The sequence below is a fragment of the Capricornis sumatraensis genome, chromosome 9 (assembly GCF_032405125.1).
Source record: "Capricornis sumatraensis isolate serow.1 chromosome 9, serow.2, whole genome shotgun sequence".
NCBI lineage: Eukaryota > Metazoa > Chordata > Mammalia > Artiodactyla > Bovidae > Capricornis > Capricornis sumatraensis.
In genome coordinates, this window is record NC_091077.1 from 105,809,077 (window position 1) to 106,962,509 (window position 1,153,433).

Below are 1,153,433 nucleotides of genomic sequence, written 5' to 3' on the forward strand. Positions count from 1 at the left end.
AGAGCCGGGCAGGCCTCGCGCCCCGGGACGCGGGCAGCGCCGGTGAGGCGCGCAGGGCGCGCGGCGCCGCGGCGCTTGGAGACTCGGCCTCGCGGGGCCGGGGGCCCGCTGGGGTCCCGTCTGCCTGACGCTCCAGTGGATTCGCTGCCTTAGTGGGAAGGCCTGATCCCAGGAAAGCAGCCAGGTTCGGCTCCCGAGCCTGCAGGCTCTCCCGAGTACTTATGAGCACAAGGAAAGGAAAGATCGCGTCTTTCCTCCGGCGCCCTCCGGTCCCCGCGCCCTGGATTTGCAGGCGCTTTCGAGCTCTTTGGAAGCGTCCACGCGCCCTCCAGTGGCGGGCCTGCGGTCTGCACCCAGTGGGGCTACTGCCCGCGGCCCGGCCGGGTTGAGGAGGACCGAGGCTCCAGGGCCACCAAGCATGCAGGTTGGAGAGGGAAGAGACAGTCCCCCTCGAGGTGGGGTCACCTGGGTGTCCCCGGCTTTCACCTAAACGTTGAGTCGTTTCTCAGTTACAGAATTATTTCCCATCTAACCCTGAAATTGTCCTGGAAAAGTAACTCGTCCCCTTGTGACTAGACACGAAATGCAACCTGTAATTGTAGTTTGCGCTGCAGACCACCCTAACAAACCAAGGGCCTTTCCACATTAAGAAATGTGTATCCAAAACCATCAACAGAAATTCTTCTCGACCATCTGTATGTTTCGCAGAATTCCAGCAGTGAGAAGTCAGAAAACTTAAGCTAGGGAACTAAAGGATAAGCTTTAATTTTTTTTTAATCAAATTTTCATTTAAAACGTTTTCTCCCCACCTCCGCTACCCACCGCCCACCCCACCCCCACCCGCCACCCCCCAGTTCTTCTGATGTTCAAGTTCTTGGCCTATTTTACGATAAGCTTGTTTCCTTTTTTTCTGTTGCAAGAAGGATGCATTTTACCCTGTCTTTCAGATAAGAGCTCTAATAGGTGTTCCTATGACTGAGGCAGTTTTGCAGGAAATATTCTGGACCCTTTTAAGGGACAGATGCATCTTTAGGAAGATGAGAATTCACGACTCCTATCTTGGGGAAAATGCTGAATCTCATAAGAGAGACTTTTTAGTCAGGGAAATATCAGGTATCAGGAGTTAGCAAGCTGGCTTCCTGTGGCAGCAAAGCCAAGAGAAGTAAAGAAAAGGGAATTCTATCCACTTATTTCCTATTTGAAACATACACTGTAAGCAAATGTGAATTATCAACATATCAAAAGAATATGGATGTCCTGATATTTTAAATATTTCCAATCTGTTTAAGTCTGTATGGTCCCATTTTATGCAGAAAAAGACATCCTACATTATGGTTTTCCTTAAAATGATTCAAGGAGTAGGAACAAAAGCCATCGGAATTTGCATCTGTTCAGAACACAATTCAAACGTCTATGGGAAATAATTCATAGACTTAAATGCCTCCTTCTGGGATTATATACCTAAGTAATTACTGATATTGAACTAAGTAAGCAGTAATATGATGGATGCATACATAGATGAAGTTTGAAGAGAGGTATTGTAAAATATACTTATCATTAGATAATGTGGCTTCGTCTCCTCGGGAAAATATTCAAGTGATTTGAATTTATACAAATCAGCATTACATAAAATAATTATGATTAGCTCAGTGTCACAGAGGCAATGACTCCAAAAGTTGGCCTTCACAACATAAGTCACCTTTTGCCAAGGTGCTAGTGTGTCAGAGAAAACAGCAAGAAACTAAAACAAACAGAATTAAAGCGCAGAGAGTGTTATAATGCTTTGAGTTCTCCAAGACTGAAACAGGGTTGTTGGGAGCTTAGAGCTGAAAAGTTGGTTCAGAATGGACTGTAGAAGTTTAGCTATATTCTAAATATATTTGGCTTTAAAGGTACAGGCAAACAGGCACACTGGTGTTTTGAAGGCAAATGACACTGAAGCAATCCTTCAAATTAAAATACAAATAGGGATTGATCTATTTATTCATTTATTTATTACATTTTGGCCAGGAAGTATCTAGATGGGTGTTCTAACCTTGGCTACAAATTAGAATTACCTTGGAAAGTTGTTTTTTTTTTTTTAAAGAACCATGTCAAGACCCAACTGCCTGTTTTAGTTGGTTAGGGGTGGGGATTTGGTTTCTGTAATTTTTAAAAGCTCCTCAGGGAATTCTAATCAGCATAGAAAATTGAGAATCACTGATCTAGGTAATTTATTTTTACCTTAACTATTTCAATATTTCAGGCAAAGAAAAAAAACTCCCTACTTAGAAGAAATGTCCAGGCAAACCTTCAAGGCAAGAACATAGACACTTCCAAGAACTGAATTTCATGATACTATCAAAATGAAGTGATACTGTAAAAATAATTTTCAGATGGCACAAAACAGAATACCATCTCCTAGATGTGACTGCAGGGCAAGCTTATTTTGAAATATGGATTAGTCTTCATTTTTAGACTAGTTTGGAGTTCTTTTCTGTATTAGCTGCCGCCAGATAGAAGTGGAAATCTACTGAGTCAAATGTCCGGACGAGTAATGAAACAAGCTGGTGAACCAAGCTCCACAGTTCACAGACTAAGCAACTCTTGTTGAAGATAGCAGTTAAATTAGAACTAATGCCCCGAAGAAATAATAAGGGAAATAAACACAAGAGCAAAGATTGAGAAGTAGTAACTAGACAAAAAGCTTTCCAGCAGGTGACTCACATAGTGTGATTTATGCTAACCCTGCTGTCTTCCTAGAACTTCCGAATTCATTCCAAAGAAACACAAGTTCCATCACCACACTGTCACTGTGCCATCCTGCGCCCAGACTGTTTGAAGTTATTTCGTGAAGCCTTCTCCCTTCTTGACCCTGTTTTATAACAGCTTTCTCAGAATCTTTAGAAAGAACTCTTCCCTAGCTTTGCTTTCCTTACAGACCTTAGGAAAGGCTCCTTTTCTGTTTCTGATGCAGTTGCGTTTCCTGGGTGTAGTCTAAAAGAGGGAGGAGAAACAGCCTCTCCTAAAGTACCGACTCTCTACCTTCAACCTGTGATCTTCAGCTTCCATCTTGAATTTGCTAGGATCCCTACAATTGCACTCATCTCACACACTGGTAAAGTAATGCTTAAAATTCTCCAAGCCAGGCTTCAGCAATACGTGAACCGTGAACTCCCTGATGTTCAAGCTGGTTTTAGAAAAGGCAGAGGAACCAGAGAACAAATTGCCCACATCTGCTAGGTCATCGAAAAAGAAAGAAAGTTCCAGAAAAACATCTATTTCTGCTTTTTTGACTATGCCAAAGACTTTGACTGTGTGGATCACAATAAACTGTGGAAAATTCTGAAAGAGATGGGCATACCAGACCACCTTACCTGACTCTTGAGAAACCTATATGCAGGTCAGGAAGCAACAGTTAGAACTGGACATGGAACAACAGACTGGTTCCAAATAGGAAAAGGAGTACATCAAGGCTGTATATTGTCACCCTGCTTATTTAACTTATATGCAGAGTACATCAAGAGAAACGCTGGGCTGGAAGAAGCACAAGCTGGAATCAAGATTGCCAGGAGAAATATCAATAACCTCAGATGTGCAGATGACACCACCCTTATGGCAGAAAGTGAAGAAGAACTAAAGAGCCTCTTGATGAAAGTGAAAGAGGAAGAGTGAAAAAGTTGGCTTAAAGCTCAACATTCAGAAAACGAAGATCATGGCATCCAGTCCCATCACTTCATGGGAAATAGATGTGAAAACAGTGTTAGACTTCATTTTGGGGGGCTCCAAAATCACTGCAGATGGTGATTGCAGCCATGAAATTAAGACACTTACTCCTTGGAAGAAAACTTTTGACCAACCTAGACAGCATATTAAAAAGCAGAGACATTACTTTGCCAACAAAGGTCCATCTAGTCAAGGCTATGGTTTTTCCAGTGGTCATGTATGGATGTGAGAGTTGGACTATAAAGAAAGCTGAGCGCTGAAGAATTGATGCTTTTGAACTGTGGTGTTGGAGAAGACTCTTGAGAGTCCCTTGGACTGCAAGGCGATCCAACCAGTCCATTCTGAAGGAGATCAGTCCTGGATGTTCATTGGAAGGACTGATGTTGAAGCTGAAACTCCAATACTTTGGCCACCTGATGCGAAGAGCTGACTCATTTGAAAAGACCCTGATGATGGGAAAGATTGAGGGCAGGAGGAAAAGGGGACAACAGAGGATGAGGTGGTTGGATGGCATCACTGACTCGATGGACGTGAGTTTGGGTAAACTCCGGGAGTTGGTGATGGACAGGGAGGCCTGGCGTGCTGCGGTTCATGGGGTCTCAAAGAGTCGGACACGACTGAGTGATTGAACTGAACTCCTCTTGAAGCCTGTGGATAATTTTACAAGTTACGGAAATATTCTTAAAGAGACATTTGTAGAATTTCTTATTTATTGACTACGTGTTGCTTTGTTCATTTTGAAACTTAGTTTAAGACCTACATAGTAAAATTTTAAGCATATAGAATTTTGAGCAGTCGTGATAAAAAGCCAAATGAAGCGATTAGTCACATATGTAAATATGCGTTATGTTTCTGTGTATTACAAATGTGTATATGCTTAGATATAATTCTGGTAGAAGCAAGCAACAACTGGTTGATTCAACCAATTTCCACATCATTTTTCATTACCCAGACTTCAGTATATATACCATAGAACTACGTGGCCAACGTTCAACTATAAAGCTGAAACTGGTAGGTGATGGTTTCCCCTAAGAAACGTTTGTGTTGCCCTTCACTATTGGAACATGTATGTGCCTTCACTGCTCTGTAGTCGCCCTCTTCAAATATTTAAATAAAAATCACCAAATAAAATCTATCTGCATTCTAAAACTCTAATCAATCAACCAACATAAGTGAACTATCCTAAAATGGTCTTTGTGAGTGATTAAACAGCATTACACTCCTTGCTTAAGAGAATTCAGATTGCCATGAATGCATATTACTTACTAAATAAGTAAATAACTGTATAATATATCTGTTCTATTACAATGGCAACATAGATACCTACAGCACGCTGCTGCTACTGCTGCTAAGTTGCTTCAGTCGTGTCTGACTCTGTGCGACCCCAGAGACAGCAGCCCACCAGACTTCCCCGTCCCTGGGATTCTCCAGGCAAGAACACTGGAGCAGGTTGCCATTTCCTTCTCCAAAGCATGAAAGTGAAAAGTGAAAGTGAAGTCGTTCAGTCATGTCTGACTCTTCGTGACCCCCTGGACTGCAGCCTACCGGGCTCCTCTATCCATGGGACTTTCCAAGCAAGAGTATTGGAGTGGGGTGCCGTTGCCTTCTCCCACCTACAGCATGCCCTTATTTAAATAAAAAGAACATATGTAGCCTTTTCAGAAATAAAGTTAACCTGTGCTTTTTTACTAAAATATATGCAAACTAATAATTAGGATACTTTTCTCCACCAGCTACATCTAATGTCACCCAAAAAGCATGTAAGCTGTGTGCTGTTGTATTTTTTTTACTTGTTTAGAGACTCCCCAAGGCAAGAACATCTTTTTTTTTTAATTTAATTGGTGCCATTATGTACATACACATTTATACACGTGTAGTATGTTTATGAGCATGTATATGGATAGGAAGAGACAGAACTTATTTTTCAATCAATTTTCCCCCAAGATTTCATCAACTTCTGTGAGAATTCTATTTATAGGCAAGCAGAGGATATAACCCTTAGTCAGTGGGCATGATTTCATGAAATAGAAAATGCTGCTTCTAAGCCCCTTTTTAACATTGGCTTTATGTTTTCTCCCTGGATCTAAACTGGCTAAGCAAAATAGAATTATGGCAAAGTAAGAAACTCTTTCCTCAACCATGTGTGTGTGTGTGTTTTTTGTTGTTGTTGTTGTTGTTTTTTACATAAAAGGCTCAGTTAGGGGATATTTTGAAGTGTAGATTTTTTTTTGGTAGTCATTTAAATAATTGTCTCAATTTTTTTTTTTTCCATTTCTCTTGGCCATGGTAGAGATGGTCTTTTAAAGTATATTATTTATTTTTTTTAGGAAAATTGTCCTCTTACTGCAGATTTATAACTCTAGTTGAGACTTCCAAAAATCTTATGCCAACACTGTAAATTTTACTGTGATGTCGTAAAGTTACAGTTAGGGCATAATTTTTTAAAGGCATTTCATTTTGTAGTTTGGAGTAATAGTTATAAAGCTGCTCTCTATAGAAACCACTGTAACTTGTGATTTTAGAACATCAGATAATAATGCAGAAGAATATTGGCCAAAATTTTTTAAATGAGAAATATTTTACTGAACTGACTCTTTCTAAACTGGGAGAGAAATGCGGTATACTAATTCAATAGGATTTATTGGTTCAGCTAGATTCTGAATTACTCTCCTTCCTTATGGATTAAGAGTGACTTTCTTAACCCTTTTCCTTGAAATCCATCAGGATCTTTTATGTGGACTGGCTAGTATTCTGCACACTTCTAATGCTTAATAAATATTATATTACAATATTAGCATAATAATAAATCATCTTAAAGTACTACATGGGCTATTAAGTGAGATCCTATTCAGTTGAGCCAAGACATCAAAAAGTTTTATTTTCTCTATACGCATACAAAGTAATTTAAAAACTCCCTTTCCATGAAATGTCCTTGCATTCATAAGATGTCCACATATTACAGAGTGAAGTGGTGAAGTGTGTGTCTCCCAGTTATGTATTTCATTTGTTCAATTCATTCTGGGGCCTGAATTTGCCATTTTAGTAAGAGGAAATTTAAAATCGGGCAGACAAAAATGGAAATAGCACCATTTGTCAAGTAAATGCCCTTTTCCCAGTGGCAATTCTGAACTCTTTATAAAGGATTTCCAAGCCAGCAGCTAGGTAGTGTCCCTTGCCATTAAGAAATCCTGCTTTGTCTGTGACCGGTTACGTCACACACACCTAGACCAACAACTGCGGAAAACATGGGGATTTTGTTTATGGTTACAGAAACAAGAAAGAAGTTAAAAATATCTTGTCAATACAGTCTCCTCCTAACTGGTTGCTGTGAGGGAGCTCCTAGTTGGAAACCGCCATCAAAGCTAAAAATAAAGATATTTCCTTTTCCAAAAGTATTGTTCAAATATTACGCATTGTATCTGCCAATATGTGACTCGAATAGGATAAAAATGATGCAGTAAATGACAGACAGCAGAAGGGCCCCAACTCTGTCTCCTTCACAGTCTGCCTTTGCAGTTAGCTCCTCATGTCAATGAAGACTCTTAATTTTTTTTCACCCCTTGAATCTGAGCTGACCTGGGACGTCCTTTGCCTGAAAGGCTGCTGTGCCAATTCTGAGACACATCTCAAGAGGTGCTTAAGCTTCCCCTCTAGGAACCCTGCCCAGTGGCCACCTGGACCAGCTGAAGCTAGCCTTCTGGTTGCTGGGAGACGTGTCGCTCATCCACCCCACTGGCCCTGGCAATTCCCAGATGCAGTGCTAACCAGCTGACTGGCAGTGGCCAACAGGTATTAAAATTTTTCAGTGGAGACTAGAAGAGCTTCACAGCTGAGCCCAGTCTAAACTGCCCACCCCCCAAAATCCTGTCCTCAATAAATGGTCCTTATTCTGAGCCACTAAATTTTGGGGTGGTTTGTTACACAGCAGCAGACAACAGATACATCCACTTCTTAAATTATCGAAAATAAAATTGAGGCTATTATTCAGCTCAAATAAATGGTATTCTTTGGCAGCTTGGATTTCCCTTACTGAGTCACTTGCTGCTAAGTCTGTAATTGGCACCACGGGTTTCTGAGTATCTCTACTGCAAGTGTTTGCTTTTGCTACTTTACAGCTTTCAGAAGGAGTCTTTTTCTCCTTCAATAAAAACTTTACATGGAGCCCTCAATGAACACAGTCAACTTTCAGGCCTTTCTGATCCTCTTAGGATAATGTCATTTGCTTAGACTGGCAAACCTGAAGAGGTGCTTTATCCAGAGGTGATTCTTCTTCTAAAGTGGTGTCCAGCCAGAGAAAAAAAAGAAAAAGGTGAAAAATCAAAGGAAGCTATGTTTAGCTTCGTCTCAAACGGCCACATCACTCACCACATTGATTTAACATCATGGCACCTCCATCTTTCAGCAGGAAGGGCTGGCGCAAGACAGCAGCTGCGGGGGCCCTGGAAGGGTCAACCTTAAATGACAACATCGCTGCTCTTGGCCGACAGCCGCGGTGGGACTCGGGGTGAACAGCTCTCTTCCGGTAGATGGAATAGATCTGTTTCAAGGAAGTGGATACAAAGTGGAGTTCAAAGAGATACAAAGTGGAATTTTATATCGGCAGCCTTATCTTCCTGTGAGTTAAAGGTTCTACCATTGGAGGAGGTTCTGTCCGCGTCTCTCTCCCCCATCCCTCTAAGCCCGGTTCCCAGCCCGGGTTTCTAGAGTGTGCCGCCTCGGCTGGGGGCGAATCCACGGCCTCAGAGTGGTCCCCGCCAGCGTGCATACTTTCCGCCTTTGCAGACACTGAACTGTGGCCACCCTTCCTTCTTCAGGCTGTCTTCCCGTTGATGTTTATTGCTCCGTATTTCCAGAGTTCTCTTGACTTTGTCTCCCGCTAGTTTCTTCTGCCTGCTTGACAGGGATTCACAGCCTGGAGGCAGGCACAGGGTATCTGTGGGATGACCGTCCACCCCGAAATACAGGTGTTTTTCTTTAGCCCTCTTCTCTTCCTTTACTGACAGGACCTTTAATAAACACATTCATATTCACAGCTTATCTCCTTTTGTGGATTCGGGTAAAGACCCCCATCAGTGCCCAAAGGAGAACTTCTCACTGACAGATTTGATGAGGCAGAGGATTCAGTATTCTGCCAAGGGATGAATACTCAACTTCTCCATCAGGCTGCCTCCTAACGGATCTCAGCTCCATCCAGTACTCAGTCCACTCTGCAGCTGGGGTCATCTGTTCCAGAGAGAAGTGTCACACTCAACCAGACCACAGCCTCCCATCAGTTCAGTTCAGTTCAGTCGTTCAGTCATGTCCGACTCTTTGTGACCCCACGGACTGCAGCACGCCAGGCCTCCCTGTCCATCACCAGCCCCTGGAGTTTACTCAAACTCATGTCCATTAAGTCGGTGATGCCATTCAACCATCTTATCCTCTGTCGTCCCCTTCTCCCGCCTTCAATCTTTCCCAGTATCAGGGTCTTTTCAAATGAGTCAGCTCTTCGCATCAGGTGGCCAAAGGATTGGAGTTTCAGCTTCATCATCAGTCCTTCCAATGAATACCCGGGACTGATCTCCTTTACGATGGACTGGTTGGATCTCCTTGCAGGCCAAGGGACTCTCAAGAGTCATCTCCAACAACACAGTTCAAAAACAACAAAGATAAAATTCTCGGCGTGGCCACCAAGCCGCACATGGACTGATTCTTGCCTTCCTCTTTGACCTGATCTTACAGAACCCCCCCAACACACTAACGCCTGTGACACTGACTGTCTCTCCTGTCCTCAGAGAAGCCCTGCATCCCTCTATGTCCAGGTTTTTGCTTATGCAGCCCCTCTACCTGAAACATTTAGAGTCTCACCTGCCGGACTGAATTCAACTTTCGAGGCTCAGCTGTGATGCCAGTTTCTAGGGGAAGCCTCTTCTGACTCCACAGAACAGAGCAGGACTCCGCTAACTCACCCAGGACACCGAGTTTGTCTTCATACTGCTTGTCCTCTGATTGAGACTCGTGTTTGTGTGGCCCTTCCGCGGTGTCTCCTTCTAGTTCAGTTATTCTTCATCACTCTCTGGAGTTTAGCGTTGCACACAGCAGGTATTCTACGAACATATACTCAGTAAGGGAAGGAAAACAGTGCCCTGGTACTTGACACTACATCTTCCCTTGTGTTTTCCAGGAGGAACCAGATCTCAGGGTTGCAAAAAGACAGTGGGGGTGAGAGGGAGAGACAGTTCAGTGCCTCACAAAGGCTGACCCCCTGCAGGAGGAAACGGCAACCCACTCCAGTGTTCTTGCCTGGGGGATCCCATCAACAGAGGAGCCTGGAGGGCTACAGTCCATGGGGTCACAAAGAGTCAGACACGACTGAAGCTACTGAACACAGCATCCGGTTCGCTGAAGAGTGATACAGGCCAAGCTAGAAGGTAACGTGGGGAGCGGAGGGCGATTTCTGGCCGGGGAGATTTCGGCTTAGGTGTCAGAGGACGAGTCTGGATGTGCTCAGAATCCAGGGCAGAACAGAGGAGCTGGAAGGCCCACAGGAGGACTTATATCAAAGACAGAGTCTGTTCTTGGTGAGTTCCTACTGTCATTAATTACATTATATTCACACTAGGTAAGTTCTACAGATCAGGATTTCAGAATAATTATATATTTTTGTATTTTTAGCTATAGTTTTTTCTTTTCTTGGTAGGATTTGACATTGAAGCCCAACAATGTACAGTTTGGGGCTGAAGAAGTGGTAACGGAAATACTGGTCCCAACCCCAGGATATCCGTTTTAGAAGCAATATGATACAAGAGAGGAGATCTTAGATATCATCACCCTTGTTCCTTGATGTCACAAGTCAAAAAGCAATTCCTCTGCAGCCAGAGGGCAAATTAGTTGCTGGCTCCTGTGTACATGAATTATGGCTTAAGGAATCACAAAAAAATTTGAGTTACTAACAAGTTACACTGAAAAAAATAAGAGAGGAAAGATGCATGAGCTTAGGGAAAGGGTTTTATAATATACCCCAGTCGACTCTGTGATAAATGGACATAATTAATCATAGACACCATTTTGGCAAATGATATTTTTAAATGATAGAGGCAATTATCTGTATAATTACATATGCACAAAATGCATTATTTTCTGCTTTCAACAGGCAGCCAACCCTACAGAAAAGGTAAAGAAGAGACTTATCTAATTTAGCATCCTAATTTTAAACTCAATCTAAAGAGGACATTTTTTTGGTAATTAGAGGAGGTTCAGAAAAGGAATGTAATAATGGTGACTTCTTGGTTTGCCTGCTATCCTGGTGAAACTATCCAGTTGCTATGTTTAAAGTCATACAATATGTCATATTCTCTTTTTTTAAGTAAGTATAAAATAATCTCCTAAATACCTTTCCAATAAATGGTCTGGAAATATATTGTAAAGCTTGTGAAAATGAAAGAATATTTGCTCCTCTCTACTAAGTTATTCTTTCTATTAAAATGAGAAAGAAAATTTCAGCAACTATAGTAAGCAATGGTAATTTTTTTTTTTTTTTCTTCTAACTTGATAGAATGAGTACATCCTCTCTCGGCTATTTCTTTACCCTGATGGTCTTATCTTACAAAGGCAGTGTGGTGTGGGGAAAGAGTTCTCTCTGGAGTCAGACAAACATAGCTTCAAATCTTGTTCAGCAATTCACTATGATGCTAACCTTGAGCAACTTACTAAACATTGCTAAGCTTCAACTGCTTTGTGCAAGTGAGTGTAATCACATCAATCTCATAAAATATGCTGTGAGCAGTGCAGGAGATAGTGTTTATCAAGTATCTGGTCTCCTGTCGGGGACTCAACACATGTTCAATACTGCAGGTATTATTCATGTTAAATCCTCCCCCTCCTTCAAGTTCTTTAACATCTTATCCATCGGAAATAAGTCACAAGGTCATTCCATCATTCACTCATTCTACCAATGTGTTATTGAGTGCCAGGCATACTTCCAAAATATCAGTATATAACTAAATGAGTCATTTTGGATGTGTTAATAAGTAAAGAAAGGATGGATTATTCAGAAAGTGGTTAGCAGTTTTGAACTCTAACTCAGATGGTCTACAGCTGTGTTGTCCATGCCATAGCCAATAGCCACATCTGACTCTTGAGCACTTGAAATGTGACAATTTTAAATAGACATATACTGAATACATAAAATATGCTCCAGATTTTGAAAACTCAGGACAAAGAGAAAAAGACTGCAAAATATCTCATTACAATTTTTTCATTTTGCTCACATGTTGAAATGATATTTTATAACTGTATTTATATTTATAAATGTTTATATTTATACTGTATAAGATATTAAATTCTTAAAATGAATTTTATCTTTCTTTTTACTTTTTTAGATATATGGCTATGGGGAAACTTTAAATTTCGTTGCTCACATTTGTGGCTACAATTATGTTTCCATTGGGCAGCACTTATCTAAATACTTAAATACAGTAAGAAAGGAGGAAAAGAGTGGAGGCGAGGAAGGGAGCTAAGGGGGAAGGAAAGAAGGAAGGAGATAAAAAGGATCTTCAAGAACTGAAAGATACAAGCCTTAAAAGATCAGAGAGTGGAGCAACCCTCCCTCCACATACACCAATGACGGAAAAGGTCTGGGAGCCTGAGATGCCGTGCTTCCAGCACCATGCCAGCCAGTTAGCAAATGCCAGTGTGTTCTGATCTCAAGTGGCCTCGGCCTGCGGGGCCTGGAAGCAAGGTTTCAGTTCGCAGCCAGAGATGAAAGTCAGGCTGAGGCATGGGAGTGCTGCACCCTAGCCACTCGCGCCGCAGGGACCAGTGGCAAGGCCCTGGTGCACCTGGCTGTGAGGAAATGCACTCCCGCGAAGACAGAAAGCAGTGAAACAAGGGGAGTGCGAAGGAGGGAGGAAGAGAACGTCTGGGTAGATCCACGGAGAGGCTCGCAGAGAGCCCTGCCCTTGTGCAGTCTGAATCACTTGAGCGGGGCGCTTCCTCCAGGTTTCCTTCTGCTGGGCGTCTTGCTTCGCCTGGCCCTGAGCTCACGTTTGCTGGATCTCAGGGTCCAGGTGTGCGCACGCATCTCTCCGACAAGACGGATTCTAGCGAAAGGGCCTCATGGTGAGCCGGCATCTCTTACTGAGAGGTGACACCCCCTCCCTTCGGACCTCTGAGACACAGCCTTTCTGCAGAGTCTGTTACGCCCAAGTCGCGAAATCTCCCAACGACCACCAGGGAGCCGATATCCGATGCAAAAGCAAGAGAGTTTTTATTACCAAGTTGGAGCTGGGGCTCCCACCGATACCGACGCAGCGCTATAGGGAGGGGCCCCGGGTCTTGGATTGCATTGCTTATATGGGGAGTATACATGGAAAAAAGGATTTCTAGGTAGGGGAACGTCTGATTGGTCACTTTCTTTCGAAGGGTTGTGTGTTGGTTCTTGATTGGTCCCTATTGTCTACGTAGACCACACGTTCCTGAGCGTTAAGTCAGATTTTGGTCTGGGGTCCGATTGGCGCGTGGGTGGTGGGGTGAGGTCAGGGGATTTCCAAAGGCTCTTGGATTTCCAAAGGCTCTTTTCCTGGAACCTTACAAAATGGAGTTTTTCTGTTAACAAAATGGAGTAGCTTAGATTCAAGTCTAGTAGGGAAGTCTCTCACTTCAAGAAGGAGAACTGTGTGGTCTCTGTTATCTGGGCAGGGTGCACTTCCTGTCTGGGTCCCTGTCTTGACTGCAGGGAAACCAGCCCTCCAGCCAGGGGCCCCCAGCTCCTGCCTCAGTAGTGTTCGCTTCATGATCACCTCCGCTATTTCAGGCCCCATGCTAGGTGCTACAGCTACAGTGATGGACGGAAGCCTCCCTTCTCTCCTGGAGTACTCAGTCCAAGGAGAATTAAGAGCAAGAAAATTTTTTGCAAGCTTTTACATTTTGTCTTTCATATTGTTGACCTTAAAGATACTATGTTCTAATTTTCTTTCAAAGAGTGTGGACACGCCTCTCCAAATCTGACCCTTATTAACGTGATTTCTGTTTTGTCCTTGTGAGAATGAACGGCAATGGTACATTGAACGGCAGTTTAGTTCCTTTGTCAAAACTGTCATTGGCTAGTATGTTGCAAAGTTGTTCAGTAACAGAAATTAATTTAGAAGCACTCATCTGGCATATATTTCTATATCATACATATCAGTTCAGTTCAGTTCAGTTCAGTTCAGTCGCTCAGTCGTGTCCGACTCTGCGACCCCATAGACTGCAGCACGCCAGGCCTCCCTGTCCATCACCAACTCCCGGGGCTTGCTCAAGATCATGTCCATGGAGTCGGTGATACCAGCCATCTCATCCTCTCTCGTTCCCTTCTCCTCCGGCCTTCAATCTTTCCCAGCATCAGGGTCTTTTCAAATGAGTCACTTCTTCGCATCAGGTGGCCAGAGTTTTGGAGTTTCAGCTTCAGCCTCAGTCCTTCCAATGAACACCCAGGACTGATCTCCTTTACGAGGGGCTGGTTGGATCATACGTATCATTCGCACACAAAATCATTCCTGGATCCTTCCACAGTATTTCGGACCACCTATGCAGTCACATACAATCCCGTTTCAATACAAATACGCAGAGCAAAGGCATTCATTCTGGAGCCATCATAGCTTCACCAGCTCCTTGCCTTCCCCACCCCAGGCTCTCAGAGGAAGGAGCCCGCAGCTCTGGCCGCGCCAGGCCTTTTGTTGTGCTGATTAGAATTGAGCTGAGCCACAAGATTTACATGTTAAAGGAAACAGAGCCCTGGCCCCAGAAACCTATCCTGGAAGGAGGAGGAGAGGAAAGGAAAGGCTTCCAGGAGCCAGAGCTGGGAAGCGGAATTTGGGGGAGCGAGGGGAGAGAGAGAGAGAAAGAAAGCAGTTACCATGGCGAGCCGTGCGAGATGCTGAGGTTTGAGATGAAATTGAAATGCTGAGCTATTGATACGGGATGAGGTTCTGAGAGAGCAGAAGTGAAGGCAGGATGAGCAGAGGCGAGAAGACCCCAGGAAGGCTTGCTGAAAGTTATGTGATCCCCTGGTGACTTCCGAGAGGCAGCAATGAGGATTTAAAACGCGTTCATTAATTCCTGCCTATCTGACTGGTGTTTCTACTGGCTTGGCAACTATTCACACTGGTGAGAGCAGCTGGGTTAAGTTAATTAAACAAGGAGGCCATTAGAGTGGATGGGGCTCTAATGCTTTGGCAGCCAGTAGGCAAACCTAAATCTAAGCCCGAAAATGCCTCCAACTTAGGAGTCAGAATGCTAAAGACACAGACCACAAACAGTCAACTCGGTTTTAAACCACGGCCGGTCCCCTGGGTCCTTCCTGAGCTCCTGTGGGCCTACCATTTCCGGTTTGGTGCTGCCCTATTGCAGATGGCTTTTTGCTCAATCTCTTAGAATTTTTTATTCTTAGAATAAGAATATCTTATTCTTAGATATTCAAAACTGAATATCTTTTAAGAGCTCCCCTTGTGGCTCAGCTGGTAGAGAATCTGTCCGCAATGCGGGAGACCTGGGTTCGATCCCTGGGTTGGGAAGGTCCCCTGGAGAAGGGAAAGGCTGCCCACTTCAGTATTCTGGCCTGGAGAATCCCAGGGACTGTGTGGTCCACGGGGTCGCAAAGAGTTGCCCGGCTCTCTCTGGGTTCCTGGTCGCACTGCAGGAGCTCCATCTGGAAGCGGAGGCTGTCCCGAGCCCTGTGCACACACAGCAACCACTGTGGCCGTCTCCAGCGCCCTCACCAGCAGATGCTCCAGAGACACGGCTTAAACAGAAAAGGTCCGGCACCCGACTGAATAAGCCTGACTGCACCGCTGGAGGAAGGTTTCAGGTACCGCCCCAGGCACGACTGCTCCGCCTTTCTGTGCATGAGCCCAGGAGCTAGGGCAGGCCTGGTTTACTGGTTTCCTGTTTGTCTGGTTTGGGTTTCTTAATAGTCAGTTGCCCGTGACAATAAATACACCTTCTGAGTTTGAATACACGGGTCCCTTGACCACAGCCGCCCCCTCCTGCTGCAGACTCCCTAGCTGCAGGGTCATCCCCCTGTCTCAGGGTCAGCACGGCGCAGTCCCCGGGGAGGGCGGACAGGGTAGGTTGTCTGGAAATCCGGGAGAAACCGCAGAGTTCTGGGCAAATGGCACAACAGAATCAACCAGAATCGTGTTTGGGCCCAGTCCAGGATAATCAAAACGGAATTCCTGGGCCTCTGTAATTTTTTTTTAATTCCTGGGTCATTCGGACAGTAGGTTAAGAGATGGGAAACCCTCTGCCTTTTCTCCTTGCCCAGCTCAAGTCTGAGTCTTTGCTTCCTACGTCTGATCCCAGAGATCGCAGGCGAGCCTGCAGGCCCCGACGGCTCGCTCAGCAGCCCCCGTGTGCCTCTGAGGGGCGGTTCTTTCCTTCATCCCTGACGACTGAGACCCGATGCCTTGGCTGGCTGGGCCCATCCTGGGTCAGGCTGGCATTTTGGGAAAATTACTAACAGCTCCTCTTTCTCTCTTAGAAGAGCTCCAGGTTTGGACGGTAAATTATATGGTCCCTCCACACATATCAAACGGGAAACCCACCCGCGCCCAGTGCAGTACGTTCCCGGGATTCTTTCCAGCAGCAGTTTCAATATTCCTTCACTCTCTTCCTTCCTCAGACGTCTTTCTTTCCACCCCTTTCTTCCTTCTTTTTCATCAGATAAGGCTTGCACAGCCCCAGACAGCCCACCTTCTCACTCCGTACCCACCCCACAGCCCTGGGAGCTTCCCCCTCACCTCCACTTGCAGAGAGTTCAGGAGGATGCTGCGGGGGAAAGACTGGATCCCGCCGGTTCCCGTTTGAGCGCCCACGGAGGCAAGTAGCCCGAAGCCCTGTGTTAGCCCGACGGGCCTGGCTTTCCCGCGGACCTCGGATCACTGGAAAGAAAGGTCTGTGGAGCAGTGTCCGACAGGACTTCTGCAGCTGACGAGGGGCTGTCACCCAAGTGTGGACCCCGGGCTCCTGCAGATGGGAGAGGAGCTGAGGGTTTTCCAGATTCGCCCACACCACGGACTTCCCACAGAGGAAAGCCCTGGCCTCCGCATCTTTCTCATCTGATCTCTCTCCTGAGGAGGCCCTGATCTCAGGGTCCTGATTCCCGCATCTGGCGCTCCGGCCTCTCTCCCGGGAAGGCCCTGATCTCAGGGTCCTGATTCCCGCATCTGGCGCTCCGGCCTCTCTCCGGGAAGGCCCTGATCTCAGGGTCCTGATTCCTGCATCTGGCGCTCCGGCCTCTCTCCCGGGAAGGCCCTGATCTTATTATCCGACTTTTCGTATCTGAGGCTCCTTCTGCTCTGGTACACAGATTGCTTTTTCCTCCACCTTTGTTGGTCCCCTGATTCCAGGACGTTATAATCCTCTCCACCCCCCTCCTCTTTGGCTGGTACTCACCTTGTGGGAGCTCCTCCTGGGTTTGGCTTCCCATTCTGATGCTTCCCCAAACACCCAGGCCAGGACTAGGCACTATCTCAAAGATGACGCAGAAGCCACGTCAACGGCTGAGAGCCCGACATGGCCACAGACGACACGGTGGTGTTTACTGCCTTCTCCCCAAAACAGGAGATTTCTCCACAGACGCTACAGAGCAGACGGAGCCCCTGATCTGTCTCGGTGTTGAGGCGTGATTCCTTCACGCCCCTCCCCACCATCCAGTCCCACCCCAGGCTCTCTGCTCTCCTCATCATATTCCCTGTGTGGACTGTGTTAGCTGCTCAGTCGTGTTCCACTCTTTGCGACCTCACGGACTGTAGCCCACCAGGCTCCTCTGTCCATGGGATTCTCCAGGCAAGAGTACTGGAGAATTGCCATTGCCTTCTCCAGGGGATCTTCCTGACCCAGGGATCGAACACTGGTCTCCTGCCTTGCAGGCAGATTCTTTACCGTCTGAGCTACAGGGAAGTCTCGTCATATTCCCTACCACCCTCCTACGATGCCTCAACTCTCCATCTCACCTTGCATATGAGTTGCTAAATTAGTTGGTGAATCAGCTTTTGGTTCATAAGCCGACTGCCAACAGTGACAGTTACGGAACTGAGTTGTCCCATAAGGGCGGGTGGTGCAGATTCAGATGGCCCCCGGGGGCAGAAGGCAGGGTGATGGGATGAAGCCGGCTGGGTGGGAACCGAGCATCTGGAGGCTGCCTGCCCTGGACAAAGGGTCTCACTGCTGTTCTTTCTCGGTGCAGGGCTGCCAGGAAGGGATGCCGCCTCCCAATGCTAGACCCTTCCAGCTTTCCAGAAAAACAGAGATACCTGGATCCTTATGAAAAATCTGCTACTTTGGGGGTGGAATATTAATGCCTGATTTTAAAACATTTAAATTTCATCCTTAAACAAAACTCGGTGTGAGTAGGATCTGGTTTTCTGGCTGCCAGTTGGCAGTGGCTTTTCCAGTGTATTCTCAGACAAATTTTTACATAATTTTAAACACATTTTCCAGATAGAAAAATCCTCTGAGGCAACCCAACGTCAAGGGGTGTGAAATGCTAAAGGATACCCTGGAAATCTACAGATGCTGCTGTTTATGCCTAAAAATGACAGTAGCAACAACAGAAATCCCTAGTAAGTGACAGATAGCCACTTAAGAAAATCTTTTACCGAAAGGAGATTTTAAGCATTCCGTAAGAGGTCCACTGTGCAAGCTTTTGTGCCTGAACACTTCATTTTTCATAAACAAAAAGCCTCTAATTGTCTTCCATTTTAAAATATCTTTGTCAGCGAAGATTCTGAGGAGGTAGTTAGAGGGGAAAATAAAAACACTCTGAAAGTTAGCAGGGACATCAGTTAATCTCTTATCCCTTATGGAGTTTACATTTTGAGTGACAACTAAGGTTATCTACTTTGCAAATACTGTAGCTTTATTTTTGAGCAAGGTGAGAGGAAAGCATATTATTTTCCTCCATTACTGGACATTATCTTTTTTAAAAGAAATCAGGATGTCATGCTCTAACACTTCAACAAATGCAATACTTTGAAATGCAAAGTATTTCAATGTGGGATGGCAAAATGGTTCAACTGAGTAAAATGCTAGAGGGGGGGTTTCTCAACCTCAGTATATGCAGCTGACATTTTGAGTCCGATTATCTTTTCGTGTGTGCGTGTGTGCGTTTGTGAGTGTGTGTGTAGGGTGTTGTCCTGTGCACTGTGGTCTGTTTAGCAGCACCTGTGACCTCTACCCACTAGATGCCAGCAGTACCCGCCCCAGCTCGTAAAAACCAAAAAGTATTTCCAGACACCACCAAATTTGCCCCTGATTAAGAACCATTGCTCAAGAGGAAATGTTGTACATCACAACTTGGATTCTGATTCTCTGAAAATCTTAAAATGGCATTTCACACAAAAGGGAAAATACTGGAAAAAGCATCACCACTGACTTCATCTAAGTCCTCCGGGCGCTTCAGTGGGGCTTGGGGAGAGAGGTCTTTGAGGTAAGAGCAGTGATTGCGCGCTGACGAGGAAGTTGCTGGGGGCGGGGGCAAGAGGGGTCAACCCTGGATGTGAAATCTGCTTTTCTTGACAACAATGCCGCGGCAAGCAGGAACAACGGAGACCTGTCAGGCCAGGCAGCGACATGTGGTAGATCCCCGACCACTCGTGGGGAACTCCAGCCTTCATCTGGCCAAGTGTGAGGCGAATTTTCAACATCTCAAAGAACAGGATGATACCAACCAGCTAGACATTTAATAGGAAAGCCTTTCTCCCCGCCCCCGCCCCCCGATTTTGGAAAGAAAACATTTTTCCAGAAAAACACGACAGGTTATAATAGTGGTTTGAAATCAGTAACTCTCGATTTTTTTTTTCTTTGTGGTTATGGAAGAAATCATCAATTCCGTTTCTCAATAGAACCTCATAAACACAACAGGCCAAATGCCAGAACAGAAATTAAATGGCTCTGTGAGCCTCAAGGGAAGACATACTTTAACCATGAAGTATTCACACGAAACCATGAGCACAGTACATGAAAGAGAATGAGCTAGAGAATGTGGGGTGTGCATTTGCTGTTTTTGACAGCACTGTTTATCAAAATAACTAACAATTTTCAAAGACAAGACTACTTAATGTTTACTCTATTGCTTTTCTGTCTGGGAGGAACTATAAAGAATAAGTTCACTAAGTTTTTGGTTGCGTTTTAGTTCATGTTTCACTACAGTTAGATGTTTCAAAACGGCACGCTCTGGTCTTTTCATAGTTTGTTACCTTAAAATATGAATGGCTAGGTACTGGTGGATACATATCACTCTGCGTCTGTCAAAACCTGTGGATGTGCAACACACAGAATGAGCACCAGTGTAAAGGATGGTTTAGCTAACGATCGTGTATCGGTATTGACTCATCGGTTGTATCACCTATATCGCACTAATGCAAGGTGTGAATACTAGGATGGAGTGGAGGGGGGTGGGCAGAGGGGGTGTGAGGGAACTCTGTATTTTCTGTGAACTGTCCCTGTACACTTTAAACTGCTATAAAGACAAGGTTTACTAAATTTGAAACTCTGTTTTGTAAATTTTATAATAAAAGCCCGGAGACAGTTAAAATTCTGTAAATGTCTTTTAAATAGGACTTTTGAGTATCGTTCTGCTACTTGCTTATTTACTGCTGGAAGATAATTGCTCAGGATGAAGTAGGGAAGAGAAAGGACTTCCTGCCTTGTTTGAGCGTGGCCACTGACCACTCTCATCCAAACTCCTGGCAAGTACTATCTCAGTGCTGTGAACAGTGGACCTCAAATTGCATTATATTTATGCATTCTCTTCTTGTCAGCGATTTCAGATGCCTTTACATTTTTCCCTCACGAAATAACTTTTGAAGTAAAATTCACTCACAATTGTTTATAATACATTCTCTGTGAGAGGCCAAATTTATTTCTAGTTAACAACATATAGTACTCGCTGGAAAAGCAGTAAGTTATGATGAATCAAAGAGCTTTTTGTTGGACTTTATCTATGCAACAGCAAACAAGCTGTTGTGTTGAAATATAGGAAATTTGTTTTCTCAGTGGCATTCTATTCACCCTGTCATAAAGACTATTGGTCCCAGTTTAATCTCTGCAACAGTGGGACATTTTTCAACACAGAAGCTTCTTGGATGGTTGTCAGAGATTCTCCAGGCTAATTAGACTGTCATCTGTCATGGGAAGACTCAGAGCAGAACTTTACACTAGAGGCTCTGAAGGGAAAGAGCAGTCTAAAGAAAGTCTTAAAAGGTCCTTTATTCAGAGGATACACATGTGGTTGAAAGGATAGAACCTACTTTTATGACCGCATTAAAAATACTTAGCGTAGCCAAGACTAAGTGCAATTGGATGTAAGAGAAAGCTAGTGCTGGAAAAGACTCCTGAGAGTCCCCTGGACAGCAGGGAGATCCAACCAGTCTGTCCTAAAGGAAATCAGTCCTGAATATTCATTGGAAGGACTGATGCTGAAGCGTCAGTACTCTGGCCACCTGATGTGAAGAGCCAACTCACTGGAAAAGACCCTGATGCTGGGAAAGATTGAGAGCAGGAGAAGGGGACGACAGAGGATTAGATGGTTGGATGGCATCACCGACTCAATGGACATGAGTTGACTTCGAGCAAACTCCGGGCAATAGAGAAGCCTGGCCTGCTGCAGTCCACAGGGTTAGAAAGAGTCAGACATGACTTAACTGCTGAACAACAGCAACAGTGCTGAAAAGTGCCAAATACTTAGAGTTGGGAGGAACAGAACAAAGTGCAAAACTCATGGGCTTTGGAGTCCTGCAGACGTGAGTTCTACTCCAGACTGTAGAATCCCAGACACGGTGCTTCACCTCTCTGGGTTTCAGCCTTGCATCTGTGGAGTGAAGAAAGGAGAGGTCACGTCGTCAAGAGCTAGGTTCAGGGTAAGAGTGCAGGAAGTGATGGTTTCCCCACTGCTGTCAAGCGTGGTGATGGCAAGAGCAGTAGCAGCCGGGCCTCCCCGGTGACTCTGGGGGTAAAGACTTCACTTGCAATGCCTGAGACCCGGGTTTGATCCCTGGGCAGGAAGATCTGGAGAAGGGAATGGCAGCCCACTCCAGAGTTCTTGTCTGGAGAACCCCACGGACAGAGGAGCCTGGTGGGTTGCAAAGTCCACGGGGTCGCAAAGAGTCCCACACGACTGACTTGACTAACACTTTCACTTAGTAGTAGCAGTAGTCATACATTCTGAAAAAGAGACTGTTTCCAAGAAGGTGAGATATCTCGGTGAAAAGCAGGGAGACTGGGTTTTGAGGTGAAAGTTCCTGTTTCCAAAGCAGGGGAAAGAACGAGGCACATTTTGGCTAAGACAGGGAAGTTCCCTTGGGAGATTCACGCGAAGTAAAATTAAGGCAGTGTAGTATCAGTTAGGGAGTAGTATCTGCAGATGTGGGGGAGACGGGCAGACGACAGAAAGACAGTGGGTTCAGGAGTCAGCGGACCTGGGCTCTAAATTAGGGTTTTACATTTAGAGTTCCAATTCCTCTGCTAACTAACTGAGTGACTCTGGGCAGGACAAGGCCTCTTTAGGACTTAAGTTGTTCACCTGTGAAATGGATTCATTGGGTTCAGAGGCTCACTCAAGACGGTGGCAAATAAGAGTCTAAGTCCTTTGGCGTGCAAGAGGCGTGATTAAAGCAGGAAAACAGTTGCTCGACACGCTCTTTCTTGAATTTGCTGGAGAAGAAAATAGAGGAGGATCAAGTCAGAGAAAGTTATGTTTACAAAATACTGTCACAGCAGGACGACGGGAAGGGAATTACGTCAGTTAACTTGGTGCAGGAATGGATACTAAGAGGCCCACGAGTTGGGACAATGGGAATAACACGGACATTACTGAAAGTGGGGGAAAGTAATTATTTGTAGAAGAAAAGGAACATGATAAGCTAATTTTTCAAAGAAGTTAAGTGTCAAGACCTGGCAGGAGATCGTTAATATTGACTAATGAGCAATAAATTAGATTTAGTGATTTGATATAAGTAGAATGGATTGTATTACACATTTTAATTACCACTTTATCATATTAAAGATTTCCTAAAAACTGACTATAAAATTCAGATAAGAGCATAAAGTTCCAAGGATAACCAAGACAAATTTGAAGAAGGAAATATGAAGGAAAGATTTGCCTCATTAGATACCATGAATTACTGCAGCGTACACTGTATCAACTAAAATAATGTGGTGTTAGGGGAAGGTCGACATAGCAGCGAGTGGAAAAGAAGCCAGGCCTGTCACTTAATGGAAATACCTAATCTTCCATAAGACCCCAGTGTAAGCAGAGGTGACCTTAAAAACCAGGAGGCATTGTAAGTAGCTTCACTGCCTATATGGAAAGCTGTATGATTAGGACCCTACCTCACATCATACTTCAAAAAAAAAAAATCCAAATGAATTAAAGACACAAATGTGAACACGCAACAAACTATGCCTTTTTATAATGAAAGGGGGAAGAAATTCTTAAACCAAGCTCAGCGAGCAAAATTTGTAAAGAAAAAGGTGGATGAATTTGACCACATTATTAGAGTGAGCATATAAATGACTGGTGAGAATACAGCCTTGGTGAGCAATCTGGTAGTATTCATAAAGAGGCATGTATTCTAGACTCAGAAACTCCAATTGCTGTGATAGACTTGGAAGAAACTTGAACATTTATACAACAGGAGACATTCTGCGTAGCCTATACAAGTGAAATACTGGAAGCAACATAAATGCATATCAATAGAAAAATGAATAAGTAAATAGTGATGGCATGTCCCATACCTATTACATTTGTTTAAACCATGATCTACCTGGACTGATACAGAAAGAATCTAAAACAAAGCACTGAGTGAAAGAAGCAAGACTGACACAGGATGTCAATTACGAACATTTTAAGAACTTACAAGAATAAGTAAGTAAAAATTGATAAAATATACGTTTAGTAAAAACACAGACAGTGGATGGGCAGGGTATATGCCTGCTTTGGGGTAGAAGCTATCTCAGAGAGCAACAGAGGGAAGTCACACCAGAAAGTGGGTTAGACCTTCTCTGAGTGTATGTACCTATGTTTATTTTTGAACGATAAAGAAAACCTGTTAGTATCTTAAAATTCTGAGTACTGGTAAGAATGTTTACTGTGTTACTCTTTATGCTTGTCTGCTTGCTTGAACTATCCCCAAATAAAGCACAGTGGGGCAATTTTTATCACTCATAATTTAAGCATTATCTATGTATTTGAATATTAAGGCATTGTAATTACTGTTTTGTAAGTGTTTGGAAATTTTACTTCAAGCTTTCAAAATGATTTTTTTGTTTGTTTTACTTCTCTGCTTATTCATCGAATAAAAATTACATGGGGAAAAAAAAAAAAAAAACCCTGCCATAAAACACTGATAGTTACATCAGCAAAGCATTCTTAACTTTTAACAAGATTTATTTTATGGCTCCACTTCAATTTTGATCAATTAAATGATCAGGGGCCACTACCAATTGAAAGGATTAGTGGGTTAATAAAATTCAGTTCACTAAAAGTTACTTTCCAGTGTGTTTCCAGCATAGAAGGGCTGCGTAAAATGAGGTCCACCTGTAAATTCCAAAGTGTAACTTGGGCTCTTGGGACCATGGACCCCTTTGATCTTGTCACAAATTGGCTCCTGGAAACCAGAAGGCCTCCTGGACTCGAGTCTCCAGGGATCTCACCCCTGCAGCATCTCAAAACAAATAAAATGACTGAGACAGATGCTGGACCCAGACAGAATGGCAACCATTTCACAAAATTAACCCCCAGATGATGTGAGCAGACAATTCTCCACACGTAATTATGGCTTTTGTTATTTTTCTCCCATGAAAGCTTTCTATTGCTTTGGCTTCAATGCAACAGATAGAGGTATTCAGCCTTGGCTGGCCATATTTCTGATCCAGATTTCAATAGATTATCCTGAATTGGCCTCCTGGAAGCATTTATGCTGACCGGTTTTGCAAACCTCTTTGTCAGCCCCTCACCCTTACCTGCTAATGCCCAGCTCTAATGGATGAAAGCAGGGGGTGATGATAATCACTGTCTGCCCTGCCCTGAGCGCATTGCCTGCGTCTGCAAAATAGACTGTCTGGAGGGGAGGAAAAAAAAGGAAATAAGGAGTGTAATTCAATGAATACTCAGGAACCGAGCTTGAGGGTTTCTTTTTCCGTTTAAAGGAGTAGTGATATCAGAAGCAGGATTATGAAAAAGAAAGAGTTAGTAAAAACAGGATCTTTGTGAATTAGAATAGCAAGGCCATTTCAAATTGAATTACACAGGATCATGGCAATTAGAATTGGGAAAGATCTCTCAGTCTTTCTCTGTCAAAGCATGATTACTCCCCACGGGATATTCTCCCGAGCTTAGTCCAGTCCAATTTTAAACGATTCAAGTGATGGGGCCTCCTTCCCTTCTCTTGGGATATCCCTTCACAGTCTGAAATAGCTAACAGCTAGGGAAGCCCCCGTGTATACATATGTCCTTTTTCCATTATTCTGGTTTGTACGTTCCTCATCCCCCTTAAAACTATTTGAATTTGAATTTTAAATGGGTACAACCTACATTTAAATGATTAAACCCAGCTGAGTCTGGGTCTTTTTGGACAGGCTGACTCTCTCTCTTTCACACATACACACAAGTACACCCACACACACACAACACTTGAGCTCATGACACACACACAATGTATTTATGGGAAGCAATTAATAAAGATCCTTATGTTTTATGTCATTCACTGATGAAACAATGTAAAAACTCAATAACCTACTGCTTTTCAACTGAGAGAGGGGCAACAAACTATAAACCTAAGTGCTACTTCAGTCTGTGAATAGTGTATTTATGGTGAAATGATACGCTCTTCCAAGATAGTGCTTACTATAGCTTATTCAGTAAGAAGGATACAGGTATGTAATATGGTGCTAATGCCATAAGTAAATTTATAGAAATCATCCTATTCAAACATTTTTTCATCCATCCAAACAATAGGGGACTCATACTTTCTATGTAGACGGGCTCATTCCAACATTAAATTTGGTTTGAGCTTTGAGTAAGTTGCAGGGCCTAGGGGAACAGCTTGGGGTGTTCAAGGTTAATGGAGGTTGCTTAAGGGTATTTAAATTTGATCAAGGATTTTATATGGCTTTCCATGTCCTTTCCAAAGAGCTGCCCTGAAGTATTTTTCGCACCTGTCAATCAGCCAACCAATATCCAATCAGTTAGGAAAATGAGTACCCTGGGAAAACAAGAAAAAAATAACTTGCGCTTTCTTTAAAGAGATGGAATCTACCGTTTCTGTGGGCACGATTTTTGATGTCATCAGTTCATGAAATTTTGAGCTGAAAAGAGTCTTAGAGCTAGGAATCTTTGAGCTAGAATCAGCTAGCTCAGTGATTATACGACCACGGTCTAAAAAAACTATAAAGGGTCTGTGCAGCAAATTAAACTTTTAATGTCAGTAGGGTGAGTTTTAACTATGTGGATTGAACGTGCTTTTACATCAAGCACCTCCATAAATCTTGTGAAAATTGCAAGAAAGAAGTTTAAAAGAACAGAGAATGTAAGAGAAGAGTAGCCACGGAGACATTCCTTGGCTGTGCAGACTGGTTTTGAAGATGAGAGCAAATATGGCAGTAACTGAACGATTTGACAGGAGGAAGCTGACAATAGCCAATATGTTAAGTATCAACATAAAAGTTCCACATAGTTTGATTCAGGAAACTCTCACAATGCTATAAAATTAAGTAGCATTGCTATCTCCATTTAACAGGTGATGCTTCTGATGTGATAGTTAGTTAGAGAGCTGTTAAGTGAATCTCACTCCCGCAGCTGTGAGAGGGAAATACCAGGGACGAGCAGGGCAAACTGCCCCACGCAACCCCCTCAGAAGCTCCGTGGGAGAAGGAGTGAGCAGGAGGCCTGAATGATGGGTGAAAGACCACTGAGAAAGTCCTTAGGCCACAAGCTCCCCTCTGTCATGTCAGATGAAAGGAGATGCTAAACATCCAAGTGGATCCGAAGACTGGAGGAGGCTTTGTGGCGGAAAAAGAGCTTCCTTGAAAAAATATTCACAATACCTGGCCTTACGGGTTCCCACAAAAAAGCCAGAGAGCCTACAAATCCCCACACAGTGATGCCTGTTTACCAGTTTCCCATGTAAGCAAAGTGCTTAAAATCAGATTTTACTGCCTCTTTCTTAATATCTGTTTCTATTGACTGCTTTATCTCTTACCAATAGGTTGCGTTTCCCTTGCTTTTTCTGCGTCTCATTTTTCACTGAATGTCAGTGTGTGGAGAAGACCAATGGAGATGGCTGAAAATTTCATCTGAATATCCATATTTTAAAAAAGAACCTTGACTTCTACCTTACCCCATACACAAAATTAATTAAATATGGATCCTAGACCCAAATATAAGATGATTAAGCTTTTAGAAGAAATCACAGGAAAATATCCTCAGGACCTTAAAGTAGCAGAGCTTTCTCAAAGAGCACAAACCACTCTGTCATAAAAGGGCAAACTGATACACTGGATTTCATCAAAATTAAGGAACTTGGTTCACAAAACGCAACATTAAGAAACTGAAAGATAAAGATACAGACAGAAAATGCAGTATAAATCTGTGCTACAGATAAATGACAAAATCCTTATGAGAGTATGCAGAGCATTCCTTGAAATAAACAAGAGACAAGACAACCCAACTCGAAAAAATTAACTGAAATACTTGATAACAAGCAACGCAAAAGAGTACATCCACATGTCCAATCATGTCTGACTCTTTGTGACCACATGGACTGTAGCCCACCAGGCTCTACTGTCCATGAAATTCTCTAGGCAAGAATACTGGAGTGGGTATGGGCTGCCATTCCCTTCTCCAGGGGATGTTCCCGATCCAGGGATCGAACCTAGGTCTCCTGCATTGCAGGCAGATTCTTTACTGTCTGAGCCACTAGCAAAGCCCCAAATGTCCAATAAGCATAGGAGAAAAAAACCTCAACCTCACTAGACATCAAGGATACATAATTTAAAATGACAGTGGGATATCACTGGTAAACTTCCAGAATGGCTAAAATTAAGAAGAGTGACTATATTAAATTTGGGTGAGACTTATGAGCAATTTAAACTCATATATTGCTAGTTTATGTGAGTATAAATTGATATAACCACTTGGGAGAGCTGCTTGGCAGTATGTGCTAAGTCTAAATACATAACTGTTGTACAAGTCAGCAATTCTAGTCCTAGATGAATACTCAAGAGAAATGAGTTTATATGTATACCAAAACATATGTAAAAAATATTAACAATAACTTCATATATAATAGCTTCAAGTTGGAAATAATCAAGATATCCCTCAGTGGGAAAATGGATGAAGAAAGTGTAGCATATTTAACGGTGGAATAGCAAGCACTCATTTTTTTTAAGTTTTAGACAAGAATGAACTACGGCTGTATGCAAGAACGTGGACAAATCTGCAAGGCAATATTTTAGTGAAAGGCAGGTGTAAAAACATATATACTATGCAATTCAATTCATATGAAGTTTAAGTACAGGCCATACATACATTTACGGCATTGAAGTTAGAATAGTCATCACCTCTCTGGGGGTCTTATCTGCAATGCTTATGATGTTATCTTGGCCGTCTGTTGGTTACTTGAGTTGTTACACATGTAAAAATTCATCACGTATATTTACTATCAGTGCACGTTACTGAATATACACTATTCTCAAGGAACAGTTTTAAAAGGCTAAAAACAAGGTCAGCTAGGATCACAACATATGTGAAGAAACCTTTAAAACAGAACCTTGGGCTTCCCTTGTGGCTCAGTGGTCAAGAACCTGCCTACAGTGTGGGAGACCTGGGTTCGATCCTTGGGTTGGGAAGATCCCCCAGAGAAGGGAATCTCCACTCCAGTATTCTGGCCTGGAGAATTCCATGGACTATATAGTCCATAGGGTCCCAAAGAGTGGGACATGACTGAGAGATTAAAAAAAAAAAGAAAGAAAGAAAGAAACAAAGCTATCATTTTTTCCAGAAAGCGAAAGGGACTTGCATACATTCATGAAATAGAAAGCAGAGGAGTTAGAACCATAAAACAGAAAACAGAAGGAAAGAACTAGGTTTCCTTGGTGGGGGGGAGGGGGGGTGGAGATAAAACGTAAAAATTCCATAGAAAATAAGTGGAAGAGATTATCTAGAAAGCAGAATAAAATGTTGGGAGATAGTCAATAGAAGTTACCAGGTTTTTAAACAATTTAGTTACTCCAGGCAAAAGTGCTCATCTCAGAACGTGACCTTCATGATTTCCGTCTGACCTTGGGACAGCCTGGAAATATTTTCCTGCAACAAGCTGCCCGGTGACTTCAACAGAGTATTTTTTATTTTTTTTGAAATTATATTAACTGGGCGTGGTCACAACGATTTCCTCAGCTGTGACTGGCAAATACAACATTTCGAAGACAATTGAGGAATCACATTCATTAATCTTTACTTCAGTCTGTTCGGGAGAGGAAACATTTCAAAACAATAGGTCTATATGAGAGGGGGAAAATAACAAATATGGTCCCAACAGCAACAAAATAATACGAGAGGTGGGAATAGTTGAACACTGTCCTTTTGCTATATCCCAGTTATCAGCTAACCCTGCATATTTATCCATGTGAGAGCAGTGTATGTTATCATTTCAAAATCATTTCTGCTTTTCTCTTCTCTTAAATAATGTACATTCTAGAAAATTTGGATAATACAGTGAAGACACCGAAAAATCAACGAGGACCCTTCTGCATACAGATAATCACTATTGACTGAGACTTAGTTTAAAATCCTTAAAAAAAATAAATAAATTAAATAAAATCCTTGTTGTCTTTCTTCTCTCTTACTATACCTATATATATATCAATAAATATATTGATATATCTTTATATATAAAAATAAAGCTTTATCATACAAACAAGACTGGACCATTAGTAAATGAAATAATACATTTGGGTGCCGCCGCAGCACACTGAACTCCAAAGCTCCGGCAGAGGGGCAAGCAAGGGCCCGCGGGCACCTGACAGGTCTGTACCTCGCAGAGGAGAAATAAACACTAGCTAAGAAGCCCGGAGGCAAAATGCCCTCATATGCATTCTTTGTGCAAACTTGCCGGGAGGAGCACAAGAAGAAGCATCCAGATGCTTCAGTCAGCCTCCCGGAGTCTTCTGAGAAGTGCTCAGAGAGGTGGAAGACAGTGTCTGCTAAAGAGAAGGGGAAATTCAAAGACGTGGCAAGGCAGACCAGGCCGGTTACAAAAGAGAAAGCAAAATGTATACCCCTGCTAAAGGGGGAACAGAAAAGAAGTTCAGGGATCCCAGTGCACCCAAGAGGCCTCCTTCAGCCTTTTTCCTTTGTTCTGAGCATCACCCAAAGAGCAAAGGAGAACATCCTGGCCTAAGCCATTGGTGGCGTTGCAAAGAAACGGGGAGAAATGTGGAGTAACACTGCTGCAGATGCTGAAGCTGAAACTCCAATACTTTGGCCACTGACTCATTGGAAAAGACCCTGATGCTGGGGCAGACTGAAGGCAGGAGGAGAAGGGGACGACAGAGGATGAGATGGTTGGATGGCTTCACCGACTCGATGGACAAGTTTGAGTAAACTCTGGGATCTGGTGATGGACAGGGAGGCCTGGCGTGCTGCGGTCTATGGGGTCACAGAGAGTCGGGCATGACTGAGTGGCTAAACTGATGCTGATACTGACAGATGACAAGCAGCCTTAAGAGAAGAAGGCTGCAGAGCTGAAGGAAAAGTACAAAAAGGATATTGCTGCGAACAGGGCTAAACAGAAACCTGATACAGGAAGAAAGGCAGGGGGAGGCGAGTGGGGGAGAGTCCTTGGGGCTGAAAAATGTCAGGAAGAGGACGAAGAGAAGGACGAGGGGGGCACCATGGGGAGGAAGAAGGCCAGAGGAAGAAGATGGTGAATACGTTGGTTCTGCGATTGCTTTTTTTCGTTGTCTATACAGCATTTATCCCCCATAATCAACTTTGGAAAGACTGATGCTAAAGCTGAAGCTCCAGTACTCTGGCCACCTCATGCGAAGAGCTGACTCATTGGAAAAGACCCTGATGCTGGGAGGGATTGGGGGCAGGAGGAGAAGGGGAGGACAGAGGATGAGATGGCTGGATGGCATCACGGACTCAATGGACGTGAGTTTGGGTAAACTTCAGGAGTTGATGATGAACAGGGAGGCCTGGCGTGCTGCGATTCATGGGGTTGCAAAGAGTCAGACACGACTGAGCGACTGAACTGAACTGAACTGAATCAACTCACTCCTTTTAAAGAAAAAAACTGATATGTAAGGCTGAGCCAAGATTTGTTTTTAAGCTGTACAGTGTCTTTGTGTGTGTAGTCAACACACTACCAAATGTGTCTTGAGATGGCCTTGTCCTTGAGATGGCCTTGTCCTTGTGGTGCTTCCCACAGCCAGTAACCTTGCCTGGTACAGTGTGCATGGAATTTAGAGCAGGCGCTTGGTGGTGTGCAGTGTGGATTAGTCACATACGGCGATGGTAGTTTTTTCGTCTTTGGTTGTCTCTGACGAAGCATATATGAATAATTTTTCTTCTGTTAATTGAATACCATCTGTAATCGAAGAAAAGAAAAAAGTTGCAGCTGTTTTGCTGCCATTCTGAATGCTTCTGAGTAAATACTATTTTTATTAAAAAATAATGATGTGGACATCTTCCTAAATATACAGTCACCTTTTATTAATAATATCTCACAATATGATGGTCCATGATTTATTTGCCATTATTGTATTGTTCGTCATTTAGTTTGTTTCAGTTTTAAAATATTACAAGTGATACAAATCATAATAATGATATAAAATATTTATACATTTTTATTTTTTTATTATTTTTAATATTTATACATTTTAAAGGAACCTAATTCTTATTGCCAAAATGCCTTGAGAAATGTTACCTAAATTTACATTTACACCAGACACAGCAGAAAGTGCCTGGTTCACTGAGCTTGAGCCAAATCCAGAAATTTTCATTTTTATAAAATCCTCAAAATTCAAATAGAAAAAATAAAAGGTAACATTGCTTTTTAAATCTGAATGTCTATGTTTCTAATATTATTGAACATCTCTTCATATGATTGCTGGCATTCTAATTTCCCTTTTTCCCCCAAGTTTTGATTGGGTTTTGCTTCTTTTTTCTTATTAAACTGTAAGAGCCTTAAGGCTGTCGCTGCCGGTTAGTCACTAAGCCATGTCCAACCCTCTGTGACCTGAAAGACTGTAGCCCGCCAGGCTCCTCAGTTCTTGGGATTTCCCAGGCAAGAAACCTGGAATGGGTTGCCATTTCCCTCTCCAGGGGATCTTCCCTACCCGGGGATCGAACCTGAGTCTCCGGCTTGGCAGGTGGATTCTTTCCCACTGAGCCACCTGGGAGGCCGTAAGAGCTTTAATAAGTCAAGGCTAAGACCAATAATTTTCAAATGCTTTCTTTCTCTTTTGCTGTTGTTTTTGTTTGGAAAAATACGCACATCAGTGTGAAGGAACATGTGTGATGGGACTGTAAGTAGAAGAACAGAGGGGTCGACAGTTCACGCTGCCTTAAGTGTGGACATAGTCAAAGACGGTGGCAGTAAGTCCAGAAGGAAGAGAAGGTCAGTAGCAAGTGGTTGTCATGGATAAGATGTATTTTCAGGAGTTTTCCATAGTATTTGTATTACATTAGTGGGAGGTTAACAGGATAAAGGCTCTCTCAAAATCTACAGGAAGTCAACTCTTTGGATGACAGAAATCTTTCTTTTGCAGAATGAGCAAGTCTTTTGGCTAAACATAGATAAAAGCTTTTGCTCAATATGGCATAATAACTCCAGTAGGCCCACAGCAGCCAAACTAAGTCTGTCTCAAAGTATCTTATTACAATAAAATCAAATTTAACCTCCTAAACCCAAGACACAAATCACTCACTTTTCTTTCAAACAATTTGTTAGTATATTATCATAAATGCTACCTGTCACAAGACTGATAGTTGTCAGTAGCTCAAAAATATGAATAAAATTGAAAATGAATCTGAATGTGGTAGCTATAATAGCATTTCATAGAGAGGTGATGATAATAAGAGGTTGTGGCAGACACGAAAAATTCTCAGGAATAGGGAAATCAAGAAAACGTTCTTCAAATTGAATAAGCTCCCAAATCAGTCTCACCAGACTTATATTCCCACCAAACTTAACAGTCAATAAAATACTTATTGGCCCATGGTAGTCTGTAGCAATGGCAAATTGGGTTTACCTTGTGAATTTTCATATTGCAAAGTTTGTATCAAGTTGCAGAGTGTAATTTCAAAATGACACAATCTGAGTTTATATTTCTTTCCAAATGATACTTGAAACTTTCATTAATATTTCTCCAACAATATAAAAAAATAGTCTCACCTGAATTTTAAGGTGCAATTTTAATCACTAACTAGGATCAATAAACACAATGTCTTTTAAAAGATCCAAGTCAATGTATTTCAGATAAAAGAAATTTCATTATATCTCTTTCACATTTTCTGGTTTGAAAAACAGTGTTGCATGCAATTGTTCTGACGGGGATCTCAAGGGTGTTAGGCTGAGTGAAAAAAGTCAATCTCAGAAGTTATATACTTTATGATTCTATTTATGCAGCCTCCAAACCATAGGCTTGGAGAGGAGATTAGGGGCTGTGGAGGGATGGGGGGTGGTGGGTGTGGCTAACAAAGGGCTAGCAGAAGGGAGTTTCTTTGTATCATATCTTGACTGTGGTAGAAGTTACATAAATCCATGCATGGGACGAAACTTCAAGAACTATACGCACTCACAGACCAATAAGTACGTGTAAAACCTGGTGAGATGGAACACAATCTGCAGTTGCTGAGCTAACATACACAGGCCAGTGTCTTGGTTTTGCTATTGTGCCACGGCTACGTCAGATGCCAGCTTTGGAGGAGATGGGGCGAAGGACTCACGGCACTCTGTGCGTGGAGTTTGCAACTGTCAGCGAATTTAACTGTTTAAAAAGTGTTTTCCGCTCATCCACGTGTTTAACCTTCTATAGACAATTGTCAGAGAGGAAGCGAATTAGAACTCTTAGCAGCCAAACTATGTATCACAAAAATTCATGCACTAACAGTAATTCATTGTACTCATCGGCAAATACCTCAGGTTCTCATTCAGTGCCTAACGGCTCTTACTTCACACACATTTCTGAGACACTCGGTAGCTTGTCTTTCACAGCTAGAACAGATACATTCATCCAATCGGTCAGCAGTCATCCATTCATTAATTTATGTTTATCCATTCATTATTTTGCTGATTATGCCACATAATGTGATAAGCATGATGTCCTGATGAATGATAATTTCTGCCCCCAAGAAACTTATGACTTAGATTGGTGATTTCCACACAGAGGGGTAGAGAGAAATGAAGAAATATGTATCAGAAAGTTACAAGCTTTCAAAATACATACTACCCCATCCCCCAAACTCAAACGTCCCTTAGGAAGACATCCTTCCACCTCCTAGAAAAGAGGGACGATGACAAAGGGGAAATGGGGAGAAGTGAACACAGATGGGACCAGATCAGGAAATACCTTGTAAGTAGGAGCTTTGGAATGTGTCCATATTGCAAGGGGGCACTATTGAAGGGTTTAGGCAAGGGGGTGAGGCAAACAATCATATTTATAGTATTTTTCAAGATTTCACAAACTTCAGTATGCAAGTCTGGAGGGTTGATGACTAGTTAAAGAGATGTTGCAGTAATTTTTATATGATTACTTAATGGCTGTGGGGATGAAGATAATCAGACACATTTTTGAACTCATTAGGAGGACTATTTGACAGGACTTGGTGAGCAGCTATTCCTCATATCCATAGAGATGGAAGCAGCCAGAGATGACCTATAAAGAAAGCTGAGTGCCTAAGAATTGATGCTTTTGAATTGTGATGTTGGAGAAGATTCTTGAGGGTCCCTTGGACTGCAAGGAGATCCAACCAGTCCATCCTAAAGGAGATCAATCCTGAATATTCATTGGAAGGACTGATGCTGAGGCTGAAACTCCAATACTTTGGCCACCTGATGCAAAGAACTGACTCCTTAGAAAAGACCCTGATGCTGGGAAAGATTGAAGGTGGGAGGAGAAGGGGATGACAGAGGATGAGACGGTTGGATGGCATCACCAACTCAATGAACATGAGTTTGGGTAAACTCCAGGACTTGGTGATGGACAGGGAGGCCTGGCGTGCTGCAGTCCATGGGGTCGCAAAGAGTTGGACACAACTGAGCGACTGAACTGAACTGAACTGAAAGATGACCCATTGCAGGGCGGAGAGGTTAATGACTGGAAGAGACATAGGCGGACTTCTAGGCTTTTGGTAATGTTTTGTTTCTTGACTTGGGGGCTAGTTAAATTGATATGTTTGAGCTTCCCAGGCGGCACAGCGGTAAAAGGTCCACATGCCAATGCAGGAGATGTAAGAGATGCAGGTTCCATCCCTGGGTCAGAAAGATCCCCTGGAGCAGGAAACGGCAACCTGCTCCAGAATTCCTGTCTGAAAAATTCCATGGATAGGAGCCTTGCAGGCTACAGTCCACGGGGTCGCAAAAAGACAGACATGACGAAGCAACTGAGCGTACAAATACACAAAACTGATATATTTACTCTGTGAAAACTCATCCAGCTTGTGCAGTTATGATCTGTGCACTTTTGTTTCCGCGTATGTCAAACTATGATCAAGATTTTTACATAAATTATGACATTGTAGCAAAAATGCACTGAAATGTATATGATTTGCATGTAAATGAAATGTATTCAATTGAGCATCACATAGGAAGAAAAAAAGATAAATTTAAAAAATTTCCTTGTTGTAGTATTGTCCTTAAAAGCAAATATATATTTGCAAATGAAAGAAAGTATTAGGCTCTGGGGCTGTCAACTGTCACATTCAACAGGCTAAAAAAAATTGGCAGCTTTGAAAGTACGTATTTCGTATTAGACCTATAAAGACTGACAAGAGTTTTCTTACTGACCTTTGATAAAGATGAACATGGCTTCTTTTAACATCATCTACAGACAATTCTAGATTTACCTATAAAAGTAGGTTCAGGGATTTTGTGTTTCTCATTAATGTAAGGAGCTTAGAAGATGCTGTTTCATCCTAACATCAAGTATAAAGGTGAACAAAACTGAAAAATTAACAATTCTTCCTAGGTCTGTCAGAGAAATGAGGTCATAGGTAAACTCGTGCCCCCCAAAATGGAGAGAGAGACAGGCAAGTTCAGAGACTCCCAACTTGCAGAAGACGGAATATCAGAAGAACCAGAACCCGGGTAAGAAAACCTAACTGAAGAATTGTTGGAGGCTCAGTGTGGACAAGTCTGAGAGTTAACAACTCCAAGTGGGCCCAGTCATGGAAGGTACAATTTTTTCATTGGTTGTACCTACCAGGTCTTCATATAGACTCTTAGAGAAAAATCTCTCATTGTGCTTCTGTCAAGGGGAGAGGAAAGGAAACCATTTTGAAATACAGCAGAACATTCTGTTTTTCTTAATATGGCCTTGCCCGAGTAGAAACTATTTCACCTGAGCCTAACCTGCTACGTTGTTATCAGAGCATAGCCTACCTGGGGGAAATGACATACCTAACTGCAGCCTCCTGTACCCATTCAGATTCATCAAAGAAAGGAAGAGGGGGGGGAGGGAGGGAGGGAGAGAGAGGTGCATTGGTGAAGTACACAGTCCAGAAACACAGGCTCACCAAAGGCTAAGATCTGATCATAAAACTACGAAATGCTTTTCTCCACCCTTGCCTTGCCACTACATTATTAAAGGCTTAATTACTGCAGTTCTGCTTCCCAGTACATCTTGGACAACATTCAAAAAAAATTACAAGGCATACTAAAAGACAAAAAAAAAAAATCAATTGGAAGAAACTGAACAAGTGTTAGAACCAGAGTCAGATATGGTGAGAATGTTAGAATTATCAGACAAGAATTTTTTTTTACAATTATGATTAATATGCTAAGGGATTTAATAGAAAGAGCAGACAACATATAAGAAGAGATAGATAATGTGATCAAAGAGAAATTCTAAGAAAGAATTTTTTAAATGCTAGAGATTAAAAATACTACAACAGAAATTAAGAATGCTTTCGATTGGCTCATCAGTAGGCTAGATGTGGCTGAGGAAAGAATCTCTGAGCTTGATGACATGACAATAGAAACTTCTAACACTGAAAATCAAACAGAAAAAAAAAACCTGAAAGAATTAGAATAAAATATCCACGGATTCTAGGAAAACTAAAAAATGCACAATATATGCACAAGATTATGAGAGGGAGAAGAAAAAGAAAAAGGGAAAGGAGATATGACTAAGACACCAAACCACAGGTCCCAGAAATCCAGAGAATGCTGAGAAGGATAGATACTGAAACACCCTACATCTATGCGTGTCATGCTGAAGCTTCAGAAAATTAAAGATGGAGAAAAAAATCTTGAAAGAAGCCAGAAAGGGGAATATGCCTAGCTGATAGAGGAGCAATTATAATAATTACATCCAAATTCTCAAAAATCATGAAGGCAAGAAGAATATTTAAGTAAAATATTTAAGGTTGAGAGAAAAAAATCCACCACCACAGAATTCCATACCCTGCTAAATTCTCTTTCAAACTGAAGAAGAAATAAAGACTTTCTCTGACAAACGAAAGTGAAAGAAAACTTTTGCCAGTAGACCTGCCTTATAAGGAATGTCAAAAGAAGCTCTTTGAAAGTCTTAGGATTTTTCTTCTAAAAGAACAAAAATTATATAGGTCAGAAATTTGGATCTATATAAAGAAAGAAAGAGTAAGTGAAACTAAAATAAAATAAAAAATTTTCTCATTCTTAATTGATCTAATAGATAATAGTTTATTCAAAACAATAATATATTTAGATGTACATAATAATACATAATTATGTATAACCATATGTGATCCATAATTATATTTATGTACGTATATGACTCTGTATGCTTATGTAAATCTGAAAAGAATGACAGCAATGAAGCAAGGGACAGGAGACAATGGGCAAGGAGATATCAGGAATATTTTTTGTTATAAGGCACGCACACTATGCATGGAGTAGTGCAGTGTTATTTGAAAGGATATTTGGATTAGTTGTCAGAATGTATTGTGAATTCTAGGATAACCACTGGATAAAGCTTTTGAAATATATAACTCATGTGCTAAGAATGGAGAGAAATGGAATTAAAGTGCCCAAGTAAAACCACAAAGGCAAGAAAATCCTGGAAAACAAAAATAGGAACAAAGAACAAAGGCAACAAAAAGAAACAGTAACAACAATAGCAGACATGGACCTACCTTATCAATAATTGAGCATCAATAGTCTAAAGACGCCAACTAAATGACAGAGGTTGTCAAGAGGGATCAAAAAGCGTTTCTCAGAAAACCCGCTTTCGGTATAAAGGCATGTATGCATCAAAACTAAACGAATGGAAAAAGATCAAAAGAAAGTGGGAGTATGTTTCAAATTTCAGATAGAGCCGATATCAAACAAGAAAAGTTACTGGGGATCAAAAGGGACACTGCAAAATAATACTTCAAAGAAGACAGAGCAACTCTAATGTATATATACCTAGTAACAAAGCTTTAAAATACCTGAGGCAAAACTGAGAGACCCACAAGGAGAGACAGATGAATCCACTATTATAGTTGGAGACTGTAATTTACTTTTGTCAGAAACAGATCCAACAGGCAGAACATCAGTGAGGATAGAGCTGGACTCAGCAGCACCACTGACGGCTGTAGACTAATGCATCCGACACCCAGTGTTGGCACACTCTCCTCAAGCTCCCATGAAACACCCACCGAAATACAACACATCCTGGGCCGCGAAACACACTCTGTGTGCTGTGCTTAGCCACTCCGTCGTGTCCGACTCTTTGTGACCCCATGGGCTGTAGCCCACCAGGCTCCTCTGTCCATGGGATTCTCCAGGCAAGAATACTGGAGTGGGCTGCCACGCCCTCCTCCAGGGTATCTTCCCAACCCAGGGATCGAACCCAGGTCTCTCACAATGCCGGCAGATTCTTTACCATCTGAGCCACCAGGGAAGCCGAAGAACACACTTTAACACATTTAAAAGAACAGAATCATATACTTTCTTCTCTCAACTACAGTGGACTCAAACTAGAAATCATTGACCAAAAGCTAACTGGAAAATCCCAAAGTATTTGGAGATTAAGCAACATACACCTAAATAATATCGAGCTCAAAGAAGAAGCCTCAAGATAATATTTTGAATGAAATGAAAATACAACCCATCAGTATTTTGGGGACGCAGCAAAAGCAGTGCTAAAAATGGAATCTATAGCATTGAATGCAGGGATTGGAAAACCAGAAAGACTCATAACCTATAATCTAAGCTTCAATCTTAGGGGACTAGAAAACAAAGCGCAAAATGATCCAGAGTAAGCAGAAGGAAATAAATGATAAAGATTAGAGCAATAATTAATGCGACTGAAAACAGGAAAGCAATAGATAAAATCACTAAGACCAAAAGCTAGTTCTTTAGAAGAGATAAGCCAAATTTACTAAGTCTCTATTGTGGCTCAAAGGTTAAAGCATCTGCCTCCAATGCGGGAGACTTGGGTTCGATCCCTGGGTCGGGAAGATCCCCTGGAGAAGAAAATGGCACCCACTCCAGTATTCTTGCCTAGAGAATCCCATGGACGGAGGAGCCTGGTTGGCTGCAGTCCACGGGGTCACAAAGAGTCGGACATGACTGAGTGACTTTACTTACTTACTACTCATGCTAACTAAAAAAAAAAAAAAAAACAGGGAGAGAGAGAGAGAAGACATGACTGATATCAGATGATGTTAGAAGTGAAAGTGGGGACACCATTATGAACATTAAAAGGATGATTTTAAAAAATCCTATGAACAACTCTACCCTACAAACTTGATAACCTCGATGAAATGATCCCCTTGTTTGAAATATACAATCTGCCAAAGCCTACACAAGGATAAATATACAATCTCAATAGGCCTATATCTATTAAAGAAATTGACTCAATAATTAATCTTCCAAAATAGAAATTATCAGAACTGGATGAATTTACTGGTGAGTTATACCAGATAGTTGTGCTTCCTTGGTAGCTTAGCTGGTAAAGAATCTGCCTGCAAAATAGGAGACCGTGATTTGATTCCTGGGTCAGAAGGTCCACTGCAGAATGGATTAAGCTACCCACTCCAGTATTCTTGGGCTTCCCTGGTGGCTCAGACAGTAAGGAATCCCCTGCAATGTGGGAGACCTGGGTTCAATTCCTGGATCTGGAAGATCCCCTGGAGAAGAGAATGGCTACCCACTCTAGTATTCTGGCCTAGAGAACGCCATGGACAGAGGAGCTTAGCAGGCTACAGTCCCTGCGGTCACAAAGGGTCAGACATGACTGAGCGACTTTCACTTACACCAGATACTTAAGGAAGAATGTACGCTGCTGCTGCTGCTGCTGCTACTGCTGCTGCTGCTGCTGTTTCTCTACAATTTCTTCCAGAAGAGAAAACCAGAAAAAATACTTCCTAACTTTTCTGAGAGACCAGCATTAGCCTGATAAAATCAGCCAAAGACATTATAAGAAAGCTATAGCTCAATATCTTTCAGGCATATAGATGCAAACATCCTCAACAAAACATTAGCAAATCAAATCCAACAATGTATTTAAAAAAATTATACACCATGATGAAGTGGGGTTTATACCAGAATGCAAGGTTGGTCAATATTTGACAATCAATTGAGGCAATCCATCAAATCCACAGGCTAAAGAAAGAAAGTCACACGATCATATTAATTGATGTAGAAAAAGCATTTGTCAAAATCCAACACATACAAATGACAAAATTTTTGGCAACTTAGGAATGGAGGGACCTTCCTCAACTTGGTAAAGAATATCTACAAAAACCCCCACAGCTAACATCATAGTTAATGGTGAGACACTGAGAGCTTTTTGACTACGATCAGGAACAATTCAAATTAAAACAAGGAGATAGTACTACCTACCTATCAGAATGGCCGGAATCTGGAACACAGACAACATCAAGGGTGTGAAGCAATAGGAACTCTTATCCATTGCTGGTGGGAATGCAAAATGGAACTGGCCCTGTGGAAGACAATCTGGGGGTTCTTACAAAACTAAACGTATTTCACCATATCTCCTTTGCTGCTGCGGCTGCTGCTAAGTCGCTTCAGTCGTGTCCAACTCTGTGCGACCCCATAGACGGCAGCCCACCAGGCTCCCCCGTCCCTGGGATTCTCCAGGCAAGAACACTGGAGTGGGGTGCCATTGCCTTCTCCAATGCATGAGAGTGAAAAGTGAAAGTGAAGTCGCTCAGTTGTGTCCAACTCTTAGCGACCCCATGGACTGCAGCCCACCAGGATCCTCCATCCATGGGATTTTCCAGGCAAGGGTACTGGAGTGGGGTGCGACTGCCTTCTCTGACCTCCTTTGCTAAGGAAAGCAATTGGTCTCCTTAGTGTTTACCCAAACGAACTGAAACCTTATATTCACACAAAAACCTGCACATGGACATTTGTAGCAGCTTTATTTAAAATTGTCAAAACCTTGAAGCATCCATGATGCCCTTCAGGAGGTGAATGGAAAAATAAGTGGTGGCACACCCAGATGATCAATATCATTCTGCACTAAAATGAAATGGGCTATCACGCCATAAAAAGACATGGAGGTAATGTAAAAGTCTATTACTGTGCAAAGGAAACCAATCTGAAAGGGTTACATACTGTATGATGCCAATTACATGACTGACATTCTGGAAAAGGCAAAACTTTCCCGGAAGTAAAGAGACTGAAAGATCAGTGGCTATAGAGGTTAGGAAGGAAGCAGGAATAAATAGGGCAAGCGTTGAGCCATTTTTAGGGCAGTGAAAGGTCTCTGTGTGATACCATAATGGACGCTTGTCCTTATACATTTGTCCAAACCCATAAAACAGACAACTCCAAGAGTGAATCCTAGTGTAAGCTATGGACTTCAGGTGATAATGACGTGTCGATGTAGCTTTACCAGTTGTAACAAATGTTCCACTCTGGGACAGGATGTTGACCATATCTGGGGAGGTTGTGATTCATAGGGGCAAGGGCCCAGTTGGAACTCTATCTGATGGTCAAGTTTGCTGTGAGCACAAAGCTGCTCTAAAAGGTAAAGTTTGCTAATTTTTTTTAAAAAAGTAGGTTCAGGATACTTATGCCAATTTTCTCACATATATTCAGAATTTCCTTTCACATGGAACTGTGAAAACTAGAGATGATTTTCAGTTCAGTTCAGTTCAGTCGCTCAGTCATGTCCTACTCTTTGCGACCCCATGAATTGCAGCACGCCAGGCCTCCCTGTCCATCACCATCTCCCGGAGTTCACTCAAATTCATCTCCATCGAGTCCGTGATGCCATCCAGCCATCTCATCCTCTGTCGTACCCTTCTCTTCCTGCCCCCAGTCCCTCCCAGCATCAGAGTCTTTTCCAATGAGTCAACTCTTCGCATGAGGTGGCCAAAGTACTGGAGTTTCAGCTTTAGCATCACTCCTTCTAAAGAACACCCAGGGCTGATCTCCTTTAGAATGGACTGGTTGGACCTCCTTGCAGTCCAAGGGACTCTCAAGAGTCTTCCCCAACACCACACTTCAAAACCATCAATTCTTCGGTGCTCAGCTTTCTTCGCAGTCCAACTCTCACATCCATACATGACTACTGGAAAAACCATAGCCTTGACTAGACGGACCTCAGTCGGCAAAGTAATGTCTCTGCTTTTGAATATGCTATCTAGGTTGGTCATAACTTTTCTTCCAAGGAGTAAGCGTCTTTTAATTTCATGGCTGCAGTCACCATCTGCAGTGATTTTGGAGCCCAAAATAATAAAGCCTGACACTGTTTCCACTGTTTCCCCATTGGGACCAGATGCCATGATCTTTGTTTTCTGAATGTTGAGCTTTAAGCCAACTTTTTCACTCTCCTCTTTCACTTTCATCAAGAGGATATTTAGTTCCTCGCCACTTTCTGCCATAAGGGTGGTGTCATCTGCACATCTGAGGTTATTGATATCTCTCCTGGCAATCTTGATTCCAGCTTGTGCTTCTTCCAGCCCAGTATTTCTCATGATATACTCTGCATATAAGTTAAATAAGCAAGGTGACAATATACAGCCTTGATGTACTCCTTTTCCTATTTGGAACCAGTCTGTTGTTCCATGTCCAGTTCTAACTGTTGCTTCCTGACCTGCATATAGGTTTCTCAAGAGTCAAGTCAGGTGGTCTGGTATGCCCATCTCTTTCAAAATTTTCCTGTTTATTGTGATCCACACAAAGGCTTTGGCATAGTCAATAAAGCAGAAATAGATGATTTTCTGGAACTCTCTTGCTTTTTCAGTGATCCAGTTGATGTTGGCAATTTGATCTCTGGTTCCTCTGCCTTTTCTAAAACGAGCTTGAACATCTGGAAGTTCACGTTTCACGTATTGCTGAAGTCTGGCTTGGAGATTTTTGAGCATTACTTTACTAGCGTGTGAGATGAGTGCAATTGTGCTGTAGTTTGAGCATTCTTTGGCATTGCCTTTCTTTGGGATTGGAATGAAAACTGACCTTTTCCAGTCCTGTGGCCACTGCTGAGATGATTTTACTCAATTGCTTTTAGAATCATCAACACCACTTAGGTCTCATTTTTTGAGCCTTGAGGCAAGGCTCCTTTTCATTGTGGAAATAAAGAAAAATTGTCCTTTTCTCATACTACTTGAGAGTATACTATAAAAGATCTCCATTTCATATTTTTATCTAATTCTTTATGATTTTTGGAATTTTATAGAGAAAAATATTTCATTAGCTCTCTTAAAAATAGCTTGTTGGTGTTTCTGCTGAGGCTCTACAAATATGCTAGTAATTTCTTTATTAAGCTCTTATTTAGGTTAGCATGAATATGAACACATATGTAATTTCACTTTAACTCTAATACATGTCATGTTTAGATTGGTTATATATTGAAAAAAATGGTTTTCAATGTGATTTTCTTTTATTACAGAGGAAGTCATTTACATACTAGAAGAAGAATGGAGCCAAATATAGGCTGCTGGGTATATTTTCTGATTATTTTCAGGTGGTAATGTTGGTGAAGAACTAGGCAATTTTTTTTAAAAAGCGTTCATCCCTGAGCAGATATCTTGCTGCCATCTAGTCTGTGCTATATTCATGTTTCATTCAGAGATCGTTTCATATGATGAAATAATTCTTTACTTTGGGAGATTATTGATAAGTTATGAATGAAAGATAATGTATTAGTCACTATGTGTGATTATAACTTTTTAAAAAATGTTACCAATAATATTTGGACGATGAACTCCATGAAGAATGAGGGGAAATCAATTCTCAGGACTTGGGGAGTTCTGAGAACCAGTGGGGAACATATTTAAAAAGACCTCCCAGGGTCTTGAAGGCAGAAAGTTTCTATAGACGCACTGAGAATTTTTTCACATATGATTTTTTTTTAAGTAACTCTCCAAATATTTATAGAAATGGCCATCTGATGTTTTAAGACTCCATTCTCTCCTGGAGAGTATTTCCTTCCTACCAAATTTACTGACCTTACTTCCAATTATTTCCAACCTCATTCTTCTCTCATTTTACTTAATCATCTACTCTCTGAAGAATTCCTATAAATGGCCCTAAATAGCTATGTTTTACTTTTCTCCAGGATTTCCAGGTACTCTTCTATGCATTATTCTCTTTTCTGACTCTGTAGGGATAATGAGCTCCATGCTTTGACTCACCTGCTCAGGCCTCTTGAGAGATGTCTGAACATCACCATGGTGATAGGGTACCATGCAAGGCCCTCCTGGGACAGGGACAGGGCTCGAGAGCTGGGGCCTATGTCTGGGAGAGTGACTAAGTTCTGTTAGTTGGGAGAGAATAAGAGATCGACAGAGGTACTTAAAGCTATATTCTGATGCTCATAGGCCTTGGAAATCCAATTTCACTATTTCAAGGAACTACATCTTGATTTAGCAACTTACTTCTCTCTCTTTGCAAATGCAAGGGCAGTCAAAATTCAGGCCCCAAAATGTTACTGTTATCCCTGTGTTAATAAACCTGAAAGGATGTGTGTGTAAGTGTGTTCTGTGTGTGCATGTGAGTGTCTGTGGTGGTTTAGTCACTAAGTTGTGTCTGACTCTTGAGATCCCATGCACTGTAGCCTGCCAGGCTCCTCTGTCCATGGGATTTTCCAGCCAGGAATACTGGAGTGGGTTGCCATTTTCTCCTCCAGGAGATCTTCCCAACCCAGGGATTGAACCAGGGTCTCCTGCATTGCAGGCAGATTCTTTACCGCCTGAGCCAGCAGAGAAGCCCTAGTGTGATACTATAGCGCTCTCAAAGAAGCTGAGCTAAACATTAGCTTCAGAGTCTTCTGTTTGTAGAGGTGGTTTGGGTGTAAATAGTGTTAGGGGAAATAATTATCAGCAACCTTGTTATATCAAAGCACCCCAACATAGGACAAATAATCCAGCCATTTCTTCACTGGCTGATATTAGATCTCTGTTGTTCAGAGATGTCCCCACAAATGCTGAACATCAGGGGAAACCTGCTTTCTTTCAGTTCAGTTCAGTCGCTCACTCGTGTCTGACTCTTTGCAACCCCATGATTCACAGCATGGCAGGCCTCCCTGTCCATCACCAAATCCTGGAGTTTACTCAAACTCATGTCCATCAAGTCGGTGATGCCATCCAGCCATCTCATCCTCTGTCGTCCCCTTCTTCTGTCCCCAATCCCTCCCAGCATCAGGGTCTTTTCCAATGAGTCAACTCTTCACATGAGGTGGCCAAAGTACTGGAGTTTCAGCTTTAGCATCAGTCCTTCCAAAGAACACCCAGGACTGGTCTCCTTTAGAATGGACTGGTTGGATCTCCTTTCAGTCCAAGGGACCCTCAAGAGTCTTCTCCAACACCACAGTTCAAAAGCATCAATTCTTCAGGGCACAGTTTTCTTCACAGTCCAACTTTCACATCCATACATGACCACTGGAAAAACCATAGCCTTGACTAGATGGACCTTTGTTGGCAAAGTAATGTTTTTGCTTTTTAATATGCTATCTAGGTTGGTCATAACTTTCCTGCCAAGGAGTAAGCGTCTTTTAATTGAGGCAATAATTAATGAAGCAGTAACCACTTCACAGCTGTGGGCTGCCATGTAGCAAAATAAAAAAAAAAAAAACCCCTCAGTATCTTCAATACAGATTTCAATCTAGGTTTTTCATCACAAACTTTCAGAAAGCAAAATTCTAAGCCACGTCTTTTCTAAAATGTCAAAGCCATCCCAGTAACGTTCTCAAATGGCCGCAGAAGTTCACAGCAGAAGGGGGAAATAAGAATCACGTATTGATCAAAGCCAAAAAAAAAAAAAAAAAAAAAAGAGAGAAAGAGAGAGAGAGAATCAGTGACTCAAAAGCCCAAGGTTAAAGAAAGATTTGAGGTTACAAAATGAATTTGAGTTTCAAAATGCACGAAGTAAAGAAATAAGAGACCATATAGGTAGTATTTTGTAATTCTGATTTCAAAGGTTTGGTGTGAGAGCTGAAATGCACACCCCTCTATGTAAGAGAAACATTACAACCCAGCATCCTACAGAATCTCCTCCTCCTTAATTGGTTCCAGGCACCTCACTCTCCAGCTGGACCCTCAGTTGTTGAGCGTGGTGCTGGGTACCACAAAGTTCCCTGCCCCTGGAACACGCCCTCCACAAATATTTAGGCATCAGGGATATTGAAGGATGATGACTGGGTTGAAATGCAATTTCCTTGAGTGCTAGAGCAGTGGTTCTCAAACTGGGGAGCGCATTGTTAAAACAGAGTTTGCTGGACCCACCTCTGGAGTTTTTGATTCCGTATGTCTAGGCTGGGAATGAAGAGCCTGCTAACAAGTTCCCTGGTGCTCATCTGGGGAGCACAGCTCGAGGGCTACTGTTCTAGATGAGTGGTTTCAACCATGGTGGCCCGTGACAATCACCTGGGGAGCTTTTGTTTTGTTTTGAAGTTCTTGATGCCCAGATTATTAACCAGACCAGTAACATCAGAATCTGTGGGGGTTGTGACTGCTGCTGCTGCTGTTGCTGCTAAGTCGCTTCAGTCGTGTCCAACTCTGTGCGATCCCATAGATGGCAGCCCACCAGGCTCCGCCATCCCTGGGATTCTCCAGGCAAGAACACTAGAGTGGATTGGCTTTTCCTTCTCCAACGCATGAAAGTGAAAAGTGAAAGTGAAGTTGCTCACCAGGCTCCTCTGTCCATGGGATTTTTCAGGCAAGAGTACTGGAGTGGGGTGCCATTGCTTTCTCCAGGGGGTTGTGACTAGGCTTTGGTATTTTTTAAAGCCCCTAGTAGATTCCAATGTACAGCTCGAACTGGGAAACACTGTCTGGCCTCACAGTGGTGCTGAGTCCAGGCTGTACGTTAGAGTAACTTGGGATGAAAAGTGAAAGTGAAAGTTGCTTAGTTGTGTCTGACTCTTTGTGACCCCAGGGACTATACAGTCCACAGAATTCTCCAGGCCAGAGTACTGGAGTGGGTAGCCATTCCCTTTTCCAGGGGATCTTCCCAACCCAGGGATCAAACCCAGGTCTCCCACAGTGCAGGTGGATTCTTTACCAACTGAGCTACAAGTCCAAGAATACTGGAGTGGATAGCCTATCCCTTCTCCAGCAGATGTTCCTGACCCAAGAATCGAACCGGGTTCTCCTGCATTACAGGTGGATTCTTTACCAACAGAGCTATCATGGAAGCCCTTGGGATAATGTTTTTAAAAATTAAGCTGTAGTTGACATGCTATAAAAATGAGCCCTTCAAAGTGTACAAGTCAATGGTTCTTATTTATTTACAAAGTTGTAAAACCATCATTAGTATCAAATTCTAGAACATTTACAGCAACATCTATGGAGATTTTTAAACAAAGTTCTGATACGTGGGTTCTACTCTCAGGGATTCTGATTTACCTGGTTTACTAGGTAAAGACATCAGTGTTTATATGAGTTCCTCAAGCAATTCTAATGCCCAGCCGGGGCTGATAACCACAGTTCCAGAGTCTGATCACAGATCTTCCAAGATGGTTTCATGAGTTAAGACCTTTTCGGAAGCTTTCACTGACCCAGGCAGGGATGTGTAAGCATTAATACAAAGCAACAAGCGCACACTTTCTGTCTAAGCTCCTGCTTGTCCAATGAATGTGGTCAGTCACAATAAAGGAGAAGCCTCATCTCCGATTTTTGGCTCCCAGAGCAGAGAGCTGGCGGCCTCTATCGGATGGACCTGGAGGTGACTCTAGTCGTGAGCCTGGCCCCACTGCCTGCAGCATTTCCCTGCAAACTGCAGCTCAGCTTTAGAGACTTCAAGAGCTTCTAAGGTCCAGTGGGCCCCCAGAAGGCCTCGGAGCTGCTAGTTACAAATTTGAATCTTTGCTTCTGTTGGTCTGATGCTGTGGCAGTGACGGGCTTCTGTTGATTAAAGCACACAGAAGTGGAGTTTGAGCCCTGGCCCCTGTGACTGCTATTGCCTGATGTGGGGTAAAAAAAAAAACAAAACCAGTTTCCTCATTTTGTAACAATTCTGCCTCCCAGAGAAATTTTCCATTATTAGGGAAATAGTGTATCGAGTGCATTCAGCTCTGCAGAGTTAATTCAGAGCTTTCACATGTGACCTGAATTCAGTGCCTGGCTCCAGTCCTTCTTGCTGACAGAGCTTGGGCAAATGTAAGCCTTCACAGTCTATAAAAGGGGAATCCAACAATAACAACAGCAATAACAAAAATAAAAACCCTGACTCACCTCGGATAATACTTTTACATATTTGTGTGAAGATCAAATGTATATATTTCATGTGTAGTTCACATGAAAATGTTTTATATACTATGGCATCACAGGATGTACCTAAATGGATGGACATATGAAAGGAAGAAACAATGTATAATTTCTAAATTAAGATGATTTCTTTCCTCTGTAAACAGTTTGAACTTTAGGACCTTAGGAACAAAAGGATACTCCCTCTACGGATCATTTCAAAGCACCTATCACCTGACATCGAGGTAATTAAACCTCATTTAAATGATTTAGGGAGAATGAAATCCTAAGAGGGCATCCCATGAGTAGTCTTTTTTTCACTTTTCCTGCCTCTATCTATTCTCACCTTTTTCAGAGTCATTGCCTATACAGAATTGAGTTAATTCTCCTCTTTAGCTCATAGCGTTTCGCTGGTCCATAGGAAGCCCCTCCTTTTAATCTATTCTCCTCCTTCATCTCCACCCTGATCCCATTTCCCAACCTCACATAGTCCCTACACTTGTGTTTGCAATGTGGATTCTTCCAGTCTCCCTTCTGTACAAGTGTGTATATGTGTATCTGGGGAAATGGTGTTTCTGCTAAGTCGCTTCAGTCGTGTCCGACTCTGTGTGATCCCATAGATGGAAGCCAACCAGGCTCCCCCATCCCTGGGATTCTCTAGGCAAGAACACTGGAGTGGGTTGCTATTTCCTTCTGCAATGCATGAAAGCGAAAAGTGAAAGTGAAGTCGCTCAGCCGTGTCTGACTCTTAATGACCCCATGGACTGCAGCCCACCAGGCTCCTCTGCCCATGGGATTTTCCAGGCAAGAGTACTGGAGTGGGGTGCCATTGCCTTCTCCGGAAATGGTGTTTAGTGTGCATGAAATTTTTGACATTTACACGACTGTTATTGTGCTATAAATTTCATGTTTCACTTAGCAGTACATTTTTATTTTATTTCATGTGGTAAGAATACTTGCATGAGATCTACCTTACCACGTTCAGTGTCCAATACATGATTGTTGCTCATCGGTGCAGTGTGTTTACAGCAGATCTCCAGAACGCATTCATCTTGCTTCTCTAGAAGTTTATGCCTGTTGATTAACAGCTCCCTACTTCCCTCTTCCTTCAGTCCCTGGAAACGACCATTCTACTCCTTGATTCCATAAATCTGAGATTCCTCACGCTATTGGAGCCCTGCAGTTCTTGTCTTCCTGTGACCGACACTTCACTTGGTGTGACGTCCTCAAGGGCCATCCCTGCTTCACATATTGCAGAATTTGCTCCTTGTTAAGGGCGGATTGTATGCATATGCCATTTCGAGGCTGTCTGTCCTACTCTCTGAGGATCTAATTCATTTATTTTGACTGCTGTGTATCATTCCATCTTAGGCAAGTACTCTATCATACTTACCTATTCCGCTAGAGAGGGAGACACGTTTCCCCCGACTCCCACTGCCCTAAATAATGGTGCATTCTCCCTCCCGCGTGTCCCCTCATGCATCATTGTGCCAGGAGTGGAGTCCCTGAATCACTGTACATACACGTACTTAGGGTCACAAAATCTCACCACATTGCAACCCAAACGATCACGCCAGATGCTGCTCCAACTTGGTTTGTTAGAGAGGTCGTATTTCCCCATATTCTTGCTAGCAGCTGAACAGTGCCTTGGACTCTGCCAATATGAATAGTATCAAGCTATATTTCCTGATGGGCTTTCCTGGGGGCTCAGATGGTAAAGAATCTGCCTGCAATACAGGAGATCGGGGTTCAGTCCCTGTGTCAGGAAGATCCCCTGGACAAGGGGATGGCTACCCACTCCAGTATTCTTGCTAGAAAATTCCATGGACAGAGGAGCCTGGTTGGCTACAGTCCATGCGGTTGCAAAGAGTCAGACACGACTGAGCGACTAACACTTTCCCTTTCATGTTTCCTGATTGTCTTAATTGACACTTCTCTGATGTGAATGAGATTGGTTATCTCTTTAAATGGTTTTTCATCATACGTTTTTAGTGAATTGACTATTCATACCCTTTGCCCATTTTTCTGTTGGGCTTCTGTCTTTCCTTGAAGACTTTTTGAATCCCTTATATATTCTGGAGTTAATATTTGCCTGTTATAGACGTTGTGAAGATCTTCCGGTGCGTGAGTTACTTTTTAATATTGTGCATAGTGTTCTTTGTTCAATAAAAACCTTAAATTATTCTGATATAGTCAAATTCCATCCTTACTCTGTTTAGGGATTTTACTTTGAGGCTCTATTTCAAAACATCCTTTTCTGCCCTGAGATCCCAAAGGTTCTCCAGCAGGGTCTGTTTCATAACTTTATTTTTACTTATCATTTGTTCTTTCCCCAGTTACATATTGTTTCAATTATTATAGTTTTAATTAATATCCACAATATTTCTTAATATCTTTTAGGTCAAGCTCTTTATTTGTGCTTCCTTTGCGAAATAGTCTTAGCTGCTTACGGGCTGGTATTTTTCCATTTAATCTTAGAAGCACTTTGCCTAGTTCTCCCAAAATATCCTGCTGGAACTTTTATTGAAATTGCATTAAATTTATAGATAAATTTGTAGAAATCTTTATCTCTGAGTTGTACAGATATCAATCCATTCACATGATGTGACTTCCCATTTATTTACGTCATTGCTCCTGTTTCAATAGGGTTTTAAAATTTCTCTATAAAGATCTTCATTAGATCAGTTCCTAGATAGTTTTTAGCTTTTGTGTTATTATAAATGATGTTTTATTTTCTACTGTATTTTCTAATTGGTTACTGCTGGTATAAGAGAATGTTATTTATCTTTGCTTAATATTTTATTTTTCAATGTTGTTGACCTCAAATTCCTTTATTACTTTTCATAGTTTATTAGTTCTCTTGTATTTTTCTGTAAATTATTATATAATCTACAAACAAGGGCAATTCTGTCTTCTCCCTTCCAATTTTATCCCACTTATTTCAACTGACTGTCTGATTGCATTGGCCAGAACCTACAGTACTATAGTGATTAGTAGCATTGGAAGAAATTAGCCATGGCTGCTTCCTGACCCAAGCATATTGTGGTTGTGAAACCCACAGGCATACTTTCTTGGTGTAGGTTTTTCTGTAAGGCTCTTATCTTTCTGGGGTGGGGGAAGGGAATGGGGCAGAACCTGGCTAAAAAGGAAATATATGAAAAGTCTTAGATGACACTTATTAAGCCAGGACTCATTATTCCAAAGGCTGGGTAATTATGGTAAAGATGCATTTGGAGTTTATACTTCAGTGATTACTGTAATCCAAAATGAGTCCCCTTCCTTTATTTTCTCCCTCTTCTCTCACGCCTTATAGCACTCTGGAGCCCCTCTGTCTTTAGACACCCCATGCTCTTTCTTGATATGTGTTCACTAGCTTTTCCCTCTTTTCCTCTCAGAGGTCTTCCTTTCCCACTTTATTATGTAGTTTACTTTTTTTTTTTTTTTCCCCTGGAGAAAACATAACCCTTTCTCTTTGGGAAGAGGAAAATAGACTATCCAAATGGCAAATGGATGCAGAAAGAGGGCTGTGAACACTCTCATTGCTGATTTTTATTCTTTCTGCTTATATGACTTGGCCCGTTGAGGCAGATCATTGGATCTTCAGGTGGAAATATTTGGGCACTTTAGTTCCTTTGGCTCTCTATCTCTACGCCCTGTAATTCTAACCACAATTTGTTTAATATGACATCTGCTTCCATCACCATTGTGACCTATTTATGCAGTGTAATATGGCTTTATTTATTTATGTAGGCAGCTCCATCACACTGCTGATTCATTTTGAAATTACAGTTCACTTAGCTTCTAGTGTTACCCAGTTATTTGTATAATCAGCTTTTGGATCTAATTCAAAGATTTTACATTTGTTCCTAAAATTCTATTTTGTCACTCTAGCTTATGAAGATTTTTAGAAATTGATTTCTGTTACCCAGCATACTATCTATTGCTCCAATCATCATGTCATCTGTGGAATTTGACAGGAAGGCCATCAGTGTGCTCATCCAAACCTTTGATAAATATGTCAAAAAAGGACAGGGCCAGGGAAGAACCCTGAGGCACACCACCGTAACATTTCCTTCAGGTTGACATGGAATTAGCATTCTTGGACATGACTCTTCAATTATTGATGAAGTCACCTGACTGTACTTGTATCTACCCCATATTTCTGCACATTATACACAAGGCTCTCCTGAGAAACACTGTCAGATTCCTTGCTGAAATACTCACACACTGTGTGCACAGCGTTTCCTCGACCTACCAGATTAGTAAATCCATGTATTATTCAGTTCTACTCCAGTTTCAAATGACAGAATTTCAATTCAAGCTAGAATACGCAGAAGAGATCATTTATCAGTTCGCCTAACTTGTATACCACGAAAGCACTGGCTCTCTCCCCGTGGCTCTGCCATGCGCAGCGCTAGCTCCGTTCGTCCCTTGGCTCCACACGCCTGGAATCAAGATGGCTACCGGGAACTAGGGGCTTTCCCCCAACAGTTTCTGTAATGCCCCGGAAGTGCATCTCAGCGTCTCTGACAGGATCATGAGCCCACCTCTAAGACAAACCGAAGAGATGGAAAGATCTGAGTAGCCAGCCTGGGTCACACACCTACTCTTGAAGCTGGAGCTGGACTCTGCTTCACCCAAATTACAGAACCTGAGAAAACGTCAAAGATAATGATGCTATCAGCTCTGAGAAGACCGAGCAGAGTGGGATGTGGGGGGTGGGAGGGGCCGTAAGAGCGGGGAGCTGTGTGTATTTATAACTGATCCATGTTGTTGCACAGCAGAAACTGATGCAACAGTGTAAAGCAGTTATACTCCAACTGAAAGAGGAATGTGAAAAAAGAGAATGCTATCAAAAGAGGAATGAATGGATATTTTCTATACCCGATAAAAATATCTTGGCCCTCAGTGTAGGCTCCAAAGTATCTTCTCAGGAGCCTCACAATGCAAGGATTACTCACATTATACCTACATTTATATAATCAGTTATTTTACACATATGTTCCCAGACACACATGGAATATATATATTCCATGGCTACAGGGAACTAGGGGCTTTCCCCCAACAGTTTCTGTAATGCCCCGGAAGTGCATCTCGGAAGTGATCTAGTTGGTTATATATATATATATATAACTATGTATGTATGTACGTATGTATATCCAACTGTTACACAGTTGGAAGCAATACCCTATTTGGATAAACAGAGTATCATTAGAAGTCTATTTCCATAGGGACGACTAATGAGTGCTCTCCATTCTGCAGCTGGCTGACTGACTTCAAACCCAGCCACCGCAGAAATCTGGGCAAGGGAGTGGCCACAGATGAGGGGTGTAGGTGTCGTGTATTTGTGGTGAGCTGTCTTAAAATGAAGAGCTCGTTTCTTGGCGCTGATTCATTTGGACGGCAACAGTAGTATGTGATCCAAAATACAGTGGTCTTTAAGCAACAGGAAATACCAGGGGTGAAAACTATAGGAAGGAGAAACTCTGCTTTGGCTTTAATATATCTGTTACAATTCGGGCTGAATGCCCTTTTCAGAGATGGCTTCTCGGAAGGCGCTTAATGATCTAGTCGGTTTTGTCACCAAGGTACTTTCTGTGTACTTAATTTTATTTGTTCCAACTGCATTCAAGTCCATGGAGAAGTCTCACTCACTTGTGCAGCTCTGCTAATGAGTCCAGTGGTGAGAAGTGGGGAAAATGCTGGGAGGGAACACTCTAAGGGGATGCTCTTGCCGGTGATAATCTTGGCAGCTTTGATTTCATGGAGTTGTTCTAGAGTCATTTATAACCAGACTCAAGGACTAAATAAGGGCAATTCAGGTCTGACTGCCTGATAAGAATAGCTTTCTCATTTCTATGCTGTTAGGCATTCTAGAAGGAAACCCAACAGCAACAAAGGCAAGATCCCACTGGTCCCCGCCCGCCACCCCCCACTTGACCACCCAAACAATGCAAGGCCCTGGCTAGGACGTAAACCCCTATACATTTGGGGTAGAGTCTGCTTCTTTCCTGTTCATGTTTTACAAATGTCCTGTCTTATGTGTTAGACGAACTTGATGTTATCAGAGCCAATATCTAGGCAGTAGAACCACCATACCTTTCTTATACTGAACGATAGATAGGCTGGCAGCAGAGAAATAGCAAGAGGCTTGTCAATTGTCAGGAATATATTAAGCTTTTCCTGAAGGTAGTAGATTTAAGAATGAAAGCAAAAATCTGTTGGGAATTTTGCTGCTATGCTGTGCATATTAGTACATGAGAGGACTGCCCTCAGAAAATGTGGGGAAACAGTGGATATCCTAGAAATCCAATAGAGAAGACACATAACTCCCATTTTTTGAGAATGAGAGCCAACCATGTAACTGTAGGAGTTTGGGGGAATCCTAGCACTTTCCAGACTGATCAATAACATTAAATGCTGCATAGAAGTCTGACAAAATGAAACTAGCAAGAACATATCAACGAACATGAAGAACCTGATCATTATCACTCCTAGGATGTAAAGAGCAACAAAACTGTAATGTATCTGAAGGTCTCACCATTAGAAAATAGGGCAGAATCTTAATTTCCTTCCCCACTTTCACAATAAGAAATCCAGTGCTCCAGGCACTATTGCATTAAATATTGATATGGAGTCACTGTATAGTAGGTTTTCCTTCTAAGAAATCAATAAATTCTTAATGAAGAATAGGGAGACAGAGCCCAACGTGAATGGATAATTCATTCAAATACAGTTGACTTTTGTCTTTAGAGTTATTCTTTTTTCCATATTACATAATAAATGATTTTCTTTGGAATTTAATTTTTCTGATGGTGACATGTATATATCTAATAAAACTTCCTGGATTCTAAATGGACATTCTTGGAAAGCTTTCACTTGGCTCAAATAAAAAGCTTGCAGGGAACTGCCTTAACACCTACATTTTATGTGGGGTCAAACAATCAATAGTGCCCACTAAGGATTAAAAAAAAAAAAGCGTGGTTGGCTGCATGGCTTCTGTTCCTGCTGCCTTCTGAACTCTTTGAGGCTATCAGCGTTCTCTGTGCTTCTAGGGAGAAGTGGAGAGAAGAGATTTCTGGAAGGAAGAGGGCGCTGAGATGTTCATCTGCATCAGAGCTACACAGTCACCGAGGTGCGCCATTGTCAAGGGTTCACTTCCATTCACTTTGGCTCAAAAGTTTTTCACTGAGCACTAAAGTACAAAGGTGTAATGACAGCCAGAGCTAGGGAAGGTATAGAAAGCACGATTCGAGGTACATATCATCTCCCACTTACTCAAAGCACATACACATGAGCTAAATAGTCAGGGTCAATGTGCAATGATAGTACTTACCAAGCTACACGCAGAGATGCTAAGTGGGGGAAGTTAATCTTTGAACTGAAGTGTAAAGAAAAGGACAAGGTCATCTTTGGGCTTTGCACTCACCTATGGTATCACTGAAACATCCTCCCAACTGAGATGTGCTGTTGGAGTTTTGCATGAAGAAATCCAATGGGGAATGCTCTTGGTAAGTTAAAAGGCTGTGTTTTCTGGAACTGAACATGTATTTTTCTGGAGATTTCAGCAGAGTGCTGCTCAGAGGATGGCCAAGGAGATGTTGCAGGCAACTTGCAGATGATCTCTAACCAGCTGACCCATAACTGGAGGGTAACCCAGGCCTTATTTTGCTGCCCCCCATAGAATCCCAGGGACAGAAGAGCCTGGCAAGATATAGTCTATAGGGTTGCAAAGAGTCGGACACGACTGAAGCCCATGCACACAGGCATTCCAAGATCACACCAGAATCTGGGAGCTTACGAGGGTCCCAGAAAAACAGGATCTAACTACTCCAGTCTGAAGATGCTGACCATTCTCATTTACTGAGTCCATGACAGCCCTCTGACATCTTGCGACTCTGCTGTTCTGAGACACAGTGGCATGAAGGAATCTCTGCAAAGGCTCTGAGCATGGTCTCACCCCCTGGGTAGGCCCTAAAGCCAAGGTGTGTGCGGTTGTGTTTTTGGTGGCGGGGGGGTGGGGGGTGGCAGAGGGGGCATCACCAGAAGGAACACCCCAGTTCTCTACGACCGCAAGCTCTAAGCCTGACTCCGAATCTGTAGGAATCCCTCTCTCTTCAACGGCTAACTTCAAAGTCTTTAGGGAACTCAGCTTTCAAGAAAGTGCCTTGCAAGATATCAGTTAATACAAATTTCCTTCCAAGGAAGAAGAGTGCTGAAAAGCTGGGCTGCCTTGTGGAATGGGGTAGGGAGAAACAGGTGATGAGATCTCTAATTAATGAATATTTCACAGTGCTTTCCTGCCACACCTGGGTATTTGGAATTTTTCTTATAGACAATGATGCTTTAAATGGTGAAATGAATCTTCTGAGAGCAGGGTGAATGATGGATGGAGAATGAAACACATTATTGGGAAACCAGTTAGAAGCATATTACCAAAACCTAGACCTGATGTGAAAGACCCTGGACCTTAGTGGTGGCGGCAGGACAGACATTAGAGGTCTATAGAGAAGGCTTTTATCACCGACTAGATACAGAAATTATATGAGAAGGGAGAGTCAAAGGCAAATGTGAGCTTTCAAGTCTCAGGGAGTGGGGAATATCGACGTGGAGAGAAAAGGAAGGGGAAACAGGGAACACGATGATGTGAATGTGTTACCAAGATAGTCAGCAATGTGAGATAAGCTGAGAAGTTGAAATTCTGGAAAAGGGGTAAGGGCTAGGGAAGAAAATTTGGGGCCCACTTGAAAAAGGTGATAGTTGGAAATCTGAGGAGGAATGAGAACTCTTAAAGAGAAGGAGAGGAGACCAAGACAAGGCGGGACCCTGGCGTTTACCGGTGTTTGGCGTGGGTAGCTAGAATCCAGAATTTGTCTCATGAAAAGGAAGATGCTCTCTTCAGAGCTCTGTCCCGGAAGCCTCAGGGTCTCGTCAGAGCCAATGAAAACTGCAAGTCTTAGAAAGGACAGGAAGAATGGCCAGGTCCTTTAGATTAAGCTAGAAACTAATGTTAAAAGACACTGGAAATTATCCCCTAATTAAAAATAAACAAATTTTAAACAGTTATCAGAGTAGATTTCTAGCATTTTTGTGAGAGAAGACTTAGTTATTTAGTGGGAAGACCAACAAGGAGTTCAGGAAAAACTCGGTGGTGAAAAAAAGGACACAGGAGTTACAGACCCATTTTCTTTATGAAGTCTGGCTGTGGAACTACGGTAAGAAATAGGGTGAAGTTAGAACACTCCCTAACATCATACACATAAATAAGCTCTAAATGGATTAAAGACAAATGTAAGGCTAGACACTCTAAAACTCTGAGAGAGAAACACAAGCAGAACACTCTGACATAAATCACAGCAAGATCTTTTTTGACCCACTTCCAGAGCAATGAAAATAAAAACAAAAATAAGCAAATGGGATCTACTTCAGTTCAGTTCAGTTCAGGCGCTCAGTCGTGTCCGACTCTTTGCGACCCCATGAATCGCAGCACGCCAGGCCTCCCTGTCCATCACCAGCTCCCGGGGTTCACTCAGACTCACGTCCATCGAGTCGGTGATGCCATCCAGCCATCTCATCCTCTGTCGTCCCATTCTTCTCCTGCCCCCAATCCCTCCCAGCATCAGAGTCTTTTCCAATGAGTCAACTCTTCACTTGAGGTGGCCAAAGTATTGGAGTTTTAGCTTCAAAGCATCTGCACAGCAAAGGAAACCGTAAACAAAACAAAAAGGTAACCCTCAGAAGGGGAGAAATATTTGCAAACAAAGCAATTGACAAGGGATTCATCTCCAAAATATACAAAGAGCTCATGCAGCTAAAAAAAAAAAAAAGAAGAAGGAGAAGAAATAAAGAAATCCAATCAAAACGTAGTCAGAAGATCTAAATATGCATTTCTCCAAAGAAGACATACAGATGGCTAAGAGGCACGTGAAAAAAGGCTCAACATCTGCAGTTGTTAGAAAAATGCAAATCAAAACTACACTGTGGCCATCATCATAAAATTTACAAACAATAAATTCTAGAGAGGGTCTGAAGAAAAGGGACCCCTCTTGCATCTTAAGGACAGTATGAAGGATCCTTCTAAACTTGAATGTAGAACTACCGTATGGTCCAGCAATCCCCCGCCTGGCCATACACCTGGAGAAAGCATAATTTGAAAAGATACATGCACCCCAACGTTCACTGCAGCACTATATACAATAGCCAGGACACGGAAGCCACCTAAACGTCCATCAACAGAGGAGAAAATAGAGAAGACGTGGTGCATACACGCAATGGAATGGCACTCAGGCATAAGAAGGAACACATTTGTGCCATTTGCAGAGACATGGATGGACCTGGAGACTGTCACACAGAGTGAAGTAAGAAAGAGGGAAACGAATACCATATATGAACAGGCATATGTGGAAACTAGAAAAATGGTACAGCTGAACCTATCTGCAAAGAATAAGTAGAGACGCAGACACAGAACAAATGTATGGACCACAAAGGGGGAAAGTTGGGTGGGATAAATTGGGATTTGGGGATTAACATGTACCCCCTACTATGTATAAATCAGAAAACTAATGAGAACCTACTATTTAGCACAAGCAACTATACTCATTGCTCTGTGGTGACCCAAATGGGAAGGAAATCCAAGAAAGAAGGGATCAGTTCAGTTCAGTCACTCCGTCGTGTCTGACTCTTTGTGACCCCATGAACGACAGCACGCCAGGCCTCCCTGTCCATCACCAACTCCCAGAGTCCACCCAAACCCAAGTCCATTGAGTCAGTGATGCCGTCCAACCATCTCATCCTCTGTCATCCCCTTTTCCTCCCGCCGTCAATCTTTCCCGGCATCAGGATCTTTTCCAATGAGTCAGCTTTTTGCATCAGGTGGCCAAAGTACTGGAGTTTCAGCCTCAGCATCAGTCCTTCCAGTGAACACCCAGGACTGATTTCCTTTAGGATGGACTGGTTGGATCTCCTTGCAGTCCAAGGGACTCTCAAGAGTCATCTCCAACACCACAGTTCAAAAGCATCAATTCTTAAGTACTCAGCTTTCTTCACAGTCCAACCCTCACATCCATGCATGACTATTGGAAAAACCATAGCCTTGACTAGACAGACCTTTGTTGACAAAGTAATGTCTCTACTTTTGAATATACTATCTAGGTTGGTCATAACTTTTCTTCCAAGGAGTAAGCGTCTTTTAATTTCATGGCTGCAATCACCATCTGCAGTGATTTTGGAGCTCCCCCCCCCCACCCCAAATAAAGCTAGCCACTGTTTCCACTGTTTCCCCATCTATTCCCCATGAAGTGATGGGACCGGATGCCATAATCTTAGTTTTCTGAATGTTGAGCTTTAAGCCAACTTTTTCACTCTCCTCCTTCACGAAGAGGCTCTTTAGTTCTTCACTTTCTGCCATAAGAGTGGTGTCCTCTACATATCTGAGGTTATTGATATTTCTCCCGGCAATCTTAATTCCAGCTTGTGCTTCCTCCAGCCCAGCTTTTCTCATGATGTACTCTGCAGAGAAGTTAAATATGCAAGGTGACAATATACAGCCTTGACATACTCCTTTTCCTATTTGGAACCTATATACAAATACCTGATTTACTTTGCAGCACAGGAGAAACAAACATACCACTGTAAAACAACTATACTCCAATAAAAAATTAAGGGGAAAAAAAGAAATAGGACAATAACTAGAGGGTGTTGGCTTAAAGCTCAACATTCCGAAAACTAAGATCATGGCATCTGGTCCCAGCATTTGATGGCAAATAGACGGGGAAACGGTGGAAATAGTGGCTAACTTTATTTGGGGGGGCTCCAATATCACTGCAGATGGTGATTGCAGCCATGAAATTAAAAGACACTTACTCTTTGGAAGGAAAGTTATGAGCAACCTAGATAGCATATTAAAAAGCAGAGACATTACTTTGTCAACAAAGGTCCGTCTAGTCAAGGCTATTGTTTTTCCAGTGGTCATGTATGGATGTGAGAGTTGGACTGTGAAGAAAGCTGAGTACTTAAGAATTGATGCTTTTGAACTGTGGTGTTGGAGATGACTCTTGAGAGTCCCTTGGACTGCAAGGAGATCCAACCAGTCCATCCTAAAGGAGATCAGTCCTGGGTGTTTATTGGAAGGACTGATGCTGAGGCTGAAACTCCAGTACTTTGGCCACCTGATGCAAAGAGCTGACTCATTGGAAAAGACCCTGATGCTGGGAAAGATTGAGGGCAGGAGGAGAAGGGGACAACAGAGGACGAAATGGTTGGACGGCATCACCAACTAAATGGACATGGGTTTGGGTGGACTCCGGGAGTTGGTGGTGGACAGGGAGGCCTGGCGTGCTGCAGTCCATGGGGTCACAAACAGTCAGGAATGACTGAGCGACTGAACTGAACTGAACTGTTGGAGAATAAGTGGAAGAATTGTTTCTTCTTTTCATGGACTTCAGGAGAATATCTTTTCTGAGGGGCAGAATTATCAGATGGATACTGTTTAAGGAAATCAACAGATTTTTATAACATTTTGTCATTTGTAGATAGTTATAGAGGAATTTGTTTGCCTAGATGATTTGGCTTAGGCTCTACCATGACTCAGCAAATGATTGAATGTCCGTTTTTGTGGCTTTCTGAAAGAGACATTCACCACCATGGCCCAGTCGGTGGATGACAGCGGGCTCTTTATTCTCTGCTGTCATCGTGGTCACTAAAGTTGACCACTCCTGCCCAGTGGCTGTCATTTCACTGCAGAAGATACAAGAAAGAGAGCAATAAGTTAGAAAGGAAATGTACATTTCAGTCCCACAGGGATCTGAAGGGCTGGATCTAGATGCATGCTCTTTTTCAGAATTTGAATCAGAAATAGGCAGAGATGGAGTCTTGGAGAACAGTGCCTCTGGCATAATGACTCACCATCGAAGGATTTCATTAGAGGGGAAAGGACATGTCCTTCAGCCAGTCAGAAGGAAATCCCGACTATCTGCTTATTCCACCAAATCCTGCAGAATTTAGCTGGAGCTGGTAAGAATCTGGGGGTGGAAACTTCGACACTGTAATGATTTCCTTGCCTAAATCCAATTTTTTCTAATTCAAGTCATGAAAACACATATTTTTAGGTGGATTAATAGACGTACACACATACAGAGGGCATATATATTATCTTCTCATAAACATTTACCTGTCAGTGTCTGTAACTTAGGGTGCCTTTAAATAAAATCTCAACTGAATTAACGTAAAATGTTCTCTATACAAGCTCCCAGAAGAAGATGAATCCTAAGAAGGACTACTTAAATTCATTCTAGAGAAAATGGAGAATAAATGAGAATACCAGGTAGAGTTAGAGGGTTATTTTGATGAACTGATTTCTATATAATGTGAAGGAAGATTAGAGCTCATAGGGTTCTGCATTTTAAAATAAATCACTGCATGGAGGCACAGGAAATATGACTAAGAATTTTGTTCTGACGGCTGGTTAACGCTTTCCACTCTTTAGACAATTGAAAATTTAGGAAGGAAAGCCCAGTTTCGGCCGTCCCTTTACCCATTCAACAAGAGCAAAAAAAAAAAAAAAAGGTATTGAGGGCATCCCCTGAACCAGGCACAAGGTTAGGCTTCAGGGCAAGATGGTGAACAATAAAGACCTTTCTGACTCCTGGAGCTGAGAGGCTGGCGGCGGAGGGGGAGGGCAGGAAACGATGCTGATGAATGTGTAATTACTGAGATAAGTGCTTTAGAAGACAGGACTGGAGCCCTCTGAAAAGCAAAGAACAAAGAACTGGGTGGGGTCGGGGGCAGTAGTGAGAGGGGGTGGGGGGGGACAGCAAGTCTTCCCTGAGAAAGGTCTGTTTGAGCTGAGATCTAAGGCACCAGGTTGAGTTAAAGCTAACCAAGGAATTGCGGGGTGAGGGGGGAGGGAGCCTCTGACACCCAGAGAAGAACCCGCGCAAAGGGGGACTGCCCCCCGCCAAACCCCCACCACGCACAACCCCTAGAGGGGCCTGGCGGTGCAGCTCCTAGTTAAGGATTTGGTCTTTATTCCAAGAGCAGTGGGAAGCCATTCAAGGGTTTTAAGCAGGTTGCTGACACGATCAGATGTGTGTTTTGAAAAGAACACTCTGGCGGCGGTGTTGAAAACAAATTGGAAAGACAGTTGTCTAAAAGCCATTGTTTCACAAAGTAAATTCTAAGGCTTGCAGCTGTCACGACTTTCCTGTGGTCACCTGACCCCACTCATATTTTTCAGCATCCCTGTGGACATTTGGAAGCTATTTGAGGTGGAGGCTTAAGAATTTCTTGATCCCAGATTACTACCCGATTATGTCAACGTTTGGGCTAGAAACACAACGCCTTTCTGTCTGCACAGAGTTTTGATGGGCATAACTAATCACCGTGCTTGCTTGTGATTGCACAAACAAGACCCCACAAACAAAACTTCTGCGTTTCACAGTCGGGCACGAGGTCACATTACCCTCCTCCTGGGTCTGCCTCTGTCCTTGCAGATGCCCATCATCTTTCCAGTCACCCTTCTGCGTTTTGACTCTCCACCTGGCTCACCCTGTCTCTGGCTCCCCTGGTTTCTCATCAGCCCCAGGCTCCCCAGAGAGTCGTTTCACCGGTCCCCTTGCTGAGGTGTGTGACTGAGGGCAGCAGGGAGAGGCTGGCAAGAGAAGGCTTGGGTACCAGGCAGGTTGCAGGCATCCTGTTTTGCAACTTCATTGTTGAAAGGCCTGATTGCAAAAGCCCGCTTCCCAAATTTCAACTCAGTTCAGTTCAGTCACTCAGTCGTGTCCGACTCTCTGTGACCCCATGAACCACAGCACGCCAGGCCTCCCGGTCCATCACCAACTCCCAGAGTTTACTCAAACTCATGTCCATTTCAACTGACCCGGACTAAAACCATGAGTGCACCAAGTACCCTCCCCAGACCCCTGTGCTTCCCCCAGGTTGAGGCGGGAGCAGCCCAGGACCCCGAGGAGGGGTGAGCTACAGTGTGGGGCTGGGGGAACCTGCTGAAGTTCCTGGAGGACAGGGAACAAGGCAGGTCCTGATGACCCCAGCCTGGAGAACCGACCTTTCACCACACCTGCTGTGAAATATTGCTGTCGAGCTAATGTGCTTAGGGAGCATCCGAAACCTACCCTCCACCATGTGAAAAACTCTCTTCAAGGGCAAGCGGCCATCACTTGGTGTTGGTAACATGGCTTTAATTGTTGCACCTTCCGTACATGAGCCTAAGTGGACTGCTCCCACCACTTTCACGAGCTTAAGCTAACGCTGGCCCCTGCCACCTCACAGAAGAGGAATCCATCCTCAACAAGGCGGCCCTTTAGTACTTCAGGGGTGTCGCTACATCTCCGCCATCCTCCCCATGCTAAAGCTCCCTGTTTCCTTGCGTGGGACCTGTTGGCCTGGCTGTACTTCTCTGAACTAGACAAGAGTTTGAAAAATACTCCTCTTGAGACATGTGATTGGCTGGTTAAACAAGCTGGGCTCGCTCAGCTTTATCCTTGTAACCATTCTTTTCCAAGCAGCTCTTTTTCCGTCTGCATGCAAAATTTGAAACAGACCCCTGTAGCTTTTCCACCATGAGAAAGATGATTAGTCCCTTTGTTTAGGCACGAAAAAATCTAAGAACTTGGTAACTCCAGTCCAACTCACCCTAGATTAGTCCACATTCCAAATACACATCCGGTTGAGGGCTTATCCCCTAGCCCTGCTCAGATCTGCCCCAGTCTGTGAAGCCTGGAGCTGGGGACAGTGTGGTTGCCTGTTTCAAATCTCTTCCCCTCGCCGGCTGCTGTTCCCAGCCCACGGGCTGGGCTGGGGGAGAGGAGACCAGGAGAACCTGGCCATCCAGTTAGACCTGCTGGTGTCCTCTGGGCCTAAGAGATGCGCGAAGTTGATTCTTCCTCTTATGTGGCACTTTTGCCTGTTCCTCTGAGATGCTCAGCTGATGACCTCTGAGCCGCTGCTTCTCAAACTGTGGTCCACAGATTGATGACATTATCACCACCTGGGAGCCAGTCGGAAGTCCACGTCTGGGGGCCCTTCTTTCCTAAGCAGTCAGAGTCTCTAGGAGTATGGCCCAGTGGTCTGTTTTAACAAGTCCTCCAGGTGTTTCAACTTCCCTGGTGGCTCAGACGGTAAAGCGTCTGCATGCAACGTGGGAGACCTGGGTTCAATCTCTGTATCAGGAAGATCCCCTGGAGACGGAAATGGCAACCCACTTCAGTGGGTTGGAGTGGAGAACCACTCTGTCCTGGAAAATCCCATGGACAGAGGAGCTTGGTAGGCTATACAGTCGATGGGGTTGCAAAAAGTCGGACACGACTGAGCGACTTCACTTTCACGAGGTGTTTCTGATGAAGGCTACAGTTTGAGCAATGCTGATCTAAACAACAGTTCCTCTTTTTCACTGGTCACTGACAACGTTTTCCATGCTCTGGGTGTTGGGGCACAACGCATCTGCACATCTGTGCTCTCCTGCTGCTGAGTCCACAAATAAATTCCCAGAAACTACCCTTTCTCTGCAGCTAAAGGCAACACACGTCCCTTCCAACATGTCTTCTCACTGCTGTACCCCTCAGGGATCCCTGCACCGAGATTGCCCATCTTAGATTTCCAGGGACATATAGATGGGATGTCTCTGTGTCCCAAACTTCAGGGGATAAGAGCCAAGCTAGTAAGGTGCTCTCTTGAAGCCTCCCTCTCTCAGCTTCAGGAACAGGCTATGCCCCTCTCCTTAACCTCCTTTGAGGTGGACCATGAGCTCATGCTGACCAAACTGCAGTTATGATCTGCTAGCACGGTCCATGAACGTGACCCAGCACACCCCGTTGGACATGGGAGGACTCCAGTCACTCTTGCACTGCTCTTCGAGTCCTTTGGAGTCTACTGCAAAAACCCAAGACAACAGTAGAGTTATATTTCATGTCTTTTTGGACAAGGCGACCAAAACTCAGTTCTGCGAGCGATCGGCCTTTGTTCTGCATGCTGCTGTTAGCAATGCAATCCAAGTCCACATCTGGCCAGTATATCCCAGCACTGGGATATATCATCAGCTTCCTTAAGTGATTTGCCCTCATGTTCCTCTTAAGTCATGTCTTCCCAAATTTATTCTTAGTTGGGTCCTTGGGTCAGTTTTAAAGCTGACTTAGGGTTCTCTTTGTGTTTACCATGGACAGGTGGCACTCCTAGCTTCTTGTATTCATACACTGCTGAGCTCATGGGACTTTCCAGACATTCACTGGCCTAATACCTAGACGATCTGTCCAACCGTGCTACATGCTCTTAGGTTAAATCATCGCTGCTGCCAGTACTCCTAGGAATTTTCCCTTCTTGTTGATCAGAAATAAGAATCAATTACTAGTTTCCTGATCAAATCCTCTACATCTGAGAGATGAAATCATCAACAAAACGAGTGAAGAACTTTTCAGATGTCCTGCTGTCATTACACTGAATATCCTACAGATGCTCATTCTGTGTATGCACGACTCACTTCTGCTAGCTTGCCACTCACTGCTGCTTAGCAACTGATCTCTTAACTGCTCTTTATTGCTTATCCATGGAGCTTACGCCAGCTCTTTTTTACCCCTTAAAATCTGGGCACCATTTATTTCCATTATTACTCATAGATGACTCCTCATCCATTTAACTAAAGAATTAATGTCATTCAATACGAACTCCCTCAACTTTCCCCCTTTTGATTGCAAAATCTCTCATAATTTCATTCTTTCACTTTCTCCCTGTTATTATCTCAGAAAACGTACCGCTTATGTTTGCTAAGATCATGCCTCCATCTTTGCCATCTTTTCTCATTCTCTTTGGGACTTTCCTTTCTTTCACCTCCTTAATACGTTTCTCTCCACTAGTCCCCTTTCATTAGCCAAGGGGAAGAAAAAGGTTTAGTCTCATATCCTACACACCAGTCAGCAAGAAAGCAGCCCTCGGCCCTCAAGCTGCCATCACGTCGTTTTCCTTTGCTTCACTCCTGTTGAGCCATCTCAGCTCACTTTTCTCCACTCTCCTGAGAACTTTCCAAAGTTGAGCAGTGATCTCCTAACCATCAAGTTCACAAGCTTCTTCTCATTTTTCTCCTTCTTGGAACCACAGACTTTACATGTTATATTCTGTACTCTTGACTCTCCGCTGGGCACATAAGTCCTTGATATAGATCAGTCTTGTCATATTGGCGTCAGCTTCCAGACTGATCTCTCTACTGAAAACTCTCTATTAATTGTACACTCTACTGCCAGAATGACCTTCAAAAAGGGGCGGGGGGATTTCAACTTTGCTAAAATATCTTAAATAATCTAGCCCCAACATCCATTTCCAGCCTGGGTGCCTGTTTCTTGACATACCAACAACCAAAGTGGATGACACAGAATGGAACTATTTCCCCCTTCTCCAAGCAGAAGGCGTTTATTTCTTCAGGCCTTTGATTGTGATGTTTTTCCACTTTGCAGTTCTCTTCCTTCCTAGTTCTTTATGTCACAGTGCTCCTTGTTCTCTGAAACCTCTCACAAATGCTACTGCTTCAAAGACTTCTACAAAGTCTTGCCCGATTCTATTAAATGAGTGACTTCTTTCTCCTCTCAACGTCTATAACCTTTCGGCATCCCTTATGCTATACATGCAAATACACAAATGTGAATAATTACTAACTTTAGAGAGCATCACGTCTTTCCAAAGTGGCTGCATCTTTCTCACACAAGGAAAACAATATAAACGACTCTATCTTTCTCGTCTTGCATTAGTTTAGACAAGACACACCACATGAGACCTGGGAAAACCACAATTTTCTTTAACGTTTTGCCTATAATTTGTAACACAACTGAAAATATTCCTGTAGACATGTTTCAAATTTTCCCCAGATGCCATAATCTCAGTCCTGTTTGGCAATGTCTTCATGACACCCGCTGAGCATCCATCCAGATGCTCAAAGAGGTTGGAGGACAGGGACTAAAATGATCAGCAATTTCGGAAACAGGCCCTAGGTGGAAGTGATTCACACACGAAGAAGAGGAAGGGGGGCAGGAGGCAAAGGAGCTGCACCACTCGGCTCAGGAAAGGTAGGGGCAGGAAGTCTTAGCTCTTAGTCTCTGAGTGTCTAAAAAAACTGTTACATGAGACATAGTGAGCGCCCATTCCACATTGCCACTCAGAGGAGGACAAACGCCTTGGGCTGCCGCACGAGAGATTACAAAGAGACAGTGGGATAAGTCTCTAAAGTTGATAAAATTGCGGGGTATGATAACATGTTGTCAAAAAAAGGGAGGAGAGACCTCGTTCCACACTGGGGTCAGGGTGAGGCCCTGGCTGAAAGAAAGGATACTGGAGATAAGGTTATTTATGGGGTTTTATTCTGATGAAGTCACCCATAGAGAGGAATGATTCTTTATCTCCCAGTATATGAGAAAGCCCTTTCAGAAAACGTAAGTTAGGACTATCCATCTATACTGAAGGAAGGAAGAGGCGTTCTGAGAAGGTGACAATGTGGGCAGATGCCATCACAGAAGTGAGGTTTGCTTTTCCTGGGTGGCCCACCTCCTAGCACCGTGACCCTGGAAAAGTTACTCGACGGCTCCGAGAATCAGTTTTCTCATCTCCAAAGTGGAGATAACGGCTTCTCCTCTGTCACAGAGGCATGAGGAATCTCTGAAGGGATGCTCAAGAAATGGTAAATGTGTATTATTTTATTAGATATGTGGCCCTTTCTAGGTACGATGTTAGGCATATTCCCAATCATTATCTGCTTTACAGAGCAATCATCCAAGTCCTATATAAAAGAGATGCTATGATGACTTTTCACCAGAGTTATGTTCTTTAATTAAAAATGAAAGCCCTAGGTATCAAAGACCAGCCTGCTGAGTTTCCTTACCTTTCCCGACTATGAGACATTTCCCTGATGTCTGCAGCACATCTTTGACGTCCGGGACAGAAGACCAATTTGCCTTTACCCCTACGTGGTTCCACCTGTCACCATTAGTATGTGATCTTTATAAAATTAAACTGAGAGGGCACCAACCTTTTTTCTCCATCCTCTCTACCAAAGCCATCAAGCTTACAAATATGGCATCTGTTTAATAAAATGAATGGATGCAAGAAAGAAAATTCCTGTATTTAACTTCACATGTTCAAAATGGTATTTATACCAACTAATGTATTCATGTTTGATCTAAGCTATAATGCATTTCTCACCATTTGATCAACTTGTGATAGAAGGTTTATTTGTAGCCAGTGGTTAATACACAAAGCATATTTCCCTCTGGGTCATTGCTTCTTTCTTCCTCTGCCATTTAGCTTCAGAAAAAGCCAATTTTCTCAAGGTTCCCTGGGTGTGAATCCTTTAACTCTTCTGTGTTTATATCAAGGGAAGAGATCAACATTCTGATCTTGCCAGTAGTTATTGTATATCAATATAGGCACCTGGTAAGGTTTCAATTCCCCATTTGACAGTCAGTTCAAAAGCACAGAATACTGAAGTTATCTATGTAGTTGTATTAGATTGTGTGTGTGTGTGTGTACACTTTCACACTTTCACTTGGATTCTCAGGAACAAAGAGTTCAGTATAAAGTGTTTTATATATAGCTCCATGCAAAAGTATACTAATGGCTGTCTCTACATTAATAGCGAAATCTAAAAATTCAAACTGCACGGTTGAATTTATGTGGCTGAGTCAGAAAGAGTCATCATAATTGGAATTCAGCAACATGTCTGGATGATGGGAATCAGTGGGGCATGGCAATCTTTACTTTGAGTTATACATAAAGATAGCTTAGGACTGGAATGAGGCATGCATGCTGTATAAAAGAATCCTTAGACACTATGAAAATAGTTCACCACTGTGAAGAGAAAAGGGGAAGGTTAAATTACTTTGGCTATAAAACTCCATGTAATGCAAAAACCAACTGAACCAACTTTGTTTTCCAGATGTCTTCAGCACTGCATTATTGCGGAAGCTGGAGGAGTATAGGAAGATGATTTCAGGGTGTGCCTGACACTTTGTTACAGAAACAACAGTAACGATGGGAAACATCTTAAATGATGCAAGGATGGGCAAAGGAAATACTATTGCACAGGTTTAATAAAATATCTTTTTATAGCAGATAACCTAAAATGTCTGGAGTAAGAACCATTCGAGTTCAAGCCCCAGCATCACCACTTAGCCTCCGCTGGTCTTTGAGAAAGTCCTTCACCTCACTGGGTTTTAGCTCCCTCATCTGTAAAGGCGGACCAGACAGGGCTGATGTGAAGTTTAAGTGAGCTATGAATGGAGCTCTTAGCATAGAGTTGGGGAGAGGAAGGACTCAGTAAGCTGCCAGCTCTAGTGTTGATAATGAGGTGAAATATAATGAAGAAGAGGAGGAGGAAAATGGAGAATGAAATCGGCCAGCTTCTCCATCTATAAACCCTTGTTAAAAGAGACTTCGCAGAGGAAGTGATTGTCTGATGGTGAAGTGTGAGAATCCTCTCCTTCTAAGGGTAAATGGTATCTTAGTGAAGGATTCAGGTGCAATCCTTTATCTGTCCTTGTGTGAGAATATTCATTGTAAAATTGAAATGGGGTTGTATGACTTTTGTCAGATGGAAAGAGGAATTTTTTTCACTTAGAATTAAGAACAAACCTTAAATAGGCTATTAAAAATTCTGTCCTTTGGCTAAATCCCTATATAGCTAAGAGTTTATGAAAGAGCCATTTCTTCACTCTTCCTAGTCTTCAGGGACAGTGGGGATGGAGTGCAGCACATCAAAAGTCAACATGCAATGAACAGGAGTTCTTGAAATTGATAAGCTGATCCGAATATTTATATGAAAATGCAAAAGACTTCAAATATTTGGAGCGATCTTGAACAGGAATAGCAAAGTTGGAGGATTTACATTACCTGATTTAAATATTCTGGAAAGCTGTGATAGTGAAGCCAGTGTGATAGTGGCATGAAGATTCACAGAGTAATGGAATTCACAGAGAGGGGATGCCCACTCAGGTGGTCATTTGACTTTTGGCCGAGGGGTCAAAGTAATCCAATAGGAAAAGGAAGTACTTATCCATAAATGGTACAGTAAATAAAAGGAAAAAAGTATCAATAAACTGGATATCCATAAGGAAGAAAACTGAACCTTGACCTCCACCTCACATTATGCATATATTAATAGACCTAAACCTGAAAGCTAACACCATAAGCTTTTAGAAGAAAACGTAAGAGAATATCTTCCTGATTTGGGATAGGCTAAGGGTTTCTTCTTTTCCCATTTGGAACCAGTCTGTTCCATGTCCAGTTCTAACTGCTGCTTCCTGACCTGCATACAGATTTCTCAAAGAGGCAGGTCAGGTGATCTGGTATTCCCATCTCTTTCAGAATTTTCCACAGTTTATTGTGATCCACACAGTCAAAGGCTTTGACATAGTCAATAAAGCAGAAATAGATGATTTTCTAGAACTCTCTTTCTTTTTCCATGATCCAGCGGATGTTGGCAATTTGATCTCTGTTTCCTCTGCCTTTTCTAAAACCAGCTTGAACATCAGGAAGTTCACGATTCACGTATTGCTGAAGCCTGGCTTGGAGAATTTTGAGCAATACTTTACTAGCACGTGCGATGAGTGCAATTGTGCGGTAGTTTGAGCATTCTTTGGCATTGCCTTTCTTTGGGATTGGAATGAAAACTGACCTTTTCCAGTCCTGTGGCCACTGCTGGGATCTCTTTGGAAGGAATGATGCTAAAGCTGAAACTCCAGTACTTTGGCCACCTCATGTAAAGAGGTGACTCATTGGAAAAGACTCTGATGCTGGGAGGGACTGGGGGCAGGAGGAGAAGGGGACGACAGAGGATGAGATGGCTGGATGGCATCACTGACTCAATGGACGTGAGTCTGCATGAACTCCGGGAGTTGGCGATGGACAGGGAGGCCTGGTGTGCTGCGATTCATGGAGATGCAAAGAGTCGGACACGACTGAGTGACTGAACTGAACTGAAGAGTTTCTTCTTATGTGATAGGACAAAAAAAGAGTAACAATCAAATTTTTTTTGATAAATTCAGTTCAGTTCAGTTCAGTTGCTCAGTCATGTCCAACTCTTAAGACTTCATTAAATGAAAAGTTCTTCTGTCATCAAAAGACACTTCCAAGAAAATAAACAAGCACACCAAAGACTGGGAGAAAATATTTGTAAAATATATATCTGACAAAAGACTGGTATCCATGATCTGAGGAAATTTTAAAATATAATATAAAGTCAAATTAGAAGTGGTCAAACAGGAGATGGCAAGAGTGAACACCGACATTCTAGGAATCAGCGAACTAAAATGGACTGAAATGGTTGAATTTAACTCAGATGACCATTATATCTACTACCATCACTTCATGGGAAATAGATGGGGAACAGTGGAAACAGTGTCAGACTTTATTTTGGGGGGCTCCAGAATCACTGCAGATGGTGACTGCAGCCATGAAATTAAAAGACACTTACTCCTTGGAAGGAAAGTTATGACCAACCTAGATAGTATATTCAAAAGCAGAGACATTACTTTGCCGACTAAGGTCCATCTAGTCAAGGCTATGGTTTTTCCAGCAGTCATGTATGGATGTAAGAGTTGGACTGTGAAGAAGGCTGAGCATCAAAGAATTGATGTGTTTGAACTGTGGTGTTGGAGAAGGATCTTGAGAGTCCCTTGGACTGCAAGGAGATCCAATCAGTCCATTCTGAAGGAGATCAACCCTGGGATTTCTTTGGAAGGAATGATGCTAAAGCTGAAACTCCAGTACTTTGGCCACCTCATGAGAAGAGTTGACTCATTGGAAAAGACTCTGATGCTGGGAGGGATTGGGGACAGGAGGAGAACGGGACGACCCAGGATGAGGTGGCTGGATGGCATCACTGACTCGATGGACGTGAGTCTGAGTGAACTCCGGGAGTTGGTGATGGACAGGGAGGCCTGGCGTGCTGCAATTCATGGGGTCGCAAAGAGTCAGACACGACTGAGCAACTGAACTGAATTGACTGAACTGATGGGCAGGAATCCCGTAGGAGAAATGGAGTAGCCATCATGGTCAACAAAAGAGTCTGGAATGCAGTACTTGGATGCAATCTCAAAAACGACAGAATGATCCCTGTTCATTTCCAAGGCAAACCATTCAATATCACAGTAATCCAAGCAAATGCCCCGACCAGTAATGCTGAAGAAGCTGAATTTGAAGAGCTCTATGAAAACCTACATGACCTTTTAGAACTAACACCCAAAAAACATGGCCTTTTCATTATAGGGGACAAGAATGCAAAAGTAGGAAGTCAAGAAACACCTGGAGTAACAGGCAAATTTGGCCTTGGAGTACAGAATGAAGCAGGGCAAAGGCTAATAGAGTTTTGCCAAGAGAACGCACTGGTCATAACAAACACCCTCTTCCAACAACACAAGAGAAGACTCTACACATGGACATCACCAGATGGTCAACACCGAAATCAGACTGATTATATTCTTTGGACCCAAAGATAGAGAAGCTCTATACAGTCAGCAAAAACAAGACCGGGAGCTGACTGTGGCTCAGATCATGAACTCCTTATTGCCAAATTCAGACTTCAATTGAAGAAAGTAAGGGAAACCAATAGACCATTCAGGTATGACCTAAATCAAATCCCTTATGATTATACAGTAGAAGTGAGAAATAGATTTAAGGGACTAGATCTGACAGATAGAGTGCCTGATGAACTATGGATGGAGGTTTGCGACATTGTACAGGAGACAGGGATCAAGACGATCCCCATGGAAAAGAAATGCAAAAAACCAAAATGACTGTCTACAGAGACCTTACAAATAGCTGTGAAAAGAAGAGAAGCAAAAAGCAAAGGAGAAAAGGAAAGACATAAGCATCTGAATGCAGAGTTCCAAAGAATAGCAAGAAGAGATAAGAAAGCCTTCTTCAGTGATCAATGCAAAGAAATAGAGGAAAACAACAGAATGGGAAAGACTAGAGATCTCTTCAAGAAAATTAGAGATAACAAGGGAACATTTCATGCAAAGATGGGCTCGATAAAGGACAGAAATGATATGGACCTAACAGAAGCAGAAGATATTAAGAAGAGGTGGCAAGAATACACAGGAGAACTGTACAAAAAAGAGCTTCCCAACCCAGATAGTCACAATGGTGTGATCACTCACCTAGAGCCAGACATCTTGGAATGTGAAGTCAAGTGGGCCTTAGAAAGCATTACTATGAACAAAGCTAGTGGAGGTGATGGAATTCCAGTGGAGCTATTTCAAATCCTGAAAGATGATGCTGTGAAAGTGCTGCACTCAATGTGCCAGCAAGTTTGGAAAACTCAGCAATGGCCATAGGACTGGAAAAGGTCAGTTTTCATTCCAGTTCCAAAGAAAGGCAATGCCAAAGAATGCTCAAATTACCACACAATTGCACTCATCTCACATGCTAGTAAAGTAATGCTCAAAATTCTCCAAGCCAGGCTTCAGCAATACATGAACCAAGAACTTCCTGATGTTCAAGCTGGTTTTAGAAAAGGCAGAGGAAACAGAGATCAAATTGCCAACATCTGCTGGGTCATAGAAAAAGCAAGAGAGTTCCAGAAAAACATCTATTTCTGTTTTATTGACTATGTCAAAGCCTTTGACTGTGTGGATCACAATAAACTATGGAAAATTCTGAAAGAGATGGGAATATCAGACCACCTGATCTGCCTCTTGAGAAACCTATATGCAGGTCAGGAAGCAACAGTTAGAACTGGACATGGAACAACAGATTAGTTCCAAATAGGAAAAGGAGTCCGTCAAGGCTGTATATTGTCACCTTGCTAATTAACTTATATGCAGGGTACATCATGAGAAATGCTGGGCTGGAAGAAGCACAAGCTGGAATCAAGATTGCCAGGAGAAATTTCAATAACCTCAGATATGCAGATGACACCACCCTTATGGCAGAAAGTGAAGAGGAACTCAAAAGCCTCTTGATGAAAGTGAAAGAGGAGAGTGAAAAGTTGGCTTAAAGCTCAACGTTCAGAAAATGAAGATCATGGCATCTGATCCCATCACTTCATGGGAAATAGATGTGGAAACAGTGTCAGACTTTATTTTGGGGGGCTCCAAAATCACTGCAGATGGTGATTGCAGCCATGAAATTAAAAGACGCTTACTCCTTGGAAAGAAAGTTATGACCAACCTCAGTTCAGTTCAGTCGCTCAGTCATGTCCAACTCTGCAACCCCATGAATCGCAGCACGCCAGGCTTCCCTGTCCAACACCAACTCCCAGAGTCTACTCAAACTCATGTCCATCACGTCAGTGATGCTATCCAGCCATCTCATCCTCTGTCATCCCCTTCTCCTCTCGACACCAATCCCTCCTAGCATCAGAGTCTTTTCCAATGAGTCAACTCTTCTCATGAGTTGACCAAAGTATTGGAGTTTCAGCTTTAGCATCACTCCTTCCAATGAACACCCAAGAACTGGTCTCCTTTAGCATGGACTGATTGGATCTCCTTGCAGTCCAAGGGACTCTCAAGAGCCTTCTCCAACATCACAGCTCAAAAGCATCAATTCTTTGGCACTCAGCTTTCTTCACAGTCCAACCCTCACATCCATACATGACCAAAGGAAAAACCATAGCATTGACTAATTGGACCTTTGTTGGCAAAGTAATGTCTCTTCTTTTGAATATGCTGTCTAGGTTGGTCATAACTTTTCTTCCAAGGAGTAAGCATCTTTTAATTTCATGGCTGCAGTCACCATCTGCAGTGATTTTGGAGCCCAAAAAAATAAAGTCTGACACTGTTTCTACATCTATTTCCCATGAAGTGATGGGACCAGATGCCATGATCTTCATTTTCTGAATGTTGAGCTTTAAGCCAATTTTTCACTCTCCTCTTTCACTTTCATCAAGAGGTTTTTGAGTTCCTCTTCACTTTCTGCCCTAAGGGTGGTATCATCTGCATATCTGAGGTTATTGAAATTTCTCCCGGCAATCTTGATTCCAGCTTGTGCTTCTTCCAGCCCAGTGTTTCTCATGATGTATCCTGCATATAAGTTAAATAAGAAGGGTGACAATATATAGCTTTGACCTATTCCTTTTCCTATTTAGAACCAGTCTGTTGTTCCATGTTCATTTCTAACTGTTGCTTCCTGACCTGAATATAGGTTTCTCAAGATGCAGGTCAGGTGGTCTGGAACCTAGATAGCATACTAAAAAGCAGAGACATTACTTTGCCAACAAAGGTCCATCTAGTCAAGGCTATGGTTTTTCCAGTGGTCATGTATGGATGTGAGAGCTGGACTGTGAACAAAGCTGAGCACTGAAGAATTTATGCTTTTGAACTATGCTTTTGGAGAAGACTCTTGAGAGTACTTTGGACTACAAGGAGATCCAACTAGCCCATTTTAAAGGAGATCAGCCCTGGGTATTCTTTGCAAGGACTGATGCTAAAGCTGAAACTCCAGTACTTTGGCCACTTCATGTGAAGAGTTGACTCATTGGAAAAGACCCTGATGTGGGGAGGGATTGGGGGTAGGAGGAGAAGGGGACGACAGAGGATGAGATGGCTGGATGGCATCACTGCCTCGATGGACAAGAGTTTGAGTAGACTCCGGGAGTTGGTGATGGACAGGGAGGCCTGGCATGCTGCGATTCATGGGGTTGCACAGAGTGGGTCACCACTAAGTGACTGAACTGAACTGAATATAAAGTCAAATAATTCAAAAATAAAGGGAGTAAAGGATTTGAAGCTGCTGTCCAAAAGAAGCTTTACGAATGGGCAATAAGGCCACAAGAAGATGCTTAAAAATAATCATCAAGGAAATGCAAATTAAAGCTACAATGAAATACCAGTCACATGTATTCATGAGGAAGGCTGAAATAAAAAGACTGATGACCTCAAAATCTGACAAGGATGTCGAGTGATTAGAACTTCAAAACATTATTGATAGGATTGTAAATATAGAACAGCTTAAAGCAGGTACAACCTACTTTATGACCCAGAAACTCCATTCCTAGGTATCTGAGTCAGTGAAAGTCACTCAGTTGTGTCCGATTCTTCACTCCTAAGGACTATACTGCCCATGGAATTCCCCAGGCCAGAACACTGGAGTGGGCAGCCTTTCCTTTCTCCAAGGGATCTTAAAGACCCCCTGGTGGTATTTACCCAAGATAAATTAAAAACATGTGTCTAAACATGCTTATACAGTAATGTTCATAGCAGATTTATTCATAATAGCTAAAACACTAGAAAAAGCCCATCAACAGGGTAATGTAGAAATAAACTCTGCTCTGTTTATACAATGAAATACTGCAATACAAAGGGGGAAAGTCAGACTGACTAGAGACAAAGGGGGAAAGTCAGACTGACTAGAGACAACAATATGAACAAATCTCAAAAACAATGCTGAGGAAAGAATCCTTACACAAAGATTCTACTTACAGAAATCTTAGAGAGGCAAAAATAATTTATGGTGGAAAATGTCAGAACAGTGAGTGCCTGAGGGGACAATAATTGTCTGGGAAGGGATACATGGGAAATTTCTGAAGTGTGCGTGATGCTCCATATTTGCATAGGGGTTTGGGTTATACAAGTGTCAAAACTCTGGAATCTTTCTTTAAGATTTGTGCATTTCATTACATATAAATATTACTTTAAATAAAATCAACACGATAAACAAATATTGAACTGTAGTTAATAATATGCATGTTGAGGGAAAGTGTACTGATGTTTGAACTGGCTTTGAAATACATCAAAACAAAAGATGGATTGATGGATACATTGAGGGATGGATAGATGGATTGTTAATGTAATAAATTAGGTGCAGTAAAATGTTAGTGGCACAGTCCAGGTGTGTACGTGGGTGTCCACCTTAGAATTCTTTCAACTTTTCTCGGTGCTTGAACATTTTTATAATAAAATATTAGAGAAAAACGTTAAGGCTGAATGGGTAGCCAAGACCCAGAGAAGTGAGTCTGGTCATCTCCTGCAGCGTGCAGAACAGAAGCGCAAGGAAGGTTTCAAGCAGGGTAGTTCTATGATCAGATTTACACTTTAGCATCATTCCTCTGCCGGAGGTCAACAGGAGCAGCCTCCAGCATTTTTGGCATCAGGGACTGACTTCATGGAAGACAATTTTTCCACGGACTGAGACGGGGGTGGAGATGATTTGCGGATGCTTCGAGCACGTTACATTTACTGAGCATCACCGCCTCAGCTCCGCCTCAGATCGTCAGGCATTAGATTCCCATGAGAAGTGTGCAAGAGACCCCTTGCATGTGCAGGCCACAGTAGAGTTTGCTCTCCTGTGAAAATCTAATCCTGCCGCTGACCTGACAGGAGGTGGGGCTCAGGTGGTAATACAAGCGGGGGGGAGCGGCCGCGAATACACATGACGCTCGGCTCCCTCGCCCACCACTTACCTCCTGCTGTGCAGCCCAGTCCCTAACAGGCCACAGGCCGGAGGCCGGGGTGCTGGGGACCCCTCGTGAACAGGGTGAATCGCAGGCAGAAGGAGAGGGACTAAGTTCCGTCTAGGAGACCAGTGAGAAAACTACTCCTGCTGCACACCTGAGAGGTCTGACAGGGTGACGTGAAAGGGAGAGTCGCTCAGGCTTTGCAACCACATGGCCTACCCAGCCCATGGAATTCTCCAGGCCTGAACACTGGAGTGGGTAGCCTTTCCCTCTCCAGGGGATCTTCCCAGCCCAGGGATCGAACCCGGGTCTCCCGCATGCAGGCGGATTCTCTACCAGCTGAGCCGCCAGGGAAGCCAGGTGAGGTCTATAGAATTGCCACAGGCGATGGTTAGCTAGCTGGGGAGGGGGCCGGAAGCAGTCCAAGATGGCGCCCCAGTGTCCCACGTTGCTCATAGAGGGAACGGCCCGACAGTCTCTGGCGGAAATGGAGACGAAGCAAATGAGGGGCTGGGGGCAGTGGGTGAGAAAAGATGCTTCATTCCACATCACACGTGCTGGCTTTGAGGTTTCGGTTCCCTTTGGTTCTCTGAGGTGATGGTGTCCAGGTGGCGCTAGTCGTAAGGGTCACAAGCTCAGAGTCTAGGCTGGAGATACGGATTGTGATATCATCGGCTGAATGATGAGAGTGTCCTTTTTGTTACAGGGGACTGGAATGCAAAGGTAGGAAGTCAAGAAACACCTGGAGTAACAGGCAAATTGCCTTGGAATGCGGAATGAAGCAGGGCAAAAACTAATAGAGTTTTGCCAAGAAAATGCATTGGTCATAGCAAACACCCTCTTCCAACAACACAAGAGAAGACTCTACACATGGACATCACCAGATGGTCAACACCAAAACCAGATTGATCACATTCTTTGCACCCAAAGATGGAGAAGCTCTATACAGTCAACAAAAACAAGACCAGGAGCTGACTGTGGCTCAGATCATGAACTCCTTATTGCCAAATTCAGACTTCAGTTGAAGAAAATAGGGAAAACCGCTGGACCATTCAGGTATGACCTAAATCAAATCCCTTATGATTATACAGTGGAAGTGAGAAATAGATTTAAGGGCCTAGATCTGATAGATAGAGTGCCTGATGAACTATGGATGGAGGTTCGTGACATTGTACAGGAGACAGGGATCAAGGCCATCCCTATGGAAAAGAAATGCAAAAAACCAAAATGGCTGTCTATGGAGGCCTTACAAATAGCTGTGAAAAGAAGAGAAGCAAAAAGCAAAGGAGAAAAGGAAAGATACAAGCATCTGAATGCAGAGTTCCAAAGAATAGCAAGAAGAGATAAGAAAGCCTTCTTCAGCGATCAATGCAAAGAAATAGAGGAAAACAACAGAATGGGAAAGACTAGAGATCTCTTCAAGAAAATTAGAGATAACAAGGGAACATTTCATGCAAAGATGGGCTCGATAAAGGACAGAAATGATATGGACCTAACAGAAGCAGAAGATATTAAGAGGTGGCAAGAATACACAGAAGAACTGTACAAAAAAGATCTTCATGATCCAGATAATCATGATGATGTGATCACTAATCTAGAGCCAGACATCTTGGAATGTGAAGTCAAGTGGGCCTTAGAAAGCATCACTACGAACAAAGCTAGTGGAGGTGATGGAATTCCAGTTGAGCTATTTCAACTCCTGAAAGATGATGCTGTGAAAGTGCTGCACTCAATATGCCAGCACATTTGGAAAACTCAGCAGTGGCCATAGGACTGGAAAAGGTCAGTTTTCATTCCAGTTCCAAAGAAAGGCAATGCCAAAGAATGCTCAAATTACCGCACAATTGCACTCATCTCACATGCTAGTAAAGTAATGCTCAAAATTCTCCAAGCCAGGCTTCAGCAATACATAAACTGTGAACTCCCTGATGTTCAAGCTCGTTTTAGAAAAGGCCGAGGAACCAGAGATCACATTGTCAACATCAACTGGATCATGGAAAAAGCAAGAGAGTTCCAGAAAAACATCTATTTCTGTTTTATTGACTATGTCAAAGCCTTTGACTGTGTGGATCACAATAAACCGTCGAAAATTCTGAAAGAAATGGGAATACCAGACCACCTAACCTGCCTCTTGAGAAAACTGTATGCAGGTCAGGAAGCAACAGTTAGAACTGGACGTGGAACAACAGACTGGATCCAAATAGGAAAAGGAGTCCGTCAAGGCTGTATATTGTCACCCTGCTTATTTAACTTCTATGCAGAGTACATCATGAGAAACGCTGGACTGGAAGAAGCACAAGCTGGAATCAAGATTGCCGGGAGAAATTTCAATAACCTCAGATATGCAGATGACACCACCCTTATGGCAGAAAGTGAAGAGGAACTCGAAAGCCTCTTGATGAAAGTGAAAGAGCACAGTGAAAAGTTGGCTTAAAGCTCAACGTTCAGAAAATGAAGATCATGGCATCCGATCCCATCACTTCATGAGAAATAGATGTGGAAACAGTGTCAGACTTTATTTTTTGGGGCTCCAAAATCACTGCAGATGGTGACTGCAGCCATGAAATTAAAAGATGCTTACTCCTTGGAAGAAAAGTTATGACCAACCTAGATAGTATATTAAAAAGCAGAGACATTACTTTGCCGACTAAGGTCCATCTAGTCAAGGCTATGGTTTTTCCTGTGGTCATGTATGGATGTGAGAGTTGGACTGTGAAGAAGGCTCTGAGCCTAAGAATTGATGCTTTTGAACTGTGGTGTTAAAGGAGACTCTTGAGAGTCCCTTGGACTGCAAGGAGATCCAACCAGTCCATTCTGAAGGAGCTCAACCCTGGGATTTCTTTGGAAGGAATGATGCTAAAGCTGAAACTCCAATACTTTGGCCACCTCATGCGAAGAGTTGACTCATTGGAAAAGACTCTGATGCTGGGAGGGATTGGGGGCAGGAGGAGAAGGGGACCATAGAGGATGAGATGGCTGGATGGCATCACAGACTCGATGGACGTGAGTCTGAGTGAACTCTGGGAGATGGTGATGAACTGGGAGGCCTGGCGTGCTGCGATTCATGGGGTTGCAAAGAGTCGGACATGACTGAGCGACTGAACTGAACTGAACTGACATTGTGCCAATGGATGAGAAGGTTCAGAGGGGAGAACGTAAGTGAACGAGGCCTGAGGGGCTTCCCTGGTGGCTCAGACAGTAAAGAATCCGTGGGCACTCCAGGAGACCTGGGTTCCATCCATGGGTGGGCAAGACTCCCTGGAGAAGGGAATGGCAGCCCACTCCGGTATCCTTGCCTGGAGAATTCCATGGACAGAGGAGCCTGGCGGGCCTCAGCCATGGGGTCACAAAGAGTCGGACACAACTGAGCGACTAACACTTTCATGTTTCAAGGAAGAGGAGCAAGCAGAGAAGGCCAAGGAGGAACACCGTGGAGCAATGTTTGTAGGTCTCAAAAGCACTGAGAGCAAACTTCATATAGAGAAGAAAACAAATAACTCTGTTCGGGCTTTGGGGATGAGAAGAGGAGGACGCAAGAAAGTTTTCACAAAGGAAATGTCAATGAAACAAGACTCTGAAGGGCAAATAGGAATCTTCCCATGCAAATAAAGGAGGTAAAACAGAGGCTGGAGGGACAAAACGAGAGGCCAGAAGCTTCAGGAAGTGCTCAGGGAGAATCAGGCCACGTATTTTTAACCCCAGCTTAGGGATTATGGTTTGGCTTTCTCACCAAATATCAGTGTGTTGGAATATAGTGTTGGGTTAGGGAAGGACGATTTCTATATTTCTACCCGATATAAACTGCTAGCTTTCAACTGTGGTGCACACCGCCATCCCCCGGACAGCTTGTTAAAACAGATTGCTGAGCCCCACCTCCAGAGTTTCTGATACAATAGGCATGGGTGGGCCTGGTGATTTGAATTTCTAATCAGATCCCAGGTGACGCCTGTGCTGCCGTTTCAGGGGCCACAGTTTGAGGGCCACTGAGGAGGCAGAGAAGCAGAGGTACCACACTAGCCCTCCCCCCCAGCCCCCCGGTCGGCTTCTTGGGCAGGCCTCGCCCGTCGGGGGGGAGCCACTTACACTGGGAATCACACAGTCTTCACATCCTTCTCCGTTTCTTGGTAGACAGGTCCTTCCTGTTTACTCTTCAACCTATACAAATTTGGGATAATTTCAAGGCTGGGTCCTTTTCAAGAAAGCAAACTCCGACTCACCCGAGTCCCAGGGCTGCCTCTGTCCGCACACCGTGGTGACACGCAAAAATGAAAAACCACTGCTGCGCCTCGCTCCACAGTCTCAGCGGCCTTGTGGAGCTGTTTTACACCAGTGAATCATTTTACCCTCCCGAGAAGCCAGCCCAGGTATTCCTGGAAGGTTGACTAAGCAAGCATGGAATGAGGATGACCTATCGAAGTCCCCACAGTAGATCCTGGTCTACTGGAGACCCTGGTGGTACCACGGCCTCTCCTAGAAACTGGTGACAGCTTTCCATGTAAAATGTAGCTCTTCCTCAGTTCTGTAACACTTCAACAACAGAATCTACTGCAAACGACCCAGATTAATCAGGAACTGTAGTTCCTCCTGGAGAAGGAAATGGGAATCCTCTCCAGTATTCCTGCCTGGAGAATCCCAGGGACGGTGGAGCCTGGTGGGCCACAATCCATGGGGTTGAAAAGAGTTGAACTGCGCACACACCGCAGTCTCCTGTCCTGGATTGTAGGGCTTTAGGGCCATTGAATTTAGGAGGCCTATCCCATGAGAAGGAGCTGCTTTGAACTCTCCTCCTTCCCCCTAAACCTTGAGATTGTGAGGGTCTTGGAGATGTCTGTGTGGCACCATGACGGGGGAACAGGGTAGTTGATGTGTCTACAAGGTGAGTGCCAATTTACTTCCCCAAGCCTCCCTGAGATGGATGGAGGTGAGTAGCTGGGCTGTTCCTGTGCCCACAAGAAGAGAACAGATGGGATGAACAAGGGCCTGAGGATCGAATTAGTTTGCAGCAAGAAGCACACAGCATGACCTGTGGGGCCCACGACAAAAAGGCTATGGTGAGCGGGAAACTCAGCTCATTAGATGATTGATCATAATCCAGAGAGGTTCTTACATTAGCTAAGAAAATTTAAATAGGGGGAATTACACATGGTGACAGAGAAAGGGCCAAACTAGAGTATACTTGTGAGCTACATCAGAGTTTTAGAAGGCATTCAAGTCAAGCAGGGCCAAAGACGTGATGAAGTGAGCCACTTCCAGGACATTCTGAGAGAGACATCATCACCAAAATACCAGGCTTCTACAATCTAACCCCTTCCTCCACCAGACTAGGGTCAGTTTATGATGAAGACATTAAAATGGGGAGAGAGGGTAGGATTCAGAGGATTAAAGGGCCATCTCTAACACAGTCTGAGATCTAACAGGAAAAAATAACGCAGCTGAGCCTCAAAAAGAGACAATACGGCGGGTGAGATGTTCAGTACTTAAAAGTCTGTCACGTGCCGGGGGATGAAGCGTGCGTGGATGGGTAGCTGTTACAGGAAAAAGATTTTCCAGCCGGACATATCATAAGGAACTTTCTAGAAAGTAGAACAGCCTGAGGACTTAGGATCCTGGAGTTTGGAGCAAAGCTGCTTAGGTCTGAAGGTCCTGAGGTAGCCTCAGACAAACGAGTTACCCTCTGGGTGCCTCAGTTCTCTCAGTTCTCGGGAAAGTGACGTCAAGAACAACATCTGTGGTAAGATTAAAGAGCTAATAGTTCCAAAATGCTTAGGCATTGTCTGGCACATACCAAGGGTTATAGTTGTTGAAGGTCCCCTGGAGCAGGAAATAGCAAGCCACTCCAGTACTCTCGCCTGGAAAATTCTACGGGTGGGAGAGCCTGGTGGGCCACAGTCCATGGGGTTGCAAAGGGTCGGACATGACTGAGCGACTTCACTTCACTTTTCACTTTCCTTCTTGTTACTGACAGAGGTATCGACAGAAGAACAGGCTTGAGCACTAGTGTGTCCCCTCAGGGGTTGTCTGAGCAGAGACGCACAGGTAGGTGGGAAATCAAGGAGAGAGGAAGTGGTGGCTGGAGGGCCGTGACACGGGTTGATGTTTTAAGTGCTAGGTGGACAGAGGATTTCAGAAGAACTACCACAGTTTACTTCTCCACAGTCTCTGTCTCCACTCACAATGGCATCATGACTGCTCTATTCTGAACGTTGCTTTTGCTTTAGTGAAAGCACCAAAGCTCACCGCCATGGATACTTCCACAATTTTACTATCTTTCAAACTGTCTATAGATGATACACGTTTTCACAAACTAATAACAGTCAACCCTGAGAAAAAGTGAGCATTTCGAATTAGGTGAGACACAGGAACACATTCATCCTTTCGTTCAGTGGTGTCAAGTCATTCATATGTCAGGCACTGGCCATATTTACATTAGCATTCATAAGCTACAGTACCTGGCCTTCAAGGAGTTTATGATTCAGTCACACTGGCCAGAAATAAGATACAAAAGCTTAAGAACCACTCTGTGAAATAAACCTAAGAGAAGTCTTTCAATACTGCGTGAGAATCTACAGTTTTGCAATTCTTGGCTTGGTTAGTAGCAGTAGCAAAAGTCCTGTGGATAAATATAGTACAGAGAACAGACAAAATCGAAACCGAAGAAATGCCGAAGAACAACACCCCCTCCTCTCCAGCAGCCTAGAATCAGCCTTGAGTTTGTATAACATGTTGAGCTGAAAGCACTGAGGGTCACTTTGCTTTTGAGAAGAAAAGCATGAGGGCAAGAAAGAGCAGTCCCTGTGTGATGAAGCAGAGAGATGACTTCTTCAGAAAGAAAGCAGAAAGTCTTTAAAGTAAAATATAGTCTAAAAGATGAAAATCTACCTGGCAAGGATAATAGCCAATGAGGTGTTAAATACATGCGTTAAATTCTGATTGGATGGGGTCGATAAACAGATGGCACAATAGATTGTCGAGAATCTTTATGAAAGCTACATATTGTAGTTTAGAAGCTGGATGAAAAAACTGTTGCTGAAGATAAATTTAACAAAGAATAGAGAATCTAAGAGAAACTATTTCAGCAAAAGAAGTTTAAGGTAAAACAAAAATTTCTCCTGAAATCATTTTCAGTAAAATGTTGATGGAGACTAAAGTCTTCCAGGAAGTCATTACGTAGCACTTAAGACACGTAAGTGTTCCAACTCTCCGAAGCCAGGTGGTATTCATTGTGGGTGTCCCAGGAGGACCCACATGTGAATGGCCATAGTATTGGTCAGGACATAAAATATAGCCTCAATGTTATGTTCTTACCTAAACATCAGGCTCCACTGGGAGGCTTTTTCTTGAATAAAGTTTTGAGAATTGGGTCCCATCATCTATTACTACAGAGGAATTATTCTGGAAATTAGAAAGGTGTCTTATCCTCAGGAGATACAAGAAATTTAAAAACCCTGAGCCTCTTAAATTCTAAAACACTTTCTTCAAAGATTAATTGAATCAATATGCCCGTATAATCGTGATATATTCTGAAGTAAAAAATAAAATCAATATTCAATTTAAATTCTTTCTGGGGAAGGACTACAAAATGGGGAGAAAAATAACCCAACATTACTTTCTAAAAGTGATTTATATTTTTCTGGGGTTTTTTGCCCTAAATTTTGTCTCATGAATATGTATCACATCCATAACCAGGAAAGATGGTTGAAACAAAGAACTATAATATACTAGTATTAAAACATTTCTTAAATTGTGGTAGCTCTACTCAAAAAGATTTAGGATAGCCAAAGCCAGGCATAATAAGAGTTAAGGCGACCACTCTGGATTAAGACTGCAGCGGAGAATGCAAGATGCATGGTCCAGTGCATGGCATGAAATTCAACAGTCTAACATTACTTTATTCTAGAATAGAGAAAAAACAATTAGAGACTTTTTGGAGCTATTTAAACACTCAGTGAAACCTAAGCAACTCCACATTTTCACCCATGTGCTAAGGGAAGAAAAGGGACATTGTATGAAGTTCATAAACAGAAAATTAGTAAGAACATGAATTAATTTTTTACTTTATATAGAGCTAAAACATAGAATATTGTGTTGAAGATATTAGTGGGGAAATTATGGAGGTATATATTTTATGATTGTCAATTATATTTGTCTCCACTAGTATAAAAATAGTATTCTATCAATCTCTCTTGTAGGTAATGTGGAGCTATTAAAAGTGATAAGGCATCAGTTGATTACCTACGAAAGAGGTTACATTTATTTTCTGTGCTCAGCAATATCACACATACCCATTGGTTATCATATAATGGGGTCAGTGGCCAACTTATTTTGGTATTAGCAGACACTAGCTACTAATGATACAGGATACCTGGTGAGCGGATGGGGCCAACAATTGATCATTTATGGGAGATCTTTACTTCTCTTACAAGATTTTTTTTTACTGGAAGCTCTTGGTCTTAGGAAGACTAGTTTGTTTCCAGGGAACTGAAAGCTCTGTGTAAAATAACCTCTATTATGCATGAGATACCATCTGTCTCCGGGTCAAAGAGATGATATACTGTGTTTCAGGACACTGGTTCCTCTCAGATTACGATAAAGTCAGATGCTTGGCTTCAAGTGATTGTCTGTACCAGTCTTATACCCCGAAGTTTCCCCGTGGCCTGATGTCAGGCAGCAGTCTGGAGGGCAGAAACTCTTCCTATGTGGCAACAATACTTCATTTTGACTGATGGCTGACATCCTCCTTAAGAGCAATTAGCACACTGAAAACTCCCAACAATTAACCTTGGCGGGAAAAGAATTGCGATTAATGTCTTTACCAGGGTCGAAGATTATCATTTCATTGTGCTCATACCCTTGGTAGTACATAGATTTTCTATTAATTTGCCGATCAGGTAAGGACTTCAGTCTCAGTGTACATATTTAAAATGTGTAGATGTTGATCCTCTAAAAAACACTATCCTGTGACACCTTTCCTAGAATTAAAATGCCTAAGCAGCCCTGCCGATCCAGTTCTTCCTTTGCAAATCTGACTTCTGAAAAACACACTTTCTCTTTGTAGTGCTGAAGCAAGTAGCCTTGAGCTGGAAGCAACAGTGAAGGTCAAACATGGGAGAAAATCCAAAATGAATCAGATACATTTCATTTTGCACAAGAATTTTCTATCACATTTACCTCTGTCGAAAAAATCAGCCTATCTTTCCAGTTTACTTTTTACCTGGAGTCAAAATTAGAGTTTGCAAATTGTAAACATAGGGAGGAAAGATAATTTTAGTGCACAGTTTTATCACCACCAACCCAGTGGTTCTGATAACCGAATCCCACATACTCTGAGAATGTCATGACTGCCTTACCGTGTGTGGAGAGCAGAGTGGAACAAGCCCATCTGCACCAAAGGTCAGAGAGAGAAGCCGAATGACCTGGGGAAGGACAGAGAGTGACCTGTTTGTGATTAAACGCTGAACAAGGTCACCTGAGTTAGGAGAGTCGGCAGAGTGAGAGCCAAGGGCGATGCGCCCCGGGGCACAGGCATACTTCCCGAGCTTCTTCAGCTCCCTTGCCCTGCACACCCGGATGACGCCAAGGTTGCTAACTGCTCTGAGCAGGGCATAAATGCTCTTTCCTCAGGGTAGTCATTAAAGCCGGGAGAAGGTGAGGATCTCCTTTCGGGATGCCAAGTTGCACTTCTGTTGATTCCGTCGTACTTAAGGGCAGAAATAGGCAAGGGGAGTTTGCCCTGGGTTCCAACACCTGTCATCATCCTTGCAGAACCTTTCAGCAGCTGAAGTCAATCAGGTTCTGGAAAGTGCTAAGCAACCATACCAACTGCTCCCAACTAACATTACCTCTGAATGTGCATGACCAGGCATATTTCAACGTGCTCTGCCAGGCCGTGTTAGTCATGTGAGCAGCGCGCAGCTCACTTTACTTGCTGACTCGCTTAAAAAGAGAAAATTAAATACATTTCTCCTAAGGATATTTTGTGGAATTTTTCCACATCATTAAATAAAACGTAGCCCTGGTTTTTAAAGGCATTTCCTGAGAGAAAACATTTCTTAACCTAAACTAACTGGACGATGTGAAACAGTTTGCCTTATATACCGTAATTTTTTTCCCCCCGATTACATGTAATGACCCTCCTATCATCCTGCAAAGCTTACCCGTATCATCGGATTGTTTCCTGGCTGTCCGAAAAAATTGACTGCAAACTTTTTAAAGCAGTTCTAGGGAGAACGGGCGGTTATTCAATTTTCTCCTCATAGTTACAAAAGGCTGAATGGTATCGGAGATGACATTTCTGAAATAATTAAGAAAAATAACGACGTGCTTTCTTCAGCTAGGTCCATGCTTCCCTCGCAGCTTTGGCATAACAAGCTATAACATCGGTTCCTTATTGTAGGAATAAGGAAGATAAGCTCAAATGTGACAGACAGCAAGAAGATGCTATAAAGCAGACGCTATAAAGAAGGACAGAATCAAATGGAAAGCTTTCTTGTTTGCCATCAGAATGCCTAGTTTCACTTTCTTCCTGAAGAAGGGACTGTACTTCCCTGGTGAGGGCTTAAATCCACTCAGAGTTTGCGTTTGCAACACTGTTTAATTACTTTGGATCCCCAGTGAGGTATATTACCACCCCTAACTCCATCAGTTCAAGGTTTCTGCATTGGGACTGAGGTGTGGTACATGATTTGAATTTCTTTTTTTTTTTTTTTAAACTTTCCATTGGAATAGCCACATGAGGTGTTCTGATTTTTTCAACAGACTCCCCTGGCCTCTTTGTCTGAGTCAGAAATTTTCTATTAAAAAGAAAGAAAGAAAAAAAAAAATGCTCCTTCCAAGAAGATACCACACATCGTCTGTTTAATCCCAGGAGTCTTCTCTCCAATTTGAAAGTCAACATCAGACAGAGAGGTAATGCTTTTTTGTTTTGTTTCAATCCGAACTCTCACAGTTGTTCAAATTGAATCAAGAAGCAAGAATTTCAAACTAAGTGGTGAGCTGAAATAAAATGGGGAGACGTTCATTCTACAAGGTTGTCTGGGAGAAGTGCTGAGTACACCCTGAGAGAAAAATAAAGCAGAGGGCAAGGTTTCCATAAGAGGTTGTGGCCGCACAATAATCCACAAAGCAGTGTGAAGGGAGAGCAGGCACAGACCTCCCGCAGCATAATCCGAGTTGCTGTAATGTGGCTTGGTGAAATATTTCAGCACTGGGGCTTTTGAAAGAACTCTTGTGAGTGAGACGCCTTCAGACATAAAAACAAAGTCGGGTTCCAAGAAGCTTTAGTGATTCTTGTCCCCAGCTGGCAACGCTGACCAATGTGCACGTGTGAGTGTGCACGCACACACATACACACACACGCAGGACAAGAGTGCTGTGTCTAAAGAGAAGCAAAGAACACTGTTCTCCTTGGGATACTGGATCAAATTCCCAGTCTCCTAACTAAGTTAGGACTTGGTCCCTGCTTTGGGCATTGCCTTGTGGCAGAGAGTAACCTCCTGCTCATTGCCATTCCCTGCAAAAATAAAACCTTCAAGAAGAAAAGAATGTCCTATTGTTGGAGGAGACTTATTCCTCCCGCTTCTCAAAGAGGAGGTATTTTTGGCATCTGGGAAGAGATTTGTGTCCAGAGGGGCTTCTTAGTTTTACAGCTGGGTCCACTCAAACCCGCCCAACAAGCCAGCATCACAGAGAGGAGCCCAGCCAAACACAGGCACTTCAATCACACTCGACTCACTTGGGTTCTGGTAAATGAAATAAAACCCCAAAGCTTGGCTTTTTAAAAAATTTTTCTTAGGGCAAAGTCCATTTAGAATTGATATAATCGCTTGCTATGGTTACATACGCCACATTTATTTTTAAATAGCTCCATGTCCCAAGGGCTTCTGACTTCCATGCACATGGCAGGTAGAAAGGCTGCAGGAAAATAATTCGCAACACAGTCCGCATGTTACCAGGTTCCGGAAAGGCACGTCTGGAGATGCACTCCTAAGTTGGGAAAGAACTGGGCTGCTTGGTAATTATGCCCTGCATTTTGGGTCCTTTAACTAAGGGAAGCTCAGCCAAAGATGAATGGGGGATGAAATCCATCCCGGGATCTGCTGGCCACGCTGACCGTCAGCTGCCTAGAGGAAGAGGCCTTTCTTTCCCACTCGGTAAATATGTCATCCTCCTGTGCATGGCGGGCCGTGTCTCGCCAGTCACCCACAGGTGGCTGGGGCCCTGATTAAGAAGCCCTGTGTCTGCTCTCCACTGCCTGGTGCGGGTGAGTCTGTTGGAGGCTGGCTCCTTGTGGTGGGCGGGGGGGGGGGGGGGGGGGGGGGGGGGGGCTCGGGACCACGGCCCCTGTCAAAAGGCGGCCCAGGGTGTGGACTGGCCCTGGGATGAGACTGCAAAATCTCCCAACTCTGGTGGCCCTGCTTCCTGGCAGAATAGTACTTTGTGCTTTTCCCACAGAAGGCGACCATGCCAGCCTAATGGCATCCAAGTCCTGTGCTTCCTTCTCTCCCCTATTCGTCCCTTGCCATCAGGAACTAGGGCTCACTCATCTTTGGATGCTATAAATAGAACCCAATGACAGGGAGGCCTGGCGTGCTGCAGTCCAGGGGATAGCAAAGAGTCAGACACAACTGAGCTTCTTCTGAACTGAACTGAGTCTCTTGAGTTAATATTTTGTTTAAACCAGAAACTGCAAGCTGGGGCCTGTACACCAACCTGGCTACTTGTGTATCATTCAACACAAAGTTTGTTGTTGTTTAGTCATTAAGTCACCTCTGACTCTTTTGCTATCCTATGGACCTTAGCCCGCCAGGCTCCTCTGTCCATGGGATTCTTCAGGCAAGAATCCTGGAGTGGGGTGCCATTTCCTCCTCCAGGGGATCTTCCTGACCCAGGAATCGAACCCAGGTCTCCTGCACTGGCAGATGGCTTCTTCACCACTGAGCCACCAGGAAAGTGCTGATACAAAGTTTAGCAAGTCATAAACTAGGCTTTATGTTTCACCTACATGCTTACATTTACAGACTGAGAGATCTCACGTTGGAATCTGCATTTCTGGTTTCTTTGGGAAAGCTGGGCGTCCTGGCGTCACCGGCTTTGCTTCGCCTCCCAACAGCGTTTGGCCGGAGAGGAGGAGCTGCCGTGCTTCTGTATCTGGGCTGTTCTCTAGGGTCGGGTCACCATGGCGCCTTCTCCCTTCCTGTGAGTTTTCTGCCTTGTTCTTCTAGGCGTATGGGTTAATTGAATAGAAGTCCTTTGGAATAATGGTCCGATAATCTCCCTTATATTCAGTCTCCAGATCCAGTGCTGTAGGGTGGAGTTTGTCAACGTGTTTTTCCCCTTCCTCATCATCCGTGGCAGATGACTTTCACGTGTACAACACACTCTCAAGGGTGCTGTCAGGGTTATTCTAGCTGTACCAAGACTGTGAGATGGCTGCTATAGCCTGGGAAACTCTCTTCTCAGAAAAAGAAAGCAAATACTTTGCAGGCTTCAGAAAAACTATTACCGGTAACAAATTTCTTGTGACATCTCACAACTGATCATGACACACCTGTATGAAGTGAGAGGGCAGTTGAGAATAGCTTTGAGCTGAAAAAGGAAAAGCATAAATAAGTTTAGAGAATTGTGTTTATAAAGCGTGATGGAAAAGAAGGCTTACAAGACCTCCAAGTAAATAATTTTAGGTCAGGGTAAATACTAGGTTTACTCACTTCAATTCAGCTTCCCACACATGTGTTTATGACCAGGGCCAGCCCACTACATGGGAGAAATTGGCAGCCACCTTCTTCTCACGATTGGGCTAGTAAGGAATCTGTACTGTTAGACTCATTTGTAGGATTTATGTAAAGACAGGGTATTGTCTCTAGGAGACTCTTGAAGGCAGAGGAGATCAGCAGATTCTGTCAGACGCTCTCCTAGAACGTGAATTAGGGTCGGCATCTTAGATGTGTGGTTTGTATTAAGAGAGTAGCAGGAAACCTCGATTTGCTTCAAGAGGGGGCGGGGAGGCTGAGTGCTCACCAGCAAGCAGGAGGGAAAGGCGCTCGGGTGTGGGTCAGGGGGCCAAGATGGGCAGGGAGCCCTGGGGTGCTGGGTGCTGACTTAGGGAAAGAGACCCAGGACATGAGCTTTTGAAAAAGAAGAACAGAGTAACGGTGAAATCCATGGGGACTACTCAGTTCAGAAGTCCTTTCCAAAGCTCTGCTGGTGACTCTGAAATTCACCAGTTCATTTAAGGCAAGCGTGATGGACTGCACTGAGCCAGTCTTCAGCCTGTGTGTGTGTGTGTGTGTGTGTGTGTGGAGGCGCAAGTGGAAAGTCAGATGCTGGTTCCGAATGTAGAACGTGGTTTGCGTCTTAATCACCAGTCTGGTTTTCAGGATTTATAATAGGGTGACTGGCGTTTTGCCCAAGAGCAATAGATTCTTAAGGTAAAGTATTGAAAGTCCGATGTTTCTAGGAATTAGACTGTTAACAGGACAGTAAATGGATCGGGGGATTTCAGTTTCTTCACTGGCTGGATTACGTACAGATGGGCCTGGGCAAATTAGGAGCCATCTATCGAGAATTAAGTATTTATTACGCTGCCCAGGCTCCAGTTTCTTCAGATTCGAAGATGAAGAATATTGAAAAAAAATGAAGAGGTCCCAGAAGCTTCTAAAAATGTGGTGTAGGCTAATGGTTTTCAGTCATAGCTCTTTAAAAATGCTTTACCACCTCTCAGAGGGACTTAAATTTCAGCTGTCTGAGGCTGGCTAATTGCTGAGGTAAAGTTAAAAGTTGTTCTGTGCCCAGAGAGGACTGGGGAATAAAAGCAGTGAACCGCAAAGCTGTGTCAGGAAAAGTTTACTTTCCATGGTCATTGAATTAACGGAAGAACAAGCCAGCCCTGGTGCACCTCTGCCTGCCTCCGCGGCACGCGGGGCCTCCCTGCCGCAGACGGGCAGACGCTGCTCAGACCCCCAACGCCTCTCCCACCAGAGGCGAGCTGCCAAAACCGAATGCTCCTTGACTAGAGGGGGGAAAATTGGAAATGCCTAATTCTCGCTTTCCACTCACTTGCTTGAGATGTGACAGTCGTGTCTCTGGGGCGTCCTTCTAGAGACACAAGGATAAGAAGTGGGGGCAGGGGCAGAAATCACAGCGCCTGCCTTTTCCTCCTCCTCTGTGGAGACGGAGAGAGCAGAATGACTTGCAGGTGGCCCCATCCGAAGCCAAGACGAATGAACGATTTGGGAAAGAGCGCTACCTATTTTTTTTTAATTGCAAAAAAAAAAAAAAGAAAAGAAAATGCTAATAGTTGCAGCTAGAAAATATGCCTGGGAGAATGGCCTTTATCATTTGCTTTTTGAAGTAGGGGTTGAGAAAGAGATGAAGCCAGGGAGAGAGGACCCAGAGGGCTGATCATGCGAACAGAGCGCTGTGGGCACCGGGACACAATTGGTACCCAAGGGAGAAACTTGCCTGTTCATTGCAGACTCGCTCGGCGATTCGGCGAGAGTCATTTACATGGTCTTCTAAATGGTATAGCCCTGTTTCATCTCCAGACAAGAGTGCGAGAGGTGTTTATAAAGATCCTAGCCTCTGTTTAGGGATGTCTAAATACATTCTGGTAATTAGCTTAACTTTGATCCAACGCAGCGCTTTTTCTCGGTAAAATAAATAAATCAGGGAAAGGTTCTGGAATACTCTCCCCTTTGAGACCCCTGCCATTAATATCAAGCTGAATTCTTTCAGTGCATATTGTTAAATCTGATTTTTTTTTAACCTCCAATCCGGTTTTCCTGTTAATAAAAAAAAATACCATGCGTGCATGCACAATCAGTTGTTCAGTCGTGTCTGATTCTTTGCGACCCCATGGACTGTAGCCTGCCAGGCTTCTCTGTGCATGGGACTTCCCAGGCAAGAAGACTGGAGTGGGTTGTCATTTCCTCCTCCAGGAGATCTTCCTGATGCAGGGATCAAACCCAGTCTCCTGTGTCTCCTGCATTGGTAGGCGTACTCTTTACCTCTGAGCCACATGGAAAGCCCAAGAAATAATATTAGCTATCTATTCCCTGGTGGTGCAGATGGCAGAGAATCTCCTGCAGGAGATCTGGGTTCAGTCCCTGGGTCTGGAAGATCCCCTGGAGAAGGGAATGGCACCCCACCGCAGTATTCTTGCCTGGAGAATCCCATGGAGAGAGGAGCCTGGTGGGCTACAGTTCACGGGGTCACAAAGTGTCGGACATGAGTGAGCGGCTTTCACTTCCATCTATTAATAAAAAGTTCAAAGTGAAAAACTTAGCTACTGCAGTCGCACTTCGAGATGTAGTGAGAAACTGCACGTCGGCTTCTCACTACATTGTTAGAAAGGTTTCGTCACACGGCACAAGCAATAAAGAGAAGAGTCGCAGCTTGGCTCCCAAGCTTCTGTAGCAACGAATGATTTTCGTACATTCCACTCCTTTCGCCATTCTTATGCATCCGTCTTCCCTGAAACCCAGAAGGGAGAGAGTGAGGCAGAATTCCCACTTAACTGAAAAGGATCACAGGCTAATATGTATCAGACATATTGTCACCCCCTCTTGTCCCTATTTCCTGGGATTTCCTAAGTTGTGTTGTCTGTGAAATGGGATGGTCCCACATCAGACCTGTAGGTATGAAAGGAAGTATATGATTCCTTTAATAAAGGGAGAAAGAGATTTATCTCATTGTTTCACATGAACGTTGAATTCCATTGATGAAGAGTATAGTCCCACATCTATACTAACAGCTGGTATCTTTTAAAGAAAGATTTCAGAACGCTACTTCAAATTATTTCACGGTAAGAGTTTCTAGATAATGCTCCTCTACAAAATAGACCTGACTCAAAAGGAATTAAAAAATATGGTTGAACAGAGAAAATTTACTTGTATCTCAACACCTAGAGATAATCACAATTGCCATTGTGAACTATTCCTTTTCAGACTTTTTGTATGGACTTAAGATGATGTTTTTATAAAATTGGGATCCTGCTGCCTATATAGTACTGTATGTTTTGACTTTTTGTTCCCAGTTAAATCCCTTCTCTCATGTGTGATTTTAAAATGACCATTAGCTTTTTGTAAATGAAAATTACACCTTTATACGGCAGAGAAAAAAATACACTGCAAAATGTGATGACGGAGAGGAAGACGCTTCCTCATTGCAGACCTCAGTCTTACTTCCTAGAGCGAAGTAAGCGTGGCCACCAGTTTCTCGCAGACATCAGCTTTTAGGCGCTGGGCTACTCTGTCTTTCTAAACTAGCATCACACTAAGGCATTGGACGAAACATCCCACAGAGTGTTAATCAATGAAAAATGGCAAGTTCCCACACCGTATTTCGAAGATGATATGAAATTAATTCCACTGTTAATGTCAACTGAATTATTTACATGATGGTGCAGGTGAGCAACTGAGGATTTGCAGGTAAGTGCAAAGAGCCCTGGAGAGTCTTATCCTGGTCAAAAGAGTGAGAGTACGGCATGAGAGATGCCGTACTCTTGTGTGGCATCCATGAGAAAGGCAAGGTACACGACACCGCAGCCCGCGGTTCTTCCCGGGCACCCTCCTGCAACCCCAAAGGTGCAAATCCAGCTGTGCACCTGGCCAGGAGAAGCAACTGAGTGGCTCCATGGGGAGGTGTGAGGAGCGCACAGGGACAGACGGGGACCATGGCGAAGAGGAAAAGATGTCTCAGGCTGTGAGGGGGACTGCCACTCAGACTGGGGCTTTGCGGAAAGGCAGCCTCAGGTGACCCTTTTGATTTTTTAATGAGAAATAAGAAACCTACCTGTTATGTGAATTTGCCCAATTTTTATGATTGGCAATTTGTTTTAAAAAAATAATAATAACTGCATGGGACTAACTAACCTTGCCGATTGGCTGCCTTAGAGTGCAGCCTTTTTTTTCTTCTGTAAAAGCTCCCTTGCGGAAGACACGGAGAAGGCAATGGCACCCCATTCCAGTACTCTTGCCTGGAAAATCCCATGGACGGAGGAGCCTGGTAGGCTGCAGTCCATGGGGTCGCTGAGAGTTGGACACGACTCAGTGACTTCACTTTCACTTTTCACTTTCATGCATTGGAGAAGGAAATGGCAACCCACTCCAGTGTTCTTGCCTGGAGAATCCCAGGGACGGGGGAGCCTGGTGGGCTGCCGTCTATGGGGTCGCACAGAGTCGGATACGACTGAAGTGACTTAGCAGCAGCAGCAGTGGAAGACAACTATTGCCTTAGCTTGACCCGCGAGCTGTGGCTTCTCTGCGCTCTAAATCAGATGGCCCCCAGCCCGCCTCTTTGCCAGCAGGAAGCCCGCCTGACGCAGCCGGCGGGCACAGACGCCGACATGACATCACAGCACAAAGGTAAGCACCCCCAGGGCAGGAGACAGGCAGGGCCTTGGAGCAGGCATGGACTGAGGACGCTGCCATTCTTGTCACAGACAGAAAGTGGCATTTTGACCTCCTGGTCATGCTACTGTGATAAAGTAACGGGACATCCAAGAGTGCAGGCTCGGATGGTGCCCCTTGCCCCAGAATGCGCCTGCTCTTTCTGCTGGAATGCCCCTTCCTTCAGGGGTAGCCAGGGCATGGTGGTAAGAGATCTGGAAATGGTCTAAATATCCTTCTTAAGAAATCCACTGAAGACAGCCTAAAAGCTTCTCCTCCATTCTCAAATGCTCTTTCTGAAACCCAGCCCAACTGCCTTTGTTTGTGTTAGTGTATTTGCTCTGAGTGAGTTTACTCTGTCACCTAAGAGGCAAAAGAAAGCAAATTCAATTTTCCATAAGCAGAATTGAAGCTTCGGGGCAGCACTGGTAGATGTCTGCACCAGGGGAATTTGAGACGTGCTTCGTAAAAATGACAAAAGGTTGTTAACAAGCGTCAACAAGCCAGTTTGGGAGCTGATGTCCCATAAAAATGATGGCTAGTTGGCACGGTATGGGTGCCATCATGGGCCCTGGTTCACAGCGGAGACCTCAGGCCCCAGCTCTATCAGGAGGCAGACATCAGTTCACTCAAAATGGCTCACAACTGATGCCCTTGCTATTCTCCTACCTAAAGCAGCGGCTCATTATTTGAATATTGAAACATGGAATCAAACAAACCTATCAATCTATTTCTCCCAGTTATTTGCATTTCAAATTAGTGAGGTCTTTTAAAATATTCATGCTCTTTGACTCGGTAACACCACTTGCAGGAATTTATTCCAAGGAAACAATTCTAAACAATAGCAAAAAATAGAAAACAAGTTAAATATTCAATAATAGGGGAACGGCTAAGTAAACCAGTTTATGATCACAGTGAAATGTTATATAACCACTACAATGATTATAACGACTATGCAATAACATTGAAAATACTTATGCTAAGATGTTGTCAGAAAGGCCAGATGCAAAATTCTGAACAAGCGTGATTATATATTACATAAACCAGTCAACTAGAGAGCAAAAAAAAAAAAAACCCTTTATACAGGAAATACAGGATTGGAAGGAAATCACTGCAAAGTTAAGAGTAGCACCGTCTGGGGTGATATCAGTTTTTCTCTTCCTCCATAATTTTCTGCATTTTCTTAAATGAGCACGTATTACTTGTATAATGAAAAAAGTGTACATTTAAAATGGGGCTTAGCCCTAACGCTTTGGAAAATGACAGCTAACACCAGAACGAAGCAACCTCTTCAAAAAAGTGGATCTCAGGTTGCCACGAGTGGGTGATAAAGGCTCATCCCGTGCAGTGATGGTCCAAAAGCCCTGCTTCTGAGCAGGGGAAGCAAACTCAGGCCTTTCCTTGGATAACTCTGCCAGCGCTGTGTGCAGAATAAAGTTCATCATTCCAAGGACGGTTTACAACCCAAAGCAGGAGATTTTCTTACATTTATCATCATCTCAGCAAAACCCTGTACATGGCGCTACCATCAGTGAGAAAGATTAACCGTATTAAAACCCAACCGCAGTATGATGTGAGGGATTTCCGTGGAAGCCGATTCAGAAGGCAGAATGAAGGCAACGTGAAGTGGAATTTCCTTTCCTCTTGTGACCCCTCCCCTCATAAATCTCTGCCCTTCAATTTCATCAAGCGAGCCTTTGTTCTGACATTCTGGGCAGGAAGTGTGGAGGGAACTGATCCGCTCTCCTAACACCTCTCGTGAGTTTTGAATATGCACGTGTTTGAATACATCAAACACATCTGCTTCTAGACAGTCCACGCCAAGTATCCTCACCATGAGTTACACCATGTGTAACTCATACTCCACGCCAGCCCCCTGCCTCTTGTCTCCCCTTCACGTAACAGCAGCGCACAGACACATGCTAGAGCTTTCCTAGCCTGATTCTTAAAATGCAGGGAAACAAATTTGTTACAGGAATCTGAAAAGCGCTATGTTGCTTTGTCCAAATAAGCATCAAAAGAGAAATACATCAAACTCAGCCAGTGAGAGGAGAGTTGGGAGCCGGAGCGGGTGGGGAGGAGAGAGACTTAGGCTGGAAATTCCATCGTGTGGTTTTCAAAGGCTTTTCTGAACTTTCTCTTTTCTATTATCACCTTACAAATAGCCTGTTGAGCCGAAGAGGATGCAGATATTTGTTCTGGCCTTCTTGCTACCTTCTTCTAGAAGATGGAGAAAAATGTGAAAGAGGATATTTCATTCCTCTTGGACACTTTTTGTTCTGTTTATTTGAAGGGGTGATAAAGACGCAAGTGAACAGGTAACAGCAAGCAGTGCTCCTGACGCCACATTGACTGACTTTTTCATCTTTTCTTGGTGTGTGTGGCTCAGGCTGCTAGAAGCGATGTGTTGATTGGTTGACAATTATTCCTAAGACCGGTCCACAGGGATGTGTATGAATTAAGCTTGTATGTTTAAGGATTAAGTTTGAAGTAGACAAAGTTTACATTAGCTTTCCCTAGTCATTATCATCTTTCCTTTCATTTGTACAAATTAAATACTGCATGCTTCCCCCTGGCCTCTTTCCTAATTTGCTTGGTTGTATCTGAAAAGTCTCCAAATTTGCTCCAGCTGATCCTCAAAGGGACAGAACGACTAGCCCTGAACTTCTCCAGCAAGGCTCCAAGTCTGGTTCTGAGAGTAATCTGGGCAGAACCACCTTCTGTCTTTGAGCATTAGTTTACTGATTTGAGTCTGTTCTCAAAACAAGGTTAATGGTACAGGGTGTAATTGAATGCAGTTCCTGAGATGTTTCGGTAAGCGTCATTTATGGCAAACCATATTCGGTTGGAAGTCCCGTCAGCAACGCTCCATGAGGGGTGTGAGGATGGGTGGCCTACCACTCGACGCCACCTCGCCAGTCCAGAGAGTCCTTCCCTTCCCTACCTGATTTTTGATTCACAAGGAGATCTGGCCTGTACCCTAGGGCTTCTTATTTCCTTTAAAACTCAGGAAAAGAAATAGGAGTTTATGAAAACGAGCTATAAAAGACCATCCATTCCTCAAAAGCCGGCTCTTGCCGCTCAGCTTTTCTCTTCGTCCGTCTTCACAGGGATCTGAAACATGACTCGAGTTCCCTAAGTCAGGAGGACACGTCTCTTTATTTCCCACGGGTTCCTCTGATCAGAGCATATATTTAACATAGCGATAGCTGGCAAGATTGAATGAACAACTCCGCACATGTTTCCATGCCTACACAGACTTCTCAGGAGAGGTGGAGATGCCCTCTGAAAGGGTGGGAGATGGGCACAGTGGTGTTAGGATTAACCAAAGAGTCTTCCCTGGTGGCTCAGACGGTAAAAGCATCTGCCTACCATGTGGGAGGTCGGGGTTCGATCCCTGGGTTGGGAAGATCCCCTGGAGAAGGCAATGGCACCCCACTCCAGTACTCTTGCCTGGAAAATCCCATGGATGGAGGAGCCTGGTGGGCTAGAGTCCATGGGGTCACAAAGAGTCGGAACACGACTGAGCGACTTCACTTTCACGAGTTCCTCCATGAGCTATTTCTCAATTTAAAAAATAAAAACAGAGCCCAGTAGCTATGGGGCTGTGTGCTAAGAACATTACGCATTATTTATTCCAACCTGAACGGCTCCAGGGCCTCTAGGAACCCTTGGTTTTTCCTCCTAGGCCTCTGCCCCCAGGAGGAACCCTGCTAGGGTGTCACTAACAGCCACCTCAAATCTTCACTGGTCTCAGGACCTGAGTGATTCCATGGACGTCCACCTCAAAAACTTGGACACGTCCTTTTATAGAGATATTGGACGGACCATCTCTCTGTGACTGTCTTAATGAAAATGGGATTCAGCTAGAATACACACACACACACACACACACACACACACACACGCACACAATGCCCTCCCCCCTTCACATACACAGCTTCTCTTGCTTCCAAACCCAATTGCGTTTACTTTTCTTTGATTTCCAGCCTGCCTTTTTGGGAGTGGAGAGCTACTTTGTTTGAGGCAAGTTTCAGTGAATGGGTCACCTGGCTGCCTTAATTCTGCATGGCGAACACACGCATGATAACAATTAACGAGAGGAAGGGTGTTGATGATAGCGTCTAGCATCCGATTTTCCACCCTTAAATTTTCCCTATATGTGCACGGATCCTATTACCTCTGGGAGAGCTCTTATTAATCTCAGTGTCAGAGCTGTTTCAACAAATCTACTGTAATAATGAAAAGTCATCTTATCACACTTTGCTCTCAGTAAATTTACCATTCTTTGATAAGGTTGCAAGCAACTGGGAAGTAATTGGTCTGTAGTTAGTGTGGCAACTGCTGAAGAGAGTCTGTGCTGGGGTTTCATCATTTATCTGCCCAGCACAGCGCATCCTGCACTGGAACTCTAAATTATTTAGCATTCCTTTCAAATACAAATGGTCTCAATAGGTTCTCCATTCTTTTCAGAACTTTCCGAAGAGGAGGCTAACATTTAAATGTGTGATTGTCTGTCACCAGGGCGGTGCTTACAGGGTCTGTGAGTGGAAGGGCATCATTGTTCACACATGACTTGCCCGCTGAAGCCAGCCAGCGCTATGAATGGCGAAGGACGGAGGCTCTTTGATCTCAACCAAACTTGCACCATTTATCTTTCAAATGCATGAAAGCTTTTGATAAATGTCAATTTGACAATTAAATTCTTCAAGGGCCACGCTACATCACCATCAGAGCGTCTGTTTTTGAGGGTTGGTCAGCCATGACGTCTTTCAGCGGACAGCAGCGAGCAGAAGTCAGAGGGGAAGCGACAGCTCTTAGGCCTTGCTCTCCCCCACGTGGTGTTTCTGTCTCTTGCTGAGTAAAAGGTCCCGAATCTTCTCCTTCAAGACAAGGCACAGCTCTGATGGCAGAGTATAAGGTCTGCCTCGCAACCCAAAGGGATTGTGTTCAGGGTCTATTCTCTGAAAGTTGGGGGGGAAGTGAAGGAAAGTCTTCTGGTCATTTGCCCTTTTTAATGCTCTATTTGCTATATACATATATATATACACACACACACTCTATTTGCTACATATATATACACACACAGTAAGGGAGTGAAGTCGCTCAGTCATGTCTGACTCTTTGCAACCCCGTAGACTGCAGCCCACCAGGCTCCTCTGTCCTTGGGATTCTCCAGGCAGGAATACTGGAGTGGGTTGCCATTTCCTTCTCCAGGAGATCTTCCTGACCCGGGGATTGAATCTGGGTCTCCCGCATTGCAGGCAGACGCTTTAATGTCCGAGCCACCAGGGCTGGTATGTATACACATACATGTATATATATTCATTTACATGTAGGTTACATATATAGGCTTTATGTATTTATATGTATAGATTGCTGTTCTCAAAGCTATCTATTTTCCATTGTGTTTTGCAAGAGACAAGGTAAGCCTGCCATTCTCAGAGGTCTCAGAGTTAGTCGAAGGAGCAGAGTAGAATGACTGAGTTAGGACTCTGGTTTCATGTAAAACCCAGTCCAATGATGAAAACCATTAAGTCAGAGAGTGCGGACTGTAGCTGCAGGGTGACAAGGATGGGGTAGATAAACAGGAGGCACGAGGGTGGGAGGTGAGATCTCACCTTCAAGGCCGCGACACTCTTCGGGGTACGGGAACTACAGAGTTACTTCATGCCTAAGCTTGGATCTTCCTAGGCATCTCTGAGAACTGAAATAGCCATCAGATCCTGAAGAGGGTCTGGCCTCTGCCTTCTCAGGGCTGATGTTCAAAAGCACTTCTCCTCTTTGCTCTTTTTGCTCCACGAAAACTCAACCCTTACTGGAAGAATGACGATTGTCATGTGACATTTTGAAATGTTTCACATGAAAGATTGTTTCGAACTCCATGGTTGCGAAGGAGTTTCTGAAGCACTGGCAAAGGAGGATGCTTTGGACGCAGCAGCAGTGCCTCTGTGATCACCTGTTAAGCTCTCCCCTCATCATAGGCAGTGCTGCCGTGGCCCGGCGTGGCCCTGCCACCCAGACATTTGGCACGGATATGATGCTATCTTTTGACAAAACTGACATTTCAGTATGATTGTGAAGAAGACTAAAGCTCCCAGATCAGTTGGCTGACCTGCTGAAAATACAGACATAAGATGCTGCTCTGATGTCTGCGTGGGACCTTTTCTCAAGGACAGAGGAGAATCGCTGTAATCCTTACTATCTCTAAGAAAAAAGTGAAAAAGAACCAACGGACTGAGTGTCTTGAGGGCATCTCACTGTTTCCAACACAGATTAATTTTTTGGATGGGCTATCATGCAGTATTGTCAATCAAACCCTCCTAGGATGGTAGCGTGCCATCCGCCCTCAGTACAGCCGGAGTCAGGAATGCTGAAAGTTAGCTATGAAAGAAATGGAGGTCATGTCCCCGACTTTCAAAATGTTTGCAGGCTCTAACTTTTTGTTAAGGACTGAGCATAACAATTACTCTGAGTTTGTGCCAACGGAGGATATTTGCCATGTGTAAGGTTATTTCATGATGGCAAAACTGAGGGTATAGATGGGAGGAAATGTTATTTTGGTTACTGTCATTTCAAAGTATCATTCTTAATAGCGCCCACAGCTCTAGATGAAATTTACCAAGTGGTCATTTAGCTCACCTGTGGCAGCCATGTAATATTTAAGCCTTTGTCCAGCTAAGCCTATTAACAGAAGGAACACACACGCTTGCAAGTAAAATCCTCTTTTCTGCTTTTCTTGTATTTTCTTCAACTGTATCTTATTGGGTACACTGAAGAGATCAGTAAATAAGTCAGCCTCTACTGATGGATAAACAATTATCTATTTCAAGTACTGATATGCAGATATTTTGTATTTCATAATGCATGTTTTTAAGAGAATGGCAACGTCCTTTGGAATGACACTGATGATGGAATATACTCCTAAAATTCCATTCTCTATGTAAATTATCTACTGAAATATCACTGAATGAATCAGGCACGTTAAACATGAAATCAGACAGAAAATTAATCTGCATTTGAAAATCTCGTCATTTTCCCCCTTACGGCACTTGCTAAGTATCGCATGCCATCTAGCATGCTCCCCTGCATCCCTGGATAAACTGCTTCCAGAGCTGTGCGGAGTTTGGCCTTTTCACTGACTTTTGATACTCACATGCTGTAGGGTGGACCTAGGCATAGCACTGTTAGGTGGGGTCTGAGGCAGAAGCACGCATACAGACCCGTATATCATGTCTAAATACTCGAGACTTATACATGACCTCTAAAGATGATACGTCACACATTCAAAGTAGCGCTTGGGACTTCCTGGTGGTCCAGTGGCTAAGACTCTGCGTTCCTAATCCGGGGGCCCCAGGTTCGATTGCTGGTCAGGGACCCAGGTCCCAGATGCTGCCACTAAGAGTTCACAGGCTGCAACGAGAAATCCTGTGTGTCACCACCAAGAGCTGGTGCAGCCAAATAAATAAAATATTTCAAAAAACTAGCACTCAATATGTTTCTTCTTCTACCTTGATAAATATATGTTCCTAGTAATGAAACTGAGCAATGCATTAAAAGAAGCAGAATTTTTATATGACTGAAAGTCACCAGAACATAAAAGATGACAGAATTCAGTTACTTTTGCACATATCTGGATGTTTTGTTGATGTGCGGCTGGTGTTTGGATGAATAATAAAATAAGACATATATAATTCATAAGTTATTATATATTTATCCCCTAAATTTTTTTCTTGCCTTCCTTTTAGCGAAATTATGTTTAGCAAATTATGTTTATTTGCTCTTAAAATTTTTATTTAGGTGAAATTCACATGAAATTTTACCATTTTAAAGTGAACCATCAGTGGCACTTACTTTGGTCACAGTGCTATGGAACCTACTTCCCAAATACTCTCATGACCTCAGAAGGAAACCCCAGACCCTTTAAGTACTCACTCTCCGTTTCTCACTCCCACAACCCCGGCAATCATGAATAAAATTATATTGTAAAGCTTAAAATCTTTTTTTCATAAATTTTTGTTCTACTGCCAAAAATCGTTGGAAGCATTAAATATAAAAAGAGGTGTCTGTGTGTGCGTGTGTGTGTCAGCTGCTCAGTCGTGTCTGACTCTGTGACCCCATGGAATGTTGCCCGCCAGGCTCCTCCATCCATGGGATTCTCCAGGCAAGAGTACTGGAGCGGGCTGCCATGCCTTCCTCTAGAGGATCTTCCCGACCCAGGGATTGAACCCGGGTCTCCCACCCTGCAGGTAGATTCTTTACCATCTGCACCACCAGGAAAGCCCAAATATGAAAGGTACTAGTCACCAAATATATGGAACTCAAATGCACTTTCATCAAAAACCTAAACCACTGGGTGAGAGGGACGGCGCGCTGCCCTGCACATGCTGGATCCGCCGGCCCCGTGGCTGCACCTGCCCCGCTGCACCTGTGACCTTGGAGGCAGACAGGACGCAGCTGTGTCCAGGCTCAGCGCTCAGAACAGTGGGCGCGAACGATGCTGCGTGGCTGGACACTGCCAAAACAAGCGCAGAGCAAACAAACAAAAACAGCTAAAGTCAAAAATTTATCGTTAATTTTCATCTATTTTTCCAAAAAGTGATTTCTCGTCTACATTAAAGTTATACATTAAAATTTTAAAGCAAAACATAATAAATTACAATTACTGAATACATAAATTTTTCATAAGTTTTCAAAACTAAAGTTGACTTTTAAATGAGCGTTTCAAAAGTTGTATTTTTTTTTGAAAAATAAAAACAATTTTAATGTGTAGTGTTCATTTACAGTATGATACCAACATATATACAAATTTAAAGTTAATATTATTTTATAGTGCAAAGGATTCCTCAGCTACTGTATGAAACTGTTGCAAATGTCATGCTAAGGTGTGGGTACCACCAGAACAATGAAAAGGGACATGACTGAAAAAAAACAAACAAACAAGGAAACTTCGTGCCAATGTTGTGCTGCTGAACCAGCATGAGGAGTGAGGGGATGTGTCCTGATTAGTAGTGTTTAAGTACTATTTAAGTAGTATTTAAGGCTACCAGTGACTTAAAACCTGGCTTGCAAAAATTCCTGCCTCTTAAACCATTGGCTCTTAGGAGCTGGCATGAGCAGGCTCCAGGACTCCACTACTTGTCACCTTGGGAGATGATATCGGTTAGGCAGGATTTGTAACATGTACGCTATCTGAGATCAGAACTTGAGAAGTGACTTAATTTGTCTTTTCTCATGCCCAAGCATCCTCCGTTCAGAGACCCCCACGCTCAGAAGCAGTCTCCCTCTGTGATGCAGAGGGAAGCTCCAGCCCCAGAGTTTCAGGACCTAGTTCCCTTTTGTTGCAAAGACAGAGGGCAAGAAATGCGGAAAAGCGTTTCTCTGGGGCCTCAATGGTGTTAATGAAAAGATGGATGTTCAGGGATTCTAGTCACTCTGTGCCAATGCTGAGCATCAGATTCAGAGAGAAGGAGGCTCCTGTGTATTATTTAATCAATTTTATGTGTTTGCAAAATTCAGAGTCCTTTAAGTTACAAAGCCCCAGGGTCCCTTAATTGATAAGTGAAACTGCTTATCAATCAGATCGACTGTACTAATTACGTTCGTTAGGTCTACCTCCTTTTTGAGGTTTTGACCTACTTGATTTGTTGCAAACTCAAGAGAATTAAAATCTCCCACGTCCAGGACTTCAATCTATTTTTCCTTATATATCCTTGTGGTTTTGATATGCATTTTTCTCATGGTTAATGATGTGCCACAGACGAAAAGGTGCCTTTTATATATCTCCTTTGGAAAAACGTCTCCTCAAATCCTTTGCCCATTTAAAATATCGGGTTATTTGTCTTTCTACTGTTGAATTGTGATACTTTTTATATATTCAAGCTTTTTATCACATATAAGATTTACAAATACTTTTCCTATGTTGTGGCTATCTTTTCACTTTATTGATAGTATCTTTTGAAGCACAAATTTTTTAATTTTAATGAAGTCCAATTTATCTAACTTATCTATATATTTTTCTTTGGTTGCTTGTCTCTGTGTCATACCTAAGAATCCACTGCCTAACCCATGGTCTAACCCTAACCCATGCCTAACCCAAGGTCATGAAGATCTACTCCAACGCTTGTTCCACATTTTATAGTTTTAGCTCTTATTTTTAGATCTCTGACCCATTTTTAAGTTAATTTTGTACACGGTGTAAAGAAGGAGTCCAACTTTATTCTTTTGCATATGGATATACAGTTGTCTCAGTATTGTTTGTTCAAAGGATTATTCTTTTACCCATTCAACATTCATGACACCCTTGTCAAAAATATTCTGGCAGTAGAGAAGAGTGTTTTGGATCTCAACTGTATTCCATGAGTTTATATGCCTATCCTTATGCCATTATCACACTGTCTTGATTACTACAGCACTATAGTAAATTTTGAAATTATGATGTAAATGTCCTCAAACTTTTTCTTACTGAAAATTGTGTTGGCCACTCTGGGTAACTTGCACTTTCATATGAAGTTTAGGATTGGCTTACCAATTTCTTCAATAAAGGCATCTGAAATTTTTATAAGAACCATACTGAATATGTAGATGAATTTGGGGATTATTGTCATTTTACTACTATATTCTTACTATATATTCACTACTGTATTAGGTTTCCTGATTCTTAAAGATGAGACATCATTCCATTGACTTAGGTCTTCAATTTTGTTCAACAATGTTTTGTAGTTTTCAGTGTCCAAAGAGCTTGCTCTTCTTTTGTTGAATTTACTGCTACTTTTTTTCTTTCAGGTGCTACTGGAAACAGACTTATTTTTTAAAATTTAATTTCAATTGTTCCTTGCTAGTATGTAAAAAATATAGTCGAATTCTATATCCTACAGTTTTGCTGATGTCATTTAGTAGTTCTAATAGTGTTGTGTGTGTGGGTGTATATTTGTATTCCTTAGGATTTTCTATATACAAGATCATATCATCTGCAAATAGAGATAATTTTACTTTCCATTTCCCAATCTTGATGCTAAAAGTTCTTTTTCTTGCTGAGGGTGAAAGAAGAGAATGAAAAGGCTGGCTTAAACCTCAACATTTAAAAAGCAAAGATCGTGGCATCTGGTTCCATCACTTCATGGCAAATTGATGGGGAAGAAGTGGAAACAGTGACAGATTTTATTTTCATGGGCTCCAAAATTACTGTGGTTGGTGACTGCAGGCATGAAATTAAAAGATACTTGCTCCTTGGAAGAAAAGCTATGACAAACCTCAGTTCAAATCAGTTCAGTCGCTCAGTCATGTCAGACTCTTTGCGACCCCATGAATCGCAGCATGCCAGGCCTCCCTGTCCGTCACCAACTCCCGGAGTTCACTCAAACTCATGTCCATCGAGTTGGTGATGCCATCCAGCCATCTCATCCTCTATCGTCCCCTTCTCCTCCTGCCCCCAATCCCTCCCAGCATCAGAGTCTTTTCCAATGAGTCAACTCTTCGCATGAGGTGGCCAAAGTATTGGAGTTTCAGCTTTAGCATCAGTCCTTCCAAAAACACCCAGCACTGATCTCCTTTAGAATAGACTGGTTGGATCTCCTTGCAGTCCAAGGGACTCTCAAGAATCTTCTCCAACACCACAGCTCAAAAGCATCAATTTTTCGGCACTCAGCTTTCTTCACAGTCCAACTCTCACATCCATACATGACCACGGAAAAACCATAGCCTTAACTAGATGGACCTTTGTTGGCAAAGCAATGTCTCTGCTTTTCAATATACTATCTAGGTTGGTCATAACTTTCCTTCCCAGGAGTAAACGTCTTAATTTCATGGCTGCAATCACCATCTGCAGTGATTTTGGAGCCCCCCAAAATAAAGTCTGACACTGTTTCCATTGTTTCCCTATCTATTTCCCATGAAGTGATGGGACCAGATGCCATGATCTTAGTTTTCTGAATGTTGAGCTTTAAGCCAACTTTTTCACTCCCCTCTTTCACTTTCATCAAGAGGCATTTTAGTTCCTCTTCACTTTCTGCCATAAGGGTGGTGTCATCTGCTATATATTCATTTTCATCTCAAAGTATTTTCTGATTTCCCTCATGAAATTTTTATTTGGCACTTTGCTTTGGAGTGGGGGTGGTTGTTGTTTTATTTCCATATATTTGGGAATTTCCAGAATTTCCTTGGTGTTGATTTCTAATCTAATTCCATTGTGGTTAGAGTATATATTTTATATGATAAGTCTTATTTTATGGTTTAACATATAGCATTGTTCAAGTCTTCTATTTTGCTCAAGTCTTCCATCTTCTGCTTAGGTGTTCTATCTTTTATTTAACATGAAGTATTTTAGTCCCCAATTATGGTTGACTTTTCTATTTCTCCCCTTGCTTTTGTGATTTTTTTTTTTACTTCTTGTATTTGAAGGCTTTGTTTCTGTGCAGAAGTTTCTTTAATTTTTAAGGATAAATATCTTTTTAACGATAAGTCCATATTTGGGTCTCAGTTTTCTCTGATACACAGTATGTCCATTCAATTTGTAGTATTAAATACACTTTTTAAATGATAAAAAATTTATTAAATTATATCATTAAATATTTTTCCATTATTTTGACTTCATAATTGTGTGGCCTCTAATTATGTGTACGTTGCATCTCCTTTGCCAGTGTCTGTCTGTGCCTACAATTTTTCTTTCCAAATATACTTAATTCTTAAAATGTCTGTTTCTTTCCCCCCCACATTACTGACTTGTATTCTCTTACTGACTTTTCTTCCTTAGAATCCTTCCAGTTCTGTTTTTACTTCTAGGACAGTTTTGATCTCTTCTAATTCTTTCCTTGGTTCTGCTGGCTTGTGTTTCATCTCTCCCGCTGGCTCATCTCTTCCTATTATTTTTATAATTCTATATTGTGATGTCCCTGGAGGTAATTTTTAATTCAAAAAATAATGGGGAAATATTTTGTAACTGTATTCATTTTCTCTATGGAAATACATCCTGTGGGTGAGAGTGTTATTTATCTGTGGTTTGTTTGTTGTTACCGTCATAACAAAATACCATAAACTAGGTGGCTTCCACCACAGAAATGTATTTCTTACAGTTCTGAGCCTGGAATTTCAAGATCAGGGTTTTTGGCAGATTCAATTTCTCTTAAAGCTTCCCTTCAAGCTTTGCCAATGACCTTGGCCTTCTCATGGTGCTCTTACATGGACTCTCCTCTGTATACACCCCTGGTGTCTCCTCTACCTCTTAAAAGGACAACAGTCCTATTGAGTAAGGACCCCTCCCTTCTGACCTCATTTAACCTTAACCACTTCTTTAAAGACCTGTCTCCAAATACAGCCACCTGGAGGCTTGGGGTTTCAACGTATGAACTCTGGGGAGGCAATTATAGTTCAGTCCATAATGGTCAATAACTTTTGTTTTTGTTTTAATTCCATTTTTAAAAAAATGGAATCTCTGTATTGATGCTGGGCCTATTCCTTATTTCTTTTTTTTAAATTTTTATACTTTACAATACTGTATTGGTTTTGCCATACATTGACATTAATCCACCACAGGTGTACATGAGTTCCCAACCCTGAACCTCCCTCCCACCACCCTCCCCATATCATCTCTCTGGGTCATCCCCGTGCACCAGCCCCAAGCATCCTGTATCCTGTATCCTGTATCAAACCTAGACTAATGATTCATTTCTTACATGATAATATACATGTTTCAATGCCATTCTCCCAAATCATCCCTCCCTCTCCCTCTCCCACAGAGTCCAAAAGTCTGTTCTTTATATCTGTGTCTCTTTTGCTGTCTCACATACAGGGTTATCATTACCATCTTTCTAAATTCCATATATATGTGTTAGTATACTGTATTGGTGTTTTTCTTTCTGGCTTACTTCACTCTGTATAATAGGCCCCAGTTTCATCCACCTCATTAGAACAGTTTCAAATGCATTCTTTTTAACGGCTGAGTAATACTCCATTGTGTATATGTACCACAGCTTTCTTATCCATTCTTCTGCTGATGGACATCTAGGTTGCTTCCATGTCCTGGCTATTATAAACAGTGCTGTGATGAACATTGGGGTACATGTGTCTCTTTCAATTCTGGTTTCCTTGGTGTGTATGCCCAGCAGTGGGATTGCTGAGTCATAAGGCAGTTCTATTTCCAGTTTTTTAAGGAATCTCCACACTGTTCTCCATAGTGGCTGTACTAGTTTGCATTCCCACCAACAGTGTAAGAGGGTTCCCTTTTCTCCACACCCTCTCCAGCATTTGCATTCCTTATTTCTTATCACTAAATGAGTTGAATTTTCCCATACCATCTATTTAATTTTATAGTTTCCTTTTTCTCTAAATCAAAATTGGCCCAGTAGAAGGCCACACAAAGCTGCCACCCATCATTCCAAACAAAGTATATATGGCTTGTCTGTTTCTGAATGCCTTTCACCTTTAGGACATGTATTTAAAAGTGAAGTATAATTTATATACAGTGAAATGCACTAATCTTAAGCGTTCAAGTTGATGAATTGACAACTGCTCATACCTTGTAACCCCCAGCCGTATCAAGTTATGGGACATTTCATCACACAGTAAAGTTTCTTACCTGTCAATCGATACCCCTTCCCACCTTCATTATCTTGCATGTCAAACGCTATTCTGATTTTTATCACTATAGTTTTGCCAGGCCTGTGATTTCATACAAATGGGATCACATATCATGTACTCTTTTGTATATGGCTTCTTTCACTCTGCAAAATTTGAGCTTAATTCCTGTTGTCGGGTGAAACAGCAGTGCATTCTTTTTCATTGATGAATAGGGTTTCAGTGTAAGATTATACCACGAGTTGTCTACCTATTTTCTTGTTGGTGGATGTTTGAGTTCTTCCTAGTCTCGATTGTTGTGCCTAAAACTGGTATGAAAATTCTTGTGCATGTATTTTAATAGAGAAATGTATTACTCTTGAGGAAATACCTGGGAGTGGAAAGCTGCGTCATCAACAGATGTATTTTTAACTTTATATATCAATCAAAGCTGTACAATTTTATATCTGAGCTGGAAATATATGAGAATTTCACATTCTCATCAATACTTCATCTTATGAAGTCATTTTAATTTCATCCATTTTCACAGGCTGTAGTGATGTGCTATACAACATTTTGTGAACACTTTAATCAATCGTATATCTTCCATTACAGAGGTTCCTTTATCCTTTGTAGTAAAAAAAAAAAAAAAAAGTTACTCCTGCCAAAGAGAAGTTCTGGCCTTTGCTTTTGTCTTCTGAAAGGTAATCTCTATCGTATCTCATTGGAGTATCTCTATTTAGGTCAGAGGCTGGTCACCAAAAGATTAACCACATGAATAGAGAGTAGGTGCTTTGGGTCACAGGGAGTCGATTAATCTTGTTGTTGCTGTTGTTCAGTCACTCGGTTGTGTCCAACTCTTTGCAACCCCATGGATGGCAGCACACCAAGCATCCCAGTCCTTCACTGTCTCCCAGTTTGCTCAGACTCATGTCTATCGAGTCAATAATGCCACCCAACCATCTCATCCTCTACTGTCCCCTTCTCTTGCCTTCAATCTTTCCCAGCATCAGGCTTTTTTCCAATGAGCTGGCTCTTCACATCAGGTGGCCAAATAATTGGAGTTTCAGCTTCAGCATCAGTCCTTCCCATGAATATTCAAGGTTGGTTTCCTTTAGGATTGACTCGTTTGAGCTCCTTGCAGTCCAAAGGACTCTCAAGAGTCTTCTCCAACACCACAGTTCAAAGGCATCAATTCTTTGGTGCCCAGCCTTTTTTATTGTCCAGCTCTCACATCTACACATGACTACTGGAAAAGCCAAAGCTTTGACCATACTGACCTTTGTAGGCAAAGTAATGTCTCTACTTTTTAATACACTATCTAGGGTTTGTCATTGCTTTCTTCCAAGAGCAAGCATGTTTTAATTATCATGGCTGCAGTTACTGTACACAGAGATTTGGAACCCAAGAAAATAAAAGTCTCTCACTGTTCCCATTGTTTCCAGATCTATTTGCCATGAAGTGATAGAGCTGGATGCCATGATCTTTGTTTTTTGAATGTTGAGTTTAAAGGCAACATTTTCAATCTCCTCTTTCACCTTTATCTTTAATTAAAGAGGCTCTTTAATTCCTCTTTGCTTTCTGCCATAAGGGTGGTGTTATCTACATATCTGAGGTTGTTGCTATTTCTCTTCACAATCTTGATTATCACTTGTGCTTCATCCAGCCCAGAATTTCACAAGATGTTCTCTGCATATAAGTTAAATAAACAAGGTGACCATATACAGCCTTGATGTTCTCTTTTCCCAATTTTGAACTAGTCTGTTGTTCCATGTCTAGTTCCAACTGTTCCTTCTTGTGTGGCATACAGGTTTCGCAGGAGATAGGTAAGGCGGTCTGATATCCCCAGCTCTTAATTTCCCAGTTAGTTGTAAAATTTACATAGCCAAAGGCTTTAGCATAGTCAGTGAAGCAGAAGTAGATGTTTTCTGGAATTCTCTAACTTTTTCTCTGACTCAAGGGATGTTAACAATTTGATTTCTGGTTCCTCTGCCTTTATAAATCCAGCTTGTACATCTGGAAGTTCTTGATTCACATACTGTTGAAGCCTAGCTTGAAGGATTTTGAGCTTTATTTTGTTAGCATGTGAAATGAGTGCAACTGTGCAATAGTTTGAACATTCTTTGGCATTGCCCTTCTTTGGGATTGGAATGAAAACTGAACTTTTCCAGTCCTGTGGCAACTGCTGAGTTTTCCAAATTTGCCAGCATATTGAGTACAGCACTTTAATAGTATCATCTTTTAGGATTTGAAATAGCTCAGCTAGAATTGCTTCCCTGTAAAGAATCCGCCTGCAATGCAGGAGACCCTGGTTCGATTCCTCGGTTGGGAAGGTCCCCTGGAGAAGGGAATGGCTACGCTCTCCAGTACTCTGGCCTGGGTAATTACCTGGACTATATAGTCCATGGGGTCGCAAAGAGTTGGAGCAGCTGAACGACTTTCACTTTCACTTTCTTTCAGCTTGAATGCCATCACCTCCACTAGCTTTGTTCATAGTAATGCTTCCTAAGGCCCACTTGATCACACAGTCCAGGATGTCTTGATCTAGGTGAGTGATTACACCCTCATGGCTATCTGGGTCATTAAGATCTTTTTTTGATAGTTCTGTGTATTCTTGCCACCTCTTCTTAACATCTTCTTCTGTTAGGTCCATACCATTTCTGTCTTTCATTGTGCCTGTCTTTGCATGAAATAGTCTCTTGGTATCTCTAATTTTCTTGAAGAAATCTCTAGTCTTTCCCATTCTATTGTTTTCCTCTATTTCTCTGCATTGTTCACTTTAAAAGGCTTTCTTACCTCTCATTGCTATTCTCTGGATTTCTGCATTCAGATGGGTATATCTTTCCTTTTTTCTTTTGCCTTTCATTTCTTTCCTTTTTTTCAATATTTGTAGGGCTTCCTCAGACAACCATTTTGCCTTTTTGCATTTCTTTTTCTTGGGGATGGTTTTAATCCCTGCCTCCTGTACAATGTTACAAACCACCATCCATAGTTCTTCAGGCACTCTATCAGATCTAGTCCCTTGAATCTATTTGTCACTTTCACTGTATAATCACAAGGGAATTGATTTAGGCCATACCTGAATGGTCTAGTGGTTTCCCCCACTTTCTTCAATTTAAGTCTGAATTTGGCAATAAGAAGCTCATGATCTGAGCCACAGTGAGCTCCCAGTCTTGTTTTTGCTGACTGCATAGAGCTTCTCCATCTTTGGCTGCAAAGAATGTAACCAATCTGATTTCAGTATTGACCATCTGGTGATGTCCATGTTTAGAGTCTTCTCTTGTGTTGTTGGAAGAGGGTGTTTGCTATGAGCAGTGTGTTCTCTTGGCCTCTGTTAACTTTTGCCCTGCTTCATTCTGTATTCCAAGGTCAAATTTGCCTGTTACTCCAGGTATCTCTTCACTTCCTACTTTTGCATTCCAGTCCCCTATGATGAAAAGGACATTTTTCTTTGGTGTTAGTTCTAGAAGGTCTTGTAGGTCTTCTTGGAGCCGTTCAGCTTCAGCTTCTTCAGCGTTACTGGTCGGGGCATGTGCTTAGTCGCTCAGGCATGTGAGACTCTTTGTGACCCCATGGACTGTAGCCCTTCAAGTGCCTCTGTCCATGGGGATTCTCCAGGCAAGAATACTGGATTGGACTGCCATGCCCTTCTCCAGGTGATCTCACCAGTCCAGGGATTGAACCCAAGTCCTTCGCACTGTAGGCAGATTCTTTACCAGCTGATCCACCAGGGAAGCCTAGACTTGGATTACTGTGATATTGAATGGTTTGCCCTGGAAACAAACCACGGCAGTTCTGTCATTTTTGAGATTGTACCCAAGCATTTCTGACTCTTTTGTTGACTATGAAGGGCTACTCCATTTCTTCTAAGGGATTCTTGCCCACAGTAGTAGATAAAATGGTCATGTGCATTAAATTCACCCATTCATGTCCATTTTAGTTCACGAATTCCTAAAATGTCTTTAGTCACTCTTGCCATCTCTTGTTTGACCACTTCCAATTTACCTTGATTCATGGAGCTGATATTTTAGGTTCCTATGCATTACTGTTCTTTATAGCATCAGACTTTCACCACCAGACACATCCACAACTGGGCATTGTTTTCACTTTGGCTCAGCCTCTTCATTCCTTCTTTAGCTATTTTTCTGCCCTTCTCCAGTAGTATCTGGAAACCTACCAACTTGGGGGCAGCAGTTCAGCTTTCAGTGTCATATCTTGTTGCTTTTTCATACTGTTCACGGGGTTCTGAAGATAAGAATGCTGAAGTGGTTTGCCATTCCCTTCTCCAGTGGGTCACGTTTTGTCAGAACTCTCCACCATGACCCGTCCGTCTTGGGTGGTCCTACACGGCATGGCTCATAGTTTCACTGAGTTAGGCAAAGTTGTGATCCATGTGATCTGCTTGCTTCGTCTTCTGTGATGGTGGTTTTCATTCTGTCTGCCCTCTGATCTATGAGGATGACCTAGAGGCTGAGATTCACTGAACAGGCAATCGATCGATCCTGCCACTGTAGTGAGTCCCCAGTCAACAGCATGGACCACAACGTTCAGACGAGCTTCCTAAGCTGGCAGTGGGCTTCCCAGATGGTGCAACGGTAAAGAATCTGCCTGTCAATGCAGGAGATGCAAGAGACACTGGTTGATCCTGGGTTGGGATGATCCCCTGGAGTAGGAAATGGCAACCCACTCTAGTATTCTTGCCTGGAAAACTCCATGGACAGAGGATCCTGATGGGCCACAGTCGATGGAGGTGCAAAAATTCAGACATGAACTGAACACACAAGTTGGCAATACTCTGTGTGAACTGCTACACGTCAGTGTTGGGAGGTGAAGCAGAAACTTCACATTTGGAACCCGAGCAGACTCTGTCCTCTGCCTCTTCCTCTGGCTGATTTTCTGAATTTCCCCTAATAAACTGTAGCCATGAATATAATAGCTTTCAGTGAGTTCTGTGAGTACTTCCAGAGAATTATTGAATCTGAAGGTAGTTTTGGAAACCCCTGATTGACCTTGAACTTGGTGTCAGAAGTGAGGGTGGTCTTTGGAGAATTCTGCCCTTAGGCCCTGTAATTCAGCAAATACTGGGCATGTCCCCTTTAACTGAACTTTCTTTGTTATTGAATTACAGATATTCTTTACATAATGTGAATACAAGCACTTGGCCAAATATATATATAAGGTAAATGTTTTCTCCTTGTGTGTGGAGTGCCTATTTACTTCTTTAGCAGTAACTTTCAACAAGCAGAAGTTTCAACTCTGAAGAAGTAAAATTCGTTATTGGCTTCTTATATAGTTACTGCTATCTATGTGCTAAGAAGCTTTTCCCATCGCTGGTGTCATAAAGATATTCTGTTTTCTCTAGAAGTTTTCTGCCCCTTATATGTATTTTAGAATTTGTTGATTATATCTGTCTCATATCTTCTCACTGAAAACGCTATTAACAAAAATTTCTTCATTTTCTGTTGTTTTTCTCGTCCAGAGCAAAGGGGAGACAATGCTGACCTGTGCTGCTCTGGTCATACCAGGAGTCTACACCAACGTAATCTGAATTTAGAAAACCAATCCCAATATCCCATTAATTTCATATACTTGGAATCTGTTGCATTACCAAAAGGCATGGATTTCTAGCTCATTTAAAAGTCAACTTTATTCCAAGAGACTGCAGCGCCAGCCCCACAAAAGCCAAGTACACGATATTGAAAGAACACCGCGCTCCGAGGAGGAGGAGCAGGCTGGCGACACGAGCTTTGGGGAGGGGCGTGGCGAGACGGGCCCCGGCACTCCGTGCAGACGCTGTCAGCCAGTGTTTGAGGAAAGGCGGACAATGGAAGAGACAGGGCAAATGAGACCACGACACAGTTTTCAATCAAAGTGCTTCTTTTTTTTTTTTTTTCTTAAAATAATATTTAGGAAATCTGTAATTCCTGTTTCTATTATAAACTTAAAACTCCCTCCCACAGCCCTGAGAACTTTTGCAGACGCTGGTCTGGGCCAGTTGAAGGAATGAGAACTACACGCTCTTTGCAAAGGAAAGAAATGTTTGGTTAACACAGTCTTAGGTAGGATTTGTATACTTAACTCCCCTATGGATGTGAGTGAAGCGAAGTGAAGTGAAAGTCGCTCAGTCGTGTCCGACTCTGCGACTCCACGGACTGGAACCCACCAGGCTCCTCTGTCCATGGAATTCTCCAGGCAAGAATACTGGGGTGGGTTGCCATTTCCTTCTCCACTATGGATGTGAGAGTTGGACTATAAAGAAAGCTGAGCACTGAAGAACTGATGCTTTTGAACTGTGGGGTTGGAGAAGACCTGAGAGTCCCTTGGACTACTAGGAGATACAACCAGTCCATCCTAAAGGAAATCAACCCTGAATATTCATTGGAAGGACTGATGTTGAAGCTGAAACTCCAATACTTTGGCCACCTGATGTGGAGAGCTGAAAAGACCCATTTGAAAAGACCCTGATGCTGGGAAAGACTGAAGGCAGGAGGAGAAGGGGACGACAGAGGATGACATGGTTGGATGGCATTACCGACTCAACGGACATGAGTTTGAGTAAACTCCTGGAGCTGGTGATGGACAGGGAGGCCTGCTGTGCCACAGTTCATGGGGTAGCAAAGAGTCAGACACGACTGAGCGACTGAACTGAACTGAACTGATACTCAACTCATAAATGCAAATATGTTGTCAAGCCCTACTTACCACTAGTAAAATGTGAATGGGCTCAGAATTTCAGTGTTGCAAGAGGTTAGGCGATAAGTTAGTAAGGAGAGTAAAAAGAAAGGGTATGACAGTGGGTTTAACTATTACTGAGCTTCCTAGCCTTAGTCGTGATGATGAGAGCTTACTCCTGCGACACTACAGTAGGGCGGCATTGCTGGGGGAAGCCTTTTACATGGACATTCTTGTTGAGGTACCAACAAAATGTGTACCTACATGCTGAATATAAATATGAATGTGTATTGTTTGTAAAATAAGCATGTGGTTTTCCCATTCATCATTTCCTATCTAATAATCCGGGGCAATGACAATGTCTATATAGTTACAACTAAGTAACTGTCAAATTTTACTTCTGTTTCCTTTCCAACTTTTTATGGTAATAGTGACTAGTTTAAGAAATTGAGATGTTATATGAGCTTTTTGGTCCTGCTTGTAAAACTTAAGACATTTAACTCATAGTCTTTATAAAACCATCCTCACCTTTCTAATATGACAGTTTGAAAAGTTGTTCCAATAGGATATAGTCTGGAGCTTGCCCTCTCGGAATGGCTCTGAAAGTGCTTTGCGACTTCCCTGTGTTTAGAAAGGTGAATGTAATTATTGCCATTTGCTATAAGACAGTAATTTCCTTTCACAAATGGCTGCTGAAATCACTACACCTATTCAACTGGTTCTTGCTAAAGTAAATTCATGAAAAAATGAAGCAGAACTCCTTGGAAAACAGAAAATGTTCTCTGTCTTTTCTCCGTTTCCACAAAATGACGAGAGCATTAATGAACTGACAAATGAGCAGAGTGCCAATTTCATCTGAGGACTTCACTACTTCAGAAATACAGGTGCAGATCACTATGTCTTTAGATTTATATTTCGAGATGAAATTTTAACACTGCAATACCCTTGATATATAATAAACTATAAATAATATTCAGCTATTATGTTCCATGCTGAAATTATCCTACCAATTCTTATCATTTATCATTCTTTTCTAACTAAAGAAATCTATAACTCTTAAACTGACAAGTTCTAACTCTTTCATTTACTTTGAGACTGTGATTCTAGCAGGATTAATAAATTCACTTCTTGTCTCAGTTCAGTGGCTATCTATAATCTCTATTTGACATATTTTAATCCCCTCCCTAATTTCAATAAAAAGGTTTTTTAGAAACAATAAAAACAAAATAAGTGTATTGTATTCGCATTCACTGATTATATTCTGTAAGGCCTGCCTATTAAAGCCACCAAGTCATTTGAACTTTTAATAGAATTGTATTCTGCTGGTGGTGCTTTCCCTCTAGGTAATTTTGTGATGCAAAAACCCTGTAGCAGCTTTTTCCAAAGTGTATTTCATAAAGTATTTGAGTCTTGCAGGATACTGTAGGTCTTGAGCCAAAATAAAGTGAAGCAGGATTTAACAGGACTGCAAGGAGATCCAACCAGTCCATCCTAAAGGAAATCAGTCCTGAATATTCATTGGAAGGACTGACGCTGAAGCTGGAACTCCAATACTTTGGCCACCTAATGCGAAGAACTGACTCATTTGAAAAGACCTTGATTCTGGGAAAGATTGAAGGTGGGAAAAGAAGGGGATGACAGAGGATGAGGTGGTTGGATGGCATCACCAACACAATGGACATGAGTTTGAGTAAACTCCTGGAGCTGGTGATAGATAGGGAGGTCTGGTGTGCTGCAGTCCATGGGGTCACAAAGAGTTGGACACAACTGAGCCACTGAACTGAACTGAACTGAAGGATTTAATTAGCAAGTATATTTGGGAAATTCTGAGTTAAGATAAGGGAAGTTGTTTTTATCTCTTTACTATAGAATTCTCAAGGATTTTGAAATGTACTGTGACTTTCTGAAAATTCCATGAATGTAAAACTTTTCTCAGATATTGGAAACCATGAAGTCTTTCAATGTATTTTTTAAAGATGAAAACAGGTTGTATCAGGTAAATATCCAAATTCCTTTTCTGTCAAGATAATGAAGTTAATCTTAAATCAATTAAAGAATAAAATTATGAAATACAATGTAGAATGTTATAGAGCCATTAGAAATAATTCTTTAAAATATTTTAATGGTATGGGGACACGTTAATGATATAACAATATTGAGTAAAAATAATATGTAACTGTAGAGAATTTGGCAATATCACTGAAAGCAATTGAAAATTACTGAAAATCACGAGATAATGAGTAGAAAATTACTGAAAGGAAATAAACACAGAGGGGAAAAGTGGCCATGGTTTTATGGCTTTATTTTCCTTGAAGTTTTCTATAAAGTTTACTTTTTAGATATTAATATGTGTTAAGTTCATAATATGAAGTTTCCCCTTCATTTAATTGTCTCCACTATCGTCAGCCCATCTTTATCTCTCTGTTTTGGCTGACTCTTTTCTTTCTGTCTACCTCCCATCAATCTTCTGCATCAGGAGTCAGCAGTTGGGATGCCGCCTGTTTTTGTCCATAACGTCCTATTGGAAGACGGTCAGGCCGACTTGTTTATATATTACCTGTGGCGGCTTTGCTCTATGGCAGAGCCAAGTAGTTTAGACAGAGACCAGATAGCTTGCAAAGCCTAAAACATTCACTCTGTCACCAGGCTAACACTAGAGAGGCAAACAGGCCCCCAGGGTGCACTCTCAGGAGAGGGGTGCTCCCTGCTGGGGCAGCGGTGGACCTGGATACGCGCATGACTGTCCTGCGCAGGAGCTGCCTGCGTGAGTCTGGGCCTCTGAGCAACACGCAGTGGAAGAGCTGGACAAGCCAGAGACCTGCTGGCGGCAAGGCCTGTGAAACGGAGGGGGAAGCAGCAGGAGGCGGTCTGTGAGGGGAGGGGAGAACTCAGACCAACGTGTAGGCCTGACCCCTGTGACAGGACAGAGCACAGGAGACCTGGGAGGGGAGCCTTTAGCACGGAGCTGTTCTGACCCAGCACGGACCCCGGTGGAGCCCAAGAGCGAGCCTGACAGCAGGGCCTGAACTAACCCCCACCTCGGCACGAGCATCCTGCTGGGTCCACAGGGGCCAATGCTGGAGGCTGTCCGCTGAACACACGCCTCACGGAAAGTTCCGAAGAAACATCTGAGCGTGCTTACAATACGTGCCCATGTACGATTTGAGGTGTGTGGTGAATGCTGTGGTTATTTTCTTCAAATTCTCACAGCCCTGATTTTAGGCTTGGGAAAGACTGATTCCATGTTGGACTAAGGCCGTCCGGGATAGGTCGTCCAAGGTCGCCGTGGTGCTCGGATGGCTCCGTCAGAATGAACTGGAGGCCTCTGATTCAGTGCGTAGGGTTTGCATCGGTCCTCTCTCCTTGAGTATGAACAAGGAAGCACATAACCCAGTGGTGGCCGGGTTAGTCAAGAAAGGTTTCAGCTAAAAGTATGCCAAACACCCCCACTGAAGCAGTTTGTTAGGGTTACAGAAGAAGAGGCCCAGAGAGGCAGGTGGCTGGCCTCTGGTGGATGGTTGTGCGTGAACGTCATCTCCGTGAATCTCTTGGCCTCCTGACTGCAGCAGCTCCATCCTCGCACAGCCACATTCGGCAGAAAGGGCGAGAGCGCACACGGCCGGGGCCCCTCTATGCACTGAGCATTGCCAACCTAGGATGCTCACCTCAGTCTTGATGTCCAGGGCTGCTGCTGGGGTTGGTAACGTAGTCATGGAAAGCCCCCATGCCTGACCATAGTTACTCAGGCTCCAACTCCCACCAAGGACAGACTGATGGAGGGTGGGCCAAGGTTTCCACCCTCAGTCACATCATTGACATAAGTTATGTGGGGTCACCCAAGGCCCCAGCTATGGAAAGTCACTCTTATCAAGCAGGATATTCTGAGGATTTAGACATTACTTCCCAGAAGCCAGAGAAGAGCCAATCCTTTCTTTGGAGGATGGAGGGTTTGAGCCACCCAGGCCTGCTAGTTAACCCTTTGCTGTATAACCAGATTACATTAAATGTGTAATATGTAATCTGCAACAGTTGTCTTGTGGCAGTCACTCAGTTCTGTCCTCATCCCCATCTTCACAGCCAAAAAATGGCATTTAGCCATTAAAGACTTAAGAGAATCTATCCAGTTTCAACTCATTGATTACTCAGAGATTAATACTCACTGTCCCTGGTCCCACAACTCATAGACATCAATAATTTGCTATATTTTGAAATCTCAGAAACAAGCACTTTTATAAGGGAAGATTCCTCAAAAACCACAGCAGTTATCATAGTAAGAAATGCCAGTGGTTTGGGATTAGACTTTAAGACAACACATCAGACTAGTTCCTTTTAAAATCAGATTATCTCTTTTCATTTTATTCAGAAATATGTAGACAAATCAAGATAGTTATTTTTCCATTTGTAGTTCTATGCCAGTATCTCAAAGATTTTTTCATTGCACACCTACCTCTAAAATAACTTTGACCCATCCCCTCCAATTTATGTGTTTTAATCATAAATTGCATGCACCTATACTGCAATAGAAAAACTAAAGAGGCTCTTGATGAAAGCAAAAGAGGAGAGTGAAAAAGCTGGCTTAAAGCTCAGCATTCAGAAAACTGAGGTCATGGCATCTGGTCCCAACACTTCATGGCAGATATGGGGAACCAGTGGAAACAGTGTCAGACTTTATTTTTCTGGGCTCCAAAATCACTGCAGATGGTGACTGCAGCCATGAAATTAAAAGACGCTTACTCCTTGGAAGGAAAGTTGTAACCAACCTAGACAACATATTAAAAATCAGAGACATTACTTTGCCAACAAAGGTCCATCTAGTCAAAGCTATGTTTTTTCCAGTTGTCATGTATGGATGTGAGAACTGGACTATAAAGAAAGCTGAGCACTGAAGTGTTGATGCTTTTGAACTGTGGTGCTGGAGAAGACTCTTGAGAGTCCCTTGGACTGCAAGGAGATCCAACCAGTCCGTCCTAAAGGAAATCAGTCCTGAATATTCACTGGAAGGATTGATGTTGAAGCTGAAACTCCAATACTTTGGCCACCTGATGCGAAGAGCTGACTCATTTGAAAAGACCCTGATGCTGGAAAAAATTGAGGAAAAGGGGCCAACAGAGGATAAGATGGTTGGATGGCATCACAGACTCAATGGACATGGGTTTGAGTAAATTCCAGGAGTTGGTGATGGACAGCGAGGCCTGGCATGCCACAGTCCATGGGGTCACGTAGAATTGGACATGACTGAGTGACTGAACTGAACTGATAATGCTATAGTAATATGATATATGTATGATAGCTTACACATACTCAACAGAAATCTTAAGAACATGAAACTGAAAAGTAAATGCAACTAGAAGCTCTAATACTGTCTTTCTTCCTTTATTTGCATGGATCATCTTGTGAAACCCTTGGGGTACATGCCTCCCGTGTGGATGTCTTTATTCTCCACATCAGAACCACAGCCTGATTCCTTTATGTCACATTGTCCTGGTCAGCCAGGACCTCTCTGAGGTCCTCACTTTAATATTATGTCAACACATTGAATTGTAAAGAGTTATCTTTGAAAAGATAGTAGGAGAAAGAATCTATATGTAGGATATAGTCCAAAGCAATGGAATGCTAAGCTGTGTGTCAAGGGAGTTAGGGATCCACGGCAAACAGATAATGGACTTCCTGGACCTGGAAGGGCCCACAGAAGAGGGAGAATGCGGCTGGCTTCTAAGATGGATGGAATTGGGTTGGAGGGTGGAGGCATAAAGTGATGAAGGCCTGGAGGGAGAATTAAATGTGATCAAAACCAGGGAGAATGTACGACCAGCCCAGTTGGAAGACCCAACCCAGGCCAGCCCTGGAGCTCTTGACCTTTCTCCCATTAGGCCACTAAAGTGATTCCATCCTGTTCCTTTCCTAGCTCTCGGGAGCTTCAGAGGCTGAAAACTGCCTCTCAGGTCTCATCTGCCAGGGTAACAGAGGACCGTCCACAGTCCTCACAGCCCCCTTCCTTGCGAGCCTCTTTCCTGAGCTCTGGAGCCTCTGGCTGGCTTTCAGGCCCATCCCCAAGTGGCCATCCATCCCAGGCCTTCTAGGGGTAGGACTAGGCTGTCGGTGACAGGAAGGGAATTTCAGCCAAGATCAGGACCTCCCCGTCTGGTAAGCAATTCACGTTTTCAAGTTAAAAATCCCGACAGCAAGCTGTGTGGTGTCTTGCGCTGTGTGCAGTGTTCATTTAAAACATGTGTGTGTTGGGCAGGGGCTACGGCTGAAATAAGATCCCGCTGGCATGTCAGCTCTGTCTGTCAGGCTCACTTGGGACCATGTCTTGAGGATGGTCCATCCCTCGAGAGCGGGTGTGGAGGGGAAGGTCACCGGGAAGAACGCGAGGATGGTGGGTGGGGTGGCAGGAAGTATGTTCACGGAGTCAAAAATTAACTGGCGTGGTGGTAACAGGAAGAAGGGAAGGAACAGATGTTGGGGGTAGACCAGTTGCCAGCTCTGAGGGACGGCCGGCCTTTCTGCCAGTGTTCCATTCAAGCTCCAGGGGAAATGGGCTCACTACCTCGAGGTCTGAATGGAACATCAGTCAGGGCTGTGGGGAGCAGGCTTGTGCCAAGGAGACGTCATCCCAGACCAGATTTGAGAGGCAGGGCAAGTATGGGCTCTGCCCTCTACAGACCCACCCCTTCCAGGCTTGCTAGCGTCTGGAGCATCTTTAGGAAAGCCAAACTTAAGGAGCCTGTGGTTTCCTCTTGGCCCCCACGCCGTGTGGCCCCTGACATGTTATGAGCCGCCGAACCTCCAGATGCAATCCAGGGTCGAAACAAGCCTTGGGCTGTGCTGGTTATTCTTCACAACACAAGGACCTGTGAGGCACCGAGGCGTCTACAGAGATGGGTTTCCAAGCATCGTTCTGCTCCTTCACTAAGTCAAGACAAAGAAACGCAGAGGGGACTTTCCCGGCAGTCAGCGGTTGAGACTCTGGGCTTTCCACTGCGGGGGTGCAGGTTCCACTCCTGGTCAGGGAAGTAAGATCCCACACACCGAGCAGCGTGGCCACAATCCGTTTTTAATAGTAATACTCATTAAAAAAGATACAGTGGTGTTCCCTCCCACTGTACTTTGTGCAAGCCCAAGGCTACCTACAGGAACTGTATCAGTGAGCAAAGCAAACACTCCTGCCCTCACGGAGCTTACCTTACGGTGGGAGAAGATAATCCGTAGACAATAGTCATGACAAATAAATTACACACAACGACAGAAGGGATGTGTGCTCTGGATGAAAAGAAAAAGGAAAGCAGAGTAAAGTGGAGTGCCACGGCTGGGGTGCATGACAATTTTAAACAGAGTAGTCACAGAAGTCTGCTTCATTAACGGGTATACAGGGGGCAGGGTGTTTAAGGCAGTGGGAACAGTCAGTGTAAAACTCCAGCAGTGGAGGTTCATGAGCAGGATGAGCAAAGGAGGGAACAGCAGGAAGTGAGGTCAGAGAGCAGGGCCAGAACACCGAGGATCTTAGAGACCTTTGCAGGGGCCTAAGGGACATGATCTGATGTATTCTGAAGAGCTCTTTCTGACTGCAGTGTTGAGATAACGGGCAGTTATAGACAGGCAGAGGGCTTAGGAGGTGAGCGCAGGGATGCAAGGGAGAGACGATGGTGGCTTGGACCACCGGAGGAAGGGCGGAAGAAGCAAGCGGATGCTAGACATGTTCTTTTGAGACTGTTCTCCTCTTAAGTTATATTTGAGAGTCCTAAAGTGTGAGCTGCTGCATGGCCTTCACTGCATGTGAGTGACTAACTCTATCTTGAATTTCCCAAACGTGCTTTTTCATAGAACACTCACTATGATGAATCTTGGAAAACGTAGTTTTAATGTCTAAGCCTCTGGGCAAATATGGGTAACTTAGCATCCACAGGCCATATGTGGTATAAAGCTTTTTTGTTTTTGTAAAAACTGAACTAGCTTTCTAAGAACAAGAGATGCACATAAAAATCTGAATTCCTAGTTAGCCTCACTTAAAAAGAAAAAATCATTTGGCAATACATTTTCTCGTGGTAACCATCAGCTGGAAGTGAGTAGATATTGGGTCCTCCGGTTCTCCCCAGTCCCCACGTTCGTATGTTGACACTATTTCCCTAGACCACACCTGCATTAGGGTTTAAGAAACGGCCCTAGTCCAGGGGGAGTCCTGAGCGGGAAGAGGAACCCCACTGTGGGTCCAGGCCACATAGGCCGTTCCACTAGGCCGTTACCCTCTGACTCTGGGGTGCTCACGCAGACAATGAAGTTTAAAGCTCTTTTGTCTAAATAACGCCCCTGCTCGTAGTTTCTCTACGGGCATGTCTGTCTCCCTCCCTCTGGTGCTCTGTCCTCTCTCAAGGGGTGGTCTGCTGAAGGACACCAGGCCTCCTCCAGCTTGTGAGGAAGACTGCGTCTCTCCTGTGGAGGGTCCCAGCTGGGCTTCCAGCACTCAGAACTGTGGACTGGGAGGCAGAGGCCACGTGCCCTAGGCTTCGGGGGGAAGACTGCGCTCTCTTGCATTGTGACTACCATTTTTTGCCTTTTCTTGCCTTCTGATGGGGAAGACCCGGAGGGCCGATACTAGGGAGAAGTTCCAGGTGACAGGCTTGAGCCACCAGCTTTGGCCCCACTCCCCCCAGCTCTCCAGGGCCAGGGACTCCAGGGACGCCTCTGGGCCAAATTCCTCTAGTCACGAAATGTGCATTTGTTAAGAGTTTCCCTTGTAAACCTGGAATGTCTATAAATCAATGGTCAAAGGCATGGTGCCCAGGGGCTCTGACCATCTCTTTCTACATAAGAGGTAAGAGGCCCTCCACTAAGAGTGCTTAGTCAAAGACAAATATTTCAAAAGGCCTTCTTTCTGCCACGAATCCTGAGGAAAGTGCCAGAAGGTCCACCTTACCCATTTTGAAAAACAACCTCAAGCACACACACTCCTCCAAGACCCCTACAAAATCACCCATACCCTTGATGAGGCTTGAAATTCCAACAGTCTCTCACTCCACAGTGAAAAATAAGGCTCAAAATGCAAGCTGCAGAAACACCATCCTCTGGTAGTGCTGGTCCTGTTAAGGGATTAGGGAAGCCTGGAGAATGCAGAGGTGATAAGAAACAGAATTCAGGAGCATTCACCCTTCATCACATAATGAGAATCAAGCAATATCTTGGTCTAGGCTAGACTCAGAGAAGGAAGCCTTTACAAAACTTTTACAGCTTCTCCTCGTCTTTTCCTAATTCCCATGCTCCCATCACCATGGCAACCCACATGCTACAAAGGCAGGTGAAGAGACTTGTGAATCTTATCTTAGCTCCTTGACCTTCAGGCCTCTTTAAGTTTTATTCTGTGCTTTTGAAGAGCGTAAGTTACCTAACTTGTACATTGCAGGGGAGAAGATTCCTATGGAGGATGTAAGAAATAGAACTTCTAAATGGTGAGCTGGAAATAGCAGGAGAGCCTTCACACTAATGACCGGCCACTCAAGGCTATTCTACCAAGCGAAGAAGGTGTCAGGCCCCTAACTGAGAATGGCTGTGGAGAGAGAACTATGGATAAAATGGCTATGACTCATCTAAGCTCACTCCAGTCTTGTTGGAATGTTAGACCTTCTTCTTATTAGAGTTCACCTTTGTATGCTTCACTTATTATTAGAGATAAGTAGAAGCATCTGGGGAAAGTGATAACATGTACGCACACATTTCTGTATACATCTATTCATCAGTGCACACACACATACACACGAACCCACACTCATTCTCGCTAAGGTGAAAATGGCTGACTCAAGGGCGTTCCTGAAGAATCCAGTTTTAAAGAGAGGAGAGAGAACACCAAACTAAGAGCAGAGGTGAACACAGCGGAGCAAAGAAAGTCAGCTCACTGGAAAAGTCAGAAGGGAATGAGTACAGACAGTGCCAGAGTATAACATTTAAGCAGTTTGTTTTAGATGCATGAATGACACCTGAGTCTGGAGTGCTATGGGGATGTGAGGTTGGAGGGATTGTCTTTGCTCTCCTAACGGGGTTGACACGGTGAACTTGATAGGGTTTTAAATGCTAATGCATGTCCTGATTCGGGGTGAAATAAAGAGTTCATATGCGTCTCAGCGTTAAATTATCCTTGGTATGAGGCAAGTCCGTTCAATGTGGTTCCCAGATGCCCCTTAACAAACTCTAATTGGGGCCAGGTGCTCAGGCACGGTCACCTCCCTGTACTCAGCTTGCCGGATGGCATGTCCATGTTGCTAAGCCCGCAGAAGCCACGGTCAACGCCTTATTGCTAACGGTAATTAGCGGCCCTGCCGAGGTCTGGCCCTGCATGGGTCTGGTGCTGTCTCCTGCATGGAGCCACATTTGTTGCTGCCCACAGCCAAAGAACTGGCTCTTTTTTTTTTTTTTTTCACTCGTTTGAAATCTGAAGAGGGATTTAGACCTCAGGATGCGAATGACAAAATGCACATTGTACCCTTGTAAATAGCTGGACCCCCTGAGATCCCAGTGTTCCCATCACTGACACAAGGACCCAACATGCCAACAAGGAGCAAGATTCTGCTTCATCAGAGAGCGATTCCCGCGGACGCCCTGCTGTTCTCAAATAATAGTGCCGAAACAGAGAAACAGGAAAATGAGATCAGCCATTCCGGAAATCAAAAAGAGATTGAGAACAGGGTGAGGAGGGGAAAGACAGCAAACATATGGAAGAGTTTTCAGTTATGGAGGAAGGAAGCCAAACACGGGGGGCATTATTTCAATTTTCTTCAGTTTTCAGCCGTAAGATTTGCCCAGGAAATACTTTATGCTAATTCTCTTTTCTTAAAAAGCTGAAAAATCAGAACTGGAGAGAAGTAATTGTGGCTTGCAACTGGTTTGGCTTTTTTCCTGTCCTTCAAAATAAATCTGCATTTTTTTTTCCTACCCAGGAGTTAACTAGTTCAAAGTCGATAAGTAGTGACGATTTCACTAAAATAATCAGAAAATATCTGCTATGCAGAAATTCTCATGAAGCTAAAGACTGCATGGGAGCGTTTTATGCAACACTGGATTCATTCACTTTTGAACATCCTGGACACATAGAAGATACTTTCTCTTAAGAAGAGCACTCTGGGTTTTTATTAATTTCCACAGTGCTTATTGGCCTAGTTTCACCTTTTTGTCAGTAGCATTCTCTGTAGAGAAGCAATTTAGCTGAGAACAATAAACCGACCAGAATTTAAAGCAACTTTTATTTTTATACACCTTACATGGTTTCTGATATTTCAATCAACATAGCCTAAAATTTTCATGGGGATAAATACCCCTTTGTACTATTTTTTGAACAAAAATGTTCATACTACCTTTCAAAAATTACGTTAATTAATATTCATAGCTATCAAGGTGAAAATTGTACTAGTTCTATTATGAAGTCATTTTAATCACTTAATAAACATAGAGTGTTGATTGCTACCTTGGAAAGCAAGACAAGCCAATCAAAATAACAGGGTGAAAATAATCTCAGGCAAACAGAACCCCTGGCTTCTTCATACACATGTTTAAGTTTGTGAATGTGTGTTTGTACATGCAAGGTACATTTTAGAGTAAGTTTTAACTCTCCCAAAATGTCCCTCTTGAAGCAAAGCAAGATTAAAGGTGAAAATTTGAGAAATTCAATCTTAGCAATAGCTCTGTCTTTGAGATGGTAATAGTACCACCTTTTGGAGAAGGCAATGGCACCCCACTCCAGTACTCTTGCCTGGAATATCACATGGATGGAGGAGCCTGGTAGGCTGCAGTCCATGGGGTTGCTAAGAGTCGGACACAACTGAGAGACTTCACTTTCACACATTGGCGAAGGAAATGGCAACCCATTCCAGTGTTCTTGCCTGGAGAATCCCAGGGACGGAGGAGCCTGGTGGGCTGCTGTCTATGGGGTCTCGCAGAGTCAGACATGACTGAAACGACTTAGCAGCAGCAGCAGTACCACCTTTATTAAAAATTATTTTTTATTGAAGGATAATTTCTTTATAGTATTTTGTTGTTTTTCTGTCAAACCTCAACATGAATCAGCCATAGGTATACATATAACCCCTCCCTTTAGAACCTCCCTCCCATCTCCCTCCCCCTCCCACCCCTCTAGGTTGATACAGAGCCCCTGTTTGAGTTTCCTGAGATATACAGCAAATTCCCGTTGGCTATCTGTTATACATATGGTAATGTAAAATCACTGGAGATGGTGACTGCAGCCATGAAATTAAAAGACGCTTACTCCTTGGAAGAAAAGTTATGACCAACCTAGATAGCATATTGAAAAGCAGAGACATTACTTTGCTAACAAAGGTCCATCTAGTCAAGGCTATGGTTTTTCCAGTGGTCAGGTATGGATGTGAGAGTTGGACTGTGAAGAAGGCTGAGCACCGAAGAATTGATGCTTTTGAACTGTGGTGTTGGAGAAGACTCTTGAGAGTCCCTTGGACTGCAAGGAGATCCAACCAGTCCATTCTGAAGGAGATTAGCCCTGGGATTTCTTTGGAAGGAATGATGCTAAAGCTGAAACTCCAGTACTTTGGCCACCTGGTGTGAAGAGTTGACTCATTGGAAAAGACTCTGATGCTGGGAGGGATTGGGGGCAGGAGGAGAAGGGGACGACAGAGGATGAGATAGCTGGATGGCATCACTGACTCGATGGACATGAGTCTGAGTGAACTCCGGGAGTTGGTGATGGACAGGGAGGCCTGGTGTGCTGCGATTCATGGGGTCGCAGAGTCGGACGTGACTAAGCGACTGAACTGAACTGAACTGAACTGAATATAAGTTTCCCTGTTACTCTTTCCATACATCTTACCCTCTCCTCCCCTCTCCCCATGCCCATGAGTCTATTCTCTATGTTTGTTTCTCCACTGTTGCCCTGTAAATAAATTCTTCAGCACCATTTTTCTAGATTCCATATATATGTTAGAATATGATATTTATCTTTCTCTTTCTGACTCAATTCTCTCTGTATAATAAGTTCTAGGTTCATCCACCTCATTAGAACTGACTCAAATGTGTTCCTTTTTATGGCTGAGTAATATTCCATTGTGTATATGTACCACAACTTCTTCATCCATTCATCTGTTGAAGGACATCTAGGTTGCTCCCATGTTCTATTGTAAATAGTGTTGCAGTGAACAATGGGATGCATGTGTATCTTTCAATTTTGGTTTCCTCAGGGTATGTGCCTAGGAGTGGGGTTGCTGGGTCATATGATGGTTTTATTCCTAGTTTTTTAAGGAATCTCCATACCATCTTCCAGAGTGGCCGTTCCAGTTTACACTCCCACCAACAGTGCAAGTCTTCCCTCTTCTCCACTCCCTTTCCAGCTTTTATTGTGTGTAGACTTTTTGATGATGGACATATGGCTTTTCCAGTGGTCATGTATGGATGAGAGTGAGAGTTGGACTGTGAAGAAGGCTGAGTGCCAAAGAATTGATGCTTTTGAACTGTGGTGTTGGAGAAGACTCTTGAGAGTCCCTTGGGCTGCAAGGAGATCCAACCAGTCCATCCTAAAGGAGATCAGTCCTGGGTGTTCATTGGAAGGACTGATACTGAAGCTAAAACTCCAATACTTTGGCCACCTCATGATGGGAGGGATTGGGGGCAGGAGGAGAAGGGGACAACAGAGGATGAGATGGCTGGATGGCATCACCAACTCGATGGACATGAGTCTGAGTGAACTCTGGGAGTTGGTGATGGACAGGGAGGCCTGGCGTGCTGCGGTTCACGGGGTTGCAAAGAGTCAGACACGACTGAGCGACTGAACTGAACTGAACTGATTCTGACTGGTGTGAGGTGATAGCTCATTGTAGTTTTGATTTGCATTTGTCTAGTAATAAGCAACGTTGAACATCTTTTCATGTGTTTGTTACCATCTGTATGTCTTCTTTGGAGAAATGTCTATTTAGGTCTTTTTCCCACTTTTTGATTGGGTTGTTTGTTTTGCTGGCATTTGAGTTGTATGTGCTGCTTGTATATTTTGGAAATTAATCCTTTATCACTTGTTTCATTTGCTATTATTTTCTCCCATTCTAAGGGTTGTCTTTTCACCTTGCTTATAGTTTCCTTTGCTGTGCAGATGCTTTTAAGTTTAATCAGGCTCCACTTGTTTGCTCTTGTTTTATTTCCATTACTCTAGGAGGTGGGTCATTGAGGATCTTGCTTTGATTTATGTCATCAACTGTTCTGGCTATGTTTTCCTCTAAGTGTTTTATAGTTTCTGGTCTTACATTTAGGTCTTTAATCCATTTTGAGTTTATCTATGTGTATGGTGTTAGGAACTGTTCTAATTTCATTCTTTTACATGTCCAGTTTGCCCAGCCCCATTTATTGAAAAGGCTGTCTTTGCCCCATTGATGATTCTTGCCTCCTTTGTCAAAAATAAGATACCCATAGGTGCATGGATTTATTTCTGGGCTTTCTATCTTGTTCCATTGGTCTATATTTCTGTTTTTGTGCCAGTACCATACTGTCTTAATGACTGTAGCTTTGTAGTCTAATCTGAAGTAAGGAACGTTGATTCCTCCAGCTCCATTCTTCTTTCTCAAGACTGCTTTGGCTATTCGGAGTCTTTTGTGTTTCCATATGAATTGTGAGATTTTTTTTCTAGTTCTGTGGAAAATGCCATTGGTAAATTTGATAGGGATTGCATTAAATCTGTAGATTGCCTTTGGTAGAATAGTCATTTTCACAATATTGATTCTTCCTACCCAGGGACATGGAATATCTCTCTGTCCATTTATGTCATCTTTGATTACTGTCTTATAATTTTCTGTGTACACTTCTTCTGTCTCCTTAGATAAGTTTATTCCTAGATATTTAATTCTTTCTGTTGCAGTGGTGAATGGGATTGATTCCTTAATTGCTCTTTCTGATTTTTCATTGTTAGTATATAAAAATGACAGTGATTTTTGTGTATTCATTTTGTATCCTGTAACTTTGCTAAATTCACTTATTATCTCCAGCAATTTTCTGATACTCTCTTTAGGGCTTTCTATGTACAGTATCACGTCATTTGCAAACAGTGAGAAATTTACTTCTTCTTTCCTGATCTGGATTCCTTTTATTTCTTTTTCTTTTCTGATTGCTGTAGCTAGGACTTCCAGAACTATGTTGATAAATAGTGGGGAAAGTGGACACCCTTGTCTTGTTCCTGATCTTAGGGGGAATGCTTTCAGTTTTTCACCATTGGGAGTAATGTTTGCTGTAGGCTTATCATATATGGCCTTTACTATGTTGAGGCAGGTTCTTTCTATGCCCATTTTTTTTTTCAAGAGTTTTAATCATAAATAGGTGCTGACTTTTGTCAAAGGCTTTTTCTGCATCTATTGAGATTATCATATGGTTTTTATCTTTCAATTTGTTAATATGGTATATCACATTGATTGATTTGTGTATGTTGAAGAATCCTTGCATCCCTGGAATAAACCCAATTTGATCATGGTGTATGAGCTTTTGGATGTGTTGCTGAATTCTGTTTGCTAAAATTCTATTGAGGATTTTTGCATCTATTTTCATCATTGATATTGGTCTGTAGTTTGTGTGTGTGTGTGTTTTCTTTGTTTGGTTTTAGTATCAGGGTGATGGTGGCATCGTAGAATGAGTTTGGAAGTATTCCTTCCTCTGCAAATTTTTGAAAGGGTTTTAGAAGGATAGGCATTAGCTCTTCTCAAAATGTTTGATAGAATTCTCCTGTGAAGCCATCTGGTCCTGGGCTTTTGTTTTTTGGGAGATATTTTTTATCACAGCTTCAATTTCAGTGCTTGTGATTGGATTGTTCATAATTTCTATTTCTTCCTGGTTCAGTCTTGGAAGATTGAACTTTTCTAAGAATCTGCCCAGTTCTTCCAGGTTACCTATTTTATTACCATATCAATTCAATTCAGTTCAGTTGCTCAGTCATGTCCGACTCTTTGTGACCCCATGAACCACAGCACGCCAGGACTCCCTGTCCATCACCAACTCCTGGAATTTACCCAAACCCATGTCCATTGAGTCAGTGATGCCATCCAACCATCTCATCCTCTGTCTTCCCCTTCTCCTCCTGCCCTCAGTCTTTCCCAGCAGTCAGCTATTTGCATGAGGTGGCCAAAGAATTGGAGTTTCAGCTTCAGCATCAGTCCTTCCAATGAACACCCAGGACTGATCTCCTTTAGGATGGACTGGTTGGAGCTCCTTGCAGTCCAAGGGACTCTCAAGAGTCTTCTCCAACACCACACTTCAAAACCATCAATTCTTCAGCACTCAGCTTTCTTTATAGTCCAACTCTCACATCCATACATGACTACTGGAAAAAAAAAAAAAAACATAGCTTTGACTAGACGGACCTTTGTTGGCAAAGTAATGTCTCTGCTTTTTAATATGCTGTCTAGGTTGCCATATGGTTGTTCATAATAGTCTCTCATAATCCTTTGTATTTCTGCATTGTCCATTGTAACCTCTCCTTATTTATTTCTAATTTTGTTGATCTGATTCTTTTCTCTTTTTTTCTTGATGAGTCTGGCTAAGTGTTTGTCAGTTTTGTTTAGCTTTCAAAGAACCAGCTTTTAGTTTTATTAACCTTTACTATTGTTTCTTTCATTTCTTCTTCATTTATTTTTGCTCGGCTCTTATGATTTCTTTCCTTCTACTAATTTTGGGGGGGTTCTTTCTTCTTCTTTTTCCAGTTGCTTTAGGTGTAAAGTTAGATTGTCTACTTGATGTTTTTCTTGTTTCTTGAGGTAGGATTGTATTACTATAAACTTCCCTCTTAGAACTGCTTTTGCTACATCCAATAGGTTTTGAGTTGTCATATTTTCATTGTCATTTGTTTCTAGAAATTTTTTTGATTTCCCTTTTGATTTCTTCAGTAACCTGTTGGCTATTTAGAAACGTGTTGTTTAATCTCTATGTGTTTGTGTTTATTACAGTTTTTTTTTCCTTGCAATTGATTTCTAGTCTCATAGCATTGTAGTTGGAGAAGATGCTTGATACAATTTCAATTTTCTTAAATTTACTGAGGGTTGATTTGTGACCCAAAACGTGGTCCATCCTGGAGAATGTCCCATGTGCACTTGAGAAGAAGATTTATTCTTCTCCATTTGGATGGAAGGTCCTGAAGATAGTACCACTTTTTAACGAAAAGCATTGCTTGGAAAAGAATTCCTTTAGCCTGGTCTTCATCTTAATATTCACACATTTAAATTAAGTATGTGTATTCCTTGTACACCTAACAGGACCACTAAAACCATCTCACTGTTTGCCACAAGCAAGAAGTAAATCTATCATTACCACAGGTAATAAGGAGAATTGACATATTCACTATCCCTTGGTGATGGAATCTGCTGTATTCCTACAATTCCTTGTTACTTCAGGGTGAATCCTTCCAGAAACTCAGCAGAGAGCCACACCCATCCTCATAACCAGCACCGAGGAAGCAGGCAATGGAGCCGTGGAGGCCCAAGTGTGGGTGGGGAAGAGCGTCTTTGAGGGAAACTGATGAGAAGTTGTGGCTGCTCTTGCCAAAGGGGACGAGTTGACAACGCTGGGTGTGCACGTCCCCCAGGAAATGCTGGACTGGAGCCCTGCCTCCCTTAGACTTTCGACAGTGCTCATTCTGTCTGCAGGGCTGCTCACAAATTGCCTGTCTCCCTCGCACATTACCTTCCTCACACCTGTAGGCATTTGAGTTGGTTCTGGCTTCCCTGGTGGCTCAATGGTAAAGCGTCTGCTTGCAATGCAGGAGACCTGGGCTTGATTCCTGGGTCAGGAAGATCCCCTGGGGAAGAGAATGGCAATCCACTCCAGTACTCTTGTCTGGGAAATCCCATGGACAAAGGAGCCTGGTAGGCTAAGTCCATGGGGTCACAAAGAGTTGGACACAACTGAGTGACTTCACTTTCACTTTCTGGCCTTCTGGAACATGTGACCCAATACTTTTCACCTGGTAAAATTCTACCTGGCATTAGGCACCCTCATCCAGGAGCGCCTGAATGAGGACTTCCAGTGTCTCCCCTAAAGATGATCCTAGGGTCCTTTCTCTGCCCATGGGGGCCTGCACCTTTCTCTGCCACTGCACTCTTCATGTTACCTTGCAATGACAGGTTAGTGTGATTCCCGCCCTACGCTCTACCAGGTCCTGGAAGGATACTAGAATAAACATTGCATATTTATTCCCCCAAGACATGAAAAGACAGACGATGAAATAGATTAAGAGCCATATTCCTTGTTCACTTAAGGAGGTCAAGAAGGGCTTCTTGGAGCAACTGACATTGAAAGTCCTTTGTGAAGGTTTCTGCAGGACAAATAAGGCAGAGGATATGGTCCCAAAAGGACGAGATAGAAACCAGATAAGCATTTAGGGGTTGGTGAGTCTGAGGCCACAGGGAGGACGGGCGAGCAGGGTCGAGGAGGCGGGCACTGTGATACATAAACACCAAGAGCCCTCTGGGCTGCAGTGACACGGCCAGTGCTGGACTGTGGTGACCCAGCAGGAGGAACCGGAGAGCAGAGACGGTGTAAAAAGGAGCGCTCGTTTGTCGAGTGTGCCGGACCAAAGTACACACTTTTTATCTATGGTTTCATTTTATCCTCACGGTCCAGTGAACAGGCTGCTAGGATTTTTTGTTGTAATTTCAGAGCGGAAAGCTTAGACATAGCTGGTTAAGTACATTGCCGAGCTCTCAATCTCTGTACCCCTAACATCTTGCCCAGTGTTTGTTGTATGCGTGTAGACATAATAAACAAATAAATGAGCAAACATGGCTGGCTGGCTCGAGTCGGTACTGAATCAGTACGGCCTAATACTCAGCTCATTTCTTGCCTTCCACCGGCTAGATGCTGTTCATCGGCAAGAACAGTCTCAGTGAAGGTTGGAAGTCAGGCTGCGGTGCTGAGAGCGGATGGGAGCTGGCTGGAGAGGAGGCAGTGAGCTCCAGGCAGCATTAGAGAAATCATTTCCAGGGAGACCAAACACCCTGATTGTCCTGGAAGTAAGGGGCTTTCTAGGAACAAGAAACTTCCAGTGGTAAAACCAGGACAGTCCCAGGCAAAGCAGGACTGTTACCTTTCCTAAGAGGGAAGAGTCGCATATTCCGAGCTAGAAGTCCCAGGAAACACACAGGAAAAGAAGCAACGCTGTAAGTGGGCGGTGAGTGAGGGTTAGTCACTTCAGTTGTGTCTGACTCTTGGTGACCCCATGGACTGCAGCCCGCCAGGCTCCTCTGTCCATGGGATTCTCCAGGCAAGAATACTGGAGTGGGTTGCCATGCCCTCCTGCAGGGAATCTTCCTGACTCAGTGATCGAACCTGTCTCCCTCATTGGAGGCAGAGTCTTTACTGTCTGAGCCACCGGGGAGGCCCTGCAAGTGGGCATAGGTGGTTCTAAAACCACCCGCAGGCACTGGCATGCCCTGGAGGGCTTATTGAAGCACAGAGTGCTATCTCTCACCCCCAGAGTTGCCAACTCGGTGGTGTGGGGTGGAAACACTGAGGATCTGCATTTCTATCAGGTCACGCTGCTGCTGCTGGTTTGAAATCACACTTTGAGAGGCCTCGTTTTCCAGTTTGCAAAGCTTTGCTGCAGCCCCAGCTCATTTGCTCCTTGTGATGACCTTACGGGTTGGGCTGGGATCCCTGAGAAGGTCAGAGGATGACTGCTGGTCTGTGGAGCTAGAAGGTCTCAGATCAGGGAAAATTAGAAATAAATGTCAGACCAGACACTGTCTTGGAGTCGAGTTCCTGGGGATTCCTGGGTACTTCCTTGTCATTACCCACGCTAATCTTCTAATACTGGATATATGCATGCACCTCCCAGAGAGCTTTTTTGTATAGTGGATGTTGTCCTGAAGTCCCAAAACTCAGGAAGTGGGTCTCTGAGAACTAGACAGAATCGTGACCCTTGCCTTTTCCTGCTTCGTACTGCGCATCACTTACCCTGTGATCCTAAGCAAAGGGTTTCTTTCGTTTTCATGGGTATGGCATTGACGTATAGTTGATTAAGAATGTCGTGTTAATTTCTGCTGTGCAGCGAAGAGGTTCAGTTACACATCTATAGGCATTCTTTTCCATTTAGCTCATTATAGGGTCTTGAATATAGTTCTTACTTCCCCAAAGTTCTCTTCCAGAAGCTACCCTGCTCTGGTGTTTATAGAGATGCCTTGCATTTAGGAGAGGAGCTATTCGTTTGTAGTTAACAATTTTCCAAAAGCACCCCAAAGTCTTTATCTGACAGTCCCTGGATAAAGCCCAGAGTTGCTGGCATCAGTTTTTATGCCTAACTATTGAAGATGGTAATATAAGCTACCAACTTTTACAATAGAGATCAGAGGAGGGAAAGCTTATTTTTATGTATTTTGATAGTTTACAAAGCGCTTTCATAGGTCATGTCTGACTTAGTCCATATAAAATCCGGGTATATTCCACATTTTACAGATGAAGAGGATAAAGTGATGTATCCTAGAGTTGACAGTTAAGAAGCAAGAGTTAGAAAACAGTTTCAGTTCTACTACTGTCTTTCTCTGCCAGTCATAAAGGCAGAAAGTCAAACCACCTGCATTCTTTCAACTGCACTTCAGGAAACATGCATAATTCTTTCATATGAACGTCAAGTCTGGGAAATATCCAGATCCTAGCCAGCCCTTCAAACCCGTACCCCCATAGAGAACACCCCCTTCTTTCCTACAGCTTGTCATGTATCACGAATTTCATACATATGTGTCTATTTTCTTCTATTAGATGGTAAGTCCCAGCGAACAGGGTCCTGCATTCCTCCCACTCTTCCGAAGACCCTGGAATGATGCTAAATACACAACAGGAGCTCAGTGAGCCTGTGCTGGATGTCCAGTGACAATTAAATAAGAGCCTGGCCTTCACACAGCTCTATAAGTACCAGACAGAGTGAGATGCGTTTCAGCTTCCTATTGCTGCTGTAACATATGACCACTAATCCAGCGACTTGAAACAACACAAATTTATTATCTTACAGTTATGGAGTCCAAAAGTTTGACATGTGCTTCCTGGGGCTGAAACCAAGGTGTTGGCAGGACATGCCTGCTGGAAGCTGTGGGAAAGAATCCTGAAAACAAACTAACAAACAAACAATCCTTTCCTGGCTTTTTCTGGTCTCTTGGGCCTACCTGTGTGCCTTGCCATCCAGTGACTTCCCTCCACCATTTTCAAAGCACCCTAGAGGGCTGGCTCCTCACCCTGCACCCCTCTGACCTCTCCTGCCTCCCTCTACCATTTTTGATGACCCTTGGTGACTAGCCAAGGCTATGGTTTTTCCAGTGGTCAGTTATGGATGTGAGAGTTGGACTGTGAAGAAAGCTGAGCACTGAAGAATTGATGCTTTTGAAGTGTGGTGTTGGAGAAGACTCTTGAGAGTCCCTTGGACTGCAAGGAGATCCAACCAGTCCATCCTAAAGGAGATCAGTCCTGAATATTCATTGGAAGGACTGATGTTGAAGCTGAAACTCCAATACTTTGGCCACCTAATGCAAAGAGCTGATGCTGGGAAAGATTGAAAGCAGGAGGAGAAGGGGATGACAGAGGATGAGATGGGTGGATGGCATCACTGACTTGATGGGCATGAGTTTGAGTAACTCTGGGAGTTGGTGATGGACAGGTGTTGGCCAGGGTTGCTGCAGTCCATGGGGTCGCAGAGAGTCAGATACGACCAAGAGACAGAACTGAACTGAACTGGTGACTAGCCATCGTAATTTCATCCTCACCTTAATGTCCCTCTGCAGTGTAACATAATAGTCACAGGGATGAGGCTGTAGAAACTCTTGGGAGGAGAAAGGGAGCGTAATTCTGGGACCACACAGAGAGAGGAAGAGAGTGAAAGATGTGCAAACACTGGTAAGATGCAGGTAAGCATAGCCCACTGAAAGCACCTGCTGCCCACTGCCTGCGGTCTGAGCGCTTACCTGCTCGGGAAGCAGAGGCAGAGAGATCATGCGACTTGCTTACCACCCGCACAAACGCCCGGCAAGGGGGCTGAGGTGAGGCTCGCTCAAGGGGGCCGAGGTGGTGCTCGCTCGTCACGCCCGTGCGCCCAGCCTCCCGGGCCATCTCAGCTCTGCTCCCCAGGCCCCACATGGCCTTGCGTTTCCCTTGCCCTCTTTCTTTCTGTGACTCTTGGCCTGGACCCTACTTAGCTGCATACAACGAGGGGTAGGGTAAAACGAGGCCTGGCAAAGCCCTCCAGCGGGTGGCTCTTAGGGGATTTGTTTTTCCTCTTATTTGTGTTGTTCAAGGAGACAGACGATAATTAAAATGTCAGAGCCCTTCATGCTTCCCTGATCAAGATAACTGCTTTACCACAGGTGATAGAAAGGCAAGGCAGAAAATGTCCGCGGTGGGGGAAGGAAGCTGCAGAGTCTGAGAAGGGGGCAAAGCTGGGGAGACTGAGCCCCCTGAGCTCACTGGCGGGGGGCTGATTGCTGCTCAGGCTGGGCACTGGGCTGAGCACTCACCCACGGGGTCTTCAGGGAGCTTCCTACCCCGGTCCTCTTCCCCCGACCCCCCACCCCCACCAGCTCAAAAGGAGGCAGCTCCCAGGAGATCCATCCAACAGCTTGCTAATTCCATCCAATCTCTCCAATTCGGTTAATTCCCAGTTTCAGTAACAGAGGCAGCAGCTGTCAAGCTCAGCAGCTGTGTTCTTTGTCTCCCTAGCTCTATCTCTCCCCTTCCTCTCTCCAAGTTAACCGAGTGGATCACATACAACCTTCCAGGGGAAAATGAGAATGAAAGTCTAGGATAAAGTGAGAGAAGGAGAAGCCTGTAGGTGCTTGAAAGTCACCTTGTCAGGTCATCTGGAGACAACAGAGAGAATTCTTTTCCAGCCTGAAGTCCCAGCATAACACGGAACCATCTCCCTGACACTCATGTACTCTCTGGAACAGTCAGTTCTTCCCAAATTTACTGTGACAGGGAAGTAGCTTTTTATATTCCAATACGTGGTGGGTGGGTGTTTGGCTCTACTATGCAGAACTAGGGAGCAAGCTGGCATACACATGTGACTCACCCCCAAGCGCAACAGTACCTGGGCTTCCCAACGTTCTCTCAAGAGACCCCATACAGGGACATCGTGACAATGACAAGCTGCTATAAAAAATTCCTATACACTCGCGACTTCCGTAGTTGTCGACTAAGCTGCCCTGTCCTGGCAGCATCGCTGAGAAAGTGGGATCTGCACTAGACGTTAAGCATGTGAGTTAGCCTGGGGAGTTTCTGGATGGAGTGTCTTTTAGGTAGAGGGAACAGCCAGAACAAAGGTGGGGGTGGGATGGCTAGAGTTGAAGGCATCAGGGGAGAACTTAAAAATGACCTGGCAGCTAAGGGAGAGTGGTAGGTCATGTTGGAGACTGTAGGTTTTTGAAAAATTTTGAATTTTGGGATTAAATGGTGTGTGTTGTAGGATTGTGAGCAAAGGACTGGCATGATCGAGCTGCAGTTTTGGGGGGTTGGGCAAGGCTAGATGCAGGGAGAGCAGTAGCTGCTATAATAATTCAGGCAAGAGATACTGAAGGCTCAGACCAGAGGGTCCACATTGAAGAGCTGAGGACAGAGGGTGGACAGGGTACAAGAGAAGGAGTGGAGCCAGGGAGGATGCCTCTGTTTTGGGCCTGAGTCACAGGAAAGATGGAGCTGCCATCCCTGGGTTGGGGAGGGCATCACACAAAGTAAAGCTGTTGGGGGAGAATCAGGACTTTAATTTCCAACACACTGAGACTGAAATACCTCAAAGACCTCCGAACGGAGATGAAGAGATGCCGCACAGCAGTTGGAGATCCGAGTCTGGAGTGTGGGAGACGCCTGGGCTAGAAATAGAAAGGGAGGAGTTGTCAGTATTTCAAGGCCCGGGGTTCAGTGAGATTTCCAATGGAGCACATTTAGAAAAGGTACTCCGAAATGAAGAGGTCAGGCAGAAGAGGGGTGGGTAAAGGAGGTGGGGGACAGAAACCCAGAGAGGGTGGTGATGTGAGACCCAAGGGAAGAAAGTCACTGAAGTGGGGCCCTGGGCAAACTGCCAAGCCTCACTTTCTGCATCTGCTAAATGGGACTTTTAATGCCTCCTTGAGGTTACTGTGAGGATTATAAGTGAGTTAATCCATTTAATAAACGTGTATTAAGCATAACTGCTATACTGGGGACGTGGATTTGAACTACATACGGCTCCCTGCCTCGAGTGGGAGGTTACCATTTGTAAAACACCCAGCAGGGCCTGACCCCAGAAGGTGCTCAGACAGGTAACATCACTGTTCGGGTAAGAATAGCAATTGCCTGTGTATGGCCTGTGTGGATTCATACTCTCTTCTGCTTCTTGAGACCAATTAAAATTACTTAGTGCTAATTAGTGAGTTTGGATAAGCAAGGGAATCTCTCCCTTCCCCACAACTCCAACCCTCTCCCTCTAATGCTCGGGTACTCCACAGAACATACGCACTTCTTTCTTGGTTGGGGAATAAGAAGGGGCCACTTCAGGAATTAGTAATTGGTCTTACCTGGGCAAAGCCAAGAGTCTTTGGGGCCCCAGGCCATCCCAGGGAGGCCAACGACCCAATCAGTCACACTGAGAACACAACTTAGCCCCAACCCCCACCTCCCAAGCCTCCATGGAGGTGAAATAAGGCAAAGGGAGGTTTCCAAAGGGGAAGAGAATCAAGGAAGGGGAGCCTGTGGCCTGGAGAGCAGGCCCATGGGAGGCTGGAGCACGTTCATCTCGTTGATGGCCCCCAGACGTGCGGCTTACGGATGCAACCCACCTTCTCATTTTCCCATGAGCCAAGCAGCGGCCTCCTTCCCCTGTTCACTGGGACTTTGCAGCAACCTCTCTTGCACGGGCTGGATCTGACTCCAGGGCTCCACGAGTCAGGTAGCCAAGGTGGCCGGAAGCCCCCGGAGCCCAGGAGGCCTCCCTGGGGATGGTCCCCATGGGCCGTGGGTTCCTGGCAGTGAGCTGGGACGCTCTCCCAGATGCCAGTCCCGTCCCCTGATGGCCCGGCCACCTGGCCTGCTGCAGAGGCAGGCTCCTGGGGCCGGCTGTTTTCTTTATGACTCTGGGTGACATTGCACAGGCGCTCCAGTTTCTCTCACAACTGCCTTTGTTTTGATCTACAAAAGTCTGCTGAGTTTCTTTCGGGCCTTGTCACGTTAACAAAAACAAATGTAATAATATGCACTTGAAAAGGCTCGCGTGTCTTGATATTTTAATAAGCTTTTGATTCTACAGGGACCTTGGAGGCTTTTAAAAGTTTAAAGTTAATAAAGAGAGAAAAAGAAAAAAATATATGAATTGTTTTTAATTATTATTATACAGGATTAACCAAGCCAGTTGTGTATAATTAGACGGTAGCTACCTTGCATCATAGAGGCAGTAAATAGGCCCACAGGGGGGCTTCCAGAAGGTTGAGATGTTTACAAGGTGCTGGAGATGTTTTCACCAAGCACATCATCCCCGTTGCAGTTGCTGTAGCTGTTATAATGGATGTGTTCATTACAACCAGGGACTAATATGCGTATCCATCATCTTTCGAGCACGTTGATTCTTCAGTGGGGGATGGCAGTGGAGAGGGTATGATATAATCTGGTGGTCAAATTATTAACAGAGCCCATTAGTATGCAGCTTCCTGTGTGGTTTTATTTTTGTTGCCATGGCCAAAAGGAATTTTAAGTTCAACAAACAATTGGCAAAGGAGTTATGATTAAGATATTGCTCGGACAGTGTGGTTAAAAAAAAAATAAAGAAAAGCTTCCAGCGCTGGAAGCCATGGGTCACGAGTCCCAGGGCTTTGTGATGAGCCACTCTGTGACTTTGGGGAATTCATTCCTTAACTTAGCATTTATGGAGTGCTGTCAGAGGTCAGGCATTGTCTTAGGTGCTGGGGGTGGGGTGGGATAAACGCATAAGAAACACTGGATCTTTCTTCCCAGGTTTTCTCAAACAAGCACATCCCTCAGTCACCTGGGAAGCTTTCAAAACATATTCACTGAGAACTACAGCCCAGAGTCGATAGAACTGGGTATGACCCTGGGCATACAAGTTTTTTAAGAAGTGTTTCAGGGATCCTGATGGTTGTTGATTGGAGCGGCAGAGATATGTAACTAAACAACAAACAGGAGTGCTTGGCTGATAGTATCTGTCCTAAACATCTGCCCTGGTCAGGTTCCCCGGGAAGCAGACTCTGCGAGGAGCAGCGTGGAGGGAGTTTACTGTGGAGTCATCTCGGGATGTGGCTTGGGGCAAGGCAGCTCTCTCCAGCCCGGGCTAGTTCCTGGCTTGAGGCAGAGGACAGTGGTCAGCCAGCGCCTCAGCCTGTACTCCCACTAGCTGGAGGAGTGAGGACCTCGGTCCTGGGTAGCAGAAGCATGCCATAGCAGCTAGCAGATGTTTCCTGCAGAGACAGACGCTGAGATGGAAACTGGGAAGTACTTCAGGAGATAAGAAGACACATCTTCTCTTATTAACCCATCACCAAAACTTACTCTTGACAATGGATTTTTAATTTTATTCACTTTTGATGTGAGAATGACCTGATGTGACGTCTTACCCCATAATCACCCTTGTTGATTAGGCTGAGCCAGCTGTCCCCTATGCTTTCCACAAAGCTCCTCATATGTCCCCTCCTAAATCTACACACTCAGATCAAGAAGGAAACAAAAGGAAAAGACAACCCACAGAATGGGAGAAAACATTTGCAAACCATGTGACCAACAAGGGATCAATCTTCAAAATTTACAAACAGCTCAAGTGCCTGTTGGTCAAAAGCAAATGCAATCAAAACATGAGTGGAAGATCTAAACAGACACTTCTCCAAAGAAGACATACAGATGCCAAAAGGCACATGAAAAGATGTTCAACGTTACTATTTATTAGAGAAATGCAAATCAAAATTAAAATGCAATATCACCTCACACCAGTCAGAAGTGGGCATCATCAAAAGGTCTACGAATAATAAATGTTGGAGAGGGTGTGGAGGAAAGGGAACCCTTCTGCCTGTTGGTGAGAATGTAAACTGGTGCAGTCACAACAGAGAACAGTATGGAAGTTCCTTAAAAAACTAAAAGTAGAACCACCATATGACCCAGCAATCCCACTCTTAGGCACATACCTGAGAAAACCATAATTTGCAAAGACAAATGCACCCCAATGTCCATTGCGGCAATATTTACAATAGCCAAGACATAGAAGCGACCTAAATGGCCATCAACAGATGAATGGAAAAAGGATGTGGTGCGTACATACAAGGACATAGTACTCAGCCACTGAAAATAAGGAAATAACGCCATTTGAAGCAACACGGATGAACCTAGAGATGATCATACTGAGTGAAGTTAGTCAGAGAAAGATAAATATCATATGATGTGACTTACATGTGGAGTATTTAAAAAATGATACAAATGAACTTATTTACAAACCAGAAATAGACTCACAGTCTTATAGAATGAACTTATGGTTACTGAGGGGAAGGGAGGGGAGAAGAGATAGATTGGAAGTTTGGGATTGACATGTACACACTACTATATTTAAAAGAGATGCTCGACAAGGACCTACTGTATAGCACAGGGACCTCTGCTCAATATTCTGTAATAACCTAAATGGGGAAAGAATTCAAAAAGAATAGATAAGTGTGTATGTGTAGCGATCACTTTGCTGTGCACTTGAACACAACACTCTTAATCAACTATACTCCAAAATAAAATTAAATTAAAAAGAGAAAGAGAAGGTATGCTTCCAGGGAGAAAAGAACTGACGTGGTGAGAGACATAAACGGCCTGAGGTCTCCTGCTGCACTTTAAACAAGCTTGCAAGGTTCCACTTACAGTTGTACTACTGCAAGTATTTAAAAGGTGGTCACTTTTTAATTCCCATGTGTCAAATTTTTTCTTGATTCCCCTACTCAAGAATGAGTTGCTGGACCTGTTTCACCCACTCAAGCAGGGAGTTTAAACCTGTGCTTCTCCATTCCAGCACTGAGAAACCAAAGGGTTAATTAAAATGACCTCTAAGACCTTCACTGATATATTCCTGGCACCCATGAGATGAGTCTCCATCCTAAATCTTGACTTAGGAATGCACCTGCTGCCTGCAAGCACATTCCCCCACAGCCTAGGTTAACTATACAATTGTCACAGTGGCCCCTTGGAGATGTAAAGTACAGCTCTGGGTCACCATCCACCTGATTCTACTCTGTAAGTTACCACATAATAAATGGATCCCCTGATTACAGGGAGCTGCCTGCCCCATTCTTTAGTCTCAAGGTACCTCCTCAGTGCAGTGGGCAAGTTTTGCTCCCTCTGTCCTCAGACCCCATGGAAAAGAGCAAAATTCAAAATGTGATGTTGTCTTTAACGGATGCTTATTGACTGTGCACCATCATAAAATCAAAAACCATAGTACATTGGAAACCATCTATAATTGCTTAAACTAAAATCTGGGTTAGATTTTCTGCAAATCACACGTGTACCAACTTGTGCTTGGGGAAAATAATTGTAATATGAAAATTAATAAATGATTTTAAAAGCACACAAAAAAATAAAATGACCTTTAAGATTTCTCTGGATTTAACCTTCTCTGATGATCCATGTATTTACCCTGGGCTGGGAAGACAAATTTTCCTCTCAGACAAGAGCAGGCAATACAAGGAGACCTCCAAGTAGAAGCCTGCTTTGCTAGAATTAAAGCTTTATAAAAAGTCTCTAAATAATAACATAGTTGGAAGATTTTTTTCCATGCAGCTTCTCCAGCGCTGTTTCTTCCTTGTACACTGTGGAGCAGGCAATTCAATAAGGGATTATACACAAGGGCAGGAGGGGGGGTGCAAATAGGAAGATTCTACGAAATGGGAAAAAATTGATTGAAACTAGGGTAAAAAGTCTCCTTCATTGCCTTGGTGGGCATTGTCCATTACACTTCATCCTCTTCCTCAAATCATGTTTACCCATGTTCCTAATGTAGTCAAACAATCTACTGTGTCAAATTTTTTAAAACTTTCTTCCATTTTAAGAGCCACGTCTCATCAAAGCTGCTCTATCTCTCAACATGTTCAAGAATATTTTAAACAACAAGAAATACTCCATGCAACCACACTGGGGCCTAGAGATCCCTGCTCTGGGCATCGAAAACTGTAAACCAGTTCACTGGGGCATAGTATGCCAATGCACACAGAGAGCTAGAAAAATACTTGGAACTTGAGGACCTAGACGGCAAGTTGGAAATGAATTTTCAATATACTCACTTGGCTTCTAGGCCTTTGAGCTTCAACCACAGGCCATTTTATTGGACAGATATATAAACAACTATTTGCATAAATATGTATTTGTATAAAATTTTCATAATTTCTTCCTCTGGAGCTGGAAGAAATGGGGCCATCAGGACAACCTGCCAGGCCTGGAACCAGACTACTGTGGGGGCCTGAAAGGGAAATTAGGAGGTGAAGTAGCTACCAAGATTTGGGGACCAAGAAAAGCGAATAATGGCAAAATGGCTAAAGAAAAGATAAAAGAAATACTTTGGAGCAGAAATGGCTAGGAGGAACGTTAAGGGTCTGCTTTTATCGTGCTGTGTAGGAGGAGGTAAAAATACTGAGAATCCAACAAGGCACACCCACCCCCCTGCTAGAGCTGTGAGAAGTAATAGACAGAATTTTTAAAATGAAATTTGAGACAGGCATTAGAGAGGAAACCGAATTTCCATGTTCCTGAGGGGGAAGGTGAACACACTCAGGGCATTTGAAAATTGAGGTTGAATTAAACTCTGGGAAATATTCTCTATTGTTGGCAACCAATCCATGCTGGCCCACTGGGATGGAGTACATCATCTAACAAGGCGTATTCATTTCTAATTTCTTTTAACTCCAAGGAAAATCCTTCCTGAATTCTCCACAAGTCTCAGCAGTGTTTACTAAGTGAAATAACTTGGTGCCCTCCACAGCCTTCACTAACTTACTATGCACTCGCTCCTCTGAATCAATAATAAACACATTAAATAACAGTGGTCCCCAAACGGACCCCTAAAGGCACCACACTATTAGCCTCCCTCCCCTCCGAGAGACTGGCCAGCGCTGTTTCCTGCAGCTTAGCGGGTCTTGTAAGAATCTCCAGTTTTTCCATTCTGGTTTCCTCGGGGTGTATGCCCAGCAGTGGGATTGCTGGGTCGCATGGCAGTTCTGTTTCCCGTTTTTTAAGGAATCTCCACACTGTTCTCCATAGAGGCTGTACCAGTTTGCATTCCCACCCTCAGTTTAGAAAAAAGAAAAGACTCTCCAGTCTTTGCTGCTGCTGGGCTGGGAGAAGAGTCCACCTCTGTTTTGCTCTTCCCTCTAAGGCCTCACGACAATCAGGCCTGGACACGGGGTGCAGGGCTGGGGCGGGGCGACACCAGCTGCTCTGATGGGAGGCCCTGGAGGTTGAGCAAAGGAGGAGAAGCAGGGAGAAAACTGTTCATTGCTCCGCTGGCACCTCAAGCCTGCGGCCATTTTCCATTCCCATTGAGAGATGTCAGCGTTCTCCCCCGCCGTCTGGCGGAGGCAGACATGACCAGGTGTCCCCACGCAGAGTGGGCTCTCACAGTTGGGCTGCGTGTGTGTCACGAAGCTAAATAGGGAGCCCGCGCGGTGCGCCGCCCCCCGGCTTCTGCCGGCCAGACACGGCGGCCCCATCTGGTGGGGGGGACAACAGCCGCCGAGCCGCTATCCTGCTCTCACCTCCGGACTCCGGCAGCGCCCCCAGAAGCCCCGATGGCCCGCCGCCGGGAGCCCCCTCCTTCTCCATCCTCCGCTGTGACCATCCGGAGGTGAGTGGTCCTGCTCACACCTCCTGACTCCAGCGGTCCCCTCCCAGACCCTCTGACGCCCTGCCGCTAGGAGCCCCTTCCCTTCCTTCTCCACCCTCCACACCCGACCCCTCTGCTCCGTCCACTGTAACCATCCAGAGGTGGGCTCGAGGGGAGAAGGGCTCGAGGGGCTGGGGGCTGGACGTGACCACAGGAGCAAGCGGTCACCAGCTAAAAGAGGGGACGGGAGGCCGGGAGACACCAGACTGCCCATGGTACCATGGGGCCAGATGGCTGACCCTGCAAAAAAATCTCAAAAATCATTCCTAAGTGAGTCAAACTGTTCTAAAGATCCGTGGGGCTTTTCTACACTTCCGTCTACACACGTACATAGATGGGAAGGGTTTGGGACGAGAGCATTATTGACCTCTACAAAGTGCCAAGAATGTATTCAGAGTTTAGACACGGCAAGGATTTAGGATAAGGAAAATATGTTACCAAATTAAAGATTTAGAGGCCACTCTTATCAGAAGGAGGTAATATAACAGAAGGTATTGTCTTCCTAAAAATCATCTTTAACAAAAGAAAAAGAAAACTCGGGCTTTACTTTACACAGTATTGGAGATACAGTAATGGTCAAAGAGAGTCAAGTCACTTTGCAGAAATTAATTGAGTGCCACTATATTCCTGGGCACAGGAATGCAAGGAGATATCTCCTGGCCTCCACTGGCTTTGGACTGCTGAGACAGCCGGACAAGGGGAGGGCTGGCAGAGGAGGTAGACCATCCAGCGGCCAATTCTGCTTTTGGTAAGGAGAGTTCACCAACCTGATGGACCTTGAGTTTGAACAAACTCCAGGAGTTGGTGATGGACAGGGAGGCCTGGCATGCTCAGCCCATGGGGTCACAAAGGGTCAGACATAACTGAGCGACAAAGGAGAGTTTGGGAAGTGTCCGGAGAGGACACAGTGCCGTCTAAGCTACAGAGACCAGGGCGTGTTCAGCAGGTCTGAGAAACAGCGAGTGGATCCGCTGAGGCATGGGGTTCCTGGTGGGGAGACTGGCTGACATGGACTGGGCCAGAAGACCATAAACGTGGAACAGTGAAGCCTTTGCACCAAGCATGTGGTAGCCGCAGGTTAATGCTGAATTTATAGCTCTCGACTGTCACGTGAAGAATCCTCCCACTCTCTGGTTCACCCTCACGTAGGCTAACCAGAATATTTACATCTCTCCTAGCTTAGATCTCCTATGGAGGAGTCATCCTTGCACCGTGGCCCCATCAGTATCAGTTCCCAGAACACCCCCACTTTCACTGGGAATGTATAGGCATGTCTACCCTGATGGACACTCCCTTCATAAAGTAGATAAAAGTTCTGGTCCAGCTAATGCTGGGCCAGGCCTCCCTCCTGGGTTCACACGCACAAGCCGTCACACTCTATGGAAAGCCCTCCCAGCCCTTCCTAATATACTAGCGCAGCTCCACGCACCTCCTCTCCACATCGCTGTTGATTGGAATCTGAGCAGAGACATTACTTTGCCAACAAACGTCCATCTAGTCAAGGCTATGGTTTTTCCAGTAGTCATGTATGGATGTCAGAGTTGGACTATAAAGAAAGCTGAGCGCCGAAGAATTGACGCTTTTGAACTGTGGTGTTGGAGAAGACTCTTGAGAGACCCTTGGACTGCAAGGAGATCCAACCAGTCAAAACTAAAGGAAATCAGTCCTGGATAATCATTGGAAGGACTGATGCTGATGCTCCAATACTTTGGCCACCTGATATGAAGAGCCAACTCACTTGAAAAGACCCTGATGCTGGGAAAGATTGAAGGCAGGAGGAGAAGGGGATGACAGAGGATGAAACGGTTGGATGGCATCACCGACTTGATAGACATGAGTCTGAGTGAACTCCGGGAGTTGGTGATGGACAGGGAGGCCTGGCATGCTGCAATTCATGGGGTCGCAAAGAGTCGGACACGACTGAGCCACTGAACTGAATGGAACTGTCCTTTCTCTTGGAGGACAGTGGGGTGGCTTCCCTCCCTGCTGAGCCTCCTACTTCCACGCCTGTCTGGCGCACCCTGTACATCAGGAAATCACTGTTTCTCAAAGTTTTAGAAGAGCTAGTGCTTACTGAGAACTTTGTGTTTAATCTTCCGCACCCGTCTGTAAAATCAATGGTATGCATTCATCCCCTCCTACAGATAAGTAAACGGAGAATCGAAAAGTTCATGATCTGTGAGTGGCAACCAGAGGCAGAGCAGGGGTCCGGACTCTGGCGCCTGGCTCCAGGCCCAGGCTGCACCAGCCTGCATGGGGCCTGGTGGCCGTAAAGGAAGACGCAGTGGCCCAAGAAGGCGAGGTGAGGAAGGTGGTGGACAAGGAGTGAGCAGGGTATGAAATCCTTCCTTCCCTTTAGGCTCGAGGGACCTGGGCTTCTGGCTTTACTCCCAGCTCCCGACTTTGGTCCGTGATAAGGCTGGACGTCCTGCAAGGTGGTGCCCGCCTCCCGACCACCCCCCGCAGCCCCACGCTGCCCACTTCAAGCTGCTGAGGCTTTCCCTGGGTGCCCCTCAGCACCAGGCCCCCACACAGGCTCCTCACTCTCGCCTCCAACCAGGGCCCTGTTGGGAGGAGCATCTCCACACAGGTGAGAGGCCAGGGGCAGAGGTCAAGGGTCGCACAGTTCTCAGGAAGTACAGGAGATGACTTGGAAACTGTCACCACCTGCTTGAGTCTTAAGTGTCCCGTAACTCCTCCTGAGCCTGGGGTTCAAAGGGCCCCCCAAAGTCTGAATCCTTCTCTGTTTCAAAGCCATTTCATTACCTTGAAGTCTTCATTTGATGCCAAGTGGACGTTTTGTCCTGTCCTGAAAGTCAAGCTGGCGTCCTCAGGGGGTTTTCTTAAATAGACTGGACACTGACCTGTGCTATGCGCTTTACACTGATCGTCTCATTTCGTCCTCACAGCAACCAACTAGGAGGTGCTAGTATCTCCCATTTACAGGCGCAGAAACCAAGGCTCAGAGGAACGAGGGCACTTAGTCACCAGGGAGTGGATGGTGGAGCTGGGATCAGAAGCCGGGTCTTTCTAAATGACCACCAGGGTACTATGGTTTAAGAGCCCATTATGGCTGCCAGGATAGTATAATGTTTTTCCATTTGGGGCTCTTGAAAACAAGATTTTTGAGCAAGTCAAGTCTATTACCCAAAATATCATAAGGAATCAATGTGAGGATTTCTTTCTTAATCAAAAGTTTGATTGTTTAATGACCTTTTCTCTAAAGAAAATGAGCTACCAGATGAAAAAACCCCATCTTGGTTTGCAGTCCTAATTCTAGCAGGCCTAATCTTTATCTTTATAGAGAAAAATGCAGGGGGAAAAGGGAGGGGGATGGGGCAACATTGTCTGAATGGTTTCATTTGGGGATTTTTTTTTTTAACAGTTTTTGTCTAAGAAATTAAATGTGACAAGAAATTAATCCACATTGTGATCTAATTATTTTTAGAATTACGAGGAAAATGTAAGGTGTCTCAACTGTTTAATTTTGAAAAGTGTCTGTGAAAATTAACTTTTATTACCTTTCATAAAGATTTTTAGTTTTTTTGCTGTTGTTAAATGGCATTTTCAACAGTCACTAATGTTGCTATTGCTGCCACGCAAGGTCACTAGCGTGTAAGGTAGAGTGTCTTACGAAGTCTGACTTTAAAGAACATGAGACATACGATGATCTGAGCTTGTCCAAATATAATTTATCAAATTTGTGAATCACAATGTGGGAGTGAATTAAAGGCCCAACCATTTTCTTGGCTTCCTTTATGTCTCTGAAGGGTCAGCTGTTAAGCAGGAAGGGACCCCAAACACGGGAACTTCCATGTGAGGTGTTCAAAGCACTGTTAATCTGAACTTTAAAAATTAAAGTAAGACCAACAAGAAAAGTGGTTAAAGGGGATGGAATTAATTAACATGGTTTAAAATATTTGGATTCAGAAAGAAATCAAAATGGTGACGTTTTAATAAGGAATGTTTTGGAGATGCTAAATCCCATCCATCTCTCACCAAATGTGTCCCCCGATTTCAGGATCCAGTGACCCAAATTCAGAAGACTGAAAATGGTCTTCAGGAGGATCCAGGAAGCACCAAACTCAAGAGTGTCCTCTGGGAGGGAACCGGCCTAAGCCATCTACTTTCAGGAAAAGTGGGAGAAGAAGTCACAAGTAAAGTTGAGAGGAAAGGAAAGGGGAGAACGGGGGGCCCCCGAAAGAGGGGCCCACGGTGGTGGTGGAGCCCTCAGTGCTGCAGGAAGGAGCTCCAGGGGTGGGGAAGCCGGGAGACGCTGCGCTTTCGTCAGTTGCCGGCTCTGGGGGCCCTGTCCTCATTTGCGACCCTAGATTCAGGGCTGGTGTCTGCGATCCCAGACGCTGGTCCTCCTGAGGACCTCCTGTAAGCCCCAGGGAAGCCCACATTCAGGTTTTTCGTCCTAGATTCTCAACGCAAACGGCAACCACATCCAAATGCCACACCGGCCAGTGGCTGAGCAGGGAGCTGGAGGGGCAGGACTCCACCTCGGAGTACAGGAGGATTCCATGAGTCCAAGCGCTTAGGTAAGAGGGGCGACAAATTAATTCACTTGTCAAATTCTTCCCTTCATAAAGTTCAGATGCAGTCGGTTTTTACACAACAAGGCACCATCTCCCAGCAGTGCCAGGTTTCCATTTACTTGTTTCTCTCCTTTCTCCAGCTGGAGACACCAAAGGTACTCACCCCCCAAGGTGGCATTCAGGGCAGCTACACATGGCTGCTGATGTGCACCGCCCTGGAATTTGTCTCTATGGGTCTCTGAGTCACGTGGGTGAAGTACGATACTGCTTCTTAGCATTGACAGCTGATGGACATTTAACAGAGCTGCGAATAGTTTTTTAACAAAAATATGTAACAAGACATATTTAAAAAAGTAAATAAAAATATAGCCTTTAAATGATGTACATTAAAAAAATTTTTAACTTTAAATAGAGTTTGGACATTTTAAAAGAAACAGATAGAAATACATAACAATAAAATTCACCACCTCACCCATTTTTAAGTGTACAATATAATAGTGCTGGGCTTCCCTGGGGCTCCGTGGTAAAGCATCTGCCAGCCAATGCAGGAGACCTGGGTTCGATCCCTGGGTCAGGAAGATCCCCTGGATAAGGAAATGGCAACCCACTCCAGTGTTCTTGCCTAGGGAATTCTATGGACAGAAAGCCTGGCGGCCTACAGTCCGTGGGGTTGCAAAGGAGCTGGACGTAACTGAAAAGCAGCACAGTAGTGCTGCTGCTGCTGCTGCTGAGTCGCTTCAGTCGTGTCCGACCCTGTGTAACCCCAGAGACGGCAGCCCACCAGGCTCCCCCGTCCCTGGGATTCTCCAGGCAAGAACACTAGAGTGGGTTGCCATTTCCTTCTCCAGTGCATGAAAGTGAAAAGCAAAAGTGAAGTCACTCAGTCGTGTCTGCCTCTTAGCGACCCCATGGACTGCAGCCCACCAGGCTCCTCCATCCATGGGATTCTCCAGGCAAGAGTACTGGAGTGGGGTGCCATCACTTCTTTGACAGTAGTACTGGCTACAAGCATCTTGTTGCAAGACAAATCTCTAGAAAATTTTCATCTTGCAAAGCTGAATCTCTGTATCCACTGGACGACAGTCCCCTTTGCCCTGTCCCCAGCCCCTGGCAACTACCATTCACCTTTCTGCTGGAGAAAATTTTATTTTAAAATATAATTTTAACTTCTTCATTTTTAAGCTTTACTTTCATTTATACTTTTACAAAAATACATTCAAACTGTATGTATTTTAATAAAATTATATCTTATTATTTTAATTCTTTAGACATTACTTACAAGAAAACACAAATTATATGAAAAATCTTGACTGGAACATTTAATTAGTGGTTCAGTGAAATGAAGGCAAATAACACATTTTATGGAATAAATTATGATTTTTATGAATTAGCTACATCTTATTTTTTATTCATTCAAATATCTCTAGCTCATCAACATAACACTCAAGACATATGCAATAACAATTAATTCAGTCAGTTTTGACATTTTGCCAACTTTAAGTCGTATAAAGGCTATAATTATACTCATGTTTTTCAGTTTTGTCTCTATGAAATATGTTTTTCAAGGAAGGAAAATAGAACATATTTTGTTTAACAGTTTATTAGCTTTAAATATTTAGACATATGGTATGTGGGCCTCTATTTGTACTCTTGTCTGTCCCCCCCAAATATAAGCCTGCTGGGTTGTAATTGCATGTCTAATTATCTGTCTTCACCACGTTCCCATAAATTTTGAAGGGGCTATTATTTGTTTTATCATTGTAACCCCAGTGTTTGGCATAAACCTGGTGTATAGCTGATCCTCCGAGAAATGTGTTGAATTACACTGAAGTCACTATTGATGACAACTAATTGAGCTATTGAGTGAGCCATTGTATTAAAAATTCACGTGGGTTCATACCAAGGGCTACAGGCAGCCAGTCTTGCTAAGGCCCCGATCCCATGTGTAATATAAAGCTACCTACTTTGCAAGGTTGTTGTGAAGATTAGGAGAGAGAATTCACATTAGCCCAGGTCTGGTGCCGGGTATCCACTCCATAAATGATGGCAATAATACAAGTAGCAGCTTTGTAATAGTAGTGCTCCTGGAAGAGGTGGTGGTGATAGTCATAATGATGGCAGTTGATGGGGAAACTCAGGAAAAAGGGTCTGTGAGCTCAGATGATCAGGAAGGTCCTCGTGAAGAAAAGCACCGAGGTATTAGAGTTGCTACTGCTAAGTCACTTCAGTCATGTCCAACCCTGTGCGACCCCATAGACGACAGCCCACCAGGCTACCCCATCCCTGGGATTCTCCAAGCAAGAACACTGGAGTGGGCTGCCATTTCCTTCTCCAGTGTATGAAAGTGAAAAAGTGAAAGTGAAGTTGCTCAGTCGTGTCCTACTCTTGGCAACCCCATGGACTGCAGCCCACCAGGCTCCTCCATCCATGGGAGCTGAGGGTACCTGAAAAAATTTGGTTTTGAAAAGATATGTCAAGGAGTCTAAGCTAGATTAAAAAAAAGAATTGAAGAAAGGTGAACTGGGGGAACGCATAGTGGATGAAAGCAGCAAGAGAGAGGAGAGGGTGGTAGAGCTGAGTGTTACAAGCCAGTGGAGCCGGCTTGCAGGGGAAGAAGGCTAGGGAGTCACATAGAAAGCAGTAACAGCAAGAAGCAAAGTGCACTGATTGTGAACCTTCTTGCAGCCTTGAGGCTTACTGGACGGGAAAGGTTTGAGTTACAGCATGAAAGAGCTTCAGGGGATGCAAAATATGGGGGAAAGACACAAGTTTCAATTAAGAGACTGAGCTAAAGAGAGTACACTGGTGAAAGATTATAGACCAGGTTTCCTGGATTATGGCAACTCTAGACAGCAGGGTGGAAGCGTGGACACTGTTGTGTTGAGGACTGGGTCAGGGGCCAGGAAGAAAACAGTGATGAAGCAGTTCAGCAGGATGCTGTAATTTAATAGCATATATATGTGATTATGATATAATATCGTCCAAGTCCTATCACTGAATCTCTATGAAGGTAGATAAGCGACCCAACTTTCCGTGTCCTTCTCTTCATTGCAAACATAAACTCAATAGCTAAATGGGTAAGGAATCTGCCTCCAATGCAGGAGACCTGGATTCGACCCCTGGGTCAGGAAGATCCTCTGGAGAAGGAAATGGCAACCCACTCCAGTATTCTTGCCTGGAGAATCCCATGGACAGAGGAGCCTGGCAGGCTGCAGTCCACAGAGTCACACAGAGTCAGACACCACTTAGCATCTAAACTACCACCTAACTTAACAGTTGACAGTGGGTTCTGACATCTTTGGACTTCCCTGGTGGCTCAGCCGGTAAAACGTCTGTCTACAATGTGAGAGACCTGGGTTCGATCCCTGGGTTGGGAAGATTCCCTGGAGAAGGAAATGGCAACCCACTTCGGTACTCTTGCCTTGAAAATCCCGTGGACCGATGAGCTTGGTGCAGGCTACTATCCATGGGGTCGCAAAGAGTCGGGCACAACTGAGCGACTTCACTTCACTTTCACTTATGTATCAATGAAAAATTAAAATTATATAAATATTTGGAGGCCTGGAAAAGTGAAACATATTTTAAAAATATAAGGTAGTGATTAGGATCCCCATGAAGTCAGACAGGGTTCTCGGTTCAAACATTCCAAAGAAAGTGAAGTCGCTCAGTCATGTCCGACTCTTTGTGACCCCGTGGACTATAGCCCCCCAGGCTCCTCTGTCCATGGGATTTTCCAGGCAAGGGTACTTGAGTGGGTTGCCATTTCCTTCTCATTCCAAATACACTAGTAAATACACAGAGACCGGTGGGAAGCCAGTGGGACAATGGCCTCAACTACCTGATGGATTTTTGTGAAACACAAGTGATCTAGAGCATCAGTCGTAACAATAACCTCGACCACTGGCATGTTATACGTCAAGCTGGATGAAGAGGTACGTGAAGAAAGAAGAGAGGAGACTAGGGGATAGAAGCAAGGCCAGGCATCTGGGTGGTTCCGCGAAGCCAAAGAATGGGGGTGATGGAGGAAAGCACTGCATAGGCATGGCTTCCACTGCCCTACCGGAGCCGCTCACCCCAGACTCTTGCCTGGAAAATCCCATGGAGAGAGGAGCCCCGTGGGATGCAGTGCCTGGGGTCCCAAGGAGTCGGACATGACTGAGCGACTTCACTTTCACTAGAGATACAGCTCCATCACAGGCCACAAACTCAGCAGTCTTGAGTGAGGAAACAGGATAATTTAACAAGACATGTTCAGTTCATTTCAGTTCAGTCACTCAGTTGTGTCTGACTCTTTTGACCCCATGGACTGCAGCAGGCCAGGCCTCTGTGTCCCTCACCAACTCCCAGAGTTTACTCAAACTCATGTCCATCAAGTCGGTGATGCCATCCAACCATCTCACCCTCTGGCGTCCCCTTCTCCTCCTGCCCTCGATCTTTCCCAGCATCAGGGCCTTTTCAAATGAGTCAGCTCTTCACATCAGGTGGCCAACGCATTGGAGTTGCAGCTTCAACATCAGTCCTTCCAATGATTATTCACAGATGATCTCCTTTAGGATGGACTAGTTGGAGCTCCTTGCAGTCCAAGGGACTCTCAAGAGTCTTCTCCAGCACCACAGTTCAAAAGCATCAATTCTTCAGTGTTCAGCTTTTTTTATAGTCCAACTCTCACATCCATACATGACTACTGGAAAAACCATAGCCAGACCTTTGTTGACACAGTAATGTCTCTGCTTTTTAATATGTTGTCTAGGTTGGTCAAAACTTTTCTTCCAAGGAGTAAGCATCTTGTTATTTCATGGCTACAATCACCATCTGCAGAGATTTTGGAGCCCTACCCCCCCAAAAAAAATCTGACACTGTTTCCACTATTTCTCCATCTATTTGCCATGAAGTGATGGGACTGGATGCCATGATCTTCGTTTTCTGAATGTTGAGCTTTAAGCCAACTTTTTTACTCTCCTCTTTCACTTTCATCAAGAGGCTCTTTAGTTCTTCTTCACTTTCTACCATAAGGGTGGTGTCATATGCATACCTAAGGTTATGGAAATTTCTCCCGGCAATCTTGATTCCAGCTTGTGCTTCCTCCAGCCCAGCATTTCTCATGATGTACTCTGCATAGAAGTTAAATAAGCAGGGTGACAATATACAGGCTTGACGGACTCCTTTTCCTATTTGGAACCAGTCTGTTGTTTCATGTCCAGTTCTAACTGTTGCTTCCTGACCTGCATACAGATTTCTCAAGAGGCAAGTCAGGCAGTCTGGTATTCCCATCTCTTTCAGTATTTTCCACAGTTTACTGTGATCCACACAGTCAAAGGCTTTGGCATAGTCAATAAAGCAGAAATAGATGTTTTTCTGGAACTCTCTTGCCTTTTCGATGATCCAGTTGATGTTGACAATGTGATCTCTGGTTCCTCTGCCTTTTCTAAAACCACCTGGAACATCTGGAAGTTCACGGTTCACGTATTGCTGAAGCCTGGCTTGGAGAATTTTGAGCATTACTTTACTAGCATGTGAGATGAGTGGAATTGTGTGGTAGTTTGAGCATTTTTTGGCATTGCCTTTCTTAGGGATTGGAATGAAAACTGACCTTTTCCAGTCCTGTGGCCACTGCTGAGTTTTCCAAACTTGCTGGCATAATTGAGTACAGTACTTTCACAGCATCATCTTTCAGGATTTGAAATAGCTCAATAGGAATTCCATCATCTCCACTAGCTTTGTTCATAGTGATGCTTTCTAAGGCCCACTTGACTTCACATTCCAGGATGTCTGGCTCTAGGTGAGTGATCACACCATCGTGATTATCCGGGTCATGAAGATCTTTTTTGTACAGTTTTTCTGTGTATTCTTGCCACCTCTTCTTAATATCTTCTGCTTCTGTTAGGTCCATACCATTTCTGTCCTTTATTAAGCCCATTTTCACATGAAATGTCCCCTTGGTATCTCTAATTTTCCTAAAGAGATCTCTAGTCTTTCCCGTTCTGTTGTTTCCCTCCATTTCTTTGCACTGATCGCTGAGGAAGGCTCTACCTCTCCTTGCTATTCTTTGGAACTCTGCATTCAGATGGGTACATCTTTCATTTTCTCCTTTGCTTTTGGTTTCTCTTCTTTTCACAGCTGTTTGTAAGGACTCCTCAGCCATTTTGGTTTTTTGCTTTTCTTTTCTTGGGGATGGTCTTGCTTCCTGTCTCCTGTACAATGTCATGAACCTCCATGCATAGTTCACCAGGCACTCTGTATCAGGTCTAGTCCCTTAAATCTATTTCTGACTTTCACTGTATAATTGTAAGCTATTTGATTTAGGTCATACCTGAATGGTCTAGTGGTTTTCCCTACTTTCTTCAATTTAAGTGTGAATTTGGCAATAAGGAGTTCATGATCTGAGCCACAGTCAGCTCCTGGTCTTGTTTTTGTTGACTGTATAGAGCTTCTCCATCTTTGGCTGCTAAGAATATAATCAATCTGATTTTGGTGTTGACCATCTGATGATGTCCATGTGTAGAGTCATCTCTTGTGTTGTTGGAAGAGGGTGTTTGCTATGACCCATGCATTTTTTTGGCAGAACTCTAGTGGCCTTTGCCCTGCTTCATTCTGTATTCCACGGCCAAATTTGCCTGTTACTCCAGGTATTTCTTGACTTCCTACTTTTGCATTCCAGTCCCCTATAATGAAAAGGACATCCTTTTTCGGTGTTAATTCTAGAAGGTCTTGTAGGTCTTCATAGCACCGTTCAACTTCAGCTTCTTCAGCATTATTGGTTGGGGCATAGACTTGGATTACTGTGATATTGAATGGTTTGCCTTGGAAATGAACAGAGATTATTCTATCATTTTTGAGACTGCATCCAAGTACTGCATTTTGTTGACTATGATGGCTACTCCATTTCTTCTAAGGGATTCTTGCCCACAGTAGTAGATATAATGGTCATGTGAGTTAAATTCATCCATTCCAGTACATTTTAGCTCACTGATTCCTAAAATGTTGACGTTCACTCTTGCCATCTCCTGTTTGACCACTTCCAATTTGCCTTAATTCATGGACCTGACATTCCAGGTTCCTATGCAATATTGCTCTTACAGCATCAGACCTTGCTTTCATCACCAGTCACATCCACAACTGGGTGTTGTCTTTGCTTTGGCTCCATCTCGTCATTCTTTCTGGAGGTATTTCTCCACTGATCTCCAGTAGCATATTGGGCACCTACTGACCTGGGGAGTTCCTCTTTCAGTGTCCTATCTTTTTGCCTTTTTATACTGTTCCTGGGGTTCTCAAGGCAGGAATACTGAAGTGGTTTGCCATTCCCTTCTCCAGTGGACTACATTTCATCACAGTTCCATCACAGTCCACAGACTCAGCAGTCTTGATTGAGGAAACAAAGGATAATTTGACAAGACATACATTAGCCTCGTGGAAGGCCCTGAGTCATATTCGGGCGGAACAGTGATACTGTTTTCCTGGTTTTAGCCGTATTTTTTCCCCAGAGCTTGGCTGTATAGTTTTCGTCATGCGTCTGCAGAAAGTTGTAATGCACTGTAGTCTCTCACGTGTTAATACATCACACTGAGTGTTGACAGGATGGGCATTTAATTATCTGGGGGGGTTGCTGTACTTTCTTTGCTTTGTGAGTAACAAACTGCATTCTGTAACAAAGTGTGAGGTACTTACAGCTTCTCTGAAACACCAGGGACTCTGCCTGAAGTCACACAGGGATTCAGCTCTTCACAGGTACCCCAAGAGGGTAAGTGAAGCAATTATCTGGAGATTTCAGGAAAATCACTGACTCATCTTAATTATCTGGATATAAGGAAAATCCAATTTCAACAAACTTTAAGGCACTGTCCTAATTACTTTGAATGTTGAATACTGTTTACGAGAAGTGACTCTTCATTTGGGCATTAAATCTCTGTTGTATAGGCTGTTATCGCTGTAATGGTGTCTGGGATAATTAGATTTAACCCGCTTGAATTATCCAGAAAATGGCCTTAAATTATCACTTCATTTTTGTAAAAGTATGTAATTCACCTTGAGTAGAGACAAGCAGAAAATACCCTTATCAGTAATGTACTTGGATTTGCAGACCATGAACTCCGCCACAGTCAAATTATAGTTCTTACAACACAGTTTATTCTGAGTTCACTGGAATAAAGGCAGCAGTGGGCTTTGGCTCCTTGTCCTAGTCAGTTTCGCATCCCAGGCTACTTCTGTAGATCAGCCTGCACATGATTTAGTTCAGCTGTTTCTGGGTATTGTCATTCCTTAGTCTGGCCTTTCATGTGGGCTAGTTATGTGAACTATTTCGTTTGCCAAGGTCATCACTCCCTGGCTGTGTTTAAGTAATACTCAACGTTCAAAAAACAAAGATCAAGGCATCCGGTCCCATCACTTCATGGCAAATAGATGGGGAAACAATGGAAACAGTGACAGACTTCATTTTCTTGGGCTCCAAAATCATTGCAGATGGTGACTGCAGCCATGAAATTAAAAGATGATTGCTCCTTGGAAGAAATGCTATGACCAACCTAGATAGCATATTAAAAAGCAGAGACATTACTTTGCCAACAAAGGTCTGTCTAGTCAAAGTTATGGTTTTTCCAGGAGTCATTTCCAACTCCATATAGAGTTGGACCATAAAGAAGGCTGAGTGCCAAAGAATTGATGTTTTTGAACTGTGGTGTTGGAGAAGACTCTTGAGAGTCCCTTGGACAGCAAGGAGATCCAACCAGTCCATCCTAAAGGAAATCAGTCCTGAATATTCATTGGAAGGACTGATGCTGAAGCTGAAGCTCCAGTACTTTGGCCATCTGATACGAAGAACTGACTCATTTGAAAAGACCCTGATGCTGGGAAAGATTGAAGGCGGGAGGAGATGGGGACAAAAGAGGATGAGGTGGTTGGATGGCATCACCAACTCAATAGACATGAGTCTGAGTAAACTCCAGGAGTTGGTGATGGACAGTGAGGCCTGGCATGCTGCAGTCCATGGGGTCACAAAGAGTCGGACACGACTGAGCGACTGAACTGAACAGGAGTGTATGAGGTCTTGTAACTGCATTTTAACACCATTATAAAGGCTTTAAGTGCTACAAAGCCGCAAGATGAACCCCATTAAGAAATGGAAGAGCAGCCTACCAAAGTATTAGCTGAAGGCCTAGCATGGTGTTTTCTCTACAGAGGAGGCATGAATGTTTCCTGAGTAAATGAGAACATGGTGTGACCCCTGTTAAAACACAGCTGCCAAAGAGCTATCTAAAAAGTTGCTTTATACACTATCCAACTTTCCTTTTCAACTTTAAATCTATATTTTCAACTAGTCAATTGACATCAGTACCTTAAGGCCCCACAGACAGCTCAAAACCAACATTCCAAAAGGTTGGCATTGGTTCAGTTCAGTTCAGTCACTCAGTCGTGTCCAGCTCTCTGTGACCGCATGGACCACAGCACGCCAGTCCTCCCTGTCCATCACCAACTTCCGGGGTTTACTCACACTCAAGTCCATTGAGTCGGTGATGCCATCCAACCATCTCATCCTCTGCCGTCCGCTTCTCCTCCTGCCCTGAATCTCGCCCAGCATCATGGCCTCTTCCAGTGAGTCACCTCGCACCAGGCGTTGGTAGGCAGCACTTACACTGGCTCCCACTGGCTCCCCTGGCGTGCGTGTCCTTGTGTAGACCCCCCCCCTCCTTCAGATGTGCTGAACTCAGTGACTCGCTTCTAACAGACGGAATCTAACCAAAATTCCGGGATGCTGACTGTGAGGTGCGGATCCTCAAAGACTCTGGCATTTGTCTTGCTCGCCCTCTCTGACTCCCTGAACCTCCCCATCTCTCGGTTGTTCACTGCCTCTCAGAGCCGGTGGAGAGCTTTGGGGAAAGCGAGCTTCTCTGCTCTGAGCAGCCCTGTGGAGAGGCCCATGGGGCAAGGACCTGATTTTTTGGCCAAGAACCAACAAGGACCTGCAGCCTGCCATAGCTGCCACATAATAAGCTTGGGAGCAGACTCTGGAGACCTTCCAAGAAGCACATAAGGGAGTTTAGACGTGGAGCCTCCTTCTGGCAGACCTTGAGGGGCCTGCAGCCTTGTGAGAGACCCTGAGTCAGGGACACCACGCGTAGCCGTGCCTGGTTCCTGACCTGTAAAATAAGATAATAAATGCTTATTGTCTTACACGGCTAAAGGGAAAGTGAAGTCGCTCAGTCGTGTCCGGCTCTTTATGACCCCATGGACTGTAGCCTGCCAGGCACCTCCGTCCATGGGATTCTCCAGGCAAGAGTACCGGGTGGGTTGCCATTCCCTTCTCCAGAGGATCTTCCTGACTCAGGGATCCAACCCCGGTCTCCCGCAATGCAGACAGACGCTTAGCCTCTGGGCCACCAGGGGAGCCTCACACTGCTAAGTTTTGGGGTAATCTGTTACACTGACTGGATAACACACAGTCAGTTCTGCGTTTCCTCAGGCACTCTAACAGTGAGATAAATGGCATTCTTGCTCCACACTTCACTTTTTTTCCACCATAAATCTAATCATAGTCATCTCACTAAACATGTTTTAAGGGCTGTTGTTGCTCCAAAAGAAAACTTCTAAAAATCTGGCAGAGAACACCCTGGGTCCTTTGTAATCTGGCATTTACCTGCAGCTTCTCAACCTGTTTCCTATCAGTGATCCAACTCCGAGATGTCTCTGCTCCAACTACACCAAATCCCTTGCAGTTCCCAAGCGCACTGCAGGCTGTCGCGGCCTTCCGTTCTGCCCTGGCTGTGCCCTCGGCCTGGTGTTCCCTCCCCACCTCACCCCTCGGCCTGCTGGAGAGCTCCTACCCGTCCTCCAGCCTCGGGCCCCAGCGTCCTCCTGTGCAAAGTGCTCTCTGTGCCAGGCGAAGCCCAGCACCCGCCCCTCCGCTTCCCACAGCGCTCTGCTCCCATGACCCCACTCTCTCTGAATGCGGCGCAGCTTCTCACACGCAGGAAACGTGTTACACAGAGAATAACCTTTAAAAACAAAGGATTGGGAGCCAAACTGACTGGGTTCCAAATCTTGTCCCTCTCTCTTTACTTAGCTGCAAGCCTTGGGCAAATTTCCTAACCTAACTCTCAATATCCTAATCTGTAAAATGAGGATAATAATGGGAACCATGTATCGGGTTGTTTCCTAGAATCTGCCCTCAATGCGGAAGACCTGGGTTCAGTCCCTGGGTTGGGAAGATTCCCCTGGAGAAGGAAATGGCAACCCACCCCAGTATTCTTGCCTGGAGAATCCCATGGACAGAGGAGCCTGGTGAGCTACAGTCCATGGGGTCACAAAGAGACGGACACGACTGAACGACTAATATTTTCACTGTCATAGTTAAGTGAGATAGTGAGATGTGCTGAGCATTCTGCCTCGTGGTTATAAGGGTTCAATTCACGTTGTTATTATTTGCCTCTCTAGCCCCGGAGACTGGCACAGAGTAAAATTTCAATTCATGCCTCATGATCCTTTGAAAACCCTTTGCACCTCTGCTGGGGCAAATGCTGGCAAAGACATAGAAGCTACAGTGGTAGAATTTCAGGCGTTGGACCCCTGGTTTGCCTCCTCCTAAGGTTGGCCCTGGATATTAATATGAAAACAGCTAATACATTAGCAGGTAGCAGAAAGAGCAGGGTTCATTTATTCACTGGGACCTATTTGTCAAGAGTCTGGAAATGAGAAGATATTCCCTATTAATGTGACAAAGTGATTATAGCTTGAAGATGAAGAAACCATTTCCTTTTCTGAGAGAAAAATTGCCAGGAAATCAATTTGAGAAGGCCCTGGTCTTTGACAAGCTCTTTTAAGCTGCAGGAGGCAGTAGAAAGGGCCTAGGCTGAGGCGGCTGGGGACCAGGTCAGCTCTGCGTTTACTGGTGCGTCTCAGGGCCTTTCCCGGCGGCTCAGAGGGTAAAGCGTCTGCCGGCGCTGCAGGAGACCCGGCTTTGATCCCTGAGTTGGGAAGATCCCCTGGAGAAGGAAATGGCAACCCACTCCGGTACTCTTGCCTGGAAAATCCCATGGATGGAGGAACCTGTAGGCTACAGTCTATGGTAGGTTACAAAGAGTCAGACACAAATGAGCGACTTCACTTTCCTGCTCTCACCCAGGGCAGGACACGCTCCTGCCATCTGCACGTTCTCACAAAGTCACACGAGGGAGGAGCAAATGGGAGCTTGTATGGGAAGACAGTATTTGAAAGTTTTAGAAAACAGAAATGCACGACATGTATATTTTTGTGGTTTCCTTTTAAATAAGAAATAGTCAAGCACATGTAAGGACAGCAATGGGAAATATAATTGATTCTGCTTATGTAAATGTGGTGTTTTTCTTACGTGCTTTCCAAAAATCTCAAAGGAAGTCATAAGACTAAAAGTCATTTTAAGGAACTTTTTTTTTGTAAATTGGAGTAAAAGTGATTTTTCTTTTTTGGAACTAACAACGACTTTCAAAAAAAAAAAAACCCTGAGGGATCCAATATTCAACACAAAGGAACTCAGTAGTAAGAGCCAGGAACTAGCTTCTTTAGGCAGTGCTCGAGTTCTCACAGGAGTCACTCGGTCAATAGGTCAGCTCCTAAATATTAAGGGCTCCATGTTTCTCAGGGGGGTCTATTTGGAATTTTCTCGTGGTTACTTATTTTGAAAGTGCCAACCTATCTGATCTCCTTCAAAACTATTGTAAATGAAAAATTTAAAACATCAAATGCAAAACATGGCTCTAGGTAAACTAAGTGAACATGGTTATCCTTAAAGAGCGATTCAGTCCAAGCGGAATAAAAAGACTGAAGGAAACTGGTTGCCACTCCACACGGTCTCCATATTAAACAGAGCGCCTCATATCCACCGGCTTCTCAGGTCGTCTCTCGGAGATGAAAACCACTCTTCACGATTTGAAACAGAAGGCAAATGGAAGTTTGCAATGCTAAGAACCCCCGCGGAAACGAGGCGAAATAAGACAAGGCCTTTAGACCTGTGAGAAAAATCAATCTGACGGAAAATTGACAAAGTTGTTTAACGTGAGGCGTGAGAGCCAAGGGCTGACCCCAGAGACCTCCACTGAGACACCCGTGAAGTTCCCGTCAGCTCCCTTAATCCATGCAATTACACAACAGCATCTCAAAGGGAGCCTTTAAAAAAAAAAACCAAACATCACTTTAAATTAACTTTTTTTGCCATTGTGCTTTAAATTCCAGTTTCTTTCTCTTCACTCTCTCCTCTATACTAAATTATTAAAATCACCAACTGCTCTACAATCAAAAATATTTCAGAAAGCAATGATGCCAAATTTGGATTGACTAAAGTGAAATCAGACAGAAGGAAAGATATTTTGAACATTTCCACGCTTGGTGCATTGTTTAAGGATATGGCAACAAGTAATTAAAATTGACTACTCGGCTTCTCCCCATGAAACCAGTGCTAAGCTCCGTGTTTGGCTCCATTACAACCTAATTCAGACCAGGGAGGCATCTTGAGTGGAATAAAACACATTAATATATTTATAACTAGACTGATTTTTTCTTCATCCATAAATTGTTCCTTTTTTTATATAAATTTAGAAGTCACGGTAAGACGATAAACTAAGTAATATTACTTGTTGGTTGGAAAGCCAAATTGGAAAGTCGGGAAAAAAAGACAAGGTGGATAGCCTTTTACGAATAGAGGAAGGAAGAGGTTCTTGATTGTTTTTAAAGAACAAATGTTACTCAAATGTTGCTTAAATGGACTTGCACACGTAGCAAGCCATGGCAATTCTGACCTGTATTCTTTCCATTCACCATCACCTATCCATATACACAGACACAAGAAAGCACATACAGCCTCCCAGAGGAAGCTCACACACAGGTCACAACCACACCTCCACCGCTGGCCTCCCTTCCTTCCGATGGGCCCGGCTTCACTGCCCTGTCCTATGCATCTGTCTCGTCAGTTTCACTCAGTTCAACAGCTGAGTTCAACCTACACTTACGCAGTTTTCTCTGTGCCAAGCACTGTGCTATGCGCTACAGATGCAAACATGTTCCCTCCTCTCAACAAGTATATGGAGTGGTGAGGCCCTTAAAGTCCTTCATAGAAGGGCCCTGAACTCCAGGCAGCAGGGAGCAGAATAAAATAAATGAATCCCAAAACTAACAAGTAGGCTTTGTTTTCTTTTTTTAGAAAGGTTGGGGGAGGGGTTGGTGGTACTCATGTTTTGACTGGAAATCACGTCACATTTTTTTTTCCTTTGAGAAAGAACATTCACGACAGTGGCAGCAGTTACATGGCTAGGCGTATGGATGCTTGTTTAACTCTCCAGTTCAGTTCAGTCGCTCAGTCGTGTCCGACTCTTTGTGACCCCATGAACCGCAGCACGCCAGGCCTCCCTGTGCATCAACAACTCTCAGAGTTTGCTCAAACCCATGTCCATTGAGTCAGTGATGCCATCCAACCATCTCATCCTCTGTCATCCCCTTCTCCTCCTGCTTTCAATCTTTCCCAGCATCAGGGTCTTTTCAAATGAGTCAGCCCTTTGCATCAGGTGGCCAAAGTACAGAAGTTTAAGCTTTAGCATCATTCCTTCCAATGAACACCCAGGACTGATCTCCTTTAGGATGGACTTGTTGGATCTCCTTGGAGTCCAAGGGACTCTCAAGAGTCTTCTCCAACAGTTTAACTCTTAGTGTTAATGTAACTTAGTCGAAATTCCTTTCAACTTAGTTGAAATTCCCTTCGATGCCAAAGAAAAGTACAATGAAAGGAAACTGCTACTGTAAATGTGGGCCATTTCAGATATGAGTTTTCTAGTTTTAAAGGAGTCTGTACTAACTTTCAGAGCCTAGAAACTACTTTCAAATATTACCTCGCTTGACCCCATGAGATCAGAGGCTTAATGATCTCAGTTACTATCAATTAGGAAACCAGGCTCGGTGGGGCCACGGGATGTTCCAAGGGTCACCTGGTTACGAAGCAGCGGCCCCAGCACTGAGCGCTTCCTGACGCAAGAGCTGGCGTTCTTTATTCCGGCTGAGTGTCTTTGGAGACCTCTGGGGTCATACAAGCTGTTGCACCAAGACGCTGAACGGTATTTAAGAATAGAAATAAAATATTCACCTAGAACTTCCAATGCTCCTGGTCCATTTGATTTCTTCCTTGTGACTCTGAGGAGTAAATATATACCTTGGGGAAGAGGGAAGAATGAATTTATCCTGAAGCCATTTTTCTGGCAGAGAATGAGCAACTGGTTAGCCACAGTTTACTTGGCTTACTAGTTAGTTTTGGGTTCCATTTCTAGATAATGACAATATTTAAAATTTTTTCCCCTTAAATTTTTAAGTTTGGCGATCAACATACTGATTTATTAGAAAAGAAAGAAAGGAGCTGCTGCTAAAATAAAAAGAAAATGTTTGTAAAGACGGTTTGGTCTTTGGACATGAGTTGCCCTAATTTTTATTTATTTCTTAGATGAAGGAATTTTTTTAAAATGTCAAGTCAGTTATCAAGGCATTAGCTGTACAAAGAATGCACATTTTATCAAGCATCTTACGCAAAAGGTAGATTCTTCAAGAAAATCAGACCTAAGTAGCTTTTCTACTTACGGGGACCCAAAGTGCCATAAAATGAGTGACACTTGGAAAAACTGATTTTAAAATTAGAATGTCTGAATTTCAGTCCTGTGCAGAAGATAAGGAAACGAAGCTGTTAGACCACATATTGCTAGGTTGAGTGTCAGAAGGAAATCTGTAGTGAGAAATGTCACATCGCCTGCTATTTTTGAGCCCACAATCCGTCTTCTGTGTGAAGACCTGCCCTCGCCCCCTCCGCCCGACTCCATTTTACTTAGAATACACACGCACTTGATTACTTTACCCTGCGATGGTGACATATTACTTTTACTCTGTGAGTAGAATGTTACACTTTCCCACATGTTACCAAGCTGCAAGCTTATGTGAGCTCTCGTGGGAAATTTGTGACGGTGTGAAGTGAACTCCTGTCACCACTCAATGGATTGCAAAAATAGTGTAGCTCTTGCTAAAGACCTGGATCATATCTTGAAAGATTGCACTGATCAAATCAATACCTTCAGCAAGATCTGTTGTAGCCAACCTCATTTCAATGTGTGAAATGGATATAGTGTGCTTAAGAACACAGAGTTGGCTATCTCTTTCCATTGTACTCCTTGGAGCTAATCCTTTGGAATGGATTTTTACAAGTATAAAAAACACCAGGTAAGTAAGCAGTAATATTGGCATTCTGTGACAGGAGGAGGTTTTGGAGTCTCACAGACCTAGATTCAAAGCCAAGCTCTGTTGCTAAGCAGACATGTCACGTGGGGGCAAGCTTCCTAACCCTTCTATGCCTTGGTTTCCTTCTTTGTAAAAGGGAGGTGATGATGTCTGCATCGCAGGCTTGAGAAGTCCTGAGCACAAAGCAGTTACCCCCTATAAGTCAATTTACTCTTTTCTCTTCCCTGGTAGGCACCGTTTTCCTTTTTTGCTTCATGAGTCACCCACTCCTCATCTCCATATTATCATACTCTCGAGTCTATCTGTACATGTCTAGGTGTTCATGCATGTGTAAGGATTTATGCCTTTATATTAACACCATTGAACACGGAGCCAAACAGGGATCTTCTTCCCCCACACTGCCTTTAGGGATTTCAAAGTGAGTTCCTTTTTATATGATTCAATGTAGGTGCTTTAAAATTTTTAGTAGCTGTTTTCATTTCTAAGTGGTACAATCAATTAAAAGAAATATTCCTTTTGAAAATGGGATTTCTGACACCAACAAATGTAAAAAGGACTTGTAACTAAAAGAGAAAGTCTAAATGAGTTCTATTTACTTGAAGAGTATCTGACAATATACTGAAAAAATGTAAAAAGGGTGTCTATTATAGATTTACTCACATACTAAAGAAAACATTGATTTCTACATGGGATGAATTTAGAGTCAAATAGAAATGGCATCTCTTCTGAAAGAGATGGGAATACCAGACCATCTAACCTGCCTCTTGAGAATTCTGTATGCAGGTCAGGAAGCAACAGTTAGAACTGGACATGGAACAACAGACTGGTTCCAAATAGGCAAAGGGAGTACGTCAAGGCTGTATATTGTCACCCTGCTTATTTAACTTCTATGCAGAGTACATCATGAGAAACGCTGGGCTGGAAGAAACACAAGCTGGAATCAAGATTGCAGGGAGAAATATCAATAACCTCAGATATGCAGATGACACCACCCTTATGGCAGAAAGTGAAAAGGAGCTAAAAAGCCTCTTGATGAAAGTGAAAGAGGAGAGTGAAAAAGTTGGCTTAAAGCTCAACATTCAGAAAACGAAGATCATGGCATCTGGTCCCATCACTTCATGGGAAATAGATGGGGAAACAGTAGAAACAGTGTCAGACTTTATTTTTGGGGGGCTCCAAAATCTCTGCAGATGGTGACTGCAGCCATGAAATTAAAAGATGCTTGCTCCTTGGAAGAAAAGTTATGACCAACCTAGATAGTGTATTCAAAAGCAGAGACATTACTTTGCTGACTAAGGTCCATCCAGTCAAGGCTATGGTTTTTCAGTGGTCATGTATGGATGTGAGAGTTGGACTGTGAAGAAGGCCGAGTGCCGAAGAATTGATGCTTTTGAACTGTGGTGTTGGAGAAGACTCTTGAGAGTCTGTTGGACTGCAAGGAGATCCAACCAGTCCATTCTGAAGGAGATCAACCCTGGGATTTCTTTGGAAGGAATGATGCTGAAGCTGAGGCTCCAGTACTTTGGTCACCTCGTGCGCGAAGAGTTGACTTATTGGAAAAGACTCTGATACTGGGAAAGATTGAGGGCAGGAGGAGAAGGGGACGACCGAGGATGAGATGGCTGGATGGCATCACTGACTCAATGGACGTGAGTCTGAGTGAACTCCGGGAGTTGGTGATGGACAGGGAGGCCTGGTGTGCTGTGATTCATGGGGTCGCAAAGAGTCGGACACGACTGAGCGACTGAATTGAACTGAGAAATGGCAACCCACTCCAGTGTTCTTGCCTGGAGAATCCCAGGGACGGGGGATCCTGGTGGGCTGCTGTCTATGGGGTCGCACAGAGTCAGACACCACCGCAGCGACTTAGCAGCAGCGCTAGAAGAGATGGTAGAGAAAAGAGAGATAAACACATTACTGAGGGCCCCAGGCTCCATTTCCATAGGAATTTTGTCCTCAGGATGCTTTCCCAGGAAGAAAAAGGGCAGGAAGGGAACAGGACAGATCCTGCCAGACAGGCTCCTGGTAACACGGCCTTAGGAAGTGTCCGCACTTCTTTGTTCAAGGCGGACCTCAGAACGCAAGTGTTCCAGAAAGCGGAGACGGACATCGGTGCGCCGAAAAGCAGCCATGTTGGAAACCCAGCGGCACCACTGTTTGCCCAGGGCCTCCATCCTGATGTGCCACGCGCCACCCTTTAGCAGGCAGGCGGCAAGGGCTGCTTCGGAGGGACCCTCTCGGGAGAGATTATTGTTTCCTAAGCTCTTTTATCCTTGTGGCAGAATATGCTTGGAATTTTCATCAACCCATCTTAATCACTTTCAGGGTCCGTGCTTCAAGGTGAGGCTGCTGCCATAGGATCAAAACTAAAATTGCCTTCCTGGCCTTTGTCATCCAAGAGCCGGGGCCCCTGGGTGTCCTGAGAGAGGAAGCCACCGAAAGCTTGAGCGCTGAGCATGTGCGTGGGAAAAGGCGGAAATGCAGTCTTGCGCACCCCGAGTCCTCACTCCCTGGGCTGGGGAAGACAAGCGATACCGGGAGGAGCCCTCGAGCGTGTGGGTCCCGGCCGCTCCTGGACAGGCGGGCCTTTGTCCGCGCCCCCTGGGCTGAGCGCTGTGGGAGGAGAGGAACCCGAGGCCCTCCCTGCGCCCTGAGACGGGAGCGCGGAGCCCCTTCCCCGGGGCTGAAAGGGCTGCAGTGACGCCGGGCCGCAGGGCAGGGCCGCCGACCGTCCCGCAGAGATTTCCCGGCTCGGGCGTGAAAAGAGCCCGCGACGCCTCGGACGCGGAGCGCGGCCCCGAGAGGCGGAGAGGGGCCGGCCTCGGGGTCCAGCTGCGCAGGAGCGGCCGGCGCGTGGACCACCGAGCGGACACCAGGGCGGCGCGGGCGGCGCGGACCAGGAGCGGCCCCGGTCACCGTGCCTCCGCGCGGGCCTCCGGGCGCTGGCCCCAGAGAGCAAGGCAGCTAGGAGCCTGGATGGACGGAGGGGGGTTTCCTCCACCCCGGCAGAGCCAGGACTTGACGCAAAATTAACCAGAGTTACGGGGAAATAGCAGGGGCTTCCCTGGTGGCTCAGAGAGTAAGGCGTCTGCCTGCAATGTGGGAGACGCGGGTTTGATCCCTGGGTCGGGAAGGTGCCCTGGAGAAGGAAATGGCCGCGCACTCCAGTACTCTTGCCTGGAGAATCCCACGGACAGAAGAGCCTGTAGGCTACAGTCTATGGGGTCGCAAAGAGTCGGACACGACTGAGCGACTTCACTTTCACAGAAAAATAAAGGATACCTGATCTGTGATGAGCAGCCTTATGGAAACCTAATTTAAAAACAGTCCCGAGGCGAGACTAGCTTAGCTGCTGAGACAGGCGAGCCCGCAGAAGAAGGGGCGGGACGCGCCGGGCGGAGGCGCATCCTCGGGCTCCCCGCCAGTCTCCTCTGGCTCGGGGTTGAGGCTGAGAGACGAGAAGGCCCGGCAGAGGGGTCGGAGGCCCTTCGTACCCGGCGTTGCGGTCAGTTCCTGAAGCAGAGCCGCTCTGGCAAAGTGCTCAGAAGTGAAGCGCAGTTCCCACACGTTCAGGAGCTTCGGTAAGCTCACGTTCCTCTCTCAGTTCCGAAGGCTCCTCTTACGTCTGAAGCTCGAGGTTTTTTCCAACTGTTCAAAAATGCCCTTGTTTGAAACGGGCACCAAGTTTCCCTTCCAAAGCAGCAGCGGTGGAGGATGGAGCCCCAGGCCGGACCAGCCTCGCTTGCCAGGTCCCGAGGGAGGCCTGGGCCTCCACGAGGCATCCTCCGAGCACAGCCAGGGGAGCCTGGGTCCAAAGAGGAGGCTGTGCTCATTGAAACACTGAACAGCGAAGCTGAAGAGAGTCCAGGTCACTAGGTCCCAATAACGCGGGCTTTCCTACACGACGGCCCGGGGGTCGGTCACTGGCGCTGGAGGAAGCTGACACACTAACCATCCGGATCCCAGCAAGGAAACAAGACTGGCTGAATTTTAAGCAAAAAACCTTGGAACGACAAAAACAAGTTAAGGGTGCTGGCCAAGGGCAAGTCAATAAATTAAAAAAGGGAAAGACAGGCTCTCTGGCGTGGCTGCCAGAGGTGGAGAAGGACTCCTTCGCATGTGCTGCGGGAGAGGCACTTCTTAATTTTTGCTTCTAAGCCCACCCTCTCCGGCTAACGGGAGCGCTCTGGGCCGGATGCCCGCTGCAGTCTGCAGGCTCGGGGAAATCACTCGTGCTGCCTCGGGGTTCCTCTCTCGAGTGTGGGGAGAAAGATGACAGGAGCATCTCCTGGGGTCTGCGGGGTCCCCTTAAGCCTGAGAGCGGGGCCGCAGAAGGTGCGATCTACCTGCTAATATTTCAGTGACACCTGGAGGGCCCCTTGCCCGCCTCCTCCAATTGCTGCCAGCTGCTCAGAACACTCCTAGATAAATCCAGCCTTTCTTGCCACTGTTGGATACAAAGAATTTCACAGTAAGGTGTAAATGACTGATAGCATATTCTTTCCCAAGGATGGGTTTTGATAAGAGGGAACTAAGAAAGAATTAGGAGCTATTATTGATGGCTGGAGGAGTGCCTTGGGGGAGGGAGGAAATACTGTGTTGGGGGAAATGATGAAAAACAGGAAAGGTGAGGTTGCCAAAAGCTGATCCCTTCATAATTTTCCAGGGGCCCTGTCTTACTCAGAAGCAATGAAATGGCTTAGCTGAGCCATGTGGAAGGGTCATTCAGAAGAATCTAGCAGTTGAGAGATCTAATATGTTCCACGTTATTAACATGGATGTAGGGAGAACTCCCACTGGGACATCCTACAGACACTTGGCCTGCTCCAGCTCTGGCTTTCTGGGCTACGCAGCCTCCGAGTGAAATACACTTCTACTCGCCTGAGCTCTGCCCAGGCGAGCTCACTGCAGTGCCCGGAAAGCAGCGTTCAGAAGCCATCAGAATACCCTTGGGCCTTTCACAAATGATGGACCCAAAGTGTTCTTGATCAAAAAGTCTTTTCATCATAAATATCCTAATTCTTCCTAAGTTATGAATTTGACATGACCTCAGTAGAAGTACTAACAGTTCTTTTCTGTGCCTAAACAAGCTGTTTTTAGAGGGCAGGTGGGCTAGAAACCAGCTCTAGTAGATACTAGAACATAATGAAAAGCCTCAATATTTAAAAGGTGTGCACTGCCGCATAAAAAGACAGACCCTTGGAAGAAAATGGAAATTATAGGAGAATAAAATACATATAGAATTTAGTATATGATAAAATGGACTTTTTCTGCTGGGTGTTGGGACAACACCCAGAGAAAATTGGACCCATACTTTACACTGTACAGCAAAATTAATGATTTAAACATGCAAAATGAAACCATAAAAGTACTACAAGGAAACATGGGAGAATTATAATCTTGGTATAGAAAAGGCCTTTTTAACTATGACTAAAAATTTAGAATCCATAAAAAAAGAGATTGATAAATTCAGCTACAAAAAGAAAAACAAAGATTTCTCCATGCAAAAGTAGAATCGGCAAAGAGAAAAAATAATTGCAACTCATATATAGACAAAGTGATAATTTCTCTATATAAAGAACTCCTAGAAAAGAAAAACAGGCTAACAAACCCAAAATAGAAAAATGAACAAATGACATGAGCTAACAGTTTGTAGAAAAAGAAACACAAAGGCAAAACATATATCAGGATTATCAGTGTCACTCATTACAAGAGAAACACAAACTGAAACTCTACTGAGATATTATTTTTCCCTTTGAGATTGACAAAAACCCAAAAGTAGGACAAAACATTCTGTTGGTGAGGCAGGAAAAGAGGCTCTCTCATTCGCTGCCAGTCAGAGTGCAAAATGGCAAATTCGGCGGTAGACAATTTGTCAGTAACCTTCGGAAAAGAATGCAGCTGCCAGACTTCAGCTTCCAGCCATGATGGAGTAAGAAAATCCAAATTTGCTCTCGCATCTCAAATAGCAACAGCAAGAGAAAGGAAGGAGCATCTGAAGCAAAAGCTTTTAGACCTTGGACCACAAGCAGCACAGGATAGTTCTGGTGGCTAATCTTACATGCCGACTTGACTGGGCCATACTGTGTGCAAATATTTGGCCAACCATTATTCTGGGTGTGCCTGTGAAGATGTTTCTGGATGAGATTAACATTTAACTTGATAAACTGAATCAGGCAGAGTTCACTCCCTAGTGGGGGAGGTGGGGGGTCATGGGGGGCGGTGCTCATCCTATCAGTTGAAGGTCTGAGAAAGTCCAACCCCGCTGTGAGTACGAGGGAATTCCTCCTTACTGACTGCCTGCAAGCTGTAACACTGGGTTGGTTTCTGTTTGTTTGTTTGTTGCCTGTTTTCAGACACAGACTGAAGCATTGGCTCTTCCTGGGTCTCAAGTCTGCCAGCCTTCAGACCAGAACTATACCACCCTGGTTCTCAGGCCTTTGGTCTTAAACCAAAACGACACTGTCGGCTCTCCTGGGTCTCTAGCTTGTCGACTAAGGATCTTGGGGCCTGTCAGCCTCCAGAATCACATGAACCAACTCCTTGCAGCAAATTTCTTACCCCTACTCTGTTAGTTTTCTTTCTTTCTGGAGAACCCTGACCAACACAGCAGTGAACACCGAGAGGAGAGAAGCAGACAAGGTGAGCCTGTGGTTGCTACAGTCGCCCGCCTGGAGGGAGTCAGATTCCTGCCCAGGGAGGAGAAAGAACCCACAGCCTTGCTAAGCTGAGGAGACAGCATTCAGGATTCTGAGAGGCCAGGAATTCACAGGACAATGCAGCAGAGAGGTGGGAGCTCACACAAAGCTCCGAGATCACTGGTCGCCACAGTGAGGACCCTTTGATCCATGAGCTGGTCTCAGTTCTGGGCTCTTGTGGTGGAAGCATCTTTCCGGATTGTGATTCTTGACTTTAAAAGACCCATTTTCTATACAACAGGGTCTCTCAACCCCAACCCTCTACTTCACTTGGTGCGTAATGAGTGAACGACTGTTAACTTGGTCCTGCTGGACTCAACGGAAGACGTGTTCATTTCTAGCATGCTGCCTTTCTAAGAGATTTCCAGAGGCTATTTGGACCACCTGCTGTTTTCATCTGCGGTAGGTTTCATCTCTGTGCAAAAGTGCAAATTGAAGGAAATGGCAAGAGTGCTGGGTTTGGTGTCAAGAGGCTTATTGTGGCTCTTACTCTGTCACCTGATCTCTCTGTTCCCATCTTTATACAAGGAAATCGCTCTTCTTCATGGTCTCTAAATCCCGTCGAGTTCTAGAAGTCTACGAAAATTTCTGATAACGCATCCCAGTCACAAAGAATTTACATTCGCTCCAAGACAAGGCGTAATTGCCCTAGTTCTAGAATACATAGTTATGCTATTTCATCTTACAATGAGATTTAATTAACTCTCCTTTCCCGCTGCCAGGAGCCTCAGTGGAATAATTGTCTTGGCGCCGCGCGCAGTCTCAGCGCCCTGATTGGACACTCCAGACACCCAACTTGCTCTCCCAGTGGCAGAAGAGCCTTGGAAGGCGGTAGTGCTTTATTCACTGTGGAAACGGACACCATGCTTGCCGTCCCCTTCCTCTCCTCCGCGGCCCCGGGAGAGCCGTGGTGCTAGTGCCGGCTACGTGCCACGACAAGGAGTTAGCCCCACGGATAAATTTTGTTCCTTCAGCTGCCTCGAGCAGGTGGAACGATCTCAAGCAAATGTGACAAGCTGGGCTCTTCCCTACAGCCTTGCTGAAATCACCAGTGGCCCTAGGCTCCAGGGCCACTGGGCGATATCTGACTTAACCACGGTTTTATTCATGTTTCAGCCAAAGCAGACCTTCGAACATCAGCCCAAGTCGTGTGGGCACTGAGTGCATTTGTGACCCTCCCTGGAGGCGGTTGGCTCCAAACCCTGGGAACGTGTTATATGAAAAAATAAATGCCTTTTTTTTTTAACCATCTGTGAATGAAAAACGTTCTTCATATGTTTAACTGTTTCAAACTGCCGTATGTCACACACACACACACACACACACACACACACACACACACACACGGCATACTTGCCGGGGGCTGGGATTGAGTTGGTACTAGAGATTTTGGGCCCCTCTTCCAACCCTCTGCTTTTCCTTTCAAGGAGGCTATAGGTAAAAAGCTTCCAGGCTTGTACCCACCCAGAAGCGGCTCACTTAAAGCCGTGGTGGGGTGCTGCGGCTGGCTTTTCTGGAGTTTCAGCCATCTGCTGCCGCCTCCCTCTCCCCTTGCAGCCGTTCACGTAAACTGCCCCCATGCTGCAGCAGAATCATAAACATCTGAGGGCTAAAACCACGGCGACGTAGGGTAATGCGCTTTATGGTGTTTTATTTTACAAGAGGGATGGATGGGTAGAGAAAGAGGGAAGAGACTAAAAGAACCTTCTAAATTCAACTGTCCCTCGTTAACTGAGCAAGAGGACTAATCAGTTTCTTTCAGAGACTTTGGCTGTTTGCTTGCTTGAATTAATTTTTCTGGAAGAACTAACAAGCCAGAGCTTTCCTAATTGTCTAAAATTCCTCAAGCATCGGTCCAAGCTGTTAGGGGATGAGGGCAGAAGCCCTCAGGCTACCCACCGCCGGTCTCATCCAATGATAGTGATTGAGGATCGATCAGTGAGCGAGGTCAGGGCCCATGGAAGACATGATTCTCTAAATCTAAAAGGAAACCCTCCATGAGGGACCTTTAAAATTGACTCACAGGTATTGCATTTGGCAGTAAGAGTCCTTTTATAGCAAGCAGTGGGTACTGATGTTTGCTTATCCAAATCAATCACCCTCCTGACTCACTGGCACAAATGTTTCTTTGCCCCAGAGGGCTGACACTGGATAGGGTGTCCATTCCACGTGGGTAGGGTTCCAAGGTAGTCATGATCATGTGGCCCAGTTCTGGACAAAGAGATACAGGAGACTTAGAACTTTTGTGGAAAGCTGAATGATACAGGCAACATTCACTAATATCTGGTTTTCCTTTACTTCTGAATACCTGGAATATTGTACCTCCCTGTCCCCTTGCAGTGAGGCAGGGCCATGGCCGATTTCTGGCTGATGGAATCAAAGAGGAAGTTATGGTGAACTCTAAGAGGAAGTCATTTCAGGCCAAAAGATTTAACAGCAGTCTCCTCTTTCCTTGCCACCACCAATTCCGAAATTCCTTTTAAAATGAGAACTTCAATCCGTCTGGGCCCATTAGACGAAGCCAGCAAATTTGCGTAAGACACAGAGCAGGAGCAAGCAATGTATTTTTATTGTTTTTAAGCCACTAAGGGTGGGAGGTTGTTACTGCCGTATAATTTACTCTATCATGACTGATATAGCTTTTCTTTCTCTGGAGAAACAGACAGAAGATGCAATAAGAAAGAGCTTCTTTTCCTACGCTGGAGACTATTTTGTAAGAAATGACACTGGATCAATTCATTTCAGAGAAGTGTGCCAACACATAAAAATCTCAAGGAGCGAGGCTCTTGACAACATCACTGAACCACAGCATAAACCTAGAAGTCACCAGGCCTCTAATGTGGAATAATAAACGTCTCATTTTGGTGCCACCTTCAATCAGATAATGTTATCTGTAGTCAAAAGCATCCTAACTGATACACTACAGAAGAGGTTATCCGCCTTTCTCCTTTCTGTATCATCTTTGTCTCCATCCATCCATCCATCCGTCTATATGACAAACAGATACATCATTTATTTTTGAGGCCACACTATAGCCATAGCAAACACAGTGAAAGACCCCCATGGTTTAAACCAAAGCCTTCCACACAGATTCTCTGGACGCTGGCTCCACAGCATCGCCCCGGGGATCACTGGCGCTGCTCTAACTGGGGGCCACCTCCAGGAGCCCGTAGAGATTCCTAAGGGATCCCTGGAGAGCTGGGTCATCTGAGCTATAGGGCCTCTTTTTTGGCTGCTTTTTTGGCTTTTTAAATGGACTCCGTCTACAGATATGTTTCCTGTATTATAAGCTCCCTTGCGGAGCACTCCCTAGTGACCTCAGGGGGCAACGCATCACTAACTGCCGTGAAAAAGAGACGGAGCCTGGGCAGAGCGGTGAGACAGACAAATCGACAGGCCCACTGAGTACGCTGTGCACTGCAGGCTGCCAGGTGCCCACCACACTCTCCTCTGGACCCTGGTCTGCCGACATCCTCTGTGCCCAGCACTGGGCCCGTCCTGCACGCCCCAACCTACTCCGCCAAGGATGGTCAAGGCCCTCAAAGGGCTTGGCTCTGCAGACACTGAGGCCCAGAGGTGGTTTAGAACTTTCCTTTCATCCCCCACTCGCCACACTGCATCCCTACATTCCCCACCTGTAACCAGCGCTTGTTCTAGGGCGGTCGGACCGTCCGTCTCCTGGAAGGTGGCCTCCCAGGTGTCATCACAGGGATTGGAAGGCGGCATTCATCTCTGTTCTTTCGTGTCTGGATCAAAGGTCCCTTCAGAGCTTGAAATGGAATGGGTTCTACAGAAGCCGACTTTGGGATATAAGATCTTTCTTTTTTTTTTTAGAGTGGAAGAGCTGTGAATAAAATGTAGAAGAAGGTGGAATTAGCAGAGGAAGAAGGGATGCTACGGGACCAGACCGACCAACCTCTGCCCACCCCGAGGACCGTGCTGGGCTAACGTGGCCAGGTCTCCATTCTGCCCCTCCTCGCCCAGTCACCCATGAGAGGGGCTCCAGGGAGACCGTTACCCTGAGCAAGGACCCCCGCAGCCGGGCAGACCCCAAGCGAGCTGCCCGCTGGAGCTGTGTCTTGCCGGGTGCCGGCGGGGTGGCCAGTCCCGCCCCAGAGGACAGCGGGCCGGCCCCTCTGGGGTCCACTGCCGCCCACCCTCGGCGCCTCTCAGAGCCCCTTCTGAGCATGAGCTTGGCAAGCAGCGCCTCCGGGCGCTCCATGAGCCCCTCGTGGAAAGGGGGAGCCGGGCGGGCTGCCCCGCCCCCCTGGGGCCATCCGAGCGAGGCACGTGCCTTCTGGGCTCCCAGCTCCTGCTGCTGCCCCTCCCCGCCCCTCCTGGGGACCAGCTCAGCTGACCCAGACCACGCTCTCCCAAGGCCGCCTCGGCCCCGACGGAGCTGCTGAATCTGTCCATCTGCCGTCACCACCGGCCGAGGAAGGAGAAAGGGGCACCCGTTTGGCCCCATGCACATACCTCGCGGGCCCCAGGGTGCCACAGAAACCCGCGCCGCCCTCCCCTTCACGGTGCAGCTCGGCTCCGTCTGCACCTGTCTTGTCCCTGGAAACAAAGATCCTACAAGTCCCGAGCAGCGACTGCAGTGCGAACTCACCGGGACTCCGCTGTGCCCCCCGAGGATGCCTGCCCCTGTGGGGTGACTCTGGGTCGTAGGGACGTAAAAGCAGAAGGTCCCCGGTGCGTCACAGGACCAGGGCGGGGGTCACGCCCACCTCCACCTGCTGGTCCCCAGACCCCGGTACACTTCCGTGAGAGCGGGGCCCCCTGGGGACACAGCGCCCACTGGGGACGCAGTGCCCACGAGAGGCCTTTGGTTCAGTGCGTGCGTTGTATCCTTCAGAGCAGCGGGGAAGGCGACACCGCCAACCAGGGTTCCCACGGTGATGCACCCACTCCTCACATCTTTGCTGGAAAGTGGGTCCCCTGATGGGGTCAATGTGATGTGGAATCCTATGCCCATGGGTGAAATGCTGCATGAGCCCCCTGGAGGGCAGGGCCCGCTATGCCCTGGAGTGGTGGGCAAGTCACACTTGGATCTGTTCTTACAGCAACAAACTGCCAGCCCTTCCAGAAGGAAGGAGGCTCAGAGTAAGGAGCTCCCCACCAAGTGACCAGCTCTTCCCTGGGGTGGTGGGGAAGTCACACTTGGGTCTGTTCCTATGACAACAGACTGCGACCCTTCCAGAGGGAAGAGGTTCAGTGTGAGGAGCTCCCCACCGGGTGAGCAGTGACCTCCTTCTGGACTGAGGCCGTGGGGGGCGCTCAGTGTCACTGTCGCTGGGCCCACCAGCAGAGGAAGCGGAAAGTCAGCCTTGGGAAGCGGGCTTCCAGCGCGTGGACTCTGTTGCTGTGGCCGCTGCGGCCAGGTGCCCACTCTGCCATCCCCGACGTGACTGATGCCCAAGGCTGGACGATGTCGGCGGGCCTGGTCATCCTGTCTGCTTGGCCGTTTGCTGCTTTCTGCAGCGGTGACTCTCTAGAGGCTTCCGCGTGGTGGTGTCGCTGGCTCATCGGCACGCCTCTTCCCCAGACTTTGCCTTACCAAACTTCCAACCTTTCTCCTACCGAGCAGCTAACCACAGAGCCAGGACGTGTGCTATGTCTGGCCCACATATATATTCTGGCATATGTGCTGACGAAGTAAGCGCAATAGCCCACAGCCCCCCAAAATATACATATATTCAAACCTAGGGTCATTTCTCTTTTTGTAGTTTGAAGACCAAAGACATCGGGAACGGCCCACAATCCCTTGGCACGGTCTCTCGAGCCCGCTCTCGAGCCTCTGCTGAGGCCGCCGGCCATTCTTGGCTTGAACCCGCATACTGAGCCAGGGCATCTGTGTACTGAACTCAGGCATTTCCCTGTTTTCAGCTGGTCACACAGGATGCCCTACACATGCACCAGCTAGCGCCGAGGCAGGGGATGTGGAAAGAGGGTGGGTGCTCTGGGCCCGGGCTACCTGCTCATGGGGCTGGCGTGTGTGCTGGGCCCTGCTCACGTCTCATCCCGGTGGATCATGTCCGTCTCACAATGAGGTGCTTCAGGGCTACCCAACCTTCTGATGCGGCAGGCCCGACAGGACCCAAACTCTGATGGAGAATGCAGGCTGCCCGCTGGCTTAGTATGACCGTCTGTTTACCCAGGGTTGTGGGATTTCCCAGGATGAAAGACTTTCAGTGTTAAAAGTGAAAACCTGGGAAGGTCTGGGGCAAACTGAGATGCTGTGTTCGCCGTCCTATCCCAGGCCAGGCACTCTGCCTCCAGGAGGGCCCCACTATTACGCCAGACTTGTATTTCAAAAGGTGTCTAATTCTCCCCTGAAGGTAGCATGGCTTTGTTCCAGAACCCCCGGAGCCGGCTTTGTGGTTCTCCCACAGGGACTTGCCATGACTCTGTGAGGAAATCCACCCCGACGTTCTGATTGCTTCTGTCAAGGTCCCAGGTTTCCCAGCCCGGGTGCTGACCTCGGGTTAACACACCTGTCTTGGTTGGTTCGTCTCCCCTGACTTGAAGGCCCGGCTTGGTCCTTGGCCGGCCGCACTCTCCAGCTAGAGATGATGAGCGGGTCATTGTGAGCGGGCAGAGGCCTCCAGCTTTCTTCTCTGACCGTCAGCCATCCTCGGGTGTTCCGCATCTTCCGTGGCCAGCCCCCCCGCAGGGCTGTGTCTTCCCAGCTGCTCCGTGCTTCCCATGCTGTTTCACTGGTACGCTCGCTGTCACAACACACCAGCCCGATTCACCACCGAGCAAAGTTCCAACAGGCCCGCCGCCTGGTGCTGGAAAACGGGTCTTTATTGCTGAGTAGGCAGTGATCGACGCAGCTCTAAAGCTCCATCTTACCCTCTCTGTCTCAGATGGCTGTCAGGACCCACTGTTGCAAGGCTGGTTCTTCAAGCTGAGACAGCTGGGGAGCGAGACGGCTGTTACCGATGAATGTAGCTAGAAGGGAACGGAGGAGAAGGCAGGACGGGCCCCACGTAGAAGCTGGCCTCGGATGCAGGCCTGAGGAAGTGCTGGCCAACCCAGTGAGGGGCTGTGCAGGGGGTATCGGCGACACGACCCAGCGCACTGGCCCTGCAGCAGTGATGGCCACGTGGCTTCTGTCGAAGGAGCCAACGCCAGCCGCCTGCCCGCTAACTGCACCCGCTCCCTGCAGCTGGGCGGGAGGGCCCTCCACGAAGGGGACTTTGCACAGCGCACCCCCACGCCTACCCCCGAGCTCTCCTCCAACAATCAGAGCCCCCAGAAGAGGGCGGTGGCCTTGCACAGGGCCCCAGGAAGGCATGGGCCCCAAGGTGCGCTGAGATTCCTGCTCAGGGGTCTGCAGAGTGAGCCCTCCAAGCTCCTGTCGTGGAAGAAGGGGGAAGAGGGCAGGGAGGACCTGAGGAATAACTGTGTGCCAGTTAGGAGGGAAAAGGAGAGAAAAGCGTCACACGAGGTGAGGAGAAGAAGAATGAAAGCTGGCCTCTCCCCAGATACGCTCATTCACTGTGTTTTCTTCCCCTTGGTTTCCAGTCTAAGATCCAGAAATATAGCCCCTGGACTGGGGATTTCCTTAAAGCGTGCTGGGAAAGAGCCAGACATGTTCGCATGGAGCGTTCTTCCAGGCTTCTGACAGAAATGTTCAATCAAACGGTGACTGCGCTTCTTTGTATTCGGGTGTCCAAATAGGGAAAGAGAGACCTCTTATCTTCTTCATAAACTCGAGTCCTAGGAATTCCACCCCTGGCCCCATTGCCCACACTCTCCTCAACCATCTGTGTTCACCCCACACTGACCATCTGCAGGGAACCGACCTAGGGCGTCCCGTTGTGGTGACCAGCTGTGCAAATGTACTGAGACCACTTTTTAGAGGTCTACAACCCTGCGTGTTTGAAAAGTTATGAGCAATTTAAAGTGCAAGTATTACTCTGAAAATGCTCCCTAATTAATAAATGTTCTACATTTTTATGTGGGAATGTTTAATATTTAATTTTTCAATAATTTTATCATTTATAATTTATTAAATTTATTTTGTGGCTTGTATTTATTAAAAATTGATATACTTCCTATTTCTTTTACTCCAGTGTTAGATTGTTTTTATGCAAAATGGAAAAAAAAAACAACCCTGGTTCTGTAAGTCATATGACTCTTCATTTTAAAGCCCCAGTTGCAGAGTGTTAAGGCTCCAATACCCTAGGCCTCCCTTCTGGTGTCTCTCCTGACACTTCCTCAATGCCGGTTGCATTTGTGGAGGTCAGGGGGTCAGGAGCCCTTTACGAGTCAGCTAAGATGTTCAGTTTTCTTCTGCAAGGAGACGGGAGTAGAGGTTACTATCGAGCCACATTTCGTGGTGTTGGAATGGTATGGACTTGGGGCTACAATGATCTACATGCCCCTAAAAACTCAGATGTCATGAATCTTCATGATGGGTCAAGGTGAGATTTCTGTCCCACAGGGTTGACACTGGGGGCGAGTTAGGTTTTTAGTCGGGTAATATGATGGCAGGACTGGAAGACGATACCGGCAGGAAAGAAACGGAAGTTGCGTCCGACTCTTTGTACCCTCATGGACTACAGCCTACCAGTCTCCTCTGTCCATGGGATTCTCCAGGCAAGAGTACTGGAGTGGGGTGCCATTTCCTTCTCCAGGGGATCTTCCCAACCCAGGGACTGAACCTGGGTCTCCCTCATCCCACGCAGACGCTTTAACCTCTGAGAGGCCAGGGAAGCCCGATATTAAGTGCCCCAGCCATTCAAAGCCAAATATTTTCAGAGAAACATGTCTGATGTCAGTGGTCTGGATTCTGCAAGTTTGCAGCCTCTGCAAGGGAATCCTTGAGACTTTGAACGGAAATCAGAATTATTGGGCCATATATCCTCATAGGCAGAGGGAGTGCCATTATTAAAAGACTCCTTTCCATACTGTGGATTTTAGGCAAGCTCAAGTTATGATAAAGTCAGGAGACCACATGTGCCTTAAGTGGGGGAGGCTACCAGGGTAAAATCGGCAAGCACACAGCAGGTCCAATTCACTCGGCGCTCACACCTTTATTGAGCATTTACTGTGTGAGAGGCCCATGAGGTCAGACGCACAGAGAAGCGCGAGGGCATTTGGTGATCACTGTCCACATGAACCGGAGAAGGTAATGGCACCCCACTCCAGTACTCTTGCCTGGAGAATCCCAGGGATGGCAGAGCCTGGTGGGCTGCTGTCTACGGGGTCGCACAGAGTCGGACACGACTGAAGCGACGTAGCAGCAGCAGCAGCAGCAGCAGCAGCAGCAGCAGCAGCAGAGTCCACTCAGAGAGGAGGAGAAAATGGCAGCCCACTCCAGTACTCTTGCCTGGAAAATCCCATGGACGGAGGATCCTGGGGGGCTACAGTCCACGGGGTCGAGAAGAGTCAGACGTGACTGAGCGACTAACACTACTACATGGCATCTGGTCCCATCACTTCATGGGAAATAGATGGGGAAACAGTGGAAACAGTGTCAGACTTTATTTTGGGGGGCTCCAAAATCACTGCAGATGGTGACTGCAGCCATGAAATTAAAAGATGCTTACTCCTTGGAAGAAAAGTTAAGACCAACCTAGATAGCATATTAAAAAGCAGAGACATTACTTTGCTGACTAAGGTCTGTCTAGTCAAGGCTATGGTTTTTCCTGTGGTCATGTATGGATGTGAGAGTTGGACTGTGAAGAAGGCTGAGCGCCGAAGAATTGATGCTTTTGAACTGTGGTGTTGGAGAAGCCTCTTGAGGGTCCCTTGGACTGCAAGGAGATCCAACCAGTCCATTCTGAAGGAGATCAGCCCTGGGATTTCTTTGGGAGGAATGATGCTAAAGCTGAAACTCCAGTACTTTGGCCACCTCATGCGAAGAGTTGACTCATTGGAAAAGACTCTGGTGCTGGGAGGGATTGGGGGCAGGAGGAGAAGGGGACAACCGAGGATGAGATGGCTGGATGGCATCACTGACTCGATGGATGTGAGTCTGAGTGAACTTTGGTGTTGGTGATGGACAGGGAGGCCTAGCGTGATGCGATTCATGGGGTCGCAAAGAGTTGGACACGACTGAGTGACTGAACTGAACTGAACTGAACTGAACTAGAGTTTGCTCAAACTCATGTCCACTGAGTCAGTGATGCCATCCAACCATCTCATTCTCTGTCATCCCCCTCTCTTCCTGCCTTCAATCTGTCCCAGCATCAGGGTCTTTTCCAGTGAATCGGCTCTTCTCATCAGGTGGCCAAAGTACTGGAGCTTAAGCATCAGTCCTTCCAATGAATAGCCAGGGTTGATCTCCTTTAGGATGGACTGGATGGATCTCCTTGCCATCCAAGGGACGCTCAAAAGTCTTTTCCAACACCACAGTTCCAAAGCATCAGTTTATTGGTGCTCAGCTTTCTTCATGGTCCAGCTCTCACATTCGTACGTGACTACTGGGGGCTCTGTAAGTCACCAAAATTCTACAACAAAAAGCCCATCAAGCAGGACTGTGAAGTGCTATGAGATGCTGGGTTTAAAAACATAATATAAAATCGTCAGTGTCTAAAGCTACCATTCATCACGTTTGACATTTTTTACGACAATTCTCGAATTCGTTTTCTCACTCCTGTTAGAACCAACAGCAGAGCCTACCTCTGTTCTGTCTTCATTTCCCCGCATGCCATACAGTACTTTGTTCACAGTACTCCCCTAGAAACGGGCCAAACGAGTTCCTGTTTATACCCAGACCATCTCTAGTTGTAAGTCCCAGGAGGGTGGGTTGGAAGCATTTTTCCATCGGTATTTTCCAAAGAGCCTAGATTTAGTGCTTCACATTGGATGGTATCAAATAAATGCTGGTTCAGTCAAAGAGGAGCCTCTGACGCCCAGCTCTTCCAGATCGCGGCCTCCCCGGTGCCCTTCTCCCAACCTGGCACTGCCGAGTCCCAGCTCCGTTAGTGCCAAGCACAGCTCGCTGCTGGAGCCTAGCTGCTGAGCGTCTGTGGCATTCTGATATAATGCATTAAAACATTTCCTCAGCCAAGTGTTTTACACAACATAAAATATTTTCCTATGCTAATGTTTCTTTTATTGAGTTTTTTACAAAAAAAAATTATCACACATTCTACAGATATTCAGCAACGCTTACTCAACTGAAACGCAAAATAAAATTACAGAAACACTAAATACAGACATCCTCTCAAATTATCCAGGAAGAACTGATTGCTGGTGAGAATAAACTACGTAGGCTGCTGCATGGCCACTGCCCCGGGCTCACTTTTCCCAGATGTCATGCTGGCCGGGCACTTTCCAGGTGGGTCCGCCCCACAGTCCCTGCTGACCTAGCAAACAGGACGCAGAGGCTGAACATCCTGGCTTTAAGTTCATGGAATAGGACTTACACTGTAGTGACAGGGGTCACAAAACAGCCAGATGCTACGTGTGGCACAGTCCAAGATGAAGGCCAGGGAGGAGGGAGCGTAGGCTCGGCAAGAGCTAGCGAGTTGGAGAGAAGTCCTTGTTGCCAGGGCAACATGGAAGCACCCCTGCCTGGGGAAAGACCATCGTCTGGGGAAAGGTGACTCAGAGATGTCAGAGGACAGCAGATGACAGAGGTCTGGGCGTGGAGATGAGCGGGTGGGGAGGACGCCAGGTGGAGAGAATGTCAGGAAGGAAATCAGGGACTGGCGGTCACGGGAAGGCACTTCCCTTCTGGGAAGTGAGACCACAGCTTGGGTCCCATGCTCTGGGAAGACTTAGAGGAACCGCCCAACACCAAAAAATGATGTCCTTTTCATCATAGGGGACTGGAATGCAAAAGTAGGAAGTCAGGAGATACCTGGAGTAACAGGCAAGCTTGGCCTTGGAGGACAGAATGAAGCAGGGCAAAGGCTAACAGAGTTTTGGGAGGAGAACCTGCTGGTTGTAGCAAACACCCTCTTCCAACAACACAAGGGAAGACTCTACACATGGGCATCACCAGATGGTCAACACTGAAATCAGACTGATTATATTCTTTGCAGCCGAAGGTGGAGAAGCTCTACACAGTCAGTGAAAAAAACAACAACTGGGAGCTGACTGTGGCTCAGATCATGAACTCCTTATTGCCAAATTCAGACTTAAATTGAATGTAGGGAAAACACTGGGCTTCCCAGGTGATGCTGGTGGTGAAAGAATCCGCCTGCCAGTGCAGGAGATGTAAGAGATTCAGGTTCAATCCCCGGGTCAGGAAGATCCCCTGGAGGAGGGCCTGGCAGCCCACTCCAGTATTCTTGCCTGGAGAATCCCATAGACAGAGGAGCCTGGCGGGCCACAGCCCATAGGGTCTCAAAGAGTTGGACATGACTGAGGGGACTCAGCACACAGGCAGGGAAAACATTAGGTCATTCAGATATGACTGAAATCAATCTCTTATGATTGTACAGTAGAAGTGACAAACAGATTCAGGGATTAGATCTGATAGACAGAGTGCCTGGAGAACTATGGACAGAGGTTCCTAACAGTGCACAAGAGGTGGTGACCAAAACCATCCAAAAGCAAAAGAAATGCAACAAGGCAAAATGGTGGTCTAAGGAGGCCTCACACACAGCTGAGAAAAGAAGAGAAACAGAAGGCAAAGGAGAAGGGGAAAAATAAGCCCATCTGCACACAGAGTTCCAGAGAACAGCGGGAAGAGGTGAGAAAGCCTTCTCAAGTGGACGATGCAAAGAAACAGAGGAAAACAACAGCATGGGAAAGTCTAGAGATCTCTCCAAGAAAATTAGAGAGACCAAGGGAACATTTCATGCAAAGATGGGCTCGATAAAGGACAGAAATGGTATGGACGTAACAGAAGCAGAAGACATTAAGAAGAGGTGGCAAGAATACACAGAAGAACTGTACAGAAAGATCTTAATGACCCAGATAACCATGATGGTGTGATAATTCACCTAGAGCCAGACATCCTGGAATGCAAAGTCAAGTGGGCCTTAGGAAATATCACTATGGACAAAGCTAATGGAGGTGATGGAATTCCAGTTGAGCCATTTCAAATCCTAAAGGATAATTCTGTTAAAGTGCTGCACTCAATATGCCAGCAAATTTGGGATAATCAGCAGCGGTCACAGGAATGAAAAAGGTCAGTTTTCATTCCAAGCCCAAAGAAAGGCAATGCCAAAGAATGTTCAAACTACTGCACAACCTCACTCATCTCACATGCTAGCAAAGTAATGCTCAAAATCCTTCAAGCCAGGCTTCAGCAATATGTGAACCAAGAACTTCCAGATTTCAAGCTGGGTTTAGAAAAGGCAGAAGAACCAGAGATCAAACTGCCAACATCCATTGGATCATCAAAAAAGAAAGAGTTCCAGAAAAACATCTACTTCTGCTTCATTGACTCTGCTAAGGCCTTTAACACAACAAACTGTGGGAAATTCCTAAAGAGATGGGAATACCAGACCCCCTTATATGCCTTCTGAGAAACCTGTGTGCAGGTCAAGAAGCAACAGTTGGAACTAGACATGGAACAATGGACTGGTTCCACACTGGGAAAGGAGCACATCAAGGCTGTATATTGTCACCCTGCTTATTTAACTTCTATGCAGAGTATATCATGAGAAACGCCAGGCTGGATGAAGCACAAGCTGGAATCAAGATTGCCAGGAGAAATATCAATAACCTCAGATATGCAGATGACACCACCCTAATGGCAAAAAGTGAAGAACTAAAGAGCCTCTTCTTGATGAAGGTGAAAGAGGAGAGTGAAAAAGTTGGCTTAAAACTCAACATTCAAAAAACTAACATCAAGGCCTCTGGTCCCATCACTTCATGGCAAATGATGGTGAAACAGTAGCTGACTTCATTTTGGGGGGGCTTCAAAATCACTGCAGACAGTGACTGCAGATATGAAATTAAAAGATGCCTGCTCCTTGGAAGGAAAGTTATAAGCAACCTAGACAGCATACTAAAAAGCAGAGACATTACTTTCCTGACAAAATTCTGTATAGTCAAAGGTTTGTTTTTTCCAGTGGTCGTGTATGGATGTGAGAGTTGGACCATAAAGAAGGCTGAGCGCTGAAGAATTGATGCTTTCAAACTGGTGTTGGAGAAGACTTTTGAGAGTCCCTTGGACTGCAAGGAGATCCAACCAGTCCATCCTAAAGGAAATCAGTCCTGAATATTCATTGGAAGGACTGATGTTGAAGCTGAGACTCCAATACTTTGGCCACCTGATGCGAAGAGCTGACTCATTGGAAAAGACCCTGAGGCTGGGAAAGATTGAGAGCAGGAGGAGAAGGGGACGACAGAGGAGGAGATGGTTGGATGGCATTACCAACTTGATGGACATGAGTTTGAGCAAGCTCTGGGAGATAGCAAAGGACAGGGAGGCCTGGCGGGCTGCAGTCTATGGGGTCACAGTCGGACATGACTGAGCGACTGGACAACAACAACAGCTGCCTGGAGCTCAGTCCTTACACTTCCATTTGTAACTCACATCACCCAGTTTCTCCCCTGTGAGTTAGAGGCAGGGGTCAAGGAGCCTCGATCCTGGCATCCAAGCCTATGCTCATTACTTCTGATCCTTGGAGTCACCCCCAAATTCATCAAAACTGAGTATTTTTACTCCTAATTGGCAGATGAGAAGAATAAGTACCAGGAAGTCTGAGCATCTTCAAAATGTTCTGCTTGGCAAGGAGGGGGAGGCCCTGGACTGGGGTTCGGGTCCCCTGGCCACTCACCCACAGGTTTCCTTCCTTGTTTCCTTTGAAAGAAAGTGAAAGTGAGAGTCGCTCAGTCGTGTCCGACTCTGTGACCCCGTGCACTATACAGTCCATGGGATTCTCCAGGCCAGAGCACTGGAGTGCGTAGCCTATCCCTTCTCCAGGGGATCTTCCCCCCAAGAACTGACCCAGGGTCTCCTGCATTGCAGGCAGATTCTTTACCGACTGAGCTATCAGGGGAGCGTTTGCTTCCTTTATCTCTGCTCAAATTTTACGGTCTTTGTGAGGATGTGCGTCATAGGTAGGCACTCCCTCACCCCTTTCCCTTCCCTTAGACTCATCACCAGCAGAAACGCCAGCACTTGCCTGCCTGTTTACTGATCTTGCCCCCTTCCCCCATCTCAATGTAAGCTCAGTGCAAGGAAGATATGTCTGTTACAATCATTGCTGTACCCTCCAAACCTCGAACCGTGCCTGGCGCATCACCCTTGCCTCATCCTGTGTGAAATGTCTGGACTTCTGAATGACCCAGGTATCTGGTTGGGATGCAGATCCCGACGCCCAGGGTAGCGCCTGTGATACCCCTATGGCTGATCGGGAGACCCCTCGCCAGGACATTCAGTTTCCCTTTAGCTCTGACGTGGAGGTGGGTAGAGCTGGCTGGAGGGAAAGGTAAGGGGAGGCCAGAATGGGCGGGTGGGAGGAGCAGAAAGGAACCTCTGATCGGGATTTCTCTAGCCTCAGTTATTCCCCTGATCTCACGTGCATCTGGAATGTGTGACACGCCCAAGCGGTACTTGAGAAGCAGGTTCTCCTCTAACCTCTATCCCAGAGCACTCCGATAAACCCCCAGCCCCCCAGCCCCCGGGCCTACCTGATGACCACACTAGGAGCTACGCTGCTGTTGAAAACCTGGTTCAATTCCTAAGCCTGCCTTAAAAACAGCCTGCGAGGCTGTAGCTGAAGGAACCATCACTCTCAAACAGGGCTTTTCTTTAGGGTCTGTTTGGCAAACACGTATGCGTCTTACTTAGAGGCAGGCCATGTCAGCAGTTTAATTTAAGGCATCAAATGAGAAGCAATCTGTCTGGTATAACCTTTTGCCGGTGAAATGAACAGCCTCTGAGCCAGCTCCCAGAGAACACTCTCATTATCCTGCTCGCCGTGACATGGGACATATTGTCTCTTTTCTTGACTTGACCTTAACACATCACTGATGCAAAACATATTTCTAGTTTGAAAAATAGTCATCTAGAAAATAAAAACCGTTTCATCAGCTCAGCCACAGTCCTGAGCCTCTGTGCTATTGAAAATAGGTTTTATTTGTTTGATTTGTGCCACTGATGGATTCTAGCCTTTTAAAAAATTAGGGAAATATTTGTGAGCAGAGAGGTGCCCTGCAAAAGAGTATGCTTTCCATTCAAAACCTGAAGTCAACAGACCAAGAACCACGGGAACATGGACTCTGATTCTGATCACCAAATGATCTCGGAAAATCAGGGCTAAAGGGACTTTTGTTTGGAAGTAAAAAAATCATGTTCAAATTAAATTAAAAATAGAATAAAACCTCCATAATTATGTAAAACGGTAAAAACGTGATCTGCACTGTAGAGTTCCAGTGGAATAGGGGAGGAAAATTAAGGATCGTTTAGTTTAGTGAGGGAGGGAAATGGCAACCTACTCCAGTGTTCTTGCCTGGAGAATCCCAGGGATGGGGGAGCCTGGTGGGCTGCCATCTATGGGGTCGCACAGAGTCGGACACGACTGAAGTGACTTAGCATAGCTTAGCTTAGCTTAGTTTAGCGAGACATTTTCAGAGATTAGGAAACTGTGCCCTGGAAAGGGAGGCTTGCCTAAAAATACGCAGCTACAGTGGGAAGAGGCAGGGCTAGAATTCAGGTCTGGTTTGCAGCCGATGCCCTCCCGTTTCACATACTTTCTTGATAAAAGTTCTAATACAACACAAATACTTGTACCGTTAATAACTGGCGCATTACTACACGGGCCTCCTGCATCCACGTCAGTGAGGATGAGCGTCAGCTACTACTAACAGCGGCTGGAGCAGGATGAAAGCTTGCATTTCCCTCATTTCATAGAGCCCTGCTGGAAGGCAGATCTGCTGTGGGGACTGAGCAGAGACTAGGGGCCACGCTCCCGGGGGATGCATGAACTCTCCTCCACCCGTCATTATCAACTCACGACCCAAGGCGGATGCGAAACCCCGCCTGTTGCGCCGACACCACGCGCTGGGAGGGGAGAAAAAGAGAACGAGGGGTGTTCTGCTGTCTCTTTGTCTCTTAAAGTGATGTCTACACCTTTCCTCCCAATAGTTTCTGCTTGCAGCAGAACTGATATTGCCACAGAGGAAACTGGGAAATGTGACTTTCCATCCAACTGAGTTTTCCTGAAGAGGGGTTCCCTGGTGGCTCGGATGGTAAAGAATCTGCCCGCCATGCCGGAGACCTGGGCTCGATCCCTGGGTTGGGGAGATCCCCTGGAGGAGGGCATGGCGGCCCACGCCAGTGTTCTGGCCTGGAGAACCCCATGGACGGAGGAGCCTGGTGGGCTACAGCCCATGGGGTCGCAGAGTCGGACACGACTGAGCGACTTTCATTTTCACTATTCCTGAAGAAGAAAGAGAATACGGGTATTAGAAGGCAACAAGCTGTCTCTGCAACTGTACAAAGCGTATACGTGGCACTGACGGCAATTCTCCAGTCTAAATTTGGCCTTTTTTAATATCAGTGCACAAGGAGTCGTGGGGCTGATAGCGGCACGGCAGTTTGTGTTGGATTAACCCTCCCACAGATAACAATTAAACTGTAGGGAAAAAACAGAAACATAAAACCTCTTCAAGTCACCGCAGAACAACCCAAAGTAGGCGGCTGTTAAAGGGACTCAGCCATTTAAAGAGGAGGCACGCTCTGCGCGAGACCGGCTTCGACACAGCTTTTCCCGGAGAAGACTCAGTCCGCGCGGCACCAGGGAGGCTAGAGGCCGCCTAGGTTCGAGCAGAAAGCTGCCGTCTCTAGAGCTAAGAGTCAGGGACGTGTCCCAGAGGTTGGTCTTTGAATGGGAAATCCCGGGAATGAAACAGATCGTCGGAATCTGCATATAAGCCGCCGTCGAGCCCGGGCTGACTCGCGTTCCACGCATGCGCGCGGGAGCCTGTTAAAGAGTTCCGCGAAGGCTGAAAAGATTGAAAGGATGTTTGAGTTCTGCCAGCACAGACAAGAAAGAGCTTAGAGTTTAAGTCCTTCCAAGTTAGAGGCACTTGACTGTTTGTTTTTTTAAATACTTGTCACCTCTCTTCTTCCTCTTGGTCTGGGGCTCACACTGCACTGCGTGTTAGGCCACCGGTGCTGCATGTCAGAGTCGTTTTCCTGTTTTTCTCCGCCCGGCCTTTTTGCCTCTCCATTTTCAGCTTAGACCATTTCTATTGCTATATATTCACATCCACTGACTCTTCTCCAACTCCATTTGCTCTTAAACCCATGTTCAATGGATTTGCTATTTCAGGTATTGTACTTTTCAGTTCCAGAATTTCCATTTTTTAAAAATACAATTTCTGTTTCTCTGTTGAGATTCCATATCTGGTTCACTCTTTATGACCTTTTTTTAAAATCACAATACGTGGGCATATTTATAATAGTTTCTTTAAAAAAAAAAGAGAGAGACTTTGTCTGCTCCAATATCTGGATCACATCAGGTCTATTTCAACTCGCTTATTTTTTTCTTGAGTATTGGTCAGATTTTCCTTTTGCCTTCACATATCTGTTAGATTTTGATTGGACACAAGACATTATAGACCATGTGTTGTAGAGATTCTGGCCTCTGTTATCTTCTCTGTTGATTTTTTTTTTACTTTGTTCCATTAGTTAAATTCTTGGGTAATGACCTTGAACTTATGGAGGCTTGGTTAGAGGGAAACATAAATCTCTTCATTAGAGAGAAAATATAAATCACCAAAAGCAGGACTGAAGAGGGGTAGCTTTATAGATCTTATAAACATTAAAAAGGTTACAGGGAATTATAAACAACAACTTCACACCAATATTCTAAAACTCAAGGGTAATGAAAAAACCCCTGTGTTGTCTCAACACAAAAATAATTTCACTGGAGAATTCTTTTAACCATTTAAGAAATAAACAATATGACTTTCACATCCTCTTTCAGAAAACAGAAGGACATTAAGAGGCTAGAATATAATGGAAGAAAGTAAATGAAAGAATCTATATGGTCATTACCAATCGGTTTCAAGAAATACCAAAAAATGTTCTTCAGGATGAAGAAAAATGATATTAGGAGAAACAACAGATATGACTGGATATTAAAATATTAAGAAAAACACTTGACAAAATTCAATATTCATTTGTAATAAACATTCTAAGCAAACTAAAAATAGAAATGAATCTTTTCAACCTTACTATTTGCACATACAAAACCGTATAACTAAGATAATTATCAAAGATGCAACAATTTCCCCTAAGATCAGGAAAAAGGAGGTCATCTCTCATGATGTGTATGTAATATTGTATTGGAGTTCATAAGCCAGTACAATAAATTAAGCAAAGGAAATAAAAGTTATAAAGATCAGAAAGAAACAGCATTGTTTTTATTACTGCAGATTTTTTTTATTAAAACAATCCCAGGGATCTGCAAGACAACTAATAAAAACTAAGAAGTGAATTTAGCAAGGCTGCTGGATACAAAGGCAATGTACAAAAATAAGTAGCACTTCTACATACTAGTAGCAAACAATCGAAAAGTGAAAAAACGCAGATGCCATTTATAACAACATCAAAGCATAGTATACACAGGGATAAATTTAAGGAAAGCAGTCAGGATCTTTACTCTGAAAGCAACTGTGAGTTGCTGAAAGTAATTACCAAAAACTGTAAAAATAGAGAAATGTTCCATGTTAGTGGGCTAGAAGATTCAACATTGTTAAGATATCAATTATCCTTAAATTTATCCAAATATTAAAGCAAAAGCCCATTTAAAGTTCTAATGGGTCCCCAAAATGGCTAAGTTGTTTGACAATATCAACAGCTGGTGAGGAGGTACAGTAATTCATTGACCCTTTCATTCACTGGTACTGGTAGCAGTGGGACATACACTGTAGAAACCAGTTTGAGAGTTTTCTTATAAGGACTATGTTTATAGCATATCCTGTGACTCAGCAATGCCACTCCTAGGCATTTACCCAAGAGATTCCACTCCTAGGAACATACCCCATAAAACAGTTACTAAAATATCTACAGCTCTTTATATACATTGGTCAAACAGGGCTTCCCTGGTGATTCAGTCAGTAAAGAATCCACCTGCAGTGCAGGAGACCCGGGTTCGAGTCCTGGCAGGGAAGATCCGCTGGTGGAGGAAATGGCAACCCAGTCCAGTGTTCTTGCCTGGGAAAGCCCATGGACAGAGGAGCCTGGTGGGCTGCAGTCCATGGGGTTGCAAGAGTTGGACACAACTTAGCCACTAAATCACCATATATTGGTCGAAAACGGGTAATATCCCAAGTGTCTATTAAAAGTAACACAGATAAATTGTGGCATATTCATACAATGGAATACTACTCAGCAACGACTGATACACCCAATAGGATAAGTCTCAAAAACAATCGTGCGAGGGAAAGACATTAGACACAAAGAATATGTGCTCTGTGATTCCACTTATAGGATATTCAATAACAGGCAGAAATAACCTGTGACAGAAACCAGAACAGTGACTGAGCTGGAGTGAGGTGACAGGGACAATTCCTAGGTGGTACACACACAGTATTTATACATGCACAAACACACGTATTTATATAGCTTGTTTTATATACATTGTACAGCTTGAGGTATTACAAAAGGCTACATATTTTTCAAAGTTACAAAGAACTGTAACTTAACACGTGCATTTTATTGTAGGGAAATTATATTTCAATTGAAAAAATATTACTTTTTAAAATATGAGTTCCCATCAGTAGGGTATGTTTTGGTCTAAGCAAGAACAGTGAAATCCCTCTTGTCAGCATGGCAAGGACAGCTAGCTGGTTACTTAATTTTAAAAGTTTATTAAGAATCATTTAAGTATATATATTTTTCAATATTTTATTTTTCATATAAAAGCACATATATATGCATTCATTTGCTAATCTTTTGATGTATAGACAAGACTGATTTTGTGTTCTACACTGTCATTCTTGAATAAACTATCTCTATAACACATCATCTATGATTTCTAGCTTCAATTTCTTTAAAAAAGAGTCAGAAATTAAATTCATTTTTGAAGCAAACTGAAATCCCTCAGGTCTTTATAATGTTTTCCACATTCTACACCTTGTGTGCCCTATAACTAGCCTGAAGGATTTTTCTTGTCCCTATCTTTTCATCTGAATTTTTTTGAAAGCATTCAACTTTGTTTTTATAGCAGAGTAGTGACAACTCTCTTTTTCCCCATTCTTATTTCATTGGTTTACATGGTATTTAATTACAGCATCACAATAACCATACAATTTTGCATTTAGGCAATGCTCATATGCCCATAATTTCTCATTTAAATCCAAGATAATGGCCTCCTTCCATAGAAAAGGATGCAGTAAAGTCATAGGACGATGAGGGACGAGAGTGACAGGGAGATGAAGGGAAAGAAAGCTCTGTCCTTTTAGTTTGTAAACCTCTTAAAGGGCCTCTCATCCCCTGGCCCACCTTGCTCAGCTTTTGCCCCCAGAGCTAAGATCCACAGTGAAACCATGGCAATCCTCTCAGGCCTTTCCTGTCTAGGTTCCTTCTTTTATCTGAAACGGGAAGGCAAACATTGGTTTAAAGGCCTTTACAACCACTGTTTGCTAAGTGGTCAATAAACAGATGAAACAGTACCCAGCTCCCTAATATTCTGGAGGGTGCAGACGGAACCGTAGTAAGACACGGCTGCAGGGCAGCTGGAAGCAAACAGGTGATCAGTCAGAACTTCCACACTCTGCTGGTGGAAATGGGAGTTCCTTCAGCAGTTTTGGGAAACGGTGTGGATTCACCCAATGAAATGGAAGATATGCAAGGCGTAGCAGTTCTTCTCCTAAGCACGTATCCTGTGTGCTTGTGTGCACTGTGATACCTGTACAAGGACATGTTTGGTTTGCGGTAGTAGAACAGCATTTCCACACAATGAAATGCATGGATCCTACGAGCACTATCATGTAAAAAAAGAAAGCTACAAAGCAATACACACCATGTGATTCTTTCATGTAAAGTTCAAAACCAAGCGAAACCAAGATACATTTTTAAGGATTCAAATAGGTGGTGTTTTTTTTTTATCAAAAAGCAGGTTTCCTGGAGTGCTCTTTATTAAACAATGACCCATCTTTAATACTTCCCCACGTTTGTTTCATTAATTTCTCACTCATTCTTTTAAGCTTCAGTGGTAGCTAGAAGACACTTTAAGACTACTCAGATGGCAAACCCTGAATCTCTTTTACCTCCTTTTTCACTGGCCACACACACATTTTCTTTTCTTTCTTTTCAGTGAACAAAAACAAAAGCAAGAAAATGATCTCTATAGAGGCCAGGAGAGTGATTTTATCTGGAAGGAGGGAAGTGTCTGGGCTTGGAAAGGGGAGTCTGGGATAGGGGCTTCTGGACTGCCAGCCTTGTTCTCTGTATTAAATGGCACTTGCTCTGTGATTTTAATAAACTGTATCAAACATACACACAGTGTGTGTTACCTGCTTTTCTCTGTTATATTCACAAGATATTTCAAAACACGGAGTGTCTTCTATAGTTTACTTAATTCTCTCTGCCTCCCCCCAATTCCATGTTAGGGGATCACTTTCAAATGTATCATTCATCCTTGGAGGCAATGAAGACTCTGATCACTAATATTGTTAGACTCTGGTTAGCTCCACAGATGAAGTGTAACTAGGAAGAAATGGGGGCAGTAACATTCAACAGCAGCCACAGGGAAAGAGAAAGGAAATAGACTAAATATCCATTAGGATACATTTGAGCAAATTCAGTCATCTATGTTATCTAATAACAAGGGGTGCCAGTAACTTAATTTTCACATTAAACCCTATTATTTCAGTATCTATGAGTGTGTTTCCAAGTATTTGCCTCTCTATATTCATCCATGGGCCCTGAATAGCAATCCATCTTTTGATTTGGAATCGAAGAAACACTAATACAAGCTTCATTGAAATCCAATTATCAAGATGTCTTTTTTTTTCCACTTAAGCCAATAAGCGAGTCAGTTGCAAGATGGTGCTTAAATTACAGTAGAATTATTTTCTAACAGAATCAAGCTTGCTGAGCTTTTACCATTCATTTTGGTCTTATTTATAAAAATTATCGTCAGTAGCCACCCAGGCCCACCAAAGCAGCATCTATTTTTTTTTTTTAAACAATGCTTTTAAAAAGCCCTTCAGTTCACTAGTTTTTCATTTTCCATTATGTTAATCACTAAAAACTCCAAGAAACAAAGAAGACTAAATAGGTTGCATTCAGTCGACATTGTCTCCTGCTGTATGGAGCATATTAGCACATGAGCACACACACAGCCACCCCACTGGAAAACTCCAGGTTATAGAAGGGAACTCAGGGGAGCGCCCACCAGCCCGATCTAGCCACGAATTCTCCTGCCACTTGATCTGATGCCAAACTGAGAAAAGTATAAGAAACACCCACCCAGCACACGGTGAATAGAAGAGCTGAAATAATCACACACTCTTTGGATGTTTCTCTCTTCTTGGGCTGAGGACAGTCATACAGAGTTTTATTAGCCAAGCAAAATCATAGGAAAGGAAATGCTCTTTATGAGATGATGTTAGTTTTCCAAAGTTTATTTCTTGGAGATAGAAGGTTGCATTTCAGGGGCTGAGGAAATAATACTGCTACATGTGTTTCTACTAAGTGTCTCAAGAAACGGGGGATGAATTTTAGTAAGCTTGATAGCCACACGGGAAACAGCCTAGTATTCAGCAGTGGTAGGATCGGTAAATAAATCGCGGTTTGTTCATGTAATCAAATGGATAGACTTTACCCTGACTGTTCTTTTCAGCTATAGATTTTCACATTATCAGACAAGCCTCTGTGTTACTATAAGGTTTCGATGCCAGATTTGACTGTGCCGTTGAAAGGGAAGCGAAAATAAAGGGGCCCCGTGCGCTACAGAGCAGCTCAGGGCTCCTGCGCGGGGAATGACGCCGCAGACCCGCCGCAGGAGTCCTCGCCGCGGCTTCCCTCCCACGTGGACGTAAGTTCCGGTGATGGGCCCGGAGAGTCAGGCAACGCTGCGCTCCCAGCGCAGGAGCGAAGACGGGTTGGACCAGCATCTTCTTCCGGTTCTGCCACCTGCTTAGACGGGGGTCCTGGTAAACTCCGCTTCACACAGAGCTAGCCTCACCCCCACCCAGGCAGGGGAGCTCGCATCTAGGGTTAGCAATTCTGGACCACCAGTCGACCGACTTACACAAGGTAGGAACTTTCTCTTAGCATCTGACAAAGTATTCGATACAGAGTAGCTTGCCACATAGGCACACATTGCGAAGCACCTTAACAAACAAGCGCTGGTGAATCCACTCTTCCACTTATGAAGCAGAACTTCGGATTCAGTGGAAGCCCTCCGTGTGGTCCCATGCCTGCCTGCCAAGTGCCACCAGCACTCTAAACCTTTGCAAGGATTCCCTTTTCCTTTTCCCGTTCTTATTGGTAAACTGTCTCCCTGAGCAGCGGCTGATTTAATTTTGTTGGCTTTCACTAGATTCTAGGATAGAACATACTTGGTTGTCCGCCTTCCTCTCAGGTTATTCTGCCTCAGTTTCCTTTGAAGGGTTTGCTTTCTCTTCCTGCCTTCCAAATTTTGGAGTAATCAAAAACACAGTCCTTAGACTTCATTTTCTATTTAAAGTAATGGATGATGACCAGAGATGATAATTTCAGACAGACTCAGGGTTTAAAATGCCATCTGTATACCACTCCTCGGAACGGAGCTCCTGTATCAAACTGCGTAACTCAATGTACTCATTTGGATGTCTAATAAGCATCTCAAAATTAACTTAACCTGAAATTAAGCCTTTGATATCCTTCCCTAAAATCTTTCTTTTCTTCTTCATAAACAAATGAAACACCATTATAATTTTAAACAATGCCACCCCTTTGTTCAATTTTTTTTTTCCTCTGCAAGATTAGATAGATATGTGGGAGAGCCTCATAATATGTCCCATGTGCCTTAACCTGTCAGCCATCCATATGGAAATTATCCACACGAAGGAAAACAAAGCATGGTTTTGTTTCAAGTTTTCTTTTACGTTACTCAGATCTACCTTTCAGTTTACGAATTCTCTCTATAGCTGAATCCTTTCTTCTAATGCCTTTCCATTTTAACATTCAATTATGTTTTCATTTCTAGAAATTTTATTTATTTTAAAAATATTTTTGTTCATCTTTTGGTAGTTTTTTTCTTATACATGTTATAAATAATTTTTAATATATTTGAATACTTCAAACATCTATGCTGAATTATGTATATTGATTTTGAAGCCTCTGAGGATGGGGGGGTCTCATCTTTTTTTCCCTGTGGACTTGCAGTAATGCTGGCTTATTCCTGCTATTCTCTGTGATTTAGAGAGTGAGTTCATGCTTGCTGGCATGCTATTTGTTGGTCGGGATGATTTCTGCCTGTTTCTCTTGGGCAATGGGAACGCCTGTAATGAATCCTTTAAAAATAGTTATAGGCAACACAAATGATGCAAATGCTGTCGATTCAGAGAAGCCCATGTGGATGGCAGCCAGTGACACCGATTCTCAGGAGACTCTTTCAAAAGACAACCTATAAATAGCCAAGGCTGAAAGTGGTGATTTTTCTTACTGTCTGCCTCTTCAACTTGTTTTTTCTTGTTTTATTTTCGTTCACTCTTTGTAAAAGGCTGCTGCCTTTCCTCTTGGTGCTCCCTCTAATTATCACATCTACTGCGCTCCACTGCTGTGGCTGATTTTTAAGAATAGCTTCTTGCTAGGCCATGAGCAATTTCAGGATGGGAATGAGTTTTATTTATTTTTAAAAGCCCGGTGCCTGACACATGTTTTTAACTCAATAAATTTATTTACTTTGAGAAAAAAAAAGAAGCTAAGTAAATGAATGTTTAGAAAATGGTATTTTAAACAAACCTATTATTTAAATCCTTGAGGTTTTCAATCTTATCTCAGTACTCACTGGCCAAATGAGAACCTCCTAAATTCAGTCTTGTTTATTATTCTGAGTTAGTTGAACCTCCATAAAGTCTATAGTGAAACACACAAGGGCACGGGCTGCTTCATGCCTCACACCCGACCAGCATCAGGGAGGCCATTTATTGTCTCTAAAAGAAAACAAAAGACACTGTGTTTTCTTTCTCTTTTATTGCAACCCATTGTAAGGTCAAAAGATTCACAGAAATATAGAAACTACAAACTGGATGAATTTCCTTTACCCACTCAAAAAGACATTAAAGACGAAAGACCAGACTTTTCCACTACAGCAATATATTTCATATAGACTTTATTCTGAAAATACTGTTGACATTTTGGAGAGGATAAAAAGCCCTGCATTAAACATGTTCACATATATTTATGACATTCTAAGCAAAAAAAGAAACTTTAGATTGCCCAGGAAAAAAATCATTTTAAGCCTTGTTTCAAAGTATCTAATGAGAACACATTCAACAACCATCACAGGATCATTCAAGGTGATGTTTTCTTGGTTGTTTTTGAGATTAGTGCTTTGAGGCTGGATATAGTATTTCTACAGATCCCTACAAATACACCAAAGCAGTTTTCCAGGTTATGATGCGTCCGGCTTTCTGGATTAGTCGACACCTTAAAGAATAAGTGCAAGTCGCCCACCCCACCCCCACCCCCCAGGCTAACGCATGTTATAGTGCTGTGCTTCAGATTCAAACAACGCAACATTAAAAAAAAATCAATTATACACTTTTGAAACCATTGGACAACCAAACTGTAACGCTCCCAAGATTATTACAACTTTGAACGGAAATGGCACCATCTATATCATTGCTGGCTCTCCCCTCTTTAACTATTTAAAATATAGTGTGACATATATAAAAATTAAACTTTGCTTATTCACTCAAGCTATCACTATACATGTCATCTTATAAATTAGTTTTGGATTTAAAAACCAGTTAAAATATTGTGACTTAAGATATTTTTCAGTGGTGGGGAAATGAATATGAAGACGATACCGTTGGATGTGTAAGAAGAATTACAATTTATTAATAGCAAACAGCTTTTTTTCTTACATAAATTTTATTCCCTTCAAATTAAATTAGTAACCCATTTAGTGATGGAAAAAATACTTTTGGTGTTTAGCGACTAGATTTTCCAAACTGACTGGAATTAAAAGCAAAAACATGCCACATCAGAAACATGTTGACATGATCAAAGGAAACAGTTGTTTACATAAAAAGAGTTATTATAAATAAGAGAATGGTACTTGAATGTAAAGCTATTTTTCACTTCTTACAGCTAGTATCATTTTAGCAACACTGGGACTTCTATAAAGTGAAATTCAAATCTGAGTATATCTGTTAAAGACCAAAAAAAAAAAAAAAAAAAAACAGTTATGTCCACATTGAGAAAGAATAAATAGCAAACTCACAAGTCAGGGTTTTGTATATCTAACTACTGTGAAAGATAATCACGCTTTAGCTTAAAAAGGCTCCCTGCTGTCTTGATTATAAATCAAGACTTAGGAAAGGTTATTATGAGCCTGAGTCCCTACTATGAATTAATTGTAAAGATGTGTGAAATCAAAACGTATATTCATTTACTAATAGGTATTGCCTAAACTGAAAGCTGGAGATCTTTAACTAAACAAAAAAATGCTTATTTCTGACAAGTGTAAACAGAATCTTAATGAAAAGATTTTCTAACTTTTCTTCTAAACTCATACATTAACCAGCAATAGATCTTTGCATAAGGACTAGTGAAAATATAACATGCACATCTCCAAAAAACCTGTTCTAAAGCCCAAAGCAAAGCAAAAAGAAAAAACAAATCAATAGAAAGATTGTCTAATTATAGCTCATTCATTAATCTTCTATTAATGTGACTAGCCCCGAATCTCAGAAATATACTTTCATAATTACCAAATTAACAAAAATAATTAAATGATCTGTAGTTTTTTTTGATAACTGCACACTATTAATTACATTGGTGACTTTAATGTGGATAATGCTAAGATTAGCTCCAAATATCATTAAAATATATCCAGACCAGTTACTACCCGTGAAATAAAAGCTAATAAAATGTTAACGTAAAACTCAAATACGTAGTACTCCAGAGAATTTGGCAGAATAGTGAATAATTAACTTTTATGAGCTGGCCAGCGGGGTTCAGATCGCTGACTCCACACGGAAACTTCACAGAAGGCCCTGCTCTCTCTAGTCCCTAAGCTGCCCACTGGACGGCAGGTGGGGAGCCCCGTCGGGGCAGGGCGCTAGGGGGAGTGGCAGGGGAGGGCGGGGCCTGGAGAAAGGCCTAGGGAGAAAGTGCGTGCATGCGTGTGTGTGCGCGCGCACGTGTGAGACAGGATGAGAACCAACACCCGTGGATGTGCTTGAAATCCTGAAAAGCGCTAGTTCTCAGGCTTCTAATTAGGGCCACGTCACTCCCTTCTGGTGACCATCCGCAGAACTGCACAATCCTTTCTCATCAAAAAAGAAGGCACTTGCCTTCATTTGGGGGCATCTCCACTGGCAGAAATTAGAAGCTCAAAATAATGGATCTTTTTTTTTTGATTCCGCAGTTAAAAAAAAAAAATTAGAGAAATAAACCTTTGAACTTAAAAACTAAAGGTCTGTGCCTGTCAAAATCTTTCATTTTTAAGACAAAAAAAGACCAGCTCACCTGGGAACAAATAGCAACTACGCGGACGCTGTATGCAAACGAGACGCGGACACACACGGGGCACACGCGGGGACACAGCACAGTCGCGCCTCGGCCGGGCTGCCCAGCCCAGCTCCGCACCCTAGGAGGAGGCGGCAGACACGCCGGGCGTCCAGCCCAGCTGGTAGGCCCTCTCCAGCGTCCTCTTGCAGTCCTGCAGGACAGTGCTGAAGGTGATGTGCGGGTACTGCTGCACCAGCTGCTCCACCGTCACCTCGTTGACCTGCCAGAGAACAAGAGCCACCGTCACACGTGGGCACCTCGACCCCCCCTCGTCCTTACAGCAGCACCAGCAAGTGTTTGCTGGGAAGACCTGCCCTAAGTATGACATTCTACCTGGTTGTAGGTAGTACTAAGTTCTGTGTAGTACTAAGCAGTACTAAGTTCTGTGTAGTACTAAGCAGTACTAAGTTCTGTGTAGTACTAAGTACTACTAAGTTCTACATAGTACTAAATTCTATGTAGTGAGAGTGAAAGTGAAGTCGCTCAGTCGTGGCTGACTCTTTGTGATCCCATGGACTGTAGTCTACCAGGCTTCTCTGTCCATGGGATTTTCCAGGCAAGAGTACTGGAGTGGATTGCCATTTCCTTCTCCAGGGGATCCTCCTGACCCAGGGATCGAACCCAGGTCTCCTGCATTGCAGGCAGATGCTTTACCCTCTGAGCCACCAGGGAATTTACATAGTACTAAGTTCTACGTAGTACTAAGTGCTATGTTCCCCCATGGGTTTTTTTTTTTTTTAAAGATGTAAGGTACCAGGAAGTTAGTGCTTTCTGGGAGCATAAATGAGCATGCTTGCCTAGGTCTGAACCATGTCCATTGAAGGGTGAGTGCCTGGGAGGGGAGGAAGCATGAGACGCTCTCACGCATCTCTGACTCTGCCACCCACCTGGCAGCTTTTTTAGGAGAGAACCATAGGCTGCTGGAGAGGACGCACGGGACTCCGGATAGGAGTGCTGGGCAAAATGTTCATTTTCCTTCCCCTTAAATGTTAAGGTGCTGGCAAACCTCAGGCCCCTTTATGGAAAAGGGCTGAAAATGTGGGGAATCAATCACTAAAATATACGTGGCTGGCAGGTCAGAGATGGCCCCAACAGACCTTAACCATCAAAGACACCACCTTGATTCTTGATTAGACAAGGCAATCAGACAGGCCTAATTAAAACTAACACCTTTTCAATTGCTGTGCTGTGAAGGGATTAATTTGTCAATTATTTTTAAGCTGATTGCAGTTCATATCACAAAAGTAGACAGCTTCCTTCATCCTTCAGATAAATAAATGATTAACCTAAGAACCGCAACTTTTAGGTTGCTTTATTTAAAATCTTTATCGAACACTTCGGCATTTCCAAATACAATAATGCTTCGTCTATATTGAATAAGCTGGTCTGCAAGAAGGTTCTGCTGAGACACATTTTTGTGCTTCCTCTTCACGTCTGTCCACTACTGAAAAAGATCAGGACCATCAGGAAAATCCTCCAACAATATCAGACCCTTGCAATCTGCTTTGAAAGCCAGCTTGGGAGTATGCTGACCGTGACATTAAGTCCTCTGCACTTTTCTGAAATAACATGGTTTTTTGTTAAACTATGTTACATGTAGTTTTTGTTAAATTCAGAGTTGATATTTCCACATTGCACTGATGAGGCTTATTTTTTTTGTCAGAATTTCTATTCAAGACTTTCTTGTATTGAAATCAATTGTCATTCCAAATTCAACCAAGCTATGCAGTTCAATCTTTTTGTGTTACAATGTATGACTTTTGTTTACAAAAACACGAAGAAAATAATTTTGAATAAAAAGAAAAACTGATATACAAATCAGAGTTGAGAATATCAACTGCTGACCTTAAAAGGATTTCTAAGCAACATAACATTTTTTAAAATTTAAATTCTACCTAAGTCTATCTTGAGTGAGTCTGCTTGAAACAGTAACTGACAAAGTCTTGCATCGCCTGGCTGTGCCTGTCTCTCCGGGACATTTCCGATATTATCCAGTCACCTGACCTAATGTCAAGTTACCAAGCTGTCCGAGTCCTTTCTGGCCTCAGGGCCTTTGCACCTGCCGCTCTCTTTATCTGGAATACTTTTAAACCCGCCTCCCCCTTCAGAACCCCCTTCCCACGGCTAGTCCTCCTCATCCTCAGCTCAGTGTCATTTCTCCAGGGAGCTTCGATCCTTGCTCTCAGCCTGCTTCCCTCCTCAAATCAGGCGAGGCTTCCAGGTCATTCTCTCTTCCAACACTGCCTACGTTTTCTTCATGGTACCTTCAAAAGTCAGTTTATAATTGCTTTGCTTAATGTCTGCTCCTGTTCCAATGTAAGATCCACAAGAACCATGATCCTTCTGTCATTCGTGAGCCAGACTCACTTCTTAGTGAATGAAGAAAACAATAACAAACTACAAACGGAAAACAGAAACCCAAGAGCAAAGCGCTGCCAGACACCAACACGCTACTGGCCAAGACCAGCAACCTCCCCAAGACCCGTCCTCAGCGCGGGGACTCGCTCCTTCAGAAGCTCCCTCGGCAAAGCGGCGTGGGGCACTCTTGCTCTGAGCCCACGCGGGCACCTGCAGGCCCATCGCTCCAGCACCCTCAGCCTGCACCGCAGTCACTTCTCCACTTCACTCTCTTCTACCTGAACCAAGTCTGGGCACCAGAGACTGCCTTTTCTCTTTGGTGAGACTATAGAGCTGTGCACAAAGCAGAGGAGAAACGTGGTGGCCATAGCTGACCTTGCAGTCAACCAGGCACAGGTCAGAGTCCTGGCTTCACTTCGAAATTCAGTTTCCTCAACTGCAAAAACAGGATAGAAGTATCGACATCACGGGATGCTACAAGGATAAAATAATATGCCTAGCACTGTGACTGTGGTGTTGGAGAAGACTCTTGAGAGTCCCTTGGACTACAAGGAGATCCAACCAGTCCATTCTAAAGGAGATCAGCCCTGGGATTTCTTTGGAAGGAATGATGCTAAAGCTGAAACTCCAGTACTTTGGCCACCTGGTGTGAAGAGTTGACTCATTGGAAAAGACCCTGATGCTGGGAGGGATTGGGGGCAGGAGGAGAAGGGAACGACCCAGGATGAGATGGCTGGATGGCATCACGGACTCGATGGACGTGAGTCTGAGTGAACTCCAGGAGATGGTGATGGACAGGGAGGCCTGGCGTGCTGCGATTCACGGGGTCTCAAAGAGTCGGACACGACTGAGCGACTGAACTGAACTGAACTGAACACTGTGACTGACATAAAAAAGTCCTCAAATGGTGGTTCCTATAGTAGAGTTGAGGCTCAATAAATGATCATTACTGAGTTGATTAATGCTATGGTAGGGTGACCAATTCTCTACAGTGATGTTCAATATTGTTCAACTTCTGAGATATTTCAGAAATAAACCTTGATAACTTAGCTATCACCGCAGGGTAAGAAGTAACCTTGATAAAACACTTCATATATAAGAATCTATCCTATCTTAAGGCTCTCTGGAGAAGGGTCCGAAACGTTCCTTAGTAACAGAGTCTGGGTTTGCAACAGCCGCTTTCAGGAAACCCTCCCTTTCCTTCACCTGATGTTGCCCCAGGCTGCAGGTGAGGTTACTTCTTCCCTGCTTCCACAAATAAACTTGGAAGGAGGCCGGTCTCACTCAGGAACAGCTGAAGTCACCTGGCCGAAGGATTTTCAGAAAATCTCCCTCAAATGGCAGAGAAAGTAGATGTGGCCCAATCACCAGCATTCAAGCAACAACTAGCTGAAAACAGATGAAAAGCGGAGGCAGAAGAGAAAACCTCTAAACCCACCAGAAAGACGGGCTTGTCTTCTGCAGTGCGTCTCCTCTGACCTGCACATAGGCCTCTACAAAGTTTCCCACCAAGGACTGACAGGCATTTCGTTTCGGAGGCCCAATTTTTATAAAGGTAAAGTATCACCATGTGATAGCTGCCATGAAGAGAGGTAAAATTCACCTTAAGCAAACTTGATACATGAAGATGCTGATTTATGAAGTACAGGAATTAGCTTCAGTTAGGGGTTAACTGTCGACTCTAGCAAAGACGCATGGTAGGGTTAATTCAGTCAGTCAGCTCTCTTAACATGTTTTTATATCCCTTGATTTACCGAAATTCTGTCTACCTTTTCTGTTGCATAAAGCAAGGCCCACCGATAGCTGAGAATACACAGTGGGCTAGATTTCTGGCTTTCATAGGTTGTGGGTTAAAAAAGGACAGTCATCTGGTTTTGTGTAGCTGTATAAAACATGCTACAGGTAATCCTCTGTGGATATAATGTGTCTTCTAGGCAGTCCGTTTGCTAACTGTGTTCTGTAAACTCTAGAAAATAAAGCAGTAGGGGAAATGCAAATACTCCATTTCAGAGCTTTGTTGGTAGAAGCTATTCAGGGGAAATACATGTGTTCCCACTAGGGAAGGTTCTATCTTTTACTTATAGTGTCTCCTGGCGATAAGGTGTGACACATTTTATACTGAAGCTATTTTCATTTACTCCTGTCAAGTATACACTATGCTCACCTCTTTGTATAGACTCCAAAAGCAGTTTGGTGCCTTAGAGAAAAAGTTGGGTGTAAGACACTGGGGCGGTCCAAATCATTTCAGCTCTCAGGCCTACACAGGCGTTTCTGCAGACACTTTGTCATGCACAGCTCCACTTGCTAGAATGAAAAGAACTATTCTCGTTCCAACTCATAAAATGTATGTAACATAAAAACGGAACAAGAAGATGAATTTAAAAAATTTTCCCATGATCCTTGGTCATCTGTTCTTAATTTCTTTTTTCTCTGCTGCAAACTATCAATGGCAATTTCTATATGACACATAAGATTTGAGAAATGCAGCGGATCTTCTTAAAGAAATACTCAGCAGTGTCATTTGGAGAAATTACTGTGATTAAGGGGGGGGGGAAGCATGTACTGCAGGGTTTTTTTTAAATATAAGAAAAATTGGATTTTATAGTTCTCTCCAAAGACTGTATAACCATAATTTACATTTTCAAAATTATTATAACTCTTTTTAAGGTAGTAGCAATTTGTCTGGTATTTTAATCTATTTTGAGTTAACATCTATTGGCACTTTTTGAAAATGTGAGGCAAATTGCTGTGCTAATTAAGGTAAATGATACCATGGTTTCATCCTATCGCTGCGGCTACAGGGTGAGGAGAGACTGGGCAGGGTTTCTGAGATTCAGTTTAACCTACTTACCTAAACCATCACCTGTTTCTTCACCTCCTTATAGACACTTTCCCAAGAAAATTCCAAAAAGTGTAAGATTAGGCCTAAATTATCTCTCCAATGATACCTATTGTTCAAAAACTACAATATCTGATGAAATCTGTTGAAGAAACCATTTATTTTAAGTTATTCTCATTTCCTCTTTGACTCATGTTATAAAATAGAATGTATTTCTTGTGTTGAGGGGAAATATTTGGCACCGGAGTATATTAAAACTACACTTAAGAATATAATGATTTACTTAAAATCATTTTTTTAATGGAGAAAGTTTCCCTGCAAAAAGTGAACATCAGTCCAAAGCACCCCGAGCAATGAACCTATCGCATCTTTCCTGGACCATAAGCTCCTTGACAGCGAGGAGTACCTTAGTCATCTCCGCGTTTTCAGGCCTACACATACCGCCTGGCACATTCCCATCCCATCAGAATATAAGCCCCTGCTTCTCCTCACTGCCAAGCCCCTCGCAGCGGGCGCGCGCCTGGCACATAGAGAGTACTCAGTGATAACTGGGTGGCTGAGTGTTGCTCCATGAGCGTGTACCGAGTAACCAGAGAAGCACCAAACGGTACTGCGTCAGAAACGGTGGCGACAAGCTCACCTTGCGCCCAGACTGCTCCGCTACAGTGGGGGCAGGCTCTAGAAGCTCGACAGTGCGGCAGCGCCAAACTCCTTTAACCCTTCGCAGTTCACACACAAGGTGATTCTTGGAGCTCGTCTCCTTTCTCTTCTTGCCATCTGACTCCACCGGGTACCTCCGTCCTGACACACCTTGCCCGGGCTTCCCAACGCTTTTGCACAGGAGACCACAGCGGCTCGCGATGGCGGTTCAGCATCACGAGCTGAGGCTTGCTGGGCCACATGGCCGCTGGGCGGTACTAAGGAAGTGCTGGGGCTATAGTGCGGCAGTCGCTCAGTCGTGTCTGACTCTTTGAGACCCCATGGACTGTAGCCTGCCAGGCTCCTCTGTCCATGGGATTCCCCAGGCAAGAACACTGGAGCGGGTTGCCATGCCCTCCTCCAGGGGATTTTCATGACCCTGGGATCCAACCCGGGTCTCCCACATTGCAGGCAGATTCTCCACCATGTAAGCCGCCAGGGAAGCCTTAGGCTATACTTCAGATGGACTGACGGCAGCCCTTCCTACTGGGGATGTGTGGCTCAGTACGCTGGGGAGACAGCGCTGAGAAGCAGGCTCGTGGCGCCTGGCCATGTGCAGGTTCCCAAAGCTTTGCAGAAACCCACGATTCACAAGCTTTCACACTCCAGTTCACAGCACCAGGGCCCCCTGCTCAGGGTAGCAGACCCAGGCGGGCCCCACAGAAGACTGCAATTTGGGGACATTTAAGGTTCCTTCTGAGGCCACAGTTGTCTGGTGGCAGGGGAACCATGGACAGAGTGTCTGACTCAGAGCAACGCTATTCCCACCTTCTACTTGCCTGGGCTTCAGCACCTCTGCACGCCGTCACTGTTACTTAAGGGGCTCTTTTTGGGGGGGTTGTTGGTGGTTGATTGGTTTCATTGTCACAGCCATATTTGGCATTTGTTGTCTCAACTGTCCACGATCCCCATCCTTTGTGGCCCCGGGGGCTGGCTTCATGGGAGACAGTGTCTCCACGGCCTGGGCGTGGGGGAAGGCTTCAGGACGGTTCAAGTGCGTTTACTCCGCACTTATTTCTCTTACTGTTACATCGGCTCCACCTCAGAGCATCAAGCGTTAGATCCTGGAAGTCGGGGAACTCTGAGCTACTACCACAGGTAGTACAGTCCCAAACAGGGAAAAATTCTCCCACTGAAACTGCCGCACGCACCCCATGGAGAAACACCGTACTCTTCCAGATTAGGTGCTCATGAGGTAGGATAGAAACTGAGGACGTTTTTTTCTTCATGGTTTATTTTGGCAAAATACTTGAAAATAATTTATTTTTCATCCTAATGAGCAATAAGGCAAAATGAAAGTACGTCCCCATCCTAGTAAGGATGGAGGAAAAATGTTCAGTGAGCATCTACCATTTTCCAAGCATCTAAGCATGAACACTGCTGGTTACAGATGAATCGCACCTCAGACAAAATCAGCATTTCACGTGGGGTCACAGCTGGTGAACGCAGCCAGGATCGCAATCCAGACCCGCAACGCAGGCACTCTGGGCCCCGGGCCACCCTGCCCTGTACGCCGTGTGGTGCACCAACTGTCTCACCAGGGCCTCACTGAGCACCCTCCTATGAAATGGTCATGGACGTTCATTTTCCAGGTAACACAGAATGACTGTGGGCTACTGTAACACGTTTCAAAGACCTTTATGACCTCTTCAAAACGGCTGCTCTGCATGTGAATTCTAACTGATCTCCTTCATTCTAACGGATCTCCTTAATTCTAACCGCTCTCCTCTGGCCTGCAGAAGATCCTGTTTGGAACTGTGGTTGTGTGAGACCCTGAGACATGGAGGAAGCATGATGAAGCCATAGGACTGCTGTGGGCCTTTGAGGAGGCCAGTGGCCATCCCACGCCATAACCCGGCGTTCTCTCCCTGCAGTCTCCTGTCCCTCTGGGTCCCAGAGGCAGACGGGCCAGCCTGGCAGGGACAGCCCCCCAACCCTCCTGAGCAGAGAGGATGGACAATGACAACAGGGAGAGCAAAGCCTGAGAAACACGTTCCGGGGCATGGAGAGGCGGCGGTGGGCAGAACTTCGCAGGCCCCGACCTCCACCAGGAGGACTGGAAAGGGCTTTCCAAAATCGGGGGTGTCTGAGTGGACTCCAGAAGGACACGGAGATATCAGCTTTGATGCTACACGCATGAAATACACACGTATTATTCAGGGGAGAAAGGACATGTGCTCAAGAGCGAGGAGAAAACAGCTCATCCGTCCTTCACTTTGTAAGGCAACGCTTCTCCAGCCCATCTCACAAACTCGGCAGGGTAACTGAAGCAGGTTCTTCTCTGCAACGGCACTGCTCTGAGCTTGGTGCAGTGGTGCGGGAGAAAATAGGTCCCCCCTCCCCGTTTCTGAAGGCTGAAGAGTAAGGAGCCCCCAGGGAGCCCGGGCAAGTGTGGCACAGCACAGGGGCCTCCTGCATCCTGACTCTGGCTCTCCCCCTCGGCTGGTCTGCCGTCCCGGCAGACTCCCCGGGCAGTGCCCCTCGCTGCTCACAGCCCCGTGGGCTGACTCCCGGCGGTCTGGGGGCAGCGTGTGGTCTCCCGGGCAGTCAGGAGCGGCTCGGCTCCTGGGACACGTGCTGGCTCTCCCTGTGGCCTGGCATTCGCCAAGTGCCAGCAGAAATCCTCGTGGGTGACGCAAATGCAAATGAGACCCAGTTGCTCTTTCGCCAAGTGCCCGCTGGCCCAAGATGGGCATGTACTCAAATGGATAAAGTAAGGGGGACGGGAATTTAGTAATCCTTCACATTTGCATGTCAATGAGATGAGTCATCTAAGCGCAGTGTGAAATGCTTTCCATAGGCCACTAAGGACAGAATGAGACAGCAGACCACACAGGGATTTTTCTCTTCAGGACCTGCACTGTCAACCACGTACACCGGCTCTCTGCAGGCTGGGTGGGTGTTTTCATGATTCTGTTTCCCTCCCTTTGCAGCAGGACACCCATGGCCCTGTCTGGGTGACTTGCCACATCCAGCCGATGCCACCTGTGACCAGGGCAGGGAGGTCTGGGACGCCAGGAATTGGACGCCACTTCTAAGGTCTCTCCCCTTGTCTGTTTCCCTGGGGCTGCAAGCTGAGCTTCCCCGCGGTCCAGCAGCTCAACAGGCAGGAAGAGGCTGCGGGAGGACCCGCAGTGAGGGGAGCGGCTGGGGAGGACCGCGGGAGGACTCTGAGCGTGAGCAGAAGGTGCCCGCGTCTGCAGGCAGTCACATGCCTTTCCACTCCGCTTCCTTTCTCAGCCAAACCAAGGTCTCTCTCCGCACCCCATGGTGACTCATACATAAAAAATATCAATCTGTGTTTCCTGACATGGGATGGATTCAACTGTGCCAATAATCCCCCCAAAAGAGAATTCATTTAAGAGGTCTCTGGACTTCAGCCTCAGCAGCCACCAAAGAATTCCAGGGACAGTTTTATCCCAGAAAATCTCATGCAGTTACTGAAACTAGGGGATAACTAAGAACATCCAGAATACCACACACAGCTTAGGCGATCTTGTTATATAACTCATAGCAGAGGCATGGCGGTGACTGTTAAACGAAAGTAATTAACATGAACATGTTCTGTCCATGGAGACTAAGGGGAAACAGGTGTTCTGCCTAGAAAAAACATTTCTCAGTGGATTTCCTACAAAGTCAAAATGTCTTGGGTTTAACTCACAAAAATTTTTAAGTTAAAAAAAGAAATTAAACTGTGTCTGCAACCAAGAATACAAACAAGACTTCAGTGGTTCCCAGTCCAACTGCTGATTAGAACCACCTGGGGAACCTTTGAAAAAAGTCTCAGTGGCCTGATCCTATCCCAGACTAAACGCATGCCAGTCTTGGAGGACTGGGACCCTGGCATAAGTATGTTTTAAAGCCCCTGGAAGGTTTCAGGGTGAAGCTCAGGTTGATTGACAAGATCCCAGAGACACAGAAGGTGGCCACCTGACCTTCCCAACATCTAACAGAGGGAAAGAGTCCCCTACACCCAGCTCACACAAGCACCCAGTGCTTTCTCAAGGACATGACTGAGTGTCTGATATAATTTTAAGGAGAAAATGACTATCTCATTGGAGTCTAAAAACCACCCGCTAAATATGTGCGGTTACAGGCCACCCTTAACACACTAGGCCTCATGCAAGAACCTCATGCTAAGAGCCCGAGGCCTTCGAGGATGTATTTTTTATATAGAGGTAAGAAATATTACTCTTGGGTGGCAAAAAAACTCATCTCAAAATCCCAAAGCATAGAGAGACAGACACCGAGGATGCGATGAGCCTGACAGAGGCAGAGGCTCACAGACGCAGTCAGCTTGGCCTGATGCAGTCTCTCCACCCAGAACCCGCGATGGTCGAAGTACTCGGCTCTGTCAGTATCACCACTGGCCTGGCTTCAGGCTGTCTCTTTCTCGGGAAATGTGGGTTGCCTGTCAACACTAGCGTTGCTTCTACTCACCGGCGAGAAAGCTACAAGGAATCTGGAAGAACGGGGATCACAGAAATGCCTGCAGCGCTAAGTGAGAACGGGGGCTCGCCGACCTGAAGCCTCTGATTAGAGACCAGGGTGACAGGCGTCCAGCAACTAGACCGTCAGAGAGAAAAATCAGCGACGTTTTCATTCCCTGTTCCACAGAGCGAGCCTCCACCCAGAAGGATGTTTCAAGCCAGGTGGAAACTTCAGGTGTAGTCTGGGATAGGATGTCCTGAGGCTGCAAACCCGGGGTACTGACCCATCCTGCAAGGCTGTACATCTTTCGTACAGATTTGCACGTGTGGCAGAGGTAACCAATCCTCACATGTGTGGGACGCCTGGATGGACAAAACCACTGGGGAAGACCTGGTGGCACCCCGAAAGACTACCTGAGGAGAGCTGGGTCCTAATAGGATAATTAATACACACTGTCACTGAGGGAGCAGCGAGTGTAACATATTTATGGGAACACATCTGTGTGTTTCTAAATTAGACTTGAGCAAGTTAAGCTGAAAAACACAATTGAGAGAGAAAATGCTCAGAACCTAAAATTATGTTTTCTTTTGTGCTTAATGGCTTTCTTGATTTCAATTTTATTTTCTAAAGCTTTAGAGCGATGGTAATCACTAGTGGACACCTGATTAAAAAAAAGAAATCTTTCTAAAACTGAATTTCCAGCAGGTAGAATTTACAGATTTGACCTGTTTCCTAAAATAACTCTATTAGCAGCAAAAATTTCTTCTGCATAAACAAGCGACAGTTTTGCCTTTCAGAAGAGAGGTTCTACATGAATTAGAGCAGTTCAGGGTTAGGCTCTGACAGGTGTGAGTCTCGTCACACCGCAGATGTCTGAACTCCATCCTTGACTGACCTGGGGCCCCGAGGCAGCACTCAGAGCCCCCCAGCTACAGGGAACTGGTTCTAAATCCAAGGTGTCATCTTTCTTACTCACTTATTTATTCCCTGAAAAGTGAACGTGAAATAGATACTTTTTTATTTTCTGTCAAATGATTGACAAGCAATGGGATCTAATGGTTTTCAAACTCGCTTTTGGTTGTATGATACTTCTGCAAACCAAAGTAGTAAATAAGTAAACAAATCAAATAGATAAGCCAAGCGGATAAAGCAGTCAAAGTGGGGTCACTGGGGCTGCTGTTAGGTGCCGGGACAGGCCCTCTGGCCTCCTAGCCACCCTGTCATCCCTAAGAGGCTCGCAGGCACCTCCTCGGGACCCTGGGGCCACACAGAGCGCAGGTGGGGACAACCCGCAAGCCACCTGTCCACTGTCCACTGCGTGTTCGTTTAGTATCTGTAACGCACCAGCCACTGAAGCAGGGCCTGGCTGTACAGCACAGGCTAGGACCCCACAGTCCTTACTTTCTTAGGAGGAGGGCGTCCTGGGGATGAGGATGCAAGAACCCACCACCACAGGTGAGGGCTCACACCCATGACTTTCTTCCGGAAAGGAACTTTACAGGCACTGACTCCCTTAATCCTCCCAACAGCCCTGAGATCGGTGCTCCTCTCATTCCCACTTCGCCGATAAGGGAGTGCAGGTGCAGAGAGGCTGCCTGGGAGGAGGCAGCAGGAGCCAGGGGCCTGGCGCCACGGGGGTGTAGCTGCTCGGGGATGGAGCGAGCTGCGGTCAGGAAGGCGGAAAGCGGAGTCGGTGAGATGGAAGTCGCTGTCGCCTGCAGCGTGGAAAGACCTGTCGGGGGTGGTGAAAAGTAACGGCAAGTGTTCACAGTCGGTCCTTTCCGGGAACTGAACCATCGAGGGCCAGAAAGACAAAACTGCAAGGACGGTTGCCGAAAGCCACGTGAGGCCAAAGCGAGGTTCTTCGCGCAGAAGAAACAGAACTTCTGGCACCCTGATGCCACTGTGCCTGCCCATTTGCTTGTCTGTCTTCCCCAGCGGGCTGCAGGCTCCATGGGCCAGGCACTCTGATCTCGTTCACTGTTTTTTTCTGACCTGTCCCCTGTTACAGTTACATAGTAAGGAGCTCAACAGATGCTTTTTGAATACACTGATAAAATATACAATAAACATTGGAGGCTGGGGAAGGAAACTGAGGCTTTCTCTTGAAAAACTACTTGCCAGACGTGGTAGCCCCTGGTAGCCTGGTGCTGAGTGGCTGGGTTTTGGGGGGCTGGCTGGGGGGCCCCCTTCCAGGGACCCGCAGAACCCCCAGTCTCCGGAGTGTTGGCAGGCGGCCCTCATTTCTACTTTGCGAAGTGAGATGCTTAGGAGTGCTGGGGTCAGAATTCCTGTAAGAACTCCCTGTTAACCTCTTCTATTTCTAAATCAGAAAAAACCAATATGACCCTCCAACCTTAACTCTCCTTATAATCACTTAGGGGCTTCCCTGGTGGCTCAGAGGTTAAAGCGTCTGCCTGCAATGCGGGAGACCTGAGTTCAATCCCTGGGTCGGGAAGATCCCCTAGAGAAGGAAATGGCTACCCACTCCAGTATTCTTGCCTGGAGAATCCCATGGCCTGAGGAGCCTGTTGGGCTATAGTCCACAGGGTCGCAAAGAGTCGGACACGACTGAGCGATTTCACTTTCACTTTCATAACTACTTAAGCCAAATCAGAGTTCCAAGGAGACTATTTACTGCAAAGCAATGATGCTTCAGGCAAACTCCAACATAACATTCTATTCACCCTGCAGCACGGCAGGCCTCCTCTTTCCTCCTTTAAAAAAACATTTCACCATGCATCAGTCCCACAAAAGGAGTGAGCAAGACACAAGCAGCTACTTGCACACCCCCTAAAAGGTTCCAGGGACACGCGGTCTTCCCTGAAGAAACACACCAGCGTGGAACTGACGGGCGGTCTGACTTGCCGAGCCCTTACTCTCTCTGTTCACAAGAAAGGACTTAGCCCTGCAGGTCTCGAGGTTTCGTCCTCCGTACGTTTGACCATCATTTAATGGGTCCTAACTAGCAGCAGCAGCAGCTATTCATAAAACAGATTAAAAAAAAAAAAAACTTGTTGTTTGAGTCTCAGGGGCCTAGGTTTTCTTTGTAAGATCTGAGCATGTGAATTTATATTCATGGCTAGAATATGTGAACGGGGCAGTTCACATCATGGTTAGATATCCGATTCCAGGGCAGCTATGTGCATACGTGAGTCAATAATGATAGCAGTCATGGTAGCTGACTCTGCGTGCTTACAGACTGCATGGCCTTAGGCTGAGTCCTTTATTGAAGTATCTCATCTAATCTCATGACCATCCTGTGGTGCAAACATGATCCCATTTTTCAGACGGTAAAACAGGCTTTTAGAGCTTAAGCTATCCGAAGCCCCACAGACAGGCAAGCAGAGTGAAGAATTTGGAAACGTAGAGGTCAGCCCCTAGCGCTCACCAGGGTGGCCCCTGTGTGAGGTGCCGCAGCAGGCTTTCCTGCTTTATTACTTAAACACTAGAAAGGCCTTCAGTGACTGCTCTGGAGAACTTCAGGCGAGGAGGGCTGAAAGAGGAGGAGATGGGGCCTTGGCTAAAATGAGGTGGAGAGATAACCTCTGAATTTCAGCTGATGTTTTTTTCCCTGTTTCAATTACCAGGGATAATCAGGAGAGGGCTGTAAAAATGTGTTTTAAAGTGCTCCTGTGCAGAAATCACTGGGAGAAACTGTTTTATCAGCAAAAGGAACAAGATGCTGATATTTCAAGCGAAGGACTCGAGTTTGGATTTTAGAGCCGCAACCAGACACAACTCTCCGATTTTCACATCCTCTCTTGGAGCACGTGGCCTGGCGGGCAGCTTGGGGAACGGATACGTCTCCCACGACCGCCCCATCTGATACCGTCAGACCGCTCACGCCTTGTCAGGGGAGCATTTTTGTTTTGTTTTCCTTGATAAGGCATACATTTGCGATCTTAAAATTCTGGCTACCGGCAACCTGGAGACAGCTGTGGACACACTGCAGGCAAGGGCAGCCCCTGCAGGTACACGCTTTGTTTCACGGCTGAACTGCTATCCAAACAGTCCTGGACACAGGGCCCCGCAAATTATTTTCCCCCTAAACTGATTTTTCCAGTTAGTTCTGTATGATAGTTACAGAGTTCTATATTATTTTCCCCGTAGGGCTTTCCTGCTCACGGCTCCTAAATAAGCTGCTGAAAACTCCATTTTCTACGCAGAAATCTTTAGGCTGTTGAGGCTTTCTCTTACCATAATTACTTTCTGAAAAAAAACCAACGCAGTGGTCAATTCCTCCTGAATATTTTTACATTACGTTGGGCACGCAAAACTTGGCCCTTGATATTTTAAGGTTGCAAAGCAGATTCCTGGCCTTAAGGAGCTGACTGGTCTCCCTTACTTTCTTTCTGCATTGACTGCTCATTGATTTGATTAAATCTCTCCACCATTTCAATGAGAGAAACCCTGTGTGAAAACAAGGATTTCTTATGACCTGAAGAAATCATCCCTTATTAAAAGAGATCATCTGTTTCGCTCCTCAACTAAGCACTTCAGGAATGAGGGCAGGTGAGGAGAAAGGTCTTGGCAGTGGCAGTTTGATGAGAAATGAATTAATTTGATTATTTCCATGGTGTGTGGATCAATAATAGTCGGCCTCCGCGGAGGCCCCTGGCCTCAAGGCAGCTGGATAATCAATAGGATCACAGAGGCAACTCTCCTCCCCCAGCAGTCTCTCTGATCTTTTTTTGGGCGGACTCTTCACGCCTGTGTAATTCTAATTTATGTCAACTAGAAATCAAAGAAATTCCAAGAGGCTTTGGTCAGAGGACATTGGGGTGGACCTTTCAGAATCTATTTACGTCTGCTCCTTAAGTCGGGTGGCCCCCATGGCCCTCCTGGCGCCCCTATGGGCCGAGGCAAGGCGGCTTCCCCACTGAAGGGCTGCTACCTGCTCTGGGCAGAGAGCACAGTGGGGTGAACGGGGGCTCCCCACCCCCATCAACGACTCCACAGACACGTGAGCACCAACAAGCATTTCCAGCCAAGCGCTTTGCCAAGAGTGGCTCCCTCAATAATGCTCTTTAATGCTACCCCAGACGCTGGCATTTTCAAATCAAATGAACAGTGTATAAAATTAGTTCTGCATGAAGTTACAGAAAAAGAAAAAAATATAGAAAGTGAAAGGGAGCTTTTAAAAGCTCCAGAATTTTTTCATCCAACTGCTTTTCACAAGGGTTTGGCATTTGAGAATTGCTACATTTATGATGTTATTCGCTGCTCATAATTCAGGCCCTCTGTCTCCAAACTTCTGTATTAACACACGTTGCAGAGGTTTCCACCGCGACATTTTATCACGGAGGTTTCCCAAACCAGCCGGCCTGCCTCTGGCGAGGTCTGTTTTCTCAGCCAACGCCACGCCACTGGGCTCCCTTGCTTTTCATCAGCCTTATTACCCCAAACATTTTTCATTAACCCTGAACACTGCATTTCCATTGGCCCTACAGCTTTCCCAGGAACTTTTTTTTTTTTTGGTCCTTCTTAGTTCTGTTCTCCATCTAAACTGCCATGTAAGAAGTGAGGAAAATACCATATTATTAGAAGAAACAGATCTGAATAGAATCTAGAATTCACTGAAGTTGTGAAAACGACTTCCATGACCAAAGCCACTGACTGTCTATAACTGCGGAAAGCAGAAAAAAACATATTGCTCTTATTAGAGAGTCCTGTTGGTTATACAAGTAGTTTTAACTAAATCACCAAATAAATGCGTGTTAAGTTGATAGGTGACTTCGGGTCAACTCTAATTCCCAAGGTCAAGTAAGCCTTTGAACAGTCTTTAAGAATATAAGCTCACCCCAGTTCATCAAAGCCGTCTCATACAGCGCTCTCTTCTCTGCGCTCTCACAATGCACTGAAGTTTAGGGGATTAAGTGGCGTCGGCTTCAAACCCAAAGTAATGCGTCTAACGTGCTTATCCATCCAGCAATCGGAGAGCTACTCACACAGGGGCTTCTTAATGCGCTTCCTAATTTTACCAGCACAAGGGGAACACTGCATTTGTCTAACGACTGGAGGACTGCGTCCTAGGAGTCACCCATTGCTGCCAGACAGATTTACTGCTGTTGAGCTTAGACGCTGTCTGATAATCTAAGTACATGCTGCTTTCATCTACAAAGGATACATTTTCTCATCTGTTCTTTATCTAATGAAAGCGTGAGGAAGAAAAACACCTTTTTCCCCCTACAACAGATAACAATGTATTTTGTTATTTAATTCTTCAAAAGCTCAAGTGAGGGGGCAAAAAAAGGAGACATTTTTAAAGTATAGCTTCCGAATCAAATATAAGTGGCCCCGAGTGAAAGAAAATAGAGTCGGGTTTCAGCATTTCGGAAAAGCCCAGGATCGCAGGGCACCGGCCCTGGGACGCATGGACGTGAGGAAGCCCGTCGACCGCAGGCCTGCCAGGGGGGCTCGCTGCGGAGGCCGGGGCGTCTCTCTGCCCACCCCCCCCCCTTTGGCTCTAGGTGGTATGCAGAGAGGGGACAGAGAACTCAACTGAAGAAGCCTCCAGGGGCTAGCAGCTTAGGTTAAGGTACATGGAGATGAGTGAGAGGCCCAAACGAACTTTCTTCCTGCTGTCTTTGCTGGCACAGAGGACCACACGGAGACGGACAGTGGCTCTTTGCCTCCTAAACAGAACTGCACTGTTTCCGGTTTTGGTTCTAATATCCTTTCCTTCATCGTTTTTCTTATTTCTTTCTTTTTGCTTTCCTGCCTATTTGAATTGTTTCATCTTTAACTCACCTTTGTTCCCCAATGCAAATCTTTCTTCAGCCTTATGCCTGGATCAGTAAGTTGATTCCAAATACACTACCCCTCAGAGGCATCAGTTTCCCTTCGTAGAGTGTGTTTAATGTGCAATTATTGATCTATTTAGGTAGAAATAAAAATCTTAAATTTAAGTGAGGGAAAAGTGAAATGGCAACATCTTTCAGTTCATGTCTTTCCTCTTTCTCAAGATTTCCTTTCAAAAATGGGATAGCAGACAATGCAATTTTTTCTCATTTGCAAATTGAAAAATCAAGACCCAGGTTAATATAATATTGTTGATGAAAAGAATGATTATTAACATTAAGCATTTTATATATAACAAGCATTACTCTAAGGGCTTGCCATATGTCCACTCGTGTAAATACAGCATTTCTACGAGACGGGTACAGTTATTATCCTCATTTTACGAATGAGGAGACGGAAGCACTCAAGAGGTCGACCTGTCCGAGCTGGCACAGCGAAGTGCGGAGCCCAGATCTGCGCCTCATCTCTGGCTCCAGAGTCCACGTCCTCAACCGCTACCTTCGGCTCTCGGCTACTCGCATACTCCTTGGATATGGAACCTGGAGATGGACAGTACAGCACACATGCGGAAGACGGAGCATTCACGCTGGGCTTCCATCCAGCTAAACCCACCAGCAGGCGCAGCTCCATCGATGAAGCGTCTGCCTGCAGTGCAGGAGACCTGGCTTCGATCCCTGGGTCGGGAAGATCCCCTGGAGAAGGAAATGACAACCCACTCCAGTACCCTTACCTGGGAAATCCCATGGACAGAGGAGCCTGGTGGGCTACCGTCCATGGGGCTGCAAAGAGCTGGGCACGACGGAGCGACTAACACTTACTGACTTAGTCAACCAGCAGGCTTTTAAGCACGAGGCTCTATGTGTGCTTTGGGTGTGGTTTGGAAACTTCTTCCGTCCGCACAGAACCTCCCGCGTTCGGCCCTGAACTGCCTTAAGCCTGAGGACACTGGCCGGCAGGGCTGGGCTGATGACAGCGGGCTGGACTGTGACAGCCCTACTTTGGACGAATTTGCATTTATGCAGAAAAGGATCCTTCCACTTACTGAAAATTGGCAAAATGCTAGTCAGCAAATACATCTGAAAGGATCTTCTTAACTAACTGGAGTACCAAATTCAGCTCCAAAGAGGGTGCTGATCTCAACAGGTCTAGAGTCTGGACGAGAAACACGGTGGCCTCCGCCAGAGGCTGTGGGCGCAGGGACCCGGCTGTGAATGGCTGTGGGCGCAGGGACCGGCTGTGAATGCTCACCTTTTCCTGCCCTTGCACAGGCAGTTTGTGTGCAGCGATTCCTTCAGGCAGAAGCCGGAGAGTTCTGCTGTCACTGTTCGGGGTTTCTAGAACACTCTGCCTGCTATGGACTCTTTCACTTGTTTTAAAAGGAATCATTTTGAAGTGACAGGGTTAGTAGCAGTGTAAAGTTAGTTAGTAGTGAAATTTAAGAGAGACTTGCCACCCCGGGCTCTCCGCTGTTGCTCAGTAATAAACTCAGTCAGCTTTCTAGGCTGGGCTGAGTATATAAAATCTCTCTAGTCATAACTAACTGGAAAGGTCTGGTATAAGTTGGGATTGTAAAACATCTGGAAAAAAGAACTAGGTCAATTAACAAAACTGACAAAGCGCACAGAGAATTTGGGCCATTCTTATTTGTCCCCAAATTTGCTACATTTAGAAAATGCATGTCCTTTGAGAGGCATATATATTTAGCTTCACTCTCTTTTGCTGCATTGTGCCTAATCACCAATCACAAAAAGCAGCACACGTGTATAAATTGTTACAGGCTGCCAACATTTTCAGAGCGAGTAGCTGAGGTGGGTCTTTTCCAAGGGAGCACCCCCTTCTCTGGAGATAGCCCCTGGGGTGGGCCCCGGGCACTGGCCACAGGCTTGAAGATCTGGGGTGCCACCCTGGATGGGGGGCATGGGGCCAGTGTCTGGTCCTTCTGAGCTCCGTTTTCTCCCCTTTGCAGCACAGACCATCTCCTAGATTTGTTACCAGGAAAACGTAAAAGAGACAAAGGGGAAAGTGCCTCTCCAATGCCTGGTTATCAGTGCAGCTTCTAATCATCTTTATTAAACGCAGCCTGACTTCTCAAACTCAGGCTCATGCCTCTGGCCAGCTCCACTGACCTTCGGTGGGGCCTCTGGGACCGCTTCTCGACATGTGTGAAAAGCAGCATCTGCAGTGTGGGGATTCCCACCTAATGCTGCCTCACTGGCCCTTTCTTGCCCCCCGAGGGCCAGAACACAAAGACGCTGAGCAGTGAGCACTTCAGACTGCGGCAGCATCATCTGGCAGCGGGCCTTCCAACTTACTGCTGCGGGAAACTTGGAACCCAAGAGGAATTTCACTGTTAAGCCACACACACTGCAGTGTGCCACACAAACATGTTTAATTGTGGTCCACGGACTTGCGGACAGGAAGCCAAAATCTAAGTTAAGTGTGTGTGTGACTGCTGTTTTCTTTCTGCATAAGCACAAGCATTCATTTTTAAACGGAGATATTCAAAAATCGTCTCAGATTAGTTTAGAAAACCAGGCAGCTTCCCATGCATACCTGTAATAACATAAGTACGTGCACGTGTACATATATACACCCAGGTAGCGAAGAAGAATCTAATATCAAGCTGTAAACGACACTGATACGTAGGAAAGAAGGTCGACAGGCAACTCACTTTATCACATCTCATCAGCCCCAAGTATCTTAAAGACTTGCTGCTCTGTGCAATCAGGGTGGCCCCTTGGTCCGTGATCTCTTTACACCAGCCAACGTCCACGGTCTCTATTGTCATGCTGTATCGCCCGATGGCTATCAGAGCTGCGAGGGGAGGCAGAGGAAGACAGGAAGCACACATGTCAGCAGCGGAAGGGATCTCTATCTTATTATGACTAGTTCTCTCATTTCCTCACTACATTTGTTCCTGGATGTTGTGTATAAACGAATGTTTTGTAAATGTAATCCAATTTAAAATGCTTTAGGAAAGCGTGCCCTATGACAGAGCCTTTCACAAAGTGAATAATCATTCCATAATTTCCCTTTTATTGGAACACAACCTTTTATCAGTTTTATTCATTACAAGGTTACCTGTACTTCCAAACATTCATATCTGTAGAGGGCATAAACTCAAATGAATTACGCATATAACATTACAGGAAACCCCCAAGGAGTAATTAAATTTTATCCAAGATAAATTTAATAATTTTAAAAAAGAAAAACCTTCGGAAACACCATTTTGAGGTGTGTTATTCTGCATATGAATTTCTTTACCAATTGGCACACTTTCCCCCCATCTGTTCATGATCTGTAAAATGTAAGAGTATATAACATCTTTCACATTAGTCCTTCTTGAGACAGCTGGGAATTAAGAGGACATTATACACAGAGTTGAATTTAGCTGGTGCTAGCATTTGTTATGGTGAATGTCCGCACCGTATCAAAAGTCTTCCTCTTATTGACACAGGGAATGAAGCCGGTCACACAAACACTACCCCTGCCCCTAGTCTGCTTGGCTGTTCAGCCCTGTACCTCTACTGACGCACAGAGGTTTATCCCACAATCTGTGATGTACACCACACATCACTGCAGGACTCCATAACCTGTCACCCCGTCAGAGCATCCAGTCGGTGAATGTGGCTCTTGGCTACAGGCTTCTAGTGAAACACACACACCTCTACGTTTGCAGCACAGCAAAACAGATTTCAATACCTCCAGCCAGACCACGTTTACAGTGCACTGGTGTGTAGAGGAAAACTCTGAACACGACGCCACAAATATTGAAAAAGAATGATAACTGTCTGCTAATTATTTCCTCCTTCTAAGACAGGATGAGCTGACTCCTGTGACATGGAAAGCAGACGATGTTCTCCCATTGACCAGAATGATAAGAGCAGAGGAAGTACTCGTGTAAATAAATGTTAACTCTTAAAGCTTGCAGGGAAAACACAGGGCAAAAACCTCTTTGCTAATTATCTCAGCAATTTTTTAAACTAGAAAACTCATGCCTATGTATTCAAGTATCAAAGCATTCCTAATGCGCCAGATATTTAAAGTTTATAAAAACAACAGTCATGATCCCAGTGTTTTCCAGTGAAAATGCTATTAATATGAGGGAAGAAAAAAAAAACCCCAGAAGTTCCTCAGGATATCAGTTCGCTGATGTCCTCAACTGTGCACATGCTATTCTGGCCTTTAGTTTTCCGAGGAGGCGGGACAGGGCAGGAGCGATCTGCCCAAGGTGTGCTGTGCCGTCAGAGTGATTTTTTCGTGTAGTATAAGCAGCCTCTCAGGTTAATCCTATCGGTGTTCCTGACCTAAGAAAACTGTTGCTATCTCTGGTAGTGTCATAAAATTCATCGGTTATGATATCCTCAGGCTCTCTTATGACAGAAGAATTAGAAGGCACGAAAGAAATCCTTTTCACTACGAAGTGCTCGAATTATGACCTCAAAAGAAGGAGCACCAGATGCAAGGTGACCCCACATGGGTGGACTGTGCATTTCCATCAGGGCTTGGGGCTGGAATGTGAAGGCTCTGCACTCTGCAGACGCCGGTCACTCAGATGATCAGCGGAGCTTCCCGAGGCCGTTTGATGGGCACACGGACAGTCACCAACTGCCGGTTCTGGGTGCTCAAGTCACTAGTGCATGGCAATCCCCTGTTCTCCCTTCTTTTTCGTCTAAATTAAAACACCATAGATAAGACAGCTGAAGATGCAATCAAGGTATTCAGTTTCTGTTTTGCCATAGTTCTGTTTACTGAGGTAAGAATTAAATTTTCCTTTTCCTTAACTCATTCACTGATGCGACAAAAAACCTTGGGAGCACACTAGAGCCCTTTCTCCAGCACTGACGGACGGCCCAGGTGCTGGGCACAGGGCTAGGAATTTCAGGCGTGTTTTCTCATTTAATCCTGACAGCAACTCCACAAAGCCTTATATTAGTTCCTTTTTAAACAGCAGGGAACTGGGTCGCAGAATGCCGGGAGAGCCTTCCTGTCATCTCAAGGTAGCAGGCTGGAGCCGGCAGCCTGCCCCGGGTGAACTCAGCGCCGGGAGCCCGGAACCCTGGGCCCGGAACCCTGGGCCCGGCCCTGGGGGGGCCCACAGGCTACAGGGCCAGCGTGGGGCGCCAGGGGGCACACAGGATCACAGAGCTCGGAGGGCTGGTCAGGAGGGCCCTCAGGAGGGGTGGGGCGTGGGGAGGGGGTTGGGTGGAAATGGGGAACAGCCAGGTAAACAGTCACAACACAGGGCTCACTCCCCAGTGCTTCCACCCCCAAACTTCTCACTTTTCAGATCTTGAGGCAAAGGTCAGCGTCTCAGAACCAATTGCTCCATCACTTTTTCGCTATTACTTGCTTGCTTACCTATGCACTTTTTTTTCTGTCGTTCCCTTTTCCCATTGGGATGACAGATCTACCCACTGCTGTATCCTCAGCGCCTAGCATGTGCCTGCTACCGAGTCAGTTCTTAAACATATTCGCTGAGCATACCAATGAGTGCAACGTGGCCGGCTCTGTTACAGAGACACGCCAAGGGACAGGGCAGCCCCTCAGTCTTCAGGGGACGAGAGGGGTCACGGGAGCCCTCAAGGAAGAGCTGAGCTAGGTCTTGAGGGATCTTGAGAAAGGATTCTCCAGAAAGACACAGGCGCGAGGGCTGGTATGGCAGGCTAAGGAAATAGTGCGTGGCAGGGCAGAGAGACATGAAGGGACAGGGGAGCTGCAGGCCACCCTACGAGGCTGAAATAAAAACAAGGACAAGGAAGTGGTGGACGGAGCCAAGAAACGTCCATTCAGTGATTAGGAGCATCGGGCCCAAGAGATACAAAGAGGAGCAGAAGCGGGCCGAGTCCTCGATGCTGCGAAGCCCACGTTCTAGGAGGAGACACAGATGGGAAGCGGACGAGAAGTATACGTGATCCCAAACTGCAGCCAGCGCTTTGAAGGAAATGGAATGATCACTGTCAGAGTGATGTCTAGGTGGCACCAGGGAGCCTTTCTGGTGAAGTTACTTTTAATCCCTCTAGTCACCCGAAAGTAGTCATGTATGGATGTGAGAGTTGGACTATAAAGATGAAGAATTGATGCTTCTGAACTGTGGTGTTGGAGAAGACTTCTGAGAGTCCCTCGGTCAGCAGGGAGATCCAACCAGTCCATCCTAAAGGAAATCAGTCCTGAGTGTTCACTGGAAGGACTGATGCTGAAGCTGAAACTCCAAAACTTTGGCCACCTGATGCGAAGAGCTGACTCATTGGAAAAGACCCTGAGGCTGGGAAAGATTGAGAGCAGGAGGAGAAGGGGACGACAGAGGAGGAGATGGTTGGATGGCATCACTGACACAATGGACACGAGTTTGAGCAAATTCTGGGAGATGGTGAAAGACAGGGAAACTTGGTGTGCTGCAGTCCATGGGGTCGCAAAGAGGCAGACACGACCGAGCAACTGAACAACAACAACAAATAGACCTACAAAAAAATTAGGCATGGTAGAGGTAAGAAAACTGAGGTTAGATACCTTTCCAAGGCCCCACGCCTGCTGCTGCTGCTAAGTCACTTCAGTCGTGTCCGACTCTGTGCGACCCCACAGACGGCAGCCCACCAGGCTCCCCCGTCCCTGGGATTCTCCAGGCAAGAACACTGCAGTGGGTTGCCACTGCCTTCTCCAACCCTATTAAGTGGCAAAACGAGGGTGCAAATGGAGATAGTCTGGCTCCGGAGCAAGGGCTCACTGTCACAGCAGCAGTGCCCAGCGTGGTGGAGGAGGCCGTGTATATTCAGAATATATTTCCCTTTACCACCATTCAGGACTGAAACGTTACAGCTCAGAGGTAGCCAAGTATTTGCCCTGTATCTGTAAAACAGGGTCCAAGAGAATCTTTAAATTCCAAAATATATACTGAGTGATTTACCTCTCTGTGAATACGTCCTATCTTTGGATATTTTTTTCATCCTCCATGAGCTGCTAAACCAGTATTGTGGTATGGTCTCAAACTCACTTGCGGCCTCACTGCTTAGTAGACGCTGACCTTAGAACAACACTGTAACTTTCCTGTGTCTCAGCTCCCTTACCTGCACAACAGGGAGGTTGACTATTTGTTCTGCCTACTTCACAGGCTTGGTCTGAGGTTCCAGTGAGAAAATACGTGTAAAGGGCTTTGCACTGCATAAATATGATGACTTATTAGATATTTTCCCACACCATTCTACAGTGGCCCAGTGGACTAAAAATGAAGACTTGAATGAGTTTTGAACCATGGAGAGCTCTGGGCAGATGACAGCATCATCTAAATGTGCCGTCACTATGTCGCTGCTGGAGCTCTCGAGTCCTCCTCTGCATCAGTGATCATGAACTCGCAGACTGCGCTGGGGAGGACAGCGTAAATGGAATGCACGATTGCTGCCTTTACTAGAGGCTGCTGACATATTACAGCGGTACTTATGAAGCCTTGGCAAAGGATTAATTATGCAAGACTAATTCCTTATCCCAAATGCAATTTTAATACGTTTTAACATGCTAAGTATAACTAATAAACTTGAATTTAAAAAAGTTACACATTCAAAGCTGTAATTCAGAAACATATGATGATCAAGGTAATACATGAACTCACTGAAAGGTGTTTCCATAGGCAAACAGAGTAACTGAATGAAATGAGCATGCATGTAGTCAATTTTGACAAAGGAACGCCCTTTCTAGGAATTTACCCTGAATCAGTTCAGCTCAGTCGCTCAGTCATGTCCGACTCTTTACGACCCCATGAACCACAGCACGCCAGGCCTCCCTGTCCATCACCAACTCCCGGAGTTCACCCAAACCCATGTCCATTGAGTCAGTGGTGCCATCCAGCCATCTCATCCTCGGTCGTCCCCTTCTCCTCCTGCCCTCAATCTTTCCCAGCATCAGGGTCTTTTCAAATGAGTCAGCTCTTCGCATCAGGTGGCCAAAGTATTGGAGTTTCAGCTTCAACATCAGTCCTTCCAATGAACATTCAGAACTGATCTCTTTAGGATGGATTGGTTGGATCTCCTTGCAGTCCAAGGGACTCTCAAGAGTCTTCTCCAACACCACAGTTCAAAAGCATCAAGTCTTCAGTGCTCAGCTTTCTTTATAGTCCAACTCTCACATCCATACATGACTACTGGAAAAACCATAGCCTTGACTAGACAGACCTTTGTTGACAAAGTAATGTCTCTGCTTTTTAATATGCTGTCTAGGTCAGATGGTCAAGCGTCTCTCTACAATGCAGGAGACCCGGGTTTGATCCTTGGGTTGGGAAGATCCCCTGGAGAAGGAAATGGCAATCCATTCCAGGACTATTGCCTGGAAAATCCCATGGACAGAGGAGCCTGGTAGGCTACAGCCCATGGGGTCACAAAGAGTCAGACACGACTGAGCGACTTTACTTTCTTTCACTTTCTAGGTTGGTCATTACTTTCCTTCCAATGATATATACTTCTAATTACACAAAATTATACATGTACAAGTTTATTCATTAAAGAATTGATTGTTGCAAAATAATGGAAACGGCATAATGCCCATACACAGGAGAGTGGTTAAACTATGCTACATCCTCACAATGGAACACCAGGCGGCCTTCAAAAAAGTTAAATGGGGGAAGACCACTGGAACTTTCAAGTCATTCAGTGAAAAAATTAAGTACAAAAGAGTTTCCATGATGTGCTACCACTATGCAAAGCATAACAGAATTAAGAACAGGAATCTGCTCTCTTGTATGACAGGAGTATGGGAAGGACACAGCAGAAACCACAGGGACTGTGTGCCTGTGGTGGGCTGGTGGGGAAGGGGAGAAAAGGACAGGCGATGAGGTGTGGGGTGGGGGGAGGAGGGGCGCACACTGCCTGGGACGTCTCTTTGGCTCTAGCTTTGACACCACCCTTATGGCAGAAAGTGAAGAGGAACCAAAGAGCCTCTTGATGAAAGTGAAAGAGGACAGTGAAAAGTTGGCTTAAAGCTCAACATTCAGAAAACGAAGACCATGGCATCCGGTTCTGTCACTTCATGGGAAATAGATGGGAAACAGTGGAAACAGTGTCAGACTTTAATTTTGGGGGGCTCCAAAATCACTGCAGATGGTGATTGCAGCCACGAAATTAAAAGACACTTACTCCTTGGAAGAAAAGCTATGACCAATCTAGACAGCATATTAAAAAGCAGAGACATTACTTTGCCGACTAAGGTCCGTCTAGTCAAGGCTATGGTTTTTCCAGTGGTCATGTATGGATGTGAGAGTTGGACTATAAAGAAAGCTGAGCGCCGAAGAATTGATGCTTCTGAACTGTGGTGTTGGAGAAGACTCTTGAGAGTCCCTTGGACTGCAAGGAGATCCAACCAGTCCATCCTCAAGGAAATTAGTCCTGAATATTCATTGGAAGGACTGATGCTGAAGCTGAAACTCCAATACTTTGGCCACCTGATATGAAGAGCTGACTCATTTGAAAAGACCCTGATACTGGGAAAGTTTGAATGTGGGAGGAGAAGGGGATGACAGAGGATGAGATGGTTGGATGGCATCACTGACTCAATGGACATGGGTTTGGGTGGACTCCGGGAGTTGGTGATGGACAGGGAGGCCTGGCGTGCTGCGGTTCATGGGGTCACAAAGAGTCGTACATGACTGAGCGACTGAACTGAACTGAATTTGACTCTCTAAGCCACAGTAATATTTTATATATCTCCCCAAATAAAGAAAATAAAACTAACCAGGATATTCTGCCCAAGCAGAACATCAACAGGAAGAAGTAAACCTGTTACAGATAAACGCCGTGACCAGGACCAGTCATACGGCCACGCTGAAGGGGATGAACGAAGAAGTCAGTCGCTTTGGAAACAAGACTGAATGCTGTAAAGTGAAAACCAAACAGAACTGTCAGAAAACTACTGCAGTCCAGTTAGGAAATCTATTTCTCGCTGTCAGAAAATTACTGCACTCTAGTTAGGAAATCTATTTCTCGCAGGGGTATGAGTTAGTGATTCAGTAACCACTTTATGCATAATCCAAGATTATAAATAATGAGAGCTAGTTTTTTCACTGTTAAAGAAGTCACCAATAAGAAAAGGGGGGAGGCTTAATGAACCTTGCGGTACTGAATTGGAATCAGGGATACGAGAATGAACTCATGGTTTTTTAGACACACATGATAGATAAATACATATAGAAATAACTAACAAATATGGTATAAGCACATGCATGCCTGGCTTAATATACACACATATATTTCCTAGCTTATTCTGCTGAGTGGAAATAGGACCAAGGACACCCCGGTAACAATGGTCTACAAGCACCCAGATCTAAATATCATTCTCCAGTAAATGGAATAAAAGGAATCAGTGTTTCTTAGAAAAATTCCAGACCTGGGACAGGTAAAATAGAAGCTGATTCTGCAGCACCTTGTGATTGTAGAAAAAAAGAAGTGCTTATGAAAGAGCGAGGGTATATCAAAAGGACAGAGGATTCAATCAGAAGGAGCTGCCAATGGCTGCAGCTAGAACAATTTGAGCAGCAAAATAAACAATGATAATACTGGATTATGATTATGGTTCAGAAAATTGAACAAGCATTCACAGCTTCATGTCGATACAAACAAACAGCCAAGGGAGGGCATGTTATAGAAGAGCTCCTACTAATAAACATATAAGGAATAAGGGAAATAAAAAAATGTTATCAGGTGAAGGCCGCGGTATTAATTATTGCAGGCAAGATATACCAATGGATGCTGAAATCAGTGAATGAAAGTTTCGAGGGGAAACATAATATTGGCATAGTGCTAAGGGTATCTGTGTGTGTTAGCTGCTCAGCTGTGTCCAACTCCACATGATCCCATGGACTGTAGCCTGCCAGGCTCCTCTGCCCATGGAATTCTCCAGGCAAGATTACTGGGATGGGTTGCCATTCCGTTCTCCAAGGGATCTTCCCCACCACCACCCAGGGATCGAACCCAGGTCTCCTGCACTGCAGGCGGATTCTTTACTGTCTGATCCACTAAGGAAGCCCACCAAAGGTATTTATCAACTATCAAGGGTTGTAACTTTATAGTGGAGAGACTTAGCAAGATACCTCCTTACCCAAATAATCAAAACTGACAACACTAGCAATAACATATACAGATATAAATGTATCATCTAATTATTTCCACAAATAATTATTCACCAAAATAAATAATTTCAATCTACTCATAAGAGAACACCACACCAACCCAAAGTGAGAAACATTCTATAAATGATTCACCAGTAGCCAACAGAAGGGTCAAGATAATGAAGTGTCAGATAAAGAAGTCTAAGAAAAGAATGAGGAACTGCCACAGACTGGAGGAGTATAAGGAGGCTTGACAACTAGGTATCAACACAACGTGACATCCTGGATTGAATCCTGGACCAGACATGGAAATCAAGGACAAATTTGGTAAAATTCAAATAAGATTTGTAGTTTAGTGAATCTTATCGTTTCAAGTTAATTTTCTTGTTTGATCACTGCACTATGGTTATATAAGCTGTCAACTTAGAGTTAGCTGGGAGAAGAATACATATGAACCCTTTACTATTTCTGCAACTTTTCTGTGATTCTAAAATTTATCTGAAAACGAAGAGAAAGAAAATGGATAAGCTAACAAGCGATATCAAGTGAATGAACTAAGTAGAGGACTAAAATTTTCTAAGTGAAAGCAGGTATTATTTTTACATTGAAAGATCTGATATATAAATGTCAGGACTAAAAATACACTTTTTCCTCATAGGAGAGAGATTAGTCATGCGAGTGCATTAACCAGTGACCTACATGTGCCATTTTGTCCTTTCCAGTTCTACCGTCTGCTGTGGATCTATGTACCTGTAATAAAATCGGAAGCAATGCCCCAGTGCTTGAAAGAATTAAGGTTAAAATTTAACAGTAGGATTAACATCTTTCATGTCATACTTGGATAAAAGCCATTTGCAAAGAAATTTCTTGGCACAGGTACAAAGAGACAAATATGAAAAGTGCTCTTCTTTGTGAAAGCCACAGTAGCTCCCAAAACAAGAGAGGCCTTTCTTGTTGTGTGACGGTCCCAGCGAAGGCTCTCTCTGCCCTGCAGGGCTGTGGCAGGGGCTCCTGGCCCCGGCGGTTCAGGAGACTCACAGGCGCCTAGGAAGAGGACAGACACCCGAGTCCCAGCCCTGGAGACTCTGACTCGGGAGCAGCTATAAAAGCTCCTGTGATCCCAACGTGCACTCACGGCTGAGAACCTCTGGAACAAAATAACCTACAACTCAGGCAAAGGCAGTCAACTGAAAACAGAACTCATCTTGAAGGATATAAACAACTTCTGTGTTCTGATATTTGAAAACAACTTTGTCTCTCCAACAGTCCCAACTCCTTGTACATAATCCAAAGCTTTAATCCCTTTGTTTCTAATGTATGGAGAAGGGAATGGCAACCCACTCCAGTATTCTTGCCTAGAGAATCCCATGGACGAAGGACCCGTGGTGGGCTACAGTCCAGGGGGGTCGCAAAGAGTCAGACACGACTGAGCGACTTCACTTTCACTTTCTTTCTAATGTAGAGCCTGTCTTCCACTTTCAAACATTATTCTGTTCCTCCCAGTATATGAAGCAAATCCAACAGCGACTACAGCCTATAACATTTTTGCCAGTTGTCCTTCTTTTGTTAAGTATTTTCCTTTACTTCATTGCACTTATATATATCTCTAATGCAGCACTTCTAAGAGTTGGTTTCACATGAGAATTATTTATCAACAAGCCTGTCTTCCCACTAGATGGTAAAGTCTTTATAGCAACGAAGGTGGAGAGTGTTTTCCTAGAACCCCTAAATCTGTGGAAACCAAGTGGCACTCAGTTTTCTTATAGTCTTAATATAATTTTTGGAAGTATAACCTGCAGGCAGAAAACTGCACCAGTCCTCAGGGAACGGCCTGATGAACTCTGACAAAGTTGCCACAGCTGTGCACCAGCATCTGGACTGAGATGCGCAGCAGGACCAGCACCCCTGCAGCACCCTCATGCCCAGCACCAGTCACTACTGTCCCCCAAAGGGATAGCCACAAGCTCGACTTCCAGTCGCCCAGACCAGTATTCTTACTTTTGAATGTCAACCACTCAACACACTTGTGCTGGCTTTTCAGCTGTCCACTATGTTCCTGAGATTCGTCTGTATTGCTGTGTGTACTGGAAGTCTGCTCGTTCTCAATGCTGAAAAGTCATGCACTCCAGTACAGATGGGCATCTGGGCTGTCTCTGCTTTTTGGCTATCAGGTACAGTGCTTCTGTGGACAAGAGCGTAGGTGTCTTTGTGGGAATATGTGTTCTCATTTCATTTGGGTAAATACCTGACAGTGGGATTAATGGGTCATATGGTTAAGTGTATGCTTAATTTCCTAAGAAACTGCCAAAGCATTTTCTAAAGTGGGTCTGCCGGATTACATCCCCACCAGGAACACGAATGCTCCAGTGAGCCCACAGCTGTGCCAACACTTGGTAGTATCTGTCTCTCTGATTACAGATGCTCCAGCGGCTCTGAAGAGGTGCCTCGCCGTGGGCTCCACTTTCATCTCCCTAAGGACTAATCGTGCTGTGTGCCTTTTCCGACACCACGCATTTCCAGAAAGCCCTAGTTCAGTGCCTCTATCCTTGCAATCACTCAGTAAGCTATAATAACTACTAAACTGCTGAAGAAGAAAAGCACATACATATTTTTTCTATTATTAGGCTATAGCAGAGAATAGTTTTCTAGACAACATATAATTTTCCATGTAATTTGAAGAAAACTCCCAGGAAAATAAACTTAATCTGTCCTCTGGAGACATGAAAAGTCTTAAAGTTTCTTAAAATATGAAAGCAAATTCAAGGGAAGAAATAAGGTCATGGAGAATTTTCTAAATGCTCATTTCCTTGTGAAAATTTCGAAGACTGTGGAGTACGCTTCACTTTAGGAACTCTACACCTCTAAAAATCAACTGAAAAATAAATCTTAAACAAAAATTGTCCGACAGCGGCGGGTAACATTAGAGTGGAAAATCTGCATTGTGCTGGAATTTTCAGGATGCTGCACACAGGGCATTTATTTTACGTGACTCTGCTTTACCGAGTTCCGAACAGCAATGCGAGAGAACTGTCTAACTCAGAAAGGGAGCGAGCTGGCTGTGGCCCTTGACCTTTCAGGGAAGAGGCTCTCCTGCCCTATACATCCTGAAACGGAAACGCAAGCATTATTTATAGGCTGTGCCTTCTTTCCTTCCTATGAGATAAACAAGCTAGTGGAAAAGTAAGAGTTCAAATGAAGGAGTTTTTAAAAATAAAGGTCTTTATATGCATCAGGAGCAAGAATAAATATTTCTCCCCTTTATCCCTTCTTGACTATTTTTATTTTAATGCAGAAAGACACAAATGTGATTGAGCAGGCAGAAACTACTTCTGAATGTGGGACTTTCAAAAGTGTAAGGAACAAGGGGCGCATTTAGAACCTGCCTTCACTGAACAGGAATCTGATCCACAACTCTGATTTCCAGTGGTGCTGTATTTGCTGGTAACTAACCCTTTGAGTGGAATGTTAGGTTCCCCTGACAATCTCCTTATTAAATTTAGAATTTGAGATGAGGAAGAGAAAAAAAAAACAAAAACACCTTACCACTCTAACATTTGTGGAGAACCTAAAGTCCCTGGTTCAATAATTCTTTTTTATTCCAGCCTGCATAAATACATATATTACTTATCAAAGAATTATGCATCCTTTTCAAAATCCTGACATTATATTAGATTTCCTCACTTTATAAGAAGCAAATTCTGGGCTTAAACATGTCCGTTCGTAGATATGGAAAAGTACAGTGGTGTCTCTGTCATCTCTCTTGGTTGGCCCCTTTCTGAACTGAATTTTCCAGACCACTGTAAAGACAGCATCAGTTTCAAGCAGGCATCGGCTACTAACACCTATCTGCCCTGGAGTACAGGAAAGTACGATGCGATTTCAGCAACTACCATTTAAGAAACACAGGCTAGTGACAGCAGAGGCGCTGCTGAGCCGCCCAGTCAGCACTGTGAAAGCGTCTTGACATTGAGCAGAAGGGAACCATAGGAAGAGAGAACAAGGAGGCATGTCAGCATTGTGCTCTTTCTTTCAGCAAACGCTAACTGAGCACCTACGAGGCACCAGGAATGTTTCAGGAGCTGGGGGTAAAGAGAGCAAATCCCTGCCCTTGTGAAGCTTGCATTATGAAAGTAAATAAATAATAAGCATATATGGGATTTTGAGCGGTAACAGTGCTTTGGAGAAAAATAAAGCAGGGACCAGGGGGTAGGAGTGCTCTGGTTTTAATTAGGACTAACAGGAAAGACCGCACAGAGAGAGTGGCATCTGAACAAAGATCTGAAGGAGAGGACATCAAGTCCTGCAGGCAGACGCCCGAGGGAAAGGCACTGCATAGGGAAAACCTCGTGCGGAGCCCATGAGGGAGGCAGGCTCCTGGCCCGCTCTAGAGTGAGCACAAGGGCAAGACGGTGACTAGTAGGCTTTAGACTGGGGAGCTGGCGGAAAAGGGGGCTGGGCAAAACCATCTTTTAGGCCCATGTAACGGCATTGGCTTTTACTCTAAATAAAGTGAGAATACCTTGGAGAATTTGTAGCAGAAGGCTGTTGTTATGAGCTGAAAAATTTTCAAAGGACGTCTCCAGCTTCTGGATGGAGAACAGACTGTATGGGGGCAAGAACAGAATCAGGCAGATGAATAAGCAGGCCATTGCAATTACCTAGATAGGAAGGGATGGTGGCCTGGCTCAGGGCGGCACAGGAGCAGAGGGAGAGGAGTCGAGCTGTGAGCCGATGTTAAGGAGAGGACCAACAGTACTTGCTGATGGGCTGGGTATGGAATGGGAGAAAGAGAACAGCCAGGAATGTCCAGAGAGAAGAGATCGCTGGGCGCACTGGGGTTTGAAAGAAACTCCCTGCGTGTGATTTTACACAGCTGCGCTAGGTGCCCTTGCTTTGGCAGGGATTTACTGGGCTTCGTCTACCGGATACAAATCCCACTGAGAGGAGCAAGGACCACCTTGCTTCTTATTCACATCATCATTATCGTGCACAGGGCCTTTACTTGTGAGGACTCAATAGATGTTCATTTAAATATATGCATTTTAGGCATCACAATCACAGGAACTTGGGGAAAACTTAGGAAAAGGTTTTGCTTGTATTCTCTGGGGTTCATGTTTTTCTTTTGTTCTAAAAATGTGCATTGAGTGATGACTGCAGGTATCTTTGGGGGAGGCTGTGGGTAACGTATTTTTCCTTAAATATTTGTTCATTTTCAGATGTTCAACATGAGGCATGTTTTACTTTCACAAAGGATTAACCACTTTTTATTTTTTCAGAGCTCTATTGGACAGATCATTCAATTCTACCAGAGTAAAGTGAAGAACCTGACATTCCCTATAATGTCATTTCTCACCCACTCAGCACTCCTTAAGGCAAACAAACACACTTACTGCGCCAAAATTCAATATCTAAAATCATGGGAAATCATGGGAAAAAAGCAAAAGGCTATTTGTAAACCAAGACGAAACACAGCTAGTTGAGTGCAGTGACCCCTCCCTGACTGGAACCAGTGCAGCTGTGACTCGGGGGCTGCTGTCCTGCGTGTGAACGAGTTTAGAAACCGCCAACAATTCCTGCCGATGGGCATTTCTGCTCCAAGAAGGGCAAAGGCAGTAAAACATGAAATTCAAAGTGTTTCAGCCTGAGAGTTCAGAGTGCAGTGCAGGGCTGGATTCAAACGTAGAGAACACTACACTTTCTCTACTCATTTTGTTTCCGAGGGAGAAGGCAGAGTCCCATCCCTGGGTCCTCTCTCTTGGGCCTTGAACAGGCACACAGGCGCGCATGCTCACGAGGACACACACGCACACACAGACGCAGACAGGCGAGCACACATCAATCCCCAGTGCTAGTCTACATGTGGCCCACCTCGAAGCTAGTGAAGTTGAGCTTCAGGGTCCGTTATCAACATGGACCTTTACCAGGACCCGGATCTTAGAAATGTGTCCACATGGTAAAGTATTTTTGTAAAATCTGTTAAAGCAAGATGCTTTGCATTCATCTTCTTAAAGAGAAACCCCAAACTGTATAAACTCCAGGCCCTGGAAAATCCTGACTTTCTTCCTGACCCATCGCTTCAGGGGTGGATACCAGGAAGCTGTATCTTTTCCTGCTTCTCTCTCTCTCTCTCTTTTTTTTTAATGTTACCAAGTGATTTTGATGCACAGCTAGGTTTGGAAATCACTGACAAAGTGCTACAGACTGATCAGTTGAATGAGTCTCTGACTTCTAGGTAGTATTTCTTTCTGGAGCTTTGCCACCATTGATTGGGACATAAACCATATAACAGTATGTAGTCTGGAAAAAGCTGACAACTGGCAACATTCGCTTCCACATTGCAATGATGAATCACATAACCCTCTGTGCCGAGTAATTAACTATCCATTTGTATGTCCTGGCTGTAGTGACAGAGTTCTTTTCAACGAGGAAGGAAGGGAATTTGGACATAACATTAACAGTTGTTAATACCAAGCAAATAGAGTAAATTGGATTTATTAAAAAGAGTATGTGTGTGGATTTTTTTCCCTAGGAGTTGATATAATTTGTCTAGCTTTCTAATTATAGCTAGGACAGAAAATGGCTGAACCCAGAGACCTCTCACGGTATCTAATAAACTTTTACTTACAGGGAGAACGTTTCTTGGGCTGGAGAATGACAAATAATTTACTAAGCTTTTCCTGAAAGATAGCTAAAGGTGTTTCACCTATATCTAGCTGATGAATTAGCTTTAGCTAATAATCAGTGTCATGAGACAGGGAAGAAGCAGCCTGTAATTACTTTGAAAGGAATGAAGGAACAGATCTGATAAAGAAACTAAATCAGCTAATTCCTCTAGAGGCATATTGAGTGAGAGAGAGGCTTACTTTTCTGCAAGCTTGAAGTGAGACAAAGATAGGGGGCACTGGTAACTGTATCTGCCCAGTGTCCCTTCATCCCCAGTTTCTGGAAGCGACCCTTCCATTGCCCTTCCCACGGGTGTACTTTGGAATCAAAGGTCCCCTCCCTTCTCCAGGGCATAAGTCCCAAACTTGACTGAACACACTCTCCAGCAGGGCTCTGCATTCTGCCTGCAAGGGAGATCATGCACCCTGGGGCAGCCTCCCTGAAGGGACACTGTTAGTCCCAGCCACTTAGCGGCCCACGTTCGCATCTTGCCAAGGCCATTTTGTCGAGTTCCGGTCTTTGGTTCTGGGAGTCAGCCCAGTTTCTTCCAGTACTGCCTTTGTGCTTTTCTTTTGTTTTCACTTAAAGTAGCCTCCGTTGGTTTCTGTTACCTGCAACCAAACGTTCTTAACGGACACAGAAAACCATGCACAGGATGGCTTTTCTACAATTACACAAAAAGCCCCCAAAGGGTTCTCAATAATAGCGCTCAGCCGAGTCACACCAGCAGATAATATGAATACGGCTCAGTTAATAAACATGTGTTTTCTTCTTAGATGTTACTGAAATATCTGTATATACTTTTGTAGCAGTCCAATCAAAATAACTTTATTTGGGTCCTTGATTTTTAAACAATGACTCTATTGAGTCATTAAAAGGGTACAACTTATCATAAAAGTTAAATCAATAAAGGAAAGTCCAAGAAAGCTTAAAAATTACCCCAAACCTCTCTATCCAGAAATACCACCACTATCTTTGGTAAGCATTCTCCCAACATCTTTTGCATATAGCCAGGCAAAATAAAAATAACTTCAGAAGTATATATTATTATATATGATTTTTTAAAGTAATTGGTTTTACTTGAATTTAATGAAAAGAAACTGAATTTAGATTAAAAGAATCATAGAAATTCAACTAAACATTACAATAAAAGACAGCAATTCTTTAAAAAGTTTACATAAATGAAAAAATTCTGAGCTATTTTAAAAATTCTACACTTTAATGTTAGACAGAATCTATTGACTCTTCTTGGAAAGATAAGAAAACTGGCAAATGTTTCCTCCTGTTTCTTCTTCCTCTCTTGTTAGGTATGTTATTATTTTTACATTGTCAGGTTTCAGCATTTCCATATGCTTTTATAGCCACAATTTTCATGGTTGTTTTGCTCTGGTTCTATATTAAATGGGTGAAATAATGAGCTTTTCTATGATTTTTTTTTTTATTCCTGAGATTTTTTTCTTAATTTAATTAATCTCCTGGGTGGTTCATTTCAGTTCAGTTTAGTCGCTAACTCGTGTCCAACTCTTTGCGACCCCATGAACCACATCACGCCAGGCCTCCCTGTCCATCACCAACTCCTGGAGTCCACCCAAACCCATGTCCATTGAGTCAGTGATGCCATCCAGCCATCTCATCCTTTGTCGTCCCCTTCTGCTCCTGCCCCCAATCCCTCCCAGCATCACAGTCTTTTCTAATGAGTCAACTCTTCGCATGAGGTGGCCAAAGTACTGGAGTTTCAGCTTCAACGTCAGTCCTTCCAATGAGCACCGAGGACTGATCTCCTTTAGGATGGACTGGTTGGATCTCCTTGCAGTCCAAGGGACTCTCAAGTCTTCTCCAACACCACAGTTCAAAAGCATCAATTCTTTGGCGCTCAGCTTTCTTTATTGTCCAGCTCTCACATCCATACATGACCACTGGAAAAACCATAGCCTTGACTAGACGGACCTTTGTTGGCAAAGTAATGTCTCTGCTTTTCAATATGCTATCTAGGTTCGTCATAACTTTTCTTCCAAGGAGTAAGCGTCTGTTAATTTCACGTCTGCAGTCACCATCTGCAGTGATTTTGGAGCCCAGAAAAATAAATTCAGCCACTGTTTCCACTGTTCCCCATCTATTTGCCATGAAGTGATGGGACTGGATGCCATGATCATAGTTTTCTGAATGTTCAGCTTTAAGTCAGCTTTTTCACTCTCCTCTTTCACGTTCATCAAGAGGCCCTTTAGTTCTCCTGGATGGTTAGGTAGCATCTTTAAGTAGTTTCGTTTTTTGTTTTTTCAAAGAAAGATTCATCATATATTCCTAAATTCTTGAATGCTTAAAAAAAACTATTACTCTTACATTTAAGGAACAACATGGCTAAGTATTCAATTTGGGGGTCATACTTATTTTTATGTTCAGAGCTTTCAAAGACAAGTGTTTCACTTCTGCTGTGGAGAAACCCAAGTGCAGCCTGATTCTTCCCCTTAATACGTGTCTTGCTTTTAATGTCTAGAAGTCACATGATTTATTTCTCAGGATCGATACTTCATCAGGGCATGTCGTGATTATTCTGTAGTGATTTATCTCCCTGGAACCCGTCAGATCCTTCCAACATTTCCGCAAAACCCTTCAGACACAAGATCCATGCGTCTCACTCTTGTTCTGTTGGCCTGACCTCCTTCCACCCCCACCTCCATCTTGCAAACAGTTTGCTCAAATACAATGATAGGCAAAGATCTGCTCCTTTCAAAACCTTCTTTGAAGGACTGGGACTGGTTATCTGGGGGAAACATGGGGAGGTGGGTCACGAGCTAGACCTGTCTGCAGCAACCCCTTGGGAGTTGGCACGTCCGGTAGAGTCACCACAAGTCTATGATCTCCTGTATCCATTCAGGTTTCTATGTTCAGGAAGCTCCGCATCACTAATAACAACCCTCTGGACCATTTCTGTGTTGCAGTGTGGAACTTCCCGCCTGTCTCCCCTGTGACTCATGCACTACACTTCTATCCACATGCCCATTCCAGGGCCAGCCAGATGAGAGAGACGCCTCACCCACCTAATTTCTGCTTTAGTGACCTCATCCTCAGTATTTCTGGAATGTGAAACTGGGGCTCTGATTGGCAGTCCCACCTCTAGGGACTTGGCGATTCACGGCTCTAACAGGAAAACTGCCGGATGTGCCTTTCTGAATAGGGATACCAATTTCATGTTAATCAGAAGTATTCCCCAAGATTTTTTTGTGTGTGGGGAAGATGAAGTTAAAGAGAGTTCGATAATACTGAGAAATAACAAGTCACATAGAGAACTGGTGAACTGCAGGTTAACTTGACCAATATTTGTTGTATGATCACTGCATGCAAAATGACAAAGAAAATAAAATACGAAAGAAAAAGGAAATCCTTGTTGTTTTGCTTTCAGTGTGGTTATGGAGAGTAAACAAAAGATAAGATACTTAAATTATCACAACTGTTTATATATGTTCAGTGCTGAGCCAAACAGTGGCAAAATAATTACCACCTACATGATGGTAATTAAGAGATTTGCTTTTAAAAGAACTGGAGCCACTCATTCCTGATCTACAGCACGAATCCTGTCTTCTTTCTCGAGTAACTTCTAGAATCTCCTTTCCATCCTGAGCAATGTAAACCTTCCCGGTGATGTGCCTTCAGGTAGACCTATTTTCATCCATGGCGCTGGGCATTTGGTGGGCCCATCAGTCTGGAAACTCGTCCTCTCCTTCCTTTCAGAGCAGTCAGTTCTTTTGCAAGGATGGAACTGCTTTTCTTATCTCTGAGAATAGTGCTTGAGGTTTCTGATGCTTTCTTTTGCTATTTGCATTGCCTCTGTTTCCTTTCAGCTTGATTTTTCTGGTTGTTTTCATCTCTCTTACGTCAGAAGCTTCTTTCAAATATCTGGTCACTTGCGGATCTTTGACCATATCACGAGGGCTTTCTAATTTCTCGGATGCTTCTAAGAGCTGCGACTTGCAGGGGTTCTGCAGGCTAACAGGCTCGTCTGCACTAGCTCGCCTGTCATGGAGCGCTTCTCTGAGCACCGAGGCTATGAGTCTCACTGCTTTAAGGCTGCTAGCACTCCTCCTTCTGATTTGCGTTTTCTAAAGATGCATCGCCATCTCTCATTCTCATATCCTTTCCGACTCTCTCTCTCTCAAAAAAAATAAATCCCTTTAATGTCACTTTAGCAAGATTTTAGGAGGAAGAGAAGGTAAAAGCATGCGGAGTAGCAGCTATTTCAATTATTAAGAAAGAACATGGCCTTTCCTAATTGTTTTCAATTTTAGGCGTTCATTAAAAATTGCTTTTTGGGACTTGAATGAAATATATAATTAAAGGAAAGGTCAGTCTCTTTATATGTATATGTGTTACATGCACGCTGGGTCACTTCAGTCATGTCTGACTCTCTGTGACCCTATGGACTATAGCCCACCAGGCTTCTCTGTCCATGGGATTCTCCAGGAAAACACTGCAGCGGGCTGCCAATAGCCAGTCTATAAAAAGCAAAATTAAAGGTAGAGTAAAAGCAGGACAGCTTAGCATCCAGGGTGAGCAGTATATCCTGAAAATATAATTAAACCTAATTAAACAATAATATCTTCTTAGTTATTCCTGGTTCCTGCACTATTACTCTGCTCTATATTTAGGTTTATCTATGTGGGCAAATAGATTATTTTAAAAATCTATTGGGATATACTTTATTTTATCAGCTGCAGTATTATATCAATATTTACCACTGAGTAACATAATATTTGAAATAGAATCCCAGATGCTTGAAAATTCTCCATATATTCTCAGGAATAGTTTCTATAACTTAAATCTTTCCTCCATAACATATTTGCAATGCTTTTTCTGATTTCACCGAAAGCCTTAAGAACTGTCTTTACTTCAAGATATTTGAAAATAAACAAGTAAACACCTATCATTTTATGCAAAAGGATATTTTCAGTAAAGGGACTATTTTTGCTAAAATAAATGTATTAACATGACTTTATTCAGTATGTTTTTTGGTAGGAGAATTCAACTCTATTTAATTGCAGCAAACTTGATGAAATAGTATTGTGCTTCCATTTAATTCATTCCACCATCTATCCACAAAATATGTAATAGTCATTAAATGCAGTCAACTATTTTTCAGGTCCAGAGGAAGATGTCTTCAAGAAAACAGACTATGATTGACAGTTCCCTTAAATCAGTAATATCATAAATATTTATATATACAGTTATAAACAAACTATTATTAGTTTAAGAAATGCAATTTATCCTCGGTGATAATAGGTTTGAAAGTTAAAAAGCAGAATTTAAACATTTTAGTTCTCTAGAATTTTATGCTTTAAACAAAAACAAAGGAATATCAGATAATATAGTTCTCTATTAATTATTATTCCTATTTTTTTAGGATATGCATGCAGCTTAGTGTAACCACTATGAGCTTAAAAATTATTTGTGTGCACTAGATACATTATTTGGAAGAACTGTTCAGGTGCTAAGAAATGAAAGAGTTTAAATAAAACTGCACCCTCCCAAGCTTTGATTAGAATCCTTTGCATTTACTGAAGGTTCTTATAAAATCTACTGAATTTCAGGTGATGACCCCTTTTTAAGATGAAGCCTACGAAAGGAGAAAGCTGCACCCACAGAGGAGAACCAACAAAGCGCAATGCAGTTAATTTCCAGAACATATTTATTAGATGATAAATTAGAGAAGCCTCTCTAGAAAAAGCATTCTATCTCAGGGGATTAGAAGATTTGTGAAGCTACTGTCCTCTCATAATGAAGGGCTTAGCAACTGCAAAATGTTTTCAATCATTGCACTGCAAGTATATTATCTCATCCATGAACATAAGCTGTATTTCAGACTGTAATGAAGCATGGTTCTGTATGTTTTAATTGCTTTTATTAGCTTCACATAATATCTGTAACTGTTCTTCAGTGTATTATGAATCTTATTAACCAGGATAAGTCACCATCACATTTTTGATATTGTGGGAAAAGAAGGAATTCCACATAAGTGACATAAGCAGGTAGCAGAAACTGCAGGTTAATCAAAGTGAAGCCGCCATTTTTCTGGGTCAAAATTATTAAATATTGGCAATTTCAAATGCTTCAACCTATACACTGAAAGTTTCTTATTTTGACTATTTTAGATTGAAATAGTTCTGGAAAGTTTTATCTACTTCTCTATCTTTTTACACAGCGTTTATCAGGCCTAGCAAAACTCTCCCTGAGTACTATGCGTTTCTGTAATTAGAAGCTGTGCCCCAAGCTATGGACTCTTTACTAAGTCCAATGCCTAAGGGCCATGCAGACGAAGTAAATGAGCAAAGCTGCTTTTATTGTACTTTTTTGACATGGACCCACACTGTTTGCATATTATACACTGAAACATTTTTCTCCTCTATAAAAAAATTCACTTGTTTCCTTTCTTTCAATAACGCTCAGCCCATTAAGCCTACCTTCCTATTCCTCATTTTTGATGGAGACTCGGATGAACAAATGTTTTCTTCAGCTTCGTTTTAGCCAGACTGTAGATAAATACAACCAACACGGAGCCTCAGGGCTGGGGAGATAAGGAGGATGGGCGGGCACCGTGAATACCGAAATGCCCTCCCTGAGATGGGGGCAGCGGAGAACGGGACACTACTGTCTGGGTCAAATCACTACAGTCAGTGCAAACTCTCCAGAACTAGCCCCTTTCAGGGACATAGAGTCGGTGCTTCTGGGTCTTTATAAAAAAATTCACTTGTTTCCTTTCTTTCAATAACGCTCAGCCCATTAAGCCTACCTTCCTATTCCTCATTTTTGATGGAGACTCGGATGAACAAATGTTTTCTTCAGCTTCGTTTTAGCCAGACTGTAGATAAATACAACCAACACGGAGCCTCAGGGCTGGGGAGATAAGGAGGATGGGCGGGCACCGTGAATACCGAAATGCCCTCCCTGAGATGGGGGCAGCGGAGAACGGGACACCACTGTCTGGGTCAAATCACTACAGTCAGTGCAAACTCTCCAGAACTAGCCCCTTTCAGGGACATAGAGTCGGTGCTTCCGGGTCTTCATGGGAGACTTAAAATCAGTTTTGTAAAACGTGAATCACCTGATACTTGAGCGTTACAAACGGAAAGTAATCAACAAGCACAAACAAAAGTACAGTGCCGGCCAACAGACTGGGAGTTCAGCTAGACACGCTCCTGAGGTGGGCGCGGCCCCTGAAGCGCCGGTTTGGAATCTCTGCTCTAATTGTTCCCACATTATGCTGCGTGGTTTCACATCCTTCTATGTATTTCTCTCTCTTCCTGTTGTCACAGCTATTTTCTCAGCGACTCCAGGTTGTTGGACAGCTTGAGAAATCGGATAATCTCACTTGTCACAACATATAAAGTTGGAATGAATGGGTTTGGCAGGAGGAAAGGACAAGAGGGTTCTTTGAAAATATTTAAATTTACTTTTACTGATTCCAACATGACATCACAGAGTGGGTTTTAAAGGAATGTTTACTACTGGTACAGTACTAACGCAACTAGAATTACCAGCGGGACAGGCAAGAAGAGTGGGTCCCACGGGTTACTACATTCTCACACCGTCACCCTGCTTAGTCACAGTCATTAGCACTTCAGGATTTCAAAAAGCTAAGCAAGCATTATCCCTCACTAAGCAAAGTCTGGCACCTCAAAGGTTGTTTTCCTTCTTCCATGAAGTAAAGCAGCTGTCTGAAGGTGATGTGTCTTCAAGACCGTCTAAAAAGTCTTTTTGTACTTTCTTCTCATCTGCCTTTATTTTTTAAAAGTTCTTATTATGGAAATTTAAAAACAAAAGTACAGAGATTTTATGCACGTACTTTGTGGTATCTATTTTAATTGCGCAGGGTTTTTTCTATTTTTTCTAATAACTTGCAGGCTTTTGGGTTTGTGTTCAAGTTGAAGTTGGTTGATAATTGATCTCCAGACAATTGAAATTTCACTGTAGTTTGTATAATAAAAATCATCATTCACGGCATTGACTGAATAAAAATTGAACAGAACAGAAATATGTTTTATCTCAGTAACTTATGAGACTGAAGAACTTTCATGTGCATTTCATCAACCTCGATATAATAAAAATGAAAACCATTCAATCATTTTGATTTTGTCTTTTTAAATGTAACTTGATTTGTAATTTTAAGCAAAAAGATTTCGGCAACATACTTCTGGAAAATACTGCATTATTTCACAGATCTTATTGTAAAGACGTTTCTTCCTATATGTATTTCACTTTAGATTTTCAATTTAAGCAATGTATGGATGTGAGAGTTGGACTATAAAGAAAGCTGAGCGCCGAAGACTTGATGCTTTTGAACTGTGGTGTTGAAGACTCTTGAGAGTCCCTTGGACTGCAAGGAGATCCAACCAGTCCATCCTAAAGCAATTCAGTCCTGGATATTCATTGGAAGGACTACTGTTGAAGCTGACACTGCAATACTTTGGCCACCTGATGCAAAGAGCTGACTCATTTGAAAAGACCCTGACGCTGGGAAAGATTGAGAGCGGGAGGAGAAGGGGACGACAGAGGATGAGATGGCTGGATGGCATCACCAGCTCAATGGACATGGGTTTGAGTGAACTCCGGGAGTTGGTGATGGACAGGGAGGCCTGGTGTGCTGCGGTTCATGGGGTCACAAAGAGTTGGACACAACTGAGTGACTGAACTGAACTGAACTTTCCTTGATATCATTTTGAAAATAGTTAATTGAGGCATATTTATGGTAGTAGTAGTCAATCATATAACAGTTACTGAAAAATTTATTTATTGAGCACCCTCAAGATACTATAGACATAGTATCTCATCCTCACTGTAATGCTGCACAGAACTGGACTGGACAAAATCAAACTGTCTTCTCTGTAGACTAAACACGTGGAACTGCACACGCACCACCCCATAAGTAGTATTAGCACAGTCCTCATGTTACAGGAAAGAACACTGAGCAGAGAGAGGTATGGATGGCCTTGGACAGACTTATCCCAGGTCGTGTGGCTAGGGTTCACAGCCAGGTCGGCCTGGTCTCAAAGCCTGTGTTCTTCTATTAAAGAGCTGTGGTGGGGGACACAGGTGATGTGGTGTGATGACAGCTGAGGACAGAGGAAGCATACAAGGTGGAAGACACTTCTGTAACTATGAGGGGTTTACAGTTTTCTTGGGGAGAAATAATCCTATCAAAACTAACCAAGAAAAACAGAAATCATCATAGCGCAAAATGCAGAATGATGGGACATTCACTTTCACACCATGATCTGAACTTGACTCTTACACCTTTCCAAGCAATTTCTCCCTGTCCATCTTCATCCCACCCTCCCCCCACCCCGAATTGGCTTTCTTGAGCCCATCAAAGCACATATCATAAGCTGGGAGGAGGGAAGCCTTGGTCATACGGTACAAGGACTACAAGGGCAGCCTTCCCGAATCCACCTGTAATTGCATGTTTATAAGAAAAATATTTTGTCTTTGATATCAGTGCAATTCACTATACAAGAATGAGCTTTTAAAACGTTGATGACTCCAAGCCTAGTCCCTCTTTTCAGAGCTCCATATTGCATTTTTGCACCTGGGACCTCACCTAGATGTTCTACAGGTGTTCAAAATAAACTCACCACTCCAGGTAGGCTACAGTTCATGGGGCTGCAAAGAGTCAGACACGACTGAGCGACTTCACTCTCACTCACTTATACGTAACAATAATCAAGTGTAGTAACAGAAACCAAAGCATATTTCCTCAAATAAAGTTACTAAAGGACCAACGGTATAAAACAACCGCTTCAGTGCTGACATATTATCAGTGTGCATGCATGCTCCATTGCTTCAGCTGTGTCCTGCTCTTCGTGACTGCATGGACTTTGTGACCCCGTGAAGCCCACCAGGCTCCTCTGTCCATGGGATTCTCCAGGCAAGAACACTGGAGTGGGTTGCCATGTCCTTCTCCAGGGGGATCTTCCCGGCCCAGGGATTGAACCCGGGTCTCCTGTATTGCAGACAGATTCTTTACCATCTGCACCACCAGGGAAGCCCCCCTATTACTAAGCAAGTATCCCCTTAAGACAAGGTATGTGGACTATCTCGGGACTTCTATTTGCCTACTATTTGTGGAATAATGCATACTTGGTCTCTACTGTGAAAAATGAGACCTTAAAATATATCGAATATGCATACCTGCAGATATTTTTAGTTAAATACAACCAGTTATAGGTAAATCTGAACATACAATCACAACATATGTACATATACACATACAGATACACACAACACACACCATATGTACACGCATACACCAGACGCACACGTAAGCATACGTCTCCTGTCTTTGGATATATTGTTCAAGTTATAACTTATCCACAAACTAAAAGATTATCTTCAAACCTCTGTCCATCTAGAATTATTTTCACAGTAAAATTTCATATGCCACTATTTGAGTGGAGACTTGTTCTTTTAATACATCCTATGTGCTTTATATTTTTTCTGGGCCTCACCTGCCTTAGGCAGCTCTTGGTAATTTGTGGGTCTACCTTCGTGCCTCTGGCACAATTTCTTGAGAATGACGTACAGAACTTCAATCAAACTAAGCAAGAACAAAAGGACACGATCACGCTGGGAACCCACCTAATACTAGGCCCAAATAAACTGAAAAGGAAAAGAGGCAGCCTGCATGCGTAAAGCAGGCTTTTCTCTAGGGGAGGTTAGTAACTCTAGTTAAATTCCCTAGATCTAAATATACATTTTTACCTTTTCTTGGGAACTAGATGACAGGCCAATCAAATAGTGAGAATAATTTCTATTAATACATAGAATTAATTAATACATATTTGTGAAAGCATGTTCCTTAAACATCAAAGGTATTCAAGATACATTATATTTAGCACATACATCCAAAATTTGCTATAATACTTCAAGCTTCATACACTAAAGCATAATGGGTAAAAACTACTTCAAATAAAAGCAAAATAAAAGAGAAAGCATGCTGTATAATAACCTATATGGAAACATAACCTACAAAAGAGTGATTTTGTATACCAGTCTTGGTATATATATATTTATAGGGCTTCCCTGGTGGCTCAGAGGTTAAAGCATCTGCCTGCAATGCGGGAGACCCGGGTTCGATCCCTGGGTCGGGAAAATCCCCTGGAGAAGGAACCCGACCCCCTGGAGAAGGAAATGGCAACCCACTCCAGTATTCTTGCCTGGAGAATCCCAAGGACGGAGGAGCCTGGTGGGCTTCAGTTCATGGGGTCGCAAAGAGTCGGACACAACTGAGTGACTTCACTTTCACGTGGTATATATACACACATATACATGCGGTATATATACACATATATCACACGTATATACACATATACACATATATATCATACATATATACACATATGTGGTATATATATACACATATATCAGTGTCTGCTGATATATGTGTATGTACAATCAATTCACTTTTTTGTACAGCAGAAACTAACAACATTGTAAATCAACGATACTCCACTAAAAATTAATTTAAAAACAAAGAGAAAGCGACAGAGCATCCGCCAAACAGACTATGAATAACAGAGCAATAAGAAAAGGAGTGGCAGTTTATGACTGCGTGCTATCTGGATTCACCCAGGTAATCCTCGTCCCATTCTTGTCATGTGAATGTTGCTTGTGTCATATAAACGAGGGGCTACATTTCAGACGCGGTTCTTTGAGTTAAGGACCATAGCTAATAAGAGGTGGAACAAGACTGGAGCCCAGGTCTGCTGACAGTCCCAAACTCCAACATCGCCTCTCCTCCCACTGAATAATTAGATACAATTCACAAAGGCAAGAAGGCAACAGGATTCCGGTGGGCAGAACGTATCTAGGAATGTGACTAATAAATGTGAATTGTCATAAATAGGAAACTGGCATAACCAAAGAGATTCAAAAGCAGCTAAGGATTCTCATTCAAACAGTTTGAACAAGACAAAGAAACTACACGGTCCTAAACATTATGTAATATTTCGGTCACTTATAACACGACTGGTATATTAACTTTCCTTTAATTAGGCATATCTCTTAAGCAGTTTCCATATTCTGCATGGAAAGTGATGTGCTATTAGACTGCACGGAAGACACCTCCAGTCTGATCTGGAAATATAGTCGACTTCTGAATCACAGTTAATATCTTAGTAAAACAGATAAAACTTCCATGACATTTACAGTAATTCTTTGATAAACGGAGCAAAACATCCCTAGCTCATTTGCGCCTTCCCACCCTGATGTCCTCTACCTCTCCTTGGCCCTATCACCCACTTACACCTCAGATGGTCACCTAGTAAAGATCAATGAAGTGCGACTACAGCGCAATGAACGAGGAACAGTCTCAAAAGATGGCTGATTTGTAGGAGATCACAGAGATTTAAATAGGAAGATTCCAGGATGTTGATTAAAGATCAGCCACATGACTTTGCAGACATCCTTTGGGCACTGCTACTGAGCAGTTCCACATGCAATAGCCACAGTACCAGTACGCACGTGTGAGCTCAGGACCGAACCCTGTCATCTCAGCGCAGCACCACACCAGAACGGCTGCAAACTAATTTCTTTCCAAATCAAAGCAAAACAAACAAACAAAAACCCAGCCAAGCAAACAAATATCCAACAGGACTCTACTTGGTATTCTCCTATACTTAGTATCAGGCTAAGAACGAATCCTCATGTATTTTGGTTACTTAGCTATGGTTAGATTTTTTTGCTAGTTTCACGAATATTCAAAATACTGTCTTCTGCATACAGAAAAATCCATTCATTTATTCAACAAATGATTTTTAAGTGCCTAGTAAGTTCCAGGCATAGTTCTTATGTACTGGAAAATAAAAGTATGGGTTGGGTGAAAGACAGATGAAAAATATATGGTTTTAAAGCCAAATATGTTCACACATTCAAATTTCGAAGGAACCCTGGTTTTATTCAAGAAAACGATATATAGAAAACTGAGATAAGTGACCAAAAATTTGTAAGCAATTAATTCCCTGTAAAGAGCCATCAGTTCAAAGTAAGAGAGAATCCCATGGGTGCTGGAATAATCCAAAAAAACTTCACAGAAGTGGGCTGAAAGCTGGATCACGAAGCGTAAGCAGGCTGAGTGATGAGAGGGAGCCCTGGAAAGTGGTCAGGGATGCTAAGGCTCTTTGAGGGGAGGGAACATGGTAGGATGGAGTTCAGCAAATCCATCACTGAGCATAGGAGTCTACGGAAACACACTGTGGGTGTCCAGGCGGCCAGTGCAGACTGGGCTCTTCCTACGAGGGTCTGAAATGCTAGTTTGGGAAGCTGCAGTATGCTGAAAGTCCCCAACAGCTGTAGACCCATGGTTCCGGGACAGCGATCTGCTGATGGAATGTTCTTTCTGACACGCCAGCATGCTTTTGCTGCCTACAGCACAGCAAGCACCCGCAGGGACGGACCCTGCCCCGTGGCAATTATGACCCACAAACCTGTGATGCTCCCACTTGTACACTTAAATGAACATACACAGATGTTAAGAGCAATTTATCCTGAGATTCTGGAGTGGGGGCAGGGTGGATAAATGAACAGAATTAAACAGAAAATTCTATACTTTGAGTCAACGCAGACTGAGTAGAAACACACAAAGGGCGTGTTTTCAGCCAGACTATTTTGAAGACTCGTTATTAACTTCCTTAAGTGGATCCTGAGTACTTAGGAAGAACAACGGCGCCAAGTTTCCATGAAAAGAAGCACAATTTGTGCACAGTGTCTCAAGACTGTCAAATTAGTTTCAAATAATGACACCTACTGTATGTGACCGATGTTTACTGCTCATTGGCTACACATAACTTGCATGCTCTGTAGGCTAACAGAGCTTCAAACCGTAATTAGCTGCCTTGCCTAATGAGCACAGGAAACTTTAGCAAGGTGGTTGAACGTAATGGTCTTTAAAATCCTTAAGCAACAATGGGAATGATGGAAATGCGAAGAATAGCTATTAGCTCCAGAGGCTTTTGAAACCTCCCCTCCCCCGGCCCTGAAGTAAAACATCTCTCTAGCCTGTCCTGCACCATAAGCTTAAGTGGCACAATTTTCCTTTCCTCACTAATTAAGGCCTCTGGGCCTCAGGGATTGTTGAAGAAAACAAAATACAAATGGCAGCACCTCCTTCAAATCCTTGCCCAGCACATTCCGAGACTTGAAATCTTGAGACAAGAGAGGTGAGTGGGTGGGCTGCGTACAGAGATGGGGAAGGCTACTGAAGTGAACGGAGGCTCAGGCTAACTGTCCCTAAAGAATCTCCTTCAGAATTCAGTAAACTGCACACTTCAGGCCCTGGGACCAGGGCAGAGCTGTCTTCTACTTCAAGGTTTAAACATTTCAGGGATAAAATTCAATCTTGATGAAAGTGAATAAATATGTTTACATCTACCTCACTATTACTGAAGCTAAACGGCTTAACATATAGGGTATACGCTGGCAGCATTTCAAGAATCTGCTTTCTTAGATAAGCAAGTTCACGACATTCTTTTTGGAGAGCTGCACTGAACTGAAGCGACTTCACCATAAGCCACTCAAATAAATGCAGGTCAGAATCTCCACTGTCATCTGCTCACAGTATGGGGCAGGGGTCGTGGGGAGACGCCCAGAGTGGGTGAGGTCTAGCCAAGGGGTAACTGGGGATGAACTATCCAAGAATTCAAAAAGTACCCATTACAGGAAGACAACTGACGCAGGAGCTGGGCCGGGCTCTCTTGAAAAGTAACAAAGAAGGGAACGAGGTAAATTAAAATTCCCGTGTTCTTAAAAACTCAATCAGTGATAAATTACAAGTAAATATATTAGGACTTCTGCTTTACAGATGAAGAAGGCTGACAAGGAATTTTAAGGCTGACTGTTTCTTACGGGAAAAAGCATGGCGTAGTAGAGCCCCCCAAGAGTGTTCAGCTAAAACCCGCATCGGGGGCTTCCCCGGTGGTCCAGTGGTGAAGAATCTGCCTTGCCATGCAGGAGACACTGATTCCATCCCTGGTGAGGGAACATCCCACACGCCGGGGAACAATGAAGCCTGTGCGCCGCAGCCACTGAGGTCTGCACACCCGAGCCCGCGCTCCGCAAGGAGAGATGGCGCTGCGCCGGGAGCCCAGCACCGCGACCAGGGAGCACGCCCCACTCCCAGCAACTCGACAGGGCCTGCGCGCAGCAGCCAAGACCCAGGGCAGCCAAAACGACCAACTTCTAAAAATTAGAGAAAACAAAGCCCACAGCAAACATCAGACAGGAAGGTACAATAAGTTACTGTCCGTTAGAGTCAGGATGGAGCCAGAGACGTCTCTGACATTGCTAGTATCCAGGGTATATACGGTCCTGGATAACGGCACTACAACAAGAAGAAATGTGAAGCAGAAAAGCTGGAAGGAGACAAAACGATCAGGATTTCCAGAAGACACAATTATTTACCTAAAAAACTCAAGAGATTCTAACTGGCAAAATATTAAAAATATTGAGACTGTTGAGTAAGGTGGCCAGTTACGAGATGCATTTAAAAACACTGCTTTTCAATATAGTAACAACAATCAGTTGGGCTTCTTCTTTGTTTAACAGAGAAGGTTTACTGCAGGACCAAGCATGGAGAACAGGTATCAGTGTTGTTGCTGTTGAGTCACTGAGTCGAGTCGATGCTTTGTGACTCCATGGACAGAAACACGCAACGCTCCTCTGTCCTCTACCATCCCCCATGTTTGCTCAAGCTCATGTCCACTGAGTCAGTGATGCTACCCAACCATCCCATCCTCTGCTGCCCAGTTCCCCTTTGGCCTTCAATCTTTCCCAGCATCAGAGTTTTTTCCAATGAGTTGGCTCTTGCATCAGGTGGCCAAAGGATTGGAGCTTCAGTTTCAGCATCAGTCCTTCCAATGAACATTCAGGGTTGATTTCCTTTAGGATTAACTGGCTTGATCTTCGAGGAGTCCAAGGGACTCTCAAAAGAGTCTTCTCCAACACCACAGTTTGAAGGCATCATTCTTCAGCGGCTCAGCCTTCTTTATGGTCCAACTCTCACATCCATACATGACTACTGGAAAAACATAGTTTTGACTATACCAAGCTTTCTCAGCAAAATGATGTCTCTGCTTTTGATACGCTGTCTGGGTTTGCTTTGCTTCCATGGAAAGGGGCTTTTAAATTTATGGCTGCAATCACTGTCCACAGTGATTCTGGAGCCCAAGAAAATAAAATCTGGCACTGCTTCCCCTTTTACCCCTCTGTTTGTCATGAAGTGATGGGACCAGACTCCATCATCTTAGTTTTAGGAATGTTGAGTTTCAAGTCAGCTTTTGCACTCTCCACTTTCAGCCCTCATCAAGAGACTCTTTAGTTCCTCTTCACTTTCTGCCATTAGACAGGCATCATCCACATATCTGAGGCTGTTGCCATTCCTCCTGACAATCTTCATTCCAGCTTGTGCTTCATCCAGCCTGGTATTTTGCACGATGTAATCTTCAGAGAAGCTAAATAAGCCAGTGACGATATACAGCCTGGACCTACTCCTTTCCCAGTTTTGAGCCAGCCTGTTGTTACATGTCCGGTTCTAACTGTTGCTTCTTCACCTGCATTCAGGTTTCTCAGGAGACAGGTAAGGTGGTCTGTATTCACTCCCATCTCTTTAAGAACTTTCCACAATCTGTTGTGATCTACTCATCAAAAGGCTTTAGCATAGTCCATGAAGCAGAAGTAGATGTTTTTCTAGAACTCCCTTGCTTTCTCTATAATCCAACAAATGTTGGTAATTGGGTCTCTGGTTCATCTGCCTTTTGTAAATCCAGATTGTATATCTGGAAGTTTTTGACTCACATACTGATATGGTTTTTCCAGTAGTCATGTATGGATGTGAGAGTTGGACTATAAAGAAAGCTGAGTGTCGAAGAATTGATACTTTTGAACTGTGATGTTGGAGAAGATTCTTGAGAGTCCCTTGGACTGCAAGGAGATCCAACCAGTCCGTCCTAAAGGATCAGTCCTGAATGTTCATTGGAAGGACTGATGCTGAAGCTGAAACTCCAATACTCTGGCCACCTGATATGAAGAACTGACTCACTGGAAAAGACCCTGATGCTGGGAAAGACTGAGGGCAGGAGGAGAAGGGGACAACACAGGATGAGATGGTTGGATGGCATCACCGACTCCATGGACATGCGTTTGAGTAAGCTCCGGGAGTTGGTGATGGACAGGGAGGCCTGGCGTGCTGCAGTCCATGGGGTCACAAAGAGTCGGACATGACAGAGTGACTGAGCTGAACTGAACTGATGAAGCTGAGCTAGAAGGATTTTGAGCATAACCTTGCTAGCAGGTGAAATGAGAGCATGAATGTTGAATGTTAGCTTTAACACTAGTTTTAACACTCTTTGGCATTACCTTTCTTTGGGATTGGAATGAAAACTGACTCTTTCTAGTCCTGTGGCCACTGCTGAGTTTTCCAAATTTGCTGGCATATTGAGTGCAGCACTTTCACAACATCATCTTTTAGGATTTGAAATAGCTCAGCTGGAATTCCATCACCTCCACTAGCTTTGTTTGTAGTAATGCTTCCTAAGGCCCACTTGACTTCATACTCCACGATGACTGGCTCTAGGTGAGTGACCACACCATCATAGTTATCTGGGTCATTAAGACCATTTTTGTATAGTTCTGTGTATTCTTGCCACCTCTTCTTCATCTCTTCTACTTCTGTTAGGTTCTTATCATTTCTGTCCTTTATCATGCCCACCTTTGCATGAAATGTTCCCTTAATAATCTCCAATTTTCTTGACAAGACCTCTAGTCTTTCTCATTCTATTGTTTTCCTCTATTTCTTTGCGTTGTTCACTTAAGAAGTCTTTCTTGTCTCTCTTTGCTACTGACTGGAACTCTGCATTCAGTTGGGTGTATCTTTCCTTTTCTCCTTGCCTTTTGCTTCTCTGTTTCCTCAGCTGCTTGTAAAGCCTCCTCAGTCAGCCGCTCTGTCTCCTTGCATTTCTTTTCCTTTGGGATAGTCTCGGTCACTGCTTCCTGTACAATATTATGAACTCCATCAGATCCGATTAGATCAGGTCTAATCCCTGGAGTCTATTCCTCACTCCCACTGTATAATCATAAGGGATTTGATTGAGGTCGTACCTGGATGGCCTCACATTCTTCCTACTTTCCTCACGTTACACATGAATTTCGCAATAAAGAGCTCATGATCTCAGTCACACTCAGCTCCAGGTCTTGTTTTCACTGACTGTACAGAGCTTCTCCTTCTTTAGCTGCAAAGAACAGAATCTGATTTCAGCATTTGCCTTTGGCAATGTCCACATGCAGAACTTCCTCCTGCGTTGTTGGGAAGGGGTGTTTGCTATGACCGCTGTGTTCCCGTGACAAAACTCTGTTAGCCTCTGCCCTGCTTCATTTGGTACTCAAAGGCTGAACTTGCCTGTTACTCTGGGCATCTCTTGCCTTCCTGCTTTTGCATTCCAATCCCCTGTGATGAAAAGGACATCTTTACTTTGGTGTGAGTTCTAGACGGCCTGTAGGTCTTCATAGAGCCATTCAACTTCACCTTCTTTGGCATCAGTCGGGGCACAGACTTGGATTACTGTGATGCTGAGCGGTTTGCCTTGGAAACAAACAGAGATCATTCTGTCATTTTGAGATTGAACCGAAGTACTGCATTTTGGACTCTCCTGTTGAGTATGAGGGCTACTCCATCCGTTCTATGGGATTCTTGCCCACAGAAGTAGATATAATGGCCATCTGAACTAGATTCGCCTATTCCCATACATTTTAGGTCACTGATTCCTAAGATATTGGTGTCCAATCTTGCCGTCTCCTGCTGGACCACATCCAGTTTACCTTGGTTCATGGACCTAACATTCCAGGTTCCTATGCAGTACTGTTCTTTACAGCATCGGGCTTTACTCTTACCACCAGACGCATCCGCAGCTGAGCCCTGTTTCCTCTTCTGCCCTGCCACTTCGTTCTTTCCGGAGCTGTTAGTGACTGTCCTCTCTTCCCCAGTATCGTACTGGACACCTTCCGACCAGGAGGCTCACCTTGCAGTGTCGTATCTTTCTGCCTTTTTATACCCTTCATGGAGCTCTTGAGGCAGAAATGCTGGAGCGGGTTGCCAGCTCCTCCTCCGGGGCCACCTTTCGTCAGAACTCTGCCTGTTCCCCGTCCATCTCGGGCGGCCCTGCGTGGCGTGGCTCATGGCTTTACTGAGTCACACAAGCCCCTTCACACCAACAAGCCTGTGATCCTTGAGGGGGCAGAATCGTGGCTACGCTCAAAATCCCCAGCTTCAATCAGCTAGAATCTAAGAGAGAAAAGGATTCTACTGACAATAGTACCACACACAAAAACAACGTTCTGTAGGAATAAACCTAATAAAACAGGAAATATCTGTGGAGAAAATCGTTAGAGCCTATGAGAGGGTATAGAAGAAGACCAGAAATGGGGAGTTTTATCTAATTTATAGATGGGAGAATTCAGTGTTATGAAATACATCCTCTCCTCAGAAAAACCTCTACATTCAGTGCAATCCTCTAAAATCCAACACTGCTTTTAAACAAAAACTAAGAAATTGATTGTAAAACTGATATCAAAGAATGCGAAAGGCAACTCTGGAAAAGCATTAATGGGGACTGAATCTACTAGACCTCCTGCCAGAATAAAGTTACAATGACCAACACAGTGTAGTGTCGGCGGCAGAATGGGTGACAGCGGAGACTCCAGAAACAGGTCCCTACGTATATGAGACCCCTGTGTGTGGGAGAAGCACCACAGCAAACCAGAGGAGAAAACCCTCTACAAATGATTCACAGACAGCTTACCGTCATTACATAAAAACTGGGAGACAGCAAAGTGAAGTCGCTCAGTCGTGTCCGACTCTTTGCAACCCCCTGGACTCTAGCCCACCAGGCTCCTCTGTCCATGGGATTTTCCAGGCAGGAATACTGGAGTGGGTTGCCATTCCCTTCTCCAGGGGACCTTCCCGACCCAGGGATCAAACCCAGGTCTCCCGCATTGTAAGCAGGTGCTTTACCATCTGAACCACCAGGGAAGCCCAGTAGATACCAATCTTATATGTTAAAAAAAAAAATCCCAAGTCAGTTAGAGACCTAAAGAAAAGAAAACAAAATTAAAATAATTGTAATACCATAGAAGATATCCTTTTGACTTTGCTTTGAGGAAAGATTACTTAATAATGGAAAACATAAAAAATGATACAAAAGAGAAAATGGTGTTTACTCTGGGCGTGAGACTTTACATGTATTAACTCATCCACCTCACAACAACATGAGGCATGTGTTATTACTACCCTCATTTTACAGCTGAGGAAATTGAGGCACTCAGAGACTATGCAAGTTGTCTAAGATCTTAGGGTCAGTAAGCGGCACAGCTGGGTTTCAAATCTCGTCTCAAGGCCTGAAGCACATAAAAAAACAGACTGTGGCCCCATAAAATTCAATCTCTTAAAGACAGGTATATTTTAAGCTACAGCAAACAAGCGGCACACTGAGAGAAAATGTTATTTGCAGCAAGTAATGAGGAATTAGTATCAAGAATACACTTTTTTAAAAACTGACAAAAGTCTACAGAAACAGAAATGAGCAATGGCTACAGAAAACTTAGAGGAGAAATCAGCTGGCTAATAAGTATGTAGAACTGTTCATATTCACTACTAATCAAGGAAATGCAAATTAAAATACCACTGGATTTTCTTATTGGACAAAAGAGGAAATAAAATAGTTTGCCAATATAAGGTGTTGGGATGAATTAGAACAATGAGTACTCAGTACTGCTGAGGAATTATAAACCTGTGTGGCTACTTTGGAGGGCACTTTGGCAATATCAATTAAACTAAAAAATGAGTGCAACTCAGGGTTCACATTACGCTCACATTATGAAGTGCTTACTATGTTCTGACCTGTAACTTAGCACCTGATTTATATTAACTCATATAATCCTTATAACAACTCTGTGATGAGGAGAATGAAGCTCAGATTGTTTAGGCAACTCATCCAAGGTCCCACAGCTAGTAAGTAGAGAGCTGGGAATTAACCAGCAAAATATACTGCTTCGCTGCATGCAAAGAGGTCCACAAAGAGGAATTTGTAATGGTAAACAATGAAGAAGCTTAGTGTTCATCAATAGGGGAACAGAGGAATACAACACGACATGCTCATTTCATGTGATTCACAAAATGGTTAAAAGAGGGAGCTAGCTCTGTAAGTCAGAGAAGGGAATGGCACCCCACTCCAGTACTCTTGCCTGGAAAATCGATGGGTGGAGGAGCCTGGTGGGCTGCAGTCCAAGGGGTTGCTAAGAGTCGGACACGACTGAGCGACATCACTTTCACTTTTCACTTTCATGCATTGGAGAAGGAAATGGCAACCCACTCCAGTGTTCTTGCCTGGAGAATCCCAGGGACGGGGGAGCCTGGTGGGCTGCTGTCTATGGAGTCACACAGAATCGGACACGATTGAAGCCACTTAGCAGCAGCAGCAGCAGCTCTGTAAGTATCAACATAGATGTGTCTCACAAGGATTTTATAAGGGTATAAATGTATGAATGTGTATAAAAATAGTCTGCAAGAAGTGCAGCTGTCACAGAGCCTTCCATTAGGGAAGAGGAGCGGTTGCTGGAAGGAGGGTCAGATTTATCTGTAACTCCGCACAGGCTTTAAAGGACACAGTACTCATATATTGCCAGCGCAATGAAAATGTAATAATAAAGTTCACATCAGTTCAGTTCAGTTCAGTCTCTAAGTCACGTCTGACTCTTTGTGATCCCATGGTCTGCAGCACACCAGGCCTCCCTGTCCATCACCAACTACCAGAGCCCGCCCAAACTTATGTCCGTTGAGTCACTGATGCCATCCAACCATCTCATCCTCTGTCGTCCCCTTCTCCAGCCTTCAATCTTTCCCAGCATCAGGGTCTTTTCCAGTGAGTCAGTTCTTTGCATCAGGTGGCCAAAGTATTGGAGTTTCAGCTTTAGCAACAATCCTTCCAATGAACTGAAATCCAAGGACTGATCTCCTTTAGGATGGACTGGTTGGATCTCCTTGCAGTCCAAGGGATTCTCAAGAGTCTTCTCCAACACCACAGTTCAAAAGTATCAATTCTTCGGCGCTCAGCTTTCTTTATGGTCCAACTCTCACATCCATACATGACTACTGGAAAAATCATAGCCTTGACTAGATGGATCTTTGTCAGCAAAGTAATCTCTCTGCTCTTTAATAAGCTGTCTAGGTTGGTCAGAGCCTTTCTCCCAAGGAGCAAGTGTCTTTTAACTTCATGGCTGCAGTCACCATCTGCAGTGATTTTGGAGCCCAAGAAAATAAAGTCTCTCCCCGTTTCCACTGTTTCCCCATCTATCTGCCATGAAGTGATGGGACCAGATGCCATGAGGACCATTTCTGAAGGAGTTTCAGTGGCTTAACCAGGGTGGGAATAGCTATTCTAAGATTGTAAGTGGTTTATGTAAGCAAAACATTCTCTGACATAAATTGTACATATGTTTTCTTAGGACACTTTCCCAAGGCAACAGAAATAAAAGCAAAACAAACAAATATAATCCAATCAAAACACAAGTTTTGCATAGCAAATAAAACCATAAACAAAATGAGAAGACAACCTACAGAATGGAAGAAAATATTTGCAGAAAATATGATAAGCTTAATTTTCAAAATATACAAACAGCGAATACAACTTAACGAGAAAGCAAACAACTCAAACGAAAAATGGATGGAAGATATAGACATTTCTCCAAAGAAGACATACAGATAGCCAACAGGCACATGAAAAGATGCTCAGCATCACTAATTATTCAGTTCAGTCTTTCAGTCATGTCAGACTCTTTGTGACCCCATGGATCACAGCATGCCAGGCCTCCCTGTCCATCACCAACTCCCAGAGTTTACCCAAACTCACATCCATTGAGTCAGTGATGACATCCAACCATCTCATCCTCTGTCGTCCCCTTCTCCTCCAGCCTTCAATCCTTCCCAGCGTCAGGGTCTTTTCAAATGAGTCAGCTCTTGGTATCAGGTGGCCAAAGTACTGCAGTTTCAGCGTCAACATCAGTCTTTCCAATGAACTGAAATCCAAGGACTGATTTCCTTTAGGATGGACTGGTTGGATCTCCTTGTAGTCCAAGGGACTCTCAAGAGTCTTCTCCAACACCACAGTTCAAAAGCATCAATTCTTTGGTGCTCAGCTTTCTTTATGGTCCAACTCTCACATCCATACATGATGAGTGGAAAAACCATAGCGTTGACTAGATGGACCTTTGTTGGCAAAGTAATATCTCTGCTTTTTAATATGCTGTCTAGGTTTGTCATAGCTTTTCTTCCAAGGAGCAAGCATCTTTTAATATCATGGCTGCAATCACCATCTGCAGTGATTTTAGAGCCCCCAAAAGTAAAGTCTCTCACTGTTTCCATTGTTTCTAATTATTCAGTTCAGTTCAGTCACTCAGTTGTGTCCAACTCTTTGTGACCCCACAAATCGCAGCACGCCAGGCCTCCTTGTCCATCACCAACTCCCAGAGTCCACTCAGACTCACGTCCATTGAGTCAGTGATGCCATCCAGCCATCTCATCCTCTGTTGTCCCCTTCTCCTCCTGCCCCCTATCCCTCCCAGCATCAGAGGCTTTTCCAAATTAGAGAAATGCAAATCAAAACTAAATAATGAGGTCCCGCCTCACACCAGTCAAAAGCACCATCATTAAAGAGTCTATAAATAAGGGTGTAGAGAAAAGAGAATCCTCCCACAGTGTTGGTGAGAATGTAAGTTGGTGCAACCACTATGGAAAATAATATGCGAGTTCCTCAAAAAACTAAAAATGGATTTACATATGGTCCAGCAATGCCACCCCCAGGCACATATCTGGATGAAACTCTAATTCAGTAAGATCCAGGCACCCCTATGTCCACAGCAGCACTATTCACAGTAGGCAAGATATGGAGACAGCCCACATGCCCATCAACAGATGGGTGGGGTAAAGAAGACGCTGTATATATACTGGTTGGCCAAAAAGTTTGTTTAGATTTTTCCATGAGGAAAAACCCAAATGAACTCTTTGGCCAACCCAATATATACAATGGAATACTACTCAACCATTAAAAAATAACAAAATAATGCCATACTCAGTAACACAGATGTAATTAGAGATTATCATACTAAGTCAGGAAGAGAAAGACAAATACCGTATGATGTCACTTATTTGTGAAATCTAAACTACGACACAAGTGAACCTTATCTATGAAAGAAGCAGAGTCACAGACATAGATAACAGATTCACGGTTTCCAAGCGGAAGGCCATTGGCAGGGGCTTGGACTGCGAGGTTGCAAACCATTATATATAGAATGAATAAACAACAAGGTCCTGCTGTATAGTACAGGGAACTATATTCAATATCCCGAGATAAACCATAAAGGAAAAGATTATACTGATTTTTTTAATGTATATATTTATTTGTATAACTGAATCACTGCTATACTGCAAAAATTAATATAATATTGCAAATCAACCAGACTTCAATAAAAATAAATTTAAAAAATGATTGTAAGTGGTTTAAAAGACAAGGGCACATTTTGAATCATAACAGTTATTAGCTTTTCACACAGTAGGCTCACAATAAATACTTACTGAATTAGAGACTTCAGAAGGATGTGTGTTTGTGTGGGAGGGTGAGGAGGAGTTTCAGAAGGAGTTTCAGGAAGCTGGCCTGGACTGTGATATCACTCCCAAGAGACGAGCCATGAAGGAAAAAAGGGGAGGTGTGCTTTGTGTGGGACTGACAGGGTGAAGAGAGGTTTGTTTGGCCGCCTCTGTTATCTCCTGAGGAGGCAGAGGCATAGAAATGGCATCAAGCGTTGGCGTAGGGCAGAGGAAACGGGATGAGAGAAGCACGTGTGCTGGGTTGCGAGAACAGACATTTTCTTCTGGGGCAGGAGCAAAGGAAAGAAGATACACAGAGAGCTGGCGATGACGATGGCGACGACCACAGTGACGAGGACGTCACCTTGCAAGTTTCCTTGATCCTCTTGGAAAACTACTTAGATAAGACGGTTGAGAACGCCCCTGAGAATCTTTGATCCTTAAGTGAAGCAGATCCATTAAATTTTTCATCACACCACATCCGGGAGACTATCCAACCAAAGGACAGCTAAGTACTGGGGTTGGTTGATTATAAAAGGAAAGCTGAGTGTTTTTAGGACAAGGAAAAGTGAAGTCGCTCAGTCGTATCTGACTCTTTGCGACTCCATGGACTGTAGCCTACCAGGCTTCTGCGTCCAGGGGATTTTCCAGGCAAGAGTACCAGAGTGGGGTGCCATTTCCTTCTCCCGGGGATCTTCCCAGGACAGGGAAGGAGGATGAGAAATAATCAGGAAGCAGCCAGCGTATATCCCCTGCAACAGTAAAAAGGGTCCTGATTCGAATACCTAGGCTTGAATCAGCTGGAGGAAGTTCATCTTGTCCATTATCCCACTCTATTCTCAGCAGAAGTTTGGATTTCCTTTTAGAACCAACCAATCCCCAGTACTTAGCTGTCCTTTGGTTTGATAGAACCCATCTTCAGCCCTGGAGTTAGGCTATGAGGAACTTAACACGTTTGAATTCCATCCACAGATTCTTACTTCACTCAGGATGGTATGTATGAGGTCTTGGGTTTACCACTGCTACCTCTTTGCTACCACAAGGAGAATCTCCCCCCCTACTGAGGGAGGCAAGTGGAAAGCAATGCAGAAAACAGAACTGGAGCCTGAGAATGTGAAGAGCTGGTCCAAACTTCATGGCTAACTGGGACTGCCTCTTCAGGGCCTTCAGGGCCACGAACCAGTCAAACCCACCCTGCCTTTTTGTTCAAACCAGTTGAGTTGGGGTTTTTTACTAATTGCAACCAAAAGATTCCTGACCATATTCCAGGTGTTTGATAAATGGTTTCTAAAATAAATGTGGATAGAACCCTGAACTACATTTTAGTCATTGATGGAGAGGCTAATAAACTTATCTTTTGTGTAGAGAAAAACTAGTTTCTTACTATAATTGAAAGTTTAAAATACATTATTTGCTTAGACCCAAGCGTCCCTTCATTATTTTTAGAACTTCCTAAAATTTATGCCATATGGAATCTGGAGGGGGATGTTTGAATTCTAAATGAAGAGTCTCAACCATTACAAGCTGCATGAAACAGAAGTAAAACATTTTTGCCAATTTTTACAATTTTATTTGTATATCCTATTTTAGATCTGGGAATCTGACACTAAAAATAGTCTCAGATTTAATGTTGATTTGTATTCAATGCCAACAATAAAAAAAAAGAACCCTAGTTAATATGTCTTTGGTGTTTTTATTTTAGCGAACTGCTATTTCATAAGAGCGGTTTCCCAGATTGAGTAGGGGCTGGAGGGGGCGGGGGGTGGGATGGTTTATTCTTTATATGTGAAGAAAAATTTCCACCAATAGTCTGGAAAAAATATGCAACCGTCTTTTCTGCAAGAACTTAAGAAAGTAATGAGATTTTTTTCCCCTCCTTAGCTTCTAAGAAATTTACAGTGAACCACATTGTTCTTGCGTAATCTAGTCTTGGGACATATAATTTTAGAACCTGAATGTACCTTTCTGCATGTAAAAATAAAAGTAATTTTGGTGCCTATAATAAATCAATAGCTAAACAAGAGAGCTGCGTTTACTTTAGCCTTGTCTGCTGCCTTGTTCAGCTGCTAGAACCAAATACCTTAATCCAAACTTGACTTCCCTAACATTTCATCGTTATTGCTAGTTCTCGTGGTCTCCCATCTGGGTTCAATCAGCCTGACATCTATTGGCTCAAAGAACTTTACACATCTGCCAGCAGACAAAGGATGCCTGATGCCAGCTATCCCCACTAACTCGTAGGCACCTCTGGACTTCTCACTCTTGGCGTTTTGCAGAAAGCTTCTCTTATTATATAAAAGCTCATTTAATACTTTCTTTCTTGGGCAATAGATTTTTCTTTTTGGGTGGGTGTTGGGGGGAAGTCTGCTAAGAACCTAAGCTGGCTGCTTCTTCTGGGTAGAGCAGACCTCACCTGTGTCCCGCTGGATGGTGCAGGTGGTGCAGCAAACACAAGATACAGATCCCAGGCATTTGTCCGTATTTACTCTATAAAGACTAGGTTGTTTGGGACTACGATCATCAAATCCCTTGTTTCACAAGGTTTTATAAAAAGTAAGACCACCTAAACGTAGTTTAGGGTCAAGCTTTTAAAATCTAAATCAAACTGTACCCTGGAGATGGGGAAGGTTCTTGGTTGTGGCTGAAGGTGCTGTGAGAATCCCCCGGATCCATGCCGCAGGCGAGCACAGAGGTGAACACGGTCACCCCAATTACTTCAGGCCTCTTTTCTGACTCTCTAACTTTCCTTAAAGCTCCATCACTTCCTGCTTACCTTTTTTTTTTTAATGTAGTTTCATGAGATAAAAATGACACCAAATACATTTGAGAATATACGATTTCTGACAAGACTGTTCTTTCCTCCAAGAAATTCAACAATAAATAGGCATTATGTTTAATCATTTCAAATGAAGTCAAGTCTAAAATCTGCTATTTTTATTCCAGCGCACAGGCTATAGGAACGTCTTTCTTCTTTCTTATATAAGAAAATAAACTTCTTAACTGAGCTATCCTATTTCCCCTGGCTGCTGGGCATAAAATGTGCCATTTAACTCAAGAATGTTTTACCTCTTCCCTTTATCCTGTTCATCTCTCACAAAATAATGTACATTTTTCACCTTCAGCATAGACTGAATGAGAAAATGCCTTCAACATGTGGTCAAAGAAGTTTGTTTTCTGAATTTAAAATCCTCAGAATAAGAAACCATTTTCTCAACATGCTAAAATTTTAGTCTTTGAGCATGATCAAAGGTTGTGTCACTAAGACAGAGCAACTCTGGGTCTAAGAATCCTATTTAGGATTTCCTATTTCATAGCCTGTCGGGGCATTCCTCTCCTTTCCTCAGGGCACTTCAAAGAAATGAGTCAAAGTTTCTTGAATATATAAAAGTAAAATATATTTAACCCTGTTAACTTGCAAATATCAATAGATTGGGACCACCACGACTATCACAACTATGATTCCCAGTTGCTGACAGAAACTGTCAGCTTCCTAGAAGGGAATAATAGAGCGTGGGGGGCAGGTCTCCCTGTTTTCTTTTTCTAATTTCTAAGATTCCTGAGGATTTAAAATGATCTTGTGAGGATGCTGGTAAAACCACAGCTGAAAATCTACAGCCTGAGCATTCTGTAAAACCTAAGGAGGAAATAATATCAAAAGCTTTAGAAAGCTGTGGGTTTGTTTTTTTTTTTTTAAAGAAGGTGAAAGATGAAAGGAAAACCTTCACAAGTAGCATACCAAGAAACAGATGGTCTTTTAAAAAAATGAACCAAGAGTGTGCCTTCCACAAGCATGCTTCTTAATTGTAGCATACTGAGCACTTCTATGCAGATTATCTCAATGGCTAAACGCAGAGCCAAATAAACTGGGTTAACGCACTGACATTAAGTGACATAGTGTACTTGGAGCTCATCTACTATTTGGTCTGAAAACACCTGATATGCAAAATCGCATGAAGAAACTAGTGCCAAGCCGGTTTAAGATTAACCAATGTTCAGAGAAGATTTAAAAGGCTTGGCTTTCATTTTGCGAAAAGATGCTCCCTTTCATATTTAATCAATGAACTCAGTTCCGTTTTAAGCACTCCACTTAGAATGTATGATTTTGTTTCATTTCGGCTTATTCCAAAATGAGTTAAAGGAAGCTTAGGAACTACAAGGGGGATGGGGAAGGGGAAAAAAAAAACCCTGAAGAACTTATACCAGTTAAAACAGAAAAGTTCACAAGCAAAACTCCGAAACACGTAGATTATTGACTGAATCTCCACTGGGCAGAGTGAGGACTAAGAGCTTCAGAGTTTATTTCTATTTAGCACAGGGTCGTAGAGAAACTACCGACAGCCCTACCTGCCGGCAATGCGGGAGCCCCGGGTTCGATCCCTGGCTCGGGAAGAGCCCCTGGAGAAGGAAATGGCAACCCCCTCCAGTATCCCCGCCTGGAGAACCGCATGGACGGAGGGGCCTGGTGGCACAGTCCACAGGGTCGCAGAGTAGGACAAGCCTGAGCCCGTCTCCTCCTCCTCACTTCGCTTTGCAGGTGCCGTCCGCTCAGTCCTTGGTGAGGGAGCCTTTCAGCGAGGGTCGAGGCAGACCGACCGACACGCGGGAAAGCAAACCGCTCTCTCGGTTCCTTGACGGGACAAGAGCGGGCCCAGCGCGGGATCTGCTCTGCAGAAGAGGGGGCGGGTCTCCCTGTGAGGGGAACCCTCAGGCAGGCACAGACGGGGGCTCAGTGAGTGCCTTCTGCAGCGCCGCGGGCAGAGGGGCCTGGCGGGGCTGGGGCGGCCGCTGACTCAGCGAGGAGAGAGCTGCTTCGATGACCGCGTCCCAATCTGTTACTCAACACGCGCGTTTTTTCAAGGCATCTGCATCAGCACGCTTTCATTAAAATTTGAGTACTAACTTTATCAAGTGATTTATTTTTTTCTCTTTGGGCAAAAAGCTTTGTGTAACTTCTATGACCTCTCACTTCACTATTGCTCGTACTGATCACAACAGACAAGCAAATTCTGAAGACTAAAAGGTTTGTAACAAGGAAATATTCACGTGTTTGCACTCACATAACTATACTGCTCGTTGATGGATACATAAAATACATACATTGAAATATCTATGTATATAGATCTCTATTTAATCTATATTTATGTCTGAAAGTGTTACATGGCTGACATGCCCCTCTGTAAATGATATAAATAAATTCCCAGTGCTCCACCGAGTTATGGGCAGCAAAGTGCTTTCATGAGGTGTTCAGCCCCTCAAAGACGAGGACGTGTTGTGTTCCTTTGCAGATTTGCGTGCTTAACCTTGCTGAGTAACTACACCAACCGAGGGGTGCTCAGCCGTCCTCTGGATTTCGTCCTCTGATTCAGGGAAGCCATGCATGAGCTCTTGTTTTTGTGCTGCTGCTGCTGCTAAGTCGCTTCAGTTGTGTCCGACTCTGTGCGACCCCATAGATGGCAGCCCACCAGGCTCCCCCGTCCCTGGGACTCTCCAGGCAAGAACACTGGAGTGGGTTGCCATTTCCTTCTCCAATGCATGAAAGTGAAAAGTGAAAGGGAAGCCGCTCAGTCGTGTCCCACCCTTAGCAACCCCATGGACTGGAGCCCACCAGGCTCCTCCGTCCATGGGATTCTCCAGGCAAGAGTGCTGGAGTGGGTGCCGCTGCCGTCTCCGAACACTTCGGTTACTTTGCAATAAATACTACTTGCATTGTGCTGTTGTGCTTTTTGGACACAGAAACACAGATTTCCCCTGAATCAGAAAGAGAAAAAGCCTGTAGGGTCCTAAGTAAATGGAAATTGGCTTTCTTGCTTGGCTTCTACATAACATGCAACCGGGGCTCTAACGCTGGCGGGCTCGCGCATCCGCGTCTGTTCCACCCGCAAGTCTTGCTGGCTCCGCCTTCCGCTGATCCAGAAGCCAAGTGCCTCTCCGACCGCCTCTGCCGGCGCTCCAGTCCGAGCCAACCTCCTCTCCACCTGAATCACGGATGAGTCCAACAGCATCTAATCGGCTCCTCTCCATCTGCCTTTGGCTTCCTAGAAACCACTCTCACAAACGGCCAAAGGGATCTTACACCAGCGAATCAGCTCGAGGCTCCCTCCTCCTCGCAAGGGCAATCTCTCGAGTCAGCCTCACTCAGAGTGACGTCCTAAAATAAAGGCTTTAATGTTCTGGCCTCTGACGCTGCTCACTCTACTTCACTCACACTGCCCTCGTCACTCTTGGACCAACAGACAAATCACTCCCCCTTCTCACGGCCTTGGTACACGGATAGTTCCCTCCGCCCAGATTCACTCAACGCCCCTGGCTCCCAAATCTTCGCGGCTGGCACTCTCACCTGCCTCAGACCTTTCAGAGTTCCTTTCTCAGTGAGATCCTCCCTCAATCTCCTTGTCGTTGTTTTTAAACTTTTTATTTTATGTTGGCATATAGTCAATTAATAATGCTGCGTTACTTTCGGGTATACAGCAACGCGATGCATTTACACATACACACTCGTCTATTCTGTGCCGTCCAGGTTATTTCCGAGTGCTGTGCAGAGTGCCCGGCGTCATACGGCGCGTCTCTGCCGGCTGATAAATGGCACTACTCCCTGCCCTTCCCGAGGTCCCCGGCCTGGTCTTACTTATCAGCTGATTCTACTTCGTCCCATACACTAGATTGGAAGCCCCCCAGGTCAACAATTTTGGCCTGTTTCTTTGACTGCCTTATCTCCAGTGCCTATGACACGCCTGGGGTACAGTGCTCAATAAATACTTAAAAATAAACGAACTGAATGATGGCTCAATAGTATAACCAAGCACACTTTGAAGATGTAGTTTTATGCCAAAATTGCATAACGCATACTCCAAACTTAAGCCCAAACAGCAAAATTATTTAGTTTTGTGACTCGTTTTCAGTCTTTAGATATACTTCAAAACAACAGTTCTTTTTTGACAAGTTGGCAGATTGAGAACCAAAGTGACTGGGCCTGCTGCACTTGTATCTAAACTGTGGACGTGAATCTGAATACATGGCCCACAAAAAGCTCTGCAGCAAGGACTTTTGTCACTTAAGCAACAAAACTCTGGTGGCCAGAAAAGAGTTAACCAAATTTTTAGGTGAATATGAATTATTACAGAGGATTGGGACAACTTAGCTCAATATGAATCTGAGATTTTTTGGATGGTCAACTTTAAGGGACTGTGAAGTGACATGTCGGATATGAATAAATCCAACCCAAAATTCTGGAGTGAACTTTTGAGAAAATCAAATTACTTCTGTCTAGCACCTTTTATAAATCTAGCAGAAACCAAATTTACATCAATGCCAAAGGCAGAGTGAATCTTTCTCCAGGAAGTGCCTAATCCTGCAATAAACCTGTTGAAGAGACAGGTTTAATGTTCACCAAGGCTAAGTGTTTAAGAGGTCTCCATAGTATAATTTATCACTACTACAACTTTTTGCTCTGCTTTCAAAGCCGTGAAAATTGCTCCCTAATCCCACTAGGAACTAAGTTGCTCATATCAGGATCACAGTTTACAGTTCGCTTCTATTTTCATAGCACTTCTTTGTTTATTGCTTTAGTGAAAAAATATCTGCTATTATATGTACTTCAAAGCCACAGGATGTAATCACATGAAAATTCAAAGGGTAAAATATACTGCTTGATGATAAATTGAGTAAAAACAAGGCACAATAATCTGAATAGAAGACTTCAGATTTAAATAGGAAAGATGGAGGTGGTCACTGAATTTTTATTTCCAACCTCGTCAGAAGTTAATTATCCACACACTCTTACCACAACCTTAGAGTGCATGTGATTTATTCGGGAATTCTGAAGGCTGGACGTCCCTGGGTTCTTTTCATCACACTAGTTATGAAAGAAAATGTGTGCTAAATTTACCATGTGCAACAGGGTTCAAAGTTAAGGCTGCTAAAGGGAACGTTTTTGTGTTTACATTGCAAATATATAAAAAGAATAAATAAATACACAGTTGGCAAAGACTTATTTCCATTTATTCTGCTTTAAAAAGAAACCAATTTTTAAAATTGTGTAAGTCTATATGCACACAGATACTAATTTGATGCCAAGGCCCATTTTCAGGAAAACACTTTATGACAGTAGTAGTTACCTAATAGAACACAAGTGGTAAGGTCTAGGGAGCTCTCTATCATTAATGATAAACTGGAGCGGCTCTCAGATTTCATCTCAGAGCACCCTGTGGCAGAGTTTTAGTGTCAAGTGTTAGGAGGAGGTCTGGCGCTGGTTTTAGAAAATCCTAAACATTTACTCCCGACTTTAGATTACAGTTTCAGCTTTTTGCCAGCAATTGTTTCCTTCCAAAATGGAATCTGACTTCTCTCCCGTCTCCTTCATCCCCATGTTAGGTACCCTATAGGATGCAGGGGTCACTGGCTGGGCACACATATTCCCACATTCACATACATCCCCGTATATTCCACATATTCTCACATATAGCACCGAGGTAACCGGTGACACGAACTCGGTTCCAATGAGCCTCATGATGGATGTTTCACAGAAGAAACCAGCCACTGAAGAGGAGAGCAGCCCCCGAGCAAGGGGCGGTCACAGGGAGGAGCGCCAAACAGGAGACAGCGAGCCACGCTTCTCCTCCTTATCACACAGCCCCACGCAGAACCCGAGGAGCTACACGCCAGCCGGCTCTCACCGTGGGTGCTAAACAGCAGGGAGCGACAGGCAGAGCTGCAGGGGTGAACGGCCCCAAACTCCCATTTCTGCACCAGCCAGGGGTCAAGGCGGCTGGGTCGGCCTCCTGTGAACCCAGAGGGGCCCAGAACCAACGGGGCATCACATTCAAACCTCACCACAAAGCAGGGCAACGGAGAGGTGAGACGAGAAGAAACCAAGCACGGGCCAGAGACGAGGCTGAGACCCATGGTCACGACCGAGGATGGCGGAGAGGGACGCGCCCTCCCTGACTCGATGAAGAAGACCCCTTCTCAGAGATGCCGGGGCCACCCAGACTTGACACTGAAATAAAACATTCGCTTCCTCTCCCCTCTCCTGCTGTCCCCGCTGCTCCTCCCTCCACCTCCTGCTTTCCAGGGAAACAAAGGCATGTGACTCGAGCTGACTTGTCCCGGACTCGCTGAGTTCTGACTCAGTTTCAGTATCTGCCACGCACCTGTTCCTGCAAAGCTCACACTGCCTGTGACCGGGCAGGTGGGCCAGTTCTGCCGGGGACTTAAAAGGTTGCAGCAGATGCTCGGAGCATCACCAGGCAGGTTCTGAGCAAGGAGGCCTGCACCAGCTTCCTTACACAGGTACCCAGTGAAAGCAGGAATGACAGGGGGAAGGCACGTTTTCCCTTTAGCGTGTGGGACATTTTATTTCCCAAATGGGTTGAGGTCAGACAGAAACACCACAAGGCACGCTGAATCTCTGAGTGTGGAAGGTCTGCAGTGTGTGCTCTGGGCTCCAGAGTCACTAATATGTATGAAAGTCCACAGGACTATTTCACCATGTAATACATTACAACGTCGGAAAAATCAATGTCCTAGGGCACACAAAGATGAATACAGAGCTTTTCAATTACCTTTTTTTTTTTCTAAAAATATTTCTCTTTCCAAAGGGATTCAAAAGGCAATATGATACTGTTTTCATTTTTCGTTAAGAAGATGTTGAGTCTATGCAAGGATCTCAACCGGTTCAATCCCACTGGGTAATGGCCCACTGGGCAAAAGCAGTATAGACCCCTGAAAACACAGTAGGTTAATAAAACTCTCCCTGAGAGCTCTATGAATGAAGACGAGGCGCCTTCGGCAAATTGGCTTGGCTGTTTAACAGTCTAGCTGCACCCAGCTCAAGGCTGACGTGGTCTTTTTTTTTTAAACCAAGGTCTTCTGTCAGTAAGTACCTGGATCACAGCATTGTTTTAAAATAAAATTTCCTGTCACATTCACATCTTGGGAAATCGAACAGAAGCAATCCTAAAAGCCTAGCTTCTTCGTATTCAGTCAAATAAGAAACTTGAGTTGGTGTAATACCACAGACAGAAACCTAACTTACAATCTCAGTTACCCAAAGGCTCAAGGTCATCTGCCACCTTCGAAAAGCTAGCCCTGCACCAAGATGATGGAGTACCGAGAATAGCCTTGGAGACTTCCCAATTTCTTAGGGGGCAGAAAGGAAGATTCTAGCGGGACACAGAGCGTCCCTTCTGTGTTTCAGCACACCAGTGTTCTATCTCATGCCCGAAGCACTCCCTACTAGTGTTAATAAGGTGTGCAGAGAAGGCTTGGCGGGCCTGTTACAGCGGCAAAGCCCTTTGTCCAAACAAAATTTCACGAGAAAAGCCACAATACGGAAACCACAAGCGGAGCACCTCCGTGCAAGTTGCGTTGGGGGTGGGAGGAGCAGGAAGCAAGGAGGTGGGGTCTAAACGGCGCTGGAGCACAAAAGATGTTTGATCAGTACTTGTGAGAAGACTAAATGACCTATCATTTCAGGACAGGACAGACTGGCCTGCTCTGAGATCCCACGGCGTGTTTCACCTCAAACACACCCTGCTTGTGCTTGCCTCTCAGGCCGATGGTGGCGTTTTCATCTTCATTCTGGCCTCGGTAAACAGGCCCCTGGAACCAGGGGAGGACTGGGTTGTTTGAGCCATGAGCAAGTGGAGATTTATTAAGCCTCTGATTCCTCCTGTTTCTTTCTACGTGTCCTCTTAACTCCCAGGTACCTAGCAATTATATTTCCCCAGCTGCCCGGTGCATTGACAAAGAGTGTCTGCTCCTGAGCGTCCTCCGAACCCTGACAACTAGTTCTCCTCTGTCAGAAAATCCACTGTCAACAGCTCAGTATTCTACTGCTGAGAACAGGCCTCCTTTTCAGAGCTCTGCATTATTGCTACAGTGAAGGAAAATGCCTTGTTTTAAGCTGGAAAGAGTTAAGGTTCTTTCTGACAACACTAAAGTACTTGATATGCTACGTTTATTTTCAAGGACACAGGATTCTTAATATCCATTCTTTCATTGATTCATTCAACAGAAATTTATTGAGCGCCTACTCTATGGGAAGCACTGTCCTTGACATTGGGGTATAATGATGAATAAGACAGATAAATTCTCCTCCTCCATGGCGGGACTGTTCCAGTGGGAGAAGTCAAACATGCAAACAAATAAAGGAACAAGAATACATAAAGAACGCAAGATAGTGATGAACGTGCTGAGAAAAGTAAACGGGGCGGGCTGATACAGATGAGGGCCTGGGACAGAGGGCTCTTCTGGACAGGATAACCACAGGAGGTGACATCTGAGTCGTGAGACGAGACTTGAGAAAGCGTTCCCCTGAGAGTTCAGTTTGCATGTGGCCTCCACCAGAAAGTACCAAAAATATGGAGGAGCTACACAAAACACCTTTCTGTTGGCTGCATTGATACGGCTTAGTTTCCGCTAAAAGCTAAGCTCCATGGTGGAGAGTCACATACATTGCTAATCAGGTACGAGAAGTCATCTTAGAGAAGTATTTATCACACATAACTGGGTAGAATATTCCAGAGGGCGTCTAGGTATCTGCATAGCGCTTCATGTCAAATTAATAATCATTAATTAAGGGTTAGCGTATTCAGAATAAGCAGGATTGATTAAAAAAAAAAAAGCAGTCAGGTCAGGACTTAACTGTCTATAAAACTTTCAAGCAGACAAGGTTGGTTCTCGAGGTTGCCCTAGTCTCCTAGAATTCTCTTTTCATCATATTCACCGCCAGTGTACCTGGCATCTACATACTTTACAGCTTAGCAATTCTGGATTTAACTAAGTAATTGAAAGGATCTGTCCTGAAAAGAAGCTGAGGAACCCTCCTTTTAACCTAAAAGCAATTTCACCAGATGATCTGTTTTAAATTGAGTAAACCATCCATCACAAAACTCTTGAAACCAATTTAAGAATTCAACAAAACTCCTTGTGCCTAATAACACCTTGCTCAGCTGCAGAGGAAAGCTACAAAGATAATACGTGAAAGAGAGCAATTCTGAAATCTTTGCATTTTCTGATTTGTGTTACAGTATAATACAATGAAAGAAATGCTTTTGACCCTGTCAAGTGGAACCTCAAGGACAAAGATTTTATCGTTTCTTTTCCTGGAAAATTGATGTAAAGATTCAATTTACTTTGGAGTGTCCAAGTGCTTCAGCAACTGAGGAGGAAAAAAAAGATTGATTTTTCATATGGATGTTATGTAATTAAGTTCTAATTTGATAAAAGAACTGATCAAAAAGTGGTGGCCATTCTAAAACGTTCCTCCTTGCCAAACAATTACCTGTAATGCTTTCAGAAAGAAAACTCTCAAGTATATTTTCCTCTATGTATATAATTCAGGTGCTGTGTTTCCATACTAATGTTTATATCTATAACACACACATGTATACAAATGCTGGAGATATATATATATCCATAAGATATATAGATCCATAGGATACATAAGATATCCATAAATATATCTTATGGATATATTCATATCTTATGGATACATATCCATCTTATGGATACATCTCCATCTTATGGACATATCTCCATCTAATGGATGTATCTCTATCTTATGGACATATCTGCACCTTATGGACATATATCTTATCCCTCCGCTTGTGCGTCTATGTCCTCTGAGCTTGTCACACACAGCCGCTTGTTGCAGCTGTGCAGTGCGGATCTGTGAAGCACCTGAGACCTCGCTGCGAGCGTGCTCGGACCCCAGAGCATGCCTGGGCAGCACACAGTGCTGGTTGAAGATATTGAGGAATCAACTCCCCAGAAGCAGCCCTTGGCCAACAAGAGAAAGGCAAAGGTTGGCAAATACCTCATTTTCTTCTGTCCTTGAGGAGACAACTCAGAGGCAAATTCTCTGTCATCTCCCAGAAGTCCTCCGAGGGGCCCGGGCCCCAGCGGCCCCTGCGGTCACGTGCTCATAAATGCACCCTCTCAGGGATTTCTCGCCGTGCCCTGTCTCCATCTGTGACCCTCATCCCCACTCCCTGAGACAGCCTCTTAGATATTTTATTCAACTCTTTGCCTCAGAAGTCTACATCTGGGGAATTACAACCTCAAGTAATCTACATCTCAAATATATAAAGAGACTATTAATGATAAAGGATAGGTCCAGCCCCCTAATTTTTTTTTGCATTTCTTATAACACCTACACTCAGCACTTTGTAAATAAAATGTTAATGATGATGGGGAAAGCATGTCCTCTGCGTCACGCACTGGGCCCTACTTTCTACCCCACTGACTCTCTCCAAGGCCCTGTGAGGGAGGTTATTACTAAAGGTAGAGACTTCATTTCATCACTCACTGCTCATAAAGAGTAAAACGTTCCTAATTTATTCTGAAGCAGAAACAAACACTACCACTACTATGCCCTCTGCTTGCCTCCCTTCATATGATTACCTTTTTAATGATGATGATGATAATAATAAAGGAGAGACGTTTATTTTTTTATCTAAAACACACAGGCTGTTATTATTCCATCTTAACTTTACTGTGAAGCCTCAGGTAGTACAATAGTATCTAAAACATATCAGGCACTCATTAAATACCTGTTGCATAAAACCAATTTTACACAAGATGTAAGAGTCACTGGAACAAGCTCAAGCTGGAATCAAGATTGCCGGGAGAAATATCAATAACCTCAGATATGCAGATGACACCACCCTTATGGCAGAAAGTGAAGAGGAACTAAAAAGCCTCTTGATGAAGTGAAAGAGGAGAGTGAAAAAGTTGGCTTAAAGCTCAACATTCAGAAAACGAAGATCATGGCATCCGGTCCCATCACTTCATGGGAAATAGATGGGGAAACAGTGGAAACAGTGTCAGACTTTATTTTGGGGGGCTCCAAAATCACTGCAGATGGTGACTGCAGCCATGAAATTAAAAGACGCTTACTCCTTGGAAGGAAAGTTATGACCAACCTAGATAGCATATTCAAAAGCAGAGACATTACTTTGCTGACTAAGGTCCGTCTAGTCAAGGCTATGGTTTTTCCAGTGGTCATGTATGGACGTGAGAGTTGGACTGTGAAGAAAGCTGAGCACCGAAGAATTGATGCTTTTGAACTGTGGTGTTGGAGAAGACTCTTGAGAGTGCCTTGGACTGCAAGGAGATCCAACCAGTGCGTTCTGAAGGAGATCAGCCCTGGGATTTCTTTGGAAGGAATGATGCTAAAGCTGAAACTCCGGTACTTTGGCCACCTCATGCGAAGAGTTGACTCATTGGAGAAGACTCTGATGCTGGGAGGGATTGGGGGCAGGAGGAGAAGGAGACGACAGAGGATGAGATGGCTGGATGGCATCACGGACTCGATGGACGTGAGTCTGAGTGAACTCCGGGAGTTGGTGATGGACAGGGAGGCCTGGCGTGCTGCAATTCATGGGGTCCCAAAGAGTCGGACACGACTGAGCAACTGAACTGAACTGAATGAACATTTTGAGTTGTCTATAACTGACTTCTCCTCTGATAAGTTAATGGAGAACTGGAAACCTAGTTATTTTTGTTGAACTACTGACTTGAATTTTGTTTGAAAACAAAGCACAATAAAGTAACTGATGAAACATTTAAAGAAAATACAGCAATAACAAATAAGTGTACCTAAAAATGATAATTGTAAATTACACAGATGAATAAGCCATGTAAAAAATATGTTAAACTTTGTCATCTATAGAACTAGCCTTCAGTGGTTATATAAAATGATGGTCTCTAAGTCCATTGACTTTTAATAAAAAGACATCAAATAGAAAAATAAATGCTAAGTCAATTTCTCTTCAAATATTTAAAATGTTAAAGGTTAATCTATGTTGGTGAATTAGCCATGACAGAGTGAAATGTTGTAAATCATACACAGCCTCTAATAATAACTGTAACATTATGGAATAACAACATTATATAATAGCAATATTTAAATAATGGTTCAGAGTCACATTGCATGCTGTCAGCAATTAGCCATATGAGGAAACAATGCAACGGTAACTCCTACGGCACAGTTATGTTACCCAAGATTTCAGAGAAGAGCAAGCAAGTAAGTATGGCTCTTTACAAAGCGTTAAAGTCTTTGATTCTTGAGCATCCCATCTGCCCAACAGCTAAGAACAATCTCTTCCTTTTATACAAAAGATTATGAGCCAAATGTGAAAACTGAAACATACAGAAAAGACTTTCTTCAGTTAATAAGCTCTCATAAGACTTTAACTATAAACACATAATGATTCTCTAGTAAATAAAGCTGGATACAAAAGAGCATATCATCTATCACAAGGTTATGTTTTTCTCTAACACAGTAATTTTCTTCTGAAGGAAAGATTCTTTAATTTCAAAGAAGTATGCTTCAAGGGGAGGAAAAGCCCCTCAGTCTTTTGATACCCAACATAACAAACTCCTTTTCTTGACACACGCTGATGGTTATTCTGCATGTATTCCAAGAAGTTAAGGCACAGGAATGACAGATTGCACTTGACCTTTTTTCATATCATGTTAGCAATTACTCTTTTCAATTCACCTATTCTTATAACTGACCTCGTTTGGCATGGAGATATTAAATATCCAAATATTTTAAGGATGGTAGATAATATTACAGAATGATTAATTTCTTACCATCCACCTACAGAGCCTTTAAAAATATTAGAGCTGCCTTGGGAAAAGAAGCTCTTGGAGAGTTCCTCTCAACCATAATAAAGGAAATTCTAAACAATAATTAATATGAGAAAATATGATTGCTCTTTGAGCACTGGTGAAGGAAACGTGAGTATACGTAAAATTTGGTAAAGAGAAGCGGCACGTAGAAACACATAAAGAGAAAACAGGGCTCCTATGGGGCCCACTCAAGCTCCAAGGAAAGCTTTTCACGAAGATTAAAGAGGCGGTGGGAAAAAAAAGGCTTTGACTAGCTTTTCAGGAAAATACATATACAGGACCAATCCATCACACCCTTGGTTGTGAAACATTTATTCTTTTAAACCTTTATTTACTTAAGTGAGTTTAGCTCTAGGATTCTTTCTAAGAGACAAAAAGCTACTTTGATTTTTTTTTAAAGTTAGCAAAGATGACCTCCCCCAAAATACCTGCCAGATATTCCTTTTGAAGAGGTTATATTGCATTTAGAAACATCACATTTTTCACTTTACATACAGAAACTCCACAATTACTATTGCTTTTAAATGACCTTACATACTCAGATTTAAGGAAAACATATAGCTTGCATACTTAGTTCACTGATCAATAGCTTCAAAATTTTATTTTGGGGGAAGAGACAAGAGTCTGAAGTGAAAGAGGTAGTGGTTTTAACAGGATTAATTCCTAACATATTATTACCATAAGAGCAAGACACATGTATCCCTAATCTTCCCAGTAAGGTTCTTTCATCTGTTACGTAGCTGTAGGCCCGCCTGTGATTACACAGTCATCACTGTAGGTGCGTGCAGCCGGTTTGTAGAAAACCTGCTCTTAAAACAGAAGTTATGTATTTCCTAATTATCTCTCTGGAAGAAGAATTTTTTGCTAAAGCAGATTTCCGGAGCCCCCCCAACCCCCGCCCCCAAACATACATTGGCGCTAGGAGAGAGAAAACAATCTCTCCCCTCGTACAGGACTGACTAGTCTAAGGCTCTCCATCTCTGCACTGCCATTTACCATTTACCTTTCTTTCCATAGTTCAGCAGAGGGGAAATAACACAAGGCAATGAAAGGTGAACTCTCTCTGCCTCAAAGGGACCTGCCACAGTGGTGGTGAAAAGAAACCCCCTGTCAATATTGAAGACTGTTTAGACTAAACAGACACAATAGGGGAAAAGTCTTCAGAGAAAAATTCATTTTTAAATGGCTTGCCCTTTTATTTCCTTTGGGGCGGGGTGGAGGATATGGAGCCAAATGCTTTTGAAAGCCTAAATCTAATTATTCTGTGGTTTCCAATTTTTCCTGATGCTTCGTTTCCTTCTCTAGTCTCATTACTTAAAATGAGCCACATTTGTTTGGCATTATTAAATCTGATAAATTAACCTAAATGCAATAAAATTACTTTTACTACTACTTAGAGGGAAAACATATTAAATTATTATAAAAATAATATATAACTATGAGAAGGTATATAAGTGTATATGTGTCTGCTAGCAAAAATAAAAATATTAAAAAAAATTTTTTTTCTGAATTCTAAATGCTTCAGCAGATTTTCTTGGATTTTACTCTCAATCTAAAATGTTGATTTATTTGCAAAACAGAAATAGACTCACAAACACAGAAAACAAACACAGTGACCAAAGGGGAAAAGAAAGCAGGGGAACAGGGTTCAATTTGGAGTTTGGGAGTAACATACACTCACTGTTATGGTGGCGCCAGTGGTAAAGACAGAGGGTGAGATGGCTGGATGGCATCACTGACTCGATGGACATGAGTTTGAGCCAGCTCAGGGAGCTGGTGATAGACAGGGAGGCCTGGCGTGCAGCGGTTCATGGGGTCGCAAGGAATCGGACATGGCTGAGCGACTGAACTGAACTGAACTGAACTGAACTGAAAGGGAAAGAACCCACCTGCCAGGGCAAGAGACTTAAGAGATGTGGGTTCGATCCCCGGGTCGGGAAGATCCCCGGGAGGAGGAAATGGCACCCCACTCCAGCATTCTTGCCTGGAGAATCCCATGGACTGAGGAGCCTGGGCGGGCTACAGTCCACGGGGTCACACAGAGTCGGACACGACTGAGGTGACCTAGCACACACACTCATAAAAGACAACCAACGATTATCTACTGCAGTGTCTTGTAATCCATCTGTAAGAGAAAAGACCATGAAAAAGAATATACGCTGGGCTTCCCAGGTGCACTAGTAGTAAAGAGTGCTCTGGCAATGTAAAAGATGTAAGAGATGCTGGTTTGGTCCCTGGGTTGGGAAGACCCCCTGGAGGGCATGGGAACCCACTCCAGTGTTCCTGCCTGGAGAATCCCATGGACAGAGGAGCCTGGCAGGCTACAGTCCACAGGGTCACAAAGAGTAGGACACGACTGAAGCGATTTAGCATGCATCCACACACATGTATATGACTGACTCATTTTGCTGTACACCTGAAATTAACACTTTAAATCAACTACCTTTTAATAATAAAGATATTTTTAAAATTAAAAAAACAGAATGTTATGAACATGGCAAAAAGTCAAAAACAGCAGTTGTAATCAGGTATCTGTGGAACACAATGATGCTAAGAAACACTTGCCAATATCATTACAGGGCCCCATAATTCTTACAGAGCTTTGCGGGAGGAGTCACAGAAACGATGCAGGAAAGTGACTTGTTGCCTTGTTCCATCTCCTCCCCCATCTGTGTATACAAAGGCAAAGAGTTTCCATGGAGACCACCCCCCAGAGGACAAAGTCCAGGGTGAAGGAAGGATGGAAGTTGGCAGCTGTGAAATTTTTACTCCCTATTTCTCTACATTTCCATATCTATAAAGTCTGGATTTATATGTATTCTTCCTGAAAATAATGCTCTAGGAAATGGCAACCCACTCCAGTACTCTTGCCTAGAGAATCCCATGGACCAAGGAGCCTGGTGGGCTACAGTCCACGGGGTCGCAAAGAGTTGGACACGACTGAGCACTTTCACTTTCACAATTTCACATAAATTCCAGAAGAAAATCCCATCTATCAGCAAAGTCCATTTATCCCACCACCAAAATACACCTTGAATCCGCTCACCTCTGTCCATCCCCATGGCCACTGTCGACTGTCCTTGGACCACAGCAGTGGTCACCTTTCCGCCACACTGCCCCCAGCCCCAGTCCACTCTGTGCACAGCAGCCAAAGTAAGGTAAAGCAAACATTCTTCTGACCACTTTCCTCTGCCTAACACTCTCTGTCGGCTTCCCACTGCATCTGGGGTGCCAGTAACAGCTGAGCGCACTGCCCACACAGGACACTGTACCTGCCTATCGGACTTCCTCTTGCGCATTCACCCTGTCATCCAGGCTGTGCCGGCCTTCCGGCAGTAACTTCAGCTCACCAGACTTGCCCTCCGCAGGGTCTTTGTGTCTCTTTGCACAGTGTCTTTGTGCCACGCGTTTGTGCCTAGTCCCTTCTAGCCCTTCACGCTGGGGCTGAGGTGTTTCCTTCTAGGGACGGCCTTCTCTGCTAATGCTGAGGCAGGTTGGACCTCTGCTCTGCTCTGCTCTGTACTGTTCTGGCATCGAGTCTGGCAAATATCTTTAAGAACTGTTTTATCACTTGGCTTGCTCATGTTTTCACGGACTACTCTCCAACTGGAACGCCAATGGCAAGTAGTAGGAGTGATCACGCATGTTTACTCTAGGCTGCAGTCCCAGGGCCTCGGACAGCACCTGGCACTATCACTTAATAAGCACTTGTTAAATGCACAAACACAGCAGAAGGAGTGAGGCGAAGAGCAGATACAGCAGCACCCTAAGCTCTTTCCTATCTTACTGCCCAGTACTGCCTTTTTATACATAATTATGTCCTGCTGCACAGGTACTTCACGCTCGTCTATGAAAGGTGACTGATTTAGAAAATGAGTACCTCATCAGTAATGGAAAGCTATATCCTTTTTTGGGGGGGCGGGGAATTTTATTTACATTAGTTTGTCAATGTTTCCTACCTTGACATTTTCAAGACTGTACCAGCATCTTGGAACTTACCTCTATGTATCACTTGGTAGTGCTGGTAAATACGGACATTTTTCCTTGGGGCTCTATATACAGCCTTTGTGAACAACCACTTCTGTTTGAGTTGAACAGTTGGTTGAACTGAGCAGAACAGTAGAACCCAGGTATGCGATGGATAAATACTTCTGAGGCTTCGCTGCCTGCACAGCTAAACAGAAGTCGGTAGTGCTGACTTCAAGCAGAGTCACCTGATACTGCTCTTGCTATGAAATGTCTACAAAGCCAAGATCTCTTTAGCATTTTTGAGCTTTTTTTTTTAATTGATTAATTTAAACAGGTATCTTTCTACTTTAATGCAAGGAAGATTTATTTCTACTCCTTGCAAACACTTCATTCGACATTTCTACTTCAAAACAGACAGAATCTCTAGAACACTATGTTTAATTAATTTCTGTGAAGGTTTAAGAGCACCACAGGCATGGAATTTTGGATAAATATCTGTCCATGTGCTCACTTCATAACAGGTCACATGCTCACACTTTCCACTCATTAGAAACATAAACATGAAGTGTTTATCAATGCCAATCCTATTATTATGATTATTACCCAGTGTTGCAACTTGTTTCTTTTCAGGTCCAACTTCTTGTTACCCAGGTGCCTTTCAAATGAGTGAGCCTCAGAATCCCTGGGTAGAGAGTCCTGGATCCTGTCTGCAGATTAGGGCTCGATAGGTCTGAGGCAGGGTACAGGAACTTGCATCCTTAACAAACGCTGCAGGTGGTCTGGACACGATGCAAAGGGGCACACGTGCTCAAAGTCACTGACCCAGGCTTTTCTCCTTCAGTTCAGTTCAATTCAGTCACTCAGTCGTGTCCGACTCTGTGGGACCCCATGAAGCGCAGCACGCCAGGCCTCCCTGTCCATCACCAACTCCCGGAGTTCCCTCAGACTCACGCCCATCGAGTCCGTGACGCCATCTAGCCATCTCATCCTGGGTCGTCCCCTTCTCCTCCTACCCCCAATCCCTCCCAGCATCAGAGTCTTTCCAATGAGTCAACTCTTCGCATGAGGTGGCCAAAGTACTGGAGCTTCAGCTTTAGCATCATTCCTTCCAAAGAAATCCCAGGGCTGATCTCCTTCAGAATGGACTGGTTGGATCTCCTTGCAGTCCAAGGCACTCTCAAGAGTCTTCTCCAACACCAGGGCTTTTACCGTGTGCTTTTTAAGGTCCCCGTCAGCACTTTGCACACCATCTGGCATATTGTAGGCATTAATAAATTTTCACTGAATGAATTGTTCATGAGATTAGAAAGTTTATTTTATGACTTTATGAAACATCTAATGAAATATTCTCATTGGTATATCTTTTGAATAGTAATAGTAGCTAATGCTGTTTTTTTCCTAAAAGGACCACATTTAAGGAATATGTTTATGTTTAAAACTATCTATGAATACAACGAGATTGAATATTTTAATGACCTCCATGTGGCTAACAGCAGGTGGGATTACTGTGAAGAATACAAAAGAAACTCTTTACTACTTCAATTCCATTAAACGGTTTGAAATAAAGTGCTGACTGTTGTCTACCCAACTCTCAGTCCTAAATATATTTAATTAAATAAATTTGATTTGTTTTAAAAGCATGAATTAGAGAAGGAAATGGCAACACACTCCAGTATTTTTGCCTGGAGAATCCCATGGACAGAGGAGCCTGGCAGGCTATACAGTCCATGGGGTCGCAAAGAGTCAGACACGACTGAGCAACTAAACCACCACCCAAAGCATTATTATATCTTAACTCACTGAAGACATAAGACGGTCTCTTTTCTCTAATATGTGGCAAAAGATTTTTAAAGATCAAAGACAATCTTAAAATATGTGAATAGAATGTGATTTGTTTCAAAATAAGAGATACCTGTTTAAAATAAGTTTAAAGAGAAACTGGAAAGAATACCAGAAGGTGGAAACCCAGAAACTATCTCTAAATCAGCATTTAAAATCCGTTACTTTTAAACCTGAAAACTATCACTGCCAAAAGCAAGAAGCCTGCAAAGGATGACACGGAAATTCTAGCTCAGTGTTGACTGTGGGTATGACTAGCAATCCTAGGAGTTGAGTGTAAGGGCATGGTTATTACGAAAGCCGAGCTAAAAGCTCAAAGAGGAAAAACTGCATGGAATCAAAAGACAGGAGGAGGAAGCGGTGAAGAAAGGACAGGACCGAGAGTCAGAAGACACGGGCCTGAGGATCAGCAGCGTGACCTTGGCCAAGCCACTTTAAAGAAGACTCCACTTTCTCATTTGAGGGAAGAAACGAGTCGCCAGCTTACTCTGGGACACACCGCGATCTCCTTTATGAGTGCCTTGTAAATGGCCGACTGTCATTCCTGGATCACCATTACAGAGCCACAGAAACGAGAGAAAGAGATAAAGGGTGACACGGGACTTGGAAGACTCCTACAGTTGCCATTTTATCCAATTTCACCAGCTTGTGCAAAATGTGCCCCTCACCGATCACTTGGCACACACAGTCTGGGAGGATGCATCACCGTGGCTGACTTACCAACAACGAACAGTCACTCCAATTACACCTAAGATAATGTGACTTAACTTCTCCAGGATTCGTCACACCAGGTTAATCAGAACTCAGAAAAACAGAAACTCTAGAGCCCTTCTGGTTTTCCTTATTATTTCAAATATATAAGGAATCTGTGCTGAGTATACAGACTTTAAACAATATCCCTAACCCTGTATGCGAGACAGCAAAAGAGACACAGATGTATAGAACAGACTTTTGGTCTCTGTGGGAGAGGGAGAGGGTGGGATGATTTGGGAGAATGGCACTGAAACATGTAAGAAACGAACCGCCAGTCTAGGTTCGATGCAGGGTACAGGATGCTTGGGGCTGGTGCACTGGGATAACCCAGAGAGATGGTATGGGGAGGGAGGTGGGAGAGGGGTTCAGGATGGGGACACATGTACACCTGTGGCGGATTCATGTTGACATATGGCAAAACCAATACAGTATTGTAAAGTAAAACAAAGTAAAATAAAAATAAATAAATAAATAAATAAATAAATAAACAATATCCCATCCCCCAGACAGGGTTCCAACACAGTCTCTGACATGTCTCCAATACTATTTTCTTACATTTCACCATGTTGATTTAATTCTGCTTGGGGTTTTCATCTTGACTTGCTATTCTCCCTTTCGCAAAGTGTAAGGCAGGGTTAAAAGGTAAAAATTGATGATTTATTTCAGGATACAATTCTCCCTAACTGTCTGACTTTGACCATTCCATTTATTTTCATTTGAGAAACTCTGAAAAAAAAAAGATGGGAATAGGAGAAGAGTAACGGATGTGCACTCTCTCCCCACGTGATCAGCTCCACACCACGACCACACCAAGGAAGACGTCTGGATTCTCAGGGAAGACGAGGGCTGTGGCTGCTCTCAGACTCCAGGGCCTGTGACTGCGCTGCACGCAACTAGGACTCAGGGGTCGAAGCACCACCGTGAGACCCGAAAACCTGCCGACACCTTTGTGGTTTCTGACATTCTTCTCTCTCTAACTGACTCAGATTTGCTCCACCTCTTTTACTTTCCATGGCAGATCTAGGCTTTGGGAAAGAATTACTTTTATTGTAGAATAATAATAGAATTACTTTTACTGTAGAATAATAATAACACCAAAGTGAGTTTCGAGGGAGAAAAAGCCATTTCAAATGACATATTTAATTGTGCACTTTGCACTGCAGGTCTCAGTGAAAACAAGTCGCCATTTTTTCAGTCATCCAATATATTAAGTGAGCGTTTTGTATCAACTAAATGAATCTTTTTCTTAATTTCAAAATAGCCAATATGACAGAATAAACGGACACAATATTCTGATACTCAATCCTTTAAAATTTCTATGCCTACACTGAAGTTATTGAGAAGTTCAGCCAAGCCTTAAACCTTTTTAAGCAGGGTAACTTTGCCAAAGGTGTGTTTTTCTTTCTGAAACTAGTTGCATACTCATATTGGTAAAGGTTGCTTTATTATTTTCTTTCCTATTTTGTTTTCTTTCTTTGATTTTCTTCTCTTCTTTCACTACACACTCTGTCTACAGACTGGCTCCAGTTACTGTATCTGAAATGTAGCCTCTAGCATCCGGCCTGGGGGAAGGGGAAGTGGGGAATCCCAGCCACTGCTAGTGAGTGCATTTCAGACAGGCCCCTGACTTTAGGAGTCTGAACAGCTGGAACCTTCATGTATCATATTTCCTATAAAAGCATGAAAATGCACTTTGAACTACTTATACGCATTTTATCACATACTTCAGTGTTCTTTGTCAGTGCATAAGGTAAAAAAGTGCATGAGTGTTAAAAAGCCAGGTACCAAATCTTGGCTTAAAACACAGCGCTGGTATGACTGGACATACAATGTGCTCTGAAGGTGTGGGTGTCAAACCAGGTGATCTGTGAGGCTTATTCCAAGGAGGTTATCACTGTCATCTGTCTACAGAAAAGAATGGTCAGTAGAGCAACAAGATGTCTTTTGTTCCACTGTACTTAGTTCACACAAGGTGCTATTTAAATAGAAAGTGGTATTTTATCTATGTTACTTACATGTCTATTTCCTTTGAGAAGATGCAAGGATGCCTACATTAGACTCTGCCATGTATGAATCGCAGCCTTCAAAACCAAGGACTCTTAAGAGCTGATCTGGAAGTAATTGCCATCATTTTACATTGGCAGGAGACCTTAGCAAATGTATATAAACATTATTGACTTGCCTTAGCTTTTCTGTAAAAACCAAACTAAAACAAACAAAATAATGTTCTTGATTCTCAGAAGAGGCATATGAACACACACACACATTTCTCTGTCTCTTTCTATATATATACACATACACACACACCTCTCATTTCAAAATACTGTACGACATCTCTCTTAACAAGTGCTGTCAGTCATAACAGAAGACTTTCCAGTGATTGTTAGGGGTCTTTAAGAAAGAAGGTGATATGTATTCGCATGGTTTGCCTTAAAAACATTTTATACCCTAGGAGTACTTTAGAAGGAATGATACAATAAAAAGAATGTCTTTTTTTATTGTATAATTCTATCAAATAGAATTACATATACCACTTTTTCATCGACACTTTTGAAAGATGTAAACGTGTAAGCTGGCATAAAGGGCCACTTTCCATTTACGAAGCCAAAGAAGAATGCTAAGTAACATATCTGAGTTGAAATGCCAGCACCAGTTTGTCCAATAGGTTTTTAAAATTTCATTCTGTAAATCAGACTGAACAGGGGAAGAAGCTAGGGAGGGGAAGCTGAGATTGTATCACTGCAGCAACCGTGGGGGGCAGCAGGTTGGGGGCAGGATACAGGGTACCACATGCCACCTGCTAATCCATTAGGAGACCTGTTTGTAAGCTCAAGAAATCCTGGAGGCTCTGGGGCTGTAGACACCACTATAGTCAAGAGTCAAGTAATACAGAAAAATTTAATTGGGAATTCTCTTTTGAACTTAAAACACTCACTTATATTATTAACACCCATATGTTAATAATACTATAGTTCACACCAGCCACTTTGCTGTACACCATCTGCTCAAAAAAAGTTTTATTTCTTTATCACTACTGTACATGTGATTGCTGTTTAAAAAGCTGCATTGATATTTTTCCTTTTAGTTTGCGTTAACTGCACTACTGGATGAGTCTGAGAATGAACCTGATTTTTCAAATGCAGTATTTTATAATCTCTCATTAAGATATTCAGTAGCTTCGGTGTTTATGTAACTATTTCACACTCTTAAATTTGCTCATGTTCTTAATACTGAAAACATCAATGTATAAATCCTTTCCTTGTTTTATGTAACAAGATTATTCAACCTATTGTTGAATGGGGTCAGAGAAGCTTGTAAGTCATTTAATTTACTATTTATTTCCTCTAAAATCATTCCTGGAGGCTGGGAGTCCTCTGAGGATTGCTGCTTTCCTTCTGCCTCTGGCTAACTACCCCTCCTCCCCCATGCCACCCTCTACCTTGGAAGATCTAACAAGTATTCTTTTGTCCTGCTCTCCTGAATTCGGAACTATTGATGACTTCACATGAGAAGGCTGACTGATGTGTTACACAAAGGCCCCGATGTAGGTGAAGTCTCGAGATGTGCTAAGAAGCCCATTATTTTCACAGCACAGTCATCTGCCTGTGGAATTTTCTGCAAACATTTCCAAGGGACAAGACACGAGAGCCTCTATTCCTGTTTTGTGTTGACTTCTGACCAAACACTGGACCAGTAAATCCCATGTGTAAATACGAGGCTGGGTGGCAAGACCACTCTCCTAAATATTTCACAGTGGTAAACTCTCCAGGTTATAAATTACAAGAGAAATAAGATGATCACCTTTCCCGACCATGAACCTGTATTGAACACTTACTTTTGCATCATATTAAGCAGGCTAGCCGGAATTTAGCAGTGCACAGAAACTCAAAGAGGAGCAAAAACTGGACTGAACAATTCACCACTGCAGATTACCATGGGTAAAAAAGCAGCTGAGAAGAAAATACAGCAGCCAATGTGAGCGTATGAAGATGTTTGAGTTTTTTTAAAAAAACAAGATAAAACTTGGGTGACGAATCAGTCCTATTATTTTAGGCAAAAATGCCATGTTCTCATAAACATAAAACAGCATGAATTAACTCAGAGATTAAAAAAAAATTACATGATGTCTATGAACCATCCCATAGCATCAGAACATAAATAGGCTACGATACTCAGTCACCAGTTGGTGAAGCGGACATGTCTATCAGCCCCATCTTATTCAATCTATTGTGTGCAGTGATTCTCAGAGAGCAGAATAAAGCGCTCAGAAGCCAGTGTTAGGCTGATTTTCATCTTCTGGGAAACTCCACTTAACAGCTCTGAATGTCATTAACAGCCTGTGAGACAGTCACTCAAGGGCTGCTGCCGTAGGCTGACGTGGGAGCTTTCAAAATGCACACACACAAAAGCAGCTCATGGTTATAGATCTTTTTGCAGAATAAATCCAGTGGCCGAGGTCCTGAAAAGCTCACTCTGACCTCCCAGAGCACTTCTCGTCCGTCTCTCCTAATTGTGAGACGGATTTTTGTCGGCAGGCAATAATACTGTAAGCCCCTTGAAGGGGGAAAACGTCCCTGTATTTCTTTCTCTCCTGTGGCACCTCGCGTATTTCTAAGCCAGCGGCAGGCGTGCAATAAACAGATGTTGAACTGAATCACAGCACGCGATCACATACTTGTCCCCATCAGCAGAAGCCCATACCCCGCCCCCTGCGATACTGAGATTGCAGGGGTCACTGGCGGCACTCTGCCTAATGGTGTCCTGACTGACAGGGTAGAGAATCACATCAAGAAGGCCGGCACGACCTTTGAGTTGGGCAGACAGGGTGCGCACTCGCTGCAGCAACAAGGTCAAGATCAAAGTGACGAATGTTCAACCTTTCGGACAGGGCGAGGGACCTGGACCGGCCACATCTGATTATCTGCGCAACTTTGACAGCATCACCTGTGAGCAGTACGTGGGCTAAAGGCAAACAATGAGAGAGGAGCCCAAATAACACAACCCCGGACCACCGCAAATTCACCGGGCTGAAGAAGTGGGCTTGACGACAGGCTTCTAGTGGATTACGCAAGCCTGCCGGGGAGACAGGAAAACAACTGCCTCATGGTGACCCAAAATGGGATTAACATAAGCCGGATGAGTGTTAGAAAGTCTTTAAAGAACCCAGTGAAGTATCATTCAAAATGATACAGCCAAGCTGTTAAAAAAAAAAAATGTTCTGGGAAAACAGAGAAGCTGAGATGAATCTGGTTATCAGTAATCAGGAAATGAGACAGCTCCTACTGAGAAAAACTGTGTGGGAAAACATGATTCCAGCCATCAAAGTCACTAGTGTCTATGAATCTAGGGTGGAAAGGGTTGTTAGTCACTTAGCTGTCTGTTACCTACATCAGCCTTCCCAAATGGTAGTCAGATCATTTACAATACTAAAGACAAAAGTAAAGACGCTATATGTAAATATGTATCTAAATGATTTTTACTTTTAAAAGCAACCTCACTTTCAGCTATTAAAAAGCTCCTTTAATTCTAAAAGAGACAGTCAGTGGGTGGCTAAGGCATTGCAATTTCCATCTGCTTAGTCGTGATATATTAGTCCAATCTCCAGAGGGCTTCAACTTGACTCCCTCCATATGCTACCCATATGTTATATTACCATAAACATATCTTCTAGAACACAGCCATATGCTTCACTTTTATACCTGAACAATAGTGGCCCTTCCTTATCCTTTGGTTGTTATCTCTTCTGTGGATTGTGAAATATTTATTGGAGCTATATATGAAAAGAAATATTTTCAAATCAGTGGAATATAATCTCTGTCATGCATAGCCCTGCATTTCTAGGATATACAAACTTCTTTCCTATAATACTAAAATTCCCAAGCTTGAATATCCAAGATAAGAATCACTATTTACACTTAGGTCAAACATAATTTAGCTTGAATTTTAATGCATCTTCCCAGCCAGTGCTCCCAAGTATGATCTGGAAGTGGAGGCTCCTCCTCTATTGATGAATGAGTCAGGGATGATCATCATCAACCCCGTGATATCAGCAACAGTTCATGGTTACAGAATTCACATGATGTGTGAATACTGTGCTATGAGATGTTGCATGTCACTTTTCATTTTACCTACAAGTAAAGTGTAGAGAAAAATGGGGTAATGTTGTTTATAGCTCTATTATTTTCAGGTTGCACTCACTGTATTTCCAGTTATCACTATGGTGATTTTGCATATATGAAACTGTAAGAAATCCTGATACTTTTAGGGCATACAACATGAGAAATAAATAACCTGACTCTTGGCTGTCTCTTTTATTTGTCTTCTTTCCTCTAGCCTTCTAACTACTAGAACCTCCACGAGCAGAAAGCGCTATGATGAAGTTTCAGTCAAGACCTCTGGGTGGATGACTGTGGCCATCAAGTATTAGTGCGTCTGCAATTTTTTACCTAGGCTGTTTTAAAGCAGGAGATTCAGAGTTAGTCCCTACCCTCATAGAGTTTCATTATTTCATGTCAGATTTTGTGGGGGATCAACCTGTTTCTAGTCTCTACTATTTCTAATCAGTAAAATCGTACAGAATAATTCTGCTCATACACAATTTGAATTATTTCACTGTCTTGCTATAGCACATCCTTTCAAAACCCAGGATCATCTCTTTATCTTGCAGAGTCTTCCACCAGGTGATTCCACGTGGCTCTGTGTCCTCCTTTCCCAACGCCAGCCAATGAGGCCTCGGACGAGAAGGGCAGGAAGGCCCAGTCAACCTGGATCAGACTCATGTGAGCTTCACTAACCGTGTCTGGCCCACTTCACGGTTTGGCCCACTTCATCTCTATCTCAGAAAACACTTAGACTTATATCCAGATGGAAAACAATTAGAAGGTAATGACAACAGTGAACATCTGTTTATTCTGGCCTGAGAAATCCCATGGACAGAGGATCCTGGTGGGCACAGCCCATGGGATCGGACACAACTGGGTGAATAAGCAGTGTTGGCCACTACACAGATGGTGGCATCTCACTTAATTCTCACGTGCCATGAAGTAGGAAACAGTATTATTCTCACCTACCAGAAAACGAAACTGAGGCTGAGAAGCCCTGAGTGGCTCGCCCGAGGCTGTATCGGTGAGCGGCCGAGCTGTCATGCGAGGTCAGGCAGTCTGCCTCTGACCTGTGCTACGTCTCCCCACAAAATGATGTTTTCTAGTAACTTTCATTCATTCATATGTTGAGTCCTCACTATGTCTCAGGCACTGTATAGTGTGACACAGACTAGCAAGGGATGGGCCCAGCCCTCAAATAACTCTGTGCTTTACGTGTGTGTGGGAGGTGTCATACAGCTAAATACGTGGGACTGCCTGTTTGAGAAAACGTGGAGTATTACTGTCGTAAACACTTATGTATGTGTGTTAAACAATTATGCTGTACCTTTCACACTCACACAGCACTACACAGCAATATCAATAAAATTGTATCTCAATAAAACTGGAAAGCCATGGGGCCCCTGGAGGGTGTGCACAGACAGCACACTAGCGCGGGATTCCCCGGATGAGGGGTGCGGCCCTTGGCGGAAGGAGCTCGGATAAGCAGTTAGGCTGTTCTCTGTTGACAAAGGGCTTTCAAGTGTGGAGGCCCACAACTGGGATGTGCGCCTTAAAAGGCTGGGCTCCTCAAACCCGGCCAAACGTTAGAATCATCAGGGGATCTTTTAAGGAAATACTGGAGCCCTGACCCCACACCCAGAGAATGAAACTCAATTAATCTGAGGGAGGGCCTGGGCACCAGTACTTTTAAAAGATCCCTGGGTGATCCAAATGTGCCATCCAGGCTGAGAAGGAGGCTTCCTGGCTTCTGGTATCTCATTCACAAAATTGAAAAATGTACTTTGGTTAACACTTGCCACACAAACAGCAAAACATAGCCACCAACCCAGAAGATTTCACCTAAGGTGATTCTAAGCACTGTCTCTTAAGAAAAATCATTGCTAAATCAAGTGAAAATTAAAAAAAAAACAAAACCACTTTGCTTGTGATTGCATGCTAAAGGTAAGGATTTGCTGGCAAGACATGAGCCAGAATGCTGAGGGGTTCTGTTACAGCACAAGGTGGTGAGCTAGCAGGGAAAATGACACGGAAAGAAGTAATCAGAAAATCAACCACTCACCTTAAAAAACTCTCTTTTCTTAAAATTCCACAATTCTCTCTCAATGCATCTTGGGTGACAATAGTTTAAAAATCAAATGCATTTTTCCACTGTTGGGACAGAAGCAGGGCTATACTCTGCCAAGAATCGCAGATGATGCTCAGCTGAGTTGCAGAATGGACACCCCCTCAGTAGTGAACCTTGTTCCAGCTCCTGGGTAGACGAGGAGTGCTCCAAGTTTCTTCTGCGGTGAGGCCACTAGGGATCTGGCTGCAAGCGTGTATTTTTATAGACACCTCAGCTAATGTCAAAGTCCTAATGCAAACTTTAGTGCCTGGGAGCACTAAATAGGTTTGGGATGCTTCCCTGGAGAGTTTCAGTTCCATTAACACAAGACTTGGTGGCTGAGGAAGGATATAATCCTGATCCCATGTTAGAGATAGAGAAAGAAAAACTCCTCACTGTTTTCAAGTTAGCACTCACGTTTCAAAAGATAAGAACCTTTCAGGGTCGAGAGGACTGAAGAATTCAGGTGGAATGTAGTTCAGCATCTTACCCAGCGCCCTTCCCCCCGTGGGGCTCAAGTGGCAGAATACAGCTAAATTATCTCAGCTCTTAGAGGAGAGGACTTCGGGGGACCTCCAGGGACTGTATGATGGGACGCGCTATTGTGGAGTGACGAGCTGCAGGCCCTGTGGGCTCTGTGTCTCAAGCAGCTCAGGGCAGCAGCTGCGCGTGGAAATGTCTGCGGCCAGCTCGGAGGTGCTGTGGTGGGCATTGCGCGTGCAAGGCCTCTGTGCACGTGCAAGGCCTCTGCACGCAGGCGCTCTGGTGGGGAGCGTCCTCCAGGCACAAGGCTGAATGAAGCCTAGAGGGAGGCAATGCCACAAACCAACTGAGACCCGTGATCATTCATGGGAGCCTGACATTCCCTTGCAGGGCCCGTGCCCACCCCGGTGGGCCCGCGATTCACACAGGGTACACTCTAAACCGAGCCAGTGCTCCCAAGCACTGATGTCTGCATTAGGACTTCGGCATCAGCTGTTGCTGTTTAGTCAGTAAGTCAGGCCTGCTTCTTTGCCCACAGACTGCACTCCACCAGCTCCTCTGTCCGTGGAATTTTCCAGCTGAGAATACCAGAGTGGGTTGCCCTCTCCTTCTCCAGCGGATCTTCCTGGCCCAGGGATTGAACCTGAGTCTCCTGTTTGGCGGGTGGCTTCTTTACTACTGAGTCTCCTGGGACGCCTTTCCATTAGCTGCTGCTGCTAAGTCACCTCAGTCATATCCAATTCTGTACGACCCCATAGACGGCAGCCCAGCAGGCTCCCCCATCTGAGATGTCTATAAAAATACAAGACTCTGTCCTCCTGGAGAGCTCAGAGATGAGGCGGAGGGGTGTCCAAGGACATGCAAGGCTCCTGGAGGCAGGTCCCAGAGCAGGTCTTCCGTCACGAGCGACCCCACCCCATCCCAGAGCACCCCAACTGTCCACGGACACCCCTTAGCAGTCCCTCAGCGTTCCTTCCTCTCCACCGGGGCGCTCACAGTCCTGGCTTGGAACCCAAGTGTTTAATTCTTTTGACCCAATCCAGACCGATCACTCCAGCTGATCTTGTCAGCGGTGCATCTCCTTCTAAATACACCTCTACCGCAGAGGTCAGGAAAGCACAGCCAAGGACCAAACCCTGCCGCCGCCTGTTTTCGTTCTTTAAAGAGCTGCTTGTTTATTTCCTTTGGGCGGTGCCAGTTGCTGCATCAGGGCTTCCACTGGTTGCCGCGAGGCTTCCTTAGTTACGGCCCATGGGCTGGGGTGCCCTGCGGTGTATGGGACCCTCAGGGACCAGGGGCTGAACCCGAGCGCCCAGCACGGGCGGGCAGGTTCTTGACTCCTGGACTACCAGGGCAGCCCTGCTTGTTTCTGTACATACAGTTTAATCAGAACACGGCCACGCCCATCCATTTCTGTTTTATCAATGGCTGCTTTCAGGCCACAAAGGTGGAGAGGGATCACACAGCTCACAAAACCTAAATTATTTACACTCTGGCCCCTTACAGAAAAAGTTCTCTAACTACACCGTTGTCAGGATGATTTTGATCCAAAGTATAGATCTGATCATGCTGGTCCCCTGCTTGAGACTTTGGTGGCTGCATCTGGTGTAAGGGACCACACTGGCTGCCGAATGTAGTATTTCTGACCACACTGAATAAACTCCTGATCTCAAAGGTGCCTTGCATATTAATGCCAGCTTTATCCTCCTGTGCCTATGCTGCGTGTTTTGCATATCATGCCCTTCATCTGAAGGATTTCTGTTCATCCTCCCCGGTTCAGTTCAAATGTCATTGTTATTATCAAGGAGCCCTCTTTGACTCCTCTCAATGGTCAGATCCTCCCTACACACCTTCTTCAGTTTCACAGCACTTTATATATTTTCAATTTTGCATTTATTGCTCAGGATTTCATTCACTCATCTATTTGCAGAACTGGCTGCCTTGCTAAGTCACAAGGAACTGACTTAAATGTACCAGGATGAAACTTCCAAATAAACATAATGGCAATTTTCTGCCTGTATTTATATTGAAACTGTTATTTCAAACAAGTTTGAGAGTTTTTCTAGAAGTCTGCTTCAGAGACATTTTATGTTCACACCAAAAAAGTAGTCTTAAGAGTTTGGAGGTACATCTCATTTCAAGTTAAAAAAAAAAAAAATCACTCTCTAGTTTCATCACTAAGCTTATTCTAAAGAAATTCTAATCCTTGCCAAAAATTAAACCTACCCTTAAAGAAAAATTTACCAGTGATGATGGCTATTAAATAATTTATAGCAGACTTTGAATGTAATTTTAAAAAGATAAATTTCCAAGAGCAAGGGCAGCCATCTTGAGAGAAATACTTTTGTTAGGATATTAAGTCTGATGGGAGTGTTATATGGCTTAGAATGCATCTTTTAATTAATTAAAGGACACTGTGTAAAGGATGGAATACTCAACAAATGGTTAACACACTTAAAAAATGGATTTGGATGGATAACATCTAAGTATAATTTTGAATAGAAAAGGCGTCTAAAAGGCAAAATAAAAGGAACAAAACAGCAAAAAATAATAAAAACAACTACATTAAAATGAGACACGCTCGTGAAGATGCCATAGACAAAGTAGAGTCAAGCCATAGATAGAGAAGATATTTACAAAGCATGTGACTGACAGAAGGTTAGCATCCAGATTGTCTAAGAATGTCTCAAATCAATACGATAAAAACAGTCTCCTAGACAGACAAACAAAAAGACACCAACAGGCAATCTAAGACAAGGAGGTCCAATAAACATACCTAAAAATTCTCTACCTCATGAAAAAATCAAGTAAATACAAATTAAAGCCATAATGAGATATCACTTCATACCAATCGGACTGGCAAACGTTAAACAGTCTGGCAATACCAAACCTTGGCAGAGACGCCGAGCAATGAGAAATCTTATACCTGATGGTGGGAGTGTAAATTAGCACAACTTTGGAGAGCAAATTGGCAATATCTAGTCAAGCTGGGGATGCGCTCCTAGATTTATTCTTAGACACAAAGAAACATATCCAAGGATATTCACTGCAGCACCGTTTGTAATAGAAAAAGAGAAAAACCACCTAAATGTCCTTCAATTGGAGAATGAATAATTAAATTGGCACTGTTTACAAGATGGCAAAAACGAATTAACTAGGACACATATACCAACGTGGACAAGTCAAAAACGCATAATGCTGAACACCAGCAACAACAAAGCGGGCAGAAAAAACGCATAAAGTGTCTCCTGCATGAAATTTTAAAGCCTGCAAAGGAACGATCCACGTTGTTCACAGATACACACAAATGAAGCCAAAAGAAACGGATGTGGGTGGGACCGATGAGTACCACAATCAGGAGAGAGGTTACTTTCGGAGGGGAAGATGAGATGTCAAGTATGGACTTTAATTCTGCTGTAATCATCTGGCTTCTTTTTAAGCTAAGGTATACTGATGCTTCCCACGGAGGGGAGGCAAGGCAGCCCATTCCAGTGCTCCTGCCTGGAGAATCCCATGGACAGAGGAGCCTGGCGGTCGTAAAGAGTTGGACACAACGCACACGCCCATACTGATGTGTGTACACTATTCTCTATGCTTTTCTGAATATCTAGAATTTTCACAGTTTAAAAAGTCAATCACTTTGAAGACAATTCTTTCTGAAGGAAGTTGCCATAACATGCACTGCCACGATAATAAATTCAATAACCGACATGTTCCAGTACCTGACAGCAGACTGGTGAGATTTTAAACTCCTCAGACAGTCTTATCAGTTCTAGAACTGGAATTTACCTCAAAGTTCGGTCAGTCTAGCCCTCTCCTGTTTACGAGGAAGGCCGTGGCGGGGCTAACTCAGTTACTCAGCACTGTCAGCCTGGTGAGCGACAGGGCTGAAACAGCGGGGTCTGCACCAATGTGGCCTCGCAGCCTGGACATGGGGTGCAATCAAATAGCGGCCTTCTCAGGCACGAGGTCCAGCGCTCTCCCATTGTTACTGTCATCAGTCTGACTTAATCTTGAGTCACAAATACGTATCTTGAGACTTTCATTAGGGACAGAAACCCCTGGATGCATTCTGGATTTGAATGGCTCCTGTAGCATGAAAAATTCATTGCCAGATGAAAACAGTAAGCAGCAGGAAGAATAGTGCACGTAACACGGCACTGCTCTGTGAAACACGAAGGGAACAGGACAGTGTATTTGCTTGGCACATGCGGAAGAGCACCCACAGGGGTGCATCAGAGCAGTGGCTAGCTGTTAGCAGGGCTGGGTGCTGGGAGGGCACCAGGACTGTGACAGTGACTGTTCCCTGTACACCTTTTTATAACTCGTGGTTTTCCTCCTCCTTGCTCTCAGTGAACTCCAGTTCCCCACCCATTATCATGGACTGATCAGGAAATTAAGAGCGTCGGTCTGGGTCTGACAGGCGGAGTACGATGGCCATTACCCCGGCATAGCCGATGGACCCCAGCTTCAAGGGCTCGGCTTCTTACGCACTAAGGTTCTGGTTTTAGCTCCCCAGTGGAAGCAACTCATGCCTGTTGCTTTCTACTTAAAGCTCTGGTCTCAAGCTCCTGTAGGTCTTAAGCTTTTCTCCTAAGGACACTGTCTTATAAATGCTTTCTCAAGACCATGAGGTAACACAGAAGGAGGCCTTCAGGAAGCAGTGGACTCTCCACGGGCTGTGCGATGCTCAGCCCTGTCTCGGGTCTACCCAAGCCTCCTGGCCCCCTTCGCAGCTCGGCACGCGCTGACACCTGGGCTCGAGGTGCCAACGGACTCCCGCTGTCCTGACATCTGACTTTGACGCTGTGCCGTCGGCTCTTACTCGGGTATCTACGCTAAGCTTTTTTCTCTTCTCTTCTCACATGTCTCACCTGTTGATCGCTAAAATCTGGAGTTCTCACTAATATACATTTTTCTATGATTGTTTCCAACCATCAGGTGGAAGCTACTTCTTCCTGAACTCAGAATTTGGTTCTTGTTCTACAGTTCCTTCCTAAAGAGCTGGTTCTAAAACAGAGCTTCAGGGATAATCAAGGTGGTAGAGAGAACCTGAGAGAAGGCAATGGCAACCCACTCCAGTACTCTTGCCTGGAAAATCCCCATGGATGGAGGAGCCTGGTAAGCTGCAGTCCATGGGGTCGCTAAGAGTTGGACACGACTGAGCGACTTCACTTTCACTTTTAACTTTCATGCATTGGAGAAGGAAATGGCAACCCACTCTAGTTTTCTTGCTTGGAGAATCCCAGGGACGGAGGAGCCTAGTGGGCTGCCGTCTATGGGGTCGCACAGAGTCGGACACAACTGAAGTGACGTAGCAGCAGTAGCAGCAGCAGAGAGAACCCGAGCTTGAGGATCGAAGGCGCCGCACTGGACGAAGCCCAACTCCTCGGGCCCTTAGGTTCCTCCACCCTGAAAGGAGCAGCTCAGGAGGCGCTGTCTGTGAGGGTCCCTGCAGCCCTGAAACCCTGAGGTCCTCCTCTGTCTGTCCCTCACTTTTACCTTTCTCCAGCTCTGCCCTTTCTCTCACCACCAGGTTTGAAACATACTCTGAACAGAGGTGTTTAGACACATGGACCCATGACTTGATCTCATAGAAACAGAGAAGACAACAAAGCTTGGAAACATAAAGGAACAAATGGGAACTGCTGCCTGCCGACTGTTCTCATGGAAAAGAGAAAAAGGCATTTTCTTCTAGAGAGAAAAATCTCTTGAGGTACTAAGGTTATCAAAAAAAAAGGCTCCACTGTCTAAGGATGTTGTCTGACAAAATTTTCCTTAATAATATGAGGAAAGAGAAGTAAATAATAGAGCAATAATAAAGTAAAGAAAACCTCCAGAAAGTAGTCTTTAACATGTGTCAGCCATTCATTCAGTCACCCACTAAGATATATTCTGAGCAGAAAATCCTGTAAGTAATTAGGTCTCTTTAATTTGCATCAACATGTTTAATCATCAGAGTTATCTTGCAGCTGAAGCAGGAAATATGGGAGTCTCCCCAGAGTCCTCCCTTGCCCACACACCCAACCACCCACCACATTCTGAGGACCCCACTCCCGAACAGATCCCCCTTCCACTTCTCTGCCACTCCTCTGCCCTCCAGGCCACGCCTGCCAAACCGCGAACAGCCTCCCAGGGGCCTCTTTGCCCTCTGGCCACTCTCCAATCTTCTCTCTGCAGGGCAGCCTGAGCAATCCTTTGAAAGCCACACACCTAGCTACATCAGTCCCTAGGAAGCACCCTTCAAGGTCCTGCCAATGGCTTTGGAATCGAATCGACACCCTTTCCCTCATCTTCAGGACACACTGGATTTGGTTTCTGTCCGCCTTCCCATCATTAACTAGCTGTGTGAGCTTCTGCAAGTTCTCAGATCTCTCTTTACATTATAAAGTGTATGCTATAAAAATGCAGCTAAGAAGTAGAACTGGCCTGTAAAGTGCTTGGCACAGTTCCTGGTACATAGCAAGTACTCAAGGAGTGGTCACTATTTGAATATTTTATAGTCCATAAAGACAGAGTATCTATTCTGTGTACCACACTAAGCTAGGTGCTCCAAAAAACTAATGAACCATTCCTAATACTTCTTCCAACATATATCCTTTCCTCATTGCTATGTCAACAAGGGGATTACTACATTTAACTTAACATTTTTACAAAAGTTAAACATGTACATGTACATATATATGTGTGTGTGTGTATAATAAAAACAAATAAAATAAAAAGTCTTTGTAAATAACATAAAAAGTCTTACACTTGGGTTAAAATATCAATAGAACCAAAAATGGCTTAGGGCACTTCACAGTTCATGTGAAGGGAACCTAAGGATTTCAGGTAGTTTAGGATTTTAGTATCTAAGAGAAAAAAGCAGAGTGCATTCAACACCACCTACCTACCCCAATGAGCACACAGGAAAAAAAGCTAAAAACAACTTAGACGATGATACTATTTATATGGAAAGCAAGAGAAGTCACATGTTACACTGGTCAGATAACATCTGGTTTTATTCTAGGGATCCTATTTTAATAGTGACATTAACTTGTGAATGAAGGACCGATTTAGGACAAGTAGGAAGGTAACAGTCCTGCTAACAATGTCATAAATAAGACAGTTACGAGAACTGGAGTCATCATCCTTGGGAAGAAAAAGCCTGGAAGAGAGGATGGAAAAGATATTTCAAATATTGGAAAAGACTTATTATAGAAAGCACACTACAGACATCCTGGCAGGCAGATGTGGACCCAAAGTACAGAAGTCATACAGAAGAAAACTTCGATTTTCACTATTAGAACTATTCAAAAGGGGTGGGGGGGAATATTTGGGAAAAGAACAAATGTCTCTTCATAGGAAAAGCTGAATGATCATCCTCAAAGAACCACGTGGAAAGAGATCCCCTTTTGGATAAGAGCAATGACTAGATAACAACATTAATAGCTAACTTTTCCTAAGCACTTAGGGATGTGCCGAGAGCTTTACAGAATTACTCAGTGTTCAGAGCAACTCTATCAGGTGGACACCACTGACTGTCTGATGAGGAAATTGCCCACGGTCCAACAGAACATAGCTGAACACGAGTCAAATCCAAGCTGCAAGACTCCAGAGCCGGGATTCCCAGCCGAGTCTCCTCAGCCGCTTCTAATCAAGCTGCTTTCTGAAGCTTCTTTACCTCTAATGGCCAGCTCTCCATCCCTCACAACAACGTTTTCAAGTCACTTGTTGACTGGCATCCCATAGGCCTGTGGTTTCCTGTTGCTAAAATTTGTAAGGAAAAGCAAGTTTTTCTGAAATAGATGACTGTGTACCATTTCTCAGAGATGTACAAGAAAGCACATGTAAGGAGAGAGAGTTGTACAGAAAGAGAACTCTAATCTACACAAACTCACCAAGAAAAAGTCCCTGTACTCAAAAAGAACCCTATGAGAGGACCTCTGCTCATTTAGAAAAACACTTTCTGAGATGGTTTTAGATATACAATCATTTAAAATATGTCATAACAAAAACATGCAAGAGAAAAATCAAAAGGTATAGCAACCTTTACAAATACTGTCTCACCATTAGGTTAAAAAGTGGTAACTGCAGGAAGCATCACTTCATGGGAAATAAGATGCGGAAACAGTGTCAGACTTTATTTTGGGGGGCTCCAAAATCACTACAGATGGTGACTGCAGCCATGAAATTAAAAGACGCCTACTCCTTGGAAGAAAAGTTATGACAAACCTAGATAGCATATTGAAAAGCAGAGACATTGCTTTGCCAACAAAGGTCCGTCTAGTCAAGGTTATGGTTTTGGTAATGTACGGATGTGAGAGTTGGACTGTGAAGAAAGCTGAGCACCGAAGAATTGATGCTTTTGAACTGTGGTGTTGGAGAAGACTCTTGAGAGTCCCTTGGACTGCAAGGAGATCCAACCAGTCCATTCTGAAGGAGATCAGTCCTGGGTGTTCTTTGGAAGGAATGATGCTAAAGCTGAAGCTCCAGTACTTTGGACACCTCATGTGAAGAGTTGACTCATTGGAAAAGACTCTGATGCTGGGAGGGATTGGGGGCAGGAGGAGAAGGGGACGACAGAGGATGAGATGGCTGGATGGCATCACGGACTCGATGGACTTGAGTCTGAGTGAACTCCGGGAGATGGTGATGGACAGGGAGGCCTGGCGTGCTGCGATTCATGGGGTCGCAAAGAGTCAGACACAACTGAGCGACTGAACTGAACTGAAATGAACTGAACATTCTGAAAATAGAATAACCACCATGCAATAGTCCCTATAAGGAGAGAGTTTATAGAGTAAAACCTTCAGCAATAATTTGAGATCCGTACAAAAATCAAGTGGATAAGTCAGATAATGGCAGAGAGCAGAACACCCCACAGCATGCACAGATACTCTTGTCTGGTAAAACCTTTTGGGTATATCCGTATGCCTAGATGACTCATCTGGTCTCATCTGGCACAATTTTGCAGTGATAGGAAAAAATACAATTTGCTCATTTAGAACATGTTTTTGAGCCGGGTGAGAAATAATTTCCCTAAATTGAATATTTGGGAACCAATTACAACCCCAAATCTGCTATTAACCTCAAAATAGGTAATTGCAAGTTTGTGTCTAAATCCATTTGTCATAATGGAGCAAATTAAGAATCACATGATGGATGTGGTCCATGTGTGACAGCTAGCGTGAGCACCATGAGCCCAAACTGATAACAACGTCAGAGAGAGATTCCAAGCGTGATGCAGCCACGAAGGCAAGACTAACTTTCGAACTATAATAGCGACATCCAAGAAAGGTAATGTTTCCTTTGTGCGACAGTCACAGCCGGGCATCTGGAGGCTGGCCCGCCACCAATGTCCTGGTGAGCGGTAGACACGTGCCGGAGAGGCCGTCATCACGTGCTGAGCGGCACAGACTCACTGCCACCATGGTCCCGATGGACCAGACCGGCAGCAGGTCACACGGGGCTGGCATAAAGAAGTCTCGATACCGGTCTGGGCTCAGGGCTCGACATGCCCAGGAATTCTGACCCCTACTGCTGCACAAGCACATTTTCAGTGCATACGGGTAACACTCCTTCCTGACTCTTCTGCAACCTGTCTGCCCTGTTTTCCTGTTGAGAGAATACCAGAAGTCTTGGGAAACACTTGGTAGTGTCACAACGAGAGTTTGCTTTAGGCAACAGTCACCTTGCAGCTGAGACAGAAAATTGCCTGAAGATTTTGGGAGAACAGAGGCGGTGGCTGATGTCACTTGATACCGGGGAGAACCACCTTGGGCAGGCCCAGGACTCCCAGGGGAAACAAACCAGGCCAGGCAGCGACCCCCGCCCCCGACCCCCGCTAGACTGAGGGCCCTGAGGTCAGAGAGGTGGGGGAGAAGCTCTCTCTCATCTCTGCCTCTCTGGCACTGACCAGGGGCCTGGAAGGGAGAGCCAAGAAATCAAGGACAGTGTAGAGGAGAGGTAAGCAGACAGGCTCCGAACCTTGGCTCTGCCACGAGCTCGCTTATGTGAGCCCGGGCAGCTTACTTCAGCTAAGGATGAGTCTCAGTTTCGTGCTCCAACAACGAAAACCAGAGTGGGGATTAAGTGGTATATTAGAATATCTAATATACACTCGAGCTTTTAAACAATGGCAGATTATTGCATCAAACACATTTTAACGATGAAAGCTGCCTAGGATGTATGAGACAAGAGGAAATAGCAAAAAAGTTCAAGATAGTCATTTTTCATAGATCAAAGTGGGCAACAAAAGTTCTCCGCATAGCACTCCATGAGGTGAATACAAATAACCTCTACTTGTCCAAAGCAGTTAAAAAAAAAAAGTATAATTGGCTTTTTATCATTGTTCATACAATGGTTCAAAGAGAAAGTCTGTTTCAAAACAATAAATTCTCATGAGAGTGAATAGAATTTAGAATTAATATTTCTTATTCTCATTTTATCTCAACAAGTTTCTTAAAATCTGGACATCTTAATACTTGTAGGACTACAAGGACAGGAATATGCATATGTTAAAATAAACAGATTTTAGTCTAAGCTTAAGTATGACTATATCTGCCAATTTAAGTGTAGGTACATGAAATAATTGATGGCTCATCTCTTTCAAACATTTTTCTATTTACTCTTTGGTTTCCTCCATAAAATCACCTTTCTATGGTTTTATCTCTTTGACAGAATAAAATTTGGATTTTGATTTGCATTGCTAATACTTTCAAAATTAAAGTAGGTATTTTAGATGTTGGCAATTTTCCACATCTCCTTCCAACAGGACTCAAACTTTCTTAGTATCATCTCTGGGGATAAAGAACTAATTAGTTATTTGAGACTCCAGTCACAGAATTGGTTATAAATTATGAGTAATTTAACATAATCATTTTTTACTGAAGGGTTAAATTTGAAAGAAAGAAACTGTTAGGCCTTCAAAGACTTCTTCAGATTATGATTTTTCTGATACGTGTCAACTTCTTGGTTCACAAGTGTGTTTATGTTATTTTAATATCCCATCAAATAACTAAGATAATCAAATGATGTTTTCAGTGGTTCTGTTTAACACATTGGCATGTTTCTAAAATGAAGAAGGCAGTGGCACCCCACTCCAGTACTCCTGCCTGGAAAATCCCATGGGCGGAGGAGCCTGGTAGGCTGCAGTCCATGGGGTCGCTAAGAGTCAGACATGACTGAGTGACTTCACTTTCTCTTTTCTCCTTCATGCATTGGAGAAGGAAATGGCAACCCACTCCAGTGGTCTTGCCTGGAGAATCCCAGGGACGGGGGAGCCTGGTGGGCTGCCGTCTATCGGGTCGCACAGAGTCGGACACGACTGAAGCGACTTAGCAGCAGCAGCATGTTTTTAAAATACAGACCTGAAGTAAGTAATCTGAGAGGAAAGCAAGGGTATTCGAACTATCTAAATGGCATAAGCAGCACTTTCATACATCCTACACATCCTGCCTCAACTATACTGCGTACTTGACTGTGTATGCAAATGTGATTCGGCCTAAACAAGCCCAGTTTTGTTAGAATAGTCACTAAGGTAATTTGATTTTCCTGATGCAAAAAATACAAATATTCAACGCCAGGGGAAATCTGTATCTTGTGATGAGTGGCCACAGCCTCTGAGAGACAGCCTCCAGTGGCTCAGCAGAGGGTGGGCAGGAGGTCAGCAGACGTGAGCTGCAACTGTGCACACCCATGCCGCCATCGCACACGCTGCCGCTCTCCTCTCCGTGACACTGTCATCCGCCCAGGACGACACATTCCTCTCCACTCTGCCCTCACTCACCACGAAGCTGCAGTGCTCCTCCAGGGTTAACCGCCTTCCTTCACTCTCACTAAATATCCCTCTGGCCGTAAAAGGTCAAATGTATTCTTATGGACTCAGTGATCACTCGTGTGTGGCAAACTCTGAACTGTTTCTTTATGGAATGTTAACATGCAAGGAGTTTCAAGACTCTTATGTATAAGACAATGGAAGCTAGAAGCCACTAGGTTTCTTCGTTAAACTTACCCTGCCTAGCTGGGCTCAGGGAGGGCACCAACTATAACCCAGATCTCTGCACTTCCAGCTGTCTGCTTCCGACGACACAAAACTGCGTCCGTATCTGCCCTTGGTGCATCCTGTGGTCTCTTATATCTCTATCTTCTTCCTACTGGATCTCATACTTCAAATGTCCCAAACCAGAATTTTTCAACTTCTCTCTCAAGCCAGTTCCCAAGATACCCACCCCCCAACTAATGTCATTTCACTCTTCAGGTTATCCCAGCATGAAATCTTAGAACCACCTTTGATTTCTTCCTTTTACCTTCTAAATATAAAATAATAAGTAAAAAGTCTTTGATACGGACATGACATTGAAATATATCAATCTGTGAAGGACAAGTGTAACTACTATCTTTTCAACCAACCTGTTCAAGGTCATCAATTCATACTGATATTACTTTCCTCTGAACTCACAGACCACTGATTGGGTCTAAAGTTATTTTGATATTTAATCATATATCTTACTGTGCCACTAATTAGCAAATTTAAAATTTTTTTGTTAATTCTCATAACACCTAGAAAATTTATACATACAGTAGGTACTCAGTAAATTCTCATTTGTGTTAAATTGTATTTTTTATAACATGTTCTAGGCTGTTCAGTTCAGTAGCTCAGTCGTGTCCAACACTTTGCGACCCCATGGACTGCAGAATGCCAGGCCTCCTTGTCCATCACCAACTCCTGGAGTCTACTCAAACTCAAGTCATTGAGTCAGTGATGCCATCCAACCATCTCACCCTCTGTCATCCCCTTCTCCTCCCGCCCTCAATCTTTCCCAGCATCAGGGTCTTTTCAAATGAGTCAGCTCTTCGCATCAGCCACACCTGAGTATTGGAGTTTCAGCTTCAACATCAGTACTTCCAAAGAACACTCAGGACTGATCTCCTTTAGGATGGACTAGTTGGATCTCCTTGAAGTCCAAGGGACTCTCAAGAGTCTTCTCCAACACCACAGTTCAAAAGCATCAATTCTTCAGCACTCAGCTTTCTTCACAGTCCAACTCTCACATCAATATGTGACTACTGGAAAAACCATAACTTTGACTAGATGGACCTTTGTTGGTAAAGTAATGTCTCTGCATTTTAATATGCTAGCTAGGTTGGCCATAGCTTTTTTTCCAAGGAGTAGTGATTTTAATTTCATGGCTGCAGTCCCCATCTGCAGTGATTTTGGAGCCCAAAATGAAGTCTGTTACTGTTTCCATTGTTTCCCCATCTATTTGACATGAAGTGATGGGACTGGATGCCATGATCTTAATTTCTAAATGTTGAATTTTCAGCCAAGTTTTTCACTCTCCTCTTTCACTTTCATCAAAAGGTTCTTTAGTTCCTCTTCACCTTCTGCCATAAGGGTGGTGTCATCTGCATATCTGAGATTACTGATATTTCTCCCGGCAATCTTGATTCCAGCTTGTGCTTCATCCAGCCTAGCATTTCTCATGATGTACTCTGCATAGAAGTTAAATAAGCAGGGTGACAATATGCAGCCTTGATGTACTCCTTTCTTGATTGGAACCTGTCTGTTGTTTCATGTCCAGTTCTAACTGTTGCCTCTTGACCTATTTACAGATTTCTCAGGAGGCAGGTCAGGTGGTCTGGTATTTCCATCTCTTGAAGAATTTTCCACAGTTTATTGTGATCCACAGAGTCAAAGGCTTTGATGTAGTCAATAAAGCAGAAGTAGATGATTTTCTGGAACAACCTTGGTTTTTCAATGATCCAACAAATGTTGGCAATTTGATCTCTGGTTCCTCTGGCTTTTCTAAATCCAGCTTGAACATCTATAAGTTCACAGTTCATGAACTGTTGAACCTGGCTTGGAGAATTTTGAGCATTACTTTGCTAGCGTGTGAGATGAGTGCAATTGTGTGGTAGTTTGAGCATTCCTTGGCATTGCCTTTCTTTGGGATTAGAATGAAAACTGACCTTTTCCAGTCCTGTGGCCACAGGAGTGGCCAAATTTGAGTTTTCCAAATTTGCTGACATATTGAGTGCAGCACTTTCACAGCATCATCTTTTAGGATTTGAAACAGCTCAGCTGGAATTCCATCACCTCCACTAGCTTGGTTCATAGTGATGCTTCCTAAGACCCACTTGACTTTGCAGTCTCGCATGTCTGGCTCTAGGTGAGTGATCACACCATCATGGTTATTTGGGTCATGAAGATCTTTTATGTACAGTTTTTCTGTGTATTCTTGCCACCTCTTCTTAATCTCTTCTGCTTCTGTTAGGTCGATAACATGTCTGTCCTTTATTGAGCCCATCTTTGCATGAAATGTTCCCTTGGTGTCTCTAATTGTTTTGAAGAAATCTCTAGTCTTTCCCATTGTATTGTTTTCTTCTATTTCTTTGCATTGATCACTGAGGAAGGCTTTCTTATCTCTCCTTGCTGTTCTTTGGAACTCTGCATTCAAATGGGTATATCTTGCCTTTTCTCCTTTGTCTTTCACTTCTTTTCTTTTCTCAGCTATTTTTAAGGCCTCCTCAGACAGCCATTTTGCCTTTTTGCATTTCTTTTTCTTGGGGATGGTCTTCATCCCTGCCTCCTGTACAATGTCACAAACCTCCATCCATAGTTCTTCAGGTACTCTGTCTATCAGATCTAATCCCTTGAATCTATTTGTCACTTCCACTGTATAATCATAAGGGATTTGATTTAGGTCATACCTGAATGGTTTCATAGTTTTCCCTACTTTCTTCAATTTAAGTCTGAATTTTACAATAAGGAGTTCAAAATCTGAGCCACAGTCAGCTCCCAGGCTTATTTTTGCTGACTGTATAGAGCTTCTCCACCTTCGGCTGCAAAGAATATAATCAATCTGATTTTGATGTTGACCATCTGGTGATGTCCATGTGTGGGGTTCTCTCTCGTCTTCTTGAAAGAGGGTGTGTGGTGGGACCAGTGCAACTTGGCTGATGTAGCTCTAAAAGTGAATAAGATATCTGCAAATATTTTCTGATAGCTTGAATATTAAATGAGAAAATTAAGTGCTAACTAAATATTCTTCTTAAAAGAGGACCTCATTTAACATAATATTTATAAGTGAGAATTAAGATAAACAGTTGTACACAAAATAAAATGAATATAAAATAACTCATTAAGTATTATAATACGACCATTTCAATCATGTTTTTCCTGGCACATACATGAAACAAAAATAATGTAAAATAGCAACAGCTTTAAGGAGTCAGTACTGTCTCAGGACAGATCAGTTGGGAAAGTGTGCTGAACAATATACCCTGAACAGCAGTCCGCCGCCTGCAGTTCAAGGGACGGTGCGCTGTTACCAAGTGCAGGGGTCCTCGAGGAAAACGTCCTATTTCAATTTCCCACGTCTAACTTGTGGAATCATTAGTAAGCAAAGATAGTTGATTTTAATTGTTCCACTGGTACACAGGGAGAATGACAATCTCAAAAGTAAAAAATCCTTTTTCCCCTTTTAATTAGTCAAAGACAGTTGACATACCATGGCATATTCATGAGTCTACAGGAGAGGAAACAGATTTTAAAAGGAGATATGAATGAAAAGATAGCAGATGGAGAGAAAACAGTTTTGATCACAGAAGACTAGAAACGAAGGAAAGTTGAAAAACTAATAGGAGAAAGCTGAAATGGTTAGTACAAAATTAATAAAAGTAAAAAGCAGAAATGAAAGGTTAACTATAGGAAAACTGACTTTCCCCTTTTCCTTATTATCTATAAAATTATGCTCAAGGAACTACAGATTGCACAATTTCTGCTCTGACACAAAAAGCAACTTTAAAGCCAGAAATTTACTTCAAAGTCCACACAGGAAATTCAATCTCATTAATTTACTGACAGACCTTTAGATATGTTAAGTACAGAATATGTAATACATTTTGAAAATCCATTCTAAATTTTACCCAACTTCAAGGAAACAAAATTATTCTTTCAAATAATAGAACATTTTTTAGAAGTAAATGCTGAAAACTAGTAAAACATAAGTAATTTTACTTTTTATCACAGTTGCTGATATTTGACATTTGTTTCTAATGAAAAGAACAGTTTATATGAACAAAATAATGCATTAAGCAGGAGGAAGTACTGATCTAAAAGAATCACAAATTCAATAAATACCAAAACTCATTCTCCCTGTTATCTAAGTAGCTCTCAGTCTTAAGAATAAAAAAAGAAATTAGAGTGATTATCAGTAATGTGGGCTTGTGATTTTTTTTAAACAAATAACTAAGACAGATTACAAAGATGTTTTATGTTTTAAAAACTAATAACTAAGAAAGATCACAGAGATGCTTCACTTTACCACAAACTGATTCTGCAACCCTCCTTAATGTTGATTTTGCAACCAGAGTGGAGGCAGCTATTGTAGCTCCCTGTGACAAGAGTCTCCAAAGACGAATGAGATCAGCCTATTGATAAGGTCACGATCGATCTGAAGCAGACCTTTTTTAAATTAGCAAAATGTTCAGCACTTTAGCAAGTGTCGCCAACAGCGCTTCTCCATGAAAAATGCACTGGCTTATGGAAAACTGATTTTTTCAATTAAAAAATTCTCATAATGAAAGATTTTCTGCTATACCTGCTTTTCCCCAATTCATTATTATTTCAGAGACACAGATTCTCAAGGTAGCCTACACTTATATGTGGGTTCAGAATAGCCCATCTTCCAAAGATCTTTTAAAAAGTAAGTTATGCCCAGTAGTTAAAATCAATCTCTGTGGTTAAAAGTGTCCAAGAAATCTTTCTCAAAACACTAAGGGACATCAATCTCAAATAAAATCTGACCCCATCAAAATGAAAAGCAATACTTAAAAAGACTTAACTCAAAAATTAATGAACTCTTGAATAAATCTGAAGAAAGCAAAACCAACTCTTTAGCTTTCTTGGGAGGAAGAAAGTGGACAGAGGAGGGGTGCTGATAAAAAAGGGGTTGCCATTAAAACTATGAAAAACTTAAACATCATGTGGCAAGTCAGTTTTTTCCCCCTTAAAGTGAAAACTATTACAGAAACTCTCCCATGCGCACATGCACACGATGGGAGGCACGGATGGACGGGTGGGTATTTACTGACAGATATTCCATTAACACCTATAGAAACACAATCCTCAAAGTGGACTTCTGCTTCAGAATTCCCTGGGCTTGTTAAAAAGTCAGATTCCTGGAGGTGTGTTCAGATTCCTCTGCAGATACAGCAAGGGATCTGCACGTTGACCATGTTCCCCAGGTGACTGCTCTGCACAGGCAGGCGTCAGGACGACTGCTGCAGACGCGTCCCCTTTGCTGCATACAGTGGGGCGCTGGCAACCTCTAGCTTTCCTCCCACAGTCAGAAGGTGCAGTGGCAGAGGGCAGGGAGACTCCAAGGTAGGCTCCAAGTCATGTGAGTGACTTCAGCTCTCTGCGATTTGGGTTCCTCACCTTGAACACAAGGATTTTAATCTCCCGCAGAGATGCTGTGGGATGAAAGGAGACCCCTCGCACACAGGAGGCTCCCAAAGACTGTGGTATTAGCTCAGACCCCACAGTGACAGTTAACTTGTCCTGCCGCAGGCCCTCAAGACGCACCTCCAACAGCAGCCGAGAAAAGAGACTGACTGTTCTAGGTGATATGCTCCTAAGTCTCTAAGATAAAGTGATCTGATGAGATTCTGACACGTTTCACCAGTTCTTCACAAAATTAATCTTATAAGAGCGGGCAGAAGAGAGACTGCCCGCTGGACAGTTTAGGGAAAGTCAAGAGAAGCACTGAAAAAGAAAACGGCTCCAAAACAAAGACACATTTTTAGTTGCTCTGGGCCCAAATCTCAGCATCGATAACGCTGCGAAGGTGGCGAATGGATTTGCATTGAGTTCACATTTAACATGAGGGTATGAGTTGTCACCTTCAGAACTGTGAGGTTGATTCCTTTCGTGTTAAATTTACATGGTTTCACTGCTTTAATATAGTCATTGCTTGATTATCAGTTTTTTCCTGTGTGCTTTCTCAACCTTCCAGTGTCACTGATGAGAAATCCTGGTGCCAGAAGTACAGAGCTCAGAGGATGAAGGGCACTGGCTTTGTAATGAGCACAGGTGAGGAAAACGGGATGGAGACCGGGAAGAGCGGGCGGAAACAACATCTGGTTCCACCAGCTGCTCCAAGACCCAGCCAATTCGCGTGCTCAGGAAGTAACATGCTAATAAACAGTTCTCACACTGCAGAGGACAGAAAGGAAACAGGATTTTTTCACTGGTTTAAAAAAACAGGCTTCAGGCCAAAGTACCAAAAAAAAAAAAAAATTACGACGAAGAGAATCTTTAATTCCTACCTGGAATACACGTTTAGAAATACATTACGAAAACGTACTATGCTTAAAATTGGTTTTAGTGAAGAAATTGTGGCACGTCATTTTTCAGAGCCTCCTACAGATTTTGTCTCACTTGACTACATTGGATTCTTCAACCTGGGGCATATTCCTTTTCTCCACCTAACATAACTGGACAACTTTCTGTCCACATCTATTCAGGTGTCACCTAAGCTGCTCTGCACGCTCAAACACAGCACACGCACTCACACTTAAAGCACACATATAACAAAGCTAGCACCTTGAATTGCATTTTAACTACAGAGAATATAGTCTGCAAATATTTATACTTGTGGTGGGAACTTCCTGATGATTCCGTTGGATTGAGGGAAAACAAAAAATGTTTCAAAATGAAGCTCCATTACTATTCTCACTGAACAGCTTTAAGTGACCTCGTTGATTCTAGAGGGTGACGGACAGTGACGTGTAGGATCATCCTTAAACAGCAGTTTGTGAACCAGGCGCTCTGTGCAGTGCATGAGGCCCTGTGTCCATGAAATAAACTCTCAGCCGCTGATGTGGCAGGGGAAATGTCTAAGCTGAAATGGTACAAGGGCCATGTAATCCAGGCGGAGGGCCTAATTATCTCCCTTAAGATTGTGAGTCAGCTCTGGTACACAGAGATGAAGTGGCTTTTAAAAGAGTGAATTGTGAGTAAAATTAGGAGGAGAAAATATAGGCCAGATTCCTTTTTTTTTTTTTTTTTGGTCAGTTGTTCTCAGCACAGAGAGATACAGAGCTGTTCCTTTATTTTTGGATAAGTTTACATATCTCCCTTCCCTTCCTAGGCTAGCACCATTTTCCCTTCCTAGGCTAGCACCGTTTCCTCTTCTTTAGTTTTAAGACCTCTATTGACTGAAATCAAATCTTCATTCTCAGAACAAAAGGTACGCTAATATAGACCTCAGAGTGAGGTCACCTCAGCCAGCTAAAAATTTGTGAATCAGCATCCAACAGATCCTCTCCGTCTCCTTCTGTGAAGAAAGGAAAGCCTACATTATTTATCCCTCTATAGCCAGGTCAGCTACAAGGTAACCTGTTGTTAAAAAGGACCAAAATGCAAATGACTGAGCTTTTCAATGCAGAGACAGTGATAAGGTGCTTCTCTGTCCTGCCGCCAAAAGATATTATCATGTCTTAATCTTATTTCAAGCTGATGCCCCACAACTCAGTTCAGTTAAAAACATGGCAAATTAGAATTTACAAGAAACCACATCCTTTAAAACGTGACCTGCAGCCTGCCTGCATTGTGTCCACCTCAGAAAGGAGTGGGCCTCATTAGGAGCTCCTTCCCATCCTCAAACCATCAGAACCCCCCACCCTTCAGCCGTTCCCCCTTCAGCAGCCACGGCTCCTGCCCAGCTGGGGGTCCCCCATCAGCAGACTGCGACAGGGCCAACTGACGAGGCTCGGGATCACCCCGACTTTGCCCTCCCTTCCCTGAGGAACGGAGAAAGGCTAGAAAATGAACACTGCTGGGTGCTCCTGGCACACCTCGAAACAGCGATCGCTCCTCCTAGTCCTTGTCCCTCCTCAAAGCATCTGGCCACCAGCTAACACTCTGTGGCCCGTTTTCCCCACATTAGACAGGCCTGTGCTTTTTCCCAGGGCAAAACAGTAAAACATCCAAAACTGCACAGAAAATAGTCCAGTCACAAGGCTAAGAATGGGACAATGGAGGAAAATTTGCCTCAGATTCCGAATTCTACAGGGATTATTGCACACCTTTCAAAATCTGGCCTCCTCGGTTTTATGAATGATTCAGCGATCACACACTTTTCTTAAAATAAAGTCTGTCACATTAGAGTTAAAAATGTCAAGTCTGGTCAAGGTTCTGTGGAAATTAGTGGAGACATGAAGATCAGGTGCTCCAGCGTCAGGAAGGGACTGGAATGTGGTCACCATGGTAACAGCCTTGGTGCTTACATCAAACGGCCTTCTACATGCACAACGCCCGTGATATTTCTGACGAGTGCTTGGGCCACGGGATCGTTCTCCACTTAGGTGGGGGCCTTCTGCCTTCAGGACTGATCACTAAGGTTAGTTCAGATGCTGATGGGTGAAATTCTCTTCACCAAACCCTGGGTCTAGCAAAGTACAAAGACGGTTTATATGAAGGAAAAGTGCTCAGGAATCCTTTAGAAGAACCTCATGTATTTTCAACTTACTTTTTACACAGTTACACAGAAAATTCGAGCATTCTGAGTCACAATCGTTATTTAATATGCAGGGCTGCGAAATAATCACACGGACACTCACATGCACACAGGCAACTCTTTGTTATTGAGGTGGATTTTATTTCTGTGTGCATTTTGTGATATGCCTCACCTGCCTTTCACCTGGTTCTCATCAACGTCATACCCCCTTTGACTCACTCATCAAATTCACCAGCTTATTTGGCTGCTACGTCTCAATGATCACAATGTGAAAAGCATGCTAATCACTCCATCATATGCTGCATTTTAGTAGGAGTGGCTTTTATTATACAAAACAGTTCACATGCCTGATGGATGTGCAAAGTTTTGTTACGACGGTTCTTATAACATGGGGACTAAGTCTGCTGAATTTTACCTAAAACATCAGTTTCAGGTCCCTTCCAACATGGTCTCAATCGACACAGACCAGAGCTTCAAGTGGTTTGCTAAAGTTGGGACAAGAAATAGCCTCTGCGTTCCCTGTTTCTTTGATGCTTTTTCTTTTTTGGTCTTTGGAACTAACATGGTCCTAAAAAGGCAAGAAAAGCTCCGGGAGGTTTATTCAGCACTTAGTAATAAAACTCATTTAATTTCATTGCAGGGGCCGTCTCACTAGATCTGTTCTCAGTGACTAATATTAATCTGTGTACTTTGCTTCTCACGTCACACACTAGTCCTGGGCCCTTATTCTGTTGTGGAAACTGATATTCAGATTAACCAAGAACAGGGACGATACAGGCAGGAGGGAAACTCGGGGGACTCTGTGGTTCCTGATGGCTCTTGATTCCTTTTGCTACCTTGCTTTTCCTGTAGCCGGAGCACATTCACGGATCCACGGTTCTGAGACTCGACTTGTCCTCCTGATAGACACACTCACAATTGCTCAGTCATCCACTCTCATCTTAAAAGGAACCCCCAGAGGGTCCTGATAGGCTGAAAATACAAACACAGGACCCCACTGTACTTGGGTCTGACAGGCTGACTACAATGGGAAAAGTTCTAAAACTGTAACATTTATTTACTAACTACTATTTGATGCTTTTGAACTGTGGTATTGGAGAAGACTCTTGAGAATCCCTTGGACTGCAAGGAGATCCAACCAGTCCATCCTAAAGGAAGTCTGTCCTGAATATTCATTGGAAGGACTGATGCTGAAACTCCAATACTTTGGCCACCTGATGCGAAGAGCTGACTCATTGGAAAAGACCCTGATGCTGGGAAAGATTGAGGGCAGGAGGAGAAGGAGACGACAGAGGATGAGGTGGCTGGATGGCATCTCTGACTCAATGGACATGGGTTTGGGTGGACTCCGGGAGTTGGTGATGGACAGGGAGGCCTGGCGTGCTGTGGTTCATGGGGTTGCAAAGAGTCGATACGACTGAGCGACTGAGCTGAACTGAACTGATTTACTGACTGCCTTCTCTGTGCCAGGTACTTTACTAGGAAATAGGGTTATACATATTTACAAGTCACCCTGCCAAACCTTAGGGAGTTCCTGAATTAGAGGGCAAGAAGGCCAGTGAGTCCTTACTCTCAGCAGAATGGGACGCAGGTGAGCAGCGGTTTTGCATAGGAAGCTGCGGAAGCACAGGGCAGAGGCAGGTGGCTGGGCGCCAGAGGCTCCCTTGAGAAGGCGAGTCTGAGCTGAGCACACAGTGATAGCAACGGCCAGCTGGCTGCAGAGAAGGGGGGTTCAAGTCGGGGAGGGGCACTCTGGCAGGAAAGGCAACCCAGGCACAAGGCCCAGACGGGGGGCCGTCAGGCCTGGTCAATGCCTGCCAACTAAGGGGCTGGCGGGGGAGTTGCCATCAAGACGGGGCAAGGCCAGGGGAGGCCATCAGAGACGATCTAAACTCATGGGTGAGTCAGAACCAGTCAACACCCGGCCCGCCGTGGGTAAAACAGAACTAATGTCAAATGTGTTTCCTGATAAATGTGTCTTGAAAGACACCTGGCTGGAGAATGCTTTCACTTGGATGTGAAAACACCATTCTCAGTTGAACAGCTTTCTCAGCTACACTTGATTTCAAGGGATCTCGGGTGGGAAGCTGGCGATGAGTGGCAGGGAACAAAAAGTAGGAGGTGGGTTCTTGGACTCTGGGTAAGAAAAGACCAAGAGGTTTTGGATGATGTCTCTTATTTATTAATTCATTAGAGTAAATGGGACTCATCGCAGAGTGAAGCACTTTTGGAATAAAAGAGAACATAATAAATAAATGCTCACTATAGATCTGATAAATACACTTTTGTTGTCTAGTTTTTTCAAGTGGATAATATTTTAAAATTTAAGGTAAAAGAGGTAATGGTTTCTATTTGAAAAGTTCTGGAAACAAAGGGGTGATGGCTGTGCAATACGGTTAATGCACTCAATGCTGCCACGCTGCTCTCTTAAGATGGTTACGACAGCACGTTACATTACGTGTGTTTTACAGAAAATTTTAAAATACGTAAAGTTATGTATTATAAATACAGCTGATCAACAATGAATTTGAACTGGATGAGTACACTTACATGTGGATTTTTTTCAATAAATATGTACGACAGTACTTCATGATCACCGGTTTGTTGAACTCAAGGATGCAGAACCATGGAGAGAAGGACAACAATAAAGTTATAAAGATTTTTAGCTGCAAGGAGGGTTGGGGCCCCAAATCCCTGCACTTTTCAAGGGCCAACTGTATCTGAAAGTTACGACTTAGAGTAGAAAACCCTTCACGTAGGGTGGTACAGAAGCAGCGACATTGCTCAGTGACTCCCGCTCTCACTGTGGCTAGCATTCCAGGATGGAAACGGCTACCAATTATCAACCGTCTGGACATGGAACAACAGACTGGTTCCAAATAGGACAAGGAGTACATCAAGGCTGTATATCGTCACCCTGCTTATTTAACTTATACGTAGAGTACATCATGAGAAACGCTGGGCTGGAAGAAGCACAAGCTGGAATCAAGATTGCCGGGAGAAATATCAATAACCTCAGACATGCAGATGACACCACCTTTATGGCAGAAAGTGAAGAGGAACTAAAAAGCCTCTTGATGAAAGTGAAAGAGGAGAGTGAAAAAGTTGGCTTAAAGCTCAACATTCAGAAAACGAAGATCATGGCATCCGGTCCCATCACGTCATGGGAAATAGATGGGGAAATACTGGAAACAGTGTCAGACTTTATTTTGGGGGGCTCCAAAATCACTGCAGATGGTGAGTGCAGCCATGAAATTAAAAGACACTTACTCCTTGGAAGGAAAGTTATGACCAACCTAGATAGTATATTCAAAAGCAGAGACATTACTTTGCCAACAAAGGTCCGTCTAGTCAAGGCTATGGTTTTTCCTATGGTCATGTATGGATGTGAGAGTTGGATTGTGAAGAAGGCTGAGCACTGAAGAATTGATGCTGTTGAACTGTGGTGTTGGAGAAGACTCTTGAGAGTCCCTTAGACTGCAAGGAGATCCAACCAGTCCATTCTGAAGGAGATCAGCCCTGGGATTTCTTTGGAGGGAATGATGCTAAAGCTGAAACTCCAATACTTTGGCCACCTCATGCGAAGACTCATTGGAAAAGACTCTGACGCTGGGCGGGATTGGGGGCAGGAGGAGAAGGGGACGACCGAGGCTGGATGGCATCACCGACTTGATGGACGTGAGTCTGAGTGAACCCTGGGAGCTGGTGATGGACAGGGAGGCCTGGCGTGCTGCGATTCATGGGGTCGCAAAGGGTGGGACACGACTGAGCGACTGACCTGACTGACTGATTAACCATCCACTCTGTCAGGCCCCATACACAACACACAACACATGCCCTTTGATATTGGTATTATTCCCAAATATAGACAAGGATAAGAAACATCATTTAATGCACAAATTGAAAGACCATTACAAAGAAGTTATTGCTGCTACCGTGCATGTCAAATGGGATTTTAAAATTTTTTTCTTACATTATAAAATGTAGTCCAGAAGATGTCAGTGGGATAATTTCTTGTAAATAACAGAGCAAACGTTTCTTAGAAATGAATGACTTTCCATTTTATTTTAAGGAAACTGTCTAACTATAAGCTAATTATTTTGTTCATAAAGTAGAACAGAGAAGTAGATATCAACAAATTTACATCATGGATAAATTTCTTTTAACAACTTAACTAATTTCAGGACTCATAGAGGATTCCTCAGATAGGTGAGAATTTAGCAAAAGCATAAAATTTTACAGAGAAAACAGTTATTTTAAACACCACATGCCAACCATTAATCTAATTTTAAAAACCTATCTGAATAATTTCATGGTACAAAACCCACCCTCCTTTAGGGAAGTTTTTATCTGTAACAGAAAATTATGTATTCATGATGAGGAGGAAAGGGAAAACTTAAAATATTTGGAAGAAGTAGTCATACACTAGAAAAGAATAAAGTATTTTCTTCTTATTACTTGTAGGATTCTCAAGTCCTGATCTTTTATTAAGCTGCAAACACTGTGTAGCTCCCGGGACTTGACTGGAATACCTGGAGGGCCTGCGAGAGGCAGGGCTCTGCCAGTCCTGCGGACCGAGAGCGCACTGTGGCCGGCCGGCTCACGGCGCCTGATCCCCACCGCAGACACGGCCCCCTGCTTCCCAAATGGGGAACAAGAAACTTGACAAGCAATGTGCAGACATGAGCTGTGAGTCCCACATGGGAGACGCACAAGGAGCTAAGACCAAACGCAAGGGAGGGGTCGATTTTGCCACTAATGGTGATAAGCTGAGAGCAAAGGCTCTGAAGTCAGAAAAACTGGATTTCAATCCCTGGCTTTTCTAGTTGGGTTACTTAATAGCTATGTTACTGAGTCTTTCTAGGCTTCAGTTTTCTTATCTGGAAAATGAGTCCAAGTATGTAGAATGTCTAAAAGTACCAACTGCACACAGTAGGTACCATTATTGTCTTAATACCTCTATTTATTATAAAATATAAAAACTGAGCAGAAAACACATTTGACTTTGAGAGCATGGAAAATCATATTACTGTTCTCTGACACTGTTGTTCTGTTATCCTTAGCATACTCAAATTTTGGAGATGCAAATCAACAATTTCACTACTTGAAGACTCACTCTAGGGTTTATACACTAGAAAGTGAAGTATGGACACTAGATTCTTTTCTAGTTAATGAGGTTAATCAGATAATTCAGAACATCTGAAATCCCAGATAAACGCTTAAGTTTGTCTTCCTTAGCCAATACAAAGGAGACCTAGCACACTTATCACCTAGGCAAGTGTCCAAGTAAACAGCGTTTGAGGAATGTGAGTATAATATAATGCATTTTATGTCAGTGAGAGATTTTTAAGATTTACCATGGACCCAGTCAAATATAGACAGGTGAATTCATGCCACAGCTGCCAAATTTTTATTTCACTCAATGTAGGACGGACCTGGCATTAAGCAAAGCTTCCCATTTTCTTTATCCAAATGGATAGTTTTGCCCAAAGAATTCACTTTGTCATAGAAGCTTTCATGTGGTGAGCTGGCAAAATTTTTGCTGCCTTACATGATCAAACAATAACAATAAAAATCACAGGGGGTGCAGTGTATGGGCAAAGCACAATTGGAACCGTGAATAATCCTCTTGGATAAGAAATTGTTACTTAAAGAATAAACACCATGAAATTACTGATTACCCATTTCCTTCAAAAAGAAGTTACCCAGAACGTAGAGTACTTAAATATAATACAAACATCAAATGTAACAGGAACATCCTTACTGGAGCCTAACTGCATAAGACGACCAACCTGAGCCAAGAAGCGCACCCAATTCTCAAGCTTTGAATATGAAGCATCTTACTAAAAATGATAGTTCCCATTAAATGTTGTCCCATTAGCATTTGCATGCAGTTAAGACTTTATATCCAATGGACAGCTTTACCTTCAAGGCTATTTATGGGAAGTTAATAACTGAGTCACCCAAGACCTCAGTTTGCATAAAAAGGAGGCAAGGCTACATTCACTCAGGTATACAAATGGCATCCATATAGACAAAAGCTCTAAGAACTCATAATCTCTTCTTTTGGATTTCGTCAGGGATGGCTGGCTAATTGGAGGAACTCATGAAAGTTCCTTACAATCCAATTAGCACTTCAGTGCAATTAAGTGGTTGAGGCTTCCCTATTCTGCGGAGACTGGCTTTGATCTTGCAGTGAAAAGTGTCCTTCCTTAAAGCTGCGGTTTTGATTTTTTTCCCAGTAATTAGTGCTAATTGTAAACCCAAGCCTGACCTGCTATAAACAGAGTGTTTTACTGCATTTGACACCGGGACCTTAAATCAGTGTTCCCTTTTGTCTATATTGTACTTGCTTATTAGAAGTCTGCCTATTTTGCTCATTATTTGATGCACAATGGCTAAGTACATACTAAAGTCAGCTGAAACAAATGCCTTGATCTTAAGAGCTTGTGTGGGTATTTTCACTGATGTCTTTTAAGCCCAGCTACCATAAAAGTAGTTGATTGAATTTCACTTAAGGAATATACTGTAGTTTTTCCATACAAAGAATGACTATTCAGAAGCAATTTCTAAAGAGGTTTAGTGACCCTTGTATGTTTGGAAAATAAAAACAAAAGATGAAAATGGTCTTTTCATAGGAGCAAACATAAAGAACTGCATAAATCAACTGCAGTAGTCTGTTGAAAAATACCTATTATAACAATGTCTGTTAAATCAACTCATTGTTTAGATTCATAAAAATGAATTAAAACACAAGCCTGTTAGTGGATAGACCAAAAAGATATCTCTATATGGAAATAAGATGCTGCAAAATATAAAATCCCATTCCTTCTCTAAGACATAGATACGATTTTTTGAAATTAGCACACATTTTCTATGCAAACGCAAGGCAACTGGATATTAAGCTAGGATACCTTTCCCTCAAATATGTTTTTAAACATACCCTATTTCATCACTTAGTACACAGCTTCCTCACAGGAAAAAAAAAAGATAATGGAAGCTAGCCCAGTTCATGTTATATCATTAGATATTCTGAATCAAGACCAACTTACTGATCTTTAAGTATACATAGTCCAGTGTGTTATGTTATTTAGTTGCTAAGTCATGTCTGACTCTTTGTGACCCCACCAGGCTCCTCTGACCGTGGGATTTTCCAGGGAAGAATACTGGGGTACATTGTACAAACATATAATTACTAGGAGGAAAGTATCTATCTAAATACAAACATACAATACACAAAAAATATAATGTAGCCAATTAGCACTACTTACAAAATAAATTTCTGTTAAAAAAATTGGTTTTCCCTTACATAACGAAGTTCAGAATCTAGAAACAAGTATAGAAACAAACTAGAAACAGGAACTTTTCTCTAAAGGACAATGACTGAATGTGACTAAAGCAAACAAAGGGCAAGAGGGGCTCTTAGAAATCTTCCCTTATTTTATGTCTTTCAATCATCTAAAAACCCCAAAATATTGCATGCATACAGTTTCAGTTCAGTTCAGTTCAGTCACTTAGTCGTGTCTGACTCTCTGTGACCCCATGGACTGCAGCACGCGAGGCCTCCCTGTCCATCACCAACTCCCAGAGTTCACCCAAACTCATGTCCATTGAGTCAGTGATGCCATCCAACCACCTCATCCTCTGTCATCCCCTTCTCCTCCCACCTTCAATCTTTCCCAGCATCAGGGTCTTTTCCAGTGAGTCAGTTCTTTGCATCAGGTAGCCAAATGTTGGAGTTCAAGCTTCAGCATCAGTCCTTCCAATGAGTATTCAGAACTGATTTCCTTTAGGATGGACTAGTTGGATCTCCTTGCAGTCCAAGGGACTCTCAAGAGTCTTCTCCAACACCACAGTTCAAAAGCATCAATTCTTCGGTGCTCAGCTTTCTTCACAGTCCAACTCTCACATCCATACATGACCACTGGAAAAACCATAGCTTTGACTAGATGGACTTTTGTTGGCAAAGTAACGTCTCTGCTTTTTAATATGCTGTCTAGGTTGGTCATAACTTTTCTTTCAAGGAGTAAGTGTCTTTTAATTTCATGGCTGCAGTGATTTTGGAGCCTCAAAAAATAAAGTCTCTCACTGTTTCCATTGTTTCCCCATCTATTTCCTATGTAGTGATGGGACTGGATGCCAAGATTTTAGTTTTCTGAATGTTGAGTTTTAAGCCAACTTTTTCACTCTCCTCTTTCACTTTCATCAAGAGGCTCTAGTTCTTTGCTTTCTGCCGTAACAGTAGTGTCATCTGCATATCTGAGGTGATTGATATTTCTCCTGGCAATCTTGATTCCAGCTTGTGCTTCTTCCTGCCCAGCATTTCGCATGATGTACTCTGCATAGAAGTTAAATAAGCAGGGTGACCGTATACAGCCTTGACGTACTCCTTTCCCAATTTGGAACCAGTCTGTTGTTCCATATCCAGTTATAACTGTTGCTTCTTGACCTGCATACAGATTTCTCAGGAGGCAGGTCAGGTGGTTTGGTATTCCCATCTCTTGAAGAATCTTCCACAGTTTCTTGTGATCCACACAGTCAAAGGCTTTGGAGTAGTCAACAAAGCAGAAGTAGATGTTTTTCTAGAACTCTCTTGCTTTTTTGATGATCCAACGGATGTTGACAACTTGACCTCTGGTTCCTCTGGCTTTTCTAAATCCAGCTTGAACATCTGGAAGTTTACAGTTCATGTACTGTTGAAGCCTGGCTTGGAGAATTTTGAGCATTACTTTACTAGCATGTGAGATGAGTGCAATTGTGCGGTAGTTTGAGCATTCTTTGGCATTGCCTTTCTTTGAGATTGGAATGAAAACTGATCTTTTCCAGTCCTATGGCCATTGCTGAGTTTTCCAAATTTGCTGGCATGTTGAGTGCAGCATTTTCACAGCATCATCTTTCAGGATTTGAAATAGCTCCACTGGAATTCCATCACCTCCACTAGCTTTGTTCATAGTGATGCTTTCTAAGGCCCACTTGACTTCACATTCCAGGATGTCTGGCTCTAGGTGAGTGATCACACCATTGTGATTATCTGGGTCATTAAGATCTTTTTTTGGACAGTTCTTCTGTGTATTCTTGCCACCTCTTCTTAATATCTTCTGCTTCTGTTAGGTCCATACCATTTCTGTCCTTTATTGAGCCCATCTTTGCATGAAATGTTCCCTTGGTATCTCTATTTGTTTTGAAGAGATCTCTAGTCTTTCCCATTCTGTTGTTTTCCTCTGTGTCTTTGCATTGATCACTGAGGAAGGCTTTCTTATCTATTCTTGCTATTCTTTGGAATTCTGCATTCAAATGGGTATATCCTTTGCCTTTTGCTTCTCTTCTTTTCTCAGTTATTTGTAAGGCCTCTTCAGACAACCCTTTTGTCTTTTTTGCATTTATTTTTCTTGGAAATGGTCTTGATCAATGACACCTGTACAATGTCATGAACCTCTGTCCATAGTTCTTCAGGCACTGTCTATCAGATCTAATCCCTTGAATCTATTTCTCACTCCTACTGTATAACCGTAAGGGATTTGATTTAGATCATACCTGAATGGTCTAGTCGTTTTCCCTACTTTCTTCAATTTAAGTCTGAATTTTGCAATAAGGAGTTCATGATCTAAGCTACAGTCAGCTCCCGGTCTTGTTTTTGTTGACTGTACAGAGCTTCTCCATCTTCAGCTGCAAATAATATAATCAATTTGATTTTGGTGTTGACCATCTGGTGATGTCCATGTGTAGAGTCATCTCTTATGTTGTTGGAAGAGGGTGTTTGCTATGATCAGTGTGTTCTCTTGGCAACAGTTTAGAAGCCAAGTAATAATGAAAGGCCAATCAAAAACTTAAGAGTAATTTCCCATTTCTTTCCCTCCTCCTCCCCAGAGGAAATGACTCTCAACCGTGTCAGTCACTGCTGTGGCTCGTCTCTGGCTCATATGTGAAAGCCAGCTATGAGTGCAGTGAGATGGCTTACAGGAACCAGCCCTGACCATCTGCCTTTTGGAGTCCTCAGGAGAAGAGGCTAAAGACTCAGGTTCAATACCACTAGACTACCCGTGTTTTCGGTGCGGTCCCCCACCCTCTTCAGTCCTTGCAGCCTCCAAGACCTATGCTCTCTGATTCCATCTTCGCCAGAGCATCATCTCCTGCCTGGATGGAAGTGGAGAGGTCATCTGACCAAGGACAGTGGAGGTAACCACGAGTTCTAGTTGCGACTTGTACACATTTTTGAACAATCCTTGTCTCATTATGCTCACTATTACTACTGCTGCTGCTGCTAAGTCTCTTTAGTCGTGTCCGACTCTGTGCGACCCCATAGACGGCAGCCCACCAGGCTCCCCCGTCCCTGGGATTCTCCAGGCAAGAACACTGGAGTGGATTGCCATTTCCTTCTCCAATGCATGGAAGTGAAAAGTGAAAGTGAAGTCACTCAGTCGTGTCCGACTTCGTGACCCCATGGACTGCAGCCTCCCAGGCTCCTGCATCCATGGGGTTTTCCAGGCAAGAGTACTGGAGTGGGTTGCCGTTGCCTTCTCCGCACTATTACTACAATGCCCTCCAACTCTCAGATCTTTCTGGGAGGTAAACTGGCTGGCTGTTCTTTGGTACTCTCAACCTGCAGGCATTTTCGTTTGACCTCCCTTCTCTCTACTAAATCACTTCTCATTCCTTTATAAATATTCATTGTGGTAAAAAAAATTAAGATTGTGCCATTTTCACTATTTTAAAGGCAGCTTTCAGTGGCAACAAATACTCACAGCACTGAACAAGCATGAGCACTGTTCCCCACTCTTTCATTAGCCATTCGGCATTCCCCCATCTGCCTTCCAACTTCAAAGGCCGTATTCCTGGGCGATGGCCGGTGGCTCTCTACTGTAATCATAGCCAAACTTTATGTTTGCGCTTCTTTTTTTCCTAGTTGTGGGTGTGATTTTTAAGAAAAAGGTGCAAAAGTGTTTTTATTCTGTCACTGTAAACCCTAAGCTTACATCTCCTTATTTTGAAGATGGGACAACTCTTGCCTGGAAACAAAAAGCAGTTTTGCTCCGGGTGCCAGTGCGAGTTGCCTAATTACCCAACGTGGCACTTTCCATCAACTGGACTGCTCGTTTCATCACTGGGGTCGTGATGAGTTCCGATCAGTTTGTGGGGGAACACACACAAAACACTGGGCATGACAAAGAGATTGAGAATGGTGTTTATGCAGAAATTACTAGAACAGTAACTGTTGAACAGCTGACGCTTAGGGAAGCAGATCTTCCCAAATTCCTGTGGTGACATCAACTAGGAAACTGAATAACAGAATGAGATCTCTGGGACATCCTGAAGGCATACTCATGGAGGGGCTCGCTGAGCAATGCAGACAGCTGGACGTATCTCCTCCTAGAGCTGGGGGACTTTATTTTAGGGCCTGTTTAATACAAAATTTTCAATATTTTGCTGAGCATGCATCCCAAACTAGATGTAGATTACACCTTAAATATCTAGTGATGTAATAGCAAAAATGAAAGGATAACGCTTGCTGTACTTGGACGTGGCTTTTTAGTCATAAGTTCTCACCCTCTGTATCCCATACACCTCTGTGGCCACCATTTCAGCGTGCCACACGTTGTTTTATGAAGCAGGTATCACCTGCTTCAGTGACGAACTGGAATAAAAGGGCCTCAACAGGACAGTGTAACTGAAATGGCAGGGTAAGACTTGAACCTTGGGTTGATTTGAACGTCACTAAAGGGAAGGAGGAGGAAAAGAGGAGGAATAATGAGGCAAACAGGACCAAAGAAACGAGCACCTCCGCTCTCAGGTGGCCATCCTTGTCGTCCCAACTCTAGAGATGAAAGAGCCACAGCTCAGAAAGGTTAAGTAACGTCACCAGTGTCACACAGCTGTAAGTGACAGAGCCACAGTCTGAATCCAAAGCCAGCGCTCCCAACAACTGAGCTATGTGGCCGGTGAAAGTTCCCCAGAAACTCAAAACCAAAGTTTAGCTGTGTGAATAAAGCAGTCCAGAGTGAGCACCAGATAACACAGTGCGCTGGTCACAGCGAGGGCAGGGCGACTTCTCATTCGAAAGGCAATTTAATCTCTCCTTTTAGAGAAGACACATCTGCTACTCTTGATAAACTATTCATCAATATGGAAAACACTGGATGAGACACAGCAAATTATCGCCATGAAAATGTAGCTGAAAAATGTGTTCTTACTTTCACAGAAACGTGATGTATAGTTATCAAAGCCTATTGATCTACAACAAGATTCTTTAAATGGAAAACTTATTTTCCACATTAACAATTTGTTCAAGAACCTAGAAATAAACAAAAGGGCCCCCGAGCAAGGCTTGAGAAGGAAAGCCAGAGTAAATGTACCCTGTGCCATCTTTACTAGAAAGCCTTTTGCCTGTCCCTTGTCTAATGATTCTTATTTTAGGTACAAATCTAACAAGCTAGTTTTTTTTTTTTTTCATGTAGGCCAAGCCACATCAAAAGCAATAAACAGGAAAGGGTGAGACGTTGCTAAAGGAAGGAAGCACAAGAATAGCGGAACACCAAGGAATGGCAATAATGAACTCCTAACAAATCACTAGAGAAAGACAGTAGTTGACGTCAGAGGTTGTCCAACCACAGCCTGAAAGCCAAACTCAACCACTGCTGACAAGACGACAAAGCCTTACTGGAAATCAGTTACGATCGTTTCGCTAACGATTCGCTAAGACTGCCTTCATAAGGCAGGGGCAGCTGAGGGGCAACAGAGAGTACCCGGCCTACAAAACTTAAAATGTTTCCTACCTGGCCCTTTACAAAAATAGTTTGTCCACCCTGTGGTGGAGGTCATTAAAAGCAGGAATAAATAGCTTTCCATATTTCACTAGGCACAGTGAAAGGCCCATGGGCACAGTAAACCTGAGTTATCCAGAAATGGTCAGCTTATCTGTAGTGTATTTCAGTATACACTGTTTAATAAAGCATTGAAGGATACGATGCATTGTAGACCACTTTCTAAGTGGCAACCCACTCCAGTACTCTTGTCTGGAAAATCCCATGGACGAAGGAGCCTGGTAGGCTACAGTCCATGGGGTCGAAGAGTCGGACACAACTGAGCAACTTCACTTTCACTTCCCCCCCCCAAAATGATTATTTTTTAACCAACACAGATCAAACATTTCAGGTAACCAGAAATCTGATTATAAAGAATACCCAAATAGATGACATTTCTAAAAGAAAATCTAATATTAAAAAAAAAAAACTATTTAGAAGCTGAAATCTTCGAATTATTCGCTGGCACAAGCAGGTGAGCAAAATGAAATCATTGCAGATGTACCTGCTAAAGTATTTTTTCCCCTTAAGATCAAAATTTGTGTTCTAATTTCCTTCAGGTGATCCACAGTTTCTGGACTCCAGAAGCCTTGTGTTCCCTAAACTGAGCACACTGGAAACACTGATATCAGACAAGTGAATTGGCATTTTTTGAAGAACTACTGCTGTAATTTAAACTATGCCTTGATCTGCCCCCAAAGCATGCTAGAGAACCTAATTTCCATAAAACTTTCTAACCCAATTTGAACAGTATAATGGGGACAGTGGGGAATAAATGGGTTTGATCAATTATGAATTTATATGATATGTTAGTAAGCTATTCAGGCTAAGTCTTACAATTCAGTATTTTGAACACTAATGCCAAGCTACATAATTTTAAAATGGTGCATTTCAGAAAAAACTCACCAGGGCATATTTGCATATTTGGAAATCTAATTAACCCAAGCATATCTTAAAGCTTTCAAGAAAGAACATACAATAACATTTTTGTCAGCTGAATGTTTGCTTGAGGCTATGTAAGGATTTTATCATCTACTGTAAGGTAACCCTTCAGCTCCCGATTCTTACATGAGAATTACCTGTGGCCAGACAGAAGCTTTCCCCGTCTCTGGACCTGTGACTCTGGGGCTCAGCATGAACAGGAGAACACTGGCCACTTCAAGAATGCCTCAAGTGTCTCTGATGACTCTGCTACACAATCCAAATCCAGAACTGTTTCCTCCCTGACCTCAGATAGTGTAACACTGAGTTACACTGTTGCAGAAACTCTTGAATTAGGTGGGAAAAACAAACAAACAAACGACATTGCAGAAATAGCAAAACAAAGCATCCTTTCTATGTCTTTTGTGGGGGAAAAATATTTCAAAAGGAGAGAGAAGCCCAATGAGGGGTGCTGCTGAGCTGCCTCCCCAGCCGCTGCCTCCTCTGTCCTTACCGAATCTCCTCCAGTGAGGCTCTCCTCTTCCTCCAGGTCAGAAGCTGTGCCCACCGACAAAGGCGAGAGGGCAAAAAGGGAGTCAGTTCTTTGGACCTACGGTCTCCCTGCTAAAGTGAGCACAATGCTGTAGGCGCCACTCTCTCTGCAAGTCTGGCTGCGGAGCTTGATCCATGGCCAAAGCCCTACCACCTGAGATTTTCCTTTGCCTTTCTGGCCATTTACCTTGTCAGAGTGAAAGAAAGGCCTGCTGTCCTTGTGACGGCGTCTCCCTGAGAACTGCTGCAGACGCAGAAGCTCACACTGAGAAGCGCTATTTGCGCTCATGGCCCTCTCCCCTTTCTCCAAGTTCCCTGCAGACGCTCCCATTAGAGAAGCTGAGAGAGAAGGTAGTTCTGGGAAAACCGGAAGTCCCTTCTATCCTCATTAAGTAGGGGGCTGCATTTATGGGGAATCTTGATATGTCCAACAGAATCTCTATATACTATGTTAGAGATTTCTGGAGATGATGTAAAAAAAAGAAATTATGAACTTAATTTGCAACAATATACAGTCAGTTCTGCAATAAAGTTTGTTTCAAAATTGCAAATCTGTTCCAACAGAACTGATATATGAGGGAACAACTGGAACATAATGAAAGTTTCACGTTTGCTTATGCCAGGTTCTTGGTGAGAGAGACTAGGTGGGCGCAGAGAAGGGTACGCAGCTGAACCGGACTGTGGGGAAATCTGCAAAACACACTCGAGCAGCCTCGCACACTTCTCATCTCGCTTCCTGCGCTGTGACCCGGTGGGGAGCCGCATCCCTCCTCGTCTCCCATCGCAAGTTTCCCTCCGATGTCAGGCGGCCGCCCTCCACCACTTTGCCCTCTGCCGTGACCGCCACAAGTAAACTTCAGGTCCCTTTCGAGGCACAGCACCAAGGTTTTTGCGGAACCTGCGTAGTGCTGTAGTATTACTATGGACTTAAATATTCAAGGTGTGTAAACCATGCTGCCATTTTCAGGAAGTCCCTCTCCTTGAAAAATCGTGTGTCCCCTTGATGAAGTTTTTGAGTGTTTGCCCCAACCTCCTTTTCCTTTAAAGCTGCAATTTTCTGTGCAGCATGGTGAATTTAGAAACATGTATGTCACCTCTTAACAGAACACTGACTGTAAATCAGATTTCATTGTCTTATTAAGTATCAAAGAAAGGGCAGAGGACAGAATCGATAACATTTCAGTTGACGAAAAGAAACAAACGCTTTTATGTATCTTGCTACATACAGGCAATCAGTTTTCCCGGTGGTCTTCAACAGTTGGTGTTTTAGAGCACAATGGACTCCCTTCTCACCACAGCCCAGTTCAGCTCAGACGGCATCTCCTCCAGCAAACTCGAGACGCTACCCTGCTCTGCAGCAGATGCATCGACCATGTCTCTTGAGTTCCCGAGCCATCCGCTCATACCTTTGGCACAGGCCCCATCACACCACACGGCAACTCTGTTTACTTATGATTCCCATCCACTGGCCTCTGGGCTCCTGAGAGCCGTCTCTGCGCCTGTACTTGGATTCTAAGCATGTCACGCAGTGTCCAGCAGAGTGGAGATGCCCGTCAAATGTTTGTGAAGGCAAGAAGGAAGGAGTGTTGGGTTATTTGTATCATTCATAGCCTTGAGCAGCGCTTTACACAGAGCAGGCACGCAACAGACATCGTTAAATGGAAGGGAAGGAAACAGAAAGAACTGCACTTATTCAGAGACAGGAAAAACAGTGAGCAAAGTCATCTCGTGAAATCGTCAAATAAAGCCTTCCTCGTAATTAGGTAAACTTATCTTTATAGAAGAACAGGGAAGGAAGAGGACTACGATATTTTATGTTCACGACAGAACTGCTGAATTCCTCAAAACAGTTGTCGGGCTCAGTTCTACCATCAAGCAGGTCAACTCTTAAGCCTTCCAACCACGTGGGTGTTCATTCCATTCGGAAAATCTTCAAGGATTATATTCTACTGCTCGGTAACCTTCGACAATGTTTATTGACATTTTATAATCAAGAAACCCCTTCTAATGTAAAAGCAAGCCCCCCCTTGCTTCTCTACACTCGCTTCTTTTGCTCATTCCTCTGTAGGGATATAGCACTGGCTTGCATCCTTATGATAAACCTCTACATACTGTAGGACAGTTATTAAGTCATCTCTGAGCTTTCTATTTTCCTGGCTAAGCAACCAAACTCCTTTAATCTTTCCCCACATGGCTTATTTTACATTCCATTAAGCATTCCTGTTGTTTTGCTATAGACCTTTTCCAGTTTTTACACTTCCTATTAAAAGGTAGAAATTCAAAGTCAACCAAAGAGTTTAATAAAAGCTTATACAACACCAAACATAACGAAGGATTACTTTCTAACTCCCTGAGTCTGAGTATCACAGGAGCTGTGTAGCATAAGCTTTGCTAAAAGACAGCAAACTCTTACCACCTTTCCACGCCTGCTGATCCTCCTGCACGCCCTGAAACCTGGGGTGTGAGAGGGGCCTGGCACCCCACTCTCTCTCTGTGGACGGTTGTTCAGAGGTGCCCTGGGCACATGATACACCCTCTTTCTGCCCCAGCTTGCAGAACTAGACTTTGGGGTGTGGAGCTGCTTCCAGATGGATCTCATCTTAATTTTCTGTTGTTCTGGCCACGGAAGAGCTACACACGCCTCTGGTGGAGCAGGGCTGGCCCCCACAGTCTCGTTTCAGGGTGGGCACCGCTCTGCTGACTCAGCTGGAGCTCGCGGTCCTTTTCTTATTCTCTCTGTGCCTGGACAACCTTCCTTCCTCTGCTGACAGTATAGTCTACTCTTCTTTCTTAGGAAACACCCTTGAATTTGTTGCATATTTTTGAAAGGTGATTTGTATAATTTATCAAGGTCGTTCCAAATTCTAGTTCTAGCTTTCCAAGCACTGCAGCCCGTTAGCTGAGTGTAATCTCCAAGCTTAGTTGGAGTGCCTTTGAGTCTGTCGCCTAGGAAATCATGAGAATGCAGAATGGAATCTATCACGGGCACCAGGACGGACTCTTCGACATCTTCAATTAATGGGCCCTCACAGCTTATAGTAAGGACTTCAGAGGGTAATCTCCTTACCAAAAGGCACGTTTACCTGACCGTGATGACCTTGGGATCTACTTAGACAATAGCTTATTTATTGATAAAAGGTAGTCATTTACGGGGTGGAATCAAAGGTGATAGAGAACAGATAGTGGCTCTGTCCCTTGTTTTCCTCTGGCCTGTAGGGGTTAACATTCATCACAGAAGGAAAGTGTACCACTTTGGGTAGATGTGCAGCTTGCAAAACAGAGCAATAAAATTATAAGCAAGGTTTTACTGTAATGATCTTTATTATCCTGGCTACTGTCACTGTGCAACCTAAAAACAAATCAGTACCAAATTAATTACTATCAAAAATGTAAACTGTAAAAAGATTTTTAAGTCAGTACAAGAAACTAAAGGTAGAAATTTAGGTAATTGTGACAGTGGTATTATCACAAGATCAAGTTGCTGAATGATTCAACTGTAACTAGAGAGAAGCAAAATCTAGTGCAAATAACGAAAATTAAATGCATCCAGCTAACATGATTGTTAGCTTCTAAACTTCAAACTAGACACCCTATTATACAGTTAAGGTGAGGTGAAGTCGCTCAGTCGTGTCCAACTCTTTGCAACCCCGTGGACTGTAACCTACTAGGCTTCTCCGTCCATGGGATTCTCCAGGCAAGAATACTGGAGAGGATTGCCATTTCCTTCTCCAGGGGATCTTCCCGACCCAGGGATTGAACCCGGGTCTCCCGCATTGGAGGCAGACACTTTAACCTCTGAGCCACCAGGGAAGTGGTTTTTAAAGAGTAACAAAATTATGTCAGTAATTGTAAAGACTTTCTTCACTGGTAATTTTTAACTGGATAAGTAAATTTAATATTCCACTCAAAAATATTTGATGCTGGAGCGATTTCCATCAGACATCATTTCTGTCACTTATTGCTACAACTGTCAAAAGACTGAAGACAATAAACAGTAATGTCCTTAAAGAGCAGTGTTCGGTCAGTTAATCACAAGCATTTACTGACTGAAAATTTGACTATTCCGTAGAACCCCTTCCTTGATTATTGCCCAATTTCCTGTAGGTCCAGGTTCAGTTACTTTAGATGACTAGGCTGTTTCGTGCAGCTGCTGGTTAGATGCTTACAGAATTGCATGCACAAAAACAGGTCAAGGGAGGATTACAGAAAATTACCTCACCAGACTCAGATTCGTGGAATCTGTTAACAGAAAAAGGAAACTATATCAAATAAGGAAAAAAAAGTCTGAACTGTGATGTTCGGCAAAGAGTTAGTGAGCTGACCTTGGAAGAGTGTTGTGCAAACATACAATTCTCCCCCATTGAGTTTTCTGCTGGCATATACACTCTGTCTGCATATAATGTTAATGCATCATTTATTTATATCAAAAGCCTGCCCTAGACAATCGTCCTAAAAATGCAGTAAGATAACAGTCTTTGTTCTGGGAGTAAAAGAACTTGAGAAAGTTCCCATTCTTAAAATATGCCATTTTATAAAATCAATTCTCAGATATTCAGGGTCTAGTCACTGAGCTATGGATTGCCTATAAATGTGCTCAAATACTTCTCTTCCCTTTTTTCAGGTATCAGCTTTGACTGCTCATTAGCACATCCAGGACAAGCAGACAGGGTGACACAAATCTATCAATTTTGAAGCCTTGCCAAAAACTTACGGAAATTCACTTCCCTACAGTAATCTTATTTTTCATTATAGTTCTTGAAATATGCTTAATTAACAGGATTAAGTCCGAAAGTGAGAGTCACTCAGTCCTGTCCAACTCTTTGCCACCCCATGGACTGTATCGTCCATGGAATTCTCCAGGCCAGAATACTGGAGTGGGTAGCCTTTCCCTTCTCTGGGAGATCTTCCCAACCTAGGGATCGAACCCAGGTTTCCCACATTGCAGGTCGATTCTTTACCAGCTGAGCCACAAGGGAAGCCCAAGAATACTGGACTGGGTAGCCTCTCCAGCGGATCTTCCAGACCCAGGAATTGAATTGGGGACTCGTGCATTGCAGGTCGATTCTTTACCAGCTGAGCCACAAGGGAAGCCCAAGAATACTGGAGTGGGCAGCCTCTCCCTTCTCCAGCGGATCTTCCAGACCCAGGAATTGAACCGGGGACTCGTGCATTGCAGGTGGATTCTTTACCAACTGAGCAGCCAGGGAGGGATTAAGTCTAAGGTCAGGTAAACAGACACATAAAGAAACAATATCCAACTTGCGTGCTCAGTGCTCAATCACGCTGACTCTTTGAGACCCCATGGACTTCAGCCTTCCAGGCTCCTCTCAGGCTCCTCTGTCCGCGGGATTTCCCCGGCAAGAATACAGGAGTGGGTTGCCATTTCCTTCTCCAGGGGATCTTCCTGACCTGCGTCTCCTGCATTTCCTGCATTGGCAGGTGAATTCTTTGTCACTGAGCCACTTGTGAATGTCATACTATACAATTTCAATTCTAATCGATTATCAACTTACAATGTACTGAATACCATCTGATCTTTGCATTTTTTATATAGTATATAAGTGAACCTTTTTAAAATTAATACATTAAAAAAAATTTTTGGAACAATCTATTCCATTAAAAGGGCTTTCCAGGTGGCTCACTGGGTAAAGAATCTGCCTGCAATGCGGGAGACTCAGGAGATGTGGGAAGATCCCCTGGAGGAGGGCATGGCAGCCCACTCCAGTGTTCTTGCCTGGAGAATCCCATGGACAGAGCAGCCTGGTATGCTGCAGTCCACGGGGTCACAGAGAGTCAGACACGACTGAGGACTGAGCACTCACAACTTCACTAAAAAGAAACTGAAAAAGGTGTCACTGCCAGTGATGTGTGTGCTTTTTACTACAGTCTCTTTCATTTTAATGGCAACAGGACTAGCAGAATTTGACTTACGAACTGAAACGGGTTGGATGAGCTTACTATTTTCTTAGGTAATACACAAAGCGAAAGAAAAGCGGAAGTGTAAGTTACTAAGCCGTGTATAACAATGGGCACATTATAAAGTGGGTGTATGATATCACAACAAATATAAATATTAGTTTACTCCAACCCTTTGCTTTATAATACATTTAACAAATGTGAAACAGGCAATTCAACAAAGGTCAGAGTGGTTTGTATGTCTGAATGCTGCTGATGGTGATCTTCTTGCCCTAATTTCTATATCTTTCAAATATTTGACAGTGAAGAGACTATGTTTACAGGCAAATAAAAAGGTATTAATATAAAAAAGTTTAAAAGCTAAATACAACTGTGAGAAAGCTGGAAGATTTCTGCTAGCATTCTCCAAGGGATCATAAATCTTCAGATGTTATATATGATACAATCTGACTTCTCTCAGGGCTGACATACGGCCACTTGAAAGAATCATGACTTTATTTTAAAAGTCTATCTTTACTGGTTACAAGTATAAAGAACATTTTTAAGTGCTGAGGAAGAAGAAGAATCTATGATTCTCCATCTACAACTTTTCTTCTCATCGTTGAATTTCCCTTAAACCCATAATGAAGCTGATTTATATTAAAATGTTTGAAATACAGAGGGAAAAAGATATCTGAATTGTGCATGCTTATTTGAAGGTAAAACATAGCATTCAGCCAACAGAGTCAATGGGTAAATAGCTAATTTTAGGCAGTACTAAATAATTAACAAAAATGAAGGAAAAAAGGCCAACCCTGTCCTTCTCGGTGGCAAATGTACAAACTCAAAGACGAGGTGGGGCTGACACTGGTGGCAGGCATCTGGGGGCAGGAGCGGTCTGCCCGGGATTTCCTGCACTGGGAGTTTGGGCGTTCAGTATGACTCTTGAAGACCTCCCAGGAGGCCCTGTGGTCAAGAGTCCGCCTGCCGATGCCGGAGCTGCAGGAGACAGGGGTTGGACCCCTGGGTTCAGGAGATCCCCTGGAGGAGGAAACGGTAACCCCCTCCAGGATTCTTGCCTGGAAAATCCCACGGACAGGGGACAGTCTATGGGGTCTCAAAGATCCAGGCACAACTGAGCACGCACGCACAACACACGGTTCCAGACAACAGGGAAGAAACAGCCGCGGAAGATAAGGTGCGAGCAGAAGAGACACTTCACTTCAGAATGCTGCACTGGCATTTCTCCTCTTACTCTTTGAGACACTCCGTGTTATGGCAAGCAACTGGAGCGGAAAAAGAGGAAGACAGTGCAAGAGATCACGGAACAGACTTCCATGTAAATAGACTATTTAATCTGCGGTCTGAAGCTAGAATGCCTAGAAGTAAAACACCATTGATGCTAATCTTGCTGGGGGAGAATTGTAAGTATTAGAATACACTGGAAAAAAATGAAAGACAAACCCACATTCACCTTCCTTGCCTTCCCTCTTTCCAAGCTCATTATCACTGGGGACTGACGGCAGAAAGGGGCTGGAAATTTCAAGGATGTTTGCTATTTAAGTACCAAATAAAAATTTAAACAATGCTTATCCCTCACCACTATTACAGGACAAAGAATTTTTAGTTGGATGTAGGCAGGCTAAGTCTTTATGTATTATACGAGAGTCTTCACTGGAGATAATTCTTTTCAAGCAGGTTCACAAAGAATCATAATATATTGTTTAGTAAAAATGGAGTTTACTAAACTGCATATTCCAAATACATTTTAAAAATGACAAACAACTGTGGTTACTCCTGAGTTATCATTTATTTTATTTATGGGTTATTACTTATTTTCTTTGTTGTTTTGTGCTTATTTTCCAAATGGTAAGGAATGCGCGCACACACACACAGTTTAATGAGTGCCCTTATACTGCGAGGAGCTTTATGTTTACTACTCTGAATTTTCAAGGATGCTACAAGGTGTGTGCTATCACCCCTGGCTTCCAGATTTTTTAACACCTGAAGCCCCAAGAAAGCGAGCATTGTTTAGGTTCACACAGACGTAACTGTCAGAGATCAGACTCTTCCTTTTATTTTTTTAAAGAATATACACTATTGAACACAGAGGTCATGCTTTTTTTAAATAAAAAATACTGTTAGACAGAGATGAACTGCCTACTACCGTTTTGTGAGGGCATTCCGGGGCCTTTATATAACCTCGACGATACGTTTTAGCCGCTGCCTGAGAGAGCTCAGCTGAACTTCAGTCACCCCAACATGCTGACAAGTTCTGCACGGACACACATACGTGCATTTCTCTGGGCAGGAGGTTCGTACCTTTTATCGGATAACGATGAAATAAAGTAGTTGTTCCAGGAAGAAAGCTAGCACATAGCTTGTTTTCAATACCCTTAAGGAATATCCTTTGCATGGCTGGACTCACAAAAGCCGGCAGGGCGATGAGCGGCGGGGCTGGAGGGGCAGTGGGTCGACACCAGCAGGCAGCTGGGGCTGGGCAGGCGCAGGCTGGGGGCCCAGGCCTGGAGGCGGAGCAGGGAGGCCATGCCTCTCCACCTCCAGCGTGACCACAGTCACCCGCAGGGACGGCCACAGACGGCATCACCGACTCCACGGACGTGAGTCTGGGTGGACTCAGGGAGCTGGCGATGGACAGAAGGCCTGGCGTGCTGCTGTCCATGGGGTTGCAGAGAATTGGACACGACTGAGCGACTGAACTGAACCCCAGGGCTTCTGATTCTGCAGGGCTGTGGTGGGTGCGACAACCTGCGTTTCTGACAAGGGTCCAGTTAATGTCGGATAAGGAGCTACATATAAGGCTTGGGGCATAAGCTCTGGGGCCCAGCGGGGTTTAAATCCTTTGTCTACCAGTCACTACTGTGGGATCGTTAACAAGTCACCTAACCTCTCTATCCCTCGGTTTCCTAATCTGTAAAGTGGAGATGATTATACTTAATGAAATTTAATAGGGTAGTGCCTGTCAAGTGTTTATTCCCGTGCATGATACATTAAGATATATAATAAAAGTTACACACAACACATACACGTACATACCTGGATTAAAGAAAATGATGTAATACTGAAACAACTCCCATGGACAATAAGTTAAATCAAAGCCAACGGAATATGATCTAGTTTCTGTCTTTCAAATAAACAAACCCTTTTCAAGTTGTTGAGTCAAGCTAATCGTATCGCTGCTATTTCCTTAAATTTGCAGCATGTCACTCACAGCAGGCCCACCAAGGCTAAGGGAATCCATGGTAACCACACAAAGTAAATATCCACCTACCCATTAGTGCCAGCAATTATTTGGCATTTGTCATGTTAGTTAAACTGTGTAATGGGGTGTGAGAAATCAGTTTCTGCTTCCTCGACCCTTTGGAAAGATGGTTTTTCAACCCAGCGTGCCTTGCTGAGACTCCAGAGTCTGACAGCTGTGACTTCAGGCAGTGGTTCCCTCACAAGCCTCTTCTGGAAACGAGGCAGCAAACACTGTGGTCCCCTCTGAAAGAGTAAGAATCTATGATGGGGCTTGATTATTGATAATGACCATTTCTATTTTGGGGCTAACGGCTAACTAACGACTTTGTTCATTTTAACAAGAATTCATCGTGAACCCTGAACTATCCCTCGGAGAACATTAATTTTAGATGTATGAGATACAAGGCACACAATGAAAGGCTTATTTTCATGCCTTTGGGTTTCAAGGAATATATCCTGTTTACTTATACTGGAGACGTACAAAGAAAAGGAAAAGAGATTTAAAAATGAAGAAATCAATTTTAATAAGAACAGTTTTAAATGTTAATGCATCTTCATGCTCTCACAAATCCTTAACCTTAATTGTAAAGGTGTAAGAGGCCTGAAACTAGACAGAAGTTTTATCTAATGAAACATTTCAACTCTATAGATATTTACTATGTCTCCTTAGTAAAACATACTGTATTAAATTCTGGAAGAGATACAAAAGCGAGTAAGTACTTGACTGTTATCAGGGAACTGCTCATTCGAAGGAGAGATGACACACGATAGTGAGGGGGAAAGGGAAGGCATCTGAGGCGTGGGCAAGGTCACAGAGACGGGACCGAGGCCTCGAATGAGAGGAGCCGGCCTGGCCTGCAGAGCTCCTGCTGGACGGAGGCAGGAGATGGGGCGAAAGAGGAGGCCCAGGGCTGAAGATGAGCCTTTTGGATCTGACTGGCCCATCCGCAGCGCAAGGTCGTCTTAGCCAAATCCTGACGTCATCACGGCACTTTGTTCTTTCTGTTTCTGCACCCTTGTGCAGGTCACAGACGTACCTAGGGAGACGCTGACAAGGAGCCACGGGGTGGGTTCTCTCTGTCTCTGCAGGGAGAGAGGTCTGACGAGTGGAGGAGCCCCTTGCTACAAGCAGGCAGAAGGAGGAGCGGTGGAGAGCTGCTGAGTCAGGGCAGGGAAAGCAGGAGTCAAGGCCTGACTAAGGTTTCTCTCAGCTGCTCCTCTGGACTTCACGTATCCCGCTGGTCTACTGAAGACTACTAGCTCTGCTCCAGCCAGAAGAAAGTATGTGCTCTTCAAAGAAATCTGGACTGGCAGTGGCAGCTTCTACAGTCAAGCATACTACAGTCTGGCACCAGGCAGGACGTTAGACAGCAGACAAGATCCTGCTCCCTGATACTCCTGCCAGCGTGGCAAAGGGAGGAAAACCAAGGAATAAACACGGTAAGCAAGAGTCTACTCTCCGGCCACACCCAGGGGACTTTTCACTCTTCCAGGCTGGTGGACCTCTCGCTCTCCTTTCCTTCACTGAAACCAAGAACCCAAGGCCCCCTGTAGATAAAGCTGCATTTGCCCGTAACTTTATTACAGAAATGCACCGAGACTGCACCGAGGCTGATCCTGAAAACGTTAAACCTGACCTCTTGGTCACTGTGCAGCATTTCTAAAGTATATTTTAGAGCAACACAGAGTGGAGTTCCACCTATAATGATAACTTAATGAGGAGTCATATAGTACTGTTCAGGTGAGGAAAAAAAAAAGGCAAAAATGAACCCTGAGCACAAGGGAATGTGTTTTGAGTACATTCAAAAACACGTATTCTTAAAGTCATCCCTCTGAGTTAAAGTCAAAGAGATTCTCATCTTTAACTGGTTTGGAGATGATACATAGATGAAATTTTCTTTCATGCATAAACACAAAGGCTTAAAACGATACCTGTACAGTGAGTACATCAGGGCACACTTTACAGAATTAGAGTATGGGGCCATCAATATTGACCTTATTTATACAAAAAAATTTTATATTAGGATGTCAAGGAAATGAACAGGTTCCCACAAAGACTAAGTCCTTCAACATTCAGTAACAGGACGATGAAGTGGCTGCTCTGTTTATAATCCTTTCATTCAAAGCACTGATGAGCAAAACGCACGGCAATGAACTTGCCACGAACACAACACTTCTATTTAAAAACGCAACTTTTCTCTGTTGACAACCAGAGGAAAATGCATCCACAGTCTCAGGGTGGTACACTGGCTACATTTCACTTATGCAGATTTTAGGTTAATAGATAGGACTCACCGACAAGGGTTCTATAAACCATTTCAGTGAGCATACATCCTGATTATAATGTCACGTTAAGAAATGGACTGCAATCTGTCTTCGTGTCATACTTAATAGATTTCTAGTAAATAGCCCACAAGTGCGCCTTCTAACAGGTGATGAATTACATTACTGCCCTGTTGTACTTTCCTAATGAAGGGTCTGGCAGGATTTCCATTATAATCAAGACTCTTCACAGGGAGGGAACAGAAGTAGGGGTTGCATGTTCCCACGGGCTCCGTCAGGCTCCGCTACCAGCTGGGGTCTTCGGGGACACACCTCTGAGGCCTGACTCAGAACTAAGTGTGGGATGCCGGCTGTGTAATTATTAGTCACGGCCATTTTCACCAAGTCATGCCCTTTCTCTCCTCGCTTTCTCGCCCTCTCTCGGCCTCTGCATCTCCCCTTCTCGTGAGCATCCTAGTCCTTGTCACCAGGGGTGGACAGGATGACCCCTCTTTGATGCCATTTCCTTTCCCACTCTGGGTGCTGGCCCGCTGTTTGTTCTGGAAGAAATCTGGCCACCCTGCACCTGAGCTGCAGAGTCACCCTTCTTCGCCTTTTGAACAACAATGAAGGGACTTCCTAGTCAAAGCCAACACCAAGACGGCCGCTTGAGAGGGAAATGAGGTTGATGGGGACCCTCTCCACACAAGAAACATGAATTACCAAAACATTCAGAGGATGAAACTACAGCCTCTAAGGCCCACAGCCAAGCAGTGCTTCTGACAGTAAGTGTCAGAACAGCTAAGCCCAAAGAAAAGGGCAGCGCTGCGGAGGGCTGGAAGCTGAGCCTGCAGGTTCCCCAAGTTCCTCTGCGTGGATGCCTCACCTCCCACCTGTGTCAATACAGATCAGAAATGGAAATGGGCAGGACGGGGCAGCACAGGGAAGAACAAACGCTGAGGGGGGCTCAAGAGAAAGGGGAAGGCGCAGCGGTGAAGCAGGCGATCGGAAAGCTGAGGGCCTGAAGGGGGGCCAGGTCTGCCCCTCACACACCAGCAGCTGTGAAAAGCCTTGCTGCTTCCGTCACAGGCACAGCGCGTCGTCTCATGAGCAAGGACAACCCTGCGGTTTGTACAGGTGACGATTTTCATTCTCGGTTTCCCCGCTGATGAGCTGGTTGCGTCACACTGGACAAGTCACCGGGGAAAATAACACTATTAACTACCCAGAGCTATTACGAAGGTGCTGGGGTATTTCAGACATTTCCAAGGAGCCACACTCACATCTCCATCCCCTATTATGAAATTTCAAGCTACTTAATTCTGTAAATTTGTAACATAAGGTATACTTCCTTCTTATGTTTACAAAATTCAGTAATAGTAGATTGAGTATTAACAACTGAGCATACATTGTTGCAGTAACAATATTAACAGAAGTCCACTCCCCCATTCTATGAGGTCTCCAGAGGTACTCAGTTCAGTTCAGTTCAGTCGCTCAGTCGTGTCCGACTCTTTGCGACCCCATGAATCGCAGCACGCCAGGCCTCCCTGTCCATCACCAACTCCCGGAGTTCACTTAGACTCACGTCCATCGAGTCCGTGATGCCATCCAGCCATCTCATCCTCGGTCGTCCCCTTCTCCTCCTGCTCCCAATCTCTCCCAGCATCAGAGTCTTTTCCAATGAGTCAACTCTTCACATGAGGTGGCCAAAGTACTGGAGCTTCAGCTTTAGCATCATTCCTTCCAATGAAATCCCAGGGCTGATCTCCTTGCAGTCCAAGGGACTCTCAAGAGTCTTCTCCAACACCACAGTTCAAAAGCATCAATTCTTCGGCACTCAGCCTTCTTCACAGTCCAACTCTCACAGCCATACATGACCACAGGAAAAACCATAGCCTTGACTAGACGGACTTTAGTTGGCAAAGTAATGTCTCTGCTTTTGAATATACTATCTAGGTTGGTCATAACTTTTGTTCCAAGGAGTAAGCGTCTTTTAATTTCATGGCTGCAGTCACCATCTGCAGTGATTTTGGAGCCCCCCAAAATAAAGTCTGACACTGTGTCCACTGTTTCCCCATCTATTTCCCATGAAGTGATGGGACCGGATGCCATGATCTTCGTTTCTGAATATTGAGCTTTAAGCCAACTTTTTCACTCTCCTCTTTCACTTTCATCAAGAGGCTTTTTAGCTCCTCTTCACATTCTGCCATAAGGGTGGTGTCATCTGCATATCTGAGGTTATTGATATTTCTCCCGGCAATCTTGATTCCAGCTTGTGTTTCTTCCAGACCAGCGTTTCTCATGATGTACTCTGCACAGAAGTTAAATAAGCAGGATGACAATATACAGCCTTGACATACTCCTTTTCCTATTTGGAACCAGTCTGTTGTTCCATGTCCAGTTCTAACTGTTGCTTCCTGACCTGCATATAGATTCCTCAAGAGGCAGGTTAGGTGGTCTGGTATTCCCAGCTCTTTCAGAATTTTCCACAGTTTATTGTGATCCACACAGTCAAAGGCTTTGGCATAGTCAATAAAGCAGAAATAGATGTTTTTCTGGAACTCTCTTGCTTTTTCCACGATCCAGTGGATGTTGGCAATTTGATGTCTGGTTCCTCTGCCTTTTCTAAAACCAGCTTGAACATCAGGGAGTTCACGGTTCATGTATTGCTGAAGCCTGGCTTGGAGAATTTTGAGCATTACTTTACTAGCATGTAAGATGATAGAGGAAAGCAGCCACACGACTTCAGCTCCCAGGTGCCCATGAGCTCCTGGCAGCCACTTGCTGTAAAACACTGCATTCTTCTCTAATGACCAATTCCTTTGCTCAAACCCAGGCAAGATTGTCTTACTTGCACCAAAACAGCCTAAAACTGTTGAGTTAAAGTTAAATATAAATTTTAAATGGCTGACACACCATCTATCAGATCAAACCAGTCCATCCTAAAGGAAATCAACCCTGAATATTCATTGGAAGGACTGATGCTGATGCTGAAGCTCCAGTACTTTGGTTACCTGATGTTGGGAAAGACTGAAGACAGGAGGGGAAGGGGACGACAGAGGATGAGATAGCTGGATGGCATCACCGACTCAGTGGGCATGAGTTTGAGTCAACTCCAGGAGTTGGTGATGGACAGGGAGGCCTGGTATACTGCAACCCATGGGGTTGCAGAGAGTCAACACGACTGAGCCAGTGAATGACAAGAACACACCATCTAATTTCTTACTTGTTTGGCAGCGGAACTCTATGATCGTAGAGAGGGAAATAATCTGTTATGCTTTTAAGGTAGATAAAAGATACATAAATTTTGAAAGATATTATTCAGAAAATTAGTATTCATTTCAGCACACTATAAGGATATTGTGCATAGAATCTCTATATTTCGTTCTTGGACCAAAAGAAGGAAGTATTTTTGCTGCTCAAGTTGTATGCACTTTTCTAGAGTAAAAAGTTTATGCCAACCTTTTGTAGAAAATCAGAATGAATCAGCACAGGGTATACGATAACCTAGTATGTCATCGTGCCAGAAGTTTCACCAATTCCTTTTCATGGAAGTTTGAAAACGTCAAGTTCATTTTTAAACCCATGGCTAGTTTCATCTACTTTAAACCAAAAGTGACAAAATAGGAATTGACTGGGGGGAAAATTCTGCAATCCACTGTTCTTAATATTTGATAATCCATGTGAAGCAGGTTTACCGCAAACTGCTACGACAGAACAAAGATGACAGATAAACTCCTGTGACCAAATTAATTGGAAATAGATGCCTCAGTCTTGTGATCCTCTTTCAGTTTTTGAAAGAATTATATGCACCTTCAGAGCACGCCGCGTCTAAGGGTGATTAGTCCTTGTACCGCTGGCACTGGGCTGATGTGGCATGTTGCCAAGGGTCTCAAGAGAGAGAGCTAGAAAGTTCAGTGGAGGTGTGCAGGCTGCGCAGCTATTCCAGGATTACCTTGGAGGACATTCTGGCTTTTCTGTTGAAAGCTTGTCAGAGTTTGATATCTATTCTCTCTGTGCCTGTGATGTGTGTTTTCAGACTGCCCTAAGTGGACCTTTTTAAATTGGCCTCTTGTTTTTACTCACTCTGCCATACTGCTAAGAAACAAAATAAAGCAACCAGGCATTTTTAATATGGCCATCCATAGCCACATTGCCTTTTCCCACCTTTATCATGATTTATACATGACAATGATCACAATGATCTGGTCGTTGACTATGGCAGCTAATACCAAACTCAGTACTTTCCTTGTCTGAAAACAATGACGCTATGCAGGAGGTAAATGGTCAATCATCTATACACGAGCAGCTAGCCAAAATACAGCTGAATATTAAAGAACACCGCCAAGGAAGTTATTATGTGATTAAATGTCATACGAACTGCGATCGTAAACGCATAATTTCTCCTGGATTTGCTTCCAAATAATTCTGTGTGTGGGAAGACAGTGGAAGGTGAGCTATGTATAGCCAACAAGGCTGGCTGTCTACTGAGAACTGTTGAAACTGAGGAATTGCATTTAGGGTTTCATTATTGTTTTTTGTAGAGACTTTTGTTAACATTTGAAATTTTCCATGATAAGAACATTTCAAAAAGACAAAACCTAGCAACTTTAGAAGGTTATGAAATTATCTAATGTGATTGAAATAAATTTACAGAATAGAAATATAATCTACTGAATCACCTGATTTGAATCTACTTTACACAGTAACCATAATAAATTTATGAGGTAAAATGTATCTGTACCTGGAATATATATTTCAAAGTCTAATAGAGATATATGTTTTTATACTGATAAATCAACTTCTTCCCTTGAAACCAACCATAACTAAGATAACACACAAACCTGAAATAATTATTTTAATAGAGAAGTTTTTTGCTGGCATGTTTAACTTCTGATTACAAAAGATGTCAATGGTCTCAAATTAACCTTTTCTAGGGCTAAGAAAAATTATAAGATTAAACACCAAAGCAGTTTATTCAAATGTCAGAAGAACATAACACAAGCCTAACACTGATTTAGATATATTTATCATTTTACTTGCAATGTGAGTAAGGTTGCAAGAAGTATCTTTATTTAAAAAAGCTATCACAATATAATATTGAAGTTTGGGTTCTTTTAATATCAATAATATAAATATTATATATTATATTATTATTTATTATTATTAATATTAATACATATAAATAATATATATTATTTATATTAAAATAACCCAAACTTCAATATTATATTGTGATAGCTTTTTTGAATATAACAGGAATACATGCTGAAATCAAGTAAACTGTTTTAAACAGACTTAATTCACTTAGAATATTTTCTTAAATTATATTCTATCAGAATAATTTTGACAACTTGATAATTATTTTCATTAAAAAATAAGGCATATTACACATTAACACAATAAACATTCTCGTTAATAGAGTGACAATATTTAAAATTGGCAGCCCTATTTATAATGACAATTTTGAAAACCATCAGTCACTCAAAATTTAACAACATATTCCAATAATCACATTTGAGGGCAGAAATATCCAACAAATAATACCATGTTAACCTTACTGTAAAGTCAATTATAGGAAAACTATACTTATATATCGGAGAAGGCAATGGCACCCCACTCCAGTACTCTTGCCTGGCAAATCCCACGGTTGGAGGAGCCTGGTGGGCTGTCGTCCATGGGGTCGTGAAGAGTCAGACACGACCGAGCGACTTCACTTTCACGTTTCACTTTTATGCATTGGAGAAGGAAATGGCAACCCACTCCAGTGTTCTTGCCTGGAGAATCCCAGGGACGGGGAAGTCTGGTGGGCTGCTGTCTATGGGGTTGCACAGAGTCAGACACGACTGAACTGACTTAGCAGCAGCATGCTTATATATGTTTGAACAATACTTTTTCTAATATAAAAGCTACTAAATTTTTCAAATGTTTACACAAATTTATTGACATTTTAGGTTGAAAATTACTAATAAACGTAAGCCAAAAATGTCATAACTGAAACATTTTTAGGCACATTTTTTAGTAACAGCATTTATAAAAGGATGGCTGGATATGATTTGCTCCTTTAAGAAGAGAGAGATGGAAAAACACAGAAATCAAATTTAAAATACATTACAGCTCATATGTTTTATATACTTTGTTTGTATGACACTTGGTTATTTGAAAAAAAAAGTGCCATTAGGAGAAAGATATTTTCTAATTGATAAATTAAAGCCAAAACCATACAGTGTAGAATTCCAGCTTTTCGAATCTGCTACTACTTAACTGTTTTTTAACAAACACTCATTTTTTTCTTAAAAAAAAAAAACAATATCAGATTCACAATGGTCAGACAGATAAGTTAAATATTTTTTTCCAGGTGCTAAAATCCATCCTGAAAAAAGATTTTCATTTTTAAACAAAAACAACCATTAATTACAGAACGGTTCTATCATAAGCCAGGGGCTTTGTGCAAGTCCTTTATGCCCTTCTTCCTAAACTCCTCACTTTCTCTTTTTTCTTTCAGGTGAGAAAAAAGGCGCGTGTAAATCTAGTAGCCCAAGACGGACACCCAACAAGAAAGTGGCAGTGACTGGGCCTGACGTCCGTCCATGCTCTCTGCGTACTGTGTGTCCAGAAGATAAAGCGCGCCTACAGTGGGCATCCTGTTATTGTTTTTAAGCAATGTCTACAAATGCAAAACCAGGAAATCTAGCAGAACGCGTGTTGGACAGACGCTCTGCAGCAATGGCTGGGTTCAGGAGGACTGCAAAACAGATGGGCGCATCCTTAGGAACGATGAAGAAGCTCCGTGGTCAGGCCCAACAATGACTAAATCTATACCTACTTTCACGGTAAAGACAACATTTTGATAGTGCTAATTCATCACGGATGGATTGGGTGAAGTTGAATTGATGCTCATAGCTAAGAGAAACACGTTCTAAATGAATTAAATTTTTTCGTATAAATATTAGCTAAAAGGGAACTCTGTTGGACTAATTTTTCTGTACATATATGTTGGAAAATACAAATTAACTAAGAAATTTAAATCACCAAAATAAACACAAATATCATCAGCTTATTTTAGTGCACAGCAGCAATTCTAATATACTTCTTTTTTATTCTATAAGAAAAATAATTTTAAAAGTAAAGATCAAATTACAAAAAGTGCAAATGTCCTCTTCATAATATATGAGATATATATATGTATTTAGCTACAATATTCTGAATTCTATGATTGGAATTTTATGATTAGTCTGAAACCAAGTAATTCTATACCTAGGAGTCTAGCAAGATATCTCCTTTCAACCCATTACCACTTTTTCCCACTACAGAAATAGATTAATCTGAGAACTTACTGGTCAAACAGTTCTTCCACTTTTGCGATTAAAAAAAAAATGTTCAATCATTTTCTTCTGAAGATGTCATACAGGGTGCTAATGCTTTCATAAGCACAATCAACACCTTTAGAGCACTGAAAAATTGATATGAGCTGAAAATACAGGCTGCTACACACAGTCCTTTCCTAAGTAGTTTAAAGAGTGCTATTCTAGCAGAGAACTAAAGAAATGACTTTATAAAAACAAAGCAATGCATTTAAAGAGCATTTCCTATATATGATCATTTCCTATATACAAATAACCAGTGCTATTGACATTAGACCAAATTTTTTATTTTTTAAATATAAAAATTTGGCTTCAAGGGATTAAAAGAACAAAATTTCTCATCTAGATATGGCACTACATTTGAGTTTTTGATCAATTAATTAAATTGAAAAATAGCCTGATGATCTGATCTTTTATTTAGTGTAATGTAGTTAATTGCCCACCTGGAATTTAAGTCTAAGCTAAATCTTAAGACAGCAATGAAACTGGAAAAAGAAAAATTTTGTGCAAAGGACTTAACTCTTTATTATACCTGGTAATAAAGAGGATAATCCCAAATGGCTATCTAACCTCACACGGTGACCATGTGCCTGTGGACGTGTTGTCATGTGAACATATAAATAATGTATTTGCTCTACTTGCAGTCTGCAGGAATATTTCTAGATAAGCAGTAAGGTCATAGGGTGATTCTTTGAATTAATTTCTCCACCAGGTTCTTCCGGTTAACACTATCCAGGGATCTCTCCTCAAGAAGGACCAGCATAAAGCTTTGAAGCTCCTGTCTGTCGGTTTCCTAGTCTCTCTGTGGGAGAGGAGTGTGGATCTGAAGATGGATTCCAGGATGGTAACTGAGCAGTGTGTTCCCGGAAGAAACTTTCAGAGCAGGCACAGGGCTTTCGGGGCACCCCTGCGGGGGCCGCTCCCCGCTGCCCTCCTCCCGCGAGGCTCTGCGCACAGTGCGCACGCGCAGATAGGCAGGAAGGCGTGCAGGGCTGCGGACCGGCGTGCCTTTTGTTTCAAGGAAGTTACTAAGTGTAAAATTGGTTTGGGGGCAGGAACCCATTGCTCCTTCTGTCACGACGAAAGGAACAGTATGCTATTTTTTTCGTTAGAGTTCTGAGTTAAGTTTGGGGCCAAAAACAGTCATCATCATTCACTGGCTTAACGATGACCAGGTGAGTAACAGATAAGGGTGCACTGGGGTCAGCCTCTGTAAGTCTGAATTTCAGCTCTTATCAGTTAATACCTGCATAACGTTGGGGAAGCTATTTAATTTCTTTGTGTCTTAGTTTTTCTCATCTGTAATAATAACTCCCTAGTAGGACTGCTGTGAGAATTAAGTTAATAAATGTGCCAATCCTGAAAATAGGCCTCACACATAAGTGGTCAATAAACATTTTTTTTTTCTATTTTATTTTTTTTTAATTTTTTTTTTAAATTTTAAAATCTTTAATTCTTACATGTGTTCCCAAACATGAACCCCCCTCCCACCTCCCTCCCCATAACATCTCAGTGGGTCATCCCCATGCACCAACCCCAAGCATGCTGTATCCTGCGTCAGACATAGACTGGCGATTCAATTCTTACATGATAGTATACGTGATAGAATGCCATTCTCCCAAATCACCCCACCCTCTCCCTCTCCCTCTGAGTCCAAAAGTCCATTATACACAGCTGCGACTTTTTCCTGTCTTGCATACAGGGTCGTCATTGCCATCTTTCAACATTTTTTAATATAAGAAATATGAATAACGCTAAGTCTTGCTGACAAGCAGCTAAGCAAGGGGGGATGCAGACAAACATGAAAAACAAGGTCCCTGCCAGGGAAGCTGCTGGGCATGCGTCTTCTTAGGGACGGCTAGGGTCTGTCTTCGTCAGATTCCTGAGGTGAGGTGCCATCTAAATAACCACCTAATTTTATCTCTATAACAAACATCAGCTATCATAAGGAAGCCAGGATCAAATCTGAGGGTAAGTGGCTAAAATCTTGTTTACATTTGAAGAAGCCCAATTCTGTACTTCAAACTTGACTTATTAATGAGAGATTTAAAAAGTGGTAATATTAACAGGCATGTGAAAGCAAGACTTCCTGAAGATGAATGGAAATGTGCATGACTGTAGGTAACAAGAAGCTAAAACACAAAGAACATCAGCCTTTATTCTTGGCTCCTTTATGCCCATCTTCAATCACGGGGGCTCCTTTCCTAAAAAGTCTCTGTCCGCTTTCTCTAACACAACTACACAGCTTCTGCAAGTAGAGACTACAAGAGGCAGAGTTTAAGGAACAAGGCTGAGGCAGCATGGTTTGTAATCCTGGAGGCCCAGGAAGCAAATGTGGAAAGCAAATACTATACATATAGATGATGTTTTTAAACCCACTTTTTTTGTTTGTTTGTTTTGTTTTTTTAATTTGAAAGAGGATAATGGTCTCTGGAGCAGTGATACTTTAATCATAAAACCCATCAATAAACACTAAATAACATTAACAGAAAGCTACAGACCTGGCTGGTGGTAAGCTACACAGCCTACCACCCCTGCACCCTCACGACACTGCTGCAGAGTCAAATTTTAGTAGGTCTGATACAGGGACGGTAATTTGCACTTGCCCGTTTCCCCACTCCCTGCAAAGCTACTCCGTATGTTTGAAGGCAGTACCAGAACTGGATGTGCTCATCTCAGTCTGATCTTTAGAGTCATCTGTGAGTCCCCATCTCCCACAGAGACCTTGGTTTCACAGGTCTGAGGTGGAACCTGGTGCTGGGGTCTTAGAAAGCACTCCCCAGTGTCCTGAGGTACAGTCTGAGCTGTGTGCCAGGGGCCCTCGGCCGACGCTTTCCTGCTGGGCATATTATTACAAAACTGGGTGCGACTTCTGCGCTTCAAAGCAGAGACCATGTGCCACTGTCATTACCAGAAGGTGTCACTTGCTCTTACCCCGCATAAGCCAAACGCTGAGGGAAGACACAACCATAACCTATTACATTCCAACCAGCAATGAAGTCAAATAACAGATAAGATTAAAAACTAAAAAAGTAAAAGTGAACTCCAGGATGACTGATGTGCTGTGTAACCTTCATCCACTTCCCCAGAAGGGACCCGAAGGCTGCTCTTTCAGATCAAAGCCTCTCTTTCCAGTTTATCTCTTTCAGTCTGGTATTTAGATACTGCCTGTGCTGGGAGAAAACCTGTCCTCGCATGGTTTATCTGCTGTTTTACAATATCCTATCATCGGCTTGGAAAATGAGGCATCAACATAATTCATTTTCAGGGGCACCTTATATAAAACACACGTTAACATACCTAAGCAAATCATTCCATTGCTTAGGGGAGGGAGATTTCATCACAGTACTTAATGAAATGAAAGCTAAATTAGAACTTCTATCCAATGAAGTGAAAGGAGTAATGAAACATGACTTTACCTGTTTACATCTAAAAAATAATGCAATAAAAGTTATATATACATGGACAATGACTTTTGAAAATATAAAACTGGGACAGGTATATATATATATACATGGACGATGACTTCTGAAAATATAAAATTGGGACAGGTATATATATATATATATATATGTGGACAATGACTTTTGAAAATATAAAATTGGGATAGGTATATAACCATGTAGGCAGTATGTGAAGTGAAGTGAAGCGAAGTGAAGTCGTTCACTCTGACTCTTTGCAACCCCGTGGACTGCAGCCTCCCAGGCTCCGCCGTCCATGGGCTTTTCCACGCAAAGAGTCCTGGAGTGGGGTGCCACTGCCTTCTCCAAATAAGAGCTAGAAGGAAGTACAAACCCTCTCTCTTTATGTAGTTTAATGATCGATAGATCTAGTCCGACTCGGAAGAAATTAACTTCCTATTATGCAAATATATCAAACTAATATATCTTGCACTAATATCCTGCACTAACATGCAAAGTATAGTATTAAATACAAAGCACAGTGAAATTTTCTCTTCTTGTACATCAGACAAGAATACTTTGTCTCCTTGAGACTGGAACTAGAATCCAAAAACTGTTGACCTTGAGAAAGATATATAAACAAAGCTATGACTCTTTCAATTTTTATCATTTTTTTTTAATGATAAAAATCTTGCCATTATGAAGATTTTGCAAACAGGAAGAATTGTTCAGGTCAGTTCTAAGAGTGTTTGGGGGACAAATTTTTGAAACTTTCTTATCATGGAAAATTTTCAACACATACAAAAGTAAAAAAAAAAAAAAAAAACACACCAGTATAATGACCTTCCATGTATCCATCACTTCAGCTTCAACTATTAACCCATAGGCAAAACTGGGCTCATGTATACCCCTGCCTACTTCCCCCACCCTGACGGGCACACTGACTGAATTGTTTTAAAGCAAATGCTAAACAACAAGACATGCCACTGTGGGGCAGGGGGGTGCTGGCGTTTCATCAAGCCATTAACCAGCACCTGGATAACTATGATTCTGTTTTCTTTTTCAAGGCATAACTCTTATATTTTTTTCATTCCAAATCTTTTTTCTCTTCTGTCTTAATGCTTTAATAAGCTTGCCTAGACAAAAAGCTTCTTAGACTGACATGGTAGAATGATGAGTGATCGTTCTTTAGCCATGTGTACTTCTGACGTGATCAGTGGCTCTATCAAAATAGATCATCCGGTAAGAAATTGGAGATGCAGGGGTTTTCTAAACTCCCATTTGCAAACATGCTCTAAACAAAGCTATCAAACACGTGTGGCTTTTCCGGCGTTTCTGATGATCAGGAGAGTTCAGTGCCAGTGCGGCCTCTCCTTTTACATCCCTCTGACTGAGCAGTAAGCAGTCTGGGCAGATGCTTTCCATGCATCTAAAAGTCGAGGCCTGCATAAACAGGAAAAGAAAGAAAGAAGAGAAGGATAGCACTAAGCCGTGTCCGACTGTTGTGACCCATGAACTGTAGCCCACCAGACCTCGTTCATGGGATTCTCCAGGCAAGAATCCTGGAGTGGGTTGCCATTTCCTTCTCCAGGGGAACTTCCCAGCCCAAGGATTGAACCCAGGTCTCCCGCATTGCAGGCAGAGGATTTACTGTCTGAGCTACGTGGAAAGCCCTCTAAATAGGAAAATTTCTTATATTTTCCTTTATTTAATCTAATACATATTCTAACGCATATTTTTCCTAGGCAGTTCCATTTTTATAGGTAGTTTCTTCTTTTATATAATGCATATGTTTAAAAAGTGGGTATGTTATTGTTCTTCAGGAATCTCCCTCACAGCATATCCTGAATAGATAACTTATGGCAAAAAACAAAATGTAGCAATGAACTGAAATTTATATCCAGTAATACCGGAGCCAACCAATTTTGGAAGAGAGCTCCCCCTCCTGGATCAGGCTCACTTCAGACTAACGCCCTTCAGCTCAAAAGTAACGACCCCTTCAGTGTCCCAGTCAGGGCTATGGTGCAGAGACTGAAGGGTAAGAATTAGCCAGCAGAGATTTTCAAAATTATGTTAAAATTATACCACAATCATCATTATGATTAATTCCACATATTTTAAAATAAATTTTAAAGGTAAAAGTGAATAACCAAGAAGGTCTGGAAGAGACAGAATAATACTGAATCATAAGTAGACACTGATTCATAAAGCTAGGTTATTTTTCTGACTCTTTAAGGAGGTTTCAGAATTAATTCCAATAAAGGCTAGTGATATGGGATCACTTAAAAAAATTGTTTTTAAAAAGAAAATCTTTCATTTTGATGACAAATAATTCCAAATGTTACCCCCCCAAAAAATCAATGAAATAGTGTGTTTTCTGAATATTGCATTGCTTTTATGTCAGAAAAATCTGTGGTAGGGCAAAATCCTTGTGTGTGTGTGTGTGTGTGTGTGTTCATGCATGTGTTAGCCTCCCTGCCTCCCTCTGAGGCCACAGATAATTCATTTATGAACCGTTCATCTTCATACTGAAGACAGCATTTCAAATTGAATATTAAAAAAATAAACATAAAAGACAAGAAGCATACCACAAGGTCGTTTAGAAATTTCTATAGTGTTACATATGTTTAAAGAAAAGTGGTTTTTAAGTAGAAAAGCAGGAAAAATTAATCTCTGCTGTCAGAAGGAATGATACTGATTACCCTTGGGGAAGGGTAATGATTGAAAAAGGTAATGTGGGGGTGAGGATTTGGAGGTACTGGAAATTTTTGTTTCTACATCTGGATGTGAAGATTCACTAAACTTATATGTTCACTTTATAATGTACTTAGAGGTTTTCTCAAAAAACAGAAAATGAATTAAAAGGGTATTAGACCATTTTCATACTACATCACCGGCAGCATCTGCTAGTTCTGAATTTTATTTATTAGTAAATACTTTCACATACATGTGTATGAGACATATAGAAGTGGTTCTTCTAATTCAGTGGTGTCCAAGCCCAATTATTTCGTACTTAACCTGGTTTATTTAAAATACATGCACCTTTGAGGTACTGTGAATAATTCTGAATGTGATGTAAGCCTCCATTAAAGAGTAAAGATGGCCAAATAAATTCTTTAGTATAGGGTATTTACACTGTATCAGGTGAACTCGAATAACCAAAAAACAGGGATATATTCCTCATCAGTTCCAGCAGGCCTTATTTTAGACACTACAAAACTTCCCTTCACTTTAAGGGAAAAAATCATTTGTCCATTAAGAGTTTGTACATGTTTGTATCAATGTAACCAAAGGCCTAATGGTCTCAAATTTCCACAGGGTTTATAAATTATTCAAGATCTTTAAATTATATTTGAAAAATAATATGAGATGTAAGAAATTCAAGTAGTCTCTAAAGTTTAATTTAATAATATTATCAAATAAAAATAAATAATATTAAATGAATTAAATAAATAGCATTAAATCAATGAGCATTTAAGTTAGTTTTGTGAAAACTAGTAAAAAGCATAAAACTGCTATTCTAAAAGAAGGTGAAAGTTCTAGACATGGAACAAGAAAAATGAAAAAAAATGCAGACATGGAAAAATGCAGGCAGTAGGGGAGTCCAAAGTTGAAATCTGTGGCTGATGAAGTGCAGGGTGGCTAGCTGAGTCCGGAAGAGACAGCCCACCAAAATAGATTTATTCTTTCAGCGACTGTTAGACCCTCAGAAGAAGCTACTTAATTTCATGGTTAGCTTATGACCAAAAGCTCAGCAACCTGAGCCACGGTCAAGTGCTCCCAGCCATCGCCCTCTGAAAGCTCTCCTGCCGGCCGTGCCTGGCCTCGCCTTTGTTCGTAGGACCCTGCTTGCTCTGTTGCCTACTGTTCCCGTCCAAATCTTTCTTGCCGTCCTCTCCCACTGGTCTGTAATCTTCATCCTCTCTGCAGTTTTCCCTGATCACAGTCCAGTGTTCAGTTACGTCTTTCCTTCTCTGAATTCCTTTGACACAGCTTGACTCCTGTGTAAGCAGTGTTTTATGAATGAGACTCTCACTTTTTTCTAATGGGAAAAGTAAAGGAAGGACAAATTCTAGCTACTACATTTTCTCTTCGAATCTTTACAACAGTCCAATTCACAGACAAGAAACTGGGTCTCAGGGAGACTAATCTACTTGTCTTCACACGGATATTAAGAGGCAAGATTGGGTTCTGCATCCGGGCCTGCTTGACTCCAATGTATTAAAGCCTCTGCCTTCAAGCAGATGGTGATTCGAGAAGACAGACAGCATTATATTTCACCACGATCCCACTCCTAGAAAATGGACCGCATGACTAATTTCATGACTCCTAGCACATTACCTGAGACAGATGTAGATACAAATGTTAGAAGAAAGATAAAGAATTCGCACGTGTTCGTACACACTGTAAGTGGCAAGACAGGAACTAGAAACTGTCCCCGGGGTCCACTGTACCACGTTCTACTCAACACTCATGACACAGCGTGTTCAGGGGAAAGAACATATCCAAGCAGGCAGCATACTTCAGTGGAAAGAATGCCAGATTCGGGGTCAGAGACATGTGGGTTTAAATCCTTTCTCTACCATTAATTTATATCCTCAGGCAACATTAGCAAATATCCCAAGTAGATTTCCTTATCAGTACAACAATAATAATACAGATACTGAAGGTCTATTATGTGAAGACTAAGGGCTCCAGCATGTGTTAAAGTACTAACAAAATACTCAGAGCTAGTTTCTGCCCCTCCCAACTTATATGTAATATTAAAATGCTGAACTCTGGTATTCCACTGACACCACATCATTTCATCAAAAAGCACAGCCCACAAATCAGAGGATGTCCTCTACAGGGCATCCATTCCAGGGCCTCCGGGACCCCTCCAGGCACCCTAATGAGAGAGCAACGTTTCTTGCTATTCATTACCCAAGAATGTTAAGGAGATGGTACCTTGAAAACAATTTCAAGAATTGATTATTATATCAAATGATACAGGTTTCATTACAAGAGAGCAAGGAGTTATGAAGGAGATGGTTTCCTTTTTTTGATTTCTGCCTGATTTGTTCCTGTCTTCCAAGATGTCAGATGAATAGTCTGCTTTATTTATAAATGAAACTACAGCTGAGAACAAAGGATGAGATTATAAAAAGAAAGGAAAAGCCTCAGAAAGATGAAGAAGCAGGTGAATGTGAGGCCTGTTCACTAGATGGATGAATTAACATCCTGAGTCACTAAGGCAATAAAATAAATAAAATCCACTTTCAGTGACTGATGGCGTGTTTGCCAGAAAGAAAAGAAAAACAGTAGTCAAACTGACATCCATTTTTCTCATATTTCACAGATTCAGAATGAATTCAGAAATGGAGGTTTACATTAAAGATGGTTAATCTCAAGCAGCACTCTCCAATACACTACAGAAATTAGTGCACATAGCTAGGTACTGAGTACTTGAAACATGCAGAGTACAAACTGAGACATGCTTAAAGGGAAAACAGACACCAGATTTCAAAGATTTCAGATAAAAAAGGAACGTAAAAAGAATGTAAAACATCTCAGCAGTAATATTTTTAATTGATTACATGATGCAGTGATAATATTTTAGATACATTTTTATTAAATATAGCATATTATTGAAAGGAATTCCACCAGTTCCTTTTCACTTCTTTCAGTACTCTACTGGAAAACTTTAACTCACACATGCAGCTCACATTTGTGGCTTTCATTGCATTTTGTATTGGACAGTACTGGCCTAGAATGAGAATCAAAGATACTTGAAATTCAGGCGAGTGACAATACGTGAAAAATACTCTCTCCGACTCAAACAAAAGGGCCTGAACTTCATTAAGAATTCCATTTGCAAACTGTTTCTTGAGTCACAGATGCTGATGTGATTTTATACAGTATTTAGCATGTTACATTGGTCCCTGGAACATTTTTGCTCTTTAAGATTATGATCTACAGAGCGGAGATTTAAAGAACTTAATTCTACGTATATATTATACATATAAATTCTAATATGTAAATATAAATTCTAAATGATACAGATGTCACTGGAATATGGAGTTTATATATATACGTGTGTGTGTGTATATAATTTTTGAAGTCAGAACGTCAGAGACAAAAACCCTGAGAAAACTGAGGTGTGCCATTTCTTTCCTGAACTCCTCCAAAATCTGTCTTGTTATCAGTCTCTTCACTGATGTGTTCTCAGTGCAACTCATCCTGCACACCGCAGCAAGAGTTCTGTTTTGGAAGATCAATTAGATTTTGTCACTTCCCTCCTCAAACACCCTCCAACAACTCCCACCAATGGTAGCATAAAGTCTAAATTCTAGCATTAAAGCTCGCTACCATCTCCCTGCGAACTAAGTCCCCACTCTCATCTCAGAACTGTCCACCATGGGCAAACGCCCGGTCTGGCCAATCCCAGCGAGCCTGCGCCTCGCTCTGCGGGTCACCTCCCTCCCGGCCGCGCCGAGCTGCTTCAGTGCAACCCTGGGGACCTCCAGGCACCTGCTGCCTAGATGCCGTCATCCACGCCACCCACCACCCTCCAGGATGCATATCTCACGGCCCGCCCAAGACCACTTCCTAGGATGAAGAGGAGGACACTGACGTTTACCTTCGTGGCCCCAGAGTCTAGTGCAGTGACGGACACGAACAAGGGGTTCAGTAAATATACCGGCGGCAACAACTGTGGTTTTCTCATTACCATCTAGAGCCACACAAGGCTCTCATGTTTCCAAAACGTCTACCACTTTTCTATACCCCTCCTGTCCCACCACAGCCTGGAATGCTTTTCTTATTGAAATTTGTTTACTGTTGGGTTCAGTTCTGTCAGAACAATACACATTTACTGTTAAAAGAAACAGTCAGATGCTATGACACGCTGTCTCATGCTGCACATGTGTGCTAGTTCCAAACCCTACTTCCTGAAATCAACTACTTCCAACTCTTTAGGTCTTTTTTTCTTTTTAATTTTTCCCTCACTCTTACATTTCTAAGGCATTCCTTGTTTTCAAGGAGAACATAAGCAAGAGAAGGCAGGTTCATCTCAGACGCCATGCTAACTAACCTATCTTGTAGAATACTTTACACATAGCATGCTCCGTAAGCACTGGTTGGTTGATTAATGAGTAAGTGAATATTCACGTGTTTTGGTGCTTGGGCACACACGACTCAACAGTCTGAAGCAGAGACACATTCATATGCCACAGTCAGAGTGAAGGAACAAGTTAAAATGCAGTGTCAAGATGGAGAGGAAGGAGATAATGAGAGGCAAGAATAGGTAGGTGGAAAACAGGAAATCACATAATAGAATGTGGATGAAATTCGGGTTCAGATGAATTTAGATTCGCCTTCTAGCTGAATAGCCTTGGAAAAGTTACAGAACTTTCCTGGGTCTTAGTTTTCTTATCTATAAAATGGGGATGATGCTCCTTCCCTCCTGGATTTGTGGCAAGTATGCTCTATAAACGGAAGCTGCTTTATGATCACCAGGTATGTGTGTGGGGATAATAACAATAACAACATCACTATGGCAACCGTGAAGAGGAGGCCGACTTCTGGTTTAACCAGAAGCTTCTTTTACTGCTGAGGCTTCCCCAGACCAGGGTGGACACAGAAAGAAGCAGGGTGGTGCCTCTTGGTGACGGAGCGTGTGTGGGGAGGACGTGAGGACTCTTCCCTTCTAGACACATTGTAAAGGGCAGGATTCTAACTACACCTATAGTTCATTATCTTTCTGTTTGATGGCTTTTCCCCAGAGAGACTACCAGGAAAAATCAAGTCTCTTTTGGCACACTCAGAAGCACAATAACATATTTCAGAAATGACAATGGATATGTGATTACTGCTAAAATTTAATACATGTGCTTGATGGAAAAGTAAATTTTGTAACATCCTATACTAATGTAATCCATACACTGAATAAAGACTCTATCTTCAACTTTCTATTTAGATAAATAAGCCGGAATCTCAAGACAATAAAGTCTCACTAGAGGGTATCCAATAGCAGAACTTTAAATTGCTTTCAGCGTCTCCATGATGATTCAGTGCATTAATGATAAGTGACTGGTTAAAAGCATTTAAATCAAACTTATGTTCTTGAAATTTTCCATGAACAAAGACAATATCCATTTAGAAAGATCTCACAAAAATGAGTTTGTTGTAGAAAAAAATATAGTAAATTATTTTAAAGCATTTGGCTAGTGGATAACATAATTGAGTAGGTGGAATATAACCTAAGCCCTTGAATTGCAAGAGTTATAGGTGATGGGTAATCAAAAACATCTGTGCTCACTTACATTTACCATGGAAACATGGAACTATGAAATAGCTGATGCCCATAAGCTGATCTGCAGAGAATGAAACCTCAAAGCAACGAACATTTGAATGCTGTCCTCACCGCCCTAAATAACCTAAGAGTAGAAAGAAGGAAGCGTCTCTTCACATATAGTAGCAGAGAAGTAGCAGCAAGGCCCACGGCATACGCAGCAGACTTCGTTAGCTTTGCCACATTCTTATATACTATTACATATATAATGTATGTAATATGTTTATTATATATATATTATGAATATGTTATATTCATATATAATGTATAATGTATATATTCATATATATTATATTCATATAAAATATATAATGTATATATTCATATATATTATATATTCAAATACATATGTATTATATATATATAAATATATATTTTATTATAGCTAGTAACTATTTACTATGATCCAAAAAGAGAAAAGAAAACCCCAAACAGCAATAAGGATGGTATGCATGGATGTTTTTATGTTTTTAATGAAAGCATGACAAGTGAAAACCAAGTCTCTAAAACGGAAATAATTTCTAATTAAATGACTTCATCTTACAAATTTTAATTATTATTATAATAACAAAAGTAGAATTTAAGAAATCTGAATTTAAATATTTGAGTAAATTAACAATGTATTTCTTTCCACCTCTTTCGATGAAAGCACAGAAGTTTCTTGGGATTAGCTCTCTTAAGGTTGGCTTTCCTATGTCCCAGAATAAAATCAAAACCAAACTATAAACAAGCGAAAACCTTCCTTTTCTGAATGAAAACTTGACCTTTGGTTAACTTCCTAGATATGTTCTCCAAAAATGGCACATGCACCACTGCTTAAAGTATCAGTGAGTCCCTATTGGTAGATAGCATCTGTCTGGGCTAAGAGAACTGTAAACAAGCTGGTGAGGACCGTAATGCTTAGACTCCCTGAGTACACTCGTTCTTACAACCGGACGTGTAACTTCTAGGGATACCAGATGCTATGCCGACTGACTGCTTTAAAAGTTACCAGCTCCCGGGGGCTGACGCCTCTAAGCCAGGGGAGTGCCCACACCCGTTCTACATGGATCTCATCTCCTTGTACTTGAGCCTTCCTCTGGTGGTGAAAGATGTCTCTTGACTGCTGCTGGCTGAGCTGTGGCTTGCGCTGCCACAGGGCCTCCTACAGAAGAGGACCGCCTGTCACCGCCCTGTGGCAAGCGGAGGTTCCCACCCTTTGCCCTTCCGAGTTAGACTGGGTCAAGTGCATCCTGTAAGAGCTAAACGTCTCAGTGTTGAGCTGAACCTGGTATGACCTCAGGGCTTCCGTGGTGGCTCAGCAGTAGAGAATCTACCTACAGTGTAGTAGACGCGAGAGATGCAGGTTCAGTCCCCAGCTCGGGAAGAGCCCCTGCGGGAGGGCATGGCAACCCACCCCAATATTCTAGCCCGGAGAATTCCACGGGCAGAGGAGCCTGGTGGGCTACGGTCCACAGGGTCGCAAAGAGTCAGAAACGACTGGAGTGACTCAGCACGCAAGGACGATACGACCTCGTGGTAGGCAAGGCAGCTAAATGTTTAACTTTTAGTATTTCTTTTGGTTTTAAGCCCATATGTAACCCAGGGTAAAAAACAATCCTGCCGAAGTCATGAACAAATTAACTTTAGTAACATCTTCATTCATTCGTGTTATTTTAGGAGGTTCATGTGGCTGCCCTGTGATAGACCATAAGGTAAGAGGGAAACAAAGAATCCAACTCTGTGGCTAGGGCAGTTACCAGTGGCGACACTCAGGTACATCTTGAGGGCAGAGCTGACCTGGCTTGTTAGCGGATACTGATGAAAGGTATGAGGGAAAGCGAGGCATCAGGGGCATTTAAGTTTTGGCTGGAGTAACTAAGTAAACTGTTGTTGCTCAGCAGCTAAGTCATGTCCGACTCTTTGTGACCCCATGGACTGTAACCCACCAGGCTCCTCTGTCTATGGGATTTCCCAGGTAAGAATACTGGAGTGGAACCAAGTTAATAGTGACGCCATTTGAGACGGAGACCAGCAGGGGCAGCTTTCCACTCTGCATTTAGATTAACCCTCTGAAGAGTAAGGACTCTCATGAGCCATGTGGGGAAATGAGGCTTTGAGAATAGTGATGATAAGGATCCAGCTTTATAATCAGCATTACATACTTAATTCCTTTTACAAGAAGCAGGAACGAATAAAGAAGAGAAAGGAGGAAAGGCAAAACACATCTCTAAGTCTGCAAGCACATCATGTGTTAAATTGAAACAACCCCGAAGTTCCACTTCCTTCACTGTTCAAGGAGAAAATCCTTTACTAGGTACTTCAGGATAAAGGATCTGCAACTATATGGCGCTTGAGAAACATGCTATTGCTGTAATTTAACTCACTGTATGTGGGCTTCAAGATGCACAGTGGCATTCCAAACCAACTTTTAAAGAAAATTGCATGGAATTTTCAAGACATCAGGAGCGTTCTTAAAAGTTATGCAGAGAAAACGGATTTTTGATAGTTATGAATTACATTCAGTGCTGCCAGATTGTAGGGAACGCTCTTTTTGCCTCAGTATGGTTAGAATTACTGTTGACAAAGTTTTAATTTAAATTTTTAAGGATTTAAATGGAAGAATATAGGTCACTGGATTTTCGTTCACTGTGTAAGGATGACTAGTGGCAGAAAGCAAGCGTGTCAGTGAGGGTCCAATTTTGGCCCCGGAGTCCATCTTCTCTGTAGTGGTGGGGAGCTGAGGATGTGTTGGCAAGAATAATTTAGCTCTCAGTCGGGCAACCAGTGGACGGAACGCACACAGTTAGAGACCTGGCTGGCACAGAACAGAAGCTCAGTTCAGAAAACACTAAACGCGTTTGTGAGAGGCTCAAGGCCGCACAAATCATGTATTACAATCACAAGCTGGAAGGGATTCGATCTTGCCTAGCAGGTTGTAGACTTAGATAGATTTGTAATAGTCTGAAAATACACTACAAAGCTCCAAAGTCTAATTCTAAAAATTTTCAACTGGTTTCCTGAAGTTGACAAAAAAGAGATAAATATTTGTAGAGCCCACTGCATGTAAAACAGGTTTTAAAGAGCTTTGAGATATATCAGGAAATCTTAAGAAATTACGGTAGGTGTCTAATTTAAATGTTGTCTTAAAATAACTAATTTAAAAGTATGTGCTATGTAGGCTATTAAAGATAAAAATTTGTTTTTAATAAAAAGTTAAAAATTCCATTGTTTTCATAAATCCAGAGAATAGAATAGGTTTCAAATCCACATTCTGTTTAACAAAAAGATGAAGTGTGTGCTGTGAGCAAAGCAGCGAAATTGCTGAAAGGCTGTTTGCGTGATCTGCCTTTCTGTGTGACTGTGTGTGGGGGGACCTTTCTTCAGGCCTCTGCTGGGTGTGGTGCCCCATCTGTCCTCAGTGCCCCCAGGGCTATAACCAGTGTTTTCTTTCACAGACTGATGAATGTGATGGATAAGGACACGTGTAGCACACACTCGTGTGCACTCCCTGAATTTGCTCTAACCCCAAAACAGTGTGGAAGCAAAAGATCATGACATACATTTTAGGGGGATATGCATTTATGGAGTAAAGGACTGGCCTTCCCTATAAAACAATTTATAAGCAAGTAAATAATGAATAACGGTATCCTGATAGGCACCACACTGAAACCTCTGACAACAAAGAAGCCACAGATTACGTGCAAATTTCAGCATGCCTGCTAAATTCATCTCTCTCTCTGCCACTCAAGAAAGCATTATCAAAATCCAAGTGCGTGAAAGTAAGAAATCCTACCGAATCTAGTCTAATTTAGAAATTTTTACAAAGAAAATGGTTTGCAAACCTTGACTGCAAGGTGTGCTGTAATGGCAAAGTTGAAAACGAATGCTTTAGAGGATTTCACCCAATTTCTTATGTAAACCAGAGCAGAAGGTATGATTCTCATAAAAAGCCAAGTACATTTGCCTCAACATAAAATAGGACTGATTGAATTTCAAACTCTTCATTTATTTTGTAGAGCTGAAATGTTAAGTTCCTTATTGCTGTTCAAAATTGGCTTGAGTCTTATTTATTATGATATATATATATAATGTATTTCATATATATTCTATTTAGTATGTATATTATTATCAACACACACACACACCCATATAAAACAGTAGCCCCTCTTTATCTGTGGGGGATACTTTCCAAGACTCCCAGAAGATGCCTAAAACTTGGATAGCACTGAACCCTATGTATACCATGCTTTTTCCTATACACACATGCCTATGATAAAGCTTAACTTATAAGTTAGGCAAAGTAAGAGAATATCCAAACTGTCAGCATCACTATTCTTGCACCTTTGGGACCCTTATTAAGTAAAATAAGGGCCACAGGAACACAAGCACCGTGCCACTGCAACGATCAACCTGGGAACTGCAAGGACTACTCAGGGACAGGCAGAGCCAGCAGCCGGGACTCACGGGCACAGGAGGAATTCACCCTCCAGGCGGGATGGTGCGCACGGCACAAGGGTTCAGCACGCTGCTCAGAAAGGCACACGATGTGAAACTTACGAATTGCTTATTTCCAGAATTTTCTACTTAATATTTTTGGACCACAGTTGACTGTGGGTAAATGAAACCATCAATAGGGGAGACTGGCTTCCCAGGTGGCGCTAGTGGTAAAGAACCCACCTGCCAATGCTGGACACGTAAAAGACCCGGGTTCGATCCCAGGGTCAGGAAGATCCCCTGGAGAAGGAAATGGCAGCCCACCCCAGTACTCTTGCCTGGAGAATCCTGTGGACAGAGGAGCCTGGCCGGCTACAGTCCATGGGGTCGCAGAGAGTCAGACCAGGCTGAAGCAACTTAACACACAGTCTCCTCATTCAGTTAGAAGAAGCTTTTGGTTATAGGGCATAAATGATTTAAAATTTCAAATGTAACCCTCCTCCTCAAGGAGTTTCAGAAAGGGTCATTCTAGATGGCTTCCTCTGGGTCATGAGCAGCTCTCTGCATGTCTGTCCCATCCTCAGTACCCCAGAGAAGCATCTCTGGACTTGAAATCTCCAAACTGGACTTTCCAAGGCTGACTTGGGAAAGATTTACTAACAGAGGGCAGGAAGGGGCTGGGTCTTTGAGGGCATTACTGTGATTTCAAATCTAAAAGAACAGAAGAATCCTTCATGAGAGGAAATGAAATATCTTCAAAGCAAAACTGCTTTCTTGGAGAAGCTCCTAGAGCCATATGCGAGGAAAGAGAGAGTAGGAAGAAAAAAAATTGGAAATTTAACCCAAGAAAGAGAGATGATTAAAAATATATTACAAGTATCAATCAAAGAGTACTTAGCTAGTTTTCTATATCCTTTTTTTTCTGCTTCTAAGAATTATTTATTATATAAAATATTTAGGCAAGCAAAATTTACATGGTATCAGTATGAAAGTAGTTCATTCTAAACAGCCATAATAGAAATAGAAAAGAACCATAATAGCAATGTCCATAACTCCTTGAAGACAATTCTTTTTTGTTTACTCCTGATTTTTAATTTTTAAAATCTCCTTTTCTGTGCCCACACGCAGTGATTCTCCATGAAAGACAAGTTGCTTTCAGGCATTCGGCACGCACTGCATACAGAAGCACACAGGCTGGATCAGCCACGTCAAATTCAACACAATTGTTTGAAAAGTTGAAAAGTTCAAACTATTTATTTAATGTCATGCAGATAAACCCAAGAAAAGAAAAGGAATACATTTGACAGGTAAATTCTAATTGACTGAGTCTTAAAAAGCCAAGAGAATGATTTAGGATAAGAGTTAAAATGAACAGTTTAATATTTAAGTTATTGATAAAAGTAAGTTTGACTTAATTAGGAAATTAAATTCTGCCTCAAACTTCCATTTAATATCTATTCTAAGTAAAATCATAAAGAGAATCTGTTTGATTCTCTGACTCCCAAAAATATGAGAGGAAAGTAATATTAACACTTATTCATGGATAAAAGATCAATACATGGGGTTTGAAGAGCTTGAGAAGGTTGGCACCGTCCATCTCAAGAACAGTGTCCACTGTGCCACGGAAATCCAGCAGCTTTCTACTCAAGCGGGCCGCTGACTGACAGATCTAGCTCGTATCTGTCCTTGGAAAGAGGTGAACAAGAGCAGTGGTTTTCAAATTGCTAGTCACTCTAGTCAGTGATGCAATCACTTTAGTGAACACCCAACAAGCACTTTAAAGGCAAAATGTATTTCTCACTGTAGAACAAGGGAGTTTAAAAGCCCTGAAATGAGATGATGTCACACCTTACAGTTTGAACACTTTTTCTACTTATTTCCAAATGGGTCCAAGAGGTCATATTTTAGCACTTAAATGCAGAACATCTGAGACAAAATCGGAAGGAAATTCCCAGAGAATTCATGGGGCAGCTAAAATATAAAAACACTTCTCTTTCCCAAGTTCCACTCCTAATTTCTCCAAAAGCAGAAAGTAAGGTAGAATTAGGAGAGTGCTGGATACAGGGATACCTGGGAGCTGCTGCAGGGTGGGTTCCAGACCACCACAGTGAAGTGACAAGAAAGGGAGCCACACGGAGCTTTTCGGACTCCCAGTGCATATAAAAGTTATGCTTATACTACACTAGTCTATTACGTGCGTGATAGCATTATGGTTTTTTTTTTAAAGAATGTACATAATATTTTGATTACTTTTTGCTAAAAAGTACTATCATCTGAGCTTTCAGTATGTCACAGTAGTAACATCAAGACTACTAATTACAGATCACAAAGAAATACAGTAATAAAGGAAAAGCTTGAAACATTTTGAGAATTACCAAAATGTGACACAGAGACATGAAATGAGCAGATGCTGCTGGAGGAATGGCACCCACAGACTTGCTCTCCAGAGGGTTGCCACAAAACCTCCCATGTGTAAAAACTGCAGTGTCTATAACTTGCAATAAAACTAAGCAAAATAAAATGAGGTCCTCCTGTGTATGGAACTAGAAGTTTCTAGTGTGTTGAGAATCCCTAAATGAGGATTCTCTAAAACCCAGGGGGGCTGAACTTGCTGCGTTTATAATGGAAAGGTTGGACTTGTGATGGGAACTAAAATAGGTTTCAGGCTGGAGGAATGAAAGGCAGAAAATACAGCGATATAAGACTCAGAAAGCAGCACAGACATAGAAGATAAATTTCTTTAAAAAGCCCAATTCATTCAAATAACCAAAGTTCTTCAGAAAAACAAGTGATGCCATGTCTCCAGCGTGAAATGCACAAGATGAGCCCGGCACATCTTGACATAATGGGTCAGTGTCAAAAGGACAGGGGAATCAACCCGAAGAAGCGTCTACTGCCAAAAGGACAATCTGAGAAACAATTAAAAGAATAACTGCAAGGGACTGTTGAGATTATAATAACACCTACACAAAAGTAACAACTGCTCATTGGTCACCCTGGAGAATACTGGAAACCAAATTAGCATTTTGGAAAATGGTACATAAAGAGAAAAAAATCCTGTATTATTCCGTCCTTTCCTATATAAATTGAACTCAAGTAAACCAAGAAGTTAATAAAGGAAAGTTGCTCTCAATATAAGGAAATCTTGCTAATAAATGAGAAAGACCTGGTAAGGCTTAATCCTACCAGTGTCCGTGGGTGTAACAATGTGAGCCTAATTAGAGACCGACAAACAGTAAAATCAATTAGTTGAATGTTTAATTTCTATTTTGCTACAAGTGGTACTATCATTTTCTAGTGGGAAAATTGGCAGAAGTTTTTGTTTTACTTTATTTTTTCCAAATAAATATCAGATGCCAAGTGTCTTACATAGGCTAATTAACCGGGGAAGAGGGAAGGAGATTTAGTCAAAAACACAGCTGGGGAGGGTGAAATGTCTTAGATTATGTGAAAGGGAAGGGGAGACCCCAAGAGAGCCCTCGCAGACCCAGTTCACTGCTGCAGGAGGGAGAGGTGGAGCCCTGAGCTTTAGCCCGTCTCCTGCTCGCCGTGAACTATCTCAGCAGATGAGAGCACTGATGCTAAAGACCCCGATGCTGGGAAAGACTGAAGGCGCGAGGAGAAGGGGACGCCAGAGGATGAGATGGCTGGATGGCATCACCGACTCCATGGGCATGCGTTTGAGCAAACGCCGGGAGGTGGTGATGGACAGGGAGGCCTGGCGTGCTGCAGTCCATGGGGTCACAAAGAGTCGGACACGACTGCGACTGAACTGGACCGATGCTGAAGAGCATAAAGGAGGCAGACAGCAGAGCCACAGTGAAGAGGCTCCATTTTCACTCCTCAGAGGACATTCCTGGGAGCGGCACTCCTAACAGAAGAGGACCGAGAGGCGCCGACTCGGGTGATGACACTGAGGTCCCGGGAACTTCTGAGCTCGGGCTCAAGAAAGAACCCAGAGAAGAGGGCGACTGCTGATGCTTCAGGGAACGGCACAGAACTGTGTGTCTCTAGAAACACCTGGACTTTAAAACACTGCTGGGAAGCCACGTCTCTTAATGTTAGCTGAACTGCTTTTAAAGGATCATTTAAATAAAGAAATCATTTCTATAAGAAAAGCTGGGAAATTTAAGAAGTTATCTGCACATAATCCAGTAAATGATTTAGAGGGAGATTATAGTTCCAGTGTCGCTAATTAATGAAAACCTATATGGGCTCGATTTCCTCATCCATTAAAAAAGAGTAATAATATTTATGCTTCCTTCATAAACTTTTGGTAAAAATTTAGAAAGAGTGCAAGAAAAAATTTAACTCCTGAAGAATTATATACAACTCTGAAGTTAAGAAACATTTGTTGAATATATGAATACATCCTGAGTATCAATGAGAGTCTCTACCTCCTGGCACAGGAATGTTTCACCATAGAATGCAGCTAATGCTTGGCGTCAGCACAACAAAGTTATAGTGAATAAGCACTGTAAACCTATTAAGTTCTATAACTATATAATTAAAGCTCATGGAGTAGTTGCTTTGCGATACTTTTTTTTTAATACAAAGATGGACAAAACATGGTATCATGAATTTCAGTTACATCATTTAAGCTCTGACAACTGGTACAATCCAACAAAGCTTTCTAGTAATAAATACTTCTAAGCACATCACTGACCTATGAATGGTTATCCAAGAGACTGATTTATTATTGAATCCAGGCTGAGCGCCAAAGAATTGATACTTTTGAACTGTGGTGTGGCAGAAGACTCTTGAGAGTCCCTTGGACTGCAAGGAGATCCAACCAATCCATCCTAAAGGAAATCAGTCCTGAATATTCACTGCAAGGACTGATGTTGCAGCTGAGACTCCAATACTTTGGCCACGTGATAGGAAGGACTCACTGGAAAAGACCCTGATGCTGGGAAAGATTGAAGGCAGGAGGAGGAGATGACATAGGATGAAATGGGTGGATGGCATCACCAACTCAATGCACATGAATTTGAGCAAACTCCAGGAGATAGTGAAGAACAGGGAAGCCTGAAGTGCTGCAGTCCATGGGGTCGCAGAGTCAGACACGACTTAGTGGCTGAACAACAACACAATATCATACAGTTACTCACAAACTATGTGAACCTGAGTTTCCACATCTGTTAGCTAGAATACTAACAGTCCATATCTAAAACAGGGTGCTAAGGGAATTAAATGAATACACGTGATTAAATGAATGAAAACATCCAGTAAATGTTAGCTATTCTATTGTTATGAAAATTAACATTTCACATTCTTTCATTTGAGCTGGGTACTTGATTAGTAGTTAGAACCCAGAGTAGTGTTCCCTTTTATAGATGTTAAGAGATGTTGTTACCATGGGAATGGTGACTAAGACAGGAAAAGTCGAAATGAAAGCTGGAACTTACTCTGAATTTTCAACTAGAATATTTTCATAAGGTTTCTTCAAAATTTGCCCGTGTGTGCATGTAATCACTTTGGATGATTTCTGCTCTTTCTTTAGATTAACCAACGCACGCAAACGCACCCATTCCAACACCTGCTCGCGCTCCGAGCCTTCCCTAGACTGCGCCACCTCAAACGCCCTCCCTTCTCCTCTCCGCCCACCGCGCCTCCTCCAGCGAAGACTTCATCCGCTTATGGCCCTGTCCTCCTGAGTCCCTATGTCTCATAGGGCCTTTTTTAAAAATTTGACACCATCATGTTGCTCGAAACATTCTCACTGCTTTTATCTGCTTTCCCTACGTTAAGAGTATATACTTCTCACTCATCTCTGTATACTCCGCAGCGCCCAGCCAGCACACAGCCAGTAAACATCTGCTGAATGAAACAGAAATGGAGCCAGCCCAGAACACATCCCAGGATTAGAAAGAAATTTAGATATTATGTAGGTCAACTCCTTACTCCAGTGCTTCCAACCTTCCATCTTCTTTTCAAGAGATTATCTCAGTTTGAATAACTCTTTAAGAAAGAGCTCACTACCACTTAAGACATCTGGTTTCAATAAGTCTTAAACATTAGGAAACTTTTTTTTGTGGGAAACAAGAAATCTAGTATTATAGCAGTTATCTTGGTGTTTATTGCAGTCCCCTTTAGATTTACTAATTGCTGATATAATACTGATAATAATCAATAATGACCATATTACAGCACAGTTCAAGGAAAATAAATGCTTAGTCTGAATATTGAAGGGTACTACAGGTACTAGAGTAGGCACTCTGAAAAAATGACTTTTTATGTGATTTGGGACAAATTTCTTTTATCTATAACAGAACTCCTTCATGAGATTAATGTTAAAAGTGAATTAAAATTAAAATAAAGCTTTCTATTTTAAAAATGCTGATAAGTGAGAAAAGTAAAGTGGGAAAGTAAATATTTCAGTTAACAACTAAGTTGTATATGGAATTAAGTATTTGGCTATAAAAATTAATAAATTAATTGAAGCAACAACATTAGTGTATTTGGAGGGATAAGAAAGTTCAGGGCAAGCACAGAAATTGGTCCATTTGTCTTTTAAATGTAAGTTAGAAGATTTCTTAATTAAAAAAACTCTATTACATACAAAGCTAGAGTTGGCCCTTGAATTGGTTATGGGAGACTTTTCTTAAAAGAAATGTCTTAAGAAGTGCTTCTTTTAATTATAATTCTTAAAAATTATAATTACCAAAATTTTGGTGAAAAATCATGACCATTACTGAAAAGAAAGAAAAAAGACAATAACAGTTGTTAAGTACAAAAGGAGACATACAAACCCAATGGTGAGGTGCTCCAGGAACAGAAGATTTACAAGTGACGAGAAATGACTTTTAAGATGGGCACACCACAAGGAGAATTTGCACCAATGCAAGATTTAGCATTTTAGTATTATTTTGTCAGGAACAGTAGAAGCTATCTATATTTAAATGACAGAATGGAGAGAAAATGTGACTAGCCACCAGGAAACAATAAGGCACTCTTCTTGGCTTGCAAGTCTATTTTTAAAGTTTGTCCCTCTCACTTCACAACTATTAGAGTCATTCCTGCTGACAAAAGGAGCTGAATCTTACCCAGCAATCTTGGAGTAGTCTGAAATACAACTGAAAATGAAACAAAACATGAAAGAAAAAAACCAAGAATTTAATTTTAAGTGGAACATCACTGTATGTAATGCATACCTAATAATATGAAAAATAAGATGGCATAAGAAAGGGCCAAACTATCTTTCACGTAAGATTTTCTTCTTGAATCAGCACTGGCTTGGCAAGAAAAGAAAAAGAAACACTTCTGATACTAGTGCAACCCCGAGTGCTTGTTGGGGTCTCTTTTTGTTTCTTTAGTGTGCTTATTCTGATCATGTATCCAGGATCTAATTTGGGTTAACTAATAGCTGAAGAGGTCTGGTATCCCAGGAAAAGGTAGTCACCGTACCACCTATTAATCCTTCCATAGTGCCAGAAGGTCAGCAAGGCTGGGGTGAGGCAAGGGCTAGACCTGGGCAGAGATGAATGGCTGCGGGCACTCCCTGCCCTTTCTCTCGTCTGGAAGGAAGCGCATTACCGGTTTTCCTTTCCTCCTCCTGTAATCAGCAGGCGGCGCTGTGCTCCGGGCCCCGCAGGACTGAGGCCTCAGGGGCACACACACCAGCAGGCCGCTCGAGCACAGGGCCCGCACCCAGCAGGCACTAAGGCAGTGTCTGTGGACAGCGTGTCCATCGCGGCAGGCCAGCTGAAATGGCATCTGACATGCTAATCGCTGGAACACTGACCTCCTTTTCTGGGAGGTCACTTTGGCCCAGAGTAACCCGAAAGCTTCCACAGCAGGCCTGTGGTTGGGCGCTCAATCTCGGAGCAGGTAGAGGGCCGGGCGAGCACAGGAGGGGCAGCGAAGGGCTGTTCTGGGGCAGCAGGGACCCTGGAGGCCCCAGACAGCGAGGTCAGAAGTTGAGTGTTTCCAGTCCTCTTTAATTAAAAGGTTATTTGACAACTTGAGACAGGAAGCAAAAAGATATCCCTTAGAGTGCATTTCCAAGACCCTCAGGAGTGCTAAAGTCAAAGGGAATGTGCTAACAACCCACAAACCAGGGTCCTTTTTACAACTGCTCCCTGACACGGTGTCACACTGGTGACCTTCACTGCCAAGATGTGAGCTGAGAGAAGAGTTTTCTTCATCCATCTCGTTTATTAGACCATAGGGTCTCTGCCTTGCTGCCCAAGACTGGCTCTGACCTCTGCAGGCATGAATGATACTCGCTGACTTCTCCTGTTCCCGTTAATCCTAAAGACATACCTTTCTGAAGGAGGAGAATTTTTCAACAGAAAAGTATTTGAAGGCAAGCGGCAAGGCAGGTTGGAAATTCTTCATTGGCAAATTATTATAAGAACAAAAAAAAAAGCATAAGAGGAGCCAAATTATCCAAACAGAAATGAAGGTAATCCAGAGAAAAGAAAGGGAAGACGCCTAAGATAGGGAGACAAAGATTTTCGACTTTTTGGTGCATCTTTCTTTTCATTCCCTACAAAGAACAATATGGTTTAGAGAGCTCAGGTGTGGAAGCCAGTTAGGCATGCATGGACTAATAAAGGTCAAACTTATAAAGAACGATTCCCACAAACAGAAGGCCACCCTTGGAGGAGGCAGAGGCCTGATTCTTCTTCACAAAAACAGAAAGAGAGTTCTTGCAATTCTAGAGTTAGAAGAACTGCTAGTTAGTGAGTATCCACTATGCCACCAGGCAAAATACAGATGCTTCTTATTCATTTTCACCACCTTTTATGGTCTGCATTATCATGTGCTTAACAGATGACAAAGCTACAGGGTTAAGGAACTTAGTCCAGATCATAAAAAAAAAAAAGGTGAGGCAAATTCTAACCTAACTCTCTGACACCTTAGTTTGAATTTTTTTCCTGGGATAACAGCCCATAACATTTATTTGTTTAGTCACAAAAGAGTGACAATTTTATTTTGTCTTTAGGGAGCAATTCCCCAAGACTGTATTTTCCATTCAGCTGTGCCTGAATTATTGATTTGTTTATAATTGTTATCCTTTACCATAAAGATCTATGTTCAATCTGGGGAATAAGAAGCCTATTAGAATGATACTTTTCTCCACAACAAGTATATCATATATCAATTAAAATGAACATAACTGCCTACCAGCCTGGCCAGGTGTCGCTAAGTACTAAAATACCACATTCAACACCTGTGAGAATCTCAACAAAAATTACAAACGATAAGCCAGGTGAGCTGCTGTTTCTGAATTGATGCAACCTGCAAAGAACTTCAAAAATCTCAGGATACTGTACTGGGAGCATGTACAAACACACCAAAGGGAAAGGAGGTCAGAAGGAGACTGGCTGGAATATGTGCAAACCAACAGGAAGGAGAATTAGGGTAGTCTCTTGAAGGATGAGAGTCCTCTGGTATCAGGCACATCAAATTGTACTATTTCTAAGTAGCTTCAAAAAAAAAATCCTACAGAATATATATTCAGTTAAACAAGAAAAATAGCATCCGCTTTTCTTTCTTAAAATTTATAATTAACACAGGGCAAAGGATCACATCCTCCCCTAGTAGAGCAGTTACTTCCAAAAACATGCTGTTTCTCTGGTTACAATGAATAATCTTTTCTGCTGTCTTTTTGACAAAACTGTACATGTGTTATTGGCAGGGTACAAGGAGGAAGGGAGATGAGCTGAATGTTTAGTAATTTTTTGAAATTTTACAATCAAGTAGCAATTATGGCACAATCTCATAAACTATCGACCTTTACCCTTTTACCTCAACTGTGCCCCAACATTTTGAAGAACACAACGGATGCACAGAGGCTTTCACCACAAATCCTCTGAGGACCTAAAACCCCAGGGAGAAGGAAGGGAGACGAGCTGGGCAGAGGGCTTGAGAGCTGGAGGGTATGAAAAAAGAAAACCACAATCGATTTCTCCATGGAGGGAGGCAACCCTCAAAATGTTCACTTCTAGTTTCTCTCAAGTAGACTAGGTCAGTGGTTCTCAGTTTCGGCTGACAGTGACATCATCTAGGCCCATGTTATTGCCTAGGCACCACCTCTGGGAAACTCTGAAATCCCTGTGTAAGATTCAAGCATCAGGATGCTTTACAATTTCCCCAGGTGATCCCGACCTGCAGAGAGGGTTGACAAGAGCTGACCTAAATAATTCGGAGAGATGGATAAAGGCAGACCACATGGGCAAAGGATTAACATAATTTTCACCTCACCAGGAGGAAAAAACAAAAACAAAACCTAAAGTCTCAAAACACCAGAACAAGAGAATATCACTGAACAATAGCAGTAAACAAGAACAATACATAATAGCAACAGCAACAACAAAGGGCTCTTCCAAGACCTTCCTTCCCAGGAAAGAAGAGGAGGTAGAAGAATCATGTGTGAATCTTCCCTCTGTCCCTCTCCTGCAGGAAAGCAAGTTCGCTCAGCAGTACACACTGCACTCTCATTAGACCAGGAACACGCGGGAGCACGAAGTCAGTTTACATGGGAGGAGACAGCCTCAGAGACGTGAAGGAATGTCCCGAAGGCCAAGGCACAAGGACCGAACTTGACTCCACAGCTGTCCCAGGTCTAAAGCGCCTCCTCTTCTCCATAACGTCCGGACCATTTCTTTGCACTGGCTAACTTACTGGTACTGCAACAATGTGTAATTTTAGGAACAGTTTCCATTGCGGGATTGGTCCACCCTTTTCCTGGCAGTTAATAAGATTGGAGAGGCAGGTAGGGGACTAATGGTAAAGGATTTTGAATGCCAAGTAAAGCGTTTGGAATGAATGCACTAGTTAATTACCAAATCTACAGGTATTGAGGATCTGCCTGGTTTGGGGCAGAGAGAACACGCTAAGGTCTAGACAAAAGGGAGGCATTGAAGGTTTTAGAGTTACTGTATCTTACAGGCAATCTAATATGCCAAACCAGAAAACAAACTACAAGCACAAAGACAGCACCAAAATACCCCTTTCTCATGCTGTGGTTACGAAAAAAGACAACAGCCCAGAAACAGTGTGGACAAACCCGTGTAAGAAATGCACCATTCTCAAAAAATAAACTCGGAAAAGAAATTAGGGTTATCTTTAAGCCAAATCCTTTATGTTATTTTTTTATTTCTTGTTATAGCTTACATGGAGTTTTTCCAAAGGATGAATTTAGTAACTGATAAAATACAACTCTCCCATTCAGGCCAGTGTGATATCTTAGGATTGGAATCAATTATCAGCATATGTTGGATTAACAGTAAAAAAAAAAAAAAAAAAACAATATAATGAATTATTAGTTTCCCTCAAGGTAGAAATATTCTCCAATGCAAAGAAATTTAAAAATCAGAAGAGAGAAATGGAAATCATTTAAAAACATCTAGTTAAAACTCTGTATTTAGATTAAATATGCAAATTAATAGTAAAAATATTTATAATGCGCTGAACAAAAGAGGAATGCCTAGGTGGGTTATTTTCTTTATTGCTCCAATAGGATGATTTCATCCTTTTCATATTTTTATATAATGACTTGCTTTTCTCCACTTGAAAGGAATATTTAAAATTAACACACTTAAACTTTTACAAGCAAATGTATAGACCTTTTACTTCCTATATATCTAAACTTCCTATTGGAAGTTACCAATGTTTTAAAGAATTTAAGGCATTAAGAAGGTTGGCATTTGGAAAGTGAGCAAGCGTGCATTCGACATGACATAAATTAAGCAAATCACCACAACATAATAATTAAATTATATCAAATATTTAATTATCCTACCATTTATTTTCATCATATAGAAATTTTAGCCATATGTTTTAATCCTATGTGAGTATGCGAGTATGTATATGATTTCATGTGGTGAAAAAACTGATATATATACTCATTTTACTCTGGTTCTAATTTCAGGATTTCTTGATTTGGGGCAGTATGATCAGAGTTTGCCTAAGTAAAGATATAGCTCAGTCTCTATGAGACAGTAGCTTTTGATTTCTTTTGAAAAAGCTTTCAAAGATCTTGTACCTTTGTATTCTTGAAAACGATTAGGACAATGGCTCATTACATACCGTAATCTGTGATTTTACAGGACACCAAATACAGCTCTTTCAGGTTTTGTCCTTCCTTGGCGATAACCTCCACACACCTGAAACACACACAAAGAAGTGGCGAGTTACACTAATGTGCTTCAAGTTAAATTAGCAGGAGTTTGGCCACGACTACCACAGGAAGAGGCCAGCACTTGATGAATACCACAGCTCTCTTCTTTCCACAAACCGCTTTCAAGGTGTTTCGGGAAAAGGTATTATATTCCCTGCTTTTTAAACTCAAGTGCTTTAATACTTAAATGACCTTAATTAAATACATTTATGACTAGTGCATCTTGTAAAGCTAAACTGATGAAAAAGAGATATTCCTCTAACAGCACTGTTACATTTGGTAATAAAAGATTAGTAAACATATGCTATATAATGAATATTTATCATTTACATTAAAAAGAGTAATGAAACTGTGAAACATGGATGCTCATTACAAGGGATTCCCTGGTACCTCAGCTGGTAAAGAATCCGCTAGCAATGCAGGAGACCCTGGTTCGATTCCTGCGAAGGGAACTGGCTCATTATAGGTGAATGTAATATTGCTCATGGTTTAATTTTTAATGGTGGAGTTTGATCACACTGACACACATTTGTGAAGTTTTATTCAACATAAAAATGTTTTAAAAATTTGTGACACTGATTAAAGAAGAAAGAAAAATCATATGTATAGGAATATTAATATATTTCCCCTGGTTTTATTATTAATGTTTTAGATGAATTGTTGCATATATATAGGCCATTTAAATAATATAGATGTGTATGATTTAGTCTTTTCTGGTTTCATTTATGTTAAAATTTTGAGTGGTGCACCCTGCTCTAATGTCCACAGTGGAACATGTAACACAAACCTCAATGAACTTTATAAACAATGATTAACAACACTATCTATTTGATGATTCAGTCCCCTGTAATATCAGAAAAACCTGTGCAATCAAACTGAACACGTAGGCATGTGCATCCTTCAATGCAGTCCCCGTTTTAATCTTTATAAACAACAGTTAAGTAAAAGGGTAAAAGCACAAAGAGTCATTAACCTTTTCTAGGAAGTAAGGATCAAGTAATTTGATACCTGTGTGTATAATCCATCAAAAAATTACCGAGTATCCATCTCTGTCTTTCAGATATTTTATTTGCTGTCTAGCTTATTTGTAGGTATCTTCATAAAATGTCAGGAAATTTTATACAATTTTACTTCACATAATTCATTACTGAAGGTTAAATTAGTTATAGAGAAGACATATTTTTCTTTTAAAAATATTTTATATAATATCATCTTAATAGAATGATAAACATTTCTAAGTTCCTCAGACTAACTGAATAAACATTTTTTTGGCTATTAAAAAAAAGATTTATTATAAAAAATGGGTAAGCTGTTCCATGGTTACAATAGAAAACTTAAAACAGTAACAATGTAATTATGATTGATATAGCTTATTATGAAGGGAAATTTTTAAACCTAATTCTGCATCATTTGACTTTAATGTAATATTTGAATAAAGTCTTAAAAAAGAAAAATAAAAGCAGAAATGAAGCTAACTACAGGCAACAACCATGTTTTACATATGACTTTTAAAACTGATTTTCATATCCTAAGGATAAAAATAAAGGCCCTGCTTGGTTATAATATCATAAATAGTTAATTTAAAAAGTCTGCTTTCTGCCATGCATAGCTCTCTGTCCGCCTCCATCACCTTCCAAAAAAGTTAGCAGATCCAACATGTTGTATGACCACAAAATGAAATATTAGTGCAGAAATATGTTCACATCATTTATTTTATTTTCACGGTCTTTTCAAATAGTTCAAAATGCCTGATTATGGAAAACAATCTAAACAGACACAATATCCTATTTGTGTTCTCACCACCTGATTCTGTATCAGATATGCTACAAGCACATGTGATCATAAGAGACACACAGAGCCCACTACAGACGGCAACTAACACAAAAGTGATTTCCCCGTACAAGCCAGATCAAATGCTATTTCACAGGCAACAAGACCTGGTATTCACATAAAATAAGATAATCAATCACTGGGTAGAAACTGTCCTAAAAATGATGAAAGGCCATGAGCATCAGGTTTCCTCCCTACGTGAGACAGAAAAGTTATTATGAACAGATAACACAAATATATTTAGCTTACTCAAGAGGCAACAGCCAGGAGAAAACACATGATTAAGAAATAAAGAGTATATATGTTTCAGAGAAATATAAGAGAAAAGCATTTTACTTTTACAAAGGATCACGTAGGATTTTTGCTCTGTTTTAAAAAGCTCAGCTGCATAAGGTTTTCCAAATACTTTTCAATTATCCTGTAATCCCAACCAGTGTGCTAAAAGTTATGTGCAACATAAAGCTATTCCTCAAAAAGGAATTCATAGAGGGAAAATAAAATGTTCCTTGGAAGATTTTTAGCAAAATTTATTATTTTTTAAATTAAATATCACATATTTCACAGATGTGATCTTTGAGAAGTCCCTGGACTGAAACTCAGTATCATACTAACAGCAAATTAATGGTTCAAATAAATAGGTAAAATAGCTAATTTTTTTGACAGTTGAAAATGGAAGTGGTTCATGTTATCCTGTTAGTGCAAACTGGTGGAAAATGGAACCCTACGTCTGGTCCCTGGCTAGCGTCTGAAGTGAAGAGTACTTGCTCAGTCATGTCCGACTCTTTGTGACCCCATGGACTGTAGCCCACCAGGCTCCTCTGTCCTTGGGATTCTCCAGGCAAGAATACTGGAGTGGATTGCCATACCCTTCTCCAGGGGATCTTCCCATCCCAGGGACTGAACCTGTGTCTCCCGCTTTGCAGGCAGATTCTTTACTGTCGGAGCCACCAGGGAAAGCCAGTGTCTGAAGCCCTGCAATTAGTCTAGGTCTAGCTCCCTAGGCAGCCTGTAGTGACAGCAAGTCACGGTGACAGCTCCTGGTTGGTGACTGTCCTTTCCTCCGGAAACTTTCAGAGTCCAGTCTAGAGCATATCTGGGCACTTCTCTGGAGCTCAGACAGTAAAGAATCCTCTTGCAATGTAGGAGACCTGGGTTAAATCTGAGTTGGGAAAATCCGCTGGAGAGGGGAATGGCTAGCCACTCCAGTATTCTTGTCTGGAGAATTCCATGGACAGATATTTACAAGACGTACCCTAACACAACACACGTTCTGTTGAACACATTTACTCTAAATAATTCTACTCTGTTTGAAAAGTCTTGGCTCTAGTTGTGACCTTTGTGCTGTGCTGTGCTTAGTCGCTCAGTCGTGTCCGACTCTGTGACCCCGTAGACTGTAGCCCACCAGGCTCCTCTGTCCATGGGATTCTCCAGGCAAGAACACTGGAGTGGGTTGCCCTCCCCTGCCCTCCTCCAGGGGATCTTCCCAACCCAGGGATCAAACCCAGGCCTCCCGCATTACAGGAGGATTCTTCACCATCTGAGCCACCAAGGAAGCCCAAGAATCCTGGAGTGGGTAGCCTATCCCTTCCGCAGGGGATCTTCCCGATCCAGGAATCAAACTGGGGTCTCCTGCACTGCAGCCGGATTCTTTACCAACTGAGTCACCAGGGAAGCCCAGTCATGCCCTTTAGTCAGGACTTAACATCAGAGCATTTCCCAGTTCACTGCATAGACTGTATGCAGGCAACAAAAAAAAGTGACAAAGCGTTAGTAATTACCTCAACACTCTGACTACAGGCATTCATGTAAATTTAAGAGGCATTTAAAATGATACCAAAAAGAGAGAGAAATGTTTGCAGAGAGTGCAGGAACACAAAAGAACCAAAGACCACATTTAAAACCTTTGCTTCACAATCCTCTTGGCTATTCACAGATAATGAAAAGGAGAATATTCATTAATTTCAGTGATAAATCATAGTTTGTTCCCAGGGGTAAGCCATGAATCCCTAAACTCAGAATTCAGAACTCAAAATCTGCCCATTCACCCACCCCGTCCCTGCCCTCCCTAAGGATGAACCTCAGAATACCACATGACCACCATTCTCTATGGCTCAATGCATTCAAAGACTTCCTACTGCATACATGACAACCCAAGGAATTATAAAACTTGGGGAAAGAACAAAGACCCTTTAAGAAAGGAATAATCTCTAACATTATCAAGAAAAATTCCTAATTTAGGAATATGCCAAGTGGAAGATGCAGAAGAACATCAAATACCGTTAAAGGAGCCCGTGAACATCAAACACGAGCCGGCTCCACCCTCTCCCTGAGTTCTGAGAAGTGAGAGAAGGCATGTCTTAGCAAGAGCGAATGAAGAGCGGGAAGACGGACATTGTGTTCTCAGCTCCATGAAACCACAGACACCCCTATCTTCTTCCGAGTCCCACGTTACCGTTCTTCGTGAAAATGAGGGCCTCTGTGAAAAGCTTCTCCAAATCAAATGTCCTAGGTGCATCTAAATATATTTTAGTTCATTCTGAATTGCCTCCTCTCAGATTATTTTCTTGCTTTCATGTTTTGGCAGGGTTCTGAATAAAAAAATTGCACCCATTGTAAATTCTTGAGTAACAGCTGTTGAGTACATATATATATAAACTTTGTTAGAATACCGAAAAGGGCCAGAAAACCTGCTCCAAACTACCCAAAGCACGCGGAATAATTTTTTATAATAATGTGCTTTTATGCTCACTTGCTTTTGATAATGTTCTAAAATACACCTGAAACATTTGATGAAATATGGAAAACAACAAAAAGGTTATTTTTGTGAGCAATATAGGTTTTTTCTTCCAAGAAGAGAAGGCATTACTTAGTTTCGGGAAAACGCTGTCTCCTTAGCAATAGATTCTTAATCACCTGATTTATGTGAAGGGGAAAGGTTAATGAATTAAGCTGTGTAAGCTTCAAAACTATCAAAGGAATTCAAAAGAGCCTCGAATTATGGAAAACAATGGCCCATTCTACATACATACCGAATTTTTATGTTTTTTGTCTCCCACTCAGAAGCTGGAACGTGGCATTAGTGACAATTGAAAAGAACTAATGAGGAAATATGACTACACTGCTTGCAAGAGGAGTGTCCTAGGAGACCTTGTTACTGTTTGTGATGTGCTTCACATGCAAAAGAAGCTAATTGGAGCTGCCAGACCCTGGTTTGCAAATCTCACTTTAAAGGACAGGCTCAATCACCTCAGAGGTGTGAAAAGAAATGTCCCCATTAGAGATGCATTAGCATGTGGCTTGGTGAATTTCTAAGTAAACTTTAGGATGTTCTTTCCTAAGTCACTTTTATATTCGAATAATAGACATATCTGCAAGCAGAAGAAAAAATGTAACAAGACAAAAACCACCCTACAGATTTAAACAAAAAGTATGAATAGTGCTGTAAAGCAATTGGCAAATAAGTGCAACAGGGAGCTAGGTAAGCTTAAGGTTGAATAAACATGTAGATCAAACCCTGAAACTCCTGAAATGCAAACACATCATAAAAGTGATCCATTTGGGGGGCTCAGAAATGGGAGCTCCAGCTTCATCATTCCCTGAAACCAGACAAGCCAACAAGCCGCCCTGGATTATAGTCACTGTGAGTGGGTGAAAGCAGATGAGGCTGCAACACACACACAAACAAAAGAAAGAGGAATGAAAAGGAGGTACAGAGTCTAAAAGGAGAAACAGGGAGCGACTTTGGTCCAGTTCTGTGCTATGAAAGCTCATCCTGACTAACTCATATACGGGTCATTAAAATGATAGCAGAGGTCACCAAAACACAATTTGGCATCTTACAAAAAGAATAATGATATTTGATTGATTTTTCTAAAGCCTCAAATCAAGTTTTGCTGAGGAATAATCCAATCTCGGTGCAGTGAGTGAATGGGCATGATTTACAGGTATATCCTGCTTTCAGAATGTGTACGATATAAAATATCTCTATGTTAAAAAAGACAAATTTACAGTTAAACATTTACAAGATGAATCAATTCAAGAATTAACGAATAGTACCTTTCTACTTAAATGTGAATATAATTTCATTTATAAACATTCCATTATCAGGCACATTTTCCAGTAATGCAACACCTTAACTTTACAAAGCATGAAATGGTTATTTTATCTTTAAAGAAATGCACATAAGGACAAATGGAAGAAAGACTATTTTGGGAAAGTGACACATGGTATCAAAGTGGTGTGCTGAGTGCCCTTTGTATTTTACGGTACACTTTCTTGTAAATGTTCTTCTGTTTTATCCTTTTAACAGCACAGTATCAGATATATACTTAAGTCAATTTTTCATACAAACATCTAAAGATAATCTCACAGAAGAGATGTTTATTGCGAGGGTTTTTTTTTTTTTTAAAGCTGACTTGCAATTAAAACACTAAAGCGTTTGCTCAAAACACGTTCTTAATATACCTCAGGGGCAAAGACTAGGAGCCACATGCAAAATGTCACCAGCTCCACCAGTTATGACAATTATCTTGGGATATTCATTAAGTTCTCACTTACCAAATGTTATTCTCTGGAAAGCCAATATCTGATTAGTGAATCCAAGATTAATTTAGAAATTTGCTATATAAAACAGTGGAAAACTAACGCCTATTTTGTCACACAGAGACAGTGAAAGGTTACAAAATGAGAAGAGTAGTGTGCTTGTTTTTAATTACCACAGAAAGTAGCCTGTAAACTGAAATGTTACTGCAGCGTTAAGTTCTGTGGGTCTGCAACTCTGTGGAAAGGGGTGCTGTTGCACCTGCGAAGGAGGCAGAGCTGCTGCCGTCATCTGCAGACCCTTTCTGGGCCAGCCTTCTCCAGCCACCTCCAGCATCGAAAGGCTTCCTAACTGGAGAGGAAGAACCCAGGAGACAGCACTGAAAAAGGAGCAATAAGGCAACAAAAGAATACGATCAGTAACTTCAGATGTGCAGATGACACCGCCCTTATGGCAGAGAGTGAAGAGGAACTAAAGAGCCTCTTGATGAAAGTGAAAGAGGAGAGTGAAAAAGCTGGCCTAAAGCTCAATATTCAGAAAACGAAGATCATGGCATCTGGTCCCATCACTTCATGGAAAATAGATGGGGAAACAGTGGAAACAGTGTCAGACTTTATTTTTTGGGCTCCAAAATCACTGCAGATGGTGACTGCAGCCATGAAATTAAAAGACTCTTATTATTCCTTGGAAGAAAAGTTATGACCAACCTAGATAACATATTGAAAAGTAGAGACATTTACTTTGCCGACTAAGGTCCGTCTAGTCAAGGCTATGGTTTTTCCTGTGGTCATGTATGGATGTGAGAGCTGGACTGTGAAGAAGGCTGAGCGCTGAAGAATTGATGCCTTTGAACTGTGGTGCTGGAGAAGACTCTTGAGAGTCCCTTGGACTGCAAGGAGATCCAACCAGTCCCTTCTGAAGGAGATCAGCCCTGGGATTTCTTTGGAAGGAATGATGCTGAAGCTGAACTCCAGTACTTTGGCCACCTCATGCGAAGAGCTGACTCACTGGAAAAGACTCTGATGCTGGGAGGGATTGGGGGCAGGAGGAGAAGGGGACGACTGAGGATGAGATGGGTGGATGGCATCACAGACTCGATGGACGTGAGTCTGAGTGAACTCTGGGAGCTGGTGATGGACAGGGAGGCCTGGCGTGCTGCGATTCATGGGGTCGCAAAGAGTCGGACACGACTGAGCGACTGAACTGAACTGAACATACTGAGGAGTGGCCATCACAAACCAGCTCTTACGGGACTATTTTGCTTCCTCATTTCTACAGCAAAACACGTTTAATGTAATAGGAATGTTTCCAGAGAACTTTAAAAATGTTTTTCACGTAGAATAATGCCTGTAATTTTTTTTAAAAGCACATTGTCCTTAGGCTGCTGAGAAACAAAATGGTTAAACGTTTTCCCAAAGCAGGAGGGTGGTGGAGAGGAAAGCAAGCTAACACATTTAGATAAACTTGGCTCTGGCTTTAATGCTTCAGATCCACTCATCGAAACGTCTTGTTTTTCATTTTAGTCATTGTTCCATCCTTTAACTGCAGCTACACTAGACCTTTATATAATAACTCGAGCTAACTTTTTCTAAGCATGCCTCCAAATATTCAAGAAGCAGAAAAATATTTCTAAGTGCTTACATATTTATTTCAACAAGGTTTTATTAAGTGCAAACAATGTGTTAGAAATGTTAAAACATCTAATCAGAAAGCCACATGATTATAAAATGATGGACATAATACTTATAACCTTGATAAATCAACTACTATTTATTTTTGCTGCTAGGGCTGATTTTAATGTTCATTCCCAGCAGCATAAAAACCTTATCACTTTCTCTGTATCTACTGAAAATCAACTGGAAAGAGTCATATTTCAGGACTGAAGGAAATGTTAGAAGCGAAGGGGAAATTTTAAAGGTAAGGTTTCCTAATTCAGCAGTTTAGTCATTCCTCAATTGGGTGGGGGGGAATGTATTTCCTTTAAAATGAGAAAAGTTAAGAGATCTCTATCCTTAAAGGTTTTTGACTTTCCATCAATTTACAGCCAATATCTCTGGGGGAGTCTAGGCATTGCACAATGTTAATACAGTTAAAACTGGTGCTATGTTTATGGTATTCTGGCATATTTTAAGATAGAGGATGGAAGAGAAGATTTTATTCTCCTATATGTAACAAAAATTTACTGTGTGGAAGGAAAAGCCAAGGCCTTAAAAAGAAAACGGGAATGTAAAAACTATAGTTTTTATAGGTAAAACTATGGTTAGTCCAGTTCGGTGGACTGTGGTTCATCAGAGGCCATTCCTTTTCTGAAAAGAAGCCAGGCAAAATTCTGGCAAGTTCCAACTCCTACCCGCCCCCTGCAACAATAAATAAGAACATCAGTGGTAAAGGTAGAAATATTCCCGAGAGGCGTGTTGGGCTTCCAAACAGCTAGTATGAAGTTTAGGTGGAGTCCTGCCTGTCTCCACCCCCAGTACCCTTACTGCTTTCACTGCTGATAGCAAAGTCTCAATTCCCCAAACATTGAGCACCTTTAATTTAAAATGAAGAAGACAAAATTATTTGTGTGGACTATAAGAGTACCCTGAAGATGCGATTTCAGGCATCATTCAGGAAAGAGTTAAATACTTCCTTACCAGAAGACGCCACAAGGCTTTGTAGTGACTAATTGCCTCTTTAACCTCTGCACTCCGGGAGCTGGCCTGCGCTTCAATACCAGTTTTGTGACAGAGCCAAAGACTGATGTTCAGCACAGACCTCCCATGACCTGTGTAGCCCTGGAGTCAGCTCAGACAGGATGCTGACGAAAGGTCTCCTCTCACTTGGGAAGGCACAGGATCTCTTTCTGGATAAGCCAAATTCCCAGAAGACTGAGACAAAGCAGGTGAAGACACTGTCTGGAAGTTAAAAGAATGGATTTACTGCTCCTGACAATATTTCCCAACCTTCCAATGTACCACTCAAAATTTTGTTTGAGAAAATGGCTTTAGTAATATGAAACAAAAGACGTATTTACTTTAAAATGCAATGAAGAGGGTACCTAACTGGATATCTTTGAAAGCTTATATCATTAGATAGCTGTAGGAAGACTCAAAGAAGGCAGGTTAATCTTCTCCCTTACAAATGTTTCCCACATGCTTTAAGCATTCATACTCGGGAAGTCTGTACTTTATCCTTAATTTTTAAGCTCAGCAAATTTTGGGCTTGATCAAAAGCCAATAAAATAATTTCATAGTTAATTTAAGTACAATTGGAGAAAACTAATTAATCCTGCAATTTGGGAGAAGAAAGTGGTGAAGGCTTCTTATTAGTTTCTGACAAAGAAGGTATGAGGAAGGAGTTCTAGGCTAGGGAGTGAGAAAAGTGCAGCCAGTGGGAATAAAGTTACCATATATTCATTCAGAAAGACCAAGGGAAAGATCTCATGGTCTTGATGAAGACAAGGGTACCACATCAATTTGACTTCATTGATGTTTAGCTGCACTGAACTCTGAACCCTTTGAGGCTTAAATCCCATCAGTGCTGAATTCATAAAACCTACTTCCAAAGCTCTGGGACTGCCATTGCTTTATGCCTATTTTCTTCCATATCATCACATATTAATGCAATGTCAGGGGTGGAATAACCTTTGTTGTGACATTCACAAGGAAGAGAGGCACCGGGCCACGTTTAAACGTGTTGGTACATCATGTTTACACAGAGAGAGAACTTTCTCACTTAGAAGAGAAGAAATAACACTTACACTTCTTTAAAAATAAAAAAGAAACAATTCACGTGTTTCTAGAAATGACACTAAGAGGTATTAACCAAGAACCCTCTAATGAAAAGTTTACATGTTTAATCCCAAGAAGAATGACAACTGATTTCTGTTCATGTTTATTTATCTAAAGGATAAGAGAAACAATGTCCTACCCATTTCCTTCTCAAATAATATTCAACTAAATATAACAGAATGAGATTTTAAAATTCCAGAGGACGCCTACTAAACCTTACTTAGTTTTACTTGCCCACTTCAATGATTCTTGAATAAATCACAGTCCGTTTGCCTGTAAAATATACTTCTAGACGATTCTTTCTTAATGCTTTAATTTATCCATCAATGACAACTGATTATCAACAATTTAATTTATATTCAAAGTAGTATGTAGTATAGACGCACACGTATATAAATACACTTATAAATACAATTCTTAATATATCACTTCTTCCATTCCCAATTAACAAATATCTCATTGCTATAAATGCACTTGCTGAAGGAATTTTAGCAGCCTAGCCCCTGAAGTGCTGTAACCACTAAAATTCAGATCGCTTTGCTTGGACTAGTCCTCAGTCTCTTCCATACGGGGGGAAAACACATCTCTCTGTTCTTGGAGAAAGTGTGGGAAGCTAGTGAAACCAGTGCTGAGACTGATGGGAACCGTAACGGGAAGCACCACCCGCTTTCTCCTCGCAGAAAGTTGCAAAAGCAAGACAGTACGGAAGCATGGAGAAGGAAGACAGCACATTTCACTATTTGTTTCCAGACAGCGGGCACCTTGCAGGCAGCATCGTGTCTGACAGCCAGCAGGAACCAGCCCTCAGCTCTGTGCTACTCTAAACGGTGAACCAAAGTGAACGGCGCATCCATCTCTGGCGAGCTTCTAAATGCTCCCCTGTTTACTATAGTTACTGTTCTGTCTGCGTAATCAACAAACCATGCAGCAAAATGGAGTAACAGCATTAATATTTCCGCTCTACACAGAAAAAAGCTTTTCTTAAGTACCCAAGGAAATACAGAAATCTATTCTGGTATTCATAGGAAGACTGAGAGGTGACAAAAAAAAAATAGCTGATTGTTTTCAAAGGTCCTTAGGGGAATAAAGAGGCAAGAGTGAGGCTAGACATTTGAAAGGGATGCCAGGTAAATGTGCTTGGGGTCAGCTGATCCTCTGTGTGTCCCTGCGGTTACTGAGGGTATCGTGGCTGCTGTCCTGGGAATGAGAGAAGTTAAGAGAATGAATTCCTTTTTGTGATCCATTATTCAAAGGTAAGCGTGCGCTCATCAGACACACAACACTCTTAGGCCATCTGGCAAAATTTGGGGCTTTGGGAAAACTAATGGTGGTTCAGTGCCACATCATACTTTGAAAAAGAAGGAAAAATAAAGGGTAACAGGATGAGCAAAGCAGTGAATACGATATATGCTCGGGGCAAGCTAGGTGAAGTATGGGCTTGATTTAAGGTTGTTCAGAACATATTATAAAGAGAAAAAAAAGAAAAATAATATAGACAACATATAACCATATCTATATAATGTAACCAGTTGTTATATGTCACATATGCAATAATATATTCGTATATTTAATAATTACTAAGGAGCCTAAGTTCATTTTATCTCTTTACTTATAACCAGCCTTATTTCTCTTGAAATGCACACAAAACTACAAAGAAATATTTGAGAGGAGGAAAGAAGGTGGAGAATATGGATAGCAAAATAATAAAGTCAGGGATATACTAGCTTCTGGAATCAGAATAAGATTTTGGAATAAGCTTTCAAGGGGCAAAACGAAAGAAGAAGGTATGGTTATTTATACGATCTATAATATCAGTGAGTTTTAAAAAATCTGATGTTCAAAAGAAGCTACAAAAAGACTAGACAGACATGATATATTTCTAGGGAAAGGGTGAAGTTTCAAGAAAGTGTTGAAATATTCTGTATTATTTAGAAAATTTCCTCCCATTTCTTAATACCACTGTGGACTTAATTCACATGAAAATAGCCTCTACATGTACACGTATGGCGGAGTCCCTTTGCTGTCTACCTGAAACTATTACAACATTGTTAACTGGCTATTCTCCAAAACAAGATAACTGGCTATTCTCCAAAACAAGATAAAAATTTTAAAAATAAATACTGGAATGATTAAAAAAAAGACTTAAGTTTAGAAGTTTATTACACATGATAAAAATTTAAAAATACTGGAATGGTTAAAAAAAAGAGTTAAAAGTTTTAAAGTGTATTACACATGATTGATAATGCAATAATAAAACAGATGATACATAGTTGTATTAAAATATTATAAAAACTTAATGTTTATTATACAAAATCAGTTATGGACAGTGGAAATATGTTTCAGATGCTCAGAATGTCACAGTTTTTGTGTATGTGTGTGTAAGAGACAGTCTTGGGGTTGGGAACGTAATTCAACTTCTCTAAGTCTTTTCAGTATAATTCTGGAAATTACAATACCTACTTCCATGGATTTTGTAAAAGTTACATTTCATAATATTTGCAAAAGTGCTTTTTGTTACTCAATAAACACTTATTAATCCTTATTCTGCCCCTAACTATATGGATACAAAGATGGAGAACACAAGTCTTTTCCCAAAGAGAATTCACAGTCTTGTCAGTTTAAAAATCTTCCACACAAATAAGACAGGGTTATTTAGGACTGAACAGAATTTTCTAAAGTACATTTCTCAGAAAACTAACACTTTAGGGCTTCACTAGTTGACATATACAAGGAAGAAATGTATGCTCCAATAAGTTTATATTAAACCAAATCATTTTTTTTCCTTAGTTAAAAAACAAAAAAGAATGTAAAGCATATAGGACAGCACCTAGCAAAGAGTAAGCGATTGACTGTCAGTTATTATTCCTGAGGCCCTAGCACAGAACTTGGCACATTAAAAAGAATGCCTGTGGTAGGCTGAGTAATGGCCCCTGAAGATATCAGGTCCTAATCCATGCAGCCTGTAACTGTTACTTTGTATATACAGCATCAGTTCAGTTCAGTTCAGTCGCTCAGTCGTGTCTGACTGTTTGCGACCCCATGAATCGCAGCACGCCAGGCCTCCCTGTCCATCATCAACTCCTGGAGTTTACCCAAACTCATGTCCATCGACTTGGTGATGACTTCCAGCCACCTCATCCTGTGTTGTCCCCTTCTCCTCCTGCCCCCAATCCCTCCCAGCATCAGGGTCTTTTCCAATGAGTTAACTCTTCACATGATGTGGCCAAAGCATTGGAGTTTCAGACTCAGCCATCAGTCCTTCCAATGAACACCAAGGACTGATCTCCTTTAGGGTGGACTGGTTGGATCTCCTTGCAGTCCAAGGGACTCTGAGAGTCTTCTCCAACACCACAGTTCAAAAGCATCAATTCTTCAGCACTCAGCTTTCTTCACAGTTCAGCTCTCACATCCATACATGACCACTGGGTAAACTATAGCCTTGACTAGACGGACCTTAGTCGGCAAAGTAAATGTCTCTACTTTTGAATATGTTATCTAGGTTGGTCATAACTTTTCTTCCAAGGAATAATAAGAGTCTTTTTATTTCATGGCTGCAGTCACCATCTGCAGTGATTTTGGAGCCCCAAAAAATAAAGTCTGACACTGTTTCCACTGTTTCCCCATCTATTTCCCATAAAGTGATGGGACCAGATGCCATGATCTTTGTTTTCTGAATGTTGTGGTTTAAGCCAACTTTTTCACTCTCCTCTTTCACTTTCATCAAGAGGCTTTTTAGTTCCTCTTCACTTTCTGCCATAAGGGTGGTGTTATCTGCATGTCTGAGGTTATTGATATTTCTCCCAACAATCTTGATTCCAGCTTGGGCTTCTTCCAGCCCAGCGTTTCTCATGATGTACTCTGCATATAAGTTAAATAAGCAGGGTGACAAAATACAGCCTTGATGGACTCCTTTTCCTATTTGGAACCAGTCTGTTGTTTCATGTCCAGTTCTAACTGTTGCTTCCTGACCTCCATATAGGTTTCTCAAAAGGCAGGTCAGGTGGTATGGTATTCCCATCTCTTTCAGAATTTTCTACAGTTTATTGTGATCCACACAGTCAAAGGCTTTGGCAACAGTATACTTGCTTTAATAGGGAAAAAAAAAAAAACCGGGGTCTTTGCAGATGTGATTAAAGATTTGGATAGGGAGGCTATCCTAGATTATCTGAGTGGGCCCTGGACACTGACGTCTTGATTTTGGCTCAGTGAAGCTGATTTTGGACATGTGACCTCCACAACTGTGAGAGAATATTAGTTGCTTTTAAGCTGCCACATTTGTGGTCATTTGTTTCAGTAGCCACAGGAAATGAATACAGTGCCTAATAAATAGCATGAAACTAATCACACATAGGACACCAAGAAATATGATTTATAAAGGTAACAAACTAACTGCAATTAAGATGACATATTATAATTGGATAAGACAAAATTTTAAGTTGTGAAAGGGATAAAAAAGAAAACCTTAAAGAATTTTACCAAATATTCATCCCAAATTAGAATAAATTCCAAAAAGGTATGTCTTCTAAACTTTTTTAGAATAAACACTCATCTTTGTACAAAATTTTATTATGGAAAATTTCAAGCGTGCCAAAAAGTTGGAAGGAATTGTTCACTGAAAAGCCATTAATCACCTCCTAGATTCCATAATTAACATTCTTCTACATCATCTCAGATGTATCCCATCTATTTCTCTAGCCACCTAGGTATCTATCTATCCATTCTTACATTTTAACACATTTTATAATAAGTGCAGACATCAGTACATTTCTCGCATAAACATTAATACTTTAGCATACACATCATTAACTAGAGTTCAATGTTTATAATAGTTCTCTCTTTAACAAAATAAAAAGATATACCCACTGTGAAATGCACAAATCGCCAATGATATCAGCCTGTATGTGTCTATCTTGCTGCTGCTGCTGCTGCTAAGTTGCTTCAGTCGTGTCCGACTCTGTGCAACCCCATAGACGGCAGCCCACCAGGCTCCTCCGTCCCTGGGATTCTCCAGGCAAGAACACTGGAGTGGGTTGCCATTGCCTTCTCCAATGCAAGCATGCATGCTAAGCCGCTTCAGTCATGTCCAACTCTATGCGACCCCATAGACGGCAGCCCACCAGGCTCCTCTGTCCACAGGATCCTCTAGGCGAGAATAAGGGAGAGGGTTGCCATTTCCTTCTCCTAAGTATCTATTTTGAACCCCTATCAAATCTAGACTATTTTGCCTCCCTTCTGGTCATTCCTCATACCCACCCACACTTGCAACTGCCATTGTAGTTGTTTTGTGACTAGGTTTTATTTTACTATAGCCTAGTTTCGTCTGTTCAGGAATGTCATAAAAATAGAATCATACAATATGTACTCTTTTGAATAACTTATTTTTACTCAGAGTTTGAGATTCATCTTTTTTGTTTCATATTTCATTAGTTTATCCTGATTGTATCTTTCAATTGCCAACTCATCCATTAAATGAATATAGTACAGTTTCTTTATCCATTCTTATCTTGAAGCATATGTGAATTGTTTGCAGTTTTGGGGGAAACCACTAATAACAGCGCTAGGAACATTCTTATACAGCCTTCTTATGGACATATGCTTTCATTTCTCATGGGTAAAAATTAAGGAGTAGAATTGCTAAGTCACAGAGTATTAGTAGTATGTATGTAGTAGATGAATGAATTTCTTTCCAAAGTTGCTATACCATTATAAATGCCCAACAACATTTATAAGAATTATAGTTTCCTCACACCCTCACCAATGTTGATATTATCAGACTTTTAGCCATTCAAGTGAGTATATAATTAAGACCAGTTCTACATTAAAAAATTCAAAGATCCCATCATGATAATAACTCTATTTTTATATTTTAAGAAAATATGCAATAATAAAAGATTCCTGGAAACTGATCAATATTTTAAAATTTGTTTATTTCCAGAAATTTGTAATACACATATATAATAGTATACATATATGACATAACTTATTAATGAAACCAGACAATGCTTGCTGCAGACTCTTTGTAATAGCTTTCTGGCCCAGAGTCAGTGTTCCATGGGCTAGTTCTCTGGAATATCTTCAACAGATAACTATCTCTTCTATCATCTTTTTTCCAAGCAACCTAACTATCCAACAATAACAAGATAACTTCAGGAAAGGGATCTCAGATATTCTTAGCCCTCAACATCATGCTGTCTTCCACATTATATCTTATCAACTGGACTAAAAGTTAAAAACCAATATAAAATCAGCCCCAAACTATGATCTCCTCAATAAGCATCAACTTTTTCATTTAAGGTTCCTATTCTACCTGAATGTTTAGTGGAAAACATTATATAAGGTTGTGCCTTAAAAGGTAGATTGCTTATCCAATCACTAAGGGCATTTTTAAAATGTGTCACCAGAAACTGGATTAGGATTCTAGTATTATTCAGCAAATAGTAAACACCATGGACCTCTCAGCAAAATTTCCCTCAATCCGGGGAAATAGTGAAATTTCTTTTCTTTTCCTGTTACTAATTATCTAAACGAACTGCCCAACCTGAAGTAACATGGAGTCTTCTGATTTACGCAGCTACAGACATTGCACATAAAAGGCTTCACCAGAACATGCTGGGAACCATGGAAGTTGCAATAAACACAAAAACGCTTAATACTGCTGAGGATGCGAGGGTGATGTTTTCTTTAATTATACGCAAACATAATACGAAACAGACCAAAAAATTTAACTGACAGTTTTTCTTCACTCCATTGTAAATTTTACTTTTTCTCACATAAAATGGTTCACCTGCGATCTAGATGACTTGTGCTAGGCAAAGAACTCTTTGTAAACATGGCTTCCAAATAGGATCAAGGAAAGAGTTGTAAATCTTTTAAAGCATTCAGTTTAAGTTCAAGACATAACAAAAGTTTGTGAACAGCCATAGTAAGATTGCCAAGCACAGTTGAGATTTCTATATTTGAGGACATCTATTAGATATGAAAGATCTTTTTGATATATAATATAAAAATAATGAGGATATTAATAACATTAGGCATTTACTATTAATATAAACCTCACATGACCAAAGCCTGATATACAATGGGAGAAAAGATATTATACCTTCATTTCTAAATACATAAAAATATAGCAAGGATTGTATAACTATTAAGTTATTTTTCAGAAGATTAATACTTAAAATGGAAACCACTGAGAAAAACTGCAAAGTTATCAACTGTATGAAAGCTTTTAAAAGTCATTTTACATTTTTGTATCACTCAATTGTACCATGTAACTTTTCAGCCTAATTCTTTTCAAAGTAAACTTTAAACACTGATTAGAATCTATGTCTATAAATCCCTACAGAGGGAGAATAAATGCATGTTTATTGCAAAAATTAATACAGAGCCCAAATCTATGAGTTTGTAAATCTCTCTTAATAGCTAGTACAATCAATGTCAAACATTAATTATAAAGACATTCAACATTATTTGGGGAGAAAAAAGTTTTAATGGCCAGCAGGTGAACTGCGTATGGCCACACCACATTTGCTGTTGAGCCTAGCCTGCAACATCCATGCCCGGTTATCCTGAGTCTGGTCTTCAGCCAAACACTTAATTCCTCTGTGCCTGGAATCTTTAATTTTATTGGCTTCTCCACACCAGATTAAGGCACAAAGAGGTCATAAATCTTGGGAAAAACATGGTTCCTCTTCCATCTCTAATTTCATAATAATAATTTTAAAATCCACTAAACTGCACAATTCATGAACAAAAGGCCGAAGTCTAATTTTAGCATTTTTTAAGACTGTTTCTGCTGCACTTGGGTGGTGGTATGTCAGGCGTGTGCTAGGTGTGCTCACTGGTGAGCCCAGCGGAGTGCCTGGCTCAGTGCCAGCCTGCTGCCACTTCGTTGGGAGCCTCTGTGCCCTTGTTCATGATTTTGCTACTTTTTTTTTTTTTTTTTTGCTCAAATTTTGTCCCAAATCTATTTTTTTCAATGTAGTTTGAAACCCTAGGTAATAACTTCTGGCCCCAAATTTCTATATAAGTCTATCTGACTTGGCCCACCAAACACAATTGTTATACAAATAGTTTCTCAAAACACTGAACTTTTCATGTACTTAGGCCTTACCAAGGTCACAGATAGGCCTCCCAGCCATGACTGTCCCTGCATCAGACATGCACTCTCCAGTTGCAATAGTTCCACAAATCTCTAGAAATGATTACATTTAACCCATCTGACTCATGTATATTCTATGTCTGGTCAGACTCCGGCAACGGACTCTCCTCAGATGGACCGTTCCTCCTGACTCCTAGCTCTTCCTCCCTCTCTTGTGACCGCTGCATCAAGTGTATGTCATCACCCTGACATGGGGCCTGTGTTTCACTCATCCTTGATGAGATGCTCAAGACATCTTGAGGTTTGTTGAATGCATGTGTGAAGGTCTGAAGCACACTGATAAGACAAGTCACGCGGCTGTGTATACTTAGAATTCTGAATAAAAATAGAAAATGCACCACTGTTATTAAACATATGTCAACTAAGGAGAACATTATTTGTAGGCACAAGGAATGAGTTACTTGCAGCCGTAAAGAGAATTATCTATGTAAAATCTGTCTAATAAAAAGGATAAAGAGCATGTATTAAAATACAGAGAGTCTTAAAGGCAGAAAAACTGTACGTGATGACAGGCAGACTTTAAAATGTAAATAATAGGAAAAGGATGTGTAATGGAAACCCAAAGTGGATCCTGCAGAATTTTCCTCCATAAATATATCTTCTACAATAGATAAACCAAACTGATTGAGAAGACTCTATAATACTGATCCTCACAGAAGCAAAAGAAGCAATAAAAACTGTAACAATTTCTTTTGTAAACAGTATGGCTATTGAAAACTACAAATAGCCGTTAATTTCAAGGAACTCACCTTATATTTCTTGATGATGCAAAAGAAATATTTATCTATTTACCTAAGGGAAGTAAATTTTCTATCTATGCAAAGTTCCACTATAGGAAAAGGAAAATATTATAGCTTGTCAATGTGAAAGTAAGCACCACAGTAGGAAAATCAGTTCGTATTTTACAAGGTGTTATTTCCAAACAAGGTAGACGTGGTAAACAACATAGCTCAAAAGTACTTTTTATTTAAAATACACACTCTTAAAACATGTACTTGCTTATAGAATTAAGACACTATGTTTACTGGAGGGTTCTGGTACACACGAACTCTTTTGAATGTAATTGAGAAATGTCACTGTCTTCAAAAGGCAGACCGGCAGGGTGCTCTGGAGCACAGACTCGGGAGTCTCAGTCCCAGAGACCAGATCAAACCCAGCCTTGGGAACCTCAGCAGGTCATGTAGCCACCCTACACTTCACTTTCCTTATCCATACAGCAGGCATAATAAGAGCATCTACTTTAAAGAACTTTGATAAAGATTAAAGGAAATGCAAAGATTAAAGGAAATGCGAAGTGTTTAGAATAGTGCCTCGTGCAAATTAAATGACACAGTTTATATAACTTTACTTAAAATTTCCATTACCTCCAGATAATATGTGTCTCTTGATTTAACATATCCAGCACAACCTATAGGAGAAGGCAATGGCACCCCACTCCAGTACTCTTGCCTGGAAAATCCCATGGACGGAGGAGCCTGGTAGGCTGCAGTCCCTGGGGTCACTGGGAGTTGGACACGACTCAGTGACTTCACTTTCACTTTTCACTTTCATGCACTGGAGAAGGAAATGGCAACCCACTCCAGTGTTCTTGCCTGGAGAAACCTAGGGACGGTGAAGCCTGGTGAGCTGCCATCTATGGGGTCGCACAAAGTCAGACACGACTGAAGCGACTTAGCAGCAGCACAACCTATATAGCATATTGTTCCAAAACTGGGAATCTAAATGTAAATCAGAATCTAATTTATCTATCAATTTATAGATACAAATTGATTTATAGCCTACCTCAGGAAATAAAAAAATCTCAAACAATCTAACCTCGCTCCAAAAGGAACTAGAAAAAGAACAAAGTTCAAAGTTGGTAGAAAATAATAACAAAGATCAGAGCAGAAATAAATAAAATAGAGGCTAAAAAAATAGCAAAGATCAAAGAAACTAAGATTTGAGTTTTAAAAAAGATAAAATTGATAAGCCATTATCAAGACTCACCATAGGGGTAAAAAAACAAACAAACAGGGAGGGCCTAAATAAATAAAATGAAAAAGGAGAAGTTATGACTGATACCACAAAAATGCAGAGGCTCAAAAAGAATTATTATGAGCAATTATAATGCCACTAAAATGGACAACCTGGAAGAAATTCATTAATTCCTGAAACGTACAATCTCCTGAGACTGAACCAGAAGAAACAGAAAACATTACTAGTAATAAAACGGAATCAGTAATCAAAAACTCCCAACAAATAAAAGCAGGACTAGATGGCTTCACTGGTAAGTTCTATCAAACATTTAGAGATGAATAATGCCTATCTTTCTCAAACTTTTTCAAACAACTGAAGAGGAAGAAATGCTTTCAAACTAATTTTACAAGGTCAGCATCACATCAATACCAAAACCAGACTAATAGAGCATAAAGAAGGAAAAGAGAAAAGAAAATCACAAGCCAATATCCCTGATGAACATAAATGGGAAAATCTTCAACAAAATGTTAGCAAACTGAATTCAACAATACTCTAAAAGACATATACACCATAATCAAGTGGAATTTATGTCAGATATGCAAAAATGGTTCACTATCCACAAATCAATCGATGTGATACACAATATTAACAAATTGAAGAGTAAAACTCATATGATCACCTCAGTAGATGACAAAATTCAGCATCCATTTATGATGCAACAACAAATAAACAACTCTCCACAAGGTGGATATAGAAGGAACCTTCCTCAATAATAACGGCCGTACCTGACAAACCTATAGCCAACGTCTTCTTCAGTGAAAAGCTGAGAGCATTTCCTCTAAGATTAGAAACAGGACAGGGATGCTTATTCTTGCCACTTTTATTCAACATAGGACTGGAAGTCCTAGCCATGGTAGTCAGAGGAGAAAAAAGAAAGAAAAGGAATCCAAACTGGAAAAGAAGTAAAACTGCCACTGTTTGCAGATGACATGATTCTATGTGTAGAAAATCCTAATGAGGCCACGAAAAAATGATCAGAACCCATAGATGAATTCAGTAATGTGGCAGGATCCAAAATTAAGACACAGAAGCTTCAGATAGTCTGTTATCAGTGTATAGAATTACCAAATTATCAGAAAGAGAAATAAAGAAAACAGCACTATTTACAACAGCAGCTAAAAGAGTAACATACATAGGAATGAATCTATGGAGGTAAAGGACTTATACTCTAATAAAACTGTAAGACACTGATAAAAAGAAATTGAAGACAACACAAATAAATGTGTTCATGAATTGGAAAAATTAATATTGTTAAAATTATCATACTACCTAAGGCAATCAATCCACAAATTCAGTGCAATTTCTATCAAAATACAAAGGGCATTTGCACAGAATGAGAACAAATAATTCTAAAATTTGTATGTAAACATAAAATACCCCAATAGCCAAAATGATCTTGAGAAAGAAGAACAAAACTGGAAGTGTCACACTCCCTAATTTCAAATTACACTACAAAGCTATAGTAATCAAAACCAGCATGGTACTGGCACAAAAGCAGACATGTATCAATGGAACAGAACAGAGAGCTCAGAAGGAAACCCATACTCATAAGGCCAACTGACCTGTGTCAAAGAAGTAAGATCACGACATGGGGGAAAGAGACAGCATTCTCCATAGATGTCACTGGGAATACTGTACAGCTATATTCAAAAGACCGAATCTGGACTACTTTCTCACACCACATACAAAAAATAAATGCAAAATGGATAAAAGACTTAAATGTAAGACTGGAGACCTTAAAACTGTAAGAAAACATTGGTACTATTATGTTCTTTGACACTGATCTTAGAAATATTTTTTGGATCTGCTTCCTCAGGCAAAAATAAACAAATGGAACTACACAAAACTAAAAAGTTTTTTATACAGTGAAGAAAACTATCAAGAAAACAAGCTCTCTACTGAAGCTGCAAATGATATATCCAATAACAGGTTAATATCCAAATATACAAAAGACTCATACAACTCAGTATCAAGAAAACAAATAACCTGATTTTAAAAATGGGCAGAGGACCTGAATAGATGTATTTTCCCCAAAAGAGAGATGGCCAACATATACTAGGAAAAGATGTTTAACATCGCTAATCAGCAGGGAAATAGAAATCCAAAGTACAGTATCACCTCACACCCATCACCATGGTAACAAGACAAGCAATAGGAAGTGTTGCAGGGGATTGAGAGGAAAGGGTCCCCTCACACACTGCTGATGGGACTGCAGATCACTACAACCATTTTGGAAAAGAGCATGGAGATTACACAAAAAATTAAAAATAAAACTGCCATGTAATTCAGCAATGTCACTTCTGAGTATTTACTTGAAGAAAATAATAACACTAATTCAAAAAGATGCATTCACCCACTTGTTAACTGCAGTGCTATATACAAATAGTAAGATATGGAAATAACCTACATCCATCAAAAGACACAGAGATAAAGAACATGTGGTATACATAAAACAGAATATCATTCAGCCATTAAAAAATAAATCCTGGGACTTCCCTGGAGGCTCAGTGGCTAGAACTCTGCACTCTCCATGCAAGGGACCCGGGTTTGGTCCCTGGTCAGGGAGCTGGACCCCACATGATGCAACAAGACCTGGCACAGCCAAATAAATAAGTATTTTTTAAAAAAAATTGTCACTTGTGTTGACATGACTTAATGTAGAGTGTGTCATGCTCAGCGAGACAAAGCGGACAGAGAAAGATAAATACCGTGTGTTCTCACTCACACAAAACAAAACCACAGACGCAGAAATCAAACTGGCGGTGGCCAGAGAGACGGGAAGTGGGGAGAAATAGGTGAAGGGAATTAAGAGGTACAAATCTCCAGTTATAAAATAAATGAAACAATGAGAATGTAACATAAAACATGAGAAATAGTCAATAATAACGTAATAACTTTGTGTGGGGACAGACTAGGCTTTATGATACTGATCATTTTATATATATGTAAAATGTCACTCATTAATTCATTAACCAAGCAGACAAACAAATGTGAAAACTTAAAAATATTTATGAGAAAGTCTGTAAAATTGAGAAGGATTCTACTTACACTGTTTCACAAGTGTCTTTCTCACCCTACTTTAAAGTACTGAGAACTGGAACTCTCTGATGATGCAGTTGGGGTTGAGGTCTGTGGAAGAAAAATGATCTGAAACTTCCATCAGCATACTCTTATGCAAATAAACTGCCCTGGTCCTTCAGGAGACTTATGAATAAATGGGCGTTTATATAATTTTAAATTATGCAAATTCCTTGGGTATTTTATTCTGCAGTACTCCTATCTTGACTCTTTCAATAAACGTATACTAATCTCTGAGGGGAGAAAAGAAGGGCTACCCTGAGCTAAAAGTCTCCTTTGCTGTTCTTCAATGAAAGTTTTGGACCTCCTGTACAGTTAAGAGAGTCCAAAGGTTACCTGTGTTTTAAAATCCTGTTATTATCTCAGCTATTTAGGTTAATTGATCAATTCACAATATACGATTAAACTGGAATATCCTGAGAAAATGATATGATGTTTTACAATTTGAATAATGAATATCATATTGCCCAAGCATGGCCTCAATAAAAACAATCTGGAAGCTAGAAGGCCTTTCCAAATTGCAAAAGGCTGTGTTTTGCATTTGACCAGAGACAAACTATACAAAAAATGTACTGATATCAACTATACTTAGTAAATGCTACACCTGTGAATTTATATTATCCCTATTTGACAAAACAATTGGCAGTAGCTTAAAATGAAAGAAAATGTTCACATTAGCTAGTTATAAGACAATAAGATGACTCTGAACTTTGCTCTAAAAAGAAAAAACAATGCTTAAAATAGTCTTCCTTCCAAAAGCCACGTTATGTGAAATGTTCAAAGTCACTATTATCAAGTCCCCAGAATTTAAATATCTTTTCTGTTAAAAAAAATTATCATTATCTATTAATACAGTTGAATAACAACACAAGCATAACTCTTGAGTTTGATTCATACATGTTGGGGACAATAGTATAATCACAGAAAGAAAGTAAACGTGAAAGTCGCTCACTGGGGTGGTACACTGGGGTGGTAGCCTTTCCCTTCTCCAGGAGATCTTCCCAACCCAGGGATCGAACCCAGGTTTCCCACATTGCAGGCAGATTCTTTACCAGCTGAGCCAAAAGGGAAGCCCAATAATCCCAGAAAGCTACCTCAAATCCTGGTCTGTATGTTCTAATAAACTGAAGTAGAAAAAAAAAATGGATCTCAATTAAAAAATTGTTATAGATTTGATTGAAATATAGCCCCTATCCCAAAGCTGTTGAAAAATGTGACAAAGCATCAAATCAGCATAAAATAAATACATAATTAATGCCTAAAGCCCCATGCTGGCATCATTCCTCACCATCATAAATTTTAAAATGACATTATTTGATTGTTTATTTAAAAAAAGGACAAATGTTGAAGCATATTACTTTATATCTTGGGAAACAAAAAAGAAAACTTTATATTAACATTACAGTGGCTCGAAACTGGGCTTCCCTGATAGCTCAGTTGGTAAAGAATCTACCTGCAATGAGGGAGACCTGGGTTCCATTTCTGGGTCGGGAAGACTGCTGGAGAAGGGATAGGCTACACACTCCAGTATTCTTGGGCTTCCCTGGTGGCTCAGCTGATAAAGAATCCACCTGTAATGTGGGAGACCCTGATTTGATCCCTGGGTTGGGAAGATCCCCTGGAGAATCTAAACCAAAGTTTGGCTCTAAACCAAAGTTTCAAAATAATAAAAACTATATGTTTACATATAATAAAATCCTGAATAACAGATATATACTTAGGAATCAGACCAATACCACTTTCCAACCCAGTGGACTGTATGACTGCCCTTTAGAAGCCAACTGAAACACAGCCTCCATGACATGCCTCTGACCATCTGGAGCTTCAACTCTCACTCTGAGAGCAGCTTACTTATAAAACGGTACTGGGGACCTAACTGTCAACTTTCACACCTTGCCAAGGGGAAACAGATACACACGTGGCAGCAACACAAGTTAGCAAAATCATTCTGGAGTGTAGTCTGGGATTATTCATTCCTTCATTTATATATTATGGGTCATCCTGTGCGCCTAGGTGTCTTCTGGATCCCAGGAATACAAGATGAACAAAACTAACAAAGCTTTCAGTGAATAAGCCCAATGATACAGAAATCCTATCACTGCAAACACAAACAGGAAAGGTTAAATAAATTATGGTACTCAGACGCAGAGACATGATAAGATGGTATTTTCCTTGCAATGTAAAGATTGCATGAAATAACGCGGAAGTAAAATAAAGCTCTCTTCAAGAAAATTAGAGATACCAAGGGAACATTTCATGCAAAGATGGGCTCGATAAAGGACAGAAATGGTATGGACCTAACAGAAGCAGAAGATATTAAGAAGAGGTGGCAAGAATACACAGAACTGTACAAAAAAGACCTTCACGACCAAGATAATCATGATGGTATGATCACTCACCTAGAGCCAGACATTCTGGAACGTGAAGTCAAGTGAGCCTTAGAAAGCATCACTACGAACAAAGCTAGTGGAGGTGATGGAATTCCAGGTGAGCTATTTCAAATCCTGAAAGATGATGCTCTGAAAGTGCTGCACTCAATATGCCAGCAAATTTGGAAAACTCAGCAGTGGCCACAGGACTGGAAAAGGTCAGTTTTCATTCCAATCCCAAAGAAAGGCAATGCCAAAGAATGCTCAAACTACCGCACAATTGCACTCATCTCACATGCTAGTAAAGTCATGCTCAAAATTCTCCAAGCCAGGCTTCAGCAGTATGTGAACCGTGAACTTCCAGATGTTCAAGCTAGTTTTAGAAAAGGTAGAGGAAATTGCCAACATCCACTGGATCATGGAAAAAGCAAGAGAGTTCCAGAAAAACATCTATTTCTGCTTTATTGACTATGCCAAAGCCGCTGACTGTGTGGATCACAATAAACTGTGGAAAATTCTGAAAGAGATGGGAATACCAGACAACCTGACCTGCCTCTTGAGAAATCTGTATGCAGGTCAGGAATCAACAGTTAGAACTGGACATGGAACAACAGACTGGTTCCAAATAGGAAAAGGAGTCTGTCAAGGCTGTATATTGTCACCCTGCTTATTTAACTTCTATGCAGAGTACATCATGAGAAACGCTGGGCTGGAAGAAACACAAGCTGGAATCAAGATTGCCAGGAGAAATATCAATAACCTCAGACATGCAGATGATACCACCCTTATGGCAGAAAGTGAAGAGGAACTAAAAAGCCTCTTGATGAAAGTGAAAGAGGAGAGTCAAAAAGTTGGCTTAAAGCGCAACATTCAGAAAACAAAGATCATGGCATCTGGTCCCATCACTTCATGGGAAATAGATGGGGAAACAGTAGAAACAGTGTCAGACTTTATTTTTTTGGGCTCCAAAATCACTGCAGATGGTGACTGCAGCCATGAAATTAAAAGACGCTTACTCCTTGGAAGAAAAGTTATGACCAACCTAGATAGTATATTCAAAAGCAGAGACATTACTTTGCCAACAAAGGTCCGTCTAGTCAAGGCTATGGTTTTTCCTGTGGTCATGTATGGACGTGAGAGTTGGACTGTGAAGAAAGCTGAGCGCTGAAGAATTGATGCATTTGAACTGTGGTGTTGGAGAAGACTCTTGAGAGTCCCTTGGACTGCAAGGAGATCCAACCAGTCCATTCTGAAGGAGATCAGCCCTGGATGTTCTTTGGAGGGAATGATGCTAAAGCTGAAACTCCAGTACTTTGGCCACCTCATGCGAAGAGTTGACTCATTGGAAAAGACTCTGGTGCTGGGAGGGATTGGGGGCAGGAGGAAAAGGGGATGACAGAGGATGAGATGGCTGGATGGCATCACTGACTTGATGGACGTGAGTCTGAGTGAACTCCGGGAGTTGGTGATGGACAGGGAGGCCTGGCGTGCTGCGATTCATGGGGTTGCAAACAGTCGGACACGACTCAGCGACTGAACTGACTAACTAAAAATAAAGTCACGGAGCAGCATGATGAATGACCAATTCTAAACAATTATTCTGTATTTCTGACATATTCTTGTATGAGTTTGGAGTCAGTATCTTTCTTTTAAAACAGTAAGTTAATTGTCAAATGATCTGTAGGAATGAGGTGATAATATCTGAGGCTTTGTGAGGTTTTTACCAAGGAAGTTTACCCACAGACGTCACCTATACAAGAACATAAAGGCAGAGTACAAAGCTGGTAATGCAGGAGTGGTATGGATTAGATATTTTGGGCAATAAAGCAGCTATTTAAAGAACTGCAATGTATTAGCACATGTCACGCATGAGACTCAATGTGGTTATTATTAACCTTGATAATAAAAGGGAGGGAATGACTTCATAGGGTTATCATAATGACAAAGTGGTACAATATACGTCCAGTGCTTTATATTCATAGAGGCTCAGTTATTATTTTAATTGCTGGCTATTATTAAATACTTCCAAGTCAGAAAATATATACTTGTAAAATATTTTATGATTTTTTTTCTTTAGTTTTTTATATTAAAAGTCTTTAACTGAGAATGTTCCTCCTTCTAACAATGGAGGCTCATGCTTAATCAACTTTCATGACTGGGTGCTAAGCAGAGTTACTCATACCATGGTGCTGATACAGAGCTATGCCCAGAAACAGAACTTACAGAAATTCATGGCCTCATACACTCTACAGTAAACTCCTAGAAAAACATCCAAGAAGCACTCTTTGCCATCAACCACAGTAGGAAAATAGGCACCTGGTCCATGATCTTGGGAACTGTCACCAATTTGAGCACATTTTAGACGGGACACAGTGTTACCAACGATTTACATGTTCTGAAATCGTTTCTTCACAACACAAGTGTAAGACTTTTTCTGTCTACAGTTAACTCCTACAGGAAATTACAAAGTGCCGACCTAACTATCGGCACTTGTAAAGTGAATTATGAAAACATAGCTGCAAAAGACAGAGGAAGCAGCAAGGGCTTTAGAGGCATATCTGGTAATCTATATCTCTGTCCTAAATATCGAATAAGGAAATGGAGATTTATCAAAAAAGACAGGGAAGCTATCTGTTACGCCAAAGCATTCTGCAAATGTCTTCAAACCATTAGTCTATTCAGAGGTCAAAAACACAAATGAAAAACTTAGGCAAAAAAGTGACATAATGTGAGATAAACATAATGTCTCACAACAAAATTTAAAACCTAGTGTTGTTGTTGTTGTTTTTTAAAAAAAAGGCCCAATTTTTTGTAATAAACTATCAAAATTTCCCATCAGAAATTAGTTTCAAAAGAAAATGCTTTAAAAAAAACCTGAACAAGATTTCAATGCCAAATCAAATCTTTGTTCTATGAAATTAAAAGGTTCAATAATGATACATCATAAATGTTACAGAAGAAATCAACAGTATGATTTTCAAGTAAGACTTTACAGAATTAGTTTCCCACAGTCCTAAAATGTAGTTTTTAAGTCAAAAATAGATTTTTCATATCTTTCTCATTTAAGGGCCCCAAAGACTTATAAATTTTTAACTCCATCTCCCCAAGCTCTATAAATTCTTTTTGTAGACTTTCTGATGCGTGGATTTGATCTATATACAATTCAGCTAAAAATTAAATGCACAATCTTCAGAAACTCTAAATCTTTTACAGTTGTGCAGTTGAAGATGAAAGAACGTGTATACAAATGTTTGAAAGAATATAAACCTTCCTATGTAAGATGGAAAACAAGAGGCTCAGTACTTTTTCTTAAATCCATCCTAAGGGATTCTATTAAAATAGTATGCTCCTCCAGCAATCCCGTTACAATAGATATAACACTGAGAACAGGAAAGATTTACGGTCAGACTGAAAGTCAATAATAATTCTACCACTACTAAAAATAATATTAATTAGTACTTTAAAAAATCTTTTCCAATTAATTATAGGTCTCTTATCTCAGTTTATATTTTAAAACACCATGTAAGGTAGTTTTATCTTCACTTGAGGAGTGAGAGGACTGAGTTATAGAGACACTAAGTTGAAGGGTCAACAATGTTATATACTGGGGTAGTTAGTAATGAGTTAGCAATGTAATGAGGCCAGATTACTTGTTCCTACATCCAGAACCTCTCTGCCAGACAGTCAAAGAATAAACACAGCTAGCATCAGTCAGCATTCAGAAGCTAGTAATTTGCTAAATATTAGCTTACTTAGTACTGTAAAATACAACTCCATTCCACCATTGTACCATATCCATTTTTACAATGCAGAATACTGGCTCAGTCTGATAGTTAGACCAAGTTAAGTGGTAGATCTAAGTTGAAGTCAATTTAAAAGTTCATGCTTTTTCCCTAAGAGAAAGAACTTAAAGCTAGAAATAACTCAGAAACTAAGATAAGCACTCCTTCCCTACTTGTCTACATAAACACTGTCTTATATGAGAAAGGGGAGAGGGGAATGAATTCAAAACACTGGGTAAATTTAGGCGTGGTCTGCAAACTCATTGTTTTGACATTCTTACACTTCTGTCTAATCCTGAACTCACAGCCGAATGCCTACAGGCGCTTCTGCAGCAGTTGCTTCCGGAGGCCAAAACCAGAGACCCACATTTCAGGAAGAGGACCACTCACCTTGCCTAACCTTTGTTTAGTTGTATATGTCTGTGGAGAGATTGAAGACAGTCAAAAAACATTGTTTCTCAGAGTACAGAGACTGTCTACACAAAAAGGGAGACTTCACCCAAACAAGTTGGAAAAAGACTGCATCATGGAACCCCAGAATCTTGGGTCACAATAAATTTAAGCACAGAAAAGCTTTGAGCGGTACTGCAGAACAAAGGCCTATTTCACTTGGCTTGGCCAAGTAATTCTCAAGCATGAGACCTATTAATATTCTAGGGAACAGCTTCTGATATTTCAGACTTGATTCCGAAAATAATCTGAGTTTGAAACACACTGTGCTTTTCTCTTATGACAATTACTACAGAGTGGGACATCACCAGATGGTCAATACCGAAATCAGATTGATTACACTCTATGCAGCCAAAGATGGAGAAGCTCTATACAGTCCACAAAAACAAGACCAGGAGCTGACTGTGGCTCAGATCACGAACTCCTTATTGCCAAATTCAGACTTAAATTGAAGAAAGTAGGAAAAATCGCTAGACCATTCAGGTATGACCTAAATCAAATTCCTTATGATTATACAGTGGAAGTGAGAAATAGATTTAAGGGTCTAGATCTGATAGATAGAGTGCTTGATGAACTATGGAATAAGGTTCGTGACACTGTACAGGAGACAGGGATCAAGACCATCCCCATGGAAAAGAAATGCAAAAAACCAAAATGGCTGTCTACGGAGGCCTTACAAATAGCTGTGAAAAGAAGAGAGGTGAAAAGCAAAGGAGAAAAGGACAGATATAAGCATCTAAATGCAGAGTTCCAAAGAATAGCAAGAAGAGATAAGAACGCCTTCTTCAGCGATCAATGCAAAGAAATAGAGGAAAAGAACAGAATGGGAAAGACTAGAGATCTCTTCAAGAAAATTAGAGATATCAAGGGAACATTTCATGCAAAGATAGGCTTGATAAAGGACAGAAATGTTAGGGACCTAACAGAAACAGAAGATATTAAGAGGAGGTGGCAAGAATACACAGAAGAACTGTACAAAAAAAGACCTTCATGACCAAGATAATCATGATGATGTGATCACTAACCTAGAGCTAGACATCTTGGAATATGAAGTCAAGTGGGCCTTAGAAAGCATGACTACGAACAAAGCTAGTGGAGGTGATGGAATTCCAGTGGAGCTATTTCAAATCCTGAAAGATGATGCTGTGAAAGCACTGCACTCAATATGCCAGCAAGTTTGGAAAACTCAGCAGTGGCCACAGGACTGGAAAAGGTCAGTTTTCATTCCAATCCCAAAGAAAGGCAATGCCAAAGAATGCTCAAACTACCACACAATTATACTCATCTCACACGCTAGTAAAGTCATGCTCAAAATTCTCCAAGCCAGGTTTCAGCAATACGTGAACCGTGAACTCCCTGATGTTCAAGCTGGTTTTAGAAAAGGCAGAGGAACCAGAGATCAAATTGCCAACATCCGCTGGATCATGGAAAAAGCAAGAGAGTTCCAGAAAAACATCTATTTCTGCTTTATTGACTATGCCAACGCCTTTGACTGTGTGGATCACAATAAACTGGAAAATTCTGAAAGAGATGGGAATACCAGACAACCTGACCTGGCTCTTGAGAAATCTGTATGCAGGTCAGGAAGCAACAGTTAGAACTGGACATGGAACAACAGACTGATTCCAAATAGGAAAAGGAGTCTGTCAAGGCTGTATATTGTCACCCTGCTTATTTAACTTCTATGCAGAGTACATCATGAGAAACTCTGGGCTGGAAGAAACACAAGCTGGAATCAAGATTGCCGGGAGAAATATCAATAACCTCAGATATGCAGATGACACCACCCTTATGGCAGAAAGTGAAGAGGAGCTAAAAAGCCTCTTGATGAAAGTGAAAGAGGAGAGTGAAAAAGTTGGCTTAAAGCACAACATTCAGAAAATGAAGATCATGGTATCTGGTCCCATCACTTCATGGGAAATAGATGGGGAAACAGTGGAAACAGTGTCAGACTTTATTTTTTTGGGCTCCAAAATCACTGCAGATGGTGACTGCAGCCATGAAATTAAAAGACGCTCACTCCTTGGAAGAAGAGTTATGACCAACCTAGATAGTATACTCAAAAGCAGAGACATTACTTTGCCGACTAAGGTCCGTCTAGTCAAGGCTATGGTTTTTCCAGTGGTCATGTATGGATGTGAGAGTTGGACTGTGAAGAAAGCTGAGCGCCGAAGAATTGATGCGTTTGAACTGTGGTGTTGGAGAAGACTCTTGAGGGTCCCTTGGACTGCAAGGAGATCCAACCAGTCCATTCTGAAGGAGACCAGCCCTGGGATTTCTTTGGAAGGAATAATGCTAAAGCTGAAGCTCTAGTACTTTGGCCACCTCATGCGAAGAGTTGACTCATTGGAAAAGACTCTGATGCTGGGAGGGATTGGGGGCAGGAGGAGAAGGTGACCATAGAGGATGAGATGGCTGGATGGCATCACGAACTCGATGGACGTGAGTCTGAGTGAACTCCGGGAGTTGGTGATGTACAGGGAGGCCTGGCGTGCTGCAATTCATGGGGTCACAAACAGTCGGACACGACTGAGCGACTGAACTGAACTGAACTGAACTGAACTCTTTAGGGCATTATCTACAAGGTACAGACATATACAGTACATTATCCTAAAGGTATAGTCAAGAAATAGCTCCAGGGCAGATGAGACTAAATGGGTAATCCCTGGATATTAGAACTGGCAGGGCCCTAAGGGTCTTATCATCTCTTCAATTACATAGAAGAAGTGAGAGCCCAGAGGGATGGAGACCCTGCTCCAAGAACCGAGGACCCTGGAAAGCAGCTGCTCTGCTCGAGAAATGGCCTCTCCTAGAGGACAAGTCTAGTACCGCAGCTGCGTGGCAAGTCAGAGGCTTGCCGTCTACACCTTGGCATTTTTGGCTGGTCTGGCCCAGGACTGACAGGGAGAAAGGTGAAGGAGTTGTTCTACCTTCTCGCTTTGCTGCTTTGTTCTCAAAGGAAAGTCATTTGCCGTCTGAGCATGAAATGTTCGCAATGGGTATATCAGACAGGTGTTTGCCATCCTAAGATGTTTGCTTCCAGGCTAACAGATCCACAATTTCTCCCCTACTACTGTACTGATGGGCATTTACAATACCCAAGCGTGCTTCTAAATTTTATAAGGATAAATTGAGGAAAAAATGAGTACTCTTCACCATATCTACATAGGGAATGTTTTAAAGTGGTTTTCTAGGGTAAATATATGTGTACATATATTATAGATATATGTCTATAATATATATATTAAAAATATATGTGTAGAAATATATAAGTATATACACATATATACTCTTCACCATATCCATATAGGGAATGTTTTAAAGTGGTTTTCTAGGGTAAATATATATGTGTGTATATATTATAGATATATATATAATATTATATATATCTTATTATATAATATATATAAATATATAATATATATATATTATTATATAGTATAATATAGTATATATATAGTATAGTATATATATTATTATAATAGTATAATATAATATTATTATTATCTTATATAATATATATATACAATATTATATATATCTTACATTATTATATCTTATATAATATATAATATTATATATATATCTATAATAATATACACACATATATATATACCCTAGAAAACCATTTTAAAACATGCCCTATATAGATATGGTGAAGATATGGTGAAGAGTATACATGTACGTATGTGTATATATGTGTATATATATATTCAGTAGGAATATAGTAGGAAATCAGTAGGAAATTCTAAGTTTCTATATATGTAGTTATACTATCCCCTGGAGTAGAAAATGGCAACCCACTCCAGTGTTCTTGCCTGGAAAATTCCAAGGACAGAGGAGTCTAGTGGGCTCCAGTCCACAGGGGTCACAAAGAACTGGACATGACAGAGCAACTGAGCATGTGCATATTAAGTATATATCTGCATTTTATCTAAATGTATCTTTATATCCATATATGTGCATATATAGACAAACTGCAGCTAAAAAATATCTTGGCTAGTATTAGTAAATTCTGCTTCATACAGTTTTCTTTTCATGGGGATGGTCTTGATCCCCGTCTCCTGTTCAATGTCACGAACCTTATTCCATAGTTCATCAGGCACTCTATCTATCAGATCTAGGTCCTTAAATCTATTTCTCATTTCTACTGTATAATCATAAGGGATTTGATTTAGGTCATACCTGAATGGTCTAGTGGTTTTCCCTACTTTCTTTCAATTTGAGTCTGAATTTGGTAATAAGGAGTTCATGATCTGAGCCACAGTCAGCTCCTGGTCTTGTTTTTGTTGACTGTATAGAGCTTCTCCATCTTTGGCTGCAAAGAATATAATCAATCTGATTTTGGTGTTGACCATCTGGTGATGTCCATGTGTAGAGTCTTCTCTTATGTTGTTGGAAGAGGGTGTCTGCTATGACCAGTGCATTTTCTTGGCAAAACTCTATTAGTCTTTGCCCTGCTTCATTCCTCATGCCAAGGCCAAATTTGCCTGTTACTCCAGATGTTTCTTGACTTCCTACTTTTGCATTCCAGTCCCCTATAATGAAAAGGACATCTTTTTTGGATGTTAGTTCTAAAAGATCTTGTAGGTCTTCATAAAACCCTCAACTTCAGTTTCTTCAGCGTTACTGGTTGGGGCACAGACTTGGATAACTGTGATATTGAATGGTTTGCCTTGGAGACGAACAGAGATCATTCTCTCGTTTTTGAGATTGCATCTAAGTACTGCATTTCAGACTCTTTTTGTTGACCATGATGGCTACTCCATTTCTTCTGAGGGATTCCTGCCCGCAGTAGTAGATGTAATGATCATCTGAGTTAAATTCACCCATTCCAGTCCATTTTAGTTCGCTGATTCCTAGAATGTCGACGTTCACCCTTGCCATCTCTTGTTTGACCACTTCCAATTTGCCTTGATTCATGGACCTGAAACTCCAGGTTCCTATGCAATATTGCTCTTTACAGCATCGGATCTTGCTTCTATCACCAGTCACATCCACAACTGGGTATTGTTTTTGCTTTGGCTCTATCCCTTCATTCTTTCTGGAGTTATTTCTCCACTGATCTCTAGTAGCATATTGGGCACCTAGTGACCTGGGGAGTTCCTCCTTTGGTATCCTATCATTTTGCCTTTTCCTACTGTTCATGGGGTTCTCAAGGCAAGAATACTGAAGTGGCTTGCCATTCCCTTCTCCAGTGGACCACATTCTGTCAGGCCTCTCCACCATGACCCACCTGTCTTGGGTTGCCCCGTAGGGACGGCATCAGAGACTCAATGGACATGAGTCTGAGTGAACTCCGGGAGATGGTGATGGACAGGGAGGCCTGGCATGCTGCGATTCATGGGGTCGCAAAGAGTCGGACGTGACTGAGCGACTGCACTGAACTGAACTGAACAGTTTTCAGTTAAATGGAGAGTCTTTATTAGAACTGACTCAGTAACTATATTATTTAAAAATTTAATCTGGTCTGTGTAACAGATGGTAAGAGGTACGGTGAGATGAGGTGGACATCATCTACTGTTCCGCCAACCCATTCTTTGCTATTCTTAGCTCTCGGCCACCCATCCCTAACATGAACATAGGCAATACAGCACTTTCTGGATATACTTTCTTCACCTGGTGGAAAGTATCAGAGGCTGGTGAGTTTAGTTACCCCTTTCCCAGCGGCACTTTTAGCCACTAGTCTCTCACTTCAGAAAACCCTTTCCAGAAATCTGTCTTCCCAAAGTCCCACCCATCACAGAAAGCAACAATTTCTAACCTCTACATTGAAATCTCTAAATTTCACCATCACCCTCTCAAAGACAGAGCCTTCCTCGGTTTTGAGTTTCCTCCTTCTACAGCCGCCTCCACACCTTATGCCTTCCTTCTCAACGTAAGTCCGACGTCCCGGCTCCAGTCTGCTTCCAATCCCACAGGCACGTACTGCACTGACCTGAACACCACCACCAAAAGTGCAGGAGATTAAAAGAAAATACCTTCTGAGTCCTCACTCCTTTGATTTTCTGCATCCTCAAGGCCCTGCCCCACAGATCCAGGGCAAAGCAAGTTGAGAATCACAGACGTACATTCAGAAATCTTTTAAAAACAAGATGGTCTTTTTACATTAATGTTTTTAAAGGTTGTTTAGTTTCTATCAATCTCTTACTCATGCTCTTATGACTAATAATACACATCTGAATTCCTCTGAGATAGTTTATGTCTTGGGGGCAGGGGTGGGGGAGGAGGAGAGAGAGATTAACTGAGAAAGGGGCTCCTTCCTGAGAACCAGGACTTCCTGCTGCACCAGCGAGACCCTAGCCATCGACCCGCTCAGCCACAGGCACACAACTCTAAATGGTCAGAATCTGAAAAAACAACAACAACTAAAAAACACCACTTTTTCTTCCCAGTTGAGTTCCTTTTATAATTTTGCTACTTAAAGACATTAAGTGAACAGCCACGTTCATCAAGCCTCCCTACATCAGCACTCACTGGCCATGTCACCGGGCACCCTGACCGGGCTGCGACAAACATGTTCTCACACGAGTTTTCACTCTGTGCAATTGTGTCCCTCGTCAAGCACGGCATACAAGCTGGTATCCAAGTCAAGAAATCCTGCATATTCTCACAGATGCATATTTGATGAAAATCGTGGCTCCCACTGTTGCAGGTGTGGGCTTCCTTCCGCCATTTAAGCTCTCTAGGCTTCATTTTTCCTACTTTAAGAAAAAAAAAAAAGCAGGGGAAACACTACTCATGCATAAAACACTCTGCGCGCCCCAGATGAAAGCCCGAATACCTAAGTGTGATGCGTGTTTATTGCCTCTTCTCTGATGAAAAGTGGCAGCCTTCTGCTCGCAATGGGATTAGAGATTCTGACTATAACGGAGAAGAGAGAAGCACAAATGAGTAACAAGCAGTCAGGATAAATAACACTGAAAAGATTGAGAGCACTCCTTTTACAAAAGGAACATCAGTTGCAAAACTTGTAGTTTAATTTGGTATGCTTTCCACTTTTAAAAAATTGGGCTTCGCTGCATGTATAATGAGCTACAAGCAGAAGGTACATTCAGTAGTACATGAATAAAAAATGACCTTTTCATTTGCTCTTCCATAGCCTGGCATTCCTATATTATTAAAATATATTAAAGATTAAGCAAGCATATTAGCATACAGACATCATGCTCATGTGGCCGTGGATACAAGGCTATCCAACATAAAGTTATTAATAGAAATCCATCCATATACAATTTATATTTACAATACTACAGGTATCAATTAAAAAGAATACAAACTTTCCTAACAACAAACTCAGCTATTCCATAAGGGATGAAAAAGAAAAGAATGAGGAGAGAATCAATGAAGAGAGCCACAAATAATTACAAGCTCATCACTAGCTGGGAGTGAGCCACATTCTGTGCTATAGGAAACATTACATAGATAAGCTCCCTAGCTTAATGAAACACAATACTCCCCATCTAAGATTTAAAATACTGAGGCGGCAATTTTTATACCAACATTTTTGGGGGGATAATAAAGCATTAAATAAATATTCTCATTTTCGATAAAGTATTTATTCCTTTCTATGGTTTAATTCCCTCTCTCATTTTTCTTTTTGACATATAAAACATAAATTTATAGAATATTAAGAGAACGGACAACAAACTAATTGCAAAAACATAAATATCTTAAAATCACCAAGTTTCCAAAGGACCGGGCTTTCCTTTCACTTCATTATTATTTAAGCAATACAGGTTCATAAAAAAATTGAGAGCTCAGCAAAGCGAAGTGAAAGAAGAAGACTCATCCTCTAAGTCTGCTGCAGCCAGTGGCCACTCTTTTGTATTTCCTTTACTATTTTCCAATCCCAGCCTTTTCTGTTTGCATGTGTTTTTCTTGTATCTCGTATACTGTTACAGTGGAGACACAATGTTATATCAGGCTCTTTTCCATTAATATGTCAAGCTGCCTTTTATACCCAGGGTGTGTTTATTTTCTATTTAAAGTTCATTTTTCCTTTTTTTTTTAAAAAAAAGTTGCTTCATCTATCAAAATGGAAAGCTGACATTCCCTAAAACTCTAGTCACTTGTTCTACAGACTGTCCCTCAATGGCTTGACAAATGATGGTGATGGTGTTACTTGGAGCACTCCAAGGAAAGCAGACACCAGAGTGCACTGGTATATAAAAGTCGGGGGTCCAGCATTTCTCCTAGTCAACCATGCAAGGATCGTGAGGCAAAGGAGGTTAAGTATAAGGTAAAAGCTACTCAGTAACCTTGGCTTAAGTCGGTTTTTAGAGATGTGAGCTGTCACTCTTTTCAGCAGCTCATCCACCCTCTGGGTACCCCTGGCTTACTGCTGTTAACGTATAAGGAAAACAAGAAGCCCAGTCTTAGAACTACTATTCCCAGTTTGTCAGATTAACCAGTGAAGGATCTGTGTGTGAACACTTAAGTACAAACAGGAGAGAAATTCCTTCATATATGCATTCATTAAAATGAATAAAACTCTTCCCTATGTTTCAGAAAATTAGGTAAGATGAAAACCACACAAAAAGGAAGACTAACTTGAAAATTTGGGGGGGGACCCAAATCTTTACTTTTAAAATGATGTAAAATCAAAACAGACATTTATAACAGATGTGTCTTTGCTTTCTCTGTTGTTTTGGATGAAAAACAATAGGGATTTTTTTTTAAAAACAGTTTGCTATGAACAAAATTTATCATCTACTGATGTATTATTTCTCAATTTATTTTCCTTATTATCTCTCAGAGATAAATGGCAATAACAAAGACACATTAAAATGACACTAAGAACAGCTTTTTATAGTTTTAATTATTTTTTCTTTTTTGGCAATAAAAATGATGTGGTATGTTTGCATGTCATATACTGAGAAACAATAATACTGTTTAAAGATTCATAATTGTGAAGATAATTTTTACTTGATATTTAAAATATGAACTATATTGCTTCTAGCCCCTAATATTGCAGCCCTGTTTACTAATATATACTGTAGACACACCTATATTGATGTCAATCACTTACTGCGCCTTTTATTCTATTCTGAGCTAGCCTGCATAGACATAATATTCTTTTATGAGTCCATCAAGTTTCACTGTCTGAGAAATAATTTCACAATTTGTAGTGTAGATAATGAGCACTCATTTTCCCGTGTCTCTTGGGAGCTGAGCTCAGTCTGGTCTATGAAGTCAAAGCAGAAGAACTGAAATGAAAATCCAAGACAAGGGAGCCCTGGTAATGGTCACGGAGGAGAGGGGCACTTGAGGGTGCCCAGCGGAGGTCCGGCGGGGTTTCCCAGGGCAACCCTTCATCTAGATCATTACAGCTTGGACCCAGCCCCAACCTTAGCACTTGAGAAATGATTTTGTACTTAGAGTAAAACTGAAAAGTCTCTTTGGGATAAGCCCGTGGAAATCAAATTCCTATGAGATGCTAAGTTATCAATTTAGACCAGCGTCACACATCACTGTAATGCAAGCGGCACTTCTGAGCTCTGCCAGATCTGGCGCACTCTCATCCACACAGAAACTTCCAGTAAGTGCAGCATCGGCACCGCAGACCTAGGTAAGACGTACAAGGCTTGATGGTTTTTATCTCAGGCTTCCTGGGCTTAACCTGTTCAGAGAAGTCTTCCTTTTGTCAGAGGTTCTCAACTGGGCTGCTTCTTTTTAACTTGCCAGAGATAATCTATGCAATTTATAAATATATGCCATATGTGTGCATACATATATGTGTATCCGACATATATATACACACACACACACACATACATATGTATGTGTATATATGCAATTTGTCTGCCTATAAATACCATATGCTGTTTTGGCATTTTATTTTAAAACTTTCCATATATAGAACTTTTTAAAAGTGTACACCGGACATACAAATAACACATACAGCAAATATTCTTAAATATTATTTCACCTACATGAGAGTTTATCTGTTAGATAAATACCTTGAAATGGAATTCTGGGTCAAAAAATATGCACATTTTTAGTTTGGAAAGTACTGCTAATTTTTGGAAATATTTTATAATGGTTAAAAGTTGGAATTCAAAAACACAACATGGCAATTAACTCCTTGCATGTTGTAACCATAGAATGATTTATTGTGAATTTTTACAGATGGGAAAGACAATTCAAATTTGATAAATTTTACTTCTAATTACTCTCTCATTCTCCAAGGTAATAATTCAAGGTATATGATTGGCTACTGAACCCTAGAAAATAGGCCATCAATTACATGAACTATACGGCTTGATAGATGGGAAAGCAAGAAAAATAATTGGTTCGAACATGAAAGAAAAGATTTTAAACTTAGGGTTTAAAAGGGTTCCATTTTCTAGTAACTTTGTGGAGTTTCAGGGCAAAACGCCTCTTAAGCAAGAGGTGATGAGAATAAATTTTTTTTTTAAGTGAGAAAAGTGAAATAACACTACAGGGCTCTGTGAACTGGAAATTCTAACATCACACATAGAGTCAAATACTGAGGGAACCTGGAGAAGAACGGATTCACAAGTGGACTAGGGAGGACTGAGGATCAGGCTTCTGGAAGGCGGACTGGGGAGGACTGAGGATCAGGCTTCTGGAAAGCGGAGTGGGGAGGACTGAGGATCAGGCTTCTGGAAAGTGGAGTGGGGAGGACTGAGGATCAGGCTTCTGGAAAGCAGAATGGGGAGGACTGAGGATCAGGCTTCTGGAAGGCAGACTGGGGAGGACTGAGGATCAGGCTTCTGGAAGGCGGACTGGGGAGGACTGAGGATCAGGCTTCTGGAAGGCGGACTGGGGAGGACTGAGGATCAGGCTTCTGGAAGGCAGACTGGGGAGGACTGAGGATCAGGCTTCTGGAAGGCGGACTGGGGAGGACTGAGGATCAGGCTTCTGGAAGGCGGACTGGGGAGGATTGAAGATCAAGCTTCTGGAAGGAATTTTCACTGATATCCTTACTGGAAAGAAATCTGTCCAAATGCTAACAAGGGGAAGGGAGGAAGAGAAACTAGGCAGACCAAGTTATGGATCTTTGGACTCCAAATGCAACACGTCTCTATTGAGAATAAGAGAGACATCACGACACTGATTAAAGGAAGGCTATGAAATCTCAGAGACCATTCACACTCCGTTAACACTGCTATGAAGTCACCATGTTGGGCTAAAGAAACACACTTTCAATATCCAAGATTTAATAAACGTTAAAGTTGTTTTTAAACATAAAAACTAAACATATAGATTACCTTTCCAGTATTTTTTCACTTAAAAAGCCTGGGATATAAATGCTTGGCGTAGACGTACACATGCATATGACCCCCACTGCTTCATCAGAAGACGGATAAAAGGACCCACCAGAATGATTACCATTTCCATCCTAAAGTGACCTCAAAAACCATGTAATACTAGAGGACTATAATTTTTTAAAATTACCTATATATTAATTTTCCTGAATATAGCAGAATATAAAATAGGTTTAAGAATCTAAATTTACATCTAAAATTTAAGGACAGTGTCAAACTATTAAAGTGTTCTTTTAATTATGTATCATTTTGGAAGGGAGTCAATTACAATTTTCCACCATTTTATTATCATTTATACAAATGTGCATTTTCACAAAACTATCACTTATTTTATGATTTATCTGAAGAGGAATTTAAGAATTTCTCACGATTATCCTCAACTATTCAAAACACAACAAAAATTCCTTTATATTTTCTTATTACTATTTGAAAGCAAATGAGAATTATCTGAAATTAAATGGAACATTTGAATCTTGAAAATGAGCACCAAGCATTTAAACTTAAAAGTTAAATAATAGTTTAAAGCAAAAAAAAAATTTTACAAATGAAATTGTTCAGTTCATTCTCTGAAATGAATTATTAATTTTCATCTTGTATCTGCAATAAAGGTCACAATACCATATAACTGAATCTACACAATGTTTTATTTTTTTTTACACAATGTTTTAAATAGATGTCTTAAAATACGTGATCTAGACTTATCTCATGTTTGTGGAATAAATATTCTAAAAGAAATGTGATGATACCATTAATAATTTACATAACAGAAAAGTCTGTTATCATTAACATATCAACATGGATTTTTTAGGTAATAGTTTTGTTCAGTCACTAAGTTGTGTCCAACTCTTTGTGACCCCATGGACTGAAGCACTCCAGGCTTCCCTGTCCTTCACTGTCTCATGGAGTTTACTCAATTCATGTCCACTGAGTCAGTGATGCCATCCAACCATCTCATCCTCTCTCATCCCCTTCTCCTCCTGCCCTCAATGTTTCCCACCATCAAGGTGTTTTCCAATGAGTCTGCTCCTCATATCAGGTGGTCAAAGAACTGGAGCTTCAGCTTCAGCATCAAACCACAGCTTTCACTATATGGGCCTTTGTCGGCAAAGTGATGTCTCGCCTTTTTAATATGCTGTCTAGGTGTCTCATAGCTGGCCTGGAGAATCCACAGACTGTATAGTCCATGGGATCGCAAAGAGTCAGACAGGACTGAGCGACGTGCACTTTCCCTTTCACTTTTCTCAAAGCTTTTTCCCCAAGGAGCAAGCATCTTTTAATGTTGTGGCTGTAGTCACCATCTGCAGTGATTTTGGAGCCCAAGATAAAGTCTGTCACTGTTTTCACTTTTCCCCCATCTATTATCCATGAAATAATGGGACCAGATGCCACTTTTTAAATACTGAGTTTTAAGCCATTTTTTCACTCTCCTCTTTAACCTTCATCAAGAGGCTCTTCAGTTCCTCTTCACTTTCTGCCATCAGAGTGGCATCATCTTCACATCTGAGGTGACTGATATTTCTCCCGGCAATCTTGATTCCAGCTGTGCTTCATCCAGCCCAGTGTTTCTCATGAGGTACTCTGCATATAAGTTAAATAAGCAGGGTGACAATATTCAGCCTTGACGTACTCTTTTCCCAGTTTGGAACCAGTCTGTTGTTCCATGTCCAGTTTTAACTGGTGCTTCTTGACCTGCATACAGATTTTTTCTCAAGAGACAGGTCAGGTGGTCTGGTATTCCCATCTCTTGAAGAATTTTCCAGTTTGTTGTGATCCACACAGTCAAAGGGTTTAGCATAGTCAATGAAGCAGAAGTAGATTTCTCTCTGGAATTCTCTTGCTTTTTCTATATTCCAACAGATGCTGGCAATTTGATCTCTGGTTCCTCTGCCTTTTCTAAATCCAGCTTGAACATGTGGAAGTTCTCGGTTCACAGACTGCTGAAGCCTAACTTGGAGTATTTTGAGCATTACCTTGCTAGCATGTGAAATGAGTGCGATTCTACGGTAGTTTGAACGTCTGTTGGCATTGTTCTTCTTTGGGATTGGAATGAAAACTGACCTTTTCCAGTCTTGCAGCCACTGCTGAGTTTTCCAAATTTGATGGCATACTGAATATAGCACTTTAAAAGAGCATCAACTCTTAGGATTTGAAATAGCTCAGCTGCAATTCCATCACCTCCACTAGCTTTGTGTGTATTGATGCTTCCCAAAGTGGAGAGTGAAAAAGTTGGCTTAAAGCTCAACATTCAGAAAACGAAGATCATGGCATCTGGTCCCATCACTTCATGGGAAATAGATGGGGAAACAGTGGAAACTGTGTCAGACTTTATTTTGGGGGGCTCCAAAATCACTGCAGATGGTGACTGAAGCCATGAAATTAAAAGACGCTTACTCCCTGGAAGAAAAGTTATGACCAACCTAGATAGCATATTCAAAAGCAGAGACATTACTTTACCAACAGAGGTCCACCTAGTCAAGGCTATGGTTTTTCCTGTGGTCATGTATGGATGTGAGAGTTGGACTGTGAAGAAGGCTGAGCGCCGAAGAATTGATGCTTTTGACCTGTGGTGCTGGAGAAGACTCTTGAGAGTCCCTTGGACTGCAAGGAGATCCAACCAGTCTATTCTGAAGGAGATCAGCCCTGGGATTTCTTTGGAAGATGATGCTAAAGCTGAAACTCCAGTACTTTGGCTACCTCACGCGAAGAGTTGACTCATTGGAAAAGACTCTGATGCTGGGAGGAACTGGGGGCAGGAGAAGGGGACGACAGAGGATGAGATGGCTGGATGGCATCACCGACTTGATGGACGTGAGTCTGAGTGAACCCTGGGAGCTGGTGATGGACAGGGAGGCCTGGTGTGCTGCGATTCATGGGGTCGCAAAGAGTCGGACACGACTGAGCAACTGAACTGAACTGAACTGAACTGAACTGAAGGCCCACTTAACTTCATACTCCAAGATGTCTGGCTCTGGGTAAGTGACCACACCACTGTGGTTACCTTTTATGTATAGTTCTGTGAATTCTTGCCACCTCTAATCTCTTCTGCTTGTGTTAGTTCCTCACCGTTCTGCCCTTTATCGTGCCCGTTTTTGGGCATGATGGAATGCCTAAAATGCCCAGGGAATTTTCCCTTGGTAGCTTCAATTTTCTTGGAGAGATCTCTAGTCTTTCCCATTCTTGATTTCCTCTATTTCTTTGCATTGTTCACTTAAGAAGGATTTCTTAATTTTCCTTGCTATTCTCTAGAACTCTGCATTCAGCTGGGTATAATTTTCCCTTTCGCTTCTCTTCTTTCAGCTATTTTTAAGGCGTTCTCAGACAATCCCTTTGCCTTCGTGCATTTTTTTCCCTTTGGGGTGGTTTTGGTCACTGCCTCCTGTACAATGTTATGAACCTCCATCTATAGTTCTTCAGGCAGTCTGTCTACCAGATCTAATCCTTAGAATCTATTCAGCATATCAACGGTATAAGCATAAGGGATTTCATTTAGGTCAAATCTGAATGCCCTAGAGGTTTCCCCTACTTTCTTCAAACCAGTGAGTTCTCTTGGCAAAACTCTGTTAGCCTTTGCCCTGCTTCATTCTGTACACCAAGACCAAACTTGCCTGTTACTCCAGGTATCTCCTGACTTCCTACTTTTACATTCCAATCCCCTATGATGAAAAGGACATCTCTTTGGCACTAGTTCTAGAAGGACTTACAGCCTTCTAGATGGTTCATCTTCAGCTTCTTCAGCAGTATTGGGGCAGAGACTTGTGTTACTATGATATTGAATGGCTTGCCTTGGAAATGAACTGAGATTATCCTGTTGTTTTTAGACTGCACCCAAGTACTGCATTTCAGACTCCTTCTTTTGTTGGCTATGATGGCTACTCCACTACTTCTAAGGGATTCTTGCCCACAGTAGTAGATATAATGGTCATCTGAATTAAAATCACCCATTCCCATCCATTTTATCTAGTTCGCTGATTCCTAAAATACATATGTTCACTCTTGCCATCTCCTGCTTTACCACTTCCAATTTACCTTGATTCATGGACCTAACATTTCAGGTTCTTATGCAATATTGTTCTTTACAGCATCAAACTTTAGTTTCACCACCAAACACATCCACAGCTGAGCATTATTTGTGCTGTGGCCCAGACTCTTCATTCTTTCTGGAGCTATTTCTCTTGTCGTCCCCAGTAGCATACTGGGCACCTACTGACCTGGGGAGTTCCTCTTTCAGTGTCCTATCTTTTTGCATTTTCATACTGTTCATGGGGTTTTCAAGGCAAGAACACTGAAGTGGTTTGCCATTCCCTTCTCCAGTGGACCACGTTTTATCAGAACTTTCCACCATGACCTGTCCATCTTGGGTGGCCCTATTTGGCATGGCTCAGTTTCACTGAGTCACACAAGGCTGTGGTCCATGTGATCATTTTGGTTAGCCTTTGCTGATTCTGGTTTTTCTTCTGGAGGCTGTGGAATTGTAGTTCTTGCGTCTTCTCTCTGCCCTCTTATGGATGAGGGTAGAGACTTGTGTGCAATGGCACCCCACTCCAGTACTCTTGCCTGGAAAACCCCTGGACGGAGGTGCCTGGAAGGCTGCAGTCCATGGGGTCGCTGAGGGTCAGACACGACTGAATGACTTCACTTTCACTTTTCACTTTCATGCATTGGAGAAGGAAATGGCAACCTACTCCAGTACTCTTGCCTGGAGAATCCCAGGGACGGGGGAGCCTGGTGGGCTGCCGTCTGTGGGGTCGCACAGAGTTGGACACTACTGAAGCGACTTAGCAGTAGCAGAGACTTGTGCAAGCTTCCTAATAGGAGGGACTAGCTATAGGGAAACCTGGGTCTTGCTCTGGTGGACGGGGCCATGCTCAGTAAAGCTTTAATCCAATTGTCTGCTGATGGGCGGGGCTGTGCTCCTTCCCTGATATAGCTCTTTGTTTTTTAGGTACTAACTATGCCATATTTCAGTAACCTTAAATAGATAATATCTACCTCATATCAATTTATTGTTATATGTGTCCTTCTTTTATGTTCTCTCCAGGAACATATATATCATTATACTCCTATTAGTAAGCACTGCGCTTCATAAATATTAGTTCAATAATTGATCACTCAGTGAATACTGAATGAATTAATTGACTATAACATTAAATTTTCAGTTAAAAATGCTAAAGCACTCAAAGTAAGTGGTAAAATGAGAAAAATTACTATTATACACAGGAAAACAAAAACCTAACAATAATTATATTGACAAAAATGTTAGTTTCTGTCACCAATAAGACTGAGGGACTCTAGATTGCATGAGCCCTTCCAAGGCCTGGGAGCAGTCCTAGCATTATAGTTGCACAGTCCTAAGTTTTCATAAGACACTTTAACAGTTATTTAGACTACTGCACATTTAGAGCCTAATTTTTTATTTGTAATATTGTGATTGATTTCTTAAGGCATGGAGGGGAAGATTATAGTAAGTGGCAGGCTCCACAAACTTGGATCTGCTCCTCTAGAGTTCATTATACTGAGGATACCTGCACACAGGACTGACAAGTAAACCAACATTTGGGCAAGGAACAAAGACTTGGTTTGCACCTACAAATATATGTCATTTCTTGTTAAAAAATCAAAATATAGCCAGTTCTAAGTTATGGGCTAGCACATTACTCTGAAAAACAGTTTATCATCTAACCAATCATGTGGTGAGATTTCCATTAGGAGGGAGCACATTTTCTCAAATTGCAATTTTCATTTCTGGTAATTATTCTTGGGCATCTACTGACAGCTAACAGCTGCTGTACCACTTCACTCATCTTACTTCGTGCTGACATTTCACGTTTGACTCATGTTTTCAGATAGCCTAAGGTGCTTGAAGAAAACAGCACTCTGATATTACTTTTTCAATTGTTTATGATTCATTCAGCATATAAAATATCATCAAGTTGCTGTTTCTGCCTGTGCAATCTAACATGTCTCATTAAAAAGTGTGCAGTAATTACAATATACATATAACATTCAATTTTCAGTTAAATATTTTGACATACTTATTCTACTAAAATATCAAAAGTCAGCCATCATGAAAGCACCATGAAATACTTTGAGTCAATGAAGTTTTTGTTAAAGCCAGAAAAAAAAAGTAAGTTTTCTTTACACAAGTGAAATAGAAATACTCCTAATTGCTAACAGATATTTTTTGGACAAGCGTTAGCCCAAAATGAATGTTTGCCACCTGTGCTGAGTAATGGGTGCCTGGAAAGAGCATGCACATGGAAGCCCTGACACGGTTCTCACCAAAAAAATTAAACATATATCTGGGGTAGCTTAAAGGGGCAATCAGAATACTCTTGGCCTTGGAACGATGTAAGAAAACATTTAAAGAACATCTGATTCTGCTGAAAACAAGATCATAAGATTTTTGTTAAAACAAATGCCTGAAGGTGTGAGTGTGATATTATTTAGATACATACACAGACACACACACACAGACACACACACACACACCATGGTCTACAGCAAGAAATATTTTGATGCTTTTCATAGGAATGTTGTTATTTTGGAGGCAGAAGGTAAAAGAAATAGGAAAAAACTATATGAAGGACATATTCTAAAATTTACAACTGAATCATGCTTATTACAACTGTTATATCCCTTGCTTTCCTTTCTCCTGTTATACCTACGTTATTTTGTAGAGTACGTATCTTAAAAGGTGGATACTGAAGACTGAGGAGGACAAGACTTAGTTTGACTTGTAGGAAGGCTACTCTAGAATGCTTATTTCATTTTGAAAATATAAACATTAAGGAAATACTTTTTGATGTCAGTAAGATACAGTATATGAGCGATGGCTGTGTGCAAAGAAACCAGGGAAAATCATTTCTAAATGGATAATCCTGTGTTATCTCTTCTTACTGTGTTTTCATGTATATGCACCATACCAACAGTAGGCCTAAACAGAAAATAAGAACTTTTAGGAGACAGCTGCAAATTAAATCACCCTCATTAAAAAGCAGGACTCTATAACCGGTAAGTCAGAAAATCACAGAGGTAAACTAAACCTCCTGCTGATACGCGGACAAAAGGAAGATCACTTTATTTTTCCTGCTCCTTCCCCTCATCTTGCTCCAGTGGTTCGAATCAGAGAAGAAAGCTGTCTTCCTTTTCTTGGTTTCAAAGGGTGCCATGCCCCACACAACTGGAGGAAGAAATGAGAGCTGAGGACTCCCACGTATATCTTTCTAATTTCAAAACCTTCTTCATGCAGATGACTGAAACCAAGGGTTGATAAATGATTTTTTTCCATTTCATATTCTAGACTGCTAGATATTATTTCGAAGCTAGACAGCATTCCAGTGGTCAAACAACAAAACTAATTTGCAGACTACTCTTAGAACTACCCACCTAAATAAGCTGCTTGATTCTTTCTCTATTGCTGTCCTAAGATAATTCTTTGGACACATGGCATACATTTCAAATTAAAGTATTATGCATTAAAACAGCAGGTTAAGTACAAGTTTTTCTCCTTATAACAGATTTATAAATGAATCTATCAATGCTGGAAATCTAATCACAAATTACTATATTCACCATGTCATTCTCTTATATCCAATTAGCCCCTGCAAAGGCAAATTCTGCAAAAGATTCAATAATATGTCTAATCTTAAGGCTCTGATCAGGTTAATGTAGTTTCCTTCAGAATGGCATTCATCTTCATAAAGTGTGGGTGTCTTTGAAAAACCACTATTAGGTTCAGAAACATTAACTTTTAAAACTACTTTTAACAGGTCTTCCCTATTACTAAAAATCTTACTTTTCATGCCAGTTAAGTGCAAAGAGCTTTTCATAAGAGCGTAAAGAAAGAAATTGCCATTAACATGAAAACTGAAAAACTACACCTGCACAGGGTTTATTCAACGAGGGTATACTTCATCACTACCAATGCTTTCAACCCATTTCACAAGATGCATCTGCTTCGCCTCCTGTCTTTTCCACTGCATACATCATAACAGCACTCATTAGCACAAAGTCATTAGGGTAAACCAAATCTCAGTGGCAAGGATCTCAGCATTTCTGGAAACATAGATATAAAGATATCCAAGTTAATGTCACTTAATTAAAAATATAGAGTTTACTCTGGACAGTTTTTACTAACCTTGGTCCTTATTATCTGGACTCGTGAGATTAAGATAATTTAGGGCTGAAGAGTTCAAGTGCAGCAGAGCATAAGGGCCTTCTAAAACAGAGAGGCCCAAATCCAGGATACCCACTACCATATAACTACCACTGGGAAATGCAATTTTAATTTGCAGGAGGATTTTAAGGAAACTTCACTGGAAATGAAAGTGAATCCTGACAACAACAACAGCAACAAAGCAATTCGGTGATTCTGCAGACGGAGCAGATAAGGCATTGCTGCAACACTGCTCTTTTAAAACCAACCAAATGCTGTTGACTGCAAAGAGTTCTCTGAGCTAGTCAGAATGCAAAGCAGCTTGAGATAAAGTTTAATAAAATAAAAGACCAATTTGTGAAAATTTTTTTATGTTGCTAAGATAAAATGCACTACCATCCATAGATGGCACTGCTAGGACAAACTCAGTCCTCCCATTCAAATTCCCAAGGAGCAACTTACAGCTTGATTGCTAAAACCTGCATTTTAATAAATATCCTGTTTTTATTTAAGTACAACTATTGACTGTGTGACCAACCTAGATACAATATTCAAAAGCAGAGACATTACTTTGAGAACAAAGGTCCGACTAGTCAAGGCTATGGTTTTTCCAGTGGTCATGTATGGATGTGAGAGTTGGACTGTGAAGAAGGCTGAGCGCCGAAGAATTGATGCGTTTGAACTGTGGTGTTGGAGAAGACTCTTGAGGGTCCCTTGGACTGCAAGGAGATCCAAACAATCCATTCTGAAGGAGATCAGCCCTGGGATTTCTTTGGAAGGAATGATGCTAAAGCTGAAACTCCAGTACTTTGGCCACCTCATGCAAAGAGTTGACTCATTGGAAAAGACTCTGATGCTGGGAGGGATTGAGGGCAGGAGGAGAAGGGGACGACAGAGGATGAGATGGCTGGATGGCATCACTGACTTGATGGGCTTGAGTCTGAGTGAACTCTGGGAGTTGGTGATGGATAGGGAGGCCTGGCGTGCTGCGATTCATGGGGTCGCAAAGAGTCAGACACGACTGAGCGACTGAACTGAACTGAACTGACTGTCTGTGGCTCAGATCATGAACTCCTTATTGCCAAATTCAGCCTTGAACTGAAGAAAGTATGGAAAACCACTAGACCATTCAGGTATGACCTAAATCAAATCCCTTATGATTATACAGTGGAAGTGAGAAATAAGATTTAAGGGACTATATCTGATAGACAGAGTACCTGATGAACTATGGACGGAGGTTTGTGACACTGTACAGGAGACAGGGATCAAGACCATCCCCATGGAAAAGAAATGAAAAAAAGCAAAATGGCTGTCTGAGGAGGCCTTACAAATAGCTGTGAAAAGAAGAGAAGCAAAAAGCAAAGGAGAAAAGGAAAGATATAAGCACCTGAATGCAGAGTTCCAAAGAATAATGAGAGATAAGAAAGCCTTCCTCAGCGATCAGTGCAAAGAAAGAGGAAAACAACAGAACGGGAAAGACTAGAGATCTCTTCAAGAAAATTAGAGATACCAAGGGAACATGTCATGCAAAGATAGGCTCGATAAAGGACAGAAATGTTAGGGACCTAACAGAAACAGAAGATATTAAGAGGAGGTGGCAAGAATACACAGAAGAACTGTACAAAAAAGATCTTCATGACCAAGATAATCATGATGGTGGGATCACTCACCTAGAGCCAGACATCCTGGAATGGAAAGTCAAGTGGGCCTTAGAAAGCATCACTACGAACAAAGCTAGTGGAGGTGATGAAATTCCAGTGGAGCTATTTCAAATCCTGAAAGATGATGCTGTGAAAGTGCTGCACTCAATATGCCAGCAAGTTTGGAAAACTCAGCAGTGGCCACAGGACTGGAAAAGGTCAGTTTTCATTCCAATCCCAAAGAAAGGCAATGACAAAGAATGCTCAAACTACCGCACGATTGCACTCATCTCACATGCTAGTAAAGTCATGCTCAAAATTCTCCAAGCCAGGTTTCAGCAGTATGTGAACTATGAACTTCCAGATGTTCAAGCTGGTTTTAGAAAAGGTAGAGGAACCAGAGGTCAAATTGCCAACATCTGCTGGATCATCAAAAAAGCAAGAGAGTTCCAGAAAAATATCTATTTCTGATTTATTGACTATGCCAAAGCCTTTGACTGTGTGGATCATAATAAACTGTGGAAAATTCTGAAAGAGATGGGAATACCAGACCACCTAACCTGCCTCTTGAGAAACCTATATGCAGATCAGGAAGCAAGTTAGAACAGGACATGGAACAACAAACTGGTTCCAAATAGGAAAAGGAGTTTGTCAAGGCTGCATATTGTCACCCTGCTTATTTAACTTACATGCAGAGTATATCATGAGAAACACTGGGCTGGAAGAAGCACAAGCTGGAATCAAGATTGCCTGGAGAAATATCAATAACCTCAGATATGCAGATGATGCCACCCTTATGGCAGAAAGTGAAGAGGAACTAAAAAGCCTCTTGATGAAAGTGAAAGTGGAGAGTGAAAAAGTTGGCCTGAAGATCATGGCATCCGGTCCCATCACTTCATGGGAAATGGATGGGGAAACAGTGGAAACTGTGTCAGACTTTATTTTTCTGGGCTCCAAAGTCACTGCAGATGGTGATTGCAGCTGTGAAATTAAAGACGGTTACTCCTTGGAAGGAAAGTTATGACCAACCTAGATAGCATATTCAAAAGCGGAGATATTACTTTGCCAACAAAGGTCCGTCTAGTCAAGGCTATGGTTTTTCCTGTGGTCATGTATGGATGTAAGAGTTGGACTGTCAAGAAAGCTGAGTGCCAAAGAATTGATGTTTTCTGAACTGTGGTCTTGGAGAAGACTCTTGAGAGTCCCTTAGACTGCAAGCAGATCCAACCAGTCCATTCCAAAGCAGATCAGTCCTGGGATTTCTTTGGAAAGAATGATGCTAAAGCTGAAACTCCAGTACTTTGGCCACCTCATGCAAAGAGTTGACTCACTGGAAAAGACTCTTCCCTCATTCTGGCACAGAGCTCCTAAAATACTTAGAATTCCCAAAGCACTGAGAGAAACAATTTTGTCTTCTGTTATGTTAGTAAAGTGACTTTTGGATCCCATTTAAGGAAAGGGCTGATGGCCAGGAGAACCAACCCTGTCATTAGATTACTGGAATGTTCTGTCCCAAACTCTTTCCCCTACCAGCTCCAGAAGGGGGGAAGGGCTGAAGGTCTAACTCATGATTTAGTCAGTGGTACCCAAGTAATGAAGCCCCATAAAATCCGAAAGGATGGTGTCAGTAGAACCTATGGGTGGTGAGCATGTGGAGGTCTGGGAAAAGTGGCCAGATGGTATGGACGGGAGCGCCTTGGCCTCTCCCCATCCCCTGCCCTGTGCGTCTCTTCCATCTGGCTGTTTGCGAGTTACATTCTTTTATAATAAACCAGTAATCTAGTAGGTAAAATGTTTCTCTGAGCTCTGTGAGCCAATCTAGCAAGTTAATTGAACCCACTGAGGGGGGACATTAGAACCTCCAATATGTGGCCAAGTCACTCAGAAGCACGGGTAACAGCCTGGGCTGCAACTGGCATCTAAAGAGAGGGTGGTCTTCTAGGACCAAATCCTTCACTTTGGAATCTGATGCTACTCTGGGCAAACAGTGTCAGAATTGAGTTGAACTGCAGGACGCCCAGCTACAGGTGTCAGAGCTTGTTTTTGGCATGGGAAAGTATCTCCACATATTGGAACCAGTGATCAGAATCCTTACCTACCTCATCCCAAACTTGTTCATTGTTTCCTTCTTACTCCCATCTCCCAGTTTCAGCTGGCCTCTCTCTCTGTGTTTCTCCACGCTCAAGATTCTCAAATTCTAAAAGGAACCTCCCTTATTCTATTTAACCCCAAAGGCATTGTCACCTTTTCCTTTCACCTTCTTGAATACAGGCCAAAGCCTTTAAACGTGCTGTCCTTTCGGTCTCATCTTTCACTTACTCACTGGTGTATCATAACCTAGTTTCCATCCTTCACATATTAGAGTATACTCCAGCAGCACTACCTAAGTTGCACAATCTCCTGAGTCTATCTCAGGATCAATCCCAAACAGCTTGTGCAACATCTAGTTTTGTGAAACGCCCGCTCATGAAGCCGTCTTCTCTCTGGCAGCATCAGATTGGTTCCCCTGTCTTTCTGACTGTTCCTTAGTCTGCTTCCCAGCATGTGTTAGAGGAACTCCCTCAGCGTCCTCGAATGGGGTGCCCTCATTTATGCCAAGTGATGTGTATATCGTTCTTCCTGAGTGATTCCCAAATGCCTCCTTGGCCCTGATCTTTATCCGTAATCTTTACGCCTGTGACGCTTCTCTAAATAAACTTCAACTGAGATCTAACATGTCTAAAAACAGTCATCATCTATATTCCCTCATACCTGATTTTACCAAACTAAAGTTTAAGAGAGCTCACGTGACAAAACATAAAAAGTAAGAGCAACAAAAGAATTCTTACTGACACCCCCTAAGCCCTCCCAAAATGTGATATAAATGAGAGAGACATTACTGCAAATCCAAGCAGGAGCAAAAGCAAGTCAAGAACAGTTACAATGTCATGATCTGCAGAAATATTCCTAGAGAGGACGACAAAGAGCCTTCAGCCATATCTTAATCTTAACCGCCAACTCATTTCCCATTAACTCTTTTGCGTTAGAAACATTTAATATGTCTTAGAGGCAAACTAAGGGGCACTCAACCTTCTCGACACGAAATATGTTGCTTTCAGCAGAAAAATATTATAGAGCTAAACAAAAAAGGACCATACCTGAAGTGAAAAGGACTTTTCAAAAAGGTAAAATCACATTAAAAATTACTGAAAAACATGTGCTCCTTTTATGATAGCCCTTTTTTCATTTACAGATATTTTTAGTTCAGGAAGAACACATTTAGCCCTAAGTCAAGTTATTAAAGCTAGAAATACCAGTAAGGCTATATTTTAATGCAGTTTCATCGCAATAGCTGGTTAAATGGCAGAGTAAAAAGGACAAAATAAAAAATGGAAAATTTTGTGTCTGTATCACTACATTTGGAACACAAAACCTAGGGAGAAATCATGCTTAATGGATAAAGACTGAACGGCATTGGTTTTGAAATTTCAGAGCTAAAGTGGGTAAAGGGGGGAAGAGAAGAGTATTTTAAATGTCGGTGACCACCTTGCCTACGCCCTGAAGCATCTATGAAGACGTGAGACATAAGTTATAGAAAAGAAAATGTTACTCATGACTTTAACTACTTTCAACGATAAGATATTATCTACAGGGATCTAAACTGAAGACAAAACCTACCATGAAAAACAGTACACAAGAAACAATGAAGAGCAACCAAAACATAAAAATGAAGTAGTTAGCGTGTTCTATGTGGAAGACTCAGCAGAGGAAGACGAGGAAAAATACAGCAGGATTTTAGAGCATAAGCTGGTTTTCCTAAAATGCAACATGTTAAGGCCTTATTATGGAAAGCATTCAGTACTATATTTACAGTGTTTTCAATAATGAAATGTGGAAAAACATAGATATAAATTCTTATCTAGGATTAGTTCAACCCTAATGAAATCAGGCTCCAGGAGTTTTTACCCAGGGAAGAAGGGAAAAAAACCCAGGGGGCTGGAGGAATGACACTGTTACAGCTTCTGTACCTGTCTTAAGACGCTGTGTGACTAGATCACGCAAAGCCAAGATTAAAACCTTTTCTTGCCAGAAAAGGAGGAGGACACAAAGCTATGTGGAGGCTCATTCACTCTTCACCCAACATTTACCTATCGCCCACTGACTGCCAGACTCTGTACTAAGTAGTAACGAGGACAGTCCTCTCTTTACAGAAACAGACAAAAACCCAGAAGCCTGATGAGTTTGATCACAGAGGTTTGTGGGGTGCTCTGGAAGCCTGGGGAGATATACCTAACCCAGCAGGCTCTTTTGTTTAATGTGAAAGACTGGAATTAGAATTCTAACACAATTAGAACTAGGTTTGGATAAAATGCCCATCGACTGGGTTCCACACAAGAGGAAACTGCATTCGGGATAACGGGAAGCAGGGCCAACGAAGTCCTCCTGTCTTTGTGTTTCTTTCCACTTCTCTCTATGCACGGGCTTCATCCTTTCAGAATAATTTTCTGCAAAACTCAGAACCGCAGCTGAGGAAGCTCCAGGGTTGACACCTTCCCAGGTGTCACTGGCAACTGTGAACTGTGTTTACAGTTGATCCAGAACAATCACTGAACAGGCCCTCTCAGGAACACCACCTCAGAGGTCTGAAGTCAAACCCTTCTGATGTCTGAGAAGATGATGGCTCAGGAAATGGCCCCCCACTCCAATATTCCTGCCTGGAGAATCCCATGGACAGAGGAGCCTGGTGGGCTAGAGTCTATGGGGTTGCAAGAGTCGGACACGACTTAGCAACTAAACCACCAGTCCTGTTTCAGCAGGAACTGCACTTCCTGGGCATGCTTTACTAGAATACGGTGCCTCCTAGTGAGGCCAGAGGGAAACTTTACCGACCACCTTATTTATATTGCTAAAAAATAATATGTGTAATGATGGGGCCAAGTGATCCTGAAACTCTCTCCACAAGCGCCTTTTCAGAATTTTGCACATACTCCTGATATAGTAAGTCTCAATATATAATTGTTGACTCCTGATTAAAAATATAAATAATGTATTTGGTATCTCATGTTCTAGAAGCCACAGGGCAAAGTTCCAACGCTTTTAAAGACAAGACATTCCTTACCTGTGTTTTAATCCTCAACGATATACAACGACCAGAGAAATTCATTTGAAAAATACACAATGCCCTCAAATTCAAAACTTCCATCATTATTAACCTGATTGGAAAAGTTCAATGTGTAATTATAGACTCACTGGGGAAAACATAACCAAAGCGGTTATAAACATCGGTATGGTTACCACGTGGGTGCAAGCAGTGAGGTCTGGGGATCACCTCCCAGGGAATTTAGAAGCAGCCAACTCACCTTGCATTTCTGGTCAGGTAAAGCAGGCTGGTCTCGTTTACTACCCCGCGATTGCAATGGGCCTCATTTACACAACAATTACTTAGAAGTAACTCCTCTGAAATGCATTGTGTGATTAATTGACTTGGCTTCAGGAATGCAACGTTGTTTCTACACTGTTGTTCACTTCAACCTAATGCCCCCTAGAGCACAGATCCAATTAAGAAGCAAGGCAGGGAGGCAGACTATTTCTAGGACACAGAGCACTTTCGACCGGGACTGAACACCACCACCTACAGTCTGCAGGCTCTTGATTTATTCAGAGCATCCCTGTGACACTGGGGGCATGGGGGATGGAACTGAGCCGGCTTTCAAGTAAATATCTTAGAGGAGAATTAAAACCAGACCAATTTAACTTATTAAGAGGTATTCTTTACCACAAAAGCCTAACAAAAGCTAAAACTTAATTTTCTCATAGAAATACAAAGGGTAATGATCTGGCTTATGGATTATTCTGGTATGTAATGAAAGGAGAATTCTCTTCAATGAGATGTTTCCAACCATTGTTTCTCCATTGGCAGGGGAAACCATCCTTAAGTTTTCACAAGGATTTGCCATTTCCCATTCTTTTAAGGAGAAATCACCCACTTAGGTATTAGAGGCCAAATCTGCAATCAGCTGAGTCACATACAAAAGGCCCGTGCATTCTGAGAAATCAGGGCTCTATCTCCTCTATGACAAAGGGCATGGGACAGTCACATGTAAGGTCACCGTATAATCTCAGGCTCAGACAGTACTCGAGTCTGGCAAGTGAGGTCCAAGTTGCTTCCCCTGACCCCATGCAGTCTGAACCCATCCAGCTTCCTTTCCTTTTCTCTCTTCTCCAGTGACTCTCCACTCTGCCTACTTCACCATGCTCTAGCACCCTCTGGGCTGCAAGTTCACTAGGAAGAAAAAGCGTACGCCCAACTCTCAATTCTACATACAACTTGAGGCCAATTGGCTTCCTGGTGGACCAGATCTCCGAGTTACCAGCACAGGGCCCCAGAGGCAAGACAGGTGGAAGCGGGAGGCACAGTGGTAACTCCGCCTGGGCCTCTGCTCTCTGACCGTGGGAAAGCTGCTGAGTGTCTCCCGGCCAGGTGCATCCTTACACTCACGGACACATGGAAAATAAGAAGGGCTGCAGGAGATCTCTCAAAGTTGCTTTGGGAAATCAAAGCACTAAAGCACTACAACTGTGACGCAGAAGTGGGTCAAGCAGGGACTATGGGCTCAGACTGCCTGGTTCAAACCTCAGCTGGGTCATTTCCTAGCCATAAATGCCTGGTTTCTCATGTTTAAAATGGTGATACACCTCATAGCATTGCTATGAAAACTGAAGTATTCAATACTATCAATATGCCTAGGTGAACCCTCGGCACGTATCAAATGTTCAGCATGTGTCAGCTGCTCTCGTGGTCATTCTAAAACATTCCAACTACAGACAGGTGTGTGAAGCCACCCGACACACTGCCTCTGTTCAGAACAGATAAAATTTCACACAGTAGCAAACTTTTCTGCTTATTTCAAGTTTTCTCACTTCCTGGCAATAGTCCTTTATAATCTGCAGTGTGCTAGAACATGAGCTACAAGGACAGCCCCGAGTGATCCCTGAGTTCCTTTTTGTAAAACATCAACTAATAATAGTAATGAAAACGAGAACTGTAATGAGTATTAGTGTTTTGTCTTCAGTCCTTTTGTAGAATTTATTTCCCAATTTTTGATGAACAACTGAATAATGCTGTGTCCAACTGTCTTTGACCAAAATTAATAAGAAAAGATTGTAAAACTAAAGTGAAAAAAGTTGAATTCTTGCAATACTGAGGGGGTAAGCAAAGCCTTTTGGCAGTATCTCTGTAACAAACTTTGTTATTTAAAGAAATGTTGTCAGCTACCTGCACTTGTTCAGAAAGGCAATATTGTGCATCAATATGGCAGAAATTTTATGGAATTAATGCCTTATTTTTCCTTGCCCGTGACTTAAAGGAAAAACAATTTTTGAAAAATATAACCCACAAATAATCAGTATTTAAGAAGGTATAAAATATGAAAACTCATTAAATGGGAGCAAACATGCACCTAATGACTGTTTTTGGAGGAGGAAAATAAACACTAGACCCCCTCTCTCTAAGGCTTCACACTCAGGCACACAGAGTTAAGACGGCAACTATTTTCATCATACATACAGGGATACACATTTTGCATTCCTTCCCTAGCTCTGTGTATACTTGCAAAACATTGCTTTCTAGGATTTTCCCACTTGTGAACCAAAACATCAGTTTCAGAGCTGATGAAACCATTCACCTACAGGTAGCTTAAAGTATATGGGAAATGTAAATATTCTCATTAAATATAATTAATCAGGACCAAAAATACATATGGCAGAATTGTACCAAAACAGACCAGCCAGTCCTATACAGGCATCTGGGTTTGGACAGCAGCGCTTAGCATTATCAGTATGAAAGATCTGTTCCACACCTCAGCTAGGAAAAAGAAAAAAAGCAACTTTGAAAATGGAAAAGAGTTTCAGGCTGATTTTCATAAGAAAGGTGGGAAACTCACTGTTTAATCGTTTCTACTTAGCAAAGAATTTATCTTTCATATTCTTATAAAGTGGCTTTCTTCTGTGTTATCAATAAAAACTAACACTGACCTTCCTCCTGGAAGGTTAAACTTCTAACTTCTGTTTGAAACGCTAGAGTGCCTTTTCTCAGAAGAAATGCTACATATACGAGCCGCGAGCAATGAGAAGAATGCACCATCTCCCCGACCCTCCATTAGTCAGAGAATCTTGGCAACAGCGATGCCGCTTGTATACGGTCTCTGCATGAAAAACTGGTTTCAAAGGTAACCTTGCCAAGGGCTATGTCTTGGCAAAAAGAAGCCAACTTTACTTTTCTACCAATCGGTTTGCTCTGCATGAGAAACAGGTGTTATGGTATGAAACGGGGCTCAGAGCAGTAGCTCACTAAACTCACCCCCAAATAAGTTTCATCTGGAAAAAAACACAACTCTGAGATAATAAGCCTGCAGGGCTGACATGTTTTTGCAAAATGCAAATCATGAAAACTGGTTAAGGGATTAAATGCTCTTTTGCAAAAATGACCATGGAGATTATAATCATTAATTAAAATCATGTAAATAATTTTCTGAAAGAAGTCTCCCTTTTTATCTCATAGGTTTCAAACAGTCTAATGGTAAAAAGGTTTAGTCTCAGAAGAGATTCTCTAATTAAAACTAGAAATCTGGTATAATTAATAAGTGTCAGTCTGCAATCTCAACCACTTAGTAAAGGCAGAGAAATCAAATGCTGATGTTCTATAGAAACTCCAACAAAATCTCCGAGAAAATGAAATTTTTATAGCCTCTATTTCCTATCTATACAATAGGTGTCCCAGATGGGACTAGGCAATTGTTAAATGGATAAATATTTTAACACTGACAATTTCTATATGCCAGTTTTATTCATTTTTCTTTCTCTTTGGAGTTTCAGCTTGACCCACAAGTCAGCATTCAGTGATTTAACTGGGTTTACATTTTTTAATTTTCTAAGTCTTTGATTCTTTCACCCCCAAATCTCCCATTATCATCTCCACCCAGAGATGAACCAGAGCAAAAAAGACAGGACAAACTCAACATATCCATTCCGAACGCTGATTACCTTATCTGCACAGTCCCTGCATCTTCCTTCCCTGCACTGGATGTTCCGACTCTAGCGCAGTTTTACTGTTTATAAGTTTAATTTATCTCCCAGGTAATAGCTCAAAGAACAAGGGAAACTGGGTTTTCAGGAACGAAGTTTCTGGTATATAACTTGGTCTGCAGTTAAGCACACCGAGGTTAGGAAAACCGATTACTGCTATCAGGCAACATACACCACATTCATCAAAACCCCACATGTCATCACTTGTTGGTGGCTTGCCCTCCTTTTTCAATAGCCCTCGACTTCTTCTGGGAATCCACGGGTTCTAGAAATAGACTCCATCCGGGGCTCGCGGATCCGGCCCCAGCTCCTCAACTCCTGGGTCAGCGCGTTCTCCACGTCTGCCCGCACGCAGCTCCCCGGTGCAGGGGTCGGCTCAGGAGTGTGCAGGCTCTGTGCAGCCTCCCCGGACGCCCTTCCCTTTCCTTTCTGGCCCACGTGGGTGCAGAGGTCAGCCGCGGGGGAAGGCCTGTGAGACGCTGAAGACGACAAAGTCAGGAGAATCCCAGGGAAGGCAGCGGGGGCTGTGAGATGAAGGACGCTCCACCCCTCCTCTGGGGCTCTGTTTCCACGGGCCAGAATGTTCCTGACTGAATGAGTGTGAGTGGCTGTTCCTCCCCGTAATGCAAAGCAGTATAGAGGGTATACAACTCAATCACATGGAAAATTATAAGACAGCATGTTAGAGATGAGGTGTGCCACTCAGATCCCCGTCCAAGCAAGGTCTTGCTGCCAAATATGGGGTGGGGTCAGCACCTGCTCTGCTGTGGACCTGGTCTTTCGGGTCAGCCTTGGCTACAGGGAGCTGGCTCACCCAAGCAGCAGCCTTCCGCAGGGACAGAAAGACCCATCTCCACTTCAGCCCTGAGCAGGACCCCGGACAGCAGTCCAGCTCCCCAGGCTGCGTGGAGGCCTTGGCAGCACCAGCATCACGGTCTGAATTTCCCCTGTGCCCAATACCCCCTTCTCACTTGCTTTCACAGCAGTAGATCCCTAACAAACATCTTAGACCCCAACCAACCTCCCTCTCAGTGTCTGCTGCCAAAGAACCCAACAGTATCACCTTTCACATTAAAACACACCATAATAAAATAATAAAACAGAAGAAATATATATATATGAAACCACATGTGGGAAATCCTCACCTGAATTCCTACAAACCAAAGGCACCACAGATTTTCTTCTACTCCACCCAGCACTCTGCTTTTCTAACCTTTCTTTGATAATAGTTTCCATCCACCACATACAGAAATCTTGGTAGAGGAGGAAGGAATTATTTAACAAATCAGAGTAATACAATTAAGTTGGCTGAGAACCTACTGAAAATTGACAAGGCCTGTGAGCAAAGTGATATTTCCCAAGAGTCACCAATTTTGCTTTTTTTTCAAAGTCACTTTGAATGTTGCAACAACTTTTTCTCATTACTGCACTTTTTTATTTAAGGGGATTTGCTGTATAATCTAAGTAAGATTTTAAGTATAGGTGATACGGAAAATATGTTTTCTATCAAAATATGCTGTGAAGCAAACTTACGCGAGTCCTACTTTTTAATTAACTGCCATCATAAAGTTGGAGATCAATTGAACAATAAAAAGATCACACCTGGGAATGCAGATTTTCTTTAAAACTAATCTAGTTAAAAGTATAAATAACTTTGATAAAACAGTAATTTAGGGATTCTATTCTTGTTTCCTCATCACATTTCTTGCTTTCTAGCCTTGAGAGATGTTCATATCCCCAAATCCATGGACACTCATCCATCCCGTTTTGCTGACTTCTCTAAAACTCTACCATTCCCCAACATTCTTCTTCCTTTGACACCTAACACACAACACTCTTTTCCTCTTTTTACTCTCACTTTTTTGTACTTTCTGGCTCACGCTCTCCCACCTGGTCATTGAAAGACATCCCTTAACACCTGGTCCAGGGGCCCCCCCTTCCCTTGTTAGTCTATAAGCAGTCTCTAGGTTTCACAACCATACCTGTGGTTCTGAAGCAGCACCTTTCCACAGATTACTAACACACAGACACATACAACCCCCTCACACACAGATCACTCAGAACACTTGAGAGGAAAGCCTCAAAGGCAACTCCAATTCCACATGCCAACAGCAGAACTCTTGACAGCCCTTCTCCCAGATTACCTGACTCAGAGAATGGCTTTGCTCTTCATCCTGTACTAAAAAACCAACTGAAAAGTCTCAGTGACATCTCACTCCTTCTGCCTCAAATTCAAATCCATCATCAAGTCCTGTTAGTTCTGCCTCCAAACTTATGTGTCAAGATAAACTCTTCTTTTTATTTATTTTTTCAGCTACTGAAATGTGAAAGCCAGTTTTAGCTCATGGGCCACACAGAAACAGGTGGTGCATCAGAGCGGAACTCCATGCTGTGGTTGAATGACCCAGGTCTTATAAGAAACAAACTACATACCTTTCTACGCTTGCATCACTTCAAGATATTTTAAGGGGTTCTCTGACGTCTGGTCCTATTTTACTTTGTGGATTGTTATACATTAACACAACACATATACACACACTCACCATTTTGGGGGGGAGGGTGGTGTACATTAAAATAACCAGTGAATTAACTTGCGCCACCGAGTTTTGAGTCCCCCCCCCCGCCCCGGCCTTTGGGGAGAGTGGCTCTGCTTAAAAGAATCACTTCTCTTGCCATCTTGATTAAAATGAAGACTATCACAATGAGACAAAGCAAGCTACTAAACCAAACAAAACCTTCCACATACAACTACTTATTTGTATGAATTCAGAATTCTCTGAAATGTACAACCTAAACAAAATATAGAAATGGATTGAAAGCTAAGGCTAATGTTGTTTTGCAACTCCTATACAAAACACATAATTTAAAACTAATAGCAATAATAACGAAAGTAAAGAACATTTACTGATTGCTTACTATAGACCAGCCCCTTTGCATTTTGAATTATTTCTTGAGTAAATATTGCATACATTTGAGCTTATATGACAAAATTATAGTTTTTAAAAATCACATTTCTCTGTTTTCTAGCCTGGAATTCGTATACAATTTCATTTGGAAAAGGAGATCGGTTTTTATTTCTCCTTTAGTACTCCACCCACTTGGCATTTTATTGCATAGTCTTACCGGTTGCTACTCGACTGTCCATTTTATGTGAAACGTTCTTCTATAGGCAGGCTGTTAAGTATGCTCCTTGAGGTCAGGCATCAGACCTTATGCCATTTCTCCTACTCCTTAAATACGAAATAAATATCCTACACACTCTCCTAAAACAGGGCTCAGGCCAAAGGACCCTTCCAAGAAGTGGACTGCTACTTATAAAAGTGAATTTTTAACTTAATCTGTGAGCTCCATACATCTCCATTTGCTTAAAATGCATTTCAATTAAATTGAGGTGCATGTAATTGTTCCTGTAAATATTTAATAAACTCTAATCCGTATACTACATTGCAGATTAGAATAGTCTCTGGTAGCAAAATAAAACATTTAGCTTTAGTAGTAGTAAAAAATAATCATGTTTTTTTGTTAATCTGGAGTCAGAAGCGCTACTGTTGTGCCATGAGTTCCTGCTTCTTTTGCTAATCTATGTGTCTAACTCTTCTGTCCAGAAAACACAGTATCCCTCTTCTGTTTATATTCTGGTTTTAGCCTTGGCATCTGCTAGGCTGAGAAAAATAGGTGAACACAATGACAGTAGCTGAATGACACCAAGACAGCCTGGAGAAACCAGACTGAGGCTGAGCTGAGTGGGTCTATATTTACACAAATAAGAAAACTTACAAAGAAACTGTCTATAGGTCTCATTAAAGACTTTCCTGAAATGAGTACACAAATAAATTAAATACCAGAGGGATTTTGATTAAATACCAGAGGGATGAATGTTTCCCAAAGGGAAGAGAAGGAAAATAATCAGTAAGTACTGGATTTGTGCACACTGTTAAGATGTATTATATATTTTAGAGAATTTAGCTATTTCTGTTTTGAAGGAATAAAGGACAATGAATTGAAGGGCTAATTATAGTATGCTCTCTTCAGTCTCCAAATTAAATATATCATTAATCTGCGAAATAATTATCCAGAGAATCAGCAAAGGAGACAAGAATAAAACATTTCTAAACCATTTACTGTAGATAAATACTAAAATATTCCATTAAAATGTTAACCTTACACATACATAGACTTCTTCACACCCCTTCACTCCCCTCTCCCTGTCCCTATCCCCAAATCCCAAGCATCATACATATTTCCAGGTATGCTTCTATGGACAGTCAATTAAAATGGAATTTTTATGATTTATTAAAGTTGACAAATATTTCCCTATCAAAAAATATCACCTTTTCTGTATTTTACATGCCACATTTTATGACTTATTAAAATTGTTAACTATTTCCCTATTGAAAAAAAAACTCCTTTTCTATATTTTACAATACATTCTTATAATAATAGTCCCACTAAAAATCTTAATCTACTTTAAAAAAGTAAAATGCTGTAGCTTAGGGCAGACAATTATCTCCCACTGGAACTAGAGCACCCCTGAGTTTTATAAGAAAATTCAGTCTTGCAACATCTCCTCTCCCCCTATCTTGTCAGTAATTTACTAAGAGCAAAATTTTGTAAGAAAGCAAAGGTGAATCCACTGATGTGAAGCATGAAAATGATTACCAAAGATTTCCTCTGAATTTTTAATAAGAAACTCCATCTTGAAAAGTATCCAAAAGCTAAAAAGGTAATTTATATACTGCTGGATATTCCCTAAGGGCCACTAATGAAAAAATATTAAAGCGTGCAGTGTTTAGCATCTGAGTGTCTCAGAAGAATCCTCTTCACTGCTCTGAATAGGGAGTGAAGGTGCACGGTCCTGCGCTGACAGTTTTTGCAGCTTTCGATTCAGTGATTCCACTGCATTTATATTTGCAAAGATACGCAGACCTGAGTGAGTGTTAAGTGAGTAGCTGTGTCTAAGGGTAATGACAATAGAATGAGATTCAAAATTTTTAACTCAGTAGGGTGTTTATGTTTTATTCTAATACCTAACTTTACTTCAAGATGTAAGTAAATGCACAACTGGAAAGAAACAGAGCATGATTTTTAAAAATCAAAGCCATTAATGTACTGAGAAAGCCATAACTTCAGGATGCTGGAGAACACACCTGCGTGTACTACAATCTTTCATTTTAGATGCCCATATCCTCCTCCTTTGTAATTCCTCATGCATTCAATGTTCCAAAATAGCAGCATACAGCCTACGGTTTAAACATCAAAATTTGTACTTGCACATAGTATGCTCCCTGAAGCTTGCAAAGAGCCTTGGGCTCTTAAAATGATTACTAGAGCTCAGATATAAAACACGATCTGTGGCACTGAGCAGCATGTGCTACTTCAGTCATTATTTCGTGCAAATTATGCTCCCTGCGACCAGTTAGCTAGTTAATCAAGAAGCAAGGGCAAAACACGAGGGGAAAACTCTTCTGCACAAACAAGTTACAAAGTCATCTTTCTAATAAAATGGATAAAATTAATTAAGTATCTCTGTGTATCTTATATCCAGAAACTTGTTCAAACCCTGGTAAACTTGGCAATTTCACTTTTATATGATCAAGTTTCTGTATCACAAATGCCAGTAGGACAGGTGTAACAGTATATGCTGTTTGGAGAAAAAAATCCAGGAAACCTCTCCCTACTTACTCATCCTATTTCTCTCCTGAATCTTTAAAGAACATCAAAACTATTTCTAAATTCCATGTTGTCCATTCACATGGACAATGAACATTTAGAAATTTCTCATTCATGCATAAAAACGTGTCTGTGATTAAACAACAAAAAACAAAAGCTGCCAATGTGCTCCTACTGTTTTATGGGAGAAAGGTCTTTTTGTAATTGAAAATATATTACTTTGAAAATCTGTAAGGGCTCTCATATTTTGTTCTAAAAACGTTAGTGTCTAAAGCATTTCTCAGGACTAATTATTGCATGATTCACTCTGATTAGAAACCTTATGGAAGATGAAACAAAAAAAATTATTATAAAAGCCTAAATTTTAAAAGGCTCATATCAAAACTGATAGAAACCAGGGTACAAAAAAATAAACCAGTGAGTGACCTCCTATGAGAAATCAACTTAATATTTGTCTGGGCAGGCCTATTTATTTATGCATTTTATCAGAACATTTCAAAATTGGTAGGGAACCAATACTACCAACCATCACTCCAAGGGAAAAAACTTGCTTCTCTAGGCAAATATGGTAAGTGAAACATTAAGCTTTTCTATTTTACATATAAGGAGTCCCTCTTAGAAAGAAAATGTATCATTTATACATTCATTTAAAAATATTAACATGTCACATGCTTACATTCACAGGGGCAGGAAGACATGTATTTTTCTTCCCTATTAAGTATTTCACATGTGCTCATAATCCTACTTTTGAAGATCTCTAAGCAACTTTTATAAATACCATCAGATGGCAAAGTTGTTTACCTATAATATGAAAATGAAGCAAGAACTGGGAACAGAAATCAGTGGGAACCTCAAACGCTTTCTCACTTAATATGTGGTATTTATTTAACCTTTACCATACTGTTATGAAGAAGGAGAAACGATGATCTTTATGCCCATTATGTGGGAAAACTCAAGCTACATAAAATTTAAATAAATTATTTTGGTAAGCTATTAACAAAGAAACTGGAGAACAGAAGTCTCCAGCTTTCCCCCTACATAGTACAGAGAATAAATCAACTCGGTAGCTATTCAAATTAATGAAATGAAATCTAACATCGAACTGATTTGATAATTTCCTGACAACTGAGGTCATTTTCTCTCCAACAAATCTTAGTATTTGTTGTGTTAGGAACCTTTATGTACAATTTATCATTGTTAATATTAGGCCAGAGGTAATAAATTACAAATGTAGTTACATTTCATTCACAATAAGAGCTGACGTAATGATAAACGGCATCATTCATAGAGTTTTCACCTTTAAGTCAGATGCCAGAACACAATGACACAAATTCAATTATTTGAAAAGAACTAGGAATTTTATGAAGAGAACTGTCTTCTTAGAAATAAGAAAAACTGATAAATCAATTTCCCAGTCAGGTAAAATCAATGCTGAACATGGACATGCTGTCTCTGCCAAAATATGACTTTTAAAAATAAAGATAAAATTGTTGTCTAAAAGTTTAAAATTCTTAACAGCTGAATATACTCTGGGTCTGTTTAAACAGTATGATTACCATATCAATCTAGTTTTCTTCCTAGATATACACTGAAGGTGTCTTAGAATGGTTATGCTTGTTAGCAAGTTCGTAAAGACTCCAGAAAATATGATCGATTACTCCAACACAAAATATCCTATGATTCTGTTTATAAATGTTAGTTATCCTTTGCATATGTGCCACAACTTATTTAGGCACTGACAGCCTGCATAGGAAGAACTAGCAAAATGATTTTTCAGCTCAGTAAAAAACCATTATCCACTATCAATAACACAGCTCCTGTGCAAATGGAAAATATGGTGTTTTTCAGACATGAGCAGAAACAGCTTTTTAATTCAGACAGTTATTCACATAGGATATCCTCCAGAATGTCTTTGGTGGTAGCTCAAAATTAACACCAAGTTTATAGGGAAACGTTTGTCCCCCAACACCACCAGAAACTGCTTGCGTTGCTCTGGAGGGAGAAAGTGTGATAGAGAGCAAAGGGGCAGGGAGAGCGGAGCAGGAGGCAGAGAAGCAGAGGAGAGCCCGCACACTGGCCCAGAGCCGGAAATCAGATGACCAGGGAGCAAGCTCTTGGGAGAGTGAGTTTGGCATCGAACAAACAGACAATGAAACAGGCCTCCCTTAGTTGGGGGTGGGGGTTCAAGCAGCAATATCGGGCCTAGACACTGTTTCCCCATCTATTTCCCATGAAGTGATGGGACCACATGCCATGACCTTAGTTTTCTGAATGTTTTCTGAATGTTGAGCTTTAAGCCAACTTTTTTACTCTCCTCTTTCACTTTCATCAAGAGGCTTTTGAGTTCCTCTTCACTTTCTGCCATAAGGGTGGTGTCATCTGCATATGAGGTTATTGATATTTCTCCCAGCAATCTTGATTCCAGCTTGTGCTTCTTCCAGCCCAGCGTTTCTCATGATGTACAAGCATATAAGTTAAATAAGCAGGGTGACAATATGCAGCCTTGACAGACTCCTTTTCCTATTGGGAACCCGTCTGCTGTTCACTTATCAATTAATTTTGGTACACAGAACATCTCTCATTCTCTTAACTGATCTTCTGTGATCTAAAATTTTCCCATGCCTCCAATGGTACGGTAAGTTATACCACAAAAATGCAACCACTTTCTCAGCTGCCTTACAGAGAGTAAGTTACGCCGGGTATGGCTTTACTCCTTGCACTGCAATATATTAATGTTTTAGAATACTGTTCATCTATGGATAATCTATACTAGAGACTAATTTAACAATCTTAATTATCTCAAGGATGCAAGCATTTTAGGTAACACACTATTCATAGCATGATTTTTATATCCATATCTCCACCACTAGTAATCTAAATGAAATCACTAAAGGAAAAATTATTTACATATCAGAGTACTGTTTATATATTATAAGTCCTTGTAAAGTTTTTTTAAGATATCTTTAATTTCTAGGTTTTCTTTAGCAAGAAAACATTTCATCTGAAGATGGCATCATGTTGAACCATCAGAAATTATTTTTAACTTTTTATTATGAAAAATCTCTAATTAGAAAAAAGTAGAGGAAATAATTTCGAGGAGCATCACACATGCACCCCTGGAGGTCAGCTGTCATTCACTGGGGACACTTCCCATCTCCCTCCCACTGTGAACTGCTTTTAAGAGAATCTCAGAACTTATGTTATCATATTTGTATTTCAAAAATTATCTTTAGTAGATCCTCAGGTTTTAAATATTTATATAATGCAGGGTTTTCGTGGTTTTATTAAACTGTTTATACTTTACCAGGAGTTGGTTTCATAACATAAAACTAAAACATGTTTTAAAAGGACTCTTAGTAGGTTCCTCTTGGTAATTTATAACATCAACAGCAGTTTTAACACAGCTAAAATAAGGTGTTTTTTGTTTTAATTCCTGTCTTCTTCAGGTACCTTCTGGCAGGCTCTGATTACAGAATTTGTATTCTGTTTTTAAGAATAAAAATTAGAAAGGAAAGGCAAGTTATAATGCCATAGTTTTAATCAATCACTAGAGCTTAATTTTTCTTTGCTTTGCTTTCAAGGCAAAAATACTCAAAAGAAGATCAATTCATTCTTGGAATTTAGATGTACTGAGACAAATTTAGACATTTCACTACAGATATAGATGGAGCCGTAGATATAAAAGATCAGAACATCAGAAATTCCATAGCAAAAATCTCGAGTAAATTACCACAGTTTGCAGAAGGAAGAAATTTGCGGGTGGGGTGGGGTGTAGAAGACAGTGAATCTCTACACTGCTCTCTCGCTGGTGGAGTTTATTCCCCAAGCCTTTGATGTGAATTTCGGAGAGCTACCAAATGAAAGGGTAAGGCTGTGTCATTTTTACATCAACCGTTTGTTTCTGGGCATGCTAGGAGAGGCATTCAAGAACCTCTTCAGAACTTTGCTTTCAAAGCTTAATTATGAATGGAATAGCATAGCAGGAAGACAGAGAAATTCAATGTGTGTACACAGACCTCTGTCCACAGGCCAAGATTTTATTTCCAAAAGGACACAGGGCCTTCTCATCGAACAATGCCATGGTTAGCTCATCATACCGACAGAGAGCCTGTGCCAGGACATTTAATCTTTCGATGTTCCACTATTCATTACTCCCCGATGCTTGCCAAGGACCAACCAGACTGAGCCCATTCAGGATAAACTTAGTGCTGGACCCAATCAAAAGACTTCAAGGAAAACATGAACAAGTGTTTTGTACGCAGAATCCAGCCGCTGGCAGTGTCTATTAATGTGACACTGTTTCCAGCTAATTCTTCTCCCTTAGAAAACATCTTTTGAACTAAATCGAGTTGCCTCTCTGCTGTATGTTAACACTGTATGTTTAGTTGCTCAGTCATGTCCAGCTCTTTGCAACCCTTCTGACACAAAAAGGAGAGAATGTTTATAATTAGCCATTTTAAAACACACTTTGTGATTTTCCAAGCAATCTTCTCCCACGCCTTGCAATGGCACATGGACAGGGAAACTGGACAACAAGTACCAACTCTTAATCATCGTCTATACTATGTTTTGTTTTTATTTTAATTAACAAAAAAAATTTCAAAACCACTAAAATATAGAATAGAATGTACAAAGGGTGCCACTTCAGTTGGGAGAAATGGCAAGGATATACTTGATAAAAAGTTCAAAACAGACATCACAGAGGCAAAAAAAAAAACCTTGAGAAAATGGTGTGCCTGACAGGCCTGTGTGAATGGGTTCACCAGTTCCCAGGGCAGCTGCACTCCAGGGCGGAGGAGCTCATTCAGCGCAGAATGTGAGTGGCTGGGACTCAAATGTGATGAGTTCAGTCAGTCTCGGCAGCCCGTCCTCAAGGAATGAGGATTAAATACATCTTTCTTCTTTCAGCTCCCATTACAAACTACCGGGTTTCTGTCTCCAAACAGTGAGATTCATGGAAATGAAATATGGAGAGACAAGAGGGGTCATCAGCGAAGCTGTGTGTGTGCTCAGACACTCAAGTGTTTCTGACTCTTTGAGACCCCACGGACAGTAGCCCACCAGGCTCCTCTGTCCATGGAATTCTCCTGGCAAGAATGTTGGGGTGGGTTGCCATTTCCTGCTCCAGGGGATCTTCCTGACCCAGGGATCAAACCCACATCTGTTGAGTCTGCTGACTAGCAGGCAGGTTCTTTACCACCATGCCACCTGGGAAGCCCATCAGAGAAGCTGATTACTCCCCAGACTCTTGACACTGTACTATTTTTAGATATCAAAATTTTTAATGCCTAACCAGTCTCAAATTGGGAAAATAATTTATTACAAGTTTTAATCTCCATTTGGAAGCTCTATCTTAGCAAATTTTTAGAACGGAGGGAACAAAGTCAAGAGTATGGTGATTAAAGAGATGGAACTCAGAGCTGAGGTCTAATCCTGGTTTCACCACTAACTGGGACCTTAGACAAATTATTTAATCATTCTTAGTTACAAGTTCCTCACTTGTAAAATGGAAACAATGCCTACATTGTGGCTTTGTCTTTGGTGTGTATGTGGTGAAGAGATGTCTTTCCATTTCAGCTTGGTCCACCCTGTTGACCTGTCTTACTGCTGGACTTCGCGATGGTTCTGCTCTCCTTTATGTTCACAACTGTACACACGACACCAACAATAAAAAACACAAGACAAAAACCCTCCATGAGAAGATACTGCTGCAGACACAACACAGTGTTGCAATTTTCCCCATGTGTCACTCATGCTTGACTGTCTAAAGAATTCCTGGCAGAAGAAATATTTAAATTACATCATTTATAAGATGGGATATCTTATGAGAAAGCAATTTTCTCATGTCATTTTTTTTCTGCCAATAATATATACTATTCTAAACAATGTAAAGTCAGAAGTAATATTAACTAGTAGGAAAAGTCAGACATATGATAAACCCCACAATAAAGCCAATCAGAGGGGGAAGAAAGGGTATTTGCCATAGGAATTAGTGGGTACTTTGCAAATACATATACCATCTTGTGAAACTATGAAACTATCTAATTTTTCTGTCTAAAGGTTTTATTCTATGTGAGCCAGTTAATCTGTCCTTACTCTGCTTAAAACCATCATCACTTTGATAGAATTTGGAAAACAATCAGAGCAAAAAAGACCCATTTCATCAGCTTTATATAATTATGCAGAAGGTAACCTGTATTCAGTAATTCAATGTCTAAAACCTCTGAAAATTTCCTGCAGCTTATGCTTCAGAGAAGGCAGTGGCACCCCACTCCAGTACTCTTGCCTGAAAAATCCCATGGACGGAGGAGCCTGGTGGGCTGCAGTCCATGGGGTTGCTAAGAGTCGCACACGACTGCCCAACTTCACTTTCACTTTTCCTTTCATGCGTTGGAGAAGGAAATGGCAGCCCACTCCAGTGTTCTTGCCTAGAGAATCCCAGGGACGGGGGAGCCTGGTGGGCTGCCGTTTATGGGGTCACACAGAGTCGGACACGACTGAAGCAACTTAGCAGCAGCAGCAGCATGCTTTTAAGCTGCAGTCATTTTGTTTTCCAGTGGCACGAAGAACTTTCAAATTCAAACAGCATTCCTTAGAAAAACACACAAAACTGGGCATTGTCTCTGCTTCAAAAATAGTACATTTGTTGTTTTTGTTGCTTTAATGATCATTTGGTCAGGGGATCCTATCATCTGATATTTTCCATGTAAACCTGCCCTAGGAATTTAAGAAACAATAGAACACAGCACTGGTCAGCAGAGGTTTATGAGCACTTAAACTAAAGAAATCATGTGAGAAGATTAATTTTGAGCTTTCATGTCATGTCACACATTTTATCAGGAAATTTCATACTCCTGCAGTAAAACTTTATTTGTCAACTGTTTCACGGGAAAGATACTTTCTCTTTCATTTACCACAATGCGTATATTGATTTCATTCTGATGGAAGGGATGTTTTAGAAGCTAGTTGGTCTTTTATAGTTAGGATAACAGGTCTCTTCTGCAGTTTTTGTACTGACTTTATTTCACTTCTCAGAAAGTTCCCTTTCATTCATCCTTTTTCTCAGTTGACAACCAAGCAAATCTTAACACCTTTTTTTTTTTTTTTTTTTTACTGATTTTCCTGTTTTATTCCCTTCAAGTTAACACCCTCTTTTCTGCTTCCATGGAACAAACTACCAGATTCTAAGCTGTATGTAGGACATTCTCAAATTTCCTTCATCAATTTTATTCTCTCCATTACCCAAATACTAATTTTGCATGCGATTACATTTCTAAATGTTCTTTTTATTAGAAAGGTTACCTACAACAAAAATAGAGAAATTTATCAGTCCTCTAAGACTCCCGAATTTTACAAGGATCGCACTAAGATAGAGGTTCAAAATGTCCAATTCAATCAACAGTACTAACAGAGTATCTCCTACAGGGCAGACCCCTGTGCATTCCTGATAAGGAAGAACAAAAGTTTAAGAAATAGTCTCTGTCCTCTGAGGAGCTTTTTGCTTTAGCTGCACAAGTAGGACTAACACACATGAAAATATTAAAAACAGATACGAAGAGTAAAAGGGTTCATCCACTGAGTGTAAGACGTGATTCATAGTTTTGTGACAAAGCACATGTCACAAAACAACACCTATAGGATGTCCCCGTTTCTATTAAAAACATATTAAAAATTACTGGAAAGATAGAACTCTGTAAATAAAAAGAATTTTACCTTTTTCGTCTCACAATTTGGATGTTGGGTTTTTGGGGGTTTTTTAAAGTATGAATTAACAAAGAACCAACGATACATAAAATAGATTCAGATGGGTGAAGAGAAAAGAAGGCTTCCTGGAAAAGGCAGAACATCATGATGTGGGCAGGCAGAGAAAGCACACAGCGCTACGGAAGAAAGGCTGTGAGCACTCGCGAAAGACTGACACTATGCCAGTTTGTCTTCAGGAGGTGATGTGGGTAAAACTGTAGCAGACAAGTTGGACTGCTGTAAACTGGTGAAGGCTTTTAGATAATCTTGTTATTAAGCCATTAGATCTTACATATGTTTCTCAAAGCTGCTTGTAACGATAAAGAAGGTAAAGGAGAAAACATAGATTTCTTTGGATACATAACCAAGTTACAAACACAAATAGGAAAAATGGGGGAAGAAATTTTAAAAACTCGGAAAGAGAGTTACATTTAACTCTTGATTATCTGTATATGTAAATTATCTGCTTCATTTCTTATCCTAGACAAATCATATTCTTCCCAAAAGGAACTGGACAGAAGACAAGCTTTGCTTTCAATATTTTTGCTGATATAACTAAAGTTAACTAACAATTACACAGACAAAAAAAGAAAATTTAATTTTCACAGAGTTTATATTCTATTTAAAAAAAGGCCATTGAAGCAGGGGAAAAGAAAAAACAAACCTTAATATCTCCCTCTATTTATTTGCTTAAGAATACACATCCCCAAAAAATCAAATTGACAGTGACAGAAAAGGAAGAAGAAGAGTCTGATGCTTCACAATTTGCAGATTAACTTTACATATTATTTTACTGAACCACTGCGAGAAAGTAAGGGATTAATCCTACTTGAAATAGTGGGAAACGGAGGCTCACAGAAGTGAAGTGATTGATTTCTCACGGTCACTCAAGTAGTAAGTAAGAAGCTGGGTCTGAAACACAGTTCGAACTTGAGGGCTCTTTCTACTATATCACTGCTACCAACTCCACCACAGGATGCTGCTGTTCAATCACTAAGTTGTGTCAGACTCTTGCAACCCCATGGATTATAGCCCACCAGGCTCCTCTGTCCATGGGATTTCCCAGGCAAGAATACTGGAGTGGGTTGCTATTTCCTTTTCCTAGGGATCAAACTACTGGCTCCTGCACTGGCATGTGGATTCTTTGCCGGTGGGCCACCAGGGAGGCCTCCACGACGATATGTAGTAGGGGAAAACTGAAAGTGTAGAATGACCAAAGCAGGAGAGCATTCTACTTCTCCTAAATGTGAAAATAAAATACAACTTAAAAGTCAGACAGTGACAGGTGCCAGCAAAAATGTGGAGAAACTGGAGGCTTCCTACACTGCTGGTAGGACTATCAAACGTTACAGTCACTATGGCAAAGGGTCTAGAGTTCCTCCAAGCATTGTACTTGCAGTTACCACATGACCCAGCCATTCCACGTCCAGACAGACAGATAAATAGATAGATGGATAGAAACAAAGAGGACATATACAATATGTATATTTTATATATTGTAAACACAATTTTAAGCACACCTGTAAAATATTTTATATATATATATATATATATGAAATCTCCATTGCATCAGAGATGCCATCCAGTCATCTCACCCTCTGATGCCCTCTACTACTTCTGCCCTCAGTTTTTCCCAGGATCAGACTTTTCCAATGAGTTAGCTGTTGGCATCAGATGACCAAAATACCAGTGCAGTGGACATGAACTTGGGCAAACTTTGGGAGATGGTGAGGGCCAGATGAGGCCTGGAGTGCTGCAGTTCAGGGGGTTGCAAAGAGTTGGGTATGACTGGGCAACTGAACAATAAATATATTAAAAAATCTCCAAGGGAAATGAAAACATCTGCCCACATAAAAACTTACACACAAATGTTCGTAACAGCATTATTCCACATAGCCACAAAGTAGAAACAACTCAAATGTCTATTAACTAATGAATGGACAAAATGTGAGATATGTATCCATTCAATGGAATATTATCTGACAATAAAAAATGAAGTACAAACAGGTGCTACAACATGGAAGAGCACTGAAAACACTGTGTGAAGTGAAAGAAGCCAGACACAGAAGGCACATACGATTAGCCCACTGATAGACCTGTCCAGCACAGGGAAGTCTGCAGAGACAGAGAGGAGGTGAATAGTTGCCAGGGGCTGCGGAAAAGGGATAATTGGGAGAGACCGCTATTAGTTACAGGGCTGATGAAATACCCTACAGTTAGCTTGTGGTGATGGTTGTAATATAATAAATACACCTTACTACTACTACTAAGTCACTTTAGTCATGTCTGACTCTGTGTGACCCCATAGACGGCTGCCCACCAGGCTCCCCCATCCCTGGGATTCTCCAGGCGCGAACACTGGAGTGGGCTGCCATTTCCTTCTCCAATGCATGAAAGGAAAAATGAAAGTAAAGTCGCTCAGTCGTGTGCGACTCTTAGCGACCCCATGGACTGCAGCCCACCAGGCTCCTCCGTCCATGGGATTTTCCAGGTGAGAGTACTAGAGTGGGTTGCCATTGCCTTCTCCAAATACACCTTAAGATGGTGAATTTCAAGATATGTGATATACATCCAATAACTGTGCCATTTTTAAGAGCTGGAAGAATTAAAAGCAGAAAAATTTTTTTAAATAGGAATTTTTACAAAAATAAATTATATAGAATTTTTCCCTGACAACCTCTCAACTTTAAACCCAACTGTAAAAGTGTATTATTTGATATCTTTTGTTCACTGAGGTTAAAAAAATCAAAGTTTTTAAACTATGATTAACTATTATATAAAACAATTCAGTTTCCTCTGTGGCTTGAAAACGTCATTTCACTAAGCTTCTTTAAAACATTCTTTTCACCCCACAAGTCTTAAAGACAGAGAAATAAAAAGGTGAATTACAGAATTCAAGCTGCCTTTATGAAATACTTCATTTGAAAGAATATGCGGGAACAGATAAGGCAAAAGACATATTTAATGGGATAGGTGACACGTACATAAAGTAAATACACCTCTTGGGAGCCTAAAGGACTCTGACCGGTAAGGATGGGCACACATTTGTTTAGGGTTGACTCAGGTAAGCCTGTCCCACATCTTCTTTCTGCTCATCTTTCTCTGACATGTCTCCTAACCAATGTCTGCCAAAATACACTTATTTTGATGCTGTTTTTATTGAAATTGAATTAATTATATCCTAGGGAATAAAATAAAATTTTTTCTAAGTCTTTATTTCTATTTTTCTAAAACTTGAGAATCTATCCTATGAAATGCAAATAACACCACATCCTGCTTCATTCTTACTCCTCTAGAGAAGTCTGGTGTAGAGGGAAGTGCAGAACAGGAGAGCCAGGCCTCCTGAGCTCTAATCTGCAAACTGACTAGCCATGGCACTATGAGCCCAAGGTCAGTCAGTCACTTGACCTCTCTGGGGTCAGGTTCCTCATCTTAAGCAGGAAAGTAATCATAACTTCCTTGCAAGCTTGTGTAAAGATTAAATGAATTAACAAATACATATATATAAAGCACTTTGATCAGTGCTGTGTACATGATATGGCAATAGCACAGCCTAAGAGTTGGCTCATTCCTTAGTGATGAAAACAGGAACAATCTGCAGTCCCTCCCTTTATCTGCAGCCTACGCTAGGGTCAGCCTTGGTCCAGCTGGGCGTCTAGGCTCAGAGAGCACAGCACATGCACAGGACGGCTGCCTCTGTTCCCTGGCCCACCCACTTCACAGAAAGCACCTTGTGGCTCCGTATCAGAGAGAAGGAGTATTGGGACCATCACTACAGAAAGACAGCAATATCCCCCGAAGATAATCCTGTCCATAAATGAGCAGTTCTAATTCCCAATGTTCCTTTTTACTACTTGTTGCCTCCATTTTCTATCCTGTTCCTGATTTATAGGAGCCTTTTAAGTATTTCTTTCTCTCTCTAAAATTACACACGACGATCATTCATTGCTGTACTACTTAAGAAAGGTCACTTGGAATGGAAAGGAGAAATCAATCTTAAAGAAACTGACCTAGAATATTGAGTATGTCCTTTCACAAAAATGCAATGAAAATTTCTGTAGCCTTTATAGTGATAAAATAATAAAATTTGTTCATTACATACACAATGCTGATATACAGAATATTGCCTCCTTGCCTAAATATAGGAAGGTCTCAGTTTTCTGAACAGAAGGAAATGGAAAAGGCAATGGACTAGAAAAAGAACAAGCTTTCAAAAACACTCAACACCTTGGAAACTCCATTCCTTAGCTACAGTTTAGTACAGCAACATGGGGTTTTATGTGGGCCAAGACCAGTCATCAAGGGAGGACAGTCTCTCCTCTTCTTTTTGGTTCCACATACAATCCAAATTGACTATAACCTTAGACTATATGCTAATCTCCACTCCTATCATTCAGGTCCACACCATAATCATATTTTACTTAAGCTAACAGAACACTGCCTAACTAACTTCTCTCCATCCTTTCCCTGGTACTGTGTATTCACTACTCACCAGCCAGCATGATTATTTTAAACCATAAATGAGATCAGGTCACTCTCTCAATTAAAACCTTCCAATAGATCTTCAGCACATGTAGAAAACCAGACCTCTTCACATGACCTACAAGGCCCCACATAATCTGCCTGCTGCTGAGCACCTCAACCTTAGACGGTCTCCCTTCCGTCCTGCTTAGTCCTGCTTCCTTCACGGACTCTGCTCTGGGTATACTGCTCTTTCTGCTTCTCAAGCACACCAGTGTGGTTCTGACTCAAGGCCTGTATATTTGCTCTCTCCTCAGTGATCCCCACGGCTCACCCCCTGACTTCACTCCAGCCTCTGCTCCAGTGCTAGCTCTCCAGTGAGGCAGACCCTTACCCCAGCTGGAGAAAACTGCAAATCGTATTCCCCAAGCACGCATCCTACTCCCTAGACCACTTACGCTGTCATAGTAATACTCTTCTTACCACTATCTGAAGAGTATTTTTATTTATTCATTATCCATCCCTTCTCCTGGAATGAAAATCCATGAAGGCAGGGTCTGTTTTGTTCAGCTGTAACTCCAGTGCCAAGAAAAGGGAGAGCTCAGCAAGTATTTGTTGAATAAATGATCACAAGAGTCTCAGAGAAAGGGCTTAGGAAACTATGAAATATTATGTGCTCTTCAGATATAGCAGTCATCTTCGCAACCTTAGGGCTGAGCACCTAGTAAATTTGAAGGATGAATCCATGAATGACTGATTGCAGTATGATAGATGGACTCATGAATGAATGAAGTAGTATTTAAGGATAATCAGGTTAGGCGAGGCTTATATATTTGAATGAAGATATGAGTGAATATATTCATTCATATATTTGAATGAAGATAGACTACAAAAAAAAGGTTTTTTTATTACCCTCTCCATTTTTTCAGCACCAAGTAGAACACTCCTTAGATAGCCTGAATTTGTGTTCTTACCTGAAACAAGACAAACTGGGGGAGAAAGCACCCTGTTAGATCAGGTTCCCCAATGGGCCAAAAGAGTCACCCCTCAGACAAAGACCTATCAGGAAAGTAAAAATTAGAGTAGGCAGGAAAATACCTGAGCTTTGCAAAAGGCAAAGCAAGGAGTAATGGAGAGACTGAGATAGTAGCCATGCTCCCCTCCCAGGATTCCCAAACGTGAAATCCTATCAGCTTTCATTATTTTTATTACATATGCATTGGAAGGACTGACGTTGAAGCTGAAATTCCAATATTTTGGCCACTTGATTCGCAGAGCTGACTCATTTGAAAAGACCCTGATGTTGGGAAAGATTGAAGGCAGGAAGAGAAGGGGACGACAGAGGATGAGATGGTTGGATGGCATCACCGACCCAATGGACAAGGGTTTGGGTGGACTCCAGGAGTTGGTGATGGACAGGGAGGCCTGGCATGCTGCAGTCCATGGGGTCACAAAGAGTCGGACACGACTGAGCGACTGAACTGAACTGACTGAATATAAACAACATATAGCAATACAAGAGCAATACATGATTAAGATGCTTTGTGATTTTTTTATAGTAATACTGTTACTGAAACCCAGGTACATATGCCTGAGGCACAGTGACTTGAAACAGTGCGGAAAGGTTGGGAGTCTGGAGCAGAGGCAGGTTTACTGAGGGCCATGGAAGGAGAGGAGCAACTCATGCCTTAAACACCACGAACTCCCCGAAAGCTTCCACCAAAGGCCTTTTCTAGGAAAGGTGAGGAGGGTGCAGGGGGGTTCGTCGTTGTAAACCTTTTGGTGTCAGATCCTTTACCCCAGAGATCAGGTTATGGTCTGGTCACAAGGTTCCTTCTCCTCCTGACGAGAAAAGGCGAGGTCCCGAGGCACTGCCTGCCCCTCAGAAGTCCCCGAGCTGGCTAAGCGAGGAGGGCGGCTCCCTCGGGGCCAGGTCCCCAGACCCAGCTCCACGGTCATCGCTGAGGGAGCCTGGCGCCGCAGGCTTCTCAGGCCGCCTGCGAGGCGGGGCCCAGGTCGCTCACCACCTCAGGGCCTGGGCCCGGCCGGCGGGTGGCCTTGGCGAGGGCGCTGGAGCCCTGGGCACATGGCCCCCGGCCTGTTCCTGGGCCCCCAGTTCACATACTGGCCCGAGACCCGGAGAGAACGGGGCCCGCCTCTTCCCGCACGCTCCGCCGGTTGACATGGCTGACATTGCCTCACTAACCAGGGGCGGCTCCCTGACAGGGGCAGCTCCCTGACAGGGGCAGCTTGTGGGCGGGGCCCAGGGCCGACCAGTGGCTGAGCAGGACCGCAAAGCCTCCTGGTAACAGGGGGCGTGGTAACAAGGGCGGAGCTCAGGTGCGCTCCCTTACGCTACTGCATTTTACCTCAGTCAGTCTTAACCCATCAAATACACTAAGTCCAAAGGAGACGGAGGAGGGGCGGGGGTGGGAGGTAAACTACATCCACGCAGTTAGAACTGGAGAGTTTCTCTTTTGTCATGTCTGTCAGATTACAGGGTCAAATGCCGGTCTTCTCTTCCAGCTCGAGAGCAAATAAAGCGGTTCACACCACAGTGCACAGACACTAAGGCCTGGCTGTCGCCCCTCGCCCCAGTCCTGCACGGGATGGGCGTGCTCGAGCTCACTGCGGCTCTCAGACCAGCCTGGCAGAGCTCTCAGCGCTCTGGCGACCCTCGGCCTTATTCATTTGCTTTCTAATGTACTGAAAGAACGCCCTGGGTCCAAGAACACCCAAGCAGAACTCGAACCATAATTCTTGATTAATCTCTTGCAAAATCCTCTTTTCAAGTTTAATTTGAAACAAACTCTTCAGTAATGCAAACTGCTTATAATAACACTTGAAATCGACTAAAGTATGTTATTTCCAAGTACAGAATCTCTCAGATTTCTTAACTGGATATTAATAGAAATAATTGCAGTGCATTATAGCTACGCCATTCAAAAAAGACAAAGAAACGCATGAACTAATACATGTATCATAAACAGAACTGCCACCTGACTGTAGGAATTAGATTTTAATTAATGGGCCCTGTCTCAAGTTTGTAAATAAAGTTTACTGCTTGAGAGCAGTTTCCTACGTAGACCCCTAATTTCCACACAGAGGAAAAAGAAAAAGGCTTTAAACAATTTCAATTTTCAAATGCTGAGTAATATAGAATTTTTTTCAAAGTATTCTATATTTTAATACTTAAGAATTTATTGACAATCACCATTTGTCAAGCCAGCTACACTATGCTTTCTTTCCTTGTACTACATTAGCATGCTTTAAAAAAGATAAAAGCAGATTTGTGCCTGAAAAATATCACTATTATTGGCTATGCCATAATTCTTTCATGAAGAAAAAGCCCCACACACTTTAATGAGGCTGGCATTTTATGTGTTTCCTTGATTCTGATTAGCAAGTCAAATAAAACACCCTAATAGTTATTAAACCTGGGGTCTAAGCCTCCTTCTCCCTCTTGCCAGTACACAGAAGAGTCCGTATTACCAGCACCAAGTCTCTTTCATCAGGACAATGGCAATAAGAAATCTTCAACAAGTGTTGGCCTGACCCCTTTTCTTTTCCTGCAGATCCAGCTGAGCATCAAAAACTGCTTGAAATTCAGCAATCACATTTCTCACTGTTCCAGAATGACCTATTTCGCACTAGAATGAATCAGTGAATTCATACATATAAATAACTATCTGCAGATGCTGCTTTTCAAAATATGAACAGGCATAAGCAAAAAGAAAAAACAACAATGGGGGGAGCTATAGTTAAAAATGAAGATTTGATTGAATTGGTATTTGTCAACTGTTTGAAATGACAATTAAAAACAAAGCAGATCTACATAACTTAGTTATCAATGCTACACTTAAAGTCTTAGAAATTGTCAATATATAATATTCCTGAGAGTACAAGCTAAACCAAGTTAACTTTTTCTTAAAACATATATCATGTTTTTATTGTGTATATGTTTAAGCTATCCTTTCTAGATACCTAAGAGAAGAACATGTTAATATATTTCTAAGTAGACTATGCCTATAAATGAGTTGCAATATTCTTCACCCACACACATTTACTGAACACTACTGTGCACAAGATCTAATTATATGTCATATCCTGCAAACACAGTTTTCTAAGACCTCTGGTCTCTCAGAAAGAGCCTTTCCATTCTTAATCTTTCAGTCATTGTATAAAATTGTACATGTCAGCTTTTTCCATTAGAATATGGGATCATGCTTTATTCATTTCTATATTCCCAGTGACTAACAAAATCCTATCACGTAATGAACTCTCAATGAATATTTGCCAAATGGATTGATTACTTAAGTCTCAGCCCTTGAGAAGCTTATGAAAGTTCAGGCAGTGGCCACAGAGAACCCCCTAGTCCTCACATTAGAGCTCTGTGTCATAAACGTAGGGCCCAATAGCACACCTTGAACTGACCCAGAGATTCTGACTTCAGGCTCTGATTATATTAATATGACCAAGAATCTCAGGTACATCAACAGCTAAAGATTTTTTTAATATTAATAAATTTTCCATCAACTCTGAAACTTCTGCTTCCAGCCACGATGAGAACAGGAACCAGATTTACACTCTACCTCAGAAAATCACTAAGCAAGACAAGATATTAAAAATTGGTATTCAGACACTGACAAGCAATGCAGGGCAGTGATCTCTGACAGCAGGGAAATAAACAAGTGAGCCCTACACATCAAATACTCACTGGTGAGAGTACTTCCAGACCACTGCATGGGAAAGGAGACCCCAAAAACTCAAGCACAAAAGTCTTGCTTAGTTCAAGAGACACAGTTCAGAGTTCTAGAACCCCAAGGAGGCTAGAATCTGCTGGACAGAGTACCAGAAAGGAGGGAGCTACACAGAGCAAGTGAGGTGTGCAGTAGAGTCTTGACCTAAAGACTGGTCTGCGTCTGCATAAAAGAAAACAAATGAGGCTAGAGAAGGCATCATCGTTCAGGAGAAAGTGGAACAACGTCTGGAGCTTGCACAGGCCTGGAAATACCTGAGACTTCCACAAGTCAGGACAGAAAGACCTGCTGACCCACAGGGCATCAACTCAAGGCCTCAGAAGGACGATGTTCCACTAGTGTGGCCAAATTAGCCCTTGACTAAAAGTTTTTCTGGATCCACCTAAGAAAGCTTAAAGGCAAGCCATAGATGATCAAACTGTGTCCAAGTAACTTAACTGCATCCCAGCACAAAGTCAAGACAAAAAGGGATACAAAAAGAAAAAAATCAGCACCCAACAACCTAATATTCACAATGTTTGGCACCCAATCAAAATGATCAGTCATGAGAAATGAAGATGAAAATACATCCCATACCCAGGAGACATCAACCCATAAAAATAAACAAAGAAATGGCACAGATGACAGGATTAGTGAACAAGGATATTTAACAGGCATTATAAATACACTGGGCTTCCCTGGTGGCCCAGAGGTTAAAGCGTCTGCCTGCAACACGGGAGACCTGGGTTCAATTCCTGGGTTGGGAAGATCCCCTGGAGAAGGAAATGGCAACCCACTCCAGTATTCTTGCCTGGAGAATCCCATGGATGGAGGAGCCTGGTGGGCTATAGTCCACAGGGCCACACTGCTGCTCATAAAGGAGGAGGAGGGTGGCAATGAGGCCCTGGGGTTGGCCCAGGAGGCAGGGAAGCCCCATCTCGTTCACTTTCTGATGCAAAATAAGGGTCAAGAAAAAAAAAAGAAGGAGGAGGAAAACAAAAGCATGATCAAGAGACAACTGGAAGATACAAAACGATGCAAATCACACTTCTAGAGATCAGATGGCCTGCTGGTACACTTTAAGGTCAGAATAGCCTATATTTAGCAAACATTACCTTTTCATAAACCTTTCATTTCTCTCTGACTTCCTCTGATATTTAAACTCTAAAATAGGGGTAAAGCAGGGGTAGGGAACTGTATCACCTTTCACTGGTTCCAATCACACTTCATTGGTTCTTAATCTGCCATTCATAGTCCTAAACTCCCTAATTTAATTCCCCGTCACTGTACCCCCATTTACAGGTAGAAAGCTGCTCCTCTAAAAGTACACGGTGTACCCTGATCCAGTTGATCGCAGTCTAGATCCTGTCAATGACTCACTCTACTTCTCTCCCACGTCCGCTTTCACTGAGACATCCATCCCCCAGCTGGGTAGTGTTGTAGATACATCGGAGATTCCAGCTCCCACCTCGGTTCTGCTTCTGTGTGAAAACCTCGAGGGCAAGTGCCTGCATCTCAGTATCTCTTAAATTAAAAGAGTAGATCATTTTAACCTTCATGGACAATTGTTTCTTTTTTCTTTTTTTTTCCACTGTGCCACGCAGCATATGGGATTTCAGTTCCCCAACCAGAGACGGGCCGATGCCCCCTGCAGTGGAAGCACAGACTCTTAACCACTGGACCACGAGGGAAGTTCTCAGTGGGCAGTTTGTAAACATTTTTAGCCACTGAGCCCTTTAAGCCCAATAGGCAGGACAGGCACGCTCAGCTACTCCTGGAGTGGGTGTATACATACACACTGGAAGAGGACCACAGGACGGGGTGAGAACCTCCTCATCACATAGTCTCTCCCCACTGGTCCCAGACATCGAGTTCAAAAATGACTGCATTATCTCTACCAGTCACCTCCAACGACATTTACTTACTCATTCATTTATAGGTATTTATTGAGTCATCTGCTATAGGTCAGATATATGTCTGAGATACCGGGACCCAACACTGGATCTGACAGCATGTCTCAATCTGGAAGGCTCCAGGTGACTGAGGAACTCTATGAGGAAAGATGAGGGAGGCTAACCACGCTCTATCTTTCATTAGAGCAGTCGTAACCTAGTTTATTAGTCATCAAATAATAATTTATGCTGGTATACTCTCATAATCAGAAAAATATTACTGCATTGCCCTAATCTAGATCCTACGTATGGGCTAGTTTATTGCTAATCAAGTTATTTGTTACTAATAATCATGGCGATTTTAAAATGACTAAAGTGAACAGAAAGTCAATAACTATTGCAGGTTATATAAAATGTGCTAGAAAAACTATTTTCTTAAATTTTGTTTTCAATATATCAAAGACACGATGAATTATGAATGGAAATAATACATGTGAATCAATCTAATACAGTGAAAAATACTGACAAGTGGAAAGAAAAAAGTACTTCTGAGATGTCTTTCTCAAAGGTGGGAATACTACTGAAGGACTCTCAGAACAGACACCATCAAAAACTAATGCTGCTGCTGCTGCTGCTGCTAAGTCGCTGCAGTCGTGACCGACTCTGTGAGACCCCATAGACAGCAGCCCACCAGCCTCCCCCGTCCCCGGGATTCTCCAGGGAAGAACACTGGAGTGGCCTGCCATTTCCTTCTCCAATGCATGAAGGTGAAAAGCGAAAGTGATGTCGCTCAGTCGTGTCCGACTCCTAGCGACCCCATGGACTGCAGCCCACCAGGCTCCTCTGTCCATGGGATTCTCCAGGCAAGAGTACTGGAGTGGGGTGCCATTGCCTTCTCCTCAAAAACTGATGAGTATATGAAAATGTCGCCTAAGAAGTACACTCCCCACATTGAAAAGATTCAATCCTAAGGATGCCTTCCTGGATGGAAGGAAGACCTGGAAAGTCTGTTCCCAGAATCTCTACACAACAAGTCCTTCTGCCTTGAAATAATCTCTGAACACAACACTTGAAATAACCATCCTAGGAATATAGCTGTGAAAGTCATTCTTCAGAAAATTGGTTTTTCAAAAGAAAGAACACACATTTTGATTTCTTCTATTTTTTGGCTCTTTTACAATCAAAAGTAATGTTTAATTATTAATTTTATGAGTTATTTAAATGATAATCCTTTCCATATCTTTCCCAGTTATAGAAAGAGACCAGTGGCAGTGTCTATTTGGATTACACAGCAGGCTGTATATGAAGGTCATAAAGCTAATCTTGGTTACCATTATCTGTAATAAACAGAAAACATCCTCCAGGAGTTTATACGCCATTCTGTGAACACAACATGTACAGATTTCATACTCGACAATTCCTAGAACTTCACAATTGTTTATGGATTTATTGTGCATAGTGACAATTTGTTTACTCCTAAAGTACTTTTGGTTTGTTAGTATCTTAGTGAACACATTTCATTCAATTCCCTATAAGTTGTTGTCTCTGGCTTCCAAATTACTATAAATTCAGCATGACATCAAGCATAAATCATCATTTATATTAATTGAGTGCAACTGTTATTGAAAGACAATTAGGTACACATCACTAAATGTCTGACTGAAACAAATTAGGCAGGAAAATAATTTTATAGCCTATAATAAGAAATAAAGTTGTTGTGTGTTCAGGTGCCCCACATTCTTTGCTTGTGATGGTGTAGGATGCTAAGTGACTTTTATATTCTCATCTGTGGCCATTTGTTTTTCAAACTGTGTATATCGTCAGAAAAACACTCAAATGGGAAAATTTACCCTGATACTGAATGAAGCACACAAATGCTTGGCACATAGCAAAATGTTTCAAGCTTGGTTGGCTTTTCAAAGCCTGAAAAGAGAATTAGAGATAGGCCACTGAATGCTAATCACACCGCTGCAGCTCCTCACCACATTGAAATTCTTAGGGTGAACACATTTATCATTGACTTGTGATGCTACACCATTTTTAAATATTGCTCTCAAGCTGCTGGATAGAATCTCATGTCCCAAGTCCAGAACACCAAGGTAAATGACAAACAGGTTGCAGATTTCTTTTCTTACCCAGAATATTAACAGGGTGCCTCTAATCCTATGCAGAAATGTAATCCAAAAAACACAGCCATGTATTTTTTAAGTGTACACAAGAGTGCAATCTCCAAGCAATGTATTTTAAGCAAATACAATCACCGGACAATTGGACAAATTCAAGACGTATTAGAAAAAAACTAAGGAATAACTGAATAATATATGTCCAGGTGCAAGAACTTGATAGAACAATAAGTGCTCAAGTTATGCAAACAAAAATATTTGTCCTTTCCAGCTATCCATGGTAAAAACAGGAAGTTTTCTCTAGCAGGAAAAAAAAAAAAGAAAAACAGAAGATGCCATAGGCTGTATTCACTGACTATGACAACTAAATTAGCTTTTAAAATGTGAGAATTTAGTGTGTGTGTATGCTGAAAAATATATTTATAGTAAACAAAAAAGTGTTTAAAATGCACATACTATCATATATATAAACATCAGTCCTTAACTTCTAGACTGGCCTCATTTTCTGGACCCATTTTTAAGTAACAGCATACATACAGGGAGGGACTGGGGCAAACTGGAAAGCACAGTCCCTCCAGAGATGGCAGTCATCATTCCTCTCAAGATGCTGGGAGAACAGTGGTAACACACCCCATATTTTCACATCTTCCAACTTTTAGGAAAAAAGAAAAGAAAATCTCCTGATTTTTAAATTTTTACAACTAATTCAAAGTTGAAAAGTTATTTCTCCGAGTAATTCTACAAAACGGCCCACATATATAGACCATGCCAGTAATGAGCAGCTGAGCAAGATGAAAAGGAGTAATTAGAGCTATCAGAGATAGAGAAGGCCCCAAGACAGCATCTCATCTGGCCCCCTGCCTTCAGACAGGTAAGATACTCATCTAGTTTAAAAGCTGAGGCAGCCAAGCCTTAATGAGATTAAAATGAAATTGTTCACAGTCACAATGAAATTAAATAACAAAACATAGGTTGATCACCTTCTATAACTGTTTTTTTTTGTTTTTAAGCTAAATAACCATTGGCTAAGATATTTTGCTAATGACTGGCTTCAAAAACGACAAACAGATGTAATAGAAATTTTGAAATAAAGATGACTGAACAAAATCTCCTTTGCAAGCATGTAGTAAACCAAAAAGACCGTAAAAAGAAACGAGAAAAGTCCTAAAGTCGTAGGAACATATAATATAGAATAAATACAGCAAGGTCCTCGGCCTGACGTCAGTAAAATGACTCCTGGAGTTAAGTCTAGGAGAAAAACAGGGAAGCAAAGGAGAAAGTGAATGCAGAACCAGGTCAGGTGATGAGAAATTAGGAATAATCCACAGAGGGGTAAAGAATATCATAAATCCAAATCAGACACATAAAAATAGATTAAAAAAAGAACTTAAAGAGAGAATAATGGGATGAAAAATGCATGACCATTTTTCAAGAAAAACTCATGTCATCACAAAAAAAATGTCATCACTCTGAAAAGTAACTGAGATAGGTCCCTGCAGAAATAAACACTCAGGGTTCCAATTCCTTGAATCCTTGAGTCCTTCGCTTTCGCAAGGCTGGGATGATGATTCTCTGTACTTTGTCAGGTAAGTGACTCTGCAATCCCAGAGAGGAAAGGGATACATACAAAAATAATGAAGTGTTTCAAAACAATAAATTGTATACTTTTGCTAGGATTAGGAATGTTTAGTTTGATATTAATGGTATTTGAAATATTTAAGAGAATCTGACACATTACGAAATCTGACATTTTAGGCTTGTGATTTTTATTTAAACTATTTAAAAGAAGTTGACTAAGAGTAAACTTGAGATTTTAATTTAAACTATTTTAGGACAGTCTGATTGACTACGTTTACACAGTTTTTGAAAACTGATTGACTAATACATACATGAGGTTTCCAGTTTGTAAGTTGTGTTTAAGTGCTCGGGGAGGTTTTTCAAGGTTATCACTCTAAAGGTTTAAAACACTCGGGAAAATTAAGTATACCGGGCGGGGGGGAATTATCACTTGAAATGTCTAAAGGAATTTAATTAATCAAGTTTGAAATGGTGTGAAATGTTTAGGAGAATTTAGTCTGTCAAATCTGAGCTAATTGACTATTAATCAAGGAACAAATGAGAGAGTGTTTATAACCTAAAATTACTAGCTTTAAAAATGGTGAGATTTATAAATTGAGCTTAAAGGTTTATAAAACCTCAGCTTAAATATTGTAAACCTTTAAAAACTGAGTATTAATTTAAAAAAAAAAAGGAAATGTGAGTATTCCTTTCAAATATAAAAGATTCTCAAAGATTAAAAGCCCAGTGATTCATGGAGATGACATTAACATCTCCAATCAAGAGGGGGTTATTTTTTTTTGCAATACCTTGAGATATTAATAGGTATTCCTGGAAAAGAAAAAAAAAGAGAGGTCTCTACTTGAGAAAGAGACAAGCTCAGGAAGGAGCTAACCCCTCTTGGAAATTTCTAAGTGTCTGCACATTATTAAAGGTTTTGAGAAGAACTGCAATAAAGAAATGTTCCATTTTGGTGGATTTTTTTTTCTTCTTTTTAGTGTAGGAGTTTATTTAATGCTTATTAACATCTGCAGAATTGCAGGAGGTGCTTCATAGAACACAGTTTGGGAAACCCCATATTAAATAGTTGTGGAAAATTCTCTCAAGGCGTCTTCTTTGTCAGGAGGCTGGCAGAAGGAAGGAAAAAACAGCTATAGAAGATCAGTTTCCATTACTTGGTGGTAGAAATAGCACTACCATCACTCAACAGCTGGCAGGCAGTCTGACTTAATGATATGGGATAGCTCTGTCTCAGGAGGTGCTCATGTATTCTCAGAGTCCAAAACCACCATTTATGCTTTGCTGAGTATTAAACTTGAACCTCTTCTTTTCTCTATTACCCATGCATATAGATGATTTTCACTATGATCTATATATATCCTGATGGCCCCCAAATCTTTATCTCCTGTCCTGATTTCTATCTTCAGATTCAGACCAAACTTTCTAGGTACCTAAGGAATAGCTCAGCTTGGGCAACCATGGTAACTTCAAACTCAACATGTCCAATACTGAGTTCATTCTTTTCCACCTGAAATCAGTTTATATTCCAATTTTCTAGAATTTAGTAACACCATCCCACCTACCCAGATGCCCAAGCTAAAAACTAAACTCTAGATCTCCAGGAATAGAAAATGGCAACCAATTCCAGTATTCTTGCTGGAAAATTCCATGGACACAGGAGCCTGGCAGCTGCAGTCCCTGGGGTTGCAAAGAGTTGGACAGGAGTGAGTATGAACTCGTAACGCGCAAGAGTCTCTCGTCTCCCTCGGCCTTTAAAACAGAAGGCCTACACACATCCTGAACAGCCCGAGTTACCCCCTCCTTTCCATTCTGCTTCTACTACTCACCGAGGGGCAGGATGTCATAGCTTCTTCCCCTGGCCCGCTGCAACAGTCTCCCCTCAGGCTGCCCTGCTTCTGATCTCCCTCTGCGCCGCTGTGCGGCTGTTTTCTGCTTTTCAGTAGAAACCATCCAGTGCCTTCCTATTACTCATAATGACAATTTCCCACCTTCTTGGTGAGACACCCATGACCCCGCATGTTCTGGCTCCTATTTATCTCTCTAAACTCCTCTCTCAGCTACGACCTCCACACTTAGCCTGTGTTTTAGATCCTTCCAGCTTCTTGCACTTCCTAGTACAGGACATGACCCTTCAAATCTATCTTTACACATGTGGTTTCCTCAATCTGAAATGCCTTTACTATTCTCCTCTTCCCAAAACCCTCCTAACTCATACATTAAGATTCAAGTAAAATGTTACCACCCTGATGCTGGGAAAGATTGAAGGTGGGAGGAGAAGGGGACAACAGAGGATGAGATGGCTGGATGGCATCACCGACTGGATGGACATGAGTTTGAGTAAACTCTGGGAGTTGGTGATGGACAGGGAGGCCTGGTGTGCTGCAGTCCATGGGGTTGCAGAGAGTTGGATGTGACTGAGTGACTGAACTGAGCTGAACTGAAAATGTCACCTCCTCTCGGGAGCCTCACCTATTTCCTGCATTCTTCCCTTTCTGTGCTGATTCACTGAACTTCACTCATATACACAGAAGGCACTCATTTCAAATCACTGCAATTATTTCCATCATAAGTCGCCTTGCCCACTAACACTGAGGTGGCGTGCGTTACTGTCTAGCTGTTTGTGTTTTTTTTTTAAGTCTCTAGTTCTGTACCTAAACTGAGCCAATACTTCTTACACGTTTTTAAAATCCTAAGTTTGCAATTTGACCATTTCCTTCCTCACTTATTCTAACCCTCTAAGAAACTCCAGAAGCAATGCCTACCTTACATCCTTGTCTAGTCCCTCATTTATCCCCCCACTGTAAACCATAAATGCCCCCTTCTGTCTTCCACAACTAGAGCACAGAATATACGGGAGTTCCATCCACCGTAATTCTAACATAAGTCTCTCTGGTCACAAATCCATATGCCTGAAGGGTATGAGGATCTCAAGGGCTCGGGCTGACCGTGCTGACAGCATCAGAGACCTGAGTCTCTCTTCCTCTAAGGAGAAAACTGATTCAATTCAACAAATACTCTCTGAGCAACCACTGAAGTAAAAGGCACCCTGTTAGGAGAGATGCAGCCCCACTAGGAAGATTCCAGTTTTCCTCTACTTGCCAAAAACTGCTCATGACAGCTAGTCCTCTACCCACCTGGGCCCTGCTTAAACACTCCAGGACTTGCAGCATGATTTTCTATCTACAAGAACTCTTTCTTCATCCCAGAAAGTGATCTGTTCTTTGTGTTTAAATATAACTTCAGGCTTTTGGTTAGGACGCAGTATAGGAGCAGGTACTGGTTAGTATGCTTCCTTCTACTTGCTTCTCAACTTCTCCACGGCTCCAGGTTTTCCCTTGCCTTGGGAACAGAAGTATTGCTTCCTGTGTTATTTCTGTTGTTGCTGATAGAACCTAGTGCAGTGCTCTGCATATATTACAAACTACAAAAACACATGGCTTCTAAAAGGCAATATTCCAAGAGTACGATTTTCTTGATCCATGTATTAACATCTTTCATCAACAGTTCACTGCATTAACACACTTTTTGTAATCAAAAGTTACTAGAAAGTCAGGCTAGGATAAAAGCAAAAGAGGATGTCAGTGGCTCATTAAAAATACAAATAAATGTGACAGAATGTGCTATTCCAACAGCCTCTTATCACTCCTGGTAAGTGCCCTGGGTGAGGACTGCACGGGGTCAGGTGGGAGGGTCCCACTCAGCTCCCACCCGACCCTAGCAAGAATAATCATGTCCCGAGGTGGAGCGAGGGGAATGCCACCAGTCCCAAGTCAACCAGCTTGTTCTATTCATAGCCTGGAATAAATTAGGCCCTTCGGGGAAGGCAACTGCTCTTCTCCCCAGGAGGAACCAGGGCCATATGAGCAGGTCAGAGTCCCTGCCTTGGGCATGTCAGGTGCCCAGCCAGCTGTGAAGCTCTTCCAGCCCTGCTCAGTTGGAAGCAGCATAATAGGGTCCATTGTTAACACTGAGAAAATCAGAAGCCTCAACTTTGGAAAGAATGCACTTCCCGTCTCTCCGAAACTCCATGAAGAAACTTCTGGGATGTAGACCTTTAGAATCCATGAAACTGCCGCATTCACATTTTTGTCAGAAAATTAAATGAGTACCTCTAATGTTCTAATGAGACGCTGACTGTACAGTAACCTCCTACTAGACACTCTGCAGAAGTTTTGTGTAATGAGAATACAAGTCAGCGCGGCCTACTCACTTTAGATGCATTCAGCCTCCCGACATTGTAACAACAGCAGCAACTCCTAATCGATTCTCTACGTTTTCAAACAGTTCTGGAGAACACGATTTTAAAAAATGAATCTATGACTGGATTTCCATGGCACAGGACCTGTCACAATTCAGAAGGTGGCCCACAAACAGTGGTATCTGATGAGTTGCCTGCTGGCTCTCATCTTGCTCACCAGGCGCGGGCATTTGGCGAGCTCTGTCCTGTGCGTTCGCCATGAGCTGCTGCAGTGCTAACACACACTGCATTAGTGCTATCAGCACGGCCTTTATGACTACCACCCGTCTCCACTTCACCCCACCCCAAAAGCCAGGGGCCAGGTGGAGGGAACTCTCCCTGAGAGTCGCAGCTTCACTTCATTACAGGAATACAAACTCCCCGCGGAGAATGGGAGGGCAGAAAATATCCCTCTTCTGGCTCCTGAGCCTCTGGGAACAAAGCAGTCAATCCACAGGGTGAATAAAATTAGTTTAAACCAGAGAGCACACCACCACTTATTATCCAAATCTGATGGAAAAGGTGGCTTACATCAAGATGGGAGTTAGATGAACAACTGCCTCATGCTTAATCGCACCCTGCTAAGAAATAATCTTCAGATTCAACCACTGCTATAGTAACTAAAGATCTTATGGAAGAGAAAAAAGTCATTTTAACTGCCATGACAGGTAAAAGAAGAACTCTGTCCTGAATGTGTATATATATGTCATTAATAATTATAACCTTTAAGTTCCGATACCACAGAGGAAAGAAAACTTACTGGTTTATTGTCTGATTCAAAAGTTTCACTAATGTATCTTTAGTGCCTAGAACAGTAGCCGGTAGTATACTAGGCACTCAGATATTGATTGACTGATTAATTAACAGGATGAATGAGGCTATCCTCTTCACAATGTTTATTGTTTCTTTATATAAGTCCACGCATTGGAAGAGGGTGGAAGCAAATTAACAAATACTGAAACACCTTTGAAGAGCAATAAAATATTCTCTAAAATTACATGTCCAGTTTTGAAATTATATTGGGTCCTCAGAATACAAATATCAACAATAGCAATAGCCAACTCTTATAAAGGACTTATCATATACTAGGTAGGTACTAGCTATAATATATATAGATAATCTTATATAATTTAACTTCTAAAATAAAATACCAACTAATATATATATATATATATATATATATATATACACAACACACACATACACATATATATATACCCATACTTATATATACAAATACAAGTATATCTGATCCTACCAAAAATCCTATGAGGTAGATACCATCTTTTCCACTCCAAAATGAGGAAACTGAGACACACAGAGGTTAAATAACTTGCTAATTAGTCATACAGAAAAAAATACAAGCCTTCAGGGCATTCTCTGGCAGTTCAATGGTTAAGACTCTGCATTTCCACCGCAGGGAGCATGGGTTCCATCCCTGGTGAGAGAACTAAGATCCCATATGTCCCCAGACTAGGCCCCCCCCCAAAAAAAAAAAGAAGTCATACAGCTAACAAGTAACAAAGCTAGTACTCAAATTCAGACAGCCTGGCTCCTGAGTTCATGGTCTTGATCCCTGTATGTCATAGAAACATGGATTTCAAATTTTTTGTAAAAGCATCACAAATTAAGTGCATCGTAAGAAAATGTAAAGTGCCTGCAGTATCTTCTAATAAATCCACTTATGAATTTCCCTTAAAATATGCACCTAATTTGCGCGCATGCACATTTAGCTGCTCAGTCACGTCCAACTCTTGGCCACCCCTTTATATCACCATAAATGGGAGGTATACACACATATAAGAGGAAAGAAACAGAAATAACTTCTAGGGGAAAATATCTAAAATTAGAAAATCAACCTTATAGGATTTAAAACTATGTGCCAATTTGTATTCACATAAAAACGAGACCTCTGAGTACCACATAGTCAAAGTCATCAAGAAAGATGCCAGTGATTCTCAGCGGTGTCTAGGGCATTATCTGCCGGCATAAGTCTTCACAGAAAATGCTCGAGGAGCTGCTCCTTCCGACAGCCTCTCAGAAAAGCACGTGCAAAGAAACAGCAAGCTCCCACGGTCACCCTGGTTATTGGTGGGGCTACCACATTCGCGGGCCTAACGTTCAGCTCACTAGAGGGCTTGCCTCTAATACTGCCAACACGTGACCTTGCTCCAGGCTGCGGGATGCAAGCCTTATTATTGCTCATCTTCAAGTCCGATTTTACTCTGTATTCTTTGGCTGCATATAAGATCTCCTACGTCACTGTAACAGACCTTTTGGGAAAAGGATGTTTTCACTGTGGCACTGCTTGCTGTCTGTATGTATATATATATATGCTTGGTTGAGAGTTTTGTCTTTTTCTTTTTTTATGGCCACCACAGTTTTGGTAAAACCTTCCACAGGAGAGTCAAGATTCTATCAGAATCACTCCAATGTCTCTATTTTATTATAGCTTTCTCCAGAGAGAAGTGCATTAGTCTGCTTACTTCCTTCAACCTCACACTTTTTTTCCCCCTCAACACAGGCAAAGCTCCAAAAAGTAACATCGAGCACTCTTAAAATAATTGCAGGAGGCTCCCTAACGATCCACAATCATGTCTATACTGCCAATTCCTAAAGAAAAATCTTAAAATAAACATCACTGTGGGCACTGAAACGCATTCAGCTACTATATTTACACTTCCATGGACAATTTTAATGAAACAAATTATTTTCTGGTGTTTTGAATTTTTAGTAAAAGATGTATCATGGAATCTTTTCCTGGGAGCTTACCTTCTAGAACGAAAGAAAAAACAGCAGTCTGAGTGAAAGCAAGTCCTAGTTTCATCCTGTTTCAGCACACCTCAAGCTGTCACCTTATCATCACCTTTCATTAGCTGACACTCCCTACTCCCCTGTCCCTTCTACATACCAATAAGGAAAACTAAACCCCTGCAAAACACAGGATCTCTTAGACTCTGCAATTGGTAAAGGGGAAGCAAAACCAAGAACCTACACTTTGAAATGGCACATATCGCACATATCACATCACTCTTAGCAACAGCCACTCACAAAATGAACTGAAATTTCTGGGTGCCTGGGGCTGTGAGTTCCTCTCCCAAGTTTCAACAACAGAGTGCCTACCAACTAGGAGTCTTTTTGAAATTATATTAAAGCTTCCACTTAGCTTTAGTCAGTGACTGCTTATTCGTGGTAAAGAATCACTTTACACGCCTGATGTTGACATTACTAAACTGCCTTGACAAAGTAAGATAAACACTGGATTTGCTTATGCTTACTTTAGTCTATGGTTTTAGAGTTTTGGCCAACTTCACCAAATAAGTCCTACAAATTTACCTTCAACACTGCAATTTCAGGTCAACTAGAAGTTAGCTTAAGCTGATAAGAACAGATGTATTTATATTCCTGAAATAAATACACATTAATCACAACAATTTCCTTAGATATGAGCTATATCAGAAAAGAGCCAAAGCGACACAGGAAAACTTAATTTTGGTCGCATTTATGCTAATTTCTAGGTCTCTGACCTTGGTATATTTCTTAACCCACTAGGCTTCAGTTTCATCATATGTAAAATAAGAAGGCTGCCCCAGATAAACTCTATGGCTGTTTAAAAATTTTAAACTCCAAACTTGAGCAAATTTATCTGAATTTTAGAGAACAAACACAATTACAGATACTCAAGCAGTGGAATAACTAAATTGGCCTATTACAACAAGATGCAACGGTACTGAAAACCGTTCACTTTGGCTAAAAATGTGATTCGACTTTAATAAGAGTGCTACCCAGCTAGTAAGCAAATACCTGCACACTGAAAATATTTTTACAGCAAGCATAAACAGTTTGACAGTAATTTGTATCATTCTCACGGGAAAATAACTTCTCCGATCTCATCTTTCTAGTCTATGTAGCAGTGCCAATTTATAGGCATATAAAATTCGAAATCTCTTCTGTGCATCAATTATAACTTACGCAGCTCCCTGAGCAGCATTTAAAAAGCAAAGAAGTGCAAACAATATTCTGCTTGCTGACATAGTAAGAAATTTAGCTAGCATAGCTTTAGAACTTCACAATTTAACTGCAATCAAATATCCCCTTTTCAAGAAAAGAAAGCAATGAGGGCAGTATCTTAAGTCTAAAACTCCATCCCTGAAATTATCTATCTAATTACCCAAGGAGAAGGAATGCTAGGCTGGAAACCTGGCCAATAATATTTTTCTTGCTATCAATGTACTAGAAGCCATACAATCCTACATTATATTTTTTGAAAGGAATCCATTTAAAATCACAGATATACATATCTAAGTGACACACAGGAAAAAATGTAACACAGCATAAATAAAGAACAGTAAATATTAAAGCCTTTTCTACCTGTGCTATACAGGAAGATAACAAGATTCATGTACAAAAATAAACAAAGAAATTGAAAGTTTTGTGGAAGTTCCAGAAAAATCAATAAAAATAGGTCAAGGTCAAGATTGAACAAAATGAGAAAGACTTAAATATCAATTAGAATTTAAGTTAGACAGAAATAAGAATTTTCTCAATGAGATACTCAGAATTTGAATCGATGTATATGAGTAACTATTAGAGTCTTTGGGAGGGAGAGTAGGTTATGGAATTTTATGAAACCTTTTCTAAAACAGCAGACAGTTTTGATCAACGGTTGGCTATGTCAAAGGATATTCTGTTTGGCATTTACATATAACGTTCATCATGTTACCAGAACTATGTTACAGTCGGTGCACGGGAGACAATGGATCCTCTTCAAGCTAAATGAGTTCCCAGAGGCAACCTGAAAACCTTTCCTTAGTCCATATATGTTCTTCCACCTTCCTGAGAAATGGAACCAGGGAAACAAAACACCTGCATGTTCTCACAGTGCAAAACCAGTCAACAAAAATTCTAAAAGCCTGCAAGTGTAAAAATCCTGTTTCGCAACTCCTTAATTTTAGATTGCTCTGATGGAATTGGGCTTTTGAGAATTTTCTCCAGAGCCATCATGTGCAGCTATGAGAGGTGCAGAGGAAGTCGTTTCTAGTCAGCTGTCGACCAGGGATAGGCCTAGAGTGCCCTGCTAATAACACATGGCTTAACTAAAATAGAGAGCATAATTTAGCCTCTAATTTGATCAGTTTAAAAATCAGGCAGAAAAAAATTGGGCCCTTAGGCTAGAACCTGGTATATGAAATATCAGCTCAAGGGCATATTTTCTTAGAAACTATTTTGGAGGCTTATAGGTAAAACTAGATTAGGTTCACTCACTTCTCTCTCTTTTCATTTAAGAGTCAATTTCTTTTGTTAATTTTTTTAAAAAATTCTGTCTGCTAAAGAAATAAATCTGAAATTCCATCCAACTCAAATCAGACTATTTTTACTTCAGATTAAAAATCATTTTGTTAACATTCTAGACAGCTGAGACCCTAGGAGAAACTTCAAGTTTCTACTTTTGACCACAGTCATAGCTTTATTTCATATGTGTGTGACTATATCATTAATTCTTAGAACAAACATACAGCATGGATCAGTTGCGCGCCTACTTTCTAAAAGAAGGGTAAGATGAAAATGCTCACTGTCTTTAAAGCCATTAAAGCACAATATTTTAGAGAAACAGGTTTAGTCTGTTCTTTAGCTCTCTGAGGAACGCTGAAGAGACTATTACAAACACCACACAGATTCCATTTCACGTCACCAGAAGCCTTCAGGCATCTAAAGTCTTCAAATCAACACAGTTTTGGTCCTGACCTCGTGTCTCTGTAGTATGTTTTGTTGTTGCTCTTCGGCTTGTGCCAATAAGAATAACGAGAAAGACACAAATATAAAATTTAAGAAGTCATTTTTGGCTAAGAAAGTATAATCACAAATTTGGAAGTCAGACATTTGTCTTTGCAGAAGCAGCTTTCAAACTGTCATCACTATTGCAGCACTAACTAAGGCTACGTGAGGCTACAGTGATAAATTCTGAGGCTTGACAACAACGGTGACTAATAGCAAACTGCTGCCGTTGTCTGTCCAAACTATAATACAAAGAAAAACAGTGCAGAAAAGCTGTGTAGGCACAAAGGCGTTGCGCATCTTGACTCTCTTTTGAAAACTGCTATCAACGCTCACTCAACTGACCTAAGTAAAATGCAGAGTCAGCATAACTAACAGGACTTTGAGTTTCAAAGAAAGGTTACTGACACGGAATACTCACAGAGTGGGTGGTGCTTAGCGTTAGGAAGATGACGACGAAAGAGAAGCTCAGAAACATGATAAACTAGAAAGGATAAAATTCTGCAGCAAGCCACTGTTTAAAAAAATAGAAACTCAAACTTCGTTAAATCTATTTTTAAAATTCTGTCTCAGAAAACTATGTTTAGTACAATATGAACTAAAGATCACAGCTTTTAGCTTTTTAAAATAATTTTTCTAAAAAAAAAAATAAATAAATAAATAAAATAATTTTTCTAACGCCAATTCCTTTGAATGAAATCAATCTAATAAAATAAGCATGGATTAAAAACTCATTCTTAAATATGCTATGTATAAAATCATCCAAACATCGAAAATGTTTGAATAACAAGCCCAACTGAGAATATTAAATCTCAATTGCAAGTTTCCATGAACAATTTTTTCTCCTTTCTCTACTTATTCATTATTAAGAATTTCTCCATAATCTTCCATTAACCAGAAAATCTAATCATCATTCAGTCATAATTTTTTGCTTTCACTGGATTTTTATCTATTATGAGTGGTGGGCAATGTTTTATGCTTTTCATTTCTGGTATTGTTTCCCCCAGTAACAGTCAGTTGTGCTACTAAGGGTTCTTTAGTCAACTAGCCTGTGTCAGCTTCATTGCTAAAAATACTATTACAATCAGAAAGAAAGCCATGAAACAGATGGAGTGAAAGGGTTAATATACCAACAATAATTTATCACTTTATTATAACTTGCCCTGTGGCATACAGGTCTATGATAAAAAAAAAAAACAATAACCAAGAAAGCTTCCCTTAACACAATACTCCTGATGGCTTGTCATGATAGCTGATTAAACTACCAAAGTCAACAAGAGTCTACAAAGCACAGTTTAAAATTATGTGAAGATCCATAGCACAATTTTTTTCAAAGCACTTTAAAATTTTAATGAGATATAGACCGTGCGACACTAGCTAAAGACAGTAACTGGAATACGCCAGGGAGTATCACTTCCAACATATATTTCAGCAGATAATGCCAACTGTAAAGAAAATAAACTTTTCAATATTATATATAATTTCAGCAGAAACATCTGGATATTTAAATATTTGCACTATAAAAACAAGCTCAACCAAGTTTAATTATTACATTTACGTTCATGGTACTGTAGGAATTCATTTCCCACCCAGCTATTTAAACAAAATTTTCTGGTTGATGTGATTTTTAAGTAGATGTGATACCAACAGCTACTGAGAATTGCACCCTCAGAGAATTGCATCAAACAGATTGACTTTAAAATGCACTCCAGTCTTGATTATCGTTAACAGAAAATCTGAATTTAAGTATTTTCTTTCAACTGTAAGTAATCAATCTACCTATACTGCATCCTGACGGAACACATGAGTTAAGAAATAGAAAACCAAAAGAAAGGTTCGTTGAGCGGTGTCTTTTCACAAAACAGGGTTTTACCAATTTGTTCTGTGGTTGTATATGCTGTCAGGTATTATGAAGTCAGTGCAATGAATTCACTGGTTGTCAGTCACAGGATGACAGTATTGTAAATTAAGGGGGTGCATCTTCAAGCAGAGTTGCATACACATATTTCTAAGGAATCCATTTGCAGGCTGATTTATGCTCTTAAAATAGACAACCTACCACTATCTGCTGAAAAGTCTCACAGGTATGAAATTGCCTAATTGAATATCATTTTCCTTTATAATCAAAGTAAGCTCCCGTTTAGCTTCAATCACTTTACAGTCTTAACCTTAATATTTTCTATACAGTGAAAAGGAGTCAAAAGACTTCACGAACAGTTTTGAATAACATTACTTATTTAAATATGTCTCTACTGAGATGAAAATTACTGAATAAAAATATGTCACGGTAGTTGTATAACTCCTGAGGATATATTAATAGCAGTCCTTAAAGCAGTAATTCATTATCATGATAGATTGCTAAAATCTATTCTAAAACCTAACTAGAACAAAGATTTTTCAAAATAAGTGAAAATAATTATTGGCAGGTATACTAAGATCTGTTAAATTTAAAATTACATTGTTACCATTTGTTGAAGATGCCGTTGCATAATCGTTTAACTGAACGATGCTTTCTCATCGTGTGTGTGTGCGTGTTTATGTGTGTGTGTGCGTGTGTGTGTGTGTGTGTGTTAGTTGTTCAGTCATTTCTGACTCTCTGCAATCCCATGGACTGCAGCCCACCAGGTTTCTCTGTCTACGTGACTTTCCAGGCAAGAATACTTGAGAGGGTAGCCATTCCCCTCCTCCAGGGGAGATCTTCCTGACCCAGAGATCAAACCCAGGTCTCCTGCATTGCAAGCAGATTCTTTACCAGCTGAGCCACCAGGGAAGTCTTTAGTCACATATGCATAATAAATCTCAGAAAAATGACCAGGCAAGGTAAGAACTGATAAAAGTTCTGATAAGTCCATGTAAATAATTCTATACTTCATAATTTTTAATTTAAACAGCAATATTTTAATAGGAGAAAAATTGTTTTAAAGGAAGAAGATTTATACATAAACTATTTTTAGGTTCCCTTTGTCATACATTATTATATACCCATGAACATATACTAAATATAACTGACATTTAATATTTAGTTTTTATCATAGATAAGAAAAGAAACACTAAAAAGGTTTTGTGAGGTCAAAACTGAGACTCAGAATAGGAGAGAAATGAGAGGAAGAACAATTTCTTCCCCTTATACACACAGGAGATTGCCATTCTAAGGTACAAATCACAAACCTTAAAGCTGGCAGAAAAATCACATATCTTAGTAATCAAGAAGCTGTAGGTGGGAGTGAAACGAAAAAAGATACTCATAAATATTTGGCTATAGTCATATAATTTTGAGGGAGGCCTTTAAAACTACAATGAAATGATTGTTTTAATGTCATCAGGCCCATGGGATGGGATTTCAATGGTTGATATTACATGTGGATTCAATTCACATGAATGAAGAAAGAAAAAAAAATTTTTTTAAGCTATCTGTTCAAGATTTTTACTCTAGGTGGTAAGATGTAAAAACTCAGAACAACTTCATTTGTAAGGACTGCTTTTCTGCATACTGAAAATTTCTTAAACCAATTATTTCCTATTGTTACCTTATAGGCACATTTATCAACCACTAGGGTTTAAAGTGTTAAACAAAGTCCACTTTAAAACCCCACCATATTTTTTTAAACTTTAGATAGACTGTCAATTGCGTTCCAACTACATAATAAGATGTATGCACTCAAAGATGGCCACAGCCACGGTAGGCAGGTGTGCCAAGGGTAGGACAGCTCGGACACATTCAGTTAATAGCCCCATGTTGCTCTGACCTAACCCGAAAGACTAACTTTAAAGTCACAGTCCTCATTTTTAATATATTTCCCATTTAGAACTTAATTCTAAAAAATGAAGGTAGAATAAGCAATATTTTTCATGACTCCAGGTTTTTCAAGTCTTTCTAAACTTTCAAATTTTAGCAAAACAGCACAACTCAAGAGACATACTATCCATATAAATCTCCTTGTAGTTCTTGACTCTGCTACTGAAATAAATAACATATTTCAAACAGGAGAAGGAACAATTTTACAGGTTTAGATCTACTCCTGCTTTATGTCTATTCTGACACAAACTTCTTGGTTCAAGTTACTTCTGACACCACTAAATTATTAGTTACCGGTTACATTAAAGGTTCCTTGAGTATCTAATGAATCTTAAATAATAAATGTGTTTCTCTGACTATTCACCACTGGAAGTTCTGAATTCTATTATAAATAAGTCCATGACTATTTGGTAATAATATTTTGCTTTAGGAGTGATCTGTGAAAGATTTGCAAGCAACCCAAAAATTCAGGTATCCAAATCACAGATGAAGAGACCCCCAGAGTCCTCATTAATAGGATGACTATAAATGATTTAAAATTGTAGTGAGGCAATTCACTACAACTTACATAGGCATTATTGGTTTTAATAATGAGAATCCATACCTTTGAAGGAAAATCCTAATAAAACATTCCATTAGGAAAAAAAAAAAGTGGGGGAAGAAGATATCCTGCTTATAAGCTAATCACCAGTGTGAATCCCCTTAGATTCCCAGAGAAGCAAGAGACCACATTTTCATCAAAACATAAATTGTTACCACAGAGGGAATTTAGAACACTGGCTAGCTAGTTAAATAATAATATTATAACATTTGTTATTATAATTATGAATGCCAATTATTACATAGCTATCATAATTATGTTTTCATTAAACCTTCAATTTTCTCTTATAATATCTAAAATTATCTCAATAAATATCAAGGCTGAATTTAAGGAACTTTTTCATGGAATCCTTTTAGTTATTTAGAGTACAATTATTTTCTATTACCTTTGATTGAAGGAAATCTCTTTTAAGAAAAGGAAGAGTATAAACAGCTTACACATAGCTTTGAAAATTATCTCTTATATATACTTAACAATGACCACAATAGATGGAAACCTGTGTACTGTTAACTAATGTTAAACATGAAACAGTTGAAAACCCTAATTAGCTAACACATTAGTGAATAAACTTTTTTGCTTCATGTAATACGCTGTGTTTATAACAAATATTCAAAGGCTATATATATATATGACAGTCTCTCTTTAAGAATTATTTCAAAAGGACTTCGTTTTCTAAGTGATTTGATCTGCAAGTTTAAAAAGCTTACATTTCCGTAGCCTTTCATCCAAGTAAACAATGATCTACGGAACACGTTCAACGTCATTACTCCTTCCTTTTGACAACATGTTTGACAACGATGCTCTTACGGTACAAAAGGTAAACTGATTTCCCAGGCCAGCCTGTGTGAACATCACCGAAAAGCATTGACGTTCTCCTTGCTGGGCCTCACACACACATAATCTATAATCTCAAATATGAATAGAACATCTCCCTCTCGGTGTCCTGGATTAGTTTACCTCACAGTCAGCACACACACATGGAACCAAGAGAAAGGAATATTATATGCATAAAAACGGCTGCCTATAGTGCTGTTAGTAGTAGGAAAAATCGGAAATGAATAAATTTTTCCTTCAAAGAGGGAAATGTAAACGATTAAGTAAATTGTGGTAAACATGCACTCAGAGGCACATTTGGCAGCAAGCTAGTGACGAATATGATCACTCTGAAGAGTCTAGAGAAACATGCAGGCAAACTCTGGTGAAATTGTAAGTACTACGGTAGTTAAAAAGCATCTATTACTAACAGTAAAGAGTTAGAGTGCAAACATTTAAAATTCTGAAATTCTTAAAGTAAATTGTAAACTTCTCACATAAACGATCTCCTCTCTGAACTATCCTCTCTCTGTCCATGTGTAAAAAATTTTACATTAAACCTGGCTCTTTCTTTGAGGGGTTAGCGACCAGCACTGTGTCTAGGGAAAGTGGACACCTGCCCTAGATTTCACTGCACTATATTTTAACATTTCCTAATAATTCATTTTAAATTCTATCTGCTGGGTTAGTCTTATTTACTAATAGAAAAAAATAAGTATTTGAAATTATAAGAGAAATCTAAAGTTTCTATTTTATTTTCTCTATTCATTTACTCCTTTGCACATTCATTCAGAGGACAAACGAAAAGCCCATTCTGGAGAAGGAAAGTTAAGTTCCCTGACAGCAACACTGAATTCCCAGTGTCAACCACAGTGTCAGAAATTCAGACAACATGTAGAGATTTACTGGAAGAGGAGAAGAAAGAAAGAAATGAAGGGGTTATGGGAAAGGAAGGGAAAGGAGGTGGTCTATACATAGCAAATGAAAATTAGTAAAGCAAAAGGAAGAGGATGTGAGTAAGAAAAGAGTAAAGAAATGCTTAAGTTTTAGAGTCAAATATGTCAGCTTGAATTCTTTCTGACTAACTGAAAATCCTGAATACATTTACATTTTTATGTTCCCTTTTCCTCATCAGTTGAAATGCGACTCAAATGAGTTGGCATCTGTAGAAGGTTTAGTGAAAGTCCAACACGTGGTAGGCACTCAGGACATACTTGCTGTCTTATTAATGCCTCAATATACAGTGAGGAATACGTATTTTTAATGTTCTAATACCATAAAGTAGTATTACTGCCAGGAAAGGCTGAACACTGGCCGCCCTTATTAGCTGTTCTGAAGATATATAACCATCATTTAGAAAAGCCCAAAGATCTAACTTCATTTTTTCCAAAAATGGCAAAAAACAATAAATAGCAATTCTTAAGTCCAATGCCAAGCAATTCTAGTATTTGTTACATGACCATAATAGTCCACTGAGGGAAATTATATGGAAGAAAGAAAAAAATTCTTGTATTTCATCCGAGAATCAGAGTTGGAAGCAAATACATGAACAAATATGTGATAATAAATACAGAAAATATATCAGCAGAGTCAAACAGTGAATCTCTTTTGATCGTTTTGAGAAATCATTTTATGATGAAAATAACTCCCTCTTAAATTTGTCTTTTAATATAATTTAGTATATCAGATTTTCTTAAACTGGGGTGTACTTCTATTTCTACCCATAAATTTAAAACTAGCAGATAGATGTAATTTCAGAAAATGACCAATAAAAAAGAAACACAACTAATTTTTCCCTCAAACCACACAGCTGAACCAGAGCCACTCTTTCTAAGATAATAGCAGAGCTCTCTTTCCAAGGAGGGCCTGGCACCGTGCAGTGAAGAAAAGAAAAGCACAACCGTATCCACAGAGGCACCACAGGAGATGAACGCTGTGGCAGAGTAAATACTGGCAGGTCCCCGCGAAGGCGCGGACTTTAAGCGCGTCCACGAGTGTAAAACGCGCTGCACTGATGAGCCCACTGACTCCCAACCCCGGCCCCAACGGCATCTGGGCTCCTGGAGTCACCACAGGCTGGCAGCCTCTTCTGCAGAAGTCCTCGGGCTCCTTTCCTGCCACTTCTGCTGTGCCCTAAGCCTCCGCTGCACTTCCTTTTCTTTCTTTCTTATTGACAGAAAAAGCTGTCATGGATTTAGAAACGTGTTTTATGAATTTACATTTTAATAGTCACAGCATTATATAACTATATTTTTGTTACCCTATGTTTAGATAGAAAGCATTGGTGCTCTCTCTTGTGGTCCAAAATAACACTTTGTGATCAGTAACTTACAAATTTAAAAAGGTTGGCAACCACTTAATGTATCCCATGTATTTAGTGGCAGCTTCAGAGTTTCATTAGAAAAGCGGTTTGGGAGTATGAATCAGATGGGAGGAGTGTCTACGGAAATTATCTGGCTGGGGTTCTTTTACAAATGAGCCGTCGTTTTTGCACCCTCATAGGTGTGGAGGGAGAAAGCTGGTGGTGGTTCTGAGGAGAGCCAAAGATCCCCACAAGCCACTCAATCCTGGACACAGTTCCTTCTTACGTTTGGGAGGATGGCTTCAATGCAGAGTAGAAACAAAGGTGGGAGTCCAGAGAATACTTACTGGCAGTGTGCTATTTTTGTGCCTGGTAATTTTACCTGACATTCAAGAGGGTGAGGGTTACACGACATCTGGGTCTTAGTGAGAAAAAGGACTTGGTCAGCTTCTCACATCCCTGAGATTCAAGCCATGTTTGCAAGAGACTCAGTCCTCCGCTAATGCCTGAAACACTCCTCGGCAGTGGACAAATCTAGATGTTTCTCCTCTCCCATCTCCTTCACCATTCTTTACACTGTTAAAAATTTATTTTCCACTGAACAGCAAGGAGCTTAGGCTACATATGAAATTTTGAGAAAGCCAGAGACAGGAAGTGGGTAAGAAGGTCTTTATTTCAAAAGGTTAACATTCACATTTGGCATTTCCTTTTCCTCTCAATTTTGGATTTGGGATTTGGGGGTTCAGGAGTAGAAAAATAAGATGGTTATTTCCTCTCTAATCAATCATTCTAATCTCTATAATAAGTTGAACATATCTGATCTATCAGAAAAAGAAATATTTCAGGAGGCGGAAGGATGGAGGCAAAAAAGTTCTAAAATATTCACCTCTTCTCTCAAACCATCCAGCTGTCAGCGCCTCCAACACAGTTAGTACTTTATAGGCACAACAGAGATAAGGGGTATTTCAATCATCAATGAGCAATGACAGCTGCTATTTCCAAACAAGGGAGAAAAAAGTAAGACTACTTCTGAAGAAAACATTTTATTTTCATCTCTAAACGTATACATGTATACACTGTATACATATGTATACATCTCTAAATGTATGTATGTGTGCTGTGTATCAGTAAAAGAAAAGTACTGTTCATATTGTTAAGCTCAGTTAAACTTCTTAGATGTGGAAATGGAAAGACCCTCCTTTATTAATGAGCTCAACTCTAGATTTAATTCAAATTACTACTGGCTAACGTTTCTGGCCTGGAGAATCCCATGGTCAGTGGAGCCTGGCAGGCTATAGTCCATAGGGTTGTAAAGAGTCCGACACGACTGAAGCTACTTAGCACAGCACAATGTTTCCTGAATCACTCATTTCCTCTAAGTTTCATTCATTCTCACAAAAAGGTAAATGGGCTTTTAAGCTTGCTAAATGTAAAAAAAAAAAGTATTCATATATCAGATCCAAAACCACTAAGTTGCAGTGATAGCAAGTTTCAGTAACATGTTTCTTGGTATGCTGTAATCAAGTTTAAACAATGGTATTTCTGGTCCTGAAGTGGGTTGTGGATATAAGAACTAGCTTTTCTTGCCCAGACAAGCAATATGGAATGAACGATCACAGTCAAAGAAGTAGCTGCAAGAACTGCAACAGCCAACCTACACAAACACACACAGTGTAGTATTTAATAGCACTTTGCTCACAGCAAATATATAAGTAGATACACACATACACACACTAATATATAAAACTAACCTCTCAGAAAAAAATGTTTATAATGATACTAAATTTGCACTGTTAATAGAGCCCAACTGGTGAAAATTTACAGGACTTGGTAATCCTAGAAGTTTCTGTGAGTAGCTATTAGAAATGTGGTTCAAACTCAGAGGGAGTTTGAAACTTCTCATGCTTCTAAATTAGTATGAAAAAAGTTATTTTGATCACTTCACTTTTTCTTAATATAGCACAAAAAGAAAATATAATGAATCCAGGATTTTTAAATCAGGTTTTAAGTTACTACTTTAAAGTTATAACTTTAAATTAGATAGATAGATAGACAGACATAAAGAAAGAAAAGGTCACATTTACTTTAAATTCCAAGAAACTAATTTTGTGGATCAGATAACATGACCCACTCTTTTAAATAAAAAATAATAAAAATTAAAAACTAATCATCAGAAATTCCATATTATAAAAAGTTGCAATCAACTGAAATTCTCTGTGAACAAAATACACCTCTCTCATGATGAAAATCGTAACCCTAAATCATGAAATATGGAAAAATCTTGAAACGTCATGTTTAAAGAAGGATGATGCCACTCAGTGTAACTTCTTATAAGTGCAATTTCTGTCACTCGGTCTGCAGACGCCGGCTGTCTGTATATCACATGCTGGAGCCCAAGGCGGTCTTTTGCGGCAGGAGGCTTGGCGACCAGCCGCCACTCTATGTTGCGTTACATGGAAAAGCCTCCTCCCTGCACTCTGTCTCCATTCCGGGACAGCGGCTCCTCATCTCAGCCACGTTCATAAAACCGGGACCACCACCCATGGCTTCAGTGTGTTTCAAAACGGGCATGACCACCTGCTGGCAATCATGCATGAGGGAAAAGTGGCATATGCCGGGGGCCAGCGTGAGGAACTCCGCCCATGGCAAAGGTCATGAGGAAGGAGGCTTGGCATACGCTGAGGCGTGATCAAGCCTCAGGAAACCCCCTGTTCCCCAGCATCTACCCCAAAACCAGAGTCTGTTTTATGCTCTCACCTGCACCTCTGACTTTACGGAGGGCTCTCCCCCTTAACCGTTTTTCTTGGAGGAGGAGTTAACGTGCAGCTCCAAGGCAATAAAAATTCCTGGGCGTGACAAGAGTGTTTCAGCTTATGGACTGCTCTGAAGGTTATCTAGCCCGCCTGTATAGGTTCGTCCGGCCACATGTGATTGTTTACAGCCTCCCAATCTGAGAGGCATGAGATGTTTTAGACTTACTAAAGGCAAATTCTTTGGGGAGTTGGAAATTATTAGTATAGTGGGTTGGTTAGGAATTATATTGGTGAAGGGTTTTTCATTTGTTGTGTCAATAATTCCTGCTAATTCCCGGCTCTGGGTGGGACAAGGATGTCTCAGGTCAAACCTCTCTTCTGACAGACTAGCTTGTGTGACAGGATTATCCATACTCCTGCCACTATGCACATGATTGTTTACTACCTCTTAACCATAAACAGCACAGAGAGTTTTGGAGTATTTTGAGAGTCTTAATTAGCATAGGGCTTTTTCTTCTTGTTGAGTCAATGATTGCCGCCAGGCCTCCATCTCCTTAGGCACCTGGGAATATATTAGTCAATGTATTTGGACTATAGAAAAGGAAATATAGTAGTTTTTAAGTTTAGCAATACTAGACTTTTTGAGTTAATGGGTTTTCTCTTTTGTAATAGATCACTGTACTTTGTTATAAATCACTGTGTCCTTGCTATGTAAAAATGTAACTTTATCACTATCTTAAGACTAAATAGATCTTAAGGGGAACATTGGTGAAAGGATTTTCATTTGTTGGGCTGATGTTTGCTGCTAAATCTCCATATTCCCTGCCCTTATGATGAATATAACTAACATATAGGAGAAATAAGTATTAACCTTAAAGATTAATCATGTTAACCTTGGGTTAAATAAATTCCTTTCTTGATTGTAACTCACTACACCCTCACCCTATAGGAATGTAACTTTATTTGGAGGGTGGTGCCTGATTTAAGAAAAAACACCCTTGGAAAAAAAGAAGTTTTTTGGTTATCAGAAAGAAAGGATCATAAAATCCCTAAGACCTTTTTATGTGAAGCACCTGATTTTGATAAAGGTCAGGACTGCTGACCCCCGTGTGACTCTGTATTCATCCCTATGTGTAATAAAAGGTATATAAGCAAACCCAAAAATAAAGAAATCGGATCAGTTTCCAGAAAGACTGATTCCCCCATGTCGTTCTTTCTTGCTCCTCGTTTTTCTGGCTGAATTCCCATGTGGAGCATGGATGCTATTCCACGTAATCCAAGTTATTCAGCCTCTTTTTCTCCACTAATCTCCTACTACACTATCCGTTTCTAATCTCTCTCTCTATCTGTAATTAAATATGTATTTTTCCAAAGACACCGACGCCGTCCCCCCACCTTCGAATCACCCTGGATCCACTGGGGCTGGACCCTGGCAGGCATGCCTCCTCTGAAGAAAGCTGCTCCAGATGTAACTACACACTGAAGAGGGTCTTTAATTATCCCAGAGCTTATCACTGCCCAATAATTATGTGCTTCAGAAAACACACTATACTTGTGAACTAACTATCTTCTGTGAAAGTCAGGAATTCAGTTTGATAATCAAACTTTCTGGACAGGTATCTTATTAGTGCCCCTGTCTTCCTGATAATAAATAGTCTAACATGACCACTTCAACGTTTATTTCAAAAAGTATCTGTTGAATAATGTGAAACTTCAAATGATAGGAGAGGAGTATTTAGTTAACTTAGGTTCAGTGAAAACTGGATGAGTTGCCAGGAAATAACACTGCATATGGCTAGAACTATTGATAATTTGGGCATAACACTTCTAAGATAAAAACTCACAGCTATTAAAGCTATTCTTAATGGCTTACTACTTGAATTTTAAGTTACTTTCTCTTATTTTTCTAGGACCTTTCTGCCTATTTTTTTGTTCTCAGGACTAGGGTGTTTATAATGCAAAGATAACTTAAAGATCCAAAATCAAAGGGCAACAAGACTGTTGGCAAGATAATGTATCGTTAAGGAACTTGTCCAAAGTTATTTTAAAAAATAACAATAAGACTCTAGCTAATTGGGGGAAAGAGTCTTATGGGTAACAGTGAGAACATGTCCGCAACGAGACTGCAAACCCCATGATGACTGACATTTACAGAAAACCTTTGCTTCTTTCCCATTGTCTCTGTCTGCTGGCATGTCTGGCAAGTTTTTCATTGGCTTTACTCTAAATATGTATTATCCATAGAACTTAAGCACACAGAGTAAAAGAGAAAATTTTAAAACTCCCAAGTTTTTTGTCTTGCAGTAATTTTGGTAAAAGATTTTGTGTGGGCTTTTGGACTGTATGCAATTTTATGCTTTCCGCCTATCTCATTGCTTAGAATAACTGGGCTTGACATCAAACAGAAAGTAAAACACCCCTTCTTGAATTGCAAAGGTAAACTGCATAAGGTGAGGGGGCAGAGAGAAATAGCTTGTCACAAATAAAGTTTAAGCTTTCGTCTCTCTCACTCACAGCCTTTACCCTGAGGAAATAATGAATCATGTATGCGTTTATTATTTCGTTTGTGCCTTTATTATTTACTTGCTGCTTACTTACTGTCTCATTTGTGCCGGGACACTGAAACACAAAGACTCACTCCCTGCATTCACAGAACTCAAAAGCCATGGGAAAGCCATGAAATTCTGTGACAGGTGCTTGACGGATACGGCCAGGGAGAAGGCCTGCTTGAACTGGCAGGCAAAAGCAATCAGGTTGTCCAGCTAAAAGGGGGAAGAGACCTTCAGGGCAAATTTTATAGAGAGCGCCCCCTATGGGCTAGACTCTGAGGTGAGAAGTGCCTCAGATTTACTAATTCACTGGGAATGAGCATTTCTCTCTTTTCAAGGGACATCATTCATCAAAGGAAAAGCTATTCTTAGATGACCAATTTAGAAATCTTTAATACATGAAACAAGTGATCTGACTGAAATACAGATGCTTCCAGGCATAAAACACGCACTAGAAGAATTAAAATCACATCATACTTTGTGTGTGTGTGTGGGTGTGTGGGTGGGTGTGTGGGTGTGTGTGTGGTGGAGAAAGTGTGAGGGGAGGAGCATGTAGAGTGAATGTTTCATGTTTAAGTAACTAAGGATATTCCGAAGCAGAAAACACTAGATAAGAAACAAACTATGTCCACTTAGCACCTGGGATATAACACTTGCTAAATCTAGAATTCATAAAAAGACTGACTCTGTACTGTCATCTACAAATTTGAATGTATGGAATCTGACACCTGTCTGGGGCCACCCTAGGTTCGCAGCGCCTCCAGATCCAGTGGTAATCACCATTTTTGAGTTTCCATCACTGGGCTGCTGAGTTCCACTGGATGAAGTACAGCAACCGTGTGGCCTGGTGCCACTATAAAGTTATGGTTTCCAAGCTCGCAAAACCACTCAGCAATTCTGCATTCTGCTGGTCAGCTCCTTCTGCCCCTTCCCACAGAAGCTTTCCAAAGCTTAGCTCCATCCCCAGGGCCCTCCCACACAGCCTATGGCTTTCATCTCAGAAATAGTAAGGCTTCAAAGAACAATTAGGGGCCATGAAGCTAACACTTCACAAACCCTGAGAATGTTTAATCAGCAACCCCTCTACTCAAAGCTAGAGGATTTCTTCCCTTTGCGAGGTTAATTCCTCCTGACACTCCCTCCTGCCTAACCATGTCCCCTGAATTCCTCTTAGACCCCTCTCCAGGAACTTCCCCCTCCTCTCACCTATGTCTCTCATCTCCTTTGACTCAAGAGTCTCAACAAGTTCAAATCTCACCCACCTTAAAAAAAAATTGACAAAACTCCTCAAGTCTACTGCACTCCGAGTTTCCCCCTCCAAACACGTTGGTAAAACAGCTTTCCCTAAAGCCAGCATGATCCTCACAAATGCTAAATCCACAGGTCTCTCCTCAGCCCTCAACTTCACAACCATCTCTAAGGCGCCTGACATCTCCTTCTAGAAAGTTTCCCTGCCTTTGGCTTCAAGTAACAACCACTTGGCCTATTTTTCTGACTCCTCCCTTCCCTTTTCTCTGGGGTTTCATCACTCTCTGTCCATGCTTTATCCATGGTGTTTGCTGAGGTGACCTTACACCACAGCAATCCTAGGAGAGCGTATTCACACCCACAGCTGTAACAGCTGCCAAATAGTATGGACATCTTCCAAAACCTGGCTCGGATTTCTCGCCCAAGTTCTCCCCTCTAGATTCAATGGCAAAGTATATATAAACTCAAAGAGTGCCCACAAAACTCGAGATTACTCACCTTATCCAGTGAAAGGCACTGTCCAGTGAAACCCACAAGAAGCCCGAGCCACCCCTTTTTCCACTGTCCACGTCAAACCAGATGGCAAGGCTCACCGATGACGCCTCCTGCTTCGCAAACGTATCTCCCATAACACTTTCTCCCCATTCCTGCCTTCAGTCTGGGCATCATCTTCTCCTACCTGGACCACACACACTGTCCCCCTTTCACCAATTTTCCTGAACTCTGACCCTGAACCTTTCCTACTTGCCCAAACGTGGGAATGTGACGACATCGCCTTTCCAGTCAGTTTTCTTCAGGACAGGCCCTGTCTGCCTCTCCTGTCTCTTCCTGCAGATTTCATGCTCTCGTAACAGTGAACCATCTCTGTTCCTCCAGACGTGGTGTTGCCTCCTATGCTCTACCTTGGTCTCCTCAGAGTAGCTTATTTATCTGGCAGAATGCTAAAACCAACAAGGGCACGCTCAGCTTCCAGGTGACAGATCCCTGGTGAGCTTAAACAGTCCTCAGGTTGCGTGTCCCCCTGAACACTCACAGCCCGGGCATTTTCTCACATGCCCTTCCTTCTGTCATAACGACCACTGTGACTATAGTTCTGTCCACACCACCTTCTGATTTGCTGAACGTCTGCTGGTCAGTTATTCTGTGAACAGAGCCGGCCAGGTTTCCTTAGCTTTGTCACTCCAGCCGCTGCAAAAGCCAATCAATATTTTCTCAGTGAAAGGGACTGGGGCGGCGGGGGGGTGGGGGGTTGGGAGGGACTGGTCTGCTCCTCTTTCCCATCACTCTTCTCCTTCTACACAACTAGATGAGATCTATTTCTAAAAACAGACCTGCACAGGTTGCGCCTCTAATTAATCTAAAGCAATGAGAAACCTCTGAGGAATTTCCGAACACCTCAAGATGGCATCCAAGTCACTACATGACCTGCTTCAACCGTCCTTACTTCGCCACAACCACCCTCAAATCAGACCCCCCGCAGTATCAGGCTATTTCTCACTTTTACACCTCCTGGCCTGTACACATAGGTACTACACTCCTCCAGGGGCTGTGTGGGAAAATTCCCCTCATCCTGCAAGTCATTATGCCTGTATGAAAAAAAGTCCGTGTGTAGGCCTCACACCTCCACAAAACATTTCTGACCTTACCATTCATCCCAGGCTGAGTGGATTCACCTGCCATGTCTAACTCAGCTTTCTATTTTCCATTTATCTCACACTAATTATTTGTTTCAAGGTTTGCTTCCTCCTATGAGAACGGCAGCTACTTCAGAGAAGGAACAGTTACATTCTCTTTCAAATCTTGGGACACATAAAAGCCTACGTTTCAAGTGCTAGCAGGAAAAGTAAAAAGAAGAGCCAAGCATGCACAAACACAAAGCCACAACCATTCTAGCTGGCTTTGGGCGGCATTAATTTGTCTGCACTTAAAATACTCTCTCCCTCCATTCTTATCACTTTTGCACTGGCACTTTAGAAACTATAGGAAGCTACACTCTAATTATCTTTATTTTGAATTCAATGTTTTGCTTCCCCTGTAATCTTTTTTGCAAACAGTAATTTTTCAAAGACTATTTTGGAAATTTTTTCCCACTCATTCCAGCAAAAGGAGATTCTTAAAAGGTGTTCAATGAGCTAAATCTGCACAGACCCAAAATGATAACAGTAAATAGTGAATCAGTTGGGCTTGAATTTCCATACTTTCCTTATTATTTTCCTTAAATCAACTCAAAGCAACAGCATGCTGGCATTAACAAGAGCACCTCTGTCCAAAAATGCTGTCTGTTTATAAATATATATGTTTGCTAACGGATTTTTCCCTGAAGCCAACATAAGTAATATTAATAAATAATACCAATCACTGCATCTAGAAACTAGTTGGAAACAAAGAACACAATAAGGAAGAAAATGTTGGTGAGCAACTGGACAGGATTTTTTTAAACTGTTAAAAGTCCTTACATGACAGATTTCAGTGCTTAAGGAAGAAATGTATGACGTTACAGATACATGTAGAATTATTCAACTATTAAAAATATTCTTCAATAAAATAAAATGAACATAGATTACTAATGTGTTTTACCAGAAGAACAGGATTCACATATAATGGAAAAAGTATGTTTGATAAAGTGTTAGTTGCTCAGTCGTGTCTGATTCTTTGCGACTCCATGGACCATAGCCTGTGAGGCTCCTCTGTCTGTCCATGGGATTTCCCAGGCAAGAATACTGGAGTGGGTTGTCATGCCTTCTCCAAGGGATCTTCCCAACCCAGGGATTGAACCCAGGTCTCCTACACTTCAGGCAGTCTTTACGGTCTGAGCCACTAGGGAAGTGAACACGCTGTTCACGTACTCATTCACTGCTGCAGCATCTTATAAAGAATCTGGAGTGCCACCCCAGGCATCGCTTCATGCCTAGACTGCTTACAACAGACATCCACTCACAATGAAACGCTCAGCTTTCTGACTACATCGTGCTCTCTCCAGCCTCTGCTTCTTCCAACATCTGCATCTAAAATACCTCCATCCTTGTTTATGTATGTGAAGATCTGATCATATTTTGAAGCCCAGACAGCTCTAACAAGGTCACATCCAATAAGCCTCCACTGGGCTTCTTAACTGCAGTGAACTGTGCGTCATACCTGTACCCTTGCATTTTTTATGAAAAAAAAAAAAAAGTAAGACTCCTTTCTTAGATGGACACTCCCACATGTGGGTGCTTCTGAAATTCATCTCCATGTGAATGTGGGAAAAAACTCCATTTTGGCAGGAAAAGTACAGCTCACATTCTTAAAATCTTTAACTTCTGTTCCAGGAAGCTGGTAAACAGACCTTGATTTTTCTTAAAAATCTTAAGCTAGTGGACAAAAACTTAAGACTGAAAAATTATAACATGTTATAACATCTCTTCATCTATCGCTTTCAGAAAATATATTAGCAATGCGAGTCTCTAAGATGAGCAGAACCAAGGATGTGTGATAGCCCTGGAAACCTTTCAGGTTCTATAATACTTTGATATAACTGACACACTTAGATAAAATTAAAAGGCATCAAAAAATAAAGTTTTTTTAATTTGAACCATTTCTCAAAGGAGGAAACTCTACCTCATTAGATTAATGTAATCTAGTATACCTGATTATACTCTACCGCCCTCAAAAGTTAATGCATGTGATTCTTTAAAGGTGTTTAATAAGCTAATCCTATATGAACTCAAAATGATACAATAAATGTGAAATCATTTTGGCTCAAATTTATGTTCTCTCATGCATATATATATATATATATATATACACACACACATATATATATATTAGAATTATTTCTAACATAAAAAGGCCCTATTTAATCATTTGTTAAATGGAGAAAGCAATTTCCCACAGCTAAAACTATTTTAAAATCTGATATAAGAATAAAATTATATAGAATGCAATAATACATGAATTTAGCCACTTGCCAAGGATAGATATGGACTTTTGCAGATTTCTCTTTTAAAGATGTACCAAGCATTCCAACATTCCTAATCATTTGATAGTCAATTGCTGTAGGCAAAAAACTGTACCCAGCAATTCTCTACTGCCAATATATTTTAAACTATTTCATAAACATTGCTCATATAGTATGTCTAATAGATTTTGCATACTTTTTCTTATCAGAAACTTTTTAAACATATATAATCTACTGAAATTCTCAAACTAAATTAAATCATAATAGGAATGAAACTGACAAAATCTTTCAGTTGGCCTGTTTTACCTGGAAAAACTGGTAAAATGGAATTCATGGCTCTGAATCTCCATATATATGAAAATAAACATGCTAATATTTAAGTAATTTAAACTCTCAGACAATAATTTTAAGTAGTTTCCATATTTAAAAATGCAAATGTCATAGAAAACCACAGTAACATTTTAAACCCATTGTTTTAGAAATATGCACTTTTACTCTAAACCCACCAGAACCAAGAAATTCATGGCATTAAATAAACAAATCAGTGCCTTAAATTGTCAGTTTCATGAAAGTTTTTTTTAATAGAAAAACTGGACCCAATTATTTCTATACTTTGATCAATTCTAATTTATAGCACTTGCCAAACAAAGATAAACTGAGAATCATGATTTATGACTTTAAAATGTGCATGACATTTACTTGACAATTCATTTCCTAATACTGTCATTGTGTGACCTGAAAGTCAGTCGTGTCTGACTCTTTGTGACCACGGGATCCTCCAGGTCAAACACAGTAGTGGGCAGCATTTCCCTTCTCCAGGGGATCTTCCCAAGCCAGGGATCGAACCCAGGTCTCCCACATTGAGGGCAGATTCTTTACCAGCTGAGCCACAAGGGAGGCACAAGAATACTGGAGTGAGTAGCCTATCCCTTCTCCAGGGGATCTTCCCGACCCAGGATCAAAAGCAGGTCTCCCACATTGCAGGGAGACTCTACGCCAGCAGAGCCACCAGGAAAGCCCTGCTATTGTGTATTCAGATGTATTTGTACAATAAATGCATCAGGAACAAAACAATCAACTCAATAAAAGCAAATGAGTAGGGATCACCGGGCAACAGACAGACTTCTATTTTTGTAAGGACACTGGCATCTCAGATCCCCTGTGTCAGAACTGTCAGAGGGAGACAGAACTTTGAAATTCCATATAAGCCAACTTCAGGCAGGTCAAAACAAGCTTCATTTTAACTCCTCACCAAACCAGCTTACTTAAAATTTTCCTAAATAAACACCTACTGGATGATGCTGAAAATGACACTCCAATATTTTGGCCAGCCACAGAGCCAATTCATTGGAAAAGACCCTGATGCCGGGAAAGATTGAGGGCAAGAGGAGAAGGGGTCACCAGAGGATGAGATGGCTGGATGGCATCACTGACTCAATGGACATGAGTCTGAGAAAACTCAGAGAGATGGTAAAGGACAGGGGAGCCTGGCATGGGGCAGTTCATGGAGACACAAAGAGGTGGACACAACTGAGCGACTGAACAACTCCATTAAGCTCATCAGTTTCCTTCATTCTCCCACTTACTTCATTTACTAACACAAAAGTTAAGAAGTATCTTACAGTGTTTACTACCGTGAGGAAGTCAAGGATATGAAAGAGGTTATTGTCAAGTGACAATCAGAATAAAAGAATTACTTTAAAAAACAGAGAAGTCAGTTTTAAAGACTTATCTAATGAAGAACTTCCGGTGTCTGTTAGTGTCAAAAGAGCATTTTTAAAGGACAGAGAAAAAAACTCTTATAGAATATAACACTGTATTTATTTGTTGCCTTAAAATTTTTTCTTACAATTTGAAGACAATTACTATCAACATTGAGAGAGAAATGCACAAAGAGAGCAGTAGTAAGAGTAAGCTATTAAGCCTCTTATCACCAAAGCAACCAGAATCTTAGAATCTGAATTAAATTGTCACCTCTTTGGCACAAAAAGAGGGATTTACAAATTCCATTTAAATGAGGATTATTTTAATTTACACCCTTTAAGATAACTTTTTTCTAGTAGTCATGTATGGATGCAAGAGTTGGACTATAAAGACAGCTGAACACCAAAGAATTGATGCTTTTGAACTGTGGTGTTGGAGAACACTCTTGACAGTCCCTTGGACTGCAAGGAGATCAAAACAGTCTATCCCAAAGGAATCAGTCCTGAATATTCACTGGAAGGACTGATACTGAAGCTGAAACTCCAATACTTTGGCCACCTAATGCAAAGAACTAACTCCTTAGAAAATACCCTGATGCTGGGAAAGATTGAAGGCAGGAGGAGAAGGGGATGACAGAGAATGAGATGGTTAGATGATATCACTGACTTGAATGACATGAGTTTCAGCAAGCTCCCAGAGTTGGTGATGGACAGGGAAGCCTGGTGTGCTGCAGTCCATGGGGTCACAAAGAGTCAGGCACGACTGAGCGACTGAACTGAAGATAACTCTGGAATTACTTTCTGTTTCTTTATCACTGTAGTAGGGCATAGTAACAGCAGCTCCCTCTTCCAGCACAGCCCCTGGCAGGCCATGCCTCATCCTCTAGTCCAAGTGGCTAAGACAATGCACCTCACTGCCTTAGACAAGGAAATCTCAGGAAAACCAAAATCAAACCCCTCTTTAAGCTTCATAAACCCAGGTTTTCGAGTTGTAATAACATGGTTTTTAAGCTTCAAAAGGCATAAAGGTTGAAGTTAAATGGTTCACAACATCAATCAAATATCTAGAAAACTATTGAAGAATCAATCATTCCTCCCACCTCCAAGACTAGCATTTCCCCACAACAAGATGAAGTATGAAATAGGAGTAGAAAAAATATATGCTAAGGCAACAACCTTAAAATTGAAGTTTTAAGAACTTGGAAGAAAACCTATGACAAACCTAGATGGTGTATTAAAAAGCAGAGACATTGCTTTGCCAACAAAGGTCCATATAGTCAAAGCTACAGTTTTTCCAGTAGTCATGCATGGATGTGAGAACTGGACCATAAAGAAGGCTGAACGCTGAAGAACTGATGCTTTTGAACTGTGGTGTCGGAGAAGACTCTTGAGGATCCCTCGGACTGCAAGATCAAAACAGTCCATCCTAAAGGAAATCAGTCCTGAATATTCATTGGAAGGACTGAGACTGAGGGTGAAGTTCCAATACTTTGGCCAGCTGATACAAAGAGCTGACTCATCAGAAAGCCCCTGATGCTGGGAAAGATTGAAGGCGGGAGGAGAAGGGGACAACAGAGGATGAGATGGTGGGATGGCATCACCGACTCAATGGACATGAGTTTGAGCAAAGCTCTGGGAAACAGCAGACAGGGAACCCTGGTGTGCTGCCGTCCATGGGGTCGCAAAGAGTCGGGCACGACAGAGACTGAGCAACAGCAACGGCAAGGCAACAACATTCTTCCTTCTCACTTTCCACACCCTCTCTCCTCTCCATCAGCTGAAAGTACTGTTTTCAGAGAAAACTGACAAAAATACACTTTTGATAACCACTCTTCACAAAAAATGAAAAAAAGAAACCAATTATATTCTTACTTTACAAAAGTAAATTACAAACATTCATAATTTATCAAATTATATTTTTCCATTTATGCTTCCTGGAGCTATCTTCCTTACTGATATTCCTTTTTGGCATTATCAAACTATTTACTTCTTTTAAAAGCTTATTTCTATTTTTTTCATGGTGTACACATGCTTTTAACCAATTTTATCAATCTGCAATTATGGTGCTGTTAAAGTTTTTTCTTCTTTCTAAAATAATTTTCCTTAAAATCTATGATCCCAGCCTTTATTTTTCTTTCAAGTACCTTTCTGTTTTGTTCATTATGTACTTTCTTGAAATTTAATTGAAATTTAAAAGGAAATATTAAATTATCCAGCAACTCAAATTCAAATAAACATGCTTTCAACTTTATAATGGTTTCATTGATGCAATGATAGCAAATCAATGGATATATTAATTGTAATATTTTTAATTTAAATGAATACTAAAACTCAGAAATTATTTGACATACAGCCAAGTTTACCTTCAACTAGAGGAACACTTTTCAAAGTAAGAGGTTTCTTTTAAACTCACACATAAAGTAATTAGACACAAATAACAGATAAATCAAAGGTAAAAGATACACATAAAACCTTGTAGTGAGCCTTGATACTACCTAAAATTATTAAAACATATCTTAGAAAATAAAAGCACTTGATTTACTTTCAAAATAAAAAGTGAAATAACACATATTTGTAAAATTGGGAAATATTTTAGATACAAAAATATAAACATCAATTCACATAATTATTTATGTGAGAAACACCAGTTTTCATTTTTCTATAGGACTGTGTGGGTATTCTACTGGAGCAAGCCTCACAAAAATATAAATATCAGTTCACATAACTATTTATGTGAGAAATGCCAGTTTTCATGTTTCTATAGGACTGTGTGGGTGTTCTACTGGAGCAAGTCTCAGAGAGAACAGCAAATTCATTCACTTTCATGTCTCAAAACTCTCACAGTTGCACGAGCACTCAGTCGGTACGGTTTTTCATGCCCGACTCTCTGTCAGACCCAATGGACCACATCCCTCCAGGCTCCCCTGTCCATGGGATTCTCCAGGCAAGAACACTGGAGTGGGCTGCCAGGCCCTCCTCCAGGGGAATCTTACCCACGCAGGGATGAACCCACATCTCCTGCATGGCAGATGGATTCATTACCCCTGAGCCACCAGAAAAGCCGAAATTCTTACGCTAATAATTTCTCACTTGTCTTAACTATATTCTTTACAATTTAAAGAAAATTGGTATTGAGACCAAGAAATCCCAGACAGATGTGAGGGAATTATTGAGAACCTAGCACAGGCAGGTAAAGAGAAGCAAAGCATGAAGAGAGGTTAGGCAAGACCGAGCAGGAGACACGCAGAGGAAGCCACACTAAACACGAGCAGGGTCAGCAGATCAGAGAGGGGGGCTTTCCAATTAGGAAATGGAGAACATTCTTGAACTAATGAAAGCCCCGATCTTAAGATCTAAAAAGTCTATTAAATTATAAGCATAATATTAAAACGAAATCCACAGCTTGATAAATCATCATGAAACCACACAATACTAAAGACAACGAGGAGATGTCAAAATCTACCAGAAAGTAAAGATTGCTATCCACAAAGGAACAGGGATTAGACATAAAATCACTTCCTAACAATGACAAAGGATGCCAAAAGATGGTAAAATGAATCCTCACTGAGCTGGGAGAAAACAACTTGTAAATCAGAATTTCATACTCAGCCAAACTATCTTTCAAAAGAACAAAGACAAAATAAAGACATATTCAAAAAAGCAAAACCTGGAAGAACTTCTCATTAAAGAAAATTCTAAATACCTTCGAAGAGGAAGAAAAATTATCCCAGATGGAGGAGAGAAATGTAAAATGAAATGATAAGAGAAAGTACTGGTAAACATATGGTAAATCTAAATAAACATCAATTGTACAAAACAATAATTTCTGATGTGAAAAGGGAAAGGCAAATTTGACCAAAAAGTACATATTCATTAACTTTAATATTTTGTTAACTGTTCATCTTAAAATAGAGAGACTAACCACTGATACAACAAACACAGAGCATATAAGTTCTGAAGAGATTAAAAGAGAAAAAATGAATCTGTGAATTCAAAAGAAGGTGAAAATGATTATGGGGAGAAAGGTTAGGAGAGTGAAACAGATAAACAACATAACAACTTGGTCCAAAAATCCAATATATTAGAAATCACACAGATGTCATGTAGTAGTCATATATGGACATGGATACATGTCCAATAGTCACGTATGGATGTGAGAGTTAGACTATAAAGAAAGCTGAGCGCCGAAGAATTGATACTTTTGAACTATGATGTTGGAGAAGATTCTTGAGAGTCCCTTGGACTGCAGGGAGATGAAACCAGTCAATCCTAAAGGAAACCAATTCTGAATATTCACTGGAAGGACTGATGCTGAATCTGAAATTTCAATACTTTGACCACCTGATGCAAAGAACTGACTCATTTGGAAAGACTCTGATGCTGGGAAAGATTGGAGACGGGAGGAGAATGGAACAACAGAGGATGAGATGGTTGGATGACATCACTGATTCAATGGACATGAGTTTGAGTGAACTCAGGGAGTTGGTGATGGACAGGGAGGCCTGGTGTGCTGTGGTTCATGGGGTCACAGAGAGCTGGACACCACTGAGTGACTGAACTAACTGACTGAAGCTCTGCAGCTACAATTAAACTATTTACAGTAAAAGAAAGTCAATGTCTGATATTAGTATCAGACAAAAAATACCTGAAATCAAAAATATTACAGAGAAAAAGAGGGTCATGATAGAGTAATAAAACATTCTCAACAGAAAAATGTAGAAATTCTAAACTTGTAAGAACCTAGTAACAGAGCCTAAGGCAAATAGTTAAGCAGCAATAGATAAGAAAAAGAAGTGTCATCATTGACAAATGTTGTGACTGTCTATGTAGAAAATCCCAAAGAATTTAAACATTAATAAGAGAAGATAACAAAGTTGTTGGATACAAAAATCAACATTAAAAGTTCATTTTATTTCTATATACTAGTAAGTCTCAGAAAAATTTTTTTAAGTTTTACAATAGTAATACCATATCTAAGAATTATAAAATATATACTAGTTCTTGATGAAGAAAATTATAAAATCTTATTGCAAGACCTTAAAAGGCCTAAATAAATGGAAAACCATGCTACCTAATCCAGAAAATGCAAATTAAAACTACAATGATATGTCTTTTTAAATCTCAGTAGTGATCTCTCAACTGTGTCTAACTCTTTGCAACCCCATGGACTGTAGCCCACCACACTTCTCTGTCCATGGAATTTTACAGGCAAGAATACTGGAGTGGATAGCCATGCCCTTTTCCAAGGGATCTTCCCTACTCAGGGATCAAACCTGGGTCTCCTGCACTGCAGGCGTATTCTTTACCATCTGAGTGAGCAATAATTAAGAGGCTGGTCGCACCAGGCATTTGTAAGAATATGGAACAAAGGAACTCTGATTCACTTCTCTTTTGAGTGTAAATTTATTTGAACACTTTTGAAAACAGTTTGCTATTCCACTGGGAAGTGGAACATGCACAATCCTACATACAATTCACCTGTCACACTCCTAGGGATATACTCTCAAGAAACTCTTCACATGTGCTTAGGAGACATGTATAAGAATACTCATTTATTTGAGCAGCATTGCAGCAGCATGGTAATAAAAAACTGGAAACAATCCAAATATACTACAAAATAAAATAGATAAATTATGTTAGGCTCATTCAGTCAAATCCTAAACAGTAAACTCCATCTCCATCCAAAGTGGATGGATCTGAAAAAATAATTTTGAGTGAAAGAATCAAATCATAGGGGAATTTATACAGTATGATTTCATCTATATAAAGAAATAAATACAGACTGACCTAAGTTATTCATATAGGATTACATACATAGGTGATAAACCTATGATAAAATGTGCAAGACTAAGAATGTGCTGAAGAGGACTCTGAAAACCTGAATATCCTCACGCAAAGGTGACAGATCTCAGGGAGGGGTTTCAATGGGCAAACAGGTAAATTACTTAATCCTCTACAGTGCTATATTTAATTTTGATAACTACCACCAAGCAGCAGATGATGCTACAGATTCTGAAGAAAACACAGAATATGAAAATGGGCCACAACAGTATCACTACTATTATTATATATGTGCTGTACTTAGTCGCGCAGTCGTGTCCGACTCTTTGAGACCCCGTGCACAGTAGCGCACAAGGCTCCTCTGTCCATGAGATTCTCCAGGCAGGAATACTGCAGTGGGTTGCCATGCCCTCCTCCAGGGGATCTTCCCAGCCCAGGGATCGAGCCCAGCACTCCGGCACTGCAGGCAGATTCTTTCCTGTCTCTGAGGGGGTGTGCAGGAGGCATACTGAAATAAAGGACTGCTGAGTCAGATGCCCAAGCTCAGAACCAATGGTGTCACCACCACACCGAGCCCATCAGTGCCTTGGAGTAAGCCACGCAACAATGTGCATGCCACAGGCTTTAATGAAAAGGAGGAGACTTGTACGGAATAGCCAAAAACAGCAAAACAGCTGAAGAATACTTATCATTATAAGTATTATAAGCAAACATTAAGAGATACTGTCATTTGAAAAATGACTTAGCTGAAGACAGTTTCTGACTGGCACTCGGTTCCTCATTACCCTGATTTTCACCCATCTGGATTACTTAAATATAAGCAGCTCTTCCATTTAAGCCTCCTCAGTTCCCACTCTGAAGTGCATTACTCTAATGCATAGAGCATTAAAGAGGTGGGCTCTAGTCCTAGTTTCACTGGCTGCCCACGACACACGGCAAGGCTAGAAACTGAAATCGTGGGCTCATGGGGCAGCCCATGACAGTGGCTGCAGCTGCCATTCCATACAGGGACGCTGGCATCACAGCCCACACTCTTCCTACTGCCAGGAAGTCACACTCATTCCATCTCATTTTAAATCCAAGTTAATTTTCCATTAGTTTATTATGAATATAAAATAATAGCCCTAACTTTAAGATATCACAGATTCTCTATTTGCTTACGTACCATATGGCTTATGCTCAAAAAAGTAAGTCTTTTTCACCTTGATCGTTTTTCTCCAATGCATAAAAGAGAGAAAAATGCTGGCAGTAAACTCTTGGGTGATTCGTCCTAATCCCATCCCCTTAACTTTCAACCTTGTATATAGTTAGGGATCAGATGTTTGTTTTTAACTTGTAGTGTTGAAAAATTTCAAACATGCTGAAAAAAAGAGTAGAATGTACACCTATAAATCCCTTCACCTAGATTTATCACTTATTAACTTTTTACCACATTTGTTGTATTGCTCTCTCAATACAGTTTTTTCTTTGTAGAATCTTTTGAAAATTAAGTTGCAAACCTCATAACATTTTATCTATAAATACATCAAAGAACTGGGACATTCTCCTATTATAGTATCATTATCACACCCAAGAAACTTAACTTTGATACAAGCATTTTTTTCTTATACACACTATTTCCACTAGTCCCAATCATGTTCTTAACAGATGCTTTTTTCAATTCAGGATTCAATGAATCATGCTTTGCATTTAATTGTCATGTTCCTTTACCTTTTCCTTATGCCTCTATCACACTAACACTTTTAAAAAAAGGATCCATACAAATTGTCTTACAGGATGTCTGGTTAATCTTGATGTGTCTAATTACTGTTTTGCGGTTAATTTCAGATTAAGGATTTTTGTAAAGAATACTACAGGAGATTCTATACTTTCCACAGGATCACATCTGAAGGCGCATAATCTCTATTTCCCCCACTACTGGTGGTTCCACTTAATCACTTGATTAAGATAATGTTGGTTGGATTTCAGTATTGTAAAGGTACCTTTTGCTCTTCACAATTAATAATCTTTGATGTTATAAAATTATTTTTTTCCCCTAAAACTTTTTGCACAGTAATTTTAGCATCACTGGTGAATCTGACAACCTTGGTTTTTATGTGGCTCATCACTCCCTATGATTGCTGTATTAACCAAACTCTCCTCAGAAACCTTATCTAAAGAACGGACCAAAAGGCTTTTTCATGAAGCCTATAGTTTTAACTGGGCTTTCGTGATGGCTCAATGGAAAGACTCTGCCTGCAATGCAGGAGAAACAGGTTTGATCCCTGGGTTGGGAAGATCCCCTGGAGAAGGAGACAGTAACATACTCCACTCCAGTACTCTCGCCTGGGAAATCCCATGGACAGAGGAAAATGGAGGCTTACAGTCCGTGGGGCTGCGAAAGAGTCGGACATGACTTAGCAACTAAATAAGAAAACAATAACAAAAACAGTTTTAACATAAACTTGCTGACGTTTTCAGTGTAGAGTCACTTTTTCCCTCTTTCTAAACCTTTTGAATTTTCTTTGAATAAGAGGTTCAAATATAGTGTTTTGCATGGTAGTCACCTCATTGCTCATACTGGACAAAAACTGTTTGCCTTACTTTCTATAAAAAGGAAAAAAGTCATCAAAATAAAAGTAGGACTAAATTTAGCCAATCAAGCCCAGTTGTCTCATTGGTTAATAAGGAAAATCTTCTTTGCTTCACAAAATTATAGGACAATCTGTCAATCAAACTCTTAGCTTGTCTCCTGAAAGATCTGTACTGGGTTGCCTGTCACATCACCGGTGTTCTGTATTTGCTGTGGATCTTACTTTATCAGCTCTAATGAAGCTAAGGTGAGATAAGGTTTCTATCAAAATCTTAATTCCCAAATCAGAAGTCAAGAGGGCAATCCTAGGAAGAGCATAGCCATCTGAAGACACCTAAAAGAAACTTTCCTAAGACAGATAATTATAATAGGAGAACTTTTTGAAAAAGTAACTGTGACCTAGGCTCAAATGTTACGCAAAAAAATCAAAATTGATCTTTCTGTTATGCAAAATGGAAAAGGAATTTAAATAAGGACATTTATGTTTCCACTTACATTTTTTCCTCTGTGAAAAACCTGGCAGACTTTTGAAGTAAGTGGTCTAGGAATGAGCAATATGCATTAATGCCTTCAGTAATGAATACAATACAGTATGCTCCAATGACATTCTTTCTCCTCAGGAACTTTAATATCAAAGGTTAAAACAAAATGTTTGACTTAAATGATGCACTGTTCCACAGTAAAGCCTAAATGGCCACCAGAAACCACAGTGAATAAGGAAATCTAGTCTCAACTTTGCCACTATGATCAGTTTCTTCATGCATGAAAAAAGAAATTGGACTCGATGAGTTCTAAAGATTTTATACTCACAATCCTCTATGAACCCAAATACATAGGTGACTAAGATTTTTTATAAAGATACTAAAATAAAATAACTACTCTATTCCCTCCAAAGATTAAACCAGAAGCACAAAATGTAAACGGGCACCAAAAATACTTAATGATCAGGATCATTAAGCATTTGGTGCAATCTGTAAAAAAATAATTATTGCAAAAATACATAATGAACAAAAAATAAAATTTTTACACAAAGGTAATCATTGTTGTTTGTTTTATGACCCTGTATTAGCTGGGCAACAACAACTGTCATTTCCAATCAGTTCCCAGTCCATGAGGCTGTTCACCATCAAGAAGGGTTATAAGGGTTGAGCAGAGCATCCAACAGACTAGGCAATAATGCTTTACAAACAGTCATACTTTCCATAAATGTCCCAACATCACTGATACTGCTATCTACTGCATCCTATCTGGGTGTCCAGGACCTAGTCAACTTGTAAGACTTCCTTCTCTCAGGCAGGCTTTCCTTCTCCAAGCTGTGTAGGAACCCCCACATAGCCCAGAGTCCCACAGTCAAATCTAACTGGTAGGCCAGGAAAACATCAGGGCAAGACCAACAAGTGATTTAATCTACTGTCCTCCATCTTCCACCAAATCAACGATGCGAACACTCAATCTGGAAGACAAAACTAACTTCATAATGGAAGGGAGATAGGCAAGAGAAAGGGATAATAAGCAGCTAGTGAGGGGTAAATTCAAGAGGTGAGAGAAGGAAACGGTGTAAAAGGATCACAGGCAATCTCAAGATGAAATGAGAAAGCTAGGGGGGAAACAGAAAAAACAGATGTTTCCAGAAAAACATCTACTTCTGCTTTACCTTTGACTGTGTGGATCACAACAAACTGAGGAAAAGTCTTAAAGAGATGGGAATAGCAGACCACTTTACCTGCCTCCTGAGAAATCTGTATGCAGGGCAAGAAGCAACAGTTACAATCAAACATGGAACAACTGACTGGTTCCAAACTGGGAAAGGAGTATGTCAAAGCTGTATAGTGTCACCCTGATGATTTAACTTATAAGCAGAGTACATCGTGAGAAACGCTGGGCTGAACAAAGCACAAGCTGGAATCAAGCTCGCCAGGAGAAATATCAATAACCTCAGATATGCAGATAATATCACCCTTAAGGCAGAAAGTAAAGAAGAACTAAAGAGCCTCTTGATGAAAATGAAAGAGGAGAGTGAAAAAGCTGGCTTAAAACTCAACATTCAGAAAAGATCATGGCATCCGGTCCCCTCACTTCATGGCGAATAGATGGGGAAACAATGGAAACAGTAACAGATTTTATTTTCCTGAGCTCCAAAATCACTGCAGGTGGTAACTGCAGCCATGAAATTAAAAGACACTTGCTCCTTGGAAGAAAAGTTATGACCAACCTAAACAGTATATTAAAAAGCAGAGACATTACTTTGTCAACAAAGGTCCGTCTGGTCAAAGCTATAGTTTTTCCAGTAGTCATGTACGGATGTGAGAGTTAGACTATAAAGAAAGCTGAGTGCCAAAGAATTGATGCTTTTGAACTGTGGTGTTGGAGAAGACTCTTGAGAGTCCCTTGGACAGTAAGGAGATTCAACCAGTCCAACCTAAAGGAGACCAGTCCCAAATATTCACTGGAAGGACTGATGCTGAAGCTGAAACTCCAATACTTTGACCATCTGATGCAAAGAGCTGACTCATTTGAAAAGACCCTGATGCTGGAAAAGATTGAGGGCAGGAGGAGAAGGGGACGACAGAGGATGAGATGGTTGGATGGCATTACCGACTCAATGGACATGAGTTTGAGCAAGCTCTGGGAGTTGATGATGGACAGGGAGGCCTGGCATGCTGCAGTCCATGGGGTCACAAAGAGTCGGACACAACTGAGAAACTGAACTGAACTGAACTGAGGGGGAAGAACAGTGATATGAAAAAAAGAAGCCAAGGGACAACAATAAAGAAGATGAAAAAACGCTGGTAAAAGGAGATTCACCCGATCGTTACCCCTGAGCAGACCAAACAATACCAGAGAAATCAGGTAGGACCATAATCCTCCCAGAGTGCTCTGAAAGAAAGAAACCAAAGACTGGAATCCAGAAACTGTCGATTTCCATAAATTTAAGCAACAGATAAGAGATAAATAAGAAGCTGGGACTCCCTTCTGCCTTAGTAAGAAAAACAATTTAAATTCGCCATTTTCTTGTAAGTACCTACCAAGAAATTAATAAACTAATATTTACGGGTTGTTGTTGTTGTTTAGTTGCTTTAAGTCAAATCCAGCTCTCTGCAATCCCATGAAATGCATCACACCAGGCCTCCCTGTCCATCGCCATTTCCCAGAGTTTGCTCAAACTCATGTCCATTGAGTCCGTGATGTCATCCAACTATCTCATCTTCTGTCATCCCCTTCTCCTCCCACCTTCAGTCTTTTCCAGGAACAGGGTCTTTTCCAGTGAATATTCATGGCAAACTAACTGAATTATTTTGTAACAAATATATTAAACATACACACACACATTCAAATACATACACACACACTTTAAAGATGTCCTCAAGAGAACTTTCTCAAACTGAGAAAGGCAAGACATATAAAGTGGGTTTCTACAGTTGTTTATTGTTTCCAATTAGAGATAGACTAACACAAACTTCAGTCGTGGCCTCTAGAATTAGCCCTCAAGTCACCTGGCTTCTGTGAGTTTGAACAATGAAACCAATCCTTACTAGCGGATCCCAGAAATGTTCCATAGAATTTATCTTGATGTTTGATGAACCTACAGGTAAGCCTTCCTAATCTCCCTACTTTCAGGTTTATAAATTCATTATTTGTAAATAAACATATATTATTAGACCTCAGGTATAAATTTGTCCTAAAATAAGTTCTAATTTAGAATATAAAATAAAAATAAAACTTCCTTAACAAATCCATCTTGCAATACATACCTTATGCTCTCAGATCGTTTTTATTTATAACTGTAATTACCATCTTTCCTTCTCTGCATTTAGCTTATTTCTTTTTTGCAGTGTATTCTTGGTCATATACTGACCTCTTCCCTGGTGGCTCAGATGGTAAAGCGTCTGCCTACAATGCGGAAGACCCAGGTTCAATCCCTGATTTGGGAAGATCTCCTGGAGAAAGAAACGGCAACCCACTCCAGTACTCTTGCCTGGAAAATCCCATGTACGGAGGAACCTAGAAGGCAACAGTCCATGGGGTCGAAAAGAGTCAGACACGACTGAGCGACTTTACTTTCACTTAGTCATACACTACAGTTGTTTTGTTTTGTTTTCTGATTACTTATTTCTTTAGTTGGTTGTGCTGGACTTAGTTGGGACATGCAGGGTCGTTTGGTTGCAGCATGTGGGATCTAGCTCCCTGACCAAGGATCGAACCCAGGCCTCCTACACTGGGAGCATGGAGTCTCAGCCACTGGACCACCAGGGACATCCCTCTGCGTGGTGTTTTAAATTGAACTTAAAGCATATCAAGATTGCAGAATTCTGAGAGAGAGTCTGGACAACCAGAGAATTACAAATCGAGAAGGTAACGTTTGCCAAAAAAAGGGATGCCAATTAAAATTTAATTTTAATTCTATGAAAGCGTAAATTGCTCAGTCGTGTCCAGCTCTTTGCAACCCAATGGACTGTAGCCTGCCAGGCTCCTCTATCAATGGGCTTCTCCACACAAGAATATCGGAGTGGGTTGCCGATCCCTTCTCCAGGGGGATCTTTCCAACCCAGGGATGGAACCAAGGTCTCCTGCACTGCAGGCAGATTCTGTACTATCTGAGCCACTAGCAGCAGCTTATGCATAGTTCTCATTAACCACATACAGTCTTATCTATTATAAACTACTAAAATTTGGGGTGAATATTTGCCTTGACCCTACTAAGGGATTGATTTTTATTTCTCTTGACTTACAGTAAGCATCATACCATGCTATAGGTATTCATCTATTAATCTGTCTTTCTTCTTATTGATGCCGATGAGCAACTTAAGAGACCATATTATTTATTTACCTTTTTGTGCCCAGTACCAATCAGAACACATTAGTTGCTCAAACATATACATACATGTTTGAGTTCAAACAAGGAAGCAACAGGACAAAATTCATTTCATATATTATAAAGTGTAATATATTCAATCTAGGTACAAAATTTATGTACTTGATATCAAAAACTTCTGGAGCAATGTACATTAATGTCATTCTGGTTACAAAGTCCTAATTGTATATCCTAAACATACTAAAGCACAAAAAGAGAATAACTGCATTTTTCACAACTTGGGGATTTAAAAATTTCTGGAGTAGAGAAAGTATCAAAGCTTGCTGGTAGCATATTACTCTAAATCAACCCCTACAATTTGCTTATCCTTACTTGGAGGAATTTTAAATGTGTTATTATTAAAACACTTAGTATCAGCAAATTTTCATCTGTCATAAAACAGGTATTAACAATCATTTAATATATCTGTCTAAAATGGGAGTTTTTCTTAAAATAAATCAAAACACACGAAGAAGAACAGCAGCACTTCTGCTTATCTGAAGTTCCAAAAATAATAATTTGATTCTAATGCACATTAGCTTTTATGCATGACAACCACCACCCCCCCGAAAAGAAGAAAATTGAAACAGTGGGGACCAGCATAACTAGTTACACAAATGACTACACTAACAATCTATTAAGTAATATAATTATATTTTTAAGCATTTTTGAAATTATCTATGTTACTCAAATTAAAAAACAAGAGTTTCAATAAATTTATATCAAAACGTAAGAATCAGATCTAGCTGGTACATATGCCAATATCCACCATCTGATCATGCATCATGTAGTATTCGATTTTTACACTTCATGCACTCCTATAAACGGCACTGAACTAACTGGGAAAAAAGGAGTAAGCTAAGAACAACATACAAATGTGAGACAATTAAGGGAAGTTTTTTTAAACGTGAAGTTAGTACTCCTGCCTGGAAAATCCCATGGACGGAGGAGCCTGGAAGGCTGCAGTCCATGGGGGTCGCTGAGGGTTGGACACGACTGAGCGACTTCACGTTCACTTTTCACTTTCATGCATTGGAGAAGGAAATGGCACCCCACTCCAGTGTTCTTGCCTGGAGCATCCCAGGGATGGCAGAGCCTGGTGAGCTGCCGTCTCTGGGGTCGCACAGAGTCGGACACAGCTGAAGTAACTTAGCAGCAGCAAGGGAATTTTTTTAAACGTTAAGTTAAGAGGGGAAGATTTTTTCAAAAGATTTTTGCATTCAATTTATTTTGCAGTACAATTTAGAATCATTAAAATACATTCCATCAACAAATATTCTAAAATTCTAAATCACTACTATAAAGTATGCTTTATATAGATCTAGTCATGGAAAGATGACCAGGTATCTCTTATAGGAAGGTTAGCTTTTTTAAGAGAAAATGCAACAAAATCCAGTATGACACTTCTTTATTTGAGACATCATGTTAGCTGTGTTCTATAGAGTTTTAGGAATAGTCAATGAATATCCAAATTTCACTTCATGGGAAATAGATGGGGAAACAGTGGAAACAGTGTCAGACTTTATCTTTTGGGCTCCAAAATCACTGCAGATGGTGACTGCAGCCATGAAATTAAAAGACGCTTACTCCTTGGAAGAAAAGTTATGACCAACCTAGACAGCATATTGAAAAGCAGAGACATTACTTTGCCAACTAAGGTCCGTCTAGTCAAGGCTATGGTTTTTCCAGTGGTCATGTATGGATGTGAGAGTTGGACTGTGAAGAAGGCTGAGCGCCAAAGAACTGATGCTTTTGAACTGTGGTGTTGGAGAAGATTCTTGAGAGTCCCTTGGACTACAAGGAGATCCAACCAGTCCCTTCTGAAGGAGATCAGCCCTGGGATTTCTTTGGAAGGAATGATGCTAAAGCTGAAGCTCCAGTACTTTGGCCACCTCATGCGAAGAGCTGACTCATTGGAAAAGACCCTGATGCTGGGAGGAATTGGGGGCAGGAGGAGAAGGGGACGACAGAGGATGAGATGGCTGGATGGCATCACCGACTCGATGGACACGAGTCTGAGTGAACTCCTGGAGTTGGTGATGGTGTGCTGGTGTGCTGCGATTCATGGGGTCACAAAGAGTCGGACACGACTGAGCGACTGAACTGACTGAACTGATCCAAATAACCGGTGAATTCAAGTTTGATTTTTGTTAAAAAAAAAACTAAACTAAAACTAAAAGGCATAGATGCATTATTAGTTTCACTATACCATACACAAAATACATTATATAATGATATTGAGAAGAGCCAAACTTTAATATGGCTACATAAGAAAAAGAAAAGATAAAAGAAAATGCCTCTGAAAGCCAATAAATTTATATTTGATAGGACTGAAAAACAAAAATAAAATTCAGTTTAGCCTTTTAAATGTTCAGTGTTAAATAAAATTGATGCATCAATTATTTCTATAAATCACCCTTCAACCTTAATTACCCAAAGCTAACTTTCCATTAATACTTGTTGCCATTTTGTTTCACTTAATATAACTGCTTTTTTTTAAAATGGGGGGGTGGGGTGGTTAGAGAAAGTTTACAGGAAGAGCAAGATTTTTTAAAATTATGATCAAATATATGAATGAATAGAATACAATAAAAGGAAATAAAAGTCAAAATCTTTTTTAAAAGAGGGTAAATGTACCATTATCTTCAAATGGTGTTACTGTCCACCTTTAAGAGCCAAGAGAATCAACTGTAAAACTATTAGAAACTATATAATCAGAAACATGGTCAGTTATAAAATTTATATACAAAAGTATATTTAAAGTGTACAAAAATGTATACACTTTTGATCAATAATAACCAGTTAGAAAAGATCAAATTGATATCATTCACTATAGCAATAAAATTACTAAATATATAAAACTAAATTAATATGAAATACATAGGACCTATAATAAGAAAATTGTAAACTCAAAAGGAGAGGTTTAAATAGGAAGTGCTATGTTTTATAATAAAGATATCAAATTTCCACACATAAAACTGTGACTATACAGTAGTAACAGCCAACTTCTAACGGTGTGTGTGTGCACAGGAGCCAGGGGCTATCCAAGTGGACATATAGACCAAGGACCATAAAATCAATTCCATCCAAAATGTGATTTCTGGAGGGTCAGGAAAAAAGTTATTTTGAAGAAAAGTGATATATCTCAGCCCCGGTTGGACACAGAGCAAGGCAGACTTGACAGAGAGAGGGATGCAATCAAAGATGACATATTCAGATTCAGGAATTCAAGACAATAGCTTCTAAGAGCTAACACAAGAAAAGAGAGCCCTGGTAAGTCTACTCAGTTCTACATTTTCTCTTGGGTGCAGAACACTGAAAGAGGCAAAGACAGCTAAGGGGGGTTTCATAGGCCTCAAGGTAAACGTTGAACCTTAACGGAACAGGGAAAAAGGAATCAAGATAGCAGGGAGGTCCCTCGCAAGTAAATGGTGGTATTTCAATCAATGATCCCATCTTTCAGATTTATGAAGTCTCAGAGAATAAGGATAAGAACGTTCTTGGCTAACATCACAGACAATTGCTCTAAACAGAGAAGTGTACTCTAGAAGTATGAAGTTGTAGGTATGTTCTCAAGGCTTTCACAAGTCAAGGCCAGACAAACTCAAATTTTCCACCTCCCCCTTCTTCTTGATTCGAAACACTATGCAATTTTATTAAAAAAAAAAAAAAAAAACTAGTAAGGCAAAAAGGTTACCTAAGATAACATTTCAGATTTGTAAAAGCCTGGTGATATGTGAATACCCTGACCAGTATACAAAGATATATTGAGAAGGGTTCCAACTTTTCATAAGGGGCTGAAATTAACACAAATATTTCATTTCAATCATGTTTTCCTAACATACTAAATCCATGATGTTGAAAATCCTTAAATGCTACACAGATATAAAAGTGAGACTAGCAAAGAAAAAAAAATAGCAGTGATAAATCAGCTTAGGTCCCAGGATTATTTTCTCATTAGGACAGTAAAAGTTTCTAGGTTTTTCCTGTATATAAAATGAAACATGATGTCAATGAGAATTTCAGTTAAATAGTATACCCATGTTAGTCACTGAAAAACGTTAGAAAACCTACATCACAACAGGTTATTTTGTCAAATAATTAAAAATAAAAGGATCAACCAGTGACTGGGAAGGCTTATTCCTACTTACTATGATGATCAAGTTTTACAAAACTCAAGTCCTAAAATCCATGAAGAGACACAGTGAAAGGATGTGCAATTAATATAAGTCACTTGCAATAATCTCTTCTCTGCAGCACCAAAGGCCTTTAAAAGGGTGAGTGTACCATAATATCAAAATGAGATTTATATATCCTAGAAGACGGGTTACACACTGATGAACAGCATTAAATTGACATAATGGCTCTTAGTGGTTATAAATGCAGCTTTTTCCGACTTTAATTGGCAATGACTAGACTGACCTTTTCTGTATAATTGTAACTACAGTACAGTAATTAGACAAACCACTACTTCTGAAGTAAAGAACAGAGGAAGAAAGCTCTCAGTCAACCAGCCTTGAAAACGCAAAGTAAAACTGGGCTGGCATTCTACTGGGGGGAAATGAGCCAATCAATAAGAAGAGCAGTTTTCCATAACTTGCGTTCTATGTTGATGTCTGCACTGAAGATGAAAACACCAGAGGAAAGGCTTTCCGTCTGCCGAGAGGCAGCGCCCCACTGGGGATAAACCCAGCCTGCAGGCCGCCATCCACCACGCGGCCAGGCTGCAGCCGCGGGCCCCGCACGCCTCCTCCGTGGAGGCCTCTCCCCAGCGGGCTCCGCACACCTCCTCCGTTCAGGCCTCTCCCCGGCGGGTCCCGCACACCTCCTCCGTTCAGGCCTCTCCCTCTGCGGCGAGCCCGGGCCTTCTGCCCCACCGGCTGGGGGAGGCCAGTGTGCCTGGCGTCCCGTGATGCAAAAGCAGCCCAGTGGCCGGCGGCCGGGCCTTCTGCAGGGGCGGGAGAAGCTGCCTCACGACAGGCGCGTCCAGCCCAGCCGCTCCGGAGCTGCGTCCTCCGGTAGAGGAGCCTGGAGAAGTCCCCTGGACGGCCTGACTTTCCAGGGAGCGTGTCCCGGGGAGCGGGGTGACCACCGCGCGCACTGCAGGCGGCCAGGGCCCTCTCTGGGAGGGCCGCCCCAGAGCCCAAGGCCGGGGAAGAGCCCCTCTGGGGTCGGAGCTCCTGAAGCCTCTCCCTGGAGCCGTTGGGCAGCTTTTCCACCACCCTGGAGCCCCCTCTCAAGCCCAGCACCAAAGAGGAGAAGAGAAACGCTTTTTGCAGAAAAAAATAACAGCAACAACAAAAAAAGCTGTACTATATACTTGAAAATATGTCTCAAGTGTTCTCACCACATAAACAACAGGGCTCACGATGTGAGGTTATCAATATGCTAGTTAACTTGATTGCAGTGATTTTTTCACAGCGTAAATGTTTATTATCACATTGTACACCTTGAAAGAAAGTGAAGTCACTCAGTCGGGTCCAACTCTTTGCGACCCCATGGACTGTAGCCCGCCAGGCTCCTCCATCCATGGGATTCTCCAGGCAAGAATACTGGAGTGGGTTGCCATTCCCTTCTCCAGGGGATCTTCCCGACCCAGGGACTGAACCCAGGTCTCCCGCATTGCAAGCAGAAGCTTTTACCGTCTGAGCCACCAGGGAAGCTCATTGTACACCTTAAATACACATAATTTTCCTTTGACAATTACATCTCAATAAAGCTGAAATAAAGATTACAGACATTAAAAAGTCCCAAAAACAAGTTTGAAAGTTAAAAAAAAAAAAAAAAAGAATGAAGATGTTAAAGGAGGGAAAGCAGGAGCAGAGATCTAAAAACAATCACGTTAAAATCCCTAATTGTGGTCCCTGCAGGCACGCCTTCCTCGGCCCGCATAATTCAGCAGGAAGGCAGGAGTTTTGACAGGGGCCTAAAGGAACAACAGCCAGAGGCAGTCCTCCCAGAAGACCCTTGGCAGAGGCTGGAAAGGAAGCAGAGCCCCCCTCCTCCCAGAAGACCCTTGGCAGAGGCTGGAAAGGAAGCAGAGCCCACCCTTTTGCCCACCCCGTTCCTGGGTCTCGGGTAAAAGTCAGCCAGCCCCTACGCCGTTTTACCTCCAAGGTGGGAGACACCAGGTCCCTGAAAGACAGGTGGGAGATTGCTTTTTCAGCAGCCCAAACTGCACTTAACTGATCACCTCTCTGGGGGGAGAATCCTAGCATGTTGAAAGGGGAAAAAAAAAAAAAAAAAACCAGTGCAAACTCAACCAGTGGGTGAGTTCTTATCACCAGGCACTACCCACTAGCATCCCAAGGCCTCCACACAGGTCAGCCTCTCTCCACGGAGCTGCCATAGTTGGCAGTCACACACTGGGCAATTACAAGTCAACTCGGCACCCAGAATTATTTTCTCATTTGGACAGGAAAAGTTAACACATCCCTCAATATGTAAAACGGAATATAATTGCAGTAGGAATACGATCTCACTTCTATCCCTGTTAGTCACTGAAAATAAGCTGGAAAATATAAATGAGAGCCAGGGACCACCATCTTTCATCAGTAGAGCAATGAAATTTGGTATTAATATATAAGCAGCAGTTAAAGGAAGTCACTGTACAATATGTAACACTCCAGATTCCACACAAGCGCAATGTACGGTAATTAAAACCCACCTGCTCGTCCAAACTGGAGAGCACTGGCTCCCTCGATTACAAGAACAGCGAGCAGGGTTTCAGAGCGTGTTCACCAAAGTGCACAGAACTGATGCAAACGCAAAGCAGCAAGAGCACCATGCAGTCGCCCAGAAGCCGCCTGGCTGTGTCACAGGAAGCACTGCCAAGCACTCCATGAAGGCAGGGAACACAGAGGTTCTGCTAGCTGTCCTTCCCCAAATGTGCAGTCATGGCAAGTGTCTGACAAACACCTGGCCAGCGAATAAATGATAAATAAACAAAAACATACTCTGGCATATTCTCTCACCAATTCTTGGATCACACAACACTTCCTTCTTCTAATGTTCATCAGACATGAAAGAAATACATGAATACTGCTTCTCTTCAGGGTTCACTTGGGATAGAAAAGGCATATTTTTATTCACATGACAATGGGCAACTTAATCTCTCATGCCTTGATTTCCTCATTTGAAAAAGATGGGAACAATAATAGTGCCTACCTCACAGGGTTGTTAGCAACTTTCTATGTGCAGCGCACTTAAAACACTGGCTAGCAGAGTCAACGCTCTATGTAAGTGTTAGTGGTTTCTGTTTATTCTGAAATGATATGCAGGGAGGTTTTTAGAATCTTATGGCTATTCACTAGTCTTATTAGCCTCTCACCACCTCCAAGAGGCAGAGACCATTTCTTATTCAACTATGTCTTGCCAATACTAAGTTCAGTGCCTGGCACACAATCAGTGGTCAAAAAAGGAGGGGGGGGAATACACATTACACTGAATTAAACATTAATCTTATAATGTTCCCATCTAGATCTGAAAAAGCAGTCATCTAGACACATTATGATTCAGAACATGAATTTCCTACACAATAAATCCAAATGTGACAAGCATCTCCCTTTAACACTTGATATTACCCAATTAAGGGACAGTTACAATGAAAGGGCTTAACAATGTTTCCTTTTTGCCAGGGTCCAGCATAGTCAACCTCTATTCCTTTATATCCCTCCTTACCATTTATTCGTCAATTCAAAAACCAAACTCTCCATCCTTTAAATGTATTATTGTGACATCAATGGCAAGGAAGGCAGATATGAAGGTTCAACTGACAATCAAGTATTAGGAAACAGGCTAAGATGTCAACAATGCAGGACGTTAAAATATTTTTAAAAATCTGTGCTGAAGATCTGGAAAATGTCTTTAGCATTACAAGCACACTGTGTGCAAAATAATATGTTAAAATTCTAAGGAAGTATGGGATCTGTTTTATTTATAAATTTAATATTTTCCTCCTAACTGCCATAATTCACCCTGAAATATTTCTCCCTATGGTTTCAGAAAAATAAAGTCTCAGTTGATACCTTGATGCAACATGCTGGATCATCAATAATCTGGCAATAAACTATTTTTCTCTGGCAATAAACCAAATATCTCTTTTAACATTTGTAAGCAGTAAGTGATAGTTAAGAATGAGCTTTCCCCTGAGTACCTAGAAATAAGACTGTCCTCTAAATTAAACTATAAAAGTGATCCGTATAGAAAAAATAAGCAAAGATAACGGTCAAAACATCTCCCAGGCCAAAGCAAGAATTTGACATCACATCATCACAATGACATCCACAGAAAGTTATAATTCAGATAAAAGGGTGACCATGTAATTTATCACCCAACAATGACATTAAGCCAGACACAAACCAAGACTGTGCTGCACCAATTTTGACATAACCTTCACTCTAAACCACAAGAGGAGTTGGGAAAAAAGAATACAAAACAGGAGAGCAAATTTTGGTGTCGCCCTTCTAAGTACTGTAAACTTTGGCACTGCGCTTCCTGTTTCAGGAATATGCCAGTCCTTTGGCAATTAATGACATTTGTGTCCATGTCTGTTCTTATGGCGCAGTTTTGTGCTGCTATTTAACTTGATTACAAAACTTTTCATTCGTTTCTGTCTTGCTTCTTTGGGTATATGGTGGGTCTTTTTGATCACAGAGATACTTGTGTCTCAAACCCCACATTCTAGCACTGTGCACCGTCAACTGCAGGTGGAAATCAAAAGCTCACTGACTGACGCAATAATAACAAGCACTATGGCATGCATGCTCTCAGTAGTTCAGGATGTGCCAGGACCTGTCCTAAGCACTTTACATGCTCAACCACATTTAAGTCAGACAGAAACATGCTGGAGTAGGCATCACTGCAATCTTCATTTACAGACAGGATAACAAGACAGAGGGAGGCTACACAACTTACCCCGTGACAAATGCAGGAAGTGGCAGCGTCAGGAATCAGAGCCAGACTGTGGCTCCAGATATAACTGCTATGCTGTACTGTCTCATAGTGGAAAACACACGTGCTTAAATAATTTATCTAATTATAATTCAACAGGACTGGAAAAGGTCAGTTTTCCTTCCAATCCCAAAGAAAGGCAATGCCAAAGAATGCTCAAACTACTGCACTACTGACTCATCTCACACACTGGCAAAGTAATGCTCAATATTCTCCAAGCCAGGCTTCATTAGTACATAAACTGAGAACTTCCAGATGTTCAAGCTGGATATTGAAAAGGTAGAGGAACCAGAGATAAAATTGCCAATATCCGTTGGATCATCGAAAAAGCAAGAGAATTCCAGGAAAACATCTACTTCTGCTTTATTGACTATGCCAAAGCCTTTGACTGTGTGGATCACAAGAAACTGTGGAAAATTCTTAAACAGACAGGAATACCAGACCACCTGACCTGCCTCCTGAGAAATCTGTATGCAGGGCAAGAAGCAACAGTTAGAACTGGACATGGAACAACAGACTGGTTCCAAATAGAAAAAGGAGTATGTCAAGGCTGTATATTGTCAACCTGCTTATTAAACTTATATGCAGAGTACATCATGAGAAACTCTGGGCTGGAAGAAGCACAAGATGGAATCAAGATTGCCGGGAGAAATATCAATCACCTCAGATATGCAGATGACACCACCCTTATGGCAGAAAGTGAAGAAGAAATGAAGAGCCTCTTCAAAGTGAAGGAGGAGAGTGAAAAAGTTGGCTTAAAGCTCAACATTCAGAAAACTAAGATCATGGCATCCAGTCCCACCACTTCATGGCAAACAGATGGGGAAACAGTGGAAAGAGTGATAGATTTTATTTTTATGGGCTCCAAAATCACTGCAGATGGTGAATGCAGCCATGAAATTCAAAGACGCCTGCTCCTTGGAAGAAAAGTTATGACCAACCCAGACAGCATATTAAGAAGCAGAGACATTACTTTGCCAACAAAGGTTTGTCTAGTCAAAGCTACGTTTTTTCCAGTAGTCATGTATGGATGTGAGAATTGGACCATAAAGAAAGCAGAGTACTGAAGAAGTGATGCTTTTGAACTGTGGTGTTGAAGAAGACTCTTGAGAGTCCTTTGGACTGCAAGGAGATCCATTCAGTCCATCCTAAAGGAGATCAATCCTGAGTGTTCATTAGAAGGACTGATGCTGAAGCTGAAACTCAAATATTTTGGCCACCTGATGCAAAGAACTGACTCACTGAAAAAGCCCTTGATACTAGGAAAGACAGAAGGCAGGAGGAGAAGGGAATAACAGAGGATGAGATGGTTGGATGCCATCACCGACACAATGGACATGAGTTTGAGCAAGCTCTAGAAGTTGGTGATGGACAGGGAGGCCTGGTGTGCTGCAGTCCATGGGGTAGCAGAGTCGGACATAACTGAGTGATTGAACTAAAGCTGAAATAATTTATTATAAGTTTTCAGTTATGAAACATTAAGGTTATTTTTAAATGCACCAAAGTAGGTGATGATTACATCCAGAGTTGGCACAGGTGTGGAGAAACAGATATTCTTTTCCAGGGACACAGTTGTATATTGATATACTCTATGGGGAATGAGAAAGATACGTAAAAGTTTATATGTATATTTATCCTTATATGCACAAATTCCATTTCAAGATTTTAACCCTAAGTAGACAAAAATTAAAAGCATACAAAGACATAGGTATAAGAATATTCATCATATTAGAAATTATTAGTATGTCTATCAATGAGATTAGTTAAGTACAATATGTTAAACCCTATCATAAATTCATATGAAATGGTGACACAGATCTGTATTTATCAAAATAAAAGTAAATCCATAGTATATTGTTGACATAAATACAGAGAGCAAAATAGCAAACACAACATAATTCTAGAAAGAGGCGGTGGGAGGACACGGTCACATGTGCGTATCTAAAAATATGGTCACCAAAATGTCAACAATGGAAGGATTTCGATAGTGAGATTTTAGGTAGTCTCCACTTTAAAAAAGAAAAATAACTGAAACCCTCCTTGTGTATGTGTTGTTATTTTTACAAAGGGGCATCAGAGAAATACAAGAGGCGCAATGTAAGAGATACTCCCGCTCCATTCTAGGCCATGAAAGAAAACAAGCGTTGATGGCAAGTAAGTGGCTACAATGGAAGGTGAGGGACAAGCTCAGAGTGGAACCGAGTGGCCTGAGCACCCGGGGAGCCAGTTCCCGGCCCACCCTCAGCACACGCACGCCGCGCAGACCTGGCCAAGCCACGGGTGAGCCTGGAGCCTCAGCTTCCAAACTGCAAAACAAGAGCCCCGGGAGGCATCCTCAGAAGCCTTCTGAACCCCAAGGCTCTGTGGTTAAAATCTGCAGAAGAGCAGGGGGCAACATGGTAACTCCTCACTCCCTTGCCAGTCACGGTGGATTACTCTATAGTCTCTCAGTACACATTAGTTCGTTTGTACAAGACATGAAATACCAAAGGCCAGAAAATGAGAACAGCAACGAAAGCGCATACACACACGCAGGCACTCGTTACTGGTAATACGACTGTTCCTCAGAGAGTAGGGCAGAACACTCACCTAAGGATGGAGCCCACGGGAGACCCCTCACTATCCCAGTAAAAGCTCATTCCCAGAGCTGACAGCGCTCTTGTAACATTTCACTCTTATACAGATGAAAACCTACAATATGATCCAGCTGACACTGTGGTTATTTATATTTCTACTGACAAAAATCTCAGGAAGAGTCAAGTGAGACCTTGATGTTGCATTTCACAGTTACTCAGATATATCAATAATCAAATCTGGAGAGCTGCCAATAAAAATAGAATAAACATCATTAGCATTTTAATAAACCTGCAAGCCAGAGGGCTGGAAAAACAGAGCAAGACAGAGCAAAGGGAAATGAGCATGTTGAGTGCCTTCCCTCTAGCGGTTTGCCCCTGGCAGTCCGCCGTGTCCTCCCCACGGCACTCCTGCAAAACACAAGCTCCAGGGAGATGCTGCTGTATTTTTAAACCTCTCATAGAGCTGCCCCAGCCCTAAAGTTCCGGGGATATGTTGTAGTCTTTTTTTATTTTTAACTGAGAATAAATAACCTGACTTTTAAAATACTTTTGGAAAGCGCTGATCGTTTAGTTATTAAGCAGCATCTTGAATGTCAGATAGCCAGAATGTGATTTAATATGTTAACCAAATAGATTCAGATGAAAGATGAAGGAAAACGTGGTAAGAAGACGGGAGGAAGAAAAGAAGAGTATGCACGCATATGCAACAGATGAAGCGCCGACAGAGCGCAGGCAGGCGGCTGCGCTAGAGCCTCTGAAGCCACGCCCAGTCAGATCCGAGGGCCCATGGAGGATACCGAACGAAGAATTACACATGGGCACGCAAAGTGAACAGTGAGTTTCCTTAACTTTCAGTCATTATGGTTCCTCAACTGAAACAGAAATTAGAGTTTGAGAGCCCTGCTTCCTGAGATATTTTGAATTTCATTTATCTCATTATTCCATGATGCATGTGTGAGTATGTGTATATGTATAGAAAATCTTAAAATATATTTTTTTAAAAGCATAATAGTAAAATAAATTTGGATGCAAACTGCGAGTGAAAAACATTCACAGAGGTAAAGTATTAAGGTGTTTTATTTTATGGTAAAAAAAAAACTCCATTTATGAATCTGAAAACACTTCACCCATTTAATCTGAAAATAGAGATGTTTACGAAAATATACAAAAATGAATGTACACTAAATGCCTTATTTTCTTCAGATAATTATGAACACTGCAGTGTCACCACACCATAAGCAATAAGTAACCTTCAAGAATCTGCTAGTGTCTTTAAAACGTTTGATTTAAGACCTTTGCTGTCAATTTACAGGGAACCATAAGGCTACAATGGTGATAAAGCATCGATGATGGATGATACCACCCCAGCCACCATTCTAATAATGAACTAATGATTCATACTCAAGGTGCTTTTGAAACATGATTAAGCCTCCAAACATTTCACTATGGTAGGTTCTCATTACCCCAGTCTTATAAAAGAGAACTTAAATAAGTTTTTTTTTTTATATAAAAGAGAACTAAATAAGTTTACCAAGGTTATACAGTGAATGACAATGATAAAGTCTGGAGCAACAATAACAACAACTCCCATCGTCCTCCGTGAGCCCTATTCATTAGTACTGCAGAGAAGACTTCCAGAGAAATGTATTTCATTGTTCTGCATCTAACTGACCTTCTCTGGTAGCCACTGGCAAGTGTTTGCCAAAATGTCACTGCCCAAAAAACTCCTTACAATGCCATGTATTATAAAATGAATATGTCAAGAATCAGATGAAAATGTCATCAGTGACACTGACAACAATAAAAGAAAATATTCTACAGACTTAAGGAATGGAAGAAGATCTAAGTTAATGGGGAAAAACTTACTGCCAGAATGTCACCAATGACTACATTAACAAAAAAGTAAAAGAGATCACAGCTCTAAGTAAGGAAAGAAGACACAAATTAAAGGGGGCACAGTTCCTGGGAATCAAATGCTCTGTAATGGATTCGAAAGGGTAGAAGACTCTGTCCACAGGGGCTTCTGGGAAAGCTACAGCATCTCATTTAGGTATCATCTCATTATTCCTGGTGGAGACAGAGGTAACATGCCTAAGCACCTGTGAGAGCTCTTCAGTGCTGAATCCCAAAGTCATTGGGTTTCTTCTTTGCATGTCGAAATGAATGACATAATTTGTGAATGTCAAAAGCAGTCACATCAAATTAGATAGAAATTTAATTTGAACAAAAATTTTCACCACATAGCCTTTAAAATATAAAGTCAAAAGCTGTCAATTTTCCTACTCCAAAGTCTTTGGAAGTTAAGTTTCACTTGTACAAATACTTGAAATCAAACAACCCAGCTCGGTGTGTCTACTCTTTTGAAATTAAAAGAAGTAATTTCACTTTTAAAAGAATTACTTTTACACTGAGTATTGATTTTAAATGGACTTAGCTTGCAAATGTGATTCTCAAAATAAATGATCGCAGCTTGATACTGATGATTAGAATACATTTTGGGTATATTCTGGAATTTTCACCTGTATATGATTAGCACTTTTAAATAACAGCTTTACTAGAACTTTCAAAATAACCTGCATATTTTTGATTACCTGCCTGAGGATGAACTGCACTGAAGATTAACTACAGTCCAGGTTTAAACCTAGAAGTTTTGTTCCACCTAAATGCTTACGGGACACTATTCTCCCAACAATGAAATGAAATCAATGCCAATTAATACTAAAAACATGGAGAGCACTTGTTAGGATTTCCTGCTACCTTGAATTACTTACTATTCCATGGTCTCCCCCATGTGCACACCCAAGCTCATCAGTGTGGATCACCACAAACTCTCAGTTCTCTTACCTGAGAACAGTGTGCACTCCACAACCTATCCAGAGGACTGAAATGTAAGACGCAACTATCAGTGGCAAGTCACTGAAGATGAGTGTGGCCACGCAAACGAAGCAACAGAAGATACTGTCGGGGGAAACGCAGACACGGAGCAGCAGGAGTGAAAAGTTACGCTGGCCTTGTCTCTTTTAAAACAGCTACACTTTCAAAACAGGATGCCAGCATCAAGGAGCCGCAGTGGTCGTGTGGATGTCTAAACACCTGTCGGGGCCTGCCCGGGGATACTTCACACTTCTCCCCTCTAACAAGCGTCACTGTTACATGTTACATTTGTACTTGGAGACAACTGCCAAAAGCCATCACCAAAAAGGAAAAAACAAAAAACAAAAACAAAGCTCCTCTCTAACCTAATAATGCTGTCTTCGTACTGGGAATAAATTTGTAAAAGAAAAATCTTGGAAACAAGAAGAAAATGGACAACTTATAAAGCTACAAATTATTAAACATTTGTAATTCCAATAAGAACACAGTATGCAAAATATTAACTGTATGATAAGTAATATATATTTCTTTGAAGATACTTATCCAACAAATAAATCTGCAGGAAAAAAATGTTACAGAAAACTCTCCTGTTTTGTTTCATTTTTTAAATTCCTTACTAAGTTTAATGATGAAAGCCAGGGCATTGTCATGACATATTTTGTTGTCCCTTTTCCAAATAAATTGCTGCTGCAAGGATATCATGTTTCTTCCAGATTTCTCTCCCCTTGCCTTCACTCAGTTTTGTTAATTCAGCAAGGTTAACATATTGTCACACTAAAACTGTATCCATGAACCTCTCTCATAAACCACCACTCTGTTAGAGAAGTCAGTTTGTGCCTCTTTAACTCTTCAATTACATTTATAAAGCATTTTTAAAGGTGAAGTCTACACTCCTTACATGAGCTTGACTATTTCAACTGACTTATTTTGATTTGCTCTATTTCTTGACCAGCATGAACAGTTCATTTTCTTTTTTTTGACCTTGAACACTAGCTCATGCTCACTAGGTTTATTTGTATTGCCATCTAATCAATCAACACACATTTACTAAACTTCTGGTTAGAAGCCCAGGACTACAGAAAAGACAAAATTCCCAGGCACAGTTTTAATTCCTATGCGGTTATCAATGTCACATTCTAAGAAATTTACAATCCGTCTGAGTATAAATTAAAACTAAAAGAAAAAAATTCAACCTACTCTCTCTCTCCAAATGTGAGATTCTCCAGGTATATATTCACACAAAATATTCATCTCTCTCTGTGTGTGTAATACAACATAACATCAAAATACTAAAACATATTGGTAACTTGCTAATGAAAAAAAAAAAGATTAATCAAAACCAAAAATAAGAACTGAGTTTAAATTCAAGTTAAAAGGAAAACAAATGGAAACTGTATTTCCCAAACGAAACCACTTCTCAAAATACCATAATAAATCATGGAGGGAAATGTTTCCAGGCTTTATTTAACAGGCAGTAAAACCTGGAGGCAGGCTTGATTAGTGTGCTGCTATAGCAAATGGTAAGATGAGCTATGGTATACATATCAAAACCACCTACCAGTCTTAACTAGTTTATTGAGGCATGGTCTTCAAGGTGATAGTTAAAATTAAAAGTGTTTAAAACATGAAAAGACTCTTACTTCTATTTGTGGAATTTTTTGTGGTATTTTTGTCATAGGTGTTAGTACCATTATTGACACTATGCCATATAAGTTATGTCCTTACAAGACTTATTATTAAAAAACACAGATGTTAAAGACAAACATAACAGTGATTAAGTTTCAGCCATAATTCTTCTAAGATGTGGACTCCTTTCCAGTTCTCCGTAACTTGACAATAGGGTAGAAAAGGTTCTGTTCTGAATAATATGAAACACGGAAAACTGTCTTAAATATATCTAAAATCAAGCCCTTTACTTATGTACTTTTAAGTTTGTATCCACACTATACCTTTCAGAAGACCTGTCTTTTTCCCCTTGCATTTTTTTAGGTGAATAATCAAAATTAAACAGTAACACTAGAAACTTCAAATGGATGTTATTTTATTGTAATTTTATTTAATCAATGATATTTATTTTATTACAATGCAATTTAGCTAGCACTTTCATTCAACAGAGTGTACTGGTAAGTTTAACTGCTTATTGCAACTAAATGTATTTTAAAACTCAGAATAAGCTTTCGCGGGAAGTTTGGTAGATGGGACTGAGGTCAGGGAGATCTCCATTCAGCCCTGACTGTGCTTACTAGTTGGGACTGTCCGCAAGATCCTTTACCCTTCTGAGTCTTTTCTATTTTAACCTCATCTATAAAGTAGAGTGTAATGATTCCCACAGGGCTTCCCCCGGTGGCTCAGATCCTTTGGAGAAGGGCATGGAACCCACTCCAGTATTCTTGCCTGGATAATCCCATGGACAGAGAAGCCTGGTGGCCTACAGTCCATAGGGGTTGCAAAGAGTCAGACACAACTGAACTGACTTAGCACGCACGCATGCAATGATACCTATGTCACAGAGTTGATTTGATAATTAAATAGGGTAATGAATAAAACACTCTTGGCAACTTACTATAAAATTTCAACATAGATCAGGTACAAAACCACTGTCTGAGCAAGAAACCACACCAAAACTTCATAGCTTAACAAAAACCGCCCTTATCTGCTCACGGGTCCCTGGACCAACAATTTGGACTGGGCTCAGCGGCGCAGTCCTGCTGGTTTTATTCACAGGGCTGCAGGAATCCAAAGTTTTGCGTGAGGCTGGATGGTCTGACCCGGCATCACGGACACGTCTGACAGATGACCCTGGCTAGACCTCTATCTCCAGGTGATCTCCCGTTCGCAGAGAGACAACTCTGGGCTTCTTCAGGTGGGGCAGCTTCCAGAAAGGCAAGAACAAAAGCTGCAAGCCCTCTTGAAGCCAAACTTTGGAAGCCCTCCCACAAAATTTCCACTGCATTCTCTTGGTTAGAGCAAGTCACAAAGCCAGGGCAGGTGCATAGGGCTAGGGAAAGACGCCCTCTTGATGTAAGGATAACTACATCTTAATGCACACAGGCCTGCACACAGCGGTGGGTGAAGTGTGTGGCTATAGTCTGCAATCTTCTAAAGCCTGCAAAATAGTGACAAACTTTTATAACACCTATGCCATCTTTCAACTATAAATAACTGCAGAATTCATGTCTTAAAACCAAAAAGAAGAAAAATCTAGCTTGAGTTTCCCCCAATCTAGAGAACACTGTTCTGTTGCTTCAACGACAGACTTAAAAGAAGACCAACATCCAGACGTAGTGACTGATACCATCCTTTAGATTTCTTTGTTTTTCTGTGTTCTAAGAGTCCTCCACATTTTTCTATTTAATCTAGTCAGTATATTTATTTTCATCTGATTTGATATTTCAACCTTCAGCATGTAGCTTTCTAGTCAAACAATTCACAACAAATAGAATCACCAAAAAATCTGGATCAGTATGCTGCACTTCAAGAATCTATGACATTTTATTTCAAAAAGTAAAGAAAAACATATCATTGTAAAAACTAAATATCCTTTTGTTCTTCTCCATAAAAATGATCACTAGAGAAAAATAATTTTGTGGTATAGTTCATCAGCAAGGCTTTAGAGATCTAGTCATACAGATTTAAGCAGAAATAAAGAACAAGATTTTTATAGCCACTAACAAGCAAAAAGTAGAATGCCAAAGCAAAACTTGAAATTTAATTTATGGTATCAAATCTAATTTTAATGACTATCTCTCTAAATTTTTGTCACAGTTACAGAAAGTCACTAAATGATAAATGCTACCAAAACTTCCTTTAACATGACTGTCTCTAAAAGATTGATTTCAAGAGCCACAGTCCTTAATACAATACAATACAATCTGCTTTGGGTAATTTCATGGGGCAGGATATGCCACTAAACATACTGCGTGATAAGAACTCCTCCTTAAGGAAGGAGAGAAATGAAGGAAATAGCTACTTGCTGTTTGACAATATGGTGAACAGAGAAGCGGTTTGGGGAATGGTTAATTTCCTAAACTTGACATTTTTTTAAGCTGAGGTTCAGTTACAACACGGCTTCATAAAGAAACAACTGGAAACTCAAGTCGTTTTCAATTTTAGACAACTTGGTGCTGCCAAAATACTCAATAAAGGAAAACTTTAAAAACAGAGGGATGCCTAATCTGGTTTTTAAGACATTCAAAAATCCTGATTACGTTATGAGAAGCCATACAAGAAGCCAAACACACACCTGTCTAGAGAAAATGCCACCAGCCAGCGCCGTCTTTGGTGTTTAGGGACATTCCTCCTATGTGAACAAGCCTCCTTAGTGGGCATTACTGAAACTAGACAATTCGACTCAATAACTACAGATTAAAGATAACACTGCGCTACCATTCGGGAAAGATAATCCACTCAATTTATTCTTGAAGGGAATCTTGTGTGTCTAACACATTCCCCTTTTGCTCTAATTATCTCAAAGTCCTACATGAGTGACAGATCTGCTATATAGGCTCATATGGAATAGTTACCATTTTTGAAAAATAGTGTCAATTCTAACACTCTTTAGTTATATTGCTTACTAATCTTAATTGCCATGATTTCAAAAGACAGTTCCAGAGTGCATCTTGAACAAACAGAAAAGCAATTAACCTAAATTAATTGCTTTGCTGATGCGATTTGCAGGAGGGATGCCTAGTGATTTTGCAACTCCTGCCAGTGCTTTCACAAGTTGATGTTCTGATGATTTTTTAGCCTATTTTTGCACCAGAGCAATTAACCAGATAATTGTTCTAATGTGAACCTGCTCTTAATCAGTATGCTTAGGTTCATACTAACAATTAACCAAATATTAAACATACACTTCAACAGCAGCACTTAAAAGTGCTATAGGAAGAATTAAGAATAAACAGTTTTCTCATACAGCCATACTCTTCTGACCAAGAAACAGAAAAAAATGCTGTATCTGTCTCCTCTGCCTCTTTTCAATTAATACAAGATATCATTACATATGAAGAGCAAAGTTTCTGGGTCTTCATTTAAAAGTATTCCAAAGATTCCATTCAAAAGACAGAAGCCAACGATTCAACATTATAAACCTATGAGGAGGGCACGGCAACCCCCTCCGGTATTCTTGCCTGGAGAACCCCCGTGGAGAGAGGAGCCCGCAAAGAGCCGGCCATGACTGAGAGACTAAGCACAGAGCACACTGTCCAGGACACGGAGCTGCCGCTTTCAGACAGAAAGGATGCAATACTGAAAGCAAGCTCTATCTGAACCCAGACAGGGCAGCAGCCCTTACTTTAGTAAGTACCAATTTAATTCAGAAATAAATAAAACCTGGGGAAAAGAGGACACGCGAACCAATCGCCTGGATTTTAACCAGCGCTCAAGCCAAACTTAAAAACAAACTTACACATCCTGCAGAAGCAGCATTTATAATTCCCTCGACACACAGGTATTAAATTACTTCTCTGAGCTGGGCTCTATGCGAGGTACCTGGGGCTGAGGTTGGGGCAGAGGGCTATAGACAAACAGGCAGGTTCCTCTTCCAAGGAGAGAGTCATAAGCAAAACATCATACAGCCACACAACGGCGCCTGCCGCCAGTCGACCAACGTGCTATGGATTCAGCTGACAGTGATGTGATACCGCACTCATTACAACCACCATTATTATTTCCTCTTTTCCTTAACAGTAGAGGAATTCGCACTCATTTTAAGGCAAATTATTGGCAGTGCAACTATAACTGTTAATGAAACAAGTCTCATTAACTTCTGAACTTCAGTAAGCAAGGAGTTATTTTATGCTACCTTAAATATTTTATCAGTTGAGGAGTGATATACATAAAACCTTTCCGTCTTCATGAGGCAAAAAGGCTCAAGCTGAAAGTACTGTGTCATTCTGCAGGTCGCCCTGTCTTCTTCTTTAATTTCTAAAAGGGCCATCATTCAGAAAATGGCCCAGGCACAAACATGTCAAGTCTGCCATTTTTAATTATTACCAGTCAAGTTCCAGCAATTTTTCCTCTGGTTAAACATGTGTGTACCTATCTTCTAAGATATTTCTTTATGCCACTGTTCATAAAATATTTTAGGCTGAAGCAAAATCTCTTGCACAAAATTAATAACTAATCACAGGAGATATTTATCATCTCAAGCCTTTTACAAGGAAATTGTCAGATTTAATCACCTTTCTCATATTTTCACTATTTACTGGGCTTCATTTATCATACACTTTAAAATTTTGACAACAGTGAGTTATTTTAATTACCATTTCTGGTTGGGGATTAAGAATAAGACAACTCCTTAGGGAAGGGGAGGCAGGGCAGGAAGTCATGTATTTGTCTGAACAGTCAATAAACTATTATCATTTTCATCAATAGATGAAGATTTTGTTCAATGTTGGCAATTTTAAAATGGGTTTGAGGTTAGGAAGCCTCCCAATGCACAGCAGTGCATTCTTCATCATATAAATTGTGTCCATCCTTTCCCATAATTTGATCAGGAATTCTGATTTCATAACATATAAAACATGATTTTTAATCCCACAAACTAACTGCTTAATATATACATTCACTCATCTTTATATTGCCTTAAAAACACAGAATCAGTAACAATATTTAAATAGCACACCCAGGAATACCAATAATATGATACTATAAAAGCTCTATTATTATTACTTACAAAAATGTTTATTTATACTTTATCATCGCTCACTAGGAACCAAAGACAAAGTGGAAATTTAAAATTACCATTGTATGTTGGAACTGTCATAAAAATTGACATTATTCCACAAGACAAAATAATGCGAACATGGACAATCAATAAGACAAACTCGTCCACGTCAAATCCAGCTTCCATCTCCTCAGAACTGGAGTTAAATATCAAACCTGGCTGACACAGATAAGATGCAGATGACCTCATATAGATTTTCCTTTCAAGTAACTGTACTAGGTTAAATGCTTCAGTGCTATATATTAATTAATATTTCCTGTAAGTGATATTCAATAACTAGAATTACTCAAAAAACCAGTATCAGAACTGATATCCAGTATCACTACATACCAAACAATGAAAAAGTACCTTTAATTTGAATTTCATTTGAGGATAAAAGCACACATCATTTCATCAGAGAAACTTTCTGTTCTATAGAAAAATATCATCAGCTATTTGAAAAATCACATATACAGATTAGTTATGGCAGTTATTTTTTTACCAAAAGTACTGAAACATTCAATGAAGTTAACTTCCTTCTTTTTAACTCAGTAATACTTACTCAAAGTATATAGCACCTAGTATTCTCCTTTATGAGAAGGCAATGGCAACCCACTCCAGTACTCTTGCCTGGAAAATCCCATGGACGGAGAGGCCTGGAAGGCTGCAGTCCATAGGATCACTGAGGGTCGGACACGACTGAGTGACTTCACTTTCACATTTCACTTTCATGCATTGGAGAAGGAAATGGCAACCCACTCCAGTGTTCTTGCCTGGAGAATCCCAGGGACGGGGGAGCCTGGTGGGCTACCATCTATGGGGTCGCAGAGTCGGACACGACTCAAGTGACTTAGCAGCATTCTCCTTTACTCTGCAATGATTAATTTATTAAAACTGCCAGAGAGCATCCGCAGAAGCTAAAATATTTGTAAAAATAAATATGCATCATCACATGCTTAAATATCTATTCTAAATTCATCTTGAAATTCTTTTTGGTATCAAATATGAGCCAGATGTGATATTAGACATAAAAATAAGCAACACTTTCTACTTTTCCTCAATAAAGTTAGGAAGAAATTAAGAGCATTTGTAAATGGCATTGTTGGGGAAAAAAATGTTTTTGTTACAAAATTTAGATGTTTTTAAAATCTATAGGTCTTAGTCAAACAAAGCTAGCGGAGGTGATGGAATTCCAGTGGAGCTATTTCAAATCCTAAAAGATAATGCTGTGAAAGTGCTGCACTCAATATGCCAGCAAATTTGGAAAACTCAACAGTGGCCACAGGACTGGAAAAAGTCAGTTTTCATTCCAATCCCAAAGAAAGACAATGACAAAGAATGTTCAAACTACTGCACAACTGCAATCGTTTCACATACTAGCAAAGTGATCCTCAAAATCCTTCAAGCTAGGGCCCAACAGTACAAGAACGTTCATATGTACATGCTGGATTTAGAAAAGACAGAGGAACAAGAGATCAAATTGCCAACATCTGTTGGATCATAGAAAAAGCAAGAGAGTTCCAGAAAAACCTCTGCTTCATTGACTACACTAAAGCCTTTCACTGTGTGGATCACAACTATGGAAAATTCTTCAAAAGACGGAAATACTAGACCACCTGACCTGCCTCCTGAGAAATCTGTACGCAGGTTAAGAAGCAACAGTTAGAACCAGACATGGAACAACAGACTGGTTCCAAATCAGGAAAGGAGTATGTCAGCTGTATATTGTCACCCTGTTCATTTAACTTATATGCAGAGTACATCATAAGAAATGCCAGGCTGGATGAATCACAAACTGGAATCAAGATTTCCAGGAGAAAAATCAATAACCTCAGAGAAGCAAATGACACCACCATTATGGCAGAACTTGAAGAGGAACTAAAGAGCTTCTTGATGAAGGTGAAAGAGGAGGGTGAAAAAGCTGGCTTAAAACTCAACATTCAGAAAACTACCATCATGCCGTCTGGATCCATCACTTCATGTCAAGTAAATGGGGAAACAATGGAAACAGTGACTTTATTTTCTTGGGCTCCAAAATCATTGTGGATGGTGACTGTACTCATGAAATTAAAAGATGCTGGCTCCTTAGAGAAAAGCTATGTCAAACCTAGAGAGCGTGTTAAAAAGCAGAGACATCGCTTGCCAACACAGGTCTGTATATTCAAAACTATGGCTTTTCCAGTAGTCATGTATGGTGTGAGAGTTGGAACATAAAGAAGGCTGAGCACATCAGAACTGATGCTTTCAAACTGTCATGCTGGAGAAGACTCTTTGAGAGTCCCTTGACAACAAGGAGATCAAGTCAGTCAATCCTAAAGGAAATCAACCCTGAATATTCATTGGAAGCTGAAAATCCAATCCTTTGGCCACCTGATGCGAAGAGCCGACTCACTGGAAAACACCCTGAGCTCCCATGAGGGCAGGAGGAGAAGGGGTGACAGAGGATGAAGCGGTTGGATGGCATCACCAACTCAACGAACATGAGTTTGAGCAAACGCTGGGAGATGGTGATGGACAGGGAGGCCTGGCGGGCTGCCGTGAATGGGCACAAAGAGAAGGATGTGACTGCAAGACTGAACCACAACCGGTCTTATCCGAAACTCTCACTTCTCAGATACCCCATAAGGAAAAGAAAAGGGAAGACTCTACTGACGTTCAGGAAGACCAAGCATAGTCTGAGGGTAGGGTGACCACAAAAGTTGCCATCCAAAGCTGGACATGCAGATCGCAGAAGGGGCGGCAGCGGCACAGACAGGAACCTGACGACACCCCAAATCCACAGGGAAGGGCTGAGACTGGCCTGAGCAAAGCAGGACACAGGGCAGGAGGCCTGGGGCAGGCAGTGTGCCCCTCACGGTCAGAGCTGGGGCTCTGGAGGCGGAAAAGTGGGCTCCAAGGCTGTGTCCACCAGTTAGGAGGTGAGAGTGGTCTAATCTTCCTGGACTCTAATCCCTTCATCTAAATGAAGCTAGTATCTTCCTCAGGGTGGCAGAGATTAAATGAAACACAGGGTGTAAACACTTTGGACACTGTGTGGCACAGATTGTAATAAACGGTAGCTATTACTACCTTTTATTATTAACATTGGTTCAAAAACAAAGGAGAGAAAATATTATACCCTTCAGTCTCAGCAGCACCACAGAAAACAAGCGTGGTTTTAAAGAGAGCGTCTAATGGATAGGACACCAGAGGCATCATTTTCAAAGATGGCCAGGGGGCCTGAGGTCTTGTCAGGTGGCACCACTAGTAAAGAACCCACTTGCCAACGCACGAGACATAAGAGACGTGGATTAGATCCCTGGGTCGGGAAGATCCCCTGGAGGAGGGCATGGCAACCCTCTCCAGTATTCCTTCCTGGAGAATCCCATGGACAGGGGAGACTGGCAGGCTGCGGTCCATGGAGTCACAAAGAGTCGGACGCGACTGAGGTGACTTCGCACACACGCATGCACAGGGGACTGGAAGAACACTTACCCCAGCATCATTCTGTTCTTCTAGGGATGGCCTTACAAATAACTGTGACTATAAAAGAGAAACTAAGCCAGCTTCAAACAAGTGTCACCAGCTCAGAAACGCTCCATTCTGTCCCTGCAATTCTCCCGGAAGTCAGTAAAAGACAGTTATTCATTTTTAAAAATCTGATACATACAGAACATACTCAAAACTATGCAGTAAAATTATAGAGAAACAAATAAAATTCAGTTTTAGTAAAAGTCCACCCAACCAGCCCGGCCACTTTCTTAGGCACCAAAGGCATGCAGACAGGCTCCTCCACAGTCTCTGCAGGCAGGAGAGCCCAGCTCCAAGCACCACCGCGGAGCTGCTTCGATGGGCAGCACTATTTTTACTGCCTCTCTATTTCCAAGTTTTCGTGCTTTTATAGGAGAAAACTGCTCAAACTTCACACTCAGTACTCCAAGGTGAAAAGTATTTCTCTCCTCCAGACCACTTAACTTTAATAGAAAACAAAACATTCTCCAACTCAAATTCAACTATGCCTGCTGGATTTTAATGGATAGGTTTGTCCCCCGCTTGGGCAATCGTTAAACCTCTGTCTCTAGGAGAATTAAGTAATATTAGGGGATTGAAATGAAATAAAATTCTAAGTCCACTGTGACATGACATTCACAGGAAGATGGTAGATTATCCATCCAGCCCTCAAACACTTATAAAAACAATATATAGCATATGTTCACAAAACAATTCTTGGAAATAAAACACAATGGGCACTCGGCAAATATTTTATATCGCCAACACCTGCTCAAATCCTCTCTGAACTTTATTTCTAAATGTCACCGTTTTTTATTGAATCAACGGAAATTTGAAAGAAGAAACAGAATAAACATCCAGAGAAGATCAAGGGAGTTAGAAAAATCTTTATAGAAAGCCTCATTGGGTTCTACATGAGCCAGGGTGCTGCCAGTCTCCCTGAAAGGGGCGGTGGAGTAATCTGTCACTCTGCGACTTCAATCTCAGAGTGCCTAAAAGACTAAAAAGGGCTCTGTGCGGAAAAAGAAAAAGAGAAGAAAAAAAGAAGTCTTAAGGCTTTTCTAAGTTTTATAAACAAAGGAATCATGAATCAAATATTAAGCACTGCAAATAAATTCACTTTGAATCACAGACTTAAAGCTGGAGGTAGTTTAGTATATTAATTCAACTCTGTTATTCAGGAAACTGTAACACTCCTGTTTGAACTGTAAGTGGGAATGAGTTCTCTATTTTGGAAGGCAGTCAATGAAAACCAAGGTTTTAACTTATTTTAAGCTGAATTCTGTCCCCCTGTGTAACTTCAACCTGTTGGCCAAAGTTCCGAGGTCTGAGATAAGAAGGAACTAATTTAGGTAAACAAATTAACTCTCCATTATCTGTTAATATATTTTATCAGACTCAATTTAAAAAGAACTATTTGATTTAAAACAAGAAATCTTTACCTAAAAATCTTTATATTCTGAATTTCAATAAGGGAGAATTCAATTCGTAGACTAGGTGGGTACAGGTGGATACTATAAAATAGATCGTGCTGGGTGGGAATAATGAAGAAATTGAAGAATGACCGACGAGAAAAGCCCATTACTCATCCTGGAAAGATCGCTGACAAGAGAAAATGTGGGTCCAGTGTTGCTAGATCTGCACCTTTCCCAAAAGAAGGCCCAAGTTCAGATTTTTACGTGAGCGACCCAGTTTTTTAAAGTTGGCAACTTAGTCAATTTTTTAACTATTGTACGGGCCAAACTAAACAGCTTTGTGGACTGGACTCAACTCTGGCTCGCCAATTTGCAATTTCAAAATGTTGTTATTTAAAAGTCTATTTAATGAGAAAACATTTATAGTTACTATTCTAAACACTAGTACATATAAAGAGAAACAGTAACATATTGCAAATGTTATTTTATACTTAAAAGAAACTGGTCACAACAATCTTAGATTTAAAACTTCTCAAATTTTAGGATGTTCACTGATGCAACAGCCCCCTTTACATAAATATAAGACTCACGCAGCAAATTAACTCCTTAAAGAAAGTGTCCTATCTGTGTTCAACAGAGTCAATACATTCAATTTTGTTTTAAGCTGCAAATTCAAAGAATAAGTCTAAGTCATGCAGCTTCTGGACTCTATACGAAACATAAAAAGAAAAGAAACAGTGAAGACCAAATTGAATGTGAAATAGCAAAACAATTATATCAAATACAAGTAAACGTTCCAACAAACTTCCAGTCAGAAAGAGTACAGGAGAAATAATAACCAGATGTTTAATTTAAATCATCAATAGAAATAGTCAGTGTCCTCTTTTTATAAAACACTTGGATTTTATTTGTATTCAAAAGCAATGGTAAATGTCAAATGACTACTAGACCATCCTTCTGAATACAAGAAAATATCATGCTGTTTAACTCTCTAAATACAAAAAGTGCTTTTTAAAAAACAAAGATAAAGAACAGCATGTCTTAGTCACACAGATCAAGAACCACAAAATGCTAAAAGGTTCCGTGCGCTTAACAGTAAAGACCTTAAGTTACTAAATATTTTAAAATTTTGAACTTCGAAAATATTTATTGTTAAAATCTTTTAAAATCCAGGATAAATCTTATATCTAAAGATCTGAGAAGAGTATCAAACTTAATCTTCATGTGAAGAATTCATTATGAAAGCTAGCAGCATTAAGCATAGATCCTTTTCACAGGCATTAGGAAAAGGTGTAGGTGTAAAATAGTACCTAAAGGTTCCACTATAACTTTATTATGAAAGAAAACAATGAGATTTTTTTTTAAACTAAGAATGTTACGTATAAATGTCAATTGTGTGTGAATTCCAACTATGAAATGGAAATTGACTCATTAGCCATTTGCTTTTTCTTGTTTGTCCCCATCCAATTTTTACTGCAGTAAAGATGGAAAAAACACATCCAATCAGAAAAGCCAAAGAAAAATTAAACAACCGGCCTAAATTTAATAGGAATAGTATGACCTTTAGCAGAACAAAAGATGTTGAAAGGATTAAATGAGAACACGTGTAAAGTGCCTATCAATTACCTGGATGATAAAGGTTACTGTCCTTCCTTCTATCCTTACAAGGCTCACTATTATCTCACTCATTAAGTCTTATGTCACCTAAAGAGGAAAACCTTTGGGATCAGCAGGAACTCAGTGTCCCACAGTCTGAGGCACAGCACCAAGTATTTAGTAGGGGGTTAATAAATGCTTTCTGATTTACTAGAGGATAATAATAATGAACAAATGTAAAACAGACACTAATTGATAGGCTAAATGCATTAGTGCATTCTAGTGTCCTCCATGGGAAAGGTTACTAACCCATCCCGGCTAAGTGCTGAAATTATAATTAAGCCTGATGGGAAGTCCTAGATTTATACCAATATAATTACAAATATTACTTAGCTTAGTGATAGAGTATGGCAAGAACAATGAGCTGACTAATTTAGATGACACTGCAAAGTGGGTTTTAATGTTTGAAACTCCTATTACAGTACACAGGATAAGTGCAAGTGGTGTAATTAAAACCTAAAAGAGTCTGATCTTTAAAACTCTACCGCTCAACCTCATTAAAATGCATGTTTTCTCAATTAATTCAAACTTTTCCATTAAAAACATAAAAATACCCTTTCATTCCTTGCAAATAAATCTCTACAGTACAGCATTTAGGATCAAACACCAAATAATCATTCTAGTTAAACAGGAAAAAAAAAAAACCAACTGAAATATTATGGAAAGGGATTTGAGCAGATGGAACCTAACAAAGGGAAGGAAAGGCAAGGTGAAGGCTGCTCTTTTTTTTTCATGTGTAAATACCCAGTTATGACTACATAAGCATTTGAAGCACCAGAAGATGAGAAATCCTTGAGTATCTTTGTGTAAATGATACAAATCTAAGCAAAAGCAAAACCTGTTTACTGAGCAGATAACCCTTATGATGCTGTATGGACTGCATCTCACTCACCTCTGGAGGCTCCAAGTACTGAGTCTTTTCCATTGTTTTCATATCCATTTTGTGGCAGTTTTCACCTTTCAATCTGAAGCATTACTAAGACGTTCACCTGAATATTAAGCTAATACTAAACACCTGAAACCACGGGATGATGTTCTTCATGTACTTCTTTTTATCAGTTGTTACGGAAAACATTTAAAAGATTATTTTAAAACTTGTCACATAACTGATCATGGGGAAGAATGTAGATTATAAAAAAGAATTTAATTTTTTAAATGTTCATCAATTTTCTTCAGATTTTGATACACCTCACACAGTGACTATTACTCAGAAACGATAAAAACCCTTTATAAATGAAGACCATGGACCAATTCTGGATTAGTAAATTCTTCAAGAAAAATGTTACTAAGAAAGAGCCAAGTCAAGTGCTATCACACATAATTTAAAGGCTAATGCTGGTAATTTATACGAATGCCACTAGAATTTGCCATTCTTGGGGAAAATGGAGTCTACATGATTTTACTGTTAAAAGGATAAAGGGAAATTAAAAGTGAAAGGGGGAAATGTCTTAAATTTAAAGCATTATCTGACAAACTTTATAAATCACTGCACTATTTTACAAAAAACATTTAAATCTAAATAGGTTCTAATTTTAGCTGAAATAGGGCTTTCTATTTTGAAAGCAATATATTTTTGGTGGCCTTTTTTAAAACTTATTTATTCTTGAAAAGCTACTAAGCAAGAACCTTATCTCATGCCTGTATTTAAGAACCCACCTAAACTAAACCCCCTGGTGGCTCAGATGGTAAAGCATCCATCTGCAATGCAGGAGACCTGGGTTCCATTCCTGGGTCCTGAAGATCTCCTGGAAGAGGGCGTGGCAACCCACCCAGTATTCTTGCCTGGAGAATCCCATGGACAGAGGAGCCCAGCGGGCTACAGTCCATGATGTGACAAAGAGTCGGAGAAGCACCGAGTAAGTACAGAATAGTGGTACTCTGCAGTTGCGTTCATTACAAAGAAGTCTATTTTCAAGGGTTCTTGTATTTTTTTTCCCCTCATGCAATATTTCAGAGAAAAACTGACCTATCCATTATCACTGTTTATTTTTAAAACATTTTTAAATGCCTATTTTTAAAACAATTTACACATCTTTACACTACGTATTAAACTATCCATCACATGACTTTAACATTCAAAACAAATTCTATTTATACAGAAAACAAAATGTCATCCTAGAGAAAAGATCTGAATGCATAATGTTTGAAATAGTTTCTCAGAACCATTTTCCTTGATAAATGAACAGTAAAATCAACCACAAAAAGTTGCAAAAATATTAAAGCGACAAATAAACAATATGTCTTGGATGAGTGACAAAGAGAAGATTCAATAGACTTCTGTTGTTGTAACTGTTTAGGAAACATGAATCTTAGCACTTAAACGTTGCTGCAAATATAAGCAAGTGTGAGTCACTCAGTAGTGTCCAACTGTTTGCAACCCCATGGACTGCAGTCCACCAGACTCCTCTGTCCATGGAGTTCTCCAGGCAAGAATACTAGAGTGGGGAGCCATTTCCTACTCCAGGGGATCTTCCACACCCAGGGATCGAATCTGGGTCTTCTCGTTCAGGCAGATTCTTTAAAGTCCGAGCCATTAGGGAAGCCCAAAACTGGATGGGTTAAAAGTATAGTTCTAAATGTTTTTCAAAACTTAAACATATCTATTTTAAAAGTCATGGCTATATCACATTTTCTTTAGACGTGCCTTATTATAATGATAATCAGTGCTTGGTACGCAGAACACATTCTTCCCTTTGAAAAAGTGTTTTTAAGATGTTAAGATGGTTACCTGTCATTTATAATCCAGTTCAGGCAGAGATTGAGAGAGCTAAGATTTTTGCACCTCTTGACAATTTCCATCACGGTTTCATTATCCAGTTCAGTGATATGACGTAGGTCCAAGCTGGAAAGGTTTCTTAGCTAATGAGATAAATAAAATGAAAGAGGAGAGAGATAAATACTACATCCTCAAAAACTATTAAGAATAGTTGATTACAGAATATCACTGCACTGAATAATAGACTACAGTCTAGAATTATTAGATTAAACTAAATGGTTACATAATATTTTAATAATAAATAAGAAATGAGTCAGAAATCTAAGGTGAACAAATAAATGGCAATAAACATTAAAATCAAGCAGATTTTATTGAGGCATCATAAAAATCAAAAGTAGCATTCTAATATGTGGGAAAGCTGTTAAGTCGATCACATTAATTACCTACAATTTGACAGGACTATCTTCTTTAACATTGATTTCAGATATTTATCTTCATGATAATACCATTTTTGTACAGCTTTTCTTTTTTATAAAAGATAAAATATGAGCAAATTGTTAATTCAGAGATATCCTGGTGATATTTTATCAAGGTGGATAAAGATGGCAGGCTCTTAATTATCTTCTTCAAATAAACTATATCTCAAATAAGCTGTTTTTGCTTAATAACATGCAAAGAATTAATCTGGATGCATCTGGTAGACTCATCTCACATGCTAGTAAAGTAATGCTCAAAATTCTCCAAGCCAGGCTTCAGCAATACGTGAACCATGAACTCCCTGATGTTCAAGCTGGTTTTAGAAAAGGCAGAGGAACCACAGATCAAATTGCCAACATCTGCTGGATCATGGAAAAAGCAAGAGAGTTCCAAAAAAACGTCTATTTCTGCTTTATTGACTATGCCAAAGCCGCTGACTGTGTGGATCACAAGAAACTGTGGAAAATTCTGAAAGAGATGGGAATACCAGACCACCTGACCTGCCTCTTGAGAAACCTACATGCAGGTCAGGAAGCAACAGTTAGAACTGGACATGGAACAACAGACTGGTTCCAAACAGGAAAAGGAGTACGTCAAGGCTGTATATTGTCACCCTGCTTATTTAACTTCTATGCAGAGTACATCATGAGAAACTCTGGGCTGGAAGAAACACAAGCTGGAATCAAGACTGCCAGGAGAAATATCAATCACCTCAGATATGCAGATGACACCACCCTTATGGCAGAAAGTGAAGAGGAGCTAAAAAGCCTCTTGATGAAAGTGAAAGAGGAGAGTAAAAAAGTTGGCTTAAAGCTCAACATTCAGAAAACGAAGATCATGGCATGCGGTCCCATCACTTCATGGGAAATAGATGGGGAAACAGTGGAAACAGTGTCAGACTTTATTCTGGGGGGCTCCAAAATCACTGCAGATGGTGACTGCAGCCATGAAATTAAAAGACGCTCACTCCTTGGAAGAAAAGTTATGACCAACCTAGATAGCATATTCAAAAGCAGAGACATTACTTTGCCAACTAAGGTCCGTCTAGTCAAGGCTATGGTTTTTCCAGTGGTCATGTATGGATGTGAGAGTTGGATTGTGAAGAAGGCTGAGTGCCGAAGAATTGATGCTTTTGAACTGTGGTGTTGGAGAAGACTCTTGAGAGTCCCTTGGACTGCAAGGAGATCCAACCAGTCAACTCTAAAGGAGATCAGTCCTGGGATTTCTTTGGAAGGAATGATGCTATAGCTGAAGCTCCAGTACTTTGGCCACCTCATGAGAAGAGCTGACTCACTGGAAAAGACTCTGATGCTGGGAGGGATTGGGGGCAGGAGGAGAAGGGGACGACCGAGGATGAGTTGGCTGGATGGTATCACGGACCCGATGGACGTGAGTCTGAGTGAACTCTGGGAGATGGTGATGAACAGGGAGGCCTGGCGTGCTGCGATTCATGGGGTCGCAAAGAGTTGAACATGACTGAGCGACTGAACTGAACTGAACTGAACTGGTAGGCTGAATAACACCACTCCCAAGGATATCTATGCCCTCATATGCCACCTTATATGGCAAAAGAGATTTTGCGGATATGATTAAAGTTAAGGATGCTGAGATAAGATGCCTGTCCTGGATTATTCAGAGCAAGAGAGAACATCTCCCAGCTAAAGTCAGAGACGTGATAGAAGAAGAGGCAGGGGACATTTGAACTGTGAAAGGGGTTCCACCTGCCTTCTCTGGCTTTGCGTCTAGAGGAAGAGGGCCAGGGGCCAAGGAATGTGGGCGGTTCTAGAGCTGCTGGCAAGACATCGGGACTTCAGACCTACGAACTTAAGGAAGTGAATTTCCTCAAAAACCTCAAGGGGTGAGAAAACATCTCTCAATTTCCTAGAAAGGAATACAGGCCAGATCATTCTAGTCTAATGGGACCTGTGTTGATCTCACTAGCTAACCAGGAGGTAACAGATCTGTGCTGTTTTCAGCTGCTGTGTGTGTGGTCATTTGTCACAGCAGCAGCAGAGAACCAGCAGCGGGCATTTCCAGCCCCATCAGGGAGCGCTTCCAGTACAGGCCGGTCTGCCCCGGGCTGCCCTAAGTCCTTCTGTGGGGGGAGGTGATTCCTGATTTGCGGGCATAACCTGACTGCCAAAGGCCTCAAAAGTGAGTCAGGTGAGCTTCAAACCCAGGAGAAGATGCAGGTATCCCCGCTGCTGCAGGACAAAGCATAAGGAACACTCTACGGAGAACTTTCCTCAGTGACCGACATGTTTTCTGTCTCTAGCGTCCAACACAGTAACCACTCGTCACACGAGGCCACTGAGTATCTGAAACGGGACCAATATGCTGAAGGACCTGAATTTGTTATCCCATTTCGTGCTGTTTAGTTTACATCTATTCTACGTCTGCGTGTGGGCTGGGGCTCCAGGGTTGGACAGAGCCGCTCTGGAGAGCCGGGCAGTGTGGGAAACCCTCCTCCCGCCTCAGGTCTGAGAGAGGCCTCGAGCTGCTGCCGCTGCCACCTGTCAGAGCCATCGGGAGCACGAGGAGCGAGGGGCGGGAAAGACGGAAGGGGCCTCGGCTCTGAGAGAGGCCTCGTACTGCTCACCGCTGATGCCCATCAGAGCCACCGAGAGTACGGAGAGCGAGGGGCGGGACACACGGAAAGGGCTCCGGCTCTCAGAGAGGCCTTGTAGTGCTCACTGCTGATGCCTGTCACAGCCATGGGGAGCGCAGAGAGTGAGGGGCGGGAAAGACGGAAACGGCCTCGGCTCTCAGAGAGGCCTCATACTGCTCACCGGCGGGACACACGGAAACTGGCCCCGCAGCAGGGGACGCTTTCTCAGTGATAGCAGGCCTCTGTCAGTTCAGTTCAATTCAGTTGCTCAGTCGTGTCCAACTCTTTGCGACCCCATGAATCACAGCACGCCAGGCCTCCCTGTCCATCACCAACTCCCGGAGTTCACTCAGACTCACGTCCATCAAGTTGGTGATGCCATCCAGCCATCTCATCCTCTATCGTCCCCTTTTCCTCCTGCCCTCAATCCCTCCCAGCAGCAATCCCACTGCTGAGTTTTCCAAATTTGCTGGCATATTGAGTGCAGCACTTTCACAGCATCATCTTTCAGGATTTGAAATAGCTCCACTGGAATTCCATCACTTCCACTAGCTTTGTTTGTAGTGATGCTTTCTAAGGCCCACTTGACTTCACACTCCAGGATGTCTGGCTCTAGCTGAGTGATCACACCATCATGATTGTCTGGGTTGTGAAGATCTTTTTTGTACAGTTCTTCTGTGTATTCTTGCCACTTCTTCTTAATATCTTCTGCTTCTGTTAGGTCCATACCACCTCTGTCCTTTATCTAGCCCATCTTTGCATGAAATGTTCCCTTGGTATCTCTGATTTTCTTGAAGAGATTTCTAGTGTTTCCCATTCTGTTGTTTTCCTCTATTTCTTTGCATTGATCACTGAGGAAGGCTTTCTCATCTCTTCTTGCTATTCTTTGGAACTCTGTATTCAGATGCTTCTATCTTTCCTTTTCTCCTTTGCTTTTCACTTCTCTTCTTTTCACAGCTATTTGTAAGGCCTCCCCAGACAGCCATTTTGCTTTTTTGCATTTCTTTTCCATGGGGATGGTCTTGATCCCTGTCTCCTGTACCACACCCAGGGCCCGGACGGGGGTTCCCGTGGGGTCTAATTTTATAGCCGAAACATGGCCCTAGCCTTTACCTCGCCCCATAAATAAGCAGGCTGGCATTGAACAAAACAATTTTTCTTCTGTAACAAAAGGAATGGTAAAAAAAAAACAAAAAACCTATATAGAATACAAAATAGATAGCAATACAAGTTTCCACAGTCTTCAGTTGTTGCTTACTTAGTCACTAAGTTGTTTCTGACTCTGTGTGACCCCATGGACTGTACCCACCAGGCCCCTCTCTCCATGGGACTCCCCAGGCAAGAATACTGGAGTGGGTTGCCATTTCCTCATCCAGGGGATCTTCCTGACCCAGGGATCAAAGCCATGCCTCCTGCACTGGCAGGCAGATTCTTTACCACTGAGCCACCAGGGAAGCCCGTAGTCTTTCAGACATCACTTAAATCATTTGTTATCCTTCAAACGTTCCCCTCAGTAATGTACTCTATTTTCTATATTAAAAAAAGAACACCTTTTTCTGACAACTATAAATGGAGTACAATCGATTAAAATTTTGAATCACTATGTTTATTACCATAATCTAATATTGTCAACTATATCTCAATTAAAAAAAAAATTTCTTAAGCCATTTTATTTTTATAGTTAGCTTTCTTTACAGGGTACTTTTGATCCCAACACCCAAAAAATTTTCATCACTACTGTCCTGGGAACATGTATAGAATCAAGTAGGCTCTGTGAGTAACAGGCACTGGAGGGCTTGCTGAGCTCATATCCTGACAGTAGCCTCGTGTCTATACCTCAGCAAAATCAGAAATACATGAAATGGAACCACAGGGCTGCTAAAAACTATTTTGAAGGATGAATTTTGCTGTAACCATATGCGTGTGTGAGCTGTTAAATATGGTCACATATGATACATATACAGCGTCACTTTATTTTCTTAACTATCCTGCATTACTGTCAGCAGGAAGATGCAAGATCATAAAAATCCTATCCAGTCACATAAATACCTCCTGACACACACATATTCTGGGCTCTAGCACAGCTTCTCACACAAAGTTGCTTTGTGAATTACCACTGTATCTCTTAGCTTCCCTCACAGTAAAGAATCTCACAACTCTGTGAATGTACTTGCTACCACTGAAGAGGACACTCAATAACGGCTTGAAAGGTAAACTGTTCTTATGTGCATTTTACCACAGGAGGACACTGACTGCGTCCACCAGCACACAGTGAGAGGACACAGTTGAGGTCTGTAATAAAGAAGCTTCACTTGTGCCAGTTGGGCCCCTCAAATTAGGGAAGGTAACTGAGATCTGAATACTTACTAAAGTGCTGATAACAGGGAGAGATGATAGGAAACCTATTTTTTGGACTTAGGAAAATCCAAAATCTTCTAGAAGGAATAGGACGGAAAGAAGTCACAATTCTAGAAACTATCTACATATGATAAAACTCTCATTCTAGTTGATTAACTCCTAAGCTTTTAGAAATCCTGCCTCCAGGCCCACTCCTCAGGGCAAGGTGGGTCAGATGTGACTGCCCTGGGTTTACTGTCCATACATGAAGCGTTTTTTCTCTTCCAATGGAGCATAAACTCAAACATGAAAAGAAAGGTTTACTTTGGTTCTCACATGCCAGCTGTCTATTGAGATCGTCAAGAGCATTTTGCCCTGAGATTCAATTAAGGCCCATTTTTTCATGAGCTGACAGTCGCTGACATTGCTCACGAAGCCTTCCCTGTGACCACATTGGCCAGTTCAACCTGAAAAATGACAGCATCCAAAGCAGTTCCAGGAGGCTAAGCCCTGGGAACCGGCAACATTATAAGGCACGTCCAGAGCACCTCTACAGGCTCTGGTGTTTTCATTCAGAATGCCACAAACAGCTCTGTCAGATTCATCACACTCCTTGCCTTGCTAAGGGAATTTCATAATAGTGCCCTCCAGTGTTTCATAAAAAGCTACCCAACATAATCCTTCATAGTCTGAAACAAATAATTACATTTAGGAAACTGACATTTTAATTAAACTGACTTTTCTTACAAATTCACTGGTAGTCTTGGGTTACACAAATCACAGAGGATTTGAATAAGAGAAGCCATACAACCAAGATCTTTGAAGGGCTTTGTTCCCATTTTTAAACAGTTTAGTAAGGTATTTGAAAAGAAATCCAAGTCAGAATGTAGACTGTCGGTAAATCAACTTTCAGTTTAATACTGCTTTTATTGAGAAAAAAAAATATGACTTATAGCCAATTCAGGTTAAAGGCTAAAATTAGTCAAAGACTGTATGGCTGTGTATGTATTTAAGAACAAAATGAGACATTAAAATGTTACCTAGGAAACAGAGACTTGGAGGATTATAAAAAGACCTCAAACGGCTTTCAAATTTTCTTCAGACTCTGGAAAAGTACAACCTGAAACAAAATCCTCAGTTGCACAGGTTGACTCCAGCAGGTGAACCAACGGACAGGGACTCAGAGCGCCCTTGGCAAAGGCGGCAGGTGGGGGAGTCCCACTGGTTCAGACCAGCGAGGATAATTTACGTGAAGCCAGCTGGAGGTGATAACTTTCGCGAAGGATAAAAACTTCTGTATGGTTAACCATGTTCAAATGTCAACTAGTCCCTAAATTACTTCCTGCCAGCCCTGCAGATGTTGGCGTCACCGGGACCGGGCTTCAGAGCAATCAGTCACAAACTTCAGGGAGCAACGTCAAGGTGAAGACAGGCCACCGGGGCTGTGGATCAGCAACACACACTCATTTGCCAGGCACCGGTCAGGCTGCCTAGACGGGGACTGCAGGGGGGACCACAGGCTCGGGGGAGAGAGAGGGGCCCGGGGAGAGCCGCCTACTGGGAACCACGAGGGAGACACAGGAGAAATGGAGGGAGGTGTGGCGTGCACAGGGCCAAACTACAACTAGGGGTAAAGACACTGAGATGCCAGGCACGGGCCGGGGCAGAGGGAATTTCTACCCTGGGCAAAGGAAGGCTTCCGCATCTGGACAGGGTCTACACTTAGAGGAGAACTTGGTTTTCCGAGGGGGAGGATGAGGGGCATTTGTTCTGCTCATCAGCTAGGCCGAACCTCAGTTTGGTTGGTTATGGCTGGCACTCGAGAGCAGAAGTAGTAACAGAAGCTGAATTAAGGCGGCGGCAGCCACTCCAGCACTCTTGCCTGGAAAATCCCACGGATGGAGGAGCCCGGTGGGCTGCAGTCCATGCTAAGGGTCGGACATGACTGAGCGACCTCCCTTTCACTTTTCACTTTCATGCACTGGAGAAGGAAATGGCAACCCACTCCAGTGTTCTTGCCTGGAGAATCCCAGGGACGGGGGAGCATGGTGGGCTGCCGTCTATGGGGTCGCACAGAGTCGGTCACGACTGAAGCGACTTAGCAAGTCACACTGAGGACATCAAGGAAATCCTTCCCAGCACCTCACAGAACTGAGACCCTCAGGCTGTAACTGAAAGCTTTCCACTGCCTGAGAGCCAGGCAGAGACAATAACAATTTCCAGTCCTAACCATGGAAAGGAGACTTCCATGGCCCGGGACGCTGATCGCATCTGCAGGAGCTGCCACGTGAGCTCTCTGGCCCTTCTCTAGGTGTCCTTCCAGCCACCACCTTCTTAACCACACTGGTCTGCAGTATCTTTGCTTTGTTTCCAAATCCAAGGCTGGCTGGCTCTCCTGCCCTTCTGCTGGATTTGCCATCTCTCACCATATTATTCGCGCGGTCTTGCTTTCCAGGACATTTTTACTCACTGCTCCTCCTTAGAGCTATCCCTTCTAACTCCTTGCCACATTACCAGCCACAGAAATATTGTTTAAATAACTTTGATCATATTTCCCCCCTTCTCTGAAACTTTGAGGAAACAGAAACCATTTCAACTGCAGACAGGAATTCCAGAGCGTGCATATAAAAGCCCTTCACTGTCCGTGCCTACCGTTCCCTGATAGGTTACATTAAAATAGCTCAAATCTCCAAGTTTCAAGAAGTTATTCTCATTGTGTTCAGAGACCTGGACTCGTTATTTAAAACTGAGCTCACTTCCTGATTACTTCAGAGAGAAGAAAAATTAGTGAGTCTCAGAAATATAATATACCTGCCTTAAAACAAATTACTAACCAGGCAGTCCCCAGTTGACCTATGCCCTTTAGACAGAAAGCAACTGCCAACAGCTGCCAAGGGAGCAGGGGAATCCACTTTCCTTCCTGCTACAGCTACTGGGTGTGCCCCGTGTCTGCTCCATCTAGTCCGCCTTCCCTTCACCCCTCCCTAGCGCCTCTCCTACCAGCCCCCCGGGGCTCTGCTACTCATGACCAACCTCTCACTGCAAACATCTGATCTTAATGCCTGAGCCAATCCAAATCTGCATCTCTGCTACAGCAGTGATGGTTCGGTCTCAGGCATTCATTCACATATAGTGAATTCACACTTTAGTGAGCACATGGTTCCAACCTTGGTGCACATTAGGATCATATGGGGAAACTTTCAAAAGATACTAATAACCACCACTACTTCTGAAAAAGATACCCAGTTGATCCATCCTGAACAGAGAGCCACTTCCCTAGTGCAGAGCAAGTCATATTTAAATCCAGTTACTGAAAGGGTATTCCCTGGTGGCTCAGTGGGTAAAGAGTCTGCCTGCAATGCAGGAGAGCTCTGTTCAATCCCTGGATTGGGAAGATCCCCTGGAGAAGGAAATGGCAACCCACTCCAGTATTCTTGCCCAGAGAATTCCAAGGAGAGAGGAGCCTGGTGGGCTACAGTCCATGGGGACGCAAAGAGTCAGACACGACTGAGTGACTAACACTTTCACTTTTTCACTGAAAGTGTAAAAATAATTTATAAAGCTCAGCCTCTGTAATCACTCAAAAAAAAGCACTGAAAATATCATTCATATAGTCAGTAACTATTAGGCACCTATTATATACCAGAAAACATTCCAGCTGCTAAAAATACAGCAGTGAACACAACAGATAAAAATCCCTGTACACAGCACGCTTATATTATTAGTTGGAAAGGGACAGTGGAAATAATAAGTAAGCAAATTATATCCTATGTTAAAAGGCGGTAAGCATATACTATAGAGAAAAAAAATTTTTAAAGGCAAGGTAGATGGAGACCAGTGGAAGGGAGGAAGATGGAGTGTCATTCTAAACAAAAAGTCAAAATTATCTCACTGAAAAGATACACGAGCAGAAGTTTGAAGGAAGTGAAGGAGCAAACAAAACCATCCTGATGTCTGGGGCAAGAGCCAGTGCAAAGGCTCTGCGGTGGGAGCTGGTCTATGATGTCAGAGCGTCAGTGAGGAGCCAGAGCTCCCGGAGCAGAGTGAACAGAAGGAAGACTAACTGGAGGCACGCCCAAACAAGGGAGCGAAGACAGAAGACTGTACCGTGCCGAAGTTACGAAGTTCACCTTCTGCTCTGCGTTTTAAGCAGGTATGTGACATGATCTAACTTACATTTTAAATGCATCATTCTAGCCCCTGTGTGAGCCTTAGACTAAGGAAGACTGTATGGTGCCTTGCCGGTCAAAGTTACGAAGTTCAGCTTCTGCTCTGCTCTATGTGGGGACTCGGTGGGTTTTAAGCAGGTATGTGCCATGATCTAACTCACATTTTAAATGCATCGTTCTAGCCCCTGTGTGAGTCTTAGACTAGGAGCAAAGGAGCAGAGAGGCTGTAATGAATTAATGAAGTCAGGCAGTAGCAGGGACCTGGACCACTGTGACAGCCCCCGGAGGCGGTATACAGTGACCAGATTCCAGATATATTTGGAATTAGAATCGACAGAATTTTCTGACAACTGAGTTATGGAGCATGAGAGAAAAAGTAAGAATCAGAGATGACACCAAGGCTTTTGGTTTGGGGAACTGGAAGGTATGATTGCAATTAATTAAGATGCTTTGGGGAAGGTAGGGAGAGAGTTTGGTTTTGAAAATGCTACCTTTGAGATGCCTGAATATCCGAGGAGAGATGCCAAATAGATGTGGGGCTCATCAGCACACAGACAGCATTACACTTCTAAATTTAATATGTAAAAGTCTTAATTATATATCAGTGTGCTCAGTTCATTAGGTTGGCTAGCCACAAGCATACTAGCTGTTTAATTTATAGTGAGTAAAAAAAATATTAATTAATTGATTAAACTACTGTGTGGGCATATATATCCAAAGTAATAATAAAAAAAAATAATAGCAAGCTAGCATGATTCTAAAAACAAAGCATTAGCAGCATATTGTCCCAAGTCTCCCGGAGTAGTTACAGGCTGGCTTCAGTTCCTATCAAACCACAACTCAAGCTCACAGCCCCAGGACACACCCTCTGTAAAACCCCCCAGGATTCAGAGTCAGAGACTCTGCCCTTTGTATACCCACCGAGGCGGCTCATTCTCCCACCACACACTGCTTTATAATTTAATCTAATTAAGCACTAGAGTCAAAGGCAAGCTAATACAGGTCAGGGCCCATGTCTTACTCACTTCTGAGTCAGCAGTGGCCTTACACAGAACTAGGTGCATCCAACCAAACCATCAAATGTCTCTATTGCAGAATGAGCTTGATATTGGGGTCAAAACTTTAAAAATAACTTCAAGGGTTCAGATTTCCCTAAACCAGGATTCTGTTCTTGTAACTGTATCAAACGCAGGATCTGCAGCTCTGAAGCTACATGTTTCTAAAAGTGATATATCTGAACAGAAAGTTCACTAATATGTAAGCATTACATTTAAAAAAAAAATCTCATTCCACACAATCAAAGGTTATCTTAGAACAGGAAGCATCATCTCTTTCCATATTTGTTCTTAAAATGAAGAACATTTAAGAAGTCTCTGTAATTTGACAGAGTTTTGATATGTATGGCAGGAATTTTGAGTAGTTCACCCAAAATTCTAATCACTGCTGCAGAGACGTGCGTTTGTTAATTGCATCCCTGCTTCTCCGAACAGACTCAGAACGGATCGGCTCCTCCTCTTCCAGTCTGGCAGGCAGCACACTCTCTAATTGACTCTTTCCCGAGGACTTTTCTTTCCACCAAATTCCTTTCTTTTCTCCACAGAAGATTTCTAGAGCTCATAACAAACTACAAACAGCACTTGAAGTTAGCAGAACTAAGAAGCCCTGTCAGGTTTTCCAGTCTGCAGGTGCTAGGAAACAAAATTTCTCCTCAATTAAAAAATAAAATATTCATACTGCTTCACTTAAATAAGAAAAAAAAAGCAAAGCTTAAATAAATTAAGGGTAACTTAAATCAAACAGGAAACAAGCAAGGGGAGATTGCTTCATCTGATGGGCTGGTTGTGCGCTTCTCTTTCATTTTCTTACACCAAGTTCACAGATTTTTTTTTTTTTTTAAAGAAGACAATTCATGGGATTTTGAACCCATTTCAATCGCTTGCAACCATGTATCATACTACTTCAATGTGCCAAAGGTTTTGGAAATATATTCCAAATAAAAGTTTTACATTCTTATTTTTAAAAGTAGTCATCGAAATGTCATTAGCCTAGGACAAAAGTTTATCGTATCTATGCCAAGTGGCCTGTACACTGACTTCCTGATATTACACTATGAAAGCCAAAAAATCAAATTATTCCATTCTTTATTGTTAAATGTGTGAAACTGTAAAGCAAAGAAATGACAATAACAATTTTTAGTTAAAAAAAAATACTCTGGCATATATTGCCATTTCCTGGCATTCAAAAAAAAAAAAGTTACAGAAATGGTACACCTACACTCTAAAATGAAATACCTTTTATTTCTTTCTTTCTGACTCAGGATATGTAACTGATTTCTTTCGTCCTGGTTTAGAATATTCATGGTCACATGGAAAATCTCTTAGGCTTACACTGTCATCTCTGAGCCTCATAATAAAGCAAAGTTCAGAGTGAAGAGTGCCCAAAACTTAATTCAGGCTCTAGTTCTTCCATTCTGTGACTGAGTACTGTTCAGAGCACCCGGGCACCCAGGACAGTAGCCACCCACTGGGCCACTGCTCGTTTTCCCACCTCCATAAACCGCAAACAGATTTCCTAACACATGCAGGAAGAGCGTGTGGCTCCGTCAGTAGGCACCTACAGCTCTCCTCTGGGGCTCACCCAGGGTCTGGGGCCCCCTGCGTCCTTGGGGGGCACAGCTAACCCAGGCATTCCTCAGCATCTGTGTGAGGAGAAACATCCCCAAATGTGCACCTGACTCCTCCCCTCCCCCCTCTCCTGCCGAGTCCCCAGTAAAGCCTCAGACACCCCCTTCAGAGGGAAAACCAGGCTGATATAACAATTGAGAAATGAACCAATCAGATCACCCCTACTAAGTGAGAAAGAAAAATATCAGGATGCACGTAGGAAAAATACTATTTCTTCCACAGTCTGCACTTCTGGCATTGTACTTGATTTCATTACTCATGGTGTCATCTAAATGCCAAAATAATAATAAAAGAATAGACACTCTCTAAGGAAAATCTTAGAAAACTGAAACTTTCTAAAGAGCATGTAAGGATTCACACTCAAAATCCCAGTCAGGAACTCTACAAACATGGACTCAGGTCCTATTTGTTGTACTTAGTTTTACCTTTGTCCTAAAAAAAAAGTTATAAGAAGCAACAGCATTGGTTTACATGTATTTACATTTGGAATTGAGAAGTCACACTCAGTGTTAAGAGGCAGAAGTGAATGATGTAAAATTCTAGGTTAACAACTATGCTATAGGCAGTACCGTGAAGGTGAAAGTCGCTCAGTCGCGTGCAACTCTTTGCGACCCCACGGACTACAGAGTCCATGGGATTCTCCAGGCCAGAATACTGGAGGGGGAAGCCTTTCCCTTCTCCAGGGGATCTTCCCAACGCAGGGATCGAACCCAGGTCTCCCGCATGGCAGGCGGATGCTTTACCAGCGGAGCCACCAGGGAAGCCCAGTATACCAGTTAACAATAAGAAACGGCACTCAGAAAGAAGGCCTTTACAAGGTTTTCCTTGATATTAGATCACACAAAACATGAAACTATTATTAGATAATGCAAATTTTTCAAACATGAAGCACAGAAATTATAAAGTTTGATTTATATATTAAAGCACTACCTTCTGATACAAAGAACTAATTCTCTTCTTTCAACCACTTTCTTCCATCTTTGAGTTGAAAAGGTAATTGAGATGAAATTTTAAACCACTAACTTTAAACTTCAAAATTTATGATTTAGTTCAATATTATGCAATTTGGGTCACTTACACTTTCTTACATCAACAAAAAGCATGACCAAGATCTAAAAATTAAAAAATAAACAGAAGTACTGATTTGGAACATTCATTGGAAGGACTGATACTGAAGCTGAAGTTCCAATACTTTGGCCACCTGATGTGAAGAGTTGACTCTACTGAAAAGACCCTGATGCTGGGAAAGACTGAGGGCGGGAGGAGAAGGGGATGACAGAGGATGAGATGATTAGATGGCATCACTGACTCGATGTACAGGAGTCTGAGTAAACTCCGGGAGTTGGTGATGGACAGTGAGGCCTGGCGTGCTGCAGTCCATGGAATCTCAAAGAGTCGGACACAACTGAGCAACTAAATGACAACAACTGATATGGTAATAGGTTATTTTTAATTGTCAGTCAAAACCATCCAATATATAACTTTAATTAACTGGTAACTAATAAAAACTCAAATAACTAGTTCACAACAATTAACTTACTTAGTAACATATTTCTCTTTACCTTTGCCTCTGTGAATTAGCACATATTACAGCACTGAGAAACACTTAAATTTTACCCTTTCCAGGAACATAGGCTTCCCAGGTAGCTCAGTGGTAAAGAATGTGCCTGCCAATGCAGGAGACCTGGGTCGATCCCCGGGTTGGGAAGATCCCCTGGAGAGGAGAATGGCAGCCCACTCCAGTATCCTGCCTGGAGAATCCCATGGACAGAGGAGCCTGGCGGGCTTCAGTCCATGGGGCCACAGAGAGTCAGACACGCCTGAGCATGCACACAAAGCGAAAGGAGCATGTATAAAGACTTAATTTTTATAATTAAGCATCTGGCCCTCCATCCTACTCTTGGGAATCACCAAGAGCTGCAGCTTCATTATTCCTGTCTGTCACACACCTAGTTGTTTCTATCTATCGAGCTTTACCTTACCTAGATCCAAGACAAGAGTATGGCTAGAGATAGTCCAGGGAATGAAAGTGAAAGTTGCTCAGTTGTGTCCGACTCTTTGCAACCCCATGGACTGTCCATGGGATTCTCCAGGCCAGAATACTGGAGTGGGTAGCCTTTCCCTCCTCCAGGGGCTCTTCCCAACCCAGGGATCAAACCCATGTCTCCCACATTGCAGGGTGATTCTTTACCAGCTGAGCCACCTGGGAAGCCCAAGAATACTGGAGTGGGTAGCCTATCCCTTCTCCAGAGGATCTTCCCGACCCAGGAATTGAATCAGGGTCTCCTGCATTGCAGGTGGATTCTTTACCAACTGAGCTATGAGGAAAGCTCCAGTGTAAGGAAAGGTCAAGTCTAATTTAAATGTTATATAGTGTGCAATTCTCTGCTTTGTGCTTTGATCATATTGTTACAAGATTCTTAGAGGGGAGATAAATATCAGTTCTATTCTCTTAGATGTGGTCTCATGTAAGAAATCCTGAATGATGCAAACAGAAATATGTTCTAGTATTTTACTAGGAAAACAAATCCCTATAAGCATTTATTCAATTACATGAAGGGAATTTCATTAAAAAAAAAAAAAAAAGGTTATCCTGATGAAGTAGAAGCTGAGAAGAGAGGCTAATGTAAGCCACAGATTTTCCAACAGCAGGAGGCCATGAGCACCCCAAGGCTAGAGAGACAAGAAAGAAGCCTCAGTGTTCATGAAAACCAGGTGCCTGGTCTCCCACTGCAAGCTGGGGCTGCGGGAGGGCTGTCCAGGGCTGGGATCACGGAAAGAGGAAGCCTGTACCCAGAAACGCAACCTGAGACAGAGGAGGCGGCAAAGAAACACCGGAGGGACTCCCTCCCTCGGCCCTCCTGCCTCCCGCTAGATGCAGCCTGCAGAGAGAAGTCCCCTGTGACACAGAAGAGGACGCTCAGAGAGAAGAGAGGATAGGAGGGCAAACAGACCTGGGACTGGCTCGAAGCAGGAGAGAAAGGAGAAGGGCGGGCCAGCTTCCAAACGAAAAGAAACAGTCAGTCTAACGGGAGCTCATGGTGACAGCCCAGAAGAAGGAGGAACGCCCAGAGTATGCCCCACACCTCACCTGGGAAACCCAGGGTGCTCAGAGACTTTGTTTTCTCCTCTGAGCCAGATGAAAGCGGCAAAGTATCTGGAGCTGCTGGTGGCTTCCTCAGGCACAGGGGTATTGTTTCGTTTTTAAAGATCCAAGATTGATAGCCAATTGCATGTCAAAAAATACCTCTGATCGAACATAATAACCAAGCATTTCCGCTAGTGAATATAACAGAGAAAGCTCCAGTGGGCAGCTTTTTTCGTGGAGAAAAATGTGGATAGCCTATCATCCCACTGGGAGACAATCAATTGTAAGGAAGTCTACAGTGGGGGAGCAGTGATGCTCCTGACGGTTTTGCAAATACACTGTGATCAACAGCTTTTGTGTAACTACCTGTGATACCTCTGGGCTGGAGAGCAAACATATGAGGAGCTCCACTGCCTTTAGTCAATGGACGCTACTGGACTCTCTTGCTGGGCCAGTGTGCCCGGAGAAGGGGAAGCTCGCAAACAAACTCTATTCCAAAAATTATTATGGGAAATAACGAGCAATAGTATGTAGGCCCAAATAAATATTGTGGTTCCAAGCTAAAATTTTTGAACACACATCTTCTAATGTTTGACTAATAGTGAGTTACCATGGAAATGAATTCCCTGTTTTCAAAGACGGTGACTTCAATAAAGATGCAACATAATTTATCTTTCCCTCAGCATCCAGGAGACCCTTAGGCCATCATTATTAACACTGCACAATGTTAAACAAAATTGTAAAGAAAAATATGATTATCTGGATTCTCTATGATTAATGATTGACACAGCGTGCATTTGTGTGTAAGTGAATATATAAGATTGCACATATGTAGGGACTTCCCTGTGGCTAACAGGAGCTGCCCAGGTGCAGTGGAAACATTGTTTAAATAAGATAGCTGAATCAGTTGACAATAAAACACCAGTAAATATTTTATAAATGTTCAAAAACTTTTTTTTTCAGTCGCTAATTTGTGTCCAACTCTTTGCGACCCCATGGACTGCAGCACACCAGGCTTCCCTGTACTTCACTACCTCTTGGAGTTTGCTCAAAATTATGTCCATTGAGTCAGTGATGCCATCTAACCATGTCATCCTCTGTCGTCCCCTTCTGCTTTTGCCTTCAATCTTTCCCAGCATCAGGGTCTTTGCCAGTGAGTTGCTCTTCACATCAAGTGGCCAAAGTACTGGAGCTTCAGCTTCAGCATCAGTCCTCCCAATGAGTAGTCATGGCTGATTTCCCTTAGGATTGACTGGTGTGATCTCCTTGAGTCCAAGGAATTCAAAACTATTAAGTGAATATAACTGTCAATGTTTTAATCAATTGAATATGTTTTTAAATTAACCAGACTCTAACTGTAATTTTCAATAAATGTTTATTTTAAATTAATAAATGATAAATGAATCATTTTGCTGTATAACTGAAACTCAACATTGTAAATTAACTATACTTCAATAAAAATTAATTAATAAATGAGATCCACTCACCTTCCTTCCCTCAGTGGTATATCTCCTCATTTAAGTTTCATTACAAATTATTCTTATCAAGCCACAGATCACATTCTCTAATTCAGGGAGTCTGTTCTGTCGACTTAGAGACATGACCCCATCTGTGCCTGACACTGCTATGTATTTATATGTAAACCACAAGACTGAATGAAGCAGACTCACACTGATCCTTAAATAAAATCCCTGTTACTGCACAGTGTGAATGAATCTGAAAGTCAAAAAGAACATGAAAGCAGTATCTCCTAATCTCTCTCTTGGATAAAGACTGACCTCATGTGTTAGAGACCAGATAAATAAAGTTGAAATCCTTGCTTACAGAAGTACTCTGTATTTATAAACAAGTGTGTGATAGAAACACAAGGAGTGAACGAACTGAGGCTAACATAAGCAAGGTAAAACGACATATAAAGTGTAAAGCCAAGATCCAAGAAAGGTCCGTTCAAGAAAGATAGCCAACGTTCCTCATTTAATATTTATATATTTACATTAAAGCCTGAAGAAACCATTTTATCAAAGGATAGATACAACAAAGAAATTTATCTGTTCATTTTACTTGTTAGGACTTCCACAAACTGAGTCATTTGAAAGATGAATTCATTTATTTTACCAGCGAAACATTGATACATGCTGCTATGGCAGCTGCTGGAATGAAAATGTAGCACAAATAGACATTATAACTAGAGTAAGGGTAATAGGGTTATAAAGTATAAAAAGAGTAGCCTCACGGAACACATATTACTGCCTTAGTAGAGTGAAAAAAGTAAAGGTGATAAAATGCTACCGCTTATGTAGACACTGCCTACACTAATTTGAAAAATACAAATCAAAGTCACTCATTTGTGTAATAACAGTAAGGTATAACATACCTTAGGCCAGTCAGAATGGCCATCATTAAGAAGTCTACAAATAACAAATGCGGCAGAGGGCGCAGAGAAGAGGCCCCCGCTCTGCTGCTGGTGGGAATGTAAATTAGCACAACCGCTATGGACAGCATTACAGAGGCTCCTTAAAAACAAAAAAGTGAAGCTGCCACGTGATCCAACAATCCCCCTCCTGGGCCTATATCCGGAGAACAATATAATTCAAAATGATACATGTATCCCGATGTTCACAGCAACACTATTTACAATAACCAAGACAGAGAAACAACCAAAACGTTCAGTGACAAACAGACAGAGAAGGGGCAGCATACGCGTATGCGTGCGCGCATGCTCAGTCCCTTCAGGCGCGCCCGGCTCTGCGTGACTCCATGGACTGCACCCCATCAAGCTCCCGTGTTCGGGGGATGCTCCCGCGAGAATACTGGAGTGGGCTGCCATGCCCTCCTCCCGGGATCTTCCCGGCCCAGGGATCAAACCCGCATCTCCTGTGTCTCCCGCAGTGCGGGTGGATTCGTCACCACTGAGCCCCGGGGGAAGCCCCATATATACACACGTGGGCATGTAACACACACACACACAATGGAATATTATTTAAAAAGAGTGAAATGACGCCACTGTAACAACATGGATGTAACTAAAGATTATCACACCAAGTGAAGTAAGTCAGAAAGACAAATGTCATCCGACATCACTTATATGTGGAATCTAAAATACGACACACATGAGCTTTTATGAAAAAGAAAGAGAATCTCAGACACAGAACAGGGGGTGGGGGGTGGGGGGTGGACTGGGAGTGTGACATCTGAAACGCAAACACCACACGCAGGGCGGACCAGCAACGAGGCCCCGCCGCACAGCACAGGGAACGGCGCCCACCGCGCTGTGATGCACCGCAGTGCACAAGAGTGTTGCTTGAGCAGAATGCACGTGGATGTGCAACCGAGTCACTCTGCAGTGTGGCGGAAATCAACACAACAATGTGAACCCACTCTATTTCAATAAAACAAAATTTAATGAGGTACAACACTATATGCCTCTGATTCAGTGCATTGCTATGGTAGGAATTTTTTGATGATTTAAAATATTATTTTAGTTGTTCAGTGGGTTAAAGGGGAGAAAACAAACTCATGAAGAGCAGACAGTTATTCATCTCAATATTCTGAATTGGCACTCAGGTAGAATGAAGGTCATAAAGCTTTTTAACTGAGATTTATTTTCATGAAAATCACTTTACATTTTTACTTTTATGAAAGAACATGAGCGGATTTAGGACTAAAGAGTTATAAGGAGATTTTGTATGTAATAATAAACATTTTTATAATTACTTATTTATATTTATGTTTCAAATGCTGCTTTACTATGTGCCAAATACTCTTCCTCTACAGCCCAAGAGATAGGTAGATGCTATTATTATCCTCATTTTACAGATGAGAAAACTGAGGCTAAGAGATTAGGTGAAATGCCAAAGTCTTAGGATCAGCAGTTATACCATTAGCTTTGATGACAGCAATAAGTGGCTTGCTGTCCCTTGTAAACTTCTAAGAAAAAAAATCTATTAATGGATCACACCAGGCCTAGAGAATCATTATCTAAATTCTCAAAACTTAGTTTCTAGCTCAACTCTTAACTCTCAAAAAGCTGAAAAGAACCAACAGCATCCTACAAACACCTCTTCAGAGTCATCACTTGTCTACTCAAAGGGGAATATTTCAGAGCTGAATGAATTCAAGAACACAATTTCCACGTCTCAAACTACCACTCAAGTTCCTATAAATTAATCAGAAACAAACAAAATGATAATCTATAACTTAACAGCAATATCACCCCAGAAGCAGAAAAACAATATGTTCTATCTTTAGAATAAGACATTCTAAACTGATCAGTTGTTTTGAAATTTAGAAGGCAAGAAAGTTCATCTTTCATTTCTAGTCTCTGAATAAACATGAAAAAGAAGACGAGAATTGAGTTAGCTGCATGGATGAACATTCTTTCACTTACTTATGTTAAATTGACTGAAAAAAAAATCAATTTTGTTTTTCTTTGAAAACATTTCATATTTTCAGCCATAAGCACTTTTAAAATATGTGTTTTACAAAAAGTTCTTTAAATATGATATGGTCCAAGAAAATATCTGAATTATTTTAGCTGTTACCTTTCAAAAAACACCTCTCCTTAAAAACAAACATACCCATATCTGACATATCCCAAGAATTCAGTTCAAGCTTAGAAACTGACAACTGAAACAACAATAATATCTAAGATAGCTTCCCAGGTGGTGCTAGTGGTGAAGAATCCCCTTGCCAATGCAGGAGACATAAGAGACACAGGTTAATCCCTGGGTCAGGAAGATTCGCTGGAGGAGGGTACGGCAACCCACCCCTGTATTCTTGCCTGGAGAATCCCGTGGACAGAGGAGCCTGGAGGGCTACAGTCCATAGGGTCGCAAAGAGTCGGACATGACTGATGTGACTTAGCATGCATGCACAGTATCAGAATTAATATCTAATTAATTAACAACTTTAAAATATATCAACAATCTAAAAAGGAAAAACATCTACCCCTAAGGTATGACAAATATAAATTTTATATAGCATATAACAAAAATGAAGTTTTCTCAAAAATTCATCTTTTTAACATTTATTGACTAGTCATTAAATGAGTATTTAGTCATTTATGAATAAAATAGCATCTTCCTGACTATTGGTTGAGATCATGCGAACTGACTGAAGTCAATTCACAATGGATCAGTGGCATGAAACTCATGAACTCAGAGCAGACCTCAAGTTTGCACACCAACTACAACTACATGTACTATATAACATGCTACTTTGATATTTCAGACTCCACTAGCTTATCTGTTCAAACGATTTCAAACTAATATTATATATAATGCACTTGAGTATTCATTATCATCCTGAGCTATTTCCATGTTCCTGTGAGTTCTTAAAAAGTATGTGATTGAATAACATGATTTATCATGGTATATTAATATCAATTTTAACCTCTTAAAAGCTTCATTATTACGGAAATTTTCAAGGATAAACAAAAGTAATGAGAACAACATAATGAACCCTCTTGTCCTATAACCCACCTCAATTATCTATATTTTGCCATTTTTGTTTCCTTTATTGGCCTATCCACTTTTCTGTTTTTTCATCTGCTCTATGATATTTTGATACAAACCCCTAATGCTATATCATTCCAATAGTAAATAACTCAAGTATGTATCTCGCTCCTCTGTCCATGGGATTCTCCAAGGCAAGAATACTGGAGTGGGTAGTCATTCCCTTCTCCAGGGGATCTTCCCAACCCAGGGATCGAACCTGGGTCTCTTGGGTTGCAGGCAGATTCTTCACCATCTGAGCCACCAGGGAGGTCTGAAAAAGTTTTAATATAACAAATATTTGGTAGAATTCACCAGTGAAGCACTCTGGGCAGGGAGTATGACTGAGGGAAGGTTTTTAACAACAAAAGTAATTTCTTTAATGAACAGAGGTATCCAGGTTATCTACTGAGTATTTCTTCTTGAGCGAGCTTCGGAAATTCACGACATTCAAATAAATTTTCCATTTCATCTAACTTGTTGAATACAGAGGCGTAAAGGTGCTCATGATGGTCCCGTTACCCTTTTAACATCTGGAGACTCTGCAGTTACGCTGCTCCTCTGAGTCACGGCACTGGCAATTTCTCCTTCCCTCTTTTACAGATTTATCTAGTGTATCAAAGAACCAGCTTTGCACTTTCATTAATATTTCTTTTTGTTTTTCATTTCACTAATATCCACTGTGATGTTTATTATTTCCTTCACTCTGCTTACTTTGAGTTTAATTTACTCTTCTCTTTGCAAGTTTCATAAGGCAGAAGCTAAGGCCGTTAACCTGAGACCTTTCCTTTCTTCGTATGTAGGTGTTTGGAGTACTTTAGCAGCATCCCACTAAATCTGGTGTGTTGTGTCTTTGTTCTCCTTCAGTTCAAAATATTACTACTTCCTTGTATCTCTTGGGGTTTCTTTACTCGTGGGTTATTAGGACCAGATAAGCACAGGAGAGCATACACTCATCTCCAGGGTTTTCTACGCAGCTCTCTCCGCCTGGCCGCCCCGGTCTCCCTGGACTTCTGTTCTGTGTTTACCCAGGTCGCCTGCTAGGCTTTGCCTGGGCTACCCTTCCCTGTGCTATGAGCTGGAAACGCTTCCACACCTGAGAGAAGTCCTGGGTTGGAGGAGACACAATTCTGCCGGACACTGCACGTCATTAACGTTCTCAACTTCGGAGGCAAAACAGAGACCTCAGAAGCTCTCGTCCCTGCTTCCGAACCCACTCCAGGAAAGCTGACTTTACCTTCTCAACCTGTGTGCATTCGCTGTCAGCTATTTCTGGACTCTCATTTGCATAGCTTAGAAGGAAGGCCTCTTACTCCATTATTGCTTATATTAACAGAATGTATCTGAAGACTAAGGGTGCGTCATCAACAGAGTTCAGACAAGACGGAGAGCATCAAAGTAAAATTAAGTCCATGAGACCACGGTAATGGAATATAAAAATTCTTTATCTTGTTCCCAATCTTCTGTCTTCTTGCCCTTGATTTAACAATCTAAGATGTCACAAATCCCCAATTTTCCCTTCTAATTTAGTAAGGACTTGACATTCCTTGCATTCAAGGACAGCCACTCACAGTCCCTTCCAGGCCAATGACTCTTAAAGTCAGAGATTTGTCTGGCTGTAAGAAACTCTAGAGAGAGATCCTCTATTACAGACACGTCTCTTCACAGGAAGAAACCAAAGCACAGAGATTTCATGCATTTGCCTCTATTAGCAAATTCGAGAGTCACAGACTGCAAAGTAGGAAGTTGGAGAGATTTTCTCAATCATATTAAATTAAATATATTTATACTGATAACACTCTGTATTTCACATCCTCTAATCATTTATTTAAAAATTACATAAAATATTGAGAAAAAAGTATTGAAAACTATCCACCATGAGGACCATAAGGGTAACACAACTTTCTAGGAACATTTATATATTTACAAACATTGTGTGAATGTAAATTACATTTTGTATAATGTCTTAGTATAAAAACACTGTCAGAACACAGTTTAACAAAAAGCTTTATTTTGAGTTCTACCTTTGGTTTTCAAAAGCTGAAACAACTAAACTAGCTTAGCCAGAGTAATGTACGTTTAAAAGGCTATCTTGCCTTTACCTGAATCCATGAAACTAAGCAGTATCATGCCACAGACGGGTCTTCTCACCAAAACACTGTGCTGAGCACAGGGATGAACCTAAACCACTGCGGATCGGCTTTGATGTGAATCCAGTAGATTCCAAGTGCTGACAGGCCAAACCCCCAATCCTGGTAGACAATCTTCAGAACAATCTTCGCAGCAAGTCAAGCCTTCCAAAGCTGACATTTGCTGTCACTGCTACTTTGTCACAGAGAATAATTCTGATCTTTTAAGCACCAGTGTACCATAATTTCTGGCCATCTCAGAATGTTCAGGGAAGCACTTACTGATCTAATAAGTCTTGTTTTGTCTTTAATGAGTACAATTTCAAGTGATCGTAAAAAGCCCACATATGGTCATTATAACACTTGTTGTGCACAATCTGTTCATCCAAAGGCATTTCTACTCTGCACTATAAACAGCAGTATATGATGTGACGGGAAAAACATTCATCTACGAAAATGTTCAGGCCAAGGTTATAGAAGAGGAGTAAAAAATCATGGTTGCATATGGTCTTGGTTACACGAAGATGTTCTGATAGAGCAGTAATAGAGAATAACGTCCCTGTGTGCTCTGCTAGCTTTAGGTTCTAATCCTCAAAATATAATTAAAGCCCATCAGTCATGGAAGACACAGAATAATCACAGGCACTGTCTCAAATACACTAGAATAAAACAGTGATGTGATTTTTTTTCCTCAAGGTTTGCTCCAAACTTCTAGCAATTTAGCTATGGTAGCACTTCTTTGGGCTTCCCAGGTGGCACAGTGGTAAATAATTTGCTGACCGGTGCAGGACACACAGGAGACACACAGGTTCGATCCCTGGGTCGGGAAGATCCCCTGGAGAAGAGAACAGCTAGCCACTCCAGTATTCTTGCCTGGAGACGCCCTGGGCCGGGGAGCCTGGGGGGCTGCAGCACACCGGGCAGCACACACTCAGACAGCTGAGCACGCGCGCAAGCACCGATTCTTTCAGGGAGAGTGAAAGCGCTGGTCGCTCAGTTGTCTTCACCTCTGTGCGACCCCATGGACTGTAGTCTGCCAGGCTCCTGTGTCCATGAAATTCTCCAGGGAAGAACACTGGAGTGGGTTGCCATTCCCTACTCCAGGGGATCTTCCCAGCCCAGGGATCAAACCTGGGTCTCCTGCAATGTAGGCACATTCTTTACCATCTGAGCCACCACTAATTTTAATAACAGTAGCTAAAGTTTACCTAGCACTTACCATGGTCCTGATACTGAGGAACTACTTCAATTAATTCCCTGAAAAATAATTTGTTCACTCAGCTGATTAATGGCAGAGCCAAGATTCAAACCCAAGCTGACAACAGAGCCTGGGTTCCTACCCTCTGGGCCTTATTGCCACAGTCCTAGGTAATTTATAAACATCTGCTCTTTTCCTAGGAGGAAAGAGGGCTTCCCTGGTAGCTCAGTTGGTAAAGAATCCGCCTGCAGTGCAGGAGACCCCCGTTCGATTCCTGGGTCAGGCAGATCCCCTGGAGAAGGGATAGGCCACCCACTTCAATACTCTTGGGCTTCCCTGGTGGCTCAACTGGTAAAGAATCTGCCTGCAAGGCAGGAGACTTGGGTTTGATCCCTGGGTTGGGAAGATCTCCTGGAGGAGGGAAAGGCTACCCACTCAGTGTTCTGGCCAGGAGAATTCCATGGACTGTATAGTCCATAGGGTCTCAAAGAGCTGGACACGACTGAGAGACTTTCACTTTCACCAGGAGAGAAGAAACTGTAAACTCTTTTCCCTAAACTGTAAGCTTGAAGAGACATGACAAATTTTGAATAAGACACAAGTAAATTTTATAGTAACCAGTCTTCTAAAACATGTATGTAAGAATTAGTTCATAATTATTATAGAACTCTGAAAAACAGCACAGATGATGCGTGACAAGTGAGAGATTACAAAGGAACTGATGTTTTCATTATTGCTAAAATATGAGATCTCATATATTTGGTATGTAAGTAAACTGTGAAATTAATTTTTGGCATACATTTACTTCTCTTTTCACCATATATGTTCAGCTTAATCATATGAACTGACCATATTTACTTCTTAAAAGCCAAATACTCAGATCTAATGATACGTGAGCAGTGAAAACTTTCATTAAAGTATCTTCTAACACACTACATGACGTTAAAATCGAAACAATTCTTGTCATATATATCAGTTTCTTTACTGTATACATTCACAGTTATTAGCAAATGAAAAAAGCCAAAAAGCAAGCTTCTTATTCAAATGAATGTCCCATTTCAGAAAGGATAGATTTTGTATTGTTGACTTAAACTGATTTTAATTTTACCAAACACTACTTACAGCTCTATACTGGTCTGACCAGTCCTCATTCAAGCATGTGGAGCATTGCGAGGGCGTTGGTACGAATGATGCTGGGAAACACCGAGGAGACGTAGCCGTGGAACCTACCTTGGTTAGATGAATGACTCCTTTAGAAGTAACCGAACAACCCATGAAGCCCACGCACTGCAGCTCAGGACAGTGCTCAGCGAACGCCTTCACCGACTGGTCCGTCACCTGGGGAGAGCGGGGAGGAGAGAGAGTCAGGACAGCACCGCAGGATTTCGCCACTGCAGACTCCCCCGGCCTCACCTTGCGGCATCAACGTTTCCTTTTCCAGTGGACTGTCTGAATCCACAGGCATGCCCCAAGATGTCCTGCGCTTTTTAAATCCGCCCTCAACACCACATTCCCTTCTGTCAGTCCACGTTTGTTTACGTCTTCATATCTCAGAGACGTTAACACTATCCACCTCCACTTCATGCCTCCCTCAAGAGACATGCATGCATTCTGACATTTACTCCACGTGCTATGGAATTCACCATTTCAAAGGGAGCAGTCCAGTGGTTTTTAGCAGATTCCAAAGCCGTGCCACCATCGCCAACATCTAACTCCAGAACATGCTTCTCACCCCAAAAAGAAGCCCAATGCCCAGCAGCAGCCGTCCCCCAGGTCCAACCCCTGCCCCCAAGTCCGGGCAGCTTTCTGTCACTATGGCTTGCTCAGCCCTGACGTATTTGATAACTGAGATTGTACAACTGTCTCCTAAAGGGCAACAACAGTCTCTTTATAAGGCTTCTCCCTACAAGTGTTTCTTCTAAGAAATCTGGTTTTGCCCCTCACTGCTTCAAACTTCTCAGATTTGGAGGGTAGGATGGTTAAATTTATGTGTCGTCTTGACTACACCATGAGATGCCCAAATATTTGATTAAACATTATTCTGGATGTGTTCGTGAAGGTTTCTGGGTGAGATTAACATTCGAAACAGCAGACTGAATAAAGCAGATTGCCTCCCCGAGGTGACCACTCAACCTCAGCCGCATCCCGTCCGCTGGAGGAATGGAGCAGAAAGGGGAGTAGAGGAGGATCTGCCCTCCCCGCGCCCCCCCTCGTTCTCTGCCTACCTTCACATTCAGACACCAGTTTCCCGCCTTTAGCCTCAACTTTGGACTGGAACTTACATCATCAGCTCTACTGGTTCCTATGCGTTTAGACTCTGCCTAGAACTACACCATCTGCTCTCCTTGGTCTCCAGATCGCCGATTTGGGGATTTATCAGCCTCCAGAGTTACAGGAACCAATTCCTTACAATAATCTCTTTTACACACACACACACACACACAGACGTCATACTAATTCTGACTCTTTGAAGAACCCTAACTAATGTGATACATATTAGAATCCCCTGAGGAATTTATTAAAACCTCAGAGTCAAAAGAGGTGTAACCCAAGAATCTGTATTTTTAACAAGCCCCTAAGTGACTCTTAGGGATGTGAAAACTTGAGGCCCCAGAGCTGCCAAGAAGTTACACTGACAGCTTCTGGCATTTCTGCATGGCCCTGCTTTAAACAAAGGGCAGACTGAAATTCCTTTTTTGTCTCCTCCAGCCTCCAAAAGCTTTCCATATATAGAATTATCTTCCTATAATTGTGCTAACATTTTCTCCACTGTTCTACAAGCTGAAGCATATAAAAGAAGGCCCAGATAGTCTCTATGACAGGGTTAATTTCAGATTCACTTTCCTCACCGTCAAGATGAAATCAACAAGTTAAACACCACCGTCAGCTTTTCAAGCAGCAGTGACTTACGCCTGCTTCGCATTAACTTTAATATGGGTGACTCTTACTTTGTATCTCCCTTATCTATTCTGAGCAGATATTGGAAAATAAAGTTATGTGGGTAGCATTAATTCTGAAACAACACAAGAACGTTTTCCTAAAATAATCAAACCAACAGCATCCATGGTACATCTGATAAAAGATTAATTCTGCCCTCAAAAGTAAAGTGTGCTTCAGCATATTAAGACTAAGGGTGCCATTGATAAATTAAAAATGGGCCTTCCTGACACTCAGCTTTCTAAAAACATTATGTCAAGAAAGAATATTTAAGGCACTGAAATTGCCTGAAGCTTCAGTGAAAACCAATTTCTATTAAAAAAAAAAAACCTCAGGGGGCGGCGGGAAGGAGAGGGAAACAGGTTCAACACCTACCGCCATTTGGTTCAACATCCTGCCTAATCTGACATCAGGCTTCTCCCAGATCCATCTTCAAAAAGGGGGAGAGGAGTTCAGATAAGGATGAAGGACACAGGAAAGGCCAGGTCCAATACTTTCAGAGACGAAGTATTGAAACTGGCTTCGTGGGTCTTCCTCTTTTAGCTCAAGGAGTCAAATAAGAGGTTGGGGCGCCTCCTGCAGCAACAGAGCCTTAAGAGGCGAATAAGCCTAGAGGGAGTGCCTGGGGGACAGGGGCTCTCTGTGAACTTGACACAGTGTGCAACCAACACTGCGTTCCAGTTACAGAACACGTTCAGCACCCCGCCCTAGAAAGTCCCTTCTCCCCGATGCCCATATGCAGTCCGTCACCGCTCCCGCCCCGAGATGACCCTTGATCTGTTTCACACACCTACAGCTGCCTTTTCTAGAAACTTCATGTAAATAGGATTCTATAATAAAGTCTTCTGTGTCTAGCTTCTTTCACTAGTAATTTTTTTGTTTGTTTGTCTGAGGTTCCCCCTTGCTATTACCTGTATCAGTAGTTGGCTCATTTTACTGCTGGGTAGATTTGCATGGTATGACTATATTATATTTTGTTTATCCACTCACCAGTTATAAACATTTTGTTTACAGTGTGGGGCTTTGATAAATAATGCTTTGTGATCATTCATATACAAGTCTTTGTATGGACATATGTTTCATTCCTCTTGCATAAATATCTAGGATTGGAATTACTGAGTCATATGATCAGCTTATTTTTTTAGACATTTTTAAATGTGAGTTGTTTTCTTATGAAGTTGCAAGAGTTCTTTATATAACTTGAATACACATCCTTTATCAGGTATTTGTTTCACAAATCTTTTTCTTCCATTCTGTGTTTTGTCTTTTCATTTCCTTGACGGTGGTCTTAGAACTAACATTTAGGCCTATGGTGTTCCTGGAGTTAATTTTCATGGACAGTGTGAAGTAAGGTGAAAGGGTCATTTTGTTTGCTCATGAATTGCCCTAGTTGTTGAAAAGCCCATCTGGAATGGTTTGATTTTTGAGGGATCATACTTACTCACAGACTGTGATAAAACCAGCCAGTAAATAAGAATTCATATGCAAAGAGAAATGTGGCTCAGGATTTGGAAAGTGATATTGGAAAATTAGGGGGGAATGAGACCAGCTGGCAAAGCAGATTTTGACCTTTTAGTCAAAGCTGTGATGGAGAAAAAGAGAAGACGAACCACAGATTCAACAGTGTCATCTCTTCACATGAGAGAGACAGAGAAGACCATCCCCTTAAGCTGGCACTCTAAAAGCCAACTGACATTCTGATACCAGCATGGAGAAGACACACGTGCCTTTAGTGTTACGATGAGGAAACGCATCGGGGATAAGCAATGTCCTGTGCCTTCAGAGTCACAAGGGCCATGAAAAGCCTCAGTAATATAGACACACACAAGATTCCAGTAGAGCCTCCACCGTGAATCCTAAGGGGCCCTCTCTAGTTGCTGAAGCCCAAACAAATGTAAGCCAGAAACACAGAGGGCAAAGGCAGAAGGAAGATACTGGCTCTCAAAAGCTCTTGAGAGCGGCACTCAACCAGACATCCTTTGAGGGTGGTTTCTCATGAGAGCAAATGTGGGCACAAGAAGAACTCTCCCCAGGAGGGAGAAACAAAAGGCCTAGAAAACTCAAAGTCAGGGGGCAAATGTCATAGCCACTGTGGAAGAAATGTTCCTATCTGACTAAAATATTCTTAACTAGAAGAAAGAGAAAGCAGAAGGTGAGCAGTACAGGATCACTAATTTTGCTTGAAGAGTTACTGTTATAAAATTATTATTTATATTACTGTTTATATAATGTTTTTGAATTGTGAATCTAGAGATTCAGTCTTTGGACACAGCTCAACGTTTGGGGTACCAGTAGCCAAAGAGCTTAAGAGGGAATAGAAAATCCCGTGGACGGAGGAGCCTGGTAGGCTATAGTCCATGGAGTCAGAAAGAGTCGGACATGACTGAGCGACTTGACTTGACTTACTGTGGGCCAAGCTAAGTCCTCTCTGTAACAGGGGATCCCTATAATAGCCTTGACAGGCAATATTAGCCCCATTTTAGTGCTAAGACACTTCAGTCATGCCTGACTCTTTGCAACTCCATGGACTATAGCCCACCAGGCTCCTCTGTCTGTGGGATTCTCTAGGCAAGAATACTGGAGCAGGTTGCCATGCCCTCCTCCAGGGTATACCTGGCCCCATTTTACAGGTAACTAAAATAGGCCTATCCGAGATTGACTTCTCCCAAATCAAACCACTAACAGATGGCCAAGTAGGCTTTAAACTTCGATCTTTTAGATTTTGTAATCCATGTTCTTAACTTATATATACTAGGTTGTGATTCGTTTCACGGTGCTAATTTCCAGTCAAATGCAAAAGCAAATTTAAGGCCCTCCCTTTGGCCCCAGAGAGGTAGAGTGGCAGGGATCAAGGCACAATGGGTCTATTTTTTAAAGAATTTTCTAGAGAGAAGCACTACCCTTGATTACTTTTTTCATCCCCTAAGGATAGAATAGATGTGCTGAAATGCCGTAATAGTTTCCTATATATCCTAAGAATCCTCCCAAAATAAGAAAGCGTAAAAGTGGGTTGTGTGTGTGTGTGCACGCGCTCAGTTGAGTCCAGCTCTTTGTGACCCCATGGACTATAGCCCTCCTCTGTCCAGGCAGGAACACTGAAATGGGTTACCATTTCCTCCTCCAGGGGATCTTCCCGACCCAGGGACTGAACCCAGGTCTCCTGTGCTTTCTGCCTTGCAGGTGGATTCTTTACCTGCTGAGCCTTTGGGGAAGCTCAAAAGTGGGTTGGCATTATCTAATTCAGAGGTGATGAAGAAGCTGGGTTAATGGTAGTGAATTATAAAACCACATAAGTAGAAATTGATAATCCACCTAAAAAGGATTAAAATTAAAGACTAAGAAAATATGGATGGGAAAAGCTTTTATATAAATTTCAGGACTCTAAATAAAGAGATGCAGCTTCTTCTTATTTTAAGACAAAGTTTCCTTAGAACATGGGTGGGGAGATCTATCTTTATCAGAATAAGATTGAGTCAATGAAAAGGGATTTGTAATCTGTGCTGAAAGATTAAATTTGGGGAATGATGCCAGCGTATCAATAGAAGAAAGAAATTTATATCATTAATTCTAAAAAGGTCAAGAAATCTTTGTACATTTTTACACTTGTGACATTAAAGAATTATTCCATATAATCCTACATGAATGTATTAAATAATATAAAGTACTTCACAACTTTGCTCAGAAAAAAGTTTTCCCTAGAGTTCACCCCAAACCTACAAATTCAGGACTTGGAAATACATACTTCTAGTAAGTTGTCTTAAAGATTCGTATGGAGTCAATCCATAAACAACTCATACCTAAATCTAACAACTAACCAGCCCCTCCAAGTGTTAGCACTGAAGACGGTCCTGGGCATACGTGGCATCACGGGGTTATCTCTTTACTGACCTGTACTGACACCACAGATCACCATGGTCCAGGGCATGCCATCCTTCTGGGCATCTTCAGCAGCCTGCACACTGAACATCTTTCTGCCACTCTTGATTCCACAAATCTATCCTCCACCCATCGAGCCACTGCGATCTTTCAACGTGTACAAATCACGTCATGTCAGTCTGCCATTCACAATCCTCCAGTGATACCAATTACTTGAAGGATAAAATCCCAGCTCCTATAAGCTACAAGGCCCTGCACAATCTGCCTCCTCCCTAGTTCTTCCACCTTGTTCATCATCCCACCATCCCCTATCCAGGTCTGAAACAAGTCTGAAGAAGTAACCAGGTTATGGAGGGTTGAATGTCTGGCAGAATGGTTGTGACTTGGTATGGAAGGAATCTATTTTATTGATAACATGGGACATACAAGGGTTAAAGAACTATAAGGTCCCCTTGAGTTCCAGCCTCCTGCAGGCACCTAACGCATGGTGCCATTCATTAAAGGCTCTAAGGGAAGGGTGATAAAGCGAAGCTGTCCTTCAAGGCCCATCAGGTAAACTGAGGACCAACTAAAGGGATATTCTGGCCTCAGGGAGGCTGCCAGTGGGTCACCCCTACAGCAGGGTCCTGCCCTGTGTGAACAGCAGTATATCACAGCAAGGGGCACCTCCAGCAGCTAGGCTGAGCCAGTCAGTAAGCATCCACATCTGACAACGGACGAAGAAGTTCTACATGAAGCGCTACACTGATAAAAGTCCCAAGTGAAGAATCTGATTTCAATACCGAGTAAACATACATGGGCTTCCCTCATAGCTCAGGTGGTAAAGAATCCACCTGCAGTGCGGGAGACCTGGGTTCGATCCCTGGGTTGGGAAGATCCCCTAGAAAAGGGAAAGGCTACCCACTTCAGTATTCTGGCCTGGAGAATTCCATGGACTGTATAGTCCATGGGGTCACAAAGAGTCAGACACAACTGAGTGACTTTCACTTTCAAATATACATGATCCTTCAGGAGTTTTAAAATGAAATACAATAAAATTTCTCCATTTATTTAGTTTAGTCTTCAACTCTATGAAAATTTCTTTTTCATTTTCATCTTTGCTTTTCTGTATTCTATTTTTTAACAGGTTATAAAAACTTACAATTAATGCACCCTCCTTTTGAGACAGTGTAACAAAAACACAAAAGAGATTCATAGTGACCATATATAAAAGGAAATGGCTGAATACGGAGACAAAGTACTTGGTATGGATTCGCCTTTTGAATCATTTCAGTAAGACCTTTTCACTATGCTCTTACTGTAATAAAAATTTCATATTTTTAGTGAATTTTAAAAAGAAATCTAAAAGAACATTATTTAAACATAGTATTCTTTTAAACTATGGTCAGACAACATTTAGTGAGTAAATACTACACGCCATGTGCTGCGCTACACACCGTGACCAAGACAAACCGCCTTCACGGAGCTTACAATCTAGTGAGAAGAGCAAATGAGAAACAGTTGTTGCAAGTGTGAACCCTCCTTTAATCACTTGCACTAGCCTACCAATTACTCCTTTCTATATATGTGCAATAATTACATGGTACACAAAGAAAGTTGGGTTAGTGATTAAGAATCCACCTGGCAACATGAGAGATGCAGGTTTGATCCCTGGGTCAGGAAGATCCCTTGGAGAAGGAAATGGCAGCCCACTCCAGTATTCTTGCCCAGGAAATCCTATGGACAGAGGGGCCTGGTGGGCTGCAGTCCACGGGGTCACCAAAGAGTCGTATACAACTTAGCAACTAAACAACAACACATAGAAAGAAGTCGAAACTATGACTAAAAATTATATTCAATTATACAAATAAGATTCTTCTCAAATATTTTAAGTTATTGTATGCCTGATATCATTATAATGCCCAATATCATTTCAGTAGAGAGCTAGAATATGTATTGCTTTTATAAATCATGAAAAAAACAAGGATTATTTAAGAACTCATGCTTACTAATACAACTCTGGCTTTTAACTAGCATGATTCAACTATTTCATTAGGTAAATCAGAAGCACAAAACAGTACAATCTTTTAACATTTTATGATGAAAATTTCAAAAACATAAAAAAGTAGAAAAAACAATAAAATAAACCTCCATTTACCAATCATCCACCATCAATAATTACTAGCTTATTGTCAACTTTGTTTTATTAATAGCCCTATCCACCTCTAAAACATCACATTCATCAGTAAATATTTCAGTCTATCTCTAGAAGATAGGATCTTTCAAAAATCAGAGCCATAATACCCTTATCATTCCAGCAAAAATGTTCATGTGAGACTTAATATGAAAAATGAACTATGTATAGTTGTATGGAGATAATAATCCAACATGGTAATTTAAAAATCTCATTAAAAATTTACAACAATTTTATAAAAACTGACCCTTTGTCAACAAGGGCACTGAGATTCATAACTAATCATTTTCTAAAAGTCTAAAATTCCATTAGTGGCCAATGAGAATCTGATCATTTGATTGCTTGTTTGACCTTGCCTGATTTCTGTTCATTCTGTCTTGCTTAATGTTAGTCTGGGGTTAGAGAAGTCAGATTGGCTGATAAAAAGAGATTTATAAGTTATGCATTAAAGTACTGTGAAAGGGAAAGACACTGGTCCAGAATTAACGGCACAGATACGTGTCCCTATTAAAAAGATCTATGCTAAGTCAGCTATGACTCAACCATTTCCCTCTAGTTTGCTGACCAAGTTTCTTTAACTAATACTGTTTTACTGAAATTCAATACTTGGGTAATGTAAATGAAACAGAATAATTAGTCTATTCTGCATCAGCTCACCCTTTAATTAATGAAAGGAATAAATCTAAAGAGAAATATCCAAACCTAACAATCATAGTTGTATTTAGCAATGATATTTACAAGACATTTTCTAGTATACATACACATCTGTTCACTCACCCAGTTAGATACGCAGGCAGGTGCAAATTTCATTTCACAAATGAAGAAACACAGAAGTTAAAGTAACCTGCCCCACCTTATATGTGAGCCCAGTGTCCTTTGCATTACAACATACTCCATAATGTACTTAAAATACAAAGAATCTACATGAGTGCTAAATTTGAGACCCATTAAGTAATAAATAAACATAGCTGATAATAAAGTCCTTGTTTCATAAACATACAACTAATTTAATTCTTTGGTCATATCACAGAAAAAATGTTTCAATTTTCTGAAAGTAAAAGCATCTTCCATTCTGCCAAGCTTTATTTCATTTCTAAACACAACTTTTAAATTAACAGATATGGTTAGTTTGAGGATTCATTTCAAAGAATACAAAGTGAAATTCATAAGAATATGACTGAGGGCTAAATTAAATCCACCAGACAGATCACTTACCAAAATCTGTGTGGATGTACCATGCGTTATGCAAGAAAACAGGGGAAGATAGAAGTAGTATACACAACTTGAATTCTGACTCATCTAACTTTGAATGGGGTTTCATCACAAAGGGTAAAATGAACTGAAGTCCCAGAAGGCTCACACACAAAGAACAGTGCTCAGAATAGCCGAAGAGCTAGTTAGTATTTCAAGAGGCTTGCTGAAAGTCACGGAGGAAGAGAAAAGCCACCACGATAAAGGTAACTTCCTTAGACTCCCACACACCGTCGAGGCCTCCTAGCTTCCTTAGACTCCCACACCATCGAGGCCTCTGTGTTCTCTGCCTGCTCCCCAGCCTCTGCCCAAACACCTCCTCCCCTCCTGCTGCGAGCGGCCCTCTCCTCCATCTCCCTCATTCCCTTACCTCCCCCTGGTGCTTCTCCTGCCTTCCCTCGCGTTTCTTCTGAGCCCTTTATGCCCACTATCACACCTTTTCTTAACTGGCTGCTCATAGGATGAGCAATTTACGGAGGATTTTAAATATAATCATTGTATTAATTTCAAACCAGTGACATTAAACTTTTCCTTTATCTCAGAAATGTAAGATTATCTGAAGTCACTGGACGCAGCCTGAATTGCAATCCAGCCCCTCGTCTTCCTAGCTGTCTGACTTTAAAGAATTTATCTGCTTTCCAAAAGTATGAAAATGGGATAGAAACCTAACAGGCTTCTTGTGAGCGTTAAAAGAAAATCCCCATGTGCTGGACACACTCCATACAGTGTACTTAACAAAGAGGAGCCCCTACACAGTGTACATGCATCCTTTCCCCCATTCCATGGTGCTGGCGCGCTGAACGTTATTGCACAAAATTAACTTTTTTTCCTATCACTGCACTTGATTAAATATATAAAGCAGCATTTAGTGGTAGTCTCTGTTATGATATGTCCCACCTACCACCAAGTCGTTAGAAACAGAAATGGCAATACATGAATGATTCTACACTTGTTCACCAGGCTGAAGTCACACATTGGGAGAAAAATGTAAGGCAAATGAGACTTTCAGTTGGTAAAATATCAGTAGCAAGTTTAATTGTACACAGGTTTACCTATACTTTGTAATACGTCTAAAACTATCAATAATAAAAGGAAGCAATCCAAACAACTCTCTATTTTCTAAGGGTACATTGACTCTTTTTAATGTTCTGACTTACAAACTATTTTAGTCTAACAGCACTTGGATATGGCAGTACATTACTATTCTTTCAGCTTTCGGAAAGCACAACAAAGTATATACACCAAAACTGGGCTTTGTAATGCTCCTAAATATACAATGCGTCAGATAATAAGTAGAATAGTGAAGTTTCTTTCCTGTGATTTTAAGGAACTCATCAATATATGAGAAGATTTGATTTATAAGTATAATATTCTATAACAAGAAAGAACTACCTCCTCCCTAGGAGGGTGATATATAATATGCAAAAAGAAAATATATAGAATCAAGAGAACAACCTTCAAAAAGTCACTCGTGTTTGTGAAAATATTTCAGATTAAGTTTTAATATTTTAACAACAGAAAACGCTTCCCAGGATGAATAAAATCTAACCAAGGTATAAAGTCCTAACAATTTGTGTTTTAATCAGAAATGAAAGCCAATAATCTCCTGTTTAAAAAAAAAATGTACCAACACCCTAATGTATGAATATAGAACATTTCTTACATATTCATGTTTAACATTCTTTAAACAAGAAAACCTATTATCAGAAAACAAAACCTAAAATTAGGTTATACATTTTTCATCATGTCAGACAAATACATTCATAGCTCGCTAAATGTTCTTTCTTACATTTCAAACAGCTCATAAAACCCCACCTCCTTTAATAAGGTTCCCACCATAACCAGAACCAAGACAGCAAGTCCACCAGCTGCCGTGACCTACTCCACTTGGTCTGCACACGTAGCCTTCACGAAAGCGGCCATGCTAAGTAACAAGAATGCGAAGGAGGCGTTTTCCTTGTCAATTTTGGCAGAGGGGGAAAAAAGTATGTATAAATATGTTTAATTTCATTTTTCAAATTAGAAGCTCAGAAAGAGCAGAGCTCATGAGCAATGTCAAGACCCAGATTCATGTCTCTAGGAAAAAGGGTCAAAGGAGGTCTTTCAGTATTTTCAAAACATCCTCTCTAAGTCCAAGTCAACAGACACCTTCACTGGGCCTGGTAGGTAGTAGCTGCTCCCTACACATTTATTGAATACGTGAAGCAATGAATCAAACTGGGAAAGGCGGGTACTGGAAACACCAGTTCACTGAGGAAGAAATAACGATACTGCAGAATTTCTACTGCTAAGAAAAAGTCGGTAGATGAGTGCCTATTTGCCAGGCACTATACTAGCTGATTTTTATTTACATTTATGCAAACTATAGTGTAAAGGTCTTAAAGGTGTTTACCCATTTTTACCCAGAAGGAGCACGTCTAGGAACGTCTGGGCAATGGGCCCAGCAGAGAGGAGGGCAGATTTATGGACCAGGACACTCACTGCAACAGCATTTACAGCAAGAGAAGAACAGAATCCTCTCAGATGTATTAAAATAGGATAATGGCTAAATTATGGTGTATATTTTTGATAGACTGCCATGTAGCCATGAAAGATCATATCTTTTTAAACATTTGATTAAGTCAGAAAAATACAGTGTGATAAAACAGGATTATATAATTATTAGGAGTTTAAACATCATTCTGCTAAGTATATAAGCAGAATGAAAAAACTCACGTGATAAAATGTTAACTGCCTCTTGCTAGTGGGATTATATAAGTGTGATTTTAATTTTCTTTATGTTCCTCTTATTTTCCAGAGTTCTACATCAATATTTTTATATTCTTATGATAACAGAAAACAAATGTTTAAAAAAAGAAAAAACTATGGGATAAGGCTTTTGAAAGTTTACAGTCTTCATGAACTTGAGGCATTTTTCCCAACAAGAAACTAGAAGACGAATTTTAGGTACATTAAAGAAATAGACACAGATAGCTTGCACAATCTCTAAAAAATAATAATTGAAATAAAATACAATTGACTCTTATAAATAAGAGTAAAACCTAAATAATCTTCTTGCAACTTTAGAAATTTTAAGAAACAAAATGAAAATTTTCTTAGAATTTAGAAAAAGCAAACTTATTTTAACCTATAAAATATTTTTATTTATAAATCAGTACCATTAGTATAAATCAGTACCTAGTCATTATTCTTCCATGCAATAGGAAGAAAACATACTATAAAACAATAAACAATATACCTAAGTACACTTTGCTTGGGTAAGCCAAAACACAAGTTTTTGAAAATCTGTTTATATATTTCCCCTATATATTAAAAGATATTAAGAAACATAAAAAATACTACATAGAGTCAGTTCACTAGTTTAGAATGAAAATACAGAGCAAAAAAATGGTAAACACCATATCCCTGTTCCAACATATAACTGGATAACAAACAACGCTGTATTAAAAAATACTCTAAATGAACACAAATATGAGATGCTTAGTGAAGAGATGCAACCCAGGGAATTCTCAAAATCAACTGCATTAGCGACATGGTGATAATGTGCTTGCATTACACAGCTTCTCATCTGTATTTTATCTGAAAATAATAATCAAATATATCCCAGACCTCACTTGCATGGAATCATAAAGCAGGGTTTCCTTTGCTTTCAGTGACTTAATGAGGGAAGCAGAGTTCCCCACTGGTGGGCACCAGCCTCTCCCAATGCTCTCCAGGCTTCTGAGATGCCCACAGCAGGACCTCGTTCCTGCTCAGACGCTTGGCTACTAGCTGCGGCTGCCCAGGGTGCTGCCCTGCTCTGGCCACCACCTCTGGTTCCCGTGGCCTCCACGCCATTCAGCAGAGCTCCCGGCTGTTCCTGCTCTCGTGACTACTCCGGCGTGATTCCCTCCAAGGGCCGAAGCTTCTGGTCCTGCACCCATCCTCACCGCCTGCCCCAAAGCCTTCCGCTTGGGGCACACCACCTCACAATGCCTGTTTCTCCGTACATCGTTCCTTCCGGTGCTGGTCCTCACCTCTAACCACAGGAATCAAAACCAAGCACCAAGGCTTGGGGGCTTCCCAGGCGGCGCTAGAGGTAAAGGACCCGCCTGCCAGTGCAGGAGTCAGAAGAGATGTGGGTTCCATCCCGGGGTCGGGGAGATCCCCTGGAGGCGGGGCATGGGAGCCTGGTATTCCTAACGGGAGAATCCCGTGGACAGAGCCTGGCTGGACACGACTGAAACGACGTAGCGTGTGCGCACCAAGGACGGGTGAGTAACAGACGCCATGCAGCCTGCAGCTTTGCTTACTGCCCTCCCACAGACCTCTCCCTCTTCCTCGTGTTTTCAAGACATCAAGATCAGCAAATCTAATGTGCACGAGCACGTACCTAAACAGAAGAATGGGCATGACCGTGTGGGCTCTGAGATGTCTCTAGAGCTGCACACGGTCTAGGCTTGAAGTCACGAGGACTAGACCTGAGTCACTCACTTCGCCTCCTGCCAGCTGCATACTTAACCTCTCCAGATCCCAATATTCTCATCGCAGGTACTTCAGTACCCAACCCCACTGAGCTGTGTGAGGATTAAAAAAGACAACGCATGTAAGGAATTGATATACTACAAACTCAATACAACTGCTTTCAAATGAATTCATTAATTTGGCAAAAGAGGGAAAAGATCATATCTTAATCTGGGTGAAAACCAAGTTCTTGGAATCTCATTAAAAAAAAAAGAAACAGTAAAGCATCAAAAGAAATATATCTTTTCAATGAGATTTTTGGTTTACTTGGTTGAAGAGGCTTGGTCTTTCGAAATCTTAAGCAATCTGTCCTTGCCTAACATTGCAGAGTTCTTTATATTTAGAGGAGGCACTGAAACACGACAAAGGAAGTGCCTAACTGGGAGCCAGATTTTAATGTTAACTCAATGGACAAATGTTTACCGTCAAGTGTGTGAAAGCTCTGTATAGTATATATGTGTGTGCACTGGTGGTGGAGAGCAGTCTACCCATAATGACATGATATAAATGCTAAAACAGTTACATAAGAATTGCTCTTGTGCACTTGTGTGAGGACCAAATGGTATCCTGAAAGTCACAAAGGAGAGACCTTTAAAAGACCATTTCAGACACAGGAAACATGAGCTAGGACCACTTAGAACCACAGTACAAAGGCCCAGAGATGTGAATGTACAAAATACACGGTAAGAATGAAAACATCCAAGCATCAAAAATCTGGTTCTGCCCTAGGCAGCACTTGTAGCCACCTTGGAATTCTTATTGTTTCTTAATCTTCTCTACCTCACTTTTATATTCTGTAAAAATGGAGATAAGACTATCAGAGTTTTGTCATATATAGGGTCATTCTCCTAAAAGTATAAACGATTACAGTTAACTTTGTTTTATTCTGCTATCATTTCTTCTAACGTCAGGTCTGAAATTTTTAACAAGATTTCCTTAAAAGTTAATATATCTAAACTTCTGATATTCAAAGTTGGTTTTTTAACAGTTCTGAACACATTTTACTTTTTATTCTTGGTGTTTAACGTGGACTGCCTTCTGAACATCTTCAAGGCATTCATGGCTTCTGGGGATTTGTATTGTCATCTACATTAAGCTAGGAAGGGACATGATTCACATTTCCCACATGTCAGGGATTAACATTCACACAGCGTTTCTCCTAGTTCCAGGACAGAATGCATTAGCCTACTCTTCCTGAGAAGTACAGCAAAAAAAGAAAACAAAAAAAAAAGGTGGGCATTATATATAAATAAAACAAATGCATGGAAGACTCTGACACTTTGGCCAGAAAAAGCACAACAGTGGGGCTTTCCTGAGTTTTGCTTGTTTTTGTTTTTTGGTTTTTGCCTATGTCCACTGATGTTTCCAGACTGCTAGCTTCTCCAGCACTCAATCAGGGGTGTGTGAGGCAAAAAAATAATACAGAGAATTCACCACGATGTTGTCTTCAGGTTCCCAGGGAAAGATCCAAGAGATGCTGGAATTATCGAACAAAAACGTAAAATCACACATCGTAATAATGTTCCAATAAACAGGCACAGACATTCTTAAAGCAAAATTTTTAAAATGTCTCAGAAAGATATAGAAAAAATATTTTTTAAAAATGGAAGTTTTAGAACTGAAAACTAAAATAATCCAAAAGAAAAAATGTCACTGGATGCTATCAATGGTAAAATGAAGATAAGAGAGGAAAGAGCTAGTAAATGGAAGATAGAAAAATATAAAGTACCCAATATGAAAACAGAGAGAAAACAGACTGAGGAAAATGTAACATTCATGCTATAAGTATTCCATAAAAAAAAAAAAAAAGGGAAAGAATGTGGAACTAAAACAGTACTCAAAGAACTAATGGTGGAATTTTCCCCAAACCTGCTTAAAAAAATAAACCTACAAATTCAAATAGATGAGTGAACTCCAAAAAGGATTAACACAAACAATCACATGCTCTAACATTTCATAATCAAATTTCTAAAACTAAAGACAAACAAACCTTGAAAGCAGCAAAGTCTCTTTAAAGCTGGAACTTGGAAAACAATTCAATATTATATCAGATTTCTCCTCAGAAACCAAGGACACTAGATGGAAATGGGACAATATTTTTCAAGTGCTAAAAGAAAAGAACCATCAAGCTGGAATTCTATATCCAGCAAAAAATATCCTTCAGAAATGACTAGGAGACCAAGACATTCATTCAAAGATGAAGAAAAACTTACAAAATTTGTTGTCGGCAGAACTACCCTGAAAAAATAGCAAGTAGTTCTTGAAAAGGAAAATAAACAATAAAAGAACTACTCTTGGAACATTGGGAAATAAGACAGAGGAAGAGAAAAAGTAAAAAAATTGGATTAATACAATAAACTTCACTCTTCCTCTTGAGTTTTCTAAATTACATTTGATATTGAAACATTTGAGCAAGGATGGACTGAGAAAAATCCAAAGCCAGGTTTCAACCCATCCTAATCCTCCCCACACCCTATTCTTTCCTCTTCAACAGGCAAATGGACACACTATCTTCATCATTCGGCCTAGAGACCTAAGTCCTTCCTGACCACACACTACATGTCTAGACGTGCTTTATCCCAGTTACTGCTTTAAGAAAGGAGGATTTCATCTCTTTCCCTCCTAGGGATGCTGTGAGACAAGCCAGGAATGCATCTCATATAAGACCTCTGAACATTATTTTAACTATGATTTTTTAAAAATGATTAACAGCAAAGGCTGATTCCTACTTTTAATCTGGCCAAACACTACTAAATATACTGCTTTATTCTGTACCAACATGCTAATTTACAGAAACAGAGTGAATCCATATTTTAAAAGTTATCATGCATATTTTATTACTGGGAGAATTCTATATTTAGCTTATTCAAATAGTGAAGCTGGTTGTCTGGTAATATCTTTGTAAAGCCATGAACCTGCCTAAGAGCGCAACTTACAGACACAGCACGAAAATGGAGCAATGTGCCCCCCCCCGCCCCCGTGACCTTGGTCCACAGTCCACCACCCCAGGCAAGATGTCTTGAGAAGCAGCGCAGAGCTGAGAAAAACAGCACATGCATGACCCATGCTTTCTGAAACACATTAATAGAGGTCACCTGCCCGCCATCAGACATATTCCTATACTAACAAAACATGAGCGCAGGGAAAGGCCCCACTGGAGGCCACCACATTAGGGCAGGGAAACCAACTTCTCTTTCCTTTACTCAAAAGCAAACCCCAATGAATGAAGAGACTGTAAAACTAGTTAGAAAAGCCTGACATTTCTCTTCTACAACTGGGAAACACATTTTTTGCATGCAAGAAAAAAGTGACCTTATTATTTTTTAAGAACTGTTACATATCCAAGAAGCCATATAAATCTTTTCAAATGTTTTTAAAAGGTTTAAAAGCCAGGAAATTTAGATGCTTTAGCACCATTAATGCTAACCTTGGCACTGTGAGTGCTCCCAATCAATTTTTTCCTTTTAGAAAGAATGAATAATTTTGATGAATGCCATTGCAAATTACACACTAAAAACATAATTTTTCATATGAATGGGGCCAAGTCTTTTGGCATGCTTGTCACCATCACAATATAACTGCTAATCTTCAAATATAGTTATTAACTTCAGAAAATCATTTAGAAGACCAATTCTTTTTAAGGTCAATGATTACCACAGTTAATGACCAATTGGCTTCAGACATTACTGTCCTGCCCTTTACAGCATGTTTTAAACTAACAAGACAATAAATAACTACTAATACCAACCTATTCTGAAGGGTATTTTTCAGTGACCATCTATACTCACTGAAAACATAACTGTTTTTGTGTTTTATATAATCACTCTGTTGATTTTTGCTTGTTTCCTTGCTGTAGCTGTGTGTTTTATCATAAAAGCAGAAATAAGCGTGGTGGGTGAAGAGACAGAAAATCAGAAATGAATTCTATTAGCATTTTTTAAAAAACATTAGTTAGACATGCGTTAGTTTAGAAAATATAAAGGGTACTGAAAACTACCCAATGAAAAGTAAAATCCATCTTCTCACTTTCATTTCCCGAAGTAATCACTCAAGTTTCTTACCAAAATAATTTTAACGTATCTGCTCGTGTATAATATATGTTCCTGTGTCTCTTTCTTTCTAATTTCCTCCAACAGTTTCAAGCTTGATACTCTGTTTTGCAGCTTTCCTGTTTTCACTTACAACATCTTGGAGATCTTCCACATCAACATGCATAGGCTTGTTTCAATTACATAACTGCAAAGTATTCTATCATATGAAAATACAAACTTATTTAACCAATTTTATATTTATGTTATTTATTGTTTTGTTGTCTATTTTGTTTTGTTATTGCAAACAGTACTTCAATGAATATCCTTGTATATATATATTTTGAAAAACATGTACAAGTTATCTGCAGTATTTCTGGGTAAAGAACATTTTCTTTTTAATTTTGAGAGATTTTGCGACAGTATCTTCCAGAAACACTATGACTCATATGCACCCACCAGGTATTATCACACCTCTTGTTTTCACCAACCTGCAAGATACAAAAGATCTCAAGGTATTCTCTCTTAGAATTCTTCACGTATTAATAAGGAAGAAATAAATCTTCTCGTTTATTCAGAGATAGTTGGTTTTAGCTATTATTATTTCCTTATTTAGTTAGAACAGGAAAATCAAATCTGACCCCTTTAGTTTGGGGTCTGATAATAGCTACTCAATAAATGCCTGATCCCTTATCAGTTGAATCAAACGACCCTTTAAAAGAAATCCTTCTACAGCCACACTTTATTGCCCTGATAAAATCCACTATCTGGTTTTCAAAATTCACAAGGTTTCTTGACATTGAGTAAAAAGAAGTCGGCAAGACTACAAGACAAGTAGGTTACAGACAGAAAGACATACAATGGTAAACACATCATATAGTTGCTCTCCTACAACTACATCATAGATGACTGTCTACCCTGTTAGACACAACACACATTTCTCCATCCTAAATAAACCCTCTAAAAAGCTAAATAATATTACACTAGTCCTATAAAGTAGTATTTTACAGGTTTTATTCTTTCTATAAAAGTATACTTTATATATCCTTCTACAGTTTGCTTTTCATTCAACATTATGTTGTTGAGATGTAGACATATTGATATGTAAATCTACTCCATTAATTTAACTATTTTCAATTCTTTAATAAACCGTGATATATTTATGAATTATATTATCAATGTATATTTAAATTCTTACAAACAATGTTGCAATGGACATTCTTGCATATCTCTTTGAAATATGTACAAAAGCTTCTGTAAGATACACATATATGTGTATCCAGAAGTGAAACTGCTGAATCCTTTTGCACAAGTGTTGGATATAATATTAAAAAAAAGAATACCTTTCCATTATTGTTTAGAGTATAAACTGGCATAAGCATTTTGGAAAGCAATTTGGACATCTCTTTAAAGTTTCTAGATCTGCACCTATTAGTTTATTACTTAGATTTGTTCCACTCCTATAATTTCACAACTGGGAGATTTTCTTGTTCAGTTCAGTTCAGTTCAGTCACTCAGTCGTGTCTGACTCTTTGCGACCCCATGAATCGCAGCACGCCAGGCCTCCCTGTCCATCACCAACTCCCAGAGTTCACTCAGATTCACGTCCATCAAGTCCGTGATGCCATCCAGCCATCTTATCCTCTGTCGTCCCCTTCTCCTCCTGCCCCCAATCCCTCCCAGCATCAGAGTCTTTTCCAATGAGTCAACTCTTCGCATGAGGTGGCCAAAGTATTGGAGTTTCAGCTTTACCATCAGTCCTTCCAAAGAACACTCAGGACTGATCTCCTTTAGAATGGACTGGTTGAATCTCCTTGCAGTCCAAGGGACTGACTCTCAAGAGTCTTCTCCAACACCACAGTTCAAAAGTATCAATTTTTCAGTGCTCAGCTTTCTTCACAGTCCAACCCTCACATCCATACATGACCACAGGAAAAACCATAGCCTTGACTAGACGGACCTTTGTTGGCAAAGTAATGTCTCTGCTTTTGAATATACTATCTAGGTTGATCATAACTTTGCTTCCAAGGAGTAAGCGTCTTTTAATTTCATGGCTGCAATCACCATCTGCAGTGATTTTGGAGCCCCAAAAAATAGTCTGACACTGTTTCCACTGTTTCCCCATCTATTTCCCATGAAGTGATGGGACCAGATGCCGTGATCTTCTTTTTCTGAATGTTGAGCTTTAAGCCAACTTTTTCACTCTCCTCTTTCACTTTCCTCAAGAGGCTTTTGAGTTCCTCTTCATTTTCTGCCATAAGGGTGGTGTCATCTGCATATATGAGGTGATTGATATTTCTCCCGGCAATCTTGATTCCAGCTTGTGCTTCTTCCAGTCCAGCGTTTCTCATGATGTACTCTGCATATAAGTTAAATAAGTAGGGTGACAATATACAGCCTTGACGTACTCCTTTTCCTATTTGGAACCAGTCTGTTGTTCCATGTCCAGTTCTAACTGTTGCTTCCTGACCTGCGTATAAGTTTCTCAAAAGGCAGGTCAGGTGATCTGGTATTCCCATCTCTTTCAGAATTTTCCACAGTTTATTGTGATCCACACAGTCAAAGGCTTCTGGATTTTTTTGTTACCAGATATAAAACTGGCTTAGGTTGTACAGCATCCAGAGCAATTAAGCAAAAATGGGAAACATACTAATACATGATTGAAGAATAGTGCTTGACAGATTTAAAAATATCATAAGGACAAAGTCAACTCAGCAAGTGTTTTGCTAAATCAGAAAATCAGTAATGATAACAAATTTTAGTAAAACAATATTCTTAAAAAAACACTATTTTCAAACTGTTTCCAGAAATTCTGGAGCAAGTAAAACTACAAAAACTAGGGAAAGCACAGTAATCTACTTGGTGTGGATTCCAGCAATCATTTCTTTTCTGAAAGTTGGCAGTGCACATGTCTGAGAATTTAAATACCATTTAAGTATACTATGCTACATACATAAAGATACATGAAACACGCTTCAGACAATGCCTTGCCTTGATATGAGGTAAAAGTCACAGAAATAACTCCAGGCCTTCAAGAGAGCTTTCCCGATATCAGATTCCGTGACAGCAGAGGGCAAACACTATTCTATCCACACCACATCTGGTAACAGGGACTGCTGCTGTTCCTTACGTTCCAACTGGGAAATTCTCAAATTCGCTTATGCATAATGAACCTGGGCCACCATCAGATGAAGCTGTTACGCTTGCATTCACGGGGGACTTCCCCGCAAGTCCAGTGGTTAAGACTGTGTGTTCCCAACACAGAGCACAGGGGTTGGATCCCTGGTTGGGGAACTAAGATTCGCATGCCGAGCAGCACATCCAAAGAACACAAGAAAACAAGCAAACAAAAACCTGTATTCATAAATCAGCTCAGCAAGTAAAAGCAAACCAAGTCAATAAAACATTCTCAGAAAACAACATTCAAGATGGTTACTGCATGTTCAAAGCAATGTTGAAGCTAATGTAGAAAAGCAAAGCTTTCCTAACCTGTCTGTGAAGTTTCTCTTTAAAGACAATTGACATGAATTACAGAAAGAACATTCTACTCTAAGAAAACAAGTTTCTTTAATCTTCATTTCTGTGCCTCAGCAGGCCGTCTCTAATGGTAATCCTTGCATTTAAGCATGTGGAATGGTTCTTTTGAGATTGCTTTCAAACCATTCATACCTGCTAAATGTATTACTTTAAATCTTTACTAATATTTTTGCATTTGTTAAAGCATAAGAGGCCTCCTCTCCACTCACAGTCCTTTGGATGTGCAGAAGCACTCTCTCACCATCCAGTGGCTTCTTCTGTGTCACATGGCTCACCAGTATCATTTCTGGAACACTACTCCCCTCTCCCTCTCCTTTCTGGCTCCCTCTCCCAGCAGGTCAGATTTTGCTACCAGCTGATATGCATCCTCCTCGCTTCTAACATCCAGCATTAACTACTGAGGATAGTTGGAAGGAGCAATAATTTAAGAAATATTTAGGCAAATAATAAAAAATCTATAAACAAGTATCTACATGAAAGTAATAATAAATATGAAATCACCATTTCCTACAATATTGGTATCTTAGGTAAATTTGTGTTTTGAATTCAAGAAAAAACTAATTAAGATATGAATACAATTTATAGAATCTAGAACTTTCAATGTAAAGACTTTTCAAGGTTCATTACAACAAATAATTGCTGAATCAGTTCTTAAATGCCAAACTCTTCTTCTAAGAAATAGAGAAGAATAGTTGTAAAAAATTGCAACCTATTCAAGCAGATTCCCTCAAATGAGCTTGAATTGGCTAAATTATATAGTTGGTTGTATTTCAGAAGAGACATCAATTACCAATTTTCAAAACTCTCTGACTACACACAGCTTCTTTCTGAATCCAGTACCCACCTAAAGAGAAAACCGGCCCTCACGCTTTCCTTCTCTCCACTATTTAAATCACCGATGTGACTAAGTCTGATGACCCAATATGAATTTTAAGTAATCATGAAGACATTATAAAGACATCACTTATTCCCAAGGGATGTACGGAATACTAAGAGAAAATGGAAATCATAAGTGCCTCTAATTATTTCTCCACCATTAATTCTATAATGTTAAAGAGTAACGGATTCCTACTTAAGTGTATTCCAAGGAAACACAACATGCTAACTTGTAGAATACTCAATCAGTTAACAAAAGCCATAATTTCACAAAACTATGTTTCTATCCCACAAAGGTGAGTTAAGTTAGAGTGGTAAAAACAAAGGACAAAAGACAAGCCTACTCTCTGCTCTCCCCTACACAGGGCTGTCAGAGGTACTGAAGTATGCCCTTCCGAAAATCACGCACAACACATGAATGGACCTAGGGAGTATCATATTAAGTGAAATAAGTCAGACAGAGAAAGACGAACACCATATGATTTCACTTACGTGTGGAATCTAAAAATATAAAACAAAAGATGAAACATAAAACGAGGTTCAGAGATTCAGAGAACAAGCTGGTGGTTGCCAGAGAGGAGGTGGGCGGGGGGCGGGGGGCGAGGGTGGGGGGGGCGGGGGGGTGGGGGTTATGAAATAGGTAAGGGATCAAGAGGCACAAACCTCCAGTTACAAAATAAGTCTCAGAAATGTAAGGTACAGCACAGGGAACATAATCAACAACTCCCAAAATTCTGTATTCTGACAGTAACTAGACTTAATCGTGGTGACCATTTTGTAACACATGAAAATATGTATCACTATATTATAAACCTGAAAATAACATAATCTTGTAAAATCAATTACACTTCAATTTTTTTAAAAAAGAAAATTATTCAGAATCAATGCTTATGTTAATATCCTCCTCAAATTGGCTCATTACAAGCTACTGGTTCACAGATTTATCAAAGTTGGACACTATGCAACCTGCATAGCACACTACTTTACACACATATGTATGATATTAGAGACAATTTAGTGCAGCTTCAGTGAGTGCACAGTAAATTCATACAACGCAACAGAACAGTGCTGAGTAGCGTCTCTGTCAAAGAGATTAGTCAATCTGGAAGGAAATTTATATACATGTCACACGCATTTGCTGTTTATTCTCTAACATACTGAAATATACCTTTCCACAATCCTGAAAAACATTAAGACAGAGGATAATTCTGGCAGAAGATGATTATTTTATCAATAAAATAAGTTATGTTCTAGGGTCCTGAAAGCTTAACATGCAGCATATTTTAATACATATACACTGTAAACTTGATCTTAACTTTTTCATTTGGTTGTTACTACCTTTTTTGTAGTATTTCATAAAATCATAAATTTAGAAAATGACACACTTTTCAATATATGCTCATTGATCCCTACACTTGGGCAGATTCCAAGGTAAATTCATAAAGGAGAAAGAACAGATTTCAGAATATTTTTAAGCAATCCAATAACAGACTTTTAATTCAGTAGCAACAGGTTTCCCTGGTTCTTGGGGATATAACAGAACTGTGTTGGGTTCATACTGAGGCTCAGCCCCCATGAATTCTGAGCGTGAGTCCATGGAAAGACTGATGAAGTGCATAACATGTTTTGGTTCTACCTCCCAGGATGTCATTTCTTACACGTGAAACATGTCAATTTATTTCCACACTTTGTTATTTTCACATATTACATTGTTTTGAATTGGCTGAAATTCAAATGATGGAGTTCTTAAAATCCAAAATAATGCATTTTTTCCCAACAGCACTATCACTTTTTTTCCTAAAGCTTCTTTATAGCTTGGCAATCCTAGATAAGCCACTTAGAAAAACTCACATTTAAAGATGTTACTAAAAGCAGATCTCAAACTTTTTTATCTGGCTATCAGGGAGGGGCAGGAAATAATGCCTAAAGCACAAAGCAGTAATGAAGTGAGAAACCTGTGTAAAAGTGCTTAGCAAAAAAACAGGCACAGGGGAACCATGGAAAAACTTTCAGCCACAACTCTGAATACTGACTGCTCTGTTGACTCTAAAAATAGCCAACTCTCTGTCCTGACACAAGCCACTACACCTCTCTACGCCTGCTTTTTCACGTGTAATCCATGCTCCTGGATTCCAACCCTTACAGTCAGAAGAGTCTCCGACTCAAAGGAGCAGTCTGGAAGGAAATCAGAGAGGACATTTGGCTCCGATCTCATATAAATATTATAAACAACCTCCAGAATATTTGCCTCTGCCGTACCGTAGATACTCAAAAAAACATCTGTTCTTGTATAAGTAAAATCAGAACTAAAAGTAGAGCTGCTTAGAAGATATTCTGTTCCTGCCTACTGGCTTTCTCTAACCCTCCAAGTATATTCCTAGGTGAAGCCCACTCAAAAAAGTCCTGAGAAACTGTGAGAAAAGGGTCAAGACCATCAAGAGTGGAAACAGATTAAAGTCTAGAACAAAGTCAACTCTGCAAATCCATAAATGAGGTCAAGATCACTGGAGACATGAGCTGCATGATTAACCCAAGGCCTGAGGCGAAGCTCAGATTCAGGAGGAAAGACTGCTCTCCCAGCAAGTTTTCTATACCATCCTCCATGCAGGTGATTTGCATATATCTCATCTCCTGACTAGATCACAACTTCCTTGGAATCAAGGATTACTGTCTACATTTACATTCCCTGCCATTCCTAGTACCTTGCAGATATTAAATTAATATTAGGCAGATTAATTAAGTGTGATGCCTTGTAAAGAAAATCAATGCTTATCTTGACATTCAAACAAAGCATCCGCTAAGTTAAAGTCAAAATACTTATCATTTGGCTAAAGTTTGCTTTTTCTGCTTTCTTATTTTTAGCTTTCATTTTATTAAAATTATATATGCATCTGGCTTGAATTAGCAAATAACTTCAGAAGGATTCGTTTCTTAAAAAACAGCAGGGTCTTCTCCTCCATCTTAATTTCCCCCTTCCAAGAAGTAATACGCATTTCCAGTTCTTTCACAAGATGATTTTGGAATTAACACCATGCTTATGTTTCTATTTCTTGATTTCAAGTTTTAGGCCATACTCTGTTGACTTTTCAATATGAGACACGGGTTGAGTTCTATTTCCTCCACTCGGATCCAATATACACACAATCTTTCCTACCTAGTTATATTATAATTTTGGTTGGATTCATACTAGCATTTGTATAATTATGACTAACAAACAATATCTGGAGCCAAACCCTTTAGTGAGGCATCATCACTTCTGTGAGGTTAATCAACGTCTTGGAGCTTGTTGTGGGGGTTGTTTTGCGTCTTCCTTGCTTAGTTATCAAAGTGTGTATTATGGCTTCAACAACAACTTCTTGGCCAGAGAAAATGTTTAGAAGTTTTGATGCTCACTATGACTGTTGCAGCACTTTGGCATTTTCAGGAACAGCACAAACATTTAAACTATTTTTCACACTGTTTCAGTTACTAACATGCTGCTTCAGCGAACAGGATTACACGAGGCCTGGGTCACAGACTGCCTGGGCTCCATATGGGCCACAGATATTTCAGATGTTACAAAACTTGATGCTAATCAGATCATCACTCAAAAGAGCTCAATTGTTTTTAATATGGTATCGTGGAAACAGCTTCCTTGGTGGCCCAGCAGTAAAGAACCCTCCAGCTAATGCAGGATTGATCCCTGGATTGGGAAGATCTCCAGGAGAAGGCAATGGCATCCCACTCCAGTACTCTTGCCTGGAAAATCCCATGGACGGAGGAGCTTGGTGGGCTGCAGTCCATGGGGTCGCTAAGAGTCGGACACGACTGAGTGACTTCACTTTCACTTTTCACTTTCATGCACTGGAGAAGGAAATGGCAACCCACTCCAGTGTTCTTGCCTGGAGAATCCCAGGGACGGCAGAGCCTGGTGGGCTGCTGTCTATGGGGTCGCACAGAGTCGGACACGACTGAAGCAACACAGCAGCAGCAGTATGACCCCCTGGAACAGGAGATGGCAACTCACTCCAGTGTCCTTGCCTGGGAATCCCATGGCCAGGGCAGCCTGACGGGCTACAGTTGATGGGGTCGCAAGACGTGACTTAGCAACTAAACAACAACAACAGATAGAAACGGCACAGATGTGAAGGCAGACCAGGGAGAGAATTCTGGCTTGCTCCAGCTAAACAAGTATTAACTCCTCTGAGCCTCGGTTTCTTTATCCACAAAATAGAGATTATTGGAATATCATAAGTTGATTTCTGATTTTCCCACCTACAGGAATAATTCAGTTAAGTTCAGTCGCTCAGCCGTGTCCGACTCTTTGCGAACCCAAGAATTGCAGCACGCCAGGCCTCCCTGTCCATCGCCAACTCCCAGAGTTCACTCAAACTCATGTCCATCGAGTCAGTGATGCCATCCAGCCATCTCATCCTCGGTCGTCCCCTTCTCCTCCTGCCCCTAATCCCTCCCAGCATCAGAGTCTTTTCCAATGAGTCAACTCTTCGCATGAGGTGGCCAAAGTACTGGAGTTTTAGCTTCAGCCAACATTCCTTCCAAAGAAATCCCAGGGCTGATCTCCTTTAGAATGGACTGGTTGGTTCTCCTTACAGTCCAAGGGACTCTCAAGAGTCTTTTCCAACACCACAGTTCAAAACCATCAATTCTTCAGCGCTTAGCCTTCTTCACAGTCCAACTCTCACATCCATACGTGACCACTGGAAAAACCATAGCCTTGACTAGACGGACCTTTGTAGGCAAAGTAATGTCTCTACAGGAATAATTAGATAACAACAACAAAAAAAAAAACCTGGATGCTGCTGCTGCTTTGTCATTTCCGTCTGGATTAACATGCCCATAAGCATCGACCCTATCAAGATACGGAATTGAGTGAAACTTATCAAGGCCTTAAATGACAAGGGGAGGACTAAAGAGAGGAAGTTCAAGTGATGCGGGCCCGATGGTCAGGGAGAACGGCAGATGCAGATGGAGATGATCGCTAGTATTGGCTGGATACTCACCATTTAGCAGGTACTGTTCTCCTTTAACCCTCACTGCCAGCAGCTGTGAGGGAGCTTTGTCCAGTTTACAGACGAGACGCTGAGGCAGCGACAAATACCCCGCCCAGGTTCACGGCCGCTCGTTGGCAGAGCCAGGGTCCAGAAGTAAGAGGTGTTCTGATACCAAAGCGCAAGGATGTGTGCCTTCAATCATGATCTCGTAATGCCTCCCAGGAAGGTTTAAACAGCAATGTACAATGAAATAATATTAAACTCATCAGAGATCTTTTTTTTAAACATTCGCCTATTTGTGCCTGAAATGGAGAATTAGGAACAATCCTATAAGGGTGCATGAGTTTGTTTTGCCAAAGGTTGCAGGAGAAATTGTGCTTGCATCCATCTGCCTCTCCTCAGACCAGTCACACCCTGACCTTGAAGAGAGATCATGTTAAGGCCACTAAGGCAGGCATGTCAGCAGCCATAAGGCGTGCTAGCTACTTCACAGGGTTATGATAATAGAGAATACTATGGACTGAACTGTGCACCACCAAAATTCGTATGTTGAAACCTTGACGTCCTGTGATTACATCTGGAGATAGTCTTTAGGAAGTAATTCAAGTTAAATAAAATCACAAGGGTAGGGGCCCTTATGGGATAGGTCTGTGCCCTTACAAGAAAGGAAGAAAAAAGGACAGAGACCTCTCACTCCTTTCCTGCCCTGTGCCATGTAAGGACACAAGAGTGGCAAGAACAGGGCCTTCACCAGAAAAGGAACTTGCCTGGACCTTGATCTTAGGTTTTTCAGCCCCCAGAATTATGAGAAAATAAATTTCTGTTGTTTAAGCCACCTGGTCTATGGTATAGCCTCAACAGACTAATAACAGAGCATGACTTTAGAAGGAATTTAATAATATTAGCTCTCTCTTCTTCCTCTTTCTACCTTTTCCTATGTTGGAGTTAAAAACAGGCAGCAAGAAGCAGTCAACTGTTGAAAAGAAAACCTAAGTGTGATTCCCACAAGAGGAACAGATTCAAGTAAAAACACAAAGTTTCTGTTTACCATTTACTAAGGAGATTACGTGGAACAGTGTAAAGAACGAGAGTTGGGACCAGAAGACCTGGCTTACGAGGAGGCTTGGGTCTTTATTTGCAAGCTGGCTTTGGCCAAGTCATTCAGTCTTTCCCTTTGCCCAGACATGGCAAAGTCAGGCGAGATGATCTCTAAGTTTTTTCTGCTAAAACACCCTAGGTTCCTACAATGTAGGCGGTAGAAAACTAGTCAACAGAAGAGTCTGCTCAAGATAGATACTTAAAGCAGTAACACACTGAGAATTTAAAAGAAATTCCAATGACACAAATTAGACCCCAGTAACCAAGAGAAAAACTGAACATAACAAAAACCTGTGATATGCTATACCCAGAGTATACATATTTCCAAGGCAGTCTATAGATCATAATGAAAGCAATTACATAATTTCCATTTAAATAACAAGTTTCTGTGATTTAAAAGTGGCAGGTTTTTCCTCCCAACAATAAGTCCCTGGCTGCCATCAGCTATTTTCATAGCATAATCTGAATCGGAGAAAAGGAAAGCACAAACAACACTTTTTCAAGCTGTGAGATTCAGGAATTGAAGAGATTTGATACAGGAGGGAGATGGGAACACAGTAAGTATGTTGGTTTAAAGAAAATACAATCTATCGGAAATGCATATCAACATTTAATACATGGGTTTGTGGCAATCCTTGGCTTAGAAGTTTCCAAATAGCAAAAACTGTGAAACTCATTTTACTATTAAAAAAAACAGAATTAGGAATAGTTATCAAAAAGTCCAGAGAATTCTAATGTAAAGTAATTCTTTGCCGCATGGTTGGAGCACATCAGACAGAGCCCTGGAGCTGAACCTGACCGTGACACTGTGGCCAGCAGGGCGACCTCTCTGGGCCTTACAGCTTTCTCCACACGGCACCAGTTAGAAAGTAATGTGACTAGCAGGTGGTAAAGGGCTGCATAAAGATGCTGTGAAAAAATGGGAGAGTTTTTAGGAAGTCCAAAGTGAAGCTGCTCAGTTGTGTCCGACTCTTTGTGACCCCATAGACTGTAGCCTACCAGGCTCCTCGGTCCATGGAATCTTCCAGGCAAGAGTACTAGAGTGGGTTGCCATTTCCTTCTCCAGGGGATCTTCCCAACCCAGGGATCAAATCCAGGTCTCCTGCACTGCAGGCAGCCGCTTTACAGTCTGCACCGAAAGGCACACTCAATTTCCCCATGTCAAAGATGGGACAATATGAGGTGTAAAAAGCACAAAGCAAAACAAAAGGTAAAAAAAGAATTCCCAAAGCAAAAGAATCATATGAGGATACCAACAGTACCCTAAAAAAAAAAAATTTATTTCAATATCTGGTAAAAGTAAAATCTGAATACCAGAGGTGGTGGAATAAAATACCATTTTTAAACTTTCTAACTTGAGACTACTAGTCTTTTAACCTTGGTGAAGATGAAACTTGCTCTGTAGCTACTTATAAGGTAGTATATTTCCTACCAAGATGGATAAACTCCCTACAGCACTGGCTGTCTCCACAAACATCAGTTCAGGAGAAACCACAGTTTAGTAAGGGTAGCAGTGCCAGGAACTTAAAAAAAGAAGGAAAAAGAAAACTGCGCTGGAGTTGGTGTGCTGCAGGCAGGCTGAGGAGCCAGCTCTCCGCAGGGCTGCTCCTGTGCCTTCTGGGAGATGAGCGAAACAAACACACCATCACCTTGTCACGGAGACAGGGCAACAGAGGCCCGGCTGTTGATGTCAACAGGGTAAAGCTGAAACTCCAATGCTTTGGCCACCTGATGCCAAGAGCTGACTCATTTGAAAAGACCCTGATGCTGGGAAACATTGAAGGCAGGAGGAGAAGCGGACGGCAGAGTATGAGATGGTTGGATGGCATCAACCACTCAGTGGACATGAGTCTGAGTAAACTCCGGGAGATGGTGATGGACAGGGGGGCCCGGCATGCTGCAGTCCATGGGATCGAAAAGAGTCGGACAAAACTGAGTGACTGAACTGAACTGGTGAAAGGTGGGCAGCTTAAAGGCTTTCACGAGGTGAAAGCAAAACCCTTAGTTAGTGGAGACAAAGAGTGATCCACAGGAAGTCAGCAGGGCCTGGAGTTCACTACACACGATTAATCATGACCAGAGGCTGGTCTTCAGCCTTCTCAGTTCACATTAAGAGACAAAGAGGCTATGTCCTGGGAAGGAGAAAAGATCTAGAAATCTAGACACTCAGATGACTATGAAGGACACCCCCAGTTGAATAAACACAGAACCCTAAGCACATTGGCTTTCCCTTCTGATAGGTGTGAAGAAAGGATGGGAGATGGGAAGTGGAGGAGAGGGCAAAGTCATGCCAGGCAACCAGTTCTACAAACAGGCAGGGAGGAAGTGGGTTCCCCGATTTCTCCCAAGCGTTACAGTCAGGCCCACAAAGAGAAGTGCCTCTGCAGCTGTCCTGCAGTTAACTGAGCCGCGCCCGGGTAAAGGAGCCAGAGGGTATATGGCCACTAGGGGGCGCGGTCCGCACCCAGCCCTAGACCAGATTTGACTCCACCAGCACCCTGATCTTCCAGCAGGGGAGATGCACAGGCTTGCTCTAGACATTCCACCAATAAGGGTATCGCACGTTCTGGCACTTACACCACTAGAAACTCGGACCCCCTTAACTGTCCTTTGGAGGGGTTTTCTATATGTGCTGAGGCAGAATGATTAGAAATCATGTATCAATAATTTGGAAGTGGTCAAACAGGAGATGGTAAGAGTGAACATCAACATTTTAGGAATCAGCGAACTAAAATGGATGGGAATGGGCAAATTTAACTCAGGTGACCATTGTATCTACTACTGTGGGCAAGAATCCCTTAGAAGAATCCACCTGCCAACACAAGAGACACAAATGGTCCCCTGGGTCGGGAAGATCTCCGGGAGAAGGAAACGGCAGCCCACTCCAGTGTTCTTGCCTGGGAAATCCCATGGACGGAGGAGCCTGGAGGGCTGCAGTCCATGGGGTCGCACAGAGTTGGACATGACTGAGTGACTAAACAACAACTGGGAAATAACTTTTAATAATATTAACGACAGAGGAATTTATGTTTATTCGATAGCATAATAAGTTGCAAATATTTAAAATTTCCCACAAAAATTATTTTTAAATCCATTTTTCCACCATTAAAAGTATTTAACATTTAGATATTAGTGAAATTTTTAAAAGACTAGCATAATATTTTCAGGATTTTTCAGTAACAGATATCATTAGAAATTTTTTAGAGAATCATTAAAAATCTAGTTGTCATTACAGAACCAGTTTCCCTAAATAAAATAAAGAAAACCTGAAGGAAAACAAATACTATTATCAATAGTATTATTTTTTATATTTGCCATTATGTTATATAATCTATCAAACATCTAGCAATGTTTGCATCTAGATATTCAAATTTTTCTATTAAATTCTTCATGTGTTCACCTAATTTTACTTTTTTGGATTGATATGAGCTATAAGTTTGTTAAACAAAAGTTACAAATACCACCTTGAAAAAAGATTTAAGTTTGGAAATGTTAATATTTTCTAAAATGTGTACCCTTCTGTTATTGAAATGCTTCTAAATTTATACACATGAATCCAAATGTTGAAGGTTATTTTTTTGCAATAGACTCTTCAGTTGCTGTATAACAGAATATCTAGTATTTCTGAAATGGCTACGCACAGAATCCTACAAACATAGTGGAGAAAATATTTCCAAGACACACTTCACAACACCTTAATAAATCAGACCAAATTTTTTACTACTACACTGAAAATCAAAAAGCTCCACTATGAAACGATATATAACCACAAAATATTCAACTTTTACTTTATATAGACTAACAAATTTAAGTGGTTGGAAAATCTTAATTATGTGAATTGTCAATATTCAGGACATTCATTATAAGATTTACAATGTTACTTAGTCCTACCCCTACTAGTAGTAATGTAACCTTGGTAAAATTATTATATTTTAGTATTAACTTCCATTCCTATAAAATGGAAAAAGTTGCTTCCCTTGCTGACTGTTCAACAAATATTTTGTGCCTAGTCTGGGGCTGCAATGTGCTAGAGTGGACAACTACCTGCCACAATAAACATGGGACACAGGTCAGTCGGTCAGCCAGTCCTAATAAACATGGGACACAGGCCAGTCAGTCAGTCAGTCCTAATAAACATGGGACACAGGTCAGTCAGTCAGTCAGTCCTAATAAACATGGGACACAGGTCAGTCGGCCAGTCCTAATAAACATGGGACACAGGTCAGTCAGCCAGTCCTAATAAACATGGGACACAGGTCAGTCAGTCAGCCAGTCCTAATAAACATGGGACACAGGTCAGTCAGTCAGCCAGTCCTAATAAACATGGGACACAGGTCAGTCAGCCAGTCCTAATAAACATGGGACACAGGTCAGTCAGTCAGCCAGTCCTAATAAACATGGGACACAGGTCAGGCAGTCAGTCAGTCAGTCCTAATAAACATGGGACACAGGTCAGTCAGTCAGTCCTAATAAACATGGGACACAGGCCAGTCAGCCAGCCAGTCCTAATAAACATGGGACACAGGTCAGTCAGCCAGTCCTAATAAACATGGGACACAGGTCAGTCAGCCAGTCCTAATAAACATGGGACACAGGTCAGTCGGCCAGTCCTAATAAACATGGGACACAGGTCAGTCAGTCAGTCAGTCCTAATAAACATGGGACACAGGTCAGCCAGCCAGTCCTAATAAACATGGGACACAGGTCAGTCGGCCAGTCCTAATAAACATGGGACACAGGTCAGTCAGTCAGTCAGTCCTAATAAACATGGGACACAGGTCAGTCAGTCAGTCAGTCCTAATAAACATGGGACACAGGTCAGTCAGTCAGTCAGTCCTAATAAACATGGGACACAGGTCAGTCAGTCAGTCAGTCCTAATAAACATGGGACACAGGTCAGTCAGTCAGTCAGTCCTAATAAACATGGGACACAGGTCAGTCAGTCAGTCAGTCCTAATAAACATGGGACACAGGTCAGTCAGCCAGTCCTAATAAACATGGGACACAGGTCAGTCAGTCAGCCAGTTCTAATAAACATGGGACACAGGTCAGCCAGCCAGTCCTAATAAACATGGGACACAGGTCAGTCAGCCAGTCCTAATAAACATGGGACACAGGTCAGTCAGTCAGTCAGTCCTAATAAACATGGGACACAGGTCAGTCAGTCAGTCAGTCCTAATAAACATGGGACACAGGTCAGTCGGCCAGTCCTAATAAACATGGGACACAGGTCAGTCAGCCAGTCCTAATAAACATGGGACACAGGTCAGTCAGTCAGCCAGTCCTAATAAACATGGGACACAGGTCAGTCCGTCAGTCCTAATAAACATGGGACACAGGTCAGTCAGCCAGTCCTAATAAACATGGAACACAGGTCAGTCAGTCAGCCAGTCCTAATAAACATGGGACACAGGTCAGTCAGTCAGCCAGTCCTAATAAACATGGGACACAAGTCAGTCAGTCAGCCAGTCCTAATAAACACGGGACATAGGTCAGTCAGTCGGCCAGTCCTAATAAACATGGGACACAGGTCAGTCGGCCAATCCTAATAAACATGGGACACAGGTAGGTCAGTCAGCCAGTCCTAATAAACATGGGACACAGGTCAGTTAGTCAGTCCTAATAAACATGGTACACAGGTAGGTCAGTCAGTCCTAATAAACATGGTACATAGGTAAGTCAGTCAGTCCTAACAAACATGGGATACAGGTAAGTCAGTCAGTCCTAATAAACACGGTACACAGGTCAGTCAGTCCTAATAAACATGGTACACAGGTAAGTCAGTCTGATGAAGATAAACTTAGGTGAAAAGATAAAGAAAGACTTGAGTTGCTCTATTAGGGTTAGATTAAAGAAGATCCCCTGGAGAAGGAAATGGCAACCCACTCCAGTATACTTGCCTGGAGAATCCCATGGACAGAGGAGCCTGAGGGGCTATGGTCCATCGGGTCTTAAGAGTCAGACACGACTTGGTAACTAAACCACTGCCACCACCAAGAAGATCCATCTGAGAAAGCTACATTTGTGTGGAGACCTATTCCTAGAATGTGTGATCATGTCCTTTTCATTTCAAATATATTTTCTAAATGTTATTATTGAAAAATTAACTTTCATTTATCCATTATAAACAGAGATGGCAAAAGCAACTATACGCCAAAAACAGTTCCCACCAAGGTTTGGTTTTTAGTTCAGTAGCTGCTAACAAGGTACAAAGCTGGCTAATTTAACTTATTGTGTGTCCCAGGCAGATTCCACCCTCTGGTAGGTAGAGAGTTAGCAATGAGAAAGAAAAACTAGAAGTTTACTGGTAGGAAGTTAGAGGTGAGAAACAGAGGAGAGGGGAAGAATAAAGAGAAGTAAAGGATCTGAATGATCAACAAACTGGATAAACTGCTCATGAATAAATCATGAGTAAGTGGCATTTACATTCTCATTTTCCTCCAAAGAGGCAAGAGTTTCAGTGGAGTGGGGTGTGTGTCTCTGCACACGGGCGTGTGTGTGCCATGGCTTTTATACCAACTCCACCCAGCACTTTCCCCTTTTTACTTTCAAAGAATTTTATCTCAAAGTGTAAGGTTTAAAGGCAAATCTGTAACTATGAAACGGCTCTGGTTCAACGTTATCAGAAAAGGACCAGAACTTTAGATTATATAAATTCTCATGTTTTTCTTTGGAGATGCATCAGCCACTTGGCACAATACTTCAGTCACTGCAGAAAGCCTGATTCCTCACTCCTTCCCTGATAAACTGTTCAATCAGAACTATGTTCAATTTACTTTTAAGTGTAAACTAAAAAGTTAGAATTCAACCTTTGGGGGGAAAAAAAATGACTTTAGAGGGGAGAAATTCATCTTCTTTAAAGATATACAAACACTACTAACAAGAGTTGATATAAACTGTTGCTTGTTATAACTCTTTCTGTAGGTTTTTAACTTAAAGACTTTGCAATTGACTGTATAAATTAAATTATCTTGGAACGTACACTTTCCTTATACTGTTATGAAAGCTTTCAGTCCTTAACTTATATGAGTACTGAGAGCATTATCTAGAGATAATTCAAGACAGGAATAATCTGAAGAACTTAATAGGAAGAATATACACAGAAAGACTAACTTCGTCAAACTTAATTATATTGGATACAAATGAAGAACTATGTGAATTCCTTTATTTTTTGATGAGACTTTATTTTTTAAGAATAGCTTTGGGTTCAGAGAAAACTGATGGGGAAGTATAGATGTTTCCCATATATTTCCTGCCCTCACACATATGCATAGTCTTTGCCATTATCAACATCCCACCAGAGTATTTTGATATATATATATTTGTTACAGCTGATGAACCTACTCTGACACGTCACAATCACCCAAAGTTCTTGTTTTATGATTCACTCTTAGAACTGTAGTACATTCCATGTGTTTAGACAATGTATAATGACATCTCCATCATTATGGTATCACAGAGAGTATTTTGCTGCCCTAAAAAATCCTCTGTGCTCTGCCTATTCATCCCCTCTAAATCCTTTCACTTATAAGTATTTTTCGTATCATCATAAAGCTGGGCACAAAAGAAGAATCTTGATTCTCCATCCTGTAGCGATCTGAGGTGAGGCAAGAATATAAAAATGGGGGTACTGTATCTCCTCCTCTCTTTCCCTGCCCCTCTTCCACCACCCAGACTCATATCTCCCCAAAAAAAACAAAGAGAGGATGATGTACTATTCACCGCTGAATTTCCAGCACCAAAGACAAAACTACCACAAAAACTACCACAAAAAAAAAAGAATAATGTTCCTGAAATCTTTTAGATGAGCTTTTTTCTCAACAAATTATTACTAGAAATACCAAGTAAAACTTTGGTGCTGCCCTAAAACACAATTCCTCCTTCTGCTACTACGAACCTCAGTGCAAAGTGGTATGGCTATAGCCCCTCAGTAAGAGACTAATCAGGTCCCTGCAAAATCAAAACAAAAGCAGCACCAGCGAATATCCAAAGCTGAAAGATTTCCTCAACGACTCCGAAATAAGAGTTTTCAAACATACAGATTAGAAACCAGAGACGCAAACAATCTCCAGGAACCTAGAAGACATCTGAGGAGAGGTAGAAAGAAGGGCTGCCAGGCATGCTGCCATATAGACGGTAAGACTCCAAAGAAACAGCAGGCGCGCGTAAGAACAAAAAGGGCACCTGGAATACTGAGAAACTCTAAGTGTCTGCAGACATCCCACTAAGAAGTGATAACTTCTTTACACTCCATTCCACCGGCAAATCTAAAGAAGGGTACTCCCCTCACACATTTACAAATGCAGCTAAACTGTACCTTGAACAACCATTATAATAAAATGAAAAGGAGTCACACTTTATTTAAAAAACCTCATGTCCCCAAGGAAATTCATCTATTAAAACTAAAGAAACAAAGCATTCATTAGTCATTAACCTTGAGAATGAATGCCACTTAAAATTTCCTCTCTCAGTATTAACTTTGTATAAAGTTCTGTTAACAATATTTTATTATGTCCTCCACATCCCATTTAATATTATCAGTGGGGGTTGGGGGTGGGAATCACATAAAAACAAGGCATAATATAGATTGCTGAAATTCGGTCCCGAAGTCTATTTATTCTCAGTACACAACCCTCTCCCCGTCTCCTTCCCCTTCCCCTCTCACCTCATACCCTGGGATGCACAGGAACTCATCTCCTTTCCACATAATTACATGATAAACAGAAATGATTTAGTAAGTAAAACAGTGTAAAAAAAGAAAGAATGGCACAGGAAAGAAAACGGTTAATGAAAATCAATAAACCTAAGCAAATCGTGGTAAAAATGCCACCTGGTACTCTGAACTACTGAAATAAACTGTTAAACCTGGAGCCTTCTTCCCTTTCTATTAAAAGATCTTTCTTCTCTATTAATCCCACAAACGCCCAACCCACTCACTATGAAAGACAGGCTTCTAATACAAATAAAACTCTTTTTATAGCCAATTTCTTAAGAACACATTTGTGTTCTGGTACGTGGTTTATGACTTGGGGATATACCTGCCAATAAATCATGCACTATAAAACAACAACTGTAAAATACCATGCTGAGAGAGAGTTATAAATGCAAGCTTGCACCATGTATCTTTCCGTGAAATCTTAATATTTCATGTAGATCCTTTCATTCAGTTGGAAAAATCCTTCCAAACTACTTAGGAGAAAAAACCAATATTCTCTTTGTCAAAAACCTATTACATATATCATGAGCCTCCTAACTGTAAAAAGTCATCAATATTTTTATACATGTGTGTATGTGTATATAAAAATAAAATAATCTATACAGTATGGAAAAATAATTATGATTAATGACTATGAAGCACTTTCTGTGTCTGGACTTTTGCATCTCTTTGTTATTAATACTTGAGATATGCTCTGTCCATTTTTAGCTGGATTTTTTTGATACTGAGTTGAATGAGCTCTTCATATATTTTGGATATTAACCCCCTATCAGATAGGTGATTTGCAAATATTTTTCTGCCGTTAGACAGGCTGTCTTCTCATTTTGTTGATGGTTTTCTCTGCTGTGAAGCTTTTTAGTTTGAGCTTCTCCCGTTTGTGTATTTTTGCTTTGGTTGCCCTGGTTTTTAGTGTCAAATCCAAGAAATCATTGCCAAGACCAGTATCAAGCTTACTGCCTATGTTTTCCAAGCTTTTAATCCATTTTGAGCTGTTTTTGTGTACTGTGTAAGGTAAGGGGTCCAGTTTTCCAAATACCATTTATTCACGTGACTGTGCTCTCCCAACTTTACACTCTTGGCTCCCTCGTCGTGAATTGATGGACACACACCGCTGTGTTGCTGAGTCACTAAGTCGTGCCCTACTCTTTAGCAACTGCGGCCTGCCAGGCTCAGTCCACGGGATTTCCCAGCAAGAATTCCAGAGTGGGTTGTCATTTTATTCGCCAGGAGATCCTGCTGACCCAGGGATCGAAAGTCTGTCTCCTGCATTAGCAGGTGGCTTCTTCACCACTGAGCCAGCAGGGAGGCCAATGGACCACAGACACGCAGGCTGATTTCTGGGTTCTCTCAGTTCTGTTCCATTAAATCCGTGCCTGTGTTTATGCCAATATCGTACTGATCCGACTACTACTGCTTTGTAATACAGCTTGAAATCAGGAAGCATGAGGACTCCAGCTCTGTTCTTCTGTCTCAAGATACCTAAGTCATCTAAAGACACCACAAATGCTGGTACTATTTATTATTCTAATTGAGGATATAAGGGAAGAACAGAAAGGTTAAACAGCGGCCCAAATCCACACAAGGGAAGTGACAATCAAATTAAAGTCCAGGTTGTGTAACCCCAAATCAGAGTTGCTCATCAGAATGAACACTACATCCACAATCATCAATTCACTCGGAATTTATATATAAAATATACATGGACAGAGACAGACAGACAGACCTGTAAGATTACCTATCAAGAATGCTAAATGAAATGCAAACATGTACCTCACAAAGTAGATGACAAGTGTATGTCCTTCCCCATTAACTACAACGAGAGTCCTGGTTGATGGAGGTGGTGCCTATGACCCAAGATTCCAACAAACCATTTGATCTAAGGAGATGGGAGGGAGGTTTAGGAGGGAGGGGACATATGTATACCTATGGCTGATTCATGCTGAGGTTTGACAGAAAACAACAAAATTCTGTAAAGCAATTATCCTTCAATTAAAAAATCATTCTTTAAAAAGTCAGGTTTTTGTTTAGGTGGAGGTAGGGGGTATAATTTAAATCCAAACAGTTATATGAAATCATTATTTAAAAAAAAAAACTTTAAAAACGCATCACAATTTTCACCTTCTAGGCGGCGTGGCCTATGGTAAACCTGCTGTGACTCACCCTTATTTTCCTGAAATGTAGGCTAGTAACAATGCCTCCCTTCTACCCGCCTCTGTAACCATTAAAGAGATCAGTGCTTTGCTATCTCTGCTCTCCGACAGAGGGAGGAAGGTGTGAACTAGCCTCTTCACAGCCCTACTCTGCCTCCAGAACCACGTTGTTGCTGCTCAGGTGCTCAGTCACGTCCCACTCTTTGCAACCCCCTACAAAAGTCGTGAGATTAACCTCCACAACCACCACCTGGGCAAGGTATTATTCCCATTCTGCACAAACAGAAATGAGGACAAAGAAGATTTATGGCTCTGGATTAGATCACCCATACATTAAGGACAGAGCCTAGATTTCAACCCCAAACTAACTAGATGGCCTTGGCAACCAGGGATTCCGTAAGCAGCCCAGGATGCACGCTGGAAAACACCTCCTCTGACTTCCTTCTCTGGGCCAATCTGCGTCATAACTCAGCACTCCTTCCCATTTACAATCCCAGAACTGCTGTGGATGAGAACTCCAAACAAAAGAGAACTGATACTGATCATCTGAATGCAGATTATCCCTTCAAAGTAATCAAGGGAAATTAATTTGAAGATATTAAAGTGTAAACTTTAACACAGCATTAAAACTTGAAAACAAAAATACAAGAAAGTAAATGTGACCCAATATAAAATTATCTTTTATGTGTATGTGTTCTTCAGCCAAAGACTTGCATAAACTATCACTTGGAGAGAAAGCTCGTCTATTTTCAAGGATGAAATGAAATGCTTAATGAATTAATTGGATTTTTTCCCTATTTCCCAACTTTTTGATCCTGTCTATTTCATCACTTCATTGTGCCACAAAACTTTATAGAGTGGACATAGTAGCTTATTTTAAATATTTGAATTGCTTTGTTAGAGTATGAAAACATTACTTTCAGAGATGCTATCAAATGACCTTGATGATCTACACAACATTCATTATAGACTGGTAAACATTTGTGAAAATCCTTGCTGTGATGATTGATTGCTTTTTTCCCTGCTTCAGTTACCTCAAACTAAATTGCCTGTCATTAAAATGATGACTTCTGTCAATGTAGTTTCTTAATCCTTCCTCAAGCCTTTCTAGCAATGACAATCTTAGAATAATATATTGTAAGTCTTTATGGATCAATAATGCTCAGTATAAAACACTGCAATCTACCACCAAGATTTTTATCCCCCTATCTACAATGATGTCTGACAAACTAACTAATTTCTCTCTAAGGAAAAAAAAAAAAAGACATCTAACAAACAAGCCAAATACAATACTATAAACAGCATATGCCAATCTAAACAAGTTGAGAATTTTGAGTGAAGTTCAATGTTAGCAAAATGCTTTTATCCTAAAGTAGTTAATGACTGAGATGTCATTTGCAGACTACTCAAGAAAAAAATTATTCAGGCCCTTACTCAGACATTTTGAAATGATTTATGGAAGGTTATTTATGTGAAAAGGCTTCTCCACAATGTCAGAAACAGAAAGCTTCCACTTAAAAACCATAAAAGACAAGCCTACATGCCTACTCTGGTTAAATTTTTTCCACAGGAAATTAGAAAAGACATTTTTTTAATTTATCTATATTTAGACTGTACCTTGAACATCTTCATATGGAAATCAGCTTCTAACTGCCTCTAAACACTACAAGTTAAATGTTTTCATTTAAGCCAAGAATTACTTAAATGCCACTGTATCAATGAAAACAGAGGCATGATGCTGCTTTGTAACTGACAGTACCTCTTCTATATAATGAGTTATATTAACTATGTCTTCTCTAAATCTCCATGTATTTTATCATTTATTAAACTCAAATAACTAAAATCTTTGACAGTGCTTAACTGGAGGGGCAAAGTTTCAACAAGCTAGCAGTTCATATTTTTCCTCCTGAACTATTTAACCACAGGATAAGAATAAACAACTTTTATTTACTATTGGGCAATTAGAAAAAATATCAGATTTCACTGGATTTAGAGAATTAACTCTACATAAAATATCACCTTAAACTTTCAAAGTGGGGGAAGTAGGGAAATATAAACTCCATGCATGCTTTCTCAAGAAACCACTGTTGGAATTAAAACTGAGGAAGTAAAAAAGGTAAAAGGAAAACACAGAAATCAGGAAACAGGGGTCTAGCACAGAAAAGAGACAGAAGTCTACACTGAAGCAGGGCGTATGGCTCCAGGAGCAACGCCTCCAACCAGAACACACAGACACACTCACGCGTCATGTTACTAGCTTCACCATACTGAAAAGAGTTCATAGTTCTGTCAGAACTCAGGGTAAGAACTGGTAACTGGTACAAAGAAAACCAAGCTAATGGGGGGGAAGTTAGTAACTCAAAAAAATTTACACAAGGGAAAAAAGTGAGCACAGTACATTATATAGCTTTGTTGTAAATGCTCACATAGTTGTAATAGTATGATATAAATATAATGGAAGAGAAGAAGAGAAAAAAAGGAAAGCAGAATGCGGTCAGAGGAAAGGAGGGAAATATGCACGATAATAATAATATGCTAAAAATTTTAAATAATTTTCATAGTAGAAAGACACTATGTAATTAAAACTGCAAAGACAGAAAATGGTAGTATGAATTTCAGGATATAGAGGTAAATAAAAAGGAGAGACAAAAACAAAATATTGAAAGCAGTTATCTCTGTGCATCTAAGGAATGAAAAGGGAGCTGCCCGTTTTTCATTCTAAACCTAACATATTTTGACTAATTTTTAAGTTATGTACACTGAGTTTTCCGAAATTCTTTAAATTATTGAATGAAGTGGAACCACATGAATCAACACTGACAAAATAACAAAAAGGATATTGGGGGGAGAAAAGAAAATTGCAAACTACTGATAATCACTTACACCAAGTTTAAAAACAGAAACCCAAAACAGAGAGGGATAGGGTTAAGGTATGACTACCGGAAAAACCATAGCTTTGACTAGGTGACCCCATGGACAATACAGTCCATGGAATTCTCCAGGCCAGAATACTGGAGTGGGTAGCCTTTCCCTTCTCCAGGGGATCTTCCGAACCCAGGGATCGAACCCAGGTCTCCCACATTGCAGGCAGATTCTTTACCAGCTGAGCCACCAGGGAAGCCCAAGAATACTGCAGTGGGCAGCCTATCCCTTCTCCAGGGGATCTTCTCAACCCAGGAATCGAACTGGGGTCTCCAGCACTGCAGGTGGATTCTTTACCAACTGAGCTATGGGGGAATCTCTCGAAGAATTTACTACAGGAACTCAATCACAGATTTGAGCAAGCATAAACAGATCTGTGGAACTCCATGAAACATACTGAAATATACTGGAACTCCTCTATTAACTAGCAATGACACCACATACAAATGACTTACCAGCTCTTCACCTCCATTTTTTCATGTGAAAAATATGGGTAACAACAATATCTACCTGATTATATTATTTTGTGAATTAAGTGAGATACTGCAGGTGAAGTGGTTGGTACATGTGTGTACTGAGCTGCTTGAGTCCTGTTCGACTCTGTGTGACCCCATGGAATGTAGCCCGCCAGTCTCCTCTGCCCATGGGATTTTCCAGGCAAGAACACTGGAATGAGTTCCCATACACTCCTCCAGGGGATCTTCTCAACCCAGGGATAGAACCCAGGTCTCCCACATTGCAGGTGGATTCTTTACCATCTATGCCACTAGGGAAGCCCATTTCTCTTACCTGCAAGTAAATTCCTAAGAATTTGTACATCATTTACTCACATCTTTTTTGCAAAAGTTCTACAGAATGACAGATATGTCTGAAGGCTTTTCCACTGAATTTTCCATTTCTGAAAGTATGTGTTTTCTACAATTCTAGTATGGACAAGAGTTACCAAATATTGAGCAGTACAGTGAATCATGTGATAGTTGCTTTAAGAATATTATCTTGACCCTTAAGCATCTCTGTAAGGCAATTTCTGTTACCTAGATTTTTACATAAGAAACTGGAGCTTGGAGTTTTAAGACTGCAGAACCAGTATTCTAACCTGGAGAATTCCATGAACAGAGGAGCCTGACAGGCTACAGTCCATGGGGTTACGAAGAGTCAGAAACGACTGACTGACTTTCACTTCACTCAAGAGAAATGAAGGATTAAGTTATGCGGAGACACTGGCATTTTAAATATTCTCTGAAACAACGTATCCCGCAATGATGATGTATCAGTTTAACAGACAACTTTTTTCTTAGTGCTGCATAAAATAACAATGCTCTTAGATTCAGTGAAGTACAGTAGACAAGGATGAAGGGAATTCTGTACAGAATGGCAACCCAAGGCACAGAACTGAAATTCTTAAGGCATGAGTGTTGGCATGTATAATTCAGGTAGGCTGGCAGGTGGTTGTGTACAAAGAGGAGTTAGGAAACAAGGGTGGAAAGGTAAACCATTCCACTAGTTTGTTTACCTGAGTCATCAGCATCCTAGTTAATTAACTACTGCTTTGTGGGACAGAGCATAAATCTTAGTATGTGATGGGGCAAGTTCACTCACACTGTTCTTCAAAATTATCTGGCTCTTCTTGCCCCTTACACTTCTGTATCAATTTTAAAGTTAGACTATTTAATGCTGTAAAAAAAAAAAATACTAGATGAGATTTTGATCAGACTTTCATTATTGAAATTATTACATTTATTTGGGAGAAAATTTCTATTCTTATACTTTCCCATTCAAAAGCATGGTATCCCTCTCCATTTATTTAGCTCTTAGGTTTTTCAATGAAGTTGTATAATTTCTTCCATAAAGGTCATACACATCTTTTGTTGGATTCAGTCCCTGGTATTTATTGTTGGGGATTTTTTTTATTGCAAATGGCATTTAAATTATGTTCTGTAAATTGATAGACTATTTAGTAATCTCAAGCATATATAATAATAAGATTAATGTTAATATGTTTAATCTTGCTTTTCTATATATTTCATGTATCATAATTTAAAATCTAACAAAACACTTCCAAGATATACAGACTATTAAGACTTCAAAAGTCCAAATAAGGATGGTAACACAGGTAATTTCATTTAAAACAACTGAAGCACAGACTTAAACTGTCCTGGAAAGAACTCAGCATCCAAAAGACCCATATTCATGTATAATATTATACAATGCCTATAAAATATAGGGCTGTTAAATACTGGATGAGATTCATTTCTGCAACCTTGAAACAAATGACAGGAGTGGTAGTGTGATATCAAAACAATTATTCTTGCTCACTTCAGTGATTTTACTGGAGTCAACTCTCAACTGCCCACACCAACAGAGAGAGACCCTGATGCGTGCAACAGAGAGCTACAGGTAACCAAGCTGAGGGAGTGGAAAGCACGCTCAACAATCAGGCCCCCGCTAAATTTATCAGTATCCGGAAAGCTGGGTCATCTGCTCTCCTCTCCCTCAAGACAACTTCACTGACTACACGAGACAGCTGGTGGCAGAGAAGAGGCAGCAGAAACGAATTCCAGACAGTCTCCGTAAGATCTGAAATGGACCATGCGCAGACATCTGTTCTCCCCACGTTTCTCTAATTCAAGTTCTAAAATGTCTTTATTCTCTGTGTTTATGAGTCATTAGCAGAAAAACAAAAACAGCTGAGGAAACGAGTCTGGAACCAGCATGCTAACTCCCAAATCTCTGTCTCTCGGGCTCCAAATCTTGGGCCTCTGACTGCCCACCTGCACGTTTCCTACACGAGAGTCCTCTGACGTCCCAGACGTGGCCTGTTCACTAGGGCAGTCCTCCCCAACTCCCGAAACCAGGTCCCCTCTCCAGCGTCCCTGCGCCGCCTGGGAACCTAGACGCCAGCTGCTCTCGGGCACTCCCACAGAATGTTATGGACCACAATACCCCGTTCACCATCGAGACGCGCTGACTGACTCTGCGTCAGCCTTCCCCCTTTCTGCTCGCCCCCCCTGCCTGCATCAGGCACTCGTCATCTTTCCCCTAACTACTGTAGCAATTGAGTGGTCTTTCCACCTTCACTCTCCACCAGAAAACCTTTTGAAAATGCAAATAGGTGCATGTTACTCTCCCACTCAAAAATTCTTTAATGCCCAACCAATGCTTACAGGATAAAACCCAACATTCTTAGTGCAACATCCAAAGAGCTTTCATAGCCCACGTTTCCAGTCACCCTCACAGGTCCACAACCTCTTCTTCCTAGCCCTACTCTCTAAATGCCTCCACACCTCTGCACATAATGTTCCCTTAACCTAAATTCCTTCTTCACTTTCTATTACCAACTGGAAATATTCTTCAGATAAAGCATCATCATCTCACAAAGACCTTCTCTGAACCCTGAAGAAGACAAGCACTGCTCTAAAGTTTCCTTTGAATCATGACTTATTAAAAGGCACATATACCACTGCATTTTAATTCTCTATTAATGTCTTTCTCTTCCTAAATAACATTTAACCCAGACTTACAGCACAGTGTCAGTATTCATCAGACACCAAAAAACATCAGAATAAATACTATGTATTTCTACTAGCTTCTTATTAATCTGAAAATATAATTATCACTGATACTTTGAAATTAAAATATTTCTGGGTAGGAGTCATTACATCTTACAATAAGGAATTTGTGTTATAAAATGAAATACTGCCTACTAATATGATTTATATATAAAATTGAAATACTTTGTACTAATTTTAAGTGGCTTATTCATTTAAAAAGGTTAAAATTTTTCTAATCTTTAAGTGTGAAAATTATAAATCCAATAATTAAAAGCTATTTTCAAATATGAAGATGAGCATAATTTTGTTCCCAACAAATAATTCTGGAATATTAATGTTTCCTCTAAGTTTTAATGTCCCTACTTGATTCTGAATATACAACCTGGAGGGAATAATTTTCAATTTACTGAACCAAAAACTATAACTTTAAAACTCTGTAGTTAAACTAATTTCACACACAAATATTTAATTAAATCCCCTAAATAAATTATATTTACTAAATCATCTTATATTTTATAACAATATGATGAAACAACATACAAAAATAAGCAGAAAGCCATCTGCAGTTAAATTATTCATTTTAAACTGTACACATTACTTAGAAACACTATCAACAGGATCTAACTCAGAAGTAATGTATATCAATCATTAAAAAAAAAATTCAATGCAGACACACATATTAAGCAAACACAGGAAGTCAATTTTACACTTATTTCTAATAAAAGCATTTGACCATAGGAAAAAATGATACATATCAATAATATTTTTTAAAACTTATGCAGTATGTATATTCAGTGGTACCAGATTGCAAAATATACAATTCAATCAAACAGAAGATCAAATTTGTTTACTCTATTGTCTGAAATACATACATTTTATAATTCCAAGAAGTTGTAAGCTCATTTAAAATACTTTGCATTTACAATCTAAGTTAATATTAACACTACTCAGTGATTCTCATTCATTATGAATGTTTTTATGAATTTTTGAGGAGAACTGTCTGATTCAGAAGCACAGATCCCAATGGATGCTTTTAACCTTCATCTTACCAATGCCAAATGGTGAATAAAAATCAGTAACTGAAGAAATCTGATTTAACTATAACACTGCATGTGTGTATGAAAAATAGTTCCTCGACATTTCCTTACGTCCCCACCTGTCCTCCCTCCCCCAGGAACAAAGGAAAGAAAACAGGAAAACCTTTACTTTCAAGTTGGTTGGAAGTGATGAAAAAAATTCATCACACCAACAAGGATAGAAAAGTTATAAGAACAACACATTAAATTGAAGACACTGACTGTACTCACCCTATGATAAAAAAATGAAAAAGCCTATGCTACATCTTCATTTTTTAATTTAAAAATCTACCTAAAAAGACCAAGTGCCAATTCATCTTCTATTTCCAACAACAGTTCTCTAAATCTCCATTATGGTTCATAGTTATGAGGGTTTTATGATAACATAATATAGCAACAACTCTAATAACAGATTAAAAAGTTATTTATACATATGTGCATATTCTCCAAAGTCTTAAGTATAAGGTTACTAAGCTTAACACAATTTAATTCTTAATTAAGAAATTTTCAAACAAAATCATTTACATGTATTCAAAGAAAGATTTTAAATTAGTTATAAAATGTGCCATTTTATTGCAAAAAAAAATTAAGAACTATGCTTCAAATTTGTGTACTTTCTCAATTTCAAATATATTATCTAACTAGCTTATTTCATTTTTAAAGTAAAAATTGTCAGCATTTACTAAGTTTACTATGTATCAGGTGCTGTTCTAACCATATTACATAAACAAACACATTTATTTAGTGGTTGAGAAAATAAATTACTCCAGGGGACAAAGCAGAAGAGCTGGGATTTGAACGCAGGCAGTCTTGCTCCAGAATTCATACCCTTTACTATAAATTTACATCGTCTTCTGTGCCAAGGTCTATACCTGGGACTTGCAACTCAAGAGTTCACACAAACAAACAAAACACACAGTCACTGCTTTCAAAGAGTTCATAACTATACACACATAAACCAATAGCTTTTCTAGTGATGAGAGACTTCTAGTAATACGATCCAATTGCTCAAAGAGCTCAAATCAGTGTAATTAATTCTTAAAGTGGCTCAGATCATGAGCTCCTTATTGCAAAATTCAAGTATAAATTGAAGAAAGTAGGAAAAACCACTAGGCCATTCAGGTATGACCTAAATCAAACCCCACATGATTACACAGTGGAAGTGACAAACAGATTCAAGGGATTAGATCTGGTAGACAGAGCGCCTGAAGAACTATGGACGGAGGTTCCTAACTGTGCAGGAGGCGGTGACCAAACCATCCCAAAGAAAAAGAAATGCGGGAATGCAAAGTGGACGCCTGAAGAGGCCTTACAAATAACTGAGAAAAGAAGAGAAGAGAAGGCAAAAGAGAAAGGGAAAGATGTGCCTAACCAAATACAGAGTTTGAGAGAATAGGAAGGAGAAAGAAGAGAGCCTTCTTAAGTGAACAATACAAAGAAATAGGAAAAAATTTATAACTAGAGGGAAAGAAAATTGGAGACGACATGAGAACGTTTCATCCAAAGACGGCACAACAAAGGAAAGAAACAGCAAGGCCCTAACAGCAGGAGAAGAGGTCAAGAGGAGGGGGAAGGGCAGACAACTGTACCAAAAAGGCCTTCACGACCCAGGTGACGGCGATGGTGTGAGCACTCACCTAGAGCCAGACATCCTGGAGTGAGAAGTCAAGTGCGCCTTAGGGAGCATCACTACGAACAAAACTAGTGCAGGTGATGGAATTCCATCTGAGCTATTTCAAATCCCAAAAGAGGATGCTGGGAAAGTGCTGTATTCAATATGCCAGCACATTTGGAAAACTGAGCAGTGGCCACAGGACTGGAAAAAGTCAATCATCCAAATTCGTAAGAAGGGCAGTACTAAGGAACCAACCTAGATAGCATATTGAAAAGTAGAGACATTACTTTGCCGACTAAGGTCTGTCTAGTCAAGACTATGGTTTTTCCATTGGTCATGTATGGATGTGAGAGTTGGACTGTGAAGAAAGCTGAGCGCCGAAGAATTGATGCTTTTGAACTGTGGTGTTGGAGAAGACTCTTCAGAGTCCCTTTGACTGCAAGGAGATCCAACCAGTCCATTCTGAAGGAGATCAGTCCTGGGTGTTCTTTGGAAGGAATGATGCTAAAGCTGAAACTCCAATACTCTGGCCACCTCATGCGAAGAGCTGACTCATTGGAAAAGACTCTAATGCTGGGAGGGATTGGGGGCAGGAGGAAAAGGGGATGACAGAGGATGAGATGGCTGGATGGCATCACCGACTCGATGGACGTGAGTCTGAGTGAACTCCGGGAGTTGGTGATGGACAGGGAGGCCTGGCATGCAGGGATTCATGGGGTCGCAAAGAGTTGGACACAACTGAGCAACTGAACTGAACTGAACAAATATTCAAACCACTGGACAATTGCACTCATCTCCCATGCTAGTAAGGTCATACTTAAAATTCTTCAAGGCTTCAGCATTACATGAACTGAGAACTTCCAGGTGTACAAAGGATTTAGAAAAGACAAAGGAACCAGAGATCAAATTACCAACATCTGTCAGACCACAGAAAAGGCAAAGGAATTTCAGAAAACCATCTATTTCTGCTTCAATGACTATGCCAAAGCCTTTGATTGTATGGATCACAACAAGCTGTGGAAAATTCTTAAAGAGATGGGGAATACCAGACCACCTTACCTGTCTCCTGAGAAACCTGTATGCAGGTCAAGAAGAAATAGTTAGAACTAGTCATGGAGCAATGGTTCCATGGACTGGTTCAATATTGGGGAAGAAGTATGGCAAGGCTATATATTGTCACCCTGCTTATTTAGCTTCTATGCAGAGTACATGAGAAATGCTAGGCTGGATGGAATCCAAGCTGGAATCAGTACTGCCAGGAGAAATATCAACAACCTCAGATACACAGAGGATATCAATCTAATGGCGGAAAGTGAAAAGGAACTGAAGACCCTCTTGATGAAGGTGAAAGAGAAGAGTGAAAAAGGTGGCTTTAAAACCCAAACTTCAAAAAAACTAAGACCATGGAATCCAGTTCCATCACTTCATGGCAAATAGATGGGGAAAAGGCGGAAACAATGGCAGATTTAATTTTCTTGGGCTCCAAAATCACTGCAGATGGTAACTGCAGCCATGAAATTACAAGACACTTGCTCCTTGAAAGAAAAGCTATGACAAACCTGGACAGCGTATTAAAAAGCAGAGGCATTACTCTGCCAACAGAAATTCACATCGTCAAAAGCTATGGTTTTTCCAGTGGTCATGTATAGATGTGAGAGTTGGACTATAAGGAAAGCTGAGAGCCGAAGAATTGATGCTTTTGAACTGTGGTGTTGGAGGAGACTCTTGAGAGTCCCCTGGACTGCAAGAAACTCAAACCTGAAGGAAATCAGCCCTGAATATTCATTGGAATATTCATTGGAAGGACTGATGCTGAAGCTCCAATATTTTGGCCACCTGATGCGAAGAGCTGACTCACTGGAGAAAGACCCTGATGCTAGGAAAGATTGAGTGCAGGAGGAGAAGGGGGCAACAGAGGATGAGATGGTTGGATGGCATCATTGACTCAATGGAGATGAATTTGAGCAAACTCCAGGAGATAGTAGGGGACAGGAAAGCCTGGCGTGCTACAGTCCACAGGGTTGCAGAGTTTGACACAACTTGGTGATTGAACAACAAAAACAACAAAGTGACTCTTCACAAAGCAGGTGACATCTAGTTTCAAAGGGTGGGAATGCGAAGGGGAACTCTAGAAAGGTACACTAGAAACAACTGCTAAGGTCCCAGTGAATGCTGTTCTAAGGCTATTAGATTCAACTGTGTAAGCAACTGAGAGTGAAGGGCTGTTTCCTCTGTCCAGCCAAGTGTTTTCGTTTCAAAAGAAAAATGCAAAAATACTCTTCAATGTTACTGAAGACAGGTGGAAGCGGTTGAAGACAATAACATGAGTTAGAAACCTTCTAGAGTAGTCAGAAAGAAAATATAGAGAGAAGAAAGAATGAAGAGTCATTTTCAAAGTAGAGAAACTGAGTTTGATGGGAAAGATGAGAGATGGGATCTAGTCTGAAATTTCTGCACTGAAAGAGTTACAAGTGACAACATTAAATGGATACAGAAAAAAGCAACATAAATTGAGGGGATTTGGGGTATAATTCATGATTTCAAACAATATAGCTGACACTACAAGTCTTGATTTTCATGTTTTAAAAAATGAGCTGCTTTCTGTCACCATGTATGAAATACTAATGCAAGTTCCTGAAACTTATTTTCTTTGACCCTTATTTATACCATTTGCTTGTTATGAATACATCTGATACTAAGTATGGAATAATTTCTTCTTAGAAAGTATGACCTAAAATAAAAAGGTCAACCTCTAAAACCCAAAAGCACTGACTTATTTACTGTACATTATTAATGTATGAAGGTTACAACTTTGATACAGCTGTAGCACTCACTTTGATGTCAGTAGTAGCAGAAGCACCCCAGCTGCCTTCTATACTTAGTCTAAATGAAAATATATTTTTAATACCTTGGGGTATAAATGTCACTTTTGACATTTTCTGCTTTCTTCTAATACTTTATTTTCTTAATTTTGCATTTATATTAAAATTAACATTAATAACTATTAAAATCAATTTGCTTTATTAATGTATAGTAGTTATAAGCATCCATTTCAAATGAAATAAAACATTCAATCATCTAAATTATAAAAGACATTAAACTGTAATAAAATTAGTAATTGCTGTTTTCAATACAAGAATTCATTGTTTTTAAACTTCAACTTGTTATTAAATAAGAAAAACAGATAAAAAATGATATCGTTTTCTTAAAAATTAACACACAGGTGCATGCTCAGTCATGTCTGACTTTCTGCCAGGCTCCTCTTTCGAGGGGATTTTTCAGGCAAGAACACTTGAGTGGGCTGCCATTTCCTCCTCCTGGGGATCTTCCCCACCCAAGGATCAAACCTACGTCTCCTGTAGATTCTTTACCACTGAACCACCTGGGAAGCCAAGACATAGGTAATAACATAGGAATTGTCTAACTGACTTTCTCATTATAATCTCCACATGAGGCACATAAAATAATCATCTTCTTTAAAAAACTTCATAAATAAACCCAGCCTTGAGACCACTCACTTCCTTAAAAAAGGGTAACTTTCTAATTCAGTGGCAAAGAGCAAAGTGACGAAAACTTAAATAATGAAGGCGGTAAAGGTGCATTATTTTATCATCTATAATAAGCCATTCTGGTGAATTTCATGAACATAACTTTTAGACATAAATCTATACTATGACAGCATTATATAATATATAAGACATCAGCAGTTAAGGAATGCAATCATTCAATTAAAACAAAAACATTTTTGCTGAATTCACAAATTAAAATACATTAGTTTGACCAACAGGTGGTGCTCAACCTCCATTTATAAAGAGAATAAATATTCCCCAAAGCATTTCCAAATGGGCTTCCCTGGTGGCTCAAACAGTAAAGAATCCAACACAATGAAATCAGTTCAAGACTACGTGGCCATTTTAAAACTCAAACGTCAAAAAATCCAATGCATAAACTTTATTTTAAATGTTGTACTGTGCAGAAGAAAATTGCTTTGGTTACACTGCAAAAGAATTTAAAACTGATACTGATTGCCATTCATCCACAGAAGACTTTGTTTAAAGTTTTTAAAATGTTGCTGTAACATTTCTTTTAAAAAGCAACTTTCAATACCGTAAAATTTTACACAACACAGAAATAAACTTTTAAAATTTAGCCAGTATTCATGATAAATTAAGAAATAACTAAAGTCATTTTATACCAGCTTAAATCATGCTTTAGGATTATTAAGTATAATACTTAACATTCTATACTTTTCTAGAAAGTTTTTAAAACTAACAAAAAACTAAGATATTTGGCTAAAATAGAATCAGCCTATTTTTTAAAATTCAGGTTTCTATACGGCATTATATTCTTTATTTGTAAAAACAGCTTAAGACTCGATTTTCTGGCAGATTCTAAATGTAAGCTATTCTCACCAAAAGCAATTATGTTACTTCTTATTTGTACCATGATGAAACATTTTCACTTTTGCAATACCACAAATGCCCAAGTGGGGTTTATAAAAATTTATGTTACATAACTAAATTTCTTTTCTTCTTTGGGAGAAAGAAACACAAGTACTACAGAAATCTTGCAATAATATAGCACATATGATAGAAAATGCCCTGCTGCTGCTAAGTCCCTTCAGTCGTGTCCGACTCTGCGCGACCCCATAGGCGGCAGCCCACCAGGCTCCCCCGTCCCTGGGATTCCCCAGGCAAGAACGCTGGAGTGGGTTGCCATTTCCTTCTCCAAATTTAATCTATTCATGTAATAGTCTTCTTGCTGCTTAATACAAAGGTAGGAAAAAGGCATATGGTATTTGGTTTCTAAATGTAAAAAAAAAAAAAAAAAAGAACTTATGACACAAAGAAAAATTACTTTTTGTATAAACCGCATTTTAAAAAAGGGGGGTGTGTGGCTACTCTACAAGTGAAAGGGAGTGCAATAAAGCAGGATCTAAACAAAACAACTTCGAGAGGCTTATGTAAAAGTTTTATTGGGAACACCTAAAGCCTTAAGTTTTGCATTGCAAAAATTAAATGCCACTGGTTACTAACCCAATCATGCTATGAAGACATCAACTCAAATTCAGTCTAAGGTATGAGAAACAATGTAATCGTAGAACACATACATGTTAAAACAGCGATGACCAACACAAAATACACTATGTTCCTTGATAACATACTATCCTCCTCATACAGAAGTTTAAAGTATCAGAAATCTTATTCTACATTCATTCTTTAATTTTCAGACAGGTTTCCTTATCCACTTCTATTAACCACTAATTAAAAGTCTAATTTAGTTCTTACATGTTTTCAAAATGAAGCAAAAATTTAAAACTGAATACTTCAGTATTTAAAACACATGTATTTATTCTTGCAGTTTATAAAATGACAATCTCTTTTTCCATATCCACACTGAAATTCTGGCTCACTGATTTAAAAATTAACATTTTATATAGTGCCAGTATTTCATTAAAATATAAATATACCATATTTTCCTTTGTTACCTAAGTGCCAATACTGAAACCTAATTTTTACATGAATATACATCTGAAACAGTAACCCCAACTTTATGTTGCTATTCTAAAACAGTCTGATTTAACAGCTTTTTAAATTCTCTAATAGTGTTAATCTTAGACAAGATTTCACCAAAATCTTATTTATCTTTTAAACTGATGGCAGAAGTGACTGTGTCTTTCTGACATACAGACTAAATTCCCAATTTACAGCTGCATAATTTAAAGTTCCGTAAGCAAACCCACCATTTCTACTTCCCTTGTAAAGGTGAAATTCTTACTCTCTGCCCAAGATACCATTAAGGTATACTTTGTGCATAAACAGAAATGTTTCAAATTGGTTTTCTTCCTATGTATACAAGCAGGTTTACATAACAGAAATATGCACTAGAAAACAAAGACATACATAATTTGTAGAGCCAGAAAAATGTTTAAGTTACAACATAAACATTACTGGAAAAGGAAAGTAAAACCAGCAGGTGTGCTCATTTCTACATAATCCTTCCTTTGTAAGATAAATATTCCCTACAGTACACTTACTGGGCTTTACTTTTTAATAGATAAAATGAATATCTATACTTTGAAATGCAAAAAAATATAAGAATTAAAATTTAAGGCCAAGTCTGCCTCTGTTCATGATTGGCCGCTTGTCCAGTAAGACCTGGGTCCCTAGGTATGTTATCCGCTCTGCAGGAGCTGATTGAAGCAGTGCATGTGAAATTCGGAAGAATCCAGGAGGAACTAAATAGCGTGGAACACAATAACACGATAAAATGTCAGTCGAGAATCTGAAAAAAAGGGTAGATGTCATGGAAAAATCATTAGATATTTCTTCCCAGAACATCTCAAGTGATGGGTAAATGAACCTAAACGTCCAAATTTATCCCCTATATTTAAAGTTTCAGAAAATTAATTTCTTAAAGCTCAAAAGGAATGTGTCCATTCTCACAAAGAATTCTGATTACAGTTTTGAGTTAGTAGAATTTTTAAAGTAGAATTTAAAATTTTTAAAGTAGAATTTTTAAAGCCACAAAGAGATGTATCAGTGTCTCATTTTTAATTTTTAAAACACATTTTAAATGACTCATTGGTTGTGCTACTGTTTAAATTAAATGACTTAGTGTTTAGATCTCTTATTCAAAAAACTTTTAGGGACTTAAATAAGTTTCAAAAGTTTCACTCAATTGATACAATTCTTTCTATTTGATAAAAAAAAATTACAGCAAATTAAATTTCAATTCATTTGAAAATTAAAACATATTCCAATTTAAAATGAAGGATTCTTTATAAAGAGACACACTCTCTTTACACTGCTTGTTCAATGCCCCATTTAGAGACAAGGAGATTCATGACTTTGTTTTCATGAGCAATTTTGGAACTGTATAATAAATGCTTCTAAGAAGAAAGATAATGGTTTTAATTAAATGTGTGGACCAAATTATCTACTGTATTATAGGGCAGTTGTTAAAAAATTAATAACTATAAAAGAGCTGTTTCTTTTATACTACTTAATTATCTCCATATGGAGTTCTTTTTTTTCCCTGTAAAATATGTTTAACAGTGCTCTATATACAGAAGAGATGTATTAATTCTATGAAGTTTTGTTTAGTTTTATTTTGCTATGGTACCAATTTGAGAAAACCTAGAGGGCAGCTCCTAAACCTAAAAATGATCCATTAGTATAAAATGACTCACTTAGCCTCTGTTACACAGAAACAGGCAACAAAGAGAAAGGGGAAAATAAAGATCTGTAGTTCTGGCTACATTTTCATTACCTCAAATTTTTATAAAGAAGGTCTATATGCAATTGCTTTACATATATAAGGGTAAAATTCCCCTAGTTCCAAAAAACTGATGCCTCAAAATGACTTACAAAAAAGATGGTAGTTAGTGAAATAAAATGAGTAATAAAGAATATGTATGTATGCTTAAATGTTCATAGTTTAAAATATACTCTATAGTCAGATTGTAGAAAATAAAATGTAGTATACATATACATGAACATAATAAAAAGTAATCAACCTACTAAAGTTTTTTTTCTTTGAAATGAAATTGATTCCTGGAATAACCACTATAGCATTTTAATTTTAGCTCTTTACTGGATTTTTGTCTCCTGATTTTAAGAAAAAATCAGATGAAACTCAGGGATCTGTGGACTCTATGATTCCCACCACTTATTAATTCTTCACCTTTGGCTTTGTTGCTCAGTTTTCTGTTACCCTGTCTTAAAATGAAGGGGGCACAGAATTATACAGAAAAATTAAGCAATAACAATCTATGAAGAGTTTAAGAGCTTTAAAAATTCATATTAATTCAGGAAATTTTAAGAACAAAACAGTTCTTTTCATGGAAAACTGTTAGCATCACTTGAATTGCAAAACAAATCTAAGCCAGCAATTTTACCAAATTTCTTTTAGCACACAATTACTACAGCTTGTCCATGCTGCAAAATTCTTATATCTTTCATATGCAGCACTTTAAAGTTACAATTCCAACAGGCAGAAATGTAAACACTGTATTAACTAACTACTATGTGAATGCAATGGAAATTAGTTGTAGTAAGTTTTGTATTTTTAATTGCATTACCATAGATCCAACCCCAAGAAAACAGACAAACACTGGAGAAATAACACTTATTCTCGCATGAATTATAAGCAACAAAACTGCATTATTCCTGGAAAATATGTATTAGGTATCAATGTAAATGGAGTGGGTTAATAACTAAGAGACACTATTTTTCTATTTAGGAGAACCATAAAAAATTTGGGATCCAAAAATCTTTGGCACATCAGCTCTAGAAAGATAATTTCTATGGATCTAAAATTATTTATCATGTTTTTAAGTCTAATAACAAAATCCAGGTATTTCTCATTCTTAGTGGTAGATACAGCAGGATAACTAATTTTAAGAATACCTCCTAGTAGGACAGGGAATCCAACCATTTCTCATGTCGTGATTGGAATATGACATTTCTTTGCGCCAACCCATCATAAGTCTTTCTGAAAAACATGCCACAAATTTGGACCAATCAATAAAGCAGTTGGTCAAGGCTAACTTAGCTGAAAATACAGATGTCAATTTAACTAAACAAGCGCATCCCAGGAAAAACAAAAGTTTACACTAAAATAGAGACAAAGATAGGGTAATGATTATCCCTGTATGACTCTAAAGTCATCAGCAGTCAAAAATACTTTCATGAACACATCAATCCATTGTTAACTGAAGAGCAATTTCTCTCAAAAAGGTGGATGGAGGATTCACCTATGGTTTATGGAATAACCATTTCAAACAAAACTCCAAAATTAAAGTTGGAAACACATACTACTTCCTGACCTTAATCAGACTTCTAATCTTAGAAGCCTCCCAAAGTGAGTTAGCGCAAGGAAATAATCACTTTCAAATTAACCCTTCTTAAAAAGTAAATTAGCTGATCATTGTCTAGGATGAGAGAAGTGTTGAAAAAACTAAGATACTTGCAAAATATAATTACCACATACAAAGTCTGAAAATTTTCTTCTAACTAAACAACTGCAATCAAGATAATAATTTACCTCATCAAATCCTTAAACCCAACTGAACCATTAAGAAATGTTTTAATTTAAATGCTCTACTATGTTTAAATAATACTTTAAGGAATAAAATGCTTGTATTTTGTGGGGTATTTTAAGACAAAAAAAATTTTTTTCAGAAACTGACGTATCTTTTACATATACACTAACAGTCTTTTTTTTCTATAAGGTAACCTATGGAATTCATAGATATGTTTCATTTTTAAGAAGACTCAATATAAGAATCAATATAGTGAAAATGAGTATACTACTCAAAGCAATCTATAGATTCAATGCAATCCCTATCAAGCTACCAACGGTATTTTTCACAGAGCTAGAACAAATAATTTCACAATTTGTATGGAAATACAATAAAACCTCAAATAGCCAAAGCAATCTTGAGAAAGAAGAATGGAACTGGAGGAATCAACCTGCCTGACTTCAGGCTCTACTACAAAGCCACAGTCATCAAGACAGTATGGTACTGGCACAAAGACAGGAATATAGATCAATGGAACAAAATAGAAAGCCCAAAGATAAATCCACATACCTATGGACACCTTATCTTTGACAAAGGAGGCAAGAATATACAATGCAGAAAAGACAATCTCTTTAACAAGTGGTGCTGGGAAAACTGGTCAACCATTTGTACAAGAATGAAACTAGAACACTTTCTAACACCATACACAAAAATAAACTGAAAATGGATTAAAGATCTAAAATGTTAAGACCAGAAACTATAAAACTCCTCGAGGAAAACATAGACAAAACACTCTCCGACTTAAATCACAGCAGGATCCACTATGACCCACCTCCCAGAATACTGGAAATAAAAGCAAAAATAAACAAATGGGACATAATTAAAATTAAAAGCTTCTGCACAACAAAGGAAACTATAAGCAAGGTGAAAAGACGGCCTTCAGAATGGAAGAAAATAACAGCAAATGAAGCAACTGACAAAGAATTAATCTCAAAAATATACAAGCAACTCCTGCAGCTCAATTCCAGAAAAATAAACAACCCAATCAAAAAATGGGCCAAAGAACTAAACAGACATTTCTCCAAAGAAGACATACAGATGGCTAACAAACACATGAAAAGATGCTCAACATCACTCATTATCAGAGAAATACAAATCAAAACCACAATGAAGTTCCATTTCACACCAGTCAGAATGGCTGCTATCCAAAAGTCTACAAGCAATAAATGCTGGAGAGAGTGTGGAGAAAAGGGAACCCTCTTACACTATTGGTGGGAATGCAAACTAGAACAGCCACTATGGAGAACAGTGTGGAGATTCCTTAAAAAACTGGAAATAGAACTGCCATATAACCAAGCAATCCCACTGCTGGGCATACACACTAAATGCAAAGAAAGAGAAGTCAAATTGCTTTATTTCAGTGTGGAAAATAACTCCGAATTTGAGAGATATGAGTTTGCTCAACATAAAATATACATTTTTACTTCAACTAAAGGCTTCTCTCATTTACAATAAAGAAATTCAAAACTGAAGTGTTTTAACTATAGAAGCAACTTCTAAAGTTTGGTCCAGGGATTCTCTGCTTTGGGTATCTGCTTTGGGTATCTGTTAATAATAATATTAACACATTAATTGTTATATCCACTCATTCTCTGAATATACAGTGAGGTTCTTCAGGAACTCTATGACCTGTGATGAGGTAAGTGGATGAATGGTGGAATATACGATTGTATATTCACATTTTCTCATTTTTTTAACTTCAAAGGTCAACAAAACACAAACAAAAGCTCTTTACAGTCCTAAATAATTTTAAGAGTGTAAACAAGAAGTCCATAAACCAAAGAGATTAAAAACCACTGACCAGGGACTTCCCTGGTTAAGAATTCGCCTTGCAATGCCAGGGACACGGGTTCGATCCCTCACTGGGAAGATCCCACATGCTGTGGACAAACCTGTGCCCCACAGCTGCTGAGCCTGACACCCGAGAGCCTGTGCTCCGCAACAACAGAAATCACCGTAGCAAGAAGGCAAGGCCGCCAAACGAAGCTGACCCCCCGCTCTCCACAACGCAGCGAGAACCCAGGCGCAGTAGCGAAGGCCCAGCGCAGCCACAGAAACACGCGCAGGGACCCAAGGAGGTCTGGTCCCCAGAAAGACTGCTCTCAGCGGAGGGTAGATCAGACACTGAGTTCCTTCCTCGATCTCTCTCACAGCCCCAAGACATCTATCTCCAGCCCTTTTAATTGTACTGGGGTTTTAAACACAAAACAATTTATCAGGAACACGAAACACTCTCTTGATATAGCTATTTTAAATAAATACAAAGCAGCCACAATTTCCACCCAAATTTATATCTACTACTGTATGCTTCTTTAATTAAATCTGTTTTTCTTCAAGTACCAGCATTCAAGAAAAACTATTTTAGTCTTAATTTGAATTATTGATTCTGCTTTAGTGACTATATTTCAGGAGTGTTATCTATTTTTATTTCATTATAACTTTTAGTAGTTAAATCTAAGAGGATAACCCCACATTTATAAAGAACACTGTTAGTACTTATAATTGTTTTCATGAGAAACCACTTTCTAGATTCCAAATTCATAAATAAACCTATGGAATACAATCACTTTTCAGTGAAGAGCTCCTCTAATTAATTGAAACTAAACTGGCAAGTACACACAAATACACATGTTGCTTTACTTTTCCCTTTGGGTTGCCAAGAACAAGAAATCAATTCAAATGAACTCCAGAGAAAGGAAATCTCAACACTTACCAACACAAGAATGAAAGACCTGGGCACCGGAAGAGCTCGTCAACTCCTCTCTGGGTGCTGTTTCTGCCTTTCACACTCAGTGTTTATTTTCTTACCTCATATCACACCCTTTATACATGCTTGATAAAAAAAACAATTTCCCTATCCTGTGCACAGTGAGACCTCCTGAATCTGTCTCTAAAGTAAAAAAATAAAACACTGCCATTTGAAACTGATCCTCTACTGGAGGATCTACAACAGAATTTTTCTATGAAAAAAAAGATCCATTTTTTCTTTACCAATTTCTAATTCCCAAGAGAAAAACTTGATCAGTTCTTAGGTAAACTTTCTAGGCTTTAATTTCCTTCTCTGAAAAATGGGGCGATAATAATACCCACCTCAAAAAGCTGTCATAAATCAACAAGTCTTACAAGATGAGCCTGGAGAGAAACAGGGGAAAGAGAATTTTCAGCAGGAAGAAGTGAGTGTGAATGGCATGTTCTGCAAACCACATGTGGACTCAGCTAAGGCAGAGTGGGTTTGCGAGGACACAGCAGGAACAAGGCTTGCCTAGCAGAAATCAAGATGACCATTTTAGAGTGTGGGGTTTCTGTCCTATGTGAGAGGAAGAAACACTGGGATTTCACCCCCACGTGAGAACACAACACAAAACTAGACTGAGAAGAAGGAGGTAGATAAGATAATGGGCTTAGTTCCACTGAGTCTTGGCATGCTTCATTTGAACTGAAAATAATGGTTTATAAAGAGAAGAAGACTAAGAGAATGATCAGCAGTTTTAGCATACAGGGAGCAGCTCATGTCAGAACTCAAGCAGTTGTTAAATGGTCCTTTTCAAAATGTTTAGACCAACCTCCACAGAAACATCCATACATTTATCTATCAATTTCTAAAAACTAAAGTTTCTTAAAACAATATTAAAAAACAAAAACAATATTGACCTTCACTATGTAATATATCTGATAGCTTACAGTTTTATTTCAAAAAACTGTCAAATTGGGTCCAATAAATTCATATCAAAACCCACTCCTAGAGGCTTCACTGACAGAATAATGACTTAAGGAACTCTTGCAGTACTCAGAGCAGACTCCTACATCCAGGAGCTACTAGATTTGGATTTTTAAGTCTTATTCACAGCTATGTACACAGAAGAACATGTGACTTTGTGTATTGTTAGAGGATCCTTTGGAGGGTTAAGTCTTTTTGTATTTTCATGAAAAAATATATACACAGTATATATTTCAGTTCAGTTCAGTTCAGTCGCTCAGTCGTGTCCGACTCTTTGCGACCCCATGAATTGCGGCACGCCAGGCCTCCCTGTCCATCACCAACTCCCGGAGTTCACTCAGACTCGCGTCCATCAAGTCAGTGATGCCATCCAGCCGTCTCATCCTCTGTTGTCCCCTTCTCCTCCTGCCCCCAATCCCTCCCAGTATATATTTACCACTGTTTTTATTCTGTGAGTACTTTAATATTCAGAGAGAATAGGCCTTCCAATGTCTCAAGTAGACCTAAAGATTTAATGTGTGATGCTGTGAAATGAATGAGACAGATACACTGGTGGTTAGCTGTCTGACCCACATTACTCATGGATAAAGGTCTCAAAGAGGTATTTTCACTAGGCTCAGCAATTTGCTATAACAGAGGTAGCAGAGAGCATTGGATTTTTAGGGTCACACTGCCCAGATTCCAGCCTCGGCCCTGAAATTTAGTAGCTGTCATCTCTGCGCTGCAAGTTTCCTCATCTGGAAAATGGAGATAATAACAGTACCTTCTTTACAGGGTTGATGTGAGGATTAAAGGAATCAAAGGAATATACATACACTGTTTCACAGAGTGTTGGACTGAAATGTTAAAAATTATTATTATTTAACTTATCCAACTAGACTCTCACTCCTTTTAAGTGAAGGGGCTTCCACTGTGTGGTTTGTCAAGTATTTTATCATCCTGTGTACAGCAAATAAAGCTGACGTTTTTCCATCACAGTGTCCACAGACTGCTGAGTCATAGTATTTTAAGTGCAATTTGAAGTTCTTGTATAAAAAAGAACTTGAACCTTCATACTCTTTTCTCTAATTATCACTTGTGAGTATATAAAAAATCCAAAACACTGACACTAGTAATTGCCCCTTACCATTTAATGACTATGCCTTTCTCAATAGCTGTCATTTTTCAGTACTTAACACTTTCCCTTTTTGATAGTATACCTAAAAAGTAATAAGTCTGGAACCACTGAGTATCAGGTCAAGTACGCCATACCTTTCAATTATCCCTGCGTGTATCACTGTAGGTAACACAGTAACGTCACTGATAGTCACAGTGATGACCTTGGGCCACCATGAAAAGGCTAATTATCTTCATACATTCTCTTTAACATGATATTTTAGAAAGACTGCCTTTAAAAAAAGGTTTAAATTGTAATGAGTGACCTTCAGTTATCTAGTCTAAGATGTTAACTCCACTGTAGTATAAGTAAAATTCTGTTTTACTCTATAAATACCAACCTTTGATTCTGTTAAACATATGTATTTCCATTTGTTTATACGTAATCCTTGAATGAAAGCAACTGGCCGATATGTAGACAGGAAGATTTACTGGACAAAATATTCTATGTAACAAATTACCTTTAATCTTGACCCATGGAGGTATCTTCTTTGTAATGAGTAGCTTCTACTGAGATATGTTGTTATAAAATCTTGAGGAATAAAGATAAGACTGACCATTGAAAGGGTTCTAAGACCTCCAGTTTGCTTTAAGTTTTGTCTGTGTGTGTATGCAGTTTATAAGAAAACTATTTAAGTAGTATGTATTATGAAAGACATAACAACAAGATATCATTTCCTAAATATCAGCTGATCAGTGAATACAGCCTTAAAAATTCATGTTCATAAATTGACAGAAACACAACTTTGTCCCCTTTCTACCCCATATGCCTAAGGAAATTGCTACTACAACTATTTCTCACTATCTTCTTTTCATTTTTTAATTTATATCAAGTAAAAATAAAGATTGAGAAAGAACATTTGTACTAATAGTAAAAGTAACAATGGTGGTTGTAGTAGTAGTAAAAATAACAGTAACAGGAATAGGAACAACAAATAATGGTGATTTTCATTTTTTGAGTACCTAGAATGTATAGGCACTATGCTAGGCATATGATACACACACACACACACATACATACACACACATATACATACACATACACAGAAACACACACGTACACACATATATATTCTCAATGAAACAATTATATGAGGAAAATATTATTACCATTTTATGGTTCAGAGAGGTTTATGTAGCTTGCCCAAGATTACATGGCTAGTAAATAGTGGGACAGAAATTCAAACCAACTTGGCCTCCATAACACTACATATAACCCTGACTCTTGCTAGTATGTTCTGCAGTCAAAACAAATTTTGCTTTATAGAAATTTTGATAGAAATATTAATCTAATTTGGGGGGTACCTCCATTGTGGAATATATGTAAGCAATTATTCTTTAAAACTGCTAAACCCCTAAAAGATCGAAACAAGCAGGGTGGCATCTCTTGCTGCTATTTAGCAGTGACCTTTGTCCTCATTTCCTCCATCCTTTGCCCTTCATAGATGAGAAAACTATTTTGCTTTGAAAAGAAAATAAATAGGTAACATTAATTTTTAATGAACACAACTGTTCATTAGCTAATTTTCAGGAATTAAAAGATGGATAACAAATGGTTCAGAAGAGACACAGGGAAATGCGCACTCAGATACACTGTGAGAGTACAAACTGACACACCCATTCATCCTGAAGTATATTCTGCCAACAGGTAGCAGACTTTAAAACAAATACCCCCTAGACTCCAAATTTTACCTTTCGGAATAAATTCCTAGGATACAATTACAAAATTGAAAGAAAAAAGAAGAAACTGATATAGCAATAGCTCATTACTTCAGGGGTGTTGATAATAATGAGAAGAAACAATTTAAATATGCACTAATAGTAATAGTTACACAAAACATGGCACATCAACACAATGTATTACAAAATAACTTTTAAAAATAACAGCACAGTCCTGTAATTACTAACAGAAAAATACGTTTGAGATAATTTGGAAAAAGATTATACAAACCAACACTTAATATGAGCCATTTTTATATTAAAATAAATATTTATATCAGCTGCCTATATACATTAACAAGTCTAAAATGGAGTTGACCAAACTGTTACTAGTAGATTATGGAGTTGCAAAAACTCTGAAAACAAATACTTTAAGAAATACTTTTATGTACTAAGTTCCAATCAACATGTATTATTTTCATAATAAGAAAAGGGGCCATTTTCAAGATATTCTTGCATTTTACATCCTTTAAAAACAAAAGACATAATCAAGATACCTATGAAAATGCATGTGCCAAGACATTCATTGAACCATACCATAAAGAGCAAAAAACAAACAATTTAAATACAAAATAAACATACCTCCCAGCCATGAAGAACTAATGTTCTACAAGACTATTTCTTGCTGTGGCATAATGTTCAAAATATATTAATCAGTGAAGCCATAAATTAAGTATAACTTCCTTGGAAAATATAAGTTATATTTACATAAGAAAACAGAACATGCCCTCAGAGGTAACAGTGACTGATCTGCCTCTGTGTCAGGGATTGTGGGCAACCTGTGACTCCTGCCATTTGTACTTTGTGTTTCCCAAGCTTTCTTTAGTGAGGACGAACTGACTTTGTAATTTAAAAAAACAAAGAAATATAAGGATCCTTCGCCTTACCCATTTATACTTAAGACACCAAGTTCTATATCCAACACTTCAAATGAAAATTATTCTATTTAGAATATGTACAATAGATGGCTAAAAATCACTAAAAAGTTTTTCTAAAATTGAAAATTTCTATCAAAATGCAAAGTATCAGTCTATAAATTAAATATTTAAGGTTTGTTTTTTTTTAAGCAGGTGAATTTCTGTGCATTAAAGGCTACTTTTAAATAATTCTGTTTGAGGAAAATTCAAGGTCTTCCTGACCATGACCAGGATTTTCTGAAATAGAATTTCCTATAGAAAATCAGTTTTACAATTGCAAGGTTTCACAAAACAGGTAGTATGTGAGTGGGCTACCTTCTTTAATAGCTGCCAAAGGACTGTGATTTTAAGAAAAAAGCATTTATCACATACCCACTTACCCTAACCCTTATATTATGATCTAATCATCCCTTGACTATCCAAGTATCTCTTCATTACAAAATGTGAAAGCTATTTTTACTGTAAGAAACCATTTTTTAAAGATTCTCTGTCCCAAATTTAACTACCTTATTTCCATTTAATGATCCCATCAGGCTATCTATACTTCTAAATGTTTAATTATGTCAGAAACTGACCACTTAAACTCTATAGCTTCAAATACATAACCTAACTGTGGTTACAATATATATAATTTGAAATATTCTAATAAAGAATAAAATATTAATTTCCATTAGAACTTTGAGATATTTTTAAACTATTTCAAAAAACCAATTTAGAAGGATCTACTCACAATTAACAATTACATATATGTCAGGACATTTCTTCAGTTTTACTGCAGGGCCCTTCTGTAACTGCCATATTAAACAACCATCACAGAAGCATCATACTGTGGAATTTAAGTCTTTGGTTTTAAACAAGTTATATGTGACTTACAAGCATCCCTTACTTACACATGTGCTACACAATCCAAGGATGAAAAGTCCACAGATGATTTTCCTTCACTATCTGCTGCTCCTGGCTGAGGTTTAACCTCCGAGCTAAACTTCTTCAGGTTAACTTCAGCCATGCCATGTTGGTTTTGAATAAGGTGTAATTCCAGACCAAGTCAACATAATTTAAATTTAGGACTGAAGGGGGAAAGGGAGTGAGGATAAGACAGTGAAAGGGAAGTCGCTCAGTCATGTCCGACTCTGCGACCCCATGGACTGTAGCCCACCAGGCTCCTCCGTCCATGGGGTTTTCCAGGCAAGAGTACTGGAGTGGGGTGCCATTTCCTTCTCCAGGAGATCTTCCTGACCCAGGGATTGAACCCGGGTCTCCCGCATTGTAGGCAGATGCTTTACCATCTGAGCCACCAGGAAGTCATGACTTCCCTGGAGGGTAAGATAAGCACTACTGAAATCACTGCATTTTTGCCTCTAATCCCCACTGGAGAAACTTATCTACCCTTTCCTCATGTACTTTCTATCACTTATTCTCTTCACGCTCCTCCTTAGGAATGCTCCAAGGAAGTCTGAGTATTCTTCCAAATATATACAGAAAATAACTTTGTTTCTGGGCACCCCCAAACCCACCATTAGTTTCTTTTCTTGGACTGATCCCTTCCTAGGAGTCTTTTTATTCCTTTCCCAAATCCCTATTTGTTTGGTATCTGTATAAACTCTGGAAAACGTTTCAAAAAGATAAAGGACTTGCTCTGATGACAAGAAAAAATGAAGAAATGCTAATACTATTTTGTGTCTTATAAGAGGAAAGAAATCCTAGTTACAAAAAGAATAGGTGACAACAAGAGGCTAACAATGAACTGGGGAAGAGGAAAAAAAGAGATGAAGGCTCAATGCCAGGAACTGCTGAGTGTGCTCTAGTGCTTCCAATGGAGGAGTTCTAGTCAGACCCTTTGCTTTAAAACTAAAAGACCTGTTCTCTAGACCCCAGTATCCACTCCTGCCCACCCAAATGGCACTGTGGAGCCAACAGAAGACAGAGACGTGTCCTTTGAACCACCTAAAATAAGCTAGTGCTCTGAAGATTTTTTTCCCACAGAAACAGTCTTATAAAGGCTGGCTGGATCCCATTATAATATCAACATTACAGTTCATGTAAAAGGCTACCATAGACCAGATTAGGGACCCATTACATAAAACACTCCTAGAAAGAAAATGTGTTCCTAGTTCAACTCCTAAAATACACAACCTTAAAAAACCAAATATTAAAACACTGCTCATTTGTATATCATGAACTACCTATATGTTTCTGATGCAATCAAAGCTAGTATAGCAACATTTCCATGTAGAAAAGCAATTTCCTTTCTTCTTACATATATAAAAAAATGGATCTCCTTTTTCTAAACTTAAATATCCTCAGGAGCAGATTGCCTGATTGTAGCAGAGTCCAAGCCATTGCTGGAAGGCAATCCGACAGTAGGATGAGAGTAATTTCACACGTATCTTCTATTTAAGCAGTCACACATGTTATGACACTGTCCAAATGCCAAAGTGTGAGCAAAGAAATTAACTTTTATAAACCTAAGTTTCAGTTGAAGAGTCCCTTAAAACTTTAGGGAAAAAAGGCCTGGTGTTCTAATGCATTTGTTACTTCAAAAGTACAGGTAAAGTAGTAAATGTTTATATAGCCTTTAAAATACAACCATGTAAATCTACCACTTTATAGAAACACAAAAGAATGACTTTACTCCATTATTATTTGCAGATCAACTTAATTAGTCTATATAATCTACTCACAAATGTATTATTTTTTCAGAACCCTGTAATTAAAATGTTCCAAAAGTGACCATTTCTAAGCTAATGCATACTCAGTTCAGTAGTTAAACCCAAGTTACTCATATGAAATACAACGTGAATTTAAACTTCATTAACTACAAACTCCCACTGATGATTTCTGTCCTCTTTCCGTCCTCTTTACAGCCAAATCTCAGTTACTAAAGATCTGACTGTCCAATGAGCATGCTGCTTTTATTTCTCCTTCCATCTTCCACTTTCAGTTCCTCTGATCCGTTGAACACACAGGAGAATTTTTAAGAAAAGATGGTGCATAAAGTCGTTAGAAAAAAGAATTCATCTGTTCCAGCGTTCTGCCTGATGAGCAGGCCTTCCAACAAAACTGATACACACATAGACCCTTCTGTTCAGAGAAGCACCTGGGATCACACCAGCTCTGGAGAAGTCCTGCACGCCACTTACATTTACTTCCCGCCTTGGGCACCTGACTGGAAACATACACTTTAGGACGAGATATGACCATCTGAAAACGGTAGACCAAGCACCTTCAAAACGAAGAAACTTTAGGCCCTTTAATTTGAACTGTACCTTCCACCACATACAAGTCCATCACTGTGTTATTTGGGGAAAAATTGAAACAGAGAGACCTAATTCTGTCAGTCATTACAGCAAGTAACAACTGCAAAATATACCCTTAGTAGCAACAGTAAACTATTCTGCTCATTAACCTTTCAGTCAGAGTTGGATAGTAGCAACAGAAAGATTAAACATAGGTCAGTATCAGGTTTAGTGACTGTCCTCAATTATTTATATTTATATATTATATATGTATGTTACTTCTCATTACTAAGATATGTTATCATTTCAACTCAACAGCCTCAATGACAAAGAAGACAACATATTCTGTAAAATATGTAGGTAAATATACATTGCAGTTATTTAATGCCTAAGTCTTAGTCTCAAAGCATATATGAAAACCATTTCTGAATATTCTCTGTTACAGTGTTTATATTTTATAAACAAAAGATTTAAATAGCAAAAGTAAAGGTACCCTAATTTAAATATCTGAAAATAAAATTCTTAGTAGTATAAGCATCAAGAAAAACATATGCTTTGACAATCAAAATATTAAAAATTAATAAATCTAATAATCATATTAATAACTTACTATACATAAAACAGATAAAAACAAGAATTCACTGCTTAGCACAGGGAATTATATTCAATGTCTTATAATAAAACTATAGTGGAAAATAATCTGAAAAAACAACATATATATGTGTACTTGTACACCAAGGTTTTGGGTGTACAACTATATTGTAAATCAAAATACATATTGTAAATCAAATACCATAAATCAAATACCATATTGTAAATCAAAATACAACCATATTGCAAATCAACTATACTTCAATTTAAAAAATTGCTGAATCTAGGTAAAGGGTTTGTGAGATATCTGTACTACTTTTGGAACACTTTACTTGGAAATTATTTCAAAATAAAACAATTTAAACACCTAAAATGAAGGCAAGAAACATCAGCTATGAAACACTGTCTTTAGTACAACCAATATTTTAAAAGTAATCAACCAGCCTTAAATGCTAACATTTTCCATATTCTTCAGAATATAATACACCCTTATTTGTATTTAATCACAGATTTTGCATAGCCTGCCAAAATCAAAAAGCGAAATAATTTATAATTTAGTATCCTATTCATACAGATGGCACATGTTGTGCTTCAAATGCCATACTGATGAAATATTTACTTTAATCCTCAATTTTATTCTTAGTTTATTTCTTCTTCCACATTATAAACTTAATTAAGTTTAATACAATGTTCAATAGTTATGGTCTGTCTATACTATCTAGAAATTAACCATACACGCACGCGCACACACACACACACAAATAGTATAAATTAACATTCAGATTCTGAAATTACTACTTACAAGAGTAGTGAAATATTTTAACTTCATGTCATTATTTTAAAATCACTGCAGTTCTAAAAGATAACTACTATATTTATGTAACAATACTTTATAAAATTCTTAAAATCTACAATCATATTTCAGTCTCATAACATTGCATGCCAAGTAAGATAGGTATATTACTAATTTAATAAAAGTTTTATAACCTATTATAAAATTTAAGATCATTTACTGTCTTGTTTTCATATTTTAAAAGTTTTTCTATTTTTATTTATAGCTTCATAAACAAAAAGATACTCAACAAATGCCATGCAATATATCATCATGTTCACTATGCGAACTATTTCTAAAAATCAATCAAGGGTGACAGATCAACTGATCAGCTAACTAGACTGTAAAGATGCAGCTTCTAGAGAGTAAGGGGGAATAGCTGAGACTTGGCAAGAAAAATAATGTATCAATAAGGTTGCTTTATTACTGAAGTAAAAAAAAACTAATTCACAAAAAGAATCCTCATGTGTATTTTCCAGAATCTATCTAGAGTTATGAGATTAGAGAAGACGACAGAGAGAAAATCAGCTTGAGTGACTTATTCTCAGTTTTACTTTTTTAAAATCTGTTGTTAAAAATAGAAATATCTTAGTATTGAGATAGATTAGAGAAAGAGATCATGAAGATTCTCTCATTTATAATTTAATATTTTGTTTTTCAATAATGAGTAAATATGTAATTTATGTATACTTTTAGTAGCACTGCTATAAATTATGTTAAATACACTAAATTTCAAAATATTTTTCTTATGTCGAATTGAAAAAACACTACAAGTTACTCCAAATGTGCATAATTTTAGCTAAATCTGTTAACAGTTCTCTTTCACTATTTTTCTTCCAATTATAATATAACTAAGAGACCTTTCATATTCTCCCCAAAATATGAACCTTTAAGTAACTAAGTATCAACATATGCTTATTTAATTCACTAACATAGTCTCATAAAGACTCAAAGAATCCTCAAACACAACTTGAAATTATGCTTTCTAATATATATCATTTGGTAATTCAATTACGATATAAATCTAGTATCTTTCAAATATTTTAAAATATAGACTACTTAAAAGCCAATTAACATGCTCTACATCTATATAATACTTTAAATTTATAATGTTAGGAAAGTCATCTTTGATACATAGAGTATGTTTAATAGGTAATCATTTTTTAAACATCCTAAAATGGGTACAAAACATAACTAGAGTCTAATCGCAATGCAGACACACACACCTTGCTGATGAGGCCATCTCAGGATATCTATTTAACAAGGGTCTTCAGCAATGTAACCTCTTTGAAAGAGGTCCACACAGATCCATCTCAAACACGATGTATTATGATCCATGAAAAATGTTATATTCTGTATCCAGTGAAATTCTATCCTTAAAAAAGAGTAAGACTCAGTAAAGTCCATCCTGCTTACCTGACCCTCTAAAAATGTAACAGGAGAAGTCTGGTGATGTGCTAGTAAATACCTGCTAGACAGATACATTTTTAAAAGGTAAACAACAAGAAACGAACCACAGTTGAAATGTAAGACATTTTTATACAGCAATATAAAATTTAAATTCTAATTTCTCATTAAATAATTCTCTATAACAATAAATTATTTGTCATAGATTACAAATTAAACCTAAGAAAGACACTTAATAGATGATTAATAAAATCCTATCATTCAAAATGCAAGCACTGGTCATCATTCTGCTAGCAGACATTCAAAAGTTTATAAATGACTGCCTTTGGAAAAGAATTATAAAATGTTTAATATGAAAATGTCAAAACAAAAAGTAACATCTTCAAATTCAGAAGACACCACCTATTTCCTGTGTTCAATGTAATCTATTCATTATTAGACAATCAAGTAGTCATTTTTAAATAGTACAATAATAGCCTAATACAATAAACAAATAATGAACTAGGTAAAAGAACAGCAGAAGAGACCAAAAAATTATACATATTGGAAATCATGTTGTTGATATTTTAGAGATCAGTAGTGATTAATTCATAGCAAATTATTAAACTATTAGAGACCCTGTAAGTTATAAACCCAGCTAATTTTATAAAATAAGTTTTAATGTCAAGCCAATATATTTTCCTCATTAGCTTCTTTAAAAGCTATTTGTTAGTTATTATCTTTATAATAATAATTTCAAATTATATGTAATGGTCTCAATATCTAGTTCTATACTATATTTCTGTCAAATCCCATCAAGCTCCAAGTGGAATGGTTGGGCTGGTAAATGTTAACTTTCTTCTCATTAAATTTTCCATTGTAAAGTCTTCTTCAATATACATAAATCTGACACATTAGTTCTCCAACAATTAAACCTATGTATATTCATTTATTTGTTAAAAATCATATTCCCAAAACCTTGGACGTAACTTTTTAAAAAATCTGATACAAAGAGCACCTTTAATAATGACATTAATTTTTCTGCAACCTGCTAAAGAACATACCATTAACTATTTTGGTATAAAAATTAAAATGTTATGCTGAAGGTTAACCACCTCAAGCACAGTAAGAAAACATTTCCACACATCTTAACAAGACAGATTCATGAAAAAAATTATACAAGTAGGCACATACTACTTACAGTCACATTAAAAATATTATTCTAAAACAAAATGATTAAACATGTATTCCAAGATCCACTCAAACTGTCAGTGTCAATCAAGTGACAGTACTGTTCAGTGTAAAAGTAATAAGAATCTTACAAGTATACATAAACAAATATGGATATTTAAATGCAAAGGTATTTAATGTATGTATCTTTATCTGCAGATAATCACATAAGGCTTGTTTTTATTGATACTGTATTTGCCAAATGAAAGCAAATAAGATCACTAAGTAACTATAAAATTCAATACATGCTTCTTGCCCAAAATGACTTCTATGAAATAGTTCATAAAACAATTCAATGTCTGTACATACAATAAAAAAACAGACTAAGAGATATATATATAAAGACTGTAAACATTTTTCCTTTTAACAAATGAATGTTAGATTCCCTAATACAGAGAAAAAAAAAACTCAGGCACAAAACAAAAAGATATTCAGTATTCTTAATTATTTTAGAGCTATATCCAGTATGCTGCTGCTGCTAAGTCGCTTCAGTTGTGTCCGACTCTGTGCAACCCCATAGACGGTAGCCCACCAGGCTTCTCTGCCCCTGGGATTCTCCAGGCAAGAATACTGGAGTGGTTTGCCATTTCCTTCTCCAATGCACGCATGCATGCTAAGTCACTTCAGTCATGTCTGACTATATCATACTCAAAAATAGAATACAACATCCAGTAACTTAATGCATTATAAGCAGGTTTATACCCTTCCTAAGGCTTTGCTAAACAGCAGGTAGGATGTACAGACATCAAGCAAAAATATTTACCAACTTCCTATTACTATCTTAATATATTTGCAATTATGTATTAATATATTTGTGGTATGTGCTATATGTTAATATATTTGCAATTATTTCTATTTCAATTTTTAAATAGGTCTCAAATAATCCAATATTGCTAAAAGAATAAATGCATACCGAAAAAAATGTTCTTCAATAACCAACATCCAAAAAGAACATGAAATTTTATGCAAGAACTGGAAACTAGTTTTAAAGATGGATAGCATTTGATATCTTTTACTATTTGTCCATAATTCTTCAAATATCATTTTAATTCTTCTTCACCAAAACTGTGCTTAATTAAGCTTTTCTGGCACTGGATGCAAACAGAAATAGAAAAGAGAAAACAGCAGTCTAATTTCACAGGCTTGAGAGACAAGATAAAGATACAATGTGACTGCTCTCAAATAGTGAAACATTTAACATTCCTGTCTATGGCATTTAAAATCATAAACCAAACAAGTGATGGCTACAAAAACAATTGTCTAACATCCATTACATTTATGATAAGACAACTAACTAATAATTTAAAAATTCTTTTAACTTTACAGCTATAAAAATCAACAGTGGAAATTATATATTCATTTTAAAACCAAATTACAGCAAATCCCAAAATCCAGGCCAAACACAACCATGCCTACTTTGACACAGTTGGAACATTCTGCTCTGTCTGCTCCCCCGAAAGACACAAGGTGGGGGCAAGCAGAGCCGCCTTCCAGCAGTTCCATTCTGCACACACAGAGAGCAAAAGAGGTATATTTAAAGAAGCATTCACTTAGTTTTCTTCCATGTAACAGAGTTAAATTTATATAACCAATCCAATTCTTGAAAGGGACCATTCTAAGTGCAGAACAAGCAGAATTATCAACATAAAGAAGAAAAATTCCTATAAAGACATTTTTTAAAACAGAAAATGTACTGGATATTTAAATTATCAGTGTGGCATTAAAGCTACAGTGGGAACAAAAACTAAGTATCATATTTCCTGGATTAAAGTAGTCCTATTTTTGTCAGGACAAGCAACTACCATTAGGGGGAAGTTATATTTAATGAATGTTAGCTGTGCACTGCCATACAGAAAGTATTAACAAATGAAAAATTTTGAATTACTAAAATTTTTCAACAGAATTTACTTCATAAGAAATTTGAAATAATGTGAAGATTCTGATGTTTTCTTATCAGCATTAAATTGCTATTTCCTGAATATTTTTAAATATTTTATTTTTAAATAAATGCAAATTAATACTGAAAATAATTACTATTGCCACTCCTAAAAATTATATATTTTAAATAAAAATCAATACTCTAAAAGTATTTTAATTAGATAATTATTTATCTAATTATTTATCTAATTATTTTAATTAGATAAAATTATCTCAGAGAAACAAAGTAATTTAAATTTTTGATAATTTTCATTTTAAATTTAACAATTTATATATAAACGTGTCACTTCTATTAATAGTATTATAAAAACTAAAATAATTACCTCTAAAACCTAGGCTAGACACTACCAAAAAGTGAGCAATATTTTTTCTCAAATATGTGTATCTGAAATGTGTGCAAAGAAAAATAAGTCTATCGAGTATAATCTAAAATTGTGTCCTAAGGTCCGAAAGTGATCTGTTGGCCTTGAGTATTATTTAACCACCATGAAAAATTACTCAATTTTGATATCCCTAATTAAAAAAAAAATTACTTTCTTTAAAAAATTTCATTCCATCACCTCAAAATACATTTTCTAAGATGACAATGAGATTCTCCTTCAGAATTGTATTGCATACCTATCTCCTCTCCTCACTAACTCTGAACTTATTTCATCTTTTTTAATCTCCAAAATCTTCCTGTTCTTTTACCTTGAGCTTTGTTCCTTTCCTTACCTTGTCTTTTACGCCCTTCTTTGTTTTTGTCTTTTCATATTTCATTCTTTTCTTTAAGCCAGCATCATATAAGCCAAAGTGGCTTATGTCCCCAGGTCGGAGACAGCTATAAAAAATAAACTCTTACTATTTTTAAGGGGAGGAAAATAAGCTAGTTATCATCTGCGACAGCATGAGGGGATTTTAACCCACCAGACAAGCCTGTCCAATAAAACTCAGACCTGAAGCAAGTGATTAGAACTTCTCATGCACATACATAGAGTTCTTGGAAAGCATCCAATTTTTTTTTTCATTTCTTCTTCCTTGTTGAGAAAAAAAGGGCTAAAAAAATAATTGGACTATAATAATTCAATCACTTTTACAAGTCTATTCAACACAAAAATTCTTTAAACAAAATCTTTATAAGCTAGGACTCTAAACGTTTTAACAATTTTTTATTAAACACTGACATCTGAGAGAAGACATCTCTTTTCTGCTTCTCACAATTTCTGCTTGAACTAACGGAGGGTCAATTACTAAATATGTAATTTCTAGCTTATTCTAGAATGAAAATCCAACATTTTGCATTAAAAATAAATAGCTAAAGTAATTCCATAATCCTTTGAAACTGTGACTTTCAGCATATCATTATATTTGATTAGGTTATTTTTCAAAGATTTTTTCTTTCAAAGATTAGCTTTGCAACAACAGATAATGCTGGTTTTAATTTCAGAACAATCATACAAATTCATTTAAAGAAAAAGCACAAGTTTAACCCCTATTTATGCAAACAAAGCTTTATGACAAAGATCTAAAGTTAAACAAATTATCACCAATTAGTTCACTTAGCAAGGGTGTCCTAATAGTATGCATTCAGTGACATATTTAATGAGCATAATTTTCATGTTGCCTAACAGCTGTTGCTAATAACTATATTATTACTACTACTCTTGTGGGATGTATGCACTTACTGTAATATGTTCAAATCTATAGCAATACTGACATTTAAAATCTTTAATTACTGAATATATTACCAATAAGGGGCTAAACTGAAAGAAATGGATACTGAAATGACTATGGCTAGAGATATATTCAGGACTTTATATTTATTCTGCTTCTTCTTTGAGGATACAAGAGTGAAGAAGGATGCTTTTTCCCGGATGCTGACCAAATTTCAATGCAGGTCTTTTATTAATGCAGGTCAGAAAGAATGGTTGCACTCTTCCCACACTTTGTCCACATATGCAGCGGCCTCTGCCTTCACAAGGGCGGGCTGGTGCTGGATGCTATCATGCAAGACTGTATCTGTATCCTAGTGTCCGGGAAATGTCTCAGTGCCTCTCCCACCCACTAGGGTGGCCAGTAAGTGGCTGATGACAGTCCAGTCCATTCACAAAGTACTTCTTCTGCCTTTCTAAGTGAAACCCAAGATTCAGAGGCCAAAAGGGGGAGGTGGGAGACTAATGCACATTTAAAAAATCATTAAAAAATAAAACTTCTGCACAGCACAAGTGCTACAGGCAAAGGCTAAAGCAAAACGACAAAATGGGGGAAAAAAAAAAAAACATTTAGAACTCCTACAAGGAATTAATAACATATATTACAAGTGCTCCAGGAACACAGGAGAGAAAGATCAGCAACTTGGGGGCAAAATACCTCAATGATGAATAATCATAAAGAAATCCAAATGGTTTTTTAAACATATGAAAAGCTGCCCAATCAGACTCATAAAGGGATAAATACAAATTAAAACTAACTCAGATCCCATTTCTTGCCTATCAAAACAGCAAAAATCAAGCAGATTGACAATACACTACTAGCAAGGCTGAGGGAAATGATCACGCTCGATGCAAACCCACTGCTTACATGAACCCAAAATGATTCAGCCCCTGAGGAGCGGAATCCGGGACTATCTACCAATATCATAGGTCTTGTACCCACTCAACTAGCAATCTTACTCTGATAATCTCTCCTACAAATATACTTAAACTTGTACAAAATTATAAATATATAACTGACCTAATAATTCTTGTACTAGCAAGAGAGTTGGCAAAATTAGGTGCATACATGAATGAATGTATTATGCTACTTCCAAAAAATTAACTGCTATATCACAGTTACAGAAGAGAGAAAAAAACAATGAAAGCAACCTTACGGAAGAGATAATCGTATTATGAGAGATCTATGAAATGAAAAAATACAAGTGCAGTATATATACTACTTTACCTTTTGTGTAAATGGCATGGCACTCTTTATGTAAGTACTATCTATTTTTTATTTAAGAAAAAATATAAAAATACAGTATTCTATTTTCTTATATTTTCATTAAAGACACAGGTTACATATAGGGAGCAAGGGAGAAGATGGAAATGGACAGAAGCAAGATTTCTTGGTATGTTATTTTTGATCCAGTAACTTCTCCAAAAATTAAAATCAAAATGGATGACCTGCCAAATATTAGTGGCAAAAAGTACTACGTTAGCTCTCTTAAATCATTCGTAAAATTGTAATCAATTATTTAATAGATGTTCCCAAACAGAATGATATCACAAGAGCCATATAAATACCTGTAAAGTCATTAAATATACTACTGAGGTGCTTACTGGACTAGAAGACCAAGTTTAAAACTTTAATGCCAATAAGCTTGGCAAGTTTACATCTAGAAGCAGTATACTGTGAACACTGGTTTGTAACCAATACTGTCCAATAAAAAACTGGGCATACCATAGATAGCATCCTATTTAAGAGTGAAATGAATATATATAAAAGCTTTTCTATGCAGATCAGGAACCAGGCAAAGATGTCCATTTTTTGCCACTTCTATTTAATATAGTACTGGAAGTCAAAGTCAGAGCAATTTAGCAAGAAAAAGAGATTAAAAGTATCCAAATTAGAAAGAAACAAAATTATCTCTGTAGAGTATAAGATCTTATACATAGAGTACCCTAATATTAAACTAAAAAATAATCTATTAAATTAATTCAGTATAGCAGAGATGTACAAAATCAAAACAAAAAAATCAGTTTTATTTCTCTAGGCTAATAATGAAAAATCTGAGAATGAAATTAAGAAAATAACTCTATTTATAATAGCAACAAATGGAAAATATTTAGAAATAAAGTTAACCAAGGGGTTTTAAGAATTGTATACTGAAAACTACAAAACATTGCTTAAAGAATTAAAGTTGACACAAATAAATGAAAAGACACCCTGTGTTCACAGACTGGAATATTTAAAATGTCAATACTACTCAAATGGATAAATATAGGTTTAATCAAAATCTCTACATCATTTTTTGTAGAAACAGAAAAATCTATCCTAAAATGCACATGCAATTTCAAGGGACCCCAAACAGCCAGAGCAATTTTGAAAAAGAACAAAGTTGGAGCTCTCACACATCCTGATTCAAAAAAATTATTATAAAGCTACAGTAATCAAAAGTATAGATAGTACCATCACAAAGACAGACATATAGATCAATGGAAAGAACAGAAAACCCGGAAATAAGTCCTCACATACACAGTCAAATGATTTTCAACAATGTGGCAAGACCATTCAATGGGGGAAGAACAGTCATTTCAATAAATAGTGCTGAGAAAACTGGATAACTACATGCAAAAACAAAATTAAGCTGGACCCTTCCTTTACATCATATCCAAAAGTTAACTCAAAATAGATCAAAGACCTCAACATAAAATTTAAACTATAAAACTCTTAGGAAAAACCATAGGGGGAAACTTTCATGATACTGGATTTGGCCGTGATTTCTTGAATATGACACCAAAACCACAGGCAATAAAAGTAAAAATACCTATGTTGGGCTACATCAAAACTTAAAAGTCTATGCATCAAAGGAAACAATCAACAGAGTGAAAAAGTAACCTATTCATTGGGAGAAAATATTTTTGAATCATATATCTGATAGCATGTTAATAATCAAAGAACATATAAAGAACTCCTACAGCTCAACAACAGCAAGAAAATAACCCAATTTTAAAATGAGCAAAGGACTTCAACAGACATTTCTCGAAAGATATACAAATGGCCAATAAGCATATGAAAAGATGCTCATTATGGACATACAAATCAAAAGCACAATGAGATAATAAATCACATCCATTAAGATGGCTAACACCAAAAAACAAACATGGATTCCTTAGATTCCACTTATATGAGATAAAGGAATCGAATTCATAGGGATAGAAAGTATAACGGTGGCTCCCAGGAACGTGGGGTTGCTTTGCTGCTAAACTGGTATAAAATTTCAGTTTTATAAGATGAATAGTTCTAGAGAATGGTTGCACAACAATGGGAATGTATTTAACACTGCTGATCTGTACACTTTAAAAGGTTAAAATGGCAAAAGTTATGTTACGTATGTTTTAAAATTAAAAATAAAATGATTTTTAAAAGCGGTAAAGGCTAATAGAAGGCACGCTTTCTCATGCAGTGTCACCATCAAACTCACTCAAGAAAAAAAAAAGTGACCAACCAAGAAGCATCACCTCTATCACCAAAACCTTACCAAAGAAGAATGTAAGAATTCTTAACAAAGTAAAACAATCCAGAAGGGTAAAACATGACAACATAAAACACTCAGCAAGAGGATTTAGGCAAAAATGTGATCTTAAAAATAAGTAAAAGTCCTAAAGAGTAAGTAGAATTTATTTTGGCAAGAGGGAAAGAAATAGTATTCCAGAGATGAGAAGAATAAACAAAGGTGACCACTATGAAAAATAAGAACAAAGTGGAAGATGAATATTAAGATGGCAGGTTCTACCTCATCATCCACAATAAAACTTTAGTTAGTTTGCAAAAAAAAAAAAAAAAAAAGTACCATTTTTGAGACACAGAGTAAATATCTTACTGATTCATTTGAAATTGGTTTACAGGTAAACCCTAAAGGGAAGACGGTGGCATCTGGCAAGCTTAAGAAAATAACTGCACTGCGGACACAAAAGCTAAAGGGCCTCGAACAAAAGAATGAGCAGCAGGACAGAGGAAGCAAGGCGTCAGTCAAGACAGTGAAGGGTAAGTCAAGCCCAGGGCATGGAAGAGAGCAGGACAAGCAATGTGTGACGGTGGCTCCCAGGGGCTTGGGGCTGCTTTGTTGCTTAACTGGTATACAATTTTCAAGGCTATAAGACAAACAAAATCCATTCATTCAAAAATTACTTTTGAACAACTTCTATGTGCCTGGCATTTTCTAGGCAGAAGATACATCTATGAGCTACCTACTCTGGAGTTTACACTCTAGGAGAGGAATATGAAACACAAACAGTAACGAAGGAAAAAACAGCTGATACTAGCCAAAAGTTTTACACAAGACACAAAAGCAATCATCATTAAGGAGAAATGATAAATCTGACATCCTCAAAACTAAAACCTGTTCTTCAAGGGAAAATGAAAGGAAAAGGAAAGACACAGACAAGCAAGTAACCACAATGCATATATTTGACACAAGAACTTGCATCTAAAATATATAAAGAACTTACAAATTGATAAAAGAAATCCAAAATTTTTGAAAATATCTGTACAGACACTTCACTAAAGAAGTGAGAGTAATGGCTAACATGCACAATTAAAAGGTGCTCAACATCATTAGACATCAGGGAAAAGCAAACGAAAACCACAGTGAGATACAACCACACGTCCACTCAGACTGGCTAAAATGTAAAAATCAGACATTGCCACCACTAGTGAGGATGGAGCATGAACGGAGCATCAGACACCTTTGGAAGGACCAGAAAACAAGTAGTTTACAAGTGTTCTGTAAAATCCTTTGCCAGTTATTCATAGAGTGAAATTTAAGTGACACAAACTACATGACCCAGCCATATCAAACCTAGGCATTCACTCAAGAGAAATGAAAACCTCTGCCCATTAAAGATTTCTTCATGAATATTCATGAAAAGTTTATATTTAAGAGTTGAAAAACTGGAAACAACCCAAATGTCCATTAACAGGTAAATGGATAAAAAAATTATTGTTTCTTTATACTTTGCACCCAAATATCAAATTAAGTAGAACATACTAGGTACGTTGTGAACAGTACTAGTAAACAGTAATTAACTACAAAAATGCACAGCGTGTACTTAGGAACTATCGTCAACAATCTCTGAACTACAAACGGATCCAGACTTAGACTGAAGATGAGTCAGAAAAGAGCTAAGCAGAGTCAGAAAGAACAGGCTCCATATATACACAGTAAAAGATGCAGAATCAGATCAATGCAAAAGCCTGACTGGACTCCACACACAGCAGTCATGAGCCAATAAACTTCTTACTGTTTAACCGGGTTGAGTCAGGTTGTCTATTACTTGCAATAAAGTGAATCATAGATGATACGATTTAGCTCATACTTCAGTTCAGCTCAGTTGCTCAGTCGTGTCCGACTCTTTGCAACCCCATGAATCACAGCACGCGAGGCCTCCCTCTCCTTCACCAACCCCCAGAGTTCACTCAAACTAATGACCATCGACTCAGTGATGCCATCCAGCCATCTCATCCTCTGTCATCTCCTTTTCATCCTGCCCCCAATCCCTCCCAGCATCAGAGTCTTTTCCAATGAGTCAACTCTTCGCATGAGATGGCCAAAGTATTGGAGTTTCAGCTTTAGCATCATTCCTTCCTTCCAAAGAACAGCTAGGACTGACCTTCAGAATGGACTGGTTGGATCTCCTTGCAGTCCAAGGGCCTCTCAAGAGTCTTCCCAACACCATAGTTCAAAAGCATCAATTCTTTGGTGCTCAGCTTTCTTCACAGTCCAACTCTCACATCCACATGTGACCACTGGAAAAACCATAGCCTTGACTAGACAGACATTTGTTGACAAAGTAATGTCTCTGCTTTTGAATATGCTATCTAGGTTGATCATAACTTTCCTTCCAAGGAGTAAGCATCTTTTAATCTCATGGCTGCAATCACCATCTGCAGTGATTTTGGAGTCCCCAAAAATAAAGTCTAACACTGTTTCCACTGTTTCCCCATCTATTTCCCATGAAGTGATGGGACCGGACGCCATGATCGTCGTTTTCTGAATGTTGAGCTTTAAGCCAAATTTTTCACTCTCCTCTTTCACTTTTATCAAGCGGCTTTTTAGTTCTTCTTCACTTTCTGCCATAAGGGTGGTGTCATCTGCATATCTGAGGTTATTGATATTTCTCCCAGCAATCTTGATTCCAGCTTGTGCTTCTTCCAGCCCAGCGTTTCTCATGATGTACTCTGCATATAAGTTAAATAAGCAGGGTGACAATATACAGCCTTGATGTACTCCTTTTCCTATTTGGAACCAGTCTGTCATTCCATGTCCAGTTCTAACTGTTGCTTCCTGACCTGCATACAGATTTCTCAAGAGGCAGGTCAGGTGGTCTGGTATTCCCATCTCTTTCAGAATTTTCCACAGTTTATTGTGATCCACACAGTCAAAGGCTTCGGCATAGTCAATAAAGCAGAAATAGATGTTTTTCTGGAACTCTCTTGCTTTTTCCGAGATCCATTGGATGTTGGCAGTTTGATGTCTGGTTCCTCTGCCTTTTCTAAAACCAGCTTGAACATCTGGAAGTTCATGTTCACATATTGCTGAAGCCTGGCTTGGAGAATTTTGAGCATTACTTTACTAGTGTGTGAGATGAGTATAACTGTGCAGTAGTTTGAGCATTCTTTGGCATTGCCCTTCTTGGGACTGGAATGAAAACTGACCTTTTCCAGTCCTGTGGCCACTGCTGAGTTTTCCAAATTTGCTGGCATATTGAGTGCAGTACTTTCACAGCATCATCTTTCAGGATTTGAAATAGTTCAACTAGAATTCCATCACCTCCACTAGCTTTGTTCATAGTGATGCTTTCTAAGGCCCACTTGACTTCACATTCCAGGATGTCTGGCTGTAGGTGAATGATCACACCATTGTGAGATCGATTTCCATATTCTCCATTAAATAGTAGGAGGATTTAATTGCTAATGATGGGAGCTTATGGCAAAGAAAATGATAGGAATTCATGAAAAAAAAGTAACAGACTGGAATAACCACTGTGGATAATTTACTAGGAGTACAAAATATAAAAGCAGTAAGAAACACAGATAGAATGCATGGCAAAAACCACCACAATATTATTAAGCAATTAGCCTTCAATTAAAATAAATAAATTGAAAAAAAAGAAAAAGAAACAAAGTGTTTTGAAAAAACCACAAATACTAGGGGTTAAAATAACGCTTTCAAAAATTCCCTGTAAGACGGAAGGCTGACTGGGCCCTATCAAATGTGCAAAATGACCAACAGTTACTTCTACCACTTGCCAAACTGCTCAACAACAACAATGTTCACCACCAGCAAACTTCTGGCAATGACTCCATTCCAGGTTTTCTTTAGTCAGAGAGAGAGAGAAGTGGAACGGCAGTTGGGAAGTTAACAAGAAAAGAAACGTTTAACTCTTACACATTAAATGTTTAACTTAATTACGAAATGCTATCTGCCAAGATGCCTTGTTGGATGATACATATACACCATCTCAATCCACGTAACTTCATCAAAGGTCAAGCAGAGTAAACGGTATCATCTCCAATTTAAACACCTATTGTTGCTCAGTTGCTAAACTGTGTTAGGCTCTTTGCAACCCTTGGACTGTAGTATGCCAGGCTTCCAGGTCTTCACTATCTCCCAGAGTTTGTTCAAACTCCTGTCCATTTAGCCTAAGGAAATCAAATCTTCAAAAAATTTAAATCCAAGTGCTTAAGAAATCCGGAACTTGTGACCTGTTAATTGGTCATGCTGGGATGGGAATCCACACGTCTCTGACACAGAAGCTACCTTGCTCAGCCTGTTGACAAGAATAAGCACTAAGAGGTGTCATTGGTTCCTCTGTCTGACCTGCCGCCCTAAGGGAGGGCATCAGTCACTTCTCACGAGAAAACATGTCCCTTAATGACAGAACAGAACACAGGAGCAGCAAGGGGTCCCTAAAGCACGTTCTTTACTCTTACCCCGCCTCTCAGTATAAACTATCTCATGTTCTCAGAAACTCCAGCAGTGGACACGTCACTATTTGAAAGAAAAACAGAAACACCTGGCAGAGAGATGAAGGATAGTATGTAGAGAAGACATGCTTCTTAGTCTTTTGAAAATTATCAACAAGATATCATAAAAAGGGTACATATGAAAATATATTCTTCTGCTAGAAAACCACTGAAATTTATAGGCATTATCATTTCTAATGGGGAACAAAAGGAAAGAGTCAAAGTATTCAGCAATACTGAAGTCTGTAGAACAGAATATGTGATGTACCTTTTTGAATTAAAATGTATGTCTTCAGAAAACTAAAACAGAACTGTCATATGAGCCAGCAATTCCACTGCTAGGCATTCAGTTCACTTCAGTCTATCAGTCGTGTCTGACTCTTTGCAACCCCATGGACGGCAGCACGCCAGGCTTCCCTGTCCATTACCATCTCCCAGAGTTTACTTAAACTCATATCCATGGAGTCAGTGATGCCATCCAACCATCTCATCCTCTGTTGTCCCCTTTTCTTCCTGCCTTCAGTCTTTCCCAGCATCAGGGTCTTTTCCAGGGAGTCAGTTCTTTGCATCAGGTGGCCAAAGTACTGGAGTTCCAGCTTCAGCAACAGTCCTTCCAATGAATATTCAGGACTGATTTTGCATAGGATGGACTGGTTGGATCTCCTTGCAGTCCAAGGGACTCTCAAGAGTCTTCTCCAACACCACAATTCAAAAGCAGCAATTCTTCAGCACTCAACTTTCTTTATAGTCCAACTCTCAAATCCATATATGACAACTGGAAAAACCACAGCCTTGACTAGACAGACCTTTGTTGACAAAGTAATGTTTCTGCTTTTTAATACACTGTCTATGTTGGTCACAACTTTCCTTCCAAGGAGTGTCTTTTAATTTCATGGCTGCAATCACCATCTGCAGTGATTTTGGAGCCCCCCAAAACAAAGTCTGACACTGTTTCCCCATCTAATTGCCATGAAGTGATGGGACTGGATGCCATAATCTTAGTTTTCTGAATGTTGAGCTTTAAGCCACTTTTTCACTCTCCTATCTCACTTTCATCAAGAGGCTTTTTAGTTCCTCTTCACTTTCTGCCATAAGGGTGGTATCATCTGCATATCTGAGGTTATTGATATTTCTCCCGGCAATCTTGATTCCAGCTTGTGCTTCTTCCAGCCCAGCGTTTCTCATGATGTACTCTGCATGTAAGTTAAATAAGCAGGGTGACAATATATAGCCTTGACATACTCCTTTTCCTATTTGGAACCAGTCTGTTGTTCCATGTCCAGTTCTAACTGCTGCTTCCTGACCTGCATACGGATTTCTCAAGAGGCAGGTCAGGTGGTCTGGTATTCCCATCTCTTTCAGAATTTTCCACAGTTTATTGTGATCCACATAGTCAAAGGCTTTGGCATAGTCAATAAAGCAGAAACAGATGTTTTTCTGGAACTCTCTTGCTTTTTCGATGATCCAACAGATGTTGGCAATTTGATGTCTGGTTCCTCTGCTTTTCTAAAACCAGCTCGAACATCTGGAAGTTCATAGTTCATGTATAGCTGAAGCCTGGCCTGGAGAATTTTAAGCATTACTTTACTTGCGTGTGAGATGAGTACAACTGTGTGGTAGTTTGAGCATTCTTTGGCACTGCCTTTCTTTGGGACTGGAATGAAAACTGACCTTTTCCAGTCCTGTGGCCACTGCTGAGTTTTCCAAATTTGCTGGCATATTGAGTGCAACACTTTCACAGAATCATCTTTTAGGATTTAGCTCAACTGGAATAGTTGAATAGTTGGAATTCCATCACCTCCACTAGCTTTGTTTGTAGTGATGGTTCCTAAGGCCCACTCTAGGATACTACTCAGCCATGAAAAGGAATAGAATTCTGCCATTTGCTACAATGAGAATGGCCCCAGAGGGGCTATTTTGCTTGGCGAAATGAGACAGAGAAAGACAAACACTCTATGTTATCATTTACATGTGGAATCTAAAAATATAAACAAATGCCTATAACAAAACAGAAGCAGACTCACAAATATAAAGAAGAAACTAGTTGTTGGCAGTGTGAAGATGGCAGAGTGGGAGAGGACAGGACAGGGGTATGGGATTTATGAGATATGAGCCGCCATGCATGGAATAAATGGGCAACAAGGATACACTGTACAGCACAGGGATATGTAGCCACTGTTCTGCAATAACTTTAAATGCCATATATCGAGAAAAACACTGCATCACTATTTCTGAAATTAAAATAATATTGTAAGTCAACTCTACTTCAATTTAATTTTTTAAATAAAAAATTTTAAAGGAATGATAGACAAATAAATATATATATATACATATTTGCATGTGCATTAAAAGTTTTCCAAAAATAATTGTCAGATGGATTAGCAGGAAGTTTTCATTTTGTACTTTTCTATACTTATAGAATTTTTTAAACGTGCATGAAGATTTTTTCTGACAACAAGGGTTATTTAAGCTTCTTACAGTTCTTAGTATTTTGTAAGATCCTCTCAAATATTCTTTTAATTACAGTTCACTTTCAATATTATTAATAGTGTAATAGATAAATGACTATGGGAAAAGTGTCACTATTCATTTAATATAAGACTACCACTTTTACATAAACTGCCTGAGGTAATGGGCTTCCCAGGTGGCGCTAGTGGTAAAGAACCAGTCCACCAGTACAGGAGATATAAGAGACACAGGTTCAGTCCCTGGGTTGGGAAGATCCCCTGGAGGAGGGCATGGCACCCACTCCAGTATTCTTGCCTGGGAAATCTCATGGACAGAGGGGCTTGGGGGGCTATGGTCCATAGGACTGCAAAGAGTCAAACACAACTGAAGCAACTTAGTACGCATGAGTGTTCAGTACAAATGACCAAACACCTCCCAGGGATTTTCCCAAAGTTGCTCAACTAAGATACAGAATCCTTATATAAACCTGAAAGTGAAAGTGAAAGTGAAGTTGCTCAGCCGTGTCTGACTCTTTGCGACCCCGTGGACCACAGCCCACCAGGCTCCTCAGTCCATGGGATTCTCCAGGCAAGAAACTGGAGTGGGGTGCCATTTCCTTCTCCAAGGGATCTTCCCCACCAACAGATCGAACCCGGGTCTCCCGCATTGCAGGCAGACGCTTTAACCTCTGAGCCATCAGGGAAGCCCCATTATATATATATATAAACCTACAGCTCCCTAATTCAAACCTCAAAGCACTTTCCATTACACCATACTGCCTATTCAAAGACAAAGGTGTTTTAAAGTTAAAATAAACTTATATAAGTACTTCAGTTTGTATTTAGGTATATCCCTCCTCTTTCCAAAAAGGAATTGAGACAGTTCGTGGAAATCCACCCTACAGGAGAAAAACAAGTAGAAACTGAGGCAGTGGAAAATGGGGGTTAAAACGAAAAAGTTATTCTATAGTAAAGAGAGAAATTCTGAGTGCTTTTACATCAATTACTATGTTTCTTGATTTCTAAGATATCAAAGAAAAGAGGGAAATGAGGCCACAATATCATTCATAAAATTCACAGTAGTAAGTCATAAAGGAAAGCAATTGCTCAGAATCTAGCTATCCCCAGCATCAAGCCCAGAGAGACTATATAACTGAGGGTCCTTATGAGGGAGGACTCTGTGTGATAGAGATGGCAAAGTCCTTACAAATATACTAATAATAATTAAAATAAACAAAATAATGCCAAAAACTCAATTCATAAGATTTAATTTTTCAAGTACTGCTACCCATATACTATTACAGCTCAATGGAACAAATCTACCTTTAACAGCAAAGTCTTCTTTAAAAGCTAGCAAGTCATTTTAATGAATATACCATGTTTTCTTTGTGACCCCATAGACTGTAGCCCACCAGGCTCCTCCCTCCATGGGATTCTCCAGGCAAGAGTACTGGAGTGGGTTGCCATTTCCTTCTCCAGGGGATCTTCCCAACCCAGGGATTGAACCTGGGTCTCCTGCATTCCAGGCAGTCGCTTTAACCTCTGAGCCACCAGGGAAGCCCATACCATATACTAGCTCGTTTTAATTTTAATCTTCAAAATATTTCACCTTAGTTTGGTAACTAACTTAGAGGTTATCATCATTAGCAAAAAAAATATCTAAACACCATTATTTTCATATTCTTAAAATGTAGTTTTCAACATAAGAAAGGCTGAGTCCAAGCTCTAACGCAATGGTCTTGCCGAGGCAATGGTACTGTCCTCCCCAGTGGGCTCATCCACAGGTAAACAGGATGGAAAGAAACTGCTCGTGTTAACTGAGTTACTTTATAGTAAGCAGGCTGGCACAACCCAAGGAAACCTGGGTCTAGAAGCACAGGGCAGTGTGTGTGGTTGTTTGGTTGCTAAGCTGTGTCCGACCCTTGGGACCCCATGGACCTTAGACCACCAGGGCTCCTCTGTCCATGGGATTCTCCAGGCAAGAATACTGGAGTGGGTTGCCATTTCTCCAGGGGATCTTTGCAAACCAAGGATCGAACGCACATCTCCTGCAACAGCAGGTGAATTCTCTACCACTGAGTCACCAGGGAAGCCCACATATGAGGTTATTACTCAATAAACACTTAATGAATGAATAAGTGAATGGGAGGAGATTGGACTTACGGAAAATAATTGATCCACGTAGTGTACAACCATGAAGGAGCTAAGGAAAACATATTTTCCAGAATTACACCACTTGTAACTTTAGCACTATTAACCTGTTAACTTCCAGGCTTTCAATATCATTTTCTAGGGTATAAAATGTCATTCCACCCTCTAACCTTTGCCTCTAATTTTAGCTTCTCTTTCCCCAAATATTATAAATCAATGTATTTAATAATTTTTTTCCAATAAATTACCTAAATGATTGGTCTACACTGAGAAAAACCAAAGGAACTAGACCAAAACTAAACCACCAAATCTTCCTGAAGCTATCTGACACTTCTAAGAAGCAGGCAAGGGATTTACTGCTCCACTTCTTCAGGTATGCCTCACGTTATAAGACACTGAACAAACCTCAATGGAATGAATTGCATGCAGCTTCTCAAACTATAACCCTAAACACTTAATGCCAGCTGTATTTATCACTCAAGCAATCTCACTAAGATATACTTTAGGGAGCAAAACAAGACAAATCAACACTCAATGTGGACACCTCAGAATCCTTCATAAAGCAAAGAAGCATAATCCACGGAACAAAAAACTCCCTTTTAAATTCAAATTACATTAATTTGAAATTACTTCACTATCTTATATTATTTTGAATATATAGACACAAATATATATATTACATATGTATTTATATATAAGCACACATATACACACACATTTGAGATCGCCATTTAGACTGAAACTCTCTAAAAGTGGAAACTGGTACAAAAATTTATTCCTATTCCACATTCTTACAGATATGATTGGTTGCAACTTCTTCAAAGGAAAAAATGTGTGGCAATCAAAGTTGAAATGTGCTAATGTGACCTCTAAAAACATTTTATTAGTTAGCTCACTCAATATTTACATATCTTTAAACTGACTATTCCTAGGTATACAGAAAATACCTGTGTACTGAGTATGAACTATTCCTAGGTATAATCAACCATATTTGCAAAAATACAAAGGCAGATACGAATATATATATATCTTCACCACCAGGGAAGCCATTCTACAACCAAGTAACTCTAAAATCATCAGAGGCTTCCCTGGTGGCACAGTGGTAAAGAATCCACCTGGCAATGCAGGACATGATTCGATGCTTGGGTCAGGAAGATCCCTTGGAGGAGGAAATGGCAACCCATTTCAGCATTCTTGCCTGGGAAATCCCATGGGCAGAGGAACCTGCTGGGCTACAGTCCAAAGGGTCGCAAAGAGTCTAGACACGACTAAGCACAAAATCAGAGTCTTAAAACCAATATAAATATTTAACAAGCTTTTATTCCCTCAAAAGTTATTATTAAAAAGTCATAAAAGTCAAAGAAATTGAGTACAATGATCTTATTCTTATGAAAGATGACAGTGGTTGGATTTATTAAACTACCAGTGACATACTCTAAACTGGTAAGTAAAACATAAAGGTCATTTGGTAAGGTTAAAATTCACTTACCTCCATATCAAATTAGTAATTAGTTAGATAATCCTGACAAACTACCACTACCACTTAAAAAATAAATGTTCTAACCCATAAATCAAGTAATGGGAATTGCTACAATTGCAGTATATCAAACCTAAGAAGAAAAGACCTCATTTTCCACATTTAGGAAAACAATTTATAAATGGAAGTTACAAAATCCAAGAGACCAACATGGAGCCACTGAACCTTCCATCTAACAATCTAAAAAGAACATAAAAATGCAACAGAGAATATTTTAAAAATTAGATTTAAATAGTATCAAGTTTAAGATTAGAAACATACTTTCCTTAGATTAATTTACTAAATTATATCACTCTTAGATAATATGTTAAAATTTAGATGGTGTAATGAGTCTGTAGTAAGATTTCTTAAATTTTAAAGTTTCAAAAATAGAAATAGAATATTAATTTATAAGACATTTTATTCCAAATGAAATTAATCAAATAGAAATTTATGACACCTGACTCAATGCCAATCTTAGAATTCCTAAGTCAAATTACATACTGAAAAAGGAGACCCTGAATGAAGAAAGGAGATTTATGTCACCTAATTATCAAAAACAGACAAAAATGAAACTTTTGGCAAAGATGAGCAGACAAATTATTAGATTAAAAATAATTTTTTAAAGGCTGTAAATTCTCATTTGAAGACAAATGACTGCTAACTATAAGCCTGGATGAAATTCAGCAGTATTTAGAATACCAAAAATTGGACAGTGAAATCTAGTAGCAGTCAAATCTTTAACCTTAATGTGAAGAAAAACTGAAATTTTTAGAAATATGCCTCAATTGTTAATTTATCCATATAGAAAACTAATGGAAGATAAAAATATCATCCTCTTCCAGACTTTCGTCACATACCTACAAAGATGAAAGGGCACAGAAAAGAACCACATATAAAACCTCAGGGACTGTCTCAGTAAGTTTTCTTTCAAATAATTTGGTTAGAAAGGGTTACCTTAAGACAAAATACAATAATAATTCCTAATAATAACAATAATTTTCCCACTAGGGAGAAAGAGTTAATTCAATTTTTTTTAATTACTTAGTGAAGTTACTTTTGAAATTTTACCACTGAAGGGTCCTACTATGTGCTATGCTTAGCATTTGTTATATACCATTATAATTATATAAATGTTCTGATTAGTTCTAGTTAGATGTTTGAAAGAAAGAGTTTGATGACTTCTCCGCCTGTAGTATACTATATTGAAATCTGCTTGTTCATTAATACTATCTCTAAAGAAATACTGATAACAAAGTTAGTAGGGGTGGGTCTTTATATTCTATAGAGAATGACTCTATAACCTCTAGATAATTAAAATAAATCATTTAAACATCTAAACTGCTCAAGAACTAGGATGTAAAATCTTCTGCACTCCAGTTAAGCTTCCATTCTGACTTCTAATTCACTGTACATCAAAGAAAATCAACTTGCCCTGACACAGAAAAACTATCCCCTTCAGTGATCAGGCAGGTGTTGAGGCCAGAAAGAGAGCCTATTTTCCACAGCCCTTTACCTTGTTTGATCACTGGTTACTTTTGATCTGACACTGCCCTCTCTCTAGTAATGACTTCCCCCTCGTAGACCCTACCTCACATCTGTCAGAAAGAATAAAGAGCATCAAACTGAGAGCTGACAACGCCTATGGGCCAAGCGATGGGCTGCCAACTGAATGCTCCCCAGCTCCCACAATTTCCAATTCAGCTGCTTTTGTTCTGGAAGGTACAGGGTTAGGGTACCAATGACAGCAGAAAGGATTATGCACCAACTGTGAAACCAAGCCTTCTTGAATATGTATTTTTTATCTCTGCTTCTTCATCTTCTTAAATGCTGCAAACTTCATGGTGCTTACTATGAAATACATATTCAACAGGTGCAATAGAAAGTTTGTTTAAATCCTTTTCCAGGAGAAAACAAAGGACACAATGTATTGTAATTCAACTATAAAGCTTTAAGGAAAAAGTTTCAAACCCATGGTGTGAGATTAATAAAGGCCAGCTGTCAAAGAGCATGTTAATTGTAAATGAAACCACAAAAGTTTTACCAGGACCACTACTTAGCACCATACACCATCTAAAATGGGAAGGTCCCCTAAAACAATGTACATATTCAGAAGAGGCAAGGTTTAGACTGTTAAATTGTGGATTCTCACACTAATTTGGTACTAATCAGTACTGAAAATAAGTTCCTCCAGTTCTGTTTAAACAATGTGGTGAGTATATGTAACCTTTAAGGCAGTAATAGCAATAACTTTAAATGCTAGAAATTTAAAAAATTTGGTCAAATACCACTTTGATACCATTTCATTAACAAATTTTCAACTGTCATTAGAATATTGCATGAGTTCTTATATATTCATTAATTAATAACCTTCACACACACACACAGCTCATCAGGCATGCAATAAAAGGATTTGCAGAAAGCAGGTTTAGAGGCCTTCTAAGATCACTTTCAAGGTTAAGTCACTTATTTTTTTTTAAGAAAGGAAAGGTCAGAAGAAGGAAGTACTTGATAAATAATATACCCATGCAAACTTAATATTATAATGCATAAAAACAAATAACTAACTTTAGACATGGATAAATACAAAATCTCAAAGGTGAGGAGTAAGCATTAAGGTGATTACAAGTTAATTCCAATAACTGGAGAAATTAGTATGTACAACAGCTAAAGAAAGATATGCCTTGATGGAGAGAAAGGGGAAAGGCTCTCACATCTGAAGAATGAAACTGTGCCACTGGGCAAATCCATACCCCAACTGATAATGATTTACACCTTTGAAAATGACTGTATCTGAAATATCTCCTATACTAATACTGACCAATAGTCAGCACTATTTTACTCTTCTTAAAAAGAAAAAAAAAAAGTCTATCTTGACTGTAGTAATCTAAAAGTATCATAAAGTATATTATTATAATGTGATAGTTTTAAATAGACTCTAACATATAAAAACAGATGATGCTTATATACACAGTTGGACTGACTTTACAGAAGAAAGTCATCTAAGTACACCAGAAAAAGGTAGCACTTCTAAACTGAAAAAGCACAATTTAATCCAAAGATAAACAATACAGCTTGCTGAGCCAATACTTGCCCAATTTTCTCCTTAAGTTTTCTGAATGCCACTTAATTCTCCAAGAAAATGAAGAAATAAACAACATTATTCTAACAAGATACCTATCTATGCTTCTTTTGCTGTATTCTTTCCCTAATTTTTGATTCTATAAAACTATTAGGACATATTAAAGAACCAAAAGATAATAACACAAATGGAACCAATTCATGATACTTAAAAAATAAGAATATAAAGTATTAAAAATTGTCAGTGTAATCTTCTGCATGGTATATCATGCTGAAAGCATGCAATGTCAATATTCTAATTAAATTTAATGCCAGATATGTTTGATACATTTTCTGGGTACTATGCAATCAAGATATGTATCAAATATTATACTTATCTCTTTCTAACTGCAACAATAAAAGCAAGCTCTTCTAAACAAACATAAATGCAATTTGTTGACTTTCATCTTTTTAAGAAAAATCAAGTGATTAATAATGACAACAGAAAGAGGACCACAATTCTAAGCAAGCTCAAGAGATTTTTGTTAGCGTTTTCTGAAAGCAAGGAAGGAAAACACACTGGCGAAAGCACTGAAGCAACTCAAATACCCTCGATGGAATGCAAACCAAGTATCTACCGGGTAATTCGCAATAAAAAAGAAAACAACTTTAAAGTCACAAGCCTTGATTCAGTTTTTAAAAATCAGTTCTTAAAAGCTACTTAATTCTTGAGGAGGACATACCTCTCTCTTATCTTTGAGGAAAGATTTTACTTCCTCAAAGTATGACTGCCATTTTTCTGGGAAGAACACTAATGAAAATTACTTGACACCACTACAGAATAAATATATTTCACCAGTTTAGCTGTTAATAAAAACTGAACCTTTTATAGTAAAAGGTATATTATATATATATATATACTAAAGTAAAAATAATCATACTTAAAGTGACTGACATGTGCCTCATTAAAGATATTAATTTTTAAGATCTTTCTTTTGGGCACAAAAAGAATTTTTCCAGAAGAAAACCAAATGGACTTCAGAATAGAATGGTTCATCTTAACTAACTGTCCTTTTCAGAAAATTCATAATTTTTAAGTATAAAAAGATTACTTTTTAACCATTTAGTCAAAACATTAACAAATATACAGTCAGTTACTATATACAAATTTTAAAAAAGACATCCCCATTTTTAAGAATCTTACATGATTAGACTGAAGCCTTGAAACCTACAACAAATTATCAATGGATTAATAAGAAATAATAAAGGAAGCTGACAGAGTACTAGAAAGTAATAAATGTGGTTGAATTCTTAAAGAATATTTAACCAAAAAAATCATCGTTTGCTCAGCTTGAACACATACTGGAGGAAAGCAAGATGGCAACAGAGAATGTCGAGTAAACAGACTAGCTGAGAACATCATGAGAACAGAGACAAGTAACCGGAGAAATTTTTGTAGTCGACTCCCACAAGTTCCTGAAATGATGAATACAGTAGTTTAGCAAGAGTATTTCTGAGTTGTAGACATAAAAAATAACAAAGCCAGCCTTTAGAAATGTCTTAAGCCATGACAGAATCCAGTGGAATACACAACATACCATTATCTTTCACACTGTTTTCCTTTAAGTTCTTCACTCATAAGCTTAAAACAATTATAGTTTATGAAAATATATCATAGATTATACAATGGAACTGACTACAATTACATATGATTAAAAAGTACTTATTAATATATCAATATATGTGTGTGTATAAAATTGTGTCCTGCAAGAACTTAAAACATATAAAATATCAAACTATCTGTAAGTGTTAGTCACTCAGTCGTGCCCAACTCTTTGCGACCCCATGGACTGCAGCCCACCAGGCTCCTCCGTCCATGAGATTTTCCAGGCAAGGATACTGGAGTGGGTTGCCATTTCCTTCTCCAGGGGATCTTCCCAACCCAGGGATTGAACCCGGGTCTCCTGCACTGCAGGCAGATTCTTTACCGACTGAGCTACAAGGGAAGCCCCCAAACTATCTATGTGTGTGTGTGAAGTCGCTCAGTTGTGTCCGACTCTTTGCAACCCCGTGGACTGTAGCCCACCAGGCTCCTCTGTCCATGGGATTCTCCAGGGAAGAATACTGGAGTGGGTTCCCACTTCCTTCTCCAGGGGATCTTCCCAACCCAGGGATCAAACCGGGTCTCCCACATTGCAGGCAGACGCTTCATCCTCTGAGCCACCAGGGTCAAATATTTAAAGTTAGCATTAACCTAGTAAACAGGCATGGGACTGTATTTTGGTTCCCACTCAGTGAACCTACAAGTCACGGCTTAACCTAATTATACCTTGTTCTCAGAGGAGTCAAAGCAAAAAACCAGCATTAAATGATGAAGATAATTTTACAATCTGTAGTCATTTGATAGGCATTTTTAAAACAATGAATTTAAATATACACCTTCCTCTTTGTTTTCTCAGAGATATATATTCAATAAGGGGAAAATACGACCCAGGGATCGAACCCAGGTCCCCTGCATTGCAGGCAGACGCTTTAACCTCTGAGCCACCAGGGAAGCCCAAAAAATAAGAATAATCACCCAGACACAGTTTAATTAGGAGTCTGATATATAACTATTTATCTCTGAATTACAGATTCTCAATATATTCACTTATGTATCACATTACAGTGAATGATAAATACCTAGATATTATGCTTAAATCAAAAACAGTCAATGAAAACCTGACAATGGACTCCACAAATTTTCTACTCCCAAGGACTCTCCTGGAGTAACTGATTTCTACCACAGTTTAGAAACCAAAAACAGTGAAGTAGAGGACTCATTAAAGAAAAATACAATATTGGTCTTTTCTGCAACCTAAATTTTATGTGGCTACATAAAATAGGAAGCAATTGGAGGGTTAAAAAATAAGTAATATCAAAATAGTACATATTTCATCTGGCCTCAATTTCTCAGCTACTAAAAACCAGAAGGTACAGTCCAAGGAAAAGATTTCACCCCAATACTCTCATCTGGGTAATTCATTCTAGACCTTTAATAAGAACATGAAGAAAGATAGCAAAAAGAAACAATATAGGTAGTAGGGATAAGCAAACTCTGCAGCAGAAATAGGAACAGTCCTTACCACAGTGTGTCTTAGATGCACTTTCACGACAATGCATCTTTTGATAATAACTATAATAAAATACTTGAACCATCTTATTACCTGGTAGCCAGATTCAACTATAATTTATAAAAGACCTTCTGAAAGGCACATTTTAGAAAAAGAGAAATTCTTCTCCCCTAAAGCCTAATCACGAGAACAGTAAATGGAATTAAGTCTTGCGTATCTTAATACACCAACACCTCTGTGATAGCTATAAGCCAAAACTTCTCACCAGATCTAAGCACCACATCTCACTTGTTGACTGACAGCCTAGAAAGGTAATTGAAGAATGTGTGCTCATAAAAGGCAGACTTAATGTACTCCCAGCATTCCACTGTCATTTAACCTTATAAAGTTTCTATTTGCTAAGTCTAATGATTTGGCTCTTTATCTCAACCCACTTGCCAACACTTGAGCACAGAGACTGAGACAGCACTTTCACATTTATATTTGAGAAATAATTTGATTTGTTCCAAACCTCTTTCTGATTTTTTAATATGCACTCCTAGAAAACGTAAACAAAAACTAACAAAAAGTAAAGTAAACTAAAAAAAAAAAAGGATCTAAACTACGGGGTATGTAAGTGGAAAAAACACCAGTAAAAGAGCTGCAGCACTAGGGGTGATCGATCAACTATAAATTTTAGACCCAGAATAAATTTATTTTCAGTAATCTAGAATCTGATCAAAATAAAAAAAATTAACAATATGCAAATACTGAGTCTCCTATTCTGAGTTTCCCTAGTGGCTGAGTGGTAAGGAATCCGCTTGCAATCGGGGAGCCTCAGGTTCGACCGCCGGGTCAGGAAGATCCCCTGGAGAAGGATATGACAACCCACTCCAGTATTCTTGCTTGGGAAATCCATGGACGGAGGAGCCTGGTAGACTATAGTCCATGGGGTCGCTAAATAGACACAACTTAGCAACTAAACAACAATAAAACTTTTAGCTATAATAAATTCTTCATTATCAATACTGGAATATCTGTATCAGTTTTTAATACCAAGCTTACTTCAACTTGTGATTCTGTTTGAATCTGAGGAACTCCTATCATCAGCTGATGGGCCCCAAAACATCTGTGAACTAAATTCAATGTCATTAAATTAATACAATTAGTTAAATAAACATGCTGGGTAAAAAAGAAACAAAAAACAAAACCGATACAATCCAAAGAAAACTTATTTGGATATTATCGAAGCTGCTGCCTGCCCTCTACCACACAGGTACACAGAAGAGAGACACACACACGCACGCACGCACTCTTTATGGTTTTCTATGCCTTTAAAATGAAGGAATACAGTTCAGTTAAGTCCTTACCAAGAAATCTGACAAAAAAGATACCCACAGAAGGAAAACAGAAAAGCAGTTTTAAAAGAGAGATGGTAAGTTCAACCAAAGAAGGTATGATGAATAAAAATGCATTCATTCTGCAGATTGAAAAATAACATTGCCAAGTAACATTTTAACTTTTTTTCAAGTTTGCCAAATAACTCTAGCTTTTAATTAAAGTAGATCTTTTGAATATCACTGAACAAAATAAAACCAATTTTATTAATGGTAAGAAGGTATGAGTCAATGTAATTTTGACAAGGATAAAATTATATTCTAGTTCAGCAGAATGGCATGTTGTTAAGAAATATTATCCCAGAAAATAATCCTTGAGAACATTAATGACTTTGGCTAGGTAAACTTGATACATGAAGAAGAGCATCATTAATAGAGTAACTAGATCAAAGAAATTTTACTTACTTGAAAAGTCAGAAAACCACTGACTCTCCATCTTTAACCTATTTTTCAAGCTTTTATTTATAAGCTTAAGCCCAGCCACTTTTTAAAGCATGTTCCCAAAATGCTAGAAGAAATACCTCGAAAAGTATATTCAATACAACAGTAAGCCATCAGTCACTAAACCAACATTTATTATCTACTATGTGCCAATATGTGGGTGGATGGGATAAAAAGGAAACATGGTACTCTTTACCCTTGAAAGAGTTGACAATCCATCAGCAAGATACACCTGTAAACCATGATTTCAGTTACTCATGAAGAGCAATTTGACATCCTCTATCAAAAATTCCAAAATGTATCTGATATCTTAGCTCCCTTTAATTACATTTGTAGACTAGCTCCCAGAGAAATTCTCACAGATAAGCCAAGAGACTTACACAAAGCTTTTATTGTTAACCTTACCTATAAAGCAAAACAATGGAAGCAATATAAGGGTCCCACATTCATACACAGAACACTAAAAGTTTAAAAGAAAGCATTACATACTCATTAAGCTAGACACCAAAAACAACTTAAAAGTAAACAAAGGAGTCTGTAGCCTGACAAACTGTGTGAGACCAGAAGTTGGCCAGATAGCATCAGACACAAACTACTTGGGGCCACACACTGAGCAAGACTAGATTGTTGCTTGTGGTATCCATCATGTTTGCTAAAGCTGTTGGTTTTTTAAGTGTTTTAGATCATCACAGTAGTTACCTTTAGAAAGAGATAGTGGTAACATGGGATGTAAGACAAGAGACTTCAAGTATATTTGCTTTATTAATTCAAGAAGAAACAAATTTAACAAAAAGGCTAACAACTGTCGATGTCTAGGTGACGGGCATATATTACAGATGTTATTACTCTTTTCAGTATTTTGAATGTTTCTAATTCCCTAAAATTAGAAAGCATACAAGACTGAAATATTTGACGACATTTCAAACTAGAAATCTCAAACTACAATCCCAGTTACCAAGAGATACACAAATTTCTTAGCATAACACTCAAGAAACTTAACAACCTGGTCCCTACCTTCCTTCACAGACCCAATTATGAACACTTATCCCACCACGATAAAATCTTAATCTCACTTTGACCCCACCACTAACTGGACATGCCACATGTTTTCCTAACGCCTTGTTCTGTCAGTGCTATTTCCCAGAGCGGCACTTTCCTCACAGGAACGTTTGCTTGCATCACAGTCACCACATCGCTGAGTAGCAATCAAGACCCCATTCAAATGCCACCGACTATTTATAGGGTTTCCGGATTCCTCCCTGGTCTCTCACAGAAGTACTTATTTTGCGACTGGCATTTCCACAGCACTTATCACTAGAAAAGGATATCCTTTCTTTGGCAGTATAACTTTTTAAATTCCTTAACACTATTTGAGTGCCTGGCACACAGTAGGTATTCCATTTTTAACTGCACCAAATCAACATCTGAAACAGAGTTAAGGGATAGAGTGGAAAGCTCTCAGTTCATTAACTCATTAGAATTTTTATTAAATCTATTAGACAAAAATGAAATAGTATTTAGCTTCTAAACACAAACTTCATAAAAAATACATTATGTTTGTGGAAAGTAAAAAACGTTGCATGAGTGCAATTCTAATAAAATTACATTTATATTTATACAGGATTAATATCAACATTGAACACTCTCCAGAAGACACTTCTTCTCTTTGACAATTTTACTAATTTTCCTAGAAAAGAGTTCAGTGTATCTCTATTAGTATTAGCAGCTCCCCCTAAATCTTCTGCTCATGCTAACAATTAACTTCCTCCTTTGATGGCTTACAGCACCTGTCAGTAAATGTTTTAAGAGGGATAATGCCTTTTGGAAATTACTGCTTGGTTCAAAGACATATAGATTTAGCTCCATCTGTGATGTATCCAGGCAATCAAAGGTCTTGAAGACAAATGCTTGGGAATCCAACAGATCTGGGTTAAAACCTTGACTGTGACATTTATCTATTGTTACTTAATCTTTCGAGGGCTCAATTTCCTCATCTGTTAAATGGAATAAGTGAAAATTAATTATGTAAAACTACATTGTGCCTGGGTACATGATAAACACTCAGTGAGATAACCACTACTAAGTCTTTTTAAATATCAAAAATTGAAAGCAAAATTCTGAAATGTAGTAACAAAGACAAGATGAAGATTAATAACTTAATGTCACCTTCTCTAGAATGCCATATTTGTGCATCACTGTTTACTGGAAACTACCACTCTTGATGCAAGTAAATGTTTTGTCCATTCAGAGGGGAAAGGCAATGAAGATGAATATCCACCCTAGGAGACTTTGGAAGCCAAAGTGAGTACTTATAAAATGGAATCCTTCATAAATGTACATCACTTATGTCTGGATTACAAGTAAACTCACTTCTCAAAGAGTATTTGAGGAATAAGACAACAAAAATGCAGTGGGGGTATTGGAGGGTAGCGGGGACCAAATCCCAAAGAAAGAGTCAGGAAAGACAAGCCTTAATAGGATGCTGAATTAGTTACTGCTCTTTAAGCTCTGATGCAAATGTTTACCTTACTTACCCTAGTTGATGATGATACGGCTACCAATCTACTCACTTAGCTGCTTCAACAACCTCAAATTACAGCAAGCAGCAAAAATAAAGAATTAAACTCTGGGTAACTAATGGATGAAATTAGAAACAGTCAGTGACAGCAGGCACTGACAACAGCCAGTGCAAACTGGTAGACTCCAGAAACTGAACTCCAATCGGGAGAGGAAGAAAAAAGTTTTTAATAAAGACTTCTGCATTTGGAACTATATACAGCATATTAAAAAGCAGAGACATTACTTTGCCAACAAAGGTCCCTCTAGTCAAAGCTGTGGTTTTTCCAGTAGTCATGTATGGATGTGAGAGTTGGAGCATAAAGAAGGCTGAGCACTGAAGAATTGATGTTTTTGAACTGTGGTGTTGGAGAAAACTCTTGAGAGTCCCTTGGACTGCAAAGAGATCCAACCAGCCCATCCTAAAGGAGATCAGCCCTGAATATTCATTGGAAGGACTGATGCTGAAGCTGAAGCTCTAATACTCTGGCCACCTGATGTGAAAAGCTGACTCATTAGAAAAGACCCTGATGCTGGGAAAGATTGAGGAGGAGGAGAAGGGGACGACAGAGGATGAGATGGCTGGATGGCATCACTGACTCAATGGACATGAGTCTGAGTAAACTCCGGGAGTTGGTGATGGACAGGGAGGCCTGGCGTGCTGCAGTCCATGGGGCTGCAATGAGTTGTACACAGCTGAGCGACTGAATAATATTTTTTACTTCACCTCAATCTCTTTTAGTCTGATCTGCCTAAGAACAAGTCTGAGGTAGTATTATATCCTTTCTACAAACAAGGAGATCAAAGTACAAAAATTAAGATAATTAACTGCATCACACGATTAAGAAACAGTTGGATCATGCATGGGATGAATTCATTTCAACTCAAACTTAAGTGTTTGCTTCATTCATTCCCTAAAATGCTTCCAGCCTGGAAGAAGGAAAGGGAGAGGTAAATTTAGATCCTACTTCATACATGTAGGCCTCCAAAGGATAGCAACATTAAAAACAATGTTACAAATAATGTTACAGCAGGAGCCAAGGGAGATGGTACAGAATTATAAAACTAGCAAAATAATTTACCAGGGGGTTGAAAAAAACAAAAAGTCATAATTACCTGACAGGAAATCAAGTTTTAACCAGAAAACATTCATCATTTCCCGAAAACTTTCTAAAATCTATTCATAATATATTACTAGTTTCTTGAGTAACTCCAAAATCTATACTAGTTTATAACTCAACTCTACAAAGTGGAAGATCCTAAAAATAAGCCAAATAAGTATAACACATATATAGCAAATATGCTGACCCTAAGCCTTAGGATAGAAACCATTTTCAAAATCATAAAACTTTAAGACATCTTTAAGACATAAGTACTTCAAGACATCAAGCTGGATAGCAAATGTAGATAATCTATCTGACCCCATCATTTTAAAATTAAATGAAAAGGAGCCCAAAGAACGTCTGTTCAAAATGTAGAGAAGCAGAATCTGGAGCAAGGAAATTAAAAAGCAGAGAAAATGTACTTACGGAAGTTTCTAGATCATCAATAACTATATACACAAACTAAACACGGCTTTAGAATAATTCTGTAGCCAGTACTGCACAGAAGTGATATTAATGCTATAGCTAATAGACAACAGATGGCTGTATACAATATGCTAGACACTCGTTATAGTGATATTCCTCAGATCTGTTTTTATAATCTATACAACATTTTATAGAAAATGCAAGATACATCCAATCTAGGTGCACGGCACCTGTCTCATTCAAAAAATGGCTAAAACAAAAACCCATTATTTGAGGGGGAAGATTTTACATCTAAGTCCTCAATTCTTTGCTCCACCATCAATCATCTGAATCCAAAAATGTCCAGTCATTGTCCTCACTTGACGCCTGCATAAAGCTCCCTCTGGTAAATAACGCATCCCTTTCCCCATTCTAACGTCTACCTTACTTACAGTGCCACAAATAAGCACACTTAAATATTCTGCTACTTTGGGTAAGATGGCAAGTTCACCATGTAGCATTCAAGATAAAGCTAAGCATTTCATGTTTTTAAAGAAAATTTCCCTAAAATCATTTAAACGACAAAATTAAAAATAAACCATAAATATCTGCAAAAACCCATGTACAAGCATTTTATCTTTACAGTTACATGAAGGACACAAAAGCTATGTCAGTGAAATACACAAAGACAATGCTGCCATCTAAAGGCCAAGATATAATATTAAAAACGGTATATACTTAGTCAAATACTCAATGTATATAAAAGCACACAGTTTGACATTCTGAAGTCAGCAAGCTTTATGCTTTGGAAAAGCACCACACTGTGACTGTTTTCAGGCCACACAATGAAACTCTAACACTCTCGAGAAGGTTCTTCCTAAGAAGACTGATAGGAGAATTAGCAAAATAATTGATCAATAATGATCAATATCTATCTGTACAGGTAAAGTTCTGCTGGCATCCTTTCAAACACAATATTCTCCTAAGTATCTGTATTAGTTGTTTGTTCTATTAAATGACATTTACTGTCCCTGTCTATAATTAAATATACAGTATAATTACATATCCACATATATAAATATTATTTGTCATTAACCAGATTATTATTTCTACTTACCCTGTTTAAAATATTTGTTGCTAAGGAACTAATGATAATATATCTCAGAGAGAAAAAACCCAGACTACTTAAAATCACAGCTTTGCAAGTAATTCAAATATTTCTCCTTATTCATAATTCCTAAAAATACAAACCAAAGTTCCTATGGGAGATGAGTTAACAGCAGCTTAACTGTCCAACAGAAAGAGTTCAAATGATTCTCAATTTCTCTTTCTAAATTGAAAGAATTTCACTGAACTAAAATATAGGAAAAATTACTTCAAATTTACAATGAAATCAAAATGTTTCCTGAATAACACTACATAAAAACTTATTTCCTTTAGCATCTAAGTACGTAATATCTTTCTAATGGACCATAATATCAAAGACATTTGAATATAACTAGAACCTTCAAAAAACATGGTCAATTCCTGTGAGAAACCACTGACCAAAATTTTTCACTGAAACAAAGATGTTTTGAGCGTCTTCTGTATGTGGGATTCTATGCTCGGGGCAGGGTTTCAAAGCTGTAGATCAGTCAGCTTCTTGGTGGCTGAAATGTTCCTAGAATCACTGGCTCACAGACGGCTACATTTCAAGAGACAGGTAAAGAAAACTGGCCTGGGTGCAGAGGCGCCACCTGTGTATTTTGTAATGTTGATTTGGGACATTAAAAGTGAACAACCAAACAAACACGACTTTGATCAGGTAGGATTTGTTTTGCCCTTTCTAAATGTCAATTTTAAATTTCATTTTATGTTGTTTTCTCTAATTAATAAAAGGTTTTCACCCTAAAGACAAATAAAAAAATAAAAATGTTTCTCTGGTTTTGCTCAACAAGAAAACAAATATTAATCAGTCAACAAATGTTTCCATTATGGGAGAAATATAAAAACTGTAAGTTGGGATTACCACCTTTTAATTTATCTTGAGTGTAAACTGGAAACAGACGACAAACACAGTCAAGATCTCATAAAAATCACTAGTTTTTTTATGTTTCCTATGAGTCAGAATTAATACTGCACAATTTAAGGACATTATGTCATTTAATCCTCAAAACCACAACCCGCAAAAAGACAAATACTAATAACCCAATTTGCAAAAGACATTCAGAAACCCTAAGTAGCCTCCCCAGGGTCACAATGTAGGATTCAAAAATTCACTCTCTCTGACCCGGAAGACCTTACTGTCTCCAAAAGAACATAAAGACTCAGGAGTGATTATTAAAATTGTATTAAATGTAAAGAGGAATAGGAAGTATTTTTATTATGTAATTTTAGAGAAATATATAATTCTATGTGTTAATAAAAGCATATACTTTTAATTCACAGTGTTTCAAATTTTTTCTTACTATAATCTTTTTTTTAAAAAAAAAAAGCACTATGTTACTTGAAGTGCTGATGTTTCTTAGAGACTTTTCAAAACTTACCTTAATACGTGAGAGGTATTTACTAAATTTTGTAAACTAACTCTAGGGGGGAGGGGCAACAAAAAAAGATCTCTTAATTTTGTAGATACAGTTAAAAAGCACATCTTCTTTGTAAATCTGATACATGGTCAGGACCATCTTGCCTACATTTTAATGTAGAGTATTTTTTCAACATCAAGAACTCTACTAATGCCTCTGCAGTGACAACTTTTTCTGTTAAAAAGTTTTCTTTTTCTATATTGCATACTCATCAAATCAAAGGTAAATGAATTTGGAATATTATTCAGCTATAAAAAGGAATGAAGCTCTGATACATGCTACAAACACAAATGAACTTTGAAAAAATATGGTCAGGCAAAGAAGGTAGATACAAAAGACCACATGTGTTCTGTTTACATGAAATGTCTGGAATAGACAAATCCATGGAAACCAAAAGTGGATTACCAGTTGCCATGAGCTAGAAACTTCGCAGCAGCAGCAGAAGGCGGAATGAAGAGGGAGAGCTAATGGACACAAAGTTTCTTTATGGGATAATAAAACCATTTTAGAATTAGTGATGATGACTGTATAACTTTATGAATATACTAAAAAATACTGAATTGTACATTTTAAAAAGGTAAATTTTATGATATGTAAAGTATATCTCAAAAAGAGAAAATTACATGGTTTTAAATATATTTATAAAACAGTGTGTATGCTTCTCTACACATGTGCTTAAAATATAATATAAATTCTATGTAACACTCTAAAACCTATGTAACTACCAAGATTATCTGTCTCAATTTACTGAATTCCATTTTACACCATACAAAGTGAAAGGGTCTATTTTACAAATGTACATCTTCTTGAATATTAAAAATTTCTAACTATCTAAAATTACTATAATCCCTAGGGGAACCAGAAGGAATGACAACTACATACTCATGTTTGGCAGCCAAATTTCATTTTTTTCCAATTAATTTTTACCACTGTCACCATTTAGAAAAAACACATTAGCACATGCTAATGAAGAATTTTTAACATGTAAGTACCACATGCAAGCAAGCATCCACATGACTATAAAATCAAATTATAAAAATCACTGTTTTAAGAAGATTCTTTCTTTGAAGTAGAATTTGCCTCTAAACCACCAAAAGAAATCAGCAGAAAAAAACTGGTAACACTGAGTTATAAAGAATTCAAGAGTTAAATGAAAAACAGAAGGATGAAAAGAAGTACTTACTAGTTTGTTTTCCTGCATGTATATTCTCTGTAATTTCAGACAGCCCTTAGCTATGACGATCATGCCTTCATCTGAGATCTTGTAACACTGGCCGAAATGAATATCTTTCAGTTCTCTGCATTTCGACCCCAGCTGTAAATAAAGAGATTTCGCTGAATGGTCCAAAAATAACAAAGTCAACATATTTCTAGCGGGATTTCCAAATAACTTTTTAAATGGCTATACCAAAGTTAAATAATTATTTATCAATTCCTCTTAAAATAGAATGCAGGCAATCTCTCATTTAAAACACTGCTGTGTAAACCCTGCGACCTTCTAATCATTTCCGCGCTTCAACTGCCTCACTATCCATCCACGAAGAGGCCTAGGTTCCTTAACACTTCAAATTTGTATCTTTATTACTCTTAAGTCTTTTTATCAGTCATACTGTTAGACTGAAAGGAATAGAGGTCCAAGGGATAAAACCAAAGTCCAAGAAGTGAAACATGATACAGTGAGTGAGTGAACGAGGGCTTAATTCATGAGATTCTACTTCTAGCTCTGACTGCCCTCAATGTGTCCTTTTTCTCCATCGGCCCATTGACACTGTGACAGAGAAAAAAGACTGAATGTGCTAGAGCCAATATTCCAGTTTACACTTATTTACACACTTATTACAAACACTAAAAGGGACTAGTGATTTCCTGATTACTTTCCTCAACTGTACATTTAAAAGTTACAAATATAATGTCCCCCTTAAAAATCATTAAACACCATATAGAACAAATTACATACATTCCTTTCCAAAATCTAGAGGAGAAATTAGGTAATTAAAGCAAATGATAAATAAACATTGTTTTATGAGTATCATATATGAAGAAAGTCATCTTAGATAAAATGAGAAAATTTAGTAAAAATCTATAAATCAAAAAGTATCTAAAAAGTTACATTAAAACAAGAAACCCAGTGCTGACAAGAGTTCAAAGTGTATAAATTATTACTAAAAATCATGGAGGATTTAGAAAATTTGTTAAATTTTATAAAATTTGCCTGAAAATTATATGACTCAGCATCTAAATATTTACCAAAAAATGTAAGAAGAATGGATAATTGACTAGATGTACAGTAAAGTCAACACACTAAAAGTTAATTATACAAACTGCATAGTGGGTATTCAGGTGTCCACTCTAAAATTCTTTCAAATTTTCCATGTATTTAAAATTATTCATAACAGATTATTGAAATAATTAACTAAAGGTGTTTGGTAAGAGTTAGCTACAAGAAATTAGCACAAGACATTTTTAAATAGTAAAACAGAGAAAATAACTTAAAGTTACAAATTATGGGGTTTGCATAAAATCGAATATTAGATAACCATTAAATTGAAATAATCTTGGTTCATTTCCAAGGAAAATCATTCAATATCACATTAATTGAAGTCTATGCCCCAACCACTAATGCCAAAAAAACTGAAGTTGAACAATTATTATGCAGACCTACCAGAAGTAGGTCTAGTTACTTCTAGAAGTAATGACCAAAAAAAGATGTCCTTTTCACCATAGGGGACTGGAATGCAAAAGTAGGAAGTCAAGAGATACCTGGAGTAACAGGAAAATTTGGTCTTGGAGTACAAAATGAAGTAGGTCAAAGGCTAACAGAGTTTTGCCAAGAGAATGCACTGGTCATAGCAAACACCCTCTTCCAACAACACAAAAGACTACACATGGACATCACCAGATGGTCAATACCAAAATCAGACTGACTATATTCTTTGCAGCCAAAGATGGAGAAGCTCTATATAGTCAGCAAAATCAAGACCGGGAGCTGACTGTGGCTCAGATCATAAACTTATTGTCAAATTCAGACTTAAATTGAAGAAAGAAGGGAAAACCATTAGGCCGTGCAGGTATGACCTAAGTCAAATCCCTTCAGATTACACAGTGGAAGTGAGAAATAGATTCAAGGGATTAGAACTGATAGACAAAGTACCTGAAGAACTATGGATGGAGGTTCATGACACTGTACAAGAGGCGATGATCAAAACCATCCCCAAAAAACAGAGAGGCAAAAAACAAAACAGTTGTCTGAGGAGGCCTTACAAATAGCTGATGAAAGAAGAGAAGTGAAAGGCAAAGGAAAAAATGCAAGATATACCCATTTGAATGCAGAGTTCCAAAGAATAGCAAGGAGAGATAAGAAAGCCTTCCTCAGTGATCAAGGCAAAGAAGTAGAGGAAAACAATAGAATGGGAAAGATTAGAGATCTTTCAAGAAAATCAGAGATACCAAGGGAACATTCCATGCAAAGATGAGCACAATAAAGGACAGAAACAGTATGGACAGAAGCAGAATACACAGAACTACACAAAAAAGATCTTAATGACCTGGGTATCCACGACGGTGTGATGACCCACCTAGAGCCAGACATCCTGGAATGTGAAGTCAAGTGGGCCTTAGGAAGCATCAGGACAAAGCTAGTGAAGGTGATAGAATTCCAGCTGAGCTATTTGAAATCCTAAAAGATGAAGCTGTGAAAGTGCTGCACTTTTCCAAATATGCCAGCCAATTTGGAAGAATCAGCAGATGCCACAGGACTAGAAAAGGTCAGTTTCCCTTTCAATCCCAAAGAAAGGCAATGCCAAAGAATGCTCAAAGTACCACCCAATTGCACTCATATTGCATGCCAGCAAAGTAATGCTCAAAATCCGTCAAGCTAGGCTTCAATAGTATATGAACCGAGAACTGCCAGATGTACAAGCTATTTCAACAAGGCAGAGGAACCAGAGATCAAACTGCCAACATCCATTGGATCATAAAAAAAGCAAGCGAATTCCAGAAAAACAGCTCCTTCTGCTTCATTGACTACACTAAAGCCTTTGACTTCAGGCAGTTCTACACTGACTGACTAGTAATTTCTACCAATGAATCCAAAAGGAAATCAGTCCTGAATATTCATTGAAAGGACTGATGCTGAAGCTGAAGGAAGCTCCAATACTCTGCCTATCTGATGGGAAGAAATGATTCAGTGGAAAAGACCCTGATGCTGGGAAAGATTGAAGGCAGGAGAAGAAGGGGATGACAGAGGATGAAATGGTTGAATGGCATCGCCAACTAGATGGACATGAGTTTGAGCAAGCTTTGGGAGTTGGTGATGGACAGGGAAGCCTGGCGTCTGCAGTCCCTGGGGTCGCAAACTGAAAGCCTATGACTTTGTGGATCACAACAAACTGTGGGAAAGTCTTAAAGAGAGTGGAATACCAGATCACCTGACCTGCCTCCTGAGAAACCTATAAGCAGGTCAAGAAGCAACAGTTAGAAACAGACATGGCACAACAGACTGGTTCCAAATCGGGAAAGGAGTACGTCAAGGCTGTATATTGTCACCCTGCTTATTTAACTTACATGCAGAGCACATCATGAGAAAGGCCAGGCGGCATGCAGCACAGGCTGGAATCAAGATCGCCAGGAGAAATATCAATACCTTCAGGTATGCAGACGATATCACCCTTATGGCAGAAAGCGAAGAGGAACTAAAGAGCATCTTGATGAAGGTGAAAAAGGAGAGTGAAAAAGCTGGCTTAAAACTCAACATTCAAAAAACTAAGATTACGGCATCCCATCCCATCACTTCATGGCAAACAGATGGTGAAACAGTGGAAGACTTTATTTTGGGGGGGCTCCAAAATCACTGCAGATGATAACTGCAGCCATGAAATTAAAAGACCCTTGCTCCTTGGAAGAAAAGCTATGACAAACCCAGACAACATATTAAAAAACAACGACATTAATATGCTGACAACGGTCCATAGAGTCAAAGCTATGGTTTTTCCAGTAGACATGTACAGATGTGAGAACTGGACCATAAAAAGGCTGAGCACTGAAGAATTGATGCTTTTGAACTGTGGTGTTGGAGAAGTTTCTTGAGAGTCCTTTGGACTGCAAGTAATATTAGTCAGTCAGTCCAAAAGGAAATCAACTCTGACTATTCATCATTGGAAGGACTGATGCTGAAGCTGAAGCTCTAATACTCTGGCCATCTGATGTGAAAAGCTGACTCACTGGGAAAGACCATGGTGCTGGGAAAGACTGAAGGCAGGAGGAGAAGGGGATGACAGAGGATGAGATGGTTGGATGGCATCACTGACTCAATGGACGTGAGTTTGAGCAAGCTCCGGGAGATGGTGAAAGACAGGGAAGCCGGGCGTGCTGCAGTCCATTGGGTCGCAAAGAGTTGGACACGACTGAGTAACTGAACAACAACAACAACAACAAAATTGAAGTAAACACTTGACAAATAAAATGTAAACTGTACATGTTTTATAATATAATTCTACTAATTATGAATATTTCTGTATACATATACATATTTAAATATATACATATGTATACAAAGGAGATAAAATATACACCCAAGTGTTTACAGTAGTTATTTCTGATCGGTACAATAATGGGTATTGGGGTTTTTTTTTCTTTTTTACCAATCTTCTCACATCTTTTTGCAAATAAATCATTTGTAAACAAAAACTTTCAAGTTTTGTTTCAAATAAAGTAAGAAAGATACACAATTTCAACTATTTTTCTAGGAATGGTGATATACACAAGGCATGTTGTTTTAATCTAGGTAACACAATAACCAAATATATTTCCACTGGAAATATAAATTCCATGAAGACAGAGATTTCACTAATGTAACCATGGTGCCTGTGTCTAATAGTCAGCTGATACTTAGTAAATATTTGTTGAATGACTGAAAAGGTTGATCAGAGTTTTTCACTGTAAAGAAGTCTTTTTGAAAAATGGACAAATAAAGGGATCCATGATTATGGCCCCATATACTACCATGTTCTATTTAATTCAGCAGTTCTAAATTGGGTCCACAGGTGGAAATCAAGGATTCCAGGTAAATGCATAAGGGGGAAAAAAAAGGTACATTTTTATTTACTTGCTATTCTCTAATGAACTTTAACCTCTCCTTCACTTACTAACAGACAATCATAGTAGTTTAGCAGTATGCATAACTCTGTAAACAACAGGAAGCAAAAATAATCTCATGTAACATCACCGCTGTCACAGATTCAGTGACAGCATTTTTTGTCATCACTTTTCATCATGTTCGTTAGATGTGCTCCCAGATCTTACAATGCATTAAAAAGGCACAAATATTTCTAGAACAAACATACACTGGCATGTTACTCAGACCAGAGAAAGCCAAACTGAAAGTCAGTAAGTGAAGAAAGCAGAGCAGTAATATCTTAACTGACGACCAAAACACCCAACAAGCTCACGTGTGCAGAGGCGAGGGCAGGGCTGGTGTGGAGGGCGCCAGGGCTCCTGAGACGTCCACTGAAGAAGCTGCCAGCCCCTCAGAGCACCCCCCGCCACTGCAGAGCCCGCCCCTGCCCCTCTCAGACAGCAGGGAAAGAGTGCAGTTCACTGAGGGCCCTGCACCACAGCGTCCTCTGACGGGGGTAGGCCATGGACAGATGAGAGCAAAAGCACACTTCTGAAAATGGGAGGATGATTGTTTTCACAGTGAAAATGGAGGAATTAAAAGAAATAACTCCATAAAATGTTCCAGGATGAGCGGATATTGACTTCCAGACCAAAAGGACTCATCCATACGTCCAACCACAAACGACAAAAGTAGCTCTATGCCAAGGCAAACCAGCATAAAGTTTCATAGCTGTGGGTATAAAAGTATTCCACAGACTGCTAGGAAGAAGCAGATTTCATACAGAGGACTAAAGATGGAAACAGCATCAACTTCTTAATGAGAGAAAGCAACAGAGCAACGCCATTAAGCACTGAAGGAACATTATTTCAAATATACGATTCTATTAAGTGTGAGAGGTAGAAAAGAGACATTGCCACACATGCAAATTCTCAAAAAAGCCTTACGTCCCATATATTCGTACATCCCATGCAGGAAGAGATCACAGTCTGTGCCCTATAAAACATGAGCCTACATCCTGAGAAAGAAGGCATGACATCTAGGCAACAGAACATCTCACAGAACAGCGAGAAGAGAACATGAAGAATAGCAGTGAAGGTAAGACACGGAGATGACCATTAATGCACAAGTATGCATTCAAGAAGTACAGACTGTTGTCTGCTTTAAGAAAATAAATTTAACTAAGTATCTATATATAGATACTAAAACAGGAAGGGGCAAGCTGTGGGCTCCATCACTGTTAAGATATAAAAACTAGTAAAGTAAATGAGGACAAAAGTATTTACACAATTATAAAATGTAAATACTGAATACTTATTTGATCAAAATTAGAACTATGTTGATACTAGGAAGGGATAGGAAACAGAAAAGGATAAGTGAGCTAAATCCTCATCTTTCCATAGCAAGGAAACAGCACAGATGTTCTAAAATGAATAAATCAAGAAAACACACACAGAAACACACAGGAAATGCTTCTCTACTATTGCGTCCTTCCTGTGAACTCCGGTCTAACTCCTGGTCTCTACAAGGATTATTAATTAGCTTACATTAATAAGCTGAATATGTTCAGTTCATCTCTGTTCTTTTGCTCCTTGAGAATAAACTGCCCACAAGGAGCAACCTACTTCTACATTTGCAGGGCACTGCTGATTCAGCCTAGTGAATGATGACTGCGCCCACTGACCAAACTATAGTGTTTGCATTAACAGATGTATTCAACTCTATTAGTAAGCAACATTCCCAATCTAGCCTTTCTGTGTATTAAAGCTGGTGTTTTCCCTCTGCCACTATTCCAACGTCTTATTTGTCAATTTATTCAGATATTGAGCAATAAAGAGACCTCAACACTTAGTGCACCAGTCAGGATTAGAACAGAAATCTGAACAGAATCTGGATAAAAGGAGTAACAGGTATCTACAAGACTCTTAGACATCAATGTCTGTGGACAGCTTGGTAGAGTCTCATGTTAAAATAGGTAAGTTATACTGCTGCAAAGGTCCATCTAGTCAAAGCTATGGTTTTTCTAGTAGTCATGTATGGATGTGAGAGTTGGACTGTGAAGAAAGCTGAGCACCGAAAACTTGATGCTTTTGAACTGTGGTGCTGGAAAAGACTCTTGAGAGTCCCTTGGACTGCAAGGAGATCCAACCAGTCCATCCTAAAGGAAATCAGTCCTGAATATTCATTGGAAGGACTGATGCTGAAGCTGAAACTCCAATACTTTGGCCACCTGATGCGAAGAACTAACTCATTGGAAAAGACCCTGATGCTGGGAGGGATTAGGGGCAGGAGGAGAAGGGGACGACAGAGGATGACATGGCTGGATGGCATCACCGATGCGATGGACATGAGTGTGGGTAAACTCCGGGAGTTGGTGATGGACAGGGAGGTGTTGGGAGCCAGCGTGAGGAACTCCGCCCATGGCAAAGGCCATGAGGAAGGAAGCTTGGCATACGCAAAGGCGTGATCAAGCCTCAGGAAACCCCCTGTTCCCGAGCATCTACCCTCAAAACCAGAGTACTTTACGGGGAGCTCTTCCCCATAACCATTTCTCTCAGAGAAGGAGTTAACTTGCAGCTCCAGTTAATAAAAATTCCTGGGCGTGACGAGAGTGTTTCAACTTACGAACTCTGGAGGTTCTCTGGCCTGCCTGATCAGGCTCGTCCGGCCGCATGTGATTGTTTACAGCCTCCCAACTGTGAGAGGCACGGGATGTTTTAAAACTTTCTAAATACAGACTCTTTTGAGAAGTTAGAAGATTATTAGTATAGCATTAGTAGGTTGATTAGGAATTATACTGGTGAAGGGTTTTTTCATTTGTCCTGCCAATAATTACTGCTAATTCCCTGCCCTGGGTGTGACAAGGATGTCTCAGGTCAAACCTCTCTGCTGACAGACTAGCTTGTGTGACAGCCTCTCAGCCATAAACAGCACAGAGAGTTTGGAGTATTAGCATAGGGCTTTTTTCATTGATGAGTCAATGATTGCCATCAGGCCTCCATATCCTTAGGCACCTGGGAGTATATTAATCAATGTATTTGGAATATAGAAAAGGAAATATAGTAGTTTTTGATGTTAGCAATACTAGACTTTTTGAGTTAATGAATCTTCTCTTTTGTTATAGATCACTGTACTTTGTTATAAATCACTATAAATCACTATGCTATGTAACTTTATCACTATCTTAAGACAAAATAGATCTTAAGGGGAACACTGCTGAAGGGTTTACATTTGTTGAGCCAATACTTGCTGCTAAATCTCCATATTCCTGTCCTTATAATGAATATAACTAGCATATAGGAGAAATAAGTATTAACCTTTAAGATTAATCATGTTAAACCTTAGGTTAAGTAAATTCCTTTCTTGATTGTAACTCACTACACCCTCACCCTATAGGAATGCAACTTTATTTGAAGGGTGGCGCCTGATTTAAGAAAAAATCACCCCTGGAAAAATAAGTTTCCTGGTTAACTGACCAGTATCAGAAAGGGCCATAAAATGTCAGCAGACCTCATGGCTAAAAGATGATGAAACTCATAAGACCTTTGTATAATTTTATATGAAGCACCTGATTGTGACAAGGGTGAGGTCTGCTGACCCCCGCGTGACTCTGTATTCATCCCTATGTATAACAAAAACAAACCTGAAAAATAAAGAAATCGGATCAGTTTCTGGAAAGACTGATTCCCCCGTGTCGTTTCTTTCTTGCTCCCCGTTTTCCTGGCTGAATTCCCATCTGAAATGTGGGTACTCACCAAGCCTGCTAATTCTGCCTGGGTTTCTGAGATCGGACCGGGGAGGCCTCAGTGCCTCCTCTCCTTTGGGAGAATGGAAAGACGCCTGTGGCCTACGTAGGTGGTGATTGATATTCCATGTAAACCAGTTGTTCAGCCTCTTTTCTCCACTAATTCTCCTACTACACTATCTGTTTCTAATCTCGCTCTATATCTGTAATTAAATAAGTTTTTTCCAGGATGCCGACTCCGTCCCCACCTTTGAATCACCCTGGATCCACCGGGGCTGGACCCCGGCAGGGAGGCCTGGTGTGCTGCGGTTGATGGGGGGGGTCGCAAAGAGTCAGACACAACTGAGCAACTGAACTGAACTTAATACTGCTGCAGTCTGGAAGAGATGTTTAAACCAATTACATGGTGTTTTGACCTTAGCAAGTAGCTCTGATGGCTTATCTATAAACAAGTGACTGTGATTTTCCATAGAGCAAACAGCCACATGGGCAGCATACATACATAAGAACCACTGTAATGGTCTCAGCTGATATTAGCAGCACGGGACCCTAATAACTTACTAGGGAAGAGCGTTTCAAGGGACAATCACCATCATTTAGTCTCACTGAAGAAACTGATGTTCTATTTTAGACAGCCTCACTAAACATACCAGGAAAGACCGCATCCATGTTGGTGTCTATCTGTACTAGTCACTGTTACCCCAAATAAATGTTCTAAAGTTCCAGAAATAAATTTAATCAAGAAGGTAAAAGATCTGTACTCTGAAAACTATAAAACAATGATGAAAGAAACTGAAGATGACACAAATAAATGGAAAGATAAACCATTCACGTGGACTAGAAGAATATTGTTAAAATGACTATACTAACCAAAGTAGTCTACGTATTCAGTGCAATACCAATGGTATTTTTCACAGAACTAAAACAAATAATCATAAAATTTATATGAAACCACAGAAGACTTCAAATAATCAAAACAATCCTTAGAAAAAAGAAAAAAGCAGGAAGCATCACACACTTGATTTCAAACTATACTACAAAGCTACAGTAATCAAAACAGTATGATACTGGCACAAAAGCAGGCACAGATCAACGGACAGAACAAGGAGCCCAGAAGTAAACATACACACACACATTCACACCCAGCCTGCCCTTCAGTGCTGTTTGCATCTGACACGCCAGGCACAATCTGAACTCTCATTCTTCACCAAGTAAATGTTCTTAGGTACCAAAGACACAGAACCCCAGTATGTCATTTAGGAGGCTATGAATCTCTATCAATTCAAGTCCAGTATCCGGTTCCCTAGGAAAGGTGCAAGTCGAATGAGCAGTCACAGAAACTCTCCTCCAACTCTCATGTGTCAAGGGCACCCATCAGTCAGCTCTGAAGGAAAGCATTTAATACAGAGGGTGTTGGCACTTAAATGAAGCCACCTATTCATCCATAGTTCACTTTAGCACATGACAGCAGTTAGAACTATAAACAGACTAAATCAATATAAACAGGATTATCCTTGACTTATTCTTTTCCTCTTTATAACAGTCATTTAAGATTCTTTTCCTCTTTATAATAGTCATTTAAGATTATTCACAGTTTTGCTCAAGAACCTTGGGTGTTAGTCACTCAGTCATGTCCAACTCTGTGATCCCATGGATGTAGCCCACCAGGCTCCTCTGTCCACGGAATTCTCCAGACAGGAATACTGGAGTGGGAAGCCATTACTTTCTCCAGGGGGGAGTCTTTTCAACTCAGGGATCAAACCCAGGTCTCCTGAATTGCAGGCAGATTCTTTACCTTCTGAGCACCAGGGAAGCCCTTAGAACTCCAAAGGTACTTTTCAAAATTTTCTCTAAAATACCTGGAGATGATTTTCCCTGAATCTCAAAATTTAACTAAAATTTTGCACACTACCCTTAAGAATTTACAAAAGAGAATATGTTTTAATGAGCTATTTGCTGTTACTGGGTCACATTTTTAATAAAACAAACGCCTTAGGAAGAGTATAATTCGACAAAGAATCGAGATAACTGAAACCACAACACAGACTGCACTGGGATGAAGTGAGATCAGGTTTCCAAGGTCACAGGAAGGGGTCAAAACCAGTAGTGAAAACATATTCTTAAAACATGAGGCATACTTTCAACAGAAGAGGGAATTTGTTCCTTCTTTCCATTACTGCTATCTCACCGCTGTCACTATTACACACAGACAAAAGAAAGCAGTGAAAAAAACCCAATCCATATCTCATAGTAACTTCACCCAACTACACTAAATATTAATGTTTATGAAATCATAAAAATAACAATTTCATAATTTGATTCAGTAGTTTCATCATTGGTAGTAGAGGAACACAAACAATGAGATATCAAAGAAAGCAAAGCAAATTTTTCAAACTGCCACTCATCTGACCCACTTTAAGGACTCAAATTTGAATCTTTTTCCTAGATTTATATTGTTTGACTTTACGAACAGTGAAAACATTATGCAAGTTATAAGCCAGACACAGAAGAGTTAGAAGTGTATGAGTCCACTTACATGAGGTAGCTAGAATAGGTCCTGAAAGTATACTAATTAGAAATCAGAATAGAGTCCATGATGGTTACACAATGTAGTGAACGTACGTAATGCCACTGAATTGCACGCTTAAAAGTTGTTAAAATGAAAAACTTGTTAAAATAGTAAATATTATGAAGAGTCTACCACAGTAAAAAAAACACCACCACCACATTGAAAAAACAAATGCCAGTAAAACTTGAGATTAAAAAAAATAATAAGTCAACAGGAAGTGATGTTTCTTTCCAAACCTGTTTTTTCTAATTATAATTATTTTAACATAATTACAGTAGATATTAAATAAACTGACTTAAATGAGAAAGAAAAAGAAAGCTCATGCTATAAAAAGTAGGTTGAATGTTCTACATTCAATCAGAACAAGCCATGAAAACATGCCAATAAATTAGTTTTCAGTAAGACACTATAAAATTATAAAATACTGGGAAAATCACAACCTCAAAGAAGCTGCACCCATATTCCTGTTCCACTTCAATTCTTAATAAAAACTGAAAGTCAGCAGTGCCACATCACTGTTATACTTCAAATAAAATCTATCCATCCATCACACACTCAGTCACGTCTGACTCTTTGCAACCCGATGGACTGCAGCCCACCAGCCTCCTCCGTCCATGAGATTCTCCAGGCAAGAATACTGGAGTGGGCTGCCATTTCCTCCTCCAGGGGATCTTCCCGACCCAGGAATCAAACCTGTGCCCCCAGCATTGCAGGCAAATTCTTTACCACTGAGCCGTGGGTAAATCTATATAAGTAAAATAAAGTAAAACTCTATCTCTAATTCAAGAAAAAGGCCTTGACTCTATATCAAAAGATTCACTAAATGAATCTACAATTATATAACACTTTTAATTTAAATGTTTATCACACATATTGATTTTGTGATTCTATCATTTAACTGAATTTCAGTTAACTGACCAACTTCCATTCTCAGGCCCGTTAGGTGAGAAGACTTACACTGAATTTTAACAATGCATACCTGTACCTCACTGGGTTGTGGAGTTCTTTTTTTAATAACACAATTAGAAATGCATATTGGCACACTGAAAAGCATATAAAAGTACTAAGTAAACATCTTATATATTATAATTACTATCAATGGGTAAAGAAGGAAGCTATTAGAACACTATTCACTAGGATTTATGAGAAGAAAAATTTTTATAAGTACTATAAATTCCCATGAAGAGGGCTTCTTGAATTATATGAAGCCTCAATACTCCCAGTTACAGAGGGAAAATATTTTCTATAGTCATTGAATTGTACATCCCAGCTTAAAATCCTATATATGGTCTCACATGACAAGATTCAGAAATCAAGCAAAACAGAAAGAGAATATTGGCTCCATAACTTCCCAACTATGTGAACATGGGTAAGTTATTTAACTTTCAAAAGATTCAATTTTTCATCCTGAAATACTTCAGGGCTACTGTGAAGCTTAAAGTGGATAACAAAATATGAAAGCACAAAATACAATGCCTGTCACATAAAAAGCACCCAAAATACATTTACTTCCCATTGTCAACTGTGATGCTAATTTAGAGACAGAATGCTTAAAACACTCTTAAAACTACTTAACTATAAAACATTTTGATAAAGAATGCTTCTCGAGATCTCTATTTTCTCACCCTCACTGTAAGTAACAATCATCATTACAGGGACAAAAAATGAGTGTTTGGCTTCCCAGGTGGCACCGGTTGGTAAAGAATCCACCTGCCAATGCAGGAGACACAGGTACCATTCCTGGGTCGGGGAGATCCCCTGGAGAAGGAGATGGCAACCCATTCCAGTATTCTTGCCTGGAAAACTCATGGGGAGAGGAGTCTGGCAGGCCACAGTCCGTGAGGTCACAAAGAGTCAGACACGATTAAGCAGGCATACAAGGATGCCATGTGCAGAGGGAAGGAAATGAGCTAAATGGGTTGAGTATGAACTCAAGGCACCTCTGGATATGAATGCCAGCCCTATCACTTACTACTTTATCTCAGATAAATTACTAATAGTCTCTCTGTAACAACTTACTCATCTATAAAAATGAAATAATACCAATCTCACAGAGTGGCAGTAAATCAAGAGAGAAATTAAATGTTATGAATATACAGTCAGAATATATGAACAGTGGCTGACACATGGCAGAGCGCCGAAGAACTGATGCTTTGGAACTGTGGTCCTGGAGAAGATTCTTGAGAGGCCCTTGGACTACCAGGATATCAAACTTGTGAATCCTAAGATAAATCGATCTTGAATATTCATTGGAAGGACTGATGCTGAAGCTGAAGCTCCAATATGCTGGCCACCGATGCGAAGAGCCCACGCACTGGAAAAGACCCTGATGCTGGAAAGACTGAGGGCAAGAGAAGGGAGCGACAGAGGATGAGATGGCTGGATGGCATCACCGACTCACTGGACATGATTCGGAGCAAACCCCGGGAGATGGTAAAGGACAGGGAGGCCTGGAGTGCCGCAGTCCATGGGGTCACAAAGAGTTGGACACAACTGAGTCACTGAACAGCAACATAGAGGTTACATACCTGCTCTTTATTTAACTGACTATCACTAGAGCATGTAGAGATAGATTAGATGAGACTGAGAGTTTCCTTTATCTCATAGAAATTCAGCATTTCTCTTTCCTTTATTGTGGTAAAATGTATGTAACATAAAGTCGCTCCTTTAACTACGTTTAGGCACACAATTCAGTGGCATTATTTCCATGGTGTTGTACAGCCATCCCCACTATTCCCAAAACTTTCTCATCCCCTCAGACAGAAACTGCCTACCCATTAAGCAACAAGTACCCATTCCCTGGGCTGCCCCAGCAGCTCAGTGGTAAAGAATCCACCTGTCATGCACTAGATGCAAGTTTGATCCCTGGGTCAGGAAGACTCCCTCGAGGAGGGCATGGCAGCCCACTCCAGTATCCTTGCCTGGAGAATTCCATGGACAGAGGAGCCTGGCAGGCCACAGTCCACGGGGTCACAGAGTCGGACACGACTGAAGCCAACTGAGCACCCATTCTCCACTTCCCCTACCCCATGAAACACTCTACCTGCATCTGTCTCTATGTATTTGCCTCTAGGAGGTAATTTATAGGGCTTCCCTGTTGGCTCAGCAGTAAAGAATCTGCCTGCAAAGCAGGAGACCCAGGAGACCCAGGTTCGATCCCTGAGTTGGGAAGATCCCATGGAGGAGGGCATGGCAACCCATTTCAGTACTCTGGCCTGGAGAATCCCAAAGACAGAGGAACCTGGCAGGCTACATAGGGTCACACAGTCAGACATGACTGAAGTGACTAAACGGGTAATTTATATAAGTAGAATCTTACAGTATTTGTTCTTTGTGTCCAGTCTATTTAACTTGGCATGTGTTTTCAAAGTTCACTCATACAGTAACAGGTACAGCATTTCATTCCATTAGAAGGCAATGGCACCCTACTCCAGTACTCTTGCCTGGAAAATCCCATGGACGGAGGAGCCTGAAAGGCTGTAGTCCATGGGGTCACTAAGGGTCGGACACAACTGAGCGACTTCACTTTCACTTTTCACTTTCATGCATTGGAGAAGGAAATGGCAACCCACTCCAGTGTTCTTACCTGGAGAATCCCAGGGACGGGGGAGCCTGGTGGGCTGCCATCTATGCGGTCACACAGAGTCGGACACGACTGAAGTGACTTAGCAGCAGCAGCGTAAGGCCTAATAGCATTTCATCACACATACATACATTTCATTCACTCATTCACCTCAATGGACACTTGGGTTGTTCCTACCCTCTGTCTATTGTGAATAATGACAAATGAAAACAAGTAAACAAGGATCTACTCCAGTCACTATGTATTTAGGGAAGAATTACTGGGTCATATGACCAACCTAGATAGCATATTGAAAAGCAGAGACATTACTTTGCCAACAAAGGTCCGTCTAGTCAAGGCTATGGTTTTTCCTGTGGTCATGTATGGATGTGAGAGTTGGACTGTGAAGAAAGCTGAGCACCAAAGAATTGATGCTTTTGAGCTGTGGTGTTGGAGAAGACTCTTGAGGGTCCCTTGGACTGCTAGGAGATCCAACCAGTCCATTCTAAAGGAGATCAGCCATGGGTGTTCTTTGGAAGGAATGATGCTAAAGCTGAAACTCCAGTACTTTGGCCACCTCATGCGAAGAGTTGACTCATTGGAAAAGACTCTGATGCTGGGAGGGATTGGGGGCAGGAGGAAAAGGGGACGACAGAGGATAAGATGGCTGGATGGCATCACAGACTCGATGGACGTGAGTCGAAGTGAACTCCGGGAGTTGGTGATGGACAGGGAGGCCTGGCGTGCTGCTATTCATGGGGTCGCAAAGAGTCAGACACGACTGAGCGACTGGACTGACTGAGTGACTGATGATAGTTCTACATTTAATCTTTTGATGAACCACCAAATTCTTCCACAGCACATGCAACACTGTTTCTGTTCCTGATCTTAGGGGAAAACTGTTTAGCTATTCACCATTGAGTATATCAGCTGCACTTCAGTCACATATCACCTTTATCATGTTGAGAAAGTACCTTTCTATTCCTATTTCATTGTGTGTTTTATCAAGGAAAGGGGTTTGACCACCAAATGCATTTTCTGTGCCAATTAAGATGATTATATGAGTGCCTCTTTCTTCATTCTGGTAACGCAGTGCATTACATTGACTGATTTTTGTATGTTGAGTCATCCTCCCATTCATGGGATAAATTATGCTCGGTCATAGTATATAATCCTTTTAACATGCTGTTTGCTGTATTTTGTTGAAGATTTCTGCATCTATAGCCATTAAACATATTAGTCTATAGTTGTCTTTTCTTGCAGTGTCTTTGCCTGGCTTTAGAATCAGGGTAATGCTGGCCTCACAGAAACTACCAAGTGTTGCTTTTTTTTAAATATTCTGAAAGAGTTTGAGGGACAGATTGGTATTATTCCTTCCTTACCTGTTAGACCAAATTTAACAGGGAAGTCATCTGATTCCAGACTTCACTTTGTTGAAAGGATTTTTACTTCTGATTCAATCTCCTTACTTGCTACAAATCTGCATTCAGATTTTCTGCTTATCTCTGCATCAGTGTTGTAGCTTGTACATTTCTAGGAGTTTACCCATTTCATCTAGGCTATCCAGTTTTTGTTGTATATAGTTGTTCATAATTTTCTTATATAATCCTTTTTATTTCTATAGTTAGTGGTAATGTCTGCTCTTAAATTTCCCATTTAGTAAGTTGAGTCTTCTTTTTTACTTAGTCAATCTAGTTAAAGGTTTGTCATTTTTGCTGGTATTTTCAAAGATACTGGTTTTGGTTTCATTGATTTTCTCTATAACTTTTCTGCTTTCTAGTTCATTTTTCTGTGCTCTGATCATCATTTCTTTCCTTCTGTTAGCTTTGGATTTAGTTTGGTCTTCTTTTGCAAGTTCCTCCAGGTATTAAATTACGCACTTCAGTATCCTTCCCAGGTTGGACAGAGGAGCTCAGTGGGAGTCCATGGGGTGGCAAAGGGCTGGACACAACTCAGCAACTGAGCAACCATGCCAAGTGTCCAATTAAGTTCTCCAGGTGTGCAGTTAAGTTACTTATTTCAGATTTTTCTTTTGTAAACATAAACTTTTACAACATAAATCTCTCTGAACACTATTTTTGTTGCCATAATTTTGGTATATTGTATTTTCATTTTCATTCAATATATTTTCCAATTTCCCTTGTGATTTCTTCACTGTCCCATTGGTTGTGTAGGAGAATATTATTTACCTTACAGACATTTGTGTATTTTTCAGTTTTCTTTCTGTTATTGATTCTTAAATTCACATCACTATGGTCAAAAAAGATTCTTGTATGGCTTCAATCTTGCCAAATTTATTAAAAGTTGTTTGTGACTGGAGATAAGGTCTAACTTTGAGACTATTTCACGCACACTCTTGCTGCTAAGTGCAGTCCACTGTCTGCATCCGTCAGCAGATACATGCTGTAACTGGTTCACAGCACTGTGCAAGCCCTCTGGTTTACTGCCGATCTTTTTCTGGTTGTTCTCTCCATTACTGAAAGCAGGGTATTAACATCTCCAACTATTAATGTGAAACTGTCTTTTCCTCCCTTAAAGTCTTTATATATTTAGGAGCATTTTCCCTTTATATATTTAGAAGCTGTGTTGTTTGGGTCATATGCTTGTAACTGATGTATCTTTCTGATGAATTGACATTTTTATCATTCTGTAATGACCTTCATTGCTTCCTGTAACCTTTTTACTTAAAATTTTTTTTCATAATAATACAGATCCTCAATTTACAATAGACTTAATTCCTGATAAACCTGTAAGTTGAAAATATCCTAAGTCAAAAATGCACTAATACACTAATCTACTGAACACCACAGGAGAGCCTAGCCTACCATAAACAGGCTCAGAAGACTTATATCAGCCTATAGTTGGGCAAAACCCCCTCACATGAAGCCTACTTTATAACAAAGCCTATAGTTGGGCAAAACCCCCTCACATGAAGCCTACTTTATAACAAACTGTTGAGCACTTTGTATAATTTCACCAAAAGTGAGAGAGAGAACCGCAGTACGGGTACAGAGTGGCTGTCGCTGTGACAGCTGTCTACCCTCGTGACTGTGTGCCTGACTGGGAGCCTCAGCCCACTGGCACCGCCCAGAAACCTGAGTGTCGTATCCCAGCAAAAGATGAAAGTTCAAAATCTGAAGTGCAGCGCCTATTGAACACCATCATAAAGTCAAAAAATTATTCAGGCAAAACACCATAAGTTGAGGAGCACTACAGCTTCCTTGGTTACTAGAGTTTGAGTGGAATAATTCTTTCCATTTTTGTTAACTTTCAACCTCATTGTGTCAATATCTAAAAGGGATGTTTTTTGGACTTTATATGCATGGTTGATTTTTTTTTTTATTCTGCCAATCTTTGCCCTTTAATTAGAGAACTTAATCCAATTATAATCAAAGTAAGTTCTGCAGTCATGAAATTAAAAGATGCCTGCTCCTTGCAAGGAAAGCTATGACAGACCTAGACAGCTTATTACAAAGCAGAGATATCACTTTGCCAACAAAGGTCCATATAGTCAAAGCTATGTTTTTTCCAGAAGTCATGTATGGATGTGAGAGCTGGACCATAAAGAAAGCTGATTATCCTAATTTTCCAAAGAAATTCTCTCCTTGGCTTTTTCCTCTCAGGCCTTGTGTGATCCAGTGCATGATTCAGCCATAATCTTCTGTCCCAACGACTGCAGATTTTTGTATTTGCTTACAATACCCACCCTGAATGTATTTTGAATTAGGTGAAACAAACATGAGCATCATACATGAGTCCTTTAAGAAGCTCCCAAGCGGGTCAGAACACACACACACAGTGGACTGTGAATAAAGTCTGCTCTGCTCCCTGTGGAACCAGGGACATGCACTGGGAGCTCAGGCTGCTTCTTCGGTGCTGCTGCCAAGCTGGGGAAGGCAGGAGGCGCGGACAAGCAAAGCGTCGCAGAGCTCTGTCGCTGTCTTTAAACTGCCTTTCCCTGCCAGCGTTCACTCTGCTGTCAAACACTGTTTTTCTGAATTCTGGCAAAGTTGGTTGTGATGATTTCTGTTTGTTTTCAAACGTTTCTGTGGAGGAATGGGGTTTGGGAGCTGTCCACTCCATCATTCTGCTGATCTTACTTTACATATTCATTTTTAAAGGCCTAAAAACCCGTAATAGAGCAAGACCCAAATTTACCAACACAACATCTATTATCTTGTACATTTTAATCTAGGAGATGCCTTCAGTGACTATTTCCAGAATTTCTACAGAGATCCATTAACTGGATTGAGGGGTTAAACTGTTGTAATCAAATACGAGCAGTCACATAAAATATTAACTTAATGAATACAATTTCTTAGATTTCTTTGAATACTTTCACTACTCTGCTGTCTCCTGTTTGCTGTGATGTGCTAGATGGGAGTAAAATACTAGAAAAACATACACAGCCTACTATTCTTAATTAAATAGCTCTTTTCCCCCCTAAATATGTGATTTTAGTTTTACAAGATACATATAAATAATAGAAATATGGCAATGATAATTTTAATAGAAATAAGAATATCAGGATTTCAAGGTGGTATTTCACAAAGAACAGAGAATACGGCAAAAAAAAAAAAAAAGCTTATCAGGTATTTCACCAAAAGTTTAAGAAATATTGTGAGGCGAATGCAATACTTAATATATTAAATTTTATACTCATTACAACTCCAAACTAAAATGATTTACATCATTGCTTTTATAAACTTAAGTCAAAAAAATACATTCAAACAGATGGAGAGATACACAGTTACTTGGATCAGAAGAACCAATATTGTGAAAATGACTATAGTGCCCAAAGCAATCTGCAGATTCAAGGCAATCCCTATCAAACTACCAATGGTATTTTTTCACAGAACCAGAAAAAAAATAATTTCACAATTTGTATAGAACACAAAAGACCCCTAATAGCCAAAACAATCTTGAGAAAGAAAACAGGAGCTGGAGGAATTAATCTTCCTGGCTTCCCACGTGGCTCAGTGGTAAAGAACCTGCCTGCCAATCCAGGAGACGCAAAAGACGCAGGTTTGATCTCTGGGTCCGGAAGATCTCCTAGAAAAGGAAATGGCAATCCACTCCAGCACTCCTGCCTAGAAAACTCCATGGACAGAGGGGCATGGCAGGCTACATTCCATGCGGTCACACAGAGCTGGACACGACTGACCACACAGCATGACTTCAGCTATACCTCAAAGATACAGTCATCTAGACAGTGCAGCACTGTCACAAAAACAGACACGAAGAGCAATGGGACAAGACAGAAAGCCCAGAGATAAGCTACACCCCCACGGGCACCTTACCTTTGACAAAGGAGGAATATACAATGGAGAATACAGTAAGAATATATAATGCAAGAATCTACAAAGGAGAAAAGACACCCTCTTCAATAAGTAGGGCTGGGAAAACTGGACACAGCATATAAAAAAATGAAATGAGAACAACTCCTAACACTATACACAAAAATAAACTCAAAATGGATTAAAGGCTTAAATATAAGTTCAGAAACTATAAGCTCTTAGAGGAAAACATAGGCAGTATACTGCTTGACATAAACCACAGCAAGATCCTCTATGACCCACCTCCTATTTATAGAAATAAAAACAAAAACAAACAAGTAGGATCTAATTAAACTTAAAAGCTTTTACAAAGCAAAGGAAACTATAAACAAGTTAAAAAAATAACCCTCAGGATGGGAGAAAATAACAGCAAATTAAACAACTGACAAAGGGTTAATCTCCAAAATTTACAAGCAGCTCAGGCAGCACTGGAAAAAACAAACAACCCAATCAAAAAGTGGGCAAAAAACCTAAACAGATGTTATTCAAAGACATACGGATAGCTAATAAACACATGAAAAGATGCTCAACATCACTCAGTATTAGAGAACTGCGAATCACAACTACAGTGAGGTATCACCTCACACAGGTCAGAATGGCCATCATCAGAAAATCTACAAACATAAATACTAAAGAGGGTGTGTGCTCTTGCATTGTTGGTGGGAATGCAAACTGATGGAGAAGAGTACGGAGATTCCTTAAAACACTAGGAATAAAACTACCATACGACCCAACAGTCCCACTACTGGGCACATACCCTGAGGAAACCATAACTGAGAGAGACACATGTACCCCAGTGTTCACTGCAGCGCTGTTTACAACAGCCAGGACATGGGAGCAACCCAGACGCCCACCAGCAGATGAATGCAGAACAGGCGGAGGCACAGACACACCTGGAATAGTGCTCAGCCACCAGGCTGGAGTCAGTTCGAATGAGGTGGATGAACCCAGAGCCAATTATACAGAGTGAAGCAAGTCAGAAAGAGAAAAACAGATGTCACAGATTAACACATATATATGGAATCTAGAGAGATGGTACTGATGACCCTAGTCGCAGGGCAGCGATGGAGGCAGACACGGAGAGCAGACTTGTGGACACAGCAGGGGAAAGGGCAGGTGTGAGGGCTTCAGAGAGAAGACGGGAACACATACCCTACCGTGTGTGAGACAGCCAGCCAGCGGAGGCTGATGTATCATGTAAGGAGCTCAAACTCGGTGTTTCACAGACAGCCCAGAGGCGTGGGACAGGGTGGGAGGCAGGTTCAAGACTGAGGGGACATATGTACATGTTGATGTATGGCAGAAACTAACATAATATTGTAAAGCAATTATCCTCTAATTAAAAATAATTTTTTTAAGAAACACATTCATATGGTATTTGCTAAAGTCAACTAAAATTACAGTAGTTATGATGAAAATATATTTTTAAAGATATTATCAATAAAATACATGTATACCATTCTAAAACATTTGTCAGTTTTTACTAACAGGAAAATATTCCTAAAACTTTTTAACTTGATCTGTAGAATAAACAGTTTAATTGCTATGTTTGTGAGTAGAAAAGAAAATACCAGGAAAATTCATCAATTATGAAAGTTCCATCCTAGGCCTTTGAAACTTTATTATACATTTTTAAGTTGTTAATTCACTAAAACGGTAATACACTCCACAGCAGAGCTTATCAAATACCAATGAGAAATTAATTTACTGAGGGAATCAAGATCAATATTTATTCAACATAATAGTATAGAACAGAAAATTGCTTCATGAAACTTTTACTTGTATTTTATGTATACATGAAAGCCATTCTCTACTATACTACTCCACAACACTATTTCATCAGAACAAAGAGGCTAAAAGGGGACATACACCCCCCACCATAGCACAGTCTTAAGCACAGGGAAGGATTTCTCACTGAACTACAGTGAGGTTCAGATGCAATTACTTTGAAAAATTACTTGGGATGAACAGAAACTCAGAGAACAGATTCATATACACAGCGGTGGGGGGTGGGGAGTGAGCAGGAGAGGCTGAGAGAATTGAGAGAGCAGTACTGAAATGCATACATTTATCACGTGTAAACAGACAGCTAATAGAAAGGTGCTGTATAACGCAGGGAGCTCAGCCCAGCACTCTGTGACAACCCAGAGGGGTGGGATGGGTTGGGAAGCGGGAGGGAGGTTCAAGACAGGGGGAACACATATGTATACCCATGGCTGATTCACACTGATGTACGGCAGAAACTAACGCAGCCCTGTAAAGCAATTATCTGCATACTAAAAATAATTTTTAAAAATATTAAAAATTGAAATACTGAAAATATTGAAAATATTGAAAATTGAAAATATTGATTTTTAAAAAAAGAAAAATATATAAATTTTTTTTAATTAGGATGAAAAAGATTTAAACTATTTTATTACTTTTATCAGGTTATTTCTTCATATATAACTAATTCATAATTCAGAAACCATAAAAATCTGAAGCAAACTTCTAATCTGTCATAAATTTTCAGGTTTCAAAACACATCACATTCTAGGAAAGATTTACATAATTAGTCTCAAAGCTATAAACATTAGATAAATTCATACCACTTAAGTAGCATATTAAATCTTGCTCCTTAAAGAACTCTTTAGTTTCCTTCTATTTCAACCATAAATATGACTTTACTCTACTGTAAGGTATGCACCATGGCACTCTGCTCAGCTGGCACCTATTTGTGTTACATCAGATTTAAATATATAACAAATTTAATCCATTTCTTAATAAATACACAGACTTTTTAAAATGTTTCACTGCAAAGTATAATTTGCTGAGAAATTTCTAATCACAAAAAAATCACATCATGTCTACAAAATTTATAGTTTACCCTAAAGATTATTTCAATAGACTTAACTGTGTAAAATGCTTTGCTAGTGAGTAATCCTGTAGATAGCAGAAACCGTTATTGCACAATTAGTCTTTGCAGACAAAATGAATGAATGAATGAATGAATTCGCTCAGTCGTGTCCGACTCTTTGCGACCCTGTGGACTGTAGCCCGCCAGGCTCCTCCGTCCATGGGATTCTCCAGACAAGAATACTAGAGTGGGTTCCCATTTCCTCCTCCAGGAGATCTTCCCGACCCAGGGTTCGAACCCGGGTCTCTGGCCTTGTAGGCAGACGCTTTACTGTCTGAGCCACCAGGGAATTGAAGCATTCGTAATGTGTAAATTGGATTGACAAACCCAGTACTATTTAGGACAGACTTTCCAAATTTCTTCTAGTACTGAGTTTTCAGTTAATCCATATATAATGTCTAAATTTAGGGATATACATGTTATTTCTGGTTTCATCTGAGATTAGACTTAAATCTAGGACTTCACTGATATTCTGCTTTTACTAGGAAGTACTGGGACTACATCTCAATTCTGAATTTAAAAAACTGTTCTGACAAAGTTCTTAAACGGAATTATTAATAATTGATTCTTTTTTTCAACAAATGCTTGCCAAGGGCACTGTGTGTAGAGTGGTAAATGTGCATAGCTTCTGCCCTCATGGAAAGGCTCCCTTATTTGAGGTCTAGGAGAGTACAGTCGATTGCCATGGAAAACCAGAAAGATAATAAGGCGGCAGGGCTTCAGGGAACCCAGGCTTTCAGTCCCAGGTCCACTGTCTGCCGAACATTAGCCAAGTTTCTTAATCTCTCTAAGACTTAATTTCTTCCTTTACAAAATGAAAATTAAACAAAAAGTTCAATATCAACAACTCCCACAAAGTTACTTCAAGGGCTAAATATAAAAACACAAAAAGTGACCAGTACATTAGTGGTAATATTACTAAATACTCAAAACATTCACAAATTCAGGGACTGGCACATAGAATCCATTCAATATTCACTCTGAGACAAGAAACTTTAAACACCATTTCCAAAGAAAGTGAATCAACTAGAAAATACACGATATTTAAACCCAACTACTGTGCCTAATATAGGCAGTTATCATCTTTTTCTTCATTTTATACTCCTTAAGGTGGAGTTGCATTTAAAAGATATTTTAAAATATGTCAGCATTTCACCTAGTAACATAAGAGAGGAATTAAAAGTTAATTTTTAAAAGCTCATGCTAACCCAAACTGCATACTGTTGTTACATAAAGCAAGTGAAAGTTGCTCAGTCGTGTCCGACTCTTGGTGACCCCATGGACTATACAGTCCATGGAATTCTACAGGCCTGAATACTGGAGCAGGTAGCTGTTCCCTTCTCCAGGGGATCTTCTCAACCCAGGGATCAAACCCAGGTCTCCCACATTGCAGGCGGATTCTTTACCAGCTGAGCCACAAGGGAAGCTCAAGAATACTGGAGTGGACAGGCTATCCCTTCTCCAGAGGATATTCCCGACCCAGGAACTGAACCACGGTCTCCTGCATTGCAGGTAGATTCTTTAACAACTGAGCTATCAGGGAAGCTCCTACATAAAGCAAAATTTAGTACAAAATTTAAGTAACAAAAGAATACAGAAATAAAATGGCTGGTCAAAAAAGTTCAAGCACTCATTAAAACACCCAAAGAAGTTAATTTGTCCATTACAGCCACAGCACTCTAGTTCATGAACCCAAATATTCATGGATACATAAAAAAATGACTTATTCTCTGAGTACTACTTTTAACATAAAAATCTTTCAAAGTGACACTGCAAAAAAACACATTAATACATGCAAAACCATCTTATAGATTCTAAAATTTACCTGTTTGAGTCCTTCATCAGTCAGTTTGTCCTGGTTGCCTACATGAACTTTCTGAAGTAAAGGACAGTGAGAGGCAACTGCAATAATAGAGGTGTCAGAAAGCTGTTTACACCTGTAAGCTGTATACCTAAGAAGTCCAGGACATTTAAATGCTAGAACACATACGCCAGTATCAGACATACTGCGACAATCAGAAATGTTGATTTCAATTATATTTTGACTTCTTGATGCAATTTTTTCCAATAATTCATCAGTGACCTATGAGAGGGGAAAAAAAAGCAATAAATTCAAAACTTTGCTAAAAATGGAAACTTACTTTCTATTCTTTCATTAATTTTTTTCTAATATATAACAATTAGATTACAGCATGAAAACCACAATCAAAAAGCTTCTTAATATTAAAGCATAATAATAACTGTCATATAATTTTAAAAATATATTTGGTCTTTTGTCTCCAGTTTCTAGAACAGAGCTCCTAAAGTTCTAGGAATTTCCTGAGTGATGGGAATGTCTTTTGTTTTCTTTAGTTAGCCCCTTGTGACCATGCCTGAGTTTACAGTAATGAAATGACCTAAGTTGGGGCCCCTAGAGAGCTTTAGGATGGGCGCTAGTCACAAGAAAGACCAGACACCATGTAATTAGAGTACGGAAACTTCCAGTCCCATCCTCTGAGTTTCTGGGAAGAGAGGACAGCCGAAGATAGGTGATAAAAACTCTTGAACAATGACATCTGGAGGGCTTCTGAGTTGGTGAATATTAAAGTGCTGTGAGGGTGATATGCCTTTAGAGGACATAGAAGCTCCATACCCTCTCCCTGAAATCTTGCCCCTGGCATCTTTTCCATTCGTTTGGTCTTGGGTTATATCCTCTACACTAAAAGAGTAAACATTAGTATTTTCCTGAGTTCTGATCACTCTAGCAAATTATCACCTTGAGCAGGGGACATGGGGAACTTCTAGTTTTAAAAATGGTCAGTCAGAAGTATAGGTGGCTCCAGACTTCCATGGTGGCTCAGATGGTAAAGCGTCTGCCTACAATGCGGGAGACCCAGGTTCGATCCCTGGGTCAAGAAGATCCTCTGGAGAAGGGGATGGCAACCCACTCCAGTACTCTTGCCTGGAAAATATCATGGACGGAGGAGTGTGGTAGGCTACAGTCCATGGGATCGCAAAGAGTCGGACACAACTGACTGACTTCACTTTCAGGACTTGTGGCAGGTACATTAAGCAGGGACAGGCATGGGACTAAGCCCGTAAACTGTAAGGTCTGCACTGACTCCAGGAGTTAGGGTCAGAATTGAACTGAATTGGTGAAAAAGTTGGCTTAAAGCTCAACATTCAGAAAACAAAGATCATGGCATCCGGTCTCACGCTTCATGGGAAATAGATGAGGAAACAGTGGAAACAGTGTCAGACTTTATTTTTGGGGGCTCCAAAATCACTGCAGATGGTGATTGCAGCCATGAAATTAAAAGACGCTTACTCATTGAAAGAAAAGTTATGGCCAACCTAGATAGCATATTCAAAAGCAGAGACATTACTTTGCCGACTAAGGTCCGTCTAGTCAAGGCTATGGTTTGTCCTATGGTCATGTATGGATGTGAGAGTTGGACTGTGAAGAAGGCTGAGCACTGAAGAATTGATGCTTTTGAACTGTGGTGTTGGGAAGACTCTTGAGAGTCCCTTGGACTGCAAGGAGATCCAACCAGTCCATTCTGAAGGAGATTAGCCCTGGGTGTTCTTTGGAAGGAATGATGCTAAAGCTGAAACTCCAGTACTTTGGCCACCTCATGCGAAGAGTTGACTCATTGGAAAAGACTCTGATGCTGGGAGGGATTGGGGGCAGGAGGAGAACGGGATGACCGAGGATGAGATGGTTGGATGGCATCACTGACTCGATGGACGTGAGTCTGAGTGAACTCCGGGAGTTGGTGATGAACAGGGAGGCCTGGTGTGCTGTGATTCATGGGGTCGCAAAGAGTCGGACACGACTGAGCGACTGAACTGGACTGAAAGTTAGAAAGGAAGAAGAAAACAATCGGGGCATGTTGAGGAGTACAAGCAGTAAGAACCAAGGCTGAAACCAGCTTTGTTTCTACTTGTCGGAAACAGTGTGCCTCTTTCTCTATTTTCTTTTCTTTTTTTTCAAACCTCCAAACCTAACTACCAGGAGAGGAGAAAAGCTATTAGTCTGAGTTTGTAACAAATAGCTGGGATATTCAAGACTAAGGAAGTTAAAACCCAATGGATCACTTCACATCACCGCTCTCTACACTCTCAGCCACAACTAAGTTCTCACCATTCCCCCAGGATACAAACTTCATGAACTCAGGCAGGTAAACACTGTATGACTGTCTTACCCTTACCAATAAGGCAGGGAAACAAAAAGGAAACTTAAAAACAAATGCTCAGGAAGTTGTTTTTTTTTTTTTTTTCAGGGAATGTGTTATAAACAGACACACAGGCCACCCGTGGTATGCTGGAGTTGGCTTGTACCAAATCAGGCAGTCTAGAGTATGTATCCCTTTCCACATCAGCGATAGCATCACATTCTGTGACATCACACTTTTAGCTTGAAATTGGTCATGGTGAGAGTATCTGTACCACAAAAACTGGAAAATGTAACAAATCGGGGCTTTTTCTTTGTTCATTTGTTTTTGGAAGCCAGCTGTTAAAACATTCACCAGTGCCTCCCTACTAACAAGATCATGGATGGTTTCGAGCAAGTGTAGTACTCCAATAAAATCATATTTTCAAGTACTGACAACCAAGGAAGAATTTAACAAGTCCAACCAACTGTCTGTAATAAGGCAATATAAAGTACTTTCTTTCTTAAATGACACCACCATATAAACATAATGGGCAGCTGGGCAAAGGGGAGGATTGGAAAACTCATCAAAGTGAAAATTAAAACAAAGTAAGTTATCTTATTCCATTTTGCTTCCATTTCTTCACACAAAATAACATTATAGGAATACTATTATCAAAAGTATAATAATTATTATATCAATAGGGATAATGATAGTAAGGTTGTGTATCAAATGAATATACATAAAACTCACAGAACAGTACATACATGGCAAGTCAGCAGTACTATTTAGGTGTTTGCCATCGCTGTCTACTAATTCTCTCTCCAAAAAGTGAAAAGTTAAGTAACTTTTCAAATGTAGTAGAAAAAAATAATAATATGGTGGGGGAAACAAAGAGGACCACAACAAAAAGGATTCAGAAGCAATCCCAAATTGCCAATCCAAACTAAAAGATATATCTATCACAGAAACCTAGCTTCAACTTGAATTTGAAAAAAAAAATAAATTACTAAAGCACAGAATTACAGATTTTAGTCATTTGAACTATCCTGAAAAACTACAGTGTGAAAGAAGTGATTTCTAAGAAGAAAAAAGACATTTTTTGAGTAGGTCAAATTGAGTGTTTTTCTAGTATCAGAATCCATACCTGCTGACGACTACTAAGATCCAGCTGCTTCCAAAACTGGAAATCTAAGCAAAGGTCACGCCAGTACTTGCAAACCAATGATGCAGAAAGGCAACGTTCATCCAGAGATAAATTGGAAAATATCTGTGAATAAAAAAGGAACCACATTATATGTGTTAAACATTTTAAAGGCAATAAAAGTTTTTACCAGTTAGAAAACATTAATCTTTTTTAAAAAGTGTATCCCTCGTATCAAGGACTAATCACAGCAAGGGAGCTGCTCCACTACATAAGAAACCCCGAGCACACTGTCTGTAAATGGCTGAGCACCAGGTTCCCCACAAATGTGTGCTGTGTGACCCCACAAAAATGTGGGTGAGGGGGCAGCCATCCTCCAGCCATGAAAAGTTGCCTTTTTAAAGCAGAAAACCATTCTAGTACCAGTGCCCATTACTCAAAGAGTCACTATTACGGACTGTCCTAAAAAGGAAGCGTGACATGCAATAGCTAAGGTCACAGCCGAGAAAGGAAAAAAGGACACTCAGTCTACTAAAACCATGAATACAAAGAGATATTATTACCAACCTTACAGAAAAAGAAAGGATTATAGGGGAGTATTATCAACAACTGTATGCCAACAAATTAGATAATCTAAACGAAACAAACTTCTAGATATATACAAACTACAAAAAACTGATTCAAGAAGAAATAGAAAATTTCAGTAGACCTTTAATAAGAGAAAATGTTGAGTCAGTAATCAAAAACTTCCAACGAAGAAAGGCCAAGGACGAGACGGCCCTAACAGTGATACATTTAAAGAACAAACAGAAATCCTTCTTAAATGACTCCCAAAACTGAAGTTTAAGGAAACTCTTGCTAACTCTATGAGGTTAGCATTACTCTGACACTAAAGTCAAAGACATCACAAGAAAACTATACACCAATGTCTCTTACGAATTTAAATGCAAAAAACCCTTAAAAAGCCTACTTGGCCCTTGGACAGCATAGGGATTGGGATGCTGACCCTTCATGCAGTTGAAATCCAAGTGTAACTTCATAGTCGGCCCTCCCTATGTGCAATTCACCATCCATAGATTGAACCAACCAAGGACCACATACTATCACAGTGCTTACTGTCGAAAAGAAACCTGCATGTAAGACCTGCATAGTTCAAATCCATGCTGTTAAAGAGTCAACCATATCACCAAAGTAAGTCAAGCAGCGTATTAGAAGGATCATATACCACAGTCAAGTGGTACTTATCCCAAGAATACAAAAATGGTTCAACAGGCAAAAATGAATCCATTTAAGACACCACATTAATAAAATAAAGGTTTAGAAAACTCAATCATTCCAATTAATGTAGAAAAAGCGTTTGACAAAATGCAATACCCTTTCTTGGCAAAAATACTCAGGAAACTAGGAATGAAGGGAACTTCCTTAATGTGATAGATGGCATGTGTAAAAATCCTGCGATTATTATTATACTTAATAGTGAAAGACTGAATACTTTCCCCTGAGATGAGGAACAAGACAAAGATTTCTGATGTCTCCACTTCTACACAACACTGTACTAGAGATTCTGGCCTGGGCAATTACATAAGGAAAAGAATTAAAGGGCATTCAGATTAGGGTCATGGTGGAGAGGTCCGACAGAGTGTGGCCCACTTGAGGAGGGAATGGCAAGACACTTCAGTATTCTTGCCTTGAGAACCCCATGAACAGTATGAAAAGGCAAAATGATAAGATACTGAATGAGGACCTCCCCAGGTCAGTAGGTGCCCAGTATGCTACTGGAGATCAATGGAGAAATAACTCCAGAAAGAATGAAAGGATGGAGCCAAAGCAAAAACAGCACCCAGCTGTGGATGTGACTGGTGATAGAAACAAACTCTGATGCTGTAAAGAGCAATATTGCATAGGAACCTGGAATGTCGGGTCCATGAATCAAGGTAAATTGGAAGTGGTCAAACAAGAGATGGCAAGAGTAAACGTCAACATTCTAGGAATCAGCAAACTAAAATGGACTGGAATGGGTGAATTTAACTCAGATGACCATTATATCTACTGTGGGCACGAATCCCTCAGAAGAAATGGAGTAGCCATCATGGTCAACAAAAGAGTCCGAAATGCAGTACTTGGATGCAATCTCAAAAGCGACAGAATGATCTCTGTTCGTTTCCAAGGAAAACCATTCAATATCACCGTAATCCAAGTCTATGCCCCAACCAGTAACAATGTAGAAGCTGAAGTTGAAGGGTTCTATGAAGACCTACAAGACCTTGTAGAAATAACACCCAAAAAAGATGTCCTTTTCATTATAGGGGACTGGAATGCAAAAGTAGGAAGTCAAGAAACACCTGGAGTAACAGGCAAATTTAGCCTTGGAATGCGGAATGAAGCAGGGCAAAGACTAATAGAGTTCTGCCAAGAAAATGCACTGGTCATAGCAAACACCCTCTTCCAACAACACAAGAGAAGACTCTATACATGGACATCACCAGATGGTCAACACCGAAATCAGATTGATTATATTCTTTGCAGCCAAAGATGGAGAAGCTCTATACAGTCAGCAAAAACAAGACCGGGAGCTGACTGTGGCTCAGATCATGAACTCCTTATTACCAAGTTCAGACTTAAATTGAAGAAAGCAGGGAAAACCGCTAGACCATTCAGGTATGACCTAAATCAAATCCCTTATGCTTATACAGTGGAAGTGAGAAATAGATTTAAGAGTCTAGATCGGATAGATAGAGTGCCTGATGAACTATGGAATTAGGTTCATGACACTGTACAGGAGACAGGGATCAAGACCATCCCCATGGAAAAGAAATGCAAAAAAAGCAAAATGGCTGTCTGAGGAGGCCTTACAAATAGCTGTGAAAAGAAGAGAAGCAAAAAGCAAAGGAAAAAAGGAAAGATATAAGCATCTGAATACAGAGTTCCAAAGAAGAGCAAGAAGAGATAAGAAAGCCTTCTTCAGCAATCAGTGCAAAGAAATAGAGGAAAAGAACAGAATGGGAAAGACTAGAGATCTCTTCAAGAAAATTAGAGATACCAAGGGAACATTTCATGCAAGGATGGGCTCGATAAAGGACAGAAATGGTAGGGACCTAACAGAAGCAGAAGATATTAAGAAGAGGTGGCAAGAATACACAGAAGAACTGTACAAAAAAGATCTTCACAACCCAGATAATCACGATGGTGTGATCACTCATCTAGAGACAGACATCTTGGAATGTCAAGTCAAGTGGGCCTTAGAAAGCATCACTATGAACAAAGCTAGTGGAGGTGATGGAATTCCAGTGGAGCTATTTCAAATCCTGAAAGATGATGCTGTGAAAGTGCTGCACTCAATACGCCAGCAAATTTGGAAAACTCAGCAGTGGGCACAGGACTGGAAAAGGTCAGTTTTCATTCCAATCCCAAAGAAAGGCAATGCCAAAGAATGCTCAAACTACTGCACAATTGAACTCACCTCACACGCTAGTCAAGTAATGCTCAAAATTCTCCAAGACAGGTTTCAACAATTTGTGAACCGTGAACTTCCTGATGTTCAAGCTGGTTTTAGAAAAGGCAGAGGAACCAGAGATCAAATTGCCAACATCCGCTGGATCATGGAAAAAGCAAGAGAGTTCCAGAAAAACATCTATTTCTGCTTTATTGACTATGCCAAAGCCTTTGACTGTGTGGATCACAATAAACTATGGAAAATTCAGAGAGAGATGGGAATACCAGACCACCTGACCTGCCTCTTGAGAAATCTGTATGCAGGTCAGGAAGCAACAGTTAGAACTGGACATGGAACAACAGACTAGTTCCAAATAGGAAAAGGAGTGCATCAAGGCCATATATTGTCACCCTGCTTATTTAACTTCTCTGCAGAGTACATCATGAGAAACGCTGGACTGGAAGAAACACAAGCTGGAATCAAGATTGCCGGGAGAAATATCAATAACCTCAGATATGCAGATGACACCACCCTTACGGCAGAAAGTGAAGAGGAACTAAAAAGCCTCTTGATGAAAGTGAAAGAGGAGAGTGATAAAGTTGGCTTAAAGCTCAACATTCAGAAAACGAAGATCATGGCATCCAGTCCCATCACTTCATGGGAAATAGATGGGGAAACAGTGGAAACAGTGTCAGACTTTATTTTTGGGGGCTCCAAAATCACTGCAGATGGTGACTGCAGCCATGAAATTAAAAGACGCTTATTCCTTGGAAGGAAAGTTATGATCAACCTAGATAGCATATTCAAAAGCAGAGACATTACTTTGCCGACTAAGGTCCATCTAGTCAAGGCTATGGTTTTTCCAGTGGTCATGTATGGATGTGAGAGTTGGACTGTGAAGAAAGCTGAGTGCCGAAGAATTGATGCTTTTGAACTGTGGTGTTGGAGAAGACTCTTGAGAGTCCTTTGGACTGCAAGGAGATCCAACCAGTCCATTCTGAAGGAGATTAGCCCTGGGTGTTCTTTGGAAGGAATGATGCTAAAGCTGAAACTCCAGTACTTTGGCCACCTCATGCGAAGAGTTGACTCATTGGAAAAGACTCTGATGCTGGGAGGGATTGGGGGCAGGAGGAGAAGGGGATGACAGAGGATGAGATGGCTGGATGGCATCACGGACTCGATGGACGTGAGTCTGAGTGAACTCCAGGAGTTGTTGATAGACAGGGAGGCCTGGTGTGCTGTGATTCATGGGGTTGCAAAGAGTCAGACATGACTGAGCGACTGAACTGAACTGAACAGTTACAATTATCATGATCTTATATAGAAAAATTATATACAAAAAAATTTAGAGCTAAGAAGCAAATATTTGTATACACTATCAATGAACAATTCAGAAATAAAATAAGGAGGGACTTCCCTGGTGGTGCAGTGGATAAGAATCCACCCTCCAATGCAGGAGACATGAGTTTGAAGCCTGATCCAGAAGGATTCTACATACTGAAAAGCAACTAAACCTGTGCACCACAGCTACTCAACACTCAATCTAGAACCTGTGCTCTGCAAGAGAAGCCTCCACTCACTGCAACTAGAGCCAGCCTACACAATCACAAATAAATAAATACAACTGTAAGACAGGAAAGCACTTCTATTTTTAATAGCATCAGAAAATGCTTTTTTACTGTTTCCATGTCTTTATATCGAAACTTTCCATTCTTCGGGTCAATGTTATATTCTCTTATAATTTGAACAATGTTTCCTTCCAATCTTTAACATGTTTATTACAGTTTGAAGTTTTTATCTCCTAAGTCTAATATCTGTGCTTACTCAATTTCTATTAACTGTTTTGTTTCCTCTCAGTATAGGTCACTTTTTCTCTGTCTCTTTACATGTCTCATAATTTTTCATTCAAAACCAGACATTTTAGATAACATACTGTAGCAACTCTGGAATTTGATTTACTTCTCTGAAATCTGTCTCGACTTTAATCTCCCTGGTGTTAAATGGTAGGATCTGAAGTTTGAATGTTTGTTTTCATGTCTCTGCTCAACTTTTAATTCTTATTCATATTTCTTTAGCGTAGCTTCCCTGTGTCTAAATTTGGGCAAAAAAAAAAATGCTCAAATACCTCGAGGCTGCCCTTCAATCTGTGCATGGGTTGGAAGAGCATATTCAAGGCTTATTCTCAAGGTTGCTTTGGCCCTTGCTTTCTGCTAGATACTCTCAAGTCTCCCCAGGACATGTGCGTAGTTTGAGTAAACCAAGGATATGTGAAGAGCTTATTATCCCTTTATGGGTCTCTCATTTCCAAGATCTGCTGGTTAAATTCCTAGCTGATCCCCACCTCATCCGAACTGGCACCACAATATGAAACTTGAAAATATGTGGGTTTTAACCATTTTCTTCCTACAAAGTTCATCACATTTAGCTGACAGATACAGGTTGTTATTCATTGCCCCTAACTGAGTCGGTGATGGCATCACCAACTTGATGGACATGAGTGTGAGTGAACTCCGAGAGTTGGTGATGGACAGGGAGGCCTGGTGTGCTGTGATTCATGGGGTCGCAAAGAGTCAGATATGACTGAGCAACTGAACTCAACTGAGTTACCCTCTTAAGACACCAAAACAGCTAGTTGTTGCTATTCAGCCACTAAGTCTTTGTGACCCAATGGACTGCAGCACACCAGGCTTCCCTGTCCTTCACTATCTCCCGGGGTTTGCTCTAATTCACGTGTATTGAGTCAGTGATGCCATCCAACCATCTCATCCTCTGTCGTCCCCTTCTCCTCCCGCCTTCAATCTTTCCCAGCATTAGGGTCTTTTCCAATGAGTCAGTTCTTCGCATCAGGTGGCCCAAGTATTAGGGCTGGGGCCTCAGCATCAGTCCCTCCAGTGAATATTCAGGACTCATTTCCTCTAGGATTGATTGGTTTGATCTATTGCTGTTAGGGGTCTCAATTCAAGAGTGGTACAGACTTCCACTATTCTTACCTGAAGCTCTAGTAGTTTTCCTAAGAATAAATACATATTAATTTGTTGTCTGCCTTTGGTCAATTCCCAAAGCCCTAATAGTTTAGGGCAATTTTGCCCAGTTATTTACATACATATGTATATGGGTATTGATATGTGGGTATATACATATATGACATGTGTGTGTATATATATACACATACATATACTGTTTGCAGAGAGGATTCACCAAACTTTTTATACAGCCAAAGTTAGAAGTTCCTCTCTGGTAGGTTTTTTTATTCTTGTCCTCCACATTTCATAGACAAGAAAATAAAAATTTAGAGAAACTAGATCATTTGTTGAAGGTTAAAGGACTACATGATTTTAAAGGGCTAACTTGTCCCTTAGCAAACAGAAGATGTCTGGCATATTCTGGAACCAAGAAACACCTTATTTAAAATATGTGTGACTTTGGATAGCACCTTCTTTGGACCTTAATTTGTTCTTTTGTAAAAGTAAGATGATTGTCACAACAGATAATTGACTAAATCTAGGCAGATTTTACTCAGGTGAAAGGAAATTCAAAGAGTGAGTGAAGGGAAGATAACACCTGTACCAGCAAAGATGGATTAAAAAAAAAAAAAAAAAGCAAAATAGAAGCTGAAACACCAGTGCATATTTAACAGATCTCTGCATATGGTTTGTTGTAGGCAACCTATAAAATGGCCCTCAATGACCCCACCTCCTGGTAGTTACACCTGTGTAAGCCTCTCCTCATGAGCATAAGCAGGGTTTGTTGACTCACTTTTAATGAAGAGTACGGCAGAAGAGATTGGGTTAAGAAAACTGCGGCCTCTTATTTTGGGTGTTCTTGACTCTGCTGCTGCATGTGATCAGCCCTTTGGAGAAGTCTCAAATGGCATGGCAAGGAACTGCAACATCTGTCCAACAGCCAAGCAAGACCTGAGACCTGCCAACAACCACGCGAGTAAGCCTGGGTGAAAACTCTCGCACCCCAGCCGAGCAGCCCCAGCGACATCTTGATCATAGCTTCATAAGAGACCCTGGATCAGAGGGACCCAGCAAAGCTATGAAAAAGATTCCCACAGAAAACATGAAATAATAAATGTTTGTGGTCTTAAACTGCCGAACTTGTTAAACAGGAATAATTAACTAACATATGTTTTAATATACCAGCTTTTCTTAACAGGGCATTAAAATGCTATCTCGCCCATACCCTAACTTCTCAGAAAATAATAACTCTGCCCCATGGTGTTTCTCTTAATTCATTTAACAAACATGTGTGTACATGTACCTGGGCTTCTATGGGAGACACTAAGGTAGGAGATTTGTTCACTGACCTCAAAATTATATATTCAAAGACATGTCTGAATTATCTTTGGATAAGCTGAGATTGAAGAGAAAGAACATTTCAAAGGGTGCTTTGAAGAAAAGAACATAAAGGACTGACCTGGACCAACATTTCTGTTAAATAAGAAAGAGGAAAAAATGACAATGGAAAAACTGAAATGGCACTTGGATCAAGCCAGGAAGTTGCTTACATTAACACAGTTCTGTTAAGAACAGCTTGAGCATGACAGAAGTCCACACCAAGAAGGTATTCTAAGGCTGCAAAAGATAGAGGCATGGGTCATCTTGTATTTGCTGCTCACTGTCCTAATATACAGGGGAAAATGAGTTACTCTTTCAATCCAGGTCATCTAGCCCTGCCTCCTGAAAAACCTGTATGCAGATCAAGAAGAACAGTTAGAACTGGACATGGAACAATGGACTGGTTCCAAATTGGGAAAGGTGTATGTCAAGGCTGTATATTGTCACCCTGCTTATTTAACTTATATGTAGAGTACATCATGCAAAATGCCGACTGGATGAAGCACAAGCTGGAACCAAGATTGCCAGGAGAAATAACAACCTCAGATATGCAGATGACACCATCCTTAAGGCAGAAAGCGAAGAGGAACTAAAGAGCCTCTTGATGAAAGTGAAAGAGGAGAGTAAAACGGCTGGTTTAAAACTCAACGTTCAAAAAACTAAGATCATGGCATCCAGTCCCATGACTTCATGGCAAATAGATGGGGATACAGTGGAAACAGTGAGACTTTATTTTGGGGGGGGTTCCAAAATCACTGCAGATGGTGACTGCAGCCTTGAAATTAAAAGATGCTTGTTCCTTGGAAAAGATATGACAAACCTTGACAGCACATTAAAAAGCGAGACATTACTTTGCCAACAAAAGCCGTCTAGTCAAAGCTATGGTTTTTCCAGTGGTCATGTATGGATGTGAGAGTTGGACTATAGAGAAAGCTGAGCACCGAAGAATTGATGCTTTTGAACTGTGATGTTGGAGAAGACTCTTGAGAGTCCGTTGGACTGCAAGGAGATCCAACCAGTCCATCCCAAAGGAGATCAGTCCTGGGTGTTCATTGGAAGGACTGAAGCTGAAGTTCCAGGACTCTGGCCACCTAAGGCGAAGAGCTGACTCATTAGAAAAGACCCCTAATGCTGGGAAAGACTGAGGGCAGGAGAAGGGGATGACAGAGGATGAGATGGCTGGATGGCATCACTGACTCGACGGACAGGAGTCTGAGCGTGCTCCGGGAGATAGCGGAGGACAGGGAAGCCTGGTGTGCTGCAGTCCATGGGGTCCCAAAGAGTCCGATATGACTGAGCGACTGAACAGCAAGCAGCCCTGGAAAACAGAAGAGGAAGCAGAGGGCAAGCGGCTGGCTTTCACAGGATGACTTGGAAGATGTAGACGTTGCTTCTGCTCCCACCCTATTGCCTAATATTTAGTCACAGCCACCCCTATCCATGAGAGGTTAAGAAACAGTCTCTGGTTAGAGCCCATGTGCCTAGCTAGAACACGGTAGGTTCTGTTACAACAGCAATATAAAGGGAACGATATCGGGAAACAGCAATGACTTCTAGTCAAGACCTGGGTTGAAAACACGCTAAGTATTCCTAGATCTTTAGGGGTGGATCTGGACAATGCAACTAAACTATTAATTACCAGAAAATGTATAAGTCATATTACTGATACAATCTGAACTAACCACTACCAAGCCAATACCCAAGTACTGTCAAGCCTTGAAGATTCTACTTTTGACTAAGGCATCACTATAAGTCATCAAAAGATACTTCAGACTAAAGAAACTTCCAGAGAACATACTGTTGCTTAACATTTGGGCATACATATCCCACAGACCTTTAAAAATTAACCATGTGACACCTATATTTGGCCATTTCTTTTCTTAATGAAGAGATCTTACCTACTATCAGACACTACTACAAGATGGAGATAAGGTTTATAAGCAAGCAGGTTGCATGCAAGTTATAGAAAGAAAAGAAGTAAATGTGTGTAGCAATTTCAGATTGACTATCTCCTCTGTGTCAGTTCAATTTTTCTGGTCTTTTCCATTTTTTTCCTATGAACATCATATATTGTCTCTTTCTTAAATAGTCTACTTACAACAACTTGCCGAAAGCTTGAAAGAAACATTTACTGACTAGTCTGTTGAATAAAGCACCACTTAGAAAAACAGAGACACAAAATATATTTCTTGTATTTTTCCTTTTTTTTTAATCTGCACTATGCAGCTTGCAGGGATCTGAGTTCCCCGACCAGGGAGTGAACCCGAGCCCCGGCAGTGAAAGCATGGAGTCCTAACCACTGACCTCCAGGGAACCCTTTCTGGTATTTTTCTAACCATACAGCCAAAGGGAAGTCATAGATTCTAAAACTATTTCCTCATCTATAATCAAAATAATTTCTCATAGTTTAACCTTTAAAATTTAAAGCACAGCAAACCAATAAAACCCCATCTATGACTACACAGAGTGTCAGTCTATAGTCAAGTATTCACAGAAGAGTAAGTTTTATTCTAAAGCAAGTCACCAAATTCAATAAAACATGACTCCTTAAGTATTCGGGAGGAGACTCTATGAAACGATGTGCCCTCTGACACATCTCCAGGACTCTGAGCACTTCCTTGTGTTCCGGCACAAAACAGTCTAAGCTCATCTTGTGTCTTCCTTGTCCCAACTCTGGAATCAGTCACTTCTCCAAGAACACTGATTCCTTTTCGCAGACAATGGTATTTAGAAGCTAAGATACGGACACTAAGCATGCTCACTGTTTTGGGCACTGCTGCTCAGATTCCCTCAGGGCAGAGGAAGGCACCGCATCCATGATCACACACATGAGCCCATCTCCCAACACTGCTCCTAGCTTCTCCCCCTACATGGGTGTCCTTTCCACGCCACCGGGGCTCCAAAGTGGCCAACAGTTGGGCAGCATTCGCTATTTCTAATTGAAGTATCGTTGATTCACAATATTATGTTAGTTTCAGGTGTACAACATAGTGATTCAATGTTTTTACAGATTATACTCCATTTGAAGTCATACAAAATAATGGCTGTATTTCCCTGTGCTGGACACTATGTGCTTATTGCTCCAAGACTCTTGATAAGCATAAAACAGGATATTTAACCAAAGGAAAATAACTTTTTAAGAAAGTATTATTTTAATAGTAAATGCTTCCATATTTGCCTTCACATATCTTCCCTCACATTCCCTATCATTTATAGAACCTGATATCTTAAGCTGATAAAGAACAGCTCAAGGTTAACTCCCTTGAACAGCTACTCATTACAAGGCACAAAAATTTACAGGCTTCCCAAAATGAGAAGAAAACAAGTCTCACCTTTTGGTAGCCTGATTTAATTAAGTTATCCAAGATTTCCAGGCATTCTCCAGCCAAAAGATATCTTGAACCTGACTTCCTAAGGACACTTCATTTCAGCACTGGCTAAGATCATCCCTGGAACTCTAGAGACATACCTTCTAGAATTTATGTGGTACCGGAACCTTAGGTCAAAGCATTCACAAAAAGCTACACTAACTTAGTTTCTCTTACCCACTACTAATCTACATTCAAAGCTTTAAAAAGTTGTATTTACTCATTTTCTTTGACTTCCATTTTCATTGCTTTTTTAATATCTGAAAAAAACAGATCGGATACATAAGCTTTCCTCCAAAACACATTTCTCTTGTAAAACTCTTCCTTGATCACTAAAGCAACCTGTTGGTAATAAAGCTATAAAAATACAGATTTAATTAACTACTGACACACTATCAGAGACGCATTCATGGTAAAGTGGTTTTCTAATGGTGGTGATGGATTTTGGATCTCTTACCCGGTTGGCTTAGAAAAGAAATAGTCTGCTGACAGAGACCAAGGTATCTAAATATATAGCACACAAAGCCTCTGAAATTTAAATATAGATTCAAAATACCCAGTTACTCAAATAGCAACTACTTAAAAATGTTCCACTGCTGTCATTTGATAAAACTGTTATAGTGATTCTACTATATAAAAACCTAAACCTAACTGTGATATCAGTAGGCAAGATCGATTAAAGTTTTACAGGCAACAGGTACCAAAGACTGAGGCTACCTTATCTGATCTAAAAAAATGCATTACCAGTTCAAGATCAAACGTAATGGGGTTAATTAAGTGTTCAATACCTAAGAAAATGATATCCCCATAGTTGAACTTTGAAGGGCCATTCCCTGCTTCTCAAAGTTCTTGTATTTAAAAACAATTCAACCCCAAAGACCCAATTATAAAATTAGCCTCTGACTCATAATGGTTAGAAGCTGACTGGTGTTAAGTTTCCACCTACCCTCCAATTAAGCAATTTCTTTCATAAAATCTCTGAGAGAAGGTTAATCAAGCCCTTTCACACCGTATGTTGAAAAGACCTCACGACCTGGAAACACTGAACTGAGTTCTAGCCCAGGGTCTGCCATTCACTATCTAAAATGCCCTGGGGTAAGCCATTTCACTTCTCCAGGCCTGCTTTTTTTCATGCATAAGGAGTAGGGAGTGATCAAATGACCTCAAAGGTCTCTTCCTGAAGTTACATAATTACAATTCCCAGTGAAGCTCACCATTTCAAGAAAGAATTCATTTTTACACAGCTCCCAGGAGAAGGGGGAGACAGAGGATGGATGGTTGGATGGCATCACCGATTCCATGGACATGAGTTTGAGTAAACTCCAGGAGGTGGTGATGGACAGGGAGGCCTGGCATGCTGCAGTCCATGGGGTCACAGAGAGTTGGACACGACTGAGCGACGGAACTGAATATCACACTATATTGAAATAAATACAGTATGGCATAATAGTATGCGAAACTACACAACTAAAAAGAATGAAGGAAACCATATACTAACAACAAAAAAACCTCCAATTCATACAGTTAATGAAAAAAACTGAACATGTACATTTTTATGCCATTTGTGGAAAAGGCTATGAAGTTTTACATAGGGCTTTCTACAATGAAGAAAATATTCTGGATATGCATAGTCCAAATACAGTAGCTACCAGCCACACATGACTACTGATCTCTGAAATACAGTTACTGTGACTGAGAAGCTCAATTTTAAATTTTACTTAATTTTAACTACTGTAAATTTAAATAGTAATCAGTTCAGTCAGTTCAGCCGCTCAGTCATGTCCAACTCTTTGGGACCCCAAGGACTGCTAGGCCTCCCTGTCCATCACCAACACCAAGAGTTTACTCAAACCCAGTGTCCATTGAGTCAATGTCGCCATCCAACCATCTCATCCTCTGTCATCCCCTTCTCCTCCTGCCTTCAATCTTTCTCAGAATCAGGGTCTTTTCCAATGAGTCAGTTCTTCGCATCAGGTGGCCAAAGGATGGGAGTTTCAGCTTCAGCATCAGTCCTTCCAATAAATATTCAGGACTGATTTCCTTTAGAATGGACGATTGGATCTCCTTGCTGTCCAAGGGACTCTCATATAAATAGTAATATGTGACTAGAAACTACTGTACCCCACAATACAGGTCTAGAAAAAAAAAATCTAAACTGGTAGTGGTAGTTAGTGACCTCTGGAGAAAAAACTAGATGGAGGGTAGCGGTGAACCAAGGCAAACTTTTGCTTTCCCCGCATTATGTGAACTTAAAGCAGGTAATACTCACTACTTACATAAAAACAAAACTGAAAAAGACCTACTGATATTGAGTCAAAAATTTGACTGAAGCAGAGTAGAAAGAATTGAGTTTTTTCTCTTTTGCTTTTACCATACCTGGGAAAAAGTGAACAAGTATGGTAGTTTGAGTCAACTTCCCTAAAAACATCTTTAAATCATATCTCGTCACATCTTTTGCCCAAAATCTCTCCCCTCCACCTTCCCATTCTCTGTAACTATGGTAACTTCTGGTACAAAGGACTCAGCAGTACAATTTTAGAAGTTATGGCCCATTATCAGGGAAGTTGGGCATATTTTCTAATAGGGGTAATGGATTTCTGCCTCTATAAGCACAACCCTCTGGTACTGTTAAAAAAAAAAAAAGTCATAGCTCCCTAAGTCTTCTCTTCTTCAAGCCATAAGAGCCAGAAACTCTTCACCATCCAAGACTCTGTTGCGGCTCAAAACAACTCAGGATAGAAACACTTCTTGGAGACTTCCATTATTGGCATGGTGTATATTCACTCAGAGTCTCAACCCAGACTTCCTAAAACACCTGGCCATTCGCTCCTTCATCAATATTTACTGAGTGCTGTTAAATGCCAGGCACTGCACTTAGGGGAGGAGACAGAGCAATGAACAATATTTAAGTAGAAAGAGCCTCTGCCCTTCAAAGCTTGATCCCCAAAAGTTAATTGGGTTGCTAAACACTAAAAAACTCTAACTTTAATTCATTCTAGACAGTCCAACTCATGCTTATGCTGAATACCACGGGGACCATGAAAACCACACAGAGTAGCTCTATCCATGTTTCTAATACAAGTAATGGAAATCTACATAACGTGTGTAAATACTGCAACACAACAGGGGAAGTCCAATGAATAATTTCCCCAAATGTTCCTTAGAACAAGTTTTCGACAGTCCTTAGCAAAAATGTGGAAAAGAACAATGTTGTAAATAAACTGATTGTATTGGAACTCCCTTTATTATGAAATCATGTCCTTCCTCCTTTCTTTTCTTTTATTTTTGTTTTTGTATTAAAATATCCTCTACCTCATGAAATAATGATACTTTAGGTAGAAAGTGGGAAGTATCTGCTTTTTACTTTGTTTTTAAACAGTCTTACTTACCAAATAACAAGACAGCAATCAAACCTCTATGCCAAATATTTGTTGATATTTCATTTGTCCATGTTGTCCACTAAGTTAAAAGATTCAAGAACATTCCCTCTGCCCTAAAATGCACAGCCTGAACATACAGAGGCAGTAATTACTCCTTCAAAAATACACCACTGAAAGGTAAACAACTTCAGTTCAGTCACTCAGTCGTGTCTGACTCTGTGACCCCATGAACCACAGCACGCCAGGCCTCCCTGTCCATCACCAACTCCCGGAGTTCACTCAGACTCAAGTCCATTGAGTCGGTGATGCCATCCAACCATCTCATCCTCTTGGACATGTGGAAAAGTTAAGCTTTCCCAGTTCTTTGCTATATTATTTACAAAAATATTAATATCACAGTAAAACAAATCCAAGCACACAGGATTATAAACATGCAAAAAGTCCAATCAAAGTATATTGTTCAGAATAAAAATTATAATTGATGACAGCTACTTCAGTAACAATAAAACTAGCCAAATTTTTATCTAGGTTTTTCTAGTCTTAAATACCATCCACAGTGATAAAGGGGGTTTATATTTATTAAGCTCCAGAAAGCTGCAGTGTGGGGGTGAGAGAGGAGAGAAAATAAATGGAAAAGAAACTTTTTAATACTAACTTACTACAAAGTATCACGTAATTGAGTTTATCACTGCTGCTGCTGCTTGACAAAACTGCAAATTTTACTTGGTAGCTGAAAGTGGGACCAGGTTTCCACGGGATATCTACCTCTTCCCCACTCACGTATCCCCCCAACAAAAAATACACTTGTCCTTACCGTCTGGTAATCTGTCTGCATTACCTAAGATAATAGAACATAGCATAAATAAAAGGGTTTTCAAGTCAGACAGGCCTAAACTCCGCAGATCTGTCTGTGTGTGACCTTGGGCAAGTCATTCAGCCCCTTGAAGCACCGCTGGCCTGTAAGCTCCACAGGAACACACACCACGTCGGCCTGACTTTCGACTGTAGGCACTTGCGCTGATACATCGGTTTCTTGTGTCGATGTTAACAATATTTCTTTCACGGCGTCAGCTGAAGGATTCGGTGAGATATTATGTATATAAAGCTCTAGCACTGTGCCTGATCATCGTGGTCAAGTGCTCGATAGGTAAAAGGTAACTGTTTTTTGACATCAGCTAGCAGTTATCAAACCTGAAATTACTGTCTGAACACTTTCCAACACTAATATACAAGTCTTCACTCGGTTAAGTACAAACCGCTCAAGGGATTTAAAAAAAAAAATTTTTTTTTTTTTTTTCCCACAGAAAACCTACAGTTTCTACAACAGTGGGCTTGGGACTCCCCTAGGTGAACCGGGATTACGCACAGCAGACCCAAGCGATTAAAAGGACCTTCGGCGGACTCCAAGCCCCTGCACTTGAAATAACCGGGTGTCAGGGAGTCCCCCCCGCGGGGCGTGCAGCAGAGAGAACCCCCGAGCGGGCCCGGCGGGGGGCGGGGGGCACGCAGACCCACCTTAAGCAGGATGGAGGGCGGCAGCTGGTTGATGTCCGGGGCGTCGGGGGGCGGCTCCCTGTGGCAGTCGCACGGCGGATCGGGGCCCTCCGGACAGTCGGCGTCGCCGCACTCGTGCTGCGGCTGCCGGGCGACCGAGGGGGCGGCGCCCCCCGCTCGGACCGCGTCCCCGCCGGCCTCCGCGGGGGCCCCTCCCGGAGCGGCGGGGGAGCGCGGGGCGCGGAGCGGCGGCGGGGGGTGCTGCTCGGGGCCGCCGCCCGCAGGCCCGCCGCCGCCGCCGCCGCCTCCGCCGCAGGCGCCCCCGCCGCAGCGGGGCTGCTTACAGGGGGTGCAGGCGGGGACCCCGGCCCCCTTCCGCTTGCACACCATCTCGGGGGGCGCGGGGGGCTCGGCCGGCGGCGCCCGGAAGAGCCGCGAGGCGGCGGGCGGCGCGGGCGGACGCACGGGCCCCGCGCGGGCCCACAGGAGGCTCCGGGCCGGCCGCTCCCGGGCGGCGGCGGCGGCCGGCCCCAGCTCCCCGCGGCCGGGGGCGGGCGGCGCGGCGACGGCGGCGGCGGCCGAGAGCAGAAGGCGGCGCGCGGCGTCCTCAGCGGCCAGGCCCGCGCGGCGCCGCGCCGGGGGCTGTGAGGAGGCCGCCGCGCCGTAGGCCCCGAGCGGCCGCGGCGACGACAGCGGCGGCTCCTCCTCCGGGCCGGCGGGGGCGGGCGCGCCGGGGCCGTGCACGACGAGGCAGAGCATGCAGGGCCCGCGGAAGAGGCAGTCTCGGCCCCGGGGCGCCGCCGCCGCCTTGGCCGGGGCCCCGCGGGGCCACCTGAGGAGAGGCCGGCGGCGGCGGCGCCACCAGCTGCCGCAGCGGGGCCGCTTCTGGCGCGGGCGGCGGCGCGGCTCCTTCGAGAGCAGGAGGCCCATAGGGGAGGCCCCGCGCAGGGGCCGGGTCAGGGCAGGCCGCGCGGGGGTCGGCCTCGGGCCCGCGGGCACACGCGGGCACACACACACACGGGCACACACGCGGCGCTGGGGGGCTACATGCTCTGCCCCGGGACGCCGGGAGACCACGGCGGGGCGCGAGCTCTTGGGACGCGACGGAGGCCGGCGAGCCTGCTGAGCGCGCGGCCGCTCGCAGCCTGGCCCGCCGCCTCAGGTGGTCAGGGCGGCGGCGGGGGAAGCGCGGGGCGCGCCTCAGACCACTTTAACGGCGGCTCTGCCGGCGGCGGCGCGCGCGCCCGCGGCACAGCTCGGCGCGCCGGGAGCGCGCGGCCGGAGCGGGAAGGGGGCGGGGCCGCGGCGGAGGCGCGCGCGGGGAGGCGAAGCGGGAGCGCGCGGCCCGATCGGGAAGGGGCGGGGCCGCGGCGGAGGCGCGCGCGGGGAGGCGAAGCGGGAGCGCGCGGCCCGATCGGGGAGGGGGCGGGGCCTCGGCGGCAGGGGGCCGGCTCGGGAGCGCGCGGCCCGCTCGGGAAGGGGTGTGGCCGATCGGGAAGGGGGCGGGGCCTCGGCGGCGCGCGTGGCCGCTCGCCCCCTGAGGGCCGCTCGGCCGGGCCCGCCGTCACGGGTGCGGGCTCACCGCCCCCTGTCCGCGTCGCCCGCGGTTTCCCGGAGCCCACGCCCCCTTCGTGGGGCCGGGGGGAGCCGCCCCCGAGCTCGTCGGGTGACGTCCGTGGGCACCGCCGCGCTGACGTCGCTAGGCGCAGGTTCGGGAACCGCCATTGGCCGGGAACCGGCGCTCTCACCGCCCGACCCGGACGCCGAGGCCGCTGAGGAGACCCGGTCCCGCCCGAGGCCAGCCTGGGTGCCCGGCGTGCTCTCCGCGAGAATGGTTCTCCCGCGAGGGACTCACGGGTGGACCGGCTCTGCCGTGTTTCTGCGCTTGTCTGCAGACACTTGTTGCTAGGGACGGACCGGCTTTCCCTAAGTGCGTTTCAGGATGAACCCACTTATCAGGTAATTTCAATTCAGTCGCTCAGTCGTGTCCGACTCTTTGCGACCCCATGAACCGCAGCAAGCCAGGCCTCCCTGTCCATCACCAGCTCCCCGAGTTCACCTAAACCCATGTCCATTGAGTCGGTGATGCCATCCAACCATCTCATCCTCTGTCGTCCCCTTCTCCTCCCACCTTCAGTCTTTCCCAGCATCAGGTTATTTTCCAGTGAGTCAGTTCTTCACTCAGGTGGCCAAAGTATTAGAGTTTCAGCTTCAACATCAGTCCTTCCGATGAATATTCAGGACTGATTTCCTTTAGGATTGACTCGTTAGATCTCCTTGCAATCCAAGGGACTCTCAAGAGTCTTCAACACCACAGTTCAAAAGCATCAATTCTTCGGTGCTCAGCTTTCTTTATGGTCCAACTCGCACATTCATACATGACTACTGGAAAAACCATAGCTTTGTCTAGATGGACCTTTGTTGGCAAAGTGATGGCTCTTTTTTAATATGCTGTCTAGGTTGGTCATAGCTTTTCTTCAAAGGAGCAAATGTCTTTTAATTTCATGGCTACAGTCACCATCTGCAGTGATTTTGGAGCCCCCCAAAATAAAGTCTGACACTGTTTCCACTGTTTCCCCATCTATTTGCCATGAAGTGATGGGACCAGATGCCATGATCTTAGTTTTCTTTCTTAGTTGAGTTTTAAGCCAACTTTTTCACTTTTTCAGGTTATTTAGACACACACAGATAAACACTTTCTCAACCCAGTTAGTCATGCAGCATCCCAGGCCGCACAGCTATGGAGGACTCCATCCTCTGTACCCATCGCTCCATCCATCACGCACAGGACTTTTAAAAAATGATTGCTTACTGCTTGCTCAGAGATAAAGGGCTCTAGGTGGACTTTGGAGATTCAGATTTCCTCAGAAAACTAGGAAATAGTCTTTGCAGACAGCCCTTTTGAAGATTTGACTGTAATGAGACCAGAGACATAAATCAGTAACTAGGAGTTGTACCTGGTGTTGAAAGAAGGTTAGTTTTCACAAGGGAGAAATTGGGAGTGGCTTTCACAAGGACTTGGACATGCTGATGCTGGGAGGGATTGGGGGCAGGTGGAGAAGGGGACGACAGAGGTTGAGATGGCTGGATGGCATCACGGACTCGATGGACGTGAGTCTGAGTGAACTCCGGGAGTTGGTGACGGACAGGGAGGCCTGGGGTGCTGCGATTCATGGGGTCGCAAAGAGTCAGACAGGACTGAGCGGCTGAACTGAACAGAACTGAACTGGACATGCTGATGGGAATGAGCCAGTAGAAAGGAGGAGGTAGGGAAATACAAAGAGAGAATACAGCAAGGCCCTTGAGAAGATGAAATGGCAATCACCTGTGGACAGATACAGTCTTCATTGTGATTGGAAGGAAGGAGGCAAGGATAGGTCAAGGATGACTGAGAAAACAGCGTTGCAGCTTTGAAGGCCTGTCCGCAGCACTCAAGGCCTGTCTGCACAGAGACCTTTGAACATCCTGACTTCACCACCACACTGGCCAGCCTTACCCACTCTTCACCTGACCTGCCATCAGACTTTTGCTAATCGAGGCCTCCTTATCAGGAATCACTTTTATTTTAAGATCTCCCTTTCGGAGCTTGATCACAGTGAGATGGAATGCCAAGAATCCTACAGGCAGAGATTGATCAAAGGGTTTTACATAGGTTTCTTCCAAGATACTGCCCAAACTGCATTCACCTACAGATATTATCCACACATCTTTTATCCCTCTAACTTTAAAGGAATTTCTCAGGGTTCCAGAGGAAAAAGGAATTTCTCAGGGTTCCAGAAGAAAGGTGAGGAGTGACATGGTTATCTCAAGCTTTTTAACAAGTTCCTTGGCATCTCTTCCAGGCTATGCTTTGAGCAAAAGGAGAGGGTATTCTAAGCTTTTTATTTCTCTTTCTCAAAATTGTGGACCCATTAGTTGCATATGAATTAAACATACAACCCAGCAATCCCACTTACAGATATTTATCCAAGAAAAATAAAAGCATATACCTACAAAAAGACTTGTGCAGAAATAGTCATAGCATCTTTATTCATAATAATCAAAATCTATAATCTAGATGTCCATCAGTAAAGAATGGCTGAACTGGTATACTCATTTGATAGAATACTACTCACAATTGAAGTGAGGGAGGTAAGCAACATGAAGGCATCTCATAAACTTTTGGCTGTGTTAGATGCTGGAATTGGAGGTCCAGAATTCCTGATTTTAACAAGGTCCCTACATGATTACTAAAGAGACAGCCTGGCACCATGCAGACCTATTAGAACTACATGGAAAATCTACCTACAGCTTCTTGTTTTCAGAGAGAAGGCAAGTGACTGAGACTTCTGAAGGGGTTTTTGAAATTTATAGCACTGGTTCTTCCTCCCAGTTCCACAGCCACTCAGCCACAAGCAGGTGCCTGCTATCCCGCAGCATGTAGCAGAGGGGTTCCTTTGTTTTAGTAAGTATCAGAGTCGGACACGACTAAGCGACTGAACTGAACTGAAGCTACTACTATCGTCACCAGAGATAAATGAATTTTAGAATTCATCACTCAGTAATACTGACAAGTATTTTAAATATTCAGGAAACAGAATTATGAACAAGAGTAACAAATTGCAATGTAGAGACAGTGATAGCACTGGATGGCTTTGTTAGTGAAAAAAAGGAAAGCAGCCTGAACAACCAGCAGCTGGCCTGGAACTCTTTGCCAGGGCTTGATGTTACTGGTGTTCTCAACTGGATTTGAGTGTTCTGTTGAACAAAACAATCTCACAAACATCAACATCGGACATGGCCACTCCGTGTGACTATGAGAAGAAAAAATAAGATGCCTCCATAATCATGTCCGGGATGACACACACAAGCACACTCCAGACCACAAAAATGACCCAACATTCTACCTAATATGAATTATTATTACTTTTTCTTGAACAATTACAACCTGAGCCTTGCTTCACTCTTCCTACATTCTAGCTAGCAATTATTAAAATACCCAATCATAGAATAACCTCTACTTCCTGAAAGCATCCAATCCAGAGGAAAGCCTTAAACCTTCCTCAGAAATCACCAAGCACAAACCCAATCCTGCAGATCTTCTATGCCTTCTTACTGAGACTCTCCACAATTCCTCATAGTATGCTATGTGCCTTTTTCTAACGGGTCAGTAAACCCAACTTCATTTAACTATGCATGTGTTCCTCTTGGTCTTTGGCTAGAGGGCATTAACATTTGTTACCACCTGATCAAATGTTACTACCGTATCTAAAGTTATTCCTTCCTTTTGCTGCATGCTTATGCTTACGCTGTGTGTCAATTATCAAATGGAAATAAATTACACCCGCCTTTACTTTTCCTCCTGCAGACCTGCTCAGTCATGTCCTGTTCTCTTCAACCCCATGGACTGCAGCCCACCAGGCTCCTCAGTCCATGGGATTTTCCAGGCAAGAATACTGGAGTGGGGTGCCATTGCCTTCTCCGCCTGCATTGGCAGGATTCTTTACCACTGTGCCACCTGGGAAACCCACTTTTCCTCTTATCATGTTTTCACTTTCTTTGTATTGCATTAGCACATGTTTATTTTGTCTTTTCTTTTTTCACTTTTAATCTCTCCCACTAGAGTGCAAACTCCATGAGGACTGGGACTTTGTTCAGTTTTTTAGGAAGATAATCTGGCAATTGTATAGAAAATGAACTAGAGTAGGAAAAGGCTCTTAGCAGTAAGACCACTTAGGAACCGTTCAGTGGATGGACTTTAAAAGCATGCATTAAGGCTGTCATGGTGGGGATAGTGAAGTGTGGCATGGGATTGAGAAACAGAGTCTTCAGGATTTAGTAACTTATTTATGAATTAGGTAGAGAGAGGATGATGGATAGGGAAGAAATGAAGGGCCCAGGAGAGCAACTTGTACATTCATATGCCTTATTTCAGTGTAATAATGATTAATAGATTCTATAATACAAAATATTTGCATATTTGAATAAAATGCAAACTTGGGGTATGCTGGCTCAGAGGTTAAAGCATCTGCCTACGATGTGGGAGACCTGGGTTCGATCCCTGGGTCGGGAAGATCCCCTGGAGAAGGAAATGGCAACCCACTCCAGTACTCTTGCCTGGAGAATCCCATGGACGGAGGAGCCTGGTGGGCTACAGTCCACAGGGTTGCAAAGAGTTGGACACGACTGAGTGACTTCACTTCACTTCATACTCAAATTCTCACTAAAAACCAGTATCTAAATTTAAAATGTTTAAAACTTTAAAAGAAAAGCCTTTTCTTTCTTCTCTGGTGATACATGTACTCACTTTGAAGTTCACGTTTGCCTGTAAAAACACACCCACAGACATAAAGTTTGCACGCTTGCAGTTGGGTAACAATGGCTGTTCTAATCGGCCAAAACACCCTATGGCACCAGTGATGTAAGTAGAGCTCGGTTAATGTTCTGTTGGTCTCACTGGCTGTGGTAGGTCCATTGGATGACCTACAAGGACACTCCGGGGGGCAGAAGACATGGTTTTATGCATCTGGAAATCATGCAACACCCCAAGTGTTCAATAAACTTAATTCATTACTCAGTTGTGTTTTTGCTACACTACTAAAAGCCAAAGATGGAGAAATAGCCAGCTTTCAAGGGATTTCCTTCAGGAAGTGATTGGTTCTCTTGAAGAGTCTGTTTCAGTTCAGTTCAGTTCAGTCTCTCAGTCGTGTCTGACTCTTTGCGACCCCATGGACTGCAGCCCACCAGGCCTCCCTGTCCATCACCAACTCCCAGAGTTTACCCAAACTCATGTCCATCAAGCCGGTGATGCCATCCAGCCATCTCGTCCTCTGTCGGCCCCTTCTCCTGCCTTCCGTCTTGCCCAGCATCAGGGTCTTTTCCAGTGGGTCTGTTTCAGGCACAGTATCAAGGTGTAGCAGCTGCCTCCCCTGTCTGCCCTCAGCTCACCCCGTGACTGAGTCCTGCTCACCTGCAGCTCTCAGCCCAGGCAACCCTTCCCTGGAGTCACACCTCCCCGTCCATCTCCTTTACAGCAGTTACCACCGCAGGCAGCTATGGGGCCTGCAGGATTTGTTGACCACCGCCCCTGTCAGAATTAAGGCCTACTTTGTTTATCCCGAGCTTCTCTGGTGGCTCAGACAGTAAAGCATCTGCCTGCAATGCGGGAGATCTGGGTTCGATCCCTCGGTCGGGAAGATTCCCTGGAGAAGGAAATGGCAATCAGTTCTTGCCTGGAGAATCCCATGGACGGAGGAGCCTGGTGGGCTACAGCCCACGGGGTCGCACAGAGTCAGACACGACTGAGTGACTTCACTTTCACTTTCTTTTCTTTATGCTCGAATCACCAGCACCTGAAGTCGCTAATCAGTTGCACTTTAAAGAGAAGTTATTCCAGATGGCCTGATGTAATGGTGGGAAATCTTTACAGACAGTCAGATGGTGAGATTCAAAGCAGCAGCCGTTGCTTCACTGTTGGCCTGGAAGATGCAGTCTCCCTTGCCGAGGAGGGCGCCGGGGCCCCATCCCGCGGAATTCGGGGTTCTGCAGGCAGACCGGGGAGAAGGCCGTGGGCTCCAGGGAGCCCGGCCCTGCGAACCCCGGGACTCCAGCCCCCTGGGGACCGGCGCCCAGGCCAGGACCCCTGACTACAGAGCTGTGAACAGTAAATCACTCCGTGTGTCATCATTTGTTATCGAGGGAATAGAAATGTTTTCACCAAAGAGGCCTGTGAAACTAAGCCTTCGTGCAACTTAACGGGAGAAAAAGAAAGCAAAACAACCAATTATCACCCATAACTCTCCAAAGATAACTCAGGCTCATGAAAGGAAGCGATTAACCAAGTTTAAAACAGAAAATGCATTGCTCTCCCACTTATATATAAGGTAATGTGGTGACTGAGGCAGATGCAGGCGCTTCTTTCCCTTTTTTTTTAACTTGAGATTCACATGTTCATCTCTTCTTCTGCCCGGTGATCAAACCCGTTCTCCTGTGTCTCCTGCATTGCAGGCGGGTTCCTAACGGCTTGAGCCACTGGGGAAGCCTTAAATGAAATTACTAAAGCACAAGGATGTTGTGCCACTTGCTGCTGTTTACTCACCACGTCACGTCCGACTCTTGCAACCCCATGGACTGTAGCCCGCCAGGCCGCACTGTCCATGGGATTGCCCCGGGGAGCACTCTGGAGTGGGTGGCCATTTCCCCACCCACAGGATGAACCCCGTCTCCTGCGTTGTCAGGTAGGTTCTACTGCTGAGCCTTCTTCCCTCAATTCTGTGCCCAGCTTCTATATCACAGCTAATACTTTTTCACTGTCAACTGGTAAAGTAGGACCTTTAGAAAGAATTAAGTTACGCGTGACTCCCTAACCAATTTAATGTTTTTCCCTCTTAAATTTGATAACATTTTTGTTTCTTATTACATAAATGTAGAAGAGTTGTACATTTGCTCACAGTAAAGAAATGACAGGTCCTTATAATTACTATTGAGTGACTCAGAGATGGCAAGCCACAATTCTAGACATTGAGAACTGGTGGCATCAGTGTAGGAATCAAGCGTCTACACTCCAGATTTGTTTGCTGCGTTCCCAAATCGTATCACGACTCTCAAGTTGCCCCTTCGTAACCTGTTCCCTTTTTACTAAGGGTTTTCTCTCTCCTTCCAGAGGCAAGGCAGTCATAACCAGGATCCGCAAACTAGAGGGACTGAATGGACCGTTCAAGGTGTAACCCCTTCTGGGGCAGGTGGGAGACGGGGAGGTGGCTGAGAGGTGATGTGGGGTGACTCTCACCTCTGACTTCTGCCTGACACTGCTGGCTCATAGCCACTGGATTATGAGATTTTCTTGTTTTATGTTGCCTCTTTAGCCAAGTGATAAGATGTTCTTTTTTTGCCATTCAGGGAGTAGACACTTCTCTTTGGATGTAGAAAGGGATGATAAGGTACTTTTTTAAGTTATTTTTCTTTTCTAAAATATTTTTTATTTTTTCCAAAGATAGAAAGTTAGAGTCATACCTAAGTATGAAACAATGGAAGAAATGATTTTAGCAACTGTTCTCTTTAACCTCATAAACTACATAAATTCCCTCAACTTTCTGGAAGGACACACATTATCGGTATACCACCTGTGTTATCCTGAGTAGCTTTGGGTTTCAGTTCTGTTCTACTTGCTTTTGAATTGCACATTAATGTTTGCTGATGTTTAGTTTTTTGTGTGTTTGTTCAGTTATGCCTACTATATGTTGTGAAGCAAACAAATCAACCCTGTTTGGAGTCCATCATTTCCCACTAATTAAATGTTAAGACTAGGGTACAGGGATTAAAAATCATATCATCTATAACCCAATTGTGAAGGCAGAGATAAACACAATCTCTTCTAAGTCTGGTTATGCAGCAACGCTTGCCATTCAGAGTCAGCCCTCGCACCTCCCACCTCCACCTAATGATGGGAATGAGGAAATAGGGTCCCAGCACCTTTTGCCCCCTCCAGGGGAATAGATCCAGAGAGCTGAGAACCACTGTTTTCCCAGGGGTCACGTATGGATGTGAGAGCTGGACCATAAAGAAAGCTGAGCGCCGAAGAATTGATGCTTCTGAACTGTGGTGTTGGAGAAGACTCTTGGGAGTCCCTTCGACTGCAAGGAAATCCAACCAGTCCATCCTAAAGGAGATCGGTCCTGAGTGTTCATTGGAAGGACCGATGTTGAAGCTGAAACTCCAGTGCTTTGGCCACCTGATGGGAAGAGCTGACTCATTAGAAAAGACCCTGACGCTGAGAAAGATTGAGGGCAGGAGAAGAAGGGGACGACAGAGGATGAGATGGTTGGATGACATCACCGACTCGATGGACATGAGTTTGAGTTAACTCAGAGTTGGTGATGGACAGAAATGCCTGGCGTGCTGCAGTCCACAGGGTCGCAAAGAGTCGGACACGACTGAGCGACTGAACTGAACTGAACTGAACTGTTATAGGAAGCACGCCGTTCTTTGTGACTTCTTTTCCTTTCACATTATATATTCATTTCAACCTTACGTTGGAAGTAAGTGTGTGTGTGAGTGTGTGTATCTTGGGGAAGAATATGGGGAAAGAGGACTTCTTCCCAGTTCCTACTGCTCTGCCAATGATTTCCCCCGACAAATCAATATATTTTCCTCTGTATTTGTAAAAATTGACATTCTTAAACATTCATGAATTGGATCTAATTGGAATAGTTTGAATCTTTATTGGGCTACAAATCAAAGGTGTTTACTTACTGACAGGTAACAAAACTGAGATAGTGATAGGCAAAGTCTTCACATGCTGTGGACCAGAGGCACTCTGTTTCTAAACTTAATACAGCTGTTTTCCATGTCAACCACAACATGATAAATAACCATTTCTCTATGACCAACATACCATATACATTCTTATAAATTAAAAAATGAAAGAAGAACATTTATTTTGTGGTCTTAAGGGCATGTCAAGTGTGTCAGAATCTTCACTGAAAAGATGCGTGGAGCACGTAGTCAAGTGACAAGAATAGGAACTGTAAGAAGATTTGTTATTTCAAAAGAAACTTAATTCTAAGGAACATTAACCCTAAAACCTGCTTTACATTGTATTGCCTATGTCATGCTGTCCCACCTGCTTTCATTACCAACCAGCCTCCCCTCGCCCCGAAATGCTGCGTTTCCGAGTGTGCCTCTCTACTCCAGCCTACACCTCAGCAGTACTGAGATATGCTTCCAGAGTCTCTTCTCATAGATCAAGTTTTGTAGAATAGTCTACGGAGAAAACGAATCACTCTTTTCAGACACAGTATAAGGACTATTTGCTAAGATCAAATTGGAGAATGATTACACTGAACAGAAATTCTACAGGGTGGGTGAACGGGGGGGTCACCATTTCTAAAGGAGAGTATGAGCATGGGACACATTTTCTGTGAAGCCATCAGTTCTTTGACTGTGAGATGCGTGTAGGTGTGTGTCTCTGTGCAAGAGAGAGACAAAGAGAGAGAAAGCCACTTGTGTGTGCCCCCATTGATAATGATTTCCAAGAAGTACCTAACAATCCCTAACTTTAACTTATTTTCTTACTTTGGCAGAGAAACTCTGATTCACACAAGCAGGTAAAAATATCAGGAACATTTTGGCAGCCTCTGACTAGACTGAGACAGGTATCATGCCTGCTTTACAGTCTCAGCCCAGAGAGAGAAAACTTGACAGGAGGAAACAAAAAGGCAATAGAGAAATGACTTTAATGTTCTGGTGGGCTAGTGTATTTCTAATGGTACTTAGTCCAGGAACTTCCCTGACCTCTGAAAGATAGGGCTCCACACCATCATTCCTTGAGGCAATTCAAATTAATCTCACTGAGATACCGTCACACCTCTACTGGAATGGCTAAAATTTAAAACGTTGGCACAGCAAATGTTGGCAAGGCTGTAGAACAACTTAAACCCTCATGTGGTGATGGTGGAAGTGCAAAATGGTAACAGTCGTTTTGGAGAACATTCTGCCAGGTGTCTATGAAATAAAAGACACAATCACCATATGACCCAGAGATCTTAATCCTAAGTGTTTATGAAAGAGAAACGAAAACATGTTTATATAAAAGCCTGTATGCAAATACGTATAGCAACTTTATTCACAGCTGTTAAAACCTGCACACAAACATTCTCCACTGGTGAAAAGATGATCTGTGGTACATCTACACAGTGGACTAATCTTTAGCACGTCACCCTAAGTGAAAAAAGGCAGATTTAAAGGCTTCATCCATGTGATTCCATTTACATGACTTTCCCCAAATAGGCAAAACTGCAGGGACAGAAAATAGAACAATGGTTGCCAGAACCTGGCACTGGGGGGAGGGTTTACTTCGAAGAGGCAGAATGGAACTCTGGTGGGGGAGTTAGAAGTATTCTATATCTTGATCCTGGCGGTGGTTACGTGACCGAATGAATTCGTCAAAATTCATAGAACTATCCACTAAAAAGGATGAATTTCATACTATATAAATTATATCTTAATAAACCTGAGTTTAAAAGAAAGGAATATAGAACAGTAATTTATAAGACATATAAACCAGGCTTTTCAAAAATTCAGTCATTAATTTTAAAAAAAGAAAAGAAAGTAGGTATCTGAACTAAACATAAAGAGACTGAAAAAGCAAACATATCCAATGAAATATATGAACTTAGAATGGATTCGTTTAAAATAATGTAACAAAATAACCAAGATAATTATCTTTGTACAGTTGGGGATACTTGAATATGGACTGGATATTAGATAATACTACATAATTATTTTCAATTATCTTAGGCATTAAAAGAATATTACAATTACAAATTTTTGTTAAGGAGATGTATGCTAAAAGATTTAAGGTGAAATGTCATGGTATTTATAACTTACTTTCAAATGGTACTGAAAAAAAAAAAAGGCAGGAGGGAGACATGAGAAATGCTGACCATTACTGAAACCAGCTGGAAGAATCTGTGGGCATAATGTCCTTACCACATAGTGTCTTTTCAGTGTAGTGATAAAACTCTGATACGGAACGTCACCTCTATTATATATCAAATGGCCATGAGTGTTATGAGTAAAAGGAAAATTGTAGGCAAATATGTATCACACAATTCAAGGTTTTTAGAATACACATGGGATTAGTGTATTAGCATCTGTCTTTGCAGCAGCTAAGTCGCTTCAGTCGTGTCCGACTCTGTGCGACCCCATAGACGGCAGCCCACCAGGCTCCCCCGTCCCTGGGATTCTCCAGGCAAGAACACTGGAGTGGGTTGCCATCTCCTTCTCCAGTGCATGAAAGTGAAAAGTGAAAGTGAAGTTGCTCAGTCGTGCCCGACTCTTAGCGACCCCATGGACTGCAGCCCACCAGGCTCCTCTTTCCATGGGATTTTCCAGGCAAGAGTACTGGAGTGGGGTGCCATTACCTTCTCCGCTGTCTTTATCAACTCCTAAATAATTTGGTGATGACACACATCATATTGTTAATAGTGGTACCCACTGGTAAATGAAGTACAGAATCAGAATTCAAGTAGAAATTTCATTTAGTACTCTACAGTTAATGCCTTATATACTTGAAAAGGTTTTTGGATGATTTTTACTTTTCTTGTAGTAAAAGACTCAGGGTGGAAAGGAAGTCATCTAAAACTTTATCATTTCTAATCCTTAGTCTCATATCTGTACAATGAGACCAAAATTCTTCCCCAAAGACTTTTGATTCTTTCTAAAATAAAATCCTCTTTAAAGGAATTTCTACAATAGTGCACTTCTACATTTGAAGGCAATTCCAAAGAAGAATTCTGAAAAACATTCACAACAAAAACAGCATGATTCAGAAAAGTATCTGCAGTTCATGGATAATACAGGCAATTCCCAATATAACTGAGTAATTAAAAATTCATAAATTGTTACTAATCTTTAGTGATGAAAAATTATGAAAGTAGGACCTCTACCACCTCTATTTTTAAAAGCTTTAGAAATGTTACTAAGGTTTGTTTTTTTTGTATAAGAACATAGCGGCTCTGCCTGCAATCCAGGAGACCCAGGTTCAATCCCTGGGGAGGGAAGATCCTCTGGGGAGGGAAATGGCAACCCACTCCAGTATTCCTGCCTGCGAAATCCTCCATTGAGAGGAGCCTGGTGGGCTACGGTCCATGGGATGACAAAGAACTGCACATGACTGAGCGTCTTAGCATGTTTATATATATAGTGGGTTAACAATGTTGTGTTAGCTTATTAAGGTTTCTGTTTAATCAAAGAATGTTGCTTGAAGTGCATAACACATTTTTCCCACAGCAACAATGTTAAAAGTGTTAAAACACATGAAGATCAGATTGGAAAAGTTAATTCAACTCAAATGTGACTGAGCTATAGTGCTAACAGTCGGCCTCAATAAATCCTTGTAGTGTAAGAGAATAAGTGAGTGGATGAATCAGTATTAAGGACCAGGATGTTCTCTAGATCATCACCTCTCAGAGGAAGGAACTGGTCTTCCATATTCATGTCTGTATCCCCAACACTCTGCCACATAGTTGGTGGTTAGCCAATGTTGACTGGATAATCCAAGAGCTGTTCTCTTTTCCTCTGGATGTAAACTGGATGTTCATAATTTTATGTTTGTCCTAACCTGTTATTAAGGGATATATTTTTGAAAGATAAAATCATGGACCTTGTGCAAATATAAAATAGGCATGTGCTAAAGAATGCTTTAACTCAATTATTGAGGAAACTAGAGAACTGCAAAAAGCCAATTTAAGGAGATTCTGAAGGTAAGACACAAATAATGGCAATCAGGAGTACCGAAATAAATTTAACAGATGAAAAAACGGGCAAAAAGTCACAGGGAAGTTATTAATTGCATCTTCACCAACAAAAATCGTTAGCATTACTAGCAGTTGACTACAAGTAAGAAAGTGGCAAAATCACGCAGGGGAGTGCAAGTTACAGGTCATGACCAACAGGGGCTAGACCGCACCGAGCGTTTCACAGGCCGTCTCTAGCATGTTCCCTTCTGTCATTTCAGAGTCTGCCACAACTTTTCCTTCAGTCTCCTCTCCTCGTAATAAGGATAATTCTAAAAGTTGTTCTTAGTCTCACACACACACACACACACACACACTCACAGACTGGTTTTCTTAGGTTTGGCCTGATTGTCTGCGTAGGTGAAGCGAGGGCAAGAATCAGCAAAAGACAGCCTTGTTTGACTGACTCTCCAAACCTGCAAGTTAGGAATGGTTTTCACATGTTTAAACTGTTGGAAAAAAAAACACCAAAAGATGAATAATTTGCTGTGACATAAAAATTCTATGCAAATCAAATTTCAGTCTCCATAGCTAAAAATCCACTGGAATACCTTCGTTCAGTGACACGTCTGTTGCTCCTTTCTGGATACACGGGCAGAACTGAGAAACGTCACAGCGAACATATGGTTCACAAAACAAGACCAGGACGGGGTGAAGTGGCTGAGGAACGTCGCTTGCGCACAAGATTTAAGAGGCACCGAAAGCTAAGTGATGAAGAAATGAATGAATGATACTTTGACGCATATTTTCTAAAAATTGAAAGAATGCCACCCCCAATCCCCGCAAATTGACTGCAATGTCAAAATGTTAGATGAAGGCAGGGTCAGTCATGATGCCCTCCCTTTTCTCCCTTTAGCCTCAGGCTCCAATATGGCTTGGCAAGGAATTGCTGCATTTCACCCCACCCTGATCCTGGCCCTGTTGCAAAGCTTAAAATATTTACTACCGGCCTTTCATAGAAAAGTTTGTGATCAAGAGTGTTCACCAACCATATAAGCTTCCTTGAGTTTGCTTTTCACACTTAACCACTAAGCATTAAGCCCACAAAATAAACTTCTGATTGGGAAATACTGTAAAGAATCTTTTTTTTTTTTGGAAATACTGTTAAGGAATCTTGGACTGGAATCTTAAATGCTGCTATTATTTGCTACCCTGAGGCTAAGAAATCAAGTTCCCAAACCTGTCTCCACCAGATTTCTTCTGCAGTACATGTAAATTTGATGACATCCACTCTTTCTGAGGTCCTCAAAATTAGCTAAGTTTCCTAGCTTGCCAGTAAATATTTTCTTCATTTGTAGGCCTGGGACTCTGAAAGGCAATTTTCCTAGGTGGGCTAAACAGGTATTGATCCCAATGTAAAATCAATCTTCTTTTTCCATAAAAAATGCCCTGTCATAACTGATTAAAAGGGCTATTCTCAAATCATAAATTCCAGGCAGTTTGTCCAGTTGTATCCTGATAGAAAGGCAGATAGATTCTTATTGAATGTATGCACATAGCTACGAGACCACGAAAGTGTCTGAATTTGGGAGAGCAAGTGAGAATCAAACACCATATAAAAATGTTTTGTTTTAGCTCAAAAAGCAGTCTACTAAGCTGTATGGGTTATAGATTGCTTAAGAAGAAAGAGAAAGGGCTTCTTTATCTAACCAAAAATTGAAACAACAACACAGCATCAACAATATTCCAAACAAGGGGCTCCTGAACAATATTCCAAAGAGGTGGCCGTCCTCACGCCTGCCCCTCACTCCCTTTAGGCCTCTCTCATTGGTGCCTGCTTTGCTGGCTCTCCATCCGCCCGCTCTTGGGGCTAAAAAGAGCTCTGGAAGTTCTGACTCTATTTCCTGGTAAGCTCTGAAAGTTAGCTCGGTGGGCAAGAGTTTGGTTTAGAAATGCTAGCAGTTTGAAGTGCGTGTTATGGTCTTTTCCCACTAGTTTCTGAGACTGTCCTTATTTGTTAGGACACAGACTCTGGGCTGTAACTTACAACAGAGTCCTCAGGCACGCATCGGATTACAAGCTGTAGACGATGGATGGAAAGGCATGCGTGCACGCTCAGTCGTGTCCGCCTCTCTGAGACTGTGGGCTGTAGCCCGCCAGGCCCCTCTGTCCATGGCATTTCCCAGGCAAGAATACTGGAGTGGGTTGCCGTTTCCTACTCCTGGGGATTTTCCCAACCCGTGTCTTTGGGCTCTTTACCACTGGTCACTTGGGAAGCCCTATAGATAGAAGGAAATAGGTAGAGATAGGTTTCAAAGACTCAGTGGCTGTGACTCATTTATTACTGTGGCCAATAACATCAGAGAGAAAGAAAGGGAAACTCTCTACTGGGGTACGGTGCACTCCTGCTTCATAAGTTTTGGTCTGATTTCCCCTGAGAGTAAAAACCTATTATGCCAGCAAGGGCACTGGCAAACCTCTAGGGACATTCAGTGAAGAATAAAACTCTGGGGCTTCCCTGGAGCCTCAGTGGTAAAGAATCCAACTGCCAGTGCAGGGGATGCGGGTTCCATCCCTGGTCTGGGAAGATCCCGCATGCTGCGCAGCAGCTAAGCCCGTGCGCCACCACGACTGACGCCCACGGGCCCTAGAGACTGCGTGCCACCGCAAAAGAGCCCACTGCGAGGGAGTCTGCGGACCTCAGCTGGAGAGGAGAAAACCCCACACAGCCAGAAGATGCAGCTCAGCCAAACAGAAACAGAGCTTGTAACAATTAGTTTCTTAAAAAGAGATACAAGCTCTGAAACTCATCTCAATATTTGTCTTTCCGAACCGATTCTAGAAAAGAGTGAACATCTCCTCTGATAAGATGACTCTTCCCATCCAAGTCTCAAAATAGGAACATCTGAAATGAACCTCATTATTTTTAGCATCTATCTATCTATAAGACGAGAAACCAAATCATTGCGGTTTTCCCAGTAACCTTTTCCAAAACTAAAGACACGTTTAGCTGTAAAGAACAATCTGATATTTTATTTTTTCTGAATTGAGTGTTTTGATTTTGGGAGAGCAACTCCGAAAGAATTGGCAGAGTAGATGTGGAAATTTAATTAAGTAGGATCATGGGCTACTGAGCAACAATACCCGGTTACTCATTTAATCAAAATGACAATAAAAGACTTTTAAAGTAAATATACAAGGTAACATGAATGTAAAGAACCTTAGTCCTTTCAAAAGTGAGAAGATTTTGTTCTTTTTTTTCCTTAAATAAACAAAATTATTCTGATAAGCCACAGAATCTCGACTATGTAGGCAGATAACACAAAATTTACAGAATGAGCTTTTGTATTATAATTGAAGGTTATTAATCAGTGAACCAAGGAAGTAATCAATTAAAATGGAGTCATCTTTGCTAAAATTTAACATATTTTATAGCCTCATTTCAAACTCAGGTGTTATAAAACCTAAGAAAATAAAATTTACTTTCCAAGTTTTCTCCATTATACTGTTTCATATTCTAGAATAAACAGACAGTTTTCTTAAAGACCATATTAATCCATTTGGGCTTGATGGGAGAAATTTAGCATACAGAGGTATAGGGAAGTCTTTCTGGCTTATATGTGATTTGGCTTGAACTTCATGCTAACTCAACAACCTGTTTTATGGCCTATATCTGCTTTAACCATTAAAGAAAAGAACGCAGTTAAAAATCATAATGAAGTTACTGTGGTTCAGATATTTAAAACGAAGCCAAGTGGCCATTGTGGGTGTGGTTTCAGAAGGATTCCTGCATCACTGAAAACTTGAATTTTGTGAACTGTATCAGTCTCAAGGACACTGTTGCTGCTGCTGCTGCTGCTGAGTCGCTTCAGTCGTCATGTCCGACTCTGTGACCCCAAAGACAGCAGCCCACCAGGCTTCCCCGCCCCTGGGATTCTCCAGGCAAGAACACTGGAGTGGGTTGCCATTTCCTTCTCCAATGTATGAAAGTGAAAGGAGAAAGTGAAGTCACTGAGTCGTGTCCGACCCTCAGCAACCCCATGGACTGCAGCGTACCAGGCTCCTCTGTCCATGGATTTTCCAGGCAAGAGTACTGGAGTGGGGTGCCATTGCCTTCTCCGAAGGACACTGTTCAGTTCAGTTCAGTTCCTCAGTTGTGTCCAACTCTTTGCAACCCCATGAATCGCAGCACGCCAGGCCTCCCTGTCCATCACCAACTCCCGGAGTTCACCCAGACTCTCGTCCATCGAGTCCCTGATGCCATCCAGCCATCTCATCCTCTGTCGTCCCCTTTTCCTCCTGCCCCCAATCCCTCCCAGCATCAGAGTCTTTTCCAATGAGTCAACTCTTCGCATGAGGTGGCCAAAGTACTGGAGTTTCAGCTTTAGCATCATTCCTTCCAAAGAAATCCCAGGGCTGATCTCCTTTAGAATGGACTGGTTGGACCTCCTTGCAGTCCAAGGGACTCTCAAGAGTCTTCTCCAACACCGCAGCTCAAAAGCATCAATTCTTCGGCGCTCAGCCTTCTTCACAGTTCAACTCTCACATCCATACATGACCACAGGAAAAACCATAGCATTGACTAGATGGACCTTAGTCGGCAAAGTAATGTCTCTGCTTTTGAATATGCTATCTAGGTTGGTCATAACTTTTCTTCCAAGGAGTAAGCGTCTTTTAATTTCGTGGCTGCAGTCACCATCTGCAGTGATTTTGGAGCCCAAAAAAGTAAAGTCTGACACTGTTTCCACTGTTTCCCCATCAATTTCCCATGGAGGGATGGGACCGGATGCCACGATCTTAGTTTTCTGAATGTTGAGCTTTAAGCCAACTTTTTCACTCTCCTCTTTCACTTTCATCAAGAGGCTTTTTAGCTCCTCTTCATTTTCTGCCATAAGGGTGGTGTCATCTGCATATCTGAGGTTATTGATATTTCTCCCAGCAATCTTGATTCCAGCTTGTGTTTCTTCCAGTCCAGCGTTTCTCATGATATACTCTGCATCTAAGTTAAATAAGCAGGGTGACAATATACAGCCTTGACGTACTCCTTTTCCTATTTGGAACCAGTCTGTTGTTCCATGTCCAGGTTCTAACTGTTACTTCCTGACCTGCATACAGATTTCTCAAGAGGCAGGTTAGGTGGTATGGTATTCCCATCTCTCTTAGAATCTTCCACAGTTGGTTGTGATCCACACAGTCAAAGGCTTTGGCATAGTCAATAAAGCAGAAATAGATGTTTTTCTGGAACTCTCTTGCTTTTTCCATGATCGAGCGGATGTTGGCAATTTGATCTCTGGTTCCTCTGCCTTTTCTAAAACCAGCTTGAACATCAGGAAGTTCACGGTTCACATATTGCTGAAGCTTGGCTTGGAGAATTTTGAGCATTACTTTCAAAACCATACCTGCTAGCATGTGGCAGCTGCAATCTTACTGTCTCGATGTCTCTCCTTGAAACTAGGCAACCATTTTGGATCCCTGCTTAACACGTACCCTTGTGCCTGCATGCTGTCGCTTCAGTCACATCTCACCCTTTGTGACCCCATGGACTGTAGCCCACCAGGCTCCTCTGTCCATGGGATTCCCCAGGCAAGAATACTGGAGGGGGTTGCCATGCTTCCTCCACGGGACCTTCCCCACCCAAGGATGGAACTCTCATCACCTGTGGATTCTTTACCTCGGAGTCAGCAGGGAAGCCAACAAGCACACTTTCTTCCTGCCAACTCCAATCCTAATTTTTTTTTTTCCAATCCTAATTCTTAACAAACAATTTATGTAATTCTGTGGGTTTTGCCTTTAAAAGCCTCCCCCATTTTGTAGTCCAGAGAAACACAGTTCAGGTCTTCTTGAGTCTGTGTCTCCCGGGCCATGGTCCTGTTTAGCTGAAATGAAACTGTGCTCTGTTCTTGATGCAGACTGGCTTACTGATTCTTTCTGTCAACCAGCTGCTATAACAGAAGGCTGCATAACTGGCAGCTTAAACAGTAAGCGTTTCTTTCTCATGGTTCTGCAGGCCAGGAGGCCCAAGGTCAAGGCCCTGCAGACTCAGTGTCTGGTGGGAGTCCCGCTTCTTGATTCATGGATGCCTGCGTCCTACTGTGCCCTCTTAGGATTGGAAGCTGGTAAGAGGATTCTCTGGGATCTGTTTTGTAAGAACACCAGTCTCTTTCATGAGGGCTCTGTTCTCCTGACCTAAGCACCTCCAAAAAGCTCCACTTCCTAATACCAACATATTGGGGATTAGGTTCAACATATGAATCTTTAAGAGGACACAAACATTCAGTCTATAGCCAGGACAGAGCCCTAAAGCTCATTTCAGGGATGCACGGAGTCAAAACTGTTTTCATAACAATATTAAAATGATTTTTGCCTTTCTCATTCTCATTTCACTTTCTCACAAGTGTAGAGTACAGATGCTATGGAATGTGTAATATTACAGCTGACTACGTGCAAAAGGAGACAAGAGACTCCAGCTTTTTTCTGGTAAGCCAGGCATTTAAGAGATTTCAGAAACACAATATTTTTGGATTTAAAAAATGTATTTTTCATAAAATATATTATTATTTTAACATGCATTGGGTTCCTATGGCTTTCCTCACAGCTCAGTCGGTAAAGAATCTGGAAGATCCCCTGGAGGAGGAAATGGCAGCCCACTCCAGTACTCTTACCTGGACAATCCCATGGACAGAGGAGCCTGGAGGGCTACAGTCCACAGGGTCGCAAGATTCAGACAGGAGTTAGCGACTCTACCACCTCCACCTATGATATTGCGCTTTCCCATGATCAAGAAATAAATATTTTGTATATTTCTCATACAAACAAAAGCTTTCTGAAGGCCTCAATCATTTTTAAATGTAAAGGAGTCCAAAGAATTAAAAAAAAAATTATTTTAAGAGGAAAAACCCTACTCTTGTTTTGATGAACAAAAGCACACTCACAATTTTATTTCTCTGTTACTCTTGTTCCTATTATGGTTTCAACTACTCCTAACAATTTTAACTTTTAACTAAGTAACTTTTATTTCACAGAAAAGAGGATGGCCTGGGGGTGAAGGAATCATAAGTTCTTTAAATTTAGAACATCTGAACAATCAGCTGCTACAGAAAGAAACATTATCTGTACTTAAGCAGATACTCCTGAAAACACAACTGCCATTGACCCTTCTCAGAGATTTTCCTGTTTAAAGGAGGCTGGCCCTTCACCCCAGGCAGTGCAAATTCAGCTACTCATTAGCATCTTGATGCCCAGCAGAACTTTCCATACTTTCCACTGAAACCCTAAACCTACCTCTTTTTTGTTAAGTTGGTATATAAACCTTTGCCCCCAGCTGTTCAGTGAGTTACTCATTACTCTGTGAGCCTGGTGTATTCAAATAAACCTTGTTTTTTTCTCCTGTTCATTTGTCAGTTAACTCACAAGGCCCCAAAGAATTGAACCTAAGTGGATAAAGGAAAAGTTTTCTTCCCCAAAAGGATCAATTATTGAACTGGATATCATACACAAGCACTTGAGCAAACTAGCCTGTGATGCACGTATGTTTCTCCAGCAATGCACATCTCTTTTACCCCTCTTAAGATGGCAAAAATGAGCATGTTCGTTAACATGGCTGAAAGATACAGTCTTTCTGTAGCATATAAAATAAGAAGAAAAGTTAATAAACCTCAAGCTTTGCTTCTAATTTACTTAGAATTATCCTGGTATTCAGGGATTATCTATTAGGTAGTTCAAATTACTAACAGTACAAGGTTTTAAAGTACCTAAAGGTCTTGATTTTATCTTAAATCTGACATAATAAAACATAATTGCTGTTGGAAATTAAAAGTTTGTCAGAATACCAGGACATGGAGAGAACCTAAGTGCCTCAACAACAGATGACTATATTAAGAAGCTGTGCTACATAGGGGCTTCCCTGGTGGCTCAGACAATAAGAATCCGCCTGCAGTGCAGGAGACCTGGGTTTGATCCCTGGGTTGGAAAGATCCCCTGGAGAAGGAAATGGCTACACACTCCAGTATTCATGCCTAGAGAATTCCATAAACAGAGGAACCTGCAGGCTACAGTCCATGGAGTTACAAACAGTAGGATGCAACTGAGCAATTAACACTTTCTTTTTTTCTTTCCATATGTATATATAATAGAATTTTACTCAAACGTAAAAAGGAATTTAAAAAACTGCCATTTGCAGCAATGTGGATGAACCTGGATAATATTATGCTTAGTGAAATAAGTCAGAAAGAGGAAGACAAATACTATATAATGTCACTTATTCATGGAACCTAAAAAATTATACAAATGAATTCATATACAAAACAGAAACAGACTCACAGGTGTAGAAGACAGACTTGTGGTTACCAAGCGGAGAAGGGACGGAGGAGGAGGGACAAAGGAAGGGGGTGGGCCTGGCAAATACACAGTACTAAATTTAACTTCTATGCAGAGTACATCATGAGAAACGCTGGACTGGAAGAAACACAAGCTGGAATCAAGATTGCTGGGAGAAATATCAATAACCTCAGATATGCAGATGACACCACCCTTATGGCAGAAAGTGAAGAGGAGCTAAAAAGCCTCTTGATGAAAGTGAAAGAGGAGAGTCAAAAAGTTGGCTTAAAGCTCAACATTCAGAAAACGAAGATCATGGCATCTGGTCCCATCCCTCTATGGGAAATTGATGGGGAAACAGTGGAAACAGTGTCAGACTTTACTTTTTTGGGCTCCAAAATCACTGCAGATGGTGACTGCAGCCACGAAATTAAAAGACGCTTACTCCTTGGAAGAAAAGTTATGACCAACCTAGATAGCATATTCAAAAGCAGAGACATTACTTTGCCGACTAAGGTCCATCTAGTCAAGGCTATGGTTTTTCCTGTGGTCATGTATGGATGTGAGAGTTGAACTGTGAAGAAGGCTGAGTGCCGAGGAATTAATGTGTTTGAACTGTGGTGTTGGAGAAGACTGTTGAGAGTCCCTTGGACTGCAAGGAGATCCAACCAGAGATCAGCCCTGGGATTTCTTTGGAAGGAATGATGCTAAAGCTGAAATTCCAGTACTTTGGCCACCTCATGCGAAGAGTTGACTCATTGGAAAAGACTCTGATGCTGGGAGGGATTGGGGGCAGGAGGAAAAGGGGACGACAGAGGATGAGATGGCTGGATGGCATCAGGGACTCAATGGACGAGAGTCTGGGTGAACTCCGGGAGTTGGTGATGGACAGGGAGGCCTGGCGGGCTGTGATTCATGGGGTCACAAAGAGTCGGACACGACTGAGCAACTGAACTGAACTGAACTGAAACGTAAAGCAGACCAGCAGCAAGGATCTACTGTGCAGCACAGGGAATTCCACGCATTATCTTATAACAACCTGTAAAATGGAATATAATCTGCAAAATACTGAATCGCTATGCTCTACGCCTAAAATTAACACAATATAGTAAATGAACTGTGCTTCAACAGAATAAATAAAGTAAAAGCAACTATCTTTTAAAAAGTTTATCAGAATAGTGACTTAATTTAACAAAATTTACATTTTCCACAGTCCTAAACATTGTGTGAGAGCAACGTCAGTTTATTTGATCAATATACCTGTAACATAGGAGAAATAAATCCAAGTAAAGTAAAATGTCCAGGAAGGGGTCCAGAATCTGCTATGGCAGCACAGAAGTTATTTTGAACAGAAGGCATTTGAGTGCCTGAAATCCCTTATCTGCCTTAAAGCAGAGCCTCTGAAAGAACTCAGAAGAACTTAATGGGCATAACTCCCCTCCCTGGGAGCAACCAGGGAAGATTGAGCCATCACCTGAAATTAGAAGACTCCACACCACACCTAAGCAGACTTTGCGACAAAACTTTGTCTCCCCCGTGACCCATTCATCTTTCCAAAAAGCCATGTGTTTCTCCATAAATGCTCTTCTGTTTTGCTCCTGTCCTCTTGAAGTGGTATATAAGCCTCAAATTCTAATCACCCCTCTGAGTCACATTTTCCTGTGAAATTCTGTTACATATATGTAGGTACATACCTAAAACTCTATCTTTTCTCTTGCTAATCTATCTTTTGTCAATTTAATTTGAAGCACCCAAATTTTAAACCTAAGAATGTAGAGGAAAAGTTTTTATTCCATGACATACATTTATATTATTCTCAACACTGAGAAATCAAAGAGAAGACAAGAGTGCTTTTTAACCAAAATTATTTAGCTATTCTCTTTTATCCAAGATTCACCTAAATTATGTGCATTTAAATTATTTAAATGTTTGACCTTCACTCTTTCTGTAGGATAGGTTTGTTTTTAAGTACAAGACTTTCAAAATATTGGATATTTAATTCCTTTATTTTCTGCATACAATTTATGTAAACTCTTAGTTCTCTATAAACCAGTCAGAATAAAGTGGTTTAAGTAACTTTATTAACTAGTATATTAATATTATCCAAAGATAGGAAAAACTTCTATAGTTACAAACCAAGAGGTCAAGGCTTTTCTTCCCCGGTGACTCAAACAGTAAAGGATCCGCCTGCAATTCAAGAGGCCCAGGTTCAATTCCTGGGTTGGGAAGATCCTTGGAGAAGGGAATGGCAACCCACTCCAGTATTCCTGCCTGGAGAATCCCATGGACAGCAGAGACTGGAGAGCTACAGTCCATGGGGCTGCAAAGAGTCAGACACAACTGAGTGACTATCATTTTCAAAGGCCTTTCTGAAATAGAAACACACACACACATATAGGGAGATGCATTGAGTACTCATAACTCCATTTCTATACCTTCAGCCACAGTTAAGATTAAACAAAGAAACATAAAAACTCAGAGATCTGTATAAGTTTGCATCAACACTGGGAAAAGTCAACAAAGACTGAAATTCTGCTATTGCTTGGTATTCGTCTCCTGGAGCCACAGCCGAGGTGCTGGGGCTGCCTCTCAGGTCTGTGTTCCCTGCCTCTGTCAGGAAAAGCCACTGGGGATGTTCGAGGATGATTTTTTTAATTGTTAAAGTTTAAATCTTTTTAAAAAAGGAAAATCATAGCCATCGATCAAATGTAAAATGAATATATGTCAAAGATATTTTTACAATGTGTTAATTAATGGTGTAACCAGGAAGGTGTTGGAAAAAATGGAAGGTGTGTTGAAAAAGCAAGTCAGAAGAGACTGCAAAGAGCAAACAAAGATACATGCAATCGGATAGGCTGAAATGAATCTGCAGCAGATGCCAAACTGGCCAATATTCCCAACACAGTAATTAATCACATCCCACCAGCAAAAACTTGTTTGCGTTTCTACGCACAAGAGTTATTTATATTTGTGGAAGAGGAAAAACATTTTCCTTGATACTCTTAAGTGTCCTTGGCTGGGTCTGAAAATTAAACTGACGAAGACATGAACAAAGGAAAAGCATGTGAGTTTATTTCAGTTTTTTCTGACACAAGAGTCTTCATAAGGAAATGAAGAACTAAAGAACTGGTTAAACCTGAACGTTTTCACGCGTGGTCTGCCAAGGCGTGGACAGTCGTGGAGAAAGACTGGGACAAAGGGTGTGAGGCTGCGGTTCACGGCTCTGTTGCTAAGTCGTCCGACTCTTGCGACCCCGGGGCCTGCAGCACATCAGGCTGCCGTGTCCTTCACCATCTCCCAGAGTTTGCTCAGACTCACGTCCATCGAGTTGGTGATGGCATCCAAGACGTTCTTCCATCTTAGAGATAGGATTGACCCTTTCTTCCAGGGGTGGGAAGAGGCCTTCTCATAGGATGGTCCTTTGACTTCAGGGGAGAAGGGAAGGCGTTGGGGTGGGGAAGGAAGTGTCAGAGATGTCCCCTTGCTTCTGTAGTTTTCTCAGACTCCTGCAGGTTCAAACGTTCAATGCTCCAAGGCGCCATACTTTGGAAGAGTGTGTCCTAAGCCCCACCATATTACCTTTTCCTTCAGTGGACAGTGATAAGATATCTCTGAGACCGTGAAAGATGTGGGCAACCAGGAAGCTTGGACTGGATAACACCTAACCTTCCGCGGAACACTCAGCAATCTTTTTCCCCGTTTTCCAAACTCTTGCACAGCTTCTCCTGGCACGATTTTTCCCAGCTCTCAGCATGTCCCTTCCCTCCACCCTCACAAAGGAGCCAGTGAGACCTGCCCTTTCCCTTTGCATGCCCCCCCCATCACAAGTCCGCTCACCTTTGGCTCCGCCTACTTCACCTCCATCAACGCTGGGAAAAAGCACTGATTTATTGACTATGACAGTTTATAGTAAGAAGCTATCAGCCCTTTACACCTTAGCTTCTCAAAGGTGCGGGCACGCTAACAGCAATAGTAAAGATGCTTGTTGTCCTAAAAGAGATCTCTAACTGAAGGTATTTTTAATGGGTAGCAAAATACAGTAAAAATTCTTTAGACCGTTTATAGGGAATACGTTTTCGGTGCAAGGCAAGCAGGCAGTCCAGCTCTAGCCGTTCTTGATCTTCAGATCTTCTGTTTTCAAGGACAAGCTCACAACAAAGGTCATATGAAATCCAGCGGCCAGGGAAACGAACAAACAGGGCTCGGCCGCAGCCTGGATGTACGGGTGGATCTTGTGTAAGTGGCAGGTTTCCCTGGTGGCTCAAGGTAAAGAACCTGCCTGCAATGCAGGAGGTGCAGGAGACCTGGGTGCGATCCCTGGGTCGGGAAGATCCCCTGCATGAGGAAATGGCAACCCACTTTAGCACTGGAGAACCCAGGGGCAGAGGAGCCTGGTGGGCTAGTCCCTGAGGCCCCGAAGAGCTGGATGCCACTGAGAACACCAGCGCTTGCGTAAGTGGCATGCTTCGAAATCTGTGCCCATCTGGTTTCTGAAGGGGACAATAGTCACTGGGGAAATGACTAAGCTCTAGTCATTTAAAACCATTTTGCTCATGTAAGTCAACTTCTAGTGACAAAGTGTGAGTAATGTGGTTTCCATTTTGCAAAAAGTGGGAGAATTGTTATGAAGTACTTTAATTACTTGGGCTTCCCTGGTAGTTCAGCTGGTAAAGAACCCCCTGCAATGCCGGAGACCCTGATTCGATTCTTGGCTCAGGAAGATTCCCCAGAGAAGGGATAGGCTACCCACACCAGTATTCTTGGGCTTCCCTGATGGCTCAGGGAAGCCCAAGAATCTGCCTGCAATGAGGGAGACCTGGGTGCAATCCCTGGATTGGGAAGATTCCTTGGAGGAGTGGAAGGCTACCCACTCCAGTATTCTTCCCTAGAGAATTCCCATGGACAGAGGGGCCTGGAGGGCTAAAAACTACAGGGTCACAAAGAGTCAGACAGAACTGAGTGACTAAGCACAGCACAGAACTTTATTTACTTAAAACAAAAGTAGATACTTCGATGCGGTGATTTAGATCATTTAAATTTGGTGATGTTTCCTATTTTTATTAAGGAGAGTTGAAACAGTTAGAGCTCTACTGTTACAGTCTTTAATGTTATTTTTATTTTCACATTTCTTCACATCTCATGCAGTTTTTAACACTGTGGAATTTATTGAAACTTACTACACATATTTAAGTTATTGAAATATTTTCTCCTGCAAATAATGATGACAAAGATTCTTTGCTTGGCCAAACTTTAGTCAGCCTCCTGAACCTTCTCCTAGGTCCATCCATGAATTTCCCTGTAAAATCTAATTTTATCAAGAACCCTGCTAGTCATTTTAACCAGAGTCCTTCACCTAGACATTTGACCACCCAGGATAACTGATCAGGTTGCTAATTCCCTCCAGCAACCTCTGTGCTTAGTCAGTCAGTCACATCTGACGCTTTGAGGCCTCATGAGCTATAGCACCAGGCTCCTCTGTCCATGGGGATTCTCCAGGCAGGAATACTGGAGTAGGTTGCATGCCTTCCTCCAGGGGAAATCTTCCCAACCCAGGTCTCCCACATTGCAGGAAGATTCTTTACTATTTGAGCCACCAGGAAAGCCCAACACCTTCTACAATCCCCCAGAAGAGGTCTGTATACCCTGGCCTGTCTTCAGCAAAAATCTGGTTAGTTTATGATGAGACAAAGAACCGAGGAACATACACTTGCAACAGACATTAAAGCCCTTAGCGCGTCACAGTTAATTTTTTGCCAGAAATCTCCTGATCTCTGATTTTTTTTTTTTTCTCTTAGTAATTTCCCATCCACTGATATCCTACCCTGTTCCTTGGCAATAACTTTCCATTTCCCTACGATCCCTGGTGGCTCAGACAGTTAAGAATGCAGGAGACTTGGGTTTGATCTTGGCCAACCATTTTGACCCAGAGTCCTTCCTGGTGGCAAACGCATTTCTCAGCCAAGATGGATGCCAGAGAGAAGGATTCTGGGAGGTGGTCAGACATGTGAATTCTCCTTGTGACCTTTCCCGAACTCTTCTGATCGGTGGTGGCTTGTTAGTTCCCTGTTCCTTACTAGGATCTCCCCATGTAAAATAACTCATGTAAATGGTTACTATGGTGCTTGGCCAGGGTGGATGGTTTCAGTCAGTGTGTTTCTGCTAACAGTATCTTGGGAAAGATTCTTATTATTCTCATTTTTGGCAGAAAACAATCAATAAAAATTTGTGTTCATCTTAGCATCACTCCAGTCCCTACTCTTGTGATTTACTATCACCAAACAGTTAGAATTCAAGTTCTCATTTTCCTTTCTCTGAGCTAAGTTTCTAAGAACACGGTGAGGAAGTACCAAAGGTATAAGTCAAAGCATACGCCAGCAAATTTTTATAATTTTACAGTCATTTTCTTCTGACAGGAACTAATGATTCACCCTGGCTGGGCCCAAATGTCACACACGATCTATACCATTGCCCAGAACCTTTAAATGAGCCTCAAACGTTGCAAGAGATCAGCTCTATCTTAGAAAACCATTAAAAATATGTTTCCCTTCTTTGTACACTGGGTAGAAATTTTAAGACACAGAGCAAATTGCGACGTTGGACATAACAAGACTTCTTCACGTATTACAGGACCCACTGATTGCGGGGTGGGGAGGAGTAAACAGTCAGCTACGAAATGAGACGGAACACGAGTGCTGAGGTCAGCAGTAAGAGGACTACTTTGAGAGGCCAGAAAAAAAGGATCAGCTAATCCTGAGGCCATGAACAGTATGAAAAGGCAAAATGATAGGATACTGAAAGAGGAACTCCCCAGGTCAGTAGGTGCCCAATATGCTACTGGAGATCAGTGGAGAAATAACTCCAGAAGAATGAAGGGATGGAGCCAAAAAACAATACCCAGCTGTGGGTGTGACTGGTGATAGAAGCAAGGTCCGATGCGGTAAAGAGCAATACTGCATAGGAACCTGGAATGTTAGGTCCATGAATCAAGGCAAATTGGAAGTGGTCAAACAGGAGATGGCAAGAGTGAACGTCGACATTCTAGGAATCAGCGAACTAAAATGGACTGGAATGGGTGAATTTAACTCACATGACCATTATATCTACTACTGTGGGCAGGAATCCCTCAGAAGAAATGGAGTAGCCATCATGGTCAACAAAAGAGTCCGAAATGCAGTACTTGGATGCAATCTCAAAAGCGACAGAATGATCTCTGTTCCTCTCCAAGGCAAACCATTCAATATCACAGTTATCCAAATCTATGCCCCAACCAGTAATGCTGAAGAAGCTGAAGTTGAATGGTTTTATGAAGACCTACAAGACCTTTTAGAACTAACACCCAAAAAAGATGTCCTTTTCATTATAGGGGACTGGAATGCAAAAGTAGGAAGTCAAGAAACACCTGGAGTAACAGGCAAATTTGGCCTTGGAATGCAGAATGAAGCAGGGCAAAAACTAATAGAGTTTTGCCAAGAAAATGCACTGGTCATAGCAACACCCTCTTCCAACAACACAGAGAAGACTCTATACATGGACATCACCAGATGGGCAACACCGAAATCAGATTGATTATATTCTTTGCAGACAAAGATGGAGAAGCTCTATACAGTCAACAAAAACAAGACCAGGAGCTGACTGTGGCTCAGATCATGAACTCCTTATTACCAAGTTCAGACTTAAATTGAAGGAAGTAGGAAAAACCCCTAGACCATTCAGGTATGACCTAAATCAAATCCCTTATGATTCTACAGTGGAAGTGAGAAATAGATTTAAGGGCCTAGATCTGATAGAGTGCCTGACGAACTATGGAATGAGGTTCATGACATTGTACAGGAGACAGGGATCAAGACCATCCCCATGGAAAAGAAATGAAAAAAAGCAAAATGGCTGTCTGCGGAGGCCTTACAAATAGCTGTGAAAAGAAGAGAAGCAAAAAGCAAAGGAGAAAAGGAAAGATAAAAGCATCTGATACAGAGTTCCAAAGAATAGCAAGAAGAGATAAGAAAGCCTTCTTCAGCGATCAATGCAAACAAATAGAGGAAAACAACAGAATGGGAAAGACTAGAGATCTCTTCAAGAAAATTAGAGATACCAAGGGAACATTTCATGCAAAAATGGGCTCGATAAAGGACAGAAATGGTATGGACCTAACAAAAGCAGAAGATATTAAGAAGAGGTGGCAAGAATACACGGAAGAACTGTACAAAAAAGATCTTCATGACCCAGATAATCATGATGACGTGATCACTAATCTAGAGACAGACATCTTGGAATGTCAAGTCAAGTGGGCCTTAGAAAGCATCACCATGAACAAAGCTAGTGGAGGTGATGGAATTCCAGTGGAGCTATTTCAAATCCTGAAAGATGATGCTGTGAAAGTGCTGCACTCAATATGCCAGCAAATTTGGAAAACTCAGCAGTGGTCACAGGACTGGAAAAGGTCAGTTTTCATTCCAATCCCAAAGAAAAGCAATGCAAAATGCTCAAACTACTGCACAATTGCACTCATCTCACACGCTAGTAAAGTCATGCTCAAAATTCTCCAAGCCAGGCTTCAGCAGTACGTGAACCCTGAACTCCCTGATGTTCAAGCTGGTTTTAGAAAAGGCAGAGGAACCAGAGATCAAATTGCCAACATCTGCTGGATCATGGAAAAAGCAAGAGAGTTCCAGAAAAACATCTATTTCCGCTTTATTGACTATGCCAAAGCCTTTGAGTGTGTGGATCACAATAAACTGTGGAAAATTCTTCAAGAGATGGGAATACCAGACCACCTGACCAGCCTCTTGAGATATCTGTATGCAGGTCAGGAAGCAACAGTTAGAACTGGACATGGAACAACAGACTGGTTCCAAATAGGAAAAGGAGTGCATCAAGGCCATATATTGTCACCCTGCTTATTTAACTTAGATGCAGAATACATCATGAGAAACGCTGGACTGGAAGAAACATAAGCTGGAAACAAGATTGCTGGGAGAAATATCAATCACCTCAGATATGCAGATGACACCACCCTTATGGCAGAAAGTGAAGAGGAGCTAAAGAGCCTCTTGATGAAAGTGAAAGAGGAGAGTGAAAAAGTTGGCTTAAAGCTCAACATTCAGAAAACGAAGATCATGGCATCCAGTCCCATCACTTCATGGGAAATAGATGGGGAAACAGTGGAAACAGTGTCAGACTTTATTTTTTTGGTCTCCAAGATCACTGCAGATGGTGACTGCAGCCATGAAATTAAAAGACACTTACTCCTTGGAAGAAAAGTTATGACCAGCCTAGATAGCATATTCAAAAGCAGAGACATTACTTTGCCGACTAAGGTCCGTCTAGTCAAGGCTATGGTTTTTCCAGTGGTCATGTATGGATGTGAGAGTTGGACTGTGAAGGCTGAGTGTCGAAGAATTGATGCTTTTGAGCTGTGGTGTTGGAGAAGACTCTTGAGAGTCCCTTGGACTGCAAGGAGATCCAACCAGTCCATTCTGAAGGAGATCAACCCTGGGATTTCTTTGGAAGGAATGATGCTGAAGCTGAAACTCCAGTACTTTGGTCACCTCATGGCAAGGGTTGACTCATTGGAAAAGACTCTGATGCTGGGAGGGATTGGGGGCAGGAGGAGAAGGGGACGACTAAGGATGAGATGGCTGGATAGCATCACGGACTCAATGGACATGAGTCTGGGTGAACTCCGGGAGTTGGTGATGAACAGGGAGGCCTGGTGTGCTGTGATTCATGGGGTTGCAAAGAGTCGGACACAACTGAGCGACTCAACTGAACTGAACTGAATCCTGACACAGGAGGCAGGGAGGCCTTTTGGGAAGGCGTCACAGAATAGGGCAATGTCCCTGGTGGCTCAGATAGTAAAGTGTCTGCCTACATTTCGGGAGACCCGAGTTCGATCCCTGGGTTGGGAAGATCCCCTAGAGAAGGAACTGGCAACCCACATCAGTATTCTTTCCTGGAAATTCCCATGGACGGAGGAGCCCGGTGGTCTACAGTCCATGTGGTTGCAAAGAGTCGGACAGAACTGAGCGACTTCACTTTCACAGAATAGGGGAGCTGAATGGGTTTTCAAGAATAAAAATGGGAATGCCAGCAATTAACGTTTGTTAGTTAGGTGCACTTCAGTGCTGCTTGCTGGTGGTCTGAGACTGGAAGGAAAGAAGATTTTGGAAAGGTAATTTGAATCCAGTTTATGTAAAGTCTTCAGTAACACTCAGGGAAACGAACAATAGATATGCAAACCTTGGCAGGTCTTGACTGGCAAAAAAAAAAAAAAAAGCAGACAAAAATCACCTTCTCACCCTCTGTCTTATATTCCTCTTTCTTCTCAACTTATAGCACTTTCATGATCTCTCAGCCGTCTCCTACCCGTGCCTACCCAAGTCTTTCCAGTGAGTTTAGTTGCCCTTCAAAAATGCTGTTTTCCCCAGTAACAGAGAAAAAATACACAATATTGCTACTGTATCAACCCCCTTCCTTTACATAAGACTAGGAAATGGTCTTTTGTGGTGGTGGTTGGAGGTGGTGTCAGAATTTCCAAGGGAGGTTTCGGTTACCTCTTAGAAAAATATTACTTTTTAACCCAAAACTCACTCGTGCTCCTTGTCTTCCAAAATTCTTGTTTATATTTCACGTTCAGTCAGTACTTCAGTTAGTGAGTACTTCCCCCACAACTCCAACACCAGGGCATGCATTTGCAAGTGGGCACACAAACTTTTTTTTCCTTTAACCCATACTGCTTTGGGGTGGTAAGAGTGCATTTTATCAGCTCAAAGTCAGCTTTTCAAATCCCTCAGGTGGAGATAGGATTCATTAACATGCGAATGACTGCTATCTCTTATCTAAACCCTTCCTGCCAGACAATGAAAAAGTCAATTTAAATCTGATAATTCTTTAATAGAGCTTCCTCCAGGCCATTTAAAAAGATGCTAAGTAAGGTGGATTCTACCACCAATTCTTAAGAGATCAACTCTTCACAATTCTCACTTATCTGCTCTATTTGCATTCTGTCTCCAGGCCAACTTTCAGTTTTGGACAAATCCCACCCATTTCCCTGTCTTATTTCCATAGCGGATTGTTAGAAAAACTATGTCAGCATTTTCTGCTTTGAAGAGTTTCAATAAGGCACATTTTCATATTGCAAAACACCACCCGCATATTGGTTTTCCAATTGGTGATCCTTAAACTCACAGAATCCACTAGCTCAGTTGCATTGGAAAGTGAAAGTTAAGGCAAATGGCTTCTCTGGGAGTCAGTAATCTTAAACGTTAAAAAAGTCCACACCACAGACCCCTTTCATGGCCAACAGACAATTATGAGAGGCCCTCATAATACAACGGATCTTCCCTGGTGGCTCAGATGGTAAAGCATCTGCCTACAGTGCTGGAGACCCGGGGTCAATCCCTGGGTCGGGAAGATCTCCAGGAGAAGGAAACGGCAACTCACTCCAGTATTCTTGCCTGGATGGAGGAGCCTGGTGGGCAAAGAGTCGGACACGACTGAGCGTCTAGCACACTGCAGGTAGCTTCTGAGTGCCCACGGCTGTAGCGGGTCTATGAAGTCTGGCCAACAGTGGAAGTGAAAGAAAGTGAAGTCGCTCAGTCGTGCCCGACTCTTTGCGACCCCATGGACAGTAGCCTGCACCAAGCTCCTCCGTCCATGGGATTTTCAAGGCAAGAGTACTGGAACGGGTTGCCATTTCCTTCTCCAAGGAATCTTCCCAACCCAGTGATCGAACCCAGGTCTCTCGCATGTAAACAGACGCTTTACCGTCTGAGCTACCAGTTCAGTTTTATCCGCAAATGTCTTCTGAGTTCCAAGGCGTTTACTCACTTTTTTCTTTTCCCCCCTAAATCTTTTCATTAATGAAGCAGGATGGTCCATGTGTGCACGCAGGTCTTCTGTCAATGGAACTTGCAGTATTTTAAATATGAATCTTTCTTGCATGTAGTAACTCACACATCCATTTCAGGGGATCATGAATTCATTCAATCAACAAGTACTCTTGAGCATCGACTCTGAGCTGCACTTCTAAAATACAGTATTGAATTAAACTGTCTTAAAGTTCCTGCTCTCAAGTGGTTTATATTTTAGCAAATAAGAGTATGTTAAGGAAAGCCTCTTGGTGAGATAACATTCGAGCAGAATGGAAAATGCAATGAGTAAGTAGGTTACGCTGATACCTGTGTGTATGTGTGTGTGGTGGGGGGGGGGGCGGTGTGTGTAGGGGGGTGGAGCAGGGAGGTCTAATGCAAAGGCCCTGAGTTAGGAGTCCCACAGGAGCACTTCAGTTCCATCACTCATTCGTGTCTGACTCTTTGCGACCCCATGGACTGCAGCACACCAGACCTCCCTGTCCATCACACTGTCTCCCAGAGTTTATCCAAACTCGTGTCCAGTAAGTCAGTGATGCCATCCAACCATCTCATCCTCTGTCGTCCCTTTCTCCTCCTGCCTTCACTCTTTCCCAGCATCAGGGTCTTTTAGTAGAGAGCCAGAGTAACTGAATCAGAGTGAGTGAAGGCAGAGTGTCGCAGAAATTGCAGAGGAGGGGAAGGACAATATCAAGAATGACCTTCTTGACCATGATAATGAACTTGGACTTCATTCTGAAGAATATAGAAAACCACTAGATGGAATCCTATTTCAAAGCATGCTTTTCTGCTCTTTTAAAGACAATGTGCCAAGTCAACTCAGTCTGTACACTACTTTATTTTGACCCTGGAGCATACTCTTAGTTGTATGAAAATTATCTGATGCAGAGAACAAAAACATCTGTACAGGACCAGATAGTAAATATTTTTGACATTTCTGTCTATGCAGTTTTTTTGCAACTACCCAACCTTGTCACTGCAGTGTATAAGCAACCTGTGGCCAAAAGATTGTACCTGTGTTCCAATAAAATTTTACTTATGGACATTGATATGTGAATTTCATGTAGTTTTTCTGCTGCTGCTAAGTCGCTTCAGTCGTGTCCGACTCTGTGCGACCCCAGAGATGGCAGCCCACCAGGCTTCCCCGTCCCTGGGATTCTCCAGGCAAGAACACTGGAGTGGGTTGCCATCTCCTTCTCCAATGTATGAAAGTGAAAAGCGAAAGTGAAGTCGCTCAGTTGTGTCCGACTCTTAGCGACCCATGGACTGCAGCCCACCAGGCTCCTCCGTCCATTGGATTTTCCAGGCAAGAGTACTGGAGTGGGGTGCCATTGCCTTCTCCGAGTTTTCTTCTAATAAAACATTATTTTTCTCTGATTTTTTTCAACAGTTTAAAAATGCAGAAACCATTCTTAGCTTAGGGGCCATACAAAACATGCCCTGGACCCAATTTGGCACACAGTTGATAGTTTGCCAAACTTTATCTAAACTGTAACTGCTGTGGACTAAAAAAGATGCACAGCTTGAGAGTTGTGAATAAAGTTTTATTTGGGGCAAAATGAGGACTGCATTTTGCGATTACTTGGATAAAATCTCAAAAATGAGAGAATGACCTCTGTTTCCAAGGCAAACCATTCAATACCACGGTAATCCAAGTCTAGGCCCCAACCAGTAATGCTGAAGAAGCTGAAGTTGAATGGGTCTATGAAGACCTACGAGATCTTCTAGAACTAACACCCAAAAAAGATGTCCTTTTCATTATAGGGGACTGGAATGCAAAAGTAGGACATCAAGAGATACCTGAAGTAACAGGCAAGTTTTGCCTTGGAGTACAAAATGAAGCAGGTCAAAGGCTAGCAGGGTTTTGCCAAGAGAAAGCACTGGTCATAGCAAACACCCTCTTCCAACAACACAGAGAAGACTCGACACATGGACATCACCAGATGGGCAACACCAAAACCAGACTGATTATATTCTTTGCAGCCAAAGATGGAGAAGCTCTATATAGTCAGCAAAAACAAGATCGGGAGCTACTGTGGCTCAGATCATGAACTCCTTATTGCCAAATTCAGACTTAAATTGAAGAAAGTAGGGAAAACCACTAGACCATTCAGGTATGACCTAAATCAAATCCCTTACAATTACACAGCAGAAGTGAGAAATAGATTCAAGGGATTAGATCTGATAGACAGAGTGCCTGAAGAACTATGGATGGAGGTTTGTGACATTGTACAGGAGACAGGGATCAAGACCACCCCCAAGAAAAAGAAACCAAAAAGGCAAAACGGTTGTCTGAGGAGGCCTTACAAATAGCTGAGAGAAGAGAAGTGAAAGGCAAAGGAGAAAAGGAAAGATATAAGCATTTGAATGCAGAGTTCCAAAGAATAGAAAGGAGAGATAAGAAAGCCTTCCTCAGTGATCAATGCAAAGAAATAGAGGAAAATAATAGAATGGGAAAAAACTAGAGATCTCTTCAAGAAAATTAGACATACCAAGGGAACATTTCATACAAAGATGGGCACAATAAAGGATAGAAATAGTATGGTCCTAACAGAAGCAGAAGATATTAAGAAGAGGTGGCAGAAATACACAGAAGAACTATACAAAAAAGATCTTCATGACCCAGATAATCACAATGGTGTGATCACTCCCCTAGAACCAGACATCCTGGAATGTGAAGTCACGTGGGCCTTAGAAAGCATCACTAGGAACAAGCTAGCGGAGGTGATGGAATTCCAGTTGAGCTATTTGAAATCCTAAAAGATGATGCTGTGAAGGTGCTGCACTCAATATACTGGAAAACTCAGTATGGTCACAGGACTGGAAAAGGTCAGTTTTCATTCCAATCCCTGAGAAAGGCAATACCAAAGAACGCTCAAACTACCACACAAGTGCACTCATCTCACACGCTAGTAAAGTAATGCTCAAAATTCTCCAAGCCAGGCTTTAACAGTATGTGAACCATGAACTTCCAGATATTCCAGCTGGATTTAGGAAAGGCAGAGGAACCAGAGATCAATTTGCCAACATCCGTTGGATCATCAAAAAAGCAAGAGAGTTCCAAAGAAACATCTATTTCTGCTTTATTGACTATGCCAAAGCCTTTGACTGTGCGGATCACAACCAACTGTGGAAGATTCTTTGAGTTGGTAATATCAGACCACCTGACCTGCCTCTTGAGAAATCTGTATGCAGGTCAGGAAGCAACAGTTAGAGCTGGACATGGAGCAACAGACTGGTTCCAAACAGGAAGAGGAGTACGTCAAGGCTGTATATTGTCACCCTGCTTATTTAACTTATATGCAGAGTATATCATGAGAAACGCTGGGCTGGAAGAAGCACAAGCTGGAATCAAGACTGCTGGGAGAAATATCAATAAACTCAGATATGCAGATGACACCACCCTTATGGCAGAAAGTGAAGAAGAACTAAAGAGCCTCTTGATGAAAGTGAAAGAGGAGAGTGAAAAAGTTGGCTTAAAGTTCAACATTCAGAAAACTAAGATCATGGCATCTGGTCCCATCACTTCATGGGAAATAAATGGGGAAACAATGGAAACAGTAACAGATTCTATTTTGGGGGGGCTCTAAAATCAGTGCAGATGGTGACTGCAGCCGTGAAAATAAAAGAGGCTTGCTCCTTGGAAGAAAAGCTATGACCGACCTATATAGCATATTAAAAAGCAGAGGTATTACTTTGCCAACAAAGGTCCGTCTAGTCAAAGCTATGGTTTTTCCAGTATCAATGTATGGATGTGACTTCAGTTCAATTCAGTTTTTCAGTCATGTCCAACTCTTTGCGACCCCATGGACTGCAGCACGCCAGGTTTCCCTATCCATCACCACTCCCGGAGTTTACTCAAACTCATGTCCATTGAGTCAGTGATGCCATCCAACCATCTCATCCTCTGTCGTCCCCTTTTCCTCCCACCTTCAATCTTTCCCAGCATCAAGGTCTTTTCCAATGAGTCAGTTCTTCACATCAGGTGGCCAAAGTACTGGAGATTCAGCTTCAGCATTAGTTCTTCCAATGAATGTTCAGGACTGATTTCATTTAGGATGGACTGGTTGGATCTCCTTGCAGTCCAAGGGACTCTCAAGAGTCTTCTCCAAAACCACAGTTCAAAAGCATCAATTCTTCAGCGCTCAGCTCTCTTTGTGGTCCAGCTCTGCATGGGAAGCAGCAGCAGATAGCTCTGAGAGACTGCTCCAAAGATGTAGTGGAGGAAGGCCAATATATAAGGTTGCAGTGAACGGGGACTTCAGTGCAATCAAGTGCTTACTTTATCAGAGGTTTGCTGCTAGGCATGAGGATCTGATGTCATCATGAAGGGATTTAGTGCCTTTCTAGATAAGAGGAAATGCAAGGATTAGGACCTTCAAATCTGCTCCTGAAAATTTCCAACCCTCTGAAGACCTGTCCCACCAGATTCCATGGAGCAGAGAGCGCCCCAGTCCGCCCTGAACTCCCTCGGGGGCACTGACGGTCAGTAGCTGCAGCAGCACCGGGCTCCGGCTCCACAGAGGCAGACGGCAGACGCCCTTGGTCAGTTGCTGGCAATGCTTGTGACGTGAGCCAATTTGTAGTTGACATTACTACAAAGCTGCTCAGTTGTGTCCGACTCTTTGCAATCCGTGAAGCCCACCAGGCTCCTCTATCCATGGAATTCTCCAGGCAAGAATACTGGAGTGGGTAGCTATTCCCTTCTCCAGGGGATCTTCCTGACTCAGGGATCAAACCCGTATCTCCTGTATCGCAAGCATACTCTTCACCATCTGTCCAATCAGGAAAGCCAACTACTAAAAAATTAGGTTTTCATTTCTAGGCTACTTAAAGAAGAAATGAGGACTTGGGCAGAAGGGAAAAAAATCAATCCCATTTGAAATGTCTCAAGTAATGCATTATTTTATATATTGAAGACAAACATGCAACATTGTAAATCGACCACGTGTGTCTATCAGTCACTCAGTCGTGTCCGACTCTTTGCGACCCCAGGGAATGGTGCCCACCAGGCTCCTCTGTCCATGGAATTCTCCAGGCAAGAATACTGGAGTGAGTTGCCATTTCCTTCTCCACAGGATCTTTCTGACCCAGGAAGATTGAACCTGGGTCTCCTGCATTACAGGCAGATTCTTTACCATCTGAGCCAGCAGGGATGCCCAAATCAACCATACTCCAATAAAATTAAAATTTAAAAAAAAAAACATGAAAATTTACTGAAATTTTAAGTGAATACAATCTGTAGTCTTTGTGGTTGGAAGAAATAAGAGTCTATGTAAAATGGAGAAGGAAAAAATAGCTTTTGTCAGTAATCTGAAAAAGACACCTATATTTTAACAGCTTAGAAATAAAATAAACCAGAATGGATCTTAAGTGCAGGAAAAGGATGATAATCATTATTGAGTAATTTCTGGGACAATGTACAAGTACTAGTACCTTCCAAAATATGTTTTACAATCAGCTCCATGATATGCAAAGTTTCTTTAAACAGGATGAATGATTTTAGTTCATTAATATAAAGTCTGAAATAGAGTTAAGGTTTAAAGGATAACAATAGGCATTCACAGTCACGATGATACCTGAAAACTTTCCAAAGTGTGCACTTACACAAATAGTTGTAAGTGATGTCACCATTTTTGTGTACTTGTTCCTAAAACTGATCTGCCTGAAATGCCTCACTCCCCAGTGGTATGAGATGATGGCATACCTGTCTTCCACCCCTATTTCAGATCTCACCACAGTACTTGGCTCATCCCTCTGAGAGCAAAACAAACAAGTATCAAAGCTTTTGTTCAAGTAACCCTCTTACAACGATTAAACAAAGCACAGGTATCTTACATACATTTCTATTAAAAGTGAAGTTTAGCCTGAGAAATAGGGTGTTAGGCCCATGTTGGAACATTAAATTCACAACAGGGTAAAAAGCATAGATAATGATGCTTATTCCTTTAAATATAAATCGAATGGTTTGTGAGGCTACCAAAATGATGATGTATACATAATCTGGATAACACCCACAGATAAAGTGCAGTATCACTTCTTTAGGTGAGCTATGCTTACTCAGCAAGCTGCATGAATGCTAAGTCACTTCAGCCATGTCTCCGCGACTCTATGGTTTGCCAGGCTTTGCCAGGCTTCTCTGTCCATGGAATTCTCCAGGCAAGAATACTGGAGGGGGTTGCCAGGCCCTCATCCAGTTGGGGAGCTTCCTGACCACAATCCAGGGATTGAACTTGTGTCTCTTGCATATCTTGCATTGGCAGGTGGGTTCTTTACCACTAGCACCACCTGTGAAGCCTACTCAGCAGAGTAGTCAAGACCTATTTCATCAAAATGTATTTTAAAATATTAATTCCACTTATAGTCAATCATTCTAGTTCAAATTATAAGATATTTAATATTTTGGACCATCTATTAACAAGAAGGCTTTCCAGGTGCCACAAAAGTAAAGAATCCACTTGCAAATGGAAGAGTCACAGGAGACGTGGGTTCAATTCCTGAGTCGGGAAGATCCTCTGGAGCAGGAAACAGCAACCTGCTCTAGTATTCCTGGCGGGCTACAGTCCATTAAGGAAACAGAGTCAGACACAACTGAGCAAGCACACATGAGCACGATTAACAAGAAACCAACTTATTCAAATGTATGATACAATTTTAGTGATTTTAAAAATGAGCAGTAGGCAGCCATCAAAAAGAATGAAATAATGCCATTCGCAGCAACGTGGATAGGTCTAGGGATTGTCATACTGAGTGCAGTAAGTCAGAGATGGAGAAAATATCATATGACATCTCTTACAAGTGGAATCTAAAAAGAAATGATAACAAATGAAGTCATTTACTCTATTTACATAGAGAAGAATCTTCTGGTTGTCAGGGGAAGGATGAAGGTAAGGGATAGTGAAAGAGTTTGGGGTGCACAGGTACACACAGCTGTATTTAAAATGGACAAGCAACCTGCTGAACAGCACAGGGAACTCTGCTCAGTGTTGTGTGGCAGCCTGGATGGGACAGGAGTCTGAGGAAGAATGGACACATGTATATATATACGTGTGGCTGAGTCCCTTCTCTGTTCACCTAAGACTATCACAACATCTTAAATCTGCTACACTTAAATACAAAGTTTGGTTTTTTTTTTTTTTTTAAATGAGCAGTAGGGTACACAGATTTTCTTATTTTAAAGGATAAGTGAACAAAAATGAAGACAATTGCCCTAGAGAATGGAGAGAGGCACTTGGGTCCTTCTCCAAGAAACCAAGAGGACAGGGGAAGGTGGGAGACCTTGGGAAATTTGGGGGCAGCATAGAAAGGGTGCTGAGGAATCCACGCACACACGCACACTTTACAATCTTCCCGAAGAGCAGCGCTGGTGCTGCCTGCGAAACCTACCCCCTTCCCCTCCCCTCCACTTGTGAGTAGGGAAGAGGAGGCAGCTTTACTGGAGCTTCTGAGGGCAAAGAGAAGTTGAGGAGTAGATAGTCTGAGTGATTCCAGCGGGATATGGGTCTTCAGCTGATGGTACCTGGCCCTGCGATGATTTAAGGCAGGTGAATGATGGTTTGATATGTGAGAATAAGACAAATAGGTGGTTGCGTTTACAGATCTGGGACTGATGGGCTTGTCTGTAAAGGAGGATGTGCTTCCAGTGCAGTCTTTGCTGTCTCTAAGAACTGGCTATCCCTGGGAGGGGAAGTCTCTCCCCAGATGGCTTCATAACCTCTCAAAATAACATAAAAGAAAATTTAAAAAATTTTAATGATTAATACAAATTATCTGTTCATATCTTTCATCCACTTTTAAATTGAGTTGTTTCCTTCTTACTGAACTGTAAGAATTTGTAACCGCAGGACCAGCCCAAACTGGACCTGCTCTATCAGTGAAAAGATACTTAATTGTTTTTCAGAGATGACAGAACAGAAACCACAGGTCATGCAGCTGAAGTATGCACAGAGGGGACAATTTTGACCTCAAATAACACTGGAACCAAAATTTCTTCCCCCCAACCTCTGAAATAGAGCCAAATGACTAGGCCATGACCAGAACCTGGACACTGGAGCCCTGTTGCAAGGGAAGGGCCCTCTGTCCAGGGAGACTCTGTGTTGAAGCCCCTTTACAGGATCTTGCTATAAATGGCCAGGTTCCAAAGTCCTTCAACTGAAACCCGCCCTGCCAGCTTTTGCACATACCAATCTATTCCCCATCACTCGCTAAATTTCACCCAGAATCCTGAATCAGACACAGATTTGAGAGCTTTCTGTCTCCTTGCAATGCCAATCCACCAATAAAGCTTTTTCTTTTCTGAAAAGGTAGTGCCATAGTATTGGCTTCTGTGCATAACAGGGAATAAGTCCTTGCTTGGTAATAAGTTCTTTGCAAATTTTCGGCAGTAGTCCTTTATCAGACTTGGGTTTTACACACATTTTCTTCCAAGCCATGGCATGTCTTTTTGTTGATGGTTGGACAGTTCTTAAAGAAGAGACATTCAAAGTGTGTTTGTCTTATCTTGTGTTCAGTTGTGTCTGACTCTTTGCAACTCCACCGACTCTGCCAGGCTCCTCTGTCCACAGGATTCTCCAAGCAAGAATACTGGATTGAGTTGCCATGCCCTCCTCCAGAGGATCTTCCTGACCCAGGGATTGAACCCACGTGACTTAGGTCTCCAGCACTGGGAGGTAGGTTCTTTACCACTAGTGCCACCTGGGAAACCCATTAAGGCATAATCAAGGGCAAAAAGTTGGCTTAAAGTTCAGAAAACTAAGATCATGGCATCTGGTTCCATCAGTTCAGTTCAGTTCAGTTCAGTCGCTCAGTCGTATCCGACTCTTTGCGACCCCATGAATCGCAGCACGCCAGGCCTCCCTGTTCATCACCATCTCCCAGAGTTCACTCAGACTCATGTCCATCGAGTCCGTGATGCCATCTAACCATCTCATCCTGGGTCGTCCCCTTCTCCTCCTGCTGCCGCGGCCAGCACAAGCAAGAGTCACACCTGCAAAGGGAGAGAACGGAGCGTCCCCGCGTGGAAAAATAAGAGAGACAAAAGATGGGGTTGAGAGGATCAGACCCACTATGTCTGATGCCTTCCTTTATTAGGCCACGGTATTTATAGGGTAAAGTACGTGACTTAAGACATGTACAAGGTTATTCTTTAATCTCAAAATACAATTACCAGACCCCTACCATTGTGTACAGAATTCAATAAGATAATCTATCTTTTATGATACGTGTATAAGATAATCTATCTTCTAGGACATGTTGCAGGAACAAGACATCCTGGAGCAAGACGACCTGGAGCCTTAAGGGCTACAAGAATTCTTGAGGGTGGCGGGACAGGGAGCTTAGGACAACGCCTAAGGCTCTGCATACCTGCGGAGCAGCTCCCAGGACTTAACCCTTCACGGGCCGTCCCCCGCATCCTGCCCCCAATCCCTCCCAGCATCAGAGTCTTTTCCAATGAGTCAACTCTTCGCATGAGGTGGCCAAAGTACTGGAGTTTCAGCTTTAGCATCATTCCTTCCAAATCATGGCAAATAGATGGGGAAACAGTGGAAACAGTGTCAGCTTTTATTTTTTGGGGTTCCAGAATCACTGCAGAAGGTGTTTGCAGCTATGAAATTAAAAGACGCTTATTCCTTGGAAGGAAAGTTATGACCAACCTAGACAGTATATTAAAAAGCAGAGACATTACTTTGTCAACAAAGGTCCGTCTAGTCAAGGCTATGGTTTTTCCTGTGGTCATGTATGGATGTGAGAGTTGGACTGTGAAGAAAGCTGAGCTCCGAAGAACTGATGCTTCTGAATTATGGTGTTGGAGAAGACCCTTGAGAGTCCCTTGGACTGCAAGGAGATCCAACCAGTCCATTCTAAAGGAGATCAGTCCTGGGTGTTCATTGGAAGGACTGATGCTAAAGCTGAAACTCCAATACTTTGGCCACCTCATGTGAAGAGTTGACTCATTGGAAAAATCCCTGATGCTGGGAGGGACTGGGGGCAGGAGAAGAAGGGGATGACAGAGGATGAGATGGCTGGATGGCATCACTGACTCGATGGACATGAGTTTGAGTAAACTCCAGGAGTTGGTGATGGACAGGGAGGCCTGGCGTGCTGCGATTCATGAGGTCGAAAAGAGTCGGACACGACTGAGCGACTGAACTGAACTGAACTGAACTGAATCAGTGGGTGGGGCTTGCCTGATATTTTTCATTCCTACCAATTAATAGGCACCCCTTGGTAAGTTTGTTTGGTATCTGGGCTTGGATATCTGGATAGCTTCTCCTCTGAATGCCCCACTATGTGCTAAGTCATGTTTGACACTTTTATGTTTACTATTAAATTTAATTCTCTTAAGTTCTTAGTAGTAGACATGGTTCCCTCTTTAGCAGGTAAAGGAAATGTGGTTGAAAAAGACCAAGCAAATCAATTACAAATATGCCGATATTTGGTGACAGTGACACAAAGCTTGAGCTCTGTATTCCGACTCTAAAACCCACATTCTTTCATCTACTCCTCAGTTTCACAATAGGGAGGCAGTACCAGCTTGAGTCTAAATTTTTGCATCATGTCTTTCTTCATGAGAGAAGACCATCGCGTGTCCTGAGGCTTTCAGGAAGAACTGGGTATTTGAAGCAGAAAGGAAGGCTACAACTTCATGCAAAATTTTCTCAGTAATGAATTCCCCATTGCCTTTAAGCTTTGCTGAAGCACATTTCTTACAAGAAGTCAGAGACTGTTAAAGTTGAAAGGGAAGAAAGGAGCTCCAAAAAATTTTCATGTTTAAGAAATTCACCTTCATTTTAAAATTAGGGTACCAGGAGGAGAAAAGAAAACCTTCATTAAAAACCCTTTCTTGGCTCAGAAGGTAGGGAGTCTGCTTGCAATGTAGGATACCTGGGTTCAGTCCCTGGATGGGGAAGATTTCCTGGAGAACGGAATGGCAACCCACTCCAGTATTCTTGCCTGGAGAATCCCATAGACAGAGGAGCCTGGCGGGCTATAGTCCATGGGGTTGCAAGAGTCAGACATGACTGAGCGACTAACATCAGCCCAGAGTGGGGGATAAAACTCTATTAAGTAGAAGAGAAAGAATCAGATTCAAGGATAGCCTCCTAAAGTACTTCCAAGAGGCTCATGTGAAATTTTCATCTTCTCTCTGGTCAGACTGTCAAGAAAGCTCATAGGGAGAAAGAAAGCAAACAAATTACTTTGAAGCTTCTCATTTAGAAAAATCCACTAAGGTCTTTAAGAATCCAAAATTGGCAAAGAAAGAATACTTCTTTTTTCTTTTTTTTAATTCTCCTTAAAATTATTCCAGAACCCCTAGAATCTTCACAAGGGCTTTTTAGAGCCTTTAAAGTGAAAATGAAGAAACTGGTAGAGCTATTTCTCTTTATTATGCTTTTTGGTGGGTTTTTTTTTTTTTTTTTTTTGGCGGCACTGACACCACCATAGGGGATCTTAGTTCCCCAACCAGGGATCTAATCCATGCCCTCTTCAGTGGAAACGCAGAGTCTTAACCATTGGACACTAGGGAAATCCTAGTAGAACTTATGTAAAAGCATACAGTCCTAGGTCTTCGAGACTATGGGGAAATAAGAATACTGGTGGAGGAAAATAAGCTTCATGAAAACTCTTAAGAAAAATTAAAAGTGCCAACTGCAAAATAAAGAAAAAAATACAGAGACAGAATAGTTTTATGAGTGAATGTACATTAAAAATTTCTGAGATATTTGAGAACATGGATTACAGCAATATGAAATTTTTTTAGGCTAGCCCCCTGAAAGTATAAGAGAAATCAGAGTTGGCATGACATGAGGAAAAAAGCTCACAGAAGTAATTACTTTAGGTAAGAAAAAGAAAGAAAGGTGGGGAGGGACAGTGAAGGCATCCTGAAGAAGTCACTTCTGCAAAATGTTGGACTTTCTAAATGTACTCTAATATTTAAAGCTCCAATTAAACGCACTCTCCTCACCCTTCTCTGGTTTTATTATCTGCTCCCTCTCCTTATTCCTCAGGCTTTGGGATTGCAACTGCTCTCCACTGGCCGTAAACCTTGTTGTTGTCATTGTTTAGTCACTAAGTTCCCAGGCAAGAATACTGGAGTGGGTTGCTATTTCCTTATCCAGGGAATCTTCCTCACCCAGGGACTGAACTTGCGTCTCTTCCCTTGGCAGATGGATTCTTTACCTTTGAGCCAGGAGGGAAGCCTGCCTTAAACCTTACCCACATCATAAATTATCACTAAACTACCCAGATTAATGATGCCATCTGTTTCAATCAGGGCACTAACAAATATCACCTCCACGTTTTAATACTTAAAAACAAAAGAAACACCACACACTTTCTGCTTACGTTATTTGCAAGAATGCAAATATGAATTGGATTCCACCAATGAAATGCAGCTTCCAGAGATTTGGGTTTGGTGCTGATTTATCCAGGGAAGCAGGAGGGGCACAGGGTACTCACTTTGCTCTTATGGATTATTGCAGAGAGGCTTCCCAGATGGCTCAGTGGTAAAGAATCTGTCTGCCAATGGGGACAGAGGAGATGCAGGTTTGATCCCTGGATCAGAAAGATCTCCTGGAGAAAGAGATGGCAATCCAGTCCAGTATTCTCACCTGGGAAATCCCATGGACAGAGCACCCTGGCGGGCTAGAGTCCATGGGTTAGCAAAACAGTTGGACATGCCTGAGTGACTGAGCAGGCACTCATTATCCCAGAGGGAGTGTTTCAGTGAAGTTCATTCAGGGAAGCAGAACCACTTTGAGTATATGGAACTGAGAACTTCCAGATGTTCAAGCTGGATTTAGAAAAGGTAGAGGAAGAAGGGATCAAATTGCCAACATCTGTTCGACAACGAAAATGCAAGAGAGTTCCAAAAAACCATCTACTTCTGCTTTATTGACTATGCCAAAGCCTTTGACTGTGTGGATCACAACAAACTGTTGAAAATCCTCCAAGAGATGAGAAAACCAGACTGCTTTACCTGCCTCCTGAGAAATCTGTATGCAGGTCAAGAAGCAACAGTTAGAACCAGACATGGAACAATGGACTGGTTCAAAATTGGGAAAGGAGTACATAATGGTTGTATATTGTCATCCTGCTTATTTAATTTCTATGCAGAGTACATCGTGAGAAACGCTGGGCTGGATGAAGCACAAACTGAAATTAAGATTGCCAGGAGAAATAAAAATAACCTCAGATGTGCAGATGACACCACCCTATGGCAGAAAGTGAAGAAGAACTAAAGAGCCTCTTGATGAAAGTGAAAGAGGAGAGTGAAAAAGCTAGTTTAAAACTCAACATTCAAAAACTAAGACTACAGCATCTGGTCCCATCACTTCATGGCAAATAGATGGGGAAACAATGGAAACAGACTTTATTTTCTTGGGCTCCAAATCACTGCAAATGGTGACTGAAGCCATGAAATTAAAAGACACTTGCTCCTTGGAAGAAAAGCTATGGCCAACCTAGACAGCATATTAAAAAGCAGAGGCATTACTTCGCCAACAAAGGTCTTTATAGTCAAAGCTATGGCTTTTCTAGTAGTCATGTAAGGATGTGAGAGTTGGACCATAAAGAAAGTTGAGCACTGAAGAACTGATGCTTTTGAACTGTGGTGTTGGAGAAGATTCTTGAGGATCTCCTGGACTGCAAGGAGATCCAACCAGTCCATCCTAAAGGAGATCAGTCCTGGGTGTTCATTGGAAGGACTGATGCTGAAGCTGAAACCCCAATACTTTGGTCACCTGATGTGAAGAACTGACTCATTGGAAAAGACCCTGATGCTGGGAAAGATTGAAGGCAGGAGGAGAAGGGGACGACAGAGGATGAGATGCTTGGATGGCATCACTGACTGGATGGATATGAGTTTGAGTAAACTCTGGTAGTTGGTGACGGACAGGGAGGCCTGGCCATGCTGCAGTCCATGAGGTCGCAAAGAGTCCTATATACTGAGCGACTGAATTGACAGGAACTGGACAAGGGCTGGAGCAGTAAAGCTGGAAAGGAGTTGGGGTTGGGGTGGTGGCTCAGGGGAACGAGCACAGGCGGGCCAGTGTGAGCGCGGTGGGCAGCCCACCCACCCACAGCTGTCGTGGTCTCTTGAGAAAGTGAAGTCGCTCAGTCGTGTCCGACTCTTTGCAGCCCCATGGACTGTAGCCTACCAGGCTCCTCTGTCCATGAGATTTTCCAGGCAATAGTACTGCAGTGGATTGCCGTTTCCTTCTCCAGGGGATCTTCCCGACCCAGGGATCGAACCGGGGCCTTCCACATTGTAGACAGACGCTTTGCCGTCTGAGCCACCAGAGAAGTCCTTGAGGGCTGGCGTCAAAGTCTTCGGAGGGCCGCTCCCGCCCGCTGGCTGTCACCTCTGAGGTGCAGCGGGGCACGCGGTGCTGGGCTTGGGGCCGCCGTGCTGTTAGTCAGAACCGCCAGCTGTAGGGAATAGACGGGAGCGGGGTCGGGAAGGACGCGCACCAGTCGAACCCGTGGGCCTTCTGCCTCTGTCACTGCGCCTCTCGCCACAGCGACCTTCTGGAAGGGGCGCCTGCAGCTTCACCTCCGGGTCACCTCTCACCCGGAGCTAGATTGCCTTCCTGCAGCCCTTCAGGGAGCTTTGGGGTGTGCGTTTCCGCTAAGGGTCACCAGAGGGCAGCAGCGGGCGCTGGCCAGACAAGCCTGAGGCCAGAGGCGCGTCACACGGAAGCCCCGAGGTCTCTGCGGGCTCCGCTCACAGGTGCGGCGAGGCCGGCCGCGCGTCCGAGGGCGTTTGGGGAGTCTCTGTGGGCACTCTCTTGTCGCCTCAGTGAGACTCGCTCAGTCGTGTTGACTGTTTGCGACAGTCCATGGGATTCTCCAGGTCAGAATACTGGGGTGGGGAGCCATTCTCCAGGGGATCTTCCTGACTCACGGATCGAACCGGGGTCTCCCTCATTGCAGGTGGATTCTTTACCGAATGAGCCGCCAGGGAAGCCCAAGAATACCGGAGTGTGTAGCCATTCCCTTCTCCAGGGGATCTTCCTGACCCAGGGGTCAAACTGAGGCCTCCTGCATTGCAGGCGGATTCTTTACCAGCTGAGCAATGAGGGAAGCCCCCTCATGGTTGTGCCAGATTGTGGCCGCCGGTACCGAACATCATCTGGACTGTCGTGTAGACGCCACCATCCTTGCTGGCTGGGCTAGGGCAGCTGGAGAGTTTTGTTTGCATGACCCAGGTCTTACTTGACATGGTGAGGAAAACACGCTAGAATATAATGACCAGGTGTGGTCAGAAAATCTTCCTAAAGCAATGTTTTATCAGTTCTACCCGGAACAAAATTCTTGCCCCGACTGGAAGCTCCCCAAGATCAAGCACTTCGAATCCTTTATCAACTAAGCATGACTACTCTTCAAAGGAAAAAGAAATCCTCTATCTGAGAAACAAAGCATGAGTGGGATAATTTGTAAATGGAAGGTTGGGCTTTATTATCTACCTTGTAAAGAGATTTATAACAGAATTTTTGTGTTTTCACCTCTGCATTGTGTTTTTATGTAAAATATTTGATAATTAACATAAAATATACAAGATGCGATGGACATGAGTTTGAGCAGGCTCCAGGAGCTGGTGATGGACAGGGAAGCCTGGCGTGCTGCAGTCCATGGGATCCCAAAGAGTCAGACACTATTGAGTGACTGAGCTGATACAAGAATGTATAACATATATTATACAAAATATAAAGAATAAAAATAAAATCTCACTCTTTTAAAGGAGTAATTCAGCAAATGTAGAACATCTGCACAAAGATGGAAATGCATAAAAATATATGTATTCATTCATCTCTGCATTTTCTCCCCATTTGCTAGCCTTTTTTTTTTAAACACCTCTCTTTTTTTCCAGCTTAAATTAAAAGGTTTGTCATTTCAACGATGCCTTTGCTTATACCCTAAATTGCTATGCCTTTTCTCTTTTGTTCCATGTCTAGCAAAACCTTACCCTGGATGAACCTAGCTCTCTGCTGTTCACGCCTGCACCAGCGCAGCTAGTTGGGCCCTGATGAAAGTCACATCTGAGAAGACTGGTAATCAATGGACTCGATCCTAAACCCTGGATTTATCTGAGCAGTTCGCTCTCTTGTCTCACAAAGCCATCCCACCTCCTCCCGCCACTGGAGGTTTCCTTGCTGCCCAGGACTGAGGTCCCTCAGTGCCTCTTCCCCTCTCTCAGGTGAGGAGTCAGCGGACTGGAGCCTGCCGATAGCAGGAGCACATGACTCACAGGGCCAGGGCGCAGGATGGGAACCAGCTGTGTCTGCCCATCTGGGATGAGTGAGTGGTGAGAAAAATAGGGAAAGGCAATACTCTGACCTTCCATGTTTCAAGAATTGGAAATAAAGATTCTGCTTGCTCTGTGGATTGTTTTCTGTGGTGAAAGGCAGACATAGCTTTGACATTATGCTGCTGCTAAGTTGCTTCAGGCGTGTCTATAGGCGACCCTATAGGCTGTAGCCTACCAGGCTCCTCAGTCCATGGGATTCTCCAGGCAAGAACACTGGAGTGGGTTGCCATGCCCTCCTCCAGGGGATATTCTAGACCCAGGGATCAAACCCGCCTCTCTTAAGTCTCCTGCATTGGCAGGCAGATTCTTTATCATTAGTGCCACCTGGGGAGTGCCCTTTGATATCACGAAGAAGTCACAATCAGAAACCAGTCTCACCCCAGAACTTCTGACCCAACAGGGACCCTGAGATATACCTGCGTATTAAAAAAAAAAAAAGGAAAGAATTGAGCACTAAAAGCTACTCTCTGAGGAACCCAACAGTGGGACTAACTTGGCTGGGACAGCTTTGAGGATCACTCCCTTTCAAAGGACAATGTGCCCCTGACCAGTGTCTGTGTCAGGATTAGGTGAATTCTATGGACTTAGAAAAATCTCTCTATTTTGAAATAATTCTAGACTTACAGAAAAGTTGCAAAAATTGTACAGACAATTCCTGTTTGCTCTTCACTCAGCTTTCCCTAAGTTAACAACAGATTCCATAATCTTAACAGAATGACCAAAACCAGGAAATTAACATGGACACAGTAAACTGACTGACCCACAGAGCTTCTTCAGATCTGCTCCGTTCTTGTCAGTGTCCCTTCCCCAGTCCGGTATCCTATTCGGGATGCCACGCTGCATTTAGGTCACGCTTCCTTCACCCCCTCTGTCTGTCACATGACCTCAGTCCTCCTTGGTCTTTCTCCTTGACTCTTCTGAAGTACACCTACTGGTCAGTTATTTTTTTAGAATCTCCCTCAATTTGTGTTTGTCTGGTATTTTATCACACACAATTAGATGGAAATTACATATTTTTGGCAAAAAAAAAAAAATCCCACAAATGAAGATGTTCTTATCAGTGCCTCCTATCATGAACTATAACGATGTCCCATTGCTGGAGGGGACATCAACATGGATCCCTTGATTAAAGTGGTGTTGGCAGCATCTTTCCAATGTGGTGTTTTGATTTTTTCTCTTCAATCAATAAAGATCTTGGAGGGAGATTCTTTGAGACTCACTTGGGCATCCATGAATGGCTCTCTCCTGCCACATTTTTACTCTCTTATTTGCCTAATGGTAACCTGCTTTTAGCCTCATCTATATGAACTGATTTTCAGTAACCTCTTGGGTTGCGGTGGAGGCTACTGATGTGAGCGGACAAATCCTGGTGCAGTTCTATTCCTGCATAGAGGTGGCGGCCAGAGTGGCCTCCTTTTGACCTTTTGGAGACTTCGAATGCTTGGATAGTTCTGTAGGAGGATGGAGATTCAAGAGGGAGATAATTGGACTTCCTGCTAATAAAGCAGCTGGGAATCTGAATAATTAAATCAAATGAATAAGATGTTAATCATATTTATACATGATTTCGTAGAGCAGTTTATTCCAGTTAATTAATTTTTATCTGTGGTATAATGATCCCTTTATTTTTTAATACAAAATCTGATTTTATTTATTTTTAATGATCCCTTTAAATCTGTAGATTTAGGTAAGCCTCTACTTACTGAAAGTTTTAAAAAATTGTTAATGTTCTATAGAGCCTGTCCTTTTATTTGTACCAATTCTTTATAGTCTGAGCTTTTATTGTCTTTCTTCTATATCTAATTATCTTTTCTTCTAAATTATCTTGATCCGTTTTTTCTTCTGCATTTTTTGGACATCTTGAACATATCTTAGTGCTATTTGTTCATTTTTTTCTGTAGGGTAAATTTTGCAAATGAATTTGAGATCCAGCAATATTATCTCCCTCCTAAAACACTGAACTCTGTAGAGGGAATTTCTAATAATGTACTTTCACAGCCTTGAGAAATTTCATATAAATAGCACCTGGAAAAACAGCATATATCAAGAAACTTAGCCTTGTTACAGACTCCAGGGCCAGACCCAGAAGGGAGTATGACTGGGATCATGAAAGCATGGACCTTGGAACACCAGATCGGCGTTAGGTATGAACATTGCTGGTTGTTCCTGAGACTATCCCAGAGAAATGGCCTGGGGTGAAAACAAGCAGAGCTGGACTATGTCAGTGTAGTGTCTTGGGAAAGAGAGATCAAAGAAAGTCTTGTAGTCTGCAGTCGGGAATAAAGCTGGACTCAGAGTGGACTTTACACCTCAGTCCAATAGAGGCTGCAGGTCCCCTGACCCATTGCACCAGATTTCCTGTTCTGTCTTCATTCTTGTTGCTCGCTCCCAGACCTTTAGGGCAACAGAACTCTGTGCTATTTTTATTTTATTCTGGTATCAATTTTCCCTGACATTATTAAACATTATTTTCTAAATTTTTTTCCTAATTTTTATTTGCAAGAGTAAACTTTGTCTAGGGTATCCTGTTTGATGCTGGTGTTTGATTTCTTTTTCTCTTTTATAGATATTATTAAAGATTGTCTCTTTGTCTCTTTTATTCTGAACTTCAAATCAGAATAATTTATTTGAGGTTATTATTTGCCTAGAAATACCACCTATGGCTTCATACTGAGTTATTTTCCTATTTCTGTGGGCACTGTTTGAATCTTTAGAGCCTGAAGATGAAACGTTATTGGTTTGTATTCTCTGTTCATTTCTGTAGCTGCATGAGATGAACAGGGAGGAAGCTATGTCTATGGTGTGAAGTCGCTCAGTCGTGTCCGACTCTTTGCAGCCCCGTGGACTGTAGCCTACCAGGCTCCTCCCTCCATGGGATTCTCTAGGCAAGAGTACTGGAGTGGGTTGCCATTTCCTTCTCCAGGGGATCTTCCTGACCCAGGGATCAAACCTGGGTCTCCCACATTCCAGGCAGATGCTTTAACCTCTGAGCCACCAGGGAAGCCCAAGCTATGTCTATAGGTACCTGTCTTCAGGGAAATTTATCTCTGCTTTCTCTTTCTTCATAATTCTATTTACACTCCTGAGGCTAGATGAATTGAGATGGTGATACTTCCTAACCAATTGTGAAGACATTTTACTTTAGTGTGGTTTTCTCTTCTCTTTAGGATGAGTGAACCACTTTATGGGAACTAGTCATCATATCTTTTGTCTCATGTGTGTGTGTGTGTGTCTGTATGTATGTGGCTACACCTACTTCTCCACGCTTATCTGCCTTTACTTGCCACTATCACTCGAGATCAAGATAGTTGTCCCAGCAAAAGACCTTTACAGACATTGCTCCAAAGAAGACATACCAATGGCCAATAAACACATGAAAAGATGTCGAACATCTCTCATTATTAGAGAAATACAAATCAAAACTACAATGAGATATCACCTCACACCAGTCAGAATGGCCATCATCAAAAAATCTACAAACAAAAAATCCTGGAGAGGGTGTGGAGAAAAGGGAACCCTCTTGCACTTTTGGTGGGAATGTAAATTGATACAGCCATTGTGGAAGACAGTATGGAGATTCCTTAAAAATCTAGGAATAAAACTACCGTATGACCTAGCAATCCCCCTCCTAGGCATATACCCTGAGGAAACCAAAATTGAAAAAGACACAGGTACCCCATTGCTCATTGAAGCTCTATTTATAATAGCTAGGGCATGGAAGCAACCTAGATGTCTTTTGACAGATGAATGGATAAAGAAGCGGTGGTACATATATACAATGGAATATCACTCAGTCATAAAAAGGAATACATTTGAGTCAGTCTAATGAGGTGGATGAACCTGGAGCCTATTATACAGAGTGAAGTAAGTCAGAAAGAGAAAAACAAACATATACTAACACTTATATGTGGAATCTAAAAAGATGGTACTGATGAACCTATTTGCAGAGCAGCAACAGATACACAGAGACACAGATATTGAGAACAGACTTATGGACACGGCCGAGGGTCGGGGAGGAAAGAGTGGGTGGAATGTATGGAGACAGCAACATGGAAACATACACTACCATATGTGAAATAGATAGCCAAAGGGAATTTGCTGTATGACTCAACCAGGGGCTCAGTAATAACCTAGAGGGGTAGGATGGGGAGGGAAGGGGGAGAGATGTTCAGGTGGGAGGGGAAAAGGGCAAACCTATGCCTGATTCATGTTGCTGTTCGGCAGAAACCAACACAATACTGCAAAGCAACTATCATTCAATTAAAAATAAATAAATTAGAAAAAAAGATAGCAGTCCCAGGATTCCCATTCCTTCTCCATGTAGTGAGGGGTCACGGACAACAGCTCTCCTGCTTGCTGTCTCTTGTAACTTTTGTCTTGGGATGTGGGCTAACAGGCTTCAAAGACCAAACTCCATGTCGTTTCCCCCATATGCTCCTGTCGTCAGTTCCAGCTCTGATACGTCCACACTGGACAGCGCGAGAGAAGCTTTTTACAATGTCTTGCCCTGCATGCTTGTCCTTTACTCTTTGCTCCTGCCATTTACACTAATGCTGCTTGAAACTGAATTATTCTTCATTGGCGCCTCGTGAAGTTTATAGACAAGATCACACATGTCCCCTTAGTTCTGTGTTGATAATATTGTCTTTAGCTTTGATTATTATTTATTTATTTATTTTGCTGTGGTTGTGGTTTAGTCACTAAATTATGTCACAATATATTGTGACCCCATGGACTATATATAGCCTGCCAGGCTCTTCTATCCATGGGATTTTTCAAGTAAGAATACTGGAGTGGGTTGCCATGCCCTCCTCCTTCCCAACCTAGGGACTGAACCTAGGTCTACTGCACTGCAGCCAGTTTCTTTACCAACTGAGCCACCAGGGAAGTGTGTGTGTGTGTGTGTGTGTGCTGTTGTATATGCACATATATATGTATATATTTGGTTTTGATGTCTTTTAAATTGATTTGTGGGAGGAATCATCTGCAAAACCCCTATATAGTTCCAGAATTCTGAATCAATACATATTTTGTAACCGAAAAACAACAGAACAAGATAAATCTAGCTGTCGTTTTTCGTGTGTGCAATTTTGGAATTCAAAATACCCCCTAATTGATTTTCATCGTACACAAATCCCTTATTACTTTTGTGATCTTCTACAAGTCTTCTGTATGTGTATGCGAGACAGCAGAAGAGACACAGAGGTATAGAACAATCTTTTGGACTCTGTGGGAGAGGGCAAGGGTGGGATGATTTGGGAGAATGGCATTGAAACATGTGTAATATCATATGTGAAATAAATCACCAGTCCAGGTTCGATGCGTGATACAGGAAGCTCGGGGCTGGTGCACTGGGATGACCCAGAAGGATAGTACGGGGAGGGAGGTGGGAGGGGGGTTCAGGATGGGGAACACGTGTATACCTCTGGCAGATTCATGTTGATGTATGGCAAAACCAATACAATATTGTAAAGTAATTAGCTTCCAATTAAAATAAATAAATTTGATTTTTTTTTTAATTTGGGGTTTCCCAGGTGGTGCTAGTGGTAAAGAACCTGCCTGCCAATGCAGGAGACATAAGAGACGCGGGTTCGATCCCTGGGTTGAGAACATATCCTGGAGAAGGAAATGGCAACCCACTCCAATATTTTTGCCTGGAGAATCCCCAAGGACAGAGGAGCCTGGTGGGCTGCAGTCCGTGGGGTCTCAAAGAGTCGGACATGACCGAGGCTACTGAGCACAAGTTTTACCTCAAAACAACTTTTGAAGTTCATAAAAAATGAAAGTACTCACTGAAACGTTTTTTATTTTTGTTTCTTTGTTGAATAAAAAGGAGCCTTAAAACCCCGATGAAATAATTCCAAGGGCACAGCTGTATGTAATGAACCTATGTGATCACCAGATGTCACTCTTGCTTCATGCTTTATTGCAACCGACCGCTAGACGGGATAACGCAATGCAGGTTTTCAAGTGGTAAAATATTTTTATCCGCAGGGAAGCCTTATACCCTCTAATTAAGCAACAAGACTTAAAAGGAAGTTCATTTTTGGTAGCGGGGAGACAAAAAAATGTACTTGGCTTTAATTACTAAAAGAAAGAGGTAATTCTTTAAAACACATGTCATCTAAAGAATTAAGAGATTATCTTAAGTTGCTCTTAATTATACACTGGCTTTATTAATTTGACATACACTATGGAAATGGCAATCCACTCCAGTATTCTTGCCTGGAAAACCCCATGGATGGAGGAACCTGGTAGGCTACAGTCCATGCGGTCGCAAAGAGTCAGACACGCCTGAGTGATTTCACTTTCACTTATGACTACTTCATACTTTTAATTTATGTCAATAGAGTTACAATAAAAATGTAAAGGGTTATTTTTTCCTAAGTTGTAGCAGAATGGATGAAGTTTAAGGTAGGTACAAACTAAAAATTATTATGTTTTAAATTGTCCTGTTAAAGAAAGAAAAGTGTTAACTTTTTCAAAGGTTACTCTTTTTAAGATAGGTTCAGTTCAGTTCAGTTCAGTCGCTCAGTAGTGTCTGACTCTTTGCGACCCCATGAATCGCAGCACGCCAGGCCTCCCTGTCCATCACCAACTCCCGGAGTTCACTCAGACTTACGTCCATTGAGTCAGTGATGCCATCCAGCCATCTCATCCTTGGTCGTCCCCTTCTCCTTCTGCCCCCAATCCCTCCCAGCATCAGAGTCTTTTCCAATGAGTCAACTCTTCGCATGAGGTGGCCAAAGTACTGGAGTTTCAGCTTTAGCATCATTCCTTCCAAAGAAATCCCAGGGTTGATCTCCTTCAGAATGGACTGATTGGATCTCCTTGCAGTCCAAGGGACTCTCAACAGTCTTCTCCAACACCACAGTTCAAACGCATCAATTCTTCCGCGCTCAGCCTTCTTCACAGTCCAACTCTCACATCCATACATGACCACAGGAAAAACCATAGCCTTGAGTAGACGGACCTTAGTCGGCAAAGTAATGTCTCTTCTTTTGAATATACTTAAGATAGGTAAGGTCATTTAATTTCATAAATAGTAAATGAAGACTATCTTAAGGTTTTGCACACTTAAAAATTTAAAGTCAATACTTTAAATTGCATTTCACTTCTAACATTTATTGTGTACTTACTTGATACCAGGGAGTATTGAAAGCTTTTTTTATGTTTTAACTCACTTCATCCTCTCAATAAACCTATGAGGTCAATACTCATCATTTTGTTTTTTAGAACTGACCAAAATAAGCCTCAAAGGAGTTCAATAAACTACTCAAGTTCTTGTTTTTCAAACCCATGAAGTCTGGTTCCAGGCTCCACTGCTATGCCATCCAATAAACTTTTACACACCAATAAACTTAGAATTTTTTAGATGTCAAACTACCAAAGAATATACAGTAGGTAGCCATTGCAGAGTACTTTTACAAGCTTGGTTATATATCAGAAAGTTATAGTCCCTCAGTCTACGTCTTCCCTACTCACTTTCAGAGCTAACATTTCCAGTAGGAAACAAACTTAAACATTATCCAGCAGCTAGAAGAATATGTACAAGTGTGTGTGTGTATATGTGTATGTATATATATATGTATATACAAAACAAAGCAAAGACTCTACATTAAGATGCTGACTGGAATAAAACGATGTATATAACTTCATTCTTTCCCCAAACCATGCTCAAACTTCAGGCAAGATTTCTCCCCCTCCCAGTTTTATTGAGGTATAATTGACATACAGCATTGTATTAGTTAAGCTGTACAACATAATGATTTGGTATATATGTATATATTGCAAAATGATCACCACAGTAACTTTAAGTTAAAATCAATCACCTCATACAGCTACAAATTTTGTTTCTTGTGAAAACTAAGATCCACTTTCTTAGCAACTTTAAAACAGACAATGCAGCATTATATTAACTGTACTCTTAGCTATAGCCTCCATGATGAAAGTGTCTTATATCTTTTGACCACAGACGAGGTATACGTTAACAAGTCAGGACTTCCCTGGCAATCCAGTGGCTAAGACTCGGTGCTCCCAATGCAGCGGCCCAGGTTCCAGCCCTGGTCAGGGAGCGAGGCCCCACGTGCCGCAACTAAGTGCTGCAACTGGAGAGCCCGAGCGCCACAAGTAAGACCTGGTGCAGCCAAAATAAACAAATAGTGATTTTAAAAAGTCAAAAATTGTCAACATGGTCCCAAGTTGAGAGGCAAAAACAGCAACACAATGTTGTAAGGTGAAAAGTGGATTGTGGAGAGTAAACCGACTAGAAGCCCAGCTCTTGTGCTAACAGCTGAGAGACTGAGAATGAACACAATTCACAGTTTATTCTGGTCTTGAGAAGGCTCAGGAACTGTTAGTTCCAGGTAGCTTTGGGACTGGATGTGCAGTGTGTTTGATATGAGTGTGTGTGCTGGGGTCAAGCTATAATGAAGAGTATAGGGTAAATACCATTCATGGGGTTCCAAGGCAAAAGGAGAAGGGGACAGCAGAGAAGGAGATGGTTAGATGGCATCACTGACTCAATGGACATGCATTTGAGCAAACTCTGAAAGAGGGTGGAGGACAAAGGAGCCTGGCGTTCTACAGTTCATGGATGTCACAAAGAGTCGGACACAAAGTAGCGGCTGAACAACAACAGCAACAATAATAATGTAAGTATCTTTTGAGATATGACTAGATTTTAAAATTCCCTCCTCCTCTCCATGCCTCTGGCCAGCTGCCCACTGTCCATCCAGGCAGGAAGATGGAGGTTTATCTCTAGAGAAAGTAAAGCAGGATCTCTGTACAGCCGGTGATAGTAGAGAGAATCCATCCACATTGAGGGGACACAGGTACGACGCCAAAGTCAGGGGATAAGTGACTGTATACTCAACTGAACGCTGAATGCAGAGACCCGTGTCCTTCATCGAGCTTCCGAAACAGTCAACTAGACTCTGGCCCTCCAGTCAGCGTTGGAAGACTCTTATAGCTACAATCAGGCCAAGAGGAAATCCCTAAATATATCAACGTCAAATGGCCTCATCCAGATAAACCAGAAGAGAACCTCAGAGTGGACAGGCTTCATTCACAGGTGAAGTGTTCCTAGGTAGCTTTCCAGATCTCCACAATGAAGGGCAGAAAGCCAAGGACTTCCAGGCACATGAGGAGAGCCAACGCAGAAAACAGGACTTCCAGGGAAGATACAGAAATGGCCGAGAACCACGGGAAAAAGAGGCTCAACATCACTAGTCATTAGGGAAATGCTAACCAAAACCCTGAGATATGACTTCACCCTTACTGTAAGAATGGCTGTAATATTTTGTTTTAAGATGCTAAATAACTAGTGTTTGTGGGGGGAGTGTGTGATTTCCTCGGTTCTGTCTCATCACAACAAAAATTTGAAGCGACGGATCAGTGTTACAGCTCTGTGTTACAGCTCAGTTTTATTTAGAAAGTAAAGGAAAATAAATCCTTGAGGCATGAGGGCATGCCTACCCACAAGACACAAAGAGAAGAGCGACACCCCGGCCCTTTGGCTCCTCTTTCTGTTTCCCCCCGGGGTGTCTTGTGTAAATGCGGCAAGCCAGGAGTGCTGCTTGTTCTACCTGCGATCCTCACTCCGGTCCTCGGACCTTCCTTTGCTTTATTTTCCCCTGGCTTTTCCCTTCCTTATCTTTGGTGTTCCCAAAGACTTGAGTGGAAGCTGTACCACTGCTTAGGAGTTAGACTTGAGCCACCGCCATTATGGGCTCCTGTTTCCTATTCTAACTACCAAACATGTCAATGAGAACATCTACCCCTTAAAAGAAGAGGAGCTGCTCCTTTCCACAGGCCCCATCATCTCTGAGTGCACACAGCTAGCATTCTCATACGACTCCTACAAAAGCCAGCACCTCCAAACCACACTAGGTCGTCCTCTCCCCTTGAACCTGGGCTGCCTTAGGAGACCTGCTTAACTACTAGAAGGCAGGCATCATGCTGCTACTGCTGCTAAGTCGCTTCAGTCGTGTCTGACTGGGAGCGACCCCATAGACGGCCTCCTACCAGGCTCCTCTGTCCCTGGGATTCTCCAGGCAAGAATACTGAGGTGGGTTGCCATTTCCTTCTCCAATGCATGAAAGTGAAAACTCTTAGTGAAGTTGCTCAGTCGTCTCCGACTCTTAGCGACGCCATGGACTGCAGCCCACCAGGCTCCTCCGTCCATGGGATTTTCCAGGCAAGAGTACTGGAGTGGGGTGCCATTGCCTTCTGCAATTCCCAACTCTAACTCCTAAGCAGTCATACAGCTTCCACTCAAGTCTTTGGGAACACCAGCTCTTGGAGCCCAGCTGCATGCAGCCCCAGCAGCTCTGTGGAGAGGAACTGAATCTCCCCATCATCCCGTCGGGGCTTCTGGACAACAGCTGGTACCACCGTGCTTGTAAGGGAGCTCTCTTGGCAGGTGAATTACAAGCCCCAATCAAGCCACTCCAACTAAAGCTGTGTGAAGCAGAGATGGACTGTCTGTACCAAATCCTACCCAAATGACAAGTTCTTGAGCAAAAGAAATAGTGGGTGTTGCTAAGTTTTTCCTTTTCAATCTGTTAATTTTCTGTTGTTAAATTCCTTGTGTTCTTGGAATATACCTTTTTAAAAACTCTCGATACAGTCCCACTGTATCGGACACTTCACTGAGCATAACCGTTACCATTTATGGGAAAATAAATTTATCAAGCAAATGAACAATGCTAGAAAATGTATAAAAATGTTTCACCTATTTCAGAAAATCTGAGACACATAGGTAGAACACATTAGGTAGTCCAGAAGGACTCCTGGCCGGCACCACTGTAAAACCAGTTTTCTTTATTTCACGCTATTAGACTTTTAAATTTGGAACCCTTAATCCAAATGTGCTGTATTTTTCAAACTGTTTTGAAGGCTGCACTTGAAGTTTAGTTTTTTTGTTTTTTTGTTTGTTTGGCTTTTTGCTGTGTATATGTGTGTGTTTTTTGATTCAACTTAGGAACTTGATTAATAGCATTCCATTTAGAAAGTAACCAAGGCTTTACTAATCTAAAATAATCAGAGATGGAGTTTTCTCTTTTTCTCTCTTTGTCTTATCTCACTGACTCTTTCACTTAATGCATATAATCAATTGTTTATGTAAAAATGGAGAAACACAAATGAGCCTTGAAAGGCCTTTGAAAATGAAAAATTGAAAAAAGAGAAGTAACAAGATTGCCTACAGGCTGGCAGTAGTTTGAAAATTTTGCCAAGTGCAAAAGATGTTTTTCTGCTTTTCAGACACACCAATATTTAGGAGAGACCCTCTCAACCATCCCCAGTCTCCACCTCCTACCCCAGCCACCCCCCACCTAAACTCTCTCTCCCCTGCCCCACGATGCTATTTTAATCACTTCTCCAGAGCAGTCTTTCTCAGGTGGAACCCTTGCCTCCTTCAGCTGTCTTACCACTGCCACCTTAAGACACCTACTCTCCAGGAAAAAGAGAGACACACCTAGCTACTGCTGCTGCTAAGTTGCTTCAATCATGTCCGACTCTGTGCGACCCCACAGATGGCAGCCCACCAGGCTCCCCCATCCCTGGGATTCTCCAGGCAAGAACACTGGAGTGGGTTGCCATCTCCTTCTCCAATGCATGAAAGTGAAAAATGAAAGTGAAGTTGCTCAGTCGTGTCTGACTCTTCGAGACCCCATGGACTGCAGCCTACCAGGCTCCTCCAGAAAATCCATGGGATTTTCCAGGCAAGAGTACTGGAGTGGGGTGCCATTGCCTTCTCTGAGACACACCCAGAAGTCCTAGCAAATTCATTTTGGGTGCATTTCCATTTCTAAAGTTTTTCCATTAAAATGGTCTCTAAAGGATGCCTGCTCAGAGAAAGTTCCTGAAGCCCCCAACAGCGAGGGACCAGCATTTATCCAGAAGTGACAGGACCAGAGAGCAGAGGTCCCAGCGGGAAGCTATCCCTCTGTAAATGTGCCTGAGGGACAGCCCTCCTCGCAGGACAGATGACTCATCAGCGACTTCTTAATCAGCCTGTCTCTAGCAATAATAACCTAACCACTGGTCACCTAATTAAAAATGAAAGAAATCAGTGTCTTTTCCAAATTTGAGCTTCTAGCGTCCCAGGTTGCAGACTGTCATGAAGCCGAGGGCTGTCAGCTGTTTGCTCGTCATGTCACGGATGGGCAGACCCTTTCGAGGGGCCTCGTGCTCTCCTTGGTGATTTGATTATCTTGCCATCATTCAGTTCATGCATTGATCTGGACAATCTGCTCCGATGGGCCCCTGCTTATGTATTCATTCATTCATCAATTCCACCACAAGCGTTTACTGCAGGCTTGCTGTATGCTAGGGGATATATTCTGGGGATAGAAAGATGAATAGGATACTTGTTCAGCATCTGGCAGATCTCTCTGTGGAGGAAACTGATATAAAAATATTTAGCTATGATACAATTCGATCAAGCCGTAATACAGAAAACAAATAGACACATAGTGCATATTATCAAAGAAGCAAGATGGTGCTCCACTGGATAGAATTTAAGATATTTTAAGAATTTAAAGGAATAAATTTAAGAATTTAAGATTATTTATTCAGGGCATGTGCCTCTCAAGCTACCAAAGGCTCCACCATATCGTAATTTGTAAACCTTAGTCCACTTCCTTCATGCACGTGACCTTCTCGGTCCTTGTTAAGCACTTGAGTTTCAGGTGCTGATGCAGAGATAGGTTGATTTGCCATCAAGCAAGCAGATATTTGCCATTAGATGTGGTTTTAAAATTTAAATAGTTTTTTCGAATTAGTTTTAAAGAAAATTATGTGTAATGTGTTTAAAAAAAAATTCTTAATCACACATTTCTCGGGTATGGGGAAAAAAACACCTCACCAGCTACCTGTGCCCTATAGCAGGGAAAACAACCAAATTTTAAAACAAGCCAGATTCGTATCTTAATCTGTCTCCCTTCCAGCTGTCTTCATTGCCATTCTCTTTGGGCTAGAGGCTCGTTCTTATTTTTGTTTCTCTTTATTGGGGTATATGAATACTTGCTTTATAGTGCTGCATTACGTTCTTTTAAAAAATACCTTTTAGGGCTTTTGAATGATTTTGTTTATTTACTTTTGGCGGGGCGGGGTCTTCCTCGCTGTGCGGGCTCTTCTCTGGACGCTGTTGGCGGGCTTCCCATTGCGGCGCCTTCTCCTGCTGCAAAGCACAGGCTCCAGGGCGCCCGGGGTTCAGGAGCCGCGGCTCCCAGGCCCTAGGGCGCAGGCTCAAGCGTCTCGGCGCACAGGCGTGTGGGATCTTCCCAGATCAGGGATGGAGCCCCGGTCTCGTGCGCTGACCGGCAGGTTCTTTGCCTGGAGCCACCAGGGAAGCTGCTGCGCTAGTTCCTGCCGGACAGGAAGTGGATGGGCTCGAGGGCCACATTCACCCGCTCCCTCTGGGGTCTCCTTCCGCCTCCCATCCCGCCCATCCGGGTCATCACACAGCATCGAGCTGCTCGCTCGGCCGCTTCCTCGCTATGCCCTGCTACTCTTCAGGTGGTGTTGGGGTGAGGAAGGACTCTCCTGAGTCTGGAAGAGACGGGGAGAAGTCTCCTCAGAGTCGCTGCTGGCCCTCCTGTCCAGTGGCTGCACGGCTGGCCCTAGTGACTGGCTATTCGTGCCCTAGTCAGGCACAGGCACCGCTGGTGGGGCCACGGGCACAGTCAGGCGCTCCTGGCTCCAAAGTGTCCACTCCTGGAGCCTCCTTCTGACCTCAGTGCCTGCTCACGTAGAGCCAGCCCTCTCAGCACTTTTAGGCTACACTAAGGCACCAAAAACTTTCAGTTTAGTCACTCAGTCGTATCTGAATCTTTGTGACCCCATGGACTGCAGCACGCCAGGCTTCTCCATCCACCACCAACTCCTGGAGTTAACTCAAACTCATGTCCATTGAGTTCGTCTCATCCTCTGTCGTCCCCTTCTCCTGCCTTCAGTCTTTCCCAGCATCAGTCTTTTCAAATGAGTCAGTTCTTTGCATGAGGTGGAGTACTGAAGTTTCAGCTTCAGCATCAGTCCTTCCAATGAACACCCAGGACTGATCTCCTTTAGGATGGACTGGTTGGATCTCCTTGCAGTCCAAGGGACTCTCAAGTCTTCTCCAACACCACAGTTCAAAAGCATCTATTCTCTGGCACTCAGCCTTCTTCACAGTCCAACTCTCACATCCATACATGACCACAGGAAAAACCATAGCCTTGACTAGACGGACCTTAGTTGGCAAAGTAATGTCTCTGCTTTTGAATATACTATCTAGGTTGGTCATAACTTTTGTTCCAAGGAGTAAGCGTCTTTTAATTTCATGGCTGCAGTCACCATCTGCAGTGATTTTGGAGCCCCCAAAAATAAAGTCTGACACTGTTTCCACTGTTTCCTCATCTATTTCCCATGAAGTGATGGGACCGGATGCCATGATCTTCGTTTTCTGAATGTTGAGATTTAAGCCAACTTTTTCACTCTCCTCTTTCACTTTCATCAAGAGGCTTTTTAGCTCCTCTTCACTTTCTGCCATAAGGGTGGTGTCATCTGCATATCTGAGTTTATTGATATTTCTCCTGGCAATCTTGATTCCAGCTTGTGTTTCTTCCAGTCCAGCGTTTCTCATGATGTACTCTGCATAGAAGTTAAATTAAAAAGCATCAAATCTTCAGCACTCAGCTTTCTTTATAGTCCAACTCTCACATCTGTACATGACTACTGGAAAAACCATAGCTTTGACCAGACAGACCTTTGTCGGCAAAGTAATGTCTTTCCTTTTTAGCATGCTGTCTAGGTTGGTCATAGCTTTTCTTGTTTTTCTTTTAAGGAGTAAGCATCTTTTAATTTCATGGCTGCAGTCACCTTCTGCAGTAATTTTGGAGCCCCCCCAAATAAAGTCTGTCACTGTTTCCATTGTTTCCCCATCTATTTGCCATGAAGTGAGGGACCAGATGCCATGATCTTAGTTTTCTGAATGTTGAGCTTTAAGCCAACTTTTTCACTTTCCTCTTTCCTCCTTCACCAAAAACTTTAAATTCACCAAAACTCATGAATAGACTGTTGTGTTAATTGTACCAAGATTGAAGAACATAGCTTATGCAACATTAGTTACTTGAAATTTCCTGGAACTTGCCCTAAGACCTGCTTGTGATCAATTTTAGTAAATATTCAATGTGTGGTTGAGAAGAATATGCTTCTCTAATGGTTGAGTCTATATTGGTATTATAATCTATGTAACAGATTAACACACATTTAGAGGTTTAAAACATCCATTTTTAATATCTCACAGTTTCTGTAAGTCAGAAATCCAGGCATGGGTTCCCTGCTTAGGGTTTCACAAAATTAAAACTGATGGATACAGCAGCAGTGTTCTCATCAGCAGCTCATGGTCTTCTTCCAAGCTCACTGGGTTGTTGGTAGACTTCAGTTGCCTGCAGTTGTAGAACTGCATTTCTCAACTGAGACCCTCAGGCCTCAGTTTCTTACTGGGTCCTGGCCCAGGTTTGCTCTTAGCATCTAAAGCCCACTCTGCTTCTAGCCCTGTGCTTTCCCATATGGTGTGTGTGTTAGTCGCTCAGTCTTGGCTAACTCTTTGCTGTCCTATGCACTGTCATCCAATGGGCTCCTCCGTTTATGGAAACTATCTTGGCCAGAATACTGGAGTGGGTAGCCTTTCCCTTCTCCAGGGGATCTTCCTAACCCAGGGATTAAACCCAGGTCTCCTGCATTGCAGATGGATCCTTTACCAACTGAGATATTTTAATCCTTAATATAGTTGTGCTGATTGTGAATTTGCCTATTTCTTCTTGTAGTTCCATCTTTTTCTTTTTTCTACTTTATTTTCAGAATATTTTTTTAGATGTATGCAGCATAGAATCATATTGGCCCTCTTTAACTCTAATAATAGTTTTTGTCTTAAAATCTGTTCTGTTTGATATTAATATAGAATGCTGAACTTTCATCTTGTTAGTATTTGCCATGTTATTACTATATACTAATATATATATATATATATATATATATATGTATATTAGTCTCCACTCAGTACATTTTATTTTGGGTGCGTATCAGTTATCTCTAGAGAAGGGACCGGCTACCCACTTAAGTATTTTTACCTGGAGAATCCTATGGGATATAGGAGCCTGGCGGGCCACATTCTCTGGGGTCACAAAGAGTTGGACATGACTGAGCGACTAACACACACACACACACACTTTATTGCTGCCTGTTATACTGTTCCAAACTTTAGAAGCTTATTAGGGCAACCACTTGACTTGCTCATGATCCTGTGGTTCAGCTAAGTGAACTGAACTCAAGCAAGGGGTTCTTCTACAGGTCTTACCTAGGATTATTCATGTGGCTGCAAGTCATCTGGCAATTTGACTGGGAGCTCGATGTTTTAAAACGTCTTCACAGATTTGGTGGTTGGTGTCAGCAATTGATTAACCACTCTCTTATTTACTAGTTTCTTATTTTTGAGGCAGATGCCTGGGCTTTGTGTGGTATGGGAAGGTGAAGACTGAGAGCAGAAGCTGAAAACCCTTTGAGAACCAGACTTGGAAATCCAAGGGTCCCTTCTCTAGTTCTCCCACTGTGCTCAGTCATTCTGGCCGGGAGCATCTGGAGGGCATGTTGCCTCAGTGAGAAACTTTTGAAGCTTTAGACACATGTCATGTCAGTCAGTAATCCTCCTCACAGTAGGTTCTTAGAGGGGTGAGTGTGAGCAGTGCTCCTTCATGGCCACTGCATAGATGTGGTTAAATGCAATATTTAAAAAAACAAAACCTTTAGACATTTTCCATCAGTGAGAAATCTTGTTGTTGAATTCTATCTTGTGCTTTCAATGGCTGTCTTTTCCTCTCATATGTATCATATAAAGCATTCAAAACATGAACGAATGAAGATATATCTAATAGATATAGATTTACTATTAAAAACCAATTGCTTTAACCATTGGTCAATTGACTCACACAAAAACAATAAATTTGTTTCCTGATTTTTTGAAAAATTCAACTACTTTTAAACCACTAGCTCTAAATGGCTATCATCAAGACAATGTAATTATGTAGTAAAGATCTTAAAAGTCATTAAAACAGCAATTAACTCCTGCTTATTAACTCTATTTCTCAGCTTCAGGGTGTAGTCTGCAGAGTCACATTCATTCGTATTCTCTCCTTTCTGCAGCAGAGTTCATTGGCTCTCCATGTTTGTCTTTCCTTTTTCTTCAGCTGGATGGTATGTGGAATCTTAGCTCCCTGACTAAGGATCGAACCCATGTCCCCTGCATTGGAAAGCTGGAGTCTTAACCACGGGACCTCCAGGGAAGTCTTCTTTCTTTCTTCAGTTTTTCTCTGGGCATATGGCTACCACTAATGGGCTTCCCAGGTGGCTCAGACAGTAAAGAATGTGGGAGACCCGGATTTGATTCCTGGGTCAGGAAGATCCCCTGGAGAAGGGAATGGCAACCCACTCCAATATTCTTGCCTGGAGAATCCCACGGACAGAGGGACCTGACAGGCTACTGTCCATGGGGTCACCAAGAGTTGGATACGAGCAACTGTTAACTTTCAATGAAGCTAGTTGTATAACTAAGCTCTGGGAAATGGGGGTATTTATGAAAAGTGGTGTAAGTGACTTCCAGAAGTGTCTGTGAAGACGAACAGCCATGCCTCCTCTGTTCCTCTTTCTAATTGGCTTAACGGAGACAAGAGGGTGGAGCCACAGCCGCCATCTTGAATCATCAGGGCTGATAGAGCCGCAAGACTGAAGACACCTCAGGCTAGCGTTCCAAGTCTAGGCCATAGGGCCAGGCATTTAGAGGAGAGGAAAATAAAATTCTCTCCTGCTCAAGCCATTGTTATTTGGGGGTTTCCATTACTAGATGCTAAAGTGAAGTGAAAGTGAAGTTGGTCAGTTGTGTCCGACTCTTAGCGACCCCATGGACTGCAGCCTACTAGGCTCCTCCGTCCAGGGGATTTTCCAGGCAAGAGTACTGGAGTGGGTTGCCATTGCCTTCTCAGGTAATCCTAAACATCTCTCACTTATCTGTTTGCTTTTGCTCCCAATTTTATCCCAGCAGTTGTTATGGTACGTGACAGTAACACAACTTGGAGAGGCAGCCACCCAGCGGGAGAGCTATGATGGACCTTCTGCAGCTGAAAAGATGTGAGTCAGAATTAAGGACAAAGCTCACATCTTTCATACAACAGGCAGTCTATAAATATTAATATTTGCTGAATGAGTTAATTCATTCATTAATTAATGAGTTAAGTAATGACAGGGGGCTGCCATGTTTTTGAACCCAATGTCATAACTCTTTAGAAGATCCCCTCCTTCCTACACTAGTTAGCTAACTCCTACTGATCTACCAGGATCCAGCTTCAATGTGACTTTTCTGTCATGCTCTCTCAGGTTTTCCTGGTATTGGGTAATCCCTCCCTTCCTGTCTGTATATCTCTGCCTCCCTCCCACCTCTCTCTCTTATTATCTCATCATATTGAAACTGCAGACTTCCTTATTCATGTTCTTAACACCCAACATGATGTCTGGAAGGATGGAGGAGAAGCAAAGAAAGAATACTTATATATATGGAAAAAGTCATATAGGACTTTCCTCTGAAGATTTAGGAACTGTCAGTGTTCTGTAGAGAAACAGAACCGATAGGATGTGTGTGTGTGTGTGTGTGTGTGTGTGTGTGTGTGTGTGTGTGCGTGTGTGCATATATATGTATAAAGGGAGAGATTTATTTTAAGGAATTGGCTTATGCCACTGCGAGAGCTGGCAAGTCTGAAATCTGCAAGACAGGCTGGAAACTCAGGGGAGAGTGGATGTTGCAGTCTCAAGTCTCAGAGTGATCTAATAGCAGAATTTCTTCTTCCTTAGGGAGATCTCAGTCCTTTCCTTTAATGCCTTCACCTCATTGGAGAGGCCCACCTGCATTATGGAAGGTAATCTGCTTTACTCATAGTCTGTTGGTTTAACTGTTCAGTTCAGTTCAGTTGCTCAGTTGTGTCCGACTCTTTGTGACCCCATGAATCGCAGCATGCCAGGCCTCCCTGTCCATCACCAACTTCCAGAGTTCACTCAGACTCACGTTCATCCAGTCAGTGATGCCATCCAGCCATCTCATCCTCGGTCGTCCCCTTCTCCTCCTGCCCCCAATCCCTCCCAGCATCAGAGTCTTTTCCAATAAGTCAACTCTTCATATGAGGTGGCCAAAGTACTGGAGTTTCAGCTTCAGCATCATTCCCTCCAAAGAAATCCCTGGGCTGATGTTGTATCTAAAAAATATCTTCACTGTAATGTCTACATTGGTGTTTGACCAGAAACTGGGGCACCAGGGCCTAGCCAACTTGACATGAAAAAATTAACTATCGCAGGAACCATAAAGATAAGTGAGTTTATTTAATAAATTTATGTTCAAATGTTACTACTTAGATGACCTCTGCCAGGAATGCTACATTAATTATTGAGCATTGTAGCAGGTCATTAGGAAGCCAGAAAACAAAAAAAAGAAACAATTGATTATGATAAATGAGAGAGAAGGTCCTATAGAAAACAATTAGAAATATAATCAGATCTATTTAGCAACTTCAAATTCATTATTACTGTGTGCATGGTTAAAGAAAGTTCAGTCCCACAGAAGATTTGCTATGTAAAGAAATTAAGCTGAGCTTATGTGAACCAAGATCTCTGGGAGGAAAACAAGAATGCACACATCAGCAATATTCACTTAAGGTTAAAAGATTTTTGACTATTATTAATCAAGAATTTAAATATCCCAAAGATACAATATTTCTTTCTTCAGGACAGGATGTCCAATTCATAGCCCAGATGAAAACTATATAAAAAGGAGAAATGCAGGAAGTGGTCCCTAGTATACATTGATCTAAACTAATGGTTGCAGTGTGCAACACTGTAAATTCAACTTCTCTTGCTGTTTGTGCACTAAAGGGTACTCAGCTGGCCCCAAAGAATTAATGCAACTTCTAAAAGTAGGCCAACTAATTTATAGGCAATAGCTTTCATACCAGGAAAACTGGATCAATAAGTAATGTATATTTATGTCCAAGAAACCTAGCAGTGCTTTTCTCACTGAAAAGTGAGCAGGAATGAGGTCAATCAGAAAGGTCTTTTTCCTGAGAGTGGAACAAGCCCAGGAAACACCTCTTTCTGAGCAAGGAGGTGTATGGAGCGGCATCCAAGGAGGCAAACAGCAGAGAACACATGGCGGGAGAAGTCTGACGGACCTTTCTTAGCCCGGCAAACGGAGGCTAAGCTCTTGGGTCAAAATCAAGGCCAACACTGAGAAAGAAAAACCAGTCTTCTCTGGCATATAAGTTACTTCATCCCCTCTTTGATTCATTCATCCCCAGTCCTCCATTTATGCAACCGTATGATGCTGGGAAAGATTGAGGGGGCGGGGAGAAGGGGCCGACAGAGGATGAGATGGCTGGATGGTATCACCAACTTGATGGACAGGAGTTTGGGTGGACTCCAGGAGTTGGTGATGGACAGGGAGGCCTGGCCTGCTGCGGTTCATGGGGTTGCAAAGAGGCGCACACGACTGAGTGACTGAACTGTGAACTGAGTGTGGTTTATGAAGAACTGCATAAACTATGTGTAGTTTAGAACTACATTAGAGATGGAACGCAAGTCCATGGTTGGTAGGGGCAGGAATGGGGCTGGGTCCACCTCTAGATGAGTCATATGACGGGGATCTTTGTGGAGCTAAAAATAGCTCTGCATCTTGATTGTGGTGTTGGTTGCACGAATCTATGCGTGGGATAGAATTGCATAGGAGTCTCTACACACAGACATGCAGTAAGCTGTGAGAACAGGACCTTGTCTGCCCTGTTCTGTAGTAACCTTGCATAGTTCTTCATGAAGAACTACACAAACTACGTGCAGTTTATGAAGAACTACCTAACTACTACGCGAGGCCCCCACGGACGGAGCCTTTTCTCCTGCCCAGCCTGTCTGGGGCTGCCTGCGCACAGTTGCCACTCCTGGTGCCCGGGGCTCCTCAGCCGTCTCTCCTAAGCCCTGGGCGTGTGCTCACAGATGCCTGAATGCCTCTGAAGGTCTTTCTAACCAACGGGCCCGGGAGGTGTCTGATGAATGCGCCAGCCTCCCTACCCTTCCAGCTCACTGAGACCTAGTGTGATCCCAGTGCTGACCTGCCCATTGCTGGTCATTGCTTTTATTGACTTTTCTTCCTCCTCTGTCTCTCTTCCTGCCCGCTCCTTCCCAGGATTGCCTAGGCCTGTGATTACTTTCCTAGTAACCAGATATTCTTCCATTTAGGGAGTAAACCAAGCTAAGGCGGCAGGGAACAAGGCAGATAAGGGCCTGTTCTCATGCATCTTACCGGTTGACTGTGTGTAGAAACTTCTATGCAATTTTATCCCACACATAGATTCGTGTAACCAACACCACAATGGAGATGCAGAGCTCTTTTAGTTCCACAAAGGTCCCCATCATATGACTCATCTAGAGTTGGGCCCACCCTCCTTCCTGCCCCTTACCAACCACTGATCTGTTTTCCGTCTCTATAGTCATTTTAAGAGACTTCCCTGGTGGTCCAGTGGTTAAGAATCCACCTTGCAATGCAGGGGACTCAGGTTTGATCCCTGGTCAGGGAACTAAGATCCCACATGCTGTGGGACAACTAAGCCCGTGAGCTGAAACTACTGAGCCCACACACCACAACCCGAGAATCCATGTGCTGTAAGATCCCACACAGCTAAGACCTGATGGAGCCAAGTAATTAATTAATTAAAAAAAAAAAGAGTGGTATACAAGTACAATCTAACATGCAACCATTCGAGACTGGCATCACTCACTAAGCATAATGACCTTTTCATTCATTCAAATTGTTTGCAGATCAATAATTTGTTCCTTTTTATTGCTCAGTAGTATTCCATTATATCTGGAGAAAGAAATGGCAACCCACTCCAATATTCAGTTCAGTTCAGTTCAGTTCAGTCATTCAGTCGTGTCCGACTCTTTGTGACCCCATGAATCGCAGCACGCCAGGCTTCCCTGTTCATCACCATCTCCCAGAGTTCACTCAGACTCACATTCATCGAGTCCGTGATGCCATTGAGCCATCTCATCCTCTGTCGTCCCCTTCTCCTCCTGCCCCCAATCCCTCCCAGCATCAGAGTCTTTTCCAATGAGTCAACTCTTCATATCAAGTGGCCAAAGTACTGGAGCTTCAGCTTTAGCATCATTCCTTCCAAAGAAATCCCAGGGTTGATCTCCTTCAGAATGGACTGGTTGGATCTCCTTGCAGTCCAAAGGACTCTCAACAGTCTTCTCCAACACCACAGCTCAAAAGCATCAATTCTTTGGCGCTCAGCCTTCTTCACAGTCCAACTCTCACATCCATACATGACCACAGGAAAAACCATAGCCTTGACTAGACGGACCTTAGTTGGCAAAGTAATGTCTCTGCTTTTGAATATGCTATCTAGGTTAGTCATAACTTTTGTTCCAAGGAGTAAGCGTCTTTTAATTTCATGGCTGCAGTCACCATCTGCAGTGATTTTGGAGCCCCCCAAAATAAAGTCTGACACTGTTTCCACTGTTTCCCCATCTATTTCCCATGAAGTGATGGGACCGGATGCCATGTTTTCTGAATGTTGAGCTTTAAGCCAACTTTTGCACTCTCCACTTGCACTTTCATCAAGAGGCTTTTTAGTTCCTCTTCATCTTCTGCCATAAGGGTGGTGTCATCTGCATATCTGAGGTTATTGATATTTCTCCCGGCAATCTTGTTTCCAGCTTGTGTTTCTTCCAGACCAGCGTTTCTCATGATGTACTCTGCATAGAAGTTAAATAAGCAGGGTGACAATATACAGCCTTGACGTACTCCTTTTCCTATTTGGAACCAGTCTGCTGTTCCATGGGCAGTTCTAACTGTTGCTTCCTGACCTGCATACAGATTTCTCAAGAGGCAGGTCAGGTTGTCTGGTATTCCCATCTCTTTCAGAATTTTCCACAGTTTATTGTGATCTACACAGTCAAAGGCTTTGGCATAGTCAATAAAGCAGAAATAGATGCTTTTCTGGAACTCTCTTGCTTTTTCCATGATCCAGCGGATGTTGGCAATGTGAACTCTGGTTCCTCTGCCTTTTCTAAAACCAGCTTGAACATTAGGGAGTTCACGGTTCACGTATTGCTGAAGCCTGGCTTGGAGAATTTTGAGCATGACTTTACTAGCGTGTGAGATGAGTGCAATTGTGCGGTAGTTTGAGCATTCTTTGGCATTGCCTTTCTTTGGGATTGGAATGAAAACTGACCTGTTTTTCTTACCCAGTAAATGGACAGAGGAGCCTGGCAGGCTATACAGTCCATGGGGTCACAGAATCAGACACGACTGAGCACGCACACAGTATATTCCATTATATGAAGAAACCAGAGTTTGTTAACCATTTGTTTATTCACTTGGATTGTTTACAATTTTGACATTGAAAATAAAGCTGTTTTGAACATTCATATACATAAGTTTGTGTGAATATTACGCTTTGTTTCTTGGGATAAGGGCCCAGGGATGTGACTACTGGGCTGTGTGGCAGGTGCATGCTTCATTTATAATAAACTGCAAAATTATTTTCCAGAGTGGCTGTGACGTTTTACATCCTCATCTGTAGTTTATGAATAATGCAGTTTCTCTGCATACTTTCCAATATTTGGTATTTTCACCGTTTAAAAAAATGTCACACATTCTGATAGGTGTGCAATATCTCATGGTGACTTTAATTTGCATTTCCTTCACAGTTAATGATGTTGAACAGCTTCTCCTGTGTTTATTAACCATTCATATTTCATCTTTGATAAAAAGTCTCTTTGTGCCTTTTACCTATTTTCTAATTGGATCTGTTATTTTGCAGTTAAGATATGAGAATTCTTTATATATTCTAGATAAAATTCCTTCAGATATGTGGTTTGCAACTATTTTTCTCTGATCTGAAGACTGTCTTTTCATCTTAAGAGAGCCTTTCACAGAGCAAATGTTTTAATTTTTGAGAAAGTCCAGTTTATCGTTTTTTTCTTTTATGCTCTTCTTATTGATTTTTAAGGGCTCATATATTAGAGAAATTCATCTTACGAGTGTCAGGTATGTTGGAAGTACTTAAAAATTTTTTATATTAGTTTATTCAGGGTACCTTGTTCCATGTCCAAGTTTCTATTTGTGTAGTCTAATTCTCCATCATTTTAATTAGTGTTTTGTCCTATGGTTTTCCTAAATTCTCTGCTTCTTTTTAAATTTGTTACTCTTTTGGCTTCTCTCATATACTCTCTGAAAAATTCTGAATTATTCACATTTTAATACACTATTTCTTATCCCTCTGTAGATTTTTTTCAACTGATCTCAAGTTTTCTTACATCTTCAGTGATCATCTCCAGCTTTGACTTATATTTCTGAATCCAGACCACCCTTCCACCATCTCAAACTCCAGTGTCTGCAGAGGAAATCATTATTTTCCCCACGTTGGTTAAGGACACTTCCACCATCCTAGGCTGGAAACTGCAGCACTGCATTAACCTTCCTCCTTTCTGTAGCACAGGCCAGTCGTCACCAACTCCTGCTGACTTTATTTTGTAGGACCCTTTAGATCTTCGTTTCCCTCTTTCAGACTGTTGTGTGCACGTGTGTTCAGTTGCTCAGTTGTGTCTGACGCCTAGTGACCCCACGAACTGTAGCCCACCAGGCTCCTCTGTTCATGGGATTATCCCCCCGAGAACACTGAATTGGTTTTCCATTTCCTCCTCTAGGGGAGCTTCCCGATCCAGGGAGCAAAGCTGCGTCTCTCACATCTCTTGCCTTGGCAGGCAGAGTCTTTACCCCTGCGCCTGTAGTTACCACGGACTCAAGAAGGAATGCATGCCTCCTAGATGGCATTCTCCGTAGCTTCTCTCTTTCAGTCCATTCTGTACATCATCATCAGCGCTGTCTGCCTGTTACAGAGTCCAAATATATCGTTCTCCTGCTCAAAATTCTGCAATAAAAGGGAGAGATACAAAGATATATTGTCACCCTGCTTATTTAAATTATATGCAGAGTACATCATGAGAAACACTGGGCTGGAAGAAGCACAAGCTGGAATCAAGATTGCCAGGAGAGATATTAATAACCTCAGATGTGCAGATGACACTACCCTTATGGCCGAAAGTGAAAAGGAACTAAAAAGCCTCTTGATGAAAGTGAAAGAGGAGAGTGAAAAAGTTGGCTTAAAGCTCAACATTCAGAAAATGAAGATCATGGCATCTGGTCCCATCACTTCATGGGAAATAGATGGGGAAACAGTGGAAACAGTGTCAGACTTTATTTTGGGGGGCTCCAAAATCACTGCAGATGGTGACTGCAGCCATGAAATTAAAAGACGCTTACTCCTTGGAAGAAAAGTTATGACCAACCTAGATATCATATTGAAAAGTAGAGACATTACTTTGCCAGCAAAAGTCCATCTAGTCAAGGCTATGGTTTTTCCAGCAGTCATGTATGGATGTGAGAGTTGGACTGTATAGAAAGCTGAGTGCTGAAGAATTGATGCTTTTGAGCTGTGGTGTTGGAGAAGACTCTTGAGAGTCCCTTGGACTGCAAGGAGATCCAACCAGTCTATCCTAAAGGAGGGATTGGGGGCAGGAGGAGAAGGGGACAACAGAGGATGAGATGGCTGGATGGCATCACCGACTCGATGAACATGAGTTTGAGTGAACTCTGAGAGTTGGTGGTGGACAGGGAGGCTTGGCGTGCTGCAGTCCATGGGGTTGCAAAGAGTCGGACATGACTGAGCAACTGAACTGAACTGAACAGGTAAGTGAGACTCTAAAACTTTTATAGAAGGATATTATATGCAACTCTACAACAATGAATTTGAAAATGTAGGAGTAATAGTTTTCCTATAAGAATATAAATTATCAAAATTTAATATAAAACTTGAATAGGCCAATAATCATGAAAGGGAAGCCGAAGATTTACCACTTGAAAAGGCAACAGACCTAGATTATTATAGGGAGAGGCGGGGGTTGGGGGGAAGCCCCAAGGAACACACACGCTAATGAATTTGTCGCCCACTGTAAAAGAAAGTGTGCAAAATCAGCGGCAAACAGGCTGATTTAATAGAACAGAGGTTGGGCCAAGCAAAGCACGGAAGTTAAATTGGTCAGGTTACTCTGTTTCTTTCAAATTATTTACATATATATAATTATTTATATTCTCCCCCACAAATTGAAAGATTTTTTGTGTTCTGTATTATTTTTGTGCTCTGGAAACCTCAAGATGGCAGCGTTTTACTTTGAAAGAAGGTGTTCGGTGTTTTTCTATTCATAACAGCACCCGGGAGTCATGCTGTCGCTAGCAGGAAGGGAAGGAGACAAGGTGGTAGATGTGTTTCAGAATATTCTGACCTCTCACACTCTCCCCTAATTTACTATCCACTGTAAACTGACAGTTCGGGTAAGTAGTTTCTCTACAGTCATTGTAGAAACAGGTATTTTATTCTAGCTCCATTTGTACTATTCTAGCTAAATAGCTGACTTCTCTGTTCCCAACACACCACTTGTGCAGAAACGATTTTTATTTTTCATCTTGGAATTAGGCAGCAGAGAGGAATATTATAATAGTGCATTAGTGTCGGCCTTTGCTCGAGCTACTGAAACGCCCTTCCTCTTGTCTCTCTGAGTCTCTTTTCCAAACTTCACATCTTGTCCCTTGCCTGTTCCCGACTACCCAATGGCTTCCAACTGCAACCCAAGGAAACCTTCTCCTTACCGTGACCCGCATGCTCTGCAGGGTCTGGCGCCTCCCAGTTCTCGGTTCCTCTGTGTCATATTTTAGATTCCACATAAAAGCGATCTCATAAGGTGCTTGCCTTTCTGACCTACTTCCTGTAGTATGAGACCCTCCAGTTGTATTCATGTTGCTGCAAGTGTTACTATTTCATTCTTTTTCATACCATGGCATATGCATCTTCTTTATCCATTCGTCTGTCAATGTTTCATGCCTTGGATATTGTGAATAGTGCTGCTATGAACATAGGGATGCATGTATCTTTTTGAATTGTAGTTTTGTCCAGATATATGACTAGGAGTGGGATTACTGGACCATATGCTAATTGTATTTTTAGTTTTCTGAGGAACTGCCACACTGTTTTCCATTGTGGCTGCACCAACTCACATTCCCAACAGTGCGGGAGCATTCCCTTTTCTGTGGAATTCATTCTTAAATGAAGTTAATTTTTATGAGAAATTATGCGAGTTACCAAAGAGAACTTTTCACCTATGTCAAAAGAGTATCTGTGTAACTAATCATGATGATATTTTATCTGCAAAATAATTCTAAGGCATACAATATTTAGGCTGTAAAAAAAAAAAGAGTAAATAATTAAGATGTAAATTCAATTATGGTCATCTCTATTACAGTTCTTTTTAAGGGAATAGAAATATCCTGTGTCCTCGGTTTATAAATGAAATTATATCTGGAGGCAAGCAGGTGGAAGGAGAGAAGTTGTGAAAAGTTCTCAGTAGATAAAAAGCAATTCATTAAACATTACTCCTAGTTATATGCATAATATTTGATTCAGTTTTGCAACTACATAGAATAGCAAAATAAAAATATAATACAATGTTTAAAATTCTTTCTATATTGAAAAGTAGTAAGATAAATCCTAAACCTTTTTTTAGTAATAAAAATAATTTTAAGTTAAAATATATTATTAAATATCTTCTTCTTTGAAGTAGAATTAGGAATTAAAAGAAGTAGGACATGTTTTTTCATAGTAACTTACTGAGTGTCCTCTCTATCCTTTTTCTAAATGCTCATTAGCTTGATTCTTATTATTTTAATAATAATTTTAATTTGATCATTTTGTTCACATTAGATAACTAATGGTAATAGCTATACCCATTAAGTGTTTTACCATGTGATAGGCAGTACACCGGGACTTGCCAGGTGGCGCTGGTGGTGAAGAGCCTGTCTGCCAATGCAAGACATGCTAGAGACCTGGGTTCAATCCCTGGGTCGGGAAGATCCCCTGGAAAGGGGAATGCCTACCCACTCCATTATTCTTGCCTGGAGAATCCCATGGACAGAGGAGCCTGGCAGGCTGCCTTGTACCAGGTGGCAAAGAGTCAGACATGACTGAAGTGACTTAGCATGCATGCAAGCAAGCAGTTGTAGCTAGCATATTCAAATTAGTTAATTAATACTCATGGGTTAGCCCTGGAACCCAGTCACCATTTATAATACATCTTCAATGGAAAAATAGATTCCAACTTTAAAGGCATTGACTTACAAATGAAATTTTTAATACAATGTATTTATAAGAAGAGAACTCTCTGAATTGGTTGACTGCAACTTCTAATGAATGGAAATCTATGCAGCATGAAAAACTGAGTTAAATCAGAATAACCTTTGTGTATAGGAAAATGTAGAAACTCTTTCATGTTTTATTTCCAAACAGAATTCTTGGCATTCGAAGGTATTACTGTTGACAATATTGCTTTCTGCATATTTGCAAAGCCACAAAGTCTGATGAATGCATGACTTGCAGTTACTTTCACAAGAAGAATCATCTGTGTGAATTCAGTCTGTTGACTATGGTGTGGCAAAGTACTTTAGTAGCAATGCCTCTCTACCCTCTACGCTAAAAGTTGCCTTTGCCCAAATAGCTGCCCATCTCAGGTTGGCACAGCTGGCTGGTATTCTGCTGCGGCTCTGTGTACACATCTGCATAGCTTTGATTCAGGGAAGCCTTGTTGACGTTCTTTGGCTCACTCTTGCCTTAACTCGCCAGAGGATAGTTCACTGTAGGAAAGACATTTTGATGGAGACTCCCACAGCTCCTCAAAATGTTATGGTAAGATGGCAACTTATTCTTCTGGCGTGCCAGGCTGAATATAAGGGGCATCTGTGGTTTATTCTGTTCAGCGTTTGTTTCCCTGTACTGAGGTAAAACCATTCTCTTGGGGGAAGCACACTCTTCCATTGATGCAGCCTGTGACTCAGCTGGGGCTGAACCTTCTTTTAAAGCCAGTGGTTGGTCCATGACAGAGGAGAGCATTATATGCCTTGGCCAGAGAGGCTGGTTCAGAGACAGACATGTGACTCAAGCATGCCAGTCGGAGCCATAAACATCAGTTTAGAACTTTCTGTTAGAATCACTGGGAAAGAGAAGCGCTCATTGTTTTCTGGGAGTGCTAAACCTCGACCTTCTAATACTCATTTTGCTGCCCCTTGAAGTCAGTCTGAGGATGAAAGCAACATGGGGTGTGAGCCAACTGGGAGGTAGAGAACATACAAACTACATTGTTTGGGCACCTAGGTCTAGCTTCAGCTGAAGCCAGTGGTGAACCCTTAAAACTCCATTAGCTTAAGTGAGTTAAGTTGGTTTCTGCCCTTTGCAATGAAAAGAATCCTGAATAACACAATGGGAGTGACCACAAACTGAATCTCATGAGCAGTTGTATGGCTGTATTTGCCTTTGTAAGGAAGTACTGTTACACTGAGGACTTCAGCTAATAAGGAAGAGCCCACAAAATTAAGGCTTCCATGGTGGCTCAGCTGGTAAAGAATCCACCTGCAACTTGGGAGACCCGGCTTTGATCCCTGGGTTGGGAAGATCCGCTGGAGAAGGGAATGGCTACCCACTCCAGTATTCTGGCCTGGAGAATTCCATGGGCTGTATAGTTCATGGAGCTGCAAAGAGTCAGACACGACTGAGCGACTTTCACTTTCTTTCCACAAAATCAGCTGTTGCCATGTTCCTGAAGATCAGCAACTGTATTGCAGGTTCCTGGTGCTGTGTTTTGGAATTCTGCTTTACTGTCCTTTATTCTTTTTGTAAAACTGGCATGGCAGAGAGCTATCACCAGCTGGTGCTGATAATCACCACAGGTGCTATATCATCTTGTCAACTCCATAATTTTGAAACAAATCTTAGTATTTGGTTGAAAAGTACAGTAATTAATAAAAAGAAGAGTTCCTATGTGATGAATAGTTTTTTGAATTTAGGTTTTGCTCCCCAGATCATGGTCAGTTTACTAACTTCCCACCCACAGTTACTTCATTCCTATTTAAAAGAGGAATAATATTAATCTTGCCTGAAAGTGCAAGTTGCTCAGTCGTGTCCAACTCTTTGCAATCCCATAGATTATACAGTTCATGGAATTCTCCAGGCTAGAATACTGGAGTGAGTTGCCTTTCCCTTCACCTTGGGAACTTCCCAATCCAGGGATCGAATCCAGGTCTCCCTCATTGTAGGCGGATTCTTTACCAGCTGAGCCACCAGGGAAGCCCAAGAATACTGGAGTGGGTAGCCTGTCCCTTCTGCAGGGGATCTTCCCGACCCAGGAACAGAACTGGGGTCTCTTGCATTGTAGGCAGATTCTTTACCAGCTGAGCCACCAGGGAAACCCTAATCTTGCATAATAGGGCTTAAAAAAAATTAAATGGGTTAATGTAGGTCATAAGCTTGTAACAGTGCTTGGGTATAAGAAGTACTCAAAATGCTTTAATACTAGGCATCGTAACCTATGGCCCAAGAATAGGTCCTTGGATTCTCACATCATGATATCGTCCTTATTGTTTTTTTAAAATATTTATTGACTTATTTGGCTATCCCGTGTCTTAGCTGAAGGGTGCAGGATCTTCGATCTTCCTTGCAGCGTGCAGTATCTTTCTAGTTGGGAACTCTTAGTTCTGCCTGTATGATCTAATTCCCTGACCAGGGATTGAACCCAGGCCCCCCACACTGGAAGCAAGGAGTCTTAGCCACTGGACCACCAGGGAAGCCCCTCCTTATTTTTTTCTTCAGCCCCATTTGGACACGGTCTGACAGCTCAAGGTGCAGACAAAAGACTCTAGGCTACACCTTAGCCTTTTTGGTTTCTTGTAGGTTAATGGTTAATATACAAAAGCAACAAAGTATGACTGCTGCATCAGGATTTTATTCAGCCTGGAAGAAATTTCCATTTTTATGTGTTCACTTAGAACACTTTGTATGATATGAAATCAATGAGAAGAGAACTCTGTTGGCAAGAACTCTCCCTAGTAAAAAAAAAAAAAAAAGACATTTTCTTAGACCACATATGCCTTTAAACATTGTTACTTAAAATTTTTTTATTTCCTGGCAAAGATAGGATCACAGCATTACCAGGAAGACATTGTAGTTCGATAGGTACAATAGCCTTCGCTTAGCTCCCTTGAAGCAGATGTTATAGATGTCTAGTGTAAGCACAACCACATGTTGTAATGGGAAACTAAGTACAGGATGTAACATCTGAAATTGGTCAGAAAATCAGAGAAAGTTAGGCTATTTGGGCACATTTTTAAACCGTTTTCTTTTGGCTTCTATTGTACAATATGAGCTCCCATTACAGAAACAAAATTATTAGAAAGTGAAAATACAGCAGTAAGATGATTTAGTGAGGACTTTATTTTTTTTTTTTTTACTGAGGTAATTGATTTTAGTTTCAAGTAAACAATTACCACATCTCTCAATTTCTGGCTATTTTTAATACTTTTTCCGCCTCCTCTTTATTGTCAGACTGTCAGCTCTCAAATATTACAAGGGTAAGAATGCCCGAGTCTAGAAGCTCCCCCTTTTAATTTCTTGCTTCTAATCTGCAATGAAGAGAGGATTTAGATTTTCTCTAAAGTAAGAGTGAACAGCCTCTAAGTGAGCGTCAATTTTGTCATGGAGAATTGAATAATCTTAGGGTACGGGTTTGTGTTTTTCCCCCCTCTGGATATTCAAAGGTTCCTTGTTGCTTTCTTTCATGTTTTCTCAACCATGTCCAGATGAGGACATGACCTTTGGTTAAGTGCTTTTATAACTAATTTAAAATTTCAGGGACTTTTTATATAGCTAAGCTCTGCACTTATGCATAATTTATTTTCCCTTGCTTACTACCTTGTTCATGACCTTTCAGTGAGGGTGTTTGATGTCAAGAGGGACCAATCCATAGTCTATATTTTGTAGTAGCTGTTCTTCTAAATTGACCCCCTCTTCTTTCTGTAGCCAGTCCGAGACAATCATTGGCCTTATCGTTGTTTCCTGAAATGGCCTTGCTCGTTCTTGCATTTATGCAATATTTAAATAGTTGCTTTGAGTTACGGCACATTTTCCTGCCTGTCTCAGCCCTCTCAGGTTTCCAAAGTCACCTCACAGTCTAGTGTTTCCAGACTCTGACTCTGGCCCACCCGAATCACTCCCCATTCAAACTGTCTAGAACTGTACGGTCCTTCCCAAGCGCTGGAGAGCTGATCAAATACTGTTACTTACTGTTCTGTGTTTGGGAGAATGCAAGCGTATTATCACTATGTTATTATCTGCTCTGAGCAATTGCATGCTCCTTATTCAGTATAGAGAAGAAAAGAATATGATTAATGTCCCTTTTTATATTATTCCCATCATCTTGTCTTGTGTCTGGTAGAAAAGAAATGACATTATTCAGTCAGGGATGATGGAGTAACACAAGAAGGCTAGAGATCTGAGCAGAACTGTTGGCCTTTCTTTGTACACATCGTTGCTTCTCCTGGCTCAAGCCTTCTTTGTTTAAAGGGGTTGATGTTGTCATGCTACATCACAGTGGGTAGGAAAGGTGATTCCTCAGTCTTCCACATACACCTGTGCGGGGATTTAACGGAAACTTGGCCTCAGAGATCTAGTTGCATACACAAAAGCTGAGCCACAAGGGCCATCTGTAGACAGAAGGTGATTTCAGGGCATTTTTTTTTCAGATAGAGGATTTCTTATTTCAAGCATATGGTCCAGATATGTGACTAATAGAGCTCTCTAATTGTGAACATCTCATTTTTCCAACTACTAAAAAACATTTTTTTAATAATTCTATGTTTTATCAAAGGAAATATTTTCCAATATATTTTTCTCTGTTATGAAACCACTTTAATGGAAAATCTGCTCTATTTATTTTTGTACATTCCAGGTTATTCTACTCTTGTTCTGATCACTTGTCAATGAGTCACAGAAATCCCTTGGGTTTTCCTGACCCAAATTCCAAATGTTCTTTTTAAAAAAAAATCTCATGAAACGGTAAACACTTATTAGAGATAAATAGAATCTTTCTTGGAAATAAAATTTATATCATTAATTGGGTAAGCCATCAGAGTCCCTGCTTAATTATTTATGGAACCCAGGGAAAGACTCAAAGTTATCCAGGGTGTTTGATTACAACACGATGCTAATTACATAAGGTCAGAAGAGCCTCATTTCAGCCCAAGTGGTTTTATGCTGCTGAAATTTCTGTTCTAAATATGTACAGTGTTTTTTTTTTAGTGTAGACAGTGATCTCAGTGAGATGCCTGCTCTGTAAGGAAGAAAACTGAGTGGCAACCTCACCATTGTGAGTGGAGTTCCAAAGTGAGGAGCTCACATTTCTGTGGATGCAGGGTCCATGTCAAACCAGAGTCATTTATTTCTAAATCATGTCAGAAATTAAATATCCATATAATGCTGTGTTCCAGCCTGTGTTGACCCCGCACCTTTCTCTTCCTGATGCTATAGCTAGTTTACAAAATGACACAAAGTGACAACCAGCCACATTTCTTTACCTGTACGCCTACATCCTTCTCCAAAGAGTTTTATAAAGGAGAGTTAATTACAGAGCTAACTGACTACACAAAGCTGACACATATAACATATAAAAAGCTTTTGATTGCCAGATAAATGCTTTCTCAGTTGCACTCACACTGAATGGCAAGTAGTGAGTCCCAAGAGTGACTAATTACAGATCTGAATTCCCAGTGGATTATGGTAAGGGTGTACCCTGGACTTCACCTGTTTTAATAGAGGCATGCATTTGAATTAGGTAGAATTTCTTACATGCTTATTACCAACAAACTTACATTTCATGACTCAAAAGGGCAAATGATTAGTATAAACTACATTTTATATTTTAAATACATTAAATAACAGTATAACCCTGGAATCTGACATTCTTGAAATTTTATGCAGAGATTCCTGATATTTTCTCACTTGTTCCCACCACTTTCTTGTGCATAACATATTCCTTTGCAAGTTTTCAGTGGAGATGTGAAAGTTTGAAGGAAAACTATTACAAAAGAGTAAAGGATTACAAAATAATCCACATCCTTATTCTGTTATACTTACAAGCAACTTTTGCTGCTAAGTCGCTTCAGTCATGTCTGACTCTGTGCGACCCCATAGATGGCAGCCCACCAGGCTCCTCCGTCCCTGGGATTCTCCAGGCAAGAACGCTGGAGTGGGGTGCCATTTTCTTCTCCAATGCATGAAAGTGAAAAGTGAAAGGGAAGTCGCTCAGTCGTGTCTGACTCTTCGCGACTCCATGGACTGCAGCCCACCAGGCTCCTCCGTCCATGGGATTTTCCAGGCAAGAGGACTGGAGTGGGGTGCTGTTGCCTTCTCCAACAAGCAGCTTTTAGGATCCTGGTATTGTGTGGATGTCTGGTGGAGAATTACTGTTTCTAACTGGAGTGTTTAGATCATTTATGTTGTAACTTCCTGCTCTCCGGAGTCATCACTTCTACTCTACTTGTTCAAGTGTCCGTTTATTCTTTGGCTATTGAGGATCATGTTTCAACAACCATGAAGTAGGCCAAGCTTCTCATAGCATTAATTTTCACTGTGGTCACACATTAGTGAAAGCTCTCTCATGGAAAATCTGTATGCCTTGTTAAGAATAGGATCTAATTGCAAAAGCTTCTTCTTTAAATAATTTGTGTCTTTTTTCTGTCTGCACCGTACAGCATGTGGAACTCCCCTGACCAGGGGTTGAATCTGTTTCCCCTCTGCAGTGCAAATGTGGAGTCTTAAGTACTGGACCACCAGGAAGTCCTCAGGTGCCTTTTTGGTAATTATTGCACTAAAATTTTCAAACCAGTTTTTCAGTAAGTAATACATGCACATAGAGTTTTTAAAATTACATACAGTAAAAAATAAACCTCCTTCTTACTCATCTTTAGGGAAACCACTGATACGAATATGTTTTTTATCCTGCTAGAGATATCCTGTGCTTATACACACACATGAAAAAATCCATCCACTTTTATATACACATGGCTGCATAATATATTACATCTTTACACTTTGCCTTTTCTTATACCAGTATATCTTGGAGATCTCTACATTCAGCTATTTTATCAGCTTTTATGGTGATACGGCCCTCCATCACAATTCTTGAATATGCAAAGGACTGACCTTTTAAGATATATTTAAAATAAAAAGATGGCAATCAGCACACATGATGGCTTATTTTCCTATTTTAGTTTAGAATATCTTTGTACAAGAAACTCAGTGTAACATGTTTGTGCAAATGACATGGAAATAGAATGTGGTTTCCAGTACTGGCACTTTCAGTGAAGTGACTTTGCATTTGTTATTTAAACTCTGAGTCTTTTCATTTATCAAATGAGGCAGTGTATCTCAAAGGATTGCTGGGAAGATGGACTGAACTCGTGAGTATGACACACTTTAGCTCGTTGTGTGGCACACAGCGCTGTGCGCAGAACGCTAGCATCTCTATTTCTCTGTACATCTATGCCTGTGTCTATGTTTACATCTATACACGTCATGTCTGCAAGAAGGCCCATATCGTCACTGTATGGAACTGAAATTAAGATGACTACCTCAGAAATCACCCACGCCTCTATCCTTTTGCTGTTTCCTATTTTTCTTCATAGCAGTTATTGACATGAATGACATAGCACGTGGCATTATATTACATTTGTGTGTGTGCACCCCGTCCCTCAGCTGTGTCCGACTCTTTGTGACCCCATGGATTATAGCCTGCCAGGCTCCTTTGTCCATGCAATTTCCCAGGCTAGAACACTGGAGTGGGTAACCATTTCCTCCTCCACAGGATCTTCCTGACCCAGGGGTCAAACACCTGTCTCTTGCGGCTTGGGGATTCTTTACCTCTGTGCTATTGGGAAGCCCTTATATTAATATATTTACCTACCATCTATTTGTTTCCACTAGAATATAAGCTCCAAGAGAAAAAAGTCATTCTTGTCTATCTTATTTACCACTTCATCCTACAATGTCTAGTATTTGCTTGAAATGTTGAATGAATGAATACATTTTATAGATATTTGTTGAATATTTATATTAAGTCATACATTGCACTTGACTCCTACAATTAAAGTGTACTTTGAATATTTAGTTTGAATCTTATTAAATATAGTACATGCTATGTGATAGTATCTTAGAAAAAGAGCAATATGAGTGCATGGTATGCATTGTCAGAGCTTCTGGTCAGATAAAATAATTAGTATTTCTAGACTCAGACTGCAGCAGGTGAAGGGCATCTGAGTGATCACGGATCAGGCTCCTCAATTCACGAGTGAAGAGAGTTTAGCCTGAGGGGTAGAGCTGGAATTAAAAAATGGGATCTCTTGACTTGGGTACTTTCTACCAGAGTAATTTGCCTCTCAAACACCTATTCTGTGTTCAACTCTCTACAAATCACTGTGGGAATCTAGAGGTACACATCAAGACTTCAGGGACCTTAGCTGAAAAGATGAACTATTGGAGAATACCAGGAGATAACACAGTTCTAAGGACCACAATATGCAGTAAGATAACTCAGAGAGTCAAGGAAAGTCACATCGTGACTGATTTTCTCCAGTCAGGCTGTGAAAAGTGACTTAACTTGGAAGGGAAGTTTGGGAGAAATGTTACAGATGAGCAAAACATGTGGAAATGAGCACGAGTGTATGAATCAGAGAGAAGGGAAGCAGGTGACACACTGCAGAAACACATGGTGGGAAGGCGGGGAGAAATGCTGCTGGACAGGGAGTGTGGGGAGAGGAAGGCCAAAGGCTCTCATAACACTCATTTCTGCGATGTGAGAGTTAAGGCTTTTTATTTTAATGGTGAAGGAGCTGGGAAGAAACGGAAGGATTTAAAGAGGAAGCTGAGGTGTTGAAAGTGGTACTTCAGGCCAGCAGTGGAGGTGATGATGTGCTGAAATGTTTAGGTGGGATTTAGGGCAGCCAGAGCTGTTGGGAGGGAGATATAATTTTCCTCTTGAACACGTTTGGGGCTTGCAGCCCTCACTTGCCAATCACGAGACTGGATGCTGTTAGCTTCTCTTCCTCACTGTCATGTGTCTTCTTCCTCACACCGCACTCCCTCGAATAACTCTGGCAAAGTCTTCTCTGAACTTGCCAAGCTGTGGACTATACTTTCTCCTCTGTATAGTTGGGCATTTAATCTCAGTTACTATTTGTTGTAGTTGTTTAGTAGCTAAGTTGTGTCCAACCCTTTTGTGACCCCATGAACTGTAGTCCGCCAGGCTCCTCTGTCCATGGGATTATCCAGGCAAGAATGCTGGAGTGGGTTGCCATTCCCTTTCCAAGGGATCTTCCCAACCCAGGGATTGAACCTGCGTCTCCTGCGTTGGCAGGCGGGTTCTTCACCATGGATCCACCTGGGAAGCCCTGGTTACTATTTATCACATGCTCAATGGGATATTTACCAGTTTTACTCTGAACTTTTTTAGTTTGTATAGGGTCTGACTCATGATTTAATACAGTACCTGACACCAGGCTGGGCTTTGTAAAACTTCATTGAATTGTTGCATACTTCCCCACCCGAAGTCCTTCCATTCAGTCACCTGCACCATGGCTTATCCTTGAACCACACTGGATCCCACTGAAATATTAAACCCCTGCACATCCTATCGTTTTGTTCTCATAGTGCCTTACTCCATAGTATCCTGCCTGTTAATCCATCCATCGTCTCGCAGGTTATCAGCCTTGTCCTGGCTTCACCTCCTTCCTTCTGGCAAAGATCTGTGACGTATAAGCACCGTTCACTCTGGTCCCTTCTTTCCACTGTAGCCTCCATGGAGAAGAACCACTCAGTCAGGCTGCTATGGGACTTTCACAGATTTGTGAGCTAGTCTTCCATGTTACCTGGAACTGGTCCTAATTCTCCTAAGTAGCTGTCTTTCTCTATCACTTTGGCAACCATTTCAAGCCTTTATATCTTTCAACCTACCATGACTCTCAAGAAAGGATCTCATCTCCTGCTTCACGGAGAAATTAGAATCAGGCAGAAACCTCTTCAATTTCCCCCAAGATACCGAGTGATTCAGCTGTGTCTGTGTGGAGATAATTGCTCCACCCCTGCCTGTCGTTTTCACATTTCTGCTCTATGTGAAATAGCACCTCTTACCGCTGGTGTTTCAATATCCAGCCTGCTCCATCTGTCACCCCCTTGGAGGCAAAGTGTGAGTTTTTTCTGTCTTTAGCACATCACCCACAGTAGAAACTCAATAAATGTTTAATGTTAAAAAATGTATGTATGTGATGGATGAAACTAGGAACACTATTGACGGGGGCATTTATTGAGAAGTAAAACATGCTACTGAGGTAAAGTCACTCAGTCGTGTCCAACTCTTTGCGACCCTGTGGACTGCAGCCCACCAGGCTCCTCCGTCCATGGGATTTTCCAGGCAAGAATACTGGAGTGGGTCGCCATTTCCTTCTCCAGGGGATCTTCCCGACCCAGGGATCAAACCCAGGTCTCCTGCATTGCAAGCAGATGCTTTAACCTCTGAGCTGCCAGGGAAGCCCCAAAACACTATTAGAAGAGGATAATTTTAATTTTTCACTATTGGCAGCTTTCTGGGAAGGATAGATGGGACCAGATATTTCTGACTAAGAAAAGATTTGGATTCGAAGAGAACACTGGAAAATATGGAGAGGAAGCAGGTCAGATTCAGGGAGAATGAGAAGCCTTGAAGCAAGGCCAGGCCCTCAAAGTTTGTTTTGTTCCATGAGACCTGGTCACGGTCTGCTTTGCATGAGGGCTGAAGGACAGAACTACAAACAGTAATATTGGAAGGTACAACACATATTACCAGGTCAATTCTGGTGAAGCTGAAATGCTGGAAAGACACAGTTTTAATAAGAAAATTGGTAAAATCTTATGGAATACTTGGGGGAGAAGGAACGCTTACCTGAATTGTGACTTATTCACGCTTCAGTGGAGAACAGTGAGGCAGAACCTTGGCTTTTATTACTGCTTCTGATACGAAGTGATTAGTTTTGATTTTAGATGATTGCACATGCTTATGTAACACACCAAATTCTATTTGGATATTAACTTTTCTGTTTTGACCATTCCAATTTGAAACGATTTACTTGAGGTTATGGAATTGTTTCTTCCTAATGAATGCATTAGAATTGAATATTAAGATATATAGAAGACTTCTCCCCAGTTCTCAGAGTTAATCAAATAAAGTAATTTTTGCCTCTGATGCAGAACCAGAGACAAATGGATCTTTGAATTGAAATTAGATTAAACCGACACAGTCATCTGAAGAACAGAAATATATATACCCTTTGCTAACATTTATTACCAGAGAACATTCTTATTTTCTGCTGTTGATTGTAGAAGCGCTGGCTGTGGTGTGTGCTAAGTCACTTCAGTTGTGTCTGACTCTTTATGACCCCGTGGACTGTAGCCCACCAGGCTCCTCTGTCAATGGGGGTCTCCAAGGCAAGAATACTGGAGTGGGTTGCCATTCCCTTCTCCAGGAGATCTACTCAACCCAGGGATTGAACCGAAGTCTGTTAGGTGTCCTGCACTGGCAGGTGAGTTCTCTCCCACTAGCGCTATCCGGGAAGCCCTGGCTGTGCCATGACTGAGGTCACAAGTTGAGTTTCTAAGTTAGCAAGGTCGTTCAGCTGTTTCCCCACAACCAAGAGTATTGGTTATGTAGTGCTAAACAGAAATAATTAAATATTAGAATTGTGCACCACAGTAATCATGAATTCAGCCAGAGATTTCCTGTTTGATTTTTGTGGATCAATAGTTACTACAGGGGTTTTTAAATCCTGAATTTGTTTGGTTATCTTGCATATTCTGCATCTCTTCAGGTTAGAGGGACGAATAGTTGCAGATCCCTTCTAAAGCTTGTTTTCAATCTCTTGACACTTTTATGTATTAATATTTTAAAGTAGACTTATTTATATTTTTGTTAACCCAGTCCTAAAACATAGTGACTGAAGCAAAGAAAATGGCCATTCTTTTTGTGATATGATAAATTATATTGCTGTAGGGAAAGCCAAGAGAATGGCTGCAAGAATTTAAAAGACAACTGGGTAGGACCTTTCCTAGTGGTCTAATGGTTAAGATTCTAAGCTCCAAAGCAGGGAGCCTGGGTTTAATCCCTGGTCAGGGAACTGGATCCTGTATGCCACAACTAAAAGATCTCGCATAACACAACTAAGACCCTGCACAGCTAAATAAATACATACTTTTTTTAAAAAAGAGGCAATGGGGTGAATTATTTTTTTTCAGTTAGCCAAAAGTTATCAATGGAACTTTAACATTAAAAATGTTGGTTTTAGTGTTAAGGAGATGATAATTTAATCTTACGATCAACACAATCTAGATTATCAGACAGTTAGAGGACACCAACCTTAAATACCTTTAAACCCCTAGTCATCACAGACTGTGCAAACAGCCCTCAGAAAGAAATGAGTCTCCTGAAGTGTGTTTTTTTAAGAATTCTTGGGATGGCCTGAATTTGAAGAAAAGTTTTAGCTTCTCATTTTGAAATGTGGAGGGATTTAAAATATCTTAGATTTCAGAAATTTATCTTTTTTCACCTTGACGTTATACACTTTGAACTAAAAATGTAAATTTTGTTCAAATAGTAGTTGTAGAAATAATTATATCCCCAAACATATGCTGTCCATACTGAGATCATTTGTTAAGTTGTTTACCATTCCCCCCACCTAAAATAGCAGGAAACCCAGAACTTAATATTTGGAGAGAACTGTCATAACCTAATTGTATTTTTTCACTCTGAATAGAGATAAAACTGATGTAGGAAATCACAGATGTAATACTCTCCCCCAGATTATGAGGATGAAGGTTCAGCCCCAAAGACTCTGTCAAGCAATATTTCTCAATCCTTTTTGATACAGGACAAGAAACGGCCATCTGTATTTTTCAGAGACGAGACACAAGGGCCACTTTTAGTTGCCTGCAGCCTAGTTCTAGCCACCAGTGGCAGGTCCTGCTGTTTTCTGTGGTGTCTCCTCTTTGGCCATTTTCTCACTGCACAAACTGGAATGGTGTCCCCTCCTTCCTGTCTCAAGAGTTCCTGTGGTAATATCCCTCCCTCAGGCCATATGAAAAGCAATGGCGTTCCCCAGTCAAGCAGAAGGCCGGGAAGGTCTCCCACCTGCTTAGCCGCACCCAAATGAGCTGGCCCTTGTCATCACACAACCCCCACCCCCACACATTTCCCTCACCCATATTCTGAACAATTAAGCCCATTGGAAGATGAATGACCACTAGAATACTGATTCTGAAAGGCTGGTGGCACTCTGAAGACTCGGATTAGATCAAAAGGGGAGGGGATATTTATATGTGTGGCTGATTCATTTTTGCTGTGCAGCAGAAACTAACACAATCTTGTAAAGTAACTATACTCCAATAAAAACTAATTTAAAAAGAAAAAATGAAGGTAATTTAAAAAATAAAGCTATTTTTGTGAACATGGGGGGAAAAACATATTGGGTCAGATCATTCTGTGGCTCTTCCCTTTATCTTTACCACTTTCCTCCTTCACCTTCTCACATCTCACTGAAATTGAGCAACTCTTCTCCTGGAAAACGCAAACCAGGATAATATCAGAAAGCACTGTATTTTTCTGAAGCTTTAAGAACTCACTGTGAGTTCAAGTTGAGGTTTTAGAGGGAAGATGTAAAAACTAGAGTGGAGGAATGTGATTGTGATAAACACACACACTGTTCAGTGGGTTTCGGCTAAAACTTACTTTTTTGAAAAATATCCTTGGTTTTTATTCCCAGAGAGAAACCCTTCTTGCCTAGCTAGAAGAGTTTTGATACTGACAGCAACTCCACAAACTGTGAGGTCAGCAAGCACACCCAGGGCTGACAAGGGGTGCGCAGCTGTGGCGTCTTGGATGTCTCCCAAGCACAGGCACTGGGAGGGTCGGTCAAGCCAAGAAGAGCAGCCTCACTATCAGAACTACTTTGGGAGAAATAGCACTTTAATGATGTCTCATAATGTATCAAGTCTAAAATACTACATTCTCTCCATACTCTGAGCAAAAAAACTCTCAGTTTTGAATTTGCATGGCATAGAAAATAAAACCACAGGATGAGGCAACACTTATGTTTTATACAGGGCAGAGTCGGTTTGTGATGGACACAATCCACTAGGTCATTCATTTTATAAACATACATTAGCATCGAGAATTATTTGCCAAGCATTGTTAATTAACAAATAATTAAGACATTATTCCTCTCAAAGAGGGATTCAGATGAAGAAAGATGGACATGTCATTAAATAATTAATTTACTACACAAAAATTTAAATTACAAAAATTAAAAGATCTCAGAAGAGATTTGAAAATACAAGCAGCCATTACCAGAGAAGAAATATGAAAAGTTGTCAAAAAGCAACCCCTCAGGTATCATCAGATCCAGATGTTCTCACAGGAGAATTCTACCTAGCTCCTAAAAGACAGATAATTCCAGTGCTATGTAAATTGTTACAGAACATATGAAACAAATTAAGCTTCCAAATTCTTTTCATAAAATGACAAAATAGAAATAGCAGAACCCAAATATGACAACAAAAAACCAAAAAGGAATAAAAAGTAAATGACAGATCAGTCTTTCTTATGAATATCCATGTAATAAATCTAAATAAGACATTAACAAACAAGACTCAGCAGCACATTAAAAAGATAATAAACCATGGCCAAGTGACATTTTATCTAGAAGTGCACAAATAATTCAACATCAGAAAAAGCTATTAACATAACATCATATTAATAAACCAAAATGGAAAATCACATGATCATCTTTGCACATGCTGAAAATGTATTTAATAATGCTCAACACTTATTCTTCATAAGGAACCTATAAATAAAGCAGGAAACAGTAGCTATGCTTTCTTATGTTAAAGATGAATCCACCCTCAAATAATTTAAGATTGTACTGGAAATGGCCCTTACAGTGATGAGCAAGATAATATGTCATGGCTAACTCACATTGTTCCAGAAGTTCTGGTTAACACCATTAGATGAGACCAAGAAACAAAATGAATAGACATTAGTGAAAGAAGGTGTAAGTATTACTATTTTTAGATGATAAAATTATATACATGAATAAAATAAGAGAATCAACTAAAACACTATGTAAACCCTGAGAAAATTCAGTAAGGCATCAGAGTACAAAATTATATACAAATACATAATCTTCGTAGATACAAAGGACAGGCAACACTGAGAAATCCAACTACTGGTAGAGGCTCAGCATTTCCAGTAACCCCACTGAGATTTTTAGTATATGAATATGCCTTAGAAGTGAGTTACCCAAGGCCATTATTGTTCTTTTGTAGGTAATCAGAATTTCTCTCTGGTAGCTGTCAGGATTTTCTCTGTAATTTTGATGCTTGCAGCCTCACTGTGATGTGGTTAGATGTGCACTGGTTTTACTCTCATTTTGGCATGTCCTTTTTATTTTCGACCTCATGTCTCCTTACAGCTGGAGAATCTAAGTCATTTTTTAATTACATGTTGCCGCTTCCCATTCTGTCCTTCTACTCCTGAACCTTCAGTAGGCTATCTGTTATACCTGAACTTTCTAGTCTCCATGTCTCAATATCTCACTCATGTTTTCTGTCTTTTTATCTTGTTTTGGAATTCTCAGTGTGTTCTCTAGGTTTCCCAGTTCAATACCTCATTTTTGGCGGTATTTAGGCCACTGTTCAACTTGTGCTTTGAGGCTTAACATTTTTTAAATTGAGCTTATTTATAAATGTAAATTTTTAAGTGGAATTTTAATATACTTGAGGTGGAGAAGGAATATCAAACTATCATACTGACCAGAAGTCTAGAAACAGTTTTTTATATGAATAATTATTCATGATTGCATTAATTTATGTTTAACGTTTTCCTATTTTTCACTACTGAGCTTGTTTCAAATCTCTGCTAATGTAAATAATTTTGAAGTGAATATCTTTATGCACAAGCGATTTTGTTTCATTTTAGATTATTTTCTTAGAAAGGATTGAACCAAAAGTATACCTGGCTTTAATGCTCTCAGTATTTATTGTCAAAATAGTCTTTAAAAGAAGGAGCCAATAAAAAGACAGCCTGGATCAAAGTGACAGACTCTGTCACTTAAGCAGCACTGGTTATTTTAATTTCATTTAATTTTTTTCTGACTTAAAGAATGAAGGCAATATCTTCATTTAAGAATTTGCATTTCTTGGATTACTGGTAGGGACATAAGGATTGAACATTTCTTCAAGTTTGTTTACTGGCTGTATTTACTCTTTGAGGATTGTCTCTGTGCATTTTGCACTTCATTTATTAGGATCTTGGGCTTCCCTAGTGGCTGAGATGGTAAAGCATCTGCCTGCAATGTGGGAGACGCGGGTTCAATCCCTATGTTGGGAAGATCCCCTGGAGAAGGAAATGGCAACCCACTCCAGTACTCTTGCCTGGAAAATCCCATGGACGGAGGGGCCTAGTTGGCTACAGTACATGGGGTTGCAAAGAGTCAGACATGACTGAGCGACTTCACTTTCACTTATGATTTGATTAATCTATAAATTGTCACGAATGCATCTATTTTCCTTGAAATAAAATCCCTTGTTTGTTTTATTCATCTAAGTTTTGGCCACACCCTGAGGCATGTGGGATCTCAGCTCCCCAACCAGGGATCGAATCCACATCCCCAGCATCCCCCTTTTTTTAAAAAAGATTGTTAAATTTTTAGCTCTTAGCTGTGGCACACGAGGTCTTCGTGTCACGCAGGATCTTCTGTGGAAGTGTGCAGACTCTGCGGTTGTGCCGTGTGGTCTTACTTGCTCCATGACCTATGGGGTCTTAGTTCCCCAACCAGGGATTGGATCCATATCATCTGCACTGCGAGGTGGAGTCGTAGGTACTGGACTACCAAAGAAGTTCTGAAAGACAGAGTCTTAACCACTGGACCTCAAGTGAGGCTTGTTCATTTTAGTCAGCTTAATTCTGAGAGTGCATGTTCTTCATGGAATAATATTAGGAACCAAGTTCTGATTTCAGCTCCATGTGATTCAAAATGGCCTGTAATGCGGTCCCTCCAAGGACTGAGGGTTGCAGTGGTGATGGCCCCTTGATAAAGCTACAGTGCTACCGGGTGGGACAAGTAGGGGCTGTCCAAGTGAAAGAACCATGGCCAATATAGTACAAAGTTACTACAAGATCAGCACACACATTCAAGCTAGCTTCAACAGCTCATGTCTAAAGTATATTCACATACGCAAGAGAAATTCCCAAAGAAATTATTAGACATGCTGAATAACGTGCTAACAGTTAGGTTTCAAAATGTGAACCATGGAAATGTGTATACACTGTGGCTGAGTCATTGTCCCTTTTCAAGTAATTTGGGCTGAACTATGAAATATGCATTAGTCTACTTCTAAGAGTGACTGCATAGACTCAGAGATTTGGGAGATATATTCAAGCAGGTGTTATGAAATTTGTGACTATAAGCTTGCCATTTGCAACCACATGGATGGGCCTTGAGGGTACTATGCTAAGTGAAATAAGTCAGATGGAGAAAGACAAGTACTGTATGATCTCATACATGGAAATATGACAAGCAAACAAAACAAAATTAGGAAAAAGATACAGAGAACAGATCGGTTGTTACCAGCAGGGAAAGGGGCCCTTGGGAGGAAAGTCTGAATGGTAAAGGGGGTTACCTGTATGGTGATGCATGGAGACTAGATTTTGATGGTGATTGTATATATATATACTCTTCTCTAGTGTGTACAGAAGTCAGATTCTGTTATACATATGAAACATAATGTCATAAGCCAAAGTTACCTCAGGAAAATAAAATTGTAAATACATGGCTCAGACGGTAAAGCGTCTGTCTAGAATGCGGGAGACTCGAGTTCAATCCCTGGGAAATCCCTGGGTTGGGAAGATCCCCTGGAGAAGGAAATGGCAGTCCACTCCAGTACTATTGCCTGGAAAATCCCATGGACAGAGGAGCCTGGTAGGCTACAGAACATGAGGTCGCAAAGAGTCGGACACGACTGAGCGACTTCACTTCACTTCACTTCATATAGTGTTAGAGATTAAACAGGGAATGTAATCAGGAAAACATAGATATGTAATAATCAATATTATTCAACTTGCAGCTAACTGGCCCCAGAAGAGCCAAACCTGAATCAATGCCAAATGAGTGAAACTGAACTGGCCGTGGCCAACACGGCTGATACAGTCAGTAAATCCGAAAGGGGAAGAGTGCGCTCCCTGAATGAAGATAAAAACTGCATCTTTAAATGTAGGTTCCACTAGATCCTTGGCAAATGGCAAGCCACTCTACTACTCTTGCCTGGGAAATCCCATGGACAGAGGAGCCTGACAGGCTACAGTCCGTGGGGTCGCAGAAGAGTTGAACATGGCTGAGCAACTAAACTGCCCATCACCCTCTCCCAATTCCAGTAGAACTGCTTAGACTTAGCCTCCAGGGCAGGTTTTTTTTTTTTTTTTTTTTAACTGTAAATGTAAATCCAATTGTCTGTGGGGTTTCTAGCCTTTCTGCCTCGAGCACGGTAACCCAGATCTCATCTTTTGCTACTAGACCTGAGTCTATGCTGTCTGGAGGTCCCTCTCTCTGCCTGGAAACCCCTAGTGACCTTCTCTATACCCTACTCAGCCCCCTTATCTGATTTCATGGACAATGGTAATCAAAAGAAACCAGAGCCCCGTCCCCAGGCCTTTTCTTTCTGAAAGCTAACTGGAGCGATGAATTTCATTTCAGACTTCCTACACAGAGCTACAGGATTTATTTTCCACTACTTGGCTTCCACATCTCAATAAAAGCAGCTACGCTAACCATGGTAATCAGCTCTTTTCACTAGCAATAAAGCACAAGTGCCACAGGTTTGAGTTCATTTTTAACAGAAGCACAATTTAAAAACCTTCAGAACGTCGATGCCTGGAGCTCTGTGGTATAATGGCCTCTCCTTTCAGATCAACATTAGACCCAGATGGTATTTCCAAGTGGAAAGGCTGCTAGGCCAGAAAAAGTGACCTTTGTCTGAGTGAGTACTTGTTACTTGGTCAGCTTCAGGGCTGCCTGCCATTAGGAAGAACCACCAAGTAATAAACTATTACAGCCTGCACTTATCTAGCCCCTACAGGGCACTTTCTGGGGAGGAAAGGAAAGCAATTGATTTTCTCTATTGGACAGTCATCATCTCATACTTAGGTCATCTAATTGCCCAGTATCACCTATGTTCAATTCTCAGGTACCTTATATAACAAGGGGGGGGGTAGGGGTTTTTTTTTGGACAGCTTTTAAAAGCCTAGAGCTTTTGTATGGCATAAACTAATACCTAGAGCCGTAGACAGGTGAGGTACAGAGAAAAGGAACCCAGAAAGAGGTTTTCTTGTTTTCTTGTCCTAAAAGATCTCATTTGAACCAAGCTATAAAAGGAGTGTCTAAATGCTCTCCCCATCCACTGAACCATTTTTATTCTGATGAATTAAGAATCTTCTTGAATTCTGGAAATTTCTTTGGGAAATTTTTATTTTTTAAAAGCAAATTCACTTAATCTCTCCAAATCTTGGTTTTTATATCTGAAAAATGGAAAGTTCTTTTTGCCTCTGCAGTTGTCTAATTTTAGGGTGTAGATATGCACACACCCCCCCAGCTGGAAGTCTCAACATACTATAGCCACAGGTGAAGTGCTTGATAGCAAGTTGTTCAGAATGGTCCAAACAGATTCAACTGCAGGGTTTACTGACCTAAAGACTTCAAGGCACACTTTTCAATAATGGAACATAGTATGTAGTCTCTAACCATTCATACATATAGCTCCTATGCCTTGGAATAACAATTCTCATGGCAGTGCCAGCACATCTAAAATCATGCATATCATGCTTTAACACGACCATGAATATACTTGAGGCAAAGACACTGAGTTGGTCATTTAAAACAAGTTACACTAGGCGGCATTTCAGAGAAGGCAATGGCACCCCACTCCAGTACTCTTGCCTGGCAAATTCCATGGGCCTGGTAGGCTGCAGTCCATGGGGTCGCTAAGAGTCGGACATGACTGAGCTGCTTCCCTTTCACTTTTCACTTTCATGCACTGGAGAAGGAAATGGCAACCCACTCCAGTGTTCTTGCCTGGAGAATCCCAGGGACGGGGGAGCCTGGTGGGCTGCCATCTATGGGGTCGCACAGAGTTGGACACGACTGAAGCGACTTAGCAGCAGCAGCAGGCTACATTTGCTAGAAAACTTGCCTAACAGCATGTCTTGACTGCCTGGTTAATGTCTTAGCTCTGGTCAACTGCAGTTGTCTGCGCCACTTTTACCATTGATGGCGCAGTACACAGCACAGTGATTTGCCCTGGAGAGTGGGTTCTGCCAGTTATTTAGCTATGAGATAACTGCAAGTTACTGAACTCTCCAAGGGTCTTTCCTCATTTGTAAAATGGGTAAAATAATACTTCCTAGCTCACAGGTTGTTGACGGGATTAAATAAGGTAATATGTTTAAAATGCTTGGCTCAGTGCCCATCTCATGATAAATGATTGATAAATAGTATATTACCGTAATATAAATCATTTAAACGACTTTTGAATGGCCTCTCATACTTACCACCACCACCCCTGCCCCGTCCTACAGGGAGTGGGAGCTCGGCTCCTTTCGCTGGCAGTCCTGCCTCAGGGTAGTCTTTCACTGATAACCCGGGGTTATCAGCATCGGGGTTTACTCTCCAGGGCAGAACTCTCTTCTCTGGCTTTCATTTACCACCTCTGATCTGCAGACTAGTGTGCAGAGGGCCATAAAGGCAGCCAGAGTGGGACAGGGCAAGATCGTGCTGTGCTGATGGCCCATCCCTTCCCGTTACACCCATTCTAGGGAATGGTGACCTGCTTCATCTTTCTGGCCAAGGAGAAGCCTGGCACAGCTCATTTTGTCCTTCCTGTGAAAGAAAAGGTCAAACACTGCGAGGCAAGGCCAGGAACTGAGAGACAGCCAGGGCCTTGAGAGGAAAAGGTCTGCTTTGCTGATGCACTATTGTATGCCGGGCACTGTTGTCAAGGTCTGGGGGTGTAAGGAAAATACACATTGTTCTTGCTGTCGGAAAACTGAAGAGATTGATGTGGAGGAAAAAGTACAAGAAATGATAGACCTAGGGCCTGACCTAATCAAGAAAGCTCCCCCTGAGGAAGTGACATTTGAAATGAAATCTGAAGGCTCAAGAAAATACAGCCTGCTAAAAGGATGACATACAAGCAGGGCAGCAGATGCTGGAATCCTGGGGCAGGAGAGAGAATACTGCTTTTCCATCCAGAGAAAGGTCTTTGTGAATGGAGTGCAGAGAACAAAGGTGAGAATGTGCAAGACGAGCCTGGAGAGGCTGGCAGGCCCAGACCTTGCGGGGCCTCTTCCGTGCATGCGTGCGCATTAAGTCCCATAAGCTGGTTCCGCTTCTTTGTGACCCCACGGACTGTAGCCCACCAGTCTTCTCTGTCCATGGGATTCTCCAGGCAAGAACACTGGAGTGGGTTGCCATGCCCTCCTCCAGGGGACCTTCCCGACTCAGGGATCGAACCCGCATCTCCTGCGTTGCAGGCAGATTCTTTACCTCTGAGCCACTGAAGAAGCCCACAGGGCATCTCCGGCCAAGCTAATTATTGTAGTCCTCATCCTGAGAGCACTGGGAAGTCACTAGAGGGCTCTAATCTAGGGAGAAATTGACACGCTTGCATTTTTACACGCTACGGGGTGGAGTATAACGGGAGTGAGTACTGAAGGCCAGAGGAGCTACTGCAGGAGTCCCTACAGTTATCCTGGCCGGGGGTGGTCATCCTCGGCGATCTGATGCACTGGATGTGCTGGGCACGCTTGCTCCTTGGAAGAACCCAGACAGCATATTAAGAAGCAGAGACATTACTTCGCCAACAAAGGTCCGTCTAGTCAAGGCTATGGTTTTTCCAGGAGTCATGTACAGATGTGAGAGTTGGACTATAAAGAAAGCTGAGCACCGAAGAATTGATGCTTTTGAACTGTGGTGTTGGAGAAGACTTTTGAGAGTCCCTTGGACTGCTAGGAGAGCCAACCAGTCCATCCTAAAGGAGATCAGCCCTGGGTGTTCATTGGAAGGAATGAAGCTGAAGCTGAAGCTGAAACTCCAATACTTTGGCCACCTGATGCAAAGAGCTGACTCTTTAGAAAAGACTGATGCTGAGAAAGATTGAAGGCCGGAGGAGAAGGGGACGACAGAGGACGAGATGGTTGGATGGCCTCACTGACGTGATGCACATGAGTTTGGCTGGACTCCGGGAGATGGTGATGGACAGGGAGGCCTGGTGTGCTGCAGTCCATAGGGTTGCAAAGAGTTGGATACAGCTGAGCGACTGAACTGAACTGAAGGTTTGGCGGTCTGCACAGCGGGGAAGAGAGAAAGGGGCTGAGGCTGTAGGGTGGAGTTGTTCACAGGGTGAGCAGGCCTCAGCCTCTCTCTTGGTTCCCCTTTGCACTCCCACCTCCCCATGGAACCTGCTTACCCTGAGTTTCTGCCAGAAAGACCAGAATTCCCCTCTCACTGCCACACCATCCTCGGAGTTGTCCTGTCTTTGCTTTGTTTAATCTGTGAACAAGGTGGCCTCCTTTTTATCTTCCAGAGATTTCTCAAAATATACTGCTGCTGCTGCTAAGTAGCTTTAGTCGTGTCTGACTCTGTGTGATCCCAGAGACGGCAGCCCACCAGGCTCCCCCGTCCCTGGGATTCTCCAGGCAAGAACACTGGAGTGGGTTGCCATTTCCTTCTCCAGTGTATGAAAGTGGAAAGTGAAAGTGAAGTCGCTCAGTCGTGTCCGACTCTTAGCGACCCCATGGACTGCAGCCTACCAGGCTTCTCCGTCCATGGGATTTTCCAGGCAAGAGTACTGGAGTGGGCTGCCATTGCCTTCTCCATCCTCAAAATATAATATGGGCTTGTTTTTTCACTGCCACATTACTGGGGTCTAGGAAGAAAAGAGGAAATAAGCATATGTTATAAATTTGCTGCTTGAACCACAAATTCCAATTTGTATCTTCAAATGTATAATAAATATATCATAAGTGAATAGTGAAGTTGCTCAGTTGTGTCCGACTCTTTCAGACCCCAGGGACTGTAGCCCACCAGGCTCCTCCGTCCATGGGATGCTCCAGGCAAGAATACTGGAGTGGGTTGTCATTTCCTTCTCCAGGGGATCCTCGACCCAGGGGTCGAATCCAGGTCTCCTGCATTGTAAGCAGATGCTTTACTGTCTGAGCCACCAGGGAAATCCACAAATATATCATATTTCTGTAGAAAGTTAAGTGTCTCAGATATTTTGAATCTCTTACTAATGGACAATGGCATTTAGGTTTGGAAGTTTTGGCCCAAGATAGCATTTCTTGCACTGAAACCAAGCTGAGAAAACCGTATTGTATAACCTTCATTGGCCTAGTCTTTCAGGTGAGATTTTAAATACGGCATTCAAATAAATGCCTCTTTGATTTCCCTGATGGTTTAGCAGTTGAGAACCCTCCTGCCAAGGCAGGGGACACAGGCCTGATCACTGGTCTGGGAAGATTCCACATGCCTTGGGGAAACTAAGCCCAAGCACCACAACTACTGAGTCCACATGGTCTAGCACCCATGCTCCGCAACAAGGGAAGTCACCACAATGAGCAGCCAGCACACTGCAACGAACAGTAGCCCCTGCCCCCTGCAACTAGAGAAAAGCTGAGTGCAGCAAGGAAGACCCAGCCAGAAATCAATCAACCAATCAATTAATCAATCATAAGATGCTAACTAAGCACACAAGTGTAAACACTCATCAGGCCCCGTCTCGAATACAATAGGAAACCTCACAGGAAGCAAAAGGAGAGGAGAGCATGGAAGAGGATGACGAACTCCTGAGTCGGCTGGTAGAACTTCCTATGTCAGAGGAGGGAACACGTTTTTCTGTAAACATTTAATTTCCATTTGAACATCACTGTTGAGCTTACCATCATCACTTCTTTAGGGAGATGGTGCCTCTTCCTGACTGCGATTAGCTCCAGGAATATTTTCCTCCTATCAGGTTGAGGTTGCCCTTTGCTCTGGTCTTGCTGTTCTTCAGGTCTCTTCGGTCTCAAGTCCGCTTTCCTCTTAGTTAGCCACTATTTTTAAAAGTGTTTTTCTACCTGAAATGTCATTTCTTTCATCTAAATAAATTCAGATCTCCTGAGCTCTTTCTGGTAGTTTCTTTCTAATATCGGCACCTTTTCGGGTTTATTTCTAGAATTTAAGGTTCTTTTACCATTTTATCTCCCCAATTCAATTTTCATATAATGGATAAGTCCATCTTTCATCCAAATACAAAATACCACCCTAACCATTAGGTGGTGAAACCCCTTTCATCACTTTAAAGTCACAATTGGGTGAACTTTTCTTTGACAGAAGCATACCCTGTATTCAATAATGCTTATAATAGGTCTCCTGGGGTGGACTCCTAAGGCATTTTGAGAATCATATGCCATTCACTGCCTTATATGAACTCTTTTTGTGCTTTTCAACCCATCGATTCTGCAAGTGTTACTTTATTAACTGATAAAACCCACAGCTATTCATGCAAACCCTGACCCCAATCATTCATTCATTCAGCACTAATTGTGTGCCAGACACTGTGCTGGGCACTATGAAACAAGAGTGAATCAAAAGTAATTCAGTAGGGGAGAAATTCCAACCATGATGTAAGTACTATGAAAGAAAACCATGGGATCGACTCTGATGGGAAGAGAGGTGCTCAGGGGCTTGCCCAAGATCAGAGATGCTATATACAAATACATTTATTTGTGTGCTTGCATGAAAGTGATATTTAGGAAGTATCTGGGATTTCTTTGGAAGGAATGATGCTAAAGCTTGAAACTCCAGTACTTTGGCCACCTCATGCGAAGAGTTGACTCATTGGAAAAGACTTTGATGCTGGGAGGATTGGGGGCAGGAGAAGAAGGGGACCGAGGATGAGATGGCTGGATGGCATCACTGACTCAATGGGTGCGAGTCTGAGTGAACTCCGGGAGTTGGTGATGGACAGGGAGGCCTGGCGTGCTGGGATTCATGGGGTCGCAAAGAGTCGGACACGACTGAGCGACTGAACTGAACTGAACTGGAACTTAAACAGCAATAACTTTTTTTTTTTTCAAATGGGTTCACTAGTCATTTCAATGTCTTCCTTGGAGGAAAGCTTTCCCTGTTGGCTCAGGTGGTAAAGAATCTGCCTGCAGTGCAGGAGACCTGGGTTCGATACCTGACTTGGGAAGATCTCCTGGAGAAGGGAATGGCTACCCACTCCAGCATACTTGCTGGGGAATTCTATGGACAGAGGAGCCTGGCAGGCTCCAGTTCATGGAATTGCAGAGTCAGACATGACCGAGTGACTAACACTTATACTTTTCTTTTGGAGAAATGTGTATTTAGATCCTTTGCCCATTTTTAATTGGTTTAGTTGTCTTTTTATTATTAACTTGTTAAGTTCTAATAGGAATAGTTTTAATTCCAAATTACTGAGCAACATTTTGAAAAGGAACTTTTCTTCTTTTCAGAAAAGATTCCAATCTGTAAATCCTAGAATGTTTTCATAAGTCTTCCAGTACTGCAAGGATTTATGGCAGGTAGTTATTCCTTGATTTGATCCCTTTAAGGTTTTCACATGAAGTCAAATGATCAATTCTAAAAAGAAGAAAATCTTACTTTAATTCAAAGCAATAGTCAAATAGCTAAAGCTTATTATTATGCCCTACAATTTTGCTGTTCCCCTATACAACAATTTCCCTTGGATTCTTAAAACTGTTTTGAAATTGTGTTTAACTGTATCTATTTCCACTTTTCATTCCTTTGAACTTGGTTAGACTCATTGAGTTTTATAATTACACCATTTATACCACTCTTGGGTCATGTGCAGTTTTGATTCATGTCATATTAACTCACATTTGATTAATGTGAAATGCATTCAAGGTTATTAATGAGAACTCATACTTGGGATTTATAAAGCATTTTCTACATACAAAGCACTCTTCAGATAGTAACTAATTATACTTTACAAAATACCTGAAAGATTGATTTATTACTAATAATATTTGTCCTGATGTCAAACTCCATGAAGCATCCACTTGACATAAATGTCTAATGCGATATAAATTAATTGAGAAGAACCTTTGTTTTTCAACTTGCAGGCAACTGTTTATCCAGATATCACATCACTAGTCTCTTGGCAGATTTTTTTTTTCAAAAATGATACATCAAAATGTTACTAAAGCTTGATAAATTAAACCTTGTCTTAGTAGAGGAACTTTTAATAAAAATCTGCCCAGTGGTATTTGCTTTCAAGATAAAAGGAAGGGGAAATGATTCAATTCTTTTTTTTTTTTTTTAGTTTGAAAGGTAAATGTCTCAAGAAATGATTAACCTATTTAAAGCATATTGAATAGCAAAATCACATTCGATATTTGTTAAGATGCCAGTGAACTTTAAGTTCAATGATTACTAAGGATAAAGGGAATGCTGAGGAACACAAGAATTGAGTTCTAATTGAAAGCCCGACACAAGTATTTCTGGGATGCTCAGGCAGGTCTCCTAACCTGTTATTTACTCACACAATCATTTCATAAAATGGTAGATAGCAGTCTGAATGGAGTCCCAATTAGCAATCATTGGTCCACACAACTCTTTTTTTTTTTTAACTTGAGCTAGTTTGCAACATGCTTAAAAAGGCAGATTATATATGCAAATTCAGATTTCTAAATTCTCTTGAAAAAAATCAGGTGATCTGACAATAGTGGTCCACATACTTGAGTGACATTCGTTTGGGGGTAGGTAGCTGCCCCGCCGCTGAACAGAGCCATGCGTGGCTTAGGTTACTCATTTATGTCACTTGCCCAGCTTTTGTAGTCACTTCAGTGTGCTCCCCCCAAAGTGGGATATTTTAGGGCATTTTTTCCCCTAAAGCATCTGTAATATCTGTGGCAGAAATCCAAGATGGCCCAGGGAAATTCCACCTTTCCCTGGTATACAATATAATCCCTGTATAATCCCCCTTCTCAAATGTGGGCTGAACCTGTGAGTATAATGAATGACACCCTCATGATTATGTTATGTTATATGGCAAGAGATATTATAGACACAACAAGGTCCCTAAACAGTTGACTGTGACTTAATCAAAAGGAGAACACCTGGGTGGGCTAACCCTAGTCAGGAAAATCCTGAAAGAGTCAAGAAACAGCAGCAAATACTTTCCTGTGCATCTTAAAGAAAATAGGCATGCTGTGAATTGCCTACACACAGAGGGGTCCCCAGAAGCTGAGGTTCTCAGACCCACACCTGCGAGAAACCGAATTCTGCCCACAACCTGTACGAACGTGGGAAGAGGACCTCAAACATCAGATGAGACCCTCATCACTAGTTGACACCTTGATTTCAGCTTGGTGAATCCCTGAGCAAAGGACCCTGCTAATTCATATCCAGTATCTTGACCCAGAGAAACTGAGAAAATAAAGGTGTTTTATTTTAAGCTGTTAATTTTGTGGTAATTTTTTTAATGCAACAATAGAAAAGTAATATAGTCTCTATAAAGGAAATACACGTTTAACATCAAGGAATATGCCAAGAAATTTAACTGTTTAATGTATGACATATATTTTATTTAAATAGAAGGCTATGAGTCTAAGGGGAGGACATGAAGAGAGGTGGACTCTTACAGTTTCGAAGGAACTCTGGCTGTAGCACAGAATTGAGCAAATGAATTAAGACACTGATGCTGGGCACATGAGTTTCCAGTGAGGAAGAAGGGGTATATGAATATGAACTATGGCAACGGGCTGGAGTTGGAGATATGGGCTGTATAATGGATATATGGACTGTGAAAATGTACATGGGCACATGTCAGTTATCTATTGCTGCCTAACAAATTAAAACTTAGCAGCTTGAGACAACAAACATCTATTATCTTATAGTTTCTGTGGGTTAAAGATCAGGGAATGACTTGACAGGGTGGCTCTGATTCATTGTCTCTCATGACGTATCGATCAAGCTGTTGACTAAGGCTACAGCCATCTAAACAGTTGGTTGAGGCTGGAGGACCATTTCCAAACTCATCGATATGGTTGTTGTAGAAAATTCAGTTCTTTTCCGTATTGGCCTCCGCATACATTGCTCATGGCAGCTGACATCCCCCAGAGAGAGAAGAGAAAAGGAAAGAGAAAGGAACCAAAACTGAAGCCACAGTGTGGTTAGTAACTAACCTCAGAAGTAAACATAGCATCACTTCTGCCATGTCCTGTTGGTCCTGCAGACCAAAGTGAAAAAGTCCAAGTGTTAGTTGCTCAGTCATGTCCTACTTTTTGTAATACCACGGACTGTAGCCTGCCAGACTCCTCAGTCCATGGAATTCTCCAGGCAAGCATTACTGGAGTGGGTAGCCATTACTTCTCCCAGGGGACTGTCCCGACCCAGGGACTGAACCTGGGTCTTCTGCATCACAGGCGGATTCTTTATCTTCTGAAGGGAAGCCCAAACTCAGACCAAATCTTATATTAAATACAATGTCATATGCACAGCAAGGTGTGAACCCCAGGAGGCAAGGATCACTGTAGGCCACCTTGGAAGCTGGCATGGCTATCATAAACCATGTGTATATGTATATGTGTATATGTGTACGTTTATTTCTGTGTATGTATACGAATCTGTGGATATAAAGGTGTATATTTTCTAGCCCTGTCTGCAGAAAGGGCCAAGAGGAAAAGACACGCTAGCAACAATCAATGTACCTAGCATCCAGATTTTTATCTTTAATATCAGTTTCACTAAAAACAACTAAGTTTTCTCAGAAAAATAACTGATTCCAGGATTGGGGCAGGGTAGTTAGAAGATGATACGGGATCACCATGTTATTCTAGAAACTAAACAAGTACTCAAAAACATGATAGAGACATGTCACAAAGACCCAGAAGCCAGTTGAAGGAATTTCCATTTGCAAATAAGTAAAATAATGTCTTAATAATGAGTTTCCCAAGTGGCTCAGTGGTAAATCACCCACCTGACAATTTAGGAGCCTCAGGAGACAAAGGTTTCATCCCGGGGTCGGGAAGATCCCTTGGAGGAGGAAATGGCAACCCACTCCAGTATTCTTGCCGAGATAATTCTATGGACAGAGAAGCCTGGCGGGCTAATACAGTTCATGGGGTTGCAAAGAATTGGACACTACTGAGCACAAATGAGTTTTAAATCAATGGAAAAATATGTATTCATGAAATTTTACTGGTGATGGATAGACGGATGACTTCTCTTGCTTAAAGTTGAATGACTAGGCCTTTCTGGTACATGTAGAGAGAGTGCTGGATTCAGGAAGTCATCATTTACAACCACAATGGTAAAGACTGGATTATACAAGAATCATCAATGCATGGCAGACCTAGAAGAGCAGAGCAGGATATTTGCATCGCCTTAAAGTAGCTCCCCACAGACTGCTTATTGCAGGTGAGGGACACACCCCAGAAATTAAAGAGGGGAGAAACTGGGCAACACTTGAACCAGGTGATCAAAACTAGCATTGTCCACGCGGGAAAAATGGATGTGTGCTTCCAGATGACACATTCTAAGAAGCACTCAACATCTCTGTCCTGTGCAAACCTCCACCCAAGAATGCCAAACTTAAGTAAGAGAGAATGTGGGACAAGCACAAGAGGAAGAAACTTCTAGAGGGATGTGTGTGTATGCATGCTTGATTCTTTGTGACCCCATGAACTGTAGCTCGCCACCTGCCAGGCTCCTCTATCCATGAGGTTTTCCAGGCAAGAATACAGGAGGGGGTTGCCATTTCCTACTCCAGGGGATCTTCCTGACCCATGGATTTAACCCGTATCTCCTGCAACTCTTGCATTAGCAGATGAGTTCTTTACCATTGTGCTACCTGGGAAGCCAGGCTCTAGAAGGGATAGCTTTCTCTAAAAATGTCAGTGTTGTGGGGTTGGGGGGAAGGGAAAGGCTATAGAAATGTATCAGATTAAAAGAGGTTAGAGTCATGACAGTTATATGCAATTATCCGAAACTAGATTCAGCCTGTTTTAGAGGAGAAAAAAGTGCTGTAGGTCAGCTGGCAAAATGAAATACAGGCAATAGCTTACATAAAAATATTGTAGTGGGAAAAAATTGGTCTTTTAATGCTGGCTAGAAATTGGTTTGAAAGTTAGATTCACCTCTCCTCAATGTGTGATTTCTGTGCCACGTAGAAAGCGAAATGTGATCACTACAAAATTTCCTGTCACCCCTAATAGAATGAAAGATTTACATAATTTCCCTAAGCATATATCTTACCACCATGGGGTAATTAAGGCCATTGCTACATGTGGTGTGATTTTTTTCAGCTGCTTTAATTTTAATGGTCAGTGTTGGTGCAGTCAATCAGACTGGCTGTACAGCCCTGCCATTTGATAATTAACTGCCAAAACCTGTTTTGATTATTTTCAGTGTTGGATGCCTGCTGAATATAAAATGAGACATGACACCAACCCAGCAAGCCGGTGGTCTTGATGCCAACACTGTCTTTTCTTGTGTCCTTTTGCTTCTGTTTAGGGCCTTCTATCTAAGACATTCTTCCAAAAACATAAGTGACACTTCAGCAAATATAGAACTGAATTAGAATTTGAACCACATTCTTTACTGGAATTTCTTAGAGTAATGGAACTAATATTGAAAGAGACTGTATAATTACCTCCCACAAGTTTTACCTCTAGAGTAGTTTTTTAGCAATTACCTTTTTTGTAACAAAGGCAACTCAGGAACACAGTCACGAAAAATTGTCACACAGCACAAAACAAGTTGCTGGAACTTTCACATAACTGTACCCTATACATTGACTGTCTTTCCTGCTGAGTCCTTAAAGCTAGATCACCCTGTGCACCCAGTTAGTCCAGTCTGCAAGAATTACTCAAAAAGACAGAAATTATTCATAGACATGTTTTAAAAAATGTATCCTTTTATTTTGGAAACAACACATTCACTCCAGTACTCAAAATGTTCAAAAAGCCATATGGTGAAAAGTTCTCCTTGAATCTTTATTCTAAAGCCACTCAGTTTCCCCGGCTGGAAAATCAATGATATGAGTTTCTGGTATGTCTTTCCAGGCATATTTTGTGCCTATACAAGCAAATCTTAATACACATTGTCCCCCTCCTGTGTGAATGATGGCATACAGCACACACTGTCCTTCATTCCATTTTTATTTTTCACCTGTAGTAGATCTTGGAGATACTTCCACAACAACTCATAAAGAACATTACCGTTCTTCTCTGGGGTTCAGTTCAGTCACTCAGTCGTGTCCGACTCTTTGTGACCCCATGAATCGCAGCACGCCAGGCCTCCCTGTCCATCACCAACCCTCCCGGAGTTTACTCAGACTCACGTCCATCGAGTCAGTGATGCCATCCAGCCATCTCATCCTGGGTCGTCCCCATCTCCTCCTGCCCCCAATCCCTCCCAGCATCACAGTCTTTTCCAATGAGTCAACTCTTCGCATGAGGTGGCCAAAGTACTGGAGTTTCAGCTTTAGCATCATTCCTTCCAAAGAAATCCCAGGGCTGATCTTCAGAATGGACTGGTTGGATCTCCTTGCAGTCCAAGGGACTCTCAAGAGTCTTCTCCAACACCACAGTTCAAAAGCATCAATTCTTCGGCACTCAGCCTTCTTCACAGTCCAACTCTCATATCCATATATGACCACAGGAAAAACCATAGCCTTGACTAGATGGACCTTTGTTGGCAAAGTAATGTCTCTGCTTTTGAATATGCTATCTAGGCTGGTCATAACTTTTCTTCCAAGGAGTAAGCGTCTTTTAATTTCATGGCTGCAGTCACCATCTGCAGTGATCTTGGAGCCCCAAAAAATAAAGTCTGACACTGTTTCCACTATTTTCTCACCTACTTCCCATGAAGTGATGGGACCGGATGCCATGATCTTCGTTTTCTGAATGTTGAGCTTTAAGCCAACTTTTTCACTCTCCTCTTTCACTTTCATCAAGAGGCTCTTTAGCTCCTCTTCACTTTCTGCCATAAGGGTGGTGTCATCTGCATACCTGAGGTGACTGATATTTCTCCCGACAATCTTGATTCCAGCTTGTGCTTCTTCCAGTCCAGCGTTTCTCATGATGTACTCTGCAGAGAAGTTAAATAAGCAGGGTGACAATATACAGCCTTGATGTACTCCTTTTCCTATTTGGAACCAGTCTGTTGTTTCATGTCCAGTTCTAACTGTTGCTTCCTGACCTGCATACAGATTTCTTAAGAGACAGGTCAGGTGGTCTGGTATTCCCATCTCTTTCAGAATTTTCCACAGTTTATTGTGATCTACACAGTCAAAGGCTTTGGCATAGTCAATAAAGCAGAAATAGATGTTTTTCTGGAACTCTCTTGCTTTTCTGATGATCTAGCAGATGTTGGCAAATTGATCTCTGGTTCCTCTGCCTTTTCTAAAACCAGCTTGAACATCTGGAAGTTCACGGTTCAAGTATTGCTGAAGCCTGGCTTGGAGAATTTTGAGCATTACTTTACTAGCATGTGAGATGAGTGCAATTGTGCGGTAGTTTGAGCATTCTTTGGCATTGCCTTTCTTTGAATCAAAACTGACCTTTTCCAGTCCTGTGGCCACTGCTGAGTTTTGCCAATTTGCTGGCATATTTAGAGCAGCACTTTCACAGCATCATCTTTCAGGATTTGAAACAGCTCCACTGGAATTCCATCACCTCCACTAGCTTTGTTCGTAGTGATGCTTTCTAAGGCCCACTTGACTTCACCTTCCAAGATGTCTGGCTCTAGGTGAGTGATCACGTCATCATGATTATCTTGGTCTTAAAAGATCTTTTTTGTATAGTTCTTCTGTGTATTCTTGCCACCTCTTCTTAATATCTTCTGCTTCTGTTAGGTCCATACCATTTCTGTCCTTTATCGAGCCCATCTTTGCATGAAATGTTCCCTTGGTATCTAATTTTCTTGAAGAGATCTCTAGTCTTTCCCATTCTGTTCTTTTCCTCTATTTCTTTGCATTGATTGCTGAGGAAGGCTTTCTTATCTCTTCTTGCTCTTCTTGGGAACTCTGCATTCAAATGGATATATCTTTCCTTTTCTCCTTTGCTTTTTGCTTCTCTTCTTTTCACAGCTATTTGTAAGGCCTCCTCAGACAGCCATTTTGCTTTTTGGCATTTCTTTTCCATGGGGATGGTCTTGATCCCTGTCTCCTGTACAATGTCACGAACCTCATTCCATAGTTCGTCAGGCACTCTATCTATCAGATCTAGGCCCTTAAATCTATTTCTCACTTCCACTGTATAATCATAAGGGATTTGATTTAGGTCATACCTGAATGGTCTCGTGGTTTTCCCTACTTTCTTCAATGTAAGTCTGAATTTGGCAATAAGGAGTTCATGATCTGAGCCACAGTCAGCTCCTGGTCTTGTTTTTGTTGACTGTATAGAGCTTCTCCATCTTTGGCTGCAAAGAATATAATCAATCTGATTTTGGTGTTGACCATCTGGTGATGTCCATGTGTAGAGCCTTCTCTTGTGTTGTTGGAAGAGGGTGTTGGCTATGACCAGTGCATTTTCTTGGCAAAACTCTATTAGTCTTTGCCCTGCTTCGTTCTGTATTCCAAGGCCAAATTTGCCTGTTACTCCAGGTGTTTCTTGACTTCCTACTTTTGCATTCCAGTCCCCTATAATGAAAAGGACATCTTTTTTGGGTGTTAATTCTAAAAGGTCTTGTAGGTCTTCATAGAACCGTTCAACTTCAGCTTCTTCAGTGTTACTGGTTGGGGCATAGACTTGGATTACGGTGATATTGAATGGTTTGCCTTGGAAACGAACAGATATCATTCTGTTGCTTTAGAGATTGCATCCAAGTACTGCATTTCGGACTCTTTTGTTGACCATGATGGCTACTCCATTTCTTCTGAGGGATTCCTGCCCACAGTAGTAGATGTAATGGTCATCTGAGTTAAATTCACCCATTCCAGTCCATTTTAGTTCACTGATTCCTAGAATATGGACGTTCACTCTTGCCATCTCTTGTTTGATCATTTCCAATTTGCCTTGATTCATGGACCTGACATTCCAGGCTCCTATGCAATATTGCTCTTTACAGCATTGGACCTTGCTTCTATCACCAGTCACATCCACATTCTGGGCTAAGAATATGTAATTGTATGACTGTACCATTATTTAATCAGTCTACTACCGGTAGATATGTAGACTGTTTCCTATCTTCTGCTCTTGTGAGCAATACTGCTACAAACACCCTTGTCTACCTGTCAGTTTGGACAGATAAAGAGAGTATAGCCAATTAACATTTTAATTTTTATTATTTATTTAGTGGAGTTGTTTTGGATAGTGTTGTTGTTGTTCGGTTGCTCAGTCACGTCCAACTCTTTGCACCCCCATGGACTGCAGCATGCCAGGCTTCCTGTCCATCACTGTCTCCTGGAGTTTGCTCAGACTCATGTCCAATGAACTGGTGATGCCATCCAACCATCTCATCCTCTGCTGCCCCTTCTCTGCCTTCAATCTTTCCCAGCATTAAGGTCTTTTCCAATGAGTAGGCTCTTCGCATCAGATGGCGAAATTTTTGGAGATTTAGCTTCAGCATCAATCGTTCCAATGAATATTCAGAGTTGACGTCCTTTAGGATTGACTGGTTTGATCTTCTTGCTGTCCAAGGGACTCTTAAGAGACTTCTCCAGCAGTTTGGAAGCATCAGTTCTTCGGTGCTCAGCCTTATTTATGGTGCAACTCTCACATCCATACATGACTACTGGAAAAACCATAGTTTTGACTGTATGTATCTTTGTCGCCAAAGTGATTTCTCTGCTTTCTAATACACTGTCTAGGTTTGTCATAGCTTTTCTTCCAAGGAGCAAGTCTCTTTAAATTTCATGGCTGTGGTCACCATCTGCAGTGATTTTTGTTTTGGATAATGATATCAAAAGTTTCTTTTCACAGAAAAACAAAATTGCAAGGAATAACTTTTTCCTGGCTGGACTGTATACTTTAACACCAGCTTACTCATACTCTTCTCTGATGAAGTGAAATATTCTGTAGTAAGTGCTATGAAGGGAGTCTTGAAGAATGTTCATTTTAGATGGGCCCCAGAATGACCGTTCACCCCTCTAGTCTTGGAGGAAAGATCTAGGATGTTCCACTCTACTCACATTTGCTACTAATTATTTTAGGGTCTCTGATGTGTTTGGGCTTCAGGGATGTTACACTGGGCCTGGAAAATTGCATGGACAGAGGAGCCTGGTGGGCTACAGTCCATGGGGTCTGATGCGACTGAATGACTGAGCATGCATGATGCATTTAAAATAATATAGACACTTTTCTTCTTTGAGTCAATGTTTCATTCAAATGATTATTTCCTCTGAGTACTCTAAATGTTCTAAGTGATTATCCATTGAAACCTCTCTCCAAATACAGCACTGAGAACCTGGGGCAGCAACACCCAAGCAAATGATTTCAAGACTAAACATGCAGCATCAAAAAGACCTTTCTAAAATATCTTAATTTTAAAAGGTATTTATAAAGTTTGGCCCTAGACCATACCTGATAGCTATTAGGAATGATATCAGAACAAATCTTTTTTGAACAAATGCCATCCAGTCATAATTTCAAAACGGTGCAATTGTATGTTGTCTTCCTGTTTCACCTTCATTTTTAAGAGCAAATCTTCACATTCAACATGGATTTTAGAAACACTCAACTTTGTATCAGGTTGGTAGCCCAGGAAAATCGCAAGTGAGGAAGATAAAAGCTCCAGAGTCAGGCAGTGCAAGTAGACTGTCTTCCAGCCTAGATTTGACCTGAGTTTGGGCTTTGGCTGAACCCCTGGGGAATAATGAAGAAAATGTACTAATTGTGTAAATTTTGCCTGATTACATAGTAAACACATCAAAGACTCCTTTCTTGTATAGCATTATTCTAAACTGTCATTATGAGGGATGTCTTTTGTATAAGACATTTACAAATGTCTTACCCTTTGTATACTGTGAATTCAAAATCAAGATGGCAGAGATTAAGAGAATAACTGGAATCCACAACATCCCTGAGGATTTCTACTGACGAGGAAAGAGCTTCACCTGCTGTGAAAGAAGTTCACTCTCTCTTTTCGTAATAAGCAGAATGTGAAACAGTGGGAGATAGAAATCCTCCATTCAACCCCAGGACAAAAATAGCTTTATTCTCATGGTTGATGTTCCAATATGTGCTCTTCATGCATGCTCTGAGGCGCTCTGAGCATCTTGAAAACTTCAGTAGGAATAGCACACACATCAGCTTTTTTGAGGCTAGTTCAGAATTCCAAAATACCCAACTCATCTCCTATGGTTAAATTGATCAAGAACTAGGACTCAGCAAAATACAAAAGAAGGCAATGCTTTTCATTTCTACCTTCCTTTTCTGTATCCTGTTCCACACTGTTAACATTCATAACCCAATCCAAAGCACTGAGCTTTCCTTGGTCGCACTTTTAAAACTCCTGTTCTTGTCTTCACCCTGAAGAGGCAGTAGGAGCGAAGAACACCCCGAATGTGTATCTGAGTTTCTATAGTCCTGACTCTAAAAGAGGCAGATGTCAGATGAGACGTTCAGCTTTACATCTCAGTGGTCTCTGAGCATCCCAGAGTATCAGCATTGTGTATTTTATATTAAAGTATATAAATGACTGACAACCAGGCATGTTAATTTACCCCACACCAAGTAAGTTCAGATCCTGAAAACAGAAGTCTCCCCTCTCTTTCAGCCTTTGTGTTGGAATTGGGAGAAGAGCAGATAAAGCAAGCAAGCAGGATAACAGAGGCTGGCAGGAAGAAGGGTGAGGAGAAGAGACTCTCAGAGGCTACACTGGACGATTCTACGTTTCTGCTTCTTCTAAAGAGACCAAAACAAACTGGAGGTGGCTAAACCTGTGTTATAATGGGTATATATGACTTATATGTTGCCAGGCTAAAAATAAAATATTGGCCCAGGTCTCTCTAGCTTTGATATTTTCTTTGATCCTTTACTGACACTCCAGTTACCTTTCACTTATCAAAATTTCACCCGAAGAGCGGGCATAAAAACAGACACAGAACACTGGAAGAGAACATATAGCCCAGAAGTAACCCCTTGCAAATACAGTTAAATGATTTTTAAGCAGGGTGGCAAGATCGTTCAGTGAAGGAAAGGACAGTCTTATCAACAAATAGTGCTGGAAAAGCCGAATATCCATACGCAACAGGATGAAGGGCCCTTATCTTACACTACATGCAAAAATTAATTCAATAAATATTGGTTGAATAAAGATAAAAACATTGATTGAAGCTTATTTTTTCTTTTTTCTTTTTTTTCCCTTTCTCATTTTGCTTAGTGGGAGAAAGAGAAATTAAATTCTGAATTCAGTAGAGTGTTAGAAAAAGGGACAGTCAGTAATTACTTATCATGTTGAAGTACTCAGAACTAGCAGCTGTGAGAAAAAGGTTTTTGATGACAATTGATTTAATTCTGAAACACTTTTTCTAGGATAGAAGTTCTCACTCCTGGCTAAATACTGAAATAATATGGGCCAGTTGAAAAAAATTACAGATGTCCAGGTCCTACCTGAGAACAACTGAACCAGTTCGTAGGCATCAGAGTGTTTTATAATTACTCCAGGTGGTTTTATGTACAGTGAAGTGTCTAGGAGCAATATGTCTCCCAGAGACAAGTTCAAACAAGTTAGAAGGCAATTATTACTATAACATGGAGAATTAGAGAAATATTAAGCTGTTATCAAAACAATTTAGAATTATTGGAAAAGATATCAAGTTATCTTTTTCAGACAGTAGCTCATTTCCTTGTTTCTCTTCTTTCCCATGAGTTAATTCAAGTAATTGCCCTTATGTGCAATTCCACCCCATTTCCTGAGTCCACACCAGTGGGAGGTAGCAACAATGTTTAGAGTCCTAGGCTTGTGCTTCTGTTCAAGTTACAGCTATAGCACCCTTCCTATTCAACACAGCCTGTACTTCAATCATTGTAGCTGATATTTAGTTCTTACTACATGCTTGGATGCTATTCTTAGCGCTTTATTACGCATTTATACTAAACTTGCCAACAATGCCATGAGTTAGGTGCTATTGTCATGCCTGCTTTCCATATAAGAAAGTTCAGCCTTACAGAAGTAAAGTGAGCAAGTTGTGGACCAAGGAGACCAAGCCAAGCCTCTGCATGACCCCAACCCACTCTCTTCCCTTGCCAAGTGCAGAGCCCCTTCACCCTTTGCTGCTGAGCCATCCCCCAAATTAACTGTGTTTATTTCATTAGAAGTAGCCAGTTATACGAAAACATTCAGTTCAGTTCAGTCGCTCAGTCGTGTCTGACTCTTTGCAACCCCATGAATCACAGCACGCCAGGCCTCCTTGTCCATCACCAACTCCCTGAGTTCACTCAGACTCGCGTCCATTGAGTCAGTGATGCCATCCAGCCATCTCATCCTCTGTCGTCCTCTTCTCCTCCTGCCCCCAATCCCTCCCAGCATCACAGTCTTTTCCAATGAGTCAACTCTTCGCGTGAGGTGGCCAAAGTACTTGAGTTTCAGCTTTAGCATCATTCCTTCCAAAGAAATCCCAGGGTTGATCTTCAGAATGGACTGGTTGGATCTCCTTGCAGTCCAAGGGACTCTCAAGAGTCTTCTCCAACACCACAGTTCAAAAGCATCAATTCTTCAGCGCTCAGCCTTTTTCACAGTCCAACTCTCACATCCATACATGACCACAGGAAAAACCATAGCTTTGACTAGATGGACCTTAGTTGGCAAAGTAATGTCTCTGCTTTTGAATATGCTATCTAGGCTGGTCATAACTTTTCTTCCAAGGAGTAAGCGTCTTTTAATTTCATGGCTGCAATCACCATCTGCAGTGATTTTGGAGCCCCCCCAAAATAAAGTCTGACACTGTTTCCACTGTTTCCCCATCTATTTCCCATGAAGTGATGGGACCGGATGCCATGATCTTCGTTTTCTGAATGTTGAGCTTTAAGCCAACTTTTTCACTCTCCTCTTTCACTTTCATCAAGAGGCTTTTTAGTTCCTCTTCACTTTCTGCCATAAGGATGGTGTCATCTGCATATCTGAGGTGATTGATATTTCTCCTGGAAATCCTGATTCCAGCTTGTGTTTCTTCCAGTCCAGTGTTTATCATGATGTGCTCTGCATAGAAGTTAAATAAGCAGGGTGACAATATACAGCCTTGATGTACTCCTTTTCCTATTTGGAACCAATCTGTTGTTCCATGTCCAGTTCTAACTGTTGCTTCCTGACCTGCATATAGGTTTCTCAAGAGGCAGGTCAGGTGGTCCGGTATTCCCATCTCTTTCAGAATTTTCCACAGTTTCTTGTGATCCACACAGTCAAAGGCTTTGGCATAGTCAATAAAGCAGGAATAGATGAAAACATTAATATTTACTAAATCCTCACTCTGTGCTCTGCACTGTTGCAAAGCACTTTTGCATTTGACTTTCACAATAACCCTATTTGTTAATGTTGAAGTGGGTTGCCATTCCCTTCTCCAGGGGATCTTCCCAACCCAGGGATCGAACCCGGGTATCCTATACTGCAGGCAGATTCTTTAACAACTGAGCTACCAGGGAAGCCCCCAATGTGATAATTAGTCCTATTCATTCGCAGGTAATGAAGCGATGGCACAGAGCGAGAGAAAATAAGGAGCCTGCATCACAGACAGAGGGGTGAGTCCTGAACTCAAAGCCAGGACTCTGACTGTCTAGCACACTGCACTCTATGTCTCTTAAGGAAAATGTTAAACGTATCTCTGTGATTTAGAAATTCTAATAAAGAGTTACAGCTTGAGGTTTTTTCTTTCTTTCAGGTAGATTTTGAAAATACAAGATTCGTGATATGAATTTATCTGTGTTTCTGCAAACATAAATAAAATCAGAGCATCTTTGGTGGCAGTTCCCACCACTGTAAAAGAAGAATCTTGAAAAAAAAAATGTCTTCCAAGAACTTGTCAACTTAGAGTCAGTGGTGCTCGGTGGGCCACTGTCACTGACTCCAGGTCTAATCACCTGCATCTCTTCTCAACTCAGCAGTCTTTGTCACACTGGTGGCTTGGAATCAGCCATGGTGTGCGAATTTACACTGTAGAAATTGGTGAATGTTACAAACCAGAATATTTTCCCTGCAAAGGGCCAGCTGCTAAACAGTTATTAGCACATTGCTGTCTAAAGTTATAAAATAGGGACAAGTGTCTTAATATTTTAGTAATTTAAAATGGAAGAGAATGGAGTTGTTTTAGGAAATTATTAGCATCGTGTTTCTTTTTCCCAGGCATTTTGCATTTAGGAAATTGAAAAGTAAAATTAAGCTTTTCAGATGTCATCAAAGTTAACTAAGATGTTAACTTAGTTCCACCTCAGAGGAAGTACTGAAATGGGTTTACTCTCATTTACTTGTGTTGTGTTTTGGCCATCCTGGGGTTTCTCTAGTTTCCGTGAGCAGGCTCCCCGCTGCGGTGGCTTCCCTAGTCGTGAGCCTGGGCTCCAGGGCCTGTGTGCTCAGTGGTTGTGGCACTCAGGCCTTGCTGCTCCACGGATGTGAGATCTTCCCAGGCCAGGGATTGAACCAGTGTCCCCTGCACTGCAAGGAGGATCCTTAACCATTGGACCACCAAGGAAGCCCCTACCCTTACTTTTTGCAACAGACATGCTCCCTGGGCCACTGGCCAGAAGACTTGGGTAATGATTTCATCTTACAAATTCAAGTACATACCAGAACGTTAATTTTCTAACTCCTCTTGCCTTTCTTTAGATTTATATAACTGCATAACAGAGCTTCAGATGTTCTGCCTCAAAAGGAATACATGTGAAACATCTGAAAAGGTCTATGGCAGACATGACTGAATCCTTGCTTTCGGAGACAAGTACTTTATATGTCTATTAGTAGTCATGTCTGAGTTTTAGAGTAATTCTCCCCCTTGCTGTTTAACAAAATGGAGCGTTTTTACCAAATTTATGTGACTTTTCGAATGTTCAGTGTATCCAGTATACACGCAGTTGCACATACACTGTGTGGGACCCATTCTTTCTGAACACCACCCTCAGCACCACCGCCTCACCACCACCTGCCCCTGAAGATTTAGGGCTGATCCACCTGCAGGGTCAGGGCTGGGAACTGCAGTTAAGAGCTGGAGCTGGTTACTCTGAGGAAGACACCTCACCCTGCTGACATCTGGAGAGACAATTCCACAGGAGAAAGCTGAAGTTCAAGGACATTGGGAGAAGAGTTGAGGGGGGCAGTGGGTGCTTGTAGAGCTAGGAGTTCAGAGCCAGGTTTGTAAAGTCAGCAGATAGTGAGGTAATTGTCCAGACACCAGTAAGGGCTCTTAGTTCGAAGCCTAGAGGTTGATTTTACAAACGTTTCAAGCTGTGGTGAAAGCCCTGATTCAGTGTTATATTCTCCCATTAGAATGACACTTCACTGCAGGCAGGGTCTTCATCTAGCTCTTGCTTATACCTCTAGCATCTGGAACTCTGCCTGCCATAGAGTGGACAATCATAAGTGCTCAATATTCATAAATACTTGTGCAATCAATGAATGGACAGGTATGTGCATCATTATGTTGTGAAGTACGTGAAAAAAATTTTTAAAGAAACTCCCATCTGGTTGGGTTGTCAGTTTACTCCTTTAGAACCTGTTTACTTCAAATGTGCTAAAGGAAAAAAAAAAAGGTTTTTCTTCTTGAAAATTATAACATCTTTCCCCCAAAGCATTCTATGATACATTATTTCTTCAAGATGCTATCACAAAAAGATTAAGTAATAAAATAAAGTGGAAAAATGATGAGTCAAACAGAAATGAAAAGGATCCTTTGATGCTGGACTTCTCAGAGCTCTTAACATGCTACAATCATGAAGAGTCTCCAGAGAAAGGAAAGAGCAAATGGGATTTTCCAAAATCAATTTTCCATGGAGCACTTTTATACAGAGAAACTTGGACCAAATATTTCAAGGAAAAAAATCTGGAAATTCTTGTCTAGATGTTTTGTGACCAAACCGGGTTGGTTTTGCCCAATGTGTAAGAAGCCAAAATGCTGAGATGCTGGGATTTTCAGCAGAGGGTTAATTCATAAGGCAGACAAGCAAGGAAACAGAAAATCAAATCTTAGAACCACCACCCCAAAGGCCAGAGTCTTGGGTATTTATGGGATAAAGAATAAAGTAGCATGCGGTCTGAGGCCTGAGAAGTGTGGGGAGAGCGGGGAAAGGTGATTGGAAAAAGGTGTGGTAGTCACTGCCCTGAGCAGATGTAACTAAGCTATGGGCCTCTTGCGGGTACAGACACAGAGGTGTTTAGCAGGATCTGAGGGTGGAGCTTTCAGCCTTCCAACATCAAAATATCAACAAGCCACCAAGCGGACACACACAGGACAACTTGGAGGGTGAGTGGTCCTAACCAGTCTTAACCAGCTCAGCTTGAACTAGACCCAGCTGACCCCAAGTTCATGGGAAACAGCTGTGGCAAACATCTTAATATTTCAGTTACACGCTGATTGGAGGACATGCAAGTCTTTGTTTTTTGGCCACACCCAGAGGCATTTAGGATCTCAGTTATCAGGCCAGAGATTGAACTGCACCTCTGGCCTTGAGAGTACAGTTTCAACCACTGGACCACCAGTCAAGTCCTCATGCAAATCTTTTGTGGCAACAATGAAAATTTTTGTGAAGGCATGTGAAATGGGTTTGACTAATAATTACCCACAGCTTCAGTTTCTACAATTTTACCCTACCTAAATTCAACACAAGTAAAGTCCTTTCATGATCTGAATCTCTCTTGATCTGTTCCATACTCCATCAAAATATGTGATTTTAACCCATTTTCACCAGACTCTGCCAGGGAACTGACTAGTCTGATAAATTATATTGAGGTAAAATGAGCCTCTTGATGAAAGTGAAAGAGAAGAGTAAAAAAGTTGGTTTAAAGCCAAAGAATTGATGCTTTTGAACTGTGGTTTTGGAGGAGACTCTTGAGAGTCCCTTGGACTGCAAGGAGATCAGTCCTGGGTGTTCATTGGAAGGACTGATGCTGAAGCTGAAATTCCAATACTTTGGCCACCTGATGCAAAGAACTGACTCACTGGAAAAGACCCTGATGCTGGGAAAGACTGAAGGCGGGAGGAGAAGGGGACGACAGAGGATGAGATGGTTGGATGGCATCACCAACTCAATGGACATGAGTTTGAGTAAACTCCAGGAGTGGTGAGGGACAGGGAGGCCAGGCGTGCTGCAGTCCATTGGGTTACAAAGAGTAGGACACAGTTGAGTGACTGAATTGAACTGAAAATGTGAGGACCCAATAAGAGCTTTCTTACTTTCCCAGGCTACCTTGGCATTGAAAAGAAGTTTCAGGTAGCCCCAGCTCAAGTTAACCAATTCAGAATTTCAATGGAAGCAGAAACAGGGCTGAGGATAACAAACAGTTTGGTTTGGAAGCATAAGGTTTTTTGTTGTTTTTTTTAAATCTTACATTGTGGCCATACTCCCTGTAGGATCTTAGTTCTCTGACCAGGGATCAAACCCATACCTCCTGCAGTGAGTCTTAACCACTGTACCACCAGAGGAGACCCCTGGAAGCACAAGGTTTTTGATAACCCTTCAAATTAGATCCTGTACAGATCACCTCTTCTCCCTGCACAAACAGCAAGCTGGTTATGTCCCCTGCTGTGAAACCGATTCGGGTGGAAGTCTCTTTCTTCTGCAAAGAGGCGAATATCAGAGGCAAATATCAGTCAGATGACCAACCATCCCAATTTTTCCAAGACTAGTGGGTTTTCTGGGACATGGCCTTTCAGGTCTAAGGCCAGGAAGGTTCTAGGCAACCATGACAAGTTGGTTACCCTCACAAAGCAGTCAATTCACAAACTGAAATGACTCTCTACATCTTTAAAATGTCTGGAATCAGAAACTTCAATGTGAACCACATATAATATTTTTCACTGAATTACAAAAGTGTATTTATGAGTTTGTTTGCTTACGGTAAAGGACAAAACTTCAGGGAAAAAAAAAATCCAGTATTCTCTCTTGGTCATTTGATACTTTACCACGCAGTTGATGGAAGACCAGCCCCTTCCCTCATTTTCCCACTCTCCTTTCCTTTTTGACCTTTTCACTGCTTTTTATTTTTGCAAGAGCACTAGAAGGGGCACTGAAGCTGGTGGGAAAGCTCGGTTCTGTGGGTTGAGGCTACACCTGGTGTTCTGATCCTGCCTTTTCCTCACTCCCCAATCCCTCCAACCTTTGGAATGCAGTGCATCCAGGCATTTTATTAAATTTTACTCATTTTCCTTAAGTTTTTAATTTTGTTTGCTTTCCTAGTGTTATTTTCTAATTTTCCATGAGAAATAAGAAAGATATCCAACATTTACTCTATCATGAACTGTGCTATATAGATTTTGAATACATTTATTTTATCTAATTTTCATAAAATCTTAAGGTGAAAAAATAATTTATCCCCATTTTACCAATGAGACAGGTGAAGCAACTTGCCTGAGGTTATACTTGATAGAGGCAAAGCTAGGATGCCAATCTGGGTTATCCGAGTCTGAAACCACTGTTTCTAACCCTGCTTTTAGCTGCGCTGTCTCTGTAGTTTTCCAAGGATGGAAAGAAATCTAATGAGACTCCGCCACCCTAGGCTGCCAACACCAGGTGAGATGGGCCTGCATGTTAGAAACTCTCATCAATCCGACTGTCAGGTGTTCTCATCACACGAAGACTCATCTCTATAGGTGGGTCTCCTCTTTCCTCTCTGGCTGTTCCTTTTCAATCTGCTCGCAGACTTTGCCTGTAACCAGTCATTAAATGACGGGATTCCTCAAATCTCATTCCTAGCCCTCTCCTCTTCATTCTTTACTCTGTCCTTAGGTCAACGTCTCACAAATTTACATCTTTAGATACTCTCTTCTGAGCTTCAAAACCATATATCCAGCTGGTTACCTGCCTTTATCCTGAATGCTGCAAAAGCCCCTCATATCAAATATACTCTGAATCAAACTAAAGGAGCTCCTCACTGTGCTCACTTGCTTGACTTGGGAAGCCTGTTTTTTTTTTTTTTCCAGCATTCTCCATGTTAAAGCCACTATATCATCTGGTTATGCAAGCTGGAAACCTAGGAGTAATCTTCATTATCTCCTCATCTTATCCATAACAAGCACAATTAGTGTCTCTTGGGCAGCTGATAAAATGTCCTAATTGATATACCCACATCCATTCTGGCTTTCTTACATTTGTTGTCAGTATTACAGCCAGAGAAATCTTTTTTGAAAATGTATCTGATCATGTTAGCGTGACTGTTCCCCTACCTATCTCTTCAGTCTCATCTCATACTAAAATCATCCATCTATATCAGTCAGGGTTCAAGCAAAAATTACATGGTATAATCAAGCTGGATAATTTGTAAAGAGTTTAATAAAGATATGGGCAGTGTTTATGGGCTATGGGGATACTAGTAAGAGGTAAAAGGATCATCCAATGCCAGAGGGGCAAGAGTAGGAGAATTATCATAATGAGGAGATGGTAACTGAGAGAAATATTATCTGGCTGGAGTTGGGGCCCTGGGTAGAGGGATGCAGATACTCCGTGACTACCTGTCAGGGAGGGTGCTGGGGAAATCAACGACCAGATGCATTCTCCTTCTCCCTTCTGTTCCCAGCCAGGGCCTCTCTCATGAGCTGCATCAACTGAAAGTCAAGGGTCCAAAAGTGACCGCTGTGACAGTGAGTCAGCCTCCAGAGGCTAGAGCAGGGCGGAGAAGTTTAGACACTGCGGGAGGGGCAGATGAAGATGGGGAATGCTTACTAAATCAGGAAGGATTTTCAAACGTAGAAAGAGCATCAAAGCAAAATAAAGACTAACTCATAGAGCCAATAGAAAGATAATCATAACCTCCAAACCTGAGCCTCACGTGGAATGCCGGTCTATTTGTTGTGCTGTATATAGTTTCGATTACATAGACTTTTCAGAGCTCCACTGGTGGTGACCAGAGTTACTCCTGCTTTACCGTCATCTCCGAAACCGCCCTTCACTAGACAGTAGGCCCCTCCTCGTACTTGAGTTAACCAATTCAGTTCAGAAATGTTCTGTCACTAAACCTGGTCTAACCATTTTGGAGGCTGTCCTGCTTTTTTTGCCTTACATTTTTTAAAAAACACTCTACCAATTGCCTCTGAAAGATTTCCCTCTCTTTTTACTCTAACAAAGGAAATGTCTGCTAGTTTTTTAATCTCTTAGGCATATATTGTTATTCTCTATTTAAAAATGCGTTTATGTAAACAAAAATTATCATATGAATACATTAACCCTGAAACAAAGTGAGTTGTTTAAAGAAATTGACACACTTCTAAAAAAAAAATTCCAGCAGGTGTTTCATTAAGTATCTGTCAGCTATTTTAACTGTCAGATTCTTATGGGAGATGACGGTATGCTTGTGCTGACTGCCATATATTTAGAATATTTAGGAAAAACTTTAGAGACGTTTACTTCCAGAAATTTAGCAACTTTGATATTTTGAAAAACTCTCTGCTGTATAAAGTTAAATAAACATATTTTAAATGTGTAGATGAGCTTACAATAAAACAATGAAAATCTGCCAGTGTCAAAAATGAAGAGAGAAAACCTGATGGTGGTGATGCCTACAGGCTGCCCTGGGGCATCTCAAGTCCTGAGGAATCTGGAAGGTAGGCTGTAAACAGGACCTGAAATTAGGCATGGGACGCTTAGCAGGTGGGGTGTTGGAACTGACACCCCTGTAGAAAGCCCAGACTCTCAGAAAATCAGTATTTTTCTTTCTAGAAGAGGATGCTATATAAAGCTTTAAAATAATAAAAACGAATATTAGATATTTTGAGGGGATATAAAATAACGCTGGATTCTGGTTATGGGAGGAGGACAAGCGTGGGCGTGAATAAGGCAAACGCAGTGAAGGGTTCACATAGGTTTCTAGTACATTTGCAATGTTTTATATCTTGAGGGATGTCCAAATGAGTTTGTTATATTACTTCTTGTATTTGTGAAATATTTTAGAATGAAAAACCATAAAGAAAAAAATGAGGCTACCAAGTAGCATGAATCTGTATGTATGTGCACAGGCATGTGTGTAGGACTTCTAGAAGGAGGTACATTTAAATACAAAGGAAGGTAAATGGCAGAAGAATTCAGAGCATGATAACACACAATTTAAAATATGCAACACGATAATAAGCCACGGGATGTAATATATAGCATACGGAATATGATCAATAATACTGCAGTAACTTTATATGGGGACAGATGGTTTGTAGGCTTATTGTGGTGATCATTTAATAATATATGCAAATGTTAAATCACTATGTTGTATACCTGAAACTAACATAATATTGCACAACTTTATTTCAATTGATAATTTTAAAAAACACGCAACATAAAATGATTGTTACTCAAAGATGCATATCCATATAATATAATTACCAAAAAATATGACATAGATAAACACCGAATTAAGCCCAGAGATTACACTGCAGGGGAGAGTGGGGAAGTCTCCTAGGGAGGGCCATACTGGGTGAATTGAATGCTGTTGGCAATATATTGTCATTTAAGCTGGTAAGGGGACATAGGTATTAGTTATGTTATTCTTCATTCCCCTTTCATAATTTCTTAAATTTAAAATGATATACATTGGTACTGTAATCTTTTGAATAGCAGCTATTCATTCCTAAGGTCCTGAAGAGGTGCTGGTGGTCTGATAACCTTAGAAAGTGGAACTCTTCTCCCAGAATTGTATTTTTAATTTTTTTCTAATTCAGTGATGTATTTTATTAATAGTATTTATTGAATTTCTACTATGCCACAGGCCCTATTCCAGGCATTGGAGATAACATATGTGATTAAAACCAACAGAAACTATATTCTCCTGCATATCAGATTCAAACAACATCAAGAAAATTGCTAGGTATTTTCTCTTATCTGCTGTTAGTGGGGTTGGTAGAGGGTGCGGAAGATTCTTTGGGATTCAGTTCTGAAAATGCTGTACATCCTAGAACAAATCTAAAAATTTTGATTGGATCCTGTATCAGTATCTGATAAAGTGCACCTATAATTACTACATTACACACTATTGGGGTAGACTCATTCGATAGGCCTGGAGGAAAACTGTATTGGAATTAAATTGGACAGTATGATGGTATTTTTTATTTATAAGAGGAGATATTCTTGATATTATTGTGGTTTAGACTATCTTAGAAAACAGCCAGAAATCTGCTTCTGAACCTGTGAAGCCAGCATTCAGCATCCTCATTCTTTTTTTTCCCCCCATCATCCTCATTCTTAAGTATTGATTATAGTTTCTTTGCATATCAATCATATCATTAAGTGATTATAACCTTTTTTTTTTTTAAGGAGTAGAGAGTCATGCCTTCTTTGAAGGATAAAAGTCAATCTACCTGCCTGTAACTTCACAAACCAGCCAAAACTTAATCCCTTATAATGAGAGTCATTTCATTAAGTTCAAAATCTTCAGGTTAGGAATGTTAGCTAGGCTATTCTCCTGCCTCAATCTTCAGGTTAGGAATGTTAGCTAGGCCATTCTCCTGCCTCATGGGGCATTGACTGAGGTCACTCAGTTCAGTTCAGTCGCTCAATAGTGTCTGACTCTTTGTGACCCCATGAATCGCAGCACACCAGGCCTCCCTGTCCATCACCATCTCCCGGAGTTCACTCAGACTCACGTCCATTGAGTCCATGATGCCATCCAGCCATCTCATCCTCTGTCATCCCCTTCTCCTCCTGCCCCCAATCTCTCCCAGCATCACAGTCTTTTCCAATGAGTCAACTCTTCGCATGAGGTGGCCAAAGTACTGGAGCTTCAGCTTTAGCATCATTCCTTCCAAAGAAATCCCAGGGTTGATCTCCTTCAGAATGGACTGGTTGGATCTCCTTGCAGTCCAAGGGACCCTCAAGAGTCTTCTCCAACACCACAGTTCAAAAGCATCAATTCTTTGGCGCTCAGCCTTCTTCACAGTCCAACTCTCACATCCATACATGACCACAGGAAAAACCACAGCCATAACTAGGTGGACCTTAGTCGGCAAAGTAATGTCTCTGCTTTTGAATAAACTATCTAGATTGGTCATAACTTTTCCAAGGAGTAAGCGTCTTTTAATTTCATGGCTGCAGTCACCATCTGCAGTGATTTTGGAGCCCCCCAAAATAAAGTCTGACACTGTTTCTACTGTTTCCCCATCTATTTCCCATGAAGTGATGGGACCAGATGCCATGATCCTCAGTTGTATTTATTTGGTGGTCGTTTAGATTTGGAGGGTCCAAGGAGGGTTCGTTCACATGTCTGGTGCCTCATTTGTGTTGACTGACGTCTGGGCTCCGGGGGCCCCTTTCCCTCTCAGGGCTTTTCCACGTGCTCTTTCCAGGGGGTGTTGAACTTCCTGCCTGGTGGCTCAGGGCTCTAAGAGAGTGTGTTCCCCAGCGCGGGAAGTGAAAGCCCCCAGCTCGTTAAGGCCCTGGCCTCAGATACCGGCACAGTGTTACCATTACTAAGCCTCTGGAGTCGGTTCCCCGCAAGGGTTCTCCTGCCCGGTGTCGCTCCAGGCAACAGAATGAGACCAAGTTCGGTTCAGCAGTAAAAGGAAGCTTAAACGGAGAGGTGTGAGAAGATCCCCCTGGAGAAAGGAATGGCAACCCACCCCGGTCTTCTCGCCTGGGGAATCCTCTGGACAGAGGAGCCTGGCGGGCTACAGCCCATGGGGTCTCAAAGAGTTGACAGGACTCTGCGGCTGAGCACGCAGGCCTGCACCTAAGTTCTGCACTAGAGCGCACACTCCCTGCGAGGCCGCCGATGGGACTACTTTGTAGGGTTCCTGTCCTCCAGAAACGAGGGGGCAGAGTTCTCACCGTCAGGCGCACCGCGGTCCTGCTGTGCGCTGCTCCTCCCGCTCCAGACGCCTCAGCCCCGGACTCCCCGCCGCCATCTTGAATCTCAGGGCGGCGCTTGCGCACACGCGCCCTGGAGCTGAGGCGTCAGGAGCAGCTCCTTGACGGCCGGAGCTCCAGTCGGAAAAGACAAGGGCAAGACCTCCGCATGCAGTGCCTGTGAGCGAGTGAAACTGGGCCAAGCACAAAGGAAAGAAGGGTTCAGTCAGGTCAGTTCAGTCGCTCAGTTGTGTCGGTTCTTTGCGACCCCATAGACTGCAGCATGCCAGGCCTCCCTGTCCATCACCAACTTCCGGAGTTTACTCAAATTCATGTCCGCCCAGTCGATGATGCCATCCAACTATCTCATCCGTTGTCGTCTCCTTCTGCTCCCGCCTTCAGTCTTTCCTAGCATCAGGGTCTTTCCCAGTGAGTCAGCTCTTGGCATCAGGTGGCCAAAGTATTGGGGTTTCAGCTTCAGCATCAGTCCTTCCAATGAATATTCAGGACAGATCTCCTTTAGGATGGACTGGTTGGATCTCCTTGCAGTCCAAGGGACTCTCAAGAGTCTTCTCCAGCACCACAATTCAAAAGCATCAAGACTTTATTTTATTACCCAGGCTCTATTTTTATTTCCCAAGAATTGTTAATGGTGACAAATCCCTCTTCCATCTTTTGTCCTGCTCCTCATTCTGGAGGGGCTCTGAGGGGTGAGGTTCCTCTTCTGAAACTCTTTCCTGCTGAGTCTGGGCCTCGTCCTATCCCCGGGTGGAGAAGCAGGACTTCTCCCAGCCGCTTTTACATGTGGGTGATATCACCAGGCTTCAGGGTTGACGGTTCAAGCCCCTGAGCGACCACCATCTGTCTAAAGTTTTGGTGACAAAGGATGCCAGGCAATTTAAGATACACGGCCCAAATATTAAAAAGAGAAAAGTGGTCATGTGTCCATGTTTTCCTAAAAATGAAGTTATCTAGGTCTTTAGTCTGTAGGCACAAGTGTGCCCTGATGTTGAGGCTCACTGCTGTGACCTGAGCCTCCCTGCTCACACTTGTTTTCCCGGAAGAGAAACTTCAGGTCAGACAGAAATAGTCGCGGGCAACTGTGGCTGCAGGCTGTCTCTTTGGCGGCTGGGGCCTGGGGCCCTCTTGGCTCAGCTGTGATGTGCCCATGGAGCGACCCTGCAGTTCCAGGGCAGCTTTGGTTAGGACCCCCAGTGGGGCCCACTCCACTTAGCGGGGAGGGTCTCTCGGGCTGCTGGTTTTCCACATTTTATGTGCGCCCAGGCTCCTGGCCTGAGGGGTTGGAGAGTCAGGTCAGCGGATGCAGACAGCACCTGGTTACCATATTTTTGAAAGAGATTTATTCATTCATTTTTGACTGTGAGATTTATTTACTCATTTTTGATTGTGCTGGGTCTTCGTTGTTGTGCAGGCTTTCTCTAGCTGCGGGGCATGGGGGCTGCTCTTTGTTGTGGGGTGCAGGCTTCCCACTGCGGTGGCTTCTCTTGTTGGGAGCAGGAGCCCTAGGCTCACAGGCCCAGTGGCTGCTGTTCGTGGGATCTAGAACGTGGATTCAGTAGTTGTGGCGCACAGGCTTAGTTGCTCCGTGGCATGTGGGATCCTCCCAGACCAGGGCTTGAACCCGTGTCCCCTGCACTGTGAGGTGAATTCTTACCACTGGACCACCAGGGAAGCCCCCTTGGTTACCATGTTCAGTGAGACCTTTCTTGGTTTCTTCTACCTGAGGGCATAGTTGAGTTGTTCCACTTCAAGGGGCTTAAAGGGTCTCTTCTTTGGGGCATTGGGGAATGGAGTTCAGGGAGAGGGTGGGATGATTTGGGAGGATGGCATTCTAACATGTATACTATCATGTAAGAATTGAATCTCTAGTCTATGTCTGACGCAGGATACAGCATGCTTGGGGCTGGTGCATGGGGATGACCCACAGAGATGTTATGGGGAGGGAGGTGGGAAGGGGGTTCATGTTCGGGAACGCATGTAAGAATTAAAGATTTTAACATTAAAAAAAACAAAAAAACAAAAAAACAAATGCACTTAACTTATCTCCAGGGCTAACCGCTTGAAGAGCCAAACAATTGAAAGCAACTTAATTCAGTTTTCTTGGGTTTCCTGATATAGCTCCGGTAAGGTCTGTGTCAAGTTCTCACTGAATTTCTCCACTTGCCTGGATGATTGAAGTCTCCAAGCTGAGTGTAAGGTCCTTTTATGCCAGGACATTCATTATCCCCTCTATCACTTCAGACACAAATACTAGGTCATTATCACTGTAGAGATCCTGGAAGCCCAAACTTGGGGACTATTTCTTTCATTAATACTTTGGCCACTTCAGCTGCTGTTTCAGTTCTGTGTCCACTAACAACAAGAGATACCTGAAATTTCCTGGTACTCTTGATATGACAGTAAAATTAATCTGCCAGTCTTCCCCAGGATGTATTCATCTGGTCTGGTTGGGCCTTAACTGGGGACCTCTGGGGCGGTATAGTTTTGGAGTTGGTTATTGTACAGATGGGACATGTCTCACTAGTCGACTGATTTTACTTTTCATGCCAGGAAGTACCATTTCCTCAGCTGACCACTTACATAGGGCTTGTCTCCTGTTCCTGGATGAGCCTTTCTGATGGCTTGGTAAGCTGTAGTTTGAGGAAAGAACTATTGCTGATGTTCATTAACTAGCCACACGTGGCCTCCTAGATCTCCACTGGAGCCCCATTTGTCTAATTCGTCCTTTGTTTAGATTGGGGAGTAATTGGATGGATTTGACCTTGGAGTATGAGAGGTAGTTGCCAGTTTAGCGGTTCCAGGACTCCCCTGTAGACGGCTGTGTCAGCTTTGTCATTTCCCTGGTCGCCTCTGCATCCCTCTGTGGGTGATCCCCACGATAAGTCACTGCTGCACTTTTGGGAAGCTGCACTGCTTCTAGGACTCTCAGTATGTTTCAGCTGTGTTTCATCTGCTTAATTCTCTGCAGTAAGCATACCTCTTTCCTTCTAAATAGCCAAGTGTCAGTATAGGATGACATATGCATAGCTGGAGTCTATGTAAGACCTTTCCTGTCTTGAGCTCTAAAGCTCAGGTGAGGGCTCTCAGCTCCGTCTTTTGGGCAGAAGTCCCTGGGAGTAGGCTTCTTGTCTCTGTGACTTGCATCTGGAAGGTTACTGGGTATCCCACCAGCCTTTCCCCTCACTCATAAAACTGCTTCTGTCTATGAACCATTCCTCTTTGGCACTTGGGAGAGGTTTACTTCCTAGATCAGGCAACTGGAAGAGAGCATGACTATTGGCTAGAAAATCCCATGGACAGAGGAGACTGTGGGCTACAGTCCATGAGTTCGCAAAGAGTCAGACATGACCTAGCAACTAAACAACAACAACGGTTTCTATACAATCACGTTCCAAGGAGCCTATTTCTGTGGGTAGCAGGATGGCAGGATTTAGCATGTGACAGGTTTTTATGGTAGCCACTGTGTTGTCTTAAAAGCATAGCCTGAACTTGAATTGACCTTCCAGGGGATAGACATTCCTTTCCCTTAGAACTTAACTAAAACCTGAACTTGGCGGAGTCTATATAGTGATTAGCTGACCAAATGCTAACTTTTCAGCTTCCTTAACAGGGTGGTAGCAGCTCTTCTGCCCATAGGAAAGGAGGTCATCCCTTACCGGTTTGATCTGATTTTTTAGAGAAATAAGCCAGAGTAAGAGGTACCAGTGAGAGATACTTGTCTGAAGAAATGCTTGTTCTCATGGGTCCTGTAGTCTGTTGGAAGTTAACAACAAATGGGTAAATGATTAAGTAATTACAAAATGACAGACTTGGCAGGGAGTGAAAATCCATCGGTAATCATGAAAGACTATGGAGTGGACATTTAATCAGATTACCTGAGTGTTACTAAGGAATCAAGATGGCAAGGAAGCACATTCTAGAAAGAGACAGAAGTGCCAAGTTGAAGGAGCAGGATAAAGGGCAGTGTGTTTGGAGCAGTATGGATGATGGGAGAGTTGTAGAGATGTGGAGTTGTAGTTGAACATGGAGAGGGAGGTAGATAATTGGGGGACTTGAAAGTCTTGGTAAGGAGTTTGGATTTTATTTGGAGTGGGCGAGGAAGCCCAGAAAGGGATTTAATTCAGAAGAGTGACATAACTTGATTGATGCATAACGTGATTGATGTTATAAAAAGACCTCATTATAAAAAGATCGCTTCAGCTCTGTGAGGAAGGGGGGAGGGATGGACAATGAGAGCACAGTAATGAAAGGAAGGAGCCCCTGGATTGGGAATGGTGAGTGTGTGTGTGTCTGTCCACCCTGCTGAAAACTGAAGGTCAGGTGTTCGTGGTGGAGATGGAAACAGCAGATAGATTCAAGAGCTATTTAGGAGGTACCATCAATAGGGCTGCATGAAGGATTTGAAAGGGAAGAGAGGAAGAGGAAGGCCTCAGCGGGGAGTCTAGGCTTCTGGTAACTGGGATCCTGCTGTCATCTCAACCTGCCTTGTCATCCAAACCAGGACAGAATATTTATTTAGATCATTTTCACTCATCTCAGCTTGCTTTTGAGACTGAGACTTCTCTATCACCATGTGGCTTCTATAAATGCTACCAGCAGTGAGCACAGAAAAGTTCAAAGACACTAAATATAATTTCAAAGTGCCTTTCAATTCACTAAGGGGAAAAAGGGGGAAGTGCTTCCTAACCCTTTCACTGTCAGCATGTTTAGCCAAGCCAAGTAACACAAGCCTTCCCCCCACGTGAGTGTCACGGTGCGTCTTTGAAAAGCAGCTAAGCTGATCATGAAAATGAAATTCAGAGACTCAAGTTCTGTGGGAAACTGACTTGTTCTCCCAGCCTGCCACAGAAACAACTCTGAAATACCTCACTTCCCGGCCACGTGGTACTGCTCCCCTTGGTTTATTTTCTCAGATGAAGGGACACTGAGTGATCACAGCTCTAGCTTGGTGCTATCATGACCGACCTTAATCAATTATGGCCTCAGATCTGGGCCAAACAAGATGCCTAAGGAAAATTTGAGTGAATGATTTTCTGGGCAAACATTTACAACTCTTCAGATTGTAGTTTGCCATTCCAGCCTGAGTGGAAGGTGGTTTGGACACCAGAATAAAAATGTGGTTTATTGACGTAAGGAGTAACAGATGGGCACTCTCTGAAGACACAGCAATGGAGGGAAATAAATGTGCTCTATTAACCAGAAATTGTGGTCTCTGGCAAGGAAATGCCCTGGGTTCAAATTTTCAGGCCTGTTTGGTTTCACTGCTTAGCTGTCTGCTGATCTTCCTTGTGTAAAAATTTCCAGGCTCATGTGAGAAACTTGTACAAGTCAATTTAAAGATGAGAATCAGGGACTTGCCTGGCAGTCCAGGGATTAAGACTTCACCTTCCAATGCAGAGGGTGTGGGTTCCATCCCCGGTTGGAGAGCTAAGATCCCACATACCTTACAGCCAAAAAATCAAAACAGAAAACAGAAACAGCATCATAACAAAAGTCAATGCTGCTGCTGCTGCTGCTAAGTCGCTTCAGTTGTGTCCGACTCTGTGCGACCCCATAGACGGCAGCCCACCAGGCTCCACCATCCCTTGGATTCTCCAGGTAGGAACACTGGAGTGGGTTGCCATTTCCTTCTCCAGTGCATGAAAGTGAAACATGAAAGTGAAGTCACTCAGTCATGCCCAACTCTTAGCGACCCCATGGACTGCAGTCTAGCAGGCTCCTCTGTCCATGGATTTTCCAGGCAAGAGTACTGGAGTGGGTGCCATTGCCTTCTCCAGACAAATTCAATAAAGATTTTAAAAATGGTTCTCATAAATGATTCTCAAAAGATGAGAATCAAAGCACTTTAGTAATAAAAAAAAATCTCTGATTCTTATCTCCAACAAGCAAATTTTGCCTCAGCAGAACTGCTTCCCTCGCTCTTCACATCCAGCAATGTATAGTATACAACATGGAGCAAGAGGTTTTAAAATTACATCTGAACAAGCCTGTGCTGTGTATGCTAAGTCACCTCAGTTGTGTCCGACTGTCCGTCGTGAGATCCCATGGGCTATAGACTACCAGGCTCCTTCATCCATGGGATTCTCCAGGTAGGAATACTGGAGTGGGTTGTCATGCCCTCCTCCATGGGATCTTCCCCAACCAGGGATTGAACCTGGATCTCTTATGTCTCCTACATTGGCAGGCAGGTTCTTTGCCACTAGTGCCACCTGGGAAGCTCATAAATCAGTCTAAATGTGCACAGATCAATGTGAACTTACAGGCAGTGCCTTCTGCTCTGCTTGTACCAGGCTAAGAACTGTAAAGGCTTAAATGTTTGGACTATGTATCCCCCACTCACAGCCACCCTGTGGGAGGACTCCAGTGGATACTATTCACATCGCATTCCCTCTGAAGCCTGCATCCTGGGAAGTGCCAAGAGGTGCCATCCACATGCTCCTCTGAGCTGTGGAATGAAGCAAACCTCTGTGCTCCTTCAGCCATGAACCAATCTCATGAACATATTAAATGCCTCTTTCCCATCTATGACATGGGCTGTGGTACCTAGAAAACAGCTTCTGGGCATCTTGGGCTTACCAGGCTGCAGAATTTCCCCTTTGCCCTGATGGCACATACTGCTTATAACTGGGCTTTTGCTTTGGTTTCTTAACGTGCTTTGTCCTGCTGGTACTAGAACCCTGCCCAAAACCCACCCAGCACTTTCATTCTCTTCTCTAGGGGACTGGAATCGATTATTTGTAAACATCCTTGAGGTTCTAACCCAACATTTGGCTCTGGTCTTGTCCCACTAAGTTTGCTTTAGTCTACTCTAGACATTCTTTCTAGCAAAACTCATCTGCCATATCCAACCCAGATCAAGTCCAAGTGTGTCTGACCCCTAACGCATTGTGACATGTCCTGCTGTTGAATCAAGACCAGCCTTGATCCTGCCATCTTGGACTTATTCCCTCTTCTTACACAATCACTTTTAAGGGCAACACAAGAGATGACATTATCCCATTATAGATCCGTATTTGTGGACCTTTCAGTGTGGGCCGGGTTATAAATTACTTCATGAGTCTGTGACAGCAAAGTTTTAAATTTAGCCCATGAAATATGTCAATAAATACCATATTCTTTCTACTTTTTTTATATATATGAAAAGCTCAAAATATTTGGAATATCAATTCCCAAGCATCAGATCCTCTTATCCTGAATCAGGGAAGGACACACTGTAATTCTCTCCTACCCATCTGGACCCCCTTATCTTTTTACCCCACAGAACCCTTAGAAGTTTGGGCAAAAGGAGAAAGTTAGATCTAAGAGCTGGAAGCCACAGAGTAGCTGCAATGGTTGTTTTCCTTTGTTATGAGTAAGATTCGATCTGTCCTTATCTTCCCAAAGGGACTCATAAAACTCTGGATGTAATGAGTTGTATTCTGAGAAATAAACCAAAAGCTGATGTTTGGATTTTTTTTTTTTTTAGTGCTATACTCCAGTGAGTCAAAGAAAATAATGAGTTGAATATTTATAAATACTATAATGTGATTTAGTTATGCTATTATAATTTGAACACAGATTTAAGACACATGAAATCCCTGTGCTCCCTGGTGGCCGTCCAGGGGTGACATCACTTATTATGAGGTTGAGAGGGAGTATCTCAAAGAATGTAATGGAAAAATCCCAAATGCACATGTAATTGGTTATGAATTCCAGAAAGTTCTCTGTGTTTATACCAGGAACACTGACTGCATCTTTTAGGAATCAGGAGTCTATTGCTGTTACCACAAAACTGTCTGCGTAAGATCCTATTCCTCCCACTTATGGACCCATATTTTGTTGGTTAGGGACGCAGATGGAAGCACGGGGAGCTTCAGGCACTGCCTTTTTGAGAAGAGTGGGAGGTGGGGCATCCAGGGACAAAGGGTAAAACCCACTCCCTGTCTCTGACAACCTCTCCCCACGTTCAGAGTGAGAGGATTGGGACAAATGACCAAAGACTGTTTCCCTGTTTCTGTGCAGTAGCCACCTATGTACTGGCGTAGTGAAAAGCACCCTGCTTTGACATGGGAGTCACTGGCCACCATCGGCTTAAAGTGCCTTAATCCCCCTGAGTCTGTTCCCTCACATGCAAATGTGGGGCTAAAAATACCTACCTCACAAGAATCATTGTGAGAACTGAAGATGATAAATAACTATTATTTTCATGTTTCCCACAGAGTAGAAATTTATAGCCAATAATAGCTATTATAAGTGTGTATCATTATTATTTTCTGATCATCTTCTGCTTCTATCACTTCCTCCTAAGAATTCCTTGCAGTGACAGCTAAGTCCTGAAAAACGTTCTCTTTCTTGCTTTCTCTAGGAGTGACCTAGGTACTGAGGCAGAGATATTGCCCAGTATCTCTCCCGACGTTGCTGAGACTTGCTCAGCCTTATGCACACTGTATAAGTCACCTTATTCAGCACCTGAACACGCAGAAGCGGTCTTTGTGGGGCCCCCTCTGTGCTCAGAGAGCCCCAGAGATGGTCTGTACCCCCACTTTACTAGTTGCAATCTAGCCGTTCGAGTGATGCAAGCATCTGTTCATGGGAGGCTTTGTCACTGTTGTCTGAATAAAGGAACTTCTTTGCTTGTGTATCAAAAATGGTCAGACACTTATTTCTAATGTTGAATGCCTTTCCCACCATAAGCATAGACTTACCCATGACTATAGCTTTTAAAAGTATATACTACTGAAGTCTGTAGAAATGTAACTTTTTCATATCTTCATGACTGAATTCAGCTGACTCAGGACCTCACCCTATCCCCACTCACCATTTCTTCAGATGGTAGGGAAAAATAATTTTGACCTTGCAGATTAAAGATAATTTAGGCACATTTGGTTTAAAAATTAGTCTCTCAGTTAATTAGGTTCAGTTCAGGATTTAGAGTCAGTCACACAATTCGAAGTTCATAGCCTTTCTTTCCATCCTCCCCATGGTCCTGGGGTGCAGGGGGAGCGTACATACCATCACTTGTGTTGGGGCAGTATATGTGGTCTACCATCTGGCCTCAGCTCTTTGCCAACCTCCACTGGCTCCTTAGAGACCAGTCTTTGTAGCACTTCATCTGCTGCTGAGGTACCAGGTCACATTTGGTTGGGGGGTCTGGACAGGAAATGATGCTGATGCTGCTGTTTCGGCCACAGCCTCTGGCGACCAGATCCATCTTCTGCATCCTCTTCCCCCTCCCGGGGCCTCTGCGTCGTCAGGTCTTCTCTCTGCCTAAACACACCGTCCTACCCATCCATCCTGAGAGGATGCCAACTGAGAAGTCTCCTTCCGCAGTTCCAGACAGGAAGTGGGACGGAAACCTGTTCCGCTTTCAGGCTACTCCCAAGCCACCTGGGATTTTCAGTCGCCTTAACACTGAGGATCAGGGGATGGGGGACATTACTGGTGATGATTCTGTTAGCTCTTCCTTCCATCCTCCTTGCTACTAGAAACCCAGTTATATTCAGGATATCAAAGTGATCAGTACAATATTTACCTTTTCAGACTTCCTTTCGCTAGGGATGGCAGTAAGATATAAGTGAAAATTACTGGGTAAGTTTCTCAGAAGTTACTGTTTCCAAGAGAAAGAAGAGAAAAAGCCTCTAGGCTTTGCCTCTCCTCTTTCTTGCGGATTAGAATGCGCATGTGATGCCAGGAAGGAGAGCAGCCATCTTGCAACCAGCAAGTCACATACTGGCGGCAGTGAGAAGCTCGGAGGAGGCCTCGGTGATTGAGGACCCTTGATGATTGAGTACAGATTGAACTACTCATCTATTCACTTATCTTTAACCATTTTCCCCTCTAACAACCACTTGTTAGAGGGGAAAAAAGAAAGCCCTATTAACTTACACCTTTGTGATCAGATTACTTGAAGGTAAAAACAAAATAAATTGAATGACTTGAGCAGCTTATTTACCTTAGTCTTGCTGACCGTAAATATACTTCCACTTGCACCCCTTAGATTAGCGAGGGTTTTTTTTATTGCCACGCTACATGTCAGGAAACCGCTATTACATCATGGTGGGGAAATAAAACTTCCCTGGATTCCTTACTGCTATCATAAAAAGCCTGAGTCTCCCGAGACATAGAAATGTAAATGATTTAAAGATAGAGAATATAATATTGGCTTTCATTTCCCCTGGACACATTTTCACATACCATAAGGATTAGATCTGTAGCCATTTTTTCCCCTAATGATACAGCTAATTGCTCTGATCTGAAAGGGTAATAAAACTTTCTTATCTCTCCCCAAACCAAACATCCGGAGATAAGCACCCAGGTTGGCTCCTAGGAATATATCTATAAAGAGATGTGAAGCCAGAGACCTCTAGAGACCTCTGTAGGTGGAACACTCTGGGCTGGCTGACTCCTAGAGAGATTTGATTTACAATCCAGATGGTTAGGGTAAAAACCTAGCATCCTTTCCATCTTCACTGGAAAACAACAAAAGGTTTTTCCCTCTCTTCTCTTATTTTGGGAGGTGAGTGGAGGCGGCTTCTCTCCTGAGCATAAACAGAAAATCCATTATTCTTTAACCCCCACCCTCCAACACAACTGAAAAGATTCCACGGCTCTCATCAAGAAGCCTGTGGTTCTAGATGTGAGGGACTCGTGCTGCAAATGTATTCTGGTTGTTGATCTGGTTGTGTCAATAAAGAGCTCTCCTCTGGCCCACATGCTTCCCGCCTCTGCAGTGTTCGCATATAAAAAGTAACTGTGCAAGTGGCGTAACACATCACAGTTCTTGTGTCTTTATCCTTCCTATTCGTGGTCCCTTTTACAACTTTGATTTCTGATTCCCCATAAGTTCGGGCTCATTTAAAACTACAAGTCCTTACCGGTGGTAAACAACCTGAGACTCTCACACCGCTGTGTGTAATGGGCTTGATGAACTTAATGAGGAAGGCCAAATGGGAACATATAACCTTTTGTCTTTGCTGAGTTCTTCCGTCACTCTGAAGAGGGCCTTTGGAGAAGTAATCTTATAGGAATAAAATATGGGTAATAAAATACTTCAAAATATTAGCCTGATATACTTTTTAAACTAGCTAATATGACGTTCTCATATTACAGATGCTGTAATCTTTCATGATGTAAATGTAACTCATTGTCAGACTCCTCCAGAAGCACAGTAGCCGTGCCTCTGCTGGCCTTCCTATTCTTTTTACACTGGGCCGTTTCCCTCTGTCTCTTTTCTCACTGTTTTTTCTGCATGGACATGAGTTTGCATCTTGGGGTGGTGTAATGTGTATCCATCAACCTCTTTTTTTCCCTTCAGATTTGGTGGATTAAGTGGCCCAAAATTCCTCGATCTTTTTCCATTGACGGGGCATGTTTATTTTCCTTCCCCCTCAATGTATCCACTGCCTGTGACGGTGACCAAGAGAATACAGCAGAAACGACACTGCATCAGCTTCTGGGCCGCTTCTGCTTCCTCTTCACGGGAAGCGCTCCTGAGCCACCAGGTGAGCAGCTTGGCTACTTTGCAGAAAAGGTGATGTGGAGAGCACAAGGGGCCCAGGCAAGCTGAGGCTTCCCACCTCCTTGCCAAGGCATTGAGCCCATGAGATGGGTCATCTTGCAGCTTGCAGGCCAGCCCACTCTCCAGCCAAATACTTGAGCGACCCCAGTGGATGCCATGTGGAGCAGAAGGATTGTATACCTGAACCCTGTAGTAATCCCTGACCCCCAAACTGTGGAATATAGTTAGCGTGGCCGTTGTTTTTCGCCGCTGACATGAGGCGCATTTCTTGCGCAGCGATGGTAACCGGAGCGCCCCAGTTCATCGCTGTTCCTCCTCTTTGCCGTCTCGCTTTGTCGCCGGCACCTGTTTTTTCCCTTCTTCTCCCCAGGACAGCCTCATAGCTTCCCCAACTTTGGTTTTACCCAAATGTTGTTTATTATGATACCAGTGGTTCAGAGAACAATATAGAAAGTTAATTGCTAGACAAATTGCTTAATAGACTAGAATGTGAAGTGTAATCATTACGTTTGGATGTGTTCAGGATTTAGGTCTGTCTTCTACATGGTGAGACAATGTATTCACTTGGAAATAGAGTTTTTAAAAGCTCTAATCAACATTATAATTACTTATGTTCATGGAAGTATTGGTATTACTAAGCCCTATGGCACCTCAAGGTTTGACTTTCTTTTCCATTCAGATCTGTCAGAATTCATAAAGCACCACCTGAATTAATGCAAAGAAATATATCTAACCTGCAGTGATGTAATTAGTGTCCAAAAACGTACAGGAAAAAAATAACATGTAAAAAATATTCAAAGCAGAATCAAGTTTGGAATTCTGTGTTTCTCGGGGGATTTAGAGAGATGAGAAAAGAAAAGGTGAAAAGGTCGCAGTCGTTTGCACAGTCGTGCCGTTTTGATTTTTCTTCTAAAATTTTAGACCCTTTCTTCTGTCAAAGTTCTTTTCTTTCACTGGAGCCTATCCACATTGCCTTGTAGACATAACAGGTCCCAAGCCCCTCCACCAGCGGGTGTTGAGCCTAGCAAGCCCAAGTCCCCCTTCCTCTCCTAAAATGAATTCATAGGGAATGTGATCTAGCTCCACAAATATTTTTAACAAAATATTTCGTGTCCTAATTTTAATGAAAAAGAGAAATAGACTCCTTTTTTCATACGTAAGAATCTGGGCGCAATATTGTAAGAACAGTGAATAATCCAGTACTTGGGCACACACGTATAGAAGCTCTATGATGGTGACAGCCACAGATAATTTGTGTGGCATATTGGTGACTCAGATACCATGCGCACTGGTGCCACAAGTGATACGGTTTTCCGGAATGACTGTTGGTGACGTACGAAATGAAACAGGGTGTTAATAGAATCATCCTTTAATTTACATAGTTGCTGCCTTCTGACTTTTAAGACTCTATTACTTGCTAAATTCATTGTAGATTAGAACGACTCCTACTTTGTTTTCACGAGTGTCCAGTGGAATATTCAGAAGTCACATGGCTTTGGGACAATTCTCTGTCCTGTAAGAGTGGTCAACATGTGCACAATATCTTGTATCCCCTCCTCCCTCCATCACCGTGGTGACAAAATTCCTGCCACAAATTATAAAAAAAAAAAAATCTCTCTAGAGTAGACTTATCTGATTAAATCCAGGATGCTTTGTTATATTTGAACTTCAGAGAAACAGCAAAATATTTCTCAATATAAATTTGTCCTATACAATATTTGGGCCATACTTCTAGTGAAAGAAGTTTATGTATTTGAAATCCATATCTTACTAGGCATCCTGTATTTTTACTTGCTAACCCTGGCCACCACACCCTAGAAGGAAGTACTGATCTCTTGAGAACCACTGCTCAGCAGGCTACCCTCAAGACCCCAAACCAAACATCCAGCATCTGGAATCACGACCCCAGGGCACGTGCAGCATCTCGCAAGCAGGAGAGATAGGCAGCAGGGGCGAGCGCACAGTTGCTTCCCCTCTGCGTCGCCCGCTCAGCATGCACGGGTTCTCTCATATCAGAAGCTGTTTTGGGGGTCAGTCCAAACTCGCCTACAGTATTGGGTTTACTTCTCATTCTGCTTGTTCTCTGTGATAACTTTATTTTTATTTTTAAAAATAATCATTCACTATTCTTTTAGAAGAAACTAGTTGTTTTTTTTTTTTTTTTTTTTGCTTATTTATTTTTCTTTTTCGGATCATACAACATGTGCGATCTTACTTCCCCCACCAGGGATCGAACCCATGCCCCTGCTGTGGAACTGTGGAGTCTTAGACACTGGAACAGCAGGGAAGTCCCTCTCCTTGCTCATTTTAATTTAAAGGAAGTCACAAAGGGATCCAACACCCATTTTTTCTAAGAAACCATTTAAAACACTTCCCATATTAGGAGAAGGGACAGTTGACCTTTCCTAATTTTTATGTTGGCATATCTTCTTGCTGGAGATAATGAAGACAAATAGAGAAATAACATAACATTGTACTGCGTCTTTGGCTGCAGGTATTTCTTCTGGATACCAAAGGCAGACGCAGGTGATATGAAGAGAGAGGGGACAGAGGGAAGAGAGAAATGAAGGTATACGTGTCTGACTCGCCAACACGACTGAAAACTTCCTTGAGGAGAAGGGTCATTATTCTGTCTCGTTCATCTCCCCAGAAGTGCCTAGCAGAGTACCTTGTAACAGCGGAAACTCAGTTTCTCCCTAATGTGATAGAAAGAAGCAAAGGTACCACAGTAAAGCAGGCTTTATATTAAATAACATCATGACAAATCGTGAGCCCCACATCAGTAAGCTATTTTTAAAAGATCTAGAAATATGTTGGAGCAAATTTCCTCAACTTTATAGATGAAAAAAAAAAAGTCAAAGAAGTCTTATCTTCTGTGAATAATACGTTGGAGCTGAGAGTTAGGCCTCCTGAAAATAGCTTCACTTTCTAAAAAGTGTCCTTAAAAGGAATTGTCTTGGGAGATGTTCTAGGAAAAATAAAAGTTTCTTTAATAAAAGAAGCTGGAAGAGGGAGTTCCCTGGTGAACTTGTGGTTCAGTCACTGGTTGGGAAACTGAGATTCCACAACCCGCTTGATGGGACCAAAATAAATAAACAAAATGTAAAAAGAAGGTAAGAAGAGTTTTGTATTATCCTCTTTACCCCAGTTCACAATGTACATTATCCTATTAAAATTTTTAAAAAGTCCTACAGTAAGGAAATTCATTTCACTCTGATTGACTCATAACTTCCCATATTTGATCATGGATCTCTGCCAATATCATGCCTAGGAGCTTTAAGAAATTAAGCTCTATACTTTGTTGTCCCAGAAGAATTAGAAATATATAAAACTGACATTAGCCTTGAAAGCAGTGGTCAAAGGCTCAGTGGGAACTGAACTCTATCCTAGAGGTTCCTAAGTATTGTCCAATGAGTATGGCTGAATCAAAGTCACAAAAGGAACTTATGAGCATGCAGCCTTTTTGATTTTATATCCCCAAATATGATTCTCCAGATCTGTATGTGGCTCAGGAATGTGTGTTTGTAAAGTTCTGTAAGGCTGTGAACTGCTGCTCATCTAGAGTTGTTCAGTAGCTCAGTTGTGTCCAACTCTGCGACCCCATGGACTGCAGCACACCAGGCTTCCATGTCCTTCACTATCTCCTGCAGCTTGCTCAAACTCATGTCCATTAAATCAGTGATGCCATTCAACCATCACCTCCTCTGGTGCCCCCTTCTGCCCTCATTCTTTGCCATCATAAAGGTCTTTTCAATGAGTCAGCTCCTCACATCAGGCAGCAAGGGGATTGGAACTTCAGCTTCAGCATCAGTCTTTCCAGTGATTATTCAGAGTTGATTTCCTTTAGGATTGACTGGTTTGATCTCCTTGTTATTCAAGGGACTCTCAAGAGTCTTCTCTAGCAGTTTAAAAGCATCAGTTCTTCAGTGCTTAGCTTTCTTTATGGTCCAACTCTCACATCCGTACCATGACTACTGGAAAAACCATAGCTTTGACTATACAGACCTTTGTCAGCAAAGTAATGTCTGCTTTTTAATACACTGCCTAGGTTTGTCATAGCTTTTCTTCCAAGGAGCAAGCATCTTTTAATTTCATGGCTGCAGTCACCATCCACAGTGATTGGAGCCCAAGAAAATAAAGTCTGTTACTGTTTCCATTGCTTCCCCATCTATTTGCCACGAAGTGATGAGACCAGATGCCACGATCTGGGTGTTTTGAATGTTGAGTTTTAAGCCCGCTTTTTCACTGTCCTCTTTCACTTTCATCAAGAGGCATTTTAGTTCCTCTGCTCCTTCTGCCATTAGGGTGGTGTCATCTGCATATCTGAGGTGATTGATATTTCTCCCGGCAATCTTGATTCCAGCTTGAGTTTCATCCAGCCCAGAACTTCATATGAGTACTCTGCATGTAAGTTAAATAAACAGGGGGTGACAATATACAGCTTTGATGTACTGCTTTCTCTATTTGAAATCAGTCCATTGCTTCGTGTCCAGTTTGGACTGTTGCTTCCTGACCTGCATACAGGTTTCTCAAGAGGCAGGTCAGGTGGTCTGATATTCCCATCTCTTGAAGAATTTTCCAAGGTTTGTTATGATCCACAGAGTCAAAGACTTTAGCGTAGTCAATGAAGCAGAAGTAGATGTTTTTTTGGAATTCCTTTGCTTTTTCTATGATCCAGTGAGTGTTGGCAATTTGGTCTCTGGATCCTCTGCCTTTCTAGAACTTACTTTGAAAAAGGTTGCAAGTTACCCTATGTTCTATCAGCACATATTAAGGCAATGTAAAATGTGTCCCATCTTGGACTTAGGTTTCCTATGATCCCAGTCTTTGAGGAACTTGACTGGGAGATATTTGCACATGTGTAACAGGGAAAAATGCAAGCTTATGTAAAATCAATTGCCGGTTGTTAGGTTGTGAAGGCAGACATCTATATGGTTACAAAGAGAGGATCTTCATGGAGTCTTTAGGATTTAGGTGGAAAGCTGAATTTTGGACCTATAGAGAAATGATATATTTTGAATTATGTCATATTATGGGTTGAATAGTGTCCCCCCTTTCAAATTAATAGTTTGAATTCTTAACCCCCAGGACCTCGGAACGTGACCTGATTTGGAATAGGGTTGGTTGCTGCAGATATTAGTATAATTAGCTAAGATGTGGTCATTCAGTCAAATACGACAAGTGTCATTAAAAAAAAAAAAAGGAAACTTGGACACAGACTCGTACCCAAAGCCCAAAGCCAGGGCCATGTGAAGATGAAGGGAGGGGTCGGGGTGTTTCTTCTACATGCCAAGAAATGTTAAAGATTGCCGGCAAGCCATACGAAGCTAGGCAAGAGGACTGGAATGGAGTCTTCCTCACAACCCTCAGGAGAAAACAATCCAAACAACTCTCTCCCAGCCTTCCAGCCTCGAGAACGGTGATACAAAGCATTTCTGCTGTTAGGGCCGCCTGCTTTGTGGTGCTCTATCATTATGGCCCTGGGGCTTCCCAGGCGGTGCAGTGGTAAAGAATACACCTGCCAATACGGGAGACGTGGATCCGACCCCTGGGTCGGGAAGGTCCTGCTAAGGAGCAAAGGGCAACCCACTCCAGCATTCCTACCTGGGAACTCCAAGGCTAGAGGAGTCTGGCGGGCTACAATTCTTGGGATTGCAAAGAGTTGGACAAAACTGACCAACTGAACATGCATTATTACAGCCCTAGCACATTAACACACAGAGGCAGAAGTTACCATAAGCCACAAGGTTACCTTCCTGTTCCTGCGTCGCCACAACCTCCAGAGCCCCCACCCTCTGACGCCTTCAACCCTACCACCTCCATAGCACTTCAGTAGCAACTGTCAGTGGATAAGAAGTTAGGAAGGTTGTTGGTAACGATAGCAAACTGCCCCCTCTTGCCTCTTCCTCTACAATCCTCCAGTAATATTATATTAATAAAAGCAAACATGGCCTTTCAGACCCGTCATTATTATTACACATCACTATTAGTAATAATAGTAATAAAAGAAGCTGTCTTGATTATAACTGCTAAGAAGCTTAGAGTTTCCTCTTATTACTTTTTTTCCCTAAACACACTTAGAAGTTGAGCTCAGGGTAGGAGAGAAGCACAGATTTTCAATGACGCAGTTATCAGCTCACTTAGCATAACAACCTGATTCTGAAACCAGTTCCCTTGACTTCCAGTTTACACACAAGACAAGTCCAATGGTTTGAAGAAGATGCTGTTGGATCTGGCCCATAAAAACTTTTATCACTCACCATGCTGGTCGACTTAGATATTACAAGCACTCAGAACTCTTTACCTGAGACCTTTCTCTCAGCCCAATCAAGTACAGGCTAGCTGTTCCCTTGGGAACAGTCCTGAGCCAAAGACAGACAGGCGTTAAAGGGAAAATATCCTACTTGACTTATCCTACAGATGAGACATCCTCTTTGGAGTACTGTCAGAGGGTTTGAGCCCCAATTGCCCACAGTAGCAACTGTTATCACACACTAATGTTTAGCTTTCTTTCCTTATTCTTTCACATCATTATCCACTATGATCTAAATAAATTATTAATTCTAAAATAAATTACTTCTACTCAATTTCTTATCTCGGGGTTTGCTTCTAGGGGAGCCTAAGCTAAGACAATTGTATGATGGTATAATTTATTTCCTGGGGCAGGGCATGGCAACCCACTCCAGTATTCTTGCCTGGAGAATCCCTTGGACAGAGGAGTCTGGTGGGCCACAGTCCATGGGGTCACAAAGAGTCGGACATGACTAAAGTGACTGAGCACCTAATTTATTTAGTTAATTTTTAATCTGTTATTTTATGCATTGATCTGTCTGTAACTGGTGAATTCCTCTACAGAGCCTAAAGTACTTTTATTTCATAGACAAACATGGCTGTCATTGGGGGTGTTGGCAAGTGTCCTGTTTCTTTTCTTCCCAGGCATATGTAGAATTGCATCTCCCCTCTCCCAAGATATTAGTTTCATTAATTTCCCAAGTGGCACAGTGGTAAAGAATCTGCTTGTCAATGCAGGAGACATGGGTTCAATCCTTGGATGGGGAAGATGCCCTGGAGAAGGAAATGGCAACCCACTCCAGTATTCTTGCCTGGAGAATCCCCATGAACAAAAGAACCTGGTGGGTACAGTCCATGGGATTGCAAAGAGTCAGACATGGCTGACCACCAGCACATAAGTCTCCCAAGATAGTTATGACCATGTGACTTGGTTTGACCAGTGAAATATAAGTGAAGTGCTGTATCTTTAGTTCAGTGCATGGCCCCTCACGTTTGCTTTTCTCTGTCTTGGCGAGTGGTGGACAGAGCCAAAGACCTCTGTGTCTTGGAATTCATGTCCTTGTGCAGTCCTTTTGAGTATAAACTGGTCTGATGACTCAATACCAACAAGTAGAATATTGCAAAGGTGATGGGATGTCATTTCCATTATTATATAACATAAGATTGTAAATTCTGTCTTGCAGGCCTATTCTTGTCCTTGTGGGCTTTCCTGAAGCAAGGTGCCATATTTTGAGTTGCTGTGGTGAGGCCCACATGGCAAGAAACATAGGTCCCCATCTCACAGCCTGCAAGGTACTGATTTTTGCCAACAACTACATGAACTTAGAAACGACTCCTTCCCTAGTCAAACATTCAGATGAGACTCCTAGCCCTAAAATCTTGATTGAAGCCCCGTGAGAGACCATAACAGAAGCAGAAGATATTAAGAAGAGCTGGCAAGAATACACAGAAGAACTGTACAAAAAAGATCTTCACGACCAAGATAATCACGACGGTGTGATCATTCACCTAGAGCCAGACATCCTGGAATGTGAAGTCAAGTGGGCCTTAGAAAGCATCACTACGAATGAAGCTAGTGGAGGTGATGGAATTCCAGTTGAGCTGTTTCAAATCCTGAAAGATGATGCTGTGAAAGTGCTGCACGCAATATGCCAGCAAGTTTGGAAAACTCAGCAGTGGCCACAGGACTGGAAAAGGTCAGTTTTCATTCCAATCCCAAAGGAAGGCAATGCCAAAGAATGCTCAAACTACCGCACAATTGCACTCATCTCACACGCTAGTAAAGTAATGCTCAAAATTCTCCAAGCCAGGCTTCAGCAGTACGTGAACCGTGAACTTCCAGATGTTCAAGCTGGTTTTAGAAAAGGCAGAGGAACCAGAGATCAATTTGCCAACATCCACTGGATCATCAAAAAAGCAAGAGAGTTCCAGAAAAACATCTATTTCTGCTTTATTGACTATGCCAAAGCCTTTGACTGTGTGGATCACAATAAACTGTGGAAAATTCTGAAAGAGATGGAAATACCAGATCACCTGACCTGTCTCTTGAGAAACCTATATGCAGGTCAGGAAGCAACAGTTAGAACTGGACATGGAACAACAGACTGGTTCCAAATAGGAAAAGGAGTACATCAAGGCTGTATATTGTCACCCTGCTTATTTAACTTCTATGCAGAGTACATCATGAGAAACGCTGGACTGGAAGAAGCACAAGCTGGAATCAAGATTGCCGGGAGAAATATCAATCACCTCAGATATGCAGATGACACCACGCTTATGGCAGAAAGTGAAGAGGAACTAAAAAGCCTCTTGAGGAAAGTGAAAGAGGAGAGCGAAACAGTTGGCTTAAAGCTCAACATTTAGAAAATAAAGATCATGGCATCTGGTCCCATCACTTCATGGGAAATAGATGGGGAAACAGGGAAACAGTATCAGACTTTGTTTTTTTGGGCTCCAAAATCACTGCAGATGGTGACTGCAGCCATGAAATTAAAAGACGCTTTCTCCTTGGAGAAAGACCAACCTAGATAGTATATTGAAAACCAGAGATACTGCTTTGCCGACTAAGGTCCATCTAGTCAAGGCTATGGTTTTTCCAGTAGTCATGTATGGATGTGAGAGTTGGATTGTGAAGAAAGCTGAGTGCTGAAGAATTGATACTTTTGAATTGTGGTGTTGGAGAAGACTCTTGAGAGTCCCTTGGACTACAAGGAGATCCAACCAGTTCATTTTAAAGGAGTTCAGTCCTGGGTGTTCATTGGAAGGACTGATGCTGAAGCTGAAACTCCAGTACTTTGGCCACCTCATGCAAAGAGTTGACTCATTGGAAAAGACTCTGATGCTGGGAGGGATTGGGGGCAGGAGGAGAAGAGGATGACAGAGGATGAGATGGCTGGATGGCATCAGCGACTCGATGGACATGAGTCTGAGTGAACTCCGGGAGATGGTGATGGACAGGAAGGCCTGGCGTGCTGCGATTCGTGGGATCGCAAAGAGTCGGACACGACTGAGCGACTGAATTGAACTGAACTGAGAGACCATAAATCCAAGGACCCAGCTAAGTGGTACCTAGATTTCTGGCCTACAAAATCTGTAAGATAATAGTGTGTGTTATTTCCGGCTGCTAATTTGTGATAATTTGGTACACAGCAACAGAGGAGTGGTTGGCAATTGCGGCAGCACCGAGATATAATCTGCTCTCAGCTAGGTCTTAGCTGACCTAAAGAACAAGCAGTATGATCGAAGCATAAAGCCATGATGTTTAAAGCCACGGAGATTCTGGAGTTGCTACTCCAGCATGGTGTAGCCTGTCCCAACTGAATCAGAATGCAGTCTTTTGCTCTCCCCACCTGGCTACCAGATTTTTCTAATAAAAAAAAAGAAAACCAGCTATATTAGTTACCTCGAGTTATGTAGAAAACAGAATTTTATATGGAATCAAACTTAGTTAAAAAATCGTCCCCCTAAATCAATATCAAGCTATATTTATCTGTCTTTCCCCACTACTGGTTTTAAAATGTGACTGTATCAAAGTTAAGACATATTCAGATCTCGCATTTAACATGCAAATATCCTGATACAAAGTGCTAATATCCTGCCAACTTTCAGAATGAAAAGAGAAAGTCGCCCAGTCGTGTCCGACTCTTTGACTCCAGAACAGTTGCCTCAAAAGTGAAAACAGCTAGTTCTGTTCCTGTCGAAAATAACAACAACCCAGCATCTAGCTCTAGGTTGATGATTCGCCTTTCTGACATTTTGGGTTTAGCAGGAGGTTAATTAGACGCAATTGCAACACTGCTGTGCTGCCCTAGGGCACAACACAAAGGGCCAATTTGGAGGCAACTGTATCTTAGAAACCCTGGGAGATACCAGCTTGAAATTTCCAGCAGGTTTAAAACAGAATCTTCTTTACAAATTTAGTGGCTTTATTGGAACCTTAGGTCTGTGGCATAAACCTTAATTGGGCTGAAGTTTCCATTGCAGTGATCTGCTCAAGGACATAATGAAAAGTCAACGTTCTGATGTGTTTATCTACTTCCTGGCTCCAAGGCACAATTGGAAATGCTAATATCCAGATGCTCTTCTCCATAAAGAAACCGGGGCTTTTTATTTGAATTATAGAGTGCAGGTTTTTCTGCACCCCAAACTAACTCAGTTAGAAAGTGAGTATAGAAGAGACAGCCAGCTGCTTAGCTCTCTGTATAACAAGAGGAAGAGGTGATTGACCCCAGGATCACGGGCATTTCCTGGGCAGGCAAGCATGCCTCAGGCTCTACCCTCCAGTCCCTGGTTCCCTCAGAGCCCAGCTCAGGAGGCCCTTGTTCTTCCCACCGCCAAAGCTTCCTTCCTTCAAGACTGTGCTCAAGTCAGATCACTTCTGCCCCTAAAAACTCAGGTCATTGGAGGAGAGAGGTCTGGATTTTAGTCCTTGACCCCTTCCCTTACTAGTTTACATGGATTTTATCAAATTATTTTCCCTCTCTAAACTTCAGTTTCCTCAAATAGAAACAGTCACTCAGAGGTGGTAAAGAAAATTGATGGAACAGTAAGTGGAAAGTCCTTGGCCCAGGGCTGGGCACTTTGTTAAGAATTTTGCCTACTTTTTTATACCACTCATTCTGCTTAGCAGCTAATTACAGTTGGCTTTGAAATACCTGAAAAAGAGTTAAACCAGTCACATTCCTCAGCTAGATTCTAGGTTTTATAAAAACAATGCCCAGTTGTCATTATTCTTTACAGTCAGTGCAACATCTAACACTCGGAAATGGTTGGCTCTGTGGTGAAAATGGGGAATGCGTTCACCTTGCAGGGCCTGTCGCAGCGTCTTGCCCTCAAGTGACTTAAAGCATGGGATGGACGAGGGGACACACAGCAGACAACAGAGGGGTCACGGTGGTGCAGATTTTGGTGACTTTGCAGGAATATGATGATCTCACTAATCTGAATTATAAATATGACCACTTGAATAACTTGTATTTTCAAGATTTCTGAGCAAGAAACATTGTTTGCTGAGCTTTATAAAGACTCATTTGATTTGTCTCTATAGGAATGCTTTCAGGCATATTCTTGTATTAATTAAGTCTATTTTTCAGAGATTTTCAGCAGTACATGCCCTCCATGTATTCAGGCATGAAAGGCAAGATCCTCTATACATATTCATCCATTTGGAGAGGAGATTTGAGCTTCTCAGGGGAGGGTAAATTTGTGGCACCAAGGTCTCAGATGCTTGAGGCTGTTTTATCTTCCAAGGAAATGCTCATATTGGCCTCTTTTGCGGAATATTCAAAGGACTGCACAAGTCCATGAGACTTCTAAGACTCAGAGACATTGCCCCGAACCTAGAATAAATTCTTTAGTATGTAGCTAAGCAAGACTAGTGAATAAAACAAGTATTCTCATTTATCTCATTGTTGCATTAAAAACCTTTGGAAATAGAATTCTAATTATACAGAGAAACCTAAAAACAGCTTCACTGCCAGGAATTTCTGTCAGCCTGCAGCTGCCCTGAGTCTCTGCTTAGCCAGCCTTATCTCTTGAAGATAAAAGGGGTGAGTGGCAGAAAGCAGGCCTGTTCTGTGGCAGTCTAAACAGGTGATAGATTTTACCTAAAGGCACAGATTGGATAGGCATGTTATCCCTCTGCTGTTTTGCCCTCTGTGAGTGGTATATTTGCCCTAAGGTTTCACTGAAACTGTCAGTTTTAGTTTCAAAATGTATTTTAGTACCAGTTACTTAGCAGCAAACATGTTTCCAAGAGAAACACAACTTGTGGTTCCATATTTTAGCTACATCTTTCTGTTCCCATTTCTCAGTTACACTCTTGCCTTTTCCAAAGGATCTGTAGGCATGTTACCTCCTGTCTGACACTCCAGTCTCTGGTGAGGTGGCGTGAAGCCTGCACATGCACACCGCTCGGCATGGAAACACTCCTCTGCGGCTGCTAAGTTGCTTCAGTTGTGTCCGACTCTGTGCGACCCCATAGATGGCAGCCTACCAGACTTCCCCGCCCCTGGGATTCTCCAGACAAGAACACTGGAGTGGGTTGCCGTTTCCTTCTCCAATGCATGAAAGTGAAAAGTGAAAGTGAAGTCTCTCAGTCGTGCCCGACTCTTCGTGACCCCATGGACTGCAGCCTACCAGGTTTCTCTGTCCATGGATTTTTCAGGCAAGAGTACTGGAGTGGGGTGCGATTGCCTTCTCCGGGAAATACTCCTCAGGGTGTATATTTGCGATTGTCATTGTGTCTTCACAGGATGTTGTATTGTACCTATTATGCTGTGTGTTGTCATTGCGGATTTTTAAATATGCTAATCTTGACTTGAGAAGTTTATCAGTGAATACATTAGGTGGTCATATTATATATCTGGGAATATCAGACCACCTGACCTGCCTCTTGAGAAACCTATATGCAGGTCAGGAAGCAACAGTTAGAACTGGACATGGAACAACAGATTGGTTCCAAATAGGAAAAGGAGTACGTCAAGGCTGTATATTGTCACCCTGCTTATTTAACTTCTATGCAGAGTACATCATGAGAAATGCTGGACTGGAAGAAACACAAGCTGGAATCAAGATTGCTGGGAGAAATATCAATAACCTCAGATACGCAGATGACACCACCCTTATGGCAGAAAGTGAAGAGGAACTAAAAAGCCTCTTGATGAAAGTGAAAGTGGAGAGTGAAAAAGTTGGCTTAAAGTTCAACATTCAGAAAACGAAGATCATGGCATCTGGTCCCATCACTTCATGGGAAATAGATGGGGAAACAGTGGAAACAGTGTCAGACTTTATTTTTTTGGGCTCCAAAATCACTGCAGATGGTGACTGCAGCCATGAAATTAAAAGACGCTTACTCCTTGGAAGAAAAGTTATGACCAGATAGTATGTTGAAAAGCAGAGACACTACTCTGCCAACAAAGGTCTGTCTAGTCAAGGCTATGGTTTTTCCAGTGGTCATGTATGGATGTGAGAGTTGGACTGTGAAGAAAGCTGAGTGCCAAAGAATTGATGCTTTTGAACTGTGGTGTTGGAGAAGACTCTTGAGAGTCCCTTGGACTGCAAGGAGATCCAACCAGTCCATCCTAAAGGAGATCAGCCCTGGGATTTCTTTGGAAGGAATGATGCTGAAGCTGGAACTCCAGTACTTTGGCCACCTCATACAAAGAGTTGACTCATTGGAAAAGACTCTGATGCTGGGAGGGATTGGGGGCAGGAGGAGAAGAGGATGACAGAGGATGAGATGGCTGGATGGCATCACAGACTCGATGAACGTGAGTCTCGGTAAACTCCGGGAGATGGTGATGGACAAGGAGGCCTGGTGTGCTGCGGTTCATGGGGTCGCAAAGAGTTGGACACGACTGAGTGACAACTGAACTGAGGACAATTATATTTCATTAGTCATTATCAAAAATGGGAATGGCTATGCTGGATCTTACAGCAGTTAAGACTTTCTATTGTTCCATTAGTTAGGACACAGGCTAAGCCGAGGTGACAAAGAGACCCCGAATAATGTAACTTACATTAGAAGTTTCCTTCCTTTTCATGTAACAACTCAGAAGTAAGCAATCTGTGCCCCACATTCTCAGCCAAACAGCAGGGTACTGTGTTGGCCCAAGCATCCTTGCTAGGCAACTTCCATCTCCATCCAAGGCAGCACCTCTTGTTGTTGCCGTTTCCCCCATGATGGGAGGAGGCAAAGAGAGAGAGTTGCCGTTATGGACATGACCAGATATTCCCACGTTCCTTATGCTCTCCTCCCAGTGACTTGCACCCCAGCTAGCCTCATGTAGCCACAACACAAGCTGAGAAGAGCAGTCTCCAACCAGGCAGTGGTGTGTCAAGTTAAAACTGAGGGCATTTTTGTTTTTAAGTAAAAGGAACAAAGGAGAATGAATCTGAGGGATAATTAGCACTGTCTTTTAAATTCTGAAGGATAATTAGCACATGAACCAAAATGGAGCCCACAAAGAAACAGACCCACCTGCACGGCCAGGAGAGGCCACTCATCTTTGTTATACAATTTGTCTCTGACATTTGTATACAGTAATGTTTGATGATCAGTTAAGGCACACATTTCTGGTCTCTTGTCTAACTTTTATGACATCTTTGGAATCATTGGACCCACCAAATAAAATAGCAGCTCTAGGCAGGATAGGAATAAGAGGCCTACTTTGACTCGAACCTTGCATTCCACTATTCTTCAGGAGTTGCTAGACTTCCTGCACGATTTGGCAGTCATCAGCCCAGCAATCGACCTTGTGAGCCCCGAAGTGTGGGGACACATTCTCCATGTCCTGCTTTGTGGAGAACCAACATGTGGAGAGCAAAAAGAGGATGACCAGCCGATACTGACAGAGGGCACGGCCCGGAATGTGTCAGCAATGATAATCGCAGCAGTAACAGATCTTGAACATGCACGTGTCTGTCAGACAGACACAATATTCAGTTTAGAATCTTTTGGTTTTGCTAACTGATAAAACTGATAAAAGTCACCCTATCTAGGGCTAAACCCATGTTCTACTTTCATGAAGCATAAATAACATCAGCCAACTGATGAGTGTATAAAAATCCCTTTCTTCTTGTTAAAAGAGAATTTTGCATAGTTTAAATGTAAAGCTCAAAGCCTCAGTTTATCTAGCTCAGGGTTCTTTTTTTTTTTTTTTTGAGGATAATTGCTTCTAATATTGTGGTGGTCTCTGCTGTACATCAACACGAGTCAGTCATAATTATATATATATATATATAACCTCCTCTCCCTTTAGCCTCCCTGCCCCTCCCATTCCACCCCTCTAGGTCATCACAGAATGCCAGGCTGGGCTCCATGTGTTATGTAGCAGCTTCCTGCTAGCTATCTGCTTTAAACATGGTAGTGTCTATATGACAATGCTACTTTCTCCTGGCCTTTCTGTTAATGTCTGTTATCAGTTTCCTTTCGTTCTCCACGTGTTGGTCCTCCATAAAGTGGGACATGTAGCGTTGGTTCCCACACCATGGGGTTCATAAGGTCTATAGCTGGGCTGGTGACTGCCAAAGTATGCAGGGAATCAGGCAACTCTCGAAGAATAGTGGAAAGTAAGGTTCGAGTCTAAGTAGGCCTCTTCTGCCTGTTCTTTCTAGAGCTGATATTTTATGTGGCAGATTCAATGATTCATAGATGTCATCAGGGTTAGACAGAGACTAGGAATACATGTCTTAATTGATCATCAAACGTTTCTGGACGTGGTGTCAGAAAGGACGCTTGTGTATCACAAGTGCTTCCCTACGTCTGTGTCTCCGTTTCCGCTCTGTACACAGCTTCGTCAGCACTGGTTTTCTAGATACCGTATATATATGCACTAATATACGATATTCATTTTTCTCTTTCTGGCTTACTCCACTCTGTATAAAAGTCTCTAGGTTCATCCACTTCACTACAGCTGACTCTGATTTGTTCCTTTTTATGGCTGTAGCTCAGGGTCCTTTGGGTTCCAAAACTAGTAGATGATAGAACAGTCTTCTGACAGCAAAAATTAATAATTAAAATGATGATTAAAATTTGTGCACAAAACTTATTGAAAAAATATGCAGTTTTAAAATGTAACTACAAAGAAAAGTAAATAATTCTAAATACATTTCTATAACTGCATTTTATGTAATTCATAAAGAATAATGCATATAAATATAAGACTTTTTACACTATAGATCCAGAATCATACTTTTATCACTGTACTGGGCAAAGCATATTTGTAGTTCAGATGAAGGTAGATATTTATATAGGTATCATATCACTTACGATTACATGTAACAGAATCCTTGGCTAGTTATTTCTGTATGTTTGATAAAACATCCTATGATCTATTTAGTAAAATTCTCCCCCCAAATGGGGACGAGGATAAAATTTTTTAAGTGTGATTACAGGACTAACAATAGTAAAGACGCCAAAGTAAAAAAAAGAGGCATTGCTTGTTTTGACTCAAAATCATAACATAGAGATTCCTTCATTATAAATAACTTTTATAATATTAATGAAAATTAATATTAAGCCCCTCCTTTCTTTCAAATAAGCTCTGATGAATTGAAGTATATAATGTCATGAATTAAAATTTAGCCACATACTGCAGATTCTTAGGAGAAAAGATTGTGTGATGAAGATAAGAAATTTCCAATTTTCAGATTGCTTTTCATTTTTCTTGCTGTTAAATAAAAAAGTGTCATTGAATTTATACTTCTGGCTTCCTCTCATCCTCCTATAAGGTTAAGAATTTCAGAGACTAAAAGATCTGGTTGATTGATTTTTATAATAAGAATCAAGTCAAATCCAATTAGGGTGGCCTTCAAGGACTAACTCAATTCTAAACTTACACTAGAATTCAGCTTCAACTTGTAAAAAAGCAAACTAAGCAAGCATATTGTCTGGGACTTAGGGAAATTTAAAGGCCATAGAGATTTCCATTGTGGTGTTATATTGAAAATTGGGACTTAGCTGGAGCCAAAACAGTGAAGCCTTGTGGAAGGGCCAGTAGGTTAATGGAGGGGCACCAAAGAAAGGCCAAGAACTCAGAACGGAGGCTGAGCACAAAAGCTCTGATAATCGATGCCATCTGTCACAGGCAGGTTACATGCTGAGCAAGAAGGGTGAGAGAGAGGAGAGTCAGAATACGCACGTTGCTTCCATGAGATGGAAAGAAAAATATTCTGGGCCAGACAGATCAAATATAGAGGGCATTTTCATACTGCCTGCAATGCAAGAGACCTGAGTTTGATCCCTGGGTCAAGAAGATCCCCCAGAGAAGGAAGTGGCAACCCACTCCAGAATTCTTGCCTGGAGAATTCCATGGACAGGGGAGCACGGTGGGCTACAGTCCATGGGGTGGCAAAGAGCAGACACCACTGAGTGACTAACAGTCTCACCAGCGCTGTTAAGTGCATTCTGTTCTTGCTAACTGCATGTATAGTTGCCAATTTTAAGTGCTTTTTTAAAGATCTAATCTTTCCAGATGTTATAAAATACCTGATACATATTAAAAGTAGAAGTAATGATACATCACATTTTGTAAGTATATTTTCGTTAAAATTCATGTGAAATGTTTTTTGAGAGGAATAACCAAAAATGTCTTTAAGCAGTACACAGGGGAGGGCAGAGGAGAAGGACCTAGAGAGCCCTGTGCCAGGGTGTTTATATCGGTGCAAGAACTTACCGCTGTCTCTTGTGTTCCTGTGTTCTGTTGTGTGTACAATGGACAAGTGCACAGTGTGTGTAAAATGGACAAATGAGTCCTAATTGACAACATCTAGTCTTTCTAGACATTAAAGAGGTTGCAGTGTATGAAAAAGTGTTGAGTTATAAACCGGTACATTTGGTGCATTTTGCACAACAATTTCTGGGAAAAGATCATCTTCTGAAAATTTGAGCATTATAGACCCCTAGACTGACAGAGGGATGAGAGGAGGGAAGGGTTTTAAGAATATTCACATTCTGAAGACACTTTCAGATTATAGCTGTTGCTACATGTGTGTAGTTTATTCAAGACTGTGGATATGTGTATGTATCTATATGCTTGTTTATATATATGTACACACGCACACATATATATGCTTCTTTTTGCTTGTTTATATATATATGTACACACACATGTATATGCTTCTTTTTGCTTGTTTATATGTACACACACACATGTATATGCTTCTTTTTGCTTGTTTATATATATATGTACACACGCACACATATATATGCTTCTTTTGTTCAGTCACTCAGTTGTGTCTGACTCTTTGTGACCTCATGGACTGCAGCATGCCTGGCTTCCCTGTCTTTCACTATCTCCCAGAGTTTGCTCAGACTCAAGGCAGGAGGAGAGGGGACGACAGAGGATGAGATGGTTGGATAGCATCACCGACTCAATGGACATGAGTTTGAGTAAACTCTGGAAGTTGGTGAAGGACAGGGAGGCCTGGCGTGCTGTAGTCCATGGGGTCACAAAGAGTCGGCCATGACTGAGCAACTAAACTGACTGACTGGTTGGATCTCCTTGCAGTCCAAGGGACTCTCAAGCGTCTTCTCCAGCACCACAGTTTGAAAGCATCAAGTTTTCAGGGCTCAGCCTTCTTTATGGTCCAACTCTCACATCCATGCATGACTACTGGTAAAACCATAGCCTTGACTAGATGGACCTTTGTTGGCAAAGCGATGTCTCTGCTTCTTAGCACGTTGTCTAGGTTTGCCATGGCTTTTCTTCCAAGGAGCAAGCACCTTTTAATTCCACGGATGCAGTCACCATCCTCAGTGATTTTTGAGCCCAAGAAAATAAAACCCGTCACAGTTTCCATTGTTTCCCTATTTGCCATTTGCCATGAAGTAATGGGGCCTGATGCCATGATCTTTTTGTTTTTTGAATGTTGAGTTTTAAAAAGCCAGCTTTTTCACTCTCCTCTTTCACCTTCATCAAGAGGCTGTTTAGTTCCTCTTTGCTTTCTGGATGAAGCTCAAGCTGGAATCAAGATTGCCAGAAGAAATATCAGTAACCTCAGATATGCAGATGACACCACCCTATTTGCAGAAAGTGGATATATATATAGTGGAAAAATTAAGTCCTTATTTGAAACATCTAGTCTATCAATAATTTAGAAATGCCTGGTATATGTAAAATGTAGAGGCAAAAAATACGCTTTGTAAATATCTTTTTTTGCTAAAATTCATAGGAAATATTGTCTTTGGAGACTAGAATTATTAAATCACCTCTATGAGCAGTACATTATTATCTATACTTTTCATTGGTTTGCAGGAAGTGGGAGGAAAGAAATTGCAAAATGTTACAGGTTAATGTGTTCACACTTGAAAAATGAGTCGTAATTTTGCAACATCTAATCTCTGGTTGTTAAAGAAGTTGCCAGTATATGACGAAGTATTTGGTAATGTTAGTACATATTGTACACTTTGTGTTGAAATTCATGGGAAAGCTTGTCCTCTGTAAATGACTCTCAGATGTGAATTTCTCTGAATTCACCTCCAAGCCTTACGCATGCCTGCACTTGTCCACTGGATTGATGGTGAGGAATGGGCAATGCGGGGGAATGGTTTAAGGCCTGAATGGTCGTATTTGAAAGGTGCCTCAGATGATCACCGTTATTGTGCTCAGTTGCGTCCGACCCTTCAGCCCCATGGACTGTAGCTCACCAGGCTCCTCTATCCATGGAATTTTCCAGGCAAGAATACCAGAGTGGGTAGCCATTCTGCTCTCCAAGGGATCTTCCTGACCCAGGGGTCACACCCACATCTCGTACATCTCCTGCACTAGCAGGTGGATTCTTCACCTGGAAAGCCCCTGTAATCAGCAGTTTTATTTAGCAGTGCTGTGTACGTAGTGGACAGGTAAATTCTTATAGCTAGGATTTCTGGATATTTAGAAGTGCTCAATGTATTTAAAAGTAGAAGCAGTAAGTAATGCTTTTTGTAAATAGTGTTTAAAAATTGATGGAAAAAAAATCAACGGGAAATTTATTTTTCTTTGGAAAGATGAAATTGCTACACCACCTCAATGAACAGTGTGCTGTTCTTTGTACTTGTTCATTAGATTGAGGAGGCAGGAGGGAAGAAATTCCAAAAGGTGTTTTGTTAATGTGTACTACAAAATTTCAGCTTATCCATATGGTACATTTAGCTTAACTTTGCTATATGATTATCTTTATCTACCCGTCTATACTTTGGTTACTAACGCCTGATTTCTTCTCAAAATCAGCTTCTCCATTTTCATTTCCAGTGCCTCAGGAAGTTCAGGTAACTCATCTAGCCAGTCAGAACTTGTATCCCCTAATTTGTAGTTATTGGTCCAGAGATGCACACACACCCTATCAGAGCCAGTGAAATATAATGAGACTGTTTGCTGGGTATGCTGAGGAAAAGGCAATTTGTTGTTGTTGTTAGATTTAAACCTGGAAGGTTGTTGGTGTGAAATTACTGGTGCCGTCTTATCACCATCTGTCATCTAAGAGTGAAGAAATGGGAAAGCCTCCGAGTCAGAAAACAGGGCGTGCGCTGGCATGGCGCTGTTCCATTTCCTTACTTCAGCCACTTCTGAAGCCAGAGCCACACTTGGACCCATCAGATGCATGAAGCAATAAGCCCTTCTGTACTAGGTTACTTTTGGTTAAATTTCCCAAAACTTGCAACCAAGAACGTTACGAATGATCAGCTGAACAGCATGATGCTTTGTTAGGAAGTAAAAAGCCAACTGGTGTGCTTTCTCTCTTGTCCTTACTCCTGAAAAGGAGGTCAGCAGAGTGTTTTTGAAAGTTTGAGCGCATCTCTCAAGGGTAAGTTAAGTGTTTTTCCATTTCAGGCTCACCGAAGAGACTAGACCTCAAGCAACAATGATTCTTTCTTATTTCTCAAGGTTTCTGTGAGTGGGAATGACTCATCCCTGCTCCACAGTGTTCGGGGGCGGAAATCTCATGAAAGCATCTTCATTCTCAGGTCTCCCTGTTAATCCCGGCTGTTGGCTGAGGACCTGGCTGAGACTGCAGGGCAAAACACCCACATGTGGCCTCTCTGTGCGACTCAAGCTCGCTCATAACACAGTGGCTGAGTTCCAGCGGCAAGTGTCCCGAGAGACAGACCAGACAGAAATCACAGAGCATTACTTCCGTCACATTTTCTTAGACGTTAAGTAGTGCCTGCTTTCAGGGAGAGAGGAATTAGATCTCATCTTTGAAAAGAGGTGGGTCTAAACGTTTGTAGACATATTGTGAAACTACCACAGATGATAAGGGGAAAAAGGAGAGTTTCCTTAACACGAGGGAAAACTGTGACAGTGTCATTTTCTGACAGATAATTCCTTCCAGATTTCTCACTATGTGCATTTAGGTATGCTTAGGGGAATCATGTGGGTTTCTTTATCTGTTTTTCCGTGCATTTTCCAAAGTGGCCTGTTGGGGATACTATGCAGCTGTTATGATTTTCTGGAAGATTCTGGTTTCTGTATTATTCCCCACTCACAGAATCAGGACTCCTTGGAGAAATGGTTGATTCTAGGTGTAGGGCAGGTAAAGAACAAGCTGTTTTGCCAAAAAGCAAATCAGTAACGATTAATGGAAGTGTATTTAAAGAACACAAAAACCAGCCTGAAGGGGTTCCCATTGACAAAATTTGAGACTTCAGTGAAAGAAGGATAATTATAATTTATGAGGGGAAAAGTTGAATCAATGAAACTTCGTGAGGTTTGTTGGATGCACACAAGAACAGCTGCGGTTTTGACACTGGCTATTAAGAAAAGGATGTGTGAGGCAGGGCAAGGGCTGCTGGGCTGATCAGGTAATCAGTGAGCCAGAGTGAAAATCAGATACATCACCTAGAAAGAAGCCCAGCACAGCTCTGACTTGTACAGCACACCAAAAGGAAATAAAGGACACTGTCTATGTTGGAAAACTTCCCGCCAGTGCCCACTGCGTAAAGAACGTAGTTCAAATTTGTGTTCAGCCCATGTCTATTCAAAATTTACATTTTAACAGAAAATATTATTCCTTTGTGACATTTGCAGATTTTGGAAAAGTGACTCATGCCCATCAAAAATGTGCTTATAGGATTTTGAATTCCCCGGTGGCCCAGTCGTTAGGACTCCGTGCTTCCACTAAGGAGGCCCAGGTCTGATCATTCATGGGGTCGCAGAGAGTCGGACACGACTGCGCGACTGAACTGAACTGAAGGTGGGGCATAAAGACCCCACATGCCATGCAGCACTGCTGAAAAAAGAAAAAAATGTTGATTTAGGGTTTATGAAGGCCAAGGCTGACTTTGAGGATGGCGTGTTTCTCGCAGAAACGACTGCGTGCAAGATGGCAGGATCTGGCTACTGACGCGTAAAGCCGCTTCACTGCAAGTGGCAGAGAAGCGGTGGAGCACCAGGAGCAATCTGGGCCCCGAGCACACCGCAGATGTGGAGCACTGGAGCTTTCAGATGCAAGGACTTGGGTAATTGCCCCTTGCTCCAGAAACAGTGGGAAGCATTTTGAAAAGAGATGCAACTTACTTGTCTGTAGTCTGACTCATACATTCTTCTTATTTGTTTGTTCCCTTGGAGCTCCAAGGAGCTCAACTTCCCCATAGTCCTATAGACCACTTCATGGTTCCCAAGGCATCCATGGATGATGAGAGCGAACAACCAGAGAGGTCTCCGACCCAGGCCCAAGTTCACCTGGTCACCTGAATGAACACAGGGCGGAGGCTGTCCGTAACCCACAGCATCCTAGGTCTACAGTGTCTAGGAGAGCGCGGAGTCAGTTTTGTGTTAAATTGAACACTTGGTATTAAACTCAGTCAAATTATTGAAAACAACAGCAAAATTGCACTAACTCACAGACCATCAGGCTGAGACTGTTCTCCTTGTGAGGTCATAACCCCCTTCAAGAGAAGACCACCAAGATTTCAAATCTAACCTCTCTGTTTTTCAAACTCCCCCCTGGTTCTTGACATCACAGGGCAAAGTCTACATGTCCATTACGGTCAGGAGAGACGCTGCTCAACCAGAGAGTGCCCAGACATCCAATCTGAGGGGCTATTATTCAGATCACAGTGACTCATAGCTTTGCATTGCCCGTTTAAAGGGAAGGATGAACTGTGAATCTGAGAAAAGCTATCAGCCTGGGTGTAAAAACCACGCAGATGGCAAAGATGTTGACAGTAAGGTTTGTCACAACACCTACAGACTCACACTCCTCTCGGAGAGAAGTGCAGACCCATGGTGAATTCGAATGTAACTTCCCATCAGTTAGCAACTTCAACATGCTTCCTCAATATGGAAGAAGAAAGAACTTTCCACTAAAAATCTTTCTGTATTAAAATTAAAAAGACTGGTAAACCTTTCCAGGGAAGCCACGGGTCCTAGAGTTGGCTCGATAGTGGAACAAAGATTTGACTGTGAATTGAAAAGACTGAGGTGCAAAATCAGGGAGTAAGAAAATCCGAGAGAATTATTATTCCACGATGTATAGTGTGTAGCTGCGTTGGCACAGGAGCAGCCGAGGGGAGCTACCCCACGCCTGAGGTCGGGGGCAGCGGCTGAGAGTGCCAGGCTTCGATGGCGCAGGAGCGGCCGGGAGGAGCAACCCCACACCCGAGGTCAGGGCAGCGGCTGAGAGGTGCAACCTGATGTCCAAAGAATGGCGGCTGCACAGGCGCAGGAGGGCCAAGAGGAGCTACTCCACGTTTAAGGTCAGGAGGGGCGGCTGTGAGGAGATACCCCATGTCCAAGGTAAGAGAAACCCAAGTAAGACGGTAGGTGTTTCAAGAAGGCATCAGAGGACAGACACACTGAAACCATAATCACAGAAAACTAGCTAATCTAATCACACGGACCACAGCCTTGTCTAACTCAATGAAACTAAGCCGTGCCCGTGGGTGGGTCACGGTGGAGAGGTCTGACAGAATGTGGTCCACTGGAGAAGGGAATGGCAAACCACTTCAGTATTCTTGCCTTGAGAACCCCATGAACAGTATGAAAAGGCAAAATGATAGGATACTGAAAGAGGAACTCCCCGGGTCGGTAGGTGCCCAATATGCTACTGGAGATCAGTGGAGAAATAACTCCAGAAAGAATGAAGGGATGGAGCCAAAGCAAAAACAATACCCAGTTGTGGATGTGACTAGTGATAGAAACAAGGTCCAGTGCTGTTAAGAGCAATATTGCATAGGAACCTGGAATGTCAGGTCCACGAATCAAGGCAAATTGGAAGTGGTCAAACAGGAGATGGCAAGGGTGAACGTCAACATTCTAGGAATCAGCGAACTAAAATGGACTGGAATGGGTGAATTTACTTCAGATGACCATTGTATCTACTACTGTGGGCACGAATCCCTCAGAAGAAGTGGAGTAGCCATCATGGTCAACAAAAGAGTCCAAAACGCAGTACTTGGATGCAATCTCAAAAATGACAAAATGACCTCTGTTTGTTTCCAAGGCAAACTATTCAACACCATGGTAATTCAACCCTATGCCCCAACCAGTAACACTGAAGAAGTTGAAGTTGAACGGTTCTATGAAGACCTACAAGACTTTTTAGAACAAACACCCAAAAAAGATGTCCTTCTCATTATAGGATACTGGAATGCAAAAGTAGGAAGTCAAAAAACACTCCAAGGCAAATTTGGCCTTGGAGTATGGGATGAAGCAGGGCAAAGGATAAAGAGTTTTGCCAAGAGAACGCACTGGTCATAGCAAACACCCTCTTCCAACAACACAAGAGAAGACTCTACACATGGACATCACCAGATGGTCAACACCAAAATCAGATTGATTATATTCTTTGCAGCCAAAGATGGAGAAGCTCTATACAGTCAACAAAAACAAGACTGGGAACTGACTGTGGCTCAGATCATGAACTCCTTATTGCCAAATTCAGACTTAAATTGAAGAAAGTGGGGAAAACCACGAGACCATTCAGGTATGACCTAAGTCAAATCCCTTATGACTATAAAGTGGAAGTGAGAAATAGATGTAAGGGCCTAGATCTGATAGATAGAGTGCCTGATGAACTATGGACAGAGGTTTGTGACATTGTACAGGAGTCAGGGATCAAGACCATTCCCATGGAAAAGAAATGAAAAAAAGCAAAATGGCTGTCTGAGGAGGCCTTACAAATAGCTGTGAAAAGAAGAGAAGCAAAAAGCAAAGGAGAAAAGAAAAGATATAAGCATCTGAATGCAGAGTTCCAAAGAATAGCAGGAAGAGATAAGAAAGCCTTCCTCAGCGATCAGTGCAAAGAAATAGAGGAAAACAACTGAATGGGAAGGACTAGAGATCTCTTCAAGAAAATTAGAGATACCAAAGGAACATTTCATGCAAAGACGGGCTTCATAAAGGACAGAAATGGTATGGACTTAATAGAAGCAGAAGATATTAAGAAGAAGTGGCAAGAATACACAGAAGAACTGTACAAAAAAGAGCTTCACGACCAAGATAATCACGATGGTGTGATCACTCACCTAGAGCCAGACATCTTGGAATGTGAAGTCAAGTGGGCCTTAGAAAGCATCACTATGAACAAAGCTAGTGGAGGTGATGGAATTCCAGTGGAGCTATTTCAAATCCTGAAACATGATGCTGTGAAAGTGCTGCTCTCAATATGCCAGCAAATTTAGAAAACTCAGCAGTGGCCACAGGACTGGAAAAGGTCAGTTTTCATTCCAATTCCAAAGAAAGACAATGCCAAAGAAAGCTCAAAGTACCTACCACACAACTGAACGCATCTCACACGCTAGTAAAGTAATGCTCAAAATTCTCCAAGCCAGGCTTCAGCAATACATGAACCGTGAACTTCCAGATGTTCAAGCTGATTTTAGAAAAGGCAGAGGAACCAGAGATCAAATTGCCACCATCGCTGGATCATGGAAAAAGCAAGAGAGTTCCAGAAAAACATCTATTTCCGCTTTATTGACTATGCCAAAGCCTTTAAGTGTGTGGATCACAATAAACTGTGGAAAATTCTGAAAGAGATGGGAATACCAGACCACCTGACCTGCCTCTTGAGAAACCTATATGCAGGTCAGGAAGTAACAGTTAGAACTGGACATGGAACAACAGACTGGTTCCAAATAGGAAAAGGAGTACGTCAAGGCTGTATATTGTCACCCTGCTTATTTAACTTCTATGCAGAGTACATCATGAGAAACACTGGGCTGGAGGAAGCACAAGCTGGAATCAAGATTGCTGGGAGAAATATCAATCACCTCAGATATGCAGATGACACCACCCTTATGGCAGAAAGTGAAGAGGAACTAAAGAGCCACTTAATGAAAGAGAAAGAGGACAGTGAAAAAGTTGGCTTAAAGCTCAACATTCAGAAAACGAAGATCATGGCATCCAGTCCCATCACTTCATGGGAAATAGATGGGGAAACAGTGGAAACAGTGTCAGACTTTATTTTGCGGGGGCTCCAAAATCACTGCAGATGGTGATTGCAGCCATGAAATTAAAAAACGCTTACTCCTTGAAAGGAAAGTTATGACCAACCTAGATAGTATTTTGAGAAGCAGAGACATTACTTTGCCAACAAAGGTCCATCTAGTCAAGGCTATGGTTTTTCCTGTGGTCATGTATGGATGTGAGAGTTGGACTGTGAAGAAGGCTGAGTGCTGAAGAATTGATACTTTTGAACTGTGGTGTTGGAGAAGATTCTTGAGAGTCCCTTGGACTGCAAGGAGATCCAACCAGTCCATTCTAAAGGAGATCAGTCCTGGGTGTTCATTGGAAGGACTGATGCTGAAGCTGAAACTCCAGTAGTTTGGCCACCTCATGCAAAGAGTTGACTCATTGGAAGAGACTGTGATGCTGGGAGGGATTGAGGGCAGGAGGAGAAGGGGACGACAAAGGATGAGATGGCTGGATGGCATCACCAACTTGATGGACATGGGTTTGGGTGGACTCTGGGAGTTGGTGATGGACAGGGAGGCCTGGTGTGCTGTGACTCATGGGGTCACAAAGAGTTGGACACGCCTGAGCGACTGAACTGAACTGGACTGATGAAGTAGTGTGTAGCAATGTCCAGAAAACTGGCCCATCTTTGAGGAGAATTTTACTTCCACACACCTAGAAATTCCAAAATATACTCACTGTGAAGCAGAATTAATCCCTTACTACAAATCAGGGTAAAAACTATCCTTTGGGAATGACTCAGAATAATTTTTTTCAAAATGTTAAACCTACAAACTGAAGCTATCACAATCCATTTTCTAAATGAGAAGAACTTTAGGGGAAAGAGTTTTGAATTATCACTAGGATAAACTGGGTCAAGAAATCTAGAGTTTAAGGAGATATTACAGAACAGCCAGCCAGTCCTTTCCTTTAGGCTCATCATTCCGTCCTTATAAACCCACCCACCCCTTTCTGTCATTTTTCCTCCGAAATAAATTTAACCCCTGAAAATCCAGTTTCTCTTGAATAAGCAATTTGGTCAAACACTCTGAGCTCTTCAGTTCAGTTCAGTCGCTCAGTCATGTCCGACTGCTCACCATGGACTGCAGCACGCCAGACTTCTCTGTCCTTTACCATCTCAAACCTGCTTGCTCAGAGTCAGTCCATTGAGTTGGTGATGCCATCCAACCATTTCATTCTCTGTTGTCCCCTTCTCCTCCTGCCTTCAGTCTTTCCCAGCATCAGGGTCTTTTCCAATGAGTTAGCTCATTACAATCTATTATGCTTAAAATAATAATTTAAGTGAGCTAAGAAAGAAGAATAAACAATTCTAGTACCATCCACACTTATCTGAATCTAATTTCCTATAACTGGGTTAGGGTAGACTGAAAAGAAAGCTAAAAACAAAATTAGTTTTAGGGAATAGATCGTTTTAGTGAAGCACTTTTCAAATATATGACTGCAAAAGAAGGGTCCTCATTATGGATGAATTGTACCCAAGTTGTTGTTGTTGTTTTTTTCATGTCCCATCTAGAAATGCATACTGAAGTGCATGAAAGCTGACTCTGTTTTTATTTGGGGAAAATATTCCAACCATCACTTAGAGCTCTAGCTCTCTGGGAAGAGGAGAGTCACGTGGATCCATACAGCCTCCTTTGTCAGTTATTCCTAAGATGAGAGCCATTTGTGAACTAAATATGTATCTTAAATTTCAAGAGATAAAATTCCAAATGGATGTGCTTCATTAAAAATATCTGCTTGGTAAAGACATTTAAAATGATACCAGTTAAATCACAAATCAAAATGTTTGAGATTCAGACAAAACTATACTGAGAGGAAAAATGAAAACCTGAAATGTGTTCTTGGGAGAGAAATGATTGTTTCTGAAAACTCTGCTTGCCATCCACAGATACACACTACTCTTCAACATTAGCTAACCATAAGTAAGAAAAGGACGTCCTTATCTGAGGGTGGTAACTTGCTGCTCTGCTATGACTGGCAGGACACTCAGACCTCAGACTCTGTAAATAACCCAGCTGACTGGTGTTTCCAGAGCCAAAACTCTGCCTGAATCATACCCCAGTTTTAAAATCTGGCTTTTAGAAGCACGTTCCTCTGACAGAGAAGGGAGACCAGTCATTGTTCGGTTCTGTCTTTTACGCCAGTCAGGACATAGGCTCTGTGCCATCAACTCTCTGACCCCAGCTCTCTCTCTTGAAATCTTGAATTCTGGTTCATGTTCAGCCACGTTGTTGAGAAATAACTGTTAGGATATTAGTTTTATTTATTTGTTTGGTTTTATTTTTTCTATTTTTTGGTCGCACTGTGCAGCCTGTGGGATCCTAGTTCCTTGACCAGAGATCAAACCTGTGACCCCTGCAGTGGAAGTGTGGAGACTACCCTACCAGGGAAGTCCAGAATAATAGTTTTCATCCTTTCATTACAGATCTTTCATCTTTGAGATTTTTGTTTTTGTTTTATCTAAAGACTATTTTTCAGGATTTGTCTAATCAAAAACCTATTTGGGAAATAAATTTTTAAAAATGGAACAAAAATCAGGCAAGTGGGGAGGATAGTCATGTCTTTAAAAGTCTAATCATATAAGACTTATCAAATTTTATGTCAGTCACACAATGGAATACTATGCAGTCATTTTAAATGAGCCATGTGTATGTTTGTTGACACTGAGAAGATTTTTCATACTATATGATTAAGTGAAAAAGTTACGAAACGGAAGATAAACACTAGTTCTTATCAGGTTTGTATGACAACTAATTTCAGTAACTTAGCCATGTCAGTCCAATTAAAGGAGGATTATTTTAGCTACAAAGAGATTCATATGAATTTCCAGAAACACAAACCGTAGTACCACAGGTTATCATGGAAACAGGTGCAGAACCTGGGAAGACATCTAGCCCCGAGGCAGTTCTCTTCAGATATATAACAACCACATAGAAAGTGCAAAATGGCCAAGCGCTGCTTTAAGTTATTTCATTCTGATTTTCACCTTAGCTTTGTTTTACTGAAAATTTTTAATAATTGTCTTTCATTCAAAGCTTTTTTAAAAGCTTAAAAATGGAAAATTATAGCTCAGATTGAGAAAACTAATGACACCCTTCCTTGTATTAGGATATTTTTTAAAATTTATTTATTTTTTATTGAAGGATGATCGCTTTACAGACTTTTGTTGTTTTCTGTCAAACCTCAAGGTGAATCAGCCGTAGGTATACATATACCCCTCCCTTTTGCACCTCCCACCCATCTCCCTCCCTATCCAGATATTTTCAACGTGCTCATAATTTGTATTTATCTTTTTCAAACTTTTGTTTGGACATATGTTTTCAGACATCTTGGGTATATACATAAGAGTGAAATTGTTGGGTCAAATGGAAACTCTACATTTTAACATTTCAAGGAAGTACTAAACTATTTTCCGAAATGGCTGCACTATCTTACGTTCCCACCAGCAGTTTATGAAGGTTTTAATTTCTCCATATCCTCACCCATGATTATTTTCCTTTTATTTTTTTGGCTATAGCATTCATCCTGATAGGTGTTAAGTGCATCTCATTATGGTTTTGGTTTTCCTTTTCTTAGTGACTAAAAACAGTGTGCATGTTTTCATGTTCTCATTCACCATTTGTTTACATCCACTGGAGAAATGTGGATTCAGATTCTTTCTCATTAAAAAGAGTTTTTATTATTGATATTAATAGTTCTTTATATATTATAAACACCTGATCTTTTCCCAATATATGATTTGAAAATATTTTCTCCCATACTGTGGACTGTCATTTAATTTTTTTTTTTGCTATCCTTTGAAGCACAGAAATATGAAATTTTTATGAAATCCAATTTATTTATTCATTTTTTGGTGGCTTATGCTTCGGTGCCATATCTAAGGAACTGCTGCCTATTCCAAGGTCCCCAAAACTTCCACTTGCATTTTCTTCTAAGAATTGTATGGTTTTAGCTCTTGCATTTAGGTCTTTGATCATTCATTTTGAGTTACTTTTTATACATGGTGTAAGATAGGGGTCTTCATTTTTTTGCATATGGATGCCTGGTTGTTCTAACACCATTTATTGAAAAGACTATTCTTTCATTGAATATACTTTTAAAAAATGCCGTTTATCTTGATTTGAGAGTACTCTCAATGGGATTTTTACAGTATTGAACGTTAAATATCTTTAGAAATGTAATAACATTGTTTGTTGAGAAATTGCCGTATGTTAGGCACTGTGTTGATGTGAGTTCTCTTTTTAAATGTGTTTATTCAGTTCTATGTGTCTTTGTCTGGATCCCGGTTATTGGTTAATGCAACAGCTGTACAGCGTGTCTAGAGATCAACACAGAGTCTTCCTGAGGGTTACATTCCACTGGGGAAGATATGGTGATAAATGTATAATGTAACTTGGGAAACTAAATTTTGTTTATTAAAAATAAGCAAGAAACACTTTATTAAGCACTACTACAATAGGAAAGTGATGAAACACATGGTTCGTTTTAAAACCAAAATAACCATCAATCTTTTTTATACAGTATAACTTGAAAAAGACTTAGTAAACTAGCTTTTAAATCTCTTATATTAACATTAACAACAAAAGCCAGAAGTCCATACTGGACAAGAGAAAGAGGGAGAGAAAGAGACAGAGAGAGAGACCTTATTTTCCACCTTGGGAGGGACAATAGTACCATTCTTCACTCTGAAGACTGCAGTGAAAGAGTAAAGAGTAAACATTTACTAAGTCTTCTTAGGAGAAAATACAGTTTATCCCAAGTTCAGGGAAATTTTGTAATTAGAGAAGAATATCAGCTAATAAATGTAGAATGAATAAGTGAATTTTAAAATGACACCATTTGCAACACCATTTGAAAGAATGTTCCAGATAAAAATAATCAATGTGTGCTAAAACCATGAGATGAAAGACTGTGAGGAGCAGAATATTTGAAGGGTCCTAAAGTACGTCCCATGGATTGTTTGCTAATTGCCAAGGAAGTAACATGTATTCCTGATGGAGAGATCTGGGAATCATCAGCTTACCTGAGGATTCAAACTTAGCATCACTAACAATGGAGAAAACTCAACACTTTGTGCCTCCTAAAGTGATGTGCCCTGAGGTGCATGGGGTAACCTACAGATCGTTCTTGCCAAATATATTTTACCTCAATCTAAATAAACTTTCAGTCTTACCGTTAATATATAAGATGTAGGTTTAGAAGAGGAGTAAGACATCAAGAAGGGATCAAACAAATCCAAAATATGATAAAACATTATTCTGTGAGATGACTGGTTTAAGTTCTTAAAAAGCAAAGAGAAACGGAGAGTGGAACCTAAGCATATATACACATATAGACACTGTAAAAGACAGTTGGATAAATTTAATGTAGAGCAAAATTGAGATGATCTCGTGATGGTGTTAGCATTTTTCATAGGTGTGATGATGCTATTATGGTTCTGTAGGAGAATGTCATCACTAGAGTGACCCACTTAGGCTGATCGAGGGTACTGGTTTGTCCAAGACTGGAGGGGTTCTCACGACACAGACAGTCACTTTAAAAACCAGGAAAATTCTGGGCAAATAAGGATGAGCTTATCACCCTATGCTGCTGCTGCTAAGTCGCTTCAGTCGTATCTGACTCTGTGCGACCCTATGGACAGCAGCCCACCAGGCTCCTCTGTCCACAGGATTCTCTAGGCAAGAGTACTGGAGTGGGTTGCCATTTCCTTCTCTGCTGTACCCACCAATGGGGGTGAAGTGACATGATATCTGCAATTATTTTCAAATGGCTTGGCAAATATATATATGCACATATAGTATGTAGAGATAGATAAAACAAATTATAGTAAAATGTTAACAGTTATTTGAATAGGGTCCACATGGTTATTATCATACTATTCTTTCATTATTCATTAATCTACTCACTTCTATTATATTTTCAAAGTCACTGAACTGACTGATTCTTTCACCATGTATGTATGTTTGAAATTTTTTGTAATAAAATGTTGGGGGAAACACGCTTAGATAATGAAAATAGTTCAAATATGAAACCAGACAGGATTCAAGTTTTATTAGAACCTGAAACTAAACTTATTAGAAAAAACTATTAGAAACTGGAAATGCTTTAGATGCTGAAAATATAATAGAAGCAAATAGATTAATAGGAGAATTGAAAGACATTAAGGAAATATCCCAGAAAGTAGAGAAGAACAAAAAATGGAAAATAAGGAATCAAAATGAAAATAAAATTAGAATATTAATTTAGTAAGTCTTAATGTTCAAATAACTGGAGTTTCAGAAAGAAGAAAGAAAGAAAAATAGAAAGGAAGAAATAATCAACAAAGTAACTGAGGAAGGAACTCCTGGAATTGCACAACGTAGAAAACTAAGTTCCTACCACGTAACGCAGTGTATGCGGATGGAAAGAGATCTCCACTGATGTGCACCCCTGTGAAATCTCAAGACACAGAACACGAAGGAAAAAAGAAAAGGACACCAGCCAAATATTAAACAAGTTGGAATCAGAAAAGTTCAGGATTCTCACCAGCAACCTTGAAAGCTTGGAGGTGGCAGAGTAATGCCTTAAAGAAATTGGTCCAAATCCAGATATCTGTTCCCAGCCAATCAGTGTGTAAGACCTACATAAAGTGTCTTCAGACATGCAAGTTCCCCACAATATCCCCTCCCATCTCTGTATTTTCAGGGATCTTGGGGATTAAGTCAGGAAAGAGGAAAACATGGACGAGAGGGGCCAGCAGGGGCGGTGGGCTAGAAGACCCAAGGGATGCCAGGATGACGGAGGACGGAGATCCCAGGGTGAGAGCTACACGTCAGCCTGGAGACCCAGCACTCCAGACTGACCACGGCAGAGTCTCTGTAAGGCCTTTCTTTAGAAGGGTAAGATAGAGGTGATGCTAATGAGCCTGACAGCATTGAGAGGAACTTTTGACAACCGGTGGCAAGTCAGGGGATAAATTGGCTGGTGATGGTTTAGTTGCTAAGTTGTGTCCGACTCTTGCGACCCCATGGACTGCAGCCCGCCAGGCTCCTCCATCCATGGGATTTTCCAGGCAAGAGTACCGGAGTGGGTTGCCATTTCTTTCTCCAGGGGATCTTCCTGACCCAGGAGTCACACCCAGGTCTCCTGCACTGCAGGCAGATTCTTTACCAACTGAGCTCTGAGGGAAGCCCAGGGGGGATAAATTAGTGATAAGTAAATTAAAAAAATCAAGAAAATAAAAAATTAAGACAATTATTAACTCCAGAGAAAAGATAATTGTGCAAGAAAGAATAACAGTTTATATAAAAGTTTATATCAGAATTTACCATTCCAGCTATAGATAGCACTGACATAATCAAAATAAATCTTGTTTTTATTAATAATTTATTAATTATAATAATAAAATATGCAATCATATTAGGAGGATAAGGTAAAAGAAAGGGAACACACGTATGGTAGGATCAGGGAGAGAAAAGGAGCCAACTAATTTTTATAGTGGGAAGGCAATGGATAATGTCTAAAGCAAAAACTAATGATAAAAATTCAAGCACCTTCTCTCAAGTCTTGGAAGGAAATACCAAAATTCAGCTAAGAGTTGAAATCTATTGTCTCTTGGAGAGGTAAATGCTGAAGTGAGAATGGAGAACTACTCTTTTTCATTATAAACCTTGTAGAACTATTTGATTCTATAGTATGTACATATAAAACTTGGGTTTTATTAGGTAAAAATAGGGAAAGATACTGAGAGGTAGAAAAGAATGGAGTCCAGAAAAACAGAACCTGTTAACAAATGCAGAGATGTGTAACTTATTTTTAAAGAAAGTATAGAAACTTTTGTTTAAGTCTGTAGAAAAAAATTAAGTCTGTTGAAAAATTAAGAAAAATAGCTCTTTTCAAAATGTAGTCTAAGAAAGTTATAAAACATTTAATACATCCAAAATGGCAATATATAAAATAGGTAACTAATAAAGACCCACTGAATACCATAGGAAACTCTTCTAAATACTCTGTAATGACCTGTATGGGACAGGAATCTAAAAAAGAGTTCAGTTCAGTTCAGTTCAGTTCATTCACCCAGTCGTGTCCGACTCTTTGCAACCCCATGAATCGCAGCACGCCAGGCCTCCCTGTCCATCACCAACTCTGGGAGTTCACTCAGACTCATGTCCATCGCATCGGTGATGCCATCCAGCCATCTCATCCTCTGTCGTCCCCTCTCCTCCTGCCCCCAATCCCTCCCAGCATCAGGGTCTTTTCCAGTGAGTCAACTCTTCACATGAGGTGGCCAAAGTTCTGGAGTTTGAGCTTTAGCATCAGTCCTTCCAATGAACACCTAGGGCTGATCTCCTTAAGGACGGACTGGTTGGATCTCCTTGCAGTCCAAGGGACTCTCAAGAGTCTTCTCCAGCACCGCAGACCATAAAAGGATCTAAATGTTAAAGAAATACATCAAGTTATTTCCAATGGAAAACAAAGGCATATTGCTGAAAACAGGAGCACGGCAGGTGCAAAAGTGAACAGGACAGAAAACAGGTGTGTAATCCACATGTAAGAAGCAAGCATGATGTGGGTGCGCATCATCTGGTTGTTCTTATGTCAACAGATTAAAAAGTTGTAGTACAGCTATGGAAAGAGAAGGCTTACAAGCAACCAGTGCACAGAAGAACTGTGTCTCACAGAAAGCTGGCTCTGCATAGGAGGCAGGCAGAGCTCCCCAGAACAACCCCCAAGGTGGAGGGAGGGAGAGCGCTGCCTGACTGATGAACGTAGGTGTCAATGGATCATTGTATCCGAGCCTCCAAATCTTATTGACAAAATTAATTCAAAACAGGCTTGTGTAAGAATCTAGTTATACTGAAAATGCTGGGTGATTATAAACAATCTGCAATGATTAATGATCGCATAATTAAGTCTAGGGCAATGTGTAGTGGACGGTTGCAAAGGTCCATGTTGAGTCTGGTCTAGTTGAATGCCTTTAATGAACTGGAAAAGGAAGTGAATAGAATTTATAGATGCTCCTCAATTTTCCGCCGAGTTCATGGCCCTGCATAGAAGGTTTTCTTGGCATGGTGTGGATGGCACTCAATCTGGTATAGAAAAGGATGGATTACAGTCTTGAGGCCTTCACCCTTGAATGCTTGCCTTACATATTACAATTAGTATTCTTTTCACCTGGCCCATTTTGCAAGCGCTGGCTTTCTCTCAAACATTTTTCCTCTGATTCCCTTTACTATCATTTCTGCTGAAAGAACATATGCAGTGGCTCTCCCCTGTCCTATGTGTCAGTCACTATTACCCTCTCAGGGTCGGAATTTATGTCCTAGTCTCTCATGTGCATTTAGCTTACAGGCCCACTGTAAACTGAGGTCAAATCTGACCACCTGTGAGTTGGACCAGTCAACTTGTACAGGTATGTAAATGTTGTATATGTTGTTTGATTTCATACTTACATGCCCTTTTCAAAGTCTGATTCTTTAAAATCTCTCCCCTAAATCGTGGGCTAACCTGTCCCATGCTATCTCTTGATAAGACATTCTGCACTTCACTGTCCAGCTAGGAAGCTTCATCACTCCCTGTGAAGTTACGCTCTCTCAGGATTTTCACATTAGTTCCCTAAGAGAGGTTACTAACTTGATTCCACTCTCTTTTTGCACCTGATGGCTTCTTTACAAAAATCTATTTCATCAGAATGTTCTAGTCACTTGAAGGCAGTGAAACTGCCTTGGCTCCCCATGCACTGGGTATTCAGGTGGGGCGAGAACCCATTAACAGTGCAGAGGCATTATTACAGCCTTTGCTGTGCATACAGTACAGCCAGAAATTTCAGGTAAAATCAACTTCTTCACAGTGGATAAACACAGTGGGAACAGTAGTATTTGAGAATGAGTTGAACTCCAAATAAAATAACCCCAGGTTACAGAAAAAAATATCCAGCTATATGCTATTAACCAAGATACAAGATGAAAATGACACAAGAAATTTAAAAAGTAAAAGAAGAATACAGATATTCTAAACAAAGGCTATAAAAGAAAACAAATGTGACAAGAGTTTTGAAAGATAAAATGCATTAAAAGAAAGACAGAGTGATGTTTAAATTTAGCAGACATTATTATTCACCAATTCCTCGTAACAGTCAAGAAATTTTACACATCTGAAAAAATGGATTTGAAATATGCTGACAATCACTGATATGTAAATTTATCATTATGTTTCAAAGAAAAGTTAAAAAAAATGTTAATAGAAGATGTCAACTTACTCCTCTCATAAATAGTTGACAAGATAGATGAAAAATAAGCATTGCTATTTAAATAACAACGTTAGCAAGTATGATCTAATAGCTATACAAAGAATTTTGAAACCCGCAAACTGAGAACAGTATGGCACATACTTCATCAGATATAAAAAAATGTGTGTATTGTTTAGCAATCAGAATAGGGCAGTATTTGAGGAGCCATTTGCAAATGTATCTATAGGACAGATTAGAGAGTTCTAAAGCAAATCCAAGTATATAGGAGATTTTAGTGTAAGATAAAGGAAATGTTTCAAATGCATGAGAAAAGAATAGATTATTCAGTAATAGTTGGATTAACTAGTTATCCATTTGAAAAAAGAAAAAAGGCCGATGATTACTCTGTACACCAAAAGAAATTCCTATGATTAAGGAATTATTTATATAAAATAAAAACTTACAGAAGTATTAGACCTAAAACAATGTCAAGATTATGTAATGAATTCTTAAAGCTCATCAAGAAAAAGACAAACATTCAAACATTAAAATGCATACAAAGAATAATACGCAGAAGAAAATATATAAATAACTAATAAAGGCAATTTTTAAATGGTTTACTTCTTTGGATATGAGAACAAAGCATATAAAGTAAATAGGTATAATTTATTCTCTATCTTATTTTCAAAATGAGGACACTACCTGCTGAGGGCAAGGGTGTAAGGGAAGCAGGTATTCTCTTGCATTCTTGGTGAACAGTGACCAAGCCTTTACTAGAGAACAGTTTTGTAGCATCTAGTAAAGTCTTTTGATTTTACCTATGGCCTAGGAAGTTCACTCTGAGACATCTATTCTGCTGCTGCTGCTGCTGCTAAGTTGCTTCAGTCGTGTCTGACTCTGTGACCCCAGAGACGGCAGCCCACCAGGCTCCCCCGTCCCTGGGATTCTCCAGGCAAGAACACTGGAGTGGGTTGCCATTTCCTTCTCCAACGCATGAAAGTGAAAAGTGAAAGTGAAGTCGCTCAGTTGTGTCCGACTCCTAGCAACCCCACGGACTGCAGCCCACCAGGCTCCTCCATCCATGGGATTCTCCAGGCAAGAGTACTGGAGTGGGGTGCCATTGCCTTCTCCGGACATCTACTCTAGGAAAGCACAAATATGCACACTCATGGAGCAATCACATTGCTTGGAACATTATTTTTAGTAGTGAAAACTACTACTGAGTGGTTTCTTACTCATGTTGTCCATGAGGAAATATACATCAAATAGGTTATATAGTCCATGCATTACTACGAAATAGGACAAAGTTTAAAATAGTGCGATCAATCATAGGGCAAGCTTCCCACGAGACATCATAAACTGGAAAAAGCAAATTAAACTATGACACATTGTTATTTAACTTCAGTTTTGTAAAGCATAAAGAAAACAACTCCAGATATTTTTATGTGTCCCAACATCCATATCATATACTTACATATCAATTCATGTCGTTGTTCAGTCGCTCAGTCGTGTCCAACTCTTCGCGACCCCACAGACTGCAGCATGTCAGCATTCCCTATCCTTCACCATATCCCGGAGCTAGATCAAACTCACGTTCATTTTCAGTGATGCCATCCAACCGTCTCATCCTCTGTCGTCCCCTTCTCCTCCTGCTTTCAATCTTTCCCAGCATCAGGGTCTTTTCCAATGAGTCAGCACTACGCATCAGGTGGCCAAAGCATTGGAGTTTCAGCTTCAGCATCAGTCCTTCCAATGAATATTCAGCACTGACTTCCTTTAGGATGGATTGGTTTGATCTCCTTGCTGTCCAAGGGACGCCATATCAATAACATATGTAAATTTTAAAAATCCAGGAAGATACACACAGAACTGTTAGGAGCACTTGGTTGTCTCTGGAGCCTGGATTGGAATTGGTGGGGAGTGGTAAGGATTATGATCTTCACTTTATATTCTCCTGTACTGTCTGTTTTTAATAAGAGGACTATATTTGCAATTTCCTTGTAAAAATTGATAGTGAAATATTTAAAGAAGAGCACTTCTCTAAACAGTCTATATTTCCTCTTAGGGGTTAATTTTAGTTTAGCCCCAAACATGTCCAGAGAAAAACACACACTGCCTTCCAAATTAATTAATACTCAAGTGAGTAACATTAAGAGAAGGTGTTATTAATTTTTTTCTATCTCATTACTGAGAATTAAAACAGTGACCAAGGAATTTCTAGCAGAGATTGCACATACCTGCTGAGGAAAAGCACTGGCGCGCTGGGCGGCAAGTTCCCGTGGGCTCTGATGGGCACGAGGCGGGAGGATGGGGAGGGGCCGGAGGCTCTGGAGCAGTGGAGAGGGACGACTGTGCCCTGACCTGCAGGTAAGGAGACAGCTGGACCTTACGTACGCTGTCCAAAGGCATTTGTTTTTCATACTGATTTGAGAATCGACCCGCTGGGTAAGCACGACCCCACTTCAGGGGCTCTGGGGGCCATTCCCTACCGCGTTAGTGTGACAGCAGTTTAGCAACGCCTGGAGAAACGCATATTTGCAATGACCGGCAGCAGGCGGCGGAGTATTTCTTTATTACTCTTTTAAGTCATTTGCATGAGAATCTGGTCAAGCAAATCCTAGGCCCCAAATCAGTTCCGATTTATTTATTGAGAACTAACCACGTGCTCGGAGAAGGCAATGGCACCCCACTCCAGTACTCTTGTCGGGAAAATCCCATGAACGGAGGAACCTGGTAGGTTGCAGTCCATGGGGTTGCTGAGAGTCGGACACGACTGAATGAGTTCACTTTCACGTTTCACTTGCATGCATTGGAGAAGGAAATGGCAACCCACTCCAGTGTTCTTGCCTAGAGAATCCCAGGGACGGGGGAGCCTGATGGGCTGCCGTCTATGGGGTTGCACAGAGTCGGACACGACTGAAGCAACTTAGCAGCAGCAACCACGTGCTGAGCCCTGAACGAAGTGCTTTCACATACATGGTGCATTTATTCCTCAAAACAACACACACATTATCAAGTGTGAAAAATAACCGTGCTTCTTGCTTTTGAAACATGAAATCAGTCCGAGGATACACAAAAGCAGTTTAGAATCCTCCTCCTTCCTCCATTACACTCAGATGATTGTCTTAAAGGTTGAACGGTTGAATGATAAGACATCAGCATTGAGAGCTTACTTTTGTCCCCCACTTCCCACCTTTTTAGAAAGACTAAATCAGTAGTGCTCAAATTTTAGAATTACTATTTAAAGTTGCATACACAAGCCATTTTAGAAAATTTCAAAGACTATTTTGACTACAGGGGATTTCCTATTTTTTCTTTTTGAGTCTGTTGACTTGCAGAAGTTTGTCGGTTCCTAGCTTCAGCTGCCAAGCGCTGGGGGCAGCCTGTGCTGCTTCAGGGAAACTTAAAGGAAAGAACCTCAGGACAAATGGTCCCGGCAGCTGCTAGGGTCTTGCCCCAATATTCCACAGTACAAAGGATTTCTGACTCACACACAAATTTTAGAACTCAATGCTAAGGGAATATGTCTGATCTAAAAGACGTGGGATTGAGTCTCATATTGTTAGTTCACAAACCCCTACACTTACGTACAGTTTAGATTTCCAAGTTCGATCAGTTCAGTTCAGTCGCTCAGTCATGTCTGACTCTTTGCGACCCCGTGAACTGCAGCACGCCAGGCCTCCCTGACCACCACCAACTCACGGAGTTTACTCAAACTCATATCCATCGAGTTGGTGATGCCATCCAACCATCTCATCCTCTGTCATCCCTTCTCCTGCCTTCAGTCTTTCCCAGAATCAGAGTCTTTGCCAATGAGTTGGTTCTTCGCATCAGGTGGCCAAAGGATTGGACTTTCAGCTTCAGCATCTGTCCTTCCAATGAATATCCAGGACTGACTTCCTTTAGGATGGACTGGTTGGATCTCCTTGCAGTCCAAGGGACTCTCAAGAGTCTTCTCCAACACCACAGTTCAAAAGCTTCAATTCTTCGGCACTCAACTTTCTTTATATTTCAACTCTCCCATCCATACATGACCACTGGAAAAACCATAACTTTGACTAGATGGACTTTTGTTGACAAACTAATACCTCTGCTTTTTAATATGCTGCCTAGGTTGGTCATAGCTTTTCTTCCAAGGAGTGACAGTCTTTTAATTTCATGGCTGCAATCACCATCTGCAGTGATTTTGGAGTCCAAAAAGTCTGTCACTGTTTCCATTGTTTCCCCATCTATTTGCCTTGGACTGATGAACAGTGAACTCCCTGATGTTCAAGCTGGTTTTAGAAAAGGCAGAGGAACCAGAGATCAATTTGCCAACATCCGCTGGATCATGGAAAATCAAGAGAGTTCCAGAAAAACATCTATTTCTGCTTTATTGACTATCCCAAAGCCTTCATCTGTGTGGATCACAATAAACTGTGGAAAATTCTGAAAGAGATGGGAATACCAGACCACCTGACCTGCCTCTTGAGAAACCTGTATGCAGGTCAGGAAGCAAGAGTTAGAACTGGATATGGAACAACAGACTGGTTCCAAATAGGAAAAGGAGTCCATCAAGGCTGTATATTGTCACCCTGCTTATTTAACTTCTCTGCAGAGTACATCATGAGAAACACTGGACTGGAAGAAACACAAGCTGGAATCAAGATTGCCGGGAGAAATATCAATCACCTCAGATATGCAGATGACACCACCCTTATGGCAGAAAGTGAAGAGGAACTAAAAAGCCTCTTAATGAAAGTGAAAGAGGAGAGTGAAAAAGTTGGCTCAAAGCTCAACATTCAGAAAACGAAGATCATGGCATCTGGTCCCATCACTTCATGGGAAATAGATGAGGAAACAGTGGAAACAGTGTCAAACTTTATGTTTTGGGGCTCCAAAATCAGTGCAGATGGTGACTGCAGCCATGAAATTAAAAGACCCTTACTCCTTGGAAGAAAAGTTATGACCAACCTAGATAGTGTATTCAAAAGCAGAGACATTACTTTGCCGACTAAGGTCCATTTAGTCAAAGCTATGGTTTTTCCTGTGGTCATGTATGGATGTGAGAGTTGGACTGTGAAGAAGGCTGAGCGCTGAAGAACTGATGCTTTTGAACTGTGGTGTTGGAGAAGACTTTTGAGAGTCCCTTGGACTGCAAGGAGATCCAACCAGTCCATTCTGAAGGAGATCAGCCCTGGGATTTCTTTGGAAGGAATGATGCTGAAGCTGAAGCTCCAGTACTTTGGCCACCTCATAAGAAGAGTTGACTCACTGGAAAAGACTCTGATGCTGGCAGGGATTGGGGGCAGGAGGGGAAGGGAACGACCAAGGATGAGATGGCTGGATGGCATCATGGACTCGATGGACGTGAGTCTGAGTGAACTCCAGGAGATGGTGATGGACAGGGAGGCCTGGCGTGCGGCGATTCATGGGGTCGCAAAGAGTCAGACACGACTGAGCAACTGAACTGAACTGAACTGATGGGACCGGATGCCATGATCTTCGTTTTCTGAATGTTGAGCTTTAAGCCATTTTTTTCACTCTCCTCTTCCACTTTCATCAAGAGGCTCTTTAGTTCTTCTTCACTTTCTGCCATAAGGGTGGTGTCATCTGCATACATGAGGTTTTTGATATTTCTCCCAGCAATCTTGATTCCAGCTTGTGCTTCATCCAGCCCCACATTTTGCATAATGTATTCTGCATATAAGTTAAATAAGCACGGTGAAAATATACAGCCTTGACGTATTCCTTTCCTGATTTGGAACGAGTCTGTTGTCCCATGTCCAGTTCTACCTGTTGCTTCCTGACGTGCATACAGATTCTCAGGAGGCAGGTCAGGTGGCCTTGTAATCCCATCTCTTGAAGAATTTTCCACAGTTTGTTGTGAACCACACAGTCAACGGCTTTGGCATAGTCAGTAAAGCAGAAATAGATGTTTTTCTAGAACTCAGTCTCTTTTTCAATGATCCAACGGATGTTGGCAATTTGATCTCTGGTTCCTCTGCCTTTTCTAAAACCAGCTTGAACATCTGGAAGTTCATGGTTCAGATACTGTTGAAGCCTGACTTGGAGAATTTTGAGCATTACTTTAGTAGCATGTGAGATGAATGCAATTGTGTGGTAGTTTTAACATTCTTTGGCATTGCCTTTCTTTGAGATTGGAATGAAACCTGACCTTTTCTAGTCCTGTGGCCACTGTTGAGTTTTCCAAATTTGCTGGCATATTGAGTGCAGCACTTTCACAGCATCATCTTTTAGGATTTGAAAGAGCTCAACCGGAATTCCATCACCTCCCCTAGCTTTGTTTGTATTGATACTTCATAAAGTCCACTTGACTTAGCATTTAGAATGTCTGACTCTAGGTGAGGGATCACATCATCACGGTTATCTGTGTCATGAAGCTCTTTTTTGTATAGTTCTTCTGTGTATTCTTGCCACCTCTTCTTTGTATCTTCTGCTTCTGTCAGGTCCATACCATTTCTGTCCTTTGTCGAGCCCATCTTTGCATGAAATGTTCCCTTGGTATCTCTAATTTTCTTAAAGAGATCTCTAGTCTTTCCCATTCTGTTGTTTTCCTCTATTTCTTTGCACTGATCACTGAGGAAGGCTTTCTTATCTCTCCTTGCTATTCTTTGGAACTCTGCATTCAAATGGGTATATCTTTCCTTTTCTCCTTTGCCTTTCACTTCTCTTCTTTTCATAGTTATTTTTAAGGCCTCCTCAGACAACCATTTTGCCTTTTTGCATTTCTTTTTCTTGGGGATGGTCTTGATCCCTGCCTCCTGTGCAAAGTCACGAACCTCCATCCATAGTTCTTCAGGTACTCTATCAGATCTAATCCCTTGAATCTATTGGTTACTTCCACTGTATAATCATAAGAGATTTGATTTAGGCCATACCTGAATGGTCTCATGGTTTTCCCTACTTTCTTCAATTTAAGTCTGATTTTGGCAATAAGGAGTTCATGATTGGAGCCACAGTCAGTTCCTGGTCTTGTTTTTGCTGACTGTACACAGCTTCTCCATCTTTGTCTGCAAAGAATATAATTAATCTGATTTCGGTATTGACTATCTGGTGATGTCCATGTGTAGAGTCTTCTCTTGCATTGTTGAAAGAGGCTGTTTGCTATGACCAGTGCGTTCTTTTGACAAAAACTCTGTTAGCCTTTGCCCTGCTTTGTTTTGTACCCCAAGGCCAAAGTTGCCTGTTAATCCAGGTATCTCTTGACTTCCTAAATTTGCATTCCAGTCCCCTAATATGAAAAGGACGTCTTTTGGGGGTGTTAATTCTAGAAAGTCTTGTAGGTCTTGATAGAACTGTTCAACTACAGCTTCTGGTCGGGGCATAGACTTGAATTATTGTGATATTGAATGTTTGCCTTAGAAATGAACAGAGATCATTCTGTTGTTTTTGAGATTGCTGTTGTTTTTGAAATTGCACCCAACTACTGCATTTTGGAGAAGGAAATGGCAACCCGCTCCAGTATTCTTGCCTGGAGAATCCCATGGACGGAGGAGCTTGGTGGGCTACAGTCCACCGGTCGCAAAGAGTTGGGCACGACTGAGCGACTTCACTTTCACTTTCACTGCACTTTGGACTCTGTTGTTGACCATGATGGCTACTCCATTTCTTCTAAGGGATTCTTGCCCACAGTAGTGTATAAAATGGTCATCTGAGTTAAATTTGAGTTAATTCCAAGTTCAATCTTATGTCCATTTATCTATAAGGACAACACGTCTATGGACAATGTATGAATATTTGTGTAGAGACAGTTACTTTGGTTTCCATCATAAACATGCACCTGTTTTTCTAAATACAGTGAATACTATTATGTTTTTGCACTTAGGGAATTTGACAGGGTTTGTAGAGCTGGAAACAGCACAAATGTGACAGACTTGCTAATGATCAGCACTGTGTCAGCAGATGACTGCTGACCCCATTTATCTACAAGGGGGCGGACCTGACGCTCTTGCACAAGCATGCAGCTCAGCTTAATCTCTCCAAATTCCTAAGCAAAAGTTGGTTTGTAGAGGAGCTTCTGTTTTACTGTCTTTATTCCCAATACTCCTATCTCCAGCACATCATGTCAAAGCAAATTTGGTCAGTTCAACACAGGGAAGGAGGAAAATTTCATACCCTAATTACCTTTCCTTGAATTCCATGGCTCCTGAGATATTTACACAATGCAACTATTGTTCTTTATCTATCACCTTAACTCCTGTTACCACCCAACAGTACAGTGCAGAAATGGCAAACTGCACTACTTTATTATAATTCATGCACTGTCTGTCTCTCCAAATAGAATAATTTCTTAAGGGCAGAGATTTCATCTTTGTTGTCCATCTCTGTACCCCCGTGCAAAGAAGGATGTCCAGTATCCATGCAATAAAGAAAGAGTGGAAAGGAAGAAAGGAGGAGGAAAGAGGAAAAGGAAAACACAGGAACAAGAGTGGAAGAAATTAACTGAAACTTATTACAGTTCTAATGTAGCAACTACATTTCCTACTATACTTTTAGACTACCAAGATTTATATTTGACAAATGATGCAAGAGAATGCAGTTCTCTGCACACAGCTTTTATTCTCAATAAGCTTTTGATCTCTCAAGTCAGTTGTCACCCTTATGGAAAAAAAAAAAGCTTTCTAGAATTTTCTTCCTCTACTGCAAATGCACTTGCGCTGTAAACCAAGATAACTGATAGAAAATCCTCTTGAATGCCCTGATGATCTTTAGTTCAAGTCAAGAAGGGAAAATGTGCATGTGGCTGGGTGGGTAGGGGGTGTGATATAAATCAGAAACTAGTAGAACTGAACTGATTACCCAGTGACGGATGAGAACAGAAGGGAAGGAATAGGGAAGGAGTGAGACCTTTTGAGTATATCTTTTAATATAAGTCTTACCTTTGATCAAATCAGTGTTTTATATATTTATACCAGTATAATTATAACAACAAGGAGGGGGAAAAACCTAAAATGGCATACAAACAGAAACAAGTGAACCTAGAATTTTTCATATCAAATTTGCAACATGAACACAAAAATGCGTCAATTCAAGGAACATCTGAACACGGTCTATTATACGTACACAGTTATGTGGTCAGAACTGCAAAAAAAATCTGGGGTTTCACTTAGCTGGTTTATTATTGGTAGTAGTTTAAGTATCGTGGCTCAGATGATAAAGAAGCTGTGTGCAATGCATGAGACTCAACGTGATCCTTGGGTCAGGAAGATCCCCTGGAGAAGGATTCTAAAATGATTTTATTTTTATTATAGAATAGAGTAAATGATTAAATATATCAATGTTTGGAACCCGAGTTCTCACTGTGGGAGTGAAAGCACCATAAGAAATGGAGGTGGCGTTGAAATGGAATAGACAATATCCATATGAACTGATGATTAAGAAAAGGAACCTCGTATTTTTTCTCTTTGTCACTGAAATGGCCTAGAAATAATGACGCATGTGGCAATGAGCACATTTAGTGCTCGGGTTTCTCATTGCTACTCCCCAGTAAAAGGAACCAAATGTCCATGGAGAAACGATGTGACTCCAGGCCTCAGGCAGCAAAAACACAAAGCAAGCCTGGAAGGCGTTACGCTAGAAGGAGAATGTTCAAGGAGAAATGACAAGTCAAGGAAAGGCCACAAGAGCCAGCTTGAGGGCATCGTACCGGCCACATTTGGAATTTGGGACAACCTGAGCATCAAAAAGAATAACTGTGAAAGACAAGACATTGAATTTTAAAAACAGAGTGAGCTTCTGGCTTCCCCTTAGGATCGGCAAAGTTAGAAAGTGTCATTCCCATCCTCGGACAGGCACAGGCTGTATATTGTACAACCGCTTTCTTCAATCCATCTAAGAGCTAAGTGCATCCAACCATCATGAAATCTGAGTTAAAAATAGATGCCTTCAAGAAGAAGAGAGAATGAGCCCTGGTTTGCCTGAGGCAGGGCACCAAGGGCGATGAAGTGGGAGGATTTCAGGTCTCTTCTAGTGAATTGCCGAAAGATGAGGGCGGGCAAGCACAAGAACCCACAGCCTCTGGGCGCCTCACACACAGGCCGCCCTGGCGCTTCCAGGCTTCGCTCACAGACCCCCGGGGGCCGTGGGTAGAGAGAGTGGATGGCCTCGCTCCTGGGGCAGCTGGGAAGAGGGGGGCCACCGCCCCTGAGGAGAGCTGGCTCTTTAAACAGACAAATTTTATGGCATTTGGGGGACAACTGAGCTCATTTGAATACAGAATTTACATAAAAACAATTTTTTTCGATATGGTAGTAGAATTGCGGTTATGTAGTACTTTAATGTGATTCATGTCCTTGTTCTTAGGAGATACACACTAAAGAATTCAGAAGTGGAGTATAGTAATGTCTACAACTTTTACTTGGCATAAATAAAATGTGTGTGTGTGAATTGGAGAAGGCAATGGCACCCTGCTCCAGTACTCTTGCCTGGAAAATCCCATGGATGGAGGAACCTGGTGGGCTGCAGTCCATGGGGTTGCTAAGAGTCGGACTCAACTGAGCGACTTCACTTTCACTTTTCACTTTCATGCATTGGAGAAGGAAATGGCACCCCACTCCAGTGTTCTTGCCTAGAGAATCCCAGGGACGGGGGAGCCTGGTGGGGTGCTGTCTCTGGGGTCGCACAGAGTCAGACACGACTGAGGCGACTTAGCAGCAGCAGCAGCAGCAGCAGTGACTAGAGAGAGGAGGAGAGAGGAAGAGAAAACAATTGCAGCAAAATTTTAATGACTAGTGGATATAGGTATGGAATATACATGTGTCTAAGTGTGGCCTTCCCAGGTGGCACCAGTGGAAAAGAACCTGCTTACCAATATAGGAGATGCCAGAGACACGAGTTTGATCCCTGAGTCAGGAAGGTCCCCTGGAGGAGGCATGGCAACTCACTCCAGTGTTCTTGCCTGGAGACTCCCAGGGACAGAGGAGCCTGGCGGGCTACAGTCCATGGGCTCACAAAGACTCCAACATGACTGAAGCTGCTTAGCACACACATTTGTCCAGTTGTATTTACAATCTTTCAACTTTTCTGTGTGTGTGTGTGTGGGGTGTGCTCAGTCATGTCCAACTCTTTGTGACCCCATGGACTGTAGCCCGCCAGGCTCCTCTGTCCATGGGATTCTCCAGGCAAGAATACTGCAGTGGGCTGCCATTTCCTTCTCCAGAGCGCCTTCCTGACCCAGGGATCGAACCCGAGTCTCTGGCGTCTCTTGCACTGGCAGCCACGTTCTTCACTGCTAGCACCGCTTGGGAAGCCCTCTTCTGGAGGGCATAGCAAACACTCTAGTTCAGGTGTTCTTTGAGTTTTAAACCTTTTTTCTGAAGCGTAACAGTTATAACAGGTGTGTAACGTTTATACAGAGGTGTAAGCAAATTATAAGTGCACAGTTGGATGCATATTTATAAATTGAGCACATCATATATTCAGCACCCAGATGAAGACACCTTGCGTTCCTACATATAAGCCCACATATAAAGCAAAGATGTGTGTACTATGTAGACCCTATGCTTTGAGTCAGCAGGCTGTGTGGGAGTGATAGATATATACATGATACAAAAAGAAGATAAACACGACTTTCTTCACCTGTTTGGGTAGTACATGTAGACACTAACATGAGACCTACGTGTTACCATTGGCTAATTGGCCATATGTACAAACAGAAATTCCAATACTTTGGCCACCTGATGCGAAGAATGACACACTAGAAAAGATCCTGATGCTGGGAAAGATTGAAGACAGGAGAAGGGGACGACAGAGGATAAGGTGGTTGGATGGCATCACTGACTCCATGGACATGAGTTTGAGTAAACTCCGGGAGTTGGTGATGGACAGGGAGGCCTGGCGTGCTGCAGTCCACGGGGTCGCAAAGAGTTGGACACAACTGAGCGACTGAACTGAACTGAACAAACACAGAGACACAGGAGAAAGAACATCAATAACTAAATATCCTAAAAGGTGAAAAAATACTTAAAATTATTTCATTGGAGTACAGTTGATTTACAATGTTGTATTAGTTTCAGGTGTACAGCCAAGTGAATCCGTTTTTCTTACACATGTATCCACTCTTTCTTTAAGATTCGTTCCCCATCTGCGTCATTACAGAGTATTGAGTAGAGTCCCCCGTGCTATACAGTAGGTCCTGATCATCTATTTTATGCATAGCAGTGTGAATGTGTCAATTCCAATCCCCCAGCTTATCCCTCCTCTCCTTACCCCCTGGTAATCATAAGTTTGTTAGAAAACTATACTTTTTGACAAGCTTGTTTTATTGATTTCAGTGTGGCAAATTTTTTTGGTGACCAGTGAAGTTGAGGACATTTTCATATGTTTATTGGCCATTGGAACATTCTCTGTTCAAATAAAATTTTATATTGTCTGTGTTTTTCTTAACACAACATGTTTCCAAGTCTTTGGCTGGATATCTGTATCACAAGTATCTTTCCTCACACCATGAGCTGTAGTTTTACTCCTGTAATAGTATTTTTTGACACACAGTTCTTAATCTTATGGTCCAATTTATCAAATATTCTCAATATACTTAAATGCCTTGCGTATCTTGTTAAAGATTTTTTTTTTTTGCCTATGCCACAGTCATGAAGATATTCTCCTGTTTTTTCTCCTAAAATGTTAACCTTTCACCAATTAGAATCTGCAACCCTCTTAGAATTTATTTTTATATATATCCTTAGGGTGATACAGATTCTTTTTTTTTTCTATACAGACATCCAATTTACCCAGCACTAATTGCTGAAAAGATAATTCTTTCCCCCACTGCACTGCCTCATTATCTCTGTGATGAATAATTTCTAGAGAGCTAATGTACAGCATGGTGAATACAATTAACAAAACTTTATTGTGTAGTTGAAATTTGCTTGTGTTCTCACCACAAAAAAGGAAAAATGGTAACTATGTGATGTGATGGATATATTGTTACCTGGATTGTGGTGATCATTTAACAGTGTACACATATTTCAAAAGGTCAAGTTGTGTACCTTAAATGTATACAAATTTCATTTGTCAATTATACCTCAATAAAGCTATTAAAATACATAACAATCCTAGATAATAGATGCCATTCGAGTAAAATCCACTGATTCATATTAATCCTAACTCTCCAGTCTGAGTCTAATCATTTCATATCACAGGGTAGACAAGGCAGATAATGATGGAAAAAATAGAAAGAAATTAGAGTTCTCAGAGTTCACATGAAACTTGCTAAAATCAGACCACTTTGAAATTCCAGCCGAGCTGTTTCACTTCCCTTCGTTTTGTTCCTTTACACTCATGTTGAAAGGAAACAAAAGCAGAGCCTTGTCCAAGCTCCGCCACTTGTTATGCAGGCCTGGCTGCTGTCAGCTTCTCTGAGGAGCAGCCCCCACTCCCAGCTGTTCTGCATTATCGTGCTCCGCATATACGCACCCTTTCTCCTAATTTTCACATTCCACTTGCAGCTCACGGTGTATCATTTCAGTGTTGTCTTCAAGTGACAAATGAACGTTCAACTTCCTCTCTTTTCATGAGAATGTTATGGTCTCTAAACTCAAGAAGTGCCATAATATCTTTGTGAAACTGATAATAATACTGTCAAACCTGTGGGAAATTTCTTTGGACAAAGGAATAAAGAGAATAAATCTGTGTCAACAGGCTTCTCTGTCCGTTAGAATGAGAATTTCATGCCAGCCACATTTAAAATCTTGTATGATATTAATACTAATCAGTGTTTATTAACATTCAGACATGTTCACAACTGTTGTAGCAGCTGAGTGCCTGTAAGTTAGATTGATTTTAGTCCTTAGATACTCATTAACAGCCCTGCTTCCCATTTCGGTAATGGAGTACAGTTGTTTGGCAGGGTGTTTATGAAATGACATCTATTTGATTTATAAGTAACCTTGACTAGGAAATCTCTGTGTGTGAGAATGTAAATGATTGCCTCCCCCACTTTGATTGCCACATTGCAGCTGTGCGTTCCCATTTCCAAACCATCAGAGACCGAAGAGATCTGGAAATACAACAAATACTAAGTTAGTCTCTGAGCCTAGAGCAGATGCATTAAGGGAAATCGCTTTTGGATTTGCTGTTAAGGGGCCTAACCATGGCCCTGCAAAGGAGACTGTGTGATGATGTACTGAGGAGACCCTGGGGGGCTTCTGAATTCAAGAGAAGACAATGTTGTGAATTTTGGCTCAGTATGCCAGCCACCTATTCTCAGACACACTTCAACCCTGAAAAAACTTGAGTCTGACTTGTGTCTCGTATTGACTTGAAATGTTCCGTCAAAGCAAACTCCAGAGTCACAGAGAGAAGAAAATACCACTCCGTGGTGGCAGCCCAAATGGAACTCAAGAGTGGTTTCAGAGGCTTGCTGGGACCAACCTGGTGGCAGGGTCTTGACACCTCCCTCGTTCTCTGAAGACATGCCCCAGAAGGAAAAGAGTGACTGGCAGACTGTCCTGCTTTCTGAATACATTTATGTAAAGAACTTCTCTTTCTCTTGGAAGAGGGTGAGGCTATTGGCCAAGAAAAAGCTCCAGGTACTCCTCTCCTCTGTGTGCTAGCTAAGCGCCTCAGTCGCATCTGACTCTTTGTGACGCCAGGGACTGTAGCCCCCCAGGCTCCTCTGTCTCTGGGATTATCCAGGCAAGAATACTGGAGTGGGTGTCCATCTCCTCCCCCAGGGGATCTACAGAGGGGTAAAGAGTCAGCCAAACATCCCAACCCAAGCCCACTTTTAGATTATAGCTGCCTCCTTTTTGAATTTTAGCTTGAGAATTGCATCAGTTTTATTTTAATCACAGAAGAACTCCCAACAACATTTTGTACTTCAGTGTCTTATTATTCAAGGTTGAATGACAGTGTCTCTTATGCAGGTATTGAAAAGCAAGTTTATAAATATGCTTACATATTTTCCAGGGAGATTCTTTAAGTACCAGATTCTTCTTTGTGGAACACTAAAGGGGGCTGTTTGTATGGCGGGAAAGTTATCTGAATGCTGATATTCTGAGCATCTCTATTTTAATTTACAGGCAATAATATTCTGTTTCCATGGACTGTAAAAATTTTTTTCAGGGGATTTTGTGAAAAAATCCAAATAAATGACTATAGAATTAAGCAGGAAATGTAAAAACTTGCAAGTCACATTTGGGATAACATAGATAATAGAAAACATGGCAGGAAATGGGAGGTAAGAAAAACAGCAAGACAGAAGCACAGCGACGCGCATGCATCAGGAAGAGGTCCAGTAGAAGGCACAGACAAGATGCCTCCTCAGGGACAGGATGGAGCTGTTAGCTGTTGGGACTGCGGAGAGCTGACCTGAATGATATGACAAGAACAACAATGAAACCCAGATCTATTTCATGGATAATTTTTATGAATCTCCATCCTCCATTCTTGTCTGCTCTACCATATAACACCCACCTCACATGTCCTATACTTTAAAAACTGAGCAATCCCGAAGTGGAAGGTTTACAGATTCTTCAAGGTTCTTCTGCTTTATTGACTATGCCAAAGCCTTTGACTGTGTGGATCACAACAAACTGTGGAAAATTCTTCAAGAGTTGGGAATACCAGACCACCTGACCTGCCTCTTGAGGAATCTGTATGCAGGTCAGGAAGCAACAGTTAGAACTGGACATGGAACAACAGACTGGTTCCAAATAGGAAAAGGAGTATGTCAAGGCTGTATATTGTCACCCTGCTTATTTAACTTCTCTGCAGAGTACATCATGAGAAACACTGGGGCTGGATGAAGCACAAGCTGGAATCAAGATTGCCAGGAGAAATATCAATAACCTCAGATATGCAGATGACACCACCCTTCTGGCAGAGTGTGAAAAAGAACTAAAGAGTCTCTTGATGAAAGTGAAAGAAGAGAGTAAAAAAGTTGGCTTAAAGTTCAACATTCAGAAAACGAAGATCATGGCATCTGGTCCCATCACTTCATGGGAAGTAGATGGGGAAACAGTGGAAACAGTGGCTGACTTTATTTTTCTGGGCTCCAAAATCACTGCAGATGGTGACTGCAGCCAGGCAATTAAAAGACAGTTACTCCTTGGAAGGAAAATTATGACCAACCTAAATAGCATATTAAAAAGCAGAGACATTACTTTGCCAACAAAGGCCTGTCTCCTCAAGGCTATGGTTTTTCCAGCAGTCATGTATGGATGTGAGAGTTGGACTAGAAAGAAAGCTGAGTGCCAAAAAATTGATGCTTTTGAACTGTGGTGTTGGAGAAGACTCTTGAGAGCCCCTTGGACTGCAAGGAGATCCAACCAGTCCATCCTAAAGGAGATCAGTCCTGGGTGTTCATTGGAAGGACTGATGTTGAACCTGAAACTCCAATCCTTTGGCCACCTGATGAGAAGAGCTGACTCATTTGAAAAGACCCTGATGCTGGGAAAGATTGAGGGCAGGAGGAGAAGGGGACGACAGAGGATGAGATGGTTGGATGGCATCACCGACTTGATGGACATGAGTTTGGGTAGGCTCTGGGAGTTGGTGATGGACAGGGAGCCTGGCTTGCTGTGGTTCATGGGGTTGCAAAGAGTCGGACATGACTGAGCGACTGAACTGACCTGGACTGAGCATGGTTGTTTGTAGTAGTTGTCTTTGCTCTTTTCCTACCCTCCTTTGTCTAACTCTCTGCTTCCACCAGATTAACATCTTGGCTCTGCAACCTTCAACTTTCATCCTGCCTTTGACCGTTGGTCTGCCCTTCTCTTGAAGGGAGTCTGCTGTCTTGCTTTGTCCCTTCCCTCTCTAAATTCTCTGGACAAACCCTCGGACCAACACACTGTGCAGTGCCAAGCCAGCTAAACCACCATTCACTTCCCATCAGAGGTCCTGAGTTGACAACCAGGTCTAAGGCCAATGATTTATTTACATAATAAGCTCACCACCCAGGCCACAAGACACAGGCAAAATTTTTCTGTGGGATGTGTGTGTGTATTTTCTTGTCTGGTTTTGTTTGTTGGTTGGTTGGTATTTGTTGTTTGGAAGAGTGAGTTTTGATGAGGGAGAAATTATATGGATTGTTCTGGACTGTAACTTTAGTAGTTTTTAGAGGGGTCTGATCACATTTTTCCTAGGATTGATGCTTTACTCTGCTGAAAATTCCCATGGTTGTGGTCAAAGTTTAGTTCACTCACTCTGTGTAGAAACCTGGGCAGTTTAGATACTGTCAGCCCCAGTATCCTTACTGGGAAATATGGAAATAATAATTTCTATCTAACAGGGTTTACTAGGACTGTCTGAGATAAGGGACATGGAATTCCCTTGCGCTGAAGCCTAGCCCTAAGTGGCCATGCGGTGCATCCTTGTTTCCCTCCCTTTCACCATCTCTGTGGATGCCAGATAAGAAGTCAGTTGTTCTCGTTCAGTTGCTAAATTGTGTCCAACTCTTGTTGACCCCATGGACAGCAGCTATCCAGACTCCTCTGTCCTCCACTGTCTCCCATTGTTTGTTCAAACGCATGTCCATTGAGTTGGTGATGCTATAAAGAAGCTAAGGCATGTTGATGTGTTGCTCCCATTCTTTGGGGGATCACAGTCGTCTGACTACATTAGAATGAATTTGTTGCACACTTTCACTGACTTGTTCCCTACTGAAGTGAAAGTGAAGTGAAATTTGCTCAGTTGTGTCCAACTCTTTGCGATTCCATGGACTCTACAGTCTATGGAATTTTCCCGGTCAGAATACTGGAGTGGGTAGCCTTTCCCATCTCCAGGGCATCTTCCCAACCCAGGGATCAAACCCAGATCTCCCACATTGCAGGCGGCTTCTTTACCAGCTGAGCCACAAGGGAAGCCCAAGAATACTGGAGTGGATAGCCTATCCCTTCTCCAGCGGATCTTCCTGACCCAGGAATGGAACTGGGGTCTCCTGCATTGCAGGCGGATTCTTTACCAACTGAGCTATCAGGGAAGCCCTTGTTTCCTGTTAGATGTCTTTAATAATTAGCCTTTTGCCCTCCAAATACATGCATTACATAAACTAAAGTTTTCTTTAAGCTGCATCTAATAAAATGAATAGATCTTAAAAACGTGCTCTGAATATACCTAAGAGCACTATTCGACAGAGAAGAGCGGCAAAATAGCAGGGAAGTATTCTGTTGGAATGAGCAAAGAGAAATCTGGCTGAAGCCAGCTGACAGGTCACCAAGCTTTGCAGCCCCTTCCCCACCTAAAGCTCTCAGAGCTGCGACACCTGCTGTCACCGGGGACGTCCCAGGTGTGATTGGTCCTTGTTTGTTCCCAGACCGCACAGCGAATCACTGAGCCTGTTTCTGTCTCTGCCCTATAGTCTAAACTTGATGCCTTGAACTTCCCAAATGCAGTCTGCTCTCTTGGTTGCTTTTGACAATTACGATTTTATATCCTGAAGTCATCTGTTTGAGGGAGGGAGCGCAGCTCTGGGTAACCTCTGCCGTGATTGGTGGGACGGGCTTTCAGCCTCTATAATAATGCGCAACAGCTGCCGAAGAACATCTCCGCCTAAGTGACACCACGTCGGAAACGGAGAACCGGCCTCCACAGGCGTTTGTACAGTCGCTTGTGTGATTGAATTTCCCATTTGGAGGGAGGCAGATGACATTTTTATCTAAAAACAATTTAGCTTGCATTCTTTGGTGAGGAGGCGCGAGATCTGCCAGCAGAATACAAAGCAGGTGACGGAAAGAGGAAGAAGGTCTGGCTGGATGGAAATGAAGCTAAGCAATAACATGAGGAATTGACATCCACCTGTCTTTTGGCACAGTGATAACACGGTAACCGTTTCTGCCCTTGAATGCTTATTCCCTTAAATGGACTCCCCTTCAGGGCTCATAATAAAGAGAGAGCAGCCAAAAGTTTTTGTATTTGTATGTATCGCCACGTGGTCAAATTGCTGGGCATTTGAGCAGCTTCGGGACAGGGTAGCTGCCTGAAGCAAGAGAGGTGAGAGCTGTTCTGAGAGAACCAGGTACCCTTGCGCCAGAGCCTGCGCGATTCAGACCAGTTGTCCACTGAACCCCAACCGTCTCCAGTCCAGCAGAGTGCTCCCACAAGCAGATTACTTCAGGCTATAAACGTATAGTCTTTAATCTGCCGTCATGACTAAGGTAGTGTCAGATTGTACTCTGTTTGGTTGTGACATCTAAATTCACAAAGGGCGTTGTGATGGAAAAGGCTAGGTTTTGAGACACAGTTCCATGTACAGTCCCAGAGAATGGCGTTGGGGGAGGGATTATGAGCCCTAGCCGCCAAGTCCAGTGTGTGTGCCTAGTCTCTGAGTCGGGTCCAGCTCCTTGCAACCCCAAAGACTGTAGCCCTCCAGGCTCCTCTGTCCACGGGGACTCTCCAGGCAGGAATACTGGGGGGAGGGCGTTGCCAGACCCTCCTCCAGGGGATCTTCCCCACTCAGGGACCGAACCCAGCGCTCCCGCATTGCGGGCGGATCCTTTACCGGCTGAGCCACCAGGGAGGTTTCCTGCAGATTCTGAGTTCTTTCTGTGTCTCTCTCAAATTTCTCTTCTTCTGCTCTTTCTCTTTGGGAATTTCCCAGAACTTCTTTTAAGAAGGAGGGAGCATCTCCCCTCTGACTTCCCACAGGCCTCTTGCTGTACACCTCTGCATATTTCCCAGACACAGGGCATGACAGCTGGATTCCTGCCTTGGCAGGTGAGCAGGTACCACTGTGACCACATCTTCCTCATAACCGCTTTTCTTTTTAGTTTAACATATGGTTTTACATTCTAAGTAAACCCAGGTTTATATATGAACTACCCTACTACTGGGTTCTTTTTACTGAGTTCATTCCTAAGGAAGTGGTTTGAATTCTACTTGAAAATCATAATGTGTTGGGCTATGCCTTAGCAACAAGGAATAAAATAGCAAGGGCTACTGCAGCCATAAAATTAAAAGACGCTTGCTCCTTGGAAGAAAAGCTATGACCAACCTAGACAGCATATTAAAAAGCAGAGACCTTACTTACCAACAAAGATCTGTCTGGTCAAAGCTATGGTTTTTCCAGTAGTCACGTATGGATATGAGAGTTGGACTGTAAAGGGAGCTGAGCACAGAAGAATTGATACTTTTGAACTGTGGTGTTGGAGAAGACTCTTGAGACTATGAGGCAATCCAACCAGTCCATCCTAAAGAAAATCAGTCCTGAGTGTTCATTAGAAGGACTGATGCTGAAGCTGAAACTCCAATACTTTGGCCATTAGAAAAGGGCCTGATGCTGGGAAAGATCGAACGCAGGAGGAGAAGGGGATGGCAGAGGATGAGATGGTTGGATGGCATCACCGACTCAGTGGACTCGAATTAGCATAAACTCTGGGAGTTGGTGATGGACAGGGAGGCCTGGTGTGCTGCAGTCTGTGGGGTCGCAAAGAGTCAGACATGACTGAGCAACTGAACTGAACTAACGAGTCTAAAATACAGCTGTGCTGAGTACAAAGTGGGGTCCACGGATCCCTGCAGAGGTGGCACTAAAGTGCAACGAGATCTCTAAATTCCAGGCTGTGTGTATACAGGGAATGGCAACATTATCTCTTTCTATGACGCCTCTGTAAACAGGAAGAGAGTCATCAAGGAAGAAGTAGCATAATAGTGTTATTTTCCTGGCGCAGCCTCTTTTCCAGGGTTTTCCCATTTTTGCCGACAACCAGGTATCCTGCTTGCTCTCAGACATCGATCTGGACATAAGAAAATTGCTCTATTTGATGACAAGAGGAAAAGAAAAATAGGTCACTGAGCCTGATATGAGAAAAAGCTGCTTAGAATAAAGTATTCCAAAATAAAATGATTGTGAAAATAGGTGGACCAAGATTTCCTCCCTCCTTATTGAATGAGGGGATTACATTTTGTTAGGAGTACATATGGAGATGTGGAAACTGGTAAGTACAGATTCATCACGAACCGGAGCTGCTATCTTTCTACTAATGTGCCAGAAAAACTGAAATTTAGAGGGAAATTCATTATTTGTAAATAAGAAACAGGTGGCCTTGTTAGTCATCAGCAGCCATCTCACTACCTGAAGGAAGCCAGGCTGAAGGCCAAACCAACCCAGCAGGCAGGCAGAGCCAGCACTGGAAGGGATGGGGCCAAAGCCCCGGTCACACCGTGCCTGCAGCCCCCTTGCACCACACAGACCAGTAACGCACTTCTCAGGGCTTAAACCACTTTCTATATCCCAATCCCTTCAACCAAATGCATCCTAACAGACACAGAATTTATTCCCGGAAATACGGTGCCTAAAGTAACAGACTATATAGTGTGAGAGCTGTTGAATGGAAATTAGGTGTTGAACACACTTTATTCTAAGCTGGAAAACTGCCGACCGTTGTCATATGATAGCAAAACAGTTGAGCCTAAGAATGGTGGTCATGTGACTAACAAGGCTATAGCACTAGGAACACTGGTGAGAAAGATTCAGTGGGTTAGACCGCCGCATGGTCTTCACTAAGATCCTAAAATAAAAAGGCAAGCTTAGGGGCAAGAGGGCTTGTACAAAAACAAAAAAGAAAGTGCATGTTTTCCAAGAGAGGCCTTCTCTGGAAGCCTGCATCTGCGGTGCTGGAAAAGCTGAGAGAATGACAGAGAAAGACACGAAACCCTAATCAAAGCTCACCTGAAGCCCCAACCGTAGATGATATAAGCTATACATCCCATCCAAGCATCAGCTGGAGTTTTAGTTATCTATCAGTTCAGCTCAGTTCAGTTGCTCAGTAGTGTCCGACTCTTTGTGACCCCATGGATCACAGCATGCCAGGCCTCCCTGTCCATCACCAACTCCTGGAGCTTGCTCAAACTCATGTCCATGTAATGCCATCCAGACTCAGCTTTCTCTATAGTCCAACTCTCATATCCATACATGACTACAGGAAAAACCATTGCCTTGACTAGATGGACCTTTGTTGGCAAAGTAATGTCTTTGCTTTTGAATATGTTATCTAGGTTGGTCATAGCTTTTCTTCAAAAGAGCAAGCGTCTTTTAATTTCATGGCTGCAATCACCATCTGCTGTGATTTTACTACTACTACTAAGTCGCTTCAGTCATGTCTGACTCTGTGCGACCCCATAGACGGCAGCCCACCAGGCTCCCCCATCCCTGGGATTCTCCAGGCAAGAACACTGGAGTGGGTTGCCATTTCCTTCTCCAGTTTTCCTTTAAAATTGGAGGAAGTTACAGTTCAGTACACACAGGCAAAGTCGTATCCGACTCTTTGTGACCCCATGGACTGTAGCCCACCAGGCTCCTCTGTCCATGGAATTCTCTAGGCAAGAATACTGGAGTAGGTTGCCATTGTCTTCAGTGATTTTGGAGCCCCTCAAAATAAAGTCTCACTGTTTCCACTGTTTCCCCATCTATTTGCCATGAAGTGATGGGAACGGATGCCATGGTCTTAGTTTTCTGAATGTTGAGCTTTAAGCCAGCTTGTTCACTCTCCTCTTTCACTTTCATCAAGTGGCTCTTCAGTTCTTCACTTTCTGCCATAAGGGTGGTGTCATCTGCATACCTGAGGTTATTGATATTTCTCCCGGCAATCTTGATTCCAGCTTGTATAACTCAGAAGACTAAGTTGTCTGGGAGACAGATGGTGCTGATGGTAAAGAACCTGCCTGCCAGTATATCAGACATAAAAGGCGTGAGTTCGATCCCTGGGTGGAGAAGATTCCCTGGAAAAGGAAATGGCAACCCACTCCAGTATTTTTGCCTGGAGAGTTCCATGGAGACCGGAGCGTGGCGGGCTACAGTCCATAGGCTTGCAAAGAGTCAGACACGACTGAAGCAACTTAGCACACTTATCTTCCATTGAAGTTTTATTTCCCTTTAGTTGCTTTCTTTAAATCAATACAATAAAGCCTAAAATGTGTTGTTGTTTCTTTTTAACCTTTATTCCATTGTATTGTCCTGCCTCCTCCAAGATTTGAATATTAGTTTCTTGAGTGCTTGGCTTCTGCATAATCCTAAAAGACAGATAAACTAAACGCTATGCTATTAGAGTAGGGTGACTCTTGAACTGCATGATATTAGATCAGGATTCAGAAGATAAACCTGAGTGTGTACTTTAGCAATGGTTCCTTGATAAGACAGTAAGGTAGCTCTGGACAAACCTGGTGTCTGAATGAACAAGTGGCCTCTTGTTGATGTTGGTTGATAGCTTGCTCCCTGCCTTTTTACTGCAGGCTCGGTTTCTTCAGGAGCCAAGCCTTGGTGATGTAGTTCTCCACACCTCCTCTGCCTCCAACTTCCCAATATATATGTGATCTCTCAAAAAAAAAAAAAACTTAAAAAAATTTTTTTAAATATTTTTTTATTTGGCTGAACTCTGTCTTAGCTGTGGCCCGAAGAATCTTTAGTTGCGGCATGGAGGACCTAGCTCCCTGAGCAGGGATCACTCCCGGGCCCCTGCGTTGGGATGCAAATCTTAGCCACTGGACCACCTGGGAAGTCCTTCCAGCCCCCTCTTTCCCCCTAAAACTCCCTCTTAGGATGGTCTTGACAAGAATTGGATAGTCTTCTCCATATTCTTAATTAAAGCAGAAATTTCCATGGATTCTCAAGATCTCAGTGGTAAAGTGTAGAAACACAGTTCCAACTATTTAAAGAAGAAATGAATTAGCTTATAAAACACACCATGGAAAAGCTGGGATCTGATTCCAGGGATTGGATATAGGACTCAAAAGCTGAACAAAACAGTCTCTCTCTATGTGTCTTTTCAAGCTTCTTCTCTGCTTCTTTCCACATGTCAGCTTTGGTCTTCCAGGCCAGCCGCCCTCACAAGGCTCTGGGAATGGCCAGGTGTGGGTTTACATCCTGGTAACTTCCTGACCCAGTATGAATGAAAGCTCTGCCCTGCCACCTCCAGGAAAATCTTGAGGGATGACATAAGCTATAAATACTCTCACTGGCTTGACATAGGTCACAAACCGTCCCACAGTCATTGTGGCCCAGAGGAAGTGATCAAAGATTCGACCAACCTGGGCAAGTGCCCCCTTTTCCTGATAGATAGAGCCTTGCAGGCCTGTACAGAGTTACATGGTCGAAATGAGTGAGGAGCACTTCCCCAAAGAAGGGCGGGGGTGCCGCTCTAGGTAGGCTCAGTAATGCCTGTCCACTAAGGATGGCAATGCTGGCGAAGGAACCGTTTTTTTGGTGGTGAAGTGGACAAGTCGTGTAGTGACTGCTGACTCACCTGCTACAGACCTTCAGTCAGTGCTACTGAATAGGAAAGTTAGTCGAGTTCTCTAGCTTTAGAAACAGATTTTACTCATTTCTCTGTCTAGAGATTTCTGTTTAACCTGTCTCATCCCTATTGTCAATCTGGGGTCCTTCTACCTAACTTCTCAAGGGACCTGATGATTTTTTCACAAGTAAAGCTAGCAGTCTGTCAGGCCATTTACTTCCCTCGATCCTTTTGAAAACTGAAATAGTTTTTCCTTCTCAGTCTTTGCTATCCCTCAGCTCAACTCCTGGCTCCTGTTTGAACTTAGCAGCTTCTATAGCCTCAGTCATGGTGTTTCCGAAAAGAATCATCCCGTCACCTAGATGCAAGGTTTATTTAAGATATGCAAACACCATTGGCAAAGGCACAATGACACACAGTCTATATTTAGGAACCTAGACTGCTGCTCCCATGGGGATGCCTCCATGTACTGTGACCCCAGATGTGCTGTTGGTGAAAAGCACAGAATGAATGCTGGCACACCAGGAGATAGTGTGCGTTCAGTCCCAGACCACCATAACAAAGCAAATATTGCAACAAACCGTGTCACGGGAAATTTTTGATTTCCAAGTGGGTGTATAAAAGTTGTGTTTATACCGTAGTGTAGATGGTATGTGTGTTAAGCCACTTCAGTTGTGCCTGACTCTTTGCGACACTATGAGCTGTAGCCCGCCAGACTCCTCTATCCATGGGATTCTCCAGGCAGAAATACTGAAATGGTTGCCATGCCCCCCTCCAGGGGACCGTCCCAACCCCGGGACTGAATCCATGCCTGTCATACCTTCTGCACTGGCACGTGGGCTCTTTCTCACCAGCACCACCGGGGAAGCCCTGCATACTCCAGTAGGTACACACCTGAATTGAAAATACGTCATTGCTAAAAAAGGCTAACCATCCTCGAGCCTTTTCTGAGCTGTAATCTTTTTACAATAGTAACATCACAAATCACCATAACAGATTTGATAATAATAAAAAGATTTGAAATTCTGTGAGAATTACCAACCTGTGACACAGTAAGAAAACGCTGTTGGAAAAAATGGCACCAATAGAGCTATGCGAGACAGAATTGCTGCAAACCTCTGATTGTAAAAAATGCAGCATCTGCAAAGCGCAATAGAGCAAAGTGCAATAAAATGAGGTGCAGCCTCACTTCCCAAGTCCCATCTCTAACCAGCAATAAATGTGGAAAATCCTGAAGCCAGTCTCTGCGCAGTTCCTCGTTGAATGCTCTTGCCAGATGATTGCCTTATTACAATCAAGCATGTGGAACACAGACAAGAGTTCCTGAAGAGTGATCTTTAGTTGACTATAAATAACTGGGAAACAAATGTCCACTGGAAGCACCAGGAGGATTAGCTTGGCAACTAATGTAACAGAGAAGAAATAGAAAGGGATAATTGCTTCCTTCTTCTTGGTACGAATACAGAGAAATGGAACAATCTCTCAATGTCTGAGAAATAAGAAAGTGCATTCTACTGAAAAACAAGGTAATAAAATTACATATTGCTTCGGAAGAAAAGTAGACTCCGAATCACACCATTGTGCAGCATAACTACAAATAAGAAACTCAGATAATTTCAAATAGAAGCACATGGTCACAGCATTACCACCATGAATCCTCTGAGACAGACACAAGAGTCTAAAACAGTGATTCTGGCAGCGCTCGTACGACTCTCCATTACCGCAAAGTTACTGAAGTGGAAACGGGGACTGCCATTGTGCAAAAAGGATAATCTCAAAAACACGGCTATCTTGAGAGTGAGAACACGAAGACACTGGACTCTCTATTTCACATCTATCATTGCGAGATTTCTCAGAATTCACAAAACAGAACAAGATACTTGGTTAACATTTACTGAGTTGGAAAAAAATAAAAATCTCCTATCTGGTATGTCAGATTAGTCATTGAGAAAAATGCAAATTAAAACAGCTTGTAGGGAAAATGTGATGCTCTGTAAATATATCTAGCAAGTTTAAAAAGGAAAGTGGTAGAGGATAAAAGGAAGCTCATGATATTAAGAACAGCTGATGTGACTTGTCCAAAAATATCTATCAGAAACTTGTATGTGGTGGGCTTCATAACATCACTGAAAATGTCAGTCTCTCTTATTAATTGAATAATGGGCACTCAGAGTTAATTTCAAACACTTAATCTTTATTACTTGTGTTTTTTTAAAAGCAAAATACATTTCAAGAGAACATTATGAAGATTAAAAATCAAGAAAATTTAAAATGTCAGAACAAATAAACTACTTATTTATGATATTAAGGATATTCTTCCCCAAAGAAGTCACATTTTAAACACAAACATATTGTGTTTCTCTTATCATAAGAGATGGGTGTGAATCCCAAGATTCATGGCTAGAGGATGATATAGTGAGAATTGGTATTTACTTAGATAATTCACAATCATAAAAAAAAAATTGTAAACAGGGATCAAATTTTTAAAAAAGAAAGAGAAGCAATGACTTTCAACTGACCACAGTCACAGACAGGTGATAGATGTGGCCGAAGCGGGAGCGCTAACAGAAAGACAGCGGCAGAAGTGGTCACGTGTCGTCCTGGGGCGTTCGATCCAGGGCCCACACATGTTGGTGGCGTGAAGAAAGATCACGAGTTGATTCCAGAAGTATGAAATCATGAAACATTTGCCCTTGAAGAAGCCCTTCAGTGAGCCCCGCCCTTCCATCTGATATGCAGAGGATGGGCTGGGGGATTAGCTTAAAGTCACAGCATCTTTCTGTCTGAAGACAACTTTCAGGTGAGTTACGCTAGTCTCACCATCACAAACACAAGATCGTTGAGGGCCTTGTCCCTGGAAAAGAAGCATAGGTTAAATTTCATTTTTTTACATCTCTATTTTCTGTCGTATAAAAAGTAGCTTCAAATTTGCAATATAGAATATATGTATTCTGGGGAAGTCCAAAGTGACAGAGCTTTTTTATTTGACTTGCATTTTGGATCCACCCACATGCCACCTGGCGAATATCAGAATTCAAGAAGGTTTGCAATGAAAAGGCCTAAGGAGCGCTAGTGATAAAGAACTCGCCTGCCAATGCAGGAGACATGAGACTCAGGTTCGATCCCTGGGTCGGAAAGATCGCCCGGAGGAGGGCATGGCAACCCACTCCAGTGTTCTTACCTAGAGGACCCATGGACAGAGAAGCCTGGTGGGCTACAGTCCATGGGGTCGCAAAGAGTCAGACACGACTGGAGCGACTGAACACGCGCGATGCCCTGCTTAGAAAGAGCAGGCTGTCTCAGCTGCAGGGTCTCAGAGGAAGCCATGGGCAGGCGGGGGGCCCGGCTGTCCCGACCACCACCCTAATACTGCTCCCCCGCCCCTGCGTCTTCTCTAGCTCTCAGTGTCTTCCTCAGCAAGAAAAAGAGAGACAGACCAAGAGAAATCCGAAGTTCTCATACTGACCTCACACACAAAGCCTTTTCATTATGTGACATTTTTGCCAATAATCTGTAGTATCTATTTGGGAAATCATCTTCAGGTCGATAAATCACTAATCCAGCCCTCATTTATAAATGACCATCACTAATGGACTGTTTGGGAACTGCACTTTCTTCCATTCATGCATTCATTCAGCAAATATGTACTGAGAAGTTCCTCTGCCAGAAACTGCTAGGTACGGGGAGAGAGAAACCCCTTCCCTTTGAGGCTGACAGTCCAGTCAGAAAGACAGATGTACATTAAACACAAGTGCATGTCCATGTTATGACTGCTACACTACGACAGCTCTGCAACACAGTATAGGGATTCAGCACAGTGGGTAACTGACACACTGCCAGGGGAGGTTTCTCACTGCTGGTACTTCTGAAAAATGACTTAATCTTTCTGAGCTTCAGTTTCCTCCTTTTTAAGCTGTAAATAAAAATTCGTTTTTATGGCATACGTTGTTAGGAAGGTTAACTGAGATAAAACATGTAAACATGACTGGCACATAGCAGGTGCTCATAACTGTTAGCCATTGTTATTGGTCTTTCTACAGTAGAAATGAAAACCCTGTTTTACTTGGCTTGTGAAGGTCTAAAGATGCTTTCCATCACTTCATGGCACATAGATGAGGAAACAGTGGAAACAGTGACAGACTTTATGTTTTTGGGCTCCAGAATCACTGCAGATAGTGACTGCAACTATGAAATTTTAAGATGCTTGCTCCTTGGAAGAAAAGCTATGACCAAACTAGATAGCATATTACAAAGCAGAGATATCACTTTGCTAACAAAGGTCCATCTAGTCAAGGCTATGGTTTTTCCAGTGGTCATGTATGGATGGGAGAGTTGGACTGTGAAGAAAGCTGAGTGCCGAAGAATTGATGCTTTTGAACTGTGGTGTTGGAGAAGACTCTTGAGAGTCCCTTGGACTGCAAGGAGATCCAACCAGTCCATCCTAAAGGAGATCAGACCTGGGTGTTCATTGGAAGGACTGATGCTGAAGCTGAAACTCCAATATTTTGGCCACCTGATGCGAAGAGCTGACTCATTGGAAAAGACTCTGATGCTGGGAAAGATTGAAGGCAGGAGGAGAAGGGGATGACAGAGAATAAGATGGTTAGATGGCATCACCGACTCAAAGGACATGAGTTTGGGTAAACTCTGGGAGTTGGTGATGGGCAGGGAGGCCTGGTGTGCTGCAGTGCATGGGGTTGCAAAGAGCTGGACACGACTGAGCGATTGAACTGAACTGAACCTAAAGATGCTTCATGGAAAGGCTTTCCTCTAGCTGAGTCTTGAAAATAAATTAAATCTCTGCCAGGTAACTGTGGGGAGGAATAGACTCCGGGTAAAAGTTACATGAGTAGAGTGCTAAGGGCAGGGCACAGCCTGACACACTGGAGGACTTCCCGGCCACAGGACACAGGCCTGCCTGTCCCCACACGGGCCCAGACAGGGACAGGGGCCAAATGCTCTGAGGACTTAGTTCTGTCCTCTCCCTCCCCCAGGCCAGCCAGTCCTTTGCCTTGGCCTTAAGTTTCTTATTTGGAAATTAAAGTGGTAAAAGTAGAGGACCGCTACCTTCACTCCTAGCTCCAAAATGGTAAGGTTTTATCTTAGGATCTAATAAAGTCAAACCAGAAGGTTTATGTTGCATACTGGCCAAAACCAAGTGAGTGTTCTGAATTGGGAGGCTGCTTAAGAAAGATATGGGCACTTCTGTTACCAAACCAAACTTGGGTCTATTTGCCTGGTGTGCAGCAAAGTCAATTGACTGACATTCGTTTCTGGTGAAATAAAGAGCATATTTAGTGCACGTCGTCCAGAGTGGGGCCAAGCCAGGAGAAGGAGCAGCCGTGCTCAGAGGACACGGGCTCTCACTGATGGCTTTTGCAGGCGTGCATGCTAAGCCGCTCAGTTGTGTCCGACTCTCTGTGACCCCGTGGACCGCAGCCCACCAGGCTCCTCTGTCCCTGGGATTCTCCAGGGAAGAACACTGGAGTGGGTTGCCATTTCCTTGGAAGTGAGGACAAAACAGATCAATCTCACACGTGTGCAGTTTTCGTTTTTTAAGAAATATATTTATTTACTTCTGGCTCTGCTGGGTTTTGGTTGCTGTGCGGGCTTTTCTCACTGTGGCGAGTGGGGGCTACTCTTCAATCTTTCCCACCATCAGGGTCCTTTCAAATGAGTCAGTCAGTTTTTTGCAGCAAGTGGCTAAAGTATTGGAGCTTCAGCTTCAACATCAGTCCTTGCAATGAACACCCAGGACTGATTTCCTTTAGGATGGACTGGTTGGATCTCCTTGCAGTCCAAGGGACTGTCAAGAGTCTTCTCCAACACCATGGTTCAAAAGCATCAATTCTTCGGTGCTCAGTTTTCTTTATGGTCCAACTCTCACATCCATACCTGACCACTGGAAAAACCATAGCCTTGACCAGACCAACCTTTGTTGGCAAACTAATGTCTCTGCTTTTTAATATGCTGTCTAGGTTGGTCATGACTTCTTCCAGGAGGAAGAATCTTTTAATTTCATGGCTGCAATCACCATCTGCAGTGATTCTGGAGCCCAGAAAAATAAAGTCTCACTGTTTCCATTGTTTCCTCATCTATTTGCCATGAAGTGATGGAACCAGATGCCATGATCTTAGTTTTTTGAATGTTGAGCTTTAAGCCAACTTTTTCACTCTCCTCTTTCACTTTCATCAAGAGGCTTTTTAGTTCTTCTTCACTTTCTGCCATAAAGGTGGTGTCATCTGCATATCTGAGGTGACTGATATTTCTCCCAGCAATCTTGGTTCCAGCTTGTGCTTCATCCAGCCCAGCGTTTCTCATGATGTACTCTGCATAGAAGTTAAATAAGCAGGGTGACTATTATTATTTTTTGTCTTGCTTGACTGTTTCCCTCTGTTTCTGCATTTTCTCACTTCTCTGATTAAATTTGCTCTCTGGAACTTGGGGAAGGCCTAGGAGGCTAGAGCTTTCCTGCAAATGAGAGGCAGGTGTGGGACCTGGAGGGTGAGGGAGTCTGTCTCCAGGAAGGCGCCTCAGGAAGCTGCTCGGTTTCTTCTCATCGAAGTCTGTGTGGGGACGCGGGGGATTGTGGGAAAGGGGCACAGACTCCTGAGCGGCTGCTGAAGGAGAGGATCCGCTCCCTGGAAGCGAGGGCTGACAGGAGCGAGGGCTGACGGGAGCGAGGGCTGACGGGAGCGAGGGCTGACGGGAGCGAGGGCTGACGGGAGCGAGGGCTGACGGGAGCGAGGGCTGACACAACCCAACGCTCGCGCTCACTGGACTTGTGAACTCGTTCGGCTTCTACTGCAAGGTATTCACATGCTTCTGCTTTTGTCATTATGTAATTTCTCAGTCAATGGATAAGAAAGATCTGCTATTATAACGTGGGGATCAGGAAAGATGTTTAACCTGTTAAAGGATCTCAAGTGTGAAAACCCTGAGAATCACTAGACCCTGCTAAGTTGCTATGAATTGACTTTTATCTCAAAGCTAAAAGCTAATCCACACAAACTGAAACATTATATAAAATATATATATATATAAAGAAAGTAAAATGATGCCGAGGCAAATACAATGATATTAAGGGAAAGTGAAATAAGACAGAAATGGAGAAATCCTCTGAAGAATGAATGCAGTCTTTCTTGGAGCCTTTCTGTATCAGAAATCTGGTACTGAAGATACTGATAATGTGGGAGGGATCATGGACTTTCTGTAACCAACCCCTCACTCCCCTGAGTTTGAAAGTTCTCAACCAGTGTACGTAAAGATATCTGCATGGCAGAAACCACCACCAGACCTGGTTAGTCCTCACTGGTGCTGACTGGTATGATGGTGAAAGCTTTTCATGTTTTCAAAAGCCCAGATGAGCTCCATGTTTGAAGATAGGGTTCATTCATTATGGAAGCTACCCCAGGAAGGGTGTGAGGCATAGGCCAGAGTCAAAGACAGTTCTCTACTCTGATGCAGGGGTATTATCTCCTGTCCACTAGGCACATCTCAGAATATTCGCATCGATGGTGTTTTAGGAAGTTGAGGCTCCAACCTAAGGGAATGCAGTGCAGTAGTGGGGAACTGCGGAGAAGGCAATGGCACCTCACTCCCGTACTCTTGCCTGGAAAATCCCATGGATGGAGGAACCTGGTAGGCTGCAGTCCATGGGGTCGTGAAGAGTCAGACTCAACTGAGTGACTTCACTTTCACTTTTCACTTTCATGCACTGGAGAAGGAAATGGCAACCCACTCCAGTGTTCTTGCCTAGAGAATCCCAGGGACGGGGGAGCCTGGTGGGCTGCCGTCTATGGGGTCGCACAGAGTCGGACACGACTGAAGTGACTTAGCAGTGGGGACCTGGGATCTGGAAGAGACAAACATGTTGAAACTTCTTACAGCTGTAGCTGGCACAGAGATCACACGCACCCTGCAGTGTATCCGGAGGGTTCAAACCATCACTTGATACTCGGTCTGTATTTACAAAGGGCATGGTCCTGCCCCAACACTCTCGCTCATCAGCACTCCCCTCACAGGTCCCTTCAGCACTCTCAAGGTTAAGTCAGTAGAAACTTTCTCACTTCTACTTGTATAAATAACTGAAGAGCTCTTATTTTATTTTATTTTTTTGGTCTTTTTTGGTTTTCGTTTCTTAGAAGAATCTTCCATTTATGTTAGGAGCATTGGGGAAAGCTAATTGTTTATGGTTCTGGCTGTATCAAAATCCTAAACCAAAAATTTGGTGGTATTCTTCCCTTGAAGTTGTCACAGCTTCCATATTTGGTTATCTGCAGGGTCTCAGAAACAAATCTTGCCTTATTTTTAATGTCACTTAGATGCTTCAAGGGTAACAGGAAGCAAGTGGATGCAAAGTCTGTTGCCTTGTGGGCTTTGTACTTGCTAAGATGAAAAGACAGCAAAGGTGAGATGAGAGAAAAAAGCAGAGCCCCCTACGATGACCAGCACTGTTACATATAATACGGCAGCACGAGGTCACTGCACCACTACCCTCAGCCAGAGTCCTGGAGAAAAGGTTCCAGAAAAAAGGAGATGGGCCCATGTAGGACACACACGATTTGCATATATTATTTCCTTTAATCTTCACAGTAACCCCTACTGATTTGTAAATGAGAAATCTTGTGTTTCAAGAGATGAAGCAACTTGTTCAAAGAGCTAAGAAGTGACAGTGCCAAGATTAAAATCTTGCTATAATTTCAGGCTCAGAAGAGAGGACTTGTTGAGAGTAAAAATTTATTGCCCTTGCTGGTACAGGAAGTTTTGTTGTTGAAATTAATTTTGTGTAGTGGTTTTCCAAATACATTCTTAGAAAAACTACTGCTCTGAAGTTTTAGTGGTTCTTCAGTGGTTCTAGAATATTTTACTTAAACTTCATTCATGAAATAGAGTTCTATTTTAATAAAATACATGTGTTATATACCAACACCTAGGAAACCATGAGATTATTCATTTGAATTCTTATTGGTTAATTTCATAAGTAAACGTTACAAATTAGGACTTGCAAAAACAAGGGGATTCTATGAAGAAAATAATTGTTTTTCTACAGTTGGAATTTTGTCACCATCCCATTTCTCTGCTTCTCTTTTCAGCAATATCTATTGAAAGAATTACTATTTGTTCTTACTTCTCCTAAACCTCCATGTTCCCTTCAACCCTCTCCAGTCGGGGTTCAATCCCATCCACTTCACAGAAGCCTACCCTAGCCTGTGCCAACACTGCCTTGGCCAAATTAAGCCAAATTTGGGGTCTGTTTTTTTTGGCTCTGATGTTGTGTGACCTCTCAGAAACATTCAACATAGATGACAGCTCCACTCTCCAAAGCTCTCCCACCTCCCCTGTGTCTTCCAGGACGCCACATTTGTCTGGTTTCCCTTCTCCCCTGACATCCCTCACGGTGCCCAGCTCTGCATCTTCTCCCTTAATCTGGCCCCTAAATACTGAGGAGATCAGCACTCTCCCCTCTGCTCCTCCCAGTAACCCTCTCTAGGCTCTCTAATCCAATCTCAAGGGTGTACACACTACCTACATGCTGGTAACTGTTAACTGGCAGCACAAGCTGGAACCAAGATCGCCGGGAGAAATATCAGTAACCTCATGTATGCAGATGACACCACCCTATCGCAGAAAACGAAGAAGAACTAAAAAGCCTCTTGATGAAAGTGAAGGAAGAGAGTGAAAAAGCTGGCTTAAAGCTCAACATTCAGAAAACTAAGATCGTGGCATCTGGTCCCATCACTTCATGACAACTAGATGGGGAAACAATAGAAACAGTGATGGACTGTATTTTCTTGGGCTCTGGAATCACTGCAGATGGTGATTGCAGCCATGAAATTAAAAGGTGCTTGCTCCTTGGAAGAAAAGCTATGACCAACCTAGACAGCATATTGAAAAGCAGAGACATTACCAACAAAGATCTGTCTAGTCAAAGCTATGGTTTTCCCAGTGGTCATGTATGGATGGGAGAGTTGGACTATAAAGAAAGCTGAGCGCCAAAGAATTGATGCTTTTAAACTGTGGTGTTGGAGAAGACTCTTGAGAGTCCCTTGGACTGCAAGGAGATCCAACCAGTCCATCCTAAAGGAGATCAGTCCTGGGTGTTCATTGGAAGGACTGATGCTGAAGCTGAAACTCCAATACTTTGGCCACCTGATGTGAAGAACTGACTCATTGGAAAAGACCTTGATGCTGGCAAAGATTGAAGGATGGAGAAGGGGACAACAGAGGATGAGATGGTTGGATGGCATCACTGACTCAATGGACATGAGTTTGAGTAAACTCCAGGAGTTAGTGATGGACAGGGAGGCCTGGCATGCTGCAGTCTGCGGGGTTGCAAAGAGCTGGACACAACTGAGCAACTGAACTGAACTGTTAACTGAACTAGTTTCACTTTGCCAAAGCCCTGACATGCCAAAATTTGCAGCATAGAGAGGGTATATTTGCAAGGTGGTCAAGCAAGGAGAGGGGAGAGGTCTCAGATCTGCCTCTCCAAAAGCAATGGGCTCAGAGTAATTGCAGGATAAAGAATAAAGAAGCAGGCATGGGGAATGTGGGGAAAGGCGACTGGAAAAGGCGTGGTGATTATCCTGCCCAGGCATAACCAGCGCCAGGTCTCTGCAGGTACTCAGCACGCTCTGAGGGTGGAGCTTTGGCCCTCTGACATCACAAAACCCACCAGGTGGACACTTGCGCAGGCCCATTTGGAGCGTTGGCAATTCTAACCAGTCTTAACCAGCTCAGCTGGAACGAGACACAGCAGACTACAAATACCTTATTGTTTAGTTACCTGCAGCTTGGGAGACATGCAAGTCTTTTGAAGACCACCTTGATTAGTGAAGTCAGGTGAAATGGATTTGACTAATGGTCACCCATGGTTTTATTCCCAACCCTGACATTCAGTTTCAGATTCACATTCAGTTGCTCACGCCATCTCTCCGCGGTCTCACAGATGTCGCATTGAAGATGCCCAGAGCAAAACTCTTGAACATTCCCTTCCCAGTCTAGTTCTGACCTGTTCTTTCCCACCTTGGAAAATGACTTCACCGTCTATCCAGTTGCTCAGGCTAGAAACGTGGGAGTCACCCTTGACTCCCTTCCTTAACGTCCTGCAGCCAACTTATCCAACTTACCCTGCCTCACCCCACCTCTCTCCAGCTTTGTTGCTGCCATTTTAGTCCAAATAACTGTCATTTCTCCGGGGTTCCTGCCCCAGGCTTCTACTTCCACTCTTTCCTCCTTCCTAAAATATCAGGTCTTTATACCAAAGCTCAGAGTTTCTCGACTAGAGCAGTACTGACTTTTTAGGCGGTCGATCTGTTTGCTGTGGGGCTATCCCAGGTATCCTGGGGTGTTGAGCAGGATCCCTGGCCTCTGCCCACTAGATGTCAGTAGCACTTTCCAGTTGTGACAACCAGCAATGCCTCCAGACAGTGATAAAGGTCCCCTGGGGGGCAAAATCGTCCCCTGTTAAGAATTACTGCCGTAGCCAAAGCAATTTTTATTAAAACAAAAACAAGGAATCACAGATAATAAATATTAAGATAAAATAATAAAAACTAATGTCACCTCCCTACTTTAGACCCCCCGCTGACTCCCCGCGTCTTCCGCGTCCAGGAAGGCTCCGCACCATCTGGCTCTGCCGATTCATCTCACTCTGAAGCTCCCAGTGGCTCTACGGCTATTCCTCCTGTAAATTAAGCTCCTTCTCACACAGGACACTGCCCTTGGTGTTCTTTCTGTTTAGGCTACTTCTCCCCTAACTTCCTGACGTGTGCATGACGTCTCTCCACATAATGGACCTAGCTTCTCTGCACTCCTGATCTCACTATGCTGCCTTCCTGTCCAGCCTTGCATTTCCACATCGCCTTTCTTCACAGCATCTCCAGGCCCCTGAAATTACCTTCTGTCTACGTTTGCTTGTCTGTCTCGGTGAAGGGCAAGCCCCTAGTCTGCGATACAGCGTCACCGCATGGCCAGTGCCTGGAATAGCACTGTGCACACAGGAGACGCTCACGAAACATTCCTTGATTTTTAAAAGCCTTCCTGTCTTGACTCACATGCTGAAAGGGTTACATGTGAAACTTTACAGTGTAAGCATTTTAAAAAAACACACACACAGGTGTTTTTTATTTTCACTAGACCAGGATATCCATCACACAGAGCTCAAATGAATTCCTGTGTCACCGCCGTGTTTTAGGTGACAAACGTGGGAAACGCCCCTTTTGTAAGGAAAGGCTGCTGGCGTGATCAGATTGTGACGGGCACCCTAGTGCCAATAAACACAGTTTGGCAAAGTCCACACCGCGGAACTCTGCCCAAGTGGCCTAAGCTGTGCGGAAACCCGTCCCCAGGGGTGACGTCCTAACGACTCTCTCTCCTGTGCCGAAGAACATTCTGCTGGATATAAGCTTTGTCAGGGGAATGAGGTCTTCACGTTTCAATGTCTGCGGATTATGGTAATGTGCTTAACTATATCGATCTGTTCAGCATTCTGGACTTGCTTTGGCCACCAGCCAAGAAACTCCAAGAGAAGGAAGTGTCCAGACGGTCATAACACCGGCTGTGGAAAGGGGTCCAAGCGGCAGCACATCAGTGTTATTCGTGAAACGTTAGACGCCGCGTCCTGACACCTCACTGAAGCCGCAGGCCTAATGGGAAGGTGCTTCGCGGCCTGCGTTAATCCCGGCTCGCGGAGACCGGCGTGCGACGCGCAGGAGCACTCCGCTGGCCGGCCGTCTGCGGGGCGGAGCCGTGGCTCTCCATGGGGGAGCCCTGGGGCTCGGCCATCAGGTGGGGCTCTCGCAGACGGGGCAGCAGAGAAGTCCCGGAAGGGCTGGCCGAAGGCCCAGGGCAAAGAGCGGTGGAACGGGGGGGGACTCGGGCTGGGAAGCTGGGCAGTCGGGGCTCAGCGCCCGCTCGGCAGCTTGCTGGTGAGAAGAACGTTTCTCCTCTCATAAGATGGAAAGAGCATAAAACGTGCTAATGTAAACTCCCTGCGCCAGGAAGGGCGAGTCCGAGTTCCTCCTCCTCCTCCATCCTTCCAGGCTCCGCGTGCCTTCACTTCCTGACCTTGAAACCAGCAAAGACCTTCAGAGGCAAGCCCACACTCACCCTTCTGTTCTCCGCGGCTTCTGCCAGCTGCCTCGGAGGAAACGTGAGGCTGTGTGGCTGCTGACATTGCGCCGTCCTCTCTTCTGTGAAGGTGATCGAAGGCTTGGCAGGACGCAGCACTTGGGGGAGCGCCTGTGCCCACCCCCGCCAAACTGCCAGCCGGCAGGAGAAGGGCAGGGAACACAGACCCCTGTCCTGCTAGGCTGCTCATCACAGATGCCCCTGACACTCCACAGCTATTAGGATAAAAGCGGAGTCTGCCAGCCCTGGCTTCACACGATGGGGGAATAAACAATAGCTTGCAGATGAAATAACGCAGGATATTTTATATTCTAGTTTGAGAGTTTAGCAGAAACTGAGAGCATGATAAATAAAAAGGACTGCTCGCCTTTAATAAAGCAAACAGACCAAGGAGCCATTCATTTACCGTATGAAGGATTTGTTTTCCAGGGCAATCATGCAAAAAGGCTTAGCCTATCTTGCAGATGAAAAACTGGCCTGACCCTATCCTGCCCAGCTGACTGAACTTTGCAAACAGGGTTTTCAAAGTGCTCTTTTTCAATTAATGTTTTAATATTTTGAGGCTTTTCATGGAAATTATAGCTCTAGCTGTTCAAGATGACTTCAGCGACTGCCTGATTTACAAATGCACCCAAGCAATGCCAATGGCCTTTGCAAATTAGATTTTTAAAATAATTCACATGGTGGTTTTTTAATGTACTCAAGTACTTCCCATATGCTGCCTTCTAGCCTCATTCTGAAGCACAGATATTTCAGAGCAGAGTGCACATTTCAACTCTGTTTTTTCATACCTTTCCCTTTCAGATAGCTTCAACGCTGCTTTCATTAATCAGAATAATGAAAAGAGAACCCTGGGGCTCAAGATGAGATGCCAATCATCAAGGCTGCTTTCATGTTGAGCCTCAGATCGCCACCAAATCCTCAACCCCTCCCTCATCATCTAGCGTCTGTTTTGTTGCCACAGCTCCTTGCTGTTTTGATCCACTCCATACATTTGTGGCCAAGGTCTTCTTCTTAAGACATTGCTCTTATCACTTTATTCCTTGCTCAAGAAATAAAAGCACCTTGCTGCCTCCAGTCTAAACTTTCCATTCCCCATACTGGCTTTTTTGCCCCCATTAAAAAAAAAAAAAAAAGACTTTCTTTTTAGAGTACTTTTTAAGATCAGAGCAATGCTGAGCAGAAAATGAAGAGTTCCCATATATTCCTTCCCCCCACGCCACCCTAAGACACACAGCTTCCCTCATTATCAGCCTCCTGGACTAGAGTGGTATGTTTGTTACAATCACTGGGCCAGCATTGATACACCATTATCATCCAAAGTCCTTAGTTCAGGTTAGGGTTAACTCTTGGTGTGATATTTGGGGTTTTGACAGATGTACAATGACCTGTCCCCACCCCTGTTGTCCATACAGAATGGTTTCACTCCTCTAAATCCTCTGTGCTCTGCCTGTCCATCCCTCTTTCTTCTCTAACCCCTGGCAACCATCGATCTTGCTGTCTCCGTAGTTTTGCCTTTTCCAGAATGCCATATCATTGGATTCATATATTACACAGCCATTTCAGATGTGCTTTTTTTACTTAGCAATATACATTTAAGATTGCTCCATGGCTTTCCATTCTCTTTAGCATTGAATACTATCCCACTGTCTGGATGTGTTTGTTTTTCTCTGCACCTACTGAAGGGATTCCCATTTGCTTCCAGGTTTCAGCAATTATGAATAAAGCTGCAATATAAACATGGGAGTGCAGGTTTTTGTGTGGACACAATTTTCATCTCATTTGGGTAAATCCCAAAAAGTGCAATTGCTGGACCCTATGGTAAGAATATGTTTAATTTTGTAAGAAGCTGCTGAATTATCTTCCAAAGTGGCGGTTCCTTTTTGCATTCCCACTAGCAACGAATCAGAGTTCCTATTGCTTCACTTGCTTGCCAGCATTTGTTGTGGCCAGTGTTTGGGATTTTTGCCATTCTATAAGTGTTGCAGCCTGACTTTTAAATCCTGATTCTATTTACCTTGTTTCTCCAAATGTGTTTGCCATTTTTTCAAACAGGAACATCCTACTGTTGTCCAGCCTGTGTTCCAACTGAGCCCCCACTGGCCTTGGTTCCAGGTCTGTGCCCTTGTTTTTCCTCACATGAAAGCCTGCCACCCCCTCGGTCAAACCATGCTGTGCTCTTCTCCGCGGGATCTTCTTGACTATACCAGACATCATTTCTCTTCCCTTGCTGGGAATGTCTCTAAAGGCATGCTTGTCAACCCAAGAGACACTGCAGACTAGCTCCCATCCCTAGAGATTCTGCCCATCCCTGGAGATTCTATGAGCAAGGACCTTTGAAAGTCGTCCCGATGACTCTAGATGTGGTCCCAAGGTCAAGAATCAAACACTAGGACTTACAGTCTTCCCCAGACGATCCAGGACCTTGTATGATCAGGGTCTCTGGAGGAAGGACTCAGCACCACTAATTTTTAAAGCTCCCCAAGTGATTATAACGTAGAGTTCAGACTGAGCACCACTGGGATTCTACCTTACAACTTGCCCCACATGTATTTTATCTACTCAACTAGATCCCCAGTTAATATTTGGGGTTTCAAAGACTCCCAGTTAATATTTGGGGTTTCTACTTTAAGATTGCTGATCCCAACCCATCCCCTATTCCTAAAATACATCATAATACAGAATACACAACAGAAATTCAGTTCAGTTCAGTCGCTCAGTCATGTCTGACTCTTTGCGACCCCATGGACTGCAGCATGCCAGGCCTCCCTGTCCATCACCAACTCCCAGAGTTTACTCAAACTCGCGTCTATTGAGTTGGTGATGCCATCCAACCATCTCATCCTCTGTCATCCCCTTCATCTCCCACCTTCAATCTATCCCAGTATTAGGCTCTTTTCCGATGAGTCAGTTCTTCATATCAGGTGGCCAAAGGATTGGAGCTTCAGCTTCAGCATCAGTCCTTCCAATGAATATTTAGGACTGATTTCCTTTAGGATGGACTGGTTGGATCTCCTTGCAGTCCAAGAGGCTTTCAAGAGTCTTCTCCAACACCACAGTTCAAAAGCATCAATTCTTCGGCACTCAGCTTTCTTATGGTCCAACTCTTACATCCATACATGACTACTGGAGAACCATAGCTTTGACTAGACGGGCCTTTGTCAGCAAAGCAATGTCTCTGCTTTTAATATGCTGTCTAGGTTTGTCATAGCTTTTCTTCCAAGAAGCAAGTGTCTTTTAATTTCATGGCAGCAACAGAAATTAATAGTAAGTAAATACCTAAGTAGGTAAATAAGTAAGTCTAGGCAGCCTGTTTGATTTTATCAGTTGTTTAAGCCCAAGGATTACAGGCAAGATCATATGTTTCAATATCAAATAGGTTATTTATGAAATTACTGTCCCTTGACCAAAGGCTAAAAACGTACCCTCCACGAAGTGCTTGATAAACGTGCTGTCTATTAGAGCATAGATGAGCTGAGTGAGTGTTGAGCTTGACCCCAGCAGTGGACGGTCTGTCACACCTTTGAGGAAAAGAAAAATGTCAATAAAAAATGAGGAAAAGAAGCATTCACTACAGATCTTTTGTGTTGAGAATTTTGCTGATTTTTGTTTCATGGTTTTGTATGATGTCATCATTACCACTTGCTGACAAAAAAAAAAAAAAGACTGTCAACCAGACAACAAATGTTACTTGCTGCCCATCTGAGCTGAGCCTCTAGATTTTTCTTACCAACTTCACTGCATCCTGAAAATAAGATTCAGACCTCGAGAAATTAGTTTTCTTCCTTTCTTTCCCAGGCACAAAGCATATCAGGAAAAACCCACTGATGGTCCGTCACAGCAAAGTTCCCATGAGATGAGTCCGTCCCAGACAATGATGTTCATAATTAGTCCATCGATTCAGTTGTTTGCTGGAGTGGGTGAACTTTGCCTTCCCTAAAATTCACCTCTTTTAACGTTTTCTGCTCACTATGATGCTGCTGTAATAAGAGAGCAGTGAGAATGTTTACTTGGTGAAAATATGTTGCTTTTAAGGATGCAAATTATGTTAAAGTGAACTTTAAGCCCATCAAAATGCAGAAGCCAGGTTCTGGTTCAGAAAGTTGACTGAAAACCTGTGTTTATTTTTTCCTCCTCCATATCCCAAAGAAATGACAGTCAAGATACCCAAAGAGGGATAAATGATGGTAATATGTGACACTCTTCCTTTCTTTTATCCTTTCAAAAATGTTTTCCTTTGAGTAGCCTTTAAACAGCTTTCTAAAATGTGTTGATGATGTCCCCTGATACCATAAGGATGTGGAAATCCTTTATTGTTTATAGGCTCTTCTAGGCAATGTAGCCATACACATCGGTGATAAGGTATGAGCTGCCTTGTCTGGATGGGCCAAGAACTGCCACGCCCACAGCCGTTTTCAGACGTGATCTTTCCCCAAATCTCACTGTTGCATGTGATCTCCAACCCAATTTAGGAGAGCCAAACAGGTGAGTTTTCCCTAGAAAGATCCCTCTCAAGAGTTCTGAATTTAAGGAGTTAGACTGAACCAGCCATTTGGGGAATTAAGTGAAATACCCAAGGAGAGAAAGTAAGACATCAAAGTCATGAATAATCAGGAGTACTGAGCGACAATAAATAGAAGCCGTGCAAAAGAGGCGAAGGTGGTGGGAAAGAGCAGGAGCAGGAAAAGCAGAAACAGTAAGCAGACGAAGGCCAGTGGAATCAGACAGGGCCTTGGGGAACCCTTTTTAAGGAGGACAGCCTTGGTCAGCACGCTTGTCTGCTTTTAACCTTTCATGAAAATAACAGTCCCATACACTAAAAATATCAGTGCAGGAAGGCGGGAAAAAGCACAGACTACCTGAAGTTCCTTTTCTAAGCTACTTACTAAGGAAAACACAACCTCCCTGATTTCTTTTCTGCTAAGCTATAAAGAAGCTCTTCAAGTATATGTAGCCTATGGCAGCGAAGAAATACAGCGGGGAAAGGTCTGGATTTCAGCCCTAGGATTCCTTTTGAATTCAATGTCTGATTCCATAGGTTGTGTGTATATGACATCAAAGTAACTATTTTAACTTGTGGGGTGAAAAGGGAGTCTTTGACGCCACACAGACAAGAGACGCAAGGATTTTTCTTGTTTAAGCTCTTCAGTTAGCATTTATGGCAAGACCCCCTCTTCTGCCACACTGCACTGTCATTATTCTCCTCTTCCCTAGAGGAGCCCAAATCACTTAGAGGATAAACTGGCAGGTGTTATATAAACACTGAATTCAACTGAACATTCCTTTCAAATAGTGTCATGGTAAAACCCATAAGGCTCAAAGAATCCGCAGTACTCTGAAGAAGAAAGCAATACAATAGCTTCAGAAATACTGACATTGCTAGTGAAATAAATCTACAGTATTGACTTTGAGAAGAAAAAAACCCAAACACTAAAGCAAAACAACAACAACAGAGTCTATATTTAAAAGGACGCAGCCAGTATCAAAGTAAACGCAATGTCTTCCTGCAGCCAGAAGTACTGCTGCTTCCCACAGGTTCTAAGTGCTTTTGTGCCCCAAAATTATAGTTTGCTGTCCCTGTGTGATTAAGGAGGTACGGTGGAAATGCCTATGTATCTTCTGGAATAGAAAGAAGTAGAAAGGATAAAAGCTATTTCCTGTTGTTTTTCTTAGGACTTCAAGTCAGCTCTCTGCAACAAATGTAAGCTTTATTTTTACACGGGAAACACTTTATTTTCCTATTCTCTTTGGTCCAAGTCACACTAGTTTATTGAGCATCTAGTATGGGCCACTGATGAAAGATGCCAAATCCTTAATGACAGAGAAGCCTCAGTGTGGAGAGTGGGATTCAAACGGGGGCAAGAGGAGAAGTGTGGCAAGTGTGGCCACAGGGCAGAAAAGACACGCGATGGGAAGTAACATCCGAAACAAACCTAAAAAGACCAGGCAGGTGGAGATGGCAACAGGCTGTGTCCCATGCTGGAAGAACAGCACAGGCCTGAGCATACAAGATCACCAGGCTCTGAGACAAGGGCAAATAGTTTGGCATAACTGTAGAGGGGTAGGAGGAGACAGTTGAAAGGGTAGGCAAAGGCTGTATGAGAATTCTTTAGGTTCCGGATTCTTTAAGCTCAGAAATACAAGAATTGGCCCACTTCACTGCAAAGTCAAGGGGAGCTCTGGCTTCAATCAAAGCTGGATCCGGGGACTCCCACCTTGCCCTGTAAATGTCTCTTTTCCCCCCCCCGTTGATTTCATTATCACGTTTTAGTGGTTAACTCCGGGCAGCTTCAGTCTCTTACCATACCAATTCTAGCAGTCTCAACAGAAAACGAGCTTCTTTTTCTCAACTGCTCAGCCAAGACTCAGAACAGAGACCCTTTGCTGTGATTTAAGTCATTTCTGCCTCCCCCTGAACCAGCAACTGTGTCTTATGTCCACTCCCGGAGCCAAGAAGAGGGATCAGTGCCAGTCAATTCACATGGACGCGGGAATGAGTCCCCATAAGGAATCCGAAAGATACTACCACTGCAAGAGCTGGCTTCTGGGATGGAAAAACAGCAGGTGTCCCCACAAGGGGCCAGATTTTGGGGGCTCTGAAGCCAAGCTGAAGAATATGCACTTGTTTTGGCTGTGGAGAGTCATCAAACATTTTAATGCAGAGAAGCAGAATAATGGAAGCTGTTCCAGAATGAACTGGCCCCAAGATGAAGGAAAAAATAAGAGAGCTGAGAGATAAGAGGCTCTCTTATCAAAAATCTTATCAATAATCATTTCTGAAAAAGAAAATGAGGGTTCAAACTAGAATTGTAGTCCTAATGTGAAGGTGACGGATTAGAGGTGGAAGCTGCATCAGCTCGGCTATCAGCTGAATTCTGTGGAAGAGAAGGAAAATGAGTCTTCAGAGATGATTACTGCTTGCAAACCTGGTCAGCTGGGGAAACAGGGAGTCAGGGGGAGTAGTTTGGGGGTGAAATTGGTTGAGCTTGGCAGTACTGAGTTTGAGGATAGGTGATGCTCCCAGTGGAGATTTTCATCAGGCAGCTGGGAAGGGAAGTCAATACAATCCAGAAGCAGAGCCAGGTGCCTGGAAAGGGGAAGCGTCAAGGTCATCCCAGGAGACAGCAACGGAGGCCCAGGGCAAGAGCGATCCTGGGCGGAGAGTGACCGTTCACTCCGGTTTCTACGTTCACACCCATCAGCTGTGTGAAGGTCCCAGGAGGTACTGAAGAGCGTCTAGAGCCTGGGGTTTTGCCCAGGAGGTCTCAGTGGATAGGCACCAGGAACGCGTGCAGGGCAGATGGTGTGAGCAGCTGATGTGTTTCTTGATCCCTTCCCTAATAATTGAAAGTTCTCATTTCTTCCTTCCACGGTCTTCTCATTCCTCATGTATAATCTGACTCTCCAAGGCTGTTAGCAGGTCCGCACAATCTTTCTATTTCCAAGTCTCTAGTTAACTGTTCTCAAAATAACTCCTCTGTGGATCATCAGCTCCTCTCATCTCTGTCACATCCATTCCAACAGTTCTTGTGGAAGCAGCATTCCAGCGCAGGACTAAGATCTTTGCTCTGGAGCAGAGTCACCATGTGACTGTGGCCAAAGAATTGATCTTCTGAAACCTCCATTTCCTCAGCTGAAAAAAAATAGTAACCATACCTACTTAGTAGGGGTGCTGTGAAGATAAGTAAAATACGTGTGGCGCAGAAGCAATGATGGTGTGTTTAACATACCCAGTTGTATGTCCTAGTGAAAAGTAATTGCAAGGCAGGAGTTTTAGTCTGGATAAGAACTTCATCGTCCTGCTCTCAATCTGTTTTACTCCACTCCTCACTGAGCCCTCCTCCGTGCTCTCCTCCAGAAGCACACGGACAAGTTCAGTCTGAGACCCCCGCAGACAGCCCTCAGCTGCATGGGTCACAGAACCTACGGAGGACAGTGGAGGACGGTGAACCTGCGGAGGAAGCCTTCACCTTCGCCAAGAGCACGGTGAGGCTGCTGGCGTGGCAGAGGTGCTCAGGGCCCTGGGCATGCAGGGGCAGGGGAGGGCGGAGGCAGCTTCCAAGCCTCTGAGCTTCGATCTCCTCCTTCACAAACAAACCAGAATGCCGCTAACATTCGTTCCAACCCACGTGAGGACCCAGGGGCAAGTGGGGTGTGGAGGTGCGTTGTCACGAGAGACGGCAGGCGAGAGGCTGGCATGTTCCAGGGAGGGGGAAAGGAGCAGGACAGGGCTACGAGCACAGACGGCAGGTGAGCTGAGGACAGGTGGTGAGAAGGAAATTGTGCCATGTGGGAGAGCGCAAAAGGCAAGGCAAGGCTGCCAAAGCCGAGGGTCGTGCTCTTCTCTGCGTGCTTGAGGCCAGCCTCCAACCTCTTACTGTGCGGAGGGTGGGAAAGAATCTGAAGGGTTAAGAAGCCCGGGAACATCTAGTTGAGAAAACTAGCTTTGCGAGACTTTCTACTTTGTTCATTTGCTGTCGGTTAGAGTCAAGAGCCGGGACTTCCCTGGTGGCTCAGTGGTGATGCAGGAGACACGGGCTCGATCCCCAATCTCGGAAGATCCCACCTGCCATGGAGCAACGAAGCCCATGTGCCACGACCCTTGAGCTCTAGAGCCTGGGAACCGCAGGTACTGCACCCACCTGCCCGAGAGCCGTGCTCATCAACAAGCGAGGCCGCAGCAACGCGAAGCCTGGGCACTGCAGGTAGAGAGTGGCCCCACTCTCTGCAACTAGAGCAAAGCCATGTGCAACAGTGAAGACCCAGTGTGGTGAAAATCAATTTTAAAAAAATAAAATTATTTTTTAAAAGAGCATCAGTTCAGTTCAGTTGCTCAATCGTGAAACTCAAGCTCAAGCTTAACCGTTTCTCTGTTTTGATTTAAACTGAAAGATGTAGGACTCTTTCTTTCACTTGAACACTTAGAGGCTGCTGTTGGCTTCTTCAGGTCAGTTCAGTCGCTCAGTCGTGTCCAACTCTTTGCAACCCCATGAATTGCAGCACACCAGGCCTCCCTGCCCATCACCAACTCCCAGAGTTCACTCAGATTCACGTCCGAGTCCGTGATGCCATCCAGCCATCTCATCCTCTGTCATCCTCTTCTCCTCCTGCCCCCAATCCCTCCCAGCATCAGAGTCTTTTCCAATGAGTCAACTCTTTGCATCAAGTGGCCAAAGTATTGGAGTTTCAGCTTCAACATCAGTCCTTCCAATGAACACCCAGGACTGATCTCCTTTAGGATGGACTGGTTGGATCTCCTTGCAGTTCAAGGGACTCTCAAGAGTCTTCTCCAACACCACAGTTCAGAAGCATCCATTCTTTGGTACTCAGCTTTCTTTATAGTCCAACTCTCATATCCATACGTGACTATTAGAGAAATCATAGCCTTGACTAGATGGACCTTTGTTGACAAAGTAACATCTCTGCCTTTTAATACACACCTTTCTTATCTTCGCGTCTTTTGGTATCCCACCAAAGGAGTGAAGCAGGAGGACATGGAGAGCTGCGTGGGAGCCCCAGAGGGGACAGGAGGCCTGTGTGCGCTGCAGGCGGGGCCATGCACGGCACCGCAGATCCCTCGTTCCCACAGTGGGACTGGGCCAGCACCAAGAGCATATGTAGGAATGACCCTTTCATGAATCGTGCTATTTTGAAAGGGCCCTTCATCCATCAGGCTGACCCAAAATAAATACAACCGTCACATTCGGAAGCCCTGAAGAAAGCCCTTCTCTTTGGCACTCGGATTACAGCTGGAGCTGACACAGCACAGAATGCAATGATTTATGCAGCAGGAAGATGACTGGCTGTGGGGCAACAGGGAGATTTTCTTCTGTAAGAATTTCTGTCGTGGCCTTTCCTGACCCTTCACTCTGGTGATTGAAATTTGAAAGTAAAATGAATGCCTTTTCCATGAGTTATTGCATTTTCCTCTCCCGCACTTAGCATAACTTGCTACTTGGGGGGAGAAAAGGGTAAAGGGCTCTGTTCAGTTGAATGTCTGGATTAATGATCTCTCTGAGCGTCTTGGATTTAAATAGTAGGTTTGAGGGTGCAAAGAACCCGGGTGTTTCCAGTGAGACATACAGCTTTACTAGGGCTTGTAATAGAAAGAGAAGCTAATCACCAAAATGGTGATGAAATCCCAGTGAGGATGATGGCCTCAGTTTAGAAGTGATTTTAAGCTGTTCCAGTGAACGCCAGAGGGCCTTGGTTTCTAAGCCCTCTCTGCTCATGTTGACCTGGTTTCAGGAAACTGATTCACACAAACACTAGCCCTGACCTTACCAAAGGGGAGTGGTAAGAAAGAGGGTGAAGTGTGTTTACTTTAGATTTGCCAAAATAAATTTGGTGATTTAACCAAAAAAGAATGAGCATCAGTTAGAGATGGGGGCAGAGAAGGCCCAAAGGAACCACGTGACGGATCTCTATTTCTCTGAAATTGATTTAACATTTAAATCAAAAGTTTTCAAGATATTTTTACAATAGCAGGTGACACTACAGGAAGTCAGGGAGAAAGGATGTCTGTTGCACTACAGCGGACAAAGCGCCAGCACCAGCCTGTGGGCTGTTACTGTTTCCTTCTAGACAGGCGTGTTCCCTAAAGCCATCAGCATCTGTGACAAGACAGCTGTGAGAGAGCGAGGCTGGAATGCAGACGTCCACGGTGAACAGCTGAGACAAGCAGCGTGATGCAGAGAGACCGTGTCTGATTGGGACCAGGACACCTTCACCCTGGCTGGCTGCTGAGACACCCTGCACCACAGCAACCCCACAGGAAAGGACAGGAGAGGTTCTGAGAGGGAGGCTTCCTGAAAGCCTTCCACCCACCAAGCCTGCCTGTCAAGGGTCAAGTGCCAGAGGACCAAACACAGAAACGAGGCACTTGGCCTGGATGCATGAGAAAAACCTGTATGATGCAAAAATGCAATGTCACGCACATGCAGAAATCTCACGGTCGGCTTTCTGACGATCTCCGGGACCCACTGGGCCTATGAGGAGCTGCCTGGCAAGTCAAGACGAGGCTCCAGCATCCAACAAGCACTGGTTAAGCAGCGCCACACCCCAGGGCGGGGGACTTTGTCTGTGCCGTACACTGCCGTCACCGTTCCAGACGGAACAACAACACTAGTGCTACGCAAGCCCTGTGGCACCAAGTTTCCACGTGTTAGCTCATCAACCTCATGAAATCGATACTATCATTCCCGTCTCATAGCTGAGGAAATGGTGACTTAGACTGGGAAAGGAACTTGACTAAAGTCTGGCAGAGCTAAAGGACAGGGAAGCAAAGATGAACCGGAAGCGCCAGTAGGAGGGGGGCATGGAGATGACGGGGTAAGAAATGCGGAAACACGAGAGCAGATAGTCAGATGCAAGTCAGACTGCAAGCCAGGGCTTGGCAGCTGGTGAAGTCTGTACCCGGGAACCGCAGATACTGAACGCTCCTGCTCAATAGCACCGGGTGCAAGGGCTTCTCACACTTCAGTGTGTCTGTGAATCACCCAGGGATCATGCTCAAACTGCAGACGGATTCAACCAGTCCTGAGATTCGGCATTTCTGACAGATTTCCAGGTGACGTGATGCTCCTGGTCTGAGCTCAATTTGAGTAGTTAGTAAGAATCTAGATGGGCCCGTATGCTGGTCTAAGAACCAAGGCTCAATGGTCTATAAGGTCCACAAAGCTCAGTGAAAACAATGAAGATGATGGACTGAGTTTTTTTTCTTTTTCTATTTACTAGATTGCCAGTTTACTATGAAAGGATACCACTCGGAAGAGCCAGGTGGAAGAGGTGCTGTCAGGACAAGGTGTGGGAGAACGGGTGCAGTTTCCACACCCTGAAAGGCATGCCTCCCTCCCAGCACCCCAACCCAGACGTTCTTCAAACTCCAGTTGCTGGGTTTTATATAGCTAACTTCATTCAGCTTGTTTATTATTTATGTTATTATAGTTCACTTTATTTGCAACACAGTCCTGTTACAATAGACCAACTATATGAACGTCAAATTTAATCATAGACTAAAACGTTGGGAACCCAATGTCAGTCTCCATATTTTTTTTTCAAAAAAGCTAAACTGCAGAAGTGACCCAACCTTTCAATTTATAGATAGGGAGACTGAAGCCTGGAGTGAAGTGCTTTACCAGTTACTAGAAGATGCAAGCTGAGCATCTCTTGGCCCTGAAAGGTAAAGAATAGGCTACAGAGGTAGGTAGGTTAGAATATGCTGCAGAGAGCATTACTTGTCACATTGAAAACCTAGATTTTATCATACAGGCAAAGGCAAATTTTGAATATTCTGATAAAGAAAAGTGTTGAAAATTCTGAGTTAGGGTAACGAATCTGGCAAAAGAGCATAGCATTAAGTGCTGGACACTGGGAGATCAATTCAGAATCTAATGCCTTATTAGCTTGATCTATAGGACATAAGATGCCATCTGTCATAAGAAGCACTTATGTTCCTCAAAGAAAGAAAAATTTCTGTCACTACAACTATGACAAATGATTTTTCACTTTGGAGTGTTTATTTTATATGTATTGAATTGGTCTCATAACTTACTTAGACATTACTTTTTTATTATGTATTACCCTTTTGCATTCATAAAAATAAACCATGAGCCAAATGGATTGGTTAAGGTCATGGTTCCCAAAATAAGCACCAAGCCACCTCAAGGAGCCGGTGAACTAATGGGGGTACCACGGGGCAGTTAATATTTTCAGGGGAGACACAATAATGTTTGACATATGTTAGACATGGTGCCAACTACGAGCTCCAAGTTATTCATAAATTCAACGTGGGATCAGACTATACTTCAATGATGTTGTATTTTGTCAAGTTGGGTCATTGGCAATTGCCGTGATAAAAGAAAGCCTGTACTGAAAAAACAGCGTGGGTCAGGAAGGGAAGGTGTCCAAGTTGATTCCACGGTTTGAAAAGTTGTGTAGCGCCCCAAAGTCACGCCCATTCCGTTAGTGAGTATTCTAGCTATCTACGAGTGGAATTAGAAGGGTTTTTTAAGAGCTTCTTTCTGTATTTGTTTGTTTCCATTTGGGGCTGTCCTGGGTCTTGTTGCTGGCGTGGATCCTCTCTAGCCGTGAGTGGGGCGCCCCTGGGGCAGGGGGCGCGGGTGTCTCATCGCGGTGCCTCTCTAGTGGCAGAGCACCCACTGTAGCTGCACAGGCTTCTGCAGACGTGGCTCGAAGGCTCGGCTCGGGTTGGGACTCGCGGGCCTAGAGCACTGACTCAGTAGATTAGTTGTTCTGTTCATGTGGAATCTTCTCGGACCAGGGATCAAACCGGTGTCCCCTGCGTTGCAAGGTGGATTCTATCCCCTGCACCATCAGGGAAGCCCCCAAAGTTATTTTTACAAATGGCTATTAAGTTGTTGGATCAAAGGATTTAAAAAATGAAACTGTTGGATATTTCTTTTAGCCTAGATGTGCTATGAAAAAGAACTCAGACCCTAGAAATGTCATGCACCAATAAAGTTGGAGAATCTCTGGGTACTCCTGAAGTTGGTTCACATTCATTATGTACCTGTTCTGGGTCCCTCTCAGTTTCAAAGCAGTCTGCACCCACGTTTCACCTGTTCGGAAACATCGTCTGTGCCACGGATGCCCTGATGATGTGCCATGTTTTAAAGAATGCTGCACTGCTGTCTCTGCAATTTTAAAGCCTCATTCATTCTGAAAATATTGTTGCTGGAAAATATCCCAGTTTGTTCAATAGAAGGTTTTAAGGCAATAACCAAGACTCATATTCCTTCCTTGAATAGACTGTTAGGAGCGAGCAGTTGACAACAATGAATGCATTTATTTCACCAGGAAAAATATGTCAGACCAAGCTAGCTTAGGCAATGACAGTACACCACTGCTGATACCTTGCTGCTAATACGGCACCGCTGCTACACGGAGGGCAAGTGTAAGTGGCCATTGAGAACAAAACCCATCACGATCTCAAAGACGTTGCAATGTGAAAAAAGGTTTATGTATCAAGAAACCGACAAAATATAATATCTGTCTCACAATGCCATGAGAGTCGAGGTAATAATGTGAAAAGATGAGTCGGAAGTGACATTGTTCCGATTAACTACCAGGAGATAAGGGCCTAAGGAAACTGTTGAAAGAGGCCATAGGAAAGGGCTACGGCGTTAGGAGGCACTGAAGTAGAATCAGCAGGGTTTTAGAATTAGAACATAAACTTGCGTCATTAGCAGCTCTCAGCTGGTGAAGATTGTCCTGTAAGTGAGAGGTGAGGTGCGTGCACCTACGTTAGAACCTCATAGTGAAAGTGAGTGAAGTGAAGTCGCTCAGTCGTGCCTGACTCTTTGCGACCCCATGAATAGTAGCCTGCACCAAGCTCCTCTGTCCATGGAATTTTCAAGGCAAGAGTACTGGAATGGGTTGCCATTTCCTTCTCCAGGGAATCTTCCCAACCCAGGGATCGAACCCAGGTCTCTCACATTGTAGACAGACGGTTTCCCGTCTGAGCCACCAACCCACCTGGCAAGTCCTTGGCCCTCTTTAGATCTTGTTCCAAAGTCACAGCCGCAGACTCAAACCATGTGCTCCCGACCCTGACAAATATTCAGTGGTTGATTCAGAGAGAGCCCTTGGCAAAGCGAAGAAATGTCCTTGCATATTTACAGAAAATCACATATATTTCATTCTTGAAAACAAGTACAGTTTGATGAAAGTGAAAGTCACTGAGTCGTGTCCGACTCTTTGTGACCCCATGGAATTTAGAGTCCACGGGATTCCCCAGGCAAGAATACTGGAGTGGGCTGCCATTTCCTCCTCCTCCAGGGGATCTTCCGGACTCAGGGAGCTCCTGCAATGGCAGGCGGATTCCTTCTGCGTGCATACTTTCTGGCCGCTTTACAGAGAGCCGGAAGCAGCTCTTTGCCATCTCTAGCCTTTCCTGGCACTAAGCATATCTTCTATCAATCCCTTGAAGTGATCGTTCTTTTTCAGACTTTCAAGGAAGCCAGCCCAGAATGATGAGGCAGTCACGAAGCATTTCTTGGAGTCAGAAAAATGTGCTACATTTGGAGCATAAGATCTCAGATCCACGAGCCCACTTCATGCCCAATTCATGGGCTCAGGACTGGGGATGAGACAGTGGAGGCAGCTTGTACCTGCCCCGCTGGTCTGGCACTAACTTTTGTTGCACCAACTGCGCATATAGACATTCAGTGAAAGTGACCAATGACATTTCTTTCATTTCAGGCAAGAACGTCTTGCAAATACGACAGGCCTGCAGGTCAGTGGGGTCCCAGAGGGGAAATGCCTGGACTCTGGCAAGCGCCCATCTTGGGGAGTCTTCAGGACCACTGAAATGCCAGCTGGGAGGAAGCATTGGGCCTGGTGCAGGGAGGCGTTAATGTTTTCTGGGTGTCCTCTGATACGTCCATTCACAGCAGCTCATACAGATTTGAAACCAGAATGTTTTTCTGGGTGTGTTGAGATTGTACTCAGTGCTTATGAGATAGTCAGGGGTGTGGTGGGCAACCAGGAACTGTTCCAGACTTGTCTGGTGCAGGAATAATGCACAACTCCCCTTGGTGGAATAACACCCTGCTGGAACTGTTACCAGGATCCAACCATCTAGGGAGAGAGTCAGCAGCTGCACGTTACAGCATGGTGACCTTTACTGGATAACTGGGAATTTGTGCCTCTTAATCCCCTTCATTTGTCTCACCCCTGCCCCCACCCTTCCCGTTTCTCATCGCCGCGTGTTTGTTCTCTGTACCTGCAGCTCTTGTTTCTGGTTTGTTGTACTTGTGTGTTTTTGAGAGTCTGCCTGCAAGGGAAAGCTGCAACATTCGTCCTTCTCTGTCTGGCTCAGGGCTTCCCTGGCGGCTCAGCTGGTAGAGAATCCGCCTGCAGTGCAGGAGACCCCGGTTCGATCCCTGGGTTGGGAAGATCCCCTGGAGAAGGGAAAGGCTCCCCCTTCAGTATTCCAGCCTGGAGAATTCTCCATGGGGTCTCAAAGAGTCAGATGTGACTGAGCAAATTTCACTTCCAGGTCCATTCAATTTATCACGAATGGCAAGATTCATTCTTTCCTATGACTGGTATTTCAGTGTGTGTGTGTGTGTACACCACATTTTCTTTAGCTGTTGGTAGACACTTAGATTTCTTTCGTATCTAGGCTATTGTTAACAATGCTGCTATAGACATTGGGGTGCGTATATATTTTCTAATTGCTGTTTTACTTTCTTTGTATAAATACCCAGGATGGAAATGCTGGAGCGTATGATAGTGCTATTTTTAATTTGGAGGGAAACTGCCATACTGTTTTCCATGGTGGATGCACCAATTTACATTCCAAAGGCTTTACCAAAAGGCTCGCCTTTCCTCCACATCCTTGCCAGCACTTAGAGTTTGCTGGCTTTTTGATGACAGCCATTCTGACAGGTCCGAGGTGATATCACTGTAGCTTGGATTTACAGTTCCCTGATAATTAGTGATGTTGAGCATCTTTCCATTTACCTGTTGGCCATCTGAATGTTTGCTTTGGAAAAATGCCTGTTTTTCAAATGATACTGTTTGTTAATTATATGCCTATTTTAAAATGGTATTGTTTGTTAACTACACTGTTTATTAGCTGTGTGAGCTTGGGTCTCTTAGCCTCAGTTTCCCCATATCATAAAATAGAAATAATTATAATATCGCCTTCTTAGAATTGAAACAATTAAATAAGATAAAGCGTAAACCACAGATCTTGGCTTACGTTCAGTGTTTAAATGTTGAAAAGGCTAAGGCAGTCTAGTTCCTTGCCACGTCTTTGCCAGAATTACGTTCCCTTCTCATGGGAGTTTGTCTTCCTGCCTAAAGTTTCATCTGGAAAAGCTCCATGAGCAGTTACTAGACAGGAGCCAGACGCGAATCGCAGGCCATTCCCGTCGTTCCGTCTTCACTAGTGTCTCCCGGTCTGTGCCACCATCGTGGTTTTCCCGAGCCAGAACTGCGCTTTCTCATTAGAAACCTCACGTTCACTCTCAGCGTGCTGTGATCTGTTCTCTGCCCACACTTCTAGATGTTCTTTGGAGTCTGTCGCTGCTCAGGTTAAAATCCCCCGGCAGCTTCCCACTGTACTGAGTAAAATCCAAACCCAGCACCTGGACCTCCATATGCTGTTCCAGCGCGACCCCACCATGCCCTTATCTCCTCTCTCCACCCTCGGTGACCCGCCTTTTGTTCCTGCAGCTGCCAACCCCATTCCCACAGTAGGGACTTTAATGTTCCCCTGCGCTTATCACTTTTCACTCTGATATTTTTCTTGTTCATTAATTTATTTGGCAGCCATGTTTTCTCCACCTACCCCCAGCCCCAGCCTTCAGAAGCTAAACTCTGTGAGAGCAGACATTATTTTGCTCTTTGCCATTTCCCCAGTGCCTAAAGATCTGGCATTTATGAGGTATCCTATAAATAATTGCTTCATCATAAATAAATACATACTCATCAGACACCAGCAAAAATACCATTACTTGTGTACCCTTCTAGGTACACCATTCTTAGGAGGCAATATTCTGTACGCATACAGTAGGATCCGTGTCTGACAGGGAAGGACTGAGAGTCTTACCCAGGCGCTGACAGACAGTTTGCACAAAGTCCAGGAAATGATGTTTCATTTTCACCTCCCTTTGTCTCAAACTGTTTTGTAACTGAAAGCTCATTGTAGGGTTTTTTTCCTCTTATCTCTAGAAAGTCTTCGGGTTCTGGCTCCTGAAAGATTTTCTCGTCAGTCTTTTCAGACAAGACATCTCAAAGATTGATGTTCTATAGCGATCTGAACAACTCGCAATTATTTGAGTCTCCTAGCATTTAACAAGCAAGCTATTCCAAAATTCCAGCCTAGGCTCTGAATAGCTACCACAGGAGGAAACTTTATCTCCTCATGTTCATAAACACATAGGAATCTCCCTTTCTCTCCCTCTCTCTCTCATTATCTCTATGTTATTGGTGGACAAAATGTCAATTTACAGTTGAGATTTATTTCTTCAAATTCTTTGCTCATGAATCAGGCAGAAACTGCAAGCCAAACACGTTTGTTCCATTCTGAAGGACTAGTCTCTTTCAAGCCATCAGGAGTAACAGCATATAAATCTGTTAGCATAATAGTAGTTGTTCAAGGCAAATCTGTAACTTAATCACCACAAAGATGCAGCAGAAGAAATGGTCCTCACACTCTGAACCGATGTAGAAAAGATTGTTCAATTTATTTAAATTAAAATGTTCACTGAGCAACCACCGTCACTCTCTAAGCACAGTGCAGTCAGCAAGCTGGACACCCAAAGAAAGAGCTTTGGGAAAAGCGTGCAAAATGCCAAGTGCAAGGCTAGGCACACAGAAGGCACTCAGCAAACACTGGATTTCCCCTAAGTGTCTTGATTGCTCCTGTGAATCTGGGCATATGTCTTCAAAAGTACTATGACTCAGCTCAACTTTAGATTTGTCCCCAGGGGAGCAGCCCAACTTGACAGCCTGGTCTGTGCCCTGCATGGCGCAGAGCTCTCGTGTACAGAAAATCTCCTTTCTGTCTCCATAGGTTTATCTTTTGTTCCCGTTTGCCAAAATAGGAAACGGGAACACTCGGAGATTAAATAAATTGCTCGACGATGTGTGATAGATACAGAATGCAAATTAAGTTTTGTTCATCCATAGCCATATTCATCCCATTCAGGACACATTTATTGATCACCTGGAATCCCTGAGGCTGAGGATTCAAACAGGACATGCTCCAAATACCCAAAGAGCTTTCACTTAATGTGGGATGATACATATAAAACAAGGACCTTTCTGAAAGTGGAAATATCATCATGGAGGTACACTTGGTAGGCTTCCCGAGTGGTTCATACCGTAAAGAATCTGCCTGCAACGTGGGAGACCCAGGTTTGATCCCTGGGTCGGGAAGATCCCCTGGAGGAGGGCATGGCAACCCACTCCAGTGTTCTTGCCTGGAGAATCCCATGGACAGAGGAGCCTGGCGGGCTACAGTCCACGGGGTTGCAAAGAGTTGGGCACGACTGAGCGAGTAACACTTTTACTTTTCGCTTTTCTCACACTTGGTAGGACAGAAGAGAAAATGGCTCATTCTGCCAAGGTGGAATAGTGAAGGGATAGTGAAGACTTTACCAGAAGGAAAGCTATGGCCAATATAGATAGCATATTCAAAAGCAGAGACATTACTTTGCCAACAAAGGTCCGTCTAGTCAAGGCTATGGTTTTTCCTGTGGTCATGTATGGATGTGAGAGTTGGACTGTGAAGAAGGCTGAGCACTGAAGAATTGATGCTTTTGAACTGTGGTGTTGGAGAAGACTCTTGAGAGTCCCTTGGATTGCAAGGAGATCCAACCAGTCCATCCTAAAGGAGATCAGTCCTGAGTGTTCATTGAAAGGACTGATATTGAAGCTGAAACTCCAGTCCTTTGGCCACCTGATGTGAAGAGCTGACTCATTGGAAAAGCCTGATGCTGGGAGGGATTGAGGGCGGGAGGAGAAGGGGATACAGAGGATGAGATGGCTGGATGGCATCACTGACTCGATGGACGTGAGTTTGAGTGAACTCTGAGAGTTGGTGATGGACAGGGAGGCCTGGTGTGCTGCGATTCATGGGGTCTCAAAGGAGTTGGACACGACTGAGTGACTGAACTGACTGAATAATAGATGAGTTCTGAAAAAATTAATAGGAGCTCACGGGGCCATCTATGGGGGGAGGAGAGAGAGACGAGGGTGGTATGGGAGTGCTGTGGCGTGGGTGTGGGGGCAAACACCAGGTCCCCGGGACTCGAGGAACAGCAAGTCGTTCAGTTTGCCTGGAATGTGGGTGGTGTGACAAGGGCGGCAGGAACTGACCCTGGGGGAGGGCGCAGAGGGGCCAGCAGGAGGGGGTGTCAGACTAAAGAGTTCAGGCTTGACCCGAAGGTCATAGGGACCCAGCAACTGGTTTTAAGCAAGAGGATGACATCCTTAGAAAGGTATGGTCTAAAGTCCCTCACTGGTGGTTTGGAAAAAGGTTAGAGAGAGACTTATTCAAGAAGGCAGGAAGCCCTGAGAAAGGGCTTCTCCACCAGTCCTGGCAAAAAAGGCCCAGATCCACACAGGGCTCAGAAACGCCCCCTGAAGCAGCTCTGTGCCCCAGCAATGAGAACTGACTTCAAGGAGCAGGAGAGCCCTGCTCTCAGCCTCACGCTCCTGTTCAACCCTCCGGCTGGATTTTGTGAAAGCCAGCATTCCAGTGATGCTGACCTTGCAAGGGCCCTGCAATGAGCCCATCAGTCCCTCCTTTGCATCAAGTTAAGGAGACCCCTATGAAAGGGAATAGCAGACACCCTGGGAGGAATGGAGCATTACCAGCCACTAATGCCCTGCCCTTAATTGCTTCACCAGGTTAATTAGTTGGCTCCCCAGCAAGGCCCTAATCAAATGGGGACAGAACAGGTAAATGTTGACACGGTGAGGGAGTAAATGAGATTCAAAGCACTGGGCACAGCCTAGGAAGAATGGGGCTCAGGAATCTGGGCAGAAATGGGGCCCCGAATACAAAGGAGAAGAGTCAGGAGAGAAGGAGGGGCAAGGAGCTTTAACGACCAGAGGAGGCCAGCAGGCTCATCAGGCCTGCAGGCCACCGGGAAGATGCCTTTCCCCGCCTGAGACAGGTTCTCTGTCCTAGAGAGCCTCACCTGGGGCGAGAATGGGGCCCAATCAGTGCCACGTTTACATCCAGCCATACCTGCAGAGCTCTGAGCAGAACACTGGATGCGTTGTGTGCGTTCCCTCAGTTAACCCACACGACCATGCTATGAGACACCCTCACTGCTCCCAGGTTTCCCAGGACACCGAGGCCCAGAGCGCTTGGGTAAATCGCCCACAGCCATACCACTGAGCAGCAGGGTCAGGGTTTGCGTGTAGACCCGTTTGGCTCCAGTATCTTGACTGCTAAGTTGGCCTCACACCTCTCACCACCCACTCCAGCAATCACTGCCTGACTCTTCTGACTGGCGTAGGGCTCCCACGGCCTGCGGAGGTGATTCGACATTTAGAAATCCTTGGATGCATTGAAAATATGCCAGCCCAGCTCCATTTGCACCCCACACGGGTAGACTTTACCGCACTCCCAGCATTGCCTGGAGCTGCACTCTGCGCTGCACCAGCAGACCCATCCTCCCCGCTGTCTGAGCGCCAACAGAAGAGTCACCACCGGGGAAGCTGCTGGGTTCCTGCAGCAGGAAGTGAGAAAACTGGAATTATGACCCGAGTCTGTTTGACCTTAAAGCAAATGCATGTCTGCTGCACGACCTTCTCAGATGGTGCCCGAGCTGAGCTTGACCAGTGGGTCACAGAGGTGCAGAAAGTGCAGCTGTAGGCAGAGGGCATACCACGGGCAGCGGCGTGCAGTGCAGACGCGGTGTGGCCAAGCAAAATGCCTGGAGAATGGCGAGGAGGCTGACGTGCTGGTGGGAGGAGAGGGACGGCGGGAGATGAGACTGGAAAAGGAGTTTGGAACGATGTTGGGAAAGCGATGATCTGGCAGGCATCCAGGGGAGGGAAATGCCCTCGTGGTTGATGAGGTGATGCAGGCGTATGGAGACTATGCGGAGAACACAGCCTGCAGTGTTGTTGGCTGGTTACTACTAAGTTATACTGAAGCCTCACAGAGGGATAATTAGAACCTGAGGCTCAAGGTGAGCGCTTAACTAGTTTACAAAGAGGCCCTTATCTCCTGCAGAGGGAAAGCATCAGGATCCGGTTGCTGAACATCAGTGATACTGAAGTATTCAGCCAAAGGAGGTCTCTGTGATAAGTGGACTGGAACTGGGAAAACCTGGGACACGGAAATGGGAAATGGGAAAATCTGGCTGGGTGCTTCTTTGTAGTCGAAGGAACCGCTGAGCTACGGCCAGCCCGTGGCTGGGTGCTTCTTTGCAGAGCCCCCTGAATTACCAGAGCTTGGAGAAGCAGCCCACCTCCCTGGAGGAAGAACTAGAAGCTCCAAGAAGGAAGATTCTGCTGAGTTCTTTTTCCCACAAAGCACCAGATAACCCCCTCAGGAACTAATTCCACCCACATGTCTGACTGCCAAGCTAATTACTAGGATTAACCCCACATTACCTGACTGAAGGCTTGCTGTACCTGAGAAGGAAGGAAGGAAACCGATTTCCATTGAAGAAGCTGCAAGAATTAGCATGTGTTATATTAATACATGAACTGGAGACTGCCTCTGGGATTGCATTCTGGGGATACAGCATTTGATCAAGGGGGTTACAGAATAAAACTGAATAAGAAAAAATTCAGTAACCTGAGACAACTTTCTCAGGACATGGGATTTACTACCCTGGCAAGGACCCAAGGGGATGGGACAAGTCTTCAGCTATGATGGCACTTAGAAGCCTGGAAAAAACAATGTCCTAGGCTGGGCAAAGTGGAAATGCCCGAGTTGCCCTTCATATAATATAGGAGTGAATGAAAAAGCTAAAGAAACTGGGATGCTGGGGTAGATACATTATTGACGCTAGGAGGCCTACTGAGGGATTGTATATTCCGTGAGGGGCCCAGAAGATTCCAAAGCCACTGGGAATGTGCTGGTGAGGGGCACCAATAACACTCAGGAGTTCAGGGGTGGCCTTGTCTGCAGGCCAGGCAGTTCACAGAACTGCACTCAGGATGGGAGGTAATAGAAGCTAGTCGGTGGAGCTCAGCCGCTAACAGCCAGAAGGGCACAGTTATCATAACAACCAGCAAGGACAGGGTGGTGGCCCAGGATGCTTGATCCAGGAAGTTGTAGAGAAAATTAAGAGAGTATGGTATCCCAAGGGGCAAAATTGGCCAGTGCTGCTTAACGTTTACAAGCAGGAGCAAGACCAGAGGGCAAGAATCAGCTTCATGAACAGGTAGCCTCTGTCCCAGATCACATCTAGGACTATCTGTGGGGCCCGTTATGACCATCTGTAGGAGGGAAAAGAAGCCTAAGCTTGGTGTGCCTATGGATCAGGTCGATATGTGGGTGGAAACTAAAAGTGGAGGGTAATTGTATATACATTATTCAGAAATGGCTTTGTAACACAGTTGCTGCTAATTCCCTTCAGTTGTGTCTGACTCTGTGACTCCATAGACGACAGCCTACCAGGCTCCTCTGTCCCTGGGATTCTGCAGGAAAGAATGCTGGAGTGGGTTGCCATTTCCTTCTCCAATGCATGAAAGTGAAAAGTGAACGTGAAGTCGCTCAGTCATCTCCAACTCTTCGCAACCCCATGGACTGCAGCTCACCAGGCTCCTCCATCCATGGAAGCTTCCAGGCAAGTGGAGAGCAGAAATCTCCCCAAAATGCAAGTGATGTATCTCATCATTAATTTTATGTGTAACAGAAAGAGACCCTAGGCAAGAATATCTATATAGATTCCTGGGCAGTGAGCGATGACCTACCCAGACCACTAACCAGGAACCTAGAAGGCACAGCACTGAAAAACTAGGGACAGGAAGTTCTGGGATGGAAGCAAATGATGGCAAGTTCTGAAGAATTTTTATTTCCCACAGTAACACCCGGCAGAAAGTCTCTACTGTGGAAGAGACAGTGAGCAGTCAAGTAAACAAAAATGACAGTTGACATGAGCCAACTTTCATTATTGTCACGGCAGAGTGGAAATACTGAGCCAGGAGCAGAGATGAACGCTACCCAGGAATCTACGACGTGTACTTCTGTTTGCTAAGGCTGATCTAGCTGCCACTGCCTCTGAATAGTTAGCCTGTGAACCACAGGCGCAAATTGGTGTTGACTCCATGCCCTGGCATTACTCATTGAGCAAACCAACCTGTCTGCTTGGCGGCAGGCAAACAACACTGAGCCCCTTCTACTTTAGAAGGGCTGGTAGTCCGCCCTCAGAGTAATCGATCCCTATTTCCTCTTCACAGATGCATAGGCAGTGTCCCTGTCTGGAGGCTTACAGGATGCTTGAGCCACAGGACAGAATCCCAGGTAACATGGCATCCAATCAGGGGAACCTCTTCCCGGCCAAGGACACAGTTGCTATCCCCCGCTGCTCCCTCCAGAGTGAGCCAGCCTCACAGAGTACTGGAAGAGCCTACTGAAGACACACCTGAAGCACCACCTTTAGGCCCAGCAGGCTGTCAGCAATGGGCTGGCATCAGAGGACCTCTAAACGTCTCAGTAGGAAGAATACATGGGGCTTCCCAGGTGGCACTTGTGGTAAAGAACCTGCATGCTGATGCAGGAGATGTTAAGAAATATGGGCTCGACCCCCCTGGGTCAGACAGATTCCCTGGAGGAGGGCACAGTAACCCACTCTAGTATTCTTGCCTGGAGAACCCCACGGACAAGGGAGACTGCTTGACTACAGTCCATGGGGGTTGTGAAAAGTCGGACACAACTGAAGCGACTCAGCACACATGCACGCAGGAAGAATACGTACCTGGGAGCCAGGAGCGGGCACAGAAGAGCCCCACTTATCATCACCCTCTGTGACCTCTCAGGGCGCTCTGGGCATCTCCTTCCTTCAGTTCTGGACTCTGCAGGGCTGGAGGGCCTGGTCACCGACAGAGTCACACTCTTGTGTGAAAGGATGGCAAGGGTCCCTTGAACTACAAGCTAGGACTGCTGCCCAACCACTCGGACCCCTCCAATCCAAGGACCAGCAAGTGAGAAGAGGAGCCAGCATCTTGGCAGAGATTGTTTACCCCAACCAACAGAAGGAAGGAAGGGCGGTTTCAACAAGATGAGGCCAGGAAAGAAGCTGTGTGGAAGCAGGATGGCCCAGCTGGGTGCTCCTTGGCACTCCTTACCCAGCTGTAACTGTGAACAGATGTATGCAGCAACCCAGGCCTGAGCAGGCTGTGATTTCCAATGTATCAGACCCCTCGGGTAGGAGGGTTTGGGTTACACCACTAGGTAAGCCCGCAAAGGGGGTGTCTGGGAGTGAGGAGGACTGGAGTGGAAGGAGGGAAAGCACGGTTATCACTGAGGCCGTGAGACCTAATGCAGCCACAGGAGGCACAGTTCATTCCACACGCCTCCCTCTTCCAAGCTTCCCGCCAGCAATAAAGGCACGCTATCCTCCTGATGCTCGGAGAAGCACTAAGCCACGCTCCGCTCAGGCCGCCTGCCCTCACTGGCTGAGCACGGCGGGAGTGGGAGAGCCACCCGGCCCTGCTCCACGGCTTCTCCAACAGGAAACTTCTGCTCGGTCAGGGCCCGTCAGCGCAGTTGAGACTTTCTTGGAGCTTCGCTCTAGCCTGTGACTTCTCCCACCCCACCCTTCCTTCCTCTTCTCCTTTGACGGTGTGCAGGAGCTCTCCCTGCCTGCACCAGCTCCTGCCCGGCACAGGCACTTCCCCCAGCGGATCTCTTGCGTGTCTAATCCCGTCTCGGTGACTGTCTTGTCAGAAGTCCTGAAAGATGCGCCCACCATACTTGGCGTTCCGTGAAGGCGGGGCTCGTGCCTGCCTCGTTTGCCGCCGTGTCCCCGGTGCCCTGCACCTTTCCTAGGAACGGAGTCAGTCAGGCCCTCCTGAATCCAGCAGCGTCGACAGCGCGGTGGGAGTGCAACCCAGACTGGGTGGAAAAGAAGACAGTAAGGCCGGAAATACTGGCAGTGAGAGAGAAATATCAGCAGGATTGGGGGTGAGGGCAACTAAGGAGAAGGCGCGACTGACAGTTCTTTTGGAGCTGGAAAGGCGCGGTCAGGTTTATATGCTGCGGAGAAGTCAATGAAGAGGGCGGGACTGCAGGGACTCGACATGGAGTGACAGACGAGTGGAGCAGAGCTTGGGCGGGAGCTCGAGGAGGAGCGGAGACGCTGAGCTCTGCCTTGGAGTCTCTAAGTTTTAGTGTCACGGGGGGAAAGGGCATCTGCTGAGAGAGAGAGCGCGTGGTGAGGGACGGTAGAGACCGTGAGGGGAATGAGCGAACCAGCCCCATGGAGAACGGCCGCAGAGCACTCTGGGCCAGGCGGAAGGCTGACAGGAGGGGCTGTGCTGAGGCCAGAGCAAGGCGTCTGCGATTCCAGCCGGGGGATGTCTTCAGCCTCCCCGAGCAGGCCCTGTGAAGAACTGGAGACGGCAGACCGCTGTGGTGATACAGGGAGGGAAAGCAGCCTCTGAGGAGGGCCGCGGGGCGGGAGCCAGTGAGTGAGACGAGGCTGCCGGCGACCGCTTTCAAGGAAGGAACTCGCGCTGAAGGAGTAATAAACTGACCACCTTTCTTCGTGTATCTTGTCTAATTCTCTCACATGAAAGTATTTTCTGCCCACAGATGAAGTCCTGGAGGCTCAGAGAGGTTTGTAGAACAAGCCCAATATTTTCCCTCAAAGTTCTGTGTATTGAAAAACTCACCCAAGATGTGGATTTGACTAGGTCAAGACGATATCTCTTCAAGGGAACAGAGATAATTGGACTGGCTGTGTTCAAAATGGGCTCTGGCAAGAATTTTAAGAAGTTGTGCAAATGAGATGGCTTCTAAAAACTCGTTCACTCATTATGAGGCCCCCTCATCCATTATCTGATAAAGATCATTTGAGTCAAGTAAAGAGTGAAGTTCAAAATGAAAGCAATAAAGGATTTATTTTCAAATCTGGTGATGACTGTCTTCCCATAAGCATTCTAGTGATGCGGATTTATGGACATATGTGACTCTGCAACGGGTCTTAAAATTATAGTGCATTCCCCACGGTGCCATCTTTGACAGCTGGTCCCACGCAAATATGAGACTGGACTATTAACCACACAACATCACAGATGAATGTGGGGAAAACGGTTCAGGCTGTCATTCGTTTTAATTTTTTAAGGAATTAACTAGAAGAAACATGAAAAGATTCATTATATACAGAAGAGGAAACGAAATTACTTTCCTGGTGTTTTCTTACTGGAGCTGAAAGAGATAATGCACTGAATTATGTGTAATGTATAACCACTTCATTAAGGAGAAATTTTATTAAAATAGTATTTTAAAAATCCAAAATTAATCAGATCTTTGGAAAGTTTATGGATTATTTAAAAGAAAAAAAAAATAGGTCAGTAGGAGTGCCAGAAAGAATTTGGACTACAAGTTGATTCTGAATCACTGTTAATGTGCTAAGACCCTTGCTCATTGCAAGTAATACCCAGATTACAATAGATTTGTCTCTAATTTTTCATAAGTGAGTAGTTCAGAGCTTGAGACATCTTGCTAAAGAAGAAAAAAGTACTGCTACAGAACCAATATGGGTCTGACTTATCATGGTAGGGAGCTTTAGATACCCAGTCCTTTGGATAGCTGATCCAGTGAGGCTGTGCGTTTCATGATGAAAGAATGGAGGCCCAGAGGTGGCCCGCGTGGAGCTAGTCTACCCTGGCAGGGCCGGTGTGTGCTCTGCATCCTGTGAGGGGCTGTGGCATTTGAGAGGAAAGACGCAAAGCTTAGAGAAAGTGAGAGTGGGAGGCGCTCAGTCGTGTCGACTCTTTGCGACCCCATGGACTATACCGTCCATGGAATTCTCCAGGCCAGAATACTGGAGTGGGTAGCTGTCCCTTCTCCAGGGGATCTTCCCAACACAGGGGTCAAACTCAGGTCTCTCACATTGCAGGCAGATTTTTACCAGCTGAGCCACCAGGGAAGCCCAAGAATACTGGAGTGGGTAGCCTATCCCTTCTCCAGGGGATCTTCCCGACCCAGGAATCAAACTGGGGTCTCCTGCATTGCAGGCGGGTTCTTTACCAACTGAGCTATGAGGGAAGAAGCTTAGAGAAATTCTACCTAATTCTTAGTTACAGAGCAGGACACAAGTGCTCAACAGAATAATATCCTGAAGGTCTAGAGCCTCACTTGCTCAGGGGAAGGTTGATGACTTCATTTCAAAGTCTTGATTTTTAAACAGCAAGATTGTATAGAGTGTGAAGCCTCTGTTAATTGAATAAGAGGGGAGAGCCCAGCTCTAAGTACTGAATACAATTGCCTTCTAGAACCTAGAAGAAGTGGAGAGGTGGTGGGGTTGAAGCTGTGCCAGGTGGCTGGCTTGGAGCAGAGGCAGAGGATACAAGGATGAAGGAAACCACGTAACCGCAAACCGTGAGTGTCTCAGTGCAATTTGGATGAGCTCAGCACCAGGCTCATCAGAATTCTGGGGATTCTGGCCACTGGGACCTCACATAGTACCAGAGAGACTCCGTGGCCCAGTCATGTCCAACTCTGCAACCCCATAACCGTAGTCTACCAGGCTCCTCGGCCCATGGGATTTCCCAGACAAGAATACTGGAGTGGTTCAACCCAGGGATTGAACCCAAGGTTCCTGCACTGCAGGCAGATTCTTTACCATCTGAGCCCCCATGGAAGCCCATACCAGAGAGGAAGGCCTCCTAAACAGGACTTATACTTAATTTCCTCCCATGCAATACGGTTTTGAAATTTAAACAAAATATCCTTTCTTGTCCCAAAGATTTTTCAAAGCAATCTCACCCAGTTACAGACAAACATTTCTGAATGACAGACATTACACTAACCATCCGAGAGGTGTTTGTGGTCCTTATACGAGCCCTTGATATTAGTTAATCAAGTCAGTTTCTCGCTGACGAGAATTGTAAGCAATGTGAAACAATGAAAACGTGAGGAAAGGCCCTGGGCTCTGGGAGGGCTGTTCAGCTGCACTAGCTCCTGAGCACGCCACCCCCAACCCCTCCATTCCCGAAGTGACGCCTTTTGAAGTTCCAAGATGGTTTCAGCTCTCAAAGTTCCGAGGTGATGTTGGGTTGCTTACTTCTACTCTCAGATGGAGCTGTCAAACAGAGAAGTTAGTGTAATAGGAAATGCCCAGGGCACAGGGCCACTGAAGTATGTGGAGTGGAAGTCGCTCAGTGTGTCCGACTCTTTGCGAGCCCATGGGCTCCACAGTCCAGGGAATTCTCCAGGCCAGAATACTGGAGTGGGTAGCCTTTCCCTTCTCCAAGGGATCTTCCCTACCCAGGGATCGAACCCAGGTCTCCTGTGTCTCCTGTGCTGGCAGACGGATTTTTTTACCAGCTGAGCTACCTGGGAATCCCTACACATAGCTATTGCTATGAATCAGATACTCTCTATACTAGGGGAGATCTCTCAAACTACTCTCACTTGATTTCTGAGTAGCCTTTAAAATAGCCAAATGAGATCAGTCATTTGTGCTTGGAGACCCAGAAAGCAGCTGCTGGGAGCATTTAATCTTTAGCGTTTCCTCACCCAAATAAACCAGTCATTTGTCTCTGTCCGTGAAATAAAATTATATTGACTGAAGTCTCTTCTCATAATTTTTTTCCTCTCCTAAGTATGTATTACACTTGATCAGAGCAATTAGCCGTGATCCAATTCAGGTAGGAAGGCATTTTCAAAAGCCTGACAACCAATCTGAATTCCAAATCCATTGCCAGAATGTCTTCAGTGTGTACAAATGTGTGCCCTGTTCAAAATCAAGGAGGAAGAGGATGAAGCTCTCTTCAAGGTGGCCCGAGATGGTGGCACTGATACTCCTGCCCTGAGAACCGCTTCTGTTCTGTCGGGGGAGGTGTGTTCTGGCATGCAGACAGGACGTGAAGGTGTCACACGAACAAGTGAGCAAACAGTAAGTGTGCCCAGACCTCCTGTTCGATGATCTCAAAGCAGCAGAAAGAAATCAACTGAAAGTCTTTTTTATAGATGCCAATGTGGCTTTTTAAAAATTAGCATTCTAAATGCCAGATGGTTAATGAAGGTCAGGCAGGCAACTTTCGTAATTTGTCATTATGAGTTTAGCTGTGTGCCTTTATTAGGAATTGATGGATAACTTCCTACTTGGCAATATTTTAGGGAGTATTCTTCCTGTAATACGAAAGTATATAGCGTAAATGCCACTTAAAATTCTTTTTTAAAAAATAGAGCTAGGAAGGCGAATGAATTGCTCCATAGCCATATTTGCGCAGCCAGATGAGATTACTTGCTTGCTTTACTTTCACCTGGAGGAGTCTTTGTGCATCTGAATCACATTTTTTACTGACTTTTGCGTTCAAGAACCAAAGCTGAGGAGGATAAAGCCGAAAAAACTGCTGTTAAAATGGCCTCTGCAGTACAGATTTCAGAGGCTAGAGGGCATGATTGCTATAGCTGATCCAAAGCAAGGAAAAGCAAAATCTGTTCATCTGTTTCTCATACAAGGACCTAGAGGCTTTAAATTTTGGATCATGGGTGCAGGCTTGTTTCTCATTAAAAATCCAAGTCAGTACCTGCAAGGAGGAGCAGCAGAATGAAACGTGCATTTTCCGTGGTGGTTGTAGGCGTTTCTTGCAGAGGCCTTGGGCTTGTGAGAGAAAGTGGAGCACGCTCCAAGGAGCCCTTTGGTTCTCTGTACTTTCCTATCTTACGTTCATCAAGCTGTCTGCTTGATCTCCACTTGGACTTTTGTCCCCAGAACAGGAGTCCTCCTATCAAAGAATATGTATATACGTTTGCATGTATGTATATATAATGTACTTGTGAAGGATCTCAATGCATTTCATTAGCAGTGCATTATCATTAGGAAATGACCAGATTAATTCCAGGTGGTGAGATTTGACTTACATGAAAACGGTTTCTTTTCAAAATGTATGAACCTTGATCATTTTTTCTTCCAAAGCGGTTAGCTGATCAGTGATGCGTGGACCGAGGGCTGTTTCTACCTTTATCTGGCCTCTTCCTATTTAGGAGTTTCTGCGTCTTCTTTCCCATTTTCCCTTCTTTACTATGACAAACTTCTCATTTCCCTCCTCACATGTTGATGTGAGCTCAAGGCTGAGATCACCTTCCTCTTCATTCATTCTACTCTTGTTTATGCCACCATCCCTAGATAGCAGAACAGTGGAGAAAGTAACTTCCACACTCAAAAATTCTTAGTTTCATCCTGTCTTTGCCTCACAAACCACTTCCTATGACCACATTCAAACTTTTCTTGAATGAGAGTGGCCTTTCCCCTGTCTTTGCGCATAGAAAGCCCTCAGACAGGATATTTGTGGACTAATGAATGCCATGTACGCAAGGAAATGATGGGGGCCTGCAGTAAGTTTCTAAAGAAGGAGTAAATGTCTCATCAGATAAAATATGAAATGTTTTTTGAAGCACATCTTTTCACGTGCACCTCCAAAATATATTCCAAACTCATCTATGGTAGGCAGAATTTTGGTCCCCTTGATCTTTACTTGGTGATGTCTCCCCTGTGGATATGTTACTTTACATGGCATAATGGACTTTGCAGGTATAATTAAGGTCACTAATCAGATGACTTTAGAATAGGAAGGTTACTCTGGATTATCCTGGTAGGCCCAATGTAGTCACATGAGCTCTTTAAGGAGGAGAGACTTCTCTAGCTGTTAGCAGGAGATGAAGGCAGATAGTCAAAGCATCAGAAGGATTTGACCACTGTTGACTTAAAGATGGGGGAGGCCATATCAAGGAAATGGAAGCTTAGTCCTGTAAAGCCCCAGAGAACTGAATTCTGGCAACAATCTGAATGAGACAGAAAGCAGGATCTTCCCCAGAGTCTCCAGATAAGAGCCCAATGCAGCTGATACCTTGATTTCTTGATTTCAGTTTGGGAAGGCCCTCAGTAGCAGACCCTGTTGAGAGAGGCTGTGCGCAGACTTCTAACCCATGGAACTGTGTTTGTGGTCATTATTTACCGCAGCAGTAAAACTATTAGAGTGCTCCTTCTTGTTATGGGGGATTTAAAACCTTTGTTATTTATAGCTGAAAAAAGAATTATATCTGCTTCTCAAGCTGTGAAAATAAATCTGAGATTAGAACTGTCCCTTCTTGACTAAGGGACTATTCTATGTATGGGGCCTCCCAGGTGGCGCCAGTGGTAAAGCGCCTGCCTGCCAATGCAGGGCACACAGGAGGCGCGGGTGTGATCCCTGGATTGGAAATATCCCGTGAAGGAGGGCATGGGAACCCACTCCAGCATTCTCGCCTGGAGAACACAATGGACAGAAGAGCCTGGCGGGCTATGGTCCATAAGGTCACCAAGAGGTGGACACGACTGAAGTGCATTGGCCTTTTGAGGAAAGGATACAGCTCTCTCTGCATTGGGTGAATGTCTATCAGGAACAAGGCTATTTAGTTTACAGACCCTGCTTTCAATCTTGAGAATAACTTTTAGGTTCCAGAAAAGAATATAAATGATCAAATTGGGGAAGAAATAGAACCATCTTAGGTGGCAAGAGGAATAGGCAGACATCATTCCAAAAAGGAAACAGGTATATAAAGAAACAGCTCATTTTTTAATCTGACTCCAATACACAAAATAACCAGGCTTTCAGCCAGCTACAGAGCAGAAATGTTTCTATTTTTAAGTCTTATGACACAAACTGAACTGTACAATAAATAAAATTTTAAAATTTTTATATGACAGCTTAATTGTTTACTTTTGAGTCCTATAAAAGGAATATTGTGCCAGACCAGTAAAATAGCCAGGGAAAGCTTTATTCAATATGATTGCAATAGGGGAGAGAAATTGAATTCAGTGCCATTGACATGAAAAGTGGGAGGATTTTTAAATGTTGAGATGAGCTAGTGGAAAATTATGGGAGCCGTCTGTCAATGTGATTAGGCTATCCATATTTACTAATTGTCACTTATCGAAGTTAGGTTCCTAATTTCTGCCAGAGACTAGGAGACAGGGCCTCTATCTTTCTTGATGATTAAATTTCAAAAGGATGGGTCCCTTTGTCCCTGAGGAAAACATTTCTGGGTTGCATAAAATTTACATTTCAAAGAGAACAATAATTTACAACTGCAGGTTTTCTAAAGTAAGTGCTCCAGGAAAGAGATGGTCAGGAGCCTATTGTCAAGGATTCTTTTTGAGCCCGTGGACTGCAGCCCACCAGGCTCCTCTGTCCGTGGGGTTTTCCAGGCAAGAAGAGTGGGTTGCCATTTCCTTCTCTGGGGGATCTTCCCAACCTCACGTCTCCTGCTTTGCCTGTATTGGCAGGTAGATTCTTTATCACTGCGCCACCTGGGAAGCCCTTGGTCAAGAACAAGTTCCTCTAAAGCTTTGTCAAGCTGAGGGAAATATTTAGGCCATCTTGGTCAGCCCCCATTTTGCTTACCTTCAAAAAATGTAAACATGGTCTCTTTGGAGAGCTTTGCATCCCAATTCTAGGATTTGTTCCAACCCTAGCTGCCTTTCATCAGTTAGGTTGTTCCAGACAGCTCTTGGAGTGTCAGTTGTCCACAAGCCCAGTTTATGGTCCACTGTGCTGGTCTGCACAGCTCCTGCAAGCCCAGTGGCTCTCTGCCGTTCCTGTGCATCATCTGGAGCACAAGCATTGTACCTGGAAGTGGCGTGTGAGCAGTCGTCTGACTGATAGCCAGCATAGTTCACTCTGCCCCATTCCCCATCTGATCGAAATAATACATAGCCTGATGGAGAGAAAGGCAGAAGAAGAAATGAAAAGAAAGATAACGGTTAATTTCTCAAACATACTTTCCTGCTGCACATCCTAAATAGGCTGATTCAGTCAACATACACGAAAGCATTAAGATGCTAATGTCGTGCCTTCTCATGCTAATTCAGGAAAACAAAGAAAATGCATCTCATTAGCCTAAAGTCTTTAGAGTGAGTTGAATCATGCTTTCAGTGTAGTTTCTGAAGCATTCAAAGAACTTGTCAAGATTGGAGCAGTAAATTTAAATATTAAATATATACTTTTTTTTTCAATAGCACCCTGTATTGGAAAACATACCAATCATTTCTTTTTAAATGTTTTTTACTCTCATATTTTTGAAAGTTGTTGGTTGTGTGCTTTTGTTAGCTATATAAAGATTTTCACATTTTAAGATTTTTTTCTTATTTTGAACTTTCTGATAATCACATTTACTGAAAAAAGTATAGGACAGTGTATAACATACAACACAGAATGCATCTATTTGTATAATTCTGCAAAAATAAGGTGCCATTTTATACATAATCTCTGTGCGTGAGAACGAAGCCTGTGATAAAATTCTTAGAGACTGTTTATGTGTTGAACACAGAGCTGGTGTTCACATCAGGAAGACACATCGTAAATCCACAGAAAGATTTCTGAAGAGATTGAGAGAGAAAATATGAAGACTCATTTTTAGAAAACCTTGCAGGTTTAAATAGTGTCGCAGACATGGACAAGCATTCAGGCTGAGCTACTCAGTTCATGATGTTGCCATGGCAACAGAGCTCAAGGAAATGAAAAGCGAGAATAAAGTTGAACGAAAATTTGGGTTGAAGACCTCATTTGATTATGATCAGATCTTTAATTTTTTAAAAGGAAATTTTCCGATGGAAGGGTTCTTGCAAGAATCCCTGGGCAAAGCGCTTATCTCCTTGCCTCCTAAAGGTTATTTGAAGCTGCCACTGCACCCAGCCTCCTGAGGCTCTCTGCTGCCTTTGACTGGAGGTTGAAAAGTGGCACACTCAAAAAAAATTCCATTGCTTAGTAGTGCAACAGAACCAGCTTGGAATACTCCAAAAGAGAGTCTGATAAGAAAACAGAAAAGAAAAAAAAAAAAGGCAATATGAAATCTCCCCAAATTATTTTTCAACAATTCCAAGGTGTGTCTGGAACTTTTTCCCAGACCTGATTGGTCTAAGAATAATACAACTTTCTTTCCCAGTGATTGGTTCAGAAATGGTATATGGCTGCTTCCAGCCAGTAGGATGTGAAGGGAAGTTCTGATGGAGAGATTTGAGGAAGTTTTCTCGCATCTAAGACAGAGTCACAAGAAGTAATAGACTCTCTTCTTCTTGAGACCACTGTGACTTGTGGATGGACAGCCATCTTACTTTCTTCCAGCTCTGAAGGCTGCAGAAGAGATTAATGAAACCTAGTTTTCCGATGACATTGATGAACCACTGAATCGCAGCCCCGAAACCTGCCTCCCTCCCCCTCTGTACTTTTATATGAGATACATTTCTCTTTTCTTCAAGTAAGCTTGTATCAGGGTTTCTGGTACTTGCAGTTAAAATGGTTCTGACAGAAATATTTCATAAATTTTGCCATTACAACAAATTTGGTGCATAATCTTTGTCTATCCCTCAGATTATTTCCTAGAATAGAATCTCTGAAGAGAAAATCTGAGGTCAAAAGGTAGGAACATGATTACTGTTCTTCATGTGTATTGCCAAATTTATTGAGAAAGGCCGCATCATTTTACACTCCCATCAGCCATGTGTGGGTGACTATTTCAATGTACCTTTACTAGCATCCCCTGGAGAAGGAAGCGGCAACCTACCCAAGCGTTCTTGCCTGGGAACCCCTTGGACAGAGGAGCCTGGTGGGCTACAGTCCGTGGGGCTGCGAAGAGCCAGACACGACTGAGCGACTGGGCACTTACGCGTATCAAATACCACCTTTTAAAACCTTTTCATGGCTGTGATGGAAAATAACAGTACCGCGTTACGGTATCAATTTGAGCCTCTGTCACGAGGGTGGAACATACTCTCTATAAGCAGGTTTTAGTCCCTCACGTTTAGCGTCTGCACCTTGCCTACCTTGTCTGTGGTTGCTTTTTCTTACTGTTTTCTTCACTGAAAATTGACGACAAGCACTCATTTTAAAACATTGGTTATAAATACTTTTCGTTTGATTATCATTCTAGTTTGAATGGAAAGGCATATAATTACAGGGAAGAAACTGATTTTGGCTGGTTAGTTCATAAAATAAAAAAAACCTCAAACTCACTAAAGACATAAAAAGGATTTCTTCTTTAAAGCATGTTCATATCTATGGGGTGTGGGTAAATTCATTAAATAGTTTAATTTTTTTAACCCAATCTCACATGGAATTAAATCTTTAAAATTTCTCTAATCAGTACTCAGACTATCTAGCTACTCATTTTAAAGCTTCATTTATGACCCATTTAGCAATATTTAGGTTTCCCTCTACTTTCTAATAACCCACTGTGACTTTCCTCATGTAGCTTTCTGTCAGAGTTTAGCAAATTTGTGATCAGCTGGAGAGAAACATGGGTGTGTAGAAGAAAAAATGAGCTCTAATAATGATACATACTCTAGACAGAACAGCCAACAGGTGTCCATTTTTATTCTGAGAGTGCCAGTTTTCCGCGTGTCTGCAACCCTGGAAAACAATGTGATGCAGTCTGCGTCACTGATGTGTCCAACAACACCCGTTATACAGGCTAGCGTTAGCTACGGAGAAGGCGATGGCAGCCCACTCCAGCGTTCTTGCCTGCAGAGTCGCAGGGACGGGGGAGCCTGGTGGGCTGCCGTCTATGGGGTCGCACAGAGTCGGACACGACTGAAGCGACTTGGCAGCAGCAGCAGCAGCAGCAGCGAGGTGCTCTCTTGGGAGAAAAGGGGAGATGTGATAAACGATAAGCACGTCCTCACTGCCAAACTCCTCCCATGATTTTTCCTGTGTCGGAAAGAAGAGTGTCACCAAGTTGGGCGGCCTGCTTGGCCCAGGAGCTTTGTCAGAAGGAGAATCTCTGTCACCCCTGGGCCTGGCCTTGTGTGTATGTCGGTGTGCAGGAAGAAGGGACAGCTCCTCAGTGTACAGTCGTTGGGCTTAGGTCCTTGTCTTTAAGGGTATTTCACTCCCCTCACCCTCAGGGACCCTACACACAACACACCTGCATAGCTCTCATCTGGGCTGACTCTGTAACTCGCTTTTTGACCAGGGGGATGCGGTGGAAATGGAACTGCATAACTTCTAAGCCTGGGCAATAGAACAGCTGGCAGCTGCTTCCTGGGTCCCTGACACGACCCAGTCTTGGGAGGGCCAGACTTCATATAAAAATTCTGACTACCCTGCAACTGCTATGCTGTGAGGAAGCCAAGCTTGCCAAGTGAAGGGGCCACACGGGGAAAGAGACAAATGCTGACCAGCCTCCTCACATTTCCAACCATCTCCATCTCAGCTGAGGCAGAAGAAAGTGACACTGGAAGGAAGTTTGAACCTAGGTAAAGAAGACTCTTGAGAGTCCCTTGGACTGCAAGGAGATCCAACCAGTCCATTCTGAAGGAGATCAACCCTGGGATTTCTTTGGAAGGAATGATGCTAAAGCTGAAACTCCAGTACTTTGGCCACCTCATGCGAAGAGTTGACTCATTGGAAAAGACTCTGATGCTGGGAGGGATTGGGGGCAGGAAGAGAAGGGGACGATAGAGGATGAGATGGCTGGATGGCATCACCAACTCGATGGACATGAGTCTGAGTGAACTCCGGGAGTTGGTGATGGACAGGGAGGTCTGGCGTGCTGCCATTCATGGGGTCGCAAAGAGTCGGACACGACTGAGCGACTGAACTGAACTGAACTGAAAGAAAGAAAGAGCAGGCGAAATAGTAGCATGTGCAGAAAAAAAAATAATTTTTCTCATTTAAAAAATCCTTAAAAAAAGATCACTGACATTAAGCAAAAATAGTAACTGTGTTGTGGAGGTTATAGAATGCACGGGACCCATTTTTGAGAATATGACAATAATTGTACAAAGGAAGAGAGGAGCAAAGCTGGAAATGAAACGTGGCGCCGTTCTGAACGATTCTTTGCCCTGGCGCAATACTGTTTACAGGCATACTGTGGTAGGTTCAAGACGTATGTTGTAAACCCTAGAGCAGGAGTTAGCAAACTGTAGCCTGTGAGCCAAATCTGACCTGCCATGCCTTATAAATAAAGTTTTATTGGACCACAGCCAAGCCTGTTTATTTTCATATCTGTGTGGTCCACAGAGCCTAAAAGATTTACTCTCTGGACCTAGAGAGTAAAATCGGTCAAGCTTGCCTTAGAATAACCACTGGAAAACCAACGAAACAAAGGAGTCTAGCTAGTAAATCAATAGTGCAGATGAAACAGAAGCATGAAAAAAACACTCAATTCAAAGGAAGCCAGACAAAGGGGAGCGAAGCGACGTATCTGCTCCAGCGAGTGTAACTGAGCTCGTGTAACTGAGATCTCCTTGACTCTCCCCCTGCCCCTCCGACCGACCCTTCTCAGTCTCCTCCCCAGGTCTCTCCCTCTTAGCTGCTGGTCCTCTCTGCCTCACTAGCTTGTCTGCCACACACAGACATCCTCCTCCCCAGGCGTGCAGAACCAGCTACCGTCCTGAACACTCTGGGCTGGGTCTTCGGCCAAGACTTTCCGTCTGTATGGCCCTCCTCGCTCCTTTTGTCCCTCTGCCCTGCACCGGCTAGTGCCCTCTGCCCGTGCTGACTCTGCTTAACTGTAGTTCAAGTGTGGGGATTTAACTTAGACGTGATCTCATCCAGCCCCAAAGCCGTCCCTCAGCCCACTCCACCCAGGCCCAGCCTTCTTTCTGCTATTAAGGCTCTTACAGCCCCGAACTGTAATCATATGGTTACTTGATTTTCTTCTCCAGGAGACCCTAGGATCCCTGACGCTAGTGATAATATCTTCCCCCGTACCTATACCAAGTAAGGTGTTGAATAAATAATTGTTAAATACATGACTTAAATGAATACTTATAAAATAAAGATATTATAAAATTAACTTGAATAATTATTAAAGGATACTTATATGCCAAGCACTGTCCAATGTGCTTTACGTGCATTAACTTATTTGATTTTCTAGTAATCCCTATTAAAGTGAAAAATGAAAGTGAAGTCGCTCAGTCATGTCCGACTCTTTGTGACCCCATGGACTGCAGCCCACCAGGCTCCTCCATCCATGGGATTCTCCAGGCAAGAACACTGGAGTGGGGTGCCATTTCCCTCTCCAGGGCGTCTTCCCCGCCCCAGGGACTGAACCCGGGTCTCCCGCAGTGCAGGCAGACGCTTTACCTTCTGAGCCACCAGGGAAGTCCTGGTGGACTTAGTAATAGTCACCCATCTTAGGCAGGGATTATTGTCCTCATTAATGGATAGGTTAAGTGATTTTCCTGTGGCGGTAAAGAAATATCCCAGGATTCTAACCTGGGCCTTCCAATCCCACAGCCGAGGCACAGATGTTAGAGTTAAAAGAAACCTTGTAGGCTATGCGTTCTACCCGCTTCACTTCAGAGACACAGAAACAGGTTCACGGGGCCGGTGAGTCTTGACCTTCAGGAGGATAACTGAACACTCAGAAACATTTGTAAATTTGTCGTCTTATTTAATTTATGAACCAAGTCTCTTCACACTGTAAGCACCTCCAGAAAGTGGCGTTGTGCGATTGCAGTTGGGTCACAGGGCAGCGAGCAGCTCTCCTAGGAACCACTGTCTTAATGGCAGAGTGGAGTGTGCAGAATTGAACAAACATTTTGAAATCCTTGGAAGAGAGCGAGATGCTGCTAAAGAGAGGAAGACGATTGGTTCAAAGAGAATGTATGGATCAAAACACAGGAACAAAAACAGTTGTGCTTAAAATTGAAAATGAAGAAAGATAACAGAAGACAGGAACACAGTAATTTTGTTACCTATAAATAGGCACTCATGGCAGGCGCTGTGTGACTTCATTTGTGCTTGTGTTTATGAAAATGTAATATCCAGAAATCTACATGCTGAGGTTGTTTTTCCATTAATATAGATGTAGCGTGATAAGAAATGAAGCCCCGCATTCCTACCCAGTCCATGGTAGTCAGGTTTTGTTTTCTCATTTTTGAAAACAATTAAGAAAACCTGAGACCAGCTATCTCTACTACTGTATATGTGGGATTTAAAATTTTTATATCATGTCTACAGTTCAGTTCAGTTGCTCAGTTGTGTCTGACTCTTTGCGACCCCATGAACCGCAGCACAGCAGGCCTCCCTGTACATCACCAACTCCTGGAGCTTGCTCAAACTCACATCCATTGAGTCGGTGATGCCATCCAACCATCTCATCCTCTGTCGTCCCCTTCTCCTCCTGCCCTCAATCTTTCCCAGCATCAGGGTCTTTTCAAATGTCAGTCTTTTCAAATGTCCTGCCCTCAATCTTTCCCAGCATCAGGGTCTTTTCAAATGTCAGCTCTTCGCATCAGGTGGCCAAAGTATTGGAGTTTCAGCTTCAACATCAGTCCTTCCAATGAACACCCAGGCCTGGTCTCCTTTAGGATGGACTGGTTGGGTCTCCTTGCAGTCCGAGGGACTCTCAAGAGTCTTCTCCAACACCACAGTTCAAAAGCATCAATTCTTCGGCACTCAGCTTTCTTTATAGTACAACTCTCACATCCGTACATGACCACTGGAAAAATCATAGCCTTGACTAGACGGACCTTTGTTGGCAAAGTAATGTCTCTGCTTTTGAATATGCTATCTAGGTTGGTCATAACTTTCCTTCTAAGGAGTAAGGATCTTTTAATTTCATGGCTGCAATCACCATCTGCAGTGATAAGATATCATGTCTTAGAAGTGGTTATATTTTATCATTTCAAGTAAAGTTGTTGTTGTTGTTTTTTACCTCAAATATTTATCTATATCTGTGAGCAGATATCAATAACAAGATAATCCCATATAATAATTCTAATGGTAAGACTGGTGATAACAGTTGCAAAGGACAAGTAATGTATATTCTGCATTCCCAGTGTCCTAACGCAAGCAAATTATCAATGTAAACTACACCTGAGACCTGAGAAATCATTGCAGACAAAGCAAACAGGCAGAGAGTTTTACAAGGGTGACTGCGTATTCATAGAGTTCAAGCTCTGGCAGTTTTAGATTAAGTTTTTGCCTGCTGAACTATAGTAAAAAAAAAAAAAATTCTCCAAATTCCCAAGTTTGGCCACCTGTGAAAGTCTTGTCCGACTCTTTGTGACTCCATGGAATCCATGAAATTCTCCAGGCCAGAATACTGGAGTGGGTTGGCTTTCCCTTCTCCAAGGGATCTTCCCAACCCAGGGATCAAACCCAGGTCTCCTGCATCGCAGGCAGATTCTTTACCATTTGAGCCACAAGGGAAGCCCAAGAATATTGCAGTGGGTAGCCTTTCCCTTCTCCAGGGGATCTTTCCAATCTAGGGATCAAACCCAGGTCTCCCGCATCACAGGCAGATTCTTTACCAGCTTAGCCACCTAGATGGGTTCAAATACTAAATGTTAAATTAGAAACAAGACTTTGATTATGATGGAAATAATTTCATTTTTAAGTTGTTATTCAGTCTAATTATCCTTTGAAACGCTTTTCTAGATTTAAAGAAAATATCAATGGTAATAGCCACATATTAAATATATTAAATGAATATTATAATCCCAAGCCACCTTTGGATTTTTCTGCCATGCTTTCTTAGAAGGCCAAAAAATTTTTTTAGAATGAGTATATATTTCCCATCAACAAGTTTTCAGCTTTTCAAACTCCGGGGATATTTAATCCTCTTTGACCCACCTCTGGATTTATATCAGTCTCTCTCCCTCTCTCCTTAAGAAGATGAGTTGTGGGTGCTTTCTTTCTATGAGGCAATAACTGCAGCCTCCACTAAATAAACTCAGTGGCTGAGGTATTTATAGGAAATAAACTCAAAGCTAAAAAGCTAGAGGGTTTTTCAGCCTAGGATTTGATGATAATTGAGTATTTCTAGGAGTACACCCTCAAGTTAGCTGTTACACTGAATTGGCATCTCTCTCCCCCTTTCCATTTTTCTTCAAGAACTTCTTCACTGAGTCCCTCCACATTTACAGGGTAAATCTAAAAATTCTGTAATTAATTTCTCATTTCTCCATAACAAATGCTTTATTTTTAAACTGCCAGTCTCCAACCTTCCTGCAAACTCATCAATTACAAAGTCAACATATAGGAATCAATATTTTAAAAGGAAAGTGTTTGGGCCTCCTCTTCCTCTACTACGAGAAGCATAGGAAAAGCATTTATTGGCATTCATGATTTAGAACCAATTAAAAACTATATGAGAAGGAAGCAAACAATTTTTTTCTTTTTTTTTGTTTTATTTATTTTTTTTTATTTAATTTTAAAATCTTTAATTCTTACATGTGTTCCCAAACATGAACCCCCCTCCCACCTCCCTCCCCATAACATCTCTGTGGGTCATCCCCACGCACCAGCCCCAAGCATGCTGTATCCTGCGTCAGACATAGACTGGTGATTCAATTCTTACATGATAGTATACATGATAGAATGCCATTCTCCCAAATCATCCCACCCTCTCCCTCTCCCTCTGAGTCCAAAAGTCCGTTATACACCGCTGTGTCTTTTTTGCTGTCTTGCATACAGGGTCGTCATTGCCATCTTTCTAAATTCCATATATATGTGTTAGTATACTGTATTGGTGTTTTTCTTTCTGGCTTACTTCACTCTGTATAATTGGCTCCAGTTTCATCCATCTCATCAGAACTGATTCAAATGAATTCTTTTTAATGGCTGAGTAATACTCCATTGTGTACATGTACCACAGCTTTCTTATCCATTCATCTGCTGATGGACATCTAGGTTGTTTCCATGTCCTGGCTATTATAAACAGTGCTGCGATGAACATTGGGGTACATGTGTCTCTTTCAATTCTGGTTTCCTCGGTGTGTATGCCCAGCAGTGGGATTGCTGGGTCATAAGGTAGTTCTATTTCCAGTTTTTTAAGGAATCTCCACACTGTCCTCCATAGTGGCTGTACTAGTTTGTATTCCCACCAACAGTGTAGGAGGGTTCCCTTTTCTCCACACCCTCTCCAGCATTTATTGCTGGAAGCAAACAATTTTTAAAACAGTTCTGAACTCTGGGGAAATTTCAGTCTGACTGTTTACTATCTGTGTCTATTTCAGTTCTGAAATGCAATTTGTTACTTATATAAAGAAAATGGGGTTTCTTAAATAAAACAGAGTCTTTGCTTGCTTATTGCTATAGGATGAAAAAGTAGCTGAATAGATTTTCACCAGTTTGTATGTTTAGGGTGGTTTGATGTAACAAAATCAAATAAAAATTAGGTCACAAGGGTATATACACGATTCATTTGGAAAAGTCATTAGGATGGCATTTCAATGAAACAAGACCACATCCTCCAGAATACCTGTAGACTTTCAGACTTGCAGGGGCAATTCGATCCCATGTACTTACATATTCCGTGTGAAAGCAGCAGTTATTTATTTGACAATGGTTAGTGATACTCCGGAGAAGGCAATGGCACCCCACCCCGGTACTCTTGCCTGGAGAATCCCAGGGATGGCAGAGCCTGGTGGGCTGCCGTCTATGGGGTCGCACGGAGTCGGACACGACTGAGCGACTTCACTTTCACTTTTCATTTTCATGCATTGGAGAAGGAAATGGCAACCCACTCCAGTGTTCTTGCCTGGAGAATCCCAGGGACGGGTGAGCCTGGTGGGCTGCCGCCTATGGGGTTGCACAGAGCCGGACACGACTGAAGTGACTTAACACCAGCAGCAACAGTGATACTCCAAAGTAATGCTGGGTTGGCCCAGTTAATGCTGCAAATGTTTTTTAATATGTAATTCCACCTGTAATCAGTTGTACTATGGTCTTGGAAATGAACATCATTTACTTACTTTGTTTTTATATTATAAAACTTCCTTAAACTGAGAATTAAAGCTGAAAGTTAATTTATTTTGCTACAATTTGACTAAAGCAGAAATTCACTTATTTATGAAGTAAGCTGTTCTAATACAATTAGTAAAATTTCTGGTGATTGTACTGAATTAGCTCATGTCCTGTAGCAGATGCTGTCGACGTCCTGCTCATATCTCCTGGGCCTAACCCAAAGGTCTCCTGTATTGCACTGGTGGTTCCCACGTACACCAAGGACATCCTTGCTTAAACACCTGCACCTCTGGCTCAGCACGTGTATGCTGCAGACCAGAAATGGCTGGGAATTCATCCCTTTAGGAGCCTCAATCAGTCAATAAAGGATGAGAATTGGCAGGTAAATATGCCAGCTTCCTTTCTCCTTGGTCGGTCTGTTTTGAGCTGTGTTCTACAGTATCTCAAAGTTCCAAAGGGGACCGACCCCACACAGAAATGTGTTTGTTAATGCATCCTTCATCAGCCCCTCTCCTTTCTCCACATGACCTCCTCACCCTGGGCCTCCTGAGATTCCCTCTCAGATGACCTCACATACATTCAAAGCCTTGTCTCAAATTCGCTCGGAGGGGAATCCAAGCTAAGATAAATGTAAAGAATTAGCAATTTCTTATTTTGGTGGCAGTTTTTTTCTTTTTTACATCTAATTAAGAGGTTAAAATCACATGCTTTTCCACCAAGCAGGCCTAGATTTAGATCCTGACTTCTCCTCTAATTAACTGGGTAATTTGGACAAGCTGCTTAACTTTTGTGAGCTTCAGTCTTCTATATCTATGCATGCTAAGTTGCTTCAGTCGTGTCTGACTCTTTGCGACCCCATGGACTATAGCCCGCCAGGCTCTTCTGTCCTTGGGATTCTCCAGCCGAGAATACTGGAGTGGGTTGCCATGCCCTCCTCCAGGGGATTTTCCCCACCTGGGGATCAAACCTGCTTCTCTTGCGTCTCCTGCATTGGCAGGCAGGTTCTTTACCACCAGTGCCACCTGGGAAGCCCTCTGTATCTATAGAGCATCAATACTAACAGCACCTCTTTTAAAGTATTGTGCCTTATGTCAATGGAATTAAATAATACTCTCTTTGTAGTGTAATACATATCGTGCCTAATGTAGACATACCTTGGAGACATTGCAGGTTTGGTTCTAGACCAATGCAATAATCCAGATATTGCAAACAAACAGGTCACAAGAATTGGGGGGCTTCCCAGGATATAAGAGTTACGTTTATATAATACTGTATATTAAGTATGCAATAGCATTATGCCTAGCAAACAATGTACCTACCTTATTTGAAAAATATTTTATGGCTAAAAAATGCTAAACATCACCTGAGCCTTCAATGAGCTGTAATCTTCTCTGGTAGAAGGTCTCACCTTGGTGCTGCTGGCTGCTAACTGATCAGGGGGTTGGCTGCTGAAGGCTGGAGTGGTTGCAGTAATTCCTTAAGATAAGACAACAATTAAGTTAGCCTCATCTAGGCAATTTTCCGTTAACAATTTCTCTGCAGCATGCAATGCTGTTTGATAGCGTCTTACCCACAGTAGAACTTCCATATTTGGAGTCAATCCTCTCAAACCCGGCTGCTGTTTTATCAGCTAGGTTTACGTAATAGAATCCTTCATTTCTACTTCAACAGGCTTCACAGCGTATTTACCAAGAGTAGATGGCATCTCAGGAAACTCCTTCCATGAGCAGGAAGCTCTCATTCATGACAGTTTCGTCATAAGTTGCAGCAATTCATCTGTAGCTTCAGGTTCCACTTTAATTCTGGTTCTCATGCTCTCTCTATCACATTTGAAGTTACTTCTTCCACGGAAATCTTGAACCCCTCAGTGTCATCCAAGAGGGCTGGGACGGACTTCTTCCAAACTCCTACTAATATTAATATTTTGACCTCTTCCCAGAAATCACAAATGTTTTTCATGGCATATAAAATGGTGAATTCTTTCCAGAAGGTTGTCGGTTTAATTGGCTTAGATCCATAAGAAGAATCACTGTTGATGGCAGCTGTACCCTTATAAAACATATTTCTTAAATAATAAGACTTGAAATTCAGAATTATTCCTTGATTCATGGGCCTCAGAATGGAAGTTGTGTTAGCAGGCATGAAAACAGCGAAAACCTCACTGTACATCTCCATCAGAGCTCTTGGGTGACCACTGTCCACAGGCAGTCCTACTTGGAAAAGAATTTTTTTTCTGAGCAGTAGATCTCAAATGTGGGCTTAAAATATTCGGGAAATCGCGTTGTATGCAGAGGTCCTGTCATTCAGCATTTCCCCCAGTTTACGGAGCACAGGCAGAGTCGCTTTAGCATAATTCTTAAGGACTCTAGAATTTGGGGAATGTAAAATAAGCATTGTCTTCAACCGCCAGTCGTCAGCTGCTGTCGACTAATAAGAGAGTCAGCCCCTAATAAGAGAGTCAGCCTATGCTTGAAAATTTTGGAGTCGGGCATTAACTTCTCCTCTCCCGCTATGCAAGCCCGAGAAGGCATCCTCCTCCAAGAAAAGACTTTTGTTTTCATGGAAAACCCATTGCTTAGTGTAGACACTTTCATTCGTTGTCTTGGGCAGATCTTCTGAAGAGCCAGCTTCTGCCACCTTCAGACTTGCCTTCCACGGCCTCCTCACCCCTGTCAGCCTTCCCGGAATGAGATTCAATGAGACTCGGGACCTCGCGCTGGATCAGGTTTTAGCTTACGGGAATGTGGTGGCGGTTTTGATCTTCCACCCAGACCACTAAAACTTGCTCCACATCAACAATAAGGCTGTTTTGCTGGTTTTTTGTCCCCTCCCCCCACGTCATTTTTGTGTTTATTGGAGGAGCATGTTTCATTTCTCTCAAGAATTTTTCCTTTGCATTTACAACTTGGCAAACTGCTTGGTGTCAGAGGCCTAGTTTTGGACCTATCTTGCCCTTTGACATACCTTCCTCATCAAGTTTAACCGTTTCTCTGTTTTGATTTAAAGTGAAAGATGTAGGACTCTTTCTTGCACTTGAACACTTAGAGGCCACTGTTGGCCTCTTCAGGTCAGTTCAGTCACTCAGTCGTGTCCGACTCTTTGCGACACCGTGGACTACGGCACGCCAGGCCTCCCTGACCATCACCAACTCCCGGAGTTCTCCCGGGAGTGAGTTCAACCCATGTCCATCGAGTCGGTGATGCTGTCCAGCCATCTCATCCTCTGTTGTCCCCTTCTCCTCCTGCCCCCAATCCCTCCCAGCATCAGAGTCTTTTCCAATGAGTCAGCTCTTCACATGAGGTGACCAAAGTATTGGCGTTTCAGCTTCAGCATCAGTCCTTCCAATGAACACCCAGGCCTGGTCTTCTTTAGGATGGACTGGTTGGGTCTCCTTGCAGTCTGAGGGACTCTCAAGAGTCTTCTCCAACACCACAGTTCAAAAGCATCAATTCTTCGGCGCTCTGCCTTCTTCACAGTCCAACTCTCACATCCATACATGACCACTGGAATTAGCCTAATTTCAACTTATTGTGTCTTAAGGAATAGGGAGGCCCAAGGAGAAGGTGAAGATGCGGAAATAGCCCGTCAGTGGAGAAGTCAGAACACATACAACATTTAAAGCTACGTTTACTGTTGTGTACGGCTGTGGTTTGTGGTGCCCCAAAGCAATCACAACAGTGACATCAAAGATCACGGATCACAAGTCGCCATAACAAATATAATAATAAAAACATTGAAATATTGTGAGAATTACCAAAATGGGACACAGAAAAACAAAATGAGCAGATGCTACTGAAATAATGGACTTCCTCAAACCGGTGTTGCCAGACCCTTCAGCCTGTAAAAGATGCAGTGACTGCAAAGTGCAGGAAAGTGGACACAGCGGGATGAGGCCTGCCCTGCACATGGCGCGCACATTCCCTGCCTCTGCCATGTATGGCTTGCTGTGGCCCCGCGGGCTCTAGCCCTCCAGGCTCCTCTGTCCGTGGGGTTCCCAGGCAAGAATACTGGAGTGGTTGCCATTTTCATCTCCAGGGGATCTCCCTGATCCAGGGATCAAATCCTGCATTGGCAGGTGGATTCTTTAGCCAGTGAGTCACCTGGGAAGACTGTACGTACAATATAGTATTTAATAATATAGTATAATGTAGTGCCTAATACATATTCAGTAAGTATTAGTTATGGTGACTTAGTTTAATAACTTCTTGTTTTTTTATTAGAAACATATGGCCTATAGGTATTTATTGAACAAAGAATAAATGCATTTTGAAAGCCACAACCTTGGATGCCTAGACTGCCCAAACAGCCCTTCCAGAGTCTTCATGTAGGAAGGGCTCTTACAGATTCTTTGTCCTCCTCACTGTAAAGGGTGAATGATAAACTTAGGCTTTAAAAAGTCACACAGCAGGTGGCGAAAGTAGGGGCCCAAGCTGCCTCTTGCTTTTTAAGTAAGCAGCAGGCGGAAGTATTCTTGCCACTGTCAATAACAGAGGCCCCAGCGTGTTCTTTCAGCAGCACCACCCACTACCCACCGTGTACACTCAGTGCCCTCAAGCCCCGGCCCCAAGTTCCCCAGGCTTTGATTCCTCTGTATTCCCGATGGCAAAAAGCAACTACTGAGTCCATCTAATTTAGACAAACAGAATGAACTTACTGTCAGGTTATTGGGGAGCCAGTCCATTGAGCTAGAATGTGAACTAAACAGAGGACAGGAGCTGACGGGGTCAAACCACAGTCAAAAATACATCCCATAATAGTCTGTGGCCGTTGGATAGGTGCTCAGGCCATTCTCCCAGGCTCCACCCTCCAGCAGGATGGCATGAATGCTGGCTGCCATGACGTATCCATCTCAGGCTATGCCCTCCCCTCTCCCACAGAGGCACATCCAGCTGGCCAAGACTGGCGGTACACATGCCTTCCCTCCCCAAGTGCCTTAGCTGATGAGAGAGGGACTATTTGCTACTCTTCAGGTTTATTCACAGGGGACAGGGCTTTTTTTTTTTTTTTAATGATTTCTATGGGAAGTTTTTGCTAATACATCTCAGCAAAATCATTGACTTTGGTAGAAATTAGAACTAGGATTAAAAATACATGTAATTTCCTGCTCTTGGATTAGAAGAATAATATTATTCAAATGGCCATACTACCCAAAGCAATCTATAGATTTAATGCAATCCATATCAAAATACTTATGGTGTTTTTCACAGAACTAGATCAAATAATCCTAAAATATATACAGAACCACAAAAGATGCAGAATTGCCAAAGCAATCATGAGGAAAAAGAACAAATTTGAAGGTATACGCCTCCCAGAGTCCAGACAATACTAAGAGGTGCAGTAATCAAAACAGAGTGGTATTGGCATGAAAACAGCCATATGGGTCACAGCACAGAATAGAGTCCAGAAATTAACCTACACGCTTATGGTCAATTAGTTTTCAGCAAAGGAGACGAGAGTATACGATAGAGAAACACCAGTCTCTCCAGCAAGTGATGTTGGGAACGCTGGAAAGCTGCATGTAAATCACTGAAGCTAGGACACTCCACACCACACACAAAAATAAACTCAAAATGGTTTAAAGTCCTAAATATAAGTAAGGACACCATAAAACTCCTGGAAGAGAACATAGGCAAAATGTTCTCTGACATATATCATAGCAATACTTTCTTAGACCAGTATCCCAAGGAAAGAAAAGAAAAACTAAACAAGGGGACCCAATTAAACTTAGAAGATTTTTCACAGCAAAGGAAACCATAAACAACACAAAAAGGCAATCTGTTTGGAAGATAATATTTGTAAACAGTCTAACTGATAAGGAGTTAATATCCAAAACTGGAAGGACTGATGTTGAAGCTGAAGCTCCAATACTTTGGCCACCTGATGCAAAAAGCTGACTCATCAGAAAAGACCCTGATGCTGGGAAAGATTGAGGGCAGGAGGAGAAGGGGACAACAGAGGATGAGATGGCTGGATGGCATCACTGACTCAATAGACATGAGTTTGAGCAAACTCCAGGAGATAGTGAAGGACAGGGAAGCCTGAAGCCTGGTGTGCTGCTGTTCAAGGGGTAGCAAAGGGTCAGACACCACTGAGTGACTGAACAACAACAAAAATCCAAAATACAAAAACAGCTCATACAACTTAATATAGAAAAAACAACCCGATCAGAAAATTGGCAGAAGACCTCAATAGACATTTCTCCTAAGAAGACATGCAGATAGCCAATAGGCACATGAAAAGACTCTCAGCATTGCTAATAAGTAGAGAAATGCAGATCAAAACCACAGTGAAGAATCTATTGCCTTACTCCAGTCAGAATGGCCGTCACCAAAAAGTCCACAAATAGTAAACGCCAGAGAGGGTGGAGAAAAGTGGACCCTCCTGCCCTGCTGGTAGGAATGGAAATTGGTACTGTCACTATGGAGAACAGAATGAAGTTTCCTTAGAAAACTAGAAATTAACCATGTAATCCAGCAATCCCACTCCTGGGTATTTATCAGGAAAAGATGAAGAAAACTCAAATTTGGAAACATACCTGCGCTGCAGTGTTCATAGAAGCACCATTCACAGTAGCCAAGACACGGAAACAAACTAGAAGCCCAATAGAGGCATGGATAAAGAAGGCGTGGCCCACACAGAACGGAACATGACTCAGCCATGAGAAGCGAGGGCAAGACACGGCCGTTTGCAGCAACATTGACAGACATGGAGAATATCATACTAAGTGAAGTAAGCTGGACAAAGGCGAATGTAATACCATCTATACGTGAAGTCTAAACAATACAAATGTATACACAAAACAGAAACAGACTCACAGACACAGAAAACTACCAAAGGGAAAGGGGAGGGTGGAGGAATAAATGAGGAGTGTGAGATTAACAGATACAAGCTTCTATACGTAAGATAGATAAGCAACAAGGGTTTACTAACACAGGGAACTGTATTCAATATCTTGTAATAATATATAATGGAAAATAATCCGAAAATGTATATATATATATGACTGAATCACTTTGCTGTGCACCTGAAATTAACACAATATTGTAAATCAACTGTACTTCAATAAAATAAGTAAAGAAAAACTTCCAGCACCCTCCAAAAGTACATGTAATTTTCATGGAGTTGAAAATTGAATGGAGCACATAATGATAGATCGCTAAAGTTCCTGCAGCTGTGCTGAGAAACCTTAACACATTCACTGTTAGAGCCCTTTAAGAGGTTTTTTTTTTTTTTTCCCCTTTCGTATAACCTACAGTAGTAGGGTAATAAAGTTACAGCTGTCAGTTTTTTTGACAGGACTGTATGATATGACCCTGGAGAATAAAATGGCAACCCACTCCAGTACTCTTGCCTGGAAAATCCCATGAAACAAATTATATTTAAAATATAAACTTATAGTGTAAATTTTTTTCAAATTTCTTACGGCCACTACAAAGATCCTGTATTGTCTTGAACCCTACTTGTTACTCCAGTGTTTGGTGTGTATTTATCTATTCTAATCACAAATAGCTGTGAAAAGAAGAGAGGCGAAAGCAAAGGAGAAAAGGAAAGATATAAGCATCTGAATGCAAAGTTTCAAAGAATAGCAAGAAGAGATAAGAAAGCCTTCTTCAGCGATCAATGCAAAGAAATAGAGGAAAAGAACAGAATGGGAAAGACTAGAGATCTCTTCAAGAAACTTAGAGATACCAAGGGAACATTTCATGCAAAGATGGGCTTGATAAAGGACAGAAATGGTATGGACCTAGCAGAAGCAGGAGATATTAGGAAGAGGTGGCAAGAATACACAGAAGAACTGTAGAAAAATGATCTTCACAACGCAGATAATCACGATGGTGTGATCACTCACCTAGAGCCAGACATCCTGGAGTGTGAAGTCAAGTGGGCCTTAGAAAGCATCACTATGAACAAAGCTAGTGGAGGTGATGGAATTCCAGTGGAGCTATTTCAAATCCTGAAGGATGATGCTGTGAAAGTGCTGCTCTCAATATGCCAGCAAATTGGCAAAACTCAGCAGTGGCCACAGGACTGGAAAAGGTCAGTTTTCATTCCAATTCCAAAGAAAGGCAATGCCAAAGATTGCTCAAACTACCGCACAATGGCACTCCTCTCACATGCTAGTAAAGTAATGCTCAAAATTCTCCAAGCCGGGCTTCAGCAATACGTGAACTGTGAACTCCCTGATGTTCAAGCTGGTTTTAGAAAAGGCAGAGGAACCAGAAATCAAATTGCCAACATCCACTGGATCATGGAAAAAGCAAGAGAGTTCCAGAAAAACATCTATTTCTGCTTTATTGACTATGCCAAAGCCTTTGACTATGTGGATCACAATAAACTGTGGAAAATTCTTCAAGAGGTGGGAATACCAGACCACCTGACCTGCCTCTTGAGAAATCTGTATGCAGGTCAGGAAGCAACAGTTAGAACTGGACATGGAACAACAGACTGGTTCCAAATAGGAAAAGGAGTGCGTCAAGGCTGTATATTGTCACCCTGCTTATTTAACTTCTATGCAGAGTACATTATGAGAAACGCTGGACTGGAAGAAACACAAGCTGGAATCAAGATTGCCGGGAGAAATATCAATCACCTCAGATATGCAGATGACAGCACCCTTATGGCAGAAAGTGAAGAGGAACTAAAAAGCCTCTTGATGAAAGTGAAAGAGGAGAGTGAAAAAGTTGGCTTAAAGCTCAACATTCAGAAAACGAAGATCATGGCATCCAGTCCCATCACTTCATGGGAAATAGATGGGGAAACAGTGGAAACAGTGTCAGACCTTATATTTGGGGGCTCCAAAATCACTGCAGATGGTGACTGCAGCCATGAAATTAAAAGATGCTCACTCCTTGGAAGAAAAGTTATGACCAACCTAGGTAGTATATTCAAAAGCAGAGACATTGCCAACTAAGGTCGGTCTAGTCAAGGCTATGGTTTTTCCAGTGGTCATGTATGGATGTGAGAGTTGGACTGTGAAGAAGGCTGAGCACCGAAGAATTGATGCTTTTGAACTGTGGTCTTGGAGAAGACTTTTGAGGATCCCTTGGACTGCAAGGAGATCCAACCAGTCCATTCTGAAGGAGATCAGCCCTGGGATTTCTTTGGAAGGAATGATGCTAAAGCTGAAGCTCCAGTACTTTGGCCACTTGATATGAAGAGTTAACTCATTGGAAAAGACTCTGATGCTGGGAGGGATTGGGGGCAGGAGGAGAAGGGGACAATAGAGGATGAGATGGCTGGATGGCATCATGGACTCGATGGACGTGAGTCTGAGTGAACTTGGGAGTTGGTGATGGACAGGGAGGCCTGGCGTGCTGCAATTCATGGGGTCGCAAAGAGTGGGACACGACTGAGCGACTGAACTGAACTGAACTGAACTGAACTGAAAGTGACTGTAAATTCCTTGAGAGCGTAAGGCAGCGGTACCTTGTCTTATTTTCTTGGCCCCACAGACCTCCGGTACTCTGTAAATGGCAGACAGTTAATGAAGGAATCCCTGGTTGATGGCCTAAATGAATGTATCCACGCTCTCTGCATTGCTTCTGCAGTAGTAGACTTATTTTAATTTGCAGTCACTTTCTTGCTCATGATCGTAGTAAGAACCGCCGGTATGAGGTGGAGTCTGCGGCTGTAGAGCCCTTTGTGGGTTTTCCTGAGACTGGGATTCTGCCCCTTGTTTGGCTACGCCAAATATTAGTTCCCTTGCCTCTGCCAGACTCGCATGTCGGGAATCCCTGCTTAGTCATGAACCACAGAACCAATTCACACCCTAGGAGGGTGGCAAGGGCAGCCTCTGACCTTGGGCAAGTTCTCCTACTCCTCTAAGGATCATCCCAGGAATTGAAAGAAGGAACGTGGTCTCTGGCAAGCACTCCAAGAGTGCTAGTCGCTGTTATTACCTCTGCCTGGGTGTGGCGAAGGTGGTCAGGATGCAGCACTGGCGAAGCCTAGGTTCCCTCCCTGGTAGCTGGCTGGCCAGCCACACCCATTCCTGTGCTGACCTCGGGGCAGGATTGGTAAACACCGTGAATTCACGGGGGCTGGAGATTTGGTGAGAAGCATGAACCTAGAAACCCAGCCCCACTGCAGGTTTTAAGTGGGGGAATGATGGCGTTTCATTTGTATCACAGAGCTAGGAGAACAAGTGGAGGTGTGGGATGTTCTTCTGTCTGATTAAAATGTCACATGGTTAGCATTTTTAAAAATAATTTAATCTATCTTTCGGGTCACAATTGAGCTACTAATGTCATTTGTATTTCAGGCAGTGTGGAATGAGTTTTTTCCCATCTCACCATGTAGAGATGTGTACAATTTTTTCATCAATTTTTATTGATGAAATAAAAGTTTGTAGTCTAAGGCAAGGATAATTTAAACAAGAAAATTTTCCCTCCCCTTTGATCTCCTCTCTCCCTTCCACGGTACATTGTGTAACCTAATCATTTACTGACCAAACCTACCCATCCACAGAAATAGCTGCTCAACCATTAAGGGCAACATTTTCCTAGCATCAACAAGGTAATTCCTTAGGAGATAACCTTTCTGCTTAATCTTGGAAGGATCCACAGCAACACATGACCCTCTACTAGGTTTGTACATTTAGATCAGGATTGTGCCAAATGTTGATAATACGTCATTTAGTGTATAGCCTTCTGTCTCAAAACCTCATGGATACGTGTGCTTTGACCTTTAACTAGCAGAACAGTTCTTAGAGCTTTCTGAGAGGCTGTTCCCAGGTTATAACCCTCAATTTGTCTTGAATGAAAATTTCAGTGGCTTTCTTAGATTGACTGCTGATCAGGTTTTTTTTTAAATCAACAAACCAAAGGTAGCCCCTCCTATTTTAATTCTTTCTATTTTAATTCTTAGAATTTACTGCAGAATTTAGAATTAAATTCTTAAAATTTATTCTTAGAATTTCAAAGGTGCTCAAAGACATAGTTAGATTGACACGTGTTGGCGCCTTGTTTGTGACAGCAGAATGCTCTGAGAACCCTACGTATCATACGCACGGAACACACACAGCTGAGGACTGATTGAGTAATTTACAGTGGGTGGCTACTGGGGAACACTGTGCGGTTTATAGTCAATTAGCATTTAGCATCCATTCTTTCCCGGAAGAAATTATTTTTCTCAAACTCTCTTGCAGCTAGGGTTCTCGATGAGAATTTGCTTCCACCAAGCAGTGTGTGTGTGTAAGATTTGGAAGCTGGAAGTTAGAGGAAGGCCTCCCTTGTAATGAGCTGCCAGCTCATTAGTGTTTACAGCCAGCCTCAGCATTCCAAAGTCTAGTTATCAGCCTTGTCATTATCCAGAGGCCACAGCCCAGATGCAGCAGTCAGAGCCTGGTCACCAGCCTCAGGGGGATCTGAGGCCGCTGTGGGCTCTAGCAGTGAAAAAACATCAGCAATCGGCCGACCCCTTGCCCTTGAAACTGGTATTTGGTAGCGCATTGCTGTCTTCTGTTTCTTGAACCAGCCTACAACTGCGTAAGTACCATATTTAAATCCCTTCCTATCTGAAGTACTTGGATTGATTTCTGTTTCATACGCTGAATCCTGACAGATAAAATACGATATGGATGTCAAGAAGAATTAAAGTCTCTCTGGGCTGTAGAACAATATTCAGGTTATAGCATTAGACTAAGAAATAAAAGTCAAGAATAGTATGTAAAGCACATTTTCATTCATGTAAAAACTACACATGTGTATATTTAATTATATTGTTGACCTGAAACAAGTGGCCATATATTTCTCCAGCAAGGATGGGTTTATTCGGGGTCAGAGAGAATCACAGTTGGTTGTCGACAACCACGGCAAGCCACCACCTGGCAGGGGGAAAGAAGCCTTTTACAGAGGGGGAGAGGAAGTTGGGAGGCTGTAGTGACGCAGAGGCCATGGCTTTTCATTGGCTGAGTCCCTGCCAGCAAAGAAGCGTCTGCTTCCTTTTGAACTCTGTTACCTCACAGGGCAAGAGATCTCCTCATTCTGGTCTCCAACTCTATGTAATTTCTGTTTATTACATATTCTGTTTATTAATATTTTACACCATATACATATATGTTTGTTCATACATAGGAAAATTCGAGAAGTTCATATAAGAAAATGAAATCAATAATTGCTTCTGGGAAGACAAAAGTGGAGTCTGGGATCAGAAAGAGCTTTATATTTGCTGTATATATACCCCTTAACCTGTTGACTTTAAAAAATTTTTGCTATGTTCATTAAATACATTTTTTTCGATTAAAAGCATTTTGTAATTGTAAGAAAGTGGCAAGTTTTGTAACAGATTTTAAACAGAAAGAAAAAATACTAATTAACCTCCCAACCTATTTTTATAGGTTTTTTGGTGTACATTTTCTCTAAATCCATCTTTATTAAATTTTTACAGCAAAATATACACACATTCTAGTTTATAGTCTGGTTTTATTTTTGTTTGCTTGTTTTTTGTTTTGATTTTGTTTTTCTTATCATATGTAACTCAGGAAATAAATACTTTTCATATGATTAGAAATTTCCTCAAATCATATTTCATTGGAATCAAAGTGTTACTGATTTAAGATGAATCATTACCTTATATATAATGAAGAAAGAACTTTAAAAAACTGCCTGCTAAATTATTACACAGACAATACATGGGCCTTCCCCTTCACATGAGCCAGATGTCTTGGGAAGTTAGGCAGCTCCTATCTAAAGGCGATAGGGCATTTCTGACACACTGTCTCTACCACTCTGGTGATGGTTCTACAGAAGGCATGAGTTGGTCAGACCACCCTCTCATTACTTTGAGATTCCTTTCATCAATTTCAAGCTATTTCATGGTTTCTCTTGCCCTCTGTGGCACTGGTTGGTATATGACAAGCTCATCCCACAGTGACAAAACATAACACAGCCTCCTCTTCAAGGCTGCGTTGCATGACTGTGTGGAATTGCAGTCTTTCCTTTCAGTTCAGTTCAGTCACTCAGTCATGCCCGACTCTTTGTGACCCCATGGATTGCAGTATGCCAGGCTTCCCTGTCCATCACTAACTCCCAGAGCTTGCTCAAACACATGTCCATTGAGTCAGTGATGCCATCCAACCATCTCATCCTCTGTCATCCCCTTCTCCTCCTGCCTTCAATCTTTCCCAGCATCAGGGTCTTTTCCAGTGAGCCAGCTCTTCACATCAGGTGGCCAAAGTATTGAAGTTTCAGCTTCAGCATCAGTCCTTCCAATGAATATTCAAGACCGATTTCCTTTAGGGACAAATATTTGTTTGCTAGTACCACATGTACGTCCTCCTGCTCTATTAGTCTGCCTTGTCCATACACAATAACTTTCTTCTTTTTTTTTTAGTCTACTTAATTTTTATTTATTTATTTATTTTTTACTTTACAATTCTGTATTGGTTTTGCCATACATTGACATTAATCCACCACAGGTGTACATGAGTTCCCAACCCTGAACCCCCCTCCCACCACCCTCCCCATATCATCTCTCTGGGTCATCCCAGTGCAGCAACCCCAAGCATCCTGTATCCTGTATTGAACCTAGACTAGCGATTCACTTCTTACATGATACTATACATGTTTCAATGCCATTCTCCCAAATCATCCCACCCTCTCCCTCTCCCACAGAGTCCAAAAGTCTGTTCTTTACATCTGTGTCTCTTTTGCTGTCTTGCATACAGGGTCATCATCACCATCTTTCTAAATTCCATATATATGTGTTAGTATACTGTATGGGTGTTTTTCTTTCTGACTTACTTCACTCTGTATAATAGGCTCCAGTTTCATCCACCTCAATAGAACTGATCCAAATGTATTCTTTTTAATGGCTGAGTAATACTCCATTGTGTATACGTACCATGGCTTTCTTATCCATTCATCTGCTCATCGACATCTAGGTTGCTTCCATGTCCTGGCTATTATAAACAGTGCTGCAATGAACACTGGGGTGCACGTGTCTCTTTCAATTCTGGTTTCCTTGGTGTGTATGCCCAGCAGTGGGACTGCTGGGTCATAAGGCAGTTCTATTTCCAGTTTTTTAAGGATTCTCCACGCTGTTCTCCATAGTGGCTGTACTAGTTTGCATTCCCACCAACAGTGTAAGAGGGTTCCCTTTTCTCCACACCCTCTCCAGCATTTATTGCTTGTAGACTTTTGGATTGCAGCCATTCTGACTGGTGTGAAATGGTACCTCATTGTGGTCTTGATTTGCATTTCTCTGATAATTAGTCATGTAGAGCATCTTTTCATGTGTTTGTTAGCCATCTTCTTTGGAGAAATGTCTATTTAGTTCTTTGGCCCATTTTTTGATTGGGTCGTTTATTTATCTGGAATTGAGCTGCATAAGTTGCTTGTATATTTTTGAGATCAGTTGTTTGTCAGTTGTTTCATTAGCTATTATTTTCTCCCATTCCAAAGGCTGTCTTTTCACCTTGCTTATAGTTTCCTTTGTTGTGCAGATGCTTTTAATTTTAATTAGATCCCATTTGTTTATTTTTGCTTCTATTTCCAGTATTCTGGGAGGTGGGTCATAGAGGATCCTGCTGTGATTTATGTCAGAGAGTGTTTTGCCTATGTTCTTCTAGGAGTTTTATAGTTTCTGGTCTTACATTTAGATCTTTAATCCATTTTGAGTTTATTTTTGTGAATGGTGTTAGAAAGTGTTCTAGTTTCATTCTTTTACAAGTGGTTGACCAGTTTTCCCAGCACCACTTGTTAAAGAGATTGTCTTTTCTCCATTGTATATTCTTGCCTCCTTTGTCGAAGATAAGGCGTCCATAGGTGTGTGGATTTATCTCTGGGCCTTCTATTTTGTTTCATTGATCTGTATTTCTCTTTGTGCCAGTACCATACTGTCTTGATGACTGTGGCTTTGTAGTAGAGCCTGAAGTCAGGCAGGTTGGTTTCTCCAGTTCCGTTCTTCTTTCTCAAGATTGCTTTGGCTATTTGAGGTTTTTTTGTATTTCCATACAAATTGTGAAATTATTTGTTCTCACTCTGTGAAAAATACCGCTGGTAGCTTGATAGGGATTGCATTGAATCTGTAGTTTGCTTTGGGTAGTATACTCATTTTCACTATATTGATTCTTCTGATCCATGAACATGGTATATTTCTTGATCTATTAGTGTCCTCTTTGATTTCTTTCACCAGTGTTTTATAGTTTTCTATATATAGGTCTTTAGGTAGATATATTCCCAAGTATTTTATTCTTTTCATTGCAATGGTGAATGGAATTGTTTCCTTAATTTCTTTTTCTACTATCTCATTATTAGTGTATAGAAATGCAAGGGATTTCTCTGTGTTGATTTTATATCCTGCAACTTTACTATATTCATTGATTAGTTCAGTAATTTTCTGGTGGTGTCTTTAGGGTTTTCTATGTAGAGGATCATGCCATCTGCAAACAGTGAGAGTTTTACTTCTTCTTTTCCAATTTGGATTCCTTTTATTTCTTTTTCTGTTCTGATTGCTGTGGCCAAAACTTCCAGAACTATGTTGAATAGTAGCAGTGAAAGTGGGCACCCCTGTCTTGTTCCTGACTTTAGGGGAAATGCTTTCAATTTTCCACCATTGAGGATAATGTTTGCTGTGGGTTTGTCATATATAGCTTTTATTATGTTGAGGTATGTTCCTTCTATTCCTGCTTTCTGGAGAGTTTTTTTTTTTATCATAAATGGATGTTGAATTTTGTCAAAGGCTTTATCTGACTCTATTGAGATAATCATATGGCTTTTATTTTTCAATTTGTTAATTTGGTGAATTACATTGATTGATTTGCAGATATTGAAGAATCCTCACATCCCTGGGATAAAGCCCACTTGGTCATGGTGTATGATCTTTTTAATGTGTTGCTGGATTCTGATTGCTAGAATTTTGTTAAGGATTTTTGCATTTATGTTCATCAGTGATACCGGCCTGTAGTTTTCTTTTCTTGTGGCATCTTTGTCAGGTTTTGGTGTTAGAGTGATGGTGGCCTCATAGAATGAGTTTGTAAGTTTACCTTCCTCTGCAATTTTCTGGAAGAGTTTGAGTAGGATAGGTGTTAGCTCTTCTCAAAATTTTTGGTAGAATTCAGCTGTGAAGCCGTCTGGACCTGGGCTTTTGTTTGCTGGAAGATTTCTGATTACAGTTTCAATTTCTGTGCTTGTGATCGGTCCGTTAAGATTTTCTATTTCTTCCTTATTCAGTTTTGGAAAGTTGTACTTTCCTAAGAATTTGTCCGTTTCTTCCACGTTGTCCGTTTTATTGGCATATAATTGCTGATAGTAGTCTCTTATGATCCTTTGTATTTCTGTGTTGTCTGTTGTGATCTCTCCATTTTCATTTCTAATTTTATTGATTTTATTTTTCTCCCTTTGTTTCTTGATGAGTCTGGCTAATGGTTTGTCAATTTTATTTATCCTTTCAAAGAACCAGTTTTTGCTTTGTTGATTTTTGCTATGGTCTCTTTTGTTTCTTTTGCATTTATTTCTGCCCTAATTTTTAAGATTTCTTTCCTTCTACTAACCCTGGGGTTCTACATTTCTTCATTTTTCTAGTTGCTTTAGGTAATTTATTTGACTTTTTTCTTGCTTCTTGAGGTACGCCTGTATTGCTATGAATTTTCCCCTTAGCACTGCTTTTATAGTGTCCCACAGGTTTTGGGTTGTTGTGTTTTCATTTTCATTCATTTCTATGCATATTTTTATTTCTTTTTTGATTTCTTCTGTGATTTGTTGGTTATTCAGAAGCGTGTTGTTCAGCCTCCATATGTTGGAATTTTTAATAGTTTTTCTCCTGTAATTGAGATCTAATCTTAATGCATTATGGTCAGAAAAGATGCTTGGAATGATTTAAATTTTTTTGAATTTATCAAGGCTAGATTTATGGCCCAGGATGTGATCTATCCCAGAGAAGGTTCCATGAGCACTTGAGAAAAAGGTGAAATTCATTGTTTTGGGGTGAAATGTCCTATAGATATCAATTAGGTCCAACTATTGTATCATTTAAAGTTTGTGCTTCTTTGTTAATTTTCTGTTTAGTTGATCTGTCCATAGGTGTGAGTGGGGTATTAAAGTCTCCCACTATTATTGTGTTATTGTTAATTTCCCCTTTCATACTTGTTAGCATTTGTCTTACATTTTGCGGTGCTCCTATATTGGGTGCATATATATTTATAATCATTATGTCTTCTTCTTAGATTGATCCTTTGATCATTATGTAGTGGCCTTCTTTGTCTCTTTTCACAGCCTTTGTTTTAAAGTCTATTTTATCTGACATGAGTATAGCTACTCCTGCCTTCTTTTGGTCTCTATTTGCATGGAATATCTTTTTCCAGCCCTTCACTTTCAGTCTGTATGTGTCCCTTGTTTTGAGGTAGGTTACTTGTAGACAACATATATAGGGGTCTTGTTTTTGTATCCATTCAGCCAGTCTTTGCCTTTTGGTTGGGGCATTCAACCCATTTACGTTTAAGGTAATTATTGATAAGTATGATCCTGTTGCCATTTACTTTATTGTTTTGGGTTCGGGTTTATACACCCTTTTTGTGTTTCCTGTCTAGAGAATATCCTTTAGCATTTGTTGGAGAGCTGGTTTGCTGGTGCTGAATTCTCTCAGCTTTTGCTTGTCTGTAAAGCTTTTGATTTCTTCTTCATATGTGAATGAGATTCTTGCTGGGTACAGTAACCTGGGCTGTAGGCTATTTTCTTTCATCACTTTAAGTATGTCTTGCCATTCCCTCCTGGCCTGAAAAGTTTCTATTGAAAGATCAGCTGTTATCCTTATGGGAATCCCCTTGTGTGTTATTTGTTGTTTTTCCCTTGCTGCTTTTAATATTTCTTCTTTATGTTTGATCTTTGTTAATTTGATTAATATGTGTCTTGGGGTGTTTCGCCTTGGGTTTATTCTGTTTGGGACTCTCTGGGTTTCTTGGACTTGGGTGATTATTTCCTTCCCCATTTTAGGGAAGTTTTCAACTATTATCTCCTCAAGTATTTTCTCATGGTCTTTCTTTTTGTCTTCTTCTTCTGGGACTCCTATAATTCGAATGTTGGAGCGTTTCACATTGTCCTGGAGGTCTCTTGTCCTCATTTCTTTTAATTCATTTTTCTTTTTTCCTCTCTGATTCATTTATTTCTACCATTCTATCTTCTATTTCACTAATCCTATCTTCTGCCTCCGTTATTCTACTATTTGTTGCCTCCAGAGTGTTTCTGATCTCATTTATTGCATTATTCATTATATATTGACTCTTTTTTAATTTCTTCTAGGTCCTTGTTAAACCTTTCTTGCATCTTCTCAGTCCTTGTCTCCAGACTATTTATCTGTGATTCCATTTTGATTTCAAGATTTTGGATCATTTTCACTATCATTGTTCAGAATTCTTTATCAGGTAGATTCCCTATTTCTTCTTTTGTTTGGTTTGGTGGGCATTTATCCTGTTCCTTTACCTGCTGGGTATTCCTCTGTCTCTTCATCTTGGTTATATTACTGCGTTTGGGGAGGGCTTTCTGTATTCTGGCAGTTTGTGGAGTTCTCTTCATTATGGAGTTTCCTCGCTGTGGATGGGGTTGTATCAGTGGCTTGTCAAGGTTTCTTCATTAGGGAAGCTTGTGTCGGAGTTCTGGTGGCTGGACCTGGATTTCTTCTCTCTGGAGTGCAATGAAGTGTCCAGTAATGAGTTATGAGATGTCAATGGTTTTGGAGTAACTTGAGCTGCCTGTATATTGAAGCTAAGGGTTGTGTTCCTGTGCTGCTGGACAATTTACATGGTATGTCTTGCTCTGGAACTTGTTGGCCCTTGGGTGGTGCTTGGTTTCAGTGTAGGTATGGAGGCGTTTGTCAGGAGTTCTCTGATGTTCTCAGGATTTAATTTAAGCCTCCTGCTTCTGGTTTTCAGTTTTATTTTTACAGTAGCCTCAAGACTACTCCATTTATACAGCACCGATGATAAAACATCTAGGTTAGAGATGAAAAGTTTCTCCACATTGAGGGACACCCAGAGAGGTTCACTGAGTTACATGGAGAAGAGAAGAGGGAGGGGGGAGTTAGAGGTGACTGGAATGAGATGAGGTGGGATCAGAAGAGGAGAGAACAAGCTAGCCAGTAATCACTTCCTTATGTGCGCTCCACTGTCTGGACTGCTCAGAGATGTTCACGGAGTTATACAGAGAAGAGGAGAGGGAGGAAGGAGATAGAGGTGTCCAGGAGGGTAAAAGAGGGAAATGAAAAGAAGAGAGACAGATCCAGCCAGTAATAATTTCCCTAAGTGTTCTCCACTGTCTGGAACACACAGAGATTCACAGAGTTGGGTAGAGAAGAGAAGGGGGAGGAAGGAGATGGAGGCAACCTGGTGGAGAAAAAGGAGAGTCCAAAGGAGGAGAGAGCAGTCAAGCCAGTAATCTTGCACTCAAGTAAAAATGGGTACTGAATTTGGGTTTTTAAAGGTACAAAATTGATAACAAATACCAAAAAGCAAAGATTAAAAATCTAGAGTACAGGTTGGATTTTCAAAAATACAATATTAAAGAAAAGAAGAAAGAAAAAAAAAAAACACAAAGTCACAAGAATTATTAAAAAAAAAAACACAACAACCACAAGAATATATGTATACATGGTGTTTGCTTTAAGAACTTAAAAATTTAAAAATGTTAAAATAAAAAAGAAAAAGAAAAGAAGAAAAAACCAAAACAAAAAAAAGAATGATTGTAAAAATAGTAAAGGTATATCTGGGACTTTCTCTGGTGGTGTTGTGGGCAGTGGGGGGTCAGTTCATTTTCGGATAGTTCCTTGGTCTGGCTTATATTTCTCAAGATCTATACTTCCAAGGAGGTTTCCTCTGTTTTAGCTTCTTCTGTTTGCTGGTCTCTTCAGTGTCTGTTTTCCGCCCTGACACAAGGTGGACGGTGGTGGACACTTTTTTAGGCTCTCTTGTTCAGTCACGCTGTGGGGAGGGAGGGATGCTGCAAACAAATAACACTGGCTTGTGCTCACAGTGTCTCAGCCACGCTGGGCCTGCCCCCGCTCACGGCACACACAGCTCAGGCTCTAGGTTTCTCCACTGGGAACTGTCTGAGGCCAGCCCAGGGCTGCATGCACCTCCCCAGTCTAAGCCGCTCAGGCTCAGGCACCCACGTAGCCCTCAGAGGTGCAGACTCGATTGGGCCTGCGTTCTGTGCCTTTCCAAGGTCCGAGGAGCTCGGGTGTTTGGCGAGCGCGGTCGCTGCAACTTATCGCCTTTCCCATCCCTGCTGCTCAGTTTTCTGGGTGTACAACTGGTGCCCCTTCTTAGGCAGATGGTGACTGTCCAGAACCCCAAGAAGTCTTAGTTAGCAAAGAAGCCTGCTTGCAGTTTGGAAGTTAATGTTTCTCTGGGGCTGCGATTGCCCCCTTCCAGCCCTTCCGGCTCTGGTTGCCTGTCACCAGAGGGGGATGGTCTGCAGCTGGCTAATTCTGTTCCGCCCTTTGTTCTGCGCATGGTCCTGGCAGTGTCTTATGTTAGAGCTTTTCACGTGATAGCTATCCCACAGTCTGGTTTGCTAGCCCAAGTTAGTTCACTCTGGTTACGCTCGAGGCATTCCAGCCCGATTCTTTTTTTTTTTTTTTATTAAATTTTAAAATCTTTAATTCTTACATGTGTTCCCAAACATGAAACCCCCTCCCACCTCCCTCCCCATAACATCTCTGTGGGTCATCCCCATGCACCAGCCCCAATCATGCTGTATCCTGTGTCAGACATAGACTGGCGATTCAATTCTTACATGATAGTATACATGATAGAATGCCATTCTCCCAAATCATCCCGCCCTCTCCCTCTCTCTCTGAGTCCAAAAGTCCGTTATACACAGCTGTGTCTTTTTTCCTGTCTTGCATACAGGGTCGTCATTGCCATCTTTCTAAATTCCATATATATGTGTTAGTATACTGTATTGGTGTTTTTCTTTCTGGCTTACTTCACTCTGTATAATCGGCTCCAGTTTCATCCATCTCATCAGAACTGATTCAAATGAATTCTTTTTAACGGCTGAGTAATACTCCATCGTGTATATGTACCAAAGCTTCCTTATCCATTCATCTGCTGATGGACATCTAGGTTGTTTCCATGTCCTGGCTATTATAAACAGTGCTGCGATGAACATTGGGGTACATGTGTCTCTTTCACTTCTGGTTTCCTCGGTGTGTATACCCAGCAGTGGGATTGCTGGGTCATAAGGTAGTTCTATTTGCAATTTTTTAAGGAATCTCCACACTGTTCTCCATAGTGGCTGTACTAGTTTGCATTCCCACCAACAGTGTAGGAGGGTTCCCTTTTCTCCACACCCTCTCCAGCATTTGTTGCTTGCAGATTTTTGGATCGCTGCCATTCTGACTGGTGTGAAGTGGTACCTCATTGTGGTTTTGATTTGCATTTCTCTGATAATGAGTGATGTTGAGCATCTTTTCATGTGTTTGTTAGCCATCCGTATGTCTTCTTTGGAGAAATGTCTATTTAGTTCTTTGGCCCATTTTTTGATTGGGTCGTTTATTTTTCTGGAATTGAGCTGCATAAGTTGCTTGTATATTTTTGAGATTAGTTGTTTGTCAGTTGCTTCATTTGCTATTAAAAGCACTGCAGCCCGCGCCTCCCTGCCCAGCCCCAACTTGCTAGTGGCGGATGCAGGCGTCTGTGCTGCTTCTCTGCTGGGGGAGTTACTGTTGGGCTCGTAATCTGTCGCTTTTAATTATTTATTTATTTTTCCTCCCTGTTATGTTGCCCTCTGTGCTTCCAAGGCTCACCACTGACACGGCACCGAGAGTGTTTCCTAGTGTTTGGAAACTTCTCTCTTTTTAAGACTCCCTTCCTGGGATGGAACCCCCTCCGTACCTCTTTTGTCTCTTTTTTCCATCTTTTATATTTTTTCCTACCTGTTTTTGAAGACAATGATCTGCTTTTCTGGGTGCCTGATGTCCTCTGCCAGCATTCAGAAGTTGTTTTGCAAAGTTTACTCAGCGTTGAAATGTTCTTTTGATGAATTTGTGAGGGAGAAAGTGGTCTCCCCGTCCTATTCCTCCACCATCTTAGGACCACCCTCCACAATAACTTTCATTTCCATGTTGATCATAGTGTGATTACAAGGAACTTAAAATGGCAATTAAATTCAAATTGTGTGCTACTACAATGTAGGTAGTTCAGCTGATGTGACAATCGCATGAACACTGATGGCCTGGTTTACATGTGTAAGCAACAGCAACTCTGCGGTTGTAAGACAGCTTCAACTGTAAGTCACAGTCCAACATCAGAGATGTGTGAAAAATATTCTCCTTGGAATAGATGAAACATTATCCTTTTGATTCTCAGAAAAGCTTTAAGTCAATTCTATTCTTCCTCAACTAAGAAAGCTGGGAATCAAAAAGGTCATCAAGATATTTAGCTATTAAAAAGCAGGTGTTTTTAAAATGTACTCAGTCTGGTTCAGATGCCACTGTTTTAACCAGGAAGCCATGCTGCCATTCTTCTAAAACTTTTCCTTTGTTTTTACATAATTTCATTATATGGCTGCTTAATATTTCTTCAAAAGGACAAATCAGAATTTAACAATTATCAAATATTAGATAATACACTTTAGTCACTCAGTCATGTCCGAATTTTAGTGACTCCATGGGCTGTAGCCCGACAGGCTCTTCTGTCCATGGGGATTCTCCAGGCAAGAATACTGGAGTGGGTTGCCATGCCCTCCTCCAGGGGACCTTCCTAAGCCAGGGATCAAACCCAGGTCTCTTAATAAAGATTATAAAGTGCATTTTATACATTTGTGAAGACTAGAGATGGCATATTTTAAAAAATATTGCACAGCCAAATTATTTTAGACAGTAGATTCACCTTTCAAAGAAAAAGTGGGTGAGTGGACAACTAAGGACCTTGTGTATTACTTGGATGCCACTGAGCTTCATTAGAGATACCCTGTGCTGCCTGAATGCAAATGTTATTTTGCATCAACAATGAAAAACAGTCAAATGCTTGGTGAAATATTTCCACTTGGAGGCATATATTCTCTTCCCCTGCTGTGCCCCCCACCCCTTTGTAAAAGCAAAGGTTCCTTGAGTGAGGCACAATCACAGAGTGTACACTTAAGAGTAAATCTTCAGCTTCCCTGGTGGCTCAGACAGTGAAGAATCTGCCTGCAATGCAGAAGACCTGGGTTTGATCCTTGGGTCAGGAAGATCCCCTGTAGAAAGGAACGGCTACCCTCTCCAGAATTCTTGCCTGGAGAATTCCATGGACAGAGGAGGCTGGCGGACTACTGTCCATGGAGTCGCAAAGAGCTGGACACAACTGAGTGACTAACACTTTCACTTTCTCACTTTTCTACACTTCAGCAGATCAAATGAATGATCCCTTACTCACAGCACACAGTTGATGTCCCTAGAGTAGCACAGCTTCAGTTCAGTTCAGTTGATTCGCTCAGTCATGTCCGACTCTTTGCAATCCCATGAATTGCAGCACGCCAGGCCTCCCTGTCCATCACCAACTCCCGGAGTTCACTCAGACTCATGTCCATCGAGTCGCTGATGCCATCCAGCCATCTTATCCTCTGTCGTCCCCTTCTCCTCCTGCCCCCAATCCCTCCCAGCATCAGAGTCTTTTCCAATGTGTCAACTCTTCTCATGAGGTGGCCAAAGTACTGGAGTATCAGCCTCAGCATCATTTCCTCCAAAGAAATCCCAGGGCTGATCTCTTTCAGAATGGACTGGTTGGATCTCCTTGCAGTCCAAGGGACTCTCAAGAGTCTTCTCCAATACGGAATGAAGCAAGGCAAATACTAATAGAGTTTTGCCAAGAAAATGCACTGGTCATAGCAAAAACCTTCTTCCAACAACACAAAAGAAGACTCTACACATGGACATCAACAGACGGTCAACACCAAAATCAGATTGATTATATTCTTTGCAGCCAAAGATGGAGAAGCTCTATACAGTCAACAAAAACAAGACCAGGATCTGACTGTGGCTCAGATCATGAACTCCTTATTGCCAAATTCAGACTTAAATTGAAGAGAGAAGGGAAAGCCACTAGACCATTCAGTTCAGTTGCTCAGTCATGTCCGACTCTTTGCGACCCCATGAATCACAGCACGCCAGGCCTCCCTGTCCATCACCAGCTCCCGGAGTTCACTCAGACTCACATCCATTGAGTCCGTGATGCCATCCAGCCATCTCATCCTCAGTCATCCCCTTCTCCTCCTGCCCCCAATCCCTCCCAGCATCAGAGTGTTTTCCAATGAGTCAGCTCTTCCCATGAGGTGGCTAAAGTACTGGAGCTTCAGCTTTAGCATCATTCCTTCCAAAGAAATCCCAAGGTTGATCTCCTTCAGAATGGACTGGTTGGATCTCCTTGCAGTCCAAGGGACTCTCAAGAGTCTTCTCCAACACCACAGTTCAAAAGCATCAATTCTTCAGTGCTCAGCCTTCTTCACAGTCCAACTCTCACATCCATACATGACCACAGGAAAAACCATAGCCTTGAGTAGACGGACCTTAGTTGGCAAAGTAATGTCTCTGCTTTTGAATATACTATCTAGGTTGGTCATAACTTTTCTTCCAAGGAGTAAGCGTCTTTTAATTTCATGGCTGCAGTCACCATCTGCAGCGATTTTGGAGACCAAAAAAATAAAGTCTGACACTGTTTCCACTGTTTCCCCATCTATTTCCCATGAAGTGATGGGACCGGATCCCATGATCTTTGTTTCCTGAATGTTGAGCTTTAAGCCAACGTTTTCACTCTCCTCTTTCACTTTCATCAAGAGGCTTTTGAGTTCCTCTTCACTTTCTGCCATAAGGGTGGTGTCATCTGCATATCTGAGGTGATTGATATTTCTCCCGGCAATCTTGATTCCAGCTTGTGTTTCTTCCAGCCCAGTGTTTCTCATGATATACTCTGCATAGAAGTTAAATAAGCAGGGTGACAATATACAGCCTTGATGTACTCCTTTTCCTATTTGGAACCAGTCTGTTGTTCCATGTCCAGTTCTAACTGTTGCTTCCTGACCTGCATACAGATTTCTCAAGAGGCAGGTTAGGTGGTCTGGTATTCCCATCTCTTGAAGAATTTTCCACAGTTTCTTGTGATCCACACAGTCAAAGGCTTTGGCATAGTCAATCAAGCAGAAATAGATGTTTTTCTGGAACTCTCTTGCTTTTTCCATGATCCAGTGGATGTTGGCAATTTGATCTCTGGTTCCTCTGCCTTTTCTAAAACCAGCTTGAACATCAGGGAGTTCACAGTTCATGTACTGACCTAAAGCAAATCCCTTATGATTATACAGTGAAAGTGAGAAATAGATTTAAGGGGCTAGAGCTGATAGAGAAAGTACCTGGTGTACTATGGACTGAGGTTCGTGACATTGTGCAGGAGACAGGGATCAAGACCATCCCCATGGAAAAGAAATGCAAAAAACCAAAATGGCTGCCTGAGGAGGCCTTACAAATAGCTGTGAAAAGAAGCACAGCTTAATGAAGTATAATAATTAGCAGGCCAGCTCCCGGTGCCTCAGCACTTGTAACTCTGAAACCAGAGTGATCGTAAAATGACTTGTAGATAGAGATATAGGTTATTCTTTCTCTAATTATACAATGAAATTATAATCCTGTTATATTAAAGGTCTTTGGCTATATTTAAATTATTGTGTGTTGCTTTAAATTTACAAAATGCTGTAGCATTTTTTAATGTCTATAAAATGGCACAGTGGTAAAGAATCTGCCTGCCAATGCAGGAGAGCTGGGTTCTATCCCTGGGTTGGGATGATCCCCTGGAGTAGGAAATGGTAACTCACTCCAGTATTCTTGCCCAGAAAACTCCATAGACAGAGGAGCCTGGTGAGCTACAGTGCATGGGGTCACAAAGAGTCAGACACGACTGAGTGACTCAGTACATGCGCATAGCTCTTTTGGGAAATAAACCAAGAAACTCTTTGGCGAGAAGAAACCCCTGATGACTTTGACGGCTGCTGGGGTCATGGACTTAGGGTTAGGAACGGTAGGAACAGAGCTTCAAATACATAAGATCACTACCTCAGAGCTGTGAGTTTTGAGGGGGCAGAAATATTGTCATATGTGTTCATTCCTTTTACAACACTGTATGGCTGGACCCAAGTCAATGCTCAGTAAATGCTCATTGGGTAAACAACTTACATAGAGAAGCAGTGCTTTCCACTGTGGTGGGACATCAATGTTTAGGAAGTTCTTCAGAACCTGCTGAAGTAGCAGTCTTTGAGTATTTGTCTCTCTCTTTCATTGTTCCACTTCCTTCGTGTTCTCCATGGGTAACACTGATTCATTAGACACAAAAGGGAAGCACACTAAACTTATAATTAACCTTTTCTCTTGACATGTAATTGAAAGGCTGTGACGGCTGAGGACGGGAGCATTTATAGGGCTGGTTTTGTTTCACTAAGCTTGGAATAATAGTCATTTATTTTCACTGATACATTATGTATCTGATATATTTTTATTTCAAAATGGCTAATGATCTTCTAAAAGCTTAGATGTATTATTCTACTCCTATTCTGGAATAGAGATCTGATTTCAACTTTTTTTTCACCATAATTTTGGGGATCATACCAGTTGAAGTTCACATAAAGTTTTACAAAGTGTGAATTCACTTTCATCTTTATTTTGTTGAGATAATTTTACTATTGTGCTACTGGTCAAAATTATGCTGTCAAAAGAATAACATTTTAGATGAACTAGGGAGGCCTGGCATGCTGCGATTCATGGGGTCACAAAGAGTCGGACACAACTGAGCGACTGAACTGAATTGAACTGAAATGAATTGTATACAAATATATATTAAAATTTATATTAAACTAGAACTTAAAACTATTTGTACTGCTTTACAATGCATTACAAGCAAACTTTTGTCAAATAATAGTTATTTTGCATAAGATGGAATTTGATCTTTAAGATTAGCTCTCCTTTATATAGGAAGAAATATTTTCCCACTAAATTTAGTAGGCTACCTTTGAGAGCAAAAAGTGCCTATGGTAAGGAAATAGATTACAAAGTAACTAATTTTTCACTTATTTGGAAAAAAATCTAACTGGCTTGCCAAATGAAATATGAGAGATTTTTAAGTTTTCTCCTAAACTTAAAAGTGTCTCACAATTTCTATGTTGTAAAGAACATGGACATCCAACCTCACCCTGAACTGTCTTCTGTCTTATACTTCTTGGGCTTCTATGTCTAGTGAAAAACCTCTCTAACAGCATTTAGATCAGATATTTTCTTGAAGTCCTATGTTTTATCATGTCAACCGGTTATGGTTAAAATGAGCTGCTGGGACTGTTGTTCAAAGCATCACTTTTCCTCATCTGTACTGTAGTAAAGCACTCTTTTTATACCTTTTTAATTCACTCTCTAAAGTTTAAACCAGAAATAGTAGATATTTGCTCTATACTTAGCAATTTTCCTTGGCTTCCAATTTAATTAAATTTTCAGATTGGAGCTTCACCTGTGATTGTCATCATCATTATCGCCATTGTCAGTCCTCTGTAAGGACGTGTTCTGCTGACGCCCTTCCCTCCAGGCTAGGTAGGTGCATTTGACCTTTGACTGAGAGGATTATGCCATAGCCTTTACCACCCTTCTTTCCCTGCATTTATTGACCTAATTATTTGAAGAGCATTTACTGTGTTCTATGATTTAATAATGGTGACTTTTATAGTAAAGGGTTTTTTAAGAAACACATTTTAATAGCATAAAATATGCGAGTTGAAGGAAGTAAAAATGCAATATGAAAGACATATGAAAAGAAGCAAAGTTTAAGTTAGCTGAATGGTGGTCTTCTGTTTAGGAAATTCCATATCTTTCTTATGAGACCTGAGATAAATCTTGATTTTTGCTTATGATGGGGAGGAAAAATGGCTTTTAGTTACCTGTTCCATTACCTATTCACCAGGAATCTGGGCATTAGCTTTCATTCTACACTTTTACTACTGTCCTCAGAGAAATTCTTCTGCTTCCAGTGATTACAATCGTCCCTGTCTTTGGAGAGTTGCTGATCCAAGGGTAAGCTTTACATTCCCTCAACCTTCTTACAAATGTTTTATTAAATGGCACCTGTCTGTCCTTAAATAATAGGTAGCAAAGCTATTAGGAAGAAAAGCTTAGGAGGACAGCAGACATAAATATCTTTTTCTGTGCTGCGGGGACAAGGTGACCTGGAAGACAGTCACAGGCTTGTTAATGAGGATAAACAAGCCCTACAGCAAGACTCAGACTGTAGAACCCAGATCAGAATGTCTGGTGCAAAGCGCACCAGGCTTTGTGGTCGGAATGCAGAAACAAACGAGACGCTCTGCCTCGTGGAACTTGTCTGAGATTCTTTTTTCCCATGAGGGTAGGAAAGACCTCTGGAATTGAGGCATCACTATTGGAATAATGTACTGAACATATCTCAGAATGAGAAAGGTCAGACTTTGTGTGACACAGAATTTTTAGGAAAAAAAACAAAACATTTTACCTGTCAATACTACTCATATCCAAGCTGTTACTACTAGACTTATCAAATAGTTGGTATGCCACTGCCATCTTTATATCCTTGACATTTCATTTCTTAACCTCTCGAGATCGGACGATCTTCATCGATGATCAGATTGAGCTTCATTACTCCTCTGAAACCATAATACATTCTGATCACTTAACTGAAACTACATTCTAAGAGAACGTAATCTCCTGATTGTTAATGGTAAAATATTGACAGAACACCAAGGGACTTAGTATAATGAGCTTTGAAATCAGCGTTAGTTGCTCAGTCATGTCCAAGTCTTTGTGACCCTGTGGACTGTAGCCCACCAGGCTCCTCTGTTCATGAGATTCTCCAGGCAAGAATAATGAAGTGGGTTGCAGTTCCCTTCTCTAGGGGATCTTCCCAAAACAGGGATTGAACCCAGGTCTACCTGCATTGCGGGAAGATTCTTTACGATCTGGACCACCAGGGAAGCCATGTAAACTACATTCTAAGAGAATATAATTCCCTGATTGTTAATTTATGGTAAAATGTTGACAGAATAGCATGGCAGTTAGTAGGATGAGCTTTGAAGTCAGAAAACCTGGGTCAACATTCTGATTTCATTACATACGAACCAGGTCTGTGACTTAGAAGAAGCATTTTTTAGAACCTTCTCTGACAAATCAGGATAATAAATTTATCTCGTAAGATTACCACAAGGATTGAGAGGAAATGTCTAAAGAACCTATCATAGGCAAAAAGCAGAAGTGATACTCAGCACCCTCATGATTATTTTTTAAAAGGCTTCTTACACTCTTTATTTCTCCTGACATTTCTGTTTGCTGTTGTTCAGTCACTAAGGCATGCCTGACTCTTTGTGACCCCGTGAACTATAGCACATCAGGCTTCCCTGTCCTTCATTATCTCCCAGAGTTTGCTAAAACTCATGTCTGTTGAGTCAGTGATGCCAACCAGCCATCTCATCCTCTGTTGTCCCCTTCTCCTTCAGCCTTCAATCTTTCCCAGCATCAGGGTCTTTTCCAATGAGTCAGCTCTTCGAGTCAGGTGGCCAAAGTATTTAGTTTCAGCATCAGTCCATTCAATGAATATTCAGGGTTTCCTTTAGGATGGACTGGTTGATCTCCTTGCAGTCCAAGGGACTTTCAAGAGTCTTCTCCAACACCACAGTTCAAAAGCATCAATTCTTTGGTGCTCAGCCTTTTTTATTGTCCAGCTCTCACATCCATACATGACTACTGGGAAAACCATAGCTTTGACTATATGGACCTTTGTTGGCAAAGTAATGTCTCTGCTTTTTTTTTTTTTTTTAATTTTAAAATCTTTAATTCTTACATGCTTTTTAATATGCTTTCTAGGCTTGTCATAGCTTTTTTTCCAAGGAGCAAACTTTTTTTTCTTTTTAATTTCATGGCTGCAGTCATTCTCTGCAGTGATTTTGGAGCCCAAGAAGATAAAATCTATCACTGTTTCCACTTTTTTCCCTTCTATTTGCCATGAAGTGATGGGACCGGATGCCATGATCTTAGTTTTCTGAATGTTGAGCTTTAAGTAAACTTTTTCACTCTCTTCTTTCACTTTCATCAAGAGGCTCTTTAGTTCTTCACTTTCTGCCATAAGAGTGGTGTCATCTACATATCTGCTATTGCTAAGTCACTTCAGTCGTGTCCGACTCTGTGTGACCCCATAGACGGCAGCCCACCAGGCTCCCCCGTCTCTGGGATCCTCCAGGCAAGAACACTGAGGCTATTGATATTTCTCCTGCCAATCTTAATTCCAGCTTGTGCTTCATCCATCCCTGCATTTTGCACGATGTACTCTGCATATAAATTAAATAAGCAGGGTGACAATGTAAGCCTTGACGTACTCTTTTCCCAATTTGGAACCAGTCTGTTGTTCCATGTCCAGTTTTAACATTGCTGTGATCCACACAGTCAAAAGACAGCATAATCAATGAAGCAGATGTCTTTCTGGAATTCTCTTGCTTTCTCTGTGATCCAGTAGATGTTGGCAATTTGTTCTCTGGTTCCTCTGCCTCTTCTAAATCCAGCTTGTACATCTAGAAGTTCTCATACTGCTGAAGCCTGGCTTGAAGGATTTTGAGCATTACTTTGCAAGCATGTTAGATGACTGAAATTGTGCAGTAGTTTGAACATTCTTTGTCATGGCCTTTCATTGGGATTGGAATGAAAACTGACCTTTTCCAGTGCTGTGGCCACTGCTGAGTTTCCAGATTCGCTGGCATATTGAGTGCAGCACTTTCACAGCATCATATTTTAGGATTTAAAATAGCACAGCTGGAGTTCCATCACCTCCACTGGCTTTGTATGTCATGATGCATCTTCAGGCCCACTTGACTTAACACTCCAGGATTTCTGATTTAGGTGAGTGATCACACCATCTTGGTTATCCTACATACTAAAGACATTCTCTTTCTTCTTCTAGGGCACAAACCTTAAGTTCAGTTCAGTTGCTCACTCGTGTCTCACTCTTTGCGACCCCATGAATCGCAGCACGCCAGGCCTCCCTCTCCATCACCAACTCCCGGAGTTCACTATAAACTCATGTCCATTGAGTCAGTGATTCCATCCAGCCATCTCATCCTCTGTCGTCCCCTTCTCCTCCTGCCCCCAATCCCTCCCAGCATCAAGGTATTTTCCAATGAGTCAACTCTTCACATGAGGTGGCCAAAGTATTGGAGTTTCAGCTTCAACATCACTCCCTCCAATGAACACCCAGGACTGATCTCCTTTAGGATGGACTTGCTGGACCTCCTTGCAGTCCAAAGGACTCTCAAGAGTCTTCTCCAACACCACAGTTCAAAAGCATCAATTCTTCAGCACTCAGCTTTGTTCACAGTCCAACTCTCAAATCCATACATGACCACTGGAAAAACCATAGCCTTGACTAGGTGGACCTTTGTTGGCAAAGTAATGTCTCTGCTTTTGAATATGCTATCTAGGTTGGTCATAACTTTTCTTCCAAGGAGTAAGCGTCTTTTAATTTCATGGCTGCAGTCACCATCTGCAGTGATTTTGAAGCCCCCCAAAATAAAGTCTGACACTGTTTCCACTGTTTCCCCATCTATTTCCCATGGAGTGATGGGATCAGATGCCATGATCTTCATTTTCTGAATGTTGAGCTTTAAGCCAACTTTTTCACTCTCCTCTTTCACTTTCATCAAGAGGCTCTTTAGTTCCTCTTCACTTTCTGCCATAAGGGTGGTGTCATCTGCATATCTGAGGTTCTTGATATTTCTCCCGGCAATCTTGATTCCAGCTTCTGCTTCTTCCAGCCCAGCATTTCTCATGATGTGTTCTGAGTATAAGTTATATAAGCAGGGTGACAATATACAGCCTTGATGTACTCCTTTTCCTATTTGGAACCAGTCTGTTGTTCCATGTTCAGTTCTAACTGTTGCTTCCTGACCTGCATATAGGTTTCTCAAGAGGCAGGTCAGGTGGTCTGGTATTTCCATCTCTTTCAGAATTTTCCACAGTTTATTGTGATCCACACAGTCAAAGGCTTTTTGGCATAGTCAATAAAGCAGAAATAGATGTTTTTCTGGAACTCTCTTGCTTTTTCAATGATCCAGTGGATGTTGGCAGTTTGATCTCTGGTTCCTCTGCCTTTTCTAAAACCAGCTTGAACATCTGGAATTTCACAGTTCACGTACTGCTGAAGCCTGGCTTGGAGAATTTTGAGTATTACTTTACTAGCGTGTGAAATGAGTACAATTGTGTGGTAGTTTGAGCATTCTTTGGCATTGCCTTCCTTTGGAATTGGAATGAAAACTGACCTTTTCCGGTCCTGTGGCCACTGCTGAGTTTTCCAAATGTGCTGGTATACTGAGTGCAGCACTTTCACAGCATCATCTTCCAGGATTTGAAACAGCTCCACTGGAATTCCATCACCTCCACTAGCTTTGTTCATAGTGATGCTTTCTAAGGCCCACTTGACTTCACACTCCAGGATGTCTGGCTCTAGGTGAGTGATCACACCATCGTGATTATCTGCGTTGTGAAGATCATTTTTCTACAGTTCTTCTGTGTATTCTTGCCACCTCTTCCTAATATCTCCTGCTTCTGCTAGGTCCATACCATTTCTGTCCTTTATCAAGCCCATCTTTGCATGAAATGTTCCCCTGGCATCTCTAATTTTCTTGAAGAGATCTCTAGTCTTTCCCATTCTGTTGTTTTCTTCTGTTTCTTTGCGTTGATCGCTGAGGAAGGCTTTCTTATCTCTCCTTGCTATTCTTTGGAACTCTGCATTCAGATGCTTTTATCTTTTCTTTGCTCCTTTGCTTTTCACTCCTCTTCTTTCACAGCTATTTGTAAGGCCTCCCCAGACAGCCATTTTGCTTTTTAGCATTTCTTTTCCATGGGGATGGTCTTGATTCCTGTCTCCTGTACAATGTCATGAACCTCCATCCATAGTTCATCAGGCAGTCTGTCTATCAGATCTAGTCCCTTAAATCTATTTCTCACTTCCACTGCATAATCATAAGAGATTTGAGTTAGGTCATACCTGAATAGTCTAGTGGTTTTCCCTACTTTGTTCAACTGAAGTCTGAATTTGGGAATAAGGAGTTCATGATCTGAGCCACAATCAGCTCCTGGTCTTGTTTTTGCTGACTGTATAGAGCTTCTCCATCTTTAGCTGCAAAGAATATAATCAATCTGATTTCGGTGTTGACCATCTGGTGATGTCCATGTGTAGAGTCCTCTCTTCTTGTTGGAAGAGGGTGTCTGCTACGACTAGTGTGTTCTCTTGGCAAAACTCTATTAGTCTTTGCCCTGCTTCATTCCGCATTCCAAGGCCAAATTTGCCTGTTACTCCAGGTGTTTCTTGACTTCCTACTTTTGCATTCTAGTCCCCTATAATGAAAAGGACATCTTTTGGGGGGGTTATTTCCACAAGGTCTTGTAGGTCTTCATAGAACTGTTCAACTTCAGCTTCTTCAGCGTTACTGCTTGGGGCATAGACTTGGATTACTGTGATATTGAATGGTTTGCCTTGGAAACAAACAGAGATCATTCTGTCATTTTTGAGATTGCATTCAAGTACTGCATTTCAGACTCTTTTTTTGACCATGATGGCTACTCCATTTCTTCTGAGGGATTCCTGCCCACAGTAGTAGATATAATGGTCATCTGAGTTAAATTCACCTATTCCAGTCCATTTTAGTTCGTTGATTCCTAAAATGTCGACGTTCACCCTTGCCATCTCTTGTTTGACCACTTCCAATTTGCCTTGATTCATGGCCCTAACATTCCAAGTTCCTATGCAGTATTGCTCTTTACAGCATCGGAACTTGCTTCTATCACCAGTCGCATCCACAACCAGGTATTGTTTTTGCTTTGGCTCCATCCCTTCATTCTTTCTGGAGTTATTTCTCTACTGATCTCTAGTAGCATATTGGGCACCTACTGACCCGGGGAGTTCCCCTTTCAGTATCCTATCATTTTGCCTTTTCATACTGTTCATGGGGTTCTCAAGGCAAGAATACTGAAGTGGTTTGCCATTCCCTTCTCCAGTGGACCACATTCTGTCAGACCTCTCCACCGTGACCTGCCCATCTTGGGAGGCCCCATGGGCATGGCTTAGTTTCATTGACCAGGCTGTGGTCCATGTGATCAGATTAGCTAGTTTTCTGTGATTATGGTTTTGGTGTGTCTGCCGTCTGATGCCCTCTCGCAACACCTACCATCTTAGGTTCCTCTTACCTTGGAATGGGGTATCTCTTCACGGCTGTTCCAGCAAAGCGCAGCAGCTATTCCTTACCTTGGACAAGGGGTGTCTTCTCACCGCCGCCCCTCCTGACCTTGAACGTGGAGTAGCTCCTCTTGGCCGTGCTGCCCATGCCCAGTCACCACTCCTTGGACGTGGGGTTGCTCCTCTCTGCCGCCGTCCTGACCTCTGGGGTTGGGTAGCTCCTCTAGGCCTCTCCTGTGCTGTCGCAACCCCCGACCTTGGGCGAGGGGTAACTCCTCTCGACCATGCTTCTGCATGGTCCATCGCAGTTGGCGCACCTCTGAATCCTTATACTCACAAACCTTATATAGTCCTTAATATTGAATCCTGTAGTGTTCTTCTTTATTCCATAAGAAGCTATTATCACTCTTTACCCAAAAGGATGCAGGGAGTGACTTGAAAAGGGAGTGTACCACTTTGAGAAAAGAAGTAACCCTCAGCCAACCCAAGCCAGCCTTGCAGTAGCTAGAGTAGTCGACATCACCCTGCTCTCACCCTCCTCCTTCTCCCTGATCTATGCTGTGCCCCTTATTGACTAAGAGAGCCTGGAATCATGGGAAGCCAGGGATGTAGTGTGTCTAGGCTATACTTCAACATAGATTCCATATGAATACTGACAAGTTTTCAAATTGATTTGATGAAAATTAACTGTTCTACTGAGGCTGCCTTTGATATGTTCTATGGGAAACACAGCTTTGATTTTATGAATGCCTGAGCCTTGTACACAGAACACATGCAATTAGAAAAAAAGTACAGATGTGAGAGTTGGACTGTGAAGAAGGCTGAGCGCTGAAGAACTGATGCTTTTGAACTGTGGTGTTGGAGAAGACTCTTGAGAGTCCCTTGGACTGCAAGGAGATCCAACCAGTCCATTTTGAAGGAGATCAGCCCTGGGTGTTCTTTGGAAGGAATGATGCTAAAGCTGAAACTCCAGTACTTTGGCCACCTCATATGAAGAACTGACTCACTGGAAAAGACTCTGATATTAGGAGGGATCGGGGGCAGGAGGAGAAGGGGACGACAGAGGATGAGATGGCTGGATGGCATCACTGACTCAATGCACATGAGTTTATAGTGAACTCCGGGAGTTGGTGATGGACAGGGAGGCCTGGCGTGCTGTGATTCATGGGGTCGCAAAGAGTCGGACACGACTGAGCAACTGAACTGACTGAACTGAATTGACAGCTAAAATGAATGAATGATCCCATTAAAGAATCTGTTATTTTACAAAATTTCACTCTTCTATTTCTCACTCATAAAGCTTGTTGGATGTATACCTTCCCAGGGTTGTGCACAAACAGGCCTGATTTTGCGTACAACGGACATTTGGCAATATCTGGGGACGTGTTTATTTGCCACACGGGTGGATGAGGGTGGGTGCTACTAGCAGTGAGTGTGTTTAATGATTAGAGAAGCCAAGGCTGCCTCTAAACAGCCTACAATGCACAGGCCCGTCCCCCAGAGTAAAGAACTACCTGACCCCAAACCAAGTGATTAACAATGCCAGGGCTGAGATACTGCTCTAGTGGAAACTAAAGATACCAACAGCTCCAATGAACTCACTAAAGACTTTTGTCCCTGTAAGTTTAGTATATGGAAAAAGGTAAAATGTTCTTTTAAAACATATATATGGATATAATTCATACTGAATATACATATATGACACGTTTATAAAGTAATGAAACCACTCTGATAGCATGTGAAATTAATCGCTAACATTTCAACAATGATTTACCATTTACAAAATTCTTTCTCAACACTCTCTCTGTGGCGATATTATCTATTCCCACAGCCTCAACTTTCATCTCTATGACTTTTAAATATTTATCTCTAGTCCAGGCTGCAATATGTTACCGCATCCTGACTTTCTGTCCTCAGTATTTCCTGTCACTCTCCGGCCCTCATACCACTTTTGGCCTTATCCTTGTTTCCCAGATTACTATGTGACCTCATTGTCCAAGATCACACCATCCTGCAGCTGTAAAAGAAGGAAACACCTTTTTCTTAGTACACAAACTATAATAGTCTCAATTCTGACTAACCCCCAGAAATCATCTCACCAAATTATCTGCCAGCTGCTTCTGAGACCTCCCAGGGTTCTGCCCTGTGGTCTCCTGAGCAGGTCCACAGGGTTCTCGCCCTTGCTCAGGTTTGAATGCTGCTGTGTCTTCCTTAAGATCACACTGATGACTCAGTTGGGCCTGGCTTACTGCAGACTGGTCTCAAGGAGGAGGTATACTGCAAACCCCTTTGGGTCTCTTTCTGCGGCACAGGAAGAGCATTTCCTGAATCCCCGCCCCCACCCCCCCCCCCCCCCCCCCGTCATGGTGTAGAGTACAGACTGTCAGTTTTAACAAATTTTTATGCATACTTAGGGATTTTAAAAAAGGATATAGAATGAGGTAGTTACAACTTACTCAGGACAAGAATTGCTTTCAATTCAATTCACTTCAATCAGTCCATTCCAAACTGATTCTGCTACCAGAAAAAGGATCGTTTTCCCTTCATTTGAATTTAAATTCCTTGTAGACAAAACTTCACCACACCCCTTACATGGAAGGATATGACCCAGTCCTCCCAAATAATACTATCAGAATAGTGCCAATTTCAGTGCATTTGTCAGAGCCTGGATAATCAATCTTAAAATAATCTCTCATGGGCCATCAACAACCCAGTGAAGTTGTTTGGCTGCACCTACCTTATTCTAGTTTATTTTCAGTCTCATGAAACTTTTAAAATCTCGAAATCAGTCTCACCAAGAATCACCTGGTTATGACCAAGATGACTTTCCAACTAATCTCCTTCTTTTGGCCCAGTCTCACCGAGTTCCCTCCTTCCCTGCTGCCTCTGTTCCTCAGAAAGCCAGATCTGGTCGCGTCTTAAGTCCCACACAGGCCTCGGGACTCCCTCTGCTTATCTCTGCAGCCCCGTCCCTTCTCCTGTCTCCACCTAATCGCTGAGCTCATGTTTGGACATTCAGAGTTCCTACAAATCCCTGACCTTGGATTCTCTCTCTGGCCTCTGCCTTTGCTGTTTTCTAGGCCAGGAATGCTTTCCACCCTGTCATCAGGAGGCCCTATTGTATTCATCCTCCATGATGCAACCCAGTTACCACTCTGCCAGGAATCCTCTCTCTGCCCCATCCCCAGGCCTGGAGCGCATCGTTCTCATGTCTGACATAGCTCTCATCGCGCGGCACTGAAATGGTCTGTGTCTTCCACAGACATGGAATGCCCTAAAGGCAGAGGAAACGGTGTTGCCCTCTGTATTTCCAGGCGCCTGGCACAGGGCATGCAAACCCTCAGTTAAGTTTAATGGATGTTGAGTCAGTATTTTCACTTGATCTTCTTAACAACACTGGGGAGCTAGTAATATTTCCAACACTGCTGGAGGAAAGCAGTGAATCCATTTAATTTAAGATGGAAACAACCATGAAAATTACGGTTACGGAATATAATGTAAAGTTTATGAATTGTGACAATGTAGACATAACACAATTAAAAAAGAGGAAAGACGTGGGTGTAAAGATGGAATGTGTGTAAGCTGCTGACTTGCTGTGTTACAGTGAAGTTGTAAAGGTAGGTTTTAAAGCTGACAGATCAAGTAATCATTGTACAACCACATTTCAAGATATAAAAGCAAACATTAGAAAAAATAGAAAAATAATGCAGTTAATTGAAATTAGGTTTTAGAGGGTAGGAAGTAGAAACTGGATACTATTCATGGTGGTGATATAAATATATATATATTAAAAATTTTTTATATATATTATCTTTTTTAAAAAAAGAAATAGAGAATAAAGTATGTTATATAAAGTTATGGTAACTTTGAGCTTAAAGCAACTGAGAGTACTAATTTTTTTCACATATTCAGGAGAAACACATGTACAAAATATAAAATACAAATATAAAATATATGGAGCATATTTAGTAAAAAATAAAAGCTAGAAAACAGAAGGGATATCTATCATATCAATAAATTTACCTATGAAAACAAAATGACTCTCAAAAGGATTGTAAAACAAAATCTAATTAAATGCTATATATGATATATTCCTAATACAAGCTATTTTAAAATATTAAGCATTAAAAAGTACAGAAGCAAGTCACAGAGTGAAACATAAATAAGATGGAGAAAATACTTGCTATAAAATATTAAAAAGAAGACCGAAGGAAAACAATAGATGAGTGGGCCAGAAACTTGAGCAGACATTGTTAAAGATCACATTTCTCATGAACACGTGGAAAGGTGCTCGACCTCACTGCGGCTCAGGAATTAAAGCTGCTACAGGGAGGCGGCAGCGGGTTATTAGAGGACATAGAATGGAGTTCGCTGTACTATATGCTAGGTCCTTGTTGTTAATCCACCTTGTGTATAGTAGTGTGTATCTGTTAATCTCAAAGTCCTAATATATCCCTCCCTCACCTTTCTGTTTTTTTAACCAACCATAAGTTTATTTACTGTGTCTGTTTTATAAATAAGTTTATTTGTATCATTTTTTAAAGAATCCACATGTAAATGATATTTGTGATATTTGTCTTTTTCTGACTTACTTCAAGCAGTGTGATATTCTTCAAGTAAAAATATAAAAAAAAAGAAATTAATACTGCTACAAACCCACCAGAATGGCTAAATATTAGAAAGACTAAAAAAAACCCAAGTGTCAGTGAGGATATAGAGAATTGGGAAGTCTCATACACTGCTGGTGGGGGTACAAACTGATAGAACCACTTTGGAAGACAACTTTTTACACCATTAGGTTGAAGAATGTGTTCTCCATGAAGCAGCCATTCAATTTCCAGATATATACTCATTAGGAACGTGGACATACATGTCCCAGCAGACATGTATAAGAATGCTCATCGGCCAAAACCCAGAAACAATTAAATGTCTGTCAAGGGTAATGATAAATTTACACCATGTAAAACAAGGCAACAATGCAAATAAATGCATTACAGAGTAAGCAATGACACAGATATATCTCATGAACATAATGCCGTTCTAAAAAGACTACACATTGAAGGATTACTGTGTGATTTCATTTATGTAACTTCAAAAACAAGCAAAGCTAAACTCTAATGCAAACAGATTCATACTTACATAGTAAGAGTGACAAGAAGTAACTCCGTGATACTTCCATAAATATCAGGGACGGGCTACACTTAAGAAGAAGCTGGTTGGGAATGGGCATGGAAGTAGGGGTGCTCCTTGAGTTTTGCCAGTGACCTGCCTCTTTACATGGTGTTCAAATCGTAGTCATTCATTAAACTGCATGTTTATATTTTATGCAACGTGCATGTTCTGTATATGCTTAACAATAACAAACTTTTAAACTATGTAACAGATTCCAAAACTTCCCTCGAATTTTTAAAATAGCCTTTGAGAGATGTTAATAAATTTTTAGTTTAAGAATGCTTTCATTTAAAAAATCTTTTGAAAAGGAAAAATCTAGAAGAGGTTACAATGACAACAATCATCAAATGCCTTATATCTGTGCAAGAAAACTTATCAAGATCACTCATTTGGCAATTCACTCCTCTCAAAGGCTATTAAGTTCTAATGCTTTTCTCACACTGCTACTATATCTTTGCTTTGAGATAACTTCGGCTCTAGTCATTCAAGGTCACCTTTTAAATTTTGAACAATAACAAACTTGAGAGTTATAAAGAAGGCATATTTTAAAATAAGAAAAAATTCATGAGTCTGGTGGCATTACTGCAGAGTTTAATAAAGAATTTAAAACATCTAATGTTTTAAAAATTTCTAGTATTCATTTGATGTTACTATTTCTAAACCAAACTATGAAAAGCAAAATGAAAAACATTTATAGGAATGTCCTGGTGGTCCAGTGGTTAGGACTCAGGGCTTTTACTGCTGAAGCCTGGGTTCAATCCCTGGGCAGGGAACTAATATCCCCACAAGCCATAAGGTGCAGACCAAAAAAAAAAAAAAAATTGAAAAGCATTTACTATTGATTTCTAATAGTTGGTAGACAGGTGTCATGAAAAAATGATGAACATTATATGTTATAACATGTGATTATATAAATTAACTGATTTTGTCCCCCTAGGGATATTTGGTGATGTCTGGAGACATTTTTGCTAGTCACACCAAAGTGAGGAATGGTACTAATGGCATCTAGTGGGTAAAAGTGATGCTGTTCAACACCTTAAAATAGAGAAGCCCTGACTTCCCTTCTCTCCCCAAAGAATTATCTGTCCCAAGTATCAATAACTCTGAGGCTGAAAAAAACTCTTGAAAAAGTGAATCAAGAGAAAACAGTTATCACATATTGTTAAGCAAAAAGGAAGATTACAAAAGGCTAAACTTGTGTGATTCCATTTTTACTAAGAAAAAGTGTGATTGTCTCTATGTGAGTGTAATGTGTGTGCAATATATTTGCGTCGTGCATAAATGTGTTGGTCCTGAATGATGAAAATCATGGACGAATTTTATTTCTTTCTGCTTTGTTTTGCTTTGCTTACCTGGAATTTCTAATTTTTTCTATTGGTCATTATATTACTTGAACAAGAAGAAAAATACAAATTTTGGTTTCTACCAAAGACAGACTCAGTCTCTTTGTCAGTAGGGAAGTTTAATGAGTGAGTGGAGAATAATACAAAAAACTAGTCATAATGTGATAATCCTGTCTTGGACATATTCACTGGATACTGTGGAAACAGAGGAGGAACAGTTAGCTACACTAGCTGACACCACCTAGTATTAACATCCTACAGTATTATGACTATGCTATCTTACGATCAGATCTCTTTTAGTTCACAAAACAATAAATTTTCTAATCATCAACAGAAAAGACCAAAAAAAGCAATGGTTACAACCATAGAGAAGATGCCTAAAGTAGAATTATGGTACTGTGAGCAGCAATAAGCAAATGAAATTAAAGAATAAGATATATACACAACATCCAGTCAGGGAGGAAAGATGGTGGGATGAGGTGAGCCAGCCTCCATTCTGGAAGTCTCAGATGGTTCTGGAACTCTTGGCTGGCGTCTGTGGTGGAGGACTCGGAAGTGAAAGGTTCCAGAGTGGGTAAAAAAGGAATCCAGGCACAGTAACAATTTATATGTTGGACTTGGATAGAATTCTTAATTGCAATAATTGCAACTATATAAAATAGTATTGTTCTATTGTGCTAGCAAACAGCGGTTAAAGGATATTTTCTGGCATAAAGGAAATATTTCAGATACCAGGAATCAGTGTCCTAATAAGAACACAACTGCTTCATAATGTGCAATGCTTTGAACAGCTTTTAGATTAGAAAACTCTGAGATAAAGACTGACTCCAAAAGACGCCAACATCAACTGAAAACAGTAAAGATGCCACAGAACAAAAGTTGGAATTGAAGAGGGTTCTCTTAACAGAGAACTACGTAAGCACGTTGGCCGATGGAATTTGACTTTGAAGGCAATGAGAAACCACAGATGATAGGATCCTGTTTTATTTAGCTTTTCAAAAACATCTTGTTTTGATCCAACAGGAGACAGAAATTGTGTGGTCCTTTAGTATAAGTAAAAACCGATCAGGACAAAAATTAGCTGCCAGCGTCATCACCTTTTACCATGGGGAGGGAAAGACATCAAGGAGGAAGAGAGAACAGGAGTAAAGCCCACTGTCGGTGCTTTGCAAATCCTTCCAGCATCAGTCCTCACAGGTACTCTTGCCTAGGCGTGCAATACTAGCAGAATCTGGCTGATTCTTCCTCATCTTTCAGGTCTCTTCCCCATCTCCACCTCCTTCCCATAGGAATCTCCCTGCTATAAATCCTCAACGCCACAATTAAAATTATGTGTTTGGGGGGTTATTTAGAATCTGTTCCCGTTTTATGGAGAAGGGTATGGCAGCCCACTCCAGTATTCTTGCCTTAAGAACCCCATGGACAGAGGAGCCTTGTGGGCTACAGTCCACAGGGTCGCAGAGTCCGGACACGACTGAGTGACTAACACACTTCCTCTTTCATATGCCAACCAACCGCTCATCTTCAAACAAGCTTCAGAAGGGCGCGGGCCCTGACAGTTCCTCACCAAAGGGTGTGTTCTCACCTCGCAGCTTTGCGGTGCTGACTGCTGCACAGCACGCAATCTCCAAGCATTTACTGAAAAGAAGTGTTTCCGTGTTTAGCGGTTAACAATACCAGGGCCACAGGAAGCGCTCAAGAAATAAACAGCACTGACTCATGTCCACATCTATTATCTCAGTTCTTTCTCACAAAGCCCACTAAGTATGGAAGCCGGGTTCTAGAAAACTCGCGAAGGCTCACCAGGCCGCCCGAAGTCAGGCGACACAAGAGGGAGCGCGCCGGGCCGGGAGGGGGCCCGGGGCCTCGGTTACCCACGCGGCGGCCCACAGGCGCACCCTCCGCCGCCGGCCCGCCGCAGACAAGCGCGTCTCCGCGGCTGGAGGAGGCTAGAGGCGGAGGCCGCGGCACCCGACTCCTCAGAGGGAGCCGCCCCGCCTGGGCGTGGCCACCTGACGAGAGGACTCGAGGCCAGCGCCCCCGAGCGAAGGACGGCCAGCGTCTTCCAGGACCGGAAGCGGGCGGCGCAGCTCGGGACCCGCGAGACTAGCCCCAGGCCCCCGGCCCAGCGCCGGCTGCCCGCGGCCGCTCTAGGACGCCGGAGGCACCGCCTCTCTGTGGTGGGGGCCGGGCCGACCCCCGCCGGGACCGCCCACTTTCGGGCTTGTGTCGACCCAGCTCGTGCGTGAGACGCAGGGCCGGGGCTAATGCTCCTGAGAGCGCGCGGGGATAGGAATTGGAGCAAGGCTGGAAGAGCGGAACGCTCCGGCCGGTGGTCTGCTTCCACAGGCTGGCTGTCTCTGGAAAATCTCTGATTTCTAAAACTCTCAGAGAACAACCGTGGTCAGTTTTAGCCCACAATTCCACCTCTCTTTGCTGCGTGGGGGGGTGGGGTGGGGTGGGGTGGGGAAATCCTAGTGTTTCTTAGTTTGTCTTTATTACTTTCAAATGAGTAATTGTGCATTTCTTTGTTTCTAATTCTACTAAAGCAGCTCCATGTGGAGGAAGCGGATGAAAGGAGCCCCACACAGCGATAGCCTAAGCATTGGGCAGAGAATGGGATCAGGACTCCCCACCCCCCACCCCATATAGAACTAACAACGTTCTTTGTTATAAGTACCAAGGAAAGGGGGAAAAATGATATTATTAGAACCTCAAACATTAAAGATGAGAAGTTCACAGAGCCGAAAGTACTGAAAGAGTGCCTTAGATCCCATTTGAAACTTAGCTTACTCTGTATGAGATGAAAGGAAAAGGGAGAAATGAAGTGGTTGGTATATGCATTTATAAATGTAGGCTTATCAACCAAAAATAAGTTTTTTATGCCGGTTTGTTGAAGAAACATGCACCAATTTCTAAATATTCTGCAATTAGAAGACTTTCTAACTTATGAAGGCAGTTTAGAGGACCATAGCAAGATGGTGAGGAGTGACTCCTTTCGTACCCTTATTCTTCATTCAAAAGGCTTTTGTTAGTAAACCAGGTCTTTAAAAATAAGCCTAATTCCACTTATTTTCACATGAGTACTCTAATAAATACCAATCCTGAAGTCAAATGTTTCTCGTGTTTAGACAGATATGGGTAGATACATTCTTGCCTGGATCAGCAAAAAGGTATAGATGATTTAACTAAACAGAAAAAAAAATAACCATAAAGTTGATTCCTTTGACTAGTTAAGAACTCTAAGGAATTCAGTTTCATTTGGAAAATCTTAGAGCTATTTCAGAATGCTTACTAATGAGCTTACTGTAGTATCCATTTTAAGAAACTGTCTTGGCAATCTTTTATTTTTAGTGGCTCCCTCTGATAACCTCATTTTATTGCTGTGTGCATAATGATGTTCTTTAGTATATCCCAGAGAGTTTTTGATGTTGGAATATACAATGACTCAAGTTCACTCTAGCAGCTTGAAAGAGTGATAATGAGGTGATCTCTTTTTTTTACATTTATACTCCCCTTCCAGGTGTATAATTTCATTTAAAAGTTGATATTGTCCTTCTAGATTTTTTATTCAATAATGAAATGCAAAGCAATCATTGTTCCCCTAAGAACAACTTTAAGTTTTCTGAGAGTTATGATAAGGACTTTGCTGTGAACTCTGAAGGTACCATTTGGGAATTTAACACAATATGCTTCAAAGCCAGATAAAAAGGAAGGTTCTGCATTAAAATGTGTGGATGAAAATCTATAATCTGGCACTAAATCAGTTGAGACATAGTGGATGGCAAATAAAATTGCAAGAAGATAGTGAAGATTCTGATTGCCTGGAGATTTAATGGGTAGGGGTCAACTCCTGCTTAAAATGACTCAGACTACAAAGACAGAAGGAAAAGGGGTGTTTGAAGATGAGAAACTCAAGTAAGTAAAATACTAAAAATAACAGTAACAGCAGCTAACACTTGTAAAGCAGTTATTAAATACCAGGTGCCAGGATAAACATTATGTGTGTAATGCCACTTAATCCTCACAACAACACTGTGAAGCTGGCACTATTGCTGTCCTCATTTTGACAAGTGAGAGCATTGAGGTTTAGGCAAATAATTTACCTAAGGCCACAAACCTGGGAAATCATGGAGAAGGTTCTCAAACCTAGGTTTGTTGTGCTTTTAGAGCAATAACGAGATCTTAAAAAAAATTTTATTTTGTGTTGGGTTATAGCTGATTAACAAACAATGCTGTGATAGTTTCAATTGAACAGTGAAGGGACTCAGCTATGCATATACATGTATCCACTCTCCCCCGAAACTCTCCTCCCATCCAGGCTGCCGCATAACATGGAGCAGAGTTCGCTGTGTATACAGAAAGTCATCGTTGGTCATCCATTTTAAATAAGGCAGTGTGTACACGTCCATCTCAAACTGTCCGACTATTCCTTTCCCCCAGACTAGCCCCCCCACCGCCGCCAGCAGTCATAAGCTCGTTCTTGAAGTCTGCGAGTCTGTTTGTTAATTTCTTTTTAGACTCCACGTTTAAGGGGTGTCATATTTCTCCTTCTCTGACTTAGTTCACTCAGTATGACACTCTCTAGGTCCATCCATATTGCTGAAAATGGCATTATTTCGTTCTTTTTCAGGGCTAACATTCCGTTGTATGTATGCACCACTTCTTTATCCGTTACCCTATTGACGGACGTTTAGAGTGCGTCCACGTCTGGGCTGCTGTAAACAGTGCTACCATGAACGATGCAGTGCGTGTATCTTCACAGACCATGTTCTTCTCCAGACACATGCCCAGGAATACGGCTTCCCTGGTGGCTCAGATGGCCAAGAGTCTACCTGCAATGCAGGACACCCAGGTTCGATCTGTGGGTTGAGAGGATTCCCTGGAAAGGGGAATGGCTACCTACTCCACTATTCTTGCCTGCAGAATCCCATAGACAGAGAAGCCTGGCAGGCTATGGGTCTCAAAGAGTCAGACATGACCGAGGGACTAATTTACTTTTCATGCCCAGAAGTGGGATGGCAGGGTTATATGGTAGCTCTATTTTTAGATTTTTAAGGAACCTCCATACTGTTCTCCATAGTGGCTGTACCGATTTACATTCCTACCAACAGTGTAGGGGGATTGCTTATCTCAACACCTTCTCCAGCATTTATTGCTTGTGGGATTTTTGATGATAGCCATTCTGGCTGGTGTAAGGTGGTAATTTACTGTAGCTTTGATTTGCATTTCTCTAATAATTAGTGATGTTAAACATCTTTTCATTTTTCTATTTGCCATCTGTATGTCTTTTTTGGAGAACTGTCTGTTTAGGTCTTCTGCCCATTTTTTTTAGTGTGGGTCATTTGTTTTGATGCTGTTAAATGTCATGAGCTATTTGTAAGTTTTGGAGACTAATCCCTTATTGGGCTTCCCTGGTAGCTCAGCTGGTAAAGAGCCTGCCTGCAATGCAGGAGACCCCAGTTTGATTCCTGGGTTGGGAAGATCCCCTGGAGAAGGGATAGGCTACCCATTCCAGTATCCTTGGGCTTCCCTGGTGGTTCAGTTGGTAAAGAATCCACCTGTAATGCAGGAGACCCAGGTTCGATCCCTTAGTTGGGAAGATCCCATAGAGAAGGGAAAGGCAACCCACTGCAGCATACTTGCCTGGAGAATTCCAGGGACAGAGGAGACTGGTGCTCTACAGCCCATGGGGTCACAAAGAGTCAGATATGACTGAGCAACTAACGCAACACACATGTTTTCCTCAAGGAGTTTTATAGTGTTCAATCTCACATTTAGCTCTTTAATCCACTTTGAGCTTATTTTTGTGTATGGAGTGAAAGAACGATCTAATTTCATGTTTTTTTACTTGTACCTGTCCAGTTTTTCCAACACCACTTATTAAAGAGACTGTCTTTTCAACATTGTGTAATCTTGCCTCCTTTGTCATAGATTAATTTACCATGGGTGCATGGGCTTATTTCTTGGTTTTCTATCCTGTTCTATTGGTCAATATTTCTATTTTTGTGCCAGTACCATACTCTTTTGATCACTGTAGCTTTGTAGTATAGTCTGAAGTCAGGAAACCTGATTTCTCCAGCTCCATTTTTTCTTTATCAAGATTGCTTTGGCTATTCAGGGTCTTTGTGTTTCCATAAAAATTTTGAGAACTTTTTGTTCTAGTTCTGTGAAAAGTGCCGTTGGTAATTTGAGAGAGGTTGCATTAAATTTGTAGACAGCCTTATAGTTAGTAGTATAGTTATCCTGACAATACTGATTCTTCCAGTCCATGAACATGGTATATTTTTCCACCTGTTTATGCCTTCTTTGCTTTCTTTCATCAGCACCTTATAGTTTTCAGAGTACAGGTCTTTTGTCTCCTTAAGTAGATTTATTCCTAGGTATTTTATTTAAAGAGATTTTCATATTAGCTGTGCTATTTAAAAAATAGCATGCTATTTAAAAATCTGATATCCCCTACCATTTTGTCATTTTGCTTGGATGTTGATTATCCTTCTTTCCTCTCAAAATCACTCCCCTACTTCTGAATCAATAGAGTTGACTGGCAAAGCAGCGTAGAGAACAGTTAAACGGCTCTTGCATTAGGTCTTCTGGATTCAAATCACAGTATCTATACTAACAAGTTGTGAGACTAAAAGTCATATATTTAACTCTCTTTTCTTCTTCTTGTTTTAGCCTCTGCAAATTCGGATAATATTAGTACCTATCCCATAGGGTTTTTATAAGATTTAAAATGGTACAGTGAGTGTCAAAGCACTTGGTACATATCTAAGTGTATAACAAATACTGTTTGTTATTTTTATTGGAACCCAATACTGCATATGAAAACATTCTCTAACATTCTCTAATCTTATGATTATACAGTGGAAGTGACAAATAGATTCAAGGCATTGGATCTCATAGACAGAGTACCTGAAGAACTATGGACAGAGGTTCAAAACATTATATAGGAGGCAGTGATCAAAACCATCCCCAAGAAAAAGAAATGCAAAATGGTTGTCTGAGGAGGTCTTACAAATGGCTGAGAAAATAAGAGAAGTGAAAGGCAAAGGAGAAAAGGAAAAGTACACTCATCTGAATGCAGAGTTCCAAAGAATAGCAAGGGGAGATAAGAAAGCCTTTTTAAGTGAACAATGCAAAGATGTAGACTAAAATAATAGAATGGGGAAAGACTAGAGATCTCTTCAAGAAAATTAGAGATACCAAGGGAACATTTCATGCAAAGATGGGCTCAACAAAGGACAGAAACTGTATGGACCTAACAGAAGCAGAAGAGATTAAGAAGAGGTGGCAAGAATACACAGGAAAACTATACAAAAAAGATCTTCAGTACCTGGATAGCCATGATAGTGTGATCACTCACCTAGAGCCAGACATCCTGGAATGTGAAGTCAAGTGGGCCTTAGGAAGCATCACTAGGAACAAAGCTAGTGGGGGTGATAGAATTGCAGCTCATCTATTTGAAATCCTAAAAGATGATGCTGTGAAAGTGCTGCACTCAATATGCCAGCAAATTTGGAAAACTCAGCAGTGGCCACAGGACTGGAAAAGGTCAGTTTTCATTACAATCTCAGGACTTCCCTGGTGGCTCAGCTAGTAAAGAATCCACCTGCAGTGCGGGAGACCTGGGTTCAGTCTCAGGGTTGGGAAGATCCCTTAGAGAAGGGAAAGGCTACCTACTCCAGTATTATGGCCTAGAGAATTCCAGACTGTATAGTCCATGGGGTAGCAAAGAGTCAGACACGACTGAGCGACTTAAAAAAAAAATCATTCCAATCTCAAAGAAGGACAATACCAATGTTGTTCATAGTATGAACTATGAATGTTCATAGTACTGTACAACTGTACTCATTTCACATCCTAGCAAGGTAATGCTCAAAATCCTTCAAGTTAGGCTTCAGCAGTATGAGAACAGCAGTGTGAGAACTTCCAGATGTTCAAGCTGGATTTAGAAAAGGCAGAGGAACCAGAGATCAAATTGCCAACATTCGTTGCATCATCGAAAAAACAAGAGAGTTCCAGAAAAACGTCTACATCTGCTTGATTGACTTCACTAAAGCCTTTCACTGTGTGGATCACAACAAACTGGAAAATTCTGAAAGAGAGGGGGATACCAGACCACCTTACCTTCCTATTGAGAAACTTATATGCAGGTCAAGAAGCAACTGGACATGCAGCAACAGACTGGTTCCAAATCAGGAAGAGTACATCAAGGCTGTATATTGTTCCCCTGCTTATTTAACTTATATGCAGAGTATATCATGCAAAATGCTGGGCTGGATGAAGCACAAGCTGGAATCAAGATTGCCAGGAAAAATATGAATAACCTCAGATATTCAGATGACAGCACCCTTATGGAAGAAAGTGAAGAGGAACTAAAAAGCCTCTTGATGAAAGTGAAAGAGGAGAGTGAAAAGTTGGCTTAAAGCTCAACATTCAGAAAATGAAGATCATGGCATGTGGTCCCATCAGTTCATGCCAAATAGTTGGGAAAGAAGGGAAACAGTGACAGACTTTATTTTGGGGGGCTCCATAATCACTGCAGATGGTGACTGCAGCCATGAAATTAAAAGACACTTGCTCTTTGGAAGCAAAGCTATCAGAAACCCAGACAGTATATTAAAAAAAGCAGAGTCGTTACTTTGCTGACAAAGGTCCGTCTAGTGAAAGCTATGCTTTTTCCAGTAGTCATGTACGTATGTGAGAGCTGGACAGTAAAAAAGGCTGAGCAGTGAAGAACTGATGTATTTGAACTGTGGTGTTGGAGAAGACTCTTGAGAGTCCCTTGGACTGCAAGGAAAGCAAAGCTGTCAATCCTAAAGGAGTCAACCCCGAATATTCATTGGAAGGACTGATGCTGAAGCTGATGCTCCAATACTTTGCCCACCTGATGCGAAGAGCTGATTCATTGGAAAAGTCCCTGATGCTGGAAAGATTGAAGGCAGGAGGAGAAGGGGACAACATAGGACAAGATGATTGTATGGCATCACCGACTCAATGGACATGAGTTTGAGCCAACTCTGGGAAATAGTAGACAGGGAACCCTGGCTTGCTGCAGTCCATGGGGTCGCAAAGAGTTGGACTGAGTGACTGAATAACAACATTTGATATTCAGAGGCCCAGCTGATAGAAGAAGACAGTAAAACCTTTACCTTTAGGCCCCTTTGGGCTTGTGAGTAGTTCACTCAGGCTTGGGGAAGTGGAGATGAAATATAAATTTATCAGTGAGTAAATGCAATCTATAACTGCTACAAGAAAAACAATGTCTGTGTATTTTATGCCACTGGTAATGGACTAAGTATTAAAGAGTTCTTACTAAATTTGGACATTGATTAATAACATTAAATAGGCAAAAAAATCTCAGGCTCACTCTGCAAGGAAAGGATTTTTTAAAGAATGCTTTTTTATATCAATCAAACTGTGCTCATTAAAGCAGGGGAAAAAGTGTTAAAGGTGCTAAAATAGAAGGCTTTTCCCCACCTTTCTTCTGCAGCCTCTTTTTCTTTCTCTGTCTCTATTGAGATAGGCTTTTTATTTGCCACTAGATAGAATCTTTAATTTTAAATTATTTTACCATTCATCTTTCTATGATGTGTTAGCAATTTTAAATGCAAATATGAGTATTTAACTTGTATAATCACCAAAAACTACAGAGTTCATATTACATAGTTCATATATGAGTATGTATTTCATTCTTACCAGAACAGTGTAAACTGCACAAAACTAACGCAGTTCTTTTTTCCTAACTCAGCTTTTAAAAGTTCACTTTTTGATGTTTGCACATCTATCAGCTCCCTCTAGCTTTAGCTTACTAATGAGTAAGAAAGGACAAAAAGGGAAATCTGTCCTTACTTTACGTCGTCTGCTCTCACGTATCATGTGTCCTCATATGCCATCATTTTAATATGAGTAGGTGGCCAATACAGGCAGGAACACAAATAAGAAAACACGATAGGATTCCTTACAGGTTCACGTTTCGAAGGATGCCATTTGCTTCTTCCTGCATCTGAAGAAGTTCTGACTTGGATGGAAAGCCTAGCCTCTAGGGTTGTCGGTGTCCCTGGTGACGCCGTCACAGGTGTGACGTGCTAGCCTTGTGCACACTGTGGATGGCTCAGCCCTCTCACGCGTGGGTCCTCAGGAGGCCGGGATGCCGGGGCTCTGGGCACACTGACGCCGTCACAGGTGTGATGCGCTGGCCTTGTGCACACTGTGGATGGCTGAGCCCCAGGCACGTGGGTCCTCAGGAGGCCGGGACGCTGGGGCGCTGGGCGCACTGCTGAGGAGAGCGGCAGGGAACAGTGCAAACTCACACCGTCGGCGTCTTCTCTGTGCACATCCACTTTCCATTGTTCCCTCCAACTTGACTTACAAGGCACAAGTTCAAAGATAAAGTTACTAAGCATCCCAAGCCTGCCAAGGGGAGCATTCAGTGAAGGACAGGGTCTCCTGAGCGTGGCATCTGTGCCAGCATTCACCTGTGTTCACTCTGCTGGCTGGGCCCACCCTTCCCTTAGAAAGCCCTGTTTATCATAAGCCTCTGGTCTTAAAATATTTGGGGGAAATATCAATGATACGTACTTTCCTGGATTCCTAGGATAGTGCTGCCTGGGATACTGATTTGTTATGGGCTTCTTGTTTGGTTCTTGGCACTAATTCTAGGCCTAGCAAAGAGGCTGCATTTAAATTTAGGAAATCATGAACTTTTGACAAATGCAGTTAGGTAAATGGCCTCTAGAAGAGGCCAAATCTGATTTTCAAAGAAGATAATAATACAACAGTATATTTGGCAAAAACCAAAACTGAAGGGAATTGCTATTTCAACAAAACAGATCAAATATTAACTTAGAGGTTTTCCATTTTCTTAACTGTCTATAACTATATACTTAGACAAATACATAGTCGCGAATCTGAATGACACTAAAGCTGAAACTCCAGTACTTTGGCCACCTCATGCGAAGAGTTGACTCTTTGGAAAAGACTCTGATGCTGGGAGGGATGGGGGGCAGGAGGAGAAGGGGACGACAGAGGATAAGATGGCTGGATGGCATCACGGACTTGATGGACGCGAGTCTGAGTGAACTCTGGGAGATGGTGATGGACAGGGAGGCCTGGCGTGCTGTGATTCATGGGGTCGCAAAGAGTCGGACACAACTGAGCGACTGACTGACTGAACTGATACCTTCAGAATATACTTTGCCAGACCTGCCCTCCTTAGATATAACCTCCCTAAGGCTAACACATAATGTGACCAATTTGAAATCTGTAAGATGATGCCATCCATTCATAGCACTTGTTATTTCAGTCAATAAAGTTTCATTTCATTCCATGGGAACATATCACAGTGTATCAAGTGTCTGGCAAATACATTTAGGTTTTCAGTTTGAAAAGAGGCCAGAATATAAGAGTATATTTACTAGTGTATACTGTTCCACGGAAAAGTAACAATGGCTGAGAAGTGTTCCTCCATTCATCCGCTAGTGGGCTAGACATATGAGTTCTAGTTCATCTGGTCTTTGAATTTTCCACAGAGATGAAATTTGAGTTGAGCCTGAAAGAATGAAAAGCAGTTCTTTAAAATCAGAGAGTTATATGCTGCCCACATGCCCTTCATCAGATGTGTGATTTGAAAATATTTCCTGTGGTTTGTCTTTTCATTCTCCTGCCCATAGCTTTCACAGATCACTTTTCCCCTAATTTTAATCAAGCCCACCTTACCAGCTTTTCCCTCCCACATTTAGTGCTTTGGGTGTTTTATTGAAGCACTCTTGTTAACTGAAAATCACAAAGATTTCTCTCCTGCTTTTTTTTGTTTTTCATTTTATATTTAGGTCTTTGGTTCATTTTGAGTTAGTTTTTTGTGTAAGGTGAGAGATATGGGTAAAAAAAACAAGCCACCAGAAAAACTTTTGCAGGTCAGTGTCCAAGAGTTACAGCATTACTTGTTGAAAAGACAGTTCCTTTCTCTACTGAATTGTCTTTGCATGTTTGCCAGTAGTCAACTAATCATATTTACATGGGTATATTTTTGGTTTCTTAATCCATTCCATTGATCTATATATCTATGTTTTCACTGATACCTCACTCTCTTGTTTATAATAAGTCTTAAAATCAGATTGTAATAGTCCTTTGACTTTGTTCTTTCTTTTCAAAACAACAATCCAGTTTTTCAAATGGGCAAAAGCTTTGAACAGATACTTCACCAAAGAAGATAAGTGGATAGCAAATAACCACATGAAAAGATGCTCAACACTATTAGTCCACAGGGAAATGTAAATTAAATCCCTAACAAGATACCACTATACACCTATCAGAATGAGAAAACAAACCACTAATCCTCATGCCCCTCCTCAGAAAAACACTTGACAATACCAAGTGTGGGTGGAAATGAGGGAACTGTCGTGCATTACCGGTGGGAGTGTAGATCCGTGTGGCCGGATTGGAGGAAGCTTGGCAGTTTCCTGCAAATAGGCACTGAGCACAGGGTGCGGCGATCTCGCTCTTCCGCCTTCTCCCATCTCTCTCTTCCGTCTTTTCCCAAGTGAAACAAGTCTTTGTGTTCACTCCGTAAAACCTCTATGTGAATGTTTATGGCAACTTTTTTCATAATAGCTGAAAATTGCAAAACAAAACCCAAATGTCCCTCAACTGGGAAACTGATGAACAATGACATACTACGCTGCAATAAAATGGAAAAAGCTACCAAGGCATGATGAAACATAGATGATTCTCAAATGCATTATTCTAAGCGAAGGTGTCGGACTCAAATGCTGCATACTCTCAGGCTGCATTTAAATGACATTTCGGAAAAGGCGAAACTATAGAGATGGAGAACAGACGAGGGGCCGTGTGAGGCAGCATCGACTTCAAAGGGGTAAGGTAAAGAGACTGTGTGTGTGTTGGGGAGCGGGGTTCCGAGGGCAGGAGAGGCTTGGAGCTACTCTGCGTCTTGACCAGGGTAGTGGTTCCGTGGCTGTGCCACGCTCCAAACGCATGGGACTGCACACCAAAACAGTGGCTATAGCTGTACATCAATTAAAAAGAAACTACATGTGGAGACACAACGTATTCTATCGCAGAAGGTGAATGGGGAGAGGCAACAGTGAGGTGGAGAGAAGTGTGGATAGTCAGATTGCTTGTAGGTTTGCCAAGGCTGAAGTCGAGGTTAGGAGACTAGGTTTGCGTGCAAGCTAAAGCATTTGAATGTGGGAACATCAAAATGAAAAGGATGGTTAGGTAGCTTAATCTGTACTGTAGAACACTAGGGAAGCAGACCAAGAAACCAATTAAGAACTGATAAGGGCTCTCCAAGGGTAAAAAAACCTTACATCTGAATAGGAATTTATTTATTGACCATTCATTTACTGTATCTCAATTATCATAAGAATCAGTGAAGATAGAATTTCTATGCAATTAATAGGTACAGAAACGGAGCCTCAGAATGGCTAAGGCTTTTGTCTGCGTCCATAGTATACTGTGAAGTAGAGATCCAAAGCTAAGACCCGAATCTTAGCTGTTTGGCTCTTTCCAGCCCTCTTTGTCTTCTCCCATTTTATTTATCCCTTTCCTAGCCTCATCTCTTTCGATGGTCTGCAGGTTTGTGGCTTATTGTCTGCATCTCCGGCTTGCATTCAGGTGAAGAGGCTTGCCCTGCAGTTTGCTGTCATAACCTCAGAGCTTCTCACAGCGTTTGACATGTGATAGGTGCTCAGGAAATATGTGAGTGAATAGCCGTCCAAGTTAGAAAGCAGATTATGTCTGGCACGATTCTTTTAACCATGTATGCTACATGCAGTGACAGAGACAGGTGTTCCTTGTCCTGTTCTTTATCCTGAAAGTGTTTCTCCCTCAGTTGTGTCCGACTCTTTGTGACCCCGTGGACTGTAGCCCACAAGGCTCCTCTGTCCATGGGATTCTCCAGGCCAGAATACTGGAGTGAGTTGCCATTCCCTTCTCCAGGGGATCTTCCCGACCCAGGGATCGAACCCGAGTCTTCCGCATCACAGGCAGATTCTTTATCATCTGAGCTACCAGGTCTTCATTCTAGCAGTTCTTAAATCTGGGTGTGTGACAGATTCACCAACATATTCTTCTTAATGTTTATACTTATCAAAGCAATGCAAGTGAAACGATGGCCCAAGATTCATGACATAAAGGAGCCTTTGTCCCTAACCACTGTTACCCTTCAGTTCCCACCCTGCTCCCCATGCTTGAACTCTGCTTCTTAACACTGGACTTTATCCTTGGAAGCGTGAGGCAGACTTTCAATACCCTGTCTTGGCTTTTCAGAATTAGCGAATATATGCTGACTTCCTACGATTAAAGAAGATTTAGTTCTCTCAAATTATTTCCACTCAAGACTTTCCTTCACTCTATTCTTACAGTATTGCAAGAATGACAATATTGTAATTTTTTTGTTAAATCAACATTCAGTGTTTAGAGTAGGATGATTATGGAATTATCTTTTAAGGCTGAGTCACATGTACACTATGGTTAGATTTTTTAATGTAAAGTTTTTTCAATAAAGTTACATTCCTGTGGCTCATAATTGTCATTTTTCATTTGCTTCATATCTTACATGCCTACGCTTTAAGTCATCTCCAAATTGTGTCATAAGGCCAATACATCTCGTCTAGTAGTGAACTGCATCAAGCTATCTGCTGATCCTGTTACTGTCTTCATTATTTGGAGACATCAGTTCTCAAGACTCCCTTCTCTTGCCTCAGTCTGTCCTGACTGCTCTTCAGGTCTCTCATATAGTTATGATCCTGGAAGTTTCCTTCACCATCATTCTGGGAATTTTCTTTTTCCAGTATTGATTCATGTCTTCGTCTCTCTTTTTCAGTCCTTCTTTTTGGTGGAAAACATTTTCAAGTGTCCTCCTAATAAAATGTTCCTTTCGAAGAAAACTTTCTGAGATCTTGCATATCTGAGGATGCCCTTGTTATGTTCTTAGACTTGATTGATGGTTGAGTTTACAGGAAATTGTAAATTGCAAGTAATAGCCCTTTGGAATCTGAAGAGATTGCTCTATTTTCTTCTAGCTTCCAGTTTTACTGTTGAAAAGCCCAATGTCATCCTCTATTATCATGTCTGATCTTTTGTCTGCAATCTGTTTGTTATTCTATTTGAAGCATTTAGGGAATTCTCTTTATCTCTGCTGTTCTGATATTTTAGGATTAAGTGCTTTTCTGTGAATCTTTTTCATTTATTTTTCAGGCACTCACTAGATCCATTTCAATTTGCAAACATACTTCTTTTAGTTCTGGGGAAATGCCTTTCTTTGATAATTCCATACATGCTCCATCCGGCTCCCCTTCTCTTTTTGTAACTGCTATAGTTTACCTGTACAACTTCCTGGATTGATCCTGAATTTTCTTTTATCTCATATTTTTCAAATGTCTTTTCGCTTTTCTCTTAAAACTTCTCAACTTCGTTTTATCATTTACTGCCAGGTTAAGACTTTTTATTTTTTTAATTTCCAAAAGTTCATTTCTTTCCTCTGAATATTTTTTTTTTAAGCATCCTCTTTTTATTCATGGAATTTCTTTCTTTGATGGTATTGCTCATAGTGCTGAAACTTTCTTCTGCTCTTACCTTTGGTTTTGTTCAAATCTTTCTCACCTTTTCTGGTAATTTTTTTGTTTGTTTGTTTTCGTGTCTGATTTTCATGACAGTGGTTTCCTCAAAAGTGTGGTAAGTCCCAATGTCTCCTCATATTTAAGGATGAGAGAAGTTAATTGCATTGCTGGAACTTATAGATTGACAGACTTACTTTTGATGTGATAAGGTAATGAATCTGAATGTTGGAAGATTCTCCCCTCCCTAGAGTATCTGTAAAAGTATTTTTCCATGGACAAGTCAGTTTCCCTAGAAAGTGTTGACTTAAAAACCAAAACAACCAGCTATATTACCAGCAAAATAAGTTTATTTGGGAATAGTTGTTGTGGTGGTTTAGCTGCTAAGTCATGTTCGACTCTTGCAATCCCATGGACTCTAGTCCTCTGAGGAGGCTCCTCTGTCCATGGGATTTCCCAGGCAAGAATACTGTACTGGGTTGCCATTCCCTTCTCTAGGGCATCTTCCCAACCCAGAGATTTAATCTGTGTCTCCTGCTTGCAGGCAGATTCCTTACCACTGAGCCACCTAGGAAGCACCTATTTGGGAATAGTGAATGAGCGCTCAATCGCTCAGTCACTTTCGACTCTTTTGCAACCCCATGGACTGCAGTATGCCAGGCTTCCCGCTCCTTCACTATCTCCCAGAGTTTGCTCAAATTAATGTTCATTGAGTCGGTGATGCTATCCGACCATCTCATTCTCTGCTGCCTGCTTCTCCTTTTGCCTTCACTCTTTCCCAGCATCAGAGTTTTTTCCAATGCAAAAAGTTGGCTTTTTGCATCAGATGGTCAAAGTATTGGAGCTTCAGCTTCAGCATCAGTCCTTCCAATGAATATCCAGTGTTGATTTCCTTTGGGATTGACTGGTTTGATCTCCTGGCAGTCCAAGGGACTCGGAAGAGTCTTCTCCACCACCTCAATTGAAAAGTATCAATTCTTCGGCACTCAGACTTCTTCATGGTCCAGTTCTCACAGCATACATGACTGCTGGAAAAACCCTAGCTTTGACTTTGTGGACCTTTGTCAACAAAATGATGTCTCTGCTTTTTAATATGCCATCTAGGTTTGTCATAGCTTTCCTTCCAAGAAGCAAGTGTCTTTTAATTTCATGGCTGCAGTCACCATCCAAAGCGATTTTTGAGCTCAGGGGGAAAAAAATCTCACTACTTCCACTTTTCCCCCTTCTATTTGTCATGAAGTGATGGGACCAGATACCAGGATCTTTGTTTTTACTGTTGAGTTTCAAGCCAATTTTTGCACTCTCCTCTTTCACCCTCATCAAGAGGCTCTTTAGTTCTTCTTCACTTTCTGCCATTAGGATGGTGTCACCTGCATATCTGAGGTTATTGATATTTCTCCTGGCAATGTAGATTCCAGCTTGTGATTCATCTAGCCTGGCATTTCTCACGATGTACTCTGCATACAAGTTAAATAAGCAGGTTGGCAATCTACAGCCTTGACATACTCCTTTCTTGATTTGGAACCAGTCCGTTGAACCAGTCCATCTGGTTCTAGCTGTTGCTTCTTGGCCTGCATACAGGTTTCTCAGGAGACAGGTCAGGTAGTCTGGTATTCCCATCCCCTTTAGAATTTGCCACAGTTTCTTGTGATCTACATAGTCGAAGGCTTTAGCATAGTCAATAAAGCAGATGTTTTTCTGAAACTCCCTTACTTTCTCCATGCCCCACCAAATACTGGCAATTCGATCTCTGCTTCCCCTGCCTCTTTGAAACCCAGCGTGTATATCTTGAAGTTCTCAGTTCACGTACTGCTGAACTCTGCTTGAAGGATTTTGAGCATTACCCTCCTAGTATATGAAATGAGCACAATTGTACGGCAGTTAGAACATTCTTTGGTATTGTCCTTCTTTGGGATTGGAATGAAAACTGACCTTTTCCAGTCCTGTGGCCACTGCTGAGTTTTCTGACTTTGCTGACATATTGAGTGTAGCACTTTAACAATATCATCTTTTTGGATTTTAAATAGCTCAACTGGAATTCTGTCAGTTCCACTAGCTTTGTTTGTAGTGATGCTTCCTAAGGCCCGCTTGCCCTCACACTCCAGACTGTCTGGCTCTAGGTGAGTGACCACACCATGGTTATTATCTGGGTCATTAAGACCTTTTTTGTACAGTTCTTCTGTGTGTTCTTGCCATCTTTTCTGCTTCTGTTAGGTCCTTGCTGTTTCTGTCCTTTATCATGCTCATCTTTGCATGAAATGTTCCCTTGATACCTCAGATTTTCTGAAGAGATCTCTAGTTTTCCCATTCTATTGTTTTCCTCTATTTCTTTGCACTGTTTATGAAGAAGGCCTTCTTTCTCTCTTTCCTGTTCTCTGGAACTCTGCTTTCAGTTGGGTATATCTTTCCCTTTCTCCCTTGCCTTTCACTTCTCTTCTTTTCTCAGCTATTTTGTAAAACCTCCTCAGACAATCACTTTGCCTTCTTGCATTTCTTTGTGTTTAGGATAATTTTGGTCACTGCCTTGTGTACAATGTTACAAACTTCTGTCCATAGCTCTTCAGGCACTCTGTCTAGCAGATCTAACCCCTTGAATTTATTCCTTACCTCCAATAAATAGGGGATTTGATTTAGGCGAGACCTGAATGGCCTACTGGTTTTCCCTACTTTCTTCAACTGAAGCCTGCATTTTGCAATAAGGAGATCACGATCTCAGCCACATTCAGCTCCAGGTCTTGTTTTTGCTGACTGCACAGAGCTTCTCCGTCTTTGGCTGCAAAGAACACTGTTGTTGTTGTTCAGTCACTCAGTCGTGTCCAGCTCTTTGTGACCCCATGGGCTGCAGCATGCCAGGTCTTCTTGTCCTTCACCATCTCCTGGAGCTTGCTCAAACTCATGTCCATCAGGTCGGTGATGACATGCAACCAACCACCTCTGTTGTCCCCTCCTCCTGCCTTCAATCCTTCCCAGCATCAGGGTCTTTTCCAATGAGTCAGTTCTTCACATCAGGTGGCCAAAGTGTTGGAGCTTCATCTTTAGCATCAGTCCTTCCAATGAATATTCAGGACTGATATCCTTTAGGATTGACTTGTTTGATCTCCTTGCAGTCCAAGGGACTCTCAAGAGTCTTCTCCAACACCACAGTTCAATAGCATCTGTTCTTCAGTGCTCAGCGTACTTTATGGTCCAACTCTCACATCCATACATGACTACTGGAAAAACTATAGCTTTGACCAAACGGACCTTTGTTGGCAAAGTAATGTCTCTGCTTTTTCATATGCTATCTAGGTTGGTCATAGCTTTTCTTCCAAGGAGCAAGCATCTTTTAATTTCATGCCTGCAGTCACCATCTGCAGTGAATTTGGAGCCCCCAAAATAAAGTCTGTCACTATTTCCATTGTTTTCTCATCTATTTTCATGAAGTGATGGAGTTGGATGCCATGATCTTTATTTTTTGAATGTTGAGCTTTAAGCCAACTTTTTCACTCTCCTCTTTCACTTTCATCAAGAGGCTCTTTAGTTCTTCTTCACTTTCTGCCAAAAAGGTGGTGTCATCTGCATCTCTGAGGTTATTGGTATTTCTCCTGGCATCATTGATTCCAGCTTGTGCTTCATCCAGCCTGGTATTTCACACTGACAAAACATGGTCCACTGGAGAAGGGAATGGCAAACCAATCCAGCATTCTTGCCTTGAGAACCCCATGAACAGTATGAAAAGGCAAAAAGATATGACATGAGAGATGAACTCCCCAGGTTGGTAGGTGCCCAATATGCTACTGGAGGAGAGCGAAGAAATAGCTCCAGCAGGAATGAAGAGGCAGAGCCAAAGTGAAAACAACACTCAGCTGGAGCTGTGTCTAGTGGTGAAAGTAAAGTCTGATGCTGGAAAGAGCAATAATGCATAGTAACCTGGAATGTTAGGTCCATGAGTCAAGGCAAACTAGAAGTGGTCAAACAGGAGATGGCAAGCGTGAACATCGACATTTTAGGAATCAGGAAGTAAAATGGACTTGAACGGGCGAATTTAATTCAGGTGAGCATTATATCTACTACTGTGGGCAAGAATCCCTTAGAAGAAATGGAGTAGCCCTCATACTCAACGAGAGTCAGGCTAGATGAAGCAAAGAACATAATCAATCTGATTTTTGTATTGACCATCTGGTGATTTCTACGTTGAGTCTGGTGTCTGTTTGGTTGTTTGAAAAGGGTGTTTGCTATAATCAGCTTGTTTTCTTGACAGAACTGTTAAACTATGCCCTGCTTCATTTTGTACTCCAAGGTCAAACTTTCCTGTTATTCTGGGTATCTTTTGACTTCCTACTTTTACATTCCAATCCTTTATGAGGAAGAGGACATCTTTTTTTGGTTTTAGTTCGAGAATGTGTTTAGGTCTTCACAGAATCAGTCAACTTCAGCTTCTTCAGCTTAGTGGTTGGGATATAGACTCGGATTACTCTGAGGTTAAATGGTTTGCCTTGGAAATAAACTGAGATCTTTCTGTCATTTTTGAGGTTGCTTCCAATTACTGCATTTTGGACTGTTTTGTTGACTATGAAGGCTACTCCATTTCTTCTAAGGGATTCTTGCCCACAGTAGTAGATATAATGGTTATTTGAATTAAATTCTCCCATTCCCATCCATTTTATTTTACTGATCCTTAAGTTGTTGATGTTCAATTTTTCCATCTCCTGGAAGATTCTTCCATCTCCTCTTCACATCCAGTTTACCTTTGTTCATAGACCTAAACATTCCAGGTTCGCATACAATGTTTTTATAGTATTGGACTTTTCTTTCACCACCAGACACATCCACAACTGAGTGTTGTTTCTGCTTTGGCCCAGTCACTTCATTCTTTCTGGAGCCATTAGTAACTGCCCTCTGCTCTTCCCCAGTAGCATATTGGACACCTTCTGACCTAGGATGCTAATCTTCCGGTGTCATATCTTGTTGCCTTTTCATACTGTTCATGGGGTTTTCGTGGTAGATTTGTAAAACAAAACCACATAGCCATTTTAAAAGAAACTGAAATTTAGAAAGGAAAAACAAAAATAAAAAAAATATCAAAATAAAATTTCACACAGACATGACCTCTAGTGATAGTATTCATTCAAGAGAGCAATTTAAAAATCGAAGAAATTTGTATGCATTGAAAACAGAAACTGAAGTATGTATAGCATAAAGGTAGGTATGATTTTCATATTGCATGCCTTAAGCCTCTTCATTTAAGGAGTGATATGTGTAAGCTGTTAGGTATGAATTGTGGATTAGAGAAAGTACAAAGCAAAGGAGTTGGTGAACAGGAAGAAAAGAGGAGATATAAATTTAGGGAAGAGAGGGAAGGATAGATGTGGAGGCCACTGAACTAAGATGACACATGGCCAACATTTCTCTTAAAGACTATTGTGAGAAACGATTACACAGGTAAATGGGAGTGGGGAGTGGCGACATAGGGTAAGGAAAAAAATTATAAATCGTTTTTTACTACCAAAGGTTCAACATCAATGTTATTGTATTCATTTGTTCAGGTAAGTAATGTTACTAGAACCGTAAAAAATTGGTACTTGGGAAAATGGACTGTACAGCAAAAATTTATCTATAGCTAGGGAAGACTGTGTCATTTCTACAGTCATTGTAGTGCCTGGTATAGATCTAAATTTTAATGACAGAAAATGCATCTTTAAGTCTTATGCTAACAGCTTCAACTGAGATACATATCCCTTCAGGCCCTTTGTGGGTGTCTAGTATTTTATGGATCCCATAGATCATCAAGACAGGAAATTATTTTCCTTTATTCTTCTGTAATCTCCCTACGTTTACAAGATGTAAGGAAATTTGAACAGCAATCAAGTGAAACAAAGTGTTTGCTAAATGTGTTGGAATGCACAGTGATAATTATAACAGAAGGAACATTTTAAATGGATTTCCTATAATTGTTTTTTTGAGTTTCAAAAATATAGCATAGATTTTTGCCACATTCATTTATTTCAAGTACATTTATTCAAAACTGCATTTCTTGGCATAGTTCTTGGCATATGGCAGGCAGTTTTTAAGTTGGAGTGAACAGGTGAGAACTGAGAGAACTGTTGAAGAACTAGGAAGATTCTTAATCTTTTCAGAGATCTGAGTTCCTTAAAACACACACACACACACGCACACACACAAAGACAGTGTATAGCAAACAGTTATATTTTTCACACCAGACTTTTACTTAAAGCTACCCTCTGCAAATACGTAATCACAAATTCGACAAACACATCTTTCCAGCTTTAGATTTTTCTTTGTATAAGGATAGAGGCATTCTAAGTTTCTCGGAGAAGATGTGCCTTGGTGAAGCAATCCCCAAAGTTGTATTTTGCCTTTGTCTAGCCATTTCACACATAAACATTCATCAATTTCTTTTACATTGATTTGACACATACCACAGAATTTAATATTCACAGAAAAATTTTCTATTTTAAGAGGTTTATTCACCTATCTTTAGTTTGTGCAGTGAACAGTCATTACAAAATATACACCAAACATTAATTTTATTATTTCTGACTGTATTAAAATGTATTTTTAGTTTTGGTGATGTTATTACCCAATGTGACATCATTTTCAAGAGTAAATAAAAAACTAGAAACTAATTACTTTCTTTATAGTCTTAATATTTTGGGCATAGGTATTTTGGGGAGAATATAGTTAAAAACAAAATGTTCTCCCAACCCAGAAAGTCTCTCCACAAAGGTAGTGGAGAAATAAAACACTTTTCTTATTGAATAAGCATTAGACCAGAATGTGATGGGCAGTGCAGGCCATCCACAAAGAGACTGCAAAGACAGCAGCCATCCTTTTAGACAGCCCAGCAGACACAACCTATTACTTATGTTTCCAAGTTAAACAATAGCTAGTCATCAAGTAACAGGCCTTGATAACAAGGCACATATAATTCATCTTACCTTTATTTCATAATTGGGATGACCATCAGTGTTAGCTAATAAGTATTATTCACAGGAAAACCAAATGTTTCATTTTTATGGCAGAAGGTAGTTTTGCAATTTGGGAAAATTTGCCCAGGAATTTTGGCTCCTACCATCCCACAGAAACTGGGAGAGAGGCGACTTAGCTCTCTCTCTCCCATCTGTTTAATCGAGGTATAACTGACATATACTATTACACTAGCTTGAGATGGACAATGTGGTTCCTTATCTGCATGTATTTTTAAGTGATCACCACAATAAGTGTAGTTAACGTCCATTATGTATTCACAATTTTTTCCTTATGAAGAGAACTTTTTAAGATCTACCTTTTTTTTTTTTAGCAACTTTCAAATATATAGACTGCAGTCATCATGATGTCTATTACATCCCCATTATTCATTTTATATCTGGAAGTTTGTACCTTTTGACCAGTTTCTCACATTTCACCCACCTCTCACCCCTTGCCTCTGCCAACCACCCATTCTGTTTCCTGCATCTGTGATCTACGAGTTATTTTACTTTTTAACTCCGCACATAAGGGAGATTACGTGGCATTTGTACTTCTCTGTCTGACTTATTTCACTAAGCATGATGCCCTCAAGGTCTATCCGTGATGTTGAAATGGCAAGATTTCATTTTTTTTTTAGGCTGAATAATATTCTATCCTGTATATATATGTATACCACAATATCTTTACCCATTCATTGGCACTATTTTTCTTGATACTTGCATTTCAATGAGAGAGGTCCCATTTTTGAGATATAAAGCTAACAAAACAAAATGACTAAGATCTATCCAGTCTTCAAAATAATTTGTATACATTTCAAAGTGATGAAAAAGCATGCAACAATTACCAATTTTCTAAGGCAAACACTCTAAGAAGGGAAATACCTTCTAGCTTCAGTAGGGTAAATTAAGCAACTTTTTAAAAGTTTCTGTCTTTACATTTTGATTCTAATTGATTATGTCTAACCTTCGTAATTTCACTTAACCTTTCTCAAATATAGAATAACTTAAGAATAAAAGCTCTTTTAGTTTTGAAAAAATACAAAAAAACAAAGCCCCCAAAAGACAATAGAAAAAAAAATTTTTTTTTGGTCTTCACAGTACATTTTGGTTTTTTAACAGAGTATACATGTAAAGTCTAAAATTTGTTTTTCTATGTATAGGGCTGTTCATTACAGTAAAATAAGGAACTATTTAGAAGTGATCAACTATGAATTAATTATTCACTGTTCTCTAGTTCCCATGTAATACACAAATTTTGGAGGGGGAGATGGAGTTTGGGTTGACCTTAAAATTTGCTCCAGAAAAAGAATGTGGTTCAGCCAATGCAGTGTACTATACAATGCTTTAAAGAGTCGGTTACAGAAACACACCCTGGAACAGTGACTAATAATACCTGTCACACAGTTACAGATCACCCAGGTGTCTTTGTTCAGCTCCAATTACTCATTTTCCACTAAGTTCTTTGGGGGAACGGTGCCTCAGAGGCGGAGCAAACCAGCTTCAGTTCTTCCTTCATTCTAGATTCTGGAAGAGGTGAGAACTTACAACATGGAACTACTCACAGAACTGCTGTACGCTTTTTAACAGCACCCATCTCACTCACTCTCACAGAAATCCAAGTCTGTGCCCTGACCAGTGTGCTGAAGAAGCTGAAGGTGAACGGTTCTATGAAGACCTTCTAGATCTAACACCCAAAAAAGATCTCATTTTTATTACAGGGGGGACTGGAATGTAAAAGTAGGAAGTTAAGAAATACCTGGAGTAAGGGCAAATTTGGCCTTGGAGTACAGAATGAAGCAGGGCAAAGGCTAATAGAGTTTTGTCAAGAGAATGCACTGGTCATAGCAAACACCCTCTTCTAACAACACCATAGAAGACTGTATACAGGGACATCAGTGCTGAAATCAGACGGATTATATTCTTTGCAGCCAAAGATGGAGAAGTTCTATCAGTTCAGTTCAGTTCAGTCGTTCAGTCGCTCAGTCGTGTCCGACTCTGTGTGACCCCATGAATCGCAGCGCGCCAGGCCTCCCTGTCCATCACCAACTCCTGGAGTTCACTCAGATTCACGTCCATCGAGTCAGTGATGCCATCCAGCCATCTCATCCTCAGTTGTCCCCTTCTCCTCCTGCCCCCAACCCTCCCAGCATCAGAGTCTTTTCCAATGAGTCAACTCTTTGCAGGAGGTGGCCAAAGTACTGGAGTTTCAGCTTTAGCATCATTCCTTCCAAAGAAATCCCAAGGTTGATCTCCTTCAGAATGGACGGGTTGGATCTCCTTGCAGTCCAAGGGACTCTCAAGACTCTTCTCCAACACCACAGTTCAAACGCATCAATTCTTTGGCGATCAGCTTTCTTCACAGTCCAACTCTCACATCCATACATGACTACTGGAAAAACAATAGCCTTGACTAGATGGACCTTAGTCGGCAAAGTAATGTCTCTGCTTTTGAATATGCTATCTAGGTTGGTCATAACTTTTCTTCCAAGGAGTGAGTGTCTTTTAATTTCATGGCTGCAGTCACCATCTGCAGTGATTTTGGAGAAGCTCTATACAATCAGCAAAAACAAGACCGGGAGCTGACTGTGGTTCAGATCATGAACTCCTTATTGCCAAATTCAGACTTAAATTGAAAAAAATAGGGAATACCACAAGACCATTCAGGTATGACCTAAGTCAAATCCCTTATGATTATACAGTGGAAGTGAGAAATAGATTTATAGGACTAGATCTGATAGACTGCCTGATGAACTATTGACGGAGGTTACATTGTACATTGCATAGGAGACAGGGATCAACACCATCCCCAAGAAAAAGAAATGCAAAAAGGCAAAATGGTTGTCTAAGGAGGCCTTAAAAATAGCTGTGAAAAGAAGAGAAGCAAAAGGCAAAGGAGAAAAGGAAAGATATACCTATCTGAATGCAGAGCTCCAAAGAATAGCAAGAAGAGATAAGAAAGCCTTCCTCAATGATCAATGCAAAGAAATAGAGGGAAAAAATACAATGGGAAAGATGAGAGATCTCTTCAAGAAAATGAGATACCAAGGGAACATTTCATGCAAAGATTGGCTCAATAAAGGACAGAAATGGTATGGACCCAATAGAAGCAGAAGATATTAAGAAGAGGTGGCAAGAATACACAGAAGAACTATACAAAAAAGGTCTTTACGACTCAGATAATCACGATGGTATGATCACTCACCTAGAGCCAGACATCCTGGAATGCTAAGTCAAGCAGGCTTTACGAAGTATCACTACAAACAAAGCTAGGGGAGGTGATGGAATTCCGGTTGAGCTATTTCAAATCCTGAAAGATGATGCTGTGAAAGTGCTGCACTCAATATGCCAGCAAATTTGGAAAACTCAGCAGTGGCCACAGGACTGGAAAAGGTCAGTTTTCATTCCAATCCCAAGGAAAAGCAACACCAAAGAATGCTCAAACTATTGCACAATTGCACTCATCTCACATGCTAGCAAAGTAATGGTCAAAATTCTCCAGGCCAGGCCTCAACAGTACATGAACGGTGAAATTTCAGACGTTCAAACTGTATTTAGAAAAGGCAGAGGAACTAGAGATCAAATTGCCAACATCCACTGGATTATACAAAAAGCAAGAGAGTTCCAGAAAAACATCCACTTCTGCTTTATTGACGATGCTAAAGCCTTTGACTGTGTGGATCACAACAAACTGTGGAAAATTCTTCAAGAGATGGGAATACCAGACCACCTGACCTGCCTCCTGAGAAATCTGTATGCAGGTCAGGAAGCAACAGTTAGAACTGGACATGTAACAACAGACTGGTTCCAAATCGGGAAAGGAGTATGTCAAGGCTGTATACTGTCACCCTACTTATTTATGTGGAGTATATCATGGGAAATTATGGGCTGGATGAAGCACAAATTGGAATCAAGATTGTCAGGAGAAATATCAATAACCTCAGATATGCAGATGATACCACCGTGATAGTAGAAGGTGAAGAAGAACTAAACAGCGTCTTGATGAAAGTGAAAGAGAGTGAAAAAGTTGACTTAAAGCTCAACATTCAGAAAATGAAGATCATGTCATCTGGTCCCATCACTGCATAGCAAATAGATAGGGAAACAGTGGAAATAGTGGCTGACTTTATTTTTTTTTGGCTCCAAAATCACTGCAGATGGTGACTGCAGCCACGAAATTAAAAGATGCTTGCTCTTTTGAAGAAAAGCTATGACCAACCTAGAGAGTATATTTAAAAGCAGAGACATTACTTTGCCAACAAAGGTCCGTCTAATCAAGGCTGTGGTTTTTCCAGTGGTCATGTATGGATGTGAGAGTTGGACTATCAAGAAAGCTGAGCACCGGGAAATTTATGTTTTTGAACTGTGGTGCTAGAGAAGACTGTTGTGAGTCCCTTGGACTGCAAGGGGATCCAACCTGTCCATCCTAAAGGAGATCAGTCCTGAATGTTCATTGGAAGGACTGCTGCTAAAGCTGAAACTCCAAAACTTTAGCCACCTGATGCAAAGAGCTGACTCATTTGAAAAGACCCTGATGCTGGGAAAGATTGAAGGCAGGAGCAGAAGGGGAAGACAGAGGATGCGATGGTTGGATGGCATCACTCACTCGATGGACATGAGTTTGAGTGAACTCCGGGAGCTGGTGATGGACAGGGCGGCCTGGTGTGCTACAGTCCATCGGGTCGCAAAGAGCCACTGAATTGAGCTGAACTGACTGAACTGATCACAACTATAGCACCTCGTGTCCTGCCTTTTTACGAGGGTCTCAGGTACTGGGAATTACAGAAATGAGGAGCTCCCGTCTTTATGGCAATTCCAGCCGAAAGCTAGTTGAGGAGAATGAAGGCTACAAGAGCTGCATGCAAGATACACGAAGAGAAGGAGTGACGCGCGCGCACTCCGGGTGGAGGGTCCGCGCCCCCAAAGCCGACTTCAGTGCCCGGCGTCGCCTGCGGGGGCCCTTGGCGTTTTAGTCACGCCCCCGCCCCTACGCCCTGAATTCCCTCCCGGACGCTGAGCCGTCGGGCAGGCCCTTCCAGGCGGCCCCGGCTTATCACCCCCGGCCCGGCCGCTTCCCGGCCGCGGGCGGGCGAGCGAGCCTCCCCAGGCTTCCTGTGACGACGCCGGCCGCCGGCCGCCGCCCGCCCGGCGGGCCTGGAGCCCGGGCCGCGCCCCGCCCCCCGGGAGCTGGTGGGGGAGGGCCGGCGTCGGACGGCAGCGCCCGCCCCCTGCCGGCGCCCATTGGCCGGCAGCTCTCGGGCGCCCGGAGACCGGAGCGCCGCCGGATTGGCCGCGAGGGCCCGTGACGGCGGCACCCATTGGCTGGGGCGGCCCCGTGACGCGGGGTGGCGACGGGCTCCCGCGTCCGAGGGGCTCCCGCTTGTCAGGTTCTAGGTAGGTGAGTTCCGCGCCGCCCGCGGCGGGCGCTGTTGCCCAGGGCAACGCGGGGAGGTGGGGTGGAGAGCGGGGGAGGCCGGGTGGAGAGCGGGGGAGGCCGGCCGAGAGCCGGGGCCACGCTCCGCGCCCGCCGAGGGGCGCCCGGGGCTCCGTCCCCGCCCTCAGCCGCCGCCGCCTCCTCCCGCTCCCGGCGCCGGGGTCTCCGCGGCGTCCCGCGCCCGCGGCAGCGCGCCCCTGCTCGGGGCTCGGGCCGGCCGCCCGCCTGGCTGGGCGAGGCCCGCGCTCCCCACCGCCCGCGACTGGACGCTGAGGGGGCGCGTGCCGGCGCCGCGGGGCTGAGGCGGCGGGGTGAGGCGGGCCGGCGGCCCCGCCCGCTCGCCGGGTGCGGGGGCTGCGGGCTGCGGGGCGGTGCCGGGGCAGCGCGGGCGCCGCCCATCGCGCCCGCACCCGCTGGTCTCCGCGGAACCCTCGGCCCGTCCTGGCGCCGCGGCCTCTCAGAGGCGCTCCGCCCGCCTCCAGCTCGCCCCTGTCACCCCTGACCCCCGGCGTCCACGCCCCTCCCGCTGCGGCCCGCAGCGACCCTCGCGAGGCGGACGAGGCGTGAAGCTGACTCCGGCGGGTCTGCTCCCTCCTTGCCGTTTAGGGCTGGGGAGGTGTCTGGAGGCACCTCGGGGCCAGCTCTATGCTTGCCTCCCACGTTCAGGATCCACCTTCCGAAACACGCTACCTGGGTTGGTGTTGGTAGCGTGCTACATTTTGCACAAATTAACTGTGAAGCCATCGCTTTTTACTTTTGTGCATTTATGATTTTGATAGGCAGTGCAGTGCAGCCCACCGTGTATTAATTTCATAAGGCTGGCACTTTTATTTTCGTTTGCCTTAGGGTTGAAAAGCCTTAATCTTTTAAATTCGTAAGCCACTGTACATATACTCGTAGCGGCCCCATTATCAGTTTGACATAAATTACTCTAAAGGTGTGGTGCTATTTCTTTTCTCTTTCTCCAGATGTTTTAAAATACTAAGTTGTCAAATGGAGTCAGCGATGTAAAAAGTCTAATAGAAAACTCAGTAAGAATAGACCAAAACTATTTCAGTGATTAAAGACTAGAAAGTATTGTTTCAACTACGGACTGGGGACTTTAATTTTGCAAAGTGGAGTTCTTGGACAGCAGTGTTGCAGTCCTGCTGTACCCACCTATGTGGGCTTTAGGAAAACACACACGTGAAGAGCCAAGCGTTTTGTCAGTCAATGCAAAGGAAGACTCAGTGTGTGTTTTGTCATCTGTGTCGTCTTTTCTGCTAGTTCTCTTGAGCCAAGAGAACTGTTTTCAAAGGGAGTACATAGGCATACTTGGAAACCTTTTTCCAGTTTCTGCCATGAAAGACCTTTGCAGAAGATCTGTTTCTCTTCATTAAATATATACCATGTTAAATTATTTGGGGTCGGGTTAATGCAGCTTCTGCTCTATTTCAAAGTTTGATGTCAGTAGTTGAAATAAGTCAGGCTTTTGGTAGACCTGCCCTTTTCATTTCATCTTCAGCTATTAATGTACCTATAACTCTGGTCTGTGAACATTTCACATTTGCCTTTTTCCCCCCTCCAGTATTTCACGTTGAAAAATTTCAAACAATACAGGCAAGTTCAGTTGCTGGTGAATACTCACCACCTACACAACAATGATAGGAACAGCTGTTACATGGTGTATACTAAGGAACAGAAGAACTGAAATGGTCAACTTTGAAAACCAGAATAAATATGTATTACACCAAAACATTGTAAAGTGCTTATTTCCGTTTGTAGATGGAAATAGTGTTTATAACAACCATAGTAATTGAATTCCGTGAGGCTGTTATAAAGCAGTCATCATCTTTGTAAATCAAAGCCTTAAGTTAATTGTGTTTTGGTAATCAGAAAAAAAAGGAAATCTAATGAACTTGTTATACAAATAAAAGTTTTGTTTTGAAATTGGACTTGTGTTAATAGATTATACTTTTGTACTTGATTTTTAAATGAGCATGTTTTGGAGATGAGTTGAAGGGACTATCAATTATGCACTGTTTTGGTAACATACTTAATTGAATCAATCTTATGTATGTTGTATTGGAAGAAGAATGTTTCTGTAGTGGAAAAAGAAACCTTACAAACATGAACTTTTTTAATATAACTTTTCCATGGAAAAGGAAGTAATTTAGAGAGATTGAAGTTAATTTTGGTAGGACTCAAAGCTATCTGGTGTGTTATTTCATGGTGTTGATAAATATTTTAATACAAAAATTCAATTTATGATAAAAAATAAGAAATGGGTATAAGTTCATGTATGTGTATATATATTTATAATTTTCCCATACTTAGGAAATTCCTGCCCTTTAAGTATGTGAATCCTGCTTTTCGTTTTTTTGTTGTTGTTGCTAAGTTGTGCCTGACCCCTCTTTGCGACCCCATGGACTGCAGCACACTAGGCTTCCCTGTCCCTCACTGTCTCCTGGAGTTTGCCAAAGTTTGTGATTATTGAATTGATGATGCTAACTACACATCTCATCCTCTGCCACCTTCTTCTCCTTTTGCCTTCAGTCTTTCCCAGCATCAGGGTCTTTTCCAGTGACTTGGCTGTTCACGTCAGGTGGCTAAAGTATTTCAATTTTCGTATGCCCAAAATCTGTTTTTCATACTTAACAATATTTCATTCTTAAATATTGAAATTGAGCTGTGTGTCAGAATGTATAGCTCTTTGGATTGCCTCATTATTTTTCCATATCTCATTTGACTTTGGTATGCTTCAGTTCAGTTGCTCAGTCGTGTCCAACTCTGCGACCCCATGAATCGCAGCACGCCAGGCCTCCATGTCCATCACCAACTCCCGGAGTTCACTCAAACGCATGTCCATCGAGTTAGTGATGCCATTCAGCCATCTCATCCTCTGTCGTCCCCTTCTCCTCCTGCCCCCAATCCCTCCCAGCATCAGTCTTTTCCAGTGAGTCAACTCTTTGCATGAGGTGGCCAAAGTACTGGAGTTTGAGCTTTAGCATCAGTCCTTCTAATGAACACCCCGGACTGATCTCCTTTAGGATGGACTGGTTGGACCTCCTTGCAGTCCAAGGGACTCTCAAGAGTCTTCTCCAACACCACAGTTCAAACGCATCAATTCTTCGGCGCTCAGCCTTCTTCACAGTCCAACTCTCACATCCATACATGACCACAGGAAAAACCATGGCCTTGACTAGACGGACCTTTGTTGGCAAAGTAATGTCTCTGCTTTTGAATATGCTGTCTAGGTTGGTCATAACTTTCCTTCCAAGGAGTAAGTGTCTTTTAATTTCATGGCTGCAATCACCATCTGCACTGATTTTGGAGCCCCCCAAAATAAAGTCTGACACTGTTTCCACTGTTTCCCCATCTATTTCCCATGAAGTGATGGGACCAGATGCCATGATCTTCATTTTCTGAATGTTGAGCTTTAAGCCAACTTTTCCACTCTCCTGTTTGACTTTCTTCAAGAGGCTTTTTAGTTCCTCTTCACTGTCTGCCATAAGGGTGGTGTCATCTGCATATCTGAGGTTATTGATATTTCTCCTGGCAATCTTGATTCCAGCTTTTGCTTCTTCCAGCCCAGTGTTTCTCATGATGTACTCTGCATATAAGTTAAATAAGCAGGGTGAAAATACACAGCCTTGACCTACTCCTTTTCCTATTTGGAACCAGTTGGCATGCTTGAAAGTGAAAGTGAAAGTGAAGTCGCTCAGTCGTGTCCGACTCTTTGCGACCCATGGACTGTAGCCCACTAAGCTCCTCCATCCATGGGATTCTCCAGGCAAGAATACTGGAGTGGGTTGCCATTTCCTTCCCCAGGGGACCTTCCCGACCCAGGGATCGAACCCAGGTCTCCCACATTGCAGGCAGACGCTTTAACCTCTGCACCACCAGGCATGCTTATGTATGGTTAATTTTTCATGCGATGCCATTGGGAAATAAAAGGGAACAAGCAGGTCATAGTTCTGGAACTTTGGAAAGAATAAAATATTGAGATGTTTTTTAATCAAAGCTCCAAGTTTTCCCTTCCATCTCCCTCAACTATTTTTTTTATTATGAAAGTTAAATGCTTTAAAATCAATTCAGAAAACTACAGAAGAAAAGTAATTCCATGGTAGTTAATATTTTGAAAATAACTGAAACTCTTGTTTCTTCTGTAATGCTCTACCAACCTTTGCAGTTTTATGGTCTTCATTGCAGTGTGTCAGCACTTACATCTAAACTTGGAGGAGTTCCTGAACTTGAGACTCAGTTAGCCTAAATTAGAAGAGGGCTCCAAGATCTGGAGGAAAAATGGAAAAGAATCAATAGAGAACAGAATAGAGTCAGAACAAAAGAATCAGTCCCAGGCAATTACCCACTTTTTCTTTTTTCTTAAGTATAAACATAGTCCTAGTTAACCATATGAGACTGCTGTATAACTGACAAAATATGAAGCCTTTCAAGTTTTTTTCTTTGGAATTCGGAATGTCTAAGTAAGATGACGTTTCCTTACTGCCTGTCTACAGAAACTTTTGGATTTTTCTATTTTGGAGAGATACTTCATGTTCAGCTTTTAAAAATTTAATGTCATGCATAACTTGGAATTATTTCCTGTTTTAATTTATACTTATCAAACAATGACTAATTTTTAGCCTTATAAGGTACCACTGCTCACTATAAGCTTAATATTGCCTCCTCCTTCCGAAGGTTTTGATTAAAAGACTGTAAAGTTCGATGTATGTGTTTCTTGTGAGATCGCAGGGTACAGTGAAAAGAAAATTCTTTTTATTATGGAGCCAGATAATCTGGGTGTCAGTCAGAAATGAGGATTTTCTTTTGTGGGATCTTGAGCAAGTTTTTAAAAACCTCTTTAAACCATAGTTTCTTTTTTTTTTACTTTTTAAAAACTTTTTAGTTCTGTATTGAGATATAGCTGATCAACAGTGTTGTGATAATTTCCAGTGAACCTGAAGGAACTCAGCCATGTATATACATGTATCCATTCTCCCCCAAACTCCCCTTCCATCCAGGCTGTGGCATAACAGTGAACAGGTTCCATGTACTATACAATAAGTCCTTGTTGTAAATCATAGTTTCTTCATCTGTAAAAAGGGGATGGTATTAATAAAATTGCCCCATAAGGTTGTTATGAAGAAGAAATGCGACAGTCGCGGTAAGATGCCTGCATTCAGGGAGCACTCAGCTTTCACATTCAGTTCCTTTCACGGTAGTTTTTATTTTAGCTCTTCAGGTGTTACTGTGTTTATTCTGCCATCCTAAAAGTCCATAAGTTTTAGACTTTGGAAATTAAAATAATGTACATTAAATTGACTGAAATTGAAAGACATTTACATTTGTACCAACCAAATAATAGAAGTATCTCAGATTAGCTGTTTTTTTTTTTTTTGCGATAGTAGTTGGCTTATTTTATCTCAGTAGTGATAATCAGAAATTGACCTTAAATGATTTTTACCTTGAAACATGTCCAGTCCGTCTGAATTCCTGGATTATTTTTCTTTCATATTGTTATCATCTGTTTTTGGATGGTTTCCCTACATTCCTTTCAACCACAAATATTTGCCTAAACGTGGTGCAGAAAAACTAAATGTCACCTTCTTAAATCTCTAACTAATACAGCCCACCGCTTTAAGCTACATTTACTTAATCTGTTTAAAACTCTGTTTTCTAATGTAATAATACACAAAACTCTTGACTGAGTGTTTTCTGTCTCCTACAGAAATGTCTCCTGCGGTCTCCTATAGGATTACATTTTAGGGAGCAGTATTTGCAGGCATCCCCGTTTCAAAATGTGTGTTCAAAGTGTGGGATTTTGATTCTTAAAGAATGCAATTATAATTAAATACACAGACCATCCTGTAGTTTTTGGGTGTTGTGACAAACTCTGAATTGAGTAGAGATAAGATTTGAACTAAATAGTCCTTACTGTCTCATCAGCAGGAAAACAAAGATTTTGTGCTTCAAGTCAGGGATTCTCAATGTTTTCCCCCACCTCAGTACAAGACATGTGGATATGGGACATATTCTAACATGAAGTTTGCTACTCTGCCCTCTGTAATTCCTTCTGTGATTGAGAAGGACACTGCTATAGGGATAAACTTGAATCCACTCTTTCCGAGGAAAGTGGGTCATTAAAAAAAGCTAAATAGCTGTTATTAGTAACCAATACTTGAGACACACCTTATAGTATATCATTGAGGCCCAAGTTCTTTCTGCCTTTTCCTGAAATGAATACTCTTTACTTTTTCATATCAGTCTTATAATGCTACAGAAGAAGAGATTACTAATTTTATGTAATTGATACCGAAGAGCCTTACAGTTTTAAGAGTAACTGATGATGAACGTTTAAAAATATTTGACTAATAGCAGCACCATGGTCTTGATAGTAAATAATATTACTATAGAAAAATTGAAATTAGTTTTCCAATATAACTTATTTTACTTACAGAAAATGTATTTCCAGAGTGGGCCAAATGGTTTTAGGAAAAGGGGAAACTCTTAATAGTGGGATATTTATATTCTAGGTGTTCAGTATAAATGACGTTCTTTACATTCGCTCAATCAGACAAAATTTTTTAAAGATTACATTTTGTGAATGAAATTGCTCTTAAATAGTTCATCCTACATAGAAGTAGTATATATAATATATAAGTTGAAGTAAAGATTTAGAAAAATTATAGTCATTAGACCCTTGGCATTAGCAAGTGGTATTTCTTGAAATCTTTGCGGACCTAGGATAAAATTACCTTCGGGAAATGCAGTCAGATTTAATTGAAAAGTTCAGGTGATCCCTTCAGACCCTTAATAATTCTGTAAACAGAACTCCAGTCCTCAAAGTTGTTAAACAGTTTTTTTTTTTTGCTTCTAAAATGAAGGCTGGATGTCTTTACATTACGTTGTTAGTGTCCATATGAAGTTTCTTCTACTTGGCTTTTCTTGTCTGTGGGTTTGTCGACCAGAAGAGTGTTTCTGGCTTGATTGCAAAGCTAGCTGCACTGTCACGAAGCTGAAGAGTTCATCCTCGGTCCCTGTAGTGCTTGCTGCTTGCTGCTGTTTCTTGGTGATATTTGACAGCAGTCGGACACTCAGGAGTTTGTGTCCCTTCTGCTCTCTGAATGTCTTCAGCTTGGGAGGGTTTCCCGAGCTTTTCCCGTCAGGCGTTCGGGCTTTTTGTTAATTTCACATTCTGCAAACAAAAATGCATTTGACTCTTCTACCAATATTCAGTTTTGGCAACAGATGCGTCGGTAGCCGCCCTAGCAGCCACACGATTACTTCATGAGAGTGTTTATACAGTATTCTGACTTTCTCTTGAATGATATTTGTTTCAGAATCACATGCTTTCCATATACATTCTTTCACAGATTAGTCATCATTTTAACTTTCATTGAGGATTGAAATTTTGCTTTGGTAGGAGCAAAAGGAACACGTTAAGCATTCCCTTTTTGTTTGCTTTAGTGTAGAGTTTGTGGTGTCTGGTGGAATTTCTAATGATTCTGACCCAGTCACTGTTGTATTTTTTTTTTTTAGTCCATCGTGAATTTGTTCCAAATTCATATGTTCTAAGTACCATCACTTTGTCAAGCCTCTTTGCTTTCTGTATATTGAATAAGTTGGCAGTAGGAGGGGAGTTAAAAGGAATAGAGCAATGCAGTCATCTCAGGTGATTTTTAATGACAAGTAACTTGATAAATCATTATCCTGATTATTTATAAAGGGTTATGTTGGACAAGGTATAAGAATTTTCATCTAGACTTAAATATAATATAGCTTTTTACAAAGCAGGAGACTGATTCTTTCTCTTACCAATAGTCACGTACATGTATATATGTATGTGTGTATATGGGCTTCCCAGGCAGCTCAGTGGGTAAAGAGTCTGCCTGCAGTGCAGGTGATGCAGGAGACACGAGTTTGATCTCTGGGTCGGGAAGATCCCCTGGAAGAGGAAGTGGCAGCCCACCTGTTATTCTTGCCTGGAGGATTCCCGCCTTGTCCATGGCCTGAGGAGCCTGCCTGGTGGGCTACAGTCCATAGGGTTACGAAGAGTTGGACACGACTGAAGCAACTGCACCCACATATATATTGTATTATTATTTTTATGCGTAACCCTTTATCCCCTCCTCAACATTTTAACCTCAAAGTAAGAAGCAGTTTCCATCTGTAAAAGTTTTTGGGTACATTGCATGGATTTAGATATTGTTATGAGCAAGGGGCATTGGCATTTCTTTAGTACTTGCTGAAAACATTAGACTTTTCTATGCATTTGTTTTGATTTTCATCACAACCTTGTAGATTGGATAACTTGTATTTTCATTTTGTGATCTGGAACCAGTCTTAGGTCATATCCAAGGAGATTTTCCAATAAAGTGATACCTGGGATTTGAATTTAGGTCTTTCATATAAAGGAAAAACGTAAAAATATAGTGAACCATTAGCAGTCCTGGATTTAGCAGCAATTTCATCCACTTGGGAGTGACTCAAAGTTCATGTTGAAATATCTGAAGTGTTACTGAAATAATTTCCTCTTATTGGAAGTGAGATCCTGAGATATTCATGACCCCACTCAGCTGCCCAGTGTCCACATGTCACCTTGACTGTGTTCTCAGTTTGAAGTTATCCTGTATAATAACTTTTGTCAAGTGATAAAATGTTGCTGCTTTGTAAAAAAAATTTATTGAAAAGGGAAGCAGCTGCTAGAAGTGGAGGAGAAGTAGAGGCATAAGAGAGTGGTGGATGAAAGCCAGAGAATAGGCATGCTTCAGTCGGTTTAAAATGGAACGGCGGGTCCAGTGACTGGATGGGAGTCAGTGTGCATCTAGGGAAACAGAAGTTGGCTTGCGAGACGTCGTTATCTAATGTTCAGGCTCCATCAAAAATTCCCATAGCTTTTAGGTTTTTTGAAAATGTCAGGGGTCTTATATTCATAAATTCTATCCCATTTCCCTTCTCTCTCACACTCAACAATAATATTGAAAGAGATTTGACTCTTAAGTAGCTGCTCCTTTTTACAAGTTAGTATCATTCTGACAAATACCTTAAAATACTAACATAAATAATAGTATTCTTACTTATAAGATGGTTTGGGTGTCCTTTTCTGAGTTTTACAATTAATCATAACAGAATAGTCGCTTGTCTGTGGTGACGGCCTTTTTCTAAGGTTCTGATGTTCTATCATTATTTTGGATCTGATTTACCCTAAGATTGACGTGGCTTTGCTTAGAGACACTTGCCATTACACGTCCTTACAGTAGCTTACATTATAAAAACAATGCAGAAATGTTCTGTGTTATGCAGGAGGCAAGCTGTTGCAGGAATGGGACAGAAAGCAGGAAGTTGTGGGATTCCTCCTTTTTTGGTTGTTTAGCAAATGCTGTATTCACTTCAGGTAAGGTCTTACTTTTTGGCTACAGGGGATTTTAAAGCTCAGAGGGGATTTTAAAGCTCAGAGGAGTTTTCACACTTTTCTTGAGGAAGAGTAGATGTCGTGCAAAGAGCACTGGAGCTGGACCCACTCAGGCTTGGATCTGTGCTGCCAGCGATTAAGTGTGTGAATTCAGGCAAGTAATTCTAATTCTTGGATAGCAGCAGATCCAGTCTGTCCTAAAGGAAATCAGTCCTGAATATTCATTGGAAGGACTGAGGCTGAAGCTCCAATACTTTGGCCACCTGATGCGAAGAACCGACTCATTTGAAAAGACCCTGATGCTGGGAATGATTGAAGGCAGGAGGAGAAGGGGACGATAGAGGAGGAGATGGTTGGATGGCATCACCGACTCACTGGTCATGAATTTGGGTGGACTCTGGGAGCTGGTGATGGACAGGGAGGCCCGGCGTGCTGCAGTCCACGGGGTCGCAAAGAGTCGGACATGACTGAGTGACTGAACTGAGTTTAATTCATATTGCTTCAGGTTGTTTGTTTTGTTTTTGGTTTGAAAATTAACACCACTTTTGTCTGATAACTGGTAACTGATATTAGATTTTTTAATATCTTTCAGTTGCATGAGACCAAAACCCCATTCACAGTATCTCGGGGCACTGGGAGGAAGAGGGGTGTAGTCTCCTCAGGTGTGGATGGCTGAGGGGCTCAAACGATGGCCTCAGCCACCTCGGTGGCTCTCTCTTGTTAGATATGCTTTCAGGGAGAGTTTTTCCTTGTGGTGCTCCCTGTTGGCTTAACACTGTTTCAGGTTAGCAAGCCCAGCCTAGACAGCCCTTTTCCTACTCGTAATTTTAGCAAAGGCTCTGGGATTGCATTTCATTGAAGGAATTGGGTCATTTTTTCATCCTTGATCCTGTGGGCTGGGCAGTTAGCATATGATGATAACCCAGGTCTGAATCAGGTGTGAACTGCTGCAGCTGAGACTAGGAAGCGTGGTCAGTCCCGTTGTGGGAGCCGGGTAGACGGAGAGTCCAGGCGGGAGGTCCCCTGAGGCAGGAGGACGGCCCTGTGACCGTGGGGAGAGGGAGTGGATGCTAGCCCAGCGTGATGAAAAGGCTTTCACCGCAATCTTCCCAGCCTGCCTCTGTGTCCTCCCTTACATAGAAGCCCTTGAAAAATGCCCTCTGCTAACGAGACGCAGTGTTTCACTTGCAGCTTCCAATCCGTCTACCACTTGAGCCCAGCAGAGGAGGACAACCCAAAGGCTTGTTTAATTACTGCCTAAGTCTAGGATCACTGGCTGATTTCTCTCAATTCTGTTTGAAAAGACAGCCTTAGGGTCAAGGAACTTACGGTTCAGTCATAAATATAGCTGATTATAATAAAGCCAGCGTTTGGTGATAGAAGAAGAAGAATCTAAGGGCAATAAAAACTCTGAATCGGAGAAGAGAAAAAGGGGAAGAAACCCACGGAGATTTTCCAGTTCGCGCTGTGTACATGTTTCATCGGTTAAGGGTGGCACGAAATTTCACCTGGCAATGGAATCAGATTTTTGGTTAGCACTGTGTCTGTCCATTCTCTCCCCCGAGGAAGGTCGTTGTCGTGTTTCCTCCTGGTCACGGCCAAGATGGGTGTTGAGAAGAATGTCCTTGCTGGGGGCTGTGTGGCCTCAGGAGCCGTTTTGCTGTTGAGAGGCTGGAGTCCAGGGAGGCATTTTGAGGGTTGGGCAGTAACAGCTTTGTTGGGAGTTTCTTTGGCAATACAGCTTTCTTATGAACTTAGTAAGTTTCTGATTTATTTGTATTTGATCAACTTCTCCCAGGTTCCCAAAGCCCAAACCCTGGTCTTTGGATCAAACTGTTACCTGAATGTCTCTAAACTTTGCCCCCCTAAGCCGGTGAGTGGGTCTCCAACAGGCGGCTTTTTTTTTTTTTTTTTTTTTAACCCTCCAGGGACCTTTGGCGATGTCTGCAGACATTATTATTGTCACAGTAGGGGCTCCGTTGAGGGGTGAGTAGGCAGGTGCTGCTGGCGTGGAGAGGTAGTGCCCCAGGGCACTGATAAACATCCTGCCATGCAAAGAACAGCCTCCCGCAACGAAGAGTTTCCCAGTTCAGTGTGTCAATAGTCAGGGATTTGAAATCAAGCAAGCCGTAGCTTCTGAACCTTCATCTTGGCCTCCATCTCTAGGCCACTCTGAGCAACTTCTTGGAAGTAACAGTGCGCAACTCATTTGTCCCTGCTCCCAGGGCGTTGATATATCTTTTGCTAGGATGCTTGTGGAGGGGCCTGGAGCTCCAGGGTTTCCCCACCTTTTATTTTGTGTGGTTAAAAACACAAATTTTAGTTTAGGGATATTTGATTTTCAGCATTGTAAATTGCAGGATTATCAGCCATCTTGCGTTTGCAGTGAAAGACTGAAAAGGTTTTCCTTTTATTAAGACTTGACTCAAAGTGTGCCGCCTTTTTGAAGGGCCTTACTGAAGACTGCGGCATAGTAGGCAATATACCAACATCCTGGCATTCTTACTGTGTCCTCCTGTTCCATTCTTAGTAGGCAAGCAGTCTGATTTTCAAGAGCTGTGAATTTGCTAGATGTTTTGCTGATTACGGATCAGTCACTTCTTACCCTATATTAGAGGGGTACCCCTCTGTTGTGTGTGTGTGTGTGTATGTGTGTATAGAAAAATGCATGACATACAGCTTAGAAGCCTCCCAGCAAATATTTCTTGAATAAAATAATAAGTAAGCCTTGTAGCTCAGTTGGTAAAGAATCTGCCTACAATGCAGGAGAAGGAAATGGCAACCCACTCCAGTTTTCTTGCCTGAAGAATCCCATGGACCTTGGCCTGCCAGGCTCCTCTGTCCACGGGGTTGCGAGAGTCAGACACGACTTTGTGACCGAGCCACCAGAAGTAGCTTATTGCCTGATGTTACTAAGTGTGAAACTCTGGTGGGGCTGAGAACACCCTGCAGAGGGAGAGAGATTACTCACTGAGCGGATCTGAGGGGGGAGGGAAAGTGTCTGTAGATTTAGTAACCTAGAATATTGGTCAGTATGAGTAAAAAATACGATGTAGCAGAAGAAATGTGTTAAGAAAAGAATGTGAGTGAATGTCTACCAGGGAAGGGAAGAAAAGGACTTTATTTCTCTAAAGCTTGTTGGGGGTCCCTATCTTTAGGGAGTTGCTCTTCCCATTTCTATCTGTTACGCAGGTATCCCTGTGTACCTTTTCCTTAGGAGACTCTGAGCAGGGACTTCAGAAATGCAAAGAAAATTGTTTCCCCGCAGTAACTCCAAATTCCGGCAGCTGCGTCTGAACTCGCTGAACTAAAGGTGACTGAATCTAGAGACAGAGTGTTCTCAGTTGCCTCTTGGGTTGGCTCACTGTCAAGTCGGAACTTACTGTGTTCTTTTAGTTTCGCAGCCTCTGCTGAAAGTTGTCTTTCCAGCTAGTTACTATAGCATTTTTCGACTGAGTCTTATCGGTCCAGTTGGGTCACATGCTCATCCCTGAACTACTGCTTGGGGCAGGGAATATGCTGATGGTCCAGACCTGGATGCCTGGTGCCCCTGCACCTATTCCAGGAACTTAAGAGTGGGAATGATTAGTGCCACCCAGACTACAGAGATTGACAACCGAGAAGGGTAGTTCAGCAGAAAACTGAAACGCTGCTGCCCAAAGAAAGGGGGCTTCCTAGGTGGCGCTAGTGGAGAGAATACGCCTGCCAGCGCAGGAAACACAAGAGACGCGGGTGCAACCCCCGGGTCGGGCAGATCCCCTGGAGGAGATGAGAGCCTGCTCCGGTATTCTTCCCTGGGAAATTCCATGGACGGAGGAGCCTGGTGGGCTGCATTCCATTGGGCTGCAAAGAACTGGACACAACCGAGCCCAGTGCTGCTAAGTCGCTTCAGTCGTGTCCGACTCTGTGCTACCCCACCAGGCTCCCCCGTCCCTGGGATTCTCCAGGCAAGAACACTGGAGTGGGTTGCCATTTCCTTGGAAGTGAGGACAAAGCAGGTCAATCTCATACACGTGCAGTTTTCGTTTTTTAGGAGATATGTTTATTTGCTTCTGGCTGTGCTGGGTCTTGGTTGCTGTGCGGGCTTTTCTCACTGTGGCGAGTGGGGGCTGCTCTTCATTGCGTTGCTTGGGCTTCTCCTTGCGGTGGCTTCTCTTGGTGTGAAGTGTGGGCTCTGGAGTGCGCAGGCTCAGTAGTTGCAGCGCGGGCTCAGTGGCTGCAGCTTCTGGGCTCGAGAGCACAGGCCCAATAGTTGTGAAGCTCGGGGTTAGTTGCTCCCTGGGGTACTGGATCTTTTTGGACCAGGGATTGAACCTGTGTCTCCTGCATTGGCAGGTGGGTTCTTAACCATTGAGCCACCAGGGAAGCCTGCAACTTACTTTCTTTAAGACTTAGGCCCTTATTATATATTAGTATATTGTATAATAATATACTGTATATATATTATCCCTACCTAATCTATTTTTCACCTGACATCATGTCATGAACAAGAAATTTTCTTTGAAAACATGGTTTTACATGAATATGGAATGAAATCTGAATTCATTGCCTAATTTTAGATATTTGGTTTGTCAGAATTAGATTTTGGATTATCAGAATCGGGACATTCGTGATTAGAGAAGTGGGAGAAGGAAAGCTTAGAAAGAGAAGCAGGGCCAGGACTAGGGTGCGGTGAGAGAGAGACCGGGATACGCAGTGTACGTCGGTGCTCACTTTTAGGGTCACGCAGCTGCAGAGTGGCACTTGCACGGCCCCGAGAATGAGTGTGTCTCTGTTTTGCACCCTGGGTCTCTCTCCCGTGTCAACCTAGTCCTCTCACAAAGGGAAGCACGTTCAGGGGTCAGGAACTGGGTTTGGTTATGAGCGTGAGTTAGAGATGGTAGCCTGTGCAGTTGACCACGTTGGTGGGGATGATTAAGGTGAACTAGAGAGTAATTATTACACACTTTCACTTGTCTGTAGAAACCTTTGCTGGGCTCTGAGAAGGATAAGGATACCTTTGAAGTAACACAAGGAATCTAAGTTTTACTCATGGGTTTGTTTGAACAAGGAAATATTCCATTTAGAGCTACTACCCTGAAAACTGTTACTTATTTTTAACCCAAACTATTTCGAGTGGAAAATATGACTTTTTCATTGAATAATATTGAATTTTTATTGAACAATAAAGATTATAGAAAACACTTGAGTTATGAGGCTGATGCATAAGTAACAAATGGGTACTTTCACTAACTTCCTTAAGCGAGATGTTTGCCACTTCTCAATGTCAGATATGAAGTCCCAGTTGAATAATTGTCTTTCGTGTTCTTAGGTCTTTGGAAGTCATGTTTCTTTATCACAGTGAGAGACTAGAATATGGAATTTGAGACAGTTCTCAAGTTCTTCTGCTGATTGAGAAGCTGAACAAATTTTAAGTTAAATGAATTGTCCAGTAAATTTGAAGTCTGTGTTTCAGGTGGAATTGGATGACATATGTAATATCTACACTTAGGCACACATTCACTACAGTTTTGTTTCTGGGAAATCTATAAGTAATACTGTTTACTATAATACTGAAGGTTAGACTGAAGATACTCTATTGAAAGCAGTTTAAGAGAGAAGTCATGATTAAAAGTTTCATACTTAAATACCATTTTAATCAATACCAAGTATTGATTTTATCATTTAATGCTACAATGCTTGTTAAAGCCTTAAATCAGAGGAAGTCATAATTCACCTTGGAATTTCATCCATTTGGTAGTCACTTGTTTGGTGGCTGTAATGTTACAGGTATTGTGTGGGATGCTGACCACAGTGTGTAGGGTGCTGACTGTGTGGGATGCTGACTGTGTGTAGGGTGCTGACTGTATGTGTGGGATGCTGATTGTATGTGTGGGATTCCGACTGTATGTGTGGGATGCTGACTGTATGTGTGGGGTGCTGACTATGTGGGGTGCTGACTGTATGTGTGGGGTGCTGACTGTATGTGGGATGCTGACTGTAGGGTGCTGACTGTGTGTGTAGGGTGCTGACTGTGTAGGGTGCTGAATGTGTGTGTAGGGTGCTGACTGTATGTGTGGGATGATGACTGTATGTGTGGGATGATGACTATATGTGTAGGGTGCTGACTATGTGTGGGATGCTGATTGTATGTGTAGGGTGCTGACTGTGTGGGATGCTGATTGTATGTGTGGGATGCTGACTGTAGTGTGTAGGGTGCCGACTGTATGTGTAGGGTGCCGACTGTATGTGTGGGATGCTGTCTGTGTGTGTAGGGTACTGACTGTATGTGTGAGATGCTGATAATAATCTCTGTCCTTAATTCTGTTGCAGTTTAGTGGAAGAAGAGGAATTATAATACTTTCATTGTATGTAGATGTCCAACCCATCGAGCGTTGAGAACCTTGCCACATCTCAGAGTGAAATGCTTATCTAGGGGCAAAGAAGGAATGCTTTTGGAAGCGGTTAAAGGGCTTAGATGAGTGGGAGACTTGGAAGATATTTGTGATGTACTGTGTTTGGTTAGTTTCCTGACCAGCAAGAAAGAGTAATGTTATTTACCGGTTGAGGTATACATGTTAGTCGATCAGTCGTGTCTGACTCTTTGCCACCTCGTGGACTGTAGCTTTCCAGGCTCCTCTGTCCATGGGATTCTCCAGGCAAGGATTCTGGAGTGGGTTGCCATTCCCTTCTCCAGGGGATCTCCCCGACCCAGGGATTGAACCCGGGCCTCTTCTACTGAGGCAGATTCTTTACCGTCTGAGCCAAGGTTGGAGATGTTTATTGGTAACATCTGTATGTTTCATGTGATTCATGTGAAGGTGAAGGAAGCAGGGGAGATGACAGGATATAGAATAGGCAAACAAAAAAGAGAAGCTTGAAAGAAAAGAGTTGATTATAAACCAAGAAGTCAAGGTTAGAAATACAGGGGCATGAGACAAAAAGTGAGAAGCTGTGATGGGGGTGTAAACCTCAGATTTCAGAGAGTCAGTGGCCAAGGAATATCTTAGAGATTCTCCTAGCTTCAGGGATTGAGAGAACAGCCAATGCTGGTACCTTGCTTTGGCAAACTGAGTCATGTCAGACAGGGAAAGTAGGTGTCTGCCAGGAGCATCCTTCCCAAACCTTCTCAGCCTTTGACTAAGTTTTTCTTACATAGTTATTTCTTAGGCTGTAATATCTTAACATGTTATATATAAATATTTAAAAATTGGCTTCTTCTAATATGTTTCAAAGTTGAAATTGGTTTTATGCTGTGAAAATGGAGGAAAAACAAGAATTACCTTTTCAAAACTGAAGATACAGGTTGGGGAGAAAATAAAATGCTTTACTCACGGGGAAAGCTGTGGAAAGAAAGGGAAGAGAGGAAGCAGAGAATGGGCAGGCTAGGTAAGCAGAAGATCCTGGTTCTCAGTGTGGTGAGCCTGGCGAACTGTGGGGGCCCACCGTACTCCGTGTGCCCATTTTTAGCTTTCTGTCCGCGGGGACCAGTTCTGACTCGTTCAGTCTCTTCTTGCAGCTCGTGTTTTCTGCGTAGACCGAGGTCGTTCCCTGTGAGACTTCACTGCTCGTTTTCTCAGCTGTCTTCCTCTCCCCTAATGCTTTGTCCTTCAACATGGATCTGCTACTTTAGCTAAGATATGGCCAGCAACGAACAGTAGTAAGGTAGGATTGCTTTACTCTGCTTAGGAAATTACTAGATATATACACATACATACACACACACACACGTGTGTATACATATATATATATATATTTTTTTCTCTCTCAAACTGAAGCAGTTTTGGCTTGTCTTAATTTCATAGTGTTCTTTATGTTAGATTATTCTTCTGCTTAGGCAAGCTGCGATCATTTTATATTTGTGTTACTAATTTTTTTTGCTTGACATTTATCCTGAATTCTGTTAATATCTGTGATGTAATTACTCTTTTTTTTTCAGCTAACACAATCAGCAGAAGCCCAATCTGTATCTCTTCCCTGACCTGGGTGCTCACCAATCGCTTATTTTCAACTACATGGCACCAAACTCCATGTATTTTATTTTTCTTCTCAAAGACTTATTTCTCCTTCTGGTTTTTGTATTTCTACTAATGGCATTAGTAGTCCATTATTTTAACATAGTCCTATATTCATTGACTGTTTTATTCGTTCATTTAACGTACACACGATTCATGGGGTCGCAGAGTTGGACACCACTGAGCGACTGAACTGAACTGAATAGACTTCTATTTAAGGATCAGAGAATTTCTTGATTCTGGAGTTATAATGATGGATAAATTGGATATCCTGTCTTATTGCTTATATTCTTGAGGTTATTGGTGGTGGTGGTGGTGGTGGTTTAGTCCCTAAGTCATGTCAGACTCTTGTGACCCATGCGCTGTAGCCTGCCAGGCTCCTCTGTCCATGGGATTCTCCAGGCAAGAATACTGGAGTGGGTTGCCATTCCCTTCTCCAGGAGATCTTCCCAACCCAGGGATCAAACCCAGGTCTCCTGCATTGCAGGCAGATTCTTTGCCGCTGAGACACCAGGGAAGCCTGTATTCTATAAATTGGGACCGGTGAAAAAATAACCTGGCAAAATAATTATGAATTGCAGTAAATATTTTTTGAACGGAAGCAAATGACTTGGAGATACGGTCTCAGGAGGCACTTCAGATAGCAGAGTCACAAAAAGCTCCTCTGAGGAGTTGGTAGTGAAGGGGAAAGCTGTGTGTGAGGAGGAGCTGTGTCACCGAGGCTGTGTGGGAGGGTGGCGGCGGTGATAGTTTTGTTGGGGGAAGTGTTCTCATTAGAAGGAGTAGAAGGGTGAAATAAGTCAGACACAGAGATGCTGTGTGCTCTCTTTTTTATGCGCAGTCTTAAAACGGCAATCGCATAGAGATAGAGTGGAATTATAGTTGCCAGAGGCTGAGAAGTGGGGGGAATAGGGAGATGCTGGTCAGAGTACAGACTGCTAGTTATAAGATGAGTAAGTTCTGGGATCTCATGCAGAACATGGTGACTGTAATTAAAAATGTTGTATGCTTGAAAATTTTCAAGAGAGTAGATTTGAAACATTATGACCCCTGCTACACAAACACAGTTGTAATTATGTGACGGTATCTCCATGTTAATCCAGCTTGTGACAGTCGTCACAGTATATACGTGCATCTAATTGTCACCTTGTATAAGTTAAACTTACAAATGTTGTACGCCAATAATATTTCAATAAAGCCGAGTGGAGACAAAGAAAAGAAAGGAATAGCAGGTACAAAAACTTTGAAGGAGGAAAGAGCTTGGTGAATTTGAGGAACAGAAAAAACTTCAGTGTGGCTGACACAGTGGGAGAAACCAAGATAGGTAGGAGGAAGTTACAGAAATATTCAGAGTTTTGAAGGGTTTGGCATGTCGTTTGATTTCTCCTTAAATAATACCATTATTCTAGTACTCTGAGGAATGGACTGAGTGGGCTGAAGGTAAAAGTTGACAATTTTAGGAGCTAAGGTGAGAGAGAGTGGTGCCCTGATAAGATGCTGGCAACAAGAGGGAGATTGATGAATTTGGGATTCCTTTTTTAAAAAAGCTATGGGTATTTTCGGTGTGGAAAGAGACAACACACTCAAGGATGATTTTTGGGTTTTGAGCAACTGTGTGGATGCTAGCATCAGGTGCAGAGTCTTTTTAGTTTATTATCTTTCCCGTTACCTCAAGCATTGGTTGTTTTTCCGAAAGGGAAACTAAGCATAATGCTACAAATAGCATTAGTGCTGGAAATAAAAGCATCTGGCAGACTTGTGACATGTTCAAGTTAATACTTTGCTTTGCTTCATTTGTGGCTCAAACTGACAGTCTTTAATTCCGTAGAAAGTGAATAGATATTAAAGTAGATCTTTCCAATTTTGTTACTTATTTTTATAAGTCAATTAGTCACATCTTTTTTTTTTTTTTTGCTGAAGAAGTTTTACAATAGTTTCAAAAGAGAGGAGTAAATATTTATTGTTGTGTGTTCTATGTGCCAGGCATTTGGCTAGCTGTTTTCAGTGTTTTTATTGACAGTCCTGTGTCTTCATATCTGGTTATCTTTTGAATTTTAGACCTGAGAGGGAGTCGTGGAGTAGTGGGGTTTTTAGCTGGAAGGTTACCTTGGAGGTAAGGTAAGGTTAGCTTGGCCGAGGCCTCCAGTGGGTCTGCGAGCTGCCCAGGGTCACAGCGCGGGGTTGCTGTTTGCTGGTACTGGTGCTGCCCTTACCTGGCGCGTCCATCCAGCCGGCAGCCCCGCGCGCTCTGCCACCCCTTCCAGATTTCATTCTGAAGGCGCTCAGTGCTGCGGAGAAGTGACCGTGCTGGCGGTGAGAAGCCAGGCTACCAGCCATCCGTGTCTGCTCACGCCAGCACGCTGCTGCATGTTCTCTCTTTATGCATTTATCTATTTAAAAGCCATTTGAAAATACATTAAATATCTATCTTACATCATATTACAGGATAGAAAGCCAAGCATGCATTTCCGAATAATATGGGTAATTTTTTGCATGACTATCATGTCAGTATTTATTTAAGAAAATAACACTAGCTTCAGAATATGTTTAATGTAATGTTTCATGTACATATATCCCTAGTTGTCCCTGAACATTTTTTTTTTTTTTGAGTTTTTTGGATTCAAGATTCAGTTGGGTTTCATGCATTGCATTTGAGTCTTATCTCTTTATTCTCTTAATCTTGAACAGTCCCCACCTTTTTTGTTTTTCATGATTTATCTGTATTTTCTTTTACAATATGTAGTTTATGTATATTTAATATCTTTCTTGAGACTTCCTTGGTTTCATGGAACATTATTCATTCAAAGGTTATTTACAATTTACTTTTTCCTTCCAATTCTCTAAGGTTGCTGGAGATAAAATTGTTTATTCTGAGTTTTTTTTTTTTAATCATTCCAGCTTTAAATATACATTTGCTGAGGTTTTTACATTTGGTTGCATAAGTGAAAGATAAAAAGAGCTAGGAGGTTTATGCTGTATTCAACCCACTGGTGCCATGTGTGTGTGCTCAGTAGCTTCAGTCGTGTCTGACTCATTGTGGCCCCATTGACTGTAGCTCGGCAGGCTTCTTTGTCAGTATGATTTCCCAGACAAGAATACTGGAGTGGGTTGCCATGCCCTCCTCCAGGGGATCTTCTGGACCCAGGGATCGAACCTGTGTCTCTTACATCTCCTGCATTGGCAGGTGGGCACCAGCTGGCAGTTAGAGCTCGCGTAAAGCACCAGAAATCTGCAGGAGCTGCTCCCCCACCCACCATGGCCCACTCCCAGCTCCCCGCCAGTTGGTTTTTGTTAGGAATGTGTGTGTGATCGCTGTGGACATTGTAAGGCTGTAGCAGCCTACGTTTTCATCTTTAAAAAATGCAGTTTCAAGCGGGAAGTAGGCTGAAATGCTGGTGATACCATAAGCAAGTGCGTGGAGGCCGGCAGAGCTAAGCACAAGAAGAGACCTCGGTACCTGCTCCCTCTGGTGCTTGCGTAGCAGTTGCTGCTGTCTTCCTTCCTTCCTTGCTGGCTTTGGAGTTTACAGATTTAGTTGGTGTTCTTTAAGCATTACATGGCATTAAGGAACAAGTGGAGATTTGTGGGGAGAAAGTAGGAGGTAAGATTTTAGCCATATTTTCCAGGTGGGGAGAGTCATATTTTGGTTGGGAGGAAAGGAAGAAAGTGGCAGTGAGGAAAGCACTGCTCTGAGCGTGCTGGGGCTGTCTCTGAAGGCTTTTCCTTCTTTTTACTTCAGCCGGGCCTCTGCTGTGTGTCTGTGTTTTTACTGCACTTGGTACAGGGATTCCTTAGAGCAGTCACTGTTTGATGTCAGAGCTCTTCCTTTCTCCTCGTAAACTTCCTGAGGTTGCGGCCAGAACTTTTCTGATCTCTGTGCTCAGGACCTCACTCAGCGTCTGGCATATTGTAGATTTTTTAGAAGTACCTATTGGATGAATAAATGAATGGATGAAAGTCCTTTATTGAGACCCAGAGCAAAAAGACAGATTCCTTCCCTAGGCAACCACGGTAACGGCTCAACCTGCAGTTTAGGCCAATTTATCACTGAGGTGCTGAAATTAGAGCTAGAATTAGTTCAGATAAAACCTGAAAAAAGTAAGGGACCAGAGAAGGGTGAGACTTTCGGTTCAAGAGTCTGGGATATGGAACAGGGATGACATTGTTCATTGGAAACCGGAAACGTTCTGGGAGAGAAATTATTTATTTCTCCCTACATTGTAACTCTCTTTGAAAGGAAAAAAAAATGGCCTTAATTTGAAAATTGAACTCTTCTATAATAATTGATCATATAGGAAGAGTTAAAAGTCAAGAGGTACCTAGATAACTAGTCAAGGCTATGGTTTTTCCAGTGGTCACGTATGGATGTGAGAGTTGGACTATAAAGAAAGCTGAGTGCTGAAGAATTGAGGCTTTTGAACTGTGGTTGGAGAAGACTCTTGAGAGTCCCTTGGACTGCAAGGAGATCCAACCAGTCCATCCTAAAGGAGGTCAGTCCTGAATATTCATTGGAAGGATTCATGTTGAAGCTGAAACTCTAATACTTTGGCCATCTGATGTGAAGAACTGACATTTGAAAAGACCCTGATGCTGGGAAAGATTGAGGGCAGGAGGAGAAGGGGATGGCAGAGGATAAGATGGTTGGATGGCATCACCAAATCAAGGGACATGGGTTTGAGTGAACTCCGGCAGTTGGTGATGGACAAGGAGGCCTGGTGTGCTGCGGTTCATGGGGTTGCAAAGAGTCGGACACGACTGAGCGACTGAACTGAACTGAAAATAACTGATATTTTTAGAAGTTAGGACATACAGATTTGTATGCCGTGTGGCCACACTCGATCCTTTTACCTTTTGTTCCCTCTTTCCTTCAGATTGGCCGTGGTTCACACACATGGTCTCCACTTTCCCACCTGCTGTCTTTGCTTGTGTTCAGACTTGTGTTTAGAAAGGAGCCCTCTCCCATCACCTGCTCCTCCATGTTCTGTCTTGAGTAGCACTTTCTCTCATGATTTCTTAGCAATGACTGCTTTTTAATGTCTCTCCAAAGCCTTACATGTTAAATACTTTATCTCTTCTAATCTTCATAACAGCCCTGCAACCTCAGTATTACTGTCCCTATTTTAAAGATAAGATCTTTTAGGAGGTTAATTGAAATGCACAGTTACTCAGCTGTGACGTGCTAGGTTAGGATTTCAGCCCAGGAGTGTTTCCCAAGCCACCTCCTACGCACACCTTTGCCGAGAGACGTGCGTGTACCTGTGCTCCTTTCGTGACTATTCCTCAAGGCTTGCCAGGGATTGTCTTTTTTTCAATTAACAATAGTTTTCCCAGCTTTAATGAGATATAATTGATATGCAGCATTGTATGAGTTTAAGGTGCACAGCATGACACACATGATTGTGAAATGATGTTTTCTTCTTAGTAAAGGTTTTTTGAGTGCTCTGCTCAGCTGTACTCTTTCCTTTCTCTTGTCTTTGTAGCACTTTGTACCTCAGGCTTTCGTATTCTGTGAAGGCTTCGCTGATGCTCTCTGGGTCTATCCCCGCTGAGCTTATGCCCGATCTGTGTTTGTGAACCGGTTTAATCCTGTGGCGTGTTGTTTGTTTCCCTGTTTGTTACCCTTAGTAGGTGGTGAGCTTCTTGAGACAAGGGGCTATAATTTTATGCATTTTGATATTCCCAGCACTGAGGAATATGCTGGCAAATAGGTCCAGCTCTTTTTCAACCCCTTGGACTATAGCCCTCCAGCCTCCTCTGTCCATGGGATTTCCCAGGCAAGAATACTGGCATGGGTTTCCATTTCCTTCTCCAGGGGATCTTCCCAGCCCAGGGATTGAACCTGCGTCCTGCCTGGCGGGTGGATTCTTTACCACAGAGCCAGGCTTTCTTGCATTTGTTCTTAATACATCGTACCTTGTTTCAAGGCAGTAATCCAGGATTTTATTTCTCTTTGCATCCCTAACGGTATCACTCCATGATTACTCAATAAATACCTGTTGGTTTATCGTAAAACACACAAAAAATCTGTTAATAATCCTGCTCTGCCCAAATAATTTTAAATATCAGTATTGCACATACATTATTAAAATGAAAAAAAAAAGTTAATTTCAAAGTGAACATGTTATTCATTTGTTTATAACCTCACAGAATTTATTCAGTTCAGTTCAGTTGCTCAGTCATGTCCGACTCTTTGCGACCCCATGAATCACAGCACGCGAGGCCTCCCTGTCCATCACCAAGTACTGGAGTTCACCCAAACTCATGTCCATCGAGTCAGTGATGCCATTCAGCCATCTTATCCTCTGTTGTCCCCTTCTCCTGCTGCTCCCAATCCCTCTCAGCATCAGAGTCTTTTCCAATGAGTCAACTCTTCTTATGAGGTGGCCAAAGTATTGGAGTTTCAGCTTTAGCATCATTCCTTCCAAAGAATACCCAGGACTGAGCTCCTTTAGAATGGACTGGTTGGATCTCCTTGCAGTCCAAGGGACTTTCAAGAGTCTTCTCCAACACCGCAGTTCAAAAGCACCAATTCTTCAGTGCTTAGCTTTCTTCACAGTCCAACTCTCACATCCATACATGACCACTGGAAAAACCATAGCCTTGACTAGATGGACCTTTGTTGGCAAATTAATGTCTCTGCTTTTGAATATGGTATCTAGGTTGGTCATAACTTTTCTTCCAAGGAGTAAGCGTCTTTTAATTTCATGGCTGCAGTCACCATCTGCAGTGATTTTGGAGCCCCCCCAAATAAAGTCTGACACTGTTTCCACTGTTTCCCCATCTATTTCCCATGAAGTGATGGGACCAGATACCATGATCTTAGTTTTCCAAATGTTGAGCTTTAAGCCAACTTTTTCACTCTCCTCTTTCACTTTCATCAAGAGGCTTTTTAGTTCCTCTTCACTTTCTGCCATAAGGGTGGTGTCATCTGCATATCTGAGGTTATGGAAATTTCTCCTGGCAATCTTGAGTCCAGCTTGTGCTTCCTCCAGCCCAGCATTTCTCATGATGTACTCTGCATGTAAGTTAAATAAGCAGGGTGACAGTATACAGCCTTGACATACTCCTTTTCCTATTTGGAACCAGTCTGTTGTTCCATGTCCAGTTCTAACTGTTGCTTCCTGACCTGCATATAGGTTTCTCAAGAGGCAGGTCAGGTGGTCTAGTATTGCCATGTCTTTCAGAATTTTCCACAGTTTATTGTGATCCACATAGTCAAAGGCTTTGGCATAGTCAATAAAGCAGGAATTTATTCAGTGTTCTCTCTTAATGAAACATCGTTGCCTATTAACGCTGTTCTGCTAATCTAGTGCAGTTTCAGTTGGATGCACTGATGTATACACACTGCCGTGTGTAACATAGCTAGCTAGTGGGAAGCTGCTGCGTGACACGGGGAGCTCAGCTCCTGCTCTGCGTTGCCCTAAGGGCTGCCCGAGCGGGAGGAGGCTCAGGAGGGAGGGGCTATATATATAGCCCATTCACCTTGCACAGCAGAAACTAACAACATTGTAAAGCAGTTATACTGCAATTAAAAAAACCCAGAAACAATTAGACAAGTTTAAAAGCCAGCAAGAAAAAAGCACCTTTTATTTTGAATTAATCTAAAGCGACACTTTGAAATAAGGAAAGTGTAGGAGGAGTTTTAGGATCCATATCTGAAAGGCGGTCAAGGTCAGTATGTATTAACTGGTAATGAATGACGTTGTCTTTGTAGTTAAACTCTGGTGACCGTTCATTTCTGCCCGCTTAGCTGCTTCTGAAAAAGCACCCCGTTTTGTATTCATGTGAGGTCAGTTTTTTGGTTTGTAACTGTGGTTATTACTTGCACACTCAGTGGCTTTTTGTAACCTTTTTTTTCTGTCTTACTGCAAGCAGCTTAAAATTCTGCTCAGATAGTCACAGTTTCTTGACTTCTGTCAGTATTGAAGCATATAAAAGGTAAGAAATACTGTTAAGTAATTATTTTTGTTCTTTGGTTAATGGTTTTATAGTCTTTATCAATGAGCAAACATATTCTGATAAAGTAACTTGAACCATAAAGTGATTTGATAGGTTTTATTAGTTAAGGATTATAGATTCAAACTCTGTTAAATTTATTCTAGCTTGTGAACATTTGTCTTGGGGGAAGAATGAAAGGCTTCCTGATTCTTTACACAGCTTTTATTCACTTATCTTTTGATTTTTCTAAATAAGCATATCTTCCATGGTATATTTGATTGTTTTTTCAGTGTGAAGAAAGGAAATATTTAAGGAAATATTCTTGACTACAATATACCGTCTGTGTTAAAATAAATTCCCCTTACTTGAGAGGAATTGTTAAATACAGATTAAAGTTTCCTTATGCTATATAAAAACGTTATTTTCATCTGTGTATTTGGAGGATGTAAAAAAAATTGGCAGTTGTGAAGCCAAAAGTTGAAAATGAGGAGGCATTTTAGAACAGGTACTTACACACATCCTTATAAAATATGCCATTGGAATTCCATTGTCCTCCCAAAGAAACTAAGTATCTGTTTCATAGTTTGCTGTTTAATAATGTCAGTTTTTGTCTAAGCAGTATGTATTTATAGATGTATTCTATACAGAATGAAATTCTAATTTTTGAAAATATGGCAACTTTTAATGGTTCTTTTAAAGTCTTTAATCACTATTTATGGTGAATTGAAAATTTGAGATAACTTACTCAATCCTAAATACCAAACTGAATACCATTAAATAAGAAAGATTTAAATAAGTCTAAAAGTCAGTTGTGAAGAGTTGACTCATTGGAAAAGACCCTGATGCTGGGAGGGATTGGGGGCAGGAGGAAAAGGGGACGACCGAGGATGAGATGGTTGGATGGCATCACTGACTCAATGAACGTGAGTTTGAGTGAACTCTGGGAGTTGGTGATGGACAGGGAGGCCTGGTGTGCTGCGATTCATGGGGTCGCAAAGAGTTGGACACGACTGAGTGACTGAACTGAACTGAAAAGTCAGTAGTTTTTTAGGATTTTTATTAGTTTTACCTTTTAAAAAGATGGTATTTTAAAATGAACATCTTTGCTAATAACATGCATGTCCTTTTGTATATTACTGTGTTTCTGCCTGACTTGTAGTTGGTGGTGGTTTAGTTGCTAAGTTGTGTCCGACTCTGGTGACACCCTGCCTGTAGCCCACCAGGCTCCTCTTTCCATGGGATTCTCCAGGCATGAATACTGCGGTGGGTTGCCATTTCCTTCTTCATGGGATCTTCCCAACCCAGGTATCAAACTGAGTTTTCTGCCTTGAAGGTAGATTCTTTCATGACTGTACTACCAGGGAAGCCCCGATTTGTGCTTAGTATCCACTAAATTATAGGAATTTTTGTTTTAAAGTCTCATTTGTAAATCTTTTTAAAAAATGAATTCACTCTTGCAATAATTTGATAAATTGAATGCCTATTGCGTATGGGTAGTAATATTAGCCCCCGTGATAGATGAAAATCTGTAATATTCTTATTTTCATGTAGATCATAGTATGATGGGAGAGATACACCTGAACAAATAATTATACTATGAGAAGTGCTACATTAATCACATGTACATACATGATCCCTGAGAGCTGAGAAAAAGGAACCCCTAATTTGTCCTGGGTAGTGATGGTTGTATGGATGGTCAGAGAAGGTTTCACAGAGAAAATGGCTTTACAGTTTAGTTGTTGGTAATTCTCCAGGGGGCCAAGGGACAGAAACATTTAGACTGAAGGAACAATATCTCCAAAGACAGAGAGGTATGATGGTGAGACATTCAGGGACCATAGGTAGGAAGCTGTGGTGATGTTTTTGAGGGTGGAAGGCGATCTGAGACCACCTTAGATTACCAGACAAAGGGGTTTGAATTCTAACCTGTAGATCAGGGTTGTAAATGTAATACTCAGTATTACAAGTAATGATAGAATTAATATCCAGAATCACTGAATATCCTGAAGAATTAAGAGGGCTAAGTGCGGATTGTAGGGCACGCGGAGATGCGAGTGTAAGGGAGGGGAGACTCATCCGGTGAGTCCATGTCCCAGGCTTTTATTGTGCACTATGCAAGGCAGTGGCCCCCACTCCAGTGCTCTCGCCTGGAAAATCCCGTGGACGGAGGAGCCTGGGGGGCTGCAGTCCATGGGGCCGCACAGAGTCGGACACGACTGAGCGACTTCACTTTCACTTTTTACTTTCCTGCATTGGAGAAGGAAATGGCAGCCCACTCCAGTGTTCTTGCCTGGAGAATCCCAGGGACGGGGGAGCCCAGTGGGCTGCCGTCTGTGGGGTCTCACAGAGTCAGACACGACTGAAGCGACTTAGCAGCAGCAGCAGCATGCAAGGCATGGTTTCAAGCACTGACGTGCTTATGGGGGAAGAGAGCAGAGTAATTCCTTGCCCAATTGGAACTTAGATTACAAAGAAGTCTGTATTATACCCCCACCTGTGCTCTGTCTGTCTTTGTAATTCTTGTCTGCAACATGACTGTATAATTTCCTCTTATTTTTCTTTTTTCGACTTCTTTGTGGTTGACGTAGGCATCTCTGCCCTATGACTTGTGGAAGAAAGTACCTAAGTTTGTGACATGCTTTCCATGTTATTGTTCTTCCTCCAACCAATAGTTTGAGGTCCGGGCATTACTTTTTTTAAAACTGGAATTTCTTTGGAGGTAATTGTAGATTAATATGCGATCATAAGAAATAATAATCCCTTTACACTTGGTCCCATTTCCCCTTTTCGTAAAGGTTAGTCAAACTATGACAACCAGCATATTAACATTGACATGATCCACTGACCTTATTCATGTATTTCTCCGGTTTTCACTGTACCCCTTTGCTGTGTGTATATTAAGCTCTGTAGCATTTTGTCACCGGTCTAGATTGACGGATCCGCCACTACCACCAAGATACTGAACAGTTCCAACACTACTTCTGGTATCCTTGGTATTCTCCTGTAACCACGCTTACTCTAAACCCTAAACCCTGACAACCCCTAATCTGTCGTTTTCCCAAGATTTTTCACTTCAAGAATATTACATAAATGGAATCACGGAGTGTGTAACTGTTGGGTGGACTTTTTTGTTCATCAGGATTCCTAGAGATTCATCCAAGTTGCTGAGTCAAGAGATTGTTGCCCTTTAACGTGGGTATTATTCCACAGTATGCATTCACCTGTTGAAGGGTCTCTGTGCTGATTCCAGCTTTTGGCTTTTACAGATAAAGCTGCTGTGAACATTTGGGTACAGGTTTTTGTGTGGATGTGTGTTTTCATTTCTATGCATAAATGTCCAAGAGTGCAATGGCTGGGTCATACGGTGTTGAATTAAAGTTTAATCAGAAACTGGAGTGGCTGTACCATTTCTTGGCTACTGACCAGTAGCAGATCAGTGACCCAGTTTTTTCATATCCATACAGGCATTTGGTCTTGTCGTATTTTGTTTTAGCCATTCTGATAGCTATGGAGTGGTATCTCATTGTGGTTTTGATGGCATTTCCCCAATGGCTAGTTTATGTTGAACATCCTCTCATGTGCTCATTTGCCATTTTTGTGCCCTCTTCTGTGAAGTGTCTGTTGTCTTCTCATTCTCTAGTTGGATTGTTGTTTTTAAATGTTAAATTTTGAGAGATGTTATGAATTCTAGGGACTAGTTCTCTGTCAGATACGTGGTTTGTAAAATTTTCTCCCAGTTCCGTGGCTTGTCTTTTTCTCATCTTCACATGTACTTTCACAGGGCAACCTTTTTACTTTTGATGAGCCCAGTTTATCCATTTTTTCCTTTTTTGGATTATGTGTTTTGTTTGAAGTCTAAGAACTCTGCCTAGGTTGAGATTCTGAAGATTTTGCTTCTGGTTTCTTTTTTCTAGAAGTTTTGCAGTTTTATGTTCAAGTTTGTGATTCTTTTGAATTGATTTCTGTGTGTGGTGTTAGGTCAGGGTTCATTTCCCCCCCTTTTATTTAGCCTGTAGTTACCTAACTGCTTCAGTGTCATTTATTAAGAAGGCTAGTTGTCTTTTGCCGACTTGCTTCTGGACCTTTGTCACAAAACAGTGGAGCATGTCTGTGTGGGTCTGTCTGCGGGTTCTCTCCTCTCTTGTCTCGATCTCTTGTCTGCCCTCGACTGACACCACCGTCGTGATTCCTGACTCGTGAAGAATCGCATATTTCTCTGAATTCTCTTTCAGCCCTACTTCCTCCTCTTCTTTTGGAACTTAAGATGATACAAATGTTGGGTCATTTTTCTAAGACTTTAGAGTATTGCTTATTTTTTGGCTGTGTGGCATATGCGATCTTTTTCTCCCACCAGAGACTGAACCTTCCCCCGCTATGGTGGAAGCGGGGAGTCTTAGCCACTGCCATGCTAGGGAAGGTCCCCAAGTGTTGGGTCCTTCTCATTGTCCCACAGGTCCCCAAGGCTTTATCATTATTATTGTTTTCTGTTTGTTTTCTCTTTGTCCGGATTGATTAAGTTCTATTCCTGGATTCTTGCATGCACCGGACCCTCTGTTGTCTACTCCTGAGCCCATCTAGTGAGGTTTGTTATTCCCGTTATTGCATTTTTAATTTCTATCATGTCCATATATTTAAAAAATTTCTTCTATTTCTTTGCTTAGATTTCCTATTTTTACAGTTTTTTTAAGGGAACTTATAACTGTTGTTTTGCATTTGTTTTAAGAGAACTTATAACTGATTGTGGAAGAGTTTCTTATGGTGTTTGATATAAAAATCCTCTTCTGCTAATTCCAGCATCTGATTCATCTTGATGTTGGTATTAGTTGTTTGTCTTGTTTCAACTGTAATTTTTTTTCTTGGTTCTTGATACGACAGGTGAGTTTCGACTGAAGCCTCAGTGTTTTGTCTGTTGGGTTAGGAGACTCGGGGGCCTATTTCAGTCTTTTGTCTTTACCGGCAGTCCATCCCTGTTTAGGTTTAGCAAGCAGTCCTTGGCCCGTTCTCGTGGGCTGTGGCTCTAGCGACAGTTCATTTTCAGGGTCTTCCTGCTGTTATTTTGGTTTGCTTGATCCGGTGTCACGAGGGCGCCCGCTGGTCCTCGCTGGTGCTGCTTGAGGGAGCAGAGGATGTTTTTCTTGGGCTGAGCTGCTGGCTGTTGGTTGGTAGGGAAGGGGTGAGATCGGGTTTCCTCCCCGTGCCCCTCGCTGCCCTGCTGCCTCTGGGCAGGAGAGGAGCACCCTAGCCTCTCAGGGAGCAGGGGCTTCCTGGACGGGACCTCCTGCTGCAGCTCAGCCCTCTGGCCAGTTCCGTGCAGCGGCTCCGGAGTTTCTGGGGGCAGGAGAGCCTGGGGCCTGCGGGGTGGAGAGGCCTGCTGTGGGCTCTTGCTGTGGCCGGGTCCCCCTCGCTGGTTCTTCCTGCTGCATTCCGATTCTCTGGGCGGAAAGGGGGATTCTCGGGCCCCGATGGGAAGGAGACTGCCTCCCCTGGCTGTTTGTTTTTGGGGAGGCTCTCCGTCTGTCTTCTTTGCTGGTGGTGCTGGCTGGCCCCATGTTGCCAGAGGGACCCCCGTGGCATCCCGGGGGAGCTGGCCGTCGCCGACGGCCTTTTGTTCCCAGACTAGCGGGTGGGCAGCCAGGGATGGACCACCCTCTCCTGTCGGGTGAGGGGGCCCAGGACGCCCTGCCTCTGCCGCTGTCCCAGGCCTGGGCCCAAGGACTCCACCTCCCTTCCCCCGGCTTGCAGAGCTCTTCTGTGGCTGTCCCATTCGCTATTCCCAGCGTTGCCAGCTGTGTTTTGTGGGGCGGACCTGGGAAAAACGGCCTCTGCCATGTTACCTGGGTCAGAAGCTAGGTTTTCCTTTTGCGTGCTCAACTCTTTGAGCCCTGAGTCTATTCAACTCTTTGCAGCCTGTGGACTGTAGCCCACTACACTCCTCTGTCCATGGATTAAAAGGTCTTGCTTTTGATTTTGGCTCATTTGCCATATGAGCCTGGCGACCGAGGGCTGAGAGGTATTGGCTGGGACTGAGTTTGGCCTTGCCTAGAGCCCTGAGAGACACTCTCTCTCCTGAGAGTCCACTAACCATCCTGTGCTCCTAGGTTTCATCTCATCCACCAGTTGTCACAGAGCCCTGGAAAACGGCAAGGCAAGGCTGCCCTCCCTGATTTTCTGAGGTCCTGTCTTGGTCCAGAGAAGCTTGCTTCTTTGTCGTCTTGATTTTTCCCTTGGTGGGCCTATTTGGTCTCTGCTGCCTCTTTTCATGTTGGGGTATCCAGCGTGGCTTCTCAGGATTGTGTTCCTTCTTCCTTCTCAGGATTTCTTCCAGACGTTGGGTGGTTCTGGGGCACATTTGCTGCTGCCGAGAGTGCCAGGACGATCCCTTTCTCCCTTTGAAGCTGTGCAGTGGAACTTGTGGCTTGAAGCTGTGCTCCTTTGCCTGCTGATGGCGTGTTTGAATTTTTGCTTTTTCCCTTAACAATTGTTTGTTCTTTTTGTTTGTTGTTGGTGGTAGGAGCTTCCGAGGTACTTCTTTTCCTATGACGGCTTTACCTGAAAATTCTAATAATGACTTTCTGCAGTTTTCATATCTCTCTCTGACATCTGACATTGCTAACAGCTTCTTTTTTTAAATCTCAGTGTCTGTAACTGTCAAACCTCTTTTATTCTCCTGCTTACCTAATTTCTGCCCTTTGCCTTTTTTCCTCCAGCTCCTCCGCTGACAGATGCTCATGGGCTTTGTCCTTAATGATCTGCTTTTCTGTCAACATTCGGTCTTAGTTTTATCACTTTTAAGCACTTGACTCTCAGGTTTGTATCTTTTAGCCTTGATGCTTTACCCAAGCATTTATTTCCTGTTGAAATGAAGGTATTTTCTTTAAAGTAGCTCCATATTCTCCTTCTTCCATTTCTACTGATATTATCTTCATTTCTTATAAAACCTTAAACTTGTCCTGTATCATCTGTCTCTTCCTTAAATCCATTTATCAGGTCAAGCCTGGTACCTTTTTACCTCTCACTGACATTGTCAATGATAGATCCTCATTTCTCAAGCTGTATAGCTATAATGACTTATAAATTTTCCTTCTTATGTCTTTTTTTATATTTTTGCTCTCATCAATCTATTTTATACCTAGCTTCCATATTAAAATCTATATTTCTCTCTTTTAATTAACTGTAACATACATATAGAAAAGTACACAAATCACAGATGCTCAGCTTTAGGAAATTTTTCAAACCAAACACACTTGAATAACTAGCGCCAGCAACGTAACCGTTTAATCCATCACTTTCATGACTTTGTCACTTCGCCTTAACACCAGTTGACTAAAGGAGTTTGAGCCTTATTAGTTTCCTTAACTTTAGAATAGCAAGAGATAAATTGGCATGCCACTGTTTGCAACATATAGCTTGATTTTGGAGACGTTTCTTTTTTACTTCACCCCTATTCACGTATTTTCTCTATATTGCTTCCTGAAATACATTTCCTTTCTGATCTTTTATAATCTAAATCATGATTATTCAAATCTTAGCTCATATCTTGCCATTTCTAAGAAACTTTCCTGGGTTATTCCAGCTTTCACTAGTTTTTTCTCTTTCTCATCAAACCTTTTTTGGTTGTGGTTCAGTTCCTCAGTCGTGTCCTGCTCTTTGCCACCCCATGGCCGCAGCACACCAGGCTTCCCTGTCCTTCACTGTCTCCTGCATTAAGCTCAAACCCATGTCCATCAAGTCAGTGATGCCATCCAACCATCTCATCCTCTGTCGTCCCCTTCTCCTCCACCTTCAATTTTTCCCAGCACCAGGGTCTTTTCAAATAAGTCAGCTCTTCACATCAGGTGGCCAAAGTATTGGAGTTTCACCTTCAGCATCAGTCCTTCCAATGAATGTTCAGGGTTAATTTCCTTGAGAATGGACTGGTTGGATCTCCTTGCAGTCCAAGGGACTCTCAAGAGTCTTCTCCACCACCACAGTTCAAAAGCATCAATTCTTTGGCACTCAGCCTTCTTCACAGTCCAACTCTCACATCTGTACACGACTACTGGAAAAAGCATGTGATGTCTCTGCTTTGTAATGTGCTGTCTAGGTTTGTCATAGTTTTTTATCCAAGGAGCAAGCGTCTTTTAATTTTGTGGCTGGTCACCATCTGTAGTGATTTTGGAGCCCAAAATATAAAGTCTGTCACTGTTTTTATTTTTTCCCCATGTGTTTGCCATGAAGTGATGGGACCAGTTGCCATCCTAGTTTTTTGAATGTTGAGTTTTAAGCCAACTTTTTCACTCTCCTCTTTCACCCTTGTCAAAAGACTCTTTTAATTCCTCTTCGCTTTCTGCCATTAGGGTAGTGTTATCTGCATATTTGAGGTTATTGATATTTCTCCCGGCAATCTTGATTCCAGCTTGTACTTCATCCAGCCCAGCATTTCTCATGATGTACTCTGTATATATGTTAAATAAGCAGGGTGACAATATACAGCCTTGACGGACTCCTTTCCCAATTTGGAACCAATCCATTGTGGTATGTCCGGTTCTAACTGTTGCTTCTTGGCCTGTATATAGGTTTCTCAGGAGGCATGTAAGGTGGTCTGGTATTCCCATCACTTTTAAGAATTTTTCACAGTTTGTTGTGACTACGCTGTCGAAGGCTTTAGTGTAGTCAGTGAAGCAGAAGATTTTTTGGAATTCCCTTGCCTTTTCTATGACCTACTGGATGTTGGCAGTTTGGTCTCTGTTTCCCTTGCCTTTTCTAAACCTACCTTGTACATCTGGAAGTTCTTGGTTCTTGTACTGTTGACACCTAGCTTGAAGGATTCTTGCAAAAATTGTTTAATTCATTAATTTTTGCGTATAGTATGTTCACTTAAAACAAGCTTCAAACGTTCAGAAGGGCACTTGATGAGAGCCTCCTCCCAGTCCTGCGTCCCAGCCGCTGTATGTTCTTCTGGAAACATTTTGTGCACTTACAAGTAAATTTACTTTCTGTTTTTCTGCTTTCTTTTCATACAATGTGAAGAAAGCTAGGTCTCTACCTTGCTTTTTTCTAGTACTAGCTCTTGATGATGGCTCCAGATCCACGCGCGGATTTTCTCATTTTCTGTGTTAGGGCTGAACGGCACTCCACTGGATGCCTGTGCCACGATCACGCCCACCACATACAGTTGTGAAGACTGAATCCTGAACAAGCTCGCATAGACAAGATTTGAATGGTACTCCCTAGGATTTCTCAGTTACAGTCAAAGGTAGTAGCTTTGATTGCAATTTATGTAGTCAATTCCCCTTAATATTTCCAGTTTTTAAAAAAATTCTAAACACTACTGAATTGAATAGTCTTACATACATTGTTTGACATCTATGGATACCATTTCCTTTAATTCCTAAACCGCTTATCGTCTCTACTAATTTAATAATTAGACATCAGTTAATTATGGAGTTGTTTAAGAAATTTTTTATTTGTCATTCTTCAAGGAATATATTTATATATTTATATTTGCCCTGACCTAGAATGTTGGAGTAGATAGGCAAGCCCTCAGAGTGGGCTGGAGTGTGTCTCAGCTGCCGGATTCTGTTTCCGTTTTTATTCATCTAAGCTCTTCATCTTGCTTTTGAAATTCCTAATAATGAGAGAAAAAATTATTGTCAAAGCTTAGATCACAGCTAGATGCATTTAGAAGCAGAAGTGATATTTATTCTAAGTTACAGAATAAAGTGAACCACAGTCTCAGAAATAGTTTCTTTAAAAAGCAAAATGTTTCACCTTTCTTTGTCTGGAAAAAAAATGTTTCTTATTCTTCCATTGAAAATGTGGTATGAGATAGAGTATATCTTCACTGAGACTTAGTTGAGCTCTACGTAAAATAACGGAAAAATTTTCTTTTTTATAAAAAAATTTCTTTTGATACAGTTTGTCAAAGTACATTTTTAGGCTACTGCCTACAAAGTGAAAAGACTGGAATTATCCTGTGCTGTGCTTAGTCGCTCAGTCGTGTCCCACTCTTTGTGACCCCATGGACTGTAGCCTGCCAGGCTCCTCTGTCCATGAGATTCTCCAGGCAAGAATACTGGAGTGGGTTGCCATGCCCTCCTCCAGGGGATCTTCCAAACCCAGGGATCGAACCCATGTCTCCCACATTGCAAACGGATTCTTTACTGTCTGAGCCACCAGGGAAGCCCATGAATACTGAATTGGGTAGCCTATCCCTTCTCTAGGAGATCTTCCCACCCCAGGAATCAAACTGGGGTCTCCTGCATTGCAGGCAGATTCCTTACCAACTGAGCTGCCAGGGAATCCCCTGGAATTCTCCTACTTGATCTTAAAGTGGAAAAGTCAGTTACTTGTGTTGACTTATTTATGTTAAGGTCCATTTAGTGTCCTGGTTACTACTTTGGAAACCTTGATGAAGTATATTTTCCCACCATCTTTCCCTCCTACCCCCCACTTGTTCGAGAATAAAACTGAACAGTTTTCAGTTGGGAAAAGATTGAGATTTGCTTCCTATTTGGAAAACTCACAGTTTTATCATTTTACATGTGTATCACTGAGGTTAGAGAGATAAATCTCATTTTTCTGATTAGCCTAGAGGATTTTCAGCTCAATTAAATTGACTTCTGATATGAGCCAGGCCTAAAAATTAAAGATGTGTTTTGTTTCTTTCTTATAACTGACCTTGAAACATTGACTGCCTGAAATTCTAGGAGGCTGGAGGGGAAAATAAATTTTATCATAGTTCTTGGGATTTATATCAAACAAGCAGGAATAGATTTGGGGTAATTTTCTGATAATTGACCTTTGGGCTTAGTCAGTCAGTCGTGTCTGACTCCTTGTGACGCCATGGACTGTAACCTGTCAGGCCGCTTTGTCCATAGGGATTCTCCAGGCAGGACTACTGGAGTGGGTTGCTATGCCCTCCTCCAGGGGATCTTCCCAACCCAGGGATTGAACCCAGGCTGCAGGCGGATTCTTTACCATCTGGATACCAGGGAAGCCCAAGAATACTGGAGTGGGTAGCCTATCTCTTCTCCCGGGGATCTTCCTGACCCGGGAATTGAACCGGGGTCTCCTGCATTGCAGGCGGATTCTTTACCAGCTGAGCCACCAGGGAAGCCCATTAACTACTCTACGTTTCCTAATTAGTGGCCATGTTAACCAAGACACAGAGTCCTCAGTGGCGACTGCTTCTGTGGAACAGCGTCCTTAAGGAGTGTCCTTAAGCCACCAGGGAAGCCCACTGACCTTTAGTTGATTACAAGTTATGCTCTAGTGATTTTGTAAACAACTGAGATACAACTCACATGCTGAATAATACACCCATTTAAATTGTACAATTTAGTGGCTTTTATTGTTCACAGAGTTGTGCAACCATTGCCACAATCAATTTTGGAGCACTCTCCTCACCACTAAAGGAAATCCATTACCCATTAGCAGTCGCCCTTCATTTCTTCCCACATTTGCCAGCTTTGCTGCTGCTAAGTCGCTTCAGTCGTGTCCGAGACTCTGTGTGACCCCATAGACGGCAGCCTACCAGGCTCCGCCGTCCCTGGGATTCTCCAGGCAAGAACACTGGAGTGGGTTGCCATTTCCTTCTCCAGTGCATGAAAGTGAAAAGTGAAAGTGAAGTCACTCAGTCATGTCTGACACTTCGAGACCCCATGGACTGCAGCCTACCAGGCTCCTCCGCCCATGGGATTTTCCAGGCAAGAGTGCTGGAGTGGGTTGCCATTGCCTTCTCCATTGCCAGCTTTAGTCAAATACTAATCCGATTTATGTCTCTAAAGGTAGATTTTGGACATTTCATATAAGAGGACAACGTGTCAGTCTTTTGTATTTGACTTCTTCTCATAGAATGTTTGCAAGGTTTATCCATGCCATGCCTCGTATCTGTTCCTTTTCATTGTCAAATAATGTTTCCATGTATAGTTATATTTCATTTATCCATGCATCAGTTGATGACTCTTTGGCAGATATTCATACACAGGTTTTTGTGTGGGCATATGTTTTTATTTCTCTTGAGTATATGCCTAAGAGTGGAATTTCTTGGTCAAATATGATACCTCTGTGTTTAATTTTTGAGGAACTGCCTATTTTAAGTTTATACCACCAATATATGATGGTTCTGATTTCTTCAGAGACTGCTTTCACAGTCTCCAACATTAGATATCATCTGTCTTTTTGTTCTAGACATCTTAGAGATATGAAATGACATCTCATTGTGGTCTTGGTTGGCATTTTCCTGATGGCCAGTGAAGCTGCACACCTTTTCGTGTGCTTAGTGGACGTCTGTAGATCTTGTTTGGAGGAGTGTCTGTCGTGTCTGCCTTCTGCCCGTTTTAATCAGTCTGTCACATTGTTGCTGACTTTAAGAAATCTTTGTGTAATCCAGGCAGATATTCCTTATCAGACACGTAATTTGTGAGTGTTTTCTCCCATTCTGTGGCATTATCACTTACTTGATGTTGGCCTTTGAAGTATAGAAGTTTTAAATTTTGATGAAACAAAATTTATGTATTTTTATTTTGTTTCTTGTACTTTTGGTGTCATATCTAGAAGCCATTGTCTGAGCCCAGGTCACGGATTTACTGCGTTATTTTCTTCTGAGAGTTTTACAGTTTTAGCTCTGTTTGAATCTGTGATTTCTTTCGAGTTAATTGTTTTGTGTGTGGTGTAAGGAGGCATCCTGCTGAAGTCTTCTGCATGTGGAATTCAATCGTCCCAGCATCCGTAGTAAAGACTTTTTTTCCCTCCGTTGAATAGACGTGACCCTGAGTTCTGAGTCCTCCAACTTTGTTCCTTTTCTTCATGGTGTTTTGGTTTTTTGTTTGGTCGACTGTTCTGGCTCCCTTGCATTTCTAAGTAAATTTTACGATTAGTTTATCAATTTCTGAAAAAAAAAAAAAGCTAGCTAGCTTAGATTTTACTGTGGATTGAGTTAAATTGGTAGATCAAATTGAACAGGATTGCTTGTTTAACAATATTAAGTCTTTTGGATCCATTAACATGAATCTTTCCATTTATTTAGGTTTTCTTTGCATTTTTCAACAATGTTTTATAATTTTAAGAGTAAAGTTTTGTGTTTATTTTGCAAAATTTATTCCTAAATATTTTATTCTTTTTGATGCTGTTGTAAATGGAATTGTTTTTAAGTTTTATTTTCAGGTTGGTCATTGCTAGAGTATAGAAATACGTTTGCTATTTGTATATTGATCTAGCACCCTGTAATATTACTGAGCTCATTTATTAGTTGTAATACTTGTAAAATTGTACTTCTTAGGATTTTCTAGATACAGTGTCATATCATCTGTAAATAAATATAGTTTCATTTCTTCCTTCCCAATTTCAATGGAAAGTGTTTCATTTCCTTCATTGTACTGACTAGAACAAGGTTGAATCAAAGTGCCAAGATTGGACATTCTCATCTTGTTCCTGATCTTTGGGGGAAAACATTCTATTGTAATGATTTCTTTTTTTCATTCTAAAAAAATGGGCCATAACTTTGCTTTGAAGATTAATTTGCTTTTGATTTAAGATTCTTTTCCTTTTGTTTACGTACACAGATATGTGCTGATTAGAAGGCTCAGTTGTGCAGTGTGGAGGATAAGACAGTGCCTTACAAAGATGGGGTTTGGGAGTGACCTGAAGAATTCACACGAAGCTGTGTTAAAACTGCAAGACTGGGAATTACGGTTACTGGAAACAGTGAAGAAATTCATGGCCCTGAGAATAAAAAGTGATAAAGAATATGCGTCTACTTTACAGAACCTTTGTAATCAAGTTGATAAGGAAAGTACTATCCAAATGAATTATGTCAGCAACGTATCCAAGGTAAGAAGCATACTCTGGTCCTTTATCGTCTGTAGCTCCGAATTGTCCTTAAAGCAAATAGATCATGCTGGTGAATGAGCACGCCTAAGTCAGCATTCTAAAGCAGCGGCTCCGAAATCCTGCTGTCCATCAGAATCGCATGGGGAGAGCTTCACAGACTCTAAGATCTGGGTCCGTCTCCCAATATTCCAGGTCATTAGGTCTGAAATTTTTGAGCTTTGAAATCTTTTTTTCCCCAGTAGATGTCCAGATTATTCTAATGATTAGTCACCTTTGAGAACCATTTTCTTAAGTACCCTACTGCCTTGGGTCCCTTGAGCCCTGCAGTTTTATCCTTTTGGCACAAACTTTCTTTATAACCCACCTTCCTTGAATTCTTCTGTGAGTCATTAGTATAGTCACATGGAATGTTTTAATGTGTAGGTGTTCTTTGCTGTCATTTCATTACTAAAATGCTAATATACAGATGATTTAATGACACAAAATTCTTTGAATAAACAATATGGTTTTTTAACGTAAAGGTTATATTATTATTATTCATTTTATAAAATTTATGAAATTAAAAATTAAGGGCTATAAAAATAAAGGTCAGCATTCTACTGCTCATTTTCCTTTGAAGGCGTTAAAGGTGAAATATTACACACCTTAATAGTTCTTTGGTTTTTGCTCTGTTTCCATTGTCTGACTTCACATTTCACTGTATTTATTCAAAGTTAAGAAAATTTTATTTTACTTTGGAAAGTCAGAATTAGTGTGTTTCTTGCACTCACGGGTGTTAAGATCTGAGTAAATTGTAGAGGAAACTCTGTTTCTTATGGGGAATGTGTGTGTGTGGTGTGTGTGATCTGGGAAAGATCTTTGATTTCTCTGAGAACTCCTAATGTGAATATCTTTAACTTCCTTTCCTGGGCCAGTGAGGTTCCCCAAAGAACATTTCTCTAGGTTCTAGTCTGAAGGTAGGGTTGCCGGATGTAGCAAATTAAAATATAGATCACCAGTTAAATCTGCACACAGAAATGAGAAATGCATAGCCTGTGTGTGCCCAGTCGTGTCCCACTCTCTGCGACCCGCCAGGCCCCTCTGTCCATGGGATTCTCCAGGCAAGAACACTGGAGTGGGCTGCCTTTTCCTCCTCCAGGGATGCATACACTAAAGACTATTTTTTGTCCGCTATTCAGATTTCCCTGGTGTCCTGTATTTTGTGTGACTACTCTGTTACGGGAATATGTAGAGAAAGTAGGTTGAGTGTTCAGAGAGCCATGTTTTAGTTAATCCTCCTGGTTTGGTAAGCTGCCTGGTGTCTCTGCATCCAGAGGCTCTCTGGTTCATGTTTTCTGCTTGTTTTTGTCTGCTCTGGGGGAGGAATAGTTGCCTGTCTGTGGGCTGAGCAGTAGGCCCTAGAATCCTGGCTGTTCCTTATGTAGCCTGAACCGATCCTCCTGTTTCAGCACCCTCTCCATTTCCTTCATTTCCTCCCAGTTCCCGGGCTTTCCTGGAGTTATCTGGCCATGTAGATTGGTCTTTTCTTCTCCCTGCCCCCCAGAGTCTTATTGAGATATCATTGACATACATCAGTGTATAGATTTAAGGTTTATAGTGTGATGGTTTATGTATATTGTGAAATGATTACTGCAATAGATTGTAACTCTTTGCAACCCCATGAACTAATACAGCTCCATGGAGAATTCCCCAGGTCCGAATACTGGAGTGGGGAGCCTTTCCCTTCTCCAGGGGATCTTCCCAAGCCAGGGATCGAACCCAGGTCTCCCACATTGCAGGCAGATTCTTTTCCTGCTGAGCCACGAGGAAAGCCCCATTAAAAAGGAAAGAAAGGTTTCTCCTTTGGACAAGAACTCTCAGAACGGACTCACTCAGCAGCTGCCCCCCAGGTGCCAGCGTGAGCCGTGGCCACCGTGCTGTGCCGTCCCTCGCTTACTCGGCTCCTTGCTGGGAGTTCGGCCTCTTCGCGCACTTTCCTCCAGTTTCCCCTCCTATCACAAGGCCTTTTCTTCTTGACCTCTACTTTGTAGGACACTTGTGTTTCAGCTTTTCCTGATGCTGCTCAGTTACCCCTTACCTGCTTTTATAATATTTTCTAACATTTTTATTGGCATGTCTTATCTGTGATTGTTGCCTTTTCTGTCTTCTTTGCGATTGTAAATTTACACTTTAACTATCTTGTATTTCAGTGGGATTTTGGAAAGGAGTGGAAAACTAGCCATGTTTTATTGACTATGTTTAACTGGAATTATACTCTTTAGGAAAGTAAGGTACTGAAAGGAACAAGAGATAGGATTAATGGGTAAGAAGATACAGAATTTGTGAGGTCAGGACAAAGGAGGAATCATCACCATGTATATTGAAGTGTCAAGGTGAGGGATCAGCTCAGTTCAGTCGCTCAGTCGTGTCCGACTCGTTGTGACCCCATGAACCGCAGCATGCCAGGGCTCCCTGTCCATCACCAACTCCCAGAGTCCATAGATGGAGACAAATGCTAAGATGATTAAAAAAGGCAGGAGAATGTGGGGCATGGAAAAGGGGGCTAGGGAAGGGTGATAGATTGAGAGGAAGTGGTCTAAGTGGGTAGTGTTGCCTTTCAAAGAGGAAACCTTGAGAGAGAACGGTTGAAAATGGTTGGAAACCCAAAGGAAAACAAGGAGTATGTCAGCTTTTCCTCTTAATGCTGAAAATGCATCATTTATTCTACCTAAAAGTAAAGTTCAATATATCAATTTTTTCTTTAGCACATTAGGTTTTTCGTATTATATCTAAAAAAGAAATCTTTGCCTGATCCAAAGGTGTTTTCTCCTGTGTTTGCATCTGGAAGTTTTATACTTTTATGCGTTTATATTTACATCTATGACCCATTTTTAGTTAATTTTTGTATATGGGACAAGCTATAGATTAAAGTCAGTTTTGTTGTTGTTGTTGTTAATGGATATCCATTTATTCCATCAACATTTTTAGAAAGGATTAAGCTTTCTTTACTGTTTTGTTGAAAATCAGTTGACCGTAATGAGTAAGTCTGTTTCTACACTCTTGATCTGTCCCATCCATTTCCTTGTCCACCGTGACACCAGTAACACTATTTTGATTACTGTGACTTTCTAGTAATCTCAAAGTTAGATAGTGTAGTTTCTCTTTGTGCTTTTTTCCCCCCAAATTGTTTTGAGTATTTTAATTCTTGTGCATTTCCATATGTGCTTTAGAACAACTCATCAATTTTTAAAAAAGAGGCTACTGAGTTTTTATTGGAATGCATTAAATATATACAGGTAAATTTCGGAAAAATGTATATTTTAACAGTATTGGAGCTTTATAATACACCATATTGTGGAGCTTTATATATACACCATAAACATGGTGTATTTTCTTTTCTGAATAATCTTACAGTTTTCAGTGTATAGACCTTTCAGATTTATGTGTATTTCATATTTTTGGATGTCCTTATAAGTAGCATTTTTCCTAGTTTTCCATTTTCCACTGTTCGTTGTTATTATATATGTTAATCTCATAATGTAAACTTTGCAAAACATACTTATTTGCCCTTTCCTTGTAGATTCCATTGACTTTTCTACATAGATGATTATATTATTTGTAAACAAAGAGAATTTTGTTCTTCTTTTCCAGTTTGGATGCCTTTTATTTATTTTTCTTGCCTTCTAACAATAGCTAAAACCCCCAGTGCAAAATTCAGTAGAAGTATTGACAGCAGACATCTGTGTCTTGTTCCTGATTTTAGGGGAAAAGCATTGTCTTTCAGTATTCGTTGTGATGTTAACTTTGGTAGATATCTTCTATACGCTTGTGAAAATTCCCTTCTGTTCCTGCCTAGCTAAGACTTTGTTCATTAACATTGGATTTTGTCAGCTGGTCTGTCTTCTGCTTAGATAATTATGTTGTTTTTTCTTCTCAGTTTGGTAACATGGTGAAATGCATTCATCGATTTTCAGGTGTTTGAAACATTTGATGTTTGCTAAGAAAAACCAAAAAGCGACTTGTATCCCTACATTAAATCCCACTTCATCTTTTTTTGTGTTATCCCTTATTTATATCGCTGGATTCAGTTTGCTAAAAATTAGTTTTTGGAGAATTTATTTATCAGTGTTGCTGAGGGATTTTGATCTAGAGCCTTTTTGTTTTAATATTGTCTGGTTTTGGTATCAGAGTTATTCTGGCTTCATTATACAAGTTGGGAAGTATTTTCTCTTCAGTTTTCTGAAGAAGTTTATGTAGAATTGGGTTTATTTCTTGCTTAGATGTTTGATAGAATTCAGCAGTGAAATAATCTTGGTCTAGAGTTTTCTTCGGGAGAAGGTTTTTAGTTATAAATTTAATTTTTCAAATAGAGAGCTATTCAGATTATCTTTTTCTTCTTGAGTGAACTTTGGTGCCTTTCAGGAATTTGTTCATTTTTTTCTAAGTTGTCCATTAATTTTTAGTGTTGTTTATTATTTTGCCTTATTGTTTTTTTCCTATTTGGAGAATCTGTAGTGGTCTTATCTAAGCGTTGACTCATTGGAAAAGACTCTGATGCTGGGAGGGATTGGGGGCAGGAGGAGAAGGGGACGACAGAAGATGAGATGGTTGGATGGCATTACCGACTCGATGGACATGAGTTTGGGTAAACTCCTGGAGTTGGTGATGGACAGGGAGGCCTGGCGTGCTGTGATTCATGGGGTCGCGAAGAGTCGGATACGACTGAGCGACTGAATTAACTAACTAACTGACTAACTTTTTCCCTGATCAGACTGGCTAGAGATTTCTCAGTTTTACTGATGTTATCTGGGAACCAGTTTTTGATTTCATTCATTGTCTCTATTGATATTCTGTTTTCTATGGCATTGATTTCTGCTCTGCAGTCTGTTAATTTTTTCCCGTTTGACCTGGGCTTCATTTACTCTTTCTTCTCTGAATTAATAAAGTAGAAGTTGAGATTAAGACCGTCTTCTGTAGTGTTCTCAGTTTTCTCTGAGTACTGTTTTAGCTGCATTTCAAAAAATTCTCTGATGCTTATTTTCGTTTTTTTTTCAGTTCAGAATACATTTTAGTTTCACTTTTGACTTCTCCCTTGACCCATGTAGTCTTCTAAAGTCTACTATTTAGTTTCCAAGAAGCTTTTTCTTTTAAGAGAAATTTTTGTTATTAATTTCAAATTCAGTTCCATTGTTCTCCCAGATCTGACTTCATGTGACTCGGGTCCTCTTAAATCTGTGGGCGCCTGTTTCACGGCAGAGTGTGATCTGTCTCGGTGCCTCTCCCGCACGCACTTCCCGCTCTGCGCTTGCTGTTTGCACTGTTCTATAAGGGGCGGGTCACGATGGTTGATAGTAGTTTCTTTACTCATTTCTGTCTTCCTATCTTATCAGTTATTGAGAGGGGGTGTTGAAACCTCTGATTATAATTGTGACTCTGTTTCTTCCCTGCAGTTTGGTCATTTTTTATCTCATATCTTTTGAATCTCTGTTACAAAGTATGTGGTTATTTAGACTTGTTCCCTTTTTTGACAAATGAATTAACCTTTTTCCCTTCCTCCCTTCCTACCTCTTTTTGTTGTTAGGATAGTTTTTTGTTCGTTTGTTTTAATTCCAGTAAAACGGGTGTACCCTATGAAGTGATCATTCCAGCGTCTCGTTATCATCTGTTAGCATATAATTGACCCCTTCACCCTTTTCACTAACACCCGAACCCTCTTTCCGTTTGACAACCACCAGTCTGTTACTGCGAGTTTTGTTTTCTTTGTTCATTTGTTTTGATTTTTTAGATTCTTCATTTAAGTGAAATCATAGGGTGTTGGTCTTTCTCTGACTGACTGACTTCACTTTGCCCCACAGCCCGTCCATGCTGTTGTAAATTGCAGCATTTCCTTCTCTCCTATGACTGAGAAGTACTCTGTCGTGTATACGTACACGTCTTCTTTATCTCTTCATCCCCTGATGGACACTTAGGTGATTTCCATGTCTGATTGTTTTAAACAGTGTTATAGTGAACATAAGGAGGCATCTCTCTGTTTTAGTTGGTGTTTTTGTTTCCTGTAGATAAATATCCAGAAGTGGAATAACTAGATCATATGGTTCTAGTACCTATGAGGTATGTTATTAATTATTTGAGGAGCTGTCACATTGTTTTACACAGTGGCTGCACTAAATTACATGCTCACTCACAGTGTATAAGGGTTCCTTTTTCTCTTAAAAATTTCCAGTACGTGTCTTTTTGATAATAGCCCTTCTGACAAATATGTGATGATATCTCATTGTGGTTTTGATTTGCATTTCCCTAACAGCTGGTGATGATGAGCATCTCTTTATGTGCCTCTGCCTACTGAAGAGTTGGGTTTTGCTGTTCTTGTTTAGCTGTATGAATTCTTTATATGTTCTGGATATTAGTGCTTTATTGGATGTATGACTTGCGAATATCTTCCATTCTGTAGGTTGACTTTTGGTTTGGTTGATGGTTTCCTTTGCTGTACCAAAGCTTTTTAGTCTTGTTTATGTTTGCTTTTGTTGCCATTACCTTTGAATCAGATCCAAAAATATCTCTAAGAGTGATGAGAAGGAACATAGTGACTGTGTGTTCCTCTAGGAGTTTTATAGTTTCTGATGTTACGTTCAAGTTTTTAATCCATTTTGAGTTGATTTTTGTGTATGGTGTAAGATAGTAATCCAGTTTTATTCTCTTCCATGTGACTATTTATCAAAGTACTGTTTATCAAAGAGATTGCCCTTTCCTATTGAATATTCTCGCCTCCTTTGTTGTAAATTCAGTTTAGTTCAGTCGCTCAGTTGTGTCTGACTTTTTGCAACCCTCCCTGTCCATTGCCAACACCTGGAGCTTATTCAAACTCAATGTCCATCGAATTGGTGATGCCATCCAACCATCTCATCCTCTGCCATCCCCTTCTCCTCCTGCCTTCAATCTTTCTCAGCATCAGGGTCTTGTCTAATGAGACAGTTCTTTGCATCAGGTGGCCAAAGTATTGGAGTTTCAGCCTCAGCATCAGTCCTTCCAATGAACATCCAGGACTGATCTCCTTTAGGATGGACTGGTTGGATCTCCTTGCAATCCAAGGGACTCTCAAGAGTCTTCTCCAACACCACAGTTCAAAAGCATCAATTCTTTAGTGCTCAGCTTTCTTTACAGTCCAACTCTCACATGCATACATGACTACTGGAAAAACCATAGCTTTGACTACATGGACCTTTGTTGGCAAAGTAATGTCTCTGCTTTTTAATATGCTGTCTAGTTTGGTCATTACTTTTCTTCCAAGGAGCACGCATCTTTTAATTTCATGGCTGCAGTCACCATCTGCAGTGATTTTGGAGCCAAAAAAATAGTCTGTCACTGTTTTCCACTGTTTCCCCATCTATTTGCCATGAAGTGATGGGACTGGATGCCATGATCACAGTTTTCTGAATGTCGAGTGTTAAGCCAACTTTTTCACTCTCCTCTTTCGCTTTCATCAAGAGGCTCTTTAGTTCCTCTTCGCTTTCTGCCATAAGGGTGGTGTCACCTGCATTTCTGAGGTTATTGGTGTTTTTCCCGGCACTCTTGTGTAAATCAGCTGTCCATTCCCGTGTGGGTTTGTTTCCTGGCTCTCTGTTCTGCTCCATTGATCTGTGTGTCTCCTGCCAGCATCGTCCTATTTCCATTAGCATGGTTTGGAATCAGGGAGCATGACACCCACAGCTTTGTTCATTCCTCCCTTCTTTCCTTCCTCAAGATTGCTTTGGCTATTTGGGGACTTTGATTCCATACGGATTTTAGAATTATTCTAGTCTGTGCAAAATGCCATTAGAATTTTGATAGAAATTGTGTGATATTATTTCAAGCAGATTATTGAGACTTGTTTTGTGGCCCAGCATGTGGCCGAGTCTTGAGAATGCCCTGCACGCCCTTGAGGAGAGTGTGTGTTCTGCTGTTTTGCGGTGGAATACTCTGTGTATTTCTCTCAAACCAGCCAGGTCTAATGGTTCATTTCAAGCTGTTGTTTCCCCATTGATGTAAATGGGGTAGTCTCCAACAATTGTACTGCTGTCGAATTTTCCATGTAGATCTGTTAGTAGTTGCCTTATACATCTAAGTGTCCCTAGGTTAGGTGTGTACATATTTACAAATGTTATATCCTCTTGTTGAATCGACCCCTTTATATTATATAATGCTTTTCTCTGTCTTCTGTGATATTCTTTGTTTTAAAGTCTATTGTGTCTAATGTTAAGTATAGCTATACGAGCTTTCTTTTCATTTTTCTTTGCATGGAATATCTTTTTCCATCCCTCTGCTTTCAGTCTTCATGTCCTTAAACCTGAACTAAGTCTCTTCTTGGTAACATATAAGTTAGCCTTTTATTTTTTAATTTTTAAAAATTCATCCATTCAGCCAACCTATATCTTTTAACCAGATAATTTGGTCCAATTACATTGAAAATAAATATTAATAGGTATATACTTACTAATAGGTGTGTACTTAGGTCATTCTGTTGTTTGTTTTCTGGCTGTTTCTGTAATTTCTGTCTCCTCCTTTCTTCATCGCTTGCTTATTTCTCTTGTGGTTTGATGAATTTCTCTAGTGTTATGTTTAGATTCCATTCTCATCTCTTGTGTATCTACTGTATATATATATATTTTTGTGGTTGCCATGAGGTTTACATGTGATGATCTATATATATAGCAGTCTAGTTTAAGTTGGTAGCAACTTAAATTTGGGCACATTCTGAAAGCTTGCATTTTTATTCCCCTCAGCCATGTTCTATGTTTTGATGTCATCTTTTACATCTTTTTGTGTACCTTTAACTAATTATGTGGTTTTAATTGATTTTGCTACTTTATCTTTTAACCCTCTTACCCGTGGTTGTGGTTAATCTGCTGCTTTTACCGTAGATTTGCTCTTACCGGTGAGGTTTTTGCCGTCATGGTTTTCATTGGTTAGTGCCGGTTCTTTTCAGCTTAAAGAAGACCCATTAACGTTTCTTGTGGGTGTTGTTAAGTGGTGATGAACTCCTTTTCATTGTTGTTTGGTCACTAAGTCGAGTCCGACTCTTTGGCAGCCCTGTGGACTGCAGCCTGTCAGGCTCCTCTATCAGTGGCATTTCCCTGGCAAGAATACTGGAGTGGGTTGCCATTTCCTCCTCCAGGGGATCTTCCTGACTCTTTTTGAACCCCCATCTCCTGCATTGGTGATGCATTCTTTACCACTGAGCCACTGGGGAATCCTGATGAACTCCTTTAGCATTTGCTTATTTAGAAGACTTTTAGAAAATCTCCCCTTCAGTTCTGAACGATAGAGTGCTCTTGGCTGTAGGTTTTCCCCTGTCGTCACTTTAAGTATGTTGTGTTGCTCCTTTGTGACTTTTGCAGAGTTTCTCCTGGAAAATCAGCAGATGGTCTTGTGGGAGTTCCTGTTTATACAACAGTTTGTTTTTCTCTTGCAGCTTTTAAGAGTCTCTCTTTATCTTTACCTTTTTTGATGTTTTGATTAATTGTGTTCATCTTATTTGGCACTTTCTTTGCTTCCTGGATCTGAATGGTGTCTTCCCCAGGTTGTGGGAGTTTATGGTCACCTTTTTTCAAATAATTTTTCTGCCCCCGTTCTCTCTTCTCCTTCTGGGGCCCCCTATAATGTGAGTGTTATTCTGCTTGGTGTAGTCTCACAGGTCTCGTTATCTTCACTTTTTAAAATTTTTGTCTCTTTTTGCTGCTTGTCTGGGTGAGTTCAGCTGCCCTTCCAGGTTGCTGTTTTGTTATTCTAGTTTATCTAGTCAGCCCTGGAACCCCTCTGGTGTATTTTTCAGTTCAGCTATTGTGTTCTTTGGTTCTGTGGCATCCGTGTAATGTTTTAGAATACTTTCCGTCTGTCCATTGTAGCTCTCACAGTGTTCATCCGTTCTTCTTTGGAGTTCAGTAAGCATCTCTTTAACTCTGTATCATGCTCTGTATATAACTCTATATCTGTTATATTAAGGTCTTTCTCTGAGGTTTCATCTTACTCTTCGGCTTGGAATATATTCCTGTTTTTGTTTTTTGTTTTTTCCTTTTCTTGACTCTGTGTAATTGTTTCTATGTATTAGATAAAAAAGCTCCCTCTCCCAGTCTTGAAGAACCAGGCCTTATGTAAGAGAGGGCTGTGCTCATTCAGCCATGCTCCAGCTCTTGACAGTCTCTGGGTCCTATGTGCTTGCCTAAGTAGTCTGATTTATTCTTGATAGCTCTCACTTGTCCAGGGTGTGCCAAGAGTTCTAAAGGGAGTGATCTCAGTCAGCACCCGGATTCAGGCTGATTGGAAGCCTGTTTCTCAGACTGTAGCTTTTGAAGTAATCAGATAGATACATGAAGTCTTACAGCACAGGGCTGTATACCCTGCTGACCTCCAGATCAAGCTCCAGAGGCGTCCCCTTGGTAGCAGTTGGAAGAACTGGGGCTGCAGATGAGTGCACGGGCTTCTTTCTGGGGAGGTACCAGCGTGCTGTCGTGAGGATGCGATGGTGCGCAGATGGTGTTTCCTTGCTTATGCTCCCAAAGAGAACCTATATAGCCTTTAGGTGTATTGCAGACATGAAACCTCCTGTTCAGGTTGAAGTCTGGAACGATTAATGGGGTCTTTTTCCTGTGCAGACTAGGGGTGTTTCCCTTTGCTCTTTATATAGCGTCCTGGGTGTGGTATTCGGCCCAGAACAGTCTTTCTGACTGTTCGAGTCCTGTGGGGCCAGGAACGAAAACTCCTCTGGCCCCCAGAACTGGGCAGTCAGGAGGGCTCCTTGTATAGGCTGTTCTTTGAGAGAGTTAGTGTGGCTGTGCGAGAGTGCTGGGAAGGGGCTTGCCCCCGATTTAGGGAGGCAGGGAAGGAGAGAGTGCTGGGAAGGGACTTGCCCCCGATTTAGGGAGGTGGGAAGGAGAGAGTGCTGGGGAGGGGCACGCCTGCGGTGTTGCCCATCATGGGGGGTGTGGGGGGAGGGCTGGGACGGGGCTTGCCCCTGATTTAGGGAGGTGGGAAGGAGAGAGTGCTGGGGAGGGGCAGGGGTGCACCTGTGGTGTTCCCCATCGTGGGGGGTGTGGGGGGAGGGCTGGGATGGGGCTTGCCCCTGATTTAGGGAGGTGGGAAGGAGAGAGTGCTGGGGAGGGGCACGCCTGCGGTGTTGCCCATCGTGGGGGGGGAGTGGTGGGAATGGGGCATGCCCCCTGCTTTAGAGAGGCCTGTGGTGAGCATTGTGTGTGGGGCAGGCTCTTGGCTCTAGACAGATGGTGTGCTCTCCCTCTTGCAGCAGCAAGGTGGGGTCAGAGTGCAGAAACCCAGGAGGAAAAATCCCAGGTAATCTGTCCCTCCAGCAGACGAGCAGCCACATCTCTGTCAGGTACAATCTAGTCACTTTGCAAACTGGCCTCTGTGCTGGTTTCTGGAACCAGTGAGTCCGCACCTGAACCCCTTCATAGGAGGATCTCAGATCCACGCAGCCCACCCTGGATGTAAGCCCCATTGGTTTCTAAAGCCAGATATTTGGGGGCCTTGTCTCTCTGGCTCAGGTCCCAAGGGTTGGGGTGCCCAACGTGGGGCACAGACCCTTTGACCCTTAAAGACAGACTCTGGGCTCGTGAGATGCCTCCCAGCTGTGTGCCACTACACTGGGGGACGGGTCTCAGAGTCACTGCGCATCTTGCTGTGGTCTCTTTATCCCTTATTGTGGAGCAGCCCATTCAACTAGTTAACAGTTCTTTTTTGCTTGGAATTATTACATGTGTTCAGGAGAAGGCAATGGCACCCCACTCCAGTGTTCTTGCCTGGAGAATCCCAGGGATGGAGGAGCCTGGTTGGCTGCCGTCTATGGGGTCGCACAGAGTTGGACATGACTGAAGCGACGTAGCAGCAGCATTACATGTGTTCATTTCAGTTCAGTTCAGTTGCTCAGTCGTGTCCGACTCTTTGCAACCCGTGAACCGCAGCATGCCAGGCCTCTCTGTCCATCACCAACTCCCAGAGTTCACCTAAACTCATGTCCATCAAGTCGGTGATGCCATCCAGCCATCTCATCCTCTGTCATCCCTTTCTCCTCCTGCCCCCAATCCTTCCCAGCATCAGAGTCTTTTCCAGTGAGTCACCTCTTCGCAGGAGGTGGCCAAAGTACTGGAGTTTCAGTCTCAGCATCAGTCCTTCCAATGAACACCAAGGACTGATCTCCTTTAGGATGGACTGGTTGGATCTCCTTGCAGTCCAAGGGACTCTCAAGAGTCTTCTCCAACACCACAGTTCAAAAGCATCAATTCTTTGGTGCTCAGCTTTCTTTATAGTCCAACTCTCACATCCATAGATGACCACTGGAAAAACCATAGCCTTGACTAGGTGGACCTTTGTTGGCAAAGTAATATCTCTGGTTTTTAATATGCTATCTAGGTTGGTCATAACTTCCCTTCCAAGGAGTAAGCGTCTTTTAATTTCATGGCTGCAATTACATGTGTTATACGTTACCAAATTAAGACTTAAGTTGAAGAAAGTAGGGAAAACCACTAGACCACTCAGGCACGACCTAAATCAAATCCCTTATGATTATACAGTGGAAGTGAGAAATAGATTCAAGAGACTAGATCTGGTAGACAGAGTGCCTGATGAACTATGGACGGAGGTTCGTGACATTGTATAGGAGGCAGTGATCAAGACCATCCCCGAGAAAAAGAAATACAAAAAGGTTGTTTGAGGAGGCCTTACAAGTAACTGTGGAAAGAAAACAAGTGAAAGGCAAAGGAGAAAAGGAAAGATATACCCATTGGAATGCAGAGTTCCAAAGAATAGCAAGGAGAGATAAGAAAGCCTTCCTCAGTGATCAATGCAAAGAAATAGAGGAAAACAATAGAATGGGGAAGACTAGAAATCTCTTCAGGAAAATCAGAGATACCAAGGGGACATTTCATGCAAAGATGGGCACAATAAAGGACAGAAATGGTATGGACCTAACAGAAGCAGAAGATATTAAGAAGAGGCGGCAAGAATACACAGAACTATACAAAATAGATCTTCCCGACCCGGATAATCACGATGGTGTGATCACTCACCTAGAGCCAGACAGCCTGGAATGTGACGTCAAGTGGGCCTTAGAAAGCATCACTACGAACAAAGCTAGTGGAGGTAATGGAATTCCAGTGGAGCTGTTTGAGATCCTGAAAGATGATGCTGTGAAAGTGCTGCACTCAATATGCCAGCAAATTTGGAAAACTCAGCAGTGGCCACAGGACTGGAAAAGATCAGTTTTCATTCCTATCCCAGACAAAGGCCAAAGAATGCTCAGATTACTGCACAATTGGACTCATCTCACATGCTAGCAAAGTAATGCTCAAAATCTTCCAACCCAATAGTCTTCAATAGTACATGAACTATGAACTTCCAGATGTTCAAACTGGATTTAGGAAAGGCAGAGGAACTGGAGATCAAATCACCAACTTCGTTGGTTCATTGAAAAAGTGAGAGTTCCACAAAAGCATCTACTTCTCTTTATTGACTATACCAAAGCCATTGACTGTGTGGATCACTGCAAACTGTGGAGAATTCCTAGAGATGGGAATACCAGACCACCTGACCTGCCTCCTGAGAAATCTGTATACAGGTCAAGAAACAACAGTTAGAATTGGACTTGGAAGAACAGACTGGTTCCAAATTGGGAAAGGAATATGTCAAGGCTGTATATTGTCACCCTGCTTATTTAACTTGTAGGCAGAGTACATCATGAGAAATGCTAGGCTGGATGAAGCACAAGCTAGAATCAAGATTGCCAGGTGCAATATCAATAACCTCAGATATGCAGGTGACACCACCCTTATGGCAGAAAGTGAAGAGGAGCTAAAGAGCCTCTTGATGAAAGTGACAGAGTAGAGTGAAAAAGTTGGCCTAAAACTCAACATTTGGAAAACTAAGATCATGGCATCTGGTCCCATCACTTCATGGGAAATAGATGGGGAAACAGCGTCAGACGTTATTTTTTTGAGCTCCAAAATCACTGCAGATGATGACTGCAGCCATGAAATTAAAAGACCCCTGCTCCTTGGAAGAAAAGTTATGACCAACCTAGACAGTGTCTTAAAGAGCAGAGACATTACTTTGCCAACCAAGGTCCATTTAGTCAAAGCTATGGTTTTTTCAGTGGTCATGTATGGATGTGAGAGTTGGACTATAAAGAAGGCTGAATGGCAAAGAATTGATGCTTTTGAACTGTGGTGTTGGAGAAGACTCCTGAGAATCTCTTGGACTGCAAGGAGATCCAACCAGTCCATCCTAAAGGAAATCAGTCCTGAATATTCAGTCCTGATGCTGAAACCGAAACTCCAGTCCTTTGGCCACCTCATGCGAAGAACTGACTCCTTGGAAAAGTCCCTGATGCTGGGAAAGGTGGAAGGCAGGAGGACAAGGGGATGATGGAGGATGAGATGGCTGGATGGCATCACCGACTCCATGGACATGAGTTTGAGTGAACTCTGGGAGCTGGTGATGGACAGGAAGGCCTGGCGTGCTGCATTCCATGGGGTCACAAGGAGTTGGACACGAGTGAGTGACTGAACTGAACTGATCACATGTGTGGTTGTAGATTTGGAATGTCAAGGCGGGAGGTGTGTTAAGGGTCTTCCTGTGCCGCTGTTTTGGACCGGCCTCCCCCTCTAGCTCTTTAATAATTGTGTCAGTGAGTTAACTCACCCTCCCAGACCTTTTCTGTTCCAACAATACCATTGCCTCGTTCCTTCTTCCTCTGGCAATGCCACTTCCTGTCTCACCAGTATTCCAATTTAAATATGCCCCTGTATGCCAATCCTTCATCTTTTCATACCTTTCGAAACTCACATCTTGCTTTTACCCCACACCTGTGCTTAAGATGGAAGATTTGGAGAGAAGAAAAGAGAAAGGAAGTGCTTGAGTCATTTGCATGTTGAAAATGAGCAAGTCATCCATGAATCATCTGCAATAGTTCAGTTTGAATCCTTTAAAATATTTTCCATGTCTCTACTTAATGTATGTGTTCTTTCTTTTAATTTTATGAGCCTATGGAATGCCGTCATAGTGACTCTTTTATTTTCCCTGTCTTCTATTATTTGCTGTTATTTCTGGACTAGCTGATTGACTGATTTCTCTCCTCATTTTGGGTTGTATTTTCCTGCATCTGCATACCCTTGGTATCGGGCATTATGAATTTTACCTTATTAGGTCCTGAATAGTTTTGCCTTTACATATTCTTGAGCTTTGAGATATGATGAAGTTACTTGGACTCAGCTTGATCTTTTGGCTCTTGTTTTTCACATTTGTGTGGTGGACCAGCAGTGTGCGTGTAGTCTTAGGTGGATATATCTCCTCTGCTGAGGCAAGGTCATTCTTAATATGCAAAGGATGCTCCCTATATTCTGGGGCTTTAAATTCTGGCTACTGGGACCTGGTACCGTTCCACTGAGCCCTGCACGGTGTTGCCTGTCATAATCCTGGGGTGGATTACTTCCTTGGCTTAGAGGCGTTTCCTCATGCCCTGACCCGCTCACTACGTAGCTAAGGCACGTCGCGGTGAGTCTCTGCAGGTCTCCTGAGTTTTCTCTTCCCCGCCGCCCTCTTTTCTCTCGTCCTCTGTCCTTGTCTCTTCACCAGCCTCTTCACCTTGTCTCTTCCCCAGCACGCTGACTGCGCTGGCGTCCCTGTGCTCGGAACAGTCTAACGCGCGGAGATGACTAAGTTCTACTTGGCTCTTCTTGAGCCATATCCTGGACGTTTTCAGCACTCAGTAAACTAGGATAATCTGAAGGTTCAGTTCATTTCTTTATAGTCTCTCAGAGTTCACTGCCCTTACTCGCTTGATGCCGTGACTTGAATGCTGTTTCTTATACTTTTGTCCAACTTTTAGTTGTTTTATGCAAGAGGATAAGTTCCTCTTGTTCCCCTTGCTTGTTCCCCTATCTTGACAGAAGCAGAAATCTTGTAGCTAGAAATTTTTATGTCTTTACTTGAAAACATTAAAATGTGCAACAATGTTTCAAGAATAGAACAAAGATTCCCCTAGGAACGGCACTCTGTGTATTAGTTGTTAGCATTTTGCCATATTTGCTCTGTAGCTCCCTTTCTCTCTGTATATAATTTGTATTTTATGTATATATATATGTACATTTTTCTGAATGATTGGCAGGTTGGTTGAAGACATCATGTATTTTTATTTTTAAATACTTAAACATGTTTTTTTCTGAGAGCGCATTCACACAGTGACGATTCCGGATTTGGGAAGTACAGCATCGTTACCATGCTAGGGTCAAAGTTATACTGCATATCTCGCTTTTGTCAACTTTTCCAATAAGGTCCCTTTTTGGCAGAGAAATTTTTTTTCTCCTGATTCAGGATCTAATTGAGAATCACTCATTGCATTTAGTTGTTAGGTTTCCTTTGTTCCTTTAATCTGGAACATGTCGGTGAGAAGTCACACTCTGTGCTTTGGTACTTTTTCTTAAATTTATTTTGAAGTGTGTACATTCTGTCTTTATCCTGAGGGCATGGTTTTGTGTTTTTTTATTTTTATTTTTATGTTTTCATTGTATTGCTTTTGGAAAAATATTGGGTGATAGAAGCCTAGGTAGGCATGTTTTCTTTCGGTTACCTGGAGTGTTTTCCTAAGAATCTTTGAGTACTCTCTATTTCCTGGCATACTAAAGTGTTCCGGGCTCATCTTTTGAATGTTTGTTTTCCAGTCCTTCAGTAAACCCTTTCCCCAAGGGATCCTGATTCCTTTTTTAAAAAAATTTATTTATTTTGTTGTTGTTATTCAGTTAGTGAGTCGTGTCTGACTCTTCTGCGACCCCACGTACTGTAGCACCCCAGACTCCCCTGTCCTTCACTATCTGCTGGAGTTTGCACAGATCCATGTCCATTGAGTCGATGGTGCTATCTAACCCTCTTATCTCCTGCTGCCTGCTTCTCCTCCTGCCTTCATCTTGCCCAGCATCAGGGTCTTTTCCAATGAATTGACTCTCCGCATCAGGTGGCAAAAGTATTGGAGCTTCACCTTCAGCATCAGTCCTTCCAAAGCATTGATTTCCTTTGGGATTCACTGGTTTGGTCTCCTTGCAGGCCAAAGGACTCTCAGGAATCCACCATAATTCAAAAGCATCAATTCTTCAGCACTCAGCCTTCTTTATGGTCCAGCTTTCACATCCTTACCTGACTGCTGGAAGAAGCCATAGCTTTTGGTGTTGCAGAATACCTAGGGACTCTTGAGAGTCCCTAGTATAGCAAGGAGATCAAACCAGTCCATCCTAAGGGATATCAGTCCTGAATATTCACTGGATGCTAAAGCTGCAACTCCAGTACTTTGCCACCTGATGTGAAGAACTGACTCACTGGAAAAGACCCTGATGCTGGGAAAGATTGAGGGCAGGAGGAGAAGAGGACGACAGAGGATGAGATGGTTGGATGGCATCACTGACTCAGTTGACGTGAGTTTGAATAAACTCTGGGAGTTGGTGATGGACAGAGAGGCCTGGTGTGCTGCAGTCCGTGGGGTGGCAAAGAGTCGGACACGACTGAGCGACTGAACTGAACTGAAGTGAGCTAGAATGGGAGATGAGTCCAGTTGTCTGATGGTTAGCATATTCTTTGGTACTGCCCACATTCCTGGAAATTGCTAGGTCATTTCTAGGTCAAAGTGTAAATGTCTTTGTAGTGTTGCTATATATTGTCACTATAAATATAAATTTCCTTTGTAGCCATTGCACCATTTTGTGTATCTAGCAGGAATACATGAAACTACCAGCTTCTACTTGATCTAGGCAAGAGATTATGTTGTCAAACTTATGAATTTTTATTAATCTGGTAGGTAGAAATGATAGCTAGTATAGCTTAAATTTTTATTTCTCTAATTATGCATGAAATTGAACATCTCTCCTTATTTTGACAGCTATTTTAGTTTGAATACTTGTTTTATTCTATGCTAATGTGAATTTTACTTTGTGTTTCTTTATTTATGTAAAATTACACCTGCCAGAAATAACAGGCATCCAAATGGGGAAGGAGAAAGCCAAGTTGCTTCTGTTTGTGGAGGACTGATATTATCTATAGAGAATAATAAAAATAATACCAAGAAACTAATAGAACTAATAGGCTAATTCAGTAAAATGTATTTTGTTTCTATACACTGATGATAAACTATTTGAAAAAGAAAGACAGTAATCCCATGTACAATGTTGTAAAAGGTAAAATCCTTAATAACAAATGTGACCAAAAAGGGAAAGCCCTGGACACTGAAGATTATAAGACTGATGTGAGGAACTGGAGAAGACACAAAAATGGAAAGACATCCTGTGCTAATGAAATGGGATAGTTAGTGTTGTTAACATGCTCTTACTGCCGAAAGCCATCTGTTGATTTAGTGCAGTTTCAATCAAAATGGCATTTTTCACAGACACAGGAAAACAGCCCTAAAATTCACATGGACTCACAAAGACCCCCAAATAGCCAAAATGATTCTGAGCAAGTAGAATACGTCCAGATGCATTGCTCTCCCTTCATTTTAGAATTTATTGCAGAGGTGTGATGATCAGAACAGTATGATACTGGCTTAGAACCAGAGACCTAGATCAATGGAACAGAACTGACAGCCCAGAAGAGTATATGGTCAGCTAAAATTTGAGAAGGAAGCCAAGAGTGACCTTTTGCAAAAGGATGAAGTATGACTCACACCGCTCATAAAGATTTACCTGGAATGGACAAAAAGCTTAAATGTAAGACTTGAAGCTGTAAAGCTACTAGAAGAAAACATAGGAATAATAAAAACCTCCTTGACATTGTTCTTGGCAGAGTTTTTGAAAAAGACACAAAAACTCAAGCATCAAAAGCAAAAAATAAATCAGCAACAAAAGCATTTATGAAAAGCTTCTATGTAGCAAGAAATTATCAGCAGAATGAATAGGCTGCCAACCAAATAGGAGAAAATATTTACAAAACGCCTGTTTGGTAAGGAGTTAATATATAAGGAACTCATTTCACTCAAGAGCAAGATTCAAGTCACCCAGTTAAAAAATCATGTCCCCGTGAGATACTCCCTTTGTCTCTCCCTTTTAATCTACAACAAGTTGTAGAATCTGTAACTCAGCAAACGTGCGTCTGTGCAAAGCACTTCGACGCTGGAGAATCACTCGTGTCTGTCCATCTGAAGGTGGCCGTCTGGGAACACACAGAGGAGGCCGCGGGAGAGCACAGTAGGCAGTGCTGCGACCCCAGAGCCCTGGCCGCCGTCTGAGCCGCAGCCCCAGAGAGCCTGGTGGCGTCGGGCTCGGCAGAGACAGCAGCAGCTCCCTGGCCGCAGAGCTGTCCCCAGCTCCCAGCGACAGCAGCAGGGACCGTGGAGCCCGCAGCTGCACCAGTGCAGCTTCAGAAGTGCCCAGCACTCCGTCCCTGGCCCCTGTGCCCACAGTGGCAGGACCTGGGCACCCTCCAGCCCGGTCACAGTAGAGACACCGTGACCCTGGCCTCCCTCCACGCACCCCCACCCCCACCAGTGGCAGCAGACCCTGCCACCCGGGAGACTCTGAAGGTGCCAGAGGTACCTGACATCCTGGTTTCCCAGGGGATGATCCTGTTGACTCCAGCAGTAGTAAGGCATCAGTAACCCTGCATGCACAGACAGTGACTTCTAGGGGACTGGGTGGTACCGGTCAGTGGGTGGTGGCAAGTGGAAAGTGCCAACTCTCAAATATACCAGAGGCAGCTGAGGTGGGACGAGCCAGAAACTTGTGCTCTTGTGCCCCCTACTGTAAAACAGCTGTCATGAAGAAAGTTGGGGAGCTGCAAGGAAACGCAGCTCAGGAATATTCCTGAGTCAGGAATAAAATGAAAGAACAGAGGCAATACTTTACCAGAGAGATTGAAACTCTAAAAAGGAACCAAACAAATTCTGAAGTCACATCAATAAAGGAGATGAACACTTCTCTCGAAAGAATTGGAAGCTGAGCAGACTGTATGGAAGAGAGAGCTAGCCAGTCCAAAGACAGAAATCTAGAAATGGTGCAGTTAGAAGAGAGAGCATTAAGGTCTTAGAAGGAATTCTGTGAGGAATACCCATTTCTATTAGAAAGGGCAACATTAGAATACTGGGTATCCCAGGTGGAGACGAGAGGGGACTGGGAGCAGAGACTTTAATTAAAGAAAGAATGACTGAGAACTCCCCACACCTGAGGAAGGAGCTGGATACATGACGCTAAGAGGACTCCTTATAACCTCAACGCAAAATGACCTTCTCCAAGACACGTTCTTGATGCTTTTGAACTGTGGTGTTGGAGAAGACTCCTGAGAATCCCTTGGACTGCAAGGAGATCCAACCAGTCCATCCTAAAGGAAATCAGTCCTGAATATTCATTGGAAGGACTGATGCTGAAACTGAAACTCCAATCCTTTGGCCACCTGATGCAAAGAACTGACTCACTGGAAAAGACCCTGATTCTGGGAAGGATTGAAGGCAGGAGGTGATGGGAACCACAGAGGATGAGATGGTTGGATGGCATCACCGACTCAATGGACATGAGTGTGAGTAGATTCCGGGAGTTGGTGATGGACAGGGAGGCCTGGTGTGCTCCAGTCCATGGGGTCGCAAAGAGTCAAGACACGACTGAACTGAACTGAAGACCCATTATATTAAAATTCTCCAAAGTAAATGCAAAAAACCCCAAACAAACAAACACCCCACCACCAACAACAATGTTAAAGGCATCCAGGGAAGAAAATGATGGTAACCTTCAAAAGAGCCCACATTCAACCATCAGCAGATTTCTCAGCAGAAACTCTACATGCCTGGAGAAAATGGGATGACATACTCAAAATACTGAAATATTAAAAATGTCAGCCAATAATACTACATTCAGCAGAGTTATTATTCTTCAGATATGAAGGAGAAAAAAAGTCTTTCCTAGAGTTCATTACCACTAAACGTGCTTTATAAGAGATGTTGAAAGGAGCTCTTCTCCTAAAACAAAAAGGCAGAATGCACAAAAGTGTGACTAAGGTGATAGAATAGAACCAGGAAATTGCAACCCTATCAAAATAAGTTGTTAAACATTTAATTATTGGATGAAGGGGGGGGGCAGGAAACAGTAAGAAATAAAACAAAATAAAACTATGGCTACTTCAACTTGGTAATAAACACAACATAAAACGGATAATTTGAGACAACAAGATACAAAAGTGGAAGAAGGAAAGGAAGCAACCCATGTAAGCAAATGAAAACTGTCCAGCAGAAAAAAGGACTCTTTTATCTGTGAGGTATTTCATGCAAACCTCGTGGTAAACACCAATCTAGAGCAGAGACATGAAAAAAAAAAATTTTTTTTTTTTAAAGGAAACTGAGAAAAATCTCATGGAAAATCACCAAAGTAAAATGGCAGAGAGAAAAACAAGGAAAAAGAAACAATGGAGACACAGAACAACCAGAAAACAGAAGATGGCAGTGCTCAGTACTGACAAACCTTTAGCTAGACTCAGTAGGAAAAAAGAAAACTCTGGTAATAAAAGTCGGAAATGAAAGACGAGAAATAGCAGTGGATACCACGGAAATACAGTGGACTATAAGAGAATTTTATGGGCTGCTGTCCACTAACAAATTGGACACCTAGAAGCAGTGCACCATTTTTTCAGTCACACCATACAACTTCCAAGGTTGAATCACAAAGAAAAAGCAAATCTGCATAAACAGATCAACAGGAAGAAGACTGAGACTAATAAAAAAATTCCAAAAACAAAGTCCAGAACCAGACCACTTCAATGTTAATTCTGCCAAACGTTCAAATTCTCCTCAAATTCTCCTCAAAAACTGAAGAGGAGAGAAAGCCTCAACTCATTTTATGAGGCTGACATTAGTTGAATCTGCAAATCAGACAGGAAACACAAAGAAAATTACAGGGTATTATGTCTGATGAGCATAGATGCAAAAGTCCTCAACAGAATATTAGTAAACCAGATAAACAATACAGCTGACCCTTGAAAGCACAGGTTTTGAACTCATGGGTCCACTTGTACATGGTTTTTTTCCCTGTAGTAAAGACAAGGCTGTATGGTGTGCAGCTGGTTGAATCTGCTGGTGTGGAACCATGGGAATGGAGGGCCGGCTCTGGGACTTGAGTGTCTAGCCGGTTGTGGTGTCCATGGCAAATCTTAGAACCAACCCCCTTTGGATACTGCAATTGTATGTTAAGAGGATCATACACCATAATCAAGTGTGATTGATTCCAGGGATGCAAAGATGGTTTGACACCCACAAATCAATCAATGTGATTCATCCCATTAACAAAATAATGGATTAAAATCATATGATCATCTCAATTGATGCAACAGAACATTTGACAAGACTCAGAACCCATTTATGATAAAAACTCTCAATAAAACGTGTATAGAAGAAAGTGCCTCAGTATAGTAAAGGGCATATATGACCAGTCCACAGCACCCCTGGCGGCTCAGCTGGTGAGGAATCCGCCTGCAATGTGGGGGACCTGGGTTCCATCCCTGGGTTAGGAGGACCCCCTGGAGAAGGGAAAGGCTCCCCACTCTAGTAGTCTGGCCTGGAGAATCCTATGGGATCACAAAGAGCTGGACATGACTGTGTGACTTTCACTTTCATGACAAACCCACAGCTTATATTCAAAGGTGAAAAAGATCTCCAAGACCAGGAATAAGATGATGACGTCTGCTCTCACACTTTTATTCGACAAAGTATCGGAAGTCCAGACCACAGCCATCAGTCAAGAACAGGAAAAAGAAAGCATCCGAATTAGAAAGGAAGAAGTAAATCCATCACTATGTGTGAATCCCGGGATGTTATGTATAGAAAACCCTAAAGACTCCATAAAAAACCTTAGAAATAATTAACGAATACAGTAAAGTTTCTGGGTACAAAGTCAGTGTAAAACAAAATTTTTTGTGTGTTCCTATATGTTAACAACCAACTTGCAGAATAAGAAGTTAAGCGTCCCATTTACAACTGAAACAAACAGAATACTGAGGAGTAAATTTATTCTAGGATGTGAAAGACATGTACACTGAAATATGGTAGATGTTATGGGAAAAGGTTACAGATGACACAGAGAAATGGAAAGATATGCTATGCTCATGGACTGGAAAAATTAAGATTGTTAAAACGTTCCTATTACATGAAATGATTTATGGGTTCAGTGTAATGCCTATGAAAATCCCAGGGCTTTCCTGGTGGCTCAGTGGTAAAGAACCCTCCTGCTGCAAAGAAATGTGGGTTCAACCCCTGACTGGGAAGATCCCTTGGAGAAGGAAATAGCAGTCTGCTCCAGAATTCTGGCCTGGAAATCCCATGAACAGAGGCACCTGGTGGACTACAGTCCATGGGGTCACAAAAGAGCTGGACTTGGCTTAGCAACTAGACAACAACAACAAATCAAAATCCCAAGGATATTTTTCACAGAAATAGAACAAAAAGTCTTATATTTTGTATGGAACCAAAAAGACCACCCTGAATAACTAGAATAATCCTGAGAAGAGAGGGCAAAACTGGAGGCATCACACTCCCTGACTTCAAGTTATATCACAAATCTATTATAATTAAAACAGCATTGTATTGGCAGAAAATTGGACACATAGATCAGTGAAAAGAATTGTGAGCCCAGAAATCCACATATATATCCAAATATATATATATATAATTAATTTATGACAGAGGAGCAAAGAACATACAATGGAGAAAGAATATTCTCAGTAAATTGTGTTGGGAAAATGGATAGTCACATGCAAAAGAATGAAACTAGATCACTGTCCTATGTCATATAAAAGAATCAACTCAAACTCTATTAAAGACTTGAATATAAGACCTGACACCGTAAAATTCGTAGAAGACATAGTATACTTTTTATCAGTCATAGCAATATCTTTCAAAAAACCAAACCAACAAATAAAACCCAAATGAGACTATATCAAATTAAATGCTTTCTGTCCCCATCAGCAAAATGAAAAGACAGCCTTCCAACTGGGAGAAGATGTTTGCAAATCATGTATCTGTTGAGAGACTAATATCCAAAATACATGAAGTGCTCATACAACTCAACAGCAAGTGAAATAAGTCGGTTGAAGAAAAATAAACGATTTTACTCTTAAATGGAATACTTTTAAAAATAGAAAAAGAAAAACCCCAACTAAATCAGGAAACTAAATGTAACAAAAGCAAGCACGTAAATACAGAGTACAGAGCAGTGGTTATCAGAGGGGAAGGGGCTGGGGCGGGGCTTAGATGGGTAAAGGGGAGTGGCTGTATGGTGACAGATGGAAGCAAACCTTTGTTGGTGAGCGCACTGCAGAGAATATAGAAGTTGAATATTGTATGAAGTGAAAGTGAAGGTCGCTCAGTTGTGTCCTACCATTTGCCAACCCCCTGGACTGTAGAGCCCATGGAATTCTCCAGGCCAGAATACTGCAGTGGATAGCCTATCCCTTCTCCAGGGCATCTTCCGATATAGATTAATTGTCAAATAACATAACATATTTGAAGGGAGATATTAAGCTTACCTTTTAAACATGAAATGGCTTGAAATATTGACAATGTTCCATGTACTATGTGGGCGTTCAAAGTAATTAAAGATGCTCTTTGCGGAGCCAGTAGGAAGCCAGCCTTATTGCTCAGCAGTCAGGCTTAGATGCAGATGCCTACTACAGCACTGCGCTCTCCGAGGTCGGTTATGTCTGAGGATTCGGAGCTCACATTCTGAGGGCCGACTGCAAAGTTACATGGAAATTGTCTGCAAGGTGGTGGCTCGGTGCCCTCAACCTCCAAGCTGTTCAAGAGTTCAAGTAACTTACATAGCTAGAGTTGCAACTTCCTTTGTATCTTAAGGCAGTAAGTCTTAAGCCTAAGTGTAGAGTCAGCTCTGCTGTAACTCTGGATTTAAGAACAGAAATTTGTTCCTGTGCAATGGACATATCAGGGAGCAATTTGAGTAATGGGTTTTACAGTTGCTTATGCACAAACCTTCAGTATTCTTGCCTTGAGAACCCCATGAACAGTGTGAACAGTATGAAAAGGCAAAATGATAGGATACCGAAAGAGGAACTCCCCAGGTCAGTAGGTGCCCAATATGCTACTGGAGATCAGTGGAGAAATAACTCCAGAAAGAATGAAGGGATGGAGCCAAAGCAAAAACAATACCCAGTTGTGGATGTGACTGGTGATAGAAGCAAGGTCCGATGCTGTAAAGAGCAATATTGCATAGGAACTTGGAATGTCAGGTCCATGAATTAAGGCAAATTGGAAGTGGTCAAACAAGAGATGGCAAGGGTGAACGTCGACATTCTAGGAATCAGCGAACTAAAATGGACTGGAATGGGTGAATTTAACTCAGATGACCATTATATCTACTACTGCGGGCAGGAATCCCTCAGAAGAAATGGAGTAGCCATCATGGCCAACAAAAGAGTCCATAATGCAGTACTTGAATGCAGTTTTAAAAATGACAGAATGATCTCTGTTTGTCTCCAAGGCAAACCATTCAGTATGACAGTTATCCAAGTCTATGCCCCAACCAGTAACGCTGAAGAAGCTGAAGTTGAACGGTTTTATGAAGACCTACAAGACCTTTTAGAACTAACACTCTAAAAAGATGTCCTTTTCATTACAGGGGACTGGAATGCAAAAGTAGGAAGTCAAGAAATACTGGAGTAACAGGCAAATTTGGCCTTGGAATGCGGAATGAAGCAGGGCAAAGACTAATAGAGTTTTGCCAAGAAAATGCACTGGTCATAGCCAACACCCTCTTCCAACAACACAAGAGAAGACTCTACACATGGACATCACCAGATGGTCAACACCAAAATCAGATTGATTATATTCTTTGTAGCCAAAGATGGAGAAGCTCTATACAGTCAACAAAAACAAGACCAGGGGCTGACTGTGGCTCAGATCATGAACTCCTTGTTACCAAATTCAGACTTACATTGAAGAAAGTAGGGAAAACCACTAGACCACTCAGGTATGACCTAAATCAAATCCCTTATGATTCTACAGTGGAAGTGAGAAATAGATTTAAGGGCCTAGATCTGATAGATAGAGTGCCTGGTAAACTATGGAATGAGGTTCATGACATTGTACAGGAGACAGGGATCAAGACCATCCCCATGGAAAAGAAATGCAAAAAAGCAAAATGGCTGTCTGAGGAGGCCTTACAAATAGCTGTGAAAAGAAGAGAAGCGAAAAGCAAAGGAGAAAAGAAAAGATATAAGCATCTGAATGCAGAGATCCAAAGAATAGCAAGAAGAGATAAGAAAGCCTTCCTCAGCAATCAATGCAAAGAAATAGAGGAAAACAACAGAATGGGAAAGACTAGAGATCGCTTCAAGAAAATTAGAGATACCAAGGGAAGATTTCATGCAAAGATGGGCTCGATAAAGGACAGAAATGGTCTGGACCTAACAGAAGCAGAAGATATTAAGAAGAGGTGGCAAGAATACATGGAAGAACTGTACAAAAAAGATCTTCACGACCCAGATAATCATGATGATGTGATCACTCATCTAGAGCCAGACATCTTGGAATGTGAAGTCAAGTGGGCCTTAGAAAGCATCACTATGAACAAAGCTAGTGGAGGTGATGGAATTCCAGTTGAACTGTTTCAAATCCTGAAAGATGATGCTGTGAAAGTGATGTATTCAAGATGCTAGCAAATTTGGAAAACTCAGCAGTGGCCACAGGACTGGAAAAGGTCAGTTTTCATTCCAATCCCAAAGAAAGGCAATGCCAAAGAATGCTCAAACTACCGCACAATTGCACTCATCTCACATGCTAGTAAAGTAGTGCTCAAAATTCTCCAAGCCAAGCTTCAGCAATACGTGAACCGTGAACTTCCAGATGTTCAAGCTGGTTTTAGAAAAGGCAGAGGAACCAGAGATCAAATTGCCAACATCCGCTGGATCATGGAGAAAGCAAGAGAGTTCCAGAAAAACATCTATTTCTGCTTTATTGACCATGCCAAAGCCTTTGACTGTGTGGATCACAATCAACTGTGGAAAATTCTGAAAGAGATGGGAATACCAGACCACGTGACCTGCCTCTTGAGAAATCTGTATGCAGGTCAGGAAGCAACAGTTAGAACTGAACATGGAACAACAGACTGGTTCCAAATAGGAAAAGGAGTCCGTCAAGGCTGTATATTGTCACCCTGCTTATTTAACTTATATGCAGAGTACATCATGAGAAATGCTGGACTGAAGAAACACAAGCTGGAATCAAGATTGCCTGGAGAAATACAATTACCTCAGATATGCAGATGACATCACCCTTATGGCAGAGAGTGAAGAGGAACTAAAAAGCCTCTTGATGAAAGTGAAAGAGGAGAGTGAAAAAGTTGGCTTAAAGCTCAACATTCAGAAAACGAAGATCATGGCATCCGGTCCCATCACTTCATGGGAAATAGATGGGGAAACAGTGGAAACAGTGTTAGACTTTAATTTTTTGTGCTCCAAAATCGCTGCAGATGGTGACTGCAGCCATGAAATTAAAAGACGCTTACTCCTTGGAAGAAAAGTTATGAACAACCTAGTCAGTATATTCAAAAGCAGAGACATTACTTTGCCGACTAAGGTCCATCTAGTCAAGGCTATGGTTTTTCCTGTGGTCATGTATGGATGTGAGAGTTGGACTGTGAAGAAGGCTGAGCGCCCAAGAATTGATGCTTTTGAACTGTGGTGTTGGAGAAGACTCTTGAGAGTCCCTTGGACTGCAAGGAGATCCAACCAGTCCATTCTGAAGGAGATCAGCCCTGGGATTTCTTTGGAAGGAATGATGCTAAAGCTGAAACTCCAGTACTTTGGCTACCTCATGTGAAGAGTTGACTCCTTGGAAAAGACTCTGATGCTGGGAGGGATTGGGGGCAGGAGGAGAAGGGGACGGCAGAGGATGAAATGGCTGGATGGCATCACGAACTCGATGGACGTAAGTCTGAGTGAACTCCGGGAGTTGGTGATGGACAGTCCTGGCGTGCTGAGATTCATGGGGTCACAAAGAGTCGGACACGACTGAGCGACTGAACTGAACTGATGCACAAACCTGGATGCTGATGTATGGCAAAAGCAATACAGTATTGTAAAGTAAAGTAAAGAAACAACCAACTCAGCATTCCCAAAAAATAAAAACAACCTGGAAGACTGCTGCAAACTGCATCTCTGAACTGATCTGCTTAGGAGTATATAAAACACACACGCGCGCACACGCACTTCCCTCATATCCAGGCTGCCTTGTTTACCCCTTGTGTTATGAGGAATATCCACTTACGTGTGATACTGCAATTTTCTGTCAAATCAGATAGCTCTTCCTATCACTTTACAGTAACTGAGAAGCTGCACCCCCTGTGACACCTGCTGTGAGGAGCAAGCTTCTTTTCAAGGTGATGTCATGTCATGGGACGCCCCTCCCTCGAGGTTGGAGCTTCCCTGGTAGCTCAGCTGGTACAGAATCCGTCTGCAGTGCTGGAGACCCCAGTTTGATTCCTGGGTTGGGAAGATACCCTGGAGAAGGGTGAGGCTACCCACTGCCCTGTTCTTGGGCTTCCCTGGTGGCTCAGATGGTAAATAATCTGCCTGTAACGCAGGAGACCTGGGTTTGATCCCTGGGTTGGGAAGATCCCCTGGAGAAGGGATAGGCTACCCACTGCAGGATTCTGGCCTGGAGAGTTCCTATGGACAGAGAAGCCTGGCGGGCTGCAGTCCATGGGGTTGCAAAGAGTGGGACACGACTGAGCACACAGCACAGCCGCTCTTGTGGAGATCAAAATCCAAGGGTACCCACATTCTTTTATAAAACAGAGCAGTGTTTGTATATAACCTACTGTGTATCCTCCCGTTTACTCTAAATCATCTCCAGATTACTTATGATACCTAATATAATACAAATGCTGTTTGAACAGTTGCTGGTGTATAGTAAATTGAAGTTCTGCCTTTTGGGACTTTGTGGAATTTTTTTTGGAGTATTTTTGATCTGAGGTTGATTGAATCTGTGGATGTGGAACTCGCCACTATGGAGTACCGACTTTACATCTCAGTTATTTAGTGCAAGTAAGATCATGTAAAGTTTTTATTGTTCTATCTTTTTTTTCTTTACTCTTAAAAAAGTTACAGTCAGTTTCTATCCCTGAAGACGTTTTTGAGCATTGTACCTTTAACACTGGTTTCCCATAAGGTCTTTGGTTTTTACTGTGTGATTTTGCATGTCATAGTGATTTAGAGACACAAATGTTTTGTTATAGCAGAACTTATACATTAGAGTTACTTGGAGAGCTTTAAAGTACTGACGCCGAGACCCCATTCCAAACCTACTAAATCAGAATCTCTGGCCGTGGGATTCAAGAAGTTGTCTTTTTGAAAGGCTGCTGCGTGATTCTTATTGTAGAGCTTATTGCAGAGCTGGCCTGGGAAAACTGGGAAACTTAAAAAAAAAATGCAGAAAGGTAGACTGTTCAGAGCGGAAACTGCCTAAGGTTTCCCTTGCACTCGCAGTTCAGTCTTTGACAAGCTCAGTTTTAGGGAAATTTAATGGCTTGTCTTCTAAATTTCTGTATCACATAAGAATTCAGAGATTTCAAAAACATCCTTGTTTTGTAATGGGCAAACTCTGAACAAAAAGTGTCGTTTCGGAGAAACATGTTTTGAATTATTGTGCTCAGAAACTGTACTTTTCTCTTTATGTATTTTTATGTTGTATTTAAAAGTGTTCAACCAAGAAGAAGGCAAGCAAGTAGTTGGAAGATATACTTTGTAGAGAAAGCTATTTACGACAACTGTTATTTAGGTATTTTTCAAGCTTGAGTCACTTTGTTGATTATTTTCAGTGCGTTACTGTAATTACAGCTCTCGCAGTAGTTTGTTCATTGACTCAGTGTCCCAGAATAAGTGTTTTTTGGTATAATGAACTCAAAACACTTAAATTACTACCTGTTTGTGGAATACTCATTCCTCTCACCATGTATCTGTTAGTGCATATGTGGAAAGCATGCTTTTCGAGAGGTGCTTTTCTAAAAGACAAAAAATTTCCCTATATGTAGTTTTCTGTTTTCAAAAAATTGAGTCCAGTGTTCACTTTTGTTTAGATTGTGCATTCATTCTAGTATTACCAGTGATGTTGACCCCTGTTGGCTGCCTAAGAGTGAAATGGACATTTCAGGAGTTATGCGCATTGATTTGGAAAGCTGGGATGACATCTGATGTATGCAGCTGGTCTCCTTTTGGGAGGGGAGGGGATGTAGAGGAGATTAGAATTTCTGTAAATTGAATCATTATTTGTCTTTTTTACTGTGAAATAAGAGATGCATTTATTCCTAGGAATTTTTTTGATCACAAAACAATCTGACCAAATATAAATATAAGATAAAATATAAAATAATCACATTTAGAAACTCAGAAAATCTTTAGACATAATGCATTTCCCAAGTGGTGCTAGTGGCAAAGAACCTGCCTGTCAATGCAGGAGACATAATAGACATAATCCCTGGGTTGGGAAGATCCCCTGGAGGAGGGCATGGCAACCCACCCCAGCATTCTTGCCTGGAGAATCCCATGGACAGAGGAGCCTGGTGAGCTGTGGTCGATAGGGTCACAAAGAGTTGGACACGACTGAAGCGACTTAGCATGCATGCATGTAAAAAACAGTGTTTTATGAGATAATTTTAGTGTTCTTTAATATATGAATCGATATTCTGAAAAATGTTCTAGAAATTGAAAGTCCCAAACCAGTCATTTTGTTTTCCTGGAGCATAAAGAAATGTATACTGCGAGTGTGTCCATCTTAAACTGGTGCAGTTTCTAATTATTCAGTGTGGTATCGGGGTTGGTTAGGTAAAATAATCATTTCTTAATGATTCTGCTTAGGGAGACTTGAAGTGTGGTTCCTTATTAAATAAGTTCGTTAGAAACTTAAATCCAGTGGGAGTCCTCTTCTGTTTCCTTCTTCGTTTCTTCTAACAGAGTGTGTCACACACACCAAGAATGACTCACTCATCTTGGCCTGCAAGGACTTCTTCACTTTAGCTGTTTGTGACTCATGCTACAAAGCAGGTGGTCTGCAGGGAGTCGGTGGCTTTTCCCTCTGGCTCTTAAGCTTGTACTTTAATGGTAAAAGTGCTAAATACAGATTAGTGTGATCCGTAACCAGTTTGTAAGGTCCTCCCGTCAGTTTGTCGTAGTAATTATTCTCAAAGTAATTTTGATTTCTTTGCTGCGGGAGTCCTTAGGTCCCCACCCTTCTGTATCCTCCAGACATCTGAGGTTGTGTTGGTCCAGCTCACAGAGAGGGGGGTTTGGATTGAAGCTGAACTCCTCCATTCCTTAGCTGTACGACCTTAAGTAATTAAGATTACTTAATCTCTCTGATCCCACTTATAAGATGAAGATATGTGTTTCAGATTATTGATATAAGGGGTAAGTGAGAGACAATCTGTGGGTATATCCGAGGTAGGTAATGTTAAAGAGGAGGAGGAAAAGGCTGCCTAGACAAGCAAGGTCAGCTTTAATAGGGGTGGAGTTGGGGAAAAGTAATGCAGAACGTAAAACTCACCGCTTGGGTCTTTATTACAGAGAATGCAAGAAAAGAAAACAGCATTTATTCGATAGAGCTTCAGAGAAAGGGAGTATCCTAAGTATACAGCCTGATTCATGCCACCTGGGAACAAATGCAGTTTTAATTTTTTCTTTAACCCCCTCTATTTCAGGGGTTTTAAAAAAGATTAGATGGAGCAGTAGCTGGAAGAACTGGTTGGACTGAGGAAGTAAAGAGTTGTTTTCGTAAAATATTTTGAACTGAAAGAGGCATTCGAGGAAATTTTGAGGGTGCAGGAACTAGGGAACGACAGAGACAGGAATATTAGCACAGAAACTGGAGGGGAGTAGGCACGCATCTCCGTACTGTAACTTACTGCTTTCTCTAAAGTTTCCGAACAGGCCATCCCTGTGTTAACAAAGATCCGCTAGAGCTGGGTCAGCAAAGGAGTCCTGTGGCTATGAGCTGCAGGGAGTTTGTAAGGTTGACGAGGGAAGTAGCTAAGCAGAGAACGGTCCACTGGTGTTGGAGCTGGAAGGGACTGCGGGGATCTGGAATCCAGTCCCTGGCCTTTGGTAGGACAGACTGCTGAGCTGATGCCATTTGATTCTGAAGGACAATGGTGACTCTGGCCAGGCACCTCTGTTCCTCAGAAGAACAACATGGGTGACCTTTAAGTCCAAGAAGAACAGAAGCAATTGAGGGGCGCTGAGTCTAGAAAACTGGAAGAGGTTTAGAAAAGAGAAGGTAATGTGGTTTCCTTTGTAGCCTGCATCTGTGCTCAGACATTTTTTTTTTTAAAGCTGTACCAGCGGCAGGTGGTATCTTAGTTCCCTCAGTTCCTGAGTTAGTGCTCTGAACCCCTGCCCTCTGCGCTGGGAGCTTGGAGTCTTAATCACTGGGCTCAGGGAAGTCCCTGCTTAGACGTGTAGACTTGCTCTTTTTCAATAGTAGTAGCAGTATTCTAGTAGTGCTGTGGTTTCCTTACCGCTGAGGTTGGGTGACGAGTGAGCGGACGTGGGCCAGCATATTTGGGACTAGTCTTTAGAACCCAGATACTGACTTTGATTGTGTTGATTATTTTGATTCTGTTTTATTTTAAAGTGTTTAATAATTGTCTTGCCTACCTAGTGTTTTTAGTCAGGATTTGTTTTGATTATGTTAAGTGTTTGATAATCTGAGAATTTATACTACTTGAGTAACACGGTCTTCAAAGTTTCAGCCCTTCCGCTGTTATAAAGGTGGGCTTCCCTTTGTAGCTCAGTCAGTAAAGAATCTTCCTGCAGTGCAGGAGACCCTGGTTCGATCCCTGGGTCGGGAAGATCCCCTGGAGAAGGAAGTGGCAACCCACTGCAGTACTTTTGCCTGGAGAATCCCATGGAGAGAGAAACCTGGCAGGCTACAGTCCATGGGGTCTCAAGAGTCGGACATGACTTAGTGACTAAACCACCACCTATTAAACAGAGAAGCTGAAATTCTCCTGATGTTAAAGGATGTATTTAACTCAGATGACCCATTTCTTGCTGACTCACTAAGTAAGCTCAGTCCTTTGGTTCTTTAAAAATATCCACCAGATGAGATCATATCTGTAGACATTTCTGGATACTGGGATATAAACCATGCAGAGAAAGAGACTAGTCAATACCTGCTCTGTTTACAGGAAAAGAAACTTTAAATGCTGTAAGAAAAGAAGATATCCAGAAACTCATCAAAATAAATTATATAGCTGATGGTTTCATATATGTAATCAGCTTATGAAAATTATTATAGTCACTATAAAACATTTGAATGTCCCAAGGCTGCTGACTCAGACATGGTTCTGATTGTTGCTGTTCAGTCACTAAGTCGTGTTTGATTCTTTGTGACCCCAAGGACTGCAGCACACTGGGCTGGACAGGGGTCCTTCACTATCTCCTGGGGTTTGCTCAAACCCATGTCCATTGAGTCGGTGATGCCATCCAACCATCTCATCCTCTGTCGTCCCCTTCTCCTCCTGCCCTCAATTTTTCCCAGCATCAGGGTCTTTTCCAGTGAGTCAGTTCTTCAAGTCAGGTGGCCGAAGTGTTGGAGCTTCAGCTCCAGCATAAGTCCTTCCAGTGAATATTCAAGGTTGATCTCCTTTAGAATGGACTGATTGGATTTCCTTGCTGTTCAGGGGACTCACAATGATCTTCTCCAACACCACAGTTCAAAAGCATCAATTCTTCAGTGCTTAGCCTTCTTTACAGTCTTATTCTCACATCCATACATGACTACTGGAAACACCTTCAGTTCAGTTCAGTTCAGTTCAGTCGCTCAGTCGTGTCCAACCCTTTGTGACCCCATGGACTGCAGCACGCCAGGCCTCCCTGTCCATCACCACCTCCCAGAGTTCACCCAAACTCATGTCCACTGAGTCTGTGATGCCATCCAACCATCTCATCCTCTGTCGTCCCCTTCTCCTCCCACTTTGACTATATGGACTTTTGTTGGAAAAGTGATGTTTCTGCTTTTTAATACACTGTGTAGGTTTGTCATAGCTTTCCTTCAAGGAGCAAGCATATTTTAATTTCAAGGCTGCAGTCACTGTCCAGAGTGATTTTTGTGCCCAAGAAAATAAAATCTGTCATGGTTTCCGTTGTCTCCCCACCTGTTTGCCATGAAATAATGGGACGGGGGCCTCGATCTTGGTTTTGTGAATGCTGAGTTTTATGCTAGCCTTTTCACGCTCCTCTTTTACCCTCATCAAGAGGTTTTAATTCCTCTTCACTTTCTGTCATTAGAGTGGTATCATCTGCATATCTGAGGTTGTTGATATTTCTCCCAGCAATCTTGATTCCAGCTTGTGCTTCATCCATTCTGGCATTTCACATGTTGTACTCTGCATAAAATTAAATCAGCAAGGTTACAATATACAGCCTTGACGTACTCCTTTCCCTATTTTGAACCAGTCCATTGTTCCATGTCCAGTTCTAACTAGTGCTTCATGACCCGCATACAGGTTTCTCAGGAGATAGGTAAGGTGGCCTGGTATTCCCATCTCTTTAAGAATTTTCCACAGTTTATTTTGATCCACAGAGTCAAAGACTTTAGTGTAGTTAATTAAGCAGAAGCAGATGTTTCTGGAATTCCCTTGCTTTTCCTGTGATCCGGTGGATGTTGGTGATCTGATATCCAGTTCCTCTGCCTTTTCTGCACCCAGCTTGTACATCTGCAAGTTCTCAGTTCACATACTGTTAAAGCTTAGCTTGAAGGATTTGGAGCATAATCTTGCTAGCATGTGAAATGAATGCAGTTGTGCATTAGTTTGAACATTCTTTGGCATTGCCTTTCTTTGGGGTGGAATGCAAACTGACCTTTCCAGCCCTGTGGCTACTGCTGAGTTTTTCAAATTTGCTGGCATATTGAGTGCAGCACTTTCACAGCATCATCTTTTAAGATTTGAAATAGCTCAACTGGAATTCCATCAGCTCCGCTAGCTTTGTTTGTAGTGATGCTTCCTAAGGCCCACTTGACTTCACATTCCAGGATACGTGGCTCCAGGTGACTGAGTACACCATCATGGTTATCTGGGGCATTAAGACCTTTTTTGTATAGTTCTTCTTTGTAGTCTTGCCACCTCTTCCTGATATCTTCAGCTTCTCTTAGGTCTTTGCCATTTCTGTCCTTTATGGTGCCCATCTTTGCGTGAGATATTCCCTGGTATCCCCAGTTTTCTTGAAGAGATCTCTCGTCTTTCCCATTCTGTTGTGTTCCTCTTTCTTTGCGTTGTTTGCTTAAGTAGACTTTCTTGTCTCTCCTTGCTGCTCTCTGGAACTCTCTGTGCAGTTGGGTGTATGTTTCCCTTTCACGTCTCTTCTTTGCTCAGCTATTTGTAAGGCCTCCTCAGACCACCGCTTTGTCTTCTTGCGTCTCTGTTTCTTCTGGAGTTTTGATCGCTGCCCCGTACAGTCCTGCCAGCCTCTGCGCACGGCTCTCCAGGCGCTGCCCACCTGATCTACCCGTGGAGCCATTTGTCACATCCACTTCACCATTGTGAAGGACTTGATTTAGGTCGTGCCTGAGTGGCCTAGTGGTTTCCCCTACTTTTTTCAATTTGAGCCTGAATTTTGCAATAAGTTGCTCATGATATGAGCCACAGTCAGCTTCTGGTTGGGTTATCCATTAAAAAAAATTTTTTTTTAAACATTTTCTTTAAGTGAAAGTTGTTAATATTTTAACATCTAACATTACGTGAATACTTAGTGCTGTTCAGTGCTTCATTTAAGGCCTTGTAACAAAGTGAAGAGGATCTAAAAAGCCTCTTGATGAAAGTGAAAGAGGAGAGTGAAAAGTTGGCTTAAAGCTCAACATTCAGAAAACAAAGATCATGGCATCCGGTCCCATCACTTCATAGGAAATAGATGGGGAAACAGTGGCTGACTTTATTTTTTGGGGGCTCCAAAATCACTGCAGATGGTGATTGCAGCCATGAAATTAAAAGATGCTTACTCTTTGGAAGGAAAGTTATGACCAACCTAGATAGCATATTCAAAAGCAGAGACATTATTTTGCCAACAAAGGTCCATCTAGTCAAGGCTATAGTTTTTCCAGTGGTCATGTATGGATGTGAGGGTTGGACTGTGAAGAAGGCTGAGCACTGAAGAATCGATGCTTCTGAACTGTGGTGTTGGAGAAGACTCTTGAGAGTCCCTTGGACTGTGAGGAGATCGAACCAGTCAATTCTAAAGGAGATCAGTCCTGGGTGTTCATTAGAAGGACTGATGCTAAAGCTGAAACTCCAATACTTTGGCCACCTCATGCAAAGAGTTGAGTATTGGAAAAGATTCTGATGCTGGGAGGGATTGGGGGCAGGAGGAAAAGGGGACGACAGAGGATGAGATGGCTGGATGGCATCACCGACTCGATAGATATGAGTTTGAGTAAACTCCGGGAGTTGGTGATGGATAGGGAGGCCTGGCGTGCTGCAGTGCATGAGGTCGCAGAGTTGGACATGACTGAGTGACTGAACTGAACTGAACCATGTATTACATGGTTATTGGCCTCTTTGAATTTTCTACCTGTAAAAGTTAGGATTCAGTCAGGAAAATAAAACTTATACCAGGTACTTCAATAAATAGAATTTAATTGGGGGAAATATGTTCCAAGGTTTTTGAAGGTCTAGGAGCAAACAGAGGAAGGCGAGGCACCTCAGCGATTAGTAGCTCCATGGAGCCTCTGCCATCTGGAAGCCCCAAAGGGCTGAGGAAGGCTCATTACAGTCAGCAAGAGAGACAGACAGAGGAAGAAGGCTAAGCAGAGAGACGCATACATCCAGGTTTCTCCCTTCTTCCCGCCTCTCCGTCTTGTGCCAGGACCTCCAGTTGCACAACAAAACAAAAGTCAGTTAGCAGGAGGATGCCTGGGAAATGCAGTTTGCAGAGAGCAGGTTCTAGCTGGTAAAGGACTGAGAATGTGCCTGTGAGCAGAAAGTGGGATGATCTGTGTGCTCTCTCTTGAAATGTCAGTTTTACTAATTTGAGTTTATCTTTAAAAGAAATAAAGGAGCCACTTCATTTATTTTCAGATCAATTTCATCTTAACTTACGGTGTTTTCTCTTTTCTAATGATAGGTCTTTTGTACTTAATTTCTTTTATTGTTCTTTCCTTTGTCATTGCTAAGCTCTCCTTTTTAATGCTATCAACATTATTTTTTCTATTTTTAATTTATCTAATTCATAAATATTAAAATTTTTTTTTCAGCTTTTCCTTTGTACTTTCCTTAGTTTTACATTGTTCTCCCTTTTTAAACTTCTAAACTTGAATTTTAATAAACTTTTTTTAATGTTTTTTACTTAGAAATAGATGTAAATCTTTGAGCAAATTGGGCTATATATCATGGATCTTGATAGTATTTTACTGACTTCTTCCAGGAATTCTTTTTGATTAAAAATTTTTTTGGCCTGTGCATTTTATAGAAATGATTTGAATTTTTCCTTTAAAAAATTCTGATTTTTTTTCTTTAATTGAAAGAAGCTAGATAGTGGAGTTAGTATGCCCTATTTCTATTTTTGAGAAAATTTATACAAATTTTTATAGCCCAATATTATCTAATTTTTAAAATATTCTTCTAAAAATAGATATTTTCTAGACCTATAGTGTGTAGTGTTTTATATATGATGATAGATCAAACATATTAATTACTAAATTTCTTGTTCAGATACTCTGTATTATTAATTTTTTTGGTTTAGTCTGGTGCACTCTTGCCTGGAAAAACCCCATGGACGGAGGAGCCTGGTAGGCTGCAGTTCATGGGATCACTGAGGGTCGGACACGACTGAGCAACTTCACTTTCACTTTTCCTTTCATGCATTGGAGGAGGAAATGGCAGCCCACTCCAGTGTTCGCGCCTGGAGAATCCCAGGGACGGGGGAGCCTGGTGAGCGGCCATCTATGGGGCTACACAGAGTTGGACACGACTGAAGCAACTTAGCAATCATAGGTAGAGATGAGCATATTTAGTTCTCCCACCACTTTTGATTTATCGTCACTTTCCCTCATCTGTGCTTTTTGTTTGGGTGCACTGATTTCTAGAATGAGAAGGACCACAACGGTCGTATATTGTTGTGACTGATATTCTTTGGCATTATACTTTGCCCTTCCTTGTTTTATATTTTGTGTCCAAAATTCAGTTTTAGATCACTTGAATATAATGACTTGAATTTTATTGTTCACATTTTTCTGGAGTGATTTCCCCTACCATTTTTTGTTGTTGTTACATGTTTTTTTTACTTTACTGCTATTTCTTATTTATAGTGTACAATGAAGTCTTTCCCCCTCTGATTTGATAATAATTTTCCTTCTTGTAGATGTTTAACAGGTAATATTTTTATGTACCACTTAACAGATGTTGTTATTTTTATTTTGCAACTTTTTTTTATTTTGAATCTCTAAAGATTTTAAATTTTCTCCCCTTTTTTAGTGGACAATGTCTTTCCTTTTTTAGTGGACAATGTTATCTTTCCTTAAAAATTATTTTTGTGGTAGAGGAAGGCTGCAAAGTCAGCCTTTTTAAACATTCACTTGTTTAATTTTTGAAGCTTGAGAATTATAAGCTTAATTCCTCCAGTTCCATTCTTCTTTCTCAAGATTGCTTTGGCCATTCTAGGTTTTTTGTATTTCCATACAAATCTTGAAATTATTTGTTCTAGTTCTGTGAAAAATATGGCTGGTAGCTTAATAGGGATTGCATTGAATTTGTAAATTGCTTTGGGTAGTATACTCATTTTCACTATATTGATTCTTCCGATCCATGAACATGGTATATTTCTCCATGTATTAGTGTCCTCTTTGATTTCTTTCACCAGTGTTTTATAGTTTTCTATGTATAGGTCTTTAGTTTCTTTAGGTAGATATATTCCTAAGTATTTTATTCTTTTCGTTGCAATGGTGAATGGAATTGTTTCCTTAATTTCTTTTTCTACTTTCTCATTATTAGTGTATAGGAATGCAAGGGATTTCTGTGTGTTGATTTTATATCCTGCAACTTTACTATATTCATTGATTAGCTCTAGTAATTTTCTGGTGGAGTCTTTAGGGTTTTCTATGTAGAGGATCATGTCATCCACAAACAGTGAAAGTTTTACTTCTTTTTTTCCAATTTGGATTCCTTTTATTTCTTTTTCTGCTCTGATTGCTGTGGCCAAAACTTCCAAAACTATGTTGAATAGTAGTGGCGAAAGTGGGCACCCTTGTCTTGTTCCTGACTTTAGGGGACATGCTTTCAATTTTTCACCATTGAGGATAATGTTTGCTGTGGGTTTGTCATATATAGCTTTTATTATGTTGAGGTATGTTCCTTCTATTCCTGCTTTCTGGAGAGTTTTTATTATAAATGGATGTTGAATTTTGTCAAAGGCCTTCTCTGCATCTATTGAGATAATCATATGGTTTTTGTTTTTCAATTTGTTAATGTGGTGTATTACATTGATTAATTTGCAGATATTGAAGAATCCTTGCATCCCTGGGATAAAGCCCACTTGGTCATGGTGTATGATCTTTTTAATGTGTTGTTGGATTCTGATTGCTAGAATTTTGTTGAGGATTTTTGCATCTATGTTCATCAGTGATATGGGCCTGTAGTTTTCTTTTTTTGTAGTATCTTTGTCAGGTTTTGATATTAGGGTGATGGTGGCCTCATAGAATGAGTTTGGAAGTTTACCTTCCTCTGCAATTTTCTGGAAGAGTTTGAGGAGGATAGGTGTTAGCTTTTCTCGAAATTTTTGGTAGAATTCAGCTGTGAAGCCGTCTGGACCTGGGCTTTTGTTTGCTGGAAGATTTCTGATTACAGTTTCCATTTCCGTGCTTGTGATGGGTCTGTTAAGATTTTCTATTTCTTCCTGGTTCAGTTTTGGAAAATTGTACTTTTCTAAAAAGAGTACATTTGAATCAGTTCTGATGAGATGGATGAAACTGGAGCCGATTATACAGAGTGAAGTAAGCCAGAAAGAAAAACACCAATACAGTATACTAACACATATATATGGAATTTAGAAAGATGGCAATGACGACCCTGTATGCAAGACAGCAAAAAAGACACAGATGTGTGTAACGGACTTTTGGACTCAGAGGGAGAGGGAGAGGGTGAGATGATTTGGGAGAATGGCATTGTAACATGTATACTATCATGTAAGAATCGAATCGCCAGTCTATGTCCGACGCAGGATACAGCATGCTTGGGGCTGGTGCACGGTGATGACCCAGAGAGATGTTATGGGGAGGGAGGTGGGAGGTGGGTTCATGTTTGGGAATGCATGTACACCCGTGGTGGATTCATGTCAATGTATGGCAAAACCAATACAGTATTGTAAAGTAAAATAAAGTAAAAAAAAAAAAAAGAATTATAAGCTTAAATCTGTATCTCTTTATTTATAAACTTTCTAGTTAATGCTGTCTGTTGACTTATATATGGAAGGTTAAGAAATGAATCTACTTCTTATCAGTCTCTCACTCTTGGTTTTTGTTAGTATCCTTTGGGATTTTTGCCTAGTTTATTATAGTTAAATTATTCCTACTTTCATATTTTATAGCTCTTCTCTGAAAAGTTAATATACTTATATTCTATTTTATAAACTTAACCACAGTGGTTTTATTTTCAAGTTCTGTTATTCTTTGCCTGTGATTAAATTTTTGTAAAATTAAACCAATTATTTTTACTTTTTTTTTTTTTATTTCTTACTCTATCTGTGGCTTTCAGCATCAGTGACTCTGACTGCTGGTAGAATTCCATTATGAGGAACATTATTAATCATTTAAACAGGATTCTGTATAATAAAGCAATTTGAATGTCTGCAGATGGCCTGCAGATGAGATGATTATTTTGTTTATTAGGTTATAAGGAATTATCTTCCAGAAATTATCCTAATCAACAAATACTTTATGCTTTGACCAGTGCTCTGCCAGAACTAAAGAGCTCTATCTGCAAAGTGCTATATCAGTTTTATTATAAATGTTGAAATGCATCCTTTTCTGTTTGTTTCTTTATCAAGCATCTGTTAACATTTTACTCATATCTCTATATAACAAATGTTCCAGCCATGTGTCTAATTCACCACCCGAACATTTTCTTGCCCGCTCACTCATTCCTTTTGGGCCAGTACTTCTTACTGCATTGCTGCTCCGATCCCTCGCTTGTTTTATCAGTTGAAGATAGACCTGTTAAGGTTTCCTTCCCCATCGTAATTGGCGTTGCTTCATGCTGTCTAACCCAGGGATCAGACCCAGGTCTCCCACCCAACTCCAGTATTCTGGCCTAGAGAGTTCCATGGAGTCGCAGAGTAGGACGCAACTGAGCGACTTTCACTCACTCACTCATGCTATCTAATTCCAGTTTGAAACAATTAAAAAAAATCTTTTAGTGGCATATTTTCACTTCATGGTTTTATATCACCATTAATACATAAAATAGTGAACAAGGAGACACAGTATTAACCTTCATGGAGCTTCCATTGTAGCTGGGGAGATCTTAAAAAAAAAAAACAAATATACACACAAATAAATAATTATTTTAAGTGCTCAGATAGAGAATAGCAAGGATGAGACCTGCATGCGATTTAGCTGGTTCCTAATGGAAGAGCGACTGAACTGAACTGAACTGAATGAAAGAGATAGATCTTGCCATGTGAAAGAGAGGATAAGCTCCCAGGAAGAGAGCATGTTCAGGAAACTAAAGACCAACACTCCTGGAATTTATTCAGCTGGATAGAAGATGGCAAAATAGAAACTGAACGGATAGATAGAGGACACTTTAGGTCTTAGAAGGAAGTTTGGATTTTCCTTTAAATGAAAAGGAGAGCCTGTATACTGTTTATGCAGGAGGATGGCAGTTTCTTTTGCTGCTTTAAGGGGAATGGTGTGGAAAGGAGTATCAGCAGAAGAGAAGACACCAATTAGGTCTAAACCAGAGACAATCAAAACTTCCAAATGGGGTGGCAGTGACCATGAAGAGAATGGGCAGGCCTGGGGCAGACTTTGGCGGGAGAATCAGAAGGACTTGCTAATGGGCTGTTCATGTTCGAGGGTTGCTTCAGCTTCAGAAGAGCAGAGATATTTTTTACGAAGAGAGGGAGTATTTATTAGCCTTATTAGGTTCTTAGTAGTAGGATCGAGCAGATTTTTGTTAAAGATACAAGATAAATGGAAGGTTCTGATAAAAAGCATAAGGAGTTTTTAATCACAGAGCAGGAGTTCTTGACAGTATAGGATTCTACAGATTGTGTCCTGGGTCAAAATGGAAGATATTGAGGTCACTCAGGCTTTGACAGTCCGGGTGATAATATATACCTCGGGGGGCTTTGACTTTCCACAGTAACTCCAGTGAGCAGGGCTTTTAGACAATGAGGTGGGCTGTCCTGTGAGCTGGAGGGCAATCTGACCTACGTGTGTGACCTTTAACCTTAGCTTCTAAGAAGACGCCTCCCTGGGCCTCAAGGACTCCTGCACAGAAACACTAAAATCTGTTGCATTTGTTGCTACGAAGCACTTAGGGAGCATTTGTGTTCCGAAGATAGAGGATATTTGCTTTTTGAGAAAGAAACTGATTCTTCTCACTTTAATTTTGGTAGCCTCAACATTTCTGCACATGCTATATAGAGTGTTTTCCTAACACTGTATTTCTTAGAGTGAAAATACCATGTTAGAAAGGCAGAGCTGCGGCAGTTACTAGGGCAGTTTAGGTTATATTTTAAATCCACATTTGTATAGTTTTTTGTTTTCATCTTTCTTAAATTTTATATTTTAATGAAAGAGCTACGTCAGTTTTAAATGGCTTTATGGTATCTTAGTACTCAGGGTTTTGAATTTGAAAGTAAATATGATGAGTTCATAGGCCACCTGTCTTATTTTGTGTTTGTAAAAGCAACTGAAATTTTACAACTAAAAATGACCTTTTTCCCTAAAGAAATGTCCTTAAAGATTACTTTTTTTAAAAGAACATATACTGCAGTGTATCAAACACAAGAATACCCAGTTAGACCCTGGAGAGTTCTGACTGTGACCACAAATTTGCTTCCTTTAGGATAGCCTATGATTGAGATACTTATTACATTTTGTTTTAGGATTACCTTGGAATACTAACAGTAACAAAATTAATTCTGTTCATTCACAGATCAAAAGTAATAGTGTAGAAAAATTACTTTTAGGAAATACCCAGACATACCTTGTCTATGTTTTTTTTTTGGTATCTTTAATATGGATCTTCTCTGACCAAACTAAACTTGTTTCTGAATAGGATTTTGAAGACCTATAGTGAAGAGCATTCTTCTGTTGCTTTTTTTCCCCAGTACTTATATGCTGCTGCTGCTAAGTCGCTTCAGTCGTGTCTGACTCTGTGCGACCCCATAGACGGCAGCCCATCAGAATCCCCCTGGGATTCTCCAGGCAAGAGTGCTGGAGTGGGTTGCCATTGCCTTCTCCAGTGCATGAAAATGAAAAGTGAAAGTGAAGTTGCTCAGTCATGCCTGACTCTTTGCGACCCCATGGACTGCAGCCTACCACGCTCCTCCATCCATGGGATTTTCCAGGCAAGAGTACAGGAGTGGGGTGCCATTGCCGTCTCCATTTATATGCTAGAAAGTCTAATAACAAATGACTTGTTCTTCCAGCTGCACCTATATGCCCACTTGTCCCAAACCCAGCATTATGTATGTCTGCTGTTGAAGCAATGTGTTAAGCTAGAAAAACAAATGGTTTATAACTAATTTATTAAGAGAAGAGAAAAGATAGAAATCTAGAGAATTCAAGTATTTAAGACATAGGCAGCAAAAGCAGAGCAGGTATGAAGATTGAGAAGGAATTTGTAGGAAGGGAGGAAGGCAGGTCAGTATGTTGGAAGAAAAGAGGCCATGGAAACCAACAACAAGAGTTTCATGTATACTGTCATATAAGAAACGAATCGCCAGTCTAGGTTCGATGCAGGATACAGGATGCTTGGGGCTGGTGCACTGGGATGACCCAGAGAGATGGTATGGGGAGGGAGGTGGGAGGGGGGTTCAGGATTGGGAACACGTGTACACCCACGGTGGATTCATGTTGATGTATGGCAAAACCAATACAGTATTGTAAAGTAAAATAAAGTAAAAAAAAAAAAAGTTTCAGGAAGTGTGAGTCAGTAGGATCAGATGCTGCAGAGAAACAGGTTAGAATGAAGATGGGTAAGTTTCTGTTGCATTTGACTGTTAGGAAGTGGTTACCTTACTGAGAGAGTAGAAAAGTGTGGGCAGAAGCAATATATCAGGTTGGAAAACAGACAAGTGGTAAGATGAAGACTGCAAGAGTGGACTCTCCATGAGGCCCTCAGTCCTGTCCTGCTGTTCCGCAGTCTCTGCTTACTGAATTTTGGAGCATTTGTACTTGAATTTAAAGATGCTGTATACAGAACATTCATATAGCTTATTGCATAATTGCCAGAAACCTGTTATTTTTATATTAATGTAATAGTTTGTGTAAAACTAAATGTTTAAAGTTCCTGAACACAGCTAAATGGAAGCCTCTAATACAAATGTAATTTTGTTTCTTGTTTTTTAAAAAGTCTTGGCTACTTATGATTCAGCAGACGGAACAGCTCAGCAGGATCATGAAGACGCATGCAGAGGACCTGAACTCCGGGCCCCTACACAGGCTCACCATGATGATCAAAGACAAGCAGCAGGTGAAGAAGAGCTACATAGGCGTCCACCAGCAGATGGAGGCAGAGACGGTCAAGGTCTGTCTTTCCCCTCTGGGGTTCTTCCTTCAGTGTCAGTTTTAGGTTCGCTGAGATGCTGTGTCCTGTTTGACTTTAAAAAGTGTTTAGTCACCATTTCCTGGTAAGAAATAGACTTCAATGTCTCTAATAAGTAGTATCTTATTTTTATTGAATATAAAACATTATTGATTATAAGGTATGTGAGTATATATTCGCACGAAAGAAATGCTGCCAAAATAAATTCCTTGGGATACTTCTACATTTTCTTCACAACCAATGTCTGTCCCTTCTGCCTAACTTTTTACAGTGGTTTTAATTGTGAAAGTTTGCAAGTGTACAGAAGAAGAGAGAATAATCACATGCACTCCCATTGACCTATCCATCCACCTAGTCAACATCTTGGTTTGTTTTTTTTCATCTGTACTCTCACCGACCTTTCTTCTACATTGGATAATTTTATAGAAAATTCCAGTTTTTAAATTTTATCTGTAAATATTATTTATTGCTAAATAATTACTCTTTAAGAAAACTATGTTATGAACTCACCTAAAAATAAAGATAATTCCTTAATATTATTAATTATCGTGATTGTGCTCAAATAATTGTTAAATGTTATTTTTGCAGTTGGTTCGTTTGAATCATGATCCAGATCTGGCTTATACATTGTCTTTTAATAATGTCTTTTAATCTGTAGGTTCCTCTTGCCACCCCACTATTAAAATGCTATGCATTTAAAGAAACTGGGTAATTTACTCAATAGAATTGAATTCTTTCATTTTGGATTTTGCTGTTAGTGTCTTGTAATGCTGTTTCATGTATTCCTTTATCCTTCAGTTTTCCAGCAAACTGGAAGATAGATCTAGAGGCTTGATAATACTCTTGCTGTTTATTTCGGGCTGGTATAGATTTCCTGTTGTTTCATAACAAGAGGTATACATTATCTGCTACTAGGTTCCAGTGTTGCCAGCCTTGTCAATCTATTAAAGTTTCCTCTCGGCCTTTCACCTACTGAAGCACTTGGTGTCCACTGCTTAGACCCGTTGGTTCAGTGGAGGTTGTAAAGTGACGATGTTTCCCTTCTGTCATTCCTGATGCAGTTGTTAGCTGGAATTTTCAGTAAAAATGTTTCCGCTATCAGCTGTTTGGTTGCCATGAGGTGTAGATCATGTAAGAAAGGTAGGATAAATACTTGCTTTTAGACATTAATTTGCCAGTTTACGAACAGTGAATTGGTTCTTTAGCAACTTCAGAAGTTAAGACTTCCATTTTCCAATCCAGCATGTAAGAAGCTTGGAAGTTGTCACTCCATCCTAACAGCAAATAAAAATCTGAACAAACTGAAAAATCAGCAACTCTTCTTAGATCCATTAGAGAAGATAGGTCACAGAGCAAAATGACTGTCCCCGAAACTGGACAAGTGAATATAGAGAATCACAACTAACCAGAGCAACGTAAGACTTGAGAACAAGTGTTCAGTTCAGTTCGGTCGCTCAGTCGTGTCCCACTCTTTGCGACCCCATGAACTGCAGCACGCCAGGCCTCCCTGTCCATCACCAACTCCCAGAGTTCACCCAGACCCATGTCCATCGAGTCGGTGATGCCATCCAGCCATCTGTGGAAAGAAGCGAAAAGCAAAGGAGAAAAGGAAAGATATAAGCGTCTGAACGCAGAGTTCCAGATAACAGCGAGGAGAGATAGGAAAGAACAGGTGTTGGGTGTAGAAAGCCTGAACTATAATGGACAAACTCTGGACGCTCTGATGGTTGAAAGCTCTAGGAGAACCCACTCGTGGAGTGGTCTTCACACTTGTGAATTTTACCTCCTGAATCTCTGTGAGGTTCTCACAGTGAATATGGGTGGGGGGAAACAACCCACGATCTTGGCAGTGGAAGAGGAAGGGAACCATTTTGACACGGGCTAGAGCATTCTGTTTCTAATGAGGTCCGTCCTCAGAAGAAGCTGTTGAGTTGGAGCCTGACTGACCTGAGGAAAGGGCGACAACTGTATGTTGTCTATAAGAAGCCCACTTTATATATAAAGACACATACAGATTAATAGTAAATGGATGGAGGAAGATATACCGTACTGACCCTGATCCAAAGAAAGTGGGAGTAGCTATATTAATTTCAGATACGACAGACTTCAAAGCAAGGACGTTTATCAGGGATAAGGAAGAGAGTTACACAGTGTTGAAGGGGTCAGTTCTCCAGGAAGACAGTACAGTCCTTAATGTACATGTGCTTAACAGCGTAGCATCAAAATATTGGTAGGACTGCAAAACAGTTAAAATTGTAGAGAGAAATGAGTGGACCTCCATTACAGTTGGAGATTTCGGTACCTTTCCCCCACCCCCAATCAGAAATGGACAGATGCAGCCGACAGAAAGTGAGTAAGGACAGAGTGAACTCAATAATGTCATTAATCAGCTAGATATGATGAACATCTGTTGACTACTTCAGGCAAAAACTGGGGAATACACATTCGTCTCAAGCTTATATTGCACAGTTCAGCAAGATGTTCCACATTCAAGGTCATAAGCTACATCAAAATATATTTAAAAGAGTGGAATTGATACAGTATGATAGCTAGAAAATCCCCAAATACTTGGAGATTAAACAACATACTTGTAAATAACCCATGGACCAAGGAAGAACTCTCAAGAAAAATATAAAGATATTTTTAACTAAATGAAACTGAAAACTTATCAAAATGTATGGGATATAGCAAAAGCAGTGCTTAGAGGGAAACTTATAGCATGGACTGCATTTGTTAGAAAGAAAGAAAGATCTAAAATCAGTCATCTGTGCTTCTACCTTAGGGCAGTAGAAAAAGAACAAATTGAATCTGAAGTACACAGAAGAAAATAACTAATGGAAATTAGAGTAGAACTCAGTGAAAATGAAAACATGAAACCAATTGAGAAAAGTCAACAAAAACAAAATCTGATTCTTCGAGAAGGTGATAAAATCAACAAGTCTCTAGCCAGGCTAACAAAAAAACCAGTGTGGGTACAAATTAGTAATATCAGAAGTGAAAGAGGAGACATCACATATATCCCATGGATATTGAAAGGATAATGAAGGAAATACTCTTTAATCAACCCAGTGTCCATAAATTTGATAAGCTGGGAGAAATGGGAGCATGCCTTGAAAGACACAATCTGCTGAAACTCACAGAAGACGAGATGGACAGTCTGAACAGGCATGTATCTATTAAAGTAATTGAAAGTGAAGTTCCTCCGTCGTGTCCGACTCTTTGTGACCCTGTGAACTGTAGCCTACCAGGCTCCTCCGTCCTTGGGATTCTCCAGGCAAGAATACTGGAGTGGGTTGCCATTTCCTTCTCTAGGGGAACTTCGTGACCCAGGGATCGAACCCAGGTCTCCCACATTGCAGGCAGACACTTTAACCTCTGAGCCACCACGGAAGGAGCCCAAAACAGAAGGCACCAGGCTCAGACGGCTTCAAGCTCAGATGCCTTCACTGATGAATTCTATCAAACATTTAAGGAAGAAATTGCACCACTTTTCTACAAACTTACCTCAGAAAAAGAAACAGAAAGTTACCAATTCCATTCTACGATGCTAGTGTTATCAAACACCAAGAGCAGATAAAGATGTTAGGAAACTGTAGACCAATGTCTCTCATGAACATAGATGCAAAAATCCTTGAACTATTGAGAAATAAAATCCAACAGTGTAGAACAAGAATTTACACAGCTTGACTAAGTGGAATTTATTTCAGGTGTGAAAGTTTGGTTCAATATTTGAAAATTAATTAATGGACTCCATTATATCAACAAACTAAAAAGGAAAATTACATGAGCATATGAATAGATGCAGAGAAAGCATTTGACAAAATCTACCACCAATTCGTGATTAAAATCTCTCAGTAAACTAGGAATAAAGGTGAACTTCCTCGACTTGATAAAGGACATCTACAAAAAACTCCCAGCGAGCATCACACACAAATGTGAGAAACATGTAACCTTCCCATGAAGTCAGAGCAAGACATGGAGGTCCCCCACTTGCCACTGCTTGTTAGAAAAGTCCTGTCAATCTTAACTAATGAAACAAGACCAGGACAAGAAATAAAATATATACAGATTGGGAATGAATGTCATTATTTACAGATGACATGGTTCTTTATGTAGATAATCCAAGAGTATCAACCAAAAACTCTTGAAACAAACAATCAGTTATAGCAACTTTGCAGGAAATGGCAACCCACTCCAGTATTCATGCCTGGAAAATCCCATGGACAGAGCCTGGTGGGCCACAGTCCATGAGGCTGCAAAGAGTCAGACACAACTGAGTGACTTCACTTTGCAGGATACAGTGTTACATAAGAAATCAATCACTTGCCTATGTATTAACAATGAACCGGTGCAATATGAAATTAAAAGCACGATACCATCTACATTAGAATCTCAAAAATTAAACACTTAGGTATAAATCTAACAAAGTGTATGTACACAATCTATAGGAGAACAATGACAAAATGAAGAGGAACTGAAGAGCCTCTTGATGAAAGTGAGAGAGGAGAGTGAAAAAGTTGGCTTACAGCTCAACATTCAGAAAACTAAGATCATGGCATCCACTCCCATCACTTCATGGGAAATAGATGGGGAAACACTGGAAACAGTGACAGACTATTTTGGGGGGCTCCAAAATCACTGCAGATGGTGACTGCAGCCATGAAATTAAAAGACATTTACTCCTTGGAAGGAAAGTTATGACCAACCTAGACAGCATATTAAAAAGCAGAGATGTTACTTTGCCAACAAAGGTCCATCTAGTCAAGGCTATGGTTTTTCCAGTGGTCATGTATGGATGTGAGAGCTGGACTGTGAAGAAAGTTGAGTGCTGAAGAATTGATGCTTTTGAACTGTGGTGTTGGAGAAGACTCTTGAGAGTCCCTTGGACTACAAGGAGATCCAACCAGTCCATCCTAAAGGAGATCACTCCTGGGTGTTCATTGGAGTGATTGATGCTGAGGCTGAGGCTCCAGTACTTTGGCCACCTGATGCAAAGAGCTCACTCATTTGAAAAGACCCTGATGCTGGGAAAGATTGAGGGCAGGAGGAGAAGGGCACAACACAGGATGAGATGGCTGGATGGCATCACCTACTCAATGGACATGGGTTTGAGTGAACTCTGGGAGTTGGTGATGGACAGGGAGGCCTGGTGTGCTGCAAAGAGTCGGACACGACTGAGCGCCTGAACTGAACTGATGAGAGAAATCAAAGGAGAAATAATTGTTATCCCTTGTCCTCAATGTTGTAAATATATCAGTGCTTCCCATTTTGAACTATAGATTTAATACAGATCCCAATCAAAATCCCGGCAAATGCTGAACTGACTCTAAAATCCATATGGAGTAGCAAAAGACCCAGAATAGGTGACAGAATATTGGAGAACAGAATTGGAAGACCAGCATTATGTGACTCCCAGATTTATTATAAAGACACAGTAATCAACAGAGTTTGGCGTTTGTGAAAGAAAATGAACAGATAAACAAATAGTTCAGTGAAACGGAATATGGAGTCCAGAAGTAGATTCACATAACTATACTTGACTGATCTTTGAAAAAAAGGGGCAAAGTCAGCACAGGGGAGAACAGTTAACAAATGGCACTGGAACAGGGACAAAAAAAAATGTGCAAATAATGAATCTTTACACAGATTTTACACCAGTCACAAAAATTAACTCAAAATGGATCACAGACCTAAATATAAAATTTAAAATTGTAAAACACCTAGAAGATAAATAGAAAACCTAGATAACCTTAGATATGGAGATGATTTTTTAGATAGAACCCCAAAGGCATGATCCATGGAGAAATGATTGATAAGCCGGAATTCATAAAAATGTAAGACTTCTGGTCTCTTTTCCGCCCTTCCTTTTTGTTTCTCTTTCTTTAAAAAAATGTTTATTTTTGGCTGTACCATACGGCTTGTGGGGTGCTAGTTCCCCAACCAGGGATTGAACACAGACCCTCAGCAGTGAAAGCACAGAGTCCTAACCACAGGACTGCAAGGGGATTCCCTCCTTTCTCTCTTTTTTTAAAAATTATAACTCTGCAGAAGTGTGTGTGATGTGTGTGGCATACAGCAAAGGAGCAACGTGAGTTTTCATGCCAAGAAATTTTACTTACATTGGATGCAAGTCACGGTACGAAGCTGTGACTCTAGTCTCCAAAGATGTGGCATCTTGATTACAGAATTTAGGGGAAAGTAATGGAATTGACTGTGTGGATCACAACAAACTGTGGAAAATCCTGAAAGAGATGGCATACCAAACAACCTGACCTGCCTCTTGAGAAACCTATATGCAGGTCAGGAGGCAACAGTTAGAACTGGACATGGAACAACAGACTGGTTCCAGATAGGAAAAGGAGTATGTCAAGGCTGTATATTGTCACCCTGCTTATTTAACTTCTATGCAAAGTACATCATGAGAAACGCTGGGCTGGAAGAAGCACAAGCTGGAATCAAGATTGCCGGGAGAAATATCAATCACCTCAGATATGCAGATGACACCACCCTTATGGCAGAGAGTGAAGAGGAACTAAAAAGCCTCTTGATGAAAGTTAAAGAGGAGAGTGAAAACATTGGCTTAAAGCTCAACATTCAGAAAACGAAGATCATAGCATCCAGTCCCATCATTTCATGGGAAATAGATGGGGAAACAGTGGAAACAGTGAGAGACTTTATTTTTCTGGGTTCCAAATTCACTGCAGATGGTGACTGCAGCCATGAAATTAAAAGATGCTTACTCCTTGGAAGAAAAGTTATGACCAACCTAGATAGCATATTTAAAAGCAGAGATATTACTTTGCCGACTAAGGTCTGTCTAGTCAAGGCTGTGGTTTTTCCTGTGGTCATGTATGGATGTGAGAGTTGGACTCTGAAGAAGGCTGAGCACCGAAGAATTGATGCTTTTGAACTGTGGTGTTGGAGAAGACTCTTGAGAGTCCCTTGGACTGCAAGGAGATCCAACCAGTCCATTCTAAAGGAGATCAGTCCTGGATGTTCATTGGAAGGACTGATGTTGAAGCTGAAACTCCAATACTTTGGCTACCTGATGCGAAGAACTGACTTATTGGAAAAGACCCTGATGCTGGGAAAGATTGAAGGTGGGAGGAGAAGGGGACGACAGAAGATGAGATGGTTGGTGGCATCACTGACTCGATGGACATGAGTTTGGGTGAACTCTGGGAGTTGGTGATGGACAGGGAGGTGGCGTGCTGCAGTCCACAAAGAGTCAAATACAACTTAGCAGCTGAATTGAACTGAACTGAAGGGCATTGAAAGTGAAGCCAGTAGGGTCTCAAGCACACTCTGGGTGGTCTATAAGCAAGTATAAACTATATAATGACTTCACAAATTTAAAAGAACAATGAACTGAAAGCAGCCTGATATGCAAGATAAAATGAACCAGTTGGGAGGATTTTCAGACAGGTTTCAACAACAGACATGAATGGGATACATCAGTTTAAAGGTGTTCCAGATAGGAAAACGTTCAGTTCCCTGAGACCAGAGCAGTAAACTGCAATGGGCAGTCATGCAGATGGAAGTGTCCATATTTCTTGCCTGCTGCAAATATGTATTTATACACACACACACACACACACACACACACACACACACACACAGACATTCTCCTCAAAAAAAAACAACAACAACAACAAAACCAAAACCACACTTCTACAAAATACAATATCAAGGGAATGAGAAGATGAACTGTAAACTGGGAGAAAAAGTTTGCAAGGACATTTGATAAAAGACTGTTATTAAAACACGGAAGGAACTCCAGTAAGTCTACTGAGAAAAGAAGCAACCTGATGAAAAAATAAACACGTCACCAAGCAAGATACACAGATGGCAAATAAGCAGATAAAAAGATGCTCAAATTTTATGCCATCAGGGAAATGCAAACTGATGGAACAGTGAGATACCACTGCCCCAAATTAGAATGCCCCAAATCCAGAACACTGATGACATCAAATACTGGTGAGGTTATGGAGCAACAGGAACTCTCATTCATTGCTGGTGGGATTACAGAATCCCACTTTGGAAGACAGTTTGGTTGTGTTTTACAAGAATAAAAATAGTCTCACCGTTGGTTCCAAAAATTGAGCTCCTTGGTATTTATCCAAAGGAGTTGAGAACATATGTCTACGCTAAAGCCCACACTTAGCAGTTTATAACAGCTTTATTTATAATTGTCAAAACTTAGACGCCACCAAGATGTCTTTTAGTAATGAATGGATAAACTGTGGTGCATCCAGACAGTGGAGTATTATTCAGTGCTCAAAGGAGATGAGCTACCAAGAAGGACATGAAGGACCCTTAAATGTATATTACCAAGGGAAAGAAAGTGAAAATGTTCCTTGCTCAGTTGTGTCTGACTATCTGCCACCCCGTGGACTGTAGCTGGCCAGGCTCCTCTGTCCATGGGATTGTCCAGGCAGGAATGCTGGAGTGCATTGCCATTCCCTTCTCCAGGGGATCTTCCCGACCCGGGGATTGAACCCAGGCCTCCCACAGTGGAGGCAAATTCTTTACCATCTGAGCTGCCAGGGAAGCCCACTAAGTGAGAGAAGCCAGTCTGAAAAATATATCTGATCCTACCTAAATGGTATCCTCGAAAGGTCAGAACTGTTGGTTGCTAGGGGTGCATGAACACGTGGAGCCCTGAGGGACCTACGATGGTGAAACAGCTGTGTGTGGTCCTGTAGTGGTGGGATGCATGTCACTGTATGTTTGTTCAAAGCCGTAAAATACACACCATGAGTGGAATTTAATGTAGCCTGTGCACTTGTGCGATAATGATATGTTCTTATAGGTTCATCAGTTGTAACAAACTTACAGACAGACTTGAGTGGAGTACGCTGATGATCAGTGAGGCCGTGCATGAGTAGGGATAAGGGACACATGGGAAATCTCTGTCCTTTGTGCTCAGTTTTGCTGTGATACTAAAACTGCTCTAAAAGGTGAAGGCCATTAAAACATGTTAACTGGTGAGGTTTTCTTATAAAGAGACATGATCTGAAGTCATTTCTATCTGTATCTGTATCGTGGGCTTCCCTGGCGGCTCAGCCTATACAGAATCCGCCTGCAGTGCAGAAGATGCAGGTTCGATCCCTGGGTCAGGAAGATCCCCTGGCGAAGGAAATGGTGACCCACTACAATATTCCTGCCTGGAGAATCCCATGGCCAGAGAAACCGGGAGTGCTACAGTCCATGGGGTTGCAAGAGGCGGACATGACTTATCGACTAAATGACGAATGGTATCTATATGTTATGGGGCTTCCCAGGTGGCGCTAGTGGTAAAGAACCCTCCTGCCAATGCAGGAGACATAAGAGATGTGGGTTCGATCCCTGGGTTCTGAAGATCCCCTGGAAGAGGGCATGGCAACCCACTCTAATATTGTTGCCTGGAGAATCCCATGGACAGAGGCGCCTGGTGGGCTACAATTCATGGAGTCGCAAAGAGGGGGACACGACTGAAGTGACTTAGCACACATCTGTCATAGCTGTTGCCATGTTTGTTCACTTACACAGTGCCATCTTCCATGCTGTCGAGGACCTTGGTGATGCAGAATTTGTTTAAAGTAGGCTCTAGGACTTTCTTCCAAATTGCTTATGTCCCTTTAGCAAGTTTTTAATGCTGCTGATTTCTGAAACTCTTTTCAAAAGTCTTATTAGATGTTTTTCAGATACCACCTAAGATTCTCAGTTTTTTCTTGAATGCTTTTTATGGCTGACTGCAGACTCAAGGACTTGGGTTTGTCAAGCCTTTCTGCAGAAATAATGACCAAGTTAATGTGTGCATGCCATGACCACTGTCATGAACGCTGCCTGGTCAACATTAACTGGATGCATCTTTTTAGAGATGTTACAGTGTAAAAAAAATTCATATTAGAACTGATGAATTATGACAACTCGGAGTTATTCTGTATGATTAAAATAAGAATTTTAAATTAGCTTTTTTATTAAAGAAAGTATTTCTGTACATAGAAATAAATTATTGCCCTTTAAATTTTAGATAACGACAGCACTAGTTTATGATTTGCTCTTCTTTTTAAGAAATGGTTTTCTTTTTTTCATATGCTTTGAATTTATCACCAATTTCTAAGCTAATTTTAGTTTATTATTTATAATTATATATTAAAGAGCACTTCTGACTCATAAGCAGTAAAAGATGCATCAGTTAATGCTTTGAAATTTAAGTTCTTGACAGATGTAAATTTAAGCTTTTAAAAATCTTTTTGCATTTCTTTTTTTTGACAGGTTACAAAGACAGAATTAGAGAAATTAAAAACCAGCTATAGACAATTAATAAAAGAAATGAATTCCGCGAAAGAGAAATATAAAGAAGCTGTAGCTAAAGGTATGGCACAATTAGGAATAATGTTTATTGTAGTGACTTTTATCATTTGAAAGTTATCTTTATAAGTGGTGGAATGAATCCGCTTAGACCGATTAACATATAGGTATATTGAAATAAGCCTAAATAAACAAATTATCAAACTGAATTATTTTTTCTTTTTGAGGTCGAAGCTATTTTTGAGTAGCTCATACTAAATAGAATTATGTAGTACTTGTGATAGGGAGCAAAGAATGTTTAAAAATTTCCCTCAGCTTTCAGATTTACTTATTGAATTAATATTAAGTAAGAAAAATAAAGTCATACTTGTTTAGATGCCTTTATTGATCCTCTTTTTACCTGTATTTAAGTACCATTAAAATCACAAGTCATTTTATAGCTTAGTTTTGCTTTTATAGCTCACTTTTATTGTCGTAAAATTTTCATAATACGCTTTGGAAATAAATGGAAAGAGAAACATTATGTTTTTAACAGAGATTTCTGGTTATAGTTGTAAATGTGACTAAATAGTCGTCATATTTAGATTTTTTTAATTATAAAAGCTTTTTTTCCTGGTCATATATAAACATTATTAGCTGCTCTTTCGGGGATGGAAATGGGAACTGACTCCAGCATTCTTGCCTGGATGATTCTATGGACAGAGGAGCCTGGGGGCCACCGTCCTTGTGTGCTCCAGTCACGCGCAACGAGCTGCTAAACAACCAGCAGCTCTGAAAAAGTGTTATCATTTAACTTATCTTCCTCTTTTATTACTGCATTCTCTCTTTGTCCTCTGCTTGTATATTCTTCCGTTGTGTCGTTGAGGTAAATGAGATAAACAGCTCCCGTGTTTGGATATGTTTTGCGCAGTGAGAAAGCGGTGTTCCTGTTAGTCCCAGTAGGGGGTTTCGAAGCCCTGTTCCCGCTCTCCGCTCTGCGTCGCGGCCTTTCTGCCTCCCTCGCCCGCCTCCTCCTGCTGCCTTTTCTGGCCTTCCTGCGCTCCTCCCTCCCCGCCCCTCCCCTGCCTCCCTCCCCGCCCCTCCCCTGCCTCCCTCCCCGCCCCTCCCCTGCCTCCCTCCCCGCCCCTCCCCTGCCTCCCTCCCCGCCCCTCCCCTGCCTCCCTCCCCGCCCCTCCCCTGCCTCCCTCCCCTGCCTCCCCTGCCTCCCTCCCCGCCCCTCCCCTGCCTCCCTCCCCGCCCCTCCCCTGCCTCCCTCCCCGCCCCTCCCCTGCCTCCCTCCGTTCTTCCCCGGCGCTCCCAGCGCCCAGGACTCCCTAAAGCGTTTCCTTGGCGTCTCTCTCTCACCCTGTCTCTACCCCTCCCACATTGCTTTTCCTGTTTCTGTTTCTTGCAGGGTTTCTGCTGCTTTTTTAGGGAAGATGAATTAATATTCACAGTTTGCTTGTTTTTACTTACTTTTTCTTGCACCTCAACCAACATTTTGAGACCCTGATCTCTTTTTAACGCAAATTTATCTTTTAAAATGCGTTTGTAGTTAAGTTACGTAAGTTATTTAAGTGCAGAAAAGAAGAAAAGTGCAAAAGTGGAAAAATCAGTCAGACTTTAGAGTCAGTCTTGGATGTAAGTTCCAATGTTGTATGATTATTTCATAGTTTTCAGATTTCATATACCTAAGTATTATTCCTTATTTGTTTTGAAGAGTGCTTTATATAATCAGGAAATATTTACTGAGTATTATTTGCTATCTTTAAGTTGCTGAGATTCAGACATTCAAGGAACTTACCATTGCTAGTTGATGTTCTAACCTGGGAACTTCAAGTCTTCTCCTGTTTCAAAATTTAGCCTTTGCTAAGCCATCAAGAGTAATTTGAAAACAGCTTTGTACCTTGAGCATTACTACTCAGTCTGTCAAAGAGTAAGTTTTATAAAGTTCATTACCTAATGCTTGGCTAGCATTCTGAAATTTCCTGTAGTATAAATATCCATATTTGAATTCACTCAGAGCAAGTGATGACTTAATTCATTTATATTGTAATCCATCTATGTGAAGTATTCACAGTAGGTCTATATCTGCTGGAGAATGATTAATTAGGAAAAGAAATACATTATTACTCCCAAGTCTGTGATATCTACTTTTAGTGATAGTTTATTTTTGTTTAAAACATGAAATCTAATTCTGGTATCATAAATTTTAAATAGTTCTTGTACCTAATGTTTATATTATCAAAGACTATTCACAGGTAATAATTGGTCTTTATTACTTTTGGTAGAGATAAAACACCATTTATTGCTGTGTTAGTAATAAGAAGGAAACTAGAAAATCTGAAGACCATAGCTTTAATTGATCTTAAGAAGTGTATTATTTGACTGAGTCTCCTGTTAAAATATGTGAGCTTATTTATTAATATATTTCCTTTCTAAAGGTGTTAGTGTGTTCCTGTTTTCAAGAATTTGATTGCTCTCATTAAATCAATTTATAATGTGTAGAGGATGTACTTTTAAAGTAAGTTCTTATGTAACTATGTACATGCATGAGACATATGTAAATTTCCCTTTTATAATCATAGCTGTCTTTATACTCATGTTTATATGAAAAAGTATAAAACTACTTTTGGAAACCTGGTTTTCAAACTGCTGCTACATTTATCATGGAAATAGGGGTTGTTTGTGTGTGTGTGAGGTTGTTTACTCTTGATAAGCATGACGTGTGGGCAGATTCTTGCAGCATTTACAGGTTTTATGTCAGAACTGTAGCTTATCTGGGGAGGCCCCACCAGGCCACTTCTGGAACGGGCTCTAGGAGCTGCTGGGGCACTGGCGGTGGAGAGCCAAACCGTGGCTCTGGCGTTTAGAGTCCTTACTTTAGGAATCGGGAGGTCTTGGGAAAGCTGTTTGAAAACTCAGTCCAGCACATGAGATCCACCCTGAGAAGACACGGCTCTGGAGGGCATAGCATCTGGCAGTAGTTGCTGTAGTGAGTCAGAGTCAAATTCTGGATCTGATGGAGAACTGGTTTAGAATCCAGGTTCAGTGACTGCAACTGGAGGTTCAGCCACAGTCTAGATCGATAAGCAGCCTGGGTTCATATTGAGGTTCCAGACTCCTGACCCCTGCTGTATGGATTACACAAAATACTTTCAGTTTTCAATGTTAGAATTTATATCAAAGAAACACTGATTTATGTTATCAAATGTAAGGTATAGCTTCATTTGTAATATTACTAGAGCATCATTTATGTTGGGCTTCCCTGATAGCTCAGTTGGTAAAGAATCTGCCTGCAGTGTGGGAGACCTGGGTTTGATCCCTGGGTTGGGAAGATCCCCTGGAGAAGGGAGAGCTATCCACTCCAGTATTCTGACCTTGAGAATTCCACCATTCTGGCCATGGAGTTGTAAAGAGTCGGACACGACTGAGCGAGTTTCACTTTCATTTTAGTTAAATTTTTTGTTTCTTTTGCAATATATCCTAAATATCAAACTCATTTTGTTCTCTTCCATGTTGCGGGAACAAATATTTGTTTTAAATTAACTTGATCTGACTAGATCTGATAGATAGAGTGCCTGATGAACTATGGAAGGAGGCTCGTGACATTGTACAGGAGACAGGGATCAGGGCCATCCCCATGGAAAAGAAATGCAAAAAAGCAAAATGGCTGTCTGGGGAGGCCTTACAAATAGCTGTGAAAAGAAGAGAAGCAAAAAGCAAAGGAGAAAAGAAAAGATATAAGCATCTGAATGCAGAGTTCCAAAGAATAGCAAGAAGAGATAAGAAAGCCTTCTTCAGCGATCAATGCAAAGAAATAGAGGAAAACAACAGAATGGGAAAGACTAGGGATCGCTTCAAGAAAATTAGAGCTACCAAGGGAACATTTCATGCAAAGATGGGCTCAATCAGGACAGAAATGGTATGGACCTAACAGAAGCAGAAGATGTTAAGAAAAGGTGGCAAGAATGCACAGAAGAACTGTACAAAAAAGATCTTCATGACCCAGATAATCACGATGGTGTGATCACTCATCTAGAGCCAGACATCCTGGAATGTGAAGTCAAGTGGGCCTTAGAAAGCATCACTACGAACAAAGCTAGTGGAGGTGATGGAATTCCAGTTGAGCTGTTTCAAATCCTGAAAGATGATGCTGTGAAAGTGCTGCACTCAGTATGCCAGCAAATTTGGAAAACTCAACAGTGGCCACAGGACTGGAAAAGGTCAGTTTTCATTCCAATCCCAAAGAAAGGCAATGCCAAAGAATGCTCAAACTACCGCACAATTACACTCATCTCACATGCTAGTAAAGTAATGCTCAAAATTCTCCAAGCCAGACTTCAGCAGTACATGAACTATGAACTTCCAGATGTTCAAGCTGGGTTTTAGAAAAGGCAGAGGAACCAGAAGTCAAATTGCCAACATCTGCTCGATCATTGAAAGAGCAAGAGAGTTCCAGAAAAACATCTATTTCTGCTTTATTGACTATGCCAAAGCCTTTGACTGTGTGGATCACAATCAACTGTGGAAAATTCTGAAAGAGATGGGAATACCAGACCACCTGACCTGCCTCTTGAGAAACCTATATGCAGGTCAGGAAGCAACAGTTAGAACTGGACATGGAACAACAGACTGTGTTCCAAATAGGAAAAGGAGTAGGTCAAGGCCGTATATTGTCACCCTGCTTATTTAACTTATATGCAGAGTACATCATGAGAAATGCTGGGCTGGAAGAAGCACAAGCTGGAATCAAGATTGCCGGGAGAAATATCAATTACCTCAGATATGGAGATGACACCACCCTTATGGCAGAAAGTGAAGAGGAACTAAAAAGCCTCTTGATGAAAGTGAAAGAGGAGAGTGAAAAAGTTGGCTTACAGCTCAACATTCAGAAAACGAAGATCATGGCATCCGGTCCCATCACTTCATGGGAAATAGATGGGGAAACAGTGTCAGACTTTATTTTTTTGGGCTCCAAAATCACTGCAGATGGTGACTGCAGCCATGAAATTAAATGACAATTACTCCTTGGAAGGAAAGTTATGACCAACTTAGATAGCATATTGAAAAGCAGAGACATTACTTTGCCAACAAAGGTCCATCTAGTCAAGGCTATGGTTTTTCCAGTGGTCATGTATGGATGTGAGAGCTGGACTGTGAAGAAAGTTGAGTGCTGAAGAATTGATGCTTTTGAACTGTGGTGTTGGAGAAGACTCTTGAGAGTCCCTTGGACTACAAGGAGTTCCAACCAGTCCATCCTAAAGGAGATCAATCCTGGGTGTTCATTGGAGGGACTGATGCTGAGGCTGAGGCTCCAATACTTCGGCCACCTCATGTGAAGAGTTACTCGTTGGAAAAGACTCTGATGCTGGGAGAGATTGGAGGCAGGAGGAGAAGGGGACAACAGAGGATAAGATGGCTGGATGGTATCACTGACACGATGGACATGAGTTTGAGTAAACTCTGGTATTTGGTGATGGACAGGGAGGCCTGGCGTGCTGCAATTCATGAGGTCTCAAAGAGTTGTACAGGACTGAGCAACTGAACTGAAATTAACTTGCACTAATTTGGACACTAGTCTGTGAGAACAACCAAACTAAATTTAGCTATTGAACTGAAGTTAATAATTTAGAATGTTTCTTGATTGCATGGAATAGTAAGTTCTTGATTGCAAAATACACAGGTTTTCCTTTCCTATTGCATATTATTCTGAATGCTTTCAGTTGATTAAATACATGGTTAGGTTTGCCATAAAACAATTTTGTGAGTCCATATAGCTTGTATCCAAACTAAGGTTCTGACATAATGATTGTTAAGTGGAAAAATTTGCTGTAGTATCCTCTCTTTTTAAAATATTTTTTAATATTAATCTTTTTTAATATTTTGAACTTGTTTTTTATATTGGAGTAGAGCCAGTTAACTACATAGTGATATTTTCAGGTGGTCACATCTTCCTTTTAGAGAGTCAGTAACTACTCGGGAGGACTCCCACAGGATCATATTAGCAGTAAATAAAGACAGTTTTCCTTTTCAATCTAGACGGTGTTTTTTTTTTTCTTTTTCCTTGCCTAACTTCCCTAGCTGGAATCTCCAATATAGTGTTGAACAGAAGAAGAAAGAGCAAGCATGTTTGCCTTGCTGCTGATCTTAGCGGGGAAGACTTTCATCATGAGGATGAAGTTAACTATAGTTTCTCAAAGACTTTTCATTCTCTTGGCTTGAAAAAGTTCATTTTTATTCCTGCTTAGTAATGGAAGTTAGATTTTATCAAATGATTTTTCTGTGTCTGTGGAGATGTGTATTTCTTCTTATTTTAGTTTGATACAGTGAGTTGTTTTGATTGATTTTCACATTTTTCAAATATTATACCAACCTCACATCTGGGGGATAAACTTCTCTTGGCTATGATGTATTATTATTTTTGATGTTATTTGATATGATTGGCTAAGTTTTTATGAATTTTCATATTTGTCTTTGTTTCTTCTAATAGCTAGTCTCATTTTGTTATAATTTTAACCCTTATCCTCTGCTTGATTTTCCCCCTCTTCAATTTTGTAGAGATCCTTGTGTTCAGTTCATAATATTTCTTAAATATTGGTAGAATTCACTTGTGAAGCCATGTGGGTCTGCTTGCTTTATTTTTTTCTTTATAGCTAAAATTTTTAAACTGTAAATTCAGTTTCTTTAGGTGAGACCAGCTATTTGTTTATCTTTTTCTTTGAGTTTTAGTAGGTTGTGTCTTTCAAGGAATTGTTCGTTTGTTAAGTTTATTGGTCCTAAGTTGTTTAGAATACTTCCCTTTTCACCCTTTTACAGAATCTGCTGTGATATTTTCTTTCTCAGTTCTGTTATTGACACTTTGTGTCTTCTCTTTTTTACCTAATCATCCTGGCTAGAGGTTTATTGGCTTCATTAATCTTCTCACAGGTCGGCTTTAGGCTTCGTTTTGTTTCTGTTTTTCTGCTTTCTTTTTAATTGATTTATACTCTGATCTTTGTTTCTTTTCTTCCTTATGCTTGCTTTAGGCTTTGTTTACACCAGTTTGTCCAAGTTTTTTTTTAAAATGTGGAAACAAAGCTCATTGATTTGAGAACTGTCTTCTTTTCTAACACAGGCATTTAGTGCTATGAATTTCCCGAAGTACTGTTTTAGCAACATTCCATAAATTTGTATGTATTATGCCATCATTTTCTTTAGTTCAAAGTACTTAAAGTATTTGCTTTTTTTTTTTTTCTCTTTGATCCACAGGTTATTTAGAAATGTATTAAGTTTCCTAAAGTTTTGACATTTAAAAAAGTCTCTATTTTTGATTTATAATTTAATTTCACTTGTTCTGAAATTTTTTTATGATTTATTCCTTTTACACTTACGAATGTATAAGGTCCATAGTTGGGTTACCTTGGTGAGTGCTTCATGTGCACTTTATAAGACTATGTTCTGCTGCTGTTGGTTGCACTGGTCTGTGCTGTTGGTGTGGGCCAGTTGGTTGATAGTATTGTTAAAAGCTGTGTTCTCACTGATATTCTGTTTACTTGCTCTCTGGATTGTTGAGAGAGCGCAATTGGAATCTCCCAGTGTGATTGTGTTTGTCTCTTCTCGTAGTTTTGTCAGTTTTTTGCTTTAATGTATTTTGAAGCTTGCTATTGAGTGTGAAAAGTAGTCATGATTGCTGTTTCCTTCTAATGATCTGACCTTTCTCTCATGGGAAATGACCTTTATTATCCTTGGTATTATTCTTTACTGTGTTATCTGTTCTGATGTTAATATTAGATATTTTGATTAATGTTTACATGGTATTTTTTAAATCCTTTCACTTCAACATTTTTTAGTCTTTATAGTTGAAGTGCATTGCTGATAAGCAGCATATAATGAGGTCTTGCTATTTTATCTTGATAATCTCTACCTTTTATTTGGTGGGATAGTTAGACTATAATGTGATTGATTTTGACAGTGTCAGGTTTAAATTGTCATCTTGCAATTGTTTCTCCTTTGTTCCATTGTTCTTTTTTGTACTTTTCCTTTTTTATTCTTTCTTTTGAATTAATTGAAAAAATTTCTTAAGATTCTCTTTGTTGTCATATCTCCTTTGTTTTATTAGCTATAACTGTTTTGGTATTTTATGTTTGTTTTACCATAGTATACCTTCAAGTGACAGTGTATCTCCTTGTGTATAACAAGGAGTCCTGACACTGGTGTGGTTCCTGTATTTGTGCTATTGTTGTGATATATTTTACTTTTGCGTATGTTTTTAACTTTATAATATATTGTTAATATTTTTGTTTTTATTTAGTCAGATATCTTTAAAATTATATTAAGGCATCTTATATATTTTTCCATGTAGCCGTCTTTCATAGAATTCTTTATTCCATCTGGTATCATTTTACTTGTTCCTTTAAGAAGGCCTTCTTTTCTCTCCTTGCTCTTCTCTGGAACTCTCCATTCAGTGGAGTATATCTTTCTCTTACTCCCTTGCCTTTTACTTCTCTTCTTTTCTCAGCTATTTGTAAAGCCTTCTCAGATAAACCAGTTTGCCTTCTTGCATTTTGTTTTCTTTGGGATAGTTTTGGTTGCTGCCTCCTCTGCAATGTTACGAATGTCTGTCCATAGTTTGCCAGACAGTCTGTCTACTGGATCTAAACCCTTAAATCTATTCATCACCTCCACTCTATAATCATAAGAGATTTGACCCAGGTCATGCCTGAATGGGCTAGTGGTTTTCTCTGCTTCAATTTAGCCTGAATTTGGCAATAAGAAGTTCATGATCTGGGCCACAGTCAGCTCCCGGCCTTGTTTTTGCTGACTGTATAGAGCTTCTCCATCTTAGGCTGCAAAGAATGTATAATCAATTGATTATACCCAACTGAATGCTGAGTTCCAGAGAATAGCAAGGAGAGATAAGAAGGCTTTCTTAAATGAACTTTGCAAAGAAGTAGAGGAAAACAGTAGAATGGGAAAGACTAGAGATCTCTTCAGGAAAATTGGAGATACCAAGGGAACAGTTCATACAAAGATGGACACAAGAAAGGACAGAAACAGCAAGGACCCAACGGAAGCTGGAGAGATTAAGAGGAGGTAGCAAGACTGTGCAGAACTATACAAAAAAGGTCTTACTGACTGAGGCCACCACGGTGGTGTGGTCACTCACCTAGAGCCAGACACCCTAGAACGTGAAGTCAAATGGGCCTTAAGAAGCATTACTACCAACAAAGCTAGTGGAGGTGATAAAATTCCAGCTGAGCTATTTCAAATCCTAAATGATGATGCTGTTAAAGTGCTGTACTCAACATGTCATCAAATTTGGAAAACTCAGCAGTGGCCACAGGATTGGAAAAGGTCAGTTTTCATTACAGTTTCAAAGAAAGACAATACCAAAGAATATTCAAACTATCACAAACTGCGCTCTTTTCACGTGCTAGCAAGGTAATGCTCAAAATCCTTCAAGCTAGGCTTCAGTAGTATGTGAACTGAGAACTTCCAGATGTACAAGCTGAGATCAAATTGCAGACATTCATTGGATCATAGAGAAAGCAAGGGAATTCCAGAAAAACATCTGCTTGATTGACTACACTAAAGCTTTTGACCGTGTGGATCACGACAAACTGTGGAAGATAAAAAGATGGGAGTACCAGACCATCTTCCCTGTCTCTTGAGAAACCTGTATGTGGGTCAAGAAGCAACAGTTAGAACTGGTTGACTGGTTATAGAACAGTTGACTGGTTCCAAATTGGGGAAAGAGTATGTCGAGGCTGTATATTGTCACCTTGCCCATTTAACTTCTATACAGAGTACAGCATGTGAAATGCCGGGTTGGATGAAGCATGGTTTGAATCAGGATTGCTGGGAGAACTGTCAACCTCAGATATGCAGATGATGCCACTATATTGGCAGAAAGCAAAGAGTAACTAAAGAGCTTCTTGATGAAGGTGAAAGAGAAAAGTGACAAAGCTGGCTTAAAACTCAACATTCAATAACTGAAGATCATGGCAACCCGTCCCATCACTCTGTGGCAAATAGATGGGGAAAAACTAGAAACGGTAGCAGATTTTATTTTCTCAGGCTCCAAAATCACTGTGGATGGTGACTAAAGCCTTGAAATTATGGTTTGATCTTCTTGCTGTCCAAGGGACTCTCAAGAGTCTTCTCCAACACCACAGTTCAAAAGGATCACTTCTTTGGTGCTCAGCTTGCTTTATGGTCCAGCGCTCACATCCATACATGACTACTGGAAAAACCATAGCTTTGACTATATGGATCTTTGTTGGCAAAGTGATGTCTCTGCTTTTTAATACATTGTCTAGGTTGGTCATAGTTTTTCTGCCAAGACGGAAGTGTCATAATTTCATAAGATCCATATAGTCAAAGCTATGGTTTTTCCAGTAGTCATGTATGGATGTGAGTGCTGGACCATAAAGCAAGCTGAGCACCAAAGAAGTGATCCTTTTGAACTGTGGTGTTGGAGAAGACTCTTGAGAGTCCCTTGGACAGCAAGAAGATCAAACCAGTCCATTCTAAAGGAAATCAACAGTGAATATTCATTGGAAGGACTGATAGTGAAGCTGAAACTTTGCTACTTTGGCCACCTGATGCAAAGTGCCAACTCACTGGAAGAGACCTTGTTGTTGGGAAAGATTGAGGACAGAAGGAGGAGGGGACGAGAGAGGATGAGGTGGTTGGATGGCATCACCAACTCAGTGAACATGAGCTGAGCCAGACTCTGGGAGAAAGTGAAGGACAGAAAAGCCTGGTGTGCTGCAGTTCATAGGCTTGCGGAGAGTCAGATACTACTTAGCAACTGAACAACAACAAAGTCTACAAGTGGTAAATTCAGCTTTTGTACATCTAAAAAAGATTTTATTTCACCTTTTTTTTTTGGAAATATATTTTGCTGGGTATAGAATTTTTCTTGGCAGTTTTTTTTTTTTTTTTTTCTTGTTAGGTCTTTAAAGATGTTGCCCTTTGGTGCTCTGAAGGAGAAATCTGTTCTAATCATTTTCTTTGTGGCTGTACATGGTTTGTATTTCTTTGGCAGCTTTTAGGATCTCCTTCTATTTATTAGTGATTTTGAGGAATTTTATTCTGATACTCCTTTATGTAATTTTTTTGTGTTTATGGGTTCTGAGCTTCTTATATCTGGAAGTTTATAATTTTTGTCAAGTTTGGGGCGCTTTCAGCCGTTATTTCTTCACACGTATTTTCTGTCTGCGTCTCTCCCTCTCGTTTCCTTTGAGGACCCCAGGATGTGCGCACCATGCTATTTGCCTTTCTTACAGCCTTCTGAGGGTCTGTTCACTTTCGCCCTTTGTCCTGTTCTGTTTCTGCTTCCTGCTGGTTAGTTTGTATGGTTACGTCTGCAGTTCTATTGACCTTGTCTTCTGCAGTGTCCAACCTGCCTTTAACTTCATGCACTGTATTTTTCATCTCAGATATTATAGATGTGCCTGAATAATTATGATTTGGGTCTTTTCTTCAACCTTCCGTATATCCACTTGACACATTCACCTAAATTTTTGAGTCTTAGTGGGCTTCATCCTTCCTTCTCATTTGTTGGTAAAGTTGTCTGAGTTTATTCGTTCCCAGATTTTGTTTGTTTGTTCCGCCATCATCTTGTCTATATTGTAGAAAGTACGCGTCATCTTTATCCGCATACTTCCATGCACAGCCTTGTTTGTACGCCATGTTTGTACCTTTTTCAAAGTTAAAAAATACTTCTAAGGAGTAAATGCATGCTAATTTTATAAAATATAAGGAATGCTATATAGTGTTGAATTAAGTGAAATTAAATATGATTTTCCTTTGAAGTTCTATAGTTTGCTCGAAGATATACTGAAATATCAGAAAAGATATTCAAAACAACTGCTTCACAGCTGTGTATTCTGATACCTAGAATTACACTAATGGTTTTATATTTACTAAGCCTCAGAATACCCACAAAGACATTTGTGGGGCTTCTCTTACATGGGGGGAGCCTCATTGTGTCTGCTTTGCGCATATCATACTCAGGAAAGACAGGATGAACTCTTCCACACTATACATGCCCATACCAGTCAGTCTAGAGAAGCTTGTGAGGAACCTTCTTCATCAGCTTTTATAACAAGAGAGAGGAAACAAACTCTTTTTCAAATTCTTTTCTTCTGTATGAGAAACAGAGAGGAAAACGAAAGGATTGGTAAAACGCCTGATTATCTACCAGCCCTCACTCACCCAGAGCAGACAGAGTGCCAGCGTGTCTACTGCTTGAGCTGTGGGGGATTAGTTGTAAGTCTCATTCAAAAGTAAAATTTTCAGTAATGGGAAAGTAGATTTTCTTAAATTGCCTCTTCATGCGTTATGAATGGTTCTGTGATTTATTATAGCCAATTAAAAGTGATTAGATCCATTGAGTTGTCTCTTTGGAGTACTTTAATTATGAAAACCAGTTTGAAATGAGCCCAGACTTGAGACAGATGGTTGAATTTGTGTTTAAATAAATCTAAATCTTAAAAATGAATGAAACTTAGGAAAAGCTCTTTTAGTTGATTTCCTTGAGTCCACTAAGAATGGCAACTGGCTTTCTTATTTGATAACCCCTAAATATTGGGGATTAAAAAAATTCAGAATCATGTATGAATGATGTATGGAGGTCCCCTAGGAAAATACTCTGAAATTCAAATTACCTACCTCTCAGTTCAACATATGGAAGAAATGTGTTTTGAATACAGAATTTACTAAAGACCAAAATAGAGTTCAGGCTGTGTTTGTTGGTTTTTGGTCTATTGAAATGAGCTGAAAGTGGGAGGTTTTTCTCTTTTTTTGGATCTACTTATTTATATATATCAGCAGCTAACTTATGGCATGAATGCTTTTCAGTGTATGGAACTTAATACGATAGGACTTTTACAAAGTCATAAGGAATAATGATACTCTTAATTATTAATCTAATTTACATTGGGTTAAAGCTGTATAAATTGGAATGACATTTATAATATTTGCATCAGATGCTGAAATATTATGTGGGATAGGATATGCTACATGATTCATTTATATTCTGCAGATAACTTCCTAAAAATAATATGAAAGAATAATTTGATTTGTCCCTCCTTTGCTTAGTTTTATTAAGTAAATAAAGCTAAGTTTCATATACAACAAGATTAACAGAAGTTATATTCTTTTGCTGATTTTCCTCTATATTTTCTAGGTGAGCTCCTTAACAATATTAGTTTTGGACTTGATTACTAGAAAGATGATATAAACAGATGCAGAAGGTAAAACTGTAATCTTCCTCTAACTTTTAATTTAAAAAAATTATTTAAGTTTACTTAAAAAAAATAAGAACTATCTCAGTTTGTGCATTTTCTCGTTATATACCAGGCACTGTCATCTGTATAAATGATATTGTAGATAACGGAGCACAGGAAATCCCTGCCTCTTGGAGCTTGCGTTTCAGAGCAGAAGCCAGCTGATTAGTGAAACGTATAGTGTGTCAGGTGATGAAAGGTGTGATGGGGAAAACCTGGTAGGTAGATAGGATGCAGAGGATGATCAAGTCAGGTGTCACAAAGGAAAACATTTAAATGAAGGGTGAAAAGTGAGGGAGTGAACATGTGGTTATCTGTGCTCCAGAGAGAGGGAAAGTGGAAGCGAAGTCCTGAGATGTGTGGTGCCTTTGAGGAGTGGCACAGATGCCTGTGTGGCTGGAACTGAGGGGCTGGTGAAGGGAAGGTGTGGAGGCACGAGATGAGAACGGAGACGAAGAACGATGGTAAGTGGAAGGGACGCGCCGGTTATGTGGGGTCTTGCTAGGGCTTCCCTGTAGCTCAGTTGGTAAAGAATCCGCCTGCAATGCAGGAGACCCCAGTTCGATCCCTGGGTTGGGAAGATCCCCTGGAGAAGGGAAAGGCTACCCATTCCAGTATTCTGGCCTGGAGAAGTCCATGGACTATATAGTCCATGGGGTCACAAAGAGTCGGACACGACTGAGCGACTTTCACTCTCACTTTGCAAGTGGGAAGCCTTTGGAGGGTTTGAGCAAAGGAACGACATGAACTTAAGTTTTAAGAGTAGAATTCTGTTGGGAGCCAGCGTGAGGAACTCCGCCCATGGCAAAGGTCATGAGGAAGGAAGCTTGGCATACGCAAAGGCGTGATCAAGCCTCAGGAGACCCCCTGTTCCCGAGCATCTACCCCAAAACCAGAGTACTTTACGGGGAGCTCTCCCCCATAACCATTTCTGTCAGAGAAGGAGTTAACTTGCAGCTCCAGTTAATAAAAATTCCTGGGCGTGACAAGAGTGTTTCAACTTACGAACTCTGGAGGTTCTCTGGCCTGCCTGATCAGGCTCGTCCGGCCGCATGTGATTGTTTACAGCCTCCCAACTGTGAGAGGCACGGGATGTTTTAAAACTTTCTAAATACAGACTCTTTTGAGAAGTTAGAAGATTATTAGTATAGCATTAGTAGGTTGATTAGGAATTATACTGGTGAAGGGTTTTTTCATTTGTCCTGCCAATAATTACTGCTAATTCCCTGCCCTGGGTGTGACAAGGATGTCTCAGGTCAAACCTCTCTGCTGACAGACTAGCTTGTGTGACAGCCTCTCAGCCATAAACAGCACAGAGAGTTTGGAGTATTAGCATAGGGCTTTTTTCATTGATGAGTCAATGATTGCCATCAGGCCTCCATATCCTTAGGCACCTGGGAATATATTAATCAATGTATTTAGAATATAGAAAAGGAAATATAGTAATTTTTGATGTTAGTAATACTAGACTTTTGAGTTAATCTTCTCTTTTGTTATAGATCACTGTACTTTGTTATAAATCACTATAAATCACTATGCTATGTAACTATCACTATCTTAAGACAAAATAGATCTTAAGGGGAACATTGGTGAAGGGTTTACATTTGTTGAGCCAATACTTGCTGCTAAATCTCCATATTCCTGTCCTTGTAATGAATATAACTAGCATATAGGAGAAATAAGTATTAACCTTTAAGATTAATCATGTTAAACCTTAGGTTAAGTAAATTCCTTTCTTGATTGTAACTCACTACACCCTCACCTTATAGGAATGCAACTTTATTTGGAGGGTGGCGCCTGATTTAAGAAAAAAATCACCCCTGGAAAAATAAGTTTTCTGGTTAACTGACCAGTATCAGAAAGGGCCATAAAATGTCAGCAGACCTCATGGCTAAAAGATGATGAAACTCATAAGACCTTTGTATAATTTTATTTGAAGCACCTGATTGTGACAAGGGTCAGGTCTGCTGACCCCCGCGTGACTCTGTATTCATCCCTATGTCTAACAAAAAGGTATATAAACAAACCTGAAAAATGAAATCGGATCAGTTTCTGGAAAGACTGATTCCCCCGTGTCGTTTCTTTCTCGCTCCCCGTTTTCCTGGCTGAATTCCCATCTGAAATGTGGGTACTCACCAAGCCTGCTAATTCTGCCTGGGTTTCTGAGATCAGACCGGGGAGGCCTCAGTGCCTCCTCTCCTTTGGGAGAATGGAAAGACGCCTGTGGCCTATGTAGGTGGTGATTGGTATTCCATGTAAACCAGCTGTTCAGCCTCTTTTCTCCACTAATTCTCCTACTACACTATCTGTTTCTAATCTCGCTCTATATCTGTAATTAAATAAGTTTTTTCCAGGACGCCGACTCCGTCCCCACCTTTGAATCACCCTGGATCCACCGGGGCTGGACCCCGGCAGAATTCTGGTAGCTTTGTTGAGAATAATATGAGTGGTTGGGGAGGAATGGAAGTACTATTACTTCTCGGCTACTGGAGTAATCCAGGCAAGGGCTCAATACTTTCTTGGACCTGGCTGGCAGCAGCAGAGGTGATGAGAAGTGGTCAAATTCTGGGTATATATACACCATTGATTCTTGTTATTTGTGGTAGTTACATTCTATGAAATCAATGTGAATACTGAATTAGCATTAGCTGATTACTGAATCGTTGCCCTGGGTGAGGATAACATAAGAATTTGGATCCCTTTAAGCAGGGTCACCGGAGAAGGTGATGGCACCCCACTCCAGCACTGTTGCCTGGAAAATCCCGTGGACGGAGGAGCCTGGTAGGCTGCAGTCCATGGGGTCACAAAGAGTCAGACACCACTGAGCAACTTCACTTTCACGCATTGGAGAAGGAATGGCAACCCACTCCAGTGTTCTTGCCTGGAGAATCCCAGGGACGGCAGAGCCTGGTGGGCTGCCGTCTATAGGGTTGCACAGAGTCGGACACGACTGAAGCAACTTAGCGGCAGCAGCAGCAGCAAGCAGGGTCACAGCATTTTTGACAGTTGGTCAATACACCACTTTATTTTTTGTGTGCTTCTGTTTAAAGACACCTTCTTTAATGTATATTGTTGACTCATTGATATTAAACTCACAGCTAGCAGTGTTGTAATTCATGACTCAACAGAGCTATCTGACACATATTTGCTCCATAAGGCACGTCGCAGGCTTCTTGAGCATAAAAGCACCAGGTAACACTTTGGCACAGTGCTGGGGGATTATTTTAAACAGCAGAATTACCAACAAAAGGATCATAAAAAAATTATTTCTGCCGTCTTTATTAATTTTTCTTATTGTGTAAATATACTTGCTTTGAAGCATACATATTAAAACCAAGTTTTTTTTCTGTCATTGAGACTTTTTATCTCTAGGGTAAATAACTGAATTTTTAGATATAATGAACATTTAGATACTTTTGAGCTTTAATGAGTTTTTACAACTTTCTATTTTTAATTCTGGCATTATTTCAGAACAACAGAAGTTTAGGAAGATTAATACAAAGAATTCTCATATATACTTCAGCCATATTTTACAAATATTAATGTTTTAGCAACATTATCATCTTCGCTGTACATGAGAAGGAAGCTGAAAACTGGTTCCTCTGTCTTTTTGACATGTTCCTGTTATTTATTGAGCACTTATTTTATGGCTCATCTTATACTTTTCCTATTCTGGGTTTTGCTTCATTTCTCTAAGGATCTGTAGCTTTCACTTAGTGGAAAATGATAGTTAAAAACCAATGTTTGTCCCTGGGTGTGCTCATTGCTACTGGGATGTCTTTGTTCTCAGTAGACAGAGATAGGAAATGAGCGAGTGCACACAAACATACAGGCATACATCTGTGCCGACTTCTGTATCTGTTGCTCTATCTGTATTGAAACTGAAGTATTCACATTGGTACTTCTAATTCTCCTCAAACACCAAACAGCTCGCTCTGTCTGTCCCTGTTTACACATTTGCGATCTCCTCCTTTGACAGTGAGAAACCTGGCTGCTACTATTTGCAGTCTGCTTATCTGTTCAGCCCTAAAAGGTGACTTCAGAATTGCAACTCATGCCTCTGAGAAAAAGAAACCTACTTACTGCAGTTCAGTACTTGTTTAGAGCCCTTTTTGCCTTTTGTCTTCCAGTGTGGCCAGATGTTGTTTGCCAAATTACTCGGGTTAATTTTTCTATTCCCCACTGTTTACATTACTAACTGGGGAGAGCAGTTTGGTTCTTGTTTCTTGTTGTCCAGTTGCTCAGTCATTCTGACCCTTTGCAGCTCTGTGGACTGCAGCACGCCAGGCTTCTCTGTCCTGCACAAACTCCTGGAGCTTGCTCAGACTCACGTCCATCAAGTCGGCGATGCTATCCAACTACCTCATCCTCTGTCGTCCCCTTCTCCCCCTGCTCTCAGTCTTTCTCATCAAGGTCTTTTTCCAATGAGTTGGCCCTTCACATCAGGTGGCTGAAGTATTAGAGCTTTAACTTCAGGATCTGTCCCTCCAAAGAATACTCAGGGTTGATTTCCTTTAGGATTGATTGGTTTGATCTTCTTGCAGGCCAAGGGACTCAAAAATCTTCTCTGGCACCACTTTTGCTTCTATTGTATCCTATTTTAAGTTGCATTTCCTCTCTTACCCTAGTTGACTTTATATATTTTGTTAATGGTTAGACATTCAGTTCAGTTCAGTTCAGTTGCTCAGTCATGTCCAAGTCTTTGCAACCCCATGGACTGCAGCACTCCAGGCTTCCCTGTCCATCACCAACTCCCGGAGTTAACTCAGACTCATGTCCATAGAGGCAGTGATGCCATCCAGCCATCTCATTCTTTGTTGTCTCCTCCTTCTGCCTTCAATCTTTCCCAACCTCAGGGTCTTTTCAAATGAGTCAGTTCTTTGCATCAGGTGGCCAAAGGATTGGAGTTGCAGCTTCAGCATCATTTCCTCCAAAGAAATCCCAGGGCTGATCTCCTTCAGAATGGACTGGTTGGATCTCCTTGCAGTCCAAGGGACTCTCAAGAGTCTTCTCCAACACCACAGTTCAAAAGCATTAATTCTTCAGCGCTCAGCCTTCTTCACAGTCCAACTCTCACATCCATACATGACCACAGGAAAAACCATAGCCTTGACTAGACGGACCTTTGTTGGAAAAGTAATGTCTCTGCTTTTTAATATGCTATCTAGGTTGGTCATAACTTTCCTTTGAAGGAGTAAGTGTCTTTTAAATTTCATGGCTGCAGTCACCATCTGCAGTGATTTTGCAGCCAAAAAAAACAGTCAGCCACTGTTTCCCCATCCATTTCCCATGAAGTGATGGGACCAGATGCCATGATCTTCGTTTTCTGAATGTTGAGCTTTAAGCCAACGTTTTCACTCTCCTCTTTCACTTTCATCAAGAGTCTCTTTAGTTCTTCTTCACTTTCTGCCATACAGGTGGTGTTATCTGCATATCTGAGGTTATTGATATTTCTCCTGGCAATCTTGATTCCAGCTTGTGTTTCTTCCAGCCCAGCGTTTCTCATGATATACTCTGCATATAAGTTAAATCAGCAGGGTGACACTATACAGCCTTGATGTATTCCTTTTTCTATTTGGGACCAGTCTGTTGTTCCATGTTTAGACATTAATGGTTCCAAAACTCAGAACTGTATAGAACTATATTCTTAAGGAATATCTCCCTCATTTCTCTTTATTTCTTATACAAAAATCATAATATTATGATATGCTTTTTCATTTTGTTTTTCCACCTGACACTGTGTCCTGAAAGATCACAGTATTTCAGTTTGTAGATTTTGTTATTCTTTTTAACTGCTGCATAGCACTTCATTATAAGTTATTTAAGCACTTTTTTATGTATGGGCATGTTTCAGTTTTTTTCAATTATTTACACTACTACCATGAATAAACTTGTATATAAAGTTTTTTTTTTAATTGTTGAAGCAGTGTCTTTATTTTTGAAGCAATATCTTAAGTGTAAACTTCTAGAAGTGTGAATGTAGCGTAACAATATAAATGTGTGTGTAATTTTGTTAGATATTGCCAGATATCCTTCTATAAAAATTATACCAATTTACATTCCCACCAACCATGTATAAGAGTATTGGTTTCTCCACATCATTGTCAGAACAGTGTTTGTTAATTTGGTAGGTAATTTTAATTTACCTTTCCTCTACTATGAGTGAGGTTGAACATCTTTTCATATCTTTAAAGGCCATTTAAAAGTAATTTTTAGTGAATTCTTTTGCCCATTTTTTAAAATTGAAGTTTGATTTTTTTCCCCTATAATTTAAAGAATTTGAAGATATATTACAGTGAATAGTCCCTTTTCTGT

The 1,153,433-nt window shown here is 41.7% G+C and overlaps 2 protein-coding genes and 1 non-coding gene across 3 annotated transcripts in view; 1 reads left to right on the forward strand and 2 right to left on the reverse strand.

Moving 5' to 3' along the window:
• Positions 1-202,432: 202,432 nt before the first annotated feature.
• FBXL17 (F-box and leucine rich repeat protein 17) lies at positions 202,433-714,579 on the reverse strand. Its single transcript, XM_068979792.1, has 9 exons — positions 713,671-714,579; positions 697,635-697,757; positions 694,180-694,437; positions 669,318-669,449; positions 563,821-563,928; positions 538,421-538,551; positions 376,661-376,737; positions 224,272-224,414; positions 202,433-204,689 (listed from the first exon to the last, which is right to left on the reverse strand). Exons 1-9 carry the CDS (start codon positions 714,577-714,579, stop codon positions 204,549-204,551), a joined length of 2,022 nt encoding a protein of 673 aa, XP_068835893.1. The 3' UTR covers positions 202,433-204,548.
• Positions 651,335-651,406, reverse strand: TRNAS-GGA (transfer RNA serine (anticodon GGA)). Its single transcript has one exon. It is a non-coding gene; the product is annotated as a tRNA-Ser (tRNA).
• A 325,025-nt stretch (positions 714,580-1,039,604) lies between the features above and the next one.
• Positions 1,039,605-1,153,433, forward strand: part of FER (FER tyrosine kinase) — a 459,090-nt gene continuing 345,261 nt past the window's right edge. The window contains exons 1-4 of the mRNA XM_068979562.1: positions 1,039,605-1,039,641; positions 1,078,552-1,078,819; positions 1,123,375-1,123,548; positions 1,133,827-1,133,926. Coding sequence (XP_068835663.1) covers positions 1,078,613-1,078,819; positions 1,123,375-1,123,548; positions 1,133,827-1,133,926 — 481 coding nt within the window. The 5' untranslated portion in view covers positions 1,039,605-1,039,641; positions 1,078,552-1,078,612. The remainder of the gene's footprint in view (positions 1,039,642-1,078,551; positions 1,078,820-1,123,374; positions 1,123,549-1,133,826; positions 1,133,927-1,153,433) is intronic.

Excerpts from the sequence above, each read along its gene's own strand:
- FBXL17 (XM_068979792.1), bottom strand. The coding sequence starts at position 714,579 with ATGGGCCTCCTGCTCTCGAAGGAGCCGCGCCGCCGCCCGCGCCAGAAG. Across the intron at positions 669,450-694,179 it reads CTGATGAAGGACTCAAACAG|CTGGGGTCGAAATGCAGAGA; the intron begins GTAAATTTTAGA and ends CTTTATTTACAG. Across the intron at positions 563,929-669,317 it reads ACATGCAGGAAAACAAACTA|GTGACGGACCAGTCGGTGAA; the intron begins GTAAGTACTTCT and ends CGCTCTCCCCAG.